At 38.8% G+C, this 1111895-nt stretch overlaps 145 protein-coding genes, 3 long non-coding RNA genes and 2 other non-coding genes across 234 annotated transcripts in view; 71 read left to right on the forward strand and 79 right to left on the reverse strand.

The window, feature by feature from the left end:
- Nucleotides 1-16681: 16681 nt before the first annotated feature.
- On the forward strand, nt 16682-31052 carry LOC127565398 (uncharacterized). Its single transcript, XM_052003561.1, has 7 exons — nt 16682-16718; nt 28447-28679; nt 28732-28905; nt 28982-29117; nt 29840-30060; nt 30113-30289; nt 31035-31052. The coding sequence occupies exons 1-7, from the start codon at nt 16688-16690 to the stop codon at nt 31050-31052; spliced, it is 990 nt and encodes a 329-aa protein (XP_051859521.1). The 5' UTR covers nt 16682-16687.
- Nucleotides 31053-31230: 178 nt separating this feature from the next.
- Nucleotides 31231-31979, forward strand: LOC127565399 (uncharacterized). The gene is made up of 3 exons (XM_052003562.1): nt 31231-31488; nt 31548-31724; nt 31791-31979. Exons 1-3 carry the CDS (start codon nt 31231-31233, stop codon nt 31977-31979), a joined length of 624 nt encoding a protein of 207 aa, XP_051859522.1.
- Nucleotides 31980-38906: 6927 nt separating this feature from the next.
- On the reverse strand, nt 38907-40087 carry LOC117567791 (uncharacterized). The gene is made up of 3 exons (XM_034248015.2): nt 40004-40087; nt 39141-39947; nt 38907-39069 (listed from the first exon to the last, which is right to left on the reverse strand). Exons 1-3 carry the CDS (start codon nt 40023-40025, stop codon nt 39002-39004), a joined length of 897 nt encoding a protein of 298 aa, XP_034103906.1. The 5' UTR covers nt 40026-40087; the 3' UTR covers nt 38907-39001.
- A 738-nt stretch (nt 40088-40825) lies between these two features.
- LOC117567792 (uncharacterized) lies at nt 40826-41360 on the forward strand. Its single transcript, XM_034248016.2, has 2 exons — nt 40826-40936; nt 41006-41360. The coding sequence occupies exons 1-2, from the start codon at nt 40909-40911 to the stop codon at nt 41338-41340; spliced, it is 363 nt and encodes a 120-aa protein (XP_034103907.1). The 5' UTR covers nt 40826-40908; the 3' UTR covers nt 41341-41360.
- A 2692-nt stretch (nt 41361-44052) lies between these two features.
- LOC117567789 (ribosome-binding protein 1) lies at nt 44053-45227 on the reverse strand. The gene is made up of 2 exons (XM_034248012.2): nt 45118-45227; nt 44053-45053 (listed from the first exon to the last, which is right to left on the reverse strand). The coding sequence occupies exons 1-2, from the start codon at nt 45146-45148 to the stop codon at nt 44122-44124; spliced, it is 963 nt and encodes a 320-aa protein (XP_034103903.1). The 5' UTR covers nt 45149-45227; the 3' UTR covers nt 44053-44121.
- Nucleotides 45228-46766: 1539 nt separating this feature from the next.
- Nucleotides 46767-96959, reverse strand: LOC117567785 (rab11 family-interacting protein 3). 10 transcript variants are annotated; one of them, XM_052005397.1, is made up of 12 exons: nt 96427-96959; nt 84144-84310; nt 83778-84072; nt 83643-83711; nt 82471-82515; nt 69632-69670; nt 69031-69145; nt 48390-48524; nt 47861-48317; nt 47655-47803; nt 47379-47417; nt 46767-47022 (listed from the first exon to the last, which is right to left on the reverse strand). In XM_052005397.1, exons 2-12 carry the CDS (start codon nt 84274-84276, stop codon nt 46894-46896), a joined length of 1605 nt encoding a protein of 534 aa, XP_051861357.1. In that variant the 5' UTR covers nt 84277-84310; nt 96427-96959; the 3' UTR covers nt 46767-46893. The 10 variants fall into 10 exon arrangements, with proteins under 10 accessions (XP_051861357.1, XP_051861356.1, XP_034103893.1 ...); XM_052005396.1 differs by having other exon boundaries at nt 96254-96959; XM_034248002.2 differs by lacking the exon at nt 82471-82515 and having other exon boundaries at nt 96254-96958.
- Nucleotides 96960-97081: 122 nt separating this feature from the next.
- On the reverse strand, nt 97082-99598 carry LOC117567784 (uncharacterized). Its single transcript, XM_034247997.2, has 3 exons — nt 99176-99598; nt 98676-99112; nt 97082-98618 (listed from the first exon to the last, which is right to left on the reverse strand). The coding sequence occupies exons 1-3, from the start codon at nt 99410-99412 to the stop codon at nt 97211-97213; spliced, it is 2082 nt and encodes a 693-aa protein (XP_034103888.1). The 5' UTR covers nt 99413-99598; the 3' UTR covers nt 97082-97210.
- Nucleotides 99599-100043: 445 nt separating this feature from the next.
- On the reverse strand, nt 100044-102318 carry LOC117567787 (dihydrolipoyl dehydrogenase, mitochondrial). The gene is made up of 4 exons (XM_034248009.2): nt 102139-102318; nt 101308-101835; nt 100373-101251; nt 100044-100310 (listed from the first exon to the last, which is right to left on the reverse strand). Exons 1-4 carry the CDS (start codon nt 102175-102177, stop codon nt 100245-100247), a joined length of 1512 nt encoding a protein of 503 aa, XP_034103900.1. The 5' UTR covers nt 102178-102318; the 3' UTR covers nt 100044-100244.
- Nucleotides 102319-102653: 335 nt separating this feature from the next.
- On the forward strand, nt 102654-104650 carry LOC117567788 (mediator of RNA polymerase II transcription subunit 19). Its single transcript, XM_034248011.2, has 3 exons — nt 102654-103388; nt 103456-103573; nt 103631-104650. The coding sequence occupies exons 1-3, from the start codon at nt 102951-102953 to the stop codon at nt 104119-104121; spliced, it is 1047 nt and encodes a 348-aa protein (XP_034103902.1). The 5' UTR covers nt 102654-102950; the 3' UTR covers nt 104122-104650.
- A 270-nt stretch (nt 104651-104920) lies between these two features.
- Nucleotides 104921-106851, forward strand: LOC117567790 (glycerol-3-phosphate phosphatase). Of its 2 annotated transcripts, none has more exons than XM_034248014.2 (2): nt 104921-105195; nt 105817-106851. In XM_034248014.2, exons 1-2 carry the CDS (start codon nt 105099-105101, stop codon nt 106668-106670), a joined length of 951 nt encoding a protein of 316 aa, XP_034103905.1. In that variant the 5' UTR covers nt 104921-105098; the 3' UTR covers nt 106671-106851. The 2 variants fall into 2 exon arrangements, with proteins under 2 accessions (XP_034103905.1, XP_051859592.1); XM_052003632.1 differs by lacking the exon at nt 104921-105195 and adding an exon at nt 105574-105740.
- A 64-nt stretch (nt 106852-106915) lies between these two features.
- Nucleotides 106916-108530, forward strand: LOC117571266 (glycerol-3-phosphate phosphatase). Its single transcript, XM_034253329.2, has 3 exons — nt 106916-107135; nt 107515-108199; nt 108263-108530. The coding sequence occupies exons 1-3, from the start codon at nt 107039-107041 to the stop codon at nt 108417-108419; spliced, it is 939 nt and encodes a 312-aa protein (XP_034109220.1). The 5' UTR covers nt 106916-107038; the 3' UTR covers nt 108420-108530.
- Nucleotides 108531-109478: 948 nt separating this feature from the next.
- LOC117566466 (uncharacterized) lies at nt 109479-110394 on the reverse strand. Of its 2 annotated transcripts, none has more exons than XM_052004715.1 (4): nt 110282-110394; nt 109989-110221; nt 109755-109925; nt 109479-109685 (listed from the first exon to the last, which is right to left on the reverse strand). In XM_052004715.1, coding segments are annotated over exons 1-4 (606 nt in total). In that variant the 5' UTR covers nt 110283-110394; the 3' UTR covers nt 109479-109484. The 2 variants fall into 2 exon arrangements, with proteins under 2 accessions (XP_051860675.1, XP_034101888.2); XM_034245997.2 differs by having other exon boundaries at nt 109755-109931.
- Nucleotides 110395-111287: 893 nt separating this feature from the next.
- LOC117570951 (gamma-aminobutyric acid receptor alpha-like) lies at nt 111288-120007 on the reverse strand. Its single transcript, XM_034252885.2, has 5 exons — nt 118943-120007; nt 116222-116289; nt 115764-116067; nt 112647-113036; nt 111288-112582 (listed from the first exon to the last, which is right to left on the reverse strand). Exons 1-5 carry the CDS (start codon nt 119364-119366, stop codon nt 111624-111626), a joined length of 2145 nt encoding a protein of 714 aa, XP_034108776.1. The 5' UTR covers nt 119367-120007; the 3' UTR covers nt 111288-111623.
- A 7619-nt stretch (nt 120008-127626) lies between these two features.
- On the forward strand, nt 127627-131075 carry LOC117569406 (ionotropic receptor 75a). Its single transcript, XM_034250542.2, has 7 exons — nt 127627-127720; nt 127833-128011; nt 128061-128411; nt 128479-128615; nt 129058-129664; nt 130105-130654; nt 130976-131075. Exons 1-6 carry the CDS (start codon nt 127627-127629, stop codon nt 130615-130617), a joined length of 1881 nt encoding a protein of 626 aa, XP_034106433.1. The 3' UTR covers nt 130618-130654; nt 130976-131075.
- Nucleotides 130836-133401, forward strand: LOC117566465 (ionotropic receptor 75a). Its single transcript, XM_052003563.1, has 7 exons — nt 130836-130923; nt 130976-131154; nt 131211-131552; nt 131636-131772; nt 132173-132782; nt 132847-133124; nt 133182-133401. Exons 1-7 carry the CDS (start codon nt 130836-130838, stop codon nt 133399-133401), a joined length of 1854 nt encoding a protein of 617 aa, XP_051859523.1.
- Nucleotides 133402-133539: 138 nt separating this feature from the next.
- LOC117566464 (ionotropic receptor 75a) lies at nt 133540-136814 on the forward strand. Its single transcript, XM_034245995.2, has 6 exons — nt 133540-133636; nt 133762-133937; nt 133991-134475; nt 135060-135672; nt 136133-136413; nt 136469-136814. Exons 1-6 carry the CDS (start codon nt 133540-133542, stop codon nt 136680-136682), a joined length of 1866 nt encoding a protein of 621 aa, XP_034101886.2. The 3' UTR covers nt 136683-136814.
- Nucleotides 136815-138639: 1825 nt separating this feature from the next.
- Nucleotides 138640-144706, forward strand: LOC117568475 (battenin). Of its 3 annotated transcripts, none has more exons than XM_034249162.2 (6): nt 138640-138721; nt 142348-142571; nt 142631-142764; nt 142827-142985; nt 143051-143384; nt 143447-144706. In XM_034249162.2, exons 2-6 carry the CDS (start codon nt 142362-142364, stop codon nt 143879-143881), a joined length of 1272 nt encoding a protein of 423 aa, XP_034105053.1. In that variant the 5' UTR covers nt 138640-138721; nt 142348-142361; the 3' UTR covers nt 143882-144706. The 3 variants fall into 3 exon arrangements, with proteins under 3 accessions (XP_034105053.1, XP_034105052.1, XP_034105054.1); XM_034249161.2 differs by lacking the exon at nt 138640-138721 and adding an exon at nt 139441-139631; XM_034249163.2 differs by lacking the exon at nt 138640-138721 and adding an exon at nt 139441-139615.
- LOC117568477 (ubiquitin thioesterase otubain-like) lies at nt 144518-145565 on the reverse strand. Its single transcript, XM_034249165.2, has 3 exons — nt 145350-145565; nt 144991-145290; nt 144518-144931 (listed from the first exon to the last, which is right to left on the reverse strand). Exons 1-3 carry the CDS (start codon nt 145431-145433, stop codon nt 144518-144520), a joined length of 798 nt encoding a protein of 265 aa, XP_034105056.1. The 5' UTR covers nt 145434-145565.
- Nucleotides 145566-145876: 311 nt separating this feature from the next.
- LOC117568474 (arylsulfatase B) lies at nt 145877-148804 on the forward strand. The gene is made up of 5 exons (XM_034249159.2): nt 145877-146074; nt 146143-146302; nt 147153-147641; nt 147710-148606; nt 148672-148804. Exons 1-5 carry the CDS (start codon nt 145943-145945, stop codon nt 148713-148715), a joined length of 1722 nt encoding a protein of 573 aa, XP_034105050.1. The 5' UTR covers nt 145877-145942; the 3' UTR covers nt 148716-148804.
- A 504-nt stretch (nt 148805-149308) lies between these two features.
- On the forward strand, nt 149309-150848 carry LOC117568476 (uncharacterized). The gene is made up of 2 exons (XM_034249164.2): nt 149309-149815; nt 149878-150848. Exons 1-2 carry the CDS (start codon nt 149447-149449, stop codon nt 150778-150780), a joined length of 1272 nt encoding a protein of 423 aa, XP_034105055.1. The 5' UTR covers nt 149309-149446; the 3' UTR covers nt 150781-150848.
- Nucleotides 150849-151041: 193 nt separating this feature from the next.
- LOC117570666 (probable ATP-dependent RNA helicase DDX52) lies at nt 151042-153072 on the forward strand. The gene is made up of 3 exons (XM_034252453.2): nt 151042-151218; nt 151279-152669; nt 152728-153072. Exons 1-3 carry the CDS (start codon nt 151156-151158, stop codon nt 153005-153007), a joined length of 1734 nt encoding a protein of 577 aa, XP_034108344.1. The 5' UTR covers nt 151042-151155; the 3' UTR covers nt 153008-153072.
- A 371-nt stretch (nt 153073-153443) lies between these two features.
- Nucleotides 153444-155134, reverse strand: LOC117568323 (zinc finger protein 771-like). The gene has a single exon (XM_034248903.2). It carries the CDS (start codon nt 155034-155036, stop codon nt 153816-153818), a length of 1221 nt encoding a protein of 406 aa, XP_034104794.1. The 5' UTR covers nt 155037-155134; the 3' UTR covers nt 153444-153815.
- A 1072-nt stretch (nt 155135-156206) lies between these two features.
- Nucleotides 156207-159980, reverse strand: LOC117568322 (kelch-like protein diablo). Of its 3 annotated transcripts, XM_034248901.2 has the most exons (6): nt 159223-159379; nt 158301-159131; nt 157550-158241; nt 157302-157491; nt 157053-157240; nt 156207-156894 (listed from the first exon to the last, which is right to left on the reverse strand). In XM_034248901.2, the coding sequence occupies exons 1-6, from the start codon at nt 159367-159369 to the stop codon at nt 156870-156872; spliced, it is 2073 nt and encodes a 690-aa protein (XP_034104792.1). In that variant the 5' UTR covers nt 159370-159379; the 3' UTR covers nt 156207-156869. The 3 variants fall into 3 exon arrangements, with proteins under 3 accessions (XP_034104792.1, XP_034104793.1, XP_034104791.1); XM_034248902.2 differs by lacking the exon at nt 159223-159379 and adding an exon at nt 159560-159980 and having other exon boundaries at nt 156207-157240; XM_034248900.2 differs by having other exon boundaries at nt 156207-157240.
- Nucleotides 159981-160488: 508 nt separating this feature from the next.
- LOC117567413 (myb-like protein Q) lies at nt 160489-165718 on the forward strand. 3 transcript variants are annotated; one of them, XM_034247389.2, is made up of 6 exons: nt 160489-161552; nt 162623-163533; nt 163598-163816; nt 163884-164693; nt 164751-165288; nt 165329-165718. In XM_034247389.2, the coding sequence occupies exons 1-6, from the start codon at nt 161312-161314 to the stop codon at nt 165403-165405; spliced, it is 2796 nt and encodes a 931-aa protein (XP_034103280.1). In that variant the 5' UTR covers nt 160489-161311; the 3' UTR covers nt 165406-165718. The 3 variants fall into 3 exon arrangements, with proteins under 3 accessions (XP_034103280.1, XP_051860502.1, XP_051860503.1); XM_052004542.1 differs by having other exon boundaries at nt 163884-165718; XM_052004543.1 differs by having other exon boundaries at nt 160489-161519; nt 163884-165718.
- Nucleotides 165719-168232: 2514 nt separating this feature from the next.
- LOC117569478 (calcium channel flower) lies at nt 168233-174055 on the forward strand. 2 transcript variants are annotated; one of them, XR_007954869.1, is made up of 6 exons: nt 168233-168388; nt 168626-168752; nt 170675-170882; nt 170947-171054; nt 171302-172869; nt 173329-173478. XR_007954869.1 is itself a non-coding variant. In XM_034250645.2 (5 exons), the coding sequence occupies exons 1-5, from the start codon at nt 168386-168388 to the stop codon at nt 173474-173476; spliced, it is 594 nt and encodes a 197-aa protein (XP_034106536.1). In that variant the 5' UTR covers nt 168235-168385; the 3' UTR covers nt 173477-174055. The 2 variants fall into 2 exon arrangements, 1 of the variants encoding a protein (XP_034106536.1); XM_034250645.2 differs by lacking the exon at nt 171302-172869 and having other exon boundaries at nt 168235-168388; nt 173329-174055.
- A 1426-nt stretch (nt 174056-175481) lies between these two features.
- LOC127565548 (uncharacterized) lies at nt 175482-177535 on the reverse strand. Of its 3 annotated transcripts, none has more exons than XM_052004553.1 (2): nt 177467-177535; nt 175482-175817 (listed from the first exon to the last, which is right to left on the reverse strand). In XM_052004553.1, exons 1-2 carry the CDS (start codon nt 177492-177494, stop codon nt 175579-175581), a joined length of 267 nt encoding a protein of 88 aa, XP_051860513.1. In that variant the 5' UTR covers nt 177495-177535; the 3' UTR covers nt 175482-175578. The 3 variants fall into 3 exon arrangements, with proteins under 3 accessions (XP_051860513.1, XP_051860514.1, XP_051860512.1); XM_052004554.1 differs by lacking the exon at nt 177467-177535 and adding an exon at nt 176542-176667; XM_052004552.1 differs by lacking the exon at nt 177467-177535 and adding an exon at nt 175906-176034 and having other exon boundaries at nt 175482-175841.
- A 26298-nt stretch (nt 177536-203833) lies between these two features.
- On the forward strand, nt 203834-206188 carry LOC127565549 (uncharacterized). Its single transcript, XR_007954870.1, has 2 exons — nt 203834-204468; nt 204536-206188. It is a non-coding gene; the product is annotated as an uncharacterized LOC127565549 (long non-coding RNA).
- Nucleotides 206189-286267: 80079 nt separating this feature from the next.
- Nucleotides 286268-293986, forward strand: LOC117568660 (protein commissureless 1). The gene is made up of 2 exons (XM_052004551.1): nt 286268-287078; nt 292095-293986. Exons 1-2 carry the CDS (start codon nt 286571-286573, stop codon nt 292757-292759), a joined length of 1173 nt encoding a protein of 390 aa, XP_051860511.1. The 5' UTR covers nt 286268-286570; the 3' UTR covers nt 292760-293986.
- A 6191-nt stretch (nt 293987-300177) lies between these two features.
- LOC117566463 (uncharacterized) lies at nt 300178-302158 on the reverse strand. Its single transcript, XM_052003565.1, has 2 exons — nt 301872-302158; nt 300178-300504 (listed from the first exon to the last, which is right to left on the reverse strand). The coding sequence occupies exons 1-2, from the start codon at nt 302127-302129 to the stop codon at nt 300178-300180; spliced, it is 585 nt and encodes a 194-aa protein (XP_051859525.1). The 5' UTR covers nt 302130-302158.
- Nucleotides 302159-302699: 541 nt separating this feature from the next.
- LOC117566462 (serine-rich adhesin for platelets-like) lies at nt 302700-306149 on the reverse strand. The gene is made up of 5 exons (XM_034245993.2): nt 305977-306149; nt 305760-305904; nt 305570-305701; nt 305341-305517; nt 302700-305282 (listed from the first exon to the last, which is right to left on the reverse strand). Exons 1-5 carry the CDS (start codon nt 306102-306104, stop codon nt 302700-302702), a joined length of 3165 nt encoding a protein of 1054 aa, XP_034101884.2. The 5' UTR covers nt 306105-306149.
- A 68-nt stretch (nt 306150-306217) lies between these two features.
- Nucleotides 306218-316945, reverse strand: LOC117568438 (uncharacterized). Of its 8 annotated transcripts, none has more exons than XM_034249102.2 (5): nt 308495-308777; nt 308283-308427; nt 308094-308225; nt 307861-308040; nt 306218-307183 (listed from the first exon to the last, which is right to left on the reverse strand). In XM_034249102.2, the coding sequence occupies exons 1-5, from the start codon at nt 308620-308622 to the stop codon at nt 306347-306349; spliced, it is 1422 nt and encodes a 473-aa protein (XP_034104993.1). In that variant the 5' UTR covers nt 308623-308777; the 3' UTR covers nt 306218-306346. The 8 variants fall into 8 exon arrangements, with proteins under 8 accessions (XP_034104993.1, XP_051860508.1, XP_034104996.1 ...); XM_052004545.1 differs by lacking the exons at nt 307861-308040; nt 308094-308225; nt 308283-308427; nt 308495-308777 and adding exons at nt 315226-315393; nt 315464-315595; nt 315657-315801; nt 315869-316945 and having other exon boundaries at nt 306225-307183; XM_052004547.1 differs by lacking the exons at nt 306218-307183; nt 307861-308040; nt 308094-308225; nt 308283-308427; nt 308495-308777 and adding exons at nt 314620-315167; nt 315226-315393; nt 315464-315595; nt 315657-315801; nt 315869-316208.
- On the reverse strand, nt 308936-311132 carry LOC117569995 (uncharacterized). Of its 2 annotated transcripts, none has more exons than XM_034251382.2 (5): nt 310847-311132; nt 310622-310766; nt 310433-310564; nt 310217-310378; nt 308936-310157 (listed from the first exon to the last, which is right to left on the reverse strand). In XM_034251382.2, exons 1-5 carry the CDS (start codon nt 310954-310956, stop codon nt 309330-309332), a joined length of 1377 nt encoding a protein of 458 aa, XP_034107273.1. In that variant the 5' UTR covers nt 310957-311132; the 3' UTR covers nt 308936-309329. The 2 variants fall into 2 exon arrangements, with proteins under 2 accessions (XP_034107273.1, XP_034107272.1); XM_034251381.2 differs by having other exon boundaries at nt 310829-311132.
- Nucleotides 311277-314073, reverse strand: LOC117569994 (uncharacterized). 3 transcript variants are annotated; one of them, XM_034251374.2, is made up of 6 exons: nt 313805-314073; nt 313588-313732; nt 313399-313530; nt 313166-313345; nt 311702-313100; nt 311277-311369 (listed from the first exon to the last, which is right to left on the reverse strand). In XM_034251374.2, exons 1-6 carry the CDS (start codon nt 313930-313932, stop codon nt 311317-311319), a joined length of 2037 nt encoding a protein of 678 aa, XP_034107265.2. In that variant the 5' UTR covers nt 313933-314073; the 3' UTR covers nt 311277-311316. The 3 variants fall into 3 exon arrangements, with proteins under 3 accessions (XP_034107265.2, XP_034107267.2, XP_051860504.1); XM_034251376.2 differs by lacking the exon at nt 313588-313732 and having other exon boundaries at nt 313399-313549; XM_052004544.1 differs by lacking the exon at nt 313588-313732 and having other exon boundaries at nt 313805-313889.
- Nucleotides 316946-332359: 15414 nt separating the features above from the next.
- Nucleotides 332360-334924, forward strand: LOC117570786 (protein commissureless 2). Its single transcript, XM_034252628.2, has 2 exons — nt 332360-333067; nt 334144-334924. The coding sequence occupies exons 1-2, from the start codon at nt 332635-332637 to the stop codon at nt 334674-334676; spliced, it is 966 nt and encodes a 321-aa protein (XP_034108519.1). The 5' UTR covers nt 332360-332634; the 3' UTR covers nt 334677-334924.
- Nucleotides 334925-345397: 10473 nt separating this feature from the next.
- On the forward strand, nt 345398-347554 carry LOC117566461 (glycoprotein-N-acetylgalactosamine 3-beta-galactosyltransferase 1). The gene is made up of 5 exons (XM_034245992.2): nt 345398-345734; nt 345958-346413; nt 346474-346570; nt 347023-347319; nt 347376-347554. Exons 1-5 carry the CDS (start codon nt 345706-345708, stop codon nt 347547-347549), a joined length of 1053 nt encoding a protein of 350 aa, XP_034101883.2. The 5' UTR covers nt 345398-345705; the 3' UTR covers nt 347550-347554.
- A 91-nt stretch (nt 347555-347645) lies between these two features.
- Nucleotides 347646-349633, reverse strand: LOC117568888 (polypeptide N-acetylgalactosaminyltransferase 8). Its single transcript, XM_034249788.2, has 3 exons — nt 349198-349633; nt 348366-349131; nt 347646-348296 (listed from the first exon to the last, which is right to left on the reverse strand). Exons 1-3 carry the CDS (start codon nt 349557-349559, stop codon nt 347646-347648), a joined length of 1779 nt encoding a protein of 592 aa, XP_034105679.1. The 5' UTR covers nt 349560-349633.
- Nucleotides 349634-350111: 478 nt separating this feature from the next.
- LOC117570411 (luciferin sulfotransferase-like) lies at nt 350112-351515 on the reverse strand. Its single transcript, XM_034252036.2, has 4 exons — nt 351184-351515; nt 350661-351121; nt 350541-350607; nt 350112-350295 (listed from the first exon to the last, which is right to left on the reverse strand). The coding sequence occupies exons 1-4, from the start codon at nt 351513-351515 to the stop codon at nt 350160-350162; spliced, it is 996 nt and encodes a 331-aa protein (XP_034107927.2). The 3' UTR covers nt 350112-350159.
- A 348-nt stretch (nt 351516-351863) lies between these two features.
- On the reverse strand, nt 351864-352444 carry LOC117569961 (amine sulfotransferase-like). Its single transcript, XM_034251334.2, has 3 exons — nt 352264-352444; nt 352128-352194; nt 351864-352053 (listed from the first exon to the last, which is right to left on the reverse strand). Exons 1-3 carry the CDS (start codon nt 352421-352423, stop codon nt 351918-351920), a joined length of 363 nt encoding a protein of 120 aa, XP_034107225.2. The 5' UTR covers nt 352424-352444; the 3' UTR covers nt 351864-351917.
- A 22046-nt stretch (nt 352445-374490) lies between these two features.
- On the reverse strand, nt 374491-375128 carry LOC117566460 (uncharacterized). The gene is made up of 2 exons (XM_052004212.1): nt 374868-375128; nt 374491-374810 (listed from the first exon to the last, which is right to left on the reverse strand). The coding sequence occupies exons 1-2, from the start codon at nt 375091-375093 to the stop codon at nt 374593-374595; spliced, it is 444 nt and encodes a 147-aa protein (XP_051860172.1). The 5' UTR covers nt 375094-375128; the 3' UTR covers nt 374491-374592.
- Nucleotides 375129-375344: 216 nt separating this feature from the next.
- Nucleotides 375345-375911, forward strand: LOC127565427 (uncharacterized). Its single transcript, XM_052003630.1, has 3 exons — nt 375345-375451; nt 375510-375713; nt 375779-375911. Exons 1-3 carry the CDS (start codon nt 375427-375429, stop codon nt 375838-375840), a joined length of 291 nt encoding a protein of 96 aa, XP_051859590.1. The 5' UTR covers nt 375345-375426; the 3' UTR covers nt 375841-375911.
- A 143-nt stretch (nt 375912-376054) lies between these two features.
- On the reverse strand, nt 376055-377088 carry LOC117569832 (salivary glue protein Sgs-3). Its single transcript, XM_034251157.2, has 3 exons — nt 376989-377088; nt 376523-376701; nt 376055-376464 (listed from the first exon to the last, which is right to left on the reverse strand). Exons 1-3 carry the CDS (start codon nt 377045-377047, stop codon nt 376055-376057), a joined length of 648 nt encoding a protein of 215 aa, XP_034107048.1. The 5' UTR covers nt 377048-377088.
- LOC127565428 (uncharacterized) lies at nt 376984-377509 on the forward strand. Its single transcript, XM_052003631.1, has 3 exons — nt 376984-377070; nt 377131-377328; nt 377383-377509. Exons 1-3 carry the CDS (start codon nt 377046-377048, stop codon nt 377442-377444), a joined length of 285 nt encoding a protein of 94 aa, XP_051859591.1. The 5' UTR covers nt 376984-377045; the 3' UTR covers nt 377445-377509.
- An 846-nt stretch (nt 377510-378355) lies between these two features.
- Nucleotides 378356-418694, forward strand: LOC117567606 (uncharacterized). 3 transcript variants are annotated; one of them, XM_034247693.2, is made up of 3 exons: nt 395871-396255; nt 398208-399097; nt 417801-418694. In XM_034247693.2, the coding sequence occupies exons 2-3, from the start codon at nt 398527-398529 to the stop codon at nt 418574-418576; spliced, it is 1347 nt and encodes a 448-aa protein (XP_034103584.1). In that variant the 5' UTR covers nt 395871-396255; nt 398208-398526; the 3' UTR covers nt 418577-418694. The 3 variants fall into 3 exon arrangements, with proteins under 3 accessions (XP_034103585.1, XP_034103584.1, XP_051859589.1); XM_034247694.2 differs by lacking the exons at nt 395871-396255; nt 398208-399097 and adding an exon at nt 378356-379076; XM_052003629.1 differs by lacking the exon at nt 395871-396255 and having other exon boundaries at nt 397899-399097.
- Nucleotides 407848-412205, reverse strand: LOC117567604 (uncharacterized). Its single transcript, XM_034247692.2, has 2 exons — nt 409475-412205; nt 407848-409415 (listed from the first exon to the last, which is right to left on the reverse strand). Exons 1-2 carry the CDS (start codon nt 411975-411977, stop codon nt 408874-408876), a joined length of 3045 nt encoding a protein of 1014 aa, XP_034103583.1. The 5' UTR covers nt 411978-412205; the 3' UTR covers nt 407848-408873.
- LOC127565429 (uncharacterized) lies at nt 413828-416875 on the reverse strand. 2 transcript variants are annotated; one of them, XR_007954718.1, is made up of 3 exons: nt 416007-416875; nt 414787-415925; nt 413828-414716 (listed from the first exon to the last, which is right to left on the reverse strand). It is a non-coding gene; the product is annotated as an uncharacterized LOC127565429 (long non-coding RNA). The 2 variants fall into 2 exon arrangements; XR_007954719.1 differs by having other exon boundaries at nt 413831-414716; nt 414787-415487; nt 416007-416874.
- Nucleotides 418695-419459: 765 nt separating the features above from the next.
- On the forward strand, nt 419460-421673 carry LOC117569488 (uncharacterized). Its single transcript, XM_034250669.2, has 5 exons — nt 419460-419745; nt 419826-420576; nt 420635-420879; nt 420937-421111; nt 421172-421673. The coding sequence occupies exons 1-5, from the start codon at nt 419680-419682 to the stop codon at nt 421660-421662; spliced, it is 1728 nt and encodes a 575-aa protein (XP_034106560.1). The 5' UTR covers nt 419460-419679; the 3' UTR covers nt 421663-421673.
- A 97-nt stretch (nt 421674-421770) lies between these two features.
- On the forward strand, nt 421771-423332 carry LOC117569486 (phosducin-like protein). Its single transcript, XM_034250666.2, has one exon. The coding sequence runs from the start codon at nt 421871-421873 to the stop codon at nt 422702-422704; it is 834 nt and encodes a 277-aa protein (XP_034106557.1). The 5' UTR covers nt 421771-421870; the 3' UTR covers nt 422705-423332.
- Nucleotides 423333-423336: 4 nt separating this feature from the next.
- Nucleotides 423337-442947, reverse strand: LOC117569483 (rho GTPase-activating protein 20). 7 transcript variants are annotated; one of them, XM_034250656.2, is made up of 7 exons: nt 441686-442944; nt 433098-433299; nt 432845-433028; nt 431816-431878; nt 430396-431303; nt 427304-427748; nt 423337-425344 (listed from the first exon to the last, which is right to left on the reverse strand). In XM_034250656.2, the coding sequence occupies exons 1-7, from the start codon at nt 442132-442134 to the stop codon at nt 424866-424868; spliced, it is 2730 nt and encodes a 909-aa protein (XP_034106547.1). In that variant the 5' UTR covers nt 442135-442944; the 3' UTR covers nt 423337-424865. The 7 variants fall into 7 exon arrangements, with proteins under 7 accessions (XP_034106547.1, XP_034106550.1, XP_034106548.1 ...); XM_034250657.2 differs by lacking the exon at nt 427304-427748 and having other exon boundaries at nt 425178-425344; nt 441686-442937; XM_052005108.1 differs by lacking the exon at nt 423337-425344 and having other exon boundaries at nt 426270-427748; nt 441686-442947.
- A 647-nt stretch (nt 442948-443594) lies between these two features.
- On the forward strand, nt 443595-445843 carry LOC117569484 (ubiquitin-conjugating enzyme E2 R2). 4 transcript variants are annotated; one of them, XM_034250662.2, is made up of 3 exons: nt 443595-443751; nt 444389-444958; nt 445014-445843. In XM_034250662.2, the coding sequence occupies exons 2-3, from the start codon at nt 444398-444400 to the stop codon at nt 445461-445463; spliced, it is 1011 nt and encodes a 336-aa protein (XP_034106553.1). In that variant the 5' UTR covers nt 443595-443751; nt 444389-444397; the 3' UTR covers nt 445464-445843. The 4 variants fall into 4 exon arrangements, with proteins under 4 accessions (XP_034106553.1, XP_034106554.1, XP_034106551.1 ...); XM_034250663.2 differs by lacking the exon at nt 443595-443751 and adding an exon at nt 443789-443946; XM_034250660.2 differs by lacking the exon at nt 443595-443751 and adding an exon at nt 443973-444133.
- A 993-nt stretch (nt 445844-446836) lies between these two features.
- On the reverse strand, nt 446837-448733 carry LOC117569485 (probable aminoacyl tRNA synthase complex-interacting multifunctional protein 2). Its single transcript, XM_034250665.2, is given in 5 exon segments — nt 446837-447390; nt 447451-447513; nt 447516-447678; nt 447745-447906; nt 448529-448733. Coding segments are annotated over 5 exon segments (879 nt in total). The 5' UTR covers nt 448643-448733; the 3' UTR covers nt 446837-447013.
- On the forward strand, nt 448732-450599 carry LOC117569487 (uncharacterized). 2 transcript variants are annotated; one of them, XM_034250667.2, is made up of 3 exons: nt 448732-448983; nt 449047-449192; nt 449247-450599. In XM_034250667.2, exons 1-3 carry the CDS (start codon nt 448848-448850, stop codon nt 449379-449381), a joined length of 417 nt encoding a protein of 138 aa, XP_034106558.1. In that variant the 5' UTR covers nt 448732-448847; the 3' UTR covers nt 449382-450599. The 2 variants fall into 2 exon arrangements, with proteins under 2 accessions (XP_034106558.1, XP_034106559.1); XM_034250668.2 differs by having other exon boundaries at nt 448823-448983; nt 449050-449192.
- LOC117569482 (caprin homolog) lies at nt 449945-454968 on the reverse strand. The gene is made up of 4 exons (XM_034250652.2): nt 454443-454968; nt 453677-453859; nt 453445-453611; nt 449945-453200 (listed from the first exon to the last, which is right to left on the reverse strand). Exons 1-4 carry the CDS (start codon nt 454851-454853, stop codon nt 450764-450766), a joined length of 3198 nt encoding a protein of 1065 aa, XP_034106543.1. The 5' UTR covers nt 454854-454968; the 3' UTR covers nt 449945-450763.
- Nucleotides 454969-455630: 662 nt separating this feature from the next.
- LOC117568448 (bicaudal D-related protein homolog) lies at nt 455631-480045 on the reverse strand. 3 transcript variants are annotated; one of them, XM_052005111.1, is made up of 7 exons: nt 479834-480045; nt 477478-478360; nt 458308-458604; nt 458060-458248; nt 457714-457779; nt 457189-457366; nt 455631-457128 (listed from the first exon to the last, which is right to left on the reverse strand). In XM_052005111.1, the coding sequence occupies exons 2-7, from the start codon at nt 477904-477906 to the stop codon at nt 456452-456454; spliced, it is 1836 nt and encodes a 611-aa protein (XP_051861071.1). In that variant the 5' UTR covers nt 477907-478360; nt 479834-480045; the 3' UTR covers nt 455631-456451. The 3 variants fall into 3 exon arrangements, with proteins under 3 accessions (XP_051861071.1, XP_034105011.1, XP_034105010.1); XM_034249120.2 differs by having other exon boundaries at nt 477478-477662; nt 479834-480044; XM_034249119.2 differs by lacking the exon at nt 479834-480045 and having other exon boundaries at nt 477478-478798.
- Nucleotides 480046-484024: 3979 nt separating this feature from the next.
- LOC117567865 (dynactin subunit 1) lies at nt 484025-489604 on the reverse strand. Of its 3 annotated transcripts, none has more exons than XM_034248128.2 (4): nt 489473-489604; nt 489257-489319; nt 487725-489118; nt 484025-486813 (listed from the first exon to the last, which is right to left on the reverse strand). In XM_034248128.2, the coding sequence occupies exons 3-4, from the start codon at nt 489045-489047 to the stop codon at nt 484378-484380; spliced, it is 3759 nt and encodes a 1252-aa protein (XP_034104019.1). In that variant the 5' UTR covers nt 489048-489118; nt 489257-489319; nt 489473-489604; the 3' UTR covers nt 484025-484377. The 3 variants fall into 3 exon arrangements, with proteins under 3 accessions (XP_034104019.1, XP_051859865.1, XP_051859866.1); XM_052003905.1 differs by having other exon boundaries at nt 489445-489604; XM_052003906.1 differs by lacking the exons at nt 487725-489118; nt 489257-489319; nt 489473-489604 and adding an exon at nt 486944-487051.
- Nucleotides 489605-489782: 178 nt separating this feature from the next.
- On the forward strand, nt 489783-493029 carry LOC117570230 (G patch domain-containing protein 1 homolog). The gene is made up of 3 exons (XM_034251732.2): nt 489783-490039; nt 490093-491502; nt 491566-493029. Exons 1-3 carry the CDS (start codon nt 489982-489984, stop codon nt 493005-493007), a joined length of 2910 nt encoding a protein of 969 aa, XP_034107623.1. The 5' UTR covers nt 489783-489981; the 3' UTR covers nt 493008-493029.
- A 540-nt stretch (nt 493030-493569) lies between these two features.
- Trnaq-uug (transfer RNA glutamine (anticodon UUG)) lies at nt 493570-493641 on the reverse strand. The gene has a single exon. It is a non-coding gene; the product is annotated as a tRNA-Gln (tRNA).
- A 527-nt stretch (nt 493642-494168) lies between these two features.
- Nucleotides 494169-509871, forward strand: LOC117568958 (cubilin homolog). Its single transcript, XM_034249917.2, is given in 17 exon segments — nt 494169-494808; nt 495296-495402; nt 495455-497373; nt 497508-497734; nt 497789-498263; nt 498325-498514; nt 498719-500009; nt 500303-500911; nt 500913-501192; nt 501248-501405; nt 501755-503604; nt 506099-508397; nt 508453-508632; nt 508694-508829; nt 508990-509150; nt 509211-509502; nt 509570-509871. Coding segments are annotated over 17 exon segments (10956 nt in total). The 5' UTR covers nt 494169-494244; the 3' UTR covers nt 509788-509871.
- Nucleotides 509872-511066: 1195 nt separating this feature from the next.
- On the forward strand, nt 511067-524784 carry LOC117566459 (cubilin homolog). Its single transcript, XM_052003566.1, has 17 exons — nt 511067-511894; nt 512385-512491; nt 512544-512931; nt 512966-514454; nt 514563-514789; nt 514862-515339; nt 515402-515591; nt 515796-517086; nt 517380-518268; nt 518324-518481; nt 518835-520675; nt 521116-523426; nt 523482-523661; nt 523723-523858; nt 523984-524153; nt 524214-524505; nt 524570-524784. The coding sequence occupies exons 1-17, from the start codon at nt 511331-511333 to the stop codon at nt 524782-524784; spliced, it is 10926 nt and encodes a 3641-aa protein (XP_051859526.1). The 5' UTR covers nt 511067-511330.
- A 1558-nt stretch (nt 524785-526342) lies between these two features.
- On the forward strand, nt 526343-528093 carry LOC117568892 (2-amino-3-ketobutyrate coenzyme A ligase, mitochondrial). Its single transcript, XM_034249793.2, has 4 exons — nt 526343-526455; nt 526538-526740; nt 526801-527662; nt 527728-528093. The coding sequence occupies exons 1-4, from the start codon at nt 526422-526424 to the stop codon at nt 527883-527885; spliced, it is 1257 nt and encodes a 418-aa protein (XP_034105684.1). The 5' UTR covers nt 526343-526421; the 3' UTR covers nt 527886-528093.
- A 157-nt stretch (nt 528094-528250) lies between these two features.
- On the reverse strand, nt 528251-531532 carry LOC117568891 (kinesin-like protein Klp68D). The gene is made up of 3 exons (XM_034249791.2): nt 531443-531532; nt 530515-531274; nt 528251-530455 (listed from the first exon to the last, which is right to left on the reverse strand). Exons 2-3 carry the CDS (start codon nt 531177-531179, stop codon nt 528754-528756), a joined length of 2367 nt encoding a protein of 788 aa, XP_034105682.1. The 5' UTR covers nt 531180-531274; nt 531443-531532; the 3' UTR covers nt 528251-528753.
- A 196-nt stretch (nt 531533-531728) lies between these two features.
- On the reverse strand, nt 531729-533533 carry LOC117570825 (spliceosome-associated protein CWC27 homolog). Its single transcript, XM_034252689.2, has 3 exons — nt 532767-533533; nt 532349-532714; nt 531729-532287 (listed from the first exon to the last, which is right to left on the reverse strand). The coding sequence occupies exons 1-3, from the start codon at nt 533354-533356 to the stop codon at nt 531744-531746; spliced, it is 1500 nt and encodes a 499-aa protein (XP_034108580.1). The 5' UTR covers nt 533357-533533; the 3' UTR covers nt 531729-531743.
- A 463-nt stretch (nt 533534-533996) lies between these two features.
- Nucleotides 533997-536915, forward strand: LOC117571207 (calponin homology domain-containing protein DDB_G0272472). Its single transcript, XM_034253253.2, has 2 exons — nt 533997-535371; nt 535431-536915. The coding sequence occupies exons 1-2, from the start codon at nt 534035-534037 to the stop codon at nt 536881-536883; spliced, it is 2790 nt and encodes a 929-aa protein (XP_034109144.1). The 5' UTR covers nt 533997-534034; the 3' UTR covers nt 536884-536915.
- A 142-nt stretch (nt 536916-537057) lies between these two features.
- Nucleotides 537058-555514, forward strand: LOC117572603 (phosphatidylinositol 4-phosphate 3-kinase C2 domain-containing subunit beta). Of its 2 annotated transcripts, none has more exons than XM_034255539.2 (16): nt 537058-537412; nt 539305-540398; nt 540461-540513; nt 543142-543891; nt 543953-544041; nt 544450-545092; nt 545158-545728; nt 545792-546431; nt 546493-546738; nt 546796-547232; nt 547295-547687; nt 547755-547955; nt 553521-553717; nt 553777-553868; nt 553927-554076; nt 554141-555514. In XM_034255539.2, exons 2-16 carry the CDS (start codon nt 539335-539337, stop codon nt 554318-554320), a joined length of 5706 nt encoding a protein of 1901 aa, XP_034111430.1. In that variant the 5' UTR covers nt 537058-537412; nt 539305-539334; the 3' UTR covers nt 554321-555514. The 2 variants fall into 2 exon arrangements, with proteins under 2 accessions (XP_034111430.1, XP_034111429.1); XM_034255538.2 differs by lacking the exon at nt 537058-537412 and adding an exon at nt 538703-538892.
- LOC117572604 (uncharacterized) lies at nt 548161-552419 on the reverse strand. Its single transcript, XM_034255540.2, has 4 exons — nt 552143-552419; nt 551866-552062; nt 550887-550974; nt 548161-550475 (listed from the first exon to the last, which is right to left on the reverse strand). Exons 1-4 carry the CDS (start codon nt 552168-552170, stop codon nt 548347-548349), a joined length of 2442 nt encoding a protein of 813 aa, XP_034111431.1. The 5' UTR covers nt 552171-552419; the 3' UTR covers nt 548161-548346.
- A 147-nt stretch (nt 555515-555661) lies between the features above and the next one.
- Nucleotides 555662-556177, forward strand: LOC117569110 (mitochondrial import inner membrane translocase subunit Tim13). Its single transcript, XM_034250128.2, has one exon. It carries the CDS (start codon nt 555806-555808, stop codon nt 556082-556084), a length of 279 nt encoding a protein of 92 aa, XP_034106019.1. The 5' UTR covers nt 555662-555805; the 3' UTR covers nt 556085-556177.
- A 2453-nt stretch (nt 556178-558630) lies between these two features.
- On the forward strand, nt 558631-563211 carry LOC117572590 (uncharacterized). The gene is made up of 3 exons (XM_052005362.1): nt 558631-558689; nt 558756-559707; nt 559834-563211. The coding sequence occupies exons 1-3, from the start codon at nt 558680-558682 to the stop codon at nt 563120-563122; spliced, it is 4251 nt and encodes a 1416-aa protein (XP_051861322.1). The 5' UTR covers nt 558631-558679; the 3' UTR covers nt 563123-563211.
- Nucleotides 563212-564548: 1337 nt separating this feature from the next.
- LOC117572592 (uncharacterized) lies at nt 564549-599896 on the forward strand. Of its 3 annotated transcripts, none has more exons than XM_034255483.2 (8): nt 564549-564798; nt 573329-573905; nt 590597-590820; nt 594880-595024; nt 595104-595226; nt 595291-595449; nt 595512-596047; nt 596323-599896. In XM_034255483.2, the coding sequence occupies exons 2-7, from the start codon at nt 573620-573622 to the stop codon at nt 595736-595738; spliced, it is 1164 nt and encodes a 387-aa protein (XP_034111374.1). In that variant the 5' UTR covers nt 564549-564798; nt 573329-573619; the 3' UTR covers nt 595739-596047; nt 596323-599896. The 3 variants fall into 3 exon arrangements, with proteins under 3 accessions (XP_034111374.1, XP_051861326.1, XP_051861325.1); XM_052005366.1 differs by lacking the exon at nt 564549-564798 and adding an exon at nt 568249-568322; XM_052005365.1 differs by lacking the exon at nt 564549-564798 and adding an exon at nt 568336-568353.
- An 18-nt stretch (nt 599897-599914) lies between these two features.
- LOC117572591 (vacuole membrane protein 1) lies at nt 599915-601452 on the reverse strand. 2 transcript variants are annotated; one of them, XM_034255478.2, is made up of 2 exons: nt 601358-601452; nt 599915-601289 (listed from the first exon to the last, which is right to left on the reverse strand). In XM_034255478.2, the coding sequence occupies exons 1-2, from the start codon at nt 601369-601371 to the stop codon at nt 600041-600043; spliced, it is 1263 nt and encodes a 420-aa protein (XP_034111369.1). In that variant the 5' UTR covers nt 601372-601452; the 3' UTR covers nt 599915-600040. The 2 variants fall into 2 exon arrangements, with proteins under 2 accessions (XP_034111369.1, XP_034111370.1); XM_034255479.2 differs by having other exon boundaries at nt 601354-601452.
- Nucleotides 601453-601557: 105 nt separating this feature from the next.
- On the reverse strand, nt 601558-603336 carry LOC117570661 (protein lin-9). Its single transcript, XM_034252448.2, has 2 exons — nt 603246-603336; nt 601558-603140 (listed from the first exon to the last, which is right to left on the reverse strand). The coding sequence occupies exon 2, from the start codon at nt 603091-603093 to the stop codon at nt 601627-601629; it is 1467 nt and encodes a 488-aa protein (XP_034108339.1). The 5' UTR covers nt 603094-603140; nt 603246-603336; the 3' UTR covers nt 601558-601626.
- Nucleotides 603337-603380: 44 nt separating this feature from the next.
- LOC117570660 (uncharacterized) lies at nt 603381-608128 on the reverse strand. Of its 3 annotated transcripts, none has more exons than XM_034252446.2 (10): nt 607249-608128; nt 607124-607191; nt 606502-607067; nt 606315-606432; nt 606030-606256; nt 605427-605973; nt 605004-605373; nt 604519-604937; nt 604089-604465; nt 603381-604034 (listed from the first exon to the last, which is right to left on the reverse strand). In XM_034252446.2, the coding sequence occupies exons 2-10, from the start codon at nt 607163-607165 to the stop codon at nt 603827-603829; spliced, it is 2874 nt and encodes a 957-aa protein (XP_034108337.1). In that variant the 5' UTR covers nt 607166-607191; nt 607249-608128; the 3' UTR covers nt 603381-603826. The 3 variants fall into 3 exon arrangements, with proteins under 3 accessions (XP_034108337.1, XP_051861324.1, XP_051861323.1); XM_052005363.1 differs by having other exon boundaries at nt 603382-604034; nt 607124-607297; nt 607584-608127; XM_052005364.1 differs by lacking the exons at nt 607124-607191; nt 607249-608128 and having other exon boundaries at nt 606315-606454; nt 606502-606669.
- A 44-nt stretch (nt 608129-608172) lies between these two features.
- On the reverse strand, nt 608173-610749 carry LOC117571001 (transient receptor potential cation channel protein painless-like). The gene is made up of 3 exons (XM_034252949.2): nt 610490-610749; nt 608578-610416; nt 608173-608518 (listed from the first exon to the last, which is right to left on the reverse strand). Exons 1-3 carry the CDS (start codon nt 610682-610684, stop codon nt 608183-608185), a joined length of 2370 nt encoding a protein of 789 aa, XP_034108840.1. The 5' UTR covers nt 610685-610749; the 3' UTR covers nt 608173-608182.
- Nucleotides 610750-612209: 1460 nt separating this feature from the next.
- LOC117570872 (mitochondrial uncoupling protein Bmcp) lies at nt 612210-614377 on the reverse strand. Its single transcript, XM_034252764.2, has 5 exons — nt 614224-614377; nt 613922-614069; nt 613261-613677; nt 613133-613193; nt 612210-613069 (listed from the first exon to the last, which is right to left on the reverse strand). Exons 1-5 carry the CDS (start codon nt 614288-614290, stop codon nt 612833-612835), a joined length of 930 nt encoding a protein of 309 aa, XP_034108655.1. The 5' UTR covers nt 614291-614377; the 3' UTR covers nt 612210-612832.
- Nucleotides 614378-614968: 591 nt separating this feature from the next.
- On the forward strand, nt 614969-619246 carry LOC117569848 (protein HIRA homolog). The gene is made up of 5 exons (XM_034251177.2): nt 614969-615227; nt 615285-616647; nt 616977-617771; nt 617848-618052; nt 618113-619246. The coding sequence occupies exons 1-5, from the start codon at nt 615191-615193 to the stop codon at nt 618650-618652; spliced, it is 2940 nt and encodes a 979-aa protein (XP_034107068.1). The 5' UTR covers nt 614969-615190; the 3' UTR covers nt 618653-619246.
- Nucleotides 619247-624741: 5495 nt separating this feature from the next.
- Nucleotides 624742-627440, forward strand: LOC117571568 (uncharacterized). Its single transcript, XM_034253777.2, has 2 exons — nt 624742-625013; nt 626701-627440. Exons 1-2 carry the CDS (start codon nt 624914-624916, stop codon nt 626955-626957), a joined length of 357 nt encoding a protein of 118 aa, XP_034109668.1. The 5' UTR covers nt 624742-624913; the 3' UTR covers nt 626958-627440.
- Nucleotides 627441-628426: 986 nt separating this feature from the next.
- LOC117569497 (uncharacterized) lies at nt 628427-629322 on the forward strand. The gene is made up of 2 exons (XM_034250681.2): nt 628427-628597; nt 628684-629322. The coding sequence occupies exons 1-2, from the start codon at nt 628540-628542 to the stop codon at nt 629112-629114; spliced, it is 489 nt and encodes a 162-aa protein (XP_034106572.1). The 5' UTR covers nt 628427-628539; the 3' UTR covers nt 629115-629322.
- LOC117569496 (dimethyladenosine transferase 1, mitochondrial) lies at nt 629211-630339 on the reverse strand. Its single transcript, XM_034250679.2, has one exon. The coding sequence runs from the start codon at nt 630337-630339 to the stop codon at nt 629341-629343; it is 999 nt and encodes a 332-aa protein (XP_034106570.1). The 3' UTR covers nt 629211-629340.
- Nucleotides 630340-630500: 161 nt separating this feature from the next.
- On the reverse strand, nt 630501-630864 carry LOC117569498 (cytochrome c oxidase assembly factor 3, mitochondrial). The gene has a single exon (XM_034250682.2). The coding sequence runs from the start codon at nt 630765-630767 to the stop codon at nt 630501-630503; it is 267 nt and encodes an 88-aa protein (XP_034106573.1). The 5' UTR covers nt 630768-630864.
- A 440-nt stretch (nt 630865-631304) lies between these two features.
- On the forward strand, nt 631305-640533 carry LOC117568039 (F-box only protein 25). Of its 2 annotated transcripts, XR_007954747.1 has the most exons (5): nt 631305-631485; nt 632370-632598; nt 638087-638385; nt 638448-639688; nt 639793-640533. XR_007954747.1 is itself a non-coding variant. In XM_034248383.2 (4 exons), exons 2-4 carry the CDS (start codon nt 632492-632494, stop codon nt 639104-639106), a joined length of 1065 nt encoding a protein of 354 aa, XP_034104274.1. In that variant the 5' UTR covers nt 631305-631485; nt 632370-632491; the 3' UTR covers nt 639107-640533. The 2 variants fall into 2 exon arrangements, 1 of the variants encoding a protein (XP_034104274.1); XM_034248383.2 differs by having other exon boundaries at nt 638448-640533.
- Nucleotides 640534-640583: 50 nt separating this feature from the next.
- Nucleotides 640584-643184, reverse strand: LOC117568037 (2-(3-amino-3-carboxypropyl)histidine synthase subunit 1). Of its 2 annotated transcripts, none has more exons than XM_034248381.2 (3): nt 643086-643184; nt 641602-642387; nt 640584-641542 (listed from the first exon to the last, which is right to left on the reverse strand). In XM_034248381.2, exons 2-3 carry the CDS (start codon nt 642367-642369, stop codon nt 640943-640945), a joined length of 1368 nt encoding a protein of 455 aa, XP_034104272.1. In that variant the 5' UTR covers nt 642370-642387; nt 643086-643184; the 3' UTR covers nt 640584-640942. The 2 variants fall into 2 exon arrangements, with proteins under 2 accessions (XP_034104272.1, XP_034104273.1); XM_034248382.2 differs by lacking the exon at nt 643086-643184 and adding an exon at nt 642601-642825.
- Nucleotides 643185-643216: 32 nt separating this feature from the next.
- LOC117569134 (dynein axonemal intermediate chain 2) lies at nt 643217-645386 on the reverse strand. 2 transcript variants are annotated; one of them, XM_034250163.2, is made up of 5 exons: nt 644316-645386; nt 644083-644261; nt 643781-644018; nt 643488-643711; nt 643217-643421 (listed from the first exon to the last, which is right to left on the reverse strand). In XM_034250163.2, exons 1-5 carry the CDS (start codon nt 645384-645386, stop codon nt 643403-643405), a joined length of 1731 nt encoding a protein of 576 aa, XP_034106054.1. In that variant the 3' UTR covers nt 643217-643402. The 2 variants fall into 2 exon arrangements, with proteins under 2 accessions (XP_034106054.1, XP_034106053.1); XM_034250162.2 differs by having other exon boundaries at nt 643372-643421; nt 643492-643711.
- A 1168-nt stretch (nt 645387-646554) lies between these two features.
- On the reverse strand, nt 646555-648523 carry LOC117567592 (52 kDa repressor of the inhibitor of the protein kinase). Of its 2 annotated transcripts, none has more exons than XM_034247676.2 (5): nt 648283-648523; nt 648159-648221; nt 647674-648094; nt 647480-647600; nt 646555-646768 (listed from the first exon to the last, which is right to left on the reverse strand). In XM_034247676.2, exons 1-5 carry the CDS (start codon nt 648425-648427, stop codon nt 646658-646660), a joined length of 861 nt encoding a protein of 286 aa, XP_034103567.1. In that variant the 5' UTR covers nt 648428-648523; the 3' UTR covers nt 646555-646657. The 2 variants fall into 2 exon arrangements, with proteins under 2 accessions (XP_034103567.1, XP_034103566.1); XM_034247675.2 differs by having other exon boundaries at nt 646559-646768; nt 647462-647600; nt 648283-648519.
- Nucleotides 648524-648611: 88 nt separating this feature from the next.
- Nucleotides 648612-650076, forward strand: LOC117567593 (biogenesis of lysosome-related organelles complex 1 subunit 6). The gene is made up of 5 exons (XM_034247677.2): nt 648612-648655; nt 648719-648922; nt 648981-649065; nt 649525-649611; nt 649815-650076. Exons 1-5 carry the CDS (start codon nt 648630-648632, stop codon nt 649908-649910), a joined length of 498 nt encoding a protein of 165 aa, XP_034103568.1. The 5' UTR covers nt 648612-648629; the 3' UTR covers nt 649911-650076.
- A 215-nt stretch (nt 650077-650291) lies between these two features.
- On the reverse strand, nt 650292-662682 carry LOC117567589 (major facilitator superfamily domain-containing protein 6-A). 2 transcript variants are annotated; one of them, XM_034247671.2, is made up of 6 exons: nt 661920-662681; nt 660327-660465; nt 652556-653399; nt 652025-652489; nt 651781-651964; nt 650292-650869 (listed from the first exon to the last, which is right to left on the reverse strand). In XM_034247671.2, the coding sequence occupies exons 1-6, from the start codon at nt 661981-661983 to the stop codon at nt 650784-650786; spliced, it is 1782 nt and encodes a 593-aa protein (XP_034103562.1). In that variant the 5' UTR covers nt 661984-662681; the 3' UTR covers nt 650292-650783. The 2 variants fall into 2 exon arrangements, with proteins under 2 accessions (XP_034103562.1, XP_034103561.1); XM_034247670.2 differs by lacking the exon at nt 650292-650869 and having other exon boundaries at nt 650975-651964; nt 661920-662682.
- Nucleotides 662683-662910: 228 nt separating this feature from the next.
- On the reverse strand, nt 662911-664441 carry LOC117567590 (general transcription factor IIE subunit 1). The gene is made up of 2 exons (XM_034247672.2): nt 663263-664441; nt 662911-663200 (listed from the first exon to the last, which is right to left on the reverse strand). The coding sequence occupies exons 1-2, from the start codon at nt 664362-664364 to the stop codon at nt 663007-663009; spliced, it is 1296 nt and encodes a 431-aa protein (XP_034103563.1). The 5' UTR covers nt 664365-664441; the 3' UTR covers nt 662911-663006.
- A 1105-nt stretch (nt 664442-665546) lies between these two features.
- LOC117571704 (F-box/LRR-repeat protein 16) lies at nt 665547-700652 on the forward strand. 4 transcript variants are annotated; one of them, XM_034254002.2, is made up of 6 exons: nt 665551-666017; nt 670669-672164; nt 678167-678340; nt 678478-678595; nt 696309-696504; nt 699120-700652. In XM_034254002.2, the coding sequence occupies exons 2-6, from the start codon at nt 670917-670919 to the stop codon at nt 699415-699417; spliced, it is 2034 nt and encodes a 677-aa protein (XP_034109893.1). In that variant the 5' UTR covers nt 665551-666017; nt 670669-670916; the 3' UTR covers nt 699418-700652. The 4 variants fall into 4 exon arrangements, with proteins under 4 accessions (XP_051860797.1, XP_051860796.1, XP_034109893.1 ...); XM_052004835.1 differs by lacking the exon at nt 665551-666017 and adding an exon at nt 670563-670581; XM_052004836.1 differs by lacking the exons at nt 696309-696504; nt 699120-700652 and adding an exon at nt 679351-679644 and having other exon boundaries at nt 665548-666017.
- Trnat-ugu (transfer RNA threonine (anticodon UGU)) lies at nt 682785-682856 on the forward strand. The gene has a single exon. It is a non-coding gene; the product is annotated as a tRNA-Thr (tRNA).
- LOC127565588 (angiopoietin-related protein 1-like) lies at nt 697587-697890 on the reverse strand. Its single transcript, XM_052004840.1, has 2 exons — nt 697781-697890; nt 697587-697713 (listed from the first exon to the last, which is right to left on the reverse strand). The coding sequence occupies exons 1-2, from the start codon at nt 697888-697890 to the stop codon at nt 697587-697589; spliced, it is 237 nt and encodes a 78-aa protein (XP_051860800.1).
- On the reverse strand, nt 700651-701754 carry LOC117571708 (DNA-directed RNA polymerase III subunit RPC8). The gene is made up of 3 exons (XM_034254008.2): nt 701528-701754; nt 700967-701458; nt 700651-700901 (listed from the first exon to the last, which is right to left on the reverse strand). Exons 1-3 carry the CDS (start codon nt 701636-701638, stop codon nt 700767-700769), a joined length of 738 nt encoding a protein of 245 aa, XP_034109899.1. The 5' UTR covers nt 701639-701754; the 3' UTR covers nt 700651-700766.
- An 88-nt stretch (nt 701755-701842) lies between these two features.
- Nucleotides 701843-703958, forward strand: LOC117571706 (serine/threonine-protein kinase RIO1). The gene is made up of 3 exons (XM_034254005.2): nt 701843-702081; nt 702143-703480; nt 703541-703958. Exons 1-3 carry the CDS (start codon nt 702025-702027, stop codon nt 703901-703903), a joined length of 1758 nt encoding a protein of 585 aa, XP_034109896.1. The 5' UTR covers nt 701843-702024; the 3' UTR covers nt 703904-703958.
- An 83-nt stretch (nt 703959-704041) lies between these two features.
- On the forward strand, nt 704042-705959 carry LOC117571707 (uncharacterized). 2 transcript variants are annotated; one of them, XM_052004839.1, is made up of 4 exons: nt 704042-704208; nt 704475-704818; nt 704875-705569; nt 705625-705959. In XM_052004839.1, the coding sequence occupies exons 2-4, from the start codon at nt 704644-704646 to the stop codon at nt 705817-705819; spliced, it is 1065 nt and encodes a 354-aa protein (XP_051860799.1). In that variant the 5' UTR covers nt 704042-704208; nt 704475-704643; the 3' UTR covers nt 705820-705959. The 2 variants fall into 2 exon arrangements, with proteins under 2 accessions (XP_051860799.1, XP_034109897.1); XM_034254006.2 differs by lacking the exon at nt 704042-704208 and having other exon boundaries at nt 704387-704818.
- A 122-nt stretch (nt 705960-706081) lies between these two features.
- LOC117571705 (ATP-binding cassette subfamily G member 4) lies at nt 706082-724262 on the reverse strand. Its single transcript, XM_034254003.2, has 7 exons — nt 724112-724262; nt 717750-718194; nt 709519-709648; nt 708103-708641; nt 707180-707704; nt 706865-707121; nt 706082-706806 (listed from the first exon to the last, which is right to left on the reverse strand). Exons 2-7 carry the CDS (start codon nt 717838-717840, stop codon nt 706465-706467), a joined length of 1884 nt encoding a protein of 627 aa, XP_034109894.1. The 5' UTR covers nt 717841-718194; nt 724112-724262; the 3' UTR covers nt 706082-706464.
- A 1330-nt stretch (nt 724263-725592) lies between these two features.
- LOC117567357 (acyl-protein thioesterase 1) lies at nt 725593-727452 on the reverse strand. 2 transcript variants are annotated; one of them, XM_034247295.2, is made up of 5 exons: nt 727318-727452; nt 726924-727067; nt 726811-726842; nt 726196-726739; nt 725593-726140 (listed from the first exon to the last, which is right to left on the reverse strand). In XM_034247295.2, exons 2-5 carry the CDS (start codon nt 726969-726971, stop codon nt 726090-726092), a joined length of 675 nt encoding a protein of 224 aa, XP_034103186.1. In that variant the 5' UTR covers nt 726972-727067; nt 727318-727452; the 3' UTR covers nt 725593-726089. The 2 variants fall into 2 exon arrangements, with proteins under 2 accessions (XP_034103186.1, XP_034103187.2); XM_034247296.2 differs by having other exon boundaries at nt 725593-726103; nt 727318-727451.
- A 269-nt stretch (nt 727453-727721) lies between these two features.
- On the reverse strand, nt 727722-729094 carry LOC117567354 (PCI domain-containing protein 2 homolog). Its single transcript, XM_034247288.2, has one exon. The coding sequence runs from the start codon at nt 728953-728955 to the stop codon at nt 727765-727767; it is 1191 nt and encodes a 396-aa protein (XP_034103179.1). The 5' UTR covers nt 728956-729094; the 3' UTR covers nt 727722-727764.
- Nucleotides 729095-729155: 61 nt separating this feature from the next.
- On the forward strand, nt 729156-730834 carry LOC117567356 (aldo-keto reductase family 1 member B1). Its single transcript, XM_034247293.2, has 4 exons — nt 729156-729252; nt 729417-729523; nt 729758-729900; nt 729962-730834. The coding sequence occupies exons 2-4, from the start codon at nt 729455-729457 to the stop codon at nt 730710-730712; spliced, it is 963 nt and encodes a 320-aa protein (XP_034103184.1). The 5' UTR covers nt 729156-729252; nt 729417-729454; the 3' UTR covers nt 730713-730834.
- Nucleotides 730835-730903: 69 nt separating this feature from the next.
- On the forward strand, nt 730904-734544 carry LOC117567355 (aldo-keto reductase family 1 member B1). Of its 4 annotated transcripts, XM_034247290.2 has the most exons (7): nt 730904-731049; nt 731103-731184; nt 732896-733038; nt 733103-733586; nt 733647-733855; nt 733968-734123; nt 734371-734544. In XM_034247290.2, the coding sequence occupies exons 1-6, from the start codon at nt 730949-730951 to the stop codon at nt 734008-734010; spliced, it is 1062 nt and encodes a 353-aa protein (XP_034103181.1). In that variant the 5' UTR covers nt 730904-730948; the 3' UTR covers nt 734011-734123; nt 734371-734544. The 4 variants fall into 4 exon arrangements, with proteins under 4 accessions (XP_034103181.1, XP_034103180.1, XP_034103183.1 ...); XM_034247289.2 differs by lacking the exon at nt 733968-734123; XM_034247292.2 differs by lacking the exons at nt 730904-731049; nt 731103-731184 and adding an exon at nt 731571-731743.
- A 206-nt stretch (nt 734545-734750) lies between these two features.
- Nucleotides 734751-747544, forward strand: LOC117566458 (serine-rich adhesin for platelets). Its single transcript, XM_052003567.1, is given in 16 exon segments — nt 734751-736684; nt 736889-736956; nt 737176-737379; nt 737584-738031; nt 738236-738303; nt 739024-739227; nt 739539-739674; nt 740287-740354; nt 740872-740984; nt 740986-741400; nt 741809-742572; nt 742724-742823; nt 743028-744251; nt 744456-744659; nt 745068-745407; nt 745612-747544. Coding segments are annotated over 16 exon segments (7857 nt in total). The 5' UTR covers nt 734751-735008; the 3' UTR covers nt 747437-747544.
- A 562-nt stretch (nt 747545-748106) lies between these two features.
- Nucleotides 748107-751798, forward strand: LOC117567262 (uncharacterized). Of its 2 annotated transcripts, none has more exons than XM_034247120.2 (8): nt 748107-748973; nt 749034-749101; nt 749166-749688; nt 749751-749907; nt 749974-750176; nt 750238-750794; nt 750849-751063; nt 751407-751798. In XM_034247120.2, the coding sequence occupies exons 1-8, from the start codon at nt 748827-748829 to the stop codon at nt 751499-751501; spliced, it is 1965 nt and encodes a 654-aa protein (XP_034103011.1). In that variant the 5' UTR covers nt 748107-748826; the 3' UTR covers nt 751502-751798. The 2 variants fall into 2 exon arrangements, with proteins under 2 accessions (XP_034103011.1, XP_034103010.1); XM_034247119.2 differs by having other exon boundaries at nt 748108-748973; nt 749163-749688.
- Nucleotides 751799-752341: 543 nt separating this feature from the next.
- LOC117567263 (transcription factor SPT20 homolog) lies at nt 752342-757460 on the reverse strand. Of its 2 annotated transcripts, XM_052004838.1 has the most exons (5): nt 757287-757460; nt 756452-756624; nt 754920-755558; nt 754713-754864; nt 752342-754653 (listed from the first exon to the last, which is right to left on the reverse strand). In XM_052004838.1, exons 3-5 carry the CDS (start codon nt 755500-755502, stop codon nt 753724-753726), a joined length of 1665 nt encoding a protein of 554 aa, XP_051860798.1. In that variant the 5' UTR covers nt 755503-755558; nt 756452-756624; nt 757287-757460; the 3' UTR covers nt 752342-753723. The 2 variants fall into 2 exon arrangements, with proteins under 2 accessions (XP_051860798.1, XP_034103013.1); XM_034247122.2 differs by lacking the exon at nt 756452-756624.
- Nucleotides 757461-769288: 11828 nt separating this feature from the next.
- LOC117567261 (protein O-mannosyltransferase 1) lies at nt 769289-774359 on the forward strand. Its single transcript, XM_034247112.2, has 4 exons — nt 769289-770548; nt 771540-772102; nt 772701-773477; nt 773539-774359. The coding sequence occupies exons 1-4, from the start codon at nt 769851-769853 to the stop codon at nt 774267-774269; spliced, it is 2769 nt and encodes a 922-aa protein (XP_034103003.1). The 5' UTR covers nt 769289-769850; the 3' UTR covers nt 774270-774359.
- Nucleotides 774360-774432: 73 nt separating this feature from the next.
- Nucleotides 774433-776680, forward strand: LOC117567265 (EF-hand domain-containing family member B). The gene is made up of 3 exons (XM_034247124.2): nt 774433-775052; nt 775113-775289; nt 775801-776680. Exons 1-3 carry the CDS (start codon nt 774529-774531, stop codon nt 776606-776608), a joined length of 1509 nt encoding a protein of 502 aa, XP_034103015.1. The 5' UTR covers nt 774433-774528; the 3' UTR covers nt 776609-776680.
- Nucleotides 776681-776913: 233 nt separating this feature from the next.
- LOC117569306 (microfibril-associated glycoprotein 4-like) lies at nt 776914-778503 on the reverse strand. The gene is made up of 3 exons (XM_034250418.2): nt 778383-778503; nt 777388-778316; nt 776914-777330 (listed from the first exon to the last, which is right to left on the reverse strand). The coding sequence occupies exons 1-3, from the start codon at nt 778452-778454 to the stop codon at nt 777216-777218; spliced, it is 1116 nt and encodes a 371-aa protein (XP_034106309.1). The 5' UTR covers nt 778455-778503; the 3' UTR covers nt 776914-777215.
- A 549-nt stretch (nt 778504-779052) lies between these two features.
- LOC117570043 (probable citrate synthase, mitochondrial) lies at nt 779053-780661 on the reverse strand. Its single transcript, XM_034251468.2, has one exon. The coding sequence runs from the start codon at nt 780586-780588 to the stop codon at nt 779167-779169; it is 1422 nt and encodes a 473-aa protein (XP_034107359.1). The 5' UTR covers nt 780589-780661; the 3' UTR covers nt 779053-779166.
- LOC117570042 (fat-body protein 1) lies at nt 780487-783197 on the reverse strand. Its single transcript, XM_034251467.2, has 2 exons — nt 782923-783197; nt 780487-782867 (listed from the first exon to the last, which is right to left on the reverse strand). Exons 1-2 carry the CDS (start codon nt 783160-783162, stop codon nt 781101-781103), a joined length of 2007 nt encoding a protein of 668 aa, XP_034107358.1. The 5' UTR covers nt 783163-783197; the 3' UTR covers nt 780487-781100.
- Nucleotides 783198-783544: 347 nt separating this feature from the next.
- On the reverse strand, nt 783545-796814 carry LOC117568369 (peroxisome biogenesis factor 1). Of its 2 annotated transcripts, XM_034248968.2 has the most exons (9): nt 796589-796814; nt 796362-796488; nt 796147-796250; nt 795077-795191; nt 793423-795021; nt 792592-792788; nt 791914-792537; nt 783812-783915; nt 783545-783753 (listed from the first exon to the last, which is right to left on the reverse strand). In XM_034248968.2, exons 1-9 carry the CDS (start codon nt 796679-796681, stop codon nt 783684-783686), a joined length of 3033 nt encoding a protein of 1010 aa, XP_034104859.1. In that variant the 5' UTR covers nt 796682-796814; the 3' UTR covers nt 783545-783683. The 2 variants fall into 2 exon arrangements, with proteins under 2 accessions (XP_034104859.1, XP_034104860.1); XM_034248969.2 differs by lacking the exons at nt 783545-783753; nt 783812-783915 and adding an exon at nt 787768-787954.
- LOC117568368 (fibroblast growth factor receptor homolog 2) lies at nt 783915-787816 on the reverse strand. Its single transcript, XM_034248967.2, has 2 exons — nt 785156-787816; nt 783915-784657 (listed from the first exon to the last, which is right to left on the reverse strand). The coding sequence occupies exons 1-2, from the start codon at nt 787814-787816 to the stop codon at nt 784076-784078; spliced, it is 3243 nt and encodes a 1080-aa protein (XP_034104858.1). The 3' UTR covers nt 783915-784075.
- A 1334-nt stretch (nt 796815-798148) lies between the features above and the next one.
- On the reverse strand, nt 798149-818432 carry LOC117567594 (formin-like protein). Of its 3 annotated transcripts, XR_004572071.2 has the most exons (10): nt 817759-818168; nt 808934-809017; nt 804258-804344; nt 802072-803730; nt 801789-802008; nt 801424-801716; nt 800810-801364; nt 800650-800751; nt 800068-800490; nt 799208-799334 (listed from the first exon to the last, which is right to left on the reverse strand). XR_004572071.2 is itself a non-coding variant. In XM_034247679.2 (9 exons), the coding sequence occupies exons 1-9, from the start codon at nt 818017-818019 to the stop codon at nt 799092-799094; spliced, it is 3531 nt and encodes a 1176-aa protein (XP_034103570.1). In that variant the 5' UTR covers nt 818020-818432; the 3' UTR covers nt 798149-799091. The 3 variants fall into 3 exon arrangements, 2 of the variants coding, with proteins under 2 accessions (XP_034103570.1, XP_034103569.1); XM_034247679.2 differs by lacking the exon at nt 800068-800490 and having other exon boundaries at nt 798149-799334; nt 802072-803757; nt 817759-818432; XM_034247678.2 differs by lacking the exon at nt 800068-800490 and having other exon boundaries at nt 798149-799304.
- A 1219-nt stretch (nt 818433-819651) lies between these two features.
- Nucleotides 819652-820207, forward strand: LOC117567692 (protein argonaute-2). The gene has a single exon (XM_034247816.2). It carries the CDS (start codon nt 819722-819724, stop codon nt 820205-820207), a length of 486 nt encoding a protein of 161 aa, XP_034103707.1. The 5' UTR covers nt 819652-819721.
- On the reverse strand, nt 820204-821294 carry LOC117567691 (RNA exonuclease 4). Its single transcript, XM_034247815.2, has one exon. It carries the CDS (start codon nt 821120-821122, stop codon nt 820316-820318), a length of 807 nt encoding a protein of 268 aa, XP_034103706.1. The 5' UTR covers nt 821123-821294; the 3' UTR covers nt 820204-820315.
- A 275-nt stretch (nt 821295-821569) lies between these two features.
- Nucleotides 821570-828716, forward strand: LOC117567690 (neuralized-like protein 4). Its single transcript, XM_034247814.2, has 9 exons — nt 821570-822088; nt 822149-822523; nt 822580-823547; nt 823893-824069; nt 824131-825215; nt 825639-826469; nt 826582-826894; nt 826953-827063; nt 827128-828716. Exons 1-9 carry the CDS (start codon nt 821918-821920, stop codon nt 828470-828472), a joined length of 5376 nt encoding a protein of 1791 aa, XP_034103705.1. The 5' UTR covers nt 821570-821917; the 3' UTR covers nt 828473-828716.
- A 102-nt stretch (nt 828717-828818) lies between these two features.
- Nucleotides 828819-829401, reverse strand: LOC117567693 (uncharacterized). The gene is made up of 2 exons (XM_034247818.2): nt 829251-829401; nt 828819-829198 (listed from the first exon to the last, which is right to left on the reverse strand). Exons 1-2 carry the CDS (start codon nt 829323-829325, stop codon nt 828878-828880), a joined length of 396 nt encoding a protein of 131 aa, XP_034103709.1. The 5' UTR covers nt 829326-829401; the 3' UTR covers nt 828819-828877.
- An 882-nt stretch (nt 829402-830283) lies between these two features.
- On the reverse strand, nt 830284-836564 carry LOC117567074 (heat shock 70 kDa protein 4). 2 transcript variants are annotated; one of them, XM_034246819.2, is made up of 7 exons: nt 836411-836564; nt 835961-836164; nt 834015-834966; nt 833418-833957; nt 832359-832454; nt 831465-831668; nt 830284-831402 (listed from the first exon to the last, which is right to left on the reverse strand). In XM_034246819.2, the coding sequence occupies exons 2-7, from the start codon at nt 836065-836067 to the stop codon at nt 830785-830787; spliced, it is 2517 nt and encodes an 838-aa protein (XP_034102710.1). In that variant the 5' UTR covers nt 836068-836164; nt 836411-836564; the 3' UTR covers nt 830284-830784. The 2 variants fall into 2 exon arrangements, with proteins under 2 accessions (XP_034102710.1, XP_034102711.1); XM_034246820.2 differs by lacking the exon at nt 832359-832454 and having other exon boundaries at nt 836411-836563.
- Nucleotides 836565-836765: 201 nt separating this feature from the next.
- LOC117567075 (ADP-dependent glucokinase) lies at nt 836766-839561 on the reverse strand. Its single transcript, XM_034246821.2, has 4 exons — nt 838831-839561; nt 838600-838764; nt 837814-838540; nt 836766-837757 (listed from the first exon to the last, which is right to left on the reverse strand). Exons 1-4 carry the CDS (start codon nt 839187-839189, stop codon nt 837506-837508), a joined length of 1503 nt encoding a protein of 500 aa, XP_034102712.1. The 5' UTR covers nt 839190-839561; the 3' UTR covers nt 836766-837505.
- A 3085-nt stretch (nt 839562-842646) lies between these two features.
- LOC117571048 (phospholipase B1, membrane-associated) lies at nt 842647-846110 on the forward strand. The gene is made up of 4 exons (XM_034253016.2): nt 842647-842903; nt 843727-843921; nt 843987-844784; nt 845684-846110. The coding sequence occupies exons 2-4, from the start codon at nt 843739-843741 to the stop codon at nt 845957-845959; spliced, it is 1257 nt and encodes a 418-aa protein (XP_034108907.1). The 5' UTR covers nt 842647-842903; nt 843727-843738; the 3' UTR covers nt 845960-846110.
- A 3094-nt stretch (nt 846111-849204) lies between these two features.
- Nucleotides 849205-849755, forward strand: LOC117570086 (uncharacterized). Its single transcript, XM_034251531.2, has 2 exons — nt 849205-849281; nt 849357-849755. The coding sequence occupies exons 1-2, from the start codon at nt 849233-849235 to the stop codon at nt 849689-849691; spliced, it is 384 nt and encodes a 127-aa protein (XP_034107422.1). The 5' UTR covers nt 849205-849232; the 3' UTR covers nt 849692-849755.
- Nucleotides 849756-851632: 1877 nt separating this feature from the next.
- LOC117569719 (ionotropic receptor 93a) lies at nt 851633-854477 on the forward strand. Its single transcript, XM_034250985.2, has 5 exons — nt 851633-852098; nt 852161-852500; nt 852683-852876; nt 853431-853732; nt 853790-854477. Exons 1-5 carry the CDS (start codon nt 851643-851645, stop codon nt 854394-854396), a joined length of 1899 nt encoding a protein of 632 aa, XP_034106876.1. The 5' UTR covers nt 851633-851642; the 3' UTR covers nt 854397-854477.
- A 175-nt stretch (nt 854478-854652) lies between these two features.
- Nucleotides 854653-856139, reverse strand: LOC117569720 (dynein axonemal assembly factor 1 homolog). Its single transcript, XM_034250986.2, has 2 exons — nt 855771-856139; nt 854653-855552 (listed from the first exon to the last, which is right to left on the reverse strand). Exons 1-2 carry the CDS (start codon nt 856101-856103, stop codon nt 854656-854658), a joined length of 1230 nt encoding a protein of 409 aa, XP_034106877.1. The 5' UTR covers nt 856104-856139; the 3' UTR covers nt 854653-854655.
- Nucleotides 856140-857854: 1715 nt separating this feature from the next.
- On the forward strand, nt 857855-866544 carry LOC117569718 (uncharacterized). 2 transcript variants are annotated; one of them, XM_034250982.2, is made up of 5 exons: nt 857855-859479; nt 859702-860140; nt 861261-861722; nt 864641-864818; nt 864879-866544. In XM_034250982.2, the coding sequence occupies exons 1-5, from the start codon at nt 858456-858458 to the stop codon at nt 865032-865034; spliced, it is 2259 nt and encodes a 752-aa protein (XP_034106873.1). In that variant the 5' UTR covers nt 857855-858455; the 3' UTR covers nt 865035-866544. The 2 variants fall into 2 exon arrangements, with proteins under 2 accessions (XP_034106873.1, XP_034106875.1); XM_034250984.2 differs by having other exon boundaries at nt 859720-860140.
- Nucleotides 866545-866769: 225 nt separating this feature from the next.
- Nucleotides 866770-868542, reverse strand: LOC127565576 (uncharacterized). Its single transcript, XR_007954914.1, has 3 exons — nt 868455-868542; nt 867008-867161; nt 866770-866925 (listed from the first exon to the last, which is right to left on the reverse strand). It is a non-coding gene; the product is annotated as an uncharacterized LOC127565576 (long non-coding RNA).
- Nucleotides 868543-877655: 9113 nt separating this feature from the next.
- LOC117570106 (prolactin-releasing peptide receptor) lies at nt 877656-915303 on the forward strand. The gene is made up of 3 exons (XM_034251562.2): nt 877656-878124; nt 892993-895039; nt 912669-915303. Exon 2 carries the CDS (start codon nt 893249-893251, stop codon nt 895031-895033), a length of 1785 nt encoding a protein of 594 aa, XP_034107453.1. The 5' UTR covers nt 877656-878124; nt 892993-893248; the 3' UTR covers nt 895034-895039; nt 912669-915303.
- A 33864-nt stretch (nt 915304-949167) lies between these two features.
- On the forward strand, nt 949168-955277 carry LOC117567502 (mediator of RNA polymerase II transcription subunit 1-like). The gene is given in 5 exon segments (XM_034247533.2): nt 949168-949395; nt 949458-950315; nt 950318-950830; nt 950891-952905; nt 953760-955277. Coding segments are annotated over 5 exon segments (4662 nt in total). The 5' UTR covers nt 949168-949361; the 3' UTR covers nt 955002-955277.
- A 587-nt stretch (nt 955278-955864) lies between these two features.
- On the reverse strand, nt 955865-957488 carry LOC117567503 (adenylosuccinate lyase). The gene has a single exon (XM_034247534.2). The coding sequence runs from the start codon at nt 957408-957410 to the stop codon at nt 955965-955967; it is 1446 nt and encodes a 481-aa protein (XP_034103425.1). The 5' UTR covers nt 957411-957488; the 3' UTR covers nt 955865-955964.
- A 1238-nt stretch (nt 957489-958726) lies between these two features.
- Nucleotides 958727-963602, reverse strand: LOC117568746 (mediator of RNA polymerase II transcription subunit 1). Its single transcript, XM_052003751.1, is given in 5 exon segments — nt 958727-959082; nt 959915-961929; nt 961990-962709; nt 962712-963362; nt 963429-963602. Coding segments are annotated over 5 exon segments (3636 nt in total). The 5' UTR covers nt 963463-963602; the 3' UTR covers nt 958727-958866.
- A 360-nt stretch (nt 963603-963962) lies between these two features.
- Nucleotides 963963-964792, forward strand: LOC117569924 (ORM1-like protein). Its single transcript, XM_034251275.2, has 3 exons — nt 963963-964236; nt 964309-964460; nt 964535-964792. Exons 1-3 carry the CDS (start codon nt 964060-964062, stop codon nt 964668-964670), a joined length of 465 nt encoding a protein of 154 aa, XP_034107166.1. The 5' UTR covers nt 963963-964059; the 3' UTR covers nt 964671-964792.
- Nucleotides 964793-965052: 260 nt separating this feature from the next.
- LOC117569923 (galactose mutarotase) lies at nt 965053-966458 on the forward strand. Its single transcript, XM_034251274.2, has 2 exons — nt 965053-965158; nt 965218-966458. The coding sequence occupies exon 2, from the start codon at nt 965254-965256 to the stop codon at nt 966382-966384; it is 1131 nt and encodes a 376-aa protein (XP_034107165.1). The 5' UTR covers nt 965053-965158; nt 965218-965253; the 3' UTR covers nt 966385-966458.
- Nucleotides 966459-966814: 356 nt separating this feature from the next.
- Nucleotides 966815-968491, forward strand: LOC117571277 (probable fumarate hydratase, mitochondrial). The gene is made up of 2 exons (XM_034253340.2): nt 966815-967123; nt 967180-968491. Exons 1-2 carry the CDS (start codon nt 966938-966940, stop codon nt 968446-968448), a joined length of 1455 nt encoding a protein of 484 aa, XP_034109231.1. The 5' UTR covers nt 966815-966937; the 3' UTR covers nt 968449-968491.
- A 360-nt stretch (nt 968492-968851) lies between these two features.
- LOC117571227 (probable fumarate hydratase, mitochondrial) lies at nt 968852-970570 on the forward strand. Its single transcript, XM_034253274.2, has 3 exons — nt 968852-969118; nt 969174-970182; nt 970238-970570. Exons 1-3 carry the CDS (start codon nt 968963-968965, stop codon nt 970495-970497), a joined length of 1425 nt encoding a protein of 474 aa, XP_034109165.1. The 5' UTR covers nt 968852-968962; the 3' UTR covers nt 970498-970570.
- Nucleotides 970571-970678: 108 nt separating this feature from the next.
- LOC117569659 (fibroleukin) lies at nt 970679-972387 on the reverse strand. Its single transcript, XM_034250905.2, has 3 exons — nt 972231-972387; nt 970955-972171; nt 970679-970894 (listed from the first exon to the last, which is right to left on the reverse strand). The coding sequence occupies exons 1-3, from the start codon at nt 972297-972299 to the stop codon at nt 970777-970779; spliced, it is 1404 nt and encodes a 467-aa protein (XP_034106796.1). The 5' UTR covers nt 972300-972387; the 3' UTR covers nt 970679-970776.
- A 98-nt stretch (nt 972388-972485) lies between these two features.
- On the forward strand, nt 972486-973836 carry LOC117569660 (galactose mutarotase). The gene has a single exon (XM_034250906.2). The coding sequence runs from the start codon at nt 972632-972634 to the stop codon at nt 973733-973735; it is 1104 nt and encodes a 367-aa protein (XP_034106797.1). The 5' UTR covers nt 972486-972631; the 3' UTR covers nt 973736-973836.
- Nucleotides 973837-974019: 183 nt separating this feature from the next.
- LOC117569661 (copper transport protein ATOX1) lies at nt 974020-975152 on the forward strand. The gene is made up of 3 exons (XM_034250907.2): nt 974020-974225; nt 974329-974404; nt 974598-975152. The coding sequence occupies exons 1-3, from the start codon at nt 974220-974222 to the stop codon at nt 974729-974731; spliced, it is 216 nt and encodes a 71-aa protein (XP_034106798.1). The 5' UTR covers nt 974020-974219; the 3' UTR covers nt 974732-975152.
- A 3731-nt stretch (nt 975153-978883) lies between these two features.
- On the forward strand, nt 978884-1004671 carry LOC117570578 (ankyrin repeat and BTB/POZ domain-containing protein 2). Of its 2 annotated transcripts, XM_034252319.2 has the most exons (7): nt 978884-979605; nt 987413-987589; nt 998470-1000351; nt 1000985-1001960; nt 1002023-1002386; nt 1002442-1002769; nt 1003810-1004671. In XM_034252319.2, the coding sequence occupies exons 2-7, from the start codon at nt 987471-987473 to the stop codon at nt 1004050-1004052; spliced, it is 3912 nt and encodes a 1303-aa protein (XP_034108210.1). In that variant the 5' UTR covers nt 978884-979605; nt 987413-987470; the 3' UTR covers nt 1004053-1004671. The 2 variants fall into 2 exon arrangements, with proteins under 2 accessions (XP_034108210.1, XP_051859710.1); XM_052003750.1 differs by lacking the exons at nt 978884-979605; nt 987413-987589 and adding an exon at nt 993981-995320.
- LOC117570579 (endocuticle structural glycoprotein ABD-5) lies at nt 1004381-1004984 on the reverse strand. The gene is made up of 2 exons (XM_034252321.1): nt 1004878-1004984; nt 1004381-1004804 (listed from the first exon to the last, which is right to left on the reverse strand). The coding sequence occupies exons 1-2, from the start codon at nt 1004887-1004889 to the stop codon at nt 1004418-1004420; spliced, it is 399 nt and encodes a 132-aa protein (XP_034108212.1). The 5' UTR covers nt 1004890-1004984; the 3' UTR covers nt 1004381-1004417.
- Nucleotides 1004985-1010621: 5637 nt separating this feature from the next.
- On the forward strand, nt 1010622-1012854 carry LOC117571023 (pyruvate kinase). The gene is made up of 2 exons (XM_034252983.2): nt 1010622-1011207; nt 1011262-1012854. The coding sequence occupies exons 1-2, from the start codon at nt 1010712-1010714 to the stop codon at nt 1012752-1012754; spliced, it is 1989 nt and encodes a 662-aa protein (XP_034108874.1). The 5' UTR covers nt 1010622-1010711; the 3' UTR covers nt 1012755-1012854.
- A 259-nt stretch (nt 1012855-1013113) lies between these two features.
- On the reverse strand, nt 1013114-1019331 carry LOC117568506 (alsin homolog). 2 transcript variants are annotated; one of them, XM_034249203.2, is made up of 5 exons: nt 1016752-1019331; nt 1015590-1016199; nt 1014358-1015530; nt 1013788-1013939; nt 1013114-1013718 (listed from the first exon to the last, which is right to left on the reverse strand). In XM_034249203.2, the coding sequence occupies exons 1-5, from the start codon at nt 1019048-1019050 to the stop codon at nt 1013495-1013497; spliced, it is 4458 nt and encodes a 1485-aa protein (XP_034105094.1). In that variant the 5' UTR covers nt 1019051-1019331; the 3' UTR covers nt 1013114-1013494. The 2 variants fall into 2 exon arrangements, with proteins under 2 accessions (XP_034105094.1, XP_034105093.1); XM_034249202.2 differs by having other exon boundaries at nt 1013114-1013721.
- A 297-nt stretch (nt 1019332-1019628) lies between these two features.
- Nucleotides 1019629-1022891, forward strand: LOC117569998 (meiosis-specific nuclear structural protein 1). The gene is made up of 4 exons (XM_034251385.2): nt 1019629-1019816; nt 1019876-1021907; nt 1021972-1022100; nt 1022156-1022891. The coding sequence occupies exons 2-4, from the start codon at nt 1019883-1019885 to the stop codon at nt 1022393-1022395; spliced, it is 2394 nt and encodes a 797-aa protein (XP_034107276.1). The 5' UTR covers nt 1019629-1019816; nt 1019876-1019882; the 3' UTR covers nt 1022396-1022891.
- Nucleotides 1022892-1032750: 9859 nt separating this feature from the next.
- LOC117571434 (uncharacterized) lies at nt 1032751-1049216 on the reverse strand. Of its 3 annotated transcripts, none has more exons than XM_034253578.2 (3): nt 1047224-1049216; nt 1034742-1034909; nt 1032760-1034333 (listed from the first exon to the last, which is right to left on the reverse strand). In XM_034253578.2, exons 1-3 carry the CDS (start codon nt 1048950-1048952, stop codon nt 1034215-1034217), a joined length of 2016 nt encoding a protein of 671 aa, XP_034109469.1. In that variant the 5' UTR covers nt 1048953-1049216; the 3' UTR covers nt 1032760-1034214. The 3 variants fall into 3 exon arrangements, with proteins under 3 accessions (XP_051859712.1, XP_034109469.1, XP_034109467.1); XM_034253576.2 differs by having other exon boundaries at nt 1032762-1034333; nt 1034742-1034972; XM_052003752.1 differs by lacking the exon at nt 1034742-1034909 and having other exon boundaries at nt 1032751-1034333.
- Nucleotides 1049217-1069212: 19996 nt separating this feature from the next.
- LOC117569912 (zinc finger protein OZF) lies at nt 1069213-1073982 on the reverse strand. Of its 3 annotated transcripts, none has more exons than XM_034251252.2 (4): nt 1073825-1073982; nt 1070837-1071645; nt 1070378-1070773; nt 1069213-1070313 (listed from the first exon to the last, which is right to left on the reverse strand). In XM_034251252.2, the coding sequence occupies exons 2-4, from the start codon at nt 1071446-1071448 to the stop codon at nt 1069717-1069719; spliced, it is 1605 nt and encodes a 534-aa protein (XP_034107143.1). In that variant the 5' UTR covers nt 1071449-1071645; nt 1073825-1073982; the 3' UTR covers nt 1069213-1069716. The 3 variants fall into 3 exon arrangements, with proteins under 3 accessions (XP_034107143.1, XP_034107144.1, XP_034107146.1); XM_034251253.2 differs by having other exon boundaries at nt 1073578-1073982; XM_034251255.2 differs by lacking the exon at nt 1073825-1073982 and adding an exon at nt 1072881-1073511.
- Nucleotides 1073983-1074292: 310 nt separating this feature from the next.
- Nucleotides 1074293-1075057, reverse strand: LOC117568294 (DNA-directed RNA polymerases I, II, and III subunit RPABC3). 2 transcript variants are annotated; one of them, XM_052003758.1, is made up of 2 exons: nt 1074940-1075057; nt 1074293-1074777 (listed from the first exon to the last, which is right to left on the reverse strand). In XM_052003758.1, exon 2 carries the CDS (start codon nt 1074770-1074772, stop codon nt 1074323-1074325), a length of 450 nt encoding a protein of 149 aa, XP_051859718.1. In that variant the 5' UTR covers nt 1074773-1074777; nt 1074940-1075057; the 3' UTR covers nt 1074293-1074322. The 2 variants fall into 2 exon arrangements, with proteins under 2 accessions (XP_051859718.1, XP_051859717.1); XM_052003757.1 differs by having other exon boundaries at nt 1074834-1075055.
- Nucleotides 1075058-1075362: 305 nt separating this feature from the next.
- On the reverse strand, nt 1075363-1076234 carry LOC117566456 (uncharacterized). Its single transcript, XM_034245987.2, has one exon. The coding sequence runs from the start codon at nt 1076227-1076229 to the stop codon at nt 1075399-1075401; it is 831 nt and encodes a 276-aa protein (XP_034101878.1). The 5' UTR covers nt 1076230-1076234; the 3' UTR covers nt 1075363-1075398.
- A 184-nt stretch (nt 1076235-1076418) lies between these two features.
- On the reverse strand, nt 1076419-1077193 carry LOC117569801 (protein TsetseEP). The gene has a single exon (XM_034251114.2). It carries the CDS (start codon nt 1077084-1077086, stop codon nt 1076499-1076501), a length of 588 nt encoding a protein of 195 aa, XP_034107005.1. The 5' UTR covers nt 1077087-1077193; the 3' UTR covers nt 1076419-1076498.
- Nucleotides 1077194-1079378: 2185 nt separating this feature from the next.
- Nucleotides 1079379-1080302, reverse strand: LOC117569575 (uncharacterized). The gene has a single exon (XM_034250799.2). It carries the CDS (start codon nt 1080023-1080025, stop codon nt 1079483-1079485), a length of 543 nt encoding a protein of 180 aa, XP_034106690.1. The 5' UTR covers nt 1080026-1080302; the 3' UTR covers nt 1079379-1079482.
- A 1531-nt stretch (nt 1080303-1081833) lies between these two features.
- On the forward strand, nt 1081834-1082522 carry LOC117569962 (DNA translocase FtsK 1). The gene has a single exon (XM_034251335.2). The coding sequence runs from the start codon at nt 1081884-1081886 to the stop codon at nt 1082517-1082519; it is 636 nt and encodes a 211-aa protein (XP_034107226.1). The 5' UTR covers nt 1081834-1081883; the 3' UTR covers nt 1082520-1082522.
- Nucleotides 1082523-1083790: 1268 nt separating this feature from the next.
- LOC127565440 (fibrinogen C domain-containing protein 1-like) lies at nt 1083791-1084986 on the forward strand. The gene is made up of 3 exons (XM_052003754.1): nt 1083791-1083873; nt 1083937-1084694; nt 1084763-1084986. The coding sequence occupies exons 1-3, from the start codon at nt 1083805-1083807 to the stop codon at nt 1084902-1084904; spliced, it is 969 nt and encodes a 322-aa protein (XP_051859714.1). The 5' UTR covers nt 1083791-1083804; the 3' UTR covers nt 1084905-1084986.
- Nucleotides 1084987-1085327: 341 nt separating this feature from the next.
- LOC117566455 (uncharacterized) lies at nt 1085328-1086060 on the forward strand. Its single transcript, XM_052003759.1, has 2 exons — nt 1085328-1085430; nt 1085496-1086060. Exons 1-2 carry the CDS (start codon nt 1085362-1085364, stop codon nt 1085874-1085876), a joined length of 450 nt encoding a protein of 149 aa, XP_051859719.1. The 5' UTR covers nt 1085328-1085361; the 3' UTR covers nt 1085877-1086060.
- Nucleotides 1086061-1086069: 9 nt separating this feature from the next.
- Nucleotides 1086070-1087093, reverse strand: LOC117570678 (uncharacterized). The gene has a single exon (XM_034252477.2). The coding sequence runs from the start codon at nt 1087012-1087014 to the stop codon at nt 1086388-1086390; it is 627 nt and encodes a 208-aa protein (XP_034108368.1). The 5' UTR covers nt 1087015-1087093; the 3' UTR covers nt 1086070-1086387.
- Nucleotides 1087094-1088694: 1601 nt separating this feature from the next.
- Nucleotides 1088695-1089488, reverse strand: LOC117571235 (nematocyst expressed protein 3-like). The gene has a single exon (XM_034253287.2). The coding sequence runs from the start codon at nt 1089485-1089487 to the stop codon at nt 1088957-1088959; it is 531 nt and encodes a 176-aa protein (XP_034109178.1). The 5' UTR covers nt 1089488; the 3' UTR covers nt 1088695-1088956.
- Nucleotides 1089489-1090038: 550 nt separating this feature from the next.
- Nucleotides 1090039-1092312, reverse strand: LOC117571236 (uncharacterized). Of its 2 annotated transcripts, none has more exons than XM_034253289.2 (2): nt 1092209-1092312; nt 1090039-1090573 (listed from the first exon to the last, which is right to left on the reverse strand). In XM_034253289.2, the coding sequence occupies exons 1-2, from the start codon at nt 1092221-1092223 to the stop codon at nt 1090124-1090126; spliced, it is 465 nt and encodes a 154-aa protein (XP_034109180.1). In that variant the 5' UTR covers nt 1092224-1092312; the 3' UTR covers nt 1090039-1090123. The 2 variants fall into 2 exon arrangements, with proteins under 2 accessions (XP_034109180.1, XP_034109179.1); XM_034253288.2 differs by lacking the exon at nt 1092209-1092312 and adding an exon at nt 1090648-1090760.
- Nucleotides 1092313-1094007: 1695 nt separating this feature from the next.
- Nucleotides 1094008-1098894, reverse strand: LOC117571263 (uncharacterized). 3 transcript variants are annotated; one of them, XM_034253325.2, is made up of 3 exons: nt 1098816-1098894; nt 1095389-1097625; nt 1094008-1095324 (listed from the first exon to the last, which is right to left on the reverse strand). In XM_034253325.2, the coding sequence occupies exons 2-3, from the start codon at nt 1095458-1095460 to the stop codon at nt 1094455-1094457; spliced, it is 942 nt and encodes a 313-aa protein (XP_034109216.1). In that variant the 5' UTR covers nt 1095461-1097625; nt 1098816-1098894; the 3' UTR covers nt 1094008-1094454. The 3 variants fall into 3 exon arrangements, with proteins under 3 accessions (XP_034109216.1, XP_051859715.1, XP_051859716.1); XM_052003755.1 differs by lacking the exon at nt 1098816-1098894 and adding an exon at nt 1097859-1098016 and having other exon boundaries at nt 1095389-1097791; XM_052003756.1 differs by lacking the exons at nt 1095389-1097625; nt 1098816-1098894 and adding an exon at nt 1097859-1098013.
- Nucleotides 1098895-1100289: 1395 nt separating this feature from the next.
- On the forward strand, nt 1100290-1101602 carry LOC117569013 (uncharacterized). The gene has a single exon (XM_034249999.2). It carries the CDS (start codon nt 1100357-1100359, stop codon nt 1101164-1101166), a length of 810 nt encoding a protein of 269 aa, XP_034105890.1. The 5' UTR covers nt 1100290-1100356; the 3' UTR covers nt 1101167-1101602.
- An 873-nt stretch (nt 1101603-1102475) lies between these two features.
- LOC117566454 (uncharacterized) lies at nt 1102476-1103565 on the reverse strand. Its single transcript, XM_034245985.2, has one exon. It carries the CDS (start codon nt 1103559-1103561, stop codon nt 1102650-1102652), a length of 912 nt encoding a protein of 303 aa, XP_034101876.1. The 5' UTR covers nt 1103562-1103565; the 3' UTR covers nt 1102476-1102649.
- A 1324-nt stretch (nt 1103566-1104889) lies between these two features.
- LOC117570022 (beta-1-syntrophin) overlaps nt 1104890-1111895 on the reverse strand; it is a 24959-nt gene continuing 17953 nt past the window's right edge. For both annotated transcript variants that reach the window (XM_034251439.2, XM_052003753.1), the window contains exons 4-8: nt 1107852-1108067; nt 1107456-1107769; nt 1107198-1107392; nt 1106051-1106422; nt 1104890-1105989 (exon numbers count right to left, since the gene is read on the reverse strand). In XM_034251439.2, the coding sequence (XP_034107330.1) occupies nt 1105906-1105989; nt 1106051-1106422; nt 1107198-1107392; nt 1107456-1107769; nt 1107852-1108067 (1181 nt within the window). In that variant the 3' untranslated portion in view covers nt 1104890-1105905. The remainder of the gene's footprint in view (nt 1105990-1106050; nt 1106423-1107197; nt 1107393-1107455; nt 1107770-1107851; nt 1108068-1111895) is intronic.

Here is a 1111895-nt window from a genome sequence, read left to right on the forward strand (position 1 = left end):
GAAAGTTGAGTCTACTTAACTTGTGCAGGTGACAACTCTATCAAGGTTACTATTTTCATTAAACTTAAGGTGTATTTTAAACGAAAAATAAAATTGTTGTATGTTGTACAAAAATATTTAAATGATTATGCGCTAATTAAGAATGTATTATGATAATGAGATTTTTGCTTTTAATAAGTAAGAAAAACCTGCATTATGATATAAAGACTTTAATTTAGTTAGTTGATAACGCTGAAAATTTAAAGTGAAATTGTCGTTGTTTGTATCTTCCTTAGGGAGTTAAATATTTTTTGCTTAAGTTGTCCTCTGATGGCAAAATTTTTTGCTCTTGATTTACGGTCTGTTTTCACTTTAGACTTTTAAGTGAAGCTTTGCAATCTAGCGACTAAAAAATTATAAAACATATATATGATAGTAAGTTCTAAAGATCAAAGATTAAAAGCCTAAGAAGTGAATATTTCATAAGAACCTATCTATTTTTTTCGCAATATTCTTTATTCAGTTTTTCTTTTTACTTCAAACAATCATGAGCAGATTTGTAATGAAATGCTCTGAAATCTTTCACTTAAGCTAACATTGAGAAAAGGATTTTATACAATCACAGCCAATCTTTAGAGAAATAGACAACCCTGGCCGGCAGATAAACTTCCTACGTGAAACACTCCCAAGTTAAGCGTATACTGTAACCTAAAGTGCGTCCAATTATACGATCCAATTGAGGCGGCAGCTAACCCTGGCCAATTAACAATCGCAATCCCGTTAACCCCTCGCCTCATTATACCATTCGCCGGACTCGGGCTTAACCCTTGTGAGCCACTTGAATTAGATTAAGCCCCGTTTGCCTTTTCAGGTTAACTACAACTCTTCACTTCCCCTTTTCTGCTTCTGATTCTGCTTCTGTTTTATTGTTTTTACGATGCTGCGGCACCCAACTAATTTATGGCCCAGATTTTCCTTTTCTACTATTTTTGATGAATGCATTTTGCCCCTTTCTCCTAGGTGCCTAGGAGAAAGTTTCGCTAGCCTTTCGGTTTGTAGGAAAGAGAAGGGGGAAATGATGGGGCAACCGCAGCGGGGCAGATAAAAATTTGTTAAGCGGATGCGGAAGCGTCGACCACCCGTTGTGCACACACACACGCATAGAGAAATACACCGACATAAAGTTGCAACAAATTAAATATGGCGGCAACATATCGTCTGGAAAAATGGCAGACCAAAACAAACTACAGCAACAAGCGCAGACATGGAACAACAAGAACAACAACAACACGGGAGCACGGGAATGAGAACAACTTTTAGCAAAGGGTCAAAACGTGCACAGACTGTAAAATTAACGCCACCTTTTTTTTCGGTGGGGGCTGATGGCCGAAACGTGTAGAAAAACTTAAACAAAAGGTCGCAAAAAAAAAGGGCCCGACACAAAAAGGGCGCCAAAAAAAAAGGGTGCAAAAGTCTAGAAAAAGGGTTGTATGTGTGTGTGTTGAAGTTGCTCATACGCCACGTGAGCCACATGATCCACTTCCCGCTTGCACTGGCAATGACACTGACGGTGGCAGCGGTGGCAAATGTCGGTGGCAGTGGCAACATGAAAGAGCGATACGAGCCAGCCACCGACTGGCTGACCAAACAAAAATAAAATCGCCTACAATCCGCCCATAAAAATGTAAACAAAGTTGCCTTGCTTTGCCAGCACAAAAGACAAACAAAGTCGTTAGACAGATGCTCTTCTTACATGCTTAGAAATGTCTTCAGACTACTATAAAATAGTGTTAAATGTGCTTAAATTTTATTGAAATTAAGTTCGTTCGGAATATGGGCAGTTAATAATGTTGGCAAAATTGATAACTTTGGCAAATAAAAGTTGGAGTCGACTTACTATAGCTTAAGTAGTTAATTTCAAATAAAAATGACCATAGCCGATGATTGCAAATTAACACAATAATATAGCGATTATTAAAGAAATTATGGGGAAGAAGATCAAGGTCTCAAGATATTGCAAATTTATTTTAATTTCGAACTATTGAATTAAAGTTGTTACATATATTTCAGTTATATTTTTTAAGAATTACTTTATATAATATACATATGTAAAGGAAATAAAGATATTTAATGACTACTCTGATTTTGTTTTCGATGGGTCTACACAGAAAGAAAAAACGTGCTAAAATGATAAATAAAATGTTGAATAAAGATTATGTGAAATTGATCAAAGAAGGTTTTTTCTTAAATCTAAATCAAAATTCTTCAAACTCTAGATTGCCAAATCTAGAAATTCAAGATTATAATCTCTTTTCAATAATCGAAAAAGCTTAAATATCTTAACTATAGTTAATTATAAATTGACTAGAAATAAAATAGAAACTGTATGAACGAAATTTAGGTTTTTATTTAGAATGCTTCAATCCAGTTGAAATTTTTAAGATATATGAAAATGTTTAGAACTAAATTTAGTTTTATTTTTGCTGAACCAAATAATTTCTTTTATACTACACTTTCAGTTATTTCTTTTATACAATTCAGATTTACTAAATAAACTGAAAATCTTTGGAGAATGTCTTATTCGCAATTTTACAAAACTGATTTAATTTCCTACACAGTGCCAAGGAAATTTCAGTGAATCTAATATTTTGAAATCAGGTAAGTTACTTCTGAAGATTTTTGAGTTCATTAAGATGTTTTCATCAGGGTATTCAAGAAGACCTTCAGCTCATTTAAAGGACTTGCACGTACATACATACATTGTTGGGGACTCTCGTCTTTTGGTAATCAACTAAGTAATCTACACCTATTAAAGCCAGCTTCTTCCTCTGCTGCTTCCGCTTCCCTTTCCCTTTCCCTTTCCTTTCTTTTCCCTTGCGTCAACTTCTTGCGACGCCACAAACCCCTTTTCATAAAGGGGAGCAAAGAGAAGCATTGCGCATTTTGTGATTGGCAAAAATTGTGAATGTCTGGCAACGATGCGACATCGACTGCCTCGACGTCTGGTAACTTTCAAGCGACGCGTCGTCTATGACGTCGTGTAGCACACACACAATCACACACTCAGCATTTCCGTGTGTGGGTGCGAGGTAAATACCTAAACAGAGCCAAGGGTGGATCGGACGGTGAACTACCTTTTGACATTGCGTCGTAAAAGTTATTGATTTTTGCTTAAAGTTGCCTCGCGTGAAGCTTTAACAGCAAACACACACACACACACACATACAAGTGGCAAGTGACAAGGGGCAGGGGAGGATTTCATAATTCCATGCTGCATGCCACAAAGGACATGTTAAAGCGCGCACAGGACGTGGCTATCTAGGAATGTTGCGCCATAAATTGGCAGCCAAGCGGACAATTTTCTTTGTTCTTTCAGTATCCTTTGCCGCTGTTGTTGTCGTTGTTGTTGTTGTCGCTTGCTGTGTAATTAAAAAGCGCAACAGGAGGGCAACAGTTGTGGGGAGAGAGAAGTGAGAGTGGGGAAAAAGGGAGAGCAGCGATTTGAAGCAGAAAATTAAATAAATTTGCATGTCAAATGCGCATTAAAAGCAGCGCAGTCTGCCTCTCTCTAGTTTTTTTTATCCTATATCCTTGCATCCTTGTTGTCCGCCTGATTGTGACAAGAGGGAAAAGGATTTGGCTGAATCAGAAAGAAAACAAAAATGTACTCAAAACACATGGAGAGTAAAAAAAAAGAAATACGCGACGAGAGATGGCAATCTCTGAGGTTTTATAACAACTACAAGGAAAACAACGACAACAACAACAACAAGGACAACAATTTTGTATTGTGCGCAAATTAAATTAAATTGTTAATTCTGCCAGCAAGGGGGAAATGAAGGCAAAGAAAAAAAGGGGCGTGACTGCAATTCAGCTGCTAATGATTTTGGCTTGTTTTGAGGATTTTCAGTTTTCCACTGGCCGAATGAAACAAATGCATTGTCATTGTTAGTAAGCTACCCTGTAAAATAGAAACTATGAGGCGTATACGTAACAAAAATAACCTAAATACTTCATAGTTATTCATTTGTAAGCCGCAGTTCCACAATTAGTTTTCTAGGACACCTCAAAGTCTAGCAAAGTCAACGATGTAAAATAACTTGTTTGTTATTGTTGCCCCAAAACAAATTGCAAAGAAATGTTCAGCCTGCAGGGAAATGTATCACGAGAAGGAAGGAAAAAGTGGAGTGAAAAAAAGCAAAAACAAGCAGGGAGAAATGATTCGGTTTGCGAATACGACGAGCAAGTAAATCCGTAGCCAAACAATGCAATTTTACTTCAGCCAAATTAGTAGTTTTAGCTCTGCTGCCGGCAACTTTTGAGGCGGGGGTTGGAAAGCGGAGGAAACTATTGAAAACTGTAGGGAAATTTGTCTAAAAGTGGTCATTAATTGACCAAGTTAGGGAATGAACTCCCAAGGGAGTCGAAGCAAGCGAATTCTTTGCAATTGTTTCGTATTTCCATTCAGTTGGCAAATTTAGCAAATAAAACAATGATAAGTACTGCTTGTAGTACAACTATATTTCTTAATAGAGATATAAACTACAAGCTTAAAATGATTATTACAGTACTAAAGAACAACATTAAGACGGGAATGAATTAAGCTTAGTTTAAATACAATTTGTAAATTAAATTAAATAGATTCTACTGCAATAAATTAAATGAGTATTTTTAAAAACACTTTACAATTTCTTATTAATCTTTAATAGTCAGCAAAAATGTTTCTGAAAAATGTATCAACTATTTTCAATATTAAATTAGATTATTATAAAATTCAGTTCTATATAATATGTCTACTTTTCGTATATTACTTTTTATACCCGCTACCCATATGGTAGAAGGGTATTATAACTTTGTGCCGGCAGGAAATGTATGTAACAGGTAGAAGGAGACATCTCCGACCCATAAAGTATATATATTCTTGATCAGCGTCAACAGCCGAGACGATATAGCCATGTCCGTCTGTCCGTCTGTCCGTCTGTGTGTCTGTCCGTCTGTCCGTATGAAACACTGGATCTCAGAGACTATAAGAGATAGAGCTATAATTTTTTTTCGACAGCATTTGTTATGTTTGCACGAAGATCAAGTTTGTTTCAAATTTTTGCCACGCCCACTTCCGCCCCCGCAAATAAAAAAAAATCGAATAACAAGCCTAATTTTAAAGCTAGAGCTGTGAATTTTGGTATGTACAATAATAACTACAGTATGATTCCTGAGAATTTTGTTGCGTTCAGATAAAAATTTTGGAAGTTATTAAAGAAATACTTTTGTATGGGCAAAAACGACTACTTACTAAGGATCTTAGTTGCTTTGGCTGACAATCTGGTATATTGTGCCGTCTATGGTATATTTTGAATGCGGCACTACACCGATATACCACATATACCATTTGGTATATTTTTAGTATTTTGCAGTATATTTGGTATATTTTAAAAATAATAACGCAAAATATATTGCTTTTAATTAAAATGGGTAGCGGGTATCTCACAGTCGAGTACACTCGACTGTAGCTTTCTTACTTGTTTCTTATTAAAATTCTTAATACTCAAATGAAATACTTTTGATAACAATGCATATAAGAAATATTTTCTATAGTTAAACATTAAAATTTTTATCAATTCTAATATAGTCTAAAATATTCACAATATTTGGTACAGTTTTATATAAGTTACTCAATTTAAAATATTTAATATTTACTCAATATTTAAAATCTTAACATTCACTCAAAATATTATTATTTAACACATTATACACATAATGAAATTATATTCAGTAGCTAAAACTTAAAATATATATTTTATTATATTTTTTAAATTACATTTTTTAGGTTAATATAAGCAAGTATGAAAGTTACTGTCAAGGGTACTCGAGTGAATTCTCAAAATATACTAAATCACATACCTAAAAATACTAAAATATATCGAAGGCTATAATTGGTATATTAATATAATAATGAACATTACCAAATTGTAAGCCAAGACAGCTTAGACCTTTTTGTAGTAAGCGTTATTTTCTTACAAAAGTATTTCTTAAATAACATATTTTTTTGTTTAATTTTTTTAAAAAATATTCAAATTTATATTTATAACCTAATTTTCCAATATTTATTATTTGTTTTTAAATTTTGAGTGTTGGTTTCTGATTTGAAATAAAGCTTGTATTTAGTTTAAAACATAATTCTCCAAACGCTTTTGTTTTTGAACTGAATAACTTTTTTCAAAGTATAAAACGCTGTTTTCAACACGACTCTTTGTAAGCGCTAAAAAAAGTGATAATCAGGAAATTAGTACAATGTTTCAATTGGCATTCAATTAGAAGCGCATGCAAGATGCATTCAATTTAATCCGCGAGCTTAAAGCTTAACAACGCTGAAAGTGTTAATATCGCATAGCATAGACTGTTAATTTAAAAAATAAACAACCAATTGATAGCAAAATAAATAACACTACACTTCAATGCGCAACAACAACAGCAAAGTGAACGTGTGTGAGTAAAGTGAATAGCAATATAAACAAATGTGAAGCACATAAAGATATATAACGGAAAAGCAGAGGGAAATGTTAATGCGCAGCCTATCAATCAAAACGAATTCAATTGAAATTCAACTGCAGCTCAAAGGGAAAATACTCGCAGTACTCAATAAAAAGAAAAAATATAAAACGCTGGAATATTGACTGTAAATATGCCAAATATTTTTTACCAACAGCATTTTGCAAACATTATAAATCAATAAAAGTAAATACAAAAAAGACCAAAGGGCGACGGAAAAGCGAATTTTCAAACATATAAAAAAGAGTCCAGAAGTGTTTACTAAAAAAATCACTTTATGATGTACAGCAAATTTGATGTAAAGCGGCAGCGGCATCAGGAAAATGAATCAAAGTTTGTTGTCATTGAGTTTCGGCAAATATTTATGAGCCAGAAAATTGGGTTTTCCATACAGTAAGCGATCGCCAGCGGGGAAGGGAAGGGGTAGAGGGAATCAACTACTTGACACTTGGCCGGTTGAGGCGGCTTTCTGCTTTTATTGCACAACAATAAAAAGCCTATCAAAGTGACTGGCAAAACGCACATATTGAGCCATTGCGTAGTCAAGCAAAGAGGAGGAAGCACTTCACTTGTGCATCATTGACAGTGACTCCATTCATCCATTCATCCATCCATCCATCGATACATCGAGTCAGTCAGTCAAGCATTCAACCGCCGCCCACTGCAGACGCCTCGGCACGGACCAATTTAATGTGCCATCAATTTTTGCCGCCTCTTCGGCTGATTTTTATCAGGCAAAAGACGCAAGAAAGTTGTAAAAAAGAAAAGGCTAAGAACGAGAGTGCTCCCAAAGGGAGAGGGAGAGAGAGAGAGCAGCATCCCCAGGCACAGCTCTTTGGCCTCCTTCATTTTTTTCGTTTGCTCTCTGTGTGTGTCACCTAAAATGCCATCAGCAAAATTGGAAAAAATCTATACACATAAACAGAGAGGCAGTCAGACAAAAAACACAACCACACACACACACGTACTAAGATAGGTATAACTAGCTTTGACAGTGTTGGTAAACGCATCACATAAGACTACTACAAATAGGCTAAGAAGGGGCGGCTGTCACTTTAAGGCCACGAATGCGACGTGAGTCCTGTCAAGGACTGAGCACCCATGACATTCTCAATTGAGGCTCAGGCAATCAAACGAAGCTTGTTATAGTCTATGCCTTGTATGTGTTTGTGTGTGGTGGAATTCTTGAGATATTCGCATGCAATAAAAGCAAATACATAACTGTAAGCGACACTAAATGCAAACGATACTGTTACGATAGCGGAATGCTGATGGACTTGCATGACATGGATACAATCTATTCAATTGATCAAAAACTAATAGAATTGACTTGAAATGATAAGAAATTAAGACTATGAGGATAAATTTCTTATAAATATGTATTTGTTATAGAACACAAAATTAAAGTTTCTTTATAATTCAAAGCTATATATTCTGTTATACCATTTATTCTTCTAAATATGTCTCAAAAAGTTGACTTAGCAATTCAATATGACATAAATAGATTCAATTGAATTGCTTTACAACCAATTGAAAAGATTGTAATGATATTAAATTAAAACCATCAAGATAAATATTTTTATTTGTTATAGAATACATTTAAAGTTTTTTTTTCATATTGCTAAATATATATATCCCATTATGTAATCAAGCAATTAATCAATACAATCGATTGAATTGCTTAACAACTAAGACTGTAAAAATAAAATATTAATACCATCACCATAAATTTCTTTCAAATTATTATATTTCATAAACAACGAAATAAATGATTTCCTAAAGTTCAAAGCTAACTCTATTCGCATATAATTTAATTTGTGTACCTTTAAATATATCCCAAAAAGTTGACCGACAAAATCAAGTTGACATCGATTGAATTACTCAAGAACTTATAAAATAGATTGAATTGATAAAAAATTAATACCATCAAGATAAATTTCAGCAAAATATTTATCTGCTAAAGACCACAAAAATAAAACTTCCCTTAAGTTCCAAGTTAGCTGCTCTGATATACCAATTTTCATATTTCTAAATATATCCCACAAAAGTTGACCCACAGAAATTCCGTTGGGGATTTCTCTTTTAACCTCAATTCGGCTCGCTTCATTCCTCGCCATTCTTCTATTATTTTGTGTTTACAATCAACACCCGCCCCCGCAAGAAGCATTCGAACGTCAAAATCAACCCCAACTCCCATTTAGTTCGTGTCAATGGCCCCAAAACAAAAATAAAACTGGCACAACAAGTCAAAAAAAATTTGTCCGTTTTTTTTTAGGCGTAACTCACATAAAAAATGCAAACCCTTAACACCGCTCCCGCTCCTCGTCGTCCTCTCACGAAGCTCTCCAGCCAACGTCCCTCGCGTTGCCCGCAAGTCAACCAATTTGCGATAAAAACAAAACATATTGCTCAATAGACGACAAACAACTCTTGGTAGAAGAAATATTTGGCTTCTCTTTCTTCTACTTCTTGTCCTTACTCTCAAGCGCTCTTATTCTTTCTTTCGCCATCCCTCTTCTGTATTCTGTCCATCGGACCAGCACGTCGTATGCGTGATGTGGGAAAACTTTCACAGTTGCAATTGCCGTTGTCACGTGCCGCATTTGCTACCTAAACATTTTTGTGTATTCCCCCCAACTGCTTTTTTGGCTATTGTTGATTCCTAATACTCTATACTTTGGGTAATGGAAGCCGCATCAGCAACTAAGCATTTCGATTTATTTTTATGTAACACAAAGAGGCTTTTTTACTATAACATATCTGCAATTACTTTGCTTTAGTATATTAAGGTAAACGAAGAGCATTTACTTTGATTCAGTTTTAAATAAATATTTATTTTGCGATGTATTTAATTTGGAAAATCTATTTTTTGTTTTATACGTAATTCCTTTGAATAATTTTTGTTGATACTTTATATTACTTTAATATACTTAAAATATATTAAAGTATATTTTTATTTATATTTCTAATATGCAATTTATATTTTTAATCTCTCTAATAATTGAGTGTATTTATTACTGTGTAAATAAAGTAATTTTTTAACTTCTCTATTCATTATTAAGCACACAGTTAAAGAGTTATTGTAATCATTTTTATTTACCACTTATATTATTTAAATTATATACATTTCGCTTACTTAAAAATGAGTGTTTTTATTAGAGCATATTTTTCATTATATTTTATATTTATGTATTTTTAATTTTCATTTCAAATTTCTTTACTCATAAATAAGCACTTAGTTTTTAAAATACTTCTTTCATTGCTTGCTCTTATTTATTGTCAAAATCAATTCAAGCAAATATATATTTTAATGCTTTTGAATGCATTTCTACAGTATTTATATTTTCTATTTTAGCATTTACCTTTTCATGTATTGATGCATCTCAATATTGCTCAATTTAAACATTTATTTCGTTATTTATCTTCTTATTGATTCGTTTGCATTTATATTTACAGCCATTTTCAATTTCCCAATAACTCTTTTTGCAACTGTATTTACTTGTATAAAAATATCTACACACATTTTAAAAATTACGCAGAAACATACTTAAGCGTACATCATTCTAGGCGAGTAAGCAACATTTTATGCAATTTGCTTGTCTCATGTGTTTCTTCTTCAACTTGTGTTTTTATTTTACTAGAAAGAAAACGAAACTTTTGGCATGCACAAAATATTTGCTTCGTCGAATTGATGGTTAAAACTTTAACTTTGTTCTTCGGGAGCCAGAGGTGTTTGAGTATTTTGTTGGGGGGCAATTTTCTTTTTCCATTTTTTTTTTTTTTGTGCAACTACAATTTATAGAAAATTCAGTGCAGTTAGTGAAAACACATCGGAAGCAGTTGCAGTTACAGAAGGGGATTGCTAAGGGATTACATTTCATTTATCGATTGATTTGAAAGCATTGCCAAGTTGTTGCCATAAAGTTCTCGGAGCCAGACTTGCAGGCAGGTAACTTTTCAAGTTGAATCTTTTGCGCATTTGCATGCACTTTTCAATTCGTATCTATTTTATGCATTAGAATGCCAATTGATGCGCAAATCGGGTAATTCAATAAGCTTACGATTCCTGTTGTTGTTCATGTTGTTGTTTTTGCTATGGAAAATTGTGCACATTTTGTTGAGGAAATGAAGCGAAATGTGTCTAAATGCGCAAAGGATGTTCCCTATACACACACACACACACGAGCACACACAGAGAGATAAAGATACTTTTACATTGAGTGCATTTTACATGCATTTTCCAGCAGTTGACAGCACTGCTTTTTTCCTACACAGTTTCTTATATTGTTTTCCATAGTTGTTCTCTCGCTTGTCCACACTTTAAATATGCGATTTATTTGACATTTTCTGTGGCTTTCCCTTTGCACATTTTTATGCTCGATTTTTCCGTTTCCTTAGCCCAATATGCCAAAACGAACTCATGCCATAAATTATGCATATAGTCTGAGTTATGGGCCCAGCTTGAGCCAGCTGCCAAGCTGCTATTTGCCCGGCTAGCTTTTTCTATAATCACTCAAAAGTATTAAAGATGATAAACGACATTGAGCAAATACTCTTAGTGGTTAGTTTTGGCCCAGAGTCTCATAAATTTTATTGCACTATGGTCAACTATATATAACTATATGGAGTATAATATATCAGCATAAATATATATTGAAAGCTGTTTTAGTTTTTGATTAAAAGTTATTATTATACACTAATATAATATATTCTCCTCTTCTAACTACGATTTCACTCCGCTCTGTTGGGTTACCCAAGAATAAAGAGAGAGAAAACCAATTCACAACCCTTTTGGGTTTTTTCATTATTTTAACGAAAGCAATTTATAGCACAAGGCTCCCCAAAAATGGGGCCACAGTGGAGTGCCCCCGAAAAAGAGTGGCAGCCGCCATATGCTCCAAATTGACCACAGCATCATAAATTTGAGGATTTAACATGTGAGTCGAAGCAGCAGCAAAGGGAGAGGGGGAAAAGCAAGGGCAGTAGAGAAAGTCGCCACTGGACACTCTCGACTGCTTGGAGAAAACTGAAGATTGCGAAGCTGCTGCAGGTATCCTCTTTTTTTTTGGGTGCGGAAACCGTGCATAAAAAATGCATTAACGTAATGAAAATTTATTGAGTGCTCGATAAAAGGCCACTACATATTACATACAAGATCATTATGAATTTTCAAGCAGCTTCAGTCGAGCATATGTTTTATGTGCTGAGTGTATGTGTGTGTATGTGTGTGTTGACAATTACACGCAGCGAAATTATTTTTTAATCGGGCAATAAAAATAATCATTTTCGTATGCTCAGCGCAGTTTCACACATTGATAAGAACAATGAAAATAAACCAGAAACTCTTCTTCTCCTTTTTTTTGAGGGTTCCAACCATTTTTCAAGCTCGCTGCCATGGAAAATCGTTTTCCAATCACGTAAACACAGCTGGAATTTTATTGCTGCGTGTTTTTATTGCAAAGCAAAAAAAAAAGGAAATCGAGAGCTACGAAAGCTCGAGAATTTCAACCAGAAAAAAATGAATGCAAAATGCATGCCGAAAGAAGCTGAGCAAAATCGCTGAACGCATTTTCACAGAACGTTCACATTGCAATAATAAAAGTTTTTACGCCAAACGCCGCCCAAAAGTCCCCAAAAAACAAAACGCAACGAGTCAGCAGAACCAAAAAACAAACCAAGAGAGGAAAAAGAAAACGACAAGAAAACGAAAATGAAAATGAAAATACACCCAAAACGCAGCCACAACAGCCACCGAAATCTGTATGCCGTCCAATATGCCACAATGCGTTGCACATTGCTTTTGCTATTGCGAACTGTATGTTGTGCTTGTGTTTGTGCTCTACTAGTGTGTATGTAAGCCTCTATACTATATAGTATTTTGTATATATACTCTGCGCGAGTACACTCGCCATACACCATATAAATCAACCCAGGCACACACATATTACTACATATACTTCTTGCTGCACTCTGCCGCGCTATAAAGTTGCCACTATTCAAGCATTTTAATACTCTTTTTCTTGAACGAATTTACTGGCTAGTAAATAAAATAAGAAAACTATATTTTGTGATAAGGGAAATGCCAAAATATTATAGATTTTCAATTGCAATTGAAATAAAAAATATTTTAATGAATCGAAATTTTTACTTTTAAGAATTTATTAAAGAAAAAAAATGGATTTCTTTAATCTTTTAAAATAATAAATATTTACAAAAATGGAATAAATGATCATATTTCTATCCAATGTATATATACAACAAATAATTTATACTTAATCAGATTAATTTAAGAAAAAAATAAAAGAAACTTAAGATTTCTTAAACATAAAATATTATACAAATATATATGTTAATTACGTTTGCTTCAAATATAAATTTTATAATCGAAGATATTTCAAATTGTATAAAATAATAAATACAATTTTATTTCGGCATTTATACCGAAACTAATTAGTTTGAAAGAAAACAATATAAAGAAAAACTTTTCTTTAAGGAAAAACAATGTAAGAAGCACGTTGTAAAATTTATCAGAGGAAAAAACAATTTTAAAAATTCAATAAATGTATTAAAATTTATTGAATATTAATTCTTAATTGTATTAAATAAAAATTATACAAATGGCATTGCTTTATTGCAATTAATTACAACTTTAGAAATAAGTTAGTGTTAGTTTTAATTATATCTAACCTTTTAAAATAAAAAATAATTACAACTATAGATTTGTTCTAATAAATTTCGTAGAGCGTATTCAAGTGCCTGCTGTGCAACTTGTAAGTTTGTGAGCGCTGTTTTCCTGTTGCATGCGTGGGATGAGTCGAAGGGCAAAAGCAACTGCTGTTGCATTCTGCTCGCATCCTTTGCATTGTAGCGAGTTGTTTTCCTTTTTTGCGCTTTTGTTGTACAGTTGCTGCTCGCGTATGCTTTATTTTTGTTATCGTGTTGCATTTATTTATCATATTCTTGGTTCTTTTGTTTCGCTCGCTGGGCAACGGGGCGTATGATGAATGCAGTGCGCATTAGAGAAAGCGCGTGCAAGAAGCACTGAGGAAGAAAAGCGTCTGCAACGAACGGGTACGCGGTGAATTTATTTGTTTTGTACTTATGGTGTCATAAAATTGTTTTAAGGCCAACTTAAATAAAAAATGCTGAGACCAAAAAAGGAGAACAAAAGATGCGAAAAGAAGCAGCAACTGCGACAGCAGGAAAAGTGTCAGAGTGGACAGCGAAATGCAAAGCAAATGGCACAAAATCAAATGAAGATAAGAAGTGCACGAGAGTGGAAAGTGGAAAAAGCACTAAAATGCATTGCTTGTCATTTTGCTGCATTTTTCCCTAAATTGAAAATGTTTCGCGTTATTTATTAAATGAAAGCAGCTGAGGACTGTTGCCCAAACAGATCGTAGCATTAAGATTGCAATGGGGAGAACTTGAACGAAAGCAGCATACAAATGAGTAATTTTAATAATTCGCTGACGATTTGAAGTTGTAAAGTTTTGTGAGGTGGGTATACACCGCTTCTGGTTATTTTCACAAATATATTTAATATTTTTGTAATTGATAACAGTATTAATATTTTTATTTATTTTCTTGAATCTTAAAAATTAAATTCGAAATATATTTAAAAACAAGTAAGAAAGCTACAAATACTACAAAATACCAAAGGTCACATTTGGTATATTGATATACTGAATGTAGAGTGCAAAATATACCAGATTGGCAGCCCAAGCAACTAATGATTGCTAAAAACATTAAAACATTTTAAAATGAAAACACTTTAAAATAAAAATATTGAATTTCAAAAAAGTTGTAATTTTATTTTTGAGGAAAAAATAACATATTTTGTAAAACTCCTTTTACGAGTTTGACAAATTAAAAATGTATCTTTATAAGCTAATTTCTCATTATTTTTTTAATTTATGTGTTATACCTTTTCGACTAGCATCTTAAATGCAACAGAATCAAAATGCGAAACCTTCTGCGATTCCCTTGACATGAATTTGTAAAGCACTTGCCATAAATTTAAGCCGAAAATGCGCTTCTGTCAAGTGCCTCGTTTCTTTTGTTGTTTTTACTGTCTTTTGCGTAGTTTTTGTTTTTGTTTTTTTATGTTTTATATATTTTATTATGCAGTTCAGCTCTGTCACTGTTGCCACCCATGGGCAAGGCAAAGCATTAGATTTAAGCTGCATAATGAAATGTTTGCAAATGCTTAGCATTGCAAATGCAACTGCCGTTCAGGTGGCAACTCAACTGAACTTCCACATAGATGCTGCACCTCAACTGGCTGGCAAATTATCTAATTAAAGCAAACGAGCCCCAAACGTCAGCTGGAGCTTACACGCTTTAAACTATTTGTATATATATGCAAATACAACAAATCCACAGCGGGGGAGCTTGGAAAAGAATCTTAAAATAAAAAGTAAAATAATAATACAGACACGCGCGGACAGCGAGAGAATTAAATAGAAATAAAAATAAAAGTAAGCGGAATGCAAGGACCAACTTTCAACTTTCATCTACAGCAGAATTCCACTAAGCAGCTTTAAGTGTCTGTCAATGTCATATTTTTGCGAAGCTTACAGCAATTTTTTGGTTCTCGTAGTTTTGATAAGCTTAAAACAAATGCTCAAAGGCAAATCACAACATATAAAAAATAACAGAAATTTTTGCAAGTAAACCGAGACGTGAATGCTCTGTAAATAGATAATAAGGTAATTGTTATTTATTTTGATATAAGAATAATACATTAATGATAAAAACAAGTAAGAAAGCTACAGTCGAATATTCTCGACTGTGAGATACCCACTACCCATTGTGGGTATTAATAAATAATAATAATTAATAATAATAATACCATAGATTGTCAGACAAAGTCACTAAAACCGCATTCTGTCTGTTCCATACATTTCCTGAAGGCACAAGCTTATAATATCCTTATAATAATAACAAATTATTATAAGAAATTAAGTAAAATCAAACACAACATCGGAAAACATATAAAATAAAATAAAAAATTAAATAGAGATTTATTTTAAATTATCTTTATAAAAAAAATGGCTGGAGTAGAATTTTATAGTTGAGATAACAAGTTAAGAATATATACTCGAAAGTCACTTTAGAATTGAATAAAAACTTTAACATTATCTTGCATACCTTGCCACATTAAAATAATAAAATAATAACAAATAAAGTATACAGAATTAAAATTAAAACAATAATACTATAATAAATTAATAAAAAGTATAAAACTAAATTCATGAGATAAAAAAAACATTGGCTCAAATATAAATTAATAGTTGAAATAAATGGAATTAAAAAATTATCCATGACAAGAAAATATGTGTACTCGAAAACTATTTTAATGTAACGTATGTTATTACTTGCAAGCCTTTATACTTCAAAAATCATATGCAATTAAATTAAATATTCATATCATCTGCAACAAAGTCGAGTTACCCTTTGATCGAAACAGCATGCAAAATGTGAATTTTTAAAAGGGGTTTCTGAGTGATAAAGTTTTTTTGCCATCGCGTTCTACAACTAAATTCCTTGTTGCAGTTGGCTGCTCGTCCTTTCAGACTTTCTGTCTCTGTCTCTGTGTCTGGCTTGTGGCTTCATAATTAAGTAATCCCCATTGCGCAGAGGCAATGCAATGCACCTTAAGCTCAGATTGAAAGACTGAAAGACTGAGAGTGGGCCAACTGGTTTTTGTCTGACTGCTGTTATAACGGGGCATCAAGCCCAGACAAGCAAATGGGTGGAGTGGCTACCAAAAAAAAAGGAAGAATGAAGTGACTTTTACCCAAGTGTCGAGTTGAAGCAGTAGCCAGCACTGCACTGCGGGGCAGCAGCCCAACAAGTCCCCCGAAAAACTCGTCTTAGTTATGGCCATGTGCGAAGGCAATGAGCATATCTTATTACCACTGCAGAGATTACCAGCTAACAGAGTTCAGAAGAGTAGGAGCAGGAGGCAGCTGAGGACCAGGCCGACTTTAACGGCCTTTTTGCTTTGACTTTGACACATGTTATGAAATTTGAATAGATCACCGCGGCAATTACGTGAGACAGAGCAAAAAAGAGAGAGAAAGCAACACGCTTGCGAGAGTGTTGAGAACGAGTGGAACAGACAACAAGACTACAGCACACAACACACAACACGATGATGTTGATGATGATGATGCAGCAAACCTGTAAAGTGTAGTTAGATTCTAATGTTTGTTTTTGGTATATTAAGTCGAGACTCGTGAGTCTCGTTTCGAGTTGTTCAAGAACATCTGGACGATGAGTTTACATGAATCGAGTGGCTGTTTAATGAAGTTGTTCGTTGTTAAGAATGTGCGCCAAGAGTTATGATCCTCCTCTATATGCATTACACAATTCGTTAATAAACTTCAGCTAAAAAATATAACTACTCTTCAGTGGAATGTAGTAAAGACAAGTAATAGAAATTTTTGTTTTTAAGTGTAAAATTTATTGCCATCGAAAAGTGTTTTTGTGTGATATAAGTTTAGACTTCATTCGGTTTTGTAATTTTGTGTTTTAAGGAGCAATAACTTCTCAAAAAGTCATATACTATTCAAAGCTAGCTTATTTGCAGTGATTTGAAGAAAATATTCATATGTTCAATCAAATTTTAAAACAAAATTTACTGTCGAGTTCAAATCAAGCGAAGCATACTAAAAAGAAAGAGAAACATAAAGTTAAAATCAATATTAGTAATACCAGCAAGATAATATTCTTAATGACATGAATTCTTGTAATTCTATTTGAAGAAAGAGCATTTATTCTTTAAGAAACTATTGACAATATAGGAAGAAACATATATTTGTAGAATCATTTTGGAATCTATTTAAGCCAGTGAATTTGATTAAAACATATTATTACACAATGTTATGTTAAGTGTTTATATGAGCAAACAATTCCTAAAGCAATTCAATTTTACGCTTTGAATAAGATCTTAAGATATATTAGTCTGCGAAAACCAGGCAAGATATATCGTTCCCAGAGAAAACAAAGCATTACAAGAAGAAACAAGCTGTCTTTGCTGAGTTGTCGTTTAATTTGCAATATCAATTTGCCATTTATGCTAAGGACTTCTTCGTCGCCTTGTGCATTGAGCAACTAACGTTTTAGTCAATAATCTAGCAAACTACTTGGTTAAACAATTTAAAATCAATTTGCACTGCAATTTAACCACACACACAAACACCCCACAGCAAGAACCAGCGAAGAGACAGTTCTGTTCGACAAGAAACCGTAATTATGGGAAAACATGTTGTGCTTGTAGTTGAGAGTTAGTTGAGAGACCTAGAGGAAGAAACTACTGGAAAGTGTGGCAAGTGCTTAAAGGCAACAAGCGATGAACAGGCATTATTATGCGCCAATTATAAATGTATCAATCAAACAGCAACAACTGATAAGTTTTCGATCGAGGGCAATATCTTATCGCATCAGTCAAGCAGCAGCTCCTTTAGTTCCGTTAATTAATTGAATCTGGCTGGAAAACTTCTGCAACAAATCAGATAAGGCAGGAGGGAGAGAAAGAGGGGAAGTAGAGAGCAAGTTGTGTGGCTGGGACTGGTCTGGGCAGCTGGTTAAGCATTGAGAGCAGAAGACATCTCTCAGCACACACAGCACACACAGGTGGCCCCGGCACAATCGAAGTCAAATCAGGAAGACAACAACGGAAATCGCTCTTGAGACTTGATCATTATGCATGCCACCAAGGAGTTGCAACGCGCGATGAGGAGTCGAGTCATCGTTGTTGTTGCAAGCTCTCGCTGATTGTGTAAACGGCTGAGGGAGAAACCGTGGCACCTCATCATCGTACAGCTGCTGCTGCCACTGTTGCTTCTACCGTTTTAATTGCCGCAAATTAAAGTATCATTAAAATATATACACAACATACACTCCCAGCCTTATGCATAAATACGAGTACGTATCACATATTACACATTCTCTCTGACAGCCCAGAAAAAAAAAACACTGCAAGAGTGAAAAAATTTCAAATTGATTAAAACCCATTAACATGTTCTTTATCACTCAACACACTTGTGGCACTTCTCATGCTTCTCTCTTTCTCTCTGGACACTCTCTCGCACTGTCGTCAAGTGTTTCCAGGAGAAATTCTTGTAAGCTCTGGGAATCAGTTTGTGGGTTGGTTCAGCTGCAAGTTGCCTGCCTTGCCTTCTAGCTGCCAGCTGGCTGAGTCTATGATTTAGGAGGCCTGTTCACCGGGGTGCTCAAATTTTATGAGCCCGCATTGATAGATGGTTTCAATCAGTTTGCAAGTATCCATTCAGCTATGCTAACGGAAAAAGCTTTCGCCAACTTGCTGCAACTTGAGTTGATCGAAAACGAAATACTTTGCTATAAACGCACTATAGTATTTTTATGTATACTTTATTACTGTGTATTATAGTTTTGGTAGTGAAAGCTATTAGCATATTTTTGGTCAGCATCAATAATTGAATTGAAATACGTTAGACATGTCGGTCTGTCCGTTTCTTAAAAACAGTTGATTTTAGAATCTAAATGTGTTGTTTACTTTATTGAGTAGGCAGATCATGTTTATTTAAAGGGTTTGATCCCACTCATCTTGTTAACATATTACTAACATTTTGAGCAAATTTTATTTGACAATAATAGTAACTATTTATGAACATTAATATATTAAATTGGAATAGAGTTTCTAAATATATTCTCAAATTTTGTTAGGCAGCTCAAAAATGGAAAGTAGCAGTGAGATAAGGTAAAGCTACAATCAAAGAACTGCTTTAATAAGGATGTTTAAAACTTTAACAATATGTGTTATCACCATTATAATAAAAAGAGCGCAGAGTAGATTTTAGTCTAGCACTCTCAACGGTTTTACTTTTTTTATTGCCCAAACTTAAACGCAGCTAATTTAACCTCCTATTGTGATCTACTTAAACAGTGAAAGGTGCATCGAAACACGAAAGTGTTGAATTCAAAAATGTGTTAAACGTTTCATCTGTTTCTTGTATTAAGAAATTCTAATCAATTTATTAATTTTTTTGTCAAATATTTCTTTCTCGATTTATGATTGCTTAATCTGTGCAATAAAGAACAATAGTAACAATTAATGAACATTACATATTCAGTTCCATGTATTACATTTTAAAATTGACTTAAATAGAGACAAAAATATTGTGAATAGTTAATTTTGCTAAATTTGTCAGACGATTTATGTTGTGTGACTTACAATATTTGATAGGTTTACTATTTTAGAACACAAATATCTTTCCATTTATACGAGTATATCACAATACGCATTGAAAATTAGCTAACTATTAATTTATTCGTTTAGTTTGGGTTCACTTTACAATTGAGTCCCTTAGTTAATAAACATCTAACCTAATTTTGAGTGACAGATCAATTTTCTGGCAAAAACGCAAATCATTTAAATGCCAATAGAGAAACTTGATGTGCTGCTGGCAACTTCATTTCGCCAATCGAACTTATTTCCACTCAACCAAACACCTCAAAAACTTTGTTCGCTTTTTGCAATTCATCAATTTTATTGTTTACCACAGAAAGCGAATGCGAAAGAGTAAGAGAGAGAGAAAGAGGAAAAGCAAAAGGATAAACTATTGCAATTTCCATTTGTAACCGCAACTAATTTCAACTTTATTATTTGATTTGGAGCGATGAGAGCAATGGTCAAAAGTCGAAGGCAATAAATCACTCATACGCCAAGTGTGCCACAAGCTAGAAATGTGTCTGTGTACGTGTGTGTTTCTCTGTGTGTGTGTGTGTGTGGGTGGTGGCGAACAGTGTTGCAAAATCCCCAACAGCTGTCGCTGTACGTTTCATGGTTCGTCGCTCTGCCTTGAACCCAAGGATTTTAGCTCCTGTTGCCATTTTTTATTTGTGTGGGTTTTTTTGTTGCTACCTTTTTATTGGTTTGGGCCAATTTCGCGCTTATTTACGCAGTTGACATGTTGCAACACGTGCGCTGACAAATCTGTCCAGCCAGTCTTAACCCCTTATTGCCCCACCAGGTCGAAGACAATTTAACACCTGAGCGAGAACACGAGCTGCAATACACTTAATTTATTGACATATTTGGCCACTTTGATTTGCCTTTTCTTTTGCGTTTGCATTTTTTCCCCCTTGGCATTGATCTGCCCGACAATTTCATGGCCCAGTGAACAAGCAGCTGTTCTCTAGGTTCAATCACCCGCAGACACTGGGCGCCATATGTGTGTGTGTGTGTTTGTTTGTGTTGAGTTTTCCACGTTTTTCCGCAGCATTTTACTTCGTTTACCCTTTGGGCTAAACATAACAAAAAATTGCTACTTTTCGCGCCCTGTTAGCCAAACTGGCTGCTGGCTGTCGGCTGCTAATGCTGTCATGCTCTTGGCCTTAACACTTGACTGAGCCTAAACGCTTTTCCAGACCTTGTCGCTACTTTAGCGTCGCCAATCGCTGGTGAATCGCGCATCGCGACTGCACTTAAGGCCAATTATAGTTAATGTCTCAATTAGTGGCAGTTATGAAAATTATTGACTTGCAGCATAACATTGCTGCCACTTGTTGCTTCTCTTCTTTTTTTTTCCTGCAGCCATTTCTTTAGTTTTTCCCCAACTATTTTCACTGCGCTGCGCAGTTAATGCTCCCCAAGTCACAATCAACTGGCTTGACCGCCGCCTGATTAAAATGGTAGCGAAGCATCGCGTCGCGACGCCTTGTTCAGTAGCTATTTGATTAGGTTGAATGACTGCACCAGATAAGATTTATTTTCGTTTGATACAGCCGGAAATTGCATCAAGATGCGGCTAGCTTATCGATAATGTCAGTTGTCTCCTTGCCTTAAGCGTGTTCTTTACTTTTATGGGAACACATTCGACATGGCTGTTGTCTTCTTCTACGTCCGTAACTCAATAGCTTAAAGGGAAATTTGAGAGTTAATGCTTAGCATGCGATAGTATGGGAAATTAGCAACAATCACAACTAAAAATGCTGTAAATATTTTCTATTATTGGTTTTCGATTTCCGATCCAAAAGAATCTATAGAATTAATTATTGTTAACCAGATTTCATTTACTAATTGAAAATAAAGAAGTAAGTAAATTTTATTATTTACAATCTTCCTTATTGAAAATTGAAAAGAAATATTTATATATTAAATACAATTTGCATTTATTCAGGAGTGCCACAGAAAACACTTCCACTTCAATTTCACTTTTAGGTGCCAGACTTCTTTTCCAGTGATTTCGAAAACATCGATTTTGTTGGCAGTGCTATTGCTAAAAAAAAAAATTAAGCTTGACTTTTATGTACAAAATTTTACTGATTTATAAATATTGTTCAAGTTTGTATTAGACTGTGTTAAAATAATAATGGATTTAATTATTTCAGCCTTTTTATTGTTTATTTGTTATCAGTTATGACAACTTGTCTTGACTATTTCGTCTTCTGTCCTTAAGCTAAATTAAATTAGCATTTGCTTCTGATTTACAATCCGTTTTGGAAATATTTATCTCATGTATTTATTATCGAACCTAAAATTCAGACCTTAAATAATTTTTCTCGTATGCTTCAAGCATAATCTTTTTTATATTTTTTATTTTTAATTAGCTGAGCTAAATCCTCTTTTTTCCCACTCTATTTTCTCGATTTCGGTGTAATTGTTTGCTAATTTCATTAGAAATTCACCAGATGAACTTGACTTGAGTTTTTCCGCTTATATATTTTGTTCACATCAATGCACACTTAACAGTTGCAAGTATGAAAGGATTTGCCAACGCACTCATGCTGTTAAAGTGCTCTTTAAATGTTCACAACTGTGGCAGCTCATTAAGCATGAAAAAGACTTCAATGCCGCACATAAATTAGTCGACGGTAACAATTTCATTTGGCTAGTGAAATTGACGGCCAGCCCCCAATGGAGCAGCAGCAAAACTGTCAAATGCTATATAGAGGGGGAAGGCGAAATGATGATGAGATCGGGGGTCTAGATACGGGAGGGGAGGAGTGGGTAGTGTAACCATCGTAGCTGTGGCACCAACTGTGCCATAAATCAAAAGCAGCGCACGGCTTTTAATACACTTGACGCCAGATTTCCGCGACAATTTGCGCATGAATTAAACATAAAAGCAAGTCGGCAGGGTAACGCAACGCCCCCATATCGCTATGTTACTTGTCTCGGTTCCCTTCTCCCCCCCTCTGTCACTCCCTACACGCTGCCAAAATCAGAGTGAGAAGCGAGGATGGTTTCCCCGGTTTCCTCTGAGTGGGCAAATAAAATCAAAGTAGGTAACACGCGCAAATAAAACACTTGACACATTAAAACAGCAACAAGAACTCACATGTGTTGCATGCAACAGGAGATGCAGGGGGCGGGATGGCGGGGAATTGGCGACGGCGACGCCATGAGCAATGCGGCTACAAATTTCCATTTTGTCCTGCGAGGCAAAGCGGCTCCCTCTCAACCAACCCAACCAAACGCTCCATGCAAATAAGTGACACTCGCCGAGCAGACAACCGACAGAGTGAGAGGGGGATGGGGAGGGTACCAGGATATGAGTGAGTGTGTGTGTGTGTGTGTGTGTGAGTGTCGCCTTACATGCGCATACATACAAATTTAACGAGTCGCATTTATGATACCACAGACAAGTATAATAATTTCAATTAACGACACCCGCGGGTGTGTTTGCAGCATGAGAGAAGGAGAGATGGAGAGATCGAGTGAGTGAGCGAGAGAATGAGAGATAGAAAAAGGCATGCTTGGAGCAAGGTAGAAGTAGAATACATAACTCCTGCTGCACTCGTTAGAGATGGGACAATGAATAAACACAACACAAATAACCGCAAGGTAAGGAAATAACAAACAACAAATGTTCAAACGAAAATCTAGAATAACTTAAATAATAAAATACTATAATATCTCATGTTGACATTCTTAGCTTACACTTTGAAGTTGACTTTTGGAAAATATTTGTAGCATACTTTTGTGGGCTTGCTTAAATTGATATTATTTATATATTACACAAAAGCTTTCATTTATTTAATTAGCAATTAGATATTTAATAAGATTTATTTTGAAATGAGGCTAATAAATGAGATTATGAAATTAAAGCGACACAACAAATTTTGTATTTGTCATTTGAAATCTATATATACATAAATTATGCTTCGTAGATCAGCGATCAGTGAATGTCGGAAAGCACAAAGTCGTAGGTGTAAAAAAATAAAATTGACTAGTTGATAAAACGACCAAAATTTAATGGAGCTCTCTAAGTCACTGTTAATTTTCTCATCTAAAACACTGTGATTTCACCATATGCCACATCACTATGAGATGCCGTGTCTGGACATAAAAAGGAGCTACCGCACAGCAAAAGCAAGAAAAAAAAGGGAAGCAACAACAAAAAATTCACGCATCGTTGGCAGAATAATGTGAATGTGAATAGCCGGCAAAAGAGTCACGTTAAGCTGGTGTATGACAGTGTTAGTAGGTCACAGGTGTGTTAATATCTGTGTGTTGAGTATAAACAAGTGTGTGTGTGCGTGCATTATTACGCCTCTAATTAACTAAACGCATATATTTTCTTAGCCGCATTCCTTGGCCAAGTTTCACAGCGTCGCCATCTCATCAGCATAAAAGTTTTTAATGAGCCATTTTGCTGGCTTTATCGTTAGCTGGCGTTCGCTCCTCTTGCGTTCCTCGTTATTCGTCTTTATAACATATATATGTATACTTAAGTCTATATAAATGTGTATAAAGCACATCATACATCCCACATCCTACCCCAGATTCTCTCTCTTTTTGGCTTCTTGAATGTGTAACGAATTTGTTTTGACAAGCTCAGTTGACACGTTTTAATTAAATTTAATTAGTGCGTTCGCTACAACAGCAACAACAGCAACAACAACAAATTGGCCAACATGACAGCGGGATTAGGTGGGCAGGTGAGACATGGCACAACGTCTGACAGCTGAATGGTAAATCTCTACCCCTCTTTACTCCACACAATGATGATGATGATGCCTGACATTTGTCGGCATAAATATGAGCTCGACTACAAATAATTGCAACATGTGTAAAGTTTATTGGCCTTGAACCACGCATTGAATGAAAGCCAGCATGAATGCAATCAACATTTTCATTTCAAAAGTTAGACGAGGGCACCGATCTTAGCTATGAAAAGAAAGAGAAGAACAAGCGATTCAACAGCAAAATAAACTAGCATAGAAGCCAGAGTATGTCATTATGTCAAATAGAAGCTATTCACAACTTTATCAAAGCATGTTTTAACTGGGTTACCTTAAATGGATTTAATAAGAAAATTTTTAACTTTTGTAAATATATCAAGCAGTTAGTTATCAAAGAGTTTTATTTAATTTAATAAGCTAATCATAGATCAAATAAATTAAAGAAAAGTGTAGAATTTATCAGAAAGCAGCATTTAATTATGAAATTAAGGTGAGTAATCATAGTATATTTTTTAATTTAATAAAATAAAATTTATGAAGGTTAAGTACGATTTTTGAGTTACAAACTAATTCAAAAATGTAATTAAAAAATTATAATATGTAATTACGTCTTTGAGAAACCAAATTAAGCATGAGATGAAAAATACTTTCAGCAGAAAATAAAGTCAAACAACGTTATATAAAAACGACATAGCATTCGAAAATAAAGTTGATATGTTTTCCTAAAAAGTAAAGATACAGATAAAGTAATATACAAAAAAAATGAAAGAGTTGATAGAAAATGTTTTCAAACATATTCACTTTAGTATAAATTTAACGTTATACGAGCTTAAATACTTTTAGTTTATAATAACTTCACTAGCGTTATGTGAGCTTAAAATCGATTAGTAAATAATAACCTTACTAATATTAAAATTAAATATAGCCTATTAAAATTTTTACTACACTTTCTGCTAATAAAATCAGCCACAGACGTTTGCCTGATATCTTTTCTATCATATCATATCAGTAAACTTTAATAGACCACTAAAAAGTGCTTTGCAGTTCCTCGTCATAATTATCTCGACTGTCTACTATATAATGTCTGCAATAGCCCTGTCATCATAGAGATTTCCATTTCTCTTGCACAACTCCAAAGCGCCACGCGAGAGAGAAAAAGCAATGAACGGAAAAAAAGAGAGGCCAATCAATTTGAAAATTATAAATGCAAATTGATGGAGTAACAGCAATCAGGACAGCTCATTGATTACCCACATGCCAAAGCATAAACAGTGGCGACCACTTGATAAAGAACACAAGACAGCATAGAGCGAATAAAGAAAATAGATGAAAAGGCAAAAAAAAAAAAGTGCCAGGGAACACAACAATTAGAAGTTTCCTGCCCAGTCTAAGGCCCAGCTACTACGATGGAGTAGGGATACATTTGAGGTAGACAGAAGAGAGTTGGGAGTTGGCTGCTCAAAACTGGAACTGGGAACTGTGTGTGCTCGTTTGGTAGGTAGACTGTGGCAACGGCAACTTGTCAGCTCGAATGACGTTTTAATAAGTCACATAATTCATGGCCTGGCATCGGCATCGGCATTGCCGATGTCGTTGTCGATGTGGATGTGGATGTGGAGGTTGATGGTAGCTCTTGAGGATGACAATGTTTTGTGCCGCGTGCCCCAAAACGGCAGATTATTCTCTCGTGTGTCGCAGAACAGATTGCATAGCATGCCAAGGCTGCTGCTTCTGACGTTGCTGCTGCTGCTGCAGGCCAATGTTTTTTGGGGGGACGCATTGACACAGTGTCTCCCAACCCTGCACACCTCACAGCCTCAATCCCCAATCCAACGTTTTGTGCTGCGTGTCTTGTCAGCTGCTCATTTGTCAATGTAATTGATTTTATGCCTGAGCTTTTGACTAAGGTTGTCGTTGGTTGGCTGGGGCTACCTGGCTAGCATTTTGCCTGATATATTATTCGATTACAGTTAGACGTAAATCAAGTGGAAGCGCATGATGTAGCCATCAGAGAGCAGAGCGTCCGCCGTTGGGAGTATGAGTAGCAGCTACAAAGTTATTGCAGCGAGTTCATACTTTATACAGATTGCGTGTGGAATTGCTAAAGCGGGTCAAACTACCACACAAATCGAGGGTTAAAAGATAATTGCCTGAGAGATGCGATTCACTTGAAGGTGGATTTCAAGATTTCGAAGTACAGAATTGCAAAAATTGAAGTGCAAGATACTGCCAGATGATTTATCATGCTGCTTGTAATTGAATTTTAACACGTTGCATACAGTCGCAGCACTGCAACTTAATTTGCAATCAATTGAGGCAAAAGCACTGACCAAGTTCGCTGCAAACCGGTAGCGCAGCTTTGGCTTGGGCTTGGGCTTCTGTGATACCGAAGCGCAGAACTGTTTTATGGCGCTGCATCTTCCAGCTATGTAGCTACTTTTCTCTTTATCTTCTTCTTTTCTTTAGCGCGCACTTTGTTCGCCTATTGCTGTCTTTGGAACTCATAAATTTTTATAGCTTGTAATTTGGGACGTCTCTGCACATGCGCGCCAGGCGGTCGACTTGTCTCTGTCTCTGTCTCTGTCTTCAGCTCAGGCTTCTTGGCCAATTGGCCGCACTGACAGTAGGAAGTGTCTTACGGCTTTCATTGGCATTTCTTTTTGGCGTTTGCTTAATGCCAGATTTATACTTTTCGGTGTAATTAATAGCGTTGTCGTGGCCCATTCTGATTGGCTTAAATGGCTTTATGGATGCTGCACACGTTCCAACCACAAAAAATACCAAATAAAACACAACCTGTCTCGTCTTGTGCAATTAACGACAGCCGTCTTTATGACACCTGGCCGTGTATCTCTGTCTGTCTTTGGCGCGCTAATAGGGTTGTCTGCTAATTAAATTGCAACTCAGGATATTCAATGATACTTAAGGCGCAACAACAACAAAACAAAAACTCCAACTCAATTTCCATTAAACTCTGCACAACGGTAATTTTCAACTGCAAAAAATCACCTTAAAAACACCACCATGAATGTTAAGATAAAAATTCAAACGGATTGCTGATTACGCATGCTTTTTTAATGAATCGTAAATATTAATAATTTCACCAAACTCAGCGATTTCCATTTAAAAACTCCATGATAGCAATAACAAACAATCTGTTCCTGGTTTTACTATTGAGTGATTAAACAGCATTAGATTATGGCATGATTTAATTGTAGAACTTGTTTGCATAAACAGTTTATTAATAAATCAAGGAGATGGCTTTGTTAATTAATCGCATTTATCAGTCATTGGAAATTAATACACATTGTCTTGAAAATTATTAAACCTCTTTAGACGACAACTTTTTAAATGACTCATTATAAAAAAAGAGATCCACAAAATATTTGAGAAGCAAAAAAATCAAGCTGAACGATAAATATTCAACGATACTTGTTGACACACATTGAACCAATTCTATGTTGTAATGTGATCAAATTGTGTGAGAACAAAAAGTCATGGGATTTATGGGTTCAAAACGAGGTGAATATTAAGTATTGAATGGTAAACTTTAATATTCAAAATATTTTTTCTAAGAACTTGTATATTAATTCTACCCGCTAGAAGCGCAGAAAAACACATTAACTTTTTGTTCGATATGAAATGTAGGTAACAGCTTTTTCCAACTACATAAAGTATCTAGATCATTCGTGATCTAGGTGAACAACATAGACGATATTATATTATTAATATAAATTATTCTAAGTTACAATTGATAAAATAGCTGTGGAGTTTAAAAATAATTCAAATAATTAGTCACGATATTACAGAAAATCAGATAAAGTTGTGGCAAAAACATGTATGTTAAGATAATTTGATGGTATCGAGCATGTTTCTAGTTCAAAATTTCTACATAAATTAGAAATGGTAGCTAAAGGTTTTGTCAAAGTAAAATGTGGTTTAATCGTGCAATGTTAGTGCTATTTACAGTAGCTACCGGAATATTAAGCTTCACCAAAGCCCACCGATACAAAATCGAGTTTGAAGATGATGAGTTATTCAGCGATTGCCCAAATCAACCAGAGAGTGTACTCAATATTAATGGTCTCTTAAATTTGACAGAGTTGACCATAGACCGGCCACAGGATAGTTTACAATTTTCAGGAAATTTTACTACGGTATGGAATATTCAGAAAACGGATCTCATACAGGTGAGTTCCAATTAATATTCTATAATGACAAATGATGAAATGTGGATTTCAGGGTAGCTTGGATGTTTTCAAATATGAACGCCGAGAGTGGGTACCAACTATCTACAAGATGAGAGCACTTAATTTCTGTTCAATACTGTTTGATAAGAATCAATATTGGTACAGAGTGTGGGGACAACACGTAACGAATCTCGAGGAAGTAAAGGACAAGTGTTTTAAGCCAGGGGTAAGCAATTATAAACATATTCACTATTATGATATATATATAAAACAAAAAAAAAAAAAAATACATATATTTTTAGACGAAGTACATGCATGAAACCTTCGAGATGTATCTTGATTTTGAAAATAGAATGCAGAATGTGGAAGGAGAACATAAAATACAATTTGAGCTAAAAGCATTTGACGAGTTCAACAGGATGCGTCCAACTTCCATATGTTTTGTATTCAGAGTAAACTTTGTAAAATTGCCGAAAGAAGTTAGGTTTGAATTGCCGTTACAAATCGGCTTACCACTTACCTAAAATTTCGTTAATTGTTTTTTTGCAATTAATGTAATAATTCCTGTTATAATTGTCGTGAATAATAAAAAATAATTTTTAAACCATCTATATATCTCATTTTGTTTGCCATCTCCTTGTCTCGTTAGGTGAACAGCAAAAACGTAAAAATTAAATATATATTTCGAGCAGACTGTGGAAGATTACAATATTGACAAACCAATAAAATCATACGTTTATCATACTAATGTTTATCATACTAATCATTTTGTTAAATTCGCAGTTTTAAGAATTGGTCGATGAACTATATAAAAATTAACGAACAGTTATTAAAGAAGTTCACCAACTCATTATATTCTGTTTACTATATCAGGATATTTTGTAAGTAAACACATTATATAAAATTGAAATTGCATTTTAATTCACTACAAGATCCCCTAAACATTTGATGCAATCAAACCCATGTTGAAAAAATAATTATAATAATTAGCGATAATCTAAAAATCAGATAAAGTGGTGGCAAAAACATATTCATCAAATTAAATTAATCAAACCTAGCGTGTTTCCAGCTCAAAATTTCTACATAAATTAGAAAGGGAAGCTAAAGGTTTTGTCAAAGTAAAATGTGGTTTAATCGTGCAATGTTAGTGCTATTTGCAGTAGCCATCAAAATTTTAAGCTTCACCAAAGCCCACCGATACAAAATCGAGTTTGAAGATGATGAGTTATTCAGCGATTGCTCAAATCAACCGGAGAGTGTACTCAATATTCATGGTCTCTTAAATTTGACAGAGTGGACCATAGACCGGCCACAGGATAATTTAAAATTTTCGGGAAATTTTACTACGGTATGGAATATTCAGAAAACGGATCGCATACAGGTGAGTTCCAATTAATATTCTATAATGACGAATTACGAAATGTGGATTTCAGTGTAGTTTGGAGATTTTCAAATATGATCGTCGAGAATGGGTGCCAACTCTCTACAAGATGAAAATGCCTCATTTCTGTCCATTACTCTTTGATGAGAATCAACATTGGTACAAAGTCTGGGGACAACACATAACGAATCTCGAGGAAGTAAAGGACAACTGTCTTAATGTTCCAGGGGTAAGATATTATAAACATATTCAGTATTGTGATATATGTATATATAAAACAAAATGAAATACTTATATTTTTAGACGAAGTACATACACGAACCCTTCGAGATGTATTTTGATGTTGAAAATAGAATGGGAAATGTGGAAGGAGAACACAAAATACAAATTGAGCTAAAAGCATTTGACCAGTTAAACAGGATACGTCCAACTTCCATATGTTATGTATTGAGAGTAAACAGTGTAAAATTGCCGAACTAAGTTAGATCAAAATTGGCTTTACAAGTCGGTTTATATATATAAGTTACCACTGATCTAAAATTTCGTGAATTATTTTTTGCATCTAACTTCTGCAATAATTTCTGTTTTAAATTACGTGAATAATAAAATAACAAATTCGAAACCATTCATATATAAATATATATAATATATATATATTTTTTTGCAATTTCCTGTCCACCTCAGGTAAATAGAAAAAACGTAAAAATGAAATATGTATATATTTCAAGCTGACTGTGGAAGATTGCAATGTTGACATAACAATAAAAACATATTACAAACAATTCTCGAATTTAATTATTTTTATGTATTTCTTATTTTGTAAAATTCGCAGTTTGAAGAATTGGAGGATAAGCTATATACAAGTAGTTATTTAAAAAATTCAACAACACATTATATTCTGTTCATTTTATCGAGGGTTTACTTAAATAAACACATTATATGATATTAAAATTTTAAATTTATCTCCATTATAGGATCTCCTAAACCATTGATGTAATCATAACGGTGTTGAAAAAATAATTACAATAATTGGCCTCGATATTACAACAAATCAGATAGAATTGTGGCAAAAACATATTCGTCAAATTAAATTAGTCAAATCTAGCGTGTCTCCAGTTCAAAATTTCTACATAAATTTGAGCAGGTGACCAAGGGTATTTTCAAAGTATAATGTGGTTTAATCGTGCAAAGTTAGTGGTACTGACTGTAATCGTCGGAATATTAAGCGTTACCAAATCCTATCGATACAAAACCGAGTATGAGGATGAAGATTTATTCAGCGATTGCCCAAATCAACCGGAGAGTGTACTCAATCTTCATGGACTTGCAAATTTATCAGAGATAACCAGAGTCTCACATCACAATCTTGTACAAGTATCGGGAAATTTTACGTTGGTATGGGATATTCAAAAAACGGATCGTATTGAGGTAAAATCCTAGAATATTTTTAATAAAAACCTATGTAAGCCACAACATGTGGATTTCAGGCTACTTTAGATGTTTTCAAATATGAACGCCGAGAGTGGGTACCAACTCTTTACAGGATACAAACACCTCATTTGTGTTCAATACTGTTTGATAAGAATCAATATTGGTATCCAATGTGGATTCAACATGTAACGAATATCGAGGAAGTAAAGGACAAGTGCTTTAATGTTCCAGGGGTAAGATATTATAAATACACTTACTATTGTGAAGTATATAACAAAATTGAATACTTATATTTTTAGACGAAGTACATACATGAAACCTTCGATATGCATCTTGAATTCGAAAATAAAATGGGAAATATAGAAGGACAACATAAACTACAATTTGTGCTAAAAGCATTTGATCAGTTAAACAGGATGCGTCCAACTTCCATATGTTTTGCAATGATAATAAACTATGTAAGACTATCCCAAAAGTCCCGAAAATAAACAACTAGCATATATAAAAAAGGCGCACACCTATGTACTATATGTATATACAAATTCATGAATAATTTTTGATTGTGCAATTAATAATAAAACCATGTCTATCTGTGCTTTCCGAAATACGTAGTCTTCTTCTTATATTCTAAGCCATTGATACAATCACTATGATGTTAAAAAATAATTCTACTAATTATGTTATTAGAATGACATTACAAAATATCAGATAAAACACTACCAAAAACATGTTCGTTAAATTGATTAGATCAAATCTAACTCAAAGTTTCCAGATATAATAGAATTAGACTCTATAGGTCCTATTAAAGTATAATATGGTTTAATTGTATAAAGCTAGTGCTAGTTGCTCTAGCCGTCGGATGCTTTTCCAAAGCTCATTGATACAAAATCGAGTTAGAAAATGAAGAGTTTTATTCAGCGATTTCAGGACTATTTACAAATATCAGGAAATGTTTCCTTGTTATGAAATATTAGAAAAACAGATCGTATGGGTGTTTTTATAGAGAATTTTTTTTTTTTAAGTTATGTTTATTAGAAAATGTAACTTTCAGGCTAGTTTTTACGTTCTTAAATATGTTTGGAAATGAAGGTAAACTATAATATATAAAATTGCAAGATCATCGGTAACATATGTATATAAAATATTATATATTAGTAGGAGAATTTATTATTGTCATAATGAAATTATGTTGCAAATTTAAGCAATACATTATTAATTATTTGCCTCAAAAATTTTCTAACTTATACCCGCAAAAAGCAACTTTCATTTAATTATCCACTCTAATTGAAATATTATCTGTCAACTGTTGTGGAATCTAATTACTAGGCTTTTGCCAGCTGCAAAGACTGCTGAATTTTCTGTGTGCTTTCAAAAAGCATCAGAAAGTCAATTATGTATGTGGGAGAACACACATCTAACATATTTTGTATAAACCCCTCAAGTACCCTAAAGTTTTGCCACCAAGATTTGCAGCTACTCAAAATGCGCAAATATCGTAGCAGCATCTTGTGGCAGTTGCCAACTTGCTTCTATCACTCTCAGTTGCCTTCGTTGCCTTTGCTGACTGAGTCTCAGTTGGCTGTTGGCTGCTGCTTTGCCTTTTTGATGATTACAAATTAATCACACTTTACATGGCAATTACGCTCCTTGCACCGCGACAGACTCTGCTTCAACCCTGGCTTTAACTGTAGAACTGCGATACGAGCAGCATCATGAAAGCATGCGGGAATTGCGTATGCAGTTTCATCAGAGGAGGATCCATTGAGCAGGAACCCAAGCATATCGTTGCCAACTCGGGAGCAAAAACAGCTTCCACAACACTGAGCAAAATGATTGCAATGCTTTTTATTGATGTTCGTGTTACTAGCAGACTGAACACCTCAATCTTTGTATTGAAACATTATTTTATTCAACTACTAGTCGACCCGGCGAACTTTGCTCCGCCCTTATGAAGATTTTTTTATTATTTCATTCATAATCATTGCCGTTTTTTACATTTTTTCAATTTCCAAAAATTTGGCGGGTTTTAAAATTTTTTTCCATTTCCAAAATTTTGTCGATTTTTAAATTTTTTCAATTTCTAAAATTTTCCGATTTTAAAATTTTTTCAATTTCCAAGATTTTGCCGATTTTACTTTTTTGAACTTCTAAAATTTGTCGAATTTACAATTTTTTGAATTTCCAAAATTTTGCGATTTTACAATATTTTTTAAATTTTTACATTTTTTCAATTTTTAAAAACTTTGCTGATTTTTACATTTTATCAATTATCAAAATTTTTCCGATTTTAAAATTTTTTTCAATTTTCAAAATTTTGCCGATCTTACAATTTTTTTAATTTCCAAAATTTTTGCCGATTTTACAATTTTGTCAATTTCCAAAATTTTGCCGATTTTTACTTTTGTTTTAAATTTTCAAAATTTCATTTACCAAATTTTTTACGATTTTTAAATTTGTGTCAATTTTACAATTTTTTCCAACAAAATTGCTCGCTCACTAAAACCATTTATTATTTTATTTTATTTTATTTGTTTATTATTTATTTGTTTATTTTTTTTTATTCTTGATTTATAAGTGGTGAAACTGGAGGCATTGCTCAATAATCAAATAATAAATCAAAAAATACAATTTTTTTTGATTATTCCCTAAAAAATTCCTAGATTTTGATTGAGCTTCAACAAAAATAATTTCAAAATTGTTAGGACAACATTAAAAAATCTTAAAAAAACAAAGCTGCACATTTCTTACTGCAAATTAAAATGTGTTGAGTCTAAAACTTTGTTAATATAAAAAATGGTTCGTGAAAGTATAAAAAGTCTTATTACTAAATAAGAACAATATTCTTAAATTAAGAATTTCATATTTTAAATGACGATTATTTCATCATTATATAAACGCCAGGTTTATTCGGACCAGCATTCTGTTAAAGAGTTTCTAATTCATTCCTATATGAACGAAATTTAAGTATATCTCTGATTCAAAAGAAATTTGCATAACATTCTTCAAAGATTCTCTCAGTGTTTGCTCTTTCTATGGCTTCTATATGGAAAAATTGCTTCCTTTCGCTGTTTAACTTTCGTTTTAATAAATAATCAAGTGGAGTGACTATCGTTTTGATGTTATAGCTGGACCCAGGCACTTGGTCAGCGTCGCCTCATGATGTTGCCCATGGCTTGAGCATCAGAAGCATCAGCAGCACCATCAGCTACAGCTTTAGCAACGCCGTCTTGGTCTTCGTCTTTGTTTCAACTTGAGGCTGTGTTGTTTGTTGGTTGGTTGGTTGGTTGGTTGGTTCGTTGGTTGGCTGCGGTTCGTCAAGTCCCTCATGTAATTTCCAGGCAATTTCTCATACCCATAATTGCATAATTTCAAAGTTGTTGGCAACTTAATTGCGCACAACGCGACCAAACGCTGGCAGCTGCCTCTCTGCCAGATCTCTGATCTGACTACGACTCTAAGCGTATATACTACGTTCGTATATCGCCTCCAGACGAGAGTTGACCATCCAATCGGGATTCGGTTTTGCTTGCTGCTTTTGTTGCCTTGTTGCCTGGCCTGTCTTCGGTGTAAATAAAACCTTTTTAAACGGTTGTCATGTGGCCCCCACGACTACCGGGCACTCAGCCTCAGACTGTATAAGACTTTTGGGGCAGTGCTGGAAGCTGGAAGCTAACTGCCTGCCTCCACGATGAGTCTGCTGCTGCTGTCTGCTGAGATTCTGACTTCAAAGCGCGCACATCATCAAACATGTGTTGCAGCTACTTCGACTCGACTCAACTTGACTCGACTCGACGCCAACGCCTTGACAGATGACTACAAAATCCATGACTCCATCTCCATTTCCATGGTCGCAGCCTGCGGCCATTTGCCATCAAAGTTAATATGCTTTATATTAAATTTGTTGTTCTTGTTGCTCTTGTTGTTATTGTCTGGCCTTACAATCTGCATCTGCTACAATTTCCACGCTGTCTCAGTCGGCGCTCTTCCCTTGGCTCATTTGTTGAATTGTTTCGACTGCGTTCTCTCATCAAATTACTCAATTAATTTCACTTGTATTAAAAACTCTGTCCAGCGCAGATTGCCATATATAATTCCATTTTAACTTTAAGACATTCGAGCGAGACAGAAGGAGCAACCACAACATTGGCAAATGATTGTTAATTTGGCAGGCACATTTAAATGCTGAACAATGGCAATTGCTGCTCTAATTGAGAGCCGACTAGTTAGAGTATCTGTCAGCCTACTTGGCGTATGCGTGATTTCGTGCCGCCGGCCAAAAACTGATTAATGGCCACATTGCTTGCAAATGAGCCAAGCAAATCAAAACAAGCGCATTGCCTGTAGCTGGGCGGGAGAGCGAGAGGAGAGCGCTAAACCTGTTTTCGGGCCAAGTCAAATGCATTTGGCACGCAATTATGGCCCAAAGTGTTAATTGCATTTCCGCTGACGCAGAGTCAACTGCCGGCAACTGGCAGCAAACTGTTGCAACTGTTGCCAACTGTGGCACAGCCCACAGCTCACGCATTTGGCATTCAACGAAGCTGCACTCGAAGCAGCAACAGCAGCTGAAAATGAAGAAGAAGCTGTTGCCAAAGCAAAAGGCCAACACATTCAGCGATAAGGCAGCGTTCTCCAGTTAACGGTGCTTTTCGTTTGGCCCCTCTAGAGACACTGTTGCAAAGATGGCGCATGCGTGGCAGACACGCAGCAGGCAGCCAAATGGGCAGCAGCAGCTTCACGTATCCAATGCTCCAATGCACTAACGCTCCAGATGAGGCGAAACTAAGTCAAATATTTGTAGAACATCTCAGCAGACAAGCACAGTACAAACGGACAGACAACCAGCGAGGCGAGCAGCTCCTCAAGCTAACTGCAAATGCGAAATTTATGGCCCCCAAAAGGCACATGGACATCGCAGTTGCAGTAAGAGAGTAGAATTTAAGGCAACCGACATTTAAGTGCCACACATGTAAATACCCTAACAAAGGAATGAAAGAGCATGAATACGGAAAATATTTGATAATAATTAGATAATAATTTCAAATAATTTCAATTAAAATATTGCGTCTATTAAATATTTTAAAAATAAAAAATGAAATGACAAATCAAATAATAAAGATTAATATGCTGAATTTATGAAAAGCTATTTTAAAGTTAATGAAGCATTTTTAAAAAATTAAAAAAGAAAATCAGTGTAGTTCACCGACTACAAACTTCTCTATGTATATTATAATATGCATCAAAATTATAATATATTGTAAAGTGAACAGATTTATGGCATAGGACGACCAATAATCAGCCAGTTCTTGTACTAATTTTGCAAATTTACTATTCGAAATACGTGTTATATAGAATATTCACGCTTATTAGGTAAGTAAGATAAAGAAGTTATCAATTCCTTTATATGTATTTATTTATAAAATTTATTTTAATTTATTTATTTTAAAAAGATATAAGGTCGCAATGTTCTATTATATGCACTTCTCTAACAATCTGAAAATATATATAAAAAAAACACTTTCAAAGTAGTCACATGTAATAATCAAATATCAGAAGCTTTTACTAAGAACCAATCAAGAATGCAACTGTTCAAGTTCAAGACTTGATGAGTTTTAAAAGCTTGCATTAAAAGCATTGCTACTCTCACAATTGAATATATAAACTAGTTTTAGTGACTCTAATTTGCCACCTTTTAAAAGAGAAACTTATTCTTATTAAACTGTAATTTATAAATATTAATTAATATGCACAATAAAAATAGAAACTTAGATCAAAAGAGATTAAAGTATTCAGGTACTTAAAAACAAAGTTTGTTATAAATCTGCTAGTTTCCTTTCTTAAGAATTCTTGTTGCAAACTACCCGCCACTATATACCCTAACTATACCCTTTCTAATCGTATGCAAATTTAAAGCCGAAGCTGGCAAACGAAAAGAAATGATTTCGTTTTGGCTCGCCGCATATTCATAAAGTGCTTTTTAATGGGAGCAAGAGGTCTTAGTGCCGCCAGTCAGACAACGTCCCAATCTATGTCCCAGTCTGTTGAAATCCTCTGGCTTAGACCGAGGCCAAGTCCGAGACACGTTCTTATGTGTGTTTGTAGTTCGAAACTCAAACACACACTGGGAATGAAAGCGCTGACAAGGCGGCCAAACCAGGAGGCGTCTGTCACTTATCGAACTCTTTGCATGTCTTTGCATGCGGCCACATTTGATAAGCGAGCAGGAAAGCCAAGCAAAAGGAAAAAAACAAGCAAATCAGAGAAAAAAGAGAATTACTGTATGTAATGCGGAGACAGATTCGATTGGAACAGCTGAGACTGCGACTTCGACTCGTCCATCTCTCTGCTTCTTCTCCCTGCACCTCGATTCTCCAATGTGGCATTGGCCTTCATGCGAGTATTGGCATTCACTTGGCTTTGCGTTTGGCGTTCTGGGCTTTGGCCAAATCCGTTAATAAGCCATTTTGACAAATTGGATGATTGCCGTCAGACTGCGATTGCCAGTAATGTCTGCGTATATGTGTGTGTGTGTGTGCGTGGAAAGTGTGGCAAGCGTTTGAGGCAAGTATTGATAAAGTAGACAATTGCCAATTGATCTGAAGAGTAACGAGCAACATTTAAGCATTTGATTGTTGCCAAAAGAAGCTAAACCATATTTGCTCTCAACAGTCAAGTTCGGCTAAGATACAAAGTAAACTTTGGAAAAATCTTGAAGCATATCGAAGCTGCAAAGTAAACAAATCTTAAATCGCAAGTGGTGAATGGCGTGAGCAACTTGGCTTATACTTATACTAAATAAGAAACGACATTGAATTATATCTTGTACATTGATTTAAAGCAAATGAATTTAATAGAAGTTTTTATTTAGAATTCGGAATTAAATAAGAGTTTTCTTTTAGAGAAAATACTCTAGAAAGAGCATCAGATTTTAATAGAAGTTTTCATTTTTAGAGAAAATACTCTAGAAAAATGAATTTTAATCAGTTTTGTTGTTAAGTGAGTGCAAGAAAAACAAACTCTATTAGTTAGGAAGCTGAAGCTGGAAACTTTGAGGGGAAAAACACATAAGTGCAGTCTCAAGGTCTGCTAAGTCGAATTTAAATATTTTGCTGGATTTGGTACCCCATAAATAATTAATTTATGGGCTTTGTGTTTTAAGGAAATCAAAAGACCCGAATAGAAAGCTAATTCAATGCACCTTGAAGTGAAATATAGAGAATTCTTTCAATTGAGCATTGATGTTGTGTAAGGATTTTATAATAAGGATATTATTATAAGGATTTGATAATTAGTAAATATCCTTTCAAAGTCTACAGTAATGAGATACTCATAAGTTCTTGTTCGCATTTTATTCTTTAGCCATCTGTTAAAATAATAATACTACAAATTTATTTTTCAATATTTGCATAGTTATTATTTATTAAAAATTTAATTGTAAATTCATTAATACAGTTTTCTATATTTCTATCTCAGTTTCTCCATCTCTCTAGACCTCTCCTTGAGTATCTGCTTACTGCATATCACGCTCATAGCATCTGATCGTGTTCCGGCACTCGTCATCATGCACTTGGCTGAACACTGAATAAACGCAAATTGAAAATGAAGTTAAACTAATAGATTGCCCAGCTACTCTCATTAGCAAAACTTACCATTTTTGGTGTTGAAGCAATTCCATTGGCTTAGCTCACACTGACCGGGAAACTCGACGACACATTTGCCATTGGAGGCACAAACGGGAAGCGCCTTCTCGGGACAATTGTAGTTGCATTTGCCCAGTTCCTGGAGATCGCGTTGCGCCTCAGTCAACTCAGGCACTTGCACCTCCTCCGATGAAATCAAACGCAGCTTGTGGTGCTCTGGCGCTGAGGTAGTCGATGTGCTGCTGCTGCTGTGTTGCGTCTCTTTTTGCTTTTGCTTCTCCTTCTGTGCGTTGAGCTTCTCGCGCTCGCTGATCGCCTGATTGATGGCCAGGGGAATATGCTTCTCGGCCTGTTGCATTATATAGCTCACTTTCTGGTGTAGCTGGTTGACCTTGTCGCCAACATTGTGCAGTTGCGGCTGCTTGCCGGGCACTGTGACCACAATCTGTGATACCGGCGGCATCACCACTTTGTTATGGCCGGCAACAGGAGCTGCATACTGCTGCCATGTGCCAGTTGCTGTATGATTTATCACCTGCGGCACTGTCTTTGGCTGCTCAACATGTGGCGGCAGCAAATCCAAATGCGGCACAGCGATTGTAGATTTTCCTTTTCCCTCGCCTTGCAACTGTGGCACGTGGCCAGTTAATACTGTGGCCGTCTGTCCATGCGGTTTTTGTGTCGTCGTCGTTGTCGTCTGCAGCACATGATTGATGTGATTCGTTATCAGTGTTTGAATATGCACGGGAAGCTTGTCGGGAAGCTGTTGCTCTGGCTTGTCCAATTCCACGGCCTGTGATGCCACCAACAACAGAGCTGCAGCAAAGACAATTTTTATTATAAATTCCTTTCACTTTATCCCGCCCACTTACCAAATACGTAGAAAGTTCTCATTTTATTATTGATCTCTTGCACTCTTTCCAAACGACGCTCGATTGCGTTCTGTGACGATTTTGATGAGAGCCCTCAGTTTATATACGAACTGATCGAGTATCATGTGTGCACACAAGATTTGTCATAAGCATTTCAGCATCTTTATATTTTAATGCACTTTTTATGTTAATTAAATTATAAAGCATTGCGCTCATCCCAAAGGAACTGGTTTCGTTTTGCCTCAACGATCGACTGACTGTGACGGAAATTCGTTTGAATCGCACTTAATTCGCACTTCCTTATAGAATATTATTTTACACAAAATTTGAGATATTTTGTGTTAACAACACCTCGTGCTTGGGGCGTGGCATGTGGTTTAAGCCCACAGCGTAACACAATTGAATTTCAATTAAATAACGAGTTCAGTTCTTACTTGTTTTCAATTCATTTACAGTTTAGAATGCATTGGGTGAGTAGTTTAGGCATCCAGCCTAAAAGTATGCTTTAAATATTTTTGTATTGTAATTTCTACACAATAACCAAATGCCGCAGCAATTTATTATTTAAACAAAAGCAAAGCAAGTACTAAATATGCAAATTTCCCACGGGACGAGCAAACACAAAAAGCTTTTATTTTTGGCAGGCGAACAATCAGAATAAATGGCAGGCCCCAAAAGATGATGACATTGATAATATTACAGTTTTGCATATTTTTGTCAGGTGTTAAAATAAAGGATTATGCGAGGCAAGCGGCAATCAGATAAACAAGTTGAAGAGCCAAAAAGCTGACAAAACTTTCTTATAAAAACAATATGGACTCGACACAAAATCAACAGTTCAACAGTTGCTGCACACACAGCAAGGTTAACCTACAACAACAACTATCAAGTCCAAACAGCTTAAAATGAAACACTTTTCGCCACTTTGCCTGTGTAAGTTTAACAAGCATTGCTCCAACAACTCAAACTGTAACTTTCTCTCTCCTTTTGCTTCCCTTGTAGTCCTCGTTACGCTCGCCGTTGCCAACGCTAGTGTGTTGCCCGTAAAGCGCAATCATTTACCGGCTGTCAATCAGCAGGGCGAGGTCGTCTGGCTGGATGAGATGAGCCACTCTGTGCCGGATAAATGTGACTTCAGCTGTACGGATCAAGATTTAAGCGTCTGCGCCCACAACGGACAATGCCTGCAACTGTTCACCAGCCGCTGCACGATGGCCGCTTACAATTGCCGTAATCCTCAGAAGCGTTTCAACATTGTTGAGAACTATAAATGCATACTGGGCTACGTGCCGCTCTGCAGCCCCGAAGAGCGCAAGGAACTAGGAATTACAATGTGAACAATATATTTAAAGGCTTTTTGGAAGTTGATAGTTGTAAAACTTAAATAAATCTATACATATTCATATTATTAAAAAATTGATCTTGTATAATTTTGCTATTAACGTACAAAGATCGAAAGAGATCGAATTTCTAGCCGATGACGAAGGAAGTAATTAAAGACATTGCATAACTTCAATGAATTCATATGCTACGGATGTTTTATTCCAAATATTCTACGTTTACTTCATATACTACGTATACGCATATGGGCAATTCCCAAAAAATGGTAAACCACGAGCGAAAAAAAAAATCTTCACATTCATTGTATTTTTTTGTATAATGTCATAAAGAAATATCCAAATTTTCATAATAATTCATAATACAATGGATCCGTAGCAAATCTCCGTTGTTTTTATAAAAAAATTTGCCTGCAAACTGAAAAAATGTAATTTTTTCACATTTAGCTACTTTTATATGCATTTTTTTGATTAATTATTTCACAAGAAAAACATAAGATATGTTTGCATTTTTTCTACCAAATCTCTTAATAGCAATCCAATAATAAGATAAAAAATGCAAAGTGAGCGAAAAAATGTCAATTAACTGTTAATTTTTATTTTGCTTCTTATCTATGTTCAAATCGTACGTTCGCGACCGAAAACATCATTTTATTGTAATTGCTTCGCATTAAGGACAAGCAGGTGGATGAAACTTCACGTGTTAAGTTATTTTGGTATATATATTTTAAATATAAAAAATCGTTGGGGTTACTCAAACCAATCTTTTTTTATTGATTGTCAAAGTAGCGTACGTTCGCGACCTTACCTATAAGCCTATGTCGATTTTTACTAGCGTCGCATGGATTTAAAAAAAAAAAATTTTTTTTGTTTTTGTTTTTGAAAACTATATTGTTTGCAGTTACTTATTACTTGTTAGTTATTACTTATTATTTATTACATATTTTTCTTGCTATTAATAAATTTCAGTACATATTTCATATTTAATAAAAATTTATTTTTTTTGCTTTTAAATGTTATTAGACACATTAAATTGAATTAAATCCGTTTGTTTTCATGAAATATGAAGTTATTAATAAAAAAAAGTTGTGGTAAAAATACAAATTTAATAAATAAAACAACATGGAAAAATCGTACGTTCGCGACCGTACGTTCGCGACCGTAACTTAATTAAATTAAAAATAAATAAATGGAGATATTTTCTTGGGAGTAGACTTAATAGAAAGCTACATAATTCTATTTTAAAAGTAAAGTCATTTCTTTAAAATATTCCGTCTCAATTCGCAGAGTTTTGCATTTTACTGTATTAAGCCAAAGTCGACTTCCATTTTGCGTACGTTCGCGACCGCATGTTTTTTGACAATATTATGAAAATTAAAAATCGATAAGCCCCATAATTTACACTAACCAAAGAGCTAAACAAATGCTATCGAAGAGTAAAAAAAAAGTTTCAGGAAACGTTTGTTTTCGATTTTATTTTTTTAATTTATCTCGTACGAACGTACGTTCGCGACTTTGGGAAATGCCCATATGTGTGTTCTTCATATAGTATATTCTTCATATTTCAAATATTCTAATTTATATACTAAATATACTACGTATACTTCATATAAAAATTATAATACGTATACTTTATACCCTACATAGACCGCGTATTCTTCATATACTAAATATACTACGTATACTTTATACATCTCGCATATTATGTATACGCTTTTCATTTACTGCATATATGTACAGTTTATACTTAATGCTTTCTATTATATATTTTATTGTTAGTAGTTTAAAGAATTTATCTTCGGTATAATGGGAAAATATTTGTACAATTATATTACAACTTCATTAAACTTAAATGAATCTTATCTATATATAATACGGCGAAGCTGTGCAAAAGCTTCTAGCTGATCAAAAATAATATTTTATATTTTAACATATCAAACTAAAAATATACGGAAGCAAAGCCGCAAAGAGTATTTTCTGCAAAAACTAATATGTAATTTGATACACTTTGCCCACTAAGCGATTAACTCTGCTAGCACGTTTGCAATTACTGCGTTGCTTGCATGCGCGCATTAATAAATGAATATTACTTAACGAACTAATTAAATTGGTGATTAAATTACACTTAATTGCATAACGAAACGTTCGTGTGAAACTGTCATCTTATAGCAAGAATTTGGCAGCATTAAACGCACTTACAAATGCGTACTGGGAATACAAGGAAGGCCAAAGTGTAATAGATCAAATTCTTGAAATAATCACAGCTTTCCTTGTAAAGTTATTACAACGAGACACAGACTCCCGAGAGATAGTAGTTGAATGTACGAGTACCTAGAGATCCCCGCTGAACTTTCCTATATAACAAAGAGATTATAAAAATGCTTGCTGTGAATCAAAAACATTCAGAGGCGAGCAATACTCTAAGCTCCTTACATTCATTTGAAGCTTTGCCACGAGTTGAATAAATAAATTTGTTTTGCAAATGTTCATAGAGTTAAAGGCTGCGCTTCATGTTAAGCACTCTCTTGCTAATCCGAAAAGTATTCGTAATTGCATTTGAGCTTTTCGAATATGCTTATAACAAAAGCAAACTAAAAATTCGAATTTCCGAATGTTGCATCCATTAATTTTCTATTAAAACTAGTCGAAAATCAAACAATCCTTTGTGCATTTTAAACTCTAGTAAAAAAGTGAATGAAAACGGTGCTCATATGATATTAAGTTCATTTTTTATTTATAAGCAAATTTAATAATATGAAGCAAGTACAATGTTAATTAAAATTACATATTGATATCTTCTGGAGTGCAACGCCTTGCACACAAACCCCTGCGACAGACTTGCTCATCGACTTCGCGGAACGCTGAATCACGATGCTTGCAGTTAAAGCTATCCATAATGCACTGATTGGGGAACTCATGGATGCAGACGCCATTAGTGGCGCAGATGGGAAGCAGCTCGAACTTGGTGCACACCGCGTCGCAGTTCTCGGCCTCAGTGGGCGGCATTGGCATAGGATGGGGCGTGGTCGTCATGTCGCCCAGCAACAGCTGGAAGCAGTTTCTTGTCGCCACAGTTTTGGGCATCTCAACTGGGGTCATGGTTGTGACAGGCGCTTGTACGACGACGGGTTGAACCTCTGAGGCAGCCACATGAGGAACACCAGTGTTGGGCTTGCCAGGATTAGGCATGCCAGGATTGGGCACTCCAGGGTTGGGCAAACCGCGATTTGGGATACCAGGATTGGGCATACCAGGGTTAGGCACTCCGGGATTTGGCATTCCGGGGTTTGGCATTCCAGGGTTGGGCAAACCGCGATTTGGGATACCAGGATTGGGCATGCCAGGGTTTGGAACTCCAGGGTTGGGCATACCAGGGTTAGGTACTCCAGGGTTGGGCAGACCGCGATTTGGGATGCCAGGGTTGGGCTTGCCAGGATTAGGTACTCCTGGATTAACTGTTTCCACAATAGCTCTCATCTTGCGCACCTTGGCCACCGGCTTGCTCACAGTGGGTGGCACCACAACCTGCTCAGTGGTGCTTACCTTGCCTGGTTTCACCTCAACAACACGCGCCACCTCCTCCTTCACATCATCTACTTTATCCTGGGTGATCACGGGCTTTCCATTGACCAGCAACGGCACTTGGACTGTAACCCGGCCGATCTCTGAATTTGGCTTCACCTGCGCTGTGACAATTACGGAACACAGCAGCACTACGAAGAAAGTAGAGAGATTGATCAGTCAAGTATTGAATGATCCGCAAATGGAAGCTCTTACCTGTGGCCAAAACGAAACTGAGCTTAAACATCTTGTAACTTCACCTCGAGGGTCTTCTGTGTCCTGAACTGGGTCTTGGCAACGTCTTAAATACATTATCGGACAATCCCTGATGTAACTCGCCAACCGGTTGCAAGTTCAAGGCAACAGCTGGCAAACAGTGCAAAACCGGTTCCCACCAAAACTTTCCTCCATAAATCCACCAATTATTGTCGTTATTGTTTTTGGGTGGGTTTTGTCAACGCTTCATTAGCATTAATTCATATTCGAAAATTCTCCAAAGAACAACTGAACACTCTCTTGTTTGTTTGTTTGTTTGTTTTTATAAAATACTTCTTTTTTTATTATTTTTATTTTTAGTATTGTTTCGTACACTTCCTTGGTGTAAATCATATAGTATGTAGTTAAGCTATATTATTAGGCGTAGACATGTACACATAGTTAATTTATATATATATCGATGTACATAAATTGTAATGGACTTTTTTATTAGTTTTATCTAAAAGCTTAAAACTTTTCTTTTTTTGCCTTTTACAACACTGTTATATGATACAAAAGAATTGCTTAATTGGTATAAATCATTATAAGGCATCAAATATTTTGATTAGCAAAGTTCTCTATATATAGATTTTCAATATTGTATATATTCATATAGAAGAGTTGACCACTTGAGTTATGTATGTATTAAGTTTTCGTTGAGTTTTTTAGTCTAAGCTAATTAGGGATCGTCTGAACATATCCGGAGGGGTTTTCTACAGTAACGATCCCTAAACCTTTGCACATTACGTCCATCTATATAGGTTTTACATACGATTATAATATACGTAGTACGTAATTCAGATAAGATTAGTTTTGCAGTTTAGTATTATCTGTGTAATTATTTGTAAATAATTGCTTTTCATTCTAACTAAAACTCCGACTACATATCCTGGGGATTGTCCATACCATAAACGCAAATTGTTTGATAGGTTCTTCTTGGATCTGGATATAGTATATATGCGAGGCAGCCTAAGGCTCTTGATAGAAAGATATCAAAACAGAAATAAGAGCAAAAAGGTAAAACATTTCTGTAAAATAAACCACAGGCTGCCTCTTTTAACGTATCTGAAATAATATCGCATATAAAACTCTTTAAAAGGTACTCAAACTAGGGAACGGTTCATATAAACATATCGTCATATTGTTGCTAGTTAAAATTGTTAATAAATATTGTTTCATTTAAAAGGTGTTTCTTCTTAGATTCTAAACATTTGTTTTTTTTTTTTATAGATAATATCTTCCAAGGTTCAACAATACTACAAAATCTATAAACAATAATTGGATAGACGATTTTTCGTTTTAGACAATTTGGGTTTTTGTTCTTTCTATTTTACAAACATGAATTTTTTATACATAACAATTACATTAATATAAAAGGGATACGAAAAAATGAATGAGTTTAACAATTTTAACTAATTTCACACAATTCTGTTTTTGTTCTGTTCCATTGCGTTAGGTTTTCTTCTTGGTTTTTGTTTTCATCAGTTTTGTGTTGTTCGGTTTAAAAACTACAATAAATTTTTTATAAAATAAATTATGACTTAAGTTAAATATACATAAATATATGGGATTTTTGCTTATGATATCATTTAAAGTAGTTAATTAGTTGGTTTGTTTTTCTTTTTCTTTCATCTGTGTGTTTCTATGTTGAGTTTACGTTAGGTGGTACAGAAACTGTAAAGTGTCTGGGCTGTTTATTCTTCTCCGTCTCCATCTCTTTCTCGTCGTCGTCTTCATCTACTTGCGCTCTATGGGCTTGACTTCGAGCAGTTGGGGATAATTCTCCACAATGTTGAGTAAGATGGTGTCGATGTAATGCTTTAGACGGACATTCTCATCTTCCTTTTCCTGGAAGGCCTGTTGCAGCTGCAAGTGCATACAAAATACTGATTAGTGTTGAACAACGTGTGAAAGCTGAGGTTAACACAAAGTCAGGCAAAGTAATGAAACCTTTTCATCCTCTTCTTGTTATTTCATAAAAACTAAATGAACCCAACACATAATTTTAAATTTTGTATTAAACATTTTGTAAAAAGAGTGCCAAAAAGAATTTGTTAAGGAACATGAACCAAAAACCATAAAAACAGTGGCCGTAAAACTGTAGCGCATGCACAGTGGCTCCAAAACCGAGTGATGTTGTGTTTCGATTTTAGTTGCGTTTCAATATTTGGAATTTTGTTTGCTATTGTTTTTTCTTGTGGTTGTTGGTGGTTAAGCATTACCTGACTTAAGGATGCTAATGTGGCTGAATCCACAGAATCCTGTAATACAATAGATACAATATATAATATATATAGACATATGATATGGGGTACAACGGGCACAATGTGTATGCAGCAGGACTCTCAAACTGTGTGCAACAATTACAAGCGTGACTGTGCGTGGGCGTTGATTTTAAAGTTGTTGAGTGGACAGTACTAAGTACTAAGAAGGCTTCAAAGCTTGGGACGGGGGGGAAAAGCGGGAAATAGCAGCAAATTTGCATTTCGAATACACACCTGAGCTTGTGACATTTCCTCCAGCTCCTGAGCCAGATTGTTGAGGGTGCCGCTCAACAGATGACGACCCTGCTCCACGCCATTGGTTAGCATGGTGGCCTGATTCGTCAGCATCGTGGCCTGCAGTTCCTCGTTCTGCTCCTCGAGTGCTAAAATAGAGATGGAATTAGTTTTCTATAAAGATTTTGAGTAATTCACCAACTTACAGCGATTCTTTTGTCGCATCTCCTCGAGCTCTTGATGCAGCTCCTCCAGTCTTATGCTCTCCGGCGATGTGGTGGGCATGGCACGTGCCCCATTCTCTTCGCGGGCACGCTGCAGCTCGTGACTCAGCTCCAGCATCAGCTCCTCGGTGGATTTCTTCTCCTGCTCGTGGCGACGCAGCGTCTGCAACTGTTCATCGTATTCCTGCTGCAGTGCGGCAATCTGATCGCGTGCCAGCTCCAGCTGCTCCTCGGTGCGATGCAAATCATTGGCCTGTTTATCACACAGCACACGCAATCGTTGCGCCTCATCGCGCAGTGCATTCGCCTCGATTTCGGTGGCTTTTATCTTCATCTGGCAGTTCTCATTCTGCAACGAGGCTTCGCGTTCCACGCGCGCCAAGATCTCGCGATGACGCTTCTGTTCCTCAGCCAAGCGTTCCTCGGCACGCAACTCCGACTAAAATATGCAGAATGATAGCAGTTATTAAAAAAGGTACTACATAACAGTGCTTGCAAAACTGTAACCCACCTCTCTGTATTGCTCCTCGAGCATGTGATAACGCGCCTGGAGCACCGCATATTCTGTTTTGGTGCGCGTTGTGCGATCCTCGGCTATATTCTGTGTGTCTGACAGATCATCCACCTTGCGCTGCAGCAGCTCCAGCTGTAAACGATACGAAAATGGAAAAAGTTTGCATTAATTAAAATGGCATTTAATGGCGAAATTTCTTTTCGCATTTGTATTTTTTTGAATTTTCATTAACTACTAACACAATCGCTTTTCATGTGCCGCAAATCGTGGAGCAGCTCATTCACCAACTGCACATCTGCCATGTGATTTTTCAAATACATTTGCATATATCTTCGTCTATATACATTATCTGGGTCTCTATATAGTAATGATATTTGTATTGTATCTATATTGCCGCGCTCTGCTCATCAAATATTCAACGAAATATTTTGCAGTTGGCGGCTTCAGATTCGACTTCGGCTGCGGCGTCGTCTTTGCTCATTTGCTTGCCACAACGAGACTGCAACACGTAGCCGCCGGCTGTTTTTGTTGATTTTTTTTCTGCTTCTTTTTGTTTTTTGTTCAGCGGCAGCAAAGACGACGACGACGCACTCTGTGGGCTGCAGCATACACTTAATTACACTGTACAACAAGGGAATCGTATTTCACTTTTTGAAATCAACAATAAATCGCAAACAAAGCTGCCACAAGTTGTTGTTTAGTTGAAGATACAATTTCCAAACAGCAATTTGTTAGCTATTTAGCAATTGTTAGCACTTGTTGCACAGTGTTATTGAGCATGCCGAGCCCATATAAATTTCATAAATATTAAGCATACGCCCATTGACTGTTTGTTAGGCACCCACAAATGTTGGCGTTGCATTCATTAACTATTTTTGGTAGACACTTGAAACGCAAATATTTGATTGCAAACTGCTGTTCAGTGTAATTATCGGCACAAATATATATGTGTATAGTGTACATATATAATGTCTGTATATATACTGTGTCTATATATACGCTGCATATTTGAGAAATCAGTCGTTGCTTGTGTGACCAGCTGCCGATAAGAAACTGTGTGTGAAGCGGATGCGTCTTTTGGGATGCAAGTGTAATACAGGGTAACTGATAGCAAGCTGTCGCTGCCAGTGTTGGAAAATATACTTCAATTCAGTGTGGGAAAATATGCTCGATTCGTAAGTATGGAAATTTAGAGCAGATAAATACACAAAGTTATTTAAGATAACTATGCAATAAAACGCTTTATATGTTAAATATATTTTGCTAGAGTAAATAACAAGCTTTATAACATTAAGCAGTGTTGTAAAGCAATCAATAAGCAACATTTTCCAGTGATGTTAAATGATTATAATTTCTCAGCTGTGCAATTAGATGGATTGCTGCCTTTGCTTACAAAAAGTCAATTGAAAAGTTCAATTCAATAAAATGCGCGGCATTTGCCATACAAATTGTGGGTGGGTATTTTTATTTGGGCTGCGCAGTGACTGTCCAACTGTTCAACTTTGTTGGCAAAGGCTTTAATTAAGCTTAATTAAATGCAATTTGTGGCGAATTGGTGACGCAGAACAGTCGCTCGATGAGCAATGTAAACAGTAAATAAAAAATCAGCGGCACACACAGAAAACAATTTGTACTCGACGCGTCGAGCGGGAGAACGAGCGTATATGGCGACTATATAATATGTACAAAATCGGACGTAACAAACAAAAAAAAAATATAACTAACGATACGGCGCACGGCACGTCAACAACTGAATGAAAGGCCTAGGAATGGGGCACCGAAAATGACATGTAAACTCTATGCGAGTGGAATTCGCTGAGAGGCCGCAAATAGAGAGAGAGAGAGAGAGAGAGAGAGAGAGAGAGAGAGAGAGAGAGCGAAAGAGCAAGGTCTTTAGGGCCCGATGTACTCATCATATGTGTACAATGAACCATGCCAAAAAAAAGAATTATAGTATCTTTTATATAAGCATAAGAAACTAGAAATTTTATTTGAAATTCTAGAGAAAACAACAACAACATGGATCACGAAAACAGAGACCGAGAACCGTTGGCCAAAATAAACAAAAAGTCATACAAGCCATAAAAGAAACTAGACAACATACTATAAAGAAAAGGCGAAGCAAAACACCAAGAAGAAGACGAAATAATAATAAAATAAAATTCAGCCAGACAAATTGAGTAACAAGTGCCGTTTTACAAACGCACACACAGAGAGAGACAGAGAGAAAGAGAGGGGGAGATGGACTGTTGAAAGAAAGCGGGAAGTGGCGGGGTTATCTTAATGCTTCACTTTTTCTTGTCACTTTTGTTGAAGCCCATCAAAATGTCAGCAGGGTTAGTTCCAGGGTCATTTGTGGTCTGCTCCCCATATACCATAACATTAAGATGTGTGTAAAAATCGGAAACTCACTGTGAACAAGTTTATTTTTGGTTGAGGAAGGAGAAAACTGGAAGGCTTTCGACTTTAGCTGACAGGTGACATTATTATGGGGGGAAATGGGGAAATGTGCGAGCACTAATAATGGAAAAGTGTGTGCACAAAAGATCAACACAGCTGGCAAAGGTTTTTGGGGAAGTGCATTAGGCAAATTTTGATTGAGTTCAACAAACAGATGAAGAGTTGAAAGATGAACCATAATTGAAACGTGTCAGCATTAATCAACACTGTTTGAAAATTAATTTGTACGACACGGAACTAAATTAAAAAGAAAAGTGTCAACAAATGACATATGAAAAGCAAACAACTTTAAATTACAATGATGATTGTCGAAAGTTGTTGAATAAACTTGAGATATGATAAAACCGATATACCAACACTGATCGATGATCAACGCATGATGTAAGATAAGTAAACACATTTGTATTATTTTATCTATCATCCAACACGTAAATTCGATAACTAAAGAGCTGCTACCCATCATAATCACTTTAGCTCTGCGTTGGTGCCATTCTTCTAGACATTAACAGCTCATAAATTTCAATCGCAATTGAAATAAAAAACAGAGCAATGCACAGAGTCATTACAATCAGCATTAGCTTTGACCTCAAAAGATTCCACAAGCAGCAACTTGCCACACTTTCCGCTGTCTACAACAATGCTCCCATTTGTTACATTTATCAAATGAGAGTCTGTTCCCATTAGCATACAACTCGTATATATTGTTTAGTATCGGACAAATGCGTAAACAAACTCTGGAGAACAGCGAAGACATGTGGACTGGCATCCGTTTTGCTTTGGCCTTATCGGACTTCCATTGACCTCCAGCCCGGATTGTGGGGTGTTGAAAGAGTTATCAAGACGTTATTTCAAAAAGTTGCTGAGTTTCGTTTGATTAATCACACGCTCGCATTCACAGCTCAGATCCGCTGCTGGCCAATTAGCTGAACCCAATGTTAGTACGACTGGAAAATGGAAAATTGCATCATGCAATTAGTTGCATGTCGAATTCTGCCGCTTGCTGCTTTTGTGCCCCATGGTGCATGGTTACACGTTGCAAGCGTTGGGAAAAAAGAGGTTGTTCCCGTCACAAACATATATATCTCATATCTCTCATAGGTATTTCCTTTCCTTTCTCATTCCGCAATCGCATTAGACGCTTCATTTTTAGAAACTTAAGACCCAAAGGCGCTTCTGTGTTCTGTTTCTCTCTTTCAGTTACTTTCGTTGACACATTTTGTTGTTATTGCTGCCCACTAATCATCGACCAACCACTTGGCTAAGTTTCAGTTCATTCATCTGTCTCATTCATTCATCAGCATTATTTTTTCTCTAGTTTTCGTTTTAGTTTTTCTCTGACTGCTGATCTCATTTGACGCTTCGAAAAAGATAATTTATGAATTCTTTGTTTATTTTTAACACATGTTTGCAATTTAACACAAAAAAGAGAGAAGAGAACAACTATTTAATGTTATTCTTTTAGTTTTGCTGTTCTTTTCTTTTGTTGATAGGTAAATATGTCAAGGAAATTCGTAAACAATTTCTGAAATGTTCAATTTAACTGGCGATTAAGGCAAATTTATTTTCGCAAGAAATGAAATGTTTTTCCAAAGAGAATGGCGCAGATGTTTTACTTAAACAATTTATTCATCACAATCACGAATGTTTTTATAAAAGTATTTTTCCATCAGCATTTCAACACTCATTTGTTCAAGCTCAATTTGTTGTCTCATTTTTTGTGTTAACCAACACTGATTACTTATTTAAATGTCGAACTAATGCACTTAGCTAAGCCTTACATAACACTGTTTTTGCTTGCACTTTTAGTTTTGTAAAATACCTTTTGGCAACACTCACATCATTTTCCACACATGCTTCAAGCATTTTTGCTAAACACTTAACATAAATCAATCAACTAGTTAGTTATTTTTGAAATAAATATTTATTACAATTCCTCTCGCCCTGAACAATGCCAGCAACAATCCGAAGGTAGACTAAATCACCTGACTGCGAAGCCTCGCTTATTTATAGTAAATTGACATTATTGACATGCCACGACATACTATAATATAGTATAGTATAGAGGGTTAAACTAGGGGATAGACTAGCAAACTGTCTCTCTAACATGCAAGCATGAGAGGGTGGCAGCTGGCTGACCACGCAATAAATGTACCCTGAACTTTGCATACAACGAAAATAACAAAAAAACAGCACAATAAAATTAGCCAAGTGGACAGGCGAGAGGTCAGAGGTTTGTGCTTACTTGCTCATTGAGATTATCGCATATCTCGGCACTGAGGGCTCCGTTCATTTTGTTGTTGTTTGTACCGTTTGCTGAGCCGCCGTTTCCGTTTCCGCTTCCACCGTTCTCCTCGAAATCACAGAGTAATTTGTTCTTAAAGTTTTTCAAATTTTCCAATTTGAATCCGTTGGTATTCGTATTATTGGTTTTATTATTAAATTTACTGGTTAACGTTTCCAAATTATAGATTTTATTATTGTTATTGTTGTTGTTGTTATTCGATTCAAGACTGTTATTATTATTCTCAAGTTTGTTTTCGATGAAAACAAGTGAATTGGGTTCCGAATCAGATGGCACAATATCCTCAAAATCAGCTGGATTGAGACTCAGAAACGTCTCCTGATCGATCAGTATCGGTTGCTTGTCACCGAATGCCGAATACGGTCCTCCAGTCACTCCCAAACTGTAGGCGTTACACAGCGGATTTTGCGTGGAACTTGTGTTGAAATTCAAATTCAAATCCTCCAAACTGTCCGACGCTGAGAGCTTCTGACTAGTGTTCCGTTCACTCCCAAATTTCACACAATTGTTATTGTTGTTATTATTGTTGCTGCTGCTGTTATTGTTGTTGTTGTTGTTGAGTGTGTTTTGCTTTTGATTTATCGACGCTGCATTCGTTGTGGGTCCGACAAATTCGAATTGACCCGCCCACATATCATAGGCTAAGTCAATGCTATCGGGTTGGCTGGCAGGTTGACTACTCATGATTTGTTTTTGTTGAACGATTGCTGTAATAGTTTTTCTTATTTTTGGCTTTGTTTTCTTTTATGCATTCGTTTTTTTGGGGCGGGGGCGTGGCACTGGGGTGTTGGATATTCACACTTCTTCGACTGTTGTTGTTGTTGTTTTAGATTCTTGTGTTGTTTTTATTGTTGCGGAAGACAAGGTGTTGTTTTGTTTAGGTTTCAAGGCACATTTTTCAGATATTTCAAAGTTTTCAGCTTCTTCTTGTTGCTGCTTACATTTTACACTACTTTTTGGGCACTTTTCTATGCATTTTCAACCTTTTGATATGCTACGTAAATGAATATATATATTTGATTAAAATTTTTAATTTATTCAACACAAACATAAATTAAAAACTCTTAAATTATAAAATATAAATTAAATCAAATATTTATTTGATCTCTTTGTATTTTATAATCTAATTAGTAAATGAAAATACATTATTTTCAATTTTTTATAACTTGTAAACGTTTTTTTTTTATTTAAATTTATATATATATATATATATATGAATGTATATTAATATATTTTTTTAATTGTACATTTTTTTAATATAATTTGCTTTTGTTATTAGATATTTTTGAATAATTTTTTAATTTAGTTATTTTTCATATACACATTTCTTCTTGGTGTAATTTGGTATACTTTTTTTTATTTTGTTTACATTTATTTATTAATCATTTTTTAACTTTATTGTGTGTCACATTTTGTTCTTTAATTTTAGTTTGTTTTTTTTATTAATACTCTAATTATTAATATTTTAATTTAATTTTTTTTTATATTTTATACACATTTCTATTAGTTTGTTGTATATTTTTTGTAATTTGTTTATTTAATTTATTTATTATTTTTTAACTTGGTTGTGTTTCATATCTTATACACATTTCTATTAGTTTATTGTGTCATTTCTTTAAGTTACTCATTCATTAAATTCTTCATATCATATTTGCAGCTTTTACTCTTTGTCTACGAGAATCTTGAATCTTGAAGATCAGTCTCTTAATTACGCTTTATGAAGCATAATTGTTTTGGCAAAAGGGCACGTAGTACATTTCCCTAATGAGTTTATTCAACTTCATAAACAAAAACAACAGAGTTCACAATTCATTCTTTGATTTCAGTCGAGATATTTAATGTTTAGGCATAACTCGAAGAATACTGATGCTGCTGAGATGGTAATCAGAATCGCGAGGCCAAACAAATTGAAAGGTAATATTGTTCCGGATTGTGGATGCAGCAAGCAAGCAGTAGCCTCAAGGGGGGCCACCCAGAGTACAATGGGAAAGAAAGCAAAATACAGATCAAACAAACAAAGGAAATATGGCAACTGGCAACTCGCAAATGGTAAATGGCATTAAAGAATTTTTTGTTGCTTTTTTTCTTTCAATCTCTCAATATTTCATGCAGAAGGAAATGCGCGATGCGCTCAGAGCAGAGCAAAACAAAAGCCATAAGTCTGCAGCAAAAGTTCTTCACTGTTTTTCTGCAGTCACGCCTCTCTTTCTACACGACTGAATTCGGCGAGTCTTCTCTGTGTCTGTGTGTTTGTGTCTGTGTTTAATTTCCGACTTGAATTGCGACTTGAATTGATGAACTTCGTGCAGATAAAGAAGCAACAAGAAACAACGTCTTCTTCGTCGCTGCAATGCTTAGTGGAGCATAGAATGCTGCAATTCTTCATTCGTTTGCAATTGCATAACATTCGTCTCCCAGAAGAGACGCCGTCATCTTCCCTTCGCCGTCGTCTGCAGCTGTTTTTTTTCCAACAACAAACTGATGTGTTTTTCCTTTGCCGTTCTTGATGATGGCGATTATGATGATTCAATTCAAGAAATGGGAAAATGTGTCATGCACATGAGTCTTCAAAATTCTGTGATGCTGCCACTTTTGCGCGCTGCTTAAATTGTTTATAATAAATTCGCATGATTCACAGCAGCAGCAGCAGAAGCTGAAAACATTTTCCTCAGCTAGAATTGTGCATGTCAAACGCTCTTAAGTGGTCGCCATAATAAATTTCAATTTATTTGCTCAGCCCAGTTCAGCAAAAGGAAAACGAATACAAAATTTCAAGCAAAAACTCGAGCATATTTAATAATAGAAATGCACTCAAGCTAACGCCAGTGTTGTAAAATATTGCAAAGGCAAGAAAGCAAAATGTTTTCGTCTAAGTTTGCTGCCCTAGCTGTCAATCAAAAAGCTTCCCTTCAGGCAGGTGTTGTTGTTGTTGAACCGCAAATCAACATTAAGTTGACCACAGACTTTATTGATTTATGGTATTTTTTTGTCAATGAACCATCACAGTAGCAACATCAACAACAACAACATAAATAACAACAACAACTTTCACCAGTCTCTCTTGACCAGTCGACAGTCTGTCGCATATTTCGCAGCCAACTTGTTTACCAGTTTGTTGTCGCTTCACTTTTTTTTTCTTCACTTCATTTTTTTTCTTTAAACATTTCTCGAGAAAAGCGCATCAAATTAACTCGTGTCCAAAATGGGGTTTGGCCTTTAGCTGCCGCTGCAGTCGCTTTGCTTTTATGACCTGACCATTTATAAGCGATACTTTGATCGGTGGCGTATGCGTGATATTTCAATGCAGACGCGTTTTATGATGCTCTCGCCTGCTCTATTGATTTGTGTAGCTGCATTTGATTTGCTTGCGGGCGATTTCACGATTTTAGACAATGGAAATCAAGCTAATGATGCACCAAACCGAATGCCTTGGCTGGCGCCTGTCGTGAAAATGAATTTGTGATCAAACAAAATCATAATATTATATACAAAACTCTTAAGCAGCATAATAATGAGATTTTCTCAGATTTTAATAAATTTTTATTGCCGTTGCGTGTTGCATGTTGCGCCCCCACGCACATTCAATGTCTGAGGGCAGCTTTTGAATGAATGTAAACTAAACTGAGCTGCTGTGAATGCTCTGAGGGGATTAGTCACAAAGAGTCGTAAGTATCCCTGGAGAGTGAGGGTCTAAAAGGAGTATATTTAGAGAAAGTCTGCTTAAAATATTCTTGAATGTATAGAGAGTAGAGAATGTATAGGAAGAGTATCAATAGAGTGTCTGTGAAGTTCACATAAAGTTCTTGCTGCATATAAAAATGTTCATCAAAATGCCAGTAGGGAAAAAATTGTTTAGAGGATACTGAGAAATCTTTCTCTGAAGTATCTAAATACTGTTAGTATGGTAAAAATTGTTTTTCGAGGTTATTAAAAGAAGATAACTGTAGAGAAGAAGTAGAGTCACTAGTCACAAGCCAAGCCGAGCACATTGTCTGGCTGTGCACACACAACACACACAACACATTTTCGCCATGTCCATTTGCCATTTGCCAAACGCCCACTCACTCAGCCCTTTCAGAACATGGCCAAAACACACACACACACAGACACATAGACAATGGCTAACCTCGTTTCTCAAACTGTCTGTCAGGGCAAAGAAGAAAAAAAAAGAGACACAGTCAGACAACAGCTGTTTGCTGTCACACTGATCTCTCACCTTGCCTCTTTGCATAATTTTCCAATGCAATTGCGAATGCAGAACAACAACGTGAATGAAGAGGAACATGGTAATAGAATAGGTAACTAAACTGTTTAGTAATCTACAGAAGTGGCAGCAGCATATGCTAAACTCAACTAAACTCAACTTGGCAACTTGGTTCCTCTTTCATCTTCAGCATTATGTAAGCATCAAGGGGAAGACTCAACAGAGCGTTAAATGATTCTCTGGCAAACTGCTCTTAAAAGACAATTACAATCGCCACTCGAGGAACATTCTACGCTTGTTTTCTTCTCTGTTTCTTTCAGTGTAATGAAAGCAGTTGGTCTTTATATTATTTTGCATGTCCAGATTGCTGAGCTGTCTTTCTTCCTCCCCCCAAAGCTTTGGGCATTGTTCTGCGCTTCCAACTAGTTTCTAATTACGCTAAATTCAATGCTCTGCTGCTTTTCAGCCATGGAAAAAACATTGTTCGCATTCTACACACAGTTTCTACAGAGTTTGCCAGCTTATCAGTAGTCGACTCTATAGGTAAAGCGCCCTTGGCACTTCTAAGGTCAATTTTAAACGCAGTCGGGGAATGATTGATAATGCTTTGGAAATTCGGTTTATTAGTATGCACAGACGCTGATTAGAAGCCGCTATAAGGTTGATTACAGCTAGGAAAAGTGTAGAGTGTGGAAAAACGAAACAGATGATGGATTACTAGTGAGTAAATACGAAAATACAAATAAACTAGGCCTGAAAAGGGCGTTGATACATGAAAAAGTTACAGAAATACACAAAAATTTCAAGTTGTTTACTTGTAGTTTGAAATTAAAAGAGACTTATGTGAATCAACAACGAAAATAAAAAACAATATTACTATCAAAGTTTTTAAAAAAGAAAAGAAGATTTCTATTAACAATTATATTAAATTTGCAATCAAATTGAAAACAAAGTTCCTTGAAAAACTATGAAAACTGTACAAATTATCACACAAAACTATTGCAAAGGAAAGACCATCGCATAATAAACTCTGCTAAGTCAACTTTCTTTAGGCAGTTTTGTATATGTTTTTTTAATTTATTTCATAAATTTACTGCTCATCTTCACTCAATAAACAACAACAGTAGCTAATGCAGCAGCAGCGGGATCAGAGGGGAAAACTGAAGAAAATATCATTAGCTTTTCCACGGCGCATTTACATACAATTGCCTCTATACAAACTTATTGTTGTTGTCGAGTAGGGGAACTGGCCGCTGTGATAGGGAGACAAGAGAGTCTTCGGGGGGATTGGATTTGGTTGCTTTATAAAATAAGCAACTCATTAAATGCAAATTTCCTTTACAACAACACATTTTGTGTGTGTGCCGAACAAAAGAGCACTGGCCATATTTTTAAATCAATTTCGCTTTAGGATTTTCTTCACTTTATATTCCATATTGTTATGGAATTTAAATTTGCATGTCAAGTGGAAGCATATTTCCAAATTTCAATCACAAAACTTAAAAGATCACATTGAAATAGACATTCTAAGAGCAGCAGCCAAAATACACAACACTTTGATCGTACATTTTGAAGTAGTTTGCATTAGTAATTTACTATTTATTTTGGTGTTTTGATTGGCACGCGAAAAATACCGAAAATCAACAAAACAAAACAAAACAAACCCGAAAAGTCTCTCTGTTATTTCGACTCAAACACGCGAAACGCGAAAGTCAAACTGAATGCCAAATTCAGGGGCATTTTTATAAAGTAAACTATAGCAAATGCAAACTGAGAGTGTCAGCGATAAAGAGGAGAGAGAGCGCCTTTTACTGAGAGCAACCCCCTGGCAGATCTTATAAATAGTCAAATGAAATAACAAAGAAATCAACGTCGATCTTCTCCCTCTGCTGGGGAGGCATTGAAAGCCAAAAAGATGAGCACTGGGCACCGAGAGAGAGAGCGAGAGAGAGAGAGCAACTGGGGAACTATATGGAACTGGCCTTTCAATCAACAATTTGCCATATGTGCGCCATCAATGTACATTTACGTATACATCTTCGTACACTCGCCACATATGGTACAATATTCAGCGAGGGGTGTTCAATAAATATAAGAAAATAATATATATATGTACAATGTTTAAATTAAAGGATTATTTCATTACAAAAATTAAGTGAATATTTCATTATTCTTTTGTGTTAATAATAATAATCTCATATTTCTTCTACGATCGATATCTTTGTAAAATAGATTCTTCTTACAAAGTTTTCGAGCCACCCTCTGTGAACTCGCACTCGCATAATTGTGAGGCATTCCATACCCAAATGCGACTCCCCCTCGAACAAAAGCGCAAGTGAATAAGCACGGACTCAAGCCATGTGAGCGCGCTCACTTAGTAACACCGCAACCGGGACAACACGCATACGGGCTCAACGATGGACACGCGCCGTCATCAGAATAGAGGAGAAGTCTCTGCTCTCCCTCTCTCTCTCCCACTCTTTTCCTGTACGTGCGTGTCATGCGTCTGATGTCATATATAGTCAAAAGATGGAGAAGATTTCCCTCGGAGAGACTTTTGCTTATTGGCTTCTGGTTCCGGTTCTTCTTCTCTTTCTACGATGGTCGGTCGGTCGGTCGGTTGGTGTGCCGTTATAATGCCGACTACTAATTGACTGGCTAATGAAAATTTCTAACAAAATTAACGGCATGGAAAATGTTGAGAAGCGGAAAACGGGAAAACTATTCGTTTTCCAAATGAACTTGAAATTGTGCGTGATTCTTGTATAGGTTCATGATTTATTTTTGTATGGTTTTTATAGTTGCCCCTCCCCAGCACATACATATTTACTATATCATATAAAAAAGGGGCTTGTTAATGTTAGAAACTTCCGTTTTTCATAGCTGATGGTGTCAAGTACCGTTTTGAGTGGCTCTCTCGGAGATTCTTAACGAAAAGTCTGCAGATACGATCAAATCAAAAGTAATTAATATTTATGGTACAAAAATTTAAATTTTTTTATTTTCAAAAGAATTGAATTATTTTCTTTTTATTACTTTAGTATTTTTGCTAGTTTTATTTTATTATTACTTCAAAATAATTCATACTTTACTTATTGCTTGGTTTATTTCAAATTATTTATTTTTTTTTTTTTTTTTTTTTGGTTTTATCTCATTTTATAATACATTTTTTTTAATTCATTATTTTGTATTTTTTTAAATATAATCAAAGTTTTTAAGCTTGATTATATTTTTCTTTAATTTTAATGCAATCGGCCTATGCAGCCCCTTTTTATTCAACCACAAACTTCAATTTCAGATCAATCAAACTTTTGATATCGTTGTTTTCGATTAGCCGGCTGAGTGGTCATAGGCCATAGACCGATGAATCGAGCCAAGACACGTAAGGCGTTTACAACAGACGCCTCAATTAGCGTCGCTTTGTGGTCGTCTCAATTTTCATATTGAATAATCGCTTAATGAGCCGCACACACGCACGTTTAGATTTATGCGAAACACCTGACACAACTGATAAGCGATCGATATGTATTTCCGATAAACCACAATCGATAAATATTTGGTCAAATTAAATTTACACTTGGCACATTTTCCTTTTTGCACGAATATTTATTGCAAATTATTTAGCACCCACCACAGAAAGGTAAAACAACAACATCGACAGCAGCTGCTGCAGTTGGCGTCTTTTGCATTTTCCGCACAAATACAAAAACAATAACACACGCTATCGAGCAAGCGAGCTAGCAAACGTGCTCAGTCACACACGCAGAGAATAAACGAACAAGCAAGCGAGCGAGCGAGCGAGAGAGAGCAAGAGAGAGCGCAACTCCCCCAGCCAACGCGAGGCGGCCGTCTATTTATTTTTTCCCCGTTGTTATCGCTCTGTCCGTTGTGCACGCGGCAAGAGTTAAATGCAATCTGAGCGCAGAGCGAGCAAACGAACCACGAACCAAAAGCAAAACCATAGCACATTGGCGTCGACGCCAGCAGCGACGCTAGCTACCAACACTGGGCACAAGCTAACTTGTTGGGTGCCGTTGACGTCGCAGTCGACGTCGCAATTGCTTTGCTGTTGTACTACGCGTAGTAGTCGTTGTCGTTGTCGTTGTAGTTGTGACTATGTAAGCAGCCGAAAAAGCGACTAATGCGACTTAGCAAGGGAAATTTGCAATGAAATTTCAACGTGGAAAAGGCTTAAGAATGTACAATGAATTAATCAAAATAATGAATGCCATTACAAGCTTGTTACGAACCAGCTGATTATGTAATAGAAGGAATAGTTATGTTTGATAGACATTTGTTTGGTCTGCTCTACTTAAGAAACCCGTTACTAAGCACCCTCAACTCGACCCTCTTAAGTGGGGAGTTCTACGAGGAGCGTCGACGTCGTCGTCACAGCAACAACTCAAATAAACAAACTACATTTTGTACACAAACTCGACCGCAAAATAAAAATAAACACAACCATAAAAAAAAACCGCAATTGCAGCTGCCACATGCAGACTATTTATATGCGAATATAGCTGGGATCGGTCGAAGAAGTATAAGGCGCATAATTAAATGCCAATTGTTTGAATAATCCAATGTAAACTAACAACAATTTCATAAGATCAACGAAACAAATATTATAAATTTGCATGAGTTTGCAGAGAGAGATAGAGAGAGAGAAAAGTCAACTCAAAGCTCAATGTGTGTCACATGCAGATAAGCAAATGATAAAAAGCTGATAACAAAGTTGCGAACAAGTTCTTTGACTCTTTTCTTTCTGGGTTATTATGATCGAGCTACTTCATTTTGTGCAAATTTGATCCGACCAAGTCGATTAACTAGTTCCATTCCATTTGATAAGATTAAAGCAACTCTATAAAGTGAACTAGCTGGCGTAATACTCGGTAAACACATTACTTTTGCCCACTTAAGTGACTAAGACTAAGTGCAATCATCATCACTAGTTTCCTCCATCATTCTTCCACTGCTTCACAACCACTTCCTTTAATCGCAAATGCTGAAAAAGTTCAGCGTGATTTCATTTGCACGTAGGACGTAATTGTTAACTCCCAGCGTCTCCTGTCTCATTATTTATAATAAATAATTTGCGCGATAAAAATACAAAACAAAAACAAAAGCAACACCAAAGTTGGCGATTTTTTGGTGCGGCAAGTGCGCGAACTAGTTGACTATTAATGTAACGCCCGTTTGCCTTGTACAACCTTGCGAAAAGCAAAGCTAAAGCAAAATACCCAAAGATTATCATAAGAGTCGTGGCGAAGATACCCTATAGAAGTAGTATATAGAATGGACAACATTTATTGTTTTATATGCGCTTTTATGATGAGATAATGAATTCAATACATTAGCTAGAGATCCTAGAGTCTCCTCTAGGATCCTAAATACAACAATACCCTACAAAATGTTTCATTTTAAATTCAATTTACGATGAAGCTATACATTCAATATAATAACTATATATTACTATAAAATTCAAATATTTAAAAAACATAAAAAATACCCTATATAAGTATTATAAGAATCTATTAAGACACGCTATCAATCAATCAAAAAAGATTCTTAGAAGTTTCCATTATTTTAAAATGTAATAATATCCTATACAGCTAGTATATAGAATTGCACAACGTTTAGTATTACAATCCTTTTAAATACGAAAATTTATTTATAATATGAATATGGCTAAAGATTCTATTGTATATAATAAATAAAGATTTCTTGAAGTTTCTAATATTTGAAAATATAAAAAATCAATTTTGTTTTTTAAACAGATTGTAACATATTGAGTATATGGTGTAATCTAAATATAAAACTCCTCTTTAAAAAGATTACAAAATAATAAACATATGATGCGATCTAAATAAAATTCGAACAATTTTGCACAGCAAAACGTAACAAGTTATTTTTATAACATATCATTTTTATTGCAACAAAATAACCCCATTTTTCTCCAATTTATGGGGTATTAAAAGCGGCTTAAAACAGCTACAAGCAAAAGTCACAGTCGAAATCTGACGTAATAGGCAAACGGACAGACAGACGGACGGACATACAGACGGACAAACGAACAGCAGGCGTAGGATTTGAGTTGTTGTTGGTATTATTATTGCCACGCCTTAAGTTCGAATGACGCCCCCCGTGTGGGAAACCAACATAAACATTTTATGGCCAATTCTTTTTGCGATGTTTCGCCGCAGATAGGCAAACAGTTCTTTTGGGCCCGTAAGCTCGCAGGTGTTGAACTCATTGTCTCTCGCCCGGCAGAAAAGTTAGATAATAAACTTGCGGCATACGTAAATACTTTACTTTACTTACTACGCTCGTCTATAAACAGTTAGATATGTATTTGATTGTCTGTTGTTCTTGTCTTGCTTACCTGAAAGCAAAGTGGGAAAATGTACAAATTATTATCTGATAAACCATAAAGAAATGTCGAGTATATGTTGGCTTGATTACAATAAATATTTGAGAGATTTGTAAGCAGCAGTAAAATAAATAATTAATAAGCTGCATAAACGTATAGAAAGTACACCTAATGAATAGAGTAGTAATAACCGATCGTTAGCCAATAAAAAATATCATAAAAACAATATTCAACACTACAATTGCCATATCAAGTATACGCATTGTATAGTTTGGTAGATAACTGTTGTAATAAATTATATATACATGTAGCAATAATTATAAAGCAATATATGTATTGATATCTTTTAGATCTCACAGATGATAATTAAAAAACGATAACTTCTTAAATCAGAAAATGTATTTATTAATAAAGATTATATTTGATGCAGCTTCCAAATAAAAACATTTAAAACAGTCTATAAAAGCTCGTCTATTGACTGTAATTATTGTAATCTTCTTCTTTTCTTTAATCTTCCATTTGACACTTAACTACAACTTCCTGAATCAGAAAATTAACATAAGTGATTATTAATTAAATATTATATTTGAAGCCACAACAACTTCCAAAGAAACTTTCCCAACTAACGTATTAAAAATATTTAAACTGTCTTTCAGTTTCTACTTATAATGAATATTATTAATGTAATCTTATAAACAATTTTTCCCTTTCCACTTAACTACAATTTCCTGATTCAGCAAATGTAGTATTTATAAATTAAAGATTATATTTAAATCAATAAAAAAAGAAAAACAACGAAAAAGTTCACCTCCTATTTAAAAGAGTTCATAAAACCTTATCTATCAGTTCTTAACTATATTGCCCCTTATTATTTCAATCTTTTAAGCAAGTTTCCCTTTTCCCGCTTGACACTTAAACGTTTTGTTAAGCGCATAATTCGAAAATTGTGATAGATTGTAAGTCGCATTTGCATTAATTATAATAATTGCAACAGTTTATGCCACAATTTGTTGCGTCTTGCGACGCGTGGGTTGCGCTTCGCTTTGTTTCTCAGCTCAGCTCAGTTCAGCTGAGTGTTTCAGTTTCAGTTTGATTTTTCTGGGTCATCGCAACATTTGGGTTAAAAATCGATTTTCGTTTATGATTTTCACTGTTTCGTCTGTTTCGCTGTCTCCCCATCCATTTGTCTTCTTTTTCCACATTTTGCCTTATGCTTCGCCTTCTGTGTACTATGGACTTTGTGTTGTATGTTGTGTGGGCAGCAGGTGCCAGAAAATTGTTTAATCGATATGATGGAAGAGCAAGCAATTTGTTGTTGTCCTATTATACTAGATACATTCGACTTGCTGTTAATGGATCGATCTGCGAGCATACTATGAAAAATAGGCCTTTTTAAGGGGATTAACTAGAGACACATGGAAATGTTGGAATGACAGCGAAAAGTAAGCAAGATTTTCAAATACAATCTAGCGAAGAATTTCTATAGAAAATTATAAACATTAATCCCGCTAAATTAAAGAAATTTTTATCAGTTTCAAAACTGTGAAGTCTATTTTATTTGTATAAGGATATAACAAATGGTTCCTTAAATAAAGATATGATAAAGATTTTCACTTAATTAGGAAAATTTAATACCTTTCAATACACACAAAATTAACAAGAATGTTTGTAAAAAATCAGTGAAATATTTCTTCTTCCAGAACAAAAAATTTCCTACTTAAATTAGAAAAGCTTCAATTCCGCTCCTTGTACTTTTCTTGACCCACTCAAAACATCATAAAGCATTTTAACAAGCCGTAAAACTTTTCACAACTTTCTTTTTTGGTTGCTTGGACTTTTCCAATCTTTTTCCTATACCACGTATTATCTTGTACGCTTCTGGTTAATTGTCAATGCTCTGATTGCCTCGGTGCCAACAAGAAAGTGAAAAGCAAGAGATGAAAATGGAATAGAAAAGAACCTCAAAAGGTGTGTTAAGCCCGTTGGACGCATTTAATTAGCTAAGGTCAGTTAGGTTCGGGGTTCGGTCTGGAACAGACACTTGAGGAAGTAACTAAGAAAAAAAAAAAGAAACAGTGACTTTTATAGTGCATTCAATTGCATAAGCAAAGCTCCCCTCGAGCTCTATGTCTATGTCTGAAGTATCTGTCAGATCGGCTCCCACAACTCTTCCCAGACACGTCGCCAGATTACCATCTGTGTCACAAGTGTGAGTGTGTGTCTGAAGAGGAGAGGGAGACTTCGAGGGGAAGCGACGACGCACTTATGCAATTATAACTGTAGGCATTCGAGTATGTTAAACCGACAAAAGACAATGGCAATTGCAATTTGTTCAATTGTCGAGATAGAGAGAGATCTTTCGGCATTTAAGTGGAGTACGAGTATCTGAGAGACTTTGAGTATCGCTCTTGCAGCACCAAGTGACGACACCAAGTTGCAACACGCAATTTCTCAATTTATCCGCAGGAAAATACAAACACATACTGATATAGAAAGTTGAGGGATTTACGGTATAGAAACTAAAGCGGATGCTAACACTCTTTAAATATAAAATCGAGTTCTTAAATTGTATACACTTTTTAATTAATATTTTTTAAGGTAACTTGAAATTTTCAGTATAATCGGATCAAAAATAGAGAAGATGTTAAGAAAAAGGTAAAGCAACCACGTTTTAAAGCTGTTGTGGTGCGTGTCTCGCTGCTGGCGGTTCGTGTCTGGGCTAAACAAATTTAATTACAACAATTTGAAGATCTCTAGACCTAGTTCTAGTTCCAGAGATTGTTTTTCCCCTAGTTCTTAACAATTAAACACGAACTACAACTGCAATTGAAACTGCTTTTCCCGTCATCTCGTTGCAGATTTTCCTTTTTCTTTTATTTTTTATTTTGCATGTCGCATTTCCTTATCAATTAATTGCTTTTGCCCTGCTTTTCGCTCATTTTGAATGCAACGCCAACGTTTCACACAACAATCAACGACGCCCTTCAATCGCCGCACATTTCGCATTGCAAATGATCTGACTTGCCACTTGCCACTTGCCACATGCCGCACGCCACTTGCCACTTGCCACCTTTTGCTTCGGTCCTGAGTGCCTGGCATTTCCGTTTCCCGCTTGGCCTGTTGCATAAAAGAACAATCAAAGGTCTTCAAATGATTCGTACGTGATATTTTTGCGTACAATTTTTGCCATTTTCTGTTGTTGTTTTTGTCGTTGTTTCTGTTTTTGTTTTCTTATTTTTTCCTGCGTTTTGGAATTTTCCTCACTTCAGGTGCAAGTGAACACCTTTCATTTTCCATTCACCACAGCTCTTAAATGATTGTGTTGTTGTTGTTTTTATTGTTGCTGCCACTGCACTTACTCCTTTTATTTTGCTTTTCGAAAATTTACAAATAATTACATGCAACAGCAGCCCGTCGACGATAAAAAATCCATTTACAATTTACACCTGTCGCCAGATACTCGACAAAAAAAAGAAGAAAATTTGCATAACAACAGAATTCCTTTTATGGAACATTCGAATTCTCTCGACAATTACAAATTCCTGCCGGATATCTCCCCCTTCCCCCAAGACAATTTTGGTAGTTAAATTCAACGCAGTGCCAAAAATTGATGCAACAAAATTGTTTATTTGGTTACATCCGTTTAACTGTCTGGCTATCGGCGCCTAAATCTCAGAGACAGAAAAAGCTGAAGAGAGTAAATTTAATGACAATATTCAATTTATTAAGATTGCAAATGACAATAATGACAATATTTAATTGGTTAAAATGCAGTTAAAGATTATTTTACAACTAAATTTTGTTTACCAAAAATATCTAAAGATGTCGAAATTGCTTAAAGCGATTTTTGTCTATATTATTTAATTTTTGATATATGTTTTATTTACTATTTTTTATGACTATGACAATTGCAATTAACCAAATCTTAACCTCACTTTTAAATCTAAGTAAAAATGTCTTCAATGCATTTAAGGATTCTTTTGCAACTAAATTTTGTTTGGCAAAAAAGTCTAAAAATGTAGAAATTACTTTAGGCGATATTTTTCTAAATGCTTTTATTCATTATGACATTATCCAGATCTCAACTTCACTTTTAAATGTAAATAAAAGCGTTTAAAATGAATTTAGGAATTGTTTTGCAACATAATTTTGTTTACTACAAAACAATAAAAAAAAACTGTTAAAATAGTTAAAATGTATTATGACAACATTAACAAAATGTTAGCTTTACTTTCAAGTCCAATGAAAAGCGTTAAAAATTGATTACTTTGCCATTTGTCAAACATATTTATTAACGAAACATAAATGCAAATGGGAAAGCTGAAATGTACACGAACATTCGATCACTTAATGATCGCAAATCAATAGTCGAATATAATCAGTTAAGGAGGAAGAAGAAAAGCCACAGTAAATGAAATGACGACCTCATTGGCACCAAGTTTGAGTGAGCGAGCAGCGGGCTAAGTAATTGGCAAGTCGCGTCTTAACTTCACTTCTCTTCACTTCAGCTTCAGCTGGCCAGAAATGCAATTCAAGTCAATTTCAATGACCTTGGGGCGTCGTTGCACTCGCTGCGAATTCGAATCTCTTTCCTTTTTCGGTATTTGGCCAATTTTCATGCCAGCATTTTATATAATAACGAGGCAAAACAGGAGAGCTAACTGAAGAGGAGAGTGCAACCCACACCAAATAAAGAGTTTCACCTGCCTGCCACCTAACCACGAATTGTGTGCAGTTAAAACAATCAAAGACAAAGACTGAGACTGAGACTCCGACTCCGACGAGAGGGAAAACATGTTTTTCTGTGACTTTGTAGCGGGCGAATTTCAAGTGAAAATACACTTTTCCAGCTACCATGTTGAACGAGACGAAAAAAACCAAACCAAAGCAAACTGAATTGCGGCGACGTTGACTGAATTGGAATTTGGTCATTAATGAATTGGCCAAAATTGACTGCCAAATCGGTAGCCTAAATGTGTCTTCAATCTGTCAATTTGTCAACGCTTTTGTCATCGCTGGTCAAGTGCAATTTTTGCGTTTCATCGGCATCGGATTTCGTTATCGATTTCAAAGAGACATTGAAATCTACCGAATACCCATGATTTTTAAGACCAATCATGCAAGAGTCTGCGAATTATGACATTGCAAATTTTTGAGATCGTGTTCGCGGAACGGATTCCCGCATTTTTGTAACGATTTGTGCAAGAAAAGTTGCAAAATCATAGAGAGAAAGAGAGAGGGATAATGAGAGAGCCAAGTAGAGAAGAAAATCTTTAGATTTGACAGTTATATAAAGTTGACTTACCCGATAATCGTAATCATGACGATTCTCCAAGCTTATGTCGCTGTACATGTCTTCAGTTGTATCACAGTTGGAACTACGGCCCGAGGAGTTGAAGCTCGATGATCTGTAAAGTTGACTGCAAATTGAAAGTAACACGTTTAAATATCAATTCAATTAACAAATTTAATTTAAGCCAACAATTAACATTATTTCAGAAATTTTAACACTACTTGCGTCTATTGTGAACATGTTGCTGCTAACAGTGGTTGGTGTCTACGCTAACTCGACGAAAGAGTTTGCGAACGACTCAGTGCAGACATCAACCATACAAAGCCTAAGCACAGACATCAACCGCACACAACCTAAGCACAGACACAATCCACAGACAAGACAATTTCAAACTGTGGAATCCAATGCGCAGTGCGCACAGAACTGTGTTTAGCCTAGACACTGATATTTAAAAACCGCACAGTTGATGTAAAACTGTGACTACTAAACTGTTACAGTGAAATTAATGGAATTAATTAACATTTGAGTATTACTTAAGCGATTTGTTTGCACTATATTAACACTGTAACACTAACAACTGTTAAATTTGATAATATATTTGTTTACAACTCACCTGGCTAAGGCATTGGAACTTATCTGCCTGCGGCCGGAACTGAAATGAAAGCGATAAAAATAAAGTTAGTTTAACGACGAAATAAATCGGATATTTAGAGAATCAAGTGTGCTCTTGTAAGAGTGCCCTTCAAGATGAAGCCAAAGCAAAGAAATTTCTATAGATTGATTGTGCCTTAAAGCAACTGCAAATAAACTATCTGGCATTGAATAAAGAGCAAAAGACAACGAAAAAAGACAACAACAAAAAACGACAAACACGTGATAAACAAATAAAGAAAAAAACAACATCAACAAAAACAAAAGCAAAAAGGGAAAACAATAGCCACCCAAGCGAGCGATTGACGCCTTCGCCTAGGCACACAGCAAAGTCAAAGAGAAACAGGTAAAAAGAAATACCAACAACAATGGCAACAAAACAACAATAGCAAGAAAATGCAGCCAAGAAATTGTAACAGCAACAACAATAACAGCAATATAATTGAGACGAAAATAACTAAAATTAAGTTGTAAAAGTGAAAAAGCAAGACATGGAAAATGGGTAAAGTGCATTTAGAGAAAATGTGTCAAACGGGAAAATGAAAATAAATGTGGAAATATTTTGCATTTTCAGGTGTTTGGGTGAAACTCATCAAGTGTGAAATGGGTGCAGTCAACAATTCAAATAAAATGCTTCTTAGATAAATAAAATGTTGAATAAACTATTTTTCCCTATCTCTTACTAACGTATTTGAGACCAATCCCTTATATACCAACGTTTCTCAAACTGTATAGTTTGCAAAAAACGTGAGCAGCACTTTTGTTATTGTTGATTTGTTGTTATTTTACCTGCTGCGGTTTGTTTAAACAGAGAACATATGGAAAACTCATGGAAAATATTCAATTTTCCGCCTGTGCATTTCTGTAGATAAGCAAAGCCGCAAAGCGGCAAATCAGTTTTTGCACTCTAATTGAATTAGAAAATCAACGCAAAAATGTTTGCCAAAATAAAACCGAACAACCTCAACCGCAGACTAACATAAAATAAGATATATATATAAAGTACATATATCTTGCTTATAATGAGGGGCTGTGGCTCAGCCTTAGCTGCAGCCTCTCTCTCTCTCCCCCCTTACTTTTCCCCTAACAACTTCGACCAAGAGTGAACTCATTAACCCACTTTGTTGTTTTTGTTGTTGCAGCGCTAGAAATATAATAAAATACAAAAAATATGTCTCATCTGGTTTATGACTTATTTTTAGCAACAACATAAAGTGTACAAGACCAGCACTACTCACAACAACAACAACAACAAAAATAATCACGGCAACAGCAGCCACAACAAGCATAAAAAGCAATTCATTCAAATTAGCAAGGTTTTGCCAAGCTGGAGACACAGATAACAATTTATAAAAATACAAAATAGATAAACTAAATTTGTATAAAAAATATGTAAATTGCGTGGCGAATTTAAGATGAAAGTAAACGAAAAAAAAAACATAATTAAATATTAAATTAAGTAAAATATATAGTTAAGCAAATGAAAATAATTAAATTGCATAAACTCCAAAATGTATAATTAATAAACTTGAAAAATTAAATTAAATTGCATAAACTCCAAAATATATAAAAACAAACTAAAAAAAATTAAATTAAATGTATGAAAATAATAATTAAATTGCATAAACTCTACGATGAGTAATTAATAAACTTGAAAAATTAAATTAAATGAAACGAAAATAATAATTAAGTTGCATAAACTCGAAAATGAATAAATAATAAACTTGAAAAATTCAATTAAATTGCATAAACTTCAAAATGAATAATAAATAAACTTGAAAAATAAATGCACTTTGCATTAAAAGTAATAATAATGAATAATTATCAATAACTGAACTAAATTATACTTCACAACACAAAATAAAGTACACAAAAAACATTAATGAAGATAAATGCAAATAAAACAAAATAAAACACCATATTAACAAATTTAAAAAATCATAATAAACAACAATATTGTTGTACTGTTTTTTTTTTTTTTTGTAGTTTCCGTCAAAATTGGCAATCGCGCATATTTGTGTGAAGTGTTCGAGCCGAACAACAATTTTAATGTGCCACATAAAGTTGCGCAATTTGAGCAACAATTTTCAGCATAATCAACGGAAAAACTAGTGGCGGAAAAACCAAAAATTCACAGCTGCGTGTCGAATGCGAATACCCTTATAAAATGGAAAATTAAAGGAATAAAAAAGATCTATTTTATAAATAAAAATATTTCGTATTATAAAGTTAGATTAATTTAATTTGATTTCCCCCATAAATGTATGTTTTGCTTGCGTATTCGTCTATACCCTATTCAATTATAAATAGAGTATAAATAACAACTGCAAATCGTCATCGAAAATGGGAATAAAATACACGTAAAATACTTATACTTGAGCTGTGCGGTTGGCTTTGAGTTTTGTTTTTGGTTTTTGCTTTTGCTTTGGTTCACAGCGCTTGGCATTTTATTGATGCAAATTGAAATTGGCATTAAATCGCAACGAAATGTGGCAGGTGGCAGGTGCAAATCAAAGTGCTCTCGACGCGGCATTAGAATGTGGCACAGTTGCACGACACAAGACAACATGCAACATCATCATCTATAAACCAGCAGGCCACAAATAAAAAAAAAAGTCGAAAATAAAACCGGCTACAAAAAGACAGCAGAAATACATTTAACATTTGGCTGTTTAACAACTTTTCAATGCGTAGAAAATTTGATATCGCAAAACAAAAAATTATATATTCGTGCATTAAAATGAAACAACGAATAGCACAAAAACTGACAGTTAATTATAAAAACGATCAAGGTAATGACATGTAATCAACAAAAACAAAAAAAAAAACAAAAACAACGTATTTGGAAAGAAAAAAAACTGTTTAAACAAATTATGATTGAGGTCGCATTTGGTTTAACTGCCTTTTTTATATACATTTATTTTTTTTTCGACTCGCTATCGATAGAAATTGTTGCTGGCATTTGGACAGCTGTGGCACCTACATTCATACATTCATACCAACATATTCACATTCAAATTCATACATATTCAAACAACCAGAAGTAGGTGACCTTCGCTTCAAAATAATATTCGGGTTCTGCTCGTTTTTAGAAACACTTTGAAACACACACGCTCGAATTGCAGTTAATTGAAACACGCCGGCCGGAAATTGCGGCAGACAGTTTTTTATGTTTTTTATTTCACATTACGATACTCTGCAATTAAATACGAGATGCCCTTTCAGTGTTGCTCAATCGCCATCTCCCTCGCATTGTTTCCCGCTCGCACTCACTCTTTCTTCTCTTCATTATTTTTCCGTCTTTTGTACTTTTATTTTGTCACATGCATTTAGCAAGAAGTTCTTAATGATCTACGGAATTCATTTAAGACCCTACAAGAGTCATCTTATACTTAAATATATAAAATATTTAATATACTCTTTCTGTGGAAGTATTAACAATGTATCAACCGAATACATACTACAAAGTTTTTCTTGAAATTAAATAAGTATATTAGTATTAAATTCTACCATATTTCTATATTTTTTAAGTACTTTTTTTTAATTATTTTTGCCCTAACTCTTATGACTTTTGTTTATTTTACTTAAGTAATATTTTGATTGAACACGGAAGTAAAGTTGTTGACTGTCTTAAACTTGAACTTTTTTGAGTTAAACTTGCAACCCACCCCATTGTATGGTATATGTCTAAATAGAAAATTTAGTATATACCATAATATACCTTATACATACCGTAATATATCATATATACTTCATATACTATATATACCTCATAAAACATTTAAGACTGTCTATATTTATATATTTTTATAAATGATTATTGTATATTTAAAATAATATTTACTTTATTCTCTGCTCTTTGTCCCCTCACAATATGCCGTAATTGCATCAGCTATTATTTAAAAGGAAGTACTTAACTTCGTAGGTATGCTCTTGTCTTCCTTTGTCGGAATGTTTTCCTAGAAGTTCCCCCCACTTTATCGTTTAATCACCTCTCTCGGCACCCTCAGGCAGCGCATTCAACCTGAGCTCAGCCCTTGCAAGGAGTTTTGCAATTCTCAGCCATCAAAGTGACAGTCGAAGAAGAGACACCGGTACAGGTAACACACACACCTGTTGAATGAATGTTTCTCTTCTCGCTCCCTAAAAGCTGCGAGGCGCACGCTCAATTGCTGTGACTGCCCTTTCCCCTCCCTACAGCTCCCTTCTGCCAACGTTCCGCTTGGTTTACAGTTGAGAATTTTGTTTGGTTTAGCAAAAGGGTAAAAATATATGTATGAAAAAGCTTGCAAAAGTCGTGTGTGTAGAGTGAATAGAAATTCATTACAATTTTTATATAAGTTTCATATTCTTTGTTCAGTCAATGACATAACTAGTAGCTTGACTATAGAAGCGAGTTCGTTGCTCCTCGAATACTAACTGTATAAGTGTGATGCTCTATTCAAATGCGATAGAGCTTTTTATCAAAAGGGATTAAATTGAAATATTTGTTTTTGATTGTATATTTGGATTATTGAATAGAGTACATGGGCTATAGAATAAAATACCATATATGCAATATATACCACATATGTCATATATACCACATATACCGTATATACCACACATACCATATATGCCGTATATATAGTAATACCAAATATACCAAATATACCGTATATACCACACATACCATATATACTATATACCAAATATACCGTATCTACCACACATACCATATATGCCATATATACTATATATACCACATATACCGCATATACCACGGTTTATAATGAGTCTTAAACATCTCTTTCAATTCTCCGATTCTGTGCGATTTCTAGAAATATTTCTATCAATACAGCCACTCGATTCACAACTTTCTTTTCATTAGCAACTTCCACTTGAGGGAAACTCAAACTTTGCTTACGGAAATATAATTTAAAAAAAAAAAGTCGCTTTGCTAGTTAAATTTTGGAATGCGGAGAAATGACAATAAGAAACGTTATAAAATGAGTTTTTCACCCATTGAAGTTTTTCCCGAAAAACAAAATAAATTAAACGGTACCAAGAGCACATTAAAAATGCCATAATACCATTAAAAATAGTCGCGTTTCTCAGGGCATTTATTGAGCAGGTTTCGAGCGGACTTGAAAGGTGTGTTTAGAGTGACCATCCTTTGGTAATATTCCACAAAAAAAAAAAGAAATAACTGTTCACTCACATACTTGAGGCATCGAGGCGTTTCATTTGAAACTACTTTGTGAAGTGCAAACAAACGCAATTTGCAAATATTATTCGAATAAATGTGGGTCAATTTATAGAGTAGATACTACTTAGCATTGGGCCCCGCCTAATATGCTTAGTCAAGTGTTCGGGGTTTTGCATAATTTGCCATTTGATTGATTGACTCGCAGCGCAGCCACAAAAAAAATATGAAACATAAATATAAGCCGAGGCATAATGCAAAATAAAAGAAGAAATATCCAAGGGAAAAAAAAGTAAAGTTCCATTGTCTGTGCGTTGAATTTTAAGCAGACAACCACAACGAAGTTCAAGAAACTCACAACTTTGGCTGATTATTTAATTTGTTGCTGTCTCGACGCCTACCACGACCCCACCTCTCCTCTCCACCGACTCCTTACCAGGGTAAGCTTTATAGCTGAAGAGGTAATCGTAATCATTAAAACTTTCGGTTGAGTTTGCTTTGACTGTCGGTCGCACGTTTTGACTGCTTTGACTTTTACCTGAATCGCAACAGGTATTAACAAGTGCGTCAAACTGGTAACAATATTTACAAATACTTCGCTGGAAGTGGGGATAGAAGAGCAAGGGGAATGCTGGCAAATAGTGTTGAGGCCAGTGGAGTAGAGCTAGTGAAACGCGACCCTTTGTCAGCTGACTTCAAGCGCAGTAAAGTCTAATTAACAGCAGGTTGTTAAAATACGCAAATGACGACACTTTGACAATGTTCCTAACAATTATAATATGTGGGGGAGCAGACATTACCGAACTGATAAAACCAGTGTGACAATGTGTGAGATAAATCACAGCAACTATGAGCGAATAGAGAACGATGATCATAAGTAAACAAATATAGTTGAAAAATATTATAAATATTTGATTATATATAGACTATATTTTGATATACTACTATGATAATACTGTTACATACTACAGTGCTATGTGATATACTGCAGTATTTTTATATACTGTATAACAACAATTCTAAATTATTGAGTTGAAAATAAACAGAAAGCATTCTCTACGGCTTAAATTGAATATACTAATAATACTTATTATCTAATATATTCCATTTAAAAATAGACCAATCTTGATATACTACAGTATATTTACAAACCATATAACAACAAAATACTAAGTTTTCAAGTTCTATACAAACAGAAATCATTCTCTACGTTTTAAATTGAATATACTAATCTTATTTATTGTCTAATATATTCCATTGAAAAACATGATTAATGACTTATAAATTGGGTTAATCTTGATATATCTTCCGCATTCAAACTAACACACTAGCTATTCAGTTATATAATAATCTATGTATGAAAAAATCATGCTCCAAAGAATACAAAAATTATATAAACAGCTAAAACAAAAAATGCAAAAATATAACTACATAATGTCATACACAATGACTTTTATATTTATTGATAGATTGGCAAATGATTGCTTCATTTATCATAGTTAAGCAGCTAACCAAACGTTTTTCTTACCTAAGATTATTAAGACATTAAAACGGTTATTTTCTAGTTAATGTCTTAAAGACATATTCCTAAAATTTTATAAGAATCGTTAGACTAAGACATTAATTTTGGAGCTTGATTAAATATGGTTAGTTTTTCACTGCTTATCATGTTATTATAATCAGCCTAAAGAGATTGCGAAAGTTATTTTCTTTATAGTAAAAGATGCAACACTTTTTAAAATGCCTTTAGGAATATTGACTTCATTGTATTCATATATAAAATTTCTGTGCTAAGTTGCATATAGACTTTTCTTTCAATAATATATTTGAGTCCTTCAGAAAGTTGTCATGCTACGTTTACGACGAAAGGAAAATCCATTGAAATACTTATGTTAATGCTCGGGTCAAGACAAATTCGCGATTGTTGCGATTTCCAAAGAAATATTGTGATCTAGGTAGGAGTCTCGAGCTGACTCACAGAGCCACACAATTGTTTACAGAAGCGAAAGTGTGTTTATTGTTATGTGGGTGCCAATGTGAGTGTGTGTGTGTGTGTGAGGGCGTTGATGGGCGTGTCGCTTAGCTTTCGAGTTTCTTAAGAATTAGCAGACATTTCAACAATGCTTTACATGACATTTAGGTGCAACAACAAATAACCACAACTAGAACAACATTCAACGAAATTATCGTCAAGTATACGCACATTTTTCTCAAATGACTGCGGTCATAAGGAAAATACTCAAAATATTCATCATCCATATGTGATTGTGTTGCCTCGGCTTCGTATTTGATTGTTCATTTAATTTGGTTTTATCTTTGCGATTAACTCATTTGCTTATCGTCTTGGCCATTGGCCGCATTGCACGTCATTCAAATGGCCTTTTACCAGATAAGATAAGTTTGTTAAGAAATATTTTACAAAGCAACTTCATTGAATTATCTCTGTTTCCACTTGATTTAAGCCGTTTACACTGGACTGTGTCAAGTGCTTTCAATTGTTTACACTGCACAACAGGACACTTTATAAGACACTTTACACTTCCTTGTTAAAGATTTTTATGCAACGCCAATTTATTTCGATCATTTAGTTGATGTACATCCCATTTACACACGCTTGCAACATTTTTCAGCGGTTTTTTTCCTACAAAATTTTCAGCACTTTTGAAGCTCAGTTTTGTGTTCGATTTTACACTTTCGCAAGAGGCCACGCTTCACTTTTCATTACAAATCAACTACAACACGAACGAACGAACAACTACAACAATAGACAATTGCATTTGTAGCGCCTCTGTGTCTGTGATTTATGGCTAATATTTCATAGACACGCGTTTTTCTTCGTTGCAGCTTTTCTTAGCTCTGATAACGTCGTTAAATGCCCCCGTCCGAAAGCGAAAATGAAAACTGAAAATCGACATCCAACAACCAACAACCGACAACCGAAAAAAGTGAGTAAAAGCAAAATCAGAAGACAACAATAGAAAATCAAATGCGATCACAGTCTATCTGCCGTTGCTCTTCCTTCAACGCCTTTTGATCAACTACCAATGAAATTGTGCATCAACTGTTAACCGACTTTTATGGCTGCTTAAGTGTAATTAAGGCTATAAAACGATTTGATTTTGATTGATGCATTGCGCGCTCTCTCACAAAGGGTGTGCAATAAACACAACCACAGACACAGAGACACAGTCACACACACACAGATACACATACACATTGATGCACTTAGTGTTTGGAAAAGAGAAGTCTTCGCTGTCTGCTGCGGTCTTCTCTTTTTAATAGATCTTATGGACGGCCACGTCGAATTGATGATTGCAGTTCTTCGATTATTCAACTGTTTAGTTTGTAATTAATCAAGTGAATATACTTTTGACGTACATATATGCTGAAGCAAAAGATACACTCAAGTTACAGATTGTTTGCATTTTTAATTGCATTCTATTACGATTAAAATGTTAAATTGACAACAACACATATTTAACATTTTTTTATTTTTTTTTAAACTGCAAATTCTTCAAAATCTTTTTAGTGATTTATTTTATTTTATGAATTTACACATTATTTTATTTATTTTTAAGTTTTTGAAGTGTATAAACTTGTCTGCTTTCTTATTTCGCATTAATCTAGTAAATTTCAGCTGCAAATATTATTAAGGAAAGATTTGCATCGCTTTCAAGTTTTTTAAAGACTTTACAAAACACTTTTTAAAGGGTATCGACAGCCACACAATTATGGCGAGTATAAGAATTTTCGTGAGTGTTTTGATTTGGTTTTTTGTATTTCTTGATTTTAATGTTGATGTAAGACATTGCAACGCGTGCAACAAAAGGGCGTGGGCAATACATTTTTGACCACGTGTGTGTGTGTGTGTGTGTGTGTGAGTGAAGACATGTCAGAGACAGAGGTGTGTGTTGTCTATCTGATTGAGTGTGTGCTGCTGCTGCGGCTTTGCTGTGCGAGTCTCTCTGTAGGCATGTGCAACAATGACTCTCAGCTTCGTCAGTTTCGGCCCGTTCGTCAGTTGTTGACGCTTGTTGCAGTCATTAAGGCGTGACGCCGTAAATTACCAAAGTGTAAGCAACAGCTACAGCAACAATAACAACAGTAGCTACGACACCAACAACAAGCACTTAAAACAATAACTCGTTGTAAATAGTAATAGTAATAACAACTAAAACGCGCGCTGCGTTTTCTATTCCATGGAAAGCGAAATTTATGGCCAAAAAATCTTAAAATATTTCATTATTTTTTTCTGTATTTTATTTTTAATTTTTTGCTGCTCGTTTTCGCGCACTCTTCGCACTTAATAACACAAACAGCGGAGCAACAACGTAGACAACAATAAAGAAGAGCCACAAACAACGCAAAAAAACTAAAAACTTTAGCAATGTTTCGCATACGACGCGTTGTCCGCTTTCACATACTTTTTATTATGCTGCTGCGGAATTTTGTGTAGATTTTTATAATGCCACACCGGAACCGAGTGTGACTGACGATGGATGCGATTCAGTCTCGAGTCGGATGTGAATACAATAACACACCACAACAACAAACACGCACGAACAAATGTTTGATGCGAAATTCAACGTAACGAAAAATGCCAACTGCACGCGTTTGCAGCAAGTTTCAAACTAAAAATCAACGCAAAATGCCGCTGCCAATCTGAAAATACGGCTAACAAACAGGTTCGACGCAACCAAAAACACACATAGCGAGAGCGTGAGAGCAATGAGCGCAACCTCAAGTATGTGTGTGGAGAGTGACAGAGAAAGAAAGAGAGAGCGAACAGTGGTCGAACAGGCAGCCAAAACATAATAAACAAACCAGCTAGCGATGGGCAAGTGCAGTCTCTCACTATGCTCTCTGAGAGAGCGAGAGACAAAGTGCACGCCACTCTACAAAATAAAACTATTTGCTATGGCGCTAAGGTGAGCGTGGGAGAACACATACGGCGTTGCCAGACTGCTGAAAAGGGCAGCTGCACAGCCAGCAAAACAGCATCCGCAGTGCAGTGGCAAAAATTAATCTGAAATTACTAATTCAGTTTATTAGTGTAAATTGTATTTAGTAAAAGTTTATTTTTACATTTATAGTTTCCTATACATTCAATGCTATAGGGATAAAGCATGTTATTTCTCTAATTGACATTCTTTTTATTTTTAACACTGTTTCGAGCCCTTGACAGTTATTATTTTCGAACCATCTGGTTATTGGAAAATGGCTCTAAATATCATATACCAAAACCAAATGGGAAGATGACCAAGTTTTTTTTCTGATAAACCATTAAATCAGTATGAGTAATAGTGCTGTCATTTACTCCACAAAACTAAAGAAATCTGGCAGCACGTTGTTTGCTTTGGTTTCGAACAAAACTGTTGCCCTGCACTTGCAACAAGTTCGATGTTCGTCATGTTCGATGCTAAAAACTATTTGCCCCGGCCAAGACAAACAATGCAGTCTAAATGGAATATTTTAATGTGGCAACAACAAATGTGCACAAATATATGTACATATTTGCTTTTGTGTGTATCCAATAGATACCAGCAATCGCTAACTGCCAAATAACCGCTGACACTTTGCCAAATGCTGAAGAGTTGCCAAAAAAAAACTGTAAAAACGTGAGCCAATTATTTAAGCCTTAAGTCTAATGGATGGGCTGTAACCTCAGGAATACATAAACAAAAGTAGGCATGAAAGAAAACTAAAGTCAGTTTACAAAGTTGAAAAGCAATCGCAGCAAACATCGTCCAGTGTAGACTTTTGCTTTAGCAATTTGATCGAACGTTTTTCAGTCTCACAAAAACATTCATACTTTTAGTTACTTGATATATAATAGTATTACTTTTAATAATGAAAGGATTTATAAAGAAATGGTTTTCATCTAAAAATGAGACCGAAAAAACTTCGTTGCGTTTCGTTGATTGGTTCTTCGAATATTTGAAGGGTTTGCCCTGGCAATCCTTGATTTTCTATATCGTATTTGCTTTTTCTGTGTTTGTCGCTTATGGATTGATAAAATATGAACGGATCCTTGTCGGTGGGAAAAACACCCTGATGAAAATTATTCGTAATATGGACCGGAAACTTACAAACATTGAGAATGCCGTAATCAAAGAACACGAAGAACGTCGAGAATTTGAAGAGGATGGCGATGAAATTCCAGTTCGGGAAATGTCTGTGCAGGCAGATTTTCCGGAAATACCAATTCCTCCAACTTCGACCAGGATTCTTCCAGGCTCACCGAAATTGCAACCATCGAGAATTCCAGCCCCAACTCCAACTCCAAGGGACGACATGCAACGCTGGCGCGTTTAAACTAGTTTTGCAAACAGTTTTTTAAGTTTGGTATTGAATTATGTTAAATTTTAAATTGAATTAGGTAAAGACCGGAATCACCCACCAAAAAAAAAAAGAAAAACTTTCCCAAGAAAAACAAAAGACATTTGCATGACAAATTAAAGCTGGCTGGGAACACAGCATAAAAAGTGCTTGGCTGGTTAACTCGATAGATGCAATGGCCGGAAAGTCAAGAGCCCAGCGGCAATAACAGCAGCAACAGAAGCCCCAACAATTTACGAGACACTTGCACATCAAGGTTAACTTAACCTTAACTGATTGCAGCGCAATGTTTGCATCTAATTAGCCAAGATTTCCCACCACTAATTGACGCTGCACGAACACTCGGCAAAAGCATTACAAAAGAAAAAAAAAACTACATTGACCAGCTGGCAAAACACTTTTGGGTCAATTGCCAATTGTGGTAGCTTGACAAAATAGCGGCCTAAATTCTGTAGCAAGATGAAGATGAAAACCAAGAGTTAACTGAATTTGCCAGCAGCTCGAAAAGTAAAAACCCGTTTCTGTTTCTCCAGTTTACTCTCTTTCGCTGTGCGCATTCCAACAGCATGACAACCCCAACAAAAAAATGCAAAAATACAAAGGCAACAACAAAAACGATAAAAAGAAGTCTGCAAAACTTGTAAGCCAAGTCAACTCGAACCGAAGACCCCAAGACTCGAAGAGTACCTTCAACCTTTTCACTTGAAGCGGATTTCAGTCAGAACAGAGTTGAGCGAAAAAGAAGGCGACACAGGAAACAAGGAAAAATCAGTCGAGAAGTTGCTTAATCTTTAATCTGGCACTATTAATCTCTAGAATTTATATCCAACCATGAACTAGACAATTAAATGCGACCGCAAACAAGAATTCTTTTTCGCTGAGATGGTACATTTTGATGACAACAAGCACGAACATTAATTTTTGTGGGTCGCAAAGCGGAAAACATTCACAACAAATTTATGAATGTACTTGAAAAAAACGAAAACAAGTCAATTGAATTTTATATCGAGAAAACCCAAAAGATTAGCTGAGAAAAAGGAAAAAATATGCGAAGAAAAGTGTTGGATTAAAATTGAGATTATTCAAGTATTAAAATGCATTAACTTTTGTACATATTTACAGCTTATTCTAGTTGTTATATAATTAATAAACCACAACCAGATGGGCAGCAATTGAAATGACGAAAGTTAGATTCATATGAAGAGCTCTACATGACAACCCAAAAAAGCAAGCCAAATTATGAAGATGAAAAAGGAATTATGGAAATTGTTGCTTACTGTCTCATGGAGCCCCAACGACGCTGGGATAAACTATCTGGATTGCTGTAAAGAATTTATATGATATTTTAATGAGAATAAGTTGCGGTATATGGGGGAAATCAATTATGACATAAGACACAAAGTTTCAATAAAGGAATATATATAAAAATATATGTTGTCTATCTCACTATATTGATTTATTAGTTTAGTTGGTGTTGCAATAACTCTTGTCTGCAAAGCTATTTAGTTTTCACATTTTCATGTTTTTCTTCTGGTATTGCAAAGCTGTTTTGTTGATATAATATATTAAACTGTATGCTAAATTGGTTTGCAATACAAAATTTGTTCTAGACTAATTTTTGGAAAACAAATATAGAAATGTAAAAGCGGAATTATCTTGCATTTCTTTCCTAAAATCAGCATTATTACAAATCTTTTCTTTTAGCTATCAAGTAATATTATATTCCAGATTTTCATATTCTTATTTCTGCAACCTTTAATGGATTGTACCTAAGCAAAAGGTTGATCACAGCACAGCTTGCTTACGGTACGATTTAAGAGCGCAGCCATGCTCTGCTGTCAGGTGAATCTTCAGTTCACCACAGCAAACCACACAGCACACCTTAGTTCGTCTCTCTCCCACTCTCGCTCACAGCTTGTGGTGAATTGACGACTAAGCGGAAACAATGAGCGCTCTCTGATCACGACTGCGATTTTTGGTCTGAGGCACGCATGAATCACGGCCTAAACGAGCGGCAAAAAAAAGAGAGAGAGAGACGAAGCGAGAGATCGTGATAGGCAGATAGAGAGGCAGAGTGTGGCCCATAGAAAAAAACAAAACTGGTTTCTCAAGCCGTGTATGCACATTTTGTGTACCTACAGATGGAGATATGTGAGCCATACAAAGAAAAGGTTAAATATTCAAATAGTTTTACAGAAACAGACGGACGGACGGAAAGCAGTTGATGATCTCCGGCCAACTGGTCACTTTATGAGCATTACGTCAAAATGGAGACACTGATTATGCGCGTGAGTGTGTGTGTGCACAGTGTCAACATAATAAATACTTGTTTCTACTACCACATATATGTATGTATATGCGAATTTATGCAGTGCTTTCCATATCTAATTGCCGATCGTGTTGGCCTTATATAGTAGTTCCCACTTGTTTGTTGTTTTGTTGTCTTTACCTTGTAGGCGTGCGTCTCAGACTGCGTCTGGCCCAATTGTCGCGGGGCATAATGTTCAACTCCTCGTCACTGCAACACAAAAGTTGAATAAGTCAATAAATAAACTCAATGTGCAGCAATAAGAGTTCGACTTACTCCTTGGGCGATGATGAGACATGCGGCGCCAGATCGAGTTCAATGCCAGCGCTGTCATTCAAATTGTTATTGCCGTCATTCGAGTGCCCACTGTGGCCAACACCGTTGCCATTGCTAACGCATAAGCTTCCGTTGCCACCACTGATGCTGTTGTTGTTGTTGTTATTGTGGCTGCCACCGCTGTTACTTTGGGATCCGCCTGGCACACGCAATTGGCCGCTGTATTCATTCTCGCCATAACCCTCAAAGGACTCGCCATCGGACAGCGACGAGCATTGAGATTTGGCTACGCCAGCTAGTCGATAAGACAAAGAGAATACCCATTAACGAATGTATCTAATATATAGTTAAGGTATTGTATTTTACCTGTGCTCGAAGGCGGACTGCTGGGCGTTGGGCTGCTGTCGCCGGAAACAGTTTCCGCATAGAGAAAATTATTGGTGCTGGCCTTGATTGCCGCATTGCTGTTGGCCAACTGAATGCGTGGCATGGGCGCCATTCTGTCGAACCGCTCGCTCACTGCAATCTGCAATCTGCAATCGAAATGGAAGAAAAGCGAAACATTATTGCTTGCATTATCTAACAGTGAGTTTGCAAAGTTGTAAAGAGGTCAATAGGACAGTCAATCGACTTGCCACATGCAATCGAAGAGGCCGTAAAAGTGCAACGTGCTTCAAAATCCCACCCAATCTCATATTGCGCATTCTCTCCCTTTCACTGACATGCATGTAGAGCACTTTCTATTCCGGCATGACATTATTAAATATTAAATACAATTCATTTATTTTCAATCTATTGTATTATTCAGTATTGAAAAGACGAAATGTATTTCGAGAGCTGAGCTGTGGAAAGTGGAGTTAAATTCTTTCTAAAATCGTATTCTAATTTCAGCTTTCATTTGTAATTTTTACATATTAAAGCCCTTTTCTAGATTATATATCAATATTTTGACAAAACAAGAAGGAAAATCAATAAGATTAGAGTTATTACAAAATTATAACAGATTTTAAGACTTTAATTGATACTTCTAATTTTGTTACAAAGTCAAAGTATTTCACTATTGAAAATAATAACAGAACTTTTGGGTATTTCCCAACACATGTCTGGTAATTACAGATATATCGATTGTACAAAATTTGGTGTTGTGCAACTCAACTGAAACGTAAATTGAAAGTACGTATAGTAAGTGCAACAGGTGCAATATGCCAACTATAGAAAACCATAAAAAAGAGGGTAATAATCGAACGGAAGTGGTCAACCAAAAGCGTAACAAGTTCCCCAAATGGGTCGAGGTTTGTTGTGGTCACTTCCTGGTACCCAGATATTAGCATTGACAACATGACAGCTAAGCTACAACATCCCCCGCAATTATATGCAGAGGGGAAGAGGAAAGGAGCTCAGTCACTGGTCGGTCAGGCGACATTTCCAGCGGCCTATTTGTCACTCCCGCTAAGCGTGCGTAATTACTTTATAATTGTTGTTAGTTCCTTTTTCATTCGCCAGCAGAACTTTACCTACTTTCGGCTTACGCACGCTTTCGTTACGAAGAAAGCAAATAGGCGGACGAATTGGTGGAATGATTGGGAAGAAGAAACTCTATAAATAGTATTGAGTACGATTGTCAGATAGTAGGTTGATTGTACGAGTTTGGCTCTGATGATTGATTGATATGTCATGGCCTATTGGTTGACGTTTGGTTCTGAGAATTGGGTCAGTGTTATTGTCGCTTTTGGGTATGCAAGATAATGCCCATTATTGGATATACTTATGGCCGACAATTAGCGAAGAACCTTCTTATTAGGGAAAATAGGAAATGGGAAGTTTAGCTTAAGAAATTATTGTTCATTGAGGATCGATAACCATATATTTTCTTTATATATTTTGATGAGAAATTATAATGATCTTTCAGTATAAATATTAAAATGTATTAAACTATGAATCAAACATTTAAAAATATGATAATTCGATAATCGGGGTAAAATACAATCCTATTTTCAAAATCTTGATTTATTTATTAGAATTTTCATTTCGGTCAATGACCTATAGCTCTTACAATCGAATAGTAACATATTTGTATTTGTAATGAAATTACTTCGTCTTAATCATACAATCAGAATAGATAATTATTTTCTGTATTGTATACTTTCTTAAAGAACACATGCAATATCATATTTTGCAATCTAATATTGTTGTGGTCTGTTGAGTAACTTTCTTATTTGACAGAAATCTCTGTCAACCTCAGCTGAACTTGATCGCATGACTCTTTTCTCTTTTAATACGCGGAGTAAACAATAAAATAAAAGACGCAGCAATTGCAAATACACAATTATAGGAATTTGTCATAATGGGGGATACATAAAGAGCTGTGATTAAATATTGATTATCTGACTATATATCGGCAATTACACAAAACGTTTTCAACTGGAAAAATGCGCAATAATGAAAAATGATTATTACATGGCAGAAGTTCAAAACGAAAGCAAATAGAAAATAACAACAACATAAACAACAATCGCAACAATGGCAGCAAAGCAAGCAACAATAAACAAATACACTTAAGCAAACAACAAACAGAGTAACTTTATTTTTATGCTTTTGACATTTGACCAAAACAGCGAAAAGGCGTAGGTAAATGTGGGTGGAGGAGAGGGAAGAGAGGGAGGAAGCGACAGAAGGAGGCTACTTCGACGAGGGCAATGAACTCGTCGCCTATCGTATCGGGTCTCAACTCGAATGGCAATCGTCGAGTCGGCGTGACGACAACTGCAGCGACGAAAAATCGATGCTGGAATGTTGGCGAAAAACTTATGCAATTGACTTTTCCTATGCATAATCAAACGAACAAGAAGAAAGAGGGCGTGTGAGAGCTTGACAGCCCCTTCTGCCCCCTGTCAAAGCTGATTGCTATAGCACCGCAACAGCAACAGCAACGTCAGTTGCCTGTCACTTTTTATATACCCTTCACGTCGCAAAGTAGTGCAGACTTGTGGTGTATCTTGATCGTGATGTTATTTAATTAGTTGAGTTTATTTATTTATTACCTAAATATGGAAATCTTATTTGATTTTTATGTATCTTATATTTATATTTATATTATATTTTACTCGTATATATATTTTGTATTTTAGCTCTTTTAGCTTTTTAGTTTAAAAAAAAAAAACATAATTAAAATAAATAGACAAACATTATATTTTGATACTCAATTGATGAATCTATTAACGTTTTTCTTCTTATTCATTTATTATTTCTTGAAAATATGAATTTAACTCAATTTCTATGGAATTCATAAAAGCAATATGTTTCTAATCAGTTTTACTCCCTTCATATTCAATAGAATTACTAATTCATTTATTTTCATATTCAATAATTTAGTTGTTATGCTTTTAGAATAAAATATTTCAGTATCAGATTTTTATTTATATTGTGGCTAGTGTAATTACTAGTTTACTTATGCAATAATTTATGTGATCAACTGTTGTGACTTGAGTAGTATGGAAAGTATTACCTTTTCCGTTATTTCTGTTTCTATTGCGTATTTTCGTATTTTATTAAGTACAGCATAAATTCTTAGAAATTATCGTTCCTTTAAAATAGAGTATTTCGGCAATGACTTTACACTGAGCTCCAAAAAAACATCTGTGTCAGCTAATAATAATGCCAATTTAATTTGATGCCATCTGGTCGAGCCACAAAACCAAATTTTCAGTTATTGCAACCTGCGCTACAACACAACGAGCAACAACAACAGCAACAATAAAGTGAGAGACCGTTTCGTTTACAGTTACACAAAGGCACATAGGATGCTGTAGTGCAATAAAGGGAGAGGAGGAGGAGGGGAAAAGATAGAGAATGGGGCGGGCCTGAATCAAATTTATCTGTCATGCCTCACGGCGATTCTCAAGCATCTTCCTACATCGCTCCCTCTGCTTGCACTTCGCTGATTCGCTGATTTGTAATGCATTTTTCATGCAAGCTTGCAGGTTTTTGTTGTCGTCTCCGCTTCTATAATTATAAATGTATTTCCCATGAACGGTTTTCCATTGTTTACAACTCCAACACACAACCCATCAACACCAACATCATCATCATCATCATCGTCATCATCATAATCATCAGCACCTGATACGAGTGTGCGCAATAAAAATAAAGAACAGTGTGAAAAGTTTGCGAAAACAAAGAAAACTCCTATTGTGAGAACAATGTGATTAGCGTAAGCATCATTAAATTACTGTTGCTAAGAGCTTTAAGCTGTTGCTTTAATTTAAAAAGCTTTACTAGCCACTTAACTCTATTAATCAAGTTGTTTAATCATTACACACTGCAGCTGCTTTCCAAACTATACTTTACTCGAGAATTTAAGCGGAATTGACGCAGTCGGTTAACAAACAAATTTATGACGAAAGCTTAAATAAGTTACGAATATTATTAACTAAAATGTGTTAAGCAAGCTGTCAAATATTCTAAGCACTATAATAATTTACTTATACAACTGCAGTTTTACACACAACTACGTATCTTAAGAGAAACAAAACAGATATGTAAGAAAAGCTTCTTAAAATCATCTTGTAAAGAGCTTAAAGCTTCTATATGACTGTCTAAATATATATGTATACCTGGTATATATAAGATGGAGGGGTATTATTTTATATAGAATAATTCGATTTTTACTGCAGATTAATCTATGTTACTTCTCAATATTAAGACAATGAAATGCAATATATATGAAAAGCTTGTTTAAATCATCTGGTTAAGAGCTTTAAGCTGTTTTGTAAATATTTTACACTTTACAGCATGTTTCTTACAGCTGAGCACGACTTTTCCAAGATTATTCTGCATTTAAGTTTCAGATTACATCGTAAAACACATTGATACTTGTACTGAGAGCATTAGCCATATGCTACAGATCAAGAGCACATGCCAGAGAACTCAATATATTTTTAATTATAGCACAAAGCGACTCGCTTGTGGGGGCGTTTGCTACTTATTAGATGTTATCCGAGACTATAGCCAGCCAAATGGGCGACTGCTGACCACAGACTCAATGGAGCAATAGAGCAGCTGCCGTTGCCGTTGCCGTTGCCTCTATTGCTGCTGGTGCTGCCCCCAGTGACTTTGACATGAGTCACAAACTTGAACTTGTCCGGCACAGCACAGCACAATAAATATTGAGAAAACCGAGTGTACTACATATACAAATACATGTGTATTAAGTCGAGAGAGAACATACTCTATATATGTACACATATGTACATTTAGTGGATGATGTCAAATTTACGATGGGCAAACGCGTCAATTTACTAATCAAGTGAACTGCTGAACGATCTCTTTGGATTATTCCGGAATGACACTGCAAACAGCTGTGAAGACTGTAAAGAAAAGGGAGCAAAGTAGAGAGAGAGGTGTAGGAAGTAAATGACAGGGAGTTGAGGCAGTCTGTGCTTATGGATTACATATGTTGTTGAGCTAATAACAAGCATAAATGTGTCTAAATTACCTACAAAGAGGAAAATAAACAACAATATACTAATAAGATTGTATATTGAAAGATATTGATCCTTTTAAGTGTTGCTAAACACATTTAAAACTAACCAGTCAAATCATACTTTCTCTGACATGTCGAAGTAATAAAAAGTTTAATGCAAACAGAGTCAAAAGTTATCGACAAACAAGCTATAAAAATATGTAGTTTCAAATTGAAGAAAAACACACTTTCAAAAAGTCGCAGTAGTTAAAAGTTTATACCATAAAAAAATAGTAAATACATAAATGCAAAAGCCAAAAGTTGAAAAATAAATAAATGAATAATATTTATAATAAAACTAAAAAAGGTGAAAGAAAAAATTAAAAATATATAGCAACTGTCTGTCACAAGCTGTTCAAAGAATAAGAAAGTTTTACATTAAAGTAAATTTTAAATTCGCATGGATCTATGAAACGTTTGCGAATGATCAAACAAAGGAAAGAGAAAGAACATATTGGTGTAAGACCGTATTGCATATAAAATACAAAACATAATACTGAATAAAGAATCTTAATGTTTTTTTAAGTAAATTATATGTTTATATGTGTACTCAAACTCGATATTTCATAGAATATAAACGTAAAACGTTTGCGAATTTGCAAACAAAGAAAATAAAAAGAAATACTAAATAAAATATTGAATAAATTAACTTAAACCTTTTAACTTATGACAGCAATAGCCCGCGGCAAAAGACATATTTGTATGTGTATTCTAATTTGATATTCTTAATAATATAATCGTGAAACGTTCGCGAATGTGCAAGCAAAGAAAAGAGAAAGAACCAATATCTATAACCGTATTGAATATAAAATACTAAATAAAATACTGAGTAAATTAACTTATACCTTTTGAAGTTAAGAAAGCATTGGCTCTCTGTCGTCAACTTCAGTTGACAATTGAAAATTTGTATATTTTTGGCCCAGTTGACGCTGAGAAGAATGTCTGCAATTAACTGTCAGCTGGTCTGGCATTTTAATGAGCCTACCAGCTATGATCAGTCACATGGCTGGCTATACATGTGTACATATATCATTCATTCCTCGGGCATAAACTGGCATATAATACGTGTAATGCGATGGTATTATGAAACCACACGAACTCTGGTCTCTGGCGAACAATCGAGCGGGCAGCCAAGTTTGGTCATGTAACTCTCTCAAGTGCCACAAGCAAGAGGAGGCAAGCGAAAGACACCAATGTGGCAACAGCAACTAGAAGAACAACATGTGGCATGGCACACGCGATTCGCCTTGGTTGCGTTGAGTTTGAAATGGGATTGGAATAACTCTAGTGCATAATTCATGCGAAGCAAATGCCAGAGAGTATCATAGAGAATTCTATTGAAATTCTCTGCCAAAAGAGTGGGATGTTCTCTCACACTCTGAGAAACCTTTTTCTTTCTCTGGTTTCTACCTGCTCAAGATGCGCACAGTTGGCGAGATATTTTGCTGAGTGCTTCAACAGCCGGTCCATAAAGACTGAGATAAAAATTGCCGATAAGATAAATTTGGTTTAAAAATATTGTAGAAATTTGTTGGACAAATGCTCAACCGTTAGCATCCCACTTATGCAATAGCTAAAACAACTAATCGAGTTCTGAAGAGTTTGTGACTGTAAAAAAAACGTGTTTTACGTTCAAATACATTAATTATAACTAACTGCATTGCACTTGGAACTGGCTACGTGATTTTACTGCAAATATTTGCATACTTTTGCACTAAGTAAAAATAAAAAACAACAAAGAACTTATATAGATTGCAAACAGTGTGATTAAAAAGTTCAACTGTTTATAAAATAAAAATCATTGAGCGGATTTCAAGAAAATTTGTGGGATAAGTGCAAAATAAATCAGTTAACAATTATACAAAGTTTCAACTCAATAGCGTTCAAATTGAGGAAACTGATAAGGAAACAAAAAATCACCATAACAAACAACATTAAAGCTTATTTAATGGCCCTTCAGAACGCCCCCCATTAAACATATAATGGTGGGAGGGGAAAAAAACAAACGCCCCCCCATAAAAAAATAGACAAAAGTCGAAAAGAATCAGACACCAAATAGATTAAGACAATATTGATTAATTGTGCAACAACAAGAACATGAAAACCAAATGAAAAGAGAAAATGAGAAAATGCATTGCGACACTTGAAAGTGAAGAATCAAATGTGAAGAATTGGGTCACTGGGTGGAGGATGAAAAACGTGTGGAAAATGCACAAAAACACAACCGAATGACAATACAAACTGTGGGAAAACTGTAGCAAAGTTTCTAAAGTTTTTTTTTTTTTGGGAACTTGAAATTCATTTACAGTTTGAAGTTGACAACTTTTTTCTTTTATTTTGGGCGACAAATTGTTTGACAAATTGGGTCCAAATACAAATGAAAATGGCCATAATTTAGCCAGATGAAGGGCACAAAAAAGGCCCCCCAAAGCAAATGTGTAAATTGTAGTGTGAAAATTCAATTAAGATTTTCCTCAACGAAGTGCACGGAAAATTCGCCCGCCTTCTACTACTACTCCTAAAATACCAGAGCAAATCCCATTTGCGACGCTTTGACATATTTTATTTTTATGCATCTCGAAAAACTGTCTGCACCTCGAGAGAGTTGCTATATTTTTTGGATCGTGGATGCCTCGCTGGCAGTTCCCGCTAATTTGTAGCCCAGCCTCGTAGCCCAACCTCACTCCTCTCCCCTCTTCCTTGTTGTCAACATGCAGCAGGTTTAAAATTCTTGAGGCCTACACACTCAAGCGGAAGCCAAAAAAGAAAACACACACATATATTCTACTTGGCCGACTGCCTTTGCTGAATGAATAATGAGGCAGTCGAAGTTGTTGTTGGGGCAGGCAGCAAGCATACTTCTTCAACTCTGCCACATCGCTTTTAAGTACTCAGCTGTATAGCAAGATTGTTGCAGACGAGAGTGCTCGACTAGGAGATGTTAAATAAGATGCAGCTCAGCAAGTAAATGGCTAAATCGAGTCGACAGTTGAGGCAACATCGACCAAAGGTCACTCTTTTAAGCCAATACTTAGCGGAAGGATATCAAAGTCGATAAATGGACTTTTATTGAGGAAATAATAAGCAACATATTTAAGGTTGCTTTAGAAAAGAAATAGAATTGTTAAAAATGCTATAAAAATATAATTATAGTTGTGAAACTTAAAAGATATAAGACTGGCACTTTAACTAATAAGAATTTAGAAAATTCTTTAGAGTAAATATCATATATTTTGGCAAATCAAACTATCAACATTCAAATAGAACGATAACGAAGCGTTTCCACATCTAAAAGCAAGTGAAGTTTTTTAACAAATGTAAAACAAAGTTAAAACATAACATTTACTATAATTTTTACATTTTAAATTAATTCAATAGAGGTTTATATAATACTCAAAATATATTATTAACCTGAAGACCTTAGTCGCTCTGCTGCATCTTATTGCAACAAGGAATTGTATGCATTATTTCAATAAAATAATAACAATAAATACATTTCACAGGGCTTATACTAGTTCATAGAAAATAGATCCAAAGTCAAGTGAAGTTCTTTACTAAAAGTAAAACCAAGTTCAATCTTGAACACCAACTCTGTGTTTAACTTGAAATGCAAAATAAAATGCATATGAGGAACTTCAAAGTAAAGATAGAGTTCTTAAGTAAAAACAACTATTTGTTAGGTACATTTTACAGGGTATGCAAGGCTATAAATTGCATTCCCAGAAGTAAATTAATAATCCAACAAGCAGTTGAAACTTCAAAAGCGAAAAGTACACAACTTTGTGCCGAAGAAAGAGTTCTATTTATGCCAAAAATGAAGTTGTAAACTGCTGTTGACCCACAATCGTTGCAGCTCAGTGAAATTAGAAGCAATGCAAAGTAATTATAATGTCTTAAAAAAGCAATTCCCCTCATGACAATTACAGCTGGAATGGTGCAGGAGAATTTGTATTAGATTGACGGGAACAAACGCACAGGCATCTAGAATGCTGAGATATTTGTAATCAAAAGGAGATGCGGAAGTCTGTGGCTCACGTACTTGTATCTGAAAGATACATTACAGAACTGCGTGCGACGCTCGCCGCACATGACAGAACAAACACATAAAAATAAATACAATGTACGTATATCTAGAAACATTCGTTTATAAACAACAACAAAGTAGTCGCCACCTGTTTAAAGTCGTTGCAGTACTTTTGAGAGTCCCTCTCTATGAGTTCTCTGTGTTTTCTGTGTGTTTACAGACTTTTCAGTCACCGCAATTGTATTTACTTAGGCCAGAAAGCGGTTGCCTTCAAAAAGAGACGAGCGAGAAAAGTGTCGCCAGACTTGGCGAGGGAAGAGCGGGGAGTTTCCCTGACTAATTACAAACATATGCGTTGTTCCAATGACCAATCGCATTCCCCCCTCCCTTCCTCTGTGCATTCTCATTTCAATTGCACCTCAATTTGGTGGTGCATGCAACGGCGGCAGGTGGTAAATGCATTTGACCCACTTTGATGACGACTGCACTTCAATTCTCAACCAATTACAAATCAATTGACGATGTCATCATCTGTCTAACAAAAGTCGATAGGCAGCTTTTTTAGCTTCCTTTTTGTTTATTTCACTTATCTCGCTCTCGCTCTCGCTCTCGCTTCTCGACATGCTCTTTTCTCATCTCATTCTTCTTCTGCTTTTGGCAACGAAAATAACAAAACAACTGGCACGAGTTCTCGGTTATAAACAAAAAACACAACAACAAAAAACCAGAAAAAAATAAGTAAAAAGCTAAAACAACAAAATCATTTCGACTCGTTTGCCTTGAATCGAATTGAAGTTCAAATCTGTAATTTTATATTTAGCTGCAGCTTTTTTTTATATAGTATCATTGTTATTTCGTTGCTTTTATGCATTAATTAGCGGCTTTATACAAGTTGTATTTTTTTTAATGGAAATTCGTTCGCAATTGCAAAAAAATTATCTAAAGAATTGTTTGTTAATTAACTTATGAGAAACGTTGGTAATGTATTGAACAATTGTTATTTATGGAGACTAGCAGAAACGTATAAGCTGAATATATTGTATAATATTTAATATATTTCTGGGCTTATGAAAGTTTAAATATTTACAGTTTATTTTTTTGTAAAAATCATTTATATAATGCTCCTTACTATGTTCAACTTTTTCTTTAAATTAAATAGAAAAACTTAAATTCTCTATAACTTTTATTTTTGTAATATAAATTCACGTACACCTAAGTATACGTATTTTTCTTAAATAAAGATTATTAAAATAAATAAAAACGAGTATTTAATCCCGTTGCCAGTGCTTCTTAAACCTCCTCTGAACAACTCTCAAGCAACTTAGCAGCTTCAAAGCGCTGCTCAAACCTGTTATGCATTTTGACACTTTGCAGCTCGTTAGTGCTGCTCAAACCGTGTAGGAACAGGTCATGCCGAACATAGAACCCCAAAACTGCAATTGCAGTAAAATACTTCAGGCATAAACCAGAAGACAAACAAGTTAAAGACACAACAACAGCAAAAAAAGCGTGGCCAAGCCACATAACTGTGCCAAGGCCCGACAACAACAACAATGCATATTTTTGGGCATATGCAAAGTGCATTGCAAAGCAGAACCATTAGACAGCTAAACGAGTGAGGGAGATGCCAATAGAGTGGTGGTAAAACAAGGTGGGTGGCAAGAGAAAGACAGGAACAGGGGGGACTGCTATGGCTGTTGTAATTTTAGAGCGCTAAGCAATGTTAATAGGGGCCAAATGGACTTGGGCGAAATGAAGAAAACTATCAAATTACCATACGTATGGAAAACGCAAAAAAAAACACAAGAAAATAGGAAATAAAATCCATACGCGTGTGATGCAATGCAAAAGCAAAAGAAGAAGCAAAAGAGCGTAAAGAGCAGAGAGCAGCTGCTGCTGCATCTTTGAGTGGGTTTCGCATTACCGAAAAAACAAAAAAAAACATCGTGGCTGCTTCGAGTGTCTAATGTCGCTTCAGTTTTTTTTTTTCTTATAGACTGACTGGCTTCCTGTTGCATTTATGCCGGGGCAGGTGGCCATAGTTACAACAACAAGAGCCGGAAACACTTGTGCATGCTCTTAATGCTCCTTTGCTCTCATTCTGGTTGTCGCGCTCTTGCGTGCACTGCTTGGTTGCAATTACAGCAAATGGATTAAAAGCAACAGAAAAGCTTCCTATTTGTACGTACGTGTGTGTGTGAGCATAGATACCCTGCAGTGAGTGTGAGTGAATAAGCGGTATTATGCAGTGGCGGAGACCTGCTTGCAAGCAGTGCACTGTAAGGATGCTGGATAGAATTTCTACTTGTTTTCTATTTTTATCAGTCTATAATACCCTTTCTCTAGCTATAATCAGAGGGTAAAAATGGCTAAAACGCAAAAACAAAAAACTAAACCAAAGAAAACAATAAACCAAGCAAAAAGCGTCGTTGGCGATGGCGCCAACTGGCACGGCAACTGAAAAAAAACAACAGCAAACGAAATGGGAATTTCGCATTGGTGCAAATGTTACAACTACAACTATAACAAGTAATTTGCTTAATTGCGCGTACACCACAAAAAAAGTAAAAACAAAAGCTTAGACAGCAATGCTGCTTCAACCACTGACAACTGCGCTTACAGTTTGAGAATCAATAATAATAAGTATTGCGTGTCAACTAAAACCAAGACAAATGACTGTGCATGCTAACAACATTAATATCATATTTAATGTATTAAACTTGATAAAACATATTTAACATCCAATTTAATAGCAGCTTTTTATTTTGCCTTGGGTAACAGTTTGACAGTCCCCAAAAATGCTAATGAGCATTTACAAACACAGCCATGCAAACACAAGCATATGAGCATTTGTATGTGTGTAACGGCCAACAACTGTTGTTCCCCAAATGATGTAAAACAGTAAAGAACAAAAAATAACACAAAACGCACCTGTTTAAAACTGTTGGGCAAAATATTTGAGCGTAGCGCAATTAACTAAATATTTTAAATGCACTTCACGCACACAAACTCATAAACAGACGCACACAAACGAAGAAGCGAGAGACGCAACAGTTAGATATTTCTGCTTCTTCCCGCTTGTTATTCGTATTGTTGTTGCGCACCTCTTTTTTTGTAATCCGCTGCTGCTGCGCTGCTTCTGCTTCTGTTTTCCGCTGCGTCCAACGAACTTCTTAGACAACAGGTAGTCCAAGTGATTCTTTTATTACGGCTATATTTTGGTCTTAATTATGTTTTAATTTTGCTGTTATGTACTTGTTTTGTTTGCTATGTTGTGTGGACAAGGCCAAAAAATAAAGGTGTAAGCTTTGATTTAGTTGGAATATTTGTTGCACTTTCACTCGGGTCATGCGGGTGATGTTGATGCTTTTTACGCTTTGCGGCTTTTCAAATGAAACACGCACATACAAACAGACACAATTTGGGGTTTTTTATTTAGCTGTATTTACTACGCGTGCGTAACGTTGGCAACGCATTTGCATACTTTGATTAGGTTTTGATTTGCTGGCTGCACAAACACATACACACGCAGAGACACACACACATACGAATATACAGGTAAGTTAGAGCGACGAAACGAAACGCAAGAACGTCGAAGAAAAGCGCGCACACATCCGACCGAATCGCACAATTCAACGAAACTAGCAAACAATTCATACTGTGTGACCGCATATTTACAAGTAGCAAACACCAAACGTATCGACTTGAAGCAAAATACTAAAAGTGAGCTTTTTTTTTAAATAAATGACCAAAAAACAGTTTACACTTCGAAATTTAAATTTGTGTATTTTTTTTTTTGGTTGACTAGTGTTTAAGTTTAACAGACGATTTTTGCTTACAAAGATTATACTAAACAACAACAGTGCACAGGTTTTGCATGGTGCTTATTTAATTCTCCATTTTTGTGGCCTCTGGCTTCGAAATGTCGCTGGACGAGGACGCGGAGGATTCCTCATCCTCATCCTGCTGATCCGTCGACTGCTCCACGTCCTCATCAACCTGCTCGGACTCGCTGTGATCACATTCCGCTTGCTGCAACTGCTGTTGTTGTTTGCTCCGGACTGTTTTAGCGGCAGTATTGACAACACTCGGATTGGCATTGTTAAAGGAACTGGCCGCTGCCTTATAGAAGGCACTGTTGGCTAAAGTGCTGACCAACTCTTGCTGCTTGGTAATTGCATTCGCTTGACTAGTCACCGAAGCCAAGGCGCTGTGATTGCCGCTCTGTCCATATTTAAAGCCCGAAATGCTGTTGACCGCATTCAAAGGCAACGTGGCAGCAAAACCCAGTTGTCCACTTCCCGGCGATGCAGAGCGTCGAGCGTTGGGCAGGGTTGGGCCTTGCATTGAAGGCGCATTGAAGCCCACCTTGGGCACATTGAAGGTGTCCAGCTTGAAGACATGACGTGACGCCGTTCGATTCCTTGACTTCTCTACGCGCAACGTCTGCACAGGCACAATGGGTTTCTGGATCATGCGTCGCATGTTCCGCGATTGCAGCTGCTGTTGCATTGTGTCGAAATCACCGCTGATAGCCTCACCAGCATCGCCCCCAATAGCATTAATTGAACGTCCCGCCTCCATGCGTTGCTCGAAATGTGGCTGATTGTGCGCATTGACCTCCGGGTGCAAAACTCCCTTGGCCAGTCGTTGACTCGCCGTCTGCTTGGAATGCTCTGGCAGCAGTGGCGCAACCTGTACACTAGCCGGTTGATTGCAATAAGTGCCTAGTCCCAGTCGTTGCTTCACCTCCAGCATCGTTTGCTGGGCCACTTGACGTGCTCGATCGGCACCCATTTCCAGCATGTAGCTCAGCTCCTTTCGATTCGCCATATGTCGATCGATCTGTTCGCGTATGGGACGTAAATGCTCAATGACGGCATCGGCCACACGTTCCTTGTACCGTCCGGTATCCAAGGTTTTGGCCTCCTCTACAACGGTGGCAATGCTCGAGTTCGTTACATGGGCATGTATATTGACGAGATTACTGACGCCTGGACGCGTATTTGGATCGTAAGAAATATCTGACGTAAAGTCTGTCACAGCCTTTTTAATTTTCTCTTTGATTTGCTCAGGGGAGTCGGCCAGATTAATTGTGCCCTTGGGATTAGGATCCGATTTGGACATCTTCTTCGACACATCACGCAAAGACAAGACTCTGGAGCCATCGTCCTGCTCAATGACAGGAGTGCAGACGGGAAACAGCTCGCCATAGCGTCCATTGAAGTTGCGTGCCAGATGCTGGGCCAGCTGAATGTGCTGCAGCTGATCAATGCCAACGGGTACATGGGTAGCTCTGCAAAAAACAGTTGGGTTTAAGTCAAGGCAAGTACAGGTTAACGCACTCTCTTACTTGTAGAGCATTATGTCGGCGGCCTGCAGCACGGGATAGACATATAAACCCAGCGGCACATCGCGCACCTGTCGCGACTTCTCCTTGAACTGCGGCAGCTGCGCCAATCGCGGCATTGTCGTCAACGAGCTGAGTATCCAGTTTAATTCGCTGTGCTCCAGCACCGCCGATTGCACAAACAACGTGCACTTGGCCGGATCAATGCCGCAGGCGAGCAGCGTGGCCGCCATGGTGAAGATATTGTCACGCAGCATTGGAGGATTGTGTGGCATTGTTATCGAATGCATGTCCACAATGCAAATGGTGATGCTATCGCTGCTGTTCTGCTCCTGCATTTGCAGCCATTTTCGCACTGCACCCAAATAGTTGCCCAGATGCAGTGAACCCGTTGGCTGGATGCCACTGAACACCTTGCGTGGCCAGCGCGTGCTGCTTGTCTGCCATTTGGAGTGGGGAGTGAGTGAATTGTTACATCACCGTCCAAGACTTCTGCTACTCACCGGCTGCTCATTGCTGTTGTCCACACTGGGCGACTTCTTTTGCTGCTTGCCAGCTGCGTGTAATTGCGATGTCGCCGACGATGGCACTGTTCGTTGTTCCTTTCCTCCAAATCCAATTGTAGCAGTTTGAAATTGATTGGCATTCAGGAACCTTTTGGCCAGCGACATTTGCCGCGAGATTGAAATGCAATTGGAATGGTTCTTCGGAACATTGATTTTGATGGCCACGCGAAACATTGCGCAAGTGTTTCTTATTCAGAATTTTGTGTGCGGTTTCTGCTTAAATTACATAAATAGTTTTAAATGGTTTTGCATATATGGATCACACTTAATAAAACAAAAAAGCAAAAGTTAAAGAAAATAACACCCCGAATCTGATTGTGTGTTTAATTTTGCACTAGGTATTTCTTTTTTAAAAAACCAAACTATGAACATATGTCAAGTGTGACCGAACAAAACTGACACTTCGATAACATAGTTGTATATCGATTGCTACACCTTATTTCAAGTTGCATGCATTTATTTTGCAAAGATAGCTTTAACTATCCTTATCGGCAACCAAAGAAATATACAAAAAGGTTCACTGTGTCGATAAGTCGTCTATGCCATATTCGCTTTTATATACATATGTAGATCGACTCAAACATATCGATCGTATTATTAAAAAATAAAAGTATTTATTAATACATAAACAATTACAAATCGTATTATTATCACTTATTAGAAATTCGTTGTGAACAAACCTTTATTTAATGGCACTGTTTAATATTTTAGCTTATCGATAAACGTAGATAGTCTTGCCAATCACCACCAACGATATTCAGCAGCCACCGATAATTTGTAATAAAATAATGCGCGCTTGTTATCGTAAATTTAAACGCGATTTTATTGCTATACTTAGGACAACGTTTTTCAATTATATATTTTTGCAATACATTGCAGTTCTATATATTTATCGGCGAATTTTAGAAATATTTGCACAATGAGAATTTTCAACTCGCAGACACTTTTAGGTATATCGAAATGTGTTGATTTTTTGTTTGTTGCAGGGCAGCAGCAAGAAAACGATCTAGAAATTAATGGGTTTGCCAAAAGCAGCAGCCACATTCGCCTCACGCAGAGCCTCAGAGCAGGTCTACAAAGAAACATCAAATTAATCAATTTTTAAAGAAGTGGGAAAGTGTTTTTCCAACTTACTGGATGAGCATGACAGACACGGGCAATATCCTCAGACGATGCGCCATACTCCATGGCCAGAACAGCCTCATTGATCAGCTCACCGGCCGAGGGGCCAATGATGTGCGTTCCCAGCACGCGATCCGTGGCCTGATCAGCCAAAACTTTAACGAAACCATCGGTCTCGTTGTTTGTCTTTGCACGCGAATTGGCCATGAAGGGGAATTTGCCGACCTTGTAGGCGACACCCTCCTGCTTCAGCGTCTCCTCGGATTTGCCAACCCACGCAACCTCGGGATGTGTGTAGACCACGCTGGGCACGCAGTTGTAATCGATATGCACATGACCGCCATTGATGCCCTCGATGGTAATCAAGCCCTCATCCTCAGCCTTGTGGGCCAACATTGGGCCATGAATGCAATCGCCGATGGCATAAATGTTTGGCACGACCGTCTGGAACGTGGCATTGACGGGAATGCGACCACGATCGTCCTTCACAATGCCAACACCCTCGAGGCCAAGACCCTCGGTGTAGGGGCGACGTCCCACGCTCACCAACAGAGCATCGCACTGGATCTCCTCCTTGGCACCAGACTTGGCATCCTCTACGTTGACGGTGACATTGTTGCCGCTGCGTGAGGCGCCCATCACTTTAGTGCCCAGCTTGAACTTGAGTCCTTGTTTGGTGAGGACCTTCTGGAAGGTCTTAGACACCTCATTATCGATGCCCACACCGCCAATAGTGTCCATGAACTCAATGGCAGTGACTTCAGCGCCCAAACGAGACCACACTGAGCCCAGTTCGAGGCCAATAACACCAGCACCGATCACAACCAAATGCTTGGGCACCTGAGCCAGTTTCAAGGCTCCAGTGCTGCTTACAATCACTTCCTCATCGATCTGCATGTAAATCCACGTAAGAGATTGAAGCAAAAAGAAGTAATATTTATATTTACCGTGATGCCTGGGAAGGGAGTCACTTCGGAGCCGGTGGCAATCAATATGTTCTTGGTCTTCACCGTTTCGGTGGTGCCGTCGTTCTTTTTCACCAACACTTCGTTGGGATTGACAATGCTGCCAAAGCCCGTCAGCTGGGTGACCTTGTTCTTCTTGAACAGCATCGCGATGCCGCCCGTCAAGCCCTTGACGGCATTCGTCTTTTGGGCCATCAGCTTCTCCAGATCGAGCGTCACCTCGCCGCAGTTGATGCCACGCTTTGCCAAGTCACCGGAGTGTGCCATATGATAATAATGCGAATTGTTGAGCAGTGCCTTCGATGGAATGCAACCGACATTCAAACAGGTGCCGCCGAGCGTTGCCTCCTTCTCCACGCTGACGGTCTTCATGCCCATCTGGGCCGCTTTGATGGCGGCTACATAGCCACCAGGGCCAGAGCCAATCACCACAATATCAGCTTCGTGTGTTGCAGAATAGAAGCGGGCATTTAAAGAGCCTAAAATCGCAGCATTGGTGCGTAGCTGAGACTGCAAGCAAAAATTTAAAGAACGGTTTTAGTTTCGAAAGACACACTGGTCACACTGACAATATTATTTTTACGGTTTTGTTGTGTTTACGCTAATCACAGTGGCATTTAACAGTCTTTTTGAGATTAACAATAATCTTAATAACAGCGGTTAATGAACGGCCTTGACATTCACAATCACTTTACGGTTTTGACGTCACTAATGCAGTTAATGCCAAAGTTATGACCTATTTAGGTTAGAATTGCATAACCCTCGATTGAGATTTTTTGGTAATGTTTTTTACATTAACTTCTTAGTTAGTACCTTGGCAACAGCCGCAGCTCTCGATAACGTCGACTGCATTGTTGGTTAGTTGTAAAATTTACTTTCGTGTTTTGAAATTCCACCAACTACTATGATTTCCAATAATTTTCAATGTTTGCACTGAAAATTATTCTGGAAATTTTTTGCTAGAACACGGCACAAATCGCAGATGATGACTGGGCCAGCGTGACCACAAGTTGCGTTGCAAAAAATACCATTTTACTGTGAGATATATCACATTTGGTTGTTGGAGACTGGTTACACTATTTAGAGATAAGGTCAATTGTAGACCATTTAAAAAATTTATTTTAAATTACATCTAACGTTTTTAAAGATTCCTCAAAATTTTTTTAATATCCCTTTGCAGAAAACAAAAAGTGGAATTCGTTACATTTTCCCGCTCAATTTAGTGTATTAATTTCGATAAGAACTTCATTTCGATATGCAATGTAATCGGACCACAATTTTGGTATTTCAGGCCGTAGCATAGCATACATGGTATGTTTAGTTATTCGCTGTCTGTGCACACTTGTACACGAACACAACAAGATGGCGAGAGTTTGTCTGCAAATTCAGTAAAGAAAATCGCAATAAAACGTGCAAAATAATTGTTAAAACATAGTTAAAAGTGTTAAGCGGCCGCAATAGCAAGCCGAGCAAATAGTGCTCGCAATTTGTGTATGCGGCAGCGTCTGCTAGCGACTTGCGAAAGTTGCTGCGCTGTCTGGCCTTGTTGTTGTTGCTGTTGTTGTATGAGTGCCTAACTTGAAAGTTCGTCTGCCTTTTGTTCCTGTTCCTGCAACTGCGACAAAATGATGAGCAACTACGGCAACATTATGATGGACTCACCACGCTCCTCGCCCCACGGCGGTCGATCGCCAGTGGTGGCGCGACAGGACTCGTCGGGAACGCTGAAGACAACGATATCGTTAGGTAAAACACCAACAATAATACACACAGGACCATTCTATTCGATGAAGGAGCCACCAGCGAAGGCTGAATTGACAGGTGACAAGGATCTCATGACCGAATATGGACTGCATCATACGCTAACAAAATTCAAGGAGAAAAAGTTCAAGGAATCCTTGGCCTCTTTTCTGCCAAATATACCAGGCATCAATGACCTCATCACGCATCCCGTCGAGAACAGCACACTGCGCAGCGTAATCGAGAAGCCGCCCATTGGTGGTAAAGAGCTGCTGCCACTGACTGCCGTGCAGTTAGCCGGTTTTCGTTTGCATCCTGGACCGGTTTGTCTCATCCTTCCAATTGTAATTGTATGTATTTCTAATCATAATTATTATTTACTATTGCCAGCTGCCGGAACAGTATCGCACCACATATGCAACACCTGCGCGTAAACACAAAAACAAGCACAAAAAGCACAAACACAAAGACGGCGTCACCACGGGCGGCACAGAGTCAACGCTGCTGGGTAAGTTCAAGTGGAGTTTGCGCTTAGTTGCAACTCTTCTCATTGCAACCTTTTTAGATTCCGCTGGCTTGGAGACCTACGAGAAGAAGCACAAAAAGCAGAAACGTCACGAGGATGACAAAGAGCGCAAGAAGCGTAAAAAGGAAAAGAAACGAAAAAAGAAAAATCAAAGTCCTGAGCCTGGGTCAGCGTTGGGCATGGGCATGCCCGGCGGTGGCGGTGCCTTGGCTGGTGGCATGGGAGCTGGACCAGTTATGGGCGCCACAGCGGGCATGTCGAATAATCCAATGGGATCAAGCGGCGTTATTGGCGGCATGAATACGGGCATGGGTCTTAATAGTTTTCCGCCATCGCTGCAAATGCAACAACAGCAGCAGCCTCAACAACAGTTGTCAATGCAGCATCAACAGCAACATCAGCATCAACAACAAATGCCCAGTGGAGCGTTATTGGGCTCTGTGCTTGGCACAAGCGGCGGTGGACCGGGCGGCAACTCGAGTAGTGGCGGAGCGGGCGGTCCAGGCAGCTTATTAGTGTCACAGTTTTAGGCGAAATCCATTAGTTAATAGACTTGGCTCATTACCTCTCTCACACAAACACACACATCCATAGCTCCTTTAATAACAAAAGAAAATCACATGTGTCCAAAATACAAACGCACGCTCTAAATGCAATTTCTTGATAACAAAAAACAAAAAGAAAAAAAAACAAGTTTCATGTTTAGGTTATAATTTAAAGTTATGATTGTAAAAATAGTTTAAATTGTAATTAGCCAACTTTTCGTTCGTTTTGTAATGCATTGCTAGCTTAATGAGATTTATTTAATGCAAATTATGGTACAAAATGCTAAATTTTCGCTCTAGATTCCACAATTACCAACCCCCAACACTGCAAAAACCTAATTATATACACCGCATATACATTTACAAATTTATACAAATCCTAGCATGCACTTTACAAAATGATCAGTCATCAAAATGAATATTCTTATTTTGCTTAAAACTTTAGTGCTAGCTACAGTATTTTTCTTTGTTTGCAATGGTTTGTTCTTCCAGCATGTTTGTATAAAAAAAACAATTAATAATGAATGAAAGAAAAAAGCTGAGATTTAACAAAACAGAAACCTGTACTCTAAGTAATTAATTATATATGTAAGCGCCCATTACAATAATAAACGGCATAGAAATGTAATAAACAATTATATTTAACAATTTCGAATTTCATACTTGGCGGGCAAAGAAAGGGAAAATGTTGGCAAATGCAACAGCTACTCCGGGGAATGTACTAAAATATACCGTAAATCGACAGTACTTTTGGACCAGCTGAGCCTGAAAGCAAACAGCTGATTGGTTTTGGAGAGCTGCCAGATAGTTGAAAGGCCATCAGCCCATAGATATACATAAATAAATTATCAGTGAATGAAATGTTGTAATTAAAAGGTAACCTGCAGTACGAAACTGACATTTGATTATCCCAGTCCCATGTGTAAGCACTTCATCAATTAAAACACAACGATAAACGTACAATGTATAAACAAACGTGTACCAACCTATTGAACCTATCCAAAGATGAGGTCAAAGCTTGGCTAGATAGCTTTGATTCTGTTATTACTGATTGCGATGGTAAGTGAAATAAATTAATAAATGATGCTACATCACAAATATATATATGTATGTAAATTGCGTAACGATAGGAAGTTTTCGAAAGCAGACAGGCTCTACGTCACCAGTCACTATAGTTTTGTGTAGTTATGCCTTTTGCGTGTTGTGCATGTGTTTGTGTGTGTGCGTGTGCGTGGCCGCGCAAATTTCAATGTCAAAGCACAATGTCAATGGGGTGCGGCTAACAAGACCTCTTGAAGCTGCTCCACTTCATGCTTAGGAACACAATAATTGATATTATGAAATATTATAAAATTTACTTGTCAACTTTAGGCAGCCGATGAACGAATATAGTCTAGTATTATTTAAAAAACAAACAATTTATTAAAACAAAGATACTACCGAATGAGATATGATACAATATTTACGAGATTTACAAAATTCTATTATATTTTTAATGAATATCATATGTGGAAAACTGGTAAATGAAAATAATTCCAACTCAAATTTAATAATACTTTAAAGTTAGAAAATAATTCTCGTAAATGTGTATTATAAAATTTGTGGTAAATATTTTATTGATTTTTCTGGATGATTAACTATTATTTATATTCATAACAATTTAATCTTGAATTTATACAGGCGTGCTCTGGGTCTATGGTGAGCCGATTGCTGGATCCGCAGATGCTATGAATAATTTAAAAACCATAGGCAAAAGCATTTATTTTTGCACAAATAACTCTACAAAGACTCGCGCCGAGTTGCTTAAAAAGGGCGTTGATATGGGATATCACATCACTGAAAATGGTATCATATCAACTGCTCATGCAACAGCAGCTTACTTGAAGGCACACAACTTTAGCAAAAAGGTCTATGTGATTGGATCGGAGGGTATTACTAAAGAACTGGATGCCGTTGGCATTGCACATACAACAGTTGGCCCAGATCAGATGCACGGATCGTTGGGAGAGTTTATGTCAAAGCATTTAGTATTGGAGAAGGATATTGGCGCCGTTGTGGTTGGATTCGATGAACATTTTAGCTTTCCGAAAATGACAAAAGCCGCATCGTACCTTAGCGATCCGAACTGCTTATTCATCGCCACAAATACGGATGAACGTTTTCCAATGCCAACGCTTGTCGTGCCAGGCAGCGGTAGTTTTGTGAGAGCCATTCAAACATGTGCGGAACGGGAACCGATTGTTATTGGCAAACCGAATCCAGCTATTTGCGCACCATTGATCAATCAGAAGATTATTGATCCATCGCGCACTCTGATGGTTGGCGATCGTGCCAATACAGATGTACTTCTAGGCTACAATTGCGGCTTTCAAACGCTGCTCGTTGGCACCGGCATTCATCAGTTGAGCGATGTTGCCGAGTGGAAGCAGAGCAAAAATCCAGAGGACAAAAAGCTAATACCTGATGTGTACCTGCCCAGATTGGGAGATCTGCTGCCTTTTATTGTTGATAAGGCAACTGGTGGCAGTTATTAAGTTTTTAACTTTTAACTTTCATTTGAATTTATTCATTTATTCTCAATGAACTAACCTATGTATGTATTCCGCTCAGGGACGCTATTAAAATATAACCAATAGATGGAAATTTATTTTACACATAACAAAAATATAAATGTTTCTAGTTCAATTTACAATAAAACTATAATTATTTTGTAAACTGATCGTGCTTATTGAAATGCCATCAAGTGTAGCGCATATGAACTATCCCTACATAGGTGCAAGAGAGACAGCATGCACAGCGAGCTAACTGTGTTTGCCGCTCAGCCGACGCTCAATTGTGGTTGGGGCACGAACGTTTTTTGTGCCAATTCGGCCGACAGTTATAATCAGTGCGCCATTACAGCATGTTTAAGGCGAGCGGCACGAATTTGCTAGATCTTCAGGCCGAGCAGGTGAGCGACTGGCTGAAGAGCTTCGATACGATTATCAGTGACGGCGACGGTGAGTAAGCATTCCTATGTGTGCGTGTGTGAGTAGAAGACTGCAAGTCAAAGTGACCTCAAGTGGAATATACCAAAGTATACTAACTTGTTTACACTATTTAAAGTGTGCTGTCCATTTTAAAGTTTAAAAACAGCGCATCTTTTTTAATAATTTTCCAGTTTCTTAAATTAAATACGATAACTTCTAGATCTTAGAACAGGTTTTTGTTGCCCCTCTAAACGATCAGATTTGTATCTACAATTATTAAAAAACACAAAGCTATAAAATGGCAACATATGAGATATTGGCGTTGCCACCTTTCTTTAGGTATCTGTAGAAACTTTACGCGCGCGATCGAATTTGAATTTAAACTTATTATTTAATTTATATTAATTAGGCACAATATGGTTTGATGATACGGCTATCGAAGGCGCTGTAGAAGTGTTGAATGCACTGCAATCACGTGCTGGAAAAAAGATTTACTTGATGACAAATAATGGCCTCAAGACTCGCCATGAAATCTTTCAACGCGCCCAAAAACTGGGCATTCAGATACCAAATGAGTCGCACATCATTTCGCCGACACAAACCATTGTTGATTATCTCAAGCAGCACAAGACATTCGACCGCACAAAGCGGGTTTACGTGGTCGGAAATGCGGCTATTGCCAGGGAATTAACCGACGCCGGCATTGAGAGCTTTGGTGCTGGCAAAGCCGAGGAACTGCAGCCAGGTGACAAGTGGCAGGAGTTTGTCCAGCGTGAGTTTAGCACGCCCGCAGCTGCGGCCAATATTGGAGCCGTTGTTGTCGGTTGGGACGAGTATTTCAGCTACTGCAAATTGGCCCGTGCCTGTCACATTTTGAGCAGCAATCCCGATTGCCTATTTCTCGTTACGAACAAGGATGCCGTGCACAAATATCCCTCTCTTCACATACCCGGCACCGGCGCCTTTGTCGCCGCCATCGAAACCTGTGCCGAACGTCCGGCATTGGAAATGGGCAAACCGAATCCTTTGGTGCTTGAGCCACTGCTGAGCACAGCTGCATTGCAGCCAGAGCGTACGCTAATGATTGGCGATTGGTAAGCAGCAGCTGCGAAATGTCATTCAACGTCAAATCTGTCACACTTTCTCTGCCTTTGTAGCTGCAAAGTCGACGTCACCTTTGCCAGGAACTGTAACATGCAATCCCTCCTAGTGGGCACGGGCAGCTATCAATTGGATCAGTTGCGTGAGAACCCCCAGCTGCCAATGCCAGATGTTTATCTGCCCAAGCTAGGCAATCTATTGCCTTATATATAGGCCTTGATCAAATTGTAAATAATAGTAATAAATAATAGTGTAAACAAAAATGATAAGCAAACAACACGGTTGAATAATAAATACTCTTGCCTGTCAATAAAACGCATTTTTACAAATTTTGTACTGTCTAGTCTATACATCCTTACATAAATAACTTTTAAAATAAGTAAGTGAACGTAGAATGTCATGGTGATAACAGAATATATTTTTCAATTGTAAATTTTTTTTTCCACAATCAAAAAATTCAGCTAGTAGCTGACGTTCATGTTATACACATTTTTAATATTTATTCAGGTCATTACATTAATTAACGAAATTATTGATCGGGGATGTTTTTAAATACATATCCTCGATCATTAGACTATGTATATATGGTAAAATAGTCTTTGTTATATTTTTTTGTATTTTTTGGTATATTTCTAAATTAATACTGCATTGTATAGCTTTGATTCACAATTGGAGGCGGGTATCTCACAGGCGAGCACACTCGACTGTATATTTCTTACTTGACTTAATACATTGTAATTACAATTTTACAATACAATACAATACAATTTTAATGTTATATAGTGATTATATTTATATTATATAATATATAACGTTTGGCTTTTAATAAAAAAAATAGCGCTTATTTTCTTTTTTTTTTTTTTTTTGTATCAATTTCCTGGTATGAAGATGGCGTGAAAAAAATATTATACAATCTTGATCTGCCTGCAACAATAACATGTGATGTGATCGAAAGTTATAATACCCTTCGACCTCATAGGTAGCAAGTAAAGAAACTTCTAATTTAACAAACATTTATTGTTATGTAATAAGTGTAACTTACAGCGGACAGCTTAAAATTTACATCAGCGTTTTGTATTCCATAAGCTTTAGAACACTATTCCTTTCAGCGATTTCCCTGTACACCAATATGGAAAATAGATAAAACAAAAACTAGAAGATAAAGGGATATTTGAAAACTTTTGACTATTTTTTCCAGACCTCTAAGGCACGAGTTATTGCGTAACTAAATATATATACAATAATAAAAACTCACAAAGTGGTAGACAAGTAAGTCGTTTATAAGGGCAATTTTGCTTTTACTTCTCGTGCTAATTTTACAAGGTTCATTTTAACTTCATAACATATGATAGTTGGACGCATCCTATTTGACTGGTCAAATGCTTTAAGCTCAATTCGTAGTTTTTGTTCTCCTTCCATATTTTGCATTTTATTTTCGATTACTATATACATATCGAAGTCATCTAGTATATACTTTGTCTGGAAAAATAATTATTTTATATTGCCACACTATCATTCAAAATAGTTTATGATTTTTAGATATCTTACCCCCGGAACATTTAGACAATTGTTCTTGATTTCATCGATATTCGTTATGTATTTTACCCATAATGTGTACCAATATTGATTCTTATCAAACATTATTGGACAAAAATTAGTACTTTTTATAGAGTAGAGAGTTGGTACCCACTCCCGACGATCATATTTAAAAAGGTCAAGCTTAACCTTAAAAGCACATTTTGTCATTAACATAATTTTTTAGAAAATATTCAAAGAAATCACCTGTACGCGATCCGTTTTCTCAATATTCCATAGCAATGTAAAATTTCCTGATACATGTAAATTGTCCTGTTGTCGGCTAAAAGTCAACTCTGTCAAATTTGCGAGTCCATGAACATTGAGTACATTCTCCGGTTGGTTGGGACAGTCACTGAACAACTCATCATCTTCAAACTCGGTTAAGTATCTATGGGCTTTTGTGAAGCTCACTATTCCGACAACTACTGTCAATTGCACTAAAATGACACGATTCAGCCACATTATACTTTGATATGTTAAGACCTATTCTCTCATACTCCTTTATATGTTGAAATTTCGAGCTGGACACGCGCAAGATTTGATCAAATTATCTAGACGAACATGTTTTTGTTACCGTTTTATCTGATTTGTTTTGTAATTATTATAATTACTTTTCCAACACTACAATAATTATAGGTGTAGTTGATTTTATAATGAAGGGATACACAATTGCAATCTTTTACTATATAATGTTTTTATCTAAGTAAAAACCCGATAAAGTGAATAAAATTTTGTAGGATTTTAGAGAAACACCATTAAGGGGTTTATATCAGTCAATTTTAAAAAGTTTTCAAAAACATCCTTCTAATATTTAGTTCAATTATTAATATTATGTTTATTTTTATAATATACCAATATTGATATAGCTGCCAAAATAATAATTAAATCAAGTTCAAAAGGTGTTCCTTACACAGTGTAAATAGTTTGACATTATTGAGTAATGTTTAAGTAATAGAATGTTGCATACCTCTTTTAATGCTGCACACACTTTATGAAAGAATTTCAATACTCACCAGCATTTTTATCATATCATTGTTTGTTATCTTTTAGTGTTGCTATCAGTTTAATTGAAACGCGAAACGCACATGATGTATACATATCATTTATATTTATTGTATTTTATTAAAAGTACATACATAGAGTTCCTCAATGTGCTGGCAAGTTTTCCCATAACGCTCTTAATTAAGCTTATTGTAATAGTAATATCTTTGAGTTGCGCTTGCTAGTAACCAACTGCTGTTCGTAAATAGTTCTTTCAATCTTTTAACTACATTCTATACTTTGCCAGACACTGAAGAATTGACGGCAAAATTGTCTTAACATTTGCATTATTATTTGATGTGATCCCTCAAAAAGCTCTTTAGACCAAAACTGATATACATACACAAATACACATATATATATTTAAATTGAACATATTCGAAGTAGCATAAGAGTTTATAGTATAGTAGAGTGTTTAACGTTAGATCGATAACTTAAGCTTAAAAGCTAACTGTACAAATAATATATAATATAAGAGGTGCACTTGAAATACTCCACAAGAGTCAAGTATTCTTGTGCTGTTTGTAGTCCTGTGATATGTTTTTATCATTTTATCGGTTTAGCAAGTGTCTGCATAGCAATTTAGCGCGTAAAGAAATCCCATGAAGCGTTCGTTTAGCAAATCAGGTAAAGAGCAAATAACTGAAGCCATAAATCATCGATAAATTTCAACTCTATTTCACTCTTCTCCACTTTCCTCTCCTGCCCTTTTAACATTCACACTCTTGCCCCTTTGCCGCTGCTGCAACGCTGCGTTGATTTCTTTAAGGACTGTGTCTAAATTGCTAAAAGGTAACATCAGGTGCTCGTCGGCGTATTGGCCAAAATGCGTGAGCTACGCGACAAATAGCCATACCAGTAGAACACATTGATCAGAAAGAAGAGCAGCGGAAACACAATTCGCGAGGCACGATCGATCTTCGATACCGAATTGTATTGCGGCGTCCGTTTGCCCTTGCGACGTGCCTCCAACTCCTCCCGCCGATAGAAGGACATGCGTCGACGTCCCACCACAGGCGGAGAATTCTGCTCAGCTGCTGCTGCAGCCGCCGCCGCCGCAGCTGCCGAGGTGCAAGGTGCTTCGTCGGCACGCAGCTGCGTCTGCTCATCATCCTCGTCGTCGTCGTCATCGGAGCAGGTGGCCTTGCGCTTGGGACGCCGCTGTCGGCGTCGCCAGCTGAACCAATCCAGACAGCGCCAGAAGCTCGAGCCTCCCAAGCCGTGTCGACGATTACGTGTGCTGCGTCTGGAGCGCAACATGCCACTCGGATTGCCAGCACTGGGCATATTGATGGCGCACATGGACAATGGTATTACCTCGTAGATCTTGGACTCGCTGCTGCTGCGGAAATCCGACTGTCCGCTGGCATCGACATCCGTCTCGGACTCGGCCGAATCCGAGTCGAGTTCCTCGATAATGAAATAACACTCGCCCGAGCCGTATTTGGTGAAATAATGCACAACAGCAAACTGCAGAATGGTGGCAAAGATGAAGCCAAACGAGAGAAAGACGAAGAAATCCAAGGCAGTGGGATACGACACCTTGGGCAGATCAGTGCGTGCCTCCAATCCCAAAAATGTCATGGTCAGCACTGTGGTAATGCCGAGGGAAACTCGATCGGCGGTTGCCTCGCGATTCAGCCAAAAGGAGACCCAGCTGAGAACGACGAGGAGACAGCAGGGTCCGTAGACCTGGATGAGAAAGTTGCCCATGTGTCGCTGCAGATGAAAGTTGACCATCAGCATGGAGTATTCCGCTGTCGAGTGATAAGAGCATCAGTCAGCATTAAGAGTTAAGGTAAGAGTAAAGTGACAACTTACACGGATGATGCGTTTCGAGGGTGATGCTGCCCGCCAGATTTGTGACAAGGCCACCGCCTCCTGCCACGCCCCGTCCCGAACCGAAGGCACCTTTGTCTAGCTTTAAGCCAGTGCCGCGTACATGTTGATTTTTGGCACCAGGACCAGCGAACGTGGTCATTGCCTTGTTGTTGTTGTTGCTGTTGCTGTTTGGCGTCTGCTTGGGTGACAGCGTGTCCTTGTTGTTGTAGCCCTGGGGCATGGGTGCGGCTGCCTTGTAAACAATGTCCGTCAAATTACCCGCCGGACAATCGACCAAATCGAATTGTGACAATTTCATGTCCTCAGCAATGGCAACTGCAGGACGCTCTTTGTTCCACCGATAAATGACATCCGACGTGGTGTAGCCAACTGTGGCCCAGTTGCCAATTTTGGGAGGTGGAAATAACATGAGAGTTAGAGAGTGCGATTGTGTCAGATTTGTTATTCTAAATATTGGCAATTAAGAGAGAGAGATAAAGACTGAAAGAGCGAGGGAGCGATTGAGATTACCTGAACAGTGATGACAACTGGGCTGAGATAGTTGAGTAATGATTTTATTTAGAAAAATGTGAAAAGTGAGAAAAGTTGGACATATTGCTTAAACTCCTATAAATTTTACCTTTTAACTGTGTATAAACTTTTACCGTTAAGGAAGTAAATAATTTGAAAAGTTAATGATATCAACTACTTAATTAACTTAAGTCAGTTTGCCCTAAATATTACTCTTGGCCACTGAAATCTCTTTTCCGTTTAAGGTAAAGTTTTAATGTAATGATTGGCTTTTCTGAAATCAAATTAAGTTATTCCAAGTTTTCCAATTCATAAGTTATGGGCACACTTTTCTCGACTTTATTTATTTTTCTGTATTAATACTGTTTCTGTTTCTTGTTTAAAGAGCTGAAATTTCTATACAATTTTTAAGATGAACACCAAATAATAAATAATAGCTGTTTTGTTAAGTCTTTTCTATTAAAATAATTATTAACCTTTTTATTGCTATTAAGAGTTAAAATGAGTAAAGTTGTAATACCAATTTTAAATATTATACAGTTCATATTATAAATAAATAAATAAAAATAAAAAATAGGTATTGTTTATTACTATATAGTAATTCCGTACGTACAATTCAATTATTATTTGCACTTTCAGTTATTGTTAAACTTTTTTTTTGATACTAAACACTTAAATTTAATATTACTCCAATCCTGACAAACCTTCAAGAAACCTCTTAAATTTTTGCTAAAACGAATCTCATTTCATTTATGATAATTACTTTCACTTGTTTTTACAGTGATTAAATGTTGGTCTAAGCAGATTTTGCTTTCTGCCATGCACAGTCTTTGGCTCATTCGCAGTTCATCATATTTTTCCACATCGCTATTCCAGCACTCGCATTCTCATTCTCACTCTCATTCTCACTCTCACTCGCACTCTCACTCGCACCCATAGACTAACTAACTAGTACTCGTACTCTTCCTTTCCCTCCTCTTTCAACCCATCAATCCATTGCTCTGCAAACGTTTGCTATCAACACACGTACAGTTATTTTATTTTATTTTGTTTTGTTGTTGTCGCCTCGCTGCACAAATTGCCAAACATTGCGACATGTGTGTGATGCGGATTGGTTTACCTTATTCCCCAATTCTTTTTTTTTTTTGCTATTCTTTTTTTCCTATTTGACTTTGGCAATATTTTCAGTGACTCTTCGTCGTCGTCGCATCAAATGGGAAATTGTCAACATTAAGTGGCAGGCAATAACGGCAACGTATGGAAAGAAGTGGCGAGGGGTAATTGAATTCTTGACTGCATGCAACATTATTCACAACAAATAGGAAGCAATAATACCTAGAATAGCTCGGTGTCGTCTGTTAATTTACGTTTCGCAGATAAGACTACACATAATAAAGTGTTGCCTTCTAACTGGAGCTTCTGATATTCTTTATGTTCTACATATTTAATGAACATTTGATATTGAAAATATCTTTAAAATTGTTTGCTGAAAATGCATCAACGTCAGCAGTTTGTTGCTAAAAATAATTGAAATGTCACCTGCATATCTTTCCGAGTAGAATAATCAAGTAAAGTCAGGTGTTTTAAGCTTGGGTAAAGAACTCGAAAACGTCAGAGGTATGAAAAGCTAACGAGTAAAGCTTCGAGCTGTGTGAAAAATAAACAGAAGAGTGTACTCATATCTGAGTCTGAAGACTATACAATTTTGTTTAATTTTTAAGTGATTTATTTTGAAAATAATTTCAGAACCTTTTACCATCGACTCTTAAGTTTTAATCTATTAGGTCTTATTTTATAAACGTATCTCAGTGCTTTAGTTTTTAATCTCTCTTTGAAGCCAACTATAATTAATATAAAGTTTAAGCATAAAATAAAACTTATTAATAAAAACTAAAAGTATTCAATTAAAATTTGAACGAAATTAAACGAAAGCTAAACTGAAAAATTAAAATAAGAAAAAACATATCTGAATTTGAAATTCAGTTTAGAAAAACAATATTCTAAATGGATCTTAGATAAAATATATTTTAATTGTTTTATAAAGCTTAATCTGAAAAATTAAAATAAGAAAAAATATATCTGAAATTGAAATTCAGATTAGAAAAACATTCGCCTAAATGGATCTGAGATAAAATATATTTTAATTGTTTTATAACAAGGTTGAAGCTACTCAAAACTTAGTGAAGGCGATTTAATTGCAAACTATCAATGACAATTACTGCGCTTTAAGGGGTTTTAGAATCCTCCTTTGGCAGCATCAATTGCCATTAGCGCAAGGCAAATCCGCAGTTGGTCCCAATCCTCTTACTATCAAAGCATTTTACTCTTTGCACATCATCTCACAATCCAATGTCATGGCATATTCATTGCATAAATCCGAGTGCCCTTCCAACTACAACAAGTGGTCGACCCATGCACATGGACATTCATAAGGCCATCAGTGTTCACATCAAAGCGCCTCTCAGCGCCAATTATGCATAATTATGCCAAAGCACAACCATCGCATCTTCCTTGCCCAACAGTTTTTTTTTCTTGCTCATATAACGTATTTTGTATTTGTGTTTTTATGGTTGTTTTTGCACTCACATGATCCAAATTTCAGAGGACATTTCTGTATGTCCATGGGAAAATCCGCGAGATTCATGGGACAACCGGCTTTGATTGTCAGACGACTCGAGTACAGAACGCGTCCATTCTGATAGATGCGAACGAACTTATTCGGCGTGGTAATCGTGTGCAAATAGCTCTGTTTGCCATTGTAAAAATACGTATCGGGCTTCCAAATGCGCGCCAACATTGACACTGACAGCGCCAGCGTATCCTGGCCACCCTCAAAGGCGAGACGTTTATCCACCCAGGATTGCCGAAAGTAACAGTCCATCGAATATGTCTGCAATAACGCACAAGGCAGGCAGAGAGAAAGAGAGAAAGAGGGAGATAGAGAGTGAAAGTTCATAAGACACTGCAGTTACGTGACTCAAGTGTCCTTGGAGTGCAGTATTGAGTGCGGGATTTTGTTGAGGCATTTGTTGTTCACAACTTACCATATCCACCTCCGATATGGGACCCATGCTACGCACCATTATGTCGACTTCTATTGTAGCCGGGGGACCTGCAATAAAGTACATGGTTCATTATTTTGTAAAATTTGCAATTATTGTGCAATTCGATAAATTTGCAGTTTTGGACAAGCAAATGGAATTTTGAATTTATAAACAGCACTGAAGTTTCCTATAAGTTTTTGAATTTATAATCAGTAACTTTTTATTAAAATTTAAACAAACACGGTTTACTTGTTATTTTTGCAATTTAATGGCATTATTCTTCAATACAACAAAATTCGTAATTTTCCTGGTAAACATTAGTAATAATAATAATAATAATAATATAGTAATCGACAGAATTACCACTAACTAAATATTGCAAATGACAAAGATGATCATAGTTTTCTATATGCACAAAGCATGAAGGCATTTTTAAAGCAACCTGATTCCCCGGCCAAAGTAACTTAATATTAATAATAAATATTTTGAAGTGTATTTTTTATTTATAGAATGCACAAGAGTGCATTTTTATAAAGATTTCATAAAAATATAAAATTGCTGAAAGAAAATGTTTAAAAAAAAATTAAACTCAATAATCATATTAAAAGAATTTCTAACGCTAGCTCATTTAACTTCTCGCTAATCAAACTTGATTCTAATTGCATTGTTATAAAAATCTTTGAAAACTTTAGAAAGTCGAGCCTGACTTTTTAATCTCTTTAAGTGAAGTTTTTGCAAAGAGTCCAGAGCTCTACATTTTCCATAGTGAAATATACGAGCTTTATATTTCGTATAATTCCTGCATATGAATTATCCCCCAAAGTCCTTCACATGAAACGGAATTTAAATGTTGCCTCTGTTGAACAATGACACTTAAGCCGCTTGGCAGACAGTCTCATTCCATGGCAGCCCCCTTACCCCGCACCTCCCACTATTCGCGGTCCGTCGGTGGCCTCACTTTATGGCTGGGATATCATCATCATATCATCTATCAGCTCTTCATGGCGTTGTATTTTGCGCTAATATGCAGTTTTTCTTCCCCCGCTTTTTTTGTTATTTTGTATTCTGCCTATGCGAACAGTTTTTAATGACTTTGGGGCTCTGAGCTTGGCAAACATGCGTTGTGCATCCTGCAAGCTGCAGCATGCCGCATGCCGCACATGCCACCTACATCGCCATCGTAATGTTACGGCACTTGGCATCCTTTCGACTACCTACGAAGCGTATGCTCGCATCCTGCTGCACGTCACACGGCAAAGCAGCCATTCTTAATGAAGTGTTTAAAACAATGTAATTTGGGCTTAAGTTGCGTAAACGCAAAACTTTTTTCTTTTTCTTTTTTTGTTTGTGGGCGTCGCGCGTTAAGCTCCATTGAGTGCCCGCCAAACCGCTCATTTCTCGCACTCGCACTCGCACTTGCACTCGTTCTCATTCTCAGCCGCAAGGCTTTTAAATTTCGAAAATATTTAAATTTTTATGGTGTCGACAATTTGGAAAATTGAAAAAGCTTATAAATTTGCCGTCGCGCCTGCTGAAGGGAAATCCTTGAGAGTCACGACAAACAAAACGAAACGAAACGAAACATAGCGAAATAACGATAAAAATATAGCGAAGAGGCGCAGGGAAATACGCAATGAAAGTCTATGTAAATATTTGTCGATTTTGACACTAACTATTTGCCAAGGGAATTGCCGTCATCATCATCATCATCATCACCAGCAATGACGACGACATCCACGTCATCTTGACTCTCTCCTGGCAACGATTTCCGCTTCATTAAACGTTTCCGCTGAAGGGGCAAATCTGCTCACATGCTGATTACAGGAATCTGTGAAAGGGTAAACAGCCAAAAGGCATAAACAAAACTCATCCCGGTCTTGCCAAGGGATGCAACCACAGCACAGCGGAAGCAGCGGCACCTTAATCTCAATATCTCAGATCAGTCGGAAGCTATATAAGTTTGTAATTCCAGATTACCTTTACTTATAAATCTATATATATTATTATTTTATTTACATTAAGTAATGTTGGATACAGAAATAATTGATAATATATGTAAAAGTAAAGTCTGATGAAACTTAAATAATAAACTTTTAGCTGCTGCTGCTACTGTTCTACTTTTTACGAGTGATGATCTACTTCTAAAGACTGATGATACCGATAGCTTAGTGCCTATCTACTTGTTAATGTCAACCGATACCGATAGGATCTATCGACTAGCCTCCACCTCCATTGGAAATCTTGATACTTCTCGATCTCTAAAAATAACCATGAAAGAAGAATTTTAGGTTGAAGAGATTTTAAACGAGATTTCGTTCTTTAATCATCAGAAACTATAGTTTCTGTTGTATTGTAGTTTAAATCGAGTTTCTAATCTACTAAAAACTATTTACGATTAAAATACAAAATATAATTTATTTATCTAATATATCCCATGTATAACCATCTAATATTATATATTAAAACATCTATTAACATTAAATTTTTCATATAACATATAGCCTCTTAGCTGAAGCTCTCTGAACAAATGATGACTCCATTCTGTCTATACTTGTATATTCATTAAATACATATGTGTATGGTATATTAACATACTGTTTTGCGCCGCCTCTCCAAATTATATACATATGCGTCTAACTATTTATCAGCGGACAATATCTGCATTATCTGCATTTTAACTGCATATTAGCTACGGACAAACTTGGCTTGGCTTAAACTTACCCCCAAAATCGGGTCGAATGCTATTGTCGTAGCCACGCAACAAATTGTCGAGCAGCTCGGAGATATTAGCATGATTATTGCTTTGCGTTAGCCAGGAGCGAGTCAGTGAGCCGGCACCAATCTCGTCCAGGCGATGTGCATCGCCGCGTCCCTTGATACTGCCGGCCATGACGCCAAGTTGAAGACCGATGGACGCTTGCCAGGCATTTGTGTAAATGCAGCACATTAGAATCCAGCAGCTAATCAAAACTTTAAATATGCGCAAGCTTAAACGTTGTCCTTGCCACAGCCACAGCCACATCCTCGTCCACAGCCAGGAGGACATGCTCCGGCCGACGACGACGACGATGAGGTCAGCCGACGCATTGCCGGATGTTGTACTTGTTTCGGTTGCTCTTCTTGCTCCTCTTCGACTGCAGCACATATTGCCCGACTGTTTGTTGTTGTTGTTGCTGCTGTTTGTTTGCTGCTGCTGATGTTATTGTTGTTGTTGTGTCTATTGTTTAGACATCTGACGGACAACTGTTCTGGCCTAATCTACACATCCGTTTGGCTAACATTTGTCGCTCCAACTGGCCAGCGTCCAGTGCTCCTTGCAATCTTCTTCTTCTTCTTCTTCGTTCGCCGCCTGCTGCTGACAGTTTCTCAGTTTGTTTTGGTATTTATTTTCATTTATGCACCGGAAGTTGCACTCGTCTGTGACACAGGCTGCATTCCGAGTCGGGTTTTTCTTAATTTCCACAAGCACATCCCCACAGCTCCTCTTCTTCTGCTTCTTCCTCTCGACTTGTTTCTCTCTCGCTCAGAGCATTAGTTTCGTTTATCTTGTCCGTTATCTTGACTTTGGTCTTTGTGTATTTCAATTCGCTTTCGCTTTTGCGTTCACTTCTGCTGCGATGAGCTTTATGATTTTAATTGTTTGAACTGTGCCTGTGACTGTGTCGCCTCTGCTTCTGGCACTTTGATTCAATGCCATCCACTGTGATTGGCCAATTAGCCAGCAGCGTTTTGATGGCTGCCAAGAAATTACTTAAGTTGCTGGCAGTTAAATTAGCTTTTATTCGAATCTGCACGGATTATACACATTATATTTAGATTATCGGACATCGATTGTCGTTAATTGAAAACATTACATATTATATTTTTACTTTATTTTATAAATAGGCGTATGCATAATATTTTGACTACCTTTGGCAGCTTTATAACAATTCACATCAGGGCGTATGCGTAATATTTTATAGTTTTCGCTTAATCACTTTATATTTATTTAAAATAAATGTCCACATTATTTGAATAATTTTCTATACTTGCAAAACATTTTCAACAACTTTGGTTTGTGTTTATTGAATTGTATGTACAATGTGACGTATGCGCAATATTTTGAATTCACAATTAAATAGATTTTCCTAAAATTTACTTTCTATATTTATTGAGTTGCCACAAATATTTTAAATTGCAAATATTTTTTCACTATTTACTGAACACGTGACGTATGCGTGATATTATAATATCATAGTTATTATTATTAGTTTTTAGTTAAAGTTTTCACTTTTGTATTTATTGAGTGTGTTTTAATTTTCTCAAATTAAATTAAAAATAAAGTTCACAGAGTTTTCGCAGCTTTTATTTATTTTACACACATTACACGGCGTATGCGTAATATGAATCTTGGTTAAGTACACGCCTGGGAAACGCGTGAAGATTAATGCACGCAAAGCTCACGCTGTGAGGGGATATTTCACACAACAGAAAACAACAAATATTTATAAATTAATCTCGAAAACCAAGGAACTCAACTTATATTGATGGCAAGTTATTAAATGGAATAAATAAAATATGCACCCAACGGCACCGACCACCGAGCTGTTAATGAAAAATCAACTGCCATTGGGCCAAGAGGCAGGCGAGATGTCCTTTAATAAATCTACTCGTATTTGGTCATTTGGAAGGTGCATCAAGGCGACTACGAGTCCATCTATCTAATTATGCAAAATACTTGTACTTGTGTGCAATGCGACCCATAAAGTTGATAGTTGATTATGTGTCTCACCCACTAACCCAATTGTGTGCTAATGCTGCTACCTGATGAGGGTCCATTCCAAGTGCATTTTGCCTTGCCTCCTTCTTCCTCTTATTCTTCTAGTTACTGATAGCATCTCCAGTCAGAGACGGAGACTGAGACTGAGGCATCGAGGCCTCGTGTTCGTCAATGCTACTTGCCACTTGATTAAGCGCTGTGTTTGCTAATTAAGCATGTGGCTGAGCCGCAGGAAATGTGCATTAGATTCACTTGGTTTGCCCAGCACTTGACGCATGTGAAAAATTTTGCAAAATTCAGCTAAGCTTACAAAGTAAATTAATTCAGTGTGAAGAGCACTTTTTTTCTGTTTGCCATCAGATACCACTCTAAATGTTGAGAAGGGTTTTGCTATCGACTTTCACCATAAATTAACCAGCTGATCATAAATTTGAATGCCGTAATCTGAGCTACACACATTTTGCTATATTTTCCCTTCATTTGAATCACTCTTTTCGTATTCTTTTATTTTTACTTTTGGTGCCAGTTTGTTTCGTCACAAAACAAGCAAACATCAGCCATCAGCATCAGCAGCTTTACTTCTAATTTCTTGCTTTGGTTGTCGCGTCGCGTCGCCTCGCGACGCCTTTACTTTGCCCTTCCTTCCTTCCGTCTCTTTCTTCTACTCGCCTCCCTCTCGTCGACACCTTGTTGCCTTTGTTAACTGGCGAAAGGGTTAAATGCGGCCCCGAACCGAGCCCGGCCACAAGCGTAGAACACAACTTGAGCACGTTCAACGCATTTTCTCATCAACGTCGTCTAAATTGCACTCAATTTTTGAAGGCTGCCCTCCTCTTTCATCGCTGCCTGCTTCCGTTCTTTCCTCCTCCATCTCTTTCTTCTGCCACTCTTCTATTCTTCATTCCCACTTTCTATAGAATATGTCGCCTTTTTTTCGGGTCTGCCTGCCAACTGCATTGTTACAAACCACTGTGTGTGGTGGCCCTTGCAGGGTATAAATTCACTTTGCAAACGCCATCAAGCATATCAAATAATCGTGGTTTATTCTATTGGCTTCCTAATGTTATATACAATTTGGTTGATCAAATATTATTAACTCCATTATACGAAATGTGCTTTACGTTCAAACTTTTCAGTTCATAAACTCATTTTATGAAGAAAGAAATAATCATTTACATGTAAGTGATATAGTACATTATTTTTTTCTGCAACTTGAAATATTTTAATATTTCTAACTTTTTTCGTAATTAATTGTCTAATTAATTTATTCCAAAATTTTCCTTTAAATTTAATTTACAACAATCTTTCTTGGCTTTTTATAATTATATTTTAAAGTGGTATAGTATATAAATATTTTCTGCAAGTTGGAATATTAAATATTTTAATCTATTTACGTAGTTAGTTGTCTCATTTATTTGCGATAGGATTTTAAATTTAATGTGGAAACTGAAAGAATCTTTCTTGAAATTTTAGATATTTCTTTAAAATTTTTAAAACTTCTTATTCTGCCTTATAAACTTGCATAATTACAGGGTATTTAAACTAAACTATACGCAATTCTCAGCAATCTGAGCAGTTTTCTAAACATCTGGTGCATATAACATTGTTTGTTATATGGTTTCTTTTTGTCTTTTGCTGTGAATGCTGTGTGGGTGCAGCAGGTGGTTTCTATGGACTCAGGTCCTGACATTATTTCGAACGCCTTTTTGTGTCTGCGCTTACCAAATGAGTTTTGCATTTCAATCTGCTAAAGAATTTTACTATACTCCAATTTAAATGCATATATAGTATGCTAGTTTTGCTTTTTTGGGCAACGTGTGAATTTTCATTGTCTGAACTATGGAAAAAAGAGAAAGAGAAAGGGAAACGGGCAAAAACGGATTTGGCCACAAGTTTTCTAGTTAATTTAAGTAGCTTTAAAAATGTGCAATTTAATTAAATGCAAGTCAAAATTTTGTGGCCAACAGAATTCGGGCATAAAATAATGCAATTGTTGTAATTATTTTAGACTAAAGCTGCTGCACGTGCTGCTGCAACGATGGTCAGGATACGAAGCACACGACTTACGGAAATGTTTGCCAGCCCAAGCAAAAGTAGCGGAAGGAAGTGGGAGTAGAAAGTGAAGGAGGTGCAGCAGATAGCACAAAACTCAGCCTCGCTTGTTGGCCTCTGACTTAGCTAAGTGCATTCCCCTGTACTATGGTGAGGACTAGCAGAAAAATAAGGATTATTCGCGAAAAAGAGGCATTCTTGAGAACAGAAGATGCTCCTACAAAATTATTGAAGATCTTAATAGAAGAAAGTTTAAAATGATGAATGAATAAAATTGAAATTTTTATTCCAGAAATCTTTAAAAAACCACCAATTAAAATTTAAATGAAATAAAAAAAATTCTTAATGTAAAAAGTTAAAAAAATGTTATACTTTTAATTTCTTCCTTTCTTATATAAATTTAATTTATATATTTTATACATATATTTAATCAATAATAGTAGAACTATCAAAAACTAGCTATCCCATCCTATGAAAAACAATTGAGTATAACTGAAATACCATTTTAAAACTAAAATTCTTAAATTTGTATGTAAAAAAACTTTTTACAATCCATTAATAGATTTTATTTGATTTTCTAATAGAATGAATGGAGAGTAGAAAATGGAAAAATTTGACTAAAAAAAATGTAAAAGCATTTTAATGACAGAGATATAAAAAAAGGACGAATCTTTAATTTAAAGTCAACTTTATAAAATCGATGGTTAAATTATGAAAAAAATCAATTTATTTTAAAAGGTTTTTTTAAGTAATATAATAAATAAACTGCTGTCTAACTTAAAAAAAAAAAAACTTTTAAATATTATTTCATTTTTTTGATGATACAATTAATTTAATTGATAATCATACAATTTAAAATGTTATAAATGTACCTTATAATTAGTGTCTCTAACGCAGTTAACCGAGAAGAGGATTGTCAATACTTCACAATAACTTTTGTGCCATATATAATATAAAGCTCGTAACTGAAATCTGTAACTTTTGGCCTAGCTGCATTATGAACGCTTCGGGTATTACTCTTAAGTATTGCCAAACATTCAATTTGCTGCGCTCGAGCCCAAACGCATTTCAAAGGTAAACAGAAACATTTCAACTTGGCTGCAAAATTAATGAACGCAAATGCAGATCCCCATGAAGAAGAAAAGAAGAGATGCCATTGCTGTGACAAACCAAACCAAATGCATACAACATTGAGAACTGACCCTAAGACCCTAAAGTAAACAAGTTTCATGAGTATGGAGGGGAGACAATAAGAAGCAGAAGAAGTGGTCCTCAGACTTGTGGGGCAAGTAACGAATCCCCAAACCAATTCAATAAAAGCAATACTCGTAGACGAATGCAAAAGCATAAGCTGCGAGGGCGGGAGATGTGGATGAGGGCAGCAAACCACAAAAAATCTGCAAAATTCAATTAATTTAAATGCAGTTTTTGTTAGGCTGTTGTATCATCATACCACACACACACACTATATGCAGAGTAACGAGTGGAAGAAACAGAACGAGGGTTGGGTTAAAAGCTAAACGCATCACTTTACAATGTAAATCTCAAGAGTGCGATGCCCAGCAGCTTTTCTATTTTGCTTTTTTTTTGAGACTCGTATCTGCTTTGCATTCGCCCAACCGACAGATGTTTTGTAACACAAAACGGGAACTGCCAAAAAAATTAATGCTCTATAAAAGGGTTTGACTGGGAGATACCCTGTAGTAAGCAAAACATTTTAAGCATAATTATAATTTTCTTCAACTATCTGACTTTTCTATACAATTAAAAAATTTTACAAATTTTGTAAAATAACATTCTAGAATACCTTTTACTATGTTATACCCTTTAAACTACTTAGGTTTAGGCCCTTTTTCATACGGCTTATGGTTACGACTGTATAAAAAGTAAACTGAGGACTTGTAGATGGTTGAAAATGCTGTAGTTGTCAGCATCAAAGCTGCAGAGATACATTTATTTCGGTCAACTTAGTCACAATCGCCAACAATAAACAACTTTATACTCATTCTGCTATCAATCAAACGTTCATTTTCTTTAACATTTTCTTGCACTTTAAAAATTTACATTAACTTTGTACTTATTTTACTCTTGTGTATTCAAGTATTTATTGTAAAAACTTCATTCTCAATTTTAATGCATGTTGAAAATCTTTGCTTTCCTCTTTAGAAATTTGCATAGCCATAAATTGCATCGGAAAGCCACATTAGAACACTCATAAATAAGGCTAAGTCACGCCCTGCAGGTTCCCCACTCCCAAATGGATTGGTAATAGTTTTGTTAATAATTTGCTTGGTTGACCAAAATTTTTTGAGTTTTATCGGATTTACATTCCCTCTGGTGTGCTTCTCGTTTGTTGTTCAATCTGCGATAATTACATTTTACTTGCACTTTACGTTTTTTTATTACATTTTATTTAAATGTCATATTTGTGGTTGTTCACATGCGGGTCAACCGCACTGCAATTGATTTTTAATACATTTGGGGTTTCAGTTCAGTTCAGTATTTGGTAAATACGTAGATTTAATTGAGCAGTTGTCAGTGTGTCTTCTATTTGAAATTAGCATTAGTTTTATTTATTTATTTATTTTTTGGCATCCCGCTCGACATTTTAATTGGTTGTTCATAAATACTGATATTGTTTGAAAGGCTAATTAAGATAAACGCATTTGCATGCGCATTTAAATTGTAATTTATTTCGTGTGGCATTCGTCAATCAATTTAGAGGCCCATGAGATTCAAGTTTTAAAAATTTCGATGTGTAAATAATTGTGCATTAATTTGTTATACTTTAATAAGTTAAGAAATTTTATTTTAAACGACATTTAAAAATGAACTTGAAATTTATGGAATTTAAATTTATTACACATTTATTACGTATACGCCAAGTAGCCATAAAAATTGCTTCAAATTTGTTTATTATTTTTGTATTTAGATAAATAAATTAACTTGCATTATTTTTCATAAAATATTTTTATACTTATTATCTTCCATATTGCGATTATTTGTATTTTTATTACTACATTTCACGCACACGCTGAGAGTTTATATTATATAAGTACTTAGCGTATGCGTAATATACGCCTAGTATTTCTTTAAATTTGTTTTATTAAGTAATTTTTTTAAGATGTATTTCCGTTTATTAATTTTTTTTTGCATTTAACACATGCAGAAAATATTTAGATTAGCATCAGTAGAATTCAGTTATATTACGTATACGCCAAGTACTCGGATGAATTATATAGAATTCATTTTTATTTAGGTGTATGATGAAACTCTTTTATTATTTTTTATTTAATACTATTATTCACATTTCATAAATTATTTTTTCACATTACTCATACGCCAAGTTTAACAAATATAGAAATTTTTTGTTCAAATTTGTAAAATTTATAAAAATTGAATAAAAATACTCTATTGCAAATAATTTATATAAAATTCATTTTTTTTCAATATTTATATTATATTTTTATTCATTGTATATTACACATACGCCAAGTTGTCATGTTTATTTATGATTGCGTTGCATTTACTTTTTAATTGTAAATTCAGATTTTAATTAACTGCACTTCAAATTTTTATTTTGTTCTTTGTTAATTTGTTATGCAATTTTTTAATGAGAATGAGTAATTTAATTACTTCAACTAGGATTAGTAATTAACTGCTTTTAGCTTCACAACTTCACAGCAAGAAAAAAATGCGTAATGCATTTTTCAATTAATTTCACAATCCGCCGTCGCGACCGCCGTCAATTCAATCAATCCGCTTCTAATCGCCTTGCAAAGGACATAATACTTTCTTTTGATGCCGCCGCCAGCCAAATGGCAATAATAAACAACAACAACAAAGGGAAGAACAACAACAATGACAACGACAATATGTTTACAAATAAACAGATAACGAGGCGCGTATTGGAAATGGAAAACGCTTAATGCCCGTTGCTCGCTTGGGAGAGAGATTTGGTCACAGGAATACGTCGAGACGCGCCAAGCGCGCAACGCCAACTGAAACGACATTAAAAGCAAACGCTTGGGCAAGATTCAATTGTGCAGCAGCAGCATGAGCAGAGGATACGCCGACAGCATAAAGTACACACACAGAGGCGCACACTCTCACACTCACACACACACACACTGACTGCGACACATTCACGGACATGCAAAAGGCGCAAAATCAGTTTCGCCCTGCTGCCACAGCGGGACTAAATCATGGCTGGAATCCATTAACACTACCAGCGAGGTTTGTGGGTGCTTCAAGCTGCCTCGGGGGCTAAGTGGAGGCGTGTGTAACAACGCTTCATTCATGAATATCTGACTGAGTTTTTTTTCGTCTTGTTTACGTTTAAACTTTGGCGCCTGCGCATTGCCAAGCCACGTGCTGTTTGTTATGACGCCCCCAAAAAAGCAGCACCTGTTGCATGAACACTGCCCCCATTTAAAGCGTAACTAAACTGTCAATCAAACTCGCATTTTCGTTGACAGCCCAAATTTCTCAATTACGATAATTAACTAGAATTACTTTCTTATATAACTGAATTATTTTGGCAAGGTATAAAAAGCACAACTTCTGCTTTTGTTGGCACAGTCAAAAGTCAAACATGGCAAATCTAGCGCTATTTCAACTTATTGTTTACAATTTATTGCAAGCGAACCTAAGAGATGTGATTATATTTCATTGTGCGCAGAAGTATGGTAAATATTATGCAATATTACAATATTTAAATTTAGCAGGTACTAAAATTTTGTTAAACATTTTGATTCGTTATCCATTAACTATCGATTTTAAATTTCATTTTTGACTCAGCTCTTCTGCCACTTGTACAACTATTTTCGAAAAACTACATTTTCTCACAATTCGTTAATCTCAATATGGAAAAAGAGCAATTGACTAACTTTCACAAGGATTATTTGGATAGCGATTTGACCAAACTGGGAGTATTCTTAGATCTAAGCTGTAGTCACAGTTCCTACATAACAAATCAGGTAAGATTTTCACTTCTTTTTAGCTTTAACTACAACAAAAATTATGCAGTCGAGTCAAGCGCGTCTCTACACGGAACACTTTCATTGGCTGCTCTATGATGAAGTAGGCAACATGAGTCAGCTGGAAGAACTCTACAACAAAGCAAATCTAAGCATTAATGCTGATGTCACCTATGTGAAATTAGCGGAAGAATCGAATGATGGCAGCCTTTTTACACTCTATGATGTCTATAATAGAGGCAGCCATTTGGGAGGCAAGCTCAACGTTACCATCGATCAGAGTGTTTACTGTAATCGGAGCAGTTGTGAAATCAAGGAGTATCTGAGTGAGTTGCACACAAGAACCAGGCTACAACAGCGCAGTAATTTAGAGGGTATTACCTTCAGGCAGGTGGCGTTGGTAAGTTGGAGATTGCCTTTAGTTTTTTTGTCACTAAGAGAATTGACCATAAAGACTTCCTTTAAAGGTCACCGTGTTGCCGTTGAACTCAAGCGAACAAGTGCTTCTCGACTTTTTGAACAGTGAGCAAGATGCTCATGTAGATTGGATATCTCGTCTGGGTTATCGCAACAATCTGCATTTGCAGGAAATGCTGCAATTCAAGTAAGCTGAAAGAAAAAAACATTTTAAAAGCAACCATAAATTATTATATACAACTAAAACCTTTTCAAAATTAAACCAAGATTAGAAATTTAAAGTTAACCAACAAATTGAGGAAAATTGTGTATTGGAGGTTCTTCAAATAGTATTGCATAAGTTTAAAAATGTAATGGACAGCACAAATTTTTAAATCAAGATACAAATTTCCAGTTTATTATATTATAATATATTCTTTCTTAGTTTTTGTTTTATAGCTACTGCTTTTATGAATGCACACCTTCATCAATAATCAATTTTACTATACTTTTCAATATTTTTAAAATTATAAAAATCTTGTTTTAAGATTCAAATCATATTTTTAAATTTATCTCGAATTTAAGTACTTTTGTTTCTGATAAAAAAATACACACTTAATTCCAATATTGATCGACTTTCTCATTGACAGCGTCACCAATGTTTGGGTGGATCAGTGGAGTCTCAACGATACCATTGGCGGTGCCATGGGTAAAGTGGTCAACGAGCATGTGGAATTATCGACCACAGCTTTTGTGCTCTCAACTGCACGGCTAAAGAAGATCTTTCCCACCACCGACATTGGACAATTTCGCTCGGTTTGCATATTTCGCACACCACACAATGCGGGCATCAAGGCTGGCGTTTTTCTCGAGCCCTTTAAACCAAGTGTTTGGCTCGTTTTTGTTGCTTTGCTAGTGTTCTCTGGCCTGCTGCTGTGGCTGATATTTCGACTGGAGCATCACTGGATGCGACGCTATCTGGCCTATATACCCTCGCTTTTGACCAGCTGCCTGATTAGTTTTGGCGCTGCCTGCATTCAAGGCTCTCACTTGATTCCACATTCGACGGGCGGACGACTGGCGTTCATAGCACTCATGCTGACCTCGTTTCTCATGTACAACTATTACACATCGATTGTGGTGTCCACCTTATTGGGTTCGCCAGTGCGTTCCAATATTAAAACCATACAGCAGCTCGCAGACAGTTCACTAGATGTGGGCTTCGAAACGATACCGTTTACTTGGGCATACTTAAACGTAAGTTTTTCTGGGGTAAATTACAATATTTATGCCCGCTACCCTTCTAACTATAACTATGTGCCTATATTTAATTTATTTAGCCTATTAGCCATGTCCGTCTGTCTGTCCATCCATCCGTATGAAACCTAGATCTCAAAAACTATATGAGATAGATTTATAATTTATTTGGACAATGTTTGCACGCAAATCAAGTTTGTTTCAGATTTTTGCCACCCCTCTTTCATACAAATCAAATAACAAGCGTAAATTTTAAGGAAGATTTTTGGTACAGTTAATAATAATTACAGTGTTTATGATTCCTGAAAGTTTGGTTGCGATCAGTTGAAAATTTTACAAGTTATTTAAGATATACTTTTGTTTAGGCAAAAACGCAGTCTCACAGTCGAGAACACTCGACTGTAGTTACTTGTTTCTCATAAAATTGAATCCCTTTATAGAGTTCACCACGTGCCGACATCATCAACTTGGTTAAACGTAAAGTTGATGGTCGCAATCCCAGCAGCATTTGGTTCTCGGCTCAAGAAGGCGTGTTGCGAGTTCGCGATCAACCTGGCTTTGTATTCATCTCAGAGGCATCGTTCTCTTACAACTTTGTGGAGAAATATTACATGCCCCACGAGATATGTGAACTGAATGAGATCCTCTTTCGTCCGGAGAGCACTGTCTATACCATTGTGCATCGCAACTCAACATACAAGGAGCTGTTGAAGCAGATACAATTGCGCATGCTGGAGGGCGGCATGACCCAGAAGCATCGACGTTTCTATACGAAGACCAAGCTGCACTGCTTCTCCAACAATTATGTCATCAATGTGGGCATGGAATATGCTGCACCTCTCTTTATGGCTCTGCTGGCCGCCTATATTCTCTCATTTATTATTCTAATGCTTGAGCTGGGATGGTCATATCTGAGTAGACGCCACTTGCAGCGTTCGATCGGTGGTCAGTAAGGAGAATATACAATTTAAAATGTAGTTTTTTAGGTAGGTAAGTATCAAGCGATTTAATAATTGGCCAATTAGTTAGTCCTGCCTTTCAGCTGTCGCTCACTAGCCACACGCATCCATTAACTTGTCAACGGTAAATTTATGATGATTTATAGTGTTCTTATAAAAGCACTGCGAGCTAAACGATTTTGTCATTAACTAGCTGTAATTGAGGTGCAATCATGTTCACAATTCAATTTATCATCTATTATTTTGTGCATATTGCCAAGTTGAATAATATCTTATTTCTACACTGTTGGCCAGCTAATTGTGAGTTTAATTTAAAATTTGACTATTATGCTAAATTATTGTTTATTTACAGCACTCTTTCAACTGGCACACTTAGCACATAATTCTGGGATATTCAATCAATTTTTGGATCTTAATGCAACTTTCTCTCAAGCGGAGCATTTGCAAGCACACCTCGTTAATCATGAAATCATCAAGCTGGGCATTTACTTTGACATCAATTGTGATCAGAGTAAAGAAGTGTTGAAAATGGTAAATTAATTTCAATTTAAATTTTTGTTAAACTAACATTTCATTTCTAATATCAGGCCAATACGCTAAGCTTATTTAATGATCATTATCATTGGCTTATCATCGATCGCAACTTTGATTTAAAACAACTGCGAGAAAGATTTGCTGAAGCACAACTTTATGTCAACAGCGAGTTAACTTATGTGGAACCTCAGGCAAATTTTACCAGCTTTATACTCTACGATTTGTACAATAAAGCCAAACACTTGGGCAGTAAGCTAAACATAACCATCGATCAGCAAATTGTTTGCAATGAGCGAGGTTGCCACGTCAAGAGATATCTAAGTGATCTTCATCTGCGACTTCGATTGCAAAATCGCAGATATTTCACTGGCATTACTCTGAGAGTAAATGCAGCAGTAAGAACAAGATATAATTTAATCTCTTAACTAAATAAACTTAATGCTAACTCATCGATTAAACAAATTTATATTAATGGTAGATCACCGCGATGCCTGTAGATTCCCCAGAGGAGCAGATAAAAGAGTTTCTAAGCAGTCTTGATGATATTTACAAGGATTCATATGCCAGGCTGGGCTATCAAACGCATCAGGTTTTCAAGGACTTACTAGATTGCAAGTGAGTTGCATTAAATAATTAAAAGTGATTTAATATAAAAAATTAACAAAAATGGTAAAAGAGATGTTTGTTTTTTGATCAAAAAATATTCTATTTATTTGATTTATAATATATATTATATATCAATTTCAATTATTTTTTTTTATTATTTTTTGTTAATTTAACTATTACTATAAAAGGATTTTTATATTTTTGAAATCAAACATTCAATTTTTATTTTGATGTTGAAAAAAAAGATTGAAATTAATAATTATTCTACAATAAATACAATAATTATTTATTTGAAAAAATTTAGATCAAAATTGATATACAAATATTTTGTATTTAAGTTTGTTTATGACTCAGATAGTCATAATTCTTACTTAAAATCCCTAAGCATATTTTGTCATATAAATTTTAGCTTTTCATTCACTTTTCGCGATCGCTGGACGGACTCGGAGCTAACTGGCGGCCTCATTGGGGATTTGATAAATGGCAGCGTTGATATGACAACCACCGCTTTTTTATACACCTTGGGACGCACCAAGTACTTTAGGCCCTTGACCTGGCACAGTTCCTTTCGCTCCGTCTGCATGTTTCGAAATCCACGCTCAGCTGGCGCCGAGTTGCGTGTTACGGAATTCCTCGAGCCATTCAGCTGGACGGTTTGGCTTATGTTTAGCGCACTGCTGCTGTTTACTGGCTTTTTGCTGTGGCTGACATTTCTGCTGGAGCGTCGTCTAAGTCGAGCTAGCAGCATGGAGACATCCTTGTTGACCAGTTGCCTTCTGTCCTTTGGTGCAGCCTGCATTCAAGGCGCTTGGCTACTCCCTCGCTCAACGGGCGGTCGCATGGTCTTCTATGCGATAATGTTGACCTGCTTTCTAATGTACAACTATTATACATCAATAGTGGTGTCCACGCTGCTAGGAGCACCACCCAAATCAAATATACGCACCATACAACAATTGGCAGATAGCAATCTGGAGGTGGCTGTTGAGCCCACCATCTATACGAAAGTTTATGTGGAGGTGGGTTAACAGTGATCTATTTAAGTTATCAAAAAATCATATGCTTCATTGCTTCATTTGGCAGACTGCTGAATTTCCCGATATACGCAGTTTGTATCTCAACAAGATTTTAAACAAGGATCCCAAACGCATTTGGTTGCCCTCAGAGCAGGGCGTGTTGATGGTTCGCAATCATCCTGGCTTTGTGTTCATAGCTGAATCAGCTAGCGCATATGTTTTTGTACGAAAACATTATTTGCCCCACGAGATTTGCGAGCTGAATGAAATTCTATTGCGCGATGAGACAAGCGCCAATACAATCATATTGAAAACATCTAATTTTGCAGAACTCTTCAAACTATGGTGAGAGCAACACAATTGTCTAATTATAAAAGAATAAATTATTATTCTGTCTTTTAGTCAATTGCGCCTCTTGGAGACTGGAGTGCATTTCAAGCACTTTCGCTATTGGGTGCGCAACAAGCTGCATTGCTATCAAAGCAATGTCACCGTTGTGGTGGGCTTGGAATCCGCCGGACCGTTGTTTCTTCTACTACTCATGGCGTATATCATCTGCTTGTTTGTTTTGGGCCTGGAAATACTGTGGCATAAACGACAGTTACGCAAAGGAAGAAATTAAGGCAAGTGGCTCGCTAATTTATTGGCAATTTAAAACAAACATGCAGCTGACAGGCGACAGGAAAATTGGCCAACGACTTTGACTATAAAAGGAAAGCCCCGAAAGATGTCTGAAGCTCAAAAGTCAACAATAAAGAAAATGCAGTTGCTGCACTTGGCCAACTTTGTGCTGTACAATTTGCTACAATCGCGCATCACGTTCATTGTCATCTTTCACTGCTGGCAAAGGAATGAAAGTGATTACTAACTAATAAGTTACTCAATAATTTTATTTATTTCTTTTCTTTTTACAGCTTCTTAAAAGTGATTAACTGACTAATGAATTACTCAATAATTTTATTTATTTCTTATCTAATTGTAGCTTTACAATTCGCTCAACAAATCTACAATTCGCCGCAACTCATCTATCATCAATTTGTGCACTTGAACGACTGGAATTGGGAGCATTTGGAACAGCGCTATTTGGATCATCAGCAGCCCACTTTAGCTATCTATGTGGATCTGCAGTGTGTGCGTAGTGAAGCGCTTTTAAAGGAGGTAAATTGTAAATTTCCTGCTCAAAAGCATATTTCTCTTAAATTTCCTTTCAGGCTAGTCACTCGCAGCTCTACAATCAGCACTATCATTGGGTTCTACACGACAGCTTATCTGGCTTTGGCTTCTACAAATTCTTTGCACCCTTCAATCTATCTGTAGATGCAAATGTGGACTACGTGAAGCAGCAGTTACTTGATAATGGAGACACCAACTACGCGGTCTATGATGTCTATAGCAATGGCAATCACATTGGTGGAAAACTCAACATGACTGGCAACTACGAAGTGAACTGCAATGTAACAAAGTGCACATTGAAGTGTTATTTGAGCACCTTGCATCTGCGCTCCAAATATGGCCACAGAGAGCAGCTTCGGGATGTGGTATTGCGTGTGGCCACTGTGGTGACTCAACGACCCATCACCTGGTCGCCAGAGTGTTTGATACGTTACCTCAGCCAGGATAACAACACGCACATCGATGCCATAGCCCGGTTTGGCTTTCATATCAATCTGGTGCTTAAGGATATTCTGCAGTGCGGGTGAGATTGAAAATAATATTAATAGAGTTACAATATGATAATATCTTCATTTACTATTGTGCTTGATTTATCCATTTAATTTATTATTATTTAACAAGTTGTAAATGTTGAAAGACAAATTTTGATTAAGGTAAATTTTTCTTTATTAATACATTTAATTTGTTCAATTTTCTCTTTCAATTTACTGATATTTAATTTGTAATATGTTTAAAATAAACTAGGATCAAATATGAAGCATCAAATCCTGACTTCAACTTAGTTATTTCTTTTAATTTATAGATTTTTAACAAGGAACAAATGTAGAAAGCCAAAACTTGAATAAACGGCTTTGCATTAATAATTTTCTTAAAATTTTCATTGATTTTCATTTAAAGAATTTACTTTTATGTTTATTGGCAATGTACTTAATAAGGAGAAAATATAAAAACAGAAACTTTTGATTACAAAAACCCGCACTAACTTTAATTCTTATTATGAATTATTTTCCGTTCTATTTTCCATTTTAATATTTCTTTTTTTTAGAAATCTTACCTATTTTATTTACATTACTTGAAAGAGCTGTATTACTGATCCTTCCTTTTCAGCATGAACTACACTTTTACGGATCGCTGGAGTTATAGTGATATCAATGGCGGCTCTGTGGGCGCTGTGGTTGATCAGACTGCGGACATTGCCTCGGCTCCTTGTTTGGCCACCGAGGGTCGCCTGAAGCGTATGTCGGCTATCATTGAGACGGGTTACTTTCGCTCCGTTTGTATCTTTCGCACACCCCACAACGCTGGCATACGTGGCGATGTCTTTCTGCAGCCCTTTAGTGCCATTGTCTGGTATCTGTTTGGTGCTCTCTTATTGCTAATTGCCCTACTGCTTTATTTGGTATTTTATGTGGAATACAAACGTATGCCGCGTCGCCGCCATCTCAACTATATGCCCTCGTTGCTGACCACTATCCTGATCAGTTTGGGTGCAGCTTGCAGTCAAAGTTCTGCTTTAATACCGCGCTCCACTGGCGGACGTTTAGCCTACTTTGCGCTGTTCCTTATCAGCTTCATCATGTATAACTATTATACGTCTGTTGTGGTTTCTTCGCTTTTAAATTCGCCCGTCAAATCGGACATCAAGACAATGCAACAGCTGGCAGAAAGCTCCCTGGAGGTGGGCCTGGAACCGCTCTCGTTTACGAAAAGTTATCTTAATGTGAGTTTGACATTAAATACTTTATACTCACTGACTGACTGTATTAGCAACGCACAGCCCAAACGGTAAGAACTATGAGGCTGTAATTTGTAGAGAAGATAATTGAAACACTTTCAGCGTGCAATAAGAGGGGGTTTCTTAAAAATTTATACTCTACTCTACTGCTAATCGTAATTTCCAAAATCTAACTTCATACGAGTATGTCAGTATATTATTATACATCAAATTATTTGGTCTGATTTACTTAACTTCTGTTATAACTAAACAGTTGGAGCTACGATGCAGCAATTTATATTTCAGCGTGAAATAAGAGGGGATTTCTTCAAAATATCTACTATAACTCTTAACTAATGACCCTTTATATTAGAAACTGTAGTTATGCTCTAGCTCTTAGTATAATATTTGTTCACATTCAATTGCTGGCTAAAACTGTAGTTTCATTATTCATGCCCTTCCCTAGTACTCTTTACGTCCTGAAATACATCTGTTCAGTAAGCTCAAAATTGAGACACAAACGAATAATCCGGAACTCTGGATAACCGCCGAGAAGGGCGTACTACGCGTAAGAGATCGACCCGGCTATGTGTATGTACTGGAAGCCAGCTCTGGCTATGCCTATGTGGAGCATTATTATACGCAGCAGGAGATCTGTGACCTCAATGAGATACTCTTTCGTCCCGAACTCTTGATTTACACACATCTGCATCGCAACTCGAGTTATAAGGAGCTCATACGCCTCAAGTAAAGTATTTGGCTTAAATCGAAACTATGCAACTAACTGAATATTATTCGTTAGATTATTGCGCGTTCTGGAGTCGGGAGTTTATCGCAAGCATCGCAACATTTGGGCACGCATGAAGTTGCATTGTTATGCCCAGAACTTTGTCATTACCGTGGGCATGGAGTATGTGGCGCCGCTGTTCTTTATGCTCATCTGTGGCTACGTACTGGTGTTACTATTGTTGCTGCTGGAACTCGCCTGGGAGCGCTATGTGCAGCGTGCACGTTAAACACTTTGCACCCACTTTTTATGTGTCTTCTTGCACCTTGAAGCAGCTCGACTGCACGTCATGGCTTTAAGCTATTATGCAAAAATGGAATCAAAATAAAAGCACTTTGCGTTAACTTTTTCCGCTGTGAAAATTATGCAGGAATGCACCGACCCGGTTGTCCGTGCACTTCCTGTTGTCAGAACTGAGGACTGAGGGGCTGAGGACTGAGAGCCCGCGCAATTGCCATGCACGCCTCGCTGCGTTGACCACGTTTTCATGTTTTCATGCGATTTTCGTATTTGCATTAAAAACTTTTCCCGGTTTGCCGTATTTTGGGCTACGATTTTTCTGCGTTTTTCCCACCACCCTCCCATTTTTTCCATTTGCATTTTTATGCCCAAACAACGAGCAAAAAGAGTCAACAAAAAATGGAAGACTGCAACGTGTGGATGCCACAGAACACAGTTAAGAGATTAAACGGTTATCAGCATTTGGCAATTGCCGCTTGTCGCAACCTTTGAATGAAACCTTGACAGCGGATTTGTCGCAAGTTCTTCCTCTCTCTCTTATCACCCAGACATAACTAATCAATCATTTCATATTTATATATAATGGATTTCGCAGTGAGTCACGTGATTTATGTGGCAACCTGCGGGCTATACTTGACACCATTTCATTTCAGTTGCACAATCGGAAAATTGTGGCACGTTGTTGCGAAACCATAAAACAGGGCACCAATTAATGCCAATGTATCCGGATATTTTTTGTTCGCATAAGCAGCACAACTTTATATACCACTTAAAATTACTTTAAATGGGTAAATTAATGGTCAATAAATTTATACATTTTTTAATTTTTATTATTTTTGTTTCATAAACCGGAATAAATACGAACCTCTCCAAACCGCTTACCACTTCAACTGTCTGACTCATGAGCAGGCAACTGTTATGACAAATTGCCGTTGAGCTGACAAATTGCCAGCTCAATCTTGTTGTCATCAGTCCACCCCCATATAGTAACTTGTAGCACAACGCTGTCAATCTTTGCACATTACATTGAACGACAAATTGACACCCAATTGTAAATTATTTACTACATTTACTTGTCTTTATCGAGTTGGCAACAGAGCTATGTACCCCATACCGACACTGTAACCCTATCGCAGTCACCCTGCGTGGCAGTTGTCAATAACATGTTTTGGTTTTTGATTCTCTCTCGCTTTCCCTGTTTTCTTGTTTTATTACATGGCAACTGTAACTTGTTCTGCTCTGTGAATAATTTCACTTTTATTTTAATAAAGCTTATGAATCTGAACATAGTTTTTCTATATTAATTTATTTAAATTTTGCTCTGTATACTCTTACTCTTTTAATTGTTTGTGGCTGAATTAATACAAATAAATTACTATTTTTTGGATTTCATTTTAAATTAATTTTTAGTTGTATTTACGTTTTAATAAAAAGTTGTTTAATTTAATATTTCTATCTAGTTAGTCAAGGGTATTAAAAGTTCTCTGCACTTCAGTGCACTGCAATAGAAAAGCAGCAATGCATCGCTTGTATTTATTTTTTGTTGCATACTTTGCGGCTGCTGCTGTTAAATTGATTTTGGTGGTTTGTGTACGTGCTAAACGCGCGAGCAAAATGGTTTTTGTTTAAACTTGCATCTGGCAATTTGTTTCGAAATTCAACTCTTCACTTTATATACATACCTGCTTTACTACAGTTTAGATGGTGTTGTTAGTCTGAAAATTACTCAGTTCTAGATTTACGATAGCTGTTGCCATTTGCTGGCGCTGGTCTGATACTATCTTAAGATTTATACGGCCCGTGTTCATCTTATCGGCAATTGTTATTGCTGGCAACTGGGAAGTTTAATCTATGCCCAATGAATTACTCAGATAAAGATAATGTTGGACGATAATGTTAATGATAATGATAATGATGTCAATTGGCACTTAAGCGTTCAGTTTAGCTTTCAACTTGATCACATTCAGTTGGTTTTCATTGTTCGCACGCGTTCAACGTTAAGTCCTTCAAAAGGGTAATCTATAAAATGTGCGTAATACTTGATAAGGTCTTAAGGTTTTTAGTATCTGTAGAAATTTAAGTACCAACGTGTTTTAGAGAGGAAGAAAGGGAGAGAAAGGCCTTGCTGCAGCTCAACGAACTTTACTTTGAGTTGTTGTTTCAATAAAAGTAGAATGTCAACGAAATTCGTTTTAAATCCGGTTTAAGTTACTTGCAATTCTCGTTCAGTCTGCTTAGAGCTCCTTGACATTGCGCATACGCCATGTACGCCTAATAACAATAATAAGTCTGCTGCTTGAATACTTAATTAGTCTTCCAAATTCGATTATTCAATATTCTTTCAATTCATAATCTTCTTTAGCAGCTGCCGATTCACAAACACAACATTCACAAAATTTAGCTGACAACAGGTGACAAAAAAGTGACATAAAAAACGTGATGTTGCTGTCGCTGCCCCTGTCGCTGCCCCCGTCCCCCTCTTGCCCTTTGACTGTCTACTGTTTTCGCAACTGCAGCGCTGCTCATTCATAGCAACTGGCAGAACCATTTCTCAGCTATATAGTATATTTACTTGCAGTTAATTACCTGCCAGATCGGCATTTCTTCTTGAACTTTTTTTTATGCTGCCGCTCGCAGCTCGCGTGATTTTTAGCGCTTCAGCTCTTCGACGTCGCCGTCGTCGTCGTCGCCGCTGTCGCAGTCGGTGTCGATATTGTCAGCGTTGTTGTGGGTCCCGTTTGGTGGGCGGTCGGTTCATTCAGATTCAGTCGGTCGTGAAACGTTAAAACGTGCGAAACGTTGTCAGCGACGTTATCTAAAATTCCCTGAGTTTCCGTTCTATAAATCTTAGCTACAAATAATTAACAACAGCAGCGGGAACATTTGAGATCAAGTGCTTGCGAGATAAAGCTTGAACAAACGGTGCGCTCTCTAACGGGTAATCAACTTATCAAAAATTCTATTTGACACATTTCAAATCAGTGCAATTATTTTCAACAAGTTATCTTTATAATGCAATAAACAAATCAGCCCAGGAGTAGCTAAAGTCCACAGCATATTATAAAATGTTTAGAACAAGTTTTTATTGAAACTATCAACTATTTTTAGTTTCATATCCTAATAGTTTGATTAGGCATTATCTATCAATAAATCGCCCCAGTTCTAATTCTAAAAACCGGTACACAAATTGTAATCCCACTTTACCTGTTTACGACTCAATTAAAAATGCTGATATACCTTTAGCCTCGAACGTCTCTAGTTTCCTATGCAGTTCTATAGTTCTATCGTCTTTCGCAATACGAAACTGAAACTTCCTATATGCAATTTAAATGCATTGTACATAAAAGTAAATATGATGTGAATAACACAAATTTCATGCGGCGGCATAAATTGTTAACCCAAGGCAAATGTCGCAAACTTTTTTCGTACGTCTCGATTTACATTTCGGAGTTATAATGCGAAGTGCATTTAGCATTTTGCGCTGGATGAACGGACGGGTGTCAGGTTTATTTTCATGGGGTATGCAAAACGAAAGTGACAACTAAGCTGGGATAGTCTTACAAAGTGGGTCAACAACACCGCTCTATGTGAGAGTGCGAACACCTGAATGAGTCAGAGACAGAAAGAGAGAGAACTCAATTGATCACTTACAAAACACCGATGCGGATCGAGAACTTTGCCTGAGAATATCTAGCGGCTGGCAATTGAATTGATATCGCTTTAATTACAATACAAGCACTCGGTTAGTTCTCACGTGGGTTGGACAGACGTCTAAATAGCGTGTGTTTTTTCTTCTTTTTTTCTTATTTGCTAATCTCAAGCATTGACAAGGTCAAATAGCTGAGCAGCTCGTTGAGATAATTTGATTAGATACAACTATTCTGGCCCACAACAATGTGATATACCCCCAATTTCTTCCGCCCCTTTCTCTCTCTCTCTCTCTCTCTCTCTGGTTCTCTTTGCTAATTTGTGCAGCCTACGAAAGGTATTTAAGTGACTATTGATTGTACGTAACTGATCGAGTAATTGGCGATATAATTTAATTATAAACTTGTGCGATATCGTGACAACTTTTTACACCAGTCGCTGAGCATCTCATTGATCTTTTGAATGGGCCACAATCGTCACAGTTTAATTAGAGAAAGTTGTCTACCCTTATATCTTCCTGTGTATGATATTTAATTGATTCTTTGAATGAGAAACGATCGATAGAATTGGAGACAGCTTTTTTTACTATTACATTTAAATTTTTATCATATTTAATGAAATGAGAAATAATCTTTTTTTATTTGTTCATTAACATAATCGTTAATATTTAATATCTTCTTCACTTTATCTAAAAGTTTTTCCCCTAAGTACATCGATTGATTTATAACTTAAATACATTCGTATTGTTCTGTAGCAATTGTTGTTTTGCTGCATAAAGTCACAAGCTCTTGGGATTGTAAACAAACAGAACCATTTGTACTTTGCCCAGCCGAGAATCGTTGCCAACAAAGTGTTGACTTTTTTCTATATCCGGGCCTAGTTCAGTTCCCTTTTGATGCCATCCAAATAGTTGATAAATAGATTGTATTTTAATGATATATTTGCGCACGTACATATTTAAACAAAACTTAATTTCTAGTTGTGTTAAAAATAAACAGCAATTAAATTTAAAATCACTCGAGTGACGCAATTGGTAATTAAGCCAGACTTTTCGGCCAGGTCAACATATAAAAGTAAAAGCAAAATTTGCGTCGTCATAAACAAATATTCTGTGCCAATACGCGTAAATTCTTAAGCCAAGCACATAAATTTAAATAAATAAACACAATAGTAAAATGTCTGGCTAAATATTGTGCACATAAGGTGAGCGAGATAGGAAGTGTAAAATACTAAAACAATAATAAACAGTTGCATCACTCGGTTAACTATTTGAAGCACGTAATTCCCATTTTTTTCGTTGTTCTCCTGAACTTGCTCAATGAAATTTCGTTTGCCTCAAGACCGCTCATCGCACATGTTTCGCCTACTGAATTAAATTATTATTTTTTTGAAAAGCTTCTCTCATCGTAATCACTTGTAAAGTAATAAATGTATTAATAAACTGAGCGCAACACTTGAACTAATTTAAGCTGTGCGCTAAACGAGCTTTTAAATAGCGTGTCATTTTTTGGATAATATATTTTTATTGCACCTGTTTATACAATAACTGTGAGAGAACTGTTAAATTGTTCAAAGAGAGTTTTATTCATAGTGTTTTAAATGTTTGAGAAAAGTAGACGCTTTATAGCTTATAGACAGCTTAAAGACTATGATGAAACTGAAGATGAAGATGATGAGGAATATTCTGAAGGTTGTAGTGAAAATTCGGTAATTTAGATAATATACTTAAACTTCCTTAATATCGAGGATAAAGTTGTATCTAATGAAATTACTATGTTCTGTAATCTTTTTCGCAATTCGCGATATACAATTAAGTCATTTAATTAATAAAGAAGCACGATTACTTGCATTCAAATTTGTTTAATATTTATTATTTCAATGATGATTAAAAATAAGTTGATAAGCAAAAACATTTGGTATTTATTGATACTTTAAATAGAATATTCAAATGATTATACAAATTTAAAATGAAGGATGATATTGAGCTTAATATTTCTCCTTTGCAGTACTCCTGCTCAGAATGGCGGCGACAAAGCAGCAAGAGGCGGAGGACAGCGAGCACAATCCCCAAGTGGTTGTGACTCCTTCGGGAGCCGCTCACAGCGTGCGACATGATCGCAGCCTGTGGCGAGACTTGACCGCCTACTGGATACTCGGTCTGTGTAATAACTATGGCTACGTGGTCATGTTGAGTGCTGCCCACGATATCATAGCGCAGTTCAACGATGAGGTAAGTCACCTTAGGAAGCCTGTTAAAGAATATACTTCATAGTTTTCTCACTTTGTCAGGAGACGGAAGTTGGCGATGAAGGTGGCAATGGACGCGAATGCCATTTGGTGTCCACCGGCGCCATTTTGCTAGCGGATGTGCTACCCTCGCTGTTTGTCAAGATACTCATGCCCTTTTTTCCCTTCTGGGTCAAGTGAGTTGTTTACCTCTAAGAGAACTTAACAACTCAATGTTAATCTCAACTAATCTTTTTAGTGTACGCATTGGCTTGGCGGTTGCCTTTTCTGCAGCGGGTTTTCTGCTTGTTGGCTTTGCGAATGCCGAGTGGATGGCGTTGTTGGGCGTGGTCATCACCTCAGCCAGCAGCGGCATTGGTGAGACAACCTTTCTGGCCTATTCCTCGCGCTTCAACAAGTGAGTTGCTGACTTTCATTTAACTGATTTGTCATTTAACACATTTGTACTTTATTTTCATTTAGAAATGTCATCTCCACTTGGTCGTCTGGCACTGGAGGAGCTGGTGTCATTGGCTCACTGAGTTATGCCACGCTGCGCTCCTTGGATGTCAGTCCACGTGATACGATGCTCATCATGTTGGTCTTTCCCGCCATTGAAGCTTTCGCTTTTTGGTTGCTGCTGCGGCGTCCTCAGGTGTTGCCTGTTACCACGGTGGAATCCACTGAGGAACTCATCAGCGACGATAAACCTTTGGTGGGCTTCAAGGAGAAATTGTCCTACATCAAACATCTGTTTGGTTACATGCTGCCGCTTTGTCTCGTCTACTTCTTTGAGTATTTCATCAACCAGGGTTTGGTAAGTAACTGACATTAATTTCAACTCTTTGTCAACTTATTTTGAATTGTATTTTATTATAGTTTGAACTGGTTTACTTTGAGAACATTTTCTTGGATCGCGCTTCGCAGTATCGCTGGTTGAATGTGGATTATCAGATTGGTGTCTTCATATCGCGCTCCTCCGTCAATCTCTTCCAGCTGAACAAGATCTGGCTGATGTCAGTGTTTCAGTTTGTCAACGTCGTCTACTTCCTCACCGAGGTCATTTGGTTCTACACGCCCAGCATCTGGATTGTGTTCACCATTGTGCTGTGGGAGGGTTTGTTGGGCGGCGGCGCCTATGTGAACACCTTCTATCGCATGTCCAAGGAGATACCGCCAGGTCGTCAGCAGTTTGCCATGGCCATGGTGGTGCAATCCGATTCCTATGGCATCGCCCTGGCCGGTTTCCTCGCCATTCCCGTACACAATGCCATTTGTGGGCTGCCTGCCTCGGTGCGCGGCGTTGTCTGGTAATAGGAAGAACAGCACAAAAATGCGCTCATAATGAGTAATTGATTATGCCTTTAAACTAGCTAATGAGTAGAGTATAAAAGTGTGTGTGTGAGTGTGTGATTATGTATGTGTGTACATTCTGTAGTATTATCTGTGTACGTGTGTGTGTGCGTGTGAGTGTTTGTAATCGGAGCCTTGTTGAGGCCCAGCTAAGTTCACATTTGAATTTAGCTTAACTTTTATTAATCTTAAGCCGAAAATTTAATAATACAATTAACTATTCAATAGTCAGGGTCTTTACTTTTAAATACTCGTAAAAGAAAGCACACAAAGTTACCATATTTTACATTACAAAGTTGATGATAAATCGAATTTGCTAACGTTACAGATCTGAAATAAAATAAATAAATTGAACATTTTGTTTGATGACTCAAAAAGAAAATATAATAAAATATTTATTTGCATTAGGGTATGATCTTGTTTCATTTAATGCACTACGTATTACTGTAAGTAAAAGCTATAAATTTAAAGCATTTAAAGTTGAAATATTAATATGAGCATTTGTCGAGGAAAGGTTATCAATCAGCCGGGAGTTCAATACCCTACAAAATTCCTAAATATTCATTTCTATATAAGATTATGTGCTGCTCGAAATGTTCACTTCGGATAGAGTATATCGTAGTGTGAAGGTCTGTAAATGAGATAAACCATTGGCTGGCATCCTTCGGGGAAATCATGAGTTTTCACCGTTCCACCTTCTCCCCGATCGAGGTACTCAACTCTCACTCCGACTCCCAACGCTGCGCACAACGCAATGATGTGTATGTGATCGGATTCCTTGAACATCGGTTCAACCTCTTGGTGTCGAAACTCCTCAATGGATAGATTACCTTCGATAAAGTGCTGATAGAATTCAGCATCCGCCTGGAGTTGACCTGATGTTATGAGACGCAGATAAACAATGACATAATCTGAGTAACCCTGATTGTTGAACAAGCAATGCAATTCATGTCTAGCTCGTTGAATGCCTCCTGGAGTATCTGGACAAACACGATTGATCACATCTATGAACTGCAAGAAAGCCGAACTTAATAATAATTAAATGAAGAATATGATATTCTAATTTTTACAGTTGCATGAAAGTCTTCCAAGGTAAAGCTTGGAAATCCAAGGCGCATGAGCTTATCCTTAAATCCCTCGGCAAGGACTCGAAATTTGTGATAAGCTAAGCTATTGGAAATCAAGTGCTCGAGATATGAATAAGCAAAAGATCGAAAGAAACAATTGCCATCGGGTCGTGTGCGTCGCAGATATTTATATTTTCCAGCTAGGTTCTCTATCTTGGCCGTGAACACGGGATTTCCTTCATATTCAGCAATTAAACATGCTAACGGTAACTCTTCACTGACCATGGGAGTTGTATCCGAGATCTAGCCAATAAAATAGCAATTGTAAAAGTAAATATTACGCATACGAACTGTGCGCTCACCTCTCTTTCAATTTCCCGCTGTTGTTGTATGATTAAATCATCTGCATTGCCATCAGTTTGTCCCACAGAATCCATATTTTTCATAAAAGTGTTACAAAAATATTTCAATTTGACAACGGGAAATTTTTCGTTATAAATTTTGTGAGAGCATTGGCAGCAATTCCAAAAAAGAGTAAATAACTATTAGACTACAACGTTGCACAAGCGTGTCATTAAAATGTAAAATGATTTGATTTCAAATATTTATTTAACGGAATACGTCGATAAATAAATCGATTATTATTTCGATACGCGTATCAGTCAAAGCGCCTGCCTAAAAGTGCGCCACATATTATTATTCTCTCTTCATCTTACAACTTGTTTCATTTGAACAACTAATTAATTGTAGACTAATTTCGCTGCATGTTTATTTAACACCGGTTGTTGTTATTGGCACCAATAAGTCAACTACGTAACACCCGACTGACGTTTCAAGCTTCATCGGCGGCTGTGAATCGCTGATCAGCTCAGTTTGTTTTTAGCTGCCGACTGGAACGGTTATAGAGCGGCATCTGAATAGTTCGATTCATCAACATATATATATATTTATTAAAATGCGCGTCGTCATCTTATCAGCACTTTTACTTTTACTTAATCGTGACTGGGTTAAGGCAGAGTCTACAACATCTTCAAACAGAACGAATAATAAATTACCAAATATAATTATTATATTAGCAGATGACATGGTAAGTGTAGTAAAATCGATTTTGGGTCAACGACAGCAATTAACATTTGTTATCACCCATTCAAAAAGGGCTTCGACGATGTGAGTTTCCGTGGAGGCAGGGAATTCCTCACACCCAACATCGATGCTTTAGCATATCACGGACGCATCTTAGATCGCCTCTATGCGCCGGCGATGTGCACGCCTTCTCGTGGCGCTCTGCTAAGTGGCAAATATCCCATACACACAGGTGAGCTACAAATACAACTAAATACCAAAAATAGAAATTGTGAATAGTACTCGTATATACAAAACAAAAATATTGTTCGCGATTGTCATTGGGTTCAAAATTGTATTCAGCAGGTCGAACGTGATTCTATAAAATACGAATAATCTTAATAATATTATACTTTTAAACAAATTCTGTTGGCGTTATAGTCATGTCTGTGTGCCTGGCGATTTATGAACATATTAATACGTATACATACATATGTGTTTGTATTTTACTTTTTGACGTTCACTTTTGTCAGTGCATTTTTAAATTTTTCATGAAGAACTTGTAAACTTGTTATAAAGTAAAATCTCAAAAAAGACAGAATTATTACTTTTTGGCTAAATATCAAAACCTATTAGAAAAAGTGTTCCTACATAGACTTTAATCGGGCACTGTATATTCCAATCTCAGCTACTATAAAGGCTAATAGTATTTGTATTTGAGATGTTTTTTTTTTTTTTTATTAAATGCACCTCACTATTTTGTGAATCAAAATAAATAATAATTTTTTGAAAAGTACTAAATACTTACAACTTTAAAAATGATATGCCTTTAAACACTGTTTCATGACCGAAGTAATTTTATTCCTCTTATTTATGTGTTTTGAAAGCTGACGCTTAATTATTATGTTATCATTTACATCTTGAATTAAAAGTACATATATGGTAGAACCAATACAACTTAATTAATTTTTGATATAATACAAAAAAAAACAATTTTTTAATGCGAATATCAAGTTCGGCATTATCTTTTCACATCTACAAAATTTTGTTATCAAAATTGTATAGCTGATAACTTTAACTTACTTATTTGTTCATTCCTTCAGGTACCCAACACTTTGTGATTAGCAATGAGGAGCCCTGGGCGCTCTCACTCAATGCAACTCTGATGCCTGAGATCTTTAGAGAGGCTGGATACTCAACCAATTTGATAGGCAAATGGCATTTGGGCTTCGCCAAGCCAGAGTATACGCCCACTCACAGGGGCTTTGACTATCATTATGGCTACTGGGGCGGCTACATTGACTACTATCAACGACGGGCTCAGATGCCGGTGGATAACTATACGATGGGCTACGACTTTCGACGCAACATGCAGCTGGAGTGTTCTGAACGTGGTGTCTATGTCACCGATTTGCTGACCAACGAAGCGGAGCGTCTAATTACTGAGCAGCCAAGCAAGCAGAAGCCTTTGTTCCTGATGCTCGGTCATCTAGCGCCGCACACTGCCAACACCGATGATCCGTTGCAGGCGCCCGAGGAAGAACTTCGTAAATTTGCGCACATCAAGAATCCCAATCGCAGAAAGTATGCTGGTGAGTTAGAACTGAACTTCCACAAAATATATGCTATATATTTCCATTCTATTCTTGCATATCCTTAGGCATGGTATCCAGACTGGATCAGAGCGTGGGTCGCATCATCAGCGCCTTGGCACGTAGCGAACAGTTGAAGAACAGCATCATCATCTTTTATTCGGATAATGGCGGACCTTCAGTTGGCCTCTTTGCTAACACCGGCTCCAATTTTCCACTCAAGGGTCAGAAGAACACACCGTGGGAAGGCGGCGTGCGAGTTGCTGGCGCCATTTGGAGTCCCTTGTTGGAGGCTCGTGGAAATGTGTTCACTCAGCCCATCTATGTTGGCGATTTCCTGCCAACACTTGCCCATGCGGTTGGCATTGATTTGCCACAGTCCCTTAAACTGGATGGCATTGATCTGTGGCCACAGTTGGCGGGTGCCAAAGATGCCGTTCATGTGCCTCGCGAGATATTGCATAACCTGGACGATGTGTGGCGGGTTAGCTCCTTGATGCTCGGTCAGTGGAAGTATGTGAATGGCACAACATCGGCGGGTCAATACGACAGTTTGCTGATGTATCGCGAACTGGATGATCTGGATCCACGCGCGAGTCGTTATGTGGTTGAAGTGCGTAATTCACCTGTATCTAAAGCCCTCGCTCCTTTCGATTTACAGCGGTTAACCCAGTCAAGGATCAACAATCTCAGTCGAGCTGCAAAAGTGCGCTGTGGTGACTTTCAGCGGGGCTGCAATGCCTTGGTCGAGGAATGTCTCTTCGATTTGAGCGTGGATCCTTGTGAGACTAACAACTTGGCTTACTCGAAGCCCCATTCGGACGTGCTTTCGGCACTGCGAGAGCGTATCCATCAGCTACGGGCAGGCGCTGTGGCGCCTGGTAATCGACCCAGTGCCAGTTACGCTGATCCCAGTTTACACAAGTGCACTTGGGATAATTTCGAGGTGAAACCGGCGGGTTCAGGTAATATTTTTCTATTATTATTATTTGCTTATTATAAATGGTATACTTATTAAATGATATTGCAGTCCGCCTAGAATGTGATTACCATGGCTTACCTTGTGACGCGTAATTTTACTGGACCAGTTACTGGAATTCGGATATTAAAACATTATATTTTGGCACGACCTTAATATTATAGAATGTAAGCAAACGAAGCGCTAGAAATAATAAAATCTTTTTTTTTTCCATATCTTATGAATTTTAAATAAAATCTCTCACAGACAATATTAGCTTGGCGCCAACAAATTTAAGCAGTTCATTTATCTGGCCACATAGTTCATTCCGTTAAGTATCGATAACAATAACAGCAGAGCAAGGAAAGGAAAACGAAAAAGTCATTGCATTGCCTGGCAGCTCGGTGGTCATTAATATTGTTGTAAATAATAGTAAAGCAATAAAAATGTGTTTTGCCAACGAATCAATCTGTAACAAATGTAGTGGTTATTACATCGATGATTTCATTTACTCCATTTTTATCTATAATTTTTCCGATATAATATTTAACGGAAATTTAATTGAAAAAGTTTAACCAGGTGGCAGCTCTAAGAATTTGTGTGTTTTGAAAAAGCTATTTTGAAGAAACAAAAAGTACAGTCTAAATAATTTCAGAACATTATTTAATGGCTGCATGAAATGTTGATATCTTAATCTTATCTCATTTTGTAACAGTAGTAAATAGATTAAAAACATGTTGCGCATCAGCATTGCCATATCGCCATGAGGGTGGAAAAATAGGTTCAGTATGAACATCCTCACCAGCTGTCAGGCAAATAAAGACAGACTGCTTGAGAACACAACACAATGGAGGAACGTGCCGTTTTAGCTAATATCGCTACAATTATTACCAAGGATCTGCTCATCGATGATCCGACCAAACACAACATAAACTGCGGCTTCTCCAACAGCAGCTTTCCACTGCTCGATGGAAGCGACGATGATGAGGCGGAGATTTTTGCACTAATGCAGCGTAAGCGAGCCGATACAAAGAACCCAGGAAAGCAGACAACAGCAACATTAAAGCGCAGACAGGTCGATAAAGTACCAAGGGAAACACTCAAGTCCAGGAAGACGAACAAATTGGAGTGGGAATATGCGGAACTTAATTTACTGCATCGCTATGTGGATGCGCAGTTTGAATCCTTTTTGCACATGCGAAAGCTCACTTATCTGGTGAGTTCTCCCCTAGACGTAATCCAACGATAGTATCAATAGCCTACATATTCCATTCATAGAAAATACAGCAGGAGTTGCAGCCGATTCTGGAGAGGAATGTGCTCCCGGGATATCCCACGCCGCAGACAACACTCGCCTTAGCTTTGTGGAAACTCTCAACGGACGAACATTTCGAAGAAATAGCTCGAAAATTTCAATTTCCATGGTCGCTGTGCCAGCAAGTGGTTCGCAGCTTTTGGCACATTATCTCCGATAACTACGAAAGCTTCATCAAATGGCCCAACTCTCTGGAGGCTCAACAGAGTGCGCTGCAAGGGTTTCAGTCTGTGTCCCAGCTAAGCTGCTTTCGCGACCTCTTTGGCGTCATTGTCCTTAAACGCGTCGACATCTTTATGGAAAGTGAGCATGCCGAGGTGGCTGTGGTTCTGCAGCTCATCTGCAATGCGGAAAATAAGATCATCGATTGCTATGTGGAGCTGGAGCAGGATTATAGCTTTGAGGAGTCGCCCATTGGACAAACACTTGCCCTCAATCCTCGCACAATGCCAGCTGGCAGTTATCTCATTGGCAGCCACAGTTTCCCACTCAAATCCTATTTGATACGACCCATTGAGGCGGAATGCTTTCGCAAAGATGTGGTATTCAATGGGTTATTGGAGCCAGCTTTTCAATTGGCTGATAATGTGCTGGATAGTTTGGCACGTCGATTTCAGACGCTGTATGCGCTAGAGGCGCGTGATTTGAATGAGGTGCGGCTGATAGTGGAGAGCATTTGTGCCATGCATAATCTGTGCGTCGATTACGAGGATGACTATTTGGAGGTGGATTCTGGAGGAGCGCATCAAAAATGCAGCTGGGGTGGAGTGTTATCTGAGCGCAGAGGCAGCGAGAAGGATGCCAAAGGATTGCACAGACGTGTAGAGCTCATCGATGCATTGGTCAACACTGATGAGGGCGATTAGATTATACTTTTCAAATTACATTTTGTCACGGTATAAGTTTGGAATAAATAAGTCTTAATTTTTAATTGAATGTATACTATATTTTTAGAAATGGGTTATTGTAGACACAGTTTGAAGAATTTGTCATGCTAAAAACTATGTATATGAAGATATAACAAAATATTTTTAAAGGCGATAAATTAACAAAAATTAAACACACCACATCCGATATCAATTATCGATAGCCGAAGCCAAATAATCGATTGAACACGGCTTCGTATTCAACAAAAATCTGGCAACTCTACTGCAAAAACAAAACAAATGCACGTGTGATTTTGTTTGGTGCCTGAAGAATTGAATTAAACAAGCATAATTTAAATAATAATTAACTTCATCATGGATACTCATGATATATTTCGTCAATTGACCGCAGGAGTGCGGTTTACCAAAAAGCGTACCGTACGTAGAGTCCACTAAAAATAAAATAAACACACACATTAATCGTACACTTTATTGCAGGCGCCACCGGCAGTTAACGCGAAGAAGTCTCAAATCATTGCAAAAGAGGAGTTGCCCAAGCCAGCAAAAGTTGCCAAGTTAGCAGAGGATGACACTGCAACCCAACAGTTTCGATTGCTAGCCGACAACATTGGCAGTAACGACACGACAAATCCAGCCAAAGATAAACGTAAGAAGGGTAACAAAAAACAATTGTCACCGGAGCAGTTGGAGCAACAACAGCGCGAGGAGCAGGTGCAGGCCATACGTAAAGAGCACGGTATTACAGTGCTGGGCAAGGATGTGCCCGCGCCCATTTCAACATTCGATGAGCTGCAGCAATACAAACTGTTGCCCCGACTCAAGGAGAATCTTTTGTCGTTTGGCTTCGAGCAACCGACGCCCATTCAAATGCAAGCGCTTCCCGTGCTGCTCAAGAATCGAGCACTTATGGCGTGTGCACCAACTGGATCGGGTAAAACATTGGCCTTTCTTACGCCCATTATCAATGGACTGCGCTGCCACCAGACAACAGGATTACGTGCTCTCGTCTTGGCGCCTACTCGCGAGTTGGCTCAGCAAATCTATCGGGCTTGCATGGAGCTAACTCGCTCCACGGGCTTGAGAGCGCACATCATCAGCAAAGTGAGTGAAGCGCATCAGCAATATGGTCCGGAGTGCAAGCAAAAATATGATATTCTGGTGTCGACACCAAACCGAGTGCGTTTCCTACTGCAACAGCAGCCGCCGTTGCTTGATTTGTCGCGCATTGAATGGTTTGTGCTCGACGAAGCGGATCGCCTGATGGAGGATGGCAAGAACAACTTCAAGGAACAACTGGATGTGATCTATGAAGCCTGCACGCATTCCCAGAAGCGTGTGGCATTCTTCAGTGCCACATACACGGTGCCCGTGGCCAAGTGGGCCTTGCGTCACCTCAAGCAACTGGTGCGCGTGACCATTGGTGTGGCAAACAGTGCCACGGATACAGTGCAGCAGGAGCTGCTCTTCGTTGGCTCTGAGAGTGGCAAATTAATAGCTGTGCGAGAAATGGTGCGCCAGGGATTGCAGCCGCCTGTGCTTGTGTTTGTGCAGAGCAAGGAGCGTGCCAAGCAGCTGTTCGAGGAGCTGCTCTACGATGGCATCAATGTGGACGTCATACACGCCGAACGTACGCAGCATCAGCGAGATAATTGTGTGCGCGCCTTCCGAGAGGGTAACATTTGGGTGCTGATCTGTACGGAGCTGATGGGGCGTGGTATTGACTTTAAGGGCGTTAATCTGGTCATCAACTATGACTTTCCCCCCACCAGCATCTCGTACATTCATCGCATTGGACGCACTGGTCGCGCTGGACGACCAGGACGCGCTGTTACCTTCTTCACGCAAGACGACACGGCCAACTTGAGAAGGTACCTATACTTATATTTGCTTTTCATATCAGTTTTAATAATTTTATTATTTTGCCAGCATCGCACAGATCATCAAGAACTCTGGTGGCGAAGTGCCTGATTACATGTTGAAAATGAAAAAGGTGAAGAAATCCGAGGCCAAAATGCGTGCCAAGAAGCCTCTGGAGCGTGAGGATATATCCACGAAAATTAAAGCTGAAAGGCTGCCGCTGCCAAGAGAATTCGATAAGACGAAGAAGCCCATGCAAGCAGGGAAAACGCAAAAGCAGCAAAAGAAAAAGGATACGGGGAAAAAGCCAGAAAATAAAAAGCCTAAAAAAGTTAAGAAGTCAAACTAATTAAGATACAAATTTGTCTAATATGCTTTAGGAAAATATATATTCATCTGTTTATTAAAATCGTATTTTAAACGATTTTCAATCTGTTGATTTTAAGCTAAATATTCCCATTAATTTCTGACTCAAAGACGCTTTAAGGTTAAAGAAGACACCATAAGATAAACATGGAAACAAATTACATAAGTGATTAGCAATAGCAGGATAAATCACAGAAAGAAAGATTAATATAACTAATTATTTTCATTATAAAAACTGTTTAATATTTGTTTATTTCAACAAAAATATATCATAGAATTCCAAAGTACAAAAAATAATACACTTGCTGCAAAATTTGCACAATTATTTTCTGTACTAAGGATTAACAAATGGTTCAATAAAAAAAATTGTAGAAATTAAACAATTCCAAGTTATACTAAATCTTACTTAATTAGTTTGAATATTTAATGCAATATTCCAAATTTCAATTCTTCAATTCATATCAAAAATAATTCATTTCTCAAGTTCTTAAACTAAATTAACTGCTTAATAATACTGTAGACTCTTGATAGTTACGGTAGACACTTATGCTTTAAAATATGTACATTTAAATGTTTGTTTAAATCATCTTTTTTTTCGATTACGTTTATAGAAAAAAATTAAAAGAGGAGGTATTTGAATATTTCAGATAAATTTTCTATCTGCTTAGCAAACAAATTCCATTAACAAAAAAAAATTCATTTCATTTTATAAACGAAATGAACTGCTTCAGTATTAGTAAATGTATGTTATAGATAACATACTTGGATATGTACACTTAAAGGTTCATATTTTAAACTTCACACTCATGATTACGCTCATGGATAAGCAGTTGATCCTTGCGCGAGAATCGCTGTCCACAATTTGAGCACTTGAAGGGCTGTTGTCCCGTATGGAGGCGAATGTGCCGCTCGAGATCGCGTCGGCGATTGAAACCCTTGGAGCAGAAGCTGCATGTGTGGGGACGATCACCACTGTGGATACGTAGATGTGTCTTCAGATCATAGTTACGAGCATAGGACTTGGAACAGTGCGAACATTTGTATGCTCCCTTGCCCGTGTGCAAAATGATGTGTGCACGCAAATTGGATTTCTGGGTAAACACCTTTGGGCAATGCGGACACTGATGTGGTCGCTGTCCGTTGTGGGCATTAATGTGATCCCGGGCATGATGGCTTTGGGCAAACTTGCGCGGACAATGCGGACACGAGTAGGGACGCTCGCCAGTGTGCGTGCGCATATGCGATTTGAGCGTGTCCAGGCGATTGAAAGCCTTTGGACATTCGGGACATTCGTGTGGACGACCTGCCTGTGGCACTCTCTCGGTGTCTTTGTCGTTAACGTTGTCAATGTAATCCTCATCATCTTCGTCAGCGCTAAAATCACTTGGGCTGTTGTCATCCGACTCTAGCTGCAGCTCCGATTCCAAATTCTTAGCGATTTCTCTTGTTCTTGCCGATTGACGCATCGAATAAGGACTTGGGCTGGAGTCGGGTTCCCGGAACCCAGTAAAGGGCGGCGACATAAGCTCATCAAAACTCTGCTGCGGTTGCTGCCGTGGCGTCTTCGGCAGTTCCTGTTCCTCCTCTTCCTCTTCAGCGTCTTGCTGCGGATCTCGCTCTGGAGTGCTGGGAGCAACAGCCTCTTCGCAGTCGCAATTTTCATCTGGCTCCTCTTTCACGACGTTTTCGTCTGGCTTGGACAGTTCCTCAAGTATGGCACAAAATTCATCGGGATCCACGGGAAATTGCTTATGCTGCTGCTCCTCCTGCTTCAAAGTCAACAGCTTGTAACTTTGGTCGCATTTGCGCTTGAACTTGAATGCGATCTGTGCATCCAAGTAGCAGGTCCAACAGATCCACTTGGGGAAGTTGTCGTCCACTCGAATCTTGCAATCGATGCATTCGTTGAGCATGTCTGCCAAGCTGATCTCCTCCTCCTCCGGTTGTTCCTCGCCGAATATGTCGACCATACCATCGGAATTGTTGAGGCAAACACGGCATACCTTCTCCATAATTAGAGAACTACGTATAAAATGTATTTAATTTACATTCGTGCAACAAGTATACCCAATGTATTGATTCGTCGCTTCTTTGTACCGTGACTTATCGATAGATTTGCGATTCTCGATAATGCTGACAGCAGCAATCTATCGAGCCTAGCCTAAGCCATAGCGCGCAAATAATCGATAGTTGGCATTTTCAAATTTCCCCCAGAATGAAATGCAATTTAAAATACGGCAGTTTTATTGTATTAACTATCGCGAATATGTATATATTCTTATACATATGTCCGATATCATATTGTTTCTTTATTTACTGTGCAATTATTTTAGTTTTGTTTGCTTTTGTTGTTTTATTTTATTTACGTGTTGCTTACGCTTGAGAGTGAGTGTTGTTATTCTCTTAATGCTAAATATATAAATTAGTGTAGTTAAATGCTATTCTTAAGTTTTATGTGGTTTTGCAAACATCAAATGTGTGTGTTTGTCAAGTTAACAACGTTTTAATTATTATTTAATTATCATAGAGTGCATGTGGATAGGCATCAAAATAAATCCAGAATAAATAATGTATGAATAAATTATAAATGTGGTGTTGTGTGTATGCATGCTAGTTTTTGTTTTTTTTTTTTTTTAAAGGGCAACAACGAAATATATATAAAGATGTATATTTGTATATGTGTTTTATAAATAAATAAAATGCAAACAGGCCTAAAACTAAGCAAAATCATAGCTTTTTGTTTTTTTTTGTTTAGTTATTTCGAGTTGGTTCCTTAGCTTTGTGTTGTGGCGTAATTGTCACAACACTTAATAAATTGCATCAATTTTCGATAGATTTTTCGACTTAATAACTATATTCATACATTTATGCATTTTTTTTTTGTTAATTTTGCTATTGAAAAGATTACGTACTTGCTATATAGTACATTACAACTACAATTCATTGTATGTTTACTGTTTGTTTTTTAAGCATGATAATCTATTGGCGCTTATTTTGAACAACTATTCATTAAGAATTAATTATTTGTAAATTTTTATCTCGCTTGTGATTTTTATGCTGAAACAATTTACAAATTCGAAACGTCAACCACACTTATTATTTACGCGGTCAGTTACGAAGTTAATATTATTATTATTCTTTTGTATATATCTAATACACTTCGATAGCATAGCTTAAATATAGTATATTTGATTTTCAATGCTTTGTATTTTGTTTGTTTTTGTTTTTTCGAGAGTGTTATATAAATGTAAATGAATGATGTGGCGAGAGGTGAGAAGGGGGAAAAGGCATGTCAGAAATTTCCATGAAATTTTAACCAACAGTTAGTTTTGTTTTAGTTTGCTTTACAAAGAACATGTAGTATTTAGTTACTTAGCTTAATAAATATTACAGTACATCGTGTTTAGCATATAATATATATATATTTAGGTTTGTGTGTGTGTGTTCGTGTTGGGCTGATTGAGTGTAACGTGTAATTGAGAATGTGTGTGTGAGTGTGTGTATTAAACTAAAGCTAGGCATATTTTGTTAAAAACGCGCGACACAACAAACATTTCTCATTTTTAACGCGCCATCAAATGGGGGAAACGATTAACAATTAAGTATCAATTATACAATTATGCTTATGCTTAAGTCTATCATCAACTTATAACCGCTGGAAAAAATTTGGCTTCGATTTGTTGTAGCAGTTAACTGTCTGTCGGTATGTTTTTTCTGTTACTATTTCATGTGGTTGTTTCTTGCAGTTTTTAGCTGTTGTTGGAGTTCCTGTTCCTTTTTTAATAGAAGTGCGGCGGCGGCAACGTTTGCGAGGGCAGCGCTGACGACGCCGGCTTCGGCTCCCATCAGACGACAGAATCCTTGCGTATCCTGCGTGTTTTGTGTGTGTGTGTTAGCATATATGTAGTATGTTTTATGTGTGTAAGTTTAAATATAAGGACAAATGCAAAGAAATGACATTATAGTTGAGTTAGTTATGCAGTTCAACTAATTTTTGATTATTCTGATGTCTAAAACTATTATCGCACCACATATAATTCTCAGTCTGAGGTGCACGCATAACACCAACGCCGCCACCCAGGCGACGATAATTCATGCAGCCGCACAAGCGCCATTGATTCGTCTCAGGATCGTACACCTCAATGGTCTTCAAGTAGGCGGAGCCATCAAAGCCGCCCACAGCATATAGCTGCCCATTGACAACAGCCAGACCGACCTGCAACATCAGAGAGATTTTAGTAGAGCGCAATAGAATTAAGAGCATGTCCTTCACTTACGCCACTGCGACGAGAGGTCATGGCCACAATAGGGCTCCAGGTGTTGGTGAGGGGATTGTAGCGTTCGGCGGACGACAGTTCCATGCAATCGTCACGTCCGCCGACGGCATAAATATAATTATTAAATACAGCGCAACCTAAATGCTTGCGACGTGTGCTCATGGGATTGACAGCAACCCATTTATTTTGCCTGTTTAAATAATTAATCAATACAAATTTTAATATGAAAAATTAAGAGCAACACTCACCTGGGATCGTAACGTTCGACGGTGTTGAGCGGACATTGGCCATCGGAGCCACCAATTGCATAAAGATGACCGCTTAGGACAGCAACAGCAACGCCTAAACGACGTGTGGTCATCGGTGCCACCTTGGACCATTTGTTCTCCTTGGGATCATAGCGTTCCACATGATTCAGACACTGTACACCATCCTGTCCACCCACGGCATAGAGAAAGCCATCCAAAACAGCAACGCCAACGCTGGTGCGGCACGATGTGGTTGGCGCCACATCGCAGGACCATTGATTGGTCTGTGGATCGTAGCGTTCAATGCTATTCAAATAGCTTTGGCCATCATGGCCGCCAACAGCATATAAAAGATCATTGAGAACGGCAACGCCAACGCCACAACGTCGCTTGCTCATCGGCGCAACCATTTTCCAATCGTTGGTCTGCGGATCAAAGCGTTCAACGGAGGCAATCGCATCACCCGAGCACCAGCCGCCCACGGCGAAAAGCACTTCACCGCGTCGTGTGGGTTTGCGAGGACGTGTGCGTGGACCTTGCATCAATGGACGTTCCTGCGGCAGCAGCAGATAGTTTTTAGCCTCGTCGACCAGATCGCGACAGGCTTCATCGGAGCGCACCAAGAGATCGGAGCCCACAGTACCGACTAGGAACTTGGGCGAGAGTAGTGGCAAGCGTACATGTTGCAACACCTGCAAAAGGGCATTTATTAGTTAAACATCAAGTGAAGCAGCAAGAATAGAATATTTACTTGTGCCAAATGCTGACGCCGTTCGGCGACATTGTACTTCAGCCAGGACATGACCGCATTGAAGACCTGCTCCTCGCTGCGCACATTGAGCTCATCGCTGCAAATGATATCCACCAACTGGCCCACGGGTAGCAGCAGGAACTCCTCGCTCTCCATCACCTCCTGGAAGTTGTGCTGGGTGAATTTGTCGGCAATGCGCAGCAGTTCGCGGCAGGAGTGTGTGTCGGCAAAGGCGCGTATGCCCAGACAATTGGTCGGATCGAGTTGACGCTTGAGGAACTCACAGCAAATGTCCTGGATCTCGACGAGCTGCAACAGACAAGCGGCTGGTAGCAAAGTCTGCACGTTCGATTCCTCGACAATAATGTGAGCGGTGTAGCAAAAGTCGATTAATAGCTCCATGGCATTCTCATCGATGTCGCGTATGGTGACCTCCGTTTGTCGTGACTCCTCCAGCTCACCGGTGAACATGGCACAAAAATACGAGCTGCATGCACTCAAAATAACCCGATGCGCAAAGATCTTGCGTCCGCCCACATTGAGCACGACGTCGCAGAGTTCACGATGGCGACGCAGCATATTCAGCTCAGTTAGCGTTACTTTCGGATGCTTCTCGGACGTGTGCGTGAGACGGGCGGGCGACGGTGGACGTTCGGCACCGCCGCTGCCACCGCCACCACCTAACCCACTGCCCGTTGTGCCTGAACCAGCAGCGGTGGCTGTGGCGGCAGCACCGCTGCCTAGGCCGGTGGAGCCCGGCAGCAAAGGATCGCCCATTCTATTCGCCGCTAAGCGCAGCGGGGCGGATGCCCAACCCCACACGGCGTCTATCTAAAAGGTGTGAAACGAAAGGAAGCAAAAAAATAAAAGAAAAGAGAGTGAGTGGAGAAGATTCAAGTTAATAATGTTACGCCTTCTTTGCCTTTGCCTTTGACTTTGTCCGCCGCCCACACAAACACATATGCAATGCATACAGCGCAAAACTGGAGATGTGTGCGTGAATAAGCGCACTTGAACGAAGCTCTACAAACAAAACATACTCAACAAAATATTCTAAGTATGTGTACATGAAAATAATATAAGTATGTCTATTTAAATGCTTACTAAGAGCACATTTTTCACATTTGTATATTCAATTTGAAATTGGATTTTAATTTTCATTTTATTGCATTTGTTTTCATTGCTGCTGCATTGTGGGCGTGAGCAAACGTTTGTCACGCGCTCATCTCTAAATTTTGTTTTTGTAATCTTTCCAATACCTTTGCGTCTCTGTTGTCCACGGATCCAAAGCACGTCCACGGAAACCAGGTGCAGGCGGAAATGTTCGAAAATGCAATTTTGCTGCTTGCTTAAAGCGACATTTGTGCTGAATAATTTTTGCGTTGCGAGTTTACAAATTATAGCAATTGCTTGCGCAAATCACCAGATTTTTACTTCACTTGCACACTGAAGAACGTTGGTTGTCTTGTGGGAAAAATCGAACAATTGCAAAACAGACGTTTTCTTGTAACTATTCCTGCAATTATTGCAGTAGTTTAGAATCGACAAACAATGCTGTGCATTGTGTAAGCACTTCGAACATAATTTGATAATGCACTTGCACTTCTTTCGCACATTAAACAAAATTTTTCACAATATTTTCATCAAAGACTTCTCGTTGGAAGATACAGCGTGACCAAGCGAACTTAATATCAAAATATTGGATTGTACATCGAAAAATATACCAAAATACCGATTTGACTTTTTATTAAGTTCTCAGCAGTGTGTCAATAATGTTTGTAAAAGCCACATCTTTTCCTTAAAAAAATTGCTTCATTGTTAGAAAACAGATTAATAAGTTAGTGTATTTTTTGAAGAGCCCTTACTATTTTAGTATTAATTAATATCTTGAATGGTCACACATGATGTATAGCTATCGCACATGGTGAAAATACTCTCTAGACGATACCGATAGTAAAACATTTCCAAAACACTATATTTTTATAAATTCAAGTCAGCTTTTTGCATACATTGGTATTTTAATAAAATCTAACTTCAAATTTTGTGATATAATAAATATCTTTTAGAAGTAAAAAAAATATAATTTGTATTTTGGCAACAAAACTTTTGTTCTCGATAATAAGATCGATATTAAATAAATATTGAAAACATCGATACGTTAGTAGTGCCATCGATATTTCTCCACCTCTGTGTATAACTTTCATATGTATGTATAAGTGCGACGAGGAAGCATTTTCCAAAAAAAAATTAAAAGCTATTAAAAATAGTGCAAAATAATTAATAAATTTAAGTTCAAAGTATATGTAATTAAACCCAAATAACATACGCATAAAAGTATCAACAAACAAAACAATTTGAAGAAGTAAATACGAGTGACGCAAAAACCACATACACACAAACACACACATATAGGCAGCCTCATTTTTTTTTAGAAAGTACGTGAGAAAATACAAGTTTGGTTGTGTGCGTACGCATGTCGAGTGGAGAGTAGGAGACTTTTTGTTTCTGTTTAGCGACACATTTAATTGTGGATGGCTGACAACACAAACAAAAACAACATAAAAACAAAAACAGATAATGTTGATTGCCACACATCAGCAACAACAACAAGAAAAGCAGCGAGAGCAGCAAGAAATGCATGTACCAACAACAATCGAAACCATGAATTACAACAATTGCATTGGAAATTGAAATTTGTGCGACAGAAGCAGCAGATAGCTACAACAACAATTGTCGACGATTGGCAGCCATATTTACAAATAAAACAACAACTAATACAAAAGCGCGATCCACGATATTGCAAAGATACGTGACGAAAAAAAGTTCGAGAAGAGGAAGACGAAGACTGACTTGCGCATGAAATTAGTGTGAATTAAACAAACAAATAAATAAAACCAATAACAAAAAACTTTTGCAATACATACAAAAATCACGTCAAAGCTGTATTGATTAACGAATAGACGAAACAAAAAATAAATAAAAAATTAAAACAAAAGCATATACGAAATATTATGGAAATAGCTCCTATCTTTAATACCGCCGTCGTCGCTACAGCTGCCGCTGCCTCAGCCGCCACTTCGTCGACGTCGTCGTCAACGCCAGCGTCTCAGCACAAGCAACGACAGAGACGCAGCACTGCAGCAGCAACCGCCGTTTTGGCAACCGCAACAACTACAACAACAACTAGAACACATACCAACAACGCTCCACTTGCTCCGGGTAAAGAAAGCAACTCTAATCCAAATGATAACGGTAAATTCCATCACACACATTTACTCATAATATTTCAGAATTTAGACATTGACAAATTGTTGCTACAATCGTTATCGAAGATTTCGATAATTGCATGCATATAGTAACAACATTATGTTGACTACAAAATTTGCTAACTGCATAAAGACTTCAGGGGAGAGAGACAACGATTTTCTCCCCAACCAGTGGTGCCAGAGATTTAAAAGTAAAATTGCTAAAAACAAAAATGTGTAAGCCTATTGTCAATAAGCGAAGTAAGGTCGTAATCATTTCGCTTCTTTAGGCAACGAATATTTAACATTTAATGACTCAATTAAACACAAATCACTAAGTCAGTAAAAGTTGCTAAAATTCGGATATGAAATAAGAATTGACTGACCAACTCTAAAAATGGCTAGATCTAGTTAGAAACTGGCAAAAGTGGCAGCACTGTCCCCAACTCACTCTCTGGTTGTTAGTATTTTTATCTCTCCGCCTCAGTAGTTTTCCACGCGCGCAGTTGCAGCGCAGTCGCGTCGCTTGCAATGCTCTCGAAGGCAGGTCGCTGAACTGAGCCCCCACGTCTTAGTCCAGTGTAGTTTTTTGGAGGCCAAAACACGAAGCAGTCAGTAACAATGAATAGTGTTTGCAATTGTGATTGTTTTTGTTTTGTTTTCAACATTTTGTTGTTGCGCAATTTGCAGATCATTGGCCCTGCCTCAGATCGTATACAAATTGTAGAAGTCTCCACTACTAATAGAATAATACGTATATTACGTATACGTATTATCAATGATTAATCAGCAGTTTTTTTCAAGGTGCTTTCTATTAAATATAGTATTTGTTGAGAAACTGAAAACTGCAGGCCAAGGTGCCAACAAAATAGTGTTTGAAGGTCGGTTATAGGTTTTGGGTTGTTTAATTAGCTGCTTAGTTGATCACATTTATCGATCGGTTATCGATAACATGCTTAAGGGAGTCAACAACTCATGGTGATCATAATTATGTTTAACAGAAATAACAATTCCATTAGCAATTGTCTTATTGTCTTATCTAAACATTTTGTAATCTTTTGTATTTTCATTTTAAAGTCAATAACTTGGCATTGCTTGCGTCGCTGACTTTGCAAAAGGTGCTCAACATCAACAATATCAATAACAACAACAACAATCACATACATAATAATAACAATAATAAGAATGGCACAAGGAGCGATAGTGCGACGTCTTATCAGCAATTGTCAGCAGTTGCTGCGAAGGCAACAACAGCAGCGCTCAAACTACAGCAGCAGCAACAACAACAACAACAACAACGACGACATTCTGATAACGAAGCTGAGAATGATGTATTAAATCAATTGCTAAAAACGGGCGCGGTGTTTACAACAACATCAACAACAACAGCTGCTGCTGTCACGCCCACTGGCGTTCACAGTGCGCCCATTGCCATCGAGAAGAAGACGCAACATCATAAGCAACAGCAACAACAGCATCAGTTGCAGCTGCAACAACAGCAGCATGGAGGAAATAGCGCACAAAAGCAACGCCTCAACTCATCCATATCATCGACTAACTCAAGCACATCCAGCAACTCCTTAACGGCCAACAGCTATGGGAGCTCATGCTCCTCCTCGGAGGAACCGATGACGGCACTGACCACGACAACATCGTCAACAACAAGAGGCGTAGGCATTATAGCAACCACTAACAACCATAACAACAACAGCAACAAGTCGTCCAGCATTAAATTGCCAGAGAAATCGAAAATTCCGTCCGATATACTCGACGATCTGGCCAGCCGCTTCATCATCAATGTGCCGGACATGGAGCTTAATAATCTAATACGCATTTGCTTTCAAATTGAGTTGGCTCATTGGTTCTATTTGGACTTCTTTTGTGCCCCAGCCACGGATGCCGTTGATCAAATAACACAGCAGCAGCTGCAGCTGCAACGGAAATTGCCCATTGTTGGCATCAAACAATTTGCCATGCAGATCTTTCAGGTAAATCATTGTGTTTGATGATTATAATTGAATTAAACATTAATTACTCGGTATCTATGTGCAGCACATTCCCTTTCTGAACAAGCATTTTGGCACAGTCGAACAGATATTGGAGGAATGGAAGAACTATAAGCTATCGGTGCCCACATATGGCGCCATACTTGTATCAGAGGATCTCAATCATTGTCTGCTGGTGCAATCATATTTTGCTCGTAACTCTTGGGGTTTTCCTAAGGGTAAAATCAACGAGAACGAGAATCCTGCACACTGTGCCACCAGGGAGGCAAGTCAATTACATCCTATTTAAATCATTTCGTTCGTTTTTTAATTGCATTTGTTACCCACTGCAGGTGTATGAGGAGACGGGCTTTGACATTACGGACATCATTGATGCGGATGATTACATTGAGGCTCATATCAATTATCAATATACACGGTTGTATATAGTGCGCAACATACCGCTGGATACGCAGTTTGCGCCGCGCACGCGTAATGAGATTAAGTGCTGTGATTGGTTTCGCATTGATGCATTGCCGGTCAATAAGAACGATGCCATATCAAAAGCCAAATTGGGCAAGAATTCCAATTCTTTCTTCATGATCATGCCATTTGTTAAGCGCTTGAAGAAGTGGGTGAATGATCGACGCAATGGTGTCGAGCCATCGACGACTCGTCGTAACAAATCCTCTGGCCAGCACAGTCCCAGGGCCATTCTAGGTGCCGCCAATTCCGCATCGCCCACAATGCTGATCAACAGCAATGGCAACAAGAACAAGGAGCAGACGTCGCGACGTCAGCGACACAAGTCGATGGGTGATTTGGATGGTGTTAAATTGAATAATCTCAATGGAAAGTCGGGCGCTGGTTGCAATGGCAACAGCAATGTGAATGGCAACAGCAACGGCAGCGGCAACATTTGCAATGGCAATATCAAGCGGAATAGCAACAGTAACAATAAGCAACTGAATGTGGCTGCAGGCAGCAATACAATAACAACGGCAACAACTGCAGCAGTGCCAGCAGTTTGGGGAACACCAGCTGTTGCTGCAGCAACAGCTCCAACTCCAACAACAACAACACCAGCTGCAACAAGTAGCAAACGCCAACTGTTTCATAGCCAAAGCCAGAATGATGCCCAACAGCCGGCAAGCAATGAGAAGGTAAGCAATGGAAAGCCGTTAACAAATGGTGAGAATGCTAAACAGAAGCCATTGCAGATTGTCAGCTCCTTTGATTTGATACGCAAGGAAAAGCAGCAGCAGCAGAAGGCGGCCAAGGCTCTCAAGCAACAGCAACAACAACGTTCGCGTACCAAATCGCAGAGTGATAAGCAAAGCAATCAACAGCAGCCAATGGTTGTCAAAAGCATTTTAACCAAGAATAACACACAACAACTACTGCAGCAACAACAGCAGCAGCAGCAGCAACAACAACAACAAAGCAATCCAACAACAGGAATCGATTTGATTGCCATGCTGACAGCAGCAGCTGCAGCACAAAAGACACCAAACCCGGAGCAGCAGCAGCGTCCACGACCTGCTTCGGTGGTTTCACTTAACTCGCCAACAGCAGCAGCTGTTGGCGCTGCATCTAGCAGCAACATTAGCTCAACGCCAGATGCTCAAACACTGCACAAATTGCAGCGCATGGCATCGGGCACCAATTTGCGCATCTTAAAGCGTGCGCAATCGCATCAACCACTGGCACAGCAGCAACAATTGCAGCTACAACAACATCAGCAGCAACAACAACAACATCAGCCGCAAGTGCAACAACAACAGCAACAGGGGGCCACTTACATTTACGCCCAATTTTAATTCGTGGACGAATTTCACATTTACCAAAAATATTATAGCAAATGTGTTTTGCTAAATCAAAGAATTTGCTTTGGTAATATTTCACAAAAACTTCCTAAAAACCAAAATTCTCCTGCATCTTTATTTGCATTTTTCTAAGTCAAAAGGCCAGCATGTAGGCAGCATAAGAGGACCGTTAAATAACCGTTGAATACTATATGTTTTAACAGACTTTCCATGGATCTCTCGAAGCGCACATTTTCGAGATGCATTTTTTCAACATTTTCTACATTGAATTGTAAATAGCTAACAAACAGCAAGGAATGTATAAAACTTTTGTAATTAACGTAAAAACATTTTGATACCAAAAAAAAAAAAAAAAACAAAAATCGAAAGAAGAAAAGAATACACGAATGTTACATTTATAGATGAAGGGGAAATTATAAGAGAGAGTCTTCCGCTCCAGTAAAACTCATGTCATTTTGTAAAAAATTCAGTCAAAATTAATATTTTTTGTTATGTATCGAAAAGTTAGACACGAGAGAAGAGAAAAGTTCAAAAAAGTACAATGCGATACGAAATGATATGCGATTCTCTAAAATTAGTATGTTATGTTTAAATTTGTTTTTAATTCTAGTAAGCGAACGAAAAAGTGAACGAAGCAAGGTATCCTTCTAATTAGAGTTTCAGATGAGTCAAAAGAAAAGCAAAAAAGTGAATGAAGATAAATGAGAGAGAAAGAATATGATAGAATACGAAACGATAAAGAAAAGAAAGCTTAGCTTCTGTTTTCTATACTTTTCATTAATTGTAGATTCGTTCATTGTGCAGTGAGCAATGAACTTTTTATACAATAACCTTAAACAAACGTGAAGAAGATCAAACGAAATATGTATGTGTGCAGGTGTGTGAAAAAATCAAATGGGGAAAACCAACTAATATGCAACGTGTTGCATGACTTTCTACCCCGCTCCAACAGCGGCCCCCCCTCGGCCGGCCCAATCACACACTACAACTTAAGATGTAATGCAAGTGAGCAAAAAGATACAAATAATAACGATTGTAAATAATTAATTGTGATATAGTATTTCTTAGCACAATTGTGATCTTAACAAAACGGCTAGCTACTACGACAACTACAACTACAACTACTATTAAACTAAACATACATACATACATTACATAAACATACAACATGCATACATTACCTAACCCACAAACCGAACAAGTGTTTTTATAAGAAATTTTAATAATAATTCAGGCGACAAAGAACTTGTTTATTGCCCCCCGCAAAAGAAAACTAAAAGACAGCTTCAAGCAAGTGCAAGAAATCCCAAGATTAAGTGAAAAGTGAAAAGCGAAAAGCGGGGCAATCTCAGGCAAGCATATCCAATAAATAAGAATGAGAAAACCTATGATAAATTTAACGAATTTAACAACATTTTAAAGTGATAAAGTGTTTCTCCTGCTGCTGCCTACAGACTGGCCTTTATAATGGTTCTATTTCATACAGAAACGAAATCTTTAATTATTTTCCAACATTTTATAATTGACTTTTAAAGCTTTTTGAAAAGCCACATTATTTTTTTTTATTTTCGAAATTCAATGTATTAATTTCTACAGATTTTCATTTATTGTAAAATCTTATAATTTGCATTATAATTTCAACAAATTGAACAGCAACATATCGATGCTGTTCAATAAGCGTCAGACAAATGTGCAATGAAATTCACATTCAATTTTTTATTTTGTACTTTCCTATTATCAATTTTTTCTTCAACTTTTTGAAATTTCATTGTGCATTTGTTTGCGCCCAACAAATAGACCGACCATCGTCAAATTGCAATGAATATCAAATATTAAACAATAGAAACCACTTTTACAACAACAACAATATGAAAAAGAAATCGCAACGAAAATTTATAAATTGTATTAACTACAGAGAAAATTACATTTATGATTATGTTTATGCCGATTATGTGCAACATGAAAAGCGACGGCTTTTAACCATACTACAAGTAAATCTACCCACACTATTCCAAATTCAAATCTACTTAATCTTAATTTATGTTTCTCAAATTCAAAATCAATAGACATAGCAAATAGTAAACTGTAGTTAACGTGCAGTTAAACTCAAAACCACGAGAACAGCTAAAAACAACATTTAAGTTAATATTTAAGCAAACCAATCCGATAAATTTGTGAACTACTTGGACCCCCATACAATAATAGTTTAAACTTTAAAGTCTACACACTTAAAACTCAAAACATTTGAGAGGCATATTCCAACTCTTGAAACTCTACACTTGCCGTAGACTAAGTCTAGATCATATGCCCATTCAATACCGACCTTTTTACTTTGCCTTTGCAATTACATCAAATTTTGTCGATTAAAAACAACGTCCAAAACAATTAATATATAACAAAAAACGAATGGCAAATTGTAGACCACAAAAAATAAAACCGAACCGAAAAAAGTTAACGAAAACGAGAACAACGCAACGTTAAAATACAAAATTACTCATAATATAGTTATCTGAATCCCCTCCCTTAATTACCAAATTCCCGTCTATTCATTTTATGTGCAACCCAAAAATCAATGGCAATATTTTTCAAAAAAAGAAAAAAAAAACCGGCAATAAAACTGTTCAAATTTTATTTTGTACTCCCGAGAACCAGCAACAGAAATTGTGTTTTTCTTTACAACCAACAACTGAGAAATGGGTAATGTTTTTCAGAAAATAATTAAACATTTTTTCAATGTTAGCAAATGATAATCCATTGAAAATGCGTTAAGCTGTTATATGTTATGTTAAATTTGAATTCCACATGAGGAGCATTTTTATTTGTAAAGAGAGGAGCACGACAGTTTATTGAATTGTAAGTGTTGAAAGGTGGCAACGCTAAATAAACGACGAGTCGATTGTCTTGAGTTATCTGTTTTATTCTGCATTTCATTCTCTTCTGCGTTTTTTCGTTGGTCAAAAAAAGAGCATAAAATTGCTAAATTTGTGTTTCAATAAATATAATTTAAGTTTAAATAGTTGCTTAACAAAATGGTATGTAAAAGTGTGTGTGCATTGCGATGCAAATCGCAAAACTTGAACGCGGCCAAAGTTTTTGCTGACGTGAATTGTACATGTGTGCAAAGGTGTTTTTGTGCGTGTATGTGTATGTGTGAAGCGGCCGCGTCACAAAAAAACGAAAACTGCATGCCGAATTTGTCGATTTTTTCAAATGCATAATACTGACTATGATTAATCACCATATCAATTGCATTGTTCTTATGTGTGCAGTCGCTTGCGGAAAAGATTACGGGGCTGCTGGCGCGACCCAATCAACAACCGGATCCTGCTGGCGGTCCTGAAGCGCCCTGGTATCTCAAATATGGCAGTCGAGTGCTGGGCATCGTTGCTTCCTTCTGTGAGTATTGAAAAGCCAAAAACAAAAACAGTAACAGTAACAGAAGCAACAACAAATGGCAAGAACAGCATTTACAACTGTTAGTTGCATCGATTTTTTATTATTCTAATGGGCCTTGCATGTTATCTATTCAAAGCGTCGTGTACAATGTGTATATGTGTGTGAGTGTATACATATGCGCTGGTGTTTGTGTTGTTGTCTGTGCGCGCGTGTTCGTGTAAATGTGTGTGTGTGTGCCACCCCCAACACTCACACGCCCGACACAACACTCATAGCACGCACACTCGCTCGCTCGCTCTTCGACCTGACATTGATAAAGACAAAAGGATACAGAAATGTTTGTCTGTATGTGTCGATATGTGTGCCCTTTATACGCACATACATACAGAATGCATAACTTTTGTTGCCTTTGTAGCGTTTCTGAATTCTTTGTTCTCCTTGCACATTAAATTGTCATTAAATTTGCATGGCTCTTTTTTTATTGTTATTTATTTTTATTTTATCAGCAACATTTACGCTCTATTTGCACTTTCCCACCCACATTCGCTATCTCTCTCTCTCTCTCTGGTTCTCTCTCACAGAGTGCTGTTATTTTGCGTAATACTTTATTGTGTTTTCTTTATTTCCCACCCAGAGTTGCCATGACATTCAAACCGCACTTCCTTCTCCTTCCCTGCCCCACCAACATTGCAACTCAATAGGAAATATACTATACTATATGTTATTTGTACCTTTTACGAGTTCCGCTTTATGTAAAATAGGAAAAAGTGGAAGGTCAATGACACAGAATTTTATTTGCAACTTACTTTCGTAATCAGAAAAGTTAATAAAAGAAAAATGAGAAAATATTATTATTTTTGCAATGAGTTCAACGATTCTCTGCGGTATGTTTCATGATAATAACTAATTCAAATGTATGCAAATCATTGTTGCGGCTTCCTTAAACAGGTTTTTTATTTATTTCGTGCTTACACTAAAATGTTGATTATGAATAATAAGAGCAATAACCTCAAAAACCTCAAAAATGAGATCAGTTTACCGGTAGAACGAGTTCGCTTTTCAATTGTTTATCTTTTAAGGTTTCAGTTTCATAATACCCTAGGTTATAATTATGGAAATCGCAAATCTCTAAATTCTACAATTATCTACGAAGTCAAGTGACTTAATTAACACATTAAGGCATTCGTTTGCTTAGTTGTTACAATTGTTATCAGTCGAATTTAAGCTCGCACTACGCTTTCAGCTGATAAAATATTTAAATATTATAATTTCGTAGGCATGTGCCTGAATATAGTATCATTTACCTCATCGGTATGGATCGTTAGCTTATAGCAACTAGAAGACAGACAGACAGACGGACAGATAGTCGGTGACAATGTGTTCTTTATTCTCTATTTATTTGTCCAGTTGTCAGATCACCGCAGTGCTCCAATTTGAACAAGTGCTTTTGCAGGTTTTGTCACGCTTCTCTGCTCTCCGCGTAGCACTTTTATAATGTATTTTATTATTCTTTCTCTTTGTTAAATTATTTTTTTTTTTTGTAGAAAAATAAAAGAATTCAACCTTGTAGCGAATTTAGCAGTTGGATGAGTCAGTTTCCAACGATTAGATTACGCTCGACATGTTAAAAAATTGCGTGCAATAATGAGGCCAAATGTGGTAGGCGTTTTTAGTTGGCACTGATTGAAGTTATATACATATGTATATAATTAATCGTTAAATAGATAATTTATGCATTAGTTATGTTGGTTTTGTATGTTGAAAAAGCAGAAAATAACGCCCCTTTTTTGATTATGTTGTGGATGGTTTGGTTACGCTTTATTTTCACAAACATTCAGTCTTAAAATGTGATTTCATTTACGTTTTAAACTCTCTGATTTCAATCAGTATTATCACTTATTAATAGACCTTTTCTTTTACAGTTGCCATACTCTTCGGTCTGTGGAACGTCGTCTCGATTCTCACACTGGATGTATCATGCTTGGTCGCTGGCATCATTCAAATGCTGGCCGGGTTTATAGTAATGGCGCTGGAAGCGCCTTGTTGCTTTCCCTGCATCGAGCAGGTCGATCAGGTGGCGGGTAAGGTGGAGGCCAAGCCAATGTACTTCCGAGCGGGTCTCTACTGCGCGTAAGTAACACACTCAGTTTCTTTTTGCGCACTCCATTTAATTACTATCTCTTTTTGTCCATAGATTGGCTGTGCCGCCCATTTTCATGTGCTTCGGCTTGGCGAGTCTCTTTGGCAGCGGCTTAATCTTCGCAACTGGAGCCGTCTACGGCATGATGGCGTTAGGCAAGAAGTGAGTATTGTTAGCAAGCTGTAAGCTCTAAACAAAATTAGTTGGCTAGTCTCTTAGTCTGTTATCGTGTAAAGAGTGAAGATGATGATAAGAGGAGGAGAAGGCACTAAATGCTAATCGAAACCAATGTTTTCTCTATTCCTTGACGTGCTTGCGCTGTGATTACGCTTACAATTCTAACTAATGTTATCTAACACATAATTAAATCGACCAAATACACGAAATATCAATATATGCATAACATTAGAGCTTCGCGCGAGGACATGGCTGCTGCGGCCACATCGCCCACACAAATGGGAGGCGACCAGGCGGGCGGCCAAATGCAAATGGGCGGCGATCAACATATCACACTCATGGAAGACCCCGATGTTTGGCGTCCAACATAAACACGCCAACTAAATGCATAAACTGCCAAAACCAATTAACAATTCCAACACAGACATAAACACAAAAACACCTTCACTGCAGATACTCACACAAACACCCCAAACCGAAAAGAAATGAAAACCTAAAACAAATACAATGGCAATTAGACAAAGAAATATCATGATGAAATATTGAGTAACAAATATTTTATGGCGCATAGCTTTTAGTGTTCGTTCCAATTGAAAGTGAAAAACAAAAACGAAAACCAAAAAAATAAAAACAATAAAAGAACATCATAAATAATACAAAAAACACCCCACCAATTTGAAAAACAAAAGAAAACTAAAGGAAACTTTTCATAATTGTTACTAAACACAATGTTTGCAAAATGTTGTTTGGTCATTTGTCGTCCTTTGCATGTAGTTGCATTTCTCCATTTTTAAATGTCTTTTGTCGAGTGCGACGGTGTTGTTAAAAGTACAGTTAAATATACTAAACATACATATGCATAAATACATATAACAATTTACATATGTATATATATAAAATATATATAAATATATGTAAAGTTTATTTTTAGTGAGAAAATTCTATTGATAACAAAAAACAAATCAAATCAATACTCTAGAAAACAAACCTAAAGGAACGAATGATGAGCAGCTTCCACACAAATGCAAATTAAAAGTAAATTTATGAATCGTTGAGCAATAATTGTACAACTATAATTGGAAACTCTTAACTTGATATTATGCATTGCTTGAATGCCAATCAAATTCAATTGTTAAATGTTTCGTTTAGCTTTCATATCACAATATATATATCTATATATATTTCGAGCTATTAATGTATACCTGAATTGTTCATAATTGACTTCTAAATATTGTAAACAAATCAGTTCTCAGACGTAATCTCACTACAGCTTTGGCCCTACACAGAGACACATTCCCTACAATTTAGAGCATATGTATTTATTTTATATTAGTTATATTAAGATTAAGTTTTTGTTATGCCTAAATAGTAACTCGCAGCAAAACAATACTCGCAACACATTATCTAAAAGAAGAAAAAGAAAAAACTCAGCATCCTAGTGGATCCATATTGGCATCCAATGTGGCTTGCTCTCTATCTCTTAATAAATACTACTTGCATAATCTCAATATGATAACGTGTTACTGGTAGCCAGAGAAGAGTCCTAGCTTGCAAAACTAGTTCAAATTACATAGTTAAAAATAATGTATATTGATTTCATATCGAATGCAACACTAAAAATTATCACTCAATCAAATATTTGGTTAACTTAAAAGAATGAAATGCTTCAATTTAAATATATACTTAAATGCTAATGAATTGTAAATGCCAAACTGCCCCAGAACAGTCCAGTATGCAGCAAAAAGCCAACTACAACAACAACAACAACAACTACACCAAGAACAACAGCAACAGCAAGAAGTACGCTAACATACAGGCAATCAAAAATTATTATGTTGTCAACTAGCTCAAAATGATTGTTTAATTCTGTAGTGCATAGTTTTTCCTTTAATAGTTGCGTAGCTAACTGATCGATAATTTAAGTATTCCATTTTTGATTTCCTTTTATGTAGTTTGAATCCGTTCTCCATTTAAAATATTTGGAAATGGATTTGGAATTAGATTTGTTGAGTTTTTCGCCTCTTTTTTCCTTTAATAGTTAGACCTCCAAACCCAGTGTTATTTGAATAATCTCTACCAATTGTATGATTGGAATTTCTGTTCTTTCGACTGGACCTTGGCAATGCACGATTCCTTTGTTCGCACACAAACTTTTTAGTGATCTATTAATTTTGTCTTTTATTCCCAGTATTATCTTTATCAGTACTTGTGTAGTCTTCATTTGCTTTTAACTAATTATTTATTATCTTACTTGTTTAGAGCTTCCGCTGATGATATGCGCGCGGCGGCACAGCAAACAGGATACGGCGGAAATGCTGCGTCCACGACGAACGATCGGGCGGGCATTGTGAACAATGCGCAGCCGTTCTCTTTCACCGGAGCCGTGGGCACGGACAGCAATGTGTGATGAAGGGATCAGCGGATCGTGCAACGTGGCTGGGAACGTGCGATGAGAAAACAAGACTCAAAACGCAACGCAACGCATAAAAGGCACCTACAGCAACAATAACAATAACAGGAACAGCAAAGTGAAAACAGAATCAACGGAAAACAAATGCCTAATTATATAGAAGAACGAACGTGTGCAATTTATTTGTTTGGCGACCAAACTTTATCATCAAACTGCGTCGCAAGTATGTTAGGATCTCTCGCGGTGTAGAGTCATCGACAATGTTGATAAACATAAACAGCTAAAAATGATAAGGCAGAGAGGCGAACCTCAGAGAAACCTCTTTTTAAAGAACCGTCTACTAATTGTAAAAGTTAATTGTGTTAAATGTTTTAGCGTTTTCTGTTTCTAATTTTTGTTTTTGCTGTGTATTCATTCCAACTTTGGTTTCCTTGTTTAACACAATCAAATAAAAATAAACATGTTTAAAATTTAGTAAAGCAAGTATGTAATTGAATTGAGCATAATTAACTTAAATTATTGAACGAAGGCATAATTATGTGAAGTTTACTTTTAGTCATAGTTTAAATATACCTAAAATATATTTAAATGCATAATACAAATACTTATTAAAATATAAATAAATAAATGTATGTAAACCATAATGAAATTGAATTATTATGCATAAATTAAATTATGTTAAATAAAATTTATTATACAAGTAATAACAATAATGTTGGTTAGCAATCAAAACTAAACTTTATTATTGACAGCTTTCGCGACGGCGGATCGCGAATAGCAACGACTTTGGAAACTTACAAATTAAAATTTTCGAGAAATTAATAATAATAATTAATAATTAATCCAAATCTAAACACACACGATGCTGCGGATAAGCTGGATAGATATTTTATAGAAAAACAAGTAAGAAAGTTACAGTCGAGTGTGCTCGACTGTGAGATACCCGCTACCCATTTTTAATAAAGGCAAAATATTGCGGTATCATTTTCAAAATATACCGAAAATACTAAAAAATACTAAAAATATACCAAATGGTATGTTTGGTATATCGATATAGTACACCATTCAAAATATACCATAAACGACACAATGTACCAGATTGTCGGCCAAAGCAACTCAGACCCATAGTAAGTAGGCGTTTTTGCCCATACAAAAGCATTTCTTTAATAACTTCCACAATTTTTATCTGATCGCAACCAAATTTTCAGGAATTATAACTACTATAGTAATTATTGTACAAACCAAAATTCGTAGCTCTAGCTTTAAAATTACACTTGTTATACAATTTTTTTGATTTGCGGGGACGGAAGTGGGCGTGGCAAAAATTTGAAACAAACTTGATCTGCGTGCAAACATAACAAATGCTGTCGAAAATTATAGCTCTATCTCTTATAGTCTCTGAGATCTAGGTGTTCATACGGACGGACGGACAGACGGACATGGCTATATCGTCTCGGCTATTGACGCTGATCAAGAATATATATACTTTATAGGGTCGGAGATGCGTCCTTCTACCTGTTACATACATTTCCTGCCGGCACTAAGTTATAATACCCTTCTACCCTATGGGTACCGGGTATAATTATGATAATTAAAAGAGTGCGTCTTAGTCTAAAACTAAACTTTAAAAATTTTGTTAATTATATTTAAAAAATTAAATATTGCAAATGTAAGGGACATTCTTGAACAATATTCTGAAATTAGTTCTACTGCCCTAGATTTCGTTATCTATTGGAACGCATTTATTTTAATCACAACTCAAAGTAATTCTCGGCTAAATTTAATCTCTCATGTTTTTTCAACAACAACTTTATCAGCAAGCTCCTGTTCAAGTTTATCAAAAGTTCGAAAGTTTTTTTTGGTAATAGTCAACATATAGTAATTGTGGAAATAATTGATAAGGTTTGGAATTAACTAAAAGTATGTTTTTGTATTAAAATTTTTGTTGTGATTTAATTTCAACAATATTTATTTCAAGTATTTAAAAATATTTTAACGGCTTTAACTCTATAGTTTGCAATTTTTTTTTGTAACTTATGTAGCTTTAAATGATGGATAACATTTTAAATGGAATTTTGTGAAATTTTGTGAAGTTTGATTTAAGCAGTCTCCTCGCTTTCTTCTTCATTATTGTCGTCATTGTCGTCATCATTTTCGGCATCTTCTTGGCTTTCTTCACCATTATCATCATCATCTTGTTGGTCTTCTTCTTGGCCATTACCATTGTCAGTATCCTCGTCATCTTCCTCATCATCTTCATCAGTCTCCTTCTCGTCAGCCTCCTGTTCATTAGAGTTAGGCCAGCGGTAGCGACGATCGCTGATTTCAGCGCCAGACACTGCAAGGATCACGGCGAAAAGAGCTGCAAAAATGTGTACGATATTAGGAATTCCTTCAAAAGTATTTCAAATATCCTTGTAACTCACCGAAGCTCATAATCAGGAATTTGTTGGAAAACATATTGATAATTAATTATAGATGCAAATGATTATAATGCTAACTGAACAACTGACTGCTCTTTTTATACTAAGCACTACATAAGAGATTATCGCAAATTTTAGACAACTGATCAAATATTTGACTTCAAATTTTAGGCTAGCGTAATGAGGTTACTATCATTAAATGTGGGTCAGTTAGTCTTAGCTGTCTCAAAGAACTTAATTTCATTGAAGGATTTGCGGCGTGTGTTATGTACACTTTATATTAAAAATGTTTGTTACGCGTTATCTCCGCAATCTTTGTATCAAATTGCATAAGATTTTTTTCTAAGAATTAGGTAAAGTATATACTTTTGACTACTCTCTAAATAAATTCCTTATACATGTGTAAATGTGAAGGAAAACTAAAAATTTGAAGTCAAATTCTGCTCTCGAGTTTAAAATACATAGCCTATAGCTAATAGTTAGTTAATTAATTATTTTGCAAGTAAAATTTAAATATAGGAAATTGAAAATAAGCGTAAGTAATATACAAAATGAAATTGATTTTATGTTTTCGAAAATTCGAAGATGAAGTGGAATTTGAGGCCAAGTACACGCTCGCAAAAAGTATTTGTAGCATACTTTCAGGCAGAGCGTTTGAAGTGCATCCAAAATTAATTGTTGCATACTTCTTGGCTGCTATTGGTTAACTCCACAATAGTAAAACGATAAATTTTCGTTTTGGCTTTCTTTCAATCTGCTGTGCGGTTTTTTATACCCGCTACCCATAGGGTAGAAGGGTATTATAACTTTGTGCCGGCAGGAAATGTATGTAACAGGCAGAAGGAGGCATCTCCGACCCTATAAAGTATATATATTCTTGATCAGCGTCAACAGCCGGGACGATCTAGCCATGTCCGTCTGTCCGTCTGTGTGTCTGTCCGACTGTGTGTCCGTCCGTCTGTCCGTATGAACACCTAGATCTCAGAGACTATAAGAGATAGAGCTATAATTTTTTTCGACAGCATTTGTTATGTTTGCACGCAGATCAAGTTTGTTTCAAATTTTTGCCACGCCCACTTGCGAATTTTGGTATATACAATAATTACTATAGTAGTTATGATTCCTGAAAATTTGGTTGCGATCAGATCAAAATTGTGGAAGTTATTAAAGAAATACTTTTGTATGGGCAAAAACGCCTACTTACTATGGGTCTGAGTTGCTTTGGCCGACAATATTTTGAATGGTGTACTATATTGATATACCAAACATATCATTTGGTATATTTTTAGTATTTTTTTTAGTATTTTCGGTATATTTTCAAAATGATACTGCAATATTTTGCCTTTATTAAAAATGGGTAGCGGGTATCTCACAGTCGAGCACACTCGACTGTAACTTTCTTTTTTGTTTTAATTCCTTCTTCCCACACATCTATACCGGCATTGTAGATGACGATATCTGGTAGATATATTATTATTGTGTCAAAGACGCAAGACGGTAATTCATGCAACTCGCTCTTCGCTTTCTGATTATATTGATCGTTAGCGATAATATTGATCGTTACCGAAAATTGCAGCACTTGAAAAATACATAACTATATCGAAACTTTTCGTATGGCCACAAATTGAATTGGTTGTCCTAATTCTGTGGTTATGCTTTTATCTGGGCGCCCATTATAAAGAGTCAAGGCTTGCTATAAATTCAAAATGTTCCAATAAAGTATTTTACATTTATAGAAATTGAAAAGCCTACTCTGAAAATGAATAAGGAATTGTTGTGTGTTTTTTGTGGGTTTCCTTATTCAAAATATCTTGATTTGAAAACCCTAACTAAAACGTTATTGATACCCACATTTGATTTGGGTCTGGGCAGATGCCACTTATCTAATGCTTTCATATGGTTTATTTTGCTTTTGATAATATTTAATGTAGCATAAAATCGCTTGTCTTTTGTGATAGATCCTCAACTGATCCTCTGCGGTATCGATTACAGGCTGCGCAATTTGATGCGAGGGTATGCGCATTGTTTTGATTAGATTGTTGATATGGTTGGGATGTGGGTCAAGTGTTTTGAGTTATATTTGGGATCAAGGAAGCGTCAGCGAGACTTTCCCACAGTTGCGTCGGCACTTTCAAATTTTTTCTGGCTAAATTCGCAGTAGGAGTGAAACACTGATGACAGCACGAGTTTATCTTCAAGTTGTTTTTAGTTATTTTTTTTTTTTTTTGGCAACCTGCTGCTTAGCATATTAGCACCAAAAGACACTGCTGGTGACAACGGGCGGTGTTTCACAGGACAGCTGAAAGTGTCAACAGGCGGCGAAATGCAAAAGGAAAGAAGTGAGCTGTTAACATTTTGCGACTGCCATGAAATTGTTCACTAAACACCGAGACGAACTGAGTTGCATTCGAGTCCTTAGCGAGAGGCGGGCAGTGTGCGGCACGCAACAGGATACAACATGTTTAGACATGCAGCTGGGTTGCACATTGATCGAATTCGATGCGCTTTATACGCATCGATTCGAAATTATTTGCTAAACGGAATTAAGATTGCAAGAGAGGAGCTGCTTCCGTCTTTGCTCCTTTTAGCAGGCTACCTTTTGTTGCCACTTTGAGCCCATCTCAGCTCGAACTAATCTTTTGTCCGGTCATCTTTCGCCAGCTGCCGCCGTTTGCCTTTTGTGGTTCCTTCAGACGGTTGACCATTTGCCGTTTTGGCCCTGGCCAAGTGCTTTCCTTGCTCTTTTGTTTGGCCTACTTCAATGCACTGCCGACGGAGTTTGCTGCCTGTTGTCGATTCTTTATTTTTTACTACTTCTGTTACTTTTCTTTCGCCTGGTACTCTTTGTGTGTTGCCTTTGTGTGTTCATTTGCTTAAACGCATCTTATCCCGTTAAAGTGTGCACTTCGCTTCAAAAGTCCTTTCGCAGAAAATTGATCCTTTTTGCCAATTTCCGTCCAGTGGCCAGGATTCTTTAGATGCTCCCAAGCGGATACTAATTGAGTCTTTCTGATCTCCCAGATGAGATTACTGTAATCCAAGACGTGAGTTCCGTTTGCAATTTCATAGTTGTTCGATAGTTCCTAAGAATTCTATTCTTTTTCGTTCGGACTGAAAGAAACTGTTGAATCATGAAAATTTAGTTCAAGAATTAGTAAATTTTATTAAAACTACTGATTTTTAGACTATGTACGGACTATCTTGTTATATAATATTTAAACATTTCCCCTTTCTATTAAGCAATATTACATATAATTTGATTATTTATCTTTAAGCTAAGAATAATCTAAAATACTGAAAATGCTCAGTTAATTCTGCAAAACCATTTGTCGATTGAAAGTTTTCTTTCACATATTTTTGATATCATACTATTATTATCAAATCCCATTAAAATAGATCACACAATTTTCCAGCAATAAACTTCAACAGTTGCCTGTTAATTACGGGCTTCATATAACCCTCATCATTATAGAGGCCATTAAAAACTAACCAATCTCATAAACAGGCCACACCTGGGTGAGCTTCTAAAAGCTTTTTTTAGTGATGTGTAAAGAACTGTTTCTCTTTCTGCCCAATTAGATGTTTTAAATGCCATAAAATTATTATATTATGCTGAATTGAATTTTTGTGTATTCAATGCCCACGTCTGTTCTCTTGCTTCCCCCTCGCTGAGCTCCCTTGTTGTGTATCAACACCGATGCAATACGAGAATCGGGCGCCCCGAAATATGATTATTAATTAAAATTCCCAAATCAAAATCAAATTACCACTAAAAATGAAGAATGCATAAATTTGTGTAAAATGACAACACACACACACAAGCACACACACAATGTTGCAGCGGAGTTGGAGTGGAAGGGGATGAGAATGGGGGAAGGGGGAAGAGCAGCCTGTCGCCAGCGGCTTCCGCTGCGTCTTCCAAGAATGTCTCGATACCGAACAATGTCATATGGAAAATGCGTATTATAATAAAATTAAATTATGCATAATTATAATTTTTTGTTGCCTGCATTTAAAACAAAACTAGCAGAGTGCAGAAGTTGGGGGGAGCAGAGCTCATAAAACTGTCATAAGGCGCTGCAAATGAGAGGAGCTAACGAGATATGGGGAATTTTCAACAAGTTTTTTAAATTTTCCTTCTCTTTTTATTTGGTTGGCACACGTGTGGCAAAGAACAATGCGTGCAGCAAGCATATTGAGTGCATTACACTCTGCTACAAGTTGCATGAACTGAGATTGAAATAGTTTATTGTGCATATAAGAATATTGAAATAGGAATAACAATTCTGTAATAATTTAAAAATGAATTACTAGGTACTTCTAACAAATTATTATTTATTATGTACGTATATAATAAACTAAAATTACTGGATTTTAACTATTAATTTATTATATTTATCTCAGAGATATTTATCTATATTAATAATTGTTTTAGTGTAGTTTTCGAATGTCAAATATAATTAAAAGAATAGAATAATCATATAATATAATCACTATAATTATATAATTCTTCAAATCAATATATTTTATTAATTTAAATGATTTTAAACTTTAATTAGGTTTATTTAAGTTTATCTTAATAATATGGAATTTATAATTTTCTCTTTACATATTGTTAAGTTTGTAAAAATTATATTATTTAAAATTCTTTTATAATTTAAAATAAAATATTTAAGTTTAATTAAAGTTTCATTTGTATGTGGCAAGTTTTGTAGCATAGTGCAACAATATGGCTATAAAACGGGGGGGCAAAGAATGTTTTTGTGCTCAATTAGCGCATAACATTGTCACAACCTTCCGGCAGCACCCCAAGGCCCCGTCGCTTGTCTCTGCCCCCGCCTCCACACTCGTTCATGGCCTCATCCCTAGGCAACTTGTGCTGTGTATTATCAACAGGTAAAAAGGCTGAATTGGTATGCGTGAGGGGAGCCAAAGAGGAGCGAGAAAAGCGAGTGTGGCTGGCGCATTGCATAATCGTTAAAATGGGTGAAAAAAAACCCTTTTTGTCTAATGCTCATTTCCATGCGTTTTTCCTGGAAAATTATGACCGACCAGCCAGAGCAGGCAGAGCACGGCCACAAAGTGCTCCGACAATAGTTTACCATATTTTTGCCTCGGCTTACGCGTGGACGCTATTTAAATTATGACAACGAGGAGCTCGATGCGCTTGGGTAAGCTGGCTGGCTTCCTGGCGCCGTCCGACCTGCTGCATTGGGATTCAGATTTGGGATTGGGATTGGGATTGGAAATTGGACTGAGATAATGTGTGTGTGTGTGTGGTGTGGTGTGGAATTTTGTTTGTCTGCTTAACGATTTAAATAATGTGTTGGGGCACAGGAAAGGATAACAAGCGCGCCATGGCGCTTATTCCATGGAACTATAAATTGTCAGGCAACGAGTGCATATTAATAGGGCAGGTGGAGAGAGAGCATGAGTCGCGGGGAAAGTAGGAATGGTGGCAGTAACAACAGTAACAGTAGCAGCAGCTGTAGCTAATCTTATCAAACACTGACAATAAGCCAATTAGCAAGCACCTACAGCAACGAAAAGTAGCAAACATTACGCAAAAGGTTCCATTTGGATTTGTCTTCTTTTCGTACATTTGTCGTTTTTTTTTTCTCTTTTGGGTTTCAGGGAAATGCTACCAGGGAAGCTGTCAGTAGGATTGCGAGTAAGACGTCAGCATACAAGGATATCAAACGCAGCTGCCGGCAGGACAATGTAGCACAAAGTCAAATCGCAAGATGCTCGCGTCAACCATAAAACTGGTCACAGAGATAAAACGCATGCCGGACCCTAGGACGCAGGACACAGGACACAAGAGACAAGGAACTGTAGACCGCCCCTGGCGAGTGCTACGACATTTTTGGTGCACGCCAGGCAGCCTCTAATTTGTGAAACCTGCCTACAGTTTAGAGATCGACATCGCCTACCTACTGCTGACGAACCCCCTGGAGAGGATGAATCATAAAAGAGCATCATCCTCCTTTGCAAGTTGCCATGACATTTGAGATTTAGCAGTCGATTATTGTCCTTCCCGTATTGTATTCTATATGTATGGACATTGCTCAAAAGCGCAATTCTTTTTATGATTCTTGCCCACAAAAGGCACCGAAAATTTGCCATAATCATGACATTTTTCTCTTCTTTTCTTTGCTTCTCTTTCAGAATTTGTCTCGCTGTTTTCACCTGAATCAAAGCAGAAGATATCTTCTTTATTTTCTTAATCGTTGTAATGTTGCATCTTTATGAGGAGTTACCCAAAACACACAAACTGAGGAGCAGAACGGCCAGCTCTCTATTTAGAAAAATTGAATTGTTGATCATCACCTACTCTGTTGATTCCTTAGATTCTACAGAATTTATCATTGTTCTATTATCTAACATACTAGTAGGACTCTGATGTCTATATCAACGGAATTGTTCAATTTTCGTGAATATGTAGAAAATGCGGAAATCGTTGTAGTAAAACAATTATTCAATAAAAAATATTTATTTCCTTTTTTTTTGTGTTTTCTTCTCTAAGAAATATTTTTTTTCTTCAGAATTAAAGCATTTAAAAATTAGTATATCATTTTTATTTCTGGCTTGTTTAATATTTAATCTCAATTAATTTCCCAAATGCTTGATCACTTAAAAATGTAAAAAATAGCCATTGTTTATGCATTTAGTTTAAATATATCTAAAAAATCAACAAAGGGATTTGCATATTTTTCATATTATCTCAATGTATTCCTAATGAATTTTTTTCCACTTGTCAATTCAAATTGCAATCACTTGAAAAAATATGATTTAAAGAGTTTACCCAATTGCAAATGTTTTTATTCAATCGTAGTTTTTGTTATGCTCGTATTCATTTGTAACTCGTTAAATGTTGCGATAGACAAAATATGCATTTCATACTCGTATATTTGCCGGAAAGGCGAACACTATAAATTATCAAGCATTCATAGGTCCGGTGAGAGACTGACTATACAATAAATCCCCGAAGAACGTTTTTCATTTACTGAAAACGTAACTCATGAATATTTCAGCAAAATAAACAGAAAACAACAACGGCAGAAAAAAAGAAAAGGCCATAAAAATAAAATGCAAAAATGGGCGACAGACGTCGAAGTAAAATCAACAAATATACAAAAATAATGCACAGTTTTATTTAGGATCAGGTTGTTGTTGTTATTTTTTGTTGTTTTCTGCTCTTTGGAGTCTTTTTTTATTTTGGAGCTTGGGGATGGGATAGATGAGAACTGGAAGCTGGCCAAAAAGCAACAATCACAAAAGTAACCTCAAAAATTTCAATAAAGACCACAACAAAGCAATTTATATAAAAATACCATAGTGTGTAAAGGGGACAAGGGAGTTGGGTGGGGAGTGTGAGTACGAGAGAAAGAGAAAACAACGGCAAATAGAACAAAATATTGAATAAAGTGAGGGGAGGGAGTAGGAGGAAGGACCTTACTGGTTGGGGACCCGCCACGACATTTTAACAAAACAATAGAAATCAATTGATTGCGTTGTGGGAAGCTTAGCACTTGATTTCCGCTGTTGTTGTTGTTGTTGTTACTGTTATTTGTTGTTGTAGTTGTTGTCGGTGTTATTTGGGATACCGCCAAAGCGGCAAAGGAGAAACGAATCGCTATATTGGGCGCATTGCGTGAGCCACCCACAAAGCCAAAGGACTCGTTGACGTTGTTGTTATTGCTGTTGATGTTGTCGTTGTTTTTGTTGTTGTTGTCGTTGTCGTTACTGCCGTTGCGTTGTGGTGTGGCTAAAATTCTATTTTTCCAATTTTTGCGCAATTTATTGCATTGTCAAGGGAATCGCAGTGGAGCAGGATACACAACAACAACAGCAACAACAAAAAAATGAAATAAAAAAACGCAAAAGGCATAAGAAAAACACCAAATACAAATACCAAACAAGTTGGCAAGTAATCAACAAAAGGCAACAACTATTCAAATACCCTGCAGTTAGTTGAATAATTAATCAAAAAATTGTTATAAAATTGGAATATTTTGCATATTTTTTAATTTAAATTGAATTGAAATAGTTAAGAATAATTTAGTTTAAACTTAAATTTATTGTGCTTAAAAATTAATTATTTATTGCAAATATATTATAGACTTGCTACCTAATCTTCTTGATAGTTGCAAAATTAAATTAGGCACTTTAAAGAGTCTTATTATTTTCATATTCTGGCCACTTCATTCTTTAGCACCATACATATTCTCTTCAAGTAATCCCTTTGTCTAATTACAGGGTATAAAACACCAAATACAAATACCCAAACATAGTGCGGCTTGTTCAATTCTATGTGGTGCCTGGGTTTATGTGGATCGACTGGCTGCGGCCAAGGGTTTGCTTATGGTGCTGGGGCTTTGGGGCTTTTGTGCGGCAAGCGTAAAAGTAAACAAAGCTAAAAGTGGAAACGCAAGTGAAATAATGCCACAGAGCTGCACGGAGATGAAGCGAGAACCGGAGCTGAAGCTAAAGCTGGAGCTCGAACTGGAGCAGGAGATGGAGCCGGAGCTCAACAAACGGCAACAACAGCAACTAAACATCAATAAGCATTGACTAACTGGGAAGATGTGGAGCTGTGTGAAGCTTGGAGCCTGGCAACTGGCAACTGGGGAGTCACAGCATTAATAGCTGAAATTAAATAATCGCTCCTTAAGCGACAGAAGTCGACGTCGACGCAGTAGACAATGAAAATCATCCGAAGGTGGAGAGCAGACGTTGTTGGAACACAAAAGAATAAGTGAAGACCCAACTGGGATTTGGTTTCGATTGAATAAAATTAATTTTAATTGGTTCATCGATTCTGTGGGGTGAAATGCTAGTGGCAATAATTTATATAATGCAAGCAGCTTACTAAGTGATTATATAAAGGTTTTGTATAACAGATGTTTTATTAATATTGAAAGGGAGCAAGGCATAAAATGAATCTGTGTATTCCAGTAAGGAATAGTGATTTAATTATTAAAGTTGTAATATGGATTATCATACTTTCTAAGTTTGGTTTTTATAGCAGCTAAAACTAACATAATCAAATTTTAACTGAAATTCGATCCTCAAAATTTAAGTTGTAATAATATTTGTCTCTTATAACAAATTATCCTTGTGGTTTCTTTAGTTTTTAATACAACAGCTGGACATCTGCATCTTCAGCTGCCTTGAGCAGTTACACACAAATGCGTTTTCATTTAACCATCCAAAAGCAATCCTTAAATTGTCAGTCGACAGATTTTAATCGAGGTCTTCCACAAAAATACAATTAGAGGTGTGTATGCTCAACCTTGGGATACTTGTACTCAGCATTAAATACGACATTAAATATACACATTCCGTTGCATTCAAGTTAACTTTATTTTTGCAACTACAATTTTTTCTAGAATAAATTCTTTGAGATCTACATATTATGTAGATCTTCGATAATAATTATTCCTCGCAGTTTGACCACTAAACTATAATACCCTTCTAACCTCTTGGCAGTCTGTATCGAAATCCATTATCCATTAGATTTTGACAGGCGCTTGCGTTTATTAATAAAATTTTATTATGTTCTTTACGATGTTCGTAAAGAAAACAAAAAAGATGAGAGACAAATCCAACTAGATAAGCATCACGTCCATAAAGGGTAGTAATAACAGAAATTCACAGAATCGGGATTCAAAATACAATTTTTTATTTTATATATGCACTTTACCTGGAACGAAAGATGACAAAGAAATGTTCCGAGTTCAGAGATCGGCGAGTTTACAGCTGTTTAGGGTTCTCCACCTGTTGATAAGGCGGCTAATTTTTTGTGTGTGCCCATAAAAAGTAAAAAAGAAGAGAACGAAATAACAATTTCAGTGTTTGTTGGCCTCTAGCAAATTAGTCGATGATTTGGTTAGCCCAAAAAGGGTTCGAAATGCTTTAGGAGGCAGGAGAATAAGCATAAGGAACCTTTTCCCTTGGGCTCGATTCCGTAGGCAGATGAAGTGTGAATTGCTGGTCTGTGGCTCTGAGAACTTTTGGCTTAAAGTCGAAATGTAATCAAAATAAAAGTAAATATATAAAAGGGAAACACAGCCAGGATATATGTATACGTAGTGTCTTGTCTGCTATATCCTGATTGTGTTAAACGGTTTGAGGGGGAGAAGCAGATGCCTCGTTTCTTTTGTCGAACTGTGAGTGAAATCAATGCCACAATCAAAATCAAAATCAAAATCAAAATCATTGCAGCACACATACAAACACACACAGCACAACACATCAGACAGCAAAACTTGTCTAAGCCTTTTTTCGGTTAGTATCCTGAACTATCCTTCAAGGAGGCATCAGCCAGTCGAGCGTGTTGTTGTTTATTTTCCTGCCTTTGGGCTTTCCCTGCCAATTTTATTATCCCTTTTCCCAGAGTCTGTCTGTCAGTCAGTTGTTGTGTGGGAAAAAAGTATTTCATATTAAGATAAACATGAGCCTTTTTGATTTGTTGTTGTTTATTCTCTGCTCTCATGCTGCTACTACTGCTGCTGTTGTTGTCCTGGTCCTTGGCCTCAAGTAGACCGTACGTTGATTGAATCTTAAGACTGGCCGCCTGCTTGGTAGCATGCTGAAAATTTGATTTCAGGTTAAACGCAATTAAATTTCGCCTTAGGCTTTGATTTCTTCCCTTCTCCCCCGTTCCCTTTGCCGTCTCTAGGCTCCACAAATTTGTTGTTTACGCTAGAGAAAATTGAAATTTTATGCATTTCTCCATTATTATTATTATTATTATTGTTATTGTTGTTGTAGTTGCTAGTGTCGTTGTCGTTGTCGTTGTTGGCTTAGGCTCAGTGCGGTCAGCTGTCGAAAGGATTTGAATTTATTTGAGACCTTAGCTTCCATTGCTTGTTTCCATGAGGCGTTGATTAATTGATTCCATATACAACCATTTTATAGAGCACTATAGAGAAGTGTGCACATCTAACCAACCATCCCAATGACCGACACATTTGTAATGAAATTGTTTTAGAGCCTCTTAGCCAAGGATTAGATTCTATGTCGTGCTGCATTCTCGCCTCGACTAATTAGTTTCTGAGGTTTCATTGCGATTCAAAACCACTTGAACTAACCTTTTACTTGCTTCGAGCTTTAAGACTATTTAATAACCTTGACTTTAATTTAATTTAAAGTAAATGTAATATGCCATTTCAGCAAGAGCTTGATTAGTAATAATTAATTCATAAATTTCTGGAAAATTGTCATGTGATTGGCAGAAATATTAGTTTATTAATTTGAGAGACGTTTGGTGTACCTTAAAGCTAATTGTAATTAAATCTTAAATAATTTCTTCAGAGCACTTGCTAAGCTTCACAGGCGAAACATATTTAATATTAACCCTGATATTTTCAGTTATATTTTAACTTAACTATTATCTTTTTATCTTATTAGTCTAACAATAATAGTAATGATAAACGATTGGCGTACTATTAAGTAAATTATATTAATGAGGTTAATGATTATTTTTAATGATAAATTCTTAAACTATTTGTTCAGAATATTTTTGCTATTAACCGTCTTATTGCCAGTTTTATTGTATGTAGACTTTTTAAATCATTTCTATAAAATTCTGGATATATGCTTTAAATTATTGATCTAAAATGAAAATGTAAACTTTCTAGAACATTGCTAATAAAATTATGCATATTTACTTTAAATTATTAATGTGAAATAAAAATGTTATCGCTTCTTACAGGCTACCCACAAAATGACTTTCCAATTTTAAATACTTGAGCATGTGCATTTTCCTGAGTCCTGCGTCAAGTTCAATGCCAAAAATGTGTCGTCACAGTGCACAGTGGTTGGGCTTGTATGAAGCCGCGGCCAAAAATACTTCCCGTTGAGATATCGTTATGAAATTTTCCCCAAAAATTTAAAAAAATATTTTGAATATATAGTAAAAAAATTGGATACATCGGAGGACTATATCCTATAGCTCCCATATAACCTTATTATGGCGTATATGCCGATTGTGCGCCAAAATTCTTCCGGTGGAGTTACAGTGCTAAAATTTGATATTAGAATCCAAGATATACGATATATATTTTATATATATATTATATTTAAATTATATTGCTGCTTTCTTCTACCAAACTAGTTATTCTTCGAGTTTTTTCTTCATTCGTGCCCACTTCTGTACACCAAAGATCAAAGATGTACATACATGCGTGAAAAATCCAAAAATCTATAAAAAATATTTTAAACACACTGTAAAAAAATCGTATCATATAGTTTCCATACGGCTCAGATTTTTTGATGTTGATTGGGCGCATGTTATCGGTATAGATTCCTTTTCATTCAACCAATCAGATTTATTTTGGAGAATGGAAGATTTCGTGCGTTTGTAATTAACCCAAAACGTTATAATCCTCTTACGTAATCAATTCGCTTCGACACTTCACTCTTATCAACAATATAGCCGTTTTTAATAATATTTGCTTCTATCATTTCAATCAATTTTGTTCGCCTTTCAACGGCGCTACCTTCTTCGCTGCACCATACATTAAAAACATATAAACGTGAGAATACACACTTATAAGAAGAACCTATTAAAGTTTAAACCAAGGGAATAAACAAAAAATAAATCAAAACTATTAATAAATGAAAAACTGTTAATAAACACAAACTCAAAAGACGAAGACAGGGCAACAGCACAACAAGCACACGAGCGAAAACAAATTTTGTTAGTGCAATACTGATCCTGAAAATGTTAAGACGGTGTTAGAATTTTTACGATTGTAAGCACATCGGCACTTTTCGGCAAAAAAAATTTACACATTTTATACCTTTAGAGCCAGACAAACACATTGATATACAATTTAACTGTGGCATTCAGTGGCGTCACTACTAAAACCTTAGCTAAACATAAAAAAGACGTTCAAAATATAGACAAAAAACATGTATTATTTCAAATTAATATAACAAGAAGAGTTTAACAAGTACGTTTTTTTATAATATCTCAAATTTTAGAAAATACCTTCAACTTCAAAATCCATTAAAAAATATTATAAACTTGGACACGTAATAAATGAACTGAGCACTTCAAAGTTCGGTTTTGTTGTGAAAAATTGGCGATGCGCGCAAACTGTGCTGTGCAAATGACTACCTTCCCGCAACTTCAATTCTATTTTTAGAAAGAACCGTTAGATATCCAGAAAAATCTAGTTTGCCATGAAAAAGGTTGGACAATTTAGAAACGATTTGTTTACTTTTCGTACATTTTTGTTGTTATGACTTTTTTTATTTTTGGCCTATGGACGCAACCACTGTGCAGTGTGGTTCAAGGCTTTTGGGAGCCAGCAAAAAGTCATTGGCATATTTCACGCTCACTTGGTTGGCCAGACTAAGCACTTCCTCTTTTTTTTCTTAGCCAAAGATTTTGGCCAAGTCACAAAAGAAAAAAAAAACTTTGAATTGGCAGCAGCCGCATTCAGTGGGGAGTTTTTGGTCGACGAGGACCATAAAATTCAATAAAACGCATATTTGCTGTCGTTTGTTCCGAGTTTTGGGCGCCAAAGTGCCACAAAATGTTTTCGGAGTTTTGCTGGAAAACTGGCGAAAATGGCGCTAAAGTTGCTAAGAAAACATAGACAAAACAGACGGCAGATAGGAGCAAACAAGTGAGACAAGTTCAGAGCATTTTTATACATACAGACAACGCCATTCCCATCATCATCATCCACAACATTATCATCATCATTATGGTGTTCGTCATCTTGAAATGATTATAAGCATTTTTTGGCTGATTTAGCATATTTTTCGCCTCTTACAGTTCTATTTTCGTCTCTGTCTCTGTCTCCGTCTCTGTTGCTGTTGCTGTCTCGCTTCTGCCGTCTGACTGGCACGCACTTCCGCTTCCGCCTTTTGGGTTTGACGTTGGCCTAAAGACTTCCGTTTTCATCGGTGCTCTAACTTCATTTTCATCTTATTTGTGCGCCATGAACTTGACAGTTGTCTTACACCTAGCAAACACTTTGTTTATGGGGTATGCACTCGATGTAGTAGGAATGATTCGAATATAATATGTATCTGAGAATTATAGTAATTAAGAAAAATATCATAGAAATAAATGAAAATGGGAAAAACTCCTCTTTAAATAAAATACAAGAACCCAAAACATAAGCTTAAGTTTTGATTTTCTAAGTCTATCGAAAACTCAGCCAACCATCCCGTAGATTTACAGGGTATCCCTAAGTGCTGTAAGCTGAGTTATGCACCTCTTTCCCTTTGCTTTTTTTTTGGTTTTTGTTGTTGCGGTTTGTTTGCATATGTCGGGTACGCAATTGGAGGCTGACGCAAAACTCTTGGATGGGCAAATGTGCAAATTTGTTTTGCTAATGTTTATGCAAATACGCAAGACAACTCAGCGATGAGGGGAGGCATGGGAGGGACTCAAATGGTAGTCGTAGGCGTTGAGGGAATTAGTGGGGATGGGGGAAAGAAACTGGGGAGAGTTGAAGCTGGAATGCGTACTCATATTTAGATGAAGTTGACTGTTGCTGCTTATGGAAAATGTCTTCTAAGTAGAAGCTGCTTCTTCTCTTTTTTGCTTATCCCACAACTTTGTTTTTTCCCTTCTCGGTTCTCCATTCTCTCTCCTGATAGCCAGTTGCCTCATTGTCGCGTCTTATGTAAATTTAATGCTAAAATGTTTATTTTAGTAAGATTTGCTTAGCTCTCCAAATGTTGCGTCTGTTTTGGCTCCTAATGCTACTCAAGGGGGGCCGGATTGGGAAGTTGCCCGACCCCCCAAGAAAAACCTGTATGTTGTCCTTGCTCATTCTGTGGTTTGTTCATGGAAATGGGGGACGGGGATCGTTCATATAGCGTCCATAATGCTAAACGACGCATAATTGAAACATTATGTCAGATTATTGTTAGCAAGCGAAGAGATTTACTTAGTTGACGGTTTTTTTGTGTCCTTTCGGGGGGATTTTCTTGACTTGTCCGCAAAATTGCTGACAGACAGAGGAGAGAGCGAGAGAAAGAGAGTAGGGTGGAGGGTAGATAAGTTTGGGAAACATACGAGCAATGTCAGAGAGATTTGCTTATTTAATGGGAACCACAGATATGAGAAAATATGAGGGCATTAACATTGAAATAGACATAGAGCTGGAGTATAGTAGGGAATATTCGTAGTAGTAGTTTGAGTAATGACCACGATAAGAAAGCTCAAAGTTATGGCATCAAAGTCGTAATATAAAAAGAAATCAGTGCAAGGAGGCAGGACAGATTAGATTCTACTTATGACTACTAAGGGGAGCAATCTAAAGTTGAGGATGTAACTCAAATGTACTATGAAATTGGAGATAAAATAAAGTGTAAAATTTACAGAAAAGTTATTTAAAGTTTTTCAAGTGTCACAAAACAAAAAACTAAAGAACTAAAAGTTAACTCTTTCGCTTTGGCTTTGCAATTTCCATTATTTAATTACGCTTTCCTCCTTCGCCATATGTTTTCTTTTCTTCCCAGAAATCCTAATTTATATTGTGATTAATGAAGCTTTAAATCGCCCGTAAACCGAGCTCATTTTTCCGCGTTGCATCAACAAAGCGAATCCGAAACTTTTAAATTCCCTCAACGTTTTGCCATTAATATCACATTTATCAATATCACAGTTTTTCATTTCGCTGTCGTCGTCTTCGTCTCCGTCTCGCAAACGAATTATTTTCTTTTATTTCCTGTTTGCTTTTCTTTCCTATTTTTTATGTGCAATTTTTTCTGTTCGTAACAGAAAATAGAAGTAAATAGAAAAACCCATTTCCATTATAAATACAATGCCACATTTCTACTTTTCCGGTTTATACCGTTTAGATCGATTGCATTTTATAGTTTGTTTTAATGTTGCTCTCACAGGACGACGCAGGACGTCGGAGTTGAAGTCGGAGCTGATGCTGGCGTTGGAGTGGAAGTCGAAGTCGAAGCCGAAGATGCGACAGGAGAGGCATTTATTTTAGCTGGTTTGTTGCAGCTTCCTTTTGGCCCCGGAAGCGCTACAAATTGTCTGCTTGCAGTTCTACACAAAATACGACAAAAAAAAAAAATGATTTTATTGCTTCCTTTTCATTTAAACTGAAGCTGAATATAACATCCGTTTGTGGCACACACACAATGCGGCCATTGTCCTTGCCACTGCCATTGACATTGCCACAGCAGCGACTGGCACTGCCATCAAAAGATTCTTAAGTGTCCTGCTCTTTCCATTTTTGCCCAATTTCTGCTATTCTATTTTCACTTTTGCTACAATTCAATTAGCCAGTCGCCTTTGTGCATTAACCAGAGAATGCAAAAGGTCAAAAGTGAACACATCTCGCTTTGCTCTCGTCCATTTCGTCCTTTTTTCCAGCGGGAGTCACTTTTTAATGGATCAAAGCTAAGGTAGGGCAAATGGATGATAGAATGCATTCGGTATGGGTAATTCATGTGAGTGCTTAGAGCACTTCAAAGATGATCAGAAGCATTGGTATCGGGTGTCATTTAATACTTCTTATGGAGTGAGTTCAGTCAATGTTGGTCAATCGGATGAATATTGATTGTCGATTTTCTGATTGCCTTAGGCTTATTATTAAAACATTGATTTCTTTGATTCACTTTACTACATTTCATTTAGGATTATATTGAAGGTTTAATTCCAGAATACTTTAGATTACTATCATATCATATTTTACTACTAATATCATATTTTATTATTACTACCATTAACCCAATCTATGGCGTGTTCTTCAATTATAAGAAATTATAGCCTATTTCTAATAACAAATTTATCAAAATAATCCCTGAATACAATGCTGGCAAAGTAGCGGATCAAGCTGGCTAGTTATAATATCAGCTTGAAGACCTCAGTTGCCCTGGTTTTCATTATAACTAAATATTATATACCTTTATTTCAATCCCATTTCAGTTTCTATAATGGCTGAATTTCAATTTTCTTATTTCCCTTTTCGCATGCGTACATTGTGTTGTCACTGATTCTGGCAACATGCCCACCTCTGAACCCAATAATCCTTTCCGCACAATCAACATTCAAATGACATCTCGAAATACCTGAATAGCACATTCATCTCACACTCACACTCGGACACACAAACACTCACATAGAGTGTGCAAACAACAAATCCAACCACGAAGTGAACCATTTTCGCAGCAATTAATCAAATTAAACAAGGACATTCAACCACAAGGGCGACCTTTTGGGAAAGTTAATTGAAAATTTAGCGCTTGTCGAGACATAAGGGTGCTGGGGTTACGGTGTTACAAGGTTACGGGGCTAACGGGTGTCTGTGTGGGAGGTTTAAGTGACCTACGACGACCGACGACAGCTGCAGCAATCATTTTTGGCATGCTCTTTAAAACCAACAACAAAAACAATCGGGATCAGGGAGCAGGATCAGCACCAGCAGCAGGATTCACGCACTGTGGCAGAGCAATTACGCAGACGATTAGGCACAATGCCCCTAGCTGACAGTCCCTCGCCTCCCTTCCTTGGCCACCTTTTTGGTTTGCCATTCACTATGCTTTGCCTTTTTTCTTTTACTCGGATCTGCCAATTTTTATCAGCTGTGAAACAGTTGCCATTGAAATGGAGCAGAAGCCGTTTAGATAGATGGCCAAAGAAAAAAGGCAGCCAAGCACAGATACACTGTGAGAAACGCACGCCTCACAAATTGCATTTCGCTTGGCATGCGATGCGCTTGAAGGATCCCACAACAATTTCGCAGAGTGCACAACATAGCAAGGAGTCGCAACATTGCGTTCAGTTCTAATCCCGGACCCAACACAATTCCAATTCGCAGCAAACCCGAAGCGACGCGTCGTTTAAAGGAAAAACATTGCGAAAATTGCTTTACAATTGATTAAACACTGAACAAACGCACGGCACGTTTAAATTTGGGTTAAATAGATTATATGAACTGGAAGTGTTATGAAATGATGTGGTCCGCTAGCTCGACTCCTCCACAACATCCCCTCTCTCTACTCCACTACTCTTCGCCTCTTGCTTTTATATCCATTTCTTTTATTTTGTGTTCTTTCGCTGGCTCAGCCCGATGTTCTTTCCACTGGTGGCGTCGCCTTTTCACGCTCCAAGTGTGCCAGTTAATGGATTTGCTAGATGTTAACCACAGTTAAGGATTTGCTTTTGGGTTTTCGTTCGTTTATTGGTTTCTCGACGGTCATTTGATACAGCCACAGCTATGTACGTGAGGCAGGACCACATCGCAGCACTCGATTGACCTTCGTGTTTTTTTTTTGCTTTGTGGAAAGTGCAAACGAGTAGAAAGTCATTACTTGAATTTCGCATATACATAGATCACTGGGTTGAATAAGTTGCGGATAATGAGCACAAATGAGAAATTGAAAAACTTTTAATGGGCATTCGAAGGAAAAGTAAATAAACCAAGCAATTGAGAAATCTTTTTGATATTGGTTTTGATTTTCGAGCAAGGGAATCTTAAACAATTGATTTAGATTAATTGATTTCAAGAAATTTGAATGAAGTCTTTGAAAAATCAAAGTTTGGTGTGAGTAAAATAAAACAATTATTTTCTTTAAGGGTTGATTACAAGTTGGGAATATAAAATAATTATAAAACAAAATGTAAATGTTATTGAAAGTTTTTAAGTAATATTACAATTATTTAAATAGTTTGTTCTTTTAGAATCATGATGAACTTTATGCCACATATGTATTTAAATAACAAGCTTTAAGAAATAAATGGCTTTGAATCTAAATTCATAATTGAAAAGCAAAAGTTGTGAAATGTTCTTGCAAATTGATTGGAATCAAGGATTACACACATTCCAAATATTCAATTGAATTCCACTTGAAAGCTGCCTCAATAGACTCGAACCTTCATCAATCACCAGTATCTGGCGTAATATCTAAGCTCTTCTCTTCTCTTCTTCTCTTCTCTTTTTTGCTTATTCGTAGGCGGCAAAGCTTATCACTAGCCCAAATCTGTCCGAAAAATATTCAAACAAAATATGTTTGAGAAACAGGATAAAGGATATCAGAAGCCAATGTCGCTCACTGAACTGAGCAGGCAAACTATGCAGACAATGTCTAAAAAAAAGGATTGAATAACTCGCTTTTTGAATTTGACACGCACTTTGTAAGCAGATATCTCGATAGCTCCTAACTAAGGAACTGTCCAAAATTGTCCAGCTTTAACTAACGCCAACAAAGCGGGGACAACAGGGGGTGAGGCGAGCGAGGGGACAGACATTGTCATGAATCATAATGGCAACGTCCTTTCTGGCTGCCTTTTGGGCCACTTTATTTTTGTGTGTTGCGCCGTTGCCGGCGACTTTTTGCCATATTTATAATTTAATTTAGCTGAAATTTTGTGGGCGTTAAGCTAAAGGGAACCCAAAAAAAAAACTTATAAAGAAATATGTAAGGATTCGCTCGCTTGACCGGAAATTTGAGCGCTCGTCCCCCTTCCACTCACTCGCAACTCAATAACGTTAACAGGCACTAAAAGTCTGTAATGGTCGCAAATAAAAAAATTGGGCGTAAAATCTCTTTCTTCTTGAGATTTTAAATTTGCCGCGCAAAGTTAGCGAAGACACAAACCATGGCACGATAAAGGGACAATACACCTCTGCAAATTAAATTTCTTCTCCGTGGTGAATTGTCTAGCGAAAGATCGTAGGAGAAGGAGACGAGCTTTGTCACTTTGGCAACGACAGCTCTCATTCTTTTCTTATTGGACTACGATCAGAGACGGATGCATTCTTGGTTGATGGTCTTTTAAAACAAAACTAAAACACATGCATCACCAGAAAAGAAGACAAACATAATCTGTCTTTATCCTCAGCATCCATCGATGCTTTTTTGCCTTGAGCAAAATAAATACACCAGCTCATTACGCTTGCTACGCAAAGGTAATTATTTCTATGAAATAATGAAATTTTACATTGGTCCTAACTTCGTATTTTTTCTCATATGTAGATTGTGAAAATTCGTCTAAGCCGTCATTATTTTTTATTAAATAATACGGATAGACAAAATTCTACACCTATAGTGGATTTGAATTCCACAATTCCGGCGCATGTTAGTCAGCGGAGGCCGACTATTTCGTGCCGGAAGCCTTTTTATATTTCTGGTCTGCCGCCTGCAGAACCAAAAAGCAACAACAGTGAAGTGCAGTGCATCTCTGGGCAGATCACTCTTGCACCACTGTGCCGAGCCGCGCAAGGCTCTTGTACCAGAATCGTCACTTCTCTCGTTTGCCGCTTCTATCGTTCGCCGTCTCCACTCAGCAGCAGCAGCATCAGCAGCAGTGCAGTGCCAGTGCCAGTGCTAGTGAAGATGTGTAGTGCAAGTTTGTGAATAATAGTATGACAAAAATAAGTTTGTTAAAATTAAAAGGTCATACAATAGTTGTACACAGAGGCAATAAGAAAAGGGGTAAAAGCCCAAATAAAAAGCAACAAGATTTGCATTTGCCGTCAATTAATATATTGACAACAACAATTTAGTTGCCATACATATAAAATAATAAGTAACAAAAAAGATAACGAAAAGTAAAGAGAAATATCAATTGTAATTTGGCACTTATTTTTTTTGCGCTATTTTTTTTGGTTTGCTTTGTTTTGTTTACCATTCTTGCCCTAGGCATTAAAGGGTATATCCAACGTGAAACACAATAATTAAAAAATATATAAATAAATAAATAATGCAAATATAATCTCGTACATAATAACAAGCCACCATAAAACCCTGTGCAAAACAATAATAATTATGACAATGTGTGTGTATGTGAACAACCAAACAAAAATATATACCCTATAAGGTATATAAACAATCATTTTTATCATCATCATTAAAATCATCATCATCATCAACATCATCATTACCAACAGCAACAACATCATGAAGGCCTTCGTCGTGGAGTTCTGTCGGGTAAGTTTTAAGTCCGAGTGTCGAAATAAAAAAATACATAAAAGAAGTTTTATAACATAAATATTCGTACATATGTAATTACATACATACATACATACATATGTTGGTGCCTGTTCGGCCACGCAGCAGCTGCCCACAGTTTTGCTTGCATTGTATTTTTCATACTTCTTCGCAGTTGCGAAAGCTTCAAACAGCATATGAGCTGTCGGCTGATACCCTAACTTTTGGGTCAGGCCTATACCTTTTTAGTACTGATTTGCTTCCGTTTATATTGTCACTATTATTATTGTTTGTTGGTACAGCACAGTGGTTTGAACATGATTTACAAATAAATTAATAAAAAGTCAATATTAATTTTGGATAAATAAAATATAAAAAGTAAATATAAATAAAATAATAACAATTAAAAATAAAATAATAAAACTTATAAATAAAATAAATAAAAAATTAAATAATAAATATGATTCAATAATAAATACAATAAAATAAATATTAAACATGAGTAAAAATATTAAACCAAAAATAAAAATAAATTCAATACAATTTTTTTTTGTTTAAATATGATTAAAATATTGCCAAATAATTAAATTAAAAAAAAAAAAATAAATCAATAAATAAAAATTATAAAAGTGGTTGAGATATTAAAAAATCAATAAATAAAAATAAATATCAAAAATAATTAAAAAAAAAAATGTTTCACAATACAATAAAAATAAAATAAATATTAAAAATACAAAATAACGATTTGAGAAGAAAATAAAGATTTTAAAGTAAAAATAGTAAATTTAATAGAAAAACCTCATGTTTGCTAAAGCGCGCATCCAAAAATAGTTGCCAAAATTTGTTTGCTTATGAATTATTGATTGTTTATTAAATATTATTAGTCATTACATCTGCTTTTTTTTTAGTTATTATTGTAAATGAGTAGTAGCCGTTGCTAATAAAAAAATGAATATTGTATCGAATTAAAAATAACTGCCCTATAAACCAATTATGCAAATAATTATAGCGTCATAATTCTAATTCATTTTGGACAAATGGTTTTGTTTTTGTTATAAATAAATACTTTGAGTCATTGGACTTTAATAATGAAATTCTAGATTTTGTTCTGATTTCCGGAGACATGGGAGCATAAAATAAAGGGGGAGTTGGAATAGTTTTGGGGTCATAAAAACGTTTCATCTTATGACCATGGTTGGGTGGGTATAGACCAGGGTGTGGCAGTTAACATCTTATAAGACCACCCCTGCTTTTCTTAAATTTTGTCCGAATTTCAACAGTGTGCCTGCATTTGTTTTGTTTATTAGATATTGGTAGTACTCCGATCGAGTTGTATTGTAGATTCGAGTCGGGTTAGATTATTGACAAGAGGATCGACTCATGTGTTTGTTTTTTTTTTTTTGAATCAGGAGGGACTCTATAATAATAAAGTTTTCGTGGCTTCGTGTAAAGTATAGCAAAAACCCACCCCACAATCCCGAAAGAGCTAAGGGTTCAATGGGTCCCGCTCCGCTATATGCTTGCACGCGAGATGGTTGTGAATGATATTTGCAACCGTCTTCTCACATCCGGGGCTGACTATTCTTAGGAATTTTTTGGCGCTCAATCGTGGGTCTAGCAACGCCATCATAAATGGTTGGCTAACCCAATGTGAGACTGGCAACGTCACATAAATTTTTGGCGCCCAACGTGGGGCAGCAACAACTTTAGCATCGTGAAACTTATAACAGCATCGGAAGATCCGATACAGGTTGTTGTTGGCCTACTTTGATGGAAGTAGGGCAGAAGGAGTAAAGTGTCTTCGATTCTGGACTTTGACTAATCTTACGTATGTGAAATTACTCGACCGAATCGCACTTTGCATCTCTTAAGGATTATCTTGTGTAATTCTGTTATCGATTATCGAGAGCCTTACATCCTTCAATACCAAGCTCGTTTGTTTTCGCTAGGTCTTATAAATTGTTGGAGCAATTTAAGTAATACCTCTTTATACATTTTCGGAATTCGAATATTTGAATCTTTGAATATTATCGACCAAAATTATCGGTATTGAGATTGCTTAATAGTTCAAATAATTTATTAGTTTCTAGTAACTTTTGCTCTTTTTTGGTATCGCATTGATGAAGATCGATTGTAACTCCGCTTTCTTCTGGAATACAATAGTATATGCATAGGCGTATCGTTGTCCGAAGAATACGAAGAAGCCTTCGATGTAATCAGGTATCAAAAATGACAAAGTTTAGTTTCAATAGCCCATATTAATAATCCTCCACTGTTGAGTCGGAACAAAGTTTAAATTCCTTTTTATTTATGTCTCCCAAAAATGTCGAAGGAAATCTAAATTTGAAATATGCCCGTTACACGTAGTTTTGAAGAACCTCAGCCACTGCCACCAGCAGAAGCGGCTGAAAATATTTGTCTTATTTGCAGTGAACACATGTCGGATACACAACCTTGTGCGATAACTAATTGTGGTCATGTGTTTCACAAAAATTGTCTAGAAAATCGAATCAAAAGTATTAAAGAGTGTCCAAGTTGTTTGAAAAAGGTTAGTCATAACGAATGGAAAGTGGTTGTAGGAAATCATTCGCCTAATGCCAAACAGCAATCGCAATTGTCTACGCAACCAAATCCACCCGTAGTCTCGCAAATCGTTACACGTTCATTGCAACGTCAATTTGACGCCGCGCAAGCGTTGTCGGCTGCCGATGAAGAAGCGAGAAGTAATATCGATCAATCACACAGTACAAGTACTGAGAGGAATCCTCCACTTCGTAGTACGCCCAACAATCAGGGGGCCAGACCAAAAGTGCCTGCGTACGAAAGAGGAAATGCACCTAGAAGAAGAGGAAGACCATTTAGACCAACACAGCCTTCGAGACCAAATAATGGTCGTCGTAATATACAAACTCCAGAACCAGATATAGAATCAATCGTAAGAGAAACGGTGAGTCGAGTAATCGCTTCTATGAATAGTTCAGGTTTGATAGTAGCAACTGCAGCAGCAGCAGATCAAACCGTGGAAGGGTTATCGTCCAGCCAGAGAAGCTCACGTAACACCAATTTGGGTCCACTATTGACTACACATAAAATTGCTGATATGTTACAAAAGTGGGGTGTTCGTTTTGATGGTTCGTCGGAAGGTTTATCGGTTGAAGGATTTTTGTATAGAGTGAACATTCTCACTCGAGAAAACTTAAACAATGATTTTCAATTATTGAACAAACATATTCACTTATTACTGAATGGAAAAGCCAGTAGTTGGTTTTGGCGTTTCCATCGAAGAGTTCAAACCTTCACTTGGGAAGAGTTTTGTGAAGAGTTAAGAGAGCAATATCGCGAGAGCCGTTCTGTCACTGAACTTCGAGAACAGATAAGAGCTCGTAAACAAAAAGTTGGCGAATCTTTTGATTCGTTTTATGAAAACATATGTAAGCTTATGGATAAGTTGTCGGTCAGTTTTCCAGAAGACGAATTCGTGGAAATGATTCAAGGTAATCTGCTAACAGATATGAAAGACAGGTTATTGTTTGAGAAAGTCTCTTCTATATCCGCTTTACGTCGTCTGGTACAAAAACGCGAAAATTTTCTACAGGAAGTTGGAAAAAATCGATCAGTATCTTTTAAGGCCAAAGAAACTTCTCGAGTTTATGCTGTTGAAGAAACTGCTCCCGAAGAAGAGTCTAGTTCTGAGGTCGAGGCAGAGATAGCTGAATTAAAGCGAGGAACTGCTTCTAAATTAGTTTGTTGGAACTGTGAAATCCCCGGACACATCTGGGAGAATTGCTTAAATGAGCGTAGAGTTTTTTGTTACGGATGCGGTACTCCTCAGGTATACAAGCCGAATTGTCAAACCTGTAAACAGAGGTCGGAAAACCGTCAATCCGGGGCATTCAATGCAGGAAGGATGTCCCGACAGTAGAGATAGGTAATAAAATAGAACCTAAGATTAGAGAAAATGAAGGATACATCGGTGATGAACGCACGATGTTAAGATTTTTTACCTTACCATGAAAGATTAAGAAATTATAATTTAGTAAGAGATAGAATTTTTAGAACACATTTAGTTAAGAGCCGTCGTAATACCTTACGTATGCGAAAATATTATAGAAAAATAAAGAAACAAAAGAAACTGGTTATCTCAACAGTTTTTCAAAATGAGTCGGATCGACGTAGTTACGCGAAAGTCGCGTTCCTAACTTTTAGCGAATTTGGTTTGCTCGACACCGGAGCCAACATTAGTTGCATTGGATCGTCGCTAGCATTAGAAAATTTTTCTGATTTACCAAATTTTAAACCCATTAAATCGCAAGTGCGTACCGCCGATGCCAAACCACATCAGGTACTCGGAATTCTGAGAGTGAGCATGCAATATAAGAAGCAGCAAGAAGATATTGACTTGTATGTCATACCTTCTATAGCTCAGCGATTAATTCTTGGCATAGATTTTTGGCGTATTTTTGCATTAGCACCTGGAATTATTAGCTCTATTTCTGAAGAAGAAACTGAAAATATCGACTTTGAAGATCACTATCCATTGTCCGAATTACAATCTCGTCAACTGGAAGCGGTCAAAGCATTATTTCCGAATTTCGAAAAGCAAGGTCTCGGACGAACTGCGTTAATTAAACATCATATAGATATTTCTGATGCTAAAGCGGTGAAGCAACGAAACTATCCAATTAGTCCAGCTGTAGAGAAGTTGATGTACAAAGAGATTGATCGTATGTTAGAGCTAGGAGTCATTGAACCGTCACAGTCAGCATGGAGCTCACCTATTCGTCTTGTGGTGAAACCAAATAAGGTCCGATTATGTCTTGATGCGCGAAAACTTAACGAAGTAACGAAAAAGGATGCTTATTCCCTACAGAGCATAGAAGGAATATTTTCTCGTTTACCAAAAGCTAACTTAATTACGAAGTTGGATCTTAAAGACGCTTATTGGCAAATTGAGTTGTCTGATGAAGCCAAACCGTTAACAGCTTTTACTGTTCCCGGTCGTTCGCTGTTTCAGTTTACCGTCATGCCTTTTGGGTTATGTAATGCTCCATCCACAATGTGTCGATTGATGGATGACTTAATTCCACCAGACTTACGTTATTGTGTTTTTGGTTATCTTGATGACTTATGTATTGTCTCAGGAGATTTTGAGTCACATTTGGCGGTATTAGTGCGTATAGCTGATCAATTTAAAAAGGCTAATCTCACATTAAATATTTCAAAAAGCAAAATTTTGTGTTACAACAGTAAACTATTTAGGATACGTTATTGGAAGCGATGGAATTTCTCCAGATCCAGAGAAAATATCCTGTGTCCAAAATTGGCCCACACCCAAAAACTTAAAACAAGTACGAGGTTTCCTTGGAGTTTGCGGATGGTACCGACGCTTCATACAAAATTTTGCGGAAATTACCTTTCCCATCACTGAAGTGTTGTCCACTAAGAAAACTTTTAATTGGACCCCGGCAGCTCAGTCTGCAATGGATACGTTAAAAAATCTTTTAACATCAGCCCCGGTTTTACAAAATGCCGATTTTAGTCGAAAATTCTATGTGCATTGCGATGCTAGTGACTATGGAATTGGAGCGGTGCTCATTCAACTGTCAACTTCTGGAGAAGAAAAGCCTATAGCATACATGTCAAAGAAATTATCTAAATCTCAGCGTAACTATAGTGTCACGGAACGAGAATGTTTAGCCGTCATTTTAGCAGTAGAGAAATTCAGATGTTACCTTGAATTACAGCCCTTTGAGATAATCACTGATCATTCTAGCCTCGTCTGGCTTATGAGACAGCAAAATGTATCTGGTCGATTAGCTCGTTGGATTTTTCGATTACAGGCTTTTAAATTCACAATTTCTCATCGGAAAGGAAAAGATCATATTATTCCTGACGCGTTGTCACGGATAGGTGAAGGTGATATAGATAGTTTAGAACTTGTGGGACCGGAAATCGATTTAGAATCGTCAGCGTTTCTCGAACCTGATTATCTAGATCTAAGATTGAAAGTTGAATCTCATGGTGAAAAATTTCCAGATCTTAAAGTTGTAGACAAATTCGTATACATACGAACGGAGCCATCAACAGGAGATAATCTTCAAGATTCTCATTGTTGGAAGCTTTGGGTACCGGAGAGACTGCGAGAAGCTGTGATTTGTCAAGCACATGATAGTCTAAGCTCTGCACATGGTGGAATGCAAAAGACGATCGAAAGAGTGCGTCGTAATTTATTTTGGCCAGGTTTATCAAAAGACATTAGAGACTATATTAGGCAGTGTGATATGTGTAAGCAAACTAAAGCTCCAAATATGACACTACGTCCGCCTATGGGAGAGCAAAGCGTCTCTAGTCGACCATTTCAAAAGCTTTATATAGATATCTTGGGTCCTTATCCACGAAGTCGCAAAGGAAACATTGGTTTACTAATAGTTCTTGACCATTTTAGTCGCTACCATTGGCTATGTCCATTGAAAAAGTTCACTACGTCGTTAATAACTGAGTTTTTGTCACAAAGGATCTTTGCCGAATTTGGAGTTCCTGAAATTATAGTATCAGATAATGGTTCACAATTTAAATCAAACGAATTTGAAGCGTTTATGACAAAATTCGGTATTCGTCATGTTTTTACTGCATTATATTCGCCTCAGAGCAATGCAGCGGAGCGAGTGAATCGTTCCTTATTAGCCGCTATTCGTGCTTATCTTAAGTCGGATCAAACTGAATGGGATATGTATTTGCCAAGTATTTCATCTGCCTTACGTTCGTCGCTTCATCAATCGATAGGTTGTTCCCCTTACAAAGCATTATTTGGCGTAAATATGATTAATCACGGAGATGATTACAAGCTCTTAAAAAAATTGTCCTTGCTGGAGGAGTCTCCATATTTAGAAAGAGGTGATCAATTAGCTTTGTTGCGAGAAGACATTAAGAAAAGTAGTAGAGAAGCCTACGAGCGTAACGCCAGACAATACAATCTTCGATCCAATCCTGTCATTTATAAAAAGAAGGCCAAGAAGTATTTAAACGGAATTTCCATCTTAGTGATTTCAGTCAGAATTATAATAAAAAGCTAGGACATCAGTTCTCAAAATGTCGGATAAAGAAGAAAATTGGTAATTCTTTTTATCTATTGGAAAATCTACAAGGTAGAGAATTAGGAGTGTATCATGCGAAAGATATTCGAGTCTAATTCCCATCTAATCTGCCTTTGTATGACTCGTGAGATTATCTGGTGGGTGTAATGGTCGCAAATAAAAAAATTGGGCGTAAAATCTCTTTCTTCTTGAGATTTTAAATTTGCCGCGCAAAGTTAGCGAAGACACAAACCATGGCACGATAAAGGGACAATACACCTCTGCAAATTAAATTTCTTCTCCGTGGTGAATTGTCTAGCGAAAGATCGTAGGAGAAGGAGACGAGCTTTGTCACTTTGGCAACGACAGCTCTCATTCTTTTCTTATTGGACTACGATCAGAGACGGATGCATTCTTGGTTGATGGTTCTTTTAAAACAAAACTAAAACACATGCATCACCAGAAAAGAAGACAAACATAATCTGTCTTTATCCTCAGCATCCATCGATGCTTTTTTGCCTTGAGCAAAATAAATACACCAGCTCATTACGCTTGCTACGCAAAGGTAATTATTTCTATGAAATAATGAAATTTTACATTGGTCCTAACTTCGTATTTTTTCTCATATGTAGATTGTGAAAATTCGTCTAAGCCGTCATTATTTTTTATTAAATAATACGGATAGACAAAATTCTACACCTATAGTGGATTTGAATTCCACAATTCCGGCGCATGTTAGTCAGCGGAGGCCGACTATTTCGTGCCGGAAGCCTTTTTATATTTCTGGTCTGCCGCCTGCAGAACCAAAAAGCAACAACAGTGAAGTGCAGTGCATCTCTGGGCAGATCACTCTTGCACCACTGTGCCGAGCCGCGCAAGGCTCTTGTACCAGAATCGTCACTTCTCTCGTTTGCCGCTTCTATCGTTCGCCGTCTCCACTCAGCAGCAGCAGCATCAGCAGCAGTGCAGTGCCAGTGCCAGTGCTAGTGAAGATGTGTAGTGCAAGTTTGTGAATAATAGTATGACAAAAATAAGTTTGTTAAAATTAAAAGGTCATACAATAGTTGTACACAGAGGCAATAAGAAAAGGGGTAAAAGCCCAAATAAAAAGCAACAAGATTTGCATTTGCCGTCAATTAATATATTGACAACAACAATTTAGTTGCCATACATATAAAATAATAAGTAACAAAAAAGATAACGAAAAGTAAAGAGAAATATCAATTGTAATTTGGCACTTATTTTTTTTTGCGCTATTTTTTTTTTTTGGTTTGCTTTGTTTTGTTTACCATTCTTGCCCTAGGCATTAAAGGGTATATCCAACGTGAAACACAATAATTCAAAAAAATATATAAATAAATAAATAATGCAAATATAATCTCGTACATAATAACAAGCCACCATAAAACCCTGTGCAAAACAATAATAATTATGACAATGTGTGTGTATGTGAACAACCAAACAAAAATATATACCCTATAAGGTATATAAACAATCATTTTTATCATCATCATTAAAATCATCATCATCATCAACATCATCATTACCAACAGCAACAACATCATGAAGGCCTTCGTCGTGGAGTTCTGTCGGGTAAGTTTTAAGTCCGAGTGTCCGAAATAAAAAAATACATAAAAGAAGTTTTATAACATAAATATTCGTACATATGTAATTACATACATACATACATACATATGTTGGTGCCTGTTCGGCCACGCAGCAGCTGCCCACAGTTTTGCTTGCATTGTATTTTTCATACTTCTTCGCAGTTGCGAAAGCTTCAAACAGCATATGAGCTGTCGGCTGATACCCTAACTTTTGGGTCAGGCCTATACCTTTTTAGTACTGATTTGCTTCCGTTTATATTGTCACTATTATTATTGTTTGTTGGTACAGCACAGTGGTTTGAACATGATTTACAAATAAATTAATAAAAAGTCAATATTAATTTTGGATAAATAAAATATAAAAAGTAAATATAAATAAAATAATAACAATTAAAAATAAAATAATAAAACTTATAAATAAAATAAATAAAAATTAAATAATAAATATGATTCAATAATAAATACAATAAAATAAATATTAAACATGAGTAAAAATATTAAACCAAAAATAAAAATAAATTCAATACAATTTTTTTTTGTTTAAATATGATTAAAATATTGCCAAATAATTAAATTAAAAAAAAAAAAAATAAATCAATAAATAAAAATTATAAAAGTGGTTGAGATATTAAAAAATCAATAAATAAAAATAAATATCAAAAATAATTAAAAAAAAAATGTTTCACAATACAATAAAAATAAAATAAATATTAAAAATACAAAATAACGATTTGAGAAGAAAATAAAGATTTTAAAGTAAAAATAGTAAATTTAATAGAAAAACCTCATGTTTGCTAAAGCGCGCATCCAAAAATAGTTGCCAAAATTTGTTTGCTTATGAATTATTGATTGTTTATTAAATATTATTAGTCATTACATCTGCTTTTTTTTTAGTTATTATTGTAAATGAGTAGTAGCCGTTGCTAATAAAAAAATGAATATTGTATCGAATTAAAAATAACTGCCCTATAAACCAATTATGCAAATAATTATAGCGTCATAATTCTAATTCATTTTGGACAAATGGTTTTGTTTTTGTTATAAATAAATACTTTGAGTCATTGGACTTTAATAATGAAATTCTAGATTTTGTTCTGATTTCCGGAGACATGGGAGCATAAAATAAAGGGGGAGTTGGAATAGTTTTGGGGTCATAAAAACGTTTCATCTTATGACCATGGTTGGGTGGGTATAGACCAGGGTGTGGCAGTTAACATCTTATAAGACCACCCCTGCTTTTCTTAATTTTGTCCGAATTTCAACAGTGTGCCTGCATTTGTTTTGTTTATTAGATATTGGTAGTACTCCGATCGAGTTGTATTGTAGATTCGAGTCGGGTTAGATTATTGACAAGAGGATCGACTCATGTGTTTGTTTTTTTTTTTTTTGAATCAGGAGGGACTCTATAATAATAAAGTTTTCGTGGCTTCGTGTAAAGTATAGCAAAAACCCACCCCACAATCCCGAAAGAGCTAAGGGTTCAATGGGTCCCGCTCCGCTATATGCTTGCACGCGAGATGGTTGTGAATGATATTTGCAACCGTCTTCTCACATCCGGGGCTGACTATTCTTAGGAATTTTTTGGCGCTCAATCGTGGGTCTAGCAACGCCATCATAAATGGTTGGCTAACCCAATGTGAGACTGGCAACGTCACAAGTCCTTGCTGGGCTCATAGTAGTTTGCATGTTAAATGCACATATGTGTGAGCTCTATGCTTGAGTTTGAGGTTGGGGTTGGGTTGGGGCTTGCTTAAGTTATGTACTGACCATATAAACTATGTCCTTCATGTATGAATAGACAGACTATAAAGTACAGCGTGTGTCTGAAGAGGAAAGCAGCGACATTGTGGTCACATTGCGGCGAGGCGTGTTTGGTTTTCTGGCCCGGGGGGTCCACAGTCCGGTCTTTGACGGAGAGACAGAGAGAGAACGCGAGGGGGAGAGAGAGAGACTCACACGTGTTTATGAATACATAGAAATTTTTTGACATTTTTATGGCTGCTTTGGGGCATTGCTGCGCTACCCTCGGCCAGCGGGAGCAGTTAAGATTGTGGGGAATACCAGAGATTGCAAAGGATTCGATAAGCAAGAGAGCCAACAACAAACTGTTATTACAAAGTATCTTATAACAGTGATCGTGTTACATAACGAAGGTTCCCAAGGGCTGAAAAGATCTAGAAAAATAGAATATTTTAAAGGATCACAGCTGAACAATATGTTAATTATAATTTTTTGTATAAATACATATTTATTTAACGATAGTTTTAACAACAAAAAAATTATGAATAGGAAATAGTAGGAAAATACAATTTTATGATTTGGTTTGTTTTTTTTTATCACAAACAAGAAGATTACAGATTAATTTACGTTTTTCTATTTAATCTGATTAACTTAAAGAACAACAATGTAAAATATGTAAATTATGATTTTTAGGAATGTGTCCAAAATACTAAAAATATTATTATAATATAGTATATGAAATTTTAGGAAGAATTCTGTTGGCTTTTTCGCACTTTTCCCTTTTCTTCGTTGTGTGGTAGCGCATACGAGAATTCAATTAGATCATAACATTTTATGACTTTGGCTTGTCCATCATTTGCCGAACTCTGGTTCTGACTACCCCTTGACTTGTTTATCGTGCTCGCTCTCTGACCATACGGTCGAAGTTTGTGTTGGTTTGTTAGTTTAGCCATGTGGGTGTTGACTTTTTTAATGTTTCAATATGACTAAATGCTTTGGGGCAGTGCCATGGTTGTCCAATGCTTGGCTTGGCTTGGTTCTGGTTTCGGTTTCGGTTTTTGGCTCTGGGACCAGCCCAGTTTCGTGCTGCTTCCCTGGAGCATATTTTGGTTATGTAGGGCGACGTCTCTTAAGTATTTATTTGGTGGCCTTTTGGATATTTATAGGAGGGACTATGTGGTGCATATGTGCGGGAGGGCTGCCTGAAGCCAGAGAGAAGCAAGTGTCAAATTCTCATGCGTTACGGTCGATATCCTTTTGGTTTTGAGTTACGCAAGGAACCCAAAAGGAGCCTCTTAAGCACATTGACAGCTACTCTTTTGCTTGGGTCTTCCTGCTGCTGCTGTTGCTGCTGTTGATGCTGCTGCAGTGGCTCATCACTAATGAGGCTATCAAATGGCTGCTTTGCCAAGTGCCACTCGGTTCGCCTGTCAAATGTGTCAAAATTCCAGTGTGCGGTTGATTCCCTCTCTCTGCCATGCCACACATCTCAGATCTCAGATTTGTATGTCTGCGGCTTGTGCGGGTCTTTTGCCCACTCTTCACACACACAGCACACAACATACACTCAGAATGTCTCCTACTCAATGCCTCGCATTCTCAATCCCATTCCCATTCCCCATCCATATGTCTGCCACACTTGTCACTTGTGTTTTTATAACAGTTTTGTCTCTTGAGTGCTTCGTCGGATTGTTTTTTGTATTCACTCCTCTTCCTCAATATGCATTTTCCATACTAAAGTGCTAAAATCTGTGTCATTTATTAATTTCGGTTGAGTTTTCGGGGCTTCTACATTTGTCATTAGCACGAATTTGACATTTCAATTATTGGCCTCATGGTTTCTTATTTTTTTTTTCTTTTTTGGCTTGTGGTTGGCATAGGGAGTTGACATATGAGGGCTTCTAATGGGTTTTACAAATGGCAAATAATAGTTCCAGAAATTGGTATGGTAATGATGGCACTTATGTCTATGCTGTTGGACAGACTTTAGATTAATGCATCCATCTATCTTTACCCCTTGATTTCAGACATTCTCTGAAATATTTCCAATAGTTTTGTGACCTATTTGTATTTGTGCATATTTGAAAGAAGCCCTTACAAATATTATCTATATTTTCTTTTAGTGACTGAATAAACATTAAAAAAGAATTTTTGAAAAGCATACTTCACATTTCCTTTAAATTTAAAGTATATTTAGAGTGGATGACTTAGCTTAACACCTTTTTGGTTTTATATATTTTGCTTAAGTTCGAATCCGTAATGTTTTCATATCTTTCATCTGGGGTTTTCGGGTTTCTTCTCAAGCACTTTAAGTTCTGCAACCCTTTTCAGCAGCGTTCAACATTAGCGCCTTCTAATCACAATCACGTCCCACACCATCCATCAACATCAGACAGAGCGTTGGTCCTGGGCCATCCTGTGTATCTGACTCATCTGTCCTGTGAGTCCTGTGTGTATTCGGCGCGTCCCGTGTCCTGTGTTTCCCATCTGTCGTCTTGTTTGCACTTCGTGCTTTTGCATTCAAATTGCGTTTATTCAAATAGATCCGAACGCACACAATTTCAATTATTTTATGCTGATTCGCAGGCGCCGCAGATCTTTTGTATCTGTGGACTCGTGTATCTGTATCTTTTAGATACTTGTGCTAACAACAAAATTTCCTTCTGCGTTTTCGCTTCTTTTTTGAGTCACACAAAATTTAATTATGCAAAATCTTTTACCATGATTCCCTTTCTTTTTTGCGCAAAAATGGCAGAAAAGTAAAAGAAAATCATTCAAGTCATTGCAGAGCTTCTCTCTGTCATTCTCATAAAAATGCAAACCAGCGCGTTCACTTTTTGATGACACTTGAATGTCACATATGAGTCGGGAAATGTCACCACACACACCGTACACTTCTCGGTGGTATTCACTATATTCTCTCTCTCTTTCTCTCTGCTTGTTCCTCACTTTTACCCCTTAGTCATGTCAAAAAGTTTGACATTTAGTGGCTGGCAAAAACTGTCATCACGCGCTACCAACTTGACGATGATTGCTCGGTTTGGCATTACGGAAAAAGTTACCAACTGAAAGCTGTCGCTGTGTGGTGATTTTATGCTCATACTTGTCAGAAGAGAAAAACTATTATAGTCAAGCTATTGAAGCATTGTTTCAATAGCTAATTGAGGCTGTGAAGGAATTTATGATAGCTTTGAGTTCGAGCAAAACTTTTTTTGTGAATGGAATTTGTGACTGATAGGTAAACAAGCGATCTTCTTAGAGCTAAAGCTAGTTTCTTTGAAATGCTCTTGGCAAATTTATGTATCTTAAGTTTTGACATTGTTCGAACATCCATATTATAGTATAAGTATGAGTAATTCAATGTAGCCTTTCTTTACTTTTAATAAATAAACAACAAAATTATAAAAAAGTGAAAAAATATAATTTTAGAAAAAAATGTCTATATAAATTATTTAGTTTTATGTTCAAATCATTTTTCTTAGTAATAATTCATAACAAATTTATAATTACATTACATTGTGCTTTCATATTATTCTTATATAAATAATAGATTTCTTTATACATGTAATTTTAATAGCATATTAGCTAATTGTGTCTTAATAAAAAAATGTATAAGGTACCTTATATAAGGTTATTAATTAATTAATATTAAATAATGGAATTTATTTAATTATGTTTTACTAAACGATGTACAAATTTGTTTTTATTGTCAATAATAATAATAATAATAAAAATAATAATATAATGAATTATTCGTATCCTAATTGAATATACTATTCTTTAAGTTATCAGCTGCCCATAGCAGATCTCCTTTCGCTCTGCATATAACGCCTTATCTAAATGCTTGATTGGTTTGTATAGATCAAACACTGTCTATGAGAATAGAGAATGTAAAGGGTGTAGGATATGAAAGAGCATAAAGAAATGGAAAGGCGCATTGTCTGCTAATTTCAGACTGCTCTTTAATCTCGTTGACGGAATCAAAACAGCAAATGTCTAACCAGCTGGGCTTAAGCCTCTTTTTCCATTTCCATTTCCCATTCCTTCGTTGGCATCCCTTTTCCCTTTTTTGGCTGCGACCCTTTTCCGCCTCCGCTTTTGGCAGTGTGCGCTTTCATTTACAAATTTCCACACCTACGCACACAATTGAGTGCGCGGGCAAGTGCAAAGAGCAGCAACAACAAATTGTTAATGCCATTTGACAGTTGACAATTATAGCAATTGTCATAGCATTTAACATGGCCAAGCGCAGAAGAGAGAAACAGTCGATGGCTAGCTCTTTTGCTCTTTTGTTTCATCGCCTGATGCTATACATATATATGTGGCACTCTTGTTGAGTCTGGGCTGTTGTATATCCTGTCACTCATTTACCCTTTTTTTTTTTTGTTTTGTTTTTTGCATGTCAGCGAGCATTAGTTTCGGGCTAAGAGAGAGAGAGTGAGAGAGTTCTCGGACGCTGCTTATCTGCACCAAATTTGCACAGTCATTGTCGGGCTGCTGCTCATGTTGTGGGGGGAGTTTTTGCGAGTTATAGGACGAGCACTCTCTCTCCGCCCTTTGTCTGTTTTTGTGCTCGGCCAAGGCATCCTTTCATTTTTGCTGCTGCTGCTGTCCTTTGCCAGGACTCTGCTCGACTCGCCTCGACTCGACTCGCCTCGCACTTTTTGCCAACTTTGCATATGTGCGAATAATTCAGGAGGGCAAAAACAATGTCGTCTGCAGCAGCTAGAGAAGCCTTGTGAACCCGACGCTGGATTTACTCCAGATTAGGGATCTTTGTTAGTTGGTTGCTTGCTTGGCTGGCTTGTTGTTTTGTTTGTTTTGAAATAAAAATTACAGTTGTTGAGTGGCTACCAGTGGGTTAGACTGGCATGAATTAGTCCAGCAGCTGCATCCTGCCAAGTAAAAGCTGGACTTTGCAGTTATGCAAAAAGAAAGCCAACTGCTAGCTGCATGTTTAGCTTAAAAGTTAGTTACTACTTATTATAATAAAAGCTAAAAAGTTAGAATTGAAAATCGCTTTACTTACTCAAGTTTCTGCAGCAGCTTTGTCAAGTTAAGCTCATTTTAGCTTAATCGATAATTTATCGTAGCAAGTTTTAATCGCTTTGTGGCTTGTCGCAGCTTTTTCAGCGGCTTTAGCAATTTCTGTAAAATATTCGTCAACTTTTTTCAAGTTCATATTTTCGTTTTACTCATATTGGCTTATCGCGTAGCAGCTGACTTAAGAGCCAAAAGTGTCTCATTTCTTTTTATGGCATATCACACTCTCGACTATTCAGAAATTGGCTGCCACACACTCGCACACACACACACACACACACACAATGTGCACACAATCTCAAAAGTTCGACGAGGCGAACAAATATGAAAACTTTCAGCGCAACGAAGCGAATTTTTCTTTCTTGATACGAGAGGCAATCTCTCAACTCCCATCACCCATCTCTCCGCTCCCTTCCCATGTTTTTCTCCCTTTTGCTGTCTTCAATTCGACAGCTTATACTCCTTATATGCGGCTCAACACTTCAAGCTGCGCCAAATGCATGAAAATGCAGCTCCTTGACGAAACCTCAATCCGGCATCCTGCCTTGTGTCTGCATCCTGCCACAACACCAAAAAGCAACAGCCACTGAAGTAGGTCAGTTAAGGGAGTTCTCTTTCGTTCTCTCACTCTCTCTCTCTCTCTCTTGCTCCCTGTTGCATCTTTGTAGTCATTGTTGGAGCTTAAAGAGCGCGTCTGAAATCCTTTTTGTGTAAACAAAATTGTGCAGTTTGTCTCACCCCCTTGGCTGCACTGCATCTCATTGCTCTGACATGCACTGTTACCCCCTGGGCCATTGTCCTGGACTTCATTGTAGCAGCAATTCAAATGCAAAATCCCATTTTGCTTCTAATTGCTTTATCGCTCAACAAGCTGTTGGATGTGTTTATGTGTTTGTTGTTGTTGCTGTTGCTCTGCTCATTTCTCACTCGTCGCTGCCTGTTGACAGGATCTGCATCAGAAAACTGTATCAAAAATTCCTCCTCTTCGAGCGACCTCTTACTTCCCCCAACCAATCAACCCCCGTCCCTGTCAATTTACTGTTTACTTTTGCGCTCTGTCAAATATGTTCGAATTTTCTAACGATTACAACTTGCATTGGGCCAAGAGCAGCAACTGAACCTGAGCCCCGTTGGAACTGACCTGATTTTCCATTTTTCCTGCCATGTGTTTTTCATGCTGAGCCTTTTGGGACCTTGTTCGCCATGTTCCGAAACCATGTGCAGCTTGTTTGTTGTTGTCCTTTAGTCCAAAATACGGATTTGTCCAAATGTGTTGTCAGAGTTAACAACCTGCCATAGTCCCTTGTACTTCCGGTTCTCCCTCGCTCACCCCTTGCTCCCTCCGCCTGCAAAATTGTCGATTAATTGCTCTGCCAAAGTAGCGAATGCTCTGAATATATTCTCAAAAATTTCACATTTTGTGCCAAAGTGGAGGTGTTATTGTTGATACGAGAGGCAGACCAAACAAAACTGGGTGTTGCAATATCACAACAGTTGTGACTGGCAGTTTACGTAATGTCTTCAGCAATTTGCAAGGTAGTTAAGATTAAAGTAACCGTTAGTAGGGATAATTGTAAAATGCAAACTTTTGTTTACTTTTTTTTTTGAAGGAGAGTATTTGCAGTATTTCGTAGAGACTGAGTTTAATTTAAATTTGAAACTATGTATATGCAACATGGAAAAATAAATAAGAATTAGTCCAAGTTAAACTCCGAATTATAATAAAAAGTTTATTTCAAATAAGACATAAAACTAAATAATAAATTGATTTAACTGGTATTCAAACCTAAAATAACTTACCATGTGTTAAGCCTTAAAATTTAATTAAATTAAAATCCAAAAGCAAATTGATTTCACTGGGTTCCATTCAGAACTTTAGCCAATTATAATGAAATTAAAAGTTTATTCGAAACAAGACATAAAACTAATAGTAAATTGATTTAACTCGATTTGAACCCAAGTTTTAACCAGAGTACTTTAGTTTTAACACATAGAAACTTTTGTTTTTCGACTCTTTTCATGTTCATGGAAATCATATAATAAATTTTATGAACACGCATAGCTGGTTGTTCTTCTATTTTTGTTGTTTGTGTGTAATCAATTTTATAACACGATCCTGACAAAAGATCAACGTGCGTTTAACGCGATAGTTTCGACTCAAGTTCCACGCGGGGTCTCTGGCCCAACACTTTTGCCCCATTGCCCAAAGAGACAGAGAGAGAGACAATGTCAAACCCATTTTTAAGCAGAAACAAAACAACAAACAAAAGCAAAACTACACCCCATAACGAGATGGTGTTACAATAGAATAAAATAGAATAGAATGCGATAGTGAAAATGGAAAACAAGAAATTATATAAATTTTTCTTTTCTTTCGTCTTCTTGTTTTTTGTCATCTGTTGTTTAGCCTCTTCTGTGGCCTTTGTGCTCGGAACTGATGCTGCACCGCGAGACGTCTGCGAGTCTGTTGTTGGCCCATTGTTGTTTGGCCCACGTTTTAGGGGCAATTCCCATTGTGTTAGAAGAGCCGTGGACGTGAACGTGGACGTGAGTCTAACCACAGGTGTACTATGCTATGTACGTGCATATAAATCTATACGCGATGCGTGAGAACTTTTCTTAGCTCAATTTATGTGATTTTTGATTCCTTTTGTTTTGTTTCGTTTCGTTTCATTTTTTTTGTCGATTTGTTTTACGAGTGTGGTTTGAGCCTCTGTTGGTAAAGCAAGATTGTTTGTCTGCGTGTTTTTGTGGTCAGGACAATTGCAAAAATCATCGGGCTAAACTGTGGGTGGGCTCAGCGCACTGGCGCCAGTCTCTCTCTTAATACATAGAGTAGAGGTAATTTATTGCTGAAATGGAAAATCAACTTGTTTCGCCACACTTTTCATATGGGAACCGCTTTCACCTAGTTTTCCAGCACACTGAATTCTCATGCATTTTTAAGCACACATTTGGATTTGCACTGAGTGCTCCAGTAGTTCCTTTAGCTACTCTTGCTGCTGGTCTTTTCATATGATGCTCCTGCTTCGCCATAACAATAGCGCTGCGCTGAATTTCTACCAGTTTTTTGGGCTTCTTGTAAAATATTAATTTTTATACGCTTATAGAGTAGCTCAGCTCAGGTGTGGGTTGTGTTGCAAGTGCTGCGGCAGGTGCCACATTGCGGGTGGCTGGCTTTCGCTCTGAAAATTGAAATGTAAAAAGACGTTTAATGTGCATATAAAAAATTGAGCAAGGAAATTGCATTTGAGTCCTCTCCATGCTGCAGTCGTAGTAGGTCAAAAAGCTGTTGCAAAAGCCAATCTGGCAGCGGGTCAGCTGAGGTTACATTTTTCATAAATGGGTGCATTCAACTGATGCTGCAGGGTGCTCATAGTTTCTATAAGTTGTGCTTAAAGGTAAATCAATTTTAAATTTTACAATATAATGCAATTTAAGACTAAAAAGGCTAACAATTTTATAAAGAGTCGAACAATAGTATTCAATATTACTTATTAAATTAATTTCAATCACTTTAAATATATTCTTTAGATCCTTGGGGCAATAGATTAGATATTTCAATATTACAATTTGAATTGTATTCTGTTTTCTTTTATTTAAATAGAAAAAGCCTTTTTTATATTATCCTGAGAAACTATTCAAATCATAAAATTATTCTGTCTTCTTCATACTATTGGCTTAATCATAGTCGCTTGATCCCTTAACAAGTCCATGTGCATGTTATAACTAAGAAAGCAATTACCATTCAAGAGCAGCTTAAATCAAGCCTTCCGCAACAATATTCTCAAGAATCGAGGCCAAGCCCATAAACCAAATTGTCGCATAGTAATTGTTATACCCGACAACGAAATACCAGAAGAGCGTATCAACTTTATGGTCATTGCAAATGACCTCTTTATTTTAGAGCTACAGAATGTGTAATATTAATATTATGAAAGTATAAATTAAGTAATATATGATATGTTTAAAAAAAAGCCAACTAGGCTTTGAATTGTTAAAGTTTATTATGCATTTTATTTTGATACCTGGATCCAATTTGAAGAAAGAGTTAACCCTTTGAATAGTTCCAAAAAAGTAAATTTACCGGACATTTGACAGTCGAGCAGCATCGATCGATGGTTGCTCTCTTGTTATAATTTGTACAGTTTAAACAAAAGAATTATTATGCAACATTTAGCCTGGCGCTGTGTGCAGTGCTATGCTCTGTGTGTGAACAAATGGCAACAATTTAAACCAAATTGCCGACTGGACGCCCCGTGGCGTCAACGTTTTGGTCTCGTGCCAATGGCCACGCCCCATTTTACACCTTTTGATGCGAGTCGCTGGCAGAGGTAGAGGCAGAGAACAAGGCGTGTGCTTTGGCTGTCTGGCACGCAACTCGGCACTTACAATATCACCACCTCGGGAACCTGCGAGAACTTTAGGGAACAGTCCGGGTAAAGGACACGCCCCACACACTATGCACGCCGAGTCCAATAATAACCTGGGTAAATATTCGTACTTGCTTTAAATGCTCCACGACATTTGATTGATGTGCTCTCTGGACAGCTGCAGAAATGCAAAAATACATATTGTATATGGTCCGAGTTTGTGGTACAAGTATTGGGGGGAAAGCTGATTTGGTGTTCGCTATCAGCTGCTGTCGCTCTTCGTGTTCGCTATCCTAGGGTAATTTTTAATGCACGTTCTTATTTAGTAAGCACATTTCGCTGGTAAAGCTCGTTTGTTAGCGAATACTTCAGTATTCGTTTCGAAAATACCTTACTGCGGAAAAATTGGACCTAAAAATTTTTGAACGAAATTAATTTAGAGTAAATTTAGTTTCTTCTTAATATAATTAATAATGTTCAAATAATTTAAGGATTGCAAATGTGTTTGTCTACAAAAATTTGTCAATTTAGTTGAAAAATATTATATTTTTCATATATAGGTTTTTTTTAATCAAGACTAACTTAAATTTACAATTTATCTATTTTTTATTTCTTCTAATTATTTACGGCTCTAAGCAATTATTTAAATTTATCTAAGCAGTGCCATAAAAGTAGTATTTTATATTATTTTGTATATTATATTACTGCCACATCAGTGCATAAAAATTGCAAATTTACAGGGTGTTCCCGGTTCGTTGTGTTGCCATTTTTACACATATTTTTTAGGCGATTTAAATATGCATGAGCGTGAAATTTTGCACGAAAATATGTCACTAGAGCAGCAACTGCGCCAGCACCAGCAAGAGCAACAACAAGAGTGCCAACAACAACAAGAGCAGCAAGAGAAACAGAAACATTTATGACAAAATTCCATTTGGCGACCCCATTCCACAAACACTTTGGCACAAGCGGTGGGTGTTTAGGCTAATGACTTTCGGCAGTGGCGCCCAACGTGCGGGGAGGGAAGTGGAGTTGGAAAGGGGAGTAGGTTCATGTGGAATTTGTCATGTGTCAGTATGACTTAAATGCCGAGAAAATAATAATTTTTTTGCGCGCTTTGCGTACACAACAACAGGCAAAAATTCGAGTCGAGTGGTGCGACTCTAATGGACTTTGATAAGGTGGCAACACCAACAGCGAACGGTAACCGGTAAATTTATGCAAATCCGCATTTGACCCAAATTAGCACGAAAATTTGTTAGATTAGGCGCATTTCATTTCCGCTGGCAGAGTGCGCCGAAAAAATCGGATTGAAGTGAACCACGTTAAAAAAACGACAAAGTATAACACCTCTCTATGTGTGGGGATGGAAAGGGCTTTTAGCAGAAGACCATTTCGATGCCTGAAATGGCTTACAAGCCATAAAAATTGCATGTGTGCATGTAGGGAACATTGCTCGGACTACCGACTCCAGAGTTTCTTTGGTCTCTGGACATGAATGGGAACATTTGTGGGTAGCTTTTAAGTGCAACTCTTTGTATACAACTTCCGTTTGGCGTGTGACGCTGGCAAGAAATGCAAATTTCTGCATATATCCTTCTCGCTTGCTCTCTCTCTTTTTTTTCCAACTGAAAGTCGAGTCCAAGTGTTGGAGTTGACAATCCGAATTGAAGTCGAGTCAGCAAGCGCACACGCATTCCATTCCATTAACTTTATCAATGTAAATCACCGAAATGTGTTGGCTCCGCGACTCGTCGCACTCTTTTTTCTCTCTCATTCTTTCTTTCGTCCTTTCCCTATCCGTCTCGCTCTAGCACGACTTTCGACTGCCCCATTGTTATGAGAGAAAGGAATGTGATACGAACTACGAGTATGAGCGATAAAACAAGTGCGTGCTGCCATTGGGGCGTGTGGAATGTGAAAAGTGCTCATAAAAGCAAGACACCGAAATCAGCAAACAGCGAAATGTGATTGTGCAATGGCCACACTTGGCCAAACAACATGGCCAAAGGACATGTTAACCTATTCATAACTCAGTTATCACTTGTAATATCTTCATAAAGTTTTGTTTGTTGTCTCGAGAGAAAAGTAACTCGTTAAAAAATAAGTTTAGAGGAAAAAATTAAAATATTTTTAAAGCTGTTGAATATTTAAATTTTATATATATTTTGATATTTTTGTATATTTAAACTTCAATATTTTAGCTTGCAACTTTAATATAATATTTTTTTTAATACAAATCTTGAATATTTTTCTTGTTTGATTATATACATATGTTTAATAATTATGATCGTGGAATTATGAATTGAGAAATTTTGCAAATTCTTATAAATTTGCGTTTTACATAACAAAAAAGAATATAATGTGAGGTTAACTTAGGAGGATAATTTTATAATTTCTTATCAAAGTAGTTCATAATTTTATACTGCACCTGTTTACTTCTGAGTTATTCACCGTAAAATCAACCTCAATATTGAATTTACTCTGTGGGAATACACAAAGTTTATTTAACTGAAATTTCCATGTAGATTACTTCCTTAATAGAGATATTGTGTCTTGGGTACCTCCTTTTTGTCGAATCCGAATTTATCACCATTTGTCGAATCTTAAACTCCCTGTAGACATTTTAAACAATCATTTTCCACGCATCAACTGTGCCTGTCACCCCTCCCTTCATTCTCACTTAAGTCATCTGTCAAGGCGTGAGAACCTAACACTCCATAACATAACCATACTCGTGTATACCATACTATATGGTATATACAATACTACATGGGGCGTTCTTCGTTTCGCGGCAATTTTCAGTGCATTTGCCGTGGCACCCTCCCAAAACAAACCATTAGCATGTCAAATCCAGCGTCAATCTCCCCTGCTCCGTTGGAGGTGCCACGTATAGCAAATCCCAACTTCAATCCTTTTGGGCTGTCAGGCCTAAAAATAATATTTTCTTTAATTTGAACAGGGAAAACATAGGCCGAGTCGAGGACAACGAGGCGAGCCAAAGACTTTAAGCGCCCTTTGACAATTTTCACGTCAACTACAAATCCCGCCCGCCGATAACATGAGCCAGACACAGGCTGTCTCCCCAAAAGAAAATTCCCAGCCTTGCCTCATTTGGGGTAAGCGCAAAAAAAAAAGAAAGGAGAAGAGAAAACGAGCTGAGACCGAAGGAAAAGATGGAAAATAAATAAATTTACATACATGCGGAGAATTCAACGAAAATCTGTCCCTGGCTGCCTTTATATAATATATACAAAAATAAACACAATTTTTCTCGACTACTGTCTGTCTCTCTGGAGGCATGGCATATCTGTTCCTATATGCTATGTGCACATACATACTACACTATATATATATATATAAATATGAAGCGGAAAATCAGTGACAGCAGCCAAGCGCCGCTGCCTTTCCTGCCTCCTCTGCCTTCCTCTCTGCCTGCAACACGTACGAGAGTATTTGGAGTCTGGTTGGAGTTTTGAAGTGGAGTTAAATTACTTTTGGATGGATGAGATAGGGTTTGCCACTCTGTACAACTCCATGCTGCAAACATGGGGGCATCTCTCGTGCACAGTGCGTTTTTATCTTTTGTTATTTTTATTTGAACTTATTCCCCAGTTATTCCCACAGTTTCGACTGTTTGTCCATCTGTCTGTTAGCTTGTCCGATTTGACTGGCAGCGAATGAAATATGGCTTTTGCCCAAAAAACCCAAGCGAAATTTTGTTGAAAATCTGCCACAACGAGTGGCAAAAGGGGGGATTGTGATGGGTGTGGGGGAGTGGAAGAGGAGAGACTAAAGGCTGGACAAGGTGTTGGTTTAGCAAATTGCATTCTGATACTTCGGTAACTTCTGCTCCCTATTGATTTTTGTAGCTGCTGAAAGTGTTAAAGTGACTTGAAGTTCTTCTTTGAATTTCGACAGTAGACGTCGATGTCGACAATCAAATTCAAATTGACGCCCCAATTAATGGCCTGCCCCTATCTGCCATGCTTTGGGTTTGCCTCATTGATTTATGGCCAAATCATGTAAATTTCACTAAACATCAGACTCGATGATTATTATTGATGAACTGTTGTTGTGTTGCGTAAATCCCCTTTTCTCTAATTTCATTAAATTTATTTTTATGACTTTGTTGCTGCAATTAAATGATTTCTAATTGCTGTCAGGCTAAATTTCTCATGGGCTTTATTCAGCGATTCACATTTGATTTGTTGATTTATTATGCCTTCGACTTTGACTGCGCTTTGTGGCTCATAATTTGTCATATTTTCGAGGCATTTGATAAAGATTTATTATGACATTTCTTTTGTTGTGTTCACATTAATCAGCCCTTCATAAAGTTTATCGTATGAATAAGTCTGCGACGAGTTATAGTTTTCTTTTATGCAGCTAATCGAATCAATTTTTTTTTGATTAGTTAAGAAAGAATCGTATCGGTTCATATTTCTTTGTGCAATCGCATGGGTTATTTTATGTCATAATTAGGGGTATATTCCGGGGTATATAAAGTTAACTAAGTGGTAATTGTGCAGCCATAGTTATAGCTCAATTATGCACATTTTCAATGATTCATTTGCATTTGATGTAGTCCATAAAAGAGAGAGTACAGTATTAAGATAGAAAGAAATCGACAAGCTAAAAAAGTTTAATGTGCCCTTTAAACACATTTAAGCTTACACAAGCTCTTCCGCTTTAATACCAATCTAATCCAATAGAATATCGATTGGTCTTTAAGCTAGCTCAAACAGAAATGTATTGCTGTTAAAGCTTCTCTATTTTCATTGAATCTCCCAGGACATTCAATGCATGCCTAACCCAATTTTTGACAACTTGTCGCACACGAAATTATGCAGAATATCAGCATAGAAAGTTAATCAATGAAATTACATGCAGCATCAGCATAAAATTTGTCATAGTCATTGCCACACACACATCTATGTACACCCACACACACTAACTTGCACAGAGGGATAGTCACACCCAGGTCCCCAAGCAATCAGCTAAGCACATTTGATTTTTGCCTTCCTCGGCAAAAGTTGAAAAAAAAGTAAAATAAAATAAAGCTGGAGGACACATGAGCATTTCATTATCGATGGATAGTACGAGTATATTATATATCCAACATACACATAGATGTGAGAGTGTGTGTTTTTATATCCCCCACAATAGTTAAATGATAGCCAGAAAGAAATCATCATTATTGACAATTGACAGTCGGTTGCTGGATTTGTTTGGGTTTGGGTTCGACTGAGGACTGCAGAAGATGAAGAAGAGAAGCAGAGGGGAAATTCCAGCAGCAATCAAGCAGCAAATTTTCTTTATTTCCTGCGTGACACGAACTCTGGTCAGTTTTTATGGCAGCTGTATCGGGAATCGAGTTAGCCTTAGTCTTATCAATCGTATGATGTGCGGGCTGTCCACCACCAACGTCCAATCACCAGCCACTCGACCACAGTGGACCAAAAGTGGACACACACCAGACACACACACAAACACTACACCACACCACCATAAACTGACCATCACTTTGATTTTCATTTCATGGTCGAGAGCTGTGTGAGTGCGCCCCTTTATGGAGTCTAGACGGGACCCTTTCCTAATTTGTTTTCTATTTGCTGCTAATTTCTTCATTTTGCCCTCTGCCTCATCAGCTCATTGAGTTTTTCAGTGTGCTAGGCTCATATTATATCTCCCATCACGATGCTGGTGTCCATTGATTGGCGTGTGTTTTGCTCCCTTTGCTGTCTGCTTTGGTCCCAAGTTGGTGATAAAACTTTAATTTTGTTTAAATTAAGTGGACAGCGTTTCTATTTATTTTTCCATTTATTTGTTTGGCCGCTGATTAATGGCCAGCCAAAGTGGATTAGTTAAGATAATGTTTAATTAGTTAAATTGTTTCCAATTTTAAACAGAATTTAAGTGTATGAAGTTCTGTATGGTTAGATATGATTAGATCGCAATTAAAAGATATTTCGAGGGAATGATGTGGTGCTGAAGTTAAAGGAAATATTTAATTTAGGTATGACTTCATTTGAATTTCATTTCAAGGAAAGTAATACTAAAAAGTATAGTATTGAAATGTAAAAGATACTTCATGAAAATTCAATATTTGCTCTGACAATAAAATGGTTAAAAATGTGTTGTTATAAATTTCAATTCGTTCTTTTAGTTTTGTGCCAAAAATAATCATCTCCCATCTGGTTTTCTGTATTTTGGCAAAGCATTCTTTTCTTGCTAATACAACAAGAAGAACTTTCAACACAAAAACCATTTAAAGTCAATTGACATTATTGCGACTTATTTAAATGTTCATCCTCTCAAACTACATTTTCAAGCGTTAAATTCAATTATTTGACATTATTTTTATTGACAAACTTAAACAGAGACATTTTCTTAGAAACATTTCGTCTACGTGCTTTGATTTGAAGCTTTGCCTATTTGATTTCAACTGTTTTCTCTGCTAAGAGCCAAGAGCAAATCCAATTTTATGGTAACACTCGATACTCTATTTGCACATTTTCTTTTGTTAAAATCAAATGGCAAAAGCGCAGTGAAAAATTTTAATTAAAATCCACAGACACACCCACACACACACATACATTCAGGAGGAAAATCCTCTAGCTTGGAGCATATGCGTTGAGTATTTACCTGGAACGTGAGCCAATTATCAGGTAGAGTAGAGAAAACAGAGTACTTTTCTCTCTCTCACTCTCTGCATTATTTCGCTGTCTCACTCTCTTCCTGTTGCATTCTGTAGTCACTGTTGCTGGCGAGTGCAATCGAAGTTATTAATCTGATTTTTTCAAATCGCCTGCATGCAACGTCATCATCATCATTGTCAGCTCGACATCGTCATCATCTTCAATAAACAGGAACGCGTCTTGACTGCAATTTCCATTTATAAGCCAAGTTAAGCCGCTTATCTGCTCCCAAAATCCCGACAAATTGGCTTCGTCTCTGTCTCCGTCTCCATCTTCGTCTCAATCTATGTTTCCTACTCTTTCTTTGAGTTCGTCGCCGTCTCTGACAACAATGCAAACGTCAAAGTTGCAGTTGGAGACAGACGTTGATTGGGCTTTCGATTTGGACTCTTTCGAAATTATAAGGAATTACAATTTTGATTGACAATTTATGGTGGTGCCTGTCAACGGGAATACCTATAATATGCGTTAGTTTCTAGTCTCTGTCATATTTTGAAAACATCCATCGATTACGACTCAATTTCAAGTTTTTTCTCTCGTTTTTCTATCATTGTTGAGGCTGTCAACAAAAAACGCCAGCTACTGTGTCCAGTTCTTATATTTTTTAGGGATGCTGAGATAAATGCGGGTTGAGCTACCTAACGATCCCTACCATCAAATCGTTGACTGCCTTATTTATGGGATTATGCCAAAGAGAGCGAAGAGGTTTCTACGGTGGTTGAAAATGCATTTCAATAAAAAAATATAATTGAAAAAAGGCAAAAGTTAATTGCCCAACAACAAGAGCAACCATTGAAGAGCTGCATGCCATGCTCATTCATTTATCATGCTTAAAGTTTGCATAGAACGTGAGCAAACAATTTACGGTAGCATCGAACTTGCATCTAATGAAAAGAATTCCATTTCAGGGCGTGCCAAAAAATGCCAAATCGAACTCTTGAGGGTAGGGGACACAAAGGGATTGAACGGAAAAGGGAAGGGAAAACAAACAGCGGGTGGTCACTAATTTTTTACGTGACGCTAACATCAGCTGAGCAAAAAAGTCGAGCAGTGTGAATCAGAACAAACGCGAAAATCAGCGCCAAGGCGCCAAAAAGTATGCAGCGCCAGACGAAAATCAAAGAAATGAAACTTTTGTACTACTCGCGACTCTGATTGCCAGATTTACCCCATATTCTCCGCTCCACTCCGCTTACACTCATTCTCTTCTATGCTGTGCCTTCTTGGCCTTGTAATTGCGTGGGTGTGGGGAGTGCGAAAACGAAACGTGCAAATTGCAAGAGATTCCAAGTACCCAACTGCGAGGGCAGTTAGTAAACTTCCTCATACTCTAAACGTTGCAGTTGACATTGAGTCACATATATTAGTTTGATTGAAATTTTATACTTAAACAATCGAAGTGTGAAAATCTTCTGCTGACAGCTCATTTACTAGAGTTTTCTCTAATAGTTTTTGTTTAATTCCTGGAAAAATATTCTATATGTGATATTTTTACTTAAATCGATTAAATTACCTGTTGATACTTGAAAAGTCTTAATTTGTTTCTTTCTTTTGATTTATTCTTAATATCAACAACTTTTTTAAGTTTATATAAATTATGTCAACCATGCATTGTAGTTTTGGTACGTTTTGCAGCTGACCATGAAATACTGAAAATTTAGTTATCTAAATTTTAAAATATTTTACTATAGATTTATCTAGCAATTTCTTTTGAATTCCTGAATAAACTAAACTATTTTTATGTTCGTAACAATTTTTGTTTTGGTATGCGTCTGAAGAATATATCTTTGGGCAGCCCTCGCATTGTCTGACTGTCTTCTATCTGAATGCTCCACTGGCCAACTTACAGTCCGTCTATCTGTCCGGTTGTCTTCTCAGTTCTGTCTGTCAACCCATTTCCTGCCGCCAATAATTAAAGTAATTGCTACATTTCTGCCACTTGCCTTTGTCTGTTTAGTTAGGGAACGAGTGCAGGAAGAACAAGGAAATGGCAGATAGGCACACAGAAGGATAGAATGAGGAAAATAGAATCAGAGAGTGAGAGAGAGCGGGCCTGCCAAAAAGGAAACTATTTTAAAAAGGCAAAAGTACTTTGGTTTTAATTGCAACTATCCAACTAGATGCACAACTATTCAACAATATTCAGCTGTAGCCAAGAACGAGTGTACTCAGAGTATTCGGCTATTCAACTGCGCTGTCTGCGTGTCCTGACAACATTGTAGTTGTGTGTGTGTGTTTGGTTGTAGTTTTGGCTTGCTGCTGATGTGTCCTGAGTGTAATGTCCTTTTAAGGTCCTGCAGCTACAATGTGCTTCCGTTTGCATGCAACTGCCGCTAAGCTGCTTAACTTGGCCTTAACATCGGTGGGCGTGGCCCTGCCCTGTTCTGCCGGCTTTTGGCCTCTCACGACGATGCGTGTTAATGATTACTTGAGTTGCTCCATTTTGTGGCCTGATCCTGGACTCAGATGGAGCTCCAGAGAGCGAGCGAGGGCCAAGGGAATATGGCAAGTGAGTGGAGCACATAAAAATCAATGTCATTGCGTTGTTTGCTGTTTGTTTTTGGTTAACATTCCTTGGTTCCGTTTCCTACCGCACTTTAGTATTTCTTTCCTCCCTCCAAACTCTGTCTCTGCTTTTGCTCTGTCGACTTTTCTGTGATTTTGCCCATTGCTGCGATGGCAGCCGCTGCAATTTGCTGCGCTATGTTGCAAAACTTTTGCGGCAAAAACAAAAAGTTTTTCACTTAAACTTCGCCGCATTGCTGCAGTGTAACACTGTAAGATACCCTACGTTAGAGGGTATGTCGAGAAGACTGAGAGATCTTCTGTGGTCCATGTAAAAGTTTGAGTAGTTGGTAGTTTTTTCAATTTTATGTTTATTCTAGACAGAAGTGAGACTCTATTGTTTTATCTCTAGATTTGATGGAGTTTTGCAAAATATTTAATATAACGTGGTATCATTATACTATTGCTAAGCTCTTTTAAATCTAATGATGAATCTATATTTTTAAACATGTTTTTTCAAAATTCGATTATATATCAAAAGAGCGATCTTTCGAATTATTCTAAAAAATATATCTGAAGTATGTTAAGATATTAGATGAAAAGATCTGCTTTTAGATTAATTCTAAAATTCTTCTATAAAGATGTTTCTTTAAAAGATAAATCTTTAGATTTTTTAGAAAAAAAGAAATATCTAAATATTCTTTCATCTTTATATTTTGCATAGTTTTTGCAACAGTCTCATTAAATCACTTTTATTTCCTTTACTGTGTTACATCAAAAGAGTTATCCCATACTCTATACGCTTCAATGAAATACCAAAGACACCCTTTAATTCCCTTAGGGTATTCGATATTCGTCGCTGTTTGCTTTTGGTTGACATTATTGTTACTCTTCTGATTATTCCCACGTTGGTAGCAGGCCGCCTCTGGGCTGGGACAGCACTTAAAATTTGTTTAAACATAAGTGGTTAATTATGCTGAACGCTTGCGTGCCACGGCCATGGATAGTGAGAGCTGCCACTCTCTCTCTCTCTCTCTATATAACATAGTAGATAGTAGGACACAGACACACACACCTCAGCTAACGTGCAACTTCCAATCTGCTACCTCAACTATCCTCTTTCCTCCCCGCCTGGGATGCACCCCTATAATTAGTTTTCATAATTTTATGCTCGTATCACTGCGTTTGAGAGTTGTCTCATGTTACCGGCAGTTTTTCAACAAATTTCCCAAAACTATTGCCCCACTCTTCCTGCATTTTCAACATCTTCTGCTCACTCACTGAGCGGTTGAGAGAAGGAGAAGAAGACCCGCATAAAAGTTGTTTTTATCATTTCGGAAATTAAAACAAAATATTTACATTTGCAATAAGTTGAAACTTGGCTGCTTGACTGAGTGCCACTGACAGGCAGCAGTCTGTCACTCAGCCAGTCAGCCAGTGAGTGAGTCACTCTCTCAATCAGACACTTAGTCAGTCAGTCAGTTGTCAGGCAGCCAGCCAGCCAGTTGGCCAGTTAGTTAACCAGCTCATTCATTTTCTTGCATTTCATTAGAGTCCTTGAAGCATTCTCCTTTCTTGGCAAGCACATTTACGCCATCTCCTAATTTTTTGGCTCAGTTTCGTTTGCTGCTTCGTGCAGTTTATGACAACTTGACGGACATTTTGAATTATGCATAAAGTCTAGAGAGTTTTATGCATAACAATGGATTGGCCTCTATGGAGAGCACTCTCTTAATGTAATCCCATTGTCTACGAACCGAGCTCTGGAATTGCTAATGTTCATTTGCATTACAAGTTGCGGCTAAAAAGTTGTGCGTTCTCGTAGGCGTCGGGATCCTAATAATAGGAAAACTAGTCTATGACTCGGTTTGCACAGTAACTAAGTAACATATATTTACGCAAAGTTTAAATAGTTGACAAACCGCTTGAAATCGAGAAATACTTGGGCAAATTTTGTGGAATTAAACTGTGATTCAACAAAACATAGCTAACCAAAATTGCAATTTGCTACTTAATGAAATTAATTTGCAAAAACATTTGATTTAATTTCAATTCTAGACTTTGTTTAATATATTGTTGTTCAATATTCTGATGTAAGCATTAGATATTAAGAATATTTAAATAATTTTTGGATTTTTAAGTATTATTGTTGAACGAATATTTTTCGTAAAAAAGTTTCCAATTACTAAGATCGAGTTTTAGAATAATAAAGTAATAAAAATTTAAGCATTAGCAGCCAAAATCCAGAATCCTAAAACTACATTTAAATATTGGATTTCGTATTTTAGTATAACAAAATAGTTTTTATCTTTTGCAATATATCAGTTCACTATAATTTAAGCATAACACATATCAATGGCATAAAACATCGAAAAACTACAAGTACTACATTATTGGAATTTTAAATATTATATGTTTTGAATGTGTTCAATTAAGAAGTTTAAAAGCAGTAAACAAATATTTCATTAGAAGCCAGTAAATTAAAAGAAATGGCATCAATTCATTAATATTGTATTACTGCAAAAACTATAAAAAGAACACTTTGTGTTATTTATTAGCATATTAATATCAGCGATGGTAATCAGCCTTCAGAGACGGCAATTTAATTAGCTAAAAAGCAGCAGCAAATATTCCCTAACCCTATAGGGAGGACTTAATATCTTTTGGCTTGATCTAGGTGCTCTGTGGTGTGTGTGTGAGTGTGTTGTGTGGGTGCTTTGTGCTGTGGTGTGGCAGTCATAAAAGCAGAAGAACATACATAATAATAAACAGCTTTTGGGGACTCGCTCAGTGGGCTCAAAGGACGCTCTTAATAACTTAATTAACTTCCACGGCGAAGAGATAAAAATCAAGCGCAAAAAAAATTAACAGCGAATCTTCTCACTGAGGAAAGCCCAATAAAAGTGCATTGAAAAAGGGCGAAAATAAATAAGGATAAAGTGAAAAATAAAAATACAAATAAAAATAATAAAATCAAGGGGGAAATATAAAAAATTAAGCAATTACATGCACGCGGGCCAAGGAAATGCACAACACAATTTTATTTGCGTCATTTTGTCATCATGGGGCCAGCAGGAAAAGCAAGGATACAAGCAGGATACACACACACGCACACACATGTAGTCAACAAATGCCAAAAAGTCAGAGAAATTAAAGCGTCGACTGACAAATTACTCAAAACGAAGCAAAAAAAAAAAAAAAAACTTACAAAAGTGGAAAGCAAGAGAAGAAGAAGTAGAAGTTGCGTGTCTTAAATTTGCCATAAAAGTGTCACACAGACAGACAAGGACATGCGTGTCTTTTGTTTTTATGCGACGCCCACCGCCTTCCGCCCTCTTTGTGCTTCTCCCTCGGCCATAAAGCTTGACGAGAAATGGCAGACAGAGCAGCGAATGCTTGAGGTTAGGTTCATTTGCTCTAAATCTTTTAAATGCCTTTATTTAGACTAAAAGCGTCGAGCAGACGTGACGTGGCAGCCGGAAGAAGGCAGAAGAAGGAGCCAGCCAGGATCCAGGACATGGCCCGCCTGTCAGTTTAATGTTTAGCATTCGAGGCAAAAATTGTTCCCTCGCTCTGTCCCAGATGTTTTTGCAGTTGTTTTGCGGCAAGTGTTTCGCTGGGAGCCTTTTGGCTTTAATGTCTCGTTCGCATGTCCTGTGGGCAGGACCTCGACTTCGACTTCATGGTCCCAGCTGCTGTCGTTGCCGCCTTTGCGTGTTGCGTCGCCTTTTATGTTGAAACGCGTGTAAATATTTTGTTTTACAGCTTCTAAACACAGCGTTCTAATAGACTTGGCGGTTACTTCTAGCCGTAGGTGTCTAAATTTTCTAAATAGTTGCGGCTCCGTCCCGCCACCCTGGGTTAAGTAAACAAACCGCAGCACAGCAAAATGTTTCGCAATGTTCAAATCAATGCCAAGCAGAGCAAAAATACCATATATGTATGTTCAGTATGTGGAAGTAGAAGTGTGTGTGTGTGTGTGTTTCTATACTTTAGCTTTGGGCCACCTTTTTGATTTCGCAATCTAGCGGGGCAAGAAATGTTGGCTTAAACTTCGCCGGGGGCGACCACTTTTGGGGGTTCGCTTCGCCGACAAATGTTGACTGAGGCTCCTTTGAAGGATTTACGTTTATCAAATTGAAGCTTAAGCTTTGTAGCCATTAGATTGCTTTACCTTTTGAGCGAAAGCTCTGTGTTATGCAGATCTTAGGTATGGATTCCATTTCTTTTTTGGCATCTGTTTTTACATATGACAAAGGTAAGCAAATATTTTACTTTGGCCACAGTAATAACTACGTTAAGGAAGAAGGTGACGAAGTGTGGTAGCAATGGGTTACTTTTTGTGTATCTTGGCTTTATTTATTTTAGCTGGTTTTAAGTAAATTGAGTCCTTTTGAGAGCGAACAGGTTAGAAGTAATCAGGACTGTTGCATGATTTATAAGAGAGAATTGAACCTACTTATGTCGTCCTACATCTTTACTTTCATATTAAACTGAATATTTCTAAAATAATAGTGAAGTTTCTTTAACTTAAAAGAATGTTTCATAAAATAATTTCATACATTCTTTTTATTCATTTTCTATTTTATAACTTCTGATTGTTGAGTTTTTTCTTCTTGTTTATTTCCATAACTCTTTTAAATCTTATAGTATAAAAGTAAAGCTTAGCATATTTCTTTATCTTCCACTTTAATTCATGTAATTTCTTTTCGTTCTATTCCTTAAGTATACTCACACTTGTTCTGTAACCCTTTTTTTTTTGTAAACTCACATTCACATTCATCTCGAGTTGATTTCTTGGCGTGTATGTTGTTAGGAGCTGGTTCAATTAATCTAATCCCCGAAGGCAAGTCTTCACAATTTGCTTTCAACACATTTGTCCATTTGAAATACCCTCCTCGACAGCTGTCGGCTGCTTCGTTTCCTTTCTGGCCAAAGTTAGTGAAGCCTGCAAAACATATGCATTTATATGGGAACTACATCTGCGTCTTGTCCAAAGTCGAGCAGCGAGTTGCGAGCACCAAGTACTGGGGATTTGGAGTGCGGAACCCAACTGCAATTACAGTTTACAAATGTCCGCACAATTCACTGCACATGAAACACCATCAATAAAATTAGAGCAAAGGACATAACAGAACAGAGCAGAACAGAGCACAAAGCATAGAATACTCGATGAACAGCAGAGGAGCAGAGCGAAGAGAAGAGGAGAAGTAGAGCAACAACCGCAGGCAATTGTTTATGGGTAGCTCATACCCAAAGAGGAAGACAGAGCCCATAAAAGACAATTTATTAAAAATTCTCTACGCAAATCCGTTTCGAAATTAAAATAACATCATTTTGATTGAATACTGTCCCGCAGTCGACCGCAAAACATATGCTACCTAATTTAAAATTGTACAACACAAAAGAAAGAAAAAAAGCATACGGAAAATGAAAAGAAAAACCACTCGAGAACACACTCGCAGAGTGACTTAAAGAAAAACAAAGCAGAGACGTAAGAGAACAATAAGGAAAAACAATACCGAGACCAGTTCTTAAATTGCATTTGAGCCACAGACCGCAGCAAGGGCCGAGACTCAGGTCGGAGTAGGGGTAGGGGCAGGAGCCTAGGCCAGGGTCTTTGGGACACGGAGAGACGGAAAATTTATATAAATTGACTTCTTTATTGTTGTTGCATTGCCCTTTAATTTCGCAGAATCTGTCGAGTGCTCTGGGCCCGAAACAATTTACCACCTAGGAAGCCACAGACGCAGCCGCAGTAGCCTCAAACTTCAGAACTAAAAACCACGAAACTGAAACGGAACCTTCAACTGAACTGGAGTCAGAGTCAGAGTCAGAGTCGGGAGTCTCGACCACGACCTGATTGAATTTTACGCTTCATTTAAATTGAATTTATTATCCAGGCCTCCAGGAGCGCAGGTGGGCGCTCAGTTGGGAGCATAGCTTAGGTGGGGCCAAGGGCAGCGGGGAGCTGCCTCTTCAGCAGACCCGAAATCATAATTAATAGACACGCATACATTTTCGAGGAGGTTTTTGGAGCGGAGGCTGAAGGAGGTCTGGAGGCAAAAAACAACAAGGTAAAAAGCTTTTTTCGTTCCAACTTTTGAGCCTTATAAATTTCCACGCTTATTTCAATTACCTGGCGGCGCTTTCCTTGAGGAGACAAGACCTCAGGAATTTCTCGCACTTTATCATAACCCAAGTCAGGCCAGGCCAAGGAAACCTTAGGATTATGTCTCGCCCCGGCGATATGTATGTGCTCCAATTTGTTAGCGACTTTATTAGGCAACCTTTTCGCCCCTCATATCTTGGCTCAGCTGAGTTTTTCTTTTTGGCATTTTTTATGGAATTTTTTCCGATATTGTTTTATCCGCTTCGTTTGTTTCACGTGCTTGTTTACCTTTTGCTTGCAAGTTTTTGCTGTCGCTGTCAGAAATTTCAGTTACAATAATACAAAAGAACTTTTTACTTTTGGCGAGATTCTCTTTGGGGTTTTTGGGTTAACAGGTTGCGCGCCCTTGTGTACTAATAACGGACTTGACTTTCTGCAAAGCTCCGGAAAAACCAACTCGACCTTAAAGACCTCTTTAAGAGTTGCGACTGGCAACTTGCGAATTGGATTCGCTAGCTAGCTAGCTGCTTGGTACTTTGAGTCATCAATCAATCAATCAATCAATCTAACGAACAGTCGATACGAGTCATCAAGTCAACCAAACTGACAGCTCTGTTCGGCAAAGTTCACGAATCAAATGCTAATCAAATTGGGGCGCCTTTCATTTTGGCACTGCCAAGAACAGGCCGAAAGCTTTTCGATTATGCAAATGTGGCCAACATTTATACAACATTTATTCAATTCGAGTGCTTGGCAATTTCAAAACTTACTCGCATTTCCATAACTTATTTAAAGCTTGAGATGTTATCACATCTTATAGACACTGTCAAATCTTGTGAAATTTATTGATAATCAATTGATTGATGCCCTTAATTAATGTGCTTAGAGGTTTTAAAATCGAGTATTTTTATTAGTTAAATACATATTGATAAACTTTGAATAGTTTTTCTTACAATTTCGCATAATTTCTTATTGATATTTACGGGCCATTTGCTTTACGATTTCGCATTGTTTAAACATTGAAATTGATATTTACGAGTATGAATTTATGGCAAAACATGCTGAGTTGCCATTAGAAACCACACCTTAATTTAGATTGAGCTAGCTTTGTATTTGTTGCCAGAATTTCATTTTAAAATTGGAAGCTTTATTTTAAGAGCCAGTTCAGTTCACCTTTTGGCCTGTTCGTTTGTTCCATTGTGTTGTGCGGTTGGCCTAATAAAAAAATAAATTTAATTACCAGCCACAAAACTAATTTGAAACTTTATCTCTGGATCAGCAGCATACACACCACACACTAGAACAAGGCATTATCTAACATAAATTTCCCATTGCGTGTCCAAATGCTATTTGTTGTCTCTGGAACGCACTTTGTCAGTCCATCAGTCCAAGAGACAGTCACTCAGTCAGTCAGTCGGGCAGTCGGCTGTCAGCCAGCAAGCTAGCAAGCACACGTTTCCAGCCAGCATTTCACCACTTTTCCGACTATTTCTGCCATTTTCACACACACACACATACGAAACTCAGACAAAAACTGACACGAAGACCACCGCACCACACAAATTTGAGTGGCGTGCATTTTTGTGGTTTGTCGGTGGTCTCCCAAGTTATATGCCACTGTCTAGTCTGATTGCCTACGCACATTGTGTTCGGAACAAGCTAAATGCTGAATACGGGAAGCTGGAAGCTGCAAGTTGCTAGCTGCTGGGCACCCACAGGACTCTCTTAGCTGGCCAAATGTGCTACGTGCTTTAGGCTAATAGACTTGACCTGGCTAAGCTTGGGGAATGGGAATCAGAATGGGAGTGGAAATGGCTAAGATTGGGAGCTGGGGAGAGTCTGATTTAATTGACTGTGTGGAGTGAGATTATGGTGTCTTAGGCTTTGAGTGCGAATGCTGTAGCTTTTTAGGAATACTTAAATGCTAGAGTGGCTATAACAGCAAATAGCAGATAGTTTCTACAAAGGACATTTAAGTTATTGAGGTATTAAATAGATTCTTGCAATTACATATTTGTGTTGGATTCCATGTAAATTAAACTGTTAATTATTGTTGTAAAAGTAGTAGTATATATAATATATGACTTTACAAAATACTAAAAATTATGTTTCTATGAGAGAAAGCAAATACATTTTTTTTATTTATATAAAATATTTATAAAACCAGATGTTTACTCTTGAATATATTTTATTATATTATATATGAAGTCTGTGGAATGTTCCCGCTGCAACTTTGGTGACACGCTTATTTTTATTGCTTGTCAAACATACTTTTTGTTTCTGATGGGAATAGGAATCTGTATTGGAAAAAACGCAAGCACCATAATAATAGAAGGCTTAATGCATTGCATCGTAAATTTCCGTTATATCCGTAATTGTCAATTGTGTGTGTCATAAAAATCAATTTGTTGAGGAGAGAGAAAAAAAAAAATACAGAATAAAGAAAATGCCATTTTACGATTTTTCAATTAAACAAATTACCCGAAACAGTTGTTGGGCTGAGCATGTATAGTATTTTAAAATACGAGTAGCTTCTCGGTAATGGAAAGTGGCACGCGTTGAGGATTGATATCTTCTGTCTGTTGCATGTTGCACGTTGCACATTGCATGTTGAGTGTGTGGCATGCGGGTCGCTGGGCCATCAAATTTAATTTACAATAAAAATTTCAATTGTTGACGGCGCTGATTTAAATAGTTTTAAAATTAATTGCGTCGTATTGTTAAGCCAAAAACTCACACAAATCGCCCACACTTTCATCGGAGTTATTACGAGGGTCTCACAGGAACTTGGAACCACATGAAGAACCACAGCTACGTTCCACATTTCAAAACTCAACGAAGTGCAACGAATTGAACGAACTTTTCATTTTTCTTTAGAATTTCCGCTAGTTTTCGGTTTTCGGTTTTTGGTGACAAAAACATTGTGCGCTCAATTTTTCAACTTTTCCTCCCCTTTCCCCTCACACTCTCTGCGTATGTCAGCGACCTTTTGGCGACTCATTGGCTCCGGCTGGATGGCTAGCTGCTGCCTGGCTGGTTGACCTGACCCAACGTAGACGCCAGAGCTGTGGCCGCAGCCACCGACATTACCACCGAGGTCTCTCGTTTTTGCTGTTGCTGCTGCTGCTGTTGTTGTGTCAACCAAAGTGTTATTAATGGCTTGTTTTTACTAAATTTATTGCTTGCTATTTATTAATTTATTGACTTTAAATGCAATTAGATAAGAAAAGTGCATTGCAGTGACCATGGTCAGGCGCTAGTGCTTTGGGCGCCTTTTTTTTTGCTCTCTTGGGCTCGGTTCATGTTTCTTTTGATCATCGAATGTGTGTGCATATGACATGTACACTATTTACAATATGTTATAGTGTGACTGTCCGCTGCAGCTGCATTGATAACGGAAATTGCCATTTGCTGTTTACCAATCTTTAATGTTTAATATTTATAAGTGCTGGTGATAAACCATACTATTAAATGCTAATGTTGACCAAATTTCGTGATTTGAACTATTGTAAATGCAGATGTACTTGGGATTGTACATTATATTATATATATTTATTAAACGTAATTATGTAATAAAACAGAACAAAACCAGAATATCAGAGTTTTTTAAAACCATTTTATTAATCATTAAAGTTAACCAAATTTTGTGATATCAAATATAGAGTTAATTGGGGTAGTAATTCCTTTAAGTATTCTGTAAACGTAATATTCAATTATAAAGACCAAATTTCGTAAGGTTTACTCTAAAAGATTCTGCTTCGTTCGATTTTCAGAGCTCTTATATCAAGATTAAAATACACTAACTTTGACCACGAACCGTGATTTCAATTATATTAAGTTTTGAGCTATATAGGTTAGTATTTCAAGAATTCTATCAACTTACTATTTAATCGAAGTTTTTAAGTTTCGTAAAGTTTACTTACAAAAATCCTGATTATTTCGCTATTATATTTATTTTAATATCAAAACTTTTTATACCTATTGCCTATAGAGTAGAAGGGCCTTATTAAGCGAGTACTCACGCTTTAAATGTTTTTAGCTATTTGGGTCAATTAAATTAGTGAAAGGTTTAACATCTTTCTCACAAGCTTAACTCCACACTCCACATTGTGTGCATATCAAGTTTCATGACATTATCTTAATAAGGTCCTGAGATATCAGCATGAATATATACATATTTACGTTGTGACATAACATTGCTGTTGTTATTGAGTCGCCAGATATTTTGGGTAACCCAATTTCCAATATACAGTATGTTTAATAAGTATGTGCATATATTAATTTGTTTGTTTTCGCTTTCCTTACAACTCTGTCCCCCAAAACATGTCACAAACTCACTCGTCGGCCAAGTTGTGTGTGTGTGTGTCTCTGGCTGGCCCAATCAATAACAATTTAAAAGCTGTTGGGACAACATGTGGCAAGGCTCCAATAGCTCAGCCAGCCACCTCCAAAGAGCGCCCCACAGATTGCAGCAATTACGCAACATGCCATGCAACAACAAATCGAAGTCAAGACAAGCGCCACATTGTATGTGTGTGTGAGTGTGTAGAGGAGATGGAGACAGTGCACTATGGGTCAAAAGCCCAAATATGCGGCATAAATGATTTATTTTTTTTTTGAAATAGTGTTGTTTAATTATTTTTTTGGTATCTTGAATACTTATATGATATAAAAAAATTTTGATAAAATTTTTTGGGAATACCCCTAATTTTTTGCGCGCTTTTAAAGTCAGCTGTTCAGTGTCGTTTTGTTTTAGACAAAAAACCCGCGAAAATTTTGACGACTTGCAGCTCGTAAATCAATTGAACCGAACATTAAAAGTTAAAAGTGTGTAAATGGAAAATAAAGGTCAAGGTATGTAAATTAATAGTTACTAAACGTTTTTCTATATTTCTAAATGTTTGTGTTGTTTTGACTAATGTGTTTGCAAATGTGTTGTTCTAGCTTATTCTAACAAAAGTACATGTGTTCTGTGAAGCTTTTCTTTTAAGTGCCTCAAAGTGCCTTAAAGGTAAAAATGTAATATTTTTAACAAATCTCTATAGAATCCATTTTTAGTAATGGTTTTTGCCCGTTTTTGCCCGTTTTTGAAATAACAATACATGTTGCAGGTGTTTATGAGTTCTCTCATGCAGCGCTGCTCAAAGTGTGTTTTTTTAATAACTTCGACAATTTTTATCTGATCGCAACCAATTTTTCAGGAATCATAACTACTATGGTAATTATTGTATATACCAAAATTCGTAACTCTAGCTTTAAAATTAGGCTTGTTATTCGATTTTTTTTGATTTGCGGGGGCGGAAGTGGGCGTGGCAAAAATTTGAAACAAACTTGATCTGCGTGCAAACATAACAAATGCTGTCGAAAAAAAAATTATAGCTCTATCTCTTATAGTCTCTGAGATCCAGTGTTTCATACGGAGGGTTATATGGGGGCGGGAGGAAGGCGTGGTCAAATTGACACAAAATTTTTTCCGAAATTCTATCTTTCTCTCCCAGATATTTGTGCAAATTTTCAGAATCTTAGGTCCATTTTTAGAGTTTATGCCGCAAATTTGGGATTTTGACCCATAGTGCAGTGGGGAAAAAAGCTGGAGAATGGGGGATGTTCTACCCTCAAATTTTATGTCACATTTGCGTCACATGCCGAACAGCCGAAAAATGCCAAAGAAATAAGCTGCAAAAGCTACAAAAAAATAATATAACAACAATCTGTATATATAAATAGCTGGCGAAATGCGACAAAATACGACAAAACACCATAAAAGTTAAACAGTAATTTGACATAGACGACAAGAGCATATGTGTGGGAATAGCAACCATGGGAGACGCCTCCTTCATCGTCTTCTCCTCAACATGCTTGTATTTTAAAAATGGTTTACAAATTTCCTCTGACAAGAGTAAATATTTTATAGATAAAGCTAGCAAGTGCGTGAGTTTGTCCCTCGCCTCGACAAAAGCGTAGGCGCGTGAGCTATTTAAAATAAAAGACAAGCAGAGTAGCCTAAAAAAAGGAAAAAGGTCCTGTGCCAAAAATATATGATGACCCAAATAGGTCATAACGGAGCACATGTTTCTGTTAGCCAAGCGAATGGTCAGTCAGTTGAGGGTTCTTTGAACTTTGGGGCCATTGCGATTTGTTTCAAAATAACAAACTCTCCGTCGTCATCGTCGTATTTTATTTTGTGGTTACAACTGCTCCTGACATTTTCACATTGTGGTCCACAGAATATTTCTAAACAATTTTCCATTATATTTTGTTGTACCCTGCACACACATTGTGCTACATATTGTGTTGCTGCGAATGATAAATTTCGCATGTCTGCAGTTAATCAAGGTTTGCAATTACAATGTACAAGATTTGTTGGTAAATATTTACATTAAAGTGTTTGCTTTATGTTTTGAATATTTCCTGAAATTTTGCACATTTTAAAACGTTTATTTTCGTTCAAATATTCATGTTAATGCAATGTTGAATATTTCATGATATTTTCCAGCAAGGTAATTAAAGTCAGCTTCTAGTCTTCAGTTAAAATTCTATTTTAATTGGCTTCTTCTTTTATTATGGATATCTGGGTTAGAGTTTCCGGCTTTCAGTGTCGACTACGAATCGACCACATGGCAACATCATAAACGTGTTCATCATCGCTCGCAAGAAACCACAAATCAAAATGTCAAAATTGCCACAGCTGTTGATGTCTCTATAAAGGTTGCATCTCTCTCTCTCTTGTCTCTCTCCTCTCTCTATCGGAGTTGCATCGCAATAACTGGAACGGAAACTGGCAACTGGGCGATGGGTAAACTCGGTGGCTACCGTTTAGACCTGAGGTGAGCAACCACCGAAGAACTCTGAAGCAGCGGGGCAGCCCATTTGGATCTGCTAATTATGGTTGTTTTGGGAATATGCTGAAGATCGTACAAATTCCCAAAAATTATGCATTACATGCAAGCGTTCTGTATTCTTTGTTTTTTTTTCTGACTTATTGCCTTCATTTTTTTTGGCTCCTTTTGGTCAGCTCCTGGTACACGTAATTACGAAATTATAGGCTTACCCTTTTGCCTGACTGATTAGACTCATTTACAAATTTCTCATTCTCCGACTTTACTCGCTGTCTCAGAGAAAGGTTACAACCCACGTTCGCTTAATAGACAAATTAACTCGGTTAACTCCAGAGGCAGCTGTCTGGCGCAGTCTGTGCGTCCGTCTGTCTGTCTGTCCGTCTGTCCGCGTGTATCTCTGTCTGTCTGGCCTATACTTAACTTCGATAACATCTTGTAAATATTATGTAATTTTTTATAAATTTCCCATAATTATAGTGGCCGTGTTGTTAGGCTATTTGATTTATAAGTGCACATAATTTGCTGCAGTTTGCAGTTCGGTGGTTGTTTTCCTAGAACTTACAATTATTGATAACATTGAATCAATTATTGTTATTGAAATGGTTGAACTACAATATGAAAAGCTAAAAAAACTTGATACAAATAACTACTGTAGTAGCTATTTTTAAAGTATTTATTAATATTTAAAATCAATTGCGTGTGTTTTTTTTACTTGTTTTCTAATGAAAGTCTTAGCAATATTGTAAGCCATTTATGTTACGTAGATAATTTTCTTTTTTCTGATTAGTTCATCATAAAAACATTTAGCTCGCCTTAACGACTAGCAACTAGTTTGGGAATAGATTACAATCTTAAATCAATTTACCTCGCTTCCTTTCCGTGGGTGTTCTTTTCAAAATTTAATCTCAATCTTTAACGTGATGTTGCTTGACTTAATTTCTACTTCGGGTTGTAATTTAGATTAAAACTTTTCCAACTAGCTATCTGTAAATGCGTTGACAACATAATTTTTCATCATTAAGCTACTCTTTGAATTAGATTTAAATGAAAGCATTAGCTTAAAATTATTTCTCTTTCTTTCCGTTTACATTGACTACCAATTAATTTAGTTTAGTTACGGTAGAGTGCACTTAAAGTAAACTGAAATCTATTCAATCACCATTCCCCCTTTTTAGTCAGTGCTTGCTTTTTATTGAATATTATTTGTTTACTCAGTTCCTACATTTAAAATATCCCTCTTTCAGCTCATCCTTAACTTTTAGTGCGCACATTAAAAAGCAAGCTGATTGAAATGTTTTGAAATGTTTGCCATAGGTACTCACAGAGTTCTATAGCCAGGCAGCAGCTACATTTAGACATCCCTCTATTTTAATAGAGTTGTTTAAGGTAACTGTAAGTTTTTAATGCATTTTCGTGTTTCAACAAACGCTGGCAACTTAAATCAATTTGAGTCGAAAAGGGAATTTGAACAACAATTTTTAATGGCGTATTTTGAATGGTTTTTCATTGCACGTCTGGCAATTTATCATTGGGGGCCTCTTAACGAGCCCCACGAATGCTCCCCGAATGCGTTGACTATAAACAAACAATTAAAATGTTGGAATAAGAAAAAAAAGCGCAACGCGAACTCAACACTTTCATTAAGGCAAAGAGATACCAAAATACCAAATAGTACAGAACACAGTATTGGGCAACAATAAAATATCTTTATTGTTCAAAGTGGAGAGAGGTGCGTGGGGGGATCGAATGTGAATGGAGATGTGGAATGTAAAGCTGTCATAAGGCATAAAAGCTGAAGGGGTCGATTCTTTGTGTGCTTCTGATCGGGGAGCATAAACAAAAACTGAATGTGACTTAAATGATAAAAATGTCAGAAAAGTGTCAAATGACGTCGACGCGCGGCAACGAGGGCGACGAATGATGATAAAGAGCTGTGACTAAGCAGCTCCCAGGCGACACCTCTCCCCCTGGATTTTTCCTTAACTCCTTCACTCCAACTACGCAAAGTCTTTTAGGGGGACAAAATTGCTTTAAAAAATGACAATAATTAAACGCACGAGACACATACGTTGGATGAAACTGTTTTTCTATACTATATGCTACAGTCTCTGAAGATCATATTGCAGTCGCCATCTCCATTTCCAGTTCACCGTCTCCGTCTTCCTCTTGCTCTTCTGCTCTTCGTCTCCAGCAACGCCCCCTGCTTCCGCTGCTGCTGCTGCTGCTTTGTGGCAGGGCAGCCTCTGGTGATCTTGCCGCTTGATTTATGCGCCGCCTTTACTGAAATTTTGTATCTAAATGTGGCATTTAAGTTATCAACAACAACAAGCAAACGTTCAACGTTCAACGTGCAACGTGCAACATGCTCCTCTCTCTCTCTCTCTCTTTCTGTCCATTTGCTTTGCTGGCCATCTGCCGACTGGCGGGAGCGTGTTCTTCGTCTGTGTTCTGTATTCTGCATTCTGCGTTCTGCTTTCTGGGCTCTCCATCCACAGTCGACTTATTCTCAATGCCCTTCAGATTTCTGCTTTTCAGCTCTTGCCTCATTTCTTTTGTGTGCGTTTCTGAAATCCCTGAAATATTTCGCGGCATGATTTAGTTGCATTTCACGCACATCACACGCAACGCACAACCCGGCTTAGTGGCCACATCGGGGGGAAACGTGGGGCAACAGAGGAGGGGGAGCACAGAGGGAGTATTGGGACGCATTGTGAATGCGAGTTATTCGCGTGTGCGTAGCTGGCATATCTTCATAACATATACTTGCTTGTTGTGTATGTTAGTTTGTAGGCACTCTGGGTAGGTGTGCCCCACACAGCAGAAGAGTCTCTCGCTGTCAGACCCCAGTCTCTTTTTGCTTTACCCTTGCCCCCTCTTTTCCCCCTTCTTCGCTCAATCAGTACTCGATTCCCGCTGCGTGCTCTGTGTGCCATCAATTTTTGTGCCCCGATATTTACAGCTAAAGTCGCACAAACTGGCGGCCCATCAAAATAATCTTCTACAGTTGGCTATAATAATTATGTGGAGAAGTTTGCTGATGACTTGATACTTATTACACAAAATTCAATTTGTGCGTATTGCTAAAATTGTGTGGGTTCAATAAATTGCATAAGGCTTACAAATTTATTAGGTGCGTCTATATAAAAGATTTTGTAAATTGAAATATTTAAGCATTAAAAATTGGGAAAGAAATGAATAAATTGAAGTTAATATATAATCTAAAGAATATATTTGGTATACTATTAAACATTATCAAGTAATTAATAATTTTGTTAATAATAAAAAGTATAAATCAATTGTTTTTACTTGAGATAAATTACAATAGTAATTTGACGTCTTGGACGTTTTGTTGGTTCAATAAATTGCATTAGGGTTACAAATTTATTAGGTGCGTCTACATAAAATATTTTGTAATTTAAATTATGGCAAGATTTAAAGTTCAAAAAGAAATTAATGAATCGATTATTAACGAATATTAAATATTAACTAGTGTTAGAAAAGTTTGCTAATCCGGAGAAAAATATTTAATTACCTATTGTATTTGAGATGAAATAGAATAGTAATGTTACATCTTAGACCTTTTCGTAGATTCAATGTATTCCTTTTGAATTATTATTTAAAATAATTTCTTATCTTATTAAAGCATATTAAGAATATTTCATATTGGGATAATATTTTGGGTTAATACTAATATCCTAGCTAGTAATTAATTTATGTTTTACTTCTTTAAAGCTCATTTAAGGCATATTCCCTTTAGTTTGCTGTGTAGTGCATTTAAAATTTTGCAGCTTGCCGAAATTCGATTCCTTCACAGTTTGGAGCACTGTGTCAGTGTGAATCTTCAGGCTCCATGGGGTTTACTTCTGCATTAACATTAACTGCAGACAAAAGCGTAGCCAGAACAACAGCTGCCTGCCAATCGACTCATCCCAGAGCTCAAAACCGAAAGCCTTAAGCCCAATTCCTTTATGACGCGACTTCAAGTTTCGGTTTTGTTTTGTTTTTTTGCTTGTTTTTGTCTTATGCTTTTTTTGATTTAAATACACTTGAGGCTCTTAATTATATTGCTGCGTGTTTTGCTTTCGGTTCGAGGTACGAGGTTTTGTTATTTTTGGCTGAAAACAAAAATCACCTGCGGCGTTTCGATGGGTTTTCGCTTTGTATTGCTCACTTTCAGCTGTTGTTATTGTTGTATTCGGTTGTTGTTGTTGTTCTTGGCATGTGTTTCATCTTCATCAGCAGAAAGCGGAAATTTAGTTTTCGCTAATGTGCGCTAATGAAGCAGCTCGTGTCCGAGTCGCTGTTGGAGATCCGCAGGTCTCCAGCTACTTGCTCAATTCGATATTAGGCGCAGGCTTTTAGTTAGCCATCGCTAATTAGCTGCTGCTCTGCATTTACACTGTACTCTGGCTATTGTTAAACTGACCCAGCTGTCTGGTTATCATAATTAACAAGCTCGCGCATTGACCAACTCACACACACACTGACACACACAAACACACAAAAGACGAACACAATTGCAACCCATTTCACATTTCCCTCCCACAATCTCGACGAGGCCACCCAGTGAGTTGTTTCCGTTGTTGCCTTTTGGGGCCAAACCCAACGGCCACTTGAACTGCGTCAAGAGTGGACCACACAAATACACACACACACATACATTGATACAAATATAGCATTTCTCACTCACTTAGAAAACCTCAACGTAGTCGCCTGACAGTTGAGTTGGACAGCCTCGAAAAGGCTTCGTTTCTGTCGAGTGGCTAAAAAAGGAAAGAAAAAACAGGGGAAAAATACGTACTTTTCCCTGTTCTGTTGGCTTTTCATACAAATTGAATCCACAGTCATAATTTTTGCTGTGCACCGACTAAATACTCTTTATTGTCAACTGCTTTCAGTAGAATGTTCAAATTGCAAATTGACCGAGAAAATATTGATAGTAAAGTGATAAACAATCATTGCAAACGAAACTTGTGATTGAAATTGTAAACAAACAAAATATTTATATTGCAAGAAAATTTGAAATTGGTAAACAAATTGAAATTGCAATTTCCAATTACATTTTGTTAAAGATTTTTTTTTATGTATTACCATTTTAACACATAAATGGCACTGAAAATAAATTTCATATTGCAATCAAAATCTAATTTGGAATTTGTAATTTATTAAAAACATATTTCTTTACGTATTATGTATTATTACTGTAACGCGTGAAATACATCAAATTATTTAATAAAAATAAAGGCATTGCAATATAAATATAAAAGATCTAAATCGAAATTTCATTGTCAATCTAATATAAGTTTAAATATTAAACGTTATATGTCAACTACATACATATATGTATTTTTTTCCATTGCAAAGATAAAACATAGTTGTTTTTACAATTCAATGAACATTTAAAATATGTTAAGTAATTATTTATTTATTATAACACACCACTCAATAAGTTCCCGGCCTAAGAGGGAAAAACATATTTTTTTCTACAAATTTACTTTTATTCATCAATATAGTTTCCATCTAAGGCTATACAGTCAGTCCAGCGCTTCTCCAACCTTTCGATGACATTTTTGTAGAAGGGTGAACTTTTGCCCTCAAAATAGCCCTCAGTATCGGCAATCACCTCCTCATTTGATCGATATCTCTCGCCTTGGAGGTGCTTTTTGAGATCTGAAAAAAGCCAGTAGTCGCTGGGGGCCAAATCTGGAGAGTAGGGTGGGTGTGGCACTAGTTCGAACCTCAATTCGCTTAATTTCAGCATTGTTGCCATAGACTTGTCACACGGTGCATTATCCTGATGAAACAGCGGTTTCTTCTTTGCCATATGTGGACGTTTTTTCTAAATCGCTTGGCCCAGTCGATCTGGCATCTTTATATAATATTCGTTGTTGATTGTTTTACCTTTCTCCAGGTAGTCTATAATCAAAATCCCGTATGCATCCCAAAATATGGACGCCATAACCTTACCCGACGATATTTGTGTTTTGGGAAGCTTCGGACGGCTTTCACCGGCTACCACCCACTCAAAAGATTGACGACTGGATTCTGAAGTATAGTGGTGTATCCATGTTTCGTCCATGGTTACGTAACGGCGAAAAAAATATTGATTTCTTAAAGACATTGACCATCTAGAGATATCAATCTAAATTTACATTTGTAATTTATAATATAAATGCTTTAAAAATTTGTGATTTATTTCTCGCAAATAAATCAATTGAAGCCTGCTGTTGATCAATTATAATTCCATATTCTTGAGTCTCGTAGGATATTCTAAATTCGTCGTGTCAGACAATCATAATTTATTTGGTATTTTTTGTAGTGACATTGCCTTTGGGCGCGACATTTTTGTCAGCAGGCTGCGACGCCTGCGTCATGTTTTATGTGGAAAAAGAAAAAGTGCAGTGCGGATGGTGTGTGGCGTCTCCGAGGGCAACTCAGAGCGAGTCTGGGGAGAAGTCAAGTCAAGTGGTGACAGCTCCGATTCTTCGTAATATGGTTGTTGTTGTTTCACTGAGGCCTGCGGCTGATTATGGCCAATGCTTGTTGTTGGGCCTTGGCTACTGTTACTGAGTGCTGTCTGAGCTGTGTTTGTTTAGACTCCTGCGCACAGTGGGCGATTTGGTCCCGCTAGCGGCATTTAATTCAAATTTTCAAATTTAAAAATCCGTTAATATTTTTTCACATATCGATAGCAGATGCTTTGATTAGATTTTTAAAAGCTTTTTGAAAGCTCTACGATCAGCTGATCATTAGCTGTGATCGGTCAAACACACCATATGATTTCGCAAAGAGCTTTTACACAATTTTTTCTCTTTGCGCGCATGGAATTTGAGTTCCTCGGAAATTTATAATTTTTGGTGAATTTGTTAGAAGTTTGGTTTTTTATAATATTCAAGGTATGTATTTTCAAAAAAATCAATGTTTGTGACCGGTCTATAAATGTGTAGCTCATAAAACGTAGTGGTAATTCAGTGTATTAACAACTAGCCCGGATTAGCGTACACCTGTCTTTCGTGGAGTAGAACTTAATTTGTTCAACTAAGTCCAGTCTAACTCCTTTATTAGCCGAAAGTGTGAATCAGTGGCGTCCAAAAATGTGTAAAATCAACTGCTATTATCTGCTAGCCTTGAAACTATGGTACTTTTTAGACACAGTGTTAGTACCAAAAAGGGATCTTTTTTTAGTATTGCACTCAGAAGTCATCCCATTTTTTTCCATCATCCCATCATTTTTTAGATAAAGTTTATATATGAAATATGTTAATTGAAGTTCAAATAAAATAAAAATAAAACAAAATTTTAAATTTAAAAAAAAAATTTTTTTAAATTAAAAAAAAAAATTAAAAAAAAAATTAAAAAAAAAATTTTTTTAACTTAAAAAATTCTATGATTTTTTTCTGATCAGTGAAAAAAAACCGACTGAAGATATCTATTTTAGTTTAGAAGTTTTTAATTAAATGCCGCTAGCGGGACCAAATCGCCCACTGTGCTGCGTCCAGTGAGAATCGGTGGCCAGGCCATCATCATGATTTACAAATCTGTAGAAAAACGTGAACGAACGAAAGAACAACTCGAAACTCATTGTGGTTGTGGCATGAAGTATCTGGTGTCATATTGTTTACACAGACAACTGTGTGCGGTTTGATGTTATTCTCGTTGTTGTTGCACTTGAGCAGGGGATTTGTGAGATTAACGTGTTAAAAAATAAATATTTGGTCTAGTTAGTTTTCTCTGGCAATTTGTTATTCAGCTCTCGACAACAGCAAAAAACAAAAACAAACAGACAACGACTCCGACTATGACTCCGACTCCGATTCCGACTGCAACTCGAACTCAGCATGCAAAGTTTTTCATTTCTGCAGTGTTTCATCTTTGCAGTTTTTCCCCGTCAACATCATCAACTCGCAGCACATCCGCTTCTGCTTCTTCTACTTCTTCTTCTTCGTAGTACTCCTTGTTGTCGTCATCCTGGTCATGGTCATGCTATGAGTATCTACAGTTCTCACTCTTCCTTCAACTTGTTGTTGTTTGTTGTTTCACTCTATTTGAAATGTGCATAAATTCATTTCGGTAATGGGGTTTTCCTTGGATTGCTTCGCTTTGGATTGCATCCTTCATTTTTTGTGTCCTTTCTGCTGCTCTTATCCTGTGTTGTGGGTGCTGTTTGGGCTTAAGAGATTTGTTGCAGCTCCCTTACCATAATAAATAAGCTTTTGCCATTGCGGTTCAGCTCCACATTTAATAAGCAGCAGCTGCCTTAGGCGATGACGAATGCTCACTTGCTCAACATTAAGTTGAAATAAATTTCAATTAAACATAACTTGTATAATGTTTTATGATACACTTATAATTTGTTTTGAACAATACAATTGAATGGTATTCAACATTAACAGGTACTTAATTAAATTTATAGAATAACAGAAATTCATTGACAAGTAAGAAAGCTGCAATCGAGTGTGCTCGACTGTGAGACACCCACATCTTAAGAAAGACCAAAAAAGTGCCAAAATAATTGAAAAACAAGTAAGAAAGCTACAGTCGAGTGTACTCGACTGTGAAATACCAGCTACCCATTTTGAATAAAAGCAATATATTTTGCGGTATTATTCTCAAAATATACCAAATATACTGCACAAATACTAAAAATATACCGAATGGTATATGTGGTATATCGATAAAGTACCGCATTCAAAATATACCATAGACGGCTCAATATACCAGATTGTCAGTCAAAGCAACTAACACCCCTAGTAAGTAGGCGTTTTGCCCATATATTTTAACATCGACAATTTTTATCTGATCACAACCAAATTTTCAGGAATCATAACTACTATAGTTATTATTATATATACCAAAATTCGCAACTCTAGCTTTAAAATTACGCTTGTTATTATTTTTTTGATTTGCGAGGGCGGAAGGGGGCGTGGCAAAAATTTGAAACAAACTTGATCTGCGTGCAAACATAACAAATGCTGTCGAAAAAAAATTATAGCTCTATCTCTCGTAGTCTCTAAGATCTAGGTGTTCATACGGACAGACGGACAGACACACAGACGGACATGGCTAGATCGTCTAGGCTGTTGACGCTGATCAAGAATATATATACTTTATAGGGTCGGAGATGCCTCCTTCTACCTGTTACATACATTTCCTGTCGGCACAAAGTTATAATACCCTTCTACCCTATGGGTAGCGGGTATAAAAAGGCTACTTTTGGTATAGGGTACTACATTCAAAACATACCATTACATTACAGTTACATTAAGCCTAACTTAACTAGAGTGGCGACGCGAGGCGAATTCGATCAGAGAGCAACAAACGAAAGCTTTATTGCGCTCTCGCTTCGCCCTAATTTTAACAACTTCATGATACTTCATTTGCTCTTAATTCATATTACTCAAATACGCCAACAGAGATACTAGAGAATATAATAGTTTTTATTAATTTTTAATACAATCTTAAAATTTCAATTTTAAAAAGAGAATTATACTATTATTTAATAATAAATCTGTTAAAATTGTGTTAATTTCAATGTTCTCAAAACGTTGTTGGCAACTCTCTTAGGCGCACAATTAATTTGCTTTATGGAGATTGGTAATAAATGAGTTCAAAGATCTCATTGAAAGCATTTTCGGCAACATTTTGTTCCTAGGAAATTATGACAAATGGCAAAGGACTGAACTGATAATAATTTGTGGTTGCAATTTCCAATGCATTTGCAATGCATTTTCAATGTATTCTCAATGAATCAAATTGTTTTTCCCATGGCCATTAAATATAAATCAAAATAAAGAGAAGCCGATGAATGGGAACGAGAGGAACAACCCTGTGAATAGATGACTAATTACGTCATGCTCAATTAGTTGTATTTAGGTCAGCATTGCTGGGGAGGGAGTCGAGGGAGTGCCGAGGGGCAGCTGCCCAATCGAAAGGTGGGAGCGTGTTTGGTCAGTTACAATTGATCGATATGGAAATTAATATGGCACCGACGAAAAAAGGGGGCAAGAATTAAATTGAATTTAAATAAAGGACGAGCTGCCTACGCATTGTGTGTGTGTTGTGTGTGAGCAGACGACAAAAAAGAAGGAGCGAGTGAAAGGGTTATGAAGGAGCCCCGGGGGACCTTAGTTTCGACCCTTGTTATAGCTCCTGCTGTGTTGTTGTAATTGTAGTTGTTGACATTTCGTAGCGTAAATTGGTATTTACATATGTCCCGTTTGCCGGTTAACGGCAACCAGCAACGGCAACCGATCAATTTGGCCCCTGTGCCTCGCTTGCTGCATTACCAATTGGAAAATGTTGTACATGTCCTTTGAGCTTTTTCGTCCACACGTGCAAAGAGCGGATAGCGGAGAGAGGAGTTTGTATTTGTGTTTGTGTTTGTTTGGTGATTGTCCTTTCGTCCACGTCGCAATGCAGCTGTTTCATGCCCATTTAACACCTTCAATCCGCTTTTGCCTTTGCCTTTGCAAACGTACTACCAATAGATACATAGATATACTTCCACTTACAGCTACACATTTAAATATTGTACACATACACACATAAGAGAACAGAACGTATGTTGAGCTGGAAAAATATTATCGCTCCGACATACAGTGTTTGTCAGCCCGGGCATGTTTGCAACTTGCCACACGTCCTGTCTTTCTCTAGCTTCGTTCTCTATGTATATCTCTGAATTTGTATCTATCGGATGCACAAGGCAATTGGTTTATTTTCCAATACGGTAGCCGTTCAATTTGAGTGGGAGTCGATAGGGAAGTGGGAGTGGAATGGGAGGGGGCAGAGCAACGTAATTTGTGTAAACATTTGCCAGGCTTTTTCACTGATTTTTGGCTTGCCGTTCTCCCTTTCCCTCTGCCCCCTTCAACTTCCTATCATCTTTTTTGCTGCCGTATTTTCTTCTCTCTTTTTTTATGATAAACAGTGTGAGAATTCGTCGGCTGCCTCGTAAATTTCGTATTTTGAATTTCAACTTGTCGATTTTCGTCGATTTTCCATTTTCCATTTTCGTGTACATCTCTTGTGTAAACACATCACACAACATTTCCATAGCTACATGCATTGCATTGCCTGATTCAGATGTCTGCCAATTGTTAGACAACAGCCAAAAGAAATATTGTGCATAAATTTTTTGGCGTATTGCGAGCTAAATCGATAACTGGGTCAATGAGACGCGTTTTAAACTCGAACATTGGGCTAAATTCCTGCGCCAGAGATTATTTATGCTGCCGGTTTTTGGTGTCACAGTTCAACGATAAAGATCTCTTTTCCCAGAGTTCAGTTTTTCCTGCACTCTCACCCAGCTAAATGATCCCGAAAGATGCCGCTGAGCACGAAAGAGAGAGAGAGAGAGAGTACGCTTGAGTGCCGCAATGACAGCACACAAACTGACAAAATAGTGCAAGTAATGCGAGGTAAGGACTCGGCCACCACGAACTTGCCACCCACAGACTCAGTGCGCACAATTTTCCCATTTTCCCATGAAAACAAGCCAAAAATTTACTCATATTTTTGTTTTTCTTCAACTACTCATAGATCATTTTTAATAGGGGTTGTTGGTAGGATGCTGCTTTCGCTCAGTTTCAGTTAGTTTCCCTGTTTATGGGCATTTAGTTAATCAGTTACGGCTCTTTGATAGCAAGTTTGGTAACGGGGGCGGTTTTGGATTACACAAAAATTATAAAACACGTCACGCTTAATGAAACTTTATGGCGCCAGAGAACAGCGAGAACATAGAACATAGAACATGCTACAAAACAGGGTCACTGCCACTTACTTGTTCTCTTCTGTTCGGTTTCCCCAATTAAGCGGCAGGTGTAGCAAGTTTACGAGACTACGAGTTACGAGCCCACATATCATTCCTCGCTCCTTTCGAGTGCTCATTGTTTTGTTATTGTTATTGTTATTTCAAGCGTTCAAAACGCTGCTCTCTTTTGCCATATTTTCTATTTTCCCGCAGGAGTTGAAAATCCGTTTGGCTTAACAAGAGCTCGGGGTCTTCAGGGAAGGGAGAGGAACACACACATCTAGCGGATGGCAACGCCTCCTTTGGTCAGCAACATACATCAAAATTAACTGAAATGTCAGCTGCAGTGGCAACAACTATTTTCACTGCCCAGTTGCACAAGTTGTTGCTGTTTTTTATGTGTTTATAATTCATGCTCATTCATCTTGCACACACACTACAATTCGTGTATTCGTATACGTATTCGTTGTTGCAACTGCCACCAGCATTGCCCTCGAGTGCTGTCACATTGGCATTAAATGTTGAGCATTGAGACAGTCAGCGAACAACAACCATTCCGATAGAGATAATTACAATTGTGTCATATTTTTCTCATTAGCGCTGTTCCGACTTTCTCATAGATGACACGTTGTTCGCATCTCCACACACACACATACATACACACACTTAAACACTCCCATATATTATATAGCTTTGAGTATACACTACTATTTTGAAGAGCGCACCTTTTCCTACTTGAGTTTGGCTGCTGGTTTTCCCTCAGTTGCTGTTGCTGTTTCTGTTGTTAATTAGCTTTGCTTGATTACTTTCGAAAATTACAACTGTCAACGTATTATTTATGACTGAAAATTCATTTCATTTGCAGTTTCCAATTCCTTTTCTTGTTTTTCTCTTTCCACTAGAAAAAAACCATTTGGTAAAAATAACTAAATACTTTTTCATTACACAAACCCGCAACTCATAAAATATTTCTATGAGCGGAGTCTTCAGTTTCGTAAGAGAATTCCATTAGTTTCTAACTTTCCTCTTAAATTATTATTGTAATATAACTAATGACTAATTGACGAATGGTCATGCAAGTAACTAATCAATGAAATGTAGTAATTGTTTTAAAATATAAAATATTCATTTCTTTTGTCTTTGTTCATTCATGTGTGATGAAATTTAAATGGAAAAATTTATTGACTTTAAACACAAAGTTTTTTCGTTAAACAATTAATTCCAATTAATTAATTACAATTAAAGAAAACTTTATTTCTTTAGCAGCTATAAACTTATAGTGTTCCTTAAAGCTTTATGTTGCTTACCAATTTATATTCTATATTCAGTAAGAAAGCCTACATAACTCTAAATTCATAGGCTAATTTCGGCTTGAAAGAACAAAACCCTCTTTCCCTCTTTCGAATCCTATTAACAAAATGTATTCAGGTCTCTTATATAGCTGAAATTTGCTTCTGATAATTGAACAGATAAATGTCTCAAGAATATGTGACTAGAACACTAGCTTTTTGCTGTTTAAAATATGCTTTTGTAGATCTTCTCTTCATTAATTGTTTACATATTCATTTTAAGCTCATCGTTGCTTTTTACTTCTTATTCAGTATCAAAATCCTTCTTAAAATAAATTCTTTGACTTAAATGTCAAATCCGTCTTTCCAACCCTTTGAATTTTTAACAAAATTCTTTCAACTATCATATTTATAGTCTTTCTACAATTTGGCTATAAAAAACACCTTCGATGTGTCCCAAAAATATGTCACTAACAATTAATATGAACACATATCGAGCACAACTCAGAGGAGCAACCAAGCGTAGAGCGTTGCCCCAGGAAAATTCCAGTTAACCTTAGGTTGACACATCTCTGAAATGTCTTGTCTATTGTGGTTTGTTGCCTCTGATGTGGGGAAGCTGACAGAGAGTTGATCAAATTATCGGTCTGACGTGTGCAGCAGAAAAGTATCTGCTAAATGCGATCGAGCGTTGATCAAATGAAGTGCCGCCGCGTCTACGTTGAACTATGTTGTTGTGCCACAACCACAACTTCAATTTGCCCCACTTGGGCCAGCTGTGCACTGTGCTGTGTGTTGTGCTTTGCTGTGGTGCGGTGGTGTGAATGCAATCACTTCCGTTTCACTGATTCTGTTTGCCTCTTTGAAGTGATCGTGCGTGCTGATAAAAGCCAAAGGCAGCCGAGTATCTTGTATCTCATCGTATGAAGTATCTTGTATCTGACGGCTGGGCATTTACCTTGCCAGACTTTTGTTTGATGTGCTCTGTTGATATTTTCTATGGCAATTAATTGATTGTGACAGATTGCTATGAAGTGCTCCCCTTTCCCGTCTGCTTCTATCATCCCTTCTGTTCCTCGTTGCTGTTGACTGACACTTTTGTGTTGTGTCATGCGTTTAAATTGAGAACGATTCTGTGCCTCGTTTGGGGAGCCATCATCTCCCGACGTGCTAGACAATGTCTTCCAGTAAAAAGTAATACACATTCTACATTCTGTGTTTACAATCGCAGAGAGGGGGGACAATGCGTCTAGCTGCAATGCTGCAATTGCCATAAAAGACGCAAAAAAGCTGTCATTCGATGGCGTTTGCTGATATGCAAAGCAGATGTCGTTGCATGCTGCATACTGCATGTTGCATGCCGCAGGCTGCGTGTTGTTCAAATGTCATCGGAACTGTGTTGCCCCCAACATGCATATTAATTTTATTGCCAACTATAACAAATCCATCGACAACAATTGTGAAATGCATTTAATAGTTGCACTAAAATCCAGCAACAATGCAAGCGACAACAAAAGATAGTTCAACCGAAGGATTGTTGGGAATATGCGACTAAGAGTTGCTCTTTTATTCTATAAATATTTAAATTATATATAATATATTGATATTGTTATGTTTAGAAATGATAGCGAATGAAATTCGCATAATATATTTAGAGTTTAATAGTTCAATTCATTGCTAATTTATGACAAATTGTTTTCGCATTGTTGTATCTACCTTTTTCTATTTTTTAAAAATACAAAACAAAAAAATTAAATTTTGTAAATAATATTTCTACTTAAATGAGTGTAAGTATTTAAATATATATTGAGTAACACTTTGTTATCAATGTTTTTATTAAAGTACTTTAAATTCCATTAAATAAATTGATCTATGATTTCCAAATATACTTTTCAAACATTCCCATTTATGTTCCCTAGAAACTTTACGAACTTTCTCACTTATTCCACATGCCCTTTAGCTTTCTTAGATAAAAATGTAGTGTACAGATAGATGGAGCAAAGGAGCAAGTGCATCACAGTTGACAACAAGTGGGGGACAGCTACGAGTCGCCTGTGTCGTCTGACAGGCTGTCAGTGACAGAATACTGTCTGTAGTCAGTGTCGTCATTGTTGTCGTTGTCACCGTTGCACTGTACGCTGGTGGCATGCCACATGTGCAGCACCATCAGCAGCAGCAGCAGCAGAAGCAGCCGGAGTACAAAAACAAAACAAACTATAAGATTTTATTGCTTTTTCGTATGTGAGAAAAAAAGAAGACGCGAAGCTGATGCTGCAGGTTGCTGCGGGTTGCTGCTGCAAGTTGCTGCTGCTGCTAGTGGCAGGAAGCAACAAGCCGAAGCCTGACAAAGCCCTAAAAAGAAGAAACTTCTCCCGTTGCCAACCCCCTTCACATGTGGCAACTGCAAACAAGGGCGTTGCACGAGCTGTCAAAATGAGCAATTACTTTGCAAAAATGTTGCACAACTCACGTGTTCTATGTTGTCTCCTCTTTCCCCACTCTCTTCTCCTGTTTCCCACTCTCCGCACTGCAGAAGTCGTTTGTCTTGTCTGGCTGCTGTTTTGGGCCAAGTTAACGCTGCGCTACGTTCCGCCCAGGGAAGCTGGCATATGGAATATGGAAATTGATAGCATAACCTACTTATTGTTAACTTTAAGGATTCATCCTGTAAACCTACCTGTCTCGCTCTCCGTCTCTCCATCTGTCTACAGCTGCCAGCTTAATTAATTGCTTAGTCTAATTACCCAACAAACAGCTACACAAGTTACACCAGGTTACAGCTAATCAGGGGCGGCTGCTTTATCGCCCAGATGTGTGCCACTCTCCTCTAGACCTTGCAATTTGTGGAGTGAAAGCAGCAAAATGCTGGCAATCAAGCTTAACAAGTGAACTTGATCTATTGTTCTAGTCGAAGACAGCTTGTGAGGTATTTGTAGGTCGGAATTTGGGAAATTTATATAGCTTGACTGCTTGCCAAATAGTTTACTTCTCGTTATGTGTACGCTATGTGGCTGAAGTCACTATCAAAATAAGTTAGGTAGGACTTAAGACTTGTCTAGTAACTTCTATAATGTTGAAATTATGTAACTTACTTACCTGAAATCTTATATTATATAGTATGAAATATTTGTTATTTTCTTGAAGTTCAGTTAGATAAAACATGCCAAGTCAATCTTTGTATTTTAATTGATCACTTTTATTTCTATATTTGGAAAAACATTTACTTTAATTTTGTGAATTTAGTTAGGAATTTATCTTGTGTATCAATTTTCATGAAGAAGTTAGTTCAGAAAAGTGGACAAAACTTGTCTAGACTTAAGAAAATTACCTTCTGAAACCACCTTTGCAATACTTGGATTCTTATAGGATTATTTCTTGTATTCTTGACTGTAATTTATTCTACAGAAATATAGTCTTGAAATATGAATGATTTTGCTATTCGAACTCGACTCTCACCCAAGTTCAAGCATTAATACTTGGCTCATTTACAGCTCTTAACTAAAAATGCTGTTCTAGGTCAGCTCTGAACTTCTTTGATCATTCTCTACAGCAAATTCCATTTCCTTTTTTATTTCTCCACAATATTTAACAACGAATTAACAGCACAAGCTTATTACCATGGTCTTTGTCCTTGCCTGTTCCTAAGTAGTTGGCCATTACTTAGCCTTATGGCTAACTAGCATATTGCCAATGCTCAGCCACGCCCACTTTAAAAGCGAGCTGCCTGCTGCACTTAATGACATGACCACAATGGGCTGTAGCCCATTAAAATTTCGACTCAAACTCAACCCAAAAATGTTGGCACCATTCTCGCTTGGCTTCAATCTCTGGGTGCTGTATAACATAGTATATTTCGTTTCGTTCTTTTTTTTCTATCGCGTGCTGTAAACGTCAGAGAGTCGCACACACGTGAAAGATGTTGACGTTTACGACGTAGACGTAGAGAGTTCCCCTCCCGGTTTCCCTTCTCCCTGGAAGTTGCCCCGCATGATGACGATGATGTTGCGGACTGCGGCGATGACGATGACGTTTGAACCAGTCAAAGTGTGTTGCCCCAGTCCTTTTAGAGTCTCCTTTCCCCACTTCGGTCGACTAGACATGTCCCCCTCAGCATCTCTCCCTTTCTCTCTCTCTGCCCCATTCATCTTTGCTGCTGCCTCTTCCTTGCAACGCTGCCGCGGGTGTTAAATGTGTTGCCACTGGCGTTGGCTGCAGTTTCCTTCCCCCTTTTTTTTATGCGGTCGCTCTCTTTCTTTATTTCTTCTGCTGTCTTTTTTCTGCTTTTTTGGGCAACTTTTGCCGTTCATTTAATGGCTTCATTTCTGCTTTGACATTTTTCCAGGCAGTCGTTTTTCTTTGCTTCCCCTTTTCACGCCTCCTGCCGCCCGCTGGGGCATGTTTGTTGTGCTGTCAGCCTGTCAAGCTTCCACTTCCCACTGCCTCCGCCAAAACGTCACTTTGCTCTCTTTTTGGCCTTTTAAACTAATTGCATTGCCGTGTGCGTGTAAGTGCCGCAAGTGTGTGTGTGTGTTTGTCTGTTGCAAGAAAAGTGCAATAACTATTTAAATGATTGCAGAGCGCACATGTTGCTGCCACAGCCGCAGACTACACTAACTTCTTGACAAAGAGAGTCCTTTAGCTTACTTCAGAACTTAAATTAATTAAATAAATTATTAAAAATTATAAATACTTAATATTTAATTTAGTTTTTAACTTCCAATTTCATAATGCACTTTATTTCCAGTTTTATTTAGAGTATCCTAATTTCGTTTTGCCTTCCCTTCCAGCTCGTTGTGCCAATTAAATGTTGCTTATGTTTGATTATGGCTGTCAATTTGGTTGCACATTTGCTGCTGTTGCTGTTGTGTTTGTGCTGTGACTGTGGCTGCTGTGGATGCCACGCCAGCGTCTTCCAGCTGTTTGCCATCAATGGGGCGGCGGCGTGAGTGTTAAAGTAGTTGCCGCAGAATTGTTTTAAATGCTTTTCACTCGAATTGTTTGCTTTTTCTATGGAAAGGGGCGAAGGGTGTCGACAATCGAGAATCGGCCGTTGACCGCCCCAAATTGCGGGGGCGTGACCCGCCCTCTTGCCCGCAACTACACCCCCAACTACCCCTCTGATAACTGCCGGCAATCAATTAATCATAATTCTGATAGCACAAAACATGTTGCAACACGACCGCAGCAACGGCAACTCGCCACTGAAAACTGAACAGAACTGAAAAGGCAAAATCGATAGCACACAAATCCAAATCCCCCCAAAAGCCCCTTCCCCATCTCCATGTGCCGCATTGACTAAGCTATTGTAAGTGTGAAAAACCATAACATGTGCTTATCACATCGCAAACACAAAACACAAATACGGCAAGAGAAAGAGAATCAGAAACAGAAACAGGGACTGGCATGTGCAGCTGAAAACCATGACAAATTAAAGACAACTCCCCCATTTCCAATTCCAATTCCAGTTCCAAATCGATGCCCAATCCCAAACCCAATTTCCAATCCAAATACGAAACGTGCCACGTTGCGGCATAAACGATAATTACATGTGGCAGAGTCGACGTTTCACCTCCACACGTCTCTTTACGATACGACACGACACATACGACATATATTCGCATTATCCTTATTGATCCTTATGGACGCGGATTATATGCAATGCGAGGACATTGATAAATTGTAACAAACTGCAGCCAGCGAAAGGAGCATTTCTTTTTGAATCTCGAGTAACGCTCTCCAACATGTGCATTACAATTTTCTTTTATATGAATACCCTGTAGATAAAGAAGATAAGGGAAAGAGGTATGATGGAATCATGAAAAGTAAAAAAGTTTAAGATGATTTCTGAATATTGGATATGAATATATTCAGAGCTAGAGATCACAGTATACTAACTTTTTTTTTACTATTTACAACTAGTTAATAAATATTCTTGGTTTGCATATTCCTTGATCACATATTTCTTACTCTACAGAATATCTCAGAGTTTGTCACACTTGTCTAGCTGCCAACATGTTTTCTTTTTGTGCACAATAGAAAATGATGCAGTGCCTTTTTGCTCGGCAGTTTTCTTCGGGAAATTTATCGCATATGTCGCAAGTCTCACATGATATGCCAGATTCTCAACTATCTGCCTCTTTTTCTCACTTTTTTACAGCTCAGCATCCATCTCTCTCTACGCTTATTGTAATTTTTAATGGTCTGCTGGCATTGCTTCCTGCAGGTCATGCAGACTAAGAGAGAGAAGGGGGGAAAAAACTGAAAGCATTCGGTCTGCTGGCTTGTAATAGAATTTTTGCATTGCACTCTGAGCTCAGAGCAGAGCAGAGCAGAGCAGAGCAGAGCTGAGCTGCCTGCAGCGATAAATGTGATAAATGAAGGTTTAGTTGGTCTTGTTTTTGGTCTGGCTAGAAATGCATTATGCAGATGGCCGGTCCGAAGGATTTACGAGTGCGATGTATACTATGCATCCCTTGCTTCTCGTATATGCCTCATGTTTGTCCTCGTAATAGCCCCAAAGTCGACAGACAGGATAAAAATTATTAGCCAGCTTTATTGCTGACTGACGATTTATAAACGTGTCGTTGTTGTTGTCTCTGCAACGAGTGTCAAAGAGTATATCAAGTTTTTATCTTCACAGTTTGAGCGTATATTGCAACCATAAAATATAATTCATTTCTGCAGCAGTCAACAATAAACATTCTTAAGAAATGAGCTTGTAACCAAAGCAAAGTAAATAAGATTTCAAGTGTGACATACAAATCTAATGCAGATACTTTATGTAATCAAAGCCAAGCTCAACAAGTAAGAAAGCTACAGTGTGCTACTTATTTTGCATAAAACCAAAACATTGCGTTCTTAATTTTAACATATACCAAGGTAATACAACATAAAATATTAAAAATCTAACATAGGTTAAATTTGTTATTTTGATATAGTACTACATTATTAGAGTGCAAAATTTACTAGATTGTCAGCCAAAGCAACAACAATCCAAAGCTTGTTATACCCGCTACCCATGAAGAAGGGTAGAAGGGTATTATAACTTTGTGCCGACAGGAAATGTATGTAACAGGTAGAAAGAGGCATCTCCGACCCTATAAAGTATATATATTCTTGATCAGCTTCAACAGCCGAGACGATCTAGCCATGTCCGTCTGACCGTCTGTCCGTCTGTGTGTCTGTCCGTCTGTCCGTATGAACACCTAGATCTCAGAGACTAAAAAAGATAGAGCTATAATTTTTTCGACAGCATTTGTTATTTTTGCACGCAGATCAAGTTTGTTTCAAATTTCTGCAGGCACAAAGTTATAATTCCCTTCTAGCCTATGGGTAGCGGGTATAAAAAGAAAGTGTATATTAAGAGCCTAACTATCATAACCGCTACTTTCATTATTATTACCCAACTGTTTTGGTTTTAGTATTAATAATCCGCACCTTGCATTTGATTCCCTCATTTTCGCCCCCATCACATTCACTTCCCATCTTTAGCGAGTATATTTTTATGTTCTTTGCTTTTTGATTGCCTTTTTAATGCTGAGGGCCATATGCCAACTATGGCAATTTATGACAAATAAACATTTTTATATTGCATTTCCTGCAATTTATCGCAATGCAGTTTGCACTTTTCAGTTTGCAGTTTACAGTTTTCAGTTTGCAGTTGCAGTTTGCAGTTTTCATTTCGCCCCGCTTATCAATCGAAACAGCAGCAAATAGTAGATGAGGGAAAAGAGATAGAGAAGGGAAGGGGATGCAATATTATTTGTGATATTTATTTAAAAAGCATCGTTGACTATTGTCCATATCTGTTCATATTCTTCGCATATATTCGTTATACTATTATTCTGTATTTATTTGCATATGCGGGAAAATGCAAACAAAAACCCAACAACAAACATTCACACCGGCCATTCGAGTGTATTCGTTTGTTTGCCAGTACGAATAACTGAGAGTATCATCGTATATAGAAAATAATGCATGGCGCGTGCACAGAATTTTAAATCGAAACACAAACATGCAGATAGAAAGAGATAGAGATGCAGATGGAGATGGAGAGTGCACACTTTAAAGATTAACCACGAGCGACACATACACACAGACTCCCACACATACATTCATATACATATCTATAAACATATGTCGAAATTGGAATAATTCGTTCTCTGCGCTGTTTGTGTTGTTGTCTCGGCTTTATTCTTGTTAAATCAGTATTAAATGTTGCTTAAGCTGCTGAAAACAATAATAACAAAAGGCTGGCCACATGTGAAAAATGGAAATGGACAATCTCATCTTCACTTTGCTGCTCACTTTTTTTTTTGTTTTTGTTTTTTACCTTCTCGGGATTGTTGAGGTTTTTGTTCTTTAAACCGATTTTCATTTCAATGTTGATAAGTTGCCACCGCTATACCGTATTTAAATATACTCTATAACTAACTGGGGCTTATTGAATTTGTAAGAAATTGTGGAAGAAGGAAATAAATAGACTAGCAATATAGATGGTGATAGTTTAATAAAATTTTAGATTAATGAATTAAGATTGTAATGAATTATTCATATTTCTTTATTCTACTTTTTTATTCAGATTTATTTTTTATTCGAATTATTTTTATTCGACTATCAATTATAATATTGTTGAAATATCAATAGATTACATTGCATAATAATACATTATTAATTTTTTCTGGCATCTGATATAATTAAAAGGCTTTTTTTAATCAGATCTTTGAATTTTAAGGACTTTAATATTATACTAATGTTTAATTATATAATTCTAATAATTGATTGAAACTGAAAAAAATATGGATTCAATTATGTTTCTTTCTATAATATTGAAATTTTAGTTTGTTATGCCTTTTTTATCCACATATCTTGTGTTATCCAGATATCACCAGGGTATTTGTCTATTCGTTATGCAACGGAACACCTGAGGTTTTTTCATGTTGTTGTTGCTGGTTTCTTGTCTTTTATTTACATACGCGACTGCACACCGACAATTTGTTTGCTTTTGTTTTTTCTGTCAATATCGCAGGAGCAGTGCACACTTGTCATCATCATCATCATCATCAACGTCATCATCCGTTGGTGCTGCTGCTGTTGCTTCGACTTTGGTCTGGGTCTGTGCCTTGGGTAAACACAAAATCCCACGCACGTCTCTGCCAAAGGAAGATTGTGATGGAAGTGAAGGAGGTAGAGGAGGAGGAGGAAGTGGTAGATTTGTAAAGGGTCTGTGGCAAACGCAACTTTTGCCGCCAAAATCCACTTGACTTTTTGTCAGACACTTGAGGCAAGTCAAACTGTCGGTCTCTGAGCTCTGCTTCTATTTACAACTGCACTATGGCTTCTACTACTTCTGCGACTTCTCCATCTTCGACTTCGTCTTCGTCTTCGACTTCTTATTCGTTCTTCTTTTAGCCATCTTACGGTTTCTAATTATAAACTGCTCTGTCAGCAGGCAGTGGAGCGACCCGATAAAACCCTTTCGAAGTTCCAAGTTCATGAACTTCAGCATTGAACTTCAAGCGAGTCAACCAAGCCGAAAACCAACTTCACAATGGTTTTAGCTACAGTTTACAGTTCACTTTTAGACACGAGGTTTTCTTTCTTTCTTTTTGTTGTTAGTTTTTCCTCTGCGCAATATAATTGTTGCTGTTGCTCTTGTAGTTGTTGTTGCTGTGGAAGTGTTTGTTTTCATTAGGTTGCAGTAGCCATCTGTTCTTACTTGCAACTGCAGCAGACTTTTAATTTGTGTGGATTTCCAGTTCCGTTCTACACCGACGACTCGATGGCGCAGCTCTTGGACTTGGGTGAGGTCGAGGTCGTTTTGCTTAACGTTGAGGTTGAGGTTGAAGAAGTAACGGATAGAGAGTGGGGGCACATTGTGAAGGTTCCGCTTTTCCTGCCATCTAATGTAAAGTGGAAGTTGTAATTTAGTTAGCTCCAAATGACTTTTCGGCACAACATTATCATTATGTGCATTTAATTGGTGTTTGCCTTGCACTTCTTCTCTTCTCTTCATGACTTGCCTTTGACCCCGGCACTAATTTGTGTGAACTTCCACTTTGCCGCACTGATTTCCAGTCGATTCTTTTCTCTTTTCGAGTGCGAGTAACTGAAGGAAATTGTTGATGCTATCTTTAAGATTTCGACAAATTTCTTTAATTTCCCTAAATTATGTGAAGCTTGTGTGCAGACAAGATTAATTTAGAGTAGTTATGAAAGAGAAATGAAGGGAGCTTAGAAGATCTTTGGGTAGAGTACTTTTTAAAATTAGATATTGTGTAGAATCGATAAGGAAAACGTATATAAGCAATGTAGGTCTTCAAGATTAAATTAACAGAAGTTGACATTTGATTGACTCTATTTAAATCCGACATTGCATTTATTCCCATCTCGCAATAAAATGAAATTGTTGTGCCGCATTCAATACTTCCATATCATTAAATGTGAATAGTTCTATCTGTGCTCTACCACATGGCACACTCATTTACCAGGCTTGTGGCACACAGCGTACAGGACTCTGCCACAGAACGGAGACCGACAACTGTCCACACAACCACAGAGCACATCGACGACAACGTTGGCCATGAATAGCGGTGGCAAAAAAAAAACCGACGTTGAAATTAATGAGAAAATTCTCAGCTTGATATAAAAAACCGCAAGATAACACAACACAACACCACGCAACAGGACAGCAGGAAGGAACCTACAACTGGCATTCAGGATATTCAAACGGATATGCAAGTCCAGTTTCAAATGCAAAGGCAAAGGCAAAAGTAAAACGCCAACGTCACGTAGAAGAGCGAACAACAACTTCACAACAGATAAAAATTGCAATGCATTTAACAGCATTAAAGAACTCAACAACAACTACAAACAACAAATGACAACAACAGCAACCAAATGCTAAATAAAATTCATAAAAAATAAGGGAGACTGGCAAATGGCATTAAAAGTGAAGCGAACATTTAATGAAGGCACAACTGAGAGAGTAGATTAAAGGCGAGAAGTAAAATGCTTGGCTCTGAAGTAGAGTATTCACATAGTAAAGAGTTCAGTTCGAAATTGAGAAGAGGAATTAAGTTGAAATATGAATTTAAGCTTCAAACAGTAATTGATTAAAATATTAATTAGTAAAAATCTTAATATGATTAGTAAATTTAGTAAGAAAAGTTTGTTTAAATACGATCGAATATATTATTTAATAGGTATTTAATTATATAAATATTTTATTGCGAATATTTCCATGAATATTTTAGTGAAAAATTCTTGAGCACAAAGTAGATTATTCACATGCATATGTAGTAGAGAGATCAGTTCGAATTAAGGAATCGAAATAAGTAGTTGAAATATCAATTTAAGTAAATTAGGTTAAAATACTAATTTAGTTGAAGAATCCATAATAACATTTGCATAAGTATTTTGATAAAACTTTTGAATGTGGTTATTTTGTGTGTGTTTATTTAAAGTAATGTTTTGTAGAGTATATGAAAAAGTTTATACTCTTCGCATTATGCATAAATGAGGGCTATTTCATAGGACTGCAGTAGGGCAATAGGGCCACAGCGTAACCGAGCTTATAACTGTTTGTATAATGACTGAAATCCAATGCTGGTTGACTTAGTTGCGCGATATCATTTAATGACACCCACAGGTGACCGTAAAAGCAATCATCTAGCTGTTGCAGGCTGCAGCAACTGTGCCACTTCCAGTGGCACTTGAGCCCGTTCGACATATGCTGACAAGTGCTGCTGTTGCTGCTGCTGTTGCTGTTGCTGTTGTTGCTGCCACTGCTGCAATGCTGCCGATGACGGCACGTGGCAGCTTCAACTGCTGACTGGCACTAGGATTGCGATTGTGACGGTGACTGCGACTGCGACTGCGACTCTGACTGGCATTGGAAGCGGGCTTGGGATTGGGATTTGGGCGAACGTTTGTCGGTCACGTGCAGCAACTTCAGTTTACTGCCAACCCATTCCCAAGTGGTAGATTGTGTTGATGTTGGGGGAGGTGGATGAAAGAGAAAGAGGAAGGGGTGTTACTTGCAGTTGAACGCTTTGCCAACTTAATTTTCGTTTGCCTCTGCAGCTTACCTGACTGCAATATTCCTTACCCGAGCATAACCAACCACATCATCAGCTTCGGCATCGGCATCGACATCAGCATCCTTGCAATCCACATTCACATCCACGTCATCATCATCAGCATTGACAGACGCGTCCATTCACTTGGAATGGCAAACAAGTAAGCATGCTATAACAGCATTTAAATGTTCCTTCATATGTGAAGTGAAGTACATACGCTACTCCAATGAAGTTTTTTCCGGAGTAAGTCAAAAATATTCAATTTTTAGCCAAGGGAATTAAACGAGGGGAATCGCGAAAAGTCAGTGAAAAATTGGGGAATATATTCATATTCATATATGAATATTCAATATTTTAGAGAGAAAGCTCTAGGATTGAAACTCTTGAATATTCATGTTAAAACGGAAATGCATTTATATATGAACCCTTAATAAAATTTTAAGATTTTAGAGAATAAGCTTTAGACTTCGTGCTCTCGAATATTAATTCTAAATCGCACAATTTTCATTTTTAGAAATTAAGATAAAATTTAAAACAAATGACATCGAATGTAAATATAAATGTGTTAATAAAAGCATATATAAGATTTAAATAGCGGGAATATATTTATTTAATAAGATTTTAAAATTTTAGAGATTAAGCTTTAGACTTCGTGCCCTCGAATATTAATTCTAAATCGCACAATTTTCATTTTTAGAAATTAAGATAAAATTTAAAACAAATGACATCGAATGTAAATATAAATGTGTTAATAAAAGCATATATAAGATTTCAATAGCGGGAATATATTTATTTAATAAGATTTTAAGATTTTAGAGATTAAGCTTTAGACTTCGTACATACGAGTACGAATATGTTAACATAAATCACACAATTTTACTTTCAAGAAGTTTAGAAAACATTTAAAGCAAATGACACCGAAAATTGAAAGTATTCAAATATTCATGTTAAAAACTAATGACGCAAAATAAAAATAAATATTTATGCTTCATTTTTATTATAAATATATAAATATATATATATCATATATACATTTATTTAAAATAATCCAAATAATAAACAAATTTCATTCGGATGTTTTTTGTAAACACTCCTATTTTGTTTTGGAAATATGGGACACCAAAAGAGTAAACCTAACAAACTTTATCAAATAGTTGAAGTATCCTTTTTGGTAAGTATTTCGATTCGAATGGGACGTCAGCCAACTGGCAGCCATTTCAATTTTTGCCAATTGATTGCAATTTTTATGATTAATACTGGGCGCAGCTGAGTGAGTGGGATTCAGAGAAGGAGTGTTGTGGGTGGAGATGGAAGGACACTAAACTCGAACGCAGCCAATTTAATTAAAGTGCTGGCTGTGCGCCGATAATTATGCAACAGCTTTTCTCTTTGATGCATTTATCGATTTATTGAAGTGTTAACCAACACTGTGGCAAGTTGTTGATATGCCTCGATTATATATTATCCCATTACACAAACACATACACTTACACACATGCACTCACTTATTCAGTACAGCACATTGTTGATTGACGTCATGCGGTTATTTTGTCACTGCCCACGCCCTCGTTTGGGGCTTGGACCGCCCCCCACACATACTAATGACATGCTTCAACGCGTTTCACATTGATTTCGCCTCGTTGGCGCGTTATTTATTATTATTTTTGCCGCATGTCTCCCATTTTTATTTATCTCTATACCCAGCAAAAGAGGTGTCAAGGGAAAGGTGCATAAACAATTGAAGTAAAAGCACTTTAATTCTATCAAGATAATTACAACTAATTTGAATCCTATCAACAAGATTTATGATAAAAGAAATTCGATATAATTTTCGGTTATTTACAGGGTATGAACTAAAACAGTTTACTATCATTTTAAGCATTGCATTTAATACTTGTTTATAAAGGGAACTTTCAATGTTCGTGGAATTAATTTGCTGTAAATTCAAGAGAGTTTTTTAATCACACACACAAACTCTCTGAAACACTATTTATGAATATTGAATAGTAATTAAAAGTTAAATCGATTTTCGTTGCGCACAATTACTTTTAAACTTAATTTAATCAATAGATTATCAGCACAACGAATTTAATTCTATAAAAATAACACAATTTCACATTAAACGCTTAATTTAAGTCAAGTTGAGTCTTTCTTCTCCTTTGAAGTTTTTGTATAGCACTTACATAATTCAATTGCAGGTCGGCAAACAGTTTTAACCACAATGTCTATGACGCACTTAGAACCTCTTTCGGAAATTAACTTAACAAAGAATATTAATTTAACCGAAATGCGTAACTCCCTTGATATTAATTTACTCACAAACACACAGAACACACCCTGAGACCCCCTTCTACATCCTTCATTGTGTGTCCTTTGCAATGTCCTGTGCTATGTAGTGTGCTGCCTGCCTCAAAAAGTCCATTAAGTCGACGGCATTCTAAGCACTTGCCAAACAATTAAAATAATTTGCCACATACTCGCACCGTCCCTCGACGCAATGCACTATGTACAACAACAACAACAACAATAGCAACAACAACAACAACACAAACTAGAACAACAAAGTTTATTTTTTCAAAGACTAAAATTGCCAGCACTTAACTGAGACAGTGCTCAACTGTACTTTGAGGCCAGACCAGGACATGCCACAGATGCCCAGAAGAACGTCAACTGTGTGAGAATTGAGATAAATATTAAATAGAATATTTAATACTCTAAAGTTTGAAGTCTAAACAGCAAGGCGTAAAGAAATGAATGAGCTTGGAGAGAGAAAAAGGTAAAGTGTAAAGAAGATAAACTTTTCTAGCAAAATTAAAAAGAAAAGAAATAATGGTGCAGAAATAATTGAAAAATATGAAATAGCTAATAATATTTTGAATTTTGGTTTGAAATTTATAGAGAGCAAAGACTCTTTTTACAAAATATTTAATTAGTTGCAGTTCTAAAACTAGCTGCAATTAAATTATTAAAATAACTATGTATATCTTAATATATAAATAAATTTGACAATAATTAATTATCTTAGAAAGAAAGAACAAAACGTGCTAAATTAAAGAATAAAATCTTAAATCAAGATTATATGATGTCAAAATGGAATCAAGAAGGTTTATTCTTAAATCAAAATCAAATTTCTACAAAAAATCTAGATTGCCCAATATTGAAATTCAAAAAGTTCTTAAATCAAAATTTGCAATTAATTTTTCAATCTAGATTTTTTTCTTTCATTGGAATGAAGATTAATTAATAAAGTCAAAATTATTAAAGTAACTATGAAAGCTATAACATATTTAATATTAATGAACATTATTAATTAGATTTGCATCAACTTAAACAACATCACTAAAATTGCGTATACTTAATTTAATTTCGATAAATTCGATTTTCATTCAATTAACAAAATGCACTTAAATGTTGAAGACTTAAGGAAAAAATTATTCCACCTTTTCTACTGCAAGTTTTAAAATAAATTTGATGACATGCCAAAAGCAATCTAGATGCCAGGTGAGGGTATAAAAGTTCTGAGTCTGCATATATGAAGTTGATTGTTGTTTCGAGCTCTTGTTGTTTTTGTTGTTGTTACTGGGACTATGTGTGAAATATGCCACTTTAATGAACCAACGTTGCGCACTGAGTGCCGCCTCTCTGCTGTCCCCTTTTGTGCCAATGCTCAGTGGCAAAGCGGGAGGCGACGAGACACGCCCACTCGACTAAGCTTTTGCACCGGCAACGGCAACGGCAACAGCAGCGGCAAGGGGCAGTTGCAAGTTGGAAGTTGGAAGTTGTTGTAGGTGCAACGACGTGGACTAAACTGAGACCGGCCCGCGGCGCATGTCGTGAATGTTTGACGTCCAACAATTCGCATCAGGGCACCAGCATGGGTGCATAGCAGTGTGAGAGGGGGAGAGAAGGGGAGGGGAGCTAGGGTAGTTGTGGGACTTGTGAGTTCTCTCCTCTGGCTGCTGTGGCACTCAAGTGCTGTTGGACTGCCACATGGCCGCATGCCTCAATTGACATTTTGAATTGTGCCGAGTGCAAAAAAGCATTGCATATCCAACGGGGTGTGAGTGTGTGTGAATGTGTCTGTGTGAGTGTGAATGAGTTAAGTGCACAGAGAGGTGTATAAGAGTGTTTTTGTGTGTGTGTGTGTGTGTGCTAGGCAAGGATAATGCCAGGCAAAAACACGTGTTTAATGCATAAGTGCGAACGTGACGCTAAACTCATTTAAAGGATTACCAACTAAAGAGTGTGTGTGCGTGTGTGTCCTGTATATACGTGTGTGAGTGTGTTGGTGTGTAAATGAGATTAAATTCTGTTGAAAGCAACGAGCAATGGCGACGCAACGCGACAAACGCGACAAAGTGCGGTCCACGCTCGCTGCTCCTCACTTTTTTTTCCCAACTGATATTCAAAGCGCTTTTCTGCGGGTCGCTTTTTAATGGGGGTTGGGGGTAGGTTAAGTTTATTTATGCATACTCTTCTCCACACATGTGTGAGCACATGTATGTGTGTCTGTTTACACGAAAGTAGGTTAAAAGCACTTTTGGGCCAAAGCCACGCCCACCGCCCACAACGCCCCACTCACGTCACACTGCTTCGTGTTGTTCGTGTGTTTTTGTTTGTTGTTTGCATTTTGTCTTTGGTTTTTGGAACAGTTTAAGCGTCAAATTGTTGCCCATTGTTTTCGTGTTCGTGTTAATCCTTTATGTAGGCGCCTTCCCAATCTCCCTTTGCCTCTCCGTCTCTCCGTCTCTCTGTCTCTCTGTCTGTCGGTCTGCCTGGCAGACAAGAAGTTGACTTTAAATTTAATTAATTACAATTTCATGCGCTGCCTGTTTAATTCATTCAGAGCTTGTCGCCAGCTTTTCCCCCATTTTCCCCCATTCCCTAGCGATTGCCTTCTGTTTTGTTTACTCGTTTCATAAGATTAAATATCAAATATTTGTCTGTCTGTCTGACTGTCTCTCCTTCTGTTTGTTTGTTTGGCTTAGGACATGGCTGTGCACTTGTAAGCCAACTGGTTCGCCTGGTTCTTTGGTTTGGGTGTGTTAATCGCTTGGCTCTGCCCACCAGGGTTGCCAGGTGTATTTGCCAAGCACTTTCGGAGCACACGAATTGGGTTAAAGCTGCCAATTTGTTGTGTGTTTTCTTAGATAATACTCTGTGTAAATACAAACATTACATTTAAATGCCATAAGCTGACTTTCTTTAAGACATTTTATTTGAAATTTTCATATTTGAAGTTATCAGTTTAACTTTTATATTCAATTTTATATTAAATATATATTAAATTTTAAATTCAATTACCACAATTAAATTTGGAAATAAATTTCTTAACATTTCTATAGTAAAGATAAATAAACAAACTTTATTAATATTATTTATCATTCTGTAAACCTTTTTTATCACTATTGCGTGAAATATGGCATTTATTAGATTGATATTGGACAAGTCTTTTTTAAGGAATCTGTGTTAATATTTCACAGAAATAATTTTGAAGATCTTAAACAAAAACAGAAATTTCTTTATAAATTATAATTAACCTTACTTGATTTTTTATCAGTACATCATTTTTCTTTTTCATTTCAAAAATACATAAAATTTATTTATTATATTTTGAATATTTTACACTTTAATTTATTTTCATTTTTCGCTTCTCTCATTTATTCAGCTTAAACAACACGGTCTCAATTGCAGCCACCGTGTCGTACTTTTTGGCTGCTTGACAACCCTGCTTAATCAATTCTATGCGGTGCTTTTGATGCGTTTGCTACTCCAAAGGGTTTTAAAATTTTAAATGTTTATTGACATTTTGGCAATTACATCACCACTCGCATAAGCTGCCTCCGTCCTCTGAACTCTAGCCTCCGTCATCTGACCCCTTTTCACTCCACTCCCCCTCTGTTGACATTTGCCAGTCGCCAGTTTTGTGCTTATCAAATGTTAAATTAATGATGCCAAAACATGAGCATTGGCTGACGCAACCTGCCACTGCGTTTGCCACTTTAGAGACACCAACTCTAGAGACGGCAACAACAACAGCAACAACTCGAGCAACTCGGAATATCAACAGAAACTTTGACAGCAGCTAATGATATCAGAGCAAACTGCAGCTGAAGCGCTTATCGATGCTTAATTCAATTATGTTAATTTTCTTAGCGCGATAAAAAGTCGACATTGTCCAGCTTTCAGTATTCATTTTCTGTGCATACCCTGTAGCGATTAGTAAGCGCTTGGGGGTATACTGACTGAGAGGAAGTGATGGTTGAATAGGAGTTTATTATTATCAGATTTTTTACTTGATATACTAATAAGAATTAAATCAATTATTAGAAATTGAAGCTAATCTTTTAGTTTTTTGTTTTCATATAATTAATTTGAGTTAAAAGTTAGTGATAAAACGAAAAATATCTTATAATTTTAATATAGTTGAAGAAACGAACTTTTATATATTTGCTTATATACACATAAATATATTTAAAAGTATAAATAAAGACATTTTGAATTATAGTATCATTAATTTAATGTAAGTTATTGTGGTGTTAAGATTTATCGTAAAAATTAGATATAAAATTATAGCTTATTTATTATTTTCATATTTTATTTATGGATGCAACAAAATAAATGTCTTTGACTTTGATGCTTTATAGATGTTGTATTCAGTTTGTAGGGTGTTTGCTAGTTTAGTATTTCATCTGACTCTTTCATAATATTTTCTTTGTTGTCTTTTTTGCCGTAACAATAGTCTATCAATGCTGTCTCATGCCGCTCACAGGTGGTCAACTGAGCGTGAATAATGCTGGGACAGTTAGCGACAGATAAAGAGAGAGGGGAGATGGAGTAGGGAAGAGAGAGAATGAATTAGAGAGAGTGAAGCATTTGCATACATAGCTGGACATCACAGAGCTGGGACACTGCTGGATGAACCCAACGGGTGTCTAATTATGCAGCTCGACTCGTGAATACCTCCACCTACCTCTCTCTTCAACTCTCCCTCTCTGGGCTTTTGGTCGCGTCAACGCCGTTGTCTTTTGTTCATCAAACTGTTTAGAGGGAAATCAAGATAAACTTTTAATTTCTGGTCAGGTCATAAAAAGTGGACGTGGGAAGCATTGCCGACAGTTGAGGGAGCAACTCTTCCTGCTGTTGTCTCTCTCTTTCTTTCTCTCTTTCTCACCAACTGTGAGTGACTCTTCGCCGTTTTGTACAATTTATTTAAATTTCAACTGCAGTCAGCGACTGAACATAAAACTGGCATTTTATGAGCGCACTTTTAATTGTCCGCCGAGTCCATGGTCTGCCTCTCTCTCTCTCTCTCTCTCTCTCTCTCTCTCTCTCTCTCTCACTCTCTCTGTCGCTCTCTGTCTGTCTGTGTCCCTCTATAAAAGGGTTAATTTGCAAGTAGGGGGCCCAACCATGTGTTGCCAACTGCGCCCGAGTGAGTCCTTCGACCCTTTTTAGCCTTATTTTTCACTTAGCGTCCATCTGATAATTAGAAATTTATTAAGCTTAATTATGTGTTGCCTCAAAGTACGCACTTTGAATATTTTGAGTTGGTTTGCTCTCGCAAAAAAAGCCTGATTAAAGGCAGACCACACAATAAAAAAAATAAAATAAAATACAAATAAGTACAGAAAAACTCCAAAAAAAGGGTTGCCTACATTTCGGTTTAGGGGTTGCCCAAAACTTTTGCTTTTGCGGTGGCGTCATCATGAAAATAAAATTAATTTGATGCACCCTCGGAAAACAAAACAATTTACATTCGGACGTAATTCATTTTAGTGTTTGGCAATAAAAATAAAATAATACTCATAAAATTCTCATCCTGCACGTCAAAGGATAATAAACTCAAGAGGAAGTCAACTTTTCTGCACTTTTCTAAAGTTATTATATGCCTTTTATTTTTATATTCATTTTGATTATATATTTCCAAAAAAAAAATTCAAGTTGATTCTTTATGGCTTTGAGTTTTCGAGTTTTATTAGTTTATAAACATTTTAAATATCAATTCGATGCGAAGATTTAACAATCTGTAAATCTTTGGCGCAATCCGGGCGATTTCAGTCATGTTTCTTGATTAGATATGTTTTTCAATCGTATCGTAAACATTTTCTCATAAACGCCCAATCTAAAACCCATAAAAATGGTCCAAAACATTTGGTAAAACTTTCCAAACACACAAAACTTTCATGTAAATATTTTAGGAGGAGGAGGAGGAGAAGCTGCTGCTGCAGCTGATCGATGATCATATTAAACTTTTAACCCGTTTAGAATCGAATCTCCCAAAAATAGAAAATTCAAAACGCATTTGATGTGTGTGTTGTTGTTGTTGTTGACGTGGGCTGCAAATGAGGCGACCGGAAAAACGTCTCGAAAAACTTAAGATATAGAGAGAAAATTATTTAAAAACACATTAAATTTGCATATTTATGCGCCGAGTTGTGAGTTGACGTGTTTATAGATCTGCTCAAGACCCCAGAACGGAATCTGTGGGCAGCCAACTGTCATACATACACGAGGTGATAAAAAACTTTTTAATTGGGTGTTGTACATAACGAAACGTCTAAAGTTTTCTCATTCCACTTCCCCAAAAACAAAATACAACGAAAAATAGCAGAAAGCAGAAAACATTTCTAAAATATTCATATATGCCAAAACACACAGCCAGCGAGCAAGAGCGAGAGAAATATAATGTGCGGCATGCACAGACGTTGCAGACGTGGCAGTTGTGGCAGATGCCGCACTACGTGACCAATGTGAAATCCGTTGACTTATGTCAATATGACGTAGCCGGACGACGGGTTCTGTTCGCGTTTTTGCCAGGAAATCGACTCGGAATCAAATGAAGATAGACAGCACAGACGACGACTCGACAACTCAGATTGCCTCTGCCTGGGTCTGGATTTGGTTCTGGTTCTGCTTCTCGATCTCGCTTGTGTTTTGTGAGAAATCAAATAAGGACAACAGACTGCAAGGACTGACTGACTGACTGACTGTCTGTTTGACTGACTGACTGTTGCCTGAAGCATGTCACGGCCTGAAATGACAGACAGAAAATTTTTGAACTTGAATTTATTTGCACGACAGCACAAATTGTGCCCTGCAAAACGTTTAGCTGTTGCACTACTTTTAGGGGTAGCTGTGCACACTATTGAAATTATTATTTATGCAAACAGAAATAATCGTATATTTAAGCAGATTACTCGCAGCTGCTTCAAAAGTGTTTTATTATTGTTTGAAGTGCTTGAAATAATCATCAATTTAATGAATATGTTAATTTAGCTTAAATTCGTTTCTAGCTTACGGCGATAGAAATAATCATGAATAGAAATAATCATAATAATATTTCAAGTTTTTGCTAAGTGGTTTTTAGCTAACATACTTACCTCATATTAAGGCAAGGAACAGCAACCATATTTGTAGCTACTCATCATTATAAGAAACCTTATGTTTTCGTATCATTTCTTTTAAAGCTCAGGCAAAACTTCTTTTTAACAGCAATTTTAAGTCATGGTATTAATATATATAGTCGCAGAGATAGTGTTGAATAATGTAGCTGTTATAGTCTTTCGAGTATAGTAATAATTATTTTACGAAATACTTTGAATTTTTTTAAATTAGTTGTTTTAAAGTCAAACTTAGATTTAACAACAGTTTTAAGTATTGGTATTAATACAACTAATCGCAATAATAGTGATGAAGATTGCATATTTTATAGCAATAATAGTTTCATTTAGTTTTACTTTCTTGAAATTTCCATTTCCTTTTCTATTTTCATTAAAAAATAGCTCCAATAGATACATTCTTTTGAAGACCATTTCACAGTCGACTTCTGACTAAAACTTCAAATTTGTCGTTTAATTTATTTTCGCGCCACGTTGTCAGGCGTCAGATTGGAAAGTAGTTTTCACATAGGATTAAAACACTGCAGACAGAGCACAGACATGCTTCAAAATACGCTGCTGTGCGCCTAGCACCCCCTCTCTCAATCCCTTTGCTAGGGACAGCTGTCAACAATTTGCGAAATGCTGTTCGATTCCCAGTCAGCAAAAAGTGAAAAAACCAGGAAAAGTTGGAGGTGGCAAAGTGTTTGGCATTTTTAATAAACCTCGTTTTGATTTTTTGCAGTGTCGGGGATAAAGTGGAAAAATATACATTTATTGTATAATAAATGCATGTGTATTAAATTTCCCATTTGTATTTACTTTGGCATAATGCAATTTGATCCGAGGCGTGGGCAATTGATATCAGTTGCAGTTCGAATGGTCAGCAGGTTGTTCGCTGTGGTTTCAAAGGGCGTCGCACGTTTTTATTTGCACGTTGACGCCTCTCTCTCTTTCTCTCTCTCTGTCGAAAAGGATGCGTGGCGTGAGAGGCAACGTGGCAAGCAACACAAGCAATTTGCAGTAGCAAGAGGGCAGTAAGTGGACGTCGCCAGCTGTCGGAGGCTGTCGGGGAGCTGTCCACTCGATGCGTGCAGCCACAAAATGTCATGCACCTGTCAACCGGGCATAATAAGATGCCAAAACAGTTGTGCGGTTTTGGCCTGACCAACCAACCAACCGACCATCCAACCAGCCTAGTCTAGCCCCGGGCACGAAAGGATAACAACGGGCTCAACAGCCCAACAGTTGCCGCACAGCATGCATAGCTTCTCTCACCCTCTCTTTCCTCCACTTCCCTCGAGCAGCATCAGCCGCATCATCTAGGGGGTCGAAATCGGATGAGCTTTTGGTTCACTGACTGAGCAACTCCTACTCATACTGAGCTTCGGGGATTCTGGAGGTTTCAGGCTTCAGGCGTCCGGTTGTGGTCAACTCCGTGTTTCTGGCCATTGTTTAGAATGCCGTGCAGTTAGTTAAAGTTGCGGCATTCCAAATGCAGTATGTTGCTCTCTCTCTATGTGTGTGCGGCAAGTTGCGCAGTCCCCTCTGAATACTTTATGAATAGTACGAATATTTATTCACTAGCTGCGGCGCAACTGAAGTGTTTAATTAGCTTAACTGCCTCGCAGTCTCTCCAACTCTTTGCTTCTCTATTTCACTCACTCCATTGCTCCCTTTCTCTGTCACCAGCATCTCGCACTATTGAAGGATTTATATTAACACCATCTTTTGTAAGCTAATAACTTGTGCAATCTCTGATAAATGGGTTTTTATACCCAGCAAATTGAAATCGTTAAAGGCATATTAAATATAAAATATTAGATTGATTGATAAATTAAATATATAAAAAAAATCACAGAAATATAGATTCAAGTAAATAGTTCAGTGGATAACTAACTATAAATGAAAATAAATATTTCAGTAGATACATTTATTAATAATCATTTACCAAATTTTAAACAAAGCAAATGATTAAAGCTTAAGTCCTTAAGCTTTTTTATATGTTAAATTAATCCCAATTTATAATATTCTGAATTTCTTCTTACAGCGAAACTTTTTAGCCTTTAAAGTCAGATCTAACATATGCAACTTTATTTCTACCTTGAATTCATGAATTTCTTGTGCCAACACTTGACATAAATCTTCGTTATTTTCCAGGGCATTTGCTCCTTTATCATATTCTCCATTGCAAACTGTAACTTATCTTTCTTGTTAATTTAGCAAAAACACAAAAAAAAAAAATTGAGAGGCGAAAGCAGAGAAAACTGCCGCCATAGTAATTTTTCGCACTTTGCAGCTTTAGCTTCAGCGTCTGCTCATCTCTTGTTGTCCACTCGAAGAAAACTTGGTCCAGGATTCGTCTTGTGCAACGCTTGTCCTTGCCAGGCTTCCATCAGCAGAGCCTCAGAGAGGCAGCAGAGGAGGGAATTGGAGGCTGCCTTTGTCGCGCACACTTCAAAAAATATGGCAAGCTCATAATTTTAATCCAGCTTTCAGGCCCGTTCTCTTCTCTCTGCTCTCTCTTTTCAGTTACGACAACGCCTGCTGTTCACGCACAATGTGGCAAATTAGCAACAATATTTAAAACTAACTGGCAGCATTCTCTTCTCTTCCTTCTGTTCTCTCGTCTTCTGCCAGCTTGGCTCGCCAATTATTTAAAGCTCAAACTTTTGCCATTTGCGACAGCGAACTAGACAAAAACGTAAGCAGGGCGCTGGCCGCAGTAAAGCAAAGTTTATGCTAAAAGCTTTGCATTATGGCCAAAACACTTCAAGCCAAGCGTAGTGGGGCATGAAGGGGGGTAGGTAGAAGAGAGAGGCACAAAGTTTTCTATGGAAATTTTCGTGATACATTTTTTGGTTTTGCAGATTTGAATTTTCAATTTGCTGGCCTGACAATTTTTAATTAAAAGCAAAAGCGCGAAATAAACATTAATTTTTATTAAGCTAACAGTTGTTCGCTCTTCGTAGCTCCTCCTCCACAACTTGACTGTTGCCTGCGGCTACTAATGTGAATTGCTATGTTAATAACATCATTATCAGCAGAGTTGTCCCGCGCTCTCCCTGTCTCCCTCTTTCTATAGAGTTAGAGAAAGAGAGTGGGTACTGCTTTGGCTTTTAACGCCTTTGCCATTACTGCTGCCTTTGCTTTTTGCCATTTCATTGTCCTTGTCCTTTGGCTTCTTAGCTGGCCGCATGCCTAATGCGGTCTCAACCATTTGCCATCTATCCATGTGCGCCATAAGTAGCTGCGCCTTATCCTTTGCCTTTCGCCTTCGGCTCGTCTTATCCTTATTGCCGCATCGCATCTTCATTTTTGCTCGTTCAGCTTTATTAGAGACGCGCTTTCCGGCCAACTTTAGCAACAAACAGCATCTCCTCGCCATGTTTTCCTTCTGTCCACGGCAAATCCTGCCATCAAATTTACACAAATTTCTGCTCAAGTCCGGCCACGCCAAAGAACTCGCTTTTTGTTATCGCTCAACGTGGCAACGAGAGCTTTGTTTTTTAGGGCTTAGCATGCTTGTTGTTCCTCTTGTTGTTGTTGTTGCTCAACTTGGTGTTCTTATTATTATTGTCGTTGCCGTTGTTGTTGTTGTTGTTGCTGCTGTACTTGCTGTGGCTTTTTCATATTGCCGGAAATTGTGGCTACCGGATGTGGGATTATGTTTTCAAGTTTGTGCCGGAACTTTCGACGCTTCACGTTTGCCCACAATAAACCGTAGTCATGACTGGGTTACGGTACACTCGAGCTTCTTTCTCTTCGTATTAGGTATTACGTATTTCGTCTTGAGTCTTGGGACAGGTCAGTTCTCAGTGCGACAGTCAACCTTCATTTGAGAGAGGTTGGCTTAACTTAATTCATGTATTATGAGGGCCTACTTACCGGGGATTGCAAATGGCACTTAAATACTGATTTTTCGCCTGAGATTTGCAGAGCGTATCCAAAAGGATGAAAAAGAAATTGATGATTGAAATGTTTAAAGATATTGCAATTGTTTAGGTATTATTTACTTGGAAATTGTGAACCGGAAAAAGGATTAAGAAATTGAGAAAACTTTCTTTGAGATCTGAAAAGTGTACTGTAAAATAAATACATTAAATAATTTTCTAGATATATTTGTGTTAAGAATGTTCTTTTACATCAGAGATGTAAAATAAATACATTAAATAATTTTCTAGATATATTTGTGTTAAGAATGTTCTTTTACATCAGATATGTATTCAGATTTTCATCTACAGCTATTTAACAGCTTTAAACTAATTTCCTTAGTTACTTTTGTATGTTATAACCACAAAATTCTGTTCCATGCAATTGCTTCGTCATAAAATTCTGCCCCTCTGTAGAATTACAATCTATTGTCAAGGTTACCCACTTTGCCCTACCTTCCTCTTCAGTTCATCAGCCACGTTGCGACTGGGCTTCAATTAATTTTCACAGTTTCAGAAATTGCTGGTCCTACGCATTATTCACGCCAAAGTTGCCACTTGCGATTTAGTTGGTCGCAACTTTTATTGGCTTGTGGCGCCTCTTGTGTTGTCACCAGGCAGCAGCTGAGAACAGCATCTTGAGTTGGAGATGGAGTCGAAGCTGAAGCTGAAGCTGGGCAACAGCCACTGACTCACTTGGCAGTCATCTCTCTCAACGTCGACGACGTCGTCGTCATCGTCATTTGCGCACTTAAAGTAATTAAGCGAATTACTTCAGAAGTCGCCAAGTTTTCTAATTATATCGAATAAATTTGTTTAATACTCCATCTATTGCTCTCCCTCTCTTTGAATTTGCTAATGTGCAGCCCCCAACACCCGCTGTTTACGAATATTTACTGCAGTGGATCGCTTAGCTTCCCTCAGCCCGCAAACCAATTTACACAGCATGTGCATACCCTGGAAACATAAAAGAGCAGAGTAGTATTAAGAAAAGTTGAAGGATTTGCTTGACATTTCAGAAATTCAATTTAGTGAAGATAATAACAAAGACAATTAATGAAGTGAATTAAAATATTGATTTAAAATATATTTCTATTGTAAATAAAAATAAATATAAAAAAAAATTGAATAATATCTAAAATTTAGTAACAAGGCTTAACTTACATCTATGTATGTACATATGTAAGTTTCCTTAAGTAATATTAATTTCATTTGTTACTCAATTAATTCACTTTCAAATAAAAATCTAAATAATAATTACTTTTCAATTTAAATTACTGGGTATCTTCGACGTAATCTCCTTTTTTTCTCCCACATTTTCGTTTTTCCATTTTTCCGTATTTTTTGTGATTTTGGCGTAGTTCCTGATTGTTTACTCTGGTGGAAATGTTAATTTCTGGACTTTTGACTGGTGCTACGCTGATTTGGAGCAACTTCACTGATTTGAATGATTTTGTTTTGAATGGCAGGCGTCAGTTTGGCCATTCGAATGTTTTTTTATTTCTCGTTGTATTTTCGCTTGCCCCATTTGGTCGTTTGATCGACTTTTGTTGCTTTTTGATTATTTGCCTCAGTTGCTTATTCAATTTCCGCCTTTATTTGGTATTTATTTTCGTTTCTTTTGTTTCAAATGATTGCTCACTCGATTGGCATTATTTTTTCCTTTTCATTTTCATTTTTATTTAAATGAAATGACTGCTCGTTTGGTGGGTATTGAGAAAACCTCGTAATGGCTTTAATTATCCTGCAGCTAATGAGCTGTTCACTTACCTGTTTAAATGCGATATTATATTAGCAAGTTTAAACAAATTTTAATTAAGTTTCATTCACCGACAGCTCTCATGTATGCGAACGTTGTGAAAGCTTTAAGCTTGCTCTGAATGCAGCACTAATGCAATAAGCTTTCGCAAACAAAAGCACACTAATACATGCACAGAGATAGAAATACGATAGTGTGTGTGTTGTGTGCACAGATGATACGAAAAGTTCTCACATGCGCTCGCTCACATAATTCTTTGTGAGAATGTGAGAACTTCGCATCGAATTATGAAAGTATGTGGAACAGTTCATAACTTAATCTGCTCTCACACTTATTAAACAATCCAATCTATATCAAAAGTAAATAAACACGCGCCTCTCGAGCACCAACAACCCTCTACTCCACTTCACTTCAGTTGAGTTCTGTTCTGTTCAGTTGTAGATGTTGCTCGTACAACTGCAGTACGATTGTCGACTGTCTGACCCAATTCAGGTTTCTGGAATTGTAACTGTAGTCAAGTAACCCTCGCGGCAATCTCACGCCCCTCAGGCACTTCTCCTCACCTCGTTCTCATCCTCATCCTTCCCCGCGCGCCCTTTGAATGTCCCGCTCTCCGACAGTTCTTAATGAAGCAACGCACGTAAACAATAAGCAAACTTTGAAGCGAAAATTTTGCTCAAATAATGTTGGCTTTTCAGTTTTTTTTCTTTTTTGTTGATGTTGTTGCTCTTGTTGTTTGTTGCTGCAAGTTAAGTGGTGAGGGGAGAGGGCAGAGATGTAAGGCGGCAGCAAGAGATACGGATGCGAATGCGGATACGTGCGGCGTGATGCGCCGGCAGGAACTGGCACGAAGGTCGTCCTGCTTTAGGTCCTTGCAAAAGTTTTGCGACTGTAACAAGTTGCTCGGAATTAGTTTGCGCAAAGTGTGGCAACTCTGGCGCGGCCCCGCTGCCTTGTTGCCACGCTTGATGCCCCTGCAACCCGCAACCCTGTCAGCTCATTAATTTTAAGGCACAAAACGGAAGCGTGCAGCCAGTTTCCGGCTAGCAAAAGGCCCACAAACCGCATCCCCTCTGATCCCCGCGCTCTCTTCTATCCATCTTCACTCTGGCCGGAGACAGGCCGAGTCCTGTCACGGGTTTGGATATTCCTATTTGTATTTGCTATTTGCTGCTGTATTGGTATTTGTATTTTTGTATCTTGTATCTGTATTTCTGTATTTGTGAGCCGCACTTGAATTATGGTTCAAATTCTTTTGGCCCATGCAGTTTGTTGCTCCAGCTGCCTCTTAATAAGCAAGCGGCACAGAAAACTTTTCAAGTGCGCGAAATATGCGCGAATGGCACGCGATTCCACTTACTAGAACAGAAGTTGAAGAGAGAGAGATGGAGACAGAGAGAGATAGAGTGAGGGAAGTGGCCTTACAACAGCTGATGCTGCAACCGAGCAATGAATACGAAATTAATGTAGGTCGAAATGGCAAAAGCATGCGACTGAAACTGAAATAGATTAATTACGACTGCTTCAACTTGGGATCCAAGGAAATACTTAAAACTCTCCCCCTTTTCCCCCAGTCTACCCTTTCTGCAGTGCGAGCCAGCTGAGAGCTATTAATTTAGCATATAAATAATTAGTTTGAAATATTACCAGAATAGTTGAAATAGTCGTATAAGCGGCAGCTCATTAAGAATAATTGATAAGACACGAATACTAAAGGGCAAGGGCTTGGCAATCTTAAAATAAATGCACTTTACGGATAGGATACATGAAGATGATATGGACAATATATGAAATATAATATTTTAAAACTCAAATTATAGCTATTGCTCAAGTTAAACACAAATATGTAAGGAATTTATTGTTATTATTATTTTATTGTATGTATTAACGAATTTAATTCCTTATTGCATTGAGATGAGTTAGACAAAAATGTGTAAGGAATTAAGATTAAAGTAAAAGTATCTTTATTAAGAATCTTTATTGGCAATTGCACGTGGATTCTAAACTTTATATCTATGTAAGGAATTTATTGTTATTATTATTTTATTGTAACAACGAATTTAATTCCTTATTGCATTGAGATGAGTTAGACAAAATGTGTAAGGAATTAAGATTAAAGTAAAAGTATCTTTATTAAGAATCTTTACTGACAATTGCACATTGATTCTAAACTATATATCTATACACTATCTATTCATTCCTTATCCTGTTAACTGAATAATCCGTTATAATTGCAGTGTTGTCTAACAAATTATATTGACTGTTTGTAGTTGTCTTTTGGGGTACTGAAACCAGTTGAATTTTTTTTGTTCGGGTCTTACTTAACATACAAATTGTTCTTTTCTCGGTCGTAATTTCTATTTGCATAATCTCTATAGTTGTCCCTTCATATCTGCAAAGTACTTATAATGTAAGAGCATTGTCTGTGTGTGTGTGTGTGTAAATAGTATTTTTAACAATGTACTGCACATATTTCAAGCTGCAAATCCTTTTAAAACTGAACATGCTGAATGCAGTTCTTCGGTCCTTTGTTTTGCCATGATGCAACATGCCACAAACAGCAACTGCACATGCAACAAAAACTGAAGACTCAAAACTGTAAACTGTAGACTGAAAGCAGCACTAAGTACGAACAGGACCTCCTCAGCCATATTTGTTGTGCCACTTTCCCAAAAGAAAATATGCAGCTCGGCATAACAAAAACAAATAAGCAAGCAGAGGGATGACAACAGCAGAGAGTGTGCGACTGGCAGTTACCCTGTAGGAAGTCAGTCAAGTAACTTTTTAGAGTACTAACAAATCTTTTTATTTATATTACAGATCAATAGTTCTGAACTTGTGGTAACCTAAAAGATAACAAACTAACTAAAGACTTTTATAAGTTTAAAAAATCAAAGACATATTGAACGCACTAAAGATACTCATCAAATGTCTGATATCTTAATCAAGTTGCGCACTTCTTTATAGCATGTTATCCTTTTCTTTCCCCAGTTTATAGGGTATGCCAAAAGAAATGAGCACTTGTTTGTTTGTCAACAGTTTTGTGCTGTGCAGTCCTTTTGTGGCTTGACTAGTTTCCTGCCTGGCATCCTGACTGCCTTGGCTGCCTGCTTGGCTTGCCTGCATATGTTGTCAGCGCTAATCAAGCGCACATATGATAAACATACAACTCTATAAAGAGAAAGAAAGAGCCAGGCAGAAAGAGACAGGGGCTGTCAGGATTGCCAGGACTTATGCAATTGTATTTGTTTAGCCAGCCAAGCGGTTTGCCTTAAGGCTGAGGTCCTGCATCCTTGGCATTCTCTGCATTTCTTTCAGCCTTTTGCCTTTCTGCACAATTTCACAGGCATTCTCCGTATCAGCAAAAGCAAACTAAACTGGTTGGCTCTCTCTCGTTCTCTTTGCCCTTTGATTGATTTATGTTAATCCATAATCCCGAGGCAATTATGCAGATGCACACACAAAGTTAAACTTGGGCCAAATTGCATATTTCATTAATGGGCTTAGAAATGCTAAAGGCATAACTGAAATTTCAGCTATTTCTGCGCTGCAGCAGCAAAACTGCGACTATCCTAACATTTTTATTATGTCACTATGTCACGCAGATACTCTCTCTTTCTCTCTCACTCTCTCGCTGTCCTTGTTCCCACTTTGCGCCGCTGTCTCAGTCTTCGTCTCTATGTATCTCTCACTTTTTCAGCTGACATGCTGACATGTTAAAGAGCGTGTAAGTGAAGTGTGATGGAAGCTGAAAGATATCAAAGAGCAGACGCGTGAGTTTCGCATAGTTAGGAGGGTGTAGTTACAGTGTCTGTCTGCTGCTTTTGACTTTGTCGCTTTTTTAATACCCTATTCGCAATAGCGATAGGGTAACATGACGATGTGCTAAGTTGAGATTCACAATGATATCCGTATTAAGAAATATTCTTTTTTTTCGAAAATTTAAAAATGTAATACATTAAATTTGATGATGAAACTTTGCCTAAAGATTAATTTTTTTTTGTAATATATCCTTAAAATTTCAGCACAATCCATTCACAAACACAGAAATTATTAACATATTATTACGTCAGCATTTAGCCTAGGTATTTCCAAGTCGTCTTCCTTTAACAAGCCAATCCCTCGTACTTGCCTCTTTTTATGGTTTACTTTTAGTTAGTTTGAGTAAAAAGCATACAACTTTACCCCCGCCTCGCCCCCTCCACGCATCTGTGTCTGTGGTTCAGCTCAGCTTCTGTCTAGGTATTCTTTATGATGGAATTTTTAATGAATTTACTTTTAGTTTGGTGTCACAGAGCATCTGCATACCTGGTGAGTATGACTACTATGACTATGAGAGCGAATATGCCATGGAATATATGTCTAAGCCTTCATGGGGACTGACAGCTTACATATTTTCTTAGAAAATATATATTAAAAACGTGCACAAAATGAAAGGTGTAAATTTGTTTATAAAAGTTAACTTTCTGCCTCACTGGCCACATCTACTCTTTTTCTCTCTCTCTCTATCTCTCTCGCTGGCTTTCTTTGTCTGTCTCTATCGTTTGCAAAGCAAAGATGCAAAAGATAGAACATGACGTGGCATCCAGTCCATTGTCATATGTGTTGAAAAGTGCCAGTCATGTTGGGTGGTCGAAGTACTAAGGAGCACAGGAGGAGGAGAATGTGGGGGCGAGGACGGGTTTCTATATTCTTAGGCAGGTTGCAAATTTGCAAATTGAATGCGACAAGTCAAGTGCTGTGAATTTAATTTCCATTCACAAGCAACTCGATTAAAGTGAAAGAATGAAAGAAAGTCGAAAGCGACAAAGAACAAGCACAAGTACCACACAAACTCAAGCACAAGAAAAGAAAAATGAAAAGCAAACCCAAATGAAAACTGAGATAAAATGATTTGCTTTTCTTTCTTTAAGCCAATATAAACATATAGTATTCATTTTGTGCAGCATGAAACTTTTGGGGTTAAGTAAATTTTTGCTATCAAAAAATATGTTTTAATCTTTTGATAGTGAAACTTTTATAATTTGGAAAAACATTGTGGAAACATGAACTCTGATTAAAATATAAAATTCCCTCGGTGAAGCAAATTACTCAGGATTTGAAGAAGAAATGACTACTCTCAGTTATTTTTGTTTCAATATATAAGAAGAGCGATTTAATAAAAAAGAGTTGAATGTGTTTAACGGAATACTGTTAGTATTTATGAAATGTGCTTGTGTTTGGTTTTGCAATATCTATTATAGATTTTAGAATATTGCATTTGTCTATTAATTTTAAATATTTGCATTTAAATTGAAATTTCCTAAAGCGAAATTGTTTTGTATATAACTTTTGTAGGTCTAAAAGTTTTCCATTTGAACAACAATTTTTGTTTGTGTATCAATATTAAATATTTACTCTTGGATTAACTCTGTTTCTATGTAATTTAACCAAACCATACTGCTCCCATTTCTCTGGTCTGTCTTGCCACCTCTTTTCTTACCCCATCTCCCTCCCGCTTTCGCACTTTGCTGTTGCCGTGGCTTGTGGACATAAATCTGTGCGGCAATCTACGTTAAGCCGGTTGCAGTTAAACTTATGTTTAAGTTCAAAATTAGTCGAAAGCTAATTAACGATAAGCGTTTGGCTGTTGCCTCAAGTCATAGCCAAAGTCAGACTAAGAGTAAGAGAGACCGAAAGAAGAGGCCCAAGTTTTGGCTGCCGTCGAAAAGTTTTAATGCATTTATCGAATGACTTTGGTAGCTGTAGCTAAGTGCATATTATCGGGCATCTATTTCAATTTCCTGCAGCAATTACAAGCATGTACTGCACACGCTTCCCTTTCCATTTACCCTGGCCATCGAAACCAGTTGCTGACTTTACGTAAAATCTATTTGGCAAAGTGTCGTTCGTAGCGCCCACGCGTCTGTGACCTTTAGCCGGGCGCAGTTCAAAGGCGAATGCTGGCAATTTGCTTGTGTTCGCCTTCAGTGTGTGAGCGTAGCACACAAAAAAGGGAAATTTACTCTATGCTCTTGCCTCGCTCTCGTTTGGGAAATTCCCGCTCACAGGCACAGGCGCGTTGTCTAAACCGGTTCTTGAGTGTCACTCAGAACAGTTTTGAGCCAGAGTGTGACTGAGTGAGTGAGTGAGAGTCTGAGAGTAGAAGTTGCTGCAGTAACTGGAGTGAGAGTGCGAAGATTGCATTTGTTCCACTTTCTGAGCACGTTTCCTTTTTCTGTTTTTTTTCTCTTTTTGCCACAACGAACACCTTTGTGCATTGAGTTTTGCTGTCCGGCATTTGGTCAGCCTTTTGGGCTAGAGGCGTGTCCAGGATACATTCATGTGCTTCGTCCTGGTGGCTGCCAGCTGGTCAGGATGCATTGCGGCTTCCTTTCACCCAGAGGACACATAATGGCTGAGATTTGAGTTGTTGCTCTCGGCTCCCATTCATTTGAGGGCACATTTAAAGTTTCGCTGCTCCAGTTTCTAACGAAATACAAATATTTAAATTTGAAGAGAAAAATGTTTTTGTATGTGGTTGAAATTTAAATGTATTTAATCACTTTTTAAACTACGCATTTTGTGCAATTTATTTTCAGTGCTTCTTCATACAGAAACACTTTAAGCTGCTTTATATTGTGTGAGCTTAAGCGAAACCATAAGAACTGATGAACAGTTCCAAAGTTTCTAAACTAAATCCATGTTTTCTTTGCGTCCCATAAATCCATGACCAAGCTCAGGCTTATCACCAATCCCGCCCCCTGAATCTCCTCCTCTGGCGTGTGCTCATTATAAACGCTGGAAGTTTTGCGAGCTGCAATTTGGTTTTTGCTTCAAGAACTTGAAAGAACTTTAAAGTTTAAACGCCCCGAAATGCGTCACGAACGTGACCGGGTCGAAGTTTTCTTTAACCAAAATGTCGACATCTTTGTCTTTGGCCAAAAAGGCGAGCGTTCTCCAAACTGGGTCAGCAATGAGGATGTCAAGCATTAAAGAAGCAGAAAAAAAATAACGCAAACTAAAATGAAAAGAACTGCCAAGGAAAACATGCTACGCCAAGGAATTGTACTTCAACTCGACTTGCGAGTGAATTCCGAAAGGGAGTTGAGCGAGTATTTGCGAGTCAATTGAGTGAGCGTAAAAATGTCCCCGCTGAGCGAGAGTGAGAGCGAGAGCCGGAGCGAGAGAGCAGACGACATTGCAGCTGCTGGCGTGCAGTTCGACTCGCTGCGTTTACTTTTACCTTGCGCTCGCAGTGCGAGAGGCGAATTCAGTCAACAACGAGCCGCCCCAGCGAACGGACGCAGTGTGCGGAGCAGCGTTCAACGTGAAAGCAAAAAAGAGAGAAAAAAAAAAAACAACACTGAATAAGAGACGAATCGTCTTCGTAAACGTAATCGAAATTCGAGTTTCGATTTTATTTATAGACAAACGCTTTGTTTACGTGTCGTGACGCGTGTGCCAACTAAAACGAAACGCAAAGCAAATAGCTAAAAACAACTTGCGAGAAGAGATATACTAAACAACAAATTGTAACTGTGTTTCAAGTGAACCCAAAAAACGCAAAGACACAAACATGTCGTTGGGCAGCACAACGGATTACCCGCTGACTGTGGAGACTGTGGAGACAACAACAACGGTTGGAGAACTGTTTGCGGAATTCATTGCTGCACCGGCAAGCAGCATGAGTCCCGCCGCCATCGCGGAGCACATGCAACAGAATCAAATCACCTTCGAGATACCCACAGCGCACGATCTGCGCCACATTGATGCACTGCATTCGTTCAACGCTCTGCTGCAGCGCATTGGCAACTCAGCAGCTGCCTCTGCCTCTGCCTCGGCCAGCATTAGCACCGAACAACTCTCCAATTCAGTAGTGCTCGATCTGGCCGATCTGCGAGAGAGCAACAATGCGGATGGGGATAACAATTCGACGTGGGAGCAAATCTTTGGCGATGCCGATATGCATGCGATTGTCAACTATTTGTGGATTGGTGTTGTCACCTCGTTGGTGGTGTTATCACTGGTCTTCATACTCTTCAGCTGTTACTTCTATCGCAAGTTTCGTACATGGAAAAAGTGCAGTAAGTATTGAAACTTCCCTCGTCCTGTAATCAAAATGTTTGTCGCTTGTTTTTCGGGTTTTTCTGTGTGTGTTTGTTTGTTTCGACCTTATCAACGTCCATTTATCCAGCTGTTTTGGCTGCCAGGCTAAACAATATAAAATGCAGAGGGTGCTCCTCCAATCTCCAATGCTCCCCTCTTCACTCTGACTCCCCTCTATTCGCATTATGTGCCTTTATGGCCGACAGTCTCATAAATTTTGGCGCGCTTCGAAAATTGTTAGGGCGCTGTAATTTTAGATACACAACTTTATGATGCCACAAAATATATGTGTATGTGCCGCATATTTATAATATCAAATTGACCTACCACAGCAACCGACTCCCAACTCTGTCCTCCCACTTCGGCCCATTGCGGGTGCCAGATAATGTGGAGAGACTGACTTTGCAGAGAAAGGCGTGAAATTGTGTGTGTCGCGTTGAATGGACAGTGATAAAGCAGGAGATGCGTAATATACAATATAATATGTAAGGATAACATTTCGCAAATTTTACATTGCGAGCGTAGTCGAAGTTCTGATGCTCTGCTTAGAGTAGATTTCATTTAAATCTTCCTTATTTTCTATTGTGTTACTTCAGAAATATATTATTATATTTCTTATTTTCTAATATGATTCTGAAATTTGGTCTAATAATATAAATACTATAAAAAGTGTGTGTGCGCAATTTCATTTTATTATCTTCAAAAATAAGATTAGTTGGAAATTTAAATTTATCTTTAACTAAATTTAAAGAACAAGCTGATTGTTATTCTGCATTGTTTTCATGCACTTACTTTTATAGTCTGCCAAAAATTTGATTACTCTAGTAGAGTATCATAATGTTAGCAGTAATTTCGTCCGGATATTGCATGCCTTTTGTGAAGGCAACAAAAGCCAAAATTGAATACACTTTGTTATGTCTGCTATAAGCAATGGATATATGTGCAAATTCTAAGAAAAAGTGCCTGAAGCGTCAGTTGAATATGCTGGAAAAGTGAACCTGTTGCTTGTGCCCCCAAAAGACTGACAGTGTTGTAAATAAATGCCAAAAAGTAAATCATATGCTTAGGCACTTTACACATAATTAGAGGCACACACACACTCAACTCATGTGTATCCCCAAAGAGGTGGTAGAGGAGGGGTGGAAAGGGGCAAGAGCAGCAACAAGCTGTACAACCTGGCCCTAACTATGCAACTTACACAAGTCTCAACTCGAGTGTCAAACTTTTTGCAGACCAATTTAGCCAAATGATTTATTTAGGCCAAAACCAGAAAAAGCGAGAGACGCAGATAGCGAAAGAGAGAGCGAGAGCAAAAGAGTGTGTGCGAGATAGAGAGCATTACACAAGTTGTTAGAGGGGGAGGCCAAAGGCCGTGGCATTAAAGTATGGCCAACTCAACTGTCAAACTGTCAATTTCGTGCTAACGAGCCTTAAAAACTTTTGCTGCCCCTCGCCTCAAATGGCAGCGAGGAGTGTTTGTTCGGTGGGGCGACGAGGGCGGAGGGAGGAGGGAGCGGGGGAACCACTACGTAAAATATCAATTTGAGCTTTGAGCGATATGTGCGTGAGTGTGCGTGTGTGTGTGTGTGTGAGCGAGTGTTGCCAGCTTTTGGGGGCGCCTCTGCGTCTAATTAGTTTCGTTAGTGTCGTGTTGGGTTTAGTTTTTGCTTTTCTCTTCTCGCTTTTTTTCGGGTAATACACGTTAGACTGGCCTACATAGATAGGGGCTAAACACACACACACATACATATCCATATATATAGTTGTGTTAGGTGCATCGCTAGTGTGTGTGTGTGTGAGTGAGAGGCACACACGTGTGTCATTTATAATTAAGCAACTTTGGCTTAAGTTTGCTCGATTTTCATAGCACGCTTTTGTGCGCTTAATGCTCGCTACGTGTGCTGCAGCCCTGCCTCTCCTCCGTCCCTGGTCAGGTTCTTGTGCTTTGTTGACGCTAAGAGCAAGCGAGGCGGAGGCAGAGAAGAAAGCGAGTGTGTTTACCTTATAAATACTTAACGAGCGCCTGAGATGCCAACCTGGCGAGCTGCCTCTCACAGCCTCACAGTTTATTTATTAAGCAAGGATACACTAGCACTCACACACACTCGCACACAAATGAGGAGCAAGTTTCGGCTTGTTATCAATTAGAGCAGCGCACAACTGAATTTATTAACAGGACAACAGCCAGCGGGGGCAGTCAGGCACTTGTAAATTGAAGCAAAGTACCAGAAATAACACGAACGAACAGGAGCGAAACAGGAGCTGCCCCCAGCCACTGTTTATTATGTTGTATAGGTTGTGCATAATTTACTTGGCTGCCTGAAAAATGTAATTAAGCGTAGCACACTCTTCCTTCTCTCTCTACTCCTACTCCATCCACTTCCTTCCTCGAATTTCTTCAAGACACAAAAACTAGCTGCCAAAAACTTGACTCCAGCAGAAGGACACTGAAAGCTGCCTCAATTTATAATGGATTTTGTGGTCTCGCTCTGACTTTGTCCAACAAACTTGCTAAAAACATTCCTCGAGGTATCAGTTAGACACATTTTCTTTTCATGTTTTTTTTTTCTTTTGTTTTGTTGTTGCTTCAAATGTTTACCAATTAGAACGCTATTGTTTACCCAAATACTTTTAGCTGTTAAGTCTTGGCTTTGCAAATAGTTCTTGCTGACACTTCCAAAGTTCGAGTGAGCAAAATAAGTCGACGGATAATTCGGGATAAACTTAATTTGAGCATCACTCAACACTCGACTTTCATTGAAATCACCTGCCAAGCGATTAAATGTAATAAAATACCGTCCAACCTCAAAAAAAGCAGCGCCAACTGTTCGACGCATAAAAAAGAATAAAATGAACAAACATTTATGAAAAGCCCAAAAGAAAGGAAAACAAAAAAATGCGTGGATAAAAAATAAATAAAAGAGCGCAGCGAAGCGAACTCAATTGTTGGGCCCTTCAGCGTTCGTCAGCTCATTGCAATGAATTTAAATTGTTGCATACATTTCGGCGCTTGGGCAGTAAAAAAGCTGTAACAAAAGCCAAAAACAAATGGCGTGCTAATTTTTTCCCGTAGCCACTGCAAATGCTCCACTCTTCTCTTCGCCTCCTTTCGATTCGTTCCTTTCTGGACAACTTCCTTTTTTTTCGGCTGCGTTTTCGCATGCTGCAAGAGGAGAAGAGGCGTCCCAAATACTTGCATAAAATATGAAGCTGGCAGCATGTGTGTGCGGTGGTGTGTGTGTGTGCCACGCCCATTGCGGCCCCAGTTGGTCGTGTTTGCCGTCTGTCTATCAAAAAATGAAACAAAAGTCAAAATGGGTCTGTGAAAGTGCTCGTCCAGGAGGCAGCACCCGAAAAATATACGAGTTTGTGCTACAGTTATAACAATAAATCAACAAACGCTGCCAGCAGCACACCAGTGTACAGCACAGTGCCTGCTAACAGTATGACTACAAGTACTGTGCGACTGCTGTTGATGTTGCTGCTGCTGCTGCTCCTCTTGTTACACTTGCTGTTGTTGTTGTTGTTGTTGTTGTTATTTCTCTGTTTTAATATTGTAATGCGAAAATTTTTTGTTCAACAGGCTTACGACTACCACTGCCTGCCACGCCCCCTTCACACACACTCAAATGCAAAAAAAATGCCATCGCTTTAATGGAAAACCATTTGACCAAAATATTTACTCATGCGAACTTCTAGCACATACAAATAAAAAATTAAATTAAATTTAATTTAACGCAAAAAACAACAACGACGAAGTCCAAAAAAGAAAAACAAAAAGAAGCGCGGGGAAAAGCAACATTTTCGCTGACAATTAAAAAATTGTCGAGATTTTTGAAATTGCTGCATTCAATTGCATAAAGCGAGCACCCACATGAATGTGGCTTAAATCGCATTTAATAACTGCAACATTGTGCGGCCAGAACACGCAATAAATGCAACTCCAAGCCCTCACTTTATTATTCTTTGGATCAATCTATTTTCAATCATAATTGGAATGCCCCGTTGCCCAATTGTGGATAAAAGGGTTTACAATAAATGTTATTTTGGGGAAAAGCTGCAGTCGATGATAAATTGTAATGAATATTTATTCAGACAAGTTTCATGCTACTTTGTAGAATACTTTGGAAAATATTTGATGCCTCATGAAGTCTATGAAAATCTGTTTAATACCTCGTTTAACTGGCGAATAAAGCTTAAAAGCCATATAAACACTTTTAAGTTTCGGTCTTATGACATTTTTTGGTTTAACGGACAAAAGAAAAAGGTTGAATTCCATAAAAATTCAACATTACGCCGTTGCATACTTTCCGGCGTTTTTATGCCTTCTGCATTTCTGCATCTTCTTCAGTATTTATTCATTTTGCTTTTTATTATTCTTACTTTTATTTTTGTTGTATTTTTGTTCATGTGCCACGTGCGAACTTCCGGCATGTTATTGCCTACTCGTTGTAGTTGTAGTTGTAAATGTTCTTCGCATCTTGTTGTTGTCAGTCAGTCAGTCAGTGAGTCATTCAGTCATTCAGTTTCTTGTTGTTGTTGTTGTTGTTGTTGTGAATGGGAAACTTTGCCTGTCCGTCCACTCACACAGGCATTTCCGGTCAGCACAAAAGTTTCTTTTCCCCCCTCTTTGTCTCTCGCTTGCTTGCTGTCTCTTTCTTTGTGTTGTTTTTGCGTATTTTTTGTGTCTTTTCAATAAAAGATCCTGAGGTTCCTGTTCATGTCCTGGCATTCACAAAGTTCAAGCGTTTGCGCCTTTACGCTAAATTGAATTTAATGCCAAGCCCAACGTGCTGCTTCCTTTTTTCGTTTTTTCTTTCGTTCTTTCGTTTATTTCTATCCAACAAGTGTCCTTTGTGTGGGCTGTGGCAAGGGACGAGGACAGGACACATGGCACATAGCACATAGCACACAAACAATCTAATGAGACGTCTGTCAAAGTCAAAGCCAACAGAAACTAAACAACTTTCTATCTACCTTCTATTTATTTGCAGACAAGGACATACGGGCACAGATTCATGCGGCAAGCGATTCCTACTCCTCGCACGGCGCCAGTCATCACCTGATCAGCTGCGATGCCCGTCGATTGTTGCAGCAGCTGCCAGCAGCCAATGGAGCAGCAACTGGCTCGCAACTTGTGAGTCCAATTGCAGGCGCTGCCGCAGGTGGCGGCGTTGGAGTCGGTGGAGGCAACGAGGCGGCGTTCTATCAAATTGAATCGCCACCCTGCTACACAATTGCCACAGGTCTGCCCAGCTACGATGAGGCGTTGCATCATCAGCCGCGTCATTTTGCCTACGGCATGAAGTTTGTGTATCCCAGTCTGGCGGCAGTGCATCATCATCACCATCATCATCATAATCAGCTTCTGCAGCAACGTGCGTGCATTGCCAACTGGGAAAAGGACGCAGTGCAGCGGTGCAGCTCGAATAAGCTGCAAAAGTGCAAACTGTCAGCAGCAGCAGCAACAGCAGCAGACGATTCGTCGAGGCAGACGCAAATTCAAATGCAGACGGAGAGTGAGAGGCTGAGGCAAGCGGAGACTGAGGACAAAAGCTCGCCTGCTATTTGCATTAACATGCCCGATGAGATGGAGGAGGAGCAGCATCAGCATCAGCATCGAAATGTGGTGGCCAATGCTGCCGGCGGCAGCTGCTGACGATGATTGCGCCTCATTGGTTGTTGTTGTTGCCGCGTGATTGCCCATCAACTGAGCTGGCCAGGGCATCTAAAGGGGGAAACGGGAACGGGGAATTGCGGGGGAAGGGTATTGGGTATAGATTATGGGCCAGAGATCATGGTTACATGTTTAGTCACTTGTAAATATTGTAGTTTGCATCCTCTGGCTGATCCTATAAACTAGCTTCGATGACAGATGAAATGATTTCATGATTTTGTTTTAGAGATGCGGCACAAACTTTGCTGCCGGCGGCAGCTGCTGACGATGATTGCGCCTCATTGGTTGTTGTTGTTGCCGCGTGATTGCCCATCAACTGAGCTGGCCAGGGCATCTAAAGGGGGAAACGGGAACGGGGAATTGCGGGGGAAGGGTATTGGGTATAGATTATGGGCCAGAGATCATGGTTACATGTTTAGTCACTTGTAAATATTGTAGTTTGCATCCTCTGGCTGATCCTATAAACTAGCTTCGATGACAGATGAAATGATTTCATGATTTTGTTTTAGTTATTTGTTATATATCATGTATTATCCAAGACTGAGTATTATTTATTGTCTATGTATTAAGTAATTTAAACGAATTGCCTATCGTTTAAGCCTAAATGTTAATGAACAACAAAATATAAACGCTAAAAATATATTCAACAAAACGACTTACAATGAAAATCAAAGAACAACATTCATTTTGTTTTATTTTCATAGTTTCTTTAGTTTGGTTCTTAATTTTACGCTACAATTTTATTGGTTTTCTATTGGTAATTGCTAATTGGATTAGATATATTCGTTCTACATTTTTCTCAAAATTATTAATGGGACTTAAAGCGTACTTACTCATTTGTTAAATTTTATTTTCTTCTTTACTTATCCCCAAGACAAGTTAGCGTATTCGCCACAGACCTGTTTCTCCTTAATTGAAACACATTTAGTTAAAGGTATTTTTGATTTTGGTTTAATTTTGCACCTCTTGATCAAGCACTGTTAGTTCTTAAAGTGTTGCAGTTACTAAAACGACTTGAAAAGCAAAACAGCAAGTAGCGAAAATATTATGATGGATTCAAGATAAAAGAAAAATATCTACGATATCTATGTATAGGCCTTTAAAGGGAGAGAAACAAAAACTTCAATCGAAAATGCAAAAATCCAAGCTAAGCAAATTAACTAAAGCAAATAAACTAATAAATAAAGTCAACTATGGTAAAGAGAAATTGCAAGCAAAATAAAATATTTATGCAAAAATAGAAATGCATGGTATTTTGATTAACTCTGGGGAAATGGTGGACGTGCATTGGGAACGAGAATGAGATTGAGAATGCGAATGACAGCAGCTGGAATGGAACCAGGTTAAGTCAGAGCTCTCGTGCGAGCATAATAAATACTTAATTTCATGTCAAATTTGACACTTTTGTTGAGGTTTCTGCGCCTCGCCTCGACTCGTGTGTAATGCTGCAATTTGTATTCAAATGTACGATTTGTTGATGAGTCGACGAGGGACAGACCGACAGACAGACATAGAGACACGCGGACAGACGGACAGACAGACAGACGGATGGACAGAGTAACACGCCACATCAAGCATTCCATAACGCAGCGAAGCAAGAAACACCAAAACAGGGCCATAAATTATATTATCGTGCATCGTGTATCTGGTTCAGGTCACAGTCATGAGTGACTGCCAGTTAAACTGTGGACAGCGTCGGCAACAACCACATCGTCATCGACGGGGGCCAAGGGCTTGGGTAGGGCACAAGAAAGGAGTGGAGGGGGGTGTAAAGTGGGTGTAGAACCTGGCACTGACAGCAACAACAACATCAACACCATCACCAGCAGTGGCAGTGGCAGTTTCTGTTGCAAATGCAGTTGCAGCTCCATCTCTGCTAACTTTGTGTCGCGGTCGTGTTTAGCTGTAAATCACAACCAAAACATAAGCCAGAAAGCCGCGAGTAGCGTATAACCGACCTATATATACCCTGTAATATTTATTGTACAAAAAAAACAATTAAAAATCTACTTTTTGCATATTTATTTATTTATTTAGAGTTAGGTTCAAGTCTTTCATAACTGCTTGAAGGTGTCTAAATTTCACAATTAAAATAACATCTCAATGCACTCTATTATTTGCAATAAATTAATATTAATAATAGATATTAAAGGCAATGCAGAGATTACGACAGTATCATTGTTGTTCAATGTAGTTGTTGTTTTTCTACACAGCCACATTTTTTAGAGGGTAATGAGGGCATAAATTCAGCGACCATTGACACTGTTAACCTCAAAGATAACCGATGCGCAATGTTATATCTACATATCTGCTTGTCTTGGAGAATGCACAGTTTGTACGTGCATGAGGAGAATGGTTTTATGGGGCTTCGAACGTGTGCTCGCCGCAATTAGTCGAAGAAACAACAAAAAGTTCATTGAACAGGTTACTGTGTTTTCAATATTTCGGTTGAAAACAAGTAAGAAAGCTACAGTCGAGTGTACTCGACTGTGAGATACCCGCTACCCATTTTGAATAAAAGTAATATATTTTGCGGTATTATTCTCAAAATATACCAAATATACTGCAAAAAATACTAAAAATATACCAAATGGCATATGTGGTATATCGATATAGTACCGCATTCAAAATATACCATAGACGGCACAATATACCAGATTTTCAGCCAAAGCAACTCAGACCCCTAGTAAGTAGGCGTTTTTGCCCATACAAAAGTATTTCTTTGATTACAGCCACATTTCTGATCGCAACTAAATTTTCAGGGATCATAACTACTATAGTTATAACTGTATATACCAAAATTCGTAACTCTAGCTTTAAAATTACGCTTGTTATTCGATTTTTTTGATTTGCAGGGCGGAAGTGGGCGTGGCAAAAAATTTTGAAACAAACTTGATCTGCGTGCAAACATAACAAATGCTGTCGAAAAAAATTATAGCTCTATCTCTTATAGTCTCTGAGATCTAGGTGTTCATACGGACAGACGGACAGACGGACGGACGGACAGACGGACAGACGGACATGGCTATATCGTCTCGGCTGTTGACGCTGATCAAAAATATATATACTTTATAGGGTCGGAGATGCCTCCTTCTACCTGATACATACATTTCCTGCCGGCACAAAGTTATAATACCCTTCTACCCTATGGGTAGCGGGTATAATAACATATAATATATATATTGTTTTGAATACAGTTGATTTTATAATTTATTTTTATATTACATCGACAGTATTTATTACATCGTTAGAATTGCCCCATCTCACAGCAGTCAATTATTACTTAAGCTTAAAATGTGTCATAAATGTCATTAAGATATAAACCTTCTGTAGCTCTATCATTCGAATATAAATCTGTTACATCTCCAGTAAGATGATAATCTTTTTTTCGCAATAGTCACATCACTAAAATCTCCATCAAAACCACCTTTTTTTTATGTCAGAATCAAGATTTTTGCTCAGTTGTTGACAAAAGAATCAATATTAGATTACTTTACTACGGAGTAGAATCCTTAGAAGAGTACAACTGTTGGCAAATAATTTGATCTTTCTGTAGCTGTAACGTTTGTTGTTGCTGTGCTTGTGACTTTTGTGTTAGTATTTTCAGAAGTTGCAACAGTTGTTGACGAAGGAGTTGCTGTGGCATTGCTTGATAATTTACCAGAAGATACAATATTTGTTCACAATAAAACTTCAGTTAATTCCTCATAATAATGGTCACCAGAAGACAAGACGGTTTTAGAAGTAGACTCTTCTTTGGTTGTATCATCAGAAGATGTACTAGTAGTTGACCAGAGAATTGCTGTTGCAGTGCTTGAATCGCCACCAGAAGATGCAACATTTGTTAACAACGGAGTTGATGTTGCCACGGTTGTTGCAACAGTTGTTGTTGCTGTGCTTGTCACTTTTGTGCTAGTATCTTCAGAAGTTGCAACTGTTGTTGACGAAAAAGTTGCTGTGGCACTGCTTGAATCTCCATCAGAAGATGCTACGGTTGTTGATAACGAAGCTGATGTTGCAACTGTTGTTGTTGCTGTGCTCGTCATTTTTTTGGTAGTATCATCAGAGGATATAACAGTTGTTGACAACGAAGCTGATGTTGCAACTGTTGTTGCTGTGCTTGTCACTTTTGCGCTAGTACCTTCAGAAGTTGCATCTGTTGTCGACGAAACAGTTGCTGTGGCACTGCTTGAATATTCATCAGAAGATGTACCAGTAGTTAACGAAAGAGTTGTGGCAGTGCTTAAATGTTGATCAGAAGATGAACCAGTTGTTGACGAAAAAGTTGCTGTGACACTGCTTGAATCTTCATCGGAGGATGCAACAGTTGTTGACAATGAAGCTTCAGTAGATTCGTCGTAATAATAGTCATCAGAAGACGAGACGGTTTCAAAAGTAGAGTCTTCTTTGGTTGTATCAATAGAAGATGTCATGTTGACTCAGAAGATGTTGTTGCTGTTGCTACGGTTGTTGACAACGGAGATGATGTTGCAACTGTTGTTGTTGCGTTCGTCAGACTTTTTTGGTAGTATCATCAGAAGATCTAACAGTTGTTGACAAAGGAGTCTTGATGTTGCAACTGCAGTCGTTCAGTGCTTGTCAGTTTTGTGCTAGTATCTTCAGAAGTAGCAACTGTTGTTGACGAATAAGTTGTGGTGGCAGTGCTTGAATCTCCATCAGAAGATGCTACGGTTGTTGACAACGGAGATGATGTTGCAACTGTTGTTGTTGCTGTGCTCGTCACTTTTTTGGTAGTATCATCAGAGGATCTAACAGTTGTTGACAAAGGAGTTGATGTTGCAACTGCAGTCGTTGCAGTGCTTGTCAGTTTTGTGCTAGTATCTTCAGAAGTAGCAACTGTTGTTGACGAATAAGTTGTGGTGGAAGTGCTTGAATCTCCATCAGAAGATGCTACGGTTGTTGACAACGAAGCTGATGTTGCAACTGTTGTTGTTGCTTGGCTCGTCACTTTTTTGGTAGTATCATCAGAGGATCTAACAGTTGTTGACAAAGGAGTTGATGTTAAAACTGGAGTCGTTGCAGTACTGGTGACTTTCTCAGAAGATGCTACGGTTGTTGACAACGGAGCTGATGTTGCAACTGTTGTTGTTGCTGCGCTTGTCACTTTTGAGCTAGTATCTTCAGAAGTAGCAACTGTTGTCGACGAAAGAGTTGCTGTGGCACTGCTTAAATCTTGATCAGAAGATGTACTAGTTGTTGACGAAAGAGTTGCTGTGACACTGCTTGAATCTTCATCGGATGATGCAACAGTTGTTGACAATGAAGCTTCAGTAGATTCGTCGTAATAATAGTCATCAGAAGACGAGACGGTTTCAAAAGTAGAGTCTTCTTTGGTTGTATCAACAGAAGATGTACCAGTTGTTGACGAAAAAGTTGAGATCTTCATGAAGAAGATGCAACAGTTGTTGACAACTTCAGAAGATTGCTTGTGACAATACGGTTGTTGACAACGAAGCTGATGTTGCAACTGTTGTTGTTGCTGTGCTCGTCACTTTTTTGGTAGTATCATCAGAGGATCTTACAGTTGTTGACAAAGGAGTTGATGTTAAAACTGTAGTCGTTGCAGTGCTTGTCAGTTTTGTGCTAGTATCTTCAGAAGTTGCAATAGCTGTTGGCGAGAAAGTGGCAGTGCTTGAATCTCCTTCAGAAGATGATACGGTTGTTGACAACGGAGCTGATGTTGCAACTGTTGTTGTTGCTGTGCTCGTCACTTTTTTGGTAGTATCATCAGAGGATCTAACAGTTGTTGACAAAGGAGTTGATGTTAAAACTGTAGTCGTTTATCATTAGAAGAGTACTGGTGAGTTGTTCTCAGAAGATGCTAGTTGTTGACAAGGAGCTGATGTTGCAATTGTTGTTGTTGGTGCGCTTGTAACTTTTGAGCTAGTATCTCAGAGTTGTAGCAATAGGTGTTGAGACAAAAAGTTGTGGTGGTAGTGCTTGAATCAGTTCCATCGAAAAGATGCTACGCATTGTTGTTGATCAACGAAGCTGTTGTTGACAACTGTTCAGTAGATGCTCGTGCTCGTCACTTTTTCAGGTAGTATCATCAGAGGATTAGAAAGAACAGTTGTTGACAAAGGAGTTGATGTTGCAACTGTAGTCGTTGCAGTGCTTGTCAGTTTTGTGCTAGTATCTTCAGAAGTTGCAATAGCTGTTGGCGAGAAAGTGTTGCGAAAGAGTTGTTGCATCTGAATCTTCAGAAGATGCTACGGTTGTTGACAACGGAGATGATGTTGCAACTGTTGTTGTTGCTGTGCTCGTCACTTTTTTGGTAGTATCATCAGAGGATCTAACAGTTGTTGACAAAGGAGTTGATGTTAAAACTGTAGTCGTTGCAGTACTGGTGACTTTCTCAGAAGATGCTACGGTTGTTGACAACGGAGCTGATGTTGCAATTGTTGTTGTTGGTGCGCTTGTAACTTTTGAGCTAGTATCTTCAGAAGTAGCAACTGGTGTTGACGAAGAAAAAAGTGTGGTGGTAGTGCTTGAATCTCCATCAGAAGATGCTACGGTTGTTGACAACGGAGCTGATGTTGCAACTGTTGTTGTTGCTGTGCACGTCATTTTTTTGGTAGTATCATCAGAGGATCTAATAGTTGTTGACAAAGGAGTTGATGTTCAAAACTGTAGTCGTTGCAGTACTGGTGATTGGTTTCTCAGAAGATGCTACGGTTGTTGACAACGGAGCTGACGTTGCACTGCAGTTGTTGTTGCTGTTGCAGAAGTAGACTCTTCTTTGTAGTATCATCAGAGATCTAACAGTTGTTGACGAAAGAGTTGTGATGTTGCAACTGCAGTGCGTGAAACTGTTTGATTTTCAGTCAGAAGATGCTACGGTTGTTGACAACGGAGCTCTCAGTAGACTCTTGTTGTTGCTGCATTAGAAGTGTACCAGTTGTTGAAAAGAGTTGTAGTAGTCATCAGAAGACAACGGTTTCAGAAGTAGAGTTCTTGAACTGTTAAATGTCATCAGAAGATGTACCAGTTGTTGACGAAAGACTTTGTGGTTGCTTAGAATCTTCATCAGAAGATGCAACTGTTGTTGACAATGAAGCTTCAGTAGATTCGTCGTAATAATAGTCATCAGAAGACAAGACGGTTTCAGAAGTAGACTCTTCTTTGGTTGTATCATTAGAAGATGTACCAGTTGTTGACGAAAGAGTTGTGGCATTGCTTGAATCTTCATCGGAGATGATGATGTACACTGTTGTTGACAATGAAGCTTCAGTAGATTCGTCGTATCATAAGAGTCATCAGTTGACGAAAGACGGTTTCAAAGTAGACTCTTCTTTGGTGTGTATCATTCAGAAGATGTACCAGCTACCAGTTTGTTGACGAAAGAGTTGTGGCATTGCTTGAATCTTCATCAGAAGATGTTACAGTTGTTGACAATGAAGCTTCAGTAGATGTCGTCGCAAATAGTCATCGGAAGACAAAGAGTGCTCAGAAGTAGACTCTTCTTTGGTTGTATCATTAGAGAAGATGTACCAGTTGTTGACGAAAGAGTTGTGCATTGCTTGAATCTTCATCGGATGATGCAACAGTTGTTGACAATGAAGCTTCAGTAGATTCGTCGTAATAATAGTCATCAGAAGACGAGACGGTTTCAAAAGTAGACTCTTCTTTGGTTGTATCATTAGAAGATGTACCAGTTGTTGACGAAAGAGTTGTGGCATTGCTTGAATCTTCATCAGAAGATGTACCTGTTGTTGACAATGAAGCTTGATGATTCGTTCGTAATAAAGTCATCAGTTGTTGACGGTTTCAGTTTTGTTGACGAAAAGAGTTGTAGTGAATTCATCAGAAGATGTAACAGTTGTTGACAAAGAAGTTGATGTTAAAACTGTCAGTCGTTGACAGTTCAGAAGCAGTTAGTTAGACTCAGTTGATCAGGTTGTATCATTAGAGATGTACCAGTTGTTGACGAAAAGAGTGTGGCATTGCTTGTCTTCATCGAGAAGATGTACCAGTTGTTGACAATGAAGCTTCAGTAGATGTTCGTCGTAATAACGAGTCATCAGAAGACAAGAGACGGTTCAGAAGAGCTAGACTCTTCTTTGGTTGTATCATCAGAGAAGATTTACCAGTTGTTGACGAAAGAGTTGCTGTGGCACTGCTTGAATCTTCATCAGAAGATGCAACAGTTGTTGACAATGAAGCTTCAGTAGATTCGTCGTAATAATAGTCATCGGAAGACAAGACGGTTTCAGAAGTAGACTCTTCTTTGGTTGTATCATTAGAAGATGTACCAGTTGTTGACGAAAGCGTTGTGTGGAACAAGTGCTTGAATCTTCATCAGAAGATGTACCAGTTGTTGACAATGAAGCTTCAGTAGATTCGTCGTAATAATAGTCATCGGAAGACAAGACGGTTTCAGAAGTAGACTCTTCTTTGGTTGTATCATTAGAAGATGTACCAGTTGTTGACGAAAGAGTTGTGGCATTGCTTACTTGACTGTCAGTTGTTGATGTGCTTCAGTAGTGTTGACAATGAAGCTTCAGTAGATTCGTCGTAATAATAGTTCATCAGTTGAAGAAAGAGAGTTTCAGAAGTAGACTCTTCTTTGGTTGTATCATTAGAAGATGTAGAAGTTGTTGTTGCAACGAAACCAGTTGTGAAAGAGTTGTGCATTGCTTGAATCTTCATCAGAAGATGTAACAGTTGTTGACAATGAGTTGATTGCTTCAGTAGATTCGTCGTAATAGTCATCAGAAGAAGAGACGGTTTCAGAAGTAGACTCTTCTTTGGTTGTATCATTAGAAGATGTACCAGTTGTTGACGAAAGAGTTGTGGCATTGCTTGAAACTTCATCAGAAGATGTACCAGTTGTTGACAATGAAGCTTCAGTAGATTCGTCGTAATAATAGTCATCGGAAGACAAGACGGTTTCAGAAGTAGACTCTTCTTTGGTTGTATCATTAGAAGATGTACCAGTTGTTGACGAAAAGTTGTGCATTACTTGTTCATGTATGTTGTTGAACTGTCAGTCGTGGCAGTGCTTGTGACTTCATCAGAAGATGCTACATTAGGTTGTTGACAACGGAGCTGTGTTGCTTCACAGAAGATGTACCAGTTGTTGACAATGAAGCTTCAGTAGATTCGTCGTAATAATAGTCATCGGAAGACAAGACGGTTTCAGAAGTAGACTCTTCTTTGGTTGTATCATTAGAAGATGTACCAGTTGTTGACGAAAGAGTTGTGGCATTGCTTGAATCTTCATCAGAAGATGTACCAGTTGTTGACAATGAAGCTTCAGTAGATTCGTCGTAATAATAGTCATCAGAAGACAAGACGGTTTCAGAAGTAGACTCTTCTTTGGTTGTATCATTAGAAGATGTACCAGTTGTTGACGAAAGAGTTGTGTGGCATTGCTTGAATCTTCATCGGAGAAGATGTACCAGTTGTTGACAATGAAGCTTCAGTAGATTCGTCGTTGTAATAGTCATCGGAAGACAAGACAAGAAGTAGGTTTCAGAGAAGTAGACTCTTCTTTGGTGTTGATCATTAGAAGATGTACCAGTTGTTGTGAAAGAGTTGTGCATTGCTTGAATCTTCATCAGAAGATGTACCAGTTGTTGACAATGAAGCTTCTGATTGTCGTAATAATAGTAGTTGTTCGGAAGACAAGACGGTTTCAGAAGTAGACTCTTCTTTGGTTGTATCATTAGAAGATGTACCAGTTGTTGAGTGGTTGTTGAATCTTCAAAAGAGTTGTTGTGCTTCAGTAGATTCGTTGAAATAATAGTCATCGGATGACAAGACGGTTTCAGAAGTAGACTCTTCTTTGTTGTATCATTAGAATGTACCAGTTGTAGACAGATGTTGTGGCATTGCTTGAATCTTCATGTGTTGTTGACAATGAGGCTTCAGTAGATTGTCGTCGTAGTAATAATAGTCATCAGAAGACGGTTTCAGAAGTAGACTCTTCTTTGGTTGTATCATTAGAAGATGTACCAGTTGTTAACGAAAGAGTTGTGGCATTGCTTGAATATTCATCAGAAGATGTACCAGTTGTTGGCGAAAGAGTTGTAACAGTGCTAGAATCTTCATCAGAAGATGCAACAGTGGATGATAATGAAGCTTCAGTAGATTCGTCGTAATAATAGTCGTCGGAAGACAAGACGGTTTCAGAAGTAGACTCTTCTTTGGTTGTATCATTAGAAGATGTACCAGTTGTTGACGAAAGAGTTGTGGCATTGCTTGAATATTCATCAGAAGATGTAAGTGTTGTTGACAATGAGGCTTCAGTTGATTCGTCGTAGTAATAGTCATCAGAAGACAAGACGGTTTCAGAAGTAGACTCTTCTTTGGTTGTATCATTAGAAGATGTACCAGTTGTTGACGAAAGAGTTGTGGCATTACTTGAATCTTTATCAGAAGATGTACCAGTTGTTGACAATGAAACTTCAGTAGATTCGTCGTAATAATAGTCGTCGGATGACAAGACGGTTTCTGAAGTAGACATTCCTTTAGTTGTATCATTAGAAGACGTACCAGTTGTCGATGAAAAAGTTGTTGCAGTGCTTGAATATTCATCAGAAGACGTGCCAGTTGTTGACAATGGAGCATCAGTAGATTCGTCGTAATAATAGTCATCGGAAGACAAGACGGTTTGAGAAGTGGACTCTTCTTCGGTTGTATCATCAGAAGATGTACCAGATGTTGACAATAGAGTTGTGGCAGTGCTAGAAGCTTCATCAGTGGATGCAACGGTTGTTGACAATGAAGCTTCAGTAGATTCGTCGTAGTAATAGTCATCAGAAGACAAGACCGTTTCAGAAGTAGACTCTTCTTTGGTTGTATCATCAGAAGATGTACCAGATATTGACGAAAGAGTTGTGGCAGTGCTAGAAGCTTCATCAGTAGATGCAACGGTTGTTGACAATGAAGCTTCAGTAGATTCATCGTAATAATAGTCGTCGGAAGACAAGACGGTTTCAGAAGTAGACTCTTCTTTGGTTGTATCATTGGAAGACGTACCAGTTGTTGACGAAAGAGTTGTGGCAATGCTTGAATCTTCATCAGTAGATGCAACAGTTGTTGACAATGAAGCTTCAGTAGATTCGTCGTAGTAATAGTCATCAGAAGATAAGACGGTTTCAGAAGATAAGACGGTTTCAGAAGTAGACTCTTCTTTGGTTGTATCATTAGAAGATGTACCAGTTGTTGACGAAAGAGTTGCTGAGACACTGCTTGAATATTTATCCGAAGATGCAACAGTATCTTCAGAAGATTCAACAGTTATTGGCAATGGAATTGTTGTGGCTTTGCTTGTAACTTTTTCAGAAGACAAAGGAGTTGATGTTGCAACTGTTGTTGTTGCTGTGCTTGTAACTCTTTTAGTAGTATCTTCAGAAGATGCAACAATTGTTGACAAAGGAGTTGTCGTTGCAGTAGTGGTGAATTTTTCGGAAGATGCTACGGTTGTTGGCAAAGGAGTTGTTATTGCTGTGCTTGTCACTTTTGTGCTAGTATCTTTAGAAGATGCATGAGTTGATGAGGAAAGAGTTGCTGTGGCAGTGCTTGCATCTTCATCAGAAGGTGTGCTAAATGTTGATGAAAGAGTTGCTGTGGCACTGCTTGAAGCTTTATCAGAAGATGCGACTGTTGTTGACAACAAAGGTGATGTTGCCATTGATATTGTTGCTATGCTTGTGACTCTTTTGGTCGTATCATCAGAGGATGTAACAGTTGTAGACGAAGGAGTTGATGTTGCAACTGTTGTTGTTGCTGTGCTTGTTACTTTTTTAGTAGTATCTTTAGAAGATGCATCAATTGTTGACAAAGGAGTTGTCGTTGCAGTGGTGGTGACTTTCTCAGAAGATGCTACGGTTGTTGACAACGGAGTGGTTATTGCTGTGCTTGTCACTTTTGTGCTACTATCTTCATACGATGCAAGAGTTGTTGACAAAAAAGCTGATGTTGCAACTGTTGTTTTTGCTGTGCTTGTAACTCTTTTAGTAGTATCTTTAGAAGATGCAACAGTTGTTGACGAAGGAGTTGATGTTGCAACTGTTGTTGTTGCTGTGCTTGTAACTCTTTTAGTAGTATCTTTAGAAGATGCAACAGTTGTTGACGAAGCAGTTGTTCTTGCAGAGCTAGTGATTTTCCCAGAAGATGCAACGGTTGTTGACAAAGCAGTTGTTCTTGCAGTGCTAGTGATTTTTCCAGAAGATGCAACGGTTGTTGGCGAGGGACTTGTTGTTGCTGTGCTTGACAAGGGATGTGGTTTTGCAGTGTCGACGAAAGTCATATCTGAATCAGATTCTGGGTTGTCCTCATCTGGCGTTGAAGTTATCTCTGTCGTGGTTCTTATGAGTTTCCCGGGTGTTAAGGGTTTATTGTGGAATTGCCAGTAGAATGTTAGCCAGTAAATGATAAGAAAGTCATGAAAGAGTATTAAGGATGCCAGCAAGGAGTCACTCAGTCTCATCTCTGCAAATCGGCATCCTTTGATAGTTTGTGCATGATACATGACAAACTATCAAATACAAAATCTTAATCCGAAAGACTTAAAAATCTATTGTAATATTACTTACCATGAGAATCATATAGGAAATTAATAATTCAAAGGCGAGAAAGCTTAGTGATCCGTTCGAAATGAAAGAGCCAGACTTTTTCTCTACTAACAGAAAACGAAGAAGAATAAAGATTGCGGCCAATATGCTAATAAAGGCGCCAATGAAAAGATTTGCCACATTTTGGGTTAAATCAATCTGCGAAATTAAAATGGGTTATTAGGAAAGTGTAATTTAAAAGAAAACTAACCCGTCTTGGAAGTATAGAGCTAATGAATATAAAAATAAACAATACAACGACACAAATTCCAAAAAAGAATATGAGATCAGGCCAATAAACTCGTGCAACCAATGCGAATAGCGATATTATTTGCAGCTCAACCTAAAAATATATTATGCTAGAATTATGGTATGAGGATAAATAATTAAGTCCAACTCACAATTAATATACTGATTATAAATCTCAGGCCATCGATTAAGCGTAGCTTCTCAACGAATACGTAGATGAAAAAGAGAATAAGCGCTATAAGAAATGTAACGAAGCATACTTCATAATGGTCATAAAATATTTTTCTTATGGGGTCACTGCGAGCAGATATTTTTCGATCTTTATAGATATACATAAATAAATATTATATTGTGACATACGGAACTTACACAAGGCAGACAACACACCATTGTATTATACCCAATATGAGCCATAGACATAAAAATAAATAAGACTTGCAAATAAACTTGCGACGGGCTTTCTTATTGATGAGATAGTTCCGGTAGCTGGCTCTCATGGCAGCCGGAGCTCCGGAGCACCAATGATCGTTTTACTGACATTTACGGCGGACAACAAAAACAACAACACAGCTTACAAGAACTAATTAAAACAAACAAATAAATTTGACATTGAACGGAAAAGTATCTGGAATATTTTAAATTTTGTCATATTGTCATATATAATATAAGGTAATTTTTTAAACATCATTACATTCATTACTTTTTTTAATTCTAAAAGTAAATCATAAATAAATACTTGTCACATATACTCGATTTCAGTTTCTTCAACGTTATAGCGACGTAGCTCTTCAGTAGATATATGATTATCAGTTGGCTTTTTAATGTTAATAAACATGTCACTATCATCTTTTGTTATACGATCCCAGCTTCTTTGAATCATTGACTTCGATGCTCTTGCAATATCGTCCTTCATAAAGTCAAAAGTTATTGTTAGTGGTTCTGATGTGTGCTGAGGAGCATACAGGACCTTAACTTCAGGTTTATTATTGGACATTATGCTTTCATCACCAAAGGATTCTGATGGTTCATCGCCAGTATCGCCGGTTATTCCAAAAATAGTATCGCTAGAATCGTATGTCATTGCTAAAGGGACTTCCCTAATATCGAAGTAATAATCGACATCTGTAGACTTTGATACTTCAATACTAGATTCGACTTCACTAGCTTTACTGGATGTGACAATAGTAGACTTTGATACTTCAATATCGTAGTAATAATCGACATCTGTAGACTTTGATACTTCAATACTAGATTCGACTTCACTAGCTTTACTGGATGTGACAATAGTAGCATCGTAATAATCGTCCGTTACTTCAATGACAGTTTGCATAGTATTCTCTGCATCACCGGGTATTGCAGCAGTATGTTTTCCAAGAATTCTTCTTCTGGTTGAGTCTGCCGTTGTTCGTAAAATTTTGTCGGGTGTGAAGGGTTTTTCCTTGTATTGCCAGTAGAATGTCAGCCAATAAATGATAAGAAAGTCATGAAAGAGAATTAGCGATGCCAGCAAGAAATCATTGAGTCGCATCTCCGCAAATCGGCTTCCTTGAATAGTTTGTGCATGGTACATGACAAACTATAAGAGAGCAAATTTTAATTAGAATCATTTTAAAAACAAGTAAGAAAGTTACAGTCGAGTGTGCTCGACTGTGAGATACCCGCTACCCATTTTTAATAAAGGCAAAATATTGCGGTATCATTTTCAAAATATACCGAAAATACTAAAAAAATACTAAAAATATACCAAATGGTATGTTTATACCAAACAGATAGATAGATATAGTACACGGCACAATATACCAGATTGTCAGCCAAAGCAACTAAGACCCCTAGTAAGTAGGCGTTTTTGCCCATACAAAAGTATTTCTTTAATAACTTCGACAATTTTTATCTGATCGCAACCAAATTTTCAGGAATCATAACTACTTTAGTAGTTATTATATATACCAAAATTCGCTAGCTTTAAAATTACGCTTGTTATTCGATTTTTTTGATTTGCGGAGGCGGAAGTGGGCGTGGCAAAAATTTGAAACAAACTTGATCTGCGTGCAAACATAACAAATGCCGTCGAAAAATTATAGCTCTATCTCTTATAGTCTCTGAGATCCAGTGTTTCATACGGAAAAAATATATATACTTTATAGGGTCGGAGATGCCTCCTTCTACCTGTTACATACATTTCCTGCCGGCGCAAAGTTATAATACCCTTCAACCCTATGGGTAGCGGGTATAACAACTGGAATGGAAACTTACAACAAGAATCATCACGGAAATTAAAATTTCAAAGATGAGAAAACTTCCAAATTCTTTGTAAAGAATGTGACCTGGTTTTTTTTCTGGTATCAGAAAACTGCACATGAGAATGAATATTGCACCCAAAACGCAAAAGAAGCCGAAAATGAAAAGCACTGCCACATTTTGAGTTAAGTCAATCTGTAAAATCGGAGTGCTTAAATTGACAGAAGAATATTTAAAATAAATCTAACTCGTCTTGGAAGTATAGAGCCAACAAATATAGCCATAAACAATACAAGAACACATAATGCAAAAAAGGAAATCAGATCGGGCCAATATACTCCTGCAACCAATGCGAAAAGGGATATTATTTGCAGCTCAACCTAAAAATACAACAATATTCTCAATTTTTGAGGGATTAATAATAAAGTGAAACTCACAATTAATACGCAGATCAGAACGTTAAGACATTTGACAAAGCGTAGCCTCTCAATACATAAATAGATATATAAGAGCAAAAGCGCTACTACAAATGTAATGGTGCTTATTACATAATGGTCGTAGAATATTTTTCTTATGCGATCACTGCGAGAGTAAATTTTTCGAGCTATACATATGTTCATTTATAGATATTATATTGTGAGGAACTTACATAAGGCAGACAATGCACCATTGTATTATACCCAGTAAAAGCCATACGCTTAATAGGAAATAAGATTTAATAGCAAACTTCCGACGGGCTTTCTTATATCTGCGATAGTTCCAGTAGCTAGCGTTCATGGTAGCCGGAGCTCCAGAACGCCAATAAATATGGAAGTCCTTCCTTGGCAACAAGCACTTAAAGCGGACTACAAAAACAGTAAAACTAGGAAGCACTAAATCTATTAAACATATAAATTTGACACTGAAAGAAAAAATATCTAGAAACCTTTAAACTATGCCATATTTTATAAATCACAACATCCTGAGTTATTGCTTTGTAAGGCCGACAATTTCTTCGCATATCACATGCAAACTTAACATTAACATAGGTTTGCAAATTAAGCTTACATTTAAATCGAACAATGGAATCCAGACCGACAAATATACCGGGTATTTTATTTATGATTTTATTGAGTACGGAGAGAAATTAAATTATAATTGGCTTAATTTTATACATGTCACATATAATGGATTTCAGCTGCCTCATCGCTCTACCGATATTGGTCTTCTGTAGTTATTTGTATAAGCTTAAAGATTAATGTTAATAAACATGTGACAGTTTTGACAATTTTTTGCACAAGTTTCCAAATCGTTCTCGCTCATTTCAAAGAGTATTTGGATTTAGTTGATTCCATATGGGTTAACCAACGAACGCGCCTTCTTTTCAGTTTTTTATTGAATTAAATGCTCTCAGTATAAAAACCATTATAATGGACTTGGAATTTCCGGAATTTAATTTTTGCACATGACAATCTGCATTTTTAATTAAGGTCTACAGGAATGGCTTAACTGACATCGTCCTCAGAAAATATTGCAGTTGAATCAATAGATTCTGTTGTTACAGTTTCAGAATCGACTTTTGTTGCAACAGAAACCTGATCGTAATCGGAAGGCATTGTAGTTGTAGCAAAAGATTCTGAAATTGCAGCATCGGAATCGATTGTTGTTAAATTAGTTTCAATAGAACCGTCATCAGAAGAAATTGCAGTTGCTGGAACAGTTCCTGCAATTGTAGCACCGGAGTCGTCTGTTGTTTCCGCAGAAACATTATTGGTATCGTTACCAGAAGACATTGCAGTTGCTGGAGAAGATATTGTATCTGTTGCACCTGAATTGTTTGTTGTTACCATAGTAACCTCACTAGACTCTTCAACACTGGCATCATCATAAGATGCATCAGAACTATAGTCAACGTAATCGTCTGTTGTTGCCGAAGAAGTTTCACTACTGTAATAATACTCGTCATCAGATGACATTTCTGCTTCGGTACTAGAATCTGCATTGCTATAAACATCAGATGTTACAGTATTTTCTTCGCTATTTTCATATAGGGATTCATCAGTTTCATCGTAATAGTCGTCCGTTACTGTAACATCGTCTTCACTACCCTCTGCAGGTGTTTTTTCCTCGTTAACTGTTGTTCTGGTACGATCCGTCGTTTGTCTTAAAATATTATCAGGCGTCAAGGGTTTATTGTGGAATTGCCAGTAGAATGTTAGCCAGTAAATGATAAGAAAGTCATGGAAGAGAATTAGTGATGCCAGCAAGAAATCATTGAGTCGCATCTCCGCAAATCGGCTTCCATTAATGGTTTGAGCATGATACATGACAAACTATCAAAAATAAAATCTTTATCCAAATAATTTAGAAAACAACGGGAATAGAAACTCACCATGAGAAACATTAAAGAAATTAATGATTCAAAAATGAAAAAAGTTTTTGTTCCAGAATGTTTTTGTGTTATGACAAATCGACACATCAGAAAAAAGATTGCACCCAAAATGCTAAAGAAAGCGCAAATGAAAAGCAGTGCCACATCAATGGTTAAATCAATCTGTGAATTCAAAATGTATACTTAGGTTTGTCTAATATTTAGAGATTAACTAACCCGCCTTGGAAGTATAGAGCTAATAAATATAGCCATAAACAATGCAAGAACACATAATGCAAAAAAGAATATCAGATCGGGCCAATATACTCGTGCAACCAATGCGAAAAGCGATATTATTTGCAGCTCAATCTGAAAATACAACACAATGCTAAATTTATAATAGATTAAAACTTAAATACAACTCACAATTAATACGCTGATCAGATAGTTAAGACCATTGTTGAATCGTAGCTTCTCATAATATACATAAAAGAAAAAAAACAGAAGCGCTACAGCAAATGTGATAATGCATACTTGATAATGATCATAGAATACTTCTCTTATGGGATCACTGCGAACAGAAATTTTTCGATATTTATTTATAAATACAATATTGTGACATAAGGAACTTACGCAAGGCAGACAACGCACCATTGTATTATACCCAGTAAAAGCCATACACACAACAGCAAATACGATTGAAAAGCAAATTTTCGTCGGGCTTTCTTATATATGTGATAGTTTTGGTAGCTGGCTTTCATGGTAGCCGAAGCTCCAAAGGGCCAATGAGCATGGATGTCACTCCTTGGTAACAAACATTTACAGCAGACAACAAAAACAACAAAACAGCTCACAAGAACTAAATAATTTAAACATATAAATTTGACATTGAACGGAAAGTATCTGCCACTTTTAAAGCTATACCATATGAGTATATATACGAGTATGTAATTAAAGATCTTTGGTATTTGAATTACCGATTCACTGTTTAAAGATCATCGGTCAGACGAAATATAAGTCTATATTATGATATATGGGCATTTCTAAAAAATTGTTACCTAAATTGGTAGCGGGTATCTCAAAGTCAAGCACATTCAACATTCGCATTCTCACTTGTTTTGTTATGCAGTTTGTTGGATTAAGCCTGCAATTTCGATCATTTGAATTGGCATCCCTAAAATCAAGAGTTATTGTCAGTTGTTTTGATGATGGTTGAATAATAAACGCAACCTTTTTTATCAAGTTTATTAGTGGATAAAATGCTCTCAATATTTTCTTAATTTAGATATGAGTTGACGCTAGAAATATAGACAATAAATGATGGAAAAATCGGGGAAAAGAAGCAATGATCCAAAGGAAAAATCATTTGAATGCATCTCCGCGAATTTCCCGCCATTTATAGTTTTTGCCTGAAAACTGCAGTTTCAATTATGTTGAATATGATGGTTTGTGATATCGTCATTAGAAGACATTATTCTGTACCAAAAGATCTGGAAATGGTAATACCTGAACGAGTACTTCTTGTTCTTCGAGTTCTTCGAGTTCTTCTAGTTCGAGTTCTTGCCTTAGTAGCCTCACTATTCCCATTACCAAAAGTTATTTCAGTAGGAGGAACTTCAGTTTCAGCATCGATAATAGTATCGTCATAATAATCATCATAATAATCTGTGGTGGTTTCTTCTGTTGTAGTGGTAGAAGTCTCAGTAGAATTGTCATCAGTTGACATTACAGTTGCAGCAGAAGATTCCGTAATTGCAGCACTAGAGTCAAATGTTGTTGCCACAGAAACATCATCATCACCAGAAACATCATCATCACCAGAAACATCATCATCACCAGAAACATCATCAGAGGACGTTGGAGTTGTAGAAGAATATTCCGTAATTGCAGCACTAGAGTCGACTGCTGTTGTCACAGAATCCTCAGTGGGATCGTCATCAGAAGACTTTTCAGTTGCCTCAGAAGATTCCACAATTGCAGTACTTGAGTCAACTGTTGTGACCACAGAAGGCTTAGTAGAATAGCTATCAGAAGGAATTGCAGTTAGAGTAGAAGATTCCGTTATTGCAGCACTAGAATCGACGGTTGTTGCTACAGTAACCTGAGTAGAAACATTATCAGATGACGTTTTAGTTGCAGCAGAAGATTTCGTCATTGCAGCACTAGAGTCGACTGCTGTTGTCACAGAATCCTCAGTCGGATCGCCTTCAGAAGATATTGCAGTTGCAGCAGAAGATTCCGTAATTGCCACACTAGAATCGATAGATGTTGCCACAGGTGCCTCGATACTAGAAAACGTTGCAGCTTCAGAAAACGATCCTGTAATTTCAGCACTCGAATTGACTAATGTTGTAACTGAAGCCTCACTAGAATCGACACTAGAAGTTGCAGCACCAGAAAACGATCCCGTAATATTAGCTTCAGAATCGTCTGTTGTTACCATAGAAACCTCACTATAATCTTCAGCGCTAGCATCATCAGAAGGTGCATCAGAACTATAGTCAGCATAATCGTCTGTTGTTGCCGAAGAAGTTTCACTACTGTAATAATACTCGTCATCAGAAGACATTACTGATGTTGAACTCAAAATATCGTCAGTTTCATCGGAAGATGTATCATCGATATAATCGTCCGTTGTAACAAGATCAGCTTCACTGGTATCCTCTGTACCAACAGGACTTTCTGTATAACCTTCGTCATAATACTTTTCTTCATCATCTGATGCTGTGGTAGTTCTTAGGATATTGTCGGGTGTCAAGGGTTTATTGTTGAATTGCCAGTAGAATGTCAGCCAATAAATGATAAGAAAGTCATGGAAGAGAATTAGTGATGCCAGCAAGAAATCATTGAGTCGCATCTCCGCAAATCGGCTTCCATTAATGGTTTGGGCATGATACATGACAAACTATCAAAAGAAGATACTCTTAATCCGAGTGATTTAATAAAAAAAACAATTGCATAGAAACTTACCATGAGAATCATAAAAGAAATTAATAATTCAGAAATGAGAAAAGATTTAGATCCTCTGGATATATATTGTCCTAACTTTTTCTCAGTTATCAGAAAGCGACACATGATAAAGAAGATTGCACCCAACATGCTGAAGAAACCATAAATGAAAAGCAGTGCCACGTCTATGGTTAAATCAATCTGTGAAATCAGAATGTATACATAGGTTTGCTAATATTTAGAGATGAACTAACCCGCCTTGGAAGTATAGAGCTAATATATATAGCCATAAACAATACAAGAACACATATTGCAAAAAAGAATATCAGATCGGGCCAATACACTCGTGCAACCAATGCGAAAAGCGATATTATTTGCAGCTCAATCTGAAAATACAACACAATGCTAAATTTATAATTGATTAATAATTAAATACAACTCACAATTAATACGCTGATCAGATAGTTAAGACCATTGTTGAATCGTAGCTTCTCAAAATATACATAAAAGGAAAAAAGCAGAAGCGCTACAACAAATGTGATAAAGCTTACTTGATAATAGTCATAAAATACTTCTCTTACGGGATCACTGCAATTTATATATATATATATATATATATACATATATAATTAATATAGTATTGTGACATATGCAACTTACGTAATGCACACAAGACACCATTGTGTTATACCCAGTAAAAGCCATACACACAATAGCAAATAAGATTGGAAAGCAAACTTCCGACGGGTTTTCTTGTAGATGCGGTATTTCTGGTAGCTGGCTTTCATGGCAGTCGGAACTCTAAACTGCCAAAACTTCGTGCTTGACAAATATCATTTACAGCAGACAACAAAACAGCTCACAAGAATTAAATAATTTCTAGATATAAATTTGACATTTAACGGTAAAGTATCTGTAAATTTTAAAATTATACGAATATATGCATAAAGTTATTTGCCCGTTTTTATTAACCGACCATTAATCATTAACATTAACGACTACTCATATGTTAGAAGGCTATTATAATCTTTGTGTGTACAAGAAAGGTCCACAGAAAGAAAAAACGTTCTAAAATCAAGAATAAAATCTGAAATATAGATTGTATAATGGCAAAATTTAAACAAGGTTTATTTTTAAAACATGATTAAAGTTCTACAAAAACTCTAGATTGCCCAATCTTCAAATTCAAGATTATAATCTAGTTTCATGAATGTAAAGATCTCAAAATTAAACCAAGACCAACAGCCGAGACGATATAGCTATGCCCATCTGCCCGTCCAAGATCTCATAGATTATAAAAGATGGAGATGTACTTTTTTTCGTCAACACTTCTTATTTGTACGCAGATCAAATCAAAAAATCGAATAACAGGCGCATACTTACTATGTGTCTTAATTGCTTTGGCTGATAATCTGGTAAATTTTGTACACTATGATATATTTTGAATGAAATATAATAGTATAGCCTTCAGTATATTTCCTCTCAATTACAATCACAATTTTATTCAATTTTTAAGGTAAATTGTATTTTTAAAAAATTATATTTCAAATCAATTGATATAATCGATTCCAGGTCCCTCTTCTGTAGCTATTTGTCTATAATCTGCCTTTCTAATGTCTTTTGTTAGACGTTTAAGCCTCCAACTTCGTTCACTCATCGGTATTGGTGTTCTTACCACATCGTCTTCCCTAAAGTCAAGAGTTATTCCCAGTTTCGGTTGATCCGATGTTGGTTGATGTTGAGAAATAAACACGACATTCTCTTCTGCTTTATTATTGGATAAAATGCTCTCAGTATAATCATCGAAGTCGAGTCGTATTACTCTCCTATCTTGATTCCAAAACGTTGATAAATGCGTCCAGTCATCGGGTGTGACATATCCTGACATCATTTGCCAGTAGAATGTTAACCAATAAATAATGAGAAAATCGTGGAAAAGAATCAATGATCCAAGACAAAAATCATGGAGACGCATCTCCGCGAATCTCCCGCCATTTATTGTTTGCGCATGGTACATGACAAACTTCAAGTTAACATTTGAAAATAAATACAAATGGTTTGTGTGAATAGAAAGTACTCACTAATAGTATGGTGATTGTAATTGGAATCTGAATCAGATAAAAGCCATGTTTTTTAATGTCTTTCCACATCTCTGGGACCAGTAGTTGATGCATAAGAAAGAAGACGGTGATAAGAAGAAAGAGAAAGGCGAGTATAAAAAGTAAAGCTATATGGAGCGTGCAATCGATCTATAACATTAAACAGTTCATTAATTGTCCATTATCTTGTATTTTGCAACACTTTGGGCCGTCCACTCACCTGTCTTGGTACAATCAATCCGATGATCACAAAGATAAATATTGCTACTACACAGATCCCGAAGTACAGGAGCATTTCTCCCCAATAAGAACGAGAGACGAGCATGAAGAGGGCAACAATTTGCAACTCTACCTAAAAGTTTTAACGTGTTTTATCATTATCGCAAACATTGCAATGCCCGACAGTTACTCACAATAAGAAATGAAATTATGATGGACAGAACTGCATTGTAGCGCAGCCTCTCGATGAAGAGGAACAGAGCAAAAATAAAAATTGATAAAAAGAAGGCCACCAGACTTATGTAGTAATGATCCCGGAATGCATCTTGAATCTCTTTACTATTAAATTCGAAACATCATAAGTTGGAGTTGCAGTGACATTTGGTAATAAATTAATTGCACTTACACCAAACACACCATCACCCACTGTCCCGCAGCCAAAATCCACCATAAAAGCAGCAAGAAATAGGTTTTTAGCGAGAAGTTTCGACGAGCCTTCCTATACCCTCTATAGATATAGTCGGAATGCATGCTGTTCCCTCGGGGTCCTGATCGAATCGATCACCTGCTTAAATCCTTTTAAAGCCTACATTCACTGCAATTTTGTTGTGGACGGTCATAAGTTAATAAGACATCCACGTATATTTAGTGTAGACATAATAAAGTTATGTCATTGCCAACTCGATATTTTCATATTCTATTGACAAAAGTCCAAACTAAAAGTTGTCATCTAAATTCTCAGTAATTGATTAAACAAGTCAAGTTGTTTTGGCCTCAATAAATTATTGATATCTTTCAACTTTCCACTTTAATCATTCTCTTCTGTATTATTTATTATAAACAAAATTCCAAATAATTTTGAAGTTTGATCGATTGAAGAAATTTCTCCGAATATTTTCCTATTAGCTTGCAACGGAAATATTTATATTTACTAATGCTAAATCTGCATTAAGTTAACCATTATTTGCAAGCACACGAACTGAGACAAATATGCAAATATATAGAAGACGACGTAGTCTGGCAGTCAGTGAGGCAGCTAATGCCAAAAGTCAACAAAAGCGAAGAAGAAGAGCAACAATTTAAAAAAATGTACTCAATGCAGTTAACTAATTTGCGCTTGTTGGCAAATATGGCTGGAAGTGTGTAAATAGCGCAAAAGGCTGAAAAAGCGCTGAACTGTCAGCTGTAAGCCAAGTGTTAAAAATGTCAAATAAATAATGCTGCAGCAACAGTAACAGCAACAACAATCAGGCACACTAATGAGCTAGCTGACAAATGCAATGCAAACTTTACAAACCTGAACCTCGGTCGCAGCTCTCGATCTGTCTGTCACGGCACAAGTTTTGCTGCCTCGTCGCTCTTGTTGTTGTTGTTGTTGCTGTTCCAGCCAATTTGCATACAACAAACGACAACAACGAAGAGTCAAGTTAAAAGCTAATGCCAGTCACAAAACTGCGCTTGTCACACTCGGCGTATGCGTAACGTACGCATCACACGCAAACAGAACGACACACAAACATAAAGACAGCCAGTCAGTCAGTTAGTCAGGTGGTGCCCTGGGGAGGAAAGAAACGAAAATAAGAATCATTTAGCGACACATTTGGCATATCAAAATCGGCTAAAACGTCATGCGGCATTCAAAATCAGCTGCCGTGTTTGCGACGTTCGTTTATTAACTTCCAAATAAAGCCGAAAGCTGAGACCTGAGCCAAAGTATGAGTGCGAGTACTCATACTATTTTTCCGACTATCGTCAGTCACTGTCTGTGACTCTTAGTCTCAATCTCGCTGTTGCTGCTGCTCTTGACTTGCTGACTTGCATGCAAAATTAATTACAGGCAAAATTGTATTACCGAAGCTGGCAGCGTAACAAGTCGTGACACGAACTGATTTAACGCTAACAAATTAATCAGTTTATTTTGCATTGCACAGTGTGAACTAACTTCACTTATCGTGCCGCACGCTCCCATCTCTAGCTAGATGTTGACGTCAACACAACGCGCTGCCTTTTGACTTGGCCCAAAGCATCTTCCACGCGCACGCCCTGCGCCAGCCATAAAACTTTTACGTTTTAGCCCTAACCGAATTTAGAGCCCAGACCAGAGCAGACCAGACCAGAGACACAGTCTCAGACCCAAAACACACCCGGACCCGGACTCTCGCTATGACTCTGACTCTGACTCTGACTCTGGTCATGGCCCAGACCCAGACCCCGAGCCACTCAGTTTAGATTCATTCTCATAGCCATTTGCGGTGTGGGCCATAAAACCTGAAGCAGCGCTGACATTTCACCAGCTGCATTGCAGTGGACGCGTTACGCTGCGGTTCTCGCTGCACTTTTTACGACCCAGCACTACGTTTTTCTTTTTTTTTTCGTTTTGGGGCTGCTACCTGTTCCCGGCACCTGCCCTAGTACAGCACCCAGCGTTTGCAACAACAAACAACCCAAAACACCCAATCACGGCATCGCAGTCGAAAGTGCGAAATGAAATTTTAATCAGAGTCGAGTTCGTGTTTATGATTTGGCTGTAAAATCTATGTTGTTGCCGCATTTTGGTAAACTTCTAATTCAATGTACGAATCACATGTGTACTATATGTTATGTGCCCGACTATGTGGGTTAAGCAATAACTTTGTTCGGGAAGTTGTAAGGAATTCCAAAGTTGGCGATAAAAGATGCACATGACTTCGCTGAGCCGTACTTTTCCTTGTATTTAAGTTATATGAACACCATATTAATACTATATATTGAAGTACTTTATATTTTTTAAAATTATTTAACTTTTTTTGTAAAGATGAAATATCCATAAATTTATAAATATCTAAGGTTATTTTACAGTTCATAACTAAGAACCTTATATCATTGGGTTTTAGTTGCTATTTTTATGATAGAATGTAATAAACTTGCATTGGACTTTAAAGCCTAAACATTTACTTTTTTAGACATAAAGACATAAAGAGCTAAGCTCATAATAATAATATTGTTATCATTAATAATGTGCGAATATTAAAACAACCTACGAAATAAAAATAGTTTTTGGTTTGTATTAATTTTATGAATAATAACGCATTAAACTTGCTTTCCATTTTCGTTCATTTTACTTTTTCAACGCTAAGCTCCTTACAATAATATTTATATGCATTATAAATTAAATTAATATAACATTCTAATATCAATACCCTAAAATAAAATAAAAATGTTTTTTTTACCTACTATTCTTCATTCCATTTTCGTTCATTTTACTTTTTCTTCACACATAAAAACAAAAATGAGTTCCTTAGAATAACCATTTTTTTCTTAAACAATTAATTATTATACCGTTCTAATTCTGAAGTACCCTACATAAACATATTTTAAAAAGAAAAATACCTCAGACGTATTGTAGATGATAAGCCTGAGAAGTGTGAACTACAGCAAACAGATACAGTATCTAGTATCTCATCTGCAAATAAGCAATGTGAGTTGGCTTAGGTCAGGGTTACGTTGTTGTCTGATAAGCTCGGAAAATGCTTCCAATGGAAGGGCACATTTTTGGAGGTGAACCAACAGAAGTGAGGTCGATGTGACTGCATGCCAACTAGCTGTTGTTGTTTGACCAAGATGCAAGCAAATAAGAGAGAAGGCCACCTCAGAGCAGAGCAAAGCTGAGCAGAGGAGAGAGGCGAGACAATAAGGAGGCTGCGTAGCACATGCCGAGATAAGGACCACACTGCAACGGCAAGTGATAAGAGAGATACAACGAGTCGGAAAGAATGCCGCAGGCAGCAGTTCAAAGTGCCGCCCACAGAGCCGACATCAAACAAAGTGAGCAACAAATTAGTGGCAGCAACTACCGGGAAAATGGTCGGCGACATTTGCGTCATCAAATTTGTAGCAGCTTATCAAGAGGCGGTGGCGTCACTGCCCCGATAAGCCGAACTCTCTGTCTGCCTCTATATATATTTATACGTGTATGTGTGACTCATCCGTGAGTGGAACGTGACCTGGCACTCTGGTCACATTCTATAATCATTTTATATTTTCCTGCAGCGCATTTCCATTCAGTTTGTCCTTATCAATTTAACGACTTCCTTTTCAACCTGTACGCTGACCCGTCGCTGACTCAGACTCCGATTCTCAGAGTGTCTCGTCTAAGTCTCAGTCTCAAAGTGGACCACCAGCAGACTCGAGTCAAACTACAATTAGCCTTAGTTTCGAATCGTATAGCCCGTGGCTCGCTTCGGCATCTTTATCTAAGCTAATTGATATTTATGGCTTCAGCACGTTTTGAGAACTTTTACCCATTTTGTTTTCCATTTCGTCTCTACTTTTATTGGCAATAGGAAAAGGCAGTTCCCAGAAATGACTCAACTTTTCATAGAGCTGTGGAAAATCGTTTAATTTGAATGTAGCTCACCAAGAAACAAAAATACGCATTATTCTAAAAATGCAACCATAGCAAGAACACCAAGTTTCTACTCGATTTCTCGCTCGTCAGCTGTCCTGGCGTACGAAGTTTTGGACTATCATATTACGAGCACTGAAATAACCATGAGGAAGCAGTTTTTCAGCTTCCTTCGTTTTTATATACATACATATTTTTTTCTTGTATCAACTAAGGAACACTTAAGAGGTTTCCTCTAAAAACATGGCATAGATATATCGAAAATTAACAATACTTTGTGCAGCCGTGTTGCGTTCCTTGATTTATGAATGAGTTCTGTTGTCAGGACACTTTCCACAGGATGATAAGTCAGTTTTTTATTTTGCCCTCCATCGTTCCATCGTGTACAGCGACTACTTAAAAGTAAATAAATAATACAGGAAATTACTATCTTGTTTGTGCAAAGGAAACACACACCCGACATGAGTTGTCGATATTTTTTGAGTTATGATATGTCAATGACAGGCTACCGAAAAGGTAAACAAACTGCTCGTTCGTCACATTAAGTTATGTTATGTTGTGTTGGAAGGTATCTTCAATTTTATTCCTGCAAGTTATGATGATGAGTACTGAATCTAACTCTATCTCTCTCTCTCTCTCTCTCTCTTTCTGCGCCACAGGAGCAGCAGTCAAATCAACTTGAGAGACTGCAGGATGAATTTATGACACCTTCAGTAATGAATCCTGTAGAGTATATAGCCTCATTTCCAAGTAAACTCCACACTCCGAGCACAAACTCGAAACCCGATAATGCCCACTGCGTAGCTATTGCGTCGGAGTTGAAGTTGCTTTCGAAATTCTGGGAATAGATTGAAGACCATAAATATGCCCACGCTTCCAAGGCAGCAAAGGCAGCCTGTCAATTGCAAAAGCAAACAGAGGATGGCAAAAAAAAAAGAGCAACACAAAAGGCCAGCTGAGATGGAAGCTGAGATGGGATGAGTTGGGATGAGACAATAAGGAGTTTACCTGCGACACAACCGAATACCCAGCATGTCCTTGATGTCCTGCCTCACTCGCTTCTTCCCTCTTCTTTTTGTGGTGCTGACAAATCAGCAGGCAGTGCCTAAATTTATGAATAGACCAACGTCCAAATCCCAGTTCGAATTCTATGGAACAGTGTGAGGCCTTAGGCTCCTTAGACTCTGCCACTGATCGCTTCATTATGGTGCAGAACATGTCAATTTGGTTGCAAGCATGTTGCAACTTCTGCTCACTTCCTGTGTAATCCATCTTCGATAAATCAATTTGTCGTCCGAATGTCAAAGGCATTAAAATATTTTTTATTATTGCTACAGCAGCGAGTTAAAAATACTTCGTTCCCACCTGCAATGTAATTTAGATTGATGGCCTTCAGATAAGCCGCCAGTCGTCAAGGGCAAGGGAAAGTGTCTCACGACAAATTTGCGCAGTCCTCGAACGCGAACCTTTCTTAGTCTATCTCCCATTTTATGCACAGTTCGTGACCATGAACTATGCGATGTGTGGCCACAAACTGCTGGCAGTAACTGTAGTCATTTCAGTTGAAACTAGCAACAGTTCTAGAGTTTAAGGACTCGAACTAACCTGTTACTCCCGACGCATGTAAAATGGCCCCTAAACTTGGTTTCAAAATTCGGTTTCAGGTAAATAAAATTTTAATATCCTCACGCGTTCCGTCAACAGTGTTTTTTTTTATGCTCTTTCTCTTCTCTTCAGCTCGTTTTCCACCAATTTCGAGTGCCTTCGCACGTTTGCTCTCGTTCTCAGTTCTCACTTCTTGTTGTTGTTGCTTTTTTCCGGAAAATTAGTTTAAAAGCATCATAAAATAATTTTCGTGTGCGCGTTTGGAAAATATTTCGCGCTCGCATTTGCCGTTTTATTGCGGGCCAAGTTGAATGGCTTTTAACTTTCAGTAGATACCCTGCAACAAAGATGCTTAAGGGGTAGCACAACTTTCAATACATTCATTTTAATAAGTGTTATCTAATTATTTATATTATTATTATTATTACTTTATAATGCTTATATAATGCAGAGCTAATAATTCTTTATACAGTTTAATTTAAAGGGTATTTCGTAGTCAAGAACTGCTGGTGTTCAACGGTTTTATGGTCAGGTGTGTAAATGGATTTGGTGTAGTACATTTTGGGCGCTTAGATAGACCATCATCATCATCATCATCATCAGCAGCAACATCAACAGAGCATTTGGCAATTCTCTTTTCAAACGATCCGCTCGATGGCCATCATAAAAGAGCCCAAAAAGCCAAATTAGATTTATGCCCTTTTTGGAGATTTTACAGTTTTACAGTATTACAAATGCTGCAGCTCAAATCAAATTGGTGAGCCCGAGGTCAGTGAGAGATGAATTGCGTGTACAGCTTTACAAATTATTCAGATTCTATTAATCCCGAGTAACTGAATCATTCCATTACTCATCCAGATGATGTGCGTTTTCGTTATCGGTCTTTGGTATTTACAATCCAACACTTATCATCAGGCTAATTTCGTGCTATTATGACATTTTATGAGTGAATCATTAAGATAGATATACTTATCTAAGTCTCAAGCTCTTAGGGTTTCCCCAGCAACAACTTTTCCATTGTCAATTCGATAACTATTTTGGAAAATTTGTAGTTCACTGCTTAAGACAAAACACCAACCACTTCCTCCTCAACACACACACACTCGATTCTGGCGTAATCCATACCAAAATGCACTTAAGAAGCACACTTACGCCCACATGCATCTTAAAGATACAAATAAAACTACAAGTACATTGTAAGTGAGTGCAAAACACACAAAAAAAAGAGAAAGGAAACTGAAAAACAGATGAGAACCTCTTGTAATTTGAGCAATTTGTTTTCATAAATTTCGCTGATTCTTCCCTCCAGCCTTATACAATATGAAGCTAGCGGCCAGCAAATAGTATCTTGTATCTCGTATCTTCTGCTGTGTATTTTCATAGGAATTACGTTAAGAAATTTGTTAAGCATCTCTCAAGTTAAGCATGTGTGGATGTGAATGTGAATGGGAATGGAATTGAGAATGCGGTTCTGGCACATCCTCTAAAAACAATCCCAGATCCTTAACAAAACACTCAACCTGGAAAAAAGGAATGTTGAATGCACTCGCAACTTTCTCGTGCGGTTGAGGCGTCAACATTTTAAGTGCTCTTCCTCTCCCCCATCCTCTTCTTTATCCTCATCGTCGCTCTAGTCTCCTTTGCCCGTGTCCAACTGGTAGTTTCTTTATAATGGTTTTAATAACAATTTGCCGCAAATGTGACCAGGTTTTTCTTATATGCTTGTGCAAATATAATTTCTTTAATTGGATTTTGTCGTCATAGCAGCCAGAAGCTCGTTGCTGGAGCTGTAGTCGTAGCTGGGTAAAGCGCGAGTATTAAAAGCGCCGCAAAAACATTTGCCACTTGGCGGCGGCGTTGGTGTGAAATTAAGAAGCAGTCAACAACAAAAGCAAGCCAGACACAGCCAGAGAGACAGACAAACTGGCAGATAGAGAGACAGACTGACTGCCAGACTACAACATGCAGCTGGCAAAACCCGTTAAAATAGCGGCCTAAAACCAAATGACTTTGCGGTTAGTTCGGTCTCGTCAACTTTGAAAATGTCCTACATATACAAATAGTAATAATCTTGATCAGATAACAATAATATCTGTACTTAACTTGTAACAAATTCTTAATAGTTTTTTAAAAGTTAAGGTTTAAAAAATCTTAAACAATAAGTTAACTTTATTTTCAGTAATGTTTTTTTAAGAAGAAATTGTTCGATATTATAAATAGAGTTTTAATTTTTTTTATTTATTATTTATTTATTTATTTTTTATGAGTGATAAGTCAAGAAGATTAGCAAGATTAACTAATTTTGATTATTAGTAATGTTTTTATTTTACAAATATGTACAAATATTTATACTGCCTTTCCGATATTCTTGTTTAAATAGAAGAAGATGAAATAATTTTTGTTTGGCATTTTACCATTCGCATCGATTAAATAAACTTGAATCTGATTAGCATAAAAACTACTCTATGTAATTTAATATTCTGTGCTCTGTAGCCTGAAACCAAAATTATCTTTACCACTTTAAATTATTTTATGTTATATATTTATTTATAGTAAATAGGTAATGCAATTTCTCCGTGTGCTTTTATTGCACTTGCGAATTCTTTGCTACTTCAATAGGAGCGCCTTTTGATCTCTAGTTTATTTAATGCTCAATTGGAGCTTAGCTAAGCTGCGCCACGGGGCAATAGTTAAAGTCCAGAGTAGGGCATGCGTATACGTAATATGTTGAACTAATGCTAGTGACAGGCGACAGCGCGCGACACGCTGTCTAACAATTTTAATTTTCAATTTTAACTGCAACAACGGCAGCAACAAAAGTAACAACAACAACCACGATGACGACGGCGACGTCACACGGTTCGCCTCATAGTCAGTTCCAGTTTGCAGAGACGGAGACACGAGACGAAAGACGAAAGACGAGAGACGCGATTCATTGGGAGTCGGTGACAGAGTCGCAGTCAGAGAGTCAGAGTCGGAGCCAGAACCGCGTCCAGTTTTATCCGTCGCGTTAAACTGGGTCACTGGTGTCAATCGTTGACTTGGCTCGTTGTTGTTGTTGCTGCTCATGTTGCTGTTGCTGCTGCTGCTGCTGATGTTGCTGTTGTTGTTGTCAACTTAATTATGTCGCAATTGCTTTGAAGTCGACTTTTGCAAATGTAAACCAGCAGCAGGTGGCATTGCTCCATGGTCCACAACAGTCATTTGAAATTGCGCTTTATTCAATTTTTATGCGCTATTCAGCCCCCGCATTCCCTCGCACACAGTTGCCTCCTCTCTCTTTCTAACAATCGCTCTCTCTTTCTCTCTGACTGTGTTGCCCTTTTTTTTAGTGGCTGCAGCGTCGTTGTCACCAGTTTAATTGGATTTGCCTCGCTGCCGCATGGCTTTGTGTTTGGCATTAGCTTTGCCACAGTTCCCTCTCCTTCTCCCTCTCTCTGTCTCCTTTGCACGTACTTACCCCAATTCTCAAAGACTTTGTAGCCAACGCCATCATCATCGTCGTCATCATCATGGTCCTCTTCGTTGCTGTAGCTAAAAAGCTGCAGCGCATTACAAATTGGTTTAGTTATTGGCTTAATTGAATTGTTGCAGATTGGACTTTAAATGCACGACCATCTCTCTGCCACTTCCCCCGCCACTGCCACTTCCACAGCTTCCACAGCTGTTACTCGTGCTGCAAGGGACAGCATTATAATTGTTGCTGTGCCTTCGGGCAATCTTTTCTCTCATATACTAATTTTGATAAGGTAGCGTCAAGAACTTGGCATGCAATTAATTATCGCTTGCAATGGACAGCTGAATGAAGAGAGGCGCGAAGTGGGCGTGACTTTGAGTCGTGTAAGACATGTAATTAGAGCAGCGACGAGCTGTGAGTACAGTTAACCTCATTAGAAATGCAAATTATGAAGAGGCCACTTCAAATGTGACGAAAGACTTTTTAAGAAAATTCTGCACAAAGAATGGTGTAAAAAAAAGATTTTTCTTGACGGAGTAATGTAATTATTGAGAACATTAAAACCATTTTAGAAAGACATTAAGTAATTTAATCCACTGTAAAAAAGATAAATGGTATTTAATATTAAATCAAAAATGTAATTACTTTTTTATAAAAATGATTTGAAAAACAATTAAATATTTTAGTATTTACATATTTAATTTTATTATTTTGTTTACCATAAATATGAATTTTGGTTTTTTATAGTTTATGATAATGTATTTGTGTTGACAGATTTCTTTGCTTACAGATTTCTTGTCGTCTAGACAATGTTGACTTCCTTTTTTATTATGATTGTCAACTCTTACATCACTTATAAAGAACCTAATTGTAAGTTAAATCTCTTCGTAAATATACCCTCATTTATATTGATAACAAAAAAGAAGACTATACACTAAAAAAAAATCCATAATTAAGTACAGATTGAAAAAGAAGGTGTTAAATTTAAAAAAGAATTCTCATTATTTCCAAATTAATCGATTTCGCATCCCAGTATCAATTGGAAAATCACATTTTTACCAATACTCGTACGAATGCATTCAATTTCCAATATCTCTTGACCATATCGCTTGGAGGGCGAAACAAAGCGCCCCTGTGACAATTTCCCAGAATTGCTAAACCGAAAAGTCAAAAGCAAATGCATTGTAATGCTACTGTTGCCAGACTGATGGATCCAATGCAAACGCCTCCTGCTCCCATAAAAAATAACAACAAAAAATTGAAAAATGTACAACAAAAAGAAACAACATAAAAACCGATTTCATTGTTTGCATGCAACGTTGACGAGGCAGAAAGAAATGTCAACAAAAAAAAAAAAAAAGAAAGAGGAGAGGGACTCGAATTGGAACTGATTGACACCAAGAGACGCAACGAGGCATGCAACGTATGCGAGGGCAAGTGGGGGGAATTGGACAAGGTAACACTCGAAAACTAATGCGCTTATCAGTGAAAATTGATCGGGTCTGCGGGTCTCCAACTCCAACTCCAACTTCGATTCCAACTCCAACTCCATCTTAACTGCAGTCGCACAATGAATGCAGGTGATTGTTGGCGTTGTATGTGGAAATAATTAACATGTACTTTCAATTTCGTGACTTCAGCGGAATGAAAGAAAAGCAGTCCGTGGAAAAGTGAAACGAAATGCAGTCACAATACCTTGAGTACAGCAATCTCCTCTACCTCCTCCCTCTTGCAGCCTATCTATCAATCAATAACATTTGTAATGTCAATAATAACAAGCCGCGACAAGGCGTCGGGCAGTTCTTGAAATTGAAAGTTTATGGCTAATGAATTTCGTGTATTTCGTGTACGACTGTTTGATGAATGTGATGAATTGCCCCAGCTGAAAGCCGGCCAAGCACCTTGCATATCATTTTACAATGGGGGGACTGGCGATAACAAGCAACTGATAAGGCGAATCCACTCGACTCGACTCGCCTCGATTCGAAGTCGATTTCCCCATTGAAATCAATCATAGTATATCAATTGTCCAGTCACAACATTTTCTTGGTTTATTTCTCTTTCTGTGACTCCAATTGGGAACAGTTGCACTGGGCGCCAGGTGCGAAATTAAGGTTAATTGCGTATGTGAAAAGCCCAGACTTGGAATTACTTAGTTGCAACCGACGATCTGTAGTCTAATGTTCCACACGAGTTTCTAATTTCTTTTAGCAACTTTAGTTTTTTTGAAAACTTGTTTGTCGCTCGTTTTTATAATTAGTAAATCAATGTAAGCTCGTGGATTAAGGGCATAAATTGTCAGAAAAATATTATTATTATTATACAAAGTAAGTGTTTTAAGCGGAGGTGGTTGAATTTTGCGATTTAAAGGAAGTGGCTGATGGATACTCCTTAAAATATTGACTCTTATTATGGGAATATGAAATAATTTATTAGTACTTAGCTAATGGCTTTGTATTGTTATTCAGTTCGAGTTCATTATTTATCAATTTCAATTTACAATTCAGATTCAACTGTTTAATAGTAAGTATGACTTACATTTGCATTACTACAGAGTATACAAACTTACATTCATTTGACATAAGCTTAATCTAATAATAAGATAAATAATAACATATAATCGCAAAATGTGTATAATAATAATAATAAGAATCGTCGCGATTGATATGAAAGCTCTGCTAACATTTGTAATATATCGCCTACTCATTAGCATACCTATAAATCCGGTTTTAAGTTTAAAAATAATCGTAGGTTCGATTGTAACAAAGTTCTGTGGAGCGTTGACATATCGTAAAATTTCTAATGATAACTAGAAAATGTTCAACACGATTTTGCATAAGATCGTCAGTGTTAAGTGATGCTGCTTTCATTACTAGCGACAGCTGAACATTTAATTAATCTTTGATCTGCACTTTAACATATTGTAATTAACAAGCAATCGTTTTAATTGAATTTGCATGGGCGCTAGATGCAAGACTAAATGAAATCTGAGAAAACGCACTCAGATTGCAAGCTATTTGCTTTACTATGATTTTCCATTCAAGAGTTATTCAAATTGATTTACGTTGATGGCATTTTCACGTCAACCGCAAAATAATTAACCAAAAACAAGAAAATCGATTTAGTAGAAGGAGTTGTGAGCTGCACCTATAGAAAATACACACAACCATATAAAGACGGTTGATTGACTAGAATGTCGAAAATATTTATTAATATTTATTTGTTGTATTGAAGCATTGAAAATCTATGAAGCGATAAACCAACAAAATGTAGAGAACTTTGACAGAAGACAGCGACAACGTCGACAGCGACAGCGACTTCGACGACAACGATAGACGACAATAAAATAAAATAACATCATAAGTACTATATAGATATAGATACGTAGCGCTGTCTCGGCCCTAGCAGCAATAACAATTCCCAATCCCAATCGCAGCTACGTTGCAACCTGGCCAAGCGCAACGAACTTGAAGCTAACGCGCCCAAGATTATCTGAGACGGGGCAAAACCATAAACAAATAAGGAAAGAATTCAATCCCAACGACAGCTACGTATGTATGTGTGCAAGTGTGTGTGTGCGAGTGTGCACGAGTGTGTGTGATATTACGGCTGCGGTTCATTGACATTGAATGGGCTGAAGCGTTGAGTTGAGTTCTTTTGGGTGGCTTTGCAGCGGGGGAATTTGCAGCTCGAGTTGCTTTCTGTGACTGTTTCACTAGCTTCATGTTTTTTTGTCTAACTGCGTTTTTAATTGTGCATGCAATGAAAGCGGCACTCAAAGTGCACTTGTTAGTCAGATGAATGTGCAGACACAGTGGGGCATGCAACATGCATAATAGCTGGGACTTGCAACAGGACAAGGCTACTTTCCTAGTTGCTGGCGCTGCTTCTGCAACATGCTCATGCGTAATTTCTACGAATTCAAGTCGAGTTGAGATTACAAAAGGCACAGACAATGCCGTGGCATGCGGCACGTTGGATGGAGGCATGCCACTACGCGGAACCTTGAGGGTTGCATGACCTATATCACAGATTAAAGGCAAAGGCTCGACTTGCAAGACGAGGCAAAGCGTCGCTCTATCGTTGACAACTTTCCCAGGGCAGCTCACGGCACGTCTCGGTCCATATGACAAATGTTTCACATCAGTGCGTTCCGGACTCCAGCAATTACCTGCCTATGCAGCACATATTGTTGTTATTGTTGTTGCCTCCCGGCGTCACAGCTCAGCACAGTTGTTGGTCTGTTGCGCCTTGCTGCGCTCGACTCGAAGTCGAAGTCACAGGCGAAGTCATAGGCAAAGTCAGAGGAGAAGTTAAGTCCGGGGTCGAGAAACAAGTGCTTCCAGTTGCCTGGCAGGACGTCTTTAAACTAATCGAGTCTTTTACTTTATGGCGCACAGTCCACCACAGGAGTTGATATCAGGCTGTGACTGCAGTTCCCAGTCTTCTATATAGTATATATACTCTAGAATTTCCTATTTCTTTTCTTGGCCTGATGCTGCAGCTGATTGCTCAATTAGAGTGTGAGAAATGCATTGAGTGCTTGTAATTATGCGGAAAATAGTTGCAGATTTTCACATGAACCCTACAATTGACAAAAAAGGAAGAAGTCAAACTGCCTGTCAAACGAGGATCAATGCAATAAATCCCAGAAACATCATTATTAACATGCTTAGAAGGCATATCATAGAAAAATCAATTGCATTGATCTATAAATAAAACATTGCTTCATAAAGTTAGGGAAGATATATAAAATCCATCATCGGAAGATCTATCAACCCTTTGGTGGTATTTCTTAAATCAATATTCCTTAAATTATAGCCTTCAACAGTTAATTCTTTTTTATCGCCTTAATAACTAGAATACTAAGAAGATTGCATTTAATTATACGAAATATATTTTAAGTTCGATTTATTGTTAAATTTACTTAAAGTTGTCTCTGAATTAAACACAAACCGAATCGAGGTCAGTTGGACTTAGAGAAGCTTGACTGTAAATTGTTCAAGATCAAATTTAAGCCGATTTATAGATGTCAGAAGAGCTTGACAACAAATAGAGAGGAAAACAACGACAAAGAGAGAGAAGTATCTAAAAAATTAATAAACTATGTTAAATTGTATTTGGGGCTGGTTCGGTGTGTGTTTGTTTGTCTGGGTTGCATTATGCAAAGCAGAGCATCAAATCGGGCCCCATGGACAGTGAAAAATTAAGCGGCTTTATCAGTGCCATCACCCGCATGCAATCCGTAGCGGATTGAGTCTCCGACTGACCGTGGACTCATTTATTTTTGTGGGGCCTCAGCGCACAGTAGTCGGCATTGAGTGGCATACAGACAAAGCCAGAATGCAGAATGCCTAAATGGCTCATTAGGGTCTTAAATTAAAGCTACTTGGGCCGCTTTTAAAAGACACACACAAACACACGTACACATATATAGAGAACTCGGTCAACTAGGCCCCAAAGGGTCAGCGCAGTCCAAAGAAAGCCAGCAAAGTGAACTCACAAAACAGAAGACATTCTAACAAAGACTCTGCTGCTCTGGTAGCTACTGTTAAACTCGTATGTGGGTCTAAGTCGGGGATTTGCCATCGGGGTCGGTTACTGAGAACGTTTCTTTACCTCACCTAATTAGAGGGGCATTGTCTTAAGCGACTGACAGTTGGGCAGAAGTTATTGCAAAAAGGTTTTCAAGATCCGGTCCCAGCCCATATGGCTAGCCACAAGAGCCACAAATTCCAGTCTTAAATGAGCTGGAAACGACGCGTCGTAAGAGAAAATTAAAGAAGCAAAGCAAGGCAAAAAAAAAAAAAAACGTCATCAACTGTGACACAAAGTACAACCCAGAAATCTTTGCTAATCTGACCCTCGTAATAGACAATCAACGGTCGGAGTTCTTCCCTCTGGGTTGCTGGGCTGCTAAAAGAGTCTCTCAGCAAGATCAACGTCATCTTTGCTTGCTGTTCTGCTGATTCATTTCGCTGCCTGGATAGATTAGACAATCATGATAAGAATGTTCTTTTGTGCACTCGATGAGCTCATCAAGATCATCATCAACAGCGTCCAGACAATTCCCGGACTTGGCAAACCCTTTTGTAAATTGCACTCAAATTTATCATAGACGAAACCTCGTTGAAAAGCAATTTCATTTTTTCCAGCATGTATGAGAAACTGATCGTATCCCGCTTTGTTTTGAGTTTTGAAGTGTGTGCATTCGCCATAAGATTCCTTATCGACTCGCTAATGAAAAATGGCAAACAGACAGTCTACTAATAACCAATGATCAACTGATATACGAGGGTTCATATCTCTTAAATTCTTCTAAACTTAACTTTTATCTTTGCAAAGAATATTCTTGTTTCTTAATGAATGATCTGTAACTGATGGGAATACATTTACATAACTTGGCTAACGAACTTAATCTCTTATAATCAGATTCTGGAATAAATTTATTATCTATTTTTAACTTTGTTAAATTTACAACTTAAAACTCGTAATATTCTATTCTTAATCTAAATGCTAAATATCATTCATAAGATCGTATAGGGAATTCTTTCAGCATACATTCACTATTATTCCGCGTATAGATCGCCTGTCATTTAAGACCATCCCTCTTTAATTTTCTCCCATGCATCGATTATGGATATGGAAATCCATCAATTTAAGAAATGCGCAACTCTTGCATTCTTCTGTCTCCTGTCTCCTACCTGAGATGCTATCGCTAAACTCTCATCTCTTAGCCAGGTGAATACACAGACGATGTGCGCCCACCAATTGCTCGCGAGTATCGAAATAAGATATCTGCACGTAGCTGTAATTTAAAACCCCACCAAAAAAGAAAGAAAAAATTAACAAAAAAAAAAACGAAAGAAAAAAAACGATAAATGGTCTCAGGCCCCGTCAAAGAATCCAACACACACTCGCACACGCATTTGTATTATCCTACAGCAATAATTTCTTTTCCCAAACAATACAAATGTAGAAATATGTCATTTGCCAGGCACAAACGAAATCGAAGAAACGAAGCAGAGTGCAGAACAGAAATGAAGATCGATGCTCCATAACAGTACGAAGAAGTTGAGCTGGGACGGGAACTAAAACTGGGACTGCGCAGAGGCAGTCGAGCAACATGTGCGCCGCTTTGTAACGCCAATTATGTGCCCATAATTCGAAGGCATTGTCTGAGCAGGCACAAAAGACTAAGCGAGCCGAGCATTACACGCAGCAGCAGCACAAGATTAGTTCCCAAAGAGGAGAGAGAGAGGGAGCAAGCGATGCGTAGCCAAGCGGTAAATGAACAGCTCACGGAGCGCATTTGAGCGCATCTTCAGCCCAGGTAGCAAAACTCACTCTCACTCACTGTTGCGATCACCAGCGTTCTCTCGCTCTCATTCGCTCTCTCTCTCTTGAGTGAAGTTCGAGCCGAGCTGCCTTCGGCTGCCTTTGCGGCGCTGATCGCTAATCAGTTTGTTTGCAGACGTCGACTACGTCGGTCGTGAGCTCAGCGCCGAGAGCGAGAATTACAAGATAAAAGCAACAGCGAATCTGAAGTCAAGAAGCAGATGAAGATAAAGTTGGCGATAGAGTGAAAGTGTGCCGCAGTTAACTAACCGAGTAGCCGCAACAACAACAACATACAAGACCATAAAAAAGAGATACTCTCCGTGTAATTGAGATACTTTAGTTGAATAGTAGTTATCTATTTTACGCACACCGAATATAAGGCAATATGGAGAATCTGCCGCACACATTAAACTACGAGCAGTCGCGCGATTTGCCGCTTCAGCAATTTATCGGTGTCGCCCGGCAGATATTCGAGGCCAACAAAAAGAACAAGAATCAAAACAGTGATAATACGGATAGTGATATTCTGCAAAAGATTGGAGCAACAATCTTCAATTCAATTCAACTGAAGCATCCCACACTCAACGATCAACCACTCGGACACAATTCCAGTGAAGCAGCAGACATGGACTTCGACTTCCAAAATCGTGTGGTCCTCGATAGCAGCAGTGTGAATAAACTGCAGGAGCAGATCGAGTACGACAAGTTCATGAACGAAGTGTGGATCGGCATTGTGTTCACGCTAATCTTGATCTCGATGGTCTTCTGCATATGCTCATGCTTCCTGTACCATCAATTTCGAACCTGGAAACGCAATTGTAAGTATATATTCATTCAACTGTTCGTATAGAATTCCAAAGATCTGACGAATTGCCTTTCAACATAATCTCGCATTGATATAGTCAATATTATTGATTAGACGTTATCGCAACCAAGAGTTATTTTAGTTGGCCATTTGATTAGTTCTACCAACATTTCGATCGTGGTCTACGTGATATTCGCAGCATTGTCGTCATAAACTAGACTAATGAATCAAGAACATTCTCCATAAAGTTGGCTAATAAATGGATCAATTCATGGATGACACTTATCACAAGGGTGATAATTAAATACGTTACATCCAATACCTATGCAAATCATAGAGACTGAACTAAGCTAAATGGGGTTAAAAGCAGTAATTAACTATGGGTTAAGTAATGATCACTACATTGAGTAATATCAATATGTAAATTGACTATCAACTCAGGTGTTTTGTTGCAAATTGTCTTGCTAAATGCTGTCGAATTTTCACCTCTCTTCATAGAACTTTCTCAAGGTATTTCGGTGTCAGCGAAAATGATATCACAACAATAGCCATCAAAATATAAAAAAAAATAAAAATAAAAATAAAAGTAGCCCAAGTGCATTAAACCAGCGTCAAGGCAACGACAGCAACAAAATGTGAGCCATAAACAACAATGTTTTAACAATGAATGTGCAGCGCATACATGTATATTAAATAAATAAATAAAATATGTAGATGCAGATCAGCCGCACCTAAATAAATAAATTCAAAGTTGAGCAACTATTACAAAATAAATTCAATAATACAACGTTGCGTGCAGTTAAACGGAGAATAAAACTGATTAGCTGCATATACTTAAATACATTTTAAAATGTATAATTAGTTTTGCATATTTACTTAATTGAGGGACTACCTCAATACGCTTTTGTCATATTAGTACTATTCATTCATTGAAATGTTTGAGTAGCTGTGGAAGTGTTTATCTTTGTGATACCTTCTCACATAGTTGCAACTCAAATTAGGTCAAATTACAGGGCGATTACTTTTAGCACAACCCACATAAATGCAGCTTAGCTAATCAACAACTTCTCTCTCTTTCTCTCTTTTTAGATCACAACAATGCAAATGGCTCGACGCAGTGCACAATTGTTGATATCGAGGCATTGAAACTGCGACCCGATGTGGAGGATCCGGTACCGGAATACACATTGGTATCGGGTCTGCCCAGCTACGAGGCCGCCTTGGAGTTGTTGCATAAAACGCCGCAATCGTCGTGTTTGATTGTCTATCCAAGCGTGTTTAATGTATTCAATAAGCATGAAAGAGCGAACACGGCAGCAGCAGCAACAGCAGCAACAACACCCACGGCAACCACGGCAACAATAGATGCCGTTGCTGGGGAAGCGTCGTCGGCAACGGCGGCAACTCTGTCACAGACAGCCGCATTGTGCGAGGCAACAACTCCACTGCTTTCAACAGCAACAACAGCGATTGGCGGAACAACAACAGAAACAACACCAACTAACACACCCACATGCGAAAGCATTAAGCCCAATTTTGTGCCCAGTTATGCCGAAGTATTTGGCTTTAAGACGATCGATGAGAAGAAAAAGTCAACGAAAAGTCAAGACGACAAATGCTAAAGCTAGTTGTTCTGCATACATTTCAGGAATATCTGTTAACCAAATGTGTTCTGTGATAATAATTGTTGCTGTTCCCAATATCATATACAATACTTAAGTCTAAACTAAGAGCTGTGATTATTGATTATCGAAAAGACAACTCGCAAGAATGCTTAAATAATATTTGATGGTAAAAGCTTGTACCTAGTTCCTAAGTAGATCATAATAAATTATACACTACAAAAATATACAAATTATTCCAAAAAAAACCCTTTCTCTTCATTTACTTTCACTGTCATCGAACTCTTGTTATCATTGAGATGACTTTCAACTTGAATAAACGATTTGATTGACAGCAAACAACAGCTGATGCCTCAATCGCAATCAAAACTCAGTCACAGTTGCAATCGCAGTTGGTCCTTATCAGACATTCTGTTAGCAACCCCGTCAAGGGATTTCCCAGCTCAATTCTTTGTTGTGCTTTGTGCCAGTAAACTTCCGAGACGAGATTGAGACAGTTGCAACAGATTGAGAGACAGATAGATAGCTAGCTAGAGATGCAGACAGTCTGAATTTGACATTGAACAAAGGACGTGCCACGTGACTACTACGACGAATAGTTTGAATGCTAACACTGCACTCGCTTCAGTCATTTGTTTTGATAAGCTCGCTGTCAGACTATGCAAATCCGTCCATCGAGCTCTCAATTGAATCCAACGTGAACATAAATAATGATACACACAAGCTGCTAAAAATGTTTATTGCAGTTCACGCTCAGATGACGGTTAAAACGGCATAAATAGAAATTAATTGAATCTATAATTAGTCGCGCTTCAAATGATTGATAGACATTACAAAGAAATAAATCAAACACAATAGTGTTTTGAATAGCTAAGGTAATAATTTTACCTGTTGATTGCAAGCCCAATAAAAAAATTACAATAAGCAAGTGGCGACAATGACAAAGTTGTGTGAACAGTAGCTAAAGCTGTTGCTAACATTTAAAATGGAATTAAGGGTAATAATAAAGTAATATTCATTTAACTACAATTCAGATTAAAGTGATAGTCTAGAAATAAACAGAGTTATTAAAGGAGATTTGTCATTATTAATTCTAAAATTATAAAAATTGCATTCTCTCAGTAGCAGATCTTATCGGCCTTGCTGCTCATTTGTAAACATCGTGCTGCAATTTTATTTGTAAAATAATATTCATTTCGATTATCAGTTAGTGATTTTTGCAGGCGAAATAAATCGCAGCATTATTGTTTATTGCAACTGCAATTGGCAAACAAAATCGTAAAGCATTATTTAAAAGACCTCGCCGTGTATAAATGAATAGTTATTGCCGGCCGGGTGATAAAACACCGCAATCGTAAAGTGACAAATAAAAATAATTCACATTTGCAACTTGACATTCAACTGAGGTGTGGTTCTGCACTCATTTGCAGCACTCACTATTCACTACTCAGTCAGTCAGAGCTATTCACTTGATATGCATGCAAAGAGAGGCGATAGGTGTTATTAGCATATTACTTACATTAATTTTTGTTGGCGACACTTTCGAGTCGTGCCAAACAATATATTTTAATTGTAATTTCTATAATTTATGACAACTCTCAAGTTTATGATCAGTCTCACGAGTTGAGTCAGCTTTCTCAGTTTCTCAGTTCTTTCCTTCTCAACGATCGATTAGTGAAGCTTTTGTTTTTTGCGGCCAACCAGAAAAAATAAGGAAAAAGTTGTTAAATTTTTGTTGTGGCGCAGCAATGTGTGCAAATTATTTCATTAGCCAAAATCGAATTCCGAATTTCAAAAACAAAACAAAACAACGCAAAAAATAAATTTCGAATATGTTGCGCATGCGCGTGGCTATCAAAGCGTGGCAAGTGCTTATAATAAATCAAAGCACGTTCGGACATGCCTCCAAAAAATATCTGGTTGTGCTCTGACAATGTTAACTTATGAGAGTTCTGTTAACAACAGTATTGGCAAATATTATTCCCCTTCTTCCCAAGACATTGGCATATTTCATCATCTCTGATAATGTTAACTTAACAGAGCTCTGTAATCAACAGCATTGGCAAATTTGATGGCTTACTTATTTTGACATTCTCATATTTCATCATCTCTGTTAACGTAAGTTCACTTAACAGAGTTATGTTACCTACAGCAATGGCAAATGTTATTCCTGAATTCCTCAGCTATTTTCATACATATTTCGTATTGGTTCTACAACTTTAGTATGTTAATGAAGAATAAATAAACTATTCTCTCTAATTGTGAATCGTCACAAGGCGAGTAAACATCAGAGATGTGAAGTGCGTACTTGAGGTTTCTTGCTAATGAGTTTTTGTTTATGCAAACTAATTGCCAAGCTAATGGATTGAATTGAAATGGCTTATACAATATAATAAATAAATAGATATATGTGTAAGGGCACAACTATTAACACCTTAGTCACGCTTTTCGAACTAGAGAAACACACTATGCCATAATACCATATCATATCATGTCATCTTAAGAGTTCTCATTTGCATTTCGAACTGCAGCTCAAAAAAGTTTATTGCAAAATGCAAGAAAACATGTGTTTGCCGTTGAGCATATCAAAATATTATACAACATAAACAACATAATTAGCTTATAATTCAAATGAAATGCCCAAATTCAAATAGTCATGCAGATGCATAGAAAGCGCATCCAAAGGGCAAACAATTTATTAAAAAACCATCTCATAGATGCAGATGTGGTGAAAGTTTGCCCTCTGGAGAGTTGTTGTTGTTGTTGTTGTTGGATTGGGCCAGGCTAATGAAACGAACAATTTATTAATAAAGAAAAAACATGCACATTAGCCCACGGATTGTGCCTCGAAACGGAATTTAGTTAAATGAATTTTCAATTAAGCGCTAAATCCATGGGCCCAAAACTCTGGAATAACCACAGACGCCCCGCCGCCGACATATGAAAGTGAAAACCGGTCGAACAACGAAAACGAACAACGACTCCAACGACGCCGACGACGATGACGACGAATCCAAATACAAATCCAAAAACTGAAACCGAATCCGAATCCGAAATCGACGTCATACGCAATATTTGACCTACTTTTCAGAAGGCATTGCAAAAAAGAAATAAATACAAAATGAAATACAACAGCAAAAATCGCAAGCCAGTTTTTCAAACGGTTCACATTAGTCTCCCCCAGAAGCAATGTACATAAATAAATTTATTTACACGAGAACAAAACCATTTTTATCGAAAAAAATATATGGAGAGTGGAAAAAATACTCGTGCTTTATAACTGTAAAAACTTTATATAAATATTTAACAAACGGAGCAAAAACCTCATAAATATTGTTAAGAGAGTCTATTAAACAAACGTTTATTCGGTAATTCGCTTTTGACTTTAAGCAAACTAATTGAGAAATGGTTATTCCAGTTTTGAAATATTTCAAGCAGGTTCAATATGATAAAGCTAAACATATATTTCGCAATTTTTAATTAGAATATCAAGTTTATTACCCAAAATATCAAGTTAATTACCACAAAATTCAAACTCACCAAACTCCTAAGAAATTTCAAATAAACTAATGCAAATATTATACAGTTTTCAGATCAACAGCGAATGTGATATGTATACTCGAAATACATATATATAAATTTTAAAGAAACATAAAATTAAATCATAAATATTTAATGAGGAGATTATCTAAATTTTTTGTTGTTAAGAATCCAGTATAAGCTAAATGCCTATCAAAGATAATAAAAACTGTTGAGCAGATTAGAATTTAAAGAATTTGAAATTTGTGTGAATTTTTACCAATCAAAAAAGTCAAAATGAATCAAAGTAAAGCTTAAAGGAATCATCTTAGAAATAACAGCAATATTAGCATACATTTTTAGGATGTTTTCCCAGAAAGCTATGATTTATTGGCATACAAATTTAAAAAAATTAGTAATATTTTAGCATCAATTTCGCTATAAAACTTTTATCAAAAGTAACACAAAATTGCGGAAAGAGTTGAAAAGAATTTACACATTTTTGTTTAAACAAAATCCAGCTGTATCCGCCTTGTGGCATGTCTTGTGTCATTTCACTAAGCTCTTTAAACAATTTTTATTTGGATTCGCATTAAAAGTCACACTGCCTTAAAATGTTTGCGCCTCGTGTCGAGAATTTTATTTTTTTTTTTAAAGTCTTGCCGTAATTTTGCTTTGAAATATTTATCTCTTCCCATGCGACTTGGGCAAACATCATCACATTTTACATGGCTTCTATTTTACGACCCAGAAAGGTGAATGAAAGGTTTGGCAAAATACAACAACAACAAAAGAAAAAACCAAAGACACAAAAGTAAATATGTATGAAATAAAAGGCAAACGCTATAAAGATTTTGTCTATTCTGATTTGTTTGCCTTTGTAAAATGGCAAGACAAATGCGGTGCTCGAATAAATATTTGTGGCGCATATTTACAGTAGTAAAAGCTCGAGAACATGGCCAACGTTCATAACAGCGTAGAAAGACGGTAAACAAGAGTCAAAAGAACTAATAACATACTAGTTATTTAAATAATATACCACATCATAGTAAATGAGCTATGAAAGATATAAATATAAGTATGAATCGTATGTGCTTAGCAATCACTGAGTTGAACTTGGACTTGCAAATATACTCATAAATTCAGCGTGGGTCAAGTTTGACATGTGTATAAAATGGAAAAAATACTAAAAATTGAATAGTAAAGCTTATAAATATTTGCTGTTTGTTTTAGTAAACAACAAACAGAGATAGAGACGCGAGAACGGGAACCAAAATCAAAATGCAAATAAAACTTAGATGATGCGGAGTTATGGGCGCGCTGCTAAATGTTCGTTTGACCTTAACTTGAATCCGCCTCGTAAAAAATAGAACCAAATGTAGACAGAAAGAGAGGGACGGGAAAGAGACGGGGAGAGGTTTAACTGTTGCTATCTGGGCGCTTGCATCAGACGACATCAAAGCGCAGCAGACGGAATGTAAAAAGGGTTTCCCAGCATCCGCAGACGCAGTTACAGATACAGATAGAGAAACAGATACAGATACAGCTACAAATGCAGTAACAGCTAGAGATACAGAGATTGAGATACATGCACATATAAAGTAGGTTGCTCGCAGGTTTGTTTGGTTGATAAGATTAACGTGTTGCACACAGCCAACTCCAACTCCCTCTCTCTTTTTCTTTCTTTCCCTCTCTCTGTTGCTCCCGCTTGGAGTTTAGTGTCTTCTGCGTATTTCGCTGTATTTTAATTTTATGGCCCAAAGATTTTATTTTGTAACTTAATGTTTGTTCGACTTGGCTTCGCTGGAGTTGATGTTGGAGTTGAAGTTGAAATTGGAATTGGATTGGATTGGAGCAGCAGGTTGTCGCCAACCAGATTTCAACAGAAATACACTAAAAAAGAGAAGAGAAGAAAAAAAGAACAGATGGGATTTGCATTTTATGGCCCCTCTTAATTGTGGCTATTTGTAGTGCTTAGAATTGGGGTATTTGTTGTGACAACATTGGCTTACAGCACACATAAAGCCCAGGATTATGTCTCAGCATACTTAAGCAAAGTCTAAACATAATAACTAAAGTCATCTCTTTAAAGTGGAAACTTATTTTTAGTAGCAACTTCTTCATTCTTTATTCTACTCGATAAGCAATTCACTCGAATGCGCTGCACATCGATTAGGTTTACTCGATTGGCTAATAAATTGGATTAACACTGCAAAAGTGAGCAAATGTTTATCAATTAAAAACAATTTGAGGAAAATTAACACGACAAGAGGAAACTAAAGTGCCGAGATTGTTAATTGTTATAATGAGAGAGGTTCATTTAGTCGCAAGTTCAAAGTACGTTCAAACAAAAGACAATTGCTTAAACATTGAAACAACTAACTATCATGTGGAATTTAAAGAATTGCTCAGCCATAAATTGTAGCCGGTTTGCATGGATCAGACAATGTCACAACTTCCGCAAGAATCTTAACTACACGCAACACTGAATCCATTGTGCAACTAGGAAACCAGAAACGTCTCTATACTCGTCTTCATCTGCGTGTCATAGTTTGTGTGTTCTATGGTTTCAATAGTCCACTTCTAGATGTGGACTGTCCTACAGTTTATTGGTCTACTCTGTGGGTAGTGAAGTGGAGAATGAAAAAAGTGGCACCTCTCTGTATTCGCATGGTATCACCTGAAGACCGCACAGACTACCACACAAATAGATGCTGAATTGTGGTCAACACTAGAGACAATTGGCTATTGTCAGATCTGATCTGTGTATTTGACTTCGATTGGTTTTTCTAAATAGATGACTCTAGGTATGAGCTCAACCAATAATCTCCATAACTTCAATTTGAATTGTGGCACTCATAAATTGCCCCCACTCCCCTTCCATTTTCCATTGCTTTTGCCTTTGCCTTTCTCAGTCGCGCTCTTTGACTCTTTGTCATATTATTTTTATCGCTTGCATATTGTTATGACATTCGTTAGACTTCTTTATGTGCCGCTCTCCCAACTCTAACTCCGTTTGACTTTTCATTGATAAAGTTATCAGCCTGTGGCTATGGGTCTCTGTGACATCACGGTTCCGTTCCATTCACTTCCATTTTCCATTGCTTTTCTTAGTTTTCTTTCGCTTGACTGTTCTGTTTAGTTTTTCGTTGTTGTTGTTCGTTTCTCGCTTTTCTTTTGCTTCCTTTGGTGCTTTGTGGTTTGGCTCACACACAAACACAACCGTTTCCTTTATCAACTGCGCCACGGCAAAAAGGAAGTATCTTCGTATCTTTAGAGAGCACTTTTTATCTGCCGCTGCCTTTTGTCCAACGACATCAGCAGCAACAACAGCAACAACAACTTGCAACAACTTCATGCATATATGCGCTTAGCTGATTGCACTCCGGGGAGTTTTTCTTTCATAATTGGTACAAATTGTGTTAGCTCTTTGATATTGAAAACTGAAACAGAGCATTTTTCCCAGGCTCAAGTCGTTGATAGCACTTATACAGAAGATAATATACTGCAGATCGTTCAGCAATATGATATTGAGAATCCCCAAGGTACAATTTAACTAGCAAAGATAAAACCGCATATCAGTTGAGGAAGAAAATCACAGATAGAGTTAGGTATACGCCCTTATCAATTTACAATTTAATTGGTAATTTCGAATTCATTTAATTGATTCGCGTTTTAACAATCGCAATTACATTAATGATTATCTACAATGTTGCTGTAAATCACGAATTGAGTTGCAGATGTTCAGCTTATCAATAAATGATAGCTTCATGCGCACTTTTCGAAATTGCCATGAAATTAATGTTTTTAAAAATGCGACAAAAAACAACAATAAAAAACTGTTGATTTATGTTACTTGTCTAATCAATTCAATCATGTCGATGTCATTGTCAATACATGTCGAAAAATAGATTAAAGTTTGTTTGAAGACCCCAAGTAACGCATCCTAGGTAAAAACAAATGAATATGCTAGACTAGAGATAAGAATTATTCGATTTTTATGTTTATTTTAAAACTTGTTTTTATTTTAATTATATATGGAAATAAATAATTAATATATATTCGACACTCAATAAAATGAAAACAATATTTCTTTGAACTTTGTCCATAATTCCGGGTGAATGAATTATGTGCGAGAGTTTCGGCTTAATCTCCGAGTATATATGCTCGTATATAATTGGAAATTTATGATGTACTTAAGATGTCAACGCCTTCTTCCCTAGAAGCGAGAATTAAGCACTAAAATGAGAATAAGAAAAGTTCTCTGACACTTGTCGCAGTTATCGACAACTAATTCAAATATTTCATTTATTAATGTTGTCAAATGCTAAGAAGAAATCGATGTTTCAACCATTACCTAATTCATTATGGCAAGACAAAGAGATTACTATGCAAATTTAATTAGCTATATCCATCAAGAGTCAAGAGCAAATAGTCGCAACATTATGAAATCGAAAGGTTCTCTCATCCCACAACCGGTTTTTGGTTTGTTTATAATATGGCAAAAAATGGGAGAGCGAAAAAAAATAAACATTTAACATGTCGTATAGCACCTCACCTTATCGACATTATCTACAATTATTTCGACTGTTTGTTTGGCAAATAAATCAACACTCACTCGTACACACGCTGAGACTGACCTGTGTCTAGAATTTGTTAAGCGTGTTGAATCTGTTTTTTCTGTAGTCTTTTTTTGTTTTATTAATATTATGTGTAGTTTTGTTGTATTTTCCTAAATCGTGTTTACTGCGCACATTTGCGGCTTGAACTTGGCATTGTTTACTTTGGATCGTCATTCATTCATTCAGAAACGGATCTTCAGATCTTCCTAACTTGTTGACATGGTTTTTCAAATGGGATTTGTTTGTTCATCGCTTTACGTGTATTTAAATTTTCAATACTCTCGCTCTCGTGTGGTTTCGAGGTTTGCTTATGGTTTTCATGTGTGCTCAACAGAACCAAAGATTGATTTATAGATATGCGTGATTTTCAGCAATGATTACGGTTTCGCTTGCAAGTTTATTCTTATGAATGGCAAGCCAATGTTTAACTTCATCTATAAATAATTTCATCTATTCTATTTAGCTAACTAACTCTAACTACTATTAAGTGCTTAAGTAATTAGTAACTGTTGCTGTTAAAAAGAAATGGGTTTCGTTCGTCACACATCTGTTGCTGATCTTAGCTTTAGTTGACATACGAATATAATCGCCAGATTCTCATACGAGGCGAATACAAGTTATTTACGAATATGACTACCCAGATGAATTTTAATTGAACAAATAAACAATTTAACATCCAAATTAATGTAAATAAAGTTATTCAAAAGAAAAATGCAAATTTAAATTGGCACTCTGGGGTTAAATACATAAAAGCAAGGCACAGAAAGTAAGCAGTAGTCACAGTAGTCGATTTAACTGATATTGCATAAAGAAATGAATTTCGTAACTAATGTAAGCAATTTAACGATATAATGATTTTGTGATAAATTCTTATTAACACTATCAAATAGCTTAGCTTACATGACTTATTACCATAATACAAATTAAGTAAAGCTACATATTTCAAAAACTTTGTAATTAATTGTAGAATATATTATAAATTCTATAGTCGCCGATATTATAATAAAATATAAACATAATTCTATAATCTTTGCTAATGTGCGACTCATATTACAATTCCGTCGAATAAATTTCCCTATTAACGTATAGTATTCATTACCAGTATTCATAATATGCAACACACTAAAACCTTTTGCAAGTGATTCAATCTATTTTGGGGTAAGTTCACCACTATATTACGTGCTTTTGGTCAAAATCCCTTCCACATACATTTTGTGTCTAAACGCAGCTGCTCAAGAGGAAACTGTCAAGCATTTCCTTTTTTTCAGATGATTCAATTCGATTATGTCTTCGGTTACTTTAGGAGCACTTCCGAGTAACCCACATATCATCTAACATAACAGCTAAATAGTTAGGCTCAGAGTTTCTCACATAATTCACGACTCACACAGACACATGACACAACAATCTCAGCCCACACACACCTAAGTACTACACCACACACTGATTGAGATACGTGTTCATCAATGAACTCTGTCAGTCTGTCTGTCTGTTTTTTCGTCTGGCCAGGTCTCAGATTTTCTCATGCCTTTTGTCTCCGATGGCTGTCTGTGCGAAATTACTTCCGTTTTGCTGCAACTGCAAAGTGTCATTGTTGCATCATGTCTGCCACTCTGCCACAGGCTCTGCCACTTTTGAATACGGGGACGGGATTGCGATTGGATTTGCTAGTTGAATCTCTTCGTAAAGGGAGAAAGGCAAATTGTATGCAACATTGCGCTTTTTTTTTGCTCAGTTTCCTGATTACACTCACTGTACACCCCCTCTCATATGTTTCTTGGGATCTCTGTTGTTGTTGCTTCACATATGTAGGCCTTTTGTTTACCAACCTGTTAGCCCACAATGACAACTCATCTGGTAATTTGAGCACGTAAACTGAGACATTAATGCCACATATGAGAAATATCGTTTACCTTTTTCCTCTTTTTTTTTCTTTAATGCATCTTTTGACAGTTTCGTTTGAACTGGCTCACATGTTATTATAGTTATTATGTAAGTGTTCTTAGAGTATTTTTTCCAAAAAAAAAAAAAAAACAATGACTGATGTGCGAACGCTCACATGACAGTTATTTGTCATTTTTTCTGGGATTATTTTGACATATTGTTCCTTCTTTTAAATAACTTAACTTGAAATGAAATCACTTTTAGTCAAATATTTCAAATATTTTTGCGATTTGCAATTTAAAATAAACGTGTTTTTAATTTATTATGGAATATAATATTTTTAGTAATTAAACAAAACTGCAAACTGTCAAATTTTGTATTTTGTAAAAATTATTTAGAGTTCAAGCTTCGTAGGCAACCACTTTCATGGCTTTTAAATAATTTGCAATATTTATTGCACACACAACTTACAATTTTAGAACATTTAAAAAGCCAATTTTGACATAAAAACTTGCCAATAACTGGCATTTGATGTTTTCTGACTGCTTAAACAAAATTTGAAATAGATTAACAAACAACTTTTCATAGAAAGTTCACTACTCAATTTAATAACAAAGGCATTGAATTGCATTAAAGTTGTTCAACCCTTTCGGTTAAAGTTCTGTATCAATGCAGTCATCACTTTCATATAACCCCTTTTCTCAGACTTCAACACCTTCAGTAGCTGCTGCTCAGCCCCATTAACCACATTTGGAATTCAATATTTGAAAGCCACTCCATTCCCCCACCTGAGTCGGCTATTGTCAATGCCTTTTTCTGATAGTAAAAGACTGGAGGCAACTGCTACGCCCACTTGGACACGCCCCTGACTTCGACACCGCACCGCACTGCACCGCATCGCGTACAACTTCACTTGTCAATTCTCAATTTCAAACTGCAAACGAAGCGTAACCAAAGTTTTGCATCAACTTCAGCTACAACTGCAACAACACCAACAGCAACAAATGCAACTCAAGACTTGCCACCTTGCCAGGTGAGTTAATATTTCTAATTGAAAAAGGCAATTTGTATGCGGCGAACCAATCGGGAGCCAACACCAGGGAAGGGAATGAAGCAAAGACCCAAAGCGAGACAGACAAAAGCACTCAATATAATTAAATTGTAGTCGGGCACAGAGAGCCATCACCATCACCATCACCATCATCATCGTCCGCCTTCTTCTCAACTGTGGAGTCTGATTTCAGTTTCGATTTTAGCATGCGACGGTTCTTCAACACGCGACGCTTCATTCTAAGCGGTAAGAATAAAATTAGCATTTTGAATCCATGCAGCAGCTGCTCCCCCCGCATCTGCTCCACGCTCTACAAGCTGCTCTTTCTGGGCATGCTCTGCATGCTGGTCATGTTGCTCTCGGAACGCGATGCAAGTATCAACAAGGTTGCAACTCCCCCGGCAACCCCGTCACCGCGCATCTTTTGCATCATCTCCACGTATGGCTATCGACAATCCACCACCGCCATTCACATCAAACGCACCTGGGCCAACCACTGTGATCGATTCCTCTTTGTCAGCGACGATTCCCACGAGGAGATCGAACCAGCCGTATTTCTCAAAGTGCCGGACAAGTGGCATCAATACCGTGCCCACTTGGAGTATGTCCACAGATATCATTTCGATGAAGCCGATTGGTTTCTCTACGCCAATGATGATAAGTTAGTTTAACAAATGTTCCAACATTATTACTTTTATTATATATTGAATACTTTCTCCAGCTTTGTGGTTGTGGAGAATCTTCGGCATATGCTGCAGTCCAAGAACCCAGATGAGCTTGTCTACTTTGGCTGTAAGCTGAGATCTCACTCGAATCAGGTGAGCACTGGACACAGAAGAAGAACTCCATTATACATATTGTATTGTAAGAATTTCATCTGTATCCATCTTACCCATTTAGTATATTTATTTTTTCAGTTCACTTGTCATTTTTGAGCCTAATTTAACAACTTCATCCAAAACGCGTATTTAAAAAGCGCAGTCTAATATTAAGTTTAAAATACTTGATTTTATAAGGAATTTGTTTCCAAAAATTGAATCATTCAAAATTGATTTTATAGTTTCCCATATTTCTCTTCTTCTACTTCTATTATTTTTAACTTATTTGCGATTCTTTTCTCTAGGAAGTCTTACTTCCGATGTCATTATCAATCTTATCAGTTTGAACATTTTTTCGGTGTCGCTTTCACTATCTATTTCCTACACTCACAATACTTATTTAGTTACTTTTACTTTTTTTTTATTTAGTTACTACATTCAATTTTTTCAAGGTCTATATGTACGATCGCGCTGCCATTATCTTTAGTAGCGCCACTCTTCAACGGTTTGTCCTTCAAGCCCTGCCCGATGAGTCGATTTGCGGATCAGGGGAAATGGGCGGCGCTGCAACTGAAGAATTGAGTCGTTGCTTGAGCAATATTAATGTTCAGGCTGGCGATAGTCGAGATCACTTGGGCCACCATCGAATACTTCCATTACAGCTCAAGGAACATCTAAATATACCACTAAATGCTTCGCTGGAGCTGCACAAAAACTTCCTAGATCGCTCTTACTATCAAGTTGAGAATGTAAGTTTATAAATAATTTTAAAATCAGTTTATTAACCAATTATGTTAAATTGCAGAACCAGATACCAGTTTCAGTGCGATTTATCAGCTCACATATCGAATATATGCCAGATGCATATAATCTCTATTATATGATCTACCAAGTGAAACAGTTTGGATTGCCCCCTGCAAACAATTGGCAGGAAGCAGGCGAAGAACAGTTCAATTTAGATGGAAATGTGTACGATTAACTAAATAAATAAAAAAGCTATTCCATAAATGTAAATAAGTAAATAAAAAGCTTTCATTTAGATTTGTATTCAACTTCAAGCTATATTATATTATTCCTATGTTTCCGGCACATTGTTCCAAAAGTCTTCCAGTCGCGTCTCATCCACATACCCAAAGTTCCATTGTTGTCGCTGGTTTGTTGAATTACAAATATTGGCAACAATTTTACGCTCTGCTACTGCTGCCTCCATGCAACGCTGATCGGCTTTACTCTGTCCGTTGATCAACTGCTTGGAGTTGGAGTCGTAGAACCAGAACTGATTGCCAGCCTGATGATGGCACTGCCAGAGCCAAACCTCAGCCTGAGGCTCTCGCTCCTGCAACTCAAGGCAATGGAAACTGGAGTGCAGATCACGAAAGTAGCTCAGACTCCACTTCTGCTGTTCCTTGGGATACATGAGGTCCCTATCGCAGGGCAACAGTTGAGGATGTATAGCTGATTCAGCTCTATCCAGGCACAGATTGGGAGCAGCCACGCTCTGCACTGTACCAAAGGCATAGTCCACAGGTTCCTCCAAAGGATATAGGGCTAGAAAGTCGCTGGCCAGATGATCGAGAAACCACTTGAAGGGCTTGCACTGTAGGCGCTCGCGAAGTGATTTTTGTTTGCTCAACGAACCCACCTTGATGTGGGTCAAATGAGGCATATTTACATACAACTTGTCCTTATATTCATCCAGCCAGACTTCAGCCACACGTCTGTAGTTCTGCAAACGAGAAATATTGTTAAGCCAATCTAGATAATGAATTTATGAGAGTGAACTCTTTACACTTACCCTGCCCACCGCTTTGATGGCGCTCTCCGACTTTGTGTACTGCACATGAAAGTTGCCACTTCTGTATAAATGACCCACTCGGGAGCAAGGCACTTCGAGCAATCGGCCACCGCAGAGCCAAATCTTGAGGCTTAGCTCAAACTGCTCAGCGCCCCAAATACGAAGTCCTTCATCGTAGCCACCCAGTTGGAAAAACCACTGACGATCGATGGAAAAAAGGCCGCCATTCATGATGGGATTATCGTGTGGTGCCGGCATAGCCGCCAGCTCCTTCTTTAGCAGTGGCAGCTGTACATAGTTAAAGTCCCAGTCGAAGAAGCCGCGTGATGGCTTGCCACGTTTGTAGGCAAAGTTCTCGTAGTCTATGGTATCCACCACGGGTGTGGTGCAAGTTTTGTTGTTCTCCAGCAGCGGTGCAAGCAGCGGTGGCAACCAACCACGTGTCACCTCCACATGGGCATCCAGGAACACCAGCACATCCTGCTTGGCCTTGCGCGCTCCTGTTAGTCGCGCTTGCATCAGGCCCAACTGCTTTGGATGCCGCAGCTGTAGCAGCAGACTCGGAAATTGCTGCTGTAAGGTGTCCGTAAAGTTGTCATGATCACTGCCGTCGTCCACTAAAATGATCTCCTTCAGCAGCTTGGGTGAAGTGCGTTTTCGAAGACTGCTCAGCGTACGCAGCAATACACTCAGCTGTTCGTTATACTGAACAATAACGACACTGATCGTGGGCAGCTTTTCCATTGGGTACTTGAGCTTTTTGCAGCTTTCATGTCAGAGAGAGATTGCTTTTGTCAGTCTCTCTCTCTCTTATACGCTCTCTTCAACTCACCTGTGATGCCGCATGTCGTGCAGCGTTCGCTCTGGCGATATGTGCTCTGAGAGCCAAGCATTGTAACCCGTCTCCCGCTCGCTGCGCTCCATTGCCAACAGCTGAGCTTTGGTCCAGTTGCCGCTCGCCGCCCTCCCCATGGCGCCCAGTCCAGCGATCACTTCGTTGTCAGCCAGCTGACTGAGCTCAGTCTCTGTCTCTCTTACGATTGTTGTTTTTGTTTTAAATGTCGTTGAAGTTTGTGTTGCTTGAGTCTTTCTTTCCATAATGTACAGATAGACAATAATATTGCAAATCGCTGCAAACAGCAGCAGCAACAGAATCGATTTTCGATGTTTTATTAACATGTCATGGCCCAACATATTTTACCAACAATTCTTAATTAACAATGACTTAACTTATTTATATTTATACTTTTTAGGAAGAGAAACACACTGCAGCTTACGTCGCGCACATTTCGGCCAAGACTGAAGGCTTAAAAAAGTCAAAGAGCGAGGTATAAGACGTATAAGATGAACTTATACGTCGTGAAAGTTTTCAAGCCAAGATTTAGTCAAGCTGAAGATGAAAGCTCGAATTCATACTAAAAGAATCAAGTTGTTTTAATCAGTTACCATTTTACGAAAAAAAATGTTTAGTAAATTGGCTAACGGAACTATCAGAGCTTAAATGGTAAGAGCTAAGAAGCTTAAATATTTAACTTTAGGTAACTTAAATTACAGATTAAAATTAGTATGAAAGACATTTCAATTTAAAATAATGAAAAATCATAATTTGTTGGCATTCCAACAATTCATCTTCTTTATTTTAAAATTATTATCTGTACCTTAGCATACATTTTTATGGAGTATAAACATTTAAGCTTACATATTAACTACAACAATTATCTGTATGATCAAATTTGAGCAAAAATAACAAAACAAATGAAAAAATGTTTACTTCATGTCTTATTTGAATACATCTCATATTTTACCAAAAATGTCCGACTCACAAATTCCATATTGGCTTAAACAGGTATGACTCCAAAGATCGATTTTCGCAATTTGATCAGCCGTGAGATCTTCCTTGTACGACCCAACAATTCCACGGCGCATAAAACTATTAAAAAATAAACGTTTTTATAAGAACACTATAAGATCCAGTTGGCATATTGACAGACAGAGGAAAACCAGCAGATAAGCATTACTGTGCTATATATGTACATACATAGTATCTGTTGTTGACGCTGATTAAATTATATACTGATAAAATTATATACATACGTCTATTGCCTGTTACACGGTCATCTATGCCAATAAGATACAAACACTTATTTTCTATGCCAATAAGATATAAAAACTTACTCAAAGTCTTCTCGAAGGTTGTTTTCTCTTTTTCTAACCAAGTCTGTCGGATTAAGAAATTCTTGTTCTGAAATATGAAGAATTTTAGACTTTTCTTTCATATTAAATATCAAAACTCACTTTTCATATTATCAAATGATAAATATGCCAATAGTGGATTCATTTCACATTCTTTCAATTCATTTACTCCCAAGAACTTGCACAATCTTTGAATGACATCTTTCAGATCTCGCTTCATTTCCTCGTAGGTTACAAAAAATATGTTTGGATTATTTCGCATCCTCCAAAAGTCAATCACATGAGACCAGTAGGAACAGTAGAGCACTTTATCATTTAAAAACTCATCAATAAATGTATCTAGATCACCTTGCCACATTTTTATAGCAGTTGTAAAGGGAAAAGCCGATACGATAACATCTTTAGGATTGCGGGCAACGTAAATGATTTTGCGATTCTTTTGAAAAATCTGAAGTGGTAAAAGTTGAGCTGGTAGATGTGACTTTATCACACGTGGACTAATTAGATCATCTGCTGCTTTTAATGTATTATGAAATTTAGCTGAATCATTATTCGCTGAGAATCTAAATTATTGAAATATATTAAAATAATAGAGAAATTGTACTTATGTTATCTTATCACTTACTCTAAATATGGGCATCGTAGAAAACTTTGTTTGTTAGCTGCACTGACGAAGTCCAGATTGTGGCGTAGCATCCAAGCCAGCTCCTGCATCCAAGTTGCGCCTGCTTTCATAAATGTTACCACAAATACATCACTATCTCGGGTATTAAAATTGGAAATTAGATCAACCCAGCCATCCATATAGCGTTCAGGCAATGTACACCAACGAGTGCTCCAATCCTGCTTTAAAGGCAACCAATCGCCAGCAGATTCCCCCGATTCAGGATCATCAATGCAGCGCAACTGCATCATGGGTTTAAGACACAAAGTCTTCAGTGGTTTGCTTTCGTACATGGTGATGGTCACGGTAGATCTGAAGGAATGGTGTTTTCTACAATTTTGAGAGTTGAGTGTTTTAAGATAAACCATTTTAATATCGTTGCAATAGTTTTTGTTAGATTAGATATGATATCTTTATAGCACATAAGTTGTTTACATAACACATTTTTGCAAGTTCATAAGGGGTTTATTCAGGCAAACATTTTATAAACAAAAGATAGTATAAATTTGGCCTCAAATTTTGGCGCCCCAATAAGTAAATTTGAGTTCCTCGAATTAAACAATAAAAATTATCAAAAATTTAATTTCACATTTATAAAATACTCGGCGCATAATAACAGAACTTTGAAGAAATAGCATGTTTGTCAATCTTTGATTATGTTTTACATTTCATTTTAGTAACTACTCTTAAATTTTCTATATAGCACCAAAAATGTCTGCCTCACGTATTCCATATGGTTTTAAATGTGTATTACTCCAATGATCGATTTTCACCCTCTGATTAGTGTTAAGCTCTTCCTTGTATGCACCAACAACTCCGCGACGCATAAATCTATGTTGTAACATAAACATATATTTTAGTGAGAAAAATATAAATACAATTTTAAAATATCAGTAAAAACTTACTGAAATCCTTCAGGAACGTTGCCCAATGTTTGTTTTATTAACCATGTGGGATTGATGGACTCTTTATCTGAAATATGAATGTTTTTAATTAAAACGTTTTCTAAAATATTATTGTTGTTTTCGTTTTCTAACTCACTCTTCATGTTATCAAATGATAAATATTCCAATAGTTGATTCATTTCACATTCATTCAATTCATTTATACCCAGAAACTTGCACAATCTCTCAATGACATCTTTCAGATCTCGCTTCATTTCTTCGTAAGTTATAAAAAATATATTTCGATTATTTCGCATCCTCCAGAAGTCAATCACATGAGACCAGTAGGAACAGTAGTGCACTTTATCATTCAAAAACTCATCAATAAATGTATCTAGATCACCTTGCCACATTTTTATAGCAGTTGTAAAGGGATAAGCTGATACAATAAGATCTTTGGGATTACGTGCAACGTAGATAATTTTACGATTCTTCTCAAAAATTTGGCGTGGTAAAAGTTGAGCTGGTAGATGTGACTTTATCACACGTGGACTTTTTAAATCATTTGCCAAATTTACTGTATTAGGAATTTTGGAAGAATCATTCGTCGCTGAGTATCTAAAATATTGTTATATATAGCAAAAATTTCGAAACTCAACCAATTTTTATTGTCTTACTCAAGATATGGACATCGTCTTGTACTAGGCTTGCTTGCAGCACTGGTAAAGTCAAGTTTATGGAGCAGCATCCAAGCCAGCTCCTGCATCCAAGTTGTGCCTGCTTTCATGTATGTTACTACAAATACATCATTTTCACGGGTATCGAAGTTAGTAATTAGATCAGCCCAGCCATCCATATAGCGTTCAGGTAATGTACACCAACGAGTGCTCCAATCCTGCTTCAAAGGCAGCCAATCGCCAGCAGATTCCCCCGATTCAGGATCATCAATGCAGCGCAACTGCATCATGGGTTTAAGACACAAAGACTTCAGTGGTTTGCTTTCGTACATGGTGATGGTCTCGGTAGATCTGAAGGTTCAATGGGGTTTTCTAACTGAACTACAATTTTAAGTGTTGAATGTTTTAAGATAAGCCGTTTTAATATCATTGCAATAGTTTTTGCAAGATTAGATATAATATCTTTATATGTTTGTGTGGTGTGTTTACATTCTTTCGCAGATTCATGTGGGGTCTATTCTACAAAAGTTTTATAAGCACATGATTAAAATTGCGAGAACTTAATGGTTTAATTAATATAATAAATCTTGAGAGATGAGAATTTATAATGTCAAAGTCTAAAGTCGAGATTCATTATAAATCAACAGCTAATGTTTTATTATAAAATCTCATATTAGATTCTGTCTAACTGACACATCACATTGAATAATAACAATTTATTAAAATTGGGTTTAACATTTATAAAATACTATTTACATAGTATTAAAGAATTTACAGTTTTGTCACCATTTGATGCTACCATATTTAAGGAATTAATATTTGAGACACGCTATGAAAACGATTGATTAATGCGGATGATGTGATAATTATATAAGATAAAGAAACGCATTGTGTATAATATTTAAATTAAATGGATTTGTAGATCCGAAAATGCTGTGATGTTATGTGATTTTAAAATGCCTTCACTTGCCCATATTCGTTTACAAACAGTTGCAATAGAATTTACATTTTGTAGATTCATTTAAAGGGTGGCTTACTACCCTTGGGTCAGGAGCTGATTCAAGACTCATTAATTTACGTAAAATCCACTTAACTTTTTGTCAAGTCCCGCAATAAATTCCACAACTTTGCGCCTCATCAAACGAAATGAATGTTAAAATCCAACACGAGTCAAAGTCAGACAATAGAATAGATAGAAATCTACATGAAGTATACTAGATCCTTGATTCGAGATGGCGACTTCACGGCGCCAGCAGTAATTTTGGAACATGTGGTGTTATGATGAGGCCGGAGACCTATCAACCCACCAACCACCCAGCCACCCACCACCGGGCGCGCAGTGCAACCACCCCAAAATTCAACCTGAACAAAGGGTAGCTGAAGCTGCAGTAGCAAAGCAATTTTTTCAGGCAAATTCCCTTAAAGCTAGACCTGGAAATTACGTGCCGGCAGAGACAGCCTCATGCCAATGCATGGGGCATCATTTCAGGCAATTGTCAAACAAAACGAAGGGTGGCAGCCGGATAAATTAGATTTTTACTTGCGCGCAATTGCATAAAGCCCAATAATCCTCAGAGGACCCAAGAGCGGGCGCTCGTCGCCGTAAATATTCATTGCGAAAGGGGGGCGTTTGAGCTTTAAGTTCTATCACTCAACTGCCGCTCGATTCTCCCTTCCTATTTTTTTCAAGGTCTATGCCAAATTTTGGGGCGGCAGCAATTTCATTTTGCCACCCAACCAATGTCCTTGGCCTGTTACGTGGGCGAACTGTGTTTGCGACCTCCCCAAATCGCCCCCTTAGCTTTGAGCATTGCGCATTGAGCATTGGGTATTACTCTCCAAGGGTGTCGAACTATAAATTATACCTTTTGTTGCAGTTTTCTTTCTGAATTAATGGGGGGAAAAGCAGCCCCTGCTAGTCAGCAAAAAAGATCTGTCATATCTTTAATAAATGTTTGAATGTTTCGTTGCGAGATTAAGTGGATTTTCTTTTATAGCATGAGTAATGATCGATGCATAATGTCAGGTGTTAAGGGTGTAACTACATATTACTTATTTAGTATATTCCTAGTTAGCATCACGAAGTTTCCTACTCCAACAAAGAATCCTCCATTCATCGCTTTGATTGGCATGGCAGCAAACTGGTGCTTGTGTTGCCTATAAATTTCAACTATCTGTCTCGGGTTTTCATAAACAACAAAACCTCGATTGCTTTTCAAAACTGCACTATGAATGCCATAAAACATTAGGAGCAGAACGGGATGTTCGGGGGGGAGAACATCAAAGCACCATCAGTTGCTCATTCTATGTCCACTCTGAGCGGACAACTCAAAGCGCCCACAATAAATTTCACTTATCAAAGTTTTCGCTGTCGCAGACAAAAAATCGGACATGCAAAAAGTCTAGGAGAATAGTGCAGAAGGTGGGTGGGGAGGAGACGGGAGGGGATGTACTCGAAGGAACGAGAAACTTTATGGCAGAGATACTCGAAGCAGGCAAAAGCAAACGAAGGCAAAATTAAATGTCTTTTGTCAACAGCGGTTCCACTAAAGATGCTGATAGCCACAGAAAAAAAGAATTAACTATGCGAGATTATGTCATGATAGACCAATAGATACCCAAGTCTGAAAAGTAGTGGAAAAGTCATTTTGTAAAGAAATGTACAAAACTTAACATGAAAAATACGAAAATTTCATATCTAAATGAAAATTAATAACAAAACTTTTTTAATTTTTTTTTTATTACTATTGAGTTACTCTGTCTCTAAAATAACATTTCTGTTAATAATAATAATATCTTGCTTTAAGAATTTGTTTGAAGGTGAAAGATCGCAAACTCATTTGTAATCATCGTCCGTAATCTTTAAAGAGTTTTTTTTTCTCTGTCTCTCAGTAGAGAAAAAGGATTTATTTATGCAAAATATATTAAATTAAGATTTTAAATAACGTGTTATGGATTTCTCTCAGCTAACTTATTAACAAAATTGTTAAAAATAATCCTGTGATCCTTTTAGGCAATACAATTCATATTCATTCTTATAGGGTATGCAAAAACAGCAGACCATCATCCGAGAGTCCAGTACTTTGAACAATGACGCACTTTTTCAACCAGAACTTTGTCCACTTTGATATGCATTAAACAGGAATTGTCCGGCAGGCGAAGCAACTAGACTGACGAACTACAAACTAAAGAACGCCGCAACTGACGAATTGCCGAACCGACGAGCCAAGGAACTGTGGGAGACGGGTGAAAGGGACTCCAATGGAGCGCAGAGCAATCTCAAACTGTGCAAACTGGCATCATAATGGGCCACTTATCATGGCAATCACTCAGGAGCAGTAGCGACTGCAGGCTGCAGGACGACAACCCTGTTCGCTGGGAACTGAGAACTCAGCCCTCTTTGGATGCTTCTTTGCTTTGCTTTACTTCTTTTCGATACTCAATCGTCGTTGCCTTTTAATACTTTGCGCAAACACATTAAATGGAAATTTCGTGCAAGGCGAGACCAACAGCATGTTCCTCTCGAAGGGGGGTTTATGTTCCCATTCGCCCATCCTCCCACTTGGCGGGAAGAATGATACGCAGAGTATGCGAGGTGGAGGAGGAGAAGGAACTACTGGGCATGCAAAGTGCCGGCATTTGCGGAGCGAACGCATTTTTCATGTGACATTTGCAAAAGCAAAACAAACTTTCGCTCAAGCGACTCGACAAACCCTCAAAGGACTCTGCCAGCAGGATACGACAGTCAGCGCCCGGCTCGTGGTCCTGCTGTTTGATCTCTGTTCAGAGTGCTCATTGCACATTTGCCACTGTTTTCTTTCTCTGCTTTTTGCCCACTTTTCGGGACGAAATCCCTGTGTCAATGCGAGTGTGCTCCCAAAAAAAATTCCCAAACTGTGTGTTCTCTTCAGCTTTTTTTCAAGTGTTTTATAAATAAAAATCCTGGCGCTTTTTGCTTGATATTCCTACACACGCAGGGTATGTGTGTAAGACAAAGTTGGAAAAAAATTGAGTGCAAGGGACTGGGCAAGAAATGTTTACTTAGAAAATTGCTCTGATTTGGTCAGTTCTTTTGGTCCATTCCTCTGGATTTCAATTGAAAAAAGAAAAGCAAAGTTGAGGGTCATATCTTAAGTGGGAATTTGATATTGAATGATTGTTGAATTAGCAGATTAAAATTACGATTGGTTTGAAAAGGAGTACGGTCGTAATGTATTTGTGATCAATTGAAAATTAAAGAGGATTTGTTCTATAAAAAGTAATCAAAATTTTGTAGAGGCAGATGTATTTATCATGGAGGTATGAACAATTTATTAAAATAAGATATTTACAAGTGGAATAAGACTGATTTCAGGGCAGATTTTAATGAATATTTAATAGTTAAAATATCACCACAACTGGATGAAAAATTAAAAATTTGGTTTACGAAATTTTAGTGCAGATTTCTTTTAAAAATTCAATAGAGGGGCTGTCGAGTGCATCGAATTGATAGCACTTATTTATAAGTCTCAATTTGAGCTAAATTTAAAATTAATTTAAGCAGCTAATGAGTGATTGGAGCTGAGGCTGCCCGCGAAATTGAGAGAGAGATTTCACATCGTCTGCCATATCTCTGGTCTAATTAATTGTCAAACATTGCGCGCAATGTGACGTTAATAAATGTCAACTAAATGAGCTGCATGTACGCCAGCGAAGCGCAACGAACTCCCCGGAGTTGCAGCGCAGACAGAGTGCGGCAGACAGAGCGACATAGCGACAGACCGAGACACAGATGCTGAGGCAGACAGGCTACTTAGTGGCAGCAATGCCAATGCCACATGTTGCAGCATCATCTAAGTACAACGAAAACAAATGCAAACTATTTTAAGCCAAGTCGTCACTCTCGTCAGCGGGGGATGGGGAGCGGAGACGGGGAATAGTTGTTGCTACGCAGGTGTGACGATGCCGCTGCCGATGCTGCTGCTGCTGATGACGATGAGTAGCTGGCTGTTTACCAAATTAGATGCATTCGAATTGATGTACGTGCATAAATTACGCCCTGCCGAGTCCCAATCTCAGCTGTCTCTATGTGTATGTGTCTGTGTGTGTGGTGTTGCAAGTTTAAATTAAATGTTTAACATTCAATCACAGGCATCGCCTTCTGTGGCCTGTAGCTGTGTCCTGTCTCCTGTCTCGTGTCTACTCTTCTGTCTCTGTCTCTACTCTCCAACCGTTGACAGTTGAGCAAATGAAATGCATTGTAAACTTTTCTATTTGCCAGACACACCACACATACACACACGCGAGTATACTACCATATTATAACCTATACACACACATGCACACACTCACACCCACACTCTGTCACTCTCACTCTCTTGTAATCAAGTCAACTTCCTGCCGGTTTTCACACTTTAATTTCCGCTCTTTATTGTTATAGTTTCTTGGGTTTGAGTACCCCGATTCATGCTCTTGTTTGAGTTGACAGCGGCTACGGTTGAAGTGGTTTGCCGATCTGTCAACTCAAAAAAAGGGTGGAAATAACTATTCGCTTGGGTTAGTGAAGCCAGCTTAGAGGCACGACTTACCACAACAAGTTCACAATGAAATGCACAACTTTGCTTGGGGTTAAACTGCAAGGAGTTGGGTTCTAACACACTCGGTTTCTGTGAAGTAAGCGAAGAATTTCTGGAAATTAATTGTGCTCCAACTGAAATTAATTAATAGCTGACGATCTATCCTTGCTCTAAATTACATATATCAATAATGCATGTTGTTAGGAAAAATTCTTCAGAAGGAATAAATTTTCTATATGATATGCTGTCCAGGGGTTAGAAATGGAATGTGGTAGATTTAGTACTGAAGATTTTGTCGTATACAAATAAATTAAATGATGAAATGGTTGTAGTTGGGAACAAAAAAAGTAATAAAACTAAAAGAGAAAAAAATATAATAAAAGTATGGTTAATATATCTGAATTTGCTTCTTATAATATTAAAAGAATATTGTAAAAATGGTCTTAAAATCGTTGTAACTTTTAATATGGCATTGAGAAATAATTAATAATAATCATAAAGTATCTCAAAATTTGCTTAGTTAAGAATAAAATCTGAGAAGGAATCGCTCCAATGTCATGTGTTCAAAAACATTTGTTTGAAGTAGGATTAAAATTAGATATTCAAATCTAATTTTTTAAATTGTGATCCCAGAATATAAATTTTTTCGCTTAAATTCTAAAAAGCATAGCTTCAATTGCACATGCTCGAAAAAAAGCTGTGCATCATCTGCTTATCATTGGCATATCATTGCGAATCGAATCTGTGCCCCGAGGCCAACAACCTTCAACAAAATGAAACTCTTGCAACTGCCACAGCAACAACTAAAGCGAAAGCAACAGCAAATCTCTTTTTACCTTAGGTCATTTTCAGCATGACAGTCAAGGGTATAGAACCACACATACACGCCCACATTTACGCCCACACACACACACACAGACATAGACTGGTTACACATGTATTTGCTTTACGTAAGCTTTTTTTTGGAAAGGGGAGGGAATTGGCAGCATGAACTGTAGAACGTGCTATAAATATGCGCTTGGGGTTAAATTCTATTTGAACTTTCTACTTACCTCTTGTGGCAGCATACAAAAAAGTAAAGATGAGAATTTCATTCGCACTTTCATTACATGTCTCTCTATTGCACCCTGGAGGCATTTGTCACCAGCCCGAACAGCATCAGAGTCAAAGACCTGCATCTGTCCAGTCCTCTCTTGATCTATTTGCATTGAGCTGTGCTTTGTGAACTTTGTGTAGAGGAAGTAGAGCCAACAAGCCGAAGAGGAGGAACAGGAAGTGCTCTTTGACTTGCATTCCAATGCATGGATGCATATATAGTTGATAAGTCAGGCTGGCTATATAGGCGAACAAAGCCACGCAATTAGTTGGTAGCACGCCCCGAATTGAGGCGATTCATGCAACTCATTTCCCAGGTCGGCGTATTACAAAAAAAATAACGCCTAGTCACGCGGCAAGTTGCGCCTCGCATTAATCAGCATTGGCCACAGTGCATGTTGCAAGTGGTACGTTGCAGGTTGCAAGGTTACAGGCTGCAGTAGGCATGCAACTTGTAGCACACAAGATTAATTAAGGTCAGTCTCAAGTTCCTTCTCAGAAGAATGCCGCCTTCTCTAGTCATCTTTAGTCACAAGCGACTTTCCTCTGCTTCCCCCGGGGGAATGGTAACAGGGGAGAAGGCGGGGAGCGTCTTGATGCATGTCCAATGCAGTGTAATGAGCGGGGGGTGGCATGATGGCACACACATGTGTGTGCACCATATGTGGTCCTTGACCATTGGCAAAAGATGAAGGCGAAATCTAAGACGAAATCAGCACACAGAAGTCATCAAACATCATCAATTTAATCAACGATACAGCTCGACCACTGGGGCGTCTTTAACTCAAGCATGAGGCAAGTGCAGCTGAGATGACGGACAGGGAAGGGGGCCAAAATCTGGGGGTAAAAATTGCAAAGTCAAACTGCCCAGTGAACCCAATCGATGTGTGCAGGGAGGCTGCCAGCTTACAAGTAATTAAGGGTGGCAATTTTAAGACAAATCCCATAATCCATACAATGAGTTTGAGGTGTTCCAAGCAGGCGGGGAAGGGGGCTGAATGTCAGTCAGGGGGAGTGTGCTTTTGTCCCATTGAAATACGTGATAAGGGCATTAATGATGCCACAGTCCGACACCTTACAAACGTACCCAATAAAACATGATGAGTTTCAATTATTCCATTGAGGGGAAAACTTCATTGACGAGCCGATGATTTCACATGCACAAGTTGATGTCGACGTCTAAGTCGTCTTGCAGTTGAAGTTCTAATTGTTCCGTTTAGGCTGGCAAGCTGACAGTTAAGATCCCATTGCTTAATACCCTTATGGAGTTGGGCACAAAGAGCTGATTCCTCAATATAGTCTCTCTGTTCACCAATGTATGAACTAATCTAACTCCAAAGCTCTTTCTATTAAACTTTTACCAAAGGAACATAATAACAGGCTGAATAGAAATACAATATCACAGAGTTATTATAGAATCTCTAAAATCTAAAATAAAAACATAATTTGAATCATTTTTTCCTGATTCTGAATCAAATTAAAGCTATCTTTCTTACATGAAACAAACGGAAGTATTGGAAAAACATTTTTACAAATGAGAAATCCAAATGAAATTCTGTCTTATAAAACACCTTGATGAACTGAAACTCAGGTGCAACTATTATTTACCCATTTATTATATGTAGTCTACAACTGTCAATGAAACAATCAAAAAAGAAATTTTCGCCTCATTAGTTGTCTCAGCAAGTATGTTTGACACTCCTTGCTGTTAGAATACCACTGGACTAATTTCCTGTCTGCCAGACCGCCTTCTGCCCTGCCCCTAACCCAGTTTCAAAATTCATCTGCCTTAAAAACGCAAAAGTCGAGATCTAAGACAAAGATGATGCTCAATTCGCTGCAAAATTTGCAGCTGCAACTGGAACAAGAGAAGAGTCGCAAAAAGTGAGAAGCGAAACATCAAATTAAAGCTGAAATATGTGTTCGAGAGATACAAGAACCTCATTAATTTGGCACGTAATTACGGGCAGGGCAAGGCGAAGAAGACGCACAAAAGAGTGAAGAGAGGCAGAGAGAAAGAGAGAGGGAAACAACCGAAACTGTAAATCAGTGCAATTAAATGCGACTTTTCAACAAAATGTAGCGAAAATTTATGACAACAAGCGAGACTAATTACCGTGGCAAGCAAAAACAAGTGCAGCCCAACAAGAGGGGGGACAAACGAAGAGCCACTTGTGCTGGCCATAAAATGTTTTTGGCTAAAAGGCGCGACAATAAGTGCTAAATGAGTTGCACTAACATTAATCAAGGCTTTAATGAGCCACGAACTAGTTTTAGGTCAAGTCACAAAGGCGTCGCAAGATGCCCAACTATCGCCATCATTATCATCATCATCATTATCAGCATCATCTGAATTTGGCCAACAATACATCAATGTTAAAGTACCTGAGAGGCAGCCCACTTAACAAAACTGACAGTTCAGCTGCCACAATTTAGTCGATTAACGTCACAGACAGCAGACTGCAGACCATAGTTTTTTTTTTGGGTTTGTGTCTGGTTCTGAGGATCAAGCTGCGATCGCTGCAACCTGTCGTCATCAATTTGAAGAAGAACCAAAAAGTAGCAGATGTTTGTTGGCCCGAGTACAAAAATCAAATAAGTAAATTGGAAGGCAGCCGCAGGTAGCATAAAACGCAGCTCGAGGGCAGCTGACTTTTGACTTGGCCAATTGAAATATGAAGAGCTGCAGATACACAGATTTGGCTGCAAGGTAGCATGCCCCAATAGCAACTGTTACATGATATGTGGACAGATCTTAATCCACAAAACAAGGGAGAGAAAGATAGAGAGTGTATGGCAAACGCATAATTAAAACTCATTCATTTGGCTTATCGGTTGCATCAAATCTATTGATTGCCTTTCCAGGAACAAGCATTTGGCTTGTTAGTTAAAGCCAACTCCAAGGAGAAGAGGCAACTGGAGCTGGTGAGCTGCAGGCCAAGCAAAATCCCATTTATGCCCGAGAATTAATGGTCAACGGGCTTTGGCTTCGCCTTCGCCTTTGCTTTGTCTGGCAACTAACGCCTGCCTCCAGCTCCATCTGTTGCCACAGCACGTTGCAACAAAGATGGCCAGTTACCAGTTACCAGTTGCCAGTTGCGCGTGTCCGCATTTAATTTAATAATATGGTGTCATGTAGCAGTTGTTAGGATGCGCTAAATGCCCATTCCCCCGGACCGACTGACTGTCCCGACCTGCACTATAAGTAGTCCTAAGACCAACTACAAATCCAAGTTCCCTCCCTGACTTTACCTTTCTCTCGTTGTCTATGCTTGGCATCTGTTTGAGTTGTGTAACCCAATGCTGCGGACAACGCCAACTGTTACCCCCAACTCTATGGAAATTGAGAAGATTCTTTATGCTAACAAGACGCGTGTTGAATGAGTTTTAAAGTAGCCCTCAAATTTCTAGAGAAGTGCGTGAAGACAATAGTTAGAAAGTCTATTGATAACCAACTAAGCGGCTTCAAATGACCACACAGCATTCTGTGAAGGACTCGAGATATGATCTCAAATATACTTACAAGATCTTGATACTTACATCTGGCAATTGCTGCACGTTAGATATGGGTAAACGATAAGTGCCTTACAATTGTTTATAATATAAAAGATTAAGAGAACTTAGCAGGACACTAATCTTAAATAGTTATGTAAACTATTTTATCAAAAGTCGTAAAAAGATAATCGAGTCTATGATATTAAGATATCATATTCATAACAAATAATAATACCATATATTACTATGTCTATGAAATAAGATAGACAATTTCACATAAATATTATATTATACGCTTTCATTATCATATCTTCAAATTTTCAGTTTCTTTCCTCGTACAGAATTAATTTCAATCTAGTCACTCTTGTAATATTCGTATAATAAAGGTAAATAGATTCTCTAGAGAATGCCTTTTCCACTCCTAGAGTATAAGATTAACTCCGGTCCAGCATCTGTTGTCTAGCTATGACCTGCTGACCATTGAAGGTATGTTGCCTGTCAATCAAGAGTCTGTGAGTAGCAGATGCTTGAAGAACGTCTAAAACTCTTTCCTAGAAAAATACAATTTTTTTCATATATATTTTCGCATATTTTTCAAAAATTTTATTTATTTAGACATATTTTCAATATTTTTGGTCGTATTTTATAAATCTTCATTTAGCCTTATATATTTTTTAATTATTTTTTCAGAATTAGACTCATCTTAATATCTAGTTCTCATAAGCATGTGCAAAATGTATTTCTTAATCTTTCTTATCTTTAAATATTGTTTGAACCATATATAAACTTACTTCATTGATATTTGGTTTAAAGTAGCTCTTGACCAACTCACAATAGTCAACTACTTAGCTCCCTATCACTTGAGCATCATAACAAGACCATTACAATGGACCGCATATAAGATTATCATATTCAGTTGTGATTATTATTATTATTATTGAAGTTACGCAATTGTGATTCGTGATAAGCGCATGATTATCATATCCATCAGCTGTCCGGTCCCTTTCACTTATTACATATGCAAATGGCAAACAGATTTCAATGGCCAGCATAACAAGAGAACTCAGCTCAACTGTCAGTCAACCCATCATCAACTTTTATTTCAGAACTTTCTATAGTACAGTCAGTAGAGAACGAACTATAGACGTAGTCACAGTCGTATATTCAAATGCAAATCCCCAAACTAATTTTGTTTCGTAAACATTTGCGCTCGAGTGCATTTCGGGTAACCCTTTTGAAGGGTGCTGCTCTCCTCTGCCCATGACCCATGGGTAAAGGCAGCTGGTCCATGGCGAATCATCCAAAAGCCACTTGCAAATATTAAAATATATAAAAAGCAAGACAAGAGAGAAATGAGTGGGAGTGAAATGAGAAGAGAAAGGAAAGGCAACGCAATGCCAATAAATCGCAACACAACGACAAATTTTTCATTTCATTCCGAAATGTTGCGTGCAATAAAATCTAATAATTTTCCACGGCTCGGATGAGCGAGGGGAGCAGAGAAGATGACGTTGAGGGGGATGAGGTTGGGGGTCATGTAGTTTGCACAGAGCAACCACAGAGTAGCTTTTTTTTTGTGTTGTTTGGGGTTGCTGGCAAAACAGTTACAAACAATTGGCAACACTTGTGACTCAGACAGCAGCGAAGCAACCCTCAAGTGCACTTGCCACACAACAGCCAAGGGGGAGGCAGCTGGGGGTTGTAATTGCAATCAAAACGAAATTATTCTTATGCTTAGCCAAACTAACTGAAGAGCTAAACTGATATATGAGGCATAATTAAAGCGCAGACCGCAGTCCAAAATCAGTTTTGGCTTCTCGTTTAGTCAGATGAAGAGGGAGAGGGAGACGTTGCTAGTGGTTGGTGTGACTGCAAATTGGTCATAGCCTGTTGGTGACGTGTCTTTGATTATGCCGCAAGTCCTTGGCGTCTGTCATCATACGGATTTTCAGACTCCTGTCTCCAACTCCAGACAGCAGCGCCTCTTGCTGTTGTCGTCGTCGTTGTCGTCGTCGTTGCCTGGTTTGTTGTTTGTTTTTAATATAAATGCAAATTTTGGCCAATGGCAGTGGCTCACAGTCTATAAGGCACACACACATACACACACTCTCTCGCATAGCATAGTGAACTGTCATAATTAATATTTTGCTGTGCTTTGTCTACGATTTCCTCTACATGTCCTGCCGCCTTCCTTTGGCTTGTTGCATGTCGCATATTAAATAGTTGCGCCTACCAACTCCACTCGCAGTTTAATGCAATCTAAAGTTTTACGACAATCTCCCCTCCACCCTCTCCGGGTTCCCTTTCTCTTTGCTTATCTATCCTTTCAGCCAGCAGACATTGGCCATTTGGCCTAATTTATGGCTTGCAATTAGCAACTGGGCAAATGTGTCATTTTATTGGCCCCAAACTTTGGGCCAACACTATAAATGCAGACAATACCCGAAATGATATTACGATAGTTGCTTTTGAATTGCTTACACATTGAATATGTTAAGGCCAGCACACAAAGGACAACGGGCAATTAGCAAGTGAAGAGCGTGAAGAGAAAGCTACAATCTATTTGGAACTAGTTACGAGTTACAACTTAGGATAGCTGAGATTCAAAACTAGGAGCTACAGAACTTCAATGTTGAGAGCTACAGAGTCTACGGAGTCAGTATTCACTATGTAACTTCCGTAGTTAAGATAAGATGGCTTAAATCTCTTTGATGGAAGCATTCAAAGGGAAGTCTTCTATTTAGCATATGAATACCTGCAGATATTCTACTCCTTGGAAGACCTAATTAAATGATGGTAACTAAAGAAAGTGTTGAACACATATTAAAAATAATATTAAAATAAATAATACGATACTTTGATAATACTAAAATTCAGGAAAAAGAAAAATGTACTAAACTAAGAAAAAAATCGGCGAGAAATAATAAGAAATCAAACGATATCTATTAATACAGCAATACTATAAAATACTTTGTAAATTTTAAAATAATGACAAATAAACATTTTACTAAACTACTAAAAAAAAAAAAATTAAATATTAAAAGTTGGTGTAAAAGGTCCTAAGATTTCAACATGCATACATATATATATAACTATATCAAAAACTATTCTTCTACATATATCTACAATTATGACTCGTATGGTAATTATCTTTCTAAAACTCTATCTAGATGACGAACTATAAATTATATGTACAACTAATTCTCTTTGTTTCGATTTATAGTGTCTTATCCTAATGACTTGGACATGAGTTTCCCAGGCTCGTATCGAGAGTGTAGCCAAAACAAAATCATTAAATCGCCGGCTAGACAGATAAATTGACTCGAAAATCGACGTTGCAACATCTCGACGTGCTGCTGCTGTTGACATGCCACGAACTTGAAAACAATTATCGTGCCCATTTTGATATGTGAGCTAATCGAAATCCCAGACATACAACATACAATACACACACACACACCGACACCGACATCAACCAGAACCAGGTAAGCCAATGTAATATTTGCCAAATGGCTGCACAACCAAGAGAGAGAGAGTGCAAGTGAGGGACGAGAGATAGAGGAGGTAAAGCAAGTGCTTTGAATGATAACAAAAGGTGTTGCACTTGCCTGGGGCATGCAGCAGCTCCCGCTGGCTGCACGATTTATGCGATTACATAAACCAGATAGCGGCAAAACACGCAAATAGAGAGAGAGTAAGAGAGAAATAGACAGAGAGATACAGTCTATAGGGGAGAGAGAGTGAGAAAGGTGTGTGTTCCTCGGGCTCATTAAATGTCAATTTTTGGCTCGAAGGACAACAAGCGGTGTCCAGCTGCGCGCGTGTCGCATCGTTAGCAAGTCCTCGAATCCTGCAATCCTGCAATCCTGTAGCCATGTAGTCCTGCAGTCCATTGTCCCTCGTTCGCATGCAGGACAAGTGCGCGGCGGTGTCCTTTGTACACGTCTAAAAGGACTCTAAGAACTGTGCCCAATAATGCGGTCAGCTTTGGTTCATCTGGCGCGCCCGAGTATTTATTATTATATGGTTCGTCCTCGTTTTCGTTTTCGTTCTCCTTCTCGTCGCGTATCCTTTGTTAGTTTGCCTGAATTATTATCCCTTTCGCATATGTTGTTGTCCTTTTGTGTAGTGTCTCAAACGTTAGCCGGCACGCCTTCTTCGCTTCTTGCCTTTTGTTTCTCTCTTCTCCTCATTTGGCCGGGGCGTTCTTGCCTCTTAAGCGTCGCGTTTCTAAAGTTTTTGTTTCGGGGCGTTGTTCGGCCATAAATTGTTTTTGTATTCTTTTTTTGCTTTCTTCGGAATTGGATTTCTTTGGGGTTTCTTTATTGGTTTCACTTTGCGCATCAAATTTCATAATTATCGGGGCGTATGTTGCAACATTGTGCATACACACTGCGAATGAATCTAGAGTCGACAGATGTATCTGTATCTGTATCTGTGTGCCTGCTCCTCTGCACTTGTTCACAAAGATACAAAATCAATTTATTGTGTTTTTTGTGCTGCGGTCAATGTGCTGTCCATTCTCAGTTCCCCCCATTCCCAATCTCATTGTTGTTGCTGTTGCTGTGGTCAGCCAAGTGTTGGACAGCATTATAAATATTTCAACTTACTTCTGCAGCTTATGGCTTTTGGTTTTCGTTTCAGCCAGCCAGCTAAAAGTGTGGCAGGCGGGGGGAAGAGCCTGCGGCATAGGGCAACTGCAGTCCATTGAATTGTTTAAGCATCCGAAAAGCTCAACTTTTGTTTGGCCAAAAATGCTTTGTTTGGCTCTCGTGTAAGTCTCTGTAATGAAAAACTTATTGTCTGAGCATTCTTAATGATACCAGCGCCATAACATCACAATGTTTTCCACTTTTCATTTGGAAAAACAGCAACGTATTATTATTATTCAGACAAAACTTCTCTAAGCACTCACAAAATTTTCAAATATTTATTGTGCTGTCGACAGCTGGACTTTAGCTTAAATAAATTTTATTTTCACACAAAAATATAAGACAATTAACTGACAAAAGATAAATTATATATTAAACAAATGGTGTATTTCTTTTCTTTTGAGAATCAATTGTTTTCTTAACAGTACAATAAAAACAGTTTAATAAAATTGATTATACAAATGTTGTAAAATATCACAATTGAAAAAATAGCTGCAAATATTGTCATTTATTTAAAGAGATATTATATTTTAAATACAATTTGTCCACTTTAAGCTCTTTAAGATTCAAAGGCATTTTAGGAAACCTTTTTTGCAATAAAATACTTACTTAAAATACAAATAAGTTTTATAATTGAACATGTTTAAATTTAAATGCTACTTTAAGTGAATTAATATTATTATTAATATGTCTATACAGTATGTCTTTTTAAATACAACTTAATAATATTAAAAAAACACGCAATTGCTTACTTTAAGTCATTTCCAAATAAAGATTGACTTAGATAGTATCAGCAGCAATTCCACACTTCATTTGCTGCTCATTTCCATCGACTGGATAATCTTTTGCAGCCCGCAGCTTTGTCAACAATTTAAGCTCATAATTTGACATAATTTTTAAAGTGCCTGCCAAAAAATAGTTGATATAAATCGGAAAAGAAAACATGCAACCATCCCTCAAGCAAGCGAGCAAACAAATCGCTTGGCATTTGCACTTTGTGTTTGCCCCGTACAAAAATATTAAAACCCCAAGCACATGATTCGGCAAACACATTTGGAGTGTTGCCCATAGAAGCTAGCGAGCGAGAGAGCGTAGCGAGTCCTGTAACATCGACCACATTGCGGCCAAGTGCCGGTCACATTCGTGGCACCAGCTGTGGTACAACTCCCATCTCTCGTTCTCTTCCCTTACGCTCCCCCGCATAGCATCAGTCTCTCTACCCTGGCAACCCATCACGCGAATGCTCGTAATACAAAACAACCAACTGAATTTCTAATAATAATTTTTAAACAAAAACAAACTTCCTTCCTCCCTTGGTTCTTTTTTGTCATGCCCATGCAGCAGATTCTGCAACATTACAAAAATTACAATGAGCCACGAGTTGTTGTTTTGTAGTTGTTGTTGTTCTTGTTGTTGTTTAGAGAATTCGTTACGAAATTTCACGCCAAAGTCTGTGACGAAATTTTTCAGTTGTGGAGGAAACAGAGGAACAAGTGCAACAGCAACAGCAGCAGCAGCCACAGATCCAGATGACAACCCCCATGGACGACGACGTCGAGGGCGACCCTTCGTGTACCGCAAATGGAAAAGGTTGCAACGCGACACCAAAATGTAGAACTCAACCCCAGAACGTTGCCACTTTTAATCAGCGCCCTGCGCAGCTATTTAAAGAACCAAAAACCGGAGCTGGAGCAGGACTTCAACCCGGCCAGATCCCTTGGCACTTTCATATATAGCGAAATGAAAATTTCTATACTGCGGCGTTAGTTTTTTAAGCGGCAAATGAATGAGTGAGTGAGTGAAAGAATGAATGAATGGGTGTGTGAGTGAACGAAATGAATGCATGAATTCCAAAGCAATTTTGATGTTGACATTGAGTAATGTTGGCATTGGGCCTCCCAGCCCGCCTCCCCTCGATACGGAATGGGTTTTTGTTGGGCTCAGTTTTCGTTGGGTGGTTGTTTGGTTTGGCATTTTCATATCATTTTCGAATATTACATGCGGATTAGCATTTCCTCATTGGGATTGCAGCAAAACGTGCCATCGTTATGCCCAAAACGGGAGCCGGAAGAAGCGCTTCTAAATTTTGTCAGGGGGATAGCCAAGCAAGGATGGGGAGTGTAGCATGTGGGCGCCGTTAAAAAGGGGGTGGCTTACATGCGGACAGCTGAGTTCTGGGTGGATTGCTAACCAACCCAAATGGCTAGGCAAAGTTCCTTTGTTCACTCTTAAAGCAAACTTATTCAACATGCTTTGAGATTCCAAATATTTGCTTTAAAGAATTTCGATACTGACTCATTGGAATGTGAAACCAGTTTTTCAATTGCTTAAAAATATAGAACAATTCCTTTAAATGTCGTTTTAAGAATGTATAAGCCTAATATAAAGATTACAATATAAGATCTAATAAATAGAAATATTAAATATTAATATGATATATTGTCTACGAAAGATAAAAAACTACAAACAAATGTAGTACTTTAATTCATATACCTTTTACTTACATTAAATTGATATTTTAATTTATAAAATATCTTTGTTGTAACTTATGCACTACCTCAACTATCAACGCAAGATCCAAGTGGTAAATCTTAGTAGGCTATTATCTTTTCCTTAACAACTGTATCATGATCTATTTCTTTAAACTGATTCTACCAAATATCTGCAATCTTTTCTTAAAAGTAGATGCTGATTATAAATTGTTTATTAGTTATTGAATTTTTGTAGATTGATTGTAATAAACACAATTCTTGTACTACTTTGTGGGTCGTTTTTCTATAAAGTATCGTGTTAATAAAATGTCCATAAGAAACCCGTTCAATTGAAGCACCTCTAAAAGTTAAAGAATTACATTTTATTTGAGCTTCATTTACGAACATTTTGCTAATATCCTTCCCATTTATTAAAGTTCTATTGTTGTTCTTTAAGCAGTCAGTGGCCTGTAAGAGTCGACCCCTGGATTTGGCAAGCGCAGTTCCACTCAAAGTTGCGCTAGTCAAACCTTAGTGCTTAACAAGTTGATGCAACTTTTCAAGAATTCTTGAAATCAACAGCCTTTCAACAGTCTGCAACTGTGAAGAACTTTTCAATTTTCTTTTCACGCTCACATTTTACAAGCTGCTACATGATTGGGGTCGTCCGGGAGCCTGTCCCTGAGCTCCTGGGTACCATGTGCCTCCACTTGTCCCCTCATCAACCGTCTTGTGTTCCCCTATTATGGCCCTGACTAGTTCGTAACAAGCTGCCAAATTTCACACCCAACTAAATTCAATAGCTGCGCACCTAACTAAAACTTTTAGCACGCGTCGCATCCGAAATATGTCAGAATTATCGGGAGCTACTCTAACTTATTGAGCCTAACCCTTCCCCTTTCTCGTATCCTCAATCAATTCGACTTTGTTTGTAAATTTTATTATTAACCAACAGTTTATTAAAAACGCATTCGAATTGCGACAGATTTGGAATTAGGGTTTGACTCGAGTTGGGATTGAGCTCGATTTTGGTTTTGGGGTCTCTGGTCTCCTTATCAAGATGTCCGACACATGTCAGTGCTGAGTTGGCTGATTACGACTGCTAGATAAATATTAAGCAACTATATAACAGCTTCCTGACTCGTCCCCCCTTTTGGCTTGTCGCCATCGAGTGGGTCGCGAGCGACGTCATCGCATTGTTTGTTTTTGGGGAGCGCTAAAACAGTTTCCTTTTTGTAATTGACTCAACGCCAAAGGGCGTTCATCCCCGTCCCCCTCCCTTGCTTTCCCCCTGCAGCCTCGTAATGAAATTTTTTGCTTTCAAGTGCATGGCAACAGTTACTCTCGGCATTGTTAATGTTGTTGTTTTGGCACGTGGCACGTTGCTACGTGTGGCAAAAGGACAGCACAAGAAATTGATTTAGATTTTAGTTATGTTGTTACTCAACATGCCTGGAAGCCACCATTCTGGCACTCGGCTAGTCGGCGGCTGTCTTCTAATTATTTTTGAGGAACGGAATTGTGCAGTAATTAGAAATAATGATTAGCTCATAAATATATCCTGCTGGCAAGAGATCTGAATTTATGATTACTTGAGGGATGGGGTCTTCAAAGGAAAGTATATTTTTAAAACAATGTTTATTTTTAATTAACCGTAAACAACGAAGAAAAAACTAAAGTATAATAATATGTATAAGAGATAGTTATAAATATATTTTTAATCAATAATAATTATTTAATAACAATTCTAAATTATTTTTAAAATGTATATAAAAGAATAAATTCTCTTAAAATATAAATAAAGTTTGATTTTATTTTGAACGCATTGTTTGTCTGATTATTCTAAGCACTTCGCTCTGAGCATTGAATACGAATAATTAAAATATAGTTTAAAGAACTAAATTTAAAAGCATATAATATTTTTTCATTAGTACTGAATGTCTTTTGTCTTTTGCTATATTATTTTATCTTATTTCTCAATAACTTTGGAGTAATACATTCCACTTCTATTTAATGGCAAGACAAATCAAAACAATTTCGTGTGAAAAATTTTCTTTTATTTAGAAATATATCATAGAGCACACACTGGCTAGAATTGGAGTTGAGAATGCATCAAGTGGACGCCATGACCATAAGAATAATGTAGATGCTAAAGCTGTGCGTGCTGTCTGAAGATGATGAAGCTCCTGGATCTCGTGCTCTCTGTCTCTGCCTATCCCTCTCCATCTCTTACGGACAATTGCAAGTGTATGCTCGTATGTGGCTGGGTTTTATAGTAATGCCAAGTACGTGAAGGATGCACCCAACTTGGCTGTTGATTTCGAAAATAGCGAGCATCTCAAGCTGCCTTAGCTTCATTGCACTAGACAAGATTTATCGTCATACATAACTCAAAGACACTTGTTTACTAGCCCCAAAATACACACATACACTCTTACAACTGAGCAATGTACTGACCCAGTGGACCTAAAACGATATTTTGGCTCACAAACGCGCTTAAACACAGACAAATAGCGAAACGAGACAATCAAATGCACGTACTATGCTCTCAAAATGACTCAAAAACGGATCAACTGCGATCCAATAATAAGAGTTTTGTGCTGGCAAAACGTTTCAAAGAGTAAATAATTTGACTATACAAAATGATCCAATTTTCAAATAAAAATTAATGTTGAGTACTAGTATTTTCCAAACTTGTCTGTTTACCAAAAATCAGTTATTCCTTTGTTTATAATTCAATAGAATTTTGTGTTTCCTCTTTAATTTTAAAAGAAATATTAAATTGTTTCCTTAAAATGCCTTAAAAAATAAATCAAGTGCTAGCTTTATATTTGCGATGCAAAGAATGGTAAAAGCAGAAACTTAAATAAAAACAAAACTTAAATGCTAATGTTTAGCCAACAGAATTTGAAACATTTTCGCAATGCTTGAATAAATCTATTATAACTAAAGCATTTTAGGGGACTTTGATTAAATGAGTAACAAACCAAATTCGGTGCCAAGCACAGCCCCAAATCTAGTTTACAAATAAAAACCGCAAAGCCAAAAACAACAAAACAAGCCACAGCAACAGCAGGAACAGCAACAGCAGCATCAGCAGCAGCAACAAGAAAATCAGTTTTCGCCCCTGCCAAGCCACAAAAACCCCGAGAAAAAGAGTCGGGCAAAAAAGAAAAAAAAAAACAAACGCCCACAGCACAAAAGGGGCAACTAGGGACAGGACAAAGGCTTTTTGTCTGCCATCCAGCATCCACGAATGGGAGAAGATATAGAGAGTGAGGGATGTCGAAATTAGAGTGTGTTGCACATTTTGAATCTCAACTTTGTCTGTGTGTTAAATTTACTTGCTTGAAAATTGAATTCAAAAGCGATTATCAGCACTTAACTGTCAGCGACACGAGGCCAACCTCAAGAGATGGCCAAGAGTTGCCAGCCAGCCATCCAGCCAGCCAGCATTGCTGCAGCAGCAGCAGCAGGCCAAAGGCAGCGCCAATAACCAGCAAAGTCACTTCAACACACACACACATACACATGTCTATAGCTGTAGCTATGGATAAATATGTATCTACACGACGTATATATGTATCTACATCTATAACACTTGGTTGGCTCAAATAAAATTTACACTTACAAGTGGCGCTAAAGTCAAGTGCAATGCTCGCACTCTGCACCGCTCGCCCCTCCTCTTACTCGGCCACAGCCCTTAACTCCACAGCCGTCAGCTGGTCAGACATGGCCAAAGTGTTGCTAGCTGACCAAAGGCGAGGACAGCGTAAGGTTCGGGGAGGGAAAGCAAACGTTGGAGGGAGGGAGGGAGGAGGCTTGTAGCTGCGGCAAATGTGGTCAAGAGTTTTATAAAGTTCATCATCCATGGCCTGGTCCTAAGCATTTTTCAAGTGCAGCGCCAAAAAGATTTTCAATTTCAAATACGAGAGTATTATATAAGCAATTGCAGTTGGAGCAGCCTGTGAAAACCATTTACACAGCTCACTCTGAGGACCATTTCATTATGGCCATTTGCAGCTGACCAACAACGCTAAGTGATGAAACTGGTAATATTAAATATTTCTAGCGCTTTAAATTTCACTTTGCTTACAGTTTAAAGCTTTAAAATTTCCAAAATATTGTGGAGTACTTTAAAAATCTCTTTTGCCTTAAAAAATGCTGTAGAGCATTCAACAGTTTGTATCAATTATTGATGATATTTCTTTCTCTGCCACTCATCTTACTGCACATTCATAAAGTACATAATCATGTTCATGACGTGAGCTCAAGTGGGTTCGGGTTTGGGCTCAATGTGGTGTGAGGATATCGTTGGTCATGGCTATGGATTCGGTTGGGAATGAGGAATGGGGCCTGGGATTGGGGCGTCTGTGTTGTGAAAACTTAAACCGTAACAAGTATTTAAAAAGCACTTCAGCTGGAGCAGCCGAATGAAATGTATTTAAAAGCATATCGAAATTTATTGTTTATTTATATTCCATTGAATTTTGTTTATTCTGATTAATATTCAACCAAGCCCTGTTTCATTATCTTCCGCTTTATGGCGATGGCTTGCGAGTAGTTCTACGTGTGGTTCTACGTGACGTAGACCTACGAGAAGTACGACGAGTCGTCGGTCTACGAGAAGTACTCGATCTTCTGCGAGTGGTGCGACGAGAGGTTCGCCGAGTAGTACAACGAATGCAACGAGGCGTGATCCTGCGTCTCATTTTAGCCAACTCGGCAATGGTATCGCAAGTGAAGCGCCTACCAGGATCTACATAAATTCATAATTAGCTTGTTTGAAATGGAAAGAGGATTCTTCTCAACTTACTTTGACAGTAGAGACGTTGAATTTCGCATTGGGAAAGATTACGCCAGATCCAACGCTCCTCGACCTCTCTGGGACAGTTGTTCCTATGATTAATTTCATCTCGTTGGGGAACATTCCTTGCACAGTCCGTGCAACTCTTGTAGATCTTATCGCAATCGACGCTCTGGGCACTGATCTGTGCACAGCAGATGATCAAGCAGAGGGCAACAATGCTCTGGATATGCATTTTGACTGAGAGTAATCGATAACTGATAAAGAAGTTGCCTCAGAAACTATCTTATATAGTCCAGACACTGCTTTAGAATCAGGTCAACCAACAACAGCTGTTATCAAACAATGGCTATAGTAAGACATACAAAAGTATAGCTGAATTACATAACAATGGATGTAATTCAGCTATACTTTTGTATGTCTTACGATGGCGATGTAAGCCCAATCGACAGCTGTGCATAATAAATAATAATTGAATAACTTCCTCAACCCGATTCTGGACTATAAATACCCGACATTTTGGAAACTTTCAGTTATAGAATACGTCCAGTTCCATCATATAGCAATTATGTCGAAGTTTGTGCTGCTCTTGGGTAAGTTTTATAATAAATATCATATTAATGATCATAATTAAACTTATTTTATTTCTAGTCATCTGCTCCCTGTGTTTGCTGCAAGTCAAATCACAGGCGAATCGCAGGACATGTGAACAACTTACTCGTGTCTGTGAGAGAAATGAAACGAGAATCGGCATTGAAGATTCCGTCACTAAATATTTGAATGCCGAATGTCGCAGAAGAGATGTCAGATGGAAGAATATAACTCGTTGTCAGCTCGAACGCGCTGCTTGCGAATGTAAGTTACAAGCAAATCATACTTAAAATTACTATATAAACTAATCAATATTTCATAATTTACAGTATCTTTGGTGGAATGCGGTCAATTGAGCTGTGCCAACATTGTCAGAGTCCTCCGTCGTTAAACAATGATCTAAACAAATTTGCAAATAAATCAAAATCTGTAAATTGACCAATAAACTACATATATTTGTAACTTTAAATTTTTTAACTTCAGTAAGCTTTTATTCTTCGTCGTTCTCGCAAATTTTAATGGAATGATTTAATTATGCATCAAAAGAATATTAAAGATTGTGACATAGAACATGTTATTTTATGTTTGCAATTAGACTTATTACTTTAAGGAATAGATGGCTTGCGGGTGGATCTACGTGTTGTTATACGCGGCGGAGTTCTGCGAGTGGCTTGACGTGTAGTGGTCCTTTGTGTTGTAGAGGTGGTAGTGGTAGGTCTAGTAGAGGGTCGAAGAGTAGTGCGACGGGTAGTTCGACGAGTTGTATGGCGAGTGGTGCGACGAGTGGTGCGCCGTGTGGTGCGCCGTGTGGTGCGGCGAGTGGGGCGTCGAGTAGTTCGACGAGTTGTGCGGCGAGTTGTTCGGCGAGTGGGGCGACGAGTTGTGCGGCGAGTAGTTCGCCGTGTGGTGCGTCGAGTGGAGCGAGGGGGCTCGCAAGTGATGCAACGAGTCAAACGCCTGCGTTTCATATTAGCCATCTCGGCTATAGCATCACAAGTAAACTGCCTTCCAGGATCTACAAAGATGTATTAATAGCTTCAGTACAATTAAAAAAAGGTCTTATAACCACTTACTTTGACAGTACAGACGTTGCATCTCACATTGTGTGAGATTGCGCCAGATCCAGCGTTTTTCCACTTCTTTCGGGCAGATATTATTTTCTCGTTCATCTATTTGAGGAACAGTTTTCGCATGTTTTGAGCAGCTCTTGTAAATCTCATCGCAATCGATGCTCTGGGCACTAATCTGCACACTGCAGACGATCAAAGAGAATATAAGAATGTTCTGAATATGCATTGCAACTAAGAATGATTGATTGGTGGTATTAAAATGTGCTTTAGAGCGTGCTTTTATAGGCCGGGGAATGCTTAAGAATCAGGTCAGCCATCATCAATTGTTATAAGACTATCTGCACGTTTTATATATACCAAAAATAATCGAATTAAATCCATTGTCGAAAACATGTAAGTCAATTCGACAGCTGTCTTTATAACAATACCTGCAAGTCACTTCCTCAAACCGATTCTAGACTATAAATACCTGGTATATTGGCTGAGAACAGCTACAGAAGTAGTCATATTCCAACCATTCATAATCATGTCGAAATTTGTGCTAATCTTGGGTAAGCCAGACAAAAATGTCTTCTCAGATATCATAAGTAAACTCTGTCATCTATGCACAGTCTTCTGCTCCTTGTGTTTGCTTCAAGTCCAGGCAGATCGCAGGATTTGCGAGCAGCTAACTCGCGTCTGTGAGAGAAATGAGCCGAGGATCGGCATTGAAGATGATGTCACCAAATATTTGAACGTCGAATGCAGAAGAAGAGATGTCAGATGGAAAAACATAACTCGTTGTCAACTGGAACGCGCTGCCTGCGAATGTAAGTTTAAAGTTAATACAAAACAACTTAAATTATACAAACTTTGATTTACAGTATCTTTGGTGGAGTGTGGAGAATTGAGCTGTGCCAATATTGTCAAGGTATTACGACGTTGAATAATTAATAGATCAAATTGTGTAAAATGTGAAAATCAATTAAAATACAGCTGTTAACAACATTAGTCAACTCATTGTGAAATTATTTGAACCAAATCGAGCGCTTCTATTTTTAGTCGAGAATATCATTTTATTGACTCAAGTAATTATTAATACACAAATTATGGAACTTTCCTGAATTTCTGCACTTCTGTTGTTGCTTATCAATCGACTGGCTCTCCAAAAATATCACACATCAACGACAATCACTCTAATTTGCCTAACTTCTGATATAAAATAAAGAAATAGAGTAAATCTAGCTACAGCTCGCACCTTCTATCACTTTGGAGGCAAACACAGCGAATTTTGAGCGCAGGCTGCAGCTGAAAAATGATAGGCTTATCTATCTGTCTGTCTGTAAGAACTCACCACAGTCTAGACTTGCACTCTGCAGCTGCAGGTGTAAGCACTACCACAACTCACCATGGGCAGACAGCTAAGCTTTACGCTGCTCTGCTTAAATCACCACACCACAACAAAAGTAAACAAAACTTTTAGCGTTCTCGCAAGTAAACAAAACTTAATTAGATATAAGAGGCAGAGACTGAGAGCAATAGAAAGAGAGAACGATCTCCATTCATACATACGTAATACTGTACACACAAGTATTGTGTACGGCTGGTTGTCTGTCTGTCTGTTTGCCAGTCGATCTATCTGCTTAAATACACATGTGTGATAATAAAGATTGCGAGCCAAAAACAAAATTTTCTGCGGCTGTCAACATCTACGATACTGCTTAATATTGCTTTTGTTGTTCTTGTTGTTGTACATTTTTCACACACAAACAAATGAAACGTCGCGACGCCGCGTCGTAGTAGCAGTTGCTAAAGCTAAAGCAGTGAAGCAGTGGTTAAAGCAACGATCCAGATAATAAGCCAGTTGCACGTCGAGTCGCAGACGCCCGGTTGACAGTTGTCGAGAGCCGTATCTCAGCATCGTTTTGTATAGAGTATTGAGTTGAGTTGAGTTCAGAGTTGCGTTGAGTTGGAACCAGTCACGTTTCGTCCGTATTTCTGCAAAGGCGCGTACTCCAAACAAATTGGTGATATTGAACAAGTGACGTAGTGATTGATTAAGTGATTCAATGAGTGAGTGAGTGAGTGACCGAACGAGTGCAGCTGTTGCCACCAAGAAATGCTACCACCAACATGTCAAACATAACACTTATGCGTCTCACCAAATTGCAACCGCTCTTCCACATGGTGGGCAACAGCTACGCGGCGCTCGCCTCTGTCGATGTCGCCTTTCAACCAAACATTATTAACAATAACAACAACAACAACTACTACGTAAACTCTAATGGCAACAATGTCGAATACATTGCCAACAACAATCACAGCAACGAAAACTTTTTGGTACTTTTAGAAGAGAATTACAGCTATCGTTCCACATCGACCATTGTCCTAATGGTCGCCGCCTGGGTGCTCCTCATATTGGGCTTTGTTTTCTGCTGCTGTGCCGAGTGCTTTGGCATCAGCGTCTGGCGGGGGAAGAAGCGTGCCAGCATTTCGCTCAGTGGTGTGGAGAGCGGCGCTGCCTCCAGCAACGTCGCTGCCGCCGTCAATGCCGACGAGCTAAGCGACCTTCATGCAGGTGAGTTTTAATGCACGAGAGCTTTTAGTGGGTAACGAAGCGAGCGCAAAAAGCATGGCATACTTTTTGGCGCTGCTGAGAAATGGCGCTGCAAGAGCAACAACAACAAAAACAACGAAGACAATGAAACTTTATCTCATTTGCTTCGCCTTGCACACACACTCGCAGCAGCATGCTTTCTCCCTCCCTTGCGACAATGCAGACATATTTCAAAAACACAAAACGGCAACAATAAGCGAAAAATACAAACACAAAGAAAGTCAACGAAGTGTTAATGCACTTACTTAAAGTGCAACTTAAGTGGATAACATGAAATAGCAAATTAAACAATACTAATATATAAATCTCGCATTTTAAATTTTAAATAATCAATTTTCATTCCTTAATGATTTACAAATTTTAAAATGTACCACTTAAAATTACTTGAAAGTTAACAAGTTATTTTTACAATATCGACAATAGTCAATTTAAAGATTTTCATTACTGTGATCGTTGTCATTATAACTGAGCACAATGTAAATAAATAAAATATTTCATAAATCGAAATTCATTCCCCAATAGCACAGTAGAGTTTTAAACAAAAATATTCACTAAAGAATTATATATTCGTGCAAATTCTGGCAAAAGTTTCGAGTTAAGACTCTCATCAGTTTGCATTGAACAAGTCCAACTATAAATTCCATGGGGAAGCACTTGCCAAATATACGAAATATGTGAGCGGCAAACAAAACTGAAATTTCTCTGGGGTAAGTTAGGGTATACGAGTGCGAGCAGCAGAACACACATTTGTATGGGCTGTCAATGCGTTCAACTGCCACTGCTGAACTACTTTCTAAGCGGGAACTTCGTTTGCAAGCGCTGGGAGACTCATGCAAATGTGTTCTGCAGCGACTGCAATTTGTTTTTGTTGGGTCACCAGCACCAGCTAGAACTGAGAAAAAGGAGGAAGTGTAGGTCGCTGTGTATTTGCCTCATCGATAACATAAAATATTTAGCCATTTTTCGTATCTCGTTTTGGTTTTGTTATTGGCAAATTTGGCATGCGTTTTGACTGAAATTGGCTTTTGGCCAAGTCAACGAGCGTTAGATGCACACGTACAGCCATAGACATCAATTGCCCATATTTTTGGCATCATTTTGAGTTTATGAACGCCTCCCTAAGCAACACTCTCAACACACACCACAAACAATCAAATGCACCATGCAGTTATCGGTTGCAACTTGTGCAATGTGCAATGTGCAGTCTATAGTCTATAGTCTGCATTTGCGCCTCCCCCTAAAATTCTCAAAGATATTGGGTTTCATTAGGCCAATACTCTTGCATAGCATAGCATCGTATCGCATCGCATCGAACTAGTGGCAGAGTGCATTGGCATCAGCAGTCAATGGGTCATTAGACGTTCATATCGATAACACAAAATTTGTTTGCAAATTTATTTGGCCCAATGGCAACAGCTACAGCTACAACTACAGTTGTAGCTAGGGCTATAACCTATCTTTTGGCCAACGGCTGTTGGGATTTCTCTCGAATTGTGGCTTTAAGTGGCTTTCAATTGTTGCATACTTCGTCGGCATGTTGCAGGCTGCAAGCTGGCCTTTTGTGCAACTAAATCGATACATTTTTGTGCATTTGCAAAACTTCCATTCTATTCTGATTTTCTACAAATAAGTTATGTTGCCTTTAAGCCAAAGGTTGGTTTAGGCCATGCCAAGGAGACGAAGCTGATATTGTAATTAAAACTGGTTATGAATGCGTTTAACAATAAATTGTCTGAATTTTTGAATTATTACAGTATCTTAATTGGAATTCATATTCATATGAAGGAGTTTTACAAATTTAGAGCTTATCATTAAGGCACATTCTTGTATCGATTATAAAAAATCGATCTATACTTTTAACATTTATTTAATCGATTACTAACGATTGATAAAGATAACATATTTTAAATCGATTATCAATGATCAATAGAGATAACATACATAAAATCGATTAATAAATCATTTATTAATGATCGATAATAATAACGTACATCAAATCTATTATCAATTATCGATAATTGAAATATTTTCAGCTTATACCCCTTTCTTATCTCTGCAATCGATATCAAGAATCACATTGCCGAACTCGTTTTTAAGATGACCCAAACAATGTTATCGAAACGACAACGGCAAATCATGAAAAGTTATTGTGATGCGGCCATTGCGTTGGCAATATAAACCGTAAACCGTAAGCACTCAGCTGAAAGCTGAGTAAGTAATCGATTTGCTGTCCTCCCATCGCTAACCCCCATCTCTTGGCCATCTCGATGCATGCACTTGAGCGCACTGGCCCATTTCGATAACTGCATGAGACCCGCCTTAGTGTGTCATGCGATAAATTCTTGCACTTTCCGACTTTAGCAAAACCCCAACAAAAACGTGGCCCAAGTTAATAGCCTATAAAGCGAAGTAGAGCGCACTAGAAAGAGACAGATGGCCATAGAGAGAGAGTGAGTGGGAGCGAAACTTTAAGTTGCAGCCATAAAAAATTGCGAAAGTCACAAATGTTTTATGAAACTTTCTCATTTTATTTAGCCTCTTATATATGTATATATATATATATATATTATATATCAGCGCCTTGTGCATCGACTGCAACACAACTCGCTGCTGCACAAGTTTTTAATAAAACTTCTGTGGAGCAATTGCAGCGATACCTATTCCCCCGCTTATCCCTCTCTCGCTCACTCTCTGGTATCAGAGGGGGTATCAACTACAGAGCTCTGCTCAGAAATTCATAACCGCATTTCTCTCAGCTCCTGGCAAACCGAGCAGCAGGCGCAGTTGTACATACCAATTACTTACATATCGACAATATGGCTGAGACAATAACTGAGTGCACCCTCGAGTCTCGCTTCTAGCCCTTGTTCTTGCCTTTCTCTCTCTCTATTTCTATTGGGGCACAGCTGATGCAGCTTTGGCGTATAATAAGTTTTTTGTCTCTCTGCCGCACACACAATGCCAGAAGATTCGCACATAGCAAATGCTGCTATGCTTGCCAAGTGCTTGCTTCTCTTTAGTTTCTCAATTTAATCTATAATTCAGTTGAGCATACCCTACAGATGAACACAAATATTTGGTGAGCTATGATAATCTGCTAAACATTTCTGTTATGCTTAGTCTTGATAATCTTTAAGCTGTATACTAAGTTCTGTTGTTCTTTTACATTTAATTCAAGTTGTAAATAATTCGATAATTATTTCACAATAAATTAAATTTCATAACTGTTATTATAGTTGTATAGTTGTTAAGATTATATTATTGTATTAAGACACATATTCTTGTGATATTATAGATAAATGTGAATTTAAAAAGCTGAAATTTTATTAACACTTCAAACCATCAATGGTCTTTCTGAACTTACTTTCTACTAATTTTCTTTTGTTAAATAGCAAGGCTTCTGAAATTTAATATAAATAAAAGATAATTTTAATACTCAAAACAAAATTAGTTCTCAAATAGTTATAAACATTTTGCACATAAGCATTTTAATTATATTTGAAGAAATATATAAAAAGCAGTGAGAATTAATATGTACAAAAATATTTTATAAAGTAAAAAATATGAGCAAGTATAAAAAACAATCATAACTATTTTATATCCCATCAAGAATAATTGGACATTTGAGACTGCCTTTCAGAAATATTACTCATACCTCTAGGGTATCTAAGATACTTGTGTTCTTTTTCAGCGCGTCTTTTAAATTTGCTTTTCTTTTTATTTATAATGGAAAAATATTCACAGCTTTATTTGCTGTTTATGCGCTTCATTGGACTTGGTTCCCGCTCTCTCTTCGCTTCAGCTCCCTCTCCTGTTCACGCTTGCCACGCTTGTTTATTCGTGTACATCATTTTTTACGGGACACTCATCAGCGTCGGATTGGAGGATTGGCGGAGGATTGGGTGGCGTTAGGTTGAGCGGCTGCTTAGTTAGTCCTTCATGGCACTTTGATTGCTCATTTGGCATTTATTTGATGACGCCAAGAGTCGGCCTTCCATTTCCAGCCCATCTCCCCAGCAAACTCCCAGTCTTAAATTATTCATTCTGCGTGTCTCCTGCGAGGAGCAGCCTGCAGCATCTACAGCTGCTGGAGCTGTCGAGCTGTCGAGCTTTCGAGCTGCTGCTGCCCACGTACAACAGCAACACGCGTTGAGAGAGCATTGCGAATTTTTAAAATATTCATGTCCTGCCGCTGGCATCGTTGGCCAAGTTGCTCGCTGAAAACATCATCGGACCGGGGACTTAACTAAATGTGCGTAATTTTTACCGACAGCGCATTGAAAATATCGCTCACAGCTATCGCTCTATACGTGAGCTTGCAATTTGCTCCAACATAATATTGGATTTGCCGCCTCTTTAGCTCCAAGTTGTGTGTATTCGAATCTTGGAAGTGGCATTCAGGCTAAAAACGATTCAAGCAGCTGGAGAAATTTAAAAATTTAATGTTTATACCTAGCACAAAGTTGAAAATTTTAAAATAAAAGTGCTTGTCTTGATGCCCAATAACTTGTTTAAACAAGAGAACAAAAAGATATTTTCATTTGTTTTCCTCAATTTGCAACTATAATCCTCTTACTCAAATTTGATTTCAAGTACAGATAACTTTGGCTACAAGTCAAAGGAATATTTGATTAAAGAGCAAGTTTTAAATTTGAATTTGCTAATCCCAACACTATGCTGTCAGCTTCAATTTATTTTGCAATTTCTGATACTCAAACAACATTGATTTCAATGTTGAAACATTTGATTAGGTTTATTTGCTTCATTTTCGGTTCACTCTAATCGCTCCCTCTCTGGATTTTCTGCTTCGAACTGTGAGCTTGAGCTTGAGCTTCAACATTTCGTCTAATTTGTATTTATTGTACAACATTTTTTGTCAAATTGTGCATAAAATTTGCATTTTTTATTAACGCTGTCCACTCTGTCACCGAGCAACGGAGAAGCCAAAGCAACACCGAGACAACGAGGAGTCAATAAAGAGAAAGAAAAGCGAGAAACGAGAAATGAGAAAAGTAGATGTCGACAGACAATTTCACACGTTCGCTGGCTGATTGTGGGTAAATTTTATTGATTGTTCGCCGAGCAGAGACAACTAAGAGACTGAGTACTCATAGTCATTCATAGTTATTCGCTCGTATTCGTATTGAGGTCAATTGGTTTTCCAGGTCTCGCTTAAAGTCTGGCCAGAGTTCGGGAGTATTTGAAGTTGACATTATGCAATTTGATTAAGTTGTATTTAATTGCTTTCGCTGTGTGCAGATAAATAAATGCAAATTGCTTTGGTTTCGTTTTGTAGTGTCATTTATGATAATTAATTATATTAAATGCATGTATTGATGGTTTTTGTTATTATATGTATATGTATGTATGTGTATGTATATCGCTGGACTGAATTGTGTCATTTAAAATGCACCACGAATAAATTCTGACCGACATATCGCATTTTAAACAGTTAGTGCAATGCCTCGTTTTGTACGATTTTAATTATTTGCAGTCATGCAATAATATTAAATAACATTTGATAGCTGGCGGGTGCCAAATTTCACAATGATATATTCAAATTTGACGAACGAATACCTTGATTACTTGATAAAGTAATTAGTCTTTACGAGTTCAGCTCTAAATATTTTACATTAATATCTATGATTGCCTTAAACAATAAAGTAATAACTTTTCGTTTTTATAACCCTTTAAATTTTATATTCTAGCTTAAATTAGAATAATAGAAATTTTACTATTTTCGAGCTATTAAATAATTAAATCCTAGCACGCACTTCATCAACTAAAATACTTTTAATAATACCATAAGCCATTGCTATTATGACGCTAGAGCAATTTAACTTTTTATTTCACAAAAGTTTGAGTAATAGTATACAATTAAATAGGGAAGCCTTGCCACAAGTATGTGAACTTTTAGCAGCACAATATATTCAATACGTATTAAACTACAGCGCACTTAACATTTTGATAAGTTCGAGAGAGTTTATAATGCGTATCAGCTGCTGAGTTTCACTCTGTGAAGTGCACTCACTCACTCATCCACTCACTATACTCACTTATTAAAGAGCTTTCTTTCCCCCATCTGGCTGCTGTCGACTGCCGCCCACATTTGGCACGCCCACTTGGCTGGCTTTCAACGTAAATTACCATAATTCGCGCTTTCAAAAGGCGCACACTTAACCTTTAATTAAGATACTCGAGAACTTTTCAATATTCCGCTTCACAGTGGGGCCATGGCGCCGCGATGGCGCACACTTTCCTTTCCTTCCCCAAACACAAACACAGACACAGACACACACATGCACACTCTGACACTCGCACTCACACTCTCACATGTCAAGGCATTGCAGTTTGCCATAACGAAATTAACGCCACGCTACGCCAGCAGCGCTGCAAAGTATGCAACATAAATTTTTGCGCCGCGCCAATAAAAATAATTGAAGCAAAATGCGCCACACACACAAACACACACATCAGTTGTGGAGTTCGGAGTGTGGTGAATTGGTGGGGAGTATGTAGCTCGCTGCGTATGTGTGTGGAGCGAGGTGGCAAACTGGGTTGGAGTTGGGCGGCAATTGCGGTAGTTCAACTCCAATGAGACTGCAATAAGACTCCGATGGCAATTTTACTTTTATTGCGCGTCGCTTGACGTTGACTTTTAAGTGTCTGACGCTTTGTTGTGGGCGCCACATCTTGTTGTCCCGTTCTCCCTTTTGTTATTGCTGTGCATTATTGTTGTCTTGTTGATGGTGTTGTTGTTGTCAGTTGTTGTCATGCCCATGCCCATTCATCGTCAACGCTCGCTTGCGCTTGTTTTCATTTCCGCTGCGCTTATCACATTATTGCAAGCTCATTGCCGGCATCTCTTTTGATTCCTTTCGGGGGCTCGCACTATCAGTCAACTTGCCTTTGCCTTTGCTTTTGCTCTTGCTTTTCCTTTTTGACGTCACGGCAGTGCAGCTGTAATGCAATCGCAGAATGTTCTCTAGCTTGTCATATCATTCACAAGGGTTGCCCAGCAACAATGCAGACGAGAAAAATGAAATGACAACTTATCTTAGGGGTTTCTTATTAGCTAAAGCAAAGAAAGATGATTCAAGAACGTTCGTTTTATATTAAATTTTAGCTGAACTTGCAAGACTACTTCTTACTTTGAAGAGGATGAAATTAATTTTTAAGAATAAATAAAGATCTTTAATTTTACAACCCAATTCACCCAATTTTTTGCTCTCAGTAGTATTTCATAACATCAATAATATCAAGTATTATATATATTTGCTATTACTTAAACTTAACTTTAACCCAAAATTGTTTTATGACATTCCCATATCTTTATCAAGAAAAAGTTTTTAAACCTTCACTCCAACCTTCCCTAAACAACTGTGAAATACAATTATGATCAAACAAATAATCAAAATTAACAATGATAATAAAATTCCCAATATCTCCACAATTTACACGCCTTGCTGCGTTCTTTAAATTATAAATAGACCTATATCGATTCAGTTCTGTTGTGTCTCAAACCCCTTAATGTCCTTGGCGCTGAGCCCAAGTCGAGGAGCAAAGTAAATAAATTTGATAATCGATTTCTCAGCTCAATGATTGTTCAACTTTTCAGAAGTCAATTTGAATGTAGGAAAAAGTGTCCCTAAGAGTTTGTCAAACTGGCAGCTTAGCGAGTACCGAACAGAGCGCACATTTTGCATAGAACATTAATAAATAATTTGGGCTTTTTTGGTGTGAATGATTTTCATATAAATCCCCGTCCAAGCAGCTGCCTCACAATCCCTTGTTCCCTCTTTCTCTCTCTCTCTCTCTCTGGATGTGAATGTGTCCTGTGTGTAACGTTTGTCTACTTTGCAGCTCATGTAATATTCATGATTATTTGAAATTTGCGCTTCGTTATCCTTTATCCTTTTTATGTGCAGCACACAGACACAGACACAGTCACAGACAGCGACAAGACACACGACAATCATATGTTAACGCGTCTGTTCGTCTTCTGTGTTTGCACAGATACTGTACAAGAATACACACAGGACAAACACTCGCACAGCATGCAGACTGGGGATGTGTCTCCTTCCCTCTTTCCCTCTGTGTGTGTGTGTGTGGTGTCCTTGCATATCATCAGCCTTTAGTCGCCAGCTAACGTAATCGGTTTTCACTGGCTGCGAGCTAGCGGGAGAACGAGAGAGCTCGACGCCTGGGGAATTCCAACAGCGGCATTGATAGCTCAACGCAACCCAGAGCTTCAGAGTCCATCAATATGCCACCCTGTCAGCTCCTTTGCATCCTTCCCCCTTCTCCCTTCTCCCCTCTCCCATTGTTGCTCTCCCTATACCCTCAACAAACTGTTGCGTTTCTCTCCTTCTCGCTCCCTCAACATTCTCCTGGTTGCGTTTTTATTTGTCACACGTTTGACGACGCCATATTGTCACACACACACACACACACTCATACATCTCCCTTTCTATGTGTGTGTACTTCCGTTTCAGCGCCTTATCAGCTGTCGCTGTCTCCCTTGGCGCGCTTTTTGTGCAAGTTTATGCAACGCAACGCGAAACGAGCAACATTCAACGCTGCTGCAACATGCCACTTCCAACGGTGGCAAAGTCAACCGCTTTTGTTAGGACTTAGGAGGGCGTCACTGTCACTGGTGTGAAAGAGGGTGTGGCACGCTGTCTGCTCGCATTGCGATAAAATTGTGTGTGAGTGCAACGCAAGCGATTGCTACGGCTTCTTCTCCGCAAGTTTTGTTGACAAACTGAAAAACAATTATGATTGATTGTTCAACAGCGACTAAAGATTGCCGCCACGCCACACACCGGACAAGTGGCAGGTAGCAGGTGGCAGATGGCAGGTGGCATGTGGCAAGGTGAACTGCCAGCAAAACTTGTCTGCAACTTGATTCAAGTTGTCTGCATAGATCGAAAATTAAGATACACCCACGCTATCAGTCTGAAGCCAACAATATTCAGTCGGTAGTTGGTTGAATGAAACTATGTAGTTCGTTGAGCCGGAAAACAGAAATTTAAAGCAACGGAACTAGTATTTAATAATCAATATTAAATATTATTGAATTCTACAATAATATATGTGTAACGTAGTTGAATTCAATCAATATATGTATTCATGAATGAAGCTTAATTAAATTAACAACTCTTTCAATATTTCACGAAATAAAAAATGTATAAACTGCATTTTTAAATTGCTCTCGGTATATTTGTGTCACTTTATTGAATTAGGAAAAAGGAAAACTATTTAATACAAATAGTTGCTACATTCTTGATATAACTTATTTAAATAGTAAAACTATGCAAATAGTTGCAATTCTCCTGAAATTTGCAATTAAATTAGAAAGTTATAAGCACCTTAGATGCTTCTTAAAAAATAAGAACAGTATTTTATTTACAACATTTTAAAAACTTAAAATATTTGAAGATTGAATATTCTGATAACTTAAAAATGTTAAGCTAATTAGGTTAGAGATGTATTGAGATAAAATTGATAATTTAAAACCGAAATTGCTAAGGAATGAGGATTTATAGAAAAGATTGCTAGATTTACAGCTGTTATTAGATTCGTCTGCAGGATCTCTGCAAGGATTATTATTTTCATCATTCTATCTTAATAAGCATAGATTGCCAAGACGGAACTACGAACATATGGTGTATTGTATCAATCAAACATCGCTGAATGCAATTCAATGTCGAATCCTTTTGTCTAAGGCGACACGCAAACTCCTTTCGGGGCCCAAGAGATATTAGCAATGCTACAATCTTATCAAGCGCAACATGCCGCATCTCACGGCATATCCTGCCCAAGGAACACATGCTCAATCGGTTCAAAAAAAGGCAACAACAGAGAATAAAAAAGGGGGTATGAGAATAGAAAAGGATACAAGAAAATGCCGTCAGTTGTTGCCGCTGCCGGAGATAGCTGTTTAAGCCAATTTGTAAACCATCAAATCGCGTTAAATGCGCTTTTCCGGTCGCAGCCGATGCCGATGTCGATGTGGATGTGGATGGGTAAAGAGCCCCTCGGTATCTGCTTGAAAAATCTCTCATTGTTATTGTTTTCTTTGCTAAACGGAAACGGTTAGGCACCCCTCGCAAAAGGCACTCACGGCACAGCACAGCTCGGAACTGAGACTGCGACTGTGCGTCTGTTGTGTTATTTTGTGGTGTCTGCCATTGCGCCTCAGACTCCAGACAACAACAGGTACACACAAGGATACAGCAAGGATCTGAAGAGACTGAGAGAGGTAGCTAGAGACTCGCACAATCGTTTGCGCTTCTTTTTCATCTATTGCTCGGGTTATTCATATATTGATTTGTTTGCCTTTTGGCTATATTCACTCTTGTATGGCACTTTGTGCTCTGTGTGAGAACAGGAAATTGAAAAGGGGGCCGCACGAAGGGGCAACAACTTCAATAGCGAGAAGTTATGCAAAAGGGAAATGCTATTCAATTATCGATCCCACATTCCATATCCCATAGAGCGGATTGTCACCAAGCAACTTTAAAGGCTCATTCACTGACGCTGACCTCATTGCCACCACTCGCCGTCAACTTCCGTTGCGGTGCATTCAGCCAGAACCGTGACTGAGGCGGAGACCAGAACAACCGAATGACTGAATGACCGAATGACAAAGGTGCAAAACCCCTGCCCTCTCTCTCTCTCTCTGTGCTTCCTCCTCTCGATGCCACGCTCATTAAATGCCTGAAAAATGAGCGAGTAATTTACGAGCTGTTTGTCAACAATGTCCACAATAGTGCCCAGAAATCTACTTTTGTATTTTCATTATTGTTAATATTGTATTCAAAAACAAGGAACCCATGCTTAAAACTAGAAATCGACACGGGAACGGAAACTAAAACTGATGCGTAATGAGGCGTTTGATCATTTCCGCTTTGCATCAAATTGAAATTTACATGTGCAGCAGGATTTTAACATACAAATCGTATTACTGTCAATGCAACTGACAGCAGCCCATATATTCGACTTTATAAGACAATAGCTTCGCTGAATGTTTTTCTTTAGGAAGTGACCCTTTAGTAAGGAAATGGTAGTATATTATCACTATCAATTTAGAGATAATATGATAAAAGGAAGGTCAATTGCTTTTGTTTACTGTTCTTCTACCTTTTTTGACTATTTTTCTTACTTCTTCTCAACGTTTTTTATACTTATAAATTCTATTCTATCCCATCTTCTGTGCGTCTTATTAAGAGTTTTCCTAAGGAAGTGCTTCGACACATTAGGATTAAAATAATAATAACAATATCCTAAGTGTGAAATCCTTAGAACTGATTTTTTATTTTTAAGGAACAATTCTTTTCTTTCCTTCTATATTTCCTAAGTTTACCGATAAATTTTCTTTACTTTTCTGAGTATATGAGTTAATATAGAAATTTGGGAGAAGTAACCGGTATCATATTTTAATTTCACTTTTCTTAATAAATCAAAAAATAATTCCTTCATTTCACTAAGTTTATAAATTATAACAACACAAAGGTAAACATTTTTATAATCTACAATCAATCAATAGTTTTATAATTCAATAAATTAAATATTTTTAATTCCAATAGTAAATTTCTTTATGATAAGTATTTTCTCGTCTCGTATTTCAAACGACTAAAGTCTAAATAGTTTCCGCCTATTTTCACTCTTAGTAACGCCTCCGACGATCAAAAGTCCACAGAACTGGCTTATTCATTTACTAAATAAGCTTGGGCATTTGGTAAATAAAATAAAAATGCTTCGCACTATAAAACCGACTAGGAAATACCTTTAAAATAATAATTTATGGCAAGTGCTGTCAACGCAATAGGCAAATTTGTTTAGTTGAAGAAAGCCAACTCAATTTGCTCTTGGGAAAAACTCACACCTGACCTTGCTGATAAGTTTTATGCCTCACCAGACCAGAAAGAACTATAAATAGATGGGCTGTAAAACAGGAGAGAGCAGGTGTGTATATGACTAAAGTGCAAACAAAGATGACGTACTGTAAAGAGTATTCAACTATGACTCGCTGTAAACATCAAGTCAAGATCTATCCAAAGGGTTAATAACACAACATGCTAATCAGCATGACTCGCCGACAGACGAATTCCGAACAAAGTGCAAAGAGAATTCCACAGATTGGCAAATTACACAATGAAACGCATAGTTAACTGATGGATTTACGATCGCATATTCCGGTGGCATTAAGTCATTAACGGCTTTATCATCGTTATCAAGCAGCTATATTATAACCAGACCTGTTGGCGCTTGACTCACTTACTTACTTCAGCATCATATGATATGTGAGCTATGAGCTTAGGTCCCATGATTAAATTAAATTAAGTACAGTTTAGCGGGTAATTCACGCATGCGCAACCAGTTTAGACACCAGTTGAATGCTCGTTGCCTGGCACCGATCAACAAAAAACGAAGCTGCCAACAAAAACGGTGGCTAATAATGACTTGCACAACTGTTTTGATGATTGTTGTTATTATTATTATTAGCGTTTCTGTTGCTGCTCTGAAGTAGCACTGTGGTGAGTTTGTGCTCCTATTCGATCTAGTCTGAGAAAGAACCAATCAACTCCTTAAGGGTGCGAAAACTAGCACACCAAGAGAATATCATAGCCAAGACATAAACCTTACCTGTGCTGCAAGTTGTGAACTGTGTTGTGGTGGATGATCTTTCGATTCTGGACATCAACCCAGAAAAGTGTCCTGCTAATAATGCTGACTTTTAATAACCTAGACATACACCTCACCGAGTTTACAAGCGTCTAATTAAATTGCTAATGTATGAAAGCAAAGTTATTGCACTTATTGTTTTACCCCACCCAATAATTACATGGCGTGGCCGTAAACAGAAAACCAGTTGAAACCAAAATCTGTTGATAGTTTCAGCAATTTATCAGCTTGGTTTAAATGCTTATTTCTCACATATTTCATCTCGTATTTGCACAATTGCAAAAGTCAAATAATAGTAAACAAAGTGCAATCAATGGCATCGCCTAAGGGTAATAAATAACACATACTTATACTCATATTACGAGTGCTACTTAACACATATTTATAATTCTGGTCTGCCTCATTTGATATACGCGTTGATGACAATCGGGTATTCGAGTTGTCAAGATAATAAACGACACTCCAGATAAGCATCCGGTGCCATAGAATGCAGCCGCCCCACTCATAAATCATGAGAATTTCGCACAGAATCAGTTTCAGTTTCAGTTCAGTTCTTATCAGCAGCACTCAAGACTTGGTTAAAAACCCACCTATCACAAACAGTCAACAATAATTTTTGATAGATGCACACAGCTCACCCACACACACACACACTCGCAGATAAACAAATTATAACAAAATTTATGAGGCATATTATCAGTTCTATTTAAATCGAGAGCATCTGCCATATCTGCAGGGTATGCATCGTTCGTGTGTGTGTTTGAATTAAATTACCCGCAATTTAACATGATTTACTAAAATACGATAGATGCGCGCTTATTGTTTAATTTGCTTTTTATTTCCGTTTAACGCGTTAGTATTATGTCCCATTAAATGTAATTTATTAATTAGCCATGGATATGCACTCCATGTACGAGTACGAACTCGAGTACTTTTATTGTTTGAATCGAGGCTAATTTACATGCACTCTTAATACAATAGATGCATATACAATATGTGCCATTTAAATAGAGCTTAGGGCCAATCAATTGAGCTTAAATGAATGTTTAACGTGCAATAAATAGACTCGGCATTAATAATAAACACTTTATTGTATTTATTGTTATGCATAAAAATGTTGCACTCGAAAAAAATGCCCTTACTTATGGCCTTGAACTCTTCTGAATGTAGTTCACCAAATCAATTAACTAAAGTGGGAATTTCATTGTGAAAGGTTGATAAACATATAAAAGACGCAATAGGGAAAACATTAAATAGAAAGTAGAGTTAGGATTGTTTCTATTATTTTATCAATTCAAAACACATTTTTGTACTAATTGTTTAAGAATTTAAATAGTAATTCTAAGTCTCTTAAAACAACTGTTTTCGGCTAGCAAATTCAAATCCAAATTGGTCAGCAAATTCCGTGCCAAAATAAACACTTCAGAATCGAGGTGTTTTTCCGGATGCCTGATTAAGTGAGCACCTAATGAAAGCTGACAAAACTTTTTGGGAAAATTCGAAATTTCAATATCGCAGCAATGCCAGTTGAGGGTGTGTGCTAGAAGTAATTGATTACACATGTATTTATACCACGTGTAAACGATGTTCATTTTTTTAAGTACTGCAATCAATCCGAATCGCAGAGAGTCGAGTTCAGTTGCGTCGAGTCGAGCGGCGAGCTGATAACTCAAATCATGTATCACTAAGCTGTGTAGAATGTTAATTGGATTTGATGCCTGAACACACCCACAGAATGCAGAGTGCATAGCAGAAAGATACCCTGTAAAATTACTAACTGCAATCGGACAGCAACTGAATCGAGTCTTATCTCAATTTTCAGTTAATAATCCAATTGAAATACCCCCTCTGTTTAGTTTTACGGGGTATCATTTATACAAATATACGAATGGAGTCTATTGCGGCTTTATGCAATGATTACAATTACAACAAAAAATTTAAATAACTTGCAAAATATTGCGCAAACAATGCGAATACATAGAACGAATGCTGAATGCTGAATGTGCATTGAGCGTAATTACGAGTGCCGAGCATGAATGCTGCAACAGCAACTGCAACTGCAACGACGATTGTGATTGTAAGTTTTGATTATCATTTTGGCCACGCCTATGTGGGCATTATGCAATTGCATTAAAGCGATGCCACAATTGCCATGCAGCAATTTAACGCAGCTATGCAACCATGCCACACACCGCGCCCACTCTCACCTCAAACCTCGTGCCACACAAAACGCATTATCGATGTTGCAGCCGCAAATTGCACAAATCGAATTGAACGGAATTTTGGCAATAAATTTATACAAAATAATTAAATGCAAATTTTAATCAAGAGACATGCGAAAAGCCAAGACAACCATGAATTTATTAATGACTAAAATATACTCAGTAATATTCAATTATATATTATATTAAATATGAAATTTATAACATAAAATTTATAGTCTCAATTACCCACTTCAAATCACAAACTCACAGCTGTCATAGAGTATTATTAAAGCATTGTTTTATTCTTCATCAGTTGTTCAATAAGTTTGAAAACGCATTCAATTAATTGTAAATAATGTGCATAATTCACAAATGTTGCCTGCGAGCATTAGAACTGCATTTAAATAATTAAATATTTATTTACAATTAAAAATAAAACAACACTGTTGGGAAATTGAAACACTTGACGGATTTCATGGTAAATATTCTTTACTGATTTTAAATGATATTCTCAAGTCATTTTCAAATATTCGCTTAAACAAATACACAAAAAAAAAGAAGTAAACAACAACAACGCCTCGCTGCTATCGGCAAAATGCTCTGCAACTACATTTTGCGGTGTTTTGTTATTGTTGTACCCTACATAAGGGTGTATTCAATTTAATATGAATATATTTAAAATATATTAACTTATTTACTAGTTTTTTTTATAACTTAGGAAAAAATACTATATAAAGAAATTATATATATGACATTTATTTATTGTATTTAATTTGTATCTTTAAAATAAATTCTAGGGTATATAAACCAGCTAAAATTAATCAGACTTTCAGACTGAATATGTTAAAGCAATTCATGGGAATATTAACAATCGAAGTGTATCAATTAAAAAAATCTCATTTTAAACTTTTTGCAATAATATTTTGAATAATAAAATTAGTGATACTACTATACTATAGCGGCATAAAATTACAAATGAATAAATATATATCATGTGTTACTGCTTAACTAAGAATTTCACCAAAAAAAGGCTTACATTAATGGTTAACTAAATTTATATGAGTTATGAAATATTTACTACACAAATCTTTAATGATTTACAAAATTAGGTAAAAATACAAAAAATTCTGCTATTTTTAAATCTATGTATGTCTCTTTGATCAATATTTTCTATTTATAGCAAAATTAAACGAATCATATATGCCGAAAAGCCTATGATCATTAAAAAATGATATCTGATTTTTCATAGTAATTCTTGTGTACATCCCAAAGTCTTAAGAGCAATGATCAAAAAAAAAAAAAAAACAATGTAGAACATGAATTAAAGTATGTCATCCACTTGAAAGTAGGGAAAGTAGGGAAAGTAGGGTATTCACAGCACGTCACTCCCCGCATAACCGTTGATTCTTTGTTTTTGTTTCTAATTTATTTCCGATAGTGAAAACATTGACGTTGCGCCCGATTCGCAGTCGATGGGGGCCTCCGTTCGTCAGGCGCTGCGTTGTTTTAGTTGATTTCATTTTTTTTTTCATTTCATATTTTTTGCGGCGTCTTCACGTCAGCTACAGCTACAACTACACACACATACAGAGAAAAATACACGGATACAGTCAGCGACAAGAGCAGCTCTGTCGGCAGTCGCAGACAGAGTAGTCAGCAGTCAGCTGGGTTCGAGGTGCTTGTTTGCTCTGCTTGCTGTGTGCTGTCCCAGTCCCTGTGCCTGTCCAGCTACAGATATACAGATACACACAGATACACAAACACAGCAGCCAAAGCTGGCAGCGCAGTTGACGTCGCAGTCGCCGTTCACGCTGTCGTTGTCGCAGCAAGTTAACGTTAACATTAACATTAAGTTATCGCAGTTAACTTGGCTGTAATTGCGGCTCGCTACGAAACAGTTTTTTAATTGTTGTAAACAAGCGCGCGCGTTCGGTTTGACAAATTGCCAACACATAATAATAACAATAAATTCTAAATAAATAATATAAATTAAAAGTGCAACAAAAAAACAACCGAAATTTGCAAATCCGCCGCGAGTTGTTTCGAGTCGAAAAAAGAAAACACAAAATTCTACAAATTGTGTTGATAGAGGTCGTGGAATACTCATCGCGTCTCGTCGAATTCGATTGAAATCGTTTATGCAAATTAATTGTTGTTGCCGGCAAAACAATCGAAATGGCGCCAAAAATCTATTGAGCAGTCTACAACAATTTTATTTGTTATTAAATATTAAGAGTTTTCGAAATGTAAGCACATTCCCCACTAAACAGAATTTTTCACAATATAATAAATAATTATAACGATAAAAAAAAATCAGTTATAAATATTACATAAAGTGCAATCTCTTCCTGCTTTTCCATTTTGCGTGACTCGCTGTGTCTTTGCTCTGTTTTTCCTCTATTCACTTTGTGTTTTGTTTTTTGTTTTCGTTCATCATAAGAAAATGCCGTAAAAAAATGTTGTTTATGTGCTTTAATGATGCTGAGAATATACTCTTCAATTTAATTGAGAGCGACTGATTGAAATGACTGTTCATTCGGAATGAATTGTGCCTATAAAGTGATTGCTTAAGTTCATATATTTCTCGAATGTATTTTGATTGATCAAGCGAGCGTAATTTAAGAAATTGCACAGAATTTAATGAAAAGATAAACAAAGTTTTGAAGCGTTGAATATGAAGATATGTGAAGGATAAATTTTGTATATTTAACTGTATCAGAATATTTATAATTTGTATTGAACAGAAGTGTTAGGAATATTAATTTTATTTACGATCATTGATCAAATGACAAAATCGGTTTAAGTTTTAAGTTTTTTAAATAACAATTAAGATTATTACTTTGATATTGATATTTTTTAAGAAAATTAAATAGAAATAATTCTTATATATTTCTAAATACAGTATATAAAAGTATTATTTAATTTTCTGATACATATGTATATATGAATAGTAGATCACTCGACTTTATCTCCAATAGAATTGATATGAATTCATCAAAAACAAGCTACGACGCGCTCTAGTTTATAACATTATAAACTGTAGCATGTGTTTGTGGGGCCGCCAAGCATTATCTGGGGCCTGTCAATTTAGATGCCCCCCCTGAAAACTTTTCTGATACAGTTGCGAATGCTGAGCGTTGAAAACTTGAAATTTTCCACTTGATTTATTCATTAATTGCGCCCTTAATGACGTTATACAAATGCGAGTACTTCATCAAATTGTACACAGATAAAAATATATTGCAACTAAGTTTATTCATAACTTGGTGCCTACGGTAGTTGGAAGCAGTTTAATGAGCCGCATTATTTTACGAGCTACAATCACGTTTTAGTCTAAATACAATTGCATCTAATTGGTAGTTGAGTGGAGATTGCAATCCATAAAAGGTGATTACAGGTTCTGCTTAATTATCAGCATTAAGGGAAAACAGCTGAAAAGTTTTTGAGATTTCTTAATTAAAACAGAGTAGTTGATAATTTGGAGAATTTTAAAATAAAAGTGTTTAATGAATCATAATCTGCGCTTCGTTTTCAAGTTAATTTATGGCTTAACTTTATTCTCTTCATCTATGTTTTGGCATTTGAAGATCTCGCGTTGAAGCTTAAGTGCAACTGCACCCAAGACGACGCACGTGTGTCCTTTAGCGGGGGCTTCACATGTAGCTGGCAATTGGTAAATCAAACAGGAGAACTTTTTATGGCTGGCAAGTCGGAAACAGTAAATGAAACAGAGCAAAGCACAAGCACGACCCAAACAACAATTTTATAGAGTTGAGAAAATCAATAAAGCCAGAGCTAAAGCTACAGATATAGATACAGATACAGCTACATCTGCAGCTATCTCTATGGCTATATCTATAGCTTAGAGCGAGTCCAATACTTTATTTAGTAACGTTTATTGCTAAGATAAATCGCGCAAGGAGTTTAATAGCCACTATCAATATTTGTACAACGAATAAGCGACGTATAATGTATCTACCAGATACAGATACAGCTACAAATACAGATACATATACAACAACCGCCACAGCTTCAGCAGCAGTCGAAGTAATCGCAGTCACAGCCGCAGCCGCAGATGCGTATGGCGAATTAACACAAACGCGTTAATACAATTAGTTGAAAAGTGAAAAATCTCATGTATATAAAATGTACGAAACGAAACAGAAATAAATAAAAAGATTTTTTAACAAAAACGCAGAAGCAGCAGCCACAGCCACATCAGCAGCAACAACAACAACAAACTGTTAAAATAATAAATACAAAAAAAAAGAGAGTAAAAATAAAAAATACTATACACAACTCGGTCGCTGTCGACAAAAAGCGCCACAACAAATTTGCAACTTTACACTCGTCGGAGGTTTTCAGTCGCGAAATGAAGTCACAGCCACAAAGCTGAGCCACTGAACGCGTGTGCCATTGTCAACAGCCAACAGCCAACAACCATCCACACAGCAACACTGCAAACAACAAATCACATAACCGAATAACTAAATAACTAAATATCGAGAAGTTTGAACATGGTCGAGTTACTCAAAGCGCTCAATTTGACGGGCAATTTGCTGGCGGGCCTTGATGACAACAGCCTTGAGATTGCCGCCGCCGCTGCAGAGCCGTCGAGTAGTCTCAATGCCACCGCCATGAATCTGACCACCACAACAACAACGACAACCACACTGGGTAATGCCACCAGCAGTGCAGAGAAACTCCAATTGGATGGCTTTGATTTGCCAGGCAACTACTCAATTTTAATCAACAAACTCGAGCAACTTGCTCTCGGCCTGGATTCCGCCTTAGGGAACTTCACCATCGATCGCCAGGAGGTGGAGATCAATTTGAGTGGCGGGGCCACAGCCAACGATGTGGCCGATGTCGATGATCGGCTCTTTAGCGATGTCTTGCCCGCCGCTCGTAACCCAACGCCTCACATTGCGCACGGTTCGCGCATCTACACGGGCGAAGAGGAGGATTTTGCGCATGTGGTCAGCGATATTTGGATTGGGGTTATTCTCACGCTGCTCATTGTGTTTATCATCTTCTTCATATGCGCCTGCTTCCTGTATCACAAGTTTCAACAGTGGAAGAATTCATGTGAGTGCCACCATATGACAAGCGCCACTCGGCGTATACTTAATAACCACTCGTACGACTACATTGCGTATACGCGATGTGATCGCACTTATTTACGTGATAATGGGCATGGGAAGACAAAGCGGGTTGAATGTACTTACCTCATTCAATAAAACTTCAAATCACAATTTTGTTTATCGATATACATACATGTTTATCGGTGTGTTAGTTTTTTATCGAAATGAGGAGTAATTTAATAATTTAGATAATCAAATCTTTAATTCCAATCTAGTCTAAACTACACATTGCATTGATATCGATAAAAAAAAAGTTATCGTTTAAAAATATCCCTTTTATCGATATCTTATATCGATAAATATATATGTAATTCAAATGTTTGTGCTAATGCAAACGAAAAATCCCAAATATGAAACAGTTATCGATCAAAAATAACAAAGTTATCGATATCATATATCGATAAACATAATTGTGATACAAATATTATTGCTTTGCAAAACTTTACGTAGTTATCGATATTTTAATTGTGATACAAATATTATTGCTGTGCAAATCAAACATCACGAATAATTATCGATCATGTGTTAACAAGCCATCATATATCGATAAATGAAAATGTGCTAAATCCTATATTGAGATAGCTCTCCCAATTTCCGCCAATTAGACATGCTAGTATTTAATACTTAACTGCTAATTAAAGCTAACAAAAAGCCCGACTAATCAACAAGAAGAAAACAAATGCCATCAACTAAAAGCAACGTTTGTGGGGGTTTAATCAAAAATCAGAAATTGAATTCAAGAACAGCTTTCACAATGACGACAATAAGCCCGTTTTGTTCTTTTGCGCGTGTCTGCGATGCAATGTGCCAAGCACAAACAAAAAAAGGTAAATGGAAAAGGGGGAGAAGAGGAAGTGCATGGCAGTTAGGCAACTAAAACATCAACAAACAAACAAAGTAGTAAAGCAAAGTCTGCGGGCAGAAGAAGTTACACAGTGAATGGAACAAAAACAGAACACAAACTAAAAGCGAACGAAGCAACGACGATGATTAAGTTGAAGCTGACGATGTTGTTGATGATGACGATGATGAAGATGATGGTGTTGGCAATGCTTGTGATGATAATGATGATGATGATAATGATGAGTCACAATTAGACACGGCAGCAAAACTAATGCAAATAAATTGAAATTTGAACGTTATTTATTTGCATTTGCGAGCTGTGAGTAGTGCGAATAGAATGGCTTCAAATGAGTCTTGTGACTTGAATACAACTTAAAGCCCAAACAAAAGCATTTCCACAAATATTTCACAGCTTGATAAATAAACAACAGCATTGTCCGTTTGTCTCACTGCCTCACTGTCTCTGTCTGCTATTTGCTTAGCCAATTGCCAAATAATTGTCGAGCTAGAAATAGAACTCCAGCATTGGACTTATGCTACTGCTGCTGCTGCTGCTATCATAATTTGTCTCTAGCTCTGACTCTAATTATAAATTATAAGGCAATTAGCTAATAAATTCTGAGCAGCAATGATTAGGGCCACACAGACAAATGCAATTCGCCTGTTATCTGGCCCCTTTGGACCTTTTGTTTGTCAGCTAAAAGCAAACATAACATTTCCAGTTACTTAAAGCTGCAGTCAAGTGGCCCAGTTTGGACCAAACAAGACAACATTCATCGAAGAGTCTCACTCCCTCTCAAGTGCTCAGTGCTGTGTTTGCCCAGTTCGAGGCTCGATTACATTGCAAATTTGTGTTAATTAATTAAAATTGCTTTGTACTGCCTCAAACTAAACAAAAGAATCCGATTCTTCTTGCCATTGCTCTTGGCTGTTGGCTCTGACACAACTCAATTGGTTTAGACAATTGCTCTGCTTTCTGTGTGTGTTGTGTTGTGCTGTGTTGTTTTGTGTTGTATTGACTTCGATTAGGGTTTTGTTAACAGGCGCATCACATGCAGGCAGTTACAGAGACAAGAGCACCAAAGCACTTAAAAGCGGGTCAGCATGTGAATGAACGATATTCACTTGCATTCGTCAAGATAACCAACTTGGCAACTGATAACTGAACACAATACAAAAGCGCACTTCAACAATTTCTAATGGGCAAGTCAATAAAAACACAAAAGGCAAAAGGGAAGCACATGTAATTAGAGCAAGCTGTTAACATAGCTAATAGTAATGTTAAACAAAGTAGTTAAATCCGCTGAGAGTTTATTTGTTTTTAAATAAATCATTTCAGCTATTTAGGGAACTTTTTTGTTAAGCAAAACAAAACTTTTATATTTAAAGCATTTCATTTAAAATTAAAGTAATGAATATTTGTATTACACAATATGACATTTTCTAAAAACATATAAATTAAAGAAAAATAATGAAAGGAACAAAATAAAAAAGGATTATATTGAATTAAGACTAGTATTTTAAAGTTGCTGTTGCTAACTTCCAATGCCAATGTTATTCATTGCGAGCAGTCTCTAATGTTAAATAAAGTAGTTGAGGACGAAGAGAAATTAGTTGTTTGTTAAACAAAACTACATACATTTTATATTTAGAGCATTTTATTTGAAATGAAATGAAAATGAAGTAAATTAATGTTACAAAATGAAGGTATAATCTAATTTTATATAATCTATTTAAATATAAATTAAAGAAAAATAACCCAAGGAACTGAATAAATATGTAAGAAAGTTACCGTCGAGTGTGCTCGACTGTGAGATACGCGCTACCCATTATGAATAAGAGCAAAACAGTTCGATATTAATTTTAAAATATACCAATGATTATATTTGGTATATCAATATAGTACTACATTCAAAATATACCATAGAGTGCATAATATACCAGATTATCAGCCAAAGCTACTAAGACTCCCAATAAGTAAGAGTTTGCCTATACAAAAGTATTTCTTAAATCATTTTTACAATTTTTAACTGACCGTAATTAATTTTCAGGAGTCAAAAAAAGTATGATTAACATTTCAAAGTTGCTGTTGCTAACATTTAATGCTAATGTTATTCATTGCGAGCACTCTTTAAAGCACTATCCACTATCTTAAAGATAGTTTCGGCAAAGTTTGCTTGCCAAGTGCGATCTAAGTTGTTTTATTTGTACCTTACTCACACTCGCAAGCAAACACACTATAACAATTCATCAATCAAATGTCTGCTAGTTGCTGCTGCTGTTGCTGCTGCTGCACTGTAATCTGTCAACTTGCAACATGGCTTGACTCACGTTCGCCTCCACGTCGGGCAACAACAACAACAACTACAACAAAAAACCACTGGCAACTTTTCGGGCCTTGGCAACCGTCCAGAGTCCATGTTATCAACCAAACCCCACTTAGCACTTCTCACGTTTTTCTTCTTTTTTTTGCGTTTAGCTTTAATGCTATTCGCCTACGTAGATCTCTCTCCATGCTAACTATAAATATATTTATATAGGCCGCAATTATCGTAAACTTGATGTCGCACATTTAAATAAACTTGAATTGAGTTTTTCACTTTGCTTTTTATTTTGTTAATTCTTATTTAAATTGCTGACAAACAACAATAACAGGTATGCATGTCTCTTTATGAGTTTATGTATTTATCAAGCTGTAGTACGTCACTCATACGCAACGTAGTACGTATTGTCTGCGGTGTCACAGTGCGTATGAGTGACGTTATTCGGTTCATGGCTGTTTAATTTCCTTTTAATGAGTTGTTTATCTTATGTGGTAGCTGCTCTTCTTCTTCTTCCGTTCGTCGTTGTTGTTGTTGTTTGTTGTCGGTTGCTGTTGCTGTTGCCGGGATTGTTGTTTGTTGCTGCAGCTGTCATTGTTGCGGGCGTCGCATCGTTGTCATTTAACTGATTTGCCTGCGTCTTTATAATTGCTTCCCTTTTTGGTAGTTTTATTTTTTCGCATTTTCAATTTAAGCCTTTGGGCAATTGCGCGAAATTCATTTAATTTTAAAAACTCACAAAAGATATTCCACTTTAACAATGCTAATTTAGTAGCTGTAACGTCTGAGTAACTTAATATTGCTGTTTCATCAGTAATTTACTTTAATGTTCATTAAAGTTAATAAGGAAATTAATGCTTGGACTAAACACGAACCATTTTAAATTAAAATTGTTTAAGACTTAAAATACGTGGAAACAGATTTTGTAGTAATTTAATTATTTAATCTGAAATCAGTTTTATTTTTTTGCTTTGCAAATTTTAATATCATTTTTTATAAGAGTATTTGAAAATTAATTTCCTAGAATATTTTCGCTTTCATTATGCTTGACACTAATTAATAATTTATTTATATTTCAATTAAAAACACTTATTAATGGTGATTTTTCGCGAGAGTACATTATGAACAGCGAAAAAGTCATTAAACTTTTGCGTTGCCATTAATTCCAACTGAGCTGCTCGCAAATAAAACGGCAAAATTGTTAATTAAATTAGGCATTGATTAAATTTGCAAGTAATTAACATTTAGCACAACGCAAGCTGCCGCTGCCGTTGCCGCTGCCGTTGCCGCTGCCGCAGTTTATTAAAGCGCAAATTGCAATGGCAATGGACAATGCAACATCATGAGACTTTCACCCAACTTCCCTTCCCTTGCTCAGCTCAGTATTAAGCTGCTTTACATAGAATTGACGTCAATAGATGTGTTACTTGTTTATCAAATGTTGCTTTTTTCACAGCATGCCACAAATTTAAACAGCTTATATATAAGCAGATAAATATATGAATAGATTTGTAGCTACATTGTAGACATTATTAGTAAATGCAAATATTATTTGTTATTCTCCCGATTTGTGGCGGCGAAATTCGCAAAAATATGCTAAATGAATCGAAAAACCCCCTCCCCAAAATGCCCAAAAATAAATCGAAAAAGAGGAGAAGAGGAGAAGGAGGAGATGAACGCTTAGTCAATGGCAAATTAGCGGCAGTAACTAAAACTCTGTGTTCCCATTTCGGTATTGCTAATATCCGTAACGGGCCAATAACTAAAACGGGCAAAGGCAAAAGCCAGTGGCGTTGTAGCTGGAGGGGGGAGGAATGAAAGAGGAAATGTGGTTGGTTCGTTTAGCTAACCAATGTCGACATGATGCTTCAGTTTATAAGCCACAAAACGTGTTGGATTTGTTTCAATGGCGCTAATTGCTTAATTGAAACTGTTTTTGCATTGCATTTACTCCGTTTGCCACAAAAACCTCACACACTCCCCCCCTCGAAGCCACTTCACTGCCTTGCTTAACCGCCACGCCCTCTGAACGCCTCCGCCTGTTGTGCCATTCATAGCAAAATGTCAATTAGTATTTGCCTGCTAAAAGCCAAAAAATCGACAATACACCAAATTAGCTGCCTCGCATGACATACAAACACACACACACACATATACGCACACACACATACAAATTATACACACACTTGTTTGCCTCGGCACACCCCCTGCGAATTCCAGCACATGTCACGCTGTCGTATACGTAATATACGTTTTGATTAGCATTACGCATACGCCACGTTGAGCATTCGATATTTCAAATGCATTACGAAAAATTGTTCCATTTTAATTGCAAATTTGTAAACATCATCATAATTGGCCAAGGGGCAAGCGTTGCAGTTGCACTTGCCACTGCCACTGCCATTGCCACACTGCAACGATGATGTTGCAGCATATTTTAATAATTGATGCGCGCTATATTTTTAATTAGTTAAATGCGCGTTTAATTAGCTTTATAAATTATGCACATGCAGCGGTTAGTTGCCAGCTGCGCCCAGCTTCAATTTGTGTTCCTCTTCTTTTTTTTACAATGTATTTTTTTCTACTTTTTATTTGCAATATTATTTACTGACTTTTGCAGTTTTTCGTGCGTGTTTATTTTGACTTTTGAATTATTTTTTACGATTATTTTGTTTGTTTAACATGCCGTTGGGCGACATGATTCTTTTTTCCCCAGTTATGATTTATTTATGCATATTTTGTATTGGCATATTTTTTAACATTCTCTTTGTTTACTTGATTATTTATTTGTTTGTCTTTTCGCTGTCGGCGGAAATGAACTGCGATTTTTATTTATTAATCGTTGCATGATTTATGGATAAATAATTGTAATGCTTTTTACATACAAACGTTCAACGCAACGATGAGCTGTCAGCGGCGGTTTTAAATTACGTTATGAGGTGGGGGCGAGGAATTTAACTGTTTGCGAATGGCAAGTAAAATAAATTAATTGACAACTGAAAATATGAAATTAAAATGCACTAGATATTTTACTGACTAGTGTCATTATTTATTAATGAAAGTGCATATTATAATTTTTTAATAACCTTAACAAACTTGCCCGGATTCATTACGCGTTTCCTTTTTTTTTAACTTTTGTAAATACAAAGATTATTTTAAAAAATCATATAATAATATAAATCTAAACCATTTTTTGATGTACGACAATTAATTTATTTTTTCACACAAATTTTATTTTTCGCAATTATTTAGAGCATTTAAGACGTTATTTACTCATTGCAAATACTTAAAAAAATATAATTGCATTTTATGAAGTAGCTTTTTAACCCTGTTCGCTTAAACTGCAATTTTTCAATAGAAAACTTAAAAAAAAAATGTATACAAATTTTGTAGGAGAAAAAAATCCATTTTTTATGTGTTATTATAATTTTCTGTTATTCATTGTGTACTTTTTATAATTAACAGAAACTTGTCATTTACATTAAAACCTTTAAAATAATGATCAAACCTTAATAACTCATACGCACCGTTAGCAATTCAAATAATTTAAAAGACTACGCGCGGGCTTCAACAGAGTTGCCAAATCATTCGCAGACTAAGTGGCTCTCACAGCAGCTGCCCAAGCGGCTCACAAAGCGAGAGAGAGAAAGAGAGCGAGAAAGAACGAGCAAAGAAAACAAAACAAAACAAAACAAGAAGCGACGCGCTATTAAATACACATGTATATGGGAGACGCCAACAGACAACAACAAGAACAACAATATCAGTGTGAGCGGCAGCAAGAACTTTAACAAGAGCAGCAGCAACGGAAACAACAACAACAACAACAACCACAATGAGCAAACACGTTCCACAGTTTGACGACGCCGCATGTTAACGACCGCACAAAGAATGCAGCAAGCAGAGCGCGCAGAAGAGCAAAAGCGACTTGGCAAACACAAACAAATAAACAGCTACAGCTAAAAGAGAGCCGCAAACTGAGAGAGCGAGAGAGGGAGAAACGAGAGAGAGCGAACACGCAAGAACTTTTGCTGGCTGGTAAATTATATTGGCGACAAAAGCCAAGCGTCGCTGTCGCTGTTTGCTGCTGCTGTCGCTGTCGCTGCCGACGCTGACGTCAGCGTCGTCGCTGCGTGTGGCTTTTATGGCTAGTTTTAAAATTAACCACAGCTGCAAAAACACAAAAAGTAAAAGAAAACGAAAAGCGCAAAAGCAAAGAAGCAAAGAAGCGACACAGCAAGTCGACGCCGACGACAAAACGAAATTCAATTAAAAGGCAACAGCATAAAAGTGTGAAAATGCTGACAGAGCCCAAAACACATACAAAAAAAAGGGCTGCGGCTGAGACTGAGACTGCGGCTTTGGTTAGCGATCAGCGCAGACACAACACACACACACAAGCACACAGACAGCGCTCACACACGCGCAGCGTTGCTTGCCTTTGTTGACTGTACAACGGGGCGTATACTTGTTTTTTTCGGCATGCTTGCTTTCTACAGCCGTCAGCCAAATAATGTGTATACGTCGTTTATTTTTTTTTCGTCTTTCTTTCTTATTTGTATTTGTTGTGCGCTTTTTGTACGCTTTCTACACCAACAGCGAAGCGCAGCAACAACAACAGTAACAATAAAAGTCGCCACACTTAATTTGCATATTTTTGCACAACAAAAATCGCCAACTGTCCGCTTTGTGTGTGTGTGTATGTGTGTGTTGCTGTTGTCTGCATGTTAGCTGTCACGTTGACTATCTTTTTGGCTATTGTACTTCACACACACACACATACACTGAGAGACATGTGGTGCCGCTGCACCACGTCGTATGCGTAATATTGCATTGCAAACCAAAAATTGTTCATGTTCTTTCTTCTTTCTGTCCATTTTTTTGCTTAGCTGCGGTTTTTATTCGATTTGGTTTGTTTTTTCGCTGATTTCATGCTTTTGTCTGACGCTCGCTTTTGTTTACAAACGATACGCTGTTCCGCCAGAGTGTCAAAAAAAATAAATAAATATAAATATGATATAGCTAAATAAAGTGCCATAGTGTCGCGCTGCAGACGATAAGGAATGAGTAATAAATTATGTCGAAAATCAACTCGTATAGATCAAAATAGAGTGAACAAAAATGTTCATAAAACTTTGATTAACTCAATGGGAAAAAGTGGTTGGTGAATGAGATCATCGTTAATTGCTGTAGCATAAATTCAATTCATAACTTTATCAGTTAATATTTCAGCCAAAGCTCTCGCTTTGATTCCAGCTCTCCGAACTAGATCCTTTCGCAAATTCCTGTTCGTTCTCTTTTTTTGTAATTTGCGCTCTTGCAATTTATCATCCCCTTTTTGAGCAGCCAAAAGCCTACCCTCATTTATGACAAAACTATGCTGAATTTTTGCCGTCGCAATATGTCAAACTCACCCCCCCTTAATGTCTGATCCCAAAATCCAAGGCAGCTGCTAGACACACCCCTGGATGGGAGAGAGAGAGAGAGGGTTGATTTCGATATGGGCCGCAGTAATTGCATAGTTATAGTATTTAGATTATAAAATAAATGTATTTTCATTGGACTTGGCCTTAATGCTAATGCTAAATACGATTTATAAGTATAAATGCGCGTTCGACTTAAATCATTAAGAAATGCTACGCTTCCGTTTTCTTTTCTTGTTCGCCAAATGAATTTGCTGCGTAGTTCTTTGTTGTTGTTGTCTTTTTGCTTAGCTTAAGATTCGAGAAATCATATTGAGAATAGAACTCACACTCTAAAATAAATATATATGTATGTGTGTATGTGTGTGTGTGTGTGGGAGTGTGTGCGTATGAGTGTGTGGTGAGCTGCGTTGAGTGAGTTCTTAAAAGTATAATATTTATAATTATGCATAATTAAGCATAATTTGGAATTGAGTATGCGTAATGTTGATCAGGTTTACACATAGCACATTAAATTGCATAATTCATGACTGGCAATTTAATAATTGTTACATTTTCAATTGAAATCAATTACAATTTTGTAGAAGTACAGTTGTGCTTAAGGATAACCTTGCGATATCCTTTTCTTTCTATTACATGCTTCAAATTGAACTTATTAATATTCACAATATTACATTTATCAAATGCTTTGTGTGTACAATATAATTATAAACTTTTTCTTTGCAGTCTCTTTTAGTGTTTTTCTTTCGTTTCGCTTTTTTGTTTCCGTATGAATAATGCTTTTAAAACGTAGTCTTTTCTGTTCGTTAAAGTTAATTAAATGCAAATGCAAAAAAAAGTAATTAATTATGCTTAATGCTTGTTCATTCAAAAATTAATCGGTATCTATACCGATTTATATAGTATAATCTATACATTTATATAGAGAGAATACTTAATCCCTGCAAAATTGAAAATCTTATATAGAAAATGAAATCTTCTGCTGGTCTGCGAGGTTCATCCTAGGCTACAGAATTTCAAGTACAGCGGCAACTTAAGCTAATGAGTAAGAAATTTGTATTGGATTGGATTTGATTGAATAGTTAATTGAAGTGAATTGAATTGGCTTTCGTAATTGGTCTCGATAAGTCTTTTTAGATTTCCGCCTGCTGGCCAACGACCGTGAAATAGCTGGTTATCTTGCGATTAGTCTTCGTCTTTCCACTGCTCGACACGGCGTCCGATGTGGAGCCGCTCTGACGTGCATTCTCCTTCTCCGGCGTGATCTCCTCATCGTCATCTGGCTTAGCGGGCTCCACTTGCATCGACACCGTCACCGACACCTGTGCCATGCCCACGCTCGTCTCTCTGCCTGCACCAGCATCCGCAGCCAGCTCTGTAATATTCACTTTGCCCTCGGCGTTCACTTCCTTTGATTCCTCGGCAATTTCGGGCAACGTGCTCAGACTGCGCTTGAGTTCATCCAATAGTTTCTCCTGCTCGGCAATTTTCTCCTGCAATTTCTCCCGACGCGGACGACGTGTCTCCGGTTTTGCCTTGACCTCCTCAGTCGCTGGCTCCTCCACCTTTGGCTCACTTGAAGCCTTGCCGCCATGCTCGCGTTGCTGATGACGCTGCAGATTGACGCGCGAAGAGTAACCACGTTGACAGGCATTGCAGCTGAAGGGTTTCTCACCTAAAAGATGTTGAAGATTAGAAAGAGTCAGGGAAACTATCAAAGATTGCAGCACTTACCCGTATGTCGACGCATGTGAACGCGCATATCGATCTTGCGGGAGAAACGTTTGTCGCAGAGCTCGCATTGAATGGGCTTATCGCCCAGATGGGTGCGTCGATGAACGACGAGATTCTGGCGAGCACGAAACGCTTTGCCGCACAGATCGCAGCTGTAGGGCTTCTCTCCCGTGTGGACACGCACATGAATGGCCAGATCAGAGCTACGCACGAATCCCTTGCCACAGCGATCGCACTTGTAGCGTCGATCGTTCTTGTGGTGACGCATATGCAGTGACATATCCTGCTTGGTAGCCAGCGGGCGATCGCAGAGCTCACACTTGAATGCCTTTTCGGTGCGATGGCGCAACTGATGCTCGGCCAGACGCATCTTCAAGCGAAACGCGCGTCCACACTCGCCACAGACGTGCGGCTTCTCGCCCGTGTGGAGACGCAGATGATCCTGCAGCCGGGAGAAACGTTGAAAGGTCTTGCTGCAGAAATTGCAGGTGTGTATGGTGCCGCCATTGCGCTGCGATTCCTCCGATGATTCACGCTTAATCGATGGCGTGCCATGACTGTCGTCTGTGGAGCTATTGTGAGGTGTCTCCACATCCGAATCGCTGTCTTTATCATCTTCTTCATCGTCGTCCCCGTCTTCGTCATCTTCTTCGTCCTTCACATCGACGACATAGTCGACAAAAGCACGTGACTTGCGCGGACGTCGCGGCTCCAATTCCTCTTTGATCTCTGGCTGCAACTCGTTCGCTAGCTTTTCCAGCTGATTTTCTGGCTGTTTCTCGGACTGCTTTTCCTGCTGCTCTTCTTGTTTCTCTTCCTGCTTCTCTTCCTGCTTCTCCTCCTGATTCTTTTCCTGATTCTCTTCCTGCTTCTCTTCCTTTTCCGGTGTCTTCTCTGGCTGCACGGCCTTTTGCACCTTGCGTCCTCGCTTGCGTTTGCTTTCCGGCTGCTCTTCCTCCACTTCCTCCTCTGGCTTTGGTTGCTCTTTCTTCTTGCGCTTGCGTCCGCGCTGTTTGCCCACCGAGGGCAACTTGATGATCATTTTGTTAACCTTAGGATTGCGCTCTGCCGCTATCTCCGCCACCATGGCGGATATCATTGCGAGATCATCTTTGTCCGCTGCCTCCTTCTCGGGCGGCGGCGTCTCCGGCAGCTCCAGTGGTTGCAATGAGCTGCCCACTTCGCATGGTATGCTCACCATGGGTTCGCTAGGCTCACGTTTCGGCACCAACAGCTTGAAGATGCCATGCTCCTTGCCCAGATGCAGTTGCAGCTCCTTGCTTAGCTTGAACTGCTCACTGCAGCTGGCGCAGCGCAGTTGCTGCTTGGACGTCTCCTCCGTTAGCCAAAGTTGAGCACAACACTTCAAGTCGGTCAATTTGATGTCATCGTTGAGTTCCAATGGCGGCTCCAGCTTTATTTGCTCCGCAGCTGACGGTGTGGCTTTAACCTGCTGATTGTGGGTTTTGTGCCAATGCTGGGAGAGGGACTCGGCATCGCCGTAGAGCAGCGAGCAGCTGACGCAGCTAAAAATGAAGCGATACGCCTTCTCATCCGCGTGTATTTGGGCGATTACGATGGGTGTGGGAACAGCAGCAGGAGAGGGAACAGCAGGTGTAATAGAAGTTTGAACAGCAGCTGCAGTAGGAGTGGGCGCAGCTCCTGTACTAGGAGTGGGAACAACAGCTGTAGGAGGAGTGGGAACAGCAGATGTACTAGGAGTGGGAACAACAGCTGTGGCAGGTGATGGAATAATTGCCGCAATTGTGGAGAGAACAGTTACAGGAGAGGGCACAGCACCTGTGGTGGGAACAGTTACTGCAGCTGGAAAGGGAACAGCTACAGGGACGGGAATAGTTGAGGCAGCAGGAACAGTATCAGCGACAGCGACGCTTGCGCCGACGCTGACGCAGGCGCTGTTTGTGTTTTTGCGTTTGTTTTTATTTCGCTGATTTTTGTTGTTGTTTTTATTTGTGCTGCCGGGTGGCCGCCCACGCGGCTTTCGCGTCGCTGGCTGCGGCGCCTGCTGCTGCTTCTGTAGTTGTTGCTGTTGTTGTAGCTGTTGTTTTTGTTTGTGTTTTTGTTCTTGCTGCTGCTGCTGCTTTTGTTTCTGCTGCGTCGCAGTCGCAGTCACGTCTTTACCGTTACTGACCTGCGACTTTGCAGCTGCGGCAGCGGCCTTCAAATCATCCAAGCGTATGCGCTGCGCTTCCAACTCAGCCTCATCCTCACTGTCAATTTGCAGCACAACATCATCGTCGTCGGCATCACCGAGCAAAATGTCGTCTTCTTCTTCAATATCTAGTTCAGACTCAGAGTCCTCATCGGATTCGTCCGTGTCGTCTGTTGCGCAGCGCAGCGACGCAGCTGCGGCTACTCCATTATGCTGTGCCTTTTTTGTTGTTGCTGCGCCGTTGCTGCCTCTGCTGCGGCTGCTTGTGTTTGTGCTGCTGCTGCCTAGCTTAAGCATTGTCGGCATCGGCACATTTGTCATTTTTAGCATGTCACACACTGCGGCCAATTTGTTGTATTCGTTTTGTGTAAATTAATTGCAGCTTTTTTTCGTTTTAAATATAATTATAATTATTGTTGCTTTGGGAGCACAAACTACGCGCACCACTTAGACTACTACAACAAAACTAAATCCACTGACGCCGCTGGCAGATTTTTTTAATGCTCTTGCGCGCTCTCTCTCTCTGTCACACGCACACTCTCCCTCAGTCTCTCGCGCTGTGACTCTTTTGTTCTTTGAGCGTGCTAGTATTGCCAGAGTGCGTTCGTGTGAACTTGGTTCACCAACTAGTGCTGCCAGATGTCAACAAATGAGATCATTATTGCCAGACCTGTTGAGATCTTTACAGTGTGCGACTGGGTGGCAACGTAACAACAAAGTAACGCGCCGTTAACAGAATCGTGCAAAATGTGATCGAACTGCTGATTGAAAAGTTGTTAACAGTTTCGCGCCTTATCGCTAATCGATATGTGTTGGCTGATGATCTGCTGATTTGGTTGATAATCTAAATGTAAACAGTTTTAAACGTGCTGCAGCTGATGTTTTTGACGCGCCTAATGCGATTTTGATAGATATCTGACTGCTGCTCAGCCTTTTTTTGGCAAGCAAACCAAAGGCATTTTGCTTATGCGACTCACGCGCTCAATTGACACGTTTTAAGTGCGGCCTCCAGTGCATCATATTATTTTTTTCGCTTTGCGCGTCTCTTGCTGTTCTTGCTCTTTCTATGCTACTTCGTGGCTAACCGTTATGCCTCCCCGCAAAACACACACAAAAACACATATACATATAAAATAACGGCCTATGTGGTGGAAACGTTTTCGCTACTGTTTTTTCCGTTTTTTTTTATTTATCAAACTTACGCCATGTGTACATTGTTTGGCCGCATTTCGTTACGGCGGGCAACATGTGCAAAAGTCAATTTGAAAATTGCCGCACTGCCAGCCACAGCAGTGCCGAGAACCCCCGTTCCTCGCTCTTCGCTTCCGGCGCCCACTCAAAGCGACGCCCCAATACTCTAAACTGGCTGCTGGCAACTGGTACTTTGTGGTCCACTTTTCATTGTACTGCCGGCGCCGTCGTTGACGCTGCCACCGCCTCCGTCTCTGCCTCTCCGCCTACGCTGCCATTGAAGCCACACGCACATAAACAACATGCGACGCAACCCCCACATGCCTCCTCCTCCTGCTTCTCTAGCTCTACACTAGGCGCCCGCCTATTGTTGCAAGTTGTTTATATTGTTTTTAATAACATTCAACGCCGTGGCAACATGTGCATTGTGCATTGCATAAATTACGCTGACGTTTTTGCCCATGCGGCAAATATACTTATTTAAGTTAAATGAACAGCCAAATAATATACATTTAGCTAATAGTTGGCCCACGTATACGTCCGTAATTAATTGCATGTCTAATAGTGGCAAACAATCAACATTAAGCTGCAAGTTTAGCATAACGTCAAATTCACAATACATATGTATGTATATAAGTATACATACTATATATGTATATGTATGAGGATATCCTCATAAAAATTGCGTTCAATAAATATAGAAATTAATGTCTTTAATAAAATTCACCCAAAAAATATATATAGTATGTATATAATATGTAACTTTTTTAAACTGCAGCCTTTTTTTGGCTTTAAACCTGGTATTTCTTAAAATTATCACAAGATAACCTCAAAGGTAAAAGTTTAACAATTCCCCAATTAAGAACTTTACATATGTACATATATGTTTAGACTTTCAACTTTAAACAAGAAATAGTAAATAGTTGAGGTAAGGCCAAAGAGTTAAGCTTGGAAACACAATAACACAATTATTTATTATAATTTAAATATTAACCAACAACTTAAATTTTTATTTGGTATACAATTTTTGACAAATTTTGTATTCGCCTCTTTCAGTTATTACATTTTAAGAAACTAAATAAAACATTCAAGTATATACCATTAAAATTTCTATTAAGATACTCAACTTTGAGTTTGTTGACCTGGCCACCTTCAGGGGATTTCCTCACTACGACTTCCTTACCTAATCTATCATATGTATCCTTAATAGAGACATCTAGTTAATTAGAGGTTACCTGGCAGCTCATCTGCTTTGTTATCATTCATACGGCAAATGATAATCGCTGTTACCTTTTCGAAATAGCTAACAAAATATTAAGAACATTAGGTAGCTAAATATTTGGTCATTGTTATCATAAAGTTAAATTAAGTTTTCGTTTTCGTGTTCGTTTTCCTCTTCCTGGGTTTTCTCATTTTTCGCCGAACGCAGGAACGAAGAACGCTTTGTGCGGGAGTTAGACGAGTGTCTTTATGGCGAAATGCGAAATGTGAAATAAAGGCACGGGAAATGAAATATTTGCGAACAAATAGACACACTTATTACATTTTCGTCCTGGCAGCAGCATCAGCTTCTGCTGCCAGTTTCTATTCGTGTTCTTGTTCCTGTTCCTGTTGTTGTTAATATTGTTGTTGGATGCTTTTGGCGCGTGTTCGCCTCGACTTCAGTCCCCAACACAATGTCTTCATGTTCATCTCTTCTCTGTTTTGTCCCTTTTTATTGTTGTTGTGCCTTTAACTGACATGCCGCAATTTTTCTTCATTTTTTGCCTGCCCCACACGAACACACGAACATCGCCGGCAGCATCCTGGCAGGCCCTAAGATCCCCGAGATGGATGGGTTACTTTCCCAATAATTTAGCAGTTAGTTTTAATGCGCTACTACGGAAACAAACAAACAGCAGCAATGTTATGACTTGACAACTAGTGAGTTAAATTAACGAATACTTACGACAGCTGACAAGTTGAGTGAGCGAACTTGACGTGATGTCAAGGGACTTTGCCGTTTTGGGAAAGAGCATTCTCTAGTCGTTTAGCATGTGCCGGAATACATTTTTCATGTTTCCATCGTCGAAACACATTGCAATTTGGCCATAACATGCGTTTTGGGTAGACTCTTAAAAATATTTGCATGTCCTCGTACCTGAAACAAGTTTAATTAGTTAAGCGACCACAGCTCAACGAACCCTTGCTCTGCAGACGCATTAAACAGTGCGGCGGCTTTGCGATCCTTTGACATGGCTCAGACTCCAAAGGGTGGAGGCATAGGTCGCAGTTAACGTCTCCAGACACATTGCCTGACAACCACAACTTCAAATCTAAAGTTTCCAGCATTGTTTTTCCTCTTTCGGAGATAGGTAACTCCTGGCAGTAGTCATCATAATGTTTCAAGGCCGCTCCCCGTTTTGGGAGCCACATACATTGGGGAGAAATTTAAACGGCAATTTGGTGCCGTGTTTACCAACCCCAAGGACACAGCACAAAGGACGAGCATCCCAAAAACTGTGGCCTGTGGAGTTTTCTTTTTGCTTCATCTCCTTCAGCAGGTTGGGGGCAGACGGTAGACGGCAGTAGGTAGACGGGAGCAGGCATCAACTGCTTACGTGCCTGGCAAGCATCAGAGACCGAAGACATCCTTCCGTATAACTGAGTCTCCCCTCGAATATTTGTTATACCCGGCAAAAGGGTATAACGGTTTTATAAAACTCGATAATTAAAATTAAAGTAAATATCATACGAAATATTAATAACTTCTTCATAAACAACAACAATTGATTATCATTAAAGTCAGTTTCTAATGTGCAAGCTAAAGTGGTAGTTAATTATCGCTCGATTAAATTTACAGTCCACATAAAACCAATCAATTTTTTGTGACTGCCTCTGATTTAACAGCATGATAAACAATATTTTTATGTGAAGTATTAAAACCAGTCCTGTGCTTCAGTTGTTTATCACTTGTTTTTAATTTGAAAAAAAGATTTCTTTTATTTCGGCGCTGTCCAGTAAATATTTGCTTGAGGCGTAGACTGTTGTTAAAGCTGTTGCTATCTACTATCATGTAAAGGTCTTGAACCTTGAGCTGGCAGCTGACTAAAATATCATACTCGTTATTATATTCAAATCTTAATCGTAGTCATAGTTACCTGGTATTTCACAGTCGCATACACTTACCTTTAGTGTGCTTGTTATTCTTGAACTGCTGCTGCTGCTTTTGCTGCTTACTGCTGGCGGGCATGTCGCCATCGTCCTGGGCACGTCATTTTTTGGCCGCCATCGTTTGCTTTCCTTTCTGCCGTTGCTTCGTATATTTTTTTTGTTGGTCGCTTCGGTGGTTTTGGCGCTCAAATCCAATGCCAGGCATTTTTGTCCGACCCGGGCACAGGCCCCAACATAAAGTGTGTTTAACTTTTTCGTGAACGCCCCAATATCCTTGGCCTGCCTTAGGTTATGCTTCTTGTTGTTGCCACTAAGCTCCCGCTGCTTCCAGCTTCATTGCCAGCTCCAGCTCCAGCTCCAGTTCAGCTTGTAGTCGTTGCCCTTGTTTGTTGTCGTAGTTGTAATATTTTTGGCATCCTCCCATGACCTTTAGCATATTGACTAGTGAGGCTTTCGGTGTCCATTTTGCTTTTGGCTTATCACTTGCGGCGCATACTTTATGCTCCACGCACTTACACAGCATTCTCCCCTTCGCTCCTTCCCCATTGTGTCCGTGTCGTCGTCGCTCTTTTCATATTCCTTTTACTGCTGCACTTCATTTTATTGTGGTGCTAAGCTGCGCTTGGGGAATTGAAATGCGTATGTCCTTTTGGGGGCTTATGGCCGCGCAGACAGTTCATCAAATGATGCTGCTAAGTGGCACGCCTCTTCTCTCATAATTTAATATTCAATTCAACGCTCCAAGCAGTTGTTTATATTTAATTCGTCTTTAACCTAAGACAGCCATCGCTTTAAGCTGACTACGATAACTGTCAGATTATCGATAAACCCTGCCTCTCACTCTGTTAACATTATGCAAAGCGAAAGTGTTGCCAGCCTGTCGAGAAAACAAGTTGTCTGCTAGCTCATTCTACAGCAATTAACAAAAGTCAATTGAAAATTACATAAAAGCTTAAGTCTTTGCTTAGCTGTTTGCTTAACAAAGTCAAAGCCGTATCTACATATGGTTAAACAATACAGCTTAGCCCCACCTCTTTCCCCGTACTACTCTGACAAATGACAATGAGTTTCCATTTTGTCTACCGCCCCCAGACAAAAAAAAGTGTAGCCAGTGTGCATCATCAATTTAATTTCGTAAGCTTACAAAGCGTTGCATAAAAAATGAAGGTCCGTTCGTTCATGTGGGTGTGAAAACGCTCCTGGTGCCGCCCCCGGGCGCCCGCACTGAATTTAAATCCATACACAAAAGGGTGTGAAACGAAGCGTTCACCATTTTCGTATGTTCATTCTCAACAAAGACCACGCAGCATGCGGCTAATCTTGAAAATCGTGTTGCACGTCTCTAAAACGCTTGCCGCATCAACAGTTTTTCCACTGACTCACCTCACAGCGCACAGGGTGTGCCACTTGGGGGACCTTGGGCACAGGGTATTTCCCCTTCCCAGTTCAGTTTGCTACTAGCCAATTGCAATAAAAATTTTGTTGCCTACTTTTAAGGGTTGGACGCAGCTTGCACATTTCCGGCGCACCGGGCGGAAGTTTTAGTGGCTTTTAACAAAACGTTGCGACATTTGAGCATAAAAATTTCATTAATGTGCGCCACACAACCCCCAAAACTAGAGGTAGCAATAGAGAATGGGGAGCTTTTTTTTGCCTGTTATCCCAAAGGTACAAGAGAGAATTGATTTGGTAATTTCAATTGTTTTTGCCCATTTTACTGGGGAGTGTTAGACAACATTGTACAGCTACTTTTAAAGTGCATGCAATTCCATTAAGCTGATTACAATTTGTACTTTTGCTTCATTGTAGATCGTGCGAATCACAGCGATGCCACCATCGAAGTCTGTCGTCATTGTCCGCCGGATTACGAGGCCGAATCGCTGCCCTCGTACACAATTGTCTCTGGTCTGCCAACCTATGATGATGCACTCGAGGAGTTCCGCAAGGCAGGCATTATCCTAACTCCAGCTATTGTGCCCGTCATTAAGATCTTTGAGCATGTGAACAACGAAGCCGGCGGCGCTAAGGAACCAGCTGTGGCCTACAGTCTGGTGGAGACGACACCAGCAGCAGCTGCCGCCATTGCAAATGGTGATGCCAATGCGGACAACATTTCGCTGACCTCCATCACCTGCAATTGTGGTGGCGGTGGCACCTCGCCCACCACCTCGCTGCCCAGCTACAGTGCAGCGACAGCGGCTGCCATGGCCTCGCAGATCATTGAGCTGTCGCCGGAGCATCTGGCCTCGCTCTCCCAGAAGCGCCTTTCGCTGCAGATCTCATTCAACAATTCGCTGCGTCGTCGCTCTCGCTCTACGCTGCGTAATCATTTGCTGCGCTCGCGCGCTGTGGGGAACACTGTTGGTCTGGGACCAATTGAGCCAACAAACCTTGCTGCCCCAACAGCAGCAGCAACAACAACAACGGCAGCAGCTGGTGTGGCATCGAGTGCTGCTCCTGCGAGCCGAGATTGTCATGTGCTACCGCCCATACATCGATCCTCGTCGACGCTGTCGCTGTCCAATGAACGACAACTGCTGGATCAGCGCTTGAGGCATTTGCATCATCGCGGCTCCTTGTACTGAGGACTCACGTTCCAAATGCAATTTCCTCAAATTTCAATTACTTAACTGTTAGTTATAAGCGACATCAACAAAAACAACACAAACTGCTCTATACCATAATAAAGTGTTTATGTAAATGTTCAAACTTTCAATTTGCAACTTCTTGAAGCATTTCAACGCCCGAAAGTAGGCAACAGTTTTGACATAGGGAGAGATAAAGAAAGACGGAAAGGGAGAAATATGTTCCCAGTTACAATCTCTTGGCTATTTCGCTTAGTTCGACACTTTCTTAATTTGGGGACAGATTTCAGTCTCTAAAATTGCATTACAATATTTCATCTTTTAGACAGCACATGTCGCATATGTTAACAATTTCGCCAAGTTGCAAATGCTCCTAATTGGGTTAGTTTTCAACGTGAAGAAGGCCTTTGAAATTGCACTGAAAGTTGACTTTCGAAAAGGGGTCTAACTAAAGTTTCGAATACTTTACAGTTGAGAAGGGGTTCAATAAAATTGTGTTCTCTTTTCATATTTCTCCGCTGATTTCGCTGATTTTCTTAATGCATTTATTTTAGGTAATTTTTCATAAAGAAAATATAAAAAAAAAAAAACATTTAGTAAACAATCATAGTTTCTCGTTATTGAATCATTGAAGGCGATTAAAGTTCTGGATGTAAAAAAATTAAACAACTTTAAGACAATTGTCATTTATTGAATTAGTAATACATTTCTGTTTTCAAATATTTCAATGAAATAAATGGTTTTATTTTTTAAATCGTTTAATAATATACATCGGAAAATCCGTCTGCAAATTAAAAACCGTTTAATTTCGATTATGCTATTTTTACTAATGAGGAAGCATGTCGAAATTTTCACAACTTAGCATTAAAAGGTGCATTGAAAACACTCTAGATTTTCCTATTGTAGTTATACTGTTCTGAATTTCACATTCGCCTCCGTGCAAAGGAATTTGGGAAATGATTGCGAAATCGCAATTGGGAACTGACGAAATAACAACATGAAAACTTTTGGGTTGCCACTCGTCATGGCAACGAAGTTGTCCGCTTGTTTATGAACTCCTCGCCGGCGGCATTGTTGTCGTCGCCCTGAGTTTGTTGCAAACGATGAGCGGAACAACACGCACTGGATTGGTGCCCACGCCAAAGCGGCATATCAAATATGTGAAAAAGGTAAGTGATGAATGAGGATGGAGGATGCCATTATTAGAAAACTCTCTGGAAGCAGCTAATCCAGCTTGGTTTGCCCGCAGCGCAAGCATCTTTATGCGGATGATACGCGTATGCCGTTGAAATTTGAGGCGACTCCAATGCCGCTCTCGCTGCGTCCCTTTGGTGGTCTGTTTAATCCCTTTGCCAAGGGCTGCTCGGTGCTGTGCAATCATCCGGCACCGTCAGGCGTCAAGGATGTCATCAATCAGCTGAAGACATCGCTGGCTATCGAGGGCAAAAGCCCCGTGCAAACGGGCGCAAAAGATAAGCAGCAACAACGTGAGGAGCAACTGCAACCACATGAGGCAGACAACATACCAGAGGATCTATTCCGACGCTATGCGGAAACCGACTCTCGACCAATGACACCCACGCCCACAGTCACGAGCATTCATACGAGAACGAGTGCTGGCTCCTTTTATCGTCGCTGCATTACTCCTGAGTGGGGCAAGCATGAGAACATCCAACGCAAGAAAATAATCTTGGATCTGCGACGTTCGCACTCGCAGGAGACGCTCTACTGGAAGCCCAGCTCAGAGCTGACGCAAAGTGGCATCGATGAGGGTAAAAAACCCAAGAGCGCCGGAGCCAACGAGGAGAAAAAACCGCGTCGTCAGCAATCCAACGAACAGCGGCCCAAATCCTCGCTGGCCACCGCTAATTTGACATCCAGCATGGATCCACATGCCGATCTGGAGGCAAAGGCGCCCAAAACATGCATCAATGAGCATGACATGAGCGACGAGGATGCCCGCCGCGGAAAGAAACGCAAGAAGCTCAAGCCCGCAACAGGTGAGTGGAAAAGAAGCACTAGAAGATTAGCTAGCAATAATCCCTTATTCCCATGTAGCCACCACTACTTTCCATTTGAGTGAGGATCCGGAAACACAGGTGGCTGCTCTGGGACCCGATTCTCTAAACGCTAGCACGCGTCCCAGCTTGATACCCAATGCCATCAGTTTGCTGCCCAAGGATAAGCGCGAGACGGAAAGGGAGCCCATTCTCCTCAAGGGAAGCTTTCTCACTGAGGAAGCATTTCAGGCGCTGAAAACAGATCTCACCGTGGACCTCATCGAAAACACCTTTGGTCGCTACGTAAGCATCAAAGTGATTAACTTTTCTTCTTATGTATTTCCTTGACTGTTTCTACAGCTGAATCGCGCGCTGCGTGAAGCCATCAAGTATATGCCCAAAACTGTGGTGCAGAGCAAGCCTGTCGAGGAGCCAGATAAAACAACGTCTAGCAGCTCGAGCTCCAAGATGCCACGCAAGTTCTCCAAGTCAGCTACGCGCTTCGATGTACCCATGGATCTCTCCATGCTCAAGAGTTTGTATCGCAATTAAATGTCGCATAACGACTGCAATTTAAGCCTCTAAATCTTCACAGACATGACACCCTGGAATTATCTGAGCAAATATGTGTGGGTGTCGCAGCAGCGCAAGCAACTCTACAAGCGTGTGTTCCTCAAGTACTTGAGTCGCTGTGAGGAGCCAGAGAGCGAATTGGCTCTGGGCAACGATGAAGTGCCGCTTGTGGAGTACAAGGAACGCACTATGGTGTGGCGCAGCTTGCCTCAGGCACTGGAGGATGTCCTGGAGTTCCATGGCACCGCTACCAATGTGCAGAATACGCTCAGCCACTTGGGCTACGAGACAGACGTTTGTGGCGAATTAGATTTTCGTGTCTGGTGTGGCATTGTTTCTTTTGCAGAGCGTTTGGCACTAACAAATGCTGCTTGCAGCGACGATGACTCTTGCGATGAGCTCGAAAAGTCTGATTTCAATAGCATGGAACAGTTGATAGAACAGTTCGAAGTTCCCGAAATGTTGCGTGAAATCTTTCGAATTATACGTATTACACATAAAATTAAATTTTGAAATGTGCGCGTACGATAACACTCACACTTGAAAACTTATCGATAGCACACTGCTTTTTGCCATTCACCCAAAGACGTAAATGCACCAAACAGCTGTTGCGCCCCTATGCTAAAAGTATCGATACGCTTGTATACCTCACGCAGCGAGTCTTGTTTGCATTTTGATAAAAGAAAAAATTTGCTCTAATTAAATTAAAAAATTCTGTTAAATGGCGACGCTTGAAGATAAATTATTGGGTGAAAAACTGCAGTACTACTGCAGCAGCAGCGAGGAAGAGGATAATGGGGACGATGGCGATGACGACGGCGCTGGCAGCTCCCGCAAAGGAGGCGGCGGGGGACTGACAATCAATACCGATCGAAATGCAGCACCCGCAGGAGGATTTATTTCGCAGGGCTCAACGAATACGGGTCCCAAAGGTGTGGTCAAGGATTGGCAGCGTTACAAGCAATTGGAAACGGAGAAACGCGAAGAGACCGAACGTCAGCGTATGGAGCTAGCCAAAAAGCTGAGTATGAACGCAACCACATCTGCCGAGGATGAGGAACGCAAGCGTCAAGAAGAGCTCGATGCGGAGTTCGCGGAACTGATGAGTGAGGATTTTCTACAGCAATATCAGAAGCAACGCATGGCTGAAATGTTGCGACAAACGGGGCACAATCAGCAGTTTGGTAAGGTGGAACAACTGTCCACACACGAGGAGTTTCTCTCTTGCGTGGAGAAGGAGAGCAAGCACACCACCATTATCATTCATATCTATGAGCGTGGCCAGTCCGCCTGCTCCACGCTCAACAACTGCCTGGACACCTTAGCCAGCGAATATCCGTCCATTAAGTTTGCCAAAATCTGCAGCTCTGTGGCTGGGATGAGTCGTGATTTCCGCACCAAAGGACTGCCCGCTTTGTTGGTCTATAAAGCGCAGGCGTTGATCGGCAACTTTGTGCGTCTAACCGATGATCTGAGCGATGACTTCTATGCCTCCGATGTAGAAAGTTTCCTCATCGAGAATGGCATCATAGTGGATAAGGCCTTGTACAACTAAACACAAATATTATATAGAATATAATATAGTATAAGCTGACCAAAAGATGTGTTCCCTCACAAGTCTCAAAATTTCAATTCGTTTTGCAATTTAGTTATTTATTTTTCCCATTCAGTAATTACTTACAATATATGTATGATTCTCTTGAAATCTTGTATACAGTTTTACTTCTTTCTTTCATTTATTTTTTTATATGTGCAACTTTTGCTATTAATGAGAAAAGAAATTATACAGAGAGAATGTCAATTTATTTTCTTTTTTATACACATTCGATATACATACATATATATATTTAAAAAAAAAAGTGAAAAGCCAATTTGTTTTGTTTAAAAATATTTGAAAAATGTATTCGAAATGCCTTCGCAGCATGAATGAATGAATGGATTACAATCTCTATATATGGAACAGATGCTGGTTATTCCTTTCGCATCTTAATCATAATCATAATATACAACATAAGATTTATAATATATTTATTTTTTGTTTGTTTAAGGGCTAATGAATGTACTTCACTCGAAATCGTACTATGTAAGATTTATACATATACAATATATATGTAGTATATATATATATACCTATCAATATATTTATATTTCTATATAGCTTATAGCCTAACATAAACGGGCAATATATAAAAAATTATGTTGATAATAAAAGTTTTGCTGATCAACAAATATTGGTGTTCTGTCGATATTTTCATCGATTTTCACTTTATACGTTTTTTTTGTTTTGTTTTTAAGATTGGGTTTCTTCACACTTTGTATGAAGAAATGGCCAAACGTTCGCGACGTTCAAGGTTCATTTAACTAATACTAATTTTGCATATATAATAATATATTTATGTATAAATTCAATTTGTTTTCCTGTTCTGTTGATTTTTCGCACAACAAACACACAAATCTGGTTTTGTAGCACAGCGAGTGAAATGTTTTGCAACTTTCATAGATTTTTCGCATAAATACGCGAAAAATCAGAAAGTTCTCTCAGTTGAGATTGGAGGATGGGGTCAGGAAGAAGATAGTAAAAGATGATGGGAGCAGTAAAAATGCGGAAAAATTAGACTGTTCAGTTTGGGATGCTTTACGTAAGTAAATTGGCTGCAACTGGGCAAGTTTCTTAACACTCTGAATGATTGATTGATTCTTCTTCCTATAAATGTAATTCTAATTTTAATTGTTGTTGAATTCTGCACCGTTTGCTGTGGGTTCTGTTTTTGCCTAGCCTCTCGATCGTATTGCTCGAGCTGTGCTAGTCTTAAGTTAGATTAATAATAATGGTATATCTATAATTATGTATAGATAACATCTTTTGGACACACAGACATTAGCTATAAATATATTACAACTTGGTTTTGAATATATTAAATATATATAAAAACTATTCATTAAATGCTAAAACATTCTATTTACATGGGTTTTTATAAGTATTTTCTACACCTTTCATCATCGATTTTTTTTTTTAATTTTTTTAATCTTGTTTTTTGTACTATTACGTATATAATATTAATAAGTATAATAATAATATTGAGTTTGAGTTACGTTTTTTTTTTTTTACAAATGTTGAACTGTTAATTTTGATTGCTGGGCGAGTCTTGGTAATCTGTTATACAACTGTTATATTTCTATATAGTATATAGTACTATAGTACGTGTACAATTTGCAGTGTGTCGTTGTTCAGGTCAAAAGTTTCGAAAAAGAAAATTCACACTTAGCCTACGTTTATTTCCTTTTTGACAATGTTTTCGAGTGAAATTTTGAGTTAAAAAATATAACAAGAGATTCTTGGCTTTAAAAAGATAAATACAAAAAATGAATGGGAGGGAAACAAAACTCTCGTATGAATTGTACAACAAATGAATGCATAGAATTTCAGTTCAAATAAAATTTGGCAATTTGTTGCAATATCAATATCCGACATATTATCCGTTAATTTTGTTGTATCATTTTTTTTTTTAAACTAAAGAAAATCAGCCTTTTCTTGCTATACACATAAATACAAATACATATGCTATATACTAGGATATAGTAGATGAGTGTTCCGTGTGTGTGTGTTTGTGTTAATTAGTTAAATCTGTTGTGGTTGTTGTGGTTGATGAAATGTGTTGCTTATTTGAGCCTGCGTCGCTTATTGCCTCCAGCTGTTGCACCTGCGACTGCTGCTGTTACAGACGCGGCGGCTTGAAGCTGTGTTGTGTTGTGTTGCACTCCACACTCAGCTGATGCTCCATGGTGTCCATCTTGTCATAGTCAATGCTGCCACAATCGGCTATCGAGTTGCGCACCGACGGCGGCTGCTCAGCGCCCGGCAACATACCCACCAGCAACAGTGGCTTATTCAATGGCGCAGCAGCAACGGTTGCCGCTGTGCCACCGGCCACATTGCCGGTGAGTTGCTCGTTGCTGATGCTATTGCTGCTGTTGCTCTGGCTGCCACCAATCTGTTTCTCCTTGTGGCGACGCAGCGACGAGCGCAACGGATACTGACGCGGCACATTGATGAGCAGCCGGCGAGTGTTGCTGCTGGGATTGATGATGCTGCTGTTGTTGCCACCGCTGTTGGGGTTGCCGCCGAGACTGATGTTGGGACGACGCGATGCATATTGTATGGACTCGGCGCTGTTACTCAAACGGATGTTGCCAACTGAAGAAGAGGAGACGGATTCGTAACGTATGTACACGATGATGGGCGGCAGAGGTCGGAGGGAGAAGTGACAAAAGAGAAAGAGAGAAACGAAAAATAAGATTTGTTCATAAAGAGTTGTTGAGGTTAAGTTTGTTAGTTGCTGTTGTTGTTGTTGGTGGATGGTTGTTGGTTCTGCTTGGTCTTTTTATTATTTATTTTTCTAGGTAGTTCTTGTTTTGGTGGTTGTTCGACTGATGTTGTTGCTGTTACTGTTGTTGTGGGCGTGGTGTGGCGCTTTTTTTGATTGCAGAACAAAAACAACTCATAAACAAATACACGAAGCACAAAGTTGTACACACAGAAAACACAAAACTTATGTTTGGGTTAGTACACATAAAAATGAAACAACAATTACAACAAATATATATGTGTATGTATATGTATATATGTTTAGGTATACAGGTGTCTTTGTATCTTTGTGTGCTGTCTTTACATTAAACGAAACAAAGCGCTTAAAACATTTAATTTACACAAGTTCTAAATTATTATTATTGTATATTTTGATCAAAACAATAATTCAAATAAAATAAATTATAATATAAATTAAATGTTAATCGTATACAACTACAAACGAAATATTATAACGTTTAAATAAATATATTAAATAAATTACAAATAAATCGAAATCGTATCAATAACAAAACAAATTATTTTATTTTACAAATCTGAATAAAAATATAAAATTTCATGTTGCTCGTTTATCATGCAAGCAAAATTTCGAGTTGCAGTCTCTGAGAATTTCAGAGAGAGGCTGTAATTTTTGAGAATTGCAGAGAGAGGCGCTAATTTTTGAAAATCACTTAGAAAGGTCGAATCATTTCGTTCGTTTGAAGCTTTAGCTGCCGTTTTGAAATACAAAAAGAAATCGATTTATAATTAAATATAAATGCATTTTGAGAATCTTTGTTAAAAATAAACTTAAATTTTTCGTTACGATCTGAAAAATAAATCTTTTTAGATCACACGTGATTAATTGCAGTATCTTCAAGTTAAAAACGTACAAATTGTTAGATTAACGTTTCGATATTGAATCGTGATGCATGATAAACACAAATGAGATTTTTAAAAACATAATAATAAATGATTAAATTAAGGACATTCATGAGGATGCTTGGGACATAACTCACTGTTTCACATAGTTCTGGTTTGATGTTGTTAGTTGCAAGTCATGGGAGTTACATTGCGGGGGGGACAACTATAGGGGGCATTCCACACTTGCAATTCGCTTTCTCTTTTTGAGAGATTTTTTATGTTGTGATTTTACAAAATGATAAACGTTCAAAACAAAATGAAAATGGTTTTAAAACAAGAAATCCAAAACATTAAAAATGACTGTGACAAAGTTGTTGCTGTTGTTGTTGTGGTGGTGGTTGCTGCTGTGGCTGTTGTTATGGTTATTGTTGTTGCTGTTATTAGGCGACTCAATCGACTGATACAACGTGGTGGCAGAAGCGCTGCCACCAAAATGACGCAGCTGCTGCTGCTGCAACTGTTGCTGCTGCTGATGTTGCTGTTGTCGTGGCAACAATATGGGAGTCGAGTGTCGCAAGAGCAACGATGTCGGCTGCACATGTTGCTGCAACTCATGAGCCTGCAACGTGTGCAACACGTGACCATCAAGCGAATCACAATCGCTGTCAGAGTCAACGACAACATCAGCAGTTGCCGTTGCAGCAGCAGCGGTAGCAACAGTTGCTGCTGGCAAACACTGTGTTGAGTAATAGCATGAATTGTTGAGTGTGTCATGTTGTTGCAGATAGAAGCTTTGAGCATGTTGCAACAAATTGTTACTGCTGCTGTTGTTATTATTGTTGTTGTTGCCGGTAAGTAGTAGTTGTTGTTGTTGTTGTTGATGATGATTGTTGGTGATGTTTGCTGTTAGTGCTGCTGTCGCTGCTGCATTTTTATTATAACTACCCGAATTAACGTCCAACAGCAGACGACGCTGTAGCTGCTGCTGCGGCGGCTTCAGCAGACCCTTGGAATGTATGTGTTGCTGCTGCTGCTGCTGTTGCTCCAACTGTTGATGCTGCTCCTGTTGCTGACGACCATAGCTGTAGCTATCCTCGGTGTCCATCATATCCTCCTGGTCCAGCTCACGCTGCTGCCGCCGATAAAAGTGATAGAGCAACGCCGCTTGGCTACGCTCCGCCTCCAAAGCAGCAGCTGCTCCGCCGGCAACCGTTTGCCGCATGTCGCGTGTGCTGCCGCCGCCCAAGTAGCCAGCTGCGGCGGCGGCTGCTGCGGCCAGGCAGCAGTTGCTGCAAGTGTCCGCCGGCAGCTGGAGCGAGACAACCGCATCCCTTGGCCCCAGGAACCATTCGGACCTGGTGCGCATTCGTGCGGTTTGTCGTTCATGAACCTAACGCATTGCATATTTGCATGTTGTTGTTGTTGGTTGTTGTTGTTGTGTGTTTGATATTTAGTTTGCAATTGTTGTTGTCATGTGTGGTTGTTGTTGTTGTCGTCGTGATGTGTTGTTGTTGTTGTAGTCGTTGTTGTTGTTGTTTTTGGGGAAGACGGGGATTCGAAAATTTCGCATTAGAGTTTTGGCATTTCGTTTTTGTTTTCTTTAATTTCTAAATAGTTTTTTTAGGCGCAATTTTGAATTTTTTTTTAGATTTGTTGCTTAATTAAAGAAAGATTTGTCAAGACATTCGCAGTTGCATTTCAAACAAATTGAAAATCATAAATAATGCAAAAATATTTCAAATAAAACTTGTTAAGCAATACATAAAGGAAATTAACAAATACAATTATTATGTACAAATTCATTTCAAAAAGCAGCGGAAAATAGTGCAAAATATTGATAACAATTCTCAAGAATAAAAATCACAAACACATAGAGCATTGAGGGTATTCACTGTGGCAATTAAAATTATTCAAAATAACAAAAGCTGGCGAAAGAAATACAAGGTTAAAGCTAATAGTTTTAACTAAAAATAATGCGAATAATTAAAAAATAAATAACATTAGGGGTATTCACTGTAGAACAATTAAACTTTAATAGTGATAAGCTTCAAGTTTTTAATTAAAAGCAAAAAATAAAAAAACTAATGTGAGAAAATAAAAAATTTGCAAAGTAAATATTAATTCTACAAAAAAATGCTTAAAACACAAAACGTAATGAAAAAAATAATAATAAAAAAAAAAAAAACAAACAAGAAAGAAAATTTAGTACAATTATTTTTATCAATTAAATAACTACAGAATTTTCTTTGCAGCGAATACCCCTAATGTTTTAAACAAAAGCATACAAAGAGACAACTAAGTACGAGTTAATAACATTTTGGCATAAATTAAGTAGAGCCGCCAACAAGCATTTGATAATTCTGTTTTTTTTTTTTATAGGAAACATTAACAAAAACTGTGTTAACTTTGAGGAAATTTCAAATGCAATTGTTTGGCTTCCGTGTATGTGAATGTGTGACAGTGTGTGTGAGTGTGTGAGAAAACAAGACATAGATACAAGATACAAAGAAACGAGCACAAGCTACAAAAAACAAAACAAAAACAATAATGAAACAGACAGTATATTAAAGAGAGGGGGGAATTTGAGGGTTGAGGAGAGGGGGAAGTTAATTGAGGCAACGACAAGACGACAACAAACAAAACTACAAACTAACAATAAACAATAAACGATAAACAATTAAACATTAACAATGCGAATACAAAACAATTGCAATGGCTTAAACATAACTTAAACTAGTATTAATTAAATACGCGATTGATTGTGCAGTTTTTTTCTTTTTTTTTTGTGTTGCTTGTTGTGTTTCCTTTTCAGTCAAATTGTGTTCATGATAACAACTGATAAGGGGGCAAATAAAAATGTAAATAAATACGACAAAACTCTTTAATACACAAAACTTGTGAATTGTGAATTTAAGCTCAATGAATTCGAGTGATTCATTTTATTCGCCAGTACGATGACAAATGAGTATGTACAATAATAGTTTAATCGTATGTTACGTATGAAATATGTACAATAGTTTTTTTTTGTTTATCTTTATGCCAATTAAGAAATAAATTATAAATTATATACGCATGTTTGGTTTCGTTTGTCAGAACTCACTTCAAGTTGCTTTTATTAATTAATATTAATTTTTAAATGATTTCGTTTCATCTTCTTTAAACCATTCCTTACATACTCTTAATGCAAGAAGAACACACAAAAACAAAAGTAAATAAATTATAAATAATAGAATTTTCACAAAACATATGCGTTGTTGTTTTTCTTGTTATTGTTGTTCATTTTTTAGTATAGTGTGTGTAGATTTTGTACTTTTATTTTAGCAAAAGTGTAGTTTGTATTTTTTTGTCTGGGATTTGTGCCAGTTTAATGCTTAAAATTAAACTTAAATAAAAGGTGTTGTTTGTTGTTTCATGTGTGTATGTGTGTGTGCGTAAGTAGTTGTTGTTGTTGTTGTTGCAGGCGCAGCTTGAGTTAAATATTTAACAAAATACAACAAAAAAAAAAAATAACTAGAGAGATATGCGCAAAACGTTCCAAAAATATGTTGTAAAAATCAAAAAGAAAAACAATTTTCACAATCCAAAAAATTCAGTCTGTGAGCAAGAGACAGAAATATATAAAGAGCGAGAGGGGGAGTGTGGGGAAAAGGGCAGCGACTGTCCGTTAATGTTAATTAATGTAAATTATAAAAATAAAAAAGAAAACAATAAAAGAGTTAAAACAAAATCATAATCAATTTCAAATTAAACAAATACACAGCGTTAAATAATCATAAAAATAAAAATAATAATAAGTGGATTACAAATCAAAAGTAAAAATTCGAAAATCAAGAAGGATAAACTTAAAATACTAAATGGATTAATAATTCTTTTTGCTTGCTCAAACCTGTAAAAAGAATACGAAACTTAAAAATCAAGCTAATTAGTCGCTAGGCTTGGGGGAGGAAGTAAGGATTATAGGAAGGGAAATGGAGGATAGATAGGGGGTGGGGGCATCAAACGGATATGCGTGAGCCTGGCCAGAACTTATCCCTCACCTGTGGCAAATACGAGAGACTCTTGGTGCTCTCTGCATAGCGATTGACGGCACGCAGCTCCTCCATGGTCATGCCACCGGCGCTGCCTCCGCCTCCATTGTTGCCCGCTGCACCGCCATTGGAGCCAACAGCTCCTCCAGAATTCGAGCTGCACGAGCTGCTGTGACGAATGCCGCGATTGCAGCGACTGCAGGTGCGTTGCTGCTGCTTCAGTTTACCGCCATTGCTGCTGGCCAGAGTGACAGTTGCTGTGGTTGTTGTTGGCGTTGTGGCCTGAACTGGAGCGACAACAGTTGCCACCGCTGTGGTGTTGCTGCCACGTCGCTCGCAGCCGCCGCCGTCGAGACTCTTGGTGCCAGCGCGCAAACGTCGCTGATGATGGCTGCTGGCCAGCGGTTTCTTTTTGTTCTGACGATAGCGACGCTTCACCGTGGTCAACTCGTTGTCCTCATCATCATCCTCGTCGTCATCGTCGTCCTGCGAGTTGTTCGTTGTGCTCATCAACGGTTGCGCCTGACGCTGCCTGAAGCGTTGCATGCCACGCAGCTGCTGCTGCTGCTGTTGATGTTGCAATTGGCCTGGCATCGCTGGAGCAATGCTGCTCAGCTCGAGTTCGGCGGCAAAGTCGTGGGCCAACTCATCGTTATCCTCATCATCATCGGCATAATCATCGTAATCGTAGTCGGTGCCATTACCGTTGTTGCCGTTCCCATTACCATTGCGCTTGGCCGGCAGCGGAGAGCTGGTCATGGCAAAGATGCCAGGTCCCTCCAGCGACACCGAGAGCCGAGCGCAGCTCTCGATGAACGAATGCTCCGGCGAGACGCCCAGCGAGAGAACGCTGTTCTCCAGCGCCGAACTGGAGCTGGTCAGGAGTGCAGGTGTCGAGCGTGATTCCTCCTGGGCCACTGCGTTGATCGTATGCGTATTGCGTATCGTATAATTGTTGTTGTTCGTCGTGATTTTATTTTGATTTTTTTTTGGTTTTTGAATGAGCAATGAAATAGACATAAATATGGTAGACATAGAGTTGGTTTTTTTCATTTTTTTTTTGTTTTAGATATCGTGCATAGAATGAGACTGAAGCAGTGGCAAAAAGGTGCAAAAACATATAGAGACAGATAGATAGATAAGACATTGCAAGTGATGGAGAGAGAAACTAATAGAATGTTGTATATAGTAAAGGAGAAGAAGAGTGTGTAAAAGTGTGTATTAAACCCCAAAAGCAAACACAATTGCCCAAGAAGCGATGGACTCTTAAGGACTAAACACATCGAGAGATACCCCAAATACAGTTAGATCGATCGATCAGTCGATTAACATATCGATCAGTTCGTTAGATAGAGAGCGTTAGCAGAGAGATATATAGATAGTAGAGTACTTAGATCTAGATTGAAATATGTTACTATGGAGTACTCACGTAATCCCCAACGCTCGCATTGACACTGCAGCCAAGTCTTTTCCGCCTCCAAAGAATGTTGCACTATCGAGTTGTAGATAGATAGAGAAAATATAGATTGTCATTACAATCATTACATTTTTTATAATTACTATTATTATGAAGACTCTTGATACATATTTTAATGGTGATTGTCAACACCGTTAACACGTTTCATACGATTATCATTATCATTGTCATCACCAATAGTAATAGCATTATTAAGATAATTGACAATGCTATTACTATTATTATTCTTTATTACCATCAATCTTATCTATAGAAATATCTTTGTTTTATGATAAATATTAGCACTATGATTCAATAACGCAACGATTATGATTTTAAAACACAAAAGATCATCAAGTGTACGAACAAGGTTTTCTGAATCATTTGATATTCTAATGAATCACGCGTAAACTTTCTTTCTGGTGACAAAGGTTCTTTGTGCTACATTTAACTTACAAGACCCAGATGTCCTTGCTTATAAACAGCACATTACTCATGATATCGATAACTCATGATGGTGTAATTGCTATAATCTAATTAGTATTATTATTAAATATCTAATATAAAGTATAGTTATCATCTTTCATATACATAGATTGCATTCACTTAAGTAAGATTGCAAAAAGACTCTTCGAGTTATTATCATAAAAGAAGATATTTAACTTATCTGCAAGAATGTTGTGATGTCGTTAAACAGTAGCATCTTGAAATAAGAAACACAGTCTGAATTATGTCGGTTGAATCTAAGCTATGAGCAAATTGACTTTGTAAGCAAACTATGATGAATCTTCTTATAGTCAACATACACAATATTTAACTATTATTAGTTCTATAATCATAAATCTTATAGTCATCATACACAATATTAAACTATTACTATAACTTTCACTTGTTCTATAATCATAAATCTTCTTAGTCAACATACACAATATTGAACTATTACTATAACTTTCACTAGTTCTATAATTATCTCTAAATCTCCAATCTTAACTCGCCACTCACATGCATATTTCTGTTGCGCCAATTTGCCGCGTGGCGGTGGCGGATATTGGAAGCTGCAGATCCATTCGTCCTGCACCTTGAGAATGCGTCCTGTGACGCGTGCATAGTACTCGTAATTGTCGCGTCCAAAGATATCGTGTGTGGCAAACTTATCGATAATGTGTTGCATGATCTTGGTAGCCACCTGTAAAAGCAAACACAAATCCATATTAAATCCACCCAGCGCGTATGATTAATATGATGATTAACTCACCTTAAACTTGAGCACATCCTCCATGCGTGCGGTTTTGCCATCGCTAACGCACGATTGAAAGAAACTGGGGGCCACCGAGACGCCGAGAGCCTCGCTGGTCATGCCCGTGGAGGCGTTGGCGGCATTGCTGGCGATGACGCGGAATGTGCCAAATAATAAAACTAAAAGATGTTGCGTATACTTGGGCAGTGATGCAAACAATCTGCAAAAGAAATAAAATAACACAAAAAATCACAAAAAGAAATAACACAAAGGAGAGGTATGTATGTATGTGTGTGTGTGTGTTCGTTAGAAATGACCCAGAAAATGCAATAAAAAAAATACTACAATACACATATATTATAATCGTATAAACAGAAATGTCAGCCGGAAGCCCTGTAAAAGATCGTCTTATCTATGCTGTTGGGAAGGCGGGAGAAGTGGAAAGGGGGGGAAGGCAACTACAATTGTTACTCATGTGTTTTTATATTTATTACAAAGTGCACTGACTCATTGTCTCTCTCTCTCGCGCTGTGGCTCTGGCGAGGGCCATCAAAGAAAGTCACTTGAATGAGGTACGAGGGGAGTTTCAAGATTGGGTTTGGGGTTTGGGGCAAAAGCGCAAAGCAGCTGCTTGGTTTGTTCACACTTTCATTTTGGCATGTGGCGGCTTGGAAAACCTGGCTAACAAACAAACTTCAACTCACAAGCTCACAAACTGGTAACTCGCGCACTCTTTCACTCCATCACACTATCTCTCTCTCTCTTTCTCTGTGTATTTCTCCGTCTATTTCTCGTTACACAACTGTAGACTGAAGACCAGCGAAGCGAACTAAGCAACAACTATCACAGTTAACCAATCAATTAATGCGCTTTACTCCTCCTCGTTCTTCTCCCCACCCGTTTGCAGCGTTTGCAGCCAGCCAACTCGCCATAGAAAACAAAAAAGTGAAAACTTGCGAGAAGATTGACAATTAACCGAGAGTACGAGAGTATAATAACAGCGTTTATAAGGAGTCAGCTTCAGTCTGTCTGGCTGTCTGTCTGTTGCCTGTCAATTGTCAGACAAAGAAGAGCCACAGATGCACCTTGATCACAAGAGCTTTAATCATAATGTGCTTTCAAGAGAAATTAATGCGCTTTTCATTAGAAATCGTAATAGATGTGAAGAATAGTTGAAGAGTTGAAACCATTCGTATTTTTAGCTGACTAAGTTCATAATTATAGACCCTTTGTAATGATATTATAATAATAATATGATGTATAATGATGTATAATGATGAATTATATTCCTAGTCTATATATCATCTTTATATTAATTACAATAACTCACTCTCAGTCACTTTGCTTACATTTCTTAATCATCTTTAATCGAGAGCAAATGCAGCATGCGTGATAAACACACTGCTTGAATGATATCACTTGGGTCAAGGCTATATATAAAATTACTTCATCTTTTCAACTATCAGCAGCGCGTTCACCTGTTTCCTCATGTACAAACAAACAACAACAAAAAAGTAAACTGAAGTGAAGTGAAGACGCAGCAAGTAAAACGCGATACAAACAGCAAAAAAAAACCCGAGCATTGCCCACCCAATGCCCTATGGGTTCAACACATTTTTTCCAGATCTGGCCCCCAACGCAATATCAACGACCCCAAATACAGAAAAAAAAATAATAAAAAATACTTAAATAAAAGTAAATATATAAAAGCAAAATGAAAAACGTGCCGCGGTTGCAACAATATCATTATATTGTATCTATATAGATCGCCTTCAACTCTCTAATCTTATCGAAGCATGTCGTTTCTTTGGACTTCTTCGAGGGATACCTCGAACTCGAACTCGAAACCGTTCTGTTCTATTCTGGTCTTTAACTGATAGCATTACACTATCTAGACAAATATTAATAATTTGTTTTGTACTATTAATTATTAACTGATTCGAGTTCAGTTTCAGCGATATTGTTTACTATTTTTTGGGTTACTCAGCGACGACGACGACGACGATAACCCCATAAATGGAATGCGTACAAATCGTTTACTAATTGCATTAATTACCAGGAATGCCGTTAAATAGAATTACAACAACAATAACAATAAATACACAATCGACACAAACGAAACAAGTGTTGTGTTGTGTTGATTGTTGTGTTGTACGCTCTCGCCTGATATTATCGCAACGATAACCAGCAGCAGCAACAGCAGCACGACCCTTGTGGTTTGTGCATTTTTTTTTTTTTTTTTTTGGTTTTTCTCTGTAACTATAATGGATGATTAATGCGCTTTTAATTTGATTAATTCGGGGTACAATCACTTTGTCACAGAATATACACGCACATCCGCAAAGAAGCTTCCTTATGCAAAGACACAGCTTTAATGAGCTTTTATACACTAAGAGCATTTATAAGGCTTAAGACTACTTCTAAAAATCGTATATTTATCAGCAAAGAAGCTTCTTTAAACAAAGATTCAGCTTTAATGAGCTTTTATATACATACTAAAAGCTTTCATACGTTAAGTCTACTTCTAAAAATCGTATATTTCTTACGAAACAACGCCGTCTAATGGCTTTTAATAGTTGCACGCGCCTCGCTAGAATATTATGTGATTATCGCACATATAATTTAATGTCATTCAAAGCTTTTATGCACTTTCAAAGCTGTTTTCACTGCTTGGAATTAAATAATAGCAACAATATTGCCCCATTCAGCGGCTATTAGAAGTGTTAAAAGTGTTTCGAGAGGTGTTGAAAACAGTTGTTCAATTACAAAAGGCAATTACCAGTTCTGACTTAACACTGAATTAAAGTTGTCTAAGCATTATGTATTATAAAATTATTCTCTATATAGAGTATATCTTTGTGCGGTATCCTAATTTAATTTATTTAATTTTTTTTGGTTTGTTTGTTTGCTTTTCTTTTGATGTGTAATATTAATGAGGGGTAGGGACTGTGGCTAACTCGATGGGTTATATAATCGTCTAGCGAGGCGCGTTACGCATGCGCCGTGTTGCCATTCCAAGCGTTTAGATTGTATTTGCATAATACATCAGAAACCGGCTATATAGCGACACATCGAATATGTATTTTAGAGGCCTCTTGTTTTCTGTGAATTGGATGCTAAATAGAGTTTTTTTCGCCATAGTTAAGGTGTGTGTAGTATTTGATGATGTTGTTGTTGTTGCTGTGATTGTTGCTACTGTTAAGGCCGTCGCGACGCTGCGTCACTTTAAAGATGATTCATTTATTGTTATTATCATTGTATTTTTTTCATTCATAAAAAAGAAATATGTCTGCTTCTCTGTCTCTCTCCTGATCTCACTCACACTCATTGTCAAGAGTCGAGACTCAGTCGTCTGCCTTTTTCAAGTGCCGCGCATTTGATTTGCCTTTTCTTTTTATCGCTCACATGAATACACATATACAATATACATACATATGTATGTAAGTAGTATAAGAGGCATATGTATAAAGCTCTGTATTATATATGCATTGTGTTACGTATTTGAGTGCCCTACAGAGAAACCAGTTTCAATATATTCCCACATCTCTTGTCCCACTTGAAAGATTTCGGATTTCAGATGCGACTCTCTTCCTCAACCTGATAACGCCGACGACCCAGAGATCGCTAAGCTCCGAGATATTCAAATTATTTTGTACATATATCTTACGATGCGAACCTTACTGAATAAAAATGCTAATAATGTGGTCAAAAAAGTGAACGATTACTGAATGCAAATATTTGGAAAAGTATAGGTCAAATTTTAAGCAAAAATGATAAAAGATAATTAAACTTAATTTACATTAAGTTTGCCTGCTTGCTGATTGAAAAATAAATCGCTATTATTACAAGACTGATACTTTCGATTTCAACAAATTTCAATTTCAATTTGCTCCATTTCATTGCAATTTGTAACCACAATTCATTCAAGTATTAACCACAATTTGAGTCAGCGTTTAGAAACTGACGAAGTAAATAAATAACCACTTCTATATACAAGAATCCTACTAAACAAAGAAGTGTAAATCATTGGCACAGTAGTTGCTGACGTCAATGGGTTACACTACGATATAAAACTCGCTGCCTTATGCTTATTCTTATGTATTTTGTGTTTTTATTTTCTTCTTTTTGTTGTTTTAAATAGATGCGCTTATCGTCGACACAGTTTTTTGCCCACTAAGCAGTGTGGTCAGTGTTTATGCTAGGCATTTATCATGCGAGGTAAATATATCTTTAGCGTTGAGACTCAGCTTCAGCCTCTGCTTCAACTTCAACTTCGACTCTGCGGCCACAGCTGCATCAATAATCATCATCTGCGGCCTCTCCACGCCCCAGAGGCCTTTGTGTTAATTTAGCAAAAATGAGCGAGTCAAACAGATGCGATTGTCGTTGTCGTTGTCGCCGCAGTGTTTGTGGATTTGTTGTTGTTGGGGTACAATAACAAAAAAATTAAAAAAATAAAGACAATACGTCATAATAATGAGCCAAATGAAACACAGCAAACGCAATGCACGATAATAAAAAGCAGTTTCAACATATATATAATTTTTTTTTATATACACGAGAGACTATGAGTACGAGTTGATATATGCACACAAATGGATAAATACATATCATCAAGTGCAAACATAATGATACTCGCTTGACCCGACCATAAGAAGCCAGCAAATAGACAAAAGTCGAGTGTTCATTTAAAAGATACCCTAGCTTTGAAAATTTATGAGGAAATGATTTTAAAGTTAAACAGAAATTATGTTTTTTGGAATTTATGGAATTTAATTGATTAATATCCTTAAAATTCCCTTTCTTTATGTATCCCTTTTTAATTTAATTTATTATGTATAAATTGATCTAATTAAGAAGTTTGAAAACATTTGATAATAAAATAAAAGCAAAGTGTCAACAATATTGATTGCCTTTTGTCACTCTGTAGGCATATTCAGAGCTCAGTTTTCTACAGACTTGACTTGACAGTCTTTTAAGGCTGGTGTTTTATCTGGCATGTGGCTTAAGTTATGACTGTGACTGGGCGAGAAGTTCAGCGTTGAGGGCAATCGCTGAAGAACTTCTTCCAGACAGTCGAAGAAAGAGACAGAAATGGGGAAATGGAGACAGATTCAGATGCAGATGCAGAATTACAGAAGTACAGAAATATGAATAAGAAATAAGACTAACGAGTAAAAGAAACAAACAGAAGCAGAAAGAGAAACAGAAACCGAAACAGGGCCCAGCAACTGAACTCAACTGACGCACATTTTGTACTATGGAACAGACAGTGTTTATATGCGTTAAATGTATATGTAGTTTGTGTTTGTGTGTGTGTATGTATATTTATATTATACACTCGCTTATTTTACTTTTATTGGTTTTGTTTGGGCATTGGGGCATTGTATGTTGTTTATATTGAATGACTGACTAACTAACTGACTGACTGACTGACTGACTGTGGCGGCATTTTAGGTTTATTTATGCAGCACGGCCAATGGAAACTCTCTGAGGTAGGCAAAACTTTTATTCTTTTTCTTTCTTTCTCCATATTGCTTCTGATTATTGTAATTTCTTGTTGCGATTTGCGAAGCCCTTTTTGCAGGGCGACAGAGAAATGCAGAAAGGAGAAAAGAAAACACGAGAATATTCTACAACCCGTGACTGACTACATAATGTAATAATCAGGAAGTGAACATCAGTCGATATTGCAATAGACCCAACCAGACGTCCAAGACCAAGACGTCGACGTCGTCGTCGTCGTCTTCTCTTGTTAATGCATTGGACAATGCGGCTTTTGTTATAAACTGTTTTCCTCTCTCTGTCTCCGTCTGCATCTCTTTCGCTCGCTCTGTCCCTGCCCCTTTTGACGACACCGACGTCTAGACCAACAACAAAAGCGGGCAATTTTTGCACTTATCCGATATTCGCACAGCCGCAGCTTGCGTTCTGCCCAACTATTGTCCCTGTACTGAGTGACACATTCTGGCAGTCAATACACGCAGCCAGGCAGTCAGGCAAGCAGTCAGGCAGTCAGTCAGTCAGGCAGCCAGGCTGGCAATTGTGTAAATAGTCGATTAGCTCGGGTTATGTACACATGATTTGACAGGCAGTCGGGCAGCTGTGGCGCGACAATAACTGCATACCCCCGACTATTGTCTCCAAATTAAATTGGCATCACAATTTATTTGCTACCTTAAATGGCAATTGTTTAATCTCCGTTGCAGTAGCAGCAGCAGTCGCATCCTAAAACACTTTAGTTTCATAGTTTTGACAATGAACCAGTTCAAAGTTTATATACAAAATTCATGTCGAAGCTGCTACTTATGTAGTTCAGTTCACTAAGAAAGCTTTGTTGCCTCTGTTTATTGCAGTTGCTTTCATAAAAATTCTTAAGCTCTGCCCAGCGCAACAAATCGCACGAATATACACACACATACGCCACGCACACTTAAGCAACAAAATGCGTAAAGCAACAGGCGTTCGAAAACGAAAAAAGCTTAGAAGTGGCAGCCCAAAAAGCTTTGGCCAGGCAACAAGTTGGAGCCACAGGAACGGCAAAATGTATTGCGAGAGCACAAGAGAGCAATGACTGTAGTAGCAGTGTGAGAGAGAGAGCAAGCTCATATACATACACACACATACAGACACACCTGCAATCGAAAACTTTCTCAGCCGACGTCAGCGTCGCAGCAGCGTCTTGCTTAGATTTACTAGTGTTGTTGTAGCGTGTAATTTACAAACAAATCTGCAGAAGAGCAACACACACACACACTCAGTATAGTATATAATATTTTGGTCTATTGCAAAAACGTGCAACAATGACGTCGCTTGTCTGTGCCCAATAATAACAACAACAGCCAACAACAAAACAAATTTTAAACGATGTGCCAACTGATTGAATTGAGTGGCAATTGGAGGGAGGCGGTGGTGGAGGTAGTGGTAGAGGAGGGGGGGAGGAACTGCTGGGTCGCTCTTACGTTTACGTTAATTGATACAAAGTTTCAAACGCGCGTCTCTCGATATCTATTTATAAATGTTTCAGCAGCAGAGTCGCTATTTTCGCGCATTTGTTTGATTCGGCAACGAATCTGATTGCGATTGCCTAACGTGTTGTTGTTGTTGCTGCTGTTAGTTTGGCGGCCTGTGCCTGCCCTAAAATGTAAATAAACAAATGAAAGAAAGGTAAGCAACAGCAATGGCAACAGCAACGGCAGCACATAAACAATTACAACAATAAATGTGTATATAATTGTATGCTAGCCACGGGCGCAAGCAAAGTTTACAGTAACCAAAATGAAATTTACGTTTGCTATCTGCGTCTCTCTTGATATGGAAAAATAATTTGGCGGTCGATTTTTACGCATGCTGCCCCCCGAAAATTAAATTTATGTTTTATTGCTGACGTTATTTGTTTACACGCACATTAGCATTAATGTAACAGCAGCAGCAACAGCAATAGCAACGTTGCCACTGCTGACGCAGTTCAGCAACATTCATTCTCATCCATCAAAGTGGCAGAGAGCGAGAAAAAATTAAGTAGAAATTTGTATTTAGTTAGTTATAGTTAACGCCCCGAAAATAGACACAATATAAAGCGGCTGCAATCAAACAGCTGTCAATCAGCACGAAGTTGGCAACGCTGCCTCTCTCCCTTTTCCTTTTCCTCTTCCTCTCGCACACACACTCACACTTCCAGTGTGCCGATAACAAACAACGCAAGATTATATCGATTGCGATGTTAATCGTTAATTGCAAGCGCCGCTCACTTCACGCATAGCCAACTTTTTGGCTCCCTCTCACCCACGATTGCAATAGTAAATTGCAAAAAAAAAAACAATAACAATAACAATAGTAAATTATAAAACCTATTAAACTGCAACATTTTCGTTTTATTTTAATTGAGCATGCGTGGGTCTGTCAGTGTCTGTCTGTCTGCCCGTCTCTCTGTCTATTTGCCCACGCTTTATGCTCTAATTCAGTTTGGTTAGAAATCGATTGCAGCAACAAAGCAAAAGCAACAGCAAAGCAAAGTAAAGCAGAAGCAAAGCAAAACGAGCAAGCAAAACATTCAATTTACAGCTGCAAACTAAGTACTTACAAGCACTCAGGTGGGGGATGGGAAGGTAGTGGAGGTGTAAGAGGCGTAAGGGGGAGCTGTTGGCGCTTCCGAAAGGCAATAGGCAATTTTGTCGCCTGCGCTGCGAGCTCAAGTGAAAATTGGTGAAAATCTGCTGGCAAATGTGTCAACAAGTGCCAAGTTTAAACGCGCGTGAAACGCAACAACAATAATAATAACAACAGCAGTATAGTCAACGCTTTTCACTTAATTTCAACTAAAAGTTCCCCCCACCCACCACCAGCGCAACTTCTGTGTGTAGCGAAGATTCTTGAGCTGCAACCAAATCTAGATCCGGTTCAGCAAGTTTACCGCAAGCTAGTTACAATACACACACACACCCCACACACACACTCTAGCACTTGCACACAAGATGAGTACGTTGAGGAAACTAGAGATGAGCCCGTGCTGACACGACTTGTAAGTTTAAGTATCGATGCAATACCCAACTACAACTAAAAATTAGTTTTGCTACAAACTATCGATAGGAAGAACTACAACTCACCTGTGTAAACGATCCGTTTGCTCGGCTTCGTTTTGCAGCTCATTGATGGCAAATAATTCCATTTCGCCGTTGCGTCCAAAGATTCCATTGGGTATCTTGCGCAGAAACTTTTTCAGCACACTCGCAATGGTGAATACCGAATACTTATCGACGTTCACCAGCCGTCCCGCCTGCAGGAAATGGATGAGCTTCTTCATCGATGCCTGATGGCCAGGAGCACGAAAAACATCGCGACGATTGGGCGATTCCTTATTCAGTTTGAGTATGAGCACGAGCAGCGGTCCCGGAATGTTGTTGTTGTGCTTGCACACCTCCTCCAGCGGCACACCAAACTTGACCTTTTCCAGGCGATATGGATATCCAGGTGCTGTCGCTGGATGGCCGCAGGAGGTGACAACATTGCCCAAATCGGCAGCGCGTCGATGCACGCGTTCAGCCCAGCTGGACATTGTGTATGTGTGTGTGTGCGAGTTTGTGTATATGTGTGAACGCTTTGCGTGCTTGTATGCGTGCGTTTATTTGCCTGCGTATTGCGTGTGTGTATGTATATGTTTATGTATGTGTGTGGGCAGCGCTTTTCTTTCGGGCGTTCGTTTTTCACAGAAAAATGTGCTCGCTCACAATTTGATGCTGCTGTTTTATGCTGGTCAAAAACATGTTCCTGTTTCCCCTTTACTTTCCACTGGAATGTGTAACAGCGTAGTTGTTGTTGCTATTTTGTAGATATCGTTGTTGTTGCTGCTGCTGCTGTTTCTGTTAATTTTTCTTCGTTTTTTTTGTTGTTGTTTTGGGCGTTGTTTGAATTTTCTTCGTACATTTAGGTTTAATTATTATTTCGTTCGTTACCGATTTTTCGAATGATCTTTTATGTGTTTGTATATTTATGTACGTATGTATGTATATGTGTATGCTTGCTTTGATTTGGCAAATTCAATTTTTTTTATGCTCGCGCAGCAGCCACTCCTGTATGCACTTTTTTGTTGGTTGCTTTTGCTTTTTCGCTCTCTCTTCGCACAGTTTAAGCGTTGATTTGCGCGTCGCGTTGCAGCATATTGAACGAAGGAAAATGATATTCACCCACATGCACGGCGACAACTTTGTTAATGATTGAAATGTGTAAGAACGCGGCACGGAATTGTTGTTGCCCCTCTTTTTCTTCTATCTATTAAATTAATTGGTTAGTTTTCGTGGCTCTTAAAATAATTTTCACATCTCCGCACGCACGCACGACTTGCAACTCGCAGCACTTTTTGTTCACTGTTGCTTAACACTGCACACGCATACAACAAAAACGCGAGCAGTTTACAGTGCTGTTATTAACAGTGAGCATTCATTTTTTCATGGAAAATAAACGGCCACAATCGTTAATCGGTTTTAGGTTCAATTTTGTATTTAGCTAATTTGTTGGCAATCATTACTTTAATATAAAACATTGATAAATCAAAGCTCTAAACCATCTGCATTTTTCAGTAAACAAAATTAGAATATAATTTCAAAGTTCGAATTTAACAGCTGTTGGTTAGTTTACAAATCACTTTTCCAGTATTTGTATAACAGAGCCAATAGAGCTTGACAGAGCAATAACATTTTCAATGTCTCCAAGCACACTGCCTTATCGATTACCTCAAACGATTACCAAAGTTAGTTTAAAATAATTGTGTGGCCAAACTTTGGCATATAATGTTATGTTACTTTTGAAATTGCGGTTGACAATCTTATTCACTATCAGCTGTGGGAAAAAATACCATATTCAAACAATAAGTTAAACAACAAAGTTAAAAAAAGAAAAATAAATCAAAAGCAATTAATTCTTTAACGGTAATGCCAGTTTTACATTTTCAAAATGAAGTTAAAGCTTGTTTTGTGAGAACAGTATATTTTTGACGAAAAACCGTATATTTAAAATTTTTCAAATGTGGTCACACTGCAACGGCTTAGTATCGAATCTCTAATTATGGCGAATATGTGTAATGTGAAATTGTTGCAAACGAAGAAGTGAATACAAATACAAAGCAAGTCAGTTAATTAAGCAAGTTATTCATTGCACGTTTATCAGTGAAAAAGAAGTACGTATTTGTAACACAATAGGCTGTTTGCGTTCAATTACAAAATCTGTGACACACACATACACGCACATTGATGCGTCAATTTTTATTTGTGTTTTGTCTCAAAAATATTTTTGTTGTCTGCTTCACAACGCCGACCATAATAACAACAACAGCAAGAACAAGAGTAACTCTAATACCAGCAACAAAACAACAGTAAGAACAAGGAGGGCAACGGAAAACGCATCGTTTTCTAAACTCTCTCGCTCTCGCTCTGGCCAAATAGATACATACGTTTTAAAATATAGTAGATGACAAAAGCGCGACAATCGCTTATCCAAAAAACAAAAAATTTTCAAGTTCCATTTGCAACAACAATTTGAATGCATGCATGCATGAACTTGTAAGTGTGCGTGTGTACGTGTTTGTATGTGTGAGTGCCGCTGCTCACCTTGAATCCGTCAACGACGTCGACGACGACTTTGCTGCTGTTGTTGTTATTGCTGCCTCTGCCTCAGCCGCTGCCTCTGCTTCCCTCGGCTGCGTCAGCGTATAAGATATTGACCCTGGACGTCTGATACATATTCGAAGCAACACACACACAAACATTCGCTCGTTTTGATTTATTTAGTTTTTTTTTTTTTGTTATTGCTTGTAGGTGAACCAAATGACCACCGCTGCATCCACATCGCAAAATGCGTCGTCAACGCTCTTGGCCGCTGCCGGGGCAACAACAACAACATCCACACTGACAACAGCAACATCAACGCAACAGCCAAGCAGCTCAGCAGTTCGTGCCCTGGCCATGGAATACAAATCCCTGCAAGAGGAGCCGGTGGAGGGATTTCGTGTGAAACTAATGAACGATGATAATCTATTTGAATGGGAAGTAGCCATATTTGGGCCACCGGATACCTTGTATCAGGGCGGCTATTTTAAGGCACATATGAAATTCCCAAATGATTATCCATATTCGCCGCCATCCATACGCTTCCTCACCAAGGTCTGGCATCCGAACGTCTACGAGAACGGGGATCTATGCATATCGATACTACATCCTCCGGTCGATGATCCGCAGAGTGGAGAACTGCCCTGCGAACGTTGGAATCCCACACAGAATGTGCGTACCATTCTCCTCTCGGTCATATCGCTGCTCAATGAACCCAACACCTATTCGCCGGCGAATGTAGATGCTTCGGTGATGTATCGAAGATGGCGGGACTCGCAGGTAAGCAGTTGGCTTTTCATTATGATACCATTCATGTTCTAATATTACACTGCAGGGTAAGGACAACGAGTATCCGAATATCATACGCAAACAGGCGCTGGCTGCCAATGCGGAAGCGAAGCGTGAGGGCATTGTGGTGCCCATGACACTGGAGGATTACTGTTTGAAGCCAACGGTTAAGCCCAGTACAGAGTCGGGCCTGGATGCGAATTTCTATGATGATGATTTCGATTTGGAAACTGAAGATTTGCCCACAGATTCCGAGGATGAGGATGACGAGGACGACGATGAGGATGATGAAGAGGATGAGGATGACAACGATGATGACGACGACGTAAATGAAGAGAACCGGCAGGAAAAGGGTAATGGCGATAGTGCTGCGATTAGCAAAACTAAATGCAAGAACAACAACGGTCTGGTTGCAACGAAAACAACTGCAGCTGGTGGCGCTTCAGCGGATGACACCGAATCTGCCGATGATAGCGGCAAGGGCGAAACCTCATAATGCTGCAACCACAACCAGAAGCATCTGCAATTTCTCCTCAATAGCTCCTTGCCCTAGGCCTCCGTGTAGCATTTAAATCGAAGTCTGGTGTGAACAATCTGTCTGTGTGTGCGTGAATCGAGCTAGGAGGCGTTTAATACAACATCAACCCCAAATCGCTATGCTTATGTCATTTATCCCGATACACAAGTTATTGCATCTATATACAACAACAACTAAAAGTAAAAACCAGTCAGCCAATCAAACTCAGCTCCAGCAACAAAACAGCTAATAACCCTCAGCCAGCCAGTTAGCTTCAGTTTTCTGGTCAGGCCTATTTTGTATTTTGAACCAATCCATTGAATCGAGTTTCGGTAGCTTGCGAATCCTTTCAACAACAACAAAGAAAAGCAACAAAAACAACTGAATATGAATATATATACAATGTATTAGCTGTAAATTATTATTTAAAAAATATATATATATACTAAACTACAGATTAAAGCATATATATATGCCGGAAGAGTGGGTTATGCGGGGAGGATTTTTTAAAAAATAAATATACAAAATTAACCTCCAAATGGGGAGAGATTTATCCTAAAAAAAGCTAAAGTGAAGCGTAAAACTACATATAAAAATTTGCGGATTAAATCAGTGGATTGTCAATGTCTAAAATGTAGAAATTAAGCAATTTGTAAGTGCAACAAAACCGAAATATGAATAAAAAGAACTAAATCTGCAATATAGAGAAACGAAAAGTTCGCATTGTATAAATTAAATTGCAAAGATAAATAAGCCAAATAAAATGACAACAAAAAATACGAGTTTTTTAGTTTGCATGTGCTAATTGTTCGATTGAAAGTCATTGTTTAATTAATTAATTGTATTTGTTTTATTTTTATTTGTAACTACTTTAGCTGTGAACCAACTGCTTGATAAACTGCTTTCGTTTGCACTGCTTGCAAAATTACTGCAGTGTATTGAGACCAATTTAATGGAGTGCTTCAAAATGTCTACTGTATTTTGTGCTAAGTTTTTGTCGTTGGTTCGTTTGGCAATTAATATCCCAACTTAACATTTAAAACTATGCTAATATATATTAATATTTCAAAATGTTCAGTTATAGTTACTGATTGCGATGTGTTGCTTCAAACTGAGCTTGAACTACTTGCGTAAAGTTCAAATTAACAGCGCGGTTAACAGATGTTAAAGTAACAAAAATTGTAAAGACCACTGCTTGACATAGAGAAGCCAGTGAAAAAAAATTTACATATTTTTTCAACATTTTAAATGGGCGTAATTAAAGTTTTATAGGAAATCGTTTTTTAGAAATGTTACTTGTGGATACACGACCACAAAGTTTTAATAAAAGTTCAAATTTAATAAAAAATGTATTAATTTAATAGAATAATTTATTCAATAATAAATTAATAAATTTTACTTTATTTGTTTCTCCACCCTCTAGAAGCTTTTTGCTTAAGTAATTGTGATGCCAACAAAAAAGCGTGGTAAACTATATTTAATTTTTTGCTAACACTTTATTTTCATTCGCATTGAGTAGAGTAAAGTCCTTAGATCTGGGTAACGAGCTTGGCCCGCTTACGCCATGCCAGTAGCGCCGGTGTCAGATCCTTGTCAGTGATGGCAGGCATGCGAATGAGGGAACTGTAGACGCCGATGTCGGCCACAGACATTTGTTGACCACCAAAGTACTGCTGTTGCTGCAGTCGCTTGTCTAGCAATCGCACCATTGCCACTTGGCTTTTGTGTGTGGTGCAACGCAGCAGTTGATAGCAAATGTCGAGCACGGCGTCGATCTCATTGCAGAGAGGTGAGTTCTCATAACGATACTCGGTGGGTCCAACACGACCCAAATACCTGATGATATTCACTTCGCCGTAGATGGGCACATACATAGTAGGTGAACTGATCATTTCCGTGTGTTCACCTGCAGTAAATACAAAGAGTTAAGTTAATGACTGATAAATAACTAAATAGTTCTGCTTACAGTTCTTCCAGATCAGCGTTACGTTAATCTTGGGCAATGCCGTGTTAACCGGCACCTTGGCAGATTGGCCTCGAATTCACGGGCAGCTGGCCCAATATCTGCCATTGTCGAGTGTGTGAACGTCTTCACATCGATGGTGTACAAATCACGCCAAGCATTCTTCAAAGCCAACAGCGCATAGGGTATAAAGTTGGGATGACCATTGACGACAACATCTTGCAGTGGCACCTGTTGGTGAAGGCATTGTCTTTTTTATATCTCTTAAATTCCACCACACTTTCTTCGAATACCCACCTCTTTAAGGCCTCCATTTTGGTAGGCTGTCGTATGCTGGATGGTCTTTCCACATACTCGCACTCCTAAGCTGGCGCGTATTTTGCCCAATTGCGCCTTTAGCTCTTCCAGCTGCTGCAGCACCTTGTCCTGGCGTTTCACCACAGCGGCTGTATCCTCCTGCTGCAAGTAGACAAAGGACGTTATACATCAGACAGGTGCAAGCAGTGCTAACGTTTAGTGATGACAATCGTATGTAAACTAGAGATGGGCGCGTGACAATGACATTGACGTCATCGTTGACTTCACAAGCCGGTATATTGGAAGCTTAGCGTTAAACATTTCATCATGCGCCCATTTCTAATGTGATCACAGTATGCACAAAAGACAAAAAACACAAGCACCGTGCGTATTATGCGTTAGTCAGAGTAATGTTTATAAATAGATTGATAATTTGTTGTGTGTTTTTAGTATATAGAGATGTTGTTTCTTTTAACCTTTAGCAATTGTTGTATTTGTCGGCCTAAAATGTCCAAATCAAGTGCACAAGTTACTGACTTTTTTGGGTTGCTCGCACTCTCCGTAACGCCATTATTGTATTGAATGTGCTTTGAATTGCATGAAAATGAAATGTTTGCGTTATGAGTGAAAAGTATCTTTACTGGAGGCTTGTGCAACCATTAAATAGTATAACAAATATCACTGTCACTTTAGCACTGTGACTCTTTTGAGTCACAGTAACGTTCGCGCTCATCTCTAAAATTGGCCACGGCAGCTGATGGAAACGTTATTGCACTGCACTTACTGCGGTGTCTCCTGCTGTTGCACCGCCGGCGGCGAGGCTGACATTCTTTAAGTCGTACATACAGGTGGGCAGTTTGATATCGAATTGGGGCAACAAAGTTTTCAACTCGTACATTTCTACTGGCTTATTTGGAAGAAATTCAGTTGTTGTACTTCGCGAAAATGTGCTTGCCTCGTCAGCGTGACCGCAACTTGTATTCTCAAAATGTACTAAAAATGCGCAAGCCGCAATTTGTATTATAAACCAGCCGACAGCCGTCTACAGCAGAAAATTCTCTTATGCGACGAGCGGTCACACCGAGTACGACAGCTGTTTTGAAATGGAGGCTCTGTTAAAATATCGTTATAGTTTTTTAGCTGGCGCTTGCGCTGCTGGCGGCAGCTTCTTTGGCAAGTTGCCCAGCTATCTTAGCGCCCTACGCTTGGTGAAATCAACAACCGGCAATTCGTATGTGGGTATGTAAAAACAGAATGCTGTTGCCAACAAACTTTTATGGATTTCTTTTGTTTTTCTTTTAGAAGTTGCACTGATCCAATTGCTGCCTCTGATCCTTATGCTACTCTGCAATGTTTGCAACATGCGCTACTTTCTGAAGGCGCTGCAAATGTCACAGCAAACACTCACGGCAACCGTCTTGACAGCCGCCTCCAATTATGTCTTATCGGTTTGTATTTGCTTGCAGTACTTAAGTGCAATTCTTCTAATTAGACAACTTTAGTTCATTTTAGGTGTACTCGTTTATCAAGAGCCGCTGTCGACATTATCCGGCATTGGTATATCATTTATATTGGCAGGTCTTTGGTTTCTATGCGACTCTCCAACAAAAACTGAAATTAAGAGCAAGCAATCTTAGAAACTATGAATTGTATTTATTTAGGCATTAGGCAAGTTTTACTGTAAACGAAAAATCACTTAACGAAAGAAATTCCAATTGCAAGCAAACTTGTTTTTCTACTTAACGAAATCAAATCCAATTATAAACCCATCTCAATTGCCCACCTGACGAAAGCAGCTCCATCTACAAATTCAACCAATTTCGATCTTAACGAATCCAATTCAAATTAAGTTTCAATTCAGGCAAATGGCCTGCAAAATGAAAAAACATTTGCTACTTATATAATTGTTGTTTAATGTACTATTTTGCAAATACATAATTCATGTTTGTTTCTTTGTTTATAATGCACATAAGTGGGGCATAATGTTGTAATGCAATAATTGTTAATACAGTTCTCTACATATAATTCATTGTAGATATCTATTAAATATATGCGCGCATTTCAAATTTTTTTGCTCTGTGCTGGCAGAAAAAACAAAGATTTATAACCAAATGCAATAAAAAAGAAAATAAATTGTAGTAAGAGCACAAACTATAAATATATTTGTTTATAGTAAATTACATAAGTTGCATTCCGTTCGTTTGTTTTGTTTTTCATATTTTCATCATCCATTCGCAATGTATTATATTAGTTAATTAAATATAATTTGTATGTTTCAAAAATGTAATTTAATTGCTAAGACGTATAAATACTTTTATTTTCTGTTTCCATGTATTTATTTTAACGTGAAAAGTTGTACGCACTTTTCTCAGCTCCTTCTCGTTTCCTCTTTAGTTTTGTATCCGTTCCTTCGTTTCGCTTCGCTTCCTTCCTTTTCAAGTCGCAGCTGTTTGTCCGCACGCTTCTTTTGCAATCAATTTAAATATATTTAATTTGTTTTTGTATTTTGCTCTTGGGTTTTAGAAACCCAATTTACATTATATTCTTGTTGGTTGTTGCTTTTGTTTTGTGTATGTGTTTTTGAACTTTCCTGTATGTTTGTTGTTTGTCGTGTGGTGTTTTGTTAAGTGTTCATCTAATTACTATGTTTTTTTTTTGTTTTTATTATTAATTAATTAATTAAATAAATCATTATATAGAAACATTTAATTGTATTTGAAAAAAATGCGCAAACTGTTTCCGTTTGTATTCTTTTTTGGAGTTTTTTTTTGCGCGTTGCCGACTAACGGTAAATCGACTGCTAACGTGGCAACGCTGCGTGTAAAGTATGTGTGAACGTGAAGGATGTGGATGTGTGAGAGTGGTGCTAATATAGTAAATATGTAGATGATGTGTGAGTGAGAGAGAGTGTGCGTGTGTGTGTGTGAGAGGAGCTTTTCGTTTAATACATGGGCTACGGCCAAACAGCTGCGCCGCCGTCGACATCGACGCTTCTCCTGCTTCTTCTCACGCTCACTGTTCAGTTTTTATTCTCCAGGCTCAGCGGCATGCGTTGCTGTGATTGACGCTGATTCACGTAGCCACCGCTGCCGCCACCGCCACCGCCATTGCCCGGCCCAGAGCCGCCTGCCGTGTTGCGGCCACGATCACCCATTGGACGTCCAAAGGGTCCGTTGCCGTTGCGTTGATTGCCACCGCGCTGGCCACGATACGAATTACCGCCGCCACCAGATGAATCATAGCGCGACTCCTTGTTGTAACCACCAACACCTCCTCCTCCACCGCCGCCGCCATTCTGATAGTAATTGTTGCCGTTGCCTCCGCCGCCTCCACTGTTGGACTCATTGTTGCGGAAGTAAACGCCACTGTTACGTCCATTCTGCTGCTGTTGCGAAGACGACGAATTGCCGTACTGTCTCGAGCGATAATTGCCGCCGCCATTGCGACCACGTTCGTCACCGCCGCCATTGCGACGCTGCTGATAGTTGCCAGAATTGCGACGCACCTGGTTGCCATTATCCTGCTGCGAGTTGGAGTTGTTCCAGTGATTGTTGGCAGTATCGTTGTTGTCGTAGTTACCAGCTCCACGTCCGCTGCTGTTGTCGCGTGGTGTTGACCATTCCTGCTTGTTGTTAGTGCTGCTGTTGCTGCCATTCGATGCAGTGCTGCTCATCGCATTCATCTCGCTGCTCCACTTGCTGCTGTTGCTGCTATTGTTGTTGTTGCTGCTGCTGTTGGTTGCAGCGGAAGGTGGCGTTGCTGCTGCTCCACCAGCAGTGGCTACAGCTGGCGATTGCTCCACCAGTGCCGATGATTGAGTCTTGAGCACATTGGTCAGCGCAGCAGTGGCGGCTGCATTCGTGTTGTCATCAGCTTGGAACACATCGCTTTCAATGATTTCACTGTAGCCTCCAAACTGTGGATGCTGTCCCTTGTGCTTTGCCTGCTGATGTTGCTGCTGCTGTTGTTGCTGCTGCTGCTGTTGCGGCTTGTTAAGAGCCAGTTGCTGCTGTAGCTGCTGCTCGTAGCTAACAACGGCGCTGTCATAGGGAAACACTGCAGTCACATCGCCTGGTTGCATACCAATTCCTTGAGGAGCTGGCGTTGCTTGCTGCTGCTGCTGCGGCGGTTGTTGTCGTGGTTGCTGCTGCTGTTGTTGTTGCTGCTGCTGTGGCGGCAAATGTGCCACGATCAGCATGCGCTGCTGCTGTTGACGTTGCTGGTCTGCAATCAGCACTGGCGAGAACAATTGTTGCTGCTGTTGTTGTTGTTGTGGAGGCTGCTGCTGCTGTTGTTGTTGCTGCTGCAGGGACGGGAAGGACTGATTGGTAAAGGTCAGCGTGGTTATGGTATGCAATTCATCGACATGATTCTGCTGTTGTTGTTGCTGCTGCTGCTGTTGTTGCTGTTCGAAGACTAAACCAGCCACTGGCAATTGTTGCGGCGGCGGCGCCTGTTGCTGCGGCTGATGCTGTTGTTGCTGCTGCTGCTGGGGAGTAATCACCTCCACCGGAGCATCCAGTTCGCTGTCCTGCAGAAAGTGGAAGCTGCCGGTGCCAAGTACCTCGGACAGCGGACGCAGCTGCTGCATAAACTGCTGCTGCTGTGGCGTTGCTGCCTGATGATGAGCTGCAGCAGCGGCTGCAGCTGCTGCCTGCTGTGGTGGTTGCTGCAGCGGCGGCTGCTTGAAGTAATTATGCTCCACAGCACGCACTGTCGTCGGCCCAAAGTGCGGCGGTTGCTGCTGTTGTTGTTGCTGCGGTGGCACCGTCGGCGGCACAGCGGCAACGCCCGCCTGGGGCTGCTGCTGTAAGGCCTGGAGATTCACGGGGCTGCTCAGCAGCTGATGGGGATGTGCATGCTGCGTCGGTGGCACCACATGCGTTGGCTGTTGCTGTGGCGGCGGTGCCGCTGCTGTATACACAACATGCACAGGTGTCGTCGCATTGCCCGCTGCAGCAGCCGCTGGCGTAGCATTATAAACGCCCGGTGGCTGAACAACCACACGCTGCTGCTGATGCTGCGGCGGTTCGTGCAACAGATGCGCACGCTCCTGCTGATGAAGCTCGGGCAACACATTTCCAGCAGCATCGCCAATTGACAGCTTATCCAGACCTTCCTCCAAAGAATTATGCACCGATGGCTCAGACATCAAAGTTTCCGCCACGTCAGCATTGTTGGCCACATCGTTCAACAGTGTCTCGCCCTCACCACTAGCCGTGCCGCTGTCCGTGCTGTTGCCCTGATCCGTTGAGGGAATCCAATAGTACTTGTCCAAATAGCCGCAATCCTGAACCTTGTGGAAGAGCGCCAGCAATTTCTCGAACGTCAGCTCACCATAAGGCTTGGCGCGCGCATTAATGGTCATGGCAAAGAGTTCGGCAGCCTTTTGAGCGGTCGTCAGAAAGCTAATGTCCTCAGCCGTTTCCGGTCGACGAGTTTGCACCTCCACACAGCTAAATTACAGAACAGAAATTAATTATATGAATACACTAATTTTTTATTGGCTATTCCCTTTGATACAAATTTCTTTAATCTATACCGTTAGTATTCTATTGCTTCTATGCCTTATAATAAATAAACAAATATTTCTAATGTAATAGGCATTATCGGAGCTTAACAGCATCTCAGATGTTAAGGCAGTGTTAACGAAACTTAACGGCATTTTAATTAACAGAAATATGCCCTGCTAATACTTACAATTTTTCGAGCGTCGCCAGTTCATTAGTTTCCAGTTTGCAGGCGCCATTCTCGCCGGTCAAGAAATCATTGCGCACCTGCTCATCGATGAAGCAGGAGAGAACGTTTTGCATAACCAAGAGATCACGAATCTTAGCAGTCTCGGCCACAGTCTTTGCCTGGTTGTCCTGCATGTTTCAATTGTTAATGTTAATCAATTGCAATTTCACAAACTCTTAATGTACTGTGTTACCTTGCGAGCCTGTTTTTTCTGCTCCTTTTCGGCCTCCTTGCACATCTGCTGAATTTGCTTGGAGAAGTCACGAGCAAATTCAGTAGTCGCCAGCACAGAATCGTATTTGGCAACGGCAGCTGCCTGATCGGAGCTCAGTTCCTTGCCGCCACTTTGGATAGCCCGATACGATTCTAGTTTGGTCTAAATAATAATAAGTGACACATAAAATAAAATTGGAAGCATGAGTCATTGTTTAGAAGATAACATTTGCGACGCATCATGTTTTTCTTTGCTTTGCCCACAAAATATAAAAACAAACAAAGCGCGAATCGAAACCCAATCGGAATACGATAGTTTAAAAATGTCGGGCCACATGCGTCAGTAAAAACGTTGCCAGAATTTTCGCCGGCCTGCAGCAAACACGAAAGAATTTCTTTATATAAACGCACGCACAAATTACACTTTCTGTGCATAAAACCGTTACCCAAATAAATATTTTTATGTTAAATTTTTGAAATTTTTAAATGCATTTGCACAAGTCGAGCATAAAGTGAAAATAAACTTTTTATTCTTACAATCACGACTAACAATCTGGCAACGCTGTCAGATAGCAAACATGGCGTCGCGAAAAATCTGCGTGCACAAAGGGAACAAGCAACACGAGCAAAAAAAAAAAAAACGAACTGAAACAAAGCGGGCGACGAACACGAATATGAAAATAAAAAATGGTGGGCTATGGCAGACCATACTATGTCCCACTTTAATGTCCATGTTTCACGCTTACCTTGCGCTTCTCCAAGTTGCGAATCTTGTGCTCAATGATGACCAGAATTTGCTTCATCGGATTGTACGGTTCAGCGGCCGCAGCAGCCGTCAATTTCAGCGTTTTGGCATTGACATTATTGTTGTTGTTGGTGCTGCTGCTAGTCAAATCGGTTTGGCTATCTGCACTACCAGCTGCAGCTGCCGCCGCTGCAACAACAACAGTCTTGGCACATTCAGCGAGATTGGTGTTGCTGCTGCTGCTATGCTGTCCGTTGCTTGCGTTGCTATTGTTGCAGCCGCCGCCGCTGCCGCCACCACCCACGCCGCTGCCGACAATGCTGCTCGCACCAATTGAGCTGACCGAGGCGCGTTTCTCCTTGCTATTGCTGGTGTTGTTGTTGTTGGTGAATGTGGTAGCAGCCGAAGGCATTGTTTGCCGTGTGTTCTTCTGGTTGCTTACTACTGTTACTATAAATTAGGAATGAAATTGAAACTGCTGCCTCGTCCTGCCGTTCTTTTTGTTCTTCGAAAAACTTAGGGGTCTGAATCAGCGTGACCGAAAGATGATTTTCAAAATATAACACTATTTTTTGACACACATGTCAAATATACCAATTTCATAATGAAAATATTAACATTCACCTTACTCGTGTGGTCACACTATCAATAATGTTCTAAAAAAAAAATGCGCAACTTTTAAAATTGTGTTGTTGTTTTCTCTTTATTAAAACTAATCCTTTTTGAAGAAATACCAGACAACTTTTTTTGTTTCCATAAAGCGGGATCTTTAAAATTAATCTATATAAATGATAATGTTGGAGGCAAAAGATTTCGTTTAAAAGTTGAGAAGTTACCGTAAGTGTTGTGTTTTTCATAGCATACTTTCTTCCAAATGTTGGTATCTTTTAACAATTTCTAAACGAAACACAAGTTGCAAGTCTGGTAGTTAATTACTTATAATCTCTACAAAATGTGTTGATAATCGATGAAGCGATTTATTATTTTGTTATTATTGTATTCCTGGTACTTTTCAAATTCAATTCAAAACTTATTTCTTCTACAGCCAGGGCTGCCGTTATGAGCACAACTCATCGATAATTCTGTGAATATATCGATATTTTGTTGATTTTCAGTTATTTATAAATTTAACGCCATCTTGATAACCATGAATTGGAAGAAAAATCGGTGATTAAACAAATAATTGTAGTTTTTATTTTGTATAGATTTATTGGTAAGTTATGTAGTTAAACAATCTAAAATGTTAAACTTTCCGTTTCATTGTCCGTATTTAAGGCAAGTTGTCTGTCTGACGTGCATTACACGTGCAATCCCGTTGTCTGCCTGCTTGAAAAACATATATATGTATATGTATATACTCACATAATGTCGTATAATATTTAGTTTTAACATAAATGCTTTGCTTACACTTAATTATGCTTAAGTACGATTATAGGTTAGAGATACGATCATAACATTTTGATTTCAGTAATCGCAAACACAAGTTTTATGAACTAGCAAAAGGCTTTAAAAGCCATTCACCAGACGCTCAACAAAATGGCGCGATATGTTTTTTGATTTTCCGTTTTCAGCTTAAACAATTACAAGATTAACTAAACAAGGAGATAGTTAGAGAGATAGAGACAGAGAGCAAGCGTTTAGATAATTTGTGTACAGAAATATTGTTTAAACGTAGGTACGAGAGTACAATTATAATAATACATACATAAGTAATAATGTTTTTGTTTTGTTTTAAGATTAATAAAGCGTAATTCAAAAAGATTTCACTACAAAACCGAAGAAGGGCGCATCGTTTCAATATAGTACATACAAATTACAACATCTTTAAGTACAAATACATATATGTATATATATAGATATATGCCTAGGCTCTCTTTTGTGTGTGTATAAATATTAAAAATATATAGCTCATTTTATAACTTCAACTTCTTTGCTTATTCCTCACGTCTTTTCTACATTAAAAATATAAGAGTTGCGTAGATCTTCCAGCGCGCTGTCAAATTTGTCCATCTACCGCTGAAATAAACTCCAGAGCTTATAGCTGGACACACGTTTGGCCAGATTGGCGGCAGCACTGCTCGGCGGCGCTGATGTCGTCTCGCTGCTTGCCACACGGCGATTGTTAATCAACTTGGAACGCATTTGCTCATCGATCAGCTCCTGCATGTCCATTTGCCATTGCTCCAACTGCTGTGACAGTTCCACCTTCTGTTGAATGGACTCGAGCAGCTGGCTATTGGCCTGCATTAACTCGACGCGATTCTTTGCCAGCTCCACCTCGGCCTTGGTGCGACGCTCGTTGGCCGCATCACGTTCCTTTTGCGCCTTTGTCAGCAGCTCATCGCGATCCGTATTGTCAACCAAATCGCCACGTGCCTGATCGCGCTCCTCCTTCACATTCTGCAGCTCCACATCTGTCACGGTGACCTTGGCCTCCAGCTGCTGTATCAGCTGATGGCTGCGCTTGATCTCATCCTCCTGTTCCAGCACAAGATTGCGTGTTTGATCCAGCATTTTCTTGAAGTTGCCCGCATCCAGATTCAGCAGAAGCCGCGTCAGCTCATCCGACATGGCAGACAGCATGCCCTGGCGGAATTCAATGGCGATGTGATCACCTTCACTGCGGTCTGTGCTGGACATTGTGTTATCCATGGATTCCAGATCCAGCGATATGTCCGAATTGAGACCTAACAGAAAACGAGATGAGTTAGGCGATTTGCAATTGATAGTTTTGGGAAATTCTTTACCTGAGTCATCGTCATGGCTCACTTTGAGCGAATCCACCAGGGATTTCAGCTGTATGTAAACCGAACGAGCCTCTATCCACATTTGGCTGGGTTTGCCCGTCTCCGTGAAGCTCGCCTCTTCCTCATCGCATTCCATTTCGAACTGCAAGCTCTTCTTGCCTGGCATGGAGTTGGTGTCCTAAACAAGCGAATGTCTTTAGATTAAAATCGGGCTGATATATGTAATTTTATGTAAGAGTTTTCTTCAAAGAAAATCTTACAAATTGAGTTATTAAACGTCAACTATAGTTCAATTTGAATTCAATTGATGATGATTGGAAAATAAAAGCATAAGATACAGAAATAAAGACATTGATAATAATCTAATTTTTTTTAGTTGATCCAACATATGTTGCAATGATTAGGGAAGAACCCAGAAAAGCCCAATGCGATCAATAAAATATTAGTATTACTAGTATTAGTTAGTATGAAATTACAGTTATTAGTACAGATCTGTAAAAAGTTGGAAGAAAGAGACAAACTTACCGCGCCCAAACGCTCGCTGAGCACATTATTCTCACGCTGAGAGCGCTCCAATGCTTGTAACGTGGTCTGCAAAAAGATGAAAGATGCCAGATGATTACGAGATACTCTAGACCAGCGAACTTTCAACTTATCTTTGTGCACAAAATTATGGGCAAAAGAAAGTCAGATAAGATAAATTCAGACACTTGAGAAATTGCGCAGTTCTTGGGAACGACATAAATAATCTCAGAGTGTTGGCAAAATCACGATTTCAATTTCGATTTCATTTTCATTTTCGTTTAAATTTAACTACACTAATGAATCGGACGTGATAACGTTGTCAGAGATTTATATGCTCTGAGCTCACCTCTAATTTTGTTTCCTGTTCGCGAGCATGTCGCTCCAGCATATGAATTCTGTCCGATGCTTCCTCCAGCGAAGAGGTGAGGCTCTCTTTCTCCTCCTGCGCGTGCTGCAGACGACGCTCCAACTCCTGTCGCTTGCCTGTGGTGAGGTTTAGTTCGGTTTTTATCGACTCCAGGCTGTTCACGTGCTCCTGTCGTATCGAATTCGTAAATAAAGCGAAGCTCTTTATCGATAGGATTTAAATCTTACCTGTAGACTGCTGTTTCTGTAGTGATATTGATCCTTGAGCTCTTGGATCTGTGCGCTGAGCTTCATTTCGGTGGCATGCGCCTCCTGAATCTGCTCGGTGAGTCGTGTGTTCTGATGCTGCAGCTCATCGATCAGTATAGTTTTCTCCTTCTCCGCCTGCCTAATGGCCGCATCCTGTGTCTGCAGTTTGTCCTTGAGCTCATTGAGATCGGATTGCAGTTCGAGCACACGCTGATCACTCTCATCCTCTGCTATGGCCAACTTCTGGCGTAGTACATGTTTCTCTTGTTCAAGTTTCTGCAACACAAAAATGGAAAGTTAATTAAATGCACATTAGAAAAACAGCAAAGAGATACAAAAAAAAAAATATTATTTGTTCTATGACGCGTCAGCAATTACTACAGCAACAGCAGACAATGAAAGTAAGTAAACTAAACAATGTGCACGTACACAAAAAAATAAAAAAAGAAACAAACAATCGAGTAACAAAGGCAACCGCAAGGTTAACACAACTCGACAACTAATTGTACAGGTTCCATTTGCATTTTGAATATTTTTTCTTCGTCTTCTTCGCTATGCAGCACAAACAATAACCTTATCGAATGATGGCATCCCTCTCAAGCACAGTTAATTACAATAATTGCGACGGGGAGAAAGAAGTACGTAACAATTGTTCCATGTTAATGCCACTATAAGTATCTCTCTTTGATCCATTTTGAGTTTTCCCCGTCGCCATTTTGCAAATTCAACTTTGAACCATAGTGCAGCAGCTAACAACAACAATGGCACCTTGGGCTATTGACACCGTTGCCAGATCAGCAAGACAAAAAACAAGGACCACAAAATTCACATCATTCAAATTGAAATGCAATTGGCAATTGAATTTTCACTTCTTTTTGCGGTGCAACATCCCCATTCAACACTTATTTAAACTGGCAATTTCCTTCAGCGCTTAAGCTGTGTTTAGCTGAGCGATAAGTTTTAAATGAAAATTGTTAGTTCTAATGATCGATACAATTATCGATAAATGCGATTAGTCTGTCTAGACTTTATAGGCGGCTTTCGCTTGTCAATCATAATAGCTTTGTTATAAATAATTTGCATAATTGCCAGCCGTTTGGCAAGCAGGTGTGGCTGAGAGGGTGAGGTGTATATTTTTTAGATCAAGGTTTGCGGTGACATTGAAAATTGCATGCAAAGTTTAATCGATAAATGTGAGAAACCTTCAACAGTCAACAAAGAACACGCCAGAGCAGCGATAAAAAGGCCACAAATAAAGAGCATTTATTTAAATATACGTATATTATTATAAATACAATGCAAATTGGTTTGAAGAGAGTTTGCTTTATCTTATCGGCTGAACCGAAATGCGGAAAATGCGCTACAAACACGTAGCGCAATTGCACAAATTAAAGAGACAGCAATAAATATGAGAAGTCAACGCAGCAGAAAAGCAACTGCGAATAAATTGGAACTGTAAATGAAAAGCTTTTGATAAAAATTACCGGCAATTTGCATAAAATGCGACGACGAAGCCGCCAAAAAAATAAACCACAAAAATTGCTGCAGTTGTCTTGCAGCTAAAGAGGGCGACGCTCGGCTCGCGCCTTAACAATTGCAATTGCAGCAGAAAGCAAAGAAAACTGCATTCAGACAGACAATGGAAAACTTTAATAAGAAGAAAATGAAAAATACAATAAGAAAAAAAAAAAAAAAAAAAAAAACTGCAAACTGGCGGCGGCTGCACTGACAGTTTGCTGGCCAAATAAAACAAAACAAAAATGGAAAGAAAGAGACAGACATCGAGAGAGGGAATAAAAATAAAATTATTGTACATACTTTCTCTGTTTCTATTTCACGCTCAATGAAATGTGTTGATGATGGCTGTAAGCGCTGGCTGCGGTGGCGGCTTTAAAAATCCGCTAACAACAGCGGAAGTTGGCATCAGCTCAGCCGCAGAAATGAGTTCACAACCAAACGAGCGAGCGTACATTTGTGAATTGTTTGTTCAAATTAAATGAAATACTCATACACAACATATGTTTGCATGTAGTTTGTATAATATACGCAATAACAAATGAGATGAGCTCTCGCCGCCAGTTGGCCAGTTTTGTTTTCGACTTAATTTTATTACGTATATTTTTCAAATTTCTTAGATACAGTCGCAGCTAATTGCAATTGCATGATCAACAAAAGCAAGCGGCGGCAGTTGTAATTTGCTTAAGCGGCACACACGCATGCGCGGGTCGACTTGTCAGTTGTATCGCAGCATCCCGCTCTGCTATGTTATCGATACAACATTGTATATCGGAACATGTGAATCGACCCTCGCACATATGTATGTATTTATGTTAGTTATTGCTTTTCGCTTTGTTGTTTTGTATTCAAATGCGACGTAACATGACCCACTTTTGTGTGGTGCGAGTGCTTATTTGGTTTTGCAAAGAAAATTATAAATATTTGTATTTCTGCAGCACACAAATTGCATGCGTTTAGGGGCAGGAAATGCTCAAATGCAATTGACACAAATGCCGCAAGCCCTGCACTGCGCTGAGTCATCATCAATGTAAATTTGTCGCTTCTGTGCTAAAACAAAAGAAGGGCAGCAGCAACAAGTGGGTGCTTCAAATGCAGTCGATAAATCTAGCGCAGCGATAACAGACACACTAAGAGCGATTACTTGCCAAATGTAACAAGACACGTTGCCAAATCGATTGCTAATTAGTTTTGCGTGACGTCACAAAATCATCAGCAGCATGACGAACGTTTTGTGGAAGTTTTTATTTTTTGTTAGGTGTTGAAAGAGTCTACAAAGCAACTGCATTCGATAATTGCTATAAATAATTAACTAAATTGCACACTGCTTGCAAGAATCGTGTCTCCCAGCCACAGAGGCAGCAATGGAGGGAGCAATGGAGCAATGGAGGGAGGCGGTGCGAAGCTCTTCGAATGTCAAATACTCGCAATTACCCAAGCAGCCTATTAATAAACACTTTGTATGGCTCAAAGCAAAGCTGCGCCGAAACAAACCGGACCGGCAATGAGTCAGAGGCGTGAGCTCAGCTTTTAGTGTGGCATGAGTCAATGGCCATGTTAAAATCATCGACAACATTTTGCCGAGTGATGCGTATTAAATGTGCAAACATTTCCCCTGGGCCGAGCTAAGCTGAGCTGAACTCCGCAATAAATCAGCTGCAGTCGGATGCACAGACAGCGTTGCCCATCTGCAAACATGTTGCGTATGCGCAAGTGTGGCCGCATTGCCAACTTTCAGTTTCAGTTTGAGTTTGGCATTTTTTCGACAAGTTTCGCTTTTGTTTCGACCACCGACGCCGACGCTGCATGCTTTTCCCTCGCTCGCTCGGCCAATTAAATTGCATTTCATTTTAATTATTTGCAGAAAAGCGCTGGCATATCGCACTGCCCGCAGAAATTTCACACATAATAGTAAATTGCACTTTGCATTTTATTGGCATGGAAAAGCATTATGCAAATTAGTCGTAACTAAGCGTCTAATAATAGCGATGTGTGTGTTTGTTGTTTTGGGCCATTTTGAGCTCATTTAAATGATAGCAAATTGCAATTGAGTCCGATTAATGGCCGCTCTCCGATAAATGGATAAACGGGAAGTCTTGTGAAAGATGCCATTTATGTTAGCTTATGCATGTAAAAGTGTTGAAAGTGTTTCGTTTTGTTTGAGAAATGCAACAATTATTAATAATGAAGCTAGTTTTCATATTGCTCTGCATAATTAAGTCATTAACTAATAAGAAATATGTATGCCTAATTGACATGTTCTTGCCTGATTTCACTTGACTTTCGATATCAATTACAATCGATGACAAGCAAACAAACGAGCAATGATGAGATTTGTAAGATTTGCAACGCGGAAAACTCAATTGACCTTATTTCGTACAAAATAATTCATTCATTCGTTCGTTGCGGCAATGACCCGTCTTCACCGCATGCGTTGAACAAAAAACAAAATATAAACCCATGAAAAATAATACAACAATGCGACATGCTAATTTTCCTTCAATTGCCAAAGTTTGTTTATGCGCTTTAAGGTCACGTCGCGCTCTAGTCGCAATTCCTACTCAACTCGATTGTGGGCTGCTTGGAAGGGGAGTGGAGGGGGCGTGGCTTCTACAGTTGACTGCCCAACTTGCAGGCCCTTTGGACAAAGCAATGCCAAAAAGAAGCAGCCATAATAATAGCCATCATAATAATGGCATATAATACACTTCATTGTCGTAGTTATTGTTGTAGACGATCAAATGGGTCTAGAGGATGGCTGGGTCTTGAGGTTTTGGCCTTGCAAGAGCCAAAACAGTGTCAGCAGCTTTGTGCAAAAGGCATTGCAACAAAAGTCGAAGATGAAGATGATGAAGAAATCAAATAGAAGAGTTATCGATATGTTTTGTTCGATTCCATTGGCATTCATTGAAGATGAATCGAAGTTTTCTTGTTTCAAAATTCGATTAACATATGAGGAATCAATTGATTTGCAGAAAATCTCCATATCATTAGCAATTCATGAATATGTCCTCGATTAGTGCCGCAGTACTTTACTCTTTCAATTATCATTGATAATTTTGCAACATTTATTTAGAGTATTTCTCATTCGTTGCACTAAGTTAACCCAGTTATTTGCTCATTTTTGTAAAGAGCACAAAAGAAAAACTTGAAGCTTAAACAAAACGCCTAAATTTTATACACTCATTGCACTTAATTTTACATTTCATATTTTTATTTTGGCATTGACAACTTCAGTTGTTGGGTTGCTCGCCGTTTATTCCCATTGTTAAAGAAATTGTGAAAAAAGTGAACGAAATTGAGCAAGCTAATTTTCATTGCGGCGTTTTTGCGGCACTTAAATTTAATGTAAAATGCAATCAAAGAGGGAGAAACAGTTAATTAAAACTAGCTCAAAAGCGAGTGAGGCCTTTTTTTGGTGTACTTTTGAATGGCGCAATTTATCGCGACAACAAAAGAGACAAACAAGAGAGTACGTTTTGTTGATGCAAGATGTTATACACTATAAAAATGTAGTTGGAAATTATTGATGAGGGTTTGTAAACGGTTTAAAACCATTATGTGTGATATCTCGCTGAAATTTGGTTGTGAGCTGTATTTAGCAAACTTATGTGTATTCTGAAAGTTTCATAACAATAGCAAAAAAATAAAAGCAAAGAAATGAGCTCATTTCAGCTGCAAAAGATAAGAATACTTGCAATTTTGCTAATCTTTTAAAACATTGACACTGCAAACTACTTAATTTATGAGCGGGGTTAATGATAACGTAATATTAAATAATTTTTTAATGATAGTATTTTCTATATTAGATAAATAATTAAGTTCGCCCAGCTGCAGTAAATGTGAACAGCTGCAGCTGAAGAAAACTAAATTGTAAATTTTGAAGCGAAAACCTTTAAAGTTGACCGAGTTCATTAAGCTCGTTGAGCTGCTCATTTGGCCATTTAAGGGATTTTAATATTTTGCGCTTTGGGGAGGGCATTATAATAAATGCACTTCAGTAATTATGATAAATGTGTGTGATTCGTTGGCAACTTTATATAGGTCTACGTATACTTAATATTTTTTCCCCCCATGATTCATCTGATAATTGCAAAAAAAAGTACGAACATGTCTCTTATCTTATCGAGACGAACGAACGGAAAGAGCAGAAATAAATCAGACCTCATTCATATCACAGTTTTGATAAGCAGCAAAAAACAAGCAAACAATTTCGGGCCAATTTGCAGTGTTCGTTCGTCGCGTGAAAATGCAATAAAAAAAGTAGTAATCAAAATTGGAGTGCGGTCAGGGGGTCAAGTGGCAAGGGGGAAGTTGCCAAGTTCTAAATCAAGGTGTCTTTAATTAAAAACAAAGCCCCAAAGCACAGTCAAAATTATTAGGCCATAAATATGAGATGTTACGGCAAATTGTAACGCCCACTGCGCATGCGCACAGCGCTGCGACGAGACTTGAGTAGCAAAAAGGGCGGGGTGGAGGCGTGGTCGGAGGCAGAAGTTTGTTTTTTTTTCGAGTTGCCACAGCAAGTTCCAGCGCATTCCCCGACATCTTTCACATGTCGCACTCGACACAAGTGCGTGGGCTCATGTCTCTCTAGTCAAGTCAACAAAGCGCAAAAAGACGGGACAGATGGAGGGACAGACCTCAGAAAGAAAGATGAAAAGATACAAAGAGGCAGTTGGGTTGATGAGGTAGCTGCGACTTTCAAGTAACTTCTACAATTAGTCACCGTTGAAGCTTACGAAGGCTGCGGCCCAAGCGAGTTCAGCACAACAAAGCACCAAAGACCACAATTAAAGTTGAAAGACTCTATGAAGAAAGACACTTTGCCAAAATAGTCTGAACTTGATGTGTACCTCTATAATAATCACTTTAGGAATTCTTTTAATAATGCTCAAATAATTGTTTTGTTTGGGGTACGAATGACATGAGTGTTTTATTTTTATTTTTTGTCAAAAATATCTTTGTCATTTCGCAGAACTAGTTTCGTTTCGATCATTTAATTGCTATCAATTTTGTAGATAAAAGTAGGTTCTGTAGGAAATTGAGAAATACATGCAATATAAATTGAGTTTTAGGATAACATCTATAAAAAGTTCTTTTCTTTACGAATTTAAATTTTCTTTCTTAACAGATGAAATAATAAAAAAGAATCCTGAATATATACTCCGTCAGATTTTACATTCTTTCATTCTTCAGTCACATAGCTTTAACGACAAGGTCTTTTGCCATCCATGTGTGATTTTTCCAGTCTATGCTTAATTCTCACATGTTTTTCAGCAGGTGATTAAAAATTGCACAACTTAACAATAAAATGTTGTTTTGTCTTTAATTGTCTTCGCTTTGACTGCGGCTTTTCGCTCGCAATTCTTTTGTGTTCCTCAAAACAACAAAAAACTCAAACAAGAAAAATAAACAACTACCAAAAAAAAAAACAACAATAACTACAATTTAAACAGTTTTTTAATTGTGCATTGCAAAACATGATGAAAAACTAAAAAATAATATAACACAAATTATGAAAAATTATCACTGTGTTAAAGCTGATGAACTTGCAGGAATACCAACTGTTCAAATAATAATATTGATTATACAATGTCGACGAACAAACGAAAAAGTTCAACTTTTTGAGTGGATTGTTTTATTTTTAACACGATTCGAGAGTTAATCACAAATGTGGGACAAAAATACCGAATAAACGAAAGTTTAAATAACAGAAGTGAAATATAATCTATATCTTTTAAATGATATGAATTTCTGATCTTTAGATTTCCAAACTTATATCATTCACATGCAAATAAAAATACGTTGCTTTGTCAAATGCCGCACCTCAAAAAAAGAATTAGCAAGTTTATATTATTTTTATACATTTGACTTTTTCATGCTGTAATTTCACTTTCGCGACTTTTATTTAATAATATTTATAAATAATTTGTTTGCTTAAGACTTCCTCGTCATTAATCTTGAAGCAGCTTGCTTGAAAACAAAGAACATACCATTAAGTAGAGTCAGGGTTATAAAACCCCTCCTAATTAGAGGGGGTTGGATGAGCTCAGTTTAGCACAGCTCAAAGCTAAAAAAAAAACAATTCAAGAAATACTTGAAGAGGCAGATTATTTCGACTTGTGCCTGAAAACTGCAAGTTTCTTTGTTCAACTGAAGACAACAAAAATTTATGAGCTAATTATGTATGGGAAAACAATGTTTTATGTCTCTGCTTAGATGATTAATTTGGCGTTGTTTTGCCTTTTCGGTTTGTTTTTATCAACATAACTTGGCAAAATTGTTGGCCATTTGAATTGTGAGTTCCCCCACTCAAACAATATTGATTTATCTCTGGCCGGAAAGCCGACAAAATTTGTTAAAGCATTTTTGGGGAAATAGTTCTCTTAAATACTTTAAAGATATACAATTTAGAAACTATATTTATAATAAAAGGAATATAACGTTTATTTGAATAGTTTTGCATAAAATTGATTAGTCTTTCATAGTTTCAACAATCTTCAACATTGAATAGTGAAACAACGTTTTTGAATAAGATTGTGTAAAACAAGAAAAAAATTGTATATATTTAGATAATATATTTGAAATAATAAAAAAGTTATATGTTGACTACTAATACCAAAATGCATTTGAGTTTCACGTAATAATTATTATTTTTTTATAGATTGTATAATCTTCAGCATTGAATAATGAATTTTAAATAAATCGCTTCTCTGAAGCATGAAACTTACTGGAGAACTTTTCTTAATGAGGATTTCTGAATTAAGATATGAAATTTGTTATGCATTTGCTAAAGAAATATTAAATATAGATTAATCCTCAGTGGCTTAGTGGCTTAACCACCGTTAAGATTTCCCATAGCTCTAGACACCCTGGTTGAATAATTACTGTACTCTGCCGTTAAGGTAAATACTAACTGTGTCTTTATAGAGAGCTCTTACGGCTCTAGGCTTATTCAACAACGCCTTCCCGACAGGTTAAGTTTATAGCCAACAACACTCTTGGTATCGTTTACCACTATTCCACCATATGGAGGTTGTTAACTTGAATAATGCCAGCTAACTCCTGACTTAACAACATGAAAATGTGTGGCAATCTGTCCATAACTTAGGCGCACATTATCCAACAAACAATCACCAGGTACTTTGCCACCTTTTATCCAGTTGCAAGTAATTGCAGAGGAGTCCCATGCAATACGACAACAAAGTGACAATCGACTTAGTTCTCAGGCTATGCTAAATGTTTTCCTTTCGCCATAAACAAGAAAACAATAAAAAAAACGCTCCCTATATGTGTCTATATATTTCTCCAAGTGCCTTGTGGGGGAGAAAACATTTACGCAAACGGCAAAACAATAGTAAAAGAGTGCTAATTACAAGACGGCGATAAAGAGAGCAAGATAGAGAAAGAGGGAGAGAGAGAGAAACAGTCAGTTAAAGTACAGTCTTAGCGCAATTGCAACGCTTAAACAATGGAAAAGAAGAAGCAAAACAAATCCAACGAAAAACAACAACAACAAAAAAGAGGCTAAAAAACACTTTGCCAAATGCGCAAAAATAATGCCGTTTAGCCAAAAAGCCGTTACATAATTTCGCAACGAGCTAACTTGCATTATATGTTGGTAGTACTATCTAGGCGACTCTATCACATCGAAGTCTTTTAAACAATTTCGAATGCAACTCTGCATACCCTGTAAACATAGGGCAAAGAAGAGTATGCTGAGATTATTGCGAATAATTTCACGTAATAACTATTATTACGTATGTTTTAATTAGCATACTGGGAATACATTATAATTCCTAAACAGAAGCATCTGCGTGTATTAAAATCGTAAATCAACTCTCGCAATAATGAAAGCAAAAATAGTGCAATTAAATCGAATGAAATCTTATTTACATGAAGTAAGTTTATAGTAATTATTCGAGTACTCAGGGCTTTTGCTGGTCAATTAAGTGTAACAAAAGTCAGTTTTTAAATTCTACGCAGAAATAATCACTTCTAAGGTACCTATAATTATGCTTAAATATATATCCACGCACACACAGGGCATATTGAAGTCTGGTACTCTTTGATTAAGAGCTTATTTCTATTTCTACTTCTCTGCGCAGTCGCGCATGCGCAGCAGAGCATCGAAGTTGCTTTGTCTCACTCACTCGCACTCGCCCTCGCAATTGGCAATTGATGTTGCCATCTCAGTCGCTGACTCACGCGAAATGGGTCAAATTTGTAGTTTAACTAATTTTATTGATTTGTGCAATGCTCAGTCAATTTGAACTTGCCCACAAGGCAAGAAATGAACAAAAGAAAAAGATGCTATTCTTTTGTTCATTTCTTGTTTTCCATTTCAACAGAAATCTTTAATGTTGATCAGTCTTGTTAATTGGGCATCAAATTGGTATTTAATTGTTGTTATTTCGCCGTGACCTTGTGCTTTATTCAGTGCTCTTGCTGTGGATGAGTTATTGTTAGACCAACTAACTTCAATTTTAGTGGTTAACACAAAGCTTAATTGGTTGCCTGTGGAAACATTTTCTTTTAAAGCGCTTTTCTATAATGATTTGTTATTAAACTTAACTCTTTAGAAAGTTAGAAAACACTTGAAGTTAATTCTTCTAGTATTAAATATTATGAAAATTTAATAAGTGTAATAAAAATCAGTTGTTAAATTAAAGCAACCACATTTCTTGAGCCACATCTCTGACACTTTTGGGTCATACTTCAACCCCCAAACAATTTGACCATATTCACTTGAATATTATACATAAATATGTTGATCTATGCGCGATAACAGAATCCAGACAGCTTTGTAATTAACCAATATCTATGGTTATAGTTAAGCCATTCGAATTCGAACTGAAAAAAAGGCAAAGCGCGCTGTGATTTTGTTGGTGGAACGCTTGAGGGGTGCATAAATTACAGTCATTGGCACTGGGAGTTGAGGGGCAACAAGCCCAAATTAAATTAAACACGCCAAAAGTACTGACAAAAGACTTGAGCGCGTTTCCTCCTCTTCCATCAGTTTGTACCCCTCTCTATCGACTGGTCGCAGTTGCCACCGACTCTCAGACACATTGTTTAGGCCACTTTGGCTGACACTCAAATTTGCTATCAGATTTTGCGTGAGGCAAGGCAAAAGTTTTAGCAATTCAGCTCAGGGTATTTATATGTGTATTTATACTTGTTTCCTTTATGCCCTGTAAACTATTACGTGTGAGTGGGTATGATGGTAATGCAAGTAATAAAATAATGATTATAAATTAGTATATAATTATTTTTAATGTATCAAAATTTTAGAAACAAATATGAAAATTACCAAGATTTCATTTAATATGTTTTGATATATACTAAAAGTTTCAAGATATCCGAAGTTAAGACCTAAAAGTCTTAGTCGCTCTTCCTCATCTCATTGCAATAAGAAATAGTGTTCGGTTTTAAAAAAAAAAAATAATAATAAAATTACGTTTTATATGTTTTCTGACAATATGCAAATCATGTTTTGAGTTTTTAAATGTAGTTATTTTAGATCTCATTATAGATCTCTTTACCTATATTTATATTTAGCTACAGGGTAACCTGTAGTCATAGCCATATGTTTTTTTTCGCTGGAGGGTATCGTATTTTGTGAAATCGTCTATTATTGTCATCATGCTAACGTTCGATTGGCATACACATATATGAATATTTGCCATAATACATATATAAATATAAATGTAAATATGTATGTACATATGCACATGTATTTTGGCTTTTGAATTTGCCAATTGGTTGGCAGTTTGAGTTGTTCGCTGGGCTCGTTGTTGTCTCTTAGTCACAATTCAAATATTTTTATTATTGCAATGAAAGCTGGCCAATTAGCAGGCCCCAAACTCACACATACACACATATTCATTGACTTGTGTAAGCTTCATGTACTTCTATTTACATATCTATGAGGAGTGTGTATTCGCTATACTATAACAATATCTTTAATTAGATGTCAATGAGTCAGTGGGTCTATAGCAAAGAAAAAAAAAGGTTTGTGAGTGGGTTGTTTCGTTTGATAAGTCCACACTGATATGACGTGATATGAAATGATATAATATGATATATTATGCGGTATCTACAGCAGAGTTATATTAGGGTGGGTTATTATTACTATCTTGAGTCAACATTAGATATTGATTTTCCGACCAAATAAATGGGAATTAAGTGCCACCAAATGCACTCGGTTCCATTGATTTGAAAGCGAGCAATTCACTCAATAGATTATTGATTGAAAAGTTGAGTCCAATTTAACGATGAGCATAAAAGATATTAAACGATAAAGATGGAGTTTCAATTTAGTTTATATATTTCATTTAATTTGCTTCATTAAATGTTGAAAGTACATTCATAAATTGCTTGGCAATAAATAAAGGGTAAATTGCAAAGATAAATTAGAGTAAATGAGCTGGAAATCGTGCAGAAACTGCCAATAAAAAGTGATATAAATTAGAAATTTGTGGTAAGAGTGGATAATTGAAAGGCTCTTGGACATTGATTTGAGTTACACATGTGGAAAAGTTATTTAATCTTACTTAATAGTTTTAGTTATGAAGAGAATGCTCTCTTATTTAGGTTTAAAATTAAAATTAGATCTTCTTTCCCTACTTCACACTTTCAACAACTATTCTCATATATGTAACTTTCAAATAGTTATTGACTGAATATGATGAAATATCAAACAAACAAATATTATACCTGTATCTTTAGATCAGTATTATTATTATTCAAAATTGCATGTGATTCTGACTTAATTTGTTATTCAAATTTATGGCTACACCTACTTAAACTGCGTATAATATGTGTGTGATGATATATATGCGCATTCTCATCGCATCATCATCATCTCATCTCGTGGCATATGATCAACAGTAATTGTATTGTTCCCAAGCCACGCTTTGACATTAAATTTGGTTTCGAAAGTGAAAAGGCTTTCACCTTCAGCGATTCGTTATAAAAAAATATATTTTGAAAGAAAAATTAAATAAAATTATACACACACATACATACAAAGGCCACTTATATGGGAGTCTATGGCCATAACAATAAACAGAAGGTGGCAGTAGGTGGTGTCGCATTGTTGTGGTAGTCTTGGGAGTCGTTGGGAGTCAACAAGCTAGGCGCAATGTCAGTCATAAATTGCTCTTAGGCAGGTTTTACAAAATTCCCGACCCCACATTGCATGTTGGCTAATTACAGGCTGTCTCTGAATAAACAACAACAAACATCAACAACAACAGCGCTTTGATTGTAATTTGTACATCAATAAAACTTTGACAGTGCAAAGAGGATTCCACGAGCAAGAAGACAAGACAATTTGTTACCGTTTGCCAATGGCGCACAGGAGACAGACTCACATTATGTTATTATCCAAATTGAATCAATATCAAATGCGATTATTATTTAATTTATAACGGACATGCAGAGCAGCAGCATTCAATATTTCACTTCCTACAAGTTCATTAAATAACATGGAAATATGTAATTTGCTCGTCATTATCCATCCAGCTGCAGTTAGCTGATCATGAATCCAAGATGAAGGCCCATTCCGTTGATCGAAGATCTGTAATTTGATGAGCCACAAGCGGTGTGCAGACTCTGTGACAACTACAACGGGCCTATCGTTGGGCTCTACTAACTGTAATACTTCATTTGGCAATGAAACAACTCAATGAATCAGGCGTGAAGTGCAAGAAACACATCAGAAAATTACACATTTAGAGTGATTGATGAGTAATTAATATCAGGCTCATATAAAAAACTTGAATTAAGCGAGGTTTTTATTATTAAAAGTGATACAAGAAATGAAACGTTGTATTTATATTTATTATATTGTTAAATTGGAATTGATACAGTAGTATTAACAGATTCTACAAAACTATAACGAAATATAGTAGCACGTCTTCCATATATAATGTTGAGTGTTGCATAAGTAACAAACCAGTAGATTAAATCTATTCAAGGTTTCCAATGAAAATTATAAAAACAAAGGTGCTAACAAATAAGGTAACTTGCGACGTGATTTGATTTTAAATTTGGCAAATTTTAAAATTCAATTTATTGAACAAAAAAAGAAATTCAAGTCGCCCCAACATTTGTTTTGCGATGGGACTTGAAATGAAGTACGCAGTCATTCAATACTTAGCGTTTGTAAACACTACAAATTATTAAATATTCGCACTACCGATATTCAATAATAGTAATTCCTTATAATAACTATTTAGTTGAATTTAAACTAAAAATGAACCTTAGTGCTCTATTGATATCCAAAAAAAAAAAGACTATACGTCATCATTAATTATCTGCGTTTCTCAACACTAGAACACCAATTATAAAGCTCACATAATAATCACCGATGCCGCTACTATTGCGAGTGGCGAGTTCAAAACCCTCTTAAAACAGTTTTCAATGCAGCAATGTAAGATCCATAGTTTTTATTTACATAAAGCTCATTAGCAGCACATGTGGCAAGCATTTAAAAAGCAAAAGGGGCCCTGCAAACAATACGGAAAATCCGCATTAAAAACTCGAGTTTCCCTTGTGACACACTAAACAAAAAACGCAGCCAACAGCGCACAACAAGGAAAGTAATTTGCAATAGGCGACGACGACGATGACGGCGAATCCAACAGTCACCATGACATTTGCAGACCCATACAAGAGAGGAAGAGAGACCAAAAACAATAGAAAGAAATGCCATTACTGGGCAAGCGGTAAGTGGAAAATGGTAAATGGGCTGACCATACCAGGCCCAGTACCTAGTACCCAGTTCCAGTCTCTCTCTCTCTCTATAATGTGTGTAGTATTATAATCATAGCAACTATGTTGTGCGACCTTAATTCGCAGAAGGTACTACGGAACCCAAAAAATAACTATTAACCAGGTTACGTATACCATAGCAAGAGGGGGGGAACTCTCCCCAAGTCATAAAACAGCCCGCACCACGTACAAAATAATTTACAAAGAACTCAGAGCGAAGTCAAGTTGAGTCAAGTCTAGGAATGTGGCAAATTTGAGGGCTTTGTGAGATGAAAGGTAAATGAGCTTTAATGCGAGAAGATTCACTCTCTGCATGTGAATCAGCAGTGTTAAAGAATCAACAGCAAAATAAATCTGCATACGCACACACTTACAAATACAAATATATAAATAAAATAAAATTTAAACATTTATGAAACTGGTTTTCAACAATTGGGGACGGCTGGACGAGCTCAACACTCATGCAAATGAGTTAATTTTGAAATTTTTTTGCAGCTCTTTTTCTTTTTTTTGGTCTTTTGATTGTTTTTGTTTTTATTTTCCTTTCTTTGTTGTTTTTGTTTTAGCGAATACGTCGATAAATCGTCGGACATCGACGATGTGTTGATGACTTCACCCCAACAAGTTCGCATTGCGTATGTGAGCCAAGCTTTTGTGGATTTTGTTAGCATCGCATTGAAAGTAAGTTAATATATTTTTAAATATAATTATTATTAGATTATCTAATCGGAGCATTGATCAGTTATGCGTGCCTTTGAGTGACTTGCGTGTAAGTACAATGTCCACTTGCGTGTGATTGTTGTTAGTTGTGTGGGTTGGGCTTTGTTCACACGATCTGAACGATTCGTTCTTAAGCGTTGGAGCACAACTGGAGATCTGATTGCTTTATATGGCCAGCAAGAGAGTGAGTCAGTTTTTTGTTGGGTGGGCGAAATGCGGAAAACACAATTAAATGGCATGAAAATATATTTTTAAATTAGGCAACTCTAAAATGTCGACTTCACCAGTCACATTTCGATAGGCTTCGTTGACCAGTCAAGTTATCGATAAATAGCGTTGCCAACTGCCTTAAAGTGTGAAATTGAGCTGCCGCATCTTGCCAACCTAAGCTGAAAAGCGTTTCTAGCCAATAATTATTTTTAATGGGCAACTGTAAAATGTTAATTTGAACTTTGGGCGACGTTACTAACTGTCTTTGAGTAATTTCTGCATATTTAAATCCCAGTGAGATATCTGTTAATTATTTTGAATGATGGTTTTTCACTTTGCTGCTAAATGCATCCTGTTGCAATCAAGACTAATCAAACAGCACTTAAATGGCATTTAAAAAAGTTCTTTGCAAAGTAATTGATCAAAGAACTAATTATAGTCAATGGAAAATGCCATTCCAGTCAGCGGGCACTTTAATAAATTAGAAGAGAAAAATACAAAACTGGTTACTAAATCGGCAAGCTGAAACAACTTATTAAAGCAGATAGACGGACATAACATAGCACATAATACTTTCGAAAAGGCCAGGGGTAACGACAACACAACAACTTGTGGTCTCACTATTTATATGTATATGATGTGTATTGAAAACATAAATACGCCTCCACAAAGCATTTAATACGATTTTTTATTTGGAGCGAGTGTTCCGAAAATGACAAACAAAACGCGTCATAAAATCGAGCGGTAAAGTGGTTCGACGGGGCGTATGAGTATTCTCAGATTTAACGCTTAACAATTGGCTGCAAATCGTGATTAACGAGAGCAAGAGCAATACTCAGACAAAAAGAGAGAGAGGGACTTGAGAAATCAACTCAATTGATAGACGACGATTGTTCTCCGTTGAGAGCAAGTTTTAGTTAACAAATTGTTTAGATATAACTTGGCCAGCCACTTGGGCGTATAAACACGTTTTGCTAACAAAGGCAAAAGAGTTTTGTGTTCAACTGTGAACCAGATAACTTTCAATAAGCATGGAAGTTCTCACATTGAATACAGAAATTAACTTTGATTCCAGACTGGCGAATTTCAAAGTATGTAATAGCGACGAATGAGAAGCGTCTCTGTCGAACTGATTTACATAGTCGAAATTTGGCATAGGCCATAAAATGTTATATGTATTACAAATGTTGGCTAAAAATAAAAGACCAGCGCTCGTAAATTGGCACACACGCTTCACCAGACCGCAAAAAAAGGCGCGCTTGATGATGACTGGAGCAACGAACCAACCAACACCTACATTCACCAGACCCAAGTCTAATTACGTCAGTCAGCCACAGCTCTATAAACAAAACTACAATACTTATAGTATAGACTGGGCCTGGACATCAACTAAAATGACCAACAACAACAGCAATGGCGAATGGCATTGTGATTATGACGCATCAGCGAGCAGTCTGAATAAAACGCGTAGTAGCTACAAAATTAATTAGAGTCCATTTTTTGTATTTTTTGCATATGCCAAAAACACGCCAAAAAAAACCGCAACAACAAAAAAACCCAAAACAAGCGAGCCTAAAGTCCAAACGTCACTTGCTAAATGATAATCCCACAACCTAGCCTAACTATAAGTATAGTCAAGGTGACAGAATGTGAGATTTATGCTATATCCACATGCCACTAATTCTTTGTGTTCGGGAAAGAGAAAGGCTCGACTGTGTAATACCTGTTAATGATATCTAAACATTACTATTAATATGGACAGTTGTAGCTCTCAAAGTCACTAAGATAGAAGTGTTAATTATGAGAGGCAGACTGATGGTAGACATGTTAAGAAATTATATACACTATAAGGTCGAATATGTTCCTCCTTTGCCATGGAAAATATTTGGAGTATTTTGTGGTCACTCGCAACGCCCGAATGACAAATGGACCTACTCAACACTGCGCAGTTGACCTTTGCGGCTTGACCAATTTTATTTGGGCCAAGCGAATTGCTTTTTGCTTTTTGGTTAATGGAAAGTGGAACATGGGAAACAAACATACTGCTGTTTCGCTTTAAATTTGTAATGAGCCGAGCGTCCGATGGTAAATAGTTCACTAAGCCCGTCGTTTTCTTATAGGTTTTTAATAAGCATGCAATTGAACAATCGATCATCAAGAGGTCATCCTGCACAACATGGGAACTGCGTAGATATTTTTAACGATGTATCCTTGAACAATGTGTATCATGGAATTATGACAAAACTTTGGGTCAGTTCCCTAGAGAAACCCACACTACTTTCATTTCGTAAGCGTAGATGAAGTCATGCCACACTTTTAAATACAAATACATTTGAGCCAGAACTTGGCATGACTAAACAAACACGTCAAGTACTCGAATAACCCGCTGAAACGCATCGAAGAGTCAAGTTCAACGAATTTTGTTCTGTCCTCCGCCTAGGTTACTGACACCTACAGGGCACTATACTTCCTATAGCCGAGAGTCACAGCCCACGAATTTCCGTCCCAACTCCATTTACATGACGAATTAACAAAAACAGAAACGAAAAAAAACCCAAACAGAAAAGCCAATATTATTGATAAGAAATTATTGTACTCTAGCGGGTAAATGTCAACAAAACCAATAAAGAACATTGCCATTAGCCCAAGTATCGGGAGAGAAGGGACAAATTGTGTATTGTGTAAGTAGTTGGAGTTCGAGTAATATGCTAATGAACGAACGGCCACGAACTTGAGCCGGGTGCTTGTAATGCCTTGAACCACAACACATTTCGACTGATATCTAAGCATTAGGTCTGCCATATTATCTATAGGAAATTGTCTATTGTCGTAGTGTGTATGTGTGTGAACAGGTGCAGGCGCTGACAACACCCACTGTGGTTCAAGGTCGCGACGCACAGACATTTGCTAGTGGAAACAAACAAGACTTGCTCGCATTATTATTTTACTTTGTGTCTTTGACTGTCGACTGCTGACGTTATCAGGCAGCTTAGCGCGTGTTCAGCTGATAATGGCAAGAACTAAATAACGGTTCAGCTGCAACCGTTCCTGGCTGGCATGCAACAAATGCAAAGTAAACGTGCATGAAAAAATCGATAGCTCAACACAGATAATACATATGCACTATATAAACCAACACATACATACATTTGTATAATACGTCTGTATGTAGTTTCCAATGTTTACTGCGCACTTTTTTGTCATGAATTCCGTATGACATGACAGACAAACATTTCGTTGGCCATCCATTTGGGAGCTATGTATACATTATGTACTTTGGTGTGTGTAAATATTTAATGCATACCTAGGAGGAGTCCAGTGCAGTTGACAAAATGACTGCAGTTGGTCAGTTGGGCAGGTGAACAGTAGAAAATCAATATGCCGTAAATTATTCATGTCGATGGTTACATTAATCGCTGGGAACAGAAGCCACGCGTCACTTATTATTTCACTTAAAAATCGATGTAAATGGAGTGTGAGTCAGCAGGCAGTTTTCAATGTGATCTGCTAAACGTGAACTTGGCTGCAAGCCAGAACGATTAATTATATGCTTATGTTAAGCTGTAGCTATCGATAACACCTGTTAACTTAGATTACTAATCGTAGATAGAGGAAATACAAATGACATACTGCAGTGAACGTATTATATGCAGTTGAGGTCATGATTATGAATAACAATATAAATGTAAAATTTAAGATGAGTCATTTGCAGGTAAATACTTCATAAACTGGAAAGGCAAAATGTAAACATAATAAGGACAACACTGTAATGTTATATAACATTATTATTTACAGACGTACTCGATTCTTATTGGTGTGATCGAATGTAAGCCAGCTAATAAGGACTCACATGTTAAATAACATAGTTGTTAACAGTTAAGCTCGCTTAATTGCTATTGCTGCGATAAAATTGTAACTTACCTCAATTTTACCCGAATAGTCCTCAATTAGTTTCTCTTGCTGCTTCACCAGCTCTTCGTTTTTTTCGAGCAAGGCTTTGCCGAGCTCAGCGGCTAATAGTATATCCGATTCCTTTTGCTGCAATTGAGCCCAGACATCCGGCTCGTTGTCGTTGCGTCGTGCCTCCATGGCGCTGATGTAATGTTCTAAATCAATTGAAGCGTCAATTAGTTGCGATTGTGAATGCGAATGCGGATTCGAATGCTGTTCGTAGTGTGGCAACGTTGACGATGACACTGTAGCAGATTCGTTAGTTGTTGTTGGTTGCTTGCTGATGCTGAATTGACGTGAACGTTTTGATTTGTTGTTGTTGCTGTTGTTGTTTTTGTTTGATATGGATGAGGCAATACCGGCAGCAGTTATAGGATTTGCTAGCTTTGGTCTATGCATGATCGTTAGCGGCAGGCAGGTTGTGATGATGGTATTATTATTATTATTATTATGTATTATTATTACAAACAACAGATAAACAAACAAAACGAATACACCACACACATAAACATAACACAAATGCGATACTTTTATTATTGCTTGTTATTTGCTGATGATCGACCGAACGATTAACGATTTACGATTAGCAGCGATTAGCGATTTATTTTAGTTAGCGGCGATTATTATTCGTTTGATTGCTGTTAGGTTTTCAGATGCAAGACAACGCGCTGTAGTCGCTGTTGCTGTTGTTGTTGCAGTTGCTGCTCTTGCTGTTGCTCTGGTTGCTGTTGATGCCGATTATATTGTTGCTTTGCCACGCCTCTGACAGATCCAAGCCACATGATGATATTTCCATAGGTGTCTGCTGCCTCAATAGCAGCTCAGCATGCGTTTTGTATGAGGCGACTTCAAACTGCAGTTGATTTTGGTTAAGTAAGTTTGGTAAGTACAATATAGCAATAATGAGAATTAGAGCCGAATTGGTAGTAGTAGTTGTAGTAGTAGTAGCATGCCATGTGGTAATATAATACAAGAGTTGCCCACAAAAGCGTGGGGCACGTAAACTGAGCTAAGCTTTACCCCAAAAAGGAGCGCCGCTCACGTTGCACATTTACAAGCACGTTTTCGATTACCAGGCCAGAGAAGGGTTAATGCGTCAGAAGGGCGAGAGAGGGGAGGTGGAATTAAGACAGCATACTATATACACGGTGATGACATATAAATACTGTTTACTGCCGAGTTTAATGCAAAATGAACGCTTAGTAAAGCTGCATGCAATTAAGATGGCCCTGTGAAGGGTTAAGGTTTCAATGAGTGCTACAAATGGATGGTAATCCTATATTTGAATTCTTTAATTTACATTTTTCAATTAGTCAATTAATTAAATTCAGATAAATACTAATATTTTAATTGCAATGGAATGTTAAACTAAAATTTGTAAATCATTTATAATATATTCAAATGGTTGCGGAATTTAAACTCATTTCCTTTGAAAACTATTACAATATTTAAAGTAAATAACTACGTGAGAAAATGTATAGCTATGTTATGCATGGGGATTACGTAGACTTGTAGTGGTGAGCAAAAATAAACGATATCTTAGCTCAGTTTACAGACAACTGGGGGTTAATGTAGCAAAGTTTTAGTATCTCAAACATAAAATGTATCGCATTCTGGGGTTAAAAAAAGCACACTTTCACGTCAATAGAGCAAAGGTATGGGGCTGGCCCTTGCAAGGATTAAGAACCGTTCGTTGTTTACTAACAATAACCACACTACGAATGTATATATATATTTTTGCCTAGAAACCGAGTTTTGAACGCGCCAATTTTGGAGCACACTGAAATTTCTAATTCATTTTATTTTCGAAGCGAAGCAACGAAGTTTCGTTTTATTTCGTTTTAATTATAATATATAGAAAATTCATTTGGCAAGCACTTCACGCTTTACTGCATTTGGTGGCAGTAGCTTTTTGTTGTTGTTGTTGTTTTTAGCCAATAAATGTATAATGCGCTTAACGCGTTCGTTTTTGGCCAACGATAAATTGGTGTTGTTGTTTATTGTGCTTGGTTAGCAACAAATGCTCTGTTGAGTTGTTGTTTTTGTTGCTATTGCTTTTGTTGTTGTTGTTATTGGATATAGTCGAGCACTTCCGTTATTTGTGTCACAATCACTATAGATTGGTATTATTGTTGGTATAAATTCGAAGGGTTCTCAGTTTGGCATTTTATTGACAAAACAACAAAACAAACGCGCGCTCAAATCGCAACGTATCTATGAGATACTTTCCACTTTCGCAACAAACCCGACTAACTAACTACACAACTATACACATATACATATATTGCATGTATTTATGTTTATATGTAAATAAACAGACAGAAACCTCGGTCACGACGACGACAAGCCAAAAAGAACTTCCGATTCCGATGCCGATGCCGACGCGATGTTTGAACTTCGCTAGTTTTTTGGGTTTTTACTCAACTCTCTGTGAGTTATACGTATATGAATGAATGTTTGTGAGTATGTGTGAGCGTGTGTGTGTGTTGTGAGTGTGCGGGGCACACACAACGTCTGGCTGGCGCGAGTGTTCGGTATTAACTGAAACTGGCCAACAACGCTACAAAAATTGGCAAAACAAATGAGTAACCAAGCCAACTTGGTAACTTGGCAACAACAACTAAACAAACCGTCGAAGAGAGCGCACTTTTAAGAGAGTGCTCAACAGGGTTGTCGAGTGCCAGTAAAGTGCAGCTGGATTGTGCTGCGGAAAGATAACCCTGCTATTCAAGGCTTCTGATATGTTAGTGTATCTTATAAAGTAGGTTGTGTGCTAATAGATAATAATGCGATATGAATGCAATGGCTTTTTCGTATTTATAGAGAATAGCTGGGTATTTATAAGGGGTGAGTAATACCCAACAACTTAATTAAAAAGATAAAGTTGATGAAAATTTCGAAAGGTATTTTAGAATGATTAGGAAAGTGATTGATATTTGAACATCAAAATGTATTTCATTTTTTATTTAAAATTTAGGAGACAAAGCGACAACGAATGAGTGTTTTTATATTCATATATACATAGATAAAGCTCGATAAGGTTGTAAAAATATATAGAGATTATTTAAAGTTTAATGAGATATTGATGGATCTAACTATTAGATAAGTTTACTATTTACTATATTAAGAATCTAGGTTGTAAACATATTGTCTAATGATATAAGAAAATCTTTTAAAGTACGATTTAATAGTAATCCGTAATATACAAAATTTAAAGTATCGTTTGAATAGTTTTTTATGTAAAGGGTATTCAAATAAACTTATTTATTTAATGTTAAATCTTTCATTAATTATATATTTAATTCATATTAAATGATTATGTATTTACTCCCCCATATAATTCCCATACTTTTGTGGTATTCCACTTGCTGCAGTTATATATATGAACATCGCGAGCAACCTGACAACCCTGGTAAGCGCAGCTCAACTTCAAAGCCAACCAGTTCGAAGCGCGCTCTCTTAAGCACCAGCTGTTGTATATTGTGCTCTCATCGTGCTTTGAGCGCTCTCTCGCTCTCTGTTAACCCTTTTGTGGTTGGCTTACGAAAGCGTTCAAGTGAACTACAATGCAACTGAGCGCGAAGCAAGGGCAGGGGTTAGGGATGGGGGTAGTCGGATGCGCTCTGGACCTCCAAAAGCCATGTGAGCCGACAGATGACGCCAGGCCAGCAACAACAACAATGAGTCCACATATAAGAGTGTTAATAACAATGGAGCTCAGACATAGACATAGCGTCTAGTGCGTGCTACTAAACAAATCTCAAGAAGTGCCGCACACCAGACCAAAACAACATGCACAATGAGCACTTCAAGTGGCCAAAGTGAAGATGCCTCAAGCTCGAATCTAGCGCTTGCCCCATTGTTCTGACAGCTTCGAACCCGGAGACGGAACCAAACCAAACCAAACCAAACCGAAGCACACCACGAGACTTGACTCTGAATCGCAGCCATCTCCACAAGCCATTAGCTTGATGGTAGCATATGTCTTGCGTGGCCTTTTGTTTATGCTTTGGGGGCGTCCCCTGCTGATGTCCGATGTCTGTTGGCTACTGTTTGGTCATTTACCAAATCGAGCTTCTTAGCTTCGAGCTGCGAGCTTCGAACTTAACCAGGCGTAACTAACAGAACCCCAAAGAATGCAATAAGCATAAAACTTGCGCGCTTCCGCTTCTTGATGCTGACTGAGAGATCATGGCTTAACATTTGTAGGGTATCCGGAGTTGGAGTTCTGAGTGATCATCAGTCAGTTGTAACGTCGTTGCATGTTCTTGAGCTGCCTCCTAAGCTTGTTGCTGCTATTGCACTCTCGCTCTTCTTGTGGTCAGTTTATAAGACTGAGGTCTCGGCCCAAACTGGTTTCGGTTTTGATTTTGCTCTGCTGCGTATCGTACAATTGTTTTTAATTATTTCTTTAATACCCTTTACAGTCTGATTGCTTAAGGTATGCCAGACTAGCAATCGGTGTGCGTTAGATATGTTGCAAACCATAAAGAGTATGATGTTGATATATTCAAAAACTGAAGCGTATTCTTCATTGAACAATTTGATATTGAACTGAAGATAATTAATTTTGAACATAGAATGTTAAATTTCATTTTAAAACCATCCTTATTTTGTGTAAGTCAGTTGTTCTGTTTTGGAAGTACGAAGATATGATGCAAGTTTGAAAATATTAAATATAATATAAGAGCCATTAGTTATCCAGTGTATTTTAACCTATAAATCTAGAAAAGTATAATATATAGTAGAGAACACTCTGATATAAATAAGTTAGTACCTTAAATTTAAAATGAAATAAATCTTGTAAGTTTATTTATTTATGGTTACGATCCCAAAGAATATAATAATTAACAACGAACAACAAAAAAAAGTATCTTTTCCAAGTTTTATAACTAAAGGGTATGTTTCGAGCTCATCACATCAAACTGATCGTTCTGACATGTCTTATAATACCACAATTATGTTGTTTTTTTTTATACACTTGGCACTTGGCATGAGTCAACAGCTCCGGGGGCATTACAAGCTTTGCTTTATGAGCCAACTTTTTGTTTTGATTGTTGTTTCTTTATATTTTCGTTGTTGTTGCCGTTGCGTTTTTTGGTCTTTTTCGCAATGTAAGCCAATGACAAGAGAACTTGGGTCAGTTAGTGTGTTGTTTGGTTATTGGATATGTGTGTCAGTGACAGTTAAGGATCTCATCAGCAACTCAGTCTATTCTTGACGGACGTCGCAAGCAGAGCGAATCGCATGCAGATGCAGATACATTACAATTTCAAAACATACATTAGAACTTACCAGACTGCCTATGAAAAACTGTTACAAAACAGACCACGGAAAACCCCAAAATAAAAAAAAAAAACAAAAATACAAAAACTCGAAATATACCGTAAAAAGGTCAGAGTTGGGCGTGAGAATTGACAGCGAACAAAAAAGGCGAGCCCGCAGCACAGCGAACCCAACCGAACCGAGCCGACACACATTAAAGCCGCTCTATAAACACAACAAATGAGGAGAAGTTCCCCCCTTCCATCCCCCTCCATGGAACCAAATGAATGGTCAACTCACAGCGGATCACTTAGGTTAGGATCGTAATGACGTTGTGGATCCGCTTTGGCTTCCGGCAAGCGGGGCGCGCAATTAAAGAAAAATCGTCGGGAACATGAAGAAGAACCAGCGAATCAGGGACTCCAAAAAGGGGGCTAGAATAAGGTCAGACTGAAGGCTCAGCTGGGCAGTCAAAAGGGCAATGAAAGAGATTGAAAACTGTTAGCAATTTGCATTTGCATTTGCTAAAGCGAAGCGGGCGAGAGCAAAGTAAAGGGCGGGCAGAGGGAGGGGACTGCTACTACACAGTTTTGTGACCATCATGGTTTATGGTCGGCTAGTGTAATAGTTTCTATGTGTCTATTGCAGCTGTTGTTGTTCGTGTTGTTGCTGTAACCTGGCGGCATTGGGCCTTGCTTTTGTTGTTGCTGCTTTCGCGTGTTGAGCAAGCAGTCGCAGTGTGAGTGAGAGCGACAATGTAAGAGAGCAAAAGCGTGCGCTCTCTCACGCTTATTGGAACTTAAGAGCGACAAGTGGATGGCAAGTGGAACGTAAACAGCTGTTCGGCAAACGAACGTTACTATTTGAAATTTGCTGAAAATAAAATTCAACTATTTGCTTTTAAATAAAATAGCGTATAGTTATTTGTTAAACAACATCTGGAAAATATACTCGTTTATTCAGTGTATATTGGTATATTGTATATAACTGTATATATTCCTCATATGCAAATTGAATTTGTGTTTAGTTACAAATAGTAGATTGTGTCTTTTTATTCACATAGTTTCTCGCCTTCATGGATACATAATACATTTCTTGTTAATTTATATAGTAGCTATAAAAAGGGTTTTTGGGTTCTGGGTTCGCTTGAGTTGATTTCAGTGGAGATACACAGTTGCATAAGTTACACATATAGCATTATTATTATGATACAAACATAAATTAAATAAGATTTACAATAAAAGAAGTGCGATCATCACTTAATCCCATAGCCCAATGAAAAAGCGGAGGAGAACCTGATTCCAGTAGAAACGATTGCTCTTCCTCGAGCGCATCCAAAAGTCATAGACCTCAATGAGCAGAAGCACGCTGGTGACCACACAAGGCAGATACTATTAGGAAGGAGGGGATCATTGTTAGTTAGTGTAGGTTGTTAGTGGGGGGACAAGCCAAAGAAGCTACTAGCGTGTGTTGCTCTGTGTGTGGGCTGAAGATGGGGATTTCCCCTTTCGCTAAAACCTTTGTGCTAGCCAGAAAACGAAGCATTATAAAAGTGACCTAGCCTAGCTACGTAATGATTGCCCCAATTGCCCCGTCGCTGACCGCTTAAATCTGCAGCACACGCTTTACATCGACGGTGGGAAAAGCGGCGAATTGTCCACTCGCCGCACGATGTGGCTTCCGTTGTAGATACTCCGACAGAATATCTGAAGCGAGACGTGATGCTTGCGTACTGATCTCCGACTTTTGGGGCAACGGTTGATGGCGACGCTGCATGGCGATCGTGTTGATATTGGCGGTGCCACCGTTGCCGCCCTTGGCCTGCACTTGGAGCAGCGACAACACCCAGGCATGCTTCATCTTCGTCAGCTGTGACTCTAGCGCATTGATGCGTTGATCCTGCGGCTGAGGCACATGGATGGGCTCAAACTGTTGCAACTTGGCGCGCATATCCTGCGCCTGCAAACGCAAACGCTCATTGCGCTCCTGGTTGAAGGCGCACTTCAGCAGCTGCATCTCTTCGGCCACCAGCGGCGCGGTGCCAGCCGGAGCCGTGTAACTTGCATTGGCGCTACCCGGGCCGCCTAGGCCAGTGCCTGAAAGATTGTGCGCGGAGGAGGAGTGCGAATCAGAGGCTTGACTCTTGCCCACGCTTGTGTTTAGCTTAAGCTTGTCGCGCAGATCACTCTTTTCGCTCTCGAGCGCATCAATGTCGCTCTGCAGATGATCCATGGTCTCCTCGAATTCCTTCTCTTTCTTGAGCAGATTCTGATGCGTCTCCTCGTACTGCAGTTTCCATTTATTAACCGCATGCTCATACTCGGACTGAAGCACGCTCAGCTTCTTCTCGGCGAGATCTTTGCGTATTTGCATTTCGCTCAGTTCGTTCAGCTTCATCTTGGCCGCCAGTTTCAGCTGCTTGATATCCGCCTCACGATTCTCCAGCGTTGCGGCCAGCACATTCTTCTGCTCCAGCTGTTTCTTGATTAGCTGGGCGCGTTGATTGATAGGCGTGTTCTGCGCTTGGACACGTGGTGCTGCACCTGCGGCGGACATAATCTCGTACTCCTTGTCCAGCAGATGCTGGGCAATGTGCTGTAGATCAGAGTTCGCTTGTCCAAGCAGTGCCTTGAAGTTCTGCGTTGGACCACGATCGTCCTGCTCGTAGATGCGCTCACAAGCCGCGGAGAGCAGTGACCAGTATTTGTCCTGGGGGAGCGTATGCTCGGCCGCATTATCGCTCTCCGTGTTGGCCACAATGGCAGCCAGCGCCTGTTTGGTGGCCGCATGCATGGCCGACATAATGCGACTGATTTGTTGGGCCAACGCTCGCATTGCATCCATTTTGTGTGGTGACAGGCCGCACTTGATCACATGCTGATCATTGGGCAGGCGGCGCTTGATCAGTTTCACCTGCTGCTTGATGCTCTCCATGTGCTCGTTGAGGAACTGAATGAGCAGCATCGAATCACTTGTGGCGCCCGCCTCCTCAATGATCACCTTGGCAATCGCCGTATCGTTCAAAATGGACTCACAGGCGGCGCCCAACGAAGCAACACAGTCGCGTATCATTTGTGTTTCGTTCAGCAGCTGCTCGCCCGCCAAGAGCACCGAGTTCATGGCATTGAAGAACGCCACACACTTCTCGATATTGTCCGTGGTGCTGTTCTCATCCAGCTGATTTGATTTCAGCAGTTCGATGATGCCATCGACGATCTTCTCCTGTGCCACCATCTCGGGCAGTGAGCTGCCAGCACGTAACAACGTGTCCGGAGTGCAGCTATTCAGACCGTAGAGTATCTGATGCAGTGCACATTGCAGATTGTGGATGTAGTGCATCAGGCGGCATTTGAACGCATATTGCTGCACCGCATATCCTTGGGTCACGGCCTCACGGGTAACAGCCTCGACGGCGGGGAAGCGTTCACGGGTCTGCGACACAACGATGCCACACTTGAAGACAATGCGCGAGATGAGGAGTATAACAAGTATCGAGTCATGATCTCCACCGCGATTCATGAAGGATTCGGGCATAAAGGCAGTCAACATCTGGACATGTTCGTTGGCCTGACTCAATTCAATCTGTCGCAGCTGCACATCGATGGCGCGAGTGTATGCCTTGGACTCGGCAAACATTTGCTTGTAATCGATGGTCTCGGTTGCCAACTTGAGACTTGGATCCTGCAGTGATTTCTGCTCGTTGCTGGAGCTGCGATCGCGAAGCTCGATCAGCTGCTCGTTGAGTTTTTGCACCAGCTCACGGAACTTGGTGATGGTCTGATCACGATCGTAGATTGTTTCAATGGCAGCATCACGTTCTCGTAGCACTTCCTTTTTGGCACCATTGGCCAGATCGAGTTCCTCGCGCAGATCCAGCTCTAGTTCATGATTGCTCTCCACCAGTTGTTCGTGCACTTCCTCGAGCGCTTCGAGCTGTGCAATTTCCTCCTCGAGCAGCTTGACTTTATCCTCCAATTCCATTTTCTTCTCGGCCAGTTGTTCGACCATTTCTTCGGCGCCCAGTGCAGCATCCACTTGTTCCTTTAGAAAGGCAATAACAAATTCGATTTTTAATACAGTTTCCATCATGAATTGTTGAAATGGGTTAGCGGGGATAAACAAAATATGACTTTATGAATTATGACAAATTGTACAACAAATTTGAATTTACCTCCTGCAAACCAGTTTTATTTTTATTGATTATATTATGTAGGCCGGCAAAGAAATTAAATGAACATTTATTTAGAATTGGGAGCGAAAGAACAGCAAATGTATTGTCTATGTTTTGTTATTATTAACAAAAATGTGACAGGTGTTGAAGCAAAAGCCAAACAAAGCAAAAGTGAACCGGGGAAAGGAAATTTTGCAGGTGTTAAAAGTAAACGAAAGGTAAGAGAGAGAGAGAGAATCAAGCTAGGAGCTGGGAATTTGTGGGGGAGGGCGAAAGCTATCTACTTAAAAAGCAGCTTGTAGCTTCCAGCAAAAATTGTGCTTTAGTTTATACTAAGTAGTGCAGGCCTGTTCCCGAATCAATTTGAAAATTTATAACTTCGATAAGGAACAACTTTTAAAAAAACTTATAAAAGTAGATATATTTTTTAGAGAAGGTTACTAAATATATATCAAATGAAATGTATAATATTAGCAGGTCCTAAATTGTCAAATTCGTTTATTAAAACTACCTAAGTATATAAATGAAGTATGTTACACGAGAAATTTAAAACAAAATGTTTCACCTAAAAATGTAACAAAAATGAACTTAAGAAAATTAATTTAAGCATAATTTGAGTTAACTAATTAGGAAGTTGTAAAAAAGTCATATCACAAAAATCCCACAAATTAATAAACTCAACAAACTGTTATACAATTTGAGATTCTAATAAAATGAATGGTATTTAGCCGGGTGTTTGGGAACATGCCTGCTAGCATTAAAAAACAGTAAAGAAGCTCACCTGCAAGTCGGCGACTGTGGCTTCCAGTTCATCAATCTTGGAGCTAAGCTTTTCCTTGGTGCGCTCTAATTCTGCGACCTCAGAACGCTTCATCTCCAGCTCCTTGGTTAGCTTCTGTATATCGTGTTTGTCGTGCGCCGTTAAATCACGCAAACGCACGAGAGTATCCTTGAGGCGTATGTTTTGCTGCTCCAACTGCTTGAATTCATAGGTGGACATACCACCATCACTGGCCGCTATGCTAGATTCTGTCTTGTTCTGCATCTCGGAGCGCAACAACTCTAGATCCACCTGCAACTCCTCGATGCGCTCTTTGCTCGATTCCAATTCCAACTGCAGCGTGTCTGCCTTCTCCTCGGCCATTTCCTTGTCCAGGGTAATCATTTCGACATTGTCAGAGAGCTCTGCCATTTCCTGGGCATGCTGCTCCTTGGCCTCGATGGCGTCCTTGGCATCCTGCTTGGCACGCTGCAGTTCCTTTTGTAGAGATGCCTGGGCAGCCATTATTTTGGTGCGAAACTCTTGCAGCTGCTCGAACTGAATTTTCATCTTGTCGAACTCTCGCAAACGCTCTTTGTCCTCGTTGCGACGCTGCTTCAATGTCTCAAGCTTCTCGGTGACATCCGCCAGCTGTGTTTGCAGCTCTGCGCTGGTCTTTTGTGCCTCCAGCAAGGCAACCTTGTCCTCCGTCGTGCTAGTAGCCGTAAACGAGGGCGAACGCATGGGCTGCGATGGTGTAAACTGTGGCTTCAATATCTCCAGAAAGCCGGTCTCCACAAACGAAGCACGCTTCGATGCGGTAGCGGATGTTGTGGCGCCTGCGCCGCCGCTGCCACCGCCGCCTTCGGCTGCCAACGATCCCGTGCTGGAGACATCCTTATCCTTGCTGCTCTGAGGCGCAAGAGATTTGCGAGCAGCCAAGCTGCTGCTGGATCCAGTGCGTTCGCTTAATGATGTGGTGAGTTGTGTGCGTGAGCCAAGCAATGACTGGCGACTGGATGAGAGTGAGTTGCGTGATCCGCTAAGCCGTGCCTTTGTGGGTTGCAGCGTGGGCGTAGCATTGCCTGAACCACCACTATCGCCGCCAGCTGGCATTATCACACGCAGCTGCGTGGGCCGCACAAACATGCCGCAGTTCTCGTCGCATTGAAAGTACTGCTGCCCCTTGATGGAACCACTATTCTTGCCCTTCGGCTCGTCCAGCACCACGCCCACCCACTTGCCAACAGCAAAGCTGGTCATGCCAACGTAGGCGATCGTGCCGAACAGCTCCTTGCCGGTCAGTTCGACCCGGGCGCCCACTTTGATATTCTTCTCCGACATGATCTTGTTGTTGTCGATGTTATTGTTGCCACTGTCACTTTGCCAGTTTTGTGCGTGTGTGCGTTATGAAACTGTTCGATAGATGGCGTTGTATGGGTCATGTTTAGATGTATATACATACATATGTGTGTGTATGAAAAGTGCATGCAAAAAAAGTCGCATTTAATACATATTTTATTTTCCAATTTAAGAGCTACTGCATCACTTACGTGTATTTTCTATGCACCTGCCAGAGTCACGTCCAGCTTATTAAAATGGCAAATGCCAGCCAGCTGAAAGTATAATAGGCAAAAAAGAGAAACCAAAAAATGTTGACATCATTAGTCACCAACACACGCATACACAAGTGCCGCAAATGCAACCATTGCCAAATGGTCTAAAACACATGTGGACATACCTGTCTATTGTGTGTTTCGTATACTTACAAATTGCGAGCAATTGTTTGTTGCCGTCTACACAAATCTTCAACAAATTCTCGAGAAATAAATAAAGTTCTAAAACTGAAAAAGTTTCGAGAGCGAAAAACAGCTGTTTGTTTCTTATAAAAAGAGCTTTTTTTTAGTTGTCGAAGTGTGACCATAAGCAAAATTTCAAAAAATACTTTGTAATTATGATGAGTATACCAAATATAAAAATACAACGCGAAATCTACTAATTGTCTACTGTTTTGCTGTTCTACTATAAAAAAAATGGGCAAATTGGTAAATTTCACATTAATAGAGACAACTTTATAGAAAGGAATAAGTATATTATCTCTTAATTTATAATTTAATAGCTCGGCATAAATGAACTGTTGTTGATATCGACCATATCTCAAAAGATCTGGCAGCACTGGCTGCTTGTTTACGTTTAGTATGCCAGCTGAGCGCGTATTGAGAGCATTTTTACGTTCTTGCTGTTTATACCTTTGTCAAATAGCTAAAAATTAATAAAAATGGATGAGGAGGAGCATCTACATCGTTTCGGTACACCATTAGAGCCATTGGAAAAGGGTAAGCATGCTATGCACTATAGGAAAATATATATTTTATTGGTAATCGTTTAGATGAGGTGCCTGCTAAGAAGCCATTGTCCATCGAAGATCAAATTGTGAAAGATGAAAATGGCAAGAGAAGATTTCATGGTGCGTTCACCGGTGGCTTTAGTGCTGGTTTTTGGAACACTGTCGGTTCACTGGAGGGTTGGACACCGCAGAATTTCAAGAGTTCCCGCGGCGAAAAAGCAGCTGCAGTTCAACAGCGACCGGAAGACTTCATGGACAAAGAAGATTTGGGAGAATTCGGCATAGCACCACAAGGCATACGTACACGTGATGAGTTCGCCAAGGACAGCGAGAAGGAGCAGCGCACCGGGCAGCGCAAGCGTAAGCTTATGCAGCCACAGATGGATGGTCCAATTCCCGGTGTCCCTGTTTTGGAGCAACTGTTGCGTCCAGTGCGCGACAAAGTCGCTGTGCGCATCTTGAAGAGCATGGGCTGGAAGCCGGGACAAGGTGTTGGACCGCGACAGACGCGCAAGGAAAAGCGACAGACAACGGCTCGCAATCAAAGGGAACAGTATCTGCTGGAGCACTATGGCAACGAGGGATTACCTAGCAGCAGCAAAGCTGATGATGATGAAGAGCCGGAGGAGGAGGACGATGAGGATATAACCTTTGCCCCCGATGATTATGAGCCCATTTTCTATACGCCCAAAGAGAATCGCTTCGGTATGAGCTACTCAGGCTTGAGTCGTGCCCCGGTGCTCTCCAAGGGTAGCACACCAGCGGCTCCCATGCAGCACATCAATCTGTTTGGTCAGCTAGAGGCGGCGGCCAAGCAGAAACAACTTTCTATACGCGGTCAGGCGTTTGGTGTGGGCGCTTTTGAGGAGGAGGACGATGATATATATGCCCGAGATGATATGACACGCTACGATTTCTCGTTGGCCGACAAACAGCCTAAGAAGAAGAAGGTGGAGTATGTTCAGCAGCGGCATGTTATCGATGGCTTCAGCGAGGATAAAAGCAACAGTACACTATCACAGCCTTATACCATCGACTTGCCACGTGATTTTCAGCCACGCAATTGGTTGCATCGCCGCAGTCGATTTGCACCAATGGATGCGCAAAGGGCTCGCAGGTTGGAGCAGGCGCAAGAACATAAGAAGGCGGGTCTGGGTAGACATGATCTTAATCCCGAGCAGCGTGCTGAGCTGTTGGGCGAAGTGGTGCAGACAACGAAAAAAAATCCTTTCAAAATAGCGACAAGCGTGAGCAATCAACAGGAGCGTAGCAAATCCTTGCTAGAGCTGATCAGCGCTAAGAGTGATAACTTTACCAAGGGAGGACTCATTACAACAACGGGTGAGGAGCAGCTAGCGCCATCGCCATCGCCTGCTGTGGAGCTCAATAAAGAATTGCAGCAAACAAATGCTTCCATCTTGCAGCAGGCGGCATCCAAAACCAAGAACTTGGGTAAGTATGCACAATCGTCATGAAGTAATGCGAAAAATAATCAATTCTTTTTTTATTTTGCAGCGTCAACAACACCTTCAGGCGGCTTCAAGCCCTTCCTCGCGGACGAAGCTAAACAGCAGCGATATGAACAGTTCCTTAGTGCAAAATTGAAAGATGACGCAGAAATTACTCAATTTCTGGCCGATTTACAGCCGGTAACGTTATCGCTGTGGGATCGCGAAATGGAGAAAAAAGAATTTATACAGGCATCGAAAATCTATCGTCCTTTAGCTGGTCTCATGCTTGATAGATTTGTATCGGAGGCTACGGTGCAGGCGGAACAGCAGCAGGAGCAGCTTAAGCCAACGGAGCAAAAGAAAATCGTGATGACGCGCACAAAGAGCATGTGGAAACCCAATGCACTGCTGTGTAAGCGCTATAACATTGCTGAACCCTTTGGAGGAGCATTACCCGATCCCGAAAAGGATCTTAAAGGAAAGCCTAAAATGTCCATTTTTGATTATCTGGAAACCTCAATCAATACCAAGGCAAACTTTCAAACACCCAACATAATACCCAAGCATATAGAGCCGCCTCAGAAGCCGAGTCTACCATCAGAGCAACCCAAGGTTGCGGTCGAACTGCCACTTAAATCTGTAGAACAGTCAGCTAAGCCAGTAGAAATGATCGACAGATCAGAAACTGCATCCGAAACCCCTGCTATCAAGCCTAGTTTTGTGCCAAGAACGCCACTCGAGCTGGCTGTGGATGCGTCACGTGATCAGCCCATTTCGGAAAAGACAGATCTCTTCAGAAGCATATTTGACGACAGCGATGAAGAGACGGATACGAAACCCGCTGCAGTCGAAGAAGAGGCACAACAGACGGCTGCGGAGAAATTGGCTGCTATGCAGGCTGCTCTGGGCATACCAATCACTGCAGCCGTACCCGCGTCCGCGGCAGCTGCCAATGTGCTGCGCAACAACTCACCGCCTCGGGGATTATTTGCAGCGCTCTTTAAGCCCAGCGAAGAGCAGCCATCCAAACCCAAATTTGCACCCATTGAGGGCAACAAATTGAAAATTGCATACAAATCACGCGAGGAGCGACTGAAGAATGACAAGGAACTGGCCATGGCAGAAGTTCCGCCCGAAGAACTCTATGGCCCCAAGTTGCCCAGTCAACTGAAGCAGCCGCCACCAGGTAACAATTCAAAGCACGCGGAGGCCAGTATAGATGCCAAGCTGCAGCAACTGTGGCAGCAACATGCGCCAAGCAAACGCAAGACGGAGCATTGGGTGGAGCGTACAATGAGTAGTAGCGACCATAGCGCTGATAGCGATGAGGATAGCTCGGAAAGTTCCGATTCCAGTAGTTCCAAAGCAAAACGTGCGAAGTTAAAGAAGTCGCACAAGAAATCCAGTGGTAAAAAGTCTAAGAAATCAAAACAAAAAGTTAAGAAAAAGTCGAAGAAGAGCGAAAAATCTAAGCACAAATTGAAGAAGAAGAAAAGCAAGCACTAGCTTTTTTTTATTATACGTAAATGTAATATTAATTTTTGTAAATAGTTCAAATAAATATTATACGAATGTACTTGATTGAAATGTCTAACATTATGTGATAAAAAAGGGGCAAATGTACTCGCAGATAAATAACTTCTTGTCTTAGGTCAGGAACACAAACAGATGCCACAAATTCCCCATTGAGCGAGCAGCTGTGACGTCAGAGACTGCTTGCTCTGCTTTTATCAACAACCGAGCAGTGCATTCCATGGGGAGTTTATTTATAGCTTATCTTTATTTTATGGTAGGTTGGCTGCACTGTAACTGCGCGGCCATTGCTCTTTAGGTATTTGCGATTGACAGAATGTGCAGCGAGCACATCTAGCTATCTCGCTTTAATTTGCAAGCACATTCGCACTGCGAATTTGGCACTGTCAGTTTGTAGAAAAGATCATCACATAATTTTAGGCGTATATATAGTTTTTGATTTAAAAATTGAACAAATATATAAACTGTTAGAAATACAACTTTACTTTAAATTAAAAATGTAAAAAAAATTAATAAGAAAAACTTACAAATTTGAAGGTTCTACCGAGATTTGAACTCGGATCGCTGGATTCAAAGTCCAGAGTGCTAACCATTACACCATAGAACCCTATGGTTTGTTCATGGAATTGGTAACAAACATAGATAGAGCATTTTATGAACAGATTAAAAAACTATTTCTAGCTTATCAGTGAATGTTAAGTTAAATAGCATAATTGAAACATAAATTAGAAGTAAACCAAAAGAATTTGGTGATTATTTCATTGTTTTGCGTTAATTTATTTCGGTTGATTTAATATGACGAGATTATTAAAGTTAATTTTTTATTCTTATTATTATTATTATTACTATTAATATTATTATTATTATTATTATTATTATTATTATTATTATTATTATTATTATTATTATTATTATTATTATTATTATTATTATTATTATTATTATTATTATTATTATTATTAATTATTATCGAAACCCGAGTAAATGGCTATGTAATGTATTTGTTTTGAAATCCTATTAATTGATAATGGCATAATTCCTCAAATAAGCCTCATCCAATACGCCCCTTTACGTTGCCTATAAAATGAACGCGATCTTTACTTGCGGTTTCAGTTTCCGCGCGGTCAACGACGAATAACCAACCCTAACTCGTGAAGTGTCATTTCTAATTTATCCTAAGTGCGGTAGTGAAAATGAAAACTTGTGAATAATGTGTAAAAGGAACTGTTTTATTTGGATTTTTCTGTCTTGTGTCGTGATCCTGTTAATAGAGTTGCCACCGACAGAGGCAAGTTCTAATCGTGATCAACCGTGGCTTCGGGCCGTTGACGATGGCACACTGCTTATTGAAGCAGCCCAGGATCGAAACATCACTTTGCGTCTAATGGGAGATGCTGCCTCATTGCTGCTCAACGAAGTGGATATTGTTGCCTTGTTGCAGCGACGCCGACGTGCAGCCACCGCACAATCAACAGCAGCACAGCGAGAGCCCTTGTCCTTGGATGCACTCAAGGAGGAGTTTCGTGGTGTTCAACGCGACCTCAATCGACTTGCGCGTTGGCTGAGTAACATGCACAATGGCACTCGACGTAGTGGACTCAGTCAGCGCGTGCTCCGACGGACTCTGCAACGTGTCCAGGTCGTGGGAAACACCTTAACAACGCTGGAATCCAATCTGCGCGTCAACGAGTGTGCCTCTAATCCTTGCAAGAATGGAGGCACCTGTCATGACGCCTATAAGTCCTTCCAGTGCATTTGTCCCAAGAACTGGCAAGTAAGTACGCGGTTCTTCCAAGTGGGCGGAGACCTTTACTATTGTGGGGCGTACACTAGTGCTTATCTCAGTTATACAAACAAGCTGATTAGTTCGTCCGATTTTTAAATTTGAATTAAATAAAGTGTCAATTTATGAATATTGAATATTTGAAACTAGCATAACAAGAATCGCAATAAATATCATAATAATTAAAAATATTACTAATATTTCTAATTCGATGTCGTTCGCACAAATAAATAAATTATTTTTACCAATTTTGTATATTAATACGCTATTTAAATTTATTAAACATATTAGTACTAATAAATTTAATATTGAGTTTCCCATCAATTAATAATTTATGCTTGAGGCTCTTTGAGACTCGAATTTTAATTTTTATAACATGAATCATTCGAAATTTTGATCTTTCAACAGCAATGAGCAGAGTTCTTCTCCTCCTCGTTCCAACATATATTTCCGATTATTGTTCACAATTTCCTTTTAGGGCGCCACTTGCGAAGATGATGTGAACGAGTGTTTCGACTTGGCTAGCACAGATTTGGATGTCTGCATGAACGATGCCCAGTGCATCAATACTCCTGGCAGCTATCGGTGGGTACACTCTCCAATCAGTGATTCTATTTTAGTCTTTACCATTCCACAGCTGTGTGTGCCGCACTGGCTACTCGGGAGTTCATTGTCGACTGCATCACAACGCCTGCCTGAGCAATCAGTCAGCGGAGCTGTGCGGCAGTCATGGCACCTGCCTGTCCGCCAGCAATGCAGCTGGCTATGTGTGCATCTGTGATCAGGGCTGGACGTGGGCAGATGCGAATGTGACTCAGGCAAGCGCCAGTCCCTGCACACGGGATGTGGACGAGTGTGCACCTGAGATAAATCCCTGCCACGATGAGTGCATAAATTTGCCGGGCAGCTTTCGTTGTGCCGCCTGTCCGCCAGGCTACACTGGGGATGGTAAGTACTGTCGGGATATCGATGAGTGTCGAGACGGCAACAATGGTGGCTGCAGTCAGCGTCCGACGGTCAGCTGCATCAACACCGAGGGCTCATTTCGCTGTGGCCGCTGTCCCATTGGCTGGACGGGTGATGGGAGAAGCTGCTCGCCGACCAAGTCCAATTCCTGCGACGGCGAACAGATTTGCAACGATCACGCCAAATGCGAATACATCTCGGAGACGGTGGTTTGCAGCTGTCGAATCGGTTACTATGGTCATGGCTATGGCGCCGATGGCTGCACCGAAGATTCTGATCGCAAGCCCTGCGACAATCATCCCTGCCAGAATAATGGCACCTGTGTACTGAATGGCCGTGGCACCAGCTGCATTTGCCAGCCGGGCTACAAGGGTGCCCTATGCACGGAGTCGGATGCTTGCCATCCGAATCCTTGCCACAATGGCGGCACCTGCCGCCTACTGCCACGAAATGAGTTCATGTGTGTTTGCCAAGCCGGCTACTCAGGCAGTAGCTGCTCTCATCTACGCAGCTTCTGCGGCATCTCGTTGCGCAATGAGACTGGCAGCGTACGCTTTCCACCCAGCGAGGGCAGCACTCAGTTGGCATATGAACCGAATGAGCGGTGTCCCTTCATCATTGCCACTCGACGTGGAATGATCTTGAATGTGACCTTTACCTTCTTTGATCTGGAGAACAGCACCGATTGTACTGCCGACTTTCTGCAGTTGCACGATGGCACATCTTTGACCGCCCGACTTATTGGACGCTTCTGTGGCCAGCAGTTGCCGCTCGGCAATGGCACTGTGATAACCACACAGCCGCAATTGTTCCTCTGGTTTCTCTCGAACAATGCCACGCAGGGACATGGGTTTAATCTAACATGGAGCTCAATGCCCATGACATGTGGCGCGGAACTCGACCTGGAAATGGGTCAGACGGGTGTGCTGCGCTCTCCCGGTTATCCGGGCAAGGCGCAACGCGGCATCGACTGTCGCTGGAAATTGTCGGCGCCCTTTGGCACACGTTTCCTGCTGCACTTTTATGAGATTACACTAGGTCCTTCTGAGAGTCGAACGCCGCAGTCGAGCAAATGCAGTGAAGGAGATTATCTAAACATATATGAAACGAATCGACAGCTATATCGGGCCTGTCAATCGGCTGAGCCAGCGCCTCTTTACAGCTCAGTGAATCTCTTAAGCTTGCATTTCCACACAGATTTGGTGCGCATGGACAGCTCGTTCCAAGTGCATTACGAGGTGATTGCTGGGCATCCCAATTGCGGTGGCATCTTTACTGAAGCGAGTGGTCTAATAATTGGCCACATGAATGCTCCTATTTGTTTGTTTCTTGTCCAACAGCCTAAGGACACCAGAATCCAGCTCATTTTCGAGGAACTCGATTTCATGGGCTCTCCCGGTTGCCAGCTGCAGAGCGTTGAGATCTTTGACGGATCCAGCGTTGATCAGCCTCTGATAGGACGTTTCTGCAACATGACACAAGCAAATCAGCAGCTTTTATTATCTAGCAGAAATCTGATTCTACTGCGTTATCAGTATCAGCTGGCAGGCTTGGAGTTGCCAAGGAATTTTAAAGTACGATACAGTCGAGGTATGTATATAACTTCAAAATTAATTATGGAAAGCTAACCACTTAAAGAATTTCCCATGCCCGCTGTACTATCTACCATATGTTATATAGTTTATATGTATATGGAAAGGCTATAAACCATCTCGTTTTTTTAGAGTGCGGCGACAATATAATATCAAATTCAGGAGACTTTTCGACTCCCAACTATCCGAATGGATACTTGGAGGACCTAGACTGCGTATACAATATAAATATTCCTGCACAATATAAGATTCGACTAACTATAATCGATCTATCGATTAGTGGGGAAGAAAGAATCTCTACTGCTCAGCAGGATGACGACGCATCTGTAAATGTTGGAGTTCAACCAAACTATTTGGATGTGAGTGATGTTGGAATATAGGAAAATATTTCCTAATTTCATTTTCTTTTGTAGGTTTATTTTTCTCGCAATGCAAGCGATAAACAGCGTTTCTCAAGGAATCTGACCAATCATGTTCTGGTCTCCAAAAATAACCGGATGAAACTGTACTTTCGCGGAGCTAGCAATCCTCAGCATGCTCGAGGTCTACGATTCCAATTCGAATCATTCTTGGCGGAATGTGGAGGCGTCTTTACTTCTCCGCAGGCTTCATACAGACGTTTTGTTCAGAATTCTGATTGCGAATGGACTATTGAAGTTCCAGGCAGAAAACTTCTGCATGTTGATATGTATAACCCTATAAGAAAAGGAAAACTACAGATTTTTGATAACAGCACTGTGGGGCAGGGAAAACTACTTAGAAATTACGACGGCGGAGACAGGCGATTTGAAATGAATGAAGAGATCGACTCGAATCTTCTGACTATAAAAGTATATGGTAAAGAAACATTTTCGCGAGTGATAATCGATTATCAGCCAGCAAATACTAGTAAGTTAACCTACGTGTTTTCTAATCTAACTTTACTAATCTTATAACTATGATTTTCCAGTGTGTGGTGGCACTTATTCAGCACGTTACGGTACCATTAAGAGTCCCAATTGGCCAGATAATTATGGTTCATCTGAGAATTGCACTTGGATCATTAGGGTGCCGTTCGGAGAACGCCTTGAGCTTATTGTTCACAATTTTACAACGGAAAGTACTTCGGATCGCTGCACTGATGACTATGTGGAGATCAGGTGCTTTAACTGACATTACTTGTAAAGATTTATAGCTTCCTACCAACAACACAATTGTTAAAATCGTCAAATTCTTAACTACTTTTTTTTTTTAAGAAAAATAAGTTTATCAAGATATAATATGTTTCCTTTTTTTGCAGCTTTCCTCTACCAATCATTCTCTAACAATCTTTATTATTTTTCTTTCTTTGATCGACACACCAGAAATGGCGACCACTCGGAAGCACCGTTGATAGGACGCTACTGTGGTTTTGATATTCCACCGCGACTGCCTTCCTATGCAAATGCCCTATATATACACTTTCACTCTGATGCACTAATGGAGGAAAGTGGCTTCCATTTCAACTGGCAGATCACAACCGTTGGATGCGGTGGCAAGCTGACGTCATCGTCAGGTTCTATACACTCGCCACACAGCATGTCGGGCAATCGAGGTGCTCTGGCCTGCGATTGGCAGATCAGTGTGTCTGCTGGATCAACGGTGGATCTGCAGCTTCAGAGCCGTGACGATCTGTGCAATGGTCTCTTGTCCTTATACGATGGACCCACTGTTGGTAGTCCCAAACTGCCACTGAACTGCAGCATTGTAGGAGAGAAATTGGCATTGCGATCCAGAGGAAATCAAGTGTTGGTGCGCTATAATGTGAATGACGAATCACCTGAAGGCATGCATTTTCTACTGGACTACACTACCAATTGTATTGTGCGCTTGGAGCAGCTGAGTGGCGCCATTGAGACACCAAATTTCCCCGATAAATATGACACCAATACCAAATGCGAGTGGGACATACGAGCTGGAGAGGCCAAGAGTCATGTGCAGTTGGCTATCTCCCACATGAGCTTCGAAGCCGTTGATCCCGATTGTGCTTTTGACTACGTGCTGCTTCGCGACTATCGGAACACTCAGCTCGTGAGCGAGCGACGTTTATGCACCGCCACTCAAGATGTCGTCACTAGTGTGGGTAATCGACTGGTGCTGCAATTCAATAGTGATACATCGATCGGATCACAGGGTTTCCATGCCGAATTCAAGCGTGTGGGCTGCGGCGAAGAGTTGCGCGCTGCCAGTGGCAAGATTGAGACACCGAATGCTCCATTCAGTGTCGATGAGGATTGCCAGTGGCACATCCTTGTTTCCGAAGGCTATCAAATCGAACTCTCCATTGAGGAGTTGCACATTGAGACACCGCAACACGATTGCAGTCAGGATACGCTGACCGTTTGGTCTGGCAGCAATGCATCTGATGTCATGCTGCGCAGTTGCCAAGTGGAGTTCACTGCTCAAAAATTCTCCTCCCCAGCAAATGAGCTGCATATCCGATTCCGTAGCAGCACGCAACGTACTCGCAAATACATGAAAGCCACGTACACTCAAGTGCCAGCCAGGTGTGGAGGCACCATTAGTGCGAGCAGCGGACTTATTGCATCTCCCAGCTATTACCAGCAAGGCTTGGATGTTTATGATAAGGATATCGAGTGCGTATGGGTCGTAGAGGTGAGTCTGTAGAATAACAATTCTTAGCGAAGTTAACAGAATTATTGTAATATATATTATATATGCACACCTGTTCACACGGCCACAACTGAATCTTAAAATATGTGGCTGTTAAAGAACTTAATGGTGGTTGTTCAAAGAGCTTAAAGTAGCAACAGTTTCTTTGGGTTTTCTGGTTCTAAATTAAATTTAAAGTAAATGGATTGCGATGGCATTAAGACCATTAAGTCAAAAATATATTAAGTGAAGTGGCCGTGAATCGGTAACCATTAATGCCTATACTTTTTCAACAGGTCGAACATCCCTATACTATTCAATTCAGCTTCGATGTTTTCAATTTTACGACGAATTCCGAGTTGTCTAGTCTGACAATTTATGGCTCTAAGCATTTAAAGAAAGGAGATTTAATTAAGCCGGCAAATTTCAGTATTCAATACAGTGGCAACGAACCTTCAGAGCCCCTAACAATGGAGGGCACTGTTCATGTGACATTTAAAGCCAAAAAAGGTGCATGGGGTAAGTTTGCGATGCGGTTTCAACGAGGATGCGGCGGTAAGAGAATTGACCACGAGGGTTATCTAAACTCTCGACTTGATACAAATTGCATTTGGGAAATTCAGTCAGAAAATGGAACTAGAATTACACTTAATATTAATCAACTGGAGTGTCCATGCACATCACAAGGCGGCAATTGCACGACCGGATTATGGATATACAACGATGAGGATGATGTGCTTTATTATAATCTATGCAAAGAGCATCCGAGTAGTTTGGTTATCCCCACTAACGTGGCACGCATTGAAGCAGTGGGCATTGTGCTAGCAGCTCAATATAGCACCCTCGATAATTCCTGTGGAGGTACAATTAAGTCCGCTCGCGGCACACTTAATTCTCCCAACTATCCCGGACAGCTATCCCTCAAATGTGGAATGCGAATGGCAAACGAATCTCCGTCCTGGCAATGCCATTGAACTAAGATTCGAGGCAATGGACATTTTCAAGTCCGAACACTGCAATTTCGATTTCCTGGAAGTACGTGCTGGTAAGACGGGCTCCTTACTGGGTCTATACTGTGACAATGTGCTGCCTGTGGAGCCCCTGACTGTTAGCTCGGACGTCTGGGTGAAATTCCGAAGTCAGTCTGGCAGCACTGGCAAAGGATTCAAGTTACGCTGGAATTATGGTACGTTTACATAACAATTTTATTTGTTCCCTCATTAAATCATTATTTAATTCAGCTCACGTCAATGAATTTTCAAATATCACAAGTGGTAAGATCGAATCGCCACCAACGCTTGCGGTACGTGGCGATGAGCAGCCTTACATTTGGCGCATCTTTGCAGAACTTGACTCGATTATCGTGATTGACTTTAAGGAGTACAACACTGGACTGCAGGTAAGCTGTGCGTGTTGCGAGAATTGATCTTGGTGGCACTACAGCATTCTACTTCATATATATTACAATTTGCTTAATTTTATGTGTTATTATTTAGTTAATCTGCTTTTATAATTTATAATTTTCTAATTCATTACTACTTGCAAATATCATTGTATCGATTGTAGTGGAAATAACCTTCGGCATAACTTTACCTAATAGAAAAGATTATTTAATTAGTTGACTACTAACAACAAGAGTAGCTTAAGAGAGCAATGCGCTTCTTTAGTCCGGTAGTTTTAATTAAATTTGTGATGTTCGCTTTATTTAAAAGAAATTAATTTGTGACTATATATTTTGATGCTTTTAGCTGTTTGATGGTTTTGATGACACCGGATTGCGCATCCCAATACAGAACTCGCCCTGGCAGTTCACCTCGAGTAGCAATATCATCTATCTGAAAACTGTAAATGCAGATTTCGACGCCTTTCTGTTGAATTGGCACATTCAGAGAACTGATCAGCTGACCGGAAATGTAACGCTAACCGAAGGCTGTGGCATGAGCCACTTGGTGGGACGCGAGGCCACGATTCATGTGAAGTCACCAGGGTATCCACATGGTTATCGACCGAGGTTGAACTGCGAGTGGGTGTTCAAGGCACAGGACGATGATCGCCATGTCGTTGCAAAACTTTATGATGCCAGTCTGGAGGTATCGGACAAGTGTGCGCTGGACTATCTGAGCATTCAGACCTCAAGCAATATGGTGGATTGGCAGGAGCAGTTGCATGTCTGCAATATGAGCGCAACTCGCTGGCCTTCGCTCTTAAAACGTGTCGAAGGCACACCGTATCTAAAAATCAAGTTCGTCTCTGACGTATCTATGAATGGTACCGGCTTTAGAGCAGGTGTCGAAACCAATTGTGGTGGCAATATGACTGGTAAGGTGGGCACCATCACGATTCCTAAGAAGGAAAGGTGGTGGGATCAAAATATGCAAGATAGTAGCGTCTGTGAGTATCACATCAATGTACGACCCGGCAGTGTCGTCGACATAAGCATCGAGTATCATTCAGAGGCTGTCAACAACACTTGCACGCACTATGGACTCATCTATGATGGTGTCGACACCGGAGCACCGATGTTGCCGCACGGCAAGTTCTGTAACCAATTGAATTTTAATACGAAGTCATATCGGACGAGTGGGCCACATGCTACCATTAAATATTTGATGTTCGAAAAATGGAATAACCGCATGGGAACTAGGCACGTGCAGAACAACTGGACACTAACATATCGAGAGTACAATGATTGTCAATCTGAAATTCGACTAACCCATCTCTCGCCCAGCTACGTGCTTAGCACTCCCAAGTATCCGGATTATCCTCCAGCATACTCGGACTGCACGTGGTTGATAGTGGCACCGTTGGGCGAAACCGTTTCAGCCACTTTCGTAAATACCTTCGACTTAAGTGTACAGAATTGCGACAAGGAGTTTGCCGAGCTCTACGATGGTTCAACAATGCTCTCACGTCGTCTACTCCGAACATGCCACAAACCAGCGACAACAAGAAGCTCTGGAAATATGCTGCTGGTACATTACCAGTCGGAGCTCAATGAACCCCATGCGGGTTTCTCGCTGAATGTTTCGGTAAGCCAGTGCGGTGGCGAGCACACTTCTCCAAGTGGGGTGATCAGTTCCGTAAATTATCCATTACTGGGTGGCTATCCCAAGCCGGCTGAATGCGAGTATACCGTCAAAACCCGGTCGGATACACATATCGTTGTCAACATTACCGATTTGAATGTGCCCTATGATGTGGCAGCAAATGCAAATGATTTGGATCGCCTTGAGTTCTTGGATATGGTAGATGAACGACGTGTCTTGTTAATACTTTATGGGAATCTCACGGAACTGCCCTATTCTATTCCTTTTTCAACAAATGAACTTGCTGTGCGATTCGTGACAAAGAATCCCAAGTTAAATACCTACCGAGGATTTAGATTACAGTACAACAAAGTTGATGGCGCCTGCGATCAGGCTGTCAATGCGGTTTCTGGTGAGCTGAAACTATCACGGAATTTGATTCCTAAAAAGTTTCAACGATTCTGCAAGTGGCGTATTACGGTGCCAAAGGGTCAACGCGTTCGCTTCGAGTTTCTTAACCTTGACGAGCTGCGTTCCGATTTGCCAAAACCCAACACACGAATATCACGAATGTAAGTTTGATTCAACTGACCAATGTAAATATCTAAAACAAACTTTATTTGCGTTTGACATGCACGAGTGCGGGCACCAAGTTTGTACGGAGGGACAGCGGCCATAGCAATATACATCGTCTCGGGAGAGAGATGCTCCCTTTTTATACCCGCTACCCATAGGGCAGAAGGGTATTATAACTTTGTGCCGGCAGGAAATGTATGTAACATGTAGAAGGAGGCATCTCCGACCCTATAAAGAATATATATTCTTAATCGGCATCAACAGCCGAGACGATCTAGCCATGTCCGTCTGTCCGTCTGTCCGTATGAACACCTAGATCTCAGAGACTATAAGAGATAGAACTATAATTTTTTTTTTTTCGACAGCATTTGTTATGTTTGCACGCGGATCAAGTTTGTTTCAAATTTTTGCCACGCCCACTTCCGTCACCGCAAATCAACAAAAAGCGTAATTTTGAAGCTAGAGCGAAATTTTGGTATAGATTACATAACTATAGTAGTTGTAATTCCAGAAAATTTGGTTGCGATCAGATTGTCGAAATTATTAAAGAAATACTTTTGTATGGGCAAAAATGTCTACTTACTAGGGGTCTTAGTTGCCTATGCTATATTTTGAATGTGGAACTATATCTATATACCAAATTTACCATTTGGTATGTATATACCAATTGGTATATTGTTAGTATTTTTATACCCGCTACCCATAGGGTAGAAGGGTATTATAACTTTGTGCCGACAGGAAATGTATGTAACAGGTAGAAGGAGGCATCTCCGACCCTATGAAGTATATATATTCTTGATCAGCGTCAACAGCCGAGACGATATAGCCATGTCCGTCTGTCCGTCCGTCCGTATCAATACCTAGATCTCAGAGACCATAAGAGATAGACCTATAATTTTTTTCCGACAGCATTTGTTATGTTTGCACTCAGATCAAGTTTGTTTCAAATTTTTGACACGCCCACTTCCGCCCCCGCAAATAAAAAAAAATCGAATAACAAGCCTAATTTAAAAGCTAGAGTTGCGAATTTTGGTATATACAATAATTACTGTAGTAGTTATGATTCCTGAATTGTGGAAGCTATTAAAGAAATACTTTTGTATGGGCAAAAACGCCTACTTACTAGGTGTCTTAGTTGCTTTGGCCGACAACCTGGCACATTGTTCCGTCTAAGGTATATTTTGAATGGTGTACTATATCGATATACCAAACATACCATTTGGTATATGGGCAAATCCCAGAAACAGTCCACCAGCGACCAATTTTTAAATTTCACATTTTCTAATTTTTCTTTATATGGAACATTAAAGTAGATATGGCATCTTAAGAATTTAAAGCAAAAAAGAAATTTCGATCATTATAAATGCACAAATTTGTATCAAACCCAATTTTATTTATATTTTCATAATTTTACTTGAATTCGTGCTCTGCGCGCACCTTCAAATCCCTATTTTATTCTACACAATTTTTTGCCTCTGCTTGAGCTCACACACAAATCTAAAGTAAATCACGTTGAAATAATTGTGAAGCACATTTATGAATATAATAAATAATGTTTAGTTCAAATTAAAAGATTTTTGTCTTATGTTAATGTCAGCGGAAAAAGTGTAGCGTGCGACACGTAGCGTGCGACACAATGGGTTTATGGCTTTGCTAAAAATCTATAAACATTATCAAGACCAAACGATCGGATTTTGTCTTCTAATATTCTTAACTTTCTTTAGGATATTAACTTTCATAGGGTTTATTTTGCAGAATTCGCTAAAAATTGCGTTTAAAATGAAAATTTTGAAACTAACTTCCACTTGGTGTAGCGTGCGACACGTCACAATTTTATTAATTATTTTCAAAACAGTGACTCCAGTGAAATTGAATCTTATACCCTCCGAAAGTACTCTCAATTCACTCTAAACACATAACAAAAGTTTACGGTAAATCTTTAAAAAACCCCCCAAAAAATTGATTTTCATTAGCTAAAATCGTGCGAATGTAGCGTGCGACACGTGGGATTTGCCCATATTTTTAGTATTTTTTTTAGTATTTTCGGTATATTTTGAAAATGATACCGCAATATTTTGCCTTTATTAAAAATGGGTAGCGGGTATCTCACAGTCGAGCACACTCGACTGTAACTTTCTTACTTGTTTTGTAGTATTTTTGGTATATCTTGAGAATAATACCGCAATATTTTCCTTTTATTCAAAATGGGTAGCGGGTATCTCACAGTCGAGCACACTCGACTGTAGCTTTCTTACTTATTTTGTATACAAAATTATGTAAAAGGTAGATGACATGTTAAACGATTTAGCTATGTCCGCCTGTCTGTCTGTACACTCGTATAAACTTTTAGATCCTAGCGACTATAGAACCTATAGTTATATACGTATATACTAGTATTCATACAACTCAGCCAAACGATAAATGCAGAGCTTTTGATAGGATTTCATAATATATTATTTTCTTTACCCACAATTATTTCTCATTCTACAGACCGGGATTGGACGTTAATGCCTACAATGACATGTCATTCTTGTCCAAAATAGTCAGCTTTAATTTTGATGCTTACAATGGCAGCGGAGTTATTGAATCCACCGATAACCTTATGTACGTCAGGGTTTTGCTCAGGCCTTCTATGCCACAGAAGCCGGTCCTTGCGCGCTTCACTTCGTTGGAAGCTTCCTCTTGTCCGCCGGACATTGGCAAACAAGCTGTTGGCACGCTGTCCAACGCGGAGATGATGCAATTGCCCCGCTATTACTGCCACATGCACTTCTTAGCGGAGCCGCAGGTAACAATCAGCTTCAATGTCACGTACTCCAGAACGAAGCCTGGTGGCTTGGTCAGGTTCTACGATGAGGTTCTAAAAACGTTAAAAGTATTGCCTCCTGGCAATGCAATTTTCTCGATGGCAACGACGACGGGGCGCGTTGAGATCATTCAAAATGAGCCGGTAACTGGGTTTAATTTCCGGGCCACTTATAGACGTTATGCATGTGGCGGAGACATTAGCTTGATGGAGGGTACCACAATGCAGCTCCCACTGTTGAGGGAACACTTTGGCGTCCTCGAATGTGTTTGGACGCTAAATAATGCTTATCTTTATCGCTTGCAAGTCAATGCCAGTAGTTTTAGCTTCGCTGATCGCTGTGAGAATGAATATGTGAGCATTTCGGCTAGATTAGGAGGCGATGAACTGACTAGATTCTGTCGCGACACGATCTTGGTCAGCAAAAGCATGGTTCCATTGAGAATCGGCTACGTGATGCGTTATCATGCCACTCAGTATCAAGCGGGTAGCAGTGAGTTCCAGCTGATTGCCACCAATCTAAAAGATTGGAGTTTGGGAGTCGGAAATTTAATGTTGGTTGGAGACAGGCCAATACCTCTGGTGACCGTTGGCCCATCAGACTACAAAAACAACATTGAGCTTTTTTGGGAGTATAAGGCGCCATCGGATTTGACGCTGCGTTTGGAGTTCCGTGATCGGTTCTTCATTGAGATGGCGCCCAACTGCAGTAATGATCGGCTCGAGGTGCTCGACTATAGAGCGGATCTCTGGCAAACGATAGCTACACTCTGTGGACGAGAGTTGCCAGCGCCTCTGAATACACAGTCGAATCGTCTACGTCTAATCTTTCGCACCAATGGCAACATCACAGCTGATGGCTTCACCTTTAACGTCTCCACAACCTGTGATATGAAGCTCCAGGCGAGCAGTGAGCTGCAAACGGTAAACGGTGGCCATTTTCATCGAAGCATCTACAAAAAGTCAGTAAGCTGCAATTATGAGTTCGTCACGGACACCAAGCACCAACTGGTGGTCATCGTCAAACCCAAGAGTGATCGAGCTTGGCTGCGGGGGTCCTGTCGTTATTCCTACTTCGATGCATATCGAATTGTGGAGGGGAAGGAGCAGACCATTAACCAGACCATGTGTCCCAGTTTTGAGGTGAACGGATATGAACGCCTGCGTCTTGTTTTTAAGACAATCTCGTCCCTCACTCATCCCTTCGAGTTGCAGTATCAGCTGGTTGGCTGTGGTGGAAATTACACTGCTCCATTCACACTACGTCCGCTTCTGTCCGACTTGGGCACCACCTACAAGTCTCGCCAGGAATGTGAGTGGCATGTGCTGGCGCCGCCACAGCATGCAATCTTTCTTCGCTTCAAGTACTTTGAGCTTGAGAACCGTTGTCAGTATGACGATCTGAGCATCTATCGTGGCAGCAGTCACAGCAAGGAGCAGCTGATCAGTAAATTGTGTGGTAACTTGACCAGTCCATCCGTCATGGTCGACAGCAATGAGGCATTGATTGTGGCCACTTTACCCCGCTATATGGATGAAAGTGGACGAGGCTTTGTGGCCAGCGTGCACTTTACGCCCAATTGCAACGAACGTCTCGCGCTTAGCGAGGGCAACACTCGGTTGGATCTGGTACGATCCTATCAGCTGAATGCCAGCACTGCTGGCGATGAATTGCATTGTTATTTCCGCGTTAGTGTGCCGCTCGGTAATCGTGTTTCCGTATGGCTGAAGCAGCTCCAACTGAATGAGCTAGCTTGTCCTAAATGCAGCTCACTTGAGATCTTGGATGGCTTCGATGGCAACAGTGCCAGTCTGGGTAGCTATTTCGCCCATTTAGGTAATGGCTCCAAACTCTACAGTTCCTACAACGAAGTGCTAATCAAGCTAAGCGCCATTGCGCCTTCAAAGAACATCAGCTTTGAACTGCTCCTAGAAATGGAAGCGACTGTATGTGGCCAGCTGGACTATACTTTAGACAAAGAGGTGAGTAGATTTGAACTGCTTCATTGGGGCTTTAATAATAAACTCTTTTTTGCAGTCCATCAATCTGCGCTTGAGTTCCAAAAATGTCTCCAGCACCTTCCAGGGCAATGTTGACTGTAATTGGCATATCACCACTGTTTCTGACATTCAGATCGATGCGCATGACGTGCAATTGGCGGATATTTCTCCACTGACCCGAAAATGCGTCGACTATGTGTTTATCAAGGCCGATTACGTAAGACCTATTGGCTAAGAAAGCCTGTGCTTTGTTACTAAATCCTGTTTCCCTCAACAAGTTTAACAGATATTATTGCGGAAAATTCAGCAATACCACTTGGGATCTCCCTTACATCAGAAGTTTCAATGTAATCTTCCGCAGGTCTGGCAGCGACTCAAGCTATGAATTAAATTTGACAATAAGACCAAAAAAAAGTTAGTAAAAATCAGATTACTATGATCAACAAATTATGATTTAGGGTCTAAGTAAATTTTGAGCCTTTCAAAGGTTTTGGTTTTGGATTCAGAATTTATTTCATATATTAAATGCAGCCTAGCAATATAATTCATGTTTTTTAACTTTTTCAATTTTCAGATTGTAATCGTACATTAACCGCTCTGGATGGTATTTTAGATTATAATTCAATAGAACGATCTGAAAGTCTGAATTGCAGTAATGAAATTCGAGTACCAATAGGATTCCTCGTAGCTCTGGAATTAGATTTTGTGCAGTTCACAGATTTTGGTAATTTTCTAGTAAGTGAAACCTAATTATCTTTATTTATTTGCATATTCATAGTATATGCCTTAATATAGATTACAGATGTGGTCGCAAATCGCACTCTTTTAAATGCTACAAATAATTTTGATTCGATGCCTATGTCCATTTTAAGTACTTCAAATTGGATACGCATTGACACATCCACTGTCCGATTTTTAAGAATGTATTATCATTCCAATGTAAATACTCTGCCGACTGGTTGTGGAGGGCACCTAACTAGTCTGGAAGGCCAGTTTGCAAATCCTCCTTATGACAGTCGCGACTATTCAGAGTGCACCTGGCGCATTTCGATTCCAGCGGGCGTTACACTCCAATTTAATTTCAGATGTAAGCTATGGATATATTTTTTATTTTTATTACAAAGTCTAATAATACATTATTTAATTTTCCATAGCTTTCGATATGGGTCCAAACACCAATTGTGATCTAGATAATATCAAGTTTTATGAAAAACTTGATGATGACACCGAAACTCTTCGACATTTGTTCTGTGGCCCAACAGTTATTGATAGTTTCAAGATGCAGAGCGATAGCATCAGAATTGTCGCCAAGAAATCGCCCAATTTCGCTGGGACAGGTTTTCGCTTGTACTTTAATCAATTAGTCGAATAATTGAATATTGACTTATTGTTAATCACATATATTATATAAGATGCTTAGTATATTAATAAATAAAAGGAACAAACAAAATTTAAATATTATGTATTTTTACCCACAGTCCATTTGGTTGCCAAGCAGTACAGAAATGCAAGCAGACTTGTTGCTGTGGAACTGCTTGCTTAAGCTGTGTCTGTCAGCACGGTTGCCACTTTTGGTACAAATGTACCAAAACTGGTACATTTTTTATGCGTTGGTACATTGGATCACTTTTTTTCATTTTGGTACATTTTCAATATGCCTGGTCTAGAATTTAAATTTTTCATAACATTTTATGTTCACACATATTATTTTAACAAATGGCTCTGTTCCACCAGATACAAATTTTGTATCAGTTAGAAATTGAACCACGACTAACACTGGAAAATATCGCATACAGTCAATTTGCGATGTATTGTGTCAATTGAGAAAATATGTATGCGCCAATGTAAGGTCCATCACTACGTAAACAGTTATATATTGTGAATCACAATTTGTGAAATACAAAAAATTTTTCGTGAACAAATTTGTGGTACATTTTTGCTAAAATTGGTAAATTTTTTCAAATTTTTGGTACAAAAAATTTTTTTGGAATGGCAACCGTGTCTGTCAGAGCAAGCTGGCCAATCTACAGCAGTCTTATACATCTTATTTCTTATACAATACATCTTATACAAGCCAGGGCAAATAGTCTAAAGAGTTTTTGCGTTGCTTTTCCCACTTGCGGTTGAATACCAATTTTTATTGGACTGAATAAGAAAGTATAAATATTTATTGAAAATATATTAGCAAATTAATGTTCTCTTCTACATTTATACGCTAAAAATTGCATTTCAACTGAGGTATGAATACAGTATATTTCGAATCAATTCTAATTAATTTAGGATAATGGTGCCTACCCTAAACCATTAGATCGAGATCACACGCAAGTTTTCGGCAATAACCGATTGATGTCATGACAGCAGTACATATATAGAAAGTGCAATAAAATTAGTTCGGTTAGATATTGTTCATATTTTTTAGCTAGTACATGAGCAATGTTAAGGTGGTAGTGGCTTCTATAGACTTCGGCTTATAAACGCTGCTCGCTTTAAGGAACTTATTCTGTGGGCAGCTGTAAGTAGTTAATGTATCAGGCAATATAATTAAATTAGAAATGTTATACAACACTTGGACTGCCGCACAGTGCACGTCAGGATTTCCACAATTTTATATATTATATAGTTTTTTTTAAGGTTCCTATACACTTTACTTTTATTGACATTGTTTTGATAGGGTATCATAGCGTAAGCATAAAGAAAGCATATCAACAACACACACGTAATAAACGCCGCTTATTTTCATACTCGCACAAATGGAATTCAGATATGTCAATGTATTATTTGCCGAGCTTGGCTATAAAAGGGAAGCGATCGACTCCAGTTTCAGTCAGCGCGTGATCATCTACGAATAAATATAGCTTGATAAGTGTAAAATCTAAAATCTATTGCAAAGCTTAAAATGAAAACTTGTGCATAAAATGTGTAAAAGGAAATATATTATTCAGATTTTTCTGCCTTTTATCGTGATCCTGTTCATAAAGTTGCCACCGATACAGGCAAGTTTTAATCGTGATCAAGCGTTGCTTCGGGCCATTGACGATGGCACACTGCTTATTGAAGCAGCCCAGGATCGAAACATCACTTTGCGTCTGATGGGAGGTGCTGCCTCATTGCTGCTCAACGAAGTGGATATTGTTGCCTTGTTGCAGCGACGCCGACGTGCAGCCACCGCACAATCAACAGCAACACACCGAGAGCCCTTGTCCCTGGATGCACTCAAGGAGGAGTTTCGTGGTGTTCAACGCGATCTCAATCGACTCGTGCGTTGGCTGAGTAACATGCACAATGGCACTCGACGTGGTGGCCTCAGTCAGCGCGTGCTACGACGGACTCTGCAACGTGTCCAGGTCGTGGGAAACACCTTAACAACGCTGGAATCCAATCTACGTCTCAACGAGTGTGCCTCTAATCCCTGCAAGAATGGCGGCACCTGTCATGACGCCTATAAGTCCTTCCAGTGCATCTGTCCCAAGAACTGGCAAGTAAGTACGCGGTTCTTCCAAGTGGGCGGAGACCTTTACTATTGTGGGGCGTACACCAGTGCTTTTCTCAGTTCTAACAACAAGCTGATTAGTTCGTCTGATTTTTAAATTTGAATAAAATAAAGTGTCAATTTATGAATATTGAATATTTGAAACTAGCATAACAAGGATCAGATCGCAATAAATATCATAATAAGTAAAAATATAACTAATATTTCTAATATGATGTAGTTCGCACTAATAAATAAATTATTTTCCCAATTTTGTATATTAATACGCTATTTAAATTTATTAAACATATTAGTACTAATAAATTTAATACTGAACTTCCCATCAATTAATTATTTATGCTTGAGGCTCGTTGAGATTCGAATTTTTATTTCTATAACATGAATCATTCGAAATTTGATCTTTCAACAGCAATGAGCAGAGTTCTTCTCCTCCTCGTTCCTACATATATTTCCGATTATTTTCCGCAATTTCCTTTTAGGGCGCCACTTGCGAAGATGATGTGAATGAGTGCTTCGATTTGGCCAGCACAGATTTGGACGTCTGCATGAACGATGCCCAGTGCATCAATACTCCTGGCAGCTATCGGTAGGTACACGCTCCAATCAGTGATTCCATTTTAGTCTTTATTATTCCACAGCTGTGTGTGCCGCACTGGCTACTCGGGAGTTCATTGTCGACTGCATCACAACGCCTGCCTGAGCAACCAGTCAGCGGAGCTGTGCGGCAATCATGGCACCTGCCTGTCCGCCAGCAATGCAGCTGGCTATGTGTGCATCTGTGATCAGGGCTGGACGTGGGCAGATGCGAATGTGACTCAGGCAAGCGCCAGTCCCTGCACACGGGATGTGGACGAGTGTGCACCCGAGATAAATCCCTGCCACGATGAGTGCATAAATTTGCCGGGCAGCTTTCGTTGTGCCGCCTGTCCGCCAGGCTACACTGGGGATGGTAAGTACTGTCGGGATATCGATGAGTGTCGAGACGGCAACAATGGTGGCTGCAGTCAGCGTCCGACGGTCAGCTGCATCAACACACGAGGGCTCATTTCGCTGTGGCCGCTGTCCCATTGGCTGGACGGGTGATGGGAGAAGCTGCTCGCCGACCAAGTCCAATTCCTGCGACGGCGAACAGATTTGCAACGATCACGCCAAATGCGAATACATCTCGGAGACGGTGGTTTGCAGCTGTCGAATCGGTTACTATGGTCATGGCTATGGCGCCGATGGCTGCACCGAAGATTCGGATCGAAAGCCCTGCGACAATCATCGCTGCCAGAATAATGGCACCTGTGTACTGAGTGGCCGTGGCACCAGCTGCATTTGCCAGCCGGGCTACAAGGGTGCCCTGTGCATGGAGTCAGATGCTTGCCATCCGAATCCCTGCCACAATGGCGGCACCTGCCGCCTACTGCCACGAAATGAGTTCATGTGTGTTTGCCAAGCCGGCTACTCAGGCAGCAGCTGCTCTCATCTACGCAGCTTCTGCGGCATCTCGTTGCGCAATGAGACTGGCAGCGTACGCTTTCCACCCAGCGAGGACAGAACTCAGTTGGCATATGAACCGAATGAGCGGTGTCCCTTCACCATTGCCACTCGACATGGAATGATCTTGAATGTGACCTTTACCTTCTTTGATCTGGAGAACAGCACCGATTGCACTGCCGACTTTCTGCAGTTGCACGATGGCAACTCCTTGTCTGCCCCACTTATTGGACGCTTCTGTGGCCAGCAGTTGCCGCTCGGTAATGGCACTGTTATGACCACACAGTCGCAATTGTTCCTCTGGTTTCTCTCGAACAATGCCACGCAGGGACATGGGTTTAATCTAACCTGGAGCTCAATGCCCATGACATGTGGCGAGGAACTCATCCTGAAAATGGGTCAGACGGGTGTGCTGCGCTCTCCCGGTTATCCGGGCAAGGCGCAACGCGGCATAGACTGTCGCTGGAAATTGTTGGCGCGCTTTGGCACACGTTTCCTGCTGCACTTTTATGAGATTACACTGGGTCCCTCTGAGAGTCGAACGCCGCAGTCAAGCAATTGCAGTGAAGGAGATTATCTGAGCATATATGAAACGAATCGACAGCTATATCGGACCTGTCAATCGGCTGAGCCAGCGCCTCTCTACAGCTCAGTGAATCTCTTAAGCTTGCACTTCCACACAGATTTGGTGCGCATGGACAGCTCGTTCCAAGTGCATTACGAGGTGATTGCTGGGCATCCCAATTGCGGTGGCATTTTTACTGAAGCGAGTGGTCTAATAATTGGCCACATGAATTCCTTCATTTGTTTGTTCCTCGTGCAACAGCCAAAGGGCACCAGAATCCAGCTCTTTTTCGAGCAACTCGATTTCATGGATTGCCTGCTGCAGAGTGTTGAGGTATTCGACGGGTCCAGCGTTGATCAGCCGCTGCTAGGACGTTTCTGCAACATGATGCAAGCCAATCAGCACTTTCTTTTATCTAGCAGCAATCTGATTCTACTGCGTTATGAATATCTGCTGGCAGGCTTCGAGCTGCCAAGTAATTTTAAAGTGCGATACACTCGAGGTAGGCAACTTCATAATTAATTATGAAAAGCTAGTCAACCCAAAAATAAATACACATCCCAAATATCTGATCCTCGTGGCAAAATTCTAAACCATATATTTTCTTTAGTTTGCGGCGCTAATATAACATCAAATTCGGGAGATTTATCGACCCCAAACTATCCGAATGGATACTTGGAGAACTTGGACTGCACATACTATATAAATATTCCTGTACAATATAAGATCCGACTTACAATAATCGATCTATCGATTAGTGGGAAGGAAACAATCTCTGCTGAGCATCAGGATGACGACGAATCTATAAATTTTTCAATTCAACCGAACTATTTGGATGTGAGTAAAGTTGGAATGTTAGTAAATATTTCATAATAAATTGGGTTTTATTATTTTTATTTATGTGCGCAGGTTTATTTTTCTCGGAACTCAAGCGATAAACAACGGTACACGCAAAATCTGACCAATGTTGTTTTGGTCTCCAAAAATAACCAGATGCGACTGCACTTCCATGGAGTTAGCAATCCTCAGCGTGCTCGTGGTCTTCGGTTTCAATTCGAGGCAACCTCCGCGGAATGTGGAGGCGTCTTTACTTCCACGCAGGACACCTACGAATATTTTATTCGCAATACTATTTGCGAATGGATTATTGAAGTGCCAGGCAGAAAGCATCTGCATATAGTAATGGTTGACTACGTGGGACGAGGAAAATTACAGTTATTTGATAACAGCACTGTGGGGGAAGGGAAACTACTTCGAAATTTCAAAGGGGGACAACTAGAGCCATTTGAACTGAGCGAAGACATCGATTCGAATCTTCTGACAATAAGAGCATTTGGGGAACAATTTATCTCACAACTAAATTTTGATTACAAACCAGCTAATGACAGTAAGTTAACCACAGTGATATTACACCCTATACTCATTAATCATAAAATTATACATTTACAGTGTGTGGCGGCACTTACTCAGCACGCTACGGTATCATTAAGAGTCCCAATTGGCCAGATAAATATGGTTCATCTGAGAATTGCACTTGGATCATTAGGGTGCCGTTCGGAGAACGCCTTGAGCTTATTGTTCACAATTTTACAACGGAAAGTACTTCGGATCGCTGCACTGATGACTATGTGGAGATCAGGTGCTTTAGCTGACATTACTTTTAAAGATTCTTAGCTTTCTACCAACAACACAATTGTTAAAATCGTCAAATTCTTAACTACTTTTTTTTTTAAGAAAAATAATTTTATAATGAAATAATATGTTTCCCTCTTTTTGCAGCTTTCCTCTACCAATTATTCTCTAACAATCTTTATTATTTTTCTTTCTTTGATCGACACACCAGAAATGGCGACCAATCGGAAGCACCGTTGATAGGACGCTACTGTGGTTTTGATATTCCACCGCGACTGCCTTCCTATGCAAATGCCCTATATATACACTTTCACTCTGATGCACTAATGGAGGAAAGTGGCTTCCATTTCAACTGGCAGATCACAACCGTTGGATGCGGCGGCAAGCTGACGTCATCGTCAGGTTCTATACACTCGCCACACAGCATGTCGGGCAATCGAGGTGCTCTGGCCTGCGATTGGCAGATCAGTGTGTCTGCTGGATCAACGGTGGATCTGCAGCTGCAGAGCCGTGACGATCTGTGCAATGGTCTCTTGTCCTTATACGATGGACCCACTGTTGGTAGTCCCAAACTGCCACTGAACTGCAGCATTGTAGGAGAGAAATTGGCATTGCGATCCAGAGGAAATCAAGTGTTGGTGCGCTATAATGTGAATGACGAATCACCTGAAGGCATGCATTTTCTACTGGACTACACTACCAATTGCATTGTGCGCTTGGAGCAGCTGAGTGGCGCCATTGAGACACCCAATTTCCCCGATAAATATGACACCAATACCAAATGCGAGTGGGACATACGAGCTGGAGAGGCCAAGAGTCATGTGCAGTTGGCTATCTCCCACATGAGCTTCGAAGCCGTTGATCCCGATTGTGCTTTTGACTACGTGCTGCTTCGCGACTATCGGAACACTCAGCTCGTGAGCGAGCGACGTTTATGCACCGCCACTCAAGATGTCGTCACTAGTGTGGGTAATCGACTGGTGCTGCAATTCAATAGTGATACATCGATCGGATCACAGGGTTTCCATGCCGAATTCAAGCGTGTGGGCTGCGGCGAAGAGTTGCGCGCTGCCAGTGGCAAGATTGAGACACCGAATGCTCCATTCAGTGTCGATGAGGATTGCCAGTGGCACATCCTTGTTTCCGAAGGCTATCAAATCGAACTCTCCATTGAGGAGTTGCACATTGAGACACCGCAACACGATTGCAGTCAGGATACGCTGACCGTTTGGTCTGGCAGCAATGCATCTGATGTCATGCTGCGCAGTTGCCAAGTGGAGTTCACTGCTCAAAAATTCTCCTCCCCAGCAAATGAGCTGCATATCCGATTCCGTAGCAGCACGCAACGTACTCGCAAATACATGAAAGCCACGTACACTCAAGTGCCAGCCAGGTGTGGAGGCACCATTAGTGCGAGCAGCGGACTTATTGCATCTCCCAGCTATTACCAGCAAGGCTTGGATGTTTATGATAAGGATATCGAGTGCGTATGGGTCGTAGAGGTGAGTCTGTAGAGTAACAACTCAGCGAAGTTAACAGATTTATTGTAATACATATATATATATGCACACTTGTTCTAACGGTCACAACTGAATCTTAAAATATGTGGCTGTTTAAAGAACTTAATAGTGGTTGTTCAAAGAGTTTAAAATAGCATCACTTTCTTTGGGTTTTCTGATTCTAAATTAAATTTAAAGTAAATGGATTGCAATGGCATTAAGACCATTAAGTGAAAAATATATTAAGTGAAGTGGCCGTGAATCGTTAACTATTAATGCCTAAACTTTTTCGACAGGTTGAACATCCCTATACTATTCAATTCAGCTTCGATGTTTTCAATTTTACAACGAATTCCGAGCTGTCTAGTCTTTTAATTTATGGCTCCAAGCATTTGAAGAAAGGAGATTTAATTAAGCCGGCACATTTCAGTATTCAATACAGTGGCAACGACCCTTTAGAGTCCTTAACAATGGAGGGCACTGTTCATGTGACATTTAAAGCCAAAAAAGGTGCATGGGGTAAGTTTGCGATGCGGTTTCAACGAGGATGCGGCGGTAAGAGAATTGACCACGAGGGTTATCTAAACTCTCGACTCGATACAAATTGCATTTGGGAAATTCAGTCAGAAAATGGAACTAGAATTTCACTTAACATTAATCAACTGGAGTGTCCATGCACATCACAAGGTAGCAATTGCACGACAGGATTATGGATATACAACGATGAGGATGATGTGCTTTATTATAATCTATGCAAAGAGCATCCGAATAGTTTGGTTATCCCCACTAACGTGGCACGCATTGAAGCAGTGGGCATTGTGCTAGCAGCTCAATATAGCACCCTCGATAATTCCTGTGGAGGTACAATTAAGTCCGCTCGCGGCACACTTAATTCTCCCAACTATCCGGACAGCTATCCCTCAAATGTGGAATGCGAATGGCAAACGAATCTCCGTCCTGGCAATGCCATTGAACTAAGATTCGAGGCAATGGACATTTTCAAGTCCGAACACTGCAATTTCGATTTCCTGGAAGTACGTGCTGGTAAGACGGGCTCCTTACTGGGTCTATACTGTGACAATGTGCTGCCTGTGGAGCCCCTGACTGTTAGCTCGGACGTCTGGGTGAAATTCCGAAGTCAGTCTGGCAGCACTGGCAAAGGATTCAAGTTACGCTGGAATTATGGTACGTTTACATAACAATTTTATTTGTTCCCTCATTAAATCATTATTTAATTCAGCTCACGTCAATGAATTTTCAAATATCACAAGTGGTAAGATCGAATCGCCACCAACGCTTGCGGTACGTGGCGATGAGCAGCCTTACATTTGGCGCATCTTTGCAGAACTTGACTCGATTATCGTGATTGACTTTAAGGAGTACAACACTGGACTGCAGGTAAGCTGTGCGTGTTGCGAGAATTGATCTTGGTGGCACTACAGCATTCTACTTCATATATATTACAATTTGCTTAATTTTATGTGTTATTATTTAGTTAATCTGCTTTTATAATTTATAATTTTCTAATTCATTACTACTTGCAAATATCATTGTATCGATTGTAGTGGAAATAACCTTCGGCATAACTTTACCTAATAGAAAAGATTATTTAATTAGTTGACTACTAACAACAAGAGTAGCTTAAGAGAGCAATGCGCTTCTTTAGTCCGGTAGTTTTAATTAAATTTGTGATGTTCGCTTTATTTAAACGAAATTAATTTGTGACTATATACATATTTTGATGCTTCAAGCTGTTTGATGGTTTTGATGACACCGGATTGCGCATCCCAATACAGAACTCGCCCTGGCAGTTCACCTCGAGTAGCAATATCATCTATCTGAAAACTGTAAATGCAGATTTCGACGCCTTTCTGTTGAATTGGCACATTCAGAGAACTGATCATCTGGTCGGCAATGTGACGCTAACCGAAGGATGTGGCATGAGCTACATAGTGGGACGCGAAGACCGGATTCAAGTAATGTCACCAGGGTATCCACATGGTTATCGACCGAGGTTGAACTGTGAGTGGGAGTTCAAGGCACAGGACGATGATCGCCATGTCGTTGCAAAACTTTATGATGCCAGTCTGGAGGTATCGGACAAGTGCGCGCTAGACTATCTGAGCATTCAGACTTCAAGCAATATGGTGGATTGGCAGGAGCAGTTGCATGTCTGCAATATGAGCGCAACTTCGCTCTTAAAACGCGTCGAAGGCACACCGTATCTAAAAATCAAGTTCATCTCTGACGTATCTATGAATGGTACCGGCTTTAGAGCAGTTGTCGAAACCAATTGTGGTGGCAATATGACTGGTAAGGTGGGCACCATCATGATTCCTAAGAAGGAAAGGTTGTGGTATCAATATATGGAAGATAGTATCGTCTGTGAGTATCACATCAATGTACGACCCGGCAGTGTCGTCGACATAAGCATCGAGTATCATTCAGAGGCTGTCAACAACACTTGCACGCACTATGGACTCATCTATGATGGTGTCGACACCGGAGCACCGATGTTGCCGCACGGCAAGTTCTGCAACCAATTGAATTTTAATAAGAAGTCATATCGGACGAGTGGGCCACATGCTACCATCAAATATTTGACGTTCGAAAAATGGAATAACCGCATGGGAACTAGGCACGTGCAGAACAACTGGACACTAACATATCGAGAGTACAATGATTGTCAATCTGAAATTCGACTAACCCATCTCTCGCCCAGCTACGTGCTTAGCACTCCCAAGTATCCGGATTATCCTCCAGCATACTCGGACTGCACGTGGTTGATAGTGGCACCGTTGGGCGAAACCGTTTTAGCCACTTTCGTAGATATCTTCGACTTGAGTGTTCAGAATTGCGACAAGGAGTTTGTCGAGCTCTACGACGGTTCAACAATGCTCTCACGTCGTCTACTCCGCACATGCCACAAGCCAGCGACTATAAGAAGCTCTGGAAATCTGCTGCTGGTGCATTACCAGTCGGAGCTCAATGAACCCCATGCGGGTTTCTCGCTAAATGTCTCGGTGAGTCAGTGCGGTGGCGAGCACACTTCTCTGAGTGGTGTCATCAGTTCCGTTCACTATCCCTTCCTGGGCGGCTATCCCAAGCCGGCGGAATGCGAGTATACCGTCAAAACCCGGTCGGATACACATATCGTTATCAACATTACCGATTTGAATGTGCCCTATGATGTGGCAGCAAATGCAAATGATTTGGATCGCCTTGAGTTCTTGGATATGGTAGATGAACGACGTGTCATGTTAATACTTTATGGAAATCTCACAGAGATACCCTATTCGATTCCCTTTTCAACAAACGAACTTGCTGTGCGATTCGTGACAAAGAACTCTAAGCTTAATACATACCGAGGATTTAGTCTACAATATAACAAGGTTGTTGGTGCGTGCAATCACGCTGTCAATGCTGTTTCTGGGGAGCTACAACTATCACGGACTTTAATTCCTGAGAAGTGGGCGCGGTACTGCCAGTGGCGTATTATGGTGCCAAAGGGTCAACGCGTTCGCTTTGAATTCCTCAACCTAGATGAGCTGCGTTCCGTTACTCCGATACCCCCCACTCAATCAAAACAATCGTAAGTATGCTGAGTGTACTCGGCTCTGAGATACCGCATTACATTTTAAACACAAACAAAATTTGTTTTGAATTTAAATACATATAAGGTTCTAATACGGACGGACATACTGCTTAAATTATTTCATATTAGCGAATATACTATAGGTAGACCCTAGAGTGACAATGTTTCCTTGTTCTTAAGCATACAATGCTAGATTCAGATTCTGACAAACCATATACAAAGAGCATTGGATTGAATAAAGTATAATCTATATTGGACGTATATATCATATGTTAAACGGTCGCATCATTTTTGACTTGCCAAAAGGCGAGACCTTCCAAAGAATTTCGCATAAAAAGTATTCGCTTAAAGGGGGTCGACTTAATAGAGGCGTTAACTTTTTGAAATTTCACTGTACTACTATTTCAACTGTTCTTTTCTCAAATCTATTTCTGCAGAATTGTCTCGTCGGAATTGCACGTTATCGCCTACAATGACATGGGATGGTTGTCAAAAATAGTCGATTTTAATTTCAATACCTACAATGGTAGCAGATTTATTGAATCTACCGATAATCTTTTGAACATCAAAATTATACTCCGGTCCTCCCTGCCGCGAAAGACGATCCGTGCACGCTTTTCGTCGTTGGAAGCCTCCTCCTGCCCGCCGGACATTAATAAACAGGCTGCAGGCATGCTTTCCAATGTGGAGATGTTGCAAGTGCCCCGCTATTACTGTCACTTGCACTTCTTGTCCGATCCGCAGGTAACCATCAGCTTTAATGTCACATACTCCATGGTGAGGCATGGTGGTTTGGTCAGGTTCTCCGATCAGCTGCAAAGGGAGCTGAAAATATTGCGTCCAGGAGATGCAACTTTCTCGCTGGCGACCACATTTGGGCGCATTGAGATCGTTCAAAGAGAGCCGGACATTGGGTTTAATTTCCGGGCTACTTATAGACGTTACGCATGTGGCGGAAACATTAGGTTGATGGACGGCACCACAATGCAGCTGCCACTGTTGAGGGAACACTTTGGCGCCCTCGAATGTGTATGGACGCTGAATAATGATAACTTTAACCGCTTACAAGTCAATGCCAGTAGTTTAAGCTTCGCTGATCGCTGTGAGAATGAATATGTGAGCATCTCAGTCAAATTCGGAGACGGTGAACTGAGTAGATTCTGTCGCGACACGGTCGTGACCAGCAACAGCACACTACCATTTAGACTCGGCTACGTGGTGCGTTATCATGCAACTCAGTATCAAGCAGGAAGCAGCGAGTTCCAGCTGATTGCCAACAAAAAACTAAAAGATTCGAGTTTGGGAGTCGGAATTATAGTGCTATATGGAGATAGGCCAGCGCCTCTAGTGACTGTTGGTCCATTAGAATACAAAAACAACATTGAGCTTATGTGGGAGTATCAAGCGCCGTCGGATTTGTCGCTGCGTTTGGAGTTCCGGGATCGGTTCTTCATTGAGATGGCGCCCAATTGCAGCAAGGATCGCCTAGAGGTGCTCGAATATAGAGCAGATCTCTGGCAAACGATAGACACACTCTGTGGACGAGAGTTGCCTGCGCCTCAGATTACACGTTCGAATCGTCTACGTATTATCTTTCGCACCAATGACAACATCACAGCTGATGGCTTCACCTTCAACGTCTCCACAACCTGTGATATGAAGCTCCAGGTGAGCAGGGAGCTGCAAACGCATAGCGGTGGCAATACCTATCAAAGCACCTCGAATAACGACATGCGTTGCAATTATGAGTTCGTCACGGACACCAAGCACCAACTGGTGGTCACCGTCATACCCAAGGGTAATCCGGCTTGGCTGCAGCGGGCCTGTCGTAATTCCTACTTTGATGCATATCGAACAGTAAATGGGAAGGAGCAGCTGATTAATCAGACCATGTGTCCCAGTTTCGAGGTTAGCGGATATGAACGTCTGCGTCTTGTTTTTACGACAATGTCTTCCACATTTCCCTTCGAGCTGCAGTATCAGTTGGTTGGCTGTGGTGGCAATTACACTGCTCCATTCACGCTGCGTCCGCTGCTCTCTGACCTGGGCAGCACCTACAAGTCTCGCCAGGAGTGTAAGTGGCATGTGCTGGCGCCGCCACAGCATGCGATCTTTCTTCGCTTCAAGTACTTTGAGCTTGAGAACCGTTGTCAGTATGGCGATTTGAGCATCTATCGTGGCAATAGTCACAGCAAGGAGCAGCTGATCAGTAAATTGTGTGGTAACTTGACCAGTCCATCCGTCATGGTCGACAGCAATGAGGCATTGATTGTGGCCACTTTACCCCGCTATATGGATGAAAGTGGACGAGGCTTTGTGGCCAGCGTGCACTTTACGCCCAATTGCAACGAACGTCTCGCGCTTAGCGAGGGCAACACTCGGTTGGATCTGGTACGATCCTATCAGCTGAATGCCAGCACTGCTGGCGATGAATTGCATTGTTATTTCCGCGTTAATGTGCCGCTCGGTAATCGTGTTTCCGTATGGCTGAAGCAGCTCCAACTGAATGAGCTAGCTTGTCCTAAATGCAGCTCACTTGAGATCTTAGATGGCTTCGATGGCAACAGTGCCAGTCTGGGCAGCTATTACTCCCATTTGGGAAACGGCACCAAGCTCTACAGTTCCTACAATGAAATGGTAATCAAACTGAGCGCCATTGCGCCTTCGAAGAACATCAGCTTTGAGATACTGTTTGAAATAGAACCGAGTTTCTGTGGCCAACTTAGCTATACTCTAGGCAGGAATGAGGTGAGTATATTTTCACTGCTCCATTGGGGCTCTAATAATAAACTGTTCTTTGCAGTCCATCAATCTTCGCTTGAGTTCAAAGGGTATCTCCAGCACTTTCCAGGGCAATGTTCACTGTCAGTGGCACTTCACCACTGTTCTTGACATTCAAATCGATGTGCATGACGTGCAATTGTCGGATATCTCTCCACTGACCCGCAAATGCGTCGACTATGTGTTTATCAAGGGCGATTACGTAAGACCTGTTGGCTAAGAACGCGTCTGCTTTATTACTAAGCCTTGTTTCCTTCAACAAGTTTGACAGGTATTATTGCGGAGAATTCAGCAATACCACTTGGTATCTCCCCTACAGCAGAAGCTTCAATGTGATCTTCCACAGTTCTGGAAGCGATATAAGCTATGAACTAAACTTGACAATAAGGCCGAAAATAAGTATGTCCAAATTGGTAAACATAATACAGCTTACAAAGATAAGATAGCTGAATGAACAACTGATAAATTGTTTATTTATGTTTAAACCCTCTTGGATATTTCCAACCTGTTTCCTTTTTTTTTAGATTGCAACCGTACCTTTGTATCTTTGGATGGGATTTTGAATTATAATGGCATGGAAAGATCCGAGGCCAAAAATTGCATTAATGAAATTCATGTACCAAACGGATACGCTGTGGCCCTTGAATTAGATTTTGTGCACTTTTATCAGTTCATAGATTCAGGACATCTGTTGGTTAGAAAAATGCAATTAACTTTATTCAGAAGCCTATTAACGGAATTCTTTTTAATATAGATTACAGACATGGGCGCAAATCGTACGCTCTTAAATGCTACAAATGACTACAAATCGAAGCCTGCCTCCTTTTTGAGCACCTCAAACGCGATTCGCATTGATTCATCCAATGTAGGAAGTATATCAATATTTTACCATTCCAACGTAAACACACTGCCGGCTGGTTGTGGAGGGAATCTAACCAGCTTGGAAGGTCAGCTTGCGTATCCGCCATATGATAATCATGACTTTTCTGAGTGCACGTGGTACATTTCGGTTCCAGCCGGAATCACACTACAATTCTATTTCAAAAGTGAGTTGTTATATATCAATAGTATATTATTATTAGACATAACGCAATTTTTTTTTTCGCTTAGCTTTCGACATGGGCTCAGCCACCAATTGCGACCTCAATAATATTAGTGTTTACGAAAAACTTGACGATGATTCCGAAACTCAACGGCGCTTTTGTGGCTCTACTATGCCTGCAGCGTTTAATATGCAAAGTGATCGCATAAGAATTGTGGCCAAAAAATCACCAAATTTCGTTGGCAGCGGATTTCGATTGTCTTATAATCATTTCAATGTCTAACTGTGAATTTAATTTTATATCTTGATTCACATAAATATAAAAATAAAATAAATAAGGTCAATCGAATTATACTGCTTGGTATGCAGTCGTCAGTACTTTTATACATAGTTTTTTGTGGCTGTGCTCTGCTTTAACATACCGTGTCTCTTAGTGCAAGCAGATTAATCTGCCCATAGAAAATCAAAATAATTCAACATGCAGTCCTAAAACGTTCAGTATGTTGATGACATAAGGATCGATGGCAAGAAACCAAAAACCCATTTGCACTAGTTTGGTTAGCTTTACAAAACTGCGAGTATCATTTTATCGATACTAACCAAAGAATATTCTTTGGTGTTTCTATGCTTGGAGACGTGTGACTTTTGCACTGCTTACACAGACCTTGGCTCTCTGTACAAGCAGGCCCATCTGTTCATGCACAAGAAGTACACTGCTTGCCGGTCACTGTGGAGAGATTGTAGAGTTTAAATATCAATGTAATTACTGCATTTAATACGTTAATTGAATTATTATTATTATGTGTTTATTGTATTGTTATATGTTTATTATGCCAATTCTAATACCATATACATTTTGATAATATATTAGCACATGAATATGCACTTGCCAATGAAAGATCTGGGTTATCATGTGCGCTTAATCAGGTTCAAATCAAAAGCACACATATGTATGAATGTAAGTCTTAATCTATTTACATGAATCAATTTCAAATACATAAATCAATTTAATTTGCTTACATAGGCAACATTGCTTAATTGGTCATGGCATTGTTACTAATTTCATTAAAAGAACTGCGAAGAGAGTAGATCATGGATCACATAATTGACAAGGTTAATTGAGCAATGCGTAATATCATTGCTACGTCATAAATGTAGCGAATAATATAATTTCCGGATACGACGTGTAAACAGAAATACATAAATAATTTTGTAGTGTACACATTTTTATAATTATTATGTGTTTATTTATAATATGTTTGCATTTGCGGTTTGGCTAAGAATTTTATTATTCAATATTGTGATGATAAATCACTATAGTTTTGGAAAGCATTTACATACATATATGTGTATTACTTATAACATGAACTATTAATTTGTTAATTTACATGATTCTTTATGCTTTATTATTTAATATGTTTATATATAGTAATAATATTCCAAAATCTCGAAATCACATTCTGCTAATTTTATTTGTTATTTTTCTCCCAGTGCAGAGAAAAATGAAATTTTAACAATTGGCAGCGGCAACTATGACAACGAAAATGAAAGCAAATTCAATTAATATAATAATAACAGTTCGTTATGTACAAAGTTAAACACTTATACGATGATATATGTATGTATGTATATGTATGGGGTCTATGTATTTATAAATCAGGAAAACAACAACAAACCTGATGCTTGCCTGACAACGACGACGACAACGACAGCGCCTTCAACTTGTTGTTGCCATGATTTTGTTGCTGCTTACTATATTGTTTGTTGTTGTTTTGTTTTTAATTTTTGCATTGGGGGCCCGTTTTGCTGATGTCGCTCGGTCGCTCAGTTCCATGTGAGGCGTTGAGTGGACGGACGTGTGCTGCCAGTCTGTTGTCTACACATTAAGTATACGGAACGAGATTAAGTATACGTCGAAAAATGCCAGCTCTTTCAAAGATATTGTCGCTGCGCGGTAAGCGTGTAATTCGTATTTTCAATTGAACATCTGTCATGATAATTCGTCTTATTTGCATTATGCAACTTAACCCCAACAGCTGTGGGCCAAGTGCGTCACTACAGCGCTGCAGCGCAGTCGCAGCTACGCGATATTCTTGGCCAGCAGCTGAGCGCCATCAAGGAGGTGGGAACCTTTAAGGCGGAGCGCATCATCACATCCTCGCAGAGCACACAGATAACTGTGCAGGGCAGCGAGAAGCGCATACTCAACTTCTGTGCCAACAACTATCTTGGTTTAGCGGTGAGTTCATCGTCTACAAACCTTAATTTACTCCATTATTTATCATTTAACTGCGCGTAGAACAATCCAGAGATTGTTGCCTACAGTCAGCAGCTGCTGGAACGTTATGGCGCTGGCTTGAGCTCGGTGCGTTTCATTTGCGGCACCCAGGACATACACAAGCAATTGGAGCAGAAGATTGCCCAGTTCCATGGCCGTGAGGATACCATCTTGTATGCCTCATGCTTCGATGCCAATGCGGGCATTTTTGAGGCCATTCTCACGCCCGAGGATGCTGTGTTCTCGGATGAATTGAATCATGCCTCCATCATTGATGGCATTCGTTTGTGCAAGGCGAAAAAGCAGCGCTACAAGCATCGCGATCTTGCCGATTTGGAGCAGCAGCTGCGTTCCAGCGATGCTCGCTTGAAGCTCATTGCCACCGATGGTGTCTTTTCCATGGATGGCAACATTGCGCCACTGGCTCGCATTATTGAGCTGGCCAAGAAATACAACGCTCTCGTGTTTGTGGACGAGTGCCATGCCACAGGTTTCTTTGGTGCCACGGGACGCGGCACAGAGGAATACGATCAGGTCATGGGCGAGGTGGACATTATCAATTCGACGCTGGGCAAAGCGCTGGGCGGTGCTTCAGGTGGTTATACAACTGGCCCTGCTGAGCTCATCTCTTTTCTGCGCCAGAAGTCGCGACCTTATCTATTCTCCAATACGCTACCACCAGCTGTTGTTGGTGTGGGTCTCAAGGTGATGGACATGTTGCTCAGCTCCAGCGAGCTCAGCCAGCGTGTGCAGAGCAACACGCAACGCTTCCGCGATGCAATGACCAAGGCTGGCTTCACCATTGCCGGCGAGAATCATCCCATTTGTCCCGTCATGCTGGGTGATGCTCGCCTCGCCTCCAACTTTGCCGATCAAATGCTCAGTAAGTGCCGAAATTCTTCACTTACGATTTGGATTCGAAATCGTTCATTCTCTAATTCATTTCAGCTCGTGGCATCTATGTAATTGGCTTCAGCTATCCGGTGGTGCCCCAGGGCAAGGCTCGCATCCGTGTGCAGATCTCTGCTGCCCACACGGAGGAGGAAATCGATCGCGCTGTGCAGGCTTTCATTGAGGTTGGTCGTGGCCTTAAAGTCATCAAGTGAACAGTCGCAAAGGAAAAGCCCCGAAAGGCATAAAGTATTTTTCTGCTGCATTTTCAATTTAAATCAAGCAATCTGTTGGCATTTATTAAACGTAACTCTGGTTAAATAAAACATTCGTACTCTAGGTAGCTCACTTAGAAGCTGGGAATGCTGTGAAGCATGACAAGAATATGCTGTGGGCAAAGCAATGTAAATAGAAGTGAAATGGTTTTGATATCAATATAGAGGTCATTAAATAATTTCGAATTGATCGATGTATCTCCAAATAATTATCCGCATATTGAACTTCTGAAACAAACAGGATGAAAAATAGGTCACAACAGTAACGTTAAAGATGAAAGATATAAAGAACGATATGCAAAGAGTTTGCTTTGAGTTGAGTTGCTTTATTTGGTCTGATCAGATTAACTAAGCTGCTTGTACTAAGTAAGTATAATAATAGTCATAAACATAAAGTAATAGTAAACATTATAAACATTAAACTTAAGATTAAATTGCACATTAAATGAATGACTTGGCCACAGTGGGACAAAATGCAGGCGCCGCCTGCAACTGCGACTGCGGCGCACCAAAAAGCAATAACAAATCAATTAAAAAATAATTGCAATAACAAAAAAAAATAATAAACCAAAAAAAAAAGGTTTAAACAAATTAAAGGGAATACAAGAAATGCAAAATACTTTTAGAAAGCGCGAAATGTGCGAAGATTTGGGCTAAGACTTGGGTTTGCATAGGATGCGCAACTAAAACATAGATTAGATTCGATTCGTTATTTTTTACATGCTGACTGTGACTATGAGAACTTTGGTTAGTGTGTGTGTGTGATTCTGTGTGTGTGTGACTGAGTTAATACGAGTCTCTCCTGGGACTACTTGTTGACTAGGCCACGCGCCTTGGGATATGCTGAGGCTGGTTTCTTGACGGGCATGCGACCAGTGGGCGGTCGTCGATTGGAATCCAACGCAGAGCCGGCGCTTGGCAAGCCACTTCTTGTGCTCTTGGCCAGACGTGTGTTGGGAGCACCGGCAATACCTGTTGAGGCTGTAGTCGCAGCAGTGGTTGCAGCATTACTGCTGTTGCCATTGATGATGTTCTCGAGGCGATGGCGCAAAGAATTGGTGTGCGTATCCACAATGTCAATGTCATCGCCCGTTTGCATGGCCTGCGCCAGCACAGCCTGCAACGAGGCCGAGACCTTGGGTGTGCGATACTCCTGGGTGGTGCGACACGGCATGTCCAGCTCATAGTTTAGTATGTTCTCGCTGCGAAAGCGTATGGCGCCGGGTGCATTCGATTTCGCCTCCTGTATGGCATACTCGGAGATGGGCCGGCGGCGATTCGGATGCGAGACGGGACGTTTGTTGCTAAACTTGCCATCGCTGGTGGTCATAGGCATAGGCAGCGAGGCAAATTTCCATTCCTCCTGCTCCTCGTCGTACTTGGCCTGCGTGTACAGACGTTGCTTCACTTCGATGGGCACAAAGTTGTCAATGATAAGCAGCTGTCGTTTTAGTTCTTTGACGAGCTCATTTTGTGCCATCTCCAGTTCGCGCAGATCCTGATTATGATCGTGCTTGCAATCGTTGAGTTCCTGCTGCAGCGCTAAATACTTGGCATAGCATTTGGATAGTTTGCGCTTCTTTAGTTCCACTTCCTGCTCTAGAGAAACGTTGCGTTCTCGTATTTCCAGCGTTGTCTCCTCCTGCAGCTCCAGCTGCTGTTGTATTTCAATTTCACGCTTTTTCCGCTCTGCAATCTCCACCAGCTTCTTCTCCAGCTCAATCTGACGTTCACTGTAAGTGTCAAGCAGATTCTTGCCACCACGCACCAGCTGGCCTTCCAGCTCAGCCAACTTGGCAGCCAGCTTGGCGTTCTCCACACGCTCGCGCTCCAATTGCTCGCTGGACTTGGCCACCTCCGCCTCGTTTTCTTTGTCCGATTCGGGCTCGGACAACTCCTCGCCTTCGCTCTCCTTCTCTTCCTCCTCGGCCGGCTGAAGCTGCTGCTGCGTCACGCTGTCCGTTAGTTCACGACGCACTGGCTCTCGTTTGGGTTTCTTTACACGCTTCTTGGCAGCGGCTGCCAATTTCTCGCTGCGTTGCTGCTGCTGCGGGGCAATGAGTCGCTTAAGTCGTTCGATTTCCTCCTGATATTCCTTGAGCTTGGCATCCTGCGGATCCTCGTTCTTCACCGGCTGATTCTGTATGTTCTTCGCACGCTGCGCATACCGCAAAGTCGTCAATGTCTCGTTGTAATTGTAGTTCGAGGGTCCAATGTTGGCAATCATAATGGTCTTGGAATTGCCACCTAATGAGTCCTGCAGCAGTCGTGTTAGCTTCGAGTCACGATACGGCACATGAGGCGAGTTCTCAGCAAGTGCTGATATGACATTGCCCAGTGATGACAGCGCCAAGTTGATCTTACTGGCCTCCTTGAGACGCTCGGCGGAAGCGCCTGTCTTGGACTGTCGTTCGCTACCAGCCAAATCGATGAGATTCAATTTGCCCACTTTAATGGTGTTTGTCTCGGTGTCGCACATCTCAATCTTGATCATGAAGATGGCATGCGAACTGAAAGCAAATTAGAATCTATAGAAAATTCTATATGGCAAAGAAAAGTACAGACTTACCGAGAGCTGTGCTCATTCATGTTGGTGAAGCCAACAGTGCGATTCTTGTTGCCCAATCTCATCACATTGGCCATATCATCCACACTCTTGCAGTTGATGGCATGCAGATTGGGCACATAGACCCCCGAACCACGTTCGCGCACTTCCAAATGCTTGGAATTCGGTTTAAGCAGATCGCGCAGCTCCTCCATATAAATCTCCAGATATGAGACATCGACCAGAAACTGAAAGTTCTCGGTGCGATTGATGTGCAGCCAAATCTGTTCAAACGTACGCGGTATAATGCCCATTAAGTCATCATTTCCACGAACACCCTCCATTGTAAACGTTTTCCCCGTGCCCGTTTGGCCATACGCAAAGATGCAACCATTAAAGCCCTCGAGCACCGAGCTGACCAAGGGAAAAACCACCTCATGGTAGAGCGTTGTTTGCGATGCACTCGCGTCGTAGGCGGCATCATAGGTGAACACCTTGCGCTGCTCCTTGTTGGCATCCACCAGATTCTGCAGTTCCACAACACCACGATTGGGATACACATTGACCACTTCCGGTGAGCCTTCGGTGCGTTCACGATTGCTCATGGGACGACATCGAACCACAACCTGAACACATTCGTTCGGCGTTTGGCTGTTTGCCGTACCAGGGCGTCTGCTTTTCGCACTCATTTCAGCTGCTGCTGCTGCTTGTGGATGGAATGGTGACTAAAGCAGCCTTGCCTTTGTCCCCCCTTGTAACCCCGTTACAGTTGCTGTGCGTAGCTCTGACGACAACAACGGAAACAAATGTGGAATAAAATCAATAATTTGTGAGTGACGCAAATACTTGCTGCAGTTCGTTGTGTTACGCGAATTTAGATTTGTGTTAACATGACGTCATTCTACACTACGAATTTCAACACTATTTGGAGTTAATGCTTTGCAACAATTACCTGTATTTTTAAGCCAAATTACTTCACCTTGAGTACGTTTTTTTTTGTATTATTGTTCAGCTGCTGCCGCCAGCGTGACCAAAACTTGAATTTCTAAATATACTACATTACTTTGCAAGATATACCAACTGAATTAATACCAGCACAGTAACACATAATTTGGTAATTTTTCAATGATGGCGCCACCTTTAAAAAAATTAATTTTAACCATTAAACCTTTAATTTATTCGACTTTTACTTAAACTCCCAGTGATAAATTATATTGGACATTTACGATTTTTTAAATATTTATTACTATAAATCAATTATGTCTTCTGGATGATTTCGATTTGCCGGATGATTTATTGTGCTCTGTTGCGCCCCGTTTGCGTTTATTTAGCGGATTGCGTGGATCGTAGACATCATACCAATCGTCTCCCTTGGTGGAGGCGTCTTTGGCCAATACAGGAACAGTGCTATTGAAATTTAATGTATGCGCCAACCAGTCATCTCCCTTAATATCTTTTTCCACAACAGTTTCATCCACAGTGGTGGTGCTAGCATCTGCTTCGTCATTCTCGCTTGATTTGTACTTGAGATTGTCCAGCTTAGACTTGAACTTGGATAATAACTCCAAGGTGTAGCTCTCTCTGTCCTTGCCTTTGTTATTAAGTTTGTTCTTTGTTTTAGCGGTGTATTTCTCTTTTACTTCGATGAAATCATTGATATAATGATTGTCACTTGCTGCCTTTATGCCAGCAGTCTTTGCACTCTTCTCCGACTCCTTGGAGGCTTCCTTGTCCTTTGCCAATTTATCCATTTGATATTGCCGTTTTAGGGATTCAATTTCTTCCCGAATTTTGTTCCTAAAAGATTTAGTAATTGAAGTAGAATGAGTACATTTGATACTTAAATATTCCTGCTTACTTTTCCTCTGATTTCTTCATATTCTGTTCCTGTTCTCGTGTCATCAGTACATCTTCATCATCATCTTCTGATTCACTTTTGATCTCACGTTTTACCACATTGCTTTTGGACTTGGCCAGCTTACTTTTAATGATGTCAGAGGCATTGGTTTTTGGTTTGACATCAATTTCCTCGCAGTCATCGGACAAACGCTCCTCACTTTGAGCACGTTCTGTTTTGGGCACTTTAATTGCCTCTTTGCTCAGTTTGGGATCATCCGTTGCATCATGGAGCGACTTTGCTTTGCCCGCATTCTGCTTTACGAATATAGTGGTCTCTTGCTCATCGCCTTCGGCCTCCTCGCCGAAGGAAAGCAAACCAAAGTTCCTACAATTCAAATTTATATTAATGTAAATACTTCTCGAAGACAAATACTTACTTAACCCCTTGTTTCTCCTTTTTGCTCTTTTTGGACTTGGCTGCTGCCTTGGGCAGCGCACGCGGCACAATATCGTTATAGGGATTGCTCAATACCTCGGTGGAGATTATGCGATGCGTATACATGGGACGCTCCTGGTGATCCACATCACCCTCTTCCAGCTTGAGCATATTGAAAATCGTGTCGCCAGTGACTTTGCCAAAAAGTGTGTTCTTATTTTCTAGCTCTGGCGTTGCCGCAAACGTGAAGAAGAACTGCGAAGCATTGTCATCCTTCCCACAATTTGCCATGCCCACCAAGCCACGACGTGAGTAACGCAGTCGCGAATGGAACTCATCCTTGAATGGCTGGCCGTAAATGGATTCACCGCCAGTGCCATCGCCATGCGGATCTCCGCCCTGTACAATGAATCCCTTCACCAGCCGGTGGAATGTTGTCCCATTGTAATAGCCCTCGAGGCAAAGTTGCACAAAGTTGCGGCAGGCTTTGGGACATTCCCGGGCCCAGAGTTCGATATCTATGTCGCCCACTGTCGTTTTAAGTAACACTTTTCCCGACGTGGGCGGCTCTTGTATGTAAATATTGCTCATTTTTAATAAAAACTAATTTTACTATAAAGTTGTCTACTTCAGCGTCGCACTACAGATGGTTGGTAAGGCCAGCAGGGCTGCATCGTTATTTACATTAAAACGATATATCGATATTACTCTTTAAAACGAAGGAGTTTTGCAGAATCATTGTCAATTTCTGTAGATTGGTTGGATTTTAGTTTGTGTAAAAGAGGGGAAAAAATTGTTGTAATTCGACAATGTTTTGCAAAGAATATGCGTAACATATCGATATTTTTATCGAAAAAGTGATATTCTGATGATTATTACAGTTACAAGTTTTGTCGCTTTTAAATTAGTGCAATTCTTTCCAAACAATTAAAATTTGATTTAAAAGAAGAAAGAAAAGATTTGCTATGTGTGTGAAATGATTAAGAGTATTAAATTTAACTACTTAAATAGAGATGATGGAGCTTTTAGCATGGTTATGGTTATGAATATGTAAGTAATCCACTAAAACTGGTCCTAATTACATGTACACTGGTTCCAGTCAATTTTTTTAATCGATATATGCCGATATAAAAACAGTGTGTACATAGTGTGTTTAAAAAATTTTATCGATTATAGGCAAAGTACGTTACTAAGCAACGTTTGCTTCAAACAAATTTGTGTTTCAATTTCTTAAAGTTGTACCAAAAGTGGTCTGAAATAAATAAAACTATGAATTTTAGCGATGATCCGTTGGCAGATTTGCTAAGCGACAACAGCCTGGACAATGACAACTTCTTTGATGCACCATCAACTGGAAAAAAGTTGCCCAAAGCAAATCGGCCCAAAGGAAAGCTTGAGGATTTGTTTGGCATTAAAGAGGAGAGCGAAGCAGATGTCCAAAGTCCATCATCAGCTGCCGCAACCACTAAACCCAATGCCACCAGCACACCGCGCATAGTGAAGCAGAAGCCATCGCTGTCCATGGACGACGCCGAAGATGATGATTTGGGCTTTGATCCAAAACGTCCCAAGAGTGGAGGCGGTGCCCGGAAAAATCTACTGGATGACTTGTTGGTGGCGGCAGAGCCGAAACGCAACATATTCGATGACATCGTTAGCGGTAGCGATGTCACCAAACGGCCTTCTACCGGAAAACCTTCCATGTCGCGTCAATCTACGGACACCACCACTGACACCTCGAATGTGCTCTCGCAAGCACGTCCTAAGACCGCCGGCGGTCCAGGACGACGCAGCTCGGCTTCGGCGCAGTCGACCAATCTCAATGCGGATCCCTTGGGTCTCTTCGGACGTGAAAAGGAGACGAATGCAACGGTTTCTGGGATGTCGACGCCTGTATCCAAGAAACGTGGCACCGCCGACTGGCTGGGATTGGGCTTGGACAGCCAGTCAGCGGTGGAAGCAGAGCCGGAGCGTCCAGCGACACCGCACACACCACAACAGGTGAAGGAGTCAACACAGCCAATGGAGCAAGCCAAAAGTACAGCAGATGTATTACGCTTGGCAGATGCAGATGCGGAGGAGGTAGAATTGCGTCCCATGGCGGATAACACGGCTCAGCAGATTCTCATGTTGAACAACATGCACATGGAGAGCAGTCACAGCTACAACGCTTTGCAACAGCAGGAGACGCAACTGGTCATCGCTGCCCAGATGAAGAGTCAGGAACGTGCGCTGCTCGAGATGCAACGCAAGCAAGAGTCTCAGGATCGCCGTTTCCAGACACTATTGCAGCAGCAATTGCAGCGTCAGCTCCAAATGGAGGAGCACATTAAGGCACAGCAGGAGCGCATCAATGTGCATCTGCAGCTGCTGATGACCCAGCCTGCTATGGAGGACACCAACAGTAATAGCAACATAGTGGAAGCCAAACAAGTTGCTAGCCAGCAACAGCCTGAGCCTGCCAAGGATGAGTCCCGAGAGCAGCTGCTGCAGCTGGAGACGGATGTGAAGCGCAATCTGCTTGAGAAACTGCGGCTGGAGGAGCTGGTGGCCAACATGAAGGTCAACTACGAGCAAGAGATCCAGATGATTGAGAGCAGCTACAAGTGAGTGGCTTCAAACAAACAAATGTCATACAAACTTCAGCTAATTTTTATTTCCTTAGGAAGCAGCTGAAGGTGTTGGAGGATCACTGCGAAGCAATGCAGGAGCGCCTCAAGCTGGAAAACTCCGAGCTGCGCGAGTACTACACCAGCAAGCTGGATAAACTAAAGGCAGACTACGAGCTGCAACTGTCCACCTTAAAGCAGGATCACGAGGATGATCTGCGTCTTTTGCGCAGTTCGCATGAAGCGGACTTAGAACGCATTCGCCAAGCCAAGTTGCTGGAGCAGGCTGCTGTGCGGGATCATGGCAGCTATCTGGAAACGTTGCGTCTGGCATCTAGTGATCTGCAAGAGCTACGCGAGGGATTGAGCACGACCAAGGAGCGCGAACAGCAGCTTGAGTCGCGGGAACGTCGTCTGGCGGATGCCGAGCGACGATTGAAGATTGACGAAGAAAGTGCAGAGGAGGAAAAGCGACGCTTGATGGAGTTAGTTAGCACGCTGGAGCTTCAGCTGAGTCGCCTGTCCAAGGACTCGGCCGAGGAGAATTGGCAGTTGCGTCAGCGCATGGCCAACTTGGAGGCAGAGAAGAAAGCGTTCGAGCAGGAGAAGCTCTATCATCGCGATCAAATGGCGCGCGACGAGAAACGAATTGAGGAACTGAAGTCCATGCAGCTGGCAGAGATGGAGCGTCTACAACTGGATAATCAGCAAGAGCGCACACGTCTGTTGGTTGAGCAGCAGAAGCTGGAGATGCAGCACAAACTGCACGAACAGGGCGACACGGAGAAGGAACGCCTAGAGCTGGAGGCGCAGCTGCAAGTGGCACGCGATGCCATCAAGCAGGCGGATGAGCAGCGTGATCGCTGTCATAAGCAGCAGCGAGAGCTGGAACAGCGCAAGCGCGTGTTGCAGGACAAAGAAAATGCCCTCAATGTTAAGGAGGATGAAGTGGTGCAGGCCTCCAGTGCCTATCGACTGGCCATCAATCGATCCCACATGGCCGAGAACAAGGCACGTGAGGCAGAGCAGCTGCTGCACGCAAAGCTGCAACTCCTGGGCAAACGAGCCCACGAGCTGAGCGAGAAGGAAGCGCAAATGTCACAGGAACGCATGCTCCTGGCTCAGGATCGGATTGCGCTGCACAAGTTGAAGGAGCAGATTGGTCAGAGCAAATGTGCTCTTTGCAAAATGGGCGTGGAGAATGTGGAATTCTCACAGCGCATGGATTCTCATAACAGAGGAAAACCCTCAACGGATGCGTTGCCAGCTCCGTCTACAACGGCTACTGTTCAACAGGTGCCGCCACTGCCGGCTCGCGATATTGTGGATCGCATGTTGGACGATAACATCGATGCGTCTTATCGACGCATGTACAATTTATCGAGCAATGCGGACTTGGAGTATTGGAATACAATTGGTGGACTGGATGATGATGCCAAGAAATTGGCACTTAATGGCAATACATTGGACGTTGAAGACTTGATGTTGGCCAATCTTAATTTAAACTGAGCTGCAAATAAAAAATTAAAATTTAAAACCAAAACTGTCAAATGTTATCGCTTATTTGTCTGCTGCCAGTGTGTACATACGATTGTCAGTTAATTTGGTATATCCCATCAACTTTGAGATGTATTTTTTTAAAATGATGAGTATGGTCACACATACACACACACACCTAGTCGTTTGTTATTAGTCCGTGTATTGTGCGCGGTGACTGAAGTAATTTAGAAGCATTTAAGTAAAAACAATTGTAAATAAAATGTATTGAAGAGAATTTAATGTATTGCACCTACGTGTTAATAAGTGTTTAGTCCGCATCGTATTGTTTTGTTTGTTCGTGTTTCCGTGTTAAAGCAAAAAGTCTTCGTGTTATATCTGTTTGTATGTGTGCATGTATGTGTAAGTGGAGGAAGCTCCAAAGCCGCGGAAGAGACCAGAAATTCAATGAAAACGGAATAAATATATAGCATATGCACTTTAAGGCAACACCATTCGAAGCCCGAGTATTAAGCAACTATAAGAAACAACAACAGCGCAAGTAAGTTTTGCAAAAAGTGAAACTAAACACATCTGCACACAAATATGTACGTACAAATGTATGTAGATATGCCTGAGTGTGTACGTACATATGTAAATTGCCTACGATTAATGAATGTATGTAGTTACAATTGTGCACATAAATGCTTATTTGAATGTTTGTATGAATGTGTTCACTTGTTCAGCGACAAGCTCCATTATCATTATATAAAAGAATTTCAAGCATTTTTATCATTCGCATTTTTGCTGTTCGTTCTTTTTTTGAAATCACAAAACACACACAACTCTACGTTTCATGTAAGAGTATGAGTGTGTGCACACCTTTGTGCAGAAATATTTATGTACATTTTTACGTATGCAAATTTCAACTCGACGAATTGCTGTTTCTCTTTTGTATTATTTATTGCTTGTTAGTTTTTAAATACGCTTTATTGATTGTCTTTAACCTTAGCCACCCTGACAGCTACTTTCCCATTGCCGGTAAAAATGTTTTTGCATATATGCATTGCTGCCCATTTTGCTTTCATAGATTTTTTTTGTAGCCTTTATATATGTGTGTGTGTGTATATATACCGGCCCCACATCTGTGTTGTGTTCTTACGCTGGTTGAATGAGTATGGGTTTGTGCGCACGTGTGTGTGTTAAGCATTCATGCTGAACAGCTGTTTCTCTTAAGGCGAACGTGAGAAAGTCGCGCATTTGTTTATTTTCATTCGCCACACACAGAATCGCAGCAACAACAACTACAACGACAATTGCCTTATCGCGGCGTTTCTATGAAATGTAAACTTAACATACCCATACACATTTGGGGTAATTATTTGGATTAACAGGGCATATATTGTATGCACACGCATACATTCACAAGTTTCGATTAAATTTAAAGTAATGTGTGTAGGCATTAGTTAGTTCGATTAAGTAACAAACTTTTGGGATTTATTTTAATATTGAACTATTTTGAAACATACATATTAGCAGTTAATCACTTATCATATTAGAGATACTATCGTTAGCTAATCACAAGTCTGTTTCGTATATCTATGTCAAACAGATGTTTGCCACAACAGCTGATTGTCTTATCAGTTTTCAAAAACAACCCTGTGTTTGTTTATTTTGTTACTAGTTGCGCATTTCTCTCAGTGTCTGCACAAACGCGGGTCATTGAACAGGTACAACAAAAAAAAGCTGACGAAATTTGTTATAAATTTATGAATGTAAAATTGCCGCTTCAATTAAGATCACTTTATAATGTCAAAAGCACAAGATGTCACTGGGAAAATACTCTAATAAATATTGTGATACATACAACATATATTTTGTCAAGTGTAGAAAGTATTAGGAATACCTCTACCATACTCATAATGACTTTTTTGGACAATAAGGAAAGATTAAAGAGATCTTTAATTTTTAAAATTCACAAGTTCTATAAAAACATCTTAAAGATACGCAATAGAACATCGTCAAGCTATGATTTGGAGCAGGTATTATCACTGGGAATACCCTGAAAATACTCTCATAGCATGAATAACACTATTGATTGCTCAAGCATGTCGATAAGAATGCGCGAAATTGCTTAGAATATATTTAGTTGGTAGATAGTCTTCATATTTATTTATTGGTGATTGAGCGTTGCTGAATCATATCTGGCCTTGGGCTGGTACTCCGATCCCCCAAAAAATAATTGTATATTTTTGTTTTGTTCTATATGAAGTTGGTTTACAACGCGTAATCTATTTTATCGTGCTTTTTCTGTTATCGCCTAGAGCCGAACGTGGCCCACAGATAAGCGAGGCGACAGAAATGGGCAAAGAACATTGTTCGAATCAAGTTGAAAGCGGACAGAAATCAACAATTTGAGAAATAAATACTTATACATATACTACTCTTTTGCAGCTGATCGCGGACAAAGACGCTGAGTGGATAATGTCGAATCAGGCGCAAATCGACTACGATCGGCAATTCCAAGAGGATTTGGCCAAAGCAACGGCGCTCAGCTTGGAACAGCAGGCCCTCGATGATTACAGGCGGCACAAGAAGTATGGCGCCAGCTCTGCCGAATATTATGCCCAGCAACAGCAACAACACCAGCACCATCAGCAACAACGCAGCTACAATGTCGTCCAACGACGTCACTCGGAGGTGCATCAGGTGCCCACCACGTTGGGCAATTTGGAACGTTCACGCACGCCGCCTGCGCAGACGGGTAACGGTAATGGCAACGGCAATGCAGAGAGCGATCTGATCTGTTTTGCCAGTCCGACCAGTAAGCAGCCAACGGCGGACAGCGGCGGTGGCAGCACGTTTGAGCGACTTATTGAGGATCTGCAACGCATGCAGACCCACAATCCACAGTCGGCATTGGTGCCCGTGGGTCCGGTGGCATCTGGCACACCAATTCCCGTCCATTATCCGCCGCCAGCCGCTGCACCAAGTTATGGCACCGTACCTGGTGCCATGGGCATGCAACTGGTGCCTTATCAGGCTGCAGCGCAGCAGCCACAGCAACGACCACTCAACCAGGAGGAACTGCAGCGGCTCTACAGCATGCCTAATCAGTTGGCACTGCAGCCAGTGGCACCCGTGCAGCCGGCAGGCTTCATGTACTACACTCCCACATTCTCGGCGCCCGTGGTGCCCGGCTCGGCTGCCTATATGCCACCACAGTATCCATCGCATGGCTATGGCTTCGGTGGCTATGCTGGCTACGCTCCCAGCAATGCCGGCAGTTCCACGCATGTGGACTTTTCCCGTCCCCATAGCACGCCACTGGGAGGAGCAACCACTGTCAGTGGCAGCAGCATCAGCAGCAGCCCACTGAATCACTCCGTTCCACATTCCGCTATAGCAACACCAGCTCCAAGTGTTGCCGGTTTCAATGTCAATCCTCGTCGTGCCACGCCACCCATTGGCAGCGTGCCTTCGGTTGGACCATCGTTAATGCCACAACGCTCTGGCAACGATTTGATCGATCTGAACAAGGACGATTAGTATGCATTAATAACTTTAAAATGTCTGAATTCTTGATCTAACTTTGCATTTTCCTTTGCAGTTCCCGTGTCAGTGTGCTGGAGGCATTCGATCCATTGCTCAATGAGAATTCTGGTAAGCTATGGGTCATACTCTATTTGTGTAACTATATATTTATATAGCGAATTGCCATTTATAAAGCGTATATCAAAGCGGTTAGGGAGCTTGTCACGTAGAGCTGTGGATAGAATTGATGACATTTTATGCAAATTCCATGTATTGTTTAGGTATAAACAGAAGAATAAAATTATCGAGTGCTCAAATTTATAAATCATTTAGACGAATATCAAATGTTATATGGTGATTTATAAATATATTTTTTATTTATTTAGGGAATTTAGGTTGTAATATAGTAAAATTTTCTTCTTTAAATTAATCATATTATTGTACATAATTGTACATACATAAAAAATTTATAAGAACTTTTTAATATTTGTTTTCATTGATTGATTTGACTTGTGTGTGAAATTTAATAACGCAAAATTAAATATTTTTGTAAATAAAGTCGTTATCGTCCCGCATATAATTTGTTCCGATTGAGGTCGCGTGAATCCAAATTTGAATAATTTTGTAGTAATTCATTTCCCTCACCCATCGTTTTTGTTTATTTTTTTTTATCAAATAAAGTAAAGGAGAAATACATATTTTTAATTCATCTGTTTCGCCGGTAGTGAAGTCAAATTTTTGCTTTATTATTAGGATTTTAATTAGAGTGCAGTCTTTGTTATAATTTTATTTCTAATTATGGTGTTTTGGTTTCGGTTAAGTTCTCATCGGTCATTCAATCGTATTTACGTCTGACGCTACCGCTGCTGCTATAACTGTTTTTGGTGTTGTTGTTGTTGTTGTTATTATATTTAGTATATAGAGATTGAGTTACAAACAAATCGAAGAAAAAGGAAACCTGTTAAACTATTACTCTCTGTTTCTCTATCTTGCAGTGTCGCAAAAGTAATACATTTTTCAATGAATACTTCTACTACTACTATCCATACTAAAGTACTACTACTACCACTACTACTACCAAAACTGCAACCACTTAACACACCACCCACAACCACAACTACAATGAAAAGACAACAACAACAAACATAATGTATAAGAAAAGTCAGGTGACAGAAAGAAATACATCACCAGCTAACGGCAAAAATGGGCTCAGGGTTTTTCGGTGTGGAAACAAATAAAAAAATATGCGAAAAATATACATGTCATGCATATGTTAATAGAACCACCACTTGCAACCACCTACTTGCATCACACACACACACACACACACACATCACATATTGAAATTCGTGCCTTCCACGACTGCAGCAGAATAAATATCTAGAGATACTTTTGTATTTTGTATTCCATATGCAGACTGCAAGCGGGTAAATTTACAAATTTGCAATCACAACAAAAATTTAACTAATTGCTTTTATTAATTATGATTTTTTGTTACAATTTTCAACACGAATTTGACATGTTTGTCCACTTTCATTTGGGTTTTCCAAATGGATATGTATTATTTCTGTTTAATATAATTTGAGAGTATTACGAAGAACCAGATTGTGATTTGCAGCTCCATAAATAACATGCATACATATAAACGAAACTTATATACATACATAATATATTTAAAATATATACATATATATACATACGTATGTTTAATACAAATCTTGTATAACGTTGAGACCAATGTAATAAATTAAATGTCTGAGAATAAACAATACCAATTTTATGTTGTTTTATTAAACATTCTTCATCCACGTTTTCTGTGTGCTAAAAATCATTTGCAATTGATCGCAGATCGTCGTCGATCACTGATCTTATCATCTTTGCTCTACAGTAATATTAACATATGTATGTATATATACCCATTAATGTTTGCTTTATGCTTTAGCTTTCCTTAGAATTTCATAGTTGTTGGTGATTAGCTTTTAACACTTCCAAATTCCATTGCTGCATCGAGAGACATTTTGTTTTTATTATTCTATATATAACAATTTGAATATATGTTGTATGTTGTATATAACAGTAATTATTAAAAAATATCATTTTATAGAAATTTACTTGCGAAGGCATCCAAATCTGATATATATTGATATAATAATGATAGATTTTGGCAAACTAAGAAATAATGCTTATGTAAATGTAAATATTTACTTCTGTTTATCATTCAAAGGAGATTAAATGTTTATATATCAAATATTTTTTACTATAAACAAATAGATGATTTCCTCTATAAGATATCAGAATAAGTTGAAAGAGTAAAAATATATGAGTGTTGACAGCTGCTGAGCAGATGTTGGGGAAAGGTCATAGACAATCTTTGCGCTATATATACGTATATTTATATATATATATTTAATGTTGTGTAGGTGTCGCCTTGCGTGGGTGTACAATTGGCTATTAGGTGGACAGACAGAGGAGGCGGGGCCAGGGGGAGGTGCAGACGTCTCCACGACAGAATTGGATTTGTTAGCATAGATTTGTGATTTGTTCTCTGCTGACGCTCCGTCACTCACAGTCTCTCTCTTGCTTAGAGTCCAATTCGCGGGTGACGTCTTTATTTTTGGCTACACGCTTGAATCCCCTCAGACTGCTCAATGTGATCAGTTGTGTGGCATTTGCAGAATTGCCAGCGATGTGAATCGTTGTTTGATTTGATTCAGTGTTTCATTGATAATACTAACTCAATGCAATCGCTACTTGCAGGCAACGACGGCGCCTCCGATTGCACCTCGTACTACGCCGAGTACGATCCGTTTGACTTTCTGTACAGCGGCGACAATGGCACACAGTATTCGGATCCCATGTACGAGGCCGTCAACAGGTGGGACAAGAATGCCGCCAACAGTGGCAGCGTCAGTGTCAGTTCCATTGGCTGGCGTACCGACTACCTCAATCAGCCCACGCATTCCCACACGCCATCTCCGACGCCCTTAGTAACAGGAGTATCAGCAACAGCGATTGAATCAGCATCAATGGTTGCCTCCAATTCAGGCTCGGTGTCGCCGCCTCCTCCGCTGCCGCCACGCAATCAGCAGCTGTACGAGTTAAGCGTTAGCATGGCCTCCACATCCTCATCGCGGCCACAGCAAACACAACAATCGCCCTTCACGGACAGCTACACCAACAGCATACCAGCCCATGTGGTGCTGGATCGCCGGAAAACCTGCACACGTCTCTACGAGCTGATCAGTGAGCAGCGCACAGATGATGCCGAGTTGCTGGAGTTCTACAACATGGTGCGAGAGCTGCGTGGAAGCTATCCCCATGCGGATGAAGACACTAATGTGGGTCATGTGATTGCAGCCGAGTTCAATTATCATTACATGATGGACACCAGCATCAAGGTGATTGTGCATCCTGCTGTCAATACGCTGCAAACGCATGCATTGGCCAATTCTTTGGCTGGTGAACAGTTCAAGGGCTACGGCACGCCAGTGACCTTCACCTGTGACAGTAAGTAAACCTCATTAATGTCTTTAGTGTTGTTAAACTAATGCTTTATGCTTGCTTGCAGTTGATTCTGTGGTGGCGCAGGTTGTGGCTCAGGCTTTGGCCTCACTGGAGGGACAAGTGAAGGGCACTGTCACCGACTTTGCAGTCAAGGTGCGTATTGAGAGGTTTAATTAGTTAGATTGATGTGTCTACTACTTTGAGAGTAGCTTACTACGTATAGGAAATGCATCTATAATGAATATGCATCTTCTACTCCATAAATCATTACATATTGTTTAGATTTCGAAATTAAGGCAATTAAAGAAAGTCCACAAAATATAAAATTATAAGAGGCAAATAGTGGCAGAATCGTAAAATAGTTCTTAATCCCTCTTATATATCCTGCGCATATATTTGTTTTAAAATTTGGATACCTACTGTAGACGTGTTAGTTTTTTGGTAAGGCATCTGAGAAGCTTTAGAAAGAACCTTTCACGAACCATATAAAATAATATTGCAATAAACAAATTTTCGATTTCTTAGCAATTTTCTTACTTTATTAATATATCTGTCTTTCAGCCCATTGGCTTGCTGGAATGGCTGGCGCCCACATCGAAGCTGAGCCAGCTGGAGTGTGTGCACAATAGCTTTCAGCTGGAAAAGGATGTACACTTGGGACTATGCGTGAGCAGTGCGGCCAACATGCAAGCAATTGCACGCACAGCGCAGGATGATGAACACGATGCGGATTTGTTGCCGGAGCATGTGCTTCCCAATGAGGTGGTGCCCATTGTCACATACGACAACATGATGATACTCATCGAGACACTCGAAATGGAGATAGACAAGCTGGAGTCTGCAGTGGATGGCACGCCAGCTGGCAGAAGTAGCGTGGTCAGCTGTTCGGGTGTAGTGCAGGCTGTTAAAGCCATTTGCGCTTTATTGGGTTCCATAGATACGCTGGAGATTGCGCGCTGCATTGGCGAACTGAAGCGCATCTGCGAGGAGGCACAGACCAAGTACGGTCTGGCGGGCGCCAACAATCCAGAGATCATTAGTGACTATGGTGAATATGCGCAGGTGACGCTACGGCCACGCTCGCTGCTCGAACAGATCAAACTCAAGTGCAATCGACTGCGCGATGCAGTCCAAGAGCTGGTGGAACTCTATGCCAATGTTTTTCGGGTTGCCTTCTCTGTGAAGACGCCGGACTACTCAACGAGTAAGTGTGATTAATATTTATATTCATTTCGATGCCTTGCTAATGTGTGATTTTTAAACTTACAGCTCCCATACCCATTTCGTGCGTTTCTAAACCCATTGTGGTGAGCATCAATTGCCTGCACAGGCCACCACCAAACTGGAAGTATGAGGATTACTCGCTGTGCGTGCAGCTTGTTTACGGCACGCGTCTGTTGTCTAAGCCGCATGTGCTCAACTGCTCTAGTGATACCACCGGTGGCCTGTTTCCACGCCTCAACTTTAGTGCTTGGCTCACCTTCGAGCAGCATCCCATTTGCACGCTGCCACGGGAGGCGCGTATTACATTTGTGCTGTATGGCAAGCAGGCGGCGAGCGAGAATGAACCGAATGCCGATCCAAATGGAGAGAGGCGTCAAGTGACCACCGAGCTGGGTTGGTGTTCCATTCAGCTGTTTGACTTCAAACGCACCATGATCTGTGGCCCTTATTTGCTGTCTGTTTGGCCACCGACCACGGACAAAATGCTGGGACCGGCGCCAGCGCGTGGCTGTCATCCGCATCCGGATTTCTGCCCTGTGCTGAGCATTGAAGTTCCGCCCTACGGTGGACGTATTGAGTTCCCTGAGCATCAGGAGGCGCCCAAGCCAGCGCCACAGTAAGTAGTTGCGTGGCTTTTACGAGATTACGTTGCTCACCTTTTGCGTATTTACATTTCTAGCTATGATTTTGCTTCGTTGGACGCCAATTTGCAGGAAGAGTTGCTGGACACAGCCGAGCTGGGCTACACGGGTGCTTCGGAGCGCCGGGAAGTGTTCTGGGAAAAGCGTTTGTATCTGCAAAACTATCCCAATGCGCTGCCCAAAGTTCTGCATGCGGCGCACAGCTGGGATTATGCAAATCTCATTGATCTGCATTCGCTGTTGCATTCCTGGGCGCCTCTGTCGCCGCTTCAGGCACTGGAGTTGTTGCTACCACGTTATCCGGATGCCAAGGTGCGTGAGAAAGCCGTGGAATGGATCTCGCGCATGCCTAACGATCAGTTAGTCGACTTTCTGCCCCAACTCGTGCAGTCGCTGAAGCATGATACTTATGAGGCCTCCGCTTTGGCGCGTTTCCTACTGGCCAAGTGCCTGGAGTCGCCACGCTTTGCACATCACATGTACTGGCTGCTGGTGCACAGTCTACCCGATGATCCGCTCAACTCTATTGGCGCTGCGCTTGTGGATCAGGAGTACGATGAGTCGCAGATCACACAGGCTCGTTACTATCGCCGCAACAAGATGATGCTGCGTGCTCTAATGGCCATTTGTGGCGAGAAGATGCTCCAGCGCTTTATGTATCAGCATCGCATGTGTCAGGTGTGCAATCTAAACCAATCATCATATTTTCCTTTGCTAATTGCCTTTATCTCTCTTTCAGAACCTGGCAAAAATCGCAGAATCAGTTAAGGAAGCCAAAGAATCAATGCGTCAGAAGAGTCTCGTTGCGGGCATGGATCAGGTACATCAGGATCTGCTAGAGAAGCCCACTTGCCTGCCGCTCGGTCCAGAGCTGGAGGTGACTGGCGTTAATGTGCGCAACTGTAGCTACTTCAACTCCAACACGTTGCCACTGAAGATCACTTTCGTGGGACCCGATGCTGAACCGCTCCCCGCGATTTTTAAGGTTTGTTTAACTATTCAATCAATTGCTACTTGTATATACAACTTTTTCACTTTGCAGTGCGGCGATGATCTGCAGCAGGACATGCTAACCATTCAGCTCATACGCATCATGAACAAAATGTGGTTGGCAGAGCGTCTGGACCTCAAGATGGTCACCTTTAACTGTGTGCCCACCGGCTACAAGAGTGGCATGATTGAGCTAGTCTCCGAGGCGGAAACCCTTCGTAAGATTCAAGTGGAGTGCGGATTGACGGGCTCGTTCAAGGATCGTCCCATTGCCGAGTGGCTGGGCAAACAGAATCCAAGTCCTTTGGAATATCAAAGTGCTGTGCGTAATTTCACACTTTCCTGCGCTGGCTACAGCGTTGCTACCTATGTGCTGGGCATCTGTGATCGACACAACGACAACATTATGTTGAAGACTTCGGGACACTTATTCCATATTGATTTTGGTAAATTCCTCGGCGATGCGCAGATGTTCGGCAACTTTAAAAGGTAAGTTTGTAAAACTTCTGACATCTTTCTGTACATTATTAACAACCTATTTTTTTTAACAGAGATCGCACACCGTTTGTGCTGACATCGGACATGGCTTATGTGATCAATGGCGGTGATAAACCATCGACGGACTTTCACTACTTTGTCGACCTCTGCTGTCGTGCATTCAACATTGTGCGCAAGAACGCGGATCTGCTGCTGCACACGTTGGCCCACATGGCCACGGCGGGTATGCCGGGTGTAAATTCGAATGCTGTTACCTATGTACGTCGTGCTCTCTTGCCCTCACAATCGAATCCTGAAGCGGCGGCCACATTTGCCAAGATGATACAATCCTCGCTGAAGAGCTGGTTCACTCAGTTCAATTTCTTTTTACACAATCTCGCTCAGATGCGCTTCAACAACGACGAGGGCACCGGTGAACTGCTCTCCTTTGTGCCTCGCAAATACACGTGAGTTTTGAATGAATCCAGTATTCCTAGTGAAAAGCTGTCTAAATAAATTGTATTGCATTTACAGTATGCAACAGGACGGTCGGCTGAAGATCGTCAAAGTTGTGCGTTTCCAGAAACATTACAGTATGGAAAAGTATTATATGTACATATTGCAAGTAACGCGTCATGGACAACGAGATCCCACGCATCTGTTTCGTTCGTATCGCGAGTTCACTGAGTTCCATCAGAAGTTGTGCATACACTTTCCTCTGGTCAAACTGCATAGGTAAGTGAAATTCAGATTTATACATATAACTAGTTGGGAAGGGGGTATTAATTACAATTTTACCAACATCGATTGATAAGATTTCGCTGTTGAAAACTGCATAGTCTATACAACTGCTCTTGGCCTTAAAATTTTAAATTTGATTTCGTTATCTTCTCCAAAGATGTAACTTTTCGCTTGTACGATATTTCCCTCGTTTGCTAAATTGTTTTATATTTACAACTTTATTTAAACATAGTCAACATGTTATATGGCAATCTACTACTTTATATGGGTATATATCTATAGATATATATTGGAATATATTTATAGAATTATGTACAGATAAAATACTGTCATTGCTAAGGAAATGAAGAGCAGCATTTTAATTGTTGCTATTGAAATCTCCCTCCTAAGCCTCTGTGCCTCTGTCACTGTTACGTTCCAGTTGAACAACTGGACGCAGTGCCTCTGTCATGGTGCGATGCTGGCGAATGGCACGTCCAAACGCTCCATCGTCGTCGCTTTCCTCCTGCGAGACCTGGGTTCCAAACAGTCTGGGCACATCCGCCTCTAGATCAGCTGGCAGTGTAATCAGGCGCTGCATCGTTCGTGGGGCAAACTCTGTCTCAGATTCAATGTCTTCGGCGGATTCATAATCCACTTCAGACTCATTGGAGCTAGGTACCTCGGCAGACTGATAGTATTGCAGGTTCTCCACATCGAAGCGTACATGGCGTTGCCGCTTGGCAGGCTGTGGCACCGGCTCCACTGTTTCCTCCTCGCTCGAACTGGAGTTGGGCAATTCCTCCGGTTCGTAACATGTAAGCGGCGCCGCATCTCCTCGAGCACTAAGTGTTGCTGGCTTGGAGACGCGTGGAGCTGCCTGTGGTGCTCGTCGAGCTGGCACTGGCGAGGGGGCGATCTCCAGTTCCTCGCACAGCTCCTCGAAATTGCGCACCTGGCTGGAACTACTTGTGGGTGCATCGCCATTCAGTTCTCCAAACAGATCTTCTATGCTGCTCACATACTTCGTGCCATTGGGCCTGTTTTGACTAACGACATCTGCGTATTTCGGCAAATTCCGTGGTGTTTTTAACTTCTCTTGTTGCATCAGGGACTCATAGTCGGGCAGCACGGGCGGAGGCGGCAGTCGTGCTTCGTATGGTGGCGGCTCCATTGGCGGTACTTCAACTGCTGGCTCCATTAGTTCTAGTTCTTGGAAGAGCGTTTCCTGCTGAACCTCATTTGCCAGCTCCAAATGGGTATCTCGCTGTTCTGACAATGGGGACTCCAGGATAGCTGGATGTACCGACCAGTTGGGCTCTGGAATATCCGTCACGGGATCTAAATCCTCAAAATTTTCCCAATCTTCTTCGATACCCTTGCCAAACCCAGGCGGACTACTGGGCGCTGGCTCCATCTGCATGCCAGAAAAGTCCGGTTGCATGTCTAAAATATCCGCTTCGTTCATTTCATAGGAGGAACGCTTCAGCTCAAAATCAGCATCCTGGTGATGCGACACCAGCTCTAGGTCATCGAATAATTTCGGGGCAAGCACCGGCCTCGATTGCTCAATGGCATCGGGTGTGCCCGCAATAATCTCCACAACAAATGCGGAATCGGTATGCTCCAGGGGAAGTAACTGGCCATCAATTATTCGACTGTTGCGGTTAGTTGAGAGCTCTACTTGTGGCTCTAAAATAGATGGTTGCGTAGCTTCCAACGGTGACTTAACTTTCAATGTAAGCTTTGGCTCTTGTTTCTGGATGAAATTTGCTTCCTTTTCGGGTTCCAGAAGCTCGATTGTTAGTTTAGGCTCGGTTACTTCTCCCAGTTGAAGCTGTGTATCCTTGTCTAACTGAAATTCCACTTCTAGCTCAGGTTGAGGCTTCACTTTTCTTATCCTAGGCTCTGCTCTTTGTTCCAGCTCTAATTTAGGTTCAGCTACTGTTTCCAGTGTCAATATAGGCTCTGTTTTTGGTTCTTGTTCCAATACACGTTCCACCACTGCTCCTAATAGTGGTTCTTGCTGCATTGTCGGCTGTGGCGTGTTGGGCACGTTATGTACCATAGCAGCCACTGAAATGGGTGCTCCTGTCTGATCATCATCGGGTGTCAGCAATTCCGGTACATCATCCACCTGCTCATATTTGACATAACGTCCATTCTCCTTGTGTGTGAGTTGGGATTGTCTTGGCTGTAATCCGTCGCCAGCTGGCTTGGCGCTGATTAGCTCATACTTCTCAGCGAAATGATCAAAGTTGGGAATGTCCAATTGCTGGGCGACAGGTTCATTTGCTGCTTGTTGAGCTAGAGCAACTGGCGGTGTTGGTGGTTCTCGAGTAGGTGGCGAGTTATAGTATTCATAGTTGGCACTGTAAACGTCACGTCGTCTTCGACGTGCTGCCTGTGGCTCTGATCCAGTGCGATACGGAACTGAGCCAGCCAATTCCGGTATTGTAGGCACCTCCTTGCGCTCCCGAGGCGCAAGGGAAGCTAGCGAAAGATTTGGTACACTTCCTGTTAGGTATTTACTACCTGGAAATAACGAGAATAATTAATATGTATGTATATACATATTTTAACTCAAAGAAATCGGTAAATAAATTGTCCTTGCAAATAATAAAAATAGACTATAGATTAATACTTAAAATCGTTCAAGATCCAGATAATTGTCAGTTATGATATTGCAATGAACCTGCTGAATAAATTCAATTAAAGATATTTTCTTATATTCCTATCTATAAATTTCCCCATAAGATGGCCTTTCCTATGTACATATATGATCTTTGTTTCTTTTTAAAAATTGTTTCTACCTCGCAAAGCTCGTAAAGCTCCCGCATATATTGTTCCAAGACTAATCAGGCCACCAACTTGCAATTCCATTCACATTCAGGTAATATCACATAAAAATATCGTATAAACGAAATGATCGTTGGCGCGCTTTACCTGCAGAGTTTGTGGGTCTGGTACTTTCGAATTCCTCCGTATTACGCTGTCGAAACACTCCATGTACAGCGTTGTCGGTGCCGTTAACCTGCAAATTTATTCGGTTAGTTTTGGTTTTTCGAAACTTGTTTCTTAATGGGCATTCCTTTAGGCGCGTTCTACGTCCCCCGCAATTCGATTTGCGTCAATTCCCATTATTCGCTGCAACGACTAAAACAGCTGTGGCCTCTCAGCTGTTCAGTTAGCAGCAACAAAACAACAACGACAACAACAACAATGGCAATAGCAACAACAGTAAACGCAACAATAACTATCGCATGCGTCATACGCTTAACTGTAAAAGCGTTACACACGAACACATGACCATTGACATACACATGCATACTGAAAGCTGTGATACGTTAGAGATGGACTTGTGAGAGCACGTTTTATATTGCTTAAAACTCACAATTGGAGGACTAAAGTAAAGTAACTGTCGTAAATTTAAGATATAATATTTTTATATCAATCCAGTCCAGTTATAGCATTGGTGGATTTTACTATATTGTTCACAAAATGAATTATTTATTACTATAGAAAATCGTATAGTCATTAAATTGCACTTTTCCAATTTGAGTGACAAAGCTGCGCTTAGAACCAACGATCGATATATATGTCAACTTAAATCAGCCTGTCAAGCTTTTCATCGATTTGCACGAGCTTCATGCTGTCATCGCGTGTTTGTTTTGCCAGCACTAGCAAAGCACTCACCCACACATGAGCACATACACAAACACTCACACAAACACCTGCTGTTTGTCTTATCATAAATGAGTCGTATTGTAGCTATTGCTGATTTGTTGTTGTTTTTGTTGTTCACATAAGGTATCGAACGTATCATGATACCTTATTAACCTTTATAAATGGCGCATGCAGCAAGTTTTTTTTTGTGAACTTGCTGTTGTTTTTGTTTATTCTTGTTGCTGTTAATGCTACGCACCTGCGATTCGTAGGCTGCATAACGTGGCGGCTGCTGTGACTGCGACGTTGACTGCGACTGCTGCTGTTGTGTTGTAGGGGTGCGATCGAATGTTAGACGCCGTCGGAATCCCCAGAACTTGATGCCGAGCAGAGCGAAGACGAGACTCACGAGCAGCATGGCGGAAGCGAGCAGCGGACCAAAGGCCGCCAAGTGACCTGCAACAGGAGTTGTTGAAATTCGCAAATTGGGTAAATTTGTGAATTTTGAATTGCAGATAGATGAATAGTGCATTTACCTTGGCCCACATACGTTAGCTGAGCCATGACTTTAAATATTTTTGGCCAGCATTTTGCAGTTGTACACCTGATTTTAATGGAGTTTTATTTTCTGTCGTTTTTCGCTTTGATGTGTGTGTATGTATGTGTTTTCTGGTTGGTCTTCAGTTGACTTCTCCACGTCGTCGTTAATCGAACGCCAATGCCGCGACTCTCGGCAACGCAGCTCCCGCGTTCTCAGCGTTTTTTTGTTTTCTGCCGTCCGCTTTGCAGCTCGCTCGTTAACTGATTGGAGCGAGCGAGCGGCTACAGCGATGGCAGCGACAGCGACGCTTATCGGAGCGATATCACGACGCTGCTGCTCCCCAATGCTCGACTCTCGATTCTGGCTGTTTCGCTCTTCTTTCACCCACAGCGCCGCTCTTTGTCTTTGCGCGGCCTTCAGCCAGTTTTGTGTTGTTGCTGTACATATATATATTTTTTTTTTTTTTTTGCTGATTTATCAGCCATTAGCTATGTTACCTGTTTTAGACAGAGTCATTCCCACTTCGCGGTCAACTGATAAGCACTCGCTCTATGCTCATATATCATTTATCTGTTGTCTGCTGTTTTGGCCAAGTTTTCTTACCACTCAACATTCATTTCCCTAAACAGCGAGTTCCCCAATTTAAGCAATCACCGCTCGTCATTTTATTGCTTAATTGTACTCTGATTTCACTTTTAATTGCGCTTGAAACTTAGTTCTTATTAAGCTCAGTTTCAGTTTATAAACGACTCTTAGAATATTCATCATAGTTTCTTTTTTGAATTTATGAAATTCTTTTCTCTCTGTTATCTTAAATATCAGACCTCTTAAGCTTTCTCTGATTTCCAACAAATATTGACTGTTATTCTCACTTAAATTCTTAAAACTGGTTTTTTAATCTTAGATTGTGATATTTGTGATAATTATTTATATTATGATAATTGGATTTTCAATTCTTAGTAGTCCGGCTTCCAAGTATTACGATTTTAAATATTAAAATAATAATTAATTTTAATAAAATATAAATGTATATATTATTTTAAACTCATGGATAGTAATACCAACCAATATAAGTCTATTGTCATTTTTATAAATATGTCAAGCCTTGGCATTTTTATACATTTTGTTACCTCCAAAAATTGATATGATATCAAGAGGGTGAAGAATTTAATTAATAAAGAATTCTAAGATAACAAGTATGAATAGAAAATCAAGTTTATCTATTTTATTAATGTCTTTTAATGGATTCAAATTATTTGATTGTAAGGATAACATAATAGTATTAATTTTTCACATTTTCCCTCTACTGCAACTTAATCCAAATATCCAAATATATAATTACTAACGATTTCTTGTATGTACATTTATTATAGTCTTCCAGCTGGCGTTCATGTGGGGCGTTCCAATATTAAGTCTGTAGCAGAAAAGCGTTTACCATTGATTCAGCGTTTCTTAAAGTCGCTTTTCGATGCAGCCGAGGAAATAGCTCATTCGGATCTGGTTTACACATTCTTTCATCCTTTACTGCGCGATCAGCAGGAGGCTAAACTGGAAATGCCCAAAATCAAAGGTAAATAATTGAAGAAATATGTAATATTTTTGATTAATAAATTGTCTTACTATTTGCAGAAGTCAAACGCCAGCCCTCGCGAGAGAATCCCAATGAAATTGGACAGATTCGACTATCGCTGCAATATCAACGCGGCGTGCTAACTGTGATGGTGAGTGAAGCAATTAGTAGTTGCATTTGAAAAGCGAAACTAACGCGCGAACTTTCAGATACACCACGCCAAAGGACTGCCTATGCTGCAGGGCGGTCAGGAGCCAAATACTTATGTCAAGTGCTACTTGAAACCGGATCCCAGCAAAGCCACCAAACGCAAAACCAAAGTTGTTCGCAAAACATGTGTGCCCAGCTTCATGGAGACGGTAAGCAAAGTAGCCTATAATGTTAACCGATTGTTGGCTAAGAATATTATATGTATATTTGCAGTTGGAGTACCGTATGCCGCTGGATGTGGTCCAACAGCGTCGGCTGCAGGTGACGGTCTGGTCACACGATACGCTGCAGGAGAATGAGCTGTTAGGCGGCTTTGAAATAGATCTCTCCAAACATGATTTGCGTCAGGAGCTGTGCGATTGGCATCGCTTGGGTTCAGTACCTAGGAATTGAATGAATGTTGCAACCTCCCCTTATAACTGACAATCTGGCTAAAACACATACATATACACATACTGTGCCTGTCTTTTCAACGCAATAATACTTACATACTCAAAGTGATTGTACATTCCATATATCGTATACTATTTAAAATACTTATTCTTATGTTAATTTAGCTGACATCCGATAGAATTGTACCTATCACTTGTACATAATATACACAGACTCTTAACTACCTACACACATGCCCAAAGGTGTTTAACTATTGCACAAAAAAAATTTAAAAAAATATATACATCTAAAAGATCAGCTGAAAAATTTGTAGAATGTACATAAGTCAACCAAATATAAGTGATATTTGCTGATCAAACATAAGTAGATACTTATGTATATCTCTTTATACACAAGCATAAATGATTATTCAGGTCAGTCCCTAGGATGCCGAAAAGTGCACATTTCTAATATACAAATACAATATAGTATATGTATGTATGAACCTAGTTGTAGTTAAACATTCATCCGAATACTAGTTCATTGACCTGGGCCTGGTGCGAGTTTATTACAGTATTAAAAAGTCGGATTTTCGTATATACACCAAATATTGATAACAATTCAATTTGGATCGGGAAATTGTCAAATATCAGCAACATAACTTTTGGACCTTTATATACAAAAATTAAAACGCACACGTTCAATTTGCTAAGGAGCCAAAATCCAGGCGTCGCTTACTGCCAAAGCAATTTCAGTCCGGCAATATGATCGAACGATTCGTAAACAAATGCGTTCCAAAGAATATTAAGTACTATATAATACTGATTATCTGATCTATAGTGTATTCACTGGGTCACGCCTAATGCTGTTAAAAAATAAAACTAGAGTTTTTATTTTTATACACAATCTGACTTTTTGTCGTACTCTCAGCAAAATCATCAACTAAAAACAAAACAACAAATACTTAACGAAATGTTATAAATAAATTATTATTAAAAAACTGCAATCTTTTTATAGTATATTTTTCTAATTAATCTGAGCAGAAGATCTTTTAAATCAATGTGTAACGCTAATTACAAACTAATTATTATGCAATAATATTACTATACATGTTAAAGTTTAGCTAACTTTATAGACATTTCCAAAAAAATGTGTAATGAAAGGACTTGATCCTAACGAATTGTATGTATGCTAACATAAATAAATGTAATTTATCAAGTGTCTTAAAATTTATTGCGTGCTTTTAATCGAAGGGTATTGGGCAGGAAAATGTTGGTTACTCGCTTCATAAGTGTATTGGAAAAGAAAATTTCTATATTTTCATGCATAATAAAGTCAAAATACGAAATTAATAACATTTCATTTGAAATCAATATGTGAAATAACAGAAATGTGTCAAGACTGACAGTTGCTTTTATTCATAAATAAAAAAAGTATCTGTGCGCACAAATCTCGGGAAATTTACATTGATTTCGAAAATTGCAAGTACATTAACAATTAGGGAAAATGGCCCACGCTAATTTGGAGAAGGGTGAACTGATTGTTCAAGTGAAGCAGCAAATCGCGTTGGCCAATGCCCAGGAGATGTTATCCAAGATGACCGATAAGTGTTTCAAGAAGTGCATCAATAAGCCGGGCAAGGCTTTGGATAATTCCGAACAGCGTTGCATAACGCAGTGCATGGATCGCTTTCTGGACACCTGGAATCTCGTCTCGCGCACCTACGGGAATCGCCTGCAACGCGAACAGGTGAAACAGATGAGCACGGAAAGTGAATTAAATTAATCGAAGGGCATACCCATATATAAATTCCATTAAAATAAAGAAGAAACAGATTTTAGTTTTGTTTTGTGCTTTAGGCACTTGTTCAATGTACAATTAATTTGTCTTTAATCTGTTACCGGACATGACACTTCCCCAAGTCAATCGTACCTTATCAGAACGTCGATAGATAAGCATTGATTACCACGGCGCAACAGCAGCGACCCCTTAGCCAACTACACCCTGCTGACCCCCCACTAGTTTTGTAATGGATCTGTCTGAGGCTAGTAGCTGTCAGCTTGATATGTGCAAAATTCTGCGATCGTTATCGTGTTTGGAATGGTCTCGTTAGCTAACGGATGAACCAAACGCACATTACAGCGTTGTGTAGTTTCGAGACCACTCTAATCCATTGCACCATCTATTGTCATATGCAAATTATAGTCCATTGTATAGCATCATCTTTTTAAAAACTTTCCGAACAAGAATTTTCAAATTTTGAAATTGGGAAGATATTTTTAAAAGAAAATTTACATTGTTGAATAACATCATTGTATCTCATATTATATAAGAACGAGGTAAACGAATTATAATACATGTCATTTAATATTGCCCTATAAAATAATAAATGATGTAATTGAGTTTTAAATCTATTCTCTAGACAGTTTACAATTCACAAGCTTTATAAATTGCTGAAAATAATATCCAGATTATAATATATTAAATATATACTTTGAATTATTATTTTGAACACATCTACATCGATCTTTCAGCTGTCAATTATTACTTTAGCAGATCTAATAAATCAACATTCATCAACCATCTATCATTCATAAAACAAAACAAATATTATAAAAGTTTAATACATGTTAACACTCAGGCAAAGACAAATTACGTTTGTTTATGAATTTGCATATTTACAATGAAAATTTTATTGGATTAGTTGGCATAAAATTCCTAGATAATTTCGTAAGACATGGTAATAGGCGATCGTAAGCATTAAATTTGATTTTTTGATAATGACACTCCAAATACAGTCTAAAGTTTGCTATCAAGTGTGCGGGGTGCTATCAGGCGTACCCACTACATGATTCCCATTGTTCTTTAATAGGTGCAGGTGACCCGTTGATTTGCCAAAAAATTTGCAGTAAAAAAAATAAAAAGAACCAAAAAAAAAAAATAAAAATAAAAAGAAAAATCAAAAATAATAATAAAAATGCAAAAGATAAAATGCGAATTGGTGGCCGAACTTATTGGCTCGAATACCAGAGGCGACAAAATCCAACACAGAATTCGTTTTCCTCAACCAGGTACATTCGAAGCCACACAAGTTACGATAAGAACCCGAACCAAAAGGTCTATACATGGTGCAGCCCAGTGCTTTCCAGAAAAAAAGCTCGCTTCCAACACTAAAAATAGTATCAACTGTTACAACAACAAAAATTATAACGATAGGGACAACAACAAGTGCGCTGACGATTGCAAGAATACTTACGATAAGTAGGGCCCTCGGTACCGTTATCTCATCAACTAATCGGACCTCGGTACACACCCGCCAAACCTGCTAGACAATAGATGGGTAGGTGAATGGGAAGAAGGGAGGGATCTTGATTATACATACTATATACACATGTAGCTCAAATCGGAAAGAAACCGCAGGTAACGCAGGGGCAATTACACTATCAAAGCAAACAGAACCTCAACGCAAGGTGATTAATGATAAGCTGCTCTTCATAATAGATTATTTCAGTTCTACGAGCTTTATTGTGAGATCTAACAAATTGATGCGTAATGCAAACATAAGAGATTGAGTACAATAAACAATTGTCTCCAGAAAGTTGGATATTTCATAATTTACGAGTCTCACGTTTTTAAAAAAATGATTATTGTAGATTTTGGACTTCTTTTGCTATGTGAAAAATTTTTTGAATCGGCGATCAGATCATATAAAAGGATGTGATGAAATATTGGCTATAACAATGTAATGATCAAGAGCTAACTTTAAGGGTAATACAATTTTCTAGTCACAATAATTTGTATTATATAATACCAATTATAGAATTTTTAAATTAATTTTTTATGACAGTTCTTTTTTATGACAGTTATTAGTGAGATATGTATAAACTAGACGAACTATGTTTCAGCTTTGTCAAGATAGGTCCGATAGGTCTTATACCAACTCGCTGTCAGGATGATATTCCAATACTTATATTTTTCGAGAGGCAAGAGGCAGTAATTTCTCCGGTATATCATTTTGAGTTAATTGTTTACAGAATCTACCTCAATATTTTTCTGGTAGCACATTGATGAAGTGGGAGAAAGATAGAAAGAGGTGGGGGAAATAGAAAATACCGTGCAGACATGATTGCATGTGCAGCAGAACATGTGTCTTACAAGAATTCCATTCATGACATCTTCTGTAAGTTCAGGTGCAAATAGTATATTACACAACACCATAATAATTTGTTTAAAATATTTGTGTTGTTAATAGTAGTTCGTTGTAAGCACTTGCAATTTGGAAATGAGAATTTGAAAAGGCTTTCAGCCTGATTGTTTCGGATGGTATATAAGGAAACGTCAAGTCGATACTCTTCGCATTTTCCCGGATGAACATTTAAAATGCAATTGGGTAAGTCAATTAATGATTGGAACTATCAAAAAAATAAGGATACTAACAACAAATGGATTTCTCAAGTGATCTTCCTGTGGATGGGTCTTTTGACTGTTCCGCAGGCAATCGCCTCGGATGTATGCACTGGTCAAAATTTTGGATATAAAGCAGTTGATTCAGACGATCCACGTGCATACTACCTTTGCCTGGGGTCGCTTGGCAAGATCAGAAATAATTGCCCCGAAGGATATCATTTCAACCTACTATCCCAAAACTGCGTCAAGGACATTATTTCAAGCAATCTTGCCAAACTAGATAACGAAACTTTTGCACGAGATGTCAATTGTGCGCAAAATGTGTTCAATATCTTTCAAAATATTTCAATGGACCATCCAATAATTTTTAATATCTTTGGCTCGCTATGGCCCACGCCACCCAAATCTCCACCAACAACAACATCACCACCCGACCCTGACACTACTACCAACAAAGATCTGTCTTCTACAACTGTAGAAGGCATAATCACGGATGATATTTTAGCTGAAATTTCTATTTCAAGCTCTACGACAGAAAGTTCAATGGTGAGCTCTACAGAAAGTTTCACTTCCACAGACAGTTCTATTAAGAGTTCCAGTTCAAGCTCCGAGACTTCCTCATCAATAGAAGAGAGGTCCACAGAGAGTTCTACTGAGATTTCCAGCTCAAGCTCCGAGAGTTCCTCCTCAACAGAAGACAGTTCCACAGAGAGTTCTACTGAGAGTTCCAGCTCTACAGAGAGTTCTTCCTCAACAGAAGACAGTTCCACAGAGAGTTCTACTGAGAGTTCCATCTCTACAGAGATTTCCTCATCAACAGAAGACAGTTCCACAGAGAGTTCTACTGAGAGTTCCAGCTCAAGCTCCGAGAGTTCCTCATCATCAGAAGACAATTCCACAGAGAGTTCTACTGAGAGTTCCAGCTCTACAGAGAGTTCCTCATCAACAGAAGACAGTTCCACAGAGAGTTCTACTGAGAGTTCCAGCTCTACAGAGAGTTCCTCCTCAACAGAAGACAGTTCCACAGAGAGTTCTACTGAGAGTTCCAGCTCTACAGAGAGTTCCTCATCAACAGAAGACAGTTCCACAGAGAGTTCTACTGAGAGTTCCAGCTCTACAGAGAGTACCTCATCAACAGAAGACAGTTCCACAGAGAGTTCTACTGAAAGTTCCAGCTCTACAGAGAGTTCCTCCTCAACAGAAGACAGTTCCACAGAGAGTTCTACTGAGAGTTCCAGCTCTACAGAGAGTTCCTCCTCAACAGAAGACAGTTCCACAGAGAGTTCTACTGAGAGTTCCAGCTCTACAGAGAGTTCCTCATCAACAGAAGACAGTTCCACAGAGAGTTCTACTGAAAGTTCCAGCTCTACAGAGAGTTCCTCCTCAACAGAAGACAGTTCCACAGAGAGTTCTACTGAGAGTTCCAGCTCTACAGAAAGTTCCTCATCAACAGAAGACAGTTCCACAGAGAGTTCTACTGAGAGTTCCAGCTCAAGCTCCGAGAGTTCCTCCTCAACAGAGGACAGTTCCACAGAGAGTTCTACTGAGAGTTCCAGCTCTACAGAGAGTTCTTCCTCAACAGAAGACAGTTCCACAGAGAGTTCTACTGAGAGTTCCAGCTCTACAGAGAGTTCCTCATCAACAGAAGACAGTTCCACAGAGAGTTCTACTGAGAGTTCCAGCTCTACAGAGAGTTCCTCCTCAACAGAAGACAGTTCCACAGAGAGTTCTACTGAGAGTTCCAGCTCAAGCTCCGAAAGTTCCTCCTCAACAGAAGACACTTCCACAGAGAGTTCTACTGAGAGTTCCAGCTCTACAGAGAGTTCCTCATCAACAGAAGACAGTTCCACAGAGAGTTCTACTGAGAGTTCCAGCTCTACAGAAAGTTCCTCCTCAACAGAAGACAGTTCCACAGAGAGTTCTACTGAGAGTTCCAGCTTTACAGAGAGTTCCTCCTCAACAGAAGACAGTTCCACAGAGAGTTCTACTGAGAGTTCCAGCTCTACAGAAAGTTCCTCTTCAACAGAAGACAGTTCCACAGAGAGTTCTACTGAGAGTTTCAGCTCTACAGAGAGTTCCTCATCAACAGAAGACAGTTCCACGGAGAGCTCTACTGAAAGTTCCAGCTCTACAGAGAGTTCCTCATCAACAGAGGACAGTTCCACAGACAGTTCTACTGAGAGTTCCAGTTCAAGCTCCGAGAGTTCATCATCAACAGAAGAGAGTTCCACAGAAAGTTCTACTGAGAGTTCCAGTTCAAGCTCCGAGAGTTCCTCATCAACAGAAGAGAGTGTTACAGATAGCTCTACTGAGAATTCCAGTTCAAGTTCGGAGAGTTTGTCATCAACAGAGGACAGTTCCACGGAGAGAGTTCCAGCTGAGAGTTCCAGCTCCACAGAGAGTTCCATTTCAAGTTCGGAGATTTACTCATCAACAGCAGAGGGTTCCACAGAAAGTTCAACTGAGAGCTCCAGCTTCGATGATATAGAAAATTTGAGCACAAACTCGGAATCAACTTCCACTGAAATTTCCAGCTCGAGCTCTACCGATCTTTCTAACTGGAGTTCAGAGACATCTATAGAGAATCCCTATTCCACCACAGAATTACCCTCAGGACTCTTCGGAATAATTGGAGCTAATTTAAATTATTTAACTAGTAGAGATATATTGTTACTACTACTACAAATTGGTTCGGAATCAAGCTTCAACAAAGACTATTTAAATCAAGCCACATTAAGTACTGAAGAGTATGACGAAGGCGATTCCTTTGAGCTTTCATCGACCTCACCAGTGACTGAATTTGATAGCTCAACGGTGTCCTCAGTGTCTGAAGAAATCTTCCTAAATGGCGTTAAGCACAACAATTTGATCCCGAAGTTACAAGTATTACTTCAAATGGCATTCAAGGATGGCACAGTGAATGGAAACTCAAAGGACTCAATAATAAGAAAGCTTCTAAAAGGAAATCTACCATCTGCCTCCACCATGGAGGCAAGTGAATATTGTAAGATATTGCCAAATGGTAGTCACTTGAGGGATTCCAAGTCCTGCAACAAGTATTATGTGTGTGCAAGTCGTCGAGCGATATTCCGAAAGTGTCCCAAGAACCTCTACTTTGATATCAAAAATAAGATTTGTAATTTTGCCTATTTGGTAAATTGTCACGAAGACGAAGAACTAGACTTCCCATCAAGATCTATGTCTGATGATTTTGAGGATGAAGAGTTATCCAATTCTGAGTTAACTGAATCAGCTACAAGTTCCAACTACATGCAATACACATCGGAGAGTTACTATGATGAAGTCTCTTCCATCACAGATAAATATGAAAGTTTGATTAATGGGGAGGACTCACAACTTGCCCCAGCAATTTTACAAACAAATGCAAATGCTAACCAGAGACCTAGCAAAGAACCATCTTCTGCAAAACAAACTGAACTAATTAATTTATCTGAATGCGACTTCTTACCAAATGGTGCTTATTTGAGAGATCGAAAGGCCTGCAACAAGTTTTACATATGCATTAATGGAAGGGCTATTTCAGGAAGCTGTCCCGGAAGTTTGTATTTCGACTTTAAAAAAAAGGTCTGCGATTCCCCCAATCTCGTTAAATGTGATATTGATAGCGAGCAAATTATCAATTCAAAGAAATCTTCAAATTTCACCAATGTTTTGAGTGCCGCTGAAGGGAATTTAAGTTTGGAAAAGGTTTCTATAGACAAATCCAAAACTGATATTTCACCATATCTCTCTTCTAATTCCAAATTGAAAGTTACTTTAAAATCCCCAAATTCTACTTTGAACCCCGACCGAGAAAATTTCAAAAATTTGTTAATAATTAATTCCTCGACAAATGTTAGTAAGAATCCATTTAAAGAAGAACAGTCTTTATTGACACAGTCAGATGTTGAGACACCATGCAATTGCCAGGGTTTGCCAAATGGTGTATTCTTGAGGGATCCAGAATCTTGTATCAAGTTTTACGTCTGCGCAAACGGTAGTGCCATACCTCGTAGCTGTCCAGGAAATCTTTATTTCGATATCAAGAAAAAGGTTTGCAATTATCCCAGTTTAGTAGACTGTTCGCTTGATAAAAATGGTATCGTCATCGCGAAGTCATCCTTTAACTTACATGTCGTTCATGAGGAAACTGATGATGCAACGAAAAAGCTGTCTACGTTTAGGCCCGATTGTAGTTCCGCAGCTAATGGAGATTATATTAGTGATCCCAGGTCCTGTAACAAGTTCTTTGTTTGCGCCAATGGTCGTGCTATACCGCGGCAATGTCCCAAAGGTCTTTATATCGACACTAAGCTGAAGTACTGCAACTTCCCCAGTCAAGTGAAATGTTCAATTGGTAGTAAGGAAAATTTGTCAAATTTTTCTTTAATCAATAGAGGAGAAACTAGATTGTAGCGATAAGGTGGAAGGTTTCATTATGTGTGATTCAAAGCTATGTAATAAGTATTACGTTTGCGTAAATGGAAATCCAGTTACACATTTCTGCACACCTGGTAATTGGCTTGACCTGAAACGAGGAGTTTGCAACCAAAAGCTAATGGTCTAATGTAATAAGTAAGAGAAAAAGGGAGAAAAAATAGAGAGTGGAAAGTAAAATAGCAATGTATTCTATATAATAGGTGATGGGGTATACTACAATATTTGCAAACATATACTTTATACATATGTATAACTTGAGTGGCGTATTTTAGCATTTTATTATATAATTGGTTATGGTGTTAGTTTTAATCATCATAGTTCATATTTTATGTTATCCAGTGTGATTTATTTACAGGGAATAAACCATCAAATTACTATACTTTTCCTGCTAATGCATAATAACTGAAAAATTTCGATTTTAGTAATTTCAATATTAATTCGGTTAAACTTCGCTTGGGAACGATGGGGGCATTTGAGTCCTTGATGTGTGGCGACAAATTACAGGACATGCCGCTAACAATCTAGGCGAGGGAACAGCGTGAAATCGATTTTGTTCCCTGGGCGATTCACGTGACAAGAGTCGGAGACTGAGACAGAGTCAGACATTAGACGACACAGTGTTTCGAGTTACACATGGCATGGTGATAAGGAAACGCCGACACTTCATCAAAAGACACCCCGGAACCAGCAGCCCTTGTCAAAGTGAGTGGCTGCGGCACACACATAATATACAAGAAGTATGTTTTAGTACAAGGACATTACAATGCAAGTACAAAGATGCTTCTTGGGACAGTTTCGATAGTTAACTGCGTAAACTTATATCAATGTGAGTATGTCATTGTTAGGTTAGGGTAGGGTAAGGAAATTAGGCGCCAAAAGTGCGAGTACAGTAAAATTCTATTATAACAGAAAGTGCTATCAGAGTCATCGCAGGCGCATCTCAAACAGCGAGAACAGACTCAGAGTTGAGAGACAGAGAGAGCAAGTTTTGTAGGGTTGGACTGACGCTCTTTTTGGGGTGATTCTCGTACCGACAACGCCGGCTTTTCTCAAAATGCAGCCAAAGGTCGTCGCCATAGTTGGTTTTGTCGCACAAAACGACAGAGATTGAGTAACGATTTGTGTGTAAACAAGTGTGAATTATAAACTGTCAGTGACTAAGAAATTATGCTCATGAAATGTATTAAAATGTGGCTGCTAAACAATTCGGCAATACAAGAAAAACATAATGAAACAATATCTATTCAAATGGACGACGAGTTGCCATTGCCATTGCCAGCTTAACACCCAACAGGCGACAAGCGGGCTGTGCTAGCAGTAGTGTTATTTCGCTCGCACAACAATCAATCGATAAACTTAACAGTGGCCTGCCAACTTGACGCATTCAATGTGTGAGCTGCTCACTTAACGAGTAGCAGTCACAGTCACAGTTGCAGCGCAAACGTTGAAACGTTCACAACGAAACACGGGTGGAGTGCCATTCAACACGCAATGCGTGTGTGTGAGTCCAGTGAGAATGTGAAATGTGGAAATGTAAAATACTAAATGTAAATGTACATAAATAAATATATTGACAAGGAATTAATGTGTGAAACGAAGGGCAAAGCCACAACGCGTAAGCTTTTGAGCCGCTGATAATCTAATAGACTTGTGTGAGTATTAAGAACTCGTCTGCTGTTTGCGACGGGCGTCGACTAGAGTGCAAAGTTCAAAGCTGTGCTTTACTGATATAAAAGTGTGATTAAACAATTTGTTTGCAAGCATCAATTCCATGAAAACAACAGCAAGCAGTAATAATCAGTAAAAATATAAATATAAAACAACAAAAAGGCGCATTAGAAAATAACTAACAGAGACGCAAGCAAAAAAGTAGCGAGTAAAAAGCAATACTTCACCCTGTTCCCCCACGCACACACACACACACACCACGCAAACACAGCGCAGCGCAGCACAGTAGGCAACAGCAGCAGAGACAGCGACAGCAGCGGCGACAGCAGCAAGTGCTTTGTCGGTTTTGGTGGATGTTGTTATTGTTGTTGTTGTAACTGTTGTGTTTGTTGTTGTTGTTGTTGTGTGTGCGCCTGTGCCAGGGGGTTGCTTTACTTTCGGTACGGCATCACGCGCTGCACATGTATGCGTATGAGTGAGTGTGTGTGTGAGTAGCGCTTAATCTCATTCATCAGAGAGCTGAGTTTTACACATTTTTACGCCTGTGAGTATAGTACGCTGCAAACGAGCAGTGCCGATGACTCGCCTATTGCCTCCCAACACCCACCACAAATGCTCTCTCGCTCTTGTTCTCAGTAACTCTGTGAGCGAGCGCTGAGAGCAATGCTCAAAGGCGCTGTTAACATTGCCATCTCGCTTGCACATGCTACGCTTAGGCGTAGTTAGTGGTCGATTTTAAAAGTCCTTCATATAGCTGTGTCTGTGTTGGGTATGTACACTGTGAAAGTAGTGCCAAGCGGTGTATATATGTACATATCTAAGGTATTTACATATTTACAAAGCTTATGTACAGAGCTTATTATGTGTGTATTGGGAGTATGTGGCATTTTCGTAGCCAGGGTCAGGATGTCTGTAATGGAATATCATTCTGTTGCGTTTTTATGTACAATTCCATTGTGTGTAGGCTCGTTTAGGTGTATACACATACGCATACACTTCTTCATGTGTGTGTGTGTGTGTGGCAGGTGCAAGGCAAGCACAGTTGATCCATATATAAACTAGTTGTGCCTCATCTTGCGGCCAATGCGTAACTTCAGGCATCAGGCAGTCAAGCTGGCAATCGTATTAATCATTAGGCTGACCTCGACCCTTTCAATGGAGAACGCCTCCCCAAACCCCTCCCCTTAATATGCTGGGATACTTGATACGATGTCGTCTGTCAGCTTTTTGTGCTGCGTTTGCCACAAATGAGAAAACTGCCAACTGCTAAACATAAAAATAAATAAATAAATGTGATTGCGATTGCCTTGGCGCTTTTGCGGTTCTGTTCTTGCGGATTTGTCGACAAGCTGCCCGTTACCTCCGCATACGCCTTGGGTTATGCTCTGTTCTCGCTATTAATCTGTGCGTATCCAAATCGAATACTTCTTTCCTTGGCTCTATCATCAACGAACCTCATCATCATCATCGCCGTCATCGTTATTGTGTGGTCCTAGAGTGCGTATTTCATTTTTTTTGCCGTCTTGGGATTGACCCAGTTGTCAGTTGCTCCACCCATTTTGTCATCGCCGCCTGCTATCGCACAATCCTATCTGAAACTCATGATTTGGCACTTTTGGCGCTCAAGGAAATGAGCTTTATAAGTGGCATACAAAGGCGGCATAAGATTAGAGCGGATGCTATTGCTGTTGGACTCAGATATTGACTGACTGACTGACAGACAGATTTACAGGCGACTTTCCCTTGCCTAACCCATTCGAATTGCGTTTTATATTTGTCAGTTTCGATTGTGCGTTGACATAGAATAAACAAATCAGCTTTAGTAGTGTTACAGCAAAGGTTTTCTAAAGACATTTATCGAGTATCATCGCACAACATGGTGCCAAATCTTTAACAAACTATTACTCAGAAACCCGAAATCGCGAGTACTCAAATAGTTAATGGGGTCATAAGATTGTTAATCAAGTTGCACTAGGATAGATCATTAAGTTTGACAGTGCAACAGACATGCAATGGATTATTGAGGAGAGGTCAGTAGGTGTGGCTATCTTCAGATTTGCAATGGGCTATAATTCCACATACAGATTAGCATCATCCAGATGCGAAGCCACCTGAGTCACCCAACCATTGTGAACGGAGAGCACACCAGCTATCTCAATCGCCTCCGGGATGGTGTGATGTAATCTTTTGTCTTTTTTTTGGTTTTTCTCCAATTTCGCTAGCTTAAGCAAGGAAAATTCGAGCACTTTGCCGTGCAGAAGCAAGGATTGCCTTGTTCAGATGTAATTAGTGTTAACTAGGAGCTTTAGTTTTATACGCTGCACTGTAAAGACACTTGAAAAGGGGTGTAATCAACTGGTAATCTTATATACTTTAAACAGAGAGATTGGTGGAGTGCTTAGTAATCCGCTTAAAGGTTATGTGGAATATTCGGTAATTACATTTAGAATGTGTATCTGGACTCAAAAATAATATTTTGTTGCACGAGTGGTTATTAATAAATAATATCAAAAGCCTTTCTAAGAAAAAAGTTGAAGCGTACAAGCGATTTCTTACTGATTAGACAAAAGTTAATAATAGGATTATCATACTAGGAATTCAGAGCCAAGTCGTATTTAAAATGTTCTTGCTAGGTTTATTATAAAAAAATCGATAGTCTTCCTAGTCGATAGTGATTTGTGACATGGTTTCCTAACTGTTGATAATCTGATCTCCGACCGTTACATTAAAATGTATTTACACTAAGCGCATCTGTTTGAATGATTTGATTCTATTATGCTAAAGTTGAAGAAGAATATCAAATGTAATTGAAACAAATCAACTGGGTTCATTAACAAGTATGTGATTGTATATATTTAATCAATTATTCATTAATTAATGCACTGTATTTATTTCCGTTTTGCATCATATTAAGCAAACTCTGGTACAAAAAGGTTATTTTTATTTTTTTAATTGCAAAGTAATTTGAAATAATTCGTTAGAACAATCGGCTGATTGCCTTCGTACACCGTACTTTTTTAAATACCAAAATATTGGCCAAAATACAGGCACACTTTTTGAATAGCTGACGCTTCATTAAAAGTGGGGAGTCATTAGTCGTCCCTCTCTTACACACCGCTGTGCGGGGGAAAGTTATACTTTTCAGAAATATTCAATGATGCAACCTGTTTAAGCACCAAATTCCACACAATGTTGTGCCAAATACTTCATAATAAGTAAAATAGTAAGCAAGATAAATCTTTAAAGATTTATTTATAGGTACTTAGTCGATTTTAAACTATGCTCAATTCATCGATATATTTTGTATAGACGCTCTTGTTTATTGGTGGCTATAGCTAACTATCGATCGTATTAGCGATTGTGCCAAACATCGATAATATGTATATATGCTGCTTTCCATTGTTCCATTGTTCTTCACATTCAGTTCTATATTAAGACTCCCCTGGATAAACACGTAGTTACATCACTTAATGAGAGCTGAACGGGAGACAAAAGAAGCAGCAGTTGGGTATGAACATCAATTGCTACAGAAACAGCAGGTCATCTATCAATATTTAAGAGCTTCGGCAATTGTTCTACATTATTTCGCATTGCGAGCAGTTTTATGTGTGTGTGTGTGTGTGTGCGTGTTTATCGGCGTAGGCGTTTGTTGACTCTCCGCCACAATCCCAGCTTGTGTTACCTTCCCGCAGCACTGTCTACGCCTCCCCGTAGTGTCCACAATTTAGGGTAGCGATGACGTCAAATGAGAAATGATGTAAAGTAACGCGAAAAGCTTTGCCAGACGTCGGCACCTGAACAAAGGGCGACAGGAAAAAGGCACAAGGGGAGGGAGGGAGTGCAATGGATGGCAGGATAAAGAGGAAACCAGTTGAAATTGCTTTAAAATGCACATGCAAGTGAGTGAGCGACTGTATACAGAGTGTGTGTGTGTGTGTGTGTGCGAGTTGAGGGTGTGTGCTGGCCAAAACAATGCGGCTTTTCGACGACTCGCCTGAAAAATTACTCATACGGCAATGAAATACGAACGCACAACAGGCAAGTGCTACAAGCATGTCTGTGTGCATGAGTCTGAGTGTGTGGTGTGTGTGTGTGTGTGTGTCTGAGTGTGTGTGTGTAGGTGGCGCCAACTGTTGTTGTTGCTGGTGGCAGGCCACGTTGAGCAGACAAATGGACATGGCCAGAAGAAGGGCGGCCAGACTGACTGGCAGACAAGCGAGACGAGACGAGTCGAGACGAAACGGAATGGAAGAAAGCGTAGAGACAACCGTAGGGGCGGACAATGGGCGAGGAGGGGATGGGGAGGGGGAGGCGGCAGTAGAGGGGCAAATTGAGACAGAGACATCGAGCGGGAGTGCTTTTGCTGTTGAGCGATGGTGATGATGATGATGATGGCGGGGGCGGTGGCGGGGACAGCGACGGAGGGGGAGGAGAAGGAAAGTTGCAGGGTTGCCGCCGGGTTTGCTGGATTGTCGGGCTTGCTTGGCTGCTTGCATGAAGTGAAGTGTTGCCAACACACATAAAAACACTTTGCCATTACATATAAAGTAATTCCTTTTGTTTATCGCAGACCAGCAGTTAATATTGCTACTGCGTCTGTATGAGTAACTGACTACCCCAGAGAATGTGTGCGAGATTGTATTTATGCTGCCTGCTTTTTGCTCTCCTTTTTTTGTGGATTTAATGTACTGTTGTTAATGGAAATTTGTGAATATTTACTCGCTCGCTCTGCTCTATAGAATAAATATACTTTTCTGATAAATGGGGGTAAAGCTGCCACTGAGATAATATGTTTTAGTTTAAGTTGATAATTAATGAGTTTTCTGCACCGAATGCATTTTAAAACTAATCAATCTTCAATGCTGGTAATAAGTGTAGTGTAATATGATAACTTGGCAGCATTTATCAAACAGCTTGTCTATTAAATTGGAATGATTAGTGTGCTAGGTATTAAACGTAAAGCACATAATTGAATTCATTTGTAAATGAAACTTAGTATTCCTTAATACAACAATTAGTTTTACTTATAATAGCATACTCTCCTATTAGCTAAAGCTCACTACAGAGTTCTTTCTGATTTGATCTCAACTCACTGCATTGCATCAGTACTTTCATTCTTTATGTGATTTGTAGTTAGATTTATCACATCAATATACACATTATATAAGGCATTGTAACAACCCTTTCAAAAGGGTTGAGCAACAAAGGTTCAATATTGATTTGCCCTTTAGTTTGTTCCAAATTTCAATTAGTTTTTTGCCTTTATGCATATCTAAGTATCGTTGGCTTCTTTGTCAAGCCGAGTCATAAATAATACTTTCTGGGTAATGGCAGCTAAATTTAAACAATAACACAGACCCCCCGATTCGGCATATAGAGGCGTATCTATCCATCTATCTATCGTATATCACATCATCTGACAGTATGTAGGGGGCCCAAAGTAAGCGTCAGGAATGAAACTCCAAAGCGATTGCCCGATGAAACCCCACAGGGCCATTAATTGTATGCCAGTCGACTCGTACACAGTTATTTTCCCTTTTTTTTTTGCTTTCCTCCATTGTATCGCCACATTTTACGCACACACACTTAGTTGTAGTTGTTGTTGTTGTTAGTTTCGTTGTTTGTTTGTTTCGCCTGTCTAAAGCGGCTTTAGACGCGTTTGTTGCTTTTGGGCTTTTGTTTTTTTCATTTTCATTTTTGTTGATATGCTGCCGGTGTTTGTAATTTATGCGGCTTCCCTCGACCTCCTGCGTTCACCCCAACAACTAACAACGACAACAGTAACAGCAACAGCAACAGCAACAACAATTACATTTTACGCTCTTTTAGGGGCAACCATCTCCCAGAACATCCCACTTTTGGTCGCCACTAACCCATTTCATTGTAGTCGTAGTCGCACTTTCTGCTAGTTAGTTAGTTACATTGTATACACTTTTTTTAAAGCTTTTTGTCCAGCTTTGTTAACTGTACTGCTGTTTGCTCATTTTTATTTTTTGTTGTGTACTGTATTTCGATGTTGCTCTGTTACTGTTATTTAATATTCAACATCTACTTCATTAATCTCTCACTTTGTTGTTGAACCACTTGCCGGGCAATCTATTCTCATTAATGTTAAGGAGCAGCAAATGCTGAGCGATAATCAAGGATAATAAGGATTTTGAGTCGTCTTGCATTACCAGCACTGCCAGTAAATCACTTTGGGTTCAAGCAACCAGAGTTGCCATGGCAACAGCAGCAACAACAACTAAACCAACTATAGCAACAGCACAACAAAACTTTACAATCGCTACTCAATATTCGTGTATACAACACATACATACATACATCACATATAAAGTGCGATATACGATTATACAACTAAACGAAGCTATATAGCTACTAATTAGCACATCAATAATTCACCATAATTAGTTCTTTAATTGACTCTGTTAGCTTCGTAGCTGTGTCTATAATTGTCTGTGTTTATGTTATTTTTAAAAGCGATTAGTTTCGTTTTCCATACTATCGTTTAAACTATCGTGACAGTGCAAATTTGCTTGATAATTTATTACCAACGATTATTGTTGCATATTTGAGGTAGTTACTGCAATTTTTATTTACTATAGTAAGTTCTTTAATTGACTTTATAAATTATGTAATGCCTATGTGGTTTTTATAGGCGACTAATACTATCGTATATACTATCGTGATAGTTGAAAGCACCTTCTTTTAAATAACATGAATCATTTATTGCAAATGATTGTATCTTATTATTTAACTCAGTTTCTGGCAAGCTTTAAAACACGAAATTAGCTGTCATAAAATGACATAGATGACAGCAGAAATATGTCTTAATTGCTTTTTATATCCAGCCAAGAAAATCCAGCAATTTCATAAGCTAATTCTTAGCAATTTCTTAAGTCAACAATGCTGAAGCTAAAGAAAATTGCATTTCTTTTTTTCTACTTCGCTGTGGATGTAGAATAACAGAAGAAATCTTGCCTTGAACTGAAAGCAGTGCTCCAATTTAAAATCTCAAAACAAGAATGAAAAGCAAATAAAATTGGCATCAGAAATAAGGCCCGAGGCCAAAATGTTGTTGGGAGTCAACTTGGCGGAAAAGTCGAAGCGCGGTATAGCGGGGAAAATGAGGAAAACTATAATCAAATTTAATTAAAGGCGAAATTGGAACGCTCGAAGGATAACAAACAGTGCCGCGCGCGTGTATGTGACACATACAAAGTCCGAGCGAGTCCTGAATGGTCCAGAGAGTCAGAAAGAAAGAGAGTGGGAAGGGAGAGTGCGGAGGGAGGGGGGCTGCAAGCAAATAAAGCACAACAAAATATGTGTGATAAATTTTTCTTTTTCTTTTCATTTCTTTTTTCTGAGCTGTGTTGTGCTTTGCTTCTGCCTCTGTTCCCGATTTTGTTGCTGGTTCTTATGCTGCTGCTGCTGCTTCTGGCTTCTCATTATTATTTTGCCTTTTATGTCGCACAAGAATAGAATGAGTGTAGAGGGAGTGACAGAGAGATTACGAGAGAGGGAGAGGGAGGGAGGAAGCTAAGCGAGCTTGCGTCGTCTACTCGGCGCCTGCCGTTGATTTCTAATGTGATAAACTTTTGATGGCACAAAGGCACAGCCGTTGTCCCGTGGCGCTCGGCCTGCAGTTGGCCACTGTATGTCCTCTCCCTTCCCCACATCGCCTATCCACCCCTCCACCCTTCCCACACACCTTTTAACCAAGGAATTATTCGAGAGCAGAAGCGGTTGCAGCTGTGGCGGGAGCGACTCTTTAAAATCAACGCCAGTTTCTTATTACCCACTCATGCAATTGAGTCTCATTATTATTTCAAACCCGCACACACATGTGCATAACAGTATTTCAATGATAAACTGTGCCACGCTGCGTATACGTAATATCACGTTTGCAATGCACTCTTAAATGCGCATACGCCCCCTTGGCTTGCACTAGCGCAATAGTCAATATATCCCCAATCCCTCCTCTGACTAAATTTATGCATCGATTTCTGCATTTATGTGATACTTATGAATCGTAGAGAGAGATGGCGAAAGAGCGACAGAGATGGCGGAAGAGGAAGCGAGTTTGCAATCGCTTCATTTGTCAGTGCTTTGCAATAGAAACAGAAATGCGAATTTATGCTTGATATGTGATATGCATCAATGGCATCATAATGCAGCAGCAAGAGATGAAATCACAAGCATCACATGTTAGATAAAGAAGTCGAGGGGCGGGGTGTCCATTAGATTATTTTCTAAATCTCGGTCAAATACTTAAGAGACAAAAGAAAGTATGACAGGATTTTGATGTATCTTTAATTAATTTTTGTATAGCAACTATGTGATTTGAATTTTTTAAAGCAAAATCATTTCATCTCTGTTCGTATTGCAAAATATTTTTAGATTTTCCAAAGCAAATATGTGACGATATCGATTTGCTTTTAGTATTATATATTGTTTTCCTCTATCGCCTGCTCCATTTCTAATTGCTGAACGTTCTTTCATTGTGTTTTGCAGGCTTGATGACAAATGCAGCAACAACTGAGAGACAATTAATACGGAAACCGGAAAAACGTTAAAAACATTGTGCATACGCCGTGTGGGCCACCACGAGCAAAGTCATAAATGAATGCTTTTAATTGCAAAAGAATGACATTTGCCCGCAGAAATACGAAACAAACAAAATGAAAATCGTTTGCAAGAACAACAATAACGCAAGCAACAATAAACACAAAAACAAACAGCTACAGCAGAAGCAGCATCCACAGTGAAAATTGTGAAAATCGCGAAAATTGAGCGAACAACAAAATGCTGCTGATGCCAACATCATGTGGCCCGGGGCCACCAGTGGACGATGGCGACGCTGCTGTTGACCTTAGCTTAACCCCACACGAACGATGTGCACGTATTCCGACCCGTTCCCCCTTCCACTCCCGTTCCCCCTCTCAAACCCAATCCCAGTTCCAGTTCCAGAAGCACAACCCAACCAGTCCAACCACGGGCATTCCCAGATGGCTTCTAATGCTCCTCGTGCTCTTTGTCATTGTGGCCCAAACGCCGCAGCGTCAAGTGGCCGCCGAGAAAAGCAAACACTGTGAGTATTCCCAACAATCTATCTATCTATCTGTCTGTCTGTCTGGGTATCCATCTATATAACTATTGATAAACATATATGTATGGTATTTATGTTGGCTTAAAATCAAAGTTTTTGTTCAACTTTTTATCCCTCTCCTTGTTCGCTGTCCACTTGAGTTTCTGAAAACAATTTGTCCCTTTTTTTCGCTTGTCGAAGCTTAACTAAAACGAAAAGTTTTGCTGCCATTTCAAGCGTGGCCTTTAATGCGCTTTTGACATTTTAAATAATTTGATTAATTTGCAAATTGTATTGCAAGTTAATTGATTAATTAAAAAAGTTGAAGCGGTTGATTTAACCAAAGAAGAATCACATAGGCAACTGAAACAATAATAAAGTTGAGCAATTAAATTCAATTAAGTTATCAGCGACTATGTTAATAAAAAGAAGAGTTTAATATACTTTTTTCAATTGTTGAAGCGATAAATTGGAAAGTGTGGTCTATAAATCATTACTATTGTGAGGTTAGATAATTAAAGATAAAATGTTAGGGCATTGAAGAGAAAATTTGTATAAAAAAAGGGTATCAATAATATAATAGAATGAAACTAGTAGATTTTTGAATTATTATTAAAACTAAGGAAAGAAAGAACATAAAAAGCTTAAAAGCTTGATCACTGCTTATAAAAATTGCACTTTACCAGAATAAAATACCAAAAGAAAAGGAAAGTATTGTCTTTCTCTACAAATAATATTTAGAGCTTAAAAGTTTTGCTAAAGCTGAGCATCGAAATGCAGTAAGCAAAATTGTGATGACTGCTGGAATTCTAATTTCCATCTGAAATGTGTTACATTTTGTCACATTCTGTGCTGTTTTTTATGTGCTACGTTCAGCTTCCTACTTTAGCCTCGGTTTCAGCTTCGCCTTCAGCTTCAGCTTCTGTTTTGTGGTCCATGTAACAAAATATTTGCACACAATTTCCCTTTTCCTTTCATTTTATATACATGTGTGTGCGTTCGTGTGTGTGTGAGTTTCAACATGTGTGTGATTTTTCTTTGCTTTTCTTTTGGCACGACAATAAAATGTTCATCATCGAGCAACGAGCAGATGTAATAAAAGTGCATGAAAATGTTGTTAAAAAGCGAACAAAAACAAAATGCTGCAACTATAAAATACACACATGATATGTATGCCTTCCCCTCTCGCTCTCTCTCTCTCCCTCTTTATGTGTGTGCGTGTGTTGGCTTTTCTGTGGTAATTTGTTCACATTGTCTTACATATTGTTTATGCGAAGAATAAACAACATATAAATACAATTTTACGATGAGAAGGCAACTTGCATACTAAACAGCTTATCTCCCTCCCTCCCTCTCACTCTCTCTCTCTCACTGTGTGTAAGTGTGGGGTGTGTGTGCGATACATTTGTCTTGGCATTGACTTTGGCCAAAACATTTTAATCAAAGCAGCAATAACAAAGCGAAATGGAGATCATAATAAGCTCTGGCAACAACAATAAACCTACCTCAGCCCTGGCAATCCAGCCTCTGGCTTCATTTCTGTATTTACTTTAATTAATGTTGTTCAGATTAATTTCCACATTTTGCTGCTTCTTTGAAGAGTTTAGTTTTGATAAGTAATAATAATATGAAAGGTATAAATCATGTTTTAGCTGTACTTTATTTATTCTACTGGTATTAAAAAATCAATATAATTTTATCACTTTCTGAATTAATATATTTGAATATAATTTCTTTCGATGAGTTACAATAATAAGCAATATATATAAAGCAAGTTGTAATAGCAAACATATATTTATTCATTTTTGTAATTTTTAAATTCTAATTAAAGTAAACATATTTTGCAAATTCAGGTTTATTACATCAAGTCCCTCCTCTCGTAGTTAGTTGAGACTTGCATAATGAGCTGTTTACATAAGCCTCAATAATTTGCTACACCTTCGGGGCTGTGCTACGCAGATACACATGGCTGATAGATGGGGGGGAATGATATGTGTCAGGGGTAAAGGGGAAGAAGGGGGAGCTGCGTGAGGCTGCTGCATTTGCTGGCAAATGAAATGAAATTCGCTGAAGCGTTGCGACGTCACGACGCAAGTTGTTTGCCACAAATTATTTCCGTATTTTAACATTAAATCATAATTAAAAAATTTTGAAGTAAAACAACTTACAAGCTGGCAAATAGCGCGATAGCAACGACGACGTCAACCGTGACTGAGACTGCGACGGCGACGGCGACGTCGACTGCGGCAGAAAAAGTTTGAGTTGCAAAAAAGTTGCTGCATACTTTTTTGGGCCCGTTTCCGGCTTCCAACTGCGGATTGCTGTTTGCAGCTCTGTTTCTGTTACTGGCAGCGTGCGCCTCTAATTGCAGCATCCCTTTGCCTTCTCCTTTTTCTTCTCTTTCTCCTTCTCGCACAGCCTAAGCGCAGCTTGGGTGACGTCTCGGATTTGCTCTGCTGCCTGGCTCTTGGCTCACTTCTTGTTGCTGTTGTTTCTGCTGCTGTTGGCTTTTTACTTGCTCATTTCCGGAGGCGTCACAACAACAAGTTTTGCTGCTGCGGCCGTTTGCTGCGGTCACACACATACAAACACACACACACATACACATGCGTACTTTCCCTTGTTGACTGTCCTCAACAGACTTTTGCGGCCCACGTGGCGTGTACTTAATTTTCCCCGGGCCCATCAACAGACGCGTCGCAAACTTTTTCTCAGCCTTACATGTTTTTTTTTTTTTGTTTTTTGTTGCTCTGTTTGCTTGCCCCAAAGGGGCGCGGCCAAAGGCTTAAGCCGCGACGTCGACGGCATTGAAGGTTTCAGCTTCAGCCTCAGCCGCAGCCTCGACTTCGGCTTCAGCTTCACTCGCAACTCGTTCAACAAAATTTTGCACAAAAGTTTCATAATTAATTTCATGTTAAGTGGCAATGCGCACGTTACATAGGCACAGAACCTCTGCTGCCCTACGCAGCCCCATCCCTTCCAATTTGCACTTCATTTATCCCTCCCTCCTCCGCAGTCCCTTGCCTGCCTCCATAATCGTTAGTTGCCACATTCGTGCATTTTTTGGACCGTTGTCTTTAATTTGAATTGTCATTTCCTGTCTAAAACACTCAACGCCGCGCTCGCTCCTCCTTTCCTCCTCTCGTGGTCTGCCTGACATCCGGCCCTGGTGTATTCTCCTCCTCCTTCTCCTCCTCTTCTCCTCCTCCTTTGCTACTTCTGATGCGCTGCGCACGTTCAACTTGATTAGCGTAACTTGTAATGACTCGCACGAGCTGCGACTCGACTCGACTCGATTCGCCTCGCCTCGACTTGACTCGAGCCAAACTTGTTGGTTCCAGCGCCAAACATTCACTTACATGAGTAAATATGTACACACTGTGAGTGTGTGTGAGAGTTGTCTGTCTGTCTGTCTGTCTTTCGTATTTGCAAGTGGTTTTCATAATTACTTTGTGTGTTCACTTCAAATTATCTGAAGCACAAGTTGGGCTCGGTGCTTGAGTTTTGCGTCCCAAAACTCCTTCCTTTCTCTCCTCTTTCGCCTCCTCTCCTGACTCCACTGACGGTGTGCTACGATTTAGGACTTATTCAATTTGTTGAATGTTTACCACATCATCGTATTATAATTAACTTTTTGCTACGTGTAGCTTTCTCGCTCTTCTTTTCGCCTGCCATTCGTAAATGTTTTTCCATATCAAATTAATGGACACTTTCAACGTTCTCTTTTAAATTGTTATTTCTCTTTGAAGTATATTTTACATTGTAGACTTTAGAAGAACTCTCGTTCAATTCTCTCTTCGTGTTACGAGTTGATGGATAATTTAAATGTGCGAATTTATTTGTATAGTTCCATTTCTCTTGCTTCCGCATTGTTGAATATTGAAGATGCAATCAGTTGCTTAACGAAATAAGCTTGCCTGTATCTCTCTCCTTTCTCTGCTGTTCATCCTTTCTCTCCTCCCCAGCGATGCTGTAAACAATTGTGTCGCTTTGTGCGAATTTGTGCAATAATACGAGCATTACACAATTTTATAAAATGGGTCACGTTGCTTGGGTGACAGTCTAAACGAACCAAAAGGGGGAGAATGTGAAGGAGTAGGAGGATGAAAGGGGCAAGTGAAAGGGGAAAGATTTCCTTTTGGGCAGAATCCAAGAGCCGAGCCGCTGATGGCCGACTGCCAATAAAATTGTGAGAAAAACAACTGTCGACGACCAAGAAATGGCATAAAACTTTTGCTTTTTGTTTGGCATAAATATGAATGGATGGATTTGGGTCTGCTTTGGGGTTGTGGATGTTGAATGTGGGAGCGGGGAACCGAAGAGAAAGAGGAGCCAGTACCAGTTGCCACTGCGGCAAAACCAGAAGCGGAGGCAAAAGGCAGCTGCCATGGACCCCACACGTACTAAAGCCTGCAGCTGGAAGGATGGCAAAGAGGGGAGCCAGATGAGGCCAGAGGGCAGAGTGTGGAGTCTGGAAAGGCCAGATGGCAGAGGGAGCAGGGAGCTGGGAGGAGGAGGTTAACATTATGACAGCTTTGCGGAAGCAATAAATTTTAATTTTATAACAATCCATCCGCATACGAAATAAAAAGGATTTGAAATTTGCGACATACCACACAAATTTTGTATAAGCTCCAAAAAGCTTTTGTTGCCCATTTCGTGATTTATCGATAAAAAGCGATAGAACGATATTAAGGCAATCGGCAGGATTAAAGCAAGGCTTTTGGCATGCTGAAAAATTAAAGAAACGAATGAAATTTAGCTTAAATTCTATTCGAATTAAGAGAAAATATGAATTAGATGTTTTCTATTCATAAATAATTAAGTTTAATATAATATATCAATTCCTACATCGATTCCTCTTACGTGATATGCCTACGGAGTCAAGTGACTATGAAATGCATCCATTCAAATCGCAGGAAAATGGGCCGAGTTCAGAGTCGTTAACTCGATTCACAGTTGAGTGAATAGATAAATGTTGATACTGCTCTCGCGTATGTGTTTGGGAGTATGATAAATTCATAGCTGTGAAATCGAAGCGCGAATGAAATCAAGCAAGGCATAACAAATGTCGTTTATAGCTAAACATTTCTACCAAACCCGCGAGGAGGGGTTTCTATTCCTTCCTTCGATTTCACTCCCCCCAACTACCTCTTCCATTGGAAGCCAATGCCAAATGGAGGATTGATGCGTTGCGAAGTTTTGGGCTATTGCCATTGGCAAATCCTTCATTTCCCCAGCTCTCTCTCTCCCCGCTCGCATTTGCCACCCTTTCCCATCGTCGAGCGAAAGCCAAACAATAAATTGGCCAAATTGTCCATGAATGTGGCAGAGGGCGATTGCTGGGGCAGCGCATTGTGTGGTAGCTGCGTGGCAATGGATGGTGGGTGGAGCGTGGAGCGTGGAGGGGGGATTCGGGTTATTTATCAATATTTCCGGTCAAACGAGAAACAGTAAACTGTTATTATTCGAAATCGATATTTGATATGTGATGGCATGTTCTCTCTCTCTCTCTCTCTATTGCTCTCTTTTTGTGCCGTGTTTTCAAATTTATTTATGCCTCACACTTTGCTTTGAATTTGACGCATTTGAATTCAATTTTAATTGCCTGCAAAATTGAGTAATTTGTGATGATAATAATAAATCGTAAACGTAATTGGGTTGCGAATTCAATTCACCATTTCGCTTGCCACACTAATTGTTCACATTGTTTTCAGTAATTATAATTAATTATTGTCCTTATTTGAAAATTTATTCAGTTTATTAAAGCCTTTTGCAATAGCAGAGGCACAAACAGTTGGATTAATTTATTCCAAATGTTTCAAAGTTCTGCGCTTGATAAGAATCACTTAAATAATTAAAATTCAATTTCATCCATAAACTAGAAATTAGTATAACAGTTTAATAGTAATTAAATTTACTCGTTTTGCAGACTATGAGAACTGTAATTAAATATCGTATAACACCATTATTTAATGGGTGGACTGCACGGCATTTAGAGACAATTACGCGTAGAGATTGCTAGTTGCGTATCTCGGAAAATTGAGTAGAAAAGCACATGAAAATGTGCAGAGCATTTTCATTATGCTTCTCACTTAGGCGCGTGTGTCCCTTTTGTAATCAAATGCACAGAAAATTCTATTCTATTCTATTCCATATAACAACAAAAAAATGTATAAAATAAAATAAAAAAAAACAAGAAAACGAAACGAAACGAAAAAAAAACACGGAAAAGAATAGAAAGAAAACGAAGCGAATCCCAAACCTTTTTCGTGTTGGCTCTGATGGGCTTTGTGTTCTGGCGGCTGTGTTGAGCTGAGCTGTGGGTGTATCCTGGCTATCTCCGTGTATATCCTGTATGGAGTGCTGCTACTGTGTATCTGCTGTATGCCCTTCCTGCTCCCACTCTGCATCGCTATCTCTTTCTGTCGGCCACTCTACAGTGCTGTTGCTGCTGCTGTGTTCCACTTGCGAAAAAGAAGCCGTCGACACGCAAAACAAAGCAGCAAATATTATACTATATATTCCCGCCCCTTGCCACCGCTGCCCCGTCGCTTACAAAATATTACTACAAGAGCCTAGAAGAATTAAACAACAATAATAAAAAAAGACAACAGCAACTGCAACAACAACAACTACTACTAGACAGACAACAATAGCGTAATAAACTAGCAGAAAAGCAAAAACTTGCTAACAAAAAAAAAACGAAAAAAACTATAGAACAACAATTTTTGCTTTGTTTTCCTTCGGTTTTAGTTTTTCGTCTTTCTTGTCTGTTGCCTTTTCGTTTCTTTTGCCGCCGCACGCAAAACAAATTCTTTATTAAATGAATAAAGATAAATTATTTGCTAAATATTTAAGAGCTTTTATGCCAAACATAGTAAGGAGGCGGGCCACGACATTGGGAGCCGGAGGAAGAGGCACAAGATGGAAAGCAGCTAAAGGCGGCGCAAGTTTAATTAACAATTTGCAAAAGGAAAAACAAAGAGAAGTTCAAAAGGCAGTCGGATAAAACTTGATAAGCCTCGCAGGACACTTTTAATTTTTAGCTTTTTCGTTATTATGATTTTTTTTTGTTTTTGTGTTTTCTTCTTTTTTGCTCGAAGTGTTTCTTGAGCTGGAAATTATACGCACTAATTGAATAACAACCAATGGGATCTTGGAACAAAAGCGAAATAGAGAATGAAAATGGAAATTTCAAATGCATAAATCGAAGCAAGTAAATCGATAAATCTGTTATTGAAAAGCATAATCGCTTTGAGCAGTGAATAGTGAATTAGGAAGAAAATGACAAAGCAGCTTTTGCATATCTCACCTTGTTAAGTTTTCTTTCTCTTACATTATGCGTCGCACAGCGTTGCCACCTTGCTCGCCAACAAAGCGCAGCCAACTTAACAATAGGAGGAGGCCATCTTTGCAAATAATAATGGGAAAGTTGAGTAAATTTTACACCTACTTCACTGGGTGCGCTCTAACAATTGAAAAACAATGAAATAACCAAACAGTTAGTTGAGAAAGAACTCAAGAACAGCGAAGCGTCGCCTTCAGTCGCAAGTTATTCAAAAATTTGGCACATCATTTGAAGAGGCTTGTCAACAGTTAGCGGCAGCTGTCCGAAAACTTTTCCTCTGAGTGTTTAAAAGTGCTAAAAAGTTGGATAGACAGATAGTCAGAGAAACCGCCGACCAGCTGGGAATCACAGTATGCAAAGACAAAAAAAAAATAGACAGTGGAAAAAGAAAGGGAATAAAAGCACGAGAAGCAGGCGCTAATTGCCCAAGTGACATTTGTAATGGCACTCCCGGGCATTAGGTGGCGTGGTGGGCGAGCAAAGAGCAATCCAGAGATTGGATAACGAAGAGAAATGAAATGAAACGAAATGAAATGAAAGCAAAGCAACGAGTTGACGGGCATTAAAGCCAGTCCGAGAACAACGTGTGAAAAATTGCGACAATCGAGTGCGCACTGTGACAGACCATCAAAAATGAAAAGGGGTATGTGAAGGGCGTGTTTATGAATAGATCTCATTACTTATTTGATACCCATTCATTTAATTTAATTTGCCTGACTTCCGACATCCAATTGATCATGGTAAAAGTCCTGATGGGACCGATGTCCTGACACTTTGCTAAAAACTTTTCACACTTTTGCAACTTGAACATTTTGACAGGCGACAATTTGCTTGATTATTGCAATGGAATCAAATGAAAGACCCAGTGCTGAATAGACAAGGGGGGAAAGGACTTTACTTGACGACCATTAGGAGAGTCCTTTTTCTATGCTGTCAGAGTCCATTCATTACTTTGCTACCCACTCGACTGCGACTGCCGTTGGTCGGCTTGAGGTTGCCACATTTTTGCAATTACCCGTTACTCTGCCAGCTGACAAAAGTTTAATGATGCGTTTAAGAGGCCAACACTCAGTGCGAAATTCTCGTATTTACTTGTTCTTGCCTGCTTTCTAATAAACTTTTGCAGCACTCAACAGAGAAATGGAAGTTTGTAGTATATTTGTTGCACTTTATGAATTATTAAACAAGTTGGCAGCGCCACTTAGAGAGCTTAAAACGTGCTTCCAAGTTTAGTTGATGCTGCGGTTGACACCTCTGCTCAGCGAGGAGCTAGAGATGGACACACGATAGCACGACTAATCACGATGCCAAGTTAATTGAGATGATGCGATATGAACCATTGTTGAAGTGAAATGATATAAGACTTGAAAGACACGGGTATATTGTATGCGGGTGGCATTGCATGCTTAAGCTGGAGATAGAAATAAAAACATTACTGGATGTAAACAAATTTTAGTAAATATTCGGTTGGTCTTCTAAATTATAATACCTTAGTAATTAACATTTTGTAGTTTGTGTTTTTGTCTACATATTGGGAATGTCGATAGCATAAGCTGTCAATCAGTTAATATTATCCAGTAACCTCGACATTTTAATTGCTCTTGATTGAAGCTGGGTCACACTATTTTAAGCTTAGCTATCAATCATGTAGCTCAGCCAGGTATTGTCTGACTTATAATGACGACAACATTTGCCCGAAATATAAATAGAGTTGTTAAAATATCTATGGCATTGTAGTACCTTAATTTCACTCTTACACTAGCTGTCAATAGCTTGTCACGCTGTCATCTCTATTAAACACGATCCACTTGTGTGCTGGGATTAATGCTTAAACTGCGACAGTGCCCACAACATTGCCCCCAAGGCTCAATTAAATTGACAATGTGTTACGCAGCGCTGACTCCGTAGAGGGGATTGGTAGGGAAGGCGAGGGACTAAAGGAGACGTATCGCGGGCAGCTTCAGCGGAGTATGGCCAAAATGCCATGGCCTAACGCGCAAGCATTTACTTCAGATTAGAATTGAGTATATGTACATAGTCGCACAATATATACATATACACACACATATTTCATTAAAGCAAAAGTCCGAGCCACTGAAGCACTCGAGGCGGCATTTTGGACGCGCTAATGGAGCGTGTGAGCCCCAGCAGCAGTAGCGGCAGCAGCTGGCTGCCACGATGGTTGGTTCGGTTGGATGGCTGGACCAGGACAAGACGCAGTAGCTGGCAACATTTGGTCGGGCTTAGTCAACTGTGTGTATGATTGGATGAGGCATTTGGAGGGGGCACTTTGGATGACATCTTCACACAGCATAAAAGAGCAGAGCGTGTGAACGAGAAACATTTGGGGTGAGAGGGAGCTAGGGACAGGGTGTGGAGCTTAGCTTGGGGTCAGCTAAATTCAATATTGGCGAACAGGAAATTCATTGTTTAACCTTTGTTACTTAAATTGCTCAAATTCCTACCATTAGTTTGACAAACGAGCCAGCGAAATTATTTTGTTGCAGCGAAATAGCCAAACAACTTCCCTCCCCCGACCTTTCTTCCCCTCGCTCTGTACACTAGCTATAGCTAAAGTTTCGCCATGCTTGAAAGTGCACAAACCTCAATTTGAACCTCCTCCGCTCCCCTTCCTATACATATTGCCTTGCCTTTTGGGGTCACGCACTCAGCTGGTAGCTGGGCAACTGGTAACTGGTAGCTTGGTTGCCTTTAGGTTCTGTTGTGGTTCCGTTAGTTGCCATTGTTGCCGTTGTTGTTGTCCTGCTCCTGGTCGTGGTCCTGTCCTAGAACTATCCTCTTGTAGTCCGGCTCAGAGGTTTTCTGGCTTTGGCTATGAATTTTATGCCATTGCTGCAGATTTATTTGCGGTTTTGCATAATCACTGAAAATTAGTTTAAAATATTTACATTGCATTTGCATTTCAATGTCGGCGGTCAAGCTGATCTCCCATTTCCCAGTCCCCCACTCCTCATTCCATCAACAACAAAGATTTTGCAAAATCCAGACCAAATGTTTAAGCGCTTAAGCTTCCCAAGACGAGCATAAGTTCAGCCTTGTCTTAACAACATATACTTCAGCTATTTGCCAAAATTTGCAAGCAATTGGCAGTCGAAAAGGGTTTCAATTAAAGCGGATGAAGCTCAGGAGTTGTTGTCTACTATTAAATATTAAATTATGCAAGCTAAAGAGCTGCTTAGAGAATGAAAAGAGCATTAGGTAAAATTAATATCGAGAAGAGTTTTGAAATTTATTATGAATGAAATAAACCTGCAAGAGATTTCTCGACATTCTTTTGACAAGTTTAAAGTTGAATCCGTTTCAAATAAATGCTAACTTGTATAGTATGTCTGAACGATATAACGTTTTGTCTGTTAGACGAGAAAACTTGCAAATGGAAAGTGTTCAGGCTAAAATTCTAGTCTTCTGGTTTCGATTGGTTATATCTCACATGCACACCTTGAGAATGAGAATCAGCATGTTGATGATAGCAAATGCATTCAGTATTTGATTGAAGTAATCCGGGCATAGCTTTTAGTGGCGCAGATCTAGGCTTGACCCAGTTGGGGCAAGTGTCAGGCAGATGGATGGAAGCTACCCGGGAATAGACAGCAGTTTCGACAGCAGCTTCGCATCTTGCATGGGTATTAGGTGGTTGAGTTGTGGGGAGTAGAAGAAATGGGCAGGTGCCCACAGCAGCTGTCCGCCCGTGTCAGGACATCAGGACACCAGAGCAGAAGCAGCAGCTGGGGGAGTTGCATACGTATGTGTATGTATGTGTATGTGTGTATATACGATGCTTGGTATCCTTGTAAGGACGTGAAAAGAAGTCGAAAGGAAGACGCTAAGCTCGATATTAGACGTCAGAACGTTGTGGCAAGGTAAACATAATTTTCCTCTAGTCAAACTACTTGCACAAAGTTCTCGCTTGTTTGCAGAGAGAGTGCAGCACGAAGCAGCAGCAGCAGTATAACGACAAGAAGCAGCGCAAAAGGAATGGGCTGAATAAAGGGGGTGTGGCTGCATTGAGGGAGTGGGTTGGGGTGGTGAACTGACAGAAGTGCATTGGAATTCCTTTTGCCAATTCAGCTGTCAGAGATGTTGCCAGAGAAATCAACGCCAATGTGTTGTGTGTGCTCTGCAAGCAGATGCCAAAGTACTCCCCGATAATGGGGGCATATCGACGACAAGAGAGAGAGGCGGGTTGAAGGTAAGGGGCGGGGCACGAATGCAGCATTGTCATTTGAGTTTGAGTAAACGCATTAAAGAGCAGCAAATACTTCCGGCAGCTCAACGCTACACTTGGCCGGAAACATTAAGGATCCCAAATAGCCAGACCAGAACAGGCCCCCAAACCAGTCGCGGTTTTTGCTGCGTTCGAGTATCCTTTTTGCCAGCTGGTTATTACTTCTGCGGTCCTGTGGTTGCCTCTTTTTAAGTGCCCCATCCTGAGTGCCAACTTCAGAGAGCGGCATGAGGAGTGCGGAGTGCAGGCATTCGCATTCACAGCGGCAGCCGCAGCTTTTTGATGACACAATTTGGGCTTGGCCTTAGTTTGAGTTTTAGTGGTCGCCCGTTGCCACGACGAGGTAAAAGCAAAGTATCCTAACATCTTTAAGAGCAAGATAATGACTTATTTAGTTCCGCTTTTGTTATGTTTCTCTCCTCAACTATTTTTCTGTCTTTATCTTGGCTGCCTGAAGAGATTGTTTCCTACCAAATGAAAGCTGCTTTCAGCCAGTTAAAGAACTTCTCTAAACTTTATATTTTGGTACTCGTCTTTCTACAAGTTTTCTTGGAATGTGCCGTAAGTTTGAAGTCTACTAAGACACTGTTGCTTTAGTCATTCAAGGTGGTTTTCTTTTATCATGTTTAATTCTCGTGAAATCTTGGCTAGAAAAACTAACAATATTATCTGAATCTAGTTCTTATTTAAATCTATCTTCGTTTTTATAACGTATTAGTATTATTTTCTCCTGACAACTTCTCTGCGCTTCTATCAACAATTCAAATCTCAACACTCTATGCTTCTACCTTCGAGCTTATCTTAGTCTGTCTTGATTAATTGGTCTTATATTTTATGGTCATTTTCCCTTGACAACTTCTCTATGCTTCTTTCAACAATTTCAATCTTAACTATTACCCTTACTCTTCTCCGTTTTTGAGGTCACACATAATTGATTCATTCCATCTATTTGGCACATCATTTGTATCGCAGCTCAAATCTTGTGGCGCCATTCGCACGCAGTTTGGCCTTGGCGCGGCTCTTTCGATTAATAACAAGCACATAAAGCGGTGTAAGGAGCAAGTCCTTGAAATTAATTATGCTAATTTTAATCCTTTTTGGCAGTGCTTTCATGCTAACAAATGACATTGCGACTAACTAATCTGGCCATTAACCGAAACCCCAGCAGAACCTCACTTTCTCACATTCCCACCTCCCTCTCCTTCTGCCCACGTGAAACTCATTTTCTGCAAGCTGAGCACTTAATACACCAAAAGCAACAAAAAACGAAACAAATCTTAGTCTGGGTGGAGAACAGGAACAAGGCAAGACTTTGAGCCATAATTTGGCCTTGGATTTGTAGACCATTAAGTGGGCTCAACTGAGGCCATTTCAAGTGACCAAACAACAGGGCAGGCGGGATTAGACCTATGCCTAAATCAGTCGTCTTGGGGTATTTTGTATGTGTTGTAGTTTTGGGAATATTTGGAGTATATTGTCGGTTAAACTGAGGCATAATTTGGTAGAAAGTTTATAAATATACAGAGGCAAAACATATAAAATCTTGCATCTGTAAAATCATAGCTAATTTAGCAATATTTTTTTAATTAAGATTAAGATTGTACTATAAAAGCACAGAGCAACAATCTTAATTTGATAGACATCATTTTTGATTCTTTTCTTTCTATTTGTGATCATTCATTCTATTAAGAATGAAGTAAAGTTTAGAAAATTCTAAAGAATTTTCATGCGAAGGCGGGATTAATTTAGGTACTTTTCCTTATAGAACGACAGGGTATTTCGTTGTTGAGTGTATTTACGCTATTTGCGTTTAGGGGGGCAACCCATAAAAATACTACATTAGGCGATAGGTATAATCCCATATTGCCGAAATGCCATTCAATGTTAAGCTACTCTCCGACTGCATAAATGGAGTTTCAAGGAAGGCAGGCTTAGGACGGGGACGGGGATTGGGATAACTGCAATATCGCGCAAGACACGCCCCTCAGCCCCGGGCATCCGCTGTAAATGGAATTGTTTTCGGGCTTAATTTATAGAAAATGTATCTGGCACTGTACTCTCTCTTTCTCTCTTTCTCTCTCTGTCTCTTGTCCTTAGCCCCTATCAGAGCGAACTTCAGTTGTCACATGAGCTAGCTCCTTGTGTCTCCCGGCTCATCCTCATCCTCAGCTTCAGCCTCTGTCTCTGTCGCTTCCCAAAGGACTCGACAACGGATTGTTTGCCGTCGTGTTTTGTATACTCCTCTCGAATCCCCCAATGTCAGCGCACAGTGGTGCCACAGCTGCGCAACACGAGCATAATCCTGATGTTATGTCGGGAGGTGTTTACCCCATCTCGTTGCCTCGCAGCAGCTAGCTCCCTTCTCAATTCAACACTGCAGTCTTGGGCTAGAAATGATTGAAGGATTTCGCTGCTGTTGCCTTGTCTACATGGAAATATGTACGCCTGAGCACTTTACTCCCATTCGTAATTGATATTTTACTATTGTCAGACTCTGACGCTGATACTGAGCGCTGCTCATGCTGATGTCCTCTATCCTGTATCCTGTATCCTTTGGCAGCTTCAATCCAGCGCTGTCTCTGTGTCAAATTGTGCAGAAATTCTATTTATCGCTGTCTCTGAATGATGTCCCTTATCCCTTGCATTGCATTTGATTGCCAATGCAGACAGATACAGCTTCAAGTATGCTTATAAGAACTCATGTAATGCCAATTAAATCAAGTTGAAGATGGCAACAGTAAATATTCAAACATTTTGTAGAGTGACAACTATAAATTTCGAATATTTCAGTATTAACTTAAGTTTGGCAACGTTAATAATTAGGAACAACTGAGATACATTACTTTTGAAATTCTGTTGGTTGATCGTACAACACTGCTAAAAGTTGCTCATGAATGAAAATAATATCATATTATACAACACAAATAAAAAAATTCATGCTAATTTTATTATTTTCTGGTATCTACGCATTCCAAAGAATTACTAAATTTTCTTTAAATTTAATAAAGATAGCACAAGTCTCACCGAAGTTGCACGTTTACGCCTTAAGGTGTCTTATCTATGTATATGTGGCACATCCTCCACACCGGTTAAACTTAATTTAATGCATCATGTAGATTTGGCTCTAAATTATTCAGAAACTTCCGGGCACATCATCAGCTGAAACTGTAATCAATCTTGGGGCAAGCGGTAAAAATAAAACAAGGGAACACAGCAAAAAAAAACACACTCACAGAAAACAGAAAACAAAAGGGGAAAAGCCAACGAACCGCAAGGAAAAGTTTCATTTGGTTTTGGGTGGTTGGCGAAGGGGTTGGGGGACAAATCGTGAATTATTTGCCAAAATGGCAGCCTGTCGGCAGAATTGTGTGCAGCCGCCCACAATTCGGGGGCACGCCCAGCTTAGCTGCTAGCTGACTAGCTGCCTCACCTGGCGGTGAAGATCAAAGCGAAATGTGTAACAAAATTGCCAATTACATATAAAACACGCAAAAATTGTCTGTGCCGGGCACCTGGACGGCAGTTGCTGTGATGCAGGGTGCGGGCTGTGTTGAGGGAGGATATGGCTGTCTCGCTCTAAAACAAAAGGCCGCTGTTGCCGGCAATTGAATTCAATTGTGAATTCAATTTAGGAAGTTGGCAACGCCAGCACCCAGCGCTTATGACTGGGTGGCAACACCACACCGCTTGCATATGTGACAGCCTGTGCGAGTGTGTGTGTGAGTGAGTGAGTTTGTGGTTAAGGCGAAAAACGAATTTGCACTAAATTCCTTAACCTCCTCAAGCTCCCCGCTAGCTATAAATGTTGCTCTCCCGTTGCGACGACATCTTTTTAGCAGTTGCTTTTTCGCTTCTTTCGCCGCAGAGCGAAAGCGTTGCGTCGCCTGTGTCGCCTTCGTGTACGCTTTATTGAAGCGAAATTGAATTAGTGCGACGGCAACGGCGAAAGCGGAAGCGGTTGCTAAGCAGGAAATTGCCTGAAATCAGGCGCACGTAAGCCTCGCCGTCACGCCCCACACTCACACACACACACCCTCATACCGACATACACTCCATAATGTGTGTGCGTGTGTTTCATTAAAATCTCAAATATTCGCATTGGCAGGGCACGCTTTTGGCTTTTATGTGACAATTTCTGTCGCTGCCTTTGCCACTGTTTCAGACTTCATTTGCATGCAGCGCCAATGGCCAACAACGATGGCCATCATCTCCGCCACGTTACACTCCACTCCACACCACTCCAACACACCACCTGCCCTGCCCCTGTCTGCTTTGGAGTGCTACCCTCTTGGTAATGGCGTTCATTTCATGTTAATGGATTTCGCACTTAAGCGCTATAGTTTTGCTTATTAAAACTAATTGACAGACATTTAAATAATGCAATTTATATACACATTCCCCAAGCCAGCTGCGCCTCTTCATTAGCTCCATTTCATTGACTTCAAATTGTGCTTAAAAAGCTTCTATCGCGGACTCATGCGTTCTTTTTCACGCATTCACAAAGCCTGTGTTTGGTATTTAATCGATTACAATAGCTATCGATAATTCATAGTTGATAATATATCATTTTCAACGAGCTTTAATCGTTTGCATAAACTATCGATAACTTAAAATTTCCATAGCATAAATTACGCTGCTCATGCATTATGCTCCGTTTATTGCTTTGGCTGCCTGCCCAAGGCATATTTATACCTATTTATAAAATTTTCCACAAGTGCGAGTAACTGTACTTGAGCAAAATGCACGGGAAACATGTGCGGGTTATACGTGAAACGAAGCGTAAATGAATTTTTCATTTTACCATTAAAATTTAAGTGCACATTTTCCGGCGCAACGCACGAGAGCCCGCCGCTCTCTCTCTCTGTTGATGGCGGTGTCGCTGCCGTCGGTCGCTGTGGAAATCTGAGCCATTAAGTTGAAGAAAGTCAAAGGAAGTTGTGTCGGCAGCAGATGGAAATGTAGAAGCTGCATTTCGCCACAAAATTATTATATTATTAAGTATACGACCTGTGTGTGCTTGAACTTTTCGTCTAACATAAACTGTTAAATCGTTGTTAACTAATTCTCTCTCTCTCTCTCTCTCTCGCTTGCTTTCAGATTATATGCAATCGCTGTGCAAGAATCACTTTCTGCAGCAACTTTATCGCAAAATTGACGGAGCTGTACTTTGGTCGCAAAACGAACGCAATCTGGACTGTGTTATCACCTTTCAGACACAGACGATTCTGCAGCGCTTCATGCTTCGCTTTGATATGCTCCAACTAGACTGCAATGATCATCTGCTGGTCTACGATGGAGCGCATGCAGTATCAACGCCCAAGGTTAGTTTAAAGTTGACTGTAAATAGCGATAACTTTGACAATAACATTGAGTTGTTCATGATTGACGTATCTTAACTTTGGAAAGTTAAAATGTAGTGCAAATTTATTACTAAAGTACTTTAATTGTTTATCCATCGTGTAAATTTCAATTACTAAGAGGAAAGCTCTCATTTTAAGGGATATGCTCAATGCAGTAACAGTATTATTTATAGCTAAAGTTAAGGGCAATCATTGCGGAAAAGTTGTCAAAGGCAAAGTCATTGCGGGGAAATTTGTGTCGCAGCCTCATGATCCACATACACAATCAGAGCACGCTGATGCCTCTGATATTTTAGGTTCAATCCCTGCGGGGGTTTCCGCTTTGCAACACATCCACACACACACACACACACACACACACACTCACACCACACAAGCGGGAGAGAGAGAGAGACAAAATGTAGGCATAATTTTAGCCCGTTGCAACATTTGCAATGATGACAACGGGCAAGAATGTGGCTCGTTTGGTCTGGGTGTTTGCCTGGTTGGGTTAGCTCGTTGCGAGGGAAGGCAGGGTGGGAAAGTGGGGCGCTTTGCTGGTTGCCTGAGTGCACCACAGCGGTTGCAATGCGGCGCCAACTGGCAGCTGCCACATGCCAACTGCCGGGCTGAGTTTGCTGATAGCGCTACGATTTTATCAGCAACAATTTTCATTTTTCATGACACGCCCCCCCACTCTCTGCAACAGTCCCGTCAGCCAGGGACTGCATTATATTATATTATGCGCATGTGGGCGTGCCAGCATATGAGTGCCCGTGTATGTGTGTGTTTGGAAATGTAAGCCAAGGCAAGTGGCCAGAAATGCAGCGCATAAGCAGCAACTAAATCTTTTATAGCCCAGGGACAAGCCAAACAAAATATGCTAACTAAGCCGAAACGTGTTCGACTTGCAGATACGCTGGAATAAACACTATTAAAGTTTAACAATTCCTTTACAAACTTCCTAAGCATTACAGGATATTTTGCGGTCATTTCCTGCTGCTCTACATAATTTACATAATTGCTGTTGGCTCAGGCAACGCATCAAATATTAACGCGTCACAGTTTATGACAAAATCGATGGCAACTTAAGCTTCCAATTATGAAAACTCTGCTCCAAGATGGACAGACAGTTAGTTGGGGGACAAGCTCGCCCAACGTCAAACGTAATTGGGTCGTAAAGGTGAAGTTGCCACACCGTTCATTTTCTTGCCTCAAATTAGCGGCAAGTGCATAAAATTTATGACAAGAACTATGAGTTTGGCATTAAGTATTCGATGCATATAAAGTATGGTTTCCATTTGTCTTTAATGACATAAATCGATTAAATATTATTGCTTTTAACTATGATTTGGGATTGGTCATAACGAAAGTAAAATAGGCAAGCTTTATATAAACTAAAACAAATTATATTATTTTCATTTCTAGTTCATTAACAAAAAAGTGATTGGAAATTACGAACATTTATTGTTCTGCATAAATTACTATGATAATCTGTTGATTTAAAAGTTATCTTGGTTAACTGGTTGAATGGAACTTTTTTTGGTGCAACAAATCGATAAATAATCTTTAGCCATTGCATGTGCAAAAGGTGTTATAAGTACGTCGCCCTCTATTAATACCGAAATACAAAAAAATAAAAAATAAAAAGCACTCGCACTTGCTTTCGAATGCTACTCGTACTTATAGACTCTCTCGCATATGTGTGCAGTAAGTAGAAGGCGCATCTGCTTAGTTCAAATCCGATTATAAATATGTATTCTCTTTGCGGTTTCCCACTTGAAAATGCCTTCGTTCTTCTGTGCAACCTGTTTGTTGTTCACCTGCTGCTGCTATGTTGCAATGATAGTAGTACGATGTGGGAAAGCCTTTGCTTAAATATTTGTCGAGTGAGTTGTTTTGCAGGCGACTTAGTAAGTCAGAGAGTCAGAGAATAGTCTGAAAGTCTGGGAGTCGGTTTGCAAGTGACCTAAGCAGCTTTGCACGCCTTGATTTCTTGCCACCTTGCCTAGTTGCCAAGTTGCCACGTCAACAGTGAGATGGTGCGACTTGATGCAGCTCCTAATGTTTATCTCTGTACTATGCGGCGTATGAGCAATGCGGCGCAAGATTTATGAATTTGCCATGCGACTCAATTCGAGTCTTGGGCTCATTTGCATGCCACAACGGCCACAGCAAAGCAAAAGGCGAAGCCCCCAAAAACTAATAACATTTTCGGTCGAGAGTCCTCAACTGCTCGACTGCACAGCTCCGAGTCCTTGGGTATGTAAATACTTTTGCGACAAAAGAAGTTGTCACTGCCTTCAAAAATGCAAAATTAAAATATTGCCACACTGTTGGAGTGTGTGTGTGTGTGTGTCTATGAGTGTGGCACTCACAAAGCAAAGGGGTAAGCGGTAAGCAGAGAAAAGTTTGCGTTTTTGGGCTGCAACAAAATTAAAATATGCCACAAAGCGCCGCACGTCGAAGATGCCGGCCAACTGCAGTCCTAACTGCCTGCCTGCCTCTGCCACATGCTGCAGCATCAGGATCGGTAGCGGCGGCAGCGAAAAAGCAGAGCGTTGTGTCAAGAAAAGCAACCACAGCAAAGGCCTCGACGATGACACGCACAGTCAGAGCGAGGAAGAGCAAAAGCGAGAGGAAGAGAGAGCGAGAGCGAGGGAGAAAGGATGTTAGCGTGTGTGGACTTTGATGAACCCTGTTGCAACTTTTGGGTGGCAGCCACACTACACACACACACATACACAAGCAGAACGTGCACGTGTCACAACATCATCATCATCATCTACGTTGTGCTGCCTGCTCATTATGTGGCAAGGTGGCAACTGCACAGTGGCGCCACAGCGCAGCAAATTTACGGAAATAAGCAGACAACCAGTCAGAGAAACCGACAGAAAGTCAAGGATATTTGCCATTTATTTTAATCAATTATCATTTATCATAAAAAAATAATCAAAACACTCACCTAGCAACAACTCGATATCGTTTGAGGAAGTGGCACAGTTGCATGCGGGCACTTGCCCCATGGGATGCCATGGATTGGGGATTGTGAATTGTGGAAGAAGAGCAAACGTAGGAGTTTGAAGTTGGGCCCGTATATGCGTAGTTAACCGCAGCACATTGAGGCAACCAATGCAGCGTGCCACTGGCAGCTGATGCTGCTCCTACCGCTGCTGCCTCCAAGGTGACATGCTCTTACTACTCCCATGCCGCATGTGGCATTGATGGAGCATCTAGAGGGATGCAACGACACAACGCAACGCGATGCGATGCGAAGCGAAGCGATGTGGCATGCACTTCTCGTCTTTGTGACGTTGCCAACAAGCTGCTTACAGCTCGACACTTCCATTCTTCAAATTGCAATTGCAATTGCGTTGCACGGGCTGCCGGGGGGCGTGGCATGATGTAGAAAACGTTCAGCGAAGCTAAGGAAATGTTCATTAATTACGCTTTGACGAGAAAAGCGTGAACATTTCGATGGAAAATCAGATGCTCTTTAACTTGCAATTAATCTTATGTGATGAGATAGAATGAAATTTGATGGCGATGTTATGCTTTTCAACATATTTCGATTGACAGAATATTATGAGATGTAGGCGAAAATAATATAGTTTTAATTTTAGAAAAAAAAACTCTCAGAATAAGCAAAGAATATGATTTAAATGGAGAGATTTATCCTAAATCGGTTAAGATGAAAGTAAATAATGTAACGTCTTTTATTTAAAACTCTTTCAAAGTGTCCTACTAAATTTCACAGGCTAAAAATATAATTACCCAAAAACGTAATTTAGTTGAATTTCGTAAATTCGGCATCCGCAATAAAAGTAAAATTTGACGAGAAAATGTTAGGAGTTGAGGAAAGTCAAATAAACAGAACTTTATAGAAGAACACCCAGCAAAATTTGCGAGTTTTTAAAGAAAAGAAAACATCTTAGAGTGAATGTTGAAGAAAAGCAGCTTCAAGTCAAATGCTCGCTGTTCTCGTGTGTGTACTTTTATTTATAATTGAATGGAATTTAATGAAGTTGATTGAATTTGCAGATTGACATCTCCTGTCGCAATACGAAGAGCACGGTGAACGCGATATTGACACGAACGAATTTCGTGACGCTCAAGTACGTGACCGATGGCTGGGGAACAGATGCGAACGGTTTCAAGTTGGTGATAACATCGGTGAAGGACCCAAGTGAGTAGCACCTACACACCTAACTTAACACTGAAGGAATGCCTAATGAGCTGTCCGTTTGATTCCCGTTTTCTTGCAGAGCACACGTGCAAGGATTTCACATGCGCCACACGCGAGTTCTGCATCAGTCCCGATCTGCTCTGCGATGGCGTCAACCACTGTGGCGACAACTCCGACGAGTCTGTGCAGAATCTTTGCCAGAGTAAGTATTGACCACATGCTGTTAATGTAGATATCTGAATCACCTTTTTCTTCTCTCTGCTTAGATGAGACGACAAGCACTGTGTTTGGCGTGGACATGACTTGGTTCGTGCTAATCGTAGTCGGAGTCCTGCTCGTGCTCAGCGCCCTCATTGTGGCCATTGCGATCTGTGTCTGCCGTCGTCAGGATGAGAACACTGCCAATCAGAACACGGCCCTGCAAAGTAAGCATAGTTCAGCATATTGATAAATTCAATTACTTACTTTTAACTTTATCACTTTGCAGTGCATCACAATGCGGATACGAATGGATCGTCGAAGCATCTGCATTTCCATGGCATGGGCGTGGGCATGGGAGGCACGCTAACGAGAGAGCATACACAACTGCCGCCAGGTTCGGGAAACTGGCATCACCCTGCGGGACCATCCGGGTACCACCGCATTCCACACAATTACTTGAAGATGGCCACCAAAGTCCGTCCCATTTGGTGCTTGGCAAATTCCGTCAATTAGGTCAAGATCTTTCACAAAACTCCGCCGGACTCAGTCAGACGAACATCGCCGTTGCAGCTGGCAATCATCCGAATGCCAATGCCGCCAATGTCGCTGCTGCCCAAAAGGACGAATGGTTTGTTTAATTACCAAATCGCTCGATTCTTTTAAGCAACAAAACAACTGACTTCGGTTCCGGGTTAACTAACACTGGATCAATGTGAAAGAACGAAAGCAACAAACAAAACAACCAACTAAATAATTGACTTGAGCACAATAATCTGCACTTAATTAAGTGATTTCATGGATATTTGCAGAGCATTAAATGAAGTAAGTAGCAAAAACATGGCAAAATAAAATTAATTATAGAATGTATTACAAGAGATATAAGTACAGATCTTCCAGCATTTTAAACTTTAGACTTTTAAGACAATTTATTGAGTTTATATGAAATTAAAGTCTCGTGAATCTCCAGGGCATTGTTTACTTTTATTTTATAGATAATAGATAAATACTTTGACTAGTATATTTCTTAGTTATCAGATAGCCAATGATATTATCTTTTTTGAAATTGCACTAATTCATATTTCCCTTGCCATTTACAGGACTGTTTGACTATATTTAACAACAAATAATGTGGACATCACCGCGCAGGGTGTATATTTAAGAGATCTACTCGTACCCAGGAAGAATCTCGAACGCGTTGGGCGAAATGTGCCGTAAGAACGCACAATTTTGTCGGATAACCAATGCACTTGTATATAGATTATAAATAAATATTATAAAAAAATAAAACAAAATTAATTTAATTAATTAATTAATTGAAATGAAATGAAAAAAAAAATAGCTAAACCCCGATTATTGATACTGAAATAAACCAAACCCCAAACAAAAGAAATGTTGCAAATACAAATACAAAAGAAAGATAATGATTTTAGATTATAGGACAAATGAAATGAAGGGTCAAAGTCTTACAATAAGAGCCTTCAAAGCTACACAAAGAATCCTTGCAATTAATTCAGTTATAATTATTATTATAGTACATATATATGGTAATTGTTAGCACTTTTTTTCGCGCGTAGTATTCAATTTGTTTATGGGAAATTCTAAACCGAACCGTGAGTAAGCATCAGAAATGGACAAATACTAAAATAATCGATGGCATTTAAATGGATTTTTTGGAACAGTGACACAACGACACAGAAACCGCAAAAAGTATTAAAGCTCAATATGCAAAATGATTAAATGATAACCAATTAACTGATAACCGATAAAAACAAAATGATAAAATACCATTAAGATACAAACAAAAATACAAATTCTAAAGATGAGTGTTGATTTTGGATGGAAATTTGATCGAATTCTAAATAAATGAAATAATAATACTAATGCGAGTTATCATAAAATGGACACAAGAACAAGAACAACATAAACAAGGGATGTAAATAAGTAGTAGACAATATTGAAACAAAAGTAAAAAAAAATCGAACTTCAAGGAACACATTCTCATACACTTCATTGTCATTGACCATAGCTTCGAAAACTTAAGATTTCAAGAGTCAGCAATCCTATCAGAGCCCTCATCAGATTTCACGATTCTCGACACTCACATTTGAAATACAAAAAATCAACGGATCAACAGCCAATGCTAAATGACAAATTTCTGAGACATTAAAGGACAATACGAAACACACACATTTTTGCTCTTTTTGACAACCAAAATAACAACAACAACAACAAATAAACAAACAAAAGACACAAAATGCATTTTTGAAAGTAAATACAAATTATTGGGAAATGGGAAAGTAGTCCGCATACATTTTTCTACAATCAAGAACCGAAATAAAAATCTAAGATTTTGCTACAAATCGAATGGATACGATTTAACTTACACTGTGTATTAACTAAAGGAAAACTAAACTGCTTCAAGAACGATTGTAGTACTTCCCGCCGTTAATATTTTTTAACTAAAAAAACTAAACAAAACGAGAGACATATTTAAAATCAAGTTCAATACCTAATAAATACGATTAATAATAATACTAATAATTAACAACTAACAACGCTGCTTACGATTCGTCTTTCAAACAACTTCCATTAGACAGTTGAATACATTTATGTTCGTAAATAAAACTAAGGCATACAGAGAAAAAGTAATAATATTAATATAAACAAACAACTAAAATATTTCCGTTCATTTCAAAGATTCTTTAAATTAAATTAAAAATAGCATTAAATTAATAATACTCAATATGTCTAGGCGTTTGTAAAGATGAAAAGCAACAAGAAACTAGCTGCAATAAATAAATAAATACATACATATGTTCCAACAACAAACTGCTCTTTAAATAAATGCCAGAAACTAACCATACTGAAATGATATATTATTAAATTTGCTTTTAATCCTAATATTTTGAAAGATTTTGGCTTGTTTCCTACTTACAAAATTTTGGCATAAACCATATAAAGTAATATGAAAAAGAAATCCATACCAATATTTATCGTAAATTATAGAATGGTAATATGGCAAAAAAGAATTTTTAACCAAAATTATAAGCAAAAACCAAAAAAAGAACATTGTATTAGGCGTCAAATTTTAGAAACAAAATGAAAATAAGAACTCGAAAATATCTGAAAAGAGCAACAAATACTTAAAGTAATAAATAATTAATCTCAATTATTTAAAAAGTGGAAAAACATAACATAAAATTGTTTCAAATGCCGAAACTAATTTATGCATTACAGGAATATTTAAATAACGAAAAGAAAAAGGAATAAACAAAGGAGATATTTGTAACGATCGTGTCGTATATGAATGTAGTTAAAATATACAAACTAAAAAAAAAAAAAACAAAAGGAAACGTAAAGAAAATTCAATTTAATCGAATTAGTGAAAATTGTACGAAAACTGAAAAAATTTTGAAATGCTTATGAAAAAATGAGTTAAGATTGGAAATCCATTTTCAATGGCAATCCCTACAAAATGTTTTGTAACTTTTTTTGTAAATGTTCTCATTCTTCAACACTTTTTTACTATCTGTCCGACTCTTATTGTCTCTCAAAATTTCTTCCGATCAATCTCTATATTTCTATTGAAAAGACTTTGCCGCAATTAGTAAAAACTTTACGTCTGTTTGTATGTATATGTATGTATGTACTTAGATATTAACATAAAAAAAATGAAACAGAAGAATGAAATCTATAATAAAATGCTCCCATAAGTACTAAAGCCATTTGCCATACACATCACTGAGAAGAAATCCAAGAAGAAGAAATTGGGAAACCAATACAGAAAGCATAAGCATATGAAATGTAAAATTGTTGTACTCGTAACTCAAACATAATCATCAAAACACACAAAAATGTGCATATACAACATACTTAGTACTCGTTTGATTATTACATTTTATGCATTTCATAGAATGTTTCATTTTTGTTAAGGAGCGTTAAGGAAATGCCGAACCAAGCGATAAAAGCTCGACTAAAATCAAGGTACTGGACAAACCTCTTTCGAAGCAGAGAGAAAGATATATACATACATACTATACTATATAGTATATCCGAGTAGGTGTAGGAATACAACTACAAAATGGAGGCCAGGCCATATACTCATCGTAGTGCAAATGTTAGACGAAATTTAGCTGTAGAAGTAGGCGTAGGAAGTATGTGTGAATGTGTGCATAGAGGGTGTAATTCCCCCACCCCCCCAGTAAATACATTGAATATACATATTTACTTATGTAAGAATGGCATTTTTTTAGATGAGAAGATATGTTTGTATGTTGTGTTTGCTCGATATCCTTAGACATCAACAATCATCAACTCATGCATCATTTGAATGTGTGTGTTGTCTGTGTGCTTAGTTTAAAACCAAACAAACAAAAAAAAACATTTTATACGAATCATATTAAAAACGAAACAAATCAAATGGCATAATAACAAATCAATCAATTTCGATCCCCAAATAATATAAACTTAATTATGTCTTTATTAAACCGTTGCGTTAAGTCAATGCTTAGCTTTGTGTTAAATTGCTGTTGAATGTAAATGTACAATGGATACTAAACACAACAACAACCACAACAATACGATAAAGATCAAGATCAACAAGAACAGAAACCCAAATACAAAACAAAACAAAACTAATGATAATGAAATAAAGAATACAACAAATTTCAATGTAATGTTTCATTTTGTACCACAAGTAACAAGTAACACAACTCATCGTCACTCGTCGTCACTGTTGCCCCACTGTTAACATTACAGTAACTTAACAGCACCCTAAAAAGACATCACTGTAGTCCTTTTTTGTAGTATTGGAGATCAGAGTAAGTCGCTGATTTCCATTACTTGTTGAGTATCGCTGTCATTTGATCGATGCTCCAGCAGTTCGATTTCCTGAGTACGTTCCTCTCTTTCCTTATCCTGCATACGTTGACAATGCTTCTGGGCCAGCGCATTTAATAAGGACACTATAAAGTAAGTTACAATAAGCAAAGCGAGTATCTGGAAGCCATGTGCCACAATTCCAAGACCGCTACTGGAGTCGTCCTTAATTTTACGGTGCATACGCAATTTGGTACTGGTCAAAACTTTTTGAATGGGCGCCTGTAATTTGCGCCCAAACCAAGGTAAGCGGCCCAATGAATTGATGAGCCTGGTCACCAGATCCTCGTTAAAGGCAATAACAACGATCAGCAGCTGTATGTTGGCCTTGAAGATCGCTTTGCCAATCAACGTGGCTAGAAAGAATTTCCAGAATGGAACTAGAAAATGACCGCACGCAACACCAGCAAGATCAAACAAAGGATTTGGCACACTGGCGCAAAGTAGAATGCCGAAAAAGCCGATGCGCAACACAACGCGCTCCACAAACAGCTTACATCTATCGAACAGACCAAGTTTCCAGCTACGTCGTTGATGCTCTGCTATTTCCTGACGATCCTCCATGCATTTCCCTGATAGCCTCGCAGCCCTGGCCATGAAATAAGGTGGCAACTCTCCCAGAGCTGTACCCACTCCCCACAATAGGGATTCCGTGCGCACCTTAGTCAATATCTGCCACACATTCGGTACATGTCGCTCATAGACTCCTTCCTTTGGGCAAATCTTCTGATCGGGATAGGGCGGCATTGGAAAGTTCAGAGTCTGACACTCGTATGCAGCCAATGTAACAGCCGCAACATGTGGTCCCAGATACAACAGAAATGTGTGCAATCCCGACCCGAATCCTACCGATGACAGAACTCCCAAGCCCAACCAGTAAAGAGCAAAACCCAGATTATGTCGGCAGATTCGCACGTATTTCTCATGAGGACCCGGCAAGCTGCAGAAAACAATCAAGATCACAACTCCCAACAAAAGACGTCGATCTAGTAGTCGAACGAGCAGCTTAAATAACAGCAGACATGCTTCCAATGAGCTATACTTTAAGGTCGTCCAGGGACGACGCCAAATAACCAGAGACCTCCGTTCCAAATCAGCTGCACTTACCGGCGACACATCCGAGTCAATTGTCAGTGAGGTGGCCATGGAAGCAACGCCGAGGGCAGACATTCTCTTTCTCATTTCACTAGAATCAGGAAATCACATTTTATAAACAAAATCTTGGTCAAATTTCGGTTATTATTTCTTACTTACGACTTGTACAGCATTTTGGAAGTATTTCAAATAGATTATCTGATGGTAATAAAGACTATTTTCATGTTTTTAGCATAATTATCCCTGCCCACTTGGATGAGTAGACGATCAACCTGCCGCGCATTGAGCTAATTATCGATTGTCAAAATCGCCTTATACTGTATCCATATGTCAGTCAGTAAGTCGGTCACATTATAGTAACAATACAGGCATACTTTTGCGCACAATTTATATGTAGGTTTATTATTAATATAATACAAGGCACTACTCTACAAACTCATATCGATGTCACCTTCCTCAGTAATCACAAAACTAGCAATGTCCGACTGTTGCACTTGAAGCAGCTGCTGTTGTCTGCGCTCCGATTCCAGATTCCACATGTTCGTAATCTGATTGCGCAGCTTGTGCAATATGCCGATTACATGTTGGAAATCAGCAAGATGCTCCGGCGTCGATTCAGTCACTAGTTTGTTGATATAGGCATCTAATACTGCATTCACTTCAATATCATTACCTTGCCCCAGTTCGGTGCACAAGTAGAGCAAAGTCTGCAGTTGCAGAATCAATTCACGTGTGGCTTGCCCCTTGAGATACATCTGATTCGATGAAGCTTTTAGATCCCTTTCGGCAAGGAAGCGGCACTTTTCCAATATCTTGTTGCACGGTGTGTCATTATTCTGCAGATAATCCTTCTCATACACCACCATTTGTTCGTGCGCTACACGCAGATTATCCAGAATTTCGGCATTCACACGATGCAGAGTTATAATATTGCTGGCATAGCGATGTTGAAGCTTCTCAAGTTGTGGCGTTAGTTTGATATCGCGACGTGTAGCCGCTACTGGAACGCCGCCAGCCACGAACTCCTCGTTTATGGTAGTAATATCGCTGATGATCTTGCGCTTCAATGTCAATTGCTTTTGCAGCTGCAACAAAGCTGCGAACAACGGATGGCATCGTTTTTGACCCGTCGTGTCGTCTGCGACAGCATCCAGCTCGTTATCAGCAGGGGTCTCATTGATGATGTCAGCTAGCGACTTATTCTTGCACTCATGCAGCGCATACAAATAACAGTCGGCCCTGCTGAGCACAGTATGCTTGCCCCCCATATCGAACTTGACCAGATAACTGCAATCATTTGGCTCGTAGCCAATCACACGTCCCTTGCGGAGCATCGGGAGAGGTTTGGTCAACAAACTGACCACCTTAGCGTCCATAGGCAGTGGCATCGGTATTTGCTTGGGAAGCGACTCAACACTTTGTGTCGCATCCAGTCTGAACTGTTGCAACTGACGAATGACGCCACGGTAACGCTCTAATTCCGCTTTCTCGCTAGCTATAAATGCTGGACTAAAGCGGCGAGGCTTTCCATTTAAACGACGTATGAACTGCCAGCACCGTTTGGGCAGTTCATCAGTCTCCAACTGGGAAAAGCGAGTCTGCTTATAGTTTATTGGACTATAGGCGCTAGCCAGGATCGTCTTGTCGATGAAAGACTCGAGAAACTCACACCAGATCCAGCGTTGGCAGGCTGGCTGCTTCAGGAACTTGTAAAGCCTCTCATTAGCCGGCAGAATAACCTTTGAATTGACATAGCTTTCGTCCTCTTGCTTCTCTAATGAGCTCTTGCCGCGAACCCGTTTACTAAACTTGGGTAACTTGACAAACAGCTCGTCGTCATCCTTCTTGGTCTTCTGGGATCGAAGCAAACGTTTCGATTCGTTTGCTTTGGACATCTTCGAAGAATGGCACAAACCAAGTGATGAAAGTTGAGGTGGCGTCACTGGGGAAGCGAAGTCGATACTAAAGTTATTAGACATTTTATGCCAAACGCGATGTTTTAAATTTATGAGAAGCTTTCAAAAGCGACATAAAATTCATAAATTACCTGTTCTTTACTGCTTTCAAATCACTTCAACTGTGAATCTAGCAATTTTCGGTTTGACAATTTTGGAACGTCAAAACAAATATAATTGCTTTGGGAGGCGTTGCCAAACTTGCAAAAATTAGTTGGCAATTGGGAGTTGGCATAGTGATAGAAAAGTGCAAATAAGATTGACTAATAAAGCTCTTTATCAAGGAATAACATTTTATAAATTTATTTTTATAATATATGCGGTAAGTTGTATTTTTCTGTGAATCTGTTGAATATTTTGTAAATTTAACGCAAGTTAATATATGGCTGCTTTCTTCATCAAATGTTCTTTTTAATCTGAATAATATTTAGGATAGGTAAACTACATTAATCCATATTCTTTCATTATGGCTTGTAATTGCTAATGTAATTGTTATTTAGAATTATCAACTTTAAGTTTCTGCTTCCGATAATTAGATATTGTTAAAAATTATAATCCTTGGGTGAATAATAATTATAATAAGCACTTTATATATAGAATCAATCAATCAATGTTTGGCCGATATAAATTGATATACCTATTCTTCAAAATATTACGACAGCATCGAAGATATTCAAGATTGGACGACTAGTGGACTAAACACTTCAGCTTCCCACTTGGTTAAAGGCCCGTCCGGCAATGGCCTCAATTCGGAGTCAGTATCTCCGTCAGCATCCTCGCAGCGATACTTATGAGCACTGATTTGAATCAGAAATTTGTCCAATTCTTCTTTATTTTGATCTCCAACTGCAATTGACTTGAGGCTGTACAGTAATCGACCACTACAATTAAAGTGAATTATTTAAGCGAACTTAGATCATATTAAAGGATATTACATATTCATGAAATGGGAATTCGAAAGACGCAGTGTGGACACAAGGGAAATCAGATGCTGCAACGTCACGAGTTGATTACGATGACGTACTTCTTTGTTGGCTGAACGACGTGCCGATAAGTTCTTGACCAACATCTCAAGAGAGGCATTAAAGACATACAATCTAAGGAGCCACGCCTCCTTGACACTCGCATGCTGCTCGACCAGTTGAAAGTGGGCGTCCAGTGCAAGATTGACACGCTTCCTGGATGTGGACTCGTTGCAAATGTGCAGATTAATGATGGGCAAGCAACAAGCGTAGGAGACAAAGTGTCGCTTAATTAGAATTGGAATTAATTCACCCAGCTCCGGACTTATAAGGTCTGGCATTTTTACAATCTATAAGCGTTTAAATTGTTAATAGCAGTCATATTAAATTTGATCGTGTTTACCATTTGAAACTGCAGCAAGGATTTCCAAATGCGATTGCTGGGTAATGGAATCGGACAGATGCTATGAAGTTGGCGAAAGAGAAAGTGCATCTCCTGTATTTGGACGCAGAATAACATATTACCACGCGCCTCTTGAGCCAATGTTTGATCAGAGATTTTGTTAATCAGCAAATCATATATAGCTGCATCCAATGGCAAGCAATGATGAAGTCCCACCTGAAGTAAGAGAATGCAACAAATCCATGGCTTGTTTTGCGAAAAATTCATGAAATTCTTGCGCAAATTTTTCACGCAAACATCACGAAGCTGCTTGGCTATTTGAAGCACCTTATCTCCATGCAATTCAAAGTGTTCAACTTCGTCTTGTTCACCATAAAGCAGTGCTAGCATTAAGGCCAAACACTCGTAACCATACAATTCTGCATTGATACATCAAATAAATAGAATTAGCAAGAATCACCAAAAATTATTTGAATATTGCTTACCCAAGCATTCATTCCGTTTGCCAGAATTAAGCAGTTGGCTCGCAAGCATATCGTACATATCACACACCTGATGACCCCGCAGCTTGTTCTCTTTGAGCAGGGCACAAAGACGTCGTACGCACTGAGCATAAGACTGCAACGGATTCTCTGATTCTGAGTGACCTTCATCCCCTTCCATGGAAATCAATTGCACTGAAATCGCCGCGCATTGATCCTGCAATGTCTGGGCAGCCATTACGAGCAGCTCTGTACTGCCAGTCGCCTCTATTGACTTGCAAATGTTAGTGAAAAGCGATGCAAACTCAGCTCCATTCAGTGACTCATCAGTCAAAAACATGTCCAAGCAAAACGTTTCTAGAGTTTTTAAAAGCTGCAATCGAATTGGTTTATTTTTTTGGACGAATTTTGTATCCGCATTCTCACCTCTATGTTATCCTCAGCCAAAGTCCTAAAGTCGACGATGCAATAAACGCCAAGGAGCACTGCACGAGCTACCGAACGTTGTGCATTTCGTTTAAGTAGACGAGGCCAATGACTGAGCAGCATCTGAACCTCTTGGCGAGCTAAGGCATTGCTGTTATATTGACTGGTGTAGAGCTCAAAGACTGCATATATGCTATGAGCAGTGAAGAGAACCAGTTCATGACGCACATTGTTCGAATACATCACGTTGATGTAGTATCCAAAGCGCTGCAGTGCAGCAAAGTGTTCCATCAAAACCTTTAAGTAATTCCTTAATAAGCTTATGGCCTGGTCGTAGGAGGCACATCTGCGTGAGTTATGCTGAGTCTTCAAGAATGTCTCTATGATGTGCACTACAATCTCTTGCTTATTGTATTGTCGGTTTGACAGCGTTATATATAACTGCGCAGCCTTGGAACACACAGCTTTCGTCGCCGAACCGTTAAGAACCACCAACAATATTTGTTCCACAAAGCGAATGGGAAACGCCTCAGTGCTAGCCAAGTGACTGCAATTAGCAAATGATTAGAAGGTTATTAAATAAAGAACGAAAACCATTCTTACCATTGCAGCGTCTCCAAATATTGTAGAGTTGCCATGAGCACAGCATTGCTATTGTATGGCTCGAGAGTTTCAAACTGTATGACAAGAAATCTGTCGGTGATCAGTTCGTTCGTGAATAGCCGCAAGTATAGATTGCCATTTGCATCGCTTTGCTGTCCTTCGGCAAACATATTTAACATCTTTTCCAGAAATTTATACAACTGCACAAAACTGGACTTGTCGGACATCTAAATGAACGGCATATGAAAACTTTTTATTTATGAAATGCGCTTTCTGTCTACTTACCTCGCAACTGAAGGCGCAGTAGACGAAAAGTAAAGCTGATCTTTCGCAAAAGATCTCAAAGTGCTGTTCAAATATGTCCAGCATAGGTGACAATATAAAATCATATGTCTGCACGAAGCTACGTAAAAGAAATTTAAGTACTTATCATCAAATATATCAATTATATAATATAAGCGAAAACACATACAATATGCCGTACCGTCCCAGAGTAGCGAGTCTGAGACATATATCCTTGAGCATGGCGTCATTGGAGCCAGGCAACAGCTTCACCAGCCCACGCAGCATGCTGAACGACAATCTTGCCAGCGGCTCAATCAGGAACTTATCAATCGTATTGTCCTCCTGTCGTAAATTATCGGTAATGCTGCGCACCACAAACGTCCAGGCGTTTATCACTTTCAAGTAACATGGCACAGGTTGGGTCAACTCGTAGAATCGTTGGAGTGGACCTGCATGGCTTGGCTTATCCTTTATAAGCTCACGTCCGAAATATGCTAACAACGTGGGCAATTGCTCCAGAAACGATTCGACGCCCTTCAGTGCAGATGGCACTGTAGCAAATAAATAAGTTAAATTATTATTCCGATATGGATGATCATATGTTCGCGAAAAGTCTTCCACGGTGACATTAAAGTTGAGTCCAACCACTTCAAAGCATTGCCCAACAAAATGATGCGACACTTGGTTCAACCAGTTATGCGGATTAAGTGCCACGGTCTCAATGAAACTGCATGCATACTTTTGTGTTGCATACTATAAATGTAACAAAATTAATTATTTGATTGCCATACTATGTACTAATTACTTACTTCTATGGTAGCTCCCGTTGAAATAGCAGTCACAAAATCCATAATTAAAACCACAATTTGATCAAGTTCTACAAAGTCAGTGAATTAATTTTCGTAACGTTTTATAGGGATGGTGGACGCGTAACTTATTCCAGTCGCCGCTTGCAATCGAATTCGTCATTCATCGCATGGAGGCTGAAAGGATCGATAAGATATCGAAATGCTATCGTAATGATTATGAATATTTCCATGGTATTTAGTGAATCCAACAAAGACTTCGTATAGTATTTTTTTGTTGTTGGCGTTAGCGATATTTGTATCGTTTATGGTGCGGTCACCATGACTCATTTTCCCGCGTCGCATTTTGTTAAAATAACGTTTATATTGTAAGAATATCTAATATACATATATTATATGAAAATTGTGTCAGAATTTACCGCGAATTGTTGTAATCAATTTGTGACAAGGTACATTTACTTACATATGGGTAATTCCATGACGGAATTTGTCCCGTGCGAGACTTTTTACAGTGCACTGCAGTGAAAATAACATAAACTGAAACAATTTTAAAAATAAGTGAATGTTATTCTTAAAGCTTTAGATAAGCACTATATTTAGAGCTAAGATTGATTTTAGGAACTTGTTCTGTTTTACGATAAGATATATAAATTCGTTCATTTTTTGGTTTTGCGTACGAATTTGTTAATTTTTGCAAATATCACAACAGAACACAAAACAGAAAGCAAATTCAAAAATCATTCTTAGCTCTAATTAACGTACTTATCTAGAGCTATAAAAATAACCGTTTCTTATTTTTAAAATTGTTTCAGTTTATGTTATTTTCAATGTAAAAAGTCTCGCACGGGACAAATTCCGTCATGGAATTACCCATTAGTTAGCCAATGCTGCTTGAATACTTGAAAAGTACATCCAATGATTGGGATTGTGCGTTGATTGCTATGCAGTAAGTCAAAAAAATTTTGTATGGTACATATAATACAATTAATTAATTGCAGTTTCCATTTTTATTTTGTTTACTAATTAACTCAACATTAAATTAATATTTGCAATTTTGTTAATTTATAAACAGTTGCTCTTTCTTTTTGATCGCTTCTCCATTAATTGATGGATTCGTTTGACCGTCACTTTGCTCAAGTTTATAATAACACGTGCTGGAGGTATATTTATACTATTTTCAGTTGTAGCGTTGGCGTTAATAAGGGGTTCCATTTCGACATTATTTGTGGGCGTTATTTCAATTTGTTCATTGTTTGGATATGCAAATGCCAGCTCTGGAATTTCAGTAGATTTTAAAAACTTCTTTAAAAATTTATATTTATCGAGGCACATGTCATAGAACATCAGCAAATCAACAAGGGAATTAAGACTATAAACTTCAGCAGCAGCTTGGATAGCCTGAAATGGAAATATTTATGTCAGTCATAGTGAGCTTACAGAATACAGAATACTATTACCTGAATATCACTGAATGCCAAAGCAGACAACAGATTCATCAACACAATTGCAATGAACAATACGAATGCGATAAAGAATAGACGAGCGAAGAATAATCCTTTAAACTTTATACTGCTTTCTTCAAATTCTCCGGTTGACATGACGATCGTCTTTATGACAGCGCCAGCGATGCTCGTATCCGATGAATTTAGAACGTCGAGCAGATAAAAGGATAATCCGAAGGCAATCACCAATATTGAATATGGTAACCAGCTTTTCATGAATGTATAACACACTTCCCAAAGCATGAGAACATACAGAGAGAGAAAGTTTGCGGGCAATGATCCAATAAGAGCGGTCAATCTAATGGCAATCAAAACAATTGTAAATGCTGCAAAGATGCGTGCAGTGCCAAGACTCGAATTGGGATCAGCAAGAATGTTGCTGCACGCTGCGAGCACGACGAGACTTGCATTAATCCATCTCCATCTCTTGAAATGCTGCTTAAATCCGAGTAGTACAAACATAGCCATCTCGACAGTTATCAAATATGCAATACTGCACCAGGATAATGCCATAAAGGTAAACTTAAGTGTTCCAGGGACTTCAGGGGTATATATAAAAATTATGTTGAGTGACATCAATAGATACAAGGCCACTGACATCATAAAGTAAAAGTAATGTTGTTTTGAAATGTTTTGCCATTTAAAACACACTATGAGTGACGTAATCAACGGATGATTAAGAAGATGACGATGCGTCTTCGATTCGCCAATAGCGCGAATCGCTCTCATTTCACTGGAATGCGATTTCCGCGAAAACTTCATATCATCGGGAATCTTAAAAGTTTTGAAGTTAAACGTCACCTCAAAGTCCCCAGCAGCCCGACTTTTGCCATTCGATGTGATGCAGTTATCAAAGTGTTCCTCCAGCAGCTCGGGCTCAATGGTATCGATGGCCAACTCTGTGAACACACTGTCAATGTTGAGGCTAGCCCCATGGAGTAGCAGCTGCTGCACAGCGTACTCATGATTGTATATTGTAGCATAGTGCAGTGGGGTTCTACCACTCTTATCCTGTATATTCAAATTCACTTGGCCACTGCCCAGCAGAATGTCAAAGCATTTGACAAAGTCACTAAAACTCTTTTGCGGTCTCTCGTCCAATCTGCAGACAAGAGAGCTAAGCACATCCATATTCTTGGGCATTTGCCAGTTCTGCAGCAGCTTGTCCAGAGCATACCAATTGCCATACGCAATTGCAAATTCCACGAATATTTGCCTATCCTTTGTGGGATAGTGTTGCAGCAGCGAATCGAGGGCTGTATGGTGACCATTCGTAATGCACTCCTCGTACAAATGGATACAATCTCCCTTATAATTGCCGAGCCATTGGCAAAATTGCCCCTCATTCCCAGTGCGTAAAGCTCTCAGCAACTGTTCCTTATTAACTTCGTTCGAAGGACTCGATGCCGTGGGCAGATTGAGTTGTGGATTCCACTGCAACAAACGAGCACACAGCTCTTCATCTAAATAGATGTCAACTCGATGAAAGAATAAGTCGACAAGTTCTTGCTTTATGCTGGGCTCGATTTTCTTGATGATCACGTAGTTCAAGGGTCTCATTTCCACATTATCCGCAATGTTTGGACACGCGCCCTTCTCCAAGAGTAACCTTATGCACTTTGTTACCTCGTTGGCATTTTCAGCTGTCAAGTTTTTTGCCAAGGAATTTATTGGCGTCAGGCCATTGTATTTGTTGTTTAAATGAACTGTTGTTTGGTCAAGTATCACTTTAAGATTTCCACTATCTCGCGAATCGCTGGCAAAATTTAAAGCAGCTTTATTTTTTGTATTAATCTGCAATTGCATAAACCTCTATTACACTGAAGCACATCTATTACACATTCATTTTCCAACATTGTTCTCTTACATAATTTCCACTGCAACCATATTGAAGACAAAGCTTAATATATTCTCCACAGCCTGCGGTGGCCAACGCCTTTTCAAAGATTGTAATGTTAGAGCCATCGGGCTGATTGGGATTAGCATGTAGATTTAGAGCTCCTTTGAAAGTGTTCAGATCTCGATTTTGTAAGGCCCTGGATAATTCAAGCTGGAGATCCATGATCGTGTGCTACAATTGCTCAAAAGGAACTAAATAATATTTTTTTGTATTGTAACAATGGCACTAAGATACTGCGCGACCTTATCAGAGCTGCGGCAAACCATTACTCATAATAAAATGAACTTTTTACAATCAGTAAACCGCAGTAATTTTAAGAAAAAATATATATAGTGTGTCAAATTTATAATAACACTAATTTTAAACTATGTGGGTTATGCATATTTGATATACATACGTAGGAAAGTAAAACTTGATATTGGAATACAAATAGAGAAAAAATGTTGCCAAAATATGCATTTTTAATTCGAAAATTGTTTATAAGGGTTTCAGTGCATATGTGTTTATTATCATCAGCTATCATCAGGCTATCTGCACACTTAACAGACTTGAATGACATGCAGTGTTTTATGGCTTTCAATAGCACAATATGGTACTATTAATCATTTTTTATTATAGAGAAATGTCCACGGAAACAGTACTGATCAACCTTTCAAGTTAGATTTGGCCATTTTCTGTCTTGTTTTATGATAAAACTATTTATTTTATTTATTATAACTTTGTGCCGACAGGAAATGTATGTAACAGGTAGAAGGAGGCATCTCCGACCCTATAAAGTATATACATATATTCTTGATCACCGTCAACAGCCGAGACGATATAGCCTTGTCCGTCTGTGTGTCTGTCCGTATGAACACCTAGATCTCAGCATTTGTTATGTTTGCACACAGATCAAGTTTGTTTCAAATGTTTGCCACGCCCCCTTCCGCCCCCGAAAATCAAAAACATTGAATAACAAGTGTAATTTTATAGAATTTTATACGAATTTTGGTATATACAATAATAACTATATGTAGTAGTTATGATTCCTGAATTTGGTTGCGATCAGATAAAAATTGTTGAAGTTATTAAAGAAATACTTTTGTATGGGCAAAACCGCCTACTTACTAGGGGTGTTAGTTGCTTTGGCTGACAATCTGGAATATTGTGCCGTCTATGGTATATTTTGAATACGGTACTATATCGATATACCACACATACCATTTGGTATATAATACCGCAAAATATATTGCTTTTATTCAAAATGGGTAGCGGGTATCTCACAGTCGAGTACACTCTACTGTAGCTTTCTTACTTGTTTTAATTTTGTTATGTGATATGTTTAATACCATATGAATAATCTTTAAGCCAAAAGCGAAAAATTACTAATTTACTTATAACTTAAACGACCCCTGCAACTTAAAAATAGACTTAAAATATATTTTTTAGACACATTCTTCTCTCAAAATTAGTCGAATTAAAAATTCAGTACAAATTTGTTTAGAAATCCGCAAAAACCACATCAATTTTAATGTCGTGCGACATTGATAAATATTTTGAGAACAGTAAATTTTCAAAATAAAAATCGTGTGTATGAATGATTTTTCAATCAATTTAAATATAATTTTAACGAAGCTGTGAGTAATCGACGGACTTAAGAAAGAAATTCGGCAAAATCATAACCAATAATACTCACTAACGTATTGCATTGAGATTTCAAATGACATATTTATTTAATATTACATACAGTTGCTACATTTGCTGCTGTATGCATTTATTTATATATATTTTGTATTTCTTAATGTACATATTTACAGCACAGATTTGTATGCAAAGCGAATTAAAGAAATGCTTTGAATAAACGAAATGCGCGTTTTTAATACAATTCCAAACTAAATCTTCTATTTTGAATAATAAAAATAAACGAAATGAAAGCTAAACTTCAACCATTTTCGTTACACTTTGTTCTTATGGTAAATGCAAAATTAAATGAGAACGAAATGCCAAATATTGCATATTTTCTTTCTACAATATGCAAATACTATTAGTATGTGTACTCTATATGTACTATGTGTATGCGTGTATGATTTCAAAATTGTCACTTTTGTCCATTTTGGATTAAGGAGTTTCGTTGGCTATTAAATAACCAATATGCATGAGGCACTTTAGTGTCTACTCCCTGGATCGATATCAACTATATGGAGATGCTTAGCTAAACCGTTTTTACGGCATTATAAAATAGATCTTTTTGGTTTCAAATGCTGAATACACCTTGTACTTGATGTCTCTAAATATCTTTATCTCTATCTCTAACTCCATCGTTATCTTTTTCTAATATTTCTTTAGTTGCTCGTAAGTTATGAAGAATATTATATTCCATGGACCCATGCGCACCCATGTAGGTATAAAGCCCTTATAGAGCGCCAAGAGGCCTTCGTTGCGTATTGTCTGCACTGCACAGTCGAGACTTCCGCTATAGAGTCGTTGGGCTGATGCTGACGCTGATGCAGCCGCCGTAGCTACGCCACCATTCAGCACAGTCACGTGCCTTTGGTTCATCAGGCGAGTCTGGAAAAATATATAGCATCAAGAAGAGAGTAAACTTTGAATGCTTCAAATGTTGCCACTTACCCGAATCACATCAATGGGCGTTGAAGCAACAGCGCTGCCCAGACTGGCAATGAAACTAGAACTGCAGATAGGATATTTCAAATTAAATGAAAATTAAATTAAAAATTATTAAGAAAGAGAAATCGTACATAAAATGATTGGCCACGTGATCACCAAAGGCGCTCATCAGTTGCAGCTTGCAGAAATCGTAGACGGGAAGCTCCACGGATGCAATGACAACCGCTCGCTGTGCTGTGGGTCCCACGCCGCGCCATAATCCGCGCACACCCTCATATTTGTGTATCTCGCGGAAGCAGCCAATCAAGCCCAGGTGGTCAGTGCCCTTACCATGCACCTGCATGCGCACCTTCAACACGTCGGTAGGATTTGCAATTGCTGACGAGATTGCTCCAGCGCCTGCTGCACACAATATATTGCTCCAGACACGTTCGCTGCCATCCTCATCCGTTAGCAGTCCCCGCTCATTGGCCAGCTTTTTCAGTGTGTAGTAGGTGCCGAATTTGATAGTGCCATAGGTGGCTTGCCGCAATACCGCTGGCCAAATGCTGCAACACAAACGATTAGCCGATATACGATGATTATCTCAACACAACACACACATATTACTAAAAAAGTCTGAGTGGGGGGTTGCTTATCAGTCGGTTGAAGGTCAAAGTGTATAGACCATTTAGTGGCATGCTGAACACGAGACGTTGCTGCAGTTGCTCCGTCTTATCAATTTGCATGGGATTTACACTTTTACATCTGCATGTGTGTGTGTTTGAGGTTAATCGTCACTTACACACTTACCCAGAATATAATGCGCGCAGACCCTCTTCCTTTGAAATTTTCACAAATGCATCGGTCATTCCCCGGTACCGCAGTTGAGAAAAAGTTTGATCAATTTTCTGTCCTTGAATTTGCAATCGAGTCTTTGTTGTGTCAATTGGAAATGTGCCTGTATTAAAAATACACACATACATAGGCATGTGCGAATAAAATACATGAGACTAGAGTTTGTTTACATCAGAATCGTGGGTAAGCAATAAGCCTCCCATAAAACGCACGAATCATTGCCGCTAAATTGGGAGAGCTTTTGCTGTTTTACTTACCAAATTCAGCTGTTATGGATGCCAAACCGCCATAAACAAATGGACGCCAGTCTTTGACTTCAGCCATGACCACAGGAGCAATTTGCACCTGTTGACTGTCTACAATTCTGTTGACACCGCTCGTTGGTTAATTTTATACCAAAAAAAAAATCACGCAACTAACATTAGAGGTGGAGAAAAATCGGCGGGCTATCGGTGCAACGATGTATCGATTTTTTATGGCAAACTTCTTGTGTTGCAGTCAAATAGTTGAGATTAATAATATATTTACTATTCATTCCAAAAATATCATTGCGGTAATTATTAATCTGAATTCCGGCCTTTTTCTTTAATATATATATATATATATATATATATATATATATATATATATATATATATATATATATATATATAATATTTCTTTGTTTACTCATTAATATTTTTTCATTATAGGAAACAAATATATTTAAATGAAATCCAACTGGAATATTTACTGTCTTGAAACATTGTTTTAAATATTATTTTCTATCTATACTTTTAGTAGTTTTTCATTTTTACTATTTTCATTTTTTATTTAACAAATGTTAATAATAATTCAGCTAATAACATAATTAAGATCCAATTGAAATGGCAAGTATAGCCAGATTGAAGTTTCTTTCAATGTGGAAATATACCAAAAGCATACAGCGCCAAATTTTTCATATAGAAGAAGTGGTGGTATGCAGACAGCATGTTGTTGTGTGATTTAGAGTATTTGTCGAAATATATGCTGTGGTCACACTTAATGCTTGCACCGGCAAATAAATCTAGGAACCCAAAAAGAAGGGACTGAGCGTCTCAAAATTATCATCAAATTTATCAATGAAACAAACTTTGATCTTTGGTTAACCATCTTAATCAAGAATTGATTGGAACGTGATAGTCCGGATGCCAAAATCCGTGGGAATTCATCAGTACAACAACTGGAGAGCGACAACGGCATTAAATGAGACTGGTGAAGCCGGGCTGGGTGCACCACGATGGTAAGCAACAACCACCAACGATAATGACAACAACAGTAACAGTGTCATATTTGGCAGATAAACCAATCTTCTCGGTGGACGTCCATCAGGATTGCACAAAATTCGCAACTGGTGGCCAGGGCAATGATTCGGGTCGTATAGTCATATGGAACCTGAAGCCGGTGCTCTGTGAGAAGGATGAGCACGATGCCAGTGTACCAAAGATGCTGTGCCAAATGGACCAACATTTGGCATGCGTTAATTGCGTGCGCTGGTCACAAAATGGAGAGCTGTTGGCCTCAGGTTCCGATGACAAGCTGATCATGATATGGCGCAAGGCGCAAGGATCCAGTGGCGTCTTTGGCACCGGCGGCATGCAACAGAATCACGAATCCTGGAAATGTCAGCACACTTTGCGCGGTCACGATGGCGATGTGTTGGACTTGGCTTGGTCACCCAATGACATTTATTTGGCCAGCTGCAGCATTGACAACACAATCATTGTGTGGGATGGACGCGATCTGCCCACCCAGCTGCAAACGCTCAAGGGGCACACGGGACTGGTGAAAGGTGTTGCCTGGGATCCGGTTGGCAAATTCTTGGCCTCGCAGTCGGATGATCGCAGCATCAAGGTCTGGCGCACCAACGATTGGATGTGCGGTACGACGATCAGTGAACCCTTTCTTGAATGCGGCGGTACTACGCACATTTTGCGGCTCAGCTGGTCACCTGATGGTCAGTACTTAGTCTCGGCCCATGCGATGAACGGCGGCGGTCCTACGGCACAGATCATTGAACGCGAGGGCTGGAAGTGCGACCAGGATTTTGTGGGGCATCGCAAGGCGGTGACGTGTGTGCGCTTCCACAACTCCATCCTCAAGCGTCACATGACTGGCGGTAGTCCCAGCAAACCGACGCAATATTGTGTCCTCGCCGTTGGCTCCCGGGATCGCTCGTTGTCCGTCTGGTTGACGGCGCTGCAACGACCAATGGTCGTCATCCATGAGCTATTTAATGACAGTGTGTTGGACATATCGTGGGGACCACAGCAGTGTCTGTTGATGGCCTGCAGCGGCGATGGAACCATCGCCTGCCTGCAGTTCAATGAACAGGAGTTGGGGACTCGGTTGTCGGGCGTGGAGGAGCATGCAATCTTTAAGCGCAAATATGGCGGTTGTATCGACGACTTCTATGTGCCGCCAAAAAAAGTCGCTCGCGCGTTGCCCGAGTTGAATAACCTGACGTTGCCCAATGCGGCCATGGATCGTAGATTGCCCGTCCAGGCGGGAACTGGTGTTGTTAATTCGCCGGCGCGCGCCATCAGCAAGCAGACGGAGACACGCACCAAGGATGGCAAGCGACGCATCACGCCGGTGTTTATACCGCTCAACGATATGGATCAGACCACCATCACCAGCGTAATGCACACGCCAGCAAGCAGGTGAGCAAAGCTTTAATAGCGTTGGTAGCTCAGTCAGTGAATCAGACAGTCAGACAGAACTAAGCACTAGAATATGGACAAGAGAGATTAATCCGCAGCTGTGATAGTAACATGGATAGTTTACCTATAATCGAACCTATTTAATTTTTACTTCGCTTACGCTCTTAGACAGTAAGACAGTGATAGTAACGATAAGAACGTAACGTATAGACATTTATAGACATTTCTTTAGTAATAGTATCATAGATAGTTCTCGCATTAATCGAACCTCCAAACTTTTTCTTCATCATTTCATTCCCCACCCACCGCTTCTCGTTCATGTGTTGCAGCCTCAACAATGGCGTTGCACCTGTAGCACCTGTGGTAGCCCCAGCTGTCGTTACACCGCGACGCAATTCGATGCAACAGGTGTTGGGCGATACGATAAGCAACAACAATAGCAATACGATCGTCCCCAAGCCTCAAATATCGGCAAATAGTAAATGTGAATTCACGAAATCATCTCAAGACTATCGCATCTATGTGCAGAACGGACATCTAAAGACGGGCTACGGAATGGTGGCCAAAGTCACAGCACAACTGAGTCGCGAACAGTTGTGGGAGTTGTATGTTGGTTCCCCGGTGATCAATGTGAATCTGTGCAGCAAATATGTAATGTTGGGCTCCCTGGATGGCAGTATGCGATTGCTGGCCATGTCCACCGGCTGTCCCGTTTTTCCCGCCATCTCACTGACCGGCTCAGTGATACATTGCACCTTCAGTCCTGACAATCAAATGGTTGGCGTGCTCACTGATTGCGGTCTGCTAAGGATTTGGGACATTAGCAAGCGTTGCATACGCCTGGCCACCAATTGCCTGGAGCTGTTGAGCAAACATGGGACAACACTGCAGTTTGCCATCACAGATCAAGGAATGCCATTGATGGGTTTCCCTAGCGGCAATTCGTATTCGTATTCGACCACGTTAAAGTCGTGGTTGGTGCTGGCCACGGGCGATGCCATCATGTTCAATGGCATACGGGGTTCGTTGCCCAGGGATTTGGAGCATATGAATCGCAAGTTTCCGCTGCTCAACATGCAAGCGAATACACAGAACATTGTCAGTTTGCGTGGCGCTGTCGAAATGTGAGTAGAATGTGCTGCACTGCAATGAAGTGAAATGTGTAACTAATTAATGCATTTGCTTTTAATTCTTCTGCAGAGATCCAGAGAGCTGGCAACAGACGGCCAAAGTGTCGTTCCTGGAGAACCAGATTAAACTCTGCGAGGCCCTCGAAGCTGTCGAGGAGCTTAAGCATTGGTACACGATGCTCACATTTCAGCTGGCTACGTATGGTACCGAGAAACGATTGCGCATCTTCCTCGACAGCTTCATCAATAGCGACGAATGCTGCAACAGCTATCAGGTAAGTTCACTCATCTCTATTTGGGCCAAGACATCTTGTGACTCTCGGTCATACTTCTAGTCCGTGCCCAAACACGAGCTGATGCACTGCGTGTTGGAATCGCTGAAGCCGCATATACAATGGGAGCACATTTACAATGAGTATCTGGAGCTCTACAAGCTCAACGAATCCAACTTTGTGATGCCCTCCGACGATGAGCTGCCACAATCCTCGAATCTCTGTTATCCGCTGCCCACAACTCGCACACGCACTCGTGCTCAAGCTGCTGCCGCTGCAGCTGTTGAGGCGATGCTGACGGCGGAGCCATCCTCGCCACCGCCAACATCAAGCAACCACGATGAGCTCAACAACGAGCAGGAGAGCGAAGAAACAGAGTCTGATTCATCTTCGTTGCCTGCTCCGTCAACGACACCCGAACAAGAACACGAGGCGGAGGACGAGCCCGAAGCGGATCAGGACGCCGAAGCGGAGCAGGAGTCGCAACGAGAAGCGGAGCAGGAAGTAGATCAGCAACCGCATCAGCTGGCAACGGACGCACAACAGCAACCCAAATGTTTGGAGATGGATGCGCTCGAAAGCAACAACAACAACACCAACTGATGCAAATTCCATAAATCTAAGATATATTCGTCTAGTTGTAAGCGTTACTTTTGAAAAGTCATTTTATGTATAATTGAACTGAATACACTTTTATCTATTTAGCAGTTGAATTTCATTAATAGGCATTCCATTGAATTTGGACAGAATGGAAAATATTCCGAATAATGGTTTTCATTTTGAAAGACATATCCTAGAAAAGCATTGTATAAATATTTTAATTCATTTTTAATTATTATTTATGTAAAATACTGATTAAAATTTGTATTTAACAGTCAAATCTCAGTTTTGTAATTCAAATCAAATATCCATGTGTTTGATTTACAGCAACACAAAAAATATCTAGAAAAAAACGACAAATATACCACACTTCTTTCAGTTGCTGAGGGAATTTAATCGATAACCTAATTGGAGGTATCGATACGTTTAGGTTGCATTCACAATTGCCGATATTAAAATTTAAAATTATACGTGGTACACTAAACTTTAAATATGTAACTTCTTTCATTCAAAATTCTTTAAATAAATATGTATATGTGTATTATTATTTTTTATATATAGTGAAACCTTTAAAAAATAAAGTAATATGATTTTATCGAATCGCTCTGTAAATAATTGTTACATTCTCCAATTACGTAAAAGAACCGTTATTTTTTCTTCATCATCAGCTTATTATCCCGAGCAGTAATTTAGGGTTACTGATGAGCAAGGAAAGAAATCATTATGACGGAAACTTATAAGCGTACCGAATTAAATTAATAAAATATATCCTTAGTCTTGAATTGAAACTACTTTTACAAATTGTTTCTAACAAATTTTAAATCAACTAATACACGCATTTATTGGGAAATTGTTGCCACTCATAGTAGTCGAAAGTATTTTCATTCAATAATAAATTTTGGGTTAATACTATACATATTATACATATTCGCATTGAATAATCAGGTATGTATGTTTGGCTTGTCCTCTGACACATGAATTGTCTGGGATTTGGCATATAAACGTTATGTACTAATTTATATCAATTTTTGCATAAACAAATATTCATGTACATATATATATACATACATACTACAAAAAGAAATATCAATATAAAAGTAGTTCAAGAAACTGCGTCGTGCAGCGGATAAATTTGATATGCAAATTTGTGTTAGACTTGAAATAAAACAAGAAATGCAATATTAAACATGCTGAAGTTTAAATACTCTTGTTACTTCATATTTTAAAATATCTCCTATTAAACATTATCATTGTTTACAAGATTTGTTCTAAATGGTAAAAATGGGAAATGCATTCACAAAAAAAAATTGATCTTTACTAATTGCAATTTTGAAACCGGCCCTAAACCTTCCACAGCATTAGCTTCGCTAGAGTATAATGGAAGCAGAAGTAAATGCAATCTTTAAACGAAGCGAATGGGAATTCCTAAGGTTCATCTGGGTTCTCTGGCCTTCGCATCGTTCGCATCGTTGTTTTGAGTTGTGTTGGACATTATTCTGTTGACAAATTCGACTAATTAAAATTTAAGTTTGGCAAATTGTCTTTGTGGCGTACATACGGTATCACTAATGTAGATTTTAGATTAAAGATCTCTTGGATGTCTATGTATATGCAGACTTGTTTATACAGACTAACATATATATTTTGGTTAATCCACGTCACTCATTTGAAATTCAAACGCAGACCGGATCGTGAAAGTCGACGGCGTCACTGCGTCGCCGGCGTTTTGGACTAGTTCGACTTTGTTTATTCAATGTGGCGCGATGTCGGCGACGGCGAGGGGTCCAAGTGATGCTCTTCTCTTTGGGTTTAACCCGAAATGACGACGGAGACAGAGCAGCCGGCGACTTGGAGACGCCTCGATAAATAAAACAAAATAATAACAATAACAAAAACAACCACAACAACAAAACAACAAAACAGCAAAACAAAACAAAAAGAATTTGGCAAATGAATTGATTGCCCTCGTATTGTAGCTAGATATAAAATATAATTTAATTTTCATTATTTTACAGTCGTTTTCGATTAGCTGCTGCATTCCTTAATATCGCCAATTCGTCGCCTGCTAAGTGATTTGTGCCAGTGAAGCGTCCAGGCTCTAAAACACAGCGCGTGGGCTGCATCGAGTTGCCTAGCGACAGAGACCCATTAGACATTGTGGACAAAATAAATTAATAAATTAATTCGACTATAGAATTACTCAAATGACAGTTGCTCACGGTCCATTGCATCACAGGTCCATTTACAATTAAAAGAAGCTGAAATTGATTTTAGATTTGCATCAATTGAGAGATTCTTAATGCAATGTCTAATCAAAAATTCCTATTACAGATTTCGTGGGTGTAAGAATCCTTTAATGGGAATACCAGAATATCAGCATTAACATGCAAGATTTTACAAAGATATTTCTAACTAAGAAATTCAAATCAATTCAATCATTTAAACCAGTTATTTTGGTTTTCAAAACTGCATCTTTCATCTTAAAGATTTTATTGAAAAGTTCATATATTATATATTGTTTAATGCTACATTTAATAGTTTCAACTCTGATGTAAATTTATGGAAAATGTCTTTGAACAGTAATTTAAAATTGACCACAATGATCATGCAACTTTAAAGTGAACCTTGTAAGTTAGTCACACCTTACATTCCATCACTTTGAAATTAATTTATGACATGCGGTGGTCAAATAAAAAACAATAATATTTAAGAAAAAAAAAACTGTCAAATTCGCAGAATTTATCGTGGCGACTCGTCGACGGACGCCGCATCTAAAATTCCTGCATAATTAGAGACAATCGCAGTCACATTTCGACCGGGAAATAGATTCAAAAAAATTCATCTATGGACCGGTCTGGACAGTAGCGACGTCGCGTCGGCGACGTGTAATAAAAACTTCACGCAACGCACCGTCGAGCGATTAGCACATGTCGGAGGCTGGAGCTGTCTTAGACTTAGACTTAGACTTAGACTAAGACGCTGAGTTTCCGAATCTGAGACGCTAGGGGAGTGTGTGATAAACAAAACCACTCAAACCGCTTGATGGATTATTGGCAATTTCTTTGGCGCCAGACTCTGAGCTTCTACTTGCATGTTTTTTGTATACGGATTTTGGGTTTTCGGGGTTTTTTGCCAAACGAAAATGTATACGAAAAAACGACGTGTTAAATATGCAAATTTCAACTTAAATTAATTTATGAAGTCTGCCTCCGATGTTGCTTTTAAAGAAATTTCTTTCGCCCATCACTCAATATCTCTCACTCAATTCTGGGGAATACCAAACAAATGTTTAACTATAACATTATACTTGACAATCAAGTACGTTCATTTGGAACTTTTGTTATGCATGTGGAGAGCAAAAGAATAACTGAATAAATTAGGCAAATAAATAAATGAATGGTAACAGTTTTAATTTGTTTTGATTAAAGCTTTAGCAACAGTTGTTTAGACTGCAATCGAAGTCATCAAATAAAAATATGTTATTAAGATGACGCCTGCTGAACATTTCCTTTCCCATGCTGTTGCCATTTCCTCAGCTGTTTGTTTCTTTGTTCACATGGTCACATGGTTACATGTCAATTGGAATAAGGGACTGACTGCATCATGGAGTAATCAAGCATCTTATGATTCGACTTTATGCGGCACACGTCCACTGAAATTAATCAGCAATTAATTGTTTATTAAGTGTATAGGCGAGCGAGGGAAGTGGGGGGGGGACGCTTGAACGGTATCGAAATCGTGCTACTGTATGTGACTGCGACTGTTTTAATATACAATTTATTACTAATTATGCGTCACGTCAAAACAAAAACCCAAACTCCATAAATATTTATCAATTCGGTTTTTTCGTCTTATTTATTTACTTTTTTTGTTTTTGGTTTCGATTTTTGCCGAGGGGTTTATCGTTGTTATTGCTTTAGTTACATTGGGTCCAGCACGTAGGCCAAAAATGAGCAATAACATTAAAACGAATAAACAATAAATCAGCTATAAAACGGCTGCTTGGAATGGAATTTTTAGCATAGCTGCCCCCTGGCTCCAAGTTGCCTCTCTGGCTTCCGCCAAGTCACAGATCCACGCCCCGCCACCCCCCCCCCCTGCCCCGTGTCGTGTGCTAAAACGTTGTACCCGGTCATAATTAATAAATTCCAGCGTGCGCCGCTAAATGAATTCGGTTTCAGTCTCGCCAGGCCAAGGCAATGTCAAAAACAACTCCAAACACAACCAAACAAAACACCAACAACATCAACAAGTTGCAAAGTTACAGACAAAAATACTCAACTTTGAGATACCCGATAAAAAATACTAGCAGTCAACAAATGAATTCTTTTTAATGTCTTAAATTCTACTTATAACTTTATAACTTGGACTATAGTCCAAGTTTCTAATCTGATTGTTGTGAATTTTTCAGGACACATCTGCACTTGAATATCTCATAGATATGGTCAAGAGGAATTTACATATATAGTAGTATATATAATATATAAAAATTAATAATAGTTACATTTGGCTTGGTAAAGTCATATTGGGTTTTATAATTATCTTAATTTGTGGGAAAATATAAAAAAATATTTATTAAAAAAAAAATAATGATAAAGAAATATAGATTTTAAAAAACCTACATGTTATACCCTTTTGTTGAATAGCTGACGGGTAGAACAACAACAGCAAAACAACAAATTGACGTCACACGGTCGCTGCTGTTATCTTTGTCGAACTTGAGAGCTGAAGCTTGAGCTCGGATTCGCCTGTCGCGACTTTGCGTCGCTCGTTGCAAGTGTGACATGCGTATCAAGACACGAAACGGGTTTAACGGGTATTCGGTATTCGGGGGGCTCCAAGACGCAATCAAGTGAGAACGAACCCCTAAATCACAACAAAGCCAACCACATTGTGAGACTTTAATCAAAAACCGTACAAGTCAATTGGGTTACGTAAATTTCATTTGTTTATTTCGAGCATAGAAGTGAGTATATAAATAATAACCAAAAGCTCTTATCGTGCTTCTTGATAATTGCCCTCACTGTCGCTCTAGCTACAGTCATCCATATATGCCTGTGCCATGGACTCGATCAAAGCCGCATGGAACTAAGAAGTATTTAAAGCTTGGTATGCAATAAAACAAAAACAGGCAGCAGGCGACTAGTTTCCATTAAGCGAAACGCCCCCTGACGGCCAGCGGCGTCAACTTGGCGTCGCTCGAATGGGATAATAAGCACTGTTAGCCTGTACAGTGTACACGTCGCAGCGGCAGGTTCATCAAGTTTTCTCTCCCTCTCTTTCTCAAGGCGTCGCAATGAAGAACGACATTCAAAACGTAAATAAGAAAATGGAATTTTATAGAGAAAGAATCCTTGTATGGCAGTCACTATTGCAATTCTGTAGTTATTTTCTGATGCACATAAAACACCCATGTAAGTTACATATTTTACCGCTGACTAAGTCAAGATCAGATTGGGTTTGTCATAAAATGAAAGAAAGCTACAGAATGGGGCTGGGCTGCAACGCCTCCAAGTAATTGTAGACACCCACATTTGGAGTTTCTAGATCTTTACGGATCTGGTAAGATGTCGCCGCCGGCAAAACAACCAACTGCCATTTGAAATAATCGCACACTAATTAATTACAGCAAACTGCAAATAATGCAGAACAATGGCGTGCTTTTTCAGCGTGGGAGAGCCATAAAACAATGGAGGCCATGTCAAGAGAGAGCAAGAGAGTGAGAGAGCGGAGAGAGCATTTCGCCGGCAAACCAAGTTTGTGCATACTTATGTTATTATAAATACTAGTTACTATGTATACATATGTATGTGTGCTCTAAGATTTATGGTGCGTGTTAGGCGTGGAATAACCCAAGACGCAAAAATGTGTGGCGAAAGAAGCGCGCGAAGCTTGAAGCTCGAAGCTCAAACAACGCAATCAAAAAGAAAACATGTGCTTTGCAGCCCACAAACAACACACCACCAGAACCCATCCCATCCCACCAAAGAGAGCGAGAGCAAATAAGATAGTGTGTGTGTGAGAGCAACACAACGGTCGGTCGCTTCTGTTGGCTGGCGAGCTTAAATATGAGCGCCTCTTGCCGTTATAGCTTCAGTCGCTGACTGTTAAGTGCCCAGTGCAAAGCCAAGCTCTACACAAAAATACAAAGCTCAAAAATCTTACGCTAAACATCTACGTCTGTTTACGCCAAGTGAATAAAAGTTAAAAAACAAAAAGCATTCTTTACACACAAATAAATAATATCAAACAAAACTAAGCAAAATGTACGCGGAAAAAGTTTGTGTTGCATTCGCGTTGATCGCCTGCCTCGCCTGCGTTGTTGAATCTGCTGTTTACACGCAACCCGCGCAAGTTCACAATGGTTAGTATTAAAAAAAAAATGAAGTACTCAATGTAAATGTTCTTTGCTAGAGAATCAATTGATTTGCAACCATTGCTAAAGATGTGATAGAATCGTTAGATAGTTTTCAACAAATTTTATATAAATAAAAACAAAAAAATGTAAATATATTCAGGGGAGCTAGTAGCACGATATGTCACTTAATTGGAAACTTTTTAATTAAGTTTTTAATTAATTTCAGTCATAAACAAAGCCTTCACATAAACATGGTCAGATGCTTTAAACGACCTTTAGCAATAATAAAAAGCGCATAAAGCTGAAAGCAGTTGGCAGTTTCTCTGATTGATTTATGAAACAGGTTGAGGGTATAAGTATGTTTGTATTTAGTCTCAACATACTCGTAGTATTTTCAAATTTAGATTTGTTGGCTTCCAAAGAGTTGTTATACTTTTAATTGTAACTGTTTGCCATCGACGTCAGTCATCAGACGTCATATAAAAAGAGATTAGTTTTTTCAATTTTGTTATTTGTCTTTAAGCATAGTTTGATTGATATTTTGTTTTGCTGTTTTTTGTTGACGTCAAAGAAAGAGATGAATGGAAAAAAATGGGCAAATAACGCAAAACAAAATTGGCAACAACAACTAAATTAGTTATTCCGTATTTTTCTTTGTACGAATTTCGGTTTTTTGTATTTTTGGGTTTTTCGCATCTGCCAAAAATTAGCATAAGAAATGTGCTGATTTTTTGTTTTGTTCATCAAATTCATTTGCATAGCTATGCGGATTTGTGTTACAAAAATGTCGCAGATCTTGATAAAATAGTTTCTCGATTTATTTCGCTGAAGGTCGTTCGACTTCTGACCGGGTTTAGTAGCACGAATAGCTAACTAAACCTAAGCGCTGACTAATTAACGCTTAAAAATAGGCGATGAGTTCACTGGCGAATTTCTTTATCGCCAACTCAATTAGCTACAAAACAAAAACAAGAAAGGAAAAGAAAACAAAAAAAAACAACAGCACGTAAAATAAATCAAAATGAATGTGCAAACTCTTTGAGATTGTACCGCCAGCGACCTGAATGGCAAATGGGGAGTACCATTAATCAAAACTTCGACAGGCAGTTAGCTGCGGCAAATTCCAGCCGGCGGCAAATCGTTATAAATATAAAAGCCAAGTCAATTGTTTGCAATTACCACTTGAGACTTGAAGAGATTTTATTTATAACTATGCCACAAGAGAGCTCTGAATGTATTTTACTTATTCTGTTTCGCCATGACTGTCAAGTTCGTGCCTTGAGTCTTTTGTGTTTGCGAGTTTGTGGCCTAAGTCTTTTCGGCAAGTCATGCAAAAATCGTAAAAATAAATAAAAAGAAACCTCAAAACGAATCATTTTGAAAGTAAAGTAAATACTTACAGATATTTATGGAAACTATAAATATATATGTATATACACATATTTATATATAGCATGTCTTGCCAGTTGAGTTTTGCATAGAACGCAGTTCTTTATTGTTTTTGTTGTTGATGTTGTATTGTTGTAGTCAACTTCCTTGTGCATAAATAACACATATACATAATGATGAAAAAGTGCAGGCAGTTGTAGTAATAAAGCACAACAGGGAACCGAGAGCAGAAAAACAACTTCCGCTTTAACTGAATTCACATTAACATTCGCATTCTGCTTCTTCTTCTTCATGATACTTACAGCGCATCCCGGCAAATGCTACGATAAGCTCACGAGACGCTTCATGCTGCCCGACAAGGAATACAAGCCGAAGGGCATCTGTGCCGCCATGACGTGCGACATTGAGGCGCGTCAGATCAATATCGAGACCTGTCCCTACATCGAGATGCCCGGCTGCGAGGAGCTGCCCAGTGACCTCAACTGGAGCTTCCCCAAGTGCTGTCCGCAGTTCAAGTGCGTCGACTTCAAGACCGGCAAGGAGTTTGTTGTCTCCGTCTAGACAACGGCAAAAGCATCTATTTGCTCTCTTTTGCCAAGCGCCCCGCCCGGTTCAATTGCCGGTGGAAAAGGGGGAGGAGCGGTCTCTACCTGAAACGTGATTTTACATAAAATGTATTCTTAGTTCTCTAGTAACTGTGTTTTGCGAGTGCGTGTGAATGACTTAGTTAGCTTGTTTGTTTGTTTATTCTGAGTGTGCGTGTGTGTGTGAATGATTCATTTAGCAGACATAATTTATTTATTATTCCAATTTGTAAATAACAAAACAAAACAAAAATAATTTGCATAATTTCTTGTAAAACCTTTTGATGATCTTTTATCATATCTCATGTGTGAACATATTAACTTCTTTGCCTTCTCTAGTTATAAACACACTAATTTATTTTGATTTATTCAAAAAACACTGTATGCGATATTTGCAATTGTGACTAACTGTATAAAATTGTTTAGTTTCTTAGTGATAAACAACAACAAAAATACAAAAACAACAAATAAAAAAACAATTAATGAAATATTAATAACAACAGCGTATTTTGTGTATTCAAATCGCAAACTCTCATATTTTTATTTTGCCCATTGTAGCCCGAAAAAGATATTTCGTCATTTCCATATTTGAGCATCTTTCTTTGCGTGACGATTCAATACGTTTCGCATTCACTGGTCTTACGCGCTTGCCACTTCGCTCTTTATTTGGACTTTGCCAACCGACAACGGTTCGTTTAATTAACAGTGCCGCCTTAACTTGGCCGGCTGATTCATCTTGGCCTTTAAATTGGCAAACATCGCACATTCCTCGCATAAAAAAAATTACTCTAAAAGCGATCACCAAATACGAGCAAAAGTTTATTGCTCGCTCTTTCTGATTTGCATATCAATTTCGCAGCTCTAAAAATACATATGACCGGTGGTAGGAAACTCCAAAAATATGTGTGTCGGAAATAGGCTGTAAAGTCGCCAAATTGATGCCAAACAAATAAATTATGTGTCGTAAACAAACAACATTTGACTGAGTCATGGTACTAAATAGTAAACAAAGATAAAACCTTTTACTTTCCCACCCAACACAAGCAATATTTGGTTTACGGTAGTACGTTTGACTTATTGGTGCTGTTTGAGCTTTTGAATTGGCGCTCATGAGCGTTACGTTTTTCCACACTGTTGGAAAGTAGAAGTATTGGGCAAATAGCAGCGGCTATCGATATATACGAAATAACCATTAGGGATCATTTGTAGTACATTTTATATAGTAGTAAAATTATCTGATGGGTAAATTTAACCAATTTTATCTATAGAGGTAGTTGCTCGTTCTTATTATAAAATGTAAAAAGATAACAAATAAAGAAAGAAAAATCATTTTAAAAAATACCGGCTTTTGGGAAATTTCCCTAAAGTGTTACCAACTGGTGTCAATATAAATAATAGTATATTTTGCACATAAAACATTAGTATATATTAACATTTAATTTGCGGTCACATTGCTAACATCATTTCAATAAGTTTGGGCGTTGTTTTGTCGCTGTTTTTGTGTTATCAATATTAAGATATAAATTTATTGAATTCCATTTAATTTTTACACAATAACAATGCAAACGCTGGCATCCATCACTGTACTGCTGCTAATCGCAGCATTAATACACGAAGGTAGGCATCTGATTCACCACAAAAAGTAAACAGAAGAAGAAGCAGCAGCAACATTGTACTAATTGATATTTGTTATGCTGTCGTAGGTGCTGCCATTTGGTGTTATCGCTGCACATCGGCCACGCCCGGCTGTGCCGAAAAGTTCAATTGGCGCGGCATTGGCTTCCTGGGCGAACAATGCCCCGAGAGCGACGACATTTGTGTCAAGCTGACGGAACGTCGTGGCACCCAGGAGACCATAACACGTGATTGCCTCAGCGCCTTGAAGTTCCGCCGCGACATACCAGCCGACAAATACGAGGGATGCCGACCGGCCTCTCAGGATCTCATCCTGGCCAATTATGTCAATCACACGATCAAGGAGCACGATGTGAAACGTGATTATTTCACAGATACGACATACTGCTTCTGCTTCCTCGATCATCGCTGCAATGGTGTCAGCGGTCTAAAGAGTTCTCTCTTGGCTAGCGTTGCAGCTCTGTTGCTGGTCATCTTTAGCACATTCCAATCGAATTGAATCTTACTTGGAGCATCAAGTACCTTTTATAAGTGCCTTAGCATTAACGACAGTTGAATCTTATACTCGAATCTCGTCCAAACAAAACATTCCGTCCACACTTTTGATAAGCAATTTACACTCAACTCCCATCAACGGGTTGGTTTACAATTTTTTTCAACTACTTATGTATTACACTTTATACAATTAAATAGAAAGGAAAAACAAATCAATGAAATCGTTCCACTCAGTCCAGGCACTTGGGCGGCTGCTTTGGCCCGCGATAGTCATAAGTGGCCACCTCGGGATGCGACTCCAGATGTTCAGCATAGACTTCAGCCAAACGCAAACACTCAGCAACGGACAACTCGAAGGGACGCAGCGTATCCACTACATCGGCTTGTTCAAAGAGTTTATTAGTGGTTTCCTCACGCATCTCGGGCGGGAACAAGGTGCTGTAGCCACGGCGACAATATTTCTGGCGCATGCTGAAAATGTGGCGCACTACGCGCTCCACCAACGCAAACGGCAACTCTGTCTTGGGCTGCTTGAGCGGGATGAGCTTGACAACACCCACATCAACTTGTGGCTTGGGTACAAACGCCTTGCCCGGTATAATGAACTTGAGCACCGGTTCCGTCCAAATTTGTGACATGATGGAAAGCCGTGAACGCTGCTCGCTGCCCAGATCGGCGCAAATACGCTCGGCCACCTCCTTCTGGAAGGTGAGCGTCATGCAAGTGTCGTTGCGTCGAAAGGCGCCACGTCTGGCTGCCACATCGGCATACCAATTGATGAGCAGGCGCGTCGAAATTGCAAACGGGAGGTTTCCAATCAAATGGATACGCTGCTCGGTGTCCGGCACATGTTGTTCGATGTTAAATCGTAAGATGTCTTCGTAGTAAATATCCATTTGCAAGTCGAGTGGACGCGCACACTCCTTAAGCAGCTGCAGCGTGCCCGTGAAGCGTTCATCCTTCTCGACCAGCATCAGGCGTTGTGGCTGCCGGCGAAGAATGGAGCGTGTGATGCCGCCTGGACCGGGACCCACTTCGAGAACAATATCACGCGGATCAATGCGGCCAGCAGATTTGACAATCTTGTCCGTCAATCGCTCATCCATGAGAAAGTTCTGGCTGAGCTGCTTCATGGCCTGCAGCTTGTAGAGTTTAACTAACTCCCGAATGGTGGGCAACGGTGGCAAACGCACACCGCTGTTGAGGATGCGTGCGGCGGCTTGAGACATCTGTAATGTTGTAAAAAGTGTTAATTAGTACTCCAACGGTTCTAAGAGACAAGTACTCACTTTATAATTGGTGCAACGATTTCAGTGTGTTGTAGAAAATGAATGAAGAAAAAACGCTTAAGGACTAAAGGACTAAGAGTAGACAACAATTGATGGGCACTTTAGTTGGTTGTCACTTTCTTGGGCTCCTCGAAATCGTCGAGGAACTTCTCCTGCTGCACCGAGAATATCGAATAGCCGTAAATGGCCACCACAGACAGTCCCAAAGCGCCGGCAGTGAGGAGGTTATTGCGTCGCACGCGCTTCAATTTCTGCACACGATCAAGGTTTTGCTCCTCGATCAGTTTCATGAACTGCAGTTGGGCTCTGTCTAGCTTTGGTGCGGATTCGCCGTACTTTATTTTGGGTGCTTGATCCGATGCCGACATTATTACTTAATTCAGATTACGTTTGTTATGAGCGCCTGCTTGATTTGTGATTGAAATTTTTCGGCAAAACTTATGAAATCCCTCACATCAGCGATGGGGAATGAAACATCGATAACAAAAACAATATATCGATATTTATATCTTATTTGAAAACTTCGATTTTCTATTGTCAACATTGGTTGTTCATCGTCAAATAACTATTAGGCAAATAAATCGGCACATCTTTTATACCAAAGTTAAAAATAAATAAAGTCTAAATCTTGAATGCCCGTATAAATTAAAGTCTTTAATCTCCAAAATATACTCAATATAATTAGAGAAAGCAAAAGCGAAAAATGGACTCGAATTCAGCTATCGATACTATATCAAGTCAACATGTTGCCAACTATCATTTGTTGCTTGCTCGCAGCTTTAGCTTAGCTATGTGTTGCACAATGTTGCCAAGAGTGTGACTAGAGTTCATGGAATGTTGAGCAACATGTGCACGATGCCATGCAACATAGTATCTGGCGTTTTTGGGGCTCGAGTGCAACGTTAAACGCGCCGAGTGAAGCAGTTCGTGGAGTTAGTGGAGCTGCGTGGTAGCATTGTTATTTGTGTTCCGCCGAGTGCTATAATAATTTTACTAAGTGGGAGCTGGAATATTGCCTGCCTGCCACTGCTAAGCAAAATAGCAGCGTGGAAATCAATTCAAAACTAGACCAGCCAATTTTACAAAGTGCGTAATAAGAAACGAATATCGAATTCTAAACAGAATGTACATTACTCATTGTACTGAATAATAATTGCAAAGCAATTACAAATTCAGACATAAACATATTGAATGTACAAATCTATCATATATACTGTGTGTGAATAGATATTACTTAATTGAGGAAATGAAAGTAAAGCCCAGCTCAAATGTTGATATAAAAATTTGGTTGCGTGTTTTTAAATCCAAGCTGGAAAAAATGTATAACAAAAAAACAACAAAGCAACAACAAAAGCAAAACAAACGCGTAATTGCAGAAATCAGCTGTGTACCTACAGCACACATACACACACACACACGAGGCACGAGAAGAGACAGCACAACAAAACAACGCACGATTCGTGCTCCACTTGAACGCCAACAGTAAACCCTCGCCGTCTCTCCTTCAACCTATGCTCGACTCATCAAAGTGACTGAACGAACAGCTGGTACTGCGCTCTCTTGCTCTCTCGTTTTGTTGACGTTGGGCACCCTCTCTCTGACTTTAGGCTTTTGTCTTTATTTGGCTCGTTTTTCATTTTGTTTTGATTCCGCAGCTCAACGAACTTGTCAACGCTTCTATACTCTTTCTTGAGATAATTTCGATTACGAGTCGTGCAAAAAAGGGTGAAGCGCTAATAATTGATAAAAGTAATTAATTGCTAATTGTTGCGTGTTATTTTATATGTTCAATTATTGTTTTGCACTGAACAATAACAAAAAACAACAGTAGTTGGAGCAAAGAGTATGGAGAGTGCGACTCGCCGATAAACTTGGAAAATGCGCAACAAATTTTTGTAGCAGCAGTGCTTGAAGAATTGCATAAAGTTTTGAAATTCACACAAGAAAAATTATATCTTTTACACTTGCAGCAGTCAAAACGCCGTCCACAATTTAACAAACAACATAAAAAATAAACGAGTAATTAAATAATAATATTCGTAATACGTAATAAACCGTAACTAGTAACGCATCATATATACAAAAAGTACACATGGCGTTCATTTCGAAAGATTTTCGCTCACCTGGCGAGGCTTGGGTCAAGACCGAGGAGGGCTGGGAGCGCAAAAAGGTGCTCGAATGCGGTGGCAAACGCAAGCGGTGAGTCTTCATTTGTATTATTTATTTTTGTTTTTGTTGGTGTTGTTTTTGATATGACGGGAACAATAGATGGTGCTGATTAGCAATCAATTGATCGATGACAAAACAAAATTTGATGACAATTGATTTTGATTTTTATATTGCGTATTGCCCCATTGAAACAAAGGAAATTGTTAATGTTTGTATGTCAACTGTGCCATTTTCATAGATAATTTACATAAACTGTGCAACTCCTTCATTCAAAATTGGCGCGACTTGCCAATTTATCGATAAGATAACCTAACCTAATTGACGAAAGAGATGGCAAGGTCACCGGAAATGTTCCGTTTTGTTAAAAAATGAAAACCTCAAGGTCCCAAGTGCTGCGACCCACTAAAATTGTTATCAGCCTTCGTCAGCATCACATTTGTGTACTTTATAAGAATAGTGATAATAATATTAACATTATTATTAATGTAATAGATAACAAAGCGTGGGCCACCAAGGCGAATGCCCTTCACCTTTTTCTTCAAGCTTCAAAACTTAAACTAATGATTACACAAAACATCATTAAGGCAACGCAATGCTAACAAAACACAACAAATGACGATGACGAAAGGGAAAATGTTGAAACGCTTTAGTATAATATAATCTTCATGAATGCGTTTGAGCGTTATAGTATTAACTTTAATTATTCGAAATGAATAGTTCAAACAACGAATAGTGTTATCTAGGGCATTATAATGTATTACTAGAGCTTTTATTTCAATCATATAACATATACTAGCAAGTTTAGGAGGTTTGTCTTTTATGGCGTGTCTATATAATCATTAGAGTGATTCACTTGAAATGAGGGTGAAAGTGGCGACTTGCAAAAAAAACTAGGGTGAATTACCTTGATAGGCGCTCCCATTTGATTGATTGCTAGTTGTTTAGGCAAAAAATCTGTATGAAAGCAAAGAGCATGGAACTTTAAGAGAAACGCATTACGGTGACTATATATAGTAGATGCTTTCCCTTATATCTCAAGGGAATGGGACGAAGTAGTCGTGTAGTCGATCCACTTGAAAGCGTCCGAAGATTTACATGAGGCAGAGCCACAGAGCCCAGGAACAAAAAATAGACAGGCACACGGAAAAAGTCATCTTAAAGTGATTATTTTGACATGTCATAAAGAAGATTTTCCCGAGTGCAACAAGAGAAACTATTTTTGGCATTTGTCAGGCGGTCACGGTACGTACGCTGTTACTTATATGGCCGGAAAATGCGGAAGCTGCAACAAATTTAAATTCCAAATTTAGATGCAGAAGTAGAATGTATTTGTACCCCCGAAAAGAAGTTCTATGTTACATTAAAGATACATTTGTTGTATATTAGCTTTGGGGAACCTTCGTACTAGCTGAAGGACGAACTGCGGTTTAAACACCCATGCTAAATAACCTTGACAACTTCCATTGCACACATACACAGGCTGAGAGGCCACAACTCGGTCAAGTTTAGGCTAAAGTGCGTCTGTGTGCGTGAATATTTGGCAGCTTGGCATGACGCTAAAAGCTCAAGGTCTCGTGTCTCACTTTTATCAGCTCAACTTCCTAACTCAAATCGATTTTTAATCGACGTCATGCTTAGTGCAAGCAGCTTAATTAAGATATACATATAGTAAATTATATTGGAAGAAAGATTCTAGTAAAATGTTAATTTTTGATATGTTACTAAAATTTTAGTTGCATTATTTAATACTAGGAATCTTCTGAAACTTAAGTCATTTCTTTTATTTTTTTAATATTTGAGTGAGTTTGAACAAAAAACTCACGCAAAGCTTACAGCTTTCAATTGAGATTCTTAAAATATTTACATGTTCAGGAAATGTCGTTCAAGCATAACCTCAATTGTAAATTGCATAATGGAAATTATTACATATAATACATATGTAATTAGGAAATGCCACTTGATTTTTAGGTGGAAACCTCATAACTGTGTTAAGTGTTGTTTTTATTTGAAGTATTCCAATTAAAAATGCAATTGTCGAATTGCCGATTGCACGAAAAAAATCATAATTAAAAATTCAAATAACCGAAAAAAATCAAATTGCATGAAAAAAAAAAACAAATCAGAGTGCATTACGTGGACGCGGACGTGGATGTGGAGTGTGGATTGTGAATATGGACCCACTTTCACTGCACTCACCACTGAACATTTGTTGGCCTTTTGAATCGACTCTCAGTTTCTTTATTTCTTTATACACTTTCAAAAGTCGGGTGCAGCCAATGGAAATGCGTTCAAATCCATTTCGTACACTAGACAACATGGTAAAGCGATGACAAGGCACAAATGAAACTCTTTTTTTAAACTCGGCAAAAACAAATCTAAGCTCTCCATCTGCATTTTATCAGAATTAAGATATACATATCTAAGTTTCGTTCCAAAGCAATCTCACGAGTAATAGTTGTACATTATGCACAATCTATGATTTTGCTGGACAGTGTAGTGTGCGCATTAATCATTGCTATCTACAGCACTCGCTTTTTATAGTGCTTTTTTCTTTCTTTCGCTCGTTATAATAATTGACTTATTTGTTCCATGGTGTGGCACTATGAACCGCACTCTAATGGAACTTGCAAAACGTTGTTAGCTCTCGAAGAAACTCCCAAATATCGCTGGTCTATTTATAATGCCCATTGAGAGAGCGACAGCGACATGTGATAGCTTCCAACTTCCTACTAAAATTAGACTGTAGAAGAAGTCGACTCGAGTTGACTCCACGCCGTTCCTCCACTAGACCGAATCACAATAATTTATGTCGAAAAGGTCTTAAAAATAGAGAAGCGAATTGCAGTCGCCTGATCCCCAGATCCCGGTACCCAGTACCCAGCACCCAGCACCAAGTACCAAGTTCCCAGCTGCCCGTTGCGATCCCATTGCATTTTGTCTAATTTGCCTGAAAGAAAGGTAAACGAACGCTTGATGATGACGTCGTTGACTGATTTATATATGAATCACGTGGTCGTCGGCCCCCTCCAACAATCACGCTACCTTGCTCTCTTTCTCTCTCTTTTTCTGTGTCTCCATCTCTATGCTTGGCTGGTTCAAATTTGGAGCTGGAGTCGAGTCTGTTGACTGAGCAGCAAACAATTACAATTTCTTTGTTTCAGCTGCTATTATTATACTACAGTCAGGAGGTGGGGCCTTGAGAGCTTGCACTTTCTTCACTCGCTGCGCGCGAATTGTAAATCAGTTTTTTTTTTCTTAAATAGAACTAGGGGTCATTTGGGAGACAGCTCTTTTTACGAAAAGGGTTTTATGTTATAGAGCTCAATTGTTTTGCCATCGATTTAGACTTATTTAAGAAACGTTTATCAAAGTTTTATTGTAAATTTGGTAAAATAATTTTGCTTTGTTATCGAAAAGATCGTAATAGCTAGTCGCTGCTATCCTCATCACAGAGAACTTTGAATAAATAGTCAGCATCAACATCCGATAGTTCCGTTTCCTTTTCCATTTCTAGCATTTCCGACATATCATCATAGTGCGATGGCGCAAAATAATGCGCGTTGTATCTTCTTATGCAACGCATCCTTACACCGGCATCAAGAAAAGATTCCACGTTTCGCTTAAACTCATGTATCTTTCTATCTGAGCCTTCGAGGTGTATGTTGCAAGCGTCGAGGAGTTCATCAATTGAGACCGGTTGGTTCAATTTCCTAAGATACTTGGCCATTTGTTTAGTCGCTTCCTTTACGAATTCTCGGCAATTCATTATTAAAATGTTATTAAAATTACTGAACTTAATAATTTGGTAAAAGCAAATAAAATTAGTATGATGTTGACTAGAATAAATATGAAAATTTAAAACAAGTATGCTAACAAAAAACGTACAGTTAACTAGATATTGAAATAAAAGTTAACTTTGCTCAATACAAGTACAAAAAAGTATCACAAGGGTAAAAAATGTAGACGACGGAACTTCAATTAAAAGTCAATTTCAGCAAACTTTGAATAAATTGCAACTCGCAGAGACAACTGACACACACACACACACTCACACACACACACAAACTCATTCACATAGACCTACTCGGAGAGCGAGAAATTGACCCAGTTTGGTCGAAAATTGAAATGCAGTCGCCGAAGGACATGTCCTCGTCCTGGTTGGCCAACAATTTCAGCCGCATTCTAAATATGGTCAAGGCATATCGACCTATTGGCCAGTCAACTGCAGCTAGTTAGCCCAATTAACTAACTTAGAGACAGCTCTTAGAATGCTCAAATGTAACTCGTGACTAAATTGAGAGTAAGCTCTGTGGACCTGAGAATTTCTCGGAAGTTATCAAGATAATAAAATATGTTATTTGTAGTGAATTCTAAAGTAAAGTAGGTCAGTTGAATTGCCATTGCTTTCTTAGAACTAGAATGAGTAAATCTGAAGGCTGCTAAGAGACCTGTCTATAGAGATGATTCCTGAACATAGCTAAAACAAATAGTTGTGTAGTTAAAAAATATAAGAATTCTTTAAACATTAATGTTCAAATAACATTTTTGATAAATGAAACAATTCGTATAACTAATAATTCAACTTCAATTTAAAAAATGTTGTTGTGCCATCAAACATTGGGAAATAACCCTTTCTGCATATTTTTTTTATACCCTAATTTGTTAGCTAACATTTGATATACCCCACTGTCCAAGTTCATGAATGCAGGGTATCGTAATCCGTTATTATTGCTTTGATAATAGTTGTCTCTTTTTTCAACTCGTGTAATTGCAGTTGTGCAAGTTGCAATGGGTACAAAAAAAATACAAATCTTGTAATTGAAGGAAACACGACAATCTTAGTCTCAGCATCACTTCAAATCCCCTCTATTCACTTCGTACCTGCCGTGTGAATCGCTTAATTTAATAAACGAGTCTCACACACATGCAACAGCTGCTGGAAAAGTCGACAAAGCTTCCGCCTCTTAAAAAGCGGTTGACGAATCTTTAAAATAAAGCAAATAAACAAAAAACAAACACGAAATAAAAATTTGAGAAAAAAAACTTTAAAGTTGTTCAACTGGTAAAATTGTTGGCCAGTGGCAATGGTTGCTTTGTGGGAGGGGGAGAGAAGGTTGTTTGAGAGGCCAATTGCATTCACTTCCGAATTGTGGCTCAGGCCAATTATACCCTGCTAATACACTAAGAGAGGACACTTCCGACGGCTCAAAGTATTCGGGTACAATCTCGTTTTCGCCGTTTGGGATTAAAGAGATTAAATCATTTTTTGTCATCAAAAGAGTGATGAGCTATTTGTTTCCTGAAATATCTTAAAATAGTTCAGACACAGAAAATGTTTAGAGGTAGTAAAAGTTGTTGGAATAATATTGAAACCTTCACTGAAGGGCAGTTTTAGTAAAAGGTTTTCCTTAATTTTATTTTTAAATAATTTGGTCATTATTTATAATATTAAATATTATTAAAATACCTCTTTCAATACCTGAAAGATTATTCATACATTTATTTCAATTTATTACAGTCATAGCTCTGAGGGCAGCATCTCAGACCTGGGCATCAGTGGCGAGGGAGAGAACGACGAGGTGGGATGCATGCCACCGCATTATCACATCACGATACGCTGCACACGAGAAATTGCAGGTTTCAATGGGTTAACCGAGGCAGTGAAGCGTCTTGACTTCCGTCGCTCGGTGCGTGATCGCAAGCGCTTCCATTACATCTGTGCGTTCCTGCTGCTCGTCTCCAACAAGGGCATTGCCAGTCTGCCAGGCAGTGCACAGCGTCAGTTGCTCCAAATGGTGGAGGAGGTGGCCTCACATGGTGAGTAACCAAGGGGGAACTCTATGCTGTAATTATAATTAATCGTTTTCCCCTATCGACAGTTAATGACAGTCAGCAGCATCCGAATGTGCTGCGTGGATTGGCATTGAAGCTGGAGCACATTGTCAACCAGGAGAACCAAAAGTGCTGGGGCAAGCCGCTAGGCAGCACCTATCTGTGGCAGGAGCATGTGGCCCGGATTAAGCGCATTCAACGCGTCGCCAGTCAGATTGAAATCCGCGAGCCCGATCCAAAGGCAACGCCTAAGCTGCACGAGCTGCCCGAGGAGTGTGTGCGCGAGATCATTTTGTGCATTGCCGATCATCGGGATCTGGAGTCGGCTGCCGAGGCCTGGGAGACAATGGCCAAGCTGGTGTCGGAGCAACGCATCTGGCGCGAGCTGACACGCTTCCACTTCAATCAGCGACAGATCAACACCATCCTCGACCTGGACAAGATCAAGCAGATGGGCGAGACCAAAGACTGGAAACAGATCTATCATCAGCTGCGACGCACCTACGGCGTCAACGATGACTATCAGTTCGCCGAGGTGCTGGCCCTGTGCCGCTCCTGCTGCTGCCTCTTCTGGCCCTCCGATGGCCATCCGTGCATTGTCGATCAGAGTCCCGACTACAAGCAACGTGTCGAGGAGGCTGGCGGCCAATTGGCGCTGGCTCAGCCTGTTCCGCCGGCACAGTTCTTGAAGTACTTCTCATTGTAAGATGCCAGCAGACTAAAAATGGAAACCAAAACTTGACCAATGCGGCGGGGGGCAGCTTAGTAGGGGGGAGAGAGAGCAAAGAGATATATTCATATTTTTAGACAGACCGAGAGGAAGGCGAGGGAAATATGAGAATTTTATTGTGTATGTTAAAGTTTTAAAGCAAAGAGACAGAGCGGGAGGAGGGAATGATGAGTGGAGTTCTTTGGTTGAGCAGAAAGCAAAGTGATAAAGTTTTAACGACACTACTTACATTATTTTATTTAACTCTTAAGGGAGCTCAACTGTTACGCTGAGTTCGCATAGTTTATTGTTAGGATTCAGATCCGCCGAATGGCTTGATTAGATCTTTAAATCTGTGTGTAGACGCTATATGTATACTCTTGACTTGTTTTCGAGCCTCTTGTTTTATTGAACCGGATATTCAAATTATCACGTTGAATTTCAAATTGAAGCGAGTATCGTACATCACATTGGTTGTGATTCCAGATCATTTGTCCCCAGATGTATTTTTGAGATATGCAAAACGAACTGCCACAACAGAGAATAATAAACAAGAACAACAACAAAAACAAAGACAAGGTAAACAAAATCAATAAAAACTAATTTTACTATTTTCGAGAATCGTTCAAGAGAATTCAATTTGTTCTATATAAGAATTATAAATTTTTAACGTATCTTTTTAGGATTTACATAAGTGTAGTTATTTTATGATCAGCTGCTTTTGGTGCTACATTCGAAGATAAGTTACCCAGTTACCAATTACCGATTACCAGTTACCAATTTGCCCAGAATGTTACCAAAAAACTAAAAAGAAACTGAAGCTCTATTTACAATCTCCACAAAAAAGAAACCTTTAAAGTAATTATGATACAGAAATCATGTGATGTTGCAGGAAGCAAAGCTAGAAACGAATACACCTACCTAAATACATAAATATAAACAAAAGAAAACATAACAAATCTGAAATACAAATGAAATACAGAATAAATAAAATCAATGTATGTACTATATCAAATACAAATACGTGTCCCAATATTAACATTAAGTGCATACGGATCCAAGCCTAAAATAATCAAATAAATATATATATAGTATATATATACATATACATACGTGTAATGTTAAGATTCTGTAAAAGTTAAGCGGGTAAACAACTATGAAGATATTACGACTATGTTTTCCATATGTAGACGTTTTCAATCGAATGCTTAAAGGGACTTTCTCAAGTCCTGAGATCAGTTAAACATCTATGTATGTAAAGTCTTACAAATCTGATTTATATACCCAAGCAAAACATAATAATATCGTGCGCAGAATGCACTTAGTTTTGCTTTAAACTATATGACCTTATACGTGATCGTATTTGTGCGTACATTTTTATGTTTGAAATAAACTCTTAAACTATTTATGAGGCAACTCGAAAAGTGTTTGATGTCTGTAAGGAAGTAAGGGGAAAATATTTTACATTAAACAATTTTTATTGACTTTTACAATTTAGTGTTTATTAAACAATTGCATTGCATTCGTGCATGCAATTAAACCCTTAACAATTTAATGTATATCTTACTTTTAGGGTGTTGTAGTTGTCTCGTTCGTTGTGCATATAGAAATTGTAAAATAATTGGAAATGAGATGAACACAAATTGTTGTTAACTAAATTATAGAGATACTAGCTTAGAAATCAAATTTGTACTAACTTAAATTAGTAGATAAATTACATTTGGGCTGGGCGGGCACATAAACTAAATCACTTCTTAGTTACTTCAACAGTAAGTCGCGCTTGAGAGTTATGGTTGTAGGAACACGACGTGTCATCTGTTTCCCTTCCTTTCCTTATCCCTTTTTGAAATCCAATAGGTCTGCCAATGCCGCCGCCTTGCCAGTATCATCCTTCTCTAGTTCGGCACGTGTACAGCGGCCACAGCAGTCGGCAGATGGCCGATTTTCGCACTCGCCGAGCGCTGGTGGCTTAAAGTTGGGCGTCCAAGGGCCCAGACTACCGCTGGCATAAAAGTCCATGGGATATGCGTTATTGCGAGGCGATGCATTGTCAGGTGTCCATTCAATGTCACCGAGGACCACGGACAATTCATAGGGATTCAGCAACGGCTTCTCAAAAGCTGATCCCCAGTCGATGGACAGACGCGGGCAGGCAATCTGCACAAAGGCATCAATGTCAGCGAACAGCGCGAGTTTCTGCGGAAAGATCTCCGACAGCAGTATGGTGGTCGTCTCAATGCCCTTGGCGTGCAGTCGCTTCTCCAAGAAGCGATGCACACGCGAACTACCCTGCCTGCCCAGAGTGCCCAGTATGATGGCAATGCGTTTAGCCTGCTTGGCTTGCTTCACGGCCGAATGTCGCAGTCCCTGCATGGCGCCGTGATCGTAATGTTCTACGGTGAACTTCTTCTCATACGGATCGTATTTGTAAGCCTGTAATTAAGAAAAACCCTTTAGATTTTATACAGTTTCGTTTACAGTAATTCAAATACCTTTAGCAGCGGGTTGGCAATCATCGCAGACTCCAGGTGGAAGCGTCCGTCACCCAGGTAGATAATCATTTGTGTTGTCTCCGGCAGCTGTGGTGAAGTGCAACCCAATATTTCCCCTGGGCTGAGAGGTTTGGCCTGTGGCACCAGCACATCATAACCGGCTGCCTTTAACTCGGCGGAAGCTGCCTGCAGTGTTGTGACAAACTGTATCGTGCTGACCAGGGCAATTTGTCCGACATCGGGCTTAAAGTTCAGCTTAACAGAGTCCAGAAAATGCAATGGATCAATTTTGATGTCCACAAATATGTAGAGCACCTTAATGCCGCAGGTCTGATCGACGGGAATGAGACAACTGTGGCCATAGTGCACCAATAGTTCTGCGCCCAAAGCTTGTGCTGTGTAATCATCGACACAGCAGGCTCCATATGTGACGTCGCCCATGATGACGGTGTCGGCGCTGGTGAAGCGTTCAATAATATCACTGATGACCATGGCGTACATCAACAGACCCTCTGGCAGCTGCAGCGCCACACGTTTTGCCTTCGTCTCGCGGATGCGCCAAATGGTCTTGTGTAGTTCAAAGTTGTAGTTCGAGGGCAGGCGATCGATGGCGCGTTGCAGGAGCGGATCATCGAGGAGCTCCTGGGGTATGCGATTGATGCGCGCCTTGGGCTTGAACACCTTCTTGGGCTTGGCACGAATAACAACCACTTCATTGTTGTTGTTGCTGCTGTCGAGCTGTTCGCTGGGTTGGACAATGTCCAACATTTTGAGGGCTGTCGGTAGCTGCAAACAATAACAGAAATGACCTTGTTGATTAGTCAAGTAAATGCGAAATTAACGCAGTCAATGGCCTACGTGACTTTTGCAGACAAGCAAAGTTTCTCTCAAATTTGTTCGCGGGATTTAAATGGAACGGGGAAGAGACAATGAATGCAGCCCAAACAACAAAGAAACAATTAAATTTCGAAAAATGAATCAGAACCGTGGTCTCCTCACCTTCACTTTAGAATTACTCGTCAAGGTTTTCTGTGCACTTTTCAAATCACAAATCAATTTCCTAGACGTTCACTTTGTTATTCTATAGTATTTTGTGTATTTGTATTTGTATTTGTTAAACTGTTGCTGATTTTTAATGGGAACACGTGTGTTGATTAGAAGACACTTGTCTAACGAATGCTGCGTCTAACGAAAATCAGTTAAGATTTTTGAATACTGTTTGCTGCTCGGGGGTTGCTGTTGCACTAAAATATATGTTGGTCACTGAACTTTTGAAGCAGCTGTTGTTGCGCCATTGATAACTGCCTCTGAGTCACGTAGGCCAAAATGCAGGCAGCAGCCCATCAACGTGCAACATCAAACGTTTCTCGCATTACGCGCGCAGTTTAAACATTTCCTTGATTTACTCTTGCGCTGACACACTCACTACTTCCTTTATTGTTGACAAACAGCTATTGTTGTTTTTATATACTACATGCACTTACATTTGTTTTGAAACTTGCTTAAAAGGTAAAACACAGTCAATATACACGCACGCTACGTTCTCTTCGATGATTCAATGGTGAATGATGTAGTCACAATCGATTTAGTGCCTGTTTTGCGTAGTTATCGCTTGACCACCACAATGTATCGTTCACTTGTAAAACAGTGCTGGCAAACATTTAAATATGTCGTTATACAAAAAAAAAAACGCAATTTTGTAACGTTTAAGTTTTGTTTAATTTCACTACAAGGAACGTTACAATTAAAAAGTGCACAGCAATTGATCATCTACAGTTTTGAGCTTTCCGCCTCCGACACATCAACCTCCTCCACATCCTCTGCAATGGAAAAATAATAAATTTAGCACATCATGAACAGCAAAAGAACAAAAAGTAACCGTTCACCTACGCTTGCCTCCGGGCAGACGTCTCAAACGTTCCTGTTCCACAGCGGCAAAGTATTCCGTGGCTGCTTGTTCACAGGCACTGGCAAAAGGCGCCATGTTGACTTTTCCATTCACCATGGTCATGTCGGCTTGTTCCTGTCCATGATTTGCCTTAATTTTCAGCTTGCTTTCCCTGGACTTGGCTTCCAAGATCTTCTCACGTCGGTTTTCACGCTCAAACATCTAAATGGAAAATGAGTTTTTATTTTGGGAAACTTCTTTTTCGCAGATCAAGCAAAGATTGCAACTTACCGCCGTGAGTAGCGGCTTATCATTCTTGGATGACATGACCATGTTGTCGGACACCTCAATCAGGAATGTGGCGCCCAGTTTGCTACCACAGCTAACGAATTTACCATTCTCATTGGTCCTCACACAATAGAGCGGTTCATCGCAGACTTTCACTGTGAGTACCGGCTCATTCTGCTGCTGTAGCAGATCCCAAGTGTCTAGCACTCCGTCCATGCGGGTGATGAAGAACTGCGATACCCTGTAAACAGATAAGCAAGTCTAGTTTACTTATGTTTTAATTGAAGTGCGTTTATATCTTGTACTTGGTATAGCTCCAGGCACCATCTGTCAGCATGGAGGAACTACTCTTAGTCCAGATAATCGAACTCTCTCGGCAATCCTCAGACCAAATGCGAGCACACCAATCGCCAACAGTGAGAAAGTTCTTCACAAACGCCGGATTGCGTGTGATGGCATAAACGGGTCCCAAATGGCACATCATCTATGGGAATATCATCAAATATTTCATCAAATGCTTAATACAGCGAAAACTTACGCGTATTTGTATCTTCTCGGTTGGCGTTTTGCCCTTGCGATTGCAGGAGAAGAGCATTCCCATCTCTGTACCTGCCATGAATCTAGTAGGAATAGTTGTTTCGTATTCCAACACCGAGATGCCATAGGAACGCGAAAGATCCTGCTCATCACTCTTTACGGGATCCATGAGCAATCGATCCAATGGTTCACTCAGCTTGCGTGTATCCCACCAAAGCACCTGGCCATCGGAGCCACCTGAGAAAAACTCGGTGCCGCTTTTCGAGTTGTTCCACAGCACCGAATTGACGGGATCTCGATGACAGACCTCACGTTCACTGATCATCACTGGATGCTTGCCATGGCGCGTGTCCCAGGCAGCCACCTGACCATTATACATGCCGCTGACCAGACTCGTTGGATCCTTTTGATTGTATTCGAGACAAACGCATGGCACCTTTGGCTCAAGTGTTAGGAACGGCTCGTTGGGATTCTCCACTTCCCATATGTACGAGTTGCAACGCTGTCCCGTCTTATCGCCCTGAAACTTCATGTCACAATGGCTGACCGCCATTTTGATGCCACCATCCGGTGACCAGGATAGATGCTTCACCGGAACCTTGACAGGATTGGGATCACGGTAGACGTTGACAGTGCGCGATTTGCATGGTTCAGGCAATGGTGCTGGATCCATATTCTCAAAGTAATTTTCATAGATGTTGACTGCATTGTTCTGATGTATGTAGTGTTCCATGGGCTTTGTTAAATTCATCACTTGCGTTATGTAATTCTCATCCTTTTCGATTTTACGCTTGTAGCGCACCGTCTGCTCCGGATCATGCATATTGATGTCCTTTGGCCAGCCGCCTTCATTGTGCGTAATGCCAGTGCTCTTGTATGTGGCACGTTCTGTATTTGCCACACTAAGCGATGTCTGGCCAGCATATTGTGTAACGCGGTCCACGGGATTCTTTAGAATGTAGCTCTTGACCAACTCAGGGTTGGAGTTTTCGCTGAATATCACCTCATCCTTATCCTCGAAATGAACACGTGTCCCAAATGTGCGACGCTCCTTTTTAAATATGTATTCCATATTTATGCAGTTGAATTTATTTTAATTTTATGTTGAGTTACTCGTCGAAAAAATTGTTTAGGATAAACATGCGGAAGGACTTTCTCTGACTCCTTGGCAACCAGGAAATGCTTTATCAATATTTTCTGGGGTTGTCTAGACTATTGTTAGTTGATTTACAAATACCCTTTTTTATATATGAATAGTTTAACATATTTTTATGTATATGAAAAGTTATAACAAATACTGTTTCAAAAAAAATTAATTTATATGCATATACATATGTATGTTAAAAAAAGAAAATATGAATTTGTAATAATAAGTAATTGATGTTTTATCAAAAGCTGAAAAAGTTAAATTTAACAACTGAAGAGTTTTAAAGAATTAAAATCGAAAAATGCAAAATGTTTTGATTGTGTATTCATTTTATTTTATTGCAGAAAATATCACGTCAGTAGCAGTAGCAGTATCAGAGCAGCAGCAGCATATTATATACACAATACAATTAAAATAATTCCTAAAAATTTGGCTAGTTTTTGGGACTATTTACAATTGAGACAATAAATAATATGACTATTTACGGCTATCAGGGGGACTATGTACAATTGAAGTTATGACTTTAAATAATGTACAATTGCTATTTACAATTTAAATAAAATTTACAATTGCTATTTACATCTTAACTTAAATGTACAATTTGACTAATATTGGCTAGATTGCTGACACTGCAAGCTGGGCGAATCCATTCCCGTCTCTCTACAAGTCCAGCACTTGAGTTGATGTTGATACTCTTGCAGCTCCTTCCGATGGATGGCAGGGTCCTCGTCCGGAGTGTCCATGGTGTTGGTTGCCAGAGAGTTGTGCTTGCAATGCAGATCGATTGCTGGTCGCAGCACGCTTTTATACGCTAGCAGGTAGTAAGAAAATCTTAGGTACCTCGGAGTATTTCGAACTCCTAATGACTTTGACCTTGTGGAAAATTCCCTGCCTGCGTTTATGATTGCAACTTTTGCCTGCGCGTTAGGATCAGTAAAGACGCGATAGAAGAAAGTATTATCGCATGTTTTTCAACGGAAAATCCACGCATTTAGGTAAAATTCCAAAGAACTTCATATCTATCGACCATTTCAATTTCTAGGAAAAGATACTTTCTGCAATACATGGTTATCCCAAAATGGAAAAAAGTTTTAAATGCGATTTTAACGACCATATTTATTCAAAAATAGATTCGTTGTAAAGAATATATTTACTATTTCTTATATCTGTAACTTATTGCTTAACTAGCTATTTATTTAATCAGTCGAATTGTTTATTCTGCGCAGATTTCGAATCGTATCGATATTTGCCGTATAAAGCAGGACTGTCTTCTTGATTGTTGGTTTTGTCTTTGCGGACTTTGGGAACTGTAAAAAAATATACAAATTTGTAAAATAATAAGTTAAAGATTAAAACACACGTAAGAAGATATTAGCTATTAATTATTTACTATATAAAGATAAAAATGATTATAAAATTAATTGTTTGTGTTATTATGATTAGATACTTTTTTAAAGCCCTAAACTATAATTTATTCTCAGGTCATTAATATTGAAAAGTATTAAAATTAAAGTAAGTCCTTAAATTTGTTCATTATTTATTTATCAATTTTGAAATTTCTTTTTTTCCGATTTAATATTTAGTTTACATATTGTACAAAAATAAATGGGAATGGACTTTTTAAATAAAAAATGTATTGCTTAGCAATCCAATTCTCTGGATTAAATAGTTAAATTGCAGTATTCATAAAAGCAGTTATTAATCTAGAACACAATTTATACAATCAACTGGCGATCGGCAAAATATATTAAAAAAGACTTGAGTCATATTAGCATAAGATTATGCTCGTAAGGAAATTCTTCAAAAAATTATAGAAGTTTTTAATTATTAAATTAATTTTTTAATATTGAATTAGACTTTGCATTTACTAACTAAATTAAATATTTGCCGTCTATTAGTTAGATCCTGAATATATTTAAAATTGTTGTGATCTGAGTACAGTCTCATAGACAGCAGTAGCATATTCGAGCCTAGTAATTAACTAAGTAAAATAAGCATACCATTTCAATTGTATTTACATTTGCTATCTTCTCCTCAGATTTCGCTTCTTTGTTGCTTTTTGCGCGCAGATTTTGAATTTCTTCAATCAATTTCTTGCGCTCATCCTTCAGGAAGAACACCTGCCGCTTCAGCGTGCTTCTGTTGATTTATATTTAGAAATAGCATTCATTAAATTAACACTATATATATAGATATGCCATATTTAACATACACTTCTAACTCCAAGTGCTTCACATAGCTGTCACTCTCTGAATCGATGATTTCCACATGCTCCTCACTGGCGGTTTGTGAACTCAGCGAATCAATTATTTCGAGATCCATTCCGTCAACAGAAGAGGCATCATTAGCTGGACCATATTCTTCCATTTCGCTGATGGTAAACTCGATTAATTCATTTTCTTCGCTTTCCGCAAGATCAGCTGGACAATCAAGCTGTTCTTCTTGGAGATCCGTCTCTTCTTCTAGCTTATTTAAAGCTGGGAAACAATCCTCATCGTTTCCATGGGTTTCAGCATCCTTCTTAGCCCTGCCGCGTTTTCGTTTCACATTCCCCGCTGACGCTTTGTGGTGTTGACAACGTACAGTTGGGCAAGAGTTTGGCTTTAGCTTGGTTGGATTCTTACGGGTGAAGCCTACAAATCCAATTGGATATGCTGCCGTTATTGGTCTACTTACAAATACCACTTAGCAACTTACCCAGCTCGTATTGCATATTACGCTCAAAGTCATCAGGTGTAAAGTGTTCATTGCAGATGCAGGCTGACAATTAGTTGATTTTATTGACATTTGTTATTGTTATTATTATTACAATATGTTCTACCTGTTGCTGTATTTGGTATATCTCGCTCGCAGAACTCAATCCATTTTTGCAGTTGCTGTTTGTCCTTGGGGAAGTGAAAGTAGCGCCATTTCTTTCTATTGCCATTGCGATTATTGTTACCACAATTGCTTACAGCACAACGCATTTTAAAATCTAAACAAATAATTTTGCTTTGCGCTTTATTTCTAAACAAACTAAAATGTCTTATTGTTCTATCAGCTGATTCCGGCTTGTTATCGATTATACGTTAGTCGATGTGTACTTTCTATTTTCAGCCATTTACAGCACTGTTAATCAACAGCTGATAGCTTATCTCACTCTTTGTTTTGATTTGCTTCGTTTTCGAAATGTTGAGAAGTAGCAACCTAAATAGGTAATTACCATATTTACTTTATAAATGTTTCAAAAATAAACAAAAAATATTAAACCGCTGCAGTGTAATCAATCAACTGGATGTTGATCGCGCTGTCAGCAGCGTTGGAATAGCTGATGAGCAGGCCACAAATAACAATAATGACATCGTACAAACTGTTGCTGGTGAGAATGAATGCAGCCTGGCAGCTTTACAGTTATCCTATGGCCTACTTCAAATTGCCGAGCCTCCGTTAGCGCGCGCTCGAGGGCAGCTCAAGGAGTTGATGTAAGTCGTGCTGTTTGTTTACGTGGCTACTTCCATGACGATCAATATTTTATTGCAGCGGCAAGCAAAACAAAATCTACATAGACTTATCCAAAGAAAAATACAAACTGGATTGCAGTGAAGTGGCAAAATTAAATGAAATGGTACGTACAAATTTAAATTGATAAACTAATACCGATCACGGCTTTACGATTATATTTAAAATTGGGTGGTGTCCGATTATGAAGAAATTATATATAAATAAAGAATATTTAGTCGTCCTATTAATTTCATTTATTTCAAATAGAAATTGTTAAAGCTATAGTTAAAGTGTTTAAAATTTGTTGATGATTTTAAACCATGTACTTACAGATTCCATTTCGATACTATTCTAAATCAATATTCATTTCATTGTGTTATAATTACCGGGTATCGTCTAGTCGTCTATAGATATTCGGCTATTTTTAACAGCCCTCGTAAATGATTCTGTTATCATTAATAGCCCCGTCGGAGTATTTAAATTGGGTGGGAAAATCACATGTCATCTTATCGCTGGATTTATGGGGCGGGCAATGTAAGCCATAAGCCATGAAATATATACGTTTAACTTTTCGATATTCTAGATGAACGATGTGCGACGTTATAAAGAGAAACTGGCGAAAATCAAGAAGGAAATGCAGAATATCTACCAGCGTACAAAAGTGTTGAAGGTGAGCAACAAAGTAGAACCCATTAACGTTACTTTATTATTTTTGAAAAAGCCATAAATGTATATAAAAAAATAATAGTATAGGATATAAAAATAATAGTATGTAATTAAGAATGATTACAAAGTAGAGCACATGCAATAGCTTAACTACAATATATACCTAAGTGTACATACATATATCGTATCTCGTATCACTGATTACAGAAACGAGCGGCAAATGTGGCGACATGCAAGCAGCGCGATTATCAGCGCAAACTTGAGAGGCAACAGCACGAGGAATCGCTGATCGGGAACCATTAGCCATTAGCTGATTGGCTTTACGTCTAAGCACTTCATTTAATTCATTAATTACGAAAAACGAAAAAAAAAACATTTGGGATTTTTCCTTTGGTAACGGGAACAAAGAAATTAATATCTAAGAGCTAAATATAAACGTAACATTTTGTATAGATTTCTTACTATAACTACGTTAAACAATTTATTAAACAAATATATATATATTGTGTGTGGTTTGTTGTTGTTTCATTGGTCTATATATTTTTGTAATAATTATTTCAATACTTTTTGAGATTTTCACAGAGAATTACGTTGAAATAAAGCCACATGCAAGAGAGGCCAATTTCAGTGGATTGATCGACATATTTCATAATATACATAATATTTGTCGTGTAAAGAATTAAACATTCACTTTCACGCTAATACAGTGACAAAATTACATTCTCAGAGTTTACAATAAAATTAAAAAAAAATACCATGCTTATATAGCGTAGGCAACAAGTTTACAGCTTGATTTATTGTGATAAGATCAAAGAGAGTTTTTCTAAGCGACAAAATAATCTATGTGTATAGTTTGTATATAAGACACGAGAGATATCACAATAAGCAGCTGACAAACTTGGTACATTTCTTGGATGTGTGTGATTGAGATAAGCATGCATAATGAGTGTGGTGTGTGGACTACGATTGTTAAAGTTAAAGTACAACTAGATAGATGGTATAATCACTATAAATACATTTAAGATTGAATTGAAATTCAGCATGCAGCGGTAATTGGAAGAATTAGAAGACGTAGTAGCACTTTCTGTTGTATTGTGTTGGGTTTTGTTGTTTCCGGGTGATAATCGGATTACGGTTTCAGTTTCAGTTTATGGATCACAGAGGAGGTGAAGCAGCTTAGCTAACACTACTTGTAAAACTTGTATATTCCTGTTCATTCAGCATGTGCATTGCATCTGTCGGTGCAAAATATTTGACAGTGCCTAAAAGTATTTGGAATATTGATTAGTTACAATGTTTTCAACAATATATTTTTATTCTTACACATTATTCTTACAGCTAATGCCGAAAGAGTTCGAAAAAGTGTATAAACCAAAAAGTAATGTATGGCTTTTAAATTTCCAATTTTATTTTTGTGTTTCACAGATTAATGGCAAGAAAATTTGCAAGAACTTAAGATCGTATACAAAGTGATTTGTACTAAACATAAAAAATGGTGTTGTGTATTAAGATAGAGCATGTGTCGGTTCCTATTATGTAGTTATATTGGTAAATTGTTTATTATAAATGTTTAATGTTAATCTCTCATAATTTAGCTGCCTTTTTCTAATGATTCTCTTTAATCGAATAACGCTGAATTAAGCCCTGCTTAAATATCTTGTGATTAAAGAGCTGAGGAACTGTGGGAATCGAAACCTCTTTGAGCTTTACTCTTAATTTAAATACTATTTGAGCACAGCTTGAATTGATGATAATCTAGAAACTATAGCCTTTTTATATAATCTTCAATTGTTTCAGGATTCAAGTGTGAATAATATCATACGTTTCTTTCATTTCATTTGATGATGCTAACCTACGTCAGACTCTGGCAATAATCTTCTGCTTAAGTCACATAAATTCATATATATTTTTTGTTGTTTGTAGCGTCAGATTTGAATTAAGTATTCAAGTCCTTTTACGAGTATAATTGTACAGGGATCTCTTCTGTATCTAAGACAAAATTGCTATAAATTCGTTGATCAGCTCAAGTCGACGTCTCTAAAGTCATCAAGGTTCTTAGGGCTAGTTGGGCTATCAGTATGCATTTCATTGGCAGTGTTAGTCACCGTCGTGGGCGGCGAGGCGGAAGCGGAAGCCGAAGCTGGAGCAGAGGCTGTTGATGACCTACCCTTACCATTTTCATAGGGGACATTGCGCTGCAGATACATTTGGACGCAGACGTGAATGATGAAGATAATGAAGGCGGCAATGCCAAAGATCTCAAACGTAGTCCGAGCACTGACAGCATCAAAGAGCTGGCCGGCAATTTGACTGCCAATAGACACGCCGACACCCTCAAAGATGGCACCCACAAGACTCTGCAGGAAAAGAAAGTTTTAGAATGGAAACGAACAACAAGAAATTGATGCTAAAGATACCTGCATGGTTGCCTCCGTGCCTGGAGGCGCCACAATGCTGGCATACGAAGCCATGGTGGCGTAGAAGAGGCCAAACGTGACACCATTGAGCAGCTCAATGGGCAGTATATACCAAGGATTCTGGAGCATCGAGTACAGTATGAATCGCACACCAAAGCCAAACAGAACCAGGCTCATAGCATTCACATGTCCAATACGCTTCAGTATCCAGCCGGACAGAAAGAAGAGCGGCAGCTCACCACCAAAGCACTGGATGCCCATGACTAGACCTTCTAGCGTCTTTATATAGTTTCCCTCATCGAAGGGCTTCGCCAGCTCCTCCAAGTAGATAAACAGAAAGTTCCAAATAAGCGCAGTGCCCAGGCCAATGGCCACGCACCAAAGAAAGAAGACGACACAACGCAACGAGAGGAACATTTGGCCCACATCCTTCCAAATATTGGACGACATGTGCGTCTGAGTGTGCTGTAAGTTTACAAAGAAAATAATTAAATTCAGAAATAACTGATCGAGGAAAGATATTGAACTCACCTTCAATTTGGTGGAAGCGAGCATATCGAATCCCAATATAACAAGCGTCATCCAGAAGACAATTGTGTAGTTCTTAACATCTGAACCGTCCTTCGACATGGCATCCACAAGCAGACCAGCGATCACAGCAAAGACTCCCCAACCCAAAGAGCCGCACAAACGTTGCTTTCCATACAGATGATGACGCTCGCCCAGCAGGCCAAAGCAGATTGCATCGCCAATGCTCACCACAACAGCCATGCCCGCCCAGCTGATGATGAGCATGCCAAAGAAGAACCAAAACTCTGGCTTGGCCATTGCACTGCTCATGTTAAGCTCCCTGCTGGCGGGCAACATTTTCTCCAAGTACGAGTCATTGCAATTCATCTGGCATTTGGGCCGGAATATATCATTCTCCTTGGGGCAATAGAGTGTCACATTTTGTGCGTCCACCACGCCCCTGTCGTGCGGTATCAGAAAGTTAAGGCATCTTCCCTTGCCATTCAACATTGGCTCGTCAATTACGTCATTCATGCTGATATAGGTGTCAAAGTCAATCCACGATTTGCTGCTGTTCGTCTGGCAACTTTGCGTCTTATTTTGCAGCCAATTGTTGCACACAATGTCCCACATTGGAGGCACCATTTGACAGCGCATTTGGCAGCTCAACGTTCGATTGGCAAAGTGTGTTTCCAGCTGCTGCTCCGTGTCAGCGGCGTAGTTGGAACAGTAGCGTATGGAGGAGACGCCGGCGTGGCAATGGAACTGCGTCTCCTGATCCACGGCTGGCACAAACATGATCTGAAAGAAGGCCACAGCGGTGAGCGCCTGTCCGCCCAGGAAAAGGAGGCGATGCTGATGGTAACTGTGTAAGGATAAAAGAAATAGTTGTTAGACCATAATACAAATATTTCTAATATGTTTATGTTATAGTAGATGCTCAAAAATTATAATTAAAGTAATTCTAATTTAGCTCAGAGAAGCTGGGTCCAGTGATTTGAGATATTCAAAAAAAAATTGGTGCCCATTGCTTTAAATCGTTTGCCCATGTTTGCCCAGGAAAAATTTTTTTTTGCCCACCCTTAGTTTCGAAATTATGAAAAATTTTTTTTTTTCGAAAATTCAAAAAAATTTTTTTTTCAAAATTTTTTTGCGGAAATCGCTTTAAAATCGTTTGCCCATGTTTGCCCATCTTTTAGTTTTTCGAAAAAATTTTTCGTTTTCGAAATTTTGAATTTTGAAAAATTTTGACATTTTTTCGGAATGAATGACTCAAATTCGATCGCCCACACCTCGAAATTATGAATACTAAAGCTCTACAACGGTAGCCTCAAGTGTTTTCAAGTCTGCCCATATCTCAGAATTTCAAAATTTTGCCGAAATTACAAAAATTTTCATACTTTTTTGATTTCAGCCTATGGCCCATACAAATTCATCGTTTACCCAATTTTCAAAGTCTCAAATTTTTGCCAAATTTCAAAATTTTTCAAATTTTTTTGACTTTTTCAGACTGCCCATTCGTTATTTTCGTTTGCCCACCCTTTAGAATTTCGAAATTTTGCCGAATTTCAAAAATTTTCATACTTTTTTGATTTCAGCCTATGGCCCATACAAATTCATCGTTTACCCAATTTTCAAAGTCTCAAATTTTTGCCAAATTTCAAAATTTTTCAAATTTTTTTGACTTTTTTCAGACTGCCCATTCGCTATTTTTGTTTGCCCACCTTTAGAAATTCAAAATTTTGCCTAATTTAAAAAATTTCATACTTTTTGATTTCAGCCTATGGCCCATACAAATTCATCGTTTGCCCAACTTTCAAAGTCTCAAATTTTTGCCAAATTTCAAATTTTCAAATTTTTTTGACTTTTTCAGACTGCCCATTCGCTATTTTCGTTTGCCCACCCTTTAGAATTTCGAAATTTTGCCGAATTCCAAAAATTTTCATACTTTTTTGATTTCAGCCTATGGCCCATACAAATTCATCGTTTACCCAATTTTCAAAGTCTCAAATTTTTTGCCAAATTTCAAAATTTTTCAAATTTTTTTTGACTTTTTCAGACTGCCCATTCGCTATTTTCGTTTGCCCACCCTTTAGAATTTCGAAATTTTGCCGAATTTTCAAAATTTTCATACTTTTTTGATTTCAGCCTATGGCCCATACAAATTCATCGTTTGCCCAATTTTCAAAGTCTCAAATTTTTGCCAAATTTCAAAATTTTTCAAATTTTTTTGACTTTTTCAGACTGCCCATTCGCTATTTTTGTTTGCCCACCCTTTAGAATTTCAAAATTTTGCTTAATTTAAAAAATTTTCATACTTTTTTGATTTCAGCCTATGGCCCATACAAATTCATCGTTTGCCCAACTTTCAAAGTCTCAAATTTTTGCCAAATTTCAAATTTTTTCAATTTTTTTTGACTTTTTCAGACTGCCCATTCGCTATTTTCGTTTGCCCACCCTTTAGAATTTCGAAATTTTGCCGAATTCCAAAAATTTTCATACTTTTTTGATTTCAGCCTATGGCCCATACAAATTCATCGTTTACCCAATTTTCAAAGTCTCAAATTTTTGCCAAATTTCAAAATTTTTCAAATTTTTTTGACTTTTTCAGACTGCCCATTCGTTATTTTCGTTTGCCCACACCCTTTAGAATTTCGAAATTTTGCCGAATTTCAAAAATTTTCATACTTTTTTGATTTCAGCCTATGGCCCATACAAATTCATCGTTTACCCAATTTTCAAAGTCTCAAATTTTTGCCAAATTTCAAAATTTTTCAAATTTTTTTGACTTTTTCAGACTGCCCATTCGCTATTTTTCGTTTGCCCACCCTTTAGAATTTCGAAATTTTGCCGAATTTCAAAAATGTTCATACTTTTTTGATTTGAGCCTATGGCCCATACAAATTCATCGTTTACCCAATTTTCAAAGTCTCAAATTTTTGCCAAATTTCAAAATTTTTCAAATTTTTTTGACTTTTTCAGACTGCCCATTCGCTATTTTCGTTTGCCCACCCTTTAGAATTTCGAAATTTTGCCGAATTTCAAAAATTTTCATACTTTTTTGATTTCAGCCTATGGCCCATACAAATTCATCGTTTACCCAATTTTCAAAGTCTCAAATTTTGCCAAATTTCAAAATTTTTCAAATTTTTTTTGACTTTTTCAGACTGCCCATTCGCTATTTTTGTTTGCCCACCCTTTAGAATTTCAAAATTTTGCCTAATTTAAAAAATTTTCATACTTTTTTGATTTCAGCCTATGGCCCATACAAATTCATCGTTTGCCCAACTTTCAAAGTCTCAAATTTTTGCCAAATTTCAAAATTTTTCAAATTTTTTTGACTTTTTCAGACTGCCCATTCGCTATTTTCGTTTGCCCACCCTTTAGAATTTCGAAATTTTGCCGAATTCCAAAAATTTTCATACTTTTTTGATTTCAGCCTATGGCCCATACAAATTCATCGTTTACCCAATTTTCAAAGTCTCAAATTTTTGCCAAATTTCAAAATTTTTCAAATTTTTTTGACTTTTTCAGACTGCCCATTCGCTATTTGTGTTTGCCCACCCTTTAGAATTTCAAAATTTTGCTTAATTTAAAAAAATTTCATACTTTTTTGATTTCAGCCTATGGCCCATACAAATTCATCGTTTGCCCAACTTTCAAAGTCTCAAATTTTTGCCAAATTTCAAAATTTTTCAAATTTTTTTTGACTTTTTCAGACTGCCCATTCGCTATTTTCGTTTGCCCACCCTTTAGAATTTCGAAATTTTGCCGAATTCCAAAAATTTTCATACTTTTTTGATTTCAGCCTATGGCCCATAAAAATTCATCGTTTTACCAATTTTCAAATCTCAAATTTTTGCCAAATTTCAAAATTTTTTCAAATTTTTTTGACTTTTTCAGACTGCCCATTCGTTATTTTCGTTTGCCCACCCTTTAGAATTTCGAAATTTGCCGAATTTCAAAAATTTTCATACTTTTTTGATTTCAGCCTATGGCCCATACAAATTCATCGTTTACCCAATTTTCAAAGTCTCAAATTTTTTGCCAAATTTCAAAATTTTTCAAATTTTTTTGACTTTTTCAGTCTGCCCATTCGCTATTTTTGTTTGCCCACCCTTTGGAATTTCAAAATTTAGCTTAATTTAAAAAATTTTCATACTTTTTTGATTTCAGCCTATGGCCCATACAAATTCATCGTTTGCCCAACTTTCAAAGTCTCAAATTTTTGCCAAATTTCAAAATTTTTCAAATTTTTTTGACTTTTTCAGACTGCCCATTCGCTATTTTCGTTTGCCCACCCTTTCGAATTTCGAAATTTTGCCGAATTTCAAAAATTTTCATACTTTTTTGATTTCAGCCTATGGCCCATACAAATTCATCGTTTGCCCAATTTTCAAAGTCTCAAATTTTTGCCAAATTTCAAAATTTTTCAAATTTTTTTGACTTTTTCAGACTGCCCATTCGCTATTTTTGTTTGCCCACCCTTTAGAATTTCAAAATTTTGCTTAATTTAAAAAATTTTCATACTTTTTTGATTTCAGCCTATGGCCCATACAAATTCATCGTTTGCCCAACTTTCAAAGTCTCAAATTTTTGCCAAATTTCAAAATTTTTCAAATTTTTTTGACTTTTTCAGACTGCCCATTTGCTATTTTCGTTTGCCCACCCTTTAGAATTTCAAAATTTTGCTTAATTTAAAAAATTTTCATACTTTTTTGATTTCAGCCTATGGCCCATACAAATTCATCGTTTGCCCAACTTTCAAAGTCTCAAATTTTTGCCAAATTTCAAAATTTTTAAAATTTTTTTGACTTTTTCAGACTGCCCATTCGCTATTTTTGTTTGCCCACCCTTTAGAATTTCAAAATTTTGCTTAATTTAAAAAATTTTCATACTTTTTTGATTTCAGCCTATGGCCCATACAAATTCATCGTTTACCCAATTTTCAAAGTCTCAAATTTTTGCCAAATTTCAAAATTTTTCAAATTTTTTGACTTTTTCAGACTGCCCATTCGCTATTTTCGTTTGCCCACCCTTTAGAATTTCGAAATTTTGCCGAATTCCAAAAATTTTCATACTTTTTTGATTTCAGCCTATGGCCCATACAAATTCATCGTTTACCCAATTTTCAAAGTCTCAAATTTTTGCCAAATTTCAAAATTTTTCAAATTTTTTTGACTTTTTCAGACTGCTTATTCGCTATTTTTGTTTGCCCACCCTTTAGAATTTCAAAATTTTGCTTAATTTAAAAAATTTTCATACTTTTTTGATTTCAGCCTATGGCCCATACAAATTCATCGTTTACCCAATTTTCAAAGTCTCAAATTTTGCCAAATTTCAAAATTTTTTCAAAATTTTTTTTGACTTTTTCAGACTGCCCATTCGCTATTTTTGTTTGCCCACCCTTTAGAATTTCAAAATTTTGCCTAATTTAAAAAATTTTCATACTTTTTTGATTTCAGCCTATGGCCCATACAAATTCATCGTTTGCCCAACTTTCAAAGTCTCAAATTTTTGCCAAATTTCAAAATTTTTCAAATTTTTTTGACTTTTTCAGACTGCCCATTCGCTATTTTCGTTTGCCCACCCTTTAGAATTTTGAAATTTTGCCGAATTCCAAAAATTTTCATACTCCACTATTTTTGGACAATTTAGCAATACCTACTACATGTATCGTGATATTGCGTCACCCCTTTTGAATGAATTCCACCAAAAGGTAGTGAATGAGAAAAACCCAAAACTTTTAAGAATAAAAAAGGACACACCTGTTTTATGACCTTATAAAGACAGAAAATATTTATATATTCTGTTATGGGCTTGAAGGCTTTAGTAGTTTATAGAATTTCAAGAAAAATTATACTAATAGTCATAAAATAAATAACATACAAAATGGGCAAACGGAAAAAGTATGAGCATTTTTGGAATTATGCATAAATTTTAAAAACTAAAGGGTGGGCAATCGAAAATAATGATTGGGCAGTCTGAAAAAGTCAAAAAAATTTAAAAAATTTTGAAATTTGGCAAAAATTTGAGACTTTGAAAATTGGGTAAACGATGAATTTGTATGGGCCATAGGCTGAAAATCAAAAAAGTATGAAAATTTTTTAAATTAGGCAAAATTTTGAAATTCTAAAGGGTGGGCAAACAAAAATAGCGAATGGGCAGTCTGAAAAAGTCAAAAAAAATTTGAAAAATTTTGAAATTTGGCAAAATTTGAGACTTTGAAAATTGGGTAAACGATGAATTTGTATGGGCCATAGGCTGAAATCAAAAAAGTATGAAAATTTTTGAAATTCGGCAAAATTTCGAAATTCTAAAGGGTGGGCAAACGAAAATAGCGAATGGGCAGTCTGAAAAAGTCAAAAAAATTTGAAAAATTTTGAAATTTGGCAAAAATTTGAGACTTTGAAAATTGGGTAAACGATGAATTTGTATGGGCCATAGGCTGAAATCAAAAAAGTATGAAAATTTTTGAAATTCGGCAAAATTTCGAAATTCTAAAGGGTGGGCAAACGAAAATAGCGAATGGGCAGTCTGAAAAAGTCAAAAAATTTTAAAAATTTTGAAATTTGCAAAAAATTGAGACTTTTGAAAATTGGGTAAACGATGAATTTGTATGGGCCATAGGCTGAAATCAAAAAAGTATGAAAATTTTTGTAATTCGGCAAAATTTTGAAATTCTGAGATATGGGCAGACTTGAAAACACTTGAGGCTACCGTTGTAGACTTTAGTATTCATAATTTCGAGGTGTGGGCGATCGAATTTGAGTCATTCATTCCGAAAAAATGTCAAAATTTTTTCAAAATTCAAAATTTCGAAAACGAAAAATTTTTTCGAAAAACTAAAAGATGGGCAAACATGGGCAAACGATTTAAAGCGATTTCCGCAAAAAAAAATTTTGAAAAAAAAAAATTTTTGAATTTTCGAAAAAAAAAAATTTTTCATAATTTCGAAACTAAGGGTGGGCAAAAAAAAGTTTTTCCTGGGCAAACATGGGCAAACGATTTAAAGCAATGGGCACCAATTTTTTTTTGAATATCTCAAATCACTGGACCCAGCTTCTCTGAGCTTTCTAATTTTGCTAATTCTAATATAACAAAATTGAGAATACTTATTTCAAAATACATTAGATAATATTAAAGTAATTCTAATTTTGCTTTAATTCCAATATAACAAAATTGAGAATACTTATTTCAAAATACATTAGATAATATTAAAGTAATTCTAATTTTGCTTTAATTCTAATATAACAAAATTGAGAATACTTATTTCAAAATACATTAGATAATATGTTTTTTTTCAATTTATAAAAAAAAATATATTATGAAAACAAGAAAAAAAAGAATAAATTTCAACTACTTTAAAGACTTCTGTTCTAATCTCTGTCAGATTTGAATTTCAGAGAGATATCGAAACATTGATAAAGTTTAAGTAGAGAATATACTTTAACATAGTGATTCATTAAAAGAAATCAAGATATATTTCAAAGCAATTACTATTTTTTTTTTTTATGAAATTATGAGATTATAAAACTACATATAGTTGGACTTTGAAAAATGTAAAATAAAAACATTTGTTTGGATAGCTGCTATGAAGAGAAAGTGCGTATTCCCCAAGTGAAAGGGTTGGTTATCATGTTATATGGTTGTCAACATAACAACATTAGATCACGCCTCCACTATCATAATTACGGCAATTTATTCAGATTAAAAGAATTTGCAGACATCTTACAAACAAGAACATTTTTATTAGTTGACGATAAGAAACTTGAATCATTCAAGAACTTACCGATCGGCTATATAGCCAAAGAGTGGCTTAGCTATGAGTCCAATAATAGGCAAGATCATGTACATGGTGCCCACGACAACCGAGGAGTATCCCAGCTGCGTCGCCAGTTGTGGCATAAAGGGTACAACGGGTGCGGTTCCTGTTCCAGTTTTGAATTGTCGGAATGAAGGAAAACAAAATATTTAGATTAGTTGCATGGGCGTGGGCGTTGATGAGTCTGTGAGGTTGAAGTGCTAAACTAAATGCAATCAAATGTGTGATGAGCACAAAAATTCCCTGTAAACTACGAGGGAAACATTGCGGAGGATATGGAAAACTTACAAATGAAGAAATAGCGAGGACTAAAGGAATTAGAAAATTTCGTATAACAACATTTTTAAAAAAAAGTTTTCTTTTAATGATTTAAGTAATGGAATAATAGTTATAACATATATGATACAACAAGTGCAATAAAACCCTCACTATTATTTTTTTCCTTTTAAATCCAAATTAAATTTAATATTTTTTGTTGTTTATCGTTTTATTTTCATTATGCTTAACACATGATTTAAGTTCCAAGAATTGATCAAATTATTTAAATATATAGAAAAATTGCTATATTGTGAATTGTGTCGTTCTATTCCCAATTGGGCATTTTATAGGGTATGTAAAACCAACTGGCCAGCGATTAGTGTGAATTGTCCAAATATGAAATGTGGGTGTTTGCGTTTGATAAGCATTGGGTATAATTATGGAACGTATATTTGTGGCAATTCCTAAAATCAACAATCGGAGTCATATATACCGCTATTGCGATTATAATCCATTCGCTTTGTCCAAGTGTAAACCTTTATAATACATTGTATTTGGTCGTCAAGTTGTTACTGCGTAACTTTTTAATTAATTTAAAAGTAAGAACGTTACTTTAATTGCTGATAGCAGCTTTGTCTCACTTCTCAGGTCACGAAGTGGGCTAAGCACCGTGGGGACTGACGGCTTAGTTAATTGACATATTAACTTTGGACTCAACTAAAGCAACCTTGCTCTGTTATTTACACCAATATGCGTTATGAATGCTTTAAAAGACAATTATTAGCGCTTATTTTGCATGAGAAGAACCTTTGGAATTTTACACAATCAGACTAAAAGAATATTGCAAACAGTAGAAATGGAAATTGAATATGCATTGTTCTGTTCCGTTTTTAAATAATAGGGAAGATAAGATAATAGATGAGTTATTTTTTGTATTTGAATTGTTTGGCATTGTCAGTTGTGCGTATAATGCTGTCGAACAGTGTTTGCATTGCACTATGAGCTAGCAGCTTAAACTACTAGGGGATCAAATTGATTGAATTGAATGTTGAACAACTGCTAATTAACTAAGCTTCTTATCAAGCGTATATTTACGAAACGCATAGCACACAAATAAATGTGTATCTACATGACACTACAAAATACCTTATCAATGCTGCCTTATCGTAAAATACATTCAAGAAATGTTCAGTTTTAACATGGTCATAGTATTAAAAGTGCGTGTAGTATTAGAATGGTATCAGATAGAATGAGTAATTAAAAGGGTACTTGTAATTAAGTAATGTTATGTGGGTTATTTACCGGCATTGAAGAGAAAGTAATGGGCTTTCATGGGCACCAAGTCCTTATCGATGTTAACCTTCATTTTCACTGCTGATTCGTTTCGTTCCGTTTCAATTCGTTTCGGTTTCCTTAATTTTCGATTCCTATTAACAGCGATTCATCAAATGCCAATTAGTTTTGGCTTTCAATTTGGGCTGTCGGAAATTTCCACTAGATGGCGGCGATTCTTTATGATTTGCAAGTTGTATGCACTTAATTCCAAAATATTGTTTATTTAATTCACAAACCGTGCAATTACCAGCATGAGAATAGTTTAAATATTCTTTCAAGTTGTTGCACACATACACGAGTACACACATCCACTTGTAGTTGACGCGATCACGTTTCTCGTATTCCAAATAAAATTGCAGGTGTCAGCATTACGCGTTTGCTCGTAAATATTGCATATGTTCTTTGCTACGACGGCATTTATATTTTCAGCACATGCAATTTAATCCTTTTTGGTGGTTGAGGATTCTAATTAGAACGACGAAGCGGCAATGATGAACTGAGTAGACCAGACTAGGTCGTGTTGATTTTACACATTAGAGAAACATATCTTTTTTAATACTGTTTACATTCAAACGCTTATCTAGTTAGTGCACACAGTTTGGCGAATGTGTCAAATAGACGCCCACAACACAAACACCAGTAATACTAACACTACGCAGCATGCTTTCAATGTGAGGCCACTGATATTGAAATGAAAACTGATGGGAACAGCTGGTCAGCAAGCCCTAGCAAGCTAATTAACACTGAGAAGCTTCCTGCACTTGCGGCCAACTTTGCGTAGCTGTAAGCTTAACAGACCGCATGACATAATTACGCCCTGTTAACGCAAATTTTTGAGCATGCCATTGCGGCTTATGTTATTTGAATGTTAACATAACAGACGCCAACCCTCAGCTGGTAGCTAGATCTGCATAAAATTGGCGCCATTTGATAATGCTTAAATTGAAATACGCTCTACTATCAATCGCGAAGGCTTCCAAGTTGCAAGCCAATTTAATATACAACTTAAACTATCATTGAGCCTATACTTATATGCATATATTCTAATTGCAACTCAGTCGTATATATGGCTATAGTGCTGCTGATAAACGTGTATGTAATTCTCCTTCTCCTGCGGTGTCATTTGTGAAATTAGTTTATCATCCACCTGATCCAATGGATGCGGTCGTCCACCCACCAGCACAGTGGGCACATCGTCGTCCTCTTCCTCCGACTCTGAGTTTATGTAGTTATCGAGATCGACATTCGCTACATTAGATTGAAGAGAAGACTTAGCTGGAAGTTCATTGCATATGCATTGATAAACTCACGTATCTTTGTGTTGTCAATGTCATTCTCATCATCGCTGGAATCACTGGAGTTGGCATTTGACGAACCCCTGTGAATGCCTTTCAAATGCGCATCCCGCTCGCCGGGCTGTTTCTCGTGCTGCAGCAGCACTGACATAATGTCCTCGTTCTCCTTTTTGCTGCGATGCCCGGACGTTGATGACGGTTGTGCTGTTTCGCTGAGCGAGTTGCCATCGCTGCCATCCGCATCGGTTATCACAGTGCTCTCTGTCATCCAAATCGGACGTGATTTGCGTTCCACAACCGCCTCGGAGTTGTCATCGCCACCAATGGTGACATCGACGCGAGTCTCCTCAACCGCGAAGCCTTGGTTACGTGTCGCCTCACCCGACCATTGCATGCTGTCCGGCCGCATGGCATTTGGTTTTGTGATGCCACGTATCGTATCGATGTCCACGGGTTCGGGTTCAAGGACTTCGGGCGCCAACTGAATACCTTCCACCTCGCGCAACAGATCGTAAAGTGGCTGCAGCTGCTCGTTGAAGTGTGCTAGCATTAGGCGTGAATCCTTCTTCGGCATCGCCGCACTGTCTTCCTCCACAATGCTGCCGCAGTACGTACAGCGAAACTCCAATGTTGCCGTGTCGAACAGCTGGTCGGCCTCGAGATCAGTAAATGTCTTCGAGCACATGGAACACTTGAAGCTTGCGCGGCTGGTCGCATCGCGTTCCTCCGTCTCCATGCGCTTCCGCATCAAATCCAATTTGTACTTGACCACGTTCACAAAAGTTTTGTAATTGATAAAGTAATAGTTGACTTTTTGCGCCTTGCCATCGGGTCCCGTCTCCATCTTCAGACGGATCTGTATGAACTTGTCGGTGCGCAGTGTGGTTATGCGTGCTCGCAGCTGTTTCTTTTCGAAGCGCAACAGCTCGCCGATGTCGTCCTCCTTCATACATGGATTCCGCACCAACATGTCGATGATGAGCGCGTCCTCTTGTGAGTAGAAACCTCGGACGACTAAACGGGCTAATTGTTTCAGACTGCTGGGCACTTCTGTCACATAGCGCACTTCTGTTTTGGCGGGTGCTGCATTTGATGCGGCCGCTGACGTCGAGGACATGTTTAATAAATTTTAACAAACTACAAATTATTATTTGTGTCTTCCTCTTTCGCTCAAATGCTTCTTCTTGCCGACTAACAGCATGAGAGTATGCCGAGTAACATGAGATAGGCCTGTTAACTATCGATAAATGTCTCTTCTTGTTGGGAAGCCAACAGAGTAATCGAAATTGTGAGCGCGTGTGTTTTGCTGAAATTGAAATAAGGTCTTGCCCGTTACTTGTTTTCGGTTTCAAATATTTTCGAAACATTCGTTTTGATCGAAAATTTGATCTGATCCGGAAGAACACGAAGCACGAAAATAATAAGCTGTTTGAAATGAAACGCCACTTTATTCGTGTTTGCAAATTATACCAACGGTCACACCCTGGCACTCGTTTCAAAAAAACAATTGGGAAGCTCTTTTTTTAAGAATTAATTCTGAATTTATTAATAATTGATTTATTTGAATTGGCTAGATAAACAAAAAGTGCATAATTATTGATGACTTTTAAAAACCAGCCAAGTGTGAATGATATAATCGCTTACAATTATTCCTTATTTGGAGTACCATTACTATTTACAAAGCACAGGGCATAGCCAAAGGGAGCGAGTAAAAGGTAAGTGAATTTTGCTGTTATAAGGGTAATAACCTATTAAGTAACTGAAGAGGTCTAGGTTAAATGAAAGCGTACAAATATAAATCCGTTATTCAACAACAATTCTTCATATTTATTTAAACATAACAAACAAATGAAGCAATAAATAGCACAATTATTTTTAATAAACAGTAAATGAATATAGAGACTATTATGAATTTCCAAATATGTAATTAAATAACAAATTCAGTTTTAGGCTATAGCTTTCTCTCTTCAACAATGTTTTATGTCGCTCTCTCAAACTAAAGAGCACCATTTTGGGGGTGTATTTCGCTTGTTTACTTCACAAAAGTCAGCGAAAACAACTGCAGTGCGCATCCTCTTGTGCCACACAACAAAAACAATGTTAACAGACAGTGGCGTGCTTAACAGGGATTGCAAATGTTATATTAACAGTTTCGCCGTCACCCATTTTATAGTCCATGTCCATGTAACGAACTTTTTCATGAGACAATGCGAGAGCGCACGCTCCTTTTCGGCACTCTGTTTTGTTCTCTGGGGAGCTCTGGGAGCTTTTGCACTTTCGCCACTTTCGCTGTTCGCATTGGCCTGCAGTTAGTTATGAGTCGTGCGCGCTTACGCTCGGATGCTTAAATTTTCCGTTTAATCGTTTACTCGTTTTTTTTCACGGCGCTCAACATTTTCAACACACAAACAAACACAAACAAATAAATGCGTGCAAATAGTTTTATGATTGTTTTTGCGGTTTCTCAAAAACATTTGTGCAATTGTGTGCAGTTTTTACGCGTATGCGACTGAATAAGTAATAGAAGCCCATGCGCGATTAACGGTTAACGGTTGAGTGGTAGTCGCAAGCGAAAGCACAAAAAATAAAAGCCAAAGAAACCATTAAAAACAAAACAAGAACAAACACGCCGCAGCAACGTTTGGTAGAATTGATTTTTATTGCATGCGACAAGCAAAGAAAATTCCAAACAAATAAATACAATTACATATACATATACTCTGTTATATATATTCTGAAAATAACTTATTTATTTCAACAAAATAATCAGGTGTGTGCATATATCTATTATATATATTTACAAAAGTTTCCATAGCAGCAGATTTTCGGTTGGCGTTTCACGTTGCCAAATTTTACGTTTGAACTGTTTCAACATTTGGGTTGCACGTGATTTGTTTGCTTTGCTTTTGTCTGCTTTTTACTCGTCTCCACTCTACAGCAGCATTCTACACAATTCGACACCAAGCAGCAGCAGCAGCAGCAGAAGTAAAGGACTCTCCATCTCCATCTTTGAGCTCTATCAGCACTTGCAACCCCCGAGCAAAAGCCGGGCGCTTACCGCCCGCTCTCACCCCCAATCCCAGAGGGTTGCTTCGCTTCGCTTGGCGTCGGCTTCAGCTTGAGCTTGAGCTTGTGATGTCATACCAGCGACATCTACCCATAATAATAAAGGACTTTAGACAGGCTGGCGCGACCCTTTGCCATTGCTCTCGTCTCTCGTCTATCGTCCGCCTGTTTTGGCTCAATTTTCGCTTTGGAACGCACACCTGGCTGCCAGGTTGTGCCTCCAGCTGATTTCCATATTGATTTGCCATGCCAGCACAATCTCATTGGGGCTTAATCAACATTCAGACTTCAATACGCATTTATATACAGTACAACAGTTATATAGGTGGGCATATAGCTAGGACTACACATAGAAAAAGCTATCTGCCATGAATCGGGTCACATTTGCAGTTTGACCCAGTTAAAAACACACTGACGCACAGATGTCATGTGTTGCATGAATCAGCCCATTGATAGCTGCAGCACATCAAGTTAATTCGATTTCTAACCTGACCAAGTCTATATACTATTTCTTGTTAGCACATGAATTCTACCAGATCAATGTTAAACCGAGTTTTAACAGTAAAATAATATTCAACTAAAACAAACTGAAAGAGAAAACCAAATCCAGTTTTTTATTAATTTATGAATTAACCCAATGAAATAAAACGTGCTAAAAACAAATCCAACGTAGCAAGTACTTGAGATTAGCATAGAATTTGAAAACCATAAAATTCATGCCAATCTTTAAGTAGTTTATTCATACTACTCTACAAATTATGCTAATTCTAATACTGGAATACAGTTCTCTACAGTTTTATGTATTTTTTATTGAATAAGCTTACAAAAACACAAAGAAAAACTATTTATATGAATGAAAATCTAAAAAAGCACTTGGGATTAGCATTGAGTTGAACAACAGCAAAATGGACGGATAATATTAAAATAGTTTCAGAGCTCTTTTTATTCAAGCTACTCTTAAAAGTATGCTATGTATAATGGAAAATATTTTATGCCAAAGTAAAGTAAGCAGCTTAACAATGAATGTTGATTGCACTTTGATGTTGAATTATTTAATTTATGTATTCTCCATTTTTTGCCGTTGTTGTTGTTGGATGAACTTGCACAATGTTGCGAAAGTTGCGAGGATATTAGAAATGATTGACAGTCGCTTGCTATCCGGGAGATTTATTTTGTTTTCATCGTTTAGATCAAAGCGCAAATGGGAATGAAAACAACGGGACGAAAATCGATATATAAAGCTGTCGCAGCACGCATACAAATCCCAACCCAACGGGCAGGGTTACGATGAAGGGCGAGGGTGAGGGTGAGCATAGAGGGACTTGGATGTAGACCAAGTCCTCACACAGTGCAGAGCTGCGAAGCGATTTAAAGCGTACTGTAGTTACCGTTACGCGGCAGCGGCGAAATCCAATAAGCAGAAGGAACGAGGCACGCGAAACAGCAACAAAAACTCAACTCGCCTCGAAGCTTGTCTCGCTTTGTCTCGCCGCGACTCAAACCAACTCCAAAAATAGACGCACAGCCAAGCGGCGGAAAATGCTCACAAAATGGAGGGTCGCATAAAAATGAAATAACTACGGGCGAGTGCACGCACACACGCATGCATATCTGTGTGTATGTGTGTGTGTCTGTGTGAGTGTGAGTGAGCAGGACACACATAAGCTGAAAGTGCGAGGGAGGGTGATGACATTCAGATTGATATTCTGATTCATTCACCGCACAGTATGCAGCTTGTTTTGCAAAATTGCTACACAAACTTTACTGTCGATTCTCGTTGCATGCCACACAGCTGCCTCTGTCTCTACTTTTGGTCGAGCATTATCATTTCCCAAATGTTTTTCCACTTTCAGATTCATCAAATTATTCATTCGAAATTGCAGTTCATTTGAAATGCCAAAAGTTGTCCATTCTCAATCAAAATAATTGATGCAGCTCAAAAAGTAGACAAAATTAATTTGAATTAAATTGCAATATAAATTGAATGATTCCAAAGTATCCATAAAGCAAGCATTTAATCAAATAGATGCACTTTAACCATTGGGAGAAACTTTTGGAAATGTTATTCTTCATCCAAATGGATTTTAAAGATTTATATGTCTGTTAGTTAACTCTATAATATTATGCTAATTTGTGAGTTAAGTTGAGATTGAAAAACATATCTTTAAAACTTTATAAACACTTTTAGAATTTTGATGCTAGTCTGGTGCAAGAAATCTTAATAGTTTTTTTTTTTTTTTTAAAAAGTGAGCCATTAATACAATAAAACTAAACTTTACTTTTGCAAAATTTGAAAAACATTTAATAAACTCATTGCTGTCAGCAGCTAATGCCAACTTTTGAGTTGGTAAATTTGCGAAACATTTTAATATTTGTAAAGTAAATAAATAAGACGCTGTAGCTTCAGGGACTTTGAAATCAACTTTGTCTGAAAGTCAAAGGCATTTATGTAACTTTCTTAAAAAGGGAAGTCCTTTAGAAAGCTAAGAAATCTGAAAATGTGCGCAATAGTGTCTCAAGTTTTCTGTTCTGTTCTGGAAACAATAGTTAACCTTGTCCGCGGAGTGTGTTCGATAGGTCAAGAATTTTTGGGGGACAAACTGCAGACAACTTCAGAGATAGAATAGCGGAAATTGAAGTGTGCATACACACAGAGCGATGAGGAAGTCAGAGACAATGCTCTCAGCCCCCCAGCCTGTCAGTGACTTCCTAACTTGAGAGGCTTTCATTGTTTTCTCTTGCTCTTGCCCCATTGTGTTGCCCAGCAGCGGAAAAGGCAGACAACGAGAAGGCAAACGCTAAGATTTACCCGTTCCCAGCGACAATGACGATGACGCTGCAACATGACAAACGACGCGTCGTTCACCTTCCAGTCCAACAGCAAGATGTGGCACATGCCACACGGCGCAGCGTAGGAGGTGGAGGAGAAGCATGTGAAGCATAAACAGGGCCACCCTATTTATGGCAATTAAATTGTCTTTCATGCCCCAGGATCCTTTGTTCGACCTGATGAGCATTTTGCTGTCGTTTTCTTACCTCTCACTTACCTCTCTCCGTCAGAGGTTTTTAATAACCTCATTTGTCTCGAGATTGGAAGCAGGTTAAGTTCTTAAATTGCTGCACACACACACTTACACACACAGACATACGAACGCTCTTGACATGCTTAGGATTTCATGTGTTTTCTTTTAACCTCCACCAACTTGGCTTGCAGCGAACAGATTTCCATGTACTTAGTACACCCCACTAAAGATTTGATATCACGATATTAATGACACTCGCCAGCTGTGTAAAGTGGCAAAAACTTTTCAGACACGTTAAATCATTTGCCAGGAATGCCAACAATGGCCTTGCATCGAAATCTATTGCCCTTTCCTGCATTTAAGCCCGGGTTTTTCTTTCTATTTCTATTTCTACTTTTATCGTGTCCCAAATGGTTGAAAATGCATTGCCATTTGGCTAATTGAATGTCCAGCCTTGGTGCCAATGTTGAATTCAATAAAAGCATTCGAGTTTGTTTACAAGCGTAATTCAATTGGAGAAACTTAGAATTTTGCAGATTCAAATATAATTAATATTAATGAATGAAATTAAAAATTTATCTTCATTGAATCTCATATTTTAGTTTCAAAATAATATTTTTTGGTTTCGAAAATAAATAAAAATTATTGCCATATAAATTAAATCAATATTACTTTGTATTAGATTTGAAATTCAGAATTTGTAATCAAAGCAAGGCTAAAACTTTAATAAAATATGCTAATTTTACTAAATCGTAAAGAAAAGTTTGCTGCACAGCTTTTAATGAATTCATTAACACGTGTTTATAACTTCAAATCCTTTAGGCGAGCTTTAGCCTCTCGCTTTATAGTTCAGAGTACCGAAATGGCCTTTAAACAACAACAATAATAGCAAGGAGAGGCAGAGTAAAAACAAAAACAACAACAACAAGCACAGTCATCCATCCGTTCTGCCATTCATTACCTTGGCATAGTTGTTGTTTCGCCTTTGCACTTCTCTCTTGCTGTAGTTGTAGTTGTTGTTGCCTTTACATTGTTCGCTTTATCGCCCGAAGTTTTCGTAGCCACAACAAATCGCAAACGGCGAACGGGGAATGATGAATAGGATATGAGGAATGGCCGAAAGGTGGAATGGCGGAATGGCGTGCACAATAATAACAACAGCAAAAGCAACAGCAACAGCAACATGCCGTAGGAATGAATGTGGAACATAAATTCGTGTGCTTTATATTGCCGTTCGTGCTGAGTGTGAGGGAGATAAAGAGAGTTGTAAAAACGCAGCTTGAACTAAGGCTTTATTAACATTACTTTTACTCTTCTGTTTGTGTTTTGCAGGTGAAGCGAACACGAGAAAAGAGAGACAGAGAGAAAGAGAGAGAGGACGGGGAGCAGGAAGAGGCGTAACAAGGTCAAACCCTCTCAACATGCTGCAATTGCACGTTATGTAAAGCAGAGTGCGAGCGAGCGAGACAGCGTCGTTACCATTGTGTCTGCATACGTGCAAGCAACCGAGCAGGAGCGAGTGAGCGAGAGCGAGCGAGGGAGCGAGAGACGGAGGCAAAGTGCATTTGCTACAGAATACGATGTCATCGATCTCGGCGCAAGGCGTGGTCGAGCGAGCCTCCGCCGAATTATCGAAGCGCATCAACGGTTTGGGATTACGCTCGAAGCATCATCATGGCAGCAGCGGCAGCAGCAACACCAGTGACAACTCCTCCCCAAATTCCACGTCCAGTGCCAGCTCATCCAGTGGCAAGACCTCAGTAATGGAGCGTGTGACCAACGCACTCTGCGGCGGCGGCAGCAGCAGCAACAACTCCTCCAACTCCAATTCCAACGCCAACAGCAGCTCAAACTCCGGCTCAAATACGCCTCAGACGCCGGATAAGCCATCGCGTGGTGGCCAACAAAGTGCATCAACAGCAGCAGCTGCGCCTGGCGCCACGCTCATCTCCATGTCCGCTGCGCAACAACAAGCCAGCTCCAATGCTCTGCCCGCCGCGCATCTCCCGCCCGCGCATCTGTTGCAACAGCAGCAGCAACAACACCAGCAGCAACAACAGCAGCAGCAACAGCAACAACAACAGCAGCAACAGCAACTGCAAGCCATGGCTGGCTCCACGTTGATTAATTCGAGCCATCATCTGGTGATGGCGGGTGGCGTGCCCGCACCACCGGGTGGCATGCCACTGGGCGCACCGCCCACGCCCACAGTCAAATCGATTGCCAAGCAAATGAACATTATGATTCCGGCGCCCGGTTCGCCTACATTTAGTACCATGGGCATGGCGGCGGCACAGAAGGTCGCTGGCGCCGGCGGGACGCCATTGCAACTGCGCAAACAGCTGCCCAATCCGCACCTGCATCATCCGTATGCACCCGGCTCCCAGCTGGCTGCGGCTGTTACGCAATCCGCGTTGATACTCCACAAGCACCCGCCACACATCCAGAGCATCGATGCCTTGATGCTCGACGATCGTTTCCTGAATCGCTTTTTCCAATACTTTTCGCCGTACGAACGACGTGTGCTCGCCCAGGTGTGCATCAAGTGGCGGGACATACTCTACCGCAGTCCTCGCTATTGGTCCGGCCTTCTGCCCACGCTGCAGTGCCGCGAACTGCGCCAGATGCCCGCCTGTGATCGCGGCAAGCTTTACAATTCGCTCATCCGACGCGGCTTCCATGCGCTCGGACTCGTGGGAGCTTCCGATGAGGATGCTCTCGATGTGGTGCACTCGTTTCCGCTCGCCTCCAAGCACGTGCACTCGCTCAGTCTGCGTTGCTCTTCGATCAGCGATCGAGGATTGGAAACACTGCTCGACCATTTGCAGGTGAGTTTAGCTAATGAGTTGATTAAAAAGATATAAATTACTAATCAGATTAAGTATCTCCATGTAGATTAGGTATAATTATTTATACTATGTTTTATCATGGAAAAACTTGGTTAACTTTTCCTAACAAAACTTGGTTAACTTTTCAAGATTTTCCTTTAGGAATTCTTTAAATTGCTTTAAATACTGAAATTATGCAAAATAATCAAAAAGAATGTCTAAGAATATGATTTTTATTCCTTAAAGAATAGCCAGATTCATATCACGATAATCCGACAGAAACTTGTTGTGAATGTAAATTATATAAATATTTATTCTTCTAAATAATTGCTTCGTTAGCTTCTTTAGTTTCTCTGCATTTTTTAGGTAATACTTAAATTCTGAAGTAATTGAAAATAATCTTAAATGTTATTTATTGTTATATGTTTTATTTGTTGAGTAATTGCCAGTTTTATATCCAACCATTATTAGAATAACTTGCAGACTATATAAATGATATTAGTTATTCTATTGAATAATTATTTGGTCAACTTTTCGAAGTTTTGCTACAATTTGTAGACATAACTTGAATACTCGAATAATCCAAAAGAATGCCTAAGAGTAATAGCCGAGCTTTTAAGAGATTTGTACTTACTCGAAAGATAGATTGCTCTGAATTTTGGGTATTTATCATCTGGCGCTGTCATTGCTTCGCACACTTTTTGGTCAGACAAATGGGCAGCTAAAACAAACAAGCTTCCCATGACCGTGGGCGGGCGTCAGTTGGATGTTGGTCAGTCGCATGGCACGCGGCGTATACGTAATTTTAAAATAAACTCACCCAAAATTCCTGCCTGCTTGTTGATGCTGCTGCTGTTGCTGGTGTTGCTGCTGCTGACCGGCAAGTGGAAACTATTTTCATTTGATATATCGTATAAATACTTATTTAAAAACCACACGACAAGCAAAATGAAACGTGCTCGGTGGCAAAGTGTGTCATCGGATGCCCCCTGAATATGTCAAATGGGGAGTGGCAAGAGAAGAGAAGCGAGCGGAAGGATGGCAGACAGGTGAAGGGAAGTCATCTGTTAATTTCTACACATTTCCTCTGTAATCTCATAACGAATTGATGCGATCAATTTCAAGCGCATATCACATCAAAGCAAACGCCATAAATTTTATTTAATTTAGTGAAATAATTCGTTTAGCTAATTTGTGCTAAATGCGAATGCGAATACGAATACGAATATGAATGTGAATATGAAAATGAATTCACATGAGTGAGTGTAAGTCTAATGAGTGCTGATTCGCATGGTGAATGTTTTATAAGATGCGTGGCCAACGTGGCATGAGTTTTGATTTTTATTCGACTGTTTGTCAATCAGTTGCCAAAATCAACAAAATTGCCAACATATTCTTTGTATATATTCATTACATTTATAACATTCCTTTCGCTTGCTTTCGTGTTTACGTTTTTTCCATATTTACTTGGCAACTGACTGAAAATATATTTATTAAATTATGCATTTGTCCTTAACACCCACTCAAGCTGTGCTCTAATTAGATGCTCACCTTCAACACCTCCATGGTCACTTTATTTATTGTAGTAAATGTTTATTAAATTTATCAAACGTTTTAAGTTCTTCTTGATATTTATATTTACCTTTTGCTGTAAGCTTGTTAAGCTGTTTAGGCATTTATTGTATTGTTTATTTCTCTCTATGTTAACTTTCTGCTTGCATCATCAAAATTGTTTAGCTTCAATTGTGCTTAATTTTTATACCCGCTAGCCATGGTATATTTTGAATGTTATACTATATAAATATACCAAACATAGCCTTTGTTACATTTTTGTATTTTTGTGATTTATTAATTTGGTATATTTTAAAATAAATACCTCACTGTTTTGATTTTATTCACTATTCACGAGGACACTCGACTGTAGCTTTTTTACTTGTTTATATAGTCAGCATCTCATTTGTGTATATTTATATTTGCATATTACGTATTTTCGTTTTTATAAACATATCTCAAAAATGTATATTTACTTGATTTAATTTACTCAACAATCCACTTTATGTCAAGATTTATTCTTCGTTTTACAATCATCTCAATTTTCTAGTGCTTCCACTTCATTTATGTTCTTCAAGTTGTCATTTAACTCTAAAAGCTGTCTTAAGTTCGTCTAAGGTTACATCATTCCAACTGGATTTCATTAGAATTTCTACAGTACCTTTTTCATATTGTCTATTCACCTTGTTTCACATTTATACAGCATTCGCAAGAACCCACTTTCTCGTCCTTGGTCACTTCATTTAAACTCTTCGAAGGCTCTTTAGCATTGTTGTATTGCATAATCTGGCAAAAGTCGAAAGTAACTTGAATTCAAATGAACTTCGTTAGGTTAATTGCCGCACTCGGCTGTGTGTGCTTATGTTTTGTGTCTCAGTGATGTGGCAATGCCAAATGCCAAGTTCGCAAGTAACGGGAGAAGCACACACAGAGAACTAATCTATTCATTTCCATGGGCCAAAAGCGATGCAATCTGCCAGTGTAATCTACTATAACGGACCCAGCAGGCGGCAGCAGCAAAGGCAGAGACAGCAGAGACAGACGGACAGAGACACGCGCAGTGCAAAGTGGATAATGTTGGCCGAACTGGTTGTGGCCAACTTCTGACTCTCTCACTCTCTATCTTTCCTACTCTTGGCCTCTCTCTATATGTAGTACATCTAGGAGTATTTTGCGGTTGTGTCAGTCCCTTAGTCAGTCAGAGTTGGCTGCGTGTCAATCTGCAATGTCGGAATTAATTCAATGTGAATGCATGTCATGTTCATGAGCCTAGTTTGTTGTGAGTGTGAGTGTGTGTGTAAGTGTGTGGGAGTGTATAAGTGTGTGTGCGCTTGACAAATGGTTTGATTGCAAATTGTTGTCGCTGGATATGTCAACAAGAATGGCATGCGTGGAACAGCTGGAACAGTTGACAGTCGACTGCGCTCAGCAATATAGAAAATTTGACCTTGGGGAACGGGAAGGAGGCATCTGTTCCACCTCCCCTTGGGGGTCGCATTGCATTGTGCAGCTGCTGCTGCTGCTGTGTCCCTATGTCCCTATGTTCCTTTGTCCCTTTGTCTTGTGCACTGGCTGCATGCTGACTATAGTTTTTGTGCATTAACAAGCGTCTATAATTTGCCGTTGGGTTTCAAGTATTGCGACGGAAATGCGACGAGTTCATATTTAATGGGCCATATGCCCGCAATTGCCCTCGGCGCACACGCCGCGTATACGTAATTTCCGCATTGCTGACTCTAAAGTTGACCCTTCGCAGTCGCTATTGCCATTGCTATTGCTATTGCTGCTGAACCCTGCTGACCCATAAAGAAGGCCACCAACTTCGCTTTGCCGGATATGCTGAAGAATTTCCTGGCCGTTGCACGATTTGGCCAACAAATTATGCGAGTAATGCAAAAGTATGGCTAATTAACTTATGAATTTTGCCAGAAACTAAGCTAGCTTGAAATTTAATTAATGTCTGATGAAAATATTATAAAGAATTTCCCACTTTTATAACTTTTGATAGAAATTTCATAAATCGAAATTCCTGGCAGGCAAATAGAGTTTCTCTAATTAAATCATGTATGTGAAATTTATGCTAACGGAAAAAGTTTGGAGGAACAAAGGTGAGGAAAAACAAGCGAAACAGAATTCATTGTATTCCTGGCGCATTGTTGTGTTTGCCTTTAGCCTTATTGATTTTGCTGCCAACATGTGGAAAAAAGTTACCCTGGATACAACACGTGTGGCCAAGCCAGGCGAACAACAACAAAACTTTCGAGTATTCCCCGAACTATTGGCCATAAAAGCAAATAAGCTACGAGCTAGCGGAGTGGCCTGAAGCATTTTGGTATTAACAATGAAGTCATTTCAGAGCCACAATTAGCCGGAATCCAATTAGATGGCATGTCATTTACATATCGTAAGGCCTGATAAGAGGGTTAGCTCTATTAACATATATCTCAATAATTGAAACAATTAAATATATAATCCCCAGATGTTGATAAGATAGATGAACATCTGTTGGCTAATAGCTTCAATGGCGGGACTTCCAAAAAAGCATTCTATATTTACAAGTCATTTATATGACTCCCATTGATAGCCAAACGGAGCTTGATATGTGCTCCAATAATAATAATTATAGTTTACTGGGAATTGTGTGATAGTTAACTTCAGATTGTATAGCCTTAATTTGGCTGGTAATATATAAAAGCAACTGAGAACAATAATAAGTTTGACTTTTATAAAATTTATTAAAAGTTGAATGTGTAGAATACTTGAATGTAAATAAAATATTTGTAAATTTAAGTATTATAGATCTACGTTGAGTTGAGTTTCATTATATTTAAGATCTTTTAAGATTTAAAAATATGTATTTTAGTAATAAAAAACAATTTAGTTTAATAATAAAACTAAGAACTAACTTCATAAAACTTTGCGTTCTTTAAGTTACTTTATATTATATATTTACCATACATTTTAGATTATTATCAACTCAATAATCTATAATCTATAAATATATACATATTAGTAATCTCTGCACTCTTTAAGTTTTATTAAATTCATAACTGAACTTGCATTAAATTATAATTTTTGGATTATTAAGAATTCGAGATTATTTAGATGTAAATATTTAGTAAACTAAATTACTTTAGATCTACAGATATCTTTATCTTCTTAGGTACACCAATTATTTGTAGGTCACATGCAACTTTTCCCATGTAATACTTGATTTGAAGTTGCTACATTTTCCGATACGGTTAACTATCATAATTCAGTCCAAGTTCTGTTTATACAGTTTCTGTGCTACGTGCAATTGTTGATGCAGTTAGCGATAAAACTTTGTAGCCTTTGGTACTTTGTTTTTGTGTGTCGCCACTTTTACATACATTCGAGTATTTTTGTTCTTTCCTCCATTTCCCATTTCGCATTTCCCGTTGAATTTTTGTTTTTTTATTGCCATTGTGCTTTGATTTGACGTGTATTTTTTGCGCTGCGCGTTTATGAGCCAAAGTTCTTGAGTGTCGCCACGAAGCGTACTAAACTTTTGGCCAAAACAACGGCTTCAACAATGACAATAACAACGTCAACGACAACGACAACAATTGTAGGTACAAAATTGTGACTAGTCTGATCAAATGCCCCCGACATATTGTCTGGCACGCAATGTGGGTCGACTTACGAGTATCGGCAAATGTTGTTTTATTTGCCTTCATTCTCGTTTCGTTCGAGCTTGTTTTGGCTTCGGCAAAAGGTCAAAGTTAACTCAGTTGCCAAGAACTTTTGATTTAAATATCGTCAACGTTTTAAGTAAATTTATTTGCTTGCAGCTCTGTAGTAAAGTCTTTCGTTTAGTTTGTCTATCTTTTTGTCAATAAAACGCAGTCAGTAATTTATAAATTGACTTCGAAAAGCAATTATTTGATTACTTTAAAATGTTTACTGTGTATTTGCGACTCGTTGCGTAAACAAAACTATTGCTGCTTGAGAGTTTCTTTATTATTCTGATTTCCCTGCTTGGGGTTTACCTCTGAGCATTGACTATGTAAACACTTTTCCTGCGATTATTTGTCAAATAAGAGAACTGAATGTTTAATAAGGGTATTCCCAAGAATTTTGCTTACACCTATTAAATGTCATTTGATGTGAAGCAAAACTGAAAGCAATAAAAATTTAAGATGATGGCGAAGATAATGATGATCAAGTTTAAATTTAACAAAAATACAAATTAAATGAATGAGCATTTTTGATTATTTTTATTATATAAATGGCTCATATTAAAACTTATTTAATTTTACTTTTAATTAAATATAAACCCAAGCAAAACCACACATAAAATGTGGCGTCCTTCTCCAGTATTCCCCACTTGATTGTATAATGTTTTTAATTAAAATCTAAGTTAAGGGCAATAAAAATGAAATGGGCAGCGACACAAAGAATAATTTCGTAAATAAAAATGACAATTGCAGAGTCTGTTTGAACTTGAGCTCGCCGGCTGCAATGAGGTCACCGAGGCCGGGCTCTGGGCCTGTTTGACGCCGCGGATCGTGTCCTTGTCACTGGCGGACTGCATCAACATTGCGGACGAAGCGGTGGGAGCGGTAGCCCAGCTGCTGCCATCCTTGTACGAGTTTTCGCTGCAGGCAAGTGTTGAATATGACGACTGCACGTTCCCCAATGGGGAATGAGGCAGACGCGGGAGAAAGAGAGGGAGAGGGAGGTACACTTTGAACATGGACTCATACTTAATTGAATTTGTCGCTTTTGTCGCATCCAACAGGCTTACCATGTCACAGATGCTGCCCTCGGATATTTTTCACCAAAGCAAAGTCACAGCTTGAGCATATTACGCTTACAGTCATGCTGGGAACTAACCAATCATGGCATTGTTAATATCGGTAAGTCGCCCAGCTTAATTCAATCCAAAACTAGATTAATAACTGTTTACTGAAATTGACCAAAATTAATCGTGCTATTAAAGTGTCAACTGGTTAAGCGCTTGACAAATATGCCTTGCGTATTACTTGACCTTTCAATTTGTTAAATGAATGAAAAAGAGTTAAAGGAATTACGATTTTATTGTCCTCTATATTGAACTACTTCTCTTATGTTCGAGACGGAATCATTTCAAATTGAATATCGATATAGATATCCACATAAATACATATATGATATAAAACAAGTAAGAAAGCTGCAGTCGAGTGTGCTCGACTGTGAGATATTCGTTACCCTTTTTGAATAGAAGCAAAACAGTACGGTATTAATTTTAAAATATACCGAACTAATATACCACCAATAATACTAAAATGTAATAAAATAATGGCTTTATTTGGTAAATTAACAGTGCAATATATACCAGATTGTCAAACAAAGTACATAATTAGAATTTATAAATTCAACTAGCTGTTGATTAAATTACAAAATTCTAGCAAAACACAAAATATTTACGAAATTATTAGTATCAATAGCGAAAGAAGAGAAATGAAATGAAACAATTTCTCAACAATATATTTATCGATTTAATATTAAACCAAATGGTGCATATCATTATTATATAGGTTGTTGTGTTGTTTTAACGCTTCAATGCTGGTGACAAAAATGCCAATTAGAACGTATTGTAGCGTCTCATTTTGATTTGTTTAATTCGCAACAGCGAACAATTAGCTCATTGAGGCGTATAGAATACGCAGAGTTGTCATTGTTAACAGAGAGCAGGCCAAGTTCACAATATGTTTGGAGCATGGAGGCAATTGTTATTGGCACGAGGACGAGGACGAGGAAGCGGCATTTTATTATATGGAATTACAGTGCTGTCAGTCATACAAAAGAGCTGCGTCGGTTACCCGCCAGGTGTGTGCCTATTGGAGCAGGAGCTATAAAGCAGCTTACAGCTACTTATTTATTTATGTACCGCATTATAAACAACAATAAAGCACAATGAAATATTCGTGTGAATGCGTATTTTCTCTATCCGCACAAAACAAGTGCGAGCACGAGAACTCAGGTATGAATATATGAGTATGAGCATTCCCAGCTGCCGCTGATGAATCATTTGAAATCATTTTCAAAACATTTCTAAAGCATTTTCACTCAGCTAATTGAAGCTCTCACTCTTTATGATTGTGTACGACATTTTATCTTGTTGTGTTTTTCGAGAGAACCTTTCGAGGCAAATTTATTTGAATGCTATCTATACGACCAGATCCTTTGACGTCATAGACAGACAGATGTGTTCACCCTTGTCAGGCATTGAAACGGACACAACAGCTGCGACAGCTGACCACCCAGCTGAGCATCCTTTTAGGTCTGCTTTTTTTATTGAAGAAATCAATTTTTGCAATCTGACATCTAACTTAATATTATTATTTAGCTACCCTCTTTACACTCTTCATAGGAGATGTGGAATACAATTTATGAAATCAAATTTTCTGTATAGTAACTCTAATTTTAAACTCTTTCAATACTAAATCATCATTTACAGCGTATGGGCAATGAACTTTATTAAATCACGTTTATATTTATAATACCATTATTGTTGAGGTTTGTTTGCAATCTTACCTTATCTAACATTGAGTTTAATTATTCATTTTACACTCTTTTAATACTAAAGAACGTCACTTACAGCGTATGTGCAATGAACTTTATTAAATCACGTTTATATTTATAATACCATTATTATTGAGGTTTGTTTGCAATCTTACCTTATCTTACATTGAATTTATCTATTAATTTTACACTCTTTAAATACTAAAGAACGTCATATACAGGGTATGTGCAATGAACTTTATTCAATCATTATTATGTATAGGACATGCTCAATGCACAACTCAAGGGTTTCCTTGCGTTTTGTGGTCTTTAACTCGTCAGGTTTTCACCTTTGTTTGCGACCCTTTGTTAGCTTCACTCCCTCAAATCAATTTGTGCTGCAGTTCGAGTGCTTCTAGCAATTGCTCTTTGGATACCCTGCACTTGAAATTAAGCATGAGATGTTTTACACTCTTCTAGCTAGTTGGTTGATTTAATAGGATATTTGCTTGTCGACTACCTGCGATCGTTGTCGTTGTAATATCATGGGAATGTGGTTATTGCAAATTACAAAATGGCTGCCATACGCTTCAGCACTTTTTTACGCCCCTGCACTTTCAACTTGTCGCAATCAACTCGAACAAACACATTCCATGACTCCCCTTTTTTAACCCCTCTCGACTCCTACTTTAATCTCCATGCCTCGTGGCCCATTGAAGTGCAGCAAATTAAGCAGCCAGTTTGCTGCAGGCTCCCAGCCAAATGGTTGCCACTTGGGCTGCCAACTCGACAGCACGCATCGCCGCTTCTCTCCGGAGTCCAATTATGTGGCACGTTTGCTCTGGCCCCGCTTCATTACTCCACTCTTCTCCCCCTCTCACTACATACTCTAGTAACCGTTACCGTAACTATAAAACTATAACTGTAGTTAGCCTTTCAGCAGAATGCCCGAGCATTGAAAATTAAATTATTGCATCACGCTGCTTGCCACCGGAGCTGCCAACTTGTTTATGGCTGTGCAACACATGTGAGCTTGCTTGTAAATTAGTTCTTAAAGCTATATAAAATGGGGTGAACTTTACGGGTTAAACAGTCTCTTATTTATAACTTTTTTTTCTATTGTATTACTACATTACTACATGTATTACTACATTTTAGTTTAAATATTTTCCTATTTCTTAATTTAATTTTGTGATATTTTAACTACAGAAATATGAGGTTGATTAATGTTTTTCTCTGGCATTAACATAGAATTTCGAGTTTTAACTACAAAAATATGAGGTCAATTAATGTTTTTCTCTAGCATTACCATAGAATTTCGAATCTTAACAAACAATTGTTTATATATAATATCTTTATCTTTGCCCTTTTCGGGGCTGCCACCTAGTTAAAACCCTCTTAACCTTAACAATGAACACGCACAATGCTTCGTAAAATATATATTTTGAATGTCCCACGTTTTATTGACGGCTGTTAATTTGCTATCTGCACGATGAAAGCATTTGCATTATTAATGCGCAATTTACGAGCCAAGACAATGTGATAAAAGCCACAAATTAAAGCAAAATGAGTAGAAATTCATCTCTGCTTTGGTGTTTAGCAAGTTTCAATTTCAGCAGGAAATACGAACAACATTTTGTTTATATTTATCTATTTAATAATTGACATATTTAATGAGTCAATGTCGCATCGACCATAAAATATGGTTTTGAGCCAGAGGCAATCAAAAAACACAAATACTCGATGCTATTACATTTGCTGTGACTTCGATTTATGTTATTTATTTGGTATTTTCATTTATTATTTATTATTTATTATTTGGTACCGCATTGTTGCAATATCCGGAAATATTTAATTAATGTCTGGCGTCAAATTTACCGCCAATAAATAAAATCGCCCGCAAAATAAGGAAATTTTAATTATTTATTGCACGTTCGAAATAGACAGAAGGTTGAGAAGACGAAGAACAATTTGTATATAGATTGTGTTATTGACAGTTAACACTGAAAATGAAAAGTAAACTCTATTTAAGTTTCTTTTCTTCTTTGATTGAGCTTTATTTATTGTGAATTGCAATTTATAGAGTGAACGGAAGCAGCGCAGAAATATGATTGGAAATAGAATTTTATAGTCAACTGCAACTGTTCAAAGGGAAATGGCAAAGTAAATTAAACTGAAGCGAAATAAGTTTAGCGACTGTGAATAACTTTGATGATTTGTGCGCAATTTGAAGGACAACCTTGTCAAGTCAAGGTAAACGCGAACGCATAGATCCAAACCAGAAGTTTCATAAACCTTTTCTCGCGTTGTCTGTCACTCCGCACCAGCAACAACAATAGCAAAAGCAAAAGCAACCACGACAACGACAGCAAAACTTTTGATAAGCTTACAGACTCAATGTTGCCGCCGTTTGAAGCTGCCTCGCATATTTCTTGCCCCCGCTTATCACAACAACATGACGAAGCCATTTAGCTAATTGCATTTCGCCTACGCTCCACGTAATTGAATTGCAGACTTTGCTTTCAACTCTTTTGAACTGCATGAAGCGCGCGTTCTTCAAGCGCCTTCTTAGCTCAGTGGCAGAGCGCTGGTCTTGTAAACCAGCGGTCGTGAGTTCAATTCTCACAGGAGGCAGTTGGTGATGGTGTGGGTAGCATTTCCTATTCAATCGAATAGTTGGGAATACTACAGCATGATCTTTTTACTGCTCCACCGAAAAAAACAAAAACAGAATTGGGCCAGATGCCAACGGACTTTTTATTGCGCTCACTCACCAGCCGAAGGCTTTCTATTGCTTTTTGCATTTCTTTTGCGGACAGGTGACACATCATTTGGCACGCGAGAGTTGGCAATGCCGGAACGGAAACGGAAATGTCTGAGTGATACCGTGTTATGTTATATGTGTGGATATCAACACTCACCAACAAAAAAAAACAGAAAAATAAAGGCGCCCCTGAGGCTAATTGGCAGCGAGTTCGTTCAACTGGGCGTATGCGTGATTTATGAGCACGCAACGCAATGCCTGGCAGCGAACGAAATTCGCGCATTTTAAGTGGGAGCACAAGTTAATCTCACATTAATTGACAATGTCAACAAAAATGTCGAAATTCATTAAGCATAACCAAAGCGCAACGAGGAAACCTGCCAAAAACAACGACAACAAACAACTACAACATCATTAACATTTTCATTCTCAGCAGCAGCAGCAGCAGCAGCATCATCATTATCATTCTCTTCGTCATCCTCGCTGTTGAGTCCGTGTTGCTAATAAAGTGGTTTGCGGTTCGTTTCGCGCCTGAACAATTGCAATTGTCATTAATGTCGCCACCAAAAACGAAAATGTCCATCAATTTAACCGCAAGTGCTCAGCAGCCCGAGTCTCGACTGACTCTTGAATCGAGACGAGACTAAGCGACGAGATGCGTCCCGAGCACCAGACAAATAATGCTAAAACCCCGTCGTGTTGGTTCCGCATCCAACTGTCCGCAAAACAGTGACACAAATCAGTTGAGGTCACTGTGGTTGCTGATTGATAGAAAATTGATGATAAATGTTTAATGTTTGACAGCATTCGATTTGAACTTCAAGTGTTCACTTAACATTTCACCCGATAGCAATTGGTAAATGCTTAAAAGTATCATTGTAAACATCAGTGTACAATTGTCTTTTCTTCAGTGTCAACCACTGTGCAGATGAATCTGTTGACGAGATGAGATTTTTAAGTATTGAATTCTTTGGATCATCAATACTTTATAATGAATTAACATATTTGGAAAATGGATTATGAATAAGAATCAAGAAATGCTTAAATGGAAGACAATTATTCAATCTAATGCGCAATTGAAGCAAAGATTAGATTTTCTTTATGGGTGACTCGTGTAAATCTTCATTTAAAATATATACATAATGAACATTTACTCCGAAAACAATTCGTCCTAAAATTAAGAAAATTAAAGAATGAATTCTTGGGATTTACGAATTATATTTTGTATAATGAATGGTGCTGTTTTTTCTGAATGAAAATTGAAGAAAAAGGCTAAAAGCAACCCTCGAAAAAATCGTTTTTACTATATTACACATCTCTACTTTTTTTTGTGTATTTTACATTATTTATCTCTGCTGAATTCCCTAAAGTCTGCGCTGTGCCAACTGTAAAAACGAATTTCTTGGGCGTAACCAACTGAATATTCATCTTCGTCAGTTTTTGCCAAGTTCACAGAGAATGTTCGTAATCTTGAGGCGTAAGATAGAGGGTGGAGGAGGAAGGCGTGGCCGCTACTGCTGCGCTGTCAAGTCAAGTGGTCGTTGTGCTCTTACCGCAACTCTTGATATATACTTTGTATTTAGTACACACTAAATGGCTTTGGCTAAACCACAACAAGAACGCTTCCCGCTGCTGCTTTCCCATCTTCCCATCGCATCGCAACGTTTTTATTTAATTACATTTAAAATTTTCAAGGTGTTTCTTTTTGTAGTTGACGGTGGCGTTGCTCTTGTTGATGTTTATGTTGTTGTTGTTGTTCTTGTTGTCATCATCTGTGATCAACGTTGCCATCGCTGCGCTGCGGCTTCTGTGTTGTCGCGCGCAAATTTTAATTAACTTATTTATAAGCAGAAGCAAAGCAAAGCAAAGAGAAGCAAAGCAAAAGCTCAACGACAGCGATTGCTCGCTTGACGCGTGCTGTTGGCCACGCACCTTCACCTTCCTCTTCTCCTCCCTTGCCGCCTTCAGCCACTCGGCCAACTTGTCAATCAATTGTCGCTGGCTTTTTGTTGTTGCTGTGCACACGGTATTTGCCCATGAACTTTACCTAATCCCCCAAAATAAAAAACCATGTATCCTAACAAAATATTTTGTTTCATTTTATTCTTTTCATAAAAGTTGCTTTTTTTAGGAACTATTGTAAGGTTTTTATGGCTGCTTTTTACTCTGAAAAGTGTCTGTTTCAAAAGCTATTTTTAGGTTAAATAAATAATTGAATTTCTCAACAATTTATCTTAATTGCAACACATGGCGAATATAGAACAGCTTTCGCTTAATGAACTTTCATTGTGTTAAACAAACATTTCTTTGTCTATCATTTACAAGCGAGCGCGTGTGCATATCTTTTTCAAGTAGCATGTCAAAAGTTATTGTGCTTTGTTCTTTAGTAGTTAGTTCCATTAGTAGTTCAATTTAAAAAGCTTTTTAGCTTGTTGTGGCTTTTAAGGTCAGTAAACCGCAAAAAGGGAAAGCGGAAAGATTTCAAAAGATATCCTGTGGCCAGGCGATAAACCATATCCACATCAATCAATGTCAACTTGTGCTCGCCAGCGGCGACTGGTCAAGCTAATGAACTCGGACTCGCAATCAGACTCCGTTGACCCACCTCAAAGTGCTTCACATGGAATATGTGTGAGCATTTCCGACTGTCAGAGATGCTGACTGTTAAATGTTAAAGCGTGCTAATAGCCCCATTTGCTGTAAACAATCAGTTATCCATTTAATGTTGACATTAACACGTGGTTGAATAAGTATGTTCAACTTTGTTGAACATGTGGCAACTCCTTGCAATGGTGCTGCCAACTTAATGGTTTGGCCCTGCTACAGCGAAAACACCACAATTGCAATGCAATTGATAAGAGGATAAATTTTAATTAGCAAAAAGCAAGCGAAAGTCAAAATGAAATTAAATTAGCTTGGAAACGAGTTGAGTTTGAATGAATAAAAGTTGCGAACCAACATAAACTTGCAGGCAAAGCAAAAAGTCAAGCGATGCCACTGTAAACACGAGCAAACTATCTCTGTCTTTCTCTCTACATCTCTCACTTACACCCACATTCACTTTGAGGACAGATATAAGGCGAACTTAGTTGAAAGTTCAGCCACAAGGAATATGCTCGTAAATCTAAATGCAGTAATTGCGGCTTTTATGCAATGCAATTTTACAACAGAGAAGATACACAAGGAAAAAAAAGGGAAAGTTGCGACGCAAATGGAAGTACTGGCAACTACTTGAACTACCCTCTTTTTAACATGCAATCGCTGCCTACATGAATTTCATTTTAATTGCATTTTAATGACAACCACAATTACAACACACACACACGTACGCTGTAAATAACTGCACGCAATGACGCAGACGCTGACCGAGTGTGACGCTGAAAAGTAGGCAACAAAAATTGCGCACACACGAAGTAAAAGGGAGGGAGAAAAGCAAAAGCAAAAGCAAATGCTTGGAGCTGCAGTCATGATGCTGCCAATGATGGAACAGAGTATGGCCACAGGACTTCAGCGACGTCAACGTCAACGTGAACGTCAGCGCAACGCCAACTGTCAACCGCAGTCAAAGAACACTCTCTTCACATCGTCGGCCATTTTGTGCGGCCGTGACGCAGTTGCATGCCACTTGACAGCGAAAGTGACGAGCTTTTCAAAGGGAAAAGCGAGATGCAGCGCAGAAAGTGAAGGAGTAATATAATATATACTTGGGCACTAATTGATTAAAGCATTAAATCGTTAAGTTTGCCATAAGCAATGTGACATTAAATCTGTGTATTAAATAGAGAACATGAAAACCAAATGGAAATATTAAACCAGAGAAAATGTAGAGAAAATGTGATGAAATTGTAGGAGCTAAGCTAATGCTATTAAACAGCTCAAGCTCAGCAAAGTATTATGTGCGCTTTGTTTTTGCTTTTGCTGGCTAAAACTATAATTGGGTGAACAGAAAGAAAGTTTTTATATAATTCATCTTATTAAACCAGTTTTCTGTTACTTAATCTAGGTTTTTTCTCAGCTGAAACATAACTTCGTCTCATTCCTGATTTGGTGAAAAGTTCTTGTGTTGATAAATGGTGAATGCATGATGACAGATTTATGCTTTGGTTTCAACTTACTCAGCTAAAGTCTTAAGACATCTGCTCCCACGCTGCAGCTATGATAAGCTCTCTCGTTTTTGATATTCTTCCTTTGGGAGCAGTTGCTTGGAAAAAGCACTTTGCTAAGCCACCTTAAATGTAGCATACTTTTCTGGGCAGCTCAGAATTAATAAACTTTTGGCATTTCTAAACTGCATTTGCTGCAGCTTTACTTTCGCGATAAAAATTTCAACATTATTTTTAAAACATTTGCTCGTTAAACTTTTAGTTCCTGGCATTCTCCCTGGATGACTATATGGAATAAAAGAAGAAGAGATATGGGTTTTAGTTGAGCTACAACGGCCTGAGGTGGAGCTTTGGCGTGGATCACGCGTAACGCGCCCTTATTAAAAATGTATTAAAACGCTTAGCTCCACTGTCGCTCAATGGCTCCCCAGTGGCAGCCTGGTCCGTTAGACAAGCCCACGCCCACGCCCACACTATTCACCTTTTCCCCTTCCACACTCTCTCACGTTCTCCCATCTGTCTGTGACTCTTCTCTTCACTAGCTGTCTGCAACTGCTGAAGTGCCCTTTTGTTGCGTTTCCCACGCGCATCGCTTTTCAGGTCATGTGAAAGCATAAAGTGTGTGTGCGAGTGCAATGTGTGGGTGTTGTGCGTGTGTGTCTAAGTGTAGTGTGTGCTTGCATTTGATTGGCAGCCGCGGCCCCTTGTCTGCGACTCCATCATCAACACAGTCTCATTTCACTTGGCTTCTTCTTTTTATAAAAACTGAAACTTGTTTACCCACTTTTGTGTTTTCTTCCACTGTTCTCGTTAGTTGCTCGCTCTAAAGCACCGGAAATGACTCAAATAAAGTGTTTGAAATATGTATTTAGTGCAGTTTCCTAAGCAAACTATCCAAGTCTAAGCCAGGGCTTTAAGGATGGCTTTCTTTATTCAGCTGCTGATGGATGATAAATATGAAAGCAAAGATACTAAAGTACATATAAGCTTTATTTTAAAGCATTGCATTATGTACACATATCAATGAAAATTAAAGTTTAATAGCTTTGTTTTAGTCAACTAAATTCTGCAACTAAAATGACAGATAAATCATAAACATTGGAAGCATTCGAATAGTCGTAAATCTGACTCAATGAATGCTCAAGTTATACAAATTAAATTCTAGACAAATGACAAATAATAGGCTTTAGTAAATTGCAATGCTGTTCGAGCTGTGTCACAATTGATATATTTATTTAAATTTGATTGAAATCACAGACGACATTTGTCAAATTGCCAAAAGTGAAATTTTAAGCGATTTGCAATACTTTGTGTCAATTGTTGAATAATTTGACCACCCGCTGCACGATTTGTCTCTCACATACATTGTTTGTGCCAAATTGTTTGCTCTTTCTCTCTTGTGCGCAATTTTCAGTTAATTAAACAGAACTGAGGCAAAGAACGTGGCAACAAAATTGGTCTATCGCTTGTTGCTAATTTAATTTTTAAACACTTTTGTCTCCTCTTTCTTTTCCTTTCGTCTCGTCTCTTTACTCACTCAGTTTGTTTGCCTTACGTAATCCTTATCGCCATTTTGCGGCAGCTGACGAAGACATCAGCCTAATGAGCCCCACACGCGGCCTGCCAAAACATTACAAGTATTTGCCTTAGTTAGCTCATTATTTCAGCGCTCCTACGCAGTTCTTACGCTCAACTTTTGGCCAATTTTCGACTTCCGTTTTGGGGGCAACTGCCAGCTGCGTTACCTGTTAGCTTTTGTGATTTAAGGCTTAATTTTTGTAGCTAAATATGTAACCTAAATTAAACTGAATTGACATGACGCAGAGAACTCCTCCCAACAAGTTTTCTTCCTTTACGTTTCTCAGCTGAAACTAGTCTCACATATTCAAAATATTTCTTTCTATTATTTGAGCTCTACTCTCGTATGTTCTGAGCACAATGCATGGCATTTGCTTTGATGTGCATATTTTGTTGCTGCCATCACAGAAAAATATTTAACCACTCCACGCACAAAAAGTGAGGAAACCAACAATAATTATTGCTAGTCTCGAAATTTAACTTTCAACTTTAAAAGTCACAAACGGAAGTTTTGTTTTTTACTAGTGAACTGCAATTAAAATTCAGAGCAACGCGAAAAAGTTGTGCACAACATGCAACTTGGCACATGCAACAAAAACAGCGTGAAGCAAAAAACAAAATACGAAATGGTGAAAAACTTTCGTTTTAACTTTGTTTAATTAAACTGAATACAAAACAGCATCAAAAAGTGTTATCTTTTGGCTTGAATTTACCGATAACTATTGGCTACTGGCCAAGTTGCTTATAAAATGAAAAATATATTAGATAAACCAAATTTTGTTTAAGGATGAAAAGTATGCTAAAGTATTTAAAGTAAATTTAAGGCAAAAACGCAACTCCAAAGAGCTCATCAAAGCGAATTTCAAATGCCCCTCGCGAGCAGTGTCTATTAACTCTTTTAATTCGTGTTAATTTATGCAATTACTTAAGTATATAAACTCGCAATTAAATTACGCATACGCCCTGTAGTGTCGCCTAGGGGGCTTTAACTTATCACATGTGGTTGCTCGGCTGTGAAATAAATAAATAATGATGTAAATAAAATATGCACAAAAATATATGTATATGAATGAAGCAAATTAAATGCACTCACCTCATTTGCACAAGCACTAATTAAGCCGCTTCCTGACATCACTCATACGCCACGTAAGCCGCATGCAATTTAAAGCGAGCGCTTAAAGTAGCAACAATTAAAATGAAATCCATGCTAACTGACATCAATTATGGTAGTTAGTGCCAAACTTTTTGGCCATTGGCATTTATTTCCCAATAATAACGTTCGCCATAATGCTAAACAGCTTTTCACATGCAAAAGAACAAAAAACAAAACAGCCAAAAAAAAAACAGCCAAAAGAAGAAAACTTCGTAGCGAAGCGAAAAATCAATAGAAAACAAAGGAAAAATCATGTGTGGGGAAAAAATGTGCGGCTCGTGTCTAACATTTAACATGAAAATTTATGAGTGCGTCGCGAATTTGTCATATTTGGTAATTGACAGTAAAAATGACAGCAAACTGCGAGAATATTTGCGAGTTATGCATACTCAATATTAACAACTTTAAATAGCAGTGCATTAAGAGATATCGATCAATTTTTACATTATTTTTAGCGTAAACAAATCTAAATAAGTTGTTGTTGATGATGAAATTATTACCAGCAATTTTTTGATAAACAGTATTGATTTTATTCTGAAGGCAACATCATTTTAGGCAAAGGATCGAATATGACAATCCAAATAAAAGTAAATAATGATTACTTGTGTGTGCTTGACTTCAAGTCGTATCAGGCTCAAGCATGAATAAATAAATACTCGTATCTATGTCAACTATTTGATGCCAATGTCAATGGCAAAACTTATTCGAATACGTTTCGACAGTTTTGACAACATCAGCGTGTAAAAGCAGATAAGAGGCAAGAGCTTTAAATAAATGCAGATGGGACAGGGATAAGAACTACAAGTGAGGCAGACATCGACAGAGGCGGAGAGGGAGAGGGAGAGGTGCGGAGGTTTAGGGTGTCACGGCCATAAGGATCCAATGCCTATCGCATATGTGCCCCGAAAAAAAAAAAAAAAACAAAAATGCCAACAGCGAATACGAAACGAGGCTTCACACAAATGTCGTTAGTTGTTATGGCAAATGTATCTCATAGAGACACAAGTTACAAATTGTTGGCTTAGCTCCATGAATGTTGTGTGAGTGTTATGTATGTGTGCGTGTGTGTATATGTTGTGTTGTTTTTCGTTTCATGTTTGATGTCACTATTTGAAGGTCCTCGCAATGTTTCGCCATGCGCAAATTCCCATTTACATATCAAGCAGCTCGCTAGTTACCCGATTCCAGGAATCCAATTCGATTCAGACATCAATTTTTGATTTAAATTTACAGACAAAAAAAACGGTGAAATGCAAAATACTTTTTTAAATATGCACAATAAGTCAATCTCAGAAATAGCATTATACAACTTTTTACAATTACATTTTATGATTGAACAGTTAAAAAAGAGATATTAAGATATTAGACAAAATGTTTAATTCTGTTTTTTTTTTTTTTTGAGATTGGACTTAAATCAAAATAATATATCAAAAGAGAATAACTAAAAGTTTAGCTTTTTTCTTGAGTAACCCTATTTATTTTGCATATTTCAATCTATACAATATGTAAAGTTTTGTCACAATCACTGATAGTTGTTGATTGCCTAGATTATTGTATAAAATGTTACATAAAAAGTGATTCAAATTTTGGATTTCAACTGTTGCAAATACTTACGTTATGTATTAAATATTTTCCAGCGCTTCTCTTTCTCTCTCTCTACTTGTAAAAATGTCTCACACAGCTTTCATAGTTTGCCACATCACTGAACTCACGTTGACCCCCGCCGCACTTGGCGGCCCCCAAATCAGACCATATCACTTTACTACATGTAATTCACTTGGTTTTTGCATCATAATGTTGTTTTTTGTTGTTGATTTTCGTTGCAATTTCAGAATTTGTGATCGCAGAAACGAGTAAAGCAAGCATTAGGATCACGTGGACAAATACCCGTTAGTGTCGGTCACAAACCGAAACTGCAACACAATTGAATTGAGTCCTTTATTCTGAAGGTGTTTTTTTTTCTGTTTCTTATTTGTTTTGTCACTGGCGCCGTTTAGTTGTGTCTCGAAGTGCAGCTGATAATGAAATGAATTGAAGCGGCGATTACAGGCGCGATAAATACGCGCAAGTCTCGGAGAATTTTAACCGATTCCAATTGCAGCATCTCACAGCATCTAATGCCAATGCAATGATTGATCTCAGCGTGTAATTCAATCGAATCAACGCACTCTCTCTCTTTCGCTCTTGTCTCACTCAGTTAAATTAGAGCTGAGTGCGTGACGTGCTTGGCTGTTGTGATACCATTAACAGACAACGAAGAAGCAGGAGCTTTCTATGATCCCATAAAGTATACAAAGTCTTTATACAGCTATAATTTGTTGACAATACTTGGTATATAAGTATACCAAGTATACATATATATATATTATTTCAGTATATCAATTTGGTGTATTTAATTATTATATATTTATTAATTTTATAAATTCTTGAGAGCTATATTGTTTTGTCATACTTAGTATATAAATATACCATATATACACTTCGATATATTTCTGTATTTTTTGTATGTTAATTTAGTATATATATATAAATGATATTATCAACAACACATTACAATATATCCTGTCCTGCCGCTCATATTCTACTGTAGGGATCCTATTTATTTGTATTGCTTTACATATCATAGATATTTTACTAACAATTTGTATCTGCTAGACACTCGTGTCTGCTCACGTTGTCATCGCTAGGCTTCGTGCCTCGCTTTGGATTCTTGTCTCATTGTCGCCCTCCACTTCGCGCTGTGGTTTATGAGCGCTTAATCGCAGTCTCCCAATGCACTGTAATCGTAATCTAACGCAACTGCAAGTCTGTGTATTTGCATGTGTAGCTGTGAAAATGTATCTGTGACTATGTATCTGTATCTGTATCTGTATCTGCATCTCTGTTGCCTATCTCTGTCCCTTGTGGCATTTTGTCATATGCATGAAATAGTCAGCATTCATTTAAATGCTCACACTCAGAGGCCTTTGTTATTGACTGATTTTTGCTCACATTTATATTTATTGCGGTTTTTAGCTTTGATGTGTCCCCCTTTTTATTTGCCAAGTTAACCCACAATTGCTGCTGTTGCTGTTGCTATTGCTGCTGCCTGCAACAGTTGCCAGTGGATACAATTACAGTTAGCTGCCTTTGGGTATTCACTTATTTAGCTTCAGCCTCCTGTCGTCGTCATCGTTACTGTTATTCTCCCATTGCTGTGGCTTGAGGCCAATACACACAGTTCAAAGCAGCTAACAAGCGATGAGTCTGATATCTTGACTTATCTTAGCATAAACATTAGAATTAGAAAAGCCAAAGGAATATTGAATATTTGAATTTTATTTTCTGTCTTTGAAATCAGAAGTCAAATTTGTCTGTATGAATGTTTCTTTTACTATTTATTAATTTTAATTTACAATATACAATATATTTTGGTCACTTTCTTAAAAGTGCGTCTTTCCTGTTCTATTTTACTTAATTTTTCCTATTTACTATTTCTATTTCATCAACTCATTTGGTCAGCTTTCTCTTGCTAACTTTTTCTTTAAATATTGCATAAGGTTTCAAGTCTGAGTCATTGGTATTATCCTATATAGATTGGTTTCAGCCGAAGCTTTGCAACAGCATCGTGCTTCGAGCATCGAGAGTGTTGATTATACATTTTTCATGAGTGTGAAACGCAGTTATTCATTTACGAGTGCGAATACGCAAACGATTGAAAGCTGGCCCCCAGCGAGTGTATTCATTTTGTAATTTAAATCGCATTTGTATGCCTTTTGTGGTTTTTTTGGTCAGAAGCCAAACAAGATATGCACTTTTCCGCTCACACACACACACACGCACACTCTGGCGGCATTCGAATCGTTGTCGAATCCGTATCTACCAAAGTGGGGCACAGTTTATCTTGAATGCAACATGAATACATCTTGTTGTTGTTGTTATTGCAGTTATTCAGCAAGTCGAGTGAAAAGCCGCTTAAGTTGCATTTTTGGACTTCATCTTGCTTCATGTGCGAGTTCTTTATTTTCTTTCAGTTCCTCGCTTTATTTTCCTTCACTTCGAAGTTTGTTTGCCTTTTTGTGTGGCCTTTTTCACGTTTTGTTCTTATCGTTGTTTATGCAGCCGCCGCCGCTCATGGAAATCTGAGGCACGTGGCCGAATCAACTCCAGACTATGCTCCACATCCATTTCCACTGCCACCTGGCAAAACTTCCCCTTGTCTAGCAAAGTCGCTCGCTTAAGCCGCTTACGAACGGTAATTGTAGCCGCATGCCACAGCTTTCCCTCATTTCTCTGCTCTCTCTCCCTCTCCTGCCACTCAAGAGCATTCCAGACAACCCTTTAATGCTCGCATTTGCGTCGGGAATGTCAAGGAACTCGCTAAGTTTTAGCCTTAATCTAAAGTGCAAGCTTTTAAAGAACGGGGAATTTGGCTAAGAGAAAATACAGTGAAAAAAATTGATGGAAATTTCTATTATATCACTCTTTTTATAAATTTTGCATAAATCCTGAAAACCTTCTGATAACTAAGGAATCTTTTAAGGCTTTTGTAAACATATTAAACTGACATTTTCTTTGTCAATTAAAATTTTCTCATGTGTCTAATGATTTTTAGTTTTGCTTCCCAAGAAATAACAGCAGTAGCTTAACTACTTCAAGCTAACTTTTATCCTACTTCAAGGATTAATGATCGACTATGCAAATTGGAAGCAGACTAAAAGAAAGTTCTGTCAAGCAATTCGCTAATGTCAAATCAATAGTAATACTTACACAAATAACACTTCATACTTATAGTATAATGCTTAGACTAGTATAAACAGGCACATTAAAAGAATGTCAACTGTTGCAAGTTGCAGTTGAGAGATACAAAATGTGGCACACAAAATCTAGAACAAATCTGGGGCAGACGCAAATGGAACAATGTTGTCATTGTCTCTTGACAGTCTTTAGCTGGGGGACAATAAAACTTAAAGAAAACAACAACAAACGAACCCAAATAGATGTCGCTACTTTATCTGCAAGATAGTTACTTGCACTCAATGATTGATTCTTTTAAAAATTCTTCAATTATTAGCTAAATTTATTTAAAGCTTCTTTTATTTCTTAAATTTAATGGAAATAAAGGTGTATTTTTGCTTGACAATTAAGACAATAAATCGATGTGGACGGTCTCAAGTGTTGACACTCTTCACATGCATCCAGTTAGAGAGAATTGAACAAAGCACAAAGGACCAAATTGAATATATGCAAATGCTTTTAGCCAACATATTCTCGCCGTATTGCCGCAAAATTCAATTACTGTTCCAATTCAATTAGTTCGGTCCTAAACACAAGCTAAAACAAGTGTGTGTCCATGTGTGCGTGTGTGTGAAAGTTGTTTAATAATTAAATGTTTCTGCGAAACTCTATATATATTATGTACATACATGAGTGTGGGCAGCTTGTGTACATACTATAATCTATAATTACATTCCCCATATATTATCGGTTTCCCAGTTCACTTTTCTCGCAGCTGAGTCAGAATTATTTTTTGCGGAAAAACTCTTTGTGGAAGATAGTTAGCAATAAGTTAGCTTTTAGGTTATCAGCTGCTTTTTACATGCAGACCGTTTGTAACTGGCTCCAAAAGCATTTGAGCTTGATTTAGAGAATATATACGTTATATATGTATATAGAAAAGTGCTTTATAAAGAGGCTAGATTTAAAGAAAATATGTTAGAATTGTCTTCATTGCCTTACAAAAATTTTTGTACGCAATATTTATGAAAATAAATTTTGAAGTGGCTTGTAATGCAAATATGTTGTATAAAAGAAAAAAGGATGAAAAGTTCCAAACGATACTTTAAAGCTGAGACAATAAAGCTATAATGTATAAATTATTGATTATTTCCATTGATTATATTAAATATTTAATTTATGACAGAACAGAAAAAACATTTTGGAAAATATGCACAAAATAATAAAATACAAAAATAAAATAAATAAAATTTGGAAAATTATTTTTACTACTACTATTTTAAGTAATTCCTATATTAAGAAATTTCTCTCTTACTTAAGTAACCTATAATATTATTAGTTAAATATTAAGTAAAAACCAAGTACAATAGATGCAACTGCAACTGCAATTGCGCTTGCTGTCTGCAACATCTTTAAGGCCAAAAAAATGGAGCTAATTCGCCTTAAAATCACACGCTTCATGAACTATGCGAAAGCTCAGGCCAAAAAGCAGCTGAAGGATGCGGCAGACAGCTGAAGTAGCAAGAAGCAAAGGATACGCTGCAACTTAAATGGGGCAGCTGCTGCAGTCAGTCGCTGTTGTTGTTGTTCTTCTTGCTCTTGCTCTTGTACTTATATTCGCAGTTGTAGTTGTAGTTGTTGCTGTTGCGAGAGACTGTGCAAACTTTTTGGCCTCAGTTTCCACTTGAAAGTTAATGTAAAGTTTTCTTCATCATCATCGAGTTGCTCACCGTTGTCGTTGTTCTTGTTCTCGTTTCATATTATTATTGCAGTGCATTCGTTGCCGCATCTAACGGTGCTCAGCCTATCCGGGTGCAGCAAACTCACCGACGATGGCGTCGAGTTGATTGCCGAGAATCTACAGAAGCTGCGCGCCCTGGACCTGTCCTGGTGTCCCCGCATAACGGACGCCTCGCTCGAGTATATTGCCTGTGATCTGAACCAGCTGGAGGAATTGACTCTGGATAGGTAAGTCACATCGCTTCCACCACATGCCACACACCCAAAGGTCATCTGGATGTGTCTGTGTGTCTGTGTGAGTACCTGCTCACAGTCTGTAATTATTCATGAGTTAAATTCAATTTCCGCCTTCGCTTAACATCGACTGCAGCTGCAAGTGGCAGCACCTTTCATTTTTCCATTTTTTTAGTAGCTTGCCTGTGTGCAAGTAAAGTTCCTGCTCGACTTGCGGACATCCTGTTAGCTTCACAAATATAGATTATGTTTTATATATAATATCATTTAATACTAAACCAAAGAAGCGAAAAATATTAAATACTTTTTTTCATAGTGGCTTCCTTAAGTCAACATTTCAAATAATTTACTATTATTATCATCGATTTAATTATTTCTAATTATTAGCTATTAGATAATGCTAAACGAACGTGTTGATAAGGGACGAAGAAATTCATTTACTACAGTCTACATTTTACATCTTTACTTCCTTATCCCATAATTTTCGTAATATCATTTATCTCAGCGCTTCAAATACTTAAAAAAGTACATTTCCTGAAACATCTACTTCTTGAAGACGGTTATATCATTTTCCATTGGTATTAAGGCAATTTAGAGAATTCTTCACTCATATCGCTTATTGTGTTACCTAGTAAAAGAATCCATTACTTTCATATTTTTAGAACTTCAATTGCTGACGTAAATGAATGGAATCAAAGCAATAAATCAAATATTCACGTGAATGCACAATAATTGCTCAGTAACCAAAATTATTCAATTGCAAATAAATGACGTAATAACGCCATGTGCCACAGATTCTTTGAATTAAAAATTCAGCTTTACTTCTTACACATAATCAATTATAAACATTGGACAGAGTTTTTATAAATCCCAATTCTGGCACGTGAATTTATTTATTTATTTATTGACCCTCAAACAGTAGCAAGCCACAGCAAACAAAAACATAAAAAACACGCAGATGAGAAACCTTTTAATGAATAATGTGAAATTAATTGCCAAGAGTATTCAATTTAAATAAATTATGAAAATCGTTGGTTTATTATTTAATCACTACAATTATCCTTATATGCAAATTACTATATTAATACTTCATCTATTTTTGGACGTATCAACATCTTAACTCTCCGCAGAGCATCAAAATCTTTCCAGTGCATGCTTCTGTAATTCTTAACGCTCTCATTGAAGAAAAGTCCATTTAGGTTACTGATAAAAAATGAGTAACTAGTTAGAAAAACTTGTATTTAATAGTTGTTACCTTCTGATTACTTACGCATGAACACAACTCGTGTACCACCAGCCTCCATTATGATCCGCACAATTATAACTACCCGAAATGTCATTATCACGATCGTAAGTCGTAAATTTCTGATTTATATGCATTCGTAGAGTATTGTATGTTGTATTCCCGGAAAATTGTCCCAAACGATTCAACTCGTAATGTTCGTCGACACTGGAGACATTAAAGTGATCGTATTGAACGAAATGGATAGTTCCATTAAAGTCTTCCATATGAATGTGAAGTATGTGACGTCGTTCGCTGGTCAAGTGGTGAATCTTTTCCAAGCCAAGGAAAAAGTCACTGTCAAAGGAGCCAAATCCATTTCTATATGCATCCCAATTTCTGGTGAAGTTCTCCTTGCCATCCAGACGTTGTTGAATCACCGTCCAACCATCTCCAGCTGTCTGACTATCGCAGAGCACATCAAAGGAATCGTTGCCCAGAGTTTTGATTCGATGTACACCCGCTGAACTGCCAAAGGGGATGCAACTAGATGGTGGATTCTCCTCTAACTTTTTGATTTTTTTAAGTTCCTCTAACTGAGATTTTAATTTAACAATTTGCATATCTTTGTTATCTATTGTATTATTTTGTTCCTCGACCTGCTCTTGTAGATCCTTCAGTTGAGCAGAGATGGTATCGTTTTGTGTCTTGAGTATTTCAATTAGTAAGTTTAGGTTTTTTATGGTTACCCAACTATTAATTGATAACGAAACTGCTTGATCAATATGTGTCATGTATGCATCGATTTGACTTCGCAATTCCTTATTGATATGATTAGAGTTCTTTTTCATGAGAATATTATATAATTCCATTATATTAACTGGTTCGGTTGCAGCATTTCCATTATAATCTGGGCAATTCAGACATCTTTCTCCGTGTGGTTGAGTTTGACATAATAATACTCCGAATAGAATTAATAATACTATTTGTGAATACATTGTCGGTAAAGTAAAGTTGTTTTCTTGAGGAACCTCGCGAAAGCAAGAGCGCCTATACACTGAACGATGAAACATAATTTGTATATTACTTATATAGCAAAGCTCGATTCTTCCACTCCGATAACCGTTGTTCAAAATAACAAAAAAAATGGAACTTTTCCCACTTACGTTATTACCCGCTTACCGAAAATAACTTTATTACTGACCATATTTTAGGATATTTGGCGTAATAATATATTGAAAGATTTTCAAATATATGTTTGAATGCGATAATCCAAATGGTTTTCTCGACTTTTGAGAACATGACTCATTTTCATTTACGTTTTATTTGGTTACTTTTTTTGACGTAGTATATGCTCATAATATATTTCATATTGATTTTATTGTAGATGCGTTCACATAACGGACATTGGAGTTGGCTACATTTCAACAATGCTATCACTGACGGCCCTCTTCCTGCGATGGTGTTCTCAGGTGCGGGACTTTGGATTGCAGCACCTGTGCTCGATGCGGAATCTGCAGGTTCTCTCGCTGGCGGGTTGCCCGCTACTGACTTCATCTGGCTTATCAAGCCTCATACAGTTGCGTCATCTACAGGAACTCGAGCTGACCAATTGCCCAGGCGCCTCGCACGAACTCTTTGATTATTTGAAAGAGCACTTGCCACGCTGCTTGATAATCGAATAATTGCGTATGCAAGTGAGCGAGAGGCTATTGATTACTTTATTTCAATTTTCATATGTGAAAAGAAATGTGCAACTGATTTTGTTTTAGGATTCAGTGTTTAATTATTCGTACTAATCGAACTCTATTTGTCTGCTATTTTTTTTCTTTTAGAATTGTTATTTTTAGTCGGGAAGTTCCTTTTTGTGCTATATATATGTATGAAACAAATGCATATACATAGTTATTGTCTCTACTTAATACTGTAAATCCTTAAAATAGTTTAGTTTTACAATTTTTTTTATGATTTCTACTGTGATTTTAACTGGACTTTAACTACTACATAAGTTAAGTTGAGAGCTGTTTAAGAACCCCAAAGGATAATTATTTATATTATACATATATTTACAATACAGTACAATACCGAGATGAACTCTAATATAAATACAAATTTATACTTATTGCTGTAGTTTTTAAAGCAAAATTTTAATTAATCTCACTGTAATTAACCATAACAAATTGTGCAAGAAAACAAACCAAACAAATTATATGGATATATATATATATGTATACATAAAAAATATATGTAAATGTAAATTAACATAAAACATTGCGCCCAAAAAGACAAAAGAAACGTAAAAGATGATGCGATTGAAATGAGAAGCGAATGCAATATGCAAGTAAAATCAAAAATTATGCAATTTACTGTTCAAAGCAACAATTTTCAAAATACAAAATAAAGTGAATAATTCAAAGAAGTGAAAATATATTATTTATATAGGCAAAGTTGCTAACCTGCTTTACACTTAGCTCACTTTTGCAGCCCCGACCACTAAATGTACCATACTATAACTATGCTAACAAACAATAACGATACAAAATCCCTCAACAAGTTTTAGAATTAGTCGATTTAGACAAATGTGCACGCAAAACAAAAACAAAATACAAAGAAACGAATCAATTTCCAATCCAAAAATGATACATTTTATGTAGACCTATTTGAAAAATAATACAAAACAAGAATAATTAAAGAAAAGATTTAAAGACGCCCCTGTGCCGCCCTTCCTAGAACTAAGTCGCTAACGACAAAGAGTTGAATATAAACTATAATAAATTATTAAATATACATATGTATAACTACCTTATTTAATAGAGCTGCGCTACCAAAGTGGGCATTTTTGTTTGGACTACTTCAAACCAAATGCGATTTGCAAATCTAAGACAAACATGAAGAAAATAAACTAATGCAGAATTGACAATTGGTGGTTTCATTCATTTAAATTTAACATTTTATTATTTAATTTATATGTTATGTATGTTTAACGTTTACAAGTCTACGTTTTATTTCTACAATGGCGAGATTTAATTGCCTGCTATTCCTCACAGGCACCCTCGCCATCCTCATCGTCATATTCCGCATTATCCTCACCATCTTCCTCATCTTCATCATCTTTGCCCTGCTGATCCCACCAGGAGAGCACACCTAATCCAGATTCATTAATAGCTCCCTGTAAAATAGAAAAGTTTTAGCTTGCCTAGGCTTAACGTTAAAGTCTAAGCTAAGAGGTATTACAATGATTTTATAGGGTGCTTTCACTTCCTGAGATGCTGCTGAAGCGGCAGCTGCTGCTGCTGCGGAGGTGCCAGCACCTTGCGAGGATTGACCCTCTGTTTTGGGCGGGCCAATTGGCGATGTTTCTTCGAATATTTCGCGGGAAACACGGAACTTAATGGGCTCACCAACATCCATGAATAGATCATGTTTAGCACCATCCTCTAAGGGATATTCCCAAACCCAAGCCTGCTCCGCCTCATCGAAACGCGACGGATGTTGCAGTGCCGCATGCGGAATAAGTATGTCATCGAAGAAGCCCAATGTCACGTGCACTCCCTCGCGACTGCAGTTACGTATTTTACCGGTGATAACTGTGCCAACCATTGGACGGAACACAACATAGCGAAACAGAACTTCGGTGTGTGAGGCTCCGTCGCCGGGCAATATAATTGAGTCCTTCAGTGAGACAATCTCTTTGAGGGCTATGCACAGACCAACATTTAACAGCACCTGTATATAAATTGCTTATTAAATACGTCAAATTTAAAGTATACCCATTCATTAACTTTTATTGTTTACCTTATTTGCAAGTTTGCGGTCAATTTCATCGCGCACAGCATCAACAAGCTTCAAATTAAATTGGTCCGGTCCAATGCGGACGTTGTCCTTCAGTTCTGCCAACACAAACATGGCTTGCAAGTCATATATGTGCTTTAATTTAGCAAGATATTATCTACTGCATTAAAATAATTTATATTGTTTATAGTTCACATGCCATGTTGCCGATAATAACCTCTCACACATTGTATGATATCGATAACCGATAATCTCACATTAAAAAATACCAAAACAATGTCGGCGTACCACGATGAATGGCAAAGTACCACAGTAACAGCTGTTTGTAAATACACGTGCGTGCTTCGCAAATTTCACAATTGTTATTAACTAACTACAAAAAGAACTTAAAAAGCTGCATGTGTATATAAAAAAGCCGGAATTACTGTTGAATACATCACATTCGCGATTTTATATTAAAACATTTACAGCCGTATATTCGAGTTACCCAATTTCATAATATGGCCGATGCTCACAAATATAGCGATGCAGAGGAGGATGAAAGCGACCTGAAAAACGTGAGTTCAATTAATAAATGCGATTGTTAAGCGTTATAAATAATTATTATAACTATTATAGTCAGAGTGGCTGGATGACTTCAAAGCTCTGACAGTTAAGCACGATATATTTAAGGACCTCAAACTGAATGAAAAGGAGGCCAGCGATGATCTGTGTCAAAAAGTTATTGACGATATCGACGCCGATGAGGAGGCTGATTTGGACGATGCTGATGACTATGACGATGAAGACTATGATCAGGACGATGGCTATGATGCATATGAGGAAGCCTACAGTGGCTTTAACAAGCTCAATGCACAATCTCATCTCACAAATGCAGCTGGTGGTAATAGCGGCGGAGGCGGCGGCTCTGGCGCTAGAGTTGGTGGAGGAACTCAGCGTGTTAGCAGCTATCAACCAAATGAGAAGCTATTGCGCCGTTACTCGACACGCATTAATGTCGAGAAATACGATCCAAATGCAAATATGAGCGCCCAGGCGGCTAATCGATTGGTCAGCTTCGATCGGCGACAGGAGACGGAACGAGTTCGTGTGCGCGACAAGCACGATCGCGCCACGGCAGAGCAGGTGATGGATCCACGCACTCGCATGATACTCTTTAAGCTATTGAATCGAGGGCTGATTCAAGAAATCAACGGCTGCATCTCCACGGGCAAGGAGGCGAACGTTTATCATGCAGTGTCCAAAAATGGTGGCGATGAGTATGCCATTAAAATCTACAAGACTTCCATACTGGTGTTCAAGGACCGAGACAAGTATGTGTCGGGTGAGTTTCGCTTCCGTCACGGTTACTGCAAGCATAATCCTCGCAAGATGGTACGCACATGGGCCGAAAAAGAAATGCGCAACTATTTGCGTATGCGAAATGCTGGTGTACCGGTTCCTGAGCCCATTCTTTTGCGTTCGCATGTGCTCGTCATGCGTTTCTGCGGTAAGGATGGTTGGCCATCGCCAAAGCTAAAGGATGTCGAGATAAGCACATCGAAGGCGAGAGAATTATACCGTGATTGTGTGGTTATCATGTGGCGTATCTACAATCAATGTCGTCTAGTACATGCCGATCTCTCTGAGTTCAACATCCTCTACGAGAATGGCCAGCTGGTTATCATCGATGTTAGCCAAGCAGTGGAGCACGATCATCCACATGCATTTGATTTTCTACGCAAGGATTGCACCAACATATCGGAGTTCTTCCGCAAAAAGTCCGTAGCCACGATGACCGTCAAAGAGTTGTTTGACTTTATAACGGATCAAACGATTACCGAAGAGAATATAGAAGAGTGTCTAGAGCGTATTTCCGAGCGCATCAAGGATCGCGATTTCGATGCAATCACAGCACAAGAGAAGATCGACGAGGCCGTTTGGCAGAGCACATACATTCCCAAGCGTTTGGACGAGGTAAGTGTCTAGTATACATTGCCTTTGCTCGATGAAATTAACCAGTATTTTTGTGTGCAGGTTCCTCACTTTGAACGGGATGTCGCGAAAGCCAAGCAGGGTGTACAGCAAGATCTCGTGTATGCCAAGATCACTGGCCTAACGTCTGAGCTAGATGTCAAAAAACAGCCAGACGTTCTGGAAGCTAAGCAAAATAATGAAGATAGTGATAAGGAGGGCAGTGAGAACGAAAGTGATGAATCACAAGAGGGTGACGAAACTATAAAAGCATTTAAGAATTCAGCACGTCCGCGAGACGAGTCGCCCGACAGTAAAAAAGCGCGCAAGAAGGCAGTGAAAGACGCCAAAGCTGAACAGAGAAAGGTCAAAGTGAAGAAACATGTAAAGAAACGCAAGGAGAAACTTGGCAGCATGAAAAATTAGAATATACTTGTAAGATAGACCTTTGAAAAATAAAAATAAATGTAATATGGAAGTACACCGCACGAAGAATATTATCATTATTTGATTGAAAAATTTTGGATGTAACTATGCCTTGCTAACAACTTCACAATGAAGCAGAACTGATGTCAAACGAATGACTTCTATTAAAGTTTTGACTTCGAACTGTGCCGGTAACAATAACTTCAAAACTTTCAGTCCGATAATCGTTGCTTAAAATAAAAATTAAACTTTATACTTCATTAGCTTTCTCGTTTTCTGGATATTTTGCGTATTTAAACTTCGAGGTAGTGTTGAAAAAGTTTAGAAAGAATAATATGTGTCACAAATACACAAATATGTTTCCACGCGGGAAATCACATATTGAAAGAGCACTTTCTACGCTGCTTGGTAATGGAATAATCGAGTATACAATGCGAGTGATAGACTATCGATTACTTTATTTCAATTTTTAAATGTGAAAAGAAATGTGCAACTGATTTTGTTTTAGGATTTAGTGTTTAAATATTCGAACTAATCGAACTCTATTTTTATGTTAATTTTGTTATTTTAGAATTGTTATTTTTAGTCAGCAAGTTAATTTTTGTGTTCATTCAAACGAATGAATTCGAACTGTGCCGATAACCAGAACTTTCAACAGTTAATAAAACGTCAAAGTTCCGTTTATATTCTTGTCAGCGTCTAATTATAATTTTGCGAAGAAAAAAATATTCTGGACTAAAATGGTTGAAAACTTTGGAAAAGCACTTTGTTTGGTTGCTACGCAATTGAGGATTCCACTCAAGGATCACAAAATCTTTCTTAAGGATGTCGATATGGTGTCCAACTTTATAAACAAAGCGCTCATACAACAAAACTCAATATTTGCACATAGCTTTACAAACCTCCCGGAAACAGGTAAAATACGCAAATTTTCTATCATCTTTGTGATATTTTAAAGTGCTTCCTATCAGCCACATTTATGGGCAATACCTATATAGACGTACCTGCCAAATTCAACTGTTATTTGATACTGGATTTTAAGTATGCACATCAGGTGGAATTTGGTGAAGATGGCTACGTCTATTTGTCAGCGGACTGCCAATCAACACATGCGGGATGCAGAATACCCTCGACATATCTGCAACAGGTCCTTCGCGATGATCTCAACAATATACTAGGGAGTCAACCACTTGTGAAATGCCAGGAACACACGTACAAATTGTGTTTTCACACCACCGTCTATCCCATCAGCGCGCATACCATCGTCGCCACCCAAATGGATTCGGAGACCAATGTCCGCATTGTATTTGATTTCCTGCTGGCCTTCAAGATCCCGTTGTTGAAGGTGCCACGACCTAAAAACGTGCCAGTCCCAGAGTCGATGCCTTCTCAGGCATTGGAATACTGGCTGGCACTGCCAGTTAACCATTTCGATGTTCACTTTAATGGACAAAATCATTTGGGAAGAATGCATATCTGGCAGGTGGCGAACTTAGAGCAACGACAGCGCTGGCGACTCGCTTTGCGTCTCTCCTACATGCTGAGCACTATCAATGACACGCTGAGCACCGTCGGGATTCATGGTCTCAAACACACGTGCGTCAATCTTTGCGAGCGTTATGGCTTGAAAAAAGCCGATAAGCCAATCAACTTCAAGCTGATTGATGTAATATTATAGTTTATGTATTTTGGTCCTGTTTTACCAAATTTTTCTTTTCTAGATGATGAGTACTTATAGTTCTCTTAAGCTAACGGAATTGTCGACTGCCCTTAATAGTGGTAGTCTTGTGAATTTTCAAATTGATCCTCAACTATCCACAGATTGCCTTAAAACGGATGTTATGATCTCCAAGATGCACGACGAATGGAAAACGTCAAATTGCGTGCCCTCAAAGGCAAAGAAACATTCCAAGTGAAGTGGTTTTCTGAATTATATTTACCGAATATTTTGAACTAATATTTTAATTTGTTTATTGAATGCGCTGCTGATTATCCCATCGAAGAATGTACTATTAATCAAATTATTTCAAATAAAATAATATGTTTAAACGTTAAACCGAAAAAAGTTGATTAATTGTAAAAAATGTGCTTGAATATGTGTATCCGCTATTATTTAACAATAAGTTTAACTCAAGCATACCTTTTAATTATGAAATCTATTAAAAAAATCCAATCAAATTCAACGTGAAAATATAAAAATGTATTTTGTCTTAAGTATAGATTGATTTTGACACTATTACCAGAGGACTTATGACTAATAATGCTTATATAATAAGGCATCAACGATGTCTAAACCTGTGTGTCGTATGCTAACTACATCTTAAGAATCTAGAGTGAAGTTATCTAAGCACCAAGTTATTTGAATGATCTGGGTGAAGAGCGTACAAAACACATACGCGATTCGTATCCATTGTTAGTATTATTGGTATGTATGTACATCGATAAGTAATTCCTATTACTAGATTTATAGGCATGTAAAACCAAAATCACAGCATAGACTTTTGCTATAACTACAAATTATAAATGGTACACATATACGAGTACTCGGATGTCAGAGTTCATCAGGTGTAACAGCGCTTGCGCAGACTGATGTACATGATGACGCGGAAGAAGATCATCAGCATGGCCAGCAGTCCGAACTGATCCAGTATCGAGACCTTGTCGACATCGAGGAACTTGAGCAGCACTCGCGGATCACTGAAGTGGCAATAGATCTCATCGCAGTCGAGTTCTTCGCGTTGAAAACCGAAGACAGCCAGCACCAAGGCGACGACACCGACACGCACATAACTGAACTTCATCAGCACATTCATGCCCCATGTTATCTGTGGCGCAAAATCAAAGCCATAGACAGCCAGTCCCATAAGTGGTGCTATGATCAGTGGACCAACGACGCTGCCGTTCTGCAAATAAAAGAGCCAATCAATCTCACAGTTGACCTAATGAAGAGTGGCGACTTACTGTTATGCTGAAGGTGGCGCCAATGGCCAGGCCCATGCCCTCGGCAACGAGCGAGATCATCAGACCGACGGCGACGAAAATACAGAAGCGCCACAGCTGTTCAGGTAGTCCGGACATCCAATAAGTCATGGCCATGAACGTGACATTGAGTAGCACCTGAAGTGGCAGTCGCGATATGGTCAATGCAAGATAGTAAGGCATCAGTGAGTACCAGCGATTGAAGGTCTCCTTCTTCACCACCTTGACATCAGCGGGATCTACAAAAATATAGAAATAATTAAAGTAGCTGAAAAATATTTCATTTGTTCAACTTACAGCTTAAAATGGGCACCATCACTTGCGTGTAGACAATCATGAGCACAGCGCCAATGCAGAACTTCAGATGATCGAACATGCGTGCACCCTGATTGCCCAGCTGGAAGAAGATCAGGCCAAAGAAGAGTCCACAGAGCGTATGATGCACCAGCTGAATGAGCAATGCGATGCGCGCACGCATCGTTCGCAACAGCATGACACGCATCAGCACAATGAACTGCTGCAATCCGGAGATCTTTCGGCGATCCTGATGCAGATGTTTTGAGAACGCCTTCACCTGCCCCAGCAAAGCACCAGCTGCGCCCATCAAACTGCCGTCGGTGGAGGCGGCGCTGCCGGCAAAGAAAGTGGGCAAGAATTGTCGCTTCGGCTGCTCCACGAAGAGTGTGGTTATCGCCTGCTGTGGCAGCAACTGGGTATCCAGCGGTTCCACCTGTCTGCCAATGTAAGTCAATTTGCCGTTGTCCGTTAGCTCGCTAAGCAGCGGCACGAGTTGCCCCTCTTCGGCATCGATGACTTCGATAACTGCAACGCACGGAATATAATAAATAAATACCTTTAAGACTAAGTCAATGATTGCTCATATATACTTCATTTAATATTGAACCCAATTAAATTAGCATTTGCGAAAAACAACACAGCATTGACTTTTCACTGATTATGATTCTATGCAAGCCTATCCGGCTGGTTTCAATTCATTCGTTATCAATTCTGTGTCGTTCACGCTTTCTATGCATTATATAGTGTGTCATAGACACCCTCAAATAAATATATACAATATCAAGGTCGATTTCCATCTTAATTCAAGTTTAGCATAGTATAGACTGTTGAATAACTTGGACATTTGTTACTTTTTATTCTGGATGCGAGGGTGTCAGTTGATAAGAAATGCATGATTAAAGGTCAACACTACGTATACTTACTATAGTCTGAAGGGCTGTAGTGTCGTGGACAATCCAGATGGGCAAGGCGTAGGAAGGGTATCGTCGCTTGAGGGCAGCCCTGGAAGACACATTGACCCTTGGCCAGCACATAGATGCTATCGAAGTAATTATAGATGGTGGCCGAGGGCTGATGGATGGTGCAGACTATCGTGCGACCCTCACGAGCCATTTGTTGGAGCAGGCGGATGCACTGGGCGGCTGTCACCTCGTCCAGGCCACTGGTCGGTTCGTCGAGAAAAAAGATATTCGGATTGTCGACGAGTTCGAGGGCAATCGAGAGACGTTTGCGTTCACCGCCGCTCAGTTTTTCGGCGGTGACGTTGCGTCGATGATTGAGATTGAGATTCGTGAGTATTTCCGTAATTTGCTCTTCCTTTTTATGGTTCTGCTTCAGTTTCAGATCATACGAAAGATTTATCAGCTCTTCGACAGTGAGCAGTGTCTGATGATGATCGTCCTGTGTAATATAACAGGCATTGTCCCGTTTCATTCTTATGTTGCCTGTTACGCCACTTTTTCTGCACAAGCAAATATAGAAAACAAAAAACCAGAACGAAACAAGTTTAACAGCTGAATATTGAAAGTGAAGATGAAGAGGAAAAGAAACTTATGTTAAAGTTCCTCATTCTTATAATTCTAGAAAGAAACACAAAAAGCTAGGCAGACGACCTTCAGCACGTGTTCTTATACTCAATGCTTTATGTTATTATTGAACTTCGCTTCAAAGTTTAAACATCGACAAGATGATGGAACGATGATTAAGCTTTTATCCAAACAGAATCATTAAATACTATATACTTTTCGTAATCGATATGTGATATTTAGCGTTCCCTCAGTTCTATGTTTAAGTTGTATGTTATGTATGGTGACGTCGCATAATTACCAAATACCTCGTCTTAATAGTTGTACGATAAGGAGTTTATGTTTTTGAGAATAACATTTTCAATCATATTTATTGTTTTTATTTGTGATGTACAATTTTAATAAAATTTGCATATTATCTTGATTTATTGCACAGGTTTTTTTAATCCAAATTCTTCATGGAAAGCCGTAACAGGAATTTGTTGCTTGCTTGGTAAAGCGTACGTTATCAATATTATTATTATTGTATAAATCAATAACATGTTTTTATTTTTTTATAATAAAGACGTAATTTATTTTAATTATTATAAAGTGTATATCGGGTAAGGTGCATGACAGCTTAGCTGCTAATAAATAAATAAATATTTAAATAAATTTCGAGCTTCCGGACTGATTTTATTATAATGAACAATGGCAAAGATAAAGTTCATTCTAGCTAAAAACACCTTACAGGGTATCTAAAAGTCTACAAGTTCTGAGATTTGCAACATTGTTTCGAAAATCAAGTTAAATTTTCACATAATTTATGCTTACCTGAAACCCGAAATTGCGTTCAGTAAACTGCTTTTTCCGGCCCCCGAGGGGCCCATAATGGCAGACAGTTGTCCATTGCGAAAACTTCCGCTCACGCCTTTCAAAATTTGCCGCTGTCCGGTTAAGCGAACTGAAAAAAATGAAAACAAAACTCAATAAAATTGGAAACACGAATAGATAATAGAGAATGGAGAATTTTTTGATGGGCGAGAAAAGGTTCCAAAAATAAAATCAAAACACGTTCCTAAGTGCGACTCGTGTGATATTTGTAGCGGGAAGCTTACGCTTTAAAGCGGTACGTAAATCCCACAGCTGTCTAGACGAACTTAAGGAACCATACGATGACGCCGCAATATCAATCAGATGGTTCTTTGTGTCATTAGCTCCATTCGTTTTTGGAAACTTTCGAGTATGACAAAGAGCCAAAACAAAGCTCCCACAACCGCCGTGATTTTCTCTAGAAACACTGAAGAGTCTAATAATAAATTGTGTGTATTTCATCACAATACATTCTGCTCGCCTGTAATGATTGTGCACTTTTTGCGGTAGAATTTCGATTCGCTTTAATGTGTTACTTGTTTAATTCTGGCTTCGGGACGGACGTTAAACAATTTGCTCAGTTTCGTCTATTCCACAAACTTGTTTTTTTGCGACCAATCAACGTTTATTATGGTAATTATTGTGGTTATCAAATTTAAGCGTTACCTGTAGGGAGTGCCGTTAAAGTTTAACTGATCGCTAACCAGAGCTTAGAATTACGCACAATTAAGAGTTAAAAGCTAAACGTCGAGTTAAGATAGTTTGAGCATGATTAGCAGTTAAGACACTCTTATTTTGATGATGATTAATCATTTTTTAGTTTAAAGAGGATTTGATTATGAGTTTAAATACAATAAAGGCTTTAGTGTAATTTATTTATTGATGATCGCATCTCAATGCAATGTGTCAATGTTCAAGTCTGGCTTATCAACACAACCTTGACGTAACAAGCGATTACAATGAAACCAACAAGTATTACAAAAGTGGGCTACAATGTCTGAATAATGATGCCATCTTTCTTGCGTTCCTAAGCGGAACATTGTACAAATATTGAATAAATCAATCACCAATAAAAACCAATCAGATTTAACGTAATTGCAAGGTCTCAACCCTAGACGTAACTTGTAATTACTAAGGTCTTAATCAGTTTCAAACCCCTATTAGATATTAATTAAACTGTTGCGCCAATCTTTTACATAAATCAATAACTGCAACATAGTAATAAATTAAATGTAAACTTGATCTGACACACACCTTTGATTATTGAACCTTATATATTTAATGCATTTTCATTTCCTATTCGCTTGGGCGATAAAACCTTGTTTAAATGAAATTAGTCATATACATAGACAAAGTTCTCAGATCGGAGGATGATACATTATCGCTTTAATTGATAAGGTTATTGATTGATTTTTTGCGCATTTCAAACCTATTTATACTTTATAGTTTAAAAAGGGGCGGAATAATTTACATATCATCATAATTTATGAATTCAAATATTAATTTCAAAAGTTAAATAGCTTGCGAATGATTCTCAAGATTTTCAAGATCGTTTAACTCATCAATCAAATGGGCTATTATTGCAATTCGACATGTGTTTTGCTAAAACTAATTAAAAAGATCTTCAACAAGGCTCACAGTAAAACGCTGGCAATGTGAATGGACCTCCCAGGGGTAATCAAATTGGCATTCCTTGTGCAGTGCCTCGCCTCATAGATCAAAGAAGGTCAGTAACAACACTGAAATGCCGTAACTTGTCAAAGAGTACGTATACGACTAGTAGTAAATTTTTAAGAGTGGCGTACGAGGTGTTTACGTATCAGGCGTTTATAGACCAGTGGCCAAGTCTACATATCAATTAGTTTCCCCGAGTCTGGCGCTCTGTCTCGCTGTTGATCAACAAACAACAAAATTTGGCCGACAATTTATGTTTGAGTTTGTGTAATAAAAGCTGACAAGTTCGATCTCTTTCGGGTTGTTCTGCTATTAGTCTGGAATGTTTTGAATCGTAGAGAAGGGAACTTGTTTTGAGCTAAATGAATAATTTAAACGTCACACGTTATAATTAAATAAATTTATGTCTATGCATAAATTATTAACAATTCTTCAATAAACAAAGATTATTATTATACAAATTTTCAAAAATTAATGAAATTATAAAAGTCAATGGATCTTATTGACATTTGTATCAACAAAACATACAAAACCTCATGCATTTAACAAATATATTATAATAAATATATAAGCATGCGATTTATTTAATTGGGCTCATTAGTTTTTCTCCACTTTTCATTGTAATAAATTTGTTTTGGTAAAAATGCCCTAGATTGCGTGTCACGACAGAAAACACGATACTCAGCGTTAGCTTTGTTAACATCCATAGGCGCCGGCAATGGAGTAAACCAAGAGAATGAGTGCGAACATGAAGTGACTCACAAAGCCAAATTGCGACGTGATCAATTTGAGAATTCAATACACAATGTGTGTGAGTGTGTCCCAGTGGGCAGAGTGCGACTTTACTTGAGGCTGTTGAACGTGACGACATGATAAGCAGGGTTTCGTTTTGATCACATCTCGAGTACACGAATTATTCAAACAGCTCAGGGTACACACTCATATTTATATTTATATGTAAACATTCAGATGCGGGTTATCTCAGCTTTTGTGTTTATTATCACATGCTTCTCAAAATTTGAAATTCGACTATCTAGAACTTCAAAATTAACATACCGAGTATTTGCTTTGTGATACGCAATAACTGATTGACTCTTAATAAAAGATTCGATCCCGGAAATATACGTAGTTATGAATCCCTATGATTAAAGAGTATAGCAATAAAACATTCTAATTGATCGATAAAGTATACAATACTGAAATACTACAACTAAAATTCCTTAAGATTTCATACCCAGCATTAGCTAATAATAGTTCAATAATAATTGCCCTTCTAGAGATAGAAATTATCTAGTCTTTAATTAAATACCGTCTCTGCACACAAGTGAGATAAAAGTTAATTAAAAGTGTTTGATTTGCAGACAGTCAATTAATCATATGTTAGAACAGATATTTGCAACTTAAACAATCCTAATTTCCGGATATTAAATGCACAAAGTAACTTTATTATTTTAATTTGATTAGTTTGCGAGCAATCTAATTATTATACAAATATTTTTTAATATTTCAAAATTCATATAAATATTTATATTTTGTATCTTAATTTATTACAAATTGATAGTGGTTTTTATTGATTGGATCTATAAAATATAATGTGGAGATAAACGATACGATGTGATATTAATAATTCATATTCACTAACGTAATTGACGCTTTAAAATTTCAAATTTATTTTTAAATACTATAATTAATGAAATGCGCCACAACCACAACGTGTGTAAATAGTATTTTTTTTTTATATCTACTATAAATAATTCTACACATTCGCTTCATAAAATTATTACATTATTATCGCGGGAATATTTTTCTTTTGAAGAAAGCGTTTCTAATCAAATATATTCACATACACTTATATATTGTAAATTAAATAATAGTACAAAGTTCCAAGTTTCGCCATTTCTAAGTAAGTTGTTTGATAAAACCCATGAGTTGACGATGGGCATAAATTGTGAAACTAATTGAAATTATCTTCTGTAGTAACAATCAGATTGTTGAAGATTCCAAGATTGCTTAAGTACGTTTTTAATACTAAAATTAATGAAATACTATAATTAATGAAATGTGTCACAACCGCAATGTCTGTAAATAGTATTTTTTTTATATCTACTATAAATAATTCTTCACATTCGCTTCATAAAACTATTACATTATTATCGCGGGAATATATTTCTCTTGAAGAAAGCGTTTCTAATCAAATATATTTACATATATATGTAAATTAAACAAATAGTACAAAGTTCCAAGTGTTGCCATTTCTAAGTAAGTTGTTTGATAAAACCCATGAGTTGACGATGGGCATAAATTGTGAAACTAATTGAATTTTTCTTCTGTAGAAACAATAAGATTGAGTAGATTCCAAGATTGCTTAAATACGTTTTTAATTGCAATTTTTGAAAAGGTTAAAATATATATTTATTATTATGGCTTTTGTAAATATTATTTGCAAGTTTTGCCATTTTAGTCACTGTCTCTATTCCCCACATCTAAGTATTATCAGTAACCTTGACTTGCGTTTTCTTTCATATTAAATTTAAATTCGAATACTAAGCGATTGCATAATGAAAGTTGACGTTGCAAACAAACAAAAGAATGACGAATAGGAAGAATGGGCAATGTCCAATGAGAGACAGAGAAGGAATGACTGTGACTGATAGGAAAAATATCTGCTATTTACTTGGAATATATTAATAAGAGCATGCATAAGTTGGGACTTGAGAAAAATGAACGTACAAAAGCAAGATTGCAAAATTTGTATATTCCTTATTAGGAAATTTTATTCGCTAGACTTGGAGTCGCGTATTTTTGCGGAAAAGTTGAAAAAGTGATTTGATCAAAATGTGAAATTCCACAGCGAGTTTTAATAGAAGCGATGCTTCGCGAGCATTTGCCGAGTTTAGTGAGAGATGCCGCCAGAAGGGGAAAGACGAAAAAATTATTCAATCAAAGTTGGTCAATTGTTGTTGTTGTTGTTGCTGCTGCTGTTATTTTTGCTTTTTGGCGCTGTAAGCAAGGCCTGCGCTTGAGCATAATCTGGTTGCGTTGTTATTGTTGCTGCGCTCATGCCCCATTTGGTGATCATTATGTTCATAATGATGTTGTGCTGATGCTCATAATGCTGTTTGCAGCATTGTCGCCAGCTACAATATAATTTTCATTTGCTGCCTGCCTCCGCCGTCAGTTTGAGGAAGTCGCATATACGAGTTGCCATGCACAATTTACAGAAACACACAAACACTGAGCTTTGCATCTATGTATGTGTGTGTACATTACATTCGTGTACATACTTATCGAGTATTGTGTTAGTAGGAGGCATTTTGTCGCTTGGCGACATCACGCGCCTCCCATTGCACGTTGCACATGGCGTATGAGTGACGTTGATTAACTGTGATTATTGCCCAAGCAGTGCGCAGCTGAAGCACTTCGAGCTCATGCTGCTCATGAATAACTCAGCAACAATAACAACAGCAACAACAACAGCAACGAAATGTCTGCTTGCAAGAAGTAAATCTAAAACGACGATATTGTCGAATTGCTCAAGCGAAAGATCGCAACAAAACAACAGAAAAACAGAGCAAGCTAAATGTGGATACTCTGTTTTAAGCTCTTTGAATATTTATTATAATGCTAGCAAATGCCACACAATGAAAGGCGAATTAAAAATGTATGTTTCGTTGAATTACTAAGAACTCTTTAATTTGAGCAGAATATATTAACTCAACGACTCTTAATTAAGCAAGAGGAACATAAAAAGCGAAACTACACTGTGCTAAGTGGAATTGTATTTCGCCAAAAAGAGAAGGAGAAATAAACTAAATTTCAAATGGTGAGAACAAAACTAATCAGTTTCGAAAATGTGATTAAATAGTATGTTATTTGAAGTTCATTCTGAGGTCAGTAACGCAAACATTTTGGTGATAAAATATCACGCATGAGTCAGAAAATATTGATTTAAAGTCAGCACTGCAACTGTGCAGCGATTAGCAACAATGTGCAGAGCAATAATTTCGAACATATGATAAACAATCTAAAATTATAATCGTTTAGAAATAAAAAAAACAAAAACGAAGCAATATAAAGACTTAAAAGCTTTTCAAATTGACATTCAAATGCGTTATGAATCTCATAATTATATTTGCTGATCAAATTTGCAACTTGAGAGCTTAAATAAAGCAAACTGAGAATTCAACATAGATATTTGCATACACGAGCGAACTTCTTATATAAGAAGATCATATAATATTTGCTTCAGCTCTTGAAAAGAACCCTTCAGTAGGATCATCGTCAACAAAAGCATTGATATAAATTCTGTTGTGTCAGCTTAAAAATGTGTTTACAGCTGGCGTTATTTGAGCTAAGGAAACGCTGATCGAATGCTATGCTGACGTGTTCAAATTCATTTAATGCAAATCAAAATTCAATCGAAAATCAATTTTCAAATGGCAAATGTGCGAACGGAGTGTACTCTGAACTTGGGGGGTCTGCCAAATGTCTCTATTTTAGGTAAGTGTGCAACTCAACTTCGACTGTAAATTGTGTGTCAATTATTCTCATACTACAAACTGTGCACACAGTAGCAAAAATAAAGACATTGGCCGAAACAGTATTGCGGCAAGCGATCGAAACTTGTTTTAAGCTGCACGTTGCACGTTGCACGATGTCGATGCCGCTTTTCACAAGAGATGAGTTCAGACGAGAGACGAGAATTGGGCGCGGCACTAAAATGAGAAAGATGCCGAAATGCTAAAAGTGTCCATTAAGCTGACCATCAGCATTGCCATCGGCTGACTGACCAAATGGCAAAGCAATTCCATTTGGAAAACATTTAAAAAAAAAAAGACGACACATGCACTTTATGCACATTGCTGTGTAGAAAGATACCCTATATTCTTATATGTAAGTATGTATTGACGAGTTACGAATTATAGCAAAACTCTTGGCGGAAGCAAAGTAAAAAATGTTCATTCACTTTGAATATTTGTTTGCAGCTATGTTAGTTTACCAAGCAATTTTTGCATTATTAAACATTGCAAATATTTAGATATGTTTATCGATTTGCATGAGTGTATTTAACCCTTAGGTCAGCTGCAGAAACTCAAGGGTATACAAGACCATTTCCATGTTCAGATTCATCTTGAGTATAAGATATAAATGTAGCCAAATGTCGAGTGACAGATTGATTACCCCGAAATGTCAGCGGACAATGTCTGGCAATCTGTTGTGGTTACAGGGTATACGCTCAAGTTTGTATGTTGTAATTGGTGTTGGCTGTAACAACAATAGAAGCGTAAATTGCTTCTTTTTCAGTTTATTTGCCCGCCAGCTCGTATAATTATGGAACACTTAGCGCTTGGCCAGACAACAAGCAACAAGCAATTGCCAAATGGTCGCTGTGGTCGAGATACCGCAACAAAAAGCAAAACATTTAAATTACCCACGACTCACAACAACATGAAATAAAATCAAATACTGCACCGTTAAATAAAATGTAAAATATTATATATTTAATAAAAGTGTAACAAAACGAGAAACAAAAGTCTGGTTAACATTGGATGCGCACCATCAAAAACTGGGTAATATCTAAGTATAACACGGTCATTAAGCACAGTTAGTAACCCATAAGAGTGGTACTTGCATTACAAGGAACTCTAAACAACATATTATTATTACCCTATATGTATGATTGTGAAATAGCTAACAAGTTCGCGTATTTCATGCTATAAAAGCGATTCAACGCTCGTGTAACTTTCAAATATTAACTGGTAATTATGCAACTAACAAAGTCGAAACGCAGCTCAAAGTACAAGAAAGTCAAATATTTCTGAAACCATTATGACTAATTATAACAGAAAGTTTCGAAATAACTATCATAAAAACATTTAAACCATGTGAATTTGTTGACAAAAGAAAATATATTATTATTGTTTTCGGAATTAAATTCAAATCAAGTTTTAATATACATATAATATAATAAAAGTTATGGAACTAGTCAAAAGTACTACCTTAAAGTATAAGAAAGATAAACCGTTATGTCTAATTATGAAAGAGAATTTCGAAATATGATGATATTAACACTGAAAGCACGTAAAAATGTTTCGTTTTCAACAAAATAAAAAAATTGGGTAACATTCCAAAAAATAAAAACATTTTGATTGCGTCTAAAATAGTTTCCTAAATGAATTAAATATGGAACTTGAAACAATCTTCAACTCATATTTAAACATTAATAGAATTTGAAAAATGTATTTTAAAATACATACTGAAATGAATTCCAAAACAATAGTTCCTATTTCCCGATTAGGTCATTTAAAAACTCGAATAGTAAAGTCTAATTTAAAATTTCATACGTAGTAGTAAATAAACTACGTTTCAAATCTTAACTACAAAATCTAGAGGCCAACACATAAACAAAGAAGCATTCCCCATGGGAATCGCTTCAATTGTGACCGACTTATGAACGTGTTGAGAATTATTTATTTGAATTAATACTGATCATATTGAACATGAAATACTATACTTACAGAAATTATTGCGTTGATCGACTGTGTAGAAAACGTCCTGGAATTCCACATCCTTGGACTGTTTGGATAGAAGGTTGCGCGTTGAATCCATTTTGGGATGATTTTCACTTATGCTTTGAGGTTATTTGCAAAAATGTTTTATTGCTTTTTAATGCCACTTTTGTTGTACACGGTTAATATCAATAAATTTGGTATAGATCTCAATGAGTAGTTGTAGTTTTTGTTGTTGTTATTGTTATTGTCGCTAGATTACGTGTCGTGTTTGCGGAATGTGTCATTAGCCACTAGTTATAAGTTTTGCATTTGTTTTTGATTTTGATATTGTTATTGTTATTGTTTTTGCCATGCGACACACATAGTTTGCTTTTGTTTTTTTGAATTTTCTAAATTTCACGGAATGCTTTGTTTTGGTTTATGCGGCGTCTGCATTGCCGCCGATTACGCGCTGAAAATATAAAATTATTCATTATCAAATTTGTTTTCATGCAGAAAGGGGAAAAAGGGAGCTGAAGTTGTAAAGCGTGTCAGCAAGAACAACAACCAGCATAAAAAGCGTTATCTTCGCATTTCATTTTGGTTCTTTTTTTATGGTTCTTCTTGTCGTTTCGGCCTTGAAAAACATTGATAATCCATTAATATTATTCTTGTTGTTGTTGTTGTTTATGTTGTTGTTATAGTGGGTGTTCCAATTGTCGTATTTTTGTTATTTTGTTGCTGTTGCTGTTGCTGCTTTGATTGGCATCAGCTGCATAAATTCGCAGTTGGCATTCCTAGGACAACACGTCTCATTAAGCCCACCACAGAATTTTGGCACTCGCTTCGATCTATGCATTTTTATTATCTACTTAGCGAACTCCTTCATTATAACAACGATATTTGTTTAGTTATGTACAAGTGCGTGTGTGTTCCCAAACAGGTAACAGGTGTTTTAATAATGTATCAAGCATGTCATTGACCCAATATATTTAAAGAGGATGAATTTATTGATCAACCTGTCTTCGATTAATGGCTAAGCAGTTCAACAAGTTGGCAGCGTCTAAACGACAAGTGGTCAGCATCAATTAAATTTAAAGTTAAACTAAAGTTATATTTAATTGTTTGTTTGTTTCACAGATCATTGACATGTGTGAATTCAAAGTAAGCGAATGTTTTATTTTGAAATTCCGTAAAAAATATAAATAATGACGCAGCGCATTAGTAGCTGTGACAACGGAAACAGGTTAATAAGAGTTGAACCCCAAAACCGGAATAGGACATCATAAACATATATTACTATATATATGTATATATCACTTTAGTCCCGCTAATTGGTAGGGTTCGCAATGCGATTTTGTTGGGAACTGGTCAAAACCGGTTGCTTGTGATCCTGGCTTGGGCATTAGCTGACATGGTTACCCATTGATATTAATAAACCAGATATAATCAGATGCTTGAATCACACTGAAGTTAACCTGACAACCGTTGTCAATTCCGATCCTTACATGCAACTCTTTATGGTTGATCGTTAAGCGAATGCTGAAGAGAGCTTCAAAAACTGTCAAGTCACGCTGGCGTGTAGACAGCTCACGACTCTGGTAAACTAGAAGCTTAAGTGAGAAGCTTAACAGAATTGAGACTCGTCGTCTGTCAGCTGAACCCGTCAGTTGGAGCACGTTCGTTCCGCTTTTAACGCCGCGTCCATATCGCAGATCTATCAAGTCTCATCTCGGATGGGGTAATAATATATGAGTGTTCACCGTAAATAAACAGACAGACGCAAAATTGACATTTTTTGTTGTTGTCATGATGCATTAATTGTATTAGCATTTAGTGACTGCTTCCTACATACACAAATATGTAAATTATCAAAGATCTAATACGAATGCCGTAATAATAATTAAGTCACAATTTCGCCTTCTTTGACCTTGAATTTATTAAAGAGAGTTTGGTTTCAAATTGCGAATGAAACTTTCGAAAAAGTTCTAAGAGTTCATATCTCACACTTCTTTACGAGAATATTGAACATCGTCTTCAATAATTTAATCTTTTAGCAACACCCTGTATAAAGCGCTCCCTCGTTAATGCTAACATAAAATACTTTGATGTCAGCCTCCATTTATTAACCCCTTTTAAACTCTTTGGCGTCGCCTGATTCCTAAATGCGTTGGATTAATGCAAAACACTCTGCCGGTTGAAACTTGTTTTGTGAATTTTTGCTCCTAAAAATACACCAAGCGAAGATGACTTTTTTCAACACCATACCCGAAGATCATAAAAAACTAAAGGAGGTTCGAAAATTGCAGAGAGAGAAAGAGAGAGATAGAGAGCAGTTTATAAGGAAACGGAAATAAAAAAACCTCTGATTTGGATCAATGGGAATGTGGAAAATAGCATGCATAGCCATAAATCAAAAGCGTAGCCTAATATGCAAATTATTGTTGTCCAATAATTTCCCAACATACTTACAATCACGAGTACTCTGTATTACCGAGCTGAGGAACTTTTGACTCATAAGCTTGCATTACATTGAGTGAGTATTTGTTCGAATAATTCAATGTGATTATCGAATAATTGCAATACCTGTTTTATTGGTTATTCCAAAAATGTGTGGGTTCATTCCATTGATTTACAATAACGACAAAAAAAAAAACGTTGGTATGAACAATTGCTTGTACTTATAATATAAAATATCTATTGATTTAAAATGACAAACAATAATTGACCAACTGTTATAATAAATTATAAATATGTTTGAATTAGTTAATTGGCTTAAACCTTGCATTAGTAAAAGGAAGCATTTTAATTATTCTATTGTTCAGCGTCAGACCGATGACCACAACAAACAAACAAGAAATTTGTCGTAGGAATCCATGATAAATATGCAATTAATTACAGGTTATCTCGCAGCCTATCACTCTCATCTCATACCTGCCATGACAATTTTAAAATTTATTGCTGATTATCACGGCATAAATATTTATGCACCCATTTACTCGACACATGTATAGAAAAAAGTAGTTTTAATTTTAATTAGTAATTGCTATTGAACATTAATGAAACTCAAAATTCCAGTATATACAGCTGTGACCATTGAAATAGCAGTGCGACAGAGAAAAGACTATGTAACCGTTTTTTTTGGTTATTCCTTTTTGTTAGTTGATCGCTAGCACATTGTTTTTGTAAAATGAAGCATAAAGATAAGAAAACAGCAAAAACCCCGTTAGTTTTGATCAGTTTTTCTGAAATTTTGATATTTTTACCCAAGTGCACCACTTTTGGGCTGACCATTAGAATAGCAGTTTTTTCTTTTCTTCCACTAAAAAAGCCGAAATTGTTTTTAATTTTATGAAAAGTGAGTTTAATCTGGTTTATTATTGTAGTTTATACGACAATACACTATAACTATAAAAAAAAATTAATTTTAGTGTGTAAAGGACCTAACTGGTCCAATGTAGAGAGGAGGTCCTTTCTTGAGCTTAGGAAGGAGCAAAATTGTATAAAAAAGTTCTGTGTCGCCTAAAATGTTTTTACCAAAATGGTTTTCAATGACATAAATTATAAATCAAAGCCTGAAAAACCGTAGTGTGATACAAAAAAACCACAATTTTAGAGGACCGATGCATAGTGCTCTTCAGCTAAACTAATCCTTTTGCATCCTGTAGGGATATTAAAGCAGGGCTGAGTTTGGGGAATTAGTGAAGTGGCTATTGGCCGAAGACTGGTGGATACAAATTTGAATACCCGAAGTCCAGAAAAGGTGCAATTACTTGGTTATAGACATCTCAAAGCGAGGTGGGAGTTTGCCAAGCGCCACTTGAACTGGCCACTTTCCAAATGGCGTAATATTCTTTGGACAAATGAGTCTAAACTGGTGTTAATTGTTAGAAAAGTTCAAGACAATATGTCCGTTGACCACCAATCACCGAAAATGACCTAAACCATACCCTTAAGACCGCTAACCATGGTGGTCTTCAAATCATGATCTGGGCATGTTTCTCATACAGTGGTGTGGGACCTATAAATATGATCGATGAGATCATAGACCAAGAAATCTTTGAAAATATATTAAGAAACATCATGCTGAAGTATTCTCAGGATGAAATGCCCCTTCAATATGGACTTTTCAGCAGAGCCACGAAACCTAAACACACCGGCCAACTGGTCACGGAGTGGTTTGGTCATGAAAAAAACTGATGTAATGCCATGTCAGCAGAGTTCCCGGATTTAAATCCGATTGGGAACTGATGGAGGACTTCAAGCATTATGTTGCCAAGAAATCCCCGACATCTAAGCCACACCTTTGACAAGTTGTACAGGAGGTATAGGGCCAGAATCCCTGCAAGCGTTGCGAGGACGTGGTGGACTCCATGCCACGTAGCTGTGAGGCTCTAATAGCCAATAAAGGCTACACAACAAATTATAAGGTCGTATTCAACTCGAAATTTAGAAGGATTAAGTTATTTATAAGATTTTTTGAAATTTATTAAATTTTTCTTTTGGCACTGCTATTTCAATGTTATTCATAAAGGACCCAATTTCATTTGTTATTATCCACATTCGGAAAAATATTGAATTATCCAAAATGAAAAATATGTTTAATTATCGCAAATTAAATATATTAAGCTGTTATAAAAAAATTTTGTCTCGAAGTTGTGTTCATAATAATATTTTTCAACTTTAAATGTGTAGGTCGTCTGCACTGCTATTTCAATGGTCACAGCTGTATATGTATATTTCATAATATCAATAAGTGATTTGCAAACTCGAAAAGAATAAATAAATAGTTCACTTGATCGTACCGATTCTCAATCCTTCCATCACGTGAACAGTTTTAATTAAAACTAATAAAAAGATGAGAGATAATTATAATGAGCTTTTTGTGTTTTTGTGGGGCACTATGACAATACTTAACTGAAGATTGATCTCAAATTTAAACGTACTGTTTTCCGACAATGTTTGAAGCATTTGTCATACTATGTAAAATCATTTTTAAAAGATGTAATTGTCTTTTAATGACCTACAGACAATAAACGCAGACTCATTATAGTGCTAATCACGTTCCGATCGCTGAATTCACATGTGTAGAGGAACAGTAATACCCGCTTGTCTTTTCGCCACACAAAGAGATGAAGCTGTGATTGGAAAACTAATTATTTATAAAAAAAAATAATATGCGTTTCTCTTTCTCTAGAATAATTTAAAGGGTACACAGTGCACTGAATTAGTGATTAATCACAATTTGAGATGTAGGGAAAATACTTTAGATATATACTTTTACTCTTAAGTGATTTAAATGCAAATCAAGGCTATTTAATCGAAAATTAATTCTTATTCTTAATATAAATCTAATGTTGAGAAAATTAACATTTTTGGAAAATTAGAGAAAACTTTCTAAAAATAAAATAAATAAAAAAAATCACTCTAAACTTTATAAACTTCAATTCAGAAAAGTTAAATTTCACATACTTCTAATTTGGGAGCCCTACTGTACGATTTTACGCAGTTTGCAACATCACTGAACTCCTGTCAATTAATGATGATGCCAACGAACTTTTAATGTAGTCAGGTAATTAATGTTGTTAAACCCATGCAAATCTAAATGAATTTTCACTTATCAAGTGCAGTCTCAGTGCAATTGCACATTTTATAAGTGCTTAAATCTTTAAGTGATTTTTAAGGGGTTTTTACGTATCTGAAATTTCTCAGAACTTGGTATCTATTAAAATTGAAATTAGTAATTGAATACTTATAGTCCGTGCCTTGACTTCTCTTTATAGCCTATTGTCGATTCGAGTTCATTATTATCGTAATAATAATGGCGTTCCCTGTGAACTCACACATACATTCACTGAACAATAGAGGGCGCAACAGGGCGCCGCCGATGAGTTTATCCACACCCCCAACACAGCTTTGATTTGTTCTATGCATGTGTGTGTGCGTGTAAACAGTAAAAGCAAATGCAGAAAGCAAGATTGCAACAAAACTTACACGCACTTCTTAAGCACATATCTACACATACACACCTATGCTTACATTACACACGCTCTACACATGTGTGCGTACTCTACACATTCAATTCGTATCTTGCATCGCACTTTGCAGATGGTACGCGCGAGTGACAAGCACACAAAATACATTTTACACACGTTGCGAAGCTTCCTTTGTGACCAATAACCCAAAACAACAACAGCAACCGCAGCAGCAGCACCAACAACAAAGCGCGCAGTCCACAGGAAAAATGCGCAACGTAAAACTGCAACACCTAACTTTCGCTTTCAATAAACTTTTGATTTTATTTTCCTTTTTTCTGAGTTATTTCTGTTATCTTGGTTGGCTCCTTAGATTGGCCCCCTTTTGGGTTTGGTCAAATTGACTTCACTCACAATTGACATTAATTTCGGTTAATCCACTGTGTTGCACTCTTCTCGCGTAGTTATTATTATCAAAAAAAAAACGAACAACGGCGCGTAATTTGCAAGCCACAAGACCGGAGCAAACGCGTCCAAACTTAGCGGCGATACGGAAACAACTGAGCGAAAATACTACAACGAAGTCGTGAATGTTCACGTTCGTCCACCACACCAGCCATCGTGTGTATATTTGTGTGTGTGACGACTTGTGTGCGAGTATGAGTGGGGAAGTGGGGGCAGATAGGCAGGGCTAAACATGTCGTTTGTTTACGTTGTGCCAAAATCCGCCAAATTAATTGCAATTTACCGGCTTTGGTTGCCAGGCATCAAATCAATTCTTATCAATTTTTAATTGACCTTTTTATTGCCCTTTATGCTTTTACTCACCTTCTTTAATCCACTCTAAGAAATGCCATTGTTTGCTTTGTTTGATTCCTTTTACATTGCAATTTCGTTTGCAGCTAAATAATTGGCGCTCAAGCTTCGATAACGAAAAACGATAGCAACGATTGCACTTCGTGCCAAACTCGTGCCGCTGCTATCGATTTATCGACTTTCAGTACGGTGTTCACAGATTCAAAAGTTTGACCGTTAAAACAACTTATTTCATTCGCGCAAAGTTGACAACCAAAACGAAATACTATTTACGAAAACCCAACGCGTTTTCGTGCATTCCCCTTTCGAGCGTTTTGATGGCTTTTGTAAGCTTTTTGTCACATAACTTTATTTAGTTTAGTTCGCTTAAGCGAAACTGCTTCTCGTCAGACCACACAAAGTGGAGTCATCCAACAGCTAATTATATAGTATGCCTAAAGACTACATAAATTATGTAAGTATGTACAAAATAATATCTAAAATACAATTCTCTTTTTTCTGTTTAGTTTCAGACATCTGCACCGTCGCGTTTCATGACTAGGGGGGCGGGGCGTAGAGGAGCTTTGATTTTATGTGGAAGGAACTGCAACTCTACATTTCATAGTCTATAAATCGTATCGTATGTAGCTACTATGATATTTGGCAGCATTGTGCCCTTCTAGCCATGTTCTGGCCCTCCCAATGCGTCTGCAAATATATAGATGAGAGGTGGGATGAGTCATGCGACAGCTACTTAGTTATAGATTAGGATTAATATAAATACAATGTGTAAAATACAGAATTAAAACTGGCGACTTATGAGTGCATTTGTAGGTCAAAATAAATGGGTTTTTATTTGGAAAAAATAAAAAAAAACAGACTACATAAACAAATAAAAAATTAACTAGTTTCAGCTGGAAAACTATAGATGATTTGTCTGTAACTCTTGCTGTACGAAATAAAGTAAGAAAAGAACGAAAACAAACGAAATTAATCAAAATTCGAATAGTTGTAAATGTATGCTTTTGAGAAAAGAATCGATATAGAAATATTGCAAAGTACTGATATATGAATTTTAGTTTAAATTTACTTTTCTTTCGGTTTTTTTTTTGATTAAGTAAGTTTATTAGTAATTGTTAATTTGTAATCAAATATGCATGGCTTAGTTTCATTTCATTTCATTCTTTTTTTTTTTGTTTGCTTTGTTTGAAATCAACAGAAAATACCGAACATAATTTGTGTGTGTTGAAAGTAACTTTCTCTGATATATATATTTTATAGCTTATACAAAGGATAAGTAATTAATAAATCGTATGGTGAAACAACCTGCATTCGCATCACACTCTATTGTTAGGTATTTTACGTATTATAATTAATTGATTGCTTCTCTCAACATTTCTCAATTTGGCTAAAAGACGACATCAAACTGTCGTGTAGGTGTGTGTGTTGTGTGTGTTGATTAATTTTGGATTCATTGTTATTCTTTTAGCTGTTATTATTTTGTAGTTATTCTTGTTTGCTTGCCGGAATGCACACGAATTTGGAGACGGGGACGCGGTAAAAGTGCTAAGTGCTAATTGGAAATTAGTTTACCCATTTACTGATTATGTCCTGAAATAGACAAAAGCAAAGAGAGCGTAAGAAAACTCTTTAAGTGATTACAGATATAATGCCAAATCAATTAGGCGACATGTCGCACTCACCTTGACATCGTTCATCTCCTCATCGGACGACGAGTGCGACAGTCCGTTATAGGTCTTAAACGTCACGTTCTTCATGAAGGACTTGAGCAGGCTGGCGCTCAGCTGGCCAAATTTGTAAGGCACAACGGGATCGTAGTCGCCGTGCGCCTGGAATATTGGCACATCATCGCTAGTCGCCTTAGCACCCGGAAACTGCTTGTGCAGTGGCAGCCAACATGACAACGCCACCACACCGGCCAGCGACTGATCAAAGGTCAGAGCCGAATAGAGAGCCAACGCGCCACCTTGAGAGAAGCCACCGAGCACAATGCGATTGGCTGGAATGCCAGCGGACAGCTCCTTCTGTATCATACCATGCACATCGTCGCGAGCTGAACGAATGCCCGGCTCATCCTCAGGTCCGCCAATGTCCAGGGTCTTGAGATCGAACCACGAGGGCATGCGGAAGCCGGCATTCAGAGAGACGGGTTGCGTGGGCGCCGTAGGACAGATCACCTTCATGAAGGGAGGTCGTATGGCGGCCAAGGCACTGCTCCAGCCGTGTCTATCAAAAGCGAAAAAACGAATTAATCACTTGGACTTGCAGCTAGGCAACTTGCAAGCAAAAGTACGTACCCAGTGTCTCCCAATCCGTGCATGAAAATGAGCTAAACAATGTGATATGCATAAGGTAAAGGTAAATACATAGTTGCTTAGTTGATCCATATACATATGTACATTAAACTTACCGTCGCCGTCTGCTTGACCGTGGCCTCGACAATTACCGGTGCTGACATGTTGACCCCTTTTTTTCTTTTAGCCTCTTACGACGGAACAGTGAGAGTGCGAGTGAGCGAGAGAGAGTATCCAATGGTAGACGACAGTGCGTTGCTCTGCAAAAAAACGGAAATGGAATCGAAAAACAACGGCTATTTGAAATGCGTTTTAGTTAGTTATGTCATTTGAATGTGCAAAGCAAAATTAGTAATATTGATTTTGCGATAGCAAAGCGTGTTTGTTGTGTCAGCACAGCGCCGGTTGAAAGCGAAAGAAGTCGGTTCTTGGAAACGATGGAAATAAAATGTGAGCAATGACTGCAACTTTATGTTTTGGAACGTTGAATTCTATGGAACTTGCACACACTTGCTATTATTCAAATTGTGGTTTTATTTTGAGTGGACTGCACGAAAAAGTGTTTTCTTCAGCTGTGAGCTGTTGAAAATATACACACAGCTAGAGATGGCAACACAACGACAGCACTATCGATGCTGTCACTATTTTTTAAACATCGATTATTGAATGAAAATCGAACTCAGATATTAAAATGGTACAAAGTCTTTATTATTTTATTCTTTAAACTTTTAGATGAGTTTAGACACTAATTTTTTTAAGTTGTGTTTAATATATTAAATATATACGTGGCAGCAGTGTGAGCGCAACTCAGATTTTAAATGGCGCTTGCTATGATGCTGCAGCCCTGCATAACGTTAAGCAATGAGCTTAAATCGACTATCGGTTATTGGCGGAAATTTAAATATAGAAGAACATTGAGACTTTAGTTGATTTTTTATTTAAAAGTTTCTCATAAAATTAAGCCAAAATCAACGGAGGAAATGGGTTCTGCTTAGATATAACTAGTTTGTTGTGCGCATGTGAGATGTAACCTTTCACTTTACCCTCGTAAATCAGATTGGCCACGATGCAGTGCGTCTCATCAATGGACACATCGGTAACGCCGACAAACTGTAGCGCTGTCAAGAAGTCGCTCATATCTAGTTGATGTGACTGCCGAATAATAAACACTTTCTTGAATAGATTGCGATAGACAATGAACTTCAGTTTTTCCACAAGCAAATAAATGCCGCTGCGAATGAGCACTAGTTCATGCTGCCGAACGATTTCATCGAATTGATTAACATTGCCAGCCTTCAGGGCAAGTGCCAGATCATGGAAGAGCAGCAGATCGTAGCGTTCCAGAAGGGATTTCCGTGGCAAGTAGCCGAGCAGCATTTTAACCGGCACCAAATAGATAAGTATCAATCGCTTGTTGCTCGCGAATCGATCTGGACAATGGGTAAATGCATATGAGAGATATTCGACAGCCTCGCGATAATTAGAGTCGAACATAGCTCGTCTGCCCACAAAGTATTTATAGGTGATCTGCTCCGGCAACGGAAAACTGTCCTTGAACGTACAGTTCTCAATGGCACGGATAAGCGGCTTGCACAGATGCAATTTATTGATGCGGAAGTAGATCTTGAACAGTTGATTCACCAGATTCATCATGCCTAGACGCTTGGTGTCCTCCTCCGAAGCGCGTCCATCGGCGGCGCACACGCGAAAGCAGGCCATCATACAATCGGCAGCCTTTTCCAGTATATTGCCGGGTGTGAAGCCGCGACAGTGTTTTTCACAGGCTTGCGCCAGATAACGCAGATCAAGGCACACGCGATACATGAGGGGTAGGCACCAGTTCTCGTCCTTGAGCTGCTGCAACAACTTAACGACCGCCGAGCAGCTGGCAGCCTGTTGAGTGTATGCCTCCATGTAGTTAGGTGGCTCCTGAGCCAAGTAATAGAGCACTTTTAGGTGGGCAATAACAACTTCGTCTAGCGGCGCCTTCAGCATGCGTTCCACGAGTTTTTCTGGCTGTGCTATGTACAAGTTGTGATTTTGCACGTGAACGTCGCGCAGCGATAGAAATGTGCCCAAGCTATCTCCATCGTAGTCCTCTGCAGATCGCAGCACGCCGGAAAGATAATTATTTACCGTGCCAAACATTTCGCGTTTTGTTGTTTGTATTTTGTTTTTTCTTTGCGTGCCGGCAATCGAAAACAGTGCTGTAAGCTACCGACATTTTGGTATCGATGTATTCGCACCAGTTATCGATAGCAAACGATTATTTCTATATACAGTGTGTACACACTCAGTGATGTAGGGACTATTTTACTTAAAAGTAACTGAAAATTTAAAAAAACAACCAAGTAATAATTTAATTTTAAGCGCAAACAGCAATTGTTGGTAGTTAATAGTCAATTTAAAGTGAACGTCACTCGCAATCACTCTTGAGAGGTCAAGGTAGTAAATTGTTGTGGTCGCCAACAAATTTCTAAATTTATCTCTGATATATGTGTGGTGTCTATATGTAAAATGTATTTAGTTAGTTGTCAATGAAATTAATTAGTAGTAAAATTTACCAACCTATTTCTTTTGTTTGTATACTTTCGGTAAATGAAAAACAGCTAAGCGTCTTCTTAATAATCCAATCGAATTAGCAGTAATGTCGACGCCGAATTTTCTTTTAAGCAATGGCAAAAATATGCCAATGGTTGGACTGGGGACATGGCGTGTAAGTACAAAATGTATGGAAAGTGAAACCGTTAAACCGAAAGTATTGAATAATCACAAAAAACTCTTGCTATTACATATAGTAATAATAAACAAATATATGTGTGTATGTATGTGTATTTTTCAATGTCAATGCCAAAAGAACTTGCGTGTTAGCTTTGTTGAGCTTTTGCAACGCTGCACTTGCATTACATGCATTAAAGCTTTCAATGTTTGTTTTTTGTTTTGTTTTCAGAGTCCACCCGATGTCCTAACGCAGGCTGTAAAAGATGCCATTGATATCGGTTATCGTCACTTCGATTGCGCGCACATTTACGGCAACGAAGCCCAAGTCGGCGTAGCTATTGATGAGAAACTCAAGGAAGGTGTTGTAACGCGGTAATCGACTACTGTTTTATCTGCGCTTATTGATTATTAACGGATTTATGCTACTTCTCAGTGACGAACTGTTCATCACAAGCAAACTATGGAATACTCACCACAGACCCGATTTGGTGCGACCTGCCTGCGAGACAAGTATGCGAAATCTGGGTGTGGACTATCTGGATCTGTATCTGATGCATTGGCCCATGGCCTACAAGTCGGGTGATAATCTCTATCCTACATGTCCAGATACTGGCAAAGCTGTATTCGAGGATATTGACTTCGTGGACACCTGGCGGGCCATGGAGGAGTTGGTGGATAGAGGTCTATGCCACGCTATTGGAGTCTCTAATTTTAATGAACAGCAAATAAATCGATTGCTAAGCGTGGCCAAGCTGAAACCCGTCGTCCTGCAGATCGAATGTCATCCGTATCTGCGACAGAAGTCCTTAATTACACTCTGCTATGACAATGCGATTGCTGTTACTGCTTATAGTTCGTTGGGCTCGGCTCACACGCCCTACGAGAAACCCGGTGCCTACCCACTGCTGAAGCATCCAGTTGTATTGGAAATCGCTGCCAAATACGATCGTAGTCCAGCCCAGGTGTTATTACGCTTTCAGACACAATCGGGCATTATTGTCATACCTCGATCAGTGAGCAAACATCATATGTATGAGAATTTTAAGGTTTGGGACTTTGGATTAGACAATGACGACTTGCAAGCCATCGGCGATCTCGATTGCAATGGTCGTTTCATGACCATGAAAGCCGCTTATGGACATCCTCATTATCCATTCGAAATTGCAGCACCAAAACAAACATAAGACATCTTCCATTATAAATTCACATATATTATGTTCTTGTGTGTAAGTCTAAGAGGCTGTATATCATTCTTAAAAGAATTAGGCTTTTCACTTCATATAATAAACATCTTTAGTGTCAACATTTTTCATTTTGTATTCCATACTAATCAAGTAATCGTCGAAACGTTTGCTGTTAACTCAAAACAATAAATAACAAAAATAAAAAGACAATAGATCCAAAAAGTATAGCATTCAAAATGTTTGCCGCTTTAAAAAATTCCTTAACTTTGCAGCTAAATCGTTGTGCAATTCAAACGGCAACTCGAGGGTATGCCCAGAAGACTGAACGATTTAAATGGTAAGTTATTAATTATGGAATTTCAGCGATTATCAGGAATTACGTGTTCTTAGGTGCCAACAGGAATATGCAGTACCCAAAGCAATCCTAGCTGATGGCAAGGAAATGCCACTTATAGGACTTGGCACTTGGCTGGTAAGTTTGCTTTCTACTATAATCCAAATATCTTTGAGATTCAAGTTATTTAGTAAATATTTAAAGACTAAATTTCAAAGCACAAGCTCGCTAAATTATGATGAATAAAATTCCGCAATTAATTGCAATACAATCATGCGTTTATCGCACTATTAAAAGTCTACGGCTTTGTTTCCTCGAATACTGTGCACTTAAAGAGAGACAGGCGGAAACTTCGAATTCGATTGCACAACCAACGTATGTTTCTTGCGATATATATTATTATTTCTTATCGATCGCACATCAGTTATCGACATTTTTTTTTGTGAAAGCAGCAAAGCTTTACAAAAGCCCAGTCGAGCTTTTGATTGGCGTATAAAAGCGGCAAACAGCTGTCGGTCGTCGATTAGTTCTTTGCTTGTCGCGCACATCAAATATTAAATAAGTATTTGAATTCTTTACTATATCCTTTACAAGGGCAAAAAATATTAACGTTACGTACAAAATGGCTAGCAAAGTGCCAACCGTCAAACTAAACAGTGGTCACAGCATTCCCATCATTGGTCTAGGAACCTGGAATGTAAGTACAATAAAAAACAAATATTTAGTTACGAAAGACGTATGTATGTGAGTATAATGTGTACGTATAGAATACAAATAGGCATGTGTGTTTAGTTCTAAGCGTGTAATTTTCCGTTCATTATTTATTTGTATTCTGTGGCGAAAATTAGAAATAGCGCTGCACGCGTCGCGCAGCTGATAATTTGCCGGCAACGGCGTCTCTGCTTTTCGCCGGCTGCTGTGTGTGCGTTTGTGAGTGTGGTAATTTTGCATGTATGAGTAAAGCTTTGCGTGGGTGTGTTTGGGCTGAAGAGGCGTTCATGTAAATGGCGATAGTAGGACAATCTCAAAATGTACCAGGAAATGTATAATTATTTATTTGCATACATTTGTATATATGTATACGTAGTTACTTTCTACCCCAAGGTGACCTCTCGCAACTTTTAAAATGATAGTGGAAATTTTTTAAAACTTGCCCGTCAGCTCTCTTAAATTATGTGAAGTACAGATACACATACAAACATACATACATATGTATATGTGTACGTGAACACACATAAGTGGCCGACATCTTGCATTAAGCTCGAAATCAAATTGATAAATGCTCTTATCTAGACTCTTTTAATGCTTGCTCCTCAAACAACTAACATACCCAGTACTCGAGCAACCTAAAGTGCATATGTGGCACGTAGTAAATCAGTAAATACTTATAAAAACGGATTACTCCAGGGTATAAAACAAGAAAATGATATTAGAAACGTTCCGTACATAACATTTTTGTGGTCATTCTATAATTTTTTTTTTTTATGAAAAGTTTATTATTTTGAGTGCTTAAATTTTAGAGGGCCTGTTCCGTTCTAAATTTAGTTTGCTTTAGAGGTAACCTTAATGGTAGTGAATTTACCCTTGCTGCTGATTAGTGTGACGTCAAGCACCTGATAAGCTGATAATCGAATTTTCATTTCATCTCGAATCACGCTCCTCTAAAATGAAAGTCAAGCCAATTCATACCAATCCAATTAGTAGAGGCTTTAAAATAGATTGTGAAAAAATGACCTTCGACACTATGGGAGATAATTCATATTAAGCTGTCATAATTTCATCTAATTGAATTTTCACATGAATATGAGAATTTCTACTAAAGACTTGATTCTACTCTTGTGATTTTCAGAGCCCTCCCGGCCAAGTGGTTGAAGCTGTAAAAACTGCCATCGATGTTGGATATCGTCACATTGACTGCGCCTACGTCTATCAAAATGAGGCTGAGGTCGGAGCCGGAATTGAAGCCAAGATTAAGGAGGGAGCTGTCAAGCGGTAAAACATATTCGCTTCTCTAATTTTACATTTATTTTACTGAGACTTTATCTATTGCTTTCAGCGAGGATCTCTTTATTACCAGCAAGTTGTGGAATACATTCCATCGCCCGGATTTGGTGAGATCCGCCTGTGAGAACACACTGGACTTGTTGAAGTTGAAGTATTTGGATCTGTACTTGATTCACTGGCCTATGGGATACAAGTCGGGCTGCGAACTATTCCCAGTCGATAAGGATGGCAAAACTCTTTACTCGCCCGATGATTACGTTGACACCTGGAAGGAAATGGAGAAACTTGTCAAGGATGGATTGGTCAAATCTATTGGTGTTTCCAATTTCAACAAGAACCAAATTGAGCGTGTCCTGGCGGTTGCTACAATTCCACCAGCCACAAATCAAGTGGAGTGCCATCCTTATTTGACGCAGAAGAAACTTGCTGAGTTCTGTAAATCAAAGGATATTACCATTACTGCCTACAGTCCTTTGGGTAGCCCCAACCGTCCTTGGGCCAAGGAAGGTGATCCGGTCATTTTGGAGGAAGAAGCGGTAAGCCAAACAATGACTTTGACACAATAGAAGGTTAACTGATTCTAATGTCCTTTTCAGATCAAGAAAATTGCTGCAAACAAGAAGAAGACTGCTGGCCAGATCTTGATTCGCTATCAAATCCAACGCGGTAACATTGTCATACCAAAGTCTGTGACCAAGGATCGCATCGAATCGAACTTCAAGGTCTTCGACTTCGAGCTGACCGATGAGGAAATCAAGACCATTGAAGGATTCGAGTGCAATGGCCGCCTGGTGCCCCTGTTGAAGTAAGTAGACTTGGTTTTTGATTGATTTATTTCAAATTCGAGTAGTTAGTGTGTCAAAGGAATTCTGGACTATAAATCTTTACATTATTATTATTTCTTAAAAATTATTTAGCGTTGGCGATCATAAGCACTATCCATTTAACGACGAGTATTAGGTTCAATCTGCAAGAAACCAGTCGATCAAAATGATATGTGTATACAACTAGTTAAGTAAATATTCTGGCAAAAACTAAGATCGGTTTCACATGAGAAGACATCCAATACCGACGTATGTTTAATTTACCTACTCTACGGCCTATTATGTTCTTGTTTATCTTTGCTATTGTGGCTTTTAAACTTTTGCCTGCTTCCCTCCCTCCCACACTCTTGTTTGTATAAGATCTCTATAGTAGAAGAATGCTTCACTAACAAATTAGTTTAATTTAATATTTCGTAAGCTTTCCATTGTTGACTAATAGCGTATAAAAATAAATATTATCAACCGACTAATAAGATCCTTTCTCAATATTTTTCAGTCAATACGGCCACCCTCACCATCCATTTGAGAAAGATGAGTTTTAATTGGACAACCCACCAGTTAATGATTGTTTTGATAAACCTTACACACTTTACACATGTGCTATACACAATATACTATATACACATATTATTGAAATAAGAGAATAAATATGCTGGCATAATTATGATAATTATAATATGCTGTGAAAGAATTCAAATAAACAAGGCTATTGTCTATTCAACACGCTCCCGAATTTTTGGCAAATGCAGCCGAAGATCTGACGTCTTAGACGTATACTATATGTATGTGTATCCACAACTTACGTAAAGTTGAAAGTCTGATAATTGTTTAATCTAAGCTTAATGCAAATATTTAGCACATCTGTTTTGAATTCTTTGCCAAACTGTGAACTGTTATGGGATCACAATTTGCGGCGTCAAGTATCTAATATATCATTATTTTCGGCACAGAACAATGCGAGAACCAAATGTTTTTGAGCAATATTATATTTGCCTAACTGCACAAAAGCATCTAGGCAAATATCTAAATTATTATTTAGAAAACACATTTGGCTAACACTTGGTAAGGTATAAAAGGAGCTAAATCTGTCAATTTCGCCAACAGTTAAAGTGGAGATCTGGCTATTGGTAGATCATGCGGTTATATTCTATCGCTCTTTTGGGCGTATTCGTGGCATTCGTGGCCGGTGCTCATATCCATGCCGGAACAGAAGTGAGCTCATCTCAGGAGCTACAGCCCCAAACGGCAACTCGTACCGGTCCGTGTTGTGAAAGTGTTCGACAAACTCTTCTTGAGATACGAAAGGATATTCGTTTGTGGCTCTTAGATCGTCTATTTGGCAAATTAATACTTGTTCACGACGCTGAAATTGCCGGAGCTGCTCCATGTGCTAAAAATCACCAAACCTCCGGTCAAAGTAGTGGATCCTTGCAATTTGATAAAATTCTTAACGATATTAAAAGCGCAATGCCTCACAATGAGAGAACTTCCAATCGGTTTGATAATCTGATTAGTCGTGGAAAGAATAATCAATCGAGCTCAACAACATCAGCGACCACCTCAATAAAAACTGAATCCTCCGAGTCATCGGGATCTCAATCTGGAAATTTGATCGGTAATGGCAATACCCACCAATCAGGAACCTCTACGACAACAAGATCTGATCAGGCTACACAATCTGGATCATCAGAAGATCCAATTATAAATGAAAATAACAACTCCAAACAATCCAACTCAACAACTACTATTACAACTTCAGAAGAATCGAAGCAGTCTATTCCATCCTTGGATCTTAATGTAAACGAAGGTTTTAGCTCGGACGATAAAAATAGTCAATCTAGCTCTTCCTCATCAACTACAACGGTTGTTAAATCCAGTCGCCGTAATAAGAGTGGTCGCAGGAAAAATTCGAAACATGGCAAAAAAGGGTGGAAAAATTGGCACCGTTCCTCTACTAAGAGAGATGGGTATTCAAAAGAAATTGATTCCAAACAAAATCCCAATCAATCCGATGTAGATATTGAAAATGCAGATTCCAATTCCTATTTAACATGGGAAAAAGAAGATGTCAAATATGGTAATAAATTTAAATTTCCATCGTCTGAAAAACACGCTAATTATAGAAATGGGCGTCGAAGCAGAAATAAAAAATGGTCCAAGACAACAAAAACTACAAAAAATTCTGGATGGAAAAAAAACAAATCCAAATCTGGCTCGACTTCTGGTACAACATCCATAACAAAGTCTGAAAGACCTAATAATACCGGAAATCAGTCTGGCTCGACAACAACTACAACGACAACCACCTCTCAAGAATCCAATGCTTCTTCGGATCCTGTCGTGGATGTAACTTCAAACACCGGAAACCAGTCTGGCTCGACAACAACTTCGACGACAACCACCTCTGAAGAATCGAATGTGTCCTCAGGCCCAGTTGTTGAAGAATCTTCAAATACCGCCGTTGATTCAGGTAACCAGTCTGGCTCGACAACAACCACAACGACAACCACCTCTGCAGAATCCAATGCTTCTTCGGATCCTGTCGTGGATGTAACTTCAAACACCGGAAACCAGTCTGGCTCGACAACAACTTCGACGACAACCACCTCTGAAGAATCGAATGTGTCCTCAGGCCCAGTTGTTGAAGAATCTTCAAATACCGCCGTTGATTCAGGTAACCAGTCTGGCTCGACAACAACCACAACGACAACCACCTCTGAAGAATCCAATGCTTCCTCGGATCCTGTTGCGGATGTAACTTCAAACACCGGAAACCAGTCTGGCTCGACAACAACTTCGACGACAACCACCTCCGAAGAATCCAATGCTTCCTCAGAACCAGTTTTTGAAGAATCTTCAAATACCGCCGTTGATTCAGGTAACCAGTCTGGCTCGACAACAACCACAACGACAACCACCTCTGAAGAATCCAATGCTTCCTCGGATCCTGTTGTGGATGTAACTTCAAACACCGGAAACCAGTCTGGCACGACAACAACTTCGACGACAACCACCTCCGAAGAATCCAATACTTCCTCAGACCCAGTTGTTGAAGAATCTTCAAATACCGCCGTTGATTCAGGTAACCAGTCTGGCTCGACAACAACCACATCGACAACAACCACAACGACAACCACCTCTGAAGAATCCAATGCTTCCTCGGATCCTGTTGTGGATGTAACTTCAAACACCGGAAACCAGTCTGGCTCAACAACAACTTCGACGACAACCACCTCCGAAGAATCCAATGCTTCCTCAGGCCCAGTTGTTGAAGAATCTTCAAATACCGCCGTTGATTCAGGTAACCAGTCTGGCTCGACAACAACCACAACGACAACCACCTCTGAAGAATCCAATGCTTCCTCGGATCCTGTTGTGGATGTAACTTCAAACACCGCAAACCAGTCTGGCTCGACAACAACTTCGACGACAACCACCTCTGAAGAATCCAATACTTCCTCAGACCCAGTTGTTGAAGAATCTTCAAATACCTCCGTTGATTCAGGTAACCAGTCTGGTTCGACAAAAACCACAACGACAATTACCTCTGAAGAATCCAATGCTTCCTCGGATCCTGTCGTGGATCTAACTTCGAACACCGGAAACCAATCTGGTTCGACAACAACTACAACGGCAACCACCTCTGAAGAATCGAATGTGTCCTCAGGCCCAGTTGTTGAAGAATCTGCAAATACCGCCGTTGATTCAGGTAACCAGTCTGGCTCGACAACAACCACAACGACAAACACCTCTGAAGAATCCAATGCTTCTTCGGATCCTGTTGTGGATGTAACTTCAAACACCGGCAACCAGTCTGGCTCGACAACAATTTCGACGACAACCACCTCTGAAGAATCCAATACTTCCTCAGACCCAGTTGTTGAAGCATCTTCAAACACCATTGTTGATTCCGGAAACCAATCTGGATCGAAAACAACCACAAAAACAAGTACCTCCGAACAATCCAATACTTCCTCTGACCCACTTGCTGAAGAATCTTCAAACACCACTGTTGATTCAGGTAACCAGTCTGGCTCGACAACAACCACAACGACAACCACCTCTGAAGAATCCAATGCTTCTTCGGATCCTGTTGTGGATGTAACTTCAAACACCGGAAACCAGTCTGGCACGACAACAACTTCGACGACAACCACCTCCGAAAAATCCAATACTTCCTCAGACCCAGTTGTTGAAGAATCTTCAAATACCGCCGTTGATTCAGGTAACCAGTCTGGCTCGACAACAACCACAACGGCTACCACCTCTGAAGAATCCAATGCTTCCTCGGATCCTGTTGTGGATGTAACTTCAAACAACGGAAACCAGTCTGGCACGACAACAACTTCGACGACAACCACCTCCGAAGAATCCAATACTTCCTCAGACCCAGTTGTTGAAGAATCTTCAAATACCGCCGTTGATTCAGGTAACCAGTCTGGCTCGACAACAACCACAACGACAACCACCTCTAAAGAATCCAATGCATCCTCAGACCCAGTTGTTGTAGAATCTTCAAACACAATTGTTGATTCCGGAAACCAATCTGGCTCGACAACAACCTCAACAACAACTACCTCCGAACAATCCAATACTTCCTCAGACCCACTTGCTGAAGAATCTTCACACACCACTGTTGATTCCGGAAACCAATCTGGCTCGACAGCAACCACAACAACAACCACCTCTGAAGAATCCAATGCTTCCTCGGATGTAACTTCAAACACCGGAAGCCATTCTGGCTCGACAACTACTACCACGACAACCACCTCCGAAGAATCCAATGCTTCCTCAGACCCAGTTGTTGAAGAATCTTCAAATACCGCCGTTGATTCAGGTAACCAGTCTGGCTCGACAACAACCACAACGACAACCACCTCTGAAGAATCCAATGCTTCCTCGGATCCTGTTGTGGATGTCACTTCAAACACCGGAAACCTTTCTGGCTCGACAACTACTACCACGACAACTACCTCCGAAGAATCCAATGCTTCCTCAGACCCAGTTGTTGAAGAATCTGCAAACACCATTGTTGATTCCGGAAACCAATCTGGCTCGACAACAACCACAACGACAACCACCTCTGAAGAATCCAATGCTTCCTCAGACCCAGTTGTTGAAGAATCTTCAAATACCGCCGTTGATTCAGGTAACCAGTCTGGCTCGACAACAACCACAACGACAACCACCTCTGAAGAATCCAATGCTTCCTCGGATCCTGTTGCGGATGTAACTTCAAACACCGGAAACCAGTCTGGCTCGACAACAACTTCGACGACAATCACCTCCGAAGAATCCAATGCTTCCTCAGACCCAGTTTTTGAAGAATCTTCAAATACCGCCGTTGATTCAGGTAACCAGTCTGGCTCGACAACAACCACAACGACAACCACCTCTGAAGAATCCAATGCTTCCTCGGATCCTGTTGTGGATGTAACTTCAAACACCGCAAACCAGTCTGGCTCGACAACTACTACCACGACAACTACCTCCGAAGAATCCAATGCTTCCTCAGACCCAGTTGTTGAAGAATCTGCAAACACCATTGTTGATTCCGGAAACCAATCTCTCGAAAAACAACCACAACGACAACCACCTCTGAAGAATCCAATGCTTCCTCAGACCCAGTTGTTGAAGAATCTTCAAATACCGCCGTTGATTCAGGTAACCAGTCTGGCTCGACAACAACCACAACGACAACCACCTCTGAAGAATCCAATGCTTCCTCGGATCCTGTTGTGGATGTAACTTCAAACACCGGAAACCAGTCTGGCTCGACAACTACTACCACGACAACCACCTCCAAAGAATCCAATGCTTCCTCAGACCCAGTTGTTGAAGAATCTTCAAATACCGCCGCTGATTCAGGTAACCAGTCTGGCTCGACAACAACCACAACGACAGCCACCTCTGAAGAATCCAATGCTTCCACAGATCCTGTTGTGGATGTAACTTCAAACACCGGAAACCAGTCTGGCTCGACAACAACTTCGACGACAACCACCTCCGAAGAATCCAATACTTCCTCAGACCCAGTTGTTGAAGAATCTTCAAATACCGCCGTTGATTCAGGTAACCAGTCTGGCTCGACAACAACCACAACGACAACCACCTCTAAAGAATCCAATGCATCCTCAGACCCAGTTGTTGTAGAATCTTCAAACACAATTGTTGATTCCGGAAACCAATCTGGCTCGACAACAACCTCAACAACAACTACCTCCGAACAATCCAATACTTCCTCAGACCCACTTGCTGAAGAATCTTCACACACCACTGTTGATTCCGGAAACCAATCTGGCTCGACAGCAACCACAACAACAACCACCTCTGAAGAATCCAATGCTTCCTCGGATGTAACTTCAAACACCGGAAGCCATTCTGGCTCGACAACTACTACCACGACAACCACCTCCGAAGAATCCAATGCTTCCTCAGACCCAGTTGTTGAAGAATCTTCAAATACCGCCGTTGATTCAGGTAACCAGTCTGGCTCGACAACAACCACAACGACAACCACCTCTGAAGAATCCAATGCTTCCTCGGATCCTGTTGTGGATGTCACTTCAAACACCGGAAACCTTTCTGGCTCGACAACTACTACCACGACAACTACCTCCGAAGAATCCAATGCTTCCTCAGACCCAGTTGTTGAAGAATCTGCAAACACCATTGTTGATTCCGCGAAACCAATCTGGCTCGACAACAACCACAACGACAACCACCTCTGAAGAATCCAATGCTTCCTCAGACCCAGTTGTTGAAGAATCTTCAAATACCGCCGTTGATTCAGGTAACCAGTCTGGCTCGACAACAACCACAACGACAACCACCTCTGAAGAATCCAATGCTTCCTCGGATCCTGTTGCGGATGTAACTTCAAACACCGGAAACCAGTCTGGCTCGACAACAACTTCGACGACAATCACCTCCGAAGAATCCAATGCTTCCTCAGACCCAGTTTTTGAAGAATCTTCAAATACCGCCGTTGATTCAGGTAACCAGTCTGGCTCGACAACAACCACAACGACAACCACCTCTGAAGAATCCAATGCTTCCTCGGATCCTGTTGTGGATGTAACTTCAAACACCGCAAACCAGTCTGGCTCACCAGTCTGGCTCGACAACTACTACCACGACAACTACCTCCGAAGAATCCAATGCTTCCTCAGACCCAGTTGTTGAAGAATCTGCAAACACCATTGTTGATTCCGGAAACCAATCTGGCTCGACAACAACCACAACGACAACCACCTCTGAAGAATCCAATGCTTCCTCAGACCCAGTTGTTGAAGAATCTTCAAATACCGCCGTTGATTCAGGTAACCAGTCTGGCTCGACAACAACCACAACGACAACCACCTCTGAAGAATCCAATGCTTCCTCGGATCCTGTTGTGGATGTAACTTCAAACACCGGAAACCAGTCTGGCTCGACAACTACTACCACGACAACCACCTCCGAAGAATCCAATGCTTCCTCAGACCCAGTTGTTGAAGAATCTTCAAATACCGCCGCTGATTCAGGTAACCAGTCTGGCTCGACAACAACCACAACGACAGCCACCTCTGAAGAATCCAATGCTCCACAGATCCTGTTGTGGATGTAACTTCAAACACCGGAAAACCAGTCTGGCTCGACAACAACTTCGACGACAACCACCTCCGAAGAATCAAATGCTTCCTCAGACCCAGTTGTTGAAGAATCTTCAAATACCGCCGTTGATTCAGGTAACCAATCTGGCTCGACAACAACCACAACGGCAACCACCTCTGAAGAATCCAATGCTTCTTCGGATCCTGTTGTGGATGTAACTTCAAACACCGCAAACCAGTCTGGCTCGACAACAACTTCGACGACAACCACTTCTGAAGAATCCAGTACTTCCTCAGACCCAGTTGTTGAAGAATCTTCAAATACCGCCGTTGATTCAGGTAACCAGTCTGGCTCGACAACAACCACAACGACAACCACCTCTGAAGAATCCAATGCTTCCTCGGATCCTGTTGTGGATGTAACTTCAAACACCGCAAACCAATCTGGCTCGACAACAACTTCGACGACAACCACCTCCGAAGAATCAAATGCTTCCTCAGACCCAGTTGTTGAAGAATCTTCAAATACCGCCGTTGATTCAGGTAACCAATCTGGCTCGACAACAACCACAACGACAACCACCTCTGAAGAATCCAATGCTTCTTCGGATCCTGTTGTGGATGTAACTTCAAACACCGCAAACCAGTCTGGCTCGACAACAACTTCGACGACAACCACTTCCGAAGAATCCAATGCTTCCTCAGACCCAGTTGTTGAAGAATCTTCAAATACCGCCGTTGATTCAGGTAACCAGTCTGGCTCGACAACAATCACAACGACAACCACCTCTGAAGAATCCAATGCTTCCTCGGATCCTGTTGCGGATGTAACTTCAAACACCGGAAACCAGTCTGGCTCGACAACAACTTCGACGACAATCACCTCCGAAGAATCAAATGCTTCCTCAGACCCAGTTGTTGAAGAATCTTCAAATACCGCCGTTGATTCAGGTAACCAGTCTGGCTCGACAACAACCACAACGACAACCACCTCTGAAGAATCCAATGCTTCTTCGGATCCTGTCGTGTATGTAACTTCAAACACCGGAAACCAGTCTGGTTCGACAACAACTTCGACGACAACCACCTCTGAAGAATCGAATGTGTCCTCCAGTTGTTGAAGAATCTTCAAATACCGCCGTTGATTCAGGTAACCAGTCTGGCTCGACAACAACCACAACGACAACCACCTCTGAAGAATCCAATGCTTCCTCGGATCCTGTTGTGGATGTAACTTCACACACCGGAAACCAGTCTGGCTCGACAACAACTTCGACGACAACCACCTCCGAAGAATCAAATGCTTCCTCAGACCCAGTTGTTGAAGAATCTTCAAATACCGCCGTTGATTCAGGTAACCAGTCTGGCTCGACAACAACCACAACGACAACCACCTCTGCAGAATCCAATGCTTCTTCGGATCCTGTCGTGGATGTAACTTCAAACACCGGAAACCAGTCTGGCTCGACAACAACTTCGACGACAACCACCTCTGAAGAATCGAATGTGTCCTCAGGCCCAGTTGTTGAAGAATCTTCAAATACCGCCGTTGATTCAGGTAACCAGTCTGGCTCGACAACAACCACAACGACAACCACCTCTGAAGAATCCAATGCTTCCTCGGATCCTGTTGCGGATGTAACTTCAAACACCGGAAACCAGTCTGGCTCGACAACAACTTCGACGACAACCACCTCCGAAGAATCCAATGCTTCCTCAGAACCAGTTTTTGAAGAATCTTCAAATACCGCCGTTGATTCAGGTAACCAGTCTGGCTCGACAACAACCACAACGACAACCACCTCTGAAGAATCCAATGCTTCCTCGGATCCTGTTGTGGATGTAACTTCAAACACCGGAAACCAGTCTGGCTCGACAACAACTTCGACGACAACCACCTCCGAAGAATCAAATGCTTCCTCAGACCCAGTTGTTGAAGAATCTTCAAATACCGCCGTTGATTCAGGTAACCAGTCTGGCTCGACAACAACCACAACGACAACCACCTCTGAAGAATCCAATGCTTCTTCGGATCCTGTCGTGGATGTAACTTCAAACACCGGAAACCAGTCTGGCTCGACAACAACTTCGACGACAACCACCTCTGAAGAATCGAATGTGTCCTCAGGCCCAGTTGTTGAAGAATCTTCAAATACCGCCGTTGATTCAGGTAACCAGTCTGGCTCGACAACAACCACAACGACAACCACCTCTGAAGAATCCAATGCTTCCTCGGATCCTGTTGTGGATGTAACTTCAAACACCGGAAACCAGTCTGGCTCGACAACTACTACCACGACAACCACCTCCGAAGAATCCAATGCTTCCTCAGACCCAGTTGTTGAAGAATCTTCAAATACCGCCGCTGATTCAGGTAACCAGTCTGGCTCGACAACAACCACAACGACAACCACCTCTGAAGAATCCAATGCTTCCTCGGATCCTGTTGCGGATGTAACTTCAAACACCGGAAACCAGTCTGGCTCGACAACAACTTCGACGACAACCACCTCCGAAGAATCCAATGCTTCCTCAGACCCAGTTTTTGAAGAATCTTCAAATACCGCCGTTGATTCAGGTAACCAGTCTGGCTCGACAACAACCACAACGACAACCACCTCTGAAGAATCCAATGCTTCCTCGGATCCTGTTGTGGATGTAACTTCAAACACCGGAAACCAGTCTGGCTCGACAACAACTTCGACGACAACCACCTCCGAAGAATCAAATGCTTCCTCAGACCCAGTTGTTGAAGAATCTTCAAATACCGCCGTTGATTCAGGTAACCAGTCTAGCTCGACAACAACCACAACGACAACCACCTCTGCAGAATCCAATGCTTCTTCGGATCCTGTCGTGGATGTAACTTCAAACACCGGAAACCAGTCTGGCTCGACAACAACTTCGACGACAACCACCTCTGAAGAATCGAATGTGTCCTCAGGCCCAGTTGTTGAAGAATCTTCAAATACCGCCGTTGATTCAGGTAACCAGTCTGGCTCGACAACAACCACAACGACAACCACCTCTGAAGAATCCAATGCTTCCTCGGATCCTGTTGCGGATGTAACTTCAAACACCGGAAACCAGTCTGGCTCGACAACAACTTCGACGACAACCACCTCCGAAGAATCCAATGCTTCCTCAGAACCAGTTTTTGAAGAATCTTCAAATACCGCCGTTGATTCAGGTAACCAGTCTGGCTCGACAACAACCACAACGACAACCACCTCTGAAGAATCCAATGCTTCCTCGGATCCTGTTGTGGATGTAACTTCAAACACCGGAAACCAGTCTGGCTCGACAATAACTTCGACGACAACCACCTCCGAAGAATCAAATGCTTCCTCAGACCCAGTTGTTGAAGAATCTTCAAATACCGCCGTTGATTCAGGTAACCAGTCTGGCTCGACAACAACCACAACGACAACCACCTCTGAAGAATCCAATGCTTCTTCGGATCCTGTCGTGGATGTAACTTCAAACACCGGAAACCAGTCTGGCTCGACAATAACTTCGACGACAACCACCTCTGAAGAATCGAATGTGTCCTCAAGCCCAGTTGTTGAAGAATCTTCAAATACCGCTGTTGATTCAGGTAACCAGTCTGGCTCGACAACAACCACAACGACAACCACCTCTGAAGAATCCAATGCTTCCTCGGATCCTGTTGTGGATGTAACTTCAAACACCGGAAACCAGTCTGGCTCGACAACTACTACCACGACAACCACCTCCGAAGAATCAAATGCTTCCTCAGACCCAGTTGTTGAAGAATCTTCAAATACCGCCGCTGATTCAGGTAACCAGTCTGGCTCGACAACAACCACAACGACAACCACCTCTGAAGAATCCAATGCTTCCTCGGATCCTGTTGCGGATGTAACTTCAAACACCGGAAACCAGTCTGGCTCGACAACAACTTCGACGACAACCACCTCCGAAGAATCCAATGCTTCCTCAGACCCAGTTTTTGAAGAATCTTCAAATACCGCCGTTGATTCAGGTAACCAGTCTGGCTCGACAACAACCACAACGACAACCACCTCTGAAGAATCCAATGCTTCCTCGGATCCTGTTGTGGATGTAACTTCAAACACCGCAAACCAGTCTGGCTCGACAACAACTTCGACGACAACGACCTCTGAAGAATCCAATACTTCCTCAGACCCAGTTGTTGAAGAATCTTCAAACACCATTGTTGATTCCGGAAACCAATCTGGCTCGACAACAACCACAACAACAAGTACCTCCGAACAATCCAATACTTCCTCAGACCCACTTGCTGAAGAATCTTCAAACACCACTGTTGATTCGGGTAACCAGTCTGGCTCAACAACAACCACAACGACAACCACCTCTGAAGAATCCAATGCTTCCTTGGATGTAACTTCAAACACCGGAAACCATTCTGGCTCGACAACTACTACCACGACAACCACCTCCGAAGAATCCAACGCTTCCTCAGACCCAGTTGTTGACGAATCTTTAAACACCATTTTTGATTCCGGAAACCAATCTGGCTCGACAAAAACCACAACGACAACCACCTCTGAAGAATCCAATGCTTCCGCGGAGCCTGTTGTGGATGTAACTTCAAACAACGGAAACCATTCTGGCTCGACAACTACTACCACGACAACCACCTCCGAAGAATCAAATGGTTCCTCAGACCCAGTTGTTGAAGAATCTTCAAATACCGCCGTTGATTCAGGTAACCAGTCTGGCTCGACAACAACCACAACGACAACCACCTCTGAAGAATCCAATGCTTCCTCGGATCCTGTTGTGGATGTAACTTCAAACACCGGAAACCAGTCTGGCTCGACAACAACTTCGACGACAACCACCTCCGAAGAATCAAATGCTTCCTCAGACCCAGTTGTTGAAGAATCTTCAAACACCACTGTTGATTCTGGAAACCAATCTGGCTCGACAACAACCACAACAACAACTACTTCGGGACAATCTAATGCTTCCTCAGACCCAGTTGTTGAAGAATCTTCAAATACTGCCGTTAATTCCGGAAACCAATCTGGCTCGACAACAACAACCTCCGAACAATCTAATGCGTCCTCAGCGCCTGTTTCGGAAGTAACCTCAAACAACGGCCATCAGTCTGGCTCGACAAAAACCACAACGACAATAATCTCTAAAGAATCTAATTCATCTTCAGAACCAGCTGTGAAAAAAATATCAAATTCTGTTAATTCCGGCAAAACTCAACAGTCTGGTTCCAAAACTACCTCAACGACAACAACCACTTCCAGTTCAGGTAGCATTGTTGGCGGCCACTCGCAACCATCTAACATTGACTCAGGCTCAACCATTTCTGGGGGATCTTCTAGTTCTTCATCTTCAACCATAAAAAGAGGCTCTCGTTCTACAACAACTACAACAACTGTTGTTAAAGGAAGACCACAGTCTGGTAATGATAAGTCGAGCTCTAGTACCGTTGTAATTCCAGGTGGTTCTCAGACGTCGAATACTTGGTCTAGTTCATCAACTAAGACTACGAGTCCGACTATCCAAGTGATTAGAAATGGCGGCAGCCATAGTGGTACCAATACTGGAACTCATACATCGCACACTTGGACGAAACATTCCAGCTCAACCAATGGCAATACCTACCAACAAGGTGTTCCCGGTGTTATTGGTAAGGTGATTCGGAGGGCTCAAGTAACCCTACCTTATGAAGCAAATGCTAGGGATGCCCGACGTACAGGAACCACATCGTGGACTCGTCAAACCAGGACTACAACAACAGATGGAAGTGATAGCTCGGACTTGAATACTGGAAACACTGGAGTCAGATATAGCTCAGCTGGTACGACTGGAACTCAGTATGGGGGCAGCGCTTATCCATACTGGTGGGGTTCCCAAGGATGGATGGCACCAACATGGGGATATCCATATGGATCTGGATGGGGTGCTGCCGCATGGAATGGTCGTTATTTAACGAATTAAATATCATTTACGACAACTGTCATACTTGTAACTTGTGTAACAGTTATGTACGATCAGTATGACAGTTCTGTTCCTTAACGATTGTAAAATATATATGCATACAATATACATATGTTATTTACTTGCTCTTTATTTAACCGGAAAAGGGAAAGACATTAGAGGGACTTAATCAATATTGAGCTCAGCTAATTTTAGTAAACTCTAATATTCAAAGTTAAATAAAATATGTTAGCATATCATAATTGTTAGCTCAACTGTTTCCCAACCAGAGGATTTTTAAGCATATCAAATAGCAAATATTCGTTTGCTCGCAGTTGAATAAATACATAACATTAATCTTAATATTTATTTAGGTTTCGCAAAAATTCTATTATTAAGACTAACATTTGATAATAAAAATGAACTTTTGATCATTGAAGCACTTAATTGTTAATACGTCATCCGCAAAATAAATAAATAAATTCAAATATATTTTGCAAATATATCGTTGCATTTGACAATTTCGATAAATCATGTGAATCATGCCTGACTATTGTACAGCAAAAGAAAAATGGGGTAACACTGGTGTGTTATGTGTTGGTTTGTGGCTATCAGATGTTCACACAAGCTGACTTCAACCAAAAATTCCTAAAAAATCTCAAAATTCGAAAGAAGAAGAACAACGTGCGCATCTGACAAAATTTGTGGCTGGTGTAAATAAAAATCGAACAGAGCCAACCAACAACTAAACAGAAACGACGTTTTCTCTATCAAAATCAAAATTGCACAGCATTTAACTAATATAAATATTGAGTGTGTTATTTGTGATTAGACGAAAGCACATAATCAAAAGCCATTGTGGACGTGCATAGTGTTTAAATTAATCGTTTCTGCAACTGTGCAGAGACAAAGGCAGGCGATTGAAAGCAAAACGGCACACATACATATTCACACAGGCACAGACAAAAACACACTCGCACATACACACACATAAGTACACCTAAATGAAAATCACAAAATTTTCACCATTTACGTTGGCTACGACTTACGAATTTCTAGTTTTGCGTATCTTCGTCGTCTGTCAACTTTCAATTTAAACCATCTGCAGCAAGCAAAACGAATTGTAAGCAAATCGGAGTTTGTGACGGTGACGAAAGGAATCTCAAGAGTGAAGCAGCGACCAAACAACAAAAGTCAAAAGGCAGCAAATTAATTGCTATACGGACAAAGAACCCCGCACCCACACACATACAGTTGCACATATACACACACAATCTAATAGTGAGCTGGCGAAATTCCCCATCCCCAAATTTACATATGTCATCAAATATCGCTGAACACTTGAAACGCAACTAAGAGAAAGGCAATCGCATCACACGCAGAATAGAGATAATTTCTATAGATTGCCAGCATGACTATCAAGCCAGTTAGTGCGCCAAGCGGCAAGCGTGTCGTTGACACAGATGCCAAGGAATCCCATGGTGCTGGTCAGGTTGTGGTTGAGCAATCAGTTGTCAATCAGGCCCATCGCAATGTCGTCATCGATGGTCATGGTCAGGTAAGCAAGCCACTGTCTATATTCTTTTCATTTCTATTGTCATTTCCAATTTCTACGCAGAGTCCACAGCGTCGTGGCGAGGTCTATGAGGAGCTGGCACGCACACATCGCTGCAGTCCACACAAGAAGTGAGCATAGAAACATTTGAGTTAAACGATTTGCTTAAATTTGTTATCTAATAATTTTCAGCAGTTCCCGTTCGAAGCGTCGCGAGCATCACGACAGCCATGCCCATCATCACAAACGCGATCGTTTAGAGCGCGAAAAACTTAATTTGACGGTGGGCAGTGGGGTTGCTGGCGTCTCGAGCAATAGTCCGCATGCCAGCGTTGTGCCTGGCGCAGTTGCCACAGCTGTGGGAAATAGTAGCCCAACAGCTGTGGGTCGCAAGTCGCCAGAGCATTTGGCCAGCGTGCCCAAGACACAAACACAAATAACACCAGCTGCTGCGGCTGCTAATATGCTAAAGGCTGTGGAGGAGACGTTGACAGGCTATAACAGCGGCGATGAGCATCTGCAGCCAAAGGAGCGCACCATTTCAGTGGAAGAATGGCAGCGTCGCGATCAAGAGTTTGCCAAGTGCATGGAAAAGCGTGGCTACGAACTGAAACCCGTCGAGGAGGATGGTGCCTGTCTGTTTCGCTCGATTTCACTACAAATCTATGGGGACGAAGGCATGCACGATGTCATACGCCAGCACACAATGGACTATATTGTAAGCCATAGATTTCGTGACAATTTTATCAACATTGCTAATGTCCTTACTTAATGTTTCAGCATGAAAATCGTGAATACTTTGGCCAGTTTGTCACCGAGGACATCAATGGCTATATACAACGCAAACGTGCTCGCGATGCCCATGGCAACCACATCGAGATACAGGCCATTTCAGAGATCTACAGTCGCACAGTTGAAGTCTACTGCTACCAGTCGAGTAAGCAATAAAATATTCTTTTTTTAGTTTAGTTGATTATAATCTACAATAATCAATCTTTTACAGCACCCATTAACATCTTCAATTCGGAGCAATCGCAGGCTGGTTACCCGCCATTGCGCCTGTCGTATCAGCGAGGCTCGCACTATAATGCTATACTCGATCCTTACAATGCCACTGTGGGTGTCGGCCTGGGCTTGGCTGGTTACAAGCCTGAGTTCCAAACAAAAGAAGCGGTGCGTCTCAGCGAGCAGCTGGAAATCGAACAGGTAAATCTTACGGAGTACTAAAAATGAGAGCCATCAATAACTCCTTATTTTTCTTTGAAAGACTATGTTCGAGGATAAGTTAAAGACAACAGACTGGGAGGCCACCAATGAGGCCATCGAGGAGCAGATTGCCCGTGAATCCTATTTGCAGTGGTGTCGTGATAATAAGCAGCGCACGCGAAGCACCAACACAGCCGCCGGTTCGGCTACATCATCGACAGTCACCTCTGCCGAGGCACTGACCGATTCGGATGCCTCGCCCTCGAAGTACTCGAGCGATGGCTGCGGCGGCAGCGGCAACAACAACATTAATAACAGCAACACAGCCGCCACCATGAGCGGCTCGAATGTCAGCGAAGGCACAACCACTGGCTTTACACTGTCGCCCAAAAATCTCAGCCAGTTCTCACATAAGCTACCGCCCGAGGTAAACGACCTGGCTGGCTACGAGAGCGATGCCACAGATATGAGCAGCACCAGCTCGGTGGGTCACGGCAATGCCTCGCCAAACACTGCTGCCGCTCAGCGCGCTAACAAATTGTCCAAATCGCAGCGACGCAACAATGGTTTGCGTAGCAGCAAGAAACGTCGTCACGAGGCACGTGAGGCTAACAACAGGTGAGCATATGACCAATAGATAGATTTCTATATCTCATTTATGCATTTATACAGTCTTGAAACGGTCGAGACGCCGTTGCGTAAGAGTCCCAAACGCGATGCAGCGCCAGCAGCGCCCAGAGCTCACACGCCAGAGGCGGAACAGCGACCATGCACATCGAAGCAGTCATCACAGTCGCCGCCAAAGCGCAATGACGCACAAACGCCGCCCAAGCAGAGCTACTCCAGCTTCTATCAGGAGCTGCTCGAAGCATCCTATGCCAATGATGGTAAGTCTAAATTGTATTTGTTTACATTTGCTAAACAACACAGGAAATTAGTTTTTGGGATTGATTAATAATTTCTACAGAATCACTACTGTTAGAACCCCATAGAACATTATTCTGCAACGTAACTATGATAATAATATGGCTACGAAATACCTTTTGCTCTGTCCCTATCTAATAAATTTCATATCTATTCGTTTGCGTAATTTTCTGTTCAATATCTTATCTACTTATTGTTCACTTTCTGTAGGCAATATGTTGCATTATCTACAAAATGTATTAAAGCAATTAGGGAATGAGATGTCTCTAATTCTAATTAATTTTACATTTGGCATATGCATTGCAGGCATCAACGAAAGCGAGATGCTGCAGCAGGCTATACAGATGTCCACACGCGACTATATAGACGATCAGAAGCGGAAGTATCTATGCGGTCCATAGGCTTTGGATGTGTGACGACGCTACACACTCCCCTTAGTTCTTTTGTACAGTGATTGAGATCTTTATTTTCGCAACGAAAACGAAATATATACAAATAACCAAAAAACATAAACACACACTCACGAAGAGACACATAAGCGCAATCCCATACATTATATGATTTGAAAAATTAAAATTGTTGAGTGAGGAAGCGCCCACAGGACTCAAATGTCTTGGGCCACGTGCAACCCAAACACACACAAATACACGCATCTATACATGCACACATATATATATATATATTTATATAGTATATAATTGCATACTTTTTAAATTAAGAAAAAGTTCGTTAGAATTAGAAATCGGCGCGATTTGAGACGACATCTCAAATCCGCTTACCTCCTCCTGCGATTTAGTAGTTATATCGTTTGCCGCGTTACTGATCTTTCCCAACCCAGTTCCCCTGCTGTCCTACCCTGCAGTTCCATATATGAATTTCTAATAATTTACAATTTAAACTGAAAACTATCGCGTATTTTGTTATAACTTAAATGTAAGCATACGCGTGCATGGAGCATATGCAGAATATAAGAGAACAGCACGTAAATACGATATAATAAACATAAATATTGCATACAATACCTACATCATTATAAAAACACATGAATTACATACATTTACATATATGAATAATTAATTATAATTACGTCATAATGATATTGATTACTTGATTGAATAAAATAAATGGTGCATAAACATAAACCTAAAACGTCATCAAACTGTTTATCAGACTCAAACATGACTGTATTAAAAATATTTTCTATACTTTACCTTTGATTACTCTTATTCAGAGCATCTATATATTATGTAGCTAATTAAATATGAGGATGGGGTGTATTTACAAATTTTTTAATCGGTGTTATCAAAAGTTGAAGTACATTCATAGTATCTAAATTCGTACTTACATATCTAGATTGCGCTTTGTTTAGGTATTACGAGTACATAAATAGTTTACTGCATTTACACCGTTGTTCGTATCATTTACATATACGTAGAATTCGTTTTATACAAAAATACATTTCACTAAAATACGCGAATCGCATATAAAATTATAATTTCTTTCTTGTCTTAAAGTACTTTGTGGATAATGTGCCGATGACTTAACAGATCGGTAATCTGGGACCTAACTTCCGAGTTTTACAATCATATAAATTAAAACAGATAAAAATATAACTAAATTTTGTTAGTAAATTCAAATGGAAGCAGTTCTTTGCTTGCATAATCATTAAAACTGTGAAACTTAAGTTTACGATTAAGCTTGGTTCTGAGAAATGTTCGATGTCACACTATCCGATAATTATAATATTATCACTGTTCGTACTTACATAAGTGGTATATATAAAAAATTATATTTTCAATAGGAGATAACCATTTATCAATCACTAATGAAAAGGGCTTGGACAAAAGTATGCTAAATTTAGGATTATGCTTTAGTTGGAAGTAAATAAAGTTTATGGTCCCAGCTGTCTAGCACTTGTACGTCTAAGTTTGTGTCACGTTGCTGCTTAGGAATACTTGTACGTTAGTGAAGGAGATCTCGTCGAGGAGAACCCTAATAATATTTGCTATTGCATTTCTGAATACCGTAAACGATATTCAATGTTCGCTTAGGAATAATTGTACAGTGTCAACGGGAAACTTTGTGGATTCTTCCCTATAAGTATTTACTATTACAACGCTGAATATCGTATGTGATATTTGACATTAGCCTTGAAGTACAGTTAAGATGAACTTTGTTATTCGAGGCGCCTCTGGGAGAAGGCCCAGGTAAGATTTTACTATTGCAGTGAGATATTCTCTAAGAAATAGTTGTACAGCATCGACGGAGAAACTCCGATAGGAGTCTTCGAAATGCAGTGATTGCATCGCTGAATATCGTAAACGATATTCGATGTTCGTCTAGGAACTGCTGTACAGAGCTCAGCAAAGACTACAGTGGGAGTCTTCAAAAAGCCTTTTATATTGCATTGTTGAATACCGTATACGATGTACGCATACGATATTCTTATATCCGATTTGTTGGAGTCAATTAAATGATGTGGGCCGAAAGCTTGGATTTTTGAGCCAAAAACGTAATTTTGAACAACAATTGTTGCTTGCCACAGGGCATTTCGAAAGGTTTCCGGGGAGATTTGGTTGTGATTTGGAATTTTGCTTTAACTGACTTTACAAAAATCATTTGGCTAATTTATCATTTGCTGCTGTTGCTGCTGGCCAGTTGCTTGTTGTTGCTGCTGTTGTTGTTGTTGCTGCTGCTGTTGTTGCTGACTGACAACGATGTGATGTTGCTGCTGTTGTTGTTGTTGTTGTTGCTGCTGCTGTTGCTGTTGTATCTGCAGCTGTTGTTGATTCGCATGCTGCACGGCAGCCGTTGTGGCAGCAGTAACCACGGGTTGCAACATGCTGGTGCCATTCTCGCGTCGCACATGACTATTGAGCTCGGCCTTGACGCGTCTGGCAATGTGAGAGCGGGTGTGCTTGCGCAGATGATCCTTCCGGTAAAAGCCTTTACCGCACTCCTGGCACTGATGCCGCTTCTCGCCTGAGTGGATGACAAAGTGCAGGCTCAGCTGCTCTTTGCGCTTGAAGGCCTTTAGGCAGACGGTGCAGATGTATGGACGTTCAGGATTGTGCGATTGCTTGTGTCGCGTTAGATGATCCTTACGTTTCAACGATGCCTGACAAATGTCGCAGACATAGCGTCGCTCCAGATTGTGCCCCACCAGATGCACTTCAAGTAACTCCGGTTCGGGATATGCCACATGACATTCAGGACACATGTAGAGCGGACTGCCATCGAGTGCTGTGCTCATGCGTATCTCGCCGGGACGCAGTTTGGGCTTGCGATCCTTGGAGCGTTTTTTGCGCTTCTTCTTTTTGGTGCCACTTACAGCTGTCGAGCTGCTTGCCACAGCCGTTTGCGTCTGCAGCTGCAATGTTGCTTGAGGTTGCTGCTGTTGCTGCTGCTGTTGTTGTTGCTGCTGTTGTTGTTGCTGCTGTGGCTGTTGCTGCTGCAGTGACAGTTGCTCCTGCTGAGGTATGCTTATGGTTGTGGTTGTGCCAATGGTATTGATGCCAATGGCTGCTCCTGGTCCCGTCTGCACCTGCAGCACCTGTAAATAGCAGCAACAAGTAAGTCAGCTAGTTCATCGAGTAACAGCTTGAAGCTTACCACATTCTGTTGATTCTCCTTCTTGATCGTCTCCGCGGAGTACTTGAGAAAGTGGTGCAGCGAGAGTGGTAACGTGTTGGCTGGAAGATGCGAGAGGTAGTCGGCGACTGTGGTTCCCGGCGTGATTGTCTGCCAGGAGGTATTCTGTAGCACTGTGAAGACATCAAGATGTTGATTTAATCTTATGTGCTTGTTTGTTGCACTCACCTTGTTGTTGCAGTATCGCATTGCAAAGATCCTGTGTCAGTTCTTGCGGCGCCACCACTTGTTGATGCTGCAACTGTTGTTGCTGCTGCTGTTGTTGTTGTTGCTGCTGCTGTTGCTGACCCGAGGTGCTTGCTTGCAATGCATCCGCTGACGTTGCCGTCGCACTGGGCGCATAAACAGTTGCATATTGCTGTTGCTGTTGTTGTTGCTGCGTGGCTGTTGCCACCAAGTGTCCATTGTATTTATCACCTTGCAGCACTTCATCTTGCCCGCTGCGAAACTTATTGCCACCTCCACTGCTGCTGCTCTGTGCACTGCTCATGCTCGGTTGACTGAAGTGCGCCATTGCCACGCCCGGCGTCACCTGCTGCTGCTGTTGTTGTTGTTGTTGCTGCTGTTGCTGGTGTTGCTGATAGCGATTGCTGCCGCCGGGCTCCTGTTGCTGTTGCTGCTGATTGGCCGCCGCAGTCACATCGGCATCGGTCACGGTGACAGCGGCAGTTACCGTCGACACCAGCGGCGCCGTCGTTGTGGTAAACTGCGGCAGGCCCGGAAAACTGTTCCCAAACGGTGTGAAATTCATTGTGTGTTAATTGCGGGGTTTCGTTCACGTTCAATTGTATGTTGAGTGCGAAGCAACTGGAAGTAGAATACATAAAAATAGTTAGAAAATGTATTTTACAAGTTTTATTAAAATTGAAAACTATTTTGAATAAAACAAGTTTTTCTATTTTTAATCTTTTGTTTGCTTTTTAGATTTGGGGGTAACAAAATTTAAAAAAAAGGAATATCTATCCTATAAAGCCTATAGTCTATGAGATTTAGTTCTCTATACGGATAGATGGATAGACCGGCATCTTTTCATCCATTTCCTATAATATAATACCTTTCCTATAATACTCGTAAATACCCTTTAATCCTATGGGTACCGGAACTAAATTCAAGGATAGTTTAATATGAAATTTACAGCTTATTCACCATTCGTATTTGTCTATATCTTAAAGAAATCAACAAAAAGTGGGTAGTTATTTTCTAACATATTTGTTGAAGCTTCATCATGCTATCTTAATGCAAATTTCAGCAACTGCCATGCGGTAATACTCGCATCATCGAATAATATAGACACTTTAAGGTTAGGCCAATTCGTCTCTTCAATGAAAAGTGAAAACGAAGCCGCTGTTATTATTTTGACTGCCCAAAACGCGCACCTATACACACACACACTCTCACAAGCACACGCACACATATTGACGCATTGACACGCACACATCTACACATGTATATGCCGGTCGCGTGAGCAGCAACAAAAAAAAAGAGCGGCAAACCTGCGCTCAATACGAGAAAGACACGAGCACAAACTACAGTTAGTCCGCGAGTATGCACAGTGACTTAAACATCATTCTTTAAGGAGCGAACGATTGTATCAGGTGTACACAATTGCCATTGTGTTGTAATTATTAATATAAAAATATATTAATTAATTAATTGGAAATTCTATATTAAACACTAAATTTTATTATTTTAAATTTTACCATTGCATAAGTATTCACTTTAGTTTGTCCACACCGCACCACTGTGCGTCTGTTTGCTTTTAGTATGTCGGCAACATTGAGATTAGGTTAGGGTTGTCCTGTAATCGTGTATGTGCGTCATTTTGTAACAATAACTTGCATAAATGGCAAAAAATAGCCAGCAGTCTGTTTATCTATTATCATAATAAAGTTATTGTCAATCGAAAAGAAATGCTGTGCAAAAGTGTAGCGTGAATGTCAAGTTTCAGCCACATATCGATTTTCACTAAGTACGCAAATTAGTGTCGCTTTTAATTGAGAGAGAGCAATACAAATACAATCACATGCACAACCTCACACACACACGAAGTACACCACACATTTGGGCAGCTGTCGCGAATTTATAAGAATTGACGACATCTTTTTAAGCTATTGAAAAATGGACTTTCACTCGGAAGTCATATTTTTGTATTTCCATTTTTATTTATTTTTTCGCGAAAGCGTGACACAATAAATGGCGAACTGAGAAAGGCGCGCTCTTCGTTCACAAAGAAAACCTGACGCTGACTTCGACGCCGACGCCGCTGCCAATCGGCTGGGCAGTAGCAGCAGTGTGTGAAAGTGCAATCGTTTTTGCAGTGTATTTTGATTTATGTTTTTTGTACTTCTTTATTTTCCCTTTGCGTTGTCACCACGTATTCGCAAGTACACACACATACACACACGCCATATTGTGATTCAGAAGGAGATGCCCGCGAATAAAAAAAAAGGAAAAGAAAATACAAAAAATGTTTGTATTGTTTTCGTGGCTAGGCCGGGCAAGTGAGTAGAACGTATGAAGGCGCCTCAAACTAACTTTGCAATGTCTGCGCTAACGTCGTCGCTGCGACGGCGACTGCAACTGCGACTGCGACTGGTGCAGTCTACTTAAATGCGCCTCCTCCATATGCAGCCTGCAGCCCCCATCCACATGCGTCGTCTCTATGTCTGTGTCGGTTGCCGCACTCACGACAGGGCCACCTAGCGGCGTGTGGCGTTAGTTTGCTACTGACCCGCCGCCATCTCGTTTATTCACTCCCAACTTCTCTCCAGTGAGCCGCGTGTGTGTGTGTGTGCGACTGGCACGAGACAAAAGCTTCGTGCCGGCAATATATGTATGCAAGTGGGTGCGTGTATATGTGAGCTAGGGACGAGAGCGCAAAACACTGAGAGCAAAAACCGACAGCGTTGACGTCGCTCTCTTAAAGTAGTTCGTATGGCAAAAGTCAATGGTGTTTACTTGTTGTTGTCTTTCAATTACAATTTGGTAGCAACAACAAACAAACATGACAACAATTAGTTGTAGAAATAAATATAAATTGATTACAATCCTTAATTAATTAATTATAAAAGTGCAATATGGCCAGCGAGACTTAAGTACTGCCGGTAAGTGTGCTATACGTTAAGTTGGAATTTTATAGGCAGGATATAAAATATATTATCTACTAAATAGTAATATCTACTAAATAGTAAGTAAAAATTGATGTTGATTTAAAAATATATATGTATATAGTTATATTTTAAAATTTTTGTAGAATTCACTTGTCCACATTTATTACATTTTCACTGTTTTTCTAAGTGGAACTAAATATTAATTTTATGCTAATAATCATTTGTTTCCACATACTGTTTATTAAGCAATTTAAATAGTTCCTTGTTTTAGTTTACTATTTAATATTGTCATGTGTGCTAGTTTATTATTATCTCTCGGATTTCTAGGTTTTGTGTTTCTGACTTTGTCGGAAAATGGTGAATAATATAATATTTTAATTAGAACTTTTGGTAATCGCCTAAATTACAGTCAACTATGAAGTTGTTGGCGTTTCTTGTGCTGACAATGAGGAAGTTAGCTGTCTGTTGATTAAATGTCCAGCTGGTATAAGTTGCCCTGCTGAAGATTTCTGCTATAATCCCAAGTGTGTCTGCCGTCGGGGTTATCGTAAATTGGAAGGGACGTGTGTGAAGAAGCAGAGAAACTTTAGACTTGGACCGGGAGCAAATGAGTTATGAACTGTGTAACTTGTAAGAAATAATTTGTTATTCATTATATGAAAGATTTTCCGTTTTTCTTTTATATATTATTTTATTATAAGTATTTTATTATAAATATAGAATATATTTTATGGTTTTTTCTAAATAATTACCCACAACTATTTGTTTACCTGATTAAGATAAGGATCTTTCAGGATGTGGGTCACGAATGAGTTGAATCCTCGCACAGCCACCAAATTTGCATGCCACTTTTGAGGCAGATGGGTTCACTGGCCACACATAAACAAACACACATAACAGGAATGCCGACGGATTTGCATATGAGAGAAATGCAGGCACATCGTGAGGAGGCAGCCATGGAAGTTTTGGGGGGCAGCTATGGCTGTGTCTGTGGCAACAACAAAGATGCTGCCGCCTGCTGACACTGAAATATCGCATGGCATGCCATATATATACGGGGCATGCACAAGGCCAATCGACGAAATCAGGCCACGCACACGACGCGACGCTGTTAACTGAACTCTGTTTGCCATAAAGCAAACGGCAGTGCTGGCAATCGTGCCACCCCCTGGGGCACATCTGCACCCAGTGCCACGTCGAGGTAAATGCACTCAGCAAGGGTTGAGCTTAGCAGGGGGAAGGGACTGAGGAGGAGGAGGGGGCAGATAAGGGGAGCACTGCAGTCGGCATCGAGTAAGAACCGAGCACACGACTTTTGCCTAGAGCTGTGAGAGCGTCGACAACGTGCAACGTCCTGTGGTTGAGGAAATGGCACGTTGCAACTCTCCCGTACACACTCACTCAATCTGCATGTGCCTGCTTGTATGTATATGTGTGTGTGTGTGTGTGTGTGGGCTGCATTGCGTCATCATCGTCATCGTCGTGAGCAGCGAACCAAGTCGCGCCTGTGCCGGTGTTGCTGCCGCGGGCTGGTCAACATGCCACACCCTCGCCCCTCCCACCCCCAAGCCAACTTGCAACACACACAGTCGGTGTGCATGGGAATGTGTTACAAGTGGATGCTGCTGCTGCAGCTAGCGTCAAGTGGGTGCCACTTGGGGGTGCATGCTGCATGCTGCATGCCACCATTTGCCGTTTGGCAAGACGAAAATGAGGCTGAGTGCAAGTCTCGCGTTGTTTATCCCGGCCTCAGCCTCAGCCTCGGTCTCTGCTCTGCTTTTCTCTGCTCTGTGTGTGTGCTCTGTTGTGGCATGAAAGTGAAATTCTGCCACACGGCATGGCAGCAGCAACAGCAGCAGCAGAAACCGAAAAGCCAATGGTCGTTGCCGTGGCCGTGGCCATGACCCGTCTGCGAAATGCACTCAGGCAAACACTCACATACACACACACATACACACACAGCGAGTCAGAGACACACGCATGTACTGCTTTTGGTAGCAGCCGGAAACGCGGTCACACACACAGCGACAGCAGCGACGGCAGCGACACACTTGCATTTTGACCGAGCAAGGGGGCGTATGCGTAATGTGCACGCATTAATTACTTGATTATTTATTTCCGTTTGAAGTGCATTTCAACACTATTTAAAGCTACACAACATTTTACTATTTTTGACTCATACTTTCTTTTTTTGATATTTATTGCTAAAAACCGAACAACTAATAAAAATTGAAAATAACTTTTTTACTAGATTCAGGTATATAAATATTTGATTGTTATGAGAGCATTCCTTCTCTTTTATTTAATTAAAACTTTGAACTTTGAATTCAAGGTTTTGTAACATTTTATCAAAAATATTTAAACTGAAATAAATTTACCAAAATATTTTGCGAGACACATTATAAGTGTAAAAAGAAAATTAGTTGAAATCAAAATATTAGGATACTTTAAACTTAAATTCTTGTCCTCGCAAAATTATTAAAAATTTACAATAACAGACTGTTCAGGATATTGCAAAAACAATTTTGAATTATGATGATTAAAATTGTATGTATTGAATAATTCAATTTTCTACACAAATAATAAGAATGCAAAATAATAATATATTATATTATTATTATTATAATAATTATTGTTATTATAATAATATATTATTATTATTATTTTGAATTATTTTTGTAGAAACTATAAAATAATATTTTAAGGTGCATTTGGCAAAAGATAAGAATTCATGAAGTACAAATCTTAAGAAGAATCTCCAAGGAATAAAACATAACTATTAAGAGACATTCACCAAAAGTCATAAAAATAAATATGTATATTAAACGCTTTGATTAACAAGCGAATATATTGGTTAATATGGGCACTAAATATATAAAGGATTTAAAGGTGCCATTCAATTTGTTATTTTGTCTAAGTATAAGACTGTATTAAGTTAAAAATTCAATTTATTTATTTATTTTGTAATTTTCTATTATTTATTCTGTATTCTGTATTGCGGGTAAAACAAATTACAAAAAAATATAGCATACTTTTCGGATGCTATAAGAATCTGAAATTAAAAAAAAACAGTCTTTAAGTACACTTACCTGTTTTAAAGGGAAACTCAGCAATTAAATTATATCAAGCACATAATTAACAAAAATGTTCTTTAATGAGGCGACGGATTCGACTACAAATCGAACTGTTGAATTGCACTGCGAACTGTTGAGTTGCCCGCCGAAATTTGAATTGACCGCGTGAAAGTAAAAACGCGTCGTAGTTTCGAGGCGAGCACACGGCAAGTGTTATTAGTATGTGTGTGTGTGTGAGTTAGCGAGAGTGAGTGTGAGAAGGAGAGAGACAGAATGCAGAGACGGAGGCGCTATGCGAATGCACAAAACACAATGCAGCGACGTGACGTAGTGTCGCTGCTGACGTTTTAACGTAAACTGATTGAAAGTGTGTCCAGTGCGTTGTGCGATGTGATGCCAACCGGCCGGCTTGTTGGGCCGATGACCGGGCGCCTAAAATTGAGTAGAGTTTGGTGACGACGAGACGAAAAAGAAGGGGAGGGAGCGGGACGAGTAGTCGAATGGGGGCGGATGCTATGCTGCTGTGAACTCTTTAAACTTCCATTGCCTATACACACGCATACAAATAGATAGATAACTAGAGAGACAGAAAGAGAGAGAGCGAGAGCGTTGAAAGTCACGCACTGCTCGCTTTCGCTTTTGTGTTTGTTGCGAATGCCTCGGCTTCGACAACGGCTTCAGGTTCGGCTCGGCTTCGGCTTCGGTTTTGAATTCGGCTCGGCTCGTGTTGTTTCGTTCAATATTTACAACTACGTTCGCTCTTTACCGCGCGCTCTGTCTCTCTATATCAGGCACTCTCTCGACTTGACTCGTGCACTCACATACACTCTCTCAATTTCAGCAAGTGCGTTTTGAGCTTTGACTTTGGCTTTGCCTTTGGTCCGTTGTCCGTTGTCAATTTACAGCGCGCGCCGGCAATGCAACAGTTTTTTTCACTACACATTTTTATTAGCTGCTCGCAGTTATTTTTGTTGTATTTGTATGTGTATCCAAATCTAGCAAACTCATTAAAACGAACACATACACATATCACCATACGTGCGAGGCTGTATGTGTGTGTGGACTTCATGTACATAACATATTGAATCGAAGCGTAAAGCGTTAGTAAATGCATTGATCGAAGAGGGGGAAAGTGGACGTGGTGGCTGCTGCTTTGATTGCGGTTATGTACTGTCCATATGTACTATATGTGGTCTCTTACACATATGCACATTCACCCACACTGCCGTGTAATTAAATTCAAAAATTGATTTATTTTTAGTACTGACCACAACATTTTCACATATTTGCATCAGCCTAAAGTCTTTCGCAATTTCTAATAAAGTCATTTGGCCCCAAGTTCTGCAGCCTTCGTTTGCTGAGCATAGCATAGCATGTAGCATACATTCCAGCCCAATTAATTTGTATATACATTATTTTATTTTATTAAAACTAAATCTGATATAGTCTTAAATATATTAATTTAAATTGCAGTGATTATTGTAAACATGTTTTCTGCTTCTCTATTGACAGATTAAGAAATTATTTCTTATAAAAAAACAACTAAATTTCGGATATTAAACGTATACATATACATATATATATAAAAGGATCATAGATTTAACTTAGGGTTCTCGCAGGAAAAGAAATATTACAATAGCGTGACTTCATCACATGTTTTGTAAAGTTTTGTATAGTTTTTAATATTTTCATTCTTTATTCTTTTTAGTTTTCATTTATTAATTTAAATAACTTGTTTAAAAACTTCCCTAACACAAAAGTAACCAGCGTAAGCTTTTTTTTCGATTATCATCTCAGCTAAAAACAACACCTATCCTATATATTTTTTTTGAGCACATGCTAAGTAATCCAATATTCAATAATAAGAAAGTGTTTTCTTTTTAAAATATTTTCAAAATATCGTATTCACAAACTAAAACGTTTTTCTATAATTTCACTACTTGCTTAGATGCCTCGTGAATAGTCAAACTATTGAAAACTATTTGGTAAAACAAACTTTAACGTAAAAATCTTTAAATTGTGTCGAGGCAGCATTTAGATATTTGTGCCAAGTGCAACAAGGGTCACTGCAAAAATGGACCAACACAACGGGACAAAAACACAAACTGCAACTGCAACACGATGTGGGCACAAAATCTAAACAAGAACAAGCTGGAGACCGAGTCCTGGAACTACTAGAGTTGGAGTTGGAGTTGGAGTCCGATCTGAGCCCAACGGCAATCCACTAGCCAGAGCAATAGCAATGGCAGTGGCCAAGGTCGAAGCGAGCGAGTCGTAAAAAAATATAAAACACCCACAAGGCTGCCTCCACAAAAATGGGCACCGAAAACTAACCGAAAAACTAAAAGTGACTCTCTGCCAGAAGGGAAGCAGAGCGAGGAAAGGGGTGGGGAAGGGGAGGGGGAAGAGGAGTGGACGCAGCGTTGCAGTTTGTCTGCGCCAAAAATTTCATTCATAAAATTCTAAAACGCGCTAAAATCTAAAATTCTAAACAAAACGCCCACAAAAGTCAGAAGTGTGTGTGAGTGCGACTCTGTGTGTGTGTGTGTGTGTGTGTGTGTGAAGAGGTGTTGCGATTGTGTGTGCATGTGTTAAAAGGTGGTGTGAGTGTGTGTGCGGAGAGGTGACTGTTTTTGGAGAGAGTGTGAGCGTGGAGTGTTTGTTTAGAGGGGCACGTGTGTCCACTGCAACTGTGTGTGAATGTATCAGTGTGTGTGTGTGTGTGTGTGTGTGTGTGTGTGTGTTGTAGTGTGCGCGCTTCAAACTCTCCCTTCCCATTCTCTCCTCGTTTCTAGTTAAAACATTTGATACGTTGTGCCAAAAATTTGTACATTTTCTATTCTACGGTACATAACAGCTGAATTTATAAAATACATGTTGAGCCGAAGGCCTATATTTAAGCTTGAGTTTCATTTAAAAGTTTTTCCTTAAATTTTTGTTTTGTTTTCATGAAATTTGTAAATGTATTTACCTTGCAAATAAAAGTGAATTTCTTTAAGAATAGTTGTTTATGTAGAGATAGGTAAGTTTTTTTTTGTACACATTTAAAATAGAGAAACTTTTCTTAGTTATTTAAAAATGTTCACGACTGAAGTAAAATAGATAAAGAGGTAGAAGAAGTTATCGTTTAAATAAATATATTTTTTTAATATTAAAACTGTACTTAAAATTGTATGTTAATATTATAGATTTTTAATAACTTATACTTTAATTTTGCTATACAAAACTAAATTATAATTATTATTTTGCTATGACAAAAGTCCGACGATAGTTTCTCGATTTTTCTATGCATTAACATCGAGGAGGAAAAAAGCATTCAGCTGCAAATTGTTTGCAAATGTTTTGCACACAACTGTACTGCAAGTCAACGGCTATGATTATATTTTTAGCTGATGCAAATCAAACTAAAAAGTGGGCTCAAAGGCGGTGTGGGGGGGCGGGTCTGTGAAAAAACGAAGAAAACTGTATGTGCAAAAATAATAAAATAACAGCTGCAGCTGATGCACAGATTATATTATATATATATACAAATATATAGATATAGATGTGTGCAAGTATAGGCTTATTTATTTATATACATACAAAGACTATTATATATAAAAAATGATTTTCTATATTCTATATAAATACGTGTGCACATAACACCCTAAGGCTGTGTGTGTGTGTGTGTGTGAGTGGTCTCTCTTGCTGTGTGAGAGTGCGCAAAATGCAGCTACATGCGTTTTTCTGCATGCTGCATGCCACATGTGCGTCAGTGTGTGTGCAACACCTAACTGCAACAGCAGCAGGCAACAACAACAACAACAGCAAGTTGCAACAAACTCTACACAAAAAGGCGGCAATCAAATGGCAAAATTTTTGCCAGACTGCAATGCAACTAAAAACAAAATGTTCAACGTTGCTGTTATCGTTGTTATTGCTGCTGCTGCTGCTGCTGTTGTTGTTGTTGTGGCATGCAACTGCAGCTGGGGGCAGACAGTCTCGAGTGGCGGCATGAGCGGGCATCCGGGGGGAGGTCGGCGGTGGCCAGACAGACTGGGCATAAAACACGCAAAAAGCCTGCAAACATTTTAGTTGCATTTTCTATATAACAAATTTTCCAGCACACATGTGCATGTGTGTGTGTGTGTGCATGTGTGTGTGTTGTATATGTATGAATAATCCATGTGGTATATAGAAATTGCATCCCTTTTGGCTGCAGCTTGAATAAAATGTGCATAAAATAAATTTCATTTCAATTAAAATAAATAAAATTTCATTCCTTCTCACACTTTTATCAACCCCCCTCCCCACTCTCTTTCCCCTGTTGTGTCTACGCCTATGCAAAAACAAAGACTTAGACAAACTGCAGACACAGCCAAAAATGTCAGAGAGACGATTAAGGGAAGTTAGCGAGGGGAGCAAGAGACGAGGGGAGATTGCAACTTCCATTAGAATGCAGCTCATTCGTATGCATTTTAATTGATTGCTGAGCTTCCTTTTGTTTTATCGTTGTTGTTCTTGTCGTTGTTGTTGTTGTTGTTGGTCTTCTTCTTCTTGTCTTAGCTACCGACTCTGACTAAATTCCTGGTAATTTATTTATTCCAAAAATTTCATCAATTTCGTTGCTGCAGTTGCTCCACTTCAAAGCTGAGCTGATTAAAGTGGCATTGAAGTTGAGGTTAGGTTTATTATTCTCTACGTCTGCAATTAAAGAGGATTAAGAAAGCAATTAAGCAAAGCATTCCTCAATTAACTAAACTAACTTAGCTCTATATCTATATCTGTATCTATATCTATATCTATATCTATATCTATATCTATATCTATATCTATATCTATATCTATATCTATATCTATATCTATATCTATATCTATATCTATATCTATATCTATATCTATATCTATATCTATATCTATATCTATATCTATATCTATATCTATATCTATATCTATATCTATATCTATATCTATATCTATATCTATATCTATATCTATATCTATATCTATATCTATATCTATATCTATATCTATATCTATATCTATATCTATATCTATATCTATATCTATATCTATATCTATATCTATATCTATATCTATATCTATATCTATATCTATATCTATATCTATATCTATATCTATATCTATATCTATATCTATATCTATATCTATATCTATATCTATATCTATATCTATATCTATATCTATATCTATCACCCACAAAAGTATGCTATGCAAATTAGCTGCATTTCCTGCCCAATTAAGTATGCTACAATTACGCACTTAAGCAAAGTTGTTTTAAATTTCTTTAGTTCTCACTTACTTATTGCATATATTTAACAGTAATTAATAATGTAATTATTTCACACTTGCTTTCATGATGCATCTTCGTTTCACACTCAAACATGGTCAGTATTGTGTTGCAACAACAGACTGCAATGAGTCATAATGTGGCAGCAACAACACACAATAAACAACATGTGCCGTAATCAAGACAGTTAAACAGGCATTGTGCGGATGTGGATGTGGAAGAGGCAGAAGGTGGAGGCGGTGGCCGAGGGGAGACATTAACCAAAAATGGTGGCTAAAAGTGGAGAACGTCCTCGACCTAGTTCAATGTCAATGTCATTGTGCCACATTATCGTCGTTTGGTTACGGCGACGTTGACGGCGACGGCGACGGCGACGTCGTCCTTTTGCAGGCTTGGCCTTGGCTGGAGTGAAACGAGCACCGCACGAGTCGAGGCCACGGCCACGGCCACGAACATTCGCCCAAAGTGGCACACGGCACAGGGGCCAGAGCCCAGTTACCCAGCCTCGGTCTGCGCCTCAGCAGCAACAGCAGCAGGCACAACAGAATCACCCAAACTCTCGCCTCCCCCCAACCCCAAAACGAGGCTGAGGCTCAGTCAAAAAGCGACGATGCTGCTGCATTGGCAACGGCAACGGCAGCAGCATCGGAGTTGGCGTTGGCGTTGGCGTGTTGCATGTCAGGCGGCCGGTGGCGACAATATCCTTGCACTTGTGCGAGTCCTGCGCCTGTCGCGAGGCTGGGGCAGAGCACACAGACAAAACAGAGCACAGCCAATCCGCCAACAGCAGCAGCAACAGCAACCTCAACACGTCGCCTCCTTTTGGGCCATGTTGTTGTTTTGCTTTTGCCGGTTGCAAGTGCCCAACCAACATCCTTCGCCCTCCCACACACACAGCTCGCAATCGCGTTGCACTCCAAGCTGCAGCTGTATTCAGTGCACACACACACACACAAACACACACACACACGGAAACAGCATCGCAATCGTCTGCAGCACACAGTCAGTTTGCGTAGCCGCCTCTCCACCCTTCGTTGGCGACTCCTGCCATCTCTTTTGGCTTTTGACCCAAACCAACTGCAACTCTCTGCAGCGGCTGTCTCGCTCTTCTGCCATTCGCGCTTTCTCTCTCTTGACGCCCATCAACACCAGACAAAGTCTACATAACGCCAGACTGAATTGGTTTGAGCTCGAGTGCTTATTTCCTTTCCTTTCCTTCCTTTTCGTTTTGTTTCGTTTCTCTCCATACAGTATGCATGCTCTCACTCACACACATTGAGTCCATGTATGTCTGAATGTGTATGTGTGTATTGTGGGGAGTTTGTATCTTCGCTAAATTCATAGCAAGCATAACAACTGCAATTTACAGTAGGGTGACTCACTGCAACAGATGTTTTTCTTCAAATCGAAACATTCTTGTGGTAAAACAAAATATTTTATTATTGATTTTTTATGTATGTTTTATTTTTAATAATATTTATAAATACATAAATAAATATTATTTTTTATGAGATTATTATTATCAATTTTTACTAATTAATTGTATGAAAATTATAAAATGTAAGTTATGTAATATGATATTATTGTGCGAGCAATATGATTGTTTTAAAACGAGTAAGAAAGCTACAGTCGAGTGTACTCGACTGTGAGATACCCGCTACCCATTTTGAATAAAAGAAATATATTTTGCGGTATTTTTCTCAAAATATACCGAATATACTGCAAAATACTAAAAATATACCAAATGGTATATTTGGTATATCGATATGGTACCGCATTCAAAATATATCATAGAAGGCACAATATACCAGATAGTCAGCCAAAGCAACTAAGACCCCTAGTAAGTAGGCGTTTTTGCCCATACAAAAGTATTTCTTTAATATCTTCCACAATTTTTATCTGATGGCAACCAAATTTTTTAGGAATCATAACTACTAGAGTAATTATTGTATATACCGAAATTATCTCTAGCTTTAAAATTACGCTTCTCATTCGATTTTTTTGATTTGCGGGGGCGGAAGTGGGCGTGGCAAAAATTTGAAACAAACTTGATCTGCGTGCAAACATAACAAATGCTGTCGAAAAAAAATTATAGCTCAATCTCTTACAGTCTCTGAGATCCAGTGTTTCATACGGACAGACACACAGACGGCTGTTGACGCTGATCAAGAATATATATACTTTATAGGGTCGGAGATGCCTCGTTCTACCTGTTACATACATTTCCTGCCGGCACAAAGTTACTATAAAATAATAACTTTCTAGATCGGGCATCCACTATCGAACAGAAAGACTGTGTGAATCAAATTTAGCATATTTCTACTACTTTTCAGAATATATTTATTGAAAGTGCGACAACGGTTAACAAATTATATTGCATCATAAGAATACAATAGAATTTGCATAACGCGATCAGAAGCTAAGCATAAATCATAATTGATAAGCTGGACAGCGCCACCTATCGCTCGAACTCTGCAAACAACAAAGTAGCATCTAGCGATCGACAGCAAAAGGCGACGACGCAACAACCTGTTCCATAAGTAGAATACCGTTTAAGCACAAAGGCAAAGGCGCTTGAACTTGCTCAATAAATAAAGTACCGTTTAAGCTCAGATTATACAAGTTGTCTCTGCAATTGTATAGTGTGCGTGAATGTTTATTGTTTAAGCATATAAAAACAAGTTAACATAAATACGCACTTATGGCTAAGTATGTTGACTGCAGCCAATATTTATGTTTGAACTTGTTGCAGATTTGTCACGTGCTACCTTGAAGAAACACTACTCCAAAATGTGTCAACAGGTGGCAACACAACAACAGGAATAACAACATTTACCACAAGAGCACACGAGAGTAAATAAAAGAGAAATAACGCGAGAGAGAGGAAAAGAGAGTATGTGTGCTTGAACCAGAAATGGGTTAAGAATCAAAGACAACGACGCAGACGCGGTCAAACCTGCTGCATTCCAGATATAGCAGCGCAGTCAACAACAGAGGCAGCGACGGCGGCTGCGCAGACGCCTTGACTTGGCCGTCCATTGTGTTGTGAGTTGGGTCGACAGTGCGCGTCGAGATCTTGAGCGAACTAGTCGCGAATCGGAATTCGAAATCGGCGTCGGAGTCGGAGAGTACGAGCGAAAGCAAAGTCAAAGAAAGAAAACGTAAAATATGCGCGTGCCTGTTAGCACACTCTCACACACATTCATATGTGCTACATACTTGCATACACATACATGACATTTATTTTTGGTGCTCTTTACGCGCGCTCTTGTGTGTGTGTGTGTTGAACTTTCTTCAGCTGCTGGGCGCTCGTAAATGTAAATGTGTGTTGTTGTTCTTGCCGTCGTTGTAGTTATTTGACGAAAGTAGCTAAAGCAAAGTGCAAAAGCTTCTGCCACAGCAAAAGGCAGCAGGTTTCTTGGCAGACGTGGCACATATATATAATATAAATACTACTCGGCAATAACAAACGTGAAGAGTGGAGAGTAGGCAAGTGTTAAATGAATGAAGTAGTTATGCAAATATACACATATTTAATGAAAAGTGAAAGTGCGGTGCATAAACAAAAACAATAATAATAAGGCACAATAAAAATTCTCACGCTGCAACAATTGCTGTTTACATCATGTCCAGCAACGGCAGCGGTAGCGGCGGCACAACAGTGCAGCGACGCAAAACGACGCGCTCCAAGTCTAAGCAACAGCAGCAACAACAACAACAATCAAATGTTGCGGAAAACCTTATCGAAAATCAAAATGCCAGCAACGAGCAAAACGAAAGACTTCACTTTCGCAGCCGTTCAGCAACCTCAGCGACGACGTCAGTCACTTGCAATTCAACTTCACCACTGTGCTGTAACGGCATGCTGCCCACAACATCGAACATGTTCGACTGCTGCCGCGACATTAACTGCCATCTGAATACGCCTCTAGCGCTGCCGTTGCGCGGCAGCGTTGAGCACAGCCGCCGTTCGAGCAGCCGGCAATCTTTTCTCAGCGATGTCTCCAAGTCTACGTCTGCGTCGACGCTGGCAGCGACGCCGACACCAACACCAACAGCATCATCAGCAGCTCCCACCTCGGTTGCGTCTAAAAAGTCGCGTTCGCGTTCGAGTTCTTCTGGTTCGTGTGACAACGACGACGTGCACAATGCAAAGAAGCGCGCTGCCAACGCAGACAGTGCCATGATCAACACAACATCAGCAGCAGCAGCCTCAACAGACCAATTTACCGTTAGCTTGCATATTGATCTCTTTACATGGGGTCTCTTTCTGTTGGCGTTCTTCACGCGCTTCTATAAGCTGGCAACGCCACCAAATGTTGTGTAAGTGAATACGTGCACACATGCACACATATGTACATGCATAATTTGCAATGTCTCCCCTCCCGTTTGTTGTTTATGTGCAACATCTTTTCTTCATGTTTTTCCGCCCATTGTTTCGTTTCTAATCTTCTATTCAATCTCATGCTACTCTCTTACTGACCTCATTTTAGTTCCTTGCTTCTTCTTTGCCATTCACAACTAATCTCTCCATAGCTTCGATTAACCTTTGCTTCAGTCGCTGCTACTAATCTCACGACTCTACAATTACCTTACCCTGCTGCATTCTCTCCACTCTAGCATTATCGTTAGTCTTGTGTCATGTTCCCTTACTGACCTCATTCTCCTTTTTGGTCAGCATTTTACAGCATACTAATGTCTTAGTAATAAAATCTCTTCAATGCTATGATGCGACTTAGCTTTACTAGGTCGGAGTTTTTCTTACTTACTCTTAAAAAAATTCTTGATGCTGATTATTTCCTATCAATTTTCATAGTTTTAGGCCCACTCATCAATTGGAAATTAGTTGTATACATTAGTATACTATTTCTATTCTCTGCAATATTTATTTTTCCCCTATGGTCAACAAATATGAAAATTATTCAAATCACAAATTCAACTTTCATCAATGTTCCCCACTCTTCAATGTGAATATATTTTTAATATTCTCTACACTCTTTTTTATATAAGATCCCACCTGAACAATATATGAAAATTATTCAAATGTCAAATGCGACTCTCATCATTGTTCCTATGTTCAAAATTCAATCTTTTAAATCAGCAATTAAATATATTTAATTCTTTGTCATTTCATCAATCCCTAATCTATCATCTCTACCAATTCTTTACTAGCAAAAATCTCTCCACTGTCTAACACCCATTTCTTCAGTTTCTCCCACCTAAATTTCTTCCCGGTTTCATTGAACTTATCCCCTCATTTCCAGTAGATTAAATCTTTCGTTCATAATCTCTACACTCTTTCTTCTCTCCTCAGCTTTGATGAGCTGCACTATGGCAAGTATATAGCTCACTATATGCGCAACATCTTCTTCTTCGATCAACATCCGCCACTGGGCAAACAACTGATCGCGGGTCTGGTGAGTTTTGCCGGCTACGATGGCAATTATACGTTTCCTCGGATTGGAGCTGCTTATGCCTCTAATGTACCTATCTTCTGGCTGCGTTTCTTGCCCGCTCTTTGCGGCAGTCTCTTGGCCCCCGTTGTCTACAAACTGCTGCTGGAGGCCAAAATGCGCCGCTGGACGGCTGCACTGGGCGGTCTCCTCATCATTCTGGACAATTCACTGCTGACACAGTCACGTTTCATTCTAATGGAATCAATGCTGCTGCTGGCCAGCACCGTGGGCATTACTTGCCTGCTCCGCTTTCAGCGCTGCTCCCTCGGCAGCCTTACTTGGATAAGCACGGGAGCAGCGGCTGCCTTCAGTCTTGCCTGTGCCGGCTGCGTCAAGTACGTTGGCTTCCTGGCGCTGGCACTAGCAGGTTATCTGCTCTGTCGTCATCTCTGGAATCTGCTCTACGATGCGACCTTGTCAAGTAAGTAAGAGAACGAGCTTTTGGATTTAAAAAAGAAAGGGAAAATATAGAGGAGAAGAAAAGTTCCCAAAAAAAGTAAAAACGATTCAGGGGTAAATATATAACAAAATAGACAAAGGGAGGTAATAGACGACTTCAATACGACGAAAGGCCACAAAATCAGCAGACTGGATAAAATGCACATTCAAAAATAAATGCATAAAAATAGAGAGGCATAATCGAAAGAAATAAACTAAGAAATATATTTAGTTAGGCAAGGAAATAATGGGCCGTTGTAATTTATAGCATACAATATTTTATTTGCCACCAAAAACTTATAATCTAAAACCTCTACTAATACTATACTAATAACTATATCATAATTATTTAATCTTCATTGTAATTTATTAAAATATAGAAATTCAAAGATGCGAAGATATTGTCAAAAAGATTATAAGGAGAATTTGAAATGGAGAATCTATTCCATTACAAGCAAAAACAGATTTTTAGAAAAAAGAACCTTTGAAGAAGGGAGAAACTAAGAGAATAGCAAGAAAAAGAGAGTAACAAATAGAGAGAAGTCGTAAAAATGTACTAACCAACCCTCTTTGCCTTGCAGCCCGACAGCTGTGGATGCATTTCTTGGGCAGGCTGCTGCTCTTCGTGGGCATTCCGCTGGCCGTCTACCTGAGCATCTTTTACATTCACCTGCGGACGCTGCACAAGGCGGGACCGCACGACAGCATCATGACGAGTGCGTTTCAGGCCTCACTCGATGGCGGTCTCGCCTCGATCACACAGGGACAACCACTGGCAGTTGTCCATGGATCACAGATCACGCTCCGACACACGCACGGACGCACTTGTTGGCTGCACTCGCATGCAGCGGTTTATCCAGTGCGGTATAAGGATCAGCGTGGCTCGTCGCATCAACAGCAGGTCACCTGTTACTCCTTTAAGGATGTGAACAACTGGTGGATTGTTAAGAAGCCCGATCGCGATGATCTGGTTGTGGGCGAAAAACCGGTGGCGATACGACATGGCGATATCATTCAACTGGTGCACGGCATCACGAGTCGCGGCCTCAACTCTCACGATGTCGCTGCACCGATGACACCGCAATGCCAGGAAGTTAGCTGTTACATTGACTACGAGATCAAGATGGAAGGCGAGTTGCTGTGGCGTGTGGAGATTCTCAACCGACAGACGGAAGGCAATCGCTGGCATGCCATCAAGTCCGAGATACGACTGATTCACGTCTCGACAGGCGCAGCGTTGCGCTTCAGCGGACGTCAGTTGCCCAACTGGGGTTTCAATCAGCACGAAGTGGTTGCGGATCGTGAGCAGAATCATCAGGATGCGATTTGGAATGTAGAAGAACATCGTTACACCAAGAGTAAGTCACGAATTATGCAGATATTTTCAGGAATTCCTTCTAATACATTCTACATTCACAGCTCAGGATCAACGCGAGCGTGAGCGACAGTTGCTCTCGGCGGAAATGATTCCCACGAAACGCACAAAGCTAACCTTCTGGGCCAAGCTGCTGGAGCTGCAGACGAAAATGTTCTGGCATGCCAAGCAGGTGCAGAGTCACATGTACAGCTCGCAGCCGTTCGAATGGCCGCTGCTCGACAAGGGCATTGCCTATTGGCTCGATGCCAAATCCAATGCCCAGATCTATTTGCTGGGCAATGTGCTCATCTGGTATACGGCCAGCATTGGACTGCTCATCTATTCGGCGCTGCTTGTCTTCTATGCGATAAGACGACGTCGCCTGTGCTTCGATTTGACGGGCAGCGAGTGGCAACGTTTCCTCATTGCCGGCGACACCTTCTATGTTGGCTATCTGGTGCACTATTTGCCCTACTTCTTTGTGGATCGCACGCTCTTCCTGCACAACTATCTGCCCGCGTTTGTGTTCAAAATACTTCTGCTGTGCTATGTTGTCGAGCATCTGGATTATTTGCTGCGACGCTACTGCAGCGGACGTGGCGCTGGACTGCAGCATGTGGTGCGCATCTATCGCCTTTTGTTGATTCTTTGGCTGCTGGCCGTCTGCTTCGTCTTTGTCAAGTTCTTGCCCTTGAGCTATGGCTCCAAAAAGATGACCGCTAAGGAAGTCACGAGTCTACGGTGGAAGGACACCTGGGACTTTATTCTGCAGAAAAATTCTGTCCTGCACTGAGCCCCTAAACCTATTTATAGTCTCCTTAATGTACCATATATGTTCGCATACTCAAGCAGCTTGGCTGGAGCCAGGCCATGGCTAAGTTGTAGTTTAATATTTGCTGTTTTTGCCAATAAAACAATTAATTTATTTAAACAATCTATGAATGTCTAAAATAGCTTAGTATTAGTTATCAAATTTTAAGCAATCGACTTAATTCTAGTGAAATCCTCAACACACAAACACAAAGTTGTATTTATTGCGAAAGATAAGAAGTATGGCCAATGTGGGTCGCTTTAAGGATCGCAATGCGGATATACGAGCGGCGGGTGTTAGTTCGGCCGTGGATACTGAGAACACCACTGGGAACTGTTTGATTGTCATGCATCCCGAGGAGGTGGCCGAGCAATTGATACGCGCCGAATGTAAGCGCTTGAAATTAAAAAATGGTGGACAATTGTTTCCTGAGACGCCCTGTTTGCCGACTGTCTCGGTGCCGGAGCTGCTGGCCATTGAAAAGTCCAAGTCGCGCTTCACAGTCTTCAAGGAGAAATTCTCGGAGGACATGTATCTGAGACAGGCTAAATTGGCTGAGGCAAAACCGACGGGCTCCAAACCCGATAGCGTGACCAACTGGAGTCGCACTTTTGGTCGCGAAACTACTGCTAAGGAGCAGCGACTCTATGATCTCGTGTTGCCACCCAAGAAACCCGAGCAAGTGAATCAGGAATATGGTCAATTCCATGACAAATACATTGTCAGCCACAATCATTACTTTCCCGCCGAGCAAATCAACCGAAAGTGAGTTGAGGCTTGGATTACCTCAAGTACTTTCAACTAACCTTAATTAATCCTTATCAGATATAAGCAGCCATTTGATCGACAGGACACGTTTGGCGAAGCCACTCGCGGGGATACCTCGGGTCAGTCGGCGAAGCGGTGCATGCAACAATGCTCGGGACATGTGATCATCATTAGCAAAGAGCAAATGGATTTTATCGATCGCACTTACTCGCGTCTGGGTAAAAAGTTTAAAAAGTGAGCAGAGCTCAAGGTTTTTACTTGTCCTATTTTATATAACCATTATTTATTGGGATGGAGGGCTAAGTTAAGTTAGCAGTGCTAAAGTACATAAGCTTTTGATCAGCCGAGAAAATATCCTGAATAGGTATCCTTATAGGTATCAGAATCTGAAGGAGCTAAAGTTATGAAATTTGTTTATTCTAAAATAAAAAGATAGTTGCTAGGAAATTCGGATACTCTGTCAGCTAAACCATCTGTCAGGATCTCTGAGATTGAAGCAGTTAAGAATTGTCAGAGATAGGAATAAGAATTCATAGAATTGCTTGATATCAAATTTAAGTAAAATTACACAGAAAGAGGGTAAAAAATGTTGTATGTCTGCTCGCAGGAAAACTTATTTAGAGCTTATGTATATAGGGTAAAAGTGAGACTAAGTCAACATTACGGCCTTCAGGAAAGAAGTTTTGATTTAAATTCAAGTAAAGTTGCGTGGGTTCAATTCATACTTGTTACTACTTGCCTCCAGATACCCCGCTCCTGTACCACAGTACATGACTTATGGAACGCCTACGCATGTGCCGGACTGTGACTGTAAGATGCTGGTCGAGGACATAGCGCCGTGCAAGAGCGACAAGCATCTGGTGGATGCGCTGGGACACCTCAATATGTGGCGCCACAAGCTGCAGAAACGCGCCGATTTCCACATGTTCGATCTGATTTCGGTGCTTGAGCACAGCGATAAGACAGAAACACGGGAACTGCCGGCGCAGAAGATTTTTGAGGTGATGCACAAGATGCATCTGTACATTGACATACACAAGATGCGTGTAATTCTTTCACTGTTTCACATGCTTATCGACGAGGGCTGCACCACGGAGCGCGTGAACTATGATGACTTCTGTCGTCTGCTCAACATTCAGCATCCTTTGCCCACCATGGGCAACATCTTCACCATGCCGCCGAATGTCTACAACAAGGACACAACATATCGCCTGCTTTGTTCCGATCTCAGCAAGGAGCCCGTCAAGGCGGCACCAATGCGCCCGCGACGTCCAAAACAACTCGACGATGATGGCACCCATGTAAAAGATCTGCTGTCACCAGACATTTCCACTTTATACGGCTTGGCGCCAAGCGATTTCCAATTTTTGCGACCGCGTGATCAGCTGCAGCTGATCTTCAAGGATATTGTGAATACCGAGGACTTTGAGTCCATTTGGCACCAACTCACGCAGGCGCACAACGAACAGCATGGACAGTTCTCTGTGCAGCAGTTCCGCGACGTCATGGACAACTTGGAGCCAGCTACTCAAGTTCAAGCTGTTAATGCTTAGAGCAAGAAAGTTATCACTTAAATTTAAAGTTAGCTCTGTGAAACGAATAAAATATATGAATTTTGTTGCGTATACGCCCCATATAAAATCGAGAATTGTTTGTTTTGGGAAATACTCTGTCGCGCTCGACAGTGCTTACGGTGAAAATAAATGAATTATAAATCAGGGAATAATCAGAGAATGGAGAGTGCTTACAGTAAATAAATATATCAATTAAGTTGGCAAGATATTCGATTAGCGAACTAGAAACCTTTTTTGTTTTATTTTTATTATTATAAATAGTTAATTCATTTTATTATCAAGTATCTAATATACAGAAATTGTTACGTATACGTCCCGTATAAAGTCAGAACTTTGTTATAGATACCATGATAATCATTCGATTAACAGACTATCAGTTTATATTTAGTATTAATATTATTATTATGTTAAGTGCTAAGGCAATTATCGGAGAACAGAGAGTAATTACAGTTTGCTTACATTTCATTATTAACTGCCTAAAATGTATCTATTTATTACATTTTTATTATTATTATTGATATATAAGTTAGGAATTAGAGTACATATATTTTATAAGATTAAGTCATTTGCCATCAGGCTCTAGCTTTTATTTGTCTTTGGGACGAATAAGCATCTGAACTCGCCTAAGTGCCATAAAATCATGCCAGTAGGCGCTTGTGCCATTCCTTACGCTTCTATCAAGAATTCTGCCAGTGAAATGACTAAATAACAAAATTGTTAATATATCAATTCATTATAATACACAGATCTGAGCTTACCATTTGGCACAAGCTTTATACCACCAGCCAGCTCTGTAGTCGACAGCACAGTTTCCTTTGGGCCAAATATCGTTCTCGCGATCGAATGTGGAGAACTTTTGGTGCTCATGATAACGCAGCTCATCGATTGGCACATTCCCCGAGAATGCGCCTAAGCTGGTCAGCGCGTAGCCATCGTCCTCACCAGATATAGCAAAGTGATCGTAGCGTGCGTATTTAATGGAACCATCAAAGCCTTCCATATACATATAAAGTTCGAATTGCTGCGAACTTGTTAGCCTATAAATCTTTTCTAAGCCGAGGAAAAAGTCACCATCTAATAAACCGAAACCATCACGGTAAGATGCCCAATCTCGATAGAAGTTCTCTTTGCCATCGAAACGACGTTGTATAACCATCCAACCGGGTCCAGCTGCTTTACTATCGCACAGAGCATCGAATGAGAGGAGAGAGTTAATCCCAGGCACTTCAATGCGATGAATGCCCGCAGCTTGACCGAAGCGAACACAACTATTGGGCGCAAGTAAATCAATCAGAATCTCTTTTTCACTAATGTTTGATTGACATGCTTTCAAATCAATCTTTCTCCTTGACAATTCGTTATTACATTCAGCAAGTGCTTTCCCTAATGCATTAAATCTATTTTCACATGTTTCACACTTTGAAATTAAAGTTAAGCCGTCAATTGTTCTTTGAAGATAATTGTTATTTTGACGCAGATCTGCAACCTGTGATCGCAATTCCCTATTAGTTACTGCATTGATATCCAGTTGAAGCAACTTCTCTTTCTGTTCTTTTATTTCTTTATCTTTCAATTCACTTTTATCGATATCATCTGTTATTTGTTGCACATATCTGAAGAAAGGTTTGACTACGCTGTAAGTATACGCTCCACATTGTTTATCCAGCTCGTTGTTTATTTCACAATTCTGTTGAGCATAAAATATTTATTTACTTTTGACAATCATTTGTACACATTTGTAAGCAATTTTTACCTCATATTGAGCTGAGGAAGATGCAATACATAAAATTAATAATGAGGAAGCACACTTTATAAAGCTTTTCATATTAATTTAAAGCACTGAAATCAAACCCGGTGAAAAATAGACTGAACATAGGATTTCAATCGCAGCAAAGCTTTGCTTTATTTTATGCTTAACTGATACTGCAGATTATTTTTAGCTCAAGTAGCCCGAACCAGCAATAAGGTCAGCACACTGTGCGTATACGTGATAAGATGTTTATATGAATTACTTTGTGGGGTGAATGAGCTTGTGCATTTGAGAATTATTTAATGGCTGTAGTTAGAATTTACTACTACCTACTTTTGGTAAGCTCGACTAATAGATACTCAATGTCAAATTTAAAAAAATATTTTAATGAAAGTCTTTGAAGCTGCTCAACTTGATCAACTTTTAGTTTTACATTTTTTTACATTATTTACTATATTTTAATATTGTCAAAACAATTTTAATTTTTTGTCAAATTTTTTTTTTTTTTTTTTGTTTTTTTTTACGTATTTTCTGTGAAAATAATCGTATCAACTAAAAAAGCACAAAGTACTCTGTTATTTTTTATTATTTAAAATTCCAAAAATTTTTATATAAATTCCAAAAAATAGTTTATTGCAACTTCCGCTTTCTAGACGGCGCACAATAACTCCAATTTTTATGAAATAAAAGTCTATTTATATTTAATTTACATTAGTTGCATTATAAATATAATTAATGAGCCGAAAATTCAGTCTAACTTATATACAGGAATTGGAATTTTTAACATTCACTTTTTTTTAATATCTTTTCCCTTCTTTCCGCCGGTGGCTTTCTTGATAAGGGCTTCCGTTGAAAAGGATTTGGGTCGCTCAATTGGCAAACCAAGAGCACGATCCCAGATGAGCGACGCCAGGACACCAAGTGCCCGAGAGACGCCGAACAGAACCGTGTAATAGTTCATCTCCTTCATGCCGTAGTACTGCAGCAGGACACCCGAATGGGCATCAACATTGGGCCAGGGATTCTTCACCTTGCCGAGCTCGGTGAGAATGGGTGGCACCACCTTGTACAGCTGCGAGACGAGCTTGAACAACGGATCGTCGGGCAGATGCTTCTGGGCAAACTCCCGCTGGCAGGTGTAGCGAGGATCGGTTTTCCGGAGCACTGCATGTCCATAACCGGGCACCACTTGTCCCGACTTTAGCGTCTTCCAAATGTAATCCTGCAGTTGTTTTTCCGAGGGCTCCTTGCCAGTCTCCTTTTGCAGTTTCTGCACCCAAATCAACACCTCCTGATTGGCCAAGCCATGCAATGGACCCGCAAGTCCAAGCATGCCGGCCGCAAACGATAAATAAGGATCACTCAATGCTGATCCCACCAAATGTGTGGTGTGCGCAGAGACATTGCCACCCTCGTGATCGCTGTGAATGGTCAGATAGAGACGCATCAGTTCCGTAAATTGAGGATCGTCGTAGGTCAGCATTTTCGTCAGATTCGCCGACCAATCCAGCTTGGAGTCCACCTTATCGGGTCCCTTGCCCTCGCGATACAGATTGCGATAGATGGCAGCCGCAACCAGCGGCAGCTTGGCAATCAGATCCATGCAATCCTCGTAGCAATACAGCCAGTACTTGGTCTTGTGAACTCCCTTCGAGTACGCCTTCGCAAATTTACTGTCGTGATTGAGAGCTGTGATAGCGGCAGCAAATTGCGACATAGGATGCAGAGTCTTGGGCATGTTCTTTAACATTTTGGTAACATGATCGGGCAGCTTGCCACGATCGGCCCATTCGCAAGACAATTGCTGCACCTGTCCCTTGGTGGGCACATCGCCAGTCATCATCAGCCAGAAGAGACCCTCGGGCAGCGGTTCACAGCCGTTCTCGGCAGCGGGCAATTGCTCCTGACACTCTGGAATGGATAGACCACGGAAGCGAATTCCCTCCTCGGGATCCAGCACAGATGTCTCAGTGATCAACGCATTAATGCCTCGCATGCCGCCGTACATCATGTTGATGGTCACTTCGCCCATCTTGAATTCGCCGTGCTCCTTGCGAAACTTCTTGATGCGCTCCTGCTCTTCGCTAATCTTGCACTCCATCACCTCGAGCAGCGTCACATCGCTGGCCATGGCGCGCACAGCGCACTTAAGAACCTGAACATTCTGGGCCACAGCTAATCTACGGACAGATCTTAAACTAAACGGCATAATTTTTTTTATATAAAACAAAAAAAAAATTGAGAAAAATTTAGAATGTTCACTGTGGACCGAAAATACAGAACTGAAAAGCGAGCTCTCTGAACTTTTTAAGTAGCAAAGTGCAAAGCACACTTTGTGACAAGATTTGTTCATCCTTTGAACGTCGATGAACCATTCTACGAGTTATTATACAAGTAGGGGTATTATCAGACCGTAAATATCGCTGTGATCTTTTAGTAATGAGAAAGGATTTTTATAATTCTTTAATAATCGTTTTTGAAATATCGCCCACCTTTCTTTCTTAATTGTTTATTTATTGGTTAATATTATTTGAAAACGTAGACTTAAAATGATTTTTCAGTGGTATAAAATAACTAATTAAATTAGAATATACTTTACAGTTTGAAAAATTTACCTTTTCTTTTAAACTCAAAGTACTCTTGGAACTGAAAGCTGATACGTAGAAAGATATTCTTGTTTTTTATTTTACCAGATTTAAAACAAGATATATAGAGTGTATACTATAGATCAGTCTCGAGTAACTCAATAGTCTTGTGATAGACAACCACATCAAATTGAGAGCTTGTCAGCAAATGAGCTGTGCAATCCATCTCTTCGCTAGCAGCCCAAGCACAACCTGAGCTCTCTTCGTCAGTAGACCAAGAATGAATCTCTATAAGCATCTGAAGTTTTAAACCTTCAGCAGTGCCTCGAGGAAGAAGCAAATGATGAGGAAATGAACAGTCTCTAGATACGCCGTCATCCAATGGCTGCTTTGCCTCATACAGATCACTGAGTGTGTGCAACGTTGGAGCAGTGGCAAAGTGACGTTCGAATTGATTGTCACCAGTTGTCAAGGAGCTGACAAAACTGTCAAGCAGCAACCTAGGCGAATTCTTGTTACCTGTGGGCAGCAGATAACTTTTGATCAAAACTTTTTTTGGAGTCGGTGCAAAGATGTGATAGCTGATGTTGAAGGACTTGTGATTCAAACGCTTGTGACGTGCCACAAGGCGACGCCGCAGCAAACGCAGATTATTGCGTTGTGTTTGCAGCAACTGCTGGTCCATTAAATTGATTAGATCGCTGTCCACCAACTGATCAAAGGTTTCCAAGTGTCCCACGAGAATGTGTCTCAAGTGCAATTGTTGCTTCTGCTGCTTGTGATGTTGATGCAATGGCTGCTTCTTGACAAATCGTTGCTCGTAGCCAGTAATTAGTTGTGCCAGCTGCAGCAGCAGTACACGATAAAAGGGATCCCTCAAATTAGAGGTGGCCATGCCCAGCAGATTGGGTTGTAAGCGATCGCCATTGATGGCCAGACTCAGTTGTCTGAAGAGCTGCCAGTAACGTGAGGCGATCACGCGACCCACTGTGCACATTGTCTGCATTTCATGATCATCTTTTAGCTCCTTATCAATGTGATTGCGTAGCTCTTCGATCGATTCGTTTATCAACTGCAAAACGGCATCGGCATTGAGGCCTGAGCTTGCTTTGTATGGCACTCCTCCGGTTGTCAGCAGCGTGGACTCAATGAATTGCAGAGAACTTGTCCCATTTTGGGCCAACTGCTCGAGCTGCAAAAGAGTGGTGAACTGTCTGATGTTGTGCATTAGCAGCAGATAATTTTGGGGTCTCGTTGGATTCCCACTCAGCCTGCGTTCATCACGCTCATCGTGCAATGCCATTAAACGATCGCCGTCTATTATAGATGAACCCTGATCTGCAATCATGAGACGACTGATAAGTCTATTCCAATAACCATTCAGCTCTACATCCAAGCTGACCAACGTCGTGCGAGATTTCTTCGCTTGGATGACCATTGGATACGTGGGCATCCATTCTACTTGCTGTGAATTCCACGGCCTCAAGGATTTGGGATACAGAATGTCAGCAACTGTCTCCCGCCAGCTGCGTTTGCGACTGATTGTTGGCACTGGCGCCAACTGCTGCCAATAGACGAGTTGTGCTTCAAGGATGATCTCTTTATCGAAGTACAGCTGTGGCAGCACCTCATGCATGGCAGGCAACCTGAGGTCCCCACAATCTTCCCTATCGTCCACTGCCATCTGAAGTGCGTTCACAAAGAGCACGGGATGAAAGTGAATGCGGGCGAAGCAGGCGTTGCGTTGAAAGATTTTCCAATTCTTAGCGAGCACCAGAAAACGATAGACGCCCATTAGCTGATGTGGCAGCTCCTGCTGCACCTGACTGTAGATGCCATATGGACGCAGTATGCGTTGCTGATGCACTGCGTCCATAAACTCCAACAGCAATGGCCAAGTGCCCTGTGAAATATAAACACCTATGAGACTCCATCGAATGACATTTTAGTTCACTCACTGTTTCATAATCCTCTGGATTTTCATTGAGCTCATGACCCATTTCAATCAGTTCCTGTTGCAATAGCGGCTTGTGTACCTGCAGCATAAGGTCCAGCAGAAAACGCTGTCTCAACGCCCAAGGTGATATCTCCACATCTTCACTAGATTCATCTGGCCTCCAGCGTGAGACAAATGCCCAACCGTTGACGCAACATGTTAAGCTTAAAGTTCCAAGAAGCACAACTGATGCACCGAGCATTTTGATTTAAATGAACTCTGATTGCATACAACGTCTGGATGATCTCATGATTTTTCAGAGTATTCTACATATTCACAGATTGGCATGCATTATATATACATATGTACATATGCCGCAGACGTATCTCTCTCAAATATTATCTGAAATAACCAGGGATTGGAAGTCTACGATTGGCACAGCCGAGAAAATACTTTAATATGCTGACATTAATATTATTTGCATTTCATTTCTACATTTTTATTTTCAAAATAATCAAATATAGAAAAGGCTATACTTCCTATATAGAATACAAAAGCTTCAGTGAATCCCAAATCTTTTGCTCTAGGTAAAATTAACGAATTATAAATAAAATGAAAAACCACTTAAAAAATCTATATTTTATTTTGCTTGTATAAACCAAAAAAATAAAATATTTTACAATGCCAAAAACATAAACATCTTCTATAGAAAATAGAATTATTAGTTGATCAGATTTTACTAGCCAATCTGTTCTCTACATTAACTTAAATTAGTCTCTAGAGCTATGCCAATGTGGCTCGCTTGGCCACAAAATCCCTGGAGCCCTTCTCCTTGTTCGTAAAGCGTGCGTACCTTTAAAATATAAAAGTAAATATACATCTAAAGTTGGTTAATAAGTACTTTAACTTACGTTTTCTTATACTTGGCCACATCGGCAGTGCTCAACGATGGGCGGGTCGTTTGGAAGGATTCGATGAGATGTTTTTGCTTCACTAAAATTTTCTTTGGCAATTTCTGTCGAGTGGAATGTAAAAGACATTTGATTAAATTGCTTGCCTGCTGTTATGAATGTATTCGAATGACATGTTTATTAATGAGTATTTTGGGGTTTTGATTCGATGCTCGATGAAAGTGTCTTGTTAAAGCCATAGACATAGATATAGACTTATGCTAATTAATTAAACTTATAGGTATATTGATATCTAAGGGGTGAAGTCTCTCGGAATGTTTCTGTTTCGGAGCCTTCGCCCTCATCGTCTGAGGACGGCGGCGTCTCCAACATTGGCATCGATAGATCCAAATAGGCATCGTTCGGATTACTGCTATACTGCTGCAGTATGCCATCGAAACTCTCGACCAGCTCGGCGAACGTTGGCCTCACTGATGACTCAAAGTTCCAGCACTGTCGCATCACCAAATAGATGTTCAGTGTGCACATTGCTGGCTTCTCCATGCGCTGTCCAGTGATTAGATAACTGTACAGTTCCTCTGCTGACATTATATTCGGATAAGGCTGTTCCCCATAGGTCATTATCTCCCATAAGAGCACACCGTAGCTCCAGACATCGGTCTGCGAGTCGTAGAACTTTTCCTGTAGCGATTCCGGCGCCATCCATTTGATGGGCAATCGTCCATTTGTATTCTTGCGATAGTAATCCGTATCCTGTATATCTCTGGCCAATCCAAAGTCAGCTATTTTCATCACATAGTTGTCACTAACTAGCACATTACGTGCTGCCAAATCTCGATGAATGCACTAAAAAATGATTCAAATAATAAATGAACTAGTCTTCAAATTTTTTTGTTTCGGATCAGAGTCGTTTCTCGAGAAGTTTTACCCTTCTAAATGACTATAACTCTCTAAACTTTTTGTTTTTCAGTTCAGTCTGACGATTGTACATTTGAAACTCGCAACTGTCGGAAATTTGAATCCCGGAGAATCTTAATGAATCGTTGCTGGTAGTTAAGATATTTAAATTATTTCTACATCTGCTTATTTTTTTTTAAACAACATAAATCTTTAGTATATTTTAAAGCAAGTTTTTTCAAATGCTTCAAGTAAAACATTTTCAGAATTGTTCAGAAATAACAATGAAATATAAAGGCAAAACGATTTTTTCGATTCGCGTTTTACTGCACTTCCACTGCTACTGCTTTAATCCTTATATTTATAAATTACTCATCTCTACCCTTTAAGAATTTTCTTCCCACTCTGAATACGACTCAAGAAAGTCTACAAAATTTGAATGCTTACCCGTCGCGAAGCTAAATACTCCATGCCGCGTGCTATCTGGAAGGCAAACATGATGAGCTCCTTCTCGCCCAGCTGCGGCAGTCGCACCATAGCTCTGTCGTCCAGATAGCCATCGCTGTCGCTGCGTCGCTGCAATGTGCCCGGGCGATTTTGCTTGAGAAAATCCTTGAGATTGCCGTGCGGCGCATACTCGACGATGACCCACAGCGGACCATTCTGGCTACAGCAGCCGAGCAGATTGATGATATTTATGTGCTTGCCAATCATTTTCATCACCTCCATTTCGCGCACCAAACTCGCCATATCCGCATCCGTGTGCTCTTCCTTCACCATCTTCACAGCGACAATTGTTCCCATTCCATTCGCTGCAGATGGCGGACTTCGGGGCAAACCATCCGCCTCGGCCATGACGACACGTCCAAAGGCGCCCTCGCCTAATATAGAGCCCAACGCCAACTGCTGTCTGGGTATCTCCCAGTTCGAGTCCAGCGGGAACTCGTACTCATTGAAGGCCTGTGCGGGATCCGACGAACTTCCCGTTGTGGTGTTCGAGAAAGTCGTGCGCTGCTTTTCAATCTTGATGACCGGTATTTGCAGATCACCGCCACACGAGCTGCCCTCGAGGCTGGCGGGCTTGTAGATGATGACCTTCTTGGTCCACTGATGCACCGTTTCGATGCGATGCTTGAGCAGTTTCTCACGACGCAAGCGCCGCAGTATGTACATGATGAAGGCGCTGCCAAGCAGCAAAGTGGAGACAATCATCACCACAGCCACAGTGAAGCCCACGGGATGCGATCGCAGCAATTCGCTAACGTGTAGAAAAGGCAGATGATCGACGACATGCAGATAGAGACTGGCATTGCTGGTACCCAGATTATTGGAGCTCATGCAGGTGTACCAACCCTCATCCGCGTGCGTCACATTGCTGAGCACCAGCATCGGATGCTCCTCCGTCGAGTTGGCTGCCATGTCGATCACTGTGAGCTCTTGCTCGGGCAAGGGCAGCGACAACGTTTGATTATTGTTGCCATCCGTGCGATTCTTTGACCGCACACGATACCAGCTAGTTTTCGCTGCCAGATTCGAGACGACATCGCATTTGAGTTTCACCTGCGTGTTGATCAGCGCCGTCTTGTTATCGGGCACTCGGATGATGGGCGAGGCGCGTATTATGTCCGTCACACGCACATTGTACTCGAAGTGAATGCAGCCGAGCGTGTTGCACACTTTGCACATGTACAGCGCCGTGTCCGTTTGAATGGAGTCCTCGATAATGAGACTCCAACGTCGATACTTGAAGGTGCCGAATTGTCGATCTAACGGTCGATAGCCGGTCTGATCTTTGTTGAATGTCCACGTTATGTTGGCCGCGGGATTCGCCTTACTGGGACATGCCAAAATGATCGTTTTGCCCGACACCCCGTGCTGCAAATAGTTCAATTCCTTTTTGAAGACGGGCGCAAATTGAACGCTACCGCTTTCAATATCATCGCGATCATCATCGGTAATAGTCGCTGCAGTTGTTGTTGTTGTCGTCGTCGTTGTGGACTTGGTTGTGGCCACAGTTGTGCTACGCTCTGTGGTTGTTATTGCTGCCGGTGGCAGTACATCCAAGTAGGCAGCTCCTAAAGAACGTCCGAAGGAATTGCTGGCCAAACAAATATACCAGCCACCATCGGCAGGCTCCACGCTGCCCAGCTCCAGCAAATCTTTGGCATTACCGAGCATGATATCCACTTCGCGGATGTCTCCCAGCTGCAGTCGTTGCAACAGCGCCTCAATGTTGCCCCGATGATGCGGTCGCAGCCAAGTGATCTTTGACTTCAACTCAGCCGGTTCCAAGCGGCAATCGAAGCGCGAATGTTCACCCTGCGGCAAACTAATATTCTGCGGATAACCAGGCGTCAATTGCGGCGCCTCCAAGCGTATAGTGTTGCTGTCGGTGTCATTGATGCTGCAACGCCAGTCGCCAGCATCGTTGGGTTGCAGCTGCAACACGTGCAGCGATTGCTTCTCGAATTGCATGCGATTTCCATTGTGATACCAGCGAATGCTGCCACCGAGCGACTCGTTGCCATCGACAATGCTGCATTTCAACTGCACTCCCAATGCATCTGGCGCTTGCTTACTGACACTCAATTCGATGGCCTTAAAGCTGGCCAAATCGGTGTCGCTTTGCCGATTGCTGTTGCCAATTCGCAACGTCAGATTAGCCCACTTGACCTGCTCATATTGACAGGCATAGCGTCCCGATCGCTCGGCTTGTGCTCGCTCCAGCAGCCAATAACTGCCGCGTCGCACTGCGCGATCCTCATAGTACCAGATGGCTGTGGATGGCGGGCAGTAGAGTGTTATGTCGAGATCGGCGGGCAGATGACGTTGACCCGCCTGCGTCTGTTGCCTCAGCACATCGATGAGGCAACTGTGCTTCTCCAACTGGCAGTCCAAAGAGTTGCTGTCGCTGCCTCGGCTGATGCTGCCGCTGCTGCTGTGGATGTTGCTGATGATGACGATGACGATGGCACTAAAGATGATCAGCAGATTTTGCATTGTCAAGTATAGAACGCGTCGTGTTGTTATTACAAATGTGATTGCTGTTTGCTTTGCTCTTGCCAAATGTTGTGTGTTGCCTCTTTTGTTTTTTGTTCTTTTTTGCATTCGTTTTCACATTTTATCTTTTACTACTATTATTACTATTTGTGTGTTATAATTTATGGACTATCAGTTAAGCAATTGCCGTGGCTTTAGCGACTTTTTTGCGTCTTCTTCTTTTCAATATTCGACACAAAAATAAATCTAAAGAAAAGACAAATGGTAGCACATCAGACGAGTTTGTTCGATTGCGAGATACCCGGTAGGTTTTTGTGTTAAATAAAGGAATACAAGTGTGAGCTCTTTACGAAGACAGGCACATGAAATATAGATATATAATATTCCAAGTTTCAAAAGAATATTCTAATCACAATTTAAAATGAACTGTTGCTTTTAGACTTAAGAAAACAATGATTAGAATTTAAGCTTCTATTTTAACAGAGAGCACTTCTCTTTAATAATTATGTGCGAATTCACCTCATTATTCTCAACTAAACGTATTTGCGAATGTTAAAAAAAGAGGTGTGCAAAAATCTGAACACAACGTGAATTGCATTTTTATCAATCAATTTTCTGCTCAGCAAAATTGAGTAACTTTGACTTTGACTTAAACAGTTATTAACATACGTTTTGTTTTAAGTTCGGAACCCTTGCCTATGATGCACAAAATAAACAGATACTTCCGTTGCCTAACGTTATCCCCAAGCCTATTATACCCAACTGCCCAATTGATACCGCGTGCAAAAAAGAGGGGACAAAAAGAAGAGGTAACCATTATGTGCACTGCCTTTGTAATGAGCTACACACTTGGTTGTTGTCGTTGTTGTCAACGCGATGTATTCGTATAACCCAAGTCCAGTGTCTATATTTGTTTGTCTATATATGCGAGACATCGGGCCACATGCCAAATGCGTTAAATGTCGTCATTTCCATTGATACAACTACAATAAAGCAGCAGCAACTACAAAAACAACAGATACAGCAACAACTTCGTACAGTTAGAAATTTTTGATGCAATATTAATAATAATCATCGGGTGAATTGTTAAGATCAACATAGGCAACTTTTATGAAGCACAGTGGTACAGATATATAGAATCAACTATTTAAATTCTTACGAAGATGTTGAGAATTGTTCCACTATTATTGATTACCTAATAAAACTTTAATTAATGCTATTAATTTTGTGATTATAATACAAGAAACTCTATTAAAATACTTTTTTGTATACATGAAATTAAATTTTTTAATTTGGACACAAGATGTTAAAATGTGCAATAGGAAATTGTTTTTGAAGAATAAATAATCATTCTTTCTAATTGCTTTTCTGAAAAATTTGCATTTTTATTGTTAATATTTATAGCTTTTAATTCCTGAGAAATTACATTTTAAAATGTGCAATAATCAGGATTTTATTACTGATAATGATTCTAATTAATACATAAGTATAAATCGCTGTCAATTAAATATAAAGTTCTGTAGCAATTACTGATAAGATTTTCAATAACAATTGCTTAATTAGTGTGTCAACTTGTTGCTTTTATTATAAATATTTGTATATCACGATAATTTAGTAATCTAGTATAGAAATTAATAAATGCGAAGTGGAAATATTTAAATATAAATGCAGAGTTTAGCTATGCATAAATGTTACCAAGTCTCATTTTATCATTGCAATATAATATTCCCTTCTATAGTCGGTGCATACATTTATATCGCATCAACCTAATATTTTAAAGTTTAATATTTTCTTGTAACATTTATATTTCTATCGAATATAGAACTGCAACCAAAATCTTAATTGATCGAAACCTAATATTTTCTCGTAACATTTAAATACATTAATATTGAATAGAAATCTGCAATAAAGTTCCAAGTTAATCAAAACGTAATATTTTTTCGTAAAGTTTAAGAACATTTAAGAAGTGTTAAGCTGAATTTCTCAAAATTTTATTGTAGAACTTTAGCTTCCTGAACCACTGTGCACTAATGAAAAATATTTTATATTTTTTATGGCAACTGCTATTCCCTGTTGTTGTTGTAAATATTGTTGCGCTTAGTGTTGTTGTAGCAGCATTTGGTTTTGGTAGTTGATGTTGTTGTTGCCGTTGTTGTTATTGCTTTTTTGCCGGTGCTGATTTTTGTTTGATATATGCACACACGTCGCGATATTTAATTTATTCAATTCCTTCGTTTTTTTTTTAAGTTTTTTTTTTCTACTTTTTTTGTTGCCATCTTGATTGTTGTTGTCGGCAGACAAAACGCGTGTGTTTTGAAGTATGTATTATTATTATTATTTGCAATGTTGTTGTTGGCGTTGTTGGCGCTGCTTTTCTTGTATTGCCAAGTCATTGAAATGATGGCCCAAAATGAAACACTCACAAATGGCTAGAAACGTTTAAGTCTCGCGCCTCAGTCGCAGTATTATTAATTATTAGAAACTTTACTTTATTTTTTTTTTTGTTTGCTGTTGTTGTTGTTGTTTTTATTTGATTTGTTTGGCTCGAACATTTGCAAAATTTATACCCTGCTCGCGAATGTAAAATACTTGCGACATTTTTGGAAATGCGAATAACTCTATTAGGAAATTTGTGAAATCATTTAAATTTATTTGTCAGCAGCGTATTCATGAATTGGAATCGAAATGATATATATACGATATACACGATTACATTCTGCAGTCTGAGCACGCGGCGTGACAAGAGATATATGCGACATTTATGTTAATTTATATTTGCTGCTTATTAGTTTATTTCACTATAACTTTTTGTGTATACTTTATTCGAGATTTTCATTTGGCATTTACGTCTTGAATGAATTTTTTCTGTTGTATTTTACAGTGCTGCAGACATTTTTATGCACTCATTCATTTGGTTTTTATCTGAAATTTTGATTTGCATTTCACTTGACTTGAGTTTATTTATTTTCTTAAGCGATCACAAGCCATGTCCACATACACAAATCTTTATTTTTGTTTTGCCCAAAAAAATCACGTTCTTTGTCTTATTGGCACCGCCAAAAAAAAAAGACCAAAATGTCTTATGTTTTTTGACAGTGTTTTTATTGTGGTTTTCTTTCATTTTTTATTTTTTTGGTCCCTTTTTCAAGCGCCCTTTCTGAACTCTGGGCGCATTTCCGCTTCGTTGGCAAGACTTCAAGACTTGCGGCCCCCGCGCCCCTCTTTAGCGGAGGGGAGACAAGTGTTGCCAACTTCCGTTGCAGTTGGCGTTGCGAACCGTACCGTAAATGTCCAGCTTAGTGTGGAGTTTTGTATGAACCAACCGATTTGCTTGAATGTGCGCGCACAACTGAAAGTAACGATCGATTCAAAACCGAAACTTTTTAACGACACGACCAACGACGACGACGACGACGACGATGATCGGCTGACGACGCAACATTACCGACGACATCGTGGAAACGCACACACACACACACAGATACCAACACATATTCAGGTTTATAGATAGAAACATAAGATACTCGATGGGGGAGTACTTGGTATTTGTTCCATAATATTTATACAAGTTGCGCATAAATCACACACACACACACAATGTTTGCGATCCTTTGCAGCAGCTCCTGCGATTCTCTCTCTTTTTTACCTGTTTTCCTTTTCCTTTGCGTTTTCGTTTTTTCCTTTTATTCTAAGCATGTGTTGTGGATTGTTGAGGATTTACTTTAAAGAGACCCTCTGAATGGTTTCGCTTGCATTCTTTATTATTATCGCGGCCCTTGAGCTATGTTTTTGTGCGCCGGCGGCTTTAATTTATGCACAAGAAACAACAACAAAATGTGTCCATAGTTGTTGTTGGTCTACGTGCGCATGCGCGATAATCGCATATCAATAAGGAAATATCCGTTACGTGACTTATATATCTAAAAACCTTACAGCCAACAGTGTGCTGCAGGTTGATATTTTTTTCTTTTGGTTGTCTGCAGTGCAGCACCCGCATCAGGCGAAACCTAATCCTGATCCAGATGCCAGTCACGTGCCGCAGAAAACCCCAAAAATAGTAAATAGCTAACATGCACTTGTCCCAGCCCTTGGGAACGGAAGAGCTAACTGGTTGGCTTTAACAAGAACTTTCCACATTTCCGGTCGTCATCGAACAACAGGTTTATACATATACCTTTCTCCCTCTTCACAGTTTTCACACTCACCTCATGTCCGAATTGTGCCAGCGCCTCCTTAACCGCCGCCATGTTCGCCGAGGTCAGAATGCTTTGTATATCGGCGCCTGTATAGTTTTGTGTGCGTCCCGCAAAATAATCAAAGTCCACGCATTCATCCAGATTCAATGTGGAACTCAGTGCCTCAAAGATGCTCACACGAGCCACCGCATCCGGCAACGGACACTCAACCAAACGATCTATGCGACCCGATCGCAACAGCGCTGGATCGAGTAGTTCGGGTCGCGATGTGGCCGCTATAACGGTGACGCCCTGCAGCCCCTCGACGCCATCGAGTTCGGTGAGCAGCTGATTGACCACACGATCTGTCACACCTGTGGAGTCGTGGCCACGCTTTGGTGCCAAGCTGTCAAACTCATCGAAGAAGAGCACACAAGGTTTGGCACTGCGCGCTCGATTGAACAGATGGCGCACGTTCTCCTCGCTCTGACCAATGTATTTAGCTAACAACTCAGGTCCCTTCACCGAGATGATACGCAGACTCCAACTGCTGGCCAGCTGAGACACCAAGAAGGTTTTGCCAGTGCCAGGCGGACCATACAACAGCACTCCTGCCTGATTGCGCAGCGGCGATGAGTTGAATATCGTTGGATACTGAGAACAAAGGCGGATTAATTAAGAGCTCAATCAAAAGTGAAGCCCACTCACCATTGAGGGCCACATGAGCACCTCCTCGAGCACAGTGACCACACTTTCGAGGCCAGGCAGCTCCTCAACACTCATCTCATTCGCAGCGGACTCGGCGCCAGTCTTTTGATTGCTTTGTATGCCCTGTAGGCAATAGGAATTCGTGTGCTCCAGCGAGTCAATCAGCTGCTCATTGGTCAGCATCGGCTGCGCTTTGCCTAAAAAGTGAAAGAAAGCGAAGGTTTTGTGAATTCGACTGTCGATTACTCGCGACACAATAAATAAATAAATATAACTAAGAGAAAAACACCTGGTAACTGAAATTGTACTAGATATAAACCCAATATAATTGCATCCTTTTTTCCTATGAAAGCCCGATTATATTCTGTTTCCGACATCGTCTTTCTCTAATTGCATTAATCTGTTTAAGTAGACAAGTTCAAATTGGGCTGTCTTCCTATCTATTTCATGTTCACTTGTTCAAATAAAATTTTTAAAATATAATAAAAAATGATTTCTTGAATAACTCCTAAATTAATGAAACCGATCGTAATGAAATTTGTAGAAATCCCATAGAATATAATTATTATTACGTGTACTAAAAGTCGTACTGAAGGGACTAAAGTAAATGGCTGTTGCAATAAGTATTGATATAAAATTTGATAGTTCTAAAGCTTCTACTATTTAGATGAGACCCATAGCTTTAGGTGAGCAGACAGTTATAGCGCACTTTATGAGATTGGAGATGACTCCTTCAAGCTGTATCATAAACTTTAAGTTGACACTAACTTATATCTCCCTGCAACTCTATAAATAAAGTTTTTAAATAGCATTACTATTTCATTTACTTACTGATGCGATATGCATAGAAGATAGCTCGCTCCACAAACTGCACAAGATCGCACTTGCGATAGCCCTCCGTTAGATTCGAGAACTTGACCACATCCAAGTCCCTAGACGCAATGTGACTACACAGCTCACGCAGGATGGTCTCACGATCGGCACGCTCCAAGCTGGGCAGTCTTGCAACCGTTTGGAACAGATGGCGACCACGCGGCGCACTCAGACGCTTGTTCAGCGTCTGCAGCTCATTGACGGTGGCAATGACAGCAATAGCATTGCTACTCGTATACTGCATGATCAATTGATGCACTGTATCCGCCATGCGATTGAAGTATTCGCCATCCTGGCTCGACTGTTCGCCAGCAGAATGCGCGAGCACATCCAGATTCTCGAGGACAACGATGGCGGGTGCATGTTGCAGGCAGCTGGTGAAAATGTTGCGTAAATCCTTCTGAATGGATTCCGTTTTGCGTCCCTTGCTGCGCGAGCAGTAGAATATGTCAAAGTAGCAATAGTCCGGCTGTCGTGACAACTGCTCCAAAATGCGCTCCACCAGCACCGTTTTGCCAGTGCCAGCGGCACCTGTGAGCAGCACATTGCCCTGACGCAGCACAGAATTTTGTGCGTTGAGACACAGATTCATGCGCAACTCGCTGACTACTTGATCGACAATCTTATCATACTCGGGCAGTCGTATGAGATCCTTGACACTCAGTGGCGTTATTGCAGCTGGCTTTTCCTTGATGATCTCATTAACGGGACGCACCAGATCGGCAGCATAGATTTTCGACTCTTTCAGGAATTGTGCATCCACAACACAATAGCGAAAATGTTCAGGTAAAATGCCCACGGTGACGAGCAAATCGTCTTCGAGGCGCACCACTTCCTCCTGGTTGAACAACATGGGCGCCTTTTGTGTGCGCTCAATCACAAAACGCTTAAATGCATTCTCCATGATCTTGTAATGCGTCTTCTTGTGCGCAAACAGCTCGATCTTCTCCACGAAATTAACCACAGTCACCTTGGGACGCAGCACAACACGCTCCAGCTCCTTGATATTTAGCAGCTTCATTAAATTCGCATTCAGCTCAATCGAGGGATGAATTGTGGCTGGCAATTCATCGTTCTCCTCATCCTCATCGCTTACGAGATGCACTCGCACATAGTACTCCTTATCGGAAGATGTCTTCATGCTGTAGAACTGCTCCAGATCCATGAACTCCGGCAAATGCGACTGTCGAATGTAAACATCCGATTCCTGCGCCTTCTCGTGCCACAATCCGCGTATCACACGAAACTCAAACACGCCTGAGCTCTCGCGTCGCAGATCCTTCTTCAAGCGTTGCATATGATCCTGTCGCTTGTTGCGCTGCAGATTGCTCTTCACGTTGCTCATTGTTGCAGAGTGTGCAAGCCCTGGAGTTGTGACTAAATCATCACGCACTTGAGCGCTGGTTTTGCTGCGCGAAAGTTTGCTGCTCTCTTCGTCGTTGCCATTGACAGTGGAAGTTGCATTGCCATTGGTCAGTCCTTTGTACAGATTGGGAGCCACCACCAGCTCAGTATTGTGATCAATGCGTCCATAACCCATGTGTGGCTTCAAACGATCTTTAATGCGTAGAGAATTAGTTGTGGTGCATCAAAATTATTTCAGGATATTTACCCACTGTCAGCGCCACTTGCATCGACTTGTTAATCCAAACAAGCAAAATCTGTGACGAGTTCACAATGCGTGTCTGCTCCAAAACGCTGCCAGAGATCTTCTCAGTGCTAAGTTCCTAAATAATAATATTTGATAGGGGGTTATATGTATGTATATAAGAAATCTTAAAAAGACATTTCACTATCTATGAGTGCTTTAACCAACTTGAATTATTTTCTGTTTCTTTTTTACTTTTCTAGCTATTTCTTTTAATCTTCCAAATACAATTAAATATAATATAATATTCCATAATATGTTCAACATTATTTTAAATATAAGTGTAAAAATCATAAAAAAACAAAACCGAAACAAAAGCGTAAGCAGCTGTGGTTGTTCTTTTCCCCCAATACCATAACTATAAGCACAAGAGAAACGAAATAAATAATAAACAAATGCTATCACTAAAAATTCTTCATCATTCTAGCCCTGTCTATTATATTTTGATTCAACAATGCCCGAAGTGACACATAATTGGCAAATTATATGCTCGTGGCATCCAACTAAACTATATGTTATGTATAGTCGGTTTTAAATTCTTCAACTAAATGTTTTTTTTTTTTATTCTTTTTCTAACAATAAAGATGCGCATAAAATGTATAAACTACACAGACGACAATCTTAATTTCATTTTTTAGAATTCACTTTTTGAGGTATATCATATACTATAAAAACACTAGACAAAAAAAATAGCTATTTTTGATATACAATTCAACATTTGAATTAAGCACACGCGATAACATCGCTTTCAACAGCCATTTGCTCACAGCGATTGCCGCATATCGATAGCTTTTTACGGTTTAACATGTCCGTTACTTGTAAAATACTCATCGCCGATAGAGAAAACCCCCCGTTGGGGTCAATGGCAATGCCGGCAAAAACTAACGACCGCACATAAATAAACACTTAATGCACGCCCGCGCCAAAAGCTAATCCGATATAAAAAATTATTTTTATCTGGCCGCAGCAGCAGCACATACCTCAACACAAACAAGCACACACACACTTACACACGCATAGAACTAAACACTCACAATGATCTCCCAATCTTTGGCCGAGACGGGAGTGACGTGAACGCTGCGCAGATTTAGGACGTCAGCGATGAGGGCGCACTTGACCAAGTCATTTTCATGCAGACCTATGGCAAAAGCAAAAGAGAGACAGAGAGAGCAAAGTGCATTTAGCGTATAGAACCGATATTATGGCATTTTGGCAACACATTAGCACATCCGCTAGTTAAGTAACTCACCGAGCTCCTTGGCCGCCCTGGCATTGATCCCAATTTCAGTGTCTTTGATGCCACCGCCGCCCGCCTGCGGTGCCCACGATGCATAGTGCACACGTCCATTGTACTGAAGGCTAAGACAGCCCGTATCCTATGATTTAGTAATAATAACACCATTCAAATATGCATATAGGAGCTTATCTAATCTTCGCGCCCATTGACCCCTTAGAAGTTGACTTTTGGACACTTACATAGGTGGAGACAACGCCATAATATTGTTCCGGCAGTAGCAGAAAATTGTTTCTAATTGGCCGATAAACCACTTTGAAAGTACGTTTAAACATTCTCACTGTAGGCGCGCACTATTTAATAAACAATTTAATACGAACTTTTCGTTTGCGTTAGCCTTTAATTCATTTTTAAACACAAATTCCAATAGGAGCGAAATTTTTGCAAACAGCTGTGCGACTCTCGCAACTGGACTGAAGCAAACTAGAGATGGTCATTGTGAGATTAACAGCCGATACATACGCATAACAGTAGTAGCACGCACTGTTACCGGACTGTAAATATCAAGCAAGTTAGCAGCTCTGCAGATTCAGCTGTTGCTTCTGATGTAAACAAAACAAACAAAACAGCGCTCTGAGAATTTAAAAACAAACAAGATTAGCCTAAGTTTTGCAGGTAGCAACTTGTTAAGTAAATTTTGATATATTTCCTGATAATAAATTATTAAATTGTTTTTCGAATACAGCACTTTAATTTGTGTGGTTGTAGAACTCCAACATCTTAGAGATTCACCATAAACCACATAATATTATATGGTTAGTGGTTTCAACTTTTTCACATATATTTAATAGCAAATTACAATAAACAAATGCTACAAATGCAATTTACTAATTCGACTCTTTAACACATCATAAATTTAATTCTGTTACAATTGAAATGCGCGCCAATTAAAATAACAGTACAGTGCAAGAGCGCACAATGTAAAAAAGTTGGCAGCACTTAGGATTGCACGTCCCGCAGCAGCATTTGACAACTCTAATATCCTGTTTAATGTTTAAATTTTAGCGCGCTTAAAAAAAAGACTTCATTTTCTTTTGGCTAGTTTATTTGGTTAATAATAATTTATTTAAAATAGTTAAAGGTTTTTTATATATGTATATGTATGTGTGGTGTATATATATAATTGTATATAAAATGCAGCATCTGTTTATCGTTCTTTTTTTTGTCGTATACCATGCTGTTGCTTATCAAATTAAATAACACAATATTAAAAACTAACAATGCAGCTTGCTAATTTATTAAACGCGTCGCTATCATTTTCGTTTTATTTTCATATTCTTTTTTTTTTTGGCAAACTAAAAAAACTTTTAACGAAAAGATATGCATAAGGACCATGTCAATCATGCCAATGGCACTGCGTACATACATATGTATATTTATGTACATACATATGTATTAACTTAAATTATATATACGTAAGTATGTGAATTATCATTATACATGTAGTTAGTGCTTATAGTTCAACTAAATTCGTTAAGTTTTGAGAGTTTAGAAAATGAAAGACACTAGACATCTGGTCTGTATATTCGAAAAAGCTTTTCAATAATTAATTTTTTTTTGTATATATTTGCGTGTATTTGTTGTATATTTTTAACTGCTCCATATCAGTCTTCGTCAAAGATTTCGTGGCTTGTGAGAATAAATTGGCTCATAAATTGCATAAATATTACATATTCATACATACATAAATATGTATGCATAGTTTTGTTTTGTATAAAAAATCTACATAAAATGCTATAAAATTGGATTTTCAATTGTTTGTGTATATTTTAAAAAACGTTCTAAAAATGTATTGCGTGTACAAAAATTGTTCATGTTGCTTGCAATATTTGGCGATTGCATTTGTGTTTACTTTTGTTAAGCAGTGTGCAAAGTGTGTGAGAGTGTGATAATATATATTACAACAAAATTAATAACATAATAATAATAATAATCGATTATTTAAAATAGGAAATGTACAATTTAATGTATTATGCTTTCATCATACAATTCATTAGCTTAACTAAAAGATGTAAAAATTGATAAAAATACAACTTAAAAACAAAATAGTGCCATCTCGGATGCAAATAATAATTCCAATTTGGTTTAAAACTTACAATCGTTAAAAATATATATATAGTAATATATATGTATTTATATATGTATTTACAGACCATTAATTTAACAATTAAAATGTGATAAATACGCTGTGTAAACGTTTTTAAACCTATTCGCTATGCAATCAAATACATAAGTATAAAACGCATTTCACAAATTTTGGCGATCGATTGAATATCATCTCAGTATTGAGATTCACAGAGAAAGGTAGTCGTAGTACCGGGAAATTTGAGATACAAACTTTTGGAATATCATGCAAGACGAAAAAACTATAAATCAAAAATATATAGTTAATGTATTCGAGTAAAAAGCACAAATATCGGGTTTGGGAATGTGTATGTGTGTGTGTCTCTGCTACTGTATATATGTATGTATATATACATATGTGTGTGTGTTTGTCCAAACAATTAAATCGCCCAATCACATAATGCAGTATCTCATTCTAATACGTTTACACTTTTTTCGTTATTAATATAATTTTTCTTTTCTTTTTCATGTTTTTTGTAGTTTTTTTTTTGCTTCAGTTTTGAATTTTGATTTTTGCCTTTGCCCTCAAATTAGCTGACCAATAATCTAGGCCTGTCTAGTCTAGCAGTCCATCTCTTCCAGAGTGCGTGACAAGCGATGATTGTCAATGCGTCGGCGTTGGGAGCGCCTCACAGCATCTGCCCGGCGATAGGGCTCACTCTTGAGCCCCAGTAGAATGTCCTCCAATGCCCCATTGTAGACCTCATCCTGCTGCAACAGTTTCGTTTCGCGCACCGAATGCGCTTTGCTCTTCAGCTCATTGATGACGGCATCCTGCAAGGAGAGTGCGCAAGTTGTAGGCAACTGTTCGACAACAACGTACAGTGTGAAAACAAAAGAGAAAAGTTTCCGCATTAAACATTAGCCAGCACCAGAAACTATTAAAAGATTTTGCAGAAATTTATTAAGGATTATCATTTTTAAAGTAGATGCACGTTTCAAGGATCTTAGTCGGGAATACAGAATTTAGTGTAGGATTTGTGTTAGGCTTGGGTTAGTTGACATAAATGATGTGTAAAATAAATGTATAAAAATTAAATATAATTTAGAAAAATAAAATGAGCGAAATATGTTTTTTTTTGTAAATTTTGGTAGCTAGCTATTCCAAAATGAATGAAAATGAATCATATTAATGTGCGTTGACATATTTTTAATAATATGGACAGCATTAAAAACCCTCAATAAGTCTGTTAACTGCATCTGAATATCACATAAATGAAAATACTAAGATATTAGACACAAAAATACACAAACTTTACGAACACTAATTTTTTTAAAACCAACAAAAATTATAGCAAAGTTTTTTTTTTCAAGTTCTCATGCCTTAATTTGAAGTCTTTAATTCGTTAATCTATTTGCAATCTAATAATGTGAAGAATACATGCATTTCTACAAATTTGTGGATTTGGATTAAGAGACACTGAAGTGGAACGGGGATTAGGAGACAGGGGAAGGAAGGCGCCAATTCATTAGGGACAGGTTAGCAACAACGAAAAACACGCATCACATATACAAACACTCAAGCCAAGCGACTTACACTAGAATATATATTTTAAACACAAACAAGTTCCATCACATGCCGCCCCAAAGGTGTTTACGTGCTAGTGGATTGGTGGTATTTTGGTGGTGGTTGTGGTTGGTGGTTGTGGTGGTATTTTGGTCGTGATAATGTTGTTGGTAGTATAGGTTGAGGTGTTCTATTTTGTGATAGTTTTCTTTTATTTGGGTAGCTTAGCCCAAATTCATCGTGCACCAGCAACCAGTCGCCCGCCCCCAAGAGAGAGAGAGTATTACTAGAGGATGTTAGCCAAATAACCAGAGTGCGTGCTAAGAAGTTGCGAGCCTTGCAGTTATGGTTTACATATGTAGGTGGGTGGTAGGTAGGCATAATTGGCAGTTAGGGAGACATATCCACAGTGCTATGCTGCCTGGCAAAGCTAAGCCGGCAATATATTTGTTGCTGGATAAATTAAAAGCATAACATGTTACATTTCCAGGATCAAAAGCAGATCAAAATCAGATCAGAGAACAGTATCGAATCTCATATGAATGACACAAACTTGAAGGAGTTAGCCGCCTTGCTGCCGGCCGTTAAGCTTCCACCCAGCCGTCCACTCACCTGTTGCTTCTTTTGATTGACCTTGTTGCGCATTATGACCTGATCGCTCTCCTTTTTCGCCTGCTCGAGGCGACGACGCTGCTCATTCTCCAAATCCAGTTGCTACACACAATAAATACAGTTCAGACAAGTTTATTTATTGAAAAACTTCGTCTCTCACCTTGAAGGCGCGTGTGAAGCGAACAATCAGTGCAAAGAAGGCAGCTGCATCTGCGTTGCGAGATGAATCGCCAAAGTATTCGACACACTCTTTGAACGCATCCTGCGCCAATCGCAAATCACTCTTGATCTTCTTCAGCTTGTCCTCGCTGTTGTTGAGGAAATCCCTCAGTATATGCGTCTGTGTGCCCTTTGCTCGCAACTCGGCCTCCTTGCGCACCAGCTCCATGCCTTTGTCTAGCTCCTGCACATCGGCCACAACATTCTCCAGCGCCACAGAGGCCGCCTTATCAGTGCCATAGAGTTCGCATTCGAAGTTCAATAGCTCTGGGAATTTGGCCCTAATGGTGGCCACAATGTAGTTGAGCAACGTGGAACGCTTGTCCGATGACTTGGTGTCAATCAGTGTGTCCAGCGACTGCAGCTTGAAGCCGTAGGCTGGACCGCGTTTGTTGCTATTCAAATAGTTGCCAAAGGCCAGCACTATTTCCAGCACAGCCTTGAACTTTCTGGACTGCTTCAGCGAATTCGATGCGCTGGCAATCGATTGCACTTGCTTAGAGGACAAAAAGAGATTAGTTATTAATACAAATGAATACTCTTCATTACACTTACCGGACTAATGAGGTGAACGCTGTCGACGAAGTTGCCCATGTAATTCATAATGGCCAGCTTGGATGAGGTGCGTTCGACGCGCGATAACTGCAACATGAACTTGTCCTCCTCGGTGAGCAGGTTCTGATCCTTGCGCTCGATGATGTACTCCTTGTAGACCTTGACTTCCGCATCAGTGGGCACCATCTTCTGCAGGAGCTCCACATTCTCCAGCGACAACTTCTTCAAATCCAAACTGTGTATTGCGGCAATCACATCGTCAATGGGCATGCCCAGTTTACGACGAGAGATTGCTTTGAAAGAGGAGAAGTTAGAGAAGTTATAAGTTAGTTTATGAATTGGTGAAATGACAGGGGCTGGCTTACCTATGTTTCTCAATCTCGTGTGCTCCAGCAGCGACACATTATCGGGCTTCTTGAAGCGTTTGCTGGGATAGCAGGAGAGCGTGCCATCCACCTCGCTGCCATTGCTGCCATTGGACAGTGCGCCGCCGATGCCAATCTTGAAGCGCTCCTCGAACTCATTGAAGTCGATTTGCTTGTAGATCTTCTCATCATCCAGCTCATTGAAGATTGTGCCACGCACCTAAAAAGTAAAGGAAATTGTAACTGAATGTCATTTAAACATTTAACATTAAGTAAAGCTCACCTGGTTGGGCTTCAGCGCTATCCAGTTGAGTGTGGGCAGCTTGTACTTCGTTGGCACCTTACGCTTGATGGTCATGGCACCATCTGGAGCAGGCATGAAGCCAGCGACTGGCGGCGGCGGTGGCTGGAAGGAGCTGAGCATGGGTGGAGCATGCGGTGGCGAGGGAACTGTCGAGATGACGCTGCCATTGGGACTGCCCAACGGACTCAGGCCCGGCATCATAGGCGGCGGTGGCGGTGCAGGTGGCGCCGGTGGTGGAGGCGGCGGTGGTGCAGCTGCCGCTGCTACAGGCAAAGCTGGTGGCGGCGGCGGTGGCAGTGGTGATGAGGCTCCGCCATGTGTGGTTGTGCCAGTTAACAGGCTGCCGTTGACCAGTGAACCGTCGCCGCTGGACGCAGAACGCGGCAGGGATCGTGATAACGTTTGCAATTCCAGATTTTTGTTGTGCAACAGCGTGTCGCGCTTCTTGAGTTCCTGCTCGTTCTGCTGCAGCATGCGCTGCAGGGCATTCAACTGCTCCTCCAGCTGCAGTCGCATCACAGCCAGCTGCTCCTGCTCCGCCTTCAGTGTTAGATTCTCCGTCTCCAGCTCGGCGTATTTGTACAGAAACTCGGAATTGCGGTCAATCTCACGTTCCAGCTGATCCTCCAGCTCCTGCACACGCTCCAATGCCGATGTCTTCGTCTCCGAATCCTCCATTAAGGCGGCCACATCGAACACATTGTCCAAATACGCCGAGATTTGCACCTTCAGCTCCTCCGACTCGGTCATGCGTATCTTCTCCAGATACGTGTCCAGTCCCAAAGCCGTAAACTCGTACTGCAAGTGGACGCGATAGTTCATGTCCTCCACCGAGTGGACCACAATGTTCATGAACTGCATGCAGGCGACCATAAAGTCAATGTTGAAGGCCTCAAAGTTCATAAAGTACTTCATGAGCGTTTGGAAGCGTCTCTTCTCCTGGCACACGTCCTTAAAGTTGTCAAACGAGCCCAAGATGATCTCGTGCCCACCCTTGACTAAACAAATCGCCGCCAGCAGCTCCAGGACCAAAGCCTTGGTGCGCAATGATTTGTGTATGAGACTGAGAGCAATGCAATTGATGGCTTCGCGATGCTGGATGACCATATTGAAGCCATACTTGTTGTTCATGATGGCACGCAGGCACATGATCGACACATGAATGTCATCGGTGGCGGCGCCCATGTTCAGCTTGGCAATGTGCCGGGAGCGACGCTTGAGGCTGGGACTGTCGAGCACCTCGGCAATTGTGGGACGCACAAAACTGTACGAGAATTGCGAGTGATTGCCATGACTCGCCGATGACATATGGCGCGACACATCGCCATTGGTTAGACTCACATTGCCGGCCCCCACACCGCCCGGACTCATCGAACTGTTGCCCAGACCCACCTCGCTGGCATCGAGCATCCCATTGGGATGCATCAGACGCTCGTCGGACTCGCTGAGGGCGTCCTGTAAGCGTTGCTCGTGTCGCATCATCTGCAGCCGAAAGCTGAGATAATCAACGAGCGCATCGAGTCCCTGATTGGCATCGTCGAGGAACTCTTTCACCCACTCGATGTGATTGGTGCGCAGCGAGATCTCGAGATCACGCAGCACCTGTGTGGATGTCGATTCGCCGACCATTTTGCGTTTCTGACAAAGAAAGTAGAACAGATACAGCTGTAAGTGTAAGAGAGAAGAGAGAGAGAGAGAGAGAGAAGAAAGTGTCGGGAATGGGAAACAAATGAGTGCAGGGATTAAACACATAATGAATGATTGTGGTTTTCGATTGATTGATTGATGAGATAGAGGGAAAAGATAGTGGTAGAGTATGGAAGGAAGGAGAGTGGGAAGGATTCGGGTGTTTTGTGTGTGTGTGTACGTGGTGTTGTTGTCAGTGTTGTGAGTAGAGAAATTGAAATTTACACATTAATATTGGAACAAACACATATAGATTTTATATGATTAAAGATTCAGTTTCAGATTCAGATTGAGAGTTTGAGATTGAGGTTTTCTTTAGTCGGTTAATGGTTAAGGGAATCGCGTCGCTTCGCTGCAACAAACGCACCACACATTAATCTAAGAGACAGCTACGATAGACATAGGACAACTACACTACATAGGACAGAGTCACAGAGTTCACAGTTCACATTTAGCTACAAGACTACGGCACAACTTACCCGATGACTACGCGACGCCTTTGGGTCCAAATAGGTGCGCAGTTTACTCAAGTAATGGGAGGGCGGATCCTTTGCCTGCACCATTTCCTGGAAGTAAATAATTGAAAACATGAATAATGTATAGCTGACTAAGAGATGCTCTTATACTATTGGCATTTGAGTTGCCTAAACATTTATCTGAAGGTTTCTTTTGTATTCGACGAAAAAAAGGTAAAGTAATAAATAAATAGTATAAATGGTCAAACACATTTCCAATAAAAGCGAAACAGTGCAGTATTGACATTCAAATATACCAAATTAATAAACCATAATGTATAATTAGTATATTGATATAGCTAATGTTTCAAAAAAAGATTAAAGCTTTATCTATTATAGTCTCTGAGACCATAAGATTTACATACGGTCACATGAACAATCGTTATGCAATATAATTCATAATAAAAGATTACAGAATTGAAATACATACTATATTTGAAAGTTTTGAAATAACAAATATTATATTAATAGTATTTTTTTCTGGATAACACGAATATCGCTGCATCATTTCGATTTAACAATTACAAGGCAAAAACATATTTTACTTATAAGTCCACTGCGCTTTTATTATTCTATTGCAAAGTATTATAACATAAGTTATATTTTTATTTTTCTTAGATTTCTTTTTTTTTTTTTTTCTTTCCATTGAAATTTCATATTTTAATTTACTTTCTAAGCAATAAAGCTTGTATTTGTATATTAGTAAGATATTTTTGCATAAATAAATAAGGAAACATTTCTCATAAAAAAGATTGCAACTCTGAAAGAAGGTTTGCCACAAAGCGACTGCAACTTTTACAATAGCAAATCAATATATGTTATGCATAATGCTTGCATGTCGTTAGAAAAATGCAGTCAACTTCTTCGGTTGCCAGACATAATAATAGTAAGTATATTTTTCTATTACCGAGGAAGTGAGCGCATGGTTGTTATGAGTTATTTCAGCTCAAACTAACATAATGTCTGCTATTAATTGAACACGGTAGCTGGCGCAATGCGCATTATAGTATATTTTAAAGTCGAAAAAAAAAATAAGAAAAAAAGAAAGAAGTGAGGAAAAAAATAAGCAAGTGTTGAGCGCGGGCCAAATGGAAATACCTCCTCATGCATTAACACTAACTTAGCGGCTTTTACTTTTGTTTTGGCTGCTTTGGTAGTTTTTGGTGTTTGTGCATCGCCAACTGCATATTTGTGTACAATGTTTACGGTTTATAGCTCTGGGTGTCCCCTCCTCCTCCTCCGCGTTCCTGCTGTTCCTCTGTCTTGCGACGATCATATAAGCATCGATAGCTTGCCTAACTTTTAAACATTTTTAAGCATGAAGCGTGGTATACTTGTTTTTGGCTTTTTACTATGCCAACAACAACAGCAGCAACAACAAAAGGCAACAGCAACGCATGACTACAACTGAAACTATGTGTGGGTTTTTGGTTGCCTGTGCAACTCACAGCAACTCGAAGGAAAACCAGTTTCATTCTTTTCCTAGTCGAACACACAAAATAGAAAAACAGCAAGCAGAAAGAGAGAGAGAGAGAGAGAGAAAAAGAGCGAGCGAGAGCAAACAAAGAGAGATATACATATATTTAAAGCATGGAGCATGGGGCGTCCAAGCGGCTCCAGCGATTAAAAACTGCAATTTATCGCAGTCATAATAATTTGCATTTTGTCACTGTGAGGAGGCAGCACCACCGCACTACCACAGCACCGCAGCACCACAGCAACAACTACAGCAACTACAACTGCACCAGCAACGTCAACAGGCCGTGTGAGTGGTGCTGAAGTGCAGTCGAGTGCTTTTGGATTTGCCAATGTTGTTGTCGTCGTCGCTGGGATTGGCATCAACAGCACAACAGCCAGAGCTAAAAGCCACCAGAACAAGAGTGAGAAAGAGAGATGGAAAAAGAAAGAGAGCAAGCTAGCGCGACAGAGCGAGAGAAGTCCTCTTGTCCATTGTTTGTGGGCTGCGTTTTCATTCAAGAAGTGCCTGAATTTATAGAAAACAGGTCTGTTGGCATGCAGGCGGTTAAGGAACCGCCAACAGAGAATGTCTTAATACCCTGCAACCAGATTTCAACGGGCACTATGAAAAATAAAATGAAAATAACTACAAAAACAAAGAACAATTAATTTCGAAATGTATTACCTTGTATTTATTTTTAAGTTAAGTAATTAGCAGAACTTTTTGCATTGTGAGACGTAGTTTATTAAAGTTACTATAAAATATATCTTTTATGTAAGATGTAATTCATAAATTGCTGTTAACTTTACTACAAATATATTTAAGCACTCAATTTATAGTTATTTCCACATATGATCTTAAACTTATCAATCTAATTTTGGCACAATTTATATGCAAGTATATCTTTGAGCTTTTAAATTATATTTATAGCTCCTATATCGTAAACTATCAGTTTTAGTTTGGAGTTTAGTTTATGCTTTCATTCTATTTATTTCATAATCCTAAGTGTTGTTTTTAAGTTATATATTTCTCATTATATAATATATAAACTTATGCTTATTCTGAATAAGATGGGATGTGTGAAAATGCAAATCCCATTTATTTTTAAGTGTTGTAAATTGTAGGGGATTTTAAATTCCTCTTATTTTGATCAAGTTCTGTACTTTTAGGTATATCCCATCTTTTTCAGAATAAATATAAGATTATATATTATCCAAACTTTGTCAAATGCGAAATATCAACTTTAAAATTTTATATTACTACATTTCCATCTGTTACTATTTGCAATTCTAGTTATATCTAATGTTATTCCTATTTGAATTATCAACTTTTAATGGGAATATTATTGCTATTTCTATTATTATACTTTGACTTATCAACTTTGCATGACTTAAGATTGTGCTGATTAATTCACTTCGCTTGTAGAGGATATCTGTGGGCAGTGCATCCTCAAACGCGGCTGCATAGCTGCATAAATCGTGTGTTGGTTGTGCTACTCCAACGCCAAATGCACGCGAATTTTTTCTAGGCGCAGCTCTTGAAAATTCAGTGACCCAGTTTAATGCGCTGGCCAGACCCCAACCTCAGTATCAGACTGAAGCTCAGCCTCAGCCTCTGTGATAGCTTTAGTCAAATCGAACCACGCTCTGTCGCACACGTTAATAGTTTTGTCATAACTCCAGTTGCAGCCCCTCTCCGCCAAAAAGAGAACACGCAATGTGAATTTGTAGACATGAACCAAACACATGTCTGTATGTCTGTCTGACTGTCTATATATTCCATATAATCGCCTGCGCCTCTCTTCGCATCCGCTCTCAATGTTCAGGGTAATCATTAATACTGAATATGTTATACTTTTAATGCCCCATTGTGGGGCATTGTTCCAACGCCATTTGGATTCAACAAGCACCGAAAATTGTTTTGAAATTGGATTCATTTTGCATCAAACGCGACAACGACAATGACAATAACAAATAAAATAAAATACCCAAACGTCGAGCACGCACTGAATAATGATATATACTACCAAGCAAATATATCAACACATACGACGAGAGAGAGACAGACGGAGAGAGAGAGAGCGAGGGGGAAGAGATGTAGAGTCTCTTCTAACACGAAGTTCATGCGAGTTCAAATTCAAGATAAATTGCACACAGATATGAACGAACAGCAATCCCATTTCCAAGTGCAGGGGCCAGCAACAACTGTCTCAGGTGTCAGCTGTGCGAGAGATCATTATAAATGATCATCTTATAATGTGTCTCGACTTGAATTAGAATGAGAACAGTTGACAAATGAAGTCTGGAATTTCTGCAGTTGCCAAAGAGATCGTCGCATGTCTTCAAAAGTTCATGTAAATTTCTTCATTTGCTTTCTAATACACAAATGCTTTTATTAAAATGGAAATTTGGAATACTCTTTCGGAAGATATTGTAATAGTACGAAAAAGTTTAAGTCTTAAGGTATGATATACACCTCAATATATTTTTCTGTGATAAATCTTACAATTCTTATATCTAATACCCAATTTATGCTGATCTTAAGTCTGTAATTAATCTCTGTTTTTATATCTAATACCTATTTTATACAGATCTTAAGTTTGTAGTTGGATAGATTCCATTATTATATTACTTTCAAGCAGCAACATAAAATATTAATTGACATTAAAGAAATAATCGTTAAACGTTTATAGCTTTTACTTCTTTCCTACGTCATTTTCTACTTCATCAAATCAATCCATTAATTTCGCGTTATGTGTGCACGTGTAAACTTACATCGAATGAACTTCGAGTTGCTTTTATCTAGCGCACATGCAAGTTACAATTAAGGCACATGTCATTTGGCATAGTTAATTAGAGCTGTGCGACTTTGTCGGGTATCTTTAAGGTCAGAGTTCAAGGTGTCGAGCGAACGCAGCGACTAAACAGTTTTAGGCGTTGGCCCACAGCAAAAACTATTAAACTAGAAAACTAGCTAAGGGGCAAGAGGGAATCGGGAAGGAGGAAGTACTTTTAATCTGCGAAATTTGCGTTTTCGCCATAAACAGGAAGTTTCGGACGCCAACGATAATGATAAACACGCAGCCAACAAAAAAGTTGAGAGAGGGAAGAGAGGGAGACTAGTTTTATTTGGGAAGGGGGGTTGACGCAGTTAAATTGTGAAATTTATGAAGTCTACTTACTTGATCGCATATCATGTCCCACTTCTTCTCGTCATCGTAATTACGCAAGAGCTTGGCTTTATCCGGCGGCAGATCCATTGAAGCCTGCAATTAAAAAGAGAAGAGAGCGAGAGAAAAAAAAACCGGGTAAATAAATGTCACTTGGTAATGGGTATAACATTTAAAAGTCATTAGGCTATATGGTCATAAATCTAAAACAACGTAAATCCAAAAAGTATACACACAATGTGATTGCAGTGGGAAAACTTGAGCATCTGTCAAAAATATTGTAGCTTAGAATTGCTTTGACAATCTCTTTTAGATTTCACAGCTTGATAATGAAATGTTAACAAAGAGATTTAAGTGTAGAGTCAACTGCAACTTTAATGTTCTTTTGCACTGATTGATAGCATTAGATAAAGCCATTAATGTCATTGTGTACTATTCGACATTGTTCTTAAGCTAAATGAATCATAAAATGTATTTATTATTATCTTTAATGTTTATTTGCTTTTCTTCTCTTATCACAAGCATTTAATCTATTTGCAAAAACTGAGTTTAAGATGTTTTTCTTAGAATTCATTGCAGGTTGCTATAAATACGTCAGACATTCAATATATGTCAAGAATAAAACAATAAATACAGTCAATAAAAAGTAAAGACTTTTCAATGCGAATTTCAAGCGAAATGGAAACGCAGAACACATTAGTTAATAATGTGCACTTAAAAACCTGTTGAATTTTTCTACACTTATGATTAAAAAATACTTGAACTGAATGAGGTCTGTAACCTCAGTAAATATATAGGCAAACCCTAAATATTTCATGGCAATGGGACATAAAATAAAACGACACCTGAATATGCTGCACCTGTGCTACAAAAGCAACAAAATAAACAATAACAAACACATTCCGTTTATTTATTTTTTTGCTAAAGCATCTGCTGCGGGCGATTTAACGATTTCGATTCACTCAACCAAGAAGATCAATCAGACCAACAAGGGACAACTCCCCCAGCGAAGTGTAAAAGTATTTTACATACAACACATTCTATGGAGGAATGAAATCAGCAAATATATGCGTTACGTGACTTCAATTTGGGTGCAGCTGCAGGCGACTTCTAATTAGAGTGCCAACACATCCACAACACACAACTCAACACGAGATACAACAAACACACACACACTACGCAGGAAAGGGTGTGGATGACCAGTCACAATAGAGGAGCCAGAGGGGGGAAGACGTTAATTTTGAAGAGGACGTTGATAAGAATGCCAAATAAATAAATAACATTTTAGACAAATTAAAACCACAAACCAACAAAATCAAATAAAACGCGAGCTTCGAATTCTTTTCAAAATATTTCTACACGACTAAAAGATACCTTCTTTTTTTTAATACTCAACCTAATGTTAATCAAAAGCTTTTGAAACTTGAGTGGAGGACATAACAAATAAAGATTAAATCGAGTCGCTTGTCAAAACGCATGTTGAACATTAATTCTTGACAAGTCGCATTTGTTTTCTCAAAGCTCAAACATTAATTTTTCGTGTATACATAACGGTTCCATGTTGTCTGTCTGAACGTTTCCGTTTCCCTTTTCAAAGAATTCCTTTGCTAATATTTCAGCCAGCACTTGGATTTGCAATATGTTTGCATTTTTTAGCAATGATTGAGCTTATTTATATCTTGTGTTCCAGCTAGTAAAAAAATAAAACTGTTTACAGATACATTTCGCGTAGGAAAAATCATTATATGAATCACGCCATGCGGTCTCGTATATAATGAGTTTATAAAGTGAGTATATAAACAGCTGAAGTGCTTAAAAATATCCCATTGATTTCAGTAGAGAAAAACTTATGAATAAATTAAAGAGATAGTGAAATTGGTCATCAAATCTTTTTTACAAATTTTAACAAAATTATTCATTTTAATTTATTCGGAATTAAATTAAAAAAACATTTTGTAGCGTCGCTTTCAATAAATACACTTTCATTATGAAATGTCGTTTACAATAAAGAAAAACGCATGGCTAAATTAAAATTTAGTTTCATTTTACGAATTTGAATAGAATTATTGATTTAAATTTATTCGGAATTAAAGAACAAAATATATTTTTATGTGTCCCATTTAAGGAATAGTTATAAATATTATCGTTAATAATAAAGAATTAAACGATTGAAACGATTGAATAATGTAGGAGCTAGTTTAATTGGATATTAGAAGCATGTGCTCCAATTTAAACCAAAATTTTAATTTAATTATTTGAAATTATGTCTTACATAAATTTCTAAATTTGTAAGTCACATTTAAAATTTAATTTTTTCTATAATTATTATGTCGTTATTTTTTAAATTTGAGGTTTAATTGCGGTTTAATAGCTGAGGCGTTTGAGTAACAAATTGGATGAGTCTATTCACGTGGATAAGCACAAACATTTGTCGCCGGCATCTAAATTGATTGTAACAACAACATTGAAGACGACTTGGCTTAGTCATCTATAACGCTGCAAAGGGGTACCATAGGCTCTATAGGCATTATGCACACACGCATATACACAGGCACACACTCAGATACGCACACACACATTCGCAAAGACAGTCATTGAACAAAATTTTTAAAATGCGTATCCGGTGCGACGGTCAGGCGCACATGGATTATTATTATGTGTTGTTGACTAATTTATATAGACACAATTTTTGTATTTTGCCTGCTCTGGCATAAATACATATATAAAACACACACACACACAGAGAACAAGAGAGAGAGGGAGAGAATAAATGAGAGAGCGAGTCTTTTGTCATTATTATTCCATATATACAATCGTATTTTTTTTTATTATTGTTTGCTGTTTAAAAAGCGCGTCGAGGCAAATCACTCAGCGTCAAGGGGCTCGAGCATAACAGACCGGCAAAAGGGGGTCTGTGGGGTGAGGTGTGGAAGGGAGTAGAAGAAGGGGAGGAGGGACAGAGTAGACTAGTAGTGTATGCGAAAGGTAACTGGGCGTCATGACATTGGACGACGATCGCCGATCGCCGCTGCAAGGGCAGCCCACAGCACTTCCATTAACTCACTTTATAAAAGGCGTAAGGCAATAATGAATCAATAATAAAAAAAAACATAACAAAGGAAAAATGAAAAAAAAGCGTTGCAATAATTTTCCATTTTCATTTGCATTACTTTATTGCTGCGAAATATATTTATTGTAAAATGTTACATTAAACACGTTTCGCAAAACGACAACAAAACAAACAAAAACAACATCAGCGGCAGAAAAAACTTTGTAAGAAAATTGCATGACAATGAAGTAATTGTTTGGCTTAATTAACACACAGTTAAAAGACTCGGAAGACTCGTGTAAATTCATAATAATTGACTGTGAAAAAAAATTGTGCGATGCGAAAAAAGCATTTAATTAGCATTTTGCCAACTGAAAGTAAATCAAAATGAGCAGCTTGATAAGTAAATAAATCGCAAATGCAACATGCAATTTCAACACTTGATGCGTGCTGTGGGGAGATCAAGAAAAAACTGAGATGCGAAGCTAAGAAGTTAAAGTTAAGGAAATAATAGTTAATATACATAATCGATAATTCACTCATTGTTCTGAGTAATTTCTACTTTTGTAGTCAAAACTTTATATTTATTTTTATTAATATTTATAAAGCGTAGTAAAGCTTATTAGTAAGCTTATTTTTTATGTTAATTAAATGAATGACAATAGCTTAAAAATAAATATTATTTAACATTAGTATTAGATCAGCTATTCATTTATACTTACTAGCAAAATATTGAGATTTATTAATTTGAAATAATATTAATCAATAACTTATTTTAAATATAAAATGCTCTTGGGAACTTTTACTTTCTTCTTAAAAGTACATATAAGATTTATTTTTTAAAATACTAATTTACTAATAATACATTAACAATTTTGAAATTTATAATTCAGTTTCATACCTAGAATTACTTTTAAGAATTGAAAGTTAATAATAGTCCGCTAAAAAATTCTTAAAATTCACTCATTTTTTTCTAATTTCTCATACCTAGTTTATAAAGATTCTTTAGAATAAAATCACCGCAATTTTACGAGCTATTACGCGAATTTCTAAACTGCAGTTGCAGAACAAAATGTTTGATAATTGATGGGTGCTACATGACCCGTTTATGGGTCGGTCGTACTTCAGTTCACATTGAGTCTATCTCATCATGCGCAAAAGAACAGATGCATTCGAGTTTCTGTTCTGTTCTTTTCTTTGCTTATTCTCCACATTTTGCAAACCGCAAGAAGCGAATGGCCCCAAAGGGCCCGCCAAGGAAGTTGAAGCACAACGATAAACAAATGTACGCTCTATATGTAAAATAGATAAATACAAACACACACTCCGGTTGTGTGTTATAATCGTTGTTTTAGTTTTGCGTTTTTTTTTTTTATTTTGCGCAGTTTTATTAGATAAAGCTCAAGCCGAGCGGAGTAAATGGACAAATGCTGACAAAGTCATCAAAGTGCTGAATGACTGACTACAAACAATGGGTATTAATTCAACAAAAAACAAAACAACAACTGTTGTGGTTTTGCTGCATCTTCTTCTTTCTGCCTGCTTTTTTGGGTTGTTGTCAGACCTGCGGTTTCTGTCAGCCACTGAAAATGCCATTAAGAGCGACGACACACCGAGCCCCATTACGATAAACACATTCTAGACAAAGATGACTGAAACCCTCCCAATGATCATGATGATTAAACGAGTGAAAGTCATTTGTTGTTGCACTCCAGTTGTGGTTGTTGTAGTTGTGTGAAAGCTTGTAAATTAATGAGGATTTTATGTGGTTAGTCTAACGACACCCACAACAGACACCACATATGCATAAACCACAGTCAGAGAGTCAGAGAGACTGACAGACAGTCATGGCCATTAACTTAAGCCTATTTAAGTTTATGTACATTCAAAGGCAATCAAAATATTAAACCACTATTAATTATAATTAAGTCAACCACAGATTGTTTTCCCCATTGTGAAAGCTATAAAAATATTGCAGTTTTATCGGGTCCTATATTGTTTAGCATTTCTAACTACACATTAATATTACCTTATCAAATAGAAATTAACCACAAATATATATGGAGCACACAATTTATTAAGATTGCAACTTATTTCAAACTTAAACTATGTGCCTTATCAACTGAACAATTTATTGTATTTCCTTTTGTTGTTCTAAAAAACTTTACAAAACCATTTGCAGAAATGCCAATAAAGTTTAAAAAGATTAAGATACTCAAGTTAAGAAACTATGATACATCAGGTCAAATAATTTCTAAGGAAAACACATAAGAACTGTTAAGATTTATAGTACAGCAAGTGTTTTATAAAGAGGGAAATACATATATATGCACCAATAATACAAATTAAACGCGCAAAGTAAAGAATGATTCATTCATAAAATAGACTATAATTCACAATGAAATTTGTAATGGGTTTTGATGACTTCATTTCATTTCTATGAAAGGCAAACAATTTTCATTATGAACGCGTTCTGCATGCCAAAAAGGGGAAATATAATATTGTAAATCGAAGAGACTGCGTTGACAGAAAGAGGCAAAGATTTTGTTTGCTCAGCTTGATGCTCAGTCAATTTGCAGTCTGCATCTGCAAGCGAAATGTTAAGTTCAATCAACCCACACACAGCATTGTGACGATGATGATGCTGTTGTTGTTGTTGCTGCTTTTGCAGCTAACCGGAAACATCTGCACCAACTGCCTCCGATTAGGCATAAAACGCAAATTATTAGCGGCAAAAGAGAAAAAATTACTTACGACTATTTATAGCCATGAATGAGGCACAACAATTGCTCTCAATTGAAGGCACGGACACAACAGGGGCAAGGGCAGAGAATCAGACGTCAAGTCAACTAAACAGCTCCTAAATAAAAAGTAAACATAAATTAGCCTAAGCCTTTTGGCCTGGCCCGCTGGCCCGGCTTGATGTGGCCAGCTCAGTCGCGACGAGGCCAAAACGCTACCGAAATGACAATACACATTTTGAGTAGTACAACAAAAGAGCAGAAAAACAACAAGAGTAAACAAAAAAAAGTAGTCAAACAGTTTTCAGTGCCAAAAAAAAAGGCAAACAAAATAAACAAGAATAATCAACAAGTGTTATCTATGGCTAATTGAAGTCTGAATACCCTTGAAACCCGAAAACATCCATAAGCGATAAACACAAGAGATCTATAACAATATTTTAACAGCTACCGAGATAAAGAGCGGTTCAGAGGAAAAAGATATCTGTTTTAGAATATCATACCTTGGGATCAAAAGAGTAGAATATAATAGGATATTTCCTAGAAACAAATATAATATCATTATTTCAGATTGAAGGCCTGAGCTGATATACATTTGAGAAAGAAAGAAAAATACAAAAATATATTGAAATTTAATTTATATTTTCCTCACTATAATTATTTAAAAATAAGTAAATTGCAGTTTAATTTATATTTTCTACAACTGCAATCAAGTTGAAACCTGTCGATTTTCTTCCGACTATATTCTCTTTTATCTATAAATGAATATCAAAAAGTTTCACTCTTTCAATGAAACTCATAAAAATAAATTCAACACTTATATCTTGAAATATGTATTATTATCAATATTCGTAACTCTTTCAACGAATATGAAAAAAATGTGTCTTATCTGCGAATCGAGCGAGACATTCGATGCCACACATATGGTAATTCACCTATATACAAATTGAAATGATGTTGCATGCAACTTGACAAAATAATAATGCTCCATTCCGAAGATAGGGAACGGATCTAAAACAAGCGTAAAGTGTAAAGAAAGAACTCGTTCAGTTGCGTTTCATATTACAGCACAATATTTAAGACGGGGAAACGGCGAACGATGTTGATAAGTGAGAACTTGAGTTGAGCGCATATAAATATAAAGATTTCGTGTATTCTGTATATTGTATAAGTGTGTATAAGTGTATTTATAACCAAATCGGGTGAGAAATACCGATAAGCTAGGCCCCAACAGCAACGGCAGCTGAATGGAATGAGTCAGCATTGTGGGAAAGAGAACGACGACAATCGATCAATTTGCTTTTATTTGCCATTTGCATGCGGCAGCTTCGGATTGAGATTTGGATTTGAAATGGTTTTGGGATTGGAAATGGGATTGGGATTGTGTCACTCTTATTTGTTGTATTTTTATGTGTCTCATTTTATTGTCTCTTTTTTGGCAATAATCAAGCGCGCGCCCATTGTTTAATTAAGTTCGACTTTGTTGCCTGGGGTGCTCTAGAGCAGCACTTCACCATGGATGACAAACAGAACAGAACGCCGCCAGAGCGTGGTGTAGCGAAAGCGAGATAGCAACATCGACGCAGAGCACACACAAATGAGACAATACCCAGTGGAACTTTGGGGCATGCCAAGCCATATGAAAATCACAATACTTTCAACACTAAGAACTGCACAGACAAATCAATTGTTTACGCTTAACTACGACTTTGATTTCATGCAAATAAACATTGTTTAATAAATGGTTTCCATTTATTTAACTAACCTCTAATCGATTGATTGATTTTTCTTAATTTAATTTACTTAAAGTGGTTTATTTGTGTCAATATCCTACACAAAAAATATTTACTAATTATTCACTTAAATATATATTGTAATGAATCTAATAAACTCTCTTTAATATAGTTTAACATGTTAAGCATTATGATAATCACAAGACTATCCACACTAAAAACTTCACTGAAAATTTAATTATTTTTGATAAGACATGAATTTGATTCAATTCAAATGAATTTTTGACAAATTTGCTATATTTTTAAAATTTTTTTTTATATACAAGAAGATATCTATTGTATATAAATAATTTATATTAATTTACTAATAGTTTATTGCATTTATAATTTTTCTTTTTTGTAAAATGTGATGCAGCTCGAAATTAAATTAGAATTTAATTCCAAATTATCAATTAGAACACCAAATCTTTCCATTTTTAAAAGTTTTTCAGTTCACTTCCTGAACTCTAAATAAACAATTTTTTGGCAAGCTAAATGAAAAACTCTTTGTTATTGCCAAAAAGCATTTGCATATCAACAAAAAATTGTGTATAATATAAACACTTAACAGGTTCTATTATTTCATTCATCTAAATGCAAATTTGGCCAAGTTTTCGGTCAAAATCTCCTAACAAAAATAAACATTTGTGCGTCAAAAAACTACTCTTCAATTTGCAGACTCTCATTGGTACTACTGTAAAACTTGTGCAGTAATTTAGAAATCATAAATATACAAAGAGTTGTACACTATTTAATTTAATCACTTAACGGGTTCATTAATTAAAAAGTCTTGGCTGTTTTTGCTTCAATATGTACATTAATTCTTATTTTTACTAAGACAAAAACGCAAGTAGTAATTTCAGAACTTATATTATGCTTAGGGTTGAAATACAAAATCTCTAAAAATAGCCAACTGTAGATCTAATGAAGAGTCAGCTGATGCTGAACTCTCATGAAGATATCACAGCAAAATGCAGCGTAAAAGATGTCAAGGAGTTCAGCTGGGGTTATCGACTCACACACACACACACACACACACACACACACACACACACACACATACACTCTCGCACGACACACACACAAACAATTACACGCACACTTTCGAGAGATGAGATGAGCTCATCAATCAGCCGCGCGTGCAAGAGTTAGAGAGAGATGGGCACTGACAATGCATTGAGGGTGGATCGCAGAGATAGAGGCCAACTACAGATATACTTTATATAGTATATGATTGTATATACTAATTATCCTTCTTTGGGTAGTTGAACTTACCAAAACTTTGGCGAAACGTCGATCCAGCTCATCGGTGGTGGGCATCGGTTGTTGGCTGCGACTGCGCACACTTGGTTGCCGCACATGATGATACTGCGAACTGGAGCCGATGTCGTAGCGAAGATCCTGCTTCTGCAGTGTGCCACCAATTGAGGAGCCATGGTGACCATTTCTCAGCTGTGGATGCTGCTGCTGCTGCTCATCACGATCGCGATCGCGATCCAGATCGTTAATCATGGTGCGTGATTTGACGGCTCCCATGATGGTGGCAAAGCGGCTGCTGGTTGTTGTTGTTGCCGATGCAGTTGCTCCGTGATTTGAAGAGCTCGTTGATGTTATTGCGGTGCACCAGCCGCCGCCTGCAGCAGCAGCACCACCGCCACCGCTTCTAGCTCTGCCTCCGCCACCGCCACCGTCGTCGCGGTCGTCGCCGGCTTCGATGCTCGCCGCCGCAGTTAGCGCTGTGCTAAGGGACGTTGATACCGCGCCCCATACAGTGCGGCAAAGGGCACGAGTGCGTTCGGGGCAACTTGACAGTTGCTCTTTGATTTCGTTGAAGATATCCAAAGCGATGTTGTTGCTGTTGCTGTTGTTCTGGCTGCTTTGCCTTGCCTTGTGCTTCGCTTTTAATTTCGATTTTATTGTCTGTACAAATTTGCCGAAAATATGTTTATTTCTTCTTTATGTATATATATTTGAAATATATATATATTTTTTTGTAATTTTTTAGTGTGTTTGGCCAAGTGTTGTAAATATTTTCTTTTTATTGAACTTTGGCGAAAAAGTTGCTGTGTTCTTGTTTTTTCCCTTTTTGGTTTTGCCAATGCAAGCACTTCTTAACTGCAATATTATTTACATAAATGTAGTTGTGTGCGAGACACAAACGCATACATTTACACGCCCTAAAAGAATTTTGTTCGAAGCACAAATGACGCAAAGTGAGTAATATGCTTGTTGTTGTTGCTGCGGCTGCGGCTGCTGCTACTTCTTATGTGCAACTGAACAAACACATATACACTCGCACACACAGACGAGACACACGCATTCACAGTCACACTAACACAATCACAAACACAATCGCACACACACACTCACATGCACATTCACTGGAGCACACAGACAAAGCGCAGATTTCAATAGAACGCGAACGCTCCTGAAAGCGTCAATTTTGTACCGTGTGGCTTTTAAGTCGAGCTTTATAATGCTCAATCGTATTGGCTTTGCCAAATGCGTTTCAATATTTATTTAATTATTTTTTATATTCAACTCTGCATCTTAATTACTCTTAAGATTCGAACGCGAAATTCCACTGCAATTGTTTAAAAATGCACTTTGCATTCGACGGCGCGACTAAACAGCGACTTGACAACCTCTTCGTTTGTCGAGTTTTCGAACGAGACTGATTGGTGGTGTGACCGAGCTGTCTGTAGCAATAAAATACCGTTAAAACAAAATATATGTATGTATTGTATTGCACGTTTTGTCACGAGAAATATATGTTGTGTGTTTTTACAAACTTGTTTTCGTAATTTGTTTAATCGAGATGGCAATTTGTTTCTGAAGGAATACTAAAAGCTACAATATGCTTTTCTAAAACCTCATTAATAGGCGGTTTTCTTTTGATGATCGATAAGTTTCCTGCATGCACTCCAGTAATTAGAACCATGCAACAGCTGATCGAATACTCTGCAGCCCTGATATTCTCCATTGAGAAAAAGGACATGCTCTCATTTACTAAATTTGCAATATTTGCTTGATTAAGATAGTAATTTAAATATTATAAATGTATTTTAATTGTTCTTATAAATATAATTTTCAAATGCACATTTAGAATACATTTTTTAAGTTATCTGTAATTAACGAAAACTGTATATTTTGGTTTTCCATTTGCAGCCACACTGCAAAGAATCTGTTGTACTTTTTTGTTTACACTCTATAATTCTTGATAATCGTAATAATAACAATGAGTGCACCACGAAAAAACACAAACTACTTTTCGCCCTACTCTCAGCATGTGGGTCAATATCCTTCTCAGACATCGGACTACAGGACACAGCACACTGGCGGCCTGCAACAACCGCATGAAAGAGAACAACAAAACAGGCCACAAGGAACTCCGCATTTCTATCAAAGCAGAACGCCGCAGCAACAACAATGTGGTTTCTACGAGGATCGACAAAGTTCCCCGCACTTTTATCGTAATAAAACACCTTACCAGCAACAAGGCAGAAATTTTGGGCAACGCGGTGGAAGACGCGGATTTCATCAGCAGCATCATCAACAGAGGCAATTTAATAATGGAAGGAGTACGAGTACGGACACCTTTTCGCAGTATTTCCACAGCTCGATGCTGGAGGATCCGTGGCATGATTTGATGGAGCGACACAATGCGATACACGGCAGTGTCATCAATGAGGCGCCAAAGACAAAAGAAACAGTAGATACTTAGTTTCAACATTTTATACATTTATGCAACTGTCTCTTTTTCTCTTATAAAACTCAATGGGTAAACCTTACAATACTAAAGTGCGATTCGTGTGTGTTTCTTGGGGATCTGTCAGTGGTGCTTCTGCCGCTTCTCCAGATACTTTTCCCAGTCGGCGGCAATAAGATTATAGATGCTCATGGCGGCCCGTGCATCCTCCACCGAGTTGTGCTCACCCGTCTGAATTTCCTTGCCTAGAACGGCCATCGAAAGACGCTTCAGACTAGGTGTGTGGCCATTGGAGACCACTTTGCAGAGCGGTTTATATACGGATGTGTCGCGGATGTGCGCCTTAGGATGCTTAATTCCCAGAGCGGCGAGATCGTTACGCAGCGCATGACCCACGAGCACTTTGCCCTGCAGCAGCTTCACCACCTCGGCCTGCACCTCTTTGAAGTCCTCACCATTCTCGATGTCTTCTGGTCGAATGCCTGAAACGCTGGTGCGATAATCGACGACGGGTTGGCGTGGCTTTACATGCTTGTCCAGCAACACTTCACCCACCTTGTTTACAATGGAGACGCGGGCCAGCATCGCATCCTGGCCGTTGTGACCAACGCCAACCATCTCACAGTCCATGGCGAGGTAACGATTGCGTTGAGCTTTGCGCTTGAGACGATTTCGGGCCGATTTGGTTAATGTGGCATCCGTTTCGTGGGTACTAGCTGTTGACGTCGAGGCTGAACTTGATGCTGCTTGATTGTGGTTTTCGGTGCCCATCGCCGCTTGCCAATTGGAGCCGGCGGCGCGTCTGTTTACATTTGCTTGCTGCACCTGCAAGCGTTCCATTGACGTTTGCAGCTTGCGCTGTCCGGGGGATGAATTCGTGTTTGTGTTCATTGCTTTGCGTTTGGGACTATTGTCTTCGCTGCGTTTCATGACGACGTAGAGTTCATTGGTTCTTCTTGTGTCAGCGAGAACTTTAAAACTCGCCACATCAATTAAAATTCGAATTGTGTACTTCCAGCTAAAACACAAACATGTGTTTCGACTATACGACTTGTATACTTCCAAACAGTGTGACCAGAAGTTCGATAGCAAAATGAACTAGTTAAACCGATAAATAAATTTAGGTAAACAATGCTATTTTTATGGGAAAATAAAAGGAGAAGCTTGAAAGCCAGTCGAATATAACATAAACGAAACTTAAATGATTATTTATTGTGTACATCAACAAGTAAACACAAAAATATTACTTCGATTATTATTATTGTTATCGATGCAAATGTTAAGATGCTTTAGCGGTTCACTAGTGATGTGACATGCTAACAGTTAACAGCTGATTCAAATGCTGAAGTTGTCTGCCTGCTAAACAACAGTTTAACGAACTCTGTCTACATTGCAGAGGGCTGTTAAAGTGATGTTAACAAAAAAACCAATATAACAAATGAAAAACACTTGAAGAATATGAAAAGAACATTAGCAATATAAGTGAATAAACAAACAACAAATAAGTTAATTGTTGCCAACATTAATAATGTGGCTTGTATATGCAAGTGAATGCAAATGTTATAAATAGACAACACAAGCACATAGACAATGAAAAGACATTATGCATAAAAGACAAGAAAAAACTGCAATTGCAGAATGCGAAATGCAATTGAGTTAAACCAAACCACAACAAATAAATACAATACAACTCATAAATTAGGTGAATAGTGTGAATCATCGAAGATGGCACAAGGAGCCATACAACGTTTTCACAATCGTTGTGGTCGCTCGATTACTTTGTGGGATGGAAATCGCTCGGCGCAGCGTTTGATGCGAAACTTTAGCCATGCTTTGGTTTTCAGCGCGGAGCCTCTGGTGGACGATGTGCTTTTCGAGGTGGTGATTGAAAAGAAGGTGAGTGCATTGCAGTTACAAGAAATCATTGACAGATTCAATGATTAATTCCCTTTGCAGAGTCACTCGTGGGGTGGCAGCATTGAGATTGGCGTCACCTCGGAGTCGCCGGATGATCTGGAGCTGGTTGCCTGTGCGACAGCGATGCGGAATGGCACCTGGGTCATGTCCGGCATTGATGTGCGCAAGGATGGCCGTCGTCTGCTCGAGTTCTATGGCACCGATCTGGAGACACTCAACGAGAATGATCGAGTGGGTGTCATGCGCACTTCAAACCATGATCTCGTCTTCTATGTGAATGGCGAGTCACAGGGCGTGGCAGCTAAGAACATGCCCAAGCCCCTCTGGGCTCTCGTCGATCTCTATGGACGCTGTGTACAGGTTTCGTTGTGTCCCACTTCGGATGCCAGTTCAATGCTAAACAGCAGCAGCGAGGTATGTTGACTGTAATCTCTTTCCCTCTTGCTTTGCTTGATCATCTGTCTTTGCAGCTCTTGGACTCACCGCTGCAGCAACCACTGCAGCAGGTGGTGCAGAATCTCGACGTGCCTATGAGCGTTGATGTCAGCGTTGCCGATAGTAGCAATCTGGATGCACTGGCTCGGCTGAATTTAAACTCTGGCAGTGTGCTCTCTAGTTCAGCCAATGCAGGTGCTGCTGGGGAATACTATGACATCAATGATCGCTTACGTTTCCACACTCGCTGTGGAAGCTTGGTGAAATTGGTGCCCAACTTTCGTTCGGCGGAGCGTCGACGTCCACTGGATGAATTTAACAATGGCGTCGTCATGACACATCGTCCACTGCGCGACAATGAACTGTTCGAGATACGCATCGATAAGCTGGTGGACAAATGGTCTGGCTCCATTGAGGTGGGAGTCACCACGCACAATCCCACAGTGCTGCACTTTCCAGCTACCATGACGAATATGCGCAGCGGCACCATCATGATGTCTGGCTGTGGCATACTTACCAATGGCAAAGGCACTCGACGACAATATGGCGAGTTCAATTTGGATGAGTTGCGCGAAGGAGATCGCGTTGGCATGATGCGCAAATCGAATGGCAATCTGCACTATTACATCAATGGACAGGATCAGGGCGTGGCGGCAACACGTGTGGCAGCTACGTTGTGGGGCGTTATTGATCTCTATGGCATGACCATCAAGGTGACCATTGTGGATCGCGATGAGCGGGAACAGCAAAATCTAGTGACACGTCGCAACAACATTGTCGCCGGCATGGCTTTGGTTTGCAGTCATGCGCAGACGGGCACGCCTACGCTGAGCCTGTTGAGCCCGGAAAGCGAGTTGAATGTGGCTGGTGCAGCGGGCGGACTCAGCGAAACCATTTCCAGCACACGGGCCATTGCGCGCAACGACGACAGACTCACGTTTCATCATATCTGCGGCAGCCACGCGACGGTTACGCAGAGTGGACGCACTGCGTTGCGGCCCAAGTAAGTAAACCTACATTGAAAGCAGCCTTTAAGGCAGTTTAAGATATCTAGATTAATTTAAACTATTCTAGGTTATTTATAATAAGTTGCTCTAACTCTATACCTATCCGTCAGTCTGTCCGTTCATATAAAGACTTCTTCGATGAGTCTATAATATTTGGGAATTTTACACCATCTATGTTTTATGTTGCTTACACCTCTTTCCATACCGCAACCATACTATTTTATTGTGTTAGGATTAGCTTGCAAGTTATTCCTTTAATAGGGTTAAATTTAGTTGCCTTGCTTACAATTACTTTCATTCTATTTGAACTTTAAATTAACTTTTCCTCAATTTTATTGCAGCGCCGCAGATGACTTCAATAATGGCGTGGTGCTAACGCGACGTCCGCTGCGGCCCAATGAGTTGTTCCAAGTGCGACTGGAGCGCGTGGTTACCAAATGGGCAGGTTCCGTGGAAATGGGCGTCACTACGCACACAGCCGACGACCTAGACTTTCCCTTTACCATGACAAATGTGCGGTAAGTAGAGTTGATAATTAATATAATAATTAATATTAATAAACTCATAATCCCAATTTAGTTCAGGGACCTGGATGATGACGGGAAACGGCGTCATGCAGAATGGTGTCACTGTGATCGAGCAATATGGCCAGAATCTGGATCGCCTGCAGGTGGGCGATCGTGTGGGAGTTGTGCGCAAAGATGACGGCACTCTACATTTTTGGGTGAATGGCGTAGATCAGGGACCAGCTGCCACTAATGTGCCGGAGCGTGTCTATGGCGTCATTGATCTCTACGGCCAGGCGGCGCAGGCCAGCATCATAGACACCTCCGAGTGCGGAAGTCCGGACACTGGCAACTCAACCATTTCGAATACAACGCTGTACAGTGAGGTGCCGCTGCGTTTCCACAATATACATGGTGCCAATGCGGGCATTTCCAACAGCGGATTGACTGCATCGCGTCCCAATTCTCTAGCGGAGTTCAATGATGCCATTGTGTTTAGTAATAGACCACTGCGAAATCGTGAACTGTTCGAGGTAGAGCTGGAGACAATGGTGCGTCATTGGTCGGGCAACATTGAAATTGGCGTGACGGGCACGCGACCCGAGGACATTCAACTGGCGCCCAATGCCACTGATCTCGAGGCGAACGATACCATCATACTGTGTGGCCCCATGATCTTTCACAATCGCAAAACCATACGCACCAATGTTCTCATCGATCTGGACACCTTGGGAACAGGCACGCGTGTCGGCGTCATGCGAAACGGCGACTACATACACTTCTTTGTAGATGGCATGGATCAGGGTCCAGCTGGCGAGTGCCATGCGCCCAACATTTGGGCCATCATTGATCTCTACGGGCAGTGCGCCCAGGTTAGTCTAACGCAAACGCAGCTGGATATACGTGCTCCATATGCCACCAGCGAGAACTCACAGAGCTGCCAAGCCACATCGGTAATACAACATCCGGCGCTGGAGACGAAGCATCGCTGGACTTGTGTCTCGGGTAGCGTTAGTTTGACCAAGGATTGGACTGAAGCGTCGCGTTTTACTGGCTCAACGGCAGCGTTGTCGCATTGTCTGGTTTTCTCGGAGCATCCGCTGAGCGTTGGATCGCCGTTTGAGCTCAAGCTGACCTCCATCAATCCCATGTTTGCCGGTGAGCGTTACAAATATTTGAATTTGGCTTTAACACAGTCTACCAAAAAACGCATGTGGTAGTATCTTTTTTTAATCAGCATTAATGGTTGATAATGTTAGGAAGGTCGCCTGTCCGTTTAATTAGTTAAATCAGAAAAAAATAAGAGAAATTCTTACTAAACTTGGGTATATTAGTTCTTATGATCTTTTAAATCGTACGTATAAACATTTAACTTTAGAATCATTTCTAAATCAATTTTATTATAATTTAGAAGAGTATTCGTACATTAAGTAATTAGAACTAGGAACCAGTTGGTAATATATATTTATTCTCTAAGTTGAAATAGTTTTATAACCAGCTGAATGGGTCGTACTCGTGATAATTGTATTCTTCACAAATTCGTAACATTTTCTTAAGTGCTTGTTCTAAAATCTCTCACAGGCTGTCTCAGCATTGGCATCACCGATCTCAACCTGGCCGACGAGAGCGTGCGCAAGAAGTTGCCCACTAGCTTGAAGCGTATTCCGGCCAACGTTTGGTATGTAAGTGGCAACGAGGTGCGCTACAATTCCAGCTGTCTGCAACGATCGCTGGCCTCGCTTGAGTGGCTACGTGTCGATGATCGCATTACGCTGGAGCGTGTGGAGAATTCGTTGAACATCTTACTGAACTCGGAGAATGTGAACATACAGTTCCATAACATACCCAACGATGTGTATGTTGTGGCCGAGCTACTTGGCTCCACAATGGCTGTGCAGGTGATCTCCACTCAAGGCCCCGCATCGCCGTTGCGTCCTTGTAGTCTGCGACTGCAGGATTCGATGGACTTTGGCATGGACCCGCTGAACAAACAGGATAGCTCAATGCTGGAATCTATTGATTCCGAGGCGCAGAATTATGAGTTTGTCGATGTGTCCAATAAGCATGTGCGTCTTGGAGATGATCGACGCAGTGCCTGTCGCAGCAAGTCCTTCAATCAGGCGATCGTTTGCCTGAATAAGCCTCTGTGCAAGGGTGAGAGCATCAGCATCAAGGTGGATGCCATCAACAATAAATGGAAGGGCACTCTCAGCTTGGGCGTGCTTTCGACCTGTCCGCAAGCCATGTCCATTCCCATTTCGCTGTTGAACTGCAAGCGCAGCTGTTGGCTGGCGACCCATGACTACATCAACATCAATGGCCAGGTGATGGCCTCCAAATATGGCGAAGTACTTGATCAGATCCAGCTGGGTACTGTGATTACCATGACGCTCACACACGCCGGGATGTTGGGTGAGTTTATCCATAATAAACATCGTATTTTAAATACTATTATTTCTGAAGGAAATATGTATTCTATTATAAGGGGTTTGCTAATGATATTCTAATTTTAATTGTATAACAGTCATCATGGTGGGCTCTACAAATCTAGAAGATTTGGCCAGTGGTTTGCCAGGTCATGTCTACCCCATCTTTGATATCTACGGCAAGTGCGAGAAGATCTCTTTGCTCACGGGCAGCGATGCCGCGCGCAATGGCAATGCAAATGGCACACCCATACTGGAGGCACCCGAGGCTCTTGAGTTGGACAATATGCCGCAGCAATGCGAGAAGGCGCATCTGGAGATGCATGAGAAGGAGAAGGACACGGAGCAGCTGAGCGACAGTGCCAGGGAACTGCCAACAGGCGCTTCCACTTCTGCAGCTGGCAATCTCATGTAAGTTATCACTCTAAAATCCATTCGAGCTGTTCCTTAACCCTTTGTCAATACACAGGACACGTTCTGTTATGGAGAGCGTCTCTGAGAATCTGCTGCTTAATATTTCCATTAAGAATCGCACGCTGGAGCAGCAGCGCAACGAGCTGGGCGGCTCTTCATCCACTTGGTAAGTGATAAATATTCATCTAACCACTTATAATGCTAATTCTTGTTTCTTTCTTTCCTTACAGCTGCCTTCGAGAGTCGCTGCAGTTGCAGCACAACACCAATTTGAATATACAACGCAGCCAGAGCACGCAAAGGTTTCAAAACTCGCTGAATACATCGACAGGCGGCGGAGCCAGCGGTTCCAATGCAGCTGGTGGCCAGACACATGGCTCGAGCGGCGTTTACGACACAAACAAGGAGTACGATGAGCAAGCACTGTGCTCCAATGTAGTGTCCACGTCTATGGTTGCCTCACATGAGTCGGAGCACAGCGAGAACAATGTGGATGCTGTCGTCGAAGTCAGCAGCGAGCGAGAACGTGAACGGGATCGTGAGCGGGAATTGTCCAGCGAGTCTGGTGACAATGTGCTGGAAGATGATGAGATCGATTATATGAATCATTTGCTGCTATTGCAGCAACTACAGCAGAACGAATACACGCGCATGCAGCATCATTTGATGCCCGATCAAATGTCGCTACTTAATCTGGATCTCTCGTCGCTTAACTCGGTGGAATCCGATACAAATTCCAGCAGCAATCCCAGGGAATCGTTGCGTTCGGCGGCTGCTGCTGCCGGCGTGTTGGAGCAGAATGATTGCGAGTATCTGAAGCAGGTGAAACGCTTCTGTGCTTCCCTCGTGCTGCCGCAGGCCTTTTTCGATGTGCGACTCGAGCCGATTTGCTTCTGCGCCAAGTGCAACGGCAACAGCACTGGAAATGGCGACAAACTGGAGGGCTGGGTGTACTTTAAGCTCAACCAGCAGACGGTGAATGCGCTGAGCGCATCGACATCATCCGCTGCTGGATCAGCGTCGACACAAGTGCATCTGGATTTGAATGGCGATTGGTTGCCGTTCTATTACATGACACGAGTGGATAAAATACGCGCAATACTCGATCGTGGGCAGCCGCTGCCACTGGAAATGGACGAGGACACCGTCGCTGCCACGCACAAAGACGAGCCCGGCACACGTCTCGAGCTCTACTATTCACCCAATGCCACGGTAATTGAACCGGTGCTGCCTCAGCATCATTATGTGTCCGAGCAGGGCGTGCATCGTATTTCCACCTCGTTCGAGGTCTATGTGCGTCGTCAGTCCATCTCGGGCGTCACCACGGGCAAAACAGCGACCGAGGCCAAGCGTCGCAGTCTGCATACAACGGAACACGAAGCTGCCAATGATGCGGGCTCGGTTGGAGTCGCCTCTGGTGGTGGTTGCAACAACAGCAGCGCTGGTGCCATTAACGAATCCTCGCTGCATCTGCTCAACGATCTGTGTTGGTTTACCAAAGAGGCAGGCGCCTGCATCATAAATGCGTTAATTATTAAATTAGATCGCATCGAAGAGCCATCGAGCGAATCTTAAGCCCCAAAAGTACACGACACATTAAAACTAGTCACCAGCTTGCAGCCGAATTTCTTATATTTATCTCGCAATTATGATAACTCAAACACTCTACGCTACGCTTACCACGCATTCGTATTTGTATTCACATAGGCATTCCCTTTGTCCCTTCCTAGCCCATTTATAAGCCATGACATGTTTTGTATTGTAAGCGCAAATAAATCTCCAAATATAATCACAAAGTTAATAAACACATTGTGTGAAATGACGAGTTTGATTTATTATGCAATAATTTTAGGGAATCTGAATTCTATTCGAAACTCGGATCACTTAATTAATCATTTTTAGAAAAATGAATCTCAGTTTTTAATGTTCAGAATCTTTTATTATAATTTCTAGTGAAATTCGTTCCAAAACGTATAGGGATTATTTTTCAACATTTTCTTCACTAACTGGTTTTTTAACGTTCACCGGTCCCGAGTAGATGTTTCCAATATCTTTGATCTTGTTCCTTATAGCATCGATTTTCTGATGAAGACTAGACACAAGGTCATCAGTTGATTCCACCGGAGCTGCCTCTGAAGTTCCTTTTCTCGCCAGTTTAGCTTCTAGATCAGCAACCTTGGCTTCGAGTTCCCTTATCTGAGTGTCCTTGCTTTCGATTGTAATTGTGTTTGCTTGAAGATGCCTTGCAACTGATCCACAATAGGCACTGCATTCTCTGCTCTTATCGGCAGATATCTCCAACTGTTAGACCATGTAATTAATATATTTAAATTATAATTATCTTATAACTTACTGTGTTAACTGTTGTGGGTGATGCTGTAGCCCAGAACACCTGCAAGCCCAGTAAAAGAATTACAAACATCTTCATCTTGATAGACTTTCTGTTTCCAAAATCTCGAATATCAAATATTTCGCTACGTTTCGCAGAAAAAACTCAACTGAAAAAGCAACGAAATTCTGCCGGCTTTTATACGTCGCTTTGTGTATACAATTTTCTGTATATATAGGATAGAAAAGTGTATATATGGAAAATCATCAAATATTTGCTAGTGTAAGCGCAAATAAATTTGCAAATATATTCAGAAAAGTGTGAAGCGACGAGTTCCAATTATACCTCTTTCTAATATCAAAGTCGGTATTTCGATCGTAATAGACCCTTGGATTTATATTTTAATTCTTTCTGTGTTAAGTTATGTAATTACATTTTAAAGGACATAACATACAATATATTCATATGTTATGTCCACTCTTGTATCTTTTTTGATGCATTTTGAATTGTAAAATCATACCTTACAATTAATTTTTATTTAGAATTCCCACATAAATTCTGATTTATTTTTATAGAAAATTCGTTAGTTAATAATTCATTTTCTAATCGGGTTGTCGTCCAACTTGATTCTTTGATTTAGGTTTTATATTGCTTTCTAGTGATCTAATATTGATTTGCTTTACCAGCACTCTACTACATTGTTTCCTTAGCCCAATAGATAACTACATACCCTAACCTAATACCAAATTGATAATATATTTTATATGATAATTTTCTAAATGTTTACAACTGGGCTGGAATCCTCTATGGGATGCTACACTTTTGTAGCTTTTTAAATATTGTGCTCAATTGAAAACCCAGAAAATGCTGCTGCCATTCATACAACGCTATTAGTATACAAATCTGTATATACGTATAGAATCGAGGAATATATGTATATATCATTTAATATTATGGCCAATTCGTGGAAAACTCTTGTTATTGTTTGAACACTCTGTGCGCCAACAACCTCCCGTAGAGGCATATTAAACAGAAAAATAAGTGAAAAGACTTGCTGTTGCTTTTTGGAATCATCATTGTTTTATTTGATTATTTTAATTCCATTCTTTTTAGTGTCGCTTTGTTATTCAACTATATGCAAAAAATGGTCGATTAGAAATGGTTGGTTTTGTTTTGTTTGTTGTATTATTCAGAAATTGTTGCATTTGCGCAGCTTGTTGTCTGCCTGTGTTTTTCTTTTACCGTGTCTCTGCCACTGCCAATCGCTGTCAATCGTGCCTGCTTAATCAAATCATTTTGTATTATACGCTTACACATGTAGTTTCATCGGTTGTTGTTTACAGTTTGCCAGTTTGCTTTGATTCTGATGCGTCGAAAAAGCAAAAGTGCATATACAATTTGTTGTTGTTCTTTCATATTCATTGTATACGTTAAGTTAATTTTGTTGTTTGTTTCTTTTTGTTGTTTATAGTTTATCTATCGGTTCTTCTTGTTTATCGTTAGCCAATACCATACATATATATATTTATATTTAAATATATCGCGGCACGCGCACAACTCACTCCACATCCATAGATGGATCATTGGTGGCCGCCTGCGCATTGCCATCCACATCCATTTTGTCACCGGCTGCACTTGGTTCGCCACCATTTTGCTCCGCATTGGGCGCATCCTTGGGCGGTGTCGTTGTTGTCTTGGCAGCTGGCTTCGGTTTCGCGCGTGTAATCACCGAATTAACACAGGCATTCAGGGTCTGCACCTCCTGGCGCACCGCTGATGTCTGCACAGGACTGTCGCTAGTGCGTGGTGCTTGCGTGAACTTGACTAAATTGGTATCCAGCCATTTTTGCGCCTTGTCCGCAGTTTCGGCAATGTTAATGAATTCGGTTTCCGTCAGATGGTCGTACTTGGCCACACCCTTGCGGAATTCTGCCACAGCTTGGCGTGCAAATGCAATGCTGTTCTTCAGCTCATCGAATGCAGCGGGAGACTGCTCAAAGTCCTGGGAACGGTGCTTGATGGGATCCGTTTGTTGTTGCAGTGTCGACAGTCGACTGGTGTAAATCTCACGCTCGCAATCCTCGCCATCCTCATACAGCCAGTTCTCGAGATCATTCAGCTGCGCCACAATCGCTTCGCGTTCGGCCTCAACCACATAACGCTCCAGAGGACCACCCTGTATATTAAAAGAGAATGTTAGCCATGATCTTTAGATTAATTCAATCCGCTATCCTTTACCTGCAACTTGTTACGCATATCGTAAACAAACTCCTCCAATGCGTTCTTGGCATCAATACGCTCGGTTTCCTTCTGATCATTGCCAATCATCTTAGCTTCCTGCTGCGAATAGTTGGCCAATTCATTGGGATAGAATCCATGGGTAACTATTTCCATAGGCAGCTCAACGGCCTTAATGGTCTTCTTCTTAGCCTTATCATTGCCCTGCGAATAACAAAAAGAGAGAGGGTAGACATGAAAATACAATCAGAACTAAAGCTGCTGCTTGTCAAAAATACAAAAAAATATATCCAATTTGTGTGTAGCCAATAGAAAGAGGAAATATAGCTCGAAGCGGAACAACAAACAACAAAGCGAAGAGGAAAAACACAGCTCAAGCAACAGCCTACAATATATGAGCAAGAGATTCGTGATCGTGTCGTTAAGTTTGTGAATACATATTTCTATTAGAGAGCATTCAGTGGATTACAGGCGCATTGTAAAAACGTTTATTACTTGTACTAGTTTTCTTTTCTTTCTTTTTTTTTTTGTTTTGTTTGGGGAAATAATATAAAATTAAAGAAAATGTATTTAAGCGATTTTTAGGCAAATTGTGTAAGTAATTTTACAGTTTCTGTTTAGTATTGTTTGTACTTTATATATATATTTTCTTTTTTGTTCTTGTAGGAGCACACAGGGTAGGCGGCTTATGAGCGGTCTTCATCATTCGTTTTATTATCGGTTGTAGGGTGGGAAAAGAAAGCGCAATTTATTTGTGCTTGATTTAATTTTCAATTTTAAACGACATTTCCAATTTCGAGACATTTGTCAGTATTTAAATTTAAATTATAAATTGCATTAATGACTTTAATAATTGTTTGTATTTTTTTTTTTGTTTTGTATTTGCAAACGTACCGAACCAAACCAGCCCTTGACCCGCTGTGCCCACCCTTGTCCGCCAGGTGATGAGGCTGTTGATGTATTATTATCATCCTCATTCTCACAATATGCCTAAGAGAGAGCAAACGCGAGCGCACAATATCCAATATTTGGGATAGTAGTTGTAATAGTTGTATATAGATATTTATATATGTATGATTGTGCCACACATAAGTATGTATATCAAATATTTACGATATTCAAATATTCAGAATTATATAGTATAATAACAAGAGCAACAACAACAACAGCAACTACAACAAACACTAGATCGAGAATGAAACCAAAAGCAAAACGCCAAAAGAAATATCTATGAAAAGCCCGAGCAAACGCAATTTCCAAAAGTAAATAGAACGTAAAAAATTTAATTGCGATAAAATACTTTGCAAGTAGCTATAAATGAGAATGATATATATAAAATCATTTATGAGTAACCCCTAATGCAATGAAATATCAATATTTGCCCTATTAATCCGCTTGGGAACCGTTATCTTCGCTCTATATTTACAGTTGCTTCATTATCTATTTGTTTAGTAAGGGGGGAATTCTTATGGCAAATTAAAATAAAAAGCCCCTTTAGATATCAAACAATATAAGCTGAATTAGACTGCCCTATAAAACTACAAATAATATCGACATAAATTTAATGAATTGTAAAATAAAAAAATTATAATTTTGAAGTAAATGCTCAATGCGTTACAGAAAAGAGCTTAAACTGTTATTTATTTAATGAATTAATTTAATGAATTTTACTATGGTTTCATTCATGTCTAGGCAAATAAATAATAGTCGAACAGCACTAAGAGAGTGTATGAGAAATAAAATAGGGCAAATGAATGCTGATATTGAGTTGATGAATCGAAATTGAAATGGTTAGAAGAAGAGAAACACTTGGAAGGGTTAGAAAACTGCAAGAAGCCAGCAGAGCAGCACCATAACAACAGCAGTAGATGAAAAAAAGTGATGGTACTAATGATGATGGTGATGACGATCGATAAAAAATAGTAAAGCAAACAGCTTGCTGGCTGAACTTACCTCCTGCTGAGCATCCGCTTGCTCGCCAGAGTTGGCAGCCGGCTGCTCACCGGTGGCCTTCTCCTCGCCAGCAGCCTGCTCTCCAGTGGCGGCAGCAGCCTCTTCCAGTTCCTTGCGGTCGACCAGTGTGGCCGATGAAATCAGCACAATACCATTTTGATTGATGCGCACTTTCAGTTTCACTTCCTGACTCTCACCACGTTCCGTTGGTTTGATATCCTTGATCTTCCAAACACCAATGGTTTGATCCGGATACGGCACAGGCTGGCCATAAACAATGGATGCGCTGAACGGACTCTTGCGCGCAATTGTCACCAAACGGCTGAACGGTGATGCATGGAATTGGGGAAAGATTTCAACTTCGGCATTCGACGCTGAACCTTCGGCATCCCAAAGTACTTTGACCGCATAGTTCTGTATATCAGTCACACCGAATTCACGGACACGCACCGCTGGCGACATGATAGCGCATTGCAGGGCAGCGCCACGGGACACAGCCTCATCCTGATTAAGTGTGGTGCTCGCCGGCTTGTTGAATACCTAAAATGGAGAACACATAAATCTTGTCATATTTGGGAAGTCAAGTTACTGACTAACCTTCTCAATGAGCTGCTTGATCGATGGTATGCGAGTGCTGCCGCCCACAATTTCCACCGAGTCAATGTCATCGACGGACCACTTCGATTCGGCCAACAGCTTTCTGAATGTTTGCTCCACACGTTCCAAGACGGGAGCGACAAGCTCCTCCATTTGTGAACGTTGCATGGATGAGCTGACATCGATGTCATCCAAAAAGCATTCAATGTTTAATGGCAGTTTGGTGCTGTTTGCCGACATCTGCTTCTTGAGCTTCTCAATTTCGGTCAAGAGACGCAGATTAGCGCGTGCATTGGTCTTAGCATTGATCTTGTAACGTTCGAGGAACTCCTTGCTAAAGTATTCGGCCAACGCCAGATCAAAGTCTCGCCCACCAATCTGATCCCAGCTGCTGGCGATCATCTTCAGTTTACCCTTGGTGAAGACACAAGCGCTGACCTGCAGCGCCGAATGGCCAAAATCAACAAAGATCACATTGCGTGGCTTATCCTCGAACAAATCGTTCTTATAGAAGCCATAGGCCAACGCTGTCGCCGTCGTCTCGTTCATCAGGCGAAGGACATTGAGGCCAGCGATTTGGGCGGCATCGAGGAGGGCACGACGCTCGGCATTGGTAAAGAATACGGGACAGGCAATGACACAGTCATTGACCTGCGTTTGCATGGCCGATGCCGAGGTCTCCTTCAGTTTGGTGAACAGCATGGCAGTCAGTTGTTCGGGGGAGAAGTGCTGATCCTCGTTCAGATAGTTGACTTTGATGCCAATGCTGCCATCGTTACGCTCCTCAACGCGTGCTGGAATGCTCTTGAGTTCGTGTTGTACATGTGGATCGTTGAATTTGCGGCCAAGCAGACGCTTAAAGCCGCCAACTGTGTTTTTCATGTTTGTCACCTGCTGGTTCTTGGCCGCCACGCCAATGATGCGCTTCTTGCCATCGAAGGCCACAAAGGAGCTGCAAACGAGGTGATATTAAAATTAATGATTTTAAAATAATATATGCCTAACAACCCTCCCAGGCATTATAAAACAAAACGGGTCAAATATGGTCAAGACTTGAGCAACAACAAACTGAGTCAGTCTCTCTCACAGATACCACCTTGACTTATGTATGTATTGAGCACATTGTGGGCATGTGCATGTGAGCGCGCGTCTGTGTATATGCGATCGTATGTTTTGCCGGCTTCGATTTTATTTTTGACAACTTTTGGTGTGAACTTGCTTTTGCTCTCTCTCGCAACAGCTGCTGCCTTTGCGCTCTCGCTCGCTCACTTCTCTTGCTGATGCTGTGACTCTCGTGCTCAGAGTGACCGCATGACGCATGCGATGATACGCGTGTGAATATGTGTGCACACTGGCCAAAATTAAAGGAAAAAAACAGCCAAAAAAAAAAAAAACATATTTGCAAAAGTGGAAATTTCGCCCACGCAGTCTACAACATTTTTATAAATCAAGAATCTTAGTCAAAAATAATTGGAATAGAATATGGAACGCAGTGCAACATCCCAAAGTTGATTTTGCAATGCTTTTTATGGAGCGACAGCCAGAGCCAAATTTAGGCCTAAGCAATCAGCGCATGAATGCATTTTACCCACCATATGTACACCAGTACACATACATGTACATATATGCACTCTACAACAAATTTGTGGACATTTTGCTTCATTTACAATTGTATATAAAGCGCGTTACCAGTGACAACAATAGTACTGGAAATTTCTAGGCGCGTATACTCATGCAAACAAAACCCATACGCATACACACACACATACACCCCTATACTCACATACACGTACAAACAGTTGGGCATGACTTACATTTGTACATAACCTCAAAGAAAGGGAGCAAACGATTATGCACAATGAATTTAGTGGCTTCTGCTAAACAGTACATACTACATCATACAACAATAACTAATCATCACACTCCATTAATGGTGATGTACTTACGGCGTTGCACGCAGACTGTAGTCATTAGCCAAGGTTTCGATGCCGCCAGACCTTGCTGCCGCTACATAGCAGCCCTCGTTACCGAAATCGATGCCAATCACAGACATTTTTCCCTCTAGTTTTTGATTGATTTAGTTGAACTATTTATTTGGTTAGACTTTGTTGCCTAGTTTTTTTTAGGGGCGGCTTCTTTTGTTTCAGCAACTGTAATAGAAAATTGAAAAAATATTAGTTTGTTAAATTAAAGCTAGAGCACACATCAAACACGGCATCGAACGATATTTAAATTGACATATGATTGTAAGTGCTCTTCGATTTGAGTTTTTTTCTTCACATTAATTATGAATTTGCTGCTTGGCTCATGAAAGAAAAACTTGCAATCAGTTGCACTCGATAAATTTCATTGTTTGCTTGTTTATTGCATTGATGGTTGCAATTATATTTACGCACATTTTTTGCAATTTATTTATATATGTAAAAAGCTTTATGCTTATTTATATTAACAATACATAAACGCTTCAATTTATCTACCGCGACCGACACGTTTTTTCAGCGTAATGAAAATTCAAGCGGCGACGTCGACGTCGGCTGAGAATGGTAGCGAAACTTCTCGAACGGTGTGATTGTAAATTCAATTTTAAAATATACCAAAATTCTACTTTTCAGTATACTTCGACCAAGAAAAATGCAATGGCCACACTTAGCGATAAATGGTAAATCGCTGGTCGATTGCGCGGATATTTGAATTTCGATTCTCGGATATTTACTATAGTCAACTACTTAGTTTAGTAAATACACATATTAATTATTAACAGGAATTTTTATTACACATATATGTATGCATTGTCTTTTTGTGTAGCTTAAAACCAAGTGCGCAAAACAAATTGTAAGTAGGAATGTTGACATCGTTACAATACGTAGGATAAAAAACTAAATACTTATAAACTTAGACTATGTAGCATAATTATGCTTGTCAGGAATAATTTTGAACACATTAAATAATTGTGAGTCAGTGTGTAAATTGTTAGAGATTCAATAGATCAGATTTGCGAATATAAACTACAAAGTCGAAACCGAAACAGTCAGTAACTTGCTCTACTGCTTACTTTTAAAGATTTTTTCGTAACTGGGTTATTCCCCGATTTTCAATAAATTTTGTCACTGCGATAAGGACTCATCTCTAGATATGTACTAAGGCATGGAGCCTATCTCTAACTCTTGTCGTTGTTCCGTTCCGTATGAATTAAGTACGTGAGCAGTGCCAGCGTCCGTTATTCATGTAGTACTGAAGGTAACGCGTTTCTAAGGTCACTAAGGTGCTAAACAGCTGAGTATAAATGTCGTCTCAACAGTATTTCAACAGGGAATGTTTATAGATAGTGGATTTTGGGTTGTATCGTGTCCAGGGATCAATTGCGGGTTGTTTGCTATTCAAGTCTTGTCTTGTTTGTCTTTCAAACGTTCTATATAAAATACTAAGCAGTCTTTGCCGTATATCAAAATAATGCTCGTTGTCATGGCTATTGCATTAGCACCCCATCCACTTTAAAGTTGAGCAACCAATCCCGACGCGGATATATTATCGCCAGCACCCGCCGTCTTCTTGGCTACGCGACACACTAGCACAGGTGCTACACAAATCTCCACCTCGATGCGCTGCCTGCTCGGTCCAAATTGAATATACTCTTGCCAGCAGGGCACAGGATTAGCAGCGCTCATGCGCATACGTGGCGCCTGCTTCTGGGCCGAGGTGGCAAAACTGTCATCCAGCACCAGCAACACCGACTCAGGATTTACCTAAAATAGGAGTACAGATTAGCAATTTCATAGATATACGCAGTGTTTACACTCACAAACTGTGATTTACAGACATAACGATGGGCAGTCAGAGCCGCTTTGGCAGCCGCAGCACGTGTATTCTTCCACTTGGAGTTGGCAATGGTCAATATAGCCTGATACGCCAAGGTGTGCACATGGATGCGTGAAATTAGGCGACGCTGTGAATCCGCCTGACGCTGACTGTGATAATCCTCCGCCAGACTGATGAACACCTCACGCATCTGGTCCAACGTATGAGCAAGTCTTGGATTCCAATCGGTGGCTTGTGTGGTGCTGCCATGCTGTTGCACTTCACGCAGATTCGACAGCTCCTGCTCGTTCATTCCCAGCGAATCGACATAGGGAAGCACCAACTGACGCAGCTTCTGTAGCAGCTCCAACTCCACATAGCTTGCAAACTCGAAATGCTGAAGCGTATCCCTGGGCTGGTTAATAAGCTGCTGTTTCACTTGATTGAGGCGAGCCTCACGCACGCCCGGACTGAACTTGAACATGTCCATCATTTGCAGTCCGCTTACAACGAGCAGCTGTGGATGGTATTGTTTAAGGGCATCGGTTAGTTGCTCCACTGAACGCAGATGCGGATTATTCTTATCGTTGTGCAGTATATAACGGTTGGCACGTGGCGCCTCGTATGGTCCCCAACGATCGCCAGCCTTGTACTCTAATATCAGATGTATATCATCCTCATCAATCTCATCGCCTGCCAGACTAATCTCCTTGGGCAGCAAGGGACGTAATCTGCAAGAAATAATGGAAGATTACTTTACATTGCATGGCAGGCAACGAAAGCAACTCACTTCTTGGACATATGTGCACCCAGCAATACATCAGCTCCCTCCATGACAAAACGTACAGCCATTAAAGGAGCATTGCCTCCCATGTACCAATGAATACGCTCCTTGTCCAACTGTTTGGCGTAGCTGATCAGCTGCTTGAACAGCGTACTGTTGCCCACAACGCGTCTGGAAGAGATGAACATGCATATAATCTAATCTACAATGGTAAGTCTTAAGAGTGGATGAACTTACTCGGCTGCTGCGCCATTCTTGAAGTAGTAAACAAACGATTGCAGCAATTCGTGTTCGTTGCTCACCTCGTTGGCCGCAAAATCGGGACTTACGCTAGGCATGCGCTGCCTGTAATAGGTGTCCAGAAATTCTGTGGCATTAATCTGCAAATCGGTGCAGGCGCCATAGCCAACGGCTACTTTGGGCGCCGGCTCCAAACCACTTCTCTTCACTTCGCTCTCGATGGCTAGCAGTCCGGTGAGCAGCACGGTGGTCTTGTTAAGCGCCTGCAGCGATAGAAATGCCTGCCAGATGATCGATATGAAGGCGGTGAACACCGAGCAGCCGGTTATCCAGCCCATATACTTCAAAGCTCTCATATTGTCTCCTCCTTTTTTCTCCCTGTCTCTTTCTGGCGCAGCTTTCTTGTTTTTGCCGGCGTCGTCTGTTGAAGATGCTGCTGCTGATGTGATTTTTGGTGATGTGGCTGCTGTGCGGCAACCAATGCCCTTGTTGCTCACTTATCACTTGTCTTTCATATATCTTTTACTTAGCTATTTTTGTTGTACCGACTGACAAACACACCCAATGTATGTGTGTTTGTTTATGAAATGTGATAACGACACTCTAGAGATGGAGAAACATCGATGGCAAAATCGATGCATCGATGTTTTTTACAATTTTTTCAAACGTTCATTGTTGATGGCAAACATTGATGTTTTTCACAGCCGATGATAATATTATAAACTCATGTATTATTTATGGAATTTAATTCAGGTTTTTCAGGAGTTTCTTAAAAAAAGAGCTTAAAGCTGTTTTACTTGCCGGTGTGTGACCGTAAACAATATTTACAAAATATACGTTTTATTGCCGACAGGATATACCAAAGTAGGGAGAACACTAATAATTGCTATATGGTTACACTTTTATAAAGATTTCGATAAATGCGAGTAAAATGGCGCTTAATTTAAAATGAAAGCTATTTTATTTCCGTGATCTTAACAGGATCTATTCGCTATCTAGATGTCTGTTTTCGTCACTGTCACTTTCTACAAAAATGTGACATTGAAAAACGAAGGAGAAACCTAAAAATCATCAATAAATTTTTTGCGGTACTTTTTAATCCTAAAATTTTATATAATATATTGTGTTTTTCAAATAAAGTAAGGCAATCCTTACAAGTGGACAATAAAGAACTTTCCCTCTTTTGATAGTCGTCATCTTTCCAATACAATCTACAATAACTAACATTCATAGAATTCATAAATTTTTTAAATTAGAAAATATTTCTCTATGTAGTTAGATGCAAATTCGTGGCGTTAAAATTTTCACTGCTGCCAAACCACCGACAACGACATTTGGCACACTCTTTTGAAATAAAAAATCCCTTCACGCTTTAATTGTGGTGACAAGTCATAAATTTTTAAACGTGCTGGTAAGCTATTAATTGTTAATGGCTGCATAAACATTTAATTCTTTTGTGAATGAGCTGATACTACTTTTGATTAGGTCTTATTTAAATTGCAACATAAAGAATTACCGCTTGCTCATAATAAAATGACGGTTAAATACAGAAAATGACAGGCATGTGCTCAAAGATAACAACAATTATTATTGTTTTAATAATAATCATAACAATAAGAATGCTGGAAAACAGTAACAATGGCAATTGAAGCTTAGACAAGCGAGTGAGTGAGTGATGATATATCATCTTGAAACTGGTATATTTTGCTGTTGGCCACTTAATGTTCATAGCTGATATAATTGATATATTGTCTTGACTAAATGATTTTTAATCGTTTTCAGTGTACTTAAATACGTCATCAGCATTTATTTTCGTACCGTTTTACAAGCTGTGTTGTAGTATTGTTTTTAGATGTGGCGTCGTTAAAAGGCGGTTCCTTCTTCTTGTTGCTGTTGTTGTTAACTTAAAACAAGTTGTTGCTTCTTCATTTCGTTCGTTGTTTCTCTTTAATTGCTTCATGCCGTTATTATTATTGTATTATATTGTAGTATTATACACAAGGTTATCCAATGGATTGTGTGTGTAGAGGAAGTGGAAGTGTTTCTCTACTTGTGGGTGCCTTGCCAAATTATATAATCGATTAAGACCAATTCCTGAATTTGATTATGGATATTAACTAGAATTTTAGTACATATCATTTATGGCATCATTTCTAAGGAATGTTTTGATTGTTTTAAGTGTTTGCCTCTCAGCAATTAACACTCGACATGTTCCAAAGGTTCATCCCGCAAAGTATCTTTTTATTGCATTTCCCCCGATAAAATCAACAAACGCCAATTAGCGACAGTAAATTGTATGAGTATTTTGACTAGAATAAAAATAAATATAAACTTAACTGATTCTACTTATCATAGCGTATCACGTACATACGCTTCGTGTGTCCAGTTAAAAGACTTAGCCAACTTAAAATGCTGAGGATGCCACTAAAGTCGGTGAGTTGCATGTCTCGTTTCCTTTTAGCTGATTTACAGCTTCTCCCCTCACCTTCCCCTCTCGCCGTTGTCAACAGACTTACGACGCAAACGCGCCCCCTTTGTGTCCATTTCTGGTCTGGTCTGAGCCGTAAAACTTGCTTGTGCCCACTGCCCACTGATTCTTCAAAGGGGCCAATCGCGATAAGCGTGAACTCCGACAAGTGGACAACATCGCAACGCCGCCTCGAGACTATTTTTAAACGGGTGAACGAAAGTGAATTTCTGAATTTACGCTAACTCTCAGACGAGCGACTACAACAGACTTCAACGACGAAGCCAACGACAACGGCGACGACGAAGACGACAGCGATGACTTTGACCGGCTCGGCGCTTTGGCTGGTTTACGTGTGTGTGTGCATGAGAATCGGCGACAGCAAAATTTTGATATATTTATACCATGTAAATAAATAATTACGCAAGGGGTATGTGGACATAGGGGTAAATATCTGTGGCTTCATAATTATTATTTTAAGAGCATTGAACTAAGATTAATAATCATTTAGTTTGTTTCTCATTTTTAATTGTATTTTAGCTATATTTTGATTTTTTAATCGAAGACATAAGTGCGAAATGAATAAGAGACTTGAAGCTTGCATTTATAGATTTAATGAATATTAAATAATATCTTAATTTTCTAAATCGAGGTCACTCTTGCGAAACTTCTACTCTATAGAACTTAAAGTTGAAGTATAAAATATTGCTTTGTTTTCTGTTTTTCGAAAATATAATTATTAATTATTTGATTAATTAATTAATGTATTTTCATTAGAAATACTAAGCATTAAATTTATTTAAATCAAATTTATAAATTAATTTTATTTCAGTATGTTCTAATTCTTATATTTAATTAAAGTAATATTACAAGAAAAAAATATCTTAACTATTTTCTAATTTTGACTTTTAATAAAACTTAATTTCTTGTTTTTGTTGGAACTTTATTTCATAGTCAAATCTACTAAAATATTTTTAAATCCATACATTTATCAAAACTTTATTTATAATTAAAATGTATTTTAATAGTTTTTAATTCTTGTAGCTTTATAAAAAATATTAGAAATAATTTCTTTAAGTAAATTCTTGTATGATAATTTTGATTTTACATAAAACTTATGGAAGTATTTTCTATAAGTAATTTTTGTTTACAGGATATGTTTTAGTTGAGCAGTGGCAAACATCAAAATTCGCACTTGATTCGTATTGTATTTTGTTCTTTATTTTTTGTTTTACGTGTTTCGTATACTTGTACGAACCTTTTTATTCTATGCGTAGTACGCTGCTGACTCTGGGGCTATTCCATATATAAAATCAACATAATCAGAAATTCTAGCGAGCAGTTGATTCTATGCGATTGACGGTGCCGGACGCGCAGCTGCCTTCTGCGGCAATAAATTATTAACTATATATACGTAGCATATATAAAATACGATACGATACTTTTAAGTAATTGTGCAATTCGTCGTCGGGAAAGTTGCAAGATTTACCGTTAAAAAAAATATTTTAAAAAAAGTTGAAAGAGGTCACGTCGAAAGTCGTAAAATTCTTGCCAAGCAAAAGTGTGGCGAATAATTTTGATAATAGAAAACAAACAAAAAAAGGTAATTTGCATAATTAAATCAAAACTCAGGCGATTGCATCTTCGTTTTGTTGTTCAGTGTGGCGCGTTCGTTTCCTAAGTCTTTTGTTTGCATGCTGTGCATTATGCGAAAAGGAAACAGATGCTATCTATGTACAATGCGTGGCATATATAGAACTGGATTTGGCACGCTGTCTAGCCGATTGATTATATAATGCTATATTTACCGCAAATTCGTGTCGCTTTTACGGTCCACTCTTCATCCACTTCCGCCTGCCAACCTATTATAAATGAATATAGATTTGTGTTTCCGAATTCGCATGCGATTCATTCAGTTAAATAACTTTTTAAGTAGAAGCGTGTCCAAATCATTGACAATGCTCTCGCTTCCCTTTGACTTCAAATGTAATGAACTGTCCAGAGATGACTTCAAAAATAAAGTCTAGAAGTCAATGTCAATTATTCCAATTTTATAATTTGTTGTTGTTGAGATTTGTCAGAATGATTGAGCAAATTAACGGAACGTAGAACTTTGCATAGATTTGCATAAATTGTGATGAAATTTTTGAAATGCTAAATAGCTAAACAACAACAAATTGATTCGGTCAACAGACTAAGACTAAATGAATTTATACGAATAATCAAAACAAAACGATGATCGAAAGGTGAATAAACCAAAAATAAATATAAAAACAAACAATAGCATCGGCTGTAACATCTTCTGAGAACTGGTTCGTGTATCGAGGACGTCACCAGCGAATTCCAACGAAAGCAAAAGTCTAGCATGACACTCTCGATGTGTTAATCTTGATCTGAACCGTTTTCTTGTTCTTCTGCTTGTTTAGCTTGAAAGCGAGATGAGGAAGGCGTCATTGTTCCTGCTGCCCCTTGTTGTTGCCATCGCAGTTGTGACGTCACAGCGCACTTCTTTGGATGTGGCTTTGCGAAATGCGTATCGTCCACTGAGGCTTCTCGGTTTGGCCATCTCTGGACGCTCTGGGGATCAGGTGGAAAATGTGCAGCGCTTAAAAGATGCGGGCGTAAGTTCAGCAAAGTTTTTTGAGTTACTTTCTTAGTAAGAATCTTCTTCTCTTTATCTCTTTAGAAAACACAAAACTTGGGCGCTCGCACGCGTTCCTTGGTGCAGTTCTGCGATGCGGAACACGGACCTGGACGACGCAGTGATCAGCGTCCAACGAGCGTGCATCGTTTGCGTCCCGGTGACATTGACATCATTGGCGCCATGGGTGATTCACTGACAGCTGGAAATGGCATCTTTGCCTCCAACTTGGCGCATGTCACTGTCGAGAATCGTGGTGCATCTTGGTCCATTGGTGGACAGTACAATTGGCGCAAGTATTTGACTTTGCCCAACATACTCAAGGAGTTCAATCCCGATCTCTACGGCTACTCCCTGAAAGATGGCCTCTCCACGGAGCGTTCTTCACGTTTCAATGTCGCCGAACTCGCGGCCATGTCTAGAGATATGCCTTATATGGCCAAGGTGCTGGTGAAACGTCTGCAGCGGGATCCGCATGTGAATATGACACACGATTGGAAGCTGATTACTTTGTTCATTGGCAACAATGACTTTTGCACCGACATCTGTTTCTATCCCAAGCCCGAGGTGACCATCGCGAATCACGAGAAGAACATGCTCCAGACCTATCGCTATCTGCGTGATCATGTGCCGCGTTTGATGATCAATGTGGCGCCAGTTCCTAATTTGCGTTTTCTGACGAATCTTTCGGGTTTGCCTCCTATTTGTTATAGCACTTTGCGCTTCGAGTGTCCCTGTTTGTTGGGAAAGTCGAAGGCGCATTTGGATTACTATGAGGACATCATGAAACGCTGGATTGCCAAGGACTATGAGATCATCAATCTGCCGGAGTTTAATACCGAGGTGAGAGAAATCTAGAAATTTAACAAATTTCATCTCTGTGTATTTTTTAAAGCTAAAGGTATTTACATTTTTTGATAATCAACTTTGCTGTAGTATAATTTAACAATATTTAGCAAGCGCTACAGAATTAGATGCCAAAGCAACTTGTGCCTTCAGGCTTTTGTATTTTCGGTTCTTCAATTTTTGAATGATTCACAAATTTAGGCAGCAAATTGCAAGTCATACTTTCTAAGCATTTTATGGCTTTTCGATATATTCTTAGAAGTTGTCTATTTTCATCACAGTTCTTAAAACTGTACAGGTGCGAAAATAGCAACACTTTCAAAAAATCTTCCGCTAAAAACGATTACACTTAAAAAAACGGTTTAACATAACACCGCAATTTAACTTTTTTTTTTTAAGAACAAAGTAAATGATATATGGGCAATTCTGGCGAAAAATGTCGTATTTATTTACAGTAAATAAAACTATAACTGAAACTGTTTTAAAAATAAGTAAAGGTTATTTTTATGGCTTTGGATTAGATTTATAGCTTAGATTGATTTTATAAACCTTTTCTGTTTAATGATAAAATATATAAATTCCTTTATTTTTTTGTCTTTCGTCCGAATTCGTTCATTTTTGCAATTATATTGAAACAGAAAAATAATTCCAAAATCATGCTTAGCTTAATTTATTCAAATTAAAAAATGTTTTAGTATGTGTCTTTTCACTTTTAATAGTGTTGCATCCGACATTTTCACCACAAAATTATATATACTATATATGTATATTTATTACAAGAATCATTAACTTTATGATTCACAAAAAAGGTAGAAATAAAAATCAGTTGTATTATATAGTGTTCTATCTATAGTGAGTATAGCTTAATTTCTTTTTCTTCGTTGGATCCCTTTCAGACCTTCACCATCAATGCCCAGCCTTTCTCGCAATTCAAGGACTTTCCTCGCACTCAGACGGGCGAGACGGATACGCGTTTCTTCTCCGAGGATTGCTTCCACCTCAGTCAGCGTGGACACGCCGCTGCCGCGAATGCCATGTGGAACAATATGCTGGAGTTGCCCGGGGAGAAGAGTTCCTTCAATCCGCAGATCTTCGAGAAGTTTCTCTGTCCGAGCGAGCAGCATCCATATCTGATCACTCGGATCAATAGTCGCGCCGATTTCGTTGTTTAAGTTGCGCCAAAAATCGAATGCCTTATTATCTAACACTCTCTGTGATATCTTTGCTAAGTCCAAGTCTCTATCTTATTCGCATGTTTGTCATTTTCATTCACGCTTTGATAAATATAAACACATAGATAAGTATCGAAAAACTTCACTTCACGACGTGACTAATGAGTAGCTCAAACAAAGTGTGCATAATTTATTAGACGCCTTCTGAACAGTTGGGGGCGTGGCTGTTTAATTTACATGTCAGAACGTCTCGAACAAAAAGTGGAATGCGCGTGTCTTACAGTGAAGTCTCGTCGCCCCCTCCAAGTTACATTTATCCCATATCAATTAGCCACTGGGGTTACTCACTGAGTAAACATTCGAAGTGCATTATTAATCTGAGAGTTGAGCAAATTGCTATTGAAGCCAAAGTCAAGTGAGCTACTAAAAGGGATTACTTACAGACAAAACAGCTCTTGAGGCTGTCAGTAAAATAACTCTAATAAATCGTTTCATTCGAATGGAGGTTTTCATGAGTTCTCGCAGCTTGAAATCTTAATTAACAACATTATCCTACAGCTATATAAACTTTTTCTGAAGGTTATTTAGTGCAAATAAGGATTTAGTGCAAAATAAAATTTTGTACATTTCTCTAAAAAAAACTTTAAATTTCTCTTTAAAAAAAAGTTAAAAAAGATAAGTTGATGTTCAATATTATTAAATTAAGCTTTGTTAAACTTACTTGCCCAATTTTTTAAACTAACTTACGACTTATTTTGGTTTTCATTCAATTGCCGAATGGGAAAATTAAAAAGTGATTATTACTTAATGTTATTATGCTTGAAGTTTATTATGTAAGCATAGATTTTTTTCGGTGCTTCCCCTAACTTAATCACCTTTCTAACCTTGCAAAGAAAGCCTTTAAAAAATAGCAATATTTTCTCTCAATTTATTTTTGCTGGCAATAAAAAATGCAAGTTCATTTAGGGCTCAAATTAGATCGACTTACTAAAGATTTACGAGTTTTTTTTTTTAACAAAAACAGCTGTTGTCAGAAATAATATAATTTTGTGCTAGCTTTTTATAAAATGTATTCCCCTTCAGGAAACTGAAATTTCTTTTGTGCAAATTTTCCCGTTGAATGGAAAGGTAATAAAAGCTTGATTGTGCTAATTGTATTAACACATTTTTAGCAAAACAACGTAAATTCTTTTTTTGCAAGCCCATTTCCTGAATAACCCTCGCGATAGGTAGATAACAAGTGCTGTGTGTGTGTTCCTCTCCCCTTTGCTCATCCACCGACTTGGGTGGCAATAAAACATGTTACAAATGTTGGACGGCACATAATAAATGCTAATTTTAATATCGAAACGTTGCGAATTCGTTGTCGAAACGTGTTATTATGCCTAATGGGCCGCATTACCCCGCAGCTCCCCCCGGAGACTCCACGACTCTTGAGGCGTTGCGATGATCAACGGTTTCGCGTGCAAGTGCCAAAAGGTAAATGAAACAAAAACATCAATTACGTTTCGTATCGTTGAGTTTCGTTTATAGCGTTGATTGCACTTAATAAAATGATAGTCTACCCGTCTCTACCCCCTCTCCCGCTCCCCTCTACGACTCATGTAACTCGGTCAGTGTTAAGGTTAATGCCAGCGTTGCGGCTTCGCTATAACTTCGCGACTTTCGCTTGACTTTGAACTTGACAGCAACTGAGATGATTTTAATCGCAAAACGTAACGCACTCAGTTCGCTAGATTGACACTTTGTATATACGAGTATAAATAAAGTATAAGTAAAGTACTTTGCATATACTTTGCATCTGGTTTTTCTATGCTGGAGAATCAAGCGGATCGTAGTGAGCGAGTCTCTCGCATTCTTGACATATAAGTCACATCAATGCCACGCCTGTTGCAATTTTTTATATTCGTTAAGAGTTATTGGCATCGAACATAAAGCTTAATTAATAAAAATACTCAAAATTAATCGAAATGGTTACTTTTAATTAGTGGCGTTTGCGTAAACAAATTTGTTCACTCAATATTATGAATTTTAGTTGATTTATGCGTCTGATTAAAATATAAAAATTTACTCTTTATTTGATTTTGGAATTATTTCAAAGAATTTGCTAACTGATCAATAAAAAAAGCTGTTTAACTTGCTCTCTTAGCGCATGCTCTTGACGCATGATTTTGATAAAAATTCCTAATCGGTCTCTTCATATCACTTTTGTTTTATTACAGGGTATTTTGTAGCTGTTCGTTACACGTTTGTAAAACAAACAATTCTTAACTTGCTCTGCTTACAATGGAAATGATTAGTTGTTTAACTGATGTGAAGCATTAAATGGATAATTAACTGGCAAATTGACTGACTGACAAATTGAATTGCTAAAAGGTGTTGAGGGTGAAATAATTACTGTAACTGATAGACACGTTTCAGTGTTAGCTAATTGGCAAACAAACTACGTGAACACATAAATTAATACTAATTATCAATTACTTACAATACGCCAAAGTGTTGAATATATTAAAAACTATAATAAATTAATATTTTATGAATGAAAAGCTTTCCTATATACTCATTAAAGGCAACTTAACTTCTTTTCCTTATTATAAAATCGGCTTTCCGCTGACGACATAAATATTCATTTATTATTTAATAAACTCACAAGTATGTAATAATCGTAAATTGCAAGTGATTAAAAACATATTAAAATACGCAGCGCCATCTGTTGTCAGTGAGAGTAAGTATATGCTGTACAAGCAATGTGTACACATCATTTTACTAGCAGTGTGTACATACTAAATTAATTTAAAAAGTAATATGGCGCCACAAAAGATAAGTGCTGCTGCTGTACTCTAGATGGCGCTGCAAGACCAACAGTTGAAATTGAGCTTGAAATGTGTTAAATGCGTTTTGTATTAAATAATTTGTATAGCTACTCAACTATTAAGAAAATAACTACTAACTATTAGACCGTTTGTAGTTTCATTGTTAATATTCAACTATTACTATTCTGCATCTCATATGCTCTTCTTAGTTTGCTCTTGGCCAAAAAGGTCTTGAGCAAGAACATTGAAATGTCAAATCAAATTTTCAACAAGAGTTTCGAGTTTTCTGCTGTGCTCAGCGCAAAGAAAAGAGAAAAACCACAACAGCAATGGTTGAGATTAAAACATGAAATGGAAATTCTGCTTACGCCGGCACAGTTAAATGTTATAAATTGTCGACGGCAATGACAAAAGCTGAGCATTTGCAGAAAATACGTCAAACTCAAGACTTCTTGGTACCATGGCTCACAGCAAACAATTTCAAGTAGTCGCAATTGCGATTTTGTTGGGTAAGTCTCAAGTAATCTGATCCCCTCTCTGGCTTTGACATTAAACTGATATTTAATAATTATTATTTTTTGTAGTTATGCAACATTGCTGGGCTATGCCATTTGCGCCGACTGACAATGACATTGATATTGATGGCCACTATCAGGGCACGGGGGGAAGTGCGGCAGGCAATGGTCGACCTGTGGATTATCACACAGTTGTGGGTCACTTCAAAGACTTCTTCATGTATCTGCCTGTCATGATGACCACGCTAAAGGAAACTATGTCCGGTTTTCCCAAATTCGCCGAGGGCGTTCGCATATTATCTGGAAAGGGGCGTGTCGATGGCGAGGACTGCAAGTGTAGTCAGAATAATCTGTCTATAGGAACTAGCAGCGAGGTATTGGACAATAGCAATCGCTTTGGTTAATAACAATTAGAAGATAATGTAAATAGGTCTTGTATATACTTTAAGTTAGTGTTTATAAATAAATTTTATGGAAATTGAAAAACATTGCCAGTTTTTAACATTTTGTTTGTAGAAACCTAAAAGTAGGCATCACTTTTTGCGAACATATAGTTTATTAGCATTATTTGTTTGTACATCCTAAAAGTATGCAACACTTTTGAAATGTGTGGAAAGAGTTCTCTAGCTGTTTATTATGTTATAACATTCAACGATTTTTAATCGTTTATTGTTTATTATTTAATATTTTAGTTGAAATAAACAAAAGTAAAATACAACTTAGAAGTTACCTTGACCTATTTTCTACAAGCCTTAAGAAAATAATTATTTTTTCCACATTTTAATATGAAAGCCTAGAAGTACGCAATAGTTTTATGCACAATATTTAAATAATTGCCTCAATAAAAATTTATTGAATTTTCTACTTTCCTATATAATTTCTGTATGTAATGGTAATAAACTTCTAAAAAAGTTCTGCTGAAATTACTCGACTTTTAAATTTGTTTGTCTTTTTTTTTTGTATAAACATTTAATTTGGCTTCGTAATGAAAGCGTAATTGCGGCACATTAAGTCATAACTTTGGACATTAGATAGATGGTGGCGCATTGTAAACTTGACCCACAGGATACGTGGTGTCCTTGAACAAGTCAGTTACAAGCGACTTGAGTAATATTTGTGTTTTCTTAAGCTGTCGATAGACGCCTCCTTTCATTAGCCTGGCCATATTTCCAGAATGACTACAATCAAGTTATAGGAATAGAAACGAATGCTAATCAAAGCTTACGATCTCCCCGGGGCCTGTGACTAAACTCAACCCCTGGCTTTGGTTTGTGAAGGCGAGAAGGGCTCCGCTGTCTGTTCAGTTCATGTTTACACTTGTCATTATTGTTAATTGTGTTTGTAGTGGGTCAAGCATACATATGCCATAGTGACACATTCACATGTGCCAGCCACAATGGACACTTTTTTAAGTTTCAGTAACGCTCGGCGCTCAGTGGTTAACGGTTCGTTGTGAAATCGAGAAAATATAAAAAGGATATATAAACATAAAGGCTGTTCTTTGGACATTATGCGAAAGCGTAAAAAGCTCAGCTATTATTCGAGCTACGAACGGAATTAGGTAAAAATGGAAAGTTGTCTGTAATGAGAAGTGGAAAATTTTTAATAATTTTTAGAGGAAACCATATAAGTTTAACTGAAATATTTAGCAAGTCTGATATCTAAAATACGTCTAGGAGTTATATAACTTAATATTATATTACTGCTTTCAATAGTTATATATTAACAACAAAATACAAATAATATAAAGAAAGCATACAAATTATATTATTAAATTATACTTAAAGTTTTCAAAAATGTATATCCTTAAAAAAATAATAAATAAAATGCCTCTTTATAGTAGAGGGTATAGAATTAAATATTCTGCAACTCATATATATTTAATTTAAATATTCAAATTATTTGAAGAAGAAATTTTAAAGTAATAAATTTAAAAAAAAAAAATGTTGAAGTGTTCGAGTTATATCACCGATATATATAATACATATTATGTATGTTGTCTGTTTGAAGTTATTTTCTATTAAATTAAATTTTACTGACAAGTTAAAGGTAAATAAACTACACTAGAGTCACATTTAAAGAACAATGTAAATATTATGAAATATTGGAAAATGAATGTTATTAAGGAAAATTAATTTGCAAACAATCGATATCGTTGTTTAAATATTTGTTATAAAAATCGAATATGTGGAAAATATGTATTTTTAACTCTACTACTTGGCATTAGCCTTCGATTTCTATCTTAGTAAAAGTGAAGTGCAGTTTAACATTGATACTTATAAAGAACTCACTTGCAGTGGCATTTTCCATACTCTCATACTATTTACTTCCAATATAGACTTTGTCTAATTTGCAATGGCTAGTGGCATTGAGTTGCTGGTGGCGGCAGCATTATGTTTGGCCTGTCCACCGTTGAACGACACCATGCCAGAGGGCCTAATCGAGTTGAATCCAGACGGCAGCTTGGTCACTGAGACGCCTTTGGAGGTGGAGGCAGAGGATGTGGGTCTGGCAGAGCGAGCGCCAGTGGAAACGCTTGAGGTGCTGCGCAACAAAAAGGAGAAACTGCGAAATATGAAGCAATGGATTAATGGCAAACATCTGAGGATTGCAACGCTTGAGGATTATCCCTTGAGCTACACCGAAGTGCTGGAGAATGGCACAAGAATTGGACAAGGAGTTTCGTTTCAGATTATTGAATTTCTGCAAAAGAAATTTAACTTTACATACGATGTTGTGGTGCCCCAGGATAACATCATTGGCTCCACAACGGACTTGGATCGCAGTCTGATTGAGATGGTCAACAATAGTGTAAGTATTGAGAGAGAGAGAGAGTTGAACTGAGAATCGTTACTTTAACTATTAACCCATAGAATGTAGATCTCGCTGCTGCTTTTATACCTTCGCTCTCGGAGCAACGCACCTTTGTCTTCTACTCGACGACCACATTGGATGAGGGCGAATGGATTATGGTGATGCAGCGACCCAGGGAATCGGCCAGTGGCTCTGGCTTGTTGGCGCCCTTTGAGTTTTGGGTCTGGATACTCATCTTTGTCTCACTGCTGGCCGTGGGTCCCATTATCTATATGCTGATCATCATACGCAATCGCCTCACTGGGGATGCAGTGCAGCAACCATATTCCCTGGGTCACTGTGCATGGTTCGTTTATGGCGCTCTCATGAAACAGGGCAGCACTCTCTCTCCGATTGCAGGTGAGCACTTGCATTGACATTTGGCTGCAAGGAGCAATTAACCCTAATGCAACGATAGCCATCGGCAATTTGCATGCCATGGTGGTTGCTCGATTCGCTTGCCTTGTCACTGGACATGCAATCGTTCAGTTTGTTCTTTCAATTATGAAATACGTTTATACTATATGGCAATTGCATTCCAGATTCGACACGCCTGCTTTTCGCCACTTGGTGGATATTTATCACAATTCTCACATCGTTCTATACGGCCAATTTGACCGCTTTCCTCACCCTCTCCAAGTTCACGTTGCCCTACAACACCGTCAACGATATCCTCTCAAAGAATAAACACTTTGTCTCACTGCGAGGCGGAGGCGTCGAGTATGCCATACGTACGGTAAGTTAATTGTCGGATGTCTATAAAAATATATAAGTTATGTATATCGAAAAATTAATTTGCTATACTAGTTTTCCTCAGATAAATACTACTATCATTAGATATTACTACATTACTACGACTATCATTAGGATGGATGAAAATATTTGTATGTTTCCTTAGAATTATTTTTAGTTTTTATCGTAAAAAGTATTTAACTTAAAATTTATTCAGACAATTTATAAATCGTTATTCATGTTTTTTTTTTAAATACATTCTTCCCTAAAAAAGTATTAACCAGTGTTTTCCTCTAGTTTTTTAGGCATGTTTAAATAAAATAGTTAAATTTTCCTGTGTTCTTTAAATTTCATTATAAATCCAAAACTACTTTTGAAATATAGAGTTCAAAAATTCATACTTTCTCTCATTAAGAAACATTTTTTATCTACACATGTATATTACGTTTTTTCTATTTTATTTTTTTGTAAATAAAAATTGAATATTCAAATATTCATTTCATAATTAATTTTTAGTAGTAACTTTAGTTAGTAACTTTCTTTATTTTTCTTTCCTAGACCAACGAATCTTTGAACATGTTAAACCGCATGATCTACAACAATTATGCTGTCTTTACGGATGCCTCCAACGACACGTATAATCTACAAAACTACGTAGAACGCAATGGATATGTGTTTGTGCGAGATCGTCCAGCAATAAATATCATGCTCTATAGGGATTACTTGTACCGGAAGTCGGTCAGCTTCAACGATGAGAAGATTCATTGTCCCTTTGCCATGGCCAAGGAACCATTCCTAAAGAAGAAACGCACTTTTGCGTATCCCATAGGCTCCAACCTAAGCGAACTCTTCGATCCCGAGTGAGTTTATAATCTCTACTTATCCTAATCTTTACTTCAATCATTATCTATCTATAGATTACTCAATCTTGTGGAGTCTGGCATTATTAAGCATTTGTCGGCCAGGGAATTGCCCAGTGCCGAGATCTGTCCACAAGATCTGGGCAGCACAGAGCGACAGCTGAGGAACGGCGATCTAATGATGACGTATTACATAATGCTAACAGGATTTGCCACTGCACTTGCGGTGTTCACCACGGAGTTGCTGTTCCGCTATATAAATGGCAGACGCGAGGCAAATCAATGGGCGAGACACGGAGTTGGACGTACCACCAATGGCCAGTCGATAATGCCATCACGCTGGCTACGCGGCTTGCGACGCTTGAACAGTGGAGAGGGACAGCTGCTGGGCACGTCCACACATGGTCAGAATGTAACTCCACCGCCACCATATCAAAGCATCTTCAGTCATGGCGGTGGAGGCGGCGCCGAGCAGCGTTGGCGTCGTGCCTTGGATGCCAATAGACATGGTCTCATCCTTGGTGGCGAGCAGAATGCTCCAGGAGTGCGACGTCTGATCAATGGTAGAGATTATATCGTGTTTCGCAATTCGAATGGTCAGAGCCAGTTGATACCAGTGCGATCTCCATCAGCTGCGCTATTTCAATATACTTACACAGAGTAGAATTAGAATTAATTACTGGTTTTATCACTTTTATAACACACACGAACACAAGGCACACGACGTAGACAAAGATCCAGTGCGGTAGACGATGCTTTTGAAGAGTATAAACATATCTATAAAGTAAAGTATATATATAAATAGTGCAATAGTGGATTTAGTCAAGAAAACATTTCGTGAACTTTATTCAACTGTTGCACAAACAATTTGATGTTTTATACATATTAAATTAATCACAATAAACTTGTAGCTGTTGATCACTTTAATCGATTGTGCCACGTGCACTGAAAGTGTAGTTGCTAGATTGCATGTCCAGGCTGCTGTGCGACGAGGAGGCGGAGGAGCATGAGCTGATCGACGGAGCACGCGTTGAGGCCGCCGAGGAGCTGCCAGAGGATCCGCTGGAAGAGCTTACCCAGGCATGGCCACTGCGTCGTCGCCGCTGTCGCACCAGACCCAACACAGAGCCTGCCACAGGTGTAGAGCTGATGGACGGGCGTTGAGGACGCACTGCATCCAACGAAACTAAGGCGCTGGCTGGACGTGTATTACGTACTGCTACTGCTTCACTGTGTTGAGGTTGTGGCGCCGTCGCTGGTCGTACTGCGGACTCGGATTCGCTGGACACCGAACTGTGTGAATCCTCTTGATCTGCATTGTCCATCACATCAATTGGTTGCCCATCCAGCTGCTGTAGCGTGGGCACACTGCGTCTCAGCGTATCACGATAAAGTGGCAAACGACAGACGGGATTTCCGCCTAGTTCCACCTGCATTAGCTGCGGACACAAGCCCAGGAAGGAGAGTAAGCCCAGTTCGCTGATGCGATTGTTGCGCGCCTGCAACACTTGTAGTTGACTTAACTCCGAAAGTGGTCCCACTCGCTGTATCATATTTCCATCTGCAATGAGCACTCTGATGGCAGGTAGGCCACTGGTTCCGTCAAAGCTGTTAAGGCCACAATTGCTGATGTTCAGATGGGTGAGCTGCATCAGGCCATAGCCCAGATCTCGCAGAGAGCTGAGCACGCTGCCGCTAAGATCCAATTGCTGCAGGCTGGGCAGAAATAGCGAGAGTCGCGATAGGCTGATCGAATAGGAAATGACACGCAGACGCACTGACTCCACATGCTCCAAGTCCGTGCGTTGTGTAACTCGGCGCTGCAGCAAAGAAAAGAACCCAAAAGCTTTTCAGTAATAAACGTTAACTTAACATTAAGCGTGTAACAGACGTTTAATCAATCGCTGTTATTCACTATCGACTTAACAGTGACTGTCAACAGTAACGAGAGTTCGATCAAGCACTGTTATCGACTATCGACTTAACAGTGGGTCTACTGTTAGTCAACTGTTGATGTTGTTGTTGCTGCTTCACTTACCAACAATTCATCCAGCGTGGGCTCGGGCAATTGTGGCGGCAACACAACTGGCAGCAGGTGCACGAAGGGCGGATAATGCTCATTCTCCTCCGCAATGGGCACATCACGATCGTAGGAGTTTCTGCGTGCCAATATGCGACGATTCTGCCGCTCCACTTGCTGCTGCTGCTGCTGTTGTTGTTGTTGTTGCAGTCGCACCTCTGGCAGATGCGGACGCAACTGCGCGAGTGCAGCAGGTCCTGGTAACGGTCCCAATAATATTGGAATCTCCGGTTGCAGTGAATGCTCCGGTGAGGATTCGTTGTACTCGGCAGGCGCCTCTAATATAGGCATTTTATTTTCACCTTGCTTTAAGCTCTCAGTTTAAACTGTGACCGGCTGTGCCATGAACAAAGTCTATTGACAAAACAATATGGCGCTGTTGCCCGAGGTAACGCTTTTCTGACAGGGTTGCCAAACTTGCTTAACAGTGTTGTGAAGCGCTTGCAGTGTTGGCGCTTCATCTGCATGCGAGTGTTACTATGAAAATGTTATTGTTGTTGGTATTTCTGATTATTATTAAATATTAAATGCCCTTATCATTTACTTCTTTAACCTTTGTACTTTCTTGAGAACTTCTTGGTTAATTAAAGCTCGACATTTAAGCAATTCATGGAAAATGCCAACATAGCACTCTTATAAATATTCTCACGCTCCACTTCTCCAGTGGCTGACAAATAAACAGAAGGAAATTGCGAAATATATTATCTTGAGCTTCACTTTGTCTGTAATCCTCCAGAGCAAACAGCTTTAGTATGCTGTTTGATATTTGACAAAGCCTTAACATTCCGCAGCTTGTCCTTTGCCCTCTCCACATTTCTTTTTTAGCGAAAATATGCGCACACTGACGTCAACCTGTGACGTCACGGTAATGACGTATGGTCAATGTCGTTAACTTGCAAGTGGCTCGAGCCAGAGAGAAAGAGCAGGCCAAATAGACAGAAAGAGAGAGTGAGAGAGACAGAAGAGCGAGAGCTCTGCTACAGTTCAAGTGCCCAACGCCTTTTGGCATTTCAAGGGCCATTAGCTGAAGCGAAAGGGCAACAGCAGCGACAGTGACAGCAACAGCAACAGCAAACAGCAGCTGCGCCAGTGAGTTGTTGTTGTTTTTACTTTGTCTGCTGCAGCGCCAGACGACGCCTCTGCAGGCGCGCACGCTTTACGATAATAAAATTTGCCTGACTGACGCCTTCGAAATGGCATGCTGGGCAGTAAGAAGAAAGCTCATAGCCGGCTTTTGTCTGTGTGCATTTGTTGTTGTTTTGGATAGCCAAAGCTTTTTCGATTGACGTCATCAACATGATGTACAGGCTGAAAGCTGCGCAGTAGCTTGAACCAAGCTGAGACATAACCACGCATTTATCGATTGCAAGCCAACGCTCTCTCTTGCCAAGAGAGTAACGCAAGAGAGAGAACATTCAAAATGGCGAGCAGGTGGGTGAGAGGTAAGCATGTGTGTGAGTGTGTGTGTGCGTGAAATGTCGCAAAAAACACGACAGCTGCTTAGCAAGTAGCGAATTGAGGTTGGGGTTGTTCTATGCCAAGATGCTGACTTAACAAAATAACAAAAGTAAATAAATTAAAATAATTTATATGAACTAAGCAATATAATATGATAAGCTTAAGTGTTTATTAGCATAGTATAATTGTATTTGTTTTATTTCTCTCAGTGTAGACGGCCAAGCAGCTGACAAAGTTTTGGGGCAAGGTGCTGCTAAAAACAAAAATTCCCCACCTTTGCTTACGCTGGCGCTTACCTAAAAATAGCATTTGTCAATAATGCCAGTACACACATGCACATACACACACACCAATACTTGCGTGTGGGCGGTAATGCTCACCACGCACGGCCACTGACGTCATTGTGAAAAAGCTTTTGCGCTGCGCTCGTTACTACGTTTCAGGAAGCAGGACACAAACAGCAACAACAACAATGTCGACGGCAATAACAAGCAACAACCAACGAAGCAACCAACCACCGAATGTGAGCCAAGTCAGGCCAAGAGGACAGTGTCAGTTGATTTCAGTGCCTGTTTAGGCCATTTTGCATTGCTGTCTCGGCCAGGCCAAGTCAGTCGCTTAGCAGCCGCGAACGCGAGCAAAACACACGTTTCCAATTCTCAAAACCGGGCGACCTTCATTAGCACACACAAAAATAAGTAGAAAGAATTGTATTACTAGTGCTTCAAAAGTGTTTTTACCAATTTTGTTTGCTCACAGCTATTTGGCTGCAAATAATTCAAGTCAAGAAAAAATCAAATAGCACATCAAAAATTGTGGCTAAATCAAATTGATCAATAGCCTTGAAATGCACAAAGGTCTTTGCTGTTCTCAAGTGTTGTTGTTGTGAAACTGTGCGACTGTGTGCGAGTGTGTGTATGTGTGTGTGGGTGTGGGTGTAGCTGCAGCTGCGGTGCATAATTATTTGGGTCAAAGCGAAAAGCTGCAGCTTTGCCAGGACACTGCTCGAAAGTTCAAACATCCATCCTGCTGGGCTAATCCACCTGTTATGAAGACACGCAGAGCAACAACAACAACAACCACAACAACAACTAGCAAAATCGTAAGAGGAACAAGCACAAGAGTCTAGACTAATTGGACATAGAGTTAGTTAGAGTGAGAGCGCGAAAGAGCGAGATAGACGCTATGGAGGCCACTCAGCCCAAGGTGCATCGTCAACATCAGCGTCAGCGGCGAACGGAGGCGCGACAACGTCGCCTGGAGCGTGAAGCAGCCGCCGCCGCCTCAACGCCTCCCGATCACGATGGCCAGGATCTCAGCATGGCTGTTGTCGAGACGCTGGAGAGCTGTGCTGCCGCCCTCAATGATACGGCATCCACAACAACGAGCACAACAGTGGGTCGCATCAGTGCCCAGAGTTCGGCGGACAGCATTGAGATGGTCGGCTCACCGAGTCAGACATCACAGCAGACCGTGGTGCTGGTGAATGGACATGCACCGCCCACGCAGGATACGCTCGAGGAGAGCGCATCGCTAGGTGCTGACGAGCCAGCTGTGGAGGCTGTCGAACAGCCAACGGAGATTAGCACACATCTGGAGTCGCCCACACAGCCGACAAAGCAGAGCGATGGCAGTCGCAATTCCTCGGGTGATGCCATGAGCTTGAGGGAGACGCTGCGTCAGTTGCCTGCAACGCACGGACATCGTTCGCGACGCACACATTCACCACAGTCGCCGGCGCTGCGTTCGCTGGAGGTGGATTCGTCCTTTCATCGCGGCATCTTGGGCTACATTGATCGCGAGCTCAAGCAGAGCTCACCGACACCCTCGGCACTCAGTATGGGCGCGGGCAGCAGTGCTGGAGGTGGCAACAGTGTTGGTGGCGGGGCCTCGAGGAAGCAGCAATCGCTGTCCGATCCCCAGGCGAGTCCGGCACAGCGTTCGCTGCGTTCGCGGAACAGCTTCGATAAGAGTCCGCGTCGCAAGCGCAGCAAGTCGGAGTCGCGACGGCGGCGTGAACGGAAGCTGATTGCTGCCGGCGAGATGGAGGTGCGTCAGGCTAATGAAACATTGATGCGTTACCTCAAACAGTGCTCGGATATGCACGATGCATCGCTGTCGGGGGAGCTGGAGATTGATCAGAGTCTCGAGGAGCGACGGGTGCATCGCAAGACGAAATCGCAACGGGATAAGCGGGGTCAGCTCATCGGTAAGCGGTCGACGAAATCCCTATTTCTCATTCCCATTGCGAGTCCTGGTTGCAAGTGCTGTTCCATTGAGGAAAAAGCTTTGCCCATCTCGCATCTGCGCAGTAGCTCCTTCTCCCTCTCGCCATTTCCCTGTTTTACTTTCCCTAATTTACTACCTTCCTCCCTCCCCCTCGCTCTCTCTTTATTCATATATCCCTCTCTGTCTTACGCACACTGTGTAGCTCTCGTTCAATCTGCAGGCAAACTTTACTCAGCTGGCGGGCTATCATCCATCCTGAAAGAGCTGGCTGATGACATTGCGCCCGCCGACGGCGATGAGATCTACAATCCATTCACACCCGTCGTCTCACCCACGGACGATACGCCCGCGCACATCGATAAAATGTTTCTGCAGACGTCATCGGGATATCGACCCGTCGAGCAGAGCTACTACAAGCGTTCCTTCGTTGGTGCCGCGCGTGGGGCAGCAGCTGGCACCAGCTCCGGCTCTGGCTCCGGCTGCATTGGTGCCATCGATGGCATCTCTGCTGCCGAGTTGGGTGGAGCCGGACGCCTCTTTCGCTCCCACGGCGGGGGCGTTGGCGGTGGCGGTGGCAACAGCGTGAGTGGACGTGGCAGCTATGGAGATACGCGCTGTCTGCTCGATGCCGAGCTAAATCGGTGAGTGAGGAGGAAGACGATATATATATATATGCAAGACAGGATGGGAACAAAGTCCAAAGTCCTTGCCGGTGGGGTGTCTGCTCTTATTGAATGACGAACACATAATAATCCCGTGCGCTTTTGCCGGCTTGGGGTATTTAGGTATTTGGGTCTATTTTTAGGTCCCCACAGGCTACAGACTACAGGCTCACTCAATAAATTTTCTGTCGTCCTTTTACCGTTCGTTTGCTTGTTGACTGTCTGTGTATCGGTGTGTGTGTGTGTGTGTTGTCCTTCCCTGACAAAGCATATTTGATTTGAATTGGTTTTTGCGTGTTGTGTAGCACAGCAAGGGATTTCAGCCAAATTCGCCTGATAAGACAATTTGTCTACTCAAATTGCGTAAGGCTCCTTGGATCCATGCCTCATTGAGGTTCAGGTCAATAGGGCTTTATTATTAATTGGAAAACAACCCAATTAGCGGCGACTTAATAGCTTTCTTATTGACCTGCATAGATAGTATGTTATTTATTATTCCTAATGTTAGGTTACAGATCCATTGTATGCTAAACGTAAGTTTGGGGCTCTATTAAGTCAGAAATATTTATGCAGTTATATCTATAAAGCAAGAATATATCTGCCTAATTATATGGTAGAGCCCTAACTCAAACGGGAATGTAATTTATGTTTTCTTCATAAGTCAGAAAACTACTGTTTGCATGCCCTACAATATTTCAATTGGTCACTAAAAATACTATTAAAGGAACATAATTACTATTATCGGGACTATATTGTAGGGACTAATGGTTTTTACTTTGGGGAATTGCGTTTGGAAAAAACTTTTTGTTGAGAATTTAATTTCATCAAACATTTAGCTACTTATATAGTTTGTTTTTAATACTAAATCATTTGAATAAATTCCTAAAAATAATTTAGTAAGACTTCTTACTTGTGCAATAGAAAATTCGCAAAATATGTAATATTAAATCCAATTTTTTGTAAACTTTTTAATAAATTGTGAATAGGTACTTATGTTTAGATCAAGGAACTATAATAATTATTATATTCTCTCTATATATTTTTAACTATAAATTTATTCTCAATAACTAATTTAATACTTGTTCTATATTTATTTTAGTAATGGCATCTCGAGCAACATCCAACTAGCCTGTGTTATTCAACGAATTTGGTTGCTCATATCGAACATATGCCATGGGCTGCTAGCTGGTCTAGCCTTGGCCCATCTACTCTTTGTGCTGAGCAGCCATCCCACGGATTGGGCAAAGGTCATCAATAGCATGAGTCTTGCGGGCGAGACTTTGGGAGCTGCATCCGTATCGACAACACAGGCAACAACCACGACCATTACAGCAGCGACAACAACAGAGATGCCAAATCTGTTGATAGAACTGAGCAATGCGAATGCCGGAATGTCAGCGGAAACGGGAACTGGATCAACGACGACAACAACAACCACAACAACGACGAGCACAAGTAGTGAAACATTGGCGTTGATTAGCGATTATGCCGGATTTGCGGATATATATCTAAACACTTTCTACTGCTTGGCTATCGTTTGTTTAGTTTCGGTTTTCGATCGGTAAGTTGCAGTTAAAATTACTTTCAAGAATTAAAGAGAGAGCAATGTTAGTTCAAAAGAGCTTAGAAGAGACTCAAGACAGACTTCATAGAAATAGTTTGAATGTAACTTGTAAATGTGAATAGTCCAACGCAAAATATTGCTTATTTATCAATATTAGTGAACTCTAGTCTCTTGCTCAAACTTAAATGCCTTATAAGTTCACCTGAATTAGGACATTCTTAGAAAATATATTCACGTGGCAATAAACCTTATCGTATTGATCTTATGACCGTCGAGTGTCTGTCTTATCCGCTCGGTGTCCTTAGTTGTTGTTTACAAGTCAATTTAGGTGACGGACGGCCTTCGTAGGACATTGCTAAATATAGCAGGCGAAAGTCAACTAATTTAGTTGAAGTATTTAGTGCGGTGTGCGTGTTAGCAAAGTGTGTGTGTTTGTATGTGGATGTGCTCAACTCATTGACCTCAAAGCGCACCGCCTGGCCCAAGGTGGAAACCCTTGAAGCGAACCGCACATTTCATTGAAAAATAAAAAAGCCCAAACACACAAACACACTGTGAGAAAGACTTACGATAGCTCCTCCAAGCCAAGACCACATAAATATGTAGGGAGACCCTCTAAAAATGTGTGGTCTAGACTTTGTATGTGTGGGTGTGTGTATGTGTGTGCGTGGGCGTATTGTGTGCGTCAATATTGGCACTTGAAGAAAGCAGAGGGAAGAAGAGCGTTAGAGGACGCTGAAAAGTATGCTATACTTAATTTTGAATTGCAAATTTCAAGAGGTTCGCTTTTTGTTTGGCTTCGTGGCTGTTGTCATTATTGAAATAATTTGTAAGTGCGCTCTCGTTGCGTGGCCAATTTCATCATCTGGCAAATATATATTTTAATGCCCTTAAACTTTGCTCTTTTTGTGCAATGCACACTCGCACACACACAGACACACACATTCACTTATATTGCAGCACTCTTGACCTTTAAAGCAACACACTGACTGTGTTGTGTTTTTATGTGTGTGTGTGGGTGGCTTTTTTTTTTTTTTTTTTGGGTCGTTTGGTAGACCAAACAACGTTGAAATTGTCTGCTTCAGCTTATGGCTGTTTGGTTTTTTGGTTTTGCTGTTTTTGGCTTGGCATTTTGTCGGTTTGTCTCTGTTGTGTTGTGCCTTCCTCATCACATTACGTTTCCTCAATTCTCTCCGTTCCTCCCAGGCAACGACGACAGCTGCGGCGGCAAAAGTGTAAAACTGAGTGTGACATTTCGCTACGTTATCCTGTGTTCTGTGATTTATGTGATGATGCTGCTGCTTTTCTAAATGTCAGATCTATGTACACAGCTCTGGGAGCTTCACTTGAATCTTTTGACCTTTCGCATCTGCGAGTAATGTGTATATAAGATAAGCAAATAATGTTTATTGTACATCTACTTCAGAACTTAATTATACCTAGCACCCACACTTGGGCACTTGGATGGAAAAGATGAGTGGGCACAAATACAAGTTAGTCCGTCCCTTACATCGTTATAATTAATTTTAAAAGGAATTTAAAGAGTGTTGATGAAAAGCATTTACTTTTGGAGATTATAAATTCTTAGGCTGCATTATTAAAATCATTACTTTATTAAATGTAATAATATGACAATTTAAAGTGAATTTAAAATAATTAAGTACTATTAGGAAGATTCATTATTTAAAGTTGGTTGTTCTTTAGAGTAATAGGGAATAAGCATTGCTGATATAGTCTGTTCTTTTTATACCCGCTACCCATAGGGTAGAAGGGTATTATAACTTTGTGCCGGCAGGAAATGTATGTAACAGGTAGAAGGAGGCATCTCCGACCCTATAAAGTATATATATTCTTGATCAGCGTCAACAGCCGAGACGATCTAGCCATGTCCGTCTGTCCGTCTGTGTGTCTGTCCGTCTGTCCGTCTGTCCGTCCGTCCGTATGAACACCTAGATCTCAGAGACTATAAGAGATAGAGCTATATTTTTTTTTCGACAGCATTTGTTATGTTTGCACGCAGATCAAGTTTATTTCAAATTTTTGCCACGCCCACTTCCGCCCCCGCAAATCAAAAAAATCGAATAAATTGGTATATACTATAATTACTATAGTAGTTATGATTCCTGAAAATTTGGTTGCGATCAGATAATAATTGTCGAAGTTATTAAAGAAATACTTTTGTATGGGCAAAAACGCCTACTTACTAGGGGTCTTAGTTGCTTTGGCTGACAATCTGGTATATTGTGCCGTCTATGGTATATTTTGAATGCGGTACTATATCAATATACCAAATATACCATTTGGTATATTCTTAGTATTTTTTAGTATATTTGTAGTATATTCGGTATATTTTGAGAATAATACCGCAAAATATATTGCTTTTAATCAAATTGGGTAGCGGGTATCTCACAGTCGAGTACACTCGACTGTAACTTTCTTACTTGTTTCTCTTTGGCTTTAGTGAAATAAGAATCAATACAAAACAATGAATAGTATTAGCTGTTAGCTACTTTCTAATAAGTTATTTGTCTACTCTCAAACTTGTATGTAATTAAAATTAGGGTCTGCGGATACAATCCTTTATTTTTCCTATATTTTACTTAAGTAGTATAAAGTAAACCTAAAACAATTAGCAAATATGTGGCATTGGTATGTACTGCTGATATCGTTTGACTATTTTCCTTCGAGATCAGATTTATTTTATGAAACTTTATTGGAATTGTGTTTTAAGAATTAATTAGGTACTTAATAAGTACTACTTATTATATTCACTCTTGTTTATTAAAAGAGTTCACTACTGTGCTCTCTTAACACTCCAAATTGTGCGCTCTCTCTTTTAATCTTATCTATTAGCCATTAAGCATTATTATTATTCATTTTGTAATCTCTAACTAATAACTCTACTTGACTTTCAGCATGGATATCTGTCGTTGGAGCTTCTCGAATGCGAGTGAATTAATATCGTTCCGTTGGCTGATCATCACTATGATATATATAGCAACAATAATCTTAACTATATGCTCCGATTCTATAGACGAGAAACTATATCTGTTCAATAACAATGCAAACATAACGTTAACCCAACAGGAGTTGGTGAGTACTGAAGTGCTACTTTCTACTTCATTTCGATAATCTCTCTTTCGATATGTTTAGCTAAGCAACAGTGTGCAGAGCGTGTGGAGCAGTTTATCGGTGACAAGGAGCATTGCTGCTATATCGGGCTGGATTATGATTGGTCTGACGCCTCAGGAGGATATGCTGTATGAGCATCTGGTTGATCTAACCAAATATCAATTGACAAATAATTGAATTTAAGTAAAGAATGATAACGTTTTGTAAATACTTATTGTGTAGTAAGAAAAAACTCTTAACTAAGTAGCTGCTGTTGTTCAGTAATTGGCTTTTTATATTGTATAATCGAAATGAGTTAGCTAAAGTAAACTATTTAACAAAAACAATAACGCATAGAACTTGTATACCTAGAATCTGAGAAAAACCAAAATCCCAAAAACAAAAAATAAATGGAATGAGAATCCAAGAAACCGAGAAACCCAACTTAAGCTTTAAAAGACGTGTAAACAATTTAGCAATTTGCTAAGTAATTGCATTGATGCCCTTCACTGGCCGCTAGAACAAAATTTAGTTCGTTAAGTCAACTGCCAATCGATAGATTGGCACCAACCATATAATACTATAAACTAATTAAACTGAACACGCCACATATGTATGTATGTGTGTATATAATGAATGATGTAGACATATACTTATACGATTATACTAAACATTATTATTATAATTTTAGTAAACATATCGTCTTTAGTAAACATATTTAATAATATATATACAGATATACAACAACAACAATATATATATTTATGAACGTCATCGTTGTGGCAGTTTAACAAACAAAAAAGGCTTCTTAGTTCTAAGTACTTACTACAGTTGGTATCGGTTATGTGCAACCGAAATGTTCAAAAGCAATACATAAATATGTTCATAGTAAAGAATGGTTGATATATTATTTGTTATGCCTCAAATGCTGATTTGCCAAAACACTATCAAAACTTGTTTTCATTTCATTTGAATATATTTTCAAATACTACAACTCCAATTGATATAAGTCTGTAAATTAAAAGGATTTCGTATCCATGTGTAAATAATTTCCTATAAGTTATTATCAGCCGCAGTCTGAATTACAATTTCGCAACAATTTCACTCATGAAACTGCTGCTAAAGTGAAATCCAGATCACGTCTGTGTACTATGCTTCAGCAATGCAATTATATATTTATTATATTAGCGATATCCACTGTAGTAAATCAAATTTGATAAATGCTAATAAAATTTGTAAAGCGTTAATTACATACATAATACAAGTGTATATACAATATATATATATATATTACATACATATATACTCGAACGTATATGTGACTATTTTGAATAATAAGTATACTAACGAATCGAATTGTATAAAAAACAAAATGATACAATTATTTAATCATTATATAAACAAAGTATTCAATTGCGTTCCAGACAAATATACAATACACCTATGTTGATATTTTTTATTTTAGTTCTAGATTTTTCAAGCAAAACGTTTTGGCTCCAGTTTTTTTTTTGTTTTGTGAAATATAAATTAAGATAACACGAGTATGAAACAATTATTATACAATACAAATGGGATACAGATGATAAATGACAGATTATGGATGGACAAAACGAGCTAATAAAACGAGACAAGTGAAAACGACACAACTAGCAAAACATATTGTAAAATTGTATATAAAATATATAAATGCAAATAAAAAATTGTAAAAACTGCAAGCAAGAATTTTTCTATTATTTAGTTAAATGAGATGTAGATATTCTAAAATATAAATGAATTGATTGGATATTGAAAGAAAGTTTATTTATGTAAAGCTTAAAAAAAGATAGTTTTTGTAGAAAGATAATTTCTATAACTAACTATGTTACTACTATTTATGATAAGAGTAAATATCTGAAGAAATAACATTTGCAAGCGAATTTAATTGTTTGCCGATTAATTGCGTATTCGTTGAGACTAAAAAGCAAGATTAATTTGCTGAAATCTAAATCCTTAAGCGACTCGTACTTAAAAGCAGCTTGTGCATTCTATGATACTAAAATGCCTTTTGATTAAACACATTGTTGGCGACATTTTATTATATGCACACTTTCTGGAAAGTATAACAACGGACGTCAGGTTTGCTCAATAAAGCAGAAAATCTAATACCAAAAATTGGCAATTAAGGAGCTTACCTCAGGCATAATACCTTCCTCACCTTATCCTTCCTTCCTTTCTTTTTTTGGCGGCTAATAAAACGCTTGAGTACGTGTCAGATCTTTATGTTCAGCCCATTCTTTGTCCTCATTGTCCTTAGCATCATAAAAACTTTTAATGAGGTGCTAAATACTGGCAAAAGTAAAAAAAACAAAGCCGTCAAAATGTGCTAAATGCCATGGCGGCTGTTTTAGTATAGTGTGAACACGTGTTTTCCAATTTAAAATTAAACCTTGTACTTAACATAATTTGTAATTAATTTGATTTCTATTTGTCGTGTCGCCTTAGTACAGCATATGGTGCATGGGGCGTATGCGTAATGCTTTGATGTGCAAATGCTGAATATTACGGTATTAATTAACTGAAACATTGTGATGGAAATCTAATAGGTATACCAGCCAGCTAACATGTCAAGCAAGCGAGCATCGTTCAAGAAATTTGCATAAATGATGTTAAAAACAGTTTTCTTGTTCTTTTTTTCTCACATTTTGTTTTTTGCCATTTTACACAATTTGTTCGTGTTGCCATGGCGAAAGTTGTGCCATGGCAAAAACTTTTAGCTTGTTAGTCAAAACGAGCATATAAATTATATAAAATGCATAAATTTGCATGAGAGAAAACGTAGAAGATGGCCAAGGGCCAGCGCCATGAACTCTATTAAATGTGTGCAGAATTTATCAAAGTGTATACTTTTTATTTATTTTCACAAAGTTTCCACGAAAACTCAATATATTTAATATGCTAATGATGCTAAATCTTGATAATGTTCTTGTAACTTGTACAAGTATGTCTGCAGTGCAATTTCTTCTCATGTTCGCGTTCAGATTCATTGCGGCGAGTGGAAACTGTTTGAGGGCTGCTCTTGAGGTAAACGCATTATCATCATTAGGCACTTGCTGCAATTATCGCGTTAATTGAATTTCTAAATGAATATAATGAGTCAACAGAAACAACAACAGTCGCGTGTGGGATTTTATAAATGATGCTCTGGCTGGCAATTGCTGACATTATAATAAATATAACACTAAAAGAATTGTGAAACATAGTCGAATTGGTAGATGCTCTTTTAATCTGTTTATTCAATATGTTCGTTTTGACACAAAAAATTATTTTTTCTATTATTTTTGATATGCTATTTTAAAAACCACTAAATTTATAGCCAATTCAATTTAAAGTTCTTATTTTTATTGTACATCTTACTTATATTAGCCACAGTCATTGTTGTCAAGTATTTTGTCAGCATTTTGTATTTCATTTAATGCAATGAGTTGTAAATTTAAATATTTTTGTAATTATTTTATTGTATTTATTTAAATTTAATATGTTATTTTGTAAATGTATAGAAATTAATGTGTATAGATAGTTGTATAGCAGCTACATTTTTTAATTTTGCAATTTGTTTTCCTGATAGATAGTTTAGCTTACCTTAGATGTTAGTTACTTCTGTTACCACTCAGCCTGGGTACACACATTCATACACTAGAAAGGGAAACCGCGTAACAGAGAAGAACGACGTTTACTGTAATTAGGTTAAACACACACATGTTAGAAAAAGGGATAACCCAACAAACCAAAAAGTGAATCTTACAAAGGAATGGTAAAACTATCACATAGAATATGATGTTTGCATGAAAGATATAGCTGCAAATATTATTCCGACTTTTATTAAATATATTTTCAAAGCTTTGAAGTCAAAAATCTTTGAGTGATTTTTCATTCATTCAAAAGTTTTTTATAAAATGGATAATTTGTTTTAAAGTTTTTAACTAAAGTGTAGTGCAACTTATTTGAATGTAACAATTCATATCTAACAATAAAGTTTTCTATTTTAGATGAGAAGAATTACAGAAGATCCAAGAAATTATCGCTTGCTCTATCGCATACGAGTGTTTGGTTCACTGGGCACTTACATATTATATATTTGTTTGGCTGTATTTGTGTCCGCTTGTGAGTGTATGTGTGATTGTGGCCAGGCTGCAGATAAAACGCTGTGAAAATGAGGTGAGCAAATGAAATAAAACAAGTGACGGCTGGCAGCAGAAATAAAAACGGCACGTAATTTGCACATTTAACCGCATGACAGCGAAAAAAATTACACCACACAACACATGGATGGGGGCACCATACACACAACACATTTACACTCATTGTATGTGTGTGTGTGTGGAGTATGTGAGTGTCTAAATTACAATAACATAGCCCTGCTGGCAAGCACTCAACTGTCATTGGGCTGGTCGGCTAGCTGGCTTCTGGCTGCTGGCTGCTGTTTTGGTTCTGGCCGGACATTCCAACATATGGCCAGATAATTATCCTGTTGCTTACGCCGGAGCCACATGTAGCTCGGCTTACCTCCTCAGTTTACCAACAGTGTCCTCCACTTCTACGTCGTCGTCGTTGTCCCCCACTTCAAACTGATGTTTATCGATGTGCTTATGAAGCTGCCGCTGCCAATCTTGTTGCCTGCCATAAGATGATGTGTGTTCCTTATTCCACATCACGCAGTTGGTCATTGCGTGCATGCAGAGTTGATTAAATAATAGAAGTAACTGAGCACTATCAACAAAGTTCTACAAAATTTGTGTTGGTTTTGAGTGCATGGAAGTCTGGCTTGGAATTTATTTTTTAATAAGAATATTTCTAGGAATAAAATGTGTAATTTTTATTATATTTTTGAATCGTATTATTCATTTAAATTTGAGTGATATAATTTCATTTCAATTATAAGTATTTATTTATTTATCTATATTTGATTTTCGTTTTTTTTTCTCATTATAATATATATTTTTCATACTTTTATCTATATTTTTAAATCATTATTTAAGAGTCTATATATTCAGTCTCAGCTCGCAGCCCTTTCATTTCAGCAAGGACTCAGTAAGTTGTATTCGATATAAAAATATCGAAAATATTCATAAATAAATAGTTATGCCTGGAATAGTTATGCCTGGAATAGTTATTCTTAGAAGACTATTGAAACTCCTTTTTCGTCTGCTCTTTTAAAAGGAATATTCTTTGGCCTACCTAATATGTATTCGTATTTTTGAGTTCAACAATCGAGCACATTCCTTATAGTCATTTTAATTCCTAAGAACACTAGAGATTAAATGATTTATTGTTGTGTTTGTGCTTGCCAAAAAGTGCTCATATGCTAACGAGCTTATCTGGGCCTATGCTACATATGTATCTTATGTCCTCGTTCTCCACTGTCTCGTTATTTTGGCTGCGGAATTACAATTAATGTGCACACTCCGCACTTGGCCTGCAACTTTGTGAATTATTCAGCAAACTATAGCAGTATAGAGCATATAAAAAACTAGCATAAATATTAAAGATATGCAAACGGCAGACAAACAGCAAAACAACACAGCAAATTGTGGCAACAAACTTTTGTGTGTGTGTTCGCGTGTTTGGCATAATAAATATAAATGTGACTAACATCCGTTGAAGGGTATACAATTGTGTGTAGCATTGGGCGAGAGAAAAGGCGAGCTTGCGGTCTGGAACTTTTAATTAAGCGAGGAGTTTTGTCGAGCAACGAGCAATGAGCAACGAGTAGCGCCCCGAGTGCTTGCAAAATGAACAAATAAGCGTGTAAATAATGCCGCAGTAGCAAACGGCCGGCACACAAAACCATATTGAGGCAGCGTGCAGGAAGCGCAAGGAAAGAACAGAAAAGGAAAGGAAAGGAAAGGAAAGGGAATCAGAGCCAATGAGAAATATGAGAAGCAACTAGGACAATGGCGACTCAGACTTTAGGCGACCAACGACCAACGACAACCAACGCCGATATGCTGTCATTGTCATCGATGGAGCCGGAGCAGGAGCCGGAGCTGAAAAACGTTGCTGGAGCTAGCCCAAATGGCTAGCTTCGAATTACACTGGCTTTAAAGTGCACTCCAGGCCATTGTGGTAACTGGTCAAACATGACACTTCCTTAGACACACACACATAGTGAGACAGAGCCACATACAGGGACAGAGATGGAGATAGGAAAACGTATGCTTGAGGCGATTGCGGCGTATACGTAATATTAAGTAGCAGAGAAATGGTCATTAGCCCAGTTAGCGTCATAACTACCTGGCATTTGAAGCATGTCTTAAAAGCATGTCATAAAATCATTTATGATAGCTGGCTGCCTCATTGGTTCAGTGCGATAAGCAGTCGCTGTTTTTATTGTTTATGCGCTGCGTATTTTACGAGCTGCTCTCAAAAAATATTTATACTATAGACAAAAGTAGACACTAAGTGCAAATGTTTTCCTTGTTGCCAGAAAACAACAGAGAATACCAACAAATAAAAACCGCAGCAACTGCAGACTGTCTGGAAGAACATTAAGCTGAACTGTAGCTGACCACAAGGGCTTAAATGGTTTTGCTAAGAAGACCAAAAGTTATTGTTGCTAAAGGATAATAAAAATGTTGCTGGCACGAAAAGCTGTTGCAATAAGCAATCCAGAACGACATTGAACAGATCTTGCTATGTTATTTTTAGATTTAATGTTCGTTTATAAGTAAGCTGAGAATAACGCGAAGAAGCAGGGAGTAAAATAATGGAAGTGAAGTATGAAGTGTGTAAATATTGAAAATATTGTCTTAAAGGTAATATTTTTTGGAGTATAATGGAGTTAGAGCATATTTATAGCATATATATTAATTTACAATACATGCAAGAAAAAGATGGAATATAAGCCATTTAATATACTTGTTGAAAAGAAAATAATATATATGAAATATGTAATTTATTTTATAAAATATTTGTAAAAATCTTTTGCAAAACCAGAAAAATATTATTGAAAATATCTTGTTATTTTATCTTAGATTAGTGAAAAGGCTCATAGCAAACTAAGTGAGATTTTTGACAAGAACAAAATAATATTTATAGCAAAATAATATTTATGGTTTAATGCATATTAATAGAACTTAAAAATTAATAATAATAATAACAATCAAACCCCATCTTAAGTTGTTTTACAATCGGTTTACTAGCTAGACATTTTTACAGAACATTTTACCATTTAGATATTTTAATAGAACTCTCCCAATGTGATTTGTGGTTTCTGAAGATTATCCAAGCTTAAAGCAAAAATACAAATGCGTTTTCCGATTGAATTTTTCTAGCTCAACAGCAGTCCGCACCCCATCTAAAGTATTTAATCTGCTTGGCAATTTTAAAAAAAGGAAAATTATTAATGTGCTTTCTGCGTGGCTGCCATAAAATGGAAGCTTTAACAAATACGGTCATTATTTATCGAACAAGTGCCTGGGATATTCTATACGTATTTGATCAGCTTGATGTGTGCTAAAGATTAAGGGCCGTCAGGTGGAAAGCACCATTCAATAACTTACATACAACTTGCCATCGGGATAGACGAGGGTTGAGAATAAAATCAGCCAAAGTAGCTTTTCTTGAGACAGTTACGTGAGCTGTCACAAAAACTTCTAGCAGTTCAATTTAAGTGCATATCAAAGTTCATAAAATTGTTGGAATTTAATAAATACAAACACAAGTGTCACAGCCCCCAAACAAATAGCACACACATAAATACAAGTACATATAAATATATATTTGCACAAATTCTGATTCATATATGGCAACAATAGTCGGCAAATCTTTTATGTTCATGTATTGCAAATGCGTTTCTTTGGCATATCATTTGAATTATTCAATACCCTGTAAAGTGAACTAGTTTTGAATGGGGTATGTTGATTGATGTTTTTGTAAAGAAAATTAATTTAATTTGAAATTAATGTATTATGTTTCCTACATTGTTTTTCTTTAGTTTAAGAGGTTGATTTGCAGTTCACTCTTTCTTCTTAAATTCTTAAATTTTTTTATTATATTATGTTGGCCTTACATTTCTTTTTCAATTTAGTCTTTAACATACTTTTGTTTTAAATAAATATAATACAGATACATTTATTCTCTTTTTTCTCCTTCGCAAAATGCTTAACGATGTTCTCATATTTTTAGAGGGTATCGATTTGCAAGTCTGCTTTGGTAATTCCATCTTCCATCTCATATACGTGTAGTTCCTGCTGTGCAACAGACGGAGGCAGTGATGCCAAATTACCGTTAATACAGCGAAAAGTACAACCTGGCAACCGAGGACTCCACGTGCCCAGCTTATTAGAGTGAACATATCGTAAGCATGGACCATGCTTTGCATATAAATGACCCGCATATGGTAAGTGGGTGTCACTACCTTGGCCCACATATACGCACACACATGTACACACTCACGCGCACACACACTCCCATACAGGCATAAAGAAAAGGAGACATGTGTGTGTTTGTTGTGGTCGCACGAATTTCAATTTGGAAGTCCTTGGCCAGCACTTGGACCACTTTAAGAGCCACTTCCTACAACTTCTGGGCTCATTGACTGCACGCAAGACGCTGTTAAGATTGTGGTCCTAAATCCACTTTACATACACACACACAGTAGAAGAAACTTACATATTTCTTGCCTGGGCCATGCCTTTGTCTTGTTGCGCTCTGTTGACTTGGCGTTGGGGACACGCTTCCGGTCGCAGGACTCAGCTGCATTCTATCTCCATAAAAGTCGCATTGAGCACCACGAAAATTTACATAAATTCATTCGGGAATCGCGCCCAAGCAGCAATCAATGAACACACATAAATTCAATGCTATCCGTTTGCAGTTGTCCTTTTTTTTTCTTGTTGGTTGTCTCGCATTGTACGACATTATTTTGCCATCTTTCGGAATGTTCTTATCGGAGGACTTAGCTGTCCTGTCGATGTCGCTATTGGAGTCGCAGTCGAAGTCGTTGCCATTTTTTTGGGGGGCATAATTTATTTGCCATAAAACATGAAATGAAACATTTTCGCTCGTAAATTATGAAATAAGTCAAAACCGAATCGAAAATGAAGGAACATAAAAACGAATTCAACTCACATATATTACAGCCATGTTGCTTTACCTCTGGCAATACATATTTATTCCAATTAGGCTGCATAATATAACCGCCCAGAGATGTCAAAACGAAGCAAAGGCAACAAAAAGAAGGAAAACCAAATGCCAGAAATACCATCAAAAGACTTGCATCTATTTATTTATTTGAGTCACTGTGGTATCATCACGTCTGGAGGGCAACAGCCACAGCAACAGTAACAGCAGCAAGCACAGCTGAAATTAAACGTTTGAATGAGTTTTTTTTTTGTAAATTAAGTGCTAAAAATAAATCAAGCAAAGATATCTCTCTCTATATATACATATTATAAGTAGATATATATATTTATATATGCGCCAGCAACATCAGTCGAGAAATATGCGCCAAAGGTCAGTGACGAATATTGCCAGTTGCTGTTCTTGAAGAAAGACAACAGCAACAGCAACCACAACAGCAACAACAACAGCAGCAATAATGCTTAAGAATAATGTGGGAAAGAAATGCGAACAAGTCTCTGGGGTATAACAACGATAGCAGAGAAATTGTTGAGATTGAACAAATGATATGTAGAAACATAACTTCGAGCAGCGATTATTTTTACAATTTGCATAGCAATTCGCACTCTTTTTATTGAATTGAATCTATAATAATTGAAATTTAATAACTAGATTAGCGGGTTAATGAATATATGCATTAATATATTCCATGTGGGTTGTACTAATAATAATTAATATTCATAAGCTATTATATAGTTAATAATTGATTTGCTGTGTTGACAAAAAAATAAAACTATTGCGTGGCAAAAACACTCGTATGTAATTGATTAGATTTTAATTATTTCAATATCAAATGCGCTTTCGATACACTTCACACTGTTTAATAATGAGCATCACGTTTATATAAATTTTTTTGTTTATTAAAGTGAAAAATAATTGAGCATTCAGAAATTTATTTAAATTTTTTTGTGCGTAATATTGAAGGGAAAAATAATTGAGCATTCAGAATAGAAATCATTTCACCGAATTGTCAGCAAAAATTTAATTGTCACTTTTGTTCGTTAGATATTACAGAATGCAACTAACAGAAATTCAATAATATTAATTAGGATATACATTGAATATTAATTTGGTTATATATAGAAATATGTTTGAATGAGTATAATTTTGCAGTTGTCATTCTATGATTGTGTAACAGTAATGTATACAATTCTCAATAAATTAAAATGCAAACAATATTTTGATTTTAGTCATCAATTAATAAAATAAACAAATTAGTAGCGGAAGGTTTTGGCTTGTATGCACATTCATTTGATTCCCTTTTTGCTCATTTGAGTTGTACGGTCTTAATGTCAAAAGTTAAACTCAAGTTAGACAGCTTTAAATGATGTGTAAATAGTCGAATATAAACAGCAACACATGCGAATTAGCCTGCCTAGTTTTAGCTTGAGTTTAGGCACAAAAAAAGCCGCAATGACTTTGGTTAAGTTGATGTCGAAAGCAGAGAAGCAGTTGCCTGCCAGGCAGGCGGCACATGCGGCGTATGCGCAACGCAACGCGAATTTACTTACAATGTCAACAGTGTCAGCAGACTGGTTGGATGGCTGCTCATATGTCACACACACATCTCTTTACACACACACGCACACACACCCGCACATTGGCAAACTCCAAGTTATGCCTGCAAAGTAAATAAAAATGTATACAAGCGAAGCGAGGCTTGAAAAATTTTACAGAATTTGTTTCATACTTTAAGGATGAGTGCGAGAATGCGAGCGTAAAAGAAGGGAAATTGGCAAGAGGCTCAGGCTCGGGCTCAAGCACAGGCGCAGGCACAGGTAAGAAAATGGCCTTTGTTTACGGTCATATGGGTATTGCAAAGGGGTGCTGACAGAGGAGGCGAAGCGGGATGAAGTAAACGAACGGCCACTATTCACTTCACTTTGCAGCGCATAAAATGTGTCATGTCATGCGCTTAAAAAGTATGAAGCATAATGCCAAGGAAGTGAGGATACGTGCGCACTTAACAGAGCGAACCTACACGAAAGTCAGTCCTCGCTCGACTCGACTTCGACTCTTACTCCGTGTAAGTTGAAAACGAGCTCAAGTGCTGTAAACTGATGAAGGAGTGGGAGTAAGAGGAGGAGTAGGTGGAGTAAGATGATGGCATGTCGACGCGCCTTAATAAATAAATCGCAGCTGCATCAGTTGACAGAGTCGTAGCCGTGGGCCTCTTGACAATGCCCCTGACATCTTGTGATTTGCTGTGGAACGCGGAAAAGCAGATAACAAAAATTAAGTAAGTAAGTACGCGCACAACTGACGGCAAGACGCTTGCGGCATGTGTTAAGTGCCAGATGAATAAGTAAGCAGGCCAATAGCTTAGATTGAATACTCGGCTCGGCTCATCCCAGTGCCAATACAATCAAGCAAAATGCTGGGCAGCCGACTGGTTAGACAAGTCACTTGGGTCTCAACAACGGCTTGGCCAAGGAATGCTGTAAGGATTCCAAGAAATTCGATTTAAACGCAGCAAACCGTTTAGTCAATGGAGCGACTTTATTATTGCAAAATTTAAAGAATGTTTTGATTGACACTGTCAAATATAATAAACAAAGATTTAAAATGATTTTAACTGCAGTCAAGATAACTTCTTTGTTTAAAGTTATTATTAGGTTTAAATGAAATAAAATGATTGCCATAATTTGAGGCATATTAAAATTAACTATAAAATAAGAGCTTAGCTTTAATATGCCTCGAACAAATTATGTCAATTATTTTATTTTATTTATTACAAAGAATAATTTAAACAAGTAGCAAATGCAATTTAATGCATTAAATTTTTCACTAGAAATAATTTCTCAATAATAATAATTAGTTCGTAAAAAGTTATGACCAATCCATAAATTATAGTTTTAGTTTTTAATTTAATTACACAATGAATTTTTTGATGTGTAAAAATAATTACTTATTACTTATTTTAATTTAAGACATCAATAATATTTGTTTGATTTTCTGTAAGTATAAATTCTCTTTTATTTGTTTTTTTTTTTAATTATATGTTTTCATTTATATTGTCTTACATTGTAATGTAGAATGCTTTAAACCAACTTAATAAATAATGAAAATAAATTTGGAATATTCATATTTTACCATTATTAGTTTTTCAATTTTAATTTATAAAATCCTTTACACATTTTTCAATTGTAAGCGATCAAGAACCAATGAATTATTCATAGCTTTGGTTGTGGTTTCGCAAGAACCACAACAAAAACCACAGCCACAGTGCCTGTCAAGCAAAAAAGGCTCTGTCAAATACAAAACTCACTCAAAGTTGCCACTCAAACCGGAATTTCACTCCACTCAATTGTGCGATGTTTTCGCTTTGCTGCAGCTGCGTGGGGAAACCTTAAAAGACTTCGTTCGGTCGTCTAAGGGGTTGGGAAATTGCAATGGACTCTCGCCTGTGTACCGACAACATTTGACGATTGACTTGGACTCGGGCGCTTATCAGCGGCTAACCTGTTGGTTAACTTCAAAGCTAACACGCGCATCGCCAAGCGTTGGCGTCACTGCTGGCGACGACGTCGACGTCGACGGCGCAGCGTCACACACGGCGTATGACAAAACAGAAATCGGGAATCGTGAATGCGAATGCGAACGAAGGCAACGAGGGCCGAGTGCGAGGCTGTCGTCAGTTGCTTGTGTTTCCTCGTTGGCGCTAGACGCGAAGCGGCAAATGTGAAATAAATCTAAATGAAATATAAACATCTTCACAATATCTAAATAAACAGAATATTTGACGCGTTGCGTTGCGTATACGCGCCGTATACGTAGCGTATAATCATTGTCTTGTCTAGTCAAAAAGTGTAAAACGCGCGTGATTTTTAGCGTGCATATTTGTTGTGTTTCTCGCGTTTCTGTGTCTGCGGAACCGGTAAAGACAAATCCCAAGTAGCGAAGCGTGCTCAAGTAGCATCCGTAACTTAACGTTACGGTCCACAGTTGCGGTTGCGTTTGCGGTTTGTGTCTCGTGTTCCGTTCTATACTGTTGTGAGTTCCGTTGCCGTTGTCATAAAATTCTGGCTTTCGCTTTTGTTTAACGGCCTGACACGGAGACTTCAACTTCAAGTGCAAGTTAAACAGGCAACTTGAACACAGACTGGGAAATTAAATCAATTGTCAGCAGGTGGGTAATCCTTGAAACTCCCCACTTGCTAATAAGTTCGACATATTTGGGATGCCTGATCCCAGATTCCAGATCCCAGAGTGAATTGAATTTTCAGACAACTTTTTTGAGTTAACCCCATAAACAAGAACAAAAAGTTTTATTTGTACTCAACGAATACATAACAAATAAGTTAGAAAGAAACCAAGAATGCCAAATACAAAAAATAATACAAAATAAAAGCAAAGATGAAGATGAAGATGAAGAAAACGAAACGGGCGATGAATAAGAAAAACACAGTTCCACAGTCCCATGTTACAAGTATAAAAAGTCGAATGCATTTCGGCCGAACAAACAAAAGAAATGCGAAAGAAATGAGAACATTTTTATGCTCTCTGTTGGTTTTTATGACCCGCAAGCTGGACCTCCACGACCTCCACGCCCAACTGTTGTTTGCCCTTTCTTAATTAAAACTGCAAATGCTAATTTTAATGGGCACACTCGATGGCGATTAATACAAATATTTGTATAGAGCGAAAGCGAGAGCCATTCGACACCTTGACGATGTCTATGCGACAATGGCAATGTCATCTTTAGATTGATGACAATGATTGTTAGGCTAACTATTGATTTTAATTGGACTCAACTGACAGGGCTGCTTGTCGTCAATTGTAGATTTGATAATTTATCAACACACGCACACACACATTGACACAGATTGAGACAAAGACTTTGATTGCTCTGCCTCGATTTGCAGCTTAATGAATACAGGCTGGAACTCGATGCTCAGCTGGTCATCGTTATGACATTCTGCATTTATAGTTGTCTGTGTGGGTGTGTCTCTGTGGATTCGCATGTGCTTAATTCGACGGCTTATTGTCTTGGGCCAAGCAATAGCCATGTGACTTGATGCGTATACGAAATATAATTAATGCATATTTATTATACAATGACAGTTGAGTTATTGTCTGGGTGTTAAGCTGCATTATTAAGTTGTTGTGATAACAGTATAATTCAAGATAGTTGCAGAATTAGATTATTCGTTCCCAAGATGCGACAAATTTTATTTAAGAATTGTTGTTTTAAGCAGCATATAGTATAAAACGTAATCAACGAGATGAGGTGAAAAATGATAGATTAAAAGTGCGCCTTAGAATATATATTACAAGATTACTTATTTCAATATTATTTAAAGCTGATTAAATGCCTAATGTATTAAGGCTAAGCAATTAAAATAATTCAATCTAAAACTACACACAATATTTATTGTATTGATAAAATAATTTAATAAATATTGATTTAAGGATTCAAACACTTATTAGAATTTCAATTTGAGAAGCCCTATTATAAATTAGAATTAGTTTAAGAGCTGAATGCAATAATTAAGGCTAATGTATGATAAAATAAAAAGCACAAAATATGAAATGGAATAATAATCTAACATATAACACAAATCATAAAATATTGTTAACAATGATTAAATAATTTTAATATTAAAACAAAAACATATAGAAATACTAGAAAATTTAAATGTAAAGCAGAAAATAGAAATAATTTAATATAAAATATTTCCCCAAAATATTCCTTGCAAATTAAAAGCAATTGTTGAAATTTAATGGCTTATTTTCCATGCTAGTCTTGTCAATTTGTGTGGAGGTTTCCTTAAGGCTTAACACAGAAAACTTGTAGATAAATCTCGACGCTTGTCTTGGATTTTCCAACTAGACATTTCAATAAACCCAAATCCGAAATTCATGGCATTTAAGCATTTGCCAAGAGCCTCAATCGAATGTGTAACAAGCATAGAAATGAAGTTGAGCCAATGCAAAGCGATAACCGAAACATTTGTGGCCATTCTGCTGTCCATGAATTGAAGCCGTAGCACGATAGGAAAAGGAAAGGGTAAGAAGAAGAAAAGCGAGAGAAAGCCAAAAACGCATTTCAATTTGCATATCAACACGCAATGAGAAAATGGGGTAAATGCTAAACGGCCAAATGGGCAAATGGTCGTTGATAGCAGCGAATTTTGTGAAAACCACGAAACGAGTAAAACGAAAGCCAAGACGAAGATGAAAGTTGAGAAATGAAAGATGTGCGCGATGGCCGTCGACATTTCTGTTAACGTTGACGGCGACTATGACGTTGTAGCTGACGTTGACACTGATGTTGTTTTGAGAACTAAGCAGAGTTGAGGAATGTGTTGAGATGTCCAGCGAAGTAGTCGCAGTTCCCAGCTGATGTCTATTTGCATTTAAATCAAAGAAGTTCTCTTAAAGCGGGCGCTGTGGGTGTGGCTAAGTGCGTTGATGTTTGCATTGACAGGCAAAACATTTCATGCTGCGTCTGTTGCAATACCCTGTAAAAATAAACAATGACAAAGGGTCTATCCAACCCACGAATTTACATAGCATGCTTTTAAGAGTAACTCACGTTTCATATGCTAAACATTGTGTCATCCCCACTTACTCGTCTCTTTTATTGCGTCTTTTTATTGCTTTCTAAGTTTTGCATAAATTATGCATTTCAATGTGTATGTTGTGTGTGTGATTGTGTGACGTGTGTGTGTAAATGGGTTGTTGGTGGGGTTACATGAGCAAACCCGCCGCTTGAATTCATTTGATTTCTCGCAGACAGTCTGAAGTCACAGGTGACATTTTTATGGCCAATCTGTGCTGGCAATAAAACGATTGCCGTTTTCAAGGCGCATAACCCCAAGGCTAGGTACGCAACACGCAGTCAACAACATCAGGCGCAATCTAATCTACTTGCCTCGCAACAACATTAACAACCAGCCAGTGAGTCAGTCAGTCTGTTAGTCGCGTCAGTCAGTCAGCGAGTCAAACAGTCGCATTGGCGCAATCAGGTCTGAGGTCAGAGGATTTGAAAATTTCTCTAGGGATCGGCAGCAGCTCATGCTCATAGTTGCCCGCACTCATACAGAATGAGCATTGGGATAGGTTATGCCTTTTCAATTTACTATCCATCCAGCAGGCACTCTCTATATTTCGGTACCTTGCCCTTTACCTCGTGGCTTCCCATTCGCCTTTATTCAATAATTCATACATTGCACGGGGGAATCATCGTGTTGCCTGGCCTGAAAGACCTTAATGCATAACGAAAATTAATTATATTTCAATTAAACGAGAATCACACAACGGAGCAACGTGGTCAAAGGATTGGCACCACGACTCAAATTAGACACAAAAGCGCAATGTTTGCACTTAGCAGGCAACAGACTGAATGCTCTAACTTAGAAGGAAAAATAATTTAAATTTTAAGTTAAGCATAACACATTTAAGTATTAATCATTATCATAAATACTAAATCATTGATCCATTCACCTTTAAACTAATTTGGTGGTACCTTTTGACAGCCTAAAAGTATGCTTCACTTTTTTGGCACAATCGATTAGCTCTTCGAACAAAAAGTAGACAGAATGCTTTCGTAAAAAGTTTAGATCAAATTCCTAAACTAGACTTCAGGGTGTATTAAATTCGGCCAACCTTTCTTGTGATAAACTAGATGGATTTCGGTCATGTTCGTGGCCATCATAATCAACGTGTGCGTTGTGAGATGTCGATATCGAGCTGGCAGCAGCAAGCGAGTGAACGCGTTTGAAACGCGCGGTTCAAACATCATTAAAATGCAAAAATTGATGAGCGCAGCGACGACAGCAGGTCAACTTGTGAGCTTAGGGACTGTCGACAGCCAAGCAAGTCCGGGGCAGGCAGACGGAAGGCGAGAGAGTGAGGTTTTCAGTTGGGAAAGTGGCTGGTGAGCCGTGTGGTTGCTTTCCAACTTCTGCACCTGCTTCTGCGGCTTCTGCTGTTGGGTTTTGCTATGTTTCTATGGTCGATGTTGGCGGGCGCTTCAAGTGAACATTTAATTAATTTTGCTTGTTGGCTTGGCGCGTTGATTAAAACGCCATTTACAACATTTTTGCCAGTATTTAAGCCAAAAAGAAGTTAGATGCTCATTAATTTGTATAGAGAGCAGACCGGAAAAGCTGCCAAGTAGTGTTAGTCATGTATACAATATATTTATGCAGCAAGAGCAGCCTGCACTCTAGATAGATAAATGAGCTTGTTGCAGGCAATGCACAAAGACGAATGGTAATCGAGATGCCTTGCTGAAGGTTAGCCAAATGCAAATTAATTACTTTTTCTCTTCTTGGTAATAAGCATAAAAGTGATCATCAGTATCAGATGCGAGAGCTTGTCATGGTTACGCCACAATTAGAGTTTGCTATCAGCCACAGCACAGAGTTTCAAGGAAACCGGAAAGCAAGACATTGTGATAGATACATCTTTAAAATGGTCACACCCAAAAACATGGCTTGTCTTCAACCCCTTCGTTAAACCCAGGCAAATGGGCACTCATTATGATTGTGAGCCTGACTATCTTTTGTGGCCAAGTGAAGACATTTTCACAGTGCGTTGCCTTTGATAAGCAGCCTGAAGACAATGATAAGCTCAATGGCAGCGAAAAAGGTTGAACGCTGAGTACAATAAACCCTTGCGTGAATGTTTGCTTGTGTGTGTGAGAGTGCGAGTGTGTGTAGAAAATTTATGTTTGCCATTGTCTCCTGCTTAACCGCAAAATAGTTGCAATGGCTGACATAGCAGCTTTGCGGGCTGCAGCAAATGGTCAATTAATAATGGTCACTGGCCCTTGAATCGCACATTGTCTGAGTGCAGTACACCCCCACACACTCTTCTACTGTAGAAAGTGAAAGTTACTTTAAGCCATGTCGACGTGTTGGCGCACAAAAGTAGGCAACGACATGCGACAGCGACTAGAACGGTTCTCGCAATAAAATTCATTGATTTTCATTTGCGTGGGCAGGGCAACAGAGGAAGAGAACGAGTTCAGGGAGCGAGTGCGATACGTGTTTGTATGCGAAAGTTTTAGTTGTATTAATATTGGTTTTACCCACTCACTTCGACTATTGCCTTGTACCGTATGTGTTGATGTTATGCAAGGCTATAGCAAAAAAGAGCAATACCAACAACAACAATGAGCAACTGAGAGAAACTGACAAAGGTTGAGCAAACAAATGGCGTCAAAAGACAAGGGAAAATCGCTGGCTGAATGCCTGGGCTGGCAGCAGGCAGGAAGGTCCTTTGACTTGCTCATATTGGTGCCAGCTACAAAAAAGGTTAAACGCCTAAACAAGTGAGCAATATAAACAATGAAATGGCATAAAATTCAAACAGATAAAAGACTTGCTTTGACTGGGTTAAGCATATAAAATTGCCAGATTACCAAAAGTTCTGTGGTCTCGACTTGAAATTTCACATGTGCTGTCCTTCAAGTATAATCATTTTATGATTAAGAGATTTTAGGGCTACTTTGTGGAAACTCTTAGAAAATTCAAGAGCGCTTAAGTAAACTTTCAATTATTAAAGTCACATATTATTTTCCTTATTTGTCATTTGATTTATTTTATAGTAATCACTTTATGATGAACAGGTTTAAAGTCAACGTATTTTCTGTGTATACTTGCACTTTGGTCACAAGTCTTAGAGAAATGCATTGCAAGAATGAGTACTTTAAGTAAAGTTTATGTTATTAAAGTCACATCTTATGTGTATAATTATATAGTTATCATTTTATGCTTAAAAAGTTGAAGGATTCTGTGTACACTTTAAAGAGAGCCTTCAAAGAATGCTATGCAATAAAGTGTGCTTAAAGCCTCAATTATTAAAATTACTTACTATTTGCATTATTTGTGGTATTCTTTATTTTATTGTACTCATTTTATGATTAAAAAGTTTATACTTTGCGGAAAGGCAAATGAAATAAAATGAAATAAAGACCCTTTGCTTGAACGAAGTTTTAATTATTAAAGTCGGGCATTATTTGCATTATTTGTCAATTCCCATTTAAATGTAACACATAAGAATAAAGAAAGAAAAAAGCTTAGCATTTTCTTACTGCATGCTACTCCATATTAAAGAACTTCAATTATTATTAAGCTACCTTTAATTGTGCAACTCTTAACTGATCACAACTTGAGAACTGTCTGCCTTGCTCAACCCAATATAAAGTACAATTGAAAATGAATCAAAAGACTTTCAACAACTGTAAAATTCAATTGTTATCCACACATTATGGTAGAGGCAAAAACACACCCACACGCACATACACAATCCAAAAGACACACGCAGCTGGCAAAAGACTGTCAGTCGGACAAACAGATAGAGACGAAGCGATAGTCGGATATATGGAACGCAAGTGTGTAAGAGTGTGCTTTCGGGTTTGTAGACATGTGCAGACCCGTCAAGTCTACTCGTTAAGCAGACCGGTTGCCATTTGGTAAATTACTCATTCTTCTGCATGTTCTCACTCTGCTCCCACTCTCCACTTCCCCGCTGTAGGGGAAGAGAGGAGCAGCAGCTCTTGCCCCTCTGGCCAGGCATATGACACTCAAAGTTCAAAGCTGCCATCGTGTGTCCTTGGCATTTTATTTTAGCAATGGCTTGCGTTTTGCTTATTACTTGCTCAACGAGGTCATCACACACACAACTCTCGACACAAACTGACACATCAAAATTGTGAATGTGAATGTGAATGCGAATGAGAATAATTTCCAAACTATTTTTTGCTTAGTCGTGCAGAGAAGCGCATCGCCTGCAGGCAGCAGTTACGACTGGCAAAAACTGATGCAACTTTATGGCTCATGATGCCTAAAATAAACTGTCTTAATGGATCAACTCGAAGGCTAAGTTGGTCTATAAAATATACATAGAATTGCATTTGAATATTTACTCTATAATATCACATCCAGAAAAAGTTTGGCTTAACAAGAAAATTCAATGAAAATAAAAAATAAAATCTTGAATCCTGATGGTAAATTGTCAAAATAGAAGAAGGTAAATTCTTAATAATTGATGATTAAAATTGCAGTCTACTTTCCAATCTTTTTTCTCTCTGTACATTGTGTTTACTTCAGCAAAAACTAAATAATAAATTGCCAGAAATGAAAAATAAGTATCTTATCTTTCATCTGTGACTTTCAAGCCACTCGCAGTATTTTAAGATAAAATGATAAACTTAAAATAAATACAATTCGTTTGTTTTTTAAATTAAATACAATGTTTAACTTTGAGCAGATAAAAAAGCGAAAATTCCAAGCAAATAACACTTAAAACTGATGCGTTGCGTTGGCTCTCCATTATACTCGGTCTCTGAACATAAACAACCTGAGTATCTCATTTCCTATTTGCTGATGACATCAACAATACATAATTGCTTGTTCAGCGAGCTCTTACGAATTTTTGTGTTTACTTTGCTGAAACGCGAATTCCATATAAATATTTTTCATAAAAAATGGCATCAAAATTGTTTTTCATAAATTTCTTTTTTTCTGCCAAAAGCCCGTGTTTTTTCTATCTCTCTCTCTCCCGCTATCTCTCTCTCTCTCTCTCTCTCTTGCGTTTCAAAGTCAACAAATTTGATGACTTATAATTGGCCCGAGCACTTGCCGTGTGTAGTGGCCGTAATTGCTGGCCATATTCAAATTATATTTGAAAGAGATTTGAGGCAAAACAACTTGAAAAGCATAAAAGAATGGATTGGGTGGGAACTTGGTGGTTTGGGTTTGGGTTGCCCATATCGTATCTGTCTGTCTCTATAGCTGCGAAGTTGCCTGCCGCTTGTCTGCATGCCTCGTTGAACTTTAGTCCAAAGTGGCCTATGTAATTTGTATACAATTCGCCGCTTCGACTCGAGCACTTGAAGTGCTCTTCCGCAGTTGGCAAACATTTCAATTTTCGAATCAAATATAAATGTAGAATGGCAAAAAAAAAGCACGTAAAATAATATATGGAACACAATGAAATAGCGCAACGAAGAGGCATACCATATAGGCCTTAGCTGCTCTTATTTACTTTTGGCTTCAACATTTTTTCTGCATTTTCTCTGGCTCTGTTTGTTTGGCCTTTTGGGATAAGTGGCAGGGGGCTAGGGTCACTCGATGGCCCGCCCTTGGCCGTAAATTCATGCAAAAACAATCTTATTAATGGCTATAAGGGCCGTCCATCCGATTGTCTGTGCTCGCACACTCAAATTGCTGTTTGTGTTAATAATGTTTAACTGCGATTTTTATACGAGTACGAGTACGAGTATGAGTATTTCTATTTTTTGTTTTATCAGCGCCTGGATTTCCTGTTGCTATTGCTGTCTCGCTGTCGCTGTTGTTTGCCAATTTTAGCCATTTAGTTTGATTTGAGTGTTATCTTTATGTGCTGTCGCTTATCGTTCCCCGACATATATAGACAGTAATGGGCTTAGCTCATAGCGCCCCAAGCCAAAGCCCCTTCGCACTGTGGGCGCAACATTTATCACATAATGCGATAGCCCCCGGGATCAATGTGACTCCAGCATGTCAAAGCGGTAATATCTCTGATATTTTAACTAGGGGTATTCCAACTCTTGTGCCACTTTGCATTCGCATTTAATAGATTATACAATAAATAATGTTTCTAGCTTACATTTATTGTGTACGATATATTTCAATGTTCTTAAATCGCTTCATTTCATTTACAATTCAATTACTGTTTAATTATTTTGCAATATAATATTTAAAAATATATATATTCTTTGGAGTGATACTTTGTGGCTACAAAAAGTTTCACAGAGCACTCAATATATATTTTATGTTGATGAATATCAGAACTTTATTTAATTTAATGTAGTTTTTTTTGTTTCTTTGGTAATCGATACTGAATTGCACTTGAATAAAAATAACTATTTCAAGTGTATTGATGATTCGTTGCTCACTTAATTCACTCCCATTATTGTTTTAGTCAGACTCATATAAGTATGAAATTTATGTGTCTATAATAATAAAAACAGAAAAATAAATGCAAATAGTGAATGACTCAAATGTTTAACGACTTGGCTCCGCTTCAAGTGCATTGTGCGCTTAAATGGAAATAAATTCTCTAATTAGTTGTTGGCCACATAAATCAGCAAATAAATAAGTGCGCCATGTGGATGCGAATGAATGATTGACTGAATGTGTATACGCATAGTATATGTAGTAGATATAAATTACACTTATGTGATTATATCTACATATATGTGTGTATGTGTGATGAATAATGTTCGACATTTCAACAATTTATAAAGTGCTCGGCAACAGTTTTTAAGTGTTCCAGTGAATTTTTTAATTAAATTCAAGCCAATTCCAAATATATTCTGATACTGAACACATGTTCTTCATTCAGCCTCTCTCAACTGTCTGTCTATCTATTTGCCGTCTGTCCGTCCATCTGTCAGTTGGGTCGAGTAATTTCTTTGATGCGTGGCGGAAAGAAACTATCGCAAAAGTTTGCTGTGAAAACTTTGTAATTGATTATCATAAAAATAGCCATGTTAATTAGTAGAAATGCTGAAAGGCGTGTGCTGCCCCATCATCATCATTAACTTCATCATCATCATCATTACGAACAACTGCAGCTGGGCATTGATCATTTGTAATGGCTTAACTAGCAACTGACTGTGGCAATAACGCTACTGGCATCATTAGTGAAATTTATGGCCAAGTTAATGGCATAGTTTCCTCAACTGTCTGTGTGTGAGAAATAGCTTAAAATGTATTTAAGCCAACAAGAGGGCTCTTTGTTGTGGTCAACTTTATTTTTATTTACATACTTCGCATGCTCTTCTCCTCTTCCTCTCTCTTTCTCGTTTATCCTTCTCTCTCTTTATCTTCTCAAGTCAAACACGCAATCAAATAAGCAAATAAAACATAAGTGGGATGTAGTTACTAATTTGAAACAAAGTTATTTTTGTAATTCACATACTCGGCATTCATTTGTGTGCAATTTATCCAGCCAAAGCACAAATAAATCATTTTTAGTTAAAGTCAAATGCTTTTGCTTTGATTGTTTTGCCAGGCAAAATTTCTTATTTGGAAAAGTTATATTTCAGAATTGCAGCTACATTTCTGATTTGCACAAATTTGTCAAAGGAAATAGGAATTTACTAAAATTCCTACAAGTTGTGTTTAAACTCTTTAAAAATTTTATAAAATGTTTTAAAATAGAGTAAATATATTTATTACAAATCGAACGTTATTGACATTGGAAACATTATATTGCAAAATAGTATTTGAATTTCCGCTTTTCACAAATCCAAAAAAAAACAATAATTTATTAAAATTAAAAAAAGTTGAGTGAATATATTGTGAATGCGTTTACAAATTTATTTTCATTCCGAAGATTTTATTTGAATATTATAGCTATATCTTTGATATTTGTCAAACAAAACTGTGTTTCAAATTCCCAAATTTGTGCTTAAACTCTTTAAAAATGTATTATGAATATTCAGCTTTGAAAAAAGTTTAAATTATTTTAAGGTAGAGTGTATACATTTAATACGCTTCATTCTATTTTCGATTTTTTATTCAATTTATTAATGGTGTTTTGCTCATCTTTACAACATGCAGTCAATTTAACTTGCGTTAACCCAAAATAGATTAAGCCAATTTTAGAGCGTAATAAATTTAAGCGACTGCTTGCTGCTGCTGGAAAAAAGTTAGCGTTCAAAAACAAAAACAATAACATAAAGTTTATAAGAAAGAGACGAGATGAGGTGAGAGAGTATTTGCTATAAATGCGACATTAAATGGTACTTTAATACCTTAGCTATAATAAGCTATGCATAACGGGTCCCCCCAAACACACAAGTCCATAAAATGTTTCACGTGCCCCAATAAGTAGGCAATATATGTCTTGTACTTATAAAAAAAAGGAAAGAAAAAATGACTGTCATTCGACAGCGCGTGTTGAGGTGGAAAAGAAGGCGAATGTTTTTGCAGCTACTACGAGTATAAAAACAGAGCGCGAGAAAGATCCCATTAAAGTGAACGGCTGTCCAGGCAGAGCCAGCCAAAGCGCCTTGTTTCATTATATTGCCAGCTCAAAGATAAATTGTTCTGCAAAAATGGTGTGACAAATGCATCAAAATTAAAATTACCAAGTGCCGCAGAGCAGCAGCCGCAGCCACAGCCATAGCTATAGCTTCAGCTATCGTCGAGAAGGACCCAAGCTGTGACATCCGCCAAGCGACTAGCGACTCCTCTGCAGGCGCAGAACCAGACGGAGACTCACTCGACAGGATGACACACTCAAGCTGCTTTGTGCTGCGCTGCGCTGTCTTGTTAGTAATGATTATAAGCATGAGCTAAAGGCGACACGACGTGGCGCAGCGTAGCAAAGTGTATAAAGATGATGATAATGATGCTTGCGAGCCTGATGATTATGTTGCCGAGGCTGATGCCTGATGCCTGGCTGCCTGATAATGATTTCGATGATGTTTATGGCCTGAGTAGTTGCCGGCTTTTGTTGTGGTCCCTCTCCTCCTCCTTCTTGGGGGGCAAATGCGTTAATAAAAAATTGTTAACTGCCATTTTTTACACAATTTCCGCCTGTCGCAGCCCGTTTTCGTTGTTGTTGTTGCTTAGCTCCAGCTCCCCCTGAGGCACACTTTTGTACTGTGTAACCTGTGGGTCTAGCTCGAGTTCCGGACAAGCGTTTGGCACACTTCCGCCTATTAATTTATCAACATTATTTTGTATATTTTTCCTGGCCCGCGGCGCAAAGCACTTTTCTGACATTTCTTCATCTCTCTTTCTCTTTTTGTGTTTCTGTCTCTGTCGCGTCGAGGTTATGGATTGTGTATCTTGAGTTGTTATTACATAATATTTGGGGAGCAACACTTTATTTTGATGCGTAACCTTTCTGCCAAATTGCCTGTTCTTGGGCTTAGGCAAACAAGTAATTAAACCTGTTTGTACTTGTAATCAAGTTTATCAGGCTCGTTTTCTCATTTTCTTTTCGTGAAGACAATTGACAATGCTGGCAGATTATGCAAAGTTGTCAAAGGTTTCTGAAACAAAGTAAAGTTGAAATGATATTTGAAAAGAAATTGTGGTTGGTTTTCGCTTTCGATATGAAATAAATTTGTAAATATAATTATTAAGTTATTTTTGCGTATATATTTTATTTTTTTGTCATCATCCTATTTACAATAAACTTAAGTTATTATCTGTCAATGTTTATAAAATAAAGTTCTGTTGAAAGTTGAAAATTTCGCAAGGTAAATTTGATTAATTTCAATTTCATAATGTAAGTTGATTACTTTCATTTCATATGTATGTAAATATGTTTTAATTTTAATAGTTTTAAGTGTTTTAAGCATACAATATAACTATATTAGTTGTTTGCATATACATTTTTACTGTAAAATATTTAGAATCTTTTCTTTATATTATATTTGGTTGTTTTATATTATTATATGTATAGTGAATATATAAATGGATATTTCATATATATAAATATATATTTCTATATTTTGTCTTTCGAACATATGTATTAAGCTAGTTATAATCCGTTCACGTTCGGCCATCACAAAATAGTTCGTATTGGATTTGAAATACGCTGCCATTGATGCTAATGCTCAGCTAACTGCAGAGATTTCTTGTCTATTTCGAAAATCTGTCGTAATCACGTAGAAGGCATTAATTATAAATTTATTAAATTTGCTTGGTATTAGCAATTTTCATTTGCGTTCGCAACAGCTTAAGCCTTAACTGTTCACCTCATTGCCAAGGGGACGTGGCTTTCAGTTAACGATGCTATGAAATGCAATGTTCCAACACTGCTTAACTAACGTAATGTGTATGTATGTACATTTACCTGTTGTTGCATTTGTTCATGCTGGGGAGATAACATAAAGCTGCACACAGCAAAAGTTTTAGCCAGAAACACAGAGAGAGTAAGGAAGAGCGAGTGAGTGGTAGAGTTGTTAAACCAAATCCAATTAAATTTGCATTTACATGCAGCATGTGTAACCAGTACTCACTATTTTAGGTTCTGGTTCGAGGTTGAGTTCAGATTCGGACTCGAATTCACATTTAGATTCTCTCTCATACGGGTTATGGATGTGTTGCTGTTTTGTCAGTTTTTCGTGTCGTTTTCCATCGCCTGACAAACTATCAGCTGAAGTACGTGCGTAATTTCGTATTTGGCTGGCCGAACTTGAAACTTTCATTGTAAACATGAAATTAATTACACCGCCCAGCATAGAAATTGAAATCCAGGAAAATCATTCAATTGTATTTTGTGATTTGGCCCAGACGAACAATGCAATCAATCCCCTTCCTTGCGGATTATGATGCGTTGCTCTGTCTCCCAAGGATTCATCAATTAAGCTGTTGGCCATAAAGTTCTATGAAATTGGTAAATAATAGAAATTGATTGTATGCTTCATGCATAGCATTGTTCGCTTCCTGGTAAACTGAACCATAAGTCAGTGGAAATTATTTAATCAGATTAAGTCTGTATTGCAGTAAATCATTTATTGGAAATTTTAAGGCTTAAATTAGTCAACGGAAGTGGTGAACTTAATTGCTTTGTAATTAAGTCATCTGTTGTAAATTATATTCTACCAAATTTGATTGGCAAATGTGAAAATTCATGACTCAATCAGTTTAAGATTTAAATAACATAATCGTTTTTTGATTCAAAGCTTATTTAACAATATGAGCAGCATAGACGCAATACTTTCTAAACATGTTAAACTTAAATGGAATTTAAAATATAAACGCATATATTGTATTCATAGTTTATGAGCTATGTATGCTTACTTAAATTTTGATATTATACAGACAAATGTATAGATGTAACATTACTTGTGAAAATATTAAGACGTATTCAAGTATTTCAACTGCACCGGAAAAGAACTGATGTTTATATCAACATTTTCTAGACTCATATGTATTATTAATATTATATGACGCAGTACATGAGAGCACATGACATTCTCTAGAGATGTCAAGTGCATTTTTCGGGTATTTAAAATATACATACATGTCACAACGCAGTTTGCGTTAGATGCACTATGCGATTTTATATTAGATGTCAAGTGGTTTTTATGAGCTATAAGTGACGACACATTTGGTGAACTATTTATTTAGTCTTTGGATAGCTCGGTGCATCGTCACGATTTTTTTCTAATATATACTTCGCTATCATCTTTTGTAGCACACTATGAAAATGAAAGAATAAATTTAAGGGAATTTGTGAATAATAATTTGCTTATTTTATTTGTCTTGAATTAAATATAAATAAGAGCAGCATAAAAACGAAGCAAATTGAATTAAATAAAGTGTAGATTTTATAATAAAATTATCTTGTGTATAGCTAGCCAACGAAATAAGAAATCTTTTTCGAAATTTTTTTTACTTCTAATTACTTTATCTCACTATGATAAATAATACTTTAAATTTCAGTCGCAGTATCTAATTTGATTTGTGCTGCGCTGAGCGTAATCAAAGGAATTGCTGATTTGTGCTGACACTGTCGCAATGCGTTTACCAACACTGCCTCCTCGACCGAAATAAACTTGATGCTAATGCCACACTTTCACTTCCGCTTTGCTGCACTTGGCTGCCAACATTGTTTTTAATAAAGCCAAACGACACCGTCTCTAGTCTCCGACTCGACCCGTCTCAAGCGCTGCGAGACAGTGACAGCATGTGTTTGAGCGTGTGTTTGTGTTGGAGAGTGTGTGAGGGAGATGGCAAATGAAATAAATGCCAGTCAAGGCAACAACTTAATCCTTGGGGGAAGCGCGCAGACGAAAGACGAAAATGAAGACAAAACCGAAACCGAAACAAAAGCGAAACGCAACAAAAAGGCGCGGAAAATTCGGGGGGAAAGGGCAAAGAGAGCAGAGTTAGTTTCAAATTCCAACTAAGAAGTAATTCCGGGCTGAAAACTTTTACATTTAAACAAATCTAATGGAAGTTGTCTGTGATTTTTTGTACTTTATACTTTTATACTATTTATGCATTCTCTTTATTTTTTTTGTTCGCAGAGTCCACACAATTAGCAATGAGCCAAATATTAAAGTAAACTTGTTGGTTAAATATAACATTGAAGATAAACTTGAGACGAGACTTGTGTGCCCGAGCACAGGCGACGGAAATGGCTGCTTAAGTGGCGGACTTCCGGTGAAACCGGACAGGAATCAACAAGAATAACAGCCAAGGCCCGCATATCCCACTCAGCAGAGAGTGCACATAGTTATTCCTCACCTCACCGTTGACTCATTAGGCAGCTAAAACAAAGTCATGGCCAATGTAAGCAACGAGACGGTTAATGCTTGGCTAATATCGGCCAGCACGCAGTTGCCCCAACTGCTGGGCGCCAACTGGAGCACAACCCTTTCCCCCCTCGATGGCAGCACTCTGTCCACCATCATGAGCAGCAGCAGCACCTCGACAACAACCAGCACCAGCACAACATCGATGACCACCACAACGGCGAGCGCAGCAGGCTCTGATTCGGATGCGGATAAATCGGACATTATGCACAATCAGTTCGTGCAGATCTTCTTCTATGTGCTGTACACCACAGTGTTTGTCCTGGGCGTGTTTGGCAACGTTCTCGTCTGCTATGTGGTGCTGCGTAATCGTGCGATGCAAACCGTAACCAATATATTCATTACCAACCTGGCGCTATCCGATATTCTACTGTGTGTGCTCGCCGTGCCCTTTACGCCGCTCTACACTTTCATGGGCCGTTGGGCATTTGGTCGAACGCTGTGTCACCTGGTTTCGTATGCACAGGGATGTAGCATTTATATATCAACGCTGACGCTGACCTCGATTGCCATCGATAGGTACTTTGTGATCATCTATCCGTTCCATCCACGCATGAAACTTTCCACGTGCATTGGAATCATTGTGAGTATCTGGGTTGTTTCGCTGCTAGCCACTCTGCCTTACGGCATGTACATGAAGATGTCCGAGGTGACGAACAATGACACACAGGTCAATGGCACGAGTCTGGGAATCGCCTTGCCCAACGACACCATGGCTGCCCAGGCTTACATGCAGCTGATGAGCGACACCGAGTCGCTGATGGTCTGCGAGGAGAATTGGCCGGCGGAACAATATCGCAAGGTATTCGGAGCCATTACGACAGTGCTGCAGTTTCTGCTGCCCTTTTTCATCATATCGATTTGCTACGTTTGGATCTCCGTTAAGTTGAATCAGCGTGCCAGAGCCAAGCCGGGTTCGAAGTCGTCGCGTCGCGAGGAAGCGGATCGGGATCGCAAGAAGCGCACGAATCGCATGTTGATTGCTATGGTGGCGGTGTTTGGACTCAGCTGGTTGCCCATCAATTTGGTCAATATATTCGATGATTTCAACGACAAGTCAAAGGATTGGCGCTTCTATATCCTGTTCTTCTTTGTGGCCCACTCGATTGCCATGAGCTCGACGTGCTACAATCCTTTTCTGTATGCCTGGCTCAATGAGAACTTCCGCAAGGAGTTTAAGCATGTCCTGCCCTGCTTTAATCCCTCCAACAACAACATTATCAACATCACCAGAGGCTACAATCGCAGTGATCGCAACACCTGCGGTCCGCGACTGCATCATGGCAATGGCGATGGAGGCGGCGGCGGAAGTTTAGATGCTGATGATCAGGACGATAATGGCATCACTCAGGAGACGTGTTTGCCCAAGGAGAAGCTGCTCATCATACCGCGAGAGCCAACCTATGGCAATGGCACTGGCGCTGTGTCGCCCATACTCAGTGGGCGTGGCATCAATGCCGCCCTCGTGCATGCTCGCCAGTCGCAGCCACAGCAGCAGCAACAACAACAACAGCAGCAGGTGGAATTGATGCGTCGCATTAGACGACGCACGGATGAGGATGGCGACTACATCGACTCCGGAGATGAGCAGACGGTTGAAGTTCGCTTCAGCGAGACGCCATTTGTTAGCTCCGATAACACGACAGGCATCAGCATGCTCGAGTCGAGTAGTCAATGTCAGGACTCGGATATGCTGGCCGATTTGGGCGCTGCTATTATTGGACCAGCAGATGCCAGTAGGCGATATAACTGAGACAGGGTGAGTAACCAGAAATGTACTACTAACCTATGTATGTACATATGTATATAGTAAGTAAGAAAGTCGAGCACACTCGAATATAAGATATTCTCTAAACAAAGCTGAAATATACCAAAGCACAATATACATATATAAAGAAAGAATACTAGAATATATATATTATATATAATTAATCGGAAAAATACTAAACTATACCGAAGTCTATATTCACTATATAAACTGCTACATCCAAAATATACCAAAAATTACTAAAATATGCCAAAATCTACAATCGTATAGCGATAAAATACTATATTCAAAATATACCATAGATAACAAAATATACTATATGTTATATATATTCATCCAATTCAATTGGGTCGGAGAAGGATTCTTGTGCCTCCTATATTCCCTTCTACTCTATGTGTAGTAAGCATACAAAGTACGATTTGATGCATCAATATGACTAGCACAACTCACATATCTCATCTGCAATATCCATTTTCATCTTCATCTTTGGCTGCTATCAGATTTTTGGCAAAATGGTTTACCACATTGTGCAGCCGCCGAGTTTTCCTTTTCCATGCCAATGATTCCATTTCCTCACCAAAAGAAAAAAAATCATAAAAATTGAGTTTGCTACCTGCATGAATGCTTATGAATTTCCACTTCACTTTTTCACATACTCTCGTTGTCGAAACAGAGATAGCTTGAATGCAACAAGAGCAAATCAAATGACAAGCAGCAGCTGGCAAGAATTTCGTTTACTTTTTCTCTCTCTCTTTGTCTGTCTCTTGCTGGCAAATTTCATTTGGCAAGCTCAAAAGACGTCAGCTTTAGATGGGGAGAGTGGAGTGGCAAGTGAAGCTCATCCATCCAGTGCTGGGCAGTAAATCAACTGTCAACTCTAACTCAGTCGTCTGAGCTACTCACAAGTCCTTTGCGCCTGTCATCGTGCAAGTTTCGCACAGCTGCATTTTCCAAAATGGCAATAAAAATGAATTAAACTGTCCAAGTGCAGCAATTTTCCAATGCATATTTAATGTTTGGGGGGGAAAAAGAGTTATTCAATTTACAAATGAATAAGATTTAGACATTAAGAAACAATTTTAATGCAAGTTTAGACATTTATTCGTTATCAACTGTAAGTCAAGTTTCTTTGGTAAAAAGAAAAACTTTACCAAGCTGAGATGACAGATGGCAACGGACTGCAAATGGATTAGGTAAATGTTTCTAGCACGTGCCGACCCTTTGGCCAGGTGCTCCAACAACAACAGCAACAACAACGACGACAACATCAAGTTGATTTCTTAGAACAGCAGCAGCAACAGCAACAGCAATAACAACATAATATATGTACACAAATTACCAGCTGAAGCTGTCAGATAAATGCGTTGCAAAATGGTCAACAGCCGGGGCCAACGATAAGGCGCAAGTCCCTCATAAACATAATGCTTTGACGCAGAATAATTTACATTGGCTTATTTATTTATAATTTTTTATGGGAGCACGTTATGGGGCCATCTGTCTGTCCGTCCGTCTGTCTGCCCAGTTTTGATCTCCACTCGAGATGGCCAAAGTCATAAAGTTTATAAATGTATCGCTTGGCATTGAAATTCTATTTGATTAAATTAAAATTTACTACTCGTATTAAACGTCGAATGGCAACAATAACAAACTTGACGCATTTGATGTGCAGTCAAATTAAAGCTATTCTCACCATCAGTTTATTTATCGAAGTGAATAATACTCTACATAGAAATGTGATATATTTTGGAATATAGACTTTATTTGATATATTTCGATATGCAGTTTCCATCAAAACAAAATTTTATTTTGTTTTGGAATGTCTAACAGTTATTTGTTTACTTTTGCTAAGCTGATTTTTTTTATTTTTTGAATAAGTAAATAAACAAAAATGGATTTTCATGTCTACTATTTCCAAGCGAGCCACAAATGATTTTTTTACTAGCAATTAAAATAATTGCTGTCTTAAAGTAAATTTTCAAAATATTTTTCAATTTCGCTCTCGTAAACCTCAAACCAATGTCGGATATGTACACAAAGCAATATCTGGGTTAACTATTCATGCGTTTTAGTCTGCCTTTGAGTAGCCAATCTAAGATACGTTTGCTGTCGGAATATGCTGTTGATATTCGTATTTGTGCAAATATCTTTGGGCACTAAATACCTTTTCTTTTTATTTCACCGAGTCAGACACTATCTAAAGCATGTTGTGGCATCGTTGCTGTTATTTACATTTTAGCCATGTTTGCGGTTGGCTTTGCAGCAAAAGCAAACAAAATATGTATATGAGAGGCCTTTAATTTATGATTTATTCAGCGCAGTCGTTAGTGTGGCACAAAACTATGCTGTTCAGCCTAATTACCCACTGGCATGTGGGTTGCTTGCCAGTCTGCTGTGTTGTGGAACGGGTGATGTCAGTCAACAAGCCATATGCACAGCTCCCAGCTATGAAATTCGCATAAAAAATGCCAGCCAAACTCTCCACCAACTCCCACTAGGATTCGCTGCGACTTGCGAGTATGAAATCACAGCGAGCGGTGAGTGAACGGTAAGTGATATAGTTGATGGCCCCCTTCCGAGCACATTTCACATTTGATGCATTATGTATGAGAACTGCAACTGAAATTGCAAACAGCAATTGTCGGACTCACAGTACTCTCGTCTCGCACTCAGTTCACTCTCAGATTCAGTCAGCAAAGTTTTCACTCCCACACCAAAAAAAAAGGAGAAGGAGGATTGAAAGGGAGTGTCAGCTCCGCCGTGTGCTGTCTCTGTAAACAAGTTTGCCAGCGAGTTAGTGTAAAACTTTTTACAACTGAATTGTATTTTGTTGTTTGCTGTCTGGTTGTGCTGTGATTGCGACTGCGACTGCGACTGGCAAATGGGCCAAAACTTGACTCTGCTCCGGGGACTGGCAATTGGGGCAGTTGTGTCTAGATATCGTAGAACTAACGTCAACTTTACGATTACATTGCAAGCGATCATTTTTTCCAGCAGTTTGTTAGTCGTAGTTTTAAAATGCCATCACAATTGTGCCTTACAATGCAATTGCTTCAGTGGCCATTGTGCCTGATAAGAATTCCCCAGCAACTTGCCAGACAAAGTGCCTAGCTAGAGCTAGAGCTGTTACTCATCATTCCACGTAAAAGTTGTAGCTTCCTGCTCCAGTTTTATTTAATCAATTTTACAACTATTTCGAACATTTGCCGCAATAAGTTTGCCACTGTGGCAGCAACGGGAAGGCTCCAGCTAAACGTGATAGCTTGAAGTTTCGTAACTCAAGAATTCTCTACATTGAAATTATGAATTGTTATTGCACATTGTTTTATTTTTGTTTCGATTTCTATACAAGCTACATGGTTTCTTTGAAGTGTTTCGCATTTTATTATCCTTGAAAAGTTTCTTGTTCAACTTTGTCTTGGACTTGGCCAGGTAAAATATGTTCAAACTACATTTAAATTAACAAAAAGTTCATGCAGAAAGTAGCAAGATAAACTCGTTTAAGTTGCTCTTAAGAGTTCTAGCAATAATTAACATTTAATTGCATTTCACTATGCATTCCATTTTCATTACTAAATTCATAGCATGCTTTTAGGCTGCGCGCACTGTTAACTTTACAGCTCCGCCATAAAACAGAACTGTTAGCGGAGTTCAATGCCTGGCTAAGTATTGATTTGAATATAAATATTTTATTTACTCTGTTTAAGTGGAAAGCGAATGCATTTTAGCATTTTAGCTATCCGAATTCCAATCAATCACACTAAAAGTGCAAAAGTGTGTTATAAAATCTAAAGGGCCCTGATTAAATCCATACTAAATCGCAGCATATAAAAATCAAATGCCATCCACCACCAGGCAAATGTTGTGCTCGTTATTTGTCGTCTTTGTGTGTGCTCGCTCGGGTTTAATGGTTACAGTAGCATGCTCTTTGGTTTGCTTATCATGCATGCACACATACAGACATATATGCATACATACGAACAGACTAGCGTGATTTCAATATGTACTTACTTACACTCAACGTGAAATGTTTTTGGTATTGGCGTGCAATAAAAAAAATATTGCTCAGCATTTACGTTTCCATTTTTTTTTCTTTTTTGCTTTTTTCGCGCGATCATCTCAGTCGTGGCATTTGGTTTTGAAGTGTCATGAAACATGTGTTTCCACATGATTTCCAGCGTTTGATGCAGAGCTTTCATGGGTGATACGCATTTATTTTATAACATCAACATCAACAGCATCAATATATGAGTATTAGGCCATCGGATTGATGTTGACGTCAGCTTGGCACACACTATAAGCCAAACTGACTGACAGCCTGACATTTGTGAAAATAAAAGCGATTAATGAAGTTCCTTTCGCACAAATGCCAAGTGTCTAATTGACGATTGAAATGGACTATCTGTCTCTGTCTCTCTCTCACTCTTTTCCTGTGTGCGGCACATGTGCCTGCCATCAAGCTCTGGCCAGATGGTGAAATCGATGGCAAAACAGCTGCCTCTGAGATTTGAGGATACGCCCTTTTGCTGACAGATTAGTGTAAACAGGCCAATCAAGGCCAGAGTGCAGATTACATAAGCAGATGCTCACTCACTGATGCAAAGCTGCACTCTTGATTACCCTATGCTTAAAGAATATGGTGAACTAGGCTGCAGTTTACCATTCTGTTAACTAACATTTGCTTTCAAGATAATGCATAAGGGATGCTAAAGTTTGCTTGATCTCAAGCAACAGGTGGCGTTATTTTTAAGGTGAAAGCTTTCACGCTGTTAATTCAAATCTACATAATAAATGCAAATGTATAAGGCATAATAATATTAATTGCATATGCGCATTTTGCTTAGTCACTTGGCTTAGCTTTAGAGCTGAGTATGCGTAAGAGTATAATGAAATAAAAATGCAATTACCGTTTTGCTTTCACACCCTGCCAACGAGTGTGAGCAGAAAAAGTCAGCTCTGTAATGTAAAACCCAACACGTTCCATTTCAATATATGCGTATGTGAGTGCGTCTGTCTACACACACGTAAGTGTGTGTGTGTGTGTGTGTGTGTGTGTGTGTAAGGTACTTATATCCACATGGCTCTATTTTTATTCCCGCTGCCCGTGTCTAATCAGTCTAATGTGTTGGGCAGCGAAAACAACATTTTCATTAGAGCTGCTTTAGCTTCTTTTGCCAGCAATTCTTTCTCTGCCCCTCATTCCTGGCCACTAGCGCACTAGCTGGCCAATTAAGCAATTACGTTAACAAGCTTTTATTATGTTGTATGGCCATGGAGCGCAACGGCCAACAATAGCAATTCCTGGCCAGAGCTTCTGTGGCAGTGGCAATGGCAATGGCAATGCAGGAAGCTAGCCAAAGGTGTTGAGCAAACAATTAAAAGGAATTGAGGAAGGAAACAGCAACAATAACAATGCTGCAAGGGAACTATAAAACGGATGTAGCTGCGGGCAAGCGGATTTAAAGTGTCCGGGATTAGGTGTTAACTCCCCAAATGGGGGGCCAACTGAATGTTTAAGCGCCGCCCTCCGCAATTTATGAGCGCAAAGTTTGCAAGAAGCTGTCGGCATAAATTATAGCCACACAAGGCCAAGGCCCCCCACAACGAGTTAGCTGGGAAATCGACAACAACAATAACAAACAAAGCACAAAAAACCAACGAAAACAAAGAACAAAAAAAAAAAACTTTTCGGCACACATCAAAATAAAATTGATGGTCATAAATTCTATTGACTTGTCGTGGCTACAAACTTGAGCTGGGCCCGCAGTAACTATCGAATATCACATAAATAAACCATAAAAATTACGACAAACATATTAAATTCAGTCGCAGGAGATGTTTTTCTGTCTACCATCCCATAACCCTAACCCAACACATATTTAGCGAACATTCTCTTATGCTATGCAAACAAAACATTTGAAGCATTTAACTCGCTCATCAAATGTGCCCGACGATGACTGTAACCATGGCTTAAAGACATTACGAACGTTGCCATGCCAGGCACGTAGAACCTCTGAGCATGGCAATACAGTATTTCCATTTGACTTATACACGCCAATACACACTGGGATGCATATCAAAGTTAACTAAACAAAAAACGAAAAATACCAAAAGAAATCAATTCGAATTCTGGCTGTTAGTTTTGGAGGCGCAAATGATGAGATGACAACTAAGACAAATCCCCAATCACTTTACTCGTATTCGAATATTCGAGTATGATTTGATTGCTTACGATAATTGAATTGATTGCAACAGCTAAAGTCACTTATCACTTCAGCATGTCATTTTCTTGTCAATTTATATTAGGCTTGATCATTTGAATAATATTTATGTGGTTGCTAAAGTTCTATATAAGGAATTATTTATTACTTCTTAAGAAGTAGATTAAAGGTTTAAGAAAAGTCTTAGAATTGTAATATTAAAAAATGTATTTTAAAGTAATTTTGCCTGAAATACTGTAAGAATCCAGCTTTCAATAATGTGAAACTCTTTCCACTCTCAGCAATTAAAAGTCATCCATAAATTGGTCCAATTGATTTTCATTTTCATTTTTTATCACTTTTGTAATTAATTTCATTTGATGATTTTTTTGTGTAATGTTCTTCTCAATTAATGACAATTTGATCAACTTGTCAAGCGAAAATATCTTTTATCTTTTGCGACCAACTGTGCAGTCTTTGAGTGTGAGTGTGTGTGTTTGGAAGGACATTTAATGGGCCATTGCAGACGCCTTTGTTATTGATGAAAAATGTCTATAAAAGCGAGCAGTGTTTATGCCCAATTAAATGTGGTAACTGGGCATCGATGCGAGTTATATGTGACGGACGTGTTTCTGCTGGCCACGTGTCGCTGCTGTCAGCTCCAGGTGTGTGTAGATGGCAAATAGCAGGGCAGAAAATAGCAAACAGCAGACCAGCAAACTTTTATTTTTGGGAAAACACGTGCCCTGACCAGCATGCTTGCTGCTAGTGAGAGATTGCCAGGATCAGCTGGGTTCAGCACAAAAAAAGAAAAATTGAAGCTGCTTATACATAAATTATGCCACAATGTGGAAGACAGATTTTGGAAGCATATGTGTAGAAGATTCAAGCTGCACTTCAGTCTGCTTTTCCCAGAATGTGTGTGTGCGCAAGTGTGGGTATATGTGTGTGTTGACAGCAGAGCTTAATGCCACTTAATATGAGCCACAGGCATTTGGGGCAACTTGACAGGGGCTTAGAGGGCTGTTGGTGGGCGCGTTTATTAGCAACTTTATTAACAGTTAATTAAATTTTGTGTTTAATGATTTGGCCAACAGCGGCAGCATGATGATGAAGCTCAAGTCAAGAGAATAGCAAGACGTTGAACGAACATCAAGATCAAGCTGGCTAATACAAAATGCTTGCGGCTTGGCTTTTATTAAAGTTGAAAAGCCAATACGAGGTCTTAGCCCAACAGAGGTTAGTTTTATGCATTGTCCGTTGCCAGCCAACCAGACAGTGAGCCACCGAGCAAGCCAACTTAACAATTACAAGTTTAATGAAACGAAAAACGCTTTTATTAATTGCCCAAGCCCAAGCCCACGGCCATAGGCCGCAATCCAGCCAAACGAACTCAGTTTCTGGCTCACTTACTTACGAGGGCTATTAGACTCAATTGCTGCTTGGAGAAATCTTTGTAGTTGAAATTCCTTTAAATAGTTTAAGTTTCACTTAATTGCAGCAGTTCACTTTGAAGAGCCTTAAATGATTATTAAATCGATTCCGAGAATAAGCTTTAAGCATTTACCAATTTCTATAATACTTTAATAATCAAGGGCAATTATAGACAGATGAACTTGTGAATGAATTGCTTTTATTATAATATTATTTTATCACATTTAGTTCGTTTTCTATCACGTAATTACTTATTTATCTTAACATTTAGTTATATATATTGCTAAAAGTACAAGTTTATGAAGTTCAATAGTTTACTTATTATCATCCTACTTTTATAAAAAAGTTTCTTTACATTTATTTTTTTTCGTATTATTTTTTAATTATAAGTTAAGTTTAACGTTAAGATACATGGTTTGCTAAAAATATAGTTTTAAGACGTTCAGCATTCACCTCTTATTACTCGATTTTTTAATAATGAAAAAATAATAAATATTTCAAAATTTCTTTAAAACATTTATTTTGATTTGTATGAAATTTATACCGTCAACAATAGTCCATTTTATTAAGCTCAACAGTCTATTCTTATTATTCTAATTTTACTTTTGAATAAATTGCAACTTGTAGCTTTTTATTTGTAATTTAACTTTTGAATAAATTCCAACTTCCACTCTTCACTTCCCCCGTAAAATCTAAAATAAATGCGACTAATTTAATTCCCATTTCGCTGACAAGCAAACAAAATGATTATGCATACAATTTTAGTACCTGGACTAATAACACCATTCGCGTTTGCGTTTGCTGCGAAGTCTTAAGACTGCGTGTCTGACACTTTAAGACACAGACGCCTTCAAGGATTCGGCTTTTGTCAATGCGTGGCTGAAATAATTATGCAGCGGCGAATATAGAATGAAATGCTTGTAAAAACATAAAAATACCAAGTCCAGGGAGACAAAAAATAAACAAACATAGTTAACAGTCAGCTGCACTGAGAGAAACATATTCATTAAAAAAAAAGGAAAACATATGAAAATTATGAAATGAAAATGATAAAAATAATGTAAAAGTGAAATTTAAAGAAGAATCAACAATCTGGGTTATTCTGTTTGTGTTTTCGCTCAGTGTACTTTCATTCACACTTTCGTTCAGCGCAGCGAGGCGTTGTAATTGCGACGAGGAGGCACGAAACACCTGTCAGCAGGTGGTGAACCTGCTGTCCTGGGGTCGACACGTTGGTGTGTGCTGCGCACGTCAAAGTTGCCTAGCCAAAGCAGAGGCTCTTCAGAGGCTGTCAGCCTAGGCAGTGACAACAACAACAACAACAACAACACGAAGAATAACAAATAACAACAACAACAAACATTTCAGTGTTTATTCTTTTCAACGTCATTTCTTAATTTATGTGGGAAAAGCAAAGAAACGCAAAATATGAATGGGGGAAAGCAAACAAAGACATCTCGACATGGCGGCCATAATTTCGACGTGCCAGAAAACAGTTGGAAGAAATGTCAATGAGCTGATGGACTCAAAGACACCCTCTAAACTAAATGTGTCTAAGTTATAAAATGCAAAGTGTAGGTGCAAACATTTCATTCATTAAAATGTCTGCTAACTTGTCTTCTCATTTAATATGCCCTTTTGCTGTGCCCTTTCATTTACTTTGCATTAACTACAGGGTATGTAATTTGTGCGCCAGTTTAAAGAGTCTTTCAAACTTAATGCTGGAAAATCTATGCGAAAAAGTAGTGAAAACTTTCGCATGTAAGTCAGTTTTCAGTTTTGAAAGGAATACAGTTGAGAGGCAACGAAATCTTGGCAAAGAGCATTACAAAAGCTGTTAAAAAATATTACCATAAATGTGGAGCGACGGCAGCTGTGCGGCTTCCTTTTGAGGTAGGCCAGTTGTGGCCCGTGTTTGCGTGTATGGTTGTGTATATGTAAGCGTGTGGGCGTGTCCGCAAAACGCACAAAAAAGAAAAGTGAGGATATAAAAAACTGACAGCTGCACAGCTCATAATTTATGGCCCAGGTACATATACTCGTACATAACTGTGCCTCAAGGTATCAGGGCATAAAAACTTTTACGGAAAAAAAAATACAGAAAATATTGCGTGACTTTCCCTTTTTTTGCTCTCTCAATACATTTTTGCAATCCAAACCCAAAAATAAGCAACTCAAGTGCAGAGCTTAAAGAAGATTTTGAAATGATCATTAGGCGTTGCCTTTGTGGTAATTAAAGTAGGGCACAGCCAGCCAGCACATGGCTAACGCCGAAATTCAATCATATTAAATCAACAGCACACGCAAAAAAAAAGCGAAGAGAAAATGCCATCAAAATGAAGACAAAGTAAACAGAGAAACGATGACAAAAACTGAACTGCACATTATCATTATTTTAATCAGAGTTGGCTGCACTTCGTGGCGCACGATTTGCGATTGATATCAGCGCCAGACGAGGGTCCCCCTCTATTCACCATCCACCCCCTCGCTTTGGCCCCGATAAGTATGTTTTACTTTTTTTTATTCGTATATATATTTTATTTTACGACCGACAGCTCGTCAACATGTAGACGACCTGCATGTCATTAGGGCTCAAGCGAGAGAGACTGGGTCTGGATTTTGGTTTTTAGATACCCAACGAGTACATGTAACTGTCAGTATTCGGTGTGTGTATGTGTGTATGTATTCACACACTCACACTCAGATGAGTGCGAAATAATCATTCATTTTGCGAAAGCTTTTTTCCAAGCAAAGTAACAAATAACAATCAGTCGTGCCCGTTGAGGGGGATTGTTGATGAAACAGGTTTTTATGTAAGTCGTCAGTAGATGATGTTCTTCATATATGTAGATATAAATACGCGTGCTCTGGAACTTGAATAAGTTGTTAAGGCATCAATGAAAAGGGCATTAAGACATTTGTTTTGTTTCGCGACAAAAAAACGAAGCGAACGGAAGATTAGGCTGCGAATGTTGAGCGTGGATTAAATTTGGCAGGCGACAGTACATCAAATTAGCTTAAGGCAAAAGAAACTTTAATTAGCTTAATCTCTCTTTCCAAACAAATAAGTCGTTGGCCTACTTCAATGCTAAGCTCTCTTGTATACTATAAATCAAATTCAATATGGTCAGCTGAAAAGTCTTTTGCGAAAGTTGTACGAAAACTTTTTAATCTTGGTTCTTTCTTCAAATTTTATTAAGTCCACATTTTGCTGGGTTATTACTTGCGAGTTTCACTTGCCAATCAATCGATCAATGCCTGATCAATTTAACTTTATTTCAAAATACGACTGCGAGAAAATTTCCTTAAAACTTTGCACAAAAATTTACGGCTAACGATTTATTTGGCACCCAGAAGTGTCGGCATTAATATATTTATTATTATTCCTCTCTGCCAGAGGCGTAGCCTCAGTCGCTTCCGTTTCCTTGTTCGATTTGTCGTTATATTTCCTGCTTGCTCTCATTCCATTTGGCACCTACTACGTGCTTGGCATATCAATCAAATCGCTCCACAAATCCCAGCCTGGGTAACTTATACATTATTTAATCGCTGTGAGTGAATTAAAATTAAAATTCCCTTTATATTGTTTTCGTTTTTGAAAGCACAAACTGTAACTGAGGCTTGACGTCGCTAAGCTCTCCACATCCACTATGTAAATGCACACACAGTGAGTGTGTGCTCGCCACAAGCAAATTAATTTTATAAACTCTCAAACAAACCGCAGGCAAGGTCTAAGTAGAGCCTGGAGCACAGAGCCAGAGCACATGAGTGCCGGGGTGTTAGCTCTCAATTCCCGCAAGTATCGTGTTGTGTGTGTGTTTGCGCGCTGCTTCCATAAACGAAGCCACAAAAAAATGATAACAAAAGAAACGAATATAAAAAAAATTGAGAATTTAATTTTGTCTGAAATGGTGCGAGCGTGCAGCAACTAAAAATGACCGAGTACCACTTGGAAATTGGAGCAAAAGCCAACATTGACACGGAGGTCAACAAGCGTGGCGACTTCTCCTCATCGTTTGTTTGTTGTTTGCTTCGTTCGCTGTCCTTGTGCAAATTCAAGTTAATATTTTGAATAATGCCACATAATTTGAACGCATAAGCAACTCGGGCTACTTCAAATTTATGCGAGCAAATATTTTAGCGACCATGACAACAATAGCAACTACAAACACAGTGCGCTGGCAAATAGTTTCGCAAGTTCAAGTTACGCGCTACATTTAGCATAGCATACTTTCCAGCGCCAGCCAAATTGCACGCCATTTTTCATCTCGTATGCGAACAAAATTAAGATGCTATAAGTAATGCAGGGTGAAAAGAAATACCATCAAGTCAAGTGTGAGTAAATTGTTTCTGTGTGTTCAAGGACGCACATTAGGCTAGCCAGACACAACGAAGAGCCTTCAGGGCTGGCCAAGCAATTTGACTGTGAAATTACATTTAATCTGTGGAAATTTAGCCAAATTCATAGGCATTATGATAACGACTAGCATACAGATTTTTAAATTAATATTAATAATTATAATGTACAAATGTTACACTAATCTATAACAATAAACTAGTCGTATATAGACTATTTCGCTTGTTTATACATATTTCGCCAACATAAATACGAGTAACACAAATATAGTTTCTAATTAATGCTCGCCACAAAAACGCTTCAAGTACTCAGCTCACTTGGACTGACAACTGCAGGATCATCAGTTGACTGATGCTCTAATTACCAAATGATTTTCTCTGCTCTCTGCGTTGACAACAACTTGAAATATGAGATGGAATTATTTCAAGTCAACTACAGCTCATTTTGCTTTTCGTTGCGTTTCGAGTCGAGTCCCTTCAAGCTGGCGCCGCCTGTTGAAGCCTTTTTGTTTGTCTTTTGTCCTGTTTTATTTTCTTTTTTTTTGTATTTTCGTTGATGACAAGCACAACAAATATTTGCATGTGCGCTGTCCAAAATACACCCACACACACACACACGCACACACACTGATTAAATTGCCTGACAGCTCGAGGATCTGGTTTAATTTTGGTGACTGCGTGGGTGGCGTTACACTCACACACACAGTGTATATATATATATATATATATCGACTACATAAATTTCCTTATGCGCCTCATGATGTAATGCAAATCTATTGTAATGTATGCAGCAATTAAAAATACATCAGTTTTTCTTCCGTGTCCGTACTTCCTCGCCTCTTTCAAGCATTTAAAGCGACACTTTTCTGTTAACTCATTTAATTTCATTGCGTTGTCGTTGTATATTTTGTGAGTGTGAGTGTGTGTGTGCTTGTGTCTGTGCCTTGCCATGCTGTTGTGTGCTTAGCATTTGTATTTAAAAGCCTTTATTATAATTATTTTGTTGTGTGCGCATAATTTTAACATTAACAAGTCTGAAAGTTCATAAAGAGAATGCTCGACTGAGAGATGCCCGCTCTTTTAAATAAATAAATATATATAATTTTATTTTTTGTCTTCACGAAACCAATTTATAGTAAGTTTTTTCCTTGTATAAACTTCCAACAATAAGGCCAATATCATTATTGTTAATTTCCTGAATAAGTTTTCCTTCTTTTTTGTATGAACTACATCGTTCAATTCGTTCTTTCGTTTTGATTCCAAGAAATATTCATCGTTAACTTTCGTTGATGGTTAATTTCTAATCATTGTTCTTTTGTTGACATTCTTCATTTGATTATTTTCAACCCGTTCTGTTTTATTTAAGGAATACCAATATATTTACACCATAGTTACATTATATTTAGTTTCATTTATTAGTTTAATTTCATTATATTTATTTTTAGTTTTATGTTTTAATTTAAAATTGAGAAAAGAACAATATAAATTTACATAATCCAACTTTAACGCTGAACATTTTTGTTTGTTCGTTCGTTAACGATTAAACACTACCGTAACCCAACTTATACAGCAAATTTTGCAAATTTCTATAAATACACTTAAGTTTTTATTGCCCATACTTAAAACTGCTGCAAATTCGCTTTATAGCCAAACTGATTAATAGAGTGCGAAAATGTTTTGTTGACCTTACTACAACTTTATGATACCCTTTAGTTGTTTAATAGGTTTGGGTAGAGAGTGAGAGAGAGACTTTCGCTGGATTTCGATGTTGTGCTTGATAATAACATTAGAGCATGATGTCAGAAAGTCTACACTGTGTGTCGCCAGCCACACCCAATTCAATTCTTTTTATGTATCTATGCTCCTGCAGTGTTTGTCGCTTTCATTCTATTTACTTGCCTGGCAGCCAGCTGCCTAATTACGTTCTCATTTACGTTTTCTCATTTCGAGATTGCGATGGTTTTGCTGTGCATATATTTAGCCCACTTGCGATTCATTAAAAAGAACATTCCTCAACACGTCGTCGCAGATTGTCCATGCGCCTACAGGCAGCCTGAGGACCTTGCTCAGCCACATCCTCGACGAGTTTGTTTATGCTCGCCTCTAATTGCGGCAACTTAAAGCACACTCAAGGCGACTGTGACACAAGGAGCGAGACAGCAAAAGAGATTGAAGACAGAGAGAGAGAGAGAGAGAGAGAGAGAGAGAGAGAGAGAGAAAGACGTAAAGCAAAATTAGATGATGTTTTTGGCTGGCCAGGAATGGGCTGACAGGTTGTATGTCATACTTATCTAAAACGAAAACTTAAGAGAGTGAGTAATGTGCTCGCATGGTCACCCTAAAGACGTTGAGCTGCCCATCGTCTGATGAGTCCGTGGGGAGCATCACATAAGAGTGAGTTATCTCCAAGCATTGGCTTGTCAATCTGGTCATAAATTTGCAGGAAGCCACATTTAATTGTGAGCTTACTGAATAATGGTCACCCTTAAAAGGTCGACCAAACTTATCTGCATGCAGAGTCGTTAATCTAAATAACTGCGAGCTTTAATCCATATAGGCAGTTATACAAATTTATTGTCGCCTTCAATATTTATCTTTATTTTTGGTGATTTTGAGTAGAAGGGTGTCTAAAATTCGAATAGCCTTAAGGCTGAAACTTCTAAAGTTTCGTGTTCGCACGTGTTTCAACTTTTAGCCCCTGCTCTTTTGGTATCTAACCATCTGCTCATTGATTTATTTATTGCACATACGCCTCATAGGCCCCAATGGTGGCTAAATATTTTATAACTGTTATTATTGCTCTTGTTATTGATTTTGTTTTCTGTGCGTGTATGTGTGTGTGCCCCAAAACTTTGTCAACTACAAACACAACCATCTCAATGTAGGTAGTAGGTAATAATGAAACTGTAGAAGCGACCAACAAGAACAACAACAGAACAATAAAACGAAACTTTTTAGGAAACGAGACGAGTCGAGATGAGATGAGAGTTGTGGCGAACTAGAGCCATTAAAATTAATTACATAAACATCAATGTGCCGCTGGCAATTAATGTTTCAGCTAGCAGATGTACTCGTCGTCGTCGTCATCGTCCTCTTCCTCAACGGACCACAACAAAGCTTAAAGTAATTTAACACTGACTCACACACACACACACAACCTCACGCAGTGTGACCACGCCCTCTAAGAGACAGCCCACAATACAAGTTGACAATAATGAATACTTAATAAAGTGGCGTTAAAGGTACTCGTAGTTGCCTCGATTTAGTTCCGGACTTTGCACACTTTGTGCGCCACGCCGAGGCGACAAAAAGACTGAAAACCATTGAGATTGAGGCCTCCGGGCAAAGTTTACCTTTGTGCTGTGCTCTCCTCAGTTTTGGTTGTTATAGTAGCTCATAAGGTTGTTTCCTTATGTTGTTGTGGGACAGCAAATTTCATTTCAATTATCAACACCAATGTGGGTCGTCCCAATTTGAGTTGTGAGTCGTCATTAAAGATTCCAAAGCAAGCAATTAGCCCAAGGCATTTTAATTAATATTTGCTTGAATGCAAGAGATATTACTCTTAGGAATTTTGTCGCTAGCGGCAATGTTTTCACATTAATTATTTATTAAAATGTGTAAAACGATTAAAAATAATACACGCTCATGAATATTTAACCATTCTCATTATGATGTCAGCGAGCGTAAAAAATGCTTTTCATTGTCTTCATTAATATTTGAATTTAAATGCGAATTAAAGAAAATATAAAAAGTCTATATGCTAATTGCATTTCAAATTAAAAAGTTTATTTATAATATTTATTTTTGTTCTTTTTTGATTAGATTGTCAAAGACTTTGTTGTTAATATTTACATTGAAAATGTGCAGCAAATAATTTCTGCAGCCAATCAACCAAATGCAGACCTCGGGCATTTCATAAATATGCCATTAATGCCAATGTCAATAATATTACCGCAAATATTTATCTAAGCAGTGTTTTCATTTATCGCGCAACGTGATTTTTAAGAGTACATGCATTTTAATTAAATGTCAATGCTAGCGTAATGAAAATCGACTGAAATATAACAGCAAATTCACAAAAGTAGATTAAACAATTGCACAAAGCAAAGCAAACAAGTTAGAAAGTTGGATTGTACCAGTGTGCTCGACTAAGAGATACCCGCTACCCATTTTAAGTAAACGCGAAACAGTGCGGCATTAATTTTAAAAAACACGAAAGACTATATTTTTATAGTGCTACACTCAAAATATACCATAAAGTGTAAAATATACCAGATTGTCAGCCAAAGCAAACGAAGACCCGACTTCTTTCTTTCTTTTATTTCTTCTATTCTACAATTGTTATCTGATCGGAACCAAATTTTCAGGAATCATAAAAAATATAGTTATAATTTCGTGTACCTAAAATCACGTTCAGTTATTATTTGTTGTCCAACTCTTGTTATTCTATTTTTGACGATTTGCGGAGGCGGAAAGTGAGTGGCAAAAATTTAAAAACAAATTTGATTTGCTTGCAAACATACCAAGTGCTGTCGAAAAATTATATCTCTATCTCTTATAGTCTCTGATATCTAGGAAAATAAATAGACGCACATATGTAGTTATATCGTTTTGGCTATTGACGCTGATCAAGAATATATGTACATATATACCCTATAAAGTGTCGGAGATGATTCCTTTTGCCTGTTATATGTATACATTTCCTGGAGAAACGTTATAATACCCTTCTCCTTTTTGGGTAGCGGGTGTAAAAAGAAAAACGAATACATCAAATTCAAAGTGTTGGCATGTGCTAAATTAAAATTTATGTGCCGAATGTGTGTGTACAACTGCTTAAAATGGAAATCAAATTTAAAAGCAAGAATACAATCAAAGCGCAGATAACACACAGGTACTTCTCTCCACTCGGGTTGCACTTGCTTTGTTAATATGAAAAAAGAAATTGAACATCTACAGAAGCAAACTTTCTTTACTTAATCTACTGTGTAGTAGCATATTCAAATTAATTAAATTGTTCAACGTCATCACTGGCAGCTGAATGCCAATGTCAATGTCACGTATACGCAACGCAATTTTATTACGTATACGTCAAGAGCAAATGAAGCGAATATAAAAAGTAAAACAGCGATGAATGATGAAGGAGCGCCCACATGCAAATGGCGTGCTTAAGCTGCAACAAGTGGCTAATGCTAATTGTGAGCAGCGGGCGCCAATGGGCAAATGGTGTCTGTCTGTTATTCATTAGCCAATGCTGGCGATTAACACGCGACGACAAGTCGAGGCTAGACAACGCATCCTAATAGTGAATTTGAATATTTGCCTGGATGCCTCAAGGATTGTCAGGGGCAACGCAATGCGCTTTGTCAAATAGACGACAAAAGTTGCCAAGACAAATTGGCCTAAGCCGCTTTAGTCAACACACACACACATTCGCACACTTTATGCATGTGTCAAACAAAAGACATGCAAAACGAATTCAACAATTTATGTAAGCAAATTTATTGCACAAATAATTTCTATGCTTTGCATACATTTTGGCCATGTCAAATACAACGTTTATAATATTTCTATATTTTGAAATGTTTCTGTCTATTTTATATTCCATTTTCGTTTTTTTTTTTGCCTTACAGATTTTTGAAACGCATTTCTAGACACGGTTGCTGGTCGTTGTGGAGCGCGAGGAGGGCGTCACCAATAACAACGACAGCGTCAACGACAACGAGAACATCGAGAGCAACAACGAGATGTCGGGGAATGTGACATAAACAACAAAGCTGAAAGTGTAAGCTACTAGAGAGTGGGGGGCGTATGGGCGTGTCTGTTAGACATATAGTCTTACAGTCGCACTGAGTAGTACGAAAAGTGCTGATAAATGCCAAATAAAGTGACAACGATGCGAAAATTGCTGCGCTCTGGCGCCAGGGGCAAAAAGAACTCTGCCTTCCCTCCAAGCAATTGGCTGAAGCAGCCGCTTGATATCAAATTTGTATATCTACGATAGAGACAGAGAGAGTGAGGGAGAAAGTAAGTGTAAGTGTAGAGGTGTAAGTGTATCGGAGGGTGTGTGACTGAGCCTGCTTCGCGCTGACAAGCAATTGAAATTTTTTTCGTTCTTTCTTACCACTTTGCAGCAATTGCTGTTGCCATTTTGCATATTTAGACTTTGCTTTGTAGGGAGCCAAGTGAATCGTGAAGCACAAGGTCGTCGTCTCAATGCGTCACTTGCGAGCTTAACTGTCGCTGGAATTAAATTCCGTGTGCCAATTTTTGGTTCAATTGTGTGGAAACACACACATTTTTTTGCTGTGTGTGTGTGTGTCGTTTTCTATTGTAAAACAAAACCACAACAAAAGCGAAAAGAGCAAAATAGCAACAAGGCAACACAAAAATAATTTGCGCAGCCTCCCACTACAAAAAAAAAGGGAAAAGAAAAGAGAAAACACGAAAGGAAAACTGAGAAGAATTGTCGGGCAAAGCAAATAAGCCTAAGCTGACATTGATGGGATTTGTGCAGGCCACAAAACAAGTCAAGGGAAATATGTTTCAAGCTACAGTGACAGCTGGTTGAATACAAATTGAAAGGCAGCCAGCCACCAAACCCCCCTGTAAAATTGACACACATTTCAGAGTTGTTGTTGCAGTCATTTAATTGAAATTTAGCTGCTGGTTTTATGGCCATGAACTTGAGTTAATCAACCGGATAAAGAGTGACAAGTTACCTGCCGTGAGGTCGCTGGCTTTCTGTAAATATTTTAGTATTTGAACACAATAGCTGACAGACAGATATAGGTTAAGCCTATTGCTAAATACACAAGGTTTCTACAAAGAATTTCTAGTTCTGGACTCGGTCACATTCACTCCATGAAAGTAAATAGTGTTAACTGTTTCTTAGTTGTAATAGTTATTCAAACGGATGTGTGTGTATTTCAATATTAAACATTATGTGTGCTGTTTTATCGCTAACTGTTTTATAGGCATGTATTTAAACAATATATTTAAGATAATTGTAGACAACTAATTGTAAATATCAAACTATATTTATTTAAATGCAAAAAATACTTGTAGGCGCTTGTAAAGTGTTTATGACTGTAGCACTAAAAATTAAGTTTAGCAAAGTTAAATAAACACACTCGAAATTTTGCCAGCTAACCGCATTTAATGCTGTTGATGATGCTGGGGGAGAGGAGAATGAAAAAGAACCAAAAGTATACAAAATTCTGTTGACCATGAGCCCCTCTTTTGAAAGTTTATGTCATGTGCGATGCTGCAACGAAGAACGAAGTGAAACATAAAACGGTGATGACATACTGTTATTCTCTCTGATCCAATTGCCTGTCTCTCAAGCATTCTTGCAGCCTTGTGGAATTAAGCTTTCAAAAAAATGTCATCAAGTTTTGTGTACTTTTGGTTTGTCATGTGTAAAAAGTTTCACTGCGTATACGTAATATCTGAATCTGTTAGTTTTTAAGTTAGAATGACAAAAACCACAATATCAAACATGTTTAATGATTGTTGTGGTTGAGATAAATAGAAATTTGATATACTCATTGGCAAACGCTGTGTTTATCCAGGTGGAAACGCGAGTTGTAATTATAAATTGCATTCAAAAGCAGGGAATTCAGCAAAAACAAAACCAAAAATCTAATTAAATGAACGGAAATTAAAAATTGAAAAGTAATAATAATGTAATGATGTATTTGAATGGCACTGAAAGTTATTGGTTTAACATAAGCATTATCTGTAGAGAAACATAATCTAAGCACTCAAATTTAAGACATTATTGAAATATATTAAATACTATAGAAAACTCTTGGTGAAAAACTCACAAGTAAAAAGTCTCAGACACGAATTAAAATAAAAGTCTATCATTTAAGCAACCTAATATATACATTAAAATTAGAAAATATAAATATAAACTATAATATCGTTGTACGTTAAACATTATTTAGGCCAATAAAGATGTAAAATTCATAGGAAAAGAATTAAGCAAAAACAAACAGTAAATAATAACATATATAAATGACTATTTAAATGTGCAAAATATTTCAATATGTGTATGGAAATGTTTGAACTTTAAGTCGTAAGTGAATGTGAAATCGTAAATCAATTGGTAATTATACAATATTGAGATTATTTATATCAATGATAAATGTGAATTGTTGAGTTGATGGAAACATTAACGAAAAATGCCGTCGCAGTTGAGTATTAAAATTGATCAAATAATTAAATTATTATAATTTAATGTGTTTTAAAGCTATCAAAATAAACAGAAATTATTAAATAAACAATAAATGTTGAAAAAAGCCACAAAATGCATGAAATGTTTGCACTCTAAAATTGAGGTATTTCAAATGTGATTACGAGCGAGGAAAAAAACATCTTGTTGACACATTAGACAGTTCATTAATTAACTGTGACAATTAAGTAATTGTCCTTCATATCCAGCATTTTATACTCGCATTCATTTCCGTTGACATTCCCGTTCCCATTCCCATTCGCATTCCCACTCATCATTCTCGGTTTCCCATCGGCACCCAGCTTAGTCCACAATGTTGCCTTTATGGCCACACGTGTCAATTGTTGCGTGTCGAAGCGTACATTCTGTAATTCTTTATGTGTATGAGTTTGTGTGTTTGTAGCTTGTCATGTTGCCACTTTGTAGAGAAAACAAACAAGTGGCATACTTGGAGTACACTCGGCAGCATACTAGTAGGACAAATGTGTAGACAAGCGATTTGTCACTTGGTAATTTATGTGCCTGAAAGCGACTTCAAACTGGGTCGGTTGCATCCAAGAGAATGAAGAAGAGCACCATCAGCAGCAGCAGCAACAAGTCACTATCTGTCTCTCCTCGACTTTTAGGTGTGCTAGTTATTTTGCGTTCAATTAAAATGTTGGCGTGCAAACAGAAGTTTTGACAGCGCCGAACACGCGGCGTATGAGCAATGCTCAAAATGAGGAAAAACTTTTGCCCCAGCAAGCGTAAGTAAACAATGAACAAAGAAACTTTTCGGAATTACATGCCCCAGACAAGTAAGTGAAATAACTTTGTCAAGCCATATTAAATAATTACATATTCTTTCGCGATGTTGCCAACGCACACACACACACACATATTCAGCAGTTGTCAGCAGTTGGTGTTTTATTTATTAAATGTTTGCATAAGTATGTAATACTCCATAAGCTACTGTAAATGAAGACAAACTACCGAAGCACTCTTATTTAACTTTAGCATGCAGAGAATTAAGAGAGAGTGAATAAAGAATGACTGCAGTGGTTAAGTAACTTTTAATTAAATTTCAAGTCAATTATAATATTATTTTTAAATTACAGTTTCAGTGGCTTTTCCATTTAAAACACTTTCTGCTTTCTCCCACATATGTTTTGCTAAGCAGCCGCAATAAACTTTCGTTTTATTAACTTTTCTTTTATTACCAAGAGCAGAGTCTGGAATGCTGGTCCATTCGCTTGACCGTTATGCAATGGGATGCGGGTTTAATTTGTGGCATTTGTGGCATGATAATGATCCATTTTGTAAAGCCAGAACGACCACAAGCATCACACACTTGCGATTTGATGTGGTTAAAGGTGGTTCAATCTTGCGATTAATCAGCTGCAATTTAAGCATCCTTCATGACAGTCAACAACAACAACAACAACTTTATGGCGGCCCTGTTTTGCGAATTCTGTTTTTGCCTCAGGTGGGATTTGATTTTAATTGCCCAAAGTGTAGTTCTGCGGTCTCATCATTTGTCTAATGAGTGGCGTTTTTGCTGCAGCTTAGTTTTGTACGTGGAACGTTTTGTTGGGGCTAATTAAAATGACAGAAAGCATCGATTTGCTCTCTGCTGTGGTTTAGCCTTGGCATAAAATCAGCAGCTGAGATGTTTTGTGGATTACACGCTTCGAATATCAGGAAACAGTTTTGGCAGAATTACAAGGAAATATAAAAAAATATCATATCTTTTTATCCCTAACTTAAACAGAAATAAGAATTAAATTAAATCATTTTTCAATACATATTTGCAAGCATCTTAAGCAATAATAAAATGTGAATAATTTCACTTTTAAATATTGTATTTGTATATATTGTATATTTGCTTTCGTTAGTTAAAAATATTTCGTTTATTCATTTCTTAAAATTAGAAGGAAATATGTTAAATTCCTTTTAATATGAGTTGTCAGTTTAAAAAATAATCTAGTCTCCTAAATCAAAAGTAAATATTTGCTTTCTTTTCTTAAATATATATGTTGCCTATTCAGTTGTCATCTCCTCTTACCTTTCTACCCTAATGTAGTATTAATAATGCTATTTTCCTTTTGAATTTCTGTGATGCTGACTGTATTTTATTACTGCCAAAATACGGACAATGCCGTGCCATGTAAGGCACTGAAATTCAGTAAGAATAGCCAAATAGTGTCTGACATTTGGCTCGATTTGATTGCATCGCAATGACAATGGAATTTTATTTGATATTCCATTTAATTGAGGGAGAAAAGCCTGACGAAGCACTGGGAATAAATGGGAACAAGTTTTGGCGTCGCTGAGTGAAGCTGCCTGCATTCACGGGGCAATCAAAAATTGATGCAATTTGCCAAATTGACAATTGCAATGTCCTTTTTGCCAGTTAAACTTGAACGGAAGAGTTGTCGGTGCTGTATATAAAGCTCGACAGCAATCTGATCGATGTGCGGCATGCTGAAGGTATTTTTTAATACCAATTATTTCACATTATTTATTTAACAAATACCAATAAGTGCATAAGCAACCTTATATAGTAAAACCATTTTATTTGAACAAGAGTTGTCAATTTTTGGTAAGCAAATAAGTTGTGCAAATTGGCAATAAATAAGCCAACAATAGCGTGGCATTAAGAGCCAAATTAAATACGTCAGATATCGTTGTATTTTTAGCCATTAAACTGATCAACAGAGTAGAGGTGAAAATAAAATAAAATACTGTATTTTATTTGAAATAAAGTTCAGCAAAAATATATATGAGTATCAGCAATTTAATTGTTGTATTTTTAAATTTATGTTTTTATTATTTTTAAGGAAAAAAGTAACGCACGCTTTGTTGGCGAGTGTAATCAATTGATTATACAATTATTCGCCGATAGGCGCAATGATTATGCTGATTACTGAGTGACTTTTATGCTTAAAATATTGGCGCACCGCAATTGCAACCGCAACCGCAGCTACCGTAGCCCTGATAAATTTGCAATTATGCAATCAGGGCGTAAATCAAAGGCGAGCAGCCTTTAATAGATTTATTTATATTTATTGCACCGAGTAATAGTTTCATCGTAAAATTTAACAAATAATTCTTCAATTTCAGCATGGTTAAAAAATTGCGCGATTTCGTGAGTAATATTTCCCTTATAAAATGATAGATTATTGAACAATTTTTGAATGGTTAAAATAATTTAATAACTTCATTTTAATGTTAAATTGAATGAATAATTCTTGGTTAAAATATATTCTTTGTGTCATCTTCAATAATATTTGTTGCTCTTACAGTGCTGATGACTTTATGAGTAATAGAATCGTTATAAAGAATTCTTGAATTTTAGCATGGTTAAAATAGTTTTATTACCTTATCTTGGGCTCTATCTGTTGCTCTTAAAGTTCTGTTGACTTTGCTTAATGCAAAGCCTATGCTATACATATGTATGTGCACCTACAACTCCATGGAGTTGTACATCAAAATGCAAATCGAATCAGAGACACACACACAGAGGAGAGGTGGAGTGTCGAGTCCAAACAGCAAAGCCAAAGCCAACAAACAACAAGCATCATTTGGCAATAGCCGAAGGCAAGGTCATGTCGTTGGCCTTGTAAGATTTTTGGCCACAATCAGACGACTGATTGTGTCTTCTGTGGGCGAACTGAGCTGAGTAACTTTGGTAACACAAAACAGCGCGTCACTCTCTCTACTCTGACTCAATGCCAGGCTAGTGGTCTATGCAATCAGTTCGACGTCGGATTTCCATGGCAATCGTGTGTGTGTGTGTGGGGAGCGAGTAATGGACCCGTTGAAATTTTAAGGCCAAATTAATAAACTGTTTTTGGACCGAAAAGCCGAGTAGTCGAGGCTTATTTGCCCATAGGTACTCGTAGTCGAGCTCAAACGAGAACAACGGCTAATTGAAAGGCTGCTTGCTCTTGCCTGTTGTCTGCTGCTGTTGCTGCCTGTGCGTTCAGGTGGGCGACTATCCGTCTGACAACTGCTGCAACATAATCATTACGAATGTGCGTCCGTAACTCATGTGGGGCAACCTCCATCAGCAGCAGCAGCTGCCGAGTACATTACAATTTTTCTTCAGTGCGGAAACCATAACAGCTTCTATCCATGCGTATACGTAACGACCACCAAGCGAGAGCGAGAAGGGAGGCAGGAAGAGAAATTCTAGCTGTTACTGGATAAATTTCTTTTGCACGGTTGGCTTGGGTTACATTATTTGGTTTCCCCAATACCAAGAGGTCCCAAATATTGCCAACGCAAAGAATTCAAACCATGCCCAGATTCACATTGGCACACTCCCGTTCCATACTTACCACCCACACAGAAGTTGGGCATTATATACGACTATGTATGTATGTGGCAGGCATCTCTGTATGTGCTGGTTGCTTTAAAATATGTGCCTCTATTTGCTTTCGACTGGTTTTGTTGCATTTCGTGTGGCTGCATTGCCACATGGCAACATTTTCAGAGATATTTTGCTGTGGCTGCTCTGTGGCAAATGCAACCAATGCCAAGATGAATCGCACTTTCCAACAAAAAGTAAACTTACTAAATGTATTTAGTTGAGTAAATATATATTCGGAAATAAACTGCAAAAGGGCGGATAGCAAAGTTGTACTTTGTGTGCACCCAAAATGCTTGTTAAATATTTTAAATGTAATGACCATTTAGTTGTTGGCATTTTGTAGCAGAGTGTTTGTTTGGTTGTGCTTTTTTGGGTGCTCGAGAATACTAAATTATTTCAAGCTAAAAATGAGTAACAACTAAAAATGGCATTTAAATGAATTCAATTTTATTTCATGTGGTCAACCATTTACAAATAAATAGAGAAAAAAATTAAAAACCGAATAAATAATAGAGCAAAGAAACGAACGAGAAATCTTTCCATTTTAATTGCTGCCAAAAAATCGTTATTGAAAAGGAAAAAGTAAATGTAGAAACTACTTTGACAATCAGTGACAGACAATTGAAACTGTAAAACACAAAAGTCAGACGACCAAATAAAATTAATTTCAATTTAAGAACAAATTGTCACATGTAAACCGCTGCAATTCGCTAAGCTGTTTCGCAAGTTGCAAACGCGCGTAAAACCACTTAACCAAAATGTTCAGTAACAACAACAAGAACAACTGGAACTAAACATTGTAAAAGTTGCACACAGTATACAGAAGTTTTTCTGTGCGAAAAGTGTCACTCAAAAACAGCAACAAAAGTTGTGGCAAACTGAGGCAACATAGTCCAAGGGTTAACTCTATTTAAGAAGCCAGAGTTAAAAGTTCAACTTTTCAGACTGACACTGCTGTAGAATTTTACTAGGGCTCACTTAACGGATCTCAAATTGGGCAGAGTGGCATGTTGCAATTACAAGTTTTTACTAAAACTATCAACGGAGAGTGCAATACGGCATCACTAACTTAATTACAATATGATTTGTTTGCAACTAATTAAACTGTGTTTACAACGGAAGCACTTCAAGTAATGTATAAAGAAAACTTCTTAATATCATATCTAATTGGCGTGATACTTTAATTCATTTTTAGTTTTCAAAACAAGGTAATGCGAGAGGTATGTTTAATAATAGTTGGTGTTGCCAAAGCCATAAAAAATCGAACAAGGTTCAGCTAAATATACGCTAGATACAAATTTCTACAGGTGCGCCGAAAAGCATGCTATAAAAAATGAAGCAAGCTCAAGCTAAAAATAAGCTTGAAATTGAGCTCTGCAGATGCTTTGGTTGACATGTTGCATTCAATAGTAAATTTTGAATGTAGCAATATACCTTTAGTATATTTGTGGTACATATATTAATTCGATATATTTTTAACTGACTTACTTTTCATTAATGTTGAAATTTATTTTAGATTCAAACGTCCTCATGATAAGACCATGAGGTTTGGCCTGAATAAGTTTCCCTATAATGTGTTTTTATGGTTCTGTGTTGATAAAAGAATAGATTTAAGGAATTTCTTCTTGAATTCTTCTTAAATTCGTATTCTGCTATCAATAACAAGGCAGCTTAAACTAATTATAAATTGAATAATACTATACAAGTTTAATTGCGTTTTCAAACAATCTTTTATGAGAATTGAAGCTTTTTATATTTTCTTTTGTATTTTACCATATACTCGTACTCTTGCCAATCGAATCACTATTGTATGCATATTTGCATTTTATCTTGAATTGAATAGAATAAACAATTTGCTGCTTCTTTGGTTTATCGCTTCCATCAACAAGCTTCTTGTATGTTGAGTGTATTGGCAATTTTTCTTTTTGAAATTCGCAGTATATGCTGATACTGAATTCACCACAACTTTGTAGCTATGATAGATGTATTTAAATTCTAACTTTATAAAACGCATGTTGAGAATGTTAATTACATTTCTTTGAAGCGTTTTGCGCTAAGCTGTGACAGCTTGGCTTTCATATCAATTAACTGGAATCACTGGCAACGCAAAATGCATCTTGCTCGTTCGCGGCAAAGCGATGTGAGTCTCGGTGTAACATAGGGAACATTAGCAAATGAAATAGGGAAATGCACACCACTCTTAGAGATGCAGACATTGCATGATGGTAAAATAAAAACTTATGCCACAATGGCGATCATCGTCATCATGAGCACAGCAAAATGCCAGCTGTGGCAGCATACGAAGTGAACTCATGTATTCTCATCTTTGCCAGCATCGTCGTGTGCTCTGTTTGCATTTACTGCAACTAATGACTTTTAGCTAGAGGCTGCCACGCCTCTGTCCACCACGGGAGTCCTTCTGGCGGCGGGCTGCTCTGTCAACCAAAACACAATGCCACACACAAAGCGATGCAGCACTTAAGTGCAATGCGGACCATCCCAGCGGACGGTGGCACGATGCACATAGACTGAAAAATATATAGAATTAACAAATAACATGGCCAGCAAAGCGACAGCAAGGCAAGCTGATATCCTGTATTAAAATGGGGAAAGGTTCAAATGAAATTATTAGTGTAAACACTTTAATAATAAACACCAAGAACACTAGAAATAAAGTAAAGATTTTTCGGTATAATTTAAGCTTGGATTTTTAAGTATAACTTCGAGATTAAATCGTTAAATTGGTAGGCCTCAAATACTAGATTTAGAATCTTAAAACAATTAAATTTTGTACAACTTCAATCCACTCATCAGTATTTTCGTTCATAGCTTAGTTAGTAAAGCGGAGTTCTCGCGAATCATTCTTTGAGCGAAGTTTGCTGATAAGTGTGTTATATACAAAATATATGTATATATTTTTTAAAAGATTAAAAAATCAATTATATTTTTACTTTAATTATTGCATTACTTATATAATGTATATTTCATTAATAATTCAACTATTTTATTATTTGAATTCAGCGAAGGTATTAAGTATTTTTTGGATTAACTTATTATATGCCTTTCCATGGCTTGGTTGCAGGGTAGCAAAGTGGCAGCTGGTCAGTAAACTGAGACTTGGACTCGGCGTTCATATTTGCGAGTTTGCATACAAATGCCAAAAGCTGCGCACGTTTGTTGGCACTTGCCCAAGCGAAAGCACACAGACACACCCCATCTCCATTGCCATTTCCATTTCCCACCCCCCACTGGTACATGAATATGGATGCTCACACACGTATGTATGTACATATAAGTAATTGCATCTTTTGCTGCATAAAACACTTCCGGTTCATTTAACCGACTACCGACGAAGGAGCCCTGCATTGTGGCAGTTGCATGAAGCTTTACGTATGGCGGCGCCGTTTGACTTTTTGCCTTCATGCGAAATTGATTTCAATGTGGCAGGAAATTTGCATATATGCAACCAGAAGCGCACTTGCAACACTAAAAGCCACAGTTTGTAGCACATTCTGCGCAACAGCTGTTAGATTTTTTGGTTGCTCTTTTTCAAGTGAAATTGGATTGAAACAAACAAAAAAAATGCGTTGAATGGAAATGTATTCATAAAGATTCACATCGAGATAAAGAACTTTATTCCTCACACTCTTCGAGGCCCAAGCTCTCTCGTTCTCTCTCTCTCTGTCTTTCGCGGCCTGTTTCTGTCTCTGTCTGTGCTCAGTCAAACATTTGCCATTCATTTATTTACTTGACTTGACTCACCAAGCGGTTGTTGCTCCACATTTTTTTCTATGATGCCCTTTTGCCATTTCTCTCGTGTTGCCATATGGAAATTTAAGCGATTTGTTCAACATGAGCATATGTTTAATGTTGATTTTTCATTTGCTCGTTGGGCATGTGACTAAATAGAGTTGCCCCCTTTTACACTCTAGTGCATGTCAAACAACAACAACAGCAACAAAAACAAGTACAACAAGTGTAACAGGCGGTGAAACCAGAAAAATGGCAAACCAACCAAATCAAATGAAACCCTTCATCATGTTCAAACATTTTTTGGGCTCGAAATCGAACCGAAGCAAAAGGCAAACTGAAGAGGCAATCGAAGAAGAGGAGGGTATGCAAAACAAAAAAACAGAAAATCTGCCAGATTTGATACCCGAACGAGACGTGCGTGGAGCTAGTTGGCTTTAGCTTCCACTCGAACACAGCCCCAACTGGGTTTTACAGTGTCGCTTGACAACAATGTTGGCGACAATGAAACATCAGACAGCGCAGCAGCGAAGAGGGAGGAGAAGAGGGGGAGGCCAAAACAAATCCCTTTCCAATTCCATGTCGACTGAAAACGCAAACATTTCGGCATATTTGCGGGATTTCTGTGTTGTTAGTTTGCTTGTCGCTCTGTTCGGTTCGAGGTTCAGTTCTGTTCTGTTTCTTCCTTTGGACCATTTATTTTGTCCAACATGGAGAACTAAAAAGAGGCCAGCCAAGGGAATAAACTTCTTTAAGCCGGAAATGTATACTTGCAGCATTTTAACTACTTTATTCTGAGCACTGCCTATGTTACAGTTGAGAAATCAAATCCTTTTGGGCATTCAACAATCCGAAGCTAAGCAATGTCAATGTCTCATAGAATATGTCAGCTACTACTGTGCTCAATCAAACAAGCTGTCAGTATACGAAACGCTTGAATTGTTCTGACTGTTTTACTTTAGCCTGCATATCCAAATCAATTATTTTCGCAAGGCCTTGCAAGGGTAACATTTAAGAGTATTAAGAGAAGTTACAGCTTCAAAATACCCTCAAAAAAAGAATGAATTATGCATAATGATTTGTTTAAAATATTAGTTATCAATAAATTGTATTTATTTCTATTAAAAATCATTTGTTTGTTACATTCATTCTGCTCCAAAATTACTTCGCTTCAAAGAAAAGTCAAAGTCTCTTACTGCTGTGTCTGCTAAAAAAAAAACTTCAAGAACCTTTACAAAATATTTACATTTACCTTTCCTTTTCACATTTTTTGAACTTAATTCTATTTAATGAACTCGGACAGCAGAGCACAAAAGTGGCAACAAAGCAGCGCAAACAGAATATGTCCAGCGGCAGATTGCGATATTGATTGAATTCCGATTTCATCCAGTTGATTGACAGTTGTTGCCTTCTTTTACTTCAACTTCACTTTCTTTGATAAATGAAAAACTGATATCAATTCGACAAATCTCAAATTTGTTCCGACATCTTCGCTTGATGAAAGTGCAAACGTAAAATATAAATTAATTCAGTGCTGATTAAGTCACTAAAAATGGAAAAAATGTGACACTTTTTGATGATCGATGCTGTTTATAAAGAAAGCACAAAGTTATTTCGATTTATTTATTACAAAAATAATAAATACAGTTAATTTAAAATGGCGAAAAATATTATAAAATTGCCAGTTGCAATCGGCAATCAAAATGCGAACCATATGAAATTAGATTCAACAAATATTTACACAAATCAGCTTCCCTTTCCATAACTCACACTTGACAATCTTTCAATCTCTCAAACCTCTCACCTGTCGCTTTGTTTGGGCAACCATAAAAATGATGACACGGCTGTTGAGCATTTTGTGGACTGACAATTATTCACGTGTGCTCAATCAGGCGGGAAAGCTTTAAATTTCGATAAAGTTATTCTCACATGCATGACAATTTTTAATGGTGTATTTATTTTAATTAGCTTCCTCAATACCCGAAAGCATTTTATGTACTTACTCGTATAATTCTTTTATCGTGCCTCAATTGTTTATTAAACAATTCACAGTCTAGTTTTTTTTATGTCTTTCGGTTTACTTTTTGCGGCTTGCGCAAAAAATTGTGCGTGAAATGCCTTTTGTGAAATTGAATTTTCAATTTATGCATTTTATGGATGAATGTTTTTGTTGTTTGCTCTCTCGCTCTACAGACGCACACAACAAGCTATGCGACAATAAAGAGTGGAAATGGTGGAAGTGGGAGGGGGGGACAATCCCCCCGATGCCAACACATTTCACACAAAATATAAATATTTGCTTATGCCACATGCGGGCGACACAGAAACCCAAACAAAAATGTCAGCAAAATGGGGGGCGAGAGGGAATGGTCGAGGGAGTAGACATTTTCGCTTATGAATATTGCACAGAGCACAGACAGTGTGTTAAAAAGAGAGCAAGAAGGAAGAAGAGAGAGAGAGAGATAGCTGGCAAATGAGAAGTGTCCTCGCCGCATTGCTAACGCTTTTTCTATAGACTGAAATCGTAAATAAATATTTTGATTTATTGTCTGCCTCAATATTTCCTTGCAATTTATGTGGGAAGTCGTATAATTAATATGTTTACCGCATCTACTTCATCTTGCTTCAAGTCATGCTACAATGCTAGACATTTTCAAGCATTTAAAGAGGAAAATTGCAGGCAGCCTAGTTAAAAGTTAAGTATACGTAAGTAATTTGACATTTATGTTTTGCAATCTTTAAAGCTGTTTTCACTACTTTCGATAATTTCAAAAATTTCAAATTCTAATATGGTTTCATAAATGTGATGAATACTAAAGAGAATATATTGTAAATTCAACTATATTTAGTTAAATTTTCAGTTATTTATCGCACACTAACACAAAATTGTATTTAAGCATAGTTGATTTCTAACATATTCTCTTTAGTTTTCATCATATTCATTAAACCATATTTCGGTATTTATTTTGAAATTGAAAATATTTAAATCTTGTTTACCAATTTCAATTTCCAATTGCTGAATGCAGCAACCAATCAGCTTAGATTATTCAACTTTAAACTTTAACGTAATTTTGGGAAATTTGTCAATGCATTTGCCACTTACAATTTACAAATATTTTTGCAAGCTTTCAACTTGTCACTGGCCAATAACCATAGCCTCCGCAACCATGGCCAGCTCCTGTCACACATCCTCCCTGTTTCTGCCGTACCTTTGCCACTCCATTTAACGCTTCAATAATTTATATTTCAATTTCCAAAATTGACTTTTCAATGCAGAACTGAGAGAAAAAAGTATGAAATCCCGCCATTGAACGACTAGAAGATGCTCTTGGAATGTTAATGTTGTTAAACACATGATTGCTTCAAATTTATTAAATGAAATGTTTAAAATATTATTATATGTTTTGCATACTTAAAATGTAATCAATTTCATACTAATAAGGAGTATTTGCAGGAGCAGACAACTCGGTTTAGGTTGAATACAAAGCAATACCTACTTTCATGCGCATAATTACTTTTTCTGCCTAAATTTGGGCAAGTCGAACGAAAAGCTTGAGTAACTAAGTGCAGCAGGATGAGGAAGGGCAGTGAAAGGGACAACTTTATTTCATGTTGAAATTTAAAACCAATTTGTTTGAGTTTTCTTTTCTTTTCTGTTTTTTTTTTTTTTTTTTTTTTTTTTTTTTTTGTGTATGCAGCCTTTTCGTGCTAATTAAGCCAAGTATGCGAAAAGAGAAATTCATTTTTGAAAGGCAGACCCGAGAAAACCTTTTGGGGGCCAAAAAACTGGAAAACTGGAAAAGTATTGTCAATGCCAAAAGTTTGAGTTCGACCCAAGAAGCAGCCAGCTAACTTTGTACTTCAAATACTTAAGTGTGCTTCCTGTTGCGCCTGTTTGATGTTCGTCTATTTGGCTGTCTGCCTATTTGTTCCGCTCAGTTTTAAGCTTAACTTAAATTCAAATAAATCAAGTGCTTAACCTAGACGCTTTCGTGATGCTTTCATATTATTAATTACTTGCTCAATTTTATTAACGATTCGCAGTGTATTATTAATGAACACCAAATGGAGTGTCTGCATGAGTAATAGAGAAATTAACTTAAAGAGCAAAAGCCAAAACCTTTAATAGACACATACATGGATGATAAATACAATTATAAATCATATGAAAAAATTGAAGCTATTTTAATTAAATCGATGGCTGTTGTTTCACTCATTTTTGCTGTGTTATAAAAACAAGTGAGAATTTAATAATAATAATAATAAATATTGTAGAAATGCAATTATAGAGTTTTTATTAAACATTTTCAACGCACGCAGCACACATTAAAGATATTACGAGCACTTCAGATGTGGAAAATAATACTAATACCTTACATACTTCAGCAGGCGAAGTACTTATGTTCATATATGTTCATAAATGAGTACTCCTACTTCTCGTCTACTTATAAATAATTGCGCACTTGTGAATGCCATGCGAAAATTGTCGAAACAATTGCACATGGATGCTTCTCGTGCACACACATGACTGATCCTGTTTGCCACGCCCACTGAAGGCAGCATTTCGTTTGCCCGATTAGCACTTTTCTGATGGAATGCATGCAGCACAGCCATATGAACGGGGGCGTATGAGTTATGTTTTCTTCTGCCGACGTATACGTTATATTTGTATGTTTTGCATGCGGCAAACAGCACAAAAAAGAAATATATATTTTAAAATTTATGTGCAGAGGACCCCACTTGCTATTGTGTATAAAGCGAAACGGGATACGAGGCAGTCTCCCACTCTCTTTCCCCTTCTCTCTCTCTCACTTGCTCTCAATCTGTGTGCATTTCGATTGCAGCGAATACAGGATATGCAAGCTGGCTGGATTCTCACAGCAGCAGCGACGCCATTTTGGCGCAAAGCTCTGCCGCCTGGCAACAAACACGTTTCCTTAGCAGCATTTGCAGCTTCCTCGAGTTGGTCATAAAACTGCAAAAGTTGCCTCACTCTGTGTGTTAGCTCCCACCATATAATACGTATAAATGGATTTCCTGTGACATCAGACTGCAGAGTTGAGCATTGACATTAATTGCATTAAATGCGCAATAAATGCCAAAATGCTCAATGTCAGTGCCATAATTGTCTAGCGATAGGGGCAAATATAAAATAATAAAAATGCCAGACAATTTCATACAGACTAAGAAAAGCAGCAGCAGCTGTGCAACTAGAACGAAGACACAACAAAGATATGCTTCAGTTCTCAGACTAAACAAAAATACTTTTAATAAAATATTGTAAACCTCGTTTTGATAACTGTCATCAAAGTGTGTCTCCCTGCTGTGCAACACCCAAGTAAAAATCACTTAAGCATCATATATTGGGGTTGCTCTGCTAGACCGCAAAAACCGAATCGACAACGCAATCTCAACGCCACAAAGTCAACTCACGTGACCCCGCGCGCGCAAACGAAGCAGAAATTGAAGCAGCAACAGAAGCTAGCGAAGCAACGTTCACTAATTAAACTTAAAAACCCACAAAAGCGCATAATGCTCATTGGCAGCGACGTATGGCGACGCCATCTCAGCTGAGATAATGCCATGTAGTGTGTGGCTTGGATAGTCATACTCTACAGTACAAGTATAGAAGTTGTTGTGGGCGTGTTACAACTGCGTATACTTAATATTTAGATTTAAGTGCTGCGTCTCTTATATGTTAACATTGTAGCTGTCATTATAATTCATTACTTGTTTTGCAATTTTTGTAAACCATATCAATTTATTTGCAATTTTATAATGTATGTATATGTATATTTAACACGTTTCCTCAGCGTATATTTGATTTTTGTTCATATCAATTCCATGTAAGATTTTTATAAGTACTTAAAATTTATTATTTCTTCACTTATTTGGTAATTTATTTGTAATTTGTGTAAATTATATTATTTGATTAGCAGTTTTATAATGAATATGAAAAGTTTGACATTTAATATGCGTAATCACCGTATACTTAATTTTGTTCATACCAATTCAATGTTCGATTTTTTCTAATACCTAATATTAAAGTGCTGCGTCTCTCATATGCTTCCATTTGAGCTGTTATTTCGTCATTTATTTTGTAATTTGTGTGCAACATATTCATTGATTTGCAAATTTATAATGTGTATAAAATGTTGCAATTCAAATATGTTTACTCGGCGTATATTTTTGTTCTATGTTCATGTTAATTCAATGCTAGATGTATTTAAATAATTTCTGTTTATTCAACTAGTTATTTTTTTCTCAAATTTTAACCTTTGGCATATCTTTTAAATACATTTTCTAGTATTAAATTGCTTTAAAGACCGCAAATAAAATAGAAATTGTTGACCTTAAATTAAATTAAAATTTTTTTTCAGTTTTATATGTTTTACTTTTAAATAGAAATTTAATTTTGCAAATGCATTTTATAATCTTTATTTCTTCGTTTTACACCTTAGAAGAGAGCATCTGAAAACCGCTTTAATCTCGTCTAATGAGTGTTGTTGGCTGTAGCTGTTGCTTTTGGCTTACACAAACGGGCCACTTTGTGTTTGCTTTGCCTTGGTTTAGACTTCGCTGTTTGTCATATAACCGCTAATATAGCCAAGCCGGTGGCTGCGGCTTAGCAACCGACTCCCTCCCTCTCGCTCCTACGCCCTGTCTCTTTCCTTCTCCCCTTCTCTGTTTCTCTAGCGCTCTGTATGTTTGTGCATGCATGTGTTATCAAATGTCAAATGCCAAGGCAGAACAGCAGCTTGAACTTAATTGCCAGGCGAACACGAGGAGGCACCAGCACAATTTTCAATATTGGATGAGACATCGAAATGTTATTGCGCAAATACCAATTATATATGCATAGACAGAAGTTCCATGCAAATTCTATATCTATATCTTCAAATATGCAGACAAGTTTCTTAGTTCGTGTGGTTTCAGTGGTGCACAATTAGTTGAAGCAGCTGCTAATTGGTGTTAATGCGAAAAGCGCATTACGCATGCAGCTGCCGCTTACAATTGACTTGTCATAGAATATTACCAAAAAGCTTAGCGGCTAAGTAGCTGAGAGGCTAAAACAAATGCCAAATGATGCAGCAGAGCATAAAGAGAGCTGTTAGCCAAACTATGAAATGTCTATACTCATGGATTACTTCGCTTAATTCTTGAGCACACAAAAGTATGTCGAGAATAAGAGAAATTGTTGTCCTACATGTTGTGTGGTTGTAGGAATTTTGCTAGCGTATTGATTGCACTCCACTTGTTGATAGTCTGGCGGCAGTTCATGTCTCTGGGGCAATCAAATTGAAATTTATTTCTTGACCTTATTTGGCTCCTAATTTATGCCACACACACAAAAGACACAGTCATGGAGCCCCAAGTACATGTGTATTTAATGCAGCCTGACAGTTTTACACACACACACACACACACATACACACGTGGCCAGCCATAAAAGCCACATTTATAACCAGCAACCAGCAGCAACAAAGACAAAGGCAGATGGCAACTCGCAATTTGCCGCAGTCCACGGAATCCATTGTTCACTGGCCACAGGGCTAAGGACCAACTGCTGCTCCGGTCATCCATACTACCGTTTGCCATTTTTTCAATCTTTACTAATTTATGTCAATTTGTTTATTTATGTGGCGAGAGCGAGCACAAACTGAAGCAGCCTTGCCCCGGTCCCAGCCGAAACTCCATTAGCTGCTGCGACTCGGCTCTTGGCCTCAATTGCATGTCGTGCCGCGTAATTACAATTTGTTATCGTTTTAATTTAATATCGATAGCAACGCAACGACGTTCCCTCTCCTCTACTCGACTCTACGTTCTCATTTCAATACAAACACATTTCCCTGTTGGCAGTCAAAGCAATTGAATTTGTACAATCCCTGGAAATTTTGGTCAGTGTCAATCTTATTATCCAAGTGCGAAGGAATTTACTTGGTTTCATTTATTTATTGTAATTACATTGTGCTTACATTATGCGAGCAAGCAAAGTTTGTGTAATTATTTACGAAATTACACAAATTGTCCGCAACAAAATGTCATCAATTCAATTTGGAAACAACAGCTTAAGAATTATTTTAATTTGAAAATTTAATAAATCAATTTTTGTAAGTACGATTTTAATTAAAAAGGCCTGAAAAGGGACAACTCAAAGTTATGCCAATAAATATTTCTTTAAAAAATCTGTGCGAAGACCCAAGAAAAGCAGCTGCCGATGACAATTTGAGGGGAAGAGTTCATTAAGCATTCCAAGCCATAGAAAATTAGTCAGATTTTTAGGCACACGCCATCCTACATGTATCCCTTAGAGTGGTTATGTAAATTTTCGTGAAAGGTTTTCTTAGTGCTTGGTGCGTGTCAAGTTCTTAAAAGTAGTTTTTGGATTTGTTTGCTGTTTGTTGTTTGCTGTCGGTTTATGCGTCCTTAGCTCGGCATGTGTTGTAGATTTATGGCTTTCAAATGAAATGGCAAATGGTGTCTATTCGACACTTTTATAAGCTATGTAAATGCTTCGGATTCAAGTTCGAGGAAGTGGGAGGCAAGCAGCTTAAAGAGAATTTAAATTGCTTGCAAATATTTGACATTTTGTGCTATGAACATTTTGCATAAATCTTCTCGAGTTGTCTTTAATAAATTTGCACAATAGGATGTCAACATCTGCGATACTCGATAAGTAGTTGGAGTGTCATCAAAAATTAAATCAAGATGGATATTGATGACAGCTTGTTTCACTTGTGCAAGTTGAAATCAAAAAGAAGTTTTAAGAAATGAAAATACCATTCTGAAATACTATTTAATCGTCATCTTAAATCCACGATACACGATTACTAGTACAAGTGCCATCAAAAATTAAATGAAATTTTATATTGTTGACAAATTGTTTCACTTATGAAAACAAATATTATTGTACGCAAGTCGAAGTCAAAGTAAAACAATTTCAATGCAGAAATTGTAAGAAATGAAAATACTATTATTTATTTGTAGCATTGTGGAATACTTAACAATTATTGGATCATCCATGTCAAGACCAATTCGATTTCCCATCTGTGAATGGTTTCCATTTATTTACAGCATAAAACGAAATGCCAAAGGCTCGCTGGTGCCCAATGTCCAATAGCCAAAGTGCTGCTGCAGGCAACTGGCAAATTGCTTGAGGCAAGCACACAATGCAACCTGAAAGCTGAATGCTGAGGGCAGCAAGTTGCAAGCTGTAAGCTGTGAGGCACGCCTTGGCTTCACACACACGTGCCGTGGCTGCTTTGGGGAATATTTTATTATTATTTACTCGTCGTCTGCCCTGACAACTGGCTGCCAACTGTCGAACCTTTTTGCCCTAATGGCCCACACGGCCAAAATGGACAAAGGATAGCGTTTACTTGCTGCCCCGGCTGAGAGAAGAAGCGAAAGCTCTGTGGCAAGTGTATTATGCATATTGCATGATTGATTGCGTTTTGATGCACATTGAAAATTGCTTTTTAGTGGCCAGTGGAAAACCCCATTATAGATTTTCTCCCCTGACACGAGAGTCGATTGAAACCATTCAGCTAAATCTGTAGCTAATGGAAATGGAAAATCTGCTTTACTTACCACCGCCACAAAAGCATTGAACAAAATGTAGCAAATATCGTGCTCTCAACTTAACCACAACGAAAAGCCATGTCGCGTTTCCTGTCATTCTAATTAGCACACACACACATATACACACTCACACATTTGCAAACAACTCATTAGCCAAATGACCGTGAACTGCAAACTGATGAAAAGTTGAGAGAGTTGGAGGGAAAATCCCCACCTGAAAATGACAATAGAAAAAAAATTGGCAAACGAAAGCCATTTGCAAAGGAGTAAGAAGCATGAAGTAGCATTTACCCCTAAGCAGCGCCATCGGCAACCACATCAAAAATAAGTAAGGAAGCTACAGTCGAGTGTGCTCGACTGTTAAATACCCGCTACTCATTTTAAATAAAAGAAGAACTGTGGTTTTAATTTAAAACTATTCAAAATTAAATACTAAATATAGTCGGCTGTTGACGCCGATCAAGATAATATATACTTTATAGGGTTGGAGATTCCCCTTCTGCATGATACACACATTTCCTGGAGACACAAAGTGATAATACCCTTCTACACTATGAATATCGGGTATGAACATAAAAAAAGGGAGAAAAGAAGAGAGAGTTCGTGAGTTCATGTGAGTTGTGCTACAAAAAGTGTCATTAGCATGCTATGAATACCAAAATATCGCCAGCAAAAAAATATCGTGAAAATAATACAAGAGTCGAAGGACAATGGCAAACAAAATACGCAATTCACAAGAATTTGAATACTCGCATTTTGTTTGCCTGCTGAAAAGTGTTTTTATAAAAAAAATGATAAACAAAAATATCGAAATCAAAATGTTGCAAATTGATAGCTTTATATGTGTACTTGATTTCAATACTGAACATGGTAATTCATTAAAAATTTCACAAAACTATTTAATATAACTTTAGGGACAAGCATGCCACATGCAATATCCGGTTTGAAGGCAAGGACCCACATTGTTGTGGCAACTAAAAAGCGAATAACATGCTGATGTGGCAATATAGTAGTAGTAGCTAGGACGCTGCCAATGACAACGACTAACTGAACAAGAGAAGCTTAGGACGAGACACGGACAGGACAGGACAGAACCTAGTGGACAGGAGGCAAAGTTCTGTGGAACAGGAAATTACGTATATTCATGCAAATAAATGAACTGCAATGCAAATGGTGGAAGGACATTGCAGAGTCTGCAATTCTTCTGCTTGCGTATAAAACTGATGTCTGCAACTTTTATTTTTATATTTTTTGAAAGAGTTTTATTACCATTTCTCAAAGTGCCCTAAAAGTCAGCTGAGCTATAAAATTCGACCAGACAAACGGCGGTGAATGTTTCAATTTTTTTACGCTATTGATCATAAAACAAAAACAGAAAAGTTTCCAAGTGTATTTTTGGGTACTCCCCCCGAAAGAAAAAACACAAAATACAACTACAACAAGCGGCTAGAAGAAATCACTTGAATGCATAACAAAGCATAAAGCCGCGCCACGCATCAGCAGATCCCGGGTAAAGTCCAAATCGGAGTCCCGAACTCAGTTCGACAACGTCAGCGCTTTGTTTTGCTTTTGCACACATACAGACCAAAAAAAAGGAGAACAACGAACAAAACAAGCAAGGACCAAAAAAAGGAGCAGCTAATGATACAAATGACAACGCATAAAAATTTGCATAGAGCTGAATCGAAATAAAATAAAATAAAACGGAAGGTTGGCAGGCAAGAAAAAAAAGAACTGAAATTGTTTCGGGAGTTGTGGGTCGAGTAGTTGAAATACTTTGTGATGGTTGGCTGGCATCATCAGAAACCGATTCCCTAGTTTCAAAAGAGCCATAATGTGCCAGCTTGGCATAAGGTAATAGATTAATTTAACTGCTGGAAGTAACGATTTCAAATATTTATGAGTTATATTGACATGAGTGAAACAAGTAACAAAGGCAAATGCAAATTAGAAGATGTGTGTAGATGAAATTTCAACCCTTTCAGCCTAAATTTTGAAAAAGAGAATTATTTATGAAAGGTATACAAGAAAGATCTAACAATTTATAAGCATACATTTAGTGCAAAATATTTGTGAAACTAAAATATGATTTAATAAGCAACCCAGTTTGTTGAAAGCACTCAATAAAAACTTACTTAATCTTAAATTAACTATGCCACAAACTGTGTCAAATTTCTTTTATTAACGCGCGTAGCGAACACAAATCACGACGAAGACGACAGCAACTCAACCGCGATGGCAACATTGTGGCACGCTGAAGAGCGGAGTCAACTCTTTTGCATAAATCACGACTAGGATAACGGAGAAACAGAGACCGAGACTGAGGCTGCCGCAGAGGATGCTAGCCGCAACAATGCCAGAAATGTCAAATTAATTTAGCACGCTGGAAGCAACCGGAAAATGCCGCGTGCGTCTTTTGGCTTTTCAATCAAGGTAAGCACAGACAGACACCGACAGAGACACACACCCAGGCTATGTTAAGCTGAATGCTAAGAGCGCTTGGCGTTTCTTGTCACGTTTTATGAATTTGCTGCGTTTGCCTACAGGCAAACACAGACAGTGACTTTGCCTTCGAGCCCAACAAAAAAAAATTGAGCTGACTCTCGAAATTGTCAACGGCGTCTGCTTAGATAGCGCGCCACGAGGCTCAACTGGCTTTCTTCGGAGCCCAAAAGCTGAAGTCAGCATGGAATGGGAATTAGACTTGGACTTGCTCTTGGATAACGGAAGAGCAACGACAAACACGCATAAATTACTCAATTAGTAGTCAAGATACGATGGCAAAAGGGTCGCCTAACAAGACAGCCGGAAGTGGCAAAGTCGACGCCATTTCCCATATTGAGTAATCAAATGTCTGGGCATTAAATGCGCTGTCCTCCGACTTGACTTCATCCAGGCATCTCGCACACACATCCTATAAATCAAGTGATGCGCCTCGCCGATTGCGTTGTTCAAAAACTGACACATTATTAATGGAACCGTTGAGATTTTCTAATTACAACGAGTCCGACTGTCAAACAACACAATGCCATGGCGGGCCCAGCAGCCGCATCGACGTATTCTTCGAACTTCCAGCCCTAGGCTAAAGTAAACAGCGCCAGAAAATAAAACATATTTCAGATAATGCGAATGAAAGCGAAAATTCCTCTTCCAAAAAAAGGCGCAGACGGAACGCCCCTAAAAATGTGCTATACAATCGAGTAGAAAGCAAGCACACGCAGCTCTCGAACTCACGGTCTCTGTGTGCGTGAGCAACGCAATTTCATTGCGCCAAAAATGTGAAGAATGGCTAGCAGGGTACTTTAGTTAAAGTATGCTCTTTATGATGGAGTTGTAAACCAAAAGAGGCTTTAATAAAATGAATTTGATAAACTATAACAAAAATGTGCGCCTAAAAGCATGCACCAATTTTTAATTAGTTACTTTAGCGTATTGCGTATTCGCCGTGTTGCCTGCAGTTAGTCCCCATTGTTGATAATTTTGAACATAATTTGTTTGCCATTGCCAAACAGCAGCCCTTGTCGCAGTTGCTGAAGTACCACCCGTACTGACCATTAGCCTGACTCTTCCTGGCTGTCTCTCAGAATGTTTCCCTCTGTTTCTGTGCACTTCTGTCTGACCCTCTCAACAGTACGTGTCCAGCTTGTGACAATGCGGCTATTTGTTCATGTTGCCTTTGCCTTTGCCGCTGCCTTTGTTGCTGTTTGCTTGTCGCAAGCAATTAGAAAGTGCACCCGCAGTTATTATTAGAAATACCAACGAAACGAAATGTACTCAAACCATGGATTCATAAACTAACCCAACTGATGGCTATCAGCTTACTGCCTAGCCAAACAATCCTCGACACACACACACACACAAACACAACTTATTACGACTTATTAACTTGATGAATTTCAGTGTGTTGCGCCCCAAAAACAAATTGTAAGCGCGCGCTTAGTAAATAACAGAAAGAAAGTACAAGTAAACTTTCTTAGGAGAAGGAGTTGAGCGAGCGACAAGAAACGAAATATGTATACTCTACCCTAAAGTAGGAAACTTATTTATAGAAAGAAAATAAAAGAAATATTTATAATGCTTTTGTCCAGACATTATTGCACTACAATAATTTTATTGCGAAAGCAAATTTGAATTCTAATTTTCTCATACCTACAAATAATAAAATTAATGTGGCATTTAGTTGACTCATCTTGAACTTCTCTCACCTACCACAAGCTTCAACCTTTTCGCAGTCAAAAAGTGGAAAACAAGTTTCGGTTATTTGTCAGTCTGGGCTGGCAAGGGCGTGGCTTATTCATAATAATAATTAATTAATTGCCAATTTGCTTATTCAAATGATATGAATGTAATAACTGCGTGTAGACAAGGGTGTGGCGGTAGCAACAACTGAAATCAAGGCCAATTTTCGCTTCATTAATCACGGTGCTGCACCAACAATGCGAGATGTCGAGGTGAGCGAGTGACAGCCAGCAGCAAAAAGGACAGTAGACACACCCGAAGTGCCACGCCCAATCTCCCACTTCCACTCCCACAGAGGTGTTCACACTGACAAGTCAGAAGCAAGTAGCTGTAACACTGCAGAACGTGCGGTAGCTTCAAGATATTGTCTGTCTTGAGGCAATGTGCGACGCACAACGGTGCGTATGATTGATGTTGCTCAATGCGCGACTGACAGTGCCATTATCTGAAAGTATGCTCCTATGACTGTATGTGTGAGTGTGTTTCCTGTATTGCAACCTGCACATGACGAGCAACATCGACAATCACAATAAAAACAACAACCACTTTAATAGCAACAGCAACAAAAAAACAACAATTTAGCAGCTGAGTGCCTGCAAGTGAAAGCCAGTCAAGTAAAGAAGAAACCACAAAAAAAGAAACAAGAAAAATGCAAAAAAAAAAGTAAGGGCAGCACACAGAATTCTACGGCGCCTTTGCGGTAAAATTGCACTTTTGCACGGTCCGAACTCCGACACTGACCCCTCACAGCACGATCCCCTTCCTCACTCCCTGCCAGCGCCCAACTGTCTCTGACTTTGACAACGAAAATGTTGAGTGTTCAGAAAGGAAGTGGCAGGTGCAACACACAGGGCAACCGAGCTGCCAACTTGACTCAATCAGCGAAAACAGCAAACGTGGCAGCACGAGGTGTGATCGACATACAAATACCCTGAGCAAGTTTTATAACATTAATTACAGCATTCTAACAGCAGCTTTTATTTGTAGATATAAAAGTATCTTACAGCACAAACAACATAAAAATATCAATTATGAAGAGATATACAAAAAATATAAAAATATATTTATCAACATTTAGTTATATGTAAATTGCCTTTTTAATTAAATTACTAACTTTAATATCAGCTTAAAAAAAAAAAAACATTTATTTGTATATATTTAAATTTTCAGTTATATAAATTGGCTTTTTAACTAAAGTTGTGAACTCAAAAGCCAGCTTTAAAAAAACCCTTTTATAATGCACACATACGAACATTATCCTTTTTAATTTTATGTTCTTAAAAAAATGTTTTTATTATCCAAACACAAATGCAGAAAGTAAGTAGGAAGTGCAGATTGAGACATACGCTTGCGTAATAATAATACCCTCGTCAGAGACATGTTGCGAGGACTGAGTGTTAATTAAAATTGAATGAAAGGAAGCCCAGTTTTTGCCCCAAAGACTTTTCGCTTGTCACTTTGTGGATTTTTACGCTACTGATGCGGTTGATGAATTAAATAATCAAGAATTAATGTCTGGGACATTGGGAAATTAACTTTAAATAAATGCCGCAACTGTGTGTGCACAGAATCCGCGATGCAATGTTGCCGCGATGCTCATCTGCTAGGTTACCAGGTTGCAGTTACCAGATAAGAGACGTGGCAACTGTTTAATCATGGAAAATTGCGATAATTGCTGAAGCGTGCCAACGCATCAGGATATGCCAAGAGACAGGAGAGAAAAAAGAAACCGACAAACAGTCAGAGTGAGTCTCAATTACGTATATATGTTAAATGATAAAAGAAATTAAATTTATGTTTAATATGGTGAAAGCAGTTTTCATCAGTGTGCTTTACAATTGTCGCAATGTATTTTCATTAGGCTTTTACTGCGTTTCTTTTTTGTGGCCGCTTTCTACCCCTTTGGGAGCTGTGCCACAGAGAGTGGGTGATAAGGAGTGAGCGGCAATTGCTGGCGGCGTTAAAACTTATGCGCGTGTCCGTACAGATCCATAAAAAATTATTGCAAACAATTTTTATAAAATATTTTTTTCGCAACATCAAAAATGCGGCGAAAAAGCGCGTTGGCAATGGGAATGGAGAGTAAGAAGGAGAAAGAAAAGAGAAGGAGAGAGGGAGAGGATGAGTCGGCTGGCCAGTGTGGCCGGCGGCAATCCGCAAAAAACAACAACACTGCAAATGGCAGCGGACAGCGAAAAGGATATGGTTATTCATTCAATCTTGAAAAACCAAAAAACCAAAAATTTAATACGCAATACGAGAAATATTCATCAAAATTTCATTTAACGGGTTTCAAGAGTGAAAAAATCAACTCATAACTAAATCCGTCAATCCATTGAATATTTAATTAAATAAAAGTGCCTCGCAACAAATTATTGAACCGCAAATTTCAACGAAAATCATTTCTGCTTTATAAAAATAACAAAATAAACAAAAATTATTAAAATGTATATTAACTGCATCAAAATGAAATTAATTTACAAAAATATTTTTACCATTACAGACAGTTTCATCAAATTAAATTCAATGGTCGTTTTCGTCGCTTTTCTACAACCCTTTTTTCAGCAGACCAGCAGAACATAAAAATAACCATTTAAGTAAACTGCCAATTTCAATATTTTAGCCAACTATCGATTTTGTGTTCGAGCCATGAAAATGAAAACAATTATATGACACAATGATTGGCATTCCGCATCACGCTTCGCAGGAAATACATTTGGTTTATCTTCTGTCAGAATTGGACATAAATAAGATACCATTAACAATAACCTTCGACTCGTCAAACTATGAAAAATATGAAAATCGAGTTGCTTTTGCAATTTTAACTTTTCCGTGCTGTGCTTTGCTGCATCTGTCCCTGTTTATTTAAATCAGTTAAATCATTTTCCAGTTGCGGCTCGTTACAGCGCGTATACGTAATCTAATTGACAGCTGAATAATTCATGAACAAAATACCTGAGAGATAAAACGAGAAACGTAAATGCAATGCGAATATGCAGTCAATTATCTAATTCAAGTTGTCGAGGCTTTCAACAGAACCTTCTACACAGCTCAGCGCATACAGAGGAGGACACAAGGACAAGGCCAGCAGAATGGTCAGGCAACAAGTCGGCATTGCCTTTCCTCAGGCTGAATACCACTTAGCAAAGGATTTCAAAGCAGATTTCTGAGGAAAATGCCTCAGTATGTACGCATATATATTTATCTGACCACAAAGGCACTAAGTGGCCTCTAGAACGTCGTCGTTTTGGCTCTTTGCTAGCATTTTGTAAGCCGTCTGTTGCCTTCGTAATTGGCAGCGGATCAAAAAGGCTCAATTCGCGTTCTTAGCACGTACAAAGGCAAGGACACAGCGCAAGGAATACTACTTGCAACTGGCAACTGGCAAAATAAACAGCTAGCAACCACAACACTTATCAAGATCAAAAACAAACTTAGCAGATTTTCGATGATAACTTGGCACTTCCCATCAACAATTATGACCTGGTTTAAAATCTGGCTGCGATAATCAAACTTTTAGTTGGCTCTGTAAATATTACGAAAGCAAGTTATATGCAGATTTGTGTTGTTATATCGGCAAATATATAACTTGAAATTATTATTAAATCGGAATATATTTAATATATTTATTTTGTGTATAAAACTAGTCATAAGTATTTGAAATAATTTGGTAACATTTTAGTTTTAAATAACCACATACAATGCTTGCACAAAAGTTTTAAAATGTTAATATGAATCAAATAGTTTATTAAAACTTTCTTTTAATAAAACTACTCGAATTAAATTTAGTAATTTCATAAATAATTATAAAGCTTAAATATTATTTACATTTATGATTATCAAATTGAAATACGCAGTAAAAAAATTAAATTGCGTATCAAGTTTTGTAATATAAGCGCAGTAGACTCAAGGGCAGTGGGAGCCAAGCAACAGGTTCTCCCAAGATTCGTTGAAAAACATAGAATGTTGCACAACATGTGGGAAGCTATCCAAAAAATTTGGCAACCATCGAAAAGGGGAAAACGACGCATGCGCCTTCGAAAAACACTCAATAAAGGATTGGAGCAGAAAAAATGAGTGGAAATGTTGCCATTTTTTTTTTTTGGGGGTGCTTAAATGCAAGTAACTTGCGAGTGAACAAAAGAAGAACATGAATTTGGATGTTGAGAGTGGCAAGAGCAACGACCGAAGGATAAAAACCAGAGCAGAGGAGAACAGAGTTAGTAAAGCCATATATGTTTTTTCCGGCCCATTAAGAGACAAGCTGAAACCATAAGTTGACCGCAAAGTGCGTCTGCTGCAGCAGCAGTTGTTGAACTGCAAAAGGATAACCAAATGAACTTTCCATCTCTCTAAATCTGTGTGTGTTTGTGTATGTGTGTGTGTGTTTGGAAATGAAAGTATCTTTTTGATTTCCGCAACAAATTAAATTAAATGTTGCTTGTAATATGATTGCAATTGAGGCAACGACAACGACAACGACAATGGCAAATGGCAAGAGAACGGAGATCGGACATTGGGCAACGAGAATGACAAAGACCAACGGAAGCAGCCGCCAAGTGGACAGCAAACTGCAGGAAACCAACAATGACGGCATTCCAGCATCGAGCGGAGACGAAGCTCAAATGCCACCAGGAAACAGGAAGCATTAGCCAGTGCTCCAAGCGTGGCAGCCAAGGCATCTCATTGCTCGAGGGGCATTTAAGTGCGTCCATGTGACGACTTCTATGACGTGGTCGACACTTTTTATTGTAAGTGCTGCTGCTGCTGTTGCCACTGCTTTGCTTCGTTTCATTGAATGTTCTTCAACATCAGCTTTGGGGTTGTAGTTGTTGTTCTTGTTAATGCTGCTGCTTCTACTGTGTGCATTGTTTTGTTGGTCTGTGTGTTTGCTTTCAACTTGTCGGTTTTGTCGCCATCGTTGCTTATCACACGAGTGTCAAGCGACATTGGCGATGGCAACGGCAAAGGCAAAGGCAACGGGAACAGCTACGACAATAACAACAACAGCAATGTCGACGTCCTTCTTGTACTTGTCTCAAGTGCCAACGCGAGTAATGTGAAAAATGGTTTGTGCGTATGAGTGTCTATGTGTGTGCAAAATACATGCGTATGTGCATGTGTGTTTGCTTCTCGCTGTTTTTAGAGACGGAGCGTGACTTGTCGTGATCGCAGCTTAGGTATTATTTCAGTTAAAATGTCGATTGTAATATTGAATTATCGCCGTTTCTTTCTTACTATCGACTGAACAACTCTTTTTGATTTGTAAGTTATTTGAGATAATATATTAGAAATAAATAACAAATAATTTGAATTATGAATAATGGATTAATGATATGTATAACAGTTAAAAACAATATTTTATTTTATAAATACCACAGTGATCCTTAGCATATTGAAATTGTGTTTAAAATATACATCAAATCTAAATTCATGTAGATTGGCTTTAATTAAACAAAACAAAAGTTGATTATTATTTCAAATCATACCCATTCATTTTATTTATCACAGACTTAATCTTGAAAGCCCAATGAATCGATTTGCTTTAAATTATACGCTAATTTGGTACACTCTATAAGCAAGAATAGGGTTAATTAACCAGGCATTCGGAGTTTTCAGCTTCATTATCAAGAACAAAGAACTCTCTTACTTAGCCAAATACTCGTCTGCTTTGAGAACACACGTGTCACGTGGCTGTCTCTAAGGGTGCTTTGTTTTGCTTTATGTTGCCTGCTTTGCGGCACATTCCGAACGTCAGGAAATCTTAAGCATGGCTACACTTTGCAATTGGAAATGTGTGGCAGCCACATATGAACATATGTATATATGTACATACATACTCAAATGCTACGTCTGCCCTCCTCGAGTGTGTTTCCTGACGCACATTTCGTACACTAATTGCCGCACAAATTACTTTTAACCAAGTGGCTTTTGCTCATTGTGCACTGGAAATTGCTTGCATTGTTATTGCTGTTGTCGCAAGGAAACAGAAAACATTTAATACGAAAATCATCAAATGAAAGAAACAGATTTTTTAATAATGCTATCAGCAAAGTAATTATATTTCGCAAAAGGTGAAAGCAAAAGTGATTCTTTATGACATAATTTAGAAGTCTGGAGGACAACAATCTCTACAACTTGCTCAAGTGTAACCTAATACTACCAACTAACTTTTTAAATACCCTCAAGATGGAAGCAGAAGTTGTTATTCGCATCTCCACGGAAGCACGTCCAAACAGAAGTAAAGTATGTAAAACTAAAGTGCAGTCAAGTGAAAGTTATTAACATTTAACCCTGAACCAAAAACATTCAAATGGGCACCGCACGTTTCTTTGAAGTAACTTTTATTGGCAGGGACGCAAAAAAGCAATTGAAATTGTAAAGTTTATAATAATAAACGTGCTCGCACATGAAATCATTACCGAAGCGAAAGCTCTAGGAAGAATCATAACGTTTATCGCAAGCCATAAAAAAATGTTCGAGCATAAAATGGGCATCATGTAATCGAGGGCAGCGCGCTGTGGCAGCCACATGAGGCTGCAAGCACAATATACAAAAAGCAATAACGCGAATTGTCCGGCAACAACAAGATGAGTAACAACAACAAGTACAATGAATGTGCAGCCAATATTGTTGCACTCTGGTCAACAACGAGTTCAATATAATGCAAGACGGAAGAAGATATTAAAAAGCGAGCATATTTTGGGGTATGCTGTGAATAACATACCCTAGTCAAGTAATTTCGAGTATTCAACTTAAATCAATTGCAAAGAAAATTAATGAAATTGTGGGAGACACGCTGCGTGAGGCACGTGATGCAATGCAGCCACCAGATGGCCGTTGGACAACTTGGCTGCTTGTCTTTTTCGTTCTCGTTTTGGTTTTATTGTTTTTTTTTTTTTTTTGTTGCTTGCAACTCGGCTGTCAGTCAAACCGTCAAGCAGTCAACCAGTCACTGGGCGATGCCATGCACGAAATTCCGGTTGCTACAAACGGAAATTGCATTTACACCGCCTTGCCGCCTTCTACTGCCAACTATGTACTTCTCCCTTTTCAGAACTTACCCGCTCTTTTCTCCATCGTGTTGCAGCTTATTCACTTGCTTGATTACAATGGCATAAGGTGTAAACAACAGTTGCACGCCCGCACAGTCACTCACTCTGGTCTTTAATCCCTGGCCTTTATTGAAGTTGGCAACATGGCCGCAAGCGTTGATAGCACTAATCACCTGATAAGCAAACCCATCCAGTCCATAACTGTGCGAGGGCAAAGTCAACAAGAGCGTGGTCAAAGCTGATTGAAAATCCTTCACGTTGTTGGCTGTCTTCAAAGTTTGTCTTAGAGATGTGCAGAAAATGTCGATAAGTGATATCGATATGTGAGAGCTGCTAGAGAAAGCTGTTCATAATTATTGAAAAGTTATTAAAGTATAACATGCACTGCTTGCAAGCAGTACACTTCAAAACAATTTGCAGATAATCAATGGCAATTAAATGAACACTCGTAATTGAACTTAAAAATTTTAAAATGTCTATTTGAATGTGATGAATTAAACTTAGATTAATGCTTTTATGTATATCGTAAAATAAAATATATGTATGTATAAGCTTAAGTATGCATATAATATTTTTCACTTAATTACAATTCCTACGATAGTTACTTTTACAATATTTTCAATCACACACTCAACTCTAACTTGGCCTCGTTTCGGTCACGTCAAGTTGCTTGACACGCCCACCGTTGATGGCCTTGGGGGGCAAAACCAACAAGCAAAACAAACAGAAAACTGACACATTATAAAAACCAAACTATAAAAGCATGTAAGTGCAAAATATCTATTTCCAAACTGTGAACAGAGTGAGAATCCCCTAAAGACACGGCCCACACACAAGATTAATCGAAGTAGATTTCATAGAATGCGCTTGAGGTTGGATTGGGTTGGGCAGGGTTTGCTTGACCTGCCACATGCAAATAATTTGCGGCCAACTGAAGCAACAAACAAAAGTCTTAACATTAAGCAAGAGTTGGCGATAGGAAGAAAGTTGTCTTAAAACTTTTGCCCAAATCTGACACACTCTCCCGCACTCTGCTTTCGCCCTGGGTTCGGCAATAACGAAGGAGCAAAAAACGTAACATACATCAAAGCGGCAAACGAGCCGTAGGCGGCATTGCCGATGACAGATAAAGAGAGCAGCTGTCGGTTTGTTTGATGGCAAAACTTTGTCGACCAACTTCAATTACTTTTCCACCTGCCAACAACAACAATCAATTGTGAAGACAAATATGCCAACGATAGTCGTAAAATGCAACACGAGCTAGCTAAGTAAGTAGTTGACCCAATAAAATGGGGCCAAGGAGGGGAAGAATTTTAATTTTTAATATCATAATAACAGCATGTTCCTTAAAAGAAATAATATTATTAAATGTGAAATGTAAAAGAAATGAAAGTGAAAGCAATCAATAGTTAAAAACTGTTTGTCTAAGCCATAAAACTTTCTATAAGTACATTTGCAGTTTTTAATGTAAAGAGTGGAAAAGCTGTAACTTGAGCTGCTCAAAAGAATAAGTGGATGAATAGTGTATGGAAGAGCTAAAAATAACAAAAACTTTTGCTTATCCGCCAAATGAAAAAAAGTTTGCGAGCATCCGTGAACACTTCTTCGTTAACTGGCAATTACTTACTATACAGATAGTTAATATTGATGGTAAAAAAACTATGTATATAATCTTCTACTACGAAGATTAAGTTCTTAAACGCGCAAATTGTATCAAATAAAACCGCGTATTTTGCCGTCACTTAACTGAATGTCAATTACGTGACAGTCACATCACGATTTTGCAATTGCAATTTGCAAATGGCAACAACGCAGATCCAAAGACAGCATGATCTGATAAAGAGACACACAAATGAGTCTGTGGCGGATTGGTGACAATTTGAAGAAAGGGAAAGGGAAGGAAAGCTGCTCGTGACACTGGCAAATTAACTGAACGGTAAATTGCAGACACAAAGACGCAAAGAACTTCTGCAAGCAGTTGACTCACCTGAAAATGTTCAAGAGCTGTATGCTAAATTAAGGCTAACAATCAATAACCAATGTACCCAAGCGACGCGCAAAACGTCGACAAGACCAACAACAACAACTACAACAGCAACAACACCAATCGACAGCCAAAGAGCCAACGAGCAACTGCTGCCAACAACTACCAAGGACGATGGCAGGCAAAGGAAATTGAATTGCATTTCAAATGCATTTGGCGCATGGCTTGGCGCTTAAAGCTGCAGTGGCGACGTGTGTTTCGGTTTACGACAATGTACGTGGATTTATCGGCCAGCTTAAAGGGAATTTGTAAGCGAGAAACTTAAGGCGACTTTGTCTCACGTATCCCGTGAAGATTGTCGGCGCTAATGCGCATCTAATATGACACCGAGGTAATGAGAATTACAATTAGGTAAGATTATTTAAGCCCGTTGTAACATTCTGAACAACAAATTCAATTTGAGTTTTCCTATAGATTGAAAAAAACACATTTCAGCTTCCCTTAAAGTAATTACTCTTTATATATGTATAGTAACATTTGTGAACACACATCTCTCATATGATTTTCTTATTATATTTTAAATGTATAATAATTAAAATATTGTTTCCTAATAAATTTTAAAACTATTTAAACGCATTAAAATGTTATATACGTTACAAGACAAAAATTATGTATACAAATTGTATTTATACTACAGGAATTCTGAAATGATAACTGAAATAAATTTTATAACCCCATTTATTTTGGTATGTTTTATGTTTTTGCCAAAGAAAAGTGTCAGCTTAATCCGAATTGAAATTATTTTGGCTTTATGTATCAAAATCGAAAATGCAATCAATCTTATGCAAAGATCTTTAGAGTTTTTATGAGAAACTTTAAGATTCAGTGCCTAAACCAACAAAACCAACAGATGCTGTAGGAACAGCAGCATTGTCAAGGCATTTGCATTGTGCCAAAAAATAATCAACTTGAAGTTTATTGCATTACAAGACGTTTATGAGCTGGTGTAAACCGGCTAGACCCGGGGACAAAGTCAACCCGGTTAATGCCGATAACCAAGCACGAATTGCTAGAAGGCTGTCAGGCACTCCCGGAGAGAGTGAAGCGAGCAAAAGACAGGAGCAAGGAGGCATGGAGGGTGGACTCTGCACATTGTAGTCAGCCAAGTGGAGGGTAAAAGTTTAAGCATCGGCATCGTCAATATTATGCAAGTGTTGTGCATACAATTTTTTCCTTTTCTGCTTGTGTAAGTTGGCCATCCGCTGTTTATGTCAGGTGCAGGAGAGTGAGGTCGAGGAGTGCCAGCTGGAGCTGTAGATGTAGTTGAAGCTGATGCTGAAGCTAGTGCTGATGGTGCATCCGGATGTTGCACGAGGCGTAGCGTTGGCTGCATATTAAAAACGCTGCAGGCGCACTTTGTGGCAACCATAAGGCAACTTGATGCGATAATCGTTAGCTATTCTATGTAAATTGGGTTTTGTTTATGTGCTTGTGTTTTGCCTTTGTGCAGCCATAATAATAGACTGAGTGGGCGTGGCGTTGACCTATTGCGAAACCGATAAGCGTACAACTTTAAGAAAACACTAAACAGCGAGCTCACGCCGACCAAGTGAAATCCCAGCTGGGTGCTGGTTTGGCCCAAAAATTATGCACATGATTGCGTTAATCAAGTTAAATTAGTTGCTGTCAGTGGGGGAGCAGTTGAAGCATTTCATTTATGTGATTTGAGCTGGGACTGTGTCCCTCGTCAGCTTCCGCTTTTGTCCTTATATATTTTTGTAATGGAGGAAGGGGAGCTAATTGAAGTGTAAATAGAGCGTAAGATGTGCGGAACTCCGTATGCTCTATAAGGAGGAACAAATGCGACATGTGCTGCAAAAATAAATGAAAAATGAAATTATGTTTTATGGCCAGCATAATAGAAACATCCAATAACAACGCGTTGAAGAGCACATCAAATGTTTCAAGTCATTGATTGACTAGTCAAGTGGCAAACAGCACCATGGGGCGCTCATTAAATTGTTAATGTGGTTGGCTTTTGGGGCTTTGTGGGCGTTCAGCGTCTCATCGATGTCTCCTTATATCCGCTCTGACACAGCCTGTCGCACTGTCGCGCTACTGAGCCTGAAAATTGAAATTGAAAATGAAATGAAATAAAATAAAATAAAAAAAAAAAACATCATATAGGAATCTTCGAATGTAGATAGATAAATGAGAACGTGTTCTGTGAATTTGGCGAACCGACTTTCAATTGAATTATACGCTTCTTGTGCCAGTTATGATATTTGACGCAGCTTCCGGTAAGTGAACGGAAGCACAAGAACGTCTGGCTGGCAGCCAGCTAACAGGTAACTTTCGCTGCAGCTTAATAAAGTTAAAATTATTGCCATGTGCTTATGTGTGTGCATGTGTCATTCTCAGAAGTGGCGAAGGACACAGACGAGACTGGTAAATCTGGCAGATTGCCAAGTCCCTTAAGATTTTCTCGATATTTCACCAATACCATATCAAAATTTAATAAATCTTGTAGAAGTTCACAATTACAATTCTCGACGTTTTGTTAAGTTTAGAAACTTGTACTTTTTTTTATAATTCTTTTATAATAAATCAAATAGATATAAATAGTTTGATTTCATTCTGTACAATTGACTTATATTTATTATTTACTCCAATTCCATGTATTCGTATGTATTTTTTAAAATTAAGTTTCTGTCTTTTTTATCGAATAAAATAATAAATAATTAAATTATATAAGTGATAGTTGTCTATTTAAGTTTTATTAACTTTTTATGAAATTATTTTCATTTCACTCAAATGTGCGTATCGCACAAACAAAAGATAACACGTTTTGAATTCGTATTTCCGTTAAACGTAAAGTTTTATCGAAATGATTTACAATCGAAATTTAATAATCGATTTCAAGAACAGCTCTTAAACGAACTGGTTCAGCTCACGCGAATCAAACATTAATGGCCGCGTTTACCGCATAGCGTTCGTTTTCTCGCGGAAAAAATGGAAAAAGTGATTGAAAGTTAGGAAAAAACAGTAAAATTGTATATTTAAGTGAATTTTAATGCTATAAAGTCAAATAGACAATATATAAATACGTCATAAAACAACAAAATGAGTGCAAATCATCCCAAGCCATCTGGTTCAGGTAAATAATTGACATGTCTGCAAACTGAGTGACTATTGTGATTGATTGATTGATTGCAATAGGTACATCTGGGCAGGGTAGCAGTCATGCTCCAGGGGGATCAGGAGGAGGAACAGGGACGGGGGCAGTCCACATTCCCAGCATTGAGGAGAAGAACAAACAAATACAGCAGGAAGCGCTGATGGAGAAGATTCGAGCCAAGTACAGACAAAAGCCAAAATCATACGATGAGATCAAGAAATCAATACGAATGTACTTCATTGAGAAGCATTACCCATTGGACCCTGTGTGCAAGGCGACGCTGCAAACAGTTCTCGATAAACTGCAGCATTACATCAAGGTGAACTCCAGACACGGGCTAGTGGAGCGCCTGGAGAGCCTCTCTCGACAGCTAGGTCTTAAGTTCATGGAGGATCAACAGACGCTATTCATTTCCACAGACATGTTCTATGTGGAAATACTGCTTGATACCGAAGGCAAGCTCAGCGACGTCAAAGTACATCACGAATGCAAAAGTGAGCAACCATCCACGTCGCCATCCAGCTCCAGCTCTGCTGATCTCCTTAACTGCCTCAAGGCAGGCGACTTTGCCGACTTCACAGTCCAGTTGGAAGGCCTCTCCTCTATCTACCAGCTGAACGCGGAGCCTAAGGTCAAGAAGAAGGCTTTTGTGGCTCTCGAGGCAATGGAAACAGACATCTACAATCTCTACCAACAGCAACTTCAACAGCATCAGCAACCACAGATCGACAGCTACCAGATGATGAAGATGTCCTCGGTGGGATTAGTGATGCAGCGACGAGGCGGACACCCCATGAAACTCACCTATTTCTGTCCTCCTCTGCACCTGCTTGAATCGCAGGTGAAAGGAGAGCTAGTAGATGCAGCTGCAAGTAGAGACTACAGCATTGAGCAGGTTATGAAAGCCCTGTTGGACTGAATGCCACTCTCAATCTGGAGGGTTCCTCGGCGAATAAATTGCAAATACTGCCAGTTGTCAGCTTCAGCAGCGAGTCTGGGCTTCCTCTGGAGCTGCCTGCTTATGCTTCACTCACTCAGAACAACTCGATGCTGATTCCGGCTACCTACGTGCTCCGTCTTGGTAAACCGATGCCCGTCTGCATCGATTCTCTGCGTGCTCTGAATCTCCCAGGTGTACCTACAGAAGGAGATATGTCTGTGATGAATCTGATAGTACAAACTGCTTCCAGGCAGCTCATTAGGAACATACAGAAAGGATTGTATGTCAATCTCCCAAAGGAAACGCACTGCTACTTTCTGACGGACAATCGCAGACTGCAGGGCACAATGTTGTCCTCACTGCAGTTCACGGAGCCATCTCAGGTGCCCAAGATAATCGCATTCCTCAAGAAACAAGCGCTCTTCTACACACTTCTAGCCAGCTGCGTCAGGGAGCAGCAGAAACAGTACAATGGTGAGTCACCATAAGACGGATTTCCCAAAGAAGTATAATCTCATGTATAATCTTTTACAGATATGGAAAGCACCATCATCTTGGAGGTGACTGCTGTGTCACTCAATCAGATCACGGTGGAGTTGCAGCATCCTTACGAGGAGTCGCTGGCAACGGTGGACTTTCTGCTGGAAGATGGCGAGGCTACATGCACTATTTACTGCCTTACCAATGACTACGAAGCGCTCTCTCAGAAGCTGACACGAACAGTGCGCCAGGTTGTCTCCATACCTATGGTCATCTATAAGCTACTCAAGTGCTGGGATGAGGAGCACCTTCAGAAGCTGCATGGAATGGCAGCTCCAGGAGCTGGAGGCAGCTCAACCAGTGGAGCAGCTGGTGGCTTTAGCGGCGGATCAGGGTTAGGAGGAGGAGCAACAAACTTTGGCCACTTTGCTTTGGATTCCAGCTCAGTGTCTGGCGAAGGCAGCAGTGGGGTTGGAGGTGGACTAGGAGGAGCTGGTGGATTCAGTAGCGTCAGCAATCTAAAGATGGAGTCGACTCTGCGTTCGTTGGCGGATGCATTCGCTGACTCGACTTCAGCTGCTGCGGCTATTGCGGGAATCATTAATCTCAAGAGAGAAACGGATCCTCAAGCATCTTCCAGCAGCAGTTCACTTCCACTTTCCACCACCGCCTCGACTTCTGGAGCTTCGACCTCTGCTTCCACTTCAAGCGCGGCAGCAAAGGCTAGCGACCATGAGATTGCAGATAAGTACAAGAACATCTGGAAAGATAAGACGCCCAACTTAAAGCACTGCGTCAGCATTACGCCCATTGCTGGGGATGTCAAGGCGCCTCTCCAGCAACAACAGCAACAAGTTGATGTGCAACGGACGGGAGGCATTGAGATCATTCCTCTGAGTGCACCTAGCAGTGTGGGAGCCACTCCAAGTGCCGGCTCTCCAGCCACTACAATCACCATCACACCTATCACAGGTGGAGGAGGGGGCAACGGAGCAGGCAAAGATGCAGTCAAGGAGCAGAAGAAGTCGACTTCAAGCGGAAGTGGAAGTAGCACCAAACGACCCCATGAGAGTGGCTCCTCCACTTCCTCCTCTTCTTCCGCTAATCCGAGCAGCAGCAGCGCCAGCACCTCAAGTTCCTCGAGTGACAACCAAAAGGAAAAGAAGCGCAAGAAGAAACGAGATGACTCTCCAATGGGTCCCCCAGAGAAGATCTATTCTCGACAAAACTCCCCAGCTGGAGGTGGTATTACAGATTCCTCGTCGAGCAGTGGCGTCGTGCGAAAGTTCTCGTCTCCTTCGACGTCATCTTCCTCCTCGCCCAAGTCTGGTGTGGCAGGAATGGGGGCAGCTCTTGGATTGACAGCTCTTGGCCAACCTTCGGCGCGTCCAAGTCCCAAGCACAGTCCAGTCTACAGCAGCCCGAAGCACAGCAGCAACACCGCCTCAAATAGTCCGAAGTCGCCATTTGGCACCCACTCGCCCAAGCATGGATCCTCTGGAAAGCCGAGCATGTCCACGCTCAAGAGCGCCACTGCGGCCACAAGCCTGAGTCTGAGTCCTAAGGCGGAGAAATCTTCGAGTGGCATCACTTCGAGTGGATCTACTGCAATATCGCTACCACTAGCTCTTCCTCTGCCCACAGGCCCATCTGTATCTGGAACTGCTTCAGGAGCAGGATCAGGCAGCAATCCTCCAATGATGCGACCCGTGCCGCCTTTGGCCGCCAGCAGCAGCAGCCAGTTGCCGGCAGGCATCACCATCAAGAAGGACAAGAGCAGCCTGGGCATAGGCATGGGCAGTTCCTCGGCTACCTCCTCCGCTTCTTCTTCAGGAGTCGTTGCAGCAGCAGTCGCCGCCCTTAAGAGTTCCCAGCAACAACAGCAGCAGATGAAGCCATCTGTGAGCAGTTTATCGCATCTGGCAGCGGGTGGCAACCTGGGCAGCTACTCGACGCCATCCGTGGCCGCTTTGGAACTCAATGCTGCGCTCCGCAAAGGCATGGCGGGATCGGGAGTGGGACCGGGATCGGGTCCGGGAATGGGCGTGGCAGCGGGAGCGGTAGGCGCGGTAAGTCCGTTTTCATTTTATGAGTAGCTCTCGTGTGCCCACTTCCGCCTCTGCCTCCAATTCCTCAACTCCACTCTATATACACTATATCCAGCTGCACCTCTTAACCCATAGTTGCCATTTATTTTTCAATGTTTGATCCTAAAGTAAACTTGCGATGCAAGTTGAAATTGGAACAATAGTCTAAACAATGTGTTTAACTTGAGCAACTCGATGGAATAATTGTTAAATGTAAATTGTTATTATGTATATTAATATTAATTAATATTATTATTATTACTGTAGTTTTTGGTTTCCTATTGGATTTATATAGTATTGAATTCGTTTCGTTTGTAAATATATTTTCTTCTATTTTTTAATCGCATCCGTTTTATTTGTTCTGCCCTTATTGATTAATTAATCTTTGTGCTGGGATCTGTCTCCCTTCTCCTTGCTCCACCTTCTGCTATCTACACATACTAATACACATACAGTTGCTTTGCACGTTTGTTCCTTTAATTGATGCATGTCAGCGCTGCGCTGTTAAGGAGTTCTGTTAGCTGTTCGAATGTTAACAAACTGTTGTTGGTATTCGCAGCCTTCTACGAGGTTCTTTTATATATTGGCTAAGGTAATAATTATCTGACTATTACTAACGGGATTATTTCTCTCTCTCTCTCTCTCTTTCGCTGTTTGCATGATTTTGGCAATCCTTAACCCGCAATCGACACTTGTGCTTCTTTTTGACACGTTCTCCTTTTTCTCCTTCGTTTGATTGTTTTAATTTGCGTTTTCGGTTCGTTTCTCGTCCGTTTGTCTTTACACACACACAAATACAACACACGCACACACAACACACGCGCTTCCTTTGTCAGGTTAGTTTGATGACGTCGACGGCAGCTTCGACGGCAACCATCCCAACCACGGCAACAGCAACAATATCATCGGTAGCAACAACAGCAGCAGCAGCAACAGTGGATTCATCAGCCACAGCCTCGGGCACAGTGGGAACGGGAGCAGTTCCTCCTCCTCCACTGGCAATAGCAACATCAACAACAACGGCAATGGCAACACATCATCAGCAACAGTTGCTAGCAGCGGCGCCACATAGTAGCGACAGTGGAAGTAGCAGCAGCAGCACGGGAGTAGGAGCAAACACTGGAGGGTCCTCGGAATACATGGTGAAGCCAAGCAGCCAGGAAGGTCTTAAACTGACCATCAAAACAGGAGGCATCAGCAGCAGCAGTTCAACTAGTAGCAGCAGCAGCAAGAGAGATGGTAAGAGGGAGAGCGGACCATCAAGCTCCTCTGGTAGCAGGAAGACACACACAGGACTTAAGCCAGGAGTGAACAGCGGACCAGCCTCAAAGAAGGCACACGCCTTAGGATCAAGCGGAAGTGGAAGTGGAAGCAGCTCCAGCAAACACCTCTTCCAAAAGGCCAACTCATCTGGCAGCCTGAGCACCAAGCTAGGTGGATCGTCCTCTTCATCCACATCGTCGGGTGGTGGAGGATTGCCTCTTACCAAGAGCAACAGCACCAACTCATTCCAAGAACATACGGCTCCCAAAAGAAGGCCCAGCATGGGCAGTGGCGGAGCAAGTGGCAGTGGTAGTGCTCAGCGCAAGTCATCGCAAGGTGGTCACGGATCTGGAGGAAGTGGCGGATTGTCACCAGCTGCTTCAAGCGGATCAATGTCACAGCCACCACCACGTTTTGATCACCACACAGACATGATGACCATTCTACAGTATGCTTCGCCCAGTATGACAGCCAGCATGGAAGGCTTCATCAAAGGACTGCACAACAAGTTCCAAATACCGAAATTGTCGCAACGCACAGCAACAACCACAGCGACGAGCAGCAGCGGTAGCACCAGTAGCACTAGTGGGGCAGGAGGTGGAGGACAGACAACAGCTACATCTACAGCTACGACGTCTTCCTCCACAACTTCTTCTGCCTTGCAGGATCAGCAAGCCACAACAGATCCAATTGCCTTGTTCAGCGGCCAGTCAACTGCACCCACTTCCATCAGTGCACAACAGAGCAGCAGTGGCGAACAAGGATCAGGCGATGGCATCGACGAGGAGCTGCTTGCCAGCTTGGCAGGCGAATGACATCGATTATACCGATCAGTTGGAGAGTGAAATTTGTTCCTTAATTAGTAATTATGTATACTTTTATTGATTCTACAAATGATCTTGAACTGTGAATGAGAGACTAAGTTTAGATCTAATCGTAGCAAAGATATTAAGAGCAAAGACAATGTTGGGCATATGTGATTAATAAAAATATGAAATGATGATCTCTCTCTCTTTCTCTCTCCATACTCTTCGTTTTCATCATCGCATAGCGACAGATCGAGAAATAATGTAATCTAAGCTGTTGGAGGTCTGTGCTCATACTCTCTTAATCTTTAACTAGAGAGGTATATAAAGTTAATTACAACTGCAAAAATCAGACTTGATAAAATGAATGAATTAGATAACACATTTGTTTGCCTGTCCGTCCATATTTAGAAACATCTAGATCTGTGATACTACATAAGATAGAGCTACAAATTTTTTTAACTAATTAAAAAAAACTTGTGAGCTTAATTTTTAAAGATTTTAGTTATCATAGTATGTCAAATATGAAAATTTGTTAAGGAGTGAGAAAACTGAAAGCGACTAATATATGCATGTAGGTCTTGTAAAGCATAAATTAAATAAATCAAATCATTTATAAATTTGGAATTACACATTAAGGTTTAAATCAAAATGTATAAAATTCTAACAATTCAAGTGCAGCGACAATAATAAGACTATTTTGAATTCCTTAGTAGCGGGTATATTAAAGTCAGGCCAAATCTGCAGTGTATACATTTTCTCACTAATTGCTAGTTGCGTCAGAGAAACGTGCGAGACAAACATGAAGTGCATTAGGGGTCAGGGAACTCGACCCGATGCAAGCGGTGATAACCGCAAGAAAGCCACTGGAGGGTGAAGTAAACATAGACAGAGGTACTGATAATAATAATGTGGGAATATAAAACTGTATTTGTTTGCTTTGAGCTTAAGTGATAAAATAATAGAAGGTGCTTAGATATTCAGCTGGATGTGCTGCACGTTGCCCAAGGCATCAGCATAGTTAGCCAGCACTGGCTGCACTTCCTCGGCAATGAACTCGTCCACCTGCTCGCTGGCGCGACCAGTGAAGGTGCGTGCATCGAGAATGTCGTCCAGATGATCGAGAATGGGTGCAAAGTACACATCGTTGCGCACACGCTCCACCAGATCGTTGTCCTTGCCATGCTGCTTGACTTGGGCACCAGCTTCCTGGGAGAGCACGCGAATCTTCTCGTGGCACACCTGACGATTGCCGCCAGCCTTCACCATGGCCATGATGATGTTCTCCGTCGACATGAATGGCAACTCCTGCGCAATGTGACGTTCAATGACCTTGGGATAGACTACAAGACCCTGCGAGATGTTAAGCAGCGTGAGCAAAGCCGCATCCGCAGCGAGGAAGCCCTCGGAGAGCGTCAGACGTCTGTTGGCCGAGTCATCCAGAGTGCGCTCCAGCCACTGGGTGGCATGAGTGTTGGCTGCATTGCTGAACAACGTGATGAGATGCCGGGATAGGGCACAGCAACGTTCCGAGCGCATCGGATTGCGTTTATAGGCCATGGCCGAAGAGCCAATCTGTGTGCTCTCGAAGGGTTCCTCCATTTCCTTGCGCGAGGCGAGAATGCGCAAGTCTGAGCACATCTTGTGGATAGTGCTGCCCAAACTGGCCAAGGCAGCCATCACCTCGACGTCCACTTTGCGGGAATAGGTCTGTCCAGTCACGGCGTATGGTTTGCTAAAGCCAGCCAATTGGGTCACGAGCTGATCGAGTTGCTTCACCTTTTGACCATCGCCATTAAAAAGCTGCAGGAACGAGGCTTGAGTGCCCGTGGTGCCCTTCACTCCGCGGAAGCGGAGATCTTCAAGACAACGACGCAGCGCACGCTCATCCATCAACAAATCCTGCATCCACAGGCAGGCTCGCTTACCCACCGTCGTCAGCTGCGCCGGCTGCAAATGAGTGAATCCCAATGTGGGCAGCGACTTATATGTCTCGGCAAACCGCTTGAGCTGTTCCACAACAGTGACCACGCGTGGCAGAAGCAACTTAAGAGCATCGCGCAGCACCAGCAGATCTGTGTTGTCGCCTACATAACAGGATGTGGCACCCAGATGAATGACGGGCGCCGCAGTTGGACATTGCTTAGCAAACACATGAACATGGGCCATCACATCGTGTCTCGTGAGACGCTCCTCTGCAGCAGCAGCCTCAAAGTCAATGTCCTTGATATGCTGCTCCATTTCTGTGATCTGAGCCTCGCTTATCTCCAAGCCCAGCTGACATTCCGCCTTGGCCAACCAGACCCACAGCTGGCGCCATGTGGAGAACTTGTTTTGATCGCTGAAGAGAAACTGCATCTCCTTGCTGGCATAGCGGGTGCTCAGTGGCGACTTGTATCCCTCGTAGTTGCTCGACATTTTTCCGCTTTTCACTGAATAACCGGCAGGGAAGAAGCAATTCACACGATCTGCTTTTCACGACTGGCGAAGTGAAAAAAATACCACTTGTTGCGCGGTCGCGATGTAAACATGTGTTTTCAGTTGGTATTATAAATATACTCATGACCATCGATTATTTGACTGCAGACTAAAAATTTATCGCGCTAAATCGATTGAAACCTTCTATCGACTATATACCGCCACATTCAAAATATGTGAAATTTACTTAATTATAAATTTTATTAAAATCGTAAGCAACGCTGTATTTATTTATTTTTATTGGGATATATGTTTACCTAAATTTCTATTAATCGTATTTAAGGTGTAACATACAACTGTCCACCGTCGAAGTGCACCAAATGGAACTAAGTGATGATCGCAGAAATTGGAAATTGCCCATTGAACAATAGCTGTCATTCGCCTGCCAAGCTGGCAAGCAGCTCCTCGTCGATGCCATCGCCTGATCCTTGTTCGCCACTGCTGCTCTGTTGTGCACTGATGGAAGTGGGTGCAGTTGACTGGCCGCTGGACAAGGCAATTGGATCTGTTGTGGCTTGCTGATCCTGCAAGGCAGAAGAAGTTGTGGAGGAAGACGTCGTAGCTGTAGATGTAGCTGTTGTCTGTCCTCCACCTCCTGCCCCACTAGTGCTACTGGTGCCACCACTGCTGCTCGTCGCTGTGGTTGTTGCTGTGCGTTGCGATAATTTCGGTATTTGGAACTTGTTGTGCAGTCCTTTGATGAAGCCTTCCATGCTGGCTGTCATGCTGGGCGAAGCATACTGTAGAATGGTCATCATGTCTGTGTGGTGATCAAAACGTGGTGGTGGCTGTGACATTGATCCGCTTGAAGCAGCTGGTGACAATCCGCCACTTCCTCCAGATCCGTGACCACCTTGCGATGACTTGCGCTGAGCACTACCACTGCCACTTGCTCCGCCACTGCCCATGCTGGGCCTTCTTTTGGGAGCCGTATGTTCTTGGAATGAGTTGGTGCTGTTGCTCTTGGTGAGAGGCAATCCTCCACCACCCGACGATGTGGATGAAGAGGACGATCCGCCTAGCTTGGTGCTCAGGCTGCCAGATGAGTTGGCCTTTTGGAAGAGGTGTTTGCTGGAGCTGCTTCCACTTCCACTTCCGCTTGATCCTAAGGCGTGTGCCTTCTTTGAGGCTGGTCCGCTGTTCACTCCTGGCTTAAGTCCTGTGTGTGTCTTCCTGCTACCAGAGGAGCTTGATGGTCCGCTCTCCCTCTTACCATCCCTCTTGCTGCTGCTGCTACTAGTTGAACTGCTGCTGCTGATGCCTCCTGTTTTGATGGTCAGTTTAAGACCTTCCTGGCTGCTTGGCTTCACCATGTATTCCGAAGACCCTCCAGTGTTTGCTCCTACTCCCGTGCTGCTGCTGCTACTTCCACTGTCGCTACTATGTGGCGCCGCTGCTAGCAACTGTTGCTGATGATGTGTTGCCATTGCCCGTTGTTGTTGATGTTGCTATTGCCAGTGGAGGAGGAGGAACTGCTCCCGTTCCCACTGTGCCCGAGGCTGTGGCTGATGAATCCACTGTTGCTGCTGCTGCTGTTGTTGCTACCGATGATATTGTTGCTGTTGCCGTGGTTGGGATGGTTGCCGTCGAAGCTGCCGTCGACGTCATCAAACTAACCTGACAAAGGAAGCGCGTGGTTGTGTGCGTGTGTTGTATTTGTGTGTGTGTAAAGACAAACGGACGAGAAACGAACCGAAAACGCAAATTAAAACAATCAAACGAAGGAGAAAAAGGAGAACGTGTCAAAAAGAAGCACAAGTGTCGATTGCGGGTTAAGGATTGCCAAAATCATGCAAACAGCGAAAGAGAGAGAGAGAGAGAGAGAGAAATAATCCCGTTAGTAATAGTCAGATAATTATTACCTTAGCCAATATATAAAAGAACCTCGTAGAAGGCTGCGAATACCAACAACAGTTTGTTAACAGCGCAGCGCTGACATGCATCAATTAAAGGAACAAACGTGCAAAGCAACTGTATGTGTATTGGTATGTGTAGATAGCAGAAGGTGGAGCAAGGAGAAGGGAGACAGATCCCAGCACAAAGATTAATTAATCAATAAGGGCAGAACAAATAAAACGGATGCGATTAAAAAATAGAAGAAAATATATTTACAAACGAAACGAATTCAATACTATATAAATCCAATAGGAAACCAAAAACTACAGTAATAATAATAATATTAATTAATATTAATATACATAATAACAATTTACATTTAACAATTATTCCATCGAGTTGCTCAAGTTAAACACATTGTTTAGACTATTGTTCCAATTTCAACTTGCATCGCAAGTTTACTTTAGGATAAAACATTGAAAAATAAATGGCAACTATGGGTTAAGAGGTGCAGCTGGATATAGTGTATATAGAGTGGAGTTGAGGAATTGGAGGCAGAGGCGGAAGTGGGCACACGAGAGCTACTCATAAAATGAAAACGGACTTACCGCGCCTACCGCTCCCGCTGCCACGCCCATTCCCGGACCCGATCCCGGTCCCACTCCCGATCCCGCCATACCTTTGCGGAGCGCAGCATTGAGTTCCAAAGCGGCCACGGATGGCGTCGAGTAGCTGCCCAGGTTGCCACCCGCTGCCAGATGCGATAAACTGCTCACAGATGGCTTCATCTGCTGCTGTTGTTGCTGGGAACTCTTAAGGGCGGCGACTGCTGCTGCAACGACTCCTGAAGAAGAAGCGGAGGAGGTAGCCGAGGAACTGCCCATGCCTATGCCCAGGCTGCTCTTGTCCTTCTTGATGGTGATGCCTGCCGGCAACTGGCTGCTGCTGCTGGCGGCCAAAGGCGGCACGGGTCGCATCATTGGAGGATTGCTGCCTGATCCTGCTCCTGAAGCAGTTCCAGATACAGATGGGCCTGTGGGCAGAGGAAGAGCTAGTGGTAGCGATATTGCAGTAGATCCACTCGAAGTGATGCCACTCGAAGATTTCTCCGCCTTAGGACTCAGACTCAGGCTTGTGGCCGCAGTGGCGCTCTTGAGCGTGGACATGCTCGGCTTTCCAGAGGATCCATGCTTGGGCGAGTGGGTGCCAAATGGCGACTTCGGACTATTTGAGGCGGTGTTGCTGCTGTGCTTCGGGCTGCTGTAGACTGGACTGTGCTTGGGACTTGGACGCGCCGAAGGTTGGCCAAGAGCTGTCAATCCAAGAGCTGCCCCCATTCCTGCCACACCAGACTTGGGCGAGGAGGAAGATGACGTCGAAGGAGACGAGAACTTTCGCACGACGCCACTGCTCGACGAGGAATCTGTAATACCACCTCCAGCTGGGGAGTTTTGTCGAGAATAGATCTTCTCTGGGGGACCCATTGGAGAGTCATCTCGTTTCTTCTTGCGCTTCTTTTCCTTTTGGTTGTCACTCGAGGAACTTGAGGTGCTGGCGCTGCTGCTGCTCGGATTAGCGGAAGAAGAGGAGGAAGTGGAGGAGCCACTCTCATGGGGTCGTTTGGTGCTACTTCCACTTCCGCTTGAAGTCGACTTCTTCTGCTCCTTGACTGCATCTTTGCCTGCTCCGTTGCCCCCTCCTCCACCTGTGATAGGTGTGATGGTGATTGTAGTGGCTGGAGAGCCGGCACTTGGAGTGGCTCCCACACTGCTAGGTGCACTCAGAGGAATGATCTCAATGCCTCCCGTCCGTTGCACATCAACTTGTTGCTGTTGTTGCTGGAGAGGCGCCTTGACATCCCCAGCAATGGGCGTAATGCTGACGCAGTGCTTTAAGTTGGGCGTCTTATCTTTCCAGATGTTCTTGTACTTATCTGCAATCTCATGGTCGCTAGCCTTTGCTGCCGCGCTTGAAGTGGAAGCAGAGGTCGAAGCTCCAGAAGTCGAGGCGGTGGTGGAAAGTGGAAGTGAAGTGCTGCTGGAAGATGCTTGAGGATCCGTTTCTCTCTTGAGATTAATGATTCCCGCAATAGCCGCAGCAGCTGAAGTCGAGTCAGCGAATGCATCCGCCAACGAACGCAGAGTCGACTCCATCTTTAGATTGCTGACGCTACTGAATCCACCAGCTCCTCCTAGTCCACCTCCAACCCCACTGCTGCCTTCGCCAGACACTGAGCTGGAATCCAAAGCAAAGTGGCCAAAGTTTGTTGCTCCTCCTCCTAACCCTGATCCGCCGCTAAAGCCACCAGCTGCTCCACTGGTTGAGCTGCCTCCAGCTCCTGGAGCTGCCATTCCATGCAGCTTCTGAAGGTGCTCCTCATCCCAGCACTTGAGTAGCTTATAGATGACCATAGGTATGGAGACAACCTGGCGCACTGTTCGGGTCAGCTTCTGAGAGAGCGCTTCGTAGTCATTGGTAAGGCAGTAAATAGTGCATGTAGCCTCGCCATCTTCCAGCAGAAAGTCCACCGTTGCCAGCGACTCCTCGTAAGGATGCTGCAACTCCACCGTGATCTGATTGAGTGACACAGCAGTCACCTCCAAGATGATGGTGCTTTCCATATCTGTAAAAGATTATACATGAGATTATACTTCTTTGGGAAATCCGTCTTATGGTGACTCACCATTGTACTGTTTCTGCTGCTCCCTGACGCAGCTGGCTAGAAGTGTGTAGAAGAGCGCTTGTTTCTTGAGGAATGCGATTATCTTGGGCACCTGAGATGGCTCCGTGAACTGCAGTGAGGACAACATTGTGCCCTGCAGTCTGCGATTGTCCGTCAGAAAGTAGCAGTGCGTTTCCTTTGGGAGATTGACATACAATCCTTTCTGTATGTTCCTAATGAGCTGCCTGGAAGCAGTTTGTACTATCAGATTCATCACAGACATATCTCCTTCTGTAGGTACACCTGGGAGATTCAGAGCACGCAGAGAATCGATGCAGACGGGCATCGGTTTACCAAGACGGAGCACGTAGGTAGCCGGAATCAGCATCGAGTTGTTCTGAGTGAGTGAAGCATAAGCAGGCAGCTCCAGAGGAAGCCCAGACTCGCTGCTGAAGCTGACAACTGGCAGTATTTGCAATTTATTCGCCGAGGAACCCTCCAGATTGAGAGTGGCATTCAGTCCAACAGGGCTTTTCATAACCTGCTCAATGCTGTAGTCTCTACTTGCAGCTGCATCTACTAGCTCTCCTTTCACCTGCGATTCAAGCAGGTGCAGAGGAGGACAGAAATAGGTGAGTTTCATGGGGTGTCCGCCTCGTCGCTGCATCACTAATCCCACCGAGGACATCTTCATCATCTGGTAGCTGTCGATCTGTGGTTGCTGATGCTGTTGAAGTTGCTGTGGTAGAGATTGTAGATGTCTGTTTCCATTGCCTCGAGAGCCACAAAAGCCTTCTTCTTGACCTTAGGCTCCGCGTTCAGCTGGTAGATGGAGGAGAGGCCTTCCAACTGGACTGTGAAGTCGGCAAAGTCGCCTGCCTTGAGGCAGTTAAGGAGATCAGCAGAGCTGGAGCTGGATGGCGACGTGGATGGTTGCTCACTTTTGCATTCGTGATGCACTTTGACGTCGCTGAGCTTGCCTTCGGTATCAAGCAGTATTTCCACATAGAACATGTCTGTGGAAATGAATAGCGTCTGTTGATCCTCCATGAACTTAAGACCTAGCTGTCGAGAGAGGCTCTCCAGGCGCTCCACTAGCCCGTGTCTGGAGTTCACCTTGATGTAATGCTGCAGTTTATCGAGAACTGTTTGCAGCGTCGCCTTGCACACAGGGTCCAATGGGTAATGCTTCTCAATGAAGTACATTCGTATTGATTTCTTGATCTCATCGTATGACTTTGGCTTTTGTCTGTACTTGGCTCGAATCTTCTCCATCAACGCTTCCTGCTGTATTTGTTTGTTCTTCTCCTCAATGCTGGGAATGTGCACTGTCCCTGTGCCTGTTCCTCCTCCTGATCCACCTGGAGCATGACTGCTGCCTTGCCCAGATGTACCTATCGCAATTATTCAATCAATCACTATTAAGTCTCACTCAATTTGAGGACAACTCAATAATTTACCTGAACCAGACGGCTTGTGATGGTTTACACTCATTTTATTTTAACTTCCTTGCACTCTTTTAAGCTAATAAAAGCATATGGAAACACATTTAATCTTAAAGAAATAACTTTTCTGTAATATTTTTACAGTTTTTCCATTTTTTTAACGAAAAGGCAACGCTTGCGGTAAAATTTGCGATTCACTGTGCGAACTTAGCACAAAAGAACTAGTTCTAGTTCGGAGAGGGTATTTAAATTAACAGTGATTCATTAACTGCTAAAGCGCTCTTGTGAATTTGAAAATGTACTCTGTGATTCTTATGATACTTATATAGCAAAGATAAAAGGTTATTAATATAAATTAAAATTTCAAATAATACAATGCATTTATTGGGGTGCAACAGATAGTGTCATTGATCTTGTTCCACTATGACAACATATCGAGGCAGTAAAAATACTGAACCAATCTTTTTTGTTTGAGAAGAATATATGAGAAATTTTGCTTATGGTCACACACTTCTACAGGTGTTAAAATAAAACAGCTGTAAGAAAGTTCTCTTCTTTTTGTTAAGAAACATCAAGTCGGAATTGTCTCTATTACTTACTGAATTTATAAACATCGATTCTAAACTTATATCCAGTCTTACTGAAGATGACATCAATTGCCGGTGGACATGGCGAAACCAACCCAAATAGCTCTTGGCTAAGTGCTCGCGGCTTTTGGCTTGCCTATTTCCTTGGATTACTCTTTGTGCATTTGCTGCTATTATCAGTGCCCTTTGTTACCATTTCGATAGCATGGACAACAACCAATATGCTGCACAACTTTGTGAGTATCCGAAGTCCGGTTTAAACAACAACTATAATTCCAAACTATTCAAATTTTTCCTTTTTCGAGCAGGCGCATCTGTATTTTCTGCATATTATCAAAGGTGCGCCGTGGATGAGCATTGAGAATGATGCTAATCGACGCTGGACACATTGGGAGCAAATCGATGATGGCGTTCAATTGACGCCAACACGCAAATTCCTAACAGCAGTGCCAATTGTGCTGTAAGTTGCGATGAACAAATGCTGTTATTCTCTTGCTGTTACACTTACATTTGTATCTCTATGTTAATTTACAGTTTTCTCTTGACTTGTTTGTACACACGCAACAACACGGAGCATTTCATAGCGAACTTTATATCATTGGTTGTGGTGACTCTGCCAAAGCTGCCGCAGTTTCATGGCGTTCGACTCTTTAATATTAACAAGTATTGAAGAAAGGTGCTTCTGAAAGTTCAATTATTATTAGTATATGCTTGTAAATATCTTTCTTCAAACAGGGAGGCTTCTCTTATCGCAGCCTTTGTTTTGTATATATACTTATTTAAAGATAGTGACTGACCGATGTTCTTTTGATTATTTTGATTAGCACTCGAAAATGTCTAACTACATATATATTATTGTACTTGTATTAAATACATAAATAATATATTGTATAATATAGCAGAGCTGAAAAACTCTTTAGGCTGCTCTCTTAAGTCTCTTAGATTATAGCTGTAGTTAATTGCGCCAATTGATTATTATTGCCCGACTTACCTAATCTTAGTAGTATAGTCTATTCTGTTATCATTGCCTCTCTTCATATACGTTAATAATCGCTGGCGCTGCAGCTCGTCATCAGTTCGTTAGATGCCGCCAGAGAGGCGTCTATTGCCCTTTTTGACTTTGCGACTGCGAATCGCGACCTTAACGACTTTCAAGAGGTGTGTCAGTCTGCCTTGCTATAGTTGCTTAGAGCTTTGTGATTCGAAAAATAGTTTAGTTTGAGCAGGTGCCCAGAAACAGCAGCAGCGTCAGCATGTCGGGGATTACAATAGAGGAGGAAATCTTTGGCCTGGCCAAGAATCCTTATACCAAAGTTCCTGAAATGGTGCGTCGCTATACGATGACCAATCAGAACCAAGTGTCCGTCTCGGTTATCCAACTGGGCGCCATAATACAGAGTGTGCGCATGCCGGACGCCTATCACAAGATCGAGGATGTGTGTCTCGGATTCGATGACATTGCCAGCTATATTAATACAAGATCAGCTTATATTGGCGGCACTTTGGGACGTGTAGCGAATCGTGTAGCCAAGGGCGAGTATACGGTGGGTGACAAGGTGCAAAAAGTGACCAAGAACTTTAAGAACACGTATCAACTGCATGGCGGCTTCGTTGGCTTCGACAGCGTCATTTGGGAATTGGTGAGCAAGACCGATTTGGGCATCGTCTTCAGGCATATCTCACCCGATGGCGACGAGGGTTATCCGGGCAAAGTGACGGCCACTATAACCTATTGGCTGGACAATCAGAATCGCTTCGGTGTACGCTTCGAGGCGACTACAGATAAGACGACCTGTGTAAATATCTCCAATCATGCATACTATAATCTGGCTGGTCATGGAGCCGGGCCCAAGGCTCTGGCCGAGCACACTGTGGAGATTTTGTCGAAACACATCGTGGAAACAGACGATGCCCAAATCCCAACGGGAAATCTGGTCAGTGTCGACGATACGGTGTTCGATTTGCGGGTTCCTGTGCTCTTGGGCGATCGTCTCAAGCAGTTCGAGGACCGCCTGATCAAGGGCTACGACAATTGTTTTGTGGTCAACGAGGGCAGCGAGGGTGGCATCAATCTGGTGGCCAAGCTGCTGCACAAACCCTCGGGTCGTGCCATGGAGGTGTACACCAATCAGCCGGGTCTGCAGTTCTATACGGCAAACAATCTGCCCGATGAGGAGAATGGCGATGCTGCCATGATTGGCAAGGAGTGCACGCATTATCGCAAGCATGGTTCGTTTTGTGTGGAGACCGAGAAATTCCCCGATTCGATGAATCATCCAGAGTTCCCATCAATCTTCCTGCAGCCGGGCGAGAAGTATTTACATGAGGTCATCTACAAGTTCAATGTGGAGGAGTCTTGGCGTTGCTGTTGTGAAAACAAATAATGAACATGCTATGCTGACTGTTTCTTTAGGTGCCTAATAAATGATACTTTTTGTTCTTTCACTTAAATAGATAACTTTAGTTTCCAGTTTCACCCTGATTCTTTTAAACATTAGATTACATGACATTATCTAACTATCCTATTGTTGTTTTATTTAAAACAAATATTTAAATAGATATATACATATTTCACAACTGAGTTGTGGATTTATAATACAAAATAAATACATAGTATTTATTTAGTATTTTAAATATTGAAACTAAAAAGAGAAAATATATAGAATTATAATAAATAATTGAGAAAATGTATTGACAACAAATAAACCACTTAAAAATGTAGTTTTAAATTAATTTTTGGAAACAGTTGGAAGACTTAATTGGTAGTAAAGTTGATAACTGTTGCCTGTTAAACTCAAGAATTTGGAAAGATTGCTTACAAAGATTTATTTCGCTTGCATGTCAAAACACAGTAAACTATAAACTTTGTAATATCTTTTTGATTTATTACACACTCCCATTGCTAAACTCACTCCTTTGCTATTGCTATTGTCCAAGATGTCGTTTGATCAAAAGGAAATGTTTAGTCTGATGTATAAGCTGGCTCGTCTTACGCAGAAGGACACCCGAGTCGAGCATGATTCGTTGGGTCCAGTGAATGTGCCCTTAGATCGGCTCTACGGCTCGCAAACAATGCGTTCCTTGACAATGTTCCCCATTGGTGGAGTCGAGGAGCGCATGCCAGTAAGTTTTTCTTACAGCTTAAGAACAGATCAAGCATCTAACTGTTACAACCACAGCGTGCTATCATCATAGCTTTGGGCATCATTAAGAAAGCTTGCGCAGAAGTCAATCGGGAATTCGGTCTGGAGACCGAGATAAGCGACGCCATTGTCAAGGCAGCCGAAGAGATCGTCTCCGGTAAACTATACGATGAGGAGCACTTTCCGTTGGCCATTTGGCAGACAGGATGCGGCGCTCACACCAACGAAAATGTGAATGAGGTGATTAGCAATCGGGCCATTGAATTGCTGGGCGGACAAATCGGCAGTAAGGATCCAGTGGATCCACATACACATGTTAACATGGGACACAGTACCAACGATAGCTACTCCTCGGCCATCAACATTGCTGTAGCAATGCAGCTACAGGAGAAACTTTTTCCAGCGCTACGACTGACCATCGATATTTTGGCCAAGAAGTCGGAGATGTGGAAGGATATCATCAAGATTGGACGCACGCATCTCATGGATGCAGTGCCATTAACACTGGGCCAAGAGTTCAGTGGCTATCGCCAAATGATGACCAATTGCTTTACGCGATTGAACTCGGCTCTCCCGAACTTGTATCAATTGTCGCTCGGTGGAACCATGGTGGGCACAGGTCTACTCAGTCCCGAGGATTTCGGTCCACGTTGTATCAAACGTATTGCAGATATCACAAGTCTGCCCTTTGTGTCGGCTACTAATTTGTTTGAGGCGATTGGTTCACGGGATTGCCTCGTCGAGCTCCACGGCGAACTCAACTCAATTGCTGTGAGTCTCATGAAGATCGCCAATGACATTCGTTTCATGGGTTCGGGTCCTCGTTGTGGACTAGGCGAGCTTAGCCTGCCGGAGAATGAACCGGGCAGCTCGATTATGCCGGGGAAAGTTAATCCCACGCAGTGTGAAGCCATTACTATGATCTGTGCTCAGGTTATGGGCAATCAGGTGGCTGTCTCCGTGGGTGGCTACAATGGACACTTTCAGCTGAATGCCTTCATGCCACTAATAGCCTCAAATGTGCTGCGTTCCATCAATCTGTTGAGTGACGGTCTGCATACTTTCTGCAACAATTGCCTTGATGGCCTTCGGCCGAATATGGAGAAAATCAATAAGATCATGAGTGAATCTCTGATGCTGGTCACTGCTCTCAGCCCATTCATTGGCTACGATCGAGCTGCCGCCATCGCCAAGTCGGCACATCAAAATGGCACCACTTTGAAGCAGGAGTCAGTACGAGCTGGCATTGTGGAGAAAGACTTTGATCAATGGGTTAATCCGGCAAAAATGCTAGGACCCACATAGAAAATATAGCTACTCTTACTATATACAATCAAATAAATAAAATAGAACTGGTTTAAAATTACAACAAATTTAATCGTTCATTTGGCTATAATTTAACTAATTAGCTTGCCCTCGGCTTAAATTCTAGTTCATATTTTGCATTTATGATTCAATACGAACATTAAAATGCAATACGAATTTTGAAAAGATCCATCATGGTGCGCGATCAATTTTGAATTTTTGTGTAATGTGCTAGTACTCTTGTTTAGTGCAAATGGCAGCCTTGTTGCCTTTACTTTTTGAGTTCAGTCTGTTGTATACCTCCGCCCGATAAAAGCATTTTCTTAAAAGGTAAATTACGCAAATTTGGTAGCAGTACTATTTTGATCAGCAAAGTTTAATTTCTAACACTAAAATAGCAGGCCTTCTCTTTCTGTTATTTATTCTCTCGTTAAACACAAATTCCCTAAACACATCTTAAGCTTAACATCAGACACAATCAAATATATACACTACTTTAATTGTCGTCCGTACTATGGCGCAATCGGACCCCAGTGCAATCAAGGTTTCCATGCGCACCGAGAGCGATACGCTGGGTCAAGTAGAGGTGCCAGACAATAGCTACTTTGGCGCCCAGACAGGTCGTTGTCTCATCAATTTTCCCATTGGAGGTGTCAACGAACGCATGCCTGTAAGTCACAAGCCCGATTCATCTACAAATCAATACAACTAATCCTTGACTTTAGAGACCCATCATTCAGGCCATGGGCGTGTTGAAGAAGGCAGCGGCTGAGGTTAACCAGGAGTTTGGACTGGATGCCAAGATCAGCACTGCCATATCGAGTGTCTGTGATGAGGTGATCTCGGGCAAACTCTACGACGATGGTCACTTTCCGCTGCCCATTTGGCAAACTGGCTCTGGAACTCAGACCAACATGAATTGCAACGAGGTGATCAGCAATCGAGCCATAGAAATACTTGGAGGTACTTTGGGCTCTAAGAATCCGGTGCATCCCAACGATCATGTCAACAAATCCCAGAGTTCTAATGACACCTTTCCAACGGCCATTCACATTGCCGTGGCCATTGAGCTGAATATGAGCCTGAAGCCAGCGGTTACCAAGCTACGAGATGCACTAATGGCCAAGTCCAATGAATGGAAGGACATCATCAAAATCGGACGCACCCACACCCAGGATGCGGTGCCATTAACCCTGGGCCAAGAATTTAGCGGTTATACGCAGCAGCTAACCAATGGTCTACAGCGAATTGAAGCTGTTCTGCCGCATGTCTATCAGTTGGCCTTGGGTGGCACAGCTGTGGGTACGGGTCTTAACACGCGCAAAGGATTCGCTGAGAAGGCCGCCAGTCGCATTGCCCAACTAACCTCAATGCCGTTTGTGAATGCACCCAACTTCTTTGAGGCGTTGGGCTCTCGAGATGCCATGGTCGAGGTGCATGGCGCCTTGAATACCATCGCTGTGAGTCTAATGAAGATTGCCAATGACATTAGATTCTTGGGTTCGGGACCTCGTTGTGGCCTTGGCGAGCTTTGTTTGCCGGAGAACGAACCTGGCAGCTCCATTATGCCAGGCAAAGTAAATCCCACGCAGTGCGAAGCCTTGACGATGATCTGTGCCCAGGTGATGGGCAACCATGTGGCTGTCTCTATTGGAGGCGCCAACGGACACTTCGAACTGAACGTTTTTAAGCCACTGATAGCTTCAAATGTGCTGCGTTCCATCAAGCTGATCAGTGTGTTATTCCAAAGTATTTATCTTTTATTTTATTTACTGATTTATAATTTTAGGTGATGGCTGCAATACTTTTGCTAGCAACTGTGTGAAGGGCATCAAACCAAACAAGGCTAATATAGCTAAGATAATGAATGAATCTCTAATGCTGGTGACGGCTCTCAATCCTCATATTGGATATGATAAGGCAGCCCAAATAGCGAAGACGGCGCATAAGAATGGAACTACTTTAAAGGCCGAGGCTCTCAAGTCTGGCATAGCAGAGAAAGACTTTGATGACTGGGTGCGACCAGAGAAGATGCTTGGTCCCACATAGAGAAATTGTTTAAGTTTTTCATTTTTAAATCTGATTAAATATTACGAATAAAGAAACCTTTTAAAGTTATTAAATTATCGATTATGAATTTCCATTTATTTCACATAAAGTTTAAATTTACTAATGAATGCAAGTCTGCCTGGAATATCAACCTAATCTAATAAAAAAAAACACTGGACTGTTCACATAGGTATATTAATAAATTTAATATAACTTGCAAATTTAGATACATCATAACAATTGCGGTTCATAATTTAAGCAATACTTTTATTGATAAATTTATATTAGTTTTGGCCGTATTAGCATTTGAACAGATTCCACAAAAACAAATGTGTCTTTCTGGCGACACCACCAAACACCAAACTCAGATTTATGATTAAACACCCCATTCAGATTACTGCAAATAGAATAAAATGTATAAAAATGTGAAAATATAAAATATGTATATTAAACTTACCAACTTGGATACTCGTGATGCCACCAACGATTATACTGCACAGCATTTTTGCTATTATAGCGCACAGTTTTGAATATGCAATGCTCATGAGGTCGCAATCCATCGCCAGCATTTCCGAAATAATTACCCAGGGACTTCAGCTTATAGTCATCATTCTTGCCACTGATTGCAAAGTTATCGTAATGAGCGAAGCGTGTTTCTTTATTGGGAAAAACTAAATGAACGTAGAGCTCATGTGCTTGCCTCTTTGTCATGGCGTGCACATTGTCCAGACCCATCCAGAAATCGCCGTCCATATCGCCAAATCCATCCACGAATGAGAACCAACCTTGATTAAAGTTCGCACTATCGTCCATCCGACGATGGATGACAATCCAGCCTGGCCCCGAGATGCAATTCTGAGCCAGCACTTTAAGTGAACCAATTCGAGGCAGAGTTAGCACTTTCAACTCTGTCGAACTCTCTTCTTCACTGAGACTTGCTTGGAGTTCCTTAATCGAATATTGCAATAGACGATCGTTTTGCTTCTTGATCCTTTCTGTACTATTTCGCAGTTCAGTCTCCAGCTTGGCCCGATGAGCATCCTTACTATTAAAGGCCTGAATAAAGTTCTGGGTTTTCCAACTGCGCAACAGTTCCTGAGTTGCGTTTAGCTTGTCCCCTGTCGTTACCACTTCATTCTTAAGTACACCGATCTGATCTTCTTTCTCTTGAATAGTTACTTTGCTATCCGCAAGTTGCAAATCCTTTTGTTCGATGTTGGCTTCTAAGGTGATGATCCTTTGCTGATAGTCAAAAGAGAGCTGAGTTTTCTCTTGCAGTTGATCTGCAGTTTTCTTTAGTTGCTGTTCCAATTTCAGTATGTAATTATCTTTGTCTGTAATAAGTTCATCCTGTTTAACAATTTTTTCACTTTTATCCTTATTAGAATTTTCAAGTTCGGTTAATTGTTTCTTGAAGGACTTTTGTATAGCAATACAATTTTGTCTTCGTTCGCATAATTTGGATTTCAAAAATGTAATAACGTCATTATTGTTGAGATTCGTATTTTTATATGTCTCCAAACATGTGCGGAGAGTCAAAATAACATCGTCCTTAATCCTGCATTTTTCGTTATATAAATTGAGCTTTTCTTTGAATACGGTCAGTTTGATTTTTTTCAACTCGGCCAAGGTACTGTATGAATTTTCTCTAATATGCTGCCAATCGGCTGATGACTAAAGAAATATCCATATAAGATGATATAAGGTACCACGAAATATGGTTATTGACTCACCATAGCACATGTCGATGGATCTTCGGGAGAATCGTGCAATTGTATGGTCAATATATTGGTATTATTCATTTTTAAGAACACGTTTATTTGGAATGGATAAAATTCGAACTTATTTGTTTGTGAATGATCTGTTTAAATTTCACTTTGACAGCTTGAGCTACGAACATATCATTTAGATGAAACAGTATCATAAAATTAATAATCGAGAGACAGAGTTTCATAAATCTCAGAATACCTTTGAAATTTATGTATACAAGTTGTGTTTGCTGCAGTTGGCTTTGAAATCATTTCCAATGCTTTTGCATTAAAATATTAAATTATTTAGTTTGATTCATGAACTACGAAATTTTTGTTTAGAAAATCTTTTTGGAATAGGCCAATCAAATTGTTGAACTTCAACGATGGTGCGAGTCACAGAAGATGTGTTCGGCATTGCCGTTAATCCCATGTCGCAAAAGAGTGAGCACATCCGACGCTTCACCTTGACCTCCGAGAAGGGCATGTCGGTTGCGGTCCTCACGTTGGGCGCCATCGTACAAAGCATCAAGGTGCCCGATCACAATGGCAAGCTCGAGGATATTTGCTTGGGCTACGATGATGTTGCCGGCTATTATCGCAATCAAAAATGCTATTTCGGCGCCATAGTTGGGCGGGTGGCAAATCGAGTTGCTCGCGGACAGTTCAAGATGTGCGGCAAAGATATCCATCTATCGCGAAACTTTAAGGATCGTTACCATCTGCATGGTGGTTATGTTGGATTTGACAGCGTCATCTGGGACGTTGTGGGCATTCACAAGGATGGCGTAACCATGCAACACATCTCCCCCGATGGCCATGAAGGTTATCCGGGCGAGGTGACAGTCAACATTAACTTTTCGCTCAATGATGCCGGCTGCTTTGGAATGCGGATTGAGGCGCGTGCAAAGGCAACCACTTGCATCAATATCGCGAATCATGCTTACTTCAATCTGGCCGGACACGGCACCGGCAAGGATACTCTGATGCAGCACATGATTATGATCAAAGCTAGTAAACTTGTGGATACTGATCAGGAGCAAATCCCCACGGGAAAGCTGATGCCTTTGCGGAATACACCATATGACTTCTCCACTTTGACCAATCTGGGCAAACGCATCAATCAGGTTTCTCGCTGTCCTATTTGTGGCTTTGACAACAGCTACTGCACGGATGTGGATCCCAATCAGGTGAAGCTCGTGGCTCGTGCTGTGCATCCTTGCTCGGGACGCTATATGGAGGTGCATACAAACCAGCCAGCGTTACATTTATACACAGCAAACAATTTACCTGATGAGGAGCGCGGTGATGTGGAGAACATTGGCAAAGAGGGTAGTCATTATGTGAAGCACGGTTCTTTCTGTATGGAGACCCAGAGGTATCCAGATGCCATGAACAATCCAGAATTTCCCTCAATAATGTTAAATCCAGGTCAATTGTATGATCACCAAGTGGTCTACAGATTTGGCGCATGCCCCAAGCGCATATAACAAAAATTTCTACATACGAAGATCTTTATTTAATTTAAATAAGAATATCACGAGCTGTTAAAAGTAAAGTAAAAAAATGTAAAGAAATCAAACCATCACAATGATTTTTGTTTAATATGTTGTTATTTCTGTTAGGATTTCAAATTGCCCGCATTATCAATTGTGAATTACAGTTTGTTAACAGAATTACCAGCTGTTGTTGTGTAGGCAGTGTGACCATTGTTGCTTGGGTCGCGACAAAAATACCGACATGTGTGATATGTTTTGCGATCTAAATTGTGGTCACACTTAGTTTCTGCTAAACAAAAAGGAAAAGTAACAATTTATTGAATCGCCAAACGACAGCGGTGAATTCTTGTGTGTGCCACGTCTAAAAAATATACAACATATTAAAAGCATAACTGCCTTCAAGCTGTTTAATTTACCGCAAATCTACAAGCATACGACAGCGGACTCGACGCGTCCAACCAGCAGCAGTAGCAAAATGACCGTATGTATACTATATGCACTGCATATACTATACAATATATGCTGTGTTTATTTTCCGCTAGTAACATCAACTAATTGGCAATTATTCTATTTAATACTCTAAGGTGCACGAATTCAAAGTGGAAATGACCTGCGGCGGCTGCGCCAGCTCTGTGGAGAAGGTCTTGGGCAAGTTGGGCGGTAAGTAAACACACACATATACATACATTAGCATGTATGTGTTAACTATCTTAGTTTTGGAAAGGGGAGCTTTGCTCTGGTATTCTACATAATACTGGAGAATTTGCAGCCTTCGTTATCAGACGTCCGCAATTGTGTAGTTGCGGTTGCCAACAATAATGTCTGTATTCGGTTGTTGTTATTTCACTTTCAGATAAGGTGGAAAAAGTGAATGTTAATCTGGACGACAAAACCGTAACTGTTACCTCAAACTTATCGGCCGACGAACTTCTGGAACAGCTGCGCAAATCCGGCAAAGCGGTTTCGTATGTTGGTGTGAAGAAATGAGATGAGTTTTTCAGCAAGTTTCAGAAGTACGGCAAACTGAAGCTTGAAGTCTAATCAAAGAATTCCCGGTACATCATCAGGGGATTCACTCATTTGTCGTGGCTGTTGATCTACATACTACATTAACAAAATGATTCATTCAAAAGAAACGGCGTGATGCATATATAATGGTTCAATGAAAATTGTTTTCAAAAAATATTAGCCTTAACCAAAATTATGATATAGTATACACGAGGAACTTATCTACACCTTAGCTCTTGCCCAAATTTTTAAGTAGTGCGATATTAAACAATTTACTTAGAATATTCAAAGTGTTATACAAAATTTAATATATACAGTCAGAATTTCAAATTCAATTTGTTTAACAACGTAAGTAGAGAAATGAATTTAATCAAATATATTTGCTCTTATTCAATAGTGATATTCCAAATATTTCCAATGTAGTTCAGCTAATTAAATACAAATATGCCAATTATCTTCTTATGATATACATATATAATAATTATATATATACATAAACATCAAACAAATTTTAAAAATTTGCATTAAATATACAATTACAAATAAATCTTTTGCTTGCAAAATAAGAAATGTGATTAATCATTGAATTCTATGATCTGCCGTGTCAAATTAACCCAATTGTTTTATATCGTTGAGGGAAATAATAATAATGAGGCACACCTCAGGCGGTGATGCCAAGAAATGCGGGCACTTAGTCAAGCACGAGAGAGATGGAAGCGAATCAACAACGACAGCGACAAATAACAATAACATTAGAGCGGAGGCTCGAGCATGTCCATAACATGTCATAAATAAATCTGGGGAACGGCAAACTCCGAAAAAAAACTCTCAAGTTATCAAAATGCATTTTGAAAACATGTTCGAGGCGTAACGAAATTATCAATCAAATGCCACAATGGCATGCAAAGAATGCAACGCACTCGCACACACTCAGATATACACACGCACACTACTAATTGAGTTTAGAACTGAGTCCACAAACGGAACGTTGCCTCGGAATTTGATGTCGTCGTCACTGCTGTCTTAGTTGTCGCTACCTGCGAGTTACCTTTTTGCTTTTGCTGTTGCTTTGTTGCGGTTGCATTTTGCGGCTCGTGTTGATTTATGCCCCATGCGGCGACACAACAACGGAACCGACAACTAAACAGTAAGGAACCCCAGAATCGGGTCTCCAAAGGGACTGAGAAAATCCGAATACCCAAAACCCAAAACAAAAACGGTTCACTGTCTGCGAGCGGCTGTCACAACAAAACGTCAACACAGCACAGTCACGTCCTTGCCCCATGATTATTTTCAAGTGATGCAAGAGATTTTCTGATTACGCTTCCAGCACTCGCTGTGGTCATCTCGCCATCTCAGTCATCTCAGCAAATCCAGCCAAGTAGGTAAAAGCAAATTATTAGCGCTAATGCCATTTAAATTACCTTAGTAAAAATAACAGCTGGTGCCTCCGTCTTCTTTCTGTTCTTTCCGTCTGTCTGTCTGCTTGGCTCTCTGTCTTGTTGCCCCTGTGCATTGTCTTGCTGCATAAAAATTCCTGGCAGCGAAGTGGCTAATGTTTTGACCAACTGACAGGTGTTGTGCGACTTTGAAATGCCCTGTTAATCTTTTATCTAATGGTGACCCACAGATTTATCTTATTCTTCAAAAGGAGCTCTTTTGGCTAAAGAAAAAGTTCAGAAATTTGTTGGAGAAAAGATTAATTAGTAGGGGAACATAAAATAAAATAGGAACCCTCTATTAAGATAATATTATTTTTACTCTATTTTATGAAAACTTTACCAAAATGAATATGAATATATATATTTATATATTTAAACATTTCATAAATAGGGATAAAAATATACAAATCTTTAAATAGGTAACACATAACATAAATCGAATTAAAACATTACATAATATAAAATCAAAATAACATAAGCGACATTTTGGTCGATTTATTTTGATATGTACTTACGTTGACAATTACCAAACGCATCTGCGCCGAAAATTTCATAAGCCAATTAAGTATAATAAGCGAGTTATGGGCTCAACAACATTGCCAATGGTTGGCAATCAACATTGATGATGAACTATTAAAAACCTGCTCCTGCAAAATTTGATTTTTGACGCTTACGTTATTTTTAAAGTAAAGGGTCGATACTTATGAAAATCTTATGAAAAAATATTATTTCCATGCCATGTGTTATTTTAAAACTCAAATTTGAGCTTAGTGAATAATAGATAAGTAAATATAGTATACCACAAGAATATATAGTATAATACCACATACGTTTTATGCTTATCTTAAGCTACCGACTCTAAAGCTAATTCTGTGGCGCTTTGACATAATATTTTGAAATGTATGACTACTTACAGTTGTTGTCACTGCTGATATCAGGCCGCTATATCATCGACTTTATGGGCTACCTTTAAATGTGGCTGCAAACTGTCTGCAAAGACACCACAACTATTGCCGTTGTGGTTGCAGTTGAGGTTGCTTCCCTCTGTCATTTGGCTGCCAAGCATTCCGTTCTTGCAGCCTAAATTCACGCAAATACTCTAACTAACTGCAAAGTCATTTAGTTAGTCAATTATACTTGGTAGCATTTAATAGTTATTGCTTAATTTGAATGTGTAATAAAATTTGATTAAAATTGTTTAGTGTAACTTAATGAAAATGTTTGAGTACTTTATTATTTTCCAGAGTATTTGAGCTTCGTTGCCTTGTGAGCGATTGTTGTCTTTGTTTTTGGTGTTTGCACACACTTGGTGCATTGAAAACATTCCAAAAATCGCTGGCTAAATTCTTTGGCGCATGCTTTTCAGCAACTCTCAACCAGTTGGTGGCTGCCCAGTTGATCAAGTGGCTGGCGTTGGGGCTTGGTTCACGTTTTGGGGCATTGGCAGGAGCAGAGCACACGGGCTGCGGCGACTGGTTTCCACATGGCGGCAGCTTCAAGCAAAATGTACAACAAAAAAACAACGAAACGAAACGAAAAATCGAAAAATACCGCGACCACAGTTGCCGCTCTTTATTGTCATAAGATTTGAAAAGAACCGACAGTCAGAACAATGGCACACTAAACTAAACTAACCTGGACAACGGCTGGGCCAATAAATTCCAAAATAACAACACAGCACACCAAAATAAAACAAAACAAAGTTGTGACGATGCCAAAGACACAAATCTCAAAACACGACAAGGTCGTTGCCAAACTCTCTCCTTCTTTTTGTTGGTATCCCTTTTTGCTTAAAAAAAAAAAAAGAATTGGCAGGCTCGGTTCATTGAACTCCGACATCATCGACTCCTACGCGGACGAGAGGCACAGAGCGAAATAAATGTACATTTGGCCAATTGCAACTGGAAACAGTAGCCAAGATTTTTACGCCAAATGTGCAAATTGCAGTGGACTTCGAGTGCTCGCTCGCTCGCTCGCTTGCTGGCTGGCTGGCTGGCTGGCTCGATTGCTTGCTGGCAAACCTGTCGCTATTGCAGTGCTGTCCAGCATTCCTGATGCACCTCTCCACCTCTTCCTCCCCAATACATTCAAACAGGGGGTTGAGGTTGAGCGTGTGCCAAGCCCACGACACACACACACATACACACAAGGAGCGAGGAGCGAGGAGAGCGAAGCGAGCATCGGAACGGCCATGGAACGTCTGGTCATAACAAGAGCAAAAATGCTAAGCGTAAATAACTCATAGATAATAATGCCATGCATTTACGAGCAAAGCAATTGCAATGCAGCCAAAACAAAAGACTTAGGACACGAACTTGCCAAAAGGAGCAACCAACGAAGCAGCCGTCGAGTCATGTAACAGCCTCAGCCTCCGCTTCAGTCGCAGTCGCTGCATTCGCAGCCGGAGTTAAAGTCAGAGCGGACTCCAAGGCAAAGCGAGCAGCACCAAACAGCAAAAATCGGCTCAAAAACAAGATCAACTGGTTTCATCAGCAGAACAACAACAAAACGACACAACAAAAAAACAACGCACAAGAGAAAAAAAAAAACTCACTCAAAATGTTGAGCTCAAGACCTGTTGAGACCCAAGCAAAGACCCATTGTTGGTCTATTGCGCGTGCCGAGCGCTGTAAAATACTTTTTCCCAAAGAAGTTTCAGTTGTGTTTTTGACTTTTCGTCGAGCAGAACGATTCTTCTCAACGTGATTAACGCCAAACGCAGCCGCCGCGGGCGTTTTTCTTCGGTGTGTGCGTGTCTCTCCCTGTGTGTGTGTTTGAGTGTTGGTGTAATATTCGCGAAAAGTTGTTTTTCGCTACAACTCATACTCATACTTACTTAATATAGTATGTATATGTATAGCACATACACATATTTGTATATTTAAAGTCAATTTTCCTGTTAACGAAACCTGCCAAAACTGCAACTGCAACAACAACAACAACAACAAACGTTGCATGCAACATAAGTAAATTTTGGTGTCGAGTGCCCCCTTCTTGTTGTCTTCTTGTTGTGTTTGTGCTAAATGCTAAGTATGTATGTAAATACCTGGCCGATTTGCAAAGTACTCGCATTCGTGAATACATAAATAATTGTTTGCTGAGTACTCGCAGTTTTAGGTGAAAGTAAAGCAATTTGTTTAATTAATTGCACGCAAGCCTCCGCAACACAACAACAACAACCAGTCAGTCAGTCAGCGAGTAGATTTGTGTGCCAAGTTTATGCCAAGTTTATGAAGCGGAATACTCCACTTACGCCAAAACAGTGTGAACATACATAAATACTTACTTACATACATACATACGTAGTGCAGATACTCTTCGTATTCTATATCGAGAGCGTTTACCTTTTGGATATCTTTGGATAAAGCGCAACAGCTTAAACGTTTGAGCACAAGGATTTAACTGTTAGAGGTGAGTGAAAATTTTGAGACTAAAGTTCGAAAGAGTGGGAGAGGGAGACAAAGAGCGAATGAAAGAGAGAAGTTGAGAAACAGCGAGGATCTACCATATATGGAGTTCGCTATAAAAGTGAAAATAAGCGTCACATAAACTAAAGTAAATTAACAACTTTAAAAGAAAATAATAGTTTAAAGCAACAAGCTTAGCAGATCCCTATGAAAGCTATGAAAAAAATTATATTTAAATAAATATTTTTTCTTAAAGTTAACTTTAACAAAGTTTATTGCCATTTATAAATTCAAAAAAATCAGAAAGAGGTCAAAAACTTATTAAAAAAAGAATAGAATATGAAGGAGAAGCAAAACTCGACAGCATAAAATCATTAATAAACATTCTTGATGCCTTAGGGAAATATCAAGAGATGTTCTGGAAGAGTAAATATTATAAAGGATTATAATTGATTGTTTATGCTGAACTGCTGAAAGTACCGTTCCTCCTCATATTGCTCATTCAAAACTAGAACTAGATCTTCACATAACAAATCAATAAACCAATCAGTTCGTGTTTCACCCCAAAACAGTAGTAATAACTAATGCTCAATTTAAAATCATTTGTCTAGGCCTTTTTTTTATTTGGATGATCTGAAGTAAAGTAGCAAATTGGCTTCCACACCTAGAAACGCATTACTAATGAGTTGATTCTTAGGCTAATTCGATAATAATACATCGAATTATGAATATATTTATGTGCAGGTCAAAAATTGAATAGAATTAAGCAAATATGCAAACTTACAGCAACTCAAAAGCCATTTTCTGTGTCGCAACCCAATTCAATTTCAATTTGAATTCGAATTCAGAGTCCCCATTCCCATTCCTATTCGAAATTCGAATTCATGTCAAGCGGGAGTTTTGACTGTTTTTATTTGTTTAGATGACGCTTTGGCAAAACGGTCAAGCCGCCTTTTTGGCAGCCAGCACTAAGCAGAAAATATGTCGCATACTCTAGTATCTGGCGTATCTGATAGATACATTTGCTATTTTGCCGTTCTGGTTTTAAGTGGCTAACAAACAAGCTCGTAAATAGCCAAATACACACAACCCATTGTGTGTGTGTGTGTGTATGTGAGTGTATTTTGTTGGTTAACTATTTTTATTGACTTTAGCTTTGACGTTTGACACCTTTGCGCTTTTGTTTACGATTTCGGCCAATGGGAAAGAACTGATTTTTTAAATAGAGCCATGTAAAACACACAAATAAACTGGTAAAACAACATGAGGGCTTAGCAATCAAATGAATTACGATTTCCTAATGTAAAGCTAGTCGAAAGCAATACTTTTAAACTTTGAGTCACGTTCAGTTCAGCGAAGCGATTATGGATATTTCTAATAAAATTAGTCTTGCAAAAAACTATTCTTAATATTTATTTGCTGTTGTAAAGTGTATTCTTATGTTATAAAACCGGAAAATTGTTAGACACCTACAACAAAAGTTAGGGGTGGGCTTTACGATCCAGTTTGGGAACCAGTTTGCAGAAATATTTAAATTAATTTCAAACATTCCTTAAAATAAATGTATTTTCTTTGCGTTTAGTAGAAATTCCAGACTTAACCGCATCGACTTAAAGTCTTTTAGCATAATTAAAAAACAGTTGATATTGATTTATTAAAAATATCTGAGGTATTGACTAAATCCCGGAAAAAACATGTTTCGGAATGTTTTTTATTTCGAACTGCACACAAAGAGTACAAATATTCTATTGTATGAAAGCCTTTTGAGTCGTATACAGATTGTAACTTGCGATTATGAGAATGAAGAGAGGAGAGACGAGGAGAGAAGAGAAGAGTGGAGAAACATGAGTCGCTCGTGCCGACACACCTGAGAGTTAACTGAAAAGAGTGATCGAATCGAATGGCTGGCATTATTGAAACATTACGAGATCATTTTATAGGGTCGCAGCAGTCGAAGCGAAAGGGCCACAAAAAAGAGAATTTATACTTGGAGAGAAACAGACACCTTTGTCAGCTCCAATCAAAGATCACAGATCAAGCTTGCTTTTTTAATTACCAATGGGTCCAGTTGTTGCTGCTGCTGCTGTTGTTGTTGTTGTTATTGTCGTTGTCACTGTTGCTGGGTGTTTGATGGGCGCATAATCGAGACCGTTATGCTGCGGCGGCGACAACTTGATGCTGGCCCACTTGCGGCTGTCAAGCGAAGGCGCGAGGCGAGGGGAGCGGCCCTTTTGTCTATGGGCCAATTGTCCGTTAAGTGCAGCAGAGCAACTTGTGATCTGATCTCGGATTGCATAAGCTGCCAGTAAAACATATTTTTCACTGTCAGACATTTTTGTTGTTGTCTCGTTGTGTGTTGGTTTTTTTTCCTTAAGCTATTTGCCCCCTTGGCTGACATCACGCGACAGTCGAGCAGCAAAAATGCTGTTTCGGTGGCATTTTTGGTGGCCCAAAAAAATATAAAGAAAAAGAAAAGCACACGAATTGCGCCTACATAATTTAAATGTCAATGAGCGAAAGAGCAGACAGAGCGACAGAGACAGAGAGGCAGATAGAGACAGACAGACAGTCGGACAGTCAGACAATGATACTGAGAGGAAACAGCTGGGCTGGTTAGCTGGGCTGAGCAGAGAGTCAGAGTGACCCAATTTCGAGGAGCCACTGTTGTTGCCCCAGCCAGCCAGCCAGCCTGCTTCTGCTTCTGCTGCATGCAACCAAAGCTCAGCTCAGCTCGAGAAAAATAAAAATAAAAACACAGAAACACTTTCTCTTGATCGGGTTCTGCCCGGACGACACCGACAACCGACTGGCAGCCAGCGACTGCAATTAAGAGAAAATTTAATTTTGAATTTATTAAACACACGAAAACATACGAGCCAAAGTCATTTGGTTCGTTCGTTTTCACATAAATCAAAAAATCCAAAAAAGAAGAAAAAAGTTTGCCCTGCTCTCATACCATAATTATTAAGAGGCCAGGTAGAAGCTCAGGTTGAAAGCACCAGCAGCACCAGCAACAGAATCATAATTAGCCACGTTATAGATTGGACTTCTTTAACGAGTGATAAACAATCGCATTGTTTATCTTTGGCTCTGTTTGGCTTTTGTTTAACCTTTTCTGCACAATATCAATCTGAACAGATTTGTTATTTCTGAATTGTTTGAGATGCTATCGATATGATGAAGTAGGAGGAGTTTGTCAGAGATCTAGAAAACAAGATTTTGAGGCTAAATTCTCTCATTAATTCTTAAGCGGAATTTAGTAAAAGTTACGAATAGAAAACTGTAGAACTAAATGGAATATTTTGAACGTGTTTATTAGCTGTGAATGGGCTTAAGATTGCACACATTAGAGGAAGTATGAATTGCGGCAGAATCAACAGATAACTCAAAAGATATTATTAGACCTATAATTCCGCATTTACAATTTAAGTAAGCTAACTGTAGAAGCAAACAAGTTGGGACCAGCACATTTCTTCCTAATAGTAGGAAATTCTTTTCTCATAATCAAAGCGATTGATTTACTCGCACTTAGACGCTTGGCTGCCTGAGTAGCAGGCCCATGTTAAGTCGTAATGCCGCAATCAAAGTAAAGTTACAAGAGTTGTGGTAAAGAGTCTAATATCTCAAGAGCGCAGAAGAAGTAGAAGAGGCAAAAAAAATAAAAAAAAATAAGAAAAAGAAACCCGTTCCATATTCAAGTGTTTGCACTAGGCTTGACAGCAAAGCGCAGCCGATGGAATTCCTTGAGAGTATCAGTTACAAAACGTTTCAATTTTTGCTGCCTCACTGCGCCGTGTCCATTTGGAAAAAAAGTAATTTCGGATCGGTTATCGTTGACCATTTGTTTGTTTTGAGCCATTTTAACACGCGCTTGCGCCCCCGGCCATAAATGAGACCAACAAACAGATAGACTGACAGAAAGACATATGGACAGACGGAAAGTCAGAATAGACAGACAGATACTTGGGTGAAGTTGAACAAAGAATGAAATAATGGGAGAGAGAAATAAGATACTTTTTGGCACATAGTTAAGAATACTAACCAAATTGGTTATAAATAAATCGATGAAATTATTTAGATAGCTTACCGAATGGGTTTTGCTTTGAATTGGCTATTGAATCGCAATCTGTATCTGTATCGCGTTCGCCGTCCGTATCTGTATCTGTATCTGACTTAATGTATCTGCGCTTAACTGCCACCGCAATATGGCTATAAATGGCTAATGACAATCGATTTGCATAAGCAACGTAATTAATCTTAGTAATAACTAGAAATCGAACCGAATCCAAATCCGAATCAGAAACAGAAACCGAAACCCAAGCACAACAAACACAAATCACAGCCGGAGGCTTGAAAATTATATGAAATTTTCAGCGTGTATCTTTTAGTATGATTAATGAATGGAACCAAAAAACGACAGAGTCAAATCGAGTCAATAGCGATGCGATGCGAAGCGATGCGATGGCCACAGCTAGCTAAGCACCAGCTTATCGAAGGGACTGTCTTTCGTTATTCAAATGATTATTAAAGGGCGTAGAAGGCCACATCTATTAGTGTCACGTCTATGCGGCTAGAACAGAGAATTCGTTCCCCGGCCAAAAACCCGAGGAAACGACAGAAGAAAGAAACCTCAAACCTCAATAACCCATTGGCGATAACACCAACGCCTGGTCAGTTCTTCTTGCTGCCACATTGTTGCATATTAATGCGGCATGCCAGCTTCAAACAGTTAGTTCCCTGTGCGGCATATTAATTATGAAATTTCTTCCCCACCAACCAATATACATATCTCTTGTCCAGGTGTCTGTGTGAGTGTGAGTGCCAGTGTGTGCGTGCCTGTGTTTTTATTTCTGTTTTTTTTTTTCACATTTTGTATCTTTCACGGTCTCTCTCTGACTTTCTGGCCTTTCACTTCGGAATGCGGTAGCCGCAAAAAACTGCCCATAAAGCACATAAAAATAAAAAGCCGAGAGGGGGCAAAAAGATATATAAACACATACTCAAGCCGGTCAGTTCGGATTCCATTTAGCGGTAAGCAGTGCAATCAGATTTTGGCCACATATTTTGGTCAGCCTGTTACGCGTTCTTCTTTTCGTGCCATAAAATACGCACAGTGAATTTTTCTGATTTATTTGTGCAGATAATGGAAACAAACATTAAAGCATAATAATGTGTGTAATTAAATGCAGAGTTTATTAATGTAAATAACAGAGACAATTAGCTTGAACTTTTGGGGTCTTCTTTTGTGATTATTAACTTTGCGTATCTTTTTACTTTGCTTTTCTATTCAGAATAATTGAATCAACTTCAGACTCTCAGAATAGAAAAGAAAATTAAATAGTCATCTTAATTATATTTGCATAATTTTATGAATTACCAAATTCAACAACCTTTTCATTAATCATTATTCATAGATATTCGACATTTGCTTACAATATGTGTAAATAAGAAATTTCCTTTTAGAATTCAATTCTCCCAACATTCTTTAAGTTATTGCAAAATTCTAGTTCTAATTTGAAATTTTTGCAACCTTTCTGGCATTCATGCCACACTTGTATTTCCACAGAACTTCGTTTCTATTTAAAGCGCTGCTCTCGTAAAAATAAAACAATACTCTAAAAGAATTTTTGTAGAATATCTTTAACTGAAATCACAGTTCGTGAAAAAAATAAACAAAATACACACGTAGAAAGAAGAAATAATACTCCTTAGCTCTGTTGGCCATAAACTGTGTAAATTGATATCATTGACTAGACAGAATCATTGAGAGAGTTCACAGAGCTTTCTCGCCGGAGCCCCATAAATCTGCCAAAGAGCATCCGAGAGCTGGTGACTTGACTAGAGGCTGGGACGATGGGACAACTGGATGGAGTTGGACAGCGACTAATGCCGTTTAAAATGCGGCAATTTAGCTGCTATTTATATGGGTATCAATCGACGTTCTTTCGATTATCGACTGTCAAAGCAGGCACACTTAATTAATGCACTCCCCGGCACAGAAGAAGAGCCCATAAAAAATATATACACAAAAAGAAATCTCTCTGTGAGATGACCTCAAATGGTTCAATAAAGCTTTTGATATCGTTAAAGGGCCAAACGGTTCAAATGCTGAGCAAATATTTAAGACACGTTTGCGAGTTCAATGTGAACTCTTCATTGAGTGCTCTTCTCGAACCCCATTAACAACGGAAGCCCGCACAATAAACATCTGCTAAAATTATGAAATTCATAAGGTCGTCTTGACGAGAGAAAGAGAAAGAAAGAGCGACGAATAAAATCGAAGCAAACCATTAATCATAAAACGTATAACGGATGGTTAGCTCCGACATATGTCGAAGAGTCGTTGTTCGAGGCTTGTAATCGTAAAACAGCTGAAAAGCTGAAGAAGAAACATTGGCGTATCTTCAAAGAGTGATTTTAGAGAGTAAACTAGGCGTTGGCAATGCATTCTCATCTCGCACTCTCGCCCATCCACACATCCATCCATCCATCCATCCATCCATCCATGCTAAGCTATCCAAGCATCCGTCCCCTTGGGCACTTCCGATAAGATCGCACTACAGTGTTCAATAGAAACAGAAAACTGAACAGAACAGAAGACAGACAATAGACAGCAGACACATCGGCCTGCTATTTGCCTGAACTTGAGCATTTTTACCAGGAACGATAACACAACTAGCTACATAACAAGTTGGTGTGATGCACTTGAAGCTGCTCAACTTTATGATGCCCTGTTACCAAAGAAAATAATCATATATTAGGGCTCAAAAGTGTATGCACTGAGAGAAAAATGTTGTAACCAGTTACAAAACCGAATTAAAGAAGCACGCAAAAGATGATTTATTACATAATTAAACTAAGCTTGATGAAAAATAGATTTTACATATATTTATGTTCTGTCAAAAAGAATTAAAAAATACATATAATAAATCATGATTTGTTGATTATTCGATTTCAAAAAATCGTTGACTGTCAGATTGTTTTTGACGACCTTTGTCAAAGTTTCGAATATCAAGTATACGCTTAAATAGGTTGAGAATTATGAGCACAGGCCGTTTAAAAAGAGCTTTGTGTTGATGTTTATGCTGTAATTTGATACGAAGAGCTGTGAGTTGAGCACGCGATCTCTTATTGATTTTAATTATTTTTTTGTTAGAAGTTATTTCCTGAGATATTCTGAATATTAATTTTGTATATTGCAGAAAACTTTTACTCAAAATATGCCCCTTCCGTTGGCTTATTAGGTGCTGGGTATATAAAAAGCATTTTTATAGCAGAAATGCCTGACATTATGGCCGGCAACAATTTCCAACGAAATGAAATCGAACGGCATTGATTGCATGCCAATGTGGCTCCAAAGTTCTTGGCTGACACCTGCAGCCAGAGCCCAGACAAGTAACCATTTATAGAGTAGCAAGACGATCAACAGACGATCAACTTTCAAGGCGAATGACGCAAAGCACGCAATGCTACCGCTTCGTTCCTCCTCCTGCTGCCTTCGTTCCTCCTTCAACAACTCCGCCCCTGCCTCTGTCTCCGACTCAATCTCAGTCTCTCTATCAGTGTCTGCGACTCTCGTTGGCTTTCTCTGGCGACGCTGCTGAGGCTGCTGCTGCGTTAATTATTATGAGCAGAGGAAGTGCAGACGACTTTGGCAGCGACTAATTGCACTCGCGGTTGCTTCAGTTGTAGAACTAGCCTTAGAGGCTAGACAACAACAAACTGGCGACAACAAAACGCGTTCAATGTCTGCGCTTTGCCAATCCACTTCAATCAACTTTTAATATTACTTTTTATTTGTCCACTTTCAGTGTTACAACATGCTGCGTCTGTAGATATAAATATCAGCTATAAAATTGTGTTGCCAAAATGCCCACTCGCCACAATTGGGATACAGAGCGCGTGGGCGTGGCACATTTAGCGGGCGCACTGAGTCCGCTTTGCATAACAGATGCCAATCATGAGATACTGCGGCCAAAGCCGCGAAGGTAAGAAGAAAATTTTAAAACATTTTTTAAAAATTTTTTAGCTTAAATCATATTTATAATGTTAAGTTAAGTAAAGTTTATTCTTGGTTAAATCATATTCTTAAGTTAATGTCTACTTGTTAATTTGCCATACCATGACCATGTCGTTAGAGCATCCAACAACCCACAGATGGCGCTAATAACTGACATTTATACGAGCTGCCTGAAAGTATGCAACAATTTTTGTTTGACATTCGTGACATGAGTTTATTCGTGTGAATTATTTGAGGCGGGTTTTCACGCCTTTATGACTTAAGCTGCAAAACGTTATAACAAACATACAAGAAATTACAACACGCTGTTATTGTTTCTAAGTGGAAAATTCAGTCATTTTTTTTTAATTATCACTGCACAACAATTATATATTCCAATACATATTTAAAAATTTCAAAATCTGCAGTTTCAGACTGTATTAGCATCGATACTTTCTGTTAGTAACGCCTTGAAGCTGCTTGAGTATCGATGGTGCTTAAAGAGATAGTTTTTTGCGTTCTTGGTTCTTGTTTGTTTTGTCTCTCGGCTGTTGTTTCCGATAGGTCTCGAGTCGAAGTCCAAACAATGGATACTATTTTTGGTCTTGGACACTTGCATGCACAATTGTGCACAAAAGCGTGAAGCGTCCAAACGTTGAATGGACAATAAACTTTACTTTTGTTTGCTGTCCCTGTTCTCATCTACTTTTTGTTGCTGTCTTTTTTTTCGTTCTGAACTGCGACCAATTTCTTTTCGGAAGTGGCAGTAATACCATTACACGCAACAAAAACAACAAAATAATGGCAACAGCAAAAGAGTCAGACCATTTTTAGGAAATCTACAGACAGTTTTTTCTATTTTTTTTTTTGTTTTTTGATTTTCTTACTATTGTAGAAGAAGACTCAGATGAAGAAGAAACGGGTACAAGACGTCTAGATATCTTTTTGAAATCGCATTGTGAAGCCGGTCAAGGTTAATTTGGGGAAAATTAATGCCAACGTTGTCAGTGTCAGACGGAATAGAGCAGAGAAGATCTTCACTTCTGCACTTGGTCAGCGGATGTGGGCCAAAAAACAATCACAAACTTGTTTTATGACTTGAAGCTATGAATATAGTTATTTTTGGAAAAATAACTCAGTTAGACTATTGCCAGTCACTATATACTCAACTAATTCAATTTAATTGAAAACTCTGCATAACTGTTGATGAACATATATCAATTTTTTGTACTACAGATTCGATTTCACAAGCAGACAAAAGCCGCAACAATTGCAGATTTCAATCTCTTCGAGTTGTCTCCATGTGTGTTTGAGAGTGTGTGTGATGCATGTGCACAACAGAAGACAACACAGGAAGCCGAAATATGACTGGCATTTTGGAAACTTTTTGCATGGACAAACAATTAAAAAGCTAAGGTTTTGAAATACGTGTAACAACAAACAAATGACAGTACGAATAGAAATTCACACAAATGAAAGTGAAAATGGCAAAATGTGAATAATTAGCTGCAAACAATAACAATCATAATAATATATACACACAAACACACAGCAAGCGAGCTGAAATAGGAAAAATTTACTCGAAATATTTGCCAGCCGCACACAATTCGCTAGCTATCTGCTGACAACAACAACATAAACTAATTGTATCTGTATCTGACTCGCGGCTGTTGCTATCTTTATCTACGCCAATGACAATGGCATACGCTTTGGGTCTCGGCCTGGGCATGGGCCTAGACCTGGGGCCTGTGCAATGTTGGGGGCAATAAACCCCGCCATAGTTGTTACATTTTTCTATGAAGCATCTTCAATGCGACGACGACGTCGACGACATGAGGCAAGTGAAAATGTTGTTACCTTTTTACCTTGCTCGTGCCGCTGTCGCAGCCGCTGCCGCAGCCAGTGCCAACACTTTCTTTCACACAGATCGCGAGGCAGCGAGAGAGACAAAGACAGCGGCAGCCACATTAAAGTCAAGCGCAACGAAATCAGGCACATTATCCACATTATCCTACGTGTATCTGTGAGATACTTTTAACGCTTGTCAAAATATCTGAGACTGCAGTCAGCATTGCTGGACGCGAAAGTGTGGGAGTTGCTTGTGGCAGCCAAGTATCAGCTGCTGCCCAGTCTGCCACATGCCGCATGCCACAGGCCACCAGCTAGCAGCTAGCAACTAGCAACTAGCAGCCACATGTTAGAGATAGTCACGTCAACGTCACTCGCTTGACTAATTAAGCCGTTGAAACCAAATGCGACCCTAAGTTGCAGCTCAACGGAAGCATCGCCCCGCGCCTCCAATCCAATGACCGCAACTGTTGCTCTCTTCCTCACTCTCTCTTCCTTTCCTCTTCGCAAAGTTGATGCTGATGCTGATGCTGCTTAATGGGCAATGTAAAGCAGGCGGAAAGATGCGGAAATCTTGTTAGCGCCCCAACACAATCAACGCATATATTTTGTATTCATGTACGCGCGTATCTATAAATGTATCTACAAATCAGGTGCAGATGTAATGATAGCTACTAAGGCATCAAATCTGGATATTACACAAGAGTCACACAGATAATAAAAGCACAAAATAAAAGCACAAAACAAAACAACCAAGTGCTACGTTGATTGCTTTGCTTATAGTAGAGACCTTATATAAGCACTGCAATTAGCTGCATAAACAAAACATCCACAAAATACGACGAAAGCAAACTTATGACTACAACTCTATGAATTCAGCAGCAGCAGCAGCGGCAGACGCACATCAAAGTCTCGGCTGGTCTTTGACCCGCTTTACGTTTCCTGTTGTAAACCATAAACAAATAATACATAGTTTATTTTATTAATCAAATCGTGCATGGAGTCATTGAGTTGCCAATATTTTCAGTGGCTCATAATTAAATACGCAATTTTAGCTTTACTTAATTAAATCAAATTTCAATTTCTACCATGAATAATCTTTGTTTCCTGAGTTCAACTACCACTTATTAAATAAACTAGTATTAAGGCGGGTAATTTTAGCAGACTAATTAGATACTTCTATTTTTGTAGTCACTTTTATTTTTGCCAACTACAATAACTATATTTAGTGATTCTTTGTTAGCTCATCTCATCAGCAGTCATATATACATTTATTATTTAAATATTTCTAGTTTTTGCCAACTACTATAACAATCTTAAGAGATACTTTGTTAGCACATATCATCTCAGCTTCTTTACTCCTATCTAATCTCAATTTCATATTTTGTGTGCACTATAAAATTATTGTAAAATTTTATATTTATTTTCCTTTTTTGGTATCTATTAGATACCGTTTAAAAACGTTATTTGGATCAACATCTTCACTTTATCATGTTTGACAAGCCCTGATTTACCAACATCTATTTAATAGAACCAGTTTTATTTTATTGCCAACTCTTTTACTATTCTTAACTATTTTAGTGTATGTAAAATGAGGTTGTGTATTGATTTCTAACTTTGACTACGACAATAAGATTTTCTATCTTTAGATCTAAAATCCTCTGTTTGTAGCACATTACATTTCGTAACGAATCGAGATTTACTACTGGATGAAATTCGGGTTTTCAGTTCCCAGACTTGAAGCAGTGACTTGACACAAACGTTTGCAACTCAAAACATTTAATGTCAAAATGTAGTGACGAAAAGTCTTTCTTTATCGCAGCTGAATTTGAGGTTTTCCAAACCGTGTTGAATAGAAATCGACACAAAGTCTTGAGCTAACCTTGCGAGAACATTAGCAATTAATTCTAATTATATTTATGTCTTAACGATGTTATTAATGGCCAACAACAGGCAAACAAGTTAGACGTCTGCTCAAAGACCGAGTTCTAATGATCTACTAACTTTAAGTAAATGCCCAAAAACAATTTCCTGTTTGAATGTCGGCATGAAAAACGAAAGTTCTCTTTGAGGTTGGGCTCGGTTCGAGTAACTGCAGTAATCTCATTAGTTGGCCAACTCGCAATGACACACATACTCAATAGTTTTCGGATATTTTGGAATATTACTGCAGCCCCCAAAGGGCTGGGCAGAGATAATAGGTTTTTTTGTCTTTCGAATTTTTCTTTGAGGTTTTGCCTTTTGGCTTTTTGAATTGCAGTTGCCACCTTTGGCCAGTTTTTCCACCTCTCCCCCTCACTCTCTGTCTTTTTCTCTCTCACACTCTTTGCGTTGGTCGAGTTGTTTTATAAACACGCAAATCTTACATTAAACTTTTGCTTTTTCGGCTCTTTTTGTTTAAGTCGTTTTTTTTTTGTTTCTTTAATATTTTTCTGTGTGTAATGGGTGTAAGCATATTTATAGTCTGTCATTACAATTCCGTAAATTAAACTTTTTAATGCGCAAATTGTTTCGTTCATAATTTTGTTTTTTTAAATAATTAACTACGCCAGCAAGTTGGGCTAGAAACCCCGTCAAAAGAGTGCACAGAAGAAAGTTATTGTATAATACGACTAGCAAGTGTAGAGCGCACTCCTCTAGACGTGTCTTTTGCGTTGGTTTTTCCGCATTACGTGGGCGTTGTGTTCCCCTCCTCACTGGAATAGTATTTTCTTCTCTTCATCGTTCCATCTTTCGTTGACCAAATGACCAACGATTGGTCATAACTTTCTAATTGCGTACGCGTTTTGTGGTTTTTGGGCTGCAGGCCCTAGGATACGATTCTTGCTTGAACCACACAAAAAGAATATGTTAAAGCTGCCCAATAAAATATAAAGAGCGAGAGAACCTCAAACAACCGTTAGATCAACAGCATCAACATCAACATCAACATCAGCATGAGCGCTGTAAATCATTAGAAGCAGGTTACGCTTTACCAATTTATCACTGCTACACATGAAATGTATCTACAAGATGTATCTTGAGCCTCAACCTACGCGTGTCTGCACATGCTCAGAACACAAAACGTGATCTTGGACCTCAGCCTCAACCTGAGCTGAGGGAACCCAAGAGCTTCAGCTCCCAGCTGCTTTTGGCCAGGCGCGGAAGGAAGGAAGCTAGCAAAACGATCTGATAAGTGTCAAGATTGTATAACCTTCGAGTGTGTCCCAGGCCACAGCAGTCGGCCCCTCAAAACAGTTGTACATAATTAAATTCACAAACTCAAGGCACAGTGATGAGCAGCATAAAGTGATAGATTAAAGTTTAGTGTAGGCAATGTGTATTAGAAATAATGAAATCACTTTTATATTTTACTTGAGTAGAACAAAATATTTTTGTAATATTTTAATATCCAAAAATTGTATATATATTTTATATTATTATTATATGTGATATTATTATATATGTGATATTTTGTAATATATAATTTACTCTGTTTAAATGCAAACATAAAAATGTATTTTTTAATTTAATAATCCATACATTTATCAGAAATAAATATTCTATTATACATATATTATATAAAAATTAAAATTAAAATTTATTTTTTTTTATATTTCTATACCAATTTAAAACACGTTAATATGTATTTTGTTGCATTAAAAATCAAAGATAAAATGTATTCGGTTAAAAACTAAGTTATTTTATTTTAATTTCATACACTCATAACATCGACTAAGAAATAAACTATTGTATTGCGCCAGAAACTATTTTAAAAACATTCCATCAAGTAAATTTGGAACAGGAATATGTTACTTTACAACATTATGTTTGATTCGAAAAGCAAATTAAAAACAATTTATTTTTGGAACTATGTCGCGTTTATATTTAAACGACAATGCTGACCTCGAGACTGCTCCAACATATTCATAAATTATTAAGAACTGCTCATCAGAATAAAACATAGATACAGGCTGATAGTAAATCATATCTCATTTGATATATATTTAAAATGAAAAATGTTCACAGTAAAAGTGACTCGAAATAGTTTTTCCACCACAATCACAGTGACTGGGAAAACTTGCTCAGCGAGTATCGCTTTCAATGGGAGTACGCAGAGCTGTTGTGGGCTCTGCCCTGGAGTAAATCTCCGCCTGCTGTTGTTGTTATAGTTGTTGTGCTTCTACCTGCCCCTTGGCTGCTGTTGTCTGTTACAGTTGTGCCATTGTTTTGGTCACACAGCTGAGAAACAACAACTCACGGCAGCTGAAATTACCCAAGCCAAAGACCTGCAAGGTGGCATGGGCCCCAAAGGCAGCAGAGCCAGGCCTACGCCGCTGCATAGAGTACACACTCTGTGAAAAATCAGGAAAAACAGAGACGTACACAATGACTAGCGTTAACACAACGCTAGCGTCGACGTCAGCAGCTCAGCCAGCGTCGACTGCGAGCAGAGAAGCAGCGAGGCAGCAGCTGGGTTTGGCTTTGAAACCGCCGGCTGGCAGTTGGCAAGCTTCAGTCGAGCTTGATGTCTGAGCGCGCGTGGTAACGTCGAAGAGTTGAATCGGAGTTTTCGAATCTAAATCGGAATTAGAAGCGAGCGAGAGAGAGAGATTGCGACTGAAAGATTTTGTTTGGATGCGGTTACGGAACGTTGCGCAGACGGCGCTAGAGCAATGATAATTTATAATTTGCATAATTGTTGTTATTATTTTGTGTATTAAATTGTGTATGTCGCCGAGCGTCGCAATTTCAGTGCAAAGTGAAATGAAACCAAAGCGAAAAATCTCAACATTTAAATTCTAAATCAACTTGCAACATCACCATCATCTTCATCGTGTATTCAACATTGGGATTTGCCTCATCATTGTCTCATCAACATGTACTGCACCAAAGATTGCACCTGTCGCCTTTGCCGCGAACTGCGCGATTACAAGCTGAAGAAGGCACCGCCACAGCAATCCCAGCAGCAGCAGCAAAAGCATCAGCAGCAGCAACAGAAGGGAGACAAGGGAGCGGGAGTGACGCCACCGAGTTCCCTGCTGGGTCGCATGCTAAATGAGAACTTCATATTGAGGCGACGAGGCATCTCGCTGAAGAACTTTCAGCCGCAATCGCTGCGCAACAGCGAAATGTGTCAGTTGGCTCCTCGAGATCTGCCACGCCCCACACAAACGCCCTCGCCCACGCCCATCGAAGAGTTGCCCGACTGGGCGGCCACACAGCGCAGACAGCCAGGCAATGGAAATGGGAATAGCAATGGGAATGGGAACGGGAATGGGAATGGGAATGGGAATCTAGGAGATCGAGAGGTCAAACCAAATCATAAGGTGGTCATCTATTTTGGTGACTCCATGAATCGAGGACAACCCGCAGATGCAGCAGCCAATCTGCGCTCACAGTTGCTGCAGGAGATGTGCCACAAACTGCAGGCCAATGGATCCAATGACAAGCTTAAGCCAAAGCCGAAGCCAGAGCCAGATCAAGAGGCGGCAGCAACAGGGCCAGATTTGGAGCTAAAGCAGCAGGCGAAGCCAGTGCCAGAGGCAGAGGCAGAAACGGAGGTGACTGCGGGTGGTGATGCTGATGAACTACCGCCCTACATTGAGAGCGTGCAGAATGGCGTAATTAATATCAAAATTGAAGGCAATTACCGGCGTGCCAGTGCGCTGGTGGAAACGGTGGCAAAGCCAACTCTAGCCGTTGTTGGCCAAATGAAACCCGATGCTCTTGCAGCTGATGATCATCATCATCATCGCAATGATGATAACCAAAACGACGACGACGACGACGACGATGATGACAGCGACCCTGGCCACGATGCGGAGACAGCCAGTCAGTCGGATTCATGCGATTGGAGCTACGTTCAGGAGTGGCGACGTGCTGCGAGACGGTAGTGAAAATATTTCAAATGATTTGCCATTATTTTTCGCCCATTTTTCACTCTGCGTTGATTTTTTTTTTGTCTGTCTTTCCACTCCAACAATTGTTGTCTGGGCTCCCATTCTAGTATTGTGAAAGCAAACTGGAGGCAGAGGGTTTGCCCAGTCAAAAAAAACACCCAAAGCCAAGCTGAATAGCAAGTGAAAACAGTTTCAATTTAATTTTTCCACATTTTTTCATTACGTTTTGTTGCTGTTGGGCTTATTTGCATGGGATTCGATAGTAAAAGGGAAAATCTGAACTTGAAGATTGTATTCTTTATTACCTTTCTTAAACCTTTTTCACTTTTTAAAAATTCAATTGAATTTTCAGTTTTGTTGCTTTGCAGCTGCATCTTTAAGATATTCATATGCATTATTAATTAATTAACATTAGCAGCTAAAAGTATGCAATGAATATTTTCACTATTTTAGATAAATTTCAGTTTGTGTATTGGGTAATTTTATGCTTAGAAAAAGTTAATTTATGATTTGCAAATTATAGTCATATGTTTATTTTATTCGTTTTTACACTCCAAAATTTATGAGCAGCTAAACTTGGTCAGCTAGACAAACAGATAAATATCTTTTAATTATACAATGATAAAATACAAAAACTTCTCGCACTATTGTTTCAACTTTTCCCATTGTATTTAACTCAAGTTAAAGTCTGTTAATATTTGGACTGCCAAATAAACTTGTGACTACTGTAAGAATGTCAAAAGGTCGGTGATCGCAGAATAAAGACGCGAGATCCATTAAATGGGAGCATGTCAATGCATTGTAAAAACAATTCAAAAACAATAAATCGCATTTAGCTGAACGCATTGTCAGATTGCCAGCTTCAAGAACAATAGACACTTTTCACAATAAAAGAAACTTTGCTGCCAAAAATTCTAGGTCAATCAGCAGCAGCAACATAAGAGGCAAGTTTTATGTTACAACATGAAATCAAAAATCATAATAAAAGCAAACGATTTAATTCGCATCTTTTGGCGGCATGCAAATGAGTTGCTCGTAACTGGCTTTTCATTTTCTATTCCCCCTTTTATGTTTTTTTTATTTTGACCGAGCCCAGTTAGAAGAAGATGATGATGATCGCAAAGACAGTGCAGAAATGTGAGAACAAAAATCTCAACCCACTTTCATAAACAAAAGGATATGTTTAGCTCAGCCCGAACTCAGAATAGGGAATACTCTAACAAGTTAATGAAGAGAAGATAAGAGAAGAGAAGTCGCAAATATCTATTATCATAATTATATCTGACATTTACTTAATATAATTTATTTATGCTGGTGACAAAATCGCAAGAAATTTGCATACTTAATGCCAAGGATTATTTAACTATTATTTAACAATAGTATACCTTAGTGAGTTATTCGTATTGCTCATTCGGTTCTTTAGAGTATATTATGAGAATGTGGCTCTGCTTTTAATTAGATGCCACCTTTCCTCCAAGCTGAAGCTCAAGCTCATGCTCAAGACCAGACCCAAGCCTCAGACCATTCTCTACGATACTTTAAATATGCAGATATATAGAAAAGGTGGCCAACTCGATTGGCACGACAGTGTGAAAGATAAGCGGTAATATGACAGATATATGACAGTCCGTTAGAAGCAGTTTTATTGTTTGTTTTGTCTCGTTCTGTTTTTGAATTCTAATGAGTTGCATAACTGAGTGCTCTTTATGTGGGCCAAATTTTGCTATACGGTTGCTAACATATTTAAATGCGATTGCTTTCTTTTTTATTCTGCTTTTTATTTATTTCAGTGTATTCACTCACACGACAAAACTTCTTCCCGAATTTTAATAGATGTTTAAATATTAGTTGATTTTAATTCAAATTAATTCTTATTGTTCTACTGTTATATAAATGTTTGTTCTTAGATTTGTTATTTAACTTCATATTTTGCTGAATGACGCATTTTTATTGAGCTCTACTTTTTATTTCTCTCGAAGTGTTTATAGGCACGAGTTGAATATAATTCAATTCATTTCAAAATTGTTCAATTGAAATTGAATTTTTGGGAAATAATTCAAATTCAGTCATTGACCTGCTTAGTGATTAAATAAATATCACATTTATATTTATGCATTAGAAATAATGTGGATTAAATTTTGCTTAGTATTGACAGAACTCGATTCCAATTACTTAGACGATTTGGCAAATATTGTTTTTAATTATATGCAAAGTGTGTCTGTATAATTTAATTTCGTTAGAGACTGAACGTATTAACCTCACATTTTTCGATTAAGAATGAAAGTTAAAGGTTTTTTATCATGCATCTTTGAAGTAATATGAAGAATATATTTGTAATTTCTAAATTTATTTTAAATGGTATAACATAGTATACTATACATACTATATATGTACATACATATATCAATATATTTATTTTATTTTAATATTTCCTTAATTTATTTTATTTTCATGTTTTATAGTAGGAAAACATATTTTTGATTTTAAAGCAAATTTTCTTCATTGTCTTTCAACTTTTATAAAATTGAATATTTAAAATTTTATAAAATATTAAAGGTATTGTTCACATCCATGTATAATATTTAAAATTTTATAAAATATTAAAGGTATTGTTCACATCCATGTATAATATTATATAATTATAATGTTAATATATTGAATATTTTTAAAATTTTCCGTAAAACAATACTATCAATACTGTTTGTTACTGTTTCCTCAAATGATTTGTCTTGTTGTTTATTATATTTCTGACTATTATTTAATAGTTAATCTTCCCTAAATTTTATTTGGATCTAAAATTACGAATTTGTTCTACTGTATATTTAAAATTTTCGTTATTATTAGGATACATTAATATTATTTGCTTGTATTAAGAATTTTCCAATTTATTAGTTTATTTTTTTTATATTTCTGAGTAATAAGTAATTGTAAATTTACTTCATTTTAAATTAAGATTTTCATTATTACAAATTTCCATTTTCTTGAATATTTTTAAAGAGAAAGTCTATATGACAATTTATGGATAAATGTAATTTACTATTAGTTATATTTCTTGTTTATTCTCTATACAAATTCCTTAAATATCTAACTCTTAATTAATGGACAATTTTCTACTTTTCTTTTCAAATTCTTCCGACAGACCGACCGGAAATTTGCCGCCCAACTTCGGGGGACAGCAGCCGCCGAGCCAGATGACGGGGTTGCCGCCGGTGCCGGTGTCGGCGCCCGTGGCGTTGCAGTCCCAAGCGCAGCTGCAACAGTTGCAGGGGGCGCCGCACACGCCGCAGGCCGGAGGCGCTGGACTGGCTGTGGCGATGGCCACGCCAGCACCGCGAGTGTTCAAGGAACTGGCGCAGCAGCCGAACAAGGCGCCAGTGGGTGGCAGTAAGCTGGTGAGCAGTCCGCTGCCACAGCCACAGCTGGCTACGTCGGTGGCCAAGGGAGGCATGCCACAGCGGGCGGTGACGGGACCAGCTCGCCTCACAGTGCAGAGCACGCCAGTGAAGTCGCAGCCACCGCAGCTAAGCGGCAGCTTGCAGAGCTCGCCCAGTCGCCCCACGCTGGGCATTCCCACAGCGACGCCTCCACAACAACAGCAGCAACCACAGCAGCAGGCAGCTCCCAGACATCAGCATGAACAGTTTCGGGCGCTGCAGAGAGTACAGGAATGCCACAGCTCGTCGGATGAGAATCGCAGCTCGGGCCATGCCAGCATGTCGGACACAGGCGGCCACAGTTCCTCGCCAGCGGGAGGCATGACTTTGGGACCGCTGCCCGAGGATCGACTGGCTGCTGGGGTGACCAATCGCAGCACACGTTCAAGGAGGCATCGCGGCATCATGCCGGGAGGGAAGGCGCCGTGGAGCGGCACTGGGCTGGAGGACATCAAGTTGGCCATACAGCAGCTGACGATGCGCTCCCAGACGAGCAGCAGCACCTACAGCAGCCTCAGTGCCGGCTCGGAGAGTTCGGAGCCCGCGCGACGCCTGGGACGCTACTCATCGCTGGAGACAGTGATCACGAGCACAAGTGCGGATGAGTTTGTCTGGGTGGACTCACACAATCGACTCGTAGAGTTGCAGCATCCGCCGTGGAGTCAGCAGTGTATAATGCGTGTTCTGCGCCATGGACGTTGCAAGCAGCAGGCGGAACAGGTGACCGTCGAGGTCATCTCGAGGCTGGGCTATTTGCTGCAGCGTGCGCTGGTGCGCATTGCCCGCGAGATTCAGCGCTTTTCGGCGGGCCTGGGACTGTGCTCCAAGCAGGAGGTGGCTGGCGCCTTTAAGGTGGTGCTATGCTCCACGTTGGCTGATTCCTGCACCAAGGCATGTCTGCGGGCTGCGGCGATGTTCGCTGTGCCCGGCGAGAGTGCACTGAAGCAGAGCAAATCCGCTCGAGCTGGACTTCAGCTGAGCGTGGGCAGTTTCTTTCGATGGATGACGGATGCCCGACTAGGCAAATTTATACACGAATATGCAGCGGTCTATCTGTGCGCTGGCATTGAGAATCTGCTCGAGGAGATCATGCTGCAATGCGGCAATGGCAATGGCAACTCCACGGCCGCCGCTTTGGATCAAAGCATCGCTAGCAGCGGCGATTTCTGGGGTCTGCTGCAACCGTTTGCGCATCTGAATGCTGGCCGCATTGCATCCGGCGCCTTGGCCATGCCCCGCTGGGCCAGCCCCTTCTCCCTGGCCACTTGTGTGGGCAGTATACGTGAGCTGAAGGAGAAGGCGCTGCGCACTCAGCAAGAGTTCCAGCATGCTGCCGCCTTGTCGAATGCCGCACTGAGTGCGCTCTTCTACTTCATGCGCTGCTCCCAGCTGGAGCACACCGAGCTGGCGGCACAGAGCTCTACAGCTGGCCAGGCGCCGCCCAATAGTGGCACCCAGAATGTCCAGGAGTTGTGCTATGAACGTGCCTACGTCGTGTTGCCCCCACTGGCCGAGTGGCTGCGAGTCGCCTCCGCACATGCCGAGCATCGCAACGGGCTTATGATTGACAAGGATGACATACTGCAGGTGAGAAAGTAGTATATAATAGTAAAAATATAGTATATAAATATTATATGAAAGTTAAATTGGATAGGATGAGAAACCCCTTACATATTTTTTAGTGATTAATCGAAATTAAGAGCCACTAAGTTTAGTAAATGAGCAACTGGAATCATCTCTTTATTTTCAACTATTAAGTAGGTGTATTAAATTATATCTACAGCTAGAGAGGGAGCATTAATGTAAGAAACATATTGTCAATATTTAGACGTTAATAACAAGTAAGAAAACTACCGTCGAGTGTGCTCGACTGTGAGATACACGCTACCTATTTCGCAAAGAAAGCAAAACTGTGCGTAAACAGAAATACTGAAATATACCAAAGACTATATTTGGTAGTTTGATAAGTACTACATTAAACACATATCATAGAATTTAAAGTATACCAGATTGTCAGACAAAGAAACTACTTCCCGTAATAACGAGGGTTTTTTGTCCATACAAAAGTACTCTATAGGTAGCGAGTATAAGAAGCGACTGATAGTTTAATGCCCATACATTTAGCTTCTCTTAGTATTTGTTAAATTTTTGCTTCTCGTATAGTATATTTCAATCACTGAAATCCCTTACCATAACTATCTTTACCCTTTACTCTCGCAGGCTGCGCGTCTGCTACTCCCCGGCGTCGACTGCCCCATACGCGCCGTGGCCCACGACGAGGAGCTGCCCACCAAGAAGACGCACTTCGGCAACAGCTGCAGCAGCAGCAGCTCGACAGGCGGTGGCAGCGTCACAGGCACCGCCAGCAGCTGCAGCTCGCCAGCGGCGGCAGTGAGCAGCATTGGCGAAGACACCTCTGAACTGGGACGACGTGCCACCATCGGCGTGGCCTTCAAGCTGCTGCTCACGGGTCGAGCAGAGCTGCTCGCCCAAGCGGCGCAATTGCTGCCGCCCACTACACGCTACGATACGCAGAACAGCGCCGGATTGACTGCGTTGATGGTGGCCAGCATACGGAACGATGAGGTAGCCCTACATGCACTGCTCGACGCGGGCTGTGATCCCAATGTGGAGGTGCCAGCAGCGGGCAGCAATGGCTATCCGGCCATACAGCCGGACACACAGCACTGGACGGCGCTGAGCTTCGCCGCCAGTCGGGCCAACTATGTGGCACTGCGGATACTCCTGGAGCGTGGCGGCAAAGTGGAAGGCGGTGCACGCAGCAGCGAAGAGAAGTGCACATTGACGCCACTCCAACTGGCTGCGGGCACAGGGAATCTGGAGATGGTGGCGCTGCTTTTGGCACATGGCGCGAATGCTTTTCTCTCGACGCAGCAGAAGGATACGCTCTGCTTTGCGGCGGCGGCGCAGAAGGGTTGCTTCTGTGCCATCTCAGTGGCAGCGGCGCACGGACATCGCAGCTGTCTGCGCAAGCTGCTCACGCATCCCGTCTCGCCAGGCACACGAGATGTGCTCTCCCTAGAGGAGATGCTGGCTGAAGGCGATGTGGTGGGCGTGCGTGGCGCTGGAGCTGCCTCGGTTGGACCTGGAGAGGATCTGCTGCCGTTGCTCAACAAGACGCAGATCAAGCGGCTGCAGGAGGCCATGTACCACAGTGCTGAGAATAATCATCTGGGTGCGTAATTAATGCAATCCTTAAGAGCTTATTTACTTAAAGTCGCTTCTCTCTCTTTGTAGATATTACCATTGAACTTCGCAAGCTAGGCGTGCCTTGGACTCTACATTGCTGGATGCATGCGCTGTCGGCTGCCCATGAGCTGCGCCTTGATGCGGTCATCGATCAGCTGCTGCAGGACTTTCTGCAGGTGTGTCCCGATGACTACAGCGCCCAGTTTGTCAGCGAGTGCTTGCCCCTGCTCTTCAACATCTTTCGCAATAAGAACGAAGGCACCACGCTGCTGCTGGCCGACATTTTTGCCACCTGCTTCGGCTGGGAGGCACTGCATCCGCTGAAGGAACAGCCACCCATGCAGCCCGTGCAGGGCACACGCATCGATCCAAAGTTTGTCAACAATCCGGAACTAAGCGATGTTACTTTTCGGTAAGTCAAACTTACATTCCACATTCCACATTTATTAATGTTAATTCCTTCACAGCGTTGAGGGCAAAATCTTCTATGGCCACAAGATTGTTTTGGTCACAGCATCGCCACGTTTCCAGAGCATGCTCAGCTCCAAGCTGAGCGATGCCAACAGCACACCAACTGTGCAGATCAACGACATTCGCTATCACATCTTCCAGCTTGTCATGCAGTTCCTCTACAGCGGCGGCTGCAATGCCCTCGATGTCTCCCACGCCGATGTCCTCGAGCTGATGGCAGCCGCTAGCTTCTTTCAACTGGAGGCACTCTTGCGCTACACCGAGGCACGCTGCTCCGAAATGGTCGATGTCGACAATGTCGTCGCCATGTATATTCATGCCAAGGTAAGTGCGGGTTTTTAAGTTTGGGTAGAAATAATTTTTAGCTTGAAAAGTTTATAACTGCTTTTATAAAGTGTAGTTTATTATTCAAGTACCTTATTAAATCTACTACAATTCTTGAATAGTTAAGATAACAAGCAGTTTTGCACATTACTTTGTATTTATAAATATTGCAAACATTACAGAGCAAAAAGTGTGCTGCATTTTTGTCGGTTTTTTGAGCTTGATTAAAAATAGTGTTCAGCTTAAAAATTTCATAACTTCATTTACAATTGCTTAAGTTTAAAAGATATTTTACTAAATTTACTACCATTCTTACATAGACAACATTACAAGCAGATTTGTACTTCAGTTTGTATTTATAAATTATGTAGGCAGCATATATAAAAAATAGATCAGAATTTAAAAGATTAAATTTCAAATTTGGCACAGAAATTTTGACAAACTATCTTGTTCTTATTTCGTATTTCGAAATTAAGTAATTAATATATTTTGACGGCTTTGAACTAATAAATAAATTAGTATATACAAATAATTATTATTATTACATTTTTATATTCACTCACATTTGCATTGAATTTCAAAGAAATATTTCATAGTTAGAACGCTTTGTATTCCGCGGAAATAAAAGTATTTATTGCCACTCATGCAAATTACAAATATTTTCGAATATTAAACGAAAGAAATCTTTCAAAAATGAATTCAAAAAAATTGTTTAACTATAAAACTACAAAACTATAGTCACTTTAAAACAAAGTAAAGCAAAAAGTAAAGTATATATGAGCAAGTGGAAAACTATTTTCAAATAATAAATTATACAAACGTAATTGATTTATTTTTGTTCTAATTAAATAAACAACATTGTAAATTTCTAAAATTAATTTAGTTACTAGTTAAATAAACAAAATTGTGAATTTCTATAAATAAGTTAATCCATTTTAAAAGAATATAATTTTATTTTTAGTTACTTGTAAATCAAAAGAGTTTTATACACGTTTAAGAATAGTTGTCTAATTTATAAACTTTGAATTTTTCGTTGCCAGGTGTACAATGCCAACAATCTCTTGGAGTACTGCCAGAGCTTTCTGCTGCAGAACATGGTCGCCCTGCTGACCTACGATGATTCCGTGAAGCGTCTGCTGTTTGCCAAGAAGATACCAAATCACGATGTGCTCGCTGGACTGTTGCACACGTTGCAGCAGCGACTGAAGAGCCGCAAGCCTGGAAATGCTGGAGGATTGCTCAACTCCTATCGATCGCCGCCGGCGACGCCAGTGAAGAAGTAGTAGAAATGCGTCTGATGTGCATAAGATGTATCTATGTCCTACTCACTTAATGTCATATTTATTGCATTGTTTTAAACGATATATAAACATTTGAGCTCTGTATTATATAATGCCCCTATATTATACTATATACTATATACACAATGTATACCCTATAATATACCCTGTACGAGTAGTTGTGTAGTTTGTACTCTCAACTTGTTCAGCGCACTGTTATTTTTAACGAACAGCTTAGCAATCGTATCCTGTAGTTAGTTGAAATTGTTTCTGCATTAATCGAACAAAAAACCTACAAAAAAACTACTATAAAAAAATACTCGCAAATTGGTTTTTTTACTTTGTAAGGATTATTTTTATTTTAAAACTTAAAACTTTGGCGGTTTCTGATAATCGGTCTCGGGCACATATTGCGCCTCGCTGGCCTGCTTAGCGGCCAGTGAGATTTCCTTGGAGATGCTGCCACCCTCGGGCACAAAGCCATGATCGTTGGCCTTGTAGTTGACAACGACCTCCTTGCCATCGGCATCGTAGTACGAATAGTTGCCGCTGATCTCGAGATGTTCATTCTCGGTGCCGGCATCGACTACCACAGCTGTCTCCTCGCGATGTGTGCCATCCTCGCTCTGGTAGAAGAAGTGATACGAACCATCCTGATTCTTCTCATTGATCGAATCCAAAATGGCCACAGGAGGCGCATATTCAACGGGTGCGGCCAGAGCGCTGGCGATGTACAGGACAAAGACACTAAGGCACTGCAAGAGAGAGATCATCGCAGAATTTAACGAGTCTGGATCACGACGGGTTATCCATGCGCTTGAAACTTACGAGCTTGAACATGTTGCTGTTGATTCGTTGTCTGGGCTCAGTTTGACTTCAGCTGCTGTTGAGCAGACGTCTTATATAGGCCATCTTCCTTACCGGTTTTTGCACTTCTTTTTTCGATTGTTTTTTGGCAACCAGTGACATACATTAAGACGTTCAAATCGCACGCTGAAACTCGTTCTAAGAATTAATTTAATATCAATTAAGCGCGCTTGCATACGCCCCGGTAATTTTAAGGGGGAATAGAAATAATCGAGCTGCCAATCGATGCGGTACTCTAGAGATTGCTGCTCCGTGTGTTAAGTGTAGTTTGGAATGGTATTCATGGGTCTTCGCCGCATTCCATACACTTGTTTACTTAGCTCTTGCGTTTCGGTTTGTACTCATTAATTCAACATGATTATACTTACACCACCAGAGTGTCGAATCCAATCATGATCATTGTGATGATGATGATGATGATTAAATTATGATGCGGTTCGCCAACAACATTTCTGCATGCATTGTTACCACTGATTCAGCCTCCTCCTCGATTTGGATTTGTTTTCGGTTACGGAATTTTATTGGCTGCATGCAGTTTGCCTCGATTTTTCTCGAACAAAGAAAGACTTCTCAATTGCAATTGTTTATAGGAAAACTATAAACAAATCTCAGTGCCCCGCCAACAAACACACATCTTCATCGCCGCGGCCCTCACAGAAGAACATTTCTGTTATTTTTGGCTCGGTTCGTGCTAGAGAGAGAGCACTAAATTTTCCAGCACCCTCTACACGAAGGAACACAATGCATAGCCCGAGAGACCTCAAATGAAGAGATGGAGTGGTGGAGGGAGGGAAGCTACAAATCGAAATACTTAAAGGTGCCATATGCGCTTCGGTTGCGTTTCGTTCGATTTTTGATTCGGTTTCTTGGCTTTTGTTTATGCAACAATAAATTATACATTTAATTTCGTTTCATTAGAAATGCTACAAAAATATCAATGCCCCGATTACGGGGGTGGTATGATTCTATATATACATATATATGAATAAGTATATATAGTACATATATAAAATATAAGTATACATCATATACATATCGAGAGCAAATTCAATATATGGTACATATAGTTGGAACTGGAAATACTATTACTTGACCACATGCACATATAGTATTCTGACATAAATTTGATATATGGCAATGTACACATGTATCGACTAATAACAGATCTTAAATATATATATTCAAATATATAGTATAGACTGCTCGTTGTAGAAGTCGCCTGTTCGATATAACGGAATTACTGGTTTCTCTTTTTTCTTGATTTGTAACTCATTTAAATATTTATTTTTGACCTTTTTTGTTTTAATTTTTTGTGTGCTTTCAATTGTGCAATAATTAACATTCTAATTGTTATTCGCTGGTATAACAAGTATGTATATTAATGTATTTTTAAACTGTCTGCTGTGCGTACTTAAACAGGTTTTATTAGAATAAGAATTACTGAGCTCCTCAGAATAAGTCAGAATATATATATATATCATCTTATAATGAATTGCATTATATTTATTTTTGAAATTTCTTAAATATCTCGGTAGCATTCGGAAACTTTTTTTTAATTGTATGCTGACATTGAGAATCAATGATACCATATATTATTTTAATGAATCTTTCAGCATTTTAATACAAAAATTTCAATTTTTTAGTTAAATTTAACAGAATATGCATTATCATTGCATGACTTGCTTTAAAGATTAATAATTTCATAAATTGAACAAATAAATTCAATTCATGCTAGCAAGTATAATTATTTTTTTCAAAATTCAAATTCGATTTTGAGAATATACGTAAATGTATTTGAAATGTTTCAGAACAATGTATGAATCGTCGTATTTTGACACGTTCGAAATTTATGCATTCACTTTAATTGAGACGTCACATTGTGTTGCCTAGCCTGGAATTTGCAGTTATAATTTCTTTGTTCATTTGTCTAAATACGTTCAGCGAAAGTGTTAAATACGTAGATAGATATATGGCGGTAATCGTACCTCTGATATTTGCCAAAGCATTATAGTATAGAGAGAATTCGAATTAATTACCCAACAATTAGCGTCATTATTAATGCGAATTTGTTTATCTGATATCGAAGAAACTAGCTGTGCTTCACTTTCGCTTAGTGGAGATTATTAAGAACTAGAATTCAGACAAAAAAATATAATCACAAATGTATAATGGCATAGAAGAGGAAGAACAAGTTATATGTACACATTGCTATATAGATCAAAAGCTTTGATGAGAAACAGATCTAAATTCTATGATTGATTGTGTTGTTCAAGTATCTTCAAGTATGTATGCTTTTTTTTAGGATTTTATTATGCTTTTAAGATATACATTTATTTCGGCACAATTAAGATGAGTCATTAGTGAATCAGATGAATCATTTGACTAAGCGTAAAATTGACTGAATGCCTCATTTAAGCTGTCGTCTGTGATTATCGCATTAAGAAGGAGTTTAAAAAGGCGAAATGAATATAAATAATGAGATACTCACCCGTTTTGAAGTAGGATCAAGTAAATACGCTGCAGGTGTGGGAGAATTATTTGTATATATGTAAATTGATGATTAAATTCTTAGTAAATACGCCGTTTTCCCTTTCCTGTCGTCGCTCAATAAAAACGGCAGTAAGCGGAAAAAGACAAATCGACTAGAACTTTACATATATCGAAATGAATAGACACATGTACGATACGATTTATATATACATATCTGTTTAACACATTGCTGCCTCAAAACTTTTATTTCGTATTCGAAATTCGAATTGAATTAATTGAATTTGCCCTGATTGATTTATGAACTCGACTGGGGGGAATCTGGAAAACTGTGCCAAGAGGCTGATGTCTTTTGCGAAAAAAAAAACAAAAAGGAAGGCAAATGCGCTGCTCAAAACGTCGACTGATCTACGCATGCCATACAAAAATAGTTTTATTTTTATAACTTGTGTGCTGGTTTTGATTTTAGTCTCATATTTTTTTATGGACTTCCCCCACATAAGACACAGCTGTCTTTCCATGCCATGCCCATGTCGATGTCGATGCCGATGTCGATGGTGATGGCGATGCTGATGTCGTGGCATGCGTTACATATTTAGAATTTGGGAAAAGTAAAGAGCTGTGTAGTCAAGGAAGTTGTAAACTACGCGCACTGCCCATTAAATTGTGATTTGTTCTTAGTTTTCTGATTTTAGTTTTTCCTTTTGCCAATTTTCCGTCTACCATTCCGTTCCAAAGGCCGCGAAATGCTGCGAAATTGCGAACATCTTGCGAGGGGGTAAACAAAAAAATGACGACATGCAAAATGAGCAAAACGCAATGCAAAATTGACGAGAACATCACGAGAAAATACACCTATACTTTCTACTATATACCAAGCTTATGTATTTATACTATGTGTGTAGATGTGTGCGATAAATAAATAAAGATGAAAAATTATGAAAAACAGGCGGCAGGCGGCAACCAGCACTGAGTTCTCTCTATGCTATTCGGGTTTTTCTGTTTTTTTTTTTTGCTGCTGTTTCTTTTCTTTTTGTTTTTGGATATTTCAGCGTTTTTAACGGAAAATATTTTTAGCCAAAAGGCTGAGAGTATAAATATTGGAAAACCGAAAGAATTGTGTACGTACATAAATATAGTATGTATGCGAGTACGTGTATAGTATCTATAGACATATGGAACTTGGCAACAGTCTCAAAAATAACGCCCACTTCCGCCAGTTAAAGACGGCGAACACTTCATACCAATCGTTGTATCCTTTTGTTATCGAGAGCACTTGCAGCACCAACTTTCACAACTTTCGGATCATTTCTATATATATATTTTTTTTTAATATTTTTGGAATATTCCTTTTTTGTAGTCAGTTTTTTTGGGGGATAAAAACTTATAGCGCACCGATCCGTACACGCTGACGCGTCGCGACACACTGCACCTACGCTCCAAAATTTTGAAAACTCTAAGACAGCCCAAAAAAAAAAAAGAAAGAAAACAAAAAAAAAATATTGTTGAAAAATTCTATTCGAAAATCGTAGAAAATGAAGAACGAAACGAATGGCAAGAGCGAGAGGGCAACAAGCGGGCGGGAGTGAGAGGCAGAGAGCGGGCCCGGAACTCAAGTGCACGAACGATCCGAACCGAACCAAAACGACGACGACGACGACGTCGACGACGAGCACGGCAATTCAACGTAGTCGTATGTGCGATGCTCACCATCAGCAGCTGGCCTCCCATGGTCCTCCCGCCGTCTGCTGCCGCCCTGCCCGCCACATTGCCCCCTCCTAGACATCATCATCATCTCCCACCCACACACACGTTTCCGCTGCTGCCGCTACTGCTGCTGCTGCTGATGTTGCTGCGTTAGAAAATTGTTTCTAAAAACGGACAAAATAGCTTATTAGGGAGGAGTCGCACTCTGCGCTGCTCTGCTTGTGATTCTGCTGCGATGTTTTGTGCTGTGCCAGATCCGATGGCTGCTGTTGTCGGTGCTGCAGTTCACGTCAAAGTTCAAGCGGTTTGCTTAGGTGTAGGCTGTGTTAGGGAAATTCACTTGGCTTTTGTTTAGACTAAACTGGCACTGGCCACACCCAAGAGCAGACCATGTTTCTGTCAGTTCTCAGCGAAAATAAACAACAACGCTAGCAACTCACACACACACACACACACACAGCAATACAGAAACGAATTGGAAGTCGGAATGTGTTCGCCTGGAATATGAATTTTTATTCTCTAAACATTCCGAATGTTTATGTTTTCGGGACGTAGAATGATGATGCTGCCTGCTGTCCGCTGTTTGCTGCCTGCTGCCTGCTCTTTCGCTACCTCTACCTCGGCTGCAGTCTTCGGCTGCTCAAGTGCTCTGGGCCCCGTTTGGGGCGAATAAGGGGAACAAAAAAAGAAAAGAAGGAAAACTCGGATGCTTAGCCAGCTAATATAGCCTAGCTACATATTTGCTTGCCAGCTTCCATTTAACTTTCTCTCACATTGTAAACATTTCACTTGACGCGTTGCTAAATTTAACATTCTCGCTTCACAAAACATCCAAATAAATTACGGAAATAAACAAATTCAAACAAAAAACAAAGCATATCAACATGAATTCTATACAAAATTTACCTGCGCTTTGAGTTGCGGTTTCTTTTATCGCCCGAAATTCTACGAAAAAATCAAGATCTGCAAAACGATTGAAGAGGAAACTCTTCGCTGAGACGTCTAGCAAATCATAAATAACTTATAGATACTTTTTTATGCTAGTGGAAAAATGAATTATATGTATTAAATTTTTTGTATATGCTATATTTTCAATAAAACTCATAAGTATTGTGTTCCCAAAGTTATGGACCTACTAAAATAGGTATTTAATATATACAGGAACTTTGATAAAATATTTATTTGTATATTTTAAATGTAAATATTATATATTAATATTCAGAATAGTTTAAGAAATAACAGAAGTAGACATTAAAGATGATGCCAGTAAATTGGGTAAATAAAATCATTGAAGCTCTTTTATTTTACCCATAGAGAATGAATTTTTAATCCAGTCATCAAACAGAATTTTGAGATTAGAGCAAATGAAGCCCTATAGCTATAGCTGCTATATTCTCGCTGCTGAGAAGTTTGTTATTACCTATAATTTTCATGATATGTGATGATATTTTAATGTTTTTATCTGAATTGATTTATAATCTGTAAAATTTTTTTTATTATCAATCCATAAAAGTAAACTATAATTTCTGTAGTCTGTCACATTATAAATTTGTGTACTTGTCAAATAAAACACAAAATTCGTTAAAGTTTTTACCACAAACATGGATGAAATTGAATCAGAGGGCAATGTGAGTGCAGCCAGTGCTGAGGGGTCACCGGAGGCTCCCAGGAATATGGAGCGTGTGGTCAAGAGTATTTGCAGACGCCTCAAGGTGACCGCCTACGATGTGGAACGTGTGCTACGGGCCAAGGAGCTGCTCTCGTGGCTGCAGCGACGCAAAGCGTTTATTAATCTGTTTGGGCTGGACGACGATGATGTGGTGCAGGGAAATCCCGAGGATTTTGCGAGATTGACATCGATTCATAGTCTGAAGATCTTGTCGCGCTTCTCTCCGATGTGTTCGGTGAGTGAGGATTTGACGAATGAGGATATAAGCGAGGACATGTGTCAGCTACCATTCGAAGAAGAACGTTGGGGCAATTTCTTTACGGGCTTTCAGATATTGGACTCAACTGGCGTCATGACCATGAACGAGAATCGCAAATGCATTGAACTGACCACCGTACGAAGCCAAGAGGACTTTCATACGTATCTGCGTGAGTAAAAATTACTTTATTTCTCCCTTCAGTTTCCTCGCAACTCATTCATAGTCTCTGGCATCCGCTGTTTTCTGCTGGATTTGTTCATTGGACCACTGCAAGAGAATCAGGATCTGATTGTGCAGCTGCGTGAGGCAGAGATCGCTGTGTCCAAGGAGTACGGCTTCCCGGTGGTGTCCACCATCTTTGCCAAGTTGTCGCCACGATATCAATATACCGGCTATCTGAGTCCTCGGATGACCGCGCCGGTCGAGATGAAAAAGGGCTTCAAAGTGATGCTGACCACGGATCGCAGTTACTCGCGCATGTGCACATCGCAAGTGATCTATGTGAATGCCCGCTTCCTGCTCTTCGATTTAAAGGAGTTCGATATCATACTCCTGGGCGATGATATACAGCTGATGGTGCGATCGGTGCGTCTGGAGCATGTCTATTGTTGTGTCTGTCGACCGGGCATATTGCAATCCTTCATGCCCGTGCTGTTTCCAGCGCGTTGCAGTCGCTTTCGTGTCTCCTACGAGGAGATCGAGGACTTGACCTTCGCTCGTGAGGTGGGCATCAATGTGGTTGTCTCCTACATCTCGGGCAGCGTCGCCTACGTCGATGATATGGAGAAGGTGATGTCGTCGCTGCAGTGTGATGGTCTGCGTCTTTATACGCGCGTTGTGCTCAATGAGATGAAGGGCTGCGATGGTGAGCTCAATTGGATTGCCGAGCGTTACGATGGCTTCATTGTGGAGCTGGCCAATCCCGAGAACATTCCGGATATTTTACGTTTGTGCCCCAATGCCGAATGCTTTATGCAGCAGGCGTATGCGGCCAAGAAGCCCATTCTGCTGGATGCATGGACAATTAATGAGGAGAATCTGCGAGTGGATCCATCTCATTACTATTATGCCTTCTACTATCCGGACAAATATGTATTCAAATCGGACAACAATGGACATTCCTTTTACTTTAGTTTTCTGCAAAGTGCCATCTTCGATCACATTGCAGTCGCGGCGCTCTCCAAGATGCCGCATTGCGATGCCTCGCACACGGGAGCCGATGGACTTGCTCGGGCAATTGTAGCTGCATCCATGGAGGTGCAAGCCAAGGTCATTGTCGTCTGCGGTGTCACCACACGCATGGTTCAGAAGATCTCGCATTTTCGGCCACAAGCTTCGATTTTGTTTGTCAGCCACATGCGCTCGGCGGAAGATTATGTGTCTCTGTATCATAACGTGACAATGCTTTCGTTTCGCACCAAATCCTTTCGGGATCATCGTCGGAACATATTCCGCAAAGCTGTGTTTGGTTTGGCCTATTTGGCCTCACGACAGATTGCCAAACATGGAGAGCACATCGTATTGGTTTACAATTCTGACACGGGCACAACGTTTCCAGAGAAGTATTTGATTTACAAGTTTGACAAATTGCATTTCGTGGAACATTTGTCCGCTTCCCTTTTTCCGACGGCTCAAAACTTTTTGATTAAACCAGGTGAACTTAAAGTTAAACAGTTAAATCACGAAACTCAGTCAAATTTCTCTGGTAAAATGTAATGAATGTGAATTTTGGTTTTTAAAGAAAAGTATGTTAAACGTGTGTAAGAAAATTCGTTAAGACGTTAAGGTCCTAAATTATTTTAATTAAAAGAATAAATTATTCGCTAATTAAAAACAAATTATTTTAATTTTATTCAAAATAGAATACGTATTTAAGTTACATTTTGAATAAAGTTTATATATTGAAAATTAGTAATTTAAAACCGAATTCAAAGTTAAAGTTTACCTGATTCTGACTCCAACATTTTAAAATCCTATTCGTATATTTTCTATCCTTTCCATTTCAACACTTCTTTTTACTGTTGAGTAATTTGAATTACGATTTTCCTTAGTTAGATCTTTTAATATTAATTAAATAAATCAAAAAATGCAATCCACTTTGCGTCGCTTTAAATAGTTTATTTAATGGGAATGTGTTAGTCTTAAATTGTAAGCTATTATGAATTATTATACACAGTAGATCGTTAGATCTTTCACCTTTCAAAAGACTGTACAGTTAAGTGTTTAAGCCTAAGCTATGGGAACAGTTGCACATGGATTCGCCTATATACAGTCTCAATATAACGATTACATAAATATATATTTTCATTTAAGATGCATAAATTAGCCACTATACTCGTAGATTGATCGTTGCATAAAAAGCCATAACAATAATAACAAAAAAATAATAATAACTGCACACACACAAACGCGCATTAAGTTTGAGTCTGAGTTCGAGTTCCAGTTCCAGTTCGAGTTCAAGGTGTCCTTTGGAGTGCCCTCATTGTGACATGCTCGTAGGCAGCCTTCAGCGTGGTGTAGCAATAGCCGGCCATGCCATTCATTTCGGCCTGGAAATTGGGGCCACCCGTCAGGTCATCGAGAAGCGCCAGCTCTGCCCCTAAATGCGGCACTGCCGCACGCAGCATGCACAGCATCGATAGCGGTATCATATTGTCGGCATTCAGTTGGGATCCCTTTACTGCTGCAATTAATAAATGAGTAAATTAATTGAAGTCATGAATGAACAAGTCTTATTCGATTTACTTACCGGCCATGGCGTGCTCATAAGCTTCAGTTAGCAGCTCCATGCTGCGCTGTATCACAGTCAACATATCCTGGGGACTAAACTTCTCCTGCAGCTGCTTGAGTGTCTGCACTGCGGCATCGAATTGCGTGGCCAGCATCACAGCATTAAGACAACTGCACAACATAAGAAAGCAAAAGTGAAGATCATTAATAAATTCGACTGAATGGGACAATGGAAACAGGTAAAACAGGTAAAAAATACATTCACATTGTCTAGAGCGCGTCATCAAGCGAAGCTCACAAATTATTGTTATCCCTCTGCTGAATGAAGTGTTACTACAATTATTTATATCCACAGCGAGGCGAGTTCAATGACTTAAAAAAGCTACAAACAATAAAAGTGTTTGCTCATTTCATTACTCCACAAACTTCCCTCGTTATGCTTAATTTTTGGCGCATGCAGCTTTAATGGCTTTTAAGAGGAATTCTACGACTGCGAAAATAATAAATTACGATCGCGAACAACACAAATCCCAAATTTAGAGAATCGCAATCGTAAAGATTGTGATAATTCTGTGTTCTGTGTACATACCTGTCATGGCCCAGCAACTGAACCAGCTCGTCATCGCTCAGCTTCTCGGCATGATTCAAGTTTTGTCTGTAGATCTCATCCTTGCGATTATACTTGTTGGCATAGAGCACAAAGAGTGTGGAATAAATGCCCTCGGACAGCACAAGTGGATAAAGCAGCGTTATGTGTGAGATCACCTCCCTGGTGCCCTCCAGATGACAATAATCCTCGGGCAAGGCAGGAAACATTTTGCGCACAAAACGATAGATACGTCGCGAGATCGATTCCCATTCCCGCATCGCCTGTTTGGCCAGAATGGGCGTGGGTTTCACCTTCCAATAGCCATACGAGTAATGAAAGCAGTTGGCAATGCGCTCGTTCAGCGCATACAACGGATGATGGCGATCCTTGAAGGCCTGCTCCAGGTACAAACGTATGCAGCTAACATCATGCTCCGTGAGCTGCGAAGCCATGCCAAAACTGGGCACTTGCTCCAGCATTGCACTCGTCGTCGAGGTTGTCGATGTGATCGAGCAGTTGCTGTTCTTCCTCAGCTTTGATATGTTGTTATTGTTGTTATTATTATTGTGGTTTGTATGGTTGTGTGTCATACTGCTGAAGCTGCTGCTCAGATTGCCTGCGCCAGTATCGCCATTGTAGCTGCGATTCAACAGACTCTCGTCCAGTCCAAAGCTAACCAAGCTGCGCGTGTCCATTGTCGAGTTGTGGCCAATCGAGAGCAAACTATCTGAACGCTGCAGCTGATCCAGTTTGTGGCACAGCGTCTCCTGCGAGTGAATGCGACGCGGTGTCGAATTGAGCATACTCAGCGTGGATTGGTGTTGTTGCTTGCCACTCAAAGAGGTCTGCGATGGCGGCGTGCTGCTCGAGGCAGGCAATAATGGCGACGACGACTTTTGTGGCAGCGGCAAACTCAGCAGTATGTTGCTGAAATAGTTGCCTGGCTTGGCCGCTTCACGTGCCCGCTGCTTGTTCATGTAGATGGCAATGCAGCTCCAGATCTGCGCAGTGCTCAGCGTTGTCTTTGACGACTTCCTCAACGTGCCCATGGAAAGATTAAGCAAGGGACTGCTGTTGCTGCTGATCATGCTGCAATTGGCCACATCCGACTCAAAGTTATGAAACAATGCGCGCCACTTGCGATTGTGATCCACCAGCATGCGACCAAGTGAGCTGCAAGGAAACAGTAAATATTATTATCTTGTTTAAAATAAAATCGCTTCCTTACTCACCTGGGATACTTGGGAAAGCGTCGATTAAGCGCCAGCTCACCAGTTTGTATGCGCACTGTTTCCCAGCTGCCGCTGAGATGGCCAAACATCTTGTTGCCAATCAGCTCATAGTTGTCATCGTCCTCCTCACTAGCACCCAGAGTAGTGCCTGCATCTCCACTTGGCATATAATACTCGCCACGCCCATTCGGTCCCTGCAGCGTCAGCTCACCCTCGTAGTAATAATCGTTCTCAAAGACCGCCACACCGTTGCCAGTGAGATCATCGCTGGCAAAGTTGCCCTCGAAGTAGTCACCACGGTTCGTGATGCAGCTGCCGATGCCACAACGTTTGTTGTCCGCAAACATGCCCATGTACTTGTCGCCACTCAGCAGATCCTCCATGACGCCATAGCCACTACGTGTGTTCGCCATATACTCGCCCACATAGATGTAGCGATTGTTGCGCATCATGCCATGGCCATGGAAGAGTCCCTCACAAAAGTTGCCCTCATACACCTCCGTGTCATTGCCACTGCCATTGATCTCGTAGACGCCGTAGCCATGAAAACGTCCGCCCTTAAAGTTGCCAACATAGACTCCAGTGGAGGGAATGACCATCTTGCCGTAACCTATGGAAAAGGAGTTTATTAAATGAGTTGAAAAGAAACAGTGAATTGAATGTACTCGATTGTCCAACGGGGAATTCTAAACTATTGCTACTGCTACATCGCATCGAAATTCTCAGAAATCATTCATTATACGGGTATTATCAAATGCACCAAATTAAGCGAGTTATTGGATTTATACCGTTGTTAAAGAAACAAATCTATTAAACTACAGAACCATTGGAACTAATTTTATTGAGTCCAGCGCTAAAAATTATTAGGAATTGGCTATAAATGCATACAGACAGACAGAAAGACGGATAAGTCTGTATCTTATAGTAAGGACACAAAAGATAGACGTAATACTGAGTAATACATAGCTATAGCACTATTGTCACAAATCTAGCTATAAATACAGACGGAAAGACAGACCGATAAAGAGGCAGTTAATTTCATTACTCTAAGGTCTTAGAACTGCCTTCTTCTAGTTGTTCTGTACATTCCCGACAGTCACTAAGGTACAATTCCCTTCTATCCCTCATGTAACAAATATACTGACTTTAAATGGCTACTCACCTTCGATGACGCCGTGATGCACTTCCCCGCAGTAGACACTACCATCGGGATACTCCAGATAGCAGTTGCCATGCAGCACGCCCTTGCGCCACGTGCCACACGCCTTGACCCTCGCATACTTGGGATGCTCTCGACTGTACTCATAGGCCGCGGAGCGCACGCTGGGCACCGGGCTGCCCAAGGGTCGCCCCAAAGCAGCCACAATGCTCGACTGCAGCTGATCCAGCCAAACCTTGCGCGATTCCGATTTGCGGGTGAGCAGCACAAAGCTCTTCTCCGGCGTGGTTAATCTCAGCCCCAGCTCGCCCTCGGACCATACCCAGAGCGCATTCAGTGGATATGTGTGCAGATGACGGCTGCCCAGCTGGCATAGGAAGTCAGAGAAGAGTATAAAGCTATTGCTGGACATGCTAATTCCGGTGATGTCCAGCTTGAGCGGCACCAGCGCCGATGTTAATATGACACGACGTTTCCGTTCGCGCAGATGCGCAATTCGTGGCGTGCACTCTTTACTGCTCCAGAATTCTTTGGTATTCACAGCCAACTCTTGGCTAATGCAACTGAGACGCGCAAACTCCGACCACGCCAGGCGGTGCTCCTCGTACTCCGGCTGCGTCTTCACTAGCAGCTCCATGAACTGTATGAACTGCTGATAGACACCAAATGGCTGCTGGAACAGCCGTGTCAGATAGCTCTCCTCGGCCAGTTCGGCAAGCGGGTTGTGATTGCTCAACGGCGGAGCTGCTATGGTGGCCACCGCCTCCCCAAATCCATTCACCGACAGCACATCGCAGTAGGCACGCGTGTAGCCCTCAAAGAGTTCGATGTACTCGCGATGATAGCAGATGAACAGCAGATCTGCCGGCTGCACGTAGTCCGCCCGATAGAAGCCCTCCAGCGAGTGCAGTGTCGCCGTCACCAGACACACAATACGCTCCCATTGCAACAAGAGCGGCGCCAGAGCTGGCAGCTCCCAGATGAGCAATGTTTGCACCGCCTGACGTTGCTTGAGCAGCAGCTGTAGCTGCGATTCCAGGTGACTGAGAAAGTAGTGATATTGTCGCTGGAATTGCCGGCAATTCTGCAACGTATAGCCGCCGGCGCAGTGCAGTAAACGCATCTGACGTGGCCATGCGGCGCCCAGCTGCAGATGCAGCAGCGTCTGCTCATATGTGCTGGACTGGGATTGAGCATGTGGCAAGGTTTGTAGTATTTGTCCCGCTGCATTCAGCAGCAGCGTGCGATAGTCACCGCAGGTGGCCTCCAGCGCCGTCTGTTGCTCCGATGTCAGTTGCTCCGCTAGACAGATTTCCATAGGCGAACTTAGATCCTCGCCTAGCTGCTCGCGATTGTTGAGGCCCCAGTGATAAAGCCGTCCGTCCAAAGTGCGTGCCACGCTGTGCTGCCTGCCCGCCGCAATGCTGCAGACGCCCATGCCGTCTAGCTTCTCCAAGCGCGCCACATGCGCACGTCGTATGTGATCCCCGGTGCCGAGCAGACCGCCATTAACGGCGCCAAACGTAAAGAGCTGCGTGTGCAGCAAGGAGTAACCCTGTTGCAGTAGATGCCGCGTATTCGCCGCGAAGCTGTGCTCCGAGCTGCCGCTGTGTAGTGACTTGAGGGATCCCGCCTGCGATTCGTCGGGTAACTGTTCCTGCTGCAGCTGGAGTACATCATCTGCGAGCTGATGCGGTGCTAGCAGCATTACAAAATGCTCATCACCGGCGGCCAAGTCGAGCAGTTGTTTACCCTCCTCGCATAGACGCATGTGCCGCGGCTGCTCCGCATTGAAGACCTCGCCACAGCTGCCCAGCACATAGGTGGCGCCGCTGACGCTAACAAATACCACGCCCTGTGCAGAGCAACAGACACGACGCATAGACACGCCCTCGTCGTGCAGCTCGAGCGGATCAAAGCTCAGTGTTTGCCAGGCATTGGGTCGATAACTGTTGCCCGTAATGAGCTGACGTTCCACACTGCCATTGGCAAGCACCACAAATAGTTGACGATTCCCACGACAGAAATCTACGTCGACCACGTCCGTGCGCAGCAGACACAGTTCTAGCAACTTGTTGTTAGGCAGCAGCTGAGCGGAGTACAACGATTGATCGGCGGTCAGCAGTAACAGCCAATTAGTTGAAGCTCCTCCCGCCTCCGTCTCCCGCCCCTCATCGACGCCTATGGAGCAAAGACGCAATGCGGGCGATCGTGTCAAGGGCGGTACCCCCTTCCACTGCAGCTGCAACGCCTGGCCATCGTAGTAGACGACAAATGCTTCACCAGACTGGGAACTGGACATTGTATTTTGTTGTTGTTGTTGCCGTTGTTGTTATTTTCGTGGGTGACTCCTTCCAGTTTTGTAACACGCAATTGCAAACTGCACTCTTCTTATTTACTTATTTACACACACAAACACACATACTGCTCGCATCGCGTCCAATTGCTCAGCTCAGCATTCTTCACGTTGTCTTATAAATGTGTAAATTGCAATTGCTGCAAATAAATTTGCAACGGGAACGCGTTTCCAAATACAATACCAATTAGATTCTTACAAGTTTTTATTTTTGTGATGGTTTTGCGAGCAAGTGTGACCGCGGCACCAAAATATAAATGCAATGCCAACCACAAAAAGCACTAAAACCTACACTAGCCAACATAGCTGAAGTTAGATTATTAAATATTTAAATATTACGTGGATTATTTATTTATTTACTGTTTACATATATTTAAAATTAGGCTGTTATGTGTTGACAATTGTTTTTTATTTTCTTAATGGAATACTTTGCTTTTATAAATTCGAATTGGTATTGTTTAAATTGGACCCAGTTCACTTGACCATCCTGCATCGCTGGTATATTTCCATATGTCGTATAATAAGCCAGAGCTGGTCACATTGGTTTCTTGTTAACAGCTGCGCTGCTGGCAAAAATTGTTGTTCAATTGTTGTGTTTTTTGTTTACCACGCCAAAAATGTAGCTTATTCGCTCTGCAGTGCGTATAAAACAAACAAATTACATAAACTACTGCTATATTTAGCAACTAACAAGGACACAAGACGCCAGCAAGTTTGTAAATGAGCTAGTTTGCTTTTCCCAGATTGCTAAACTTCTAACTTCAATTGTAGATTCACGATGGACTCCGACAGCAGTTGTGGTGCCGCAGCCTTGGCCGATGATTCGGGGCTGTTCAGCTGTAGCAGCGAAACGGAGACAGAGGAGGCAACAAACCATTCCAACAAGGAGCAGCAGCAGGATCACAAGGATTCGCTATTTCTGGTGACGCAGGAACTGCGCAAGTCGCGTAATGAAGTAGAACGTCTGAATAAATCAGAACAATGGTACAAACATGAGCTGCAGACGCAAAAACATAATCGCCTGGCTACGCTGGAGCGTCTTTATGCACAGGAGCGTAAATACATGTTGGAAAATCAGAGATTGCAGCAGGAATCACAACAGCTGCAAGCGAAATGCGCCACGCTGCAAAGCTCTGCCCAGACGGCAGCTGCTGCAGCAACACAGCCTCTTCCGTTGGAAGCAGACCAATCAAGCAGCATTGCAGATGCGTTTGAGGCAGAACAGCAGCAGGCGCGACTCATGGATCAGCGACAATTGATTGAAGTGCTGCGCAAGCAGAAGAAAGCACTCTTGGAGGACATACAGCGTTTAAGTCTGGATAGCAACGACAAGCTGCTGCAATTGCAACACCAATTGGCCGGCGTGGAGCTCGAAAACAAACACATGACTCGCCAGTGCAAGCAGCTGTTGGATGAGCAACGAGAATTAGCGCACAAACTGGAATTGAAAGCGTCTACGTTGCACACTGTGGCAGCGGAGCGAGATCAACTGCGTCAAGTGATCGCGGAACTAACCGAGACGCTGCAAACCCAGGAGCAGCTACTGGCGTTGAAAGAGCGAGAGTTTGTGGAACTGAAGCAACACTATCAGCAAAAATTAAGCAGTGAGTGTAGCATAGATGCCATGCACAGCTATAGCTTGGCATTCCATAGCGAGATCAATGCCAGGACTAGCGAAATAGCTGCTCTGAAACACGCACTGCACGATCTTCAAACGGAATTGCAAGTGATGTCACAACTGCAAGCGCAGAACGAGCAACAACAGCGGCAACTGGAGGAGCTCAACTTCCAGCTCGAGGCACAGCAACTGGAGCAGGCGTTAAAAGACGCTCGCCTCGAGGATTTGTCAGCTGAGAAGACAGTGCTCGCTGATGAGTTGCAGGCAACACAACAAACGGTGCATAATTTGGAGCAACAACTGGTTGAGCTACACAAACAATATGCAGAGACGTGCACAAAATGCGAGCACACCAAAGCGCAATTGGAGACGCAGCAAAGTCAGAATGTGCAGCAACAGCAGCAACTGTTGCAGCTACGAGAGCAACTGGCTCACTATGTGCAACAGTGCAGTAAACTAAGCAAAGCGGTGCTGCAAATGGAGAACAAATTAGAGCAACAACAGCAGCGAAAAGCAGCACAAGATCAGGGCACTCAAACACCAGCTGTTGTCAAGGATAACTCTGAGCTGGAGGAACGCATTGCGATGCTCGAGGAACAGCTGGAGGCAGTGAAGAAACAAAAGCAACAAACAGTTGCTTTGTTGCAGCAATTGCTGCAGCAACAGGATGCAAAAATACGTAACACCAATGAAATGGAGGCGGACTGGAGGCAGCTGCTGGAAGCCTTGCAAGCCACACAACAAATGGAACAACAAGTGCAGCTGCAACTGCAACAAAAATCCGAGGAACTGCATCAATTAAATGAGCTGTTTGCCCAGCAAAACGAGCAACTGCAGAAATTGCAATTGCTGAGTCAGGCGCATGAAACGCAAAGCAACAATGAGCTGCAGCAACTTAAGCAGGCGCAAGCCTCAGATGCAGTTGCTCTCAGTGAACTGCGAGCACAAGTGCAGGCGTTGCTCGAGGAACGTGAGAATGCGCCCAGGCAGCGGCACAAAACACTGGTGCAGGTGCTGGAAGTGGAAACTGGTCGCAAATTGCAGCACGTCAAGAATTGGCCGCAGCTAACTAAAATGCTGCGGCAGGAGTTGAGAGCCGCTAAAGCTGTAGCAGAGCTCCCAGCGCTGAAAATGAAACTGGTCAAAATAAATGGTAAACACGAGCAGGCGCTGGCCAGGATTAAGGTGAGAAATAAGATAGTTATTATCTCCATCGAATTGGCTTACTAATTGAGTGACATTTTTCTAGTTCCTGGAGGAAACATTGGCCGCGGAAAGATCTCGTTTCGAATCATCCGATTCAGGTAAATCAACAGCAAGCAGTGCGCCATTGGAACCAGCGCATGAAGTCGCCAATCTTATTGATGACTATAAAAAGGTAAAGCACACTGAAATACCAATTTCGAATACACTCTAACGAATTCTTTTCGCAGCTCATTCAACAAACAGCCCAGGAGACGGGACGCCCACGCAACAGTTACATACTGGAGCTCATTGAGCGCAGTCAACGTTGCCAGCCAAATTTGTGCCAATTGAGCGAGGATCTAGACGCTTGCCGTGAGGATATGCTGGATCTAAATAAACTGCTCGCCAGTCTGGAGCCGAGCTCAACTCGACCAACGCCCATGCCCTCCTTGATGGAGGAGCTACGCGCGGTTGCCGAGCAGACTTGAGCAGTCATATCCAATTACAATTACAATTAGTCATTTGATTTAATTAGTTTCAATTTATTTTTGTACTTAATTTGTGTTTTCTTGTTTTATGTTATTGTCTTTCTTTTGAAAAGAAACAATCTAGGTTTTTTTTTGTTAATTTTGTCATTGAATTGTGCAATTCTGTGAGTGAATAACCCAAAAGATTAGTCTGACCCACCTATGTAAAACTACTTCCAGGCTAACTAGTCCCGCAACTTATTGCTGCCTTCACACCTATTACTACTATTATTTATTTAAGAATCCACTCAAAACTATGCTAATAACCCAAACTATTTCGAATATATTCATAGAGAAAATATGTCTATTTTTGTAGAACTCTTAAGGTAAACGGAATTCCAATTAAAGAATTATAGTATTTAAAAAACGGATATAAACAAAACGTATAGTGGATATTTACAACTTATGTTATTCTGTTCAGTTTGAAAATTGTCTAATATATTTATTTGATTCGAACAATATATTAAATTGATACAAAATGAAAAATGCATTAAATAAATTACGAAACATAAAGGATTGCAGCAATTTATGTAAGTGTAATGGTATGCTGTTAAATTGCGAATAGGTAAATAGAGATCCACAACAGATGTTTAAGTCAATTCAAATCGATTTCTCACATTTCCATTTGGCGGCGGCATCGTTTTATATGGGATCTGGCATTGTCAACGCCTGAGCTGGATCGGGCCAAGACCGAGACCGAGGCTAAGCCTGGCTGGCATTGACTGTGATATTGGTGATGTTGCTAGTGACTAAGGTAATGTTGCACTGCGGCCACTTGGGTATTGATAAATGCGTTGAAAACTAAGCGACCGCCCAGTAGATTTGCACCCAAGCGATGCCGTTGCTGTTGACGTTGCTGTGGCCCTCGCCCTTGTGCCTTTTGGGGCACACAGGGCACAATCGCTGGCCAAATTCAATTGGCGCAATTTTTCATCGTTTCCCAGTGCCTTTAAGGGGATACCGCGGATCCTTTGCTCTCAACTCTTGTTGCTGTTGGCTCTTGTCTATTGTTGCTGCTGCTGCCTTTGCTGTTGTTGTTGTTGTTGCTGCCCTAGCAATTGTTCTTTTGCTGCGGCTCAAGGTTGTTTATTTTGAAAAATCACCAGCTCCACTGAGTGAGTGAGAGAGCACGAGAGGGGCCGAGGTGAGAGGAAGGTCGGTGGAACATCGTGGCCATGTGGCCGGACTGGGATTTAATTCAATGCCTGGACATTTATAAATTGCATTCAATTTATACACAACACGAAAGCGTGATTTTTACATTTTTACAATCTAGTGAATAATAGATCAGCGTCGTCCACTCGTTACTGCCCTTCTGCCACAGTTGGTTGCGAGTTGATGTTGTTGCCCGCTGTTGCTGTTGTTGTTGTTGTTGTTGTTGTTGCCACACCGCACTCTGCCCCACAACGTTTCGTTCGGTCAGACCACAAATGTCATTATTATCATTTGTTTTAATTATTTTCCACTTTATATGTGCAACGAATCCAATTACAACTTCATTTTCATAAGTATTTCAATGAACTTGTAATGGCATTAAATTTAATTAGTTGCGATTTCCATGCGATTTCGATTTTTAGGGAGTTTAATTTTAATAATAAGTACTTCATATTTTCTTTAGCGATTGTAAATATTTTTTTATTGATGCCATTTAAATTCAAACAGATTGTGATCAATTAATAGTTTATATACTTTTCAGGCTAGTTACGAGAAAGTAAATAAATAAATAAATAAATTAGTTATTTTAAAATTGAAGTTATAATTTTATTATCATTTATATATAAAAATCAATAGATACCGAATTTTTTAATATTATAATTATGTTTATAGTTTATTTCATTATGTTTGCGCTAATATTTTTAAGAGTAGAAAATCAATATATTAATAAAATGTAGATTAATTTTTTTTAATTACAAATATATTAAAAATCTAAAACTAATAGTTTTGCTTTCAATATTTTCAGTAAATAAGAAATTAAAATACATTTATACATTTACAATTTGCTGCATTATTTTCAGACTTATTATTTTTAAGAGCAATAAATAAAATAATACTTAGAAAATGGGTTTTTTTATGATTTGAATTATGTTTAAAATGGTTTATTCATTAATTTATTTGAAGTAAATATATCTTGAATTCCACATTTTTCACATACAATCTATCAAAATATCTTTATGGCCAACAACAGCATATTTAGCATAAACAGGATACGCAAATTTCTGCGTTCTTTGAACCTGACAAAACGTTAACGACAAGTGATTAAGTAGATACACGAATTTGAGTCGTTCTGGTACTTAATATGGACGATAATTTATGAAAAGGTTGCCTACCAGGCAACCCTAACTATTAATCGCTGGGATTTGCATTCGCCCAAAATCCCCATTGAGATGTGTTCGCATAGATATCTACATCGTATAATCGTATACGCCGACAACATTGTTTTTAGCTGCACTTAAATGTTTAGCAACATTTTAAGCGAGGCAAAGGATTGGATTAGTGTGTTGCTGGGATATCAATTGCTTTGCGTGTAGAGTGCTTTTTGCTGTTTGCGATGGTTTTGGCTTTGGGATTGGGAATGGGATTGGGAATGGGATTGGGATTGGAACTGGATGGGGAGAGGTCGCTCATTAAAATGGTTGGCGGTGCTGGGCAAACACTAAAGCCATAAACATTTAATTCTCACCGAAAGCGATTGATGCGGTTCGCAAGTCGATGTCGGAAAGGTCCGAGCGATGCTGCTGCTGCGGCTGTGGCTGCTGCTGCTGCGGCTGCTGAGGTCCCAAATTGCAAATGCAACTTGTTAACCTTGAAACTAAGCAGACAGCATGGACAGATAGTTGGCCACAGTCGGAGGCAGCAGCAGCCCCTCAAGACCCCAGCACAGTATGAGGCATTTAGTCAGACGTCGTCGTCGTTGCAGTTGCAGTTGTTGTTGTTGTTGTTGTTGTTGTGTTCTTGTTCGTCTGCCGATCACTCGTTTGTCTAGCTGCGGCAGTCCTGCAACTCCTGCTGCCTGCTGTTGCTCCCCCTCCTTCGCCTTATTCGAAGTTGTATATTGAATAATGCGTTTATGGGCAGATGAATGACACTTCATACAGGCGGCTGTCTGTTCTCTAGCCTCTCCTCGCCTGAGCTGCATTTTTCATGCGTAAACTTCGGCCCCAGGCGCAGCGGTTGACTGACTGACTGACTGAATGACTGACTATTCGTCATATCTGTGTGTGTGTGTGTTGGAGCCATGTCAGTGCTGTGTTTGAAAGAAATTCGTTTAAATTGTCAATTGTCTGTGTGGATTGTGTGTGCCCCTGGAAACTGGTTTCCCGCTTGCCACTCCTAATGAGGCACATCAACGCAACACACAACATCAACATCAGCAGCAAAAAGGAACAAAAATAATGCGAAAAAAAACAAACTGAAACTGCAAACTAAATAAAATAAACGAATCCAAAGCAAAACCCTTTTAGCATTCAGCTGCGACGGTGGCCACGGTGGTGCTGCTGCTGTTGGTGGTGCTGTGGCTGCTGCTTCTGCTGTTGCTGCTGTGCGTTTGCATTTAGCAAGCAAACTACATTAAACTCAACTTACCCACACACACACTCATACCAACTTTATACGTACATATAAACTGCATCTTTAGTGGCTGATTCTGTGATTCGAATTCTGACGCTGATGCGGCAACTTGTGGCAGGAGTAAGGAGTGTATGTGTGTGTGTGTGTGTGTTGTCGAGTGTTGCAATGTCATTCGTTGCATTTTATGCACTTTTTGCACTTTACGGCCAGAACATCGTGAACCTGGCGCTGGCCATAAATAAACTTGTATCTTTAAGATACAAAATAGTCGTAAAAAATCAGCAAATAATCCCAAACTCCCAACATCAACCCAAGCAATCCCAAAAGGCAATTGAACTTTTGAGCTTTTTAGCTAAGCGCACCCATTAGCCCACAGCCCACTGAAAGAACTGCCAAGTGACTGCTGGAGACGAAGATCAGCGCAGATCAGATCCTGCCAGCCCATCATCTTACTTACTTACATTGGGCTTAAACACACTCTCATATGTAAAAGCTGGAATATTAAATTTTATATTTAGCGCACGTTTTGAGGCTTTTGCATACAATAGCTTGTCTTTACAGTCGCACAGAGGGGAACTGCCAGCCTGAATAGAACACATCTTGAAAAGATGATTTGGACCATGGCAGCCAGACAGACAGACTTGAAGACAGGCCAGAATCAGAGAGACAGAGAGAGAATCGTGATTGAAGCTTTAAATAGATCAGCGATCAAAGATGCTTACAAAAGGCAGCTGTCTTTTAACCTCTTAATTGCAATATCATCACGAATTGAACAACATTTATTTATTTATTTAAATTAACTTTAGATATCTCATTTCATTCTCAGCCATTCAACTCTATCACTTGTCATGCTGATGGCTTAATAATCTGTTTGAATAATGAGTTTCCAATAAAAATTATTACGATTTTCCATTAGCAAATACTTAAAAAAAAATGTATTATTACCAATAAAATACGTATTTAGTTTGGTAAAATTTTCTTTTTCAATTTTCAATTGTTTTTCTTTCACTTTTGCGATGAAGGTAAAGTTTTCTTATGAATTTTCATTGTTGTTGTTGAAAAGTGCTTAGCTAAAGCCTGGTTACTTTCTTTACACATAAATCACAATTAAACGACCTCCAAATCTCTCCACCTCACACTCTCTCACTCTTCCATCTCTCTCTCTCACTCTTCACACGTACATTTCAACAACTCTATCACCAAATCCCAACAACAACTCAATGAACTTGCATTTCATTGCTGGAGGCAGTAAAAAAAAGAAGCCGAACACAAGAAAAACAAAAAAATAAACACATTTCAATCTTCTTAACGCTGCTGAAACACTTTGGCCTAATTCAATTCAACAATTCCAAGCATTTAAAGTTCAACTACACGAGATCTCAACCCAAAATTAATGGCATACAGATAAGTTTAGAGGCCCGAATAAAGATAGATGATGGCAGATGGGAGATGAGCGATGCGTCGGTAGCCATTTCACTGAAGATCATAAAAAATAATTACATAGTCTGTACTTCGTTTACTATTGCGTAATGCTCTCTCTCTTCGATTGGGGTATTTAACATTTTCAATGCCAGTTTGTTTATCTTTTATTATTTAGAATTTCAGAACAAAATTTCAAATAATAATTTATTTTTTAAGATTTCATAACGGAGTTTTAAAGACTATCAACAATATTTATTTTTAAAACAAATTTGTTCTAGATTTTTTCCTATTCTTTAAGAAATTAAAAAAAACACAATCTTAAAACGAAAATTAAAAAAAATAAGACTTTAAATAATTTATAGAGAATTGTACTTTAAAAAGCTTACAGATATCAAGGTAATACTGGAATAATATTTTTAAAACCTCTTTTATTTTCTGGAACACATTTCACATTTGAGTAAAACGATTCTGTAGTGTATTTAAGCATTTAAGTGTTGAGCTGTTGATGAAGCTCTCATATGATTGTTTTACTGGGGGATTATTTAATCAATGGAGCATGTACATAAAAGGGCATGAGAGCATGAGAGCAGTTTCAATGATACTCCAACGTGCGCTCAACCTGAGATGCAGACAGAAGAAGAGGAGAGCGAGAGAGGCAGAGTGGTGGGTACATTGATCTCGCGCCTTTAGAAAAGTAGTAGAACAAAATAATAAAAAAAAAAAAAAAAAACGGAGGAGAGCAGTAAAAACCGTTAAGATTCAAAGATACGAGGCAAAAGAATTCAATGACCCAAACATTTTGGGCCATTGTGTTGATTACGTCAAATGGGCGGCTGCTGCGTCGCATCGCATCGCATCGAATCGCGTTGCGTTGCGTCGCTTCGAACTGGGCGGCTATTTTGGACGTAATGCATTAACATTGCTCAAGATAGATGCCAAGTCAATGGCAATTCTCGTTACCCGACTGCGACAGCCTTGCCGCAGCATGCAAATGCCACACTTTGTGTGTGAGAGACACAGTCTGAAGCTGGAACTCGAGTCAAAGTCGAAGTCGAAGTCTCAGTCTCACTCGCAGTCAATGCCGAAGGCGCAAGGGGCCCTGTCCATGGTCATGCAATTTAGTCAAAGGCCCTAACGGCATTTGAGCCAAATGCGTTTACGCATCCGCTATAAACTTGTATGCCGGCTTGCCGGTTCTAAGCTTAGGTGTTTGCCATTTGCTTTGCATCGGTTTGGTTTGGTTTTCGTTTTGGTTTTCTTGACTGGCTGGCTGGCTGGTCGACTTGGCTGAGTTGGTCGCTTGGTTGGTTGGTCTGTCGGTCGCCAGAACCAGTTATATAACATATATATATATATAGTATCTTATAGTTTGTGCTATAAGCAGGAGCATGCGACAAATGCCGTCCAAGTCACCGCTGACTTCCTTCAGGACGGCGACAGGCACGACACGTAGTTAGAGCGACGTCTCTGGGCACTCTGGGTACTGTTAATTGGACTTACACTGGCACGCCTGTCCAATTGCTACCCTCCACTCTCCTCAGCTCTGCTGCCTGCCCGACCATCCGGCTGTGTGCGTGGCGCACTTAAACGAGGTTAACTGTACTCACTGCCCAGGCTAAAATGGGGGCCTTACCTCAAATTTAATTCCAACTTACGTGAGCGGAGAGTCGCAACTTTAGCTTCAGCTCCAGCTCCAGCTCGAGGGCTGTGCTCGGTCAATGCACGCATTACCAGTTCTGCCCCAGCTTATCAGCAGCCGATCGCCAGACTAACCTCAGCTTCATCTGCAACTGCAACTGCAGCCAAACTCTATCGCCATCTACATCTGCAGACCATCAAATCAGCAACAGCAACGTGACGCTGCCCTTGGGGCCCATAACAGTGTTATGGTCATTCCTTGACGTCTCTTCCTATATATATATATATAGAGAGAGAGAAGTTTATTCGGCTGTAACATTTGCACTGCAATAATAGTAGTAATAGTAACCGAGGTGCCTCTGCCAGTGGCTAGTTCGCTGGCATCCATTCATTCAAGGATTATGTTACGGTTAATGCTCTGGCCAACTAATTTAATTTGCCCGCAACGCAAATTATTATAAACCGAGTAAAACAAAAGGAAAATAGCAAAGAGCAAGACCAGACATAGCGTTAGACAGTCCCAAGACCCAGTCACAGTCGCAGTCGCAGTCTCAGCCTCGAGTCCAAGTTCCACAGACTCCGACACAGACAGCTAGCCAAATACTTGGCTAGAAGAGATGAGGCTGTGAACAGTGATCAGCAGGAGAATCGCTTGGGACTGTGTTCTATGTGCTTTCCAAACCATAAACTTGCGATTTTTAAAGCCAATAACAACAAACACTCCGCTGCAGTGTGTTGTGAGAAATATGTGCAAAATAATAAGAAGTCCGAAAGGCGATAAATCAGCAAAGCAACAAAAACCAAACTAACAGAAGAAATGCCAGTTAAAGGTGTTCAAGAACATCTTGCTTAACAACTCTCTCAACTAAAGGTCACATAACATCCATTAAAAATTGTGCAAGAACGTAAAGCGGAATCCCGAAATGCATATTTTATGACTTCGAGTATTTTTGTGCAGTAGCTCAAGTTTTACTTCCTAATATTTTTCCTTTGGCATTTTCATGTTTATAGGCAATCTTTAACTTAATACGTATTATGCGCATCGGTTTAGTGCCAAACTTTCTAGTTTCTAATGGCGCAAAATATGTGCAAGCAGTGGGATATCTTGGGAAGCTTCTTAATATCTTGACTAGACGTGCCAATAATCAATCTTAAAGTCAACAAAATCAATAAACATCATACGAAGAGAAGAATGAATATTTAATGGCCTTGTTCTAAATACATGAACATAGTAAAAAAAATAACTAAAATTGTTGAAATAATTGAATTCTTTTCATTCATTCGAATTTTAACAGAGGGAGGAACAGAAATAAAATATGATCGAAATAACATGCCAAAACATTAATTGATTTATGTTGAATCAGATTAAAGTGTAACGAACAGGAAGAACAAATGAACAATGAAATAAAAAAGTATAATAAATAAAGTAGACCAATTACTTTAACTAAATGTAACTTATAGGTACAAAATATGTAAGCCAATAATTGATTTTTTACATATTACATAATCTTATTAGTTTAACCAGTAACATATGTTAAATAAATTTAAAGAGTAACTAAAGACAATCTACACACTTTAAAAATAGATAAATAAAAACTACTTAATATGAAGTTAATACATATAAAAAAAATACATCAATCAATAATTAAATTTTATTTAAGGAATATAAGTCTTGCAAATATCAAACTTGAAATAAAATAAATATAGTAATTAAAGTAAATAGACTTACATGTTTAATTAAACCAATCCATGAACTGAATAAACTTTTTGAATTTCTTCATCTCTTTGGTCCAATAACTTATTAAATGTATTTGCATTTGATTTAAATATTCTATGCTCCAGTTGCCGTGACTTTGCTCATCTCTGACAGCCAGTTGTAATGTTTGTGGCTTTCCTCGCCCTCGCAGTTGATGTTGTTGCAACTGTGGCAAGCGCATTTGTGGCGAGTCGTGTTGCCCCATTAGGCCATAAAGCGTTACCAAACGCCATTTGCACGTAAATATTGACACGCCCCTTTTGGGGGCTATCGCAATTGGAGCTGCATATCGAAACTGATATTGTATCTAGATGCAAGATGCTAGATGTTGGCTGCTGATAATGATGATGGGTATGATGAAATGAAATTGTTGGTTTCGATTTTGGCTAATTGCAGAGTCCATTGAAATGCCTACTTAGGGCTAATTGGTCCCATCGGAAGCGCCGCCGAGACATGTACAAACATTTCACGCTGTGCTGTCATAGATGTTGTAATTGATGCCGCCGCAGTGCCATGTCACAGATGTCAACCTAGACCGCCAGACCGCAGCTGGACACAGTCCAGAGAAAGAGAAAGAGATGGGCCCAGACCTAGACTCTGTTGCTTTTTCAAAGCTAAGGACGGCAAATCTAACAACTTTGATTGACTTGTGATTTGAAGGCGCGCCTAATTGAACCGAGGCGAGTCAGCGACTGCGACTGCGATTGCAACTGCTGCGACTGCAGTGAAGTGGAGTCCAGTGCGGAGATGCTGAGATGCAGACACTGACATGCCTTGGAGACTGGACATCTGGACATGACACTGTCTCTCTCCATCGTCCCTTTCCCTCTGTGTGTCTTTTGCGTTGTTGTCAGTAGCTCGAGCAAAATGTTCGTGAGAAATGTCATTAATACGAACGACGTGTTGTGGATGTGCTTCTTCTCTATGTGGTTCTCGTAACTATGTAAGTACTACGTACTATGTGTGTCCATCATCAGCCAGCATTCGCATCTGTACACGGTTCAGTGTTTAGTGTTCACTCTGTATGCTGCATTGTTGCACTTAATTAATGCGAGGCTGCAAGTCTTTGGATCACTTCTTTGCCCGTTCTCAACACGCCCTCGGCATGCATTTGTGTTTGTGTCTCGCCATATAAGGTCAATTGATAGGCGTTGGCCATGTCCAGTGGCGTTAGCAGTAGGGGGATTTTTTCTAGAGGCTGAAGAACAAAAGCAAAAAGAACTGAAAGCCTTTTGTGTGGCTTTATAACAAAAAGATCATAGAACAAAATTCCTCTCTATTATTTTTATACATTCCAAAAAAACATCCAGCAATAACATGAAGCAATAGTTCTATATATAAATTTCAGATATAATATTTAAGATATTTTACTCAATAATCTAACTTCAAAATTAGCATAAGAATGATTTATAATCACTCGCTCGAAAAATTATTTCATACTTTTAGATTTCTTAAGGTTTTTTCTGATAATGTTATGTATCATTATGTCTATTATGCATTTCAAAAAAGTTTAACAAGAATGTCAAGCGACTCCTTAATAATTATTCTTTATATTACTTTCAGAAATTATACTTTAAAGTTCATCGTCCATAATCCAAAATTTCAAAGTCGAGATAAGAACGCATACAAAATACTTTCTTCAAAAAAAAGGTTAATGCTTTGTTTTCGTCATAGTTGCTATAAGTGATATCCATCTTTATTATTTTTATATATTCTAAATAGCTTTAATTTCAAGCAACACTATAATAATTATTCTTTAATTCAATTTAAGAAATCATACTCTCCATAATTTCGCTACGGATTCAATATACGATTTTATATAACATACTTTATTATCTAAAATAGTTTCAATAAGTTCCTATAGTTGTTTTTATATTTTATATTTTCTTTATACATTGTATTCACTTTTAAAACATTTAAAGATAAGCTCAATTGAATTAGCAAAGGCTAATCCTTTTCCCTCTCAAAGCGTCTTTGGTCCATGCCACTGTTTGCTGTGTAATGGAATTGCTTTAAGGCACTTACGCTTAGAACTTGGCTATAATAGCGCAGCATTAACGTTTAGCCAACTGGCACCCAATCTCTCAAAGCGTTAAGAAATTATTTGAAACATGCAGCGCCGCTGCCGCATCGGCATCCAATAATATAGGTCTCTACCTCCCCCCTCCCAAGTCCAATCCACTCCACTGCAATATAAAGTGAAGCATAGACTATGCTATAGACAATACCAGTTACTGAGGCCTCTTGTTGTTGTTTGTTTGAAGGCGTTAATAGGCGCTGCAATGCCAATAATTTGCAATTATATTTAATTGTAATTGTAATTGCAATTGTAATCGTAATCGTTGTGTGGTACAACAACTCGTAATTGAGTGTAAGTTGTTTTCAGTTGTTTTGTGTTTTCTTCTTTATTTTTTTTTATCAGCTTTTATTGAGAGTATTTGCTCATCGTGTTTGTGTGTGCTTGAGTGAGTCTGTGTGTGTTTGCCCGGGGGCATTATGTACATACATATAACATTATTGTGTTGTGTTCGCTTAAACGATCTTTTACTTGGCTAAACAAATTGTGTTGACCATTATTATTATTGGGGGCTTAATTGCTCGTGGAGGCATAAATCTTAGTGCGTTATAAAACTGTCAGAAATCGTCGAGATTATTATTATTACAATTATTAAATTATTATAAACTTGCACACAAAGTGTATTTCAATTATAAAATACTACACAAAAAATCATTTAGACTTGATATTCTTAGTTCTAATTTCTTTTTATTTTTATTGTAGATCTTGCATAATAGATATCGATTGTTAAATTAAATTACTTAAATTCTCTTCGATCGGCTGCAACAATCGATATCCACCATATATATAGTTCTTAATTTCACCATTATTGCAGACTAAATGAGAATAGCTATAGTCAATATCAACTGATTAGATCAACGTTCGTACTATATACTTATATGGCCTGTGTAAATGGTGAATTATGCTTCGATTTAAACTTATTCGTTTGTTTGTTTTTTTTTTTTCTTTTAACTAGGACTACAAATTGCAAATCCATTTCGAGTCGTCGCTGAAATATATCAAAATTCCAGTACATATTTTATCATAAGATATCTTAAGTATATATATCTGCTATATGCTATTGAATTCGTTACAAACTATGAGCTTAGCAATTATGACAAAAGTATTACACTATTCAATTGAATCATCATTCACTTATTGCTGCTCCTTGGGAGCCGTATTAGGGTTAGTTGAGAGGGGGAGGGAGAAAGGGAGGAAGGGGTAATGGGAATGGGAAGGGAGCGCTATGTGCTGCATCTTAATATTACGAAAAAATACTCAGTTCCAGTGTTCTCGATAGCTCCGGTGGCTCTCTGTTGACTCCTGCTCGCCTGCCTTCAGTCAGTACAATATTCCCGGATGCACAGCGCCGCTTCGCTGGAAGTAGACATTCGGATTGCTGCTCAATGTGGGCTCCAGCGTCGTATAAAGGTTCGTTTCGTCGGGTCGTATAAACATGCCTGATGTGGAGGAAGTAAAGTGAGAAGAGGAGGTTATGATAATGTATCAAGGAAATAACTGATAAAGATGAGTTCAAATTTGTGAAGGCAAATTAATAAGTATTTATAAAAAGAAATAAAATATACAAAAAATATTCTTATTCCTAATAAGTACAATGTATTGAATAGTTAAGATTAATTTTGCAGATAATAAAATCAAAAATTGTATTCCAAATTTTTCAAATTAAAAAGTGAATTCTATTCATCAACCAAACCAAGTGTTCTTCTATTAAATTATTAAATTCTTGATGGTTTAAAATAATTACTGGTTTAGACAACTATTTGCTTGAATTATTTACTGCCGCCTTTATTGATCTATTGATATAAAGAGCTAAGCATAAACAAAAAAGAATGCTAGTATGTTATTACCTGGCGCATAGCGCAGCGTTTTGGCCAATTGCGCTGCCTGTGTCATGGAGGTAAGCGAGTTACCCAGCTTGAGGGTCAGCGGTGTGGCCAGCTGTGTGGGCGGTGCGGGCGGTGGTGGTGGTGGTGGTGCGGGTGGGTAATAGCAAAACGGGTGCGCGCTCAAATGTGCTGGAAAATAGTGATACATACGTGTATAGCTCGGCGGTGCGGCGGTGACCAAAGCGACTCGATCTGCTGGCCCGGAACCCAAGTGGTTGTTGTTGTTGTTGGTGTGCATAGGGTTTTGTTGTAGTTGTATTGTGTGTGTGTGTGCAGTTGCGTGCATGTGTGCGTTTTATCGATAGCAATTCCAAACCAAATCCAAACCAAAATCAAACCCAGCCGTGACACACACACACACATATACACATAGGCATACGAGTATAATAATAAATATATATATATAGAGAGTGTGTAAATATATGTACAGTAATTATTTTGGTTGTGCCACACATACAGATGTGTGTCGTTCGTTATTTTTTTTGTATTGTTTGTGTTGGGTTTGACAATAAATGTAAATTTAATTAAATTTGAAAAAGGTAAAATACCGGAAACAAAACCAAAAATGAGAAAAAGATATTCAAAATGATTGATGAATAAAATAATAAAAATCAACAAAAATAACATGAAAAGATTATGTAATGTACATTGAGGTGTACGTGCGTGTGTGTGCGAGTGTGTGTATGTGTGTGTGAGTCGTGAGCGTGTCGAGAATTTTGGATGATGTTGACAAATTCGATGAGGGTGACCATTGGATTTTGGTATTGAAGTTGTTGCCGTTGTAATGATAAGATTGTGTTTTTTGTGTGTCGCAATGATGATGAACGTGATGATAATGATGAAGATGAAGATGATGATGTTGGTGATGATGATGATGATCATGATGTTTGATGGATTGACAAAAAAAAATGTGATAGAAAAATGTATAGTATATATATATGAAAATGAATTGAGTGCAAGGTAAATAAATGTCTTAAGTTCATAACAATCGTAAACGAGATTTTATATATCAAATAACGAAAAACGAAAAAAGATGTCACAATGGCTGCATTGGGCACACATTGCGGCTCAGACCACTAACCACTGACCACTGACCACTTATGTAGCTGCGACCACTAATTAGCCGCGTTGACCCAACTGGCCGCCAGACAAACAACCTAATTTCCGAAAAGAGCAAACCAAAATTACTCTGTCATATTTCACACTTTTGCCTAGGCGCCATAGATATACAAAATGCAGAGAGTTAAGCAGCAATTTATGGTGAGCTTTAATGATGCCAAATCTGAGCTAAAACCTTTCGTGTCAATGGGCCAACTTTATAACACCCTCAAGCCATAGAGAAAGTCTGTTGATTATTGTGCGTATTGAGCAAAAACCTAAAGCGTCAGTTTGTCTTTAGCGTATTACAGTTTGCGTGTGTATTTATGAACGACAAGGTCATTAACAGCATAAATCGATTTATAAGAAACTGTTTTATGACATTTTATAGTTCGCATAAGCATATAATTGATTGCACTCATCAGAGATCAGAGTCCCCTCTCTCAACCACGATCCGGCTGATCATATAACTCCGCATGTCATTGAACTATGTGTGTATATATATCACACAAATATGATGCTTATCAATAGCTCGCGTGATTTACTAGTCTCCATTAGTTTCAACCATTTAACAAGATGGTTTATTAAGCGAGTTAACAGCAACAAAAAACAAAACAGAAAAAATACAAAATAAAAAAATAGATATGCTGATAGAAACAAACAACATAGACCTTAAGCAGAAACAAAACAAGTTGCGGCTCTAATTATACTGAGAATCTATAGCTAAAATTAGTATTTCCCACTAGACGCAGCTGTGTGCTTTGTCTCCGCTATCGCTCGATTCAGATCAATTAAACTTGTAAATATTTGTTAAGTAAATCTTGTTTTAGTTTTGCAGTGTTATGAATAACATTTTGTATAATCATGATTAACTGCGCTCACGAGTTCGTTGCCTAAGTCTTTTGCATTGCGAGTTGAGTTTGTCGCCTAAGTCTTTTGTTTGCATAAGCTTTGTAATTAGCAGTAGACAAGTATTTTTAGCAACAATTACATTACATTATAGTGCGAACAAGACAAACTTGTCAGTAATTAGGTAACTACACCATCAAGTTTGTCGCTTAAGTCTTTTGTTTGACAGCACTTGAAATTCTATTTTTGTGCACAAATTTCAAGCTTATCATTAGCTCGCTCGTTCCGCGTCTGTTATACACAAGGTATATAAATAAATAAAGTAAAACATGCAAAGCCAAACAAATGCGAGCCAATCAGCCGGCTGTTCGCCTGTCGCTGCCCGATTTTTCAGACATGGCTTATAAATTATGATTATTATATTTTCAACAGCTTGCAGGGCAATGTAAGAAAACGGCACACACACACACACGTACACACTCACACGTGCAGTAAAGTATGTTAATGACATAAAAACTGAACAAAAATAACAGAGGCTGAGATAAATAAAAACGTCGACGTCGGAAATTCTGCTAAGCTCTGAGAGCAGAGGCAGAGGCAGAAGCTGGCGACTGGGATTCAGATTGGGGCTGCTGACTGGGCTGCTGCCTGCCTGGCTGCTGAACTCTTGACAGTGTTAAATGCAGCAGTTACACACATGCTGACTTGGTTTCTCTGATGCCATTGCAAAAGCCTATGCCCCGACTGGCCTCTGTGTCTCTCCCTCCTTTCCCTTCCCCTATCCCCTTTCCATCTGGCTGGTTTAGTTGTGGCCGTCTTGGTTTTCTAATTAACTTAGAACAAATACTGCAATTAAGCTCGCTTGTTTCTGCTTGCTGCCCTGGCAGCGCACGAGCTGTGAATCTGGAATTATGTGTCAGAAAATGAAAATACATATGCACCTCTCTCTCTCTGTCTGTGTGTATATGTTGCACATTTGCAAACAAGTTTGTTGCTGCTGCTGCTGCAGCTGAAGCGGCAAATTTGGCTTAATTCTTGGCTGCCTGATTCCACATTTGCAGAGCCAACTAAATGAGATTTTCACCAGCTTCTGCGCGTCTGTGCTAAAGTGTCTGTCAGTTAGCTCGCTTTACCATTATGAATTATGCTCGCTTGCATAAAATATGCCACTTTGCGACTGCTGCCACTTGCCACAGCTGTCTATTCTGGACACCAACAACAACAACGACAACAACGTCAACAAGTACAACGACAACTGCATAAAATCCAGCTAGAAAATGAGCCAAAACAGCAAAAATAAATGGCTAATTAAGTGCAAATATGTATGACCAGACTCAACTCGTGCGTGTTCCGCACTGCATTCGTATTGGTGCATCCAGACTTTGCATGTGTGGGCGTAAAGTTACAGTTCGCTAGCGATGACAGTGACTACAAGTGACTGTCAGTGACTGGCAACTAATTGCAGTGACTGTAAGAGCCACTTATCATAGTACTATTAAAAGAAATTTTATTAATAAATAACTATCAAAATTAAAAGATTTATTTTAAATTTATTTTAATTTTAAATTATTTTTTCATTTAAGTTTCATTAAGTTTGGAATATCTAAGTATGTATTTAATATTAATATTCAAAAGGACTGCAAAATGTAGAAAATATTTAAAAGATTAACAAAATAAATATTATTTTTTTTAATATATATTTAAGAAATTTGTATTTATATCCAATTAAATAATTAGCAATATTGGAAGCTCTGAAAGATATATATAACAAATTACGAGACAAATATTGAAGATATAGCAAATTTAATATTTGTTCTTAGCTTTGAATTTCAGTTAAATGAAGTTTTGAAATTTAATAAACACAAGATTTGAAAATATAAGAATTTAATACGATAATTTAGAATTTAATAAAATAATTTGTATTATAAAATGTATATAATGAATTTATGTTTATAAAAATGCATTGTGTTTTTTTTTTTTAAATTAATATTATTCACAAATAATTATATGTATATTAAAAGTTTTTAATAAAATTAATAAAATCGACTAAGAGGTAAGTAGGTGAAATTTAATCAAATTTAATATTTTGTTCCATGTTTTGAAATTTGAATTTAATTTTCGAAGTTTAAATTAAGATTTCATTTTATAATGAAAAATTATGAAAATCTGAGAAATATGTATTAATTTACTAAGCCAAACAAAATATGTATTTTATTTTTGTTTTTTTTTTAGGAAATTTATTTGTATTTTGCTTAAATCAAACAATCGAAATTAAATTGTTTTAGCAATTTTTTGTGTTTGTTGTTCGAGTACCTATAATGACAGATAACTGTGCAGTTTCCCTTCGTTTATACGCTTTGGTATTTTCAAAGCTTTTCCGGCATTTTCATCTGCCATTTGGCAAGTTGAACGTTTTTTCTTTCTTTCCACCTTGACCATGAAAATCACATAATTGCTCATCTCTATTGACAGTCAACTAACCGCTAACGTTTTTCCACGTTTTGCATTTTGCAGTTGTCGTTCGTTGCCGGATCTGCCCGCCTCTTCCCCTTCTTTCGCCCCTCTATCTGTCTCTCACCCCTCGCTACTCGCTCTCTCTCTCTCTCTCTCTCTCTCTCTCGCTAGCTGAGTCTCACACGTAGTATCGCTGGCAACAAGTTAAAGTTAAACCAACTGCCGCACGTTGACTGATTGCTACGTGCAGATTGTCATTGTTCGCTCTTGTTGTTGTTCTTATTGTCGTTGTTCTAGTCGCTGCCAAGTATTCTTAGAGTATTGTTGTTGTTGTTAGTGTTGTTGTTTGTTGCTCGTACATACTTTGCAGACTTGAGTAATTTCCTTGGCGAGCGTCGAGTTTTTCCTTATTGGCTGCAGCTCGTACAACTCTGGGGTCTTCCGTCCCCCGACTACTACTACTCTGGGTTCTATAAATGTGTATGTATGTGTGTGTGTGCTTCGAGAGTGAGTTGCCAGATGTTGTGATATCACGAAGCAGCATTATAACTAATTGGCCACGTTCGTTGGGAGCTCTCTCTCTCTCTCTCTCCCTCTCACTCTCTAACTGAATGTGTGCAGAGTTCATTGTCATGAACGTGGCTCGCTTTTAGCCAGCCGAGAGCAAGGGTCTAGCCACAGTTAGAGGCCTAAGCGGAAGAGTTGCATTTTTCACATGCTCGCAAACGCAACGCGAACGCAAACGTAAGATAACACAGTTGGCAATTTGCATATTTCGGCTAAGGAAGGGCGTCTGACCTTCAAATTGCTAACATAAGTACAATTCAATTTGCATTATACGAGCGCTGTGCTGCTTGTGCCGTGGCATTAACCGCAAATCAGTGAGTGCCTGATACCGTACGCAGCATCAGTTTGGTCTTGGCCAATTTAGCGTCATAATTTAACTTATGCAGTTGGCATGGCTCATTGGCTGCCGCTGTTGCTCCACTCGCTTGGCTCGCTGGCTAACTGGTTGACTACTGCTTCAATCGCTTGGCTTTTCCGCTTTCGGTTTCATTGCAACAATTCGGAACTGGTTATCGATTACGTTTACAACGTCGCCGTCGGTGTCCACATCGTTCCCAGCTCCCAGCTCTGTGAGTCCACTTCTAGGCGCAAAACTTAAATATCATCCAAGAGTTTCAGACTCAGTCTCAGTCTTTGTGGCTGGGCTGCTGCTGCTGTTGTTATTGCAAAACCGCTATAATTTTGTGGTAATATACAGCGACGCTCGTTTCAAGCACGTGCTGCAGCGTTTACTCGACTCATATATTAAGTTACCAACACACACACACATACAGATTCAGATACTACAGATACTCAGCAACACGTACTTCACAGATTTGTACGTTACGCCATAGTCATCGCCATCGCCATCGTCAGCTCTCAGTTCTCAGTTCTTTGCTGTCCATTTTCTGTTCAATTCAATTTGTTTTCCTTCCTTGCTTTTTTTTTTTGAGTAGTATTTTTCAATTTCAAGTTCGTTGCCTAAGTCTTTGGTTTTTTGTTTGTGCTGCTGAAGAGGGCTTAGAACAATTGAGGCTAATCGATTTTTTTTCCATCTCCAATATTTGCTGTTTTTTGACAGCTGATGCTGGTGGTCAAAGCAATCCAATGAACCACTCGAAGCGATCAAGCCAGTTTTAGTTTTTTTTTCTGTTATTGTTGTTTATAGGGCCTCAAATTGGGGAATTTGACAAAAGAAAAGTAAATGTTGTGTATTGGACATATTGGAAAACAGTTGAATAAACTCTAAACGATAGATTGATGATACAACATTATAATATTATTAAAAATATAACGAACATTTTTTGGTCAAAGTAATCAATAACTATTTCGCATTCAGATATCGATTATTAATTGTTTTTAGTTCTTCTTCGGATTCAAGTTTCATTAGCAAAACAACTTTTTTTTTGGAAAGCTATTCGAAGGTCAATAAAATTTGTTAAGGCTGCCGTTTGTATTACATGATTATGAAGGTTCTTTCACTGTCAGATCAAATGACTGAGGGCACAAACTTGTTTCTTTCTTCACAAGAACAATTCTATAGAAGTAAGAGGTTCATTTTGAGATCTATATTTATTTAACATTTCACACCTAGAAAACAGTTGCCTTAATTCTTAAACTAATTCGAGCTCAATTATCAAATCATTAGATAAAGCTGGGAAAACTGTTGACATGCTTTTTGATGGCCCGCAATTTGTTTAACAAAAGATTTGTGCAACTTGTGATGATTCTGTTATGAATAATTCTTTTAAATATCAGAAATTATGTTAATTATAACAGAACTTTCTTTACGTTTTGCCGAGTCGCTTAAGCTTAAAGTTTTGCTTGTTTTGTTGACATTGAAAGATCGATCAGTTTCTCAAGTATATTTGAAGTCTCAAAGTCGGCACAGTTAAATCGATATGCCATTATGGCCTCCTCAGGCGGCTTATTGTAGCGATAACTATTGACATATCCCCAAGATAAACAACGAACGAAACAAGACGAGACGAGACGAGACGAAGAAAAAAACTTCCGCAGAGCTCTTAACCTTCTCCCGGTTAAGCACGTTGACAACGCAATACAAGTAAGTGAATTAGCATTGTTGTTGCTACGATTATTATTATTATTATTATTGGATGTTATTGTTATTGCTGCTGTTGTCGTTGCTGCAGCCATCGGCATGAATGATTGATTTTATGTATGTAGCTGCCTGGCATAAAGTCACTCAATAAAATTACGAAAAAATGCGCCGTCGCATAGAACAAAGGCCACAAGGCAGATGCATCTCTCATCCTCATCTCTGCCTCTACCTTACTGACCAAGTGGCCATCGTCAGTTCAAGTGCCTGACGACGACACATCATTGAACAAAACAAAAAAAAAACTCAACTGAGACGCAACAACACGAAAAAAATGATTTCATCATGCAACCGCGGCGGAAGTACCTAAATAATGGGGTAGTTCATTGAGTACTTAGTTAGCTGCGTAAAGGGTTTATCTGCCCAATGGACAAAAGTGTTGATCATCCTATTTTGTGTCATTAAGTTTATTATTTATTGCTTGTATGCGCTTAGCTTTAATTTCAGTGGTGTCTTTAATTATTTGGCTGCTACGAACACAGATTACAGAATTACGAGTCAGCTTTTATTGTTTAATTAATCAATTTATATATTGGAAATATTATTAAGTTTTTCTTGTAACCCACATTTATAATTGCATTAAGAAATAAAATAAACAAACATTTATGGAAAGTCATTCTCTTGGCAGACTTCCTTAATTATTACTTGATTTCATGTCATAGTTTTTGCTTATATTTTGCAGACTTCTTGCACAGATCTTAATGTATTTATTTAGCTGATTTACGACATTTGTTGTTGTTGTTGCACTGTGTGGTGAAACCCACATATTTATTGAACCTCCCTCTGAGTGTCTATTTTTGTGACTAGGCCTGTCATCGCTCAGTTTGTTCAGTTGCTCCCTGCTGCTGTTGCTGTCGTCGTCATCGTCATCATCATCGTTGTCGTAGTCGTCGTCGTTGCTGTCGTCGTGTTGGCCAGGTTGGCGGTGTTGTAGCTGTTACAACAATGCGCCTTCAATTAAAGCGAGCAACCTTGAACTCTTTTCAAGCGGTTTATGCGCGTTCAATCAACGGCAACCGCCGGCCTGCTCATATCGGCCATATCGCGAGTCAGCAACTCAGCAGCCGATCCTTGGCCATGTTGGCGACGCGTCGCAACAACAATAACAAACGACCAAACAGCCGAACAGCAACAACAACCCGACTAGTGAGCTCTGCCAAGCACTGAAACTGAAGCTGTAGCTGTAGCTGAAGCTGTCAATCTGCGTTCCTCGTCTTTGGCTTTTGCCTTTGCCTCAACAATCATCGAGTGATTCGGAGTCTGTGGCTCAACCTCGACTTCGGCATCGACTTCGACTTCGACTTTGGCTCATTCCTTGGCGTCAACGCCGTTAGCTGTCGTTTAGTTTATTGTTGCAAATTGCTCAGTGAATTATGTGCCGAACTGCTTACTGAGAACGACCACACACACACACACACACACACACACTCACACACACATACTTAGAGTTGCAGGTATGCTTGTGCTGTTTGACAGGAAATTTGATCTTGTGGGTTTATTAGAAACCATTTGACTGTGCTTTATATAAGAACGGTTCATTTATTTGCCTTTGAGTTTATCCTCGATTACGATTTAATGACTGGACTTCTGCTGAAGCTTAAAAATGTTTATCACAACTGCCATCAAAAGTCGACACAACTTTGGATATTTCATTTTTTGTTGCGCTCGCTCTCAATTCAATCAGATAACACATTCCATATGTTCTTAAGCCTTTCAATCATTGCAAATTGAGCTGCTCTGTGCAGGTTCGTTTCCTGAGTCTTTTTTTTTCTTCTTGTTGTTGTTACTCAACTACTTTTGCTTTTGACTTTGGTTTATGTAAATTTGTTTGTTGTTACGTTTTCGTTTTTTTTTTGTTTTCTTCACTTTGCAGCCCACGTACAGCTCCAGTTTTTTTTTTATTTGGATTTTGATTTTTGTTTTGCCCTTAATCAAGCGAAAACCCTTTTTGCCTGTACCTCAGTCACTTCACTCAGCGCTGTGGCTTGGCTTGGCTTCGCTTGGCTCAAATCACAACTACAACCCACACACATGCCAGAGGCCCGGACCTGGGGACGGTACCCGATAATGTCAGCTCAGCTTGGCTCAGCTCAGCTCCGTCTCCATCTCCATCTCCGGCTTGTTATAAGCCCTGTGCCAACTTTGATTTTGTGCTCTGTGTCTCCAGACATTTGTCTTTGAGTTTCGTTTTTTTTTTATATATTTTTTGTCATAGCTGATGTTGTCGTTGTTGCTGTTGCTGTTACCCTCAAATGCACTTTCAATTGCAGACAGTTTGACGTATATATGCAGCCTGGCAAAAGTACTATATCTTTCATTTATCTATCTGTGTGTATATACTACGAACCTACCTATATTTTGTTGTCTGTTTGTCTGTCTAGCTGTCTTCTCTGCTTGCCTTGCTTTCTTTGCTCTGCGACGCAGCCGATGCAGAGAGCGAGGCTGCCCACAGGCACTTGGCGTGAGACGAAGCGTTTCGGCAGTGGGCTGTGCGCGGCTCCAGCTCCAGCTCCAGCTATGGCTTTAGCTCTCTGCTTTTTGTATCGCTTGTATTTGCTTTCATGCGTGGCATGAGCTGCAATCTAACATACACACACACTCACACACACATAAAGTCATCGTCAAGTAGCTGCCATGTGCAACGCTTCCTACTTAAGCCCAGCGGCGCAGTGTTATAATTCGGTAAATTATTGCAACATTTATACCCTAACCAGAAGAATTGTTACGTAAGTTGGCTTATGGCAGCTTAAACGCCGAGAATAACCCATGGCGAGTCATCAATTGCGTTTGCTCATGACAAATCCGTTATTAAATAATGCGATTTGTGCTTCTGCGTATTCGCATTAAAAATCGATAAGCAATTAAGCATTTAGACATTAATTACTATTTATTGCAAGCTTTGGAAATTAATTAAGTTTTGAATAGCTCTAATTAACATACTACTTTGTTTGTCAAGTGTTGGCGTAAACGATAAACAATTAATTACAAATAAGCAATTGCTATTAATGTATTTAAATTATTGCAATAAACAATTCTATTCAACTAAAGTAGACTTTTACTCAACCCTAGAAAGTGCATTTCGAATTCGTCTTTTTCAATTATTTACTTTCTTTTGGGCTATAAATATTGTTGTTAATTGTTTAATGCAACCATAAATTTAATGGATTTTTATTAATTAAATTACGTAAAAGTGTAAAAATGTGTGTTGCATGTTTCGGACACGCACACTCATTACTTCCCCCTCTTCTTGCTGTCTGCCAACTTATCCAACTGTTTTTGCTTTCATTAGAAAGCCAAAAGAAAAGACTGTGTTTTGTTTGCTGATCGGCTTTGTTGTTGTTTAGAAATTTCAAACAAAAATGCTGGCAAAAAAGAAATGATCTCCTTTGATGTCATTCTGTTTGCCCATGGCAACGTTTCACTTGCCACTTTGACTATCGCCATTTTTGTCGGAGGTCGCGGCCAATTTCTACAAATTGACAATGACATTTAACACCATTTAATGACTAGATGTGAAATCTAGCTAATAAATATGATCTCGTTGATGGCTCCATTAGCACAACAACAACAAGTAGAAGAGAAGCAACCGCAGCAGTTATCAAAAATTATTAAGAAAGCCGACGTAGCAGAGGGAACTAAATCAAAAGACTTAGGCAACGAACTTGTGCGACGTTCTCACCAACGAAAATGAAAGCAGCCGTTGCGAGCACACAAATGAACATGGAGATAGAGACAGCCAGATAGATAGGCAAACAGACAGTCGGACAGACGGAGAGACAGACTGGCAGATAGACAGATGGATAACTTCATGTGTGTATGTATGTGTGTGTAAGTGTGTGAGTGCTCTTTTTACACTTGGCTTACACGACGGCCTCGAGGAAATTAATATGCCAAACAATTACACGGCATGGCAAAACAATTTTAAGCCCAGTTGATGTCGCTGCACAGTGGCACAAAATTGATAGCATAGCGGCGCAGCAATAAGCAATTGATGATATACAATTTGCGCTATCTACAATTGAGCTTTATTGCGGCAAAGTTTTCCTTTCGTTGTGAATGTGTGTCAAGTTTGCTGCCTAAGTCTTTTGATTTTGGCCGAGAAAAAGAAGGAAAATTGCAGAGGAATTTTAATAGTTCTTAAAATAATTCCACATTAGTTAAGCTAATAAAAAATGAATTTAGTTCATTTCCTGAATCTTATATTTGTATTAGCGTGAAATTATGATATTCTTTGAAATTCTTAGTTTGGGGAATACAAATCCATAACTCTTTGTTCTAAGAATTATTCTTTTTCATATGGTCAAATATTCTTAAGAAAAAAAAAACAAGGAATATAAAGTTAAGTTCGTTGCCTAAGTCTTTTGTTTTTGACTGTTAAAAAATAAGAAAAAAAAACTAAATAATTTGTAGAATAATATAATAAATGATGCCAGTTTGACGACTGAGTTTTTTGCTTGTATTTCCTTGATTTAAATTAATGAAATATGAAATTTGTTAAATCTGTTTCTATGTGACTAGAATACGAAACAATAATGTTATTCTCTATAAACACAAAACATCAAGTCCCTAAATGTTTAATATTAATTACAAGATCGTTTCCTAAGTCTTCCGTTTTTGACTGTATAAAATGTTGGAAAAATCATGAAATGTCAAAAAAATAAAAAAAATTCTCTAGATAGTTACCCAATTTTTTTTTTTATCTGTAGATGCTTTCTTAACAATAATTTATTATGAAATTCCTTGAGCGATATACATATTTAACAATAACTAAAATGCCTAAAACAAACATCACAAAGTTTACAAATTGTATAAATGTCTTACAAGTTCGTTGCCTAAGTCTTTTGTTTTAGTTTGTATCAAATTTAAGAAAAATGGCTGAAAAACTTTGTAAAATACCAAACAATAACATTAAGCTCTATAATTAATGAGCTTGGTATGTGCAAAATGCCTAAATTGTGGACTTAACAGTTGCAGCTTGGACCACTGTGCAGTGTGTTGGCTACCGTTTGAAAGTCAAGACTTTTGCTTTTCTACGTTTTTGTTTTTAGAAAGACCGAACGAGCAGATAAACACAACAAAGAGTTCAAGAGTTCGCCTCGAGGCTTGCAACACACACACACAAACCCCCCTCCCCGCAACCCCTCGGCACATGTGGAGCAAGAAAAGAAAGTTATTACAAAATTAATAGCAACTGACAGCTGAGGCGAGGGACACCCTGCAGCTAAGGCTGGGTCTGAGTCTGCGACTGCGTCTGTGACTACGATTGTGTCTGGCCTGCAAATGCGATTCGATGCACGCAATTGTGACAAACTCCAAAGAGTGCTTTAAGCCTAAGCTAAACGATATAACATCAGATAACACTGAACGAGAGACTTACCTCCACCATTGTTGGCATTGGAGCAGTGCTTGGAGCTCAGTCCCTGGCCCGTATTCGTTGCCGAATTGGGCATGCCACAACCGCTCATCACGCCGTACTTGATGGGCTTGAAGTGGAAGAAGGACGGCGAATAGCCCGAACCGGCGCGACTCAACGAACTGAACTGCTCCTCGCGATCCTCGACGTAGAGTCCCTCCTTGCCCATTGCCGCCAGCTGCCTGCCCTTGGGCATGAACATCACCAGAAAGACGGTGGCCGATGTGGCCACCAAACCAAAAGCAATGCACGCATCCTTATGCCGCTCAGCCACAGCCAGGCCGCAGAGCATCCATCCCAGCCAAATAGGAATGGCGCCACCGATGGCCAGTCCGATGTAGGTCGCCTCACGATAATTGTCTCGTATGCCGCGCGACTTGATCGCCAGCACCGCAATGAAAACGATGAGGAACACAATGTAGATGAGCGAGAAGAGCAGCTCCGAGAACTGAGTTTTGCATAGCGGTATCAACACAGTGCTCACAGCCGCAATGCGCGTATAAATCTCCGGCGTGCCATCCAACGTCGTATACGATGTGGGATAGAAGAGTGCGGAGTAATTGGTCTGCGATGCCACCGTCGTGGAGAGAAAACCGCTGCCCATCACCGGCACACTTGTCGTGTAGATCTCCGGTGGTTGCGTGAGCAGCCACTGCGCACCGATGGCCACCTGAATGAGCAGCGCAAAGAGCAACAACAATCCTTGATAGGGTGCAGGCAAATATACGCCACCGTTCAGACTGATGAGGAATACGCATTTGACGAGCAGCGCGGCAAAGACCAAAGCATATGCAACACCCACGCCAAAGCGTATTGCGCCGCAGCTCAGCAGCGTGGGCTGAGCAGTGATGACAGCACCGAGTCCGGCGCAGGCGAAGAGACCGAGCAGCAGCATTTGACCTAGAAAGAGATGGCGACGCGACGGCGAAGTGCGCCAAGCCTTGAACAGCACAAAGATCTCGAAGGCGCCCATCATTAGCATGGTCAAGCTGGCCAGCACCAGCACAGGAACCACCCACACCTCCTTACGCAGTCCGGCGAACGGCAGCTGAGTGGTGGACACAATGCTGGGCGGTGTCGCATTGCTGTTGCCAGTTGCCCCGTTGCTGCTCTGTGTGGCACGCGGCGTATTGGCGGCGCGTGCTCGGGCGCCCTGACTGCGCGTGGGCGTGGCTGTAGTGGTGACACTGCTGCGATTGCTACTTCCGCTGCTGCTCCGGGTGCCCGCTGTCAACGTGGGCACTACAAAGAATTCCGTGGACATTTCCAAGCGCGCCGCACTCGACACATTGCCCTCGAGCACATGCAGCTGATCCTCGCGACGCAGCAGCTGCTTGGCACTGCGACGCGGTGTCGCAGGCGTCGTCGATGTCGTCGTCGACGTCGTTGTTGTTGTTGATGTGCTTGTTGTTGTTGTTGAAGTGGAGCTGCTATTGTTGGCCTTGAGCAGCTGATAAGCATTGCGTTCTCGCTCCTGGGCAGGCGAACTGGCGCTAACGCTGGTCACGAGACGCACGCGTCGCCAAATATTATTATTGTTCACATTATTATTGTTGTTGTTGCTGTTTGTGTTGTAGTTGGTGTTGGGATTGCGCGCCGCTGGCGTTGCTGCAATCAGTTGCAGGATGATCAAGAGCAACAGCACCAGTCTGCTGGCCTCGATCCAGCGTCTGGCCAGAGTCCAGTTGGCCATTTGGATCGAGTAGTCGCCGTTACGCCCGTTACGTGCTAACTCAAATGCTGCACATGCTCAACACATACACACACACAAACACAGAATCACACACACAGTAAGAAACACGCACAGTCACAAAACTGAAACGCGTCGTTTACACGTTCTACTTCTTCTTCGTCGTCTTCGCTTTCGTCTTTCGTTCAACGCTATCGCTTTTTATCGTATCGCTTTGTGTTCGCCTTTTACGTTTTACGCGCTCGTCACGTCCGCTCGCCAGGCCCAACCAACATCGACTGGTGTCTTGGTCCGCTCTGCAAGTTCGCCTTTGCTTTGGCCCCCCGGTTCAGTCTTGAGCCGTTTGAGGCATGTTTGAAGTCGCTTGCAACTCATACCAAACACTTTGGTTTGATCTCTTCTCTGCTTTGCTTTGCTCTGCTCTGCTTTGCTCTCCCTCTTCACTCTGTCTGGAAGCGAATTGGAGCTTGTTATAGAGAACACTTTCATTCGTTCTGCATATGTGAATAGTATTCTTCTTTTCAGTTGTTGTTGTTGTTTTTTGTATTTGGTTTTTGGCTGGAAAGTGCTATTAGCCGCACTCAGGCACATTTATTGTGCTAAGTTAAGCGAACACCAAACACCAAAGAGTCGAACCACTCGCCAAAATGGGCCCAACAAAAGGCCAAAACAAAGGCGATTGTAAATCAAAAGACTGCTAATGATATATCGATATAGTTCAGCTCAACTCTTCTCAGACTCAGCTGAGAGCTGCGGCAACATTCTGATCTTCAGCTTTTATTGTTCTGGAGCACCGTTAGAATCAAGTCGAGCTTACACTTGCAAATCCATTATCAACAATGCAACATTCGAAAGTATTATTATTGGCAATGGCCCCGCAAATTTGTATTGTTAACGACCTGCTAAATTTCTCTTACACTTTTGCCTGATCAATTTCGATAGCAGCGAAAAACATATTAATTAAAAAGAGATGTTTTTTTAAGAAGGTAAAAATTTAGATAACTAAAAAAAAAAGTTAATTATTTTTAAAAATAAAATAATATGTATTTAAGAATAGTTTAAGTTTTAAATGTCTATGAATACTAAATTACTAGATTACAAATAAAAATTATATTTAACATGTCCTTATAAATTTTTATAAATTTTTGTGTTCTGTTTTTATACATTTATGTTAAATTAAATATTTAAAGCACTATTTGTGGATTACTTTAGATTATATATTATATGTTATTTATAGAATATAGTGCTAGTCAATATATATTTTTTAAGCTTTTTCATTAATAAAATAAAATAAATAAATATATTATTTAATTTTGAACTTATTTTTTGCGTATGAAGAAATTTAATACTTATTTTTGAGAATCTTTATTATTTTTTTAACATTTTTTTTTCTTAAATATTGCTAGAAATATTTTTCAGTACAAATGATTTTTAATTATTATTAGCAATTTTGAATTTATTTTGCAAAGTGTACGCATTTATTGGACACTCTGCTCATTGGCCGTTGGTCATCCGAATCGAAATCTAAATCCAGAAACAAATCCGCATCCAGCCATCTCCATTCCAATCCATATTTGGCATAGCGCACAACGAGCCATTAGCCGCAGCAAATGTTATGTAGATCGTGTTGACTTCGCTCTTGTGGTGGGAGTGTGAAGAGGGGAGAAGGGGAGAGCAACTGCCCCGCATACGGTATCGTTAGTGGAGATCTGTCTAAGCTAGAACTGTGGCCAGGCAGTCAGCCAGTCAGCCGGCCGGCCGGCTGTCAGTCCGTTGTTGTACTCCATTATTGACGTAAAGGCGGGTAAATAACCTTTCGGCATGCCCCAACACTTTTGTCCCGTCACATAAATGAAGGTGTAGTCCAAGTTGTGCGTTGCGCTGCCTGCCACAAGCGGTCGGCATCAGCCACAGAACTGAACTGTACATGACTGATTGCCAGATTGAGGTGTCAGCATACCTAACGCGCATTTATGAGTAGTACTCACACTCACTCCACTATTCATATTGGTATTCGTATTCACAGTGTTGTTTTGATGTTGATAAAGAAAGCATGTAAGGAGCGAACTTTATAAGTTTGCATACCGAACAGTAGACGCAAACTACACTCGACGAAATACAGAGTGAACTTTTCGAAAAAAAAAAGAAATTATACTCGAAATTCTTTTTGGCATTTTTGCAAAGTCAGCATACTTGAAAGGAAATCTTAGCCAATTGCTAATGAAATGTGAGCCCAAGATAATTAACTCTTTTTTTTACGTTTTGCCTGCGCACGAGCCAAATCAACAACTCGCTGTGCAGTCATCAGTTATTAACGCAATGTGTCTCCGGTTTGTCAATGGAGCACACTGAAATTTGATCGTGCAACGAAGCGGCAAAATGCGTAGTCAGCGACGCGACAAAACTAGCTAGCTAGAATTTTGTTGAGTTTGAGGCTAAGTGCTTAAGGTTGAGGATTATGCTTATGCTAAAGAGTTGGCCAGGCGACACTTTAATTAAAGAGCTCTGAAGGCAGACAGATATTAAATCGGCATAAGCTGGGATTAGGCGGCAGCTAAGTTGACATTGACAGAGGCGCTGAAGATGTAATTTTCTTTCAAAATGAGGTTGTAATTTACCAGCAAGAATGCTAAGTATGAAATGAGAAAAATAACTTTAAATTGCAGCAACTTAGAAAAAGAAAGAATAAAAAACTTTGCAGTATTTTTTCGTGTTCTATATGAAAGTTTGAAGTCAATTGATTGGCAAACCAGATTTCTGGTTGTTTGTTGTTTATTCTGGTTGTTGTTTGCTTTGTGCTCCTTGCGGCATATCTTTGAACACCTTAATTTATTGGCAACAAGACGATCCGGCGCCAGGGTCAAGTGTCAGCCATGGACGCCGTTTGAAATGTGAATGTTGATTCGCAAAAAGGTTCTTTCGGGCTCTTATAATTTGCATCGTAAAGCATTCTGATATTAATTTGCTCAATATACTATACAACAAAAAAAAGAACAGTATAAAAGAAGGCGACTCGACGTGCAACCAGAGATGCTGCACATAAATCAACCAAAATGAATTTTCAAATTTTAATTTAAACCAGTTGCATAAAGTGCATTGAACTTGGCACAAAAAAAAAAAACACAAAAACAAAAAACAAGCTGCATCAGGAACAGCAACTGAAGTTACTTGTAAAGACAAAAGCCTTTGGCAAAACTTATTTATTTATCAATATGTGCTGCGTACCCGCAGTTGCTCGGCTTTTCGAGTTCATTGTCGACGTCATTGGGAGCAGCGCAGAGAATTCTGATTTATAAGCAGAGCTCGCACGCCCGCTTTAGCGGGGCTCTCCCCCTGTCCCCTTCAACTTACTCAACGGGGCTGCGCTTTAATCACGTGCGTGCAATGCGCACATGATGCGACTCCCCCCTTCCCGCTTCTCTCCCTCCCTCGTCTCCCTCTGGCCATGCACCATGCATGCCTCCAGCCCCAGTTGAAGCTGTAGCTGAGTGCAATGTCGATGCCGATGCTCATGTCGATGCCGCTCTGGTGTTGCAAATGCTGCCAGGGCAAACACCCAGCCAAGCAGGCAGCTAGCGAGCCCCTTTTTACTATGCTGGACACAAAAGTGGAGGAGCTCATTAAGTATTGTTTAAATTGCAATTAAATATTCATGAGTCAAAGGAATGGGAAAAATAAGAAAGAAATTAAATTAAATCAACATATGTTGTACATTGAGATAAAATCTTATGCGTCAAAGAAATTATATATACAGGCCACAGAAATCACTTTAGGATTTAGAATTTTGACACCTACAAGTTGAAGTGAAATTCGAGTGGAAGTGTTTTCTGTGGCACCCCTGATAGAGTGAAAGTAATTCTTAGTAGTTCAAAGTATTATTATTGCATTTGAAATAATTTTAAATTTTTTTAACTATTTTCATTATTTAAATTGTACTACTTAAAGCTTATTTATTTTTTGAATATTACACAAATTATATGTTAAAATATTATATGATATATATTATATATACGAAAGTTATTGAAATTTATTTTATATTATTTCCGATCAAAAATATAAATTGACATACATATATTCCTCACCGTACCTTTCGTTTAATTATTTTTAATGCAATAATTGATTTATAGAAGAACCAACTACTTCTCATACGTCTATATAGCATTGGCTTCTTTCAAATTAAATTAAATTGTTATGGAGCAGTTTTTTGCTCCATGGACTTTACACTTCTAAATAAATAATAAAATACAACTATAAGGGAGAATAAATAAATAAGTTATTATTATTATTTCTAATATAAAACAACATTTTTTATTTGATACATTTCTTTACACTTTGAAAAATCATTTTCAGTACACTGTTCTGACCATAAATAAATAAGATACTTAAATAATAAAATAATTGAATAGTATCAGAGTAATCCTTAAAATAATGTGTAAATATATGATTTTCTTTTCTTCTTGAATAACAAAACTTAAAATCTTAATCAAATGTTTTTATTATTTTATATTTATATTTACTATATTTATTAAATCTGATATTAAATACTATCATTATTTATACAGTAAAGAGTGCTGGGGTCTTCGACTCAAAAACAAAACGCGATTTCCTATTTGTAAATATAATAATTTGCATTAACTACTTCTGCTTCTAAGCAGCTGAACAGCATTGTGTCTGTATGCTGCTGCCCATTATGCAGCAGCAGCAGCATCGCTAGTGCTATGTTTGTGTAGGTATGTGTGTGTGTGTGTGCGCGCGCATGCGTGAAGAGTCCGTTTTAATCGTTGCCTGGCCATCGAATATTTCTTGGCCACGACGTCGTCGGTTTGGCTCGTAAATCCGGCGTATAAAAGGCGCATTGCTCGCTCCATTGGCTCGATCGGCCATTGTTGTTGAATCTCTTTTGGCTAGCTGGGCAGGGCTCGTCGGCCTGGCCAGGCCATCGTCAAAGCCAACGCCAAAGCTAAAGCCAATGCCAAAGCCATAGTCACAGCTAGAGCCTGGACCATCGTCTGCCTACCAAAGGCTGATTTACTATGATCCGCTTGAGTTTTATGTGCAGAAAGATAACATTTTTAAGATATTGACACCTTGTTAGGCATTTGAGAGCGAGAACGAGAGAGAGGGAGCACAGCTAAAAACATCTGGAACAGCTATCGAATAAGAACCTTTAAGGCAAGGGTTAGACATGGCCAGCAGCAACAGCGCAGCGCAGCGTTAGCATTAAGCGTTCTTCTCGGGGCTTTAGCAGTTGCGTGGCTAATTGTTGTAAAAATTAAATGCAGCACCATCGTCAAATGCATAAACATTTGCCAGATAATCAAAGCGGCGACGTGCCAGATGCAAAGGGACGCTCTTTTTCCTGTTTACCCCTTGCGGGCTGCTCCTCTCATCTCCATGTTCATCTCCATTTCCATGTGGGTGTCATAGCCAAAGCGCAAGGCGGCTCAGCTAAATTTATGGCATAGGAATAATACATATCTTTATGGCTTCATTAGCGAAAAGCCGTTCAGCAACCAAAACGCCCCACACCAAGCCGCTGGCTGCACAAGCAGCAACCACGCTGCATCGCTGCACCATCACATATCCCATTCGACACGCTGTCTGCAGCGGCAGCGACAGCGGCAACGGGGATGGCAGGGGCAAAGGATCGACATCGACGCCGTCATCAAGTCAGCGACGACGTCGCTGTTGTCTCACTGTCACTACACTTGGTATCGGACTCGGACTCTGACTCCGAGTCGGAACTCGAACTCAAAGTCAAACTCAAACTTAAACTTAAACTCAAATTCAAGCTCGACCCAGCATCACATCACCTCGCATCACAAGCCCCAAGCACTTCAGACATTGTATGCACACTTCAAAGTGCTTCTTCTTCTTCTTCGCAATGCCCTTGTGGCATATGCAAACTCGAGTGTTGACTCTGCGCGATGCAGCATGCAACAAAAACCACGCCAAATATTAATATGCAATGAATGCATATAATTCCAAAATAAATTTGCTTGTAGAGCATAAGGAACAACAATAAACTGTTTATAATTTTATATTATATTTAAAATATTTATTGGAAATCAAACAATCTTTGAATTTGTTTTCATATAAGTCGACCTATATTTATTTATTTATTGAAAGTCGACTATACGCTGTCGATATAGGAAAAATTACTTTTAAATTTAAAAATTACATAATAACATTTGCTTTAGAGAATCTTAGAGTTAAGAAAATTTAATTTCTTATATTATTTCTTTAAATTCTAAAATTATTTGTAAAGTTTAATTAATATTCATATTATTAAGGAAATAATAATTCAATAAGTTCATAATTCACAACAAGTAACTGGAATGAATGACTTTTATTAATAGAAAAACATATTTTTGTAGTTTTAAAGTATTGTTATAATATTAATAGAACAATCCTGAACTTATTTCCCAGTTTATTTCTTATTAATAGAATGAATTGAAGCTAATTTTAAAATTATTAAGTATTAATAATATAGAATAATGTCTTTTCGATTAATTGTCTTAACATAAATTGATGGACTTTCCATAATCTGAAAATTTTCTTAATATTTTTTTTTAACTTGTGTATGTAATTATTAATCTTAAAATTAATCGTATTAACTGCGAATATTGTAACAAATTGTTGCTATAAATTCTTGTAGATAATGTTTTATTAAGCATTGAAATAAACTGTCAAGAGCATCTCTGCGTCGAGCAGCTGTTAATGTGCTGTTCCCACATGTTTGATTTTTTTCATAGGGTTCACTTTTTTTTGTTATATTCTTATTGTTGTTTCGGTTTATGTGGTTGTTGTTGTTGCTCTTCGCGCACAGATTGATTGAGCCTTTTATTAAAGCGCACGTACAGCATATTAAATAAATTGTTAGTTACGTTGCGGACTGCAGACCTCATACTCCATACTCCATACACCAAGTGCAAGCTGCAAGCTGGAGAGAGATCCCAGCCCTTCTTAAGTTCTTGTTGCTTTTTGCTGTTGTTGTTGTTGTTGTAGTTGTTGTTCATCTCTTTTGGTGTCGTATGGCAAACGGCACAAAACGCCCCCGAGGTGTTGTATAAGAAAATCTTGTGCCGGGGAAAAACACAGCATGAAAAAGCCGCTCAACGTGCTGCCATTTTTACAACGTCATTTTCTGAGATCCAAGTGTCTAGTCGCCAGTCGATATGGATGTGAGTGTGTGCGAGAGTGTGTGTATGGTTGTATATGTTGTCTATGCATTTTGCTTTATGGCCCGGCCACGTATCAATTATGTGCCAAAGTGCTAATGGCTGTTGACGGCTCAACAAACGGCCAGTATGGCAAACTCATTGCTGGCTTTGGAGTATGAATAGTGAATAGTGCATTGTGAGTGCACTGAGTGTCCATTGTGGGTGTACTCATAGAAATTCCAATGCGAAATGTTCTCAGCACTCTGATCTGTCTGTCTCTGCACTTCACATGCGAGTAGAGAAAATGCTCGCATTGTTGCTCGGTTCCTTGGTTCGTTGGCCAGGAAGGGAAAAGGGTTTTGGGGTTATTGGTGGTAAAAGTGAAAACTGGTTTTAATTGTTGTAGCTGGCGATGCGCTTAGAAAATCGCGTGCAACCAGTCGAATGCAATTTCAGTTATGACACAAATCCATTGCATGCCCGCAATGGAAAATTGCCGAAAAACTCAACGGAGCGCAAATCGCGCGAAATATGTATGTGGCACGTTATGCATCTGCATCCAATTAGGCGTTTGTTGAGCAATATGCTAGCTCTATATACTACTTTCTTTGTTAGCCTCCAACACAGAAGTGACCTAAGCCAGGGCCAGAGCAGAGCTCTTGAGCTCCATTCCATTGGCCTTTTTTGGGCCAATGCGCTAGTAACTTATACGCTTGTCGTTCACAGCGCATGATTAATGACCAACAAGGGCCGAGGCCAATCCCAAATGGAAGTCGTGTAAGAGAACAGCAGAACAGCAAAGCAGCAAAACAGAAAAAAGAACAACGACAAGGGAAAAAGGATGCCAGGCAAGCAAGCTTCTAGCTTCAGCCCAAGTGATATTTGAGCCGATTCTCCAATGAGCTACTGCAGTGGCTGCTGCTCTGACACAGATGGAAAGATTGCTGCGACCTGGCAACAAGAACTTCTACTGACGAAATTTCAACTTGTTTTTTGACTGAAGGGAAAAGTAGTTATAAAATATTCGAAATACTTAAAGTATATCAACTAAGGAGCTGAGGAAGAAAATATTCTAAATACTTATAGTTTATAAACTGCAGCGACTGCCAAGAATTTCTACTGACGAAATTTTAACTTGTTTTTTGACCGAAAAGAAAAGTTGTTGTAAATATATCCATATTATAATAATATATCATAATTAGCATAACAAACTTTACCGTATTTTGTTTTAAATATCCTTCCAGTTTTCTTTCTCTACATTCGATGTGATTAGATGCGCAGTAAGTATCGAAAATATAAGTTAATTTTAAAATATTATAAATACTTAAAGTTTATAAACTGTTCAAGGATATCAGCAGACGACGTTTCAATTTCCCTTGGCAGCTATTTAATATTCTAAATATTTATGGCTAAAGGGTATCAGCAACGACTGCCAAGCTGAGCCAGTTGCCGATTGAAGTGTTTGCTGTGTACAAAACAAGTAAATCGCTGCGATATATGTACGTTTCACACCTGAATGTAATCGAATTTTTATCATTTTACCTCCGCATTGCATTGTTGCCAAGCAGCCTAGCCAGACACAGACACAGACTCAGTTGCAGACAGTCCAGGCCCTGGCTCGCAGTCTCAGTTGCAGTTGCAGGCAGCAAATTGAAATTTATTGCAACTGAGCCACTGCAAAATGCAAGCGAGTTCCGCAACACAATTCAGCAAAAGGTGGGATGGGGAAGGGGAGTCAATCTAAAATTTGGTCAGCCAACTGGTCGCGTATGTGGGTCGCATTTGTTAGGCAGCAACAGCAGCAGCAATTGTATGATTGCAACTCTCTGGTCGATAGGAAGTGTGACATTCGACCATTAGACGGAGGCTGAGGATCGCCAGAATTTGAGCAGCGATTGCGCATATCGCGTATTGCGCATCGAGACTTTGATTGTCAGTCAGTCAGTCAGCGAGGCAGATGTCGACTTAGTCAGTTGGCCATCAAGTGCGACTGAAGCTCTGGCATTGGCATTAGCGTTGGCCTAAGGCAAAAGGCAAAGCCAACGCCCGCACGACTTGGACTTGAACTGGGTAGCTGGCAGTTGGGAGTTGGGAGTTGCAAGTTGGGAACTTGCCACCGCCATCGAAGATTTATTGCTTAGATAAGCGCGAAAAGTTACAGATGCTTATGCAGCGGCAGCCACCGCAAGGCGCGTCTCAGGTTCAGGTTTAGAATCAACCAAATGGACGAGGGTAGCTCCTAAAGTTGCCAACAATGTGTCAACACATTAATAAATAACTTAAATTATATTATGCTACGATTTATTATGGAAAGATTGCAGCAGCTCAAATCATTGTAGCTATTAATTGCAATTAACAAATGTTTTCAAATATTTACAAGTCATTCATTGATGATTTGTTTTGAAAATATGCATGCAGCTGAAATCAATACAGCGCAAAAATTGTTTAAACAAATTAAAAAATATCATAAAAATATTTTCAAGTTAATGTATTTTGTAATTATCTACAAGAAATTACTCTGATTTATTAATAAAGTATTTTAGCAGCTAAAATTAGTGAAGCATAAAAAGTTGAGAAGACTCGAGGTTAGAAGTAGTCATATGAAATATTCCATATGAAGTCACCAACATAAAATAATATTGGCATACTTATTGTTAATAAGGTTGAAAAATGATTGGCTTTCCCTCAATTACATATTTATAAATACTTGATAATTTATTAGGCATTTTAAAAATTATATAAAAACTATTTTTTAACTGTATTATTTGGTCACTCTTTAACATATATGTACATATTATTTAATCAGAATTTTTGTATAATATTAATTTAAGTGTTAAATCTTTTTCGTAGCAAGTTGCATCAATTTGGCTTAAATTATCTAATATTTTTTATTTGTTTGACATTCCTTTAATTAGTGACAAAATTGAGAAATGTTCTGAATAAACCCTCGCTGATAGTGCCTGCAGCACGTTGTCGTCGTCGTCTCGTTAGCGAGGCGCGATTGCTGGCCGCGATTGGCAATTGGCAACAGCAGCAGCAGCAGCAGCAGCAGCGGCTGCAGCAGAAGCATCTGGCAGCATCAGCAGCCAACGTCAACGTCTTTTGGTCTAGGCTTAAGGGCCGCTCGATAAGCATCACACAGAGCCTTGCTGAGTGGCTGGCTAGTTTCATTGGACTTGGACAGGCAACTGGTTGAGATGGTCTCTCTATCTTTCTGTCTCTTTCGATCCTCGAACTTGGGCTAAATTAGTGGATGCCGCTTTTAATTCCTATCTGGCTTATCGCAGCAGTCGCATCTTAAATGAGGTCAATTATCAAAAGTGCAAGTTGTTGGCAAGCCTAGGCCGAGGCCCCGCCCCAGCATCAGCATCAGCGACAACCACAGCCACAGCATCAACAACAGCAGCAGCCACAGATTGAGATAGAGTTTTAAGCTCATAAAGCTAAAAGTTTCACTTTCAGTCAGCAGAAGTGAGAAGAGGCGAGAGTAATAGAAACTGCACATTAAACGCGAACGCAAACGCGAATGCGAACGTGAACGCAACACGTGCCACGCTTCATGGGAGCAGACTGTGGCAAGTGCAACTGCAACGCTGCACTTGCAATCAATCACAAAAGCCAGCTATGGCTGTAATTAGTGCAGGGAAAAACAACACCAGCAACAACTAAGAGAAGGAGAGCAGCAGCAACAATGCACATTGTGCATTAAAACAAAGAAAGCATGACGAAGTCAAAGCAGCGAAGTAAAATTTTTTGTTGCAGACATCGAAGAGAAGGCCGCAGAACAGATTGCAATTTGTGCGCGCAATGGAGCAGCAACTTCGGCCAGTTTCATTAAAATTAAAATTATTTTGGTTGAATAACAATAGTAATAATGCGCCAGCACACAAACGAACGAAAAGTGAAATTTTTGCACCTGATGCAGCCCATGAGCAATTGAAAAAATCGACAGCAGCCGCAAGCAACAAGCTGCAAACTAACCACAGCAATAGCAACAGTAACAGCAACAGCAACAACAAGATGCTCTCTCGCAGTCGGTAATCATCATGGAAATTTTCTTTTATATAAAATTGCAAATGAGCGTGGCAAACATCCCAGACTCAAAAGCAAGAGTCAGAGCCACAGTCAAAGCCATTGCCAAGGCTAGTTATAGTGATAGTGGCTGTCGAAACTAGCCAAGTTTACAGCTTCAGCTTTTAAGTACTTCCCATTTGGCTATATTTGCAACAGTTCCGGCAACTTACCGACAGTTCAGCGACATTTGTGTAACAACTACAATCACCCAAAAAACGAGAAAGAAAAACACCCAAAAACTTGTTGAAATTTTCAAGTAAGTATATTTGTAATTAAATTCAACTAAGAATATAAAATTAATGAATTTGCTAATTACTTATATTTAAGTGCTTTTCTTATATTATCAATATTCAAAAAAAAACTATTTTTTTCATATGTAATTCAGCGAAGTTTACAATTCATCGATGCTACAACTGCACTCACTCAAATAACGAGAAAGAAAAACACACAAAACTTGTTGAAAGTTACAACAGAAAAAATCATAAAGGAAATCTATTCTAGCAAATAATAAGAAGATCATTTAAAAGTTAAAACAAGTTAAATTCAATTGAGTATAAAGCATTCATTATGTGAAATGCATTGGGATAAATTGAATTTTATAAAAACTTTTTATTTTAAAAATTTCAGAATTATTTATGCACAGTTTTTACATACAATTGAGCAGAGTTTAACATTGCGGGAAACATCCAACGATAATGCAGCTATAATTCCAGTAACTTATCGCCAGTTCAACGGCATTTTTGCAGTAACTGCAATCACAAAAAAAATTAAGAAAATCGTTTAGAATAATCATGAATGAAATCAATTCTGGCAAATAAAATTAATATCAATTAAAAATTAAAATATATTCAATTAAATTCAATTTAGAATACATAATAATATAAATTATTATATCTAATTGCAGTATAAAGAACGTAATTTATTTAGCAATCTTTAGTTCAACGACATTTATGTGATAATTGCGATCACTAAAAACTTGTAAACTTACAAGAGAAAAAATCATGATCAAAAATCAATTCGATCCAATAAAATTAATATCATTTAAATGAACTCATTGATTGAAAATGCATTAGGAAAAATTGCATTTCATAAAATGTTTATTTCGCAATTTTGAAAATTATTTAAGCACATTTTTCACATGCAATTGAGCTGGCAACATGCATCGATGCTGCAGCTGTGCAGGTCTAATTTGCTTTTCCGTTTGCCTGATCATGCCATTGACAACATGCACAAATGTTGACCTTTAATTACGACAACCGAAGCAGGAGCACAAACAGAAACAGCAACAACAACAACAACAACCACATACTGACAACTTGTTTGTGGCTGGCCACTGTTTGCATAACTACGCACATAGCAACGGGCAGATGCTGGCAGAAATATTATAAAAGGGGCCAAAGGAGGCAGCAACAGAAACAGCAGCAACAACAGCAGCAACGACAACGACGACGACAACTGCAATTTGTCCAGCTGCATGAGACAAACCCAGAGACAGAGGCAAAGGCAGAGTCTGCAACTGAGACAAACGGAGACACACGCATGCAGCGAGCGAGTTGGACTCGATGGAAACTTGGGGCTGGGTGACAAGTGCTTAGTGTCAGCACCTCGGTTAGCATGCAGAGTGCGGAGTGCGCTCTCTCTCTCTCTCCCGCTCCCTCTCTCTTTCACTCTGTCTCTGCTCCCCCTGTTGACAATTTTGTTTTCGCTCGACCAGCATCCTGGACATGACACGAGAGAGAGATGCAAAGAAGGTGAGCGCTTTGGGATTCAGTTTACACATTAATTATCACTTTTGTTGCCGGACGGTAGCACGCCACAAGTATAAGTGCTGGTCGAGGAAGAAGCTGGAAGACAGACAGGCGACAGATGAGAACATTAGAAGACAGCCGCACTTAGTTCGTTGCCTAAGTCTTTTGTTTTCCAATGCCATTTGCCAAGTGATAAATGAACTGCTGAAAGACAAGTAAGAAATGGGAGGAGGATGAAGCGAAGGCGTGGGCTGAGGCGAAGGAGTGCTCTCGTCGAGCCCTACAGGACCCAGCACTGATTTATGCTTGCCAGGGCACAAAAGTAATCGATAATAATCGATAGCAACACCCACTTGATAGCGCAGACGTCGCGACGTTTCAGGCGTTCGTATGAAAATTAAATTATAAAATGCTTTACAAGTGGGTCGGCCCCAATGGGTTCGAGTCGGAGTCGGAGTTGGAGTTGCAGTTGAAGTAGAAGAAGTTCTTGGAGCCAGCCAGCCAGCCTGCCTGCCACGCCCCATACAGCACACACGGTGCTGTGGAGAGCCTTTCAGCCTTGATACTGCGCAATAAAATTGCACACAAAACGAGGGTGGACATGCGATTTCCTTGACATTTATGCAATGCAAACTGGCGACGCAGCAGTTTTGGGGCGGGCATCAACTTGTCTGCCACAGTCGCAGTCACTGCTGTAGTCGCTGGCTGCCTCTGCCACGCCCCACTCGTGTTGCAGATGCGTTCTCTCTCGCTGAACAAGCGAGCAGCCAAAGCAAATAGCCCGCGGACAGATTTTGTCTTTGCGCACAGTGCAACACGTATCAATTATATGCAACCACAGCAACAGCAACAGCAACAACAATAGCAACAACAACTTGCAGCACAATCTCAATATGGCCAACGACATCAAATTATTGGTTTGGGGGCCAAAGCGCTTGTAGGGCAATGGGAATTGCTCCAGAAAATCAATTGTACAGCACGGCGCAAGCAAATAGAAGCATGCGGCAATCCACTTGTTGTTTACACAACTAAACTAACAGTAAATGATTTATGCTCAATTTATGCAAACACGCTAATATATCATGTTCCTCTCTTTCTTGTAGTCAGTCAATAGATTTTATTTTTATGTATTTTCTTTTTTTTTTTTATTTATTATTGCAATCTGTTGAACTGCAATGTGCAGAGTGTTTGCTGAAGGCGCCAAGACAAAGACAAAAATGCAAAGCGACTTTAAGTGGCCACAAGCCTGGGCCAGTTACGAGTCGATGCCAAACTATGACTACGAGTATGCCCTGGTACCTAATGGACACAACGTTCAGTTGAGTTGAGCGCTGAGCTGAGCTGAACTGAACTGAACTGGATTCGAGGCTGAAGTGTGGCGCGGGTCCGCAGTCCGGCGCAGCAGTCCTGCATAAAAAATGATTAATTCCTGGACTGATAATTTATGTAGACACATAATTCACAGCGGGACATATTTTAGCCAGAGTTCAGGCCGCAAAAGCGGTCGCCACTTAAATGCACCTCTAAAAATAGCGCAAAACTTAGCTTTGTCTGTGAGTGTGTGTGTTTGTGTGTGTGTCGGTCATATGCTTATGCTAAAAATAAAATACAATAAAAATAAAACACAACACAAAATGAGAAATATAAGGTAAAACCTCAGCGCGGCATCGGCGCGCACATTTGATTTAAATTGAAGGTAAAAGCCAACGGCAAAGCCGCAGCTTAAGGCTAAGATCAAGGCTATTTCTATGGCCATGCAGGGATTAGGGTTCGAGTAGTATGTGGCATGCGCACGCCTTGCCTTTACCTTGCCTCGCCATATCATCATTATCATTAAATATTTATGACGCGCCATCTGAGCACAAAACTGAGCGCAACTTACGCGTAAGCTGGCCTTTTGCCTTTTTACCTAGAAAACTTTGTCAAGTTCGTTGTCCAACTCTTTTGTTTTCCGTTCATCTCAGCTGTGTTCTGTGGAAGCACAAAGCGGTTAAACATGACAAATTAGCCATTGACACGACCACTCGCAAAGGATACAGATAATAAACGAAAGGAAAATGGGAATAAAAATCACATTTGCAAGGATTCCAAATAAAAATTTGTAAAATTAACTCATTCAGAAACGGAAATCATTTTAGCTTGGTGTTCAAAACAAATAAAATAGAGAAAATTATCTATTATCAACTTAAATACATAAAAAAGAAATGTTAAATATGCTATCTCATATTAAATTGAAATGTTTTTCATACTAAGGATTTTAAGAAGCAAAAACTTAATCGTTGCTAACGAATTAACCATTGACAAATGATACAGCTAATAAAGAAAAGAGAAATGACAATCAACATCACATTTGCAAGTATTTCAAATAAAAGTCTGAAACATAGTAGAAGAATATTATTTAATACTATGCTAATTTCAAGGATTCTAAATAAAAATGTGTAAAACAAGCGAAGAATATTGTAGGAAAAATCAACTGACTAAGAAAGCGGACATACATTTAATATAAAATATAGAAAATTATCTATTTTAAAGTAAATACATGGAAATCAAATCATAAAACCCGAAAAAAACGAAATCCCATTGAACTAAAATATTCTTCATATATTTATATTTACTAAGAATTTTCTAAAAAAAGAAAAACTGAACCGTAGTTCAACTAATTGCTGTGTTTATTCTAATCCCTATACTAGTGGAGCTTAATAATTTATTTCCTCGCTGTTGATCCTCCGTATGCCATATCTTAGTAGTTGTGTGCACATTTTACCCTTGGCAACCTCATGAACAATGCTAAACACACACTTCCTACTTAAGATAAACAATCAGAAATGTGCAGCATAAAGAAGCAGTAGCTGCTTCGCTGACTTCGCCAGCCCCTCCGCTCCTTTGGCCGCAATTTGACAAGTGTCCCCAATGGGGGGAAAACATCATCAGCATACAGTTGACATTATTATGACGATGCTAGCGCATTAGTTATCTGCAGGTAGGATACTTGAGCTGCACTTCCTCCCCAGGCCAACAACATCAACCGATGGCACATTGGCAATGCCAATGTAATGCATTGATCTTCAATAGATGGTCAAGCGTGCCTCCTCCACTGATTGAGTTAGCTCCACTGTCGTCGGCAGCCACCAAAAACAGACCTCAGAGATCAACAGCAGCAGACCAAAAACCCAATCGATGCCAGGGACTGGCATAAATTTCTAGGCAGGCAACCCGCTGGCTTTCATTTCTAATTTTTGCATTTGGACCAAGGCAGAACGGCTACTGGTCGAGCGATGGGGTCCTCATGTCTTCGATGTTTTAGCGCATTTTATTGCTTTATTTGAGGGAGAGAGAGAAAGAGAAGGAGAGAGGGAGAGAGCAGCGAGCAAAGCTTGTCAATTTTACAACTTTATAGAGGCGAGCGAGCGCCTTATCGTTTGCATATTTATGCCTTGCTCGATGGCCCATGTCTCTTAATATTTTTGACATATTGGCCATGCCGTGTGCTGTGTCCGAAACCATTGTCTGCCATGCCGCAAACTATGGCTGCACTTCCTCTCGGCTACTTCCCCGTCCCCTCTGTGAGCTGTGAGAGGCTCATTGTTGTCGTCATTTGTTGACTGCGCCTTCCACAGAAATTTGCGCAACTCGACTTGCGAGTTCTGTATTTGCGTTTTGTGTCTGTGTCCAACTACGACTACGACTTCGACTATGACTCCAACTCCAACTCCGACTCCGAGTTCTGCTGTCTGTGTGCTTATGTGTTTGTGTGTGTGTGTGTGTGTGTCTGTCTGTGCTCTGCGTTCGCATTTGAATTGCAAATCCTATTATGACTTGTGAAATTATAATTTTTCTAGCCAGGCCGCACAGCCACTCCAGGTTCATGTCCATGTCCATGTCCAGGGTCCAGTCTCGCCTGCTGCCTCCCTCTCTCTTTCTCTCTCTCTCTCTCTCTTGCTCGTCCGCTCTTCATCTTGCTCTCTTGAGACTGTTCTTGTTGTTGTCTGCAGAGAGGGTTCAATAGCATGAATTATGCATATGCAGGCGCTTTCGGGGAGCACACGCATCCCATGCACTTAGTTATGATAACGTTGCACATTTTTGTTGCCACAGCCTCACAGTCTCATCCTTGTGTATTTGTTTTGGCCAGCCCATCCGCAGAATCAGCAGCAGCAGCAGCAGCAGCATCCAAATGGCCAAATGGCTTATGCTTTATGCGTAGCAGCTGCTGCTGTTGCTCTTTGGAGTACAACACTCTTCTGTGTGAGTTGTAGACGCTGACGACGCCCCCTCTTTTGGGCTGCTACCGCAAACTGCGACTGCGACTGCGACTGCGACTGCAACTTGAGGCTTGGGCCCAAGCATTGCTGACAGAACAAAGAAGTCGTTCATTTGTAATTGTTGTTGCTGCTGCTGCTGCTGCAAAGGGCAGACAAGGATTACCAGCAACAACAGCAGCAACAGCAGCAACAGCAGATGTAGACGCACATACTTCAACACGTATACATATGTAGACATATATGTACATACATACATCTACATCTCAGTACATACTTTTGTGTATATTTATGCTTTGAGTTGGAGTCTGTGTGCTTGCATATCTTTTATGACTTTTGACTTGGCTTTGACTTTGGTCAGGTTGAGTTAAGTTGAATGACCGCGACATGTGTCGGCAGATGAGCTTTTGTCCAAATTCCATGGTCAACAAGCAACAAGCAGCCATAAACTCCTAAATGTTAAGGTCTAGCCAAACTAGCTGCAAGGCAAGACTCACAAAAAAGAGAGTATTTAACTACGAACGATTCTCCTTTATAAACCAAAAGGTTCTGTTTAGGAAAATGCTCTTCTATATTTAAGTGGACTACTGGCAATTTTTCCCATTAGCTGGACAATTAGATGTCAGTCAAGAGGCAACTTGCTGGTCAACTTGCCACACGATTCGTTGCAAAGGTATCAGCTCTGGTTTCGCTGAGGGATTTCAGCTATGACATTACCTCAATGTCAGCGCAAATTTTGCAAATTAGCATCAGACAACAAAAGAATTATATATGCACATTATAATGCAAAACGGGCAACGTCAACTGCAAAGACGGGGAGAGGCAAGAGGCAGACAAGCAAAACCAAATCAATTTGCTGCGCTACACAAAATGAAAACGAGAACCAGAATCGTCATTGCTGCCAAGCTAAGCTAAGCCAAGCACAGCTCTGTCATTGGTACTGATCCTCCTTCTTCTCCATGGCTCTCTGTATCTTCCTCAGAGTCCATCTCCGACTCCGTCTTCGTCTTCGTTTACGTCTGCAGCTCTTTAAGTTTTGTATCAAGCGCACAGTTTTCCCATCATTAACATTGCCCAGGCGAAATTTGCATGCAGATGAAGTTGAAGCCGGCCAAGAAACATGCGTACTTAGTTACAGAGCTCTTGTGTCTGCGACTATTTGTTTCACGAATTCGCAGCGCATTAAACTAGTAGAACAACAACAACAACTACAATCGCAGTAGTCACAAACAACAACAAATAACAAACATCTTCAATTGAAGCTACTTCAATTGGGGCATGATCAACCAGCAAATATCCTCTGCTAACAATACCAAGAATATCTTTAGAATGATTAGGAATTTTTTTAGAAATATTATCCATAGAAATATTTTGCTGTTGGTAAACTTTAAATATTCAGAAATTCAACAATTTTATTTACTTACAAACAATTTAATTTCATAGTCTCAAAATATTGTCACTATTTATTGTATTTTCAATTTATCCCTAATATCAGAAGAATTTCAATATAAAATGCAATTTATGCAATCAATTATTGTTAGAAATAATATCCAATATTTTATCATAGTTTATATAATACATTTTATTATCTTTCGTTGCCGCTTTAGTTACAATTAAGTTTGTAATTTAATACTTCAGTTAGTATAATAAATTAACAAAAAATTTATTATATTTAAACATGAACTAAGTGAATGAATTACAATTTCAAATATATTAGTTAAAAATTATAAAAAGTAATAAAAGTGAATAGTATTACAAAGTCAAAAATAATAAAATTTATTACGATGTGATTTATTCATACATTCGTTGTTAACATGTGTTATATTTCTTTTGAAGCATAATCTGTTATTGCACTGCGAATCATTTTACAGGGTATATGACAGCAGCCTCAGCAGCCGAGGCCGAGGCAGCCGCAGCAGTGGCACTCTGTCCATCGGTCCAAACAAGGCAAAAGGCATGTCCATCCTCCTATCGTAACAAGAACAATTTGTTCTAATGCGCCTTGGCAGCAGCTGGAGCCGCAGTCAGTGGCCAAAGTCAATGGCAAAGCTTTGCTTTGCAGCTGGAGCCACAGAGCGGATCAAAGAGGAAGAGGAGGTGGTGGTGGTGCATGGCAAAAGGAAAGGGCAGCCACTGAACACGCAATGGCCAGAACAAATGTAGACATTAAGCTGTTGGCCGTGGCCAAAGCAGACGAGGCGCACCTTAACATCCAATGACACGCAATGGACAAACGCCAACGCCACACAGCTCTCTGGGTTCCATCATAAAAAAAGTATGCACACACACTACAAACACTCAGACAACCTTGTTTAGTATATAGTATTAGATATGTTATATACAATTTTCAAATATTTCGCGCGCTGAAGTTTTCCCAACCAAGGCAAGCAACCATTTCAATAAATTCGCTGTGAAAATTTCATTAATCGCAATTCAAAGAGAGGAAGAGGAGATCATAGTGAGACGGGGCAATGAAAAGCCTGGAGCGGACAGCAGGTGAATGTCTAAGTGCTGAGCAGCAGCAGCAGCAGCGGCAGCAGTTGTAACCACATGGCCATAAAAATATTTGCCGCCTTAATGTGAGTGGCTTATAAATTTGCACAAACGCGACCATATATAGCATATAGCATTACAGCCATGGGCCCATGGCTCCTTCGTCCCATGGTCACATGCTCCCATGGGGGACCACCAACTGTCGAGCAGCAGCTAGATCCAATGCCTGACGATTGTAGATAACTGTTATTGTGGTTTCTTCGCTGGCCATTTAGACAGTTTTGCTTCCCTGGGTGTGTTGACGACTATTGCCTCTGTTGTCCATTTGCAATGCGTGTGCTCCGATCTGCCTTGAAGCACGCCAACTATTTAGCGTTTTTATAAAACATAATACATAAGCGCATATGAACTGTTTAACCATAAACACAATGAATAAATTAACTGATATATCCACCCTACAAAATAATAGTGCCACAATTCATTAAGCATTTATACATTATTAATATAAAGTTTATATTTGAATATTTTGCATTTTTAACTTCATTTATTTTCGTTTTTTTACAAGTTTTTCTTTGACTTACAGTTTGCATTTCTTAACTTGTACTTTTGCATTATATGTAATTGTTGAATTCGATATTTGGTTTTGTTAAATGGTTGTGCACAGTTTAAAACTAATTACAATGAGGTTGTACAAAATGCATTTGGCTTACACACTCATGTAAATAATTCTGCATGGCCACATTGAATTAAATTAGAACTTAATCTAAAGTTTAAGCACTGCTCTGGCAAGTTGTTACTTCATGTATCTTCATTTTTTTGGTTATAGCAAAACTAAGCTTAAAAATAATAAAGTTGGGTAAATTCACATAATAAATCAGTGCTTAAAGTGTTTATATCTTTGGGCTAAATCATTTGGTTGCAACGTTTGTTAGGATTTCTTGGGCTAAATTAAATGGCAAGAACTAATTCTAAAATGTGTTAAATCTATGGCACAATCACTCGCGAAAGTATTTCACTACTTCAACAGCTTCTACTTTTGCTTCATATACATCGTCGCAATCTTATCGAGTATTGTATCGATCGAGAGCAACTCCTCGCTAAACTTTTGCATTGTGGGTGCCGGCACAATCCACTTGAGGAACTCCTCAACATTTAAGCGCAGTCTGGCCAACGGTGTCAGCGCTGCATCATCATGCGATGGCCGCTGCGCTAACTTCAGCGATGCAATTATAACATTATCAATCAGACGTTTCTCGTAGCCCAGTTGTCGCAGCTTTTGTGCCGAGCTAATCTTCTTCAGCACCACAGCCATATTGAAGCGTATGCTGGACAATGTTTGCGCATCCTCCGTCTGATTATCGTTGGGCTCATCCTGCGTAGCTTTGCACTTGGCACACTGCTCCGCATGCGCCTGCAGTTCCACTTTGATCTTGAAGAACTCGTGGCAGCCTTCACACATGTAGGGCTTCTGTTGTTTGTGTATCTTCTTCATGTGGTTCTTGAGATGCGCCAGCTGCGAAAAGGCCACCTCATCCGTACAGAGCTGACAGCGAAACGGCTTCTCGCCCGTGTGCTTGCGTATGTGCAGCTTCAGCACACTGGAGTGGGCAAAGGTCTGATGACAGATCTGCAAGGCACAAAAAGAACTCACATGAATATCTGTCATACTCCAAACTTTCGCCTTGACTCACACGACATTGATAGGGACGCTCTCCTGTGTGCATCCGCATGTGCACATTGTACTGGGATTTTTGTGTAAAATACGAATTGCACACTTCGCAGACGTGCGTCTTGACTGCCGCATGTTTCTGCATGTGCGTGGCCAGATCCTCATCCGGCTCAATGGTTTTGTGGCATATCTCGCAATCGAAACGGCTGAGCTTGTGATGCTCCTGATTGATGTGTGCTCGCAGCGCTAATTCGTTGGCAAACTGACTCTCGCAGATGGTACATCTGTGTTCCATGCCCTGTTCGTGGCGTTCCATGTGCACGCGAAGATTGGCATTCGTGGAGAAGCTGGCCGAGCACTTGGTGCAGTTAAATTGCTGTATACTCGTCTTATGATGCGACACCATGTGCTGCTGCAGCTGTAAATGGTATCAAACTATTAAACTGTGAGTTCGAAAGGAAATTAGCATTGCTTAACTCACTTGACCTCCGCGGGCAAAGCGTTTGTCGCACAGCGCACATGGATACGGTTTTTCGCCTGAATGCAGTCGCATATGCAGTCTCAGACGCTCCTTGAGAGCAAAAGTTTTGGGACATGCGGTGCAGGCAAATTGTTTCTTGTGCTCGTGGGCGGTGGTTATGTGATTCTTGAGATTCACCGCCTGGCGATAGCATTTGCCGCATTCCGTGCATTTGTGTGGCCGCTCATCCGAGTGGATGAGCACATGGCGCAACAGATCCGTCTTGCCACCAAATTCCTTGGAGCAATGACTGCACACGTGTTGCTTTCGTTTCGTTGTGTCCGCCTTGCGTGGCGATTTCTTGGGCTCCGGTTGCACATAGTCTGCGTCCGTTTCGGCATCACCCTCATCACCAGCATCATCGTCATCGTCATCTGTGGAATCCTGTGCGCCAGTCACAAACAAATCCTGCAGACTGGCAAGACTGCTCTTGCGTCGCTTTATCGGTATCGGTGGTAACGTTGTTGTGGGCGAGGATTCGCGTGCCGCCGGCGGCGATGACAACGAGATGCCGCTGTCGGTGAGCAGAGATGCGGCATCCTCCTTGGAGAGACTGCGACGACTGCGCACCATGCTGGGAGTTAAGTCTTATGGCTATCGCTGCACCCGGCACCAGCTGCTTACTTTACTTTATTTTACTTTTATTTGTTGTTTATGGGATTTGTTAGAGGGTTAATGTTACTACGAGGAGAGTTCAAATTTGGTCTACGTTTAGTTTAAGAAGAAGGAGTCCCAAACACCGTGTTATAGCGATTTAGTTAAGCGTTTTGCTGCAAGAGAAATTTGAAGTTCTATTATTTATTTAGCATTCACAATGCCACGTTCGACACAACTCACAAGAAATAAACAACAAAAGAATAAAACACGAATCGAAACGGAATGAAACGAAATACAACAATATGAATTTCAGCTGTGTCCACCGAACTTTTAAAACTGAAGTAAACGATAAGAACAATTTTAAATGGGGAGTAGTGTTTAGAGGCAAATACACTAAGCGAAATGAATGGGTTTTATCTCATAATATTTGATGCTAGATATAACATTCAATATTTTATATAAGAAATCAATTTTTGGGAGATTAGAATAAATGGTTTCTTTAAAATGTTTCCTTTTTATATACAATCTCTTAATATGCAACTGGCATTAAAATATTGTTTTTTTTTTTCTCAAACGAAATAAAACGAGAGAAAATGTTACCATTTTATGTAAAAATTATTCAGAAACGAGGTTAAAACCTTAGTGAAATATCGTCCCTTTCCGAAACATCCGCCAAATTCTACATATTACGAAAGTTTCTGCTAGGAAACAACGTACTTACATATATAGAATAACCCATATTTATCCAATTCACTCACTATTTTGCGCAGTGCAGCAATACGAAATATTTGCTTTTATCACTTTATCAGCTAGAATTTCCAGGTACACACACACACATACACGTTACATGGAGCTCACTTGGAAGAGTTTCTCAGTTTGTTTTCTCAATCTTTTGATTGGAAAACGCAGCAAGAGCGAATGCGAGAGAGATATCTGAAGGGAATGTGTGGTGGGAGGCAGGCAGACAAAGAGAGCGTGTATTACTGATAAGCCACGAACGAACAAAGGCAATAACTGATAAGGTCTAGAGACTGATAACAGAGTTAACTTATGGAAAATATGGTAACTTCATTTTTCTATACCTTTTTAAATTATTTCTGCCGCTGTACTTGCTGCTGCTGCTGTCGATGTCGGAAGTTCTAATGAAACGACGATTGGGAAAATGCAAGCGCAACAAAGAAAAACTGTAAAAATCAAGAGTAGTTGACGATGACCCTGGGCACAGTTAGCGCTAAGTAATGTATGTTAACATCTGGCGACCAGATTGCCCATGATGTGAGAACACTCAGACAGACATACAGAATTATATGCACAAACACACACACACACACATGCTGGTAGTGTGGAGGTTTATAGACCTTTGGCGACGCTTCATTGAGCCAAAGGGTGGCGCATGCCAAAAACTTACTGTACAACGATGATGAATATGACGATGGCGACGATGAGGGCAGCATTGAAGCATGATTGCTCCAAGTGCAGGGACAGGGACAGCGATATTCACAGTCACCGTTCACACAGCTGCACGTTACGCAAATGAAGCGTAAAACGAAAATGAAAACAACTGTTGAAAAGCGAATTGAAAGCGCGAACGTGAACTGGCGACCGCGAGGCACCAACAACAAACCCAAAACCCATCCCAAAAAAGAGCTTTAACTGTAACTATGAGTACTGCAGCCCAGCTGTACTTCTCTCCATCTTGCTCTCTCGTTCGCTCGCACGGTAGTCAGCCCAGCAGACCAGCGACCAGCGCGATTCATTAAATTGAAAGAGAACGTTGGAAAAAGCACGAACGACAGCGAAAATAATTCACAAAAGGTGTGCGACACAAAAGAATACAAAAACAGCAGCAGCACACAATTTTGTAATGCTAAATAGGCAAATAGAAGGAAGGGGACACCAAAGGGGCAGACTTTTGACTTGGCTGGGGGTCAAAACACATTGAAGTCTTTTGTTTGTGTGGCGCTGAAATCACAACAACAAATGATCAACAACTTCTGTTAGTAAAATAACCAGCACCAATAGCAATTGTTTACAGCTACTATAATTACAATTTATCCAATAAGTAACCAACACCACAACTAAATCAGAGAAAAAGACGGACTTACCCGCAAAATGAACTGTGATTAATTCATGAAGCAGCTGCAAACAAAAGTAAAGCAAACACACACACACACGCAGCTCACACACAAAGACGGACAGAAGCACACACAACCAAGACAGCAGTTTCTGCTGGGCTGGCTTGGCAAATACAATTTTCTGCATTTTATTATTTGTTTATTTATCTCTCAGTGCAATCGCCCAGCGAACGCCCCTTTCTTTTCTTTTGCACTGCACATTACACATTTGCTTTACCTTAAGAAGCCGCACAGACAACATTTTATAATTTACAAACACCAATTGCAGCACTGCATTACATTCCAAAAAGAGGAGAACCAAGTAATTGATTTGTTTAGTTGTTATGTTGTGTTTAATTAGTTTTCTCCCTACAACGTACACACACACACCCGCTGTGCCGTTTGCAGTGAGACCAACGACTTTGAATATTCTATTAGAGGTCGAAAAATATACCAAGTGCGACGATATCCAGGAATTTATTCAAAATATATGCATATTCACTTGGATTTATTTTCGATTGCACTAAACCAAGCCTAATGTTGCTTGCTGAACTCTTGAAAACAATTCGATTTGTAAATTCCCATAATCTCAAGCGTTCAACCATTTAAAGCATATTCAATTTTTATGGTATATTTGGTGAACCAAACTACAGCCACACTTCTCTGATGTTTTTGTTATTGCAAATCTAGAATGGAAACACAAATGTACAAATATAATTGATTTATTATATACAACTCAAAATGCCAGTCGTTTCATCAGCAAGTACATATGTTGATCCACTTCGAAGCCATGCAAATTGTTTGCATCACCTTGCAGACGCATCAGCAGGCCACCAAATGAAACATACGCCGACAGACGTGAGGATTCGTTGTGCGCTTCGTCGCCTTCAATGCGATAGATTTTGCCATACATCACATACTCAAAACTGTCTGCGCGCGTTCCTTCGTGCTCCATAGGATTGTATTCGCCGCTGTCAGGGCAGCCATCTTCGCGCAGCGTTGTGGCCAGCACCAAGCGAAATTTGTCACCCAATTCCATGGGATACAGCCACGAGTTGATGTCCAGGATAAGGTCCATTTTGAAGGATTCGGATTCGCAGTGCAGGCGGGAGACACGGTCAAACTTTTTGCCCTCTGGATCCATGTCCTTGACATTGAATATATCCTCGAATAGCACTCCAGCCATGTTAACTAAAAACAAATGTTATTAGACTAATTTCATTTATTGCTGCCGCCAAAATCGCAACTTTTGTTGAATTTCACGTTGTCGATGATTTGTAGTTTGTGGTTTGGCTCCTAGCAGTTAAATGCTGCTGATCTTATAGTTATTTAATTAACCAATATGGTACTAACTGTTTTAATTGAATAAGTCGTGTTTTATTTACTTCTTCCGGCACTTGTTAAATATTTTTGGTTTAGCGTGCTTATTTCGTTTAGTTCCTAAAACAGTGTGATAGAAGCATGCTCTGGAACTGAGCTAGTTCCAATGAACCATAAGCAATGTCATGTTTTCAATGTTATGATATTTATAAAATACTATCAATTTTACTTTTACTAATTTAAATTGAATTAACAAATTTTTCCTATTTAAAACATAAAAATGATAAGAACATAAAGTGAATCGCCCGAAAATAATATAAATCAAATGATTTTCGCAATCCGATATACAAATATATCGATATTCATAAATACCGCAGACAGTATTTTCTCGAATCTCCCATCTCTATTATTCTCCAATTTAAAATAAATAACGACAATTTAAATCAAGTGCTTGTGTTTATTAAGATCATATTTTACAAGTGCTATAATTATTTACCAGTTCTGCGCTCTGTCAGAATAGGCAATAATGCGACCACCCGATATAATAGGCCTACGTATAGCTGGCGTCAATTGTGCTAGTGAATTAACCGTTAATTTCGCTGGCTTTCGCTTCAATGGCGCATTCAAAATTAGGCGCGCAGGTCTAAAGGGAATGCGACGCTCGACAAACGGAAGTGTCAATTGAGTGGCTGGAAAGATAGCTGCGTTACCCGTAACGATTTTTGCCGGTCTGCGCTGTGGCCGTGCCGTCAACTTTGCGGGTCTGCGCTGTGACGAAGTCGCTGGACGACGCAGCTGCCGGAAAGTGTTGAAACGTTGCACGAGAGGAAGGACAAACTGTGCCGCAGGTCGCAAGCTGGCCAAACTGATGGTGGCTGCACTTTGCGCTGCAGCATTGGCATCATCACTCGCTGGTGGCCCGTAGGTCTGATCAGGCAGCACTTCTGCAGCTGGAGGGCCATAAGTGTCAGCTGGTGGCCCATAAACCAGTTCGGGTTGCTCCTCTGGTGGCCCATAAACTAGCTCAGGTTGCTGCTCTGGTGGCCCATAAACCAGCTCGGGTTGCTCCTCTGGTGGCCCATACACCAACTCCGGCTCCTCGGGTGGACCATAAGTCAAGTCTGGCTGAGGGAAGTTTGCCTCCTGCTCAGTGGGCAACTCAAATGGTGGATCAGGCGTTGCACCAGCTGCTGGATATGGCGCTGCCTCCTGACGCTGCAGCACAGGACCCGGAAAGCGTAATCTTGCCGCCTCGCTGGCAGCCATCGAGCTGAACAGCACACAAAGCGTCACCAAGCGAACAGAAGAAGCACCACCAAACATTTTGCTGTACAAGCATAAACTGATGTCAGCAACAGCCTAAAGGTGGCTTTAAATACGCCCATGGATGACCTTCATCCACACATTGGCCACAGTGACCAAAATGCCGACGAGGTCGTCCGATGACTTATACGGCAAACCCCAAAAAGAGGTTACGTGCCCAAATAATGGTGGACGATGGTGAGTAAAGCACAACAATTACGATTACGTGTAAAGCAAAGATTTATTAATAGCATTTACATGTTATGGATTATGGATTAGAAATTAAGTGTTCACCAGTTGCGTCGCAGCACCAGACGCTGTGGCACTGGCTGCTCACGGCGACGTCCTTGGGGGAATCGCTGGTAGAATCTCGCTGACTTTGGCTGATCAAGTGTCGTGGAGACGGCAATGACGGTGCCATCGTCGGACACTTCCACCAGCACATTCTCATCCTCAGGCTCAGGTGCAGGCTCCGGCTGCAGCTTGACATCGCCAGGTGTCTCCTCCTCCTCCTCCTCTGGTGCTGGAATGTCGTCCGTTTCAATTGGCTGCTCTGGCTCTTGCTCCGGCTCGGGTTCTGGCGCTGGCTCGTCCGCACTTATTGTGGGCGGTCCGTAAACGCTGTCTGGTGGTCCGTATGTGTTATCCGGTGGCAAATAGCTCACTTCCGGTTGTGCAGTTGAGCTGGGCAAATCGAAGGGAATTTCGGGCGTAATGCCCGCCTCTGGGTAGCCTGTGGGCGCTGGACTTGGAGGCGCAGCCAGTTCCTGGCGTGCCAAACCACGGCGTGGCACAAAACGTTGACGCAGTGGCTCTGAACTGGCCAAAACGGCGAAGCCCAACAGTAGAATAGCAGTGCAAGTTGTTGCTTTAGTCATTGTGAAGTCTGTTTGGTTTATGTTCTGAGTTGGGCAACTCGGCGGCCTATTTATACTCGAATGGGTCACGGGAGACGGTTGACGGCAGATCAGTTTGTTTTTATAATTTATGCTCGTCACTTTCAGTTTCAGTTTTTAGTTTTAGGCCTGGCCAAGCAACGTTGTTGTTTATCCCGTTCGCTCGGCACTCGGCACTTTGATTATGTTGCCCCGATCGAGTCGGCTTTTGAGTTTCTGTTTTGCTTTTAATGCTGACTACGTGACCCTTTTCCCAATTTTAGCGGCCAATGCTAACAGCGTCAAGTGCCATGTGCCTTGTGCCATGTGCCGTATGCAACACATGGCAGCTTCTCCGATGAGCTCTTGCTCATTAACACGCCAGCGTCGATGGTAGCTTTAGCTCGTAATCGAATTGACCGCTCGTTTCTCTTTTTTTGTTGTTGGACAATTTGTTGGTTCTTGGCTATTCATAATTTTATTTGATGGCTTTTATATTCATATGAATCCAGTGGCCTTGATGGGGGGAACGTGTTGGGTGTTGGGTGTTGGGAGGAGTGCCCTTCCCATTAGACATAATTCTTCTCTAGGTCAAACGGAGGCAATAATCATAAAATATTCATTGCCTTTAATTATGTTCTTACACCTTGCCAATTATGCTGTTCTTATCAAGGTCACTGATTTTTATTTCCTTTTGCGATTTATTGTGAATTATATCTTATAGCATTTTTGCATCTTGGATAAAACGAAATTATCCCTACACGACAGTTTATTCGTAGTATAGGACTTTGAAAACATTGTTCCACATATTGTTAAACTCGTCTGCAGAACCTTTCTTTAATTCAAATAAATTTATATGTTATTGTTAACATTAAAAATATTGTAAATAATATATTATAATAATATGGTAAATTGTTTATAAATGAATAAATATAATAAATATTATATTAAAATAGTTTAATATTTCCTTTATTATGTATATTTTAAAGTATTGTTTAAGAAGAATATTCACACCTATTAAATTTGTAAATTTTTTTAAATTATTTAAATTGAAAAAATTTATTTCAATAAAATTTTCCATTTAGTGTTTTGATTAAAAAATATATTAGTAATTAATAATACAATATGGGTAATTCCATGACGAAATTTGTCCCGTGCCAGACCCTTTACAGTGAAAATAACATAAACTGAAAAAGTTTTTAAAATAAATAAATGTTATTCTTAAAGCTTTAGATAAGCACTATATTTAGAGCTAAGATTGATTTTAGGAACTTGTTCTGTTTTACGATAAAAATATATAAATTCGTTAATTTTTTTGGTTCGCGTACGAATTTTTTTTTTTTGCAATTATCTTAAAGCAGAAAAAAATTTTTAAACCATTTTTAGCTGTAATTAAAGTACTAATTTAGAACTAAAAGAATTCCCTTTTCTTGTTTTTAAAATTGTTTCAGTTTATGTTATTTTCACTGTAAAGAGTCTCGCACGGTAAAAATCTGTCATGGTATTACCCATATATTATATAAATGGAAATAATTTTTAACTGGTTGAAATGGAAATAATCATTTTATTTAGAGCGCAAGGAATTTTACTCATATCTTCTCTTTTAGGATATTGCGTATCTAATAAATTATTGTTTAAATAACATACATATAACATGCATGAAATGTAATAACTTATAATCTCTCCTTCTTTTATTTAAAAACAAAAAGGTAGTAATTTTCATTTTTCATAGTAGTAGAAAAATAAATCTTAATGCTTATTTAATGTTTTCAGAGCCTAAAGTATTCTCAAATTTAGGTGTAATAACGTTAACAATTTATTTCCAAAGTTTCGCTTTGTATATTAATCTTCTGTTTTATAGTATATTTTATATAATATAACACACTCAATTTTATTGACTAAGTGCCTGTCAGTAATAACTTTATTATATCAATATCAATCAATATTTGATTTTCATTAATTTTTTTTATTAAACACGTTCACTACCTTAAAGTAAAACCAGTAATTCTCAAAAACAAGTTAGCTTTCAATATATAGATATGTATTGAAATATACTTATTTTAATATTACAAATATCAAATTGAACTGGAACTTTAATTTAATGGTAAGAGAACAAAAACGAGTACCATAAACACTCTCCAAACACATTTTATGATTATGCAAATGTTTCGAAAGTAAAATTCTGTTTAGTAACGTCAGGGGACGCCCAAAGGGACTTACAGTAACTTCTTGAGTTATAGATTCGATTTAAGAAATTCTGTGATTCGTTTGGATATTGTTTTTCCCCACGAAAGTAATGAAAAAATGTTTCCGTTTAAAATGCCAACAAAGATATTCTTATAATTTATTTGTAACAAACATTTCGATAAATCGCTTAAGCATTAACAACAATTTAGACCCTAGATGGTGTACACTAGAACGGGCCTCGAGCGGATGATCTGGACTGGAGCTGCGCGTAGTTTCTCTGCCACTGGACGACGCAAGCGGAGGCGACTGTTGCGTGGCTGGATGAGGCTAGCTGGGATGGGCTCGGAGGCTGGATCAGCGTCTTCTACGGGCAGATCCTGATCAGCCGAGGGAGCCGGAGGACCGTAGGTGTTGTCGGGCTCAGCAGGCGGGCCATAAGTGTTATCGGGCTCAGCAGGTGGACCATAAGTGTTGTCGGGTTCGGCAGGTGGGCCATAAGTCAAATCTGGTTGCGCTTCCGTCTCCGTCTCAGTAGGCAAATCAAATGGTACCTCGGGAGTGACGCCAGCTGGTGGATAAGGCGCCGAGGCGGGCGTGGGTGCCGCATCCACAACGGGATCTACCGGAGCAGCCTCCTGGCGAGCCAGCTGCAGGCGAGAGGAGCGACTGCGACTGCGCAAACGCGCTGGTTCGGCGGAAGTTAAGGCGGCGATGGCAGCCAGGATGAGCAGAGAGGTGGTAAACTTGAAAGCCATGTTGCTGGATTGTTGATTGGTGTTAGAATGTTGATATCGAGTGGCAATCGTGCAGCTTTTATACACAACATTTTGGCAGTCATAAATGGCACCGTGAGGGACAACAAAGTGGTTATGATGATGGTTTTTTTTTTTTTTTGTTTTCGGGGTTCGAGTACCTACGTGACAATATTTTGTCAAGGGCCCATGTCCATCCCATAACCATTGACCATTAATTCGATTGGGCACTTAACTCTGAACTCCAAGCGCTTTAAAGTAGCCGCACAGTGGTACCAAATGCTCTCTAACATACGATGAGCGATCATTGCATAGACAATCACTTATAAAGCACACTGGAGCAAAGGCGTTCAGATGTTGCTCAAATGTGAGAAGCCATGCAATCAATAAATTTTAAATTGTGGTTTCATCAATCAAATATATGCTTAATCAAGTACAAACAAAAAAATGCTTATAATATATTGTGAATTTAGCACTTTCACTTTAGCACTTTGATTAGAGCTAAGAACAATTTTGGATTTCTTTTTCTGTTTTAAGATAATTTCGAAAATTAACGAATTCGTATAAACTGCATAATGAACGAATTTATATAGTTTTATCGTAATACAGAAAAAGTTCCTAAAATTAATCGTAGCTCTAAATATAGTGCTAATCCAGATCGAAAAGAACTACCATTACTTAAATTGATTTATAATGTCGCACGCGACAAGTTCCGTCAGAGAAACCCATGACAACATAAAGAAGAATTTTTGAGAGTATATAGTATAATTGAAATAAGATTTTGACATTCTAATCATTTTTGCATTCAAGATGTAATACAAGATTTTCTTTAACTTCAATAGTTTTATTTTTATATTATATTAAAATATAGTAACATAAATATTTGTGATAGAATCAGAATTACCTTTTTCTTTACCATCATATTGGCTTAAGCTTTATTCTTTATGTAAGTTTATAGTATTCATATAAAAGCCCCCTTTTGAAAATATATCTTAAGCATATCGACTTGGTCCATTTAAGATATTTTATTAGCTTTTCAGCAGTTTTAATTTTATTCTCATATTCAAATATTGTATACTTTTGCTTGTGATAAATTTAAAATTTTCTGTTTCTTTACAATCAGATAGATTTCAGTTTAATTTCTGAAATAAATATAATATATAAAATTATTTTATAAGTAGACTATTAAAAACATATCGGAAAATCGACTGGAGTATTGGCATTATTGCTATATTTTCATTTAAGATATTTGATTATATTTTCATAGTTTACTCTTTAAGATTCTTAAATTGCTTAAATACGAGTATTGTATGTTTTTTTGTTTACTATGATCTGCTACAAATCAGCTTTCTTTATCAGTGCTTATAAAAAAGTTGTATAGTTTGTTTTTGTACAAAGTACAAAAAGAAATTAAGCTGAAATATATCTGTTATTAATTTGTCTAATATTGAAATGCTTTGACAATGCAAAACTGAACTGCGCTGTTATTTTGAGGCCCCAACATGTGCGCTTGTTTCCCAGAAGTGTTCGAAGGCGACCTCTGTGAAATGCCGAAAACCCCATTAAAAGTGTTTGTTGCTCTCACAATGTTAACTCGCATTTGGAAGCACTGTGCGGCGCCTGTTTGTCATGCAGGTCAATTATTTTTTGTTGCTGTGTTGTGCTGTGTTGTGTCTTGTGTTTGTTTATTTTTTTTGGTTTTTGAATGGTACTATCAAATTATTGACTGCTTTATATGCGTTGCGTTGCTGTGCTGGTCTAGAATTGTTCGAGACGGGGCCACGGGGCCAACTACTATGAGTATAAAAGTACAAGCTCCATATACGAATGGCAACAAAGCTTCACCACAAGTTATACGATCATGGCACGTTATCAGCTCATCAGCTCCCTTTTGCTCCTGACCATTTTGGTTGCCTCGACGGCAGCGCAAGCGCCACGTCGTCTGCGCCTCCAGCTGCGTCAACGTCAGCAATTTGCTCGCCAGGAGGTGGCACCAACGCCATATCCCTCGGCCGATGAACTCAAGCCCGAGGAACCAGCTCTTATCTATGGCCCACCGCCGTCCACAGATGTGGATGAGTTGCCCGCTGAGCAGGAGCCGGATGTGAATAGTTTCCAACCCGATGCTGAGCCGCAGCCAGAGCCCGAGACAAGCGACGATGTCGATGTGGATGTGGATGCCGAAGAGCTGGACACCGATGAGAACTCCGTGGAGGCGACAACTCAAGCCGCTGCTGCTCCAGCTCGTCTGCGCATCAGTCGCCAGCGTCTGGCCAAGTTGCAGCTGGCCAAGGCTCAACCCAAACGCTTGCGTCTTCAGCCTCTGCGTCAGCGTCAACGCATCGCACGTCTCGAGGATCTGTCCCCTGCTGTTGCCCCCGTTGCTGCTCCCGTGCCCGTGGCTGCTGCTGCTCCAGTCCCACAATTCTACTATGTCGGTGCCCAGCAGCCGTATGTGGTGGCCTACAACGCAGCTCCACAGCAGCTTGGCTGGTAGAGATCGATTGATTGCCTAATTGTTATTGAAGGTGTTAAGCCCAAGGCTGTTATTTGTGTTTTTGTCTATTAAATAACGTTAAACATAACTTTGCTGCTACTTTATTTTTCTTTTTCGCATTTTGCTTTTACTTGAGACACTTTGGCGCCTTCGACTTGGATAAATCATTGGCCATTAACAAGCCATTCAAGTGCAGCTCAAGTTGCCAAGCACTTTGCATTGTTTGAATCCATTTCGTCCTGTCGTTAGAGTGTCCTTTTCTTCGGCGCATTTCTCTTGTTTCGCCTTTGTTCTCAGCGTTTGAATGCATTTTTCATGCTTTCGCCTGCTTATAAAATGTTATTGTACCCTGTGCTTATTGCAAATGGCACCCAAGAGTTCAGGGCAACATTCACTTCTGATGTGTGAGTATTTTTTATTGAGCAACATTAATTGAAAACTATATTTATTAGGTGAGAATACTGGTTCAGAACTTCTTGAAGACATTATTTTGTACTATATAAGTGTACGAAAAACTTTCCCATACAATGTATTCAAGAAATTACTATACAAAACACTGGCGCCATCTATTGTTCAGAGTAATTTTTAATTATGCTTGTATCCAATACTAAATATTGAATACAGCGTATCTCGCTGTCGAACATGCACAACTTTAAATTTGTTCTTCTTTTCAGCTAGTTTTCTTTTCTTCTCCTGCAGCAATTCACTGGTTGCTCTTATTAAAAAGGTCGTCTGATATATATATGTTATTATATATAGCTGGCAAATTCTTCTATTTTCAAAGGTTAATCCTATTGTGACACCCTCTGAGTAATGCACAATCAATTAATGGTGAACTTCGAACGCCAGATTTGAACAAAATGTGTCATGTTTATAGTACTAACTTATAGAATCACAAGACAATAACTCGAAGCTTCACATGCAATTTAATTAGCATTTTATAATTTCGCCATTAGTTTAATTGACTCATAGTAAAGTATATATAAATTTATGGGGTTTCTATTCCTAGTGTAGTAGCAAATAATTCACAATTAATACATTTTTATAAGAGTGCTACTGAGTAGCATTGATGATTGATAATAATAGATAACAACAAAGAAACTTTTTATCTTTGATTTAGCTGCTTAGTTCGATATGCACATGAATGTATATGCGGAATTAGATAATGGGGGGTCTTTCTCGCAGTTATCGTACAATTTCTTATCAGTAAAAGAAAAATATTTATAACCGTGAAAATTTCGTGAATCAGTTCAGTTTCGATCGAGTTCTGTACGAAAAAATAACTATGGATGACAAAAAGCTAAACATACAATTTGCTGAAAATTCAGCATGCAACTTATTAGACGATCGCATTGTGAGTATGATAAATGTCAAAGTTACTCCATAAAATTCAGTTTTAAATCTATTCATTCTGCAGTTTGATCATTTTGACAATCGTTATGATTCTCCAAATAACCTAAATGACGGAAAGGAAACTTTAATCGATGTTATACAAAAGCAAGATTGTCAAATAAACGACCTCAAATCTAAGTTATCGGAGCTTGAAAAGAAAGTGTCGATGCATGAAGAAATGGACAAGTTATATAGGGATAAACTGCAATCTAAAGAGGATCTAATCGAGTCTTTAAAATTGACCAATGAACCGTCAAAGAACAATGAAATTTATACGCAGAAGAACTGCGAACTGGTTACGAAAAATGATAATATCAGTATTCAAATGGAATATGGTGGATCGAAATTGTCGATGAAAGTACCACAATTGAAATCCTTTGAGCCTGTGCTGGAGAATAACATTGCCGGACCAGGTTGGATTGTCATACATCGTCGTGTCAACGGCAACTGTGATTTTGAGAGAAATGAAGGCGAGTACTATGACGGGTTTGGCAAGAGGACTGGCGACTTTTGGCTTGGACTCGAAAAAATGCATCTAATAACATCGCATCAACGGCATGAACTTTATGTACACATTGTTGACTTTGATGGCAATGCGCATTATGCAAAATACGACAACTTTGTTGTGGGCAGCAGGCAGGAGAAAGGTGTGCTGAGGTCATTGGGTCATTACAGCGGAGATGCCAACGATATGATGCGTTTAAATGAGGGCAAAGCATTTTCTGTTGCCACGAAAGCATACAAGAATGGTTGGTGGTGGATGCCGAATGTGAAGCCCACTTGGTAAGCAGCCATTAGTTCAATTAATTCGAAGCTAATATCTCACTATCACTGTTCATTTGTTTTTGCAGTAATCTTAGTGGCAAAGTTACCGATACAAGTATTGAGAAGCACGAATATATTTTCTGGGGATACAAGACGTGGGGAAATAAGAAGAATTATATCAAATCTGTGCAAATGCTGATAAGGCCCATAAAGGAATTGCCCAAATAATTAAATGCAATGCTGTTATAGAAATTATTATAATATTAAATTAATATGTAATTTGTACAAATCGTTGTTTGTCGAAATTACAAAAGCAGGTCACGCTAATATTAAAGATATAATATGCATATCCGAAAATTCCATCGGGGATTAAAGAAATTGTCAGGTATATGAGCCATCTGGAGTCGTATTACTTTAACACCAGATGGCTGATCATAAAACAGTCCCATTGTAAAACACCAGAGAGGGATTATACATTTAAGCATCGCAGGTAAACAAAAGGACGAAGCACTACCTAGAAGAAGCTCATTAGAATAGAAACCCCTCTATGATAACTATATAAGGCCTAGAATCTTAAAAAGAAAACGTCAGTTCACATTTTGAATTCAGGAGGTAAAGTTGTGGTCACTCACTTTCGGCAGCTAAGTTTCTATTCACGTCATCGAAAAATAGCATTCTCTATATCATGGAAGGTAAAACGCTAAATTTACAATTAGCTGAAAATTCGGAATGCGACACCTTCGATCACTATTTTGTAAGTACCATGAAACTTCATATATGTGTTCCAGGAAATTAATTCGAAATCTATAAAATTTTCAGATCAAGCATTATGACAATCAATGTGTAACAAATTATAAGGTGGAGAATTTAACCGACGTTATACAACAGCAAGATACCGAAATATACGATCTAAAAACTAAGGTATCAAAGCTTGAAATGAAAGCGGCGCTGGACCAAGAAAAGTTGAATTTGTATAAAGATAAGCTGAAGTATAAGGATGATCAAATTGAATTTTTAAAATTGCGCATTGAATCGTTCAAGAACGGAAATAATGATAACTTTACGGAAAGTAATCTAAATCTGGAGCCTTTTGAAAACAATGGCGAAATGTTCGAACGATTTTACAAGCTTTTTAGAGAACAGAATGATTTAATTGAAATATTACAGAATGATTTAATTGAATTATTCCAAAATAGATGATTGCAAAACGAAGCCTAAGGTGAAAGCGTCGACGTATGATGAAAAGGACAAAATGTGTTAGCATAAATAGAAACTAAAGGGAATTCAATTGAATTAACTTTCTTTGAGTTTGCAGCAATCTTAATAGCTTATTTTGAGATATATTGATTAAGAATACATTTTCTGGATGGCTGGAAAGAGGAAATGTATAATATAAACTAAATGTACATTAATTTATTAATGAATAAATAATATTTACAAATTCAATAATGAGCAACTGCTTTACATTTTCCTCATATACAGAAGTGTATGTGATCAATTCAAAATGTATTTATTTAAATACTTGAGACTTAATAATTCACTGAATTATTATCGCCATCTCAGATTCAGATTCCGTGGAATACTTAGCTCACGTTTTGTGTAATTCCACTCATTTGTTTTCGAGTGTGCGCATACTTGTTTCTATGTACGAGAGTGCTTAGTTTTAATTATATTAAGAAAGCAATGTCTTAAAAGCTGAAAAGCAAGTTTTTTAGCCCGCAAAGAAAGATCCCCGATTCTCAACTGCATTCACATTGGGTCTGCTGCTGTTGCGCAATGCTTCGATAGCCTGATAGTTGAGGAACCAGAACGGACGCTGATCCTCGGGCAGCGAATTCAGATGATTCACATACGCCTGATCGCCGCGTGCATCGATGGGCAGCGCATTGGCCGCTGGCCTGGCAGCCGCAGTTGCCACTCCCGCGGTGCCGCTGAGTGGAATCGTGGCATCATTGCTGCCACCAAAACGATTGGCCACGCCTACCACGCTTGTCGCGGCTGTTGTTGATGACTGTTGTGAAGGCGCCACTGGCACAGGGTCGGACAGTGGCACAAAATTATTGACGGGCAGCACTAGGGGCACGCCCACTGGCGGCTTTTGTGAGGCGCCAAATGGTAGATTAATTGGCGTCTTCTGGGCAACGGCCTCCTCGCCGAATCGTGTGGCAATGCTAACGCCGGATAGATTCTCCACTGCCGTATTCTGTGTGCCCAGATATTTATCTTTCTGATTAAGCCCACCGGGCGGACGGATGCCAGCGAACGAGGGTCGCTGAGCCAGCGACATTTCGACGCCAAGTATTATGAATATGCACAAATTTCGCAGCATTTTGACCATATATTTTTTTTTTTGGCACAATTTCACTTTTCGCCTACGTTACGTTACGTTGCTGTCTTGTTGAGACTGACACTGAGACTGAGAGCTGAAAGCTTTCGCAATTATTTAAATAAGCTGCCAGATGCTGTTCGACAAGCATTTAATTGACTCAGTCCAGAGACGAAGTCGCTCAGTTAGACAGAGACAGAGATCGAGACTGAGACTGAGTCCAGCCACAATAAAGTTGTCGGGCTTATCAAAACGATTCGACACCCTTGCTAACCCCATAGATTATTTCCAGTTTTGCCATATCATTCCGAATGTCACATACTGATTTGTGTTTTCATACCAAATTTCCAATTTCTATATGCACGTAGTCGTAAAATTACATTTGTACACTTCACTGCTCCTCTGTAATAATTTTTCATAGCAACTATTACGGTTTTAAGTTATTAAATTTGGGGAATTTCAGCTGTGTCCTCAAGTTTGCTTTTATTTCTATATTATTTTGTGAAATATTCTAGAAGAAGGAATAGAAATGAAAATATATTTCGAAAATTGTAATCAGATTTACTAAAATAATAAAACAAATATTTCAAATATAAATAAATTACATATTCTATTCTACAATATGTAGAACTAAAAATATATTTCGAAAATTATAATGAAAGAAATATTTCAAATATAAATTAAATACATTTTTATCCGTTTTTATTTTATTTTGTAAAATATTTTATTCTCCGCTGAGGAAGCAGAACTGAAAATATATTTCGAAAATTATAATTAAATTTAATTCAAGTATGCATGGAATCTAAAAGATGATTCCATCTTTTGAATGGAAATAATTTTTCGAATGCAAATATATACATTTATCTATATATTATAAAGAAACTATTATAGTTGAAGTTTTGAATCGAAAAGTCACTTTTACGAAAGAGTAATTTACAATAAATGCTTGCCAATAAAAGCATCAAAGCAGAACAAATTTACCAAAACAGTCTTAGAAAATTATATGCCTAAGACAAATAAAATATTAAGTACAGGTCCACAAAAGATGCCTTGTTTGATTTCTCTAAGTCATATCATTTTCTAAATATGTTTGGTTAAATTATAAATAGAAATATTTAAAATATAAATCTACACAAGAAATATGTGCCTATAATGATTACAGTTAAAGTTATGTTTATTAGTTTTTATGCTATTTTGTATTGAATTGTCAGAAAAATAAAGTCTTATTTAATGATGTCAATAATTGGTATTGCCAAAGCAATTATTAAGGTTAAATGGTGAGCTTTAAAATATTTAAATAACTCAATTGCACAAACTTGTAATATACAAATGCTATGTCCGGTCGGGTGTAAATTTGTTGAGGGTATTTCAGCAGCGACTTAATGCTGAGAGATTGCGCATTTCTTGTTTACTTGCGGTCAGGGAGATACCCAAACTCAACTGTAATCTCTGACTCTGGGAGGTTCGTCATCAATTTCTTGTTTTTATGACGCGCACGCGTACGTCCCGCAACCGGTTTTTCGGTTTGCGATTTAAAACAATGGACCCCAGACAACCATTTGGGAGCAAAACCGCGCCAAAAGCTCGCTGTGATTCACAGACAGAGAGGCAAGTGGGAATGTCTGTCTGAATGCAGGCAAGTATACATACATACATATATGTACATATGTTAGATAGGTATATGGAGAACTTTTGTTATGATTTCCAAACAATTTATTTGCAATTCTCATACAATCCAAAGTAATATATTATTTACGCTGTGAGTGAATGTTTTGTGCTGTGTTGTGCTGTGCTGTGTTGTGGCAGTGTGCGTGTGTGTGTGTGTGTTTTGCATGCCGTCATCATCATTATCATCGAAGTATCGTCGTTTTGTATCGTCATGGGTTTTAGCGGGGAATCTAACTCTGCGACTGCCCAGCTCAGGCAGCTAGCAAGCAGATGCACTGGAATCTCTCTAGAAGCGTCTGGCTGCGCTCAGCTTGGCCGGACGTGCCGCAGCGGAGACGACACGACGACTGACAGATGCTGCTGCTACTGGCTGGCTGGCACGACGCAGCTTGGCCGCACGCCTGGCGGCCACTAGACGCGCCTGCTGCTCGGCAGGTACATCGGCGGCAGCGGGCAGATCGTTACCAGTGACATCGGGTGGGCCGTAGACCTCGTCGGGCACATTGTTGGGTGCTGGGGCTGCATCTGGTGGCCCATAGACGGCGTCTGGCGTCGGCTCAGCAGCGGCTGGAGCGGCTGCCTCATCGAATGGCACTTCCGGTTTAAGTTCATCGGCCAGAGGATATGGCGTAACGGCGGCATCGGCATCCGCTGCTGGTGCCAACTCCTGACGAGCAAAGTAACGCGAGCGTCCGCGGCTCAAACGCTGGCGCTGAAATTGTTGCTGCTGTCGTTGCTGCCGTTGCTGCTGCTGCTGGGCTCCGACGATGGCCAACAGGCCGAGGGCAATCATGAGGACCACTTGAAACTTGGCCATATCGCTGCGAAGGATTTTCTTGTTGAGGGTTGTGTCTGGAAAGCTGAAGCCGACAACTGTTGCTCTTGACTGGCTTGCGCATCGCTTTTATACCTAGGACAAGCATTGGAAGTGCCACTGGAATTGCTAAGCTGTTTAGTGTGCGCCGCATCGCATACTCCATGCTTGGGCATCCTTTTTTGGCACACGCTCTGACGTCGACACACACACATGCGGCACACTATTCTGCGATCGGTGGGAGGCTTTATGAGCTATAGACGTGACCTGAAAGAAGAACTAGCAGTAGAGCTACGCTGCGCTGGAAGCTTGAATTTATAGTTCCGCCATTAATCAATCCAAAAGCGGACCGATTGTAGAGTGACTGGAGAGTGTCTTTTGATCGCCAATAAATCGATTAGGCCAACAATCGAAAGTTATTTCAACTAAAGTCTAGACTTTAATATTTGTTTGGATGAGAATTAAGAAATTTGTTTACCTACTTCTTTTGAATAGAAGTTTGGTGTTTTAATTTTTTTTTTTTTTTTTTTTTTTGATTGGGTAATACACTTGACATAATTGGTAACCTCACAAAGGATGTAGGATTCAAACCTAGTTCATCGACCGTTATCTGGCGTTCCATACTATCCAATTATTTGTTTAACAGTCACCACTTATATGACGATTCAATCCGATAATAATCTCAATCGCGCCATTAATCTCTTTCTCATTTCTACTAATTGTTGATGTCAGCATTGCAATCTCATTATCTTTATCAATCATTTTCTCATTGGCAGTTGCCAGTTGAGCCATAAGATTATCTATTTTAGTTGTCATTTCTAATTGGTTCTTGTCCCATAGCTTGCGATTATCTTCAGATAGCTCCAGTGATTCTTTTAGTTTTTCTATTAGTTCATCCTTAGTGTTAAGTGCTTCAGTATTCTCTTTTCTATTAAATATAGTATTAAATACTAGAGTTAATATAATACAAAAAACAAAAATAAATAAATAAATGAATTCCTCGAATCCCGCTTTCTTATCGGAATTCTCCAACAATTGTTTAGCAGATTTAAAGCATGATGATTCACACAAATTTTGACTGATATCGAACTAGAAAAAATATCAGTTTTTTATTAAAAAGTAATTGGATTTTAATTATTTACTTCTTCAAATTTTATATTAACCTTTCGATCTTCCATTTTGATTATCTGATTTATGAATTAAGAATAGACTTGGGTGTTCTTCTCTTCTGCAAAGTTGATGGAAGACTAATGTCTGAACATGCAGAGAAATTGTCAAGAAATGTATTTCGATAAGATAAAAATGCATTCGAAGATATGAACATTTATAGGTTTGCGATTGTCGTTATCTTCTCAAAGAGTTTAACCAGTGAGTAAATTATTTCTCTTTAATCCCGTTACTCATGGGTTAAAAGCGTATGATAACTTTGTGCCTACAGAAAATGTATGTAACTGGCAGAATGAGGCATATCCGATACCATAGGTACATATATTCTTGATCATCCTGGATAGCAGAGACGATGCTTCTGCCATGTCTGTCTGTCGGTCTGTCCGTATAAACACTTAGTTTTCAGAGTCTATAAAAGCCAAATTTGCATTAGAAATTTGCCATTCAAACTTCCCACCTGCAAGTTTTTGCTACATACATAGCTACAGTCGCTATGATTACTAATTTTATAAATTCTTGATTCGTTACTATCAGATAAAAGTGTAGTATTGATAAAATAATTTTATGTGACACGACACGGCTGCATTTATTTGGTTGAAAGTCTTTTGAATTCTATAGTATATTTTGAATATAGTAGTACATTAATATACCAAATGTCGAGCACACTCGATTGTAAGTTTCTTACTTGCTTATTATTTGTTTGGATGCAATTCAAAATATATATTACAATCCATTATTTTATTTTATATATACATAAATACATTTATATACTAAAATTGTATTGAAGAACTACTTATGTAGTAACAAGTATTTTTTAAAGAATTTATTCCTTTCCTAATAATGTCTTTGTACGTTAGTTGCACTCGGATATATTCCGAAATTTGTATTTTAAGTGACTTAATTTCAATTTCACTGTAATCACGAATATCTAAATTATTAATAAATTTTTGTATTTCGTTTGTGCTGCATGTATTGTAAATATCTGTGTGATATAGAATACGAATTTCACTTTTTAGTAGATTACGTTTACTATTTAGTCTACGGACAGCATATTCTAATACTTTTACGACATGTTTCATTTCCATCTTTTCTTCAATTTCTACCTCATTTGTATCAATTTTTGTTTTAAGCCATACAATCTCATTATCTCTTCCAATCATTTTCTCATTAGCAGTTGCCAGTTGAGACATAAGATTATCTATTTTAGTTGTCATTTCTAATTGGTTCTTGTCCCATAGCTTGTGATTATCTTTAGATAGCTTAAGTGATTCTTTAAGTCTTTCTATTAGTTCATCCTTAGTCTTAATTGTGCCAGTACTTTTTTTTCTATTAAATATAGTATTAAATACTAAAATTAGTATAATAATAAAAAATAAAATAAATAAGTGAATTCCTCGAATCCCGCTTTCTTATCGGAATTCTCCAACAATTGTTTAGCAGATTTAAAGCATGATGATTATAACACATTTTGACTGATATCGAACTAGATAAAATATCACTTTTTTATTAAAAAGTAATTGAATTTTAATTATTTACTTCTTCAAATTTTATATTAACCTTTCGATCTTCCATTTTGATTATATGATTTATGAATTAAGAATTGACATGGGTGTTCTTCTCTACTGCAAAGTTGATGGAAGACTAATGTCTCAACATGAAGAGAAATTTGCACTAAATGTATTTTGATAAGATAAAAATGCATTCGAAGATATGAACATTTATAGGCTTGCGATAGTCGTTATCTTCTCAAAGAGTTTAACCAGTGAGTAAATTATTTCTCTGTAATCCCGTTACTCATGATAACTTTGTGCCTACAGAAAATGTATGTAACAGGCAGAATGAGGCATGTCCGATTCCATAGGTATATATATTCTTGATCATCCTCGATAGCCGAGACGATGCTGCCATGTCTGTTTGTCGGTCTACTTATATCAACACTTAGATCTCAGAGTCTATAAAAGCCAAATTTGCATTAGATATTTGCCATTCAAACTTCCCCCCTGCAAGTTTTTGCTTTATACATAGCTACAGTCACTATGATTACTAATTTTATAAATTTCTGATTTCAGATAAAAAAGTAGTATTGATGAAATAATTTTTTATGACATGACACGGCTGCATTTCTTTGGTTAAAAATCTTTTGAATTCTATAGTATATTTTGAATATAGTAGTACATTAATATACCAAATACCGACTTTGGTACATTTAATAATATTTTCGGTATATTCATTTGGTATATTCCAAGCATAAAACTGTAATATTTTGCTTATATTGAAATAGGGTAGCGAGTATCTCACAGTCGAGCATACTCGATTGTAAGTTTCTTGTTTATTATTTTTTTGGTTGTAATTCGAAATATTAACAACAAACCATTATTTTAATTTATACAATATATACATTTATGAACTAAAATTGCATTAATGAACTACTTAGTAATTGGCATATTTTTCAAAGGTCCCCCATTAGTTTCTTTAAAATTATTTATTACTTTCGTAATAGTATCTTTGTAAATGAGTTGCGCATGGATACATTCCGAAAATTGTATTTTAAATGTCTTAGTTTTAATGTCACTGTAATTACGAATATTTAAATTTTTAATGCATTTTTGTATTTCGTTTGTACTGCATGCTTTGTAAATATCTGTGCGAAATAGTTCTAGTATTTCTTCTTTTAGTTCATTAAGGTTACTATTTAGTCTAAGAACTGTAGCTTCCAACGCTTTTATTTCATGTTTCATTTCGCCAATAATTTTAATATTTTCTTTAATTTCTTTCTCATTTGTATCAATTTTTGATTTTAGCCGTACAATCTCGTTATCTCTTTCAATCATATTCTCATTAGCAGTTGCCTGCTGAGCCAAAAGAAGATCTATTCTCTCTTTAGATAGCTTAAGTGATTCCTTTAATGATTCTATTAGTTCATCCTTAGTCTTAATTGTTTCAGTACTCTCTTTTCTATTAAATGTAGTTTTAAATAATAAAATTAGTATAATAATAAAAAATAAAATAAATAAAATAAATTCCTCGAATACCGCTTTCTTTTTGAAATTCTCCAGCAATAGTTTAACAGCCTTAAAGCATGATGATTCACACAAATTTTGACGGATATCGAACTAGAAAAATATCAGTTTTTTATTAAAAAGTAATAGAATTTTAATTAATAAGTTAAGAAATATTTCTTTCTTTTTTATTAACCTTTTGATCTTCCATTTTGATTATCTGATTTATAAATTCAAAATTAACTTGGGTGTTCTTCTTTTCTGCACAGTTGATAGAAGACTAATGCCTGTCATGCAGAGAAATTTGCACGAAATCGAAGATTTCGATAAGATACGAATGCATTTGAAGATACGAACTTTTATGGGTTTGCGATAGTCGTAATTTTCTAAACGAGTGTAACCATTGAGTAAATTATATCTTACTCATAGGGTAGAAACGTATGATAGATAATGTTGCGCCTACAGAAAATATATGTAAAAGGCAGATGGAGGCATCTCCGGTCCCAAGATAAGATATGATAAGAGTCTTTATTTCTTTGGTTGAAAATCTTTTCAATATAATAGTATATTATTCTAAATATGACTACTAAATATCGACTTTGGTATATTTAAAAGTATTGTCGATATAATATGTTGGTTTTCCAAGAACAAATTTGTAATATTTCGCTTATATTGAAATTGGGTAATAGGTATCATTCAGTCGAGTACACTCGATTGTAGCTTTCTTAAATTATTTTATATTTTATTATTTTATTTATATTATTTATTTATATTATTTTATACATACATTTATGTATAACATTTTTATGGGCGAACTACTAAGGAATTTTTATTTTTATTTTCTTCAGGCTTTGCAAATAGTCGGTTTACAGCAAATAACGCTTCTCTAATTGTATTTCTGATGGCTTTGTGGGAATCCAAAGTACGCGAAAGATTAAATTTAAGTGACTTCATTTCAAGAGCGCTGTAATCACGAAAATCCAATTTTTCAATTAGACTACGAAAATTCATTTCCACACAAATCAATTTAAGAGTAGTACGATTGGGCAATTGACATATTTTATTTAGTACTTCTTTACGGGTACTATTTTGTCTAAGAACAGTATCTTCTAATGCTTTTATTTCATTTTTCATTTCGTCAATAATTTTAATATTTTCTTTAATTTCTACTTCATTTGTATCAGTTTTTGATTTTAGCCGAACAATCTCATTATCTCTTTCAATCATATTCTCATTAGCAGTTGCCTGTTGAGCCAAAAGAAGATCTATTCTTGTTGTCATTGCTAATTGATTACTATCTAATAGCTTTCGATTATCTTTAGATAACTCAAGTGATTCTTTAAGTGTTTCTATTAGTTGATCCTTAGCCTTAATTGTTTCAGCATTTATATTGTTGGTTTCTGTAATCGTTCTTTCATTGTTATTAATTTTTGCTTCATCTGATAAATAAATTTTCCTTTTCAAATTGTCTATTAATTTATTCTTCTCCAGAATTTGCTGCTTATAAATTGATAGTTTTACTTCAAGATCTAAGATTATGTCCATTAATTGATTATCTCTCATGTGCACCATATAAAAAAATTTCTCGAATTCTGCTTTCTTATCGGAGTCCTCCAGCAATTGTTTCACAGCCTTAAAGCATGATGAGTCACACAAATTTGAACTATTATCGATCTAGTAAAATAGCAGTTTATAAGAGTTTATTAAATAGTAATAGGATTTTAATTATTTGCATTACCAAATTGTCCTCGAGGCTTTTCTGAGAAATATCATTTTCTTCCAATTGTATATTAAGTTTCTTATCTTCCATTTTGATTATCTGATTTATAAATTGAGAATTAACTTGCGTGTTCTTCTCTACTGTAAAGTTGATGGAAGACTAATGTCTGAACATGCAGAGAAATTTCCACGAAATCAAAGATTTCGATAAGATACGAATGCATTTGAAGATACGAACTTTTATGGGTTTGCGATAGTCGTAATCTTCTAAACGAGTGCAACCATTGAGTAAATTATATCTTACTTATAGGGTAGAAGCGTATGATAGATAACGTTGCGCCTACAGAAAATATATGTAAAAGGCAGATGGAGGTATCTCCGGTTCCAAAAGTATTTAAGTATGTATATTCTTGATCATCCTCAATAGCCGAGATGATGTTGTCATGTCTGTCTATCGGTCTATTCGTATGAACTCAGATTAGACTTGTATTACATATTTGCGACTTCAACTTCCGCCCCGCAAATTTTTGCTACATACATAACTATAGTCAGTATGAATTCCTGATTGGTTGCTATAAGGGGCTGTCCATATATTACGTAATCACTTAGGGGGGGAGGGGGGTCAAGAAAATGATTATGTTTGATTACATGGGGGGGAGGTGTTTTGGACAATGATTACTTAATCATTTTATAAAAACTTTGTTGTTGAAATTATTTATTCAAAAATTGGTTTACTCCATCAATAAGTACAGAATGCAACTCTATAATTAAGTCGATGTACATATTTTATTATTTGTACATATATCGAAAATCAGATGTTCGTTGTGAAATTATGGAATTAACCGTAATCTGTTTAAAAGTTTCGGTTGTGATATGTTCTCGTGTGTTTTGCAATGGACTCAAACCCAAGTGAACTATTTTAATCGGTTTTTAAATCATGCAAGCTGCGATATCGATAAAAGACCGTCGGATTGTCAAAAGGAAGCAACGGCAATATTGAAATTAGCAAAAAAAAAACGAACAAAAAGATTTTCCAACATATGTATATACAAAAATGTAGCTGTAAGCTTCGATACAAAATCAAAGACACCCCTTTACCGTGTGTCAGGACGGCGAAAGGGAGAATGCCTATTAGTTCAATCATACGAAGGATGCGAAATTCATTAAATGATTACTTTTGATTACCAGGGGGGAGGGGGTCAAAAATCGCCGAAAACGTGATTACGTAATATAAGGACAGCCCCAAAGATAAACGTGTATTACGTATAAAAAACTATTTAAAATAATAGTAGCTCATAAAACGTAGTGGTAATTCAGTGTATTAACAACGAACCCGAATTAGCGTACACCTGTCTTTCGTGGAGTCGAACTTACTGGATTCAAGTGGATTCAATCTAACTCTTTTATTAGCCGAAAGTGTGAATCAGTGGCGTCCAAAATGTGTAATAAAAACTGCTAGACTTCAAACTATGATACTTTTTAGGCGAAGTGTCAGTAGTAAAAAGGAATCTTTTTTTAGTATGGCACTCAGAAGTCATCCCATTTTTTTTTCATCATTCCATCATTTTTTAGATAACGTTTATATTAGAAATTAGTTAATTGAAGTTTAAAAAAAAATTTTTATATTGAACAAAAAATTGTTTTTAATTAAAAAATAAATTAAAAAATTAATTAATTATCAAGCCAGCCGTTTACAAAAGAATCAGTTGCTATATCTTCAAGGATATTATTTCGCCTAACATAAAAATCTAATTTTTTTGTTATTTTTTCAATAGTTTTAATATTACTTTTAATTTCTGCCTCTTTTGTATCAATTATTGATTTTAGCCGTATAATCTCATTATCTCTTTCAATCATATTCTCATTAGCAGTTTTTATTTCATCTTTCATTTCGTCAATAATTTTTATATTTTCTTTAATTTCTACCTCTTTTGTATCAATTATTGATTTTAGCCGTATAATCTCATTATCTCTTTCAATCATATTCTCATTAGCAGTTGCCTGTTGAGCCAAAAGAAGATCTATTCTTGTTGTCATTGCTAATTGATTACTATCTAATAGCTTTCGATTATCTTTAGATAACTCAAGTGATTCTTTAAGTGTTTCTATTAGTTGATCCTTAGCCTTAATTGTTTCAGCATTGATCTTGTTCGTTTCTGTAATCGTTCTTTCATTGTTATTAATTTTAGCTTCATCTGATAAATGCATTTTCCTTTTCAAATTGTCTATTAATTTATTCTTCTCCAGGATTTGCTGCTTAAGATCTGAGAGTTTATCCTTTATGTCCATTAATTGATTATCTCTCATATGTACCATATACATAAATAAATTCCTCGAATTCTGCTTTCTTATCGGAGTCCTCCAGCAATTGTTTCACAGCCTTAAAGCATGATGAGTCACACAAATTTGAACTATTATCGATCTAGTAAAAAAATAGCAGTTTGTAAGAGTTTATTAAATAGTAATAGGATTTTAATTATTTGCATTACCAAATTGTCCTCGAGGCTTTTCTGAGAAATATCATTTTCTTCCAATTGTATATTAAGCTTCTTAAATTCCATTTTGATTAGCTGATGTATAAATTGAGAATTAACTTGCGTGTTCTTCTCTACTGTAAAGTTGATGGAAGACTAATGTCTGAACATGCAGAGAAATTTGCACGAAATATATTTCGATAAGATAAGAAGGCATTTGAAGTTATTAAGTTTTATAGGTTTGCGATAGTCGTTATCTTCTAAACGAGTTTAAGCAGTGAGTAAATTGATAATTTTGTGCATGTATGTAATCGGCAGAATGAGGTATTCCCGATCTTAAAAGTGTATAGATTCTAGATCATCATCAATAGCCCAGACGATGCTGACATATCTATGTATCTGTCTATCTATCGGTTGGGCATTTAAGTATTAAATTTCTACCAATGTAACTTTAAATTTCTAAATTTTTCAAAATCTATTTTATTTCTGTCACTTTAAACTAAGGTCAGAATTTTCTAATGCTTTTATTTCAAGTTTCATTTCGTCAATAATTTCAATCTTTTCGTTAATTTCTACCTCTTTTGTATCAATTTTTGATTTCAGCAGTACAATCTCATTATCTCTTTCAATCATATTCTCCTTATCAGTTGACTGTTGAGCCAAAAGAAGATCTATTCTTGTTGTCATTGCTAATTGATTATTATCCCATAGCTTTCGATTATCTTTAGATTGCTTAAGTGATTCCTTTTATATTTATATTAGTTCATCTTTAGCCTTAAATGTTTCAACGTTTATCTTGTTGGTTTCAGAAATCTTTCTTTCATTGTTATCAATTTTTGCTTCATCGGATGCAGACCGAGCAATAAACAAGTAAGTTTCTTGCTCTGTTTTTAGTTTATGAACTTTGCTATTTAAAGTGTCTATTAATTTGTTCTTCTCCAGAATTTGGTGCTTATAAATTGATAGTTTTACTTCAAGATCTGAGAGTTTATCTTTTATGTCCATTAATTGATTATCTCTCATGTGCACCATATAAATAAATTCCTTGAATCTGATTTATGACTTAAGAATTAACTTGCGTGTTCTTCTCTTCTACAAAGTTGATGGAAAACTAATGTCTGAACCTGCAAAGAAATTTGCGCAAATTCAAATGTATGCTGATAAGATAAGAATGCATTTGAAGAGACCAACTTTTATAGGTTTGCACTAGTCATAATCTAGTAAACAATTTTAATCACTGAGTAAATTAGTTCTTTTTGTTTACGAGTTTGTTATCAATAACTACATTTTGATAAGCCAAAAACAGCTGGCTAATTTTTTGAATGACCAACTTTTATTATATTTCATTCATAGGTTTGTCGAATTGTTTTATTTAGGTTTAATTTCTCTATCTGTACGTTTATATTATTATATTTTCACTTAGTCTTTAATATTCATATTTTTGGTTTTAATTCCTATGTTTCCAACATTTTACGGAAATTATAATATTATTTTAGGAGCAGATATGTACAATTTATTCTTTAATATTAAATTATTTATTATATACAAATATGCGATATTTATGGTGTGCCAACTGAGGACTTGACGTGACGTGACGTGGCTAGTTAGTCATAGTTGCCCTTGACGATTACCTCCCTTCCCAGTCGTTGATCGCATAAATATCGATTATAAGTGTTTAATAAAAATTCTAACACTCAAAAAAAAAAAAAAAATGAAATAAATAAATACCTATACATAAATGTATAGATATGTAAATAAAACGAATCGAGACTTGACATAATGCAATTGACAACAAGTTTTCGCTTTCAATTGATGTGGCCAAGTTGTCAATGGTGTTGTTAGTCTGTTTTAACTTTCTTATCACGTAGGAAACGCATTTTTATTTCCATAGAACATGGCGACGATTCGGACGTGGTGGACGTGGATAAGCTGGCAAACACCAGAAGTGAACAAAAATTAATGTCAAATATGCACTTGAGAATGTTAGACAACAATATACCCTGTACGCAGTGATCACAACTCTTAAAATATAATATTCAATTAATAATATATATAATATATTGTACATATTTTGAATATCTGCAATATAAATACAATTGTTTCAATAATCAAATTGAAATAGGGATATTAATTTCTTTTTTTTTTATTATTTAATGTTTTACAAGTTTAATAAATTTAACAATTTATTAAATTATAATACCCTCTTTTAGCTACATTGAATGAGCATTGCGTATAAATTTATAAAATAAATCATTAAATGTGATAACCGTGCGCCTAATGATGTCTCATTTATGCACTCTCATATACATACACAAAACCGATTCAGTATATAGACACATGTACATATATTTCTCGATATGACTTCTCCAACTGGATTGGGACGACTCTCGCTTTCATTGGCTGAGACCTTAGACGGACCGAGAACATTGTATAAAAAGAGCAGACGCATCCGGGCCGCAAATCAGTTGAGACACTTATATCGGGTGAATTAGATAGCAGACGTTATATATAGAATGCAGTGGATATTCGCTCTCGTTCTATGCTTTTGGGCATCTGGAATCGCCGAGACACATCAGATACGAATCAATCGTTATGCGGCCAGCGTTCAGGAGGATGACGTACAGCAGGCAGATGTTAAAGAGCTGAAGCCGACGCCGTATCCGGCTGCTGGCTATCGACCAGAGGGACGCGCCTTCTGGCTGCCGGGTGAGGTAGACGCGACCAGTGAAGGTTCAGGAGCTGGTGGCGATGAAGCGACGACAACAACAACTGAATTGCCTTTGGATGAAGCCACAATAAGCACAACAGAGTCACTTGACTGGAGCACAACCACCGTGCTGACAACCACAGTGGATAATCTGGAAGTTGCCACAGCAGCAACAACAACAGCAGCTCCGTCGCAGGTAGAGTTGCGCTCTGGACGCGCCTATGCTAAGGCACCGTATCCAGCAGCCGGCTATCGACCAAGTCGTGCATTTCTGCTGCCCACAGAGCAACAACAACAACAGCAGCAGCAACAGCAACAAGTTGATGCAGCTCCAGCTGCATCTGAGGATAATGCCAATCATCCAGTTTGCGGTGTCAGCACGAATCCATTGATGCCTACACCGGAGCCGGGCTCCAAGGACGAACCCGATGCTGAGAGTGTCGTTATCACCGGCAATCTGGGACCAGCTGTCCTCGTTGCCAGTGCCCCAATCCCAGTCCCAGCACCAGCATCAGCTAATGGCATTCCGGTGGCGATTCCGCTACGCTCTCAGCCACTCATGCAGGCGCCACGTCGTGGATTCGTCTACACAACGCATGTGGAGCAGCGTTGGTAGAGCAATAAGTCAATCCTATTATACTGTTAACTTTTGAGTAATTGTAATTCCCCTATTAATTCCTATATTAAAGTCGTTTGTTTTCCTTGTTATCGAACTATTTCAGAATAATGCAAACATCATTTAGAAATTGGTTCAGAAATATATATAATATATTGAAATTTCGCTGCCAAGCCTTGTGACTATCTGATTTTGATTATCTTGATTATCTTAGATTTAAAAGGATAGTGTCTCCAGCGAATGTTTGCAACAGACAAAGAATATATCTTCGAAACCATAAAGAAATTTTATTCTTCATCAGCGACAACAGCTGAGACAAAATAGCTTTGGTATATTTTGTATTCGATGGTATATTTTGAATGAAGAGTATATTGATATACACAATATAGCTTTTGATATATTTTCACATTTTTTAAGTTTATTCATTTGCTATATTAAAATAAAACAAAAGTGGTACCAAATAGCGTGGTGTTTTGCTTCTATTTAAAATGGGTAATGGAAATCTTGTATTGGTAGGGAACTCAGCTTAAAGTTGACCCTAACCAATGTTGCAAGCCTAACTTTAAAATCTTATACCTTACTTAATTAATTAATTTATTTATTTACATGTTAATTATTATACAAAATAATATAATAACTAAAAGAAGGGAGTGCTTGCAACTAAGGCCATCGACTTTACTTAATTAATAGAATCATTCATTTCTTTTAGCTAATTTGAAAAAACTCTACAATATATTTTTTGTATTGCCGGTTCAGATTGGTTACTGTACATATTGCTCTTTTTAATTGAATTTTGAATTTAAAATTTTTCATTATAATGGTATTCATTTTCTTTATTACGTAAATTTATTGCAAATTTAATAACTTCCATTTGTTCATTTGTATTGGTGTTCTAGTTTTTTGATTCTTTTTACCTTAATCTGAAAAGCTTCGCTTATTGTCAATGATTCAACTAACATAAACAATTTTGCCCACAATGTCTCTTTGATTACTTGTTGGCTGATAAGATAACTGCAATGCGATTTGCACAATTCAAAATATATATAATATACATATGTATATCTAAATAAATTAAAACAGATGAAAGGCTCGTAGGAGAAAAAACTGTTTTTTAAAAGTATTTCAAAAAAAGTATGTTAAATTAATAAACATTTTGACAGCTACAAAATACTAATTAACCTGTACTACATGAATATAATTCACTATTTTCTGAATGTGTAATCACCTAAAATAAAAGGTGCGATAAGCTTATCAAGGGATTAGTAGTTTATCAAATTTGTCACTTCAGTATAAGCGTTTACTCAATAATCAAATACAATTTTCTCAGAGTAGTAAATGTTTTTCTTTAATAAATTTTCGATTGTTAATTGCCTAAAACTAATTCTGTTAAATGTATTTCGTTGTGTAAAACATAAAAACAAACATTAACTTTGCGGTCACAGCGATGGATGTGGCCATTTTGCTTAGCTGCGTGGAGAGAGAATCAGCGGAAATTGTGCACATAATTGACAATGAGGGGGTCATCGAAGCGAGTGGGCACGATTTCCACAGAATGCACCACAGGCTGCAAGTGAGCATCGCTGTCAATGTGCGTGAAGCTGCCCAGCTGCAGTTCATCATGTGTGACCGACGAGACGGAGACGGATGCCAGGTCCGGGCTTGTGTCGAGCAGCACGTACTCGGCCTCAGGTTCAACGAGGGCCAACTCAATGGCCACATTGTTGTTGCCAGCTGGCTGCGGCTGCTCGGCAATCGAAATTGTGGCATTGTCTGTGGCAACGGCAACAGCGACGTTCGGCTCAGACGAGTCCTTCGAGGATATTGTCGCATCAATGGCAAACAATTTGGTTGTTGTTGCAGTTGTTGCTTTGCGGTCAATTGTTGCTGCTGTAGTGACTGCTGCTGCCGCCTCTGTTGTTGTCTCTGTGTGCTCCGTGGTGCTGGTGTTATCCAATTGCTCCTCCTGCTGCTGTGGCGTTGTGGTCGGCACGTTGGCCTCCGAACTGCCAACAGCTGCGGTCTCGCTTTCATCCGGCTCCTCGAACTGCTGTTCCACCTCAGCGGGTCGCTTGGCGGGCGTGCTCAATAGCAACAGTTTGGCTGACTTCTGCGGCTGCCTGTCCAGCCTCACATTCAGATCGCCTTCCACTGTACCTGGCGCTGGATCTACACTAGCCTCAAGTTCTATTTGCACAGTCGCATCCTTGTCGCGACTCACTGCAAACTGTGGTGTGCTGCTCTCCACCGTCGCCATTGTCGTCGTCTCCTCGGCATCGTGCAATGTGTTTGCTGTTGTCGTCTCCACTGGCTCTGCTGGGCGTATGACAGCCGAGTGTGTGCTCGCCAGGACGATGACGAGCATCAGTGTCACATGAATGCCAAATCGTTGCCACATCTTCTAGGTTCTGTTTATTTGCTATTTGAATGTGCTACTAAGCGCTGACATTTGCCAACATCGCGTATTTATACGAATTCCCAGTCAATCCCCGAAAAAGTCACTCAGTATCCAGCTGAAGCAGCAACTAAAGCAGCTGTCATAATTTTAGCCCTGAAGGTGACCAAATTGACGCGCAACTTCCGCATGCCGCCCCCCAAAAAGCCGGAAATGTAATTCTCTCTCTCTCTCTCTCTATCTGCTTTGCTGTGTGTGTGTGTGCGTGGGTGTGGTTGTGTGGGTGGCCAGTGTCTCAGTCGTGGTCATCGTGTCAACGTCGAGGCCAAAAGGCGGACATCGTTCGTTACACCTTAAACATGCCCGTTGACCGCAATGATGGTCACCGAGTCAGCCCCAAAATCGCTTTACATTCCTTCCCTCCCCCACCCACCTACCTACCTCTTCACTCTGTCTCGTCGCAAGCAAACACTGTCTGCTGTAGTTGCTGTTGTTGCTGATGAGCAAAGTTTTTGCGGCTGACCAGTGTCAGTTGTGTTCGTTGTCGTTGTCGGCGTTGGCCATGTTCGACATGCTGGTCACGTTCACTCGGTGACTTTGTTTTCGTCTTAAATGCGAATTGAGAAAATTGAAATAAATAGCCACATGTTCTCGTACTCTCTGAAGGTACACACACATACACAAATATATATATATATATCTATGGTCATTCCTTGTGCTATATACATATGTATATATATTGTAAAGTCATGTCAATAACTAAACATCTCACAATCCTTTGCATCTGTTTAAGCCATTCAACATCAAAGTTGCATGGCAAACTAAGCCAGTTCCTGTTAAGCTAACTGTCTTCCTGAATATTCTAGATGGGATGGCAACGTAAAAATGAATTTTAAGCTAAAGCCTACAGTGGTCTATATAATTTCCAACGATGTTTGTCACATTCATAATATGAGCAAGTTTCAAATTAAATTTGAATGATTTTATAAGAATCTTATTCGCCATTTTCCATAAATCGAAATAGTTAAAATAATTTTATATGGAATTTCACTACTTGATATCTTTTATTTATATATTTTCTATTAATAAAAAAAAGAAAACGCTGCTAAGAATAACGTTTGCCATTCATGATTATAAATCCAATTTTCCCCAATTAACATTCCCATTAAAAAACACACGTTTTATGTTTTATTTATATTATTATATATAAGTTTATTATCGAAGATTCAACACTACTTACGTTAAAAATATTATACGTCTTAAGTTTATGATTTTATGTTGATTTTCTTGGTTGATTTTTTGTTTTTCGTTTTCGTTTGAATTTATGTTTTGGTTTTAATTTTGTTTTGTTGTTTTTAACGAAATTTCTAATTTCATAAAATGAATATTTCATGTTTGTTATGTACGTTAGTTTTGTTTGTATAATAATTGCATATGATCGATCGATGTTGTACAAATAGAATGTTGTGGGGAAGTTGCGAAATGGCAAGAAAATACATAGATGCGTATCTTTTGTTATTTGTCTTATTCTTGGATTTTTGCTAGGTATTATTTTGTATATACTTGGTATGGCATGATGGATTTGATTTTGATATTCGATATATGTATGTATGTATTTATATGTATATATGTATATGGGTAGAGGGGCCTAATACATCGAGAGATATGTGTGCTTCGTTTAGATACAAGATACAATTAGTTAAGTACAATTACGATAATTATTGTTCAACGTGTATTCAATGTAGATATCAGATTTGGATTTAGATGTAAATTTTAGTTATTTTGTAGATATTCGATTTCGATATAAATTTTAATTTTAGATCATATTAGATGGTATTCTTTTTGCTCTAATTCTTTTTCGTCTGCACGTATAAAATGAATTTACTTCTACTTACAATATAAAAATTGTTTTGGTTTGTGCTTTTCTGTTGTTATTTCAATATTATTTTGTTTTAGTTATTTTCTTCCTCATACTCGCACTCAAAAAGATTCTACTTTTGTTTCTTTTTGCTAAACTTACAAATAGCCCATAGCCAAGGGGAAGCACGTAATGCTCACTCGGCATTTGCCAGATCCTAACGATATGGTAGCTCAAAAATGTGATGTTAAAATCACTTACAAACATAACTGATAAACAAGTAATTTACAAAATAATTAAATAAATGTGCTGATTAATATCATCAATTAAATAATTAAACACAAAATAAAGTGAAAATATTACAAAAAAACAAAAACACTTTAAAAATAATCATAATATAATCAAAACAAAGTTGCTAATACATAATTGTTCAAGTTCTGTGGCTGTTCTGAGAGATTTTACACCCAGCTAAGCAGCTTCTGCCTCAGTCTAGGCAATGTTGTGCACCTTCGCCGAGAGGCAATTGTGAACCACAAACACAACTGGCTTTGGACAGCACTCCATGTCTAGTTCCTGCAATAAAAGAAGGTTGAATTCAGGTATCGATGCAGTAGATGTATGCTGTTTGACTTACGATTTCGCCATCGTCGCCAAAATCCAAATACAGCATGCGATTGCCATCGTCCGCCGAACCCTTCAGCTTATCGAACGCAAATTGCCAGAGCTGCGTTTTGTTGGCCACCGCCGCTGTGGGCGTGGATGAGGCAAAGCCACCGCAATCGTATAGAAAGAAGCCGCGATTTATGTGCACAACCAATTGACACTGCCTGCCCTGGTACAGGCAACGAAACGAGAACTCTCGCTGCAAATTGACCGCCTGATGGGAGCCCTGAACCAATGCTCGCGCCCACGCAGCCATATCCCGATGCGTCTCCGATCGCAGCCAATACACAAGCACTCCCCGGGCTGTGCCGCAGCGCACACAAAACACTGTCGTTTGCTGGCCCTGTAAATATTTGAGAACATATTATATACTATAGATAATAACTACGTTATTTATTAAGCTAATTACTTGTACGAGTATCCAAAAAAAAGTGATGTACGTTCAAAATTTGTTTGCGGTCAGATAAAATCTTAGAAGTATTTTAAGAAATAATTTGATGTGGCAAAAACCGGCTTAAGTTGGCGTAGCTTAATTGCATTGGTTTATACTATGGTATGTTTTGTACATTATTGTATATTTTGAATGAAGTGGTATATAAGCCCTTTCGTATACTTTGGATATATTTATTTGGTATATTTAGTACGTGTTTATTATATTATGTTATCTACGGTATATTTGAAATGAAATGGTCTAAGCAAGTGTATTTTAGAATGTCTTGGTATATTTATTAGATATATTTGATAAATAATACCACTTGTTTAGTATATTTTGAATGAAATGGTATATAAGCCCTTCCGTATATTTTTGAATTTATTGATATATTTATTAGGCATATTTGATAGATGATACCAATTGTTTAGTATATTTCGAATGAAATGGTATATTTTAAATTAATACCACTTGTTTGAAATATTTTGAATTAAATGGTATACATATATTTAGAATGAATTGATAATACCACTTGTTTAGCACAATAACAAAAATAACAAAAAAAAGTATATTTTAGAATGTTTAGGTATATTTACATGGTATATTTACAAAATAATACCATTTTTCAAATTTTTGCTTTGATTCACTTTATTAGTTATACAATTTATCGACAGTATAATGTACTTACATTCAATGAGGAATTATTGCCGGCGCCCGCCAAACGTGTGGTGGCCAGCGCATAGCTCTCCAAGGGTCGACTCCAAGCCTCCACGGACCAAGGAGCACTCTCGTATATGCGAAACTCGCGCTCGGTCACCGCCACAAAGATGGGCAACCATTTGTCGGTCTCATCAGAACTCTCCGAGCTGGATCGGCCGCTTGGCTAAAGACAAATCATTCACAGCGATTAGTCAAATGTGCTTCTCATTGTAAACTTCCCACTTACCACTTCGCCGGCAACACCCCCGCTATTGGATGTGCCGCTGCCACCGCTGGCGGCACCGCTGCCGCCACCACCACCAGCGCTGCCAGAACTACCGCCACCGCCTCCATTCAGACGCTTGCTCAGCCAACCAATGTGCTTGAGCTCACCGATGAGATTCACCAACGCACGATTGGCCTCGACCAAAGCGCGCTGCGTGCTGCTGCCCATGGCCGAGTGGAGCGCATTGAACCAGACGAGCGCCTCGGCGGAGTCGGCCGCACGGAGAATGCACGAGTGCACGCCATCCGGCGAATGCAGCTCCAGGCAGCGATTCTCTGCAAAGCGATTGTTCGATTACAATTCACACTATCCACTATTATTGTGTTAGGGAGCATCGGGGGTGAGGAAGAAACTTACCCGGATCGATGTACTTTAGATTGCGCGCCAGATGCGTCAGCTGCAGCGGAATGTAGCGCGTATCGGCACGCGGCGTTGTCTTGGGCGTCGGAGCTGGCGGCGATGTTGGCGCACCCGGACCCAGTGGGCAGAGGAACGCTCGCTGCAGCTCCCATCCCACCTCGGAAATGATGCTCGCCTTGCGAAAGTAGGGCGTTACTTCGCGCAGGAATTTAACTGCAAATAGAAGAAGCCAGAAGACAGACATCAATATTGAGGCACATGAATATGCATGCCAAAAAGGATGTTGGGGTTGTGGTCGTTGCTAGTCTGTCTGCCTGCCTGCCGACTGCCTCCCTGCCCCATGGCGTCACCTGTGAGGCTCTGCACAGGATGTGGTGACACATCAACCACTCACACACATACTCCCAGCCAGACACACAGCATTCAATCAGTTCGCTCTCAACGGCATCAGCGTCAAACACAAACGTTGCGGCATAAATTCATTAGAGTTTCCGCTCCATTTTTATTCGATTTGCAAGCACACATACGCACTGTGGTACGCGTGTTAACAGAAAGTTGTCAAGCTTCTTTTCTATTAAGCTTAAGCACGCAAAATTACAATGTTTCTTTAGCTACCCCAAAAACAAATTGAAAATTTTGCTTTGCTTGGTAAAGATGTAAGTTTAGACAAATACAGAATTATGGAAGAGTCTTTTATTGAATGCAGTTTAGTAAGTTGATCTTCTACTTTACGTCAGAATCCAACTCAATACAGAATCCAACGCATACAACGCAATACAATTTGGACTGTCTTTAAACAAATTTTTAAATCATCAGTCAATCGTTTAAAATAATGTATTAATGTTTTGTTTTGCATTTCGAATTTAATTTCAAAATGAACATAACTTTAAAGTGCACATGATTTTTAGAATATTTAAATTAACATTCAATCTTTAATGAATCTGGGTTTTTCTTTTGCTTTTTATATGCGTCTTTTGTATTGTTATTGACTTCGACATTAATTGTATAAGAAGAGGATTATAGCTGATATTTTAAAATACATTTTCGTGTTAATAAAAAACAGTTTTTGTAAAAATTACAAAATTAAGATAATATCTTCAATTTCTGTAATATAAATTTCGACTTTTCATATTGCTAAGACATTTTCAATGGATTGTGCACCACTGTGCAGCCTCTATGCAAATGCTGATGGCAGGTGGCTTGTGGCAGATATGTATGTATATGTATGTATGTATATGCGTACAGTATACACCGTCTATCTGGGCACCGGACCCCGTTCCGCCCACAACATTTGCACATTTGCATTTCCGTTGACGACGACGTGGACTATGAGGATTTTGTCGCTGTCGTTGTTGTTGTTGTTGTCGTTCGAGTGATTTGAAAATTCAATTTTCACACTTAATGCCAACTGTTGGCCGAGGGTTTGGGTCGTTTTATGCGACTCAATTCGTGTGTTTAGACCAACTAATTAGTGCAGACGGCTCCCGAGCCGCCGCCATAATTGTCTGACAGACTTCAAACTCCCAGCTTCGCCTGCTTCTTGGCCACATTGCCGCACTAATTGCTTGGCATTTACGTGTAGCAAACGGGTTGCCAAGTGGACGTTGTCGTCGTTGTTCGTTGTCGTTGCCGTTGCCGTTGCCATTGCCTTAGCTTGAAGCTGGAAACTCAGTAAACATTTACATACAGAAATATGCAACCGACAACTAGCAAACAAACAAGCAAGTAAGCTACAAAAAAAATGTAGCATAGCGTCAGGCGCTGTTGAGAACTGGGCAGCCGAGCAGCAGCATTTAGAAGTGTGGGAGACGGCAGCGGGTGGAGATTTGGTAAGCTTGGAGTGCACTAAAAAGCAAACAAAACCTAAACGCAACGCAAAAGTTTAGAAACAACAATAACAACTGTAATAAGTTGTGCAAATTTTTGCATTTCAGTGTAAATAAAGTTGCAATTCCAGAAAAGAAGAATAACAAAAATGAGAAATAAAACAACAACTGAAAATAAACAAACAACAATAACAAACCATAAATGCTGTAAGCCAAATGTAAACTGTTATAGTTATATAACAAACACACACTCAGATATGTGCATATATATTACATTTCGTATACAATATATATTTTATATGAGCCCAGTATATTAAAGCAAACTCAACTCACATGACCTTTTAAGTTCTCAACTTTTGATTGAAACTCTGGCAAATACTGCAAGAAACACACGGAAAAATAAAAACAATATTTCTCTTAACGGCATTCTGCACATATTGCTCGCAATTAACAATAAACTAAATGCAATCCTTAATTTAATTAAAATTTCACATTATGTGCGTATACTTGATATGTGAGAGTCACCTTTGCACAAAGGGGCAACTCAACTCTTCTAAAGTTAATTTGCCTTTGTGTGTTCGTGCAAATTAATAACCAAGCAACTGTTTACATAAATATGCTAAATATTCATTAATTAAATGAAGAGCAATTTGTTGTCTTATTAAAAGTAAATATGTTAAATGTGCTGCTTCACATGAATCTTGCTATAAAACACTTTAACGCTTAACTTTAGACAAATAAATTAAATGTTAATGCTTAAGATGGAAATTAATGAATAACTTAAATTTATATGAATTTTACAATAGTTTGGTAACTAAATAATTCATTTAAGCAATGACAAGTTAATAAGGTATGAAAAGTTTAATACAAATCAATTATCAATGTATATTTTATACACACAATAATATTTATCATGAAAATGAACGTATAAATTAAAGTACTATAAATTATAAATATTTGGTAAATAAATAATAAGAGTTTGGTTAATAAATATTAGACATAAAATTTAATATGTACAATAGAAATTAATATATTGTATGTATACACAATAAACATAACAACAAAGATTAAATGGAATGAAAAACGTGTAGCTCGACTTCACATAATTCAAATCAATGTCAATGCTTAAAATGAAAATGAATAAATAACTTGAATTAATATATATTTCACAATAGTTTGGTAGATAAATAACAAATATAAATTACAAAATGTATAGCAAACATACAAACATATAAATAAAATAAATTTACCTTCAATGTACATATTTGAAATAAATAAGAAATATAAACAACGAAATTTATAGCATACTGCAAAAGTTTAATTAAAATCAATTATCCATGTCCGTCTATCTAAGTGCTAAATGCAGCTTATACGAGTTGAGCATTTAGCAGACAAAGTCTGGCCAAAGATTACACAGGTGTGTGGCGCAGAGGGAAATGGGGGAGAGAAGTAAGTTTTTTACACCTTTTGGCAAGGGAAGCGAAGTACGCCCGCATAAATCACGCCGTAAGGCAGCCAAAGTGGGCGTGTCCGTGGGCGCACAAATATGATATCAAGTGCGGGCGGTTCTCACTCGCAAATCGTGCGTTAAAACTTTGCACAAAGTTTTTAGAGTAAAATCTCACGCGCTGCGTTGCCAGAGAGACGAAGGCGAGTGGTCAGAGGGGGCAGCGTACAGATGCGGGCGGATGTGTGTATGTGAGTGTGTCGGTGTGTGTGTGTGAGTGTCGACTGCCTGCCCACAAAAGTATGCCAAGCTGTAAAAACCATTGCTAATGGACTTTTAGTAGGCAGAGGGTAAAGAATGCCAAGGCAAGGCAAAGCAAGGCATTACATTACGGTGACAGAGGGGGGACAACGGGAAGGAACTGAAGCGAAGCTGTGTAGCCAACTGTTGTCGACGCCTTTTGCCTGGGCGATGAAATCTGGCGTTGACATTTGGCAGTTCGGAGCGAGTTTTGCTGGAATTTGTGCAACTGGACGGTTGGCAAAAGTTGGCCAGCTCCCGCTTCGCGCCGCTGGAATCGTTGCTATACGGGCCGGGGGTAGCTTATTTAAATTACAATGAGCATGGCTAAAGACGACGATGGCAACCAAGTCTGGCAAACAACTTGGACCAAGTTGTAAATTGAAGTTCGAGCCGAAGATGCCAACAGGCACGGGTCATGCTTACAGCTTACAGCGTACAGCTTGCAGCCTAATCCATTCCCATTTC

Source organism: Drosophila albomicans, chromosome 3 (genome assembly GCF_009650485.2).
Source record: "Drosophila albomicans strain 15112-1751.03 chromosome 3, ASM965048v2, whole genome shotgun sequence".
Classification (NCBI taxonomy): domain Eukaryota; kingdom Metazoa; phylum Arthropoda; class Insecta; order Diptera; family Drosophilidae; genus Drosophila; species Drosophila albomicans.

What these genes read in the sequence shown, in the direction of transcription:
- LOC117566456 (XM_034245987.2), bottom strand. Translation starts at nt 1,076,229, where the DNA reads ATGTTTGGTGGTGCTTCTTCTGTTCGCTTGGTGACGCTTTGTGTGCTG.
- LOC117567075 (XM_034246821.2), bottom strand. Translation starts at nt 839,189, where the DNA reads ATGAGAGCTTTGAAGTATATGGGCTGGATAACCGGCTGCTCGGTGTTC. An exon ending in GGTGCACATATGTCCAAGAA is followed by an intron (nt 838,541 to 838,599) that starts GTGAGTTGCTTT and finishes TATTTCTTGCAG; the next exon opens with ATTACGTCCCTTGCTGCCCA. An exon ending in ATGTCTGTAAATCACAGTTT is followed by an intron (nt 837,758 to 837,813) that starts GTGAGTGTAAAC and finishes CTCCTATTTTAG; the next exon opens with GTAAATCCTGAGTCGGTGTT.
- LOC117571048 (XM_034253016.2), top strand. Translation starts at nt 843,739, where the DNA reads ATGAGGAAGGCGTCATTGTTCCTGCTGCCCCTTGTTGTTGCCATCGCA. An exon ending in AGCGCTTAAAAGATGCGGGC is followed by an intron (nt 843,922 to 843,986) that starts GTAAGTTCAGCA and finishes TTATCTCTTTAG; the next exon opens with AAAACACAAAACTTGGGCGC. An exon ending in TGCCGGAGTTTAATACCGAG is followed by an intron (nt 844,785 to 845,683) that starts GTGAGAGAAATC and finishes GATCCCTTTCAG; the next exon opens with ACCTTCACCATCAATGCCCA.
- LOC117568368 (XM_034248967.2), bottom strand. Translation starts at nt 787,816, where the DNA reads ATGCAAAAAAGAACAAAAAACAAAAGAGGCAACACACAACATTTGGCA. An exon ending in AGTATTTAGCTTCGCGACGG is followed by an intron (nt 784,658 to 785,155) that starts GTAAGCATTCAA and finishes ATCATTTTTTAG; the next exon opens with TGCATTCATCGAGATTTGGC.
- LOC117568892 (XM_034249793.2), top strand. Translation starts at nt 526,422, where the DNA reads ATGCCAGCTCTTTCAAAGATATTGTCGCTGCGCG. An exon ending in ACAACTATCTTGGTTTAGCG is followed by an intron (nt 526,741 to 526,800) that starts GTGAGTTCATCG and finishes AACTGCGCGTAG; the next exon opens with AACAATCCAGAGATTGTTGC. An exon ending in CTTTGCCGATCAAATGCTCA is followed by an intron (nt 527,663 to 527,727) that starts GTAAGTGCCGAA and finishes AATTCATTTCAG; the next exon opens with CTCGTGGCATCTATGTAATT.
- LOC117569660 (XM_034250906.2), top strand. Translation starts at nt 972,632, where the DNA reads ATGGTGCGAGTCACAGAAGATGTGTTCGGCATTGCCGTTAATCCCATG.
- LOC117569482 (XM_034250652.2), bottom strand. Translation starts at nt 454,853, where the DNA reads ATGCCTTCGGCTGCTACCACATTCACCAACAACAACAACACCAGCAAT. An exon ending in GCAACTTGGAGAAGCGCAAG is followed by an intron (nt 453,860 to 454,442) that starts GTAAGCGTGAAA and finishes ATTATTATTTAG; the next exon opens with ACCAAACTAGAATCGTATCG. An exon ending in AGAAAAAACAGGCTCGCAAG is followed by an intron (nt 453,612 to 453,676) that starts GTAACACAGTAC and finishes TGAAACATGCAG; the next exon opens with GACAACCAGGCAAAGACTGT.
- LOC117567690 (XM_034247814.2), top strand. Translation starts at nt 821,918, where the DNA reads ATGGCACAAGGAGCCATACAACGTTTTCACAATCGTTGTGGTCGCTCG. An exon ending in TGCTAAACAGCAGCAGCGAG is followed by an intron (nt 822,524 to 822,579) that starts GTATGTTGACTG and finishes CTGTCTTTGCAG; the next exon opens with CTCTTGGACTCACCGCTGCA. An exon ending in CACACACGCCGGGATGTTGG is followed by an intron (nt 826,470 to 826,581) that starts GTGAGTTTATCC and finishes ATTGTATAACAG; the next exon opens with TCATCATGGTGGGCTCTACA.
- LOC117571235 (XM_034253287.2), bottom strand. Translation starts at nt 1,089,487, where the DNA reads ATGGCCAAGTTTCAAGTGGTCCTCATGATTGCCCTCGGCCTGTTGGCC.
- LOC117570411 (XM_034252036.2), bottom strand. Translation starts at nt 351,515, where the DNA reads ATGTACGAAAGCAAACCACTGAAGACTTTGTGTCTTAAACCCATGATG. An exon ending in CTACGATGCCCATATTTAGA is followed by an intron (nt 351,122 to 351,183) that starts GTAAGTGATAAG and finishes TCAATAATTTAG; the next exon opens with ATTCTCAGCGAATAATGATT. An exon ending in AACCTTCGAGAAGACTTTGA is followed by an intron (nt 350,296 to 350,540) that starts GTAAGTTTTTAT and finishes ATTTTTTAATAG; the next exon opens with TTTTATGCGCCGTGGAATTG.
- LOC117569961 (XM_034251334.2), bottom strand. Translation starts at nt 352,423, where the DNA reads ATGCGAAATAATCGAAATATATTTTTTATAACTTACGAAGAAATGAAG. An exon ending in ATCATTTGATAACATGAAGA is followed by an intron (nt 352,195 to 352,263) that starts GTGAGTTAGAAA and finishes TTCATATTTCAG; the next exon opens with ATAAAGAGTCCATCAATCCC. An exon ending in AACGTTCCTGAAGGATTTCA is followed by an intron (nt 352,054 to 352,127) that starts GTAAGTTTTTAC and finishes GTTACAACATAG; the next exon opens with ATTTATGCGTCGCGGAGTTG.
- LOC117567865 (XM_034248128.2), bottom strand. Translation starts at nt 489,047, where the DNA reads ATGTCGGAGAAGAATATCAAAGTGGGCGCCCGGGTCGAACTGACCGGC. An exon ending in CCACAGTCGCCGACTTGCAG is followed by an intron (nt 486,814 to 487,724) that starts GTGAGCTTCTTT and finishes GCCTTTCTAAAG; the next exon opens with GAACAAGTGGATGCTGCACT.
- LOC117572603 (XM_034255538.2), top strand. Translation starts at nt 538,773, where the DNA reads ATGACTTTTTTGGACAATAAGGAAAGATTAAAGAGATCTTTAATTTTT. An exon ending in CAAGCTATGATTTGGAGCAG is followed by an intron (nt 538,893 to 539,304) that starts GTATTATCACTG and finishes ACTCTTTTGCAG; the next exon opens with CTGATCGCGGACAAAGACGC. An exon ending in ATTGCTCAATGAGAATTCTG is followed by an intron (nt 540,514 to 543,141) that starts GTAAGCTATGGG and finishes CGCTACTTGCAG; the next exon opens with GCAACGACGGCGCCTCCGAT.
- LOC117567593 (XM_034247677.2), top strand. Translation starts at nt 648,630, where the DNA reads ATGTTGAGAAGTAGCAACCTAAATAG. An exon ending in GGGCAGCTCAAGGAGTTGAT is followed by an intron (nt 648,923 to 648,980) that starts GTAAGTCGTGCT and finishes ATTTTATTGCAG; the next exon opens with CGGCAAGCAAAACAAAATCT. An exon ending in TGGCAAAATTAAATGAAATG is followed by an intron (nt 649,066 to 649,524) that starts GTACGTACAAAT and finishes TCGATATTCTAG; the next exon opens with ATGAACGATGTGCGACGTTA.
- LOC117571708 (XM_034254008.2), bottom strand. Translation starts at nt 701,638, where the DNA reads ATGTTTGTGTTGGCAGAACTGAAGGACAACGTCCGCATTGGACCGGAC. An exon ending in ACCGCAAACTTGCAAATAAG is followed by an intron (nt 701,459 to 701,527) that starts GTAAACAATAAA and finishes ATTTATATACAG; the next exon opens with GTGCTGTTAAATGTTGGTCT. An exon ending in AAGCACCCTATAAAATCATT is followed by an intron (nt 700,902 to 700,966) that starts GTAATACCTCTT and finishes TCTATTTTACAG; the next exon opens with GGAGCTATTAATGAATCTGG.
- LOC117566460 (XM_052004212.1), bottom strand. Translation starts at nt 375,093, where the DNA reads ATGCATATCCAGAGCATTGTTGCCCTCTGCTTGATCATCTGCTGTGCA. An exon ending in TCAACGTCTCTACTGTCAAA is followed by an intron (nt 374,811 to 374,867) that starts GTAAGTTGAGAA and finishes GAATTTATGTAG; the next exon opens with ATCCTGGTAGGCGCTTCACT.
- LOC117569924 (XM_034251275.2), top strand. Translation starts at nt 964,060, where the DNA reads ATGACATCAATTGCCGGTGGACATGGCGAAACCAACCCAAATAGCTCT. An exon ending in CCAATATGCTGCACAACTTT is followed by an intron (nt 964,237 to 964,308) that starts GTGAGTATCCGA and finishes TTTTTCGAGCAG; the next exon opens with GCGCATCTGTATTTTCTGCA. An exon ending in ACAGCAGTGCCAATTGTGCT is followed by an intron (nt 964,461 to 964,534) that starts GTAAGTTGCGAT and finishes GTTAATTTACAG; the next exon opens with TTTTCTCTTGACTTGTTTGT.
- LOC117569962 (XM_034251335.2), top strand. Translation starts at nt 1,081,884, where the DNA reads ATGGCACGTTATCAGCTCATCAGCTCCCTTTTGCTCCTGACCATTTTG.
- LOC117568474 (XM_034249159.2), top strand. Translation starts at nt 145,943, where the DNA reads ATGCGCGTCGTCATCTTATCAGCACTTTTACTTTTACTTAATCGTGAC. An exon ending in CAAATATCCCATACACACAG is followed by an intron (nt 146,303 to 147,152) that starts GTGAGCTACAAA and finishes TCATTCCTTCAG; the next exon opens with GTACCCAACACTTTGTGATT. An exon ending in GGTGAAACCGGCGGGTTCAG is followed by an intron (nt 148,607 to 148,671) that starts GTAATATTTTTC and finishes ATGATATTGCAG; the next exon opens with TCCGCCTAGAATGTGATTAC.
- LOC117571023 (XM_034252983.2), top strand. Translation starts at nt 1,010,712, where the DNA reads ATGGATGAAATTGAATCAGAGGGCAATGTGAGTGCAGCCAGTGCTGAG. An exon ending in GGACTTTCATACGTATCTGC is followed by an intron (nt 1,011,208 to 1,011,261) that starts GTGAGTAAAAAT and finishes ACTCATTCATAG; the next exon opens with TCTCTGGCATCCGCTGTTTT.
- LOC117566462 (XM_034245993.2), bottom strand. Translation starts at nt 306,104, where the DNA reads ATGAGAGCCAGCTACCGGAACTATCTCATCAATAAGAAAGCCCGTCGC. An exon ending in TGGTGTGTTGTCTGCCTTGT is followed by an intron (nt 305,905 to 305,976) that starts GTAAGTTCCGTA and finishes ATCTGCTCGCAG; the next exon opens with TGACCCCATAAGAAAAATAT. An exon ending in GCTCTATACTTCCAAGACGG is followed by an intron (nt 305,518 to 305,569) that starts GTTAGTTTTCTT and finishes TTAATTTCGCAG; the next exon opens with ATTGATTTAACCCAAAATGT.
- LOC117567503 (XM_034247534.2), bottom strand. Translation starts at nt 957,410, where the DNA reads ATGTCGAGCAACTACGAGGGATACAAGTCGCCACTGAGCACCCGCTAT.
- LOC117571277 (XM_034253340.2), top strand. Translation starts at nt 966,938, where the DNA reads ATGTCGTTTGATCAAAAGGAAATGTTTAGTCTGATGTATAAGCTGGCT. An exon ending in GAGTCGAGGAGCGCATGCCA is followed by an intron (nt 967,124 to 967,179) that starts GTAAGTTTTTCT and finishes TTACAACCACAG; the next exon opens with CGTGCTATCATCATAGCTTT.
- LOC117568323 (XM_034248903.2), bottom strand. Translation starts at nt 155,036, where the DNA reads ATGGAGAAGGTATGCCGTGTTTGCCTCAACAATTCCGATGGTATGGTC.
- LOC117571704 (XM_034254002.2), top strand. Translation starts at nt 670,917, where the DNA reads ATGTCATCGATCTCGGCGCAAGGCGTGGTCGAGCGAGCCTCCGCCGAA. An exon ending in TCATGGCATTGTTAATATCG is followed by an intron (nt 678,596 to 696,308) that starts GTAAGTCGCCCA and finishes TTATTATTGCAG; the next exon opens with TGCATTCGTTGCCGCATCTA. An exon ending in GAGGAATTGACTCTGGATAG is followed by an intron (nt 696,505 to 699,119) that starts GTAAGTCACATC and finishes ATTTTATTGTAG; the next exon opens with ATGCGTTCACATAACGGACA.
- LOC117570678 (XM_034252477.2), bottom strand. Translation starts at nt 1,087,014, where the DNA reads ATGGTCAAAATGCTGCGAAATTTGTGCATATTCATAATACTTGGCGTC.
- LOC117568438 (XM_034249102.2), bottom strand. Translation starts at nt 308,622, where the DNA reads ATGAACGCTAGCTACTGGAACTATCGCAGATATAAGAAAGCCCGTCGG. An exon ending in TGGTGCATTGTCTGCCTTAT is followed by an intron (nt 308,428 to 308,494) that starts GTAAGTTCCTCA and finishes TTACTCTCGCAG; the next exon opens with TGATCGCATAAGAAAAATAT. An exon ending in TTTCCGTGATGATTCTTGTT is followed by an intron (nt 307,184 to 307,860) that starts GTAAGTTTCCAT and finishes GCTCTCTTATAG; the next exon opens with TTTGTCATGTACCATGCACA.
- LOC117569848 (XM_034251177.2), top strand. Translation starts at nt 615,191, where the DNA reads ATGAGACTGGTGAAGCCGGGCTGGGTGCACCACGATG. An exon ending in ATGCACACGCCAGCAAGCAG is followed by an intron (nt 616,648 to 616,976) that starts GTGAGCAAAGCT and finishes CATGTGTTGCAG; the next exon opens with CCTCAACAATGGCGTTGCAC. An exon ending in TTGCGTGGCGCTGTCGAAAT is followed by an intron (nt 617,772 to 617,847) that starts GTGAGTAGAATG and finishes ATTCTTCTGCAG; the next exon opens with AGATCCAGAGAGCTGGCAAC.
- LOC117569406 (XM_034250542.2), top strand. Translation starts at nt 127,627, where the DNA reads ATGGCAAATCTAGCGCTATTTCAACTTATTGTTTACAATTTATTGCAA. An exon ending in CCTTCAGGCAGGTGGCGTTG is followed by an intron (nt 128,412 to 128,478) that starts GTAAGTTGGAGA and finishes CTTCCTTTAAAG; the next exon opens with GTCACCGTGTTGCCGTTGAA. An exon ending in CAGGAAATGCTGCAATTCAA is followed by an intron (nt 128,616 to 129,057) that starts GTAAGCTGAAAG and finishes TCTCATTGACAG; the next exon opens with CGTCACCAATGTTTGGGTGG.
- LOC117568891 (XM_034249791.2), bottom strand. Translation starts at nt 531,179, where the DNA reads ATGAGTGCGAAAAGCAGACGCCCTGGTACGGCAAACAGCCAAACGCCG. An exon ending in ATGAATGAGCACAGCTCTCG is followed by an intron (nt 530,456 to 530,514) that starts GTAAGTCTGTAC and finishes ATTTGCTTTCAG; the next exon opens with TTCGCATGCCATCTTCATGA.
- LOC117570661 (XM_034252448.2), bottom strand. Translation starts at nt 603,093, where the DNA reads ATGTCCAAAGCAAACGAATCGAAACGTTTGCTTCGATCCCAGAAGACC.
- LOC117567785 (XM_034247999.2), bottom strand. Translation starts at nt 53,838, where the DNA reads ATGAGTAGTCAACCTGCCAGCCAACCCGATAGCATTGACTTAGCCTAT. An exon ending in GCGATAATCTCAATGAGCAA is followed by an intron (nt 48,525 to 53,094) that starts GTAAGCACAAAC and finishes TATCGTTTACAG; the next exon opens with CTGGAGCTGCTGCAGCGCAA. An exon ending in GATGCGACAAAAGAATCGCT is followed by an intron (nt 47,804 to 47,860) that starts GTAAGTTGGTGA and finishes TCTCTATTTTAG; the next exon opens with CACTCGAGGAGCAGAACGAG.
- LOC117569483 (XM_052005108.1), bottom strand. Translation starts at nt 442,134, where the DNA reads ATGTCCAGCTGGGCTGAACGCGTGCATCGACGCGCTGCCGATTTGGGC. An exon ending in AGGATGTGCTCAAGTTTAAG is followed by an intron (nt 433,029 to 433,097) that starts GTGAGTTAATCA and finishes TTGCTTTTACAG; the next exon opens with GTGGCTACCAAGATCATGCA. An exon ending in GGCGCAACAGAAATATGCAT is followed by an intron (nt 431,879 to 432,844) that starts GTGAGTGGCGAG and finishes ACAACTCGATAG; the next exon opens with TGCAACATTCTTTGGAGGCG.
- LOC117569912 (XM_034251252.2), bottom strand. Translation starts at nt 1,071,448, where the DNA reads ATGGTGCGCAGTCGTCGCAGTCTCTCCAAGGAGGATGCCGCATCTCTG. An exon ending in GCTTTGCCCGCGGAGGTCAA is followed by an intron (nt 1,070,774 to 1,070,836) that starts GTGAGTTAAGCA and finishes TACCATTTACAG; the next exon opens with CTGCAGCAGCACATGGTGTC. An exon ending in AGCGTCCCTATCAATGTCGT is followed by an intron (nt 1,070,314 to 1,070,377) that starts GTGAGTCAAGGC and finishes TGTGCCTTGCAG; the next exon opens with ATCTGTCATCAGACCTTTGC.
- LOC117566466 (XM_034245997.2), bottom strand. An exon ending in AGAAAACGGATCGCGTACAG is followed by an intron (nt 109,932 to 109,988) that starts GTGATTTCTTTG and finishes TGTGCTTTTAAG; the next exon opens with GTTAAGCTTGACCTTTTTAA. An exon ending in ATTGTCTAAATGTTCCGGGG is followed by an intron (nt 109,686 to 109,754) that starts GTAAGATATCTA and finishes TTATTTTTCCAG; the next exon opens with ACAAAGTATATACTAGATGA.
- LOC117572590 (XM_052005362.1), top strand. An exon ending in TCCAGCTCTACAGAGAGTTC is followed by an intron (nt 559,708 to 559,833) that starts CTCCTCAACAGA and finishes TACAGAGAGTAC; the next exon opens with CTCATCAACAGAAGACAGTT.
- LOC117569995 (XM_034251381.2), bottom strand. Translation starts at nt 310,956, where the DNA reads ATGAAAGCCAGCTACCAAAACTATCACATATATAAGAAAGCCCGACGA. An exon ending in GCTCTATACTTCCAAGGCGG is followed by an intron (nt 310,379 to 310,432) that starts GTTAGTTAATCT and finishes TTGAATTCACAG; the next exon opens with ATTGATTTAACCATTGATGT. An exon ending in TTTCTTTAATGTTTCTCATG is followed by an intron (nt 310,158 to 310,216) that starts GTGAGTTTCTAT and finishes TATTTTTGATAG; the next exon opens with TTTGTCATGTATCATGCTCA.
- LOC117569306 (XM_034250418.2), bottom strand. Translation starts at nt 778,454, where the DNA reads ATGAAAAGCTTTATAAAGTGTGCTTCCTCATTATTAATTTTATGTATT. An exon ending in CTTCCTCAGCTCAATATGAG is followed by an intron (nt 778,317 to 778,382) that starts GTAAAAATTGCT and finishes TATGCTCAACAG; the next exon opens with AATTGTGAAATAAACAACGA. An exon ending in TATAAAGCTTGTGCCAAATG is followed by an intron (nt 777,331 to 777,387) that starts GTAAGCTCAGAT and finishes TTTGTTATTTAG; the next exon opens with TCATTTCACTGGCAGAATTC.
- LOC117567792 (XM_034248016.2), top strand. Translation starts at nt 40,909, where the DNA reads ATGAAACACTTTTCGCCACTTTGCCTGT. An exon ending in CTTTTCGCCACTTTGCCTGT is followed by an intron (nt 40,937 to 41,005) that starts GTAAGTTTAACA and finishes CTTCCCTTGTAG; the next exon opens with TCCTCGTTACGCTCGCCGTT.
- LOC117567787 (XM_034248009.2), bottom strand. Translation starts at nt 102,177, where the DNA reads ATGCAGTCGACGTTATCGAGAGCTGCGGCTGTTGCCAAG. An exon ending in GAGCTGCGGCTGTTGCCAAG is followed by an intron (nt 101,836 to 102,138) that starts GTACTAACTAAG and finishes TTTTGCTTGCAG; the next exon opens with TCTCAGCTACGCACCAATGC. An exon ending in GTGTCTGTCATGCTCATCCA is followed by an intron (nt 100,311 to 100,372) that starts GTAAGTTGGAAA and finishes GTTTCTTTGTAG; the next exon opens with ACCTGCTCTGAGGCTCTGCG.
- LOC117570951 (XM_034252885.2), bottom strand. Translation starts at nt 119,366, where the DNA reads ATGTGCTGCAGTCGAAGAGGAGCAAGAAGAGCAACCGAAACAAGTACA. An exon ending in TCCTCTGAAATTTGGATCAT is followed by an intron (nt 113,037 to 115,763) that starts GTGAGTGCAAAA and finishes ACTGGGCCACAG; the next exon opens with TTGGCTACACCACGTCGGAT. An exon ending in CCTCGAAACGCATCATCCGT is followed by an intron (nt 112,583 to 112,646) that starts GTAAGTTGTCAC and finishes ATCACTCGACAG; the next exon opens with CGGAATACTCCATGCTGATG.
- LOC117568448 (XM_052005111.1), bottom strand. Translation starts at nt 477,906, where the DNA reads ATGCATAGACCAAAGCTAGCAAATCCTATAACTGCTGCCGGTATTGCC. An exon ending in ACAGAAACAGCAGTCTACAG is followed by an intron (nt 458,249 to 458,307) that starts GTAAGATTTAAA and finishes TCGATACGACAG; the next exon opens with GAGCACGTGAACAGCCTGGA. An exon ending in AACAGGAAACAAAATTAGAG is followed by an intron (nt 457,780 to 458,059) that starts GTGAGCTCAGAG and finishes ATCTTTTTGCAG; the next exon opens with ACCACGTTACAAGCATTGGA.
- LOC127565399 (XM_052003562.1), top strand. Translation starts at nt 31,231, where the DNA reads ATGTGGTTTAATCGTGCAAAGTTAGTGGTACTGACTGTAATCGTCGGA. An exon ending in AAAAAACGGATCGTATTGAG is followed by an intron (nt 31,489 to 31,547) that starts GTAAAATCCTAG and finishes TGTGGATTTCAG; the next exon opens with GCTACTTTAGATGTTTTCAA. An exon ending in AGTGCTTTAATGTTCCAGGG is followed by an intron (nt 31,725 to 31,790) that starts GTAAGATATTAT and finishes TTATATTTTTAG; the next exon opens with ACGAAGTACATACATGAAAC.
- LOC117567592 (XM_034247675.2), bottom strand. Translation starts at nt 648,427, where the DNA reads ATGCGTTGTGCTGTAAGCAATTGTGGTAACAATAATCGCAATGGCAAT. An exon ending in AAGCACTTGGAGTTAGAAGT is followed by an intron (nt 647,601 to 647,673) that starts GTATGTTAAATA and finishes ATAAATCAACAG; the next exon opens with AAGCACGCTGAAGCGGCAGG. An exon ending in ATGTAAATACAATTGAAATG is followed by an intron (nt 646,769 to 647,461) that starts GTATGCTTATTT and finishes ATTTTTTTACAG; the next exon opens with TTCCCAAAGTCCGCAAAGAC.
- LOC117569801 (XM_034251114.2), bottom strand. Translation starts at nt 1,077,086, where the DNA reads ATGACTAAAGCAACAACTTGCACTGCTATTCTACTGTTGGGCTTCGCC.
- LOC117569661 (XM_034250907.2), top strand. An exon ending in GGTCTTGGGCAAGTTGGGCG is followed by an intron (nt 974,405 to 974,597) that starts GTAAGTAAACAC and finishes TTTCACTTTCAG; the next exon opens with ATAAGGTGGAAAAAGTGAAT.
- LOC117567357 (XM_034247295.2), bottom strand. Translation starts at nt 726,971, where the DNA reads ATGTCAGCACCGGTAATTGTCGAGGCCACGGTCAAGCAGACGGCGACG. An exon ending in CACGGATTGGGAGACACTGG is followed by an intron (nt 726,740 to 726,810) that starts GTACGTACTTTT and finishes CGCTTTTGATAG; the next exon opens with ACACGGCTGGAGCAGTGCCT. An exon ending in AGGAGATGAACGATGTCAAG is followed by an intron (nt 726,141 to 726,195) that starts GTGAGTGCGACA and finishes AATCACTTAAAG; the next exon opens with AGTTTTCTTACGCTCTCTTT.
- LOC117569497 (XM_034250681.2), top strand. Translation starts at nt 628,540, where the DNA reads ATGCAAACGCTGGCATCCATCACTGTACTGCTGCTAATCGCAGCATTA. An exon ending in CGCAGCATTAATACACGAAG is followed by an intron (nt 628,598 to 628,683) that starts GTAGGCATCTGA and finishes ATGCTGTCGTAG; the next exon opens with GTGCTGCCATTTGGTGTTAT.
- LOC117570043 (XM_034251468.2), bottom strand. Translation starts at nt 780,588, where the DNA reads ATGCCGTTTAGTTTAAGATCTGTCCGTAGATTAGCTGTGGCCCAGAAT.
- LOC117567265 (XM_034247124.2), top strand. Translation starts at nt 774,529, where the DNA reads ATGGCCAATGTGGGTCGCTTTAAGGATCGCAATGCGGATATACGAGCG. An exon ending in GCCGAGCAAATCAACCGAAA is followed by an intron (nt 775,053 to 775,112) that starts GTGAGTTGAGGC and finishes AATCCTTATCAG; the next exon opens with ATATAAGCAGCCATTTGATC. An exon ending in CTGGGTAAAAAGTTTAAAAA is followed by an intron (nt 775,290 to 775,800) that starts GTGAGCAGAGCT and finishes ACTTGCCTCCAG; the next exon opens with ATACCCCGCTCCTGTACCAC.
- LOC127565398 (XM_052003561.1), top strand. Translation starts at nt 16,688, where the DNA reads ATGATGTTGATGATGATGATGCAGCAAACCT. An exon ending in GATGATGATGCAGCAAACCT is followed by an intron (nt 16,719 to 28,446) that starts GTAAAGTGTAGT and finishes GTGCAATGTTAG; the next exon opens with TGCTATTTACAGTAGCTACC. An exon ending in ACAAGTGTTTTAAGCCAGGG is followed by an intron (nt 28,906 to 28,981) that starts GTAAGCAATTAT and finishes ATATATTTTTAG; the next exon opens with ACGAAGTACATGCATGAAAC.
- LOC117568322 (XM_034248900.2), bottom strand. Translation starts at nt 159,369, where the DNA reads ATGTACACATACTTAGAATATTTTGTTGAGTATGTTTTGTTTGTAGAG. An exon ending in GTCGAACGTTACGATCCCAG is followed by an intron (nt 157,492 to 157,549) that starts GTGAGTGTTGCT and finishes TTATTTAAACAG; the next exon opens with GCAAAATAAATGGGTTGCTG. An exon ending in TGACCTCTCGTCGCAGTGGC is followed by an intron (nt 157,241 to 157,301) that starts GTAAGTGAAGGA and finishes CTGATGTTGCAG; the next exon opens with GTCGGTCTGGCTGTTGTCAA.
- LOC117570042 (XM_034251467.2), bottom strand. Translation starts at nt 783,162, where the DNA reads ATGCTCGGTGCATCAGTTGTGCTTCTTGGAACTTTAAGCTTAACATGT. An exon ending in ATCCAGAGGATTATGAAACA is followed by an intron (nt 782,868 to 782,922) that starts GTGAGTGAACTA and finishes TATATTTCACAG; the next exon opens with GGCACTTGGCCATTGCTGTT.
- LOC117567356 (XM_034247293.2), top strand. Translation starts at nt 729,455, where the DNA reads ATGTCGACGCCGAATTTTCTTTTAAGCAATGGCAAAAATATGCCAATG. An exon ending in TTGGACTGGGGACATGGCGT is followed by an intron (nt 729,524 to 729,757) that starts GTAAGTACAAAA and finishes TTTTGTTTTCAG; the next exon opens with AGTCCACCCGATGTCCTAAC. An exon ending in AAGGAAGGTGTTGTAACGCG is followed by an intron (nt 729,901 to 729,961) that starts GTAATCGACTAC and finishes GCTACTTCTCAG; the next exon opens with TGACGAACTGTTCATCACAA.
- LOC117570106 (XM_034251562.2), top strand. Translation starts at nt 893,249, where the DNA reads ATGGCCAATGTAAGCAACGAGACGGTTAATGCTTGGCTAATATCGGCC.
- LOC117567413 (XM_052004542.1), top strand. Translation starts at nt 161,312, where the DNA reads ATGGAAATAGCTCCTATCTTTAATACCGCCGTCGTCGCTACAGCTGCC. An exon ending in CTCTAATCCAAATGATAACG is followed by an intron (nt 161,553 to 162,622) that starts GTAAATTCCATC and finishes TTCATTTTAAAG; the next exon opens with TCAATAACTTGGCATTGCTT. An exon ending in CACACTGTGCCACCAGGGAG is followed by an intron (nt 163,817 to 163,883) that starts GCAAGTCAATTA and finishes TACCCACTGCAG; the next exon opens with GTGTATGAGGAGACGGGCTT.
- LOC117571266 (XM_034253329.2), top strand. Translation starts at nt 107,039, where the DNA reads ATGTTTAAGGCGAGCGGCACGAATTTGCTAGATCTTCAGGCCGAGCAG. An exon ending in GATTATCAGTGACGGCGACG is followed by an intron (nt 107,136 to 107,514) that starts GTGAGTAAGCAT and finishes TATATTAATTAG; the next exon opens with GCACAATATGGTTTGATGAT. An exon ending in ACGCTAATGATTGGCGATTG is followed by an intron (nt 108,200 to 108,262) that starts GTAAGCAGCAGC and finishes CTGCCTTTGTAG; the next exon opens with CTGCAAAGTCGACGTCACCT.
- LOC127565440 (XM_052003754.1), top strand. Translation starts at nt 1,083,805, where the DNA reads ATGGATGACAAAAAGCTAAACATACAATTTGCTGAAAATTCAGCATGC. An exon ending in ACTTATTAGACGATCGCATT is followed by an intron (nt 1,083,874 to 1,083,936) that starts GTGAGTATGATA and finishes TTCATTCTGCAG; the next exon opens with TTTGATCATTTTGACAATCG. An exon ending in CCGAATGTGAAGCCCACTTG is followed by an intron (nt 1,084,695 to 1,084,762) that starts GTAAGCAGCCAT and finishes TTGTTTTTGCAG; the next exon opens with TAATCTTAGTGGCAAAGTTA.
- LOC117570660 (XM_034252446.2), bottom strand. Translation starts at nt 607,165, where the DNA reads ATGGATTTTGTGACTGCTATTTCAACGGGAGCTACCATAGAA. An exon ending in CAAACGGAATGAATGCTTGG is followed by an intron (nt 604,938 to 605,003) that starts GTAAGCAATATT and finishes GTATCAATGCAG; the next exon opens with AATTGTATGGTTACGAGTGT. An exon ending in AATTCCCATTTCATGAATAT is followed by an intron (nt 604,035 to 604,088) that starts GTAATATCCTTT and finishes CTTTAATTGTAG; the next exon opens with TGGTCGATTACTGTACAGCC.
- LOC117568506 (XM_034249202.2), bottom strand. Translation starts at nt 1,019,050, where the DNA reads ATGTCCAGTTCCCAGTCTGGTGAAGCATTTGTCGTCTACTACGATGGC. An exon ending in GCATCACGGCGTCATCGAAG is followed by an intron (nt 1,016,200 to 1,016,751) that starts GTGAGTAGCCAT and finishes CCTTTTCCATAG; the next exon opens with GTTACGGCAAGATGGTCATT. An exon ending in CAGTTGCTGGGCCATGACAG is followed by an intron (nt 1,013,940 to 1,014,357) that starts GTATGTACACAG and finishes TATGTTGTGCAG; the next exon opens with TTGTCTTAATGCTGTGATGC.
- LOC117571001 (XM_034252949.2), bottom strand. Translation starts at nt 610,684, where the DNA reads ATGGATCTCCAGCTTGAATTATCCAGGGCCTTACAAAATCGAGATCTG. An exon ending in ATGGTTGCAGTGGAAATTAT is followed by an intron (nt 610,417 to 610,489) that starts GTAAGAGAACAA and finishes ATGCAATTGCAG; the next exon opens with ATTAATACAAAAAATAAAGC. An exon ending in TGGCATTCAGTGATATTCAG is followed by an intron (nt 608,519 to 608,577) that starts GTAATAGTATTC and finishes TTTCCATTTCAG; the next exon opens with GCTATCCAAGCTGCTGCTGA.
- LOC117567606 (XM_034247693.2), top strand. Translation starts at nt 398,527, where the DNA reads ATGGTCGAGTTACTCAAAGCGCTCAATTTGACGGGCAATTTGCTGGCG. An exon ending in TCAACAGTGGAAGAATTCAT is followed by an intron (nt 399,098 to 417,800) that starts GTGAGTGCCACC and finishes GCTTCATTGTAG; the next exon opens with ATCGTGCGAATCACAGCGAT.
- LOC117568475 (XM_034249162.2), top strand. Translation starts at nt 142,362, where the DNA reads ATGGCGGCGACAAAGCAGCAAGAGGCGGAGGACAGCGAGCACAATCCC. An exon ending in TAGCGCAGTTCAACGATGAG is followed by an intron (nt 142,572 to 142,630) that starts GTAAGTCACCTT and finishes TCACTTTGTCAG; the next exon opens with GAGACGGAAGTTGGCGATGA. An exon ending in TTTTTTCCCTTCTGGGTCAA is followed by an intron (nt 142,765 to 142,826) that starts GTGAGTTGTTTA and finishes TAATCTTTTTAG; the next exon opens with TGTACGCATTGGCTTGGCGG.
- LOC127565548 (XM_052004552.1), bottom strand. Translation starts at nt 175,939, where the DNA reads ATGTTTTCCAACAAATTCCTGATTATGAGCTTCG. An exon ending in ATTCCTGATTATGAGCTTCG is followed by an intron (nt 175,842 to 175,905) that starts GTGAGTTACAAG and finishes ACATTTTTGCAG; the next exon opens with CTCTTTTCGCCGTGATCCTT.
- LOC117567791 (XM_034248015.2), bottom strand. Translation starts at nt 40,025, where the DNA reads ATGAGAACTTTCTACGTATTTG. An exon ending in GAGAACTTTCTACGTATTTG is followed by an intron (nt 39,948 to 40,003) that starts GTAAGTGGGCGG and finishes TCTTTGCTGCAG; the next exon opens with CTCTGTTGTTGGTGGCATCA. An exon ending in TTGCTTCAACACCAAAAATG is followed by an intron (nt 39,070 to 39,140) that starts GTAAGTTTTGCT and finishes GCGTTTATTCAG; the next exon opens with TGTTCAGCCAAGTGCATGAT.
- LOC117569486 (XM_034250666.2), top strand. Translation starts at nt 421,871, where the DNA reads ATGGCGACGCTTGAAGATAAATTATTGGGTGAAAAACTGCAGTACTAC.
- LOC117567074 (XM_034246819.2), bottom strand. Translation starts at nt 836,067, where the DNA reads ATGTCTGTGATTGGCATCGATTTCGGTAACGAGGGCTGCTATGTAGCG. An exon ending in AAGCGGATGCTCAGCAGGAG is followed by an intron (nt 832,455 to 833,417) that starts GTAAGTTCAGCC and finishes GCTCTCTCTTAG; the next exon opens with GCATATTGTGAGAATGAGGA. An exon ending in TCAAGGGCTGGTTTGGTTCG is followed by an intron (nt 831,669 to 832,358) that starts GTACGTTTGCAA and finishes TGTTATTCGCAG; the next exon opens with GGCAATGATAAGGCTAAGAA.
- LOC117569110 (XM_034250128.2), top strand. Translation starts at nt 555,806, where the DNA reads ATGGCCCACGCTAATTTGGAGAAGGGTGAACTGATTGTTCAAGTGAAG.
- LOC117569994 (XM_034251374.2), bottom strand. Translation starts at nt 313,932, where the DNA reads ATGAAAGCCAGCTACCAGAAATACCGCATCTACAAGAAAACCCGTCGG. An exon ending in TTTCTTTTATGATTCTCATG is followed by an intron (nt 313,101 to 313,165) that starts GTAAGTTTCTAT and finishes TTCTTTTGATAG; the next exon opens with TTTGTCATGTATCATGCCCA. An exon ending in AACAAGAAGTACTCGTTCAG is followed by an intron (nt 311,370 to 311,701) that starts GTATTACCATTT and finishes TCTTGATTTTAG; the next exon opens with GGATGCCAATTCAAATGATC.
- LOC117569832 (XM_034251157.2), bottom strand. Translation starts at nt 377,047, where the DNA reads ATGATTATGAATGGTTGGAATATGACTACTTCTGTAGCTGTTCTCAGC. An exon ending in GTTCTCAGCCAATATACCAG is followed by an intron (nt 376,702 to 376,988) that starts GTATTTATAGTC and finishes GATCGTCTGCAG; the next exon opens with TGTGCAGATTAGTGCCCAGA. An exon ending in GCAACGTCTGTACTGTCAAA is followed by an intron (nt 376,465 to 376,522) that starts GTAAGTGGTTAT and finishes ACATCTTTGTAG; the next exon opens with ATCCTGGAAGGCAGTTTACT.
- LOC117569478 (XM_034250645.2), top strand. An exon ending in CGAGCGGGTCTCTACTGCGC is followed by an intron (nt 170,883 to 170,946) that starts GTAAGTAACACA and finishes TTTTGTCCATAG; the next exon opens with ATTGGCTGTGCCGCCCATTT. An exon ending in ATGATGGCGTTAGGCAAGAA is followed by an intron (nt 171,055 to 173,328) that starts GTGAGTATTGTT and finishes TTACTTGTTTAG; the next exon opens with AGCTTCCGCTGATGATATGC.
- LOC117568660 (XM_052004551.1), top strand. Translation starts at nt 286,571, where the DNA reads ATGTCGTTGGGCAGCACAACGGATTACCCGCTGACTGTGGAGACTGTG. An exon ending in TCGTACATGGAAAAAGTGCA is followed by an intron (nt 287,079 to 292,094) that starts GTAAGTATTGAA and finishes ATTTATTTGCAG; the next exon opens with ACAAGGACATACGGGCACAG.
- LOC117569496 (XM_034250679.2), bottom strand. Translation starts at nt 630,339, where the DNA reads ATGTCTCAAGCCGCCGCACGCATCCTCAACAGCGGTGTGCGTTTGCCA.
- LOC117567692 (XM_034247816.2), top strand. Translation starts at nt 819,722, where the DNA reads ATGAGTGCACCACGAAAAAACACAAACTACTTTTCGCCCTACTCTCAG.
- LOC117566463 (XM_052003565.1), bottom strand. Translation starts at nt 302,129, where the DNA reads ATGATACAACCAAAGAAGAGTCTACTTCTGAAACCGTCTTGTCTTCTG. An exon ending in AGCTTCATTGTCAACAACTG is followed by an intron (nt 300,505 to 301,871) that starts GTACATCTTCTG and finishes TGTCAACAACAG; the next exon opens with GTACATCTTCTGATGAAGAT.
- LOC117567788 (XM_034248011.2), top strand. Translation starts at nt 102,951, where the DNA reads ATGATGAGCAACTACGGCAACATTATGATGGACTCACCACGCTCCTCG. An exon ending in TTCGTTTGCATCCTGGACCG is followed by an intron (nt 103,389 to 103,455) that starts GTTTGTCTCATC and finishes TACTATTGCCAG; the next exon opens with CTGCCGGAACAGTATCGCAC. An exon ending in CACAGAGTCAACGCTGCTGG is followed by an intron (nt 103,574 to 103,630) that starts GTAAGTTCAAGT and finishes CAACCTTTTTAG; the next exon opens with ATTCCGCTGGCTTGGAGACC.
- LOC117567590 (XM_034247672.2), bottom strand. Translation starts at nt 664,364, where the DNA reads ATGTCCTCGACGTCAGCGGCCGCATCAAATGCAGCACCCGCCAAAACA. An exon ending in CATTGACAACACAAAGATAC is followed by an intron (nt 663,201 to 663,262) that starts GTGAGTTTATCA and finishes AATCTAATGTAG; the next exon opens with CGAATGTCGATCTCGATAAC.
- LOC127565428 (XM_052003631.1), top strand. Translation starts at nt 377,046, where the DNA reads ATGTCGAAATTTGTGCTAATCTTGG. An exon ending in GAAATTTGTGCTAATCTTGG is followed by an intron (nt 377,071 to 377,130) that starts GTAAGCCAGACA and finishes ATCTATGCACAG; the next exon opens with TCTTCTGCTCCTTGTGTTTG. An exon ending in GGAACGCGCTGCCTGCGAAT is followed by an intron (nt 377,329 to 377,382) that starts GTAAGTTTAAAG and finishes TTTGATTTACAG; the next exon opens with TATCTTTGGTGGAGTGTGGA.
- LOC117570578 (XM_052003750.1), top strand. Translation starts at nt 994,308, where the DNA reads ATGTACTGCACCAAAGATTGCACCTGTCGCCTTTGCCGCGAACTGCGC. An exon ending in CTAAGCGATGTTACTTTTCG is followed by an intron (nt 1,002,387 to 1,002,441) that starts GTAAGTCAAACT and finishes ATTCCTTCACAG; the next exon opens with CGTTGAGGGCAAAATCTTCT. An exon ending in CCATGTATATTCATGCCAAG is followed by an intron (nt 1,002,770 to 1,003,809) that starts GTAAGTGCGGGT and finishes TTTCGTTGCCAG; the next exon opens with GTGTACAATGCCAACAATCT.
- LOC117566464 (XM_034245995.2), top strand. Translation starts at nt 133,540, where the DNA reads ATGCAGTTGCTGCACTTGGCCAACTTTGTGCTGTACAATTTGCTACAA. An exon ending in AAGGATATTCTGCAGTGCGG is followed by an intron (nt 134,476 to 135,059) that starts GTGAGATTGAAA and finishes CTTCCTTTTCAG; the next exon opens with CATGAACTACACTTTTACGG. An exon ending in AAGGAGCTCATACGCCTCAA is followed by an intron (nt 136,414 to 136,468) that starts GTAAAGTATTTG and finishes ATTATTCGTTAG; the next exon opens with ATTATTGCGCGTTCTGGAGT.
- LOC117568039 (XM_034248383.2), top strand. Translation starts at nt 632,492, where the DNA reads ATGGCGTTCATTTCGAAAGATTTTCGCTCACCTGGCGAGGCTTGGGTC. An exon ending in TGCGGTGGCAAACGCAAGCG is followed by an intron (nt 632,599 to 638,086) that starts GTGAGTCTTCAT and finishes AATTTATTACAG; the next exon opens with TCATAGCTCTGAGGGCAGCA. An exon ending in GGAGGAGGTGGCCTCACATG is followed by an intron (nt 638,386 to 638,447) that starts GTGAGTAACCAA and finishes CCCTATCGACAG; the next exon opens with TTAATGACAGTCAGCAGCAT.
- LOC117571568 (XM_034253777.2), top strand. Translation starts at nt 624,914, where the DNA reads ATGTACGCGGAAAAAGTTTGTGTTGCATTCGCGTTGATCGCCTGCCTC. An exon ending in ACCCGCGCAAGTTCACAATG is followed by an intron (nt 625,014 to 626,700) that starts GTTAGTATTAAA and finishes TGATACTTACAG; the next exon opens with CGCATCCCGGCAAATGCTAC.
- LOC117568477 (XM_034249165.2), bottom strand. Translation starts at nt 145,433, where the DNA reads ATGAAAAATATGGATTCTGTGGGACAAACTGATGGCAATGCAGATGAT. An exon ending in AGCGGGAAATTGAAAGAGAG is followed by an intron (nt 145,291 to 145,349) that starts GTGAGCGCACAG and finishes TTTATTGGCTAG; the next exon opens with ATCTCGGATACAACTCCCAT. An exon ending in TGGAAGACTTTCATGCAACT is followed by an intron (nt 144,932 to 144,990) that starts GTAAAAATTAGA and finishes GCTTTCTTGCAG; the next exon opens with TTCATAGATGTGATCAATCG.
- LOC117568476 (XM_034249164.2), top strand. Translation starts at nt 149,447, where the DNA reads ATGGAGGAACGTGCCGTTTTAGCTAATATCGCTACAATTATTACCAAG. An exon ending in TGCGAAAGCTCACTTATCTG is followed by an intron (nt 149,816 to 149,877) that starts GTGAGTTCTCCC and finishes TTCCATTCATAG; the next exon opens with AAAATACAGCAGGAGTTGCA.
- LOC117570825 (XM_034252689.2), bottom strand. Translation starts at nt 533,356, where the DNA reads ATGAGCAATATTTACATACAAGAGCCGCCCACGTCGGGAAAAGTGTTA. An exon ending in AAGGAGAAACAAGGGGTTAA is followed by an intron (nt 532,715 to 532,766) that starts GTAAGTATTTGT and finishes TTTGAATTGTAG; the next exon opens with GAACTTTGGTTTGCTTTCCT. An exon ending in ATGAAGAAATCAGAGGAAAA is followed by an intron (nt 532,288 to 532,348) that starts GTAAGCAGGAAT and finishes TAAATCTTTTAG; the next exon opens with GAACAAAATTCGGGAAGAAA.
- LOC117571263 (XM_034253325.2), bottom strand. Translation starts at nt 1,095,460, where the DNA reads ATGGAAGATAAGAAACTTAATATACAATTGGAAGAAAATGATATTTCT. An exon ending in AAAGCCTCGAGGACAATTTG is followed by an intron (nt 1,095,325 to 1,095,388) that starts GTAATGCAAATA and finishes CTATTTTACTAG; the next exon opens with ATCGATAATAGTTCAAATTT.
- LOC117569013 (XM_034249999.2), top strand. Translation starts at nt 1,100,357, where the DNA reads ATGCAGTGGATATTCGCTCTCGTTCTATGCTTTTGGGCATCTGGAATC.
- LOC117567604 (XM_034247692.2), bottom strand. Translation starts at nt 411,977, where the DNA reads ATGCTAAAAATGACAAATGTGCCGATGCCGACAATGCTTAAGCTAGGC. An exon ending in TCACATGCGTCGACATACGG is followed by an intron (nt 409,416 to 409,474) that starts GTAAGTGCTGCA and finishes AACATCTTTTAG; the next exon opens with GTGAGAAACCCTTCAGCTGC.
- LOC117569659 (XM_034250905.2), bottom strand. Translation starts at nt 972,299, where the DNA reads ATGAATAATACCAATATATTGACCATACAATTGCACGATTCTCCCGAA. An exon ending in ATCCATCGACATGTGCTATG is followed by an intron (nt 972,172 to 972,230) that starts GTGAGTCAATAA and finishes ATATTTCTTTAG; the next exon opens with TCATCAGCCGATTGGCAGCA. An exon ending in CATCACGAGTATCCAAGTTG is followed by an intron (nt 970,895 to 970,954) that starts GTAAGTTTAATA and finishes TTCTATTTGCAG; the next exon opens with TAATCTGAATGGGGTGTTTA.
- LOC117571705 (XM_034254003.2), bottom strand. Translation starts at nt 717,840, where the DNA reads ATGGATTCAACGCGCAACCTTCTATCCAAACAGTCCAAGGATGTGGAA. An exon ending in CGATCAACGCAATAATTTCT is followed by an intron (nt 709,649 to 717,749) that starts GTAAGTATAGTA and finishes CATTTTTTTCAG; the next exon opens with TTCGCTTAACCGGACAGCGG. An exon ending in CTACAGCCCTTCAGACTATA is followed by an intron (nt 707,705 to 708,102) that starts GTAAGTATACGT and finishes CGTGCGTTGCAG; the next exon opens with TTATCGAAGTCATCGATGCC.
- LOC117569923 (XM_034251274.2), top strand. Translation starts at nt 965,254, where the DNA reads ATGTCGGGGATTACAATAGAGGAGGAAATCTTTGGCCTGGCCAAGAAT.
- LOC117570786 (XM_034252628.2), top strand. Translation starts at nt 332,635, where the DNA reads ATGGAGAATCTGCCGCACACATTAAACTACGAGCAGTCGCGCGATTTG. An exon ending in TCGAACCTGGAAACGCAATT is followed by an intron (nt 333,068 to 334,143) that starts GTAAGTATATAT and finishes CTCTCTTTTTAG; the next exon opens with ATCACAACAATGCAAATGGC.
- LOC117569487 (XM_034250667.2), top strand. Translation starts at nt 448,848, where the DNA reads ATGGAGGCTCTGTTAAAATATCGTTATAGTTTTTTAGCTGGCGCTTGC. An exon ending in AACCGGCAATTCGTATGTGG is followed by an intron (nt 448,984 to 449,046) that starts GTATGTAAAAAC and finishes TTTTTCTTTTAG; the next exon opens with AAGTTGCACTGATCCAATTG. An exon ending in CCTCCAATTATGTCTTATCG is followed by an intron (nt 449,193 to 449,246) that starts GTTTGTATTTGC and finishes AGACAACTTTAG; the next exon opens with TTCATTTTAGGTGTACTCGT.
- LOC117567790 (XM_034248014.2), top strand. Translation starts at nt 105,099, where the DNA reads ATGTATAAACAAACGTGTACCAACCTATTGAACCTATCCAAAGATGAG. An exon ending in TGTTATTACTGATTGCGATG is followed by an intron (nt 105,196 to 105,816) that starts GTAAGTGAAATA and finishes GAATTTATACAG; the next exon opens with GCGTGCTCTGGGTCTATGGT.
- LOC127565588 (XM_052004840.1), bottom strand. Translation starts at nt 697,890, where the DNA reads ATGCATATAAATCAGAAATTTACGACTTACGATCGTGATAATGACATT. An exon ending in TACACGAGTTGTGTTCATGC is followed by an intron (nt 697,714 to 697,780) that starts GTAAGTAATCAG and finishes ATTTTTTATCAG; the next exon opens with TAACCTAAATGGACTTTTCT.
- LOC117571706 (XM_034254005.2), top strand. Translation starts at nt 702,025, where the DNA reads ATGGCCGATGCTCACAAATATAGCGATGCAGAGGAGGATGAAAGCGAC. An exon ending in ATGAAAGCGACCTGAAAAAC is followed by an intron (nt 702,082 to 702,142) that starts GTGAGTTCAATT and finishes TAACTATTATAG; the next exon opens with TCAGAGTGGCTGGATGACTT. An exon ending in TTCCCAAGCGTTTGGACGAG is followed by an intron (nt 703,481 to 703,540) that starts GTAAGTGTCTAG and finishes TTTTGTGTGCAG; the next exon opens with GTTCCTCACTTTGAACGGGA.
- LOC117567784 (XM_034247997.2), bottom strand. Translation starts at nt 99,412, where the DNA reads ATGTTTCGCGTGGCCATCAAAATCAATGTTCCGAAGAACCATTCCAAT. An exon ending in ACAACAGCAATGAGCAGCCG is followed by an intron (nt 99,113 to 99,175) that starts GTGAGTAGCAGA and finishes TCCAAATGGCAG; the next exon opens with ACAAGCAGCACGCGCTGGCC. An exon ending in GCCGACATAATGCTCTACAA is followed by an intron (nt 98,619 to 98,675) that starts GTAAGAGAGTGC and finishes TGTTTTTTGCAG; the next exon opens with AGCTACCCATGTACCCGTTG.
- LOC117567354 (XM_034247288.2), bottom strand. Translation starts at nt 728,955, where the DNA reads ATGTTTGGCACGGTAAATAATTATCTTTCCGGCGTGCTGCGATCTGCA.
- LOC117567594 (XM_034247679.2), bottom strand. Translation starts at nt 818,019, where the DNA reads ATGGGAGCCGTCAAATCACGCACCATGATTAACGATCTGGATCGCGAT. An exon ending in TAGCGCTGAAGCCCAACCAG is followed by an intron (nt 802,009 to 802,071) that starts GTGAGCTTTACT and finishes TTTACTTTTTAG; the next exon opens with GTGCGTGGCACAATCTTCAA. An exon ending in TCAATCAAAAGAAGCAACAG is followed by an intron (nt 799,335 to 800,649) that starts GTGAGTGGACGG and finishes GTTGTCGAACAG; the next exon opens with TTGCCTACAACTTGCGCACT.
- LOC117568369 (XM_034248968.2), bottom strand. Translation starts at nt 796,681, where the DNA reads ATGTTTAAACGTACTTTCAAAGTGGTTTATCGGCCAATTAGAAACAAT. An exon ending in ATGGCGTTGTCTCCACCTAT is followed by an intron (nt 796,489 to 796,588) that starts GTAAGTGTCCAA and finishes ACTAAATCATAG; the next exon opens with GATACGGGCTGTCTTAGCCT. An exon ending in CTTCTATGCATATCGCATCA is followed by an intron (nt 792,789 to 793,422) that starts GTAAGTAAATGA and finishes TTCACTTTTTAG; the next exon opens with GCAAAGCGCAGCCGATGCTG.
- LOC117569998 (XM_034251385.2), top strand. Translation starts at nt 1,019,883, where the DNA reads ATGGACTCCGACAGCAGTTGTGGTGCCGCAGCCTTGGCCGATGATTCG. An exon ending in AGGCGCTGGCCAGGATTAAG is followed by an intron (nt 1,021,908 to 1,021,971) that starts GTGAGAAATAAG and finishes ACATTTTTCTAG; the next exon opens with TTCCTGGAGGAAACATTGGC. An exon ending in TTATTGATGACTATAAAAAG is followed by an intron (nt 1,022,101 to 1,022,155) that starts GTAAAGCACACT and finishes TTCTTTTCGCAG; the next exon opens with CTCATTCAACAAACAGCCCA.
- LOC117569575 (XM_034250799.2), bottom strand. Translation starts at nt 1,080,025, where the DNA reads ATGGCTTTCAAGTTTACCACCTCTCTGCTCATCCTGGCTGCCATCGCC.
- LOC117567691 (XM_034247815.2), bottom strand. Translation starts at nt 821,122, where the DNA reads ATGAAACGCAGCGAAGACAATAGTCCCAAACGCAAAGCAATGAACACA.
- LOC117572604 (XM_034255540.2), bottom strand. Translation starts at nt 552,170, where the DNA reads ATGGCTCAGCTAACGTATGTGGGCCAAG. An exon ending in ATGCAGCCTACGAATCGCAG is followed by an intron (nt 550,975 to 551,865) that starts GTGCGTAGCATT and finishes ATAAATTTGCAG; the next exon opens with GTTAACGGCACCGACAACGC. An exon ending in CAGACCCACAAACTCTGCAG is followed by an intron (nt 550,476 to 550,886) that starts GTAAAGCGCGCC and finishes CGTTATTTCCAG; the next exon opens with GTAGTAAATACCTAACAGGA.
- LOC117569720 (XM_034250986.2), bottom strand. Translation starts at nt 856,103, where the DNA reads ATGCCTATATTAGAGGCGCCTGCCGAGTACAACGAATCCTCACCGGAG. An exon ending in CCACGCTGGATGAATTGTTG is followed by an intron (nt 855,553 to 855,770) that starts GTAAGTGAAGCA and finishes TCTTTGCTGCAG; the next exon opens with CGCCGAGTTACACAACGCAC.
- LOC117567789 (XM_034248012.2), bottom strand. Translation starts at nt 45,148, where the DNA reads ATGTTTAAGCTCAGTTTCGTTTTGGCCACAG. An exon ending in CAGTTTCGTTTTGGCCACAG is followed by an intron (nt 45,054 to 45,117) that starts GTAAGAGCTTCC and finishes CTTTCTTCGTAG; the next exon opens with TGCTGCTGTGTTCCGTAATT.
- LOC117570872 (XM_034252764.2), bottom strand. Translation starts at nt 614,290, where the DNA reads ATGGCTGAAGTCAAAGACTGGCGTCCATTTGTTTATGGCGGTTTGGCA. An exon ending in ATCCATAACAGCTGAATTTG is followed by an intron (nt 614,070 to 614,223) that starts GTAAGTAAAACA and finishes TTTTTAATACAG; the next exon opens with GCACATTTCCAATTGACACA. An exon ending in CTGCGCGCATTATATTCTGG is followed by an intron (nt 613,678 to 613,921) that starts GTAAGTGTGTAA and finishes TTTGTGTTGCAG; the next exon opens with CATTTGGCCAGCGGTATTGC.
- LOC117568888 (XM_034249788.2), bottom strand. Translation starts at nt 349,559, where the DNA reads ATGTTGGGCCATGACATGTTAATAAAACATCGAAAATCGATTCTGTTG. An exon ending in CACGACATGCGGCATCACAG is followed by an intron (nt 349,132 to 349,197) that starts GTGAGTTGAAGA and finishes CTGACATGAAAG; the next exon opens with CTGCAAAAAGCTCAAGTACC. An exon ending in CCATCAAAGCGGTGGGCAGG is followed by an intron (nt 348,297 to 348,365) that starts GTAAGTGTAAAG and finishes TCTCGTTTGCAG; the next exon opens with AACTACAGACGTGTGGCTGA.
- LOC117567262 (XM_034247119.2), top strand. Translation starts at nt 748,827, where the DNA reads ATGACTATCAAGCCAGTTAGTGCGCCAAGCGGCAAGCGTGTCGTTGAC. An exon ending in TCATCGATGGTCATGGTCAG is followed by an intron (nt 748,974 to 749,033) that starts GTAAGCAAGCCA and finishes ATTTCTACGCAG; the next exon opens with AGTCCACAGCGTCGTGGCGA. An exon ending in AGTCTACTGCTACCAGTCGA is followed by an intron (nt 749,908 to 749,973) that starts GTAAGCAATAAA and finishes AATCTTTTACAG; the next exon opens with CACCCATTAACATCTTCAAT.
- LOC117567355 (XM_034247289.2), top strand. Translation starts at nt 730,949, where the DNA reads ATGTTTGCCGCTTTAAAAAATTCCTTAACTTTGCAGCTAAATCGTTGT. An exon ending in TAGGACTTGGCACTTGGCTG is followed by an intron (nt 731,185 to 732,895) that starts GTAAGTTTGCTT and finishes TGTGATTTTCAG; the next exon opens with AGCCCTCCCGGCCAAGTGGT. An exon ending in AAGGAGGGAGCTGTCAAGCG is followed by an intron (nt 733,039 to 733,102) that starts GTAAAACATATT and finishes TATTGCTTTCAG; the next exon opens with CGAGGATCTCTTTATTACCA.
- LOC117571707 (XM_052004839.1), top strand. Translation starts at nt 704,644, where the DNA reads ATGGTTGAAAACTTTGGAAAAGCACTTTGTTTGGTTGCTACGCAATTG. An exon ending in TACAAACCTCCCGGAAACAG is followed by an intron (nt 704,819 to 704,874) that starts GTAAAATACGCA and finishes GCTTCCTATCAG; the next exon opens with CCACATTTATGGGCAATACC. An exon ending in TCAACTTCAAGCTGATTGAT is followed by an intron (nt 705,570 to 705,624) that starts GTAATATTATAG and finishes TTTCTTTTCTAG; the next exon opens with ATGATGAGTACTTATAGTTC.
- LOC117569484 (XM_034250660.2), top strand. An exon ending in GAAGATGGCGGGACTCGCAG is followed by an intron (nt 444,959 to 445,013) that starts GTAAGCAGTTGG and finishes ATTACACTGCAG; the next exon opens with GGTAAGGACAACGAGTATCC.
- LOC117571227 (XM_034253274.2), top strand. Translation starts at nt 968,963, where the DNA reads ATGGCGCAATCGGACCCCAGTGCAATCAAGGTTTCCATGCGCACCGAG. An exon ending in GTGTCAACGAACGCATGCCT is followed by an intron (nt 969,119 to 969,173) that starts GTAAGTCACAAG and finishes CCTTGACTTTAG; the next exon opens with AGACCCATCATTCAGGCCAT. An exon ending in GCGTTCCATCAAGCTGATCA is followed by an intron (nt 970,183 to 970,237) that starts GTGTGTTATTCC and finishes TTATAATTTTAG; the next exon opens with GTGATGGCTGCAATACTTTT.
- LOC117566454 (XM_034245985.2), bottom strand. Translation starts at nt 1,103,561, where the DNA reads ATGTGGCAACGATTTGGCATTCATGTGACACTGATGCTCGTCATCGTC.
- LOC117567693 (XM_034247818.2), bottom strand. Translation starts at nt 829,325, where the DNA reads ATGAAGATGTTTGTAATTCTTTTACTGGGCTTGCAGGTGTTCTGGGCT. An exon ending in CACCCACAACAGTTAACACA is followed by an intron (nt 829,199 to 829,250) that starts GTAAGTTATAAG and finishes ATGGTCTAACAG; the next exon opens with TTGGAGATATCTGCCGATAA.
- LOC117570666 (XM_034252453.2), top strand. Translation starts at nt 151,156, where the DNA reads ATGGATACTCATGATATATTTCGTCAATTGACCGCAGGAGTGCGGTTT. An exon ending in GGTTTACCAAAAAGCGTACC is followed by an intron (nt 151,219 to 151,278) that starts GTACGTAGAGTC and finishes ACTTTATTGCAG; the next exon opens with GCGCCACCGGCAGTTAACGC. An exon ending in GACACGGCCAACTTGAGAAG is followed by an intron (nt 152,670 to 152,727) that starts GTACCTATACTT and finishes TTATTTTGCCAG; the next exon opens with CATCGCACAGATCATCAAGA.
- LOC117566461 (XM_034245992.2), top strand. Translation starts at nt 345,706, where the DNA reads ATGCAACTCAAGACTTGCCACCTTGCCAG. An exon ending in CTCTACGCCAATGATGATAA is followed by an intron (nt 346,414 to 346,473) that starts GTTAGTTTAACA and finishes TACTTTCTCCAG; the next exon opens with CTTTGTGGTTGTGGAGAATC. An exon ending in CTTACTATCAAGTTGAGAAT is followed by an intron (nt 347,320 to 347,375) that starts GTAAGTTTATAA and finishes GTTAAATTGCAG; the next exon opens with AACCAGATACCAGTTTCAGT.
- LOC117572592 (XM_034255483.2), top strand. Translation starts at nt 573,620, where the DNA reads ATGCTGCTGATGCCAACATCATGTGGCCCGGGGCCACCAGTGGACGAT. An exon ending in CGCCGAGAAAAGCAAACACT is followed by an intron (nt 573,906 to 590,596) that starts GTGAGTATTCCC and finishes GCTTGCTTTCAG; the next exon opens with ATTATATGCAATCGCTGTGC. An exon ending in AACATCGGTGAAGGACCCAA is followed by an intron (nt 595,025 to 595,103) that starts GTGAGTAGCACC and finishes GTTTTCTTGCAG; the next exon opens with AGCACACGTGCAAGGATTTC.
- LOC117571434 (XM_034253576.2), bottom strand. Translation starts at nt 1,048,952, where the DNA reads ATGGCCAACTGGACTCTGGCCAGACGCTGGATCGAGGCCAGCAGACTG. An exon ending in CAATGCCAACAATGGTGGAG is followed by an intron (nt 1,034,973 to 1,047,223) that starts GTAAGTCTCTCG and finishes CCGGGCCAGCAG; the next exon opens with ATCGAGTCGCTTTGGTCACC. An exon ending in AACGCTGCGCTATGCGCCAG is followed by an intron (nt 1,034,334 to 1,034,741) that starts GTAATAACATAC and finishes CCTCCACATCAG; the next exon opens with GCATGTTTATACGACCCGAC.
- LOC117567263 (XM_034247122.2), bottom strand. Translation starts at nt 755,502, where the DNA reads ATGAATTTCACACCGTTTGGGAACAGTTTTCCGGGCCTGCCGCAGTTT. An exon ending in TGCGATACTGCAACAACAAG is followed by an intron (nt 754,865 to 754,919) that starts GTGAGTGCAACA and finishes ATGTCTTCACAG; the next exon opens with TGCTACAGAATACCTCCTGG. An exon ending in AGGAGAATCAACAGAATGTG is followed by an intron (nt 754,654 to 754,712) that starts GTAAGCTTCAAG and finishes TGCTATTTACAG; the next exon opens with GTGCTGCAGGTGCAGACGGG.
- LOC117567589 (XM_034247670.2), bottom strand. Translation starts at nt 661,983, where the DNA reads ATGAAGGTTAACATCGATAAGGACTTGGTGCCCATGAAAGCCCATTAC. An exon ending in TTACTTTCTCTTCAATGCCG is followed by an intron (nt 660,466 to 661,919) that starts GTAAATAACCCA and finishes AAACTGGAACAG; the next exon opens with GAACCGCACCCGTTGTACCC. An exon ending in TTTGGCTATATAGCCGATCG is followed by an intron (nt 653,400 to 660,326) that starts GTAAGTTCTTGA and finishes ATCCTTACACAG; the next exon opens with TTACCATCAGCATCGCCTCC.
- LOC117570230 (XM_034251732.2), top strand. Translation starts at nt 489,982, where the DNA reads ATGGATGAGGAGGAGCATCTACATCGTTTCGGTACACCATTAGAGCCA. An exon ending in ATTAGAGCCATTGGAAAAGG is followed by an intron (nt 490,040 to 490,092) that starts GTAAGCATGCTA and finishes GTAATCGTTTAG; the next exon opens with ATGAGGTGCCTGCTAAGAAG. An exon ending in ATCCAAAACCAAGAACTTGG is followed by an intron (nt 491,503 to 491,565) that starts GTAAGTATGCAC and finishes TTTATTTTGCAG; the next exon opens with CGTCAACAACACCTTCAGGC.
- LOC117569134 (XM_034250162.2), bottom strand. Translation starts at nt 645,386, where the DNA reads ATGGAATACATATTTAAAAAGGAGCGTCGCACATTTGGGACACGTGTT. An exon ending in CCGAGAAGATACAAATACGC is followed by an intron (nt 644,262 to 644,315) that starts GTAAGTTTTCGC and finishes ATATTCCCATAG; the next exon opens with ATGATGTGCCATTTGGGACC. An exon ending in ACGTCTGCCCGGAGGCAAGC is followed by an intron (nt 643,422 to 643,491) that starts GTAGGTGAACGG and finishes TTTCCATTGCAG; the next exon opens with AGGATGTGGAGGAGGTTGAT.
- LOC117568294 (XM_052003758.1), bottom strand. Translation starts at nt 1,074,772, where the DNA reads ATGGCTGGAGTGCTATTCGAGGATATATTCAATGTCAAGGACATGGAT.
- LOC117566455 (XM_052003759.1), top strand. Translation starts at nt 1,085,362, where the DNA reads ATGGAAGGTAAAACGCTAAATTTACAATTAGCTGAAAATTCGGAATGC. An exon ending in ACACCTTCGATCACTATTTT is followed by an intron (nt 1,085,431 to 1,085,495) that starts GTAAGTACCATG and finishes TAAAATTTTCAG; the next exon opens with ATCAAGCATTATGACAATCA.
- LOC117567261 (XM_034247112.2), top strand. Translation starts at nt 769,851, where the DNA reads ATGTCCAGCAACGGCAGCGGTAGCGGCGGCACAACAGTGCAGCGACGC. An exon ending in GCAACGCCACCAAATGTTGT is followed by an intron (nt 770,549 to 771,539) that starts GTAAGTGAATAC and finishes TTCTCTCCTCAG; the next exon opens with CTTTGATGAGCTGCACTATG. An exon ending in CTACGATGCGACCTTGTCAA is followed by an intron (nt 772,103 to 772,700) that starts GTAAGTAAGAGA and finishes TTTGCCTTGCAG; the next exon opens with CCCGACAGCTGTGGATGCAT.
- LOC117566465 (XM_052003563.1), top strand. Translation starts at nt 130,836, where the DNA reads ATGTTCACAATTCAATTTATCATCTATTATTTTGTGCATATTGCCAAG. An exon ending in CTCTGAGAGTAAATGCAGCA is followed by an intron (nt 131,553 to 131,635) that starts GTAAGAACAAGA and finishes TATTAATGGTAG; the next exon opens with ATCACCGCGATGCCTGTAGA. An exon ending in GCAGAACTCTTCAAACTATG is followed by an intron (nt 133,125 to 133,181) that starts GTGAGAGCAACA and finishes TCTGTCTTTTAG; the next exon opens with TCAATTGCGCCTCTTGGAGA.
- LOC117571207 (XM_034253253.2), top strand. Translation starts at nt 534,035, where the DNA reads ATGAATTTTAGCGATGATCCGTTGGCAGATTTGCTAAGCGACAACAGC. An exon ending in ATGATTGAGAGCAGCTACAA is followed by an intron (nt 535,372 to 535,430) that starts GTGAGTGGCTTC and finishes TTATTTCCTTAG; the next exon opens with GAAGCAGCTGAAGGTGTTGG.
- LOC117569488 (XM_034250669.2), top strand. Translation starts at nt 419,680, where the DNA reads ATGAGCGGAACAACACGCACTGGATTGGTGCCCACGCCAAAGCGGCAT. An exon ending in ATATCAAATATGTGAAAAAG is followed by an intron (nt 419,746 to 419,825) that starts GTAAGTGATGAA and finishes GTTTGCCCGCAG; the next exon opens with CGCAAGCATCTTTATGCGGA. An exon ending in AAAACACCTTTGGTCGCTAC is followed by an intron (nt 420,880 to 420,936) that starts GTAAGCATCAAA and finishes CTGTTTCTACAG; the next exon opens with CTGAATCGCGCGCTGCGTGA.
- LOC117570086 (XM_034251531.2), top strand. Translation starts at nt 849,233, where the DNA reads ATGGCTCACAGCAAACAATTTCAAGTAGTCGCAATTGCGATTTTGTTG. An exon ending in CGCAATTGCGATTTTGTTGG is followed by an intron (nt 849,282 to 849,356) that starts GTAAGTCTCAAG and finishes TATTTTTTGTAG; the next exon opens with TTATGCAACATTGCTGGGCT.
- LOC127565427 (XM_052003630.1), top strand. Translation starts at nt 375,427, where the DNA reads ATGTCGAAGTTTGTGCTGCTCTTGG. An exon ending in GAAGTTTGTGCTGCTCTTGG is followed by an intron (nt 375,452 to 375,509) that starts GTAAGTTTTATA and finishes TTTTATTTCTAG; the next exon opens with TCATCTGCTCCCTGTGTTTG. An exon ending in CGAACGCGCTGCTTGCGAAT is followed by an intron (nt 375,714 to 375,778) that starts GTAAGTTACAAG and finishes CATAATTTACAG; the next exon opens with TATCTTTGGTGGAATGCGGT.
- LOC117569498 (XM_034250682.2), bottom strand. Translation starts at nt 630,767, where the DNA reads ATGTCGGCATCGGATCAAGCACCCAAAATAAAGTACGGCGAATCCGCA.
- LOC117568037 (XM_034248381.2), bottom strand. Translation starts at nt 642,369, where the DNA reads ATGTTGGACATTGTCCAACCCAGCGAACAGCTCGACAGCAGCAACAAC. An exon ending in TTGCCAACCCGCTGCTAAAG is followed by an intron (nt 641,543 to 641,601) that starts GTATTTGAATTA and finishes TCTTAATTACAG; the next exon opens with GCTTACAAATACGATCCGTA.
- LOC117566459 (XM_052003566.1), top strand. Translation starts at nt 511,331, where the DNA reads ATGTGTAAAAGGAAATATATTATTCAGATTTTTCTGCCTTTTATCGTG. An exon ending in TCTGTCCCAAGAACTGGCAA is followed by an intron (nt 511,895 to 512,384) that starts GTAAGTACGCGG and finishes ATTTCCTTTTAG; the next exon opens with GGCGCCACTTGCGAAGATGA. An exon ending in GATGACTATGTGGAGATCAG is followed by an intron (nt 515,592 to 515,795) that starts GTGCTTTAGCTG and finishes TCGACACACCAG; the next exon opens with AAATGGCGACCAATCGGAAG.
- LOC117569718 (XM_034250982.2), top strand. Translation starts at nt 858,456, where the DNA reads ATGGAGGCCACTCAGCCCAAGGTGCATCGTCAACATCAGCGTCAGCGG. An exon ending in CTCGATGCCGAGCTAAATCG is followed by an intron (nt 860,141 to 861,260) that starts GTGAGTGAGGAG and finishes TATTTATTTTAG; the next exon opens with TAATGGCATCTCGAGCAACA. An exon ending in CGTTAACCCAACAGGAGTTG is followed by an intron (nt 864,819 to 864,878) that starts GTGAGTACTGAA and finishes CGATATGTTTAG; the next exon opens with CTAAGCAACAGTGTGCAGAG.
- LOC117569719 (XM_034250985.2), top strand. Translation starts at nt 851,643, where the DNA reads ATGGCTAGTGGCATTGAGTTGCTGGTGGCGGCAGCATTATGTTTGGCC. An exon ending in CACTCTCTCTCCGATTGCAG is followed by an intron (nt 852,501 to 852,682) that starts GTGAGCACTTGC and finishes ATTGCATTCCAG; the next exon opens with ATTCGACACGCCTGCTTTTC. An exon ending in TCGAGTATGCCATACGTACG is followed by an intron (nt 852,877 to 853,430) that starts GTAAGTTAATTG and finishes TTTCTTTCCTAG; the next exon opens with ACCAACGAATCTTTGAACAT.